Source organism: Ambystoma mexicanum, chromosome 13, assembly GCF_040938575.1.
Source record: "Ambystoma mexicanum isolate Mex_15411 chromosome 13, UKY_AmexF1_1, whole genome shotgun sequence".
Taxonomy (NCBI): Eukaryota; Metazoa; Chordata; class Amphibia; order Caudata; family Ambystomatidae; genus Ambystoma; species Ambystoma mexicanum.
In genome coordinates, this window is record NC_090938.1 from 22,037,838 (window position 1) to 23,191,270 (window position 1,153,433).

Sequence of the window (1,153,433 nt, forward strand, 5' to 3'; positions counted from 1 at the left end):
AGCTGCTGTCCCTGTCCTGAAGGGTAAGGGATGTGCAGTGAAAGCTGCTTACCCTCTCCAGGAGTGTAAGAGACGTGCAGTGAAAGCTGCAGTCCCAGCATCAGTGGGTGATGCCATGCCCCAGGCCACTAGTGGTCCAGCATCTGGGGCCCTGAGAGGTCCCAGCCACACAGGGTAAACACCACGTGCTAAGAAGGCAAAGCCTGCACAGCACGAACAGGCTCAACTCCATGGCACTGCACAGGACACCGGCACTTTGAGGAAGGGGAACTTCAATGATGCAGAAATCCAGATCCCTAAAGACTACGTGAACGATCACCAGAATGAAATGTGCCTGCAACCAGGGAGTACACATACACCTACTCAGCGAATGGTGCATTGGCAGCATTTCACAGATGACATAAACCCCTTAGGGTATGAGAAGTGCATGCTTCTCTGGTCATAAAGCAGTGGAATAACCCCAACCGATACATCAAGTCCAAGCTGGGTGCTGACCTCGCCTCTGCTCTGGCCACTGGAGGGTGGTCATTAGAGGAGGAGGAGCTCATCCCGCATGAACAGACTATGAGCCAATTCATTCATATGGATCAGGTGCAAGGCGTGGGAGGCCTGCCGGATTACGAGGGCATGTCCGATGAGTGACCAAGAGGGTGCATCATGAATACGTGTATCTAAACAAAACAAAGATGTGTAAATATGTTGCGCTTCTATCTGTATTTGAATGACTGCCCTGGGTGAACCATGTCATGGTGTATGGACTCATGTCCAGTGTACTCTAGAGTGGATACAACCCATGTGTCGTGCATCCGTTGCACTTGGCATTGTGACATGAGTCATCCCCCACCAGCACACATGCTACCACTACTTGCCATGTATTTAGTTGCATCAGTGATGTCAGTGACTCTGCTCTGCTAGACAAGTGCTTGTGTCTGAAGCATGAGTTACACTTCATGCACTGCATGGTGTTGATTGTCCATTCACACATGTACACAGGTGCTTCCATGCTACAGATAACTTCCAAGTAGACCACCAACAGGCCTCAAAGTGTGCCATGAGTGGCAGTGCATTTTCCGACAGTGTACACATCCCTGCTGCAGCTATGGCAATGACCCTGGCGTCAAATTGTTGTTAGGACTCATCCCTGTTACGCTCCCACACTCAGCACCCACTCCATGGGTCCATGCCCTTGGCCCTCTTGTGTGTCACTGTCCCTTCTTGCTATCTCCAAATGCATGTAATTACTCTCTCCACATCACACACCTTGTCTAGGTGTTACTCTTACAGTCATACTTTAACTGGGACTCCACACTCAGGCCATGTCCACATTCTGTGCACTCCTTCTGCCAGCTCAACACTGGTGTGCCGTGTGATTAATGTGCACTTGGATGTGAATATGTGTGTATGTGTTGACATGTAATGTAATAGCATGTTACAGATCAACATGACCATGCCCATTTAACATGTATTTGTCAATAGTTTGCTGTGCCATGGGCCAGAATGTGCTTTCAGAGAACCATGTCTGTTGGCAATGTGTCCACTGGCTACATGGGCAGGAACATGGAATGTTGTTGCAAGTCTGCATATGCCATGATCAGATGGCTTGTTGTCCATAGTGTGTGTATGCAATTTCTCTCATGGTGACATGCCCAGCATTGAGTTGCAGTACAGCAATGTGATACAGATGTTTACTGTCGACACAATTCACATGAATCCTCATGTCTTTATATGTCCTTGTGCAGGTGATGAGGCACCAGATGCAGAGGAGGAGGAAGAGGAGGAACAAGAGTCTGTGCCGGTCCAGACCACCAGTGAAGGACGTGGTGTGGCAGCCTGTCATAAATCACCAATGTATCAACTGAAAAGGATACGGTAACCAAAAAAGGATACAATTTGGTAGGGCTCTTCTGGATCCTATTTTCACACGACTTGATTGTAGGCAGGTCAAATTAGACCTTCCAAATGATACAACTCTCTGACTGGATGAAACAGGCAGAGAGATGGATCACTGGAAAGGGCGTGGGAATTGTGTAGGAAGTATGCCTAGGATAGATAAAGTATCATAAGAAACTGTCCCAATCGAATACTAAGATAACACAGTATTAGTATTAATTCAGACACTGACCTTATGTGCGTACATAAACAGCGTGGAAACTCAGATCGCTGCTTCTGATTAAGTCAATTTTGGCGTTTTGTAGCTGAACTCCGTGATACATGTGACGGAACTAAGTCACGTGAAATTTAGCGACGTGAAAAGGATGCACTCACCACCGTTGTGGCAATGCCAGACGGACAGCAGCCGGATTTATAACGTGGAGCACTTCATATGGCCCGATGTATTTAGGCAACAATTTCTTTTTACTGGGTATCCTGAAGTTTTTTGTGGACAGCCATACCTTCATACCTGCTTTGTAGACAGGTGCAGGGATTCTATGAGCATCGGCATAGGTCTTATCTCGTTTTTTAGCTTGCTCCAATTGCTGCTTAACTTTCTTCTGTAGACTCTTAAGATCTCTAATATTACGTCCTGCTGCAGGAGTATCCAGAGACAAACTGGAATCCAAAGGAATGGATCGTGGGTGTTGCCCATACAAAGCATAGTAAGGTGAAGTACCTATGGCACTATGGTAGGAATTGGTATAGGCGAACTCCGCTGCCGGCAGAATATTGAGCCAATCTGACTGAAACTGCAGGCACAAACATTGCAGATATTGTTCCATAGTGCTATTGACTCTCTCAGTCTGTCCATCCGTTTGAGGGTGATAAGCACTAGACAATCTGTCATCAATTAGTAATGCCGAATTAAGTGCTCTCCAAAAACGTGACGCAAATTGTGAGCCCCTGTCAGTGATTATCACTGAAGGTAGACCAAAAAAACGGAATATATGCCGGATGAATAGATCAGCCAGACCAGCAGCTGTTGGTACACCAATACAGGGGATAAAAAGCACCAATTTTGTAAAGTAGTCCACCACCACCCATATGGTATCGTAGCCTTTATTTCTTGGAAGTTTTACCACAAAATCCATTGATATCACGTCCCATGGTTTTTTAGGAACAGGTAGGGACTGGAGTAAACCCACTGGTTTGTCAGGAGTGTTCTTGCATTGACTGCATACAGAACATGTTGAAATATAATTTATAACATCTTGTGTTATAGACGGCCACCAGCACCATCTTTTCAGCAACTCTAGAGTCTTCTTTTGTCCAGGATGGGCGGCAATCAAGGAATCATGACCGCAACTGAGGGCCGTGTTCTGAGTGGTACCAGTTGGTAGATAGAGTACTCCTTGTTTAAAAGGCAAACCATTGTAAATATCAATATTCAATTCCTGAATCAATTGTGGATTTAGTCTCACCCACTCCTGTAACTCGTTTTTTAGGGAAGGTTGTGCAGAACTACATATCACGTGATCTGCCAACAACTTATTTTGCACCGATGGTTCTTCTTTCACCTCTTCACCGATGCGAGACAAAGCATCCGACTTGACATGTTGTCTGGCAGGGCGATAAGTAATTCGAAAATCGTATTGAGCAAAAAAGACATGCCATCTGGCCTGTCTAGCTGTAAGACATTTCATAGTTTTGAATGCCTGAAGATTTCTATGATCCGAATACACCAGCACCTGATGTTTGGCCCCAAGAAGATGATGCTGCCATTCTTGCAAAGCATCCTTGATTGCAAGTAATTCAAGCTCAGTGACAGTATAGTTTTGTTCATATGGGGTAAGTTTGCGTGAGAAGAAAGCAACTGGATGCTCCTCCTTAGTTTCTGCACAAACTTGTGAGAGTACAGCTCCTGTAGCGACACTGGAAGCGTCTGCTTCAACGATAAACTGACAATCCGGATCAGAATGTTGAAGTACAGGTGTAGTAGTAAATGCTTCCTTTAACCTCTCAAAAGAAGCTTGGGCATTCTGGTTCCAACAGAATGGAACTTTGGAACTAGTTAAAGCTGTCAATGGGGCCACTGTTTTGGAGAAAGAATGAATAAATCTGCGATAAAAATTCACAAAACCTAGGAATGACTGTAATGACTTGACATTGTGTGGAACAGGCCAATTCAATATGGCCTTCACTTTGGAACGACTCATTCGAACACCTTGATTGGTAATGTCGTAACCCAGAAATTCCACTTCTTGTGTATGAAAAACACATTTCTCGGCTTTAACAAAAAGTTTGTTCTCTCTCAGTCTTTGTAAGACAGCTAACACGTGTTTAACATGTTCTGGAAAAGACGATGAATAAATCAAAATGTCATCAAAGTAAATCACCACGAATTGGTCCATCATATCTCTGAAGATATCGTTCATGAAGAACTGAAATGTGGCGGGAGCGTTTCAAAGACCAAAAGGCATCACTAAATATTCATAAAGGCCGTACCGCGTCTTAAAAGCGGTCTTCCATTCGTCTCCTTTGCGAATGCGAACCAGATTGTAAGCACCGCGCAAGTCCAATTTAGAGAAATACTTGGAAGTTCCTAATTGATCTAACAGAACATTAATCAGTGGTAAAGGGTACCGATTCTTTATGATGATGTTGTTAATAGCCCTGTAATCAATGCAAGGCCTTAGATCTCCTTCCTTCTTTGTAACAAAGAATAAAGGAGAGGCAGCCGGCGATTGAGATGGCCGTATAAATCCCATATCAAGAGCTTTATCGATGTATTCTTTCAAGACAACATCTTCTTTGGGAGTTAAAGAATAAACTCGACCAGTAGGAATTTTAGCTCCAGGAATTAATTCAATTGGACAATCATACTGCCTATGTGGAGGCAGCTGTTCTGCCTGACCTTTGTCAAACACATCAGCAAAATCTGCATATTCACTTGGTATATGTGTACCGCTCGGATGTACCACACTAATAGTGGAAATTCCCTCCATAGAGGCCAAAATATGTGATTTATTTGACACCACCTGACTGGTAAAGCAATGTTCGTTGCAAAAAACGGAAGGCTATTGGATCAATCCCGTAACCCAGTCAATGGCGGGATTATAAAGAGTCAACCAATTAAGTCCAAGTAATATTTTGTATTGAGGAGCCGCAATGACATCGAAGACTATTTCCTCCGAATGACCATTTGATAAAGTCATCTGAATAGGTACAGTCTCCTGAGTTACCATACCGGAAATCAAGACTGATCCATCCACAGTATTAACAGTTTCAGGTTTGTTCTTGTCTATAAGGGGTATAGAACATTTCTTGGCATATGTGATATCGATGTAATTATTAGTGGCTCCAGAGTCAACCATAGCCTTGGAAACCAAATTTTGATCATCGATACATAAGGTCATCTCAACAGCTATCGGTGCATGCGCTGGAAATGTAATGGAGTCCGATGTAACACTCGACACAAGGACTCCTGCTACTGTCGAGTTTTGGCGTTTCCCGAAGGCTTGTTTGGTTTTTTAGGACATGCCGCCAGTAAATGCTCAGATGAACCACAATACATACATAAGTTATTTTTTCTTCGGTTCTCTCTTTCTGCTCTAGACAACCGGCCTCTCACCACACCAATTTGCATTGGTTCTGGATCATTTGAAGAAGCTGCCGGTGTATCAGAACGAACTGGTGCATGAAGGAAAGGTTTTCTCTCTCCTTTGCGGGCATTTCTTCGGGCATCAATTTGTAGGATTAAATCAAGAAATTCTGGAAAACCTGTAGGAACCACTGGGACCGTGGACAAGGTATCTTTGAGTTCTTCTGAAAGACCCTTGTAGAAAACAGCCGTCTTCTTGTCTTCCGGCCATTGAGTTTCGGCTGTTAATTGGTTGAAATGTGCAATGTAATCCAACAGAGGTTGAGTGCCTTGTTGTAGATTCAGCAACTCCAGATCTGTGGCTTGAGTAGCGTAGCGCATATCAAAGACTTTGTTCACAGCAGCCAGAAGATCATCGCAATCGTACAACAAGGGGCTATTTGATTCCAATAAAGGATTTGCCCAAGCAGCAGCTGTATCCCCCAAATGGGAAAGCATGAATGCTGCTTTAGTAGTTAGATCGGGAAATGAATTAGGCCGGCAAAGGAAATGAAGTCGGCACTGATTAACAAAAGTTCTATAGGTTTTAGGATCACCTGTGAATCTTTCCGGAGGAGCCAAGGGAAACTCTGTGGGCATAACCACTTTAAGAGTTTCCTGTGATAATGATGGTGTCGTAGTCCCAGATCCAGATGCAGTGGCTACTGGAACCTGTGCTCCTTGAGGAGTGGTATGCATGGCATCTTGCATACATCCATTTGATGCCATAGCATGTCCTGTGCCGTAATCATTTAATTTCTCAAGTCAGTGATTAACTGAGTCAAAACAGTTAAAGGATCCGTACCCTCCATGGCTTCTGATTCTGTCATAAATCACCAATGTATCAACTGAAAAGGATACGGTAACCAAAAAAGGATACAATTTGGTAGGGCTCTTCCGGATCCTATTTTCACACGACTTGATTGTAGGCAGGTCAAATGATACAACTCTCTGACTGGATGAAACAGGCAGAGAGATGGATCACTGGAAAGGGCGTGGGAATTGTGTAGGAAGAATGCCTATGATAGATAAAGTATCATAAGAAACTGTCCCAATCGAATACTAAGATAACACAGTATTAGTATTAATTCAGACAATGACCTTATGGCAAAACTGAAGTAATCCACGAAACTTTCTTGAAGAAAACCAGGAGTTGAACAAACGACAAAGGAAGGGAAGATTAGTAAGGGAGACTTATCCTGAACGGCAAGAGGCTCTCGCTAGATACCGGGTTGGTGCACCACAGGATAGCGTCCAATGTACTGTGCACAATCACCTTCCAATAGTTCATGAAATACTTCCTTTCCCACGAAGAACAAAAATTAGAATTTCACCTGTTAACTGTCACAGGTACCAAAGGTTCAAAGTAGTTCAGAAAACCACGTGCAGGATTGCACGCGATAGCATACACGCAGCCAGGCCAGCCGCGCTTGGAGACAGCGTTTCCGCGTGAAGATTTAGCACGCAAACTGGATACACGCAGCCCAGGACAGCCGCGCTTTAAAACAGCGTCCGCGTGTAGAGATTTAGCATGCAAAGAGGATACACGCAGCTCAGGACAGCCGCGCTTGCAGACAGCGTCTGCGTGGAGATTTGGCACGCAAACAGGATTCACGCAGCTCAGGACAGCCGCGTTTGCAAACAGCGTACGCGTGGAGATTTGACACGTGAACAGGATTCACGCAGCTCAGGACAGCCGCGCTTGCAGACAGCGTCCGCGTGGAGATTTGGCACGCAAACAGGATTCACGCAGCTCAGGACAGCCGCGCTTGCAGACAGCGTCCGCGTGGAGATTTGGCACGCGAACAGGATACACGCAGCTCAGGACAGCCGCGCTTGCAGACAGCGTCCGCGTGGAGATTGGGCACGCGAACAGGATTCACGCAGCTCAGGAATTAGCGTGTGGAGGAAAACATGCTCAAAATAGGCCAAAGAAGTTGCTGAAGGGAATGCGAGAACGCAGGTCCGGAGTTCAGCTACAAAATGTCAAAATTGACAATCAGAAGCAGCGATCTGAGTTTCCACGCTGTTTATGTACGCACTGCCGTGATACACGTGATCGAACTAAGTCACGTGAAATTTAGCGACGTGAAAAATGCAGACGTCGTTTTCCGGGCAATGCATCGAACAACCTCCATTTTGAGTAGAATGGTCTAGTGGTTCTATGGGCGTAACTCATTTTGTATGGAGAGATCGTTCCTGGTCCAGATATATGTCCAGCAGGCATGACACAGCCCAGGAGAATCCCCTGGTGCTACAGACCATCCTGGGAATGTCTAGGTTTGACACCGACTCCGATGAATCTTGTAGCTCTGGTGCTGAACCAGATGTCCAATCCTCAATGCTATTGGAGGTGAGTGCACCATGTTTAGGAGCAGTTGGGGCCTGTGAGTCTGCAGGGGGTCAGGGGCCTTTACAAGGCCAGTCAGTGGTGTCACTGACCTCTGTGGTGGTTACGGCTGCAAGGCCATGCTCCCAGGTATTGGGTTCTTGTCCTGGGCCAGATGTCCAAGGGAGGGATGCAGTCCTGCAGCCAGAGAAGTGGTATCACAGCAAGGGCCATGCTCCCTTGGGTCAAGCAGGTGTGGGACCTGCACCCGTGTGGGACGTATGCAGGCTAGGCAGATTGTGTGGGAGCATTCGATGTTGCATGCTGCGCAACAACAGGGCGCTGCCTGTTATATTTTGGCTGAGGGCATGGATAGGGTGGCCAGTTCCATGATCCCACCAGCAACACAGGTGTAGCACCAGCTGCAGGCAATGCAGTCCACCTGCCGCTTACACAGGCTGCACATGGAGGCCAAAATCAGGAGCCGACGGGCCGATCTGAGGTTTCTGCTGGCATCCCTGCTTGCAGTTAAGCCCTGAGGCAAGAGTTGTTGGCCAACAGACCTGCAATCAAAGAGGAAGAGGCAGCCCGCAGGAGACTACACCAACAGGAGATGCAACTATTGAGGCAGACCATCTCGGAGGAACTCTGTGCATTCCTTGAGGTTATGCATGGTGACCTCCAAAGTCTCACTGTGCTGGTGCATTCATCAGTGTCACGCCTGGCCGCTGCCACTGAGGAACAGGCCAGGGCACTGTGTGGCGAGCCTCCGGCACCACTACCACCTTCTGATTCTACCCAGGAAGGTGGTGCCAGCATAGACATGCCTCCCGATCCAACATAGCTGTGTGGTCCATGAGCCCATGGAGGGAATTTTTTTTTAACATCCCCCCCATGTGGAAGTTGACACCCTGCTCCTCCGCCCTCCTGGGTGGACCCCTGCCCCGGTCCTTAATGGACATTTTTGATTTGTAATCTTTTTTTTTTCATTTTTGTACACCCCAGACCCGGATGTTGGCATTGTATATTTTGATTTGCCCTTTCCTGTTTTTTTTTCTTTTCATTTTTTATTTTATTTCCCACGAGGTGTGCCATTAACATCTCAAGGCCAAGACGTGTGCAGTGGTGTACATGCAGGCATGCATAGTGACGTCAACTAGCATGTTTGCATGGTGGTGAACATGATGGCATGTGCAGGTAATTATGGGTTGTGTGTTCCGTTGCACGTGTGTGCTCTGTCAATGGTACTTCACAATGGCTGTTTTAATGTCTTCTCCATGTTGTTTCAGTAATCCGTGATCAGGCGGTGACTGCTGTCCGTGGGGAGACACCCTACACCCTTTGACGTCCATGCTCCCCATGCCCTCCACCAGGCACTGTCCTTCCTGTACCTGATTAGGAGACACAGTTCCAGGTGAAGGTGGTGCGGGATTGACATCATGCCGGCACAGTCAGCGGGTAAGCTTTAGCACTGTCTTGCATGTTGAGCATGTGTCATTGGTGTGCATGTTTGCTGCATGTCTTGCTTATCTTATATGTCCTTTGCATGCTGACATGCCGGTATGGTAATTTAAGTGGTGCTCATGTCACTGTGTTACCCACCTATGTGTATTCTTCTATGGCCGCACCTACTGTGCTGTACAGCATGCCATTGTACATCTGAAAACCAGGCAGTGCACTCCTTGATCTGGCATTTCCTTGGGATTCCCTCTCTGTGTCACTCTCTCTCCCTCTCTCTTTTGTTGTACACTGTACTCCTGAGATAATCACAATCTATTTCCATTCACCCTGTGTTGCTGCTGCAGTTGGTGGTGTCTGCATATTTTCTTATGAAATCAGGTGTTGTCATGTATGTGCATGTTGTTTCTGCTGTTACTATGCACAGTATTCAACTTAGGGGAAGTGTCTCCCGATGGTGTGCATCGTATGCAAGGCAGGTGGGTTCGCTGGACAGGTAAGTGAAAGGGATTTGCTGACACTTGTGTGGTGTTTGCATGGGGGTGTGGCACTGTGTGTTTTCACTTTGGATTGGCTTACCTTGTGGTCAATCACTACTTCCTAAAGGAGCCATGTTTCACAGGGGGTGCTTCTAATGATGGGTATGGCCATGTTTTTCAGGTGGATTGTTGGGGCCACTGTTCACTGATTCTAAAATGTGTGCTTTCTAACTGTGTGGGGCTTTCATGGTTGTTTGGAAGTGGGTAGCATGGCCAACTGTTTGTGGCCTGTGGCAGGTGCTGAGGGTTGGGCTGATGTGTGTCCTATCATGTCTAATGAGTGACACTTCAGATCCCTAGCAGCGTTTGTGGGATTATGGCTGTATATCACATTCCACCTATCTTGATTATGGATCAACTATTACAGTGTGCAGCACCAGTTTAAAGCCACAAACATGTTCGTGTGTATGCATTTTTGTGGGATGATATGTTGTGTACCAGCACATTAGAGTTAGTGGTGTTTGTGCTTTCTCATGAATTTCCCATGCACTAGAAGCTGGAGTTTGCAGCTTCTAGTGCAACGTGGCTGGGTGCATAGTACTGCTGCATTTGAATGAATGCAGTATTTGACCATTTGTATGCTGTGACAGTGAAGTCTGCATTGACCATGGTCTGGTGGTTAACAGTGTACTTTTAGCATGATTTTTATCATTGCTTGATGTGTCACGCTGCTTTCTGTTGTCTGCTTATATCTTCCATTGCAGCTCCCTCGGTGTGCAGCAGTACATTGTGACGGTTTATAGTCATAATGTCGAAAAAAAAATGTCGACAGACAAAAATGTCGAAAAAAAAATGTCGAAAACAATAATGTCGACATCCTATACTTATAATGTAAAAAGTCATTTTTTCGAAAAAAAAATGTCGACATTTTTTTTTTTGACATTATGACTATAAACCCTTAAAACTATCAACACCTCACCCAACACCCCCCTGCCACCCCCCCCCACACCCCCCAACCACCCTTTCACCCCTCATACTCAACACATACCAATTATTTATTTATTTATTTATTTATTTATTTATTCAATAAATAAATAACCTAAAAATGATCATTTACTATGGGGGGGGTCCCCCCCCAACCCCCCCTCACCCAACACCCCCCTGCCGCCCCCCCACACCCCCCCAACCACCCTTTCACCCCTCATACTCAACACATACCAATTATTTATTTATTTATTTATTTATTTATTCAATAATTAAATAAATAAAAAATTGTATTTACTATGGGGGGGTCCCCCCCCAACCCCCCCTCACCCAACACCCCCCTGCCACCCCCCCACACCCCCGCAACCACCCCTCATACTCAACACATCATATATATATTTATTTATGTATTTATGCATACACTAAATTAATGTCGAAAAAATATCGAATAATGTCGACATTTTTGTTTGTCGACATTATTGTTTTTCGACATTAATTTGTCGACATTTTGACTGTCGACATTATTGATGTCGACATTATGACTGCACACCGTAACGAACCTCTTGTCTCCTGATTCCAACACAGTCTGCTGGCTGCCCGTGTAATGAACCTCATTGCATGCCTACGGACTGGCTTTCTTCCTGTATTACACAGTCAAATCCCTGCCCTGAACTAGCTTGACACATCACTACATCGATTTCCAAGCAACTGGTAAGTCTGCTTTACTGATATTACCCTCTCTTTGTTTGGAGCTTCCAATGTGTTATTTCTTTATCATTGACACTGTGGGTTATTGAAACCTTTTCTTTGCCATTTCACCCACTATGTTCCAATTGCTGTAAAACTGACTCTCATCATTTCCTTTTGGACTGCATACCTCTTATACCTATAAGTGCACGCAGGGAAGCTTTGCTGGTAGTGCACCTACCCGTACCTAGTGGGCTCCTTGTGCTGCCCGGGTATAGGTTCCTCACTAACCTTCCTGTTTATTGTTTTATACCTTCCTTGTGTTCTTTCCTGGACCATAAAAGCTTCTTTACTGTAACCTGTGGTAAGACATACTGATCATTACTATTCCTGTAACATCCTATAGTCAGAATAGTACCTAATTATCTTCTGCCTTTATAGGTTACCTCCAGTGTCTGTCAAATTGCAAATAGGGGAGAGAGGGCCTGATCTCAACCATGTACAGAGCATTGATAGAAGCTGGGAAGGGATCAACTGCTCAGCTGAGACAAAGGTGGGAACAGGATTTGAATTTGGAGTTAGACCCCGAACTATGGACAGGGATCTATAGAGGGGCCTCACAGGTGTCAATAGCAGCCCAGTATAAGCTACACGCCATCGAACTCCGCCACAGATGGCAATATGACCCTCATAGGTTGTCGAAAAAGTTTCAATCTGCGAGCCCACTATGCTGGCGCCAATGTGGGGAGATGGCCAATTACGGGCACATGTGGTGGGGGTGCCCCCGGGTGCAAGTGTTCTGGAACGAGGTCTTGGGGTGGATCAAACAGGTGGATGGGATCTCCCGTGAGGCGACACCCCTCTTAGTCGTGTTTGGATTTGAAGATTCTGAAGGCGAAATGAGTAGAATAACGGAGATAGTGGTCCCACTCCTGCTGGCGGCAAGGGCCTGTTTGATGATTAAGTGGAAGGTGGACTCGACTCCGAGTAAGAGAGAGTGGATCAATGTGGCAACCAATATCTGCTCGATGGAAAGAATTACCGCATCCCTACATGGGAAAGCTGGGCAATATGAGTTGTTGTGGGGTGATTTTGTGAATGTATATATAACCAACACTTTGCAAAGGTTGACAGAGGAGGAGTGAAAGTTGATCATGTTATAATGGTGGGATAACACGTGCTCAAGAAGATGGTATCACCACGAAGGGCACCCACCGGTTGTCATTAGAAAACAATGTTATTCAGAACACAGATAATAAATCGGCAAGTGAGAAGAAACACTGTTCCGGCAGGGAGGGAGAGGGAAGGGGGGGGGGGCTTTGGGTTAGAGTTGCAAGTTGATGTATGTTTTGGAGGGAGAAAGGGTGCAGAGAAAAGTAATAGTTTTGACATGTTCCAAATGATACATGCAAGTAAATTGCTATGAATTAAAAAAAGAAAATAGGGGAGAGCGGCTCAGGTACTGCTCCAGATGAAAGCTGTCTGGTGGTGGCTCGTACTATTTCTGGATACTTACCACTTGTCATTTCTTTTCAGCTGGGTCCGTTGCGGTGCGTTCTCCCCACTCCTTTAGCTGATCAGTCTCTTTGTTACAATACACAGCAGAGAGTCATATCATAGAAAAGAGTTTATTCCCTCACAGAGAGGAGGCTCCGGTGGAGGCTCCAACCCAAGCTCTTCAATCAACTACCCAGTTCAAGCAGACTTGGTCTCCTGTCTTGCATACTCTCCGCCCTGTGAGTAACACTTTGACTCATTGTACAACAAATTCATGTGCTATGCTGACGACACACTACTCTTCAGCAATATTCCTACTGACACACTTGCACCCTCATTCACCATGACTGTCTCTCAGCCATCCTGGCCTGGTGCACTGTAAATTACCTTGGCCTGTACGCCATGCAAAAATTAGAGTATCCCGATTGGCTCCCCTGCAGCCTACTTCTGGCATTGACTCTGTCCTTCCTACATGAGCTCACTCCCTGCCCACTCATCCCAAGGCAGGAATCTTGGATTCATCTTCCACTACCCCCTTCCCTTCATGCCTCATATTCGTGAAATTGTCAAGAAGTCTGACTTTCAGCTCTTGATGCTCAAAGTAACTGTACCCTTCTGCACCATCAGATAGAGGTGCAATGTTACACGTGTTGTGGTACTCTCCAGGCTACACTACTGCAACAGCCTACTCCTAAGTGTTCCTTGGTCCACCCTGCAACCCCTACAGCTTACCCAGATTAGGTCTGCAAGCCTCATCATTTGACTCAGGCACAGGGACCACATTTCTCCTGCAATATAAAGCCTTCAGAGGCTCACAGACTCAGCACAGATTACATTGTAATCCCTGTATATCATCCACAGGGCTGTATGGGTCCCTGTACCGTCTTCAACTCTTACTGATCAAATACTCCACTTCTATACTCCTGCATTCCTCTGGCAACTACTGCCTGCATGTGAAGCACTTCGGTATTGAAAGGGCTGTTGGTGGGTCAATTTCCTATGCGTGATGCCTTCTGTGTAATAGCCTCACTCTCCCTCTGCGTCTTGAGCATGACCTCCTTAAATTCCCATCAATCATCAAGTCATTTCTCTTCTACACTTCCTTCTCCCACTCTCTTCCGTGCTATTGATGCAGTGTCGTGCCTCATGTCCATGGCCCTTATGTGCCTTTGTCCCATGACCCCCCACATGTATCATGTAATGTACTGTGTATATACTGAACTTGCTCACGATCAGCATCACCATGTGAGTTAGCACTTCTGTTTGTGTATTATTTTCTGACCATTTCACCACAAGATGTTCCCCATGCACTAATCCGAACCTTTTCGCTTACCACCCTCACCTGTACACTTGCACTTTGTGAGCACTCAGAAGGCATTGCGGGCGTGTCTCCCCTCCCAGTTATTGGCCCTCATTAGGACCCTGGCGCTAAGGGGTCTGCGCCAGCGTTAGCTGCGCCGACCCCTTACCGCCAACTACGAGTTCCCGGAGCGCCATGGTCATTTTTCCGCCCGCTTTTTGCGGGCGGAAAAATCCATGGCGCTCTGGGACCTTGGTGTTAATTACGCCACCGTATTTTACGGTGGCGTAATTAACTCCTTCCCCACTCCCATTGAGCCCTATGGGGCCGAAATGGGAATGGGGAAGGGTAAATGGGTCAATGGGGACTTACCGCCCCGCCGACCTCGGAATGGGGCGGTAAATCCGCCATCCGCCATGGCGTAAAGGGACTTTGCGCCATGGCCGGAAAGTCCGTCGATGGCGGAAAAAATCCGCCAGGGTCGTAATGAGGGCCATTGTCATGATTTCTTGGTAGTATTGATTGTATGATTGATCTCTGTTAGTAAATCATTGTCTACATTCACCTGTCCCCAACCTGTTGCCCTGTGTGCACTTGGCAACTTTTGGGGCAACTTTTGGGGTTATTGGATGAGTGCCTAAGCAATGAATAACACATGTGTTTATTGATAATGTGCTTCCATTACTATGTGCAGTGCACTGTCCCAATACTACGCAGGTGATGGCCAGCCTTACCATGACATTGGTAGACTTCCAAGGGTGGGCCATGTTTTGGTTGGGATCAATTATATGCATATGTGCTGTCTTCACATTTTCATTCAGCATGGTGAGTGAAGTATGCACTGTGTATGTGACATCGTGGACTGAATGGGGATGTGCTGCATACACATTTGCTGCATGTCATTTAGGGGGACAGGCAGTGTGTGTGATGTTGTTGGGTGTGACTGTGTGTGTATTGTATGTTTGAATTGCATGCAGTGTGCAGGCGTTCGTGCATGTGCGCAGGGACACATGTTGATGGCTGTATTGGAACTTGTGCTTTGTATGTGTTTGATGTCACTGAGGGGTGCCTGTGGCTCTTCGAGTATTTTTAAGCATGTATGTGGTACATGAACTATGTTTCTTGTTTTTCTTTGTCTGCAGATCCTTTTATACGTCAGGTAATGATGGCATTTGAGTGTCAACTTCATGATAAGGGGACAGGTAAGATCTTCTTTTATATTGATCGTTATGGAATGTTACACATTTGACCAGTATGTTAGTTATTCACATTCACCACTGCACAAGGTGTCCACTACAGTGGGTATGGTGCACAGGATTCACAGATCAGGCTACGGCGTGGTTAACCTCCTTTCTTTCTGACCACCCATCCTAGGTGGTACTCGAAGCCTTTCCATCTTCTATGGTTCTTTCAAACTGTGGCGTTCCCCAGGGATGTAAACTGTCCCCCTGGTTCTTCTACGTGTACATTGCTGACTTTGCACATGTGATTAGCACTTTCACCTCCAAATTGCAGTGTTATGTGGATGGCACAAAACTTTCTTTCAAGCTACCTTCAGCTGCCTCGTCCTCATAACTCCTATCTGACTGTCCAAGATTCAGTCATGGTGTGATGAAAACAACCTCTGTCCTCAGTCCTGAACTCAGCAGGACTGAGTTCATTTGCATTGAGACCCCTACACCAGATTTCCCACTTTCTCTCTGGCCAGACTCCCTTGGCCTGCAGCCGCAACCACCTGCACAGATATTAATCCTTTAATCTATTAATCTTTGGGGTGTTCTTCGCCTCCACTCTCTCCTTTTCATGTCACATTTCAGACATCTCTAGAAAGTACAACTATCAGCTACACCTCCTCAGAGGTAATGTACCCTTTCTCACTTTCCCCCAGCAGGTCACTGTGTCCACGGCCCTGGTTATCTCCAGGCTGGACTACTGCAACTGCCTCTTTCTCAACCTCCCTGCTTCTAATCCACACCCTCTATGACTCATGCAGAACATGACCGCAAGAATTATCCTTGGCCTCAAGACCAGGGGCTGCATCTGTCTGGCACTGATATCTCTCCAGTGGCTACCCGTGCCTGCAAGGGTCACATTTAAGAAACGATGTATTGTACACAAGGCTTTGTGGGGTCTGTGAACTACCTATCTGCAACAATTCATACCTAAATACTCTCCCTCCCAAGCCCTCTCCTCATGTGCCTCCATCCTTCTTTGAGTGAGCCAATTCTTGAAGAAGACATTTGGAGGGAGATCTTTATCATCAGCAGGGCCTCCCTCTGGAATAGCCTCCCTGCCGCCCTCCATATGGAGCCTCATATCCTTAAGTTCCTGGAGCTCCTCAGCAGTTTCCTCTTGTACTCGTCCTTCTCTCTCTCCCTCTTCCCTGCTAAGCAATCCCTCTGCTTTCTCACTCTCTCTATACTTTTTTCCTTACAGCTTCATGACTGGCCATCTGATGTACCTGACCGTCTCACGGGCGCATGGCACCACAGGCAGTGTTTTTTACACTTACCTCTGGTACCTGCACTAGTCTCATTATCACTGCACTTGGTGAATAACCCTAGAGAGTTGCATCTCTCTGTAATTACCCCCGCCTACACTGACTGGATGCACTTGGACCACCCCTGAACTTGTTCCCACCGGTTTATAGTCATAATGTCGAAAAAAAAATGTCGACAGACAAAAATGTCGAAAAAAAAATGTCGAAAACAATAATGTCGACATCCTATACTTATAATGTAAAAAGTCATTTTTTCGAAAAAAAAATGTCGACATTTTTTTTTTTGACATTATGACTATAAACCCTTAAAACTATCAACACCTCACCCAACACCCCCCTGCCACCCCCCCCCACACCCCCCAACCACCCTTTCACCCCTCATACTCAACACATACCAATTATTTATTTATTTATTTATTTATTTATTTATTCAATAAATAAATAACCTAAAAATGATCATTTACTATGGGGGGGGTCCCCCCCCAACCCCCCCTCACCCAACACCCCCCTGCCGCCCCCCCACACCCCCCCAACCACCCTTTCACCCCTCATACTCAACACATACCAATTATTTATTTATTTATTTATTTATTTATTTATTCAATAATTAAATAAATAAAAAATTGTATTTACTATGGGGGGGTCCCCCCCCAACCCCCCCTCACCCAACACCCCCCTGCCACCCCCCCACACCCCCGCAACCACCCCTCATACTCAACACATCATATATATATTTATTTATGTATTTATGCATACACTAAATTAATGTCGAAAAAATATCGAATAATGTCGACATTTTTGTTTGTCGACATTATTGTTTTTCGACATTAATTTGTCGACATTTTGACTGTCGACATTATTGATGTCGACATTATGACTGCACACCCATTGTGACATCAAGCATGGTTCTGGCAGAGGTGCAAGAGGTGAGTATTTCAGTAATTGCCAACCCATCCACTGTATATTGTGCAACAGCTCCTTCACAGTACCTTTGGAACACGCTTACATTTCATGTTTTTCAAATACACAGGAATGACTAAACCTACTTGTGACAGGCTCGTCAAACACAACCCTCCGCACCTCTGCCCCCCTACCACTCACCCTCATCATTTCTCATTCTCCTTATTCACTCATGTCTCCCCTGAAACACATGTGTATGAGCACGATACAAATAATATATCAACATCTGAAGTAGTCACCAGAGTTCACAACTCCATGAAGGTGTCATCCCAACTGGGGTGCCGGTGCTCCTACAGAACCATCAATGGCAACATCTCTCTGGCAACTGCTTTTGCTGATCTCTGCAACCACTCCTTTCCTGCTGTTTAGTTTCCATCCTCCATCAAGCACTCCTTTGTGCGCACCATCCTTACTATGCCATATGCATAGCAAACTACTGGCACATTTCTTTCATCAACTTCCTGGGGAAACTGCTTGACAAGTCTGCCCTCCCACAAATCGACACCCATGAGGTTGTTGTTGGGAATGTCCATGAAAACCAGTGTGGATTGAAACTTGCCTTAGCCACAGACACTGATCTCCAGAACACACATGAATAAATGGTAGCATCCCTCAATTCACAATCCCTTGCTGTCCTCATCCTCCTTGGTATCTCAACTGCTTTTCCCACAGTGAGGTATTCCACCCTCATTAAAATGCTCCATGAACGGCCAGTGGACTTGCTTAGCTCATTCCTAAACAACCATTCCAAATGAACCATTCTGTGTCCTTTCTTCTTCCCTACTTCAGCCTCCAACTGTGGTGTCCCAAAGGAGTCCATTCTTTTGCCATGCATCTTTGACATATACATTTCCCTCCTGCAACGCTTCTTTGTGTTACACCTCGGTGTCCGTCTCATGCCCCTTTGCCTCCTCTTCTCATCGGAGCGGGGGGAACCTCCCAAAAGTGACTTCCAAGTGAGTCATAGCTCTTTGGCGTGGTGTGCGGCACTTTGCAGCACCATTCTTTTCTCAGTGGCAGCTGCCGTGTAGAATAGAGTACAGCAGCACCTATCGCACCAACTTTGAACTACATTTCCCATAAAACCTGACTCCCGATTGTAGTTTCATCATGGGAATCTCGCTTTCGCACAGTCCCGCCTCCTCGTTGATGTAATCCGCGGCAGCTTGGAGAACACTGCTTCTGTTTATAGTTACAGCCGGCATACTGAAGTTCCGTCTTCTGTGCCACTCCATTCATTATTGTTCTACCGTGTATCACATTTTGCCTTCGCCTAATAGACTTCTTGTGGATATCCTTTATTTTTCCTCACGCCCACCCGTGTACCAGACCTTATTGCATCCCTATGGGCTGTCTTGTCTTCTGATTCCAACACAGTTTGCTGCCCGTCCGTGTAACGAACCTCATTGCCTGTCTACGGACTGTCTTGCCTCATGATTCCAACAGTCTGCTGCCCACCCGTGTAACGAACGGTTTATAGTCATAATGTCGAAAAAAAAATGTCGACAGACAAAAATGTCGAAAAAAAAATGTCGAAAACAATAATGTCGACATCCTATACTTATAATGTAAAAAGTCATTTTTTCGAAAAAAAAATGTCGACATTTTTTTTTTTGACATTATGACTATAAACCCTTAAAACTATCAACACCTCACCCAACACCCCCCTGCCACCCCCCCCCACACCCCCCAACCACCCTTTCACCCCTCATACTCAACACATACCAATTATTTATTTATTTATTTATTTATTTATTTATTCAATAAATAAATAACCTAAAAATGATCATTTACTATGGGGGGGGTCCCCCCCCAACCCCCCCTCACCCAACACCCCCCTGCCGCCCCCCCACACCCCCCCAACCACCCTTTCACCCCTCATACTCAACACATACCAATTATTTATTTATTTATTTATTTATTTATTCAATAATTAAATAAATAAAAAATTGTATTTACTATGGGGGGGTCCCCCCCCAACCCCCCCTCACCCAACACCCCCCTGCCACCCCCCCACACCCCCGCAACCACCCCTCATACTCAACACATCATATATATATTTATTTATGTATTTATGCATACACTAAATTAATGTCGAAAAAATATCGAATAATGTCGACATTTTTGTTTGTCGACATTATTGTTTTTCGACATTAATTTGTCGACATTTTGACTGTCGACATTATTGATGTCGACATTATGACTGCACACCGTTCCCACCTTCCACTTCCTTGTAAACGTCTGTGCACTTGCTTGTTCTGATTGCAGAATGCCTGTACATCGTCTGTCTGTTCCACCCTGTCCTCGCTCCCTGCATGGTGGCACATTCATGCACTTGATAAAACTGTAGATTCATCGTCAAACCTATTCACTGTTACTTCCACTGTTAATTGTATAATATGCACTTACTCTGCCGGTAAAGACTATTATGGTTTCAGTGATTCTAGGGCTCTGAACAAGCTCTTTTTCCCCTTGTTCCATCCATCCTCGAGTGCTTTGAGACACTTGCTTTGTGTATCTGCCCTTTATGAATATACTTTTGCATAACATGCCATACCGTAAAACAGTCTAATGATCATTTTACATGACATATTGGATGGTTTGGGTGACACAGAGGTGATTTAATTAAATGGTTGGCATGGTGGTAATGGTGTCATTGTGTTTCTTTTGGAAACACAAAAAGAAATGTCTTTTTAGTTCTAAGGGATGCACACAAATGTGCACTTCCAAGGGCACATTCTCAGGGTGGTTTTGTGGCCTTGTGTGCACTCCACGGGGGCGGGGGTTTTAGGTGAAATACGTTACCACAAGCTGGGTATGTGCAGCCTCTCCACATGCCCTTTGCCCAGCCAAACGCAAGCGGCGGGCCTGTGGGTGTGGATGGGGTGCCACCACCATATCCACTGGGACGCCACGCTGTGTTGCAACAACACATACTGCCACAATTATCCTGCAGACTAGTGGTGTTACATGAAGCAACACACCACGAGAGTGGTCATGGGAGCAGAAACGTGACTTGAGCACTCCGATTGTGCGCTCCACTATGCCCTGAGTTGCTATATGGGCAGTGTTGTATCTTACCTGGGCAGGTGTGTTGGGGTTGCATATTGGCGTCATCAGGTATGTGTTCAGAGGTAGGTACTGTCCCCTGTAGAGGTGAGAATGTTTGTCATTTCTTGACAGTGTATATTTGTAGGTGTGCAACATGCATGCATGTGCATGACCATTCCTACTCACCAATGTGCCATGTGTTACTATGCTTCCCAACTTCCAGGGACCGGTGAAGGGGGGAACGTCATGAAGATGCAACTATCATGTGTGCTGCCAGAGATATGAGGGGGGAACCTATACCTGCCATAGATCCCGGTTAAATTCCATGAATACGGTTGTTTTACGCACGTATGGGCGGTGCGGTTGTTTGACTGTGGAAGGTCCCTCATAACGCCGACATTTTCGCTTGTTCTTCTCCATTCCACGTGTTCTGACTCCTTTTCAGGTAGCTGCGCAGACCCAGCCGGCCCTTCGCTTGGACTTGAACCAGTGCGGATTCCTCGCAAGACCCGGGTAAGCCCCACGCATTGTGTTGCATGAATTGACGAACAGGGACTTGTGTGTGATTTCACGCACATGTCCCCGATTTTCAGCGCAAATATTTCCATGAATCAGGGCCTAAATATTTGCTGTTCTAGGTCCTTGCACTGTCCATGAAGCTGTTCTGCCTCATGGCAGAAATCAGAATTCTCATCCCTGACCTTATTGATTATTGCTTGCAATTCATTGATTTTTGTCTGATACTGATTATGAGCTTTGTCCTTTTTGTAATTTCACCCAGTAATTTAAATATCTCCTGTTCCATAGCATGGAATTGGAGAGAAGGAGCCAAGTACCCGCACCTCAACCATCTCGCCCGTATTGCCTATATATGGGAACCAGAGTGTGAGACACGTGCAGTACCAGTGAAAATACTGATACCAAGGAGAATCTTAGAGGCATGATTCCCATTAAGAAGCCATACCTGTATACGAGACAGGACGATGGCCATTTCAATGAAATCCCAGAAGAAGCAGAACAAATGAACGAAAGAGCAGATTGGTGACGCCACACGAAGCCAGACTGACGCACATGGAAGAGATGCAGAGACAAAAGAATGTATATAGTCTATAAGGCATCAAGAAAGTATCAGAGATAAGTGACAGCTTGGGCTCGAGGTGAAGAGGCTTATGCTACAGAAACGATGAAGATATCAAGTTATTTTACATGGGTACAGATGTAAAGAAACGCAAGCAGACAAAGTATTCTTGAGGCTAGTTTTGTAGTGAACAGATTGCGGCTTGCGCCAACATATACATATATAGGAGTAAAGTAAAGAATGCATGTTTCCACTACGTGTTATAGAAGAGCTGGACCAAACGAAAGAAGGCCTTTTCCAGTGTGTCGCAGTTGAAAAGCAACAAAATTATAGAAGCGAATCTCAGGGGGGCGAGGCTGGATGAGCACCAAGAACCAAAGGTTGTATCGGATGGGATGAGCAGACATTAGTTACAATTGTGTGAAAGAATGAAACTCCTGTTCAGAAAACATGAACGAAAACAAAGAAGACGTCAGAGGTTCATTAGAAAATAGTATTTTAAATGCACGACAGCTCAAATTTGTGGTCTTCAGTCACGTGGAGGGATGAAGCTGGACAAACATGACAAACCACACCTACGCAGGGAGACACAGCGTGCCTCTACTCCCCAGAATTCTCTAGAGCAAAGAACATTTCCAAGGCCGAATTCAAAGCCTTAATTGACAAGCAGACCACTGAGGTGATGATAGATGATATGCTAATTGGTGGCAAGCTATGGTTATGACCAGCTCACCATCACACGCTGCTAACGTAGGTGGAAAAGTACTGACGGATGTAAGAGTGCCAACCAATTATAGGGGGCCATTTAATTATGGGCCCTATAGTGTGTGTAGCCAATGGGACGTCATGTATTTAGTGACCTGGTTGAGGGGAGGGCTTAGTTGCCCCACCTGATGGTAAGGAGCCTATCACTTTTTTTTGACTAGTATGGAACGTATACCTAGATGTTCCCTCTAAGGCTATCACATTTGCCACTAGGTTTTTGTAGTTTGCCACATAGGATGACGTTAGCAAATACGTAGGTTGATGTCAGCTCTGACGAGTTTTTACTATAAGTATGTTTTTTATGAAACACATTGAGACTATGCTGTGAGACGTCCGTTGATGTCCGTTGTACTCCCTGTTTTAGATAATTGACATTAAAACAGTCAACTCTGGCCAACTTCCTGAGTCGTTTCGATTAATGATATTTGAGTATCTTCTGCATCCCTATTCATCTCAGAGTATTGCTACCTCATCTTAAAGGGCTGGGTCAGCTGTCCCGGTTCATGTGGTAGCAGAGATGGTGGTTAAAAATCCATTGAAATACTAAGCTTTGGGGTCCTGGCAATATCAGACACCCTCTGCCATTCGGCTGAAAGGACGTGAAGCTCCCTGTAGATAGCGGAAATAGTTCTTCAAATAAGGCTTGCAAGCGTAGGTTAGACGGGTCCCTCGCTTTTTACGAAATCCCCTCCAGATTTCTACAGGAAGCTCAACAGACGGAAGGTTGAAGCGGTTGATAAGGAGGAGACGATCCCAAGAGCCGGAAGTTGAAAAAGCAAATGGTGAGTAAAACTGAGTGAGATAGCAAAATTGTGAATGGGCAATGAGTGGAGAGAGTGATAAAGGGAAAACTAGTAACGGAGGGAGGTTGGGGTAAGAAAACTCGAGACGATGAGCGTCGAGTTATTAAGTAATTGACTTGAGGAAAGGGGCCAAGCAATTGAGAAACTGTGAGACGAGGAACATCACAGTACAGTAAGCCCAATGTCCTGCATCATAGCATGTAACAGAGGAATCGTATCTAGAGTCCCATTAGCGGATGACGTAGGCTACAGACTCGTTTAAAGACGGTCCAAAGAGAACAATTCACATCCCAATTGGGGTATTTCTAGGGGCAAGGATAAGTCGCGAGGATCGCAGACTGAGATATATGTGGCGGTCGAGTACGTCAGTTTGTCTGTTTGTTTTATGTGTTGTATATATATATATATATATATATATGGTGAAGAAATAACAGAGGAGTTAAGAGACGTGAAAAGGAAAACACAAGATTTCAGAGTTAATTATTTATTTGTTGAAATTGAATTGATAGTGTTTAGTGGATAAGTAAATTGGAGTAAAACGTGATATAGAGGGTTTGGAGATGCGATGATTCGTGCACGATTATACTGTATTATTTTTCTGAAAACGTATTTTTGAAAAGTGCAAAGTGTAAAGGTAAGTATTGACAGTCAAGTGTGATGAGTCAAAATGGAGGATATTACTCCGCTTACACATCTATGCAAGCAGTTGCCAAAACACTCACCTAAATTTAAACAGTACAGTGCATAATGGGTTAAGGGCACGGCAGATAAGATGTTCATGCCATGGCCACAAGGGGGATCGCTATTGAAGGCAGTCTTGCAACACATGACGACATATTTGCATGCAGCATAGATGGGAAAAAAGTTAGACAAAAGACTAACGAGCGTAGAGCTCTGGAAAATGAACCAGGAGGAAAGAGAAGAGCCGCCTACTGAAGACTGTATACTTAACATATGCAAAGAGGGGGGTGAGGAGCCTTCTGCTCCCCCCGGCACGCCTGAAGTAAACGGCGATAGTAAGAAAGATGACAGAGTGTACCCATTAAGAGAGTTTAAGGCAGCTGCAGGGTACAGCAATCCGGCATATGAGTCACCTGCGCATAGCAGCGACGAGGGTCCTCAGAAAAGTATTTGAAAGAGATGTGATCTCTAAAGTCCTGAGGGACAAAGAGAGAAAGGACAAGGAGAGAAGTGACCGACCAAGTACATCCTTAGATATTGTTAAGACTTGCTGGTCGTGTAGATGATGAAACCTCCGTCCCCAAGTACCGCACGGGAAAAATAGTATTATTACTGCCCGAGCAATCTTTGAGGCCACAGGTGTAGAGTACCGTCAGCCTGGAACCAGGAATGCCGGAAGGACCCCCCTGACCACTGCAAGGCAAGCAATGAGGTTAGACAAGGAACCCAATTCCAATACAAGCAGTACAAGGGAACAGAAAAAGGCTTACCCGAATGCAGGTGGCAGGGTGCCCAGGATGTGGTAAGTAGGCAGGGGTCAGAATGGTCGACGGCAGTAGGCGACAGTTGTGACACAGGATGGCACTCTAGTTGGATGTCAATGGTACCTGAAGTAGCAAGGAGCATGAGCCAGAAACAATGACAGGAGAAGCCTTAAATCAGTCCAGCAAATGATCCGGGTCAAAAACCATGAAGACAAAGTCAGTTGTAAGGGAAGATCCAAACACGTATGCAAAGGGAAAAGCCGAGGTCAATGTTCCGAGTAATCCGAGATTGCAGAGGTACCAAGAAAGAGACGTGAAGGAGTCGTGAAGCAGTCCGAGGTCGAAGCAATCCTGAAAACAATATCCGTGAAACGCCAAACACCCCTGATGAAAGCAGCTGTGAAGCGCTGGTTGAATGTCTGTTCACTCCTTATGAACGTGCAGGTGCGATCACATGATACGGTCACGTGACAGTGTTCCGTGTTGATGCTATGGTAAACATTTACTGGAGTCGGAACGCTTCCTGGACACGTGACTCATGTTCCGCGTCCTGCAGCTCCACTCAGGCCGTTTCTTAGTCACGTGATGATTTGCGTGCCGAGCCCCCAAGCTGCGCCGGTACAGCAGGCGCGGTGTGGCAAGGCGCCACAGCATTCGCCAAGCAAGGAAGGGAGACCGCACTGGTCGCAGGGTATCAGTGGAGTGCCATGAGGCGTTGCCCACTTGCCGCCGTCGGGAAGGAACAGGTAAGTGGGATGGGGTTGGTTTGGCAGCTAACATGTGCTGTGCTATCGGGGAAACTAATGGAGGTGTGACAGATATAGGACGGGAAATAAAGAGACGGAAAGAAGAGAAAGATAAGGCTGATGAGATAGCGCTCATACAGAACGAATGGATGGGTGGTCAGATTTTGCTCAAACCTGATGGTAAGAGCATTGAGGAAGTAAGGCAAAGGGAGGATCGAGACGAACGAGACAAAAAAGACAGAGAACGAGAAGAAAGATTGAAAGAAGATGGGGCGAAAAGGAAAGATAGAAAAAGACGGGAACAGTTCAATCAAGATGAACAACTGAGAAATCAGGAAATGGCAGAGGAGCAAAGAAAATATGACAACAGACAGAGGGCAATTGAAGAACGAGAAAAACTAGAGAGAAAGAGAGAGGAAGAGGAAGAACAGAAGTTAATGGATAAAAGAATGCCAAGACGAAGAGACAATGAAATACGAAGGGCAAATGAGAGAAGAGATATGAAAAGAAAGGAAGAAGAAAGGGTGCGAGAAGAATCAAAGAAGCGAAGAGACCTTGATGATGAAATAGAATGAAAGAGAAGGCAGAGAGCTCACGGTCTTGATCGTGTAGAAAAATAATTAATGGAGCCTAATCCAGAAGTGGCATGGGAGGATATAGAAAAAATCTTCCCAGCACAAAAACCAATGCCAGGTCCATCTAGAGCAAATCTAGAGGATGAGTTTGACTCTAGAAGCATTGGGGACGCAATTGATAAAGTCTATCATGATATGAGGACTAAGAAAGAACTGAAAGGAAAGGGTAAAAACGATTGACTTGAGAGTATGCAGTTGTATGACAGAGAGGGAGGCTTGTGTAGTTTTGGGCCTAAATAGTTGTCTTTAGACAGACTAACTCTGAATAGAGACGAAGAGGAGGGAAGCCACACAGGTTGGGAACAGGATATATCAGACAAAGACAGAGAAACCTTCCGTGGGGAGGAGGGAGGTAACACATGTGGTCCTGAAGGATGTTCTCTGATGGACAGAGAAGTGAGATGGTCGGATCTAGACCTACCTAAATCTCGGGCGTCAGAATCTCTGGCGCGGCTAGATCGACCTAGAGGGTGATCCCATTGTGAGAAGGGGACTCGCCACCTCATGTGAGCAGGTTAAGGTCGCTGCCAGGAAGAAGGAGGTGCAGAACCACTGTCCCTGCTATGGACAGACAGCCGATGGGGGATGAATGTGAGTTTGGGATCTCGCAGTTTCCCTTGTTAGAGAAAAGAGGAGCCAGACCACAGTATATACCATGGCCACAAATGGATAAGGACAATTTAAGGTGCAAACTTCAGAGTTTAATTTCTGGCGCTGGGAAATGGATACATGAGTTAGAAAAAATGACAGAAGGAAACACGTTAGCTATAGGGGACATTAAAGGTCTTCTAGTCGCTATCCTTGAGGAGAGAGCTGACAACATTTGGTCAAGAGCAGGATACTCAAGTGTCACTACACAGAACACGGCTCATGATGGAGCACCAATTAAGAACTGTAGGGCGGCAGTCTGGAGTGCTGTATCCGGACACGTCAGATATGGGAGTTATAATGACGAAAAAGATGCACGAAGGTGATGATCCTCTTGTTTACATTCAGAATTTTAAGGAGGATTGGAACTTGGAGACTCGCAAGTCTTGGGGAAAATCTATACCTGTGTTATACCATATATTATGTCAAGGGTTGCCAGAGCCAGTACAGAAGCAGCTAAAAGAAATGGTGAGCATGGAAGCAAAGCCATGGTCAGAAATACAGCTGACGATCACGCATTATTGCAGATTAAGAATCGAAAGAAAGATGATGCTAGAAAAGGCGAAGAGGCAAAATTAGGGCAGAAAGAAATTGTCAAAATACACCATTGAAGGGGGGATGTTGACTAGTGGAGAAGGGTCAGGTTCCCAGCAAACAACAGGCATGCCACAGGTGAATAACCAAAGGCAGTACGATCAAGGTAATAAAGGATTTGTACCACGAGGTAGGGGACATTTCAGAGGCAGAGGCTTCCAGAATAATCAGGGACATTTCCAGAATAACCAGGGTGGGTTTCAAAGCATGTAGAATGATAGTCAAGGCATGCAGGAAGGGCAAATTAGGAGACCTCCTGTATGTTGGACATGCGCTATGTCAGGGCACCATGCATGCATGTGTAGAAGCCAAGGATTTGTGCAAAATGGGCAATTCTCAAGAGGGGGACCACATACCCGCCTGCATACACTCAACAAAGTGGAGAGGGGTTTGCTCAAAATCAGACAATGGAGCAAACACAAGCGCTGAGAGTACAGCAAGATTTACAAACGCAGCAGGCAACAATGAATCCGCCGCAAGCACAGTCACAACATTCACCCATGCAAATACAGCAGGGCACAAGCACAGGACAGTTATTGAATCCTAGAATAGGGGGTGTCACTGTCCAAGGAGGGAATCCTTTCACAGGTACAGGGATAAGAATGTATCCACAATAGGCCAGCTCACTGGAAGACTTGATGTGTTCGATACTATCAGTGACGCCCAATCATCAAGAGGAACCAAGGGTTGACGTCAATATAGGAGGCAGATCTTTTTCTTTTTTAGTAGACACGGGTGCAACACGCTCATGTATACGAGAGGGGAAATTTACATTATCTGGGAATGCCACGAATGCTCAAGGTTTCCCTGGAGCTGCTAGTAGAGTTGCTTTTACTGAAAAATTGCCAGTCTCTATAGGAGAATGTGACATGTCTGTACTGTTATTATTTTCAAGACAGACACCTGTCAATATACTAGGTCGAGATTTAATGACAAAGTTTAACCTGACGATTTCGTTAATTGATGAAGGCATAGTGTGTTCACCTGGAATCCATTATTTAAACATGAGTGACTTTATTATGGCGTTTACCAGACAAATGGCCATACGACGAGTACCATTAGAACCAGAATGTGTTCACTATGGGGTACGCATTTTGTTAACATGACTACAAGGTTTAGTGGGTAAAACTTTGAGAATACCTGATGAATTTCTATTTAGGCCAAAGATACCTACGGATGAAGGGGGGGGACAAGTTTTTCCCTTAGAATTACAAGCAGCCATAGTGCGAGGAGAAATGGCTTTGCTTGATGGACCTGATTGTGAAGGCAGATGGTGCACAGTGATTGCCATTGGAGAAGGTTATAGATTGGCTGACATCACTGACAAGGATATGTTTAGAGACCATCTGTCAGATGACGAAGTAGTATTCAAGATGAGTATTACTTACTGGGTACGAGCAATTAAATGAGACGTTCCTCAGAAAATTATGTTAGTGCAGAAATGTCCCTAGTTTTTTGATGGAGACATGGCAAAAGTGCCAGTTTTATTATGGACAACAGGCCCTATGACATAGGCCTATTAAAGGGAGCTGCAGAAGTTAAGATTAAATTGAAACCAGGAGCAATTTTACCTTGAGCATAACAATATCCCATGTCGCGAGTGTCATGACCTACAGAACCCGCCCCTTTTGGACTTCCTGGTCCTTGTCTCAACGGGGCTTACACTCCCTTGTACTCCCAACATGGCCGTCCACTGTGAAACACCTTCCTCGCTCTACACGTTGGATGTAGCATGTTCTATTAACAGACCACGCCTCCCGCGGCTCCGCGCGTCTCAATGCTATTGTGAAGTAGCGACCAGACGTGTGCTCTGTAGCTCGCAGTATTGTTTTCCTTTGTTCTTTCCCAGCCAACCCCATTTCTAGTCCCTTTCCTTCCTTTCTTGATCCCTGAACTCGTGTGCTGAGTAGCGCACTCTGTAAATTTCCCGGATTCCTGGATCTTTGCATCCCGGAACTTTGAACGCACGCTGGAGTCAGAAGAGACTCGTGCAGCCTTATTCAAGACCCGATCCGTCCGCAAGAAGGCATCGACCAAGAAATCCAGCAAAGATCGAACTCAGGTGAGAAGGGGGAAACTCCTTGACAGTTTGAGATGCCACCCGACCGAACTCGATATGGACATGGAAGCGGCCGTCCAGGACCTGATGCGTTGCATGCAAGAGCTTTCAACCGAGGTGCAGAATCTAAAGGGGGAAAACACCGCTCTCAAACAATTAGTTCTATCCCGTGATTCTGCCACAAAAGAAAGTGTGTTGCTGGGCGGCATAGTGGACAAATACGATGGGTCGGCAAAAACCCTTCGTGCATTCCTGGATTCATGTTTGGTCCACTTTACTTTTAAGCCCTACTACTTTTTGACTCCCAGGGCTAAGGTGGGGTTCATAATTTCCCACCTTTCAGGAAACGCCTTAACCTGGGCTACGCCCCTCGTTAATTCCGGCGATGCTCTCCTGGATGACTATGATGGGTTCATACAAGCCCTTAAGACCATGTTTGACCATCCAGAGCAGGTCTATAGTGCCCAGGAACGCCTGTTAGACTTTCAGCAAGGATCCCAGGATATGCTCACCTATGTAACCCGATTCAAGCAATTAGTCAAGGAAGCTGATTGGTCCCCTGAGGTGAGTTTTACCCTTTTCAGGAGAGGACTGAATGAGGAGATTAAGGATGAGTTGGCCAGAGTGGCTCGCCCAAACTCATTCCAGGCACTAATGGACCTTGCCATGCAAATAGATTTCTGTATCCAGGAAAGGAAGGCAGAGAAGAAGAAATCCAGAGGTAATCCTCTGAAAGTGTCCTTTGAGAGTACCACCTAGACGGATACAAACCCAGGCTCAGTCTCTGAACCAGAACCCATGCCAATAGGAGCCTTCCGTGGACCTATATCCCGGCAAGAAAGGATGAGAAGGATTCATACGGGATTGTGCATGTATTGTGCCTCAGACAAACACTTGATTAGGGAGTGTCCTCTAGCCCCTCCTCAGCGTTCGGGAAACACCAGCTCCCAATCCTAGATGGAGCAGAGCTTCGGGAGAGAGATGTTTGCTCCACCTCAATTCCATCCTTGAACTCTCCTGGACAAAACAATTTGGTGATAGTACAGGCCTTCCTGTCGCCCTCCAAGAAAAAGACCTATCCCATTCTGGCCTTGGTAGACTGCGGAGCTATGGAAATTTTCATTGATCAAGATTGGGTTGTTAGTCATCATATTCCATACGAGACACGAAGCACCATGCAGCCAGTGGAAGCAATCGACGGAAGACACCTCACTTCAGGACCCATAAGCCTGCAGACAAAAGAGATCCAGCTTTCTATAAACCATCACCAAGAGCGGATTACATTCAACATCATTAAGTCAGCTCATTACCCCATGGTATTGGGTATGCCCTGGTTACAGAAGCACAATCCGTATATATCTATTGGACAGCAGGATCACTATTCCTAGGCTCAGAGTTTTGTATGTCCCACTGTCTATTCCTGGATCCCTCCTCGACACCCCCTAAAGAACCACCAAGAGACCAGCAAACACCACTCATGGTTTCCAATATCATACAAGTCCCAGAGGCCTATCAGGGATATGCTGATGTATTTTCAACTGCCATAGTCCAGGCCTTACCCCCTCACAGACCTGAAGACTGTGCCATAGATACAGATCCCTCAGCAGTGATTCCCTTCGGCAGAATGTTCATCCTTTCCGAACTAGAGAAAAAGGCCCTCCGAGAATACCTGGATACCAACCTTGAAAACGGCACCATAAGACCCTCAAAATCTCCAGCGGGTGCTTTGTTGTTCTTTGTTCCCAAGAAGGACACCAAGGAACTCAGACCTTGCCTCGACTATCGTGGCTTAAATCAATGCACCCTCAAAGATCGGTACCCACTGCCCCTGATCTCGGATATCCTGGAAGCTGTGAGAGGCGCCGTAATATTCACGAAGTTGGATCTCCGGGATGCCTATCATTTGATCCGTGTCCGGGAAAGAGACGAATGGAAAACAGCCTTTAGAACACCCTTTGGTCACTATGAATATCTAGTCATGCCCTTTGGACTAGCTAATGCCCCCACAGTTTTTCAACGTTTTATGGATAGGGTGTTTTCCGACCTGTTATTCCTCTTCGTCATTGTCTATCTGGACGACATATTGATCTTTTCCAAGGATCCTCTAAAGCATGAAGAACATGTAAAGGCAGTATTACAAAGACTCTGTGAACACAAACCTTTAGCCAAACCCGAAAAATGCTTGTTTCACGTTACTTCTGTTCACTACCTAGGATTCATCCTTAGCCCAGAAAGAATTGGTATGGACCCTTTAAAGGTAAAGGCCATACTGGCATGGCCCGCTCCCACGTCCGTGAAACAATTTCAATCCTTCCTGGGGCTTGCCAACTTCTACCGGAAGTTCATTTCTACCTTTTCCGAGATCGTTCAGCCGATCGTTGCTCTCTTGAAGAAAGACACCCCCTTTATCTGGTCTACACCGCAAGATAAGGCATTCCAACGTTTAAAGACAGAGTTCACGCAAGCCCCCATCTTGGCCCAACCCGACATAAATCGACCATTCCTAGTGGAAACGGATGCCTCTAAATACGCCATAGGAGCGGTCTTGAAGCAGGAACTTGAGGATAAACTGGAACACCCCATTGCTTACCTTTCACAAACCCTGACTCCCAGTGAGACACATTACTCCGTCCTGGAAAAGGAACTGTTAGCCATCCACCAAGCCTTCACTGAATGGCGACATCTACTTCTGGGTGCTAGATATTCAGTTCAGGTCTGCACGGACCATCGGAATCTTCAAATTCTACAGTCATTGGAGTGTAGGAACCGTCGTCAGGCGCGTTGGGCCTACTTCTTTTCCCAGTTCCACATCACTCATGTTCCCAGATCACAAAACCTGATTGCTGACGCCTTATCTCGACGTCCTGACTATGTAGCTACTGAAGATAAGGCCTATCCTAAGATGTTTCCCCACACGATCTTTGTAGCTCAAGCAGTCAACCTCATGGAAGAAATGTGAGTGCAAACCCAATCCTCTGACCTCTGGAAGGATATTTCAAGGAAGAATCCATGGAACCTAAGAGTTAAAGAAGGATATTTATTCAAGGACAATACACTGGTCATTCCTACACAGAAATTACAACAAAGAATAATAAACCTCTGTCATGATACCCTTCACTCCGGACATCGTGGCATAACCAACACCCTCCGTCTCATACAAAGAAAGTTTTGGTGGCCTGGAATGAAGACCAACGTACAGCAGTACATGAAAGTTTGTACTATCTGTAGTCAAAATAAACATGATAACAAGAGACCGGTGGGTCTTCTACTGCAACCTACACTACCAACAAGGCCATGGAAATTCATCGCTACAGACTTCATTGTGGAATTACTACCTTCCCGAGGATACACGACCATCATGGTTACCATAGATTTGTTCACTCATATGGCTCATTTTACACCCATGTGTAAGCTACCATCCTCGTCCGGCCTTGCTGGAATCTTCCTGGAACACATATTCCGTTTGCATGGACTTCCTTCCAAGATCATATCTGATCGAGGACCTCAATACGTCTCTCAATTCTGGAAACATCTCTGTCGCATTTTGGGAATCCAACGCGCCCTCTCATCTGGTTATCATCCCCAAACCAACGGGACCACAGAACGTGCTAATCAGACCCTGGAGCAGTATCTTCGATGTTTCACCACCAAGGTACCGGATGACTGGTTGCTCCTGATACCCGTGGCTGAATTCGCCTACAACAATTCCGATCATTCAGCACTTAAGACCAGTCCCTTTTATTGTAGCCAAGGTTTCCATCCATCGGTTCTACCCTCTGTTCTCCCTCATCCTACACCAGTACCTACTGTCGAATCCTGGATAGAAACCCTCATCAACGTACACCAGGAGGCCAAAGAAAACTTAGAGAAGGCCAGAACACAAACTAAGAGGTATGCAGATTCTAAAAGAAGACCAGGTCCTTCTTATGCAATGGGTGATCAAGTCTGGTTGTCCTCGAAATTACTACCCCGACATCTATGGCCAAACAAGTTGGCCCCTCGGTACTATGGTCCATTTCCTATCAAGGAAATTATCAATCCAGTTTCATACCGGATCAGACTACCAGACTCCTGGAAGAAAATCCACCCAGTATTTCACACATGCTTATTAAAACCCTACACCCAATCCTCCCGGAAATCCTGCCGACCTCCTCCTCTGCTGGTCGACAACCAATTGGAATATGAAGTATCCCGAATATGTGACTCCAGGTATAAACAGGGTCAGCTTCAATACCTGGTTGAATGGAAAGGATATCCTCCTAGTGAAAGAACCTTGGAACCACTTTCTAATCTCAAGGCCCCTTGACTGCTCAGAAGATTTCACCTTATACACCCGGGCAAACCCAGAGGAACAGGTCTTCGGAGGAGGCATGCTGTCATGACCTACAGAACACGCCCTTTTTGGACTTCCTGGTCCTTGTCTCAACGGGGCTTACACTCCCTTGTACTCCCAACATGGCCGTCCACTGTGAAACACCTTCCTCGCTCTACACGTTGGACGTAGCGTGTTCTATTAATAGACCACGCTTCCCGCGGCTCCGCGCGTCTCAATGCTATTGCGAAGTAGCGATCAGACGTGTGCTCCGTAGCTCGCGGTATTGTTTTCCTTGGTTCTTTTCCAGCCAACCCCATTCCTAGTCCCTTTCCTTCCTTTCTTGATCCCTGGACTCGTGTGCTGAGTAGCGCACTCTGTAAATTTCCCGGATTCCTGGATCTTTGCATCCCGGAACTTTGAACGCACGCTGGAGTTGGAAGAGACTCATGCAGCCTTATTCAAGACCCGATCCGTCTGCAAGAGGGCATCGACCAAGAAATCCAGCAAAGATCAAACTCAGGTGAGAAGGGGGGAACTCCTTGACAGCGAGAGGCAGATGAAGGTATTTTTATTTATTTTTTTATTACTTGTGTATAATCACTTTGCGATTTTTACAAGGAAGAACTGTTCATTGTGATTCTCTATGGACAGAGAGTTGCATACGCTTGACGATCATCAGATCACCTATTCAGCGAGAGAGTTGATTTTTTTAAAAGTGATGTCGAATAGTTTCGCTGTAGTGTTAGTCCATTTGATGTTTTCTCCGGACAATAATCTATTCCACCAGACGTCTTCTTCCAAGATTGAGGAGTCCATCCCAAGCGGTGACAAGTAGCCTGCCCTTTCCAGATTTAGTGCTGGGCAGTGCATCAGCAAGTGTCTTCAATTTTCAGGCTCGTCTGGTGTAGCACATAATCGGCATTCCTTAGACCCAGACTGAAGTCTGATGGAGAGGATTTTGCACGTAGGAAGTAGATTTAAGCGTGCTCTTAAGAAGATCTTCATGAGGCCTTTGTCTGGGAATTTGATATAGTGTGGCAATGAAACTTTGAGCTTGTTGAAGTTGGGCGGCAGATGCTTTGTTAGTTTGTTCGCCTGGGCTTTATCAACTGTGTTGATCCAGTCCTGTAGTTCCATTTCATATTTTATTCTCTGAGGGTTCCTTACAAGGTCATCTTCAGTGCATGCCAATTCTTCTAATTTTGCTCGTTGTTTCTTGGCCCAGGTGTTTACAATATTGGTGCGCCCGATGGTAAGCTCTGTTGAGATGATCTTGTAGATTGAGAGTGTGTTGGGAAAGAGAATTCTTCTAAAGAGTTGCATAGCAAGCACCTGTTCAGCTGTTGATAATAAGGACAACAGACCCAGGCCACGCCTGATGCTTGCGATTGAGACTGAGTTTGGAAGACCAAGGACTGATCTCCACAGTAGCCCTTCCAATTTAGACCAGATTGTGTCCGGCATGGTAAGTGTTGCTCCCATCATTATGGCTGGAACGACTTTGCCTTTGCAGAATTGGATAACTGGAACCAATGAGAATTTCCCATATTGTTTGTCAATAGCTCTCATCTGAGCCGCGAGGTTCCTAGCTTTTCCCCACAAAGACTTTTGCATTGTTGACACGTGCGCTGAGCTATCGATTGTTACGCCCAGGTATTTGAGATGGGTGACCACTTTGATCTTGGTGTTTTCCAGGTACCATCCTCTGTTGCGTCTAGTGTTCGAATGACCTTTTTCGAGGATCATGATTTTAGTTTTTAGTTTGTTAATTTCTAGGTTGTTTGTACCCATGTACTGCACCAGGTTTGTGAGTTGTCGCTGTAAGCCAATTTCAGTCTGGTTCAGAATTCTTAGTTTTTGCTTTTCTTTTCACTTGCCTCAGGAGCTTTCTTCTTTCCACCAGAGTTCGATCATACTCATGGTTATACTTTCTGCCTGTTGCTTTGCTTCCCTTTGGGTCCACCTTGTATTTTAATAGAAACTGGAGGTAGTCCGGGCGTTCTGTTTCTTTCGGTTTGTTTGAGATCTTTCTTTCGTATTTATCTGTGATGGTCTTGATGTTGGCAGTGGTCAGGCGGAGTCTGGTTTGATGGTTGTTTGACTCCAATGATGGAAGAAATAGTTTGCCCTCTGGATGTGCCGACGTCCACGTCATAGAGAGCAGGTTGTGATCCCTTTCTGTGGTCCGGGTTACTTCAAAAGATTTGATAAGTGACAGTAGGCTATGTGATACAAAAAGATAATCAAGAGTTGCCTTGGAGTTTTCGCGCTCCCACGTTGGGATGATCTTTTCCCAGGGTTTCAGCCATGCCACATTGTGGAATTTCCGTGAATTCATCAAGGACATCCATGCGGTTCCTCTCTCTTCTGTCAAGAATTTATGATTAGATTTGGGCAGATCGGGGTTTCCCAGATCAAATTGCGTTCAGATCTCCACATATGATTATATGAGTTGTGTTCTGGGCCACTCGGATATTATCGATGGCATCTGCTAGTTGGTTACAGAAGATTGTAGTTGAAGTTTTCTGGGGATTCCAATAGAGATTTATGATGGCTAGTTGGGACGTACACGATGTTCTAGTCCTTGTGTCCTGGTGCGTCCATGTGGTCAGGACCACAAGCATCCCGTATGAGTCTATTAGTTTTTAGTGACCCTTATTCCAGAGCCAAGCCGTGTTGCGAGAAGGAGGCCTGAGGACGGACGTCTGAATATGCCCCTTGTGGCCGGAGAAAGTTTGATCGCGTAACCATCCAGGGTAGGTTTGTCTGTTAACCAGGTTTCCTGGTGGCATAAGATGTCGTGCCCCCCCAAGTCCTGGTTGCTTGGGTTGGTAAGGTGCGTGTGGCCTCGAGTGTTTCATGAGGCCAATGACAGAGTATTTGTCACAATTTCGTCTTGGTCTGGTAGTAGTGAGGCCGAAGTCCAGTTCGACACCAGTTGTGGTTGCTATCTGCGAGACTTCCCCTTTACGGCTGCCTTTAGCCATTGCCATGGCCCTTGCGGAGATCTGGTTTCTCTTTGCTCATGAAGTTTTGCGCTGGTTTGGGGGATGTGACCACTTGATTTTCCTGTTGATGGTACATCGTCTAGTGAACTGGAGTGATGGTCTCTTTTGTCCGATCCTTGTGTGACAAGCTTTGATAAAGCCTTCACCCGAGTGTCGTTGCTGTTGGCTGAAGGTATTTTCAAGATGATATCTGCCATGATGGAACAAGATATCTTAGTGACGTCAGAGTTACCATCTAATACTTCAGTGTACCAGATTAGGAAAAGTAAAGGGGGTTGTGATGATTAATTCAGGATTTACACCCTATTAACCAGATTGTAGAGGCCGAGTTCCCTCTAGTTCCTAATCCTGCGACAATCTTATGTAGTATCCCTGTTGAGGCGTGATATTTCACGTTGATTGACTTGAAAAATGCATTTTTCTCAATCCCATTGCATAAGGATTCTCAGGATCTGAGGTCATTTACGTTTTGTCTGACTAAGTTAAAAAGCACAAGATTATCTCAGGGGTACTGTGAGTCTTCAATAGAGTCCTGCAGATGGACTTAAGCAATATCGATTTGCAAAGTGTTGTGTTGCAATATGTAGAGGACATATTGGTCTGTAGCACCTCAGAGGAAGAGTGCAGACATGATTCAGTTCAGCTGATGATTATTCTTGCAGAGAAAGGATATAAAGTAGACAAGGAGAAATTACAGTATTGTCAAGAGGAAGTGTTATCCATAGGGCAGTTAATTTCACATGAAGGTAAGAAGGTTACTCCTGAGAGAGCAGGGACTATTTTGAAAACAGCAAAGCCACACACGATAAAGCATATGCAGAAATTGAAATGTTGGGATTATGTAACTATGTGAGAGCATGGGTCTTCGACTACAGTTCATATATAAGTCCCTTGTTGCAGGCTCTGAAAAAAGCACAGGCAACCCAGGAAAAAATTGTCTATACTGAGGAAATGGGAGAAGGGTTTGACGTGTTGAAAAAGGCAATTTGCACAGCTCCAGATTTAGGGATTCCCAATTATGCTGAGGAATTCTTCTTATTTTCATACACAAATAGCACAGTCATGACAGCAGTACTCACACAGAGAACCACGTTGGGGTACAAGCCCTGTGCATATTACAGTGGGATTTTGGACCCAGCAATGAGGGGGTCACTTTCCTTGCAAACATTCTTTGGCAGCTGCCGAGTTCGCCATAGAGAAAGCTGCCAGTATTGGTAATGGGGTGTTCCATGACGTTATTTGTTGAACATGCTTTGTTTGCCATTTTGGAAAAAACTAAAGGTACGTTGACTTCTCAAAGGGCTTCTGCCTACAAGGTAGCCATATCGAATTAAGCGATTCAAATAGTTTGATGCTAAATAGTGAACCCTACCATGTTTGTAGCAGAACCACTGGCAGAAGATGAGCATGCACATGATTGTTCGAACTATGAGGAATTCTATGATGAGATCCCCCGAGGGTGAAGGAAAATGCGTTGGTGGCTGGGGAGATTCTCTTTATTGATGGTTTGTCTAGAATCGATCAAAAGGATGGACAAAGATATTCAGGTACTGCTGTGGTGAAGCACACGGCTAATGGAGAGTTTGAAGTATTGATAAGTGCACAACTACTGTCTCACTTTTTGGCACAGGCTGCAGAATTAGTGGCTCTGATTGTTGCACTCGAGAATCACGCAGACCAGGAAGTAACCACGTACAGTGACTCCGCCTATGTGACGTCGACAGTACACGCAGGGCTAGCACGTTGGAAAAGGAGGGGCTACCTCTGACCTGACGGCACTCCAGTGCAACATGCTGACCTTATTGGACAGACTCATTAGAGCACTACAACTCCCAGTAGCCATCGCAGTCGTTAAGTGCTCAGCCCACACTAAAAGGGCAGACTTTATCTTACATGGAAATCAAGCTGCAGATGAGGAAGCGAAATGTGTTGCATGTTCAGAAAAGTTTGACACGCCTGATGTGAATGAAAGTATGGTGGTGATGATGAGTATGCCTGATAGTTATAACAACTTGTCTAAAACTCAGTTAATGGAAATTCAAGGGGAAGCGCCGCAAGATGAGAAAGACCTGTGGACACGGAGGGGGTGTTCTTTAACTCCTTTGAAAGCATTGTGGCAACAGGAAAGCACTGGTAAACCGGTGATGCCTGTAGCCTTCATAAGGGTGGCGTTGGAACAGCTGCACTACCCTGCGCATGTGTTAGGAAACGCTGTTTTACTTTCAGAAGAAAGATCTTCCCAGTAACGCGAAGACAATGGCAGGTACCTTGGCGTCTTCTACAGAGATGTTCTCCATGTAGAACTACATCTCACAGCAGCCCTACAGGCAAGATACGTCATCACGTTCTATGCGCAATACGGAAGCAGTAGGTTAAAGCTTCCTTGTAGTTGCTGGGCGACGCTCCTTAACCGTCGCATTCGCCCAGCAAGGTTGCTGAGTTTGTTACTGTTTTGTTCTTCGCCTATTGATATTCCGGTTTCCAGGGCTTTTGCTTCGTTTCCCGGAAATTCTCCTTGCTTCCAAGTCCTTCTGTTACTACGCCCGGCTTCCCTTTCCCCTCTGCTGATCTCCCGGAATTCTGACCTCTGCTAACTTTATTGGATTGCCTTCCTGCCTAACGTATTTGTCAGACGCATTGTTTTTTTTTTCTGTGCACCTTCACACAGGTATTTTTTACATCTGTGGTATTTTCGCTTGGGTGTTTTTATAGCACAAGTACTTTCCAGGCACACTGTATATACAGCTGCTAATACTTTTCATGGTGTCTCTTCACTTGCATTCCTCACCTTTGCTGCCGGATCAGTTGCTTCATCTTCCACCACCTCATTGGGTATGTTTGCTTGGACACTGCAAGTATTGAACTGCATTCTACTTCTTTCCCATGGATTCACTGGATTTGGTGACTTTTTTTCCATACGGATTGCACTGGGAACTCTCTTCATTTCATTTGGATTAGTTGTGGACTCCCATCGACTCTGGTCTCTTTAGTTGCACCCTCGTTCCGCCCGGGTCAGGTCATCGTCCTCAGGAATACATCTAAAGAAGAATTCTGCACATCACCAGGCGTGTCTTTGCGCCACCCAAGGCCAGGTGCAGCATACGTAGGTTCTTAGCCTGCTATTCTGGACTACAGGTAAGAGTTGGGGAGTGTGTTGTGGGAGGATTGTTACCTTCTGTTATCCCATAACTTGACCAGTGTACCTATGTGTTTTTCTCCCACTTTAGCTCTGTTGCTGCCCGGCCTTTTCACCTGAGCCCCTGGTCTGACATGTTTATTCTATTCTGCAGGCCACGCTCTCTGGGGGAAAGTCTCTCCCTGATGGAGCCCCCTGACGTTTTCGGACATCAGGGGATACGTCGTGGGATCCGGTTCCCGATAGGTTAAGGAGCCAAAAACACTGACCACATTGTGGTACGATGGAAACAAGGGCTGATCCTATTGCTGCAGTTATGCAGGCCTTTGCTACCCTTCGTACGGATATGGCCGCAGCACGTGCATCACTCTATCAACGTATGGACGTGATGCAGAGCTTGGTACACCCGCTCCCCACTGATGAGGAGTTCGGGGATGGCCAGCCGCAGCTCCGCCTGTCCAACCACCGGCCCAACCATTGCGCAGGCCTCGATTGTCTTACCTGGTCCTTTCCCTTTGGCCCCTCCTAAACGGTTCTCAGGGGACCCTAAGACCTTCTGCACTTTTGTAAATCAGTGCAAGTTGCACTTTCTCTGTCAGCCTACAACTTTTTCAGACGCCACTACCAAAGCAGCCTTTGTGCTGTCTCATTAGGGGGGTACGGCGGCTGCCTGGGCTAATCCACTTTTGGAGTCTGACAACCCGCCTCTGTGTGTTTTTAATGCACTAATTTCTGCTATGACAACGCTAGGTACAAGGCCCAGACCTCCGATTTAGAGTTATTGGCTCTAACTCAGGGGAAACAATCATTGTGTCACGCTCACCTGATTCCCACGGAGGCGCAGGTCTGGCTTCGAGTGTTGATGCTTCTTCAATGGTGAAGCGCAGGACTCTAAAGATGGACAGGTAGGGCCCCTCTACTCTGGCTTCTCGGGCTCGCAGGAATATTCCCCTTAGGATCTGGAAGGATGAGTTCTCCATCCTGCTTCTGATGCAGGGGCGCGTTGAAACCCAGTTACTTCACTGGATTGAGGTTTGATGGGAGTTCAAATAAGCTTGACTATTCAGGTAAGGTGCTGTAAGAGTTCTGTAGCAAGTTCAAAAGTTCAAGCTTAATAATAATGTTCATTGTCTTATTGCAGCAAGCGCTAACGCTTATGTCTTTTTCCCCTTAGGGGCCGGGGTTCGGAATGCCGGAGATATGGCGCCGACCCGAAGTGAAACGTACAGTTCCAGTAAATGACAGGTAAGTTCTGGATGAGCGTTCGGGTAATGTCTTTGCATTTGCTCATTCAATGTCTTTGTCTTTTTTCCCCATAGGAGCCGGGGTCCAGAATGCCAGGAAGCGGCAGGACCCGAAATGAAATGGGAATGACCCAACAGGTAAGTCTTAAAAGGAAACTGAGCTTTTCCTATTCCCTTCCTTCTCTCACCTTGTGTTCTTGTATTTTTCTCTCTAGGCTCTGGGAAGTGGCTGCGGATCCGGATGATCGCTGCTGAAGATGGAGGTGCCCAGGAAAGGTGAGTGAAATGCAGCGCTGCAGCGATCGAAGCGAAATGCTTTTAAAATGATGTCTTCCCTTTCAGGAACGTCAGTGTGATGTCTCCGTGATGCAGCTTTAGCAGGTAAGGTCTTCTCTCTCTCCAATTCTCTCTTAGCAGGTGACCCAGGATGCTGACAGGCGTGGCTGGAGTCCAGATGCAGGAGCTGACACGGTGAGCGTCCAGCTGCGAGGAGCAGAACAACGCGAAGCGTGAGTTGCTGATCGGGCGTGGTTTAAATAGCTTTGGAAGAAGTTCCAGGTATGTATCCTTCCACTGATCAGGTATGTATCCTTCCCCGACCACACCCAGGTGGAAAGTAGTCCCACAGGTAAAGTAGTTCCATTCAGGCCTCAAGAGGGCCTGGATGTAGCAGCATGGTCTGCATCAGGTAAGTGCACATTAAAACACTTGAACACATGTCTAGCTTTATGAGCCTGGCGCCTAAGACGCCAGGACAGGGGTCCAACATGAGCCTGGCGCCTAAGGCGCCAGGACTGTGTCCAAAGGGCCCCAGCTTGGGCCCGCTGGCACTTCCCTGGGGGGAATGATGCCTGCCTCTGGGGTTGCTGGGTCGGACCTGGCTCCTTGGAGGTAGGCATCATGACACATTGCTTGTGTATCTGACTCGCTTTAACCAGCTGGCGGCAGAAACTTCCTGTCCCGAACAAAAGAAGGCATCTGTGTTCTATAGGGGCCTTTCAGATGATCTAAAAGACGCCTTGGCCACCGTCCCTTCCATGCCCTCTGGTTTTCCGGCCTTTTTGGAGTTGGTTTTACAGATGGAAGCACGCCTTACTCAAAGGAGAGGCGAGCATCGGGTCCCTGATATGCGCACAAGCAGACCCGAAGTATCATCCAGTACCAATCCTGGAGAACCAGAACCGATGCAGATCGGAGCCATATGTGGTTCCTTATCGAAGGAGGAGAGAGAGAGACGAATTCAGAATAACCTGTGTCTATATTGTGGTTAGACGGGGCATTTCATACGGGTCTGCCCTAAACACCCCATAAAGCGTTCGGGAAACTCCAAAGCCCGTCCCTAATTAGGGCCTTTGGGACAGGTACATTTGAGAAAGGCCTTGGTCATTCCCCAGTCGCCTCTCATATCTATCTCCGTATGACTTTTGAGTATCCGGTGGTCATCCCGGTTATGATCGATTCCGGGGCCACGGGGAATTATATTGATGTTACTCTGGCTAAGAATCTAGGGGTGCCGATTCTTCCTAAGGCACGTCCCGACGTGGTACGAGCCGTGGACAGCACTTGTTTGATGTTCGGTCTGGTCACAGAACAAACTGACCTAATTCGGTTGAGTACTCAGGAAGGACACACCGAAGAACCTTTTTCGATCTCATAATGGCACCTGAATTCGGGGTTATTTTGGGACTACCCTGGCTTCAACTCCACAATCCGTCAATTAATTGGGCGGATCAATCAGTGTTTTTTTCGGCCATGTATTGTAATAATACCTGTGGAATAACCAAAGACGGGGGAACATCTGCTCCCTGTGTGGCTTTTTTGTCTGGGATTCCTTCGCTAAATGCCACACAACGGGGGGCTGTCTTAGCTTTGCCAGATGATTATCGTGATTTGGCTGATGTGTTTGACCAAACTCTATCAAAACAAATGCCCCCACATAGGGAATACGATTGCCCCATAGACCTTGTTCCCGGTTCTACGGTTCCTCATGGTCATCTTTATTCTTTGTCCCGTCACGAGGAGGTGGTCTTGAAGGAGTACATTGAGAAGTCACTCCGGTTAGGTCACATCCGTCCTTCTCGTTCCCCGGCGGATTCCCCTATCTTTTTTGTACCCAAGGAGGGCGGTGAGCTGCACCCTTGTGTGGATTACAGGGCCTTAAATGAGATCATGATAAAGAATCAGTACCCGTTACCCTTGATCTCGGAACTATTGGATCCGCTGTCTTCCTCCTCTTTTTTCACCAAATGAGATCTTCGGGGGGCGTACAATCTTTAATGCATTAAGGAGGGGGATGAATGGAAGACCGCATTTAAATCTAAATATGGTCTCTATGAATACATGGTGATGCCACTTGGGCTTTGTAATGCCCCGGCAACCTTTCAACACTTCATCAACGACGTGTTTCGTGACCTATTGGACTGTTTTGTTGTCATTTATTTAGATGACATACTCATCTATTCTGACAACATGGAAGATCATGTACAGCACGTCCGTACTGTGTTGAGTAGACTCTGGGAACATGCCCTCTATGCCAAACTGGAGAAATGTACTTTCCATGCTTCCACAGTGGAGTTTCTTGGTTTTGTGTTGTCTGCCCAGGGGGTTCGCATGAGCAATGCCAAGATTCAAGCCATCTTGGATTGGCTGGTGCCTACATCAGTGAAGACTTTGCAGTCATTTCTTGGCTTCGCAAATTTTTACCGGCGTTTCATAGTTTCCTTCTCAGACATTGTTAAACCTCTTACCCAGCTCACTAGTCCTTTGGTCTCCTTTGTGTGGGGAATGGATGCTCAGACAGCGTTTCAAACGCTTAAAAACGCCTTTACATCAGCACCAGTGTTGCAGCATCCAAATCCCTCCCAACCATATATAGTGGAAGCGGATGCATCGGCTGTGGCCATTGGTGCTATTTTGTCACAGCGATGCACCACAACGCAACATCTACATCCTGTTGCCTACTTCTCTAGGACATTAACGTCGGCAGAGAAGAACTATACCATCCCTGAAAGAGAGTTGTTGGCAATCAAGGCTGCTTTCAAGGAGTGGCGCCATCATCTGCTCGGGGCCGATCACCCAGTCACAGTCTTCACTAACCATCGTAATTTACAAGCATTAACACGCGCCTAGTGTAATAATGCGAGGCGGGTTCAATGGCATTTATTCTTTGCCATGTTCTGCTTTGTAGTGACATATCGTCCTGGGCCTTTACATGGGAGAGCGAATGCCTTATCAAGGCTGGGCGGTGAAGTTGGCTCCGAACCACCTGTGCTTCCTATACTACCGAAAGGTCCGGTTATTTGTGTCTGTGCAATCTCATCCCCTCTAGTGGATGTAATCCGGCATTGGGTGACGGACCATCGTTTGGAAGTTCAACGGATAAAGGCACATATAGTCCAAGTGCCCTATGTGAACGATCGTTTGTACATACCAGACACTAAATCTCGTATACATGCACTGGAATGGACCCATAAAGCCCTGCAGGCCGGACACCCAGGTCAACGTAAGACATACGATCTCTTGAAAAGATGGTGCTGGTGGCCATGTATGCGGAAAGATGTCATGGATTACATCATGAGGTGTGCTGTTTGTGCCCAGTGTAAACACCTGACTGGTAAACCGTTGGGACTCTTGCAAAAGATGTCTATTCCACAAAAGCCGTGGACCATTCTTACGATGGATTTCGTGGTGAAAATACCACAGATGCAAGGGTTGACCACAATATGTGTGGTAGTTGACGTGTTCACTAAGATGGCACGATTCATACCATGCCGTGGGGTGCCTACCGCAATGACTCTCGCCTCCTTGTTTTTTGATAACATTGTACGGTTCTTTGGTTTACCTACAGTTCTCATCTCTGACCAGGGGCTCAATTCACCTCGCGTTTTTGGTTGGCTCTTACACAGTCCTTCGACATCGATGCCCGTTTGTCCTCCGCTTATCATCCAAAAACGGATGGACAAACTGAACGTACCAATGCCACTATGGAACAATTCCTGCGGTGTCTCTGTTTCCAGTATCAGTCCAACTGGTTAGAGGTGTTGGGGGCTGCTGAATTTGCATATAATAACTTGTTCCACACCTGCGTGGGATGTTCACCCTTTTACGCATTGTATGGTCAACATCCATGTACCCTATCTCTTCCTTTTTCTACCTCTGCAGATGTCCCTGCAGCTCAGGGTATTGCTGATTCTCTTACCACAATTTGTACTGAGGTCCTACGCCATCTCCATGCTGCTAAGGAAAGCAATAAGCTACAGGCGGACAAACACCGCGCTCCGGTTCCTTCATGGCAACCTGGCGACAAGGTCTGGTTGTCTACCAAACATCTTCAGATTCCTGGCAAAAGGAAACTATTGCCACGATATGTAGGGCCCTACGACATACTGGCATGCATTAATCCAGTGACCTTTCGTCTTGCCATACCATCGGACTGGAAGGTGCATCCTGTCTTTCATGCATCCTTGTTGCGCCCCTACATGTTGGGTACCCGGCTCCTGGCCAAACCCGCCCCTGTTTCTATACAAGGGGAGGAGAGTATGAAGTGCAGGCTATCATGGGTACCCAAGTTCGGGGTTGTGTTCGTTACTATCTAGTGGACTGGAAGGGCTATATCCCTGAGGACCGGACCTGGGAATGTCCAACATTCATGCTCCCCGATTACTGCGTGCATTCCACCGTTCACAGGGGCGGTGCCTGCAGGGTAGGTGGATGTCTTTGCGGGGGTACTGTTAGGAAACGCTGTTTTACTTTCAGAAGAAAGATCTTCCCAGTAACGCGAAGACAATGGCAGGTGCCTTGGCTTTTCTACAGAGACGTCCTCCATGTAGAACTACATCTCCCAGCAGCCCTACAGGCAGGATACGTCATCACGGTCTATGCGCAATATGGAAGCAGTAGGTTACAGCTTCCTTGTAGTTGCCGGGCGACGCTCCTTAACAGTCACGTTCGCCCAGCAAGGTTGCTGAGTTTGTTACTGTTTTATTCTTCGCCTATTGATATTCTGGTTTCCAGGACTTTTGCTTCGTTTCCCGGAAATTCTCCTTGCTTCCAAGTCCTTCTGTTACTATGCCCGGTTCCCCTTTCCCCTCTGCTGATCTCCTGGATTTCTGACCTCTGCTAACTTTATTGGATTGCCTTTCTGCCTAACGTATTTGTCAGACGCATTGTTTTTTTTCTGTGCACCTTCACACAGGTATTTTTAACATCATCCGTGGTATTTTTGCTTGGGTGTTTTTATAGCACAAGTACTTTTTTTATTTTTTTATTTTATTGGTTTAAATTCAAACCTTTAAAATGTTACACAAACAAGACAAAACAATAAGTTACACATTAATATTTAGCCCCAACTATCCTCCTCCCTTCTCACGTCCTATGTCAAATTATTACAGAAGACTTCACATAACCAAGTCTTTAGTGTTACTGAATCGTCCTTAAGTTTACTTGACATATTATGCTGGCGGCCGTTGAATTGCATTTTTTAATTTTTCTTCAATTATGGCCAAGAAGGAAGTCAGGGGCATAATTAGTTTCATGTCCAACCCGTTCCACATTCTCTGCCACCATTCATCCGCGCACCCAGACTGATGGTCATCATACCACTGAGCCAGATGAATTGATCTTACGTCCTTTAGTTCCGGACAGAAAAGCACAAGATGCTTGAGGGATTCCAGCTCTTTGTTGCACAGGCGACAAGTGAAATTTGAACCTACGTTAGAAGCCCAATGGCTGGTCCGCTCCTTGGTTTTAATCGCATTTAGCCGGAATAACATGAATAGTCTACTGGCTTTCGAATTTGGAAATCGAATCAGATATTTTTGAAGTACATTGTAGCCTCTTGCTTTGGCAGGAGAGTCTTTCATAGCGCTTGCAGAATGGCGCTCACTACATGTAGTGATCCAATCGGCGCACCACATCATCACTTTAGCTGCTGTAGGATTTGAGTGGAGAGTTTCCAAGCTGATGTTATTGATTAGTAAGAGATCTTAGCATCGTTTCACCCATTGAGATAGAATGTCTGGGCCTCTAGCTGACGCATTGTGAAAGATCTTAAATTGGAAAATTCCTTCCTCTGCTCTGGATTTTCGAAACAAAGCTAGTTGGTTCCAGCAGATCCGGGCATGCAGCGAAATTAAGGCGAGTTCATACCTTATGCAGGCTGTTGAAATTCCGATTGGTAGGCTTAATTGTCACACACTCACCCTCACCCCTCAGTATTCCTAGTGTTCCCCCTGCCTGTTCTCACACCTCCACCCCATCCCGTCCTCTTGGCCGGTTCCGGGATTCACTTGTGCTTTCCCCGAGTTTCCATGTGCCACCGCGCATGGTTCGACATGCTGCCTACTCGCGGAGACGCCCGTTCCATTGGCGTGTTCCTTGGCGATTGCGAAACCAGCTTCTTCCGCGTCACATGACCAGCATCCCCCGCTCACGTGTCTCTAAGTTACGCTCACGTGATGCGGTTACGACTCATGTGACCGGAAGGTAATAGGCAGCGCCGGTATTTAAACAGCCGCATCGCAACACTTTGGTGCTTCACAGCTGTTTATTTGGACACCTGTTTGGCGCTACATTTATTCCTTCGGATTACTTGGACACTGACCTCAGATTACTCTACAGACTTCTATTGGATTTCCCCTGGCTTCTGGTTCTTGTTTCATTGGATTCCTTGCTACGATTCACGGACTACCTTCTGGACATTCTATTTCCTTAATCCTTTGATACTACGTTCTGCTCAGCTTCTTTGTCTGAACTCTGGCAACAGGTGGGCCCGGCACACGCAGCTCAGTGACACCTACTGCCCTGCAAAAGGAAACAGCCTTGCTGGGTCCCGGAACCTCCTCTATAGGTGTGGCAGATACTCCACGGCCGCTTGTTGGTAAGACCGTTCCACTTCCTTGTTGTCTGATTTGTTAGTGCTGTTTTAGGCTTGTTACTTAACCTGTGCTTTCTTTACAGTGGTTCGGGGTTCCCAGAGGTCCACCGTTCCGGAAGATCATCTCCCACCTGTGGCCTCAAAGGTTGTGCAGAGAGTGATTTAGATTCTCTCTGTGCGGCACTGGTGGACAGAGGACTCTTCTGACTACACGACAGTCAAGACACAACATTAATGCCTTGGTCCAGAACGTATGTTCCAGTGAAGTCCAGTGATTCGACGAGCATCCAAAGGCGTTTTCCGCACCATAAGACAGGATCGGGACGACTTTCTGTTTGTAAAAGTTTTGCAGTGGTCGCATTGAAAAACGCCCAAATTTTCTGTGTATCACAACTCCCTGACATGCCAGCTGACCGCATTTCCTCTTGGATTCAGCCACCGAAGGCTCATCACAGATGCTGGAGTTCAGAATCATACCCAGGTATTTTACGCTTTTTGCCCTTGGCTTTTGGCTTGTTTTTGAGTTCTCAAACACCAGTATTTCAGTCTTTGCTGTGTTTATCTTCAGATTGTTCATGCTCACGTATTTTTGCACTGCCTCGAGTTTACGTTGAAGGCCAATCGGGGTTAAATTTAAGATTACCAAATCGTCAGCGTACAACAGCCAGCTTATCTTTGATGAGTTGAGCTTAGGTGGAAAAGCTCTCACAGATTGTATCGCCTCACCAATGTCGGAAATGAAAAGACTAAAAATTGCAGCTGCCAACGGGCATCCCTGTTTAACCCCTTTGTGCGTCTTAATTTGAGCTGACAGGGAACCTGATTGATCTAGTTGAATAGCAATTGAAGTGTCTGTGTGGAGTTCTTTAATTGCCGCAAGCAAACCTGCCGGGCAATGCCACACTTCAATTTTTTGCCACAATGCTTCACGATCAATCATGTCAAATGCCATAGAAAAGTCAACAAAGGAAAGATACACTTTCGTGTTAGTTCGCAGGGCTTCCATTTTCAGTAGATTTAGGACAAGCAGGTTCAGAAAACACCCAACAAATTTCACGAAACCCGCTTGTCTTTCGTCCACTCTTTTAGCTGTTTTGGCCCAGGTGATCAATTTTGTTTGCAGCAAAGACGCGTATATCTTACCCAGTACATCAAGCAGGGCCACCGGACGACAGTTTTTCGGTGATGCTCTATTTCCTTTCTTGAAGATCGGCACTATTATCCCTGTCTTCCATTAAGTTGGCACTTGTTTTTGTGAGGTGATTCTTGCAAATAGATCGAAACTGTTACTCACCGGACGGGAGTAGACAAGACAAGAGGCCTGTTCAGCAGGACTATGGTATTGATTGAACAGCTCGGGTTGGAGCCTCCACCCGAGCCTCCTCTCTATGAGGGAAATGACCTTTTTGATGATATGACCCACTGCTGTAAGGTGTATCAGACAGAGGGACTGATCACCCAAAAGAGCGGGGAGAGAACACACCGCCACGGACCCAGCTGCAAGAAACAACACACGGTTAATCACTTGAAGCAACTACAAATACCACTAGGTGACAATAAGAAAGAATAGTACCTGAACAACCCAGTCCCCTGATTCAAACGACAATGTACTGGTATCCCCTGGAATTGTAGAAGAGGAATTAGAACCTATCCTGACTAGTAGTGTAAGTAATAAGGAGGAAAACACTGAAAGTCTTACCCTTAGGAAGTCAGAGTTAGCTTGTACTCCAGGATTAGGACACAATGACAGTGCAAAATAATAAACAGAAATGTTAGTCAGGTAGCTAGTCCCGGGCAGCACGAGGGTCGCACTAGATCCGGGTAGGTGCACAACTGCAAAGCGTCCTTATGTGCACTTGTAGGGCGGTGGCAGATAGAGTCCATAAACAGCAAAGCGTCCTTGCACAGTGGAGCCATTGAAATGGATACCAGACAAAAAAAAGAGGATGTAGAGTCCAAAACCAAAAACACAAGAAGAGGGGTATAGATGGGAGTAGGGCGCGCTGGAAAAACGCGCAAAAGTGCTTAGAACACCATGAAAGCGCCAAGGCAGTCTGTTAAGCAGGAATTCAAGTAGGTGCACGGGTGAACAGGTAAACAGTAGAATCAGAAGGCAGGCAGTCCTTTAAGTAAATAATCAAGTCGGTACACGGGCGAGCAGGTAAACAGTAGAATCAGAAGGCAGGCAGTCCTTTAAGTAAATAATCAAGTCGGTACACAGATTAACTGAATGGAGGAGAGGGAACAGAATTCCGTTCAGCAGGTTGGAATCTGTTAAAAAGGAGCTTCAGAGAGAAGGCGATGAAGACGGAACTTGCAAACGCCGGCTGTAACATTCAAACAGAAGCAGCGTCCTCCGAGCTGCAGCAGCTTAAATCAATGAGGAGGCGGAGCCAAGTGACGAGGCTCACGTAATGTTATGAACTACGAATTCCCTCAGGCTTCATGAGAACCGTAGTCTGAAGCTGTCTGGATGGTGCGGTAGTAGCCAGCCTCCATGGCATTCTCCACTTTGTCAAGAACAGCGCTGCAGAATGCCGAATACCACGGCGAAGCGCAATAGTTCTGCCAGATGTCATTTTCAACTGTCTGCCCTGAGGTAAGTATGGAGCACAGGGTCGCTGTGTGGAAAGGCGTCGAGGTGTGACAGAAACACAGGTCAGCCCAAAGATCAGGAAACTGTTTGATCATAAAGTTCGACAAGCCGTCAGGGCCCGGCGCCCTAGAATTTTTCACTCTCTAATTACCTCACGGATATCTTCCCTTGTAAAGTGTAAATTCCATGATGCTAGGTTAGATGTTGCCAAGTTAGGAGCAAGATTTTTGTAATATGGAGCAGTAAAATGATGTACCCACTCGATTTCTGGAACCAGGCATACTTGAAATGCCTCTTGCCGTGTTTCCATGCTATTAATGGTTCGTCGGAACTCGCCACTGTTCTTATTAGTTAGAGTCTTCAACATAGCCTCAGCATCATTCTGGTGTAGTACAAATCGATGGCTTTTAATCCAATTTTTATAGGACTGTTTGGTTACTTTGTTTCTTGCAGTTATTTCTTCCTTTGGGCCTTAATTGTTTTTCCGGATTTCAGCTCTCATCGTTCTTTTGCGCTGCATCACTGTTAGGTCAAAACAGTGTTTTTTCCGAAATGACCAATTTTTCAGTCCGGTATTTTTGGCTTTGAATTGCGACAATATAGGCAAATATTCAATCTCTTCTGGTGTAGACTTAAATTGGGAGCATATATTGGCCACCTCATATTCCTCCAGCCTCACATGTAGGCGATTTGACTCCACCAGCACTTTTGTGTCCCATTTTTGGTTTTTCACGCCTCTTAGATCTTGAAATTTTAATTCCATCATTTCGTGATCACTGTTGACCATTGTCAGGATTTTCATGGTCTTTATCCTCGCATGCATCGTATCAGAGGCAAAGATATAATCGATGATAGAGCTTTGGCCTTCACGCTGCCACGTAGGTTTCGCCAGAATGTGCCCTTGGGTACAGCCGTTTAGCATTGAGAGACCTCTTGCATTAATTTCTTCTGACCAGGTTTTAGCTAATTGTCCTTTGGTGAAACTCTGTGGTTTGAAAAAGTCAATATTTAGATCACCACAAACTATCAAGCCGCTGTCATGATGCCTACCCCCGGGCATCAGGACCAAGCCCATCAACTCCGGGAGCAGGCATCCAGACACTTATTAAAACCCCAACAGCCCCACTGGGGGCTGTTTGGGTTCAGTCCTGGCGCCTTAGGCGCCAGGCTCATCATAGGAATCAGTCCTGGCGCCTTAGGCGCCAGGCTCATAGTGTCACGGCTCGCTCCCTTCGCTCCCGTTCCCGCCACTTGGGGGCATGTTTTGGGGCTTCTTCCCTACTGGACATTTCCTCAGAACCTTATGCTACAGTGTCCTGATGAATTGGGAGCGCTAAAACCTTATTTCCCTAATTACTTCCCTTCCGGATCCATTCCAGGTTTTTGGCAGCCAGCATGCTACTGCTACTATAATCAAATGACTATGCTTCCCAGAATGCCTGGCTCACTGCCTCACCTCCTCCCTTGCAGGACAAGGCTGGGTGGAGGATAGGCAACACCTGTGGCTGCAGGTGCAGCAGGCGACACGCCTGAGGGGTGTGCTCGTTAAGCAGCTTTAAAAGCCTCAGTCTGCTTCAGTCCAGCGCTGGTCATTGTTGCAGCGTTCCTGTCGTGACTGGTCCCTTGTTCCTGGTTCCTAGTTTTTGTGCCCAGTTCTAGTTAGTGTTTCTTGTTCCTTGTCCTGGAATTCGTATTTGTATGCCTAATTGATTTCTGCCTTTTGGAAATCCCTTTCTCCCTTTCTCTGTCTGCAGGCAGCCTTTCTCTGAGCTTTCCTTTTGCTGTAGCCCAATTGCCTGTGTTCACTGTTTCCTAGAAATTGCCCTTTGCTACTGAAAGACTTGTTGCATTAATCTTTCCTTTACAGGTTTAGTTTCCTGCCTTTTCACCTTGGATGGGTGGGAAAGTTTCCCTTTTTGAAATCGTTTTTCACTGCTCCTGATCCTTGCCTTCTATTGGGATCCATGCCATGTTTTCCTTTACACTTTTACATTTATTTCCTATTTTATTATTAGGTATGGGAAGCTGTTGTAACTAGCCCCTGTGTGATTATCTTTTGTTTTCCACACTGTACTATTCCTTCTTGCCTCTTGACTTGGGTTTAGGTATTTAGTCATCCTCACTCTTTGCCTTTACTGCCTTCTGGGTTCTTGTTTGATTTACAGGGTTGTGGGTTAGTACTGACTTCTGAGTGGTCTTTCCGGTCCTCGTGAATACGGACATCCAAGTGGTCTTTCCGGTCTTCGTGAGTACTGGCATTCATGTGGTCATTCCGGTCCTTGTGAGTACTGTTTCCAAATTCCTTATCCAGTACCGTCTAGAGTGTCAGCTTACAGATTCTGTCCCTGCTTGCCCTCTACGTGGGCTTAGCGCTGTCAGTATCTGTAATAGCATAGTGGGTAAGGAGTTTGCCGACTTTCCTTTCAGTCATAAGGAGGTTCTAAGTGCTTACCCTACATTCCTTTTCTTAAAGTGGTATACACGAGTCTTGGGTATTGAATGCACGTTGTTATATTCAAGGTTGTTTACTGTGTATTTTGTGCACATTTCCCCTGCCATATCCATCGCCTTCTTCCTTTCCTGACAGAATGACCAGCCGTTGTTCCCGTTTGAACATGGCCAGATTACGAAGGAAAGGCAGCAAGGCCTCTAACAAGCTTATACAGAAAGCTTCCCTTACAATTACCCGTGAAAATCGAATCTCTGCTCCTGACTTAAATGAACTCCTTGACACGAATGGGTATTTACGTGCAAAGTATTTTACCCACTTGGTGGCCCATCGTACATTGCCTGATCCTAGCTCTGTCTTTAATTCTGATCCAGAGTCTATGTCCGCACAAGCCTTAGCAGTGGAAAACAACACACTGCAAGAATTTATACACACAAGTACCTCTGTTATTGAACCCCATGACTCCGGTTGTGCTTTACCTCAGATTGAACAGTTTCATGATTCAAGCATGAAGAATGGAGGGGTTCCTTGCATATCTTCTGTTTTCTGCCCTCAGTCTACAGCTTACTCCTCTGCACAGATTCTTACTGTGGTCACTAATGCCAAGGGGTCTGATGCCAATAGTCTTCTTAAAAGAAACACAGACCACGTCGGTAAGAGAGAGTATAGATCACAAGACCTGCAAGCAGTAGATGACAATATACAATCAATGCACTTCCAGATGGCTAGTGCTGGATCCAGCCCTGATGCCACCATGCCTTCCCCTGTGCCTACTGATAGGGATGTACAGTTAATGCGGGACATGCTAAAAACAGAATTTGAGGAGTTAAAACAAGAATACATTTCCTTAAAAGAGGAGAATAAGATGTTACAGTCTTTTCTGAATACACCTCCAACTTTATCCGTTGATGAAGTGAATACTGTTCAGTCCCTGAGTGCGGAGACTTTTGTAAATCATGATACTTGTCAATATGTAAGATCTATTGGGAGTGAAAGTCTTTTTTCAAGCACAGCGCTTATTCAGGGCACAGGTTCTGACAACTGTCCTACCGTTTGTCAGGAATTGCTGTTAGTTGAAGATTCACAAGCCACTCCTTTACCTGAAGCTTCCTGTGTAGCAGTTTGTCATAACTCTGAGCTTGAACACATACATGCTTCTGATTTCCAAACACAATCCACAATGGTGGCATACACAGAATCTGTCACAACTGTAGGCTTAGGTTCTGCCCTTGATCTAGCTGCTGAGACTGAAGTAGACATTCAAGCTGATGTGGAAAACGATGCTGCCTCTGTGTTCGCTCTTCCTTCTGCCAATTTCGGTCACTACGAGCAGTCAAAGACAGTGCAGAATTCATGTTTTGATGGACTCATTCCACAGAATACTGAACCAAAAACCCGGCAGGCGATCCCTGAACTGTTGATTGTTAATCAGCCACTTTCAGAAGCTAAGACAGAGGAATGGTCAATTGACGAAATCCTGATTAACAGAGACTTTACTATGGTGATACCTCTGGTTGATTTTGACTTCGACAAAGGAAGAGACTCTGTGTCATCCACTAAGGAGAGGGACGGCAGGGGTACAGCTCAGACTTTGGTTACTGGTGCCAAGGGGTCAACTGCCTTAAAGGGGCTTTCCATTTCTGAACCACAAGTGTGTCTGCCGACTTCTGGGACTTCAGACTGTCCTCCTACTACCATTGACTCTTCAATAATCCTGTCCACAGCTCTGCAGTCATCGTTGGCACACGTATCTTCGATCAATAAAGGAGTGCTATGTCTGCCAGTCACCCAAGAGCCTTCACCATGTACGCAGTCAGAGCCAAAGACCTTGACAAGTTTGTCTTCAGCTAACAAGACGGCTCCAGCTTGCATGCCCTCTGCCTCGGAATCTCCTTTGGCATGTTTGTCTTCGGTTACAGTGACTCATCCAGCAGATTATCCTTCAGCCATGGAGCCTCCGGTAGTACATTCTAGGTGCATGTCTTCGGTCCCAGAGCCTACTGCTAGTTTGGCTTCAGTTCATGAGAGACCTGTGACCTGCTCAGCCTCGCTGCCAATATCGGAGGTGTACCTGTCTACACTGTCAGATCCTGCTGCATATTCCTCTGCTCCAGAGATTCCTCCTGAATCCCAACCATTTACTGATGAACGTTCATCTTGCCCTTCTTATGCTTCAGGGGGATCACCAGAATGTCTGCCTTGTACACAAAACAATTCTCCCAACTACTTGACTGTAGCATCAGCACCTCCCGAATATGCAACATCTGAGCCTGAGACTTCTGCCAGCTCTCTCTTCAGAAACATCAAGCCGGCTCACGACTCGGGAGGGCCTTACATGCGAGGCCGCTGGACTTGCCTGGAGTATTACGAGAGAGAAACGGATGCCATCCACCACGGCCCAGTCACCGAACGAGTAGCCGACCAGGATAGCGGGCTGGACGGTCCGCGTTTGGAGTCCGGTTTGGATCAACCGCTTGACAACCCTTTTGTTGCCGGATCCCACATGAGTCTGAGGGAAGGGACGGGCACGGCCCTCCAGCTGCAGCGCCAGTTGGGTACTAGTAGCCAAAGGAGGGGAATGTCTGCTGCAGTTCAAGATGTGCCTGTTTTTGCTCTCGCTGCTAGTATGCCTGATGTTCCGAGTACTGTGTCTAACACTCCTATCAGTATGCCAAACGTTCCTGCGGTTGTATCCCACGTGCAACAAGGTGGCTACTTGACTGGCTACATGACTGTCAATGGGAGTGCCAGCCTCGTACAACCCATTGGATCTCCAGACTTCCAAGGCAAGGAACTTATGCAGGCGAATCTTTGTCACTTTCAACCACAAACCTTTACCCAGATGGATGACAGAGTATTCGAACCTCTACCTCAGCCGCCACCTTCCTCTTCCGAACATAAACATTTCCTGAAACCTACTGTTTCCTCACCTCCTGTGTGTCCACTCTCGGCAGTGAGGCTAACAGAACTTTTACCATTGTCTAAGGCATGTAGCACCAGCCTGCCTCTCTCCTCAAGGATGTATGCATATCCTCTTCCAGTGACTAAGCTTCCTGGACCTTCCAACTCTGCTTCGGGTCCTGCAAGTCCTTCATGCCTTTCTTCGACCCATGAGTCTCTTCCTCACCGAAAACCCACCTATGGCTCTTATAGACTGCGGCCTGCTTCTATTCATTCCAGCCCTTCTGCTTCTGCCCGTGGGTCATCGTTTCCGTCAGTGCCACTTCTGAAGACAAAGCGCTCCTGTCATGGAAAGAAGATGTTTTGTGCGAGTAACGGCCGCCTGGAGTCGGCTGTGGAAGGGGGTATAGTGTCACGGCTCGCTCCCTTCGCTCCCGTTCCCGCCACTTGGGGGCATGTTTTGGGGCTTCTTCCCTACTGGACATTTCCTCCGAACCTTATGCTACAGTGTCCTGATGAATTGGGAGCGCTAAAACCTTATTTCCCTAATTACTTCCCTTCCGGATCCATTCCAGGTTTTTGGCAGCCAGCATGCTACTGCTACTATAATCAAATGACTATGCTTCCCAGAATGCCTGGCTCACTGCCTCACCTCCTCCCTTGCAGGACAAGGCTGGGTGGAGGATAGGCAACACCTGTGGCTGCAGGTGCAGCAGGCGACACGCCTGAGGGGTGTGCTCGTTAAGCAGCTTTAAAAGCCTCAGTCTGCTTCAGTCCAGCGCTGGTCATTGTTGCAGCGTTCCTGTCGTGACTGGTCCCTTGTTCCTGGTTCCTAGTTTTTGTGCCCAGTTCTAGTTAGTGTTTCTTGTTCCTTGTCCTGGAATTCGTATTTGTATGCCTAATTGATTTCTGCCTTTTGGAAATCCCTTTCTCCCTTTCTCTGTCTGCAGGCAGCCTTTCTCTGAGCTTTCCTTTTGCTGTAGCCCAATTGCCTGTGTTCACTGTTTCCTAGAAATTGCCCTTTGCTACTGAAAGACTTGTTGCATTAATCTTTCCTTTACAGGTTTAGTTTCCTGCCTTTTCACCTTGGATGGGTGGGAAAGTTTCCCTTTTTGAAATCGTTTTTCACTGCTCCTGATCCTTGCCTTCTATTGGGATCCATGCCATGTTTTCCTTTACACTTTTACATTTATTTCCTATTTTATTATTAGGTATGGGAAGCTGTTGTAACTAGCCCCTGTGTGATTATCTTTTGTTTTCCACACTGTACTATTCCTTCTTGCCTCTTGACTTGGGTTTAGGTATTTAGTCATCCTCACTCTTTGCCTTTACTGCCTTCTGGGTTCTTGTTTGATTTACAGGGTTGTGGGTTAGTACTGACTTCTGAGTGGTCTTTCCGGTCCTCGTGAATACGGACACCCAAGTGGTCTTTCCGGTCTTCGTGAGTACTGGCATTCATGTGGTCATTCCAGTCCTTGTGAGTACTGTTTCCAAATTCCTTATCCAGTACCGTCTAGAGTGTCAGCTTACAGATTCTGTCCCTGCTTGCCCTCTACGTGGGCTTAGCGCTGTCAGTATCTGTAATAGCATAGTGGGTAAGGAGTTTGCCGACTTTCCTTTCAGTCATAAGGAGGTTCTAAGTGCTTACCCTACATTCCTTTTCTTAAAGTGGTATACACGAGTCTTGGGTATTGAATGCACGTTGTTATATTCAAGGTTGTTTACTGTGTATTTTGTGCACATTTCCCCTGCCATATCCATCGCCTTCTTCCTTTCCTGACACATAGACTTTACTTACCTGATGCAGACCATGCTGCAAGTGAGTCCAAGCCAACGTGAGGCCTGAATGGGACTATTTTATTACAGGGACTATTCTGGGGAACTTCTTACCTGGAACTACTTTGGAGGCTATTTAAACCACGCCCGAACAGCAGCACACGCTTCGTGTTATTCTGCATCCAGCAGCGTAACGCTCACCGTGCCTGCAGCCAGCATCCAGTCTTCTGCCACGCCGCCTCGAATCTGGAGCTCCTAAAAACAAGAGGAAAGAAAAGGACAAGGTTAGAAAACAAACTATTTTCAAATTCCTCACCCGATTCCGGATCCATCTCGCCTCCGGACCTGGAAAGAACATCATTTCAGTACGCGTCGCATCTCCAGCTGCAGCGCCGCGCCTTACTCACCAGTCCTCGCAGAATCTTCCGATTCGGCGCTGCCTCCATCATTTCTTCGCCGAACTCTGGCACCTGAGGGACAAAAGAAAAACAACAAGGTGAGCCGAGAAAACCAACAAATATAACTCTTATCACCATAGACTTACCTGATTTACCACTGGAGGCATTATTCTATAACTCTCCACATCTTCATGTGCCGCACCTGCAAAGAGAGAGAAAACAACACGTTAAACACGTGCAACATTTACCGGACAGCGTCGGGTAATACAGACTCTTACCTGAGCACCACCAGCTACCACGAGTGCATCTTCTCACAAACTCAGCTGAAAGACAAGGAAGGAAGGGGGGAACAAGAGTGAACATCGGACATATTGAACTCTATGAACTTGATACTTACTGGTCCTAGCCAGGAACCTCAGAGTCAATACTATCCGGAACTCTCCCACGCCTTCAAACCAGTGAAGTAACTGGCATAAACGCGCCCCTGCAATCCATGCAAGATGGAGAGCTCATCTTTCAAGAGTATAAGGTGAGATTGCTGAAAGGGCACTTCGGAGTGATAAGTGGGGAGACTGTGGGGGGTGCCATCACTTGAATCCACGGGTGGCTAAATCCATCTCTCCGATTGCAGGAGAATACTTCTACAGGTCAAGCAGACAAGATTCGGAGGGCCAGTCCAGTCAGTCATCTCTGCACTGCGCATCACATTGGTGGAGACCGCAGCCATCCCGGTCCGACCGACGCCCCTGTGGGAGCCAGGTGAGCGTAAAAGCCACTTCCACTGCTGTACTCTAGCAGGTTATCGATTATTGAGGTGACCTGATCGATGAATGGATATGTCCCGGTCCATCGATGGTTCCAATATAAGTTGATTATGTGGATCACATTGAGCGCTTTAGGTGTATCAATGGATTTTCGTATCTCACAAACTTGAATGTAGGGCGTATAGTTCTTTGAATTCAGCAACCGGTAGCCTGAGGACGGTTTGATCATCGTTAAGAGTCCTGCTAACGGATGCCCTTTCTCACCCTTAATGGCGGGGTTCAGAGCACATTCAAAATCTGAGATCACTGGCAAATCGCACATCCAAGTTTCTTGAAGACAGATCAGTTGTAAGTCATGTATCCAATCATTATTTAGGAGATGTATGAAGCCGCGTGTGCTCCATGAAGCGAAAGAGCATTCCTGAACCACGCTAGGCTTCGAACATTAGCTGTGAGTATTAGCATTCAAAGCCAATGCCATCCAATTCCATTCTTGCATAGAGTCTTGTTCTACTAGGCTGCTGGTCAGCTGGGCCACCTTTATTTATGGTAATTTTAATTTTCCCCGTTTGTTGTGTCTTGACTGTCGTGTAGTCAGAAGAGGCCTCTGTCCACAAGTGCCGCACAAAGATAATCTAAACCACTCTCTGTACAACCTTTGAGGCCACAGGTGGGAGATGATCTTCCGGAACGGTGGACCTCTGGGAACCCCGAACCACTGTAAAGAAAGCACCGGTTAAGTAACAAGCCTAAAACAGCAATAACAAACCAGACAACAAGGAAGTGGAACGGTTTTACCAATAAGTGGCCGTGGAGTATCTGCTTCACCTATAGAGGAGGTTCCGGGACCCAGCAATGCTGTTTCCTTTTGCAGGGCAGTAGGTGTCACCGAGCTGCATGTGCTGGGCCCACCTGTTGTCAGAGTTCGGACAAAGAAGCTGAGCAGAACGTAGTACCAAAGGATTAAGGAAGTAGAATGTCCTGAAGGTAGTCCGTGAATCGTAGCAAGGAATCCAATGAAACAAGAACCAGAAGCCAGGGGAGATCCAATAGCAGTTCGTAGAGTAATCCGAGGTCAGTGTCCAAGTAATCCGAAGGAATAAATGTAGCGCCAAACAGGTGTCCAAATAAACAGCTGTGAAGCACCGAAGTGTTGCGATGCAGCTGTTTAAATACCGGCGCTGCCTATTACCTTCCGGTCACATGAGTCGTAACCGCATCACGTGAGCGTAACTTAGAGACACGTGAGCGGGGGATGCTGGTCATGTGACGCGGAAGAAGCCGGTCTCGCAATCTCCAAGGAACACGCCAATGGAACGGGCGTCTCCGCGAGTAGGCAGCATGTCGAACCATGCGCGGTGGCACATGGGAACTCGGGGAAAGCACAAGTGGGAACCGGGCAAGAGGACGGGATGGGGTGGAGGTGTGAGAACCGCCAGGGGGAACACTAGGAACACTGAGGGGTGAGGGTTAGTGTGTGACAGATCCCCCACCCAAAGGCCCACGACCCCGTGGGCACGAAGGATTGTCCCTATGGAACCGTGCCACCTGGCGGGGGGCATTGACATCAGCAGCAGGGACCCAGAACCTCTCCTCCGGGCTATACCCCGACCAGTCCACAAGATACTGAAGACAACCCCTACAGACACGGGAGCCCAGGATAGCAGAGATCTCAAACACTTCCGGGGAGGACAGAGACACCGGAGCCACAGGGACACGAAGCCGCGTAGGAGCGGGACAGGGCTTGAGTAAGGAGACATGGAAAACTGGGTGAAGCCGCCAGGATCCCGGGAGTGCAAGACGATAGGTCACAGGGTTGATAACTCGGGTGACTACATAGGGTCCTACAAAACGAGGCAAAAGCTTGCAGCAACCCACCAGTCGTAAGTGACGAGTAGACAACCAGACACGGGACCCCACGGAATACAACGGGGCCATCACCCGTTTCCTATCCGCCTGTGCCTTCATGGATGCCTGAGCCTCGACGAGGTGGGTCGAGACCTGCGCGTGGATGGAGGACAGGTCCCTAACACAAGCAGCAACAGCTGGGTTAACAGAGGATGGTAGATCCATGAAGGGTAAAACACGGGGGTGCTGACCATACAGGACATAGAAGGGGGAGAAACCCGTGGAGGAATGCACAGCGTTGTTGTATGCAAACTCCGCGAGATGCAGCACTCTCAACCAGGATGTTTGCATCTGCAAAGTTAGACAGCGTAGATACTGCTCCAAGGTTTGGTTGAGCCTTTCAGTCTGGCCGTCCGTCTCAGGGTGATATGCCGAGGAGAAGCAGACATCCATACCAAGTAGTTTGGTCAGAGCACGCCAAAAGCGTGACGTAAATTGGGAACCCCTATCTGAGATGAGAACCGAAGGAAGCCCGAAGAGACAAAAAACATTCTCAAAAAAGAGCCTGGCCAGTGTAGGAGCGAAGGGAATGCCCTTGCAGGGAATGAAACGAGCCATCTTAGAAAAGGAATCAATGACCACCCACAAGGTATCAAAGCCCTGGACCTGGGGCAAATCAGTGACGAAATCCATGGTCAAGGTATGCCATGGCCTGGGAGGAACAGGTAAAGGAAGCAGGAGACCCACAGGGCGACCCCTACGATGTTTACATTGTGCACAAACCGCACAGGAGCTGACATAACATTCCACGTCCCTCTTCATGGACGGCCACCAGCACCATCTTTTCAGTAACGCCAATGTGCGTTTCTGGCCGGGATGTCCATGAACAGGGGCATCGTGGGACCACTCCAAGGTCATGTTGCGGGTATCTGCAGTGGGCAAGAATAGGTGATCGGAAACAAAGGGTAGTCCATCATGAATCGCAAGATCCCATTCGGACAACTGGTCAGGGTGTAGGGTGACCCAGCTCCGAACAGCTTCGAGTAAAGGCAAGGTTGGTGTACACAAACAAACTACCTTGCCGACATCCAGAAGAGTATCCGGAAACACCGGCAAGGCCACCCCCCCAGGGGAACGCGACAATGCATCTGCCTTGCCATGGGTTGAACCCGAGCGATGCTTGATAACAAAATCATAAGCCGCAAAGAATAAATGCTATCTGACCTGCCTGCTGTTGATACATTTCAAGGATGCTAGATCCTGCAGGTTCTGATTATATGAATAAACCGTGACCCGGTGCTTAGCACCGAAGAGATGGTATCGCCAAACACGGAAAGCATCCATAACGGCTAGCAATTCTTTTTCGGTCACAGTGTAGTGGGATTTGGCATCAGTGAATTTGCGGGAGTGAAAGGCCATGGGGTGAAGCCGACCAGTGGCAGAGCAGGTCTGTGACAAAACCGCACCCAAGGCGAAGGAAGAGGCGTCAGCCTCCACGATGAACTGTAGTTCAGGGTCCGGGTGTTGTAGGATAGGGGCGGTAGTGAAGGCCATTTTGAGAGCCTCGAAGACTCGTTAGTGTGACTCTGTCCACAGGAAGGGAGTGCGAGGACTCGTCAAGGAAGTAAGGGGCGCCACTAGAGACGAGAACCCAGAGACAAAACGCACATAGAAATTAGCGAAGCCAAGAAAAGACTGAAGTGCCTTCAGGGTTTTGGGGACCGGCCAGTCCAACACCGCCCATACCTTAGATGAATTCATGGCCAACCCCCCGGACGTGATATGAAAACCGAGGAACTCCACAGAATCTGCATGGAACTGGCACTTCTCGGGTTTGGCAAACAAGAAGTGTCTTTGTGGACGAGAAAGCACTTCCCGAACATGTTGTATGTGATCCTTCATATTCTGGGAAAAAATCAAAATGTCATCTAGATAGACCACGACAAACACGTCCAGGATATCGGAAAAGATGTCATTCATGAATCTCTGGAACGTGGCCGGTCATTACATAGACAGAATGGCATGACCGTATATTCATACAACCCATAGTGGGTGCAAAAGGCGGTCTTCCATTCGTCTCCAGGGCACACACGGACTATATTGTAAGCCCCACGGAGATCCAGTTTAGTGAAGACAGTTGCGTGTGTGAGGCGATCTAGCAGAGGTGTTATTAAAGGAATGGGGTAGTGGTCTTTTTTTGTGATGGCATTAAACCGGCGATAATCCACGCATGGCCACAAATCGCCCTCTTTTTTGGGGACGAAGAAGATGGGGCTAGCTGCTGGAGAAGTGGAAGGACGTATATGGCCTAGGCGGAGGGACTTTTGGATGTAATCCTTCAGGGCTATGTCTTTTGTAGGAGAGAGAGAAGAAATCCGGCCTGTGCGAATAGCACTACCTGGAACTAAGTCTATTGGGCAGTCGTAAGAACGGTGTGGAGGAAGGACTTCAGATGAACCATGATCAAACACCCCTGTGTAATCCTGCTATTGGGTGAGAACAAGTGTGGAGATGAGTCCTACTATATGCTGTTCAGTTGGGGGAATCGTAGAATCCTCTATGGTCAAGTGAGCAATGGCCCCCAAAGCCTGAGCGGGTGTGTTGTTGCTAGTGGTTGCTGGTAGGCAATAGTGTTGGCAGAGATCAGATTCGAAGTGCACGGTACCTGCTTTCCAGTCTATTAACGGATTGTGCTCCTGGAGCCAAGGTATCCCCAATATTAAGTCAAACTGGGGCATCGAGATGAGGTCAAAACTCAGGGTTTCCTTGTGTATAGCCTGTATGGTCAGGAGCATTGGGACTGTCTGCTGTTTGATGGGCCCAGAAATCAGAGATGTACCATCGACTGCCTGCACCGGCTCTGGCCTGGTTTTAGTTAGCAAAGGTAGTTCCAGGGTTTGAGCAAGCGCAATGTCAATATAATTACCCGTGGCCCCCGAGTCGATGATAATAGTAACCGGGTGTGAGACATCAGGCGTGGGTTGGAGAATAGCCTGTACATGTATGGGCCTGATGCGACCGAATGCAGGAATAGGATTCGGGGTGTAACAAGGAGCGCTCAACCCAGCCCCGGTTTTAGGGTCCAGCACTGCGAAAACCCGAAGACTTGAGCTTTGGCCGGCAGGGACATTCCTTCACGAAATGACCAGTTACACCGCAATAATAGCATGCATTGTCCACCCTCATGTGATCGGGCTCCTTATGCCCCCAGTCTGCATGGGTTTGTGACTGGTGTTGGAGGCAGCAGGAGTGACAGATGGGTTTGACATATGAGAAAAACCAGCTTCAGCCCTGCGTTCAGAACGCCTGGCGTCCAACTGTAGGGTTAAGTCAACCAAGTCTTGGTAAGAGGTTGGCAGAGTGGGAACAACAGCAAGAGCATCCTTCATAGCGTTGTTTAGGCCTCTAGAAAACACAACAGCCTTTTTACTTTCAGGCCATGAGGTCTCAGCTGCAAGCTGATTGAACTTTGTTATATACTCAATTAAGCACCCTCTAGTTTGTCCCAGTTCCAGGAGTTCCAGATCTTGAGACTGAACCTTGTGACGAGTGTCGAACACCCGGGACATTTCCGTGACCAGTAAATCAAAATCATAAAGTGCTGGGTTATCATTTTCCAGGAGCGGGTTAGCCCAGGCAGCGACTGTACTGGCTAAATGTGAGTGTGAATGCTGCTTTAGTGGTTGAGTCTGGAAAGGCTTGGGGCCTACACAAGAAATGCAATTTGCATTGATTCAATTAAGTTCTAAACTTACTAGGATCCCCATGAAACCTCTCGGGGGCAGCCAATGGAAAAGGTGAGGGGAGTACCACGGGTATGGGATTCGGAGGGGATGGAACTGGAGGCTGGATAGGGTGTGGGGCTGATGATGCTGGTGAAGCATCCCCAAACTCAGCATCTGGAGGCAGGGGGTGTCTAGTGCTTTGGATGTTGTCTAAATGTTGGTGAATGGCAGTGTTTGCTGCGGCCATATCTGCACGTAACACGGTTATGGCTTGGACCATAGTGGCCAAGGGGTCCTCCGCGGCTCCCTCCATTGACTACACGACAGGATGCTTCACAGTCTGTTGTGTCATGACTGTCGTGTAGTCAGAAGAGTCCTCTGTCCACAAGTGCCGCACAGAGAGAATCTAAATCACTCTCTGTACAACCTTTGAGGCCACAGGTGGGAGATGATCTTCCGGAACCGTGGACCTCTGGGAACCCCAAACCACTGTAAAGAAAACACCGGTTAAGTAACAAGCCTAAAACAGCAATAACAAACCAGACAACAAGGAAGTGGAACTGTTTTACCAATAAGCGGCCGGGGAGTATCTGCTACACCTATAGAGGAGGTTCCGGGACCCAGCAAGGCTATTTCCTTTTTCAGGGCAGTAGGTGTCACTGAGCTGTGTGTGCCCGGTCCACCTGTTGTCAGAGTTCGGACAAAGAAGGTGAGCAGAACGTAGTACCAAAGGATTAAGGAAGTAGAATGTCCAGAAGGTAGTCCGTGAATCGTAGCAAGGAATCCAATGAAACAAGAACCAAAAGCCAGGGGAGATCCAATAGCAGTTCGTAGAGTAATCCGAGGTCAGTGTCCAAGTAATCCGAAGGAATAAATGTAGCGCCGAACAGGTGTCCAAATAAACAGCTGTGAAGCACTGAAGTGTTGCGATGCGGCTGTTTAAATACCGGCGCTGCCTATTACCTTCCGGTCACATGAGTCGTAACCGCATCACGTGAGCGTAACTTAGAGACACGTGAGTAGAGGATGCTGGTCATGTGACGCGGAAGAAGCCGGCCTCGCAATCGCCAAGGAACACGCCAATGGAATGGGCGTCTCCGCGAGTAGGCAGCATGTCGAATCATGCGCGGTGGCACATGGGAATTCGGGGAAAGCACAAGTGAGTCCCGGAACCGGGCAAGAGGACAGGATGGGGTGGAGGTGTGAGAACGGGCAGGGGGAACACTAGGAACACTGAGGGGTGAGGTTGAGTGTGTGACACCATTGGACTTGTTCTGGTTATCACGTCCTGCTCAACAGCAACTATACTTTGAGGGGTGAGAGCGAACTTTTAACTGCTGGTCCGTTCTGTCCAGACTATTCCTGCTGATATTGTTCGATTACTGTAGATTTTTGCGAGATCTCCATTTTGTTCTCCTTGATGGTGTCAGCTAATTTCAAACTGGTAGTGATTGCTTTATCGACAAGTTGAAACATATTGATGTTGCGAAGGAATTTGCGGGCTCCTTTTTGTTGATGTTTTTTACGGGCTGGCATGTTCTTTTGCTTTTTTGTTCGGGGGGATTTTTTTTAGCGGCCACCTTTGATTTAGTTTGAGCTTCAGCATCTAAACTTCAAAAAATGGAAAATAGGCCTGCAGACTTTGTAATAACAACTTGTACCTCATTCAGACCAGAAGCCTGATCCACTACTTTCGAAGGAGGAAATGAGCCAGAAGCCTTTTGAGAGTCCAATAAGGCTGGATTTAATGCATTTTTAGCTTGCAGAAATGCTGTATTAAATGACATTTCGAGTGAGTTGGGCTGTCCATCACTTTTACTCTGTGTCTCACTGAGGTTCTCCAAATTTTTCACCTCGATTACCGCCAAAGGAGAGGCGACCTTAGGCCCTACCTTGGATAAGTCAATCACTTCCGTTACAAGACTTTCGGGGAGCATGATGGGCTGGGGAGTCTGGTTCACGATTTGAAATGGCTGCATTTGGCAATCAGACTTCATGGCTGACTTAGCAGTGTTGGATGGAACTTGTAAGAGAGTAGACTGCTCTTTTGTTACCAAGTCTTTCATGTTGCCAACATTGCCCAGCTCCTCATCCCTTTGTTCTGTGTGTGATTTGCGAAAAAGAGACAGTGCTTCCTTCGCAACCTCTGCGAACAATTTTTTATCAATCATGTCATTCCGTTTAGCATCGTTAGCTGATTCTATGCCCGCCAGTATATTTTGATTCACCTCTTCTTGTTTGGTCCTTTGTGCACCATGCATTACTTCTAGATGCATCAATTTTGAGTTCATCATAGCCAATAAAGTCGTGACATCCTTCACATTTTCATTTCGTGTTTCGTACAACTTAGTAAAAGGTGTCAGAGAGATTGCCATTGCAGACGGTAGGGCTATTAGGAGGTCATTTGAGGGCATGTGTACGCAAGGGGCTGGGCACCCACCTCCAGCTTCCCCCTGTGGCTCACGTGCGGCTCGTGCAAACCGAGCCCGTTCTCTCCTAATTTTTGGAAATGGACGTTCGACAAGCGAAGAGTCCCTTGTAGTAGGGTCATCTGACGAGTCCTCACAATTTGAAGATTGACTTAATTGAATTTGGCTTCTCATCCTAAGATCACAACCTACATTATAATGGGTAGGCAATCTTTTCTGGGAGTCAGCCACCTTTCCCTCTTGTGACTGTACTGAACCGTCAGAAGACACAATCTCTCATGACTTGAGTCTTTTGTAGTTGCCGGATCCCCATATATCTCAATTTACATCATGACATTAGTACAGTGCCTTTTCCGGGGGGCTTTATGTATCAAGTCCTGAACTGGGGTGGATACGGCTATCCGTTTACATGAGCGGGATTTGTTTAAGTTGATCAGATTTTGTAGTACAGAAGAAACCACCTCCAAAGAATTTCTTTTATCGATATATGATGTGCCTTCCACTACATCCCTCTGCTCGCATTCACTTTGTAATGCTGTATTAGAAATGGATGCTTTAAGATGAAGATCCATTAAGTTTGCATCAAGGGTAGGGGTGGGGGTTTTCTGTATGGAGGCAGAAGCCTCGCGTTGATCAACACTTAACATTCCGTTCGAGTGCGAATTTCCGGCCCTGGGAGAATCAAGGATTGCACTTACTTCTAAGTTGTCTTCAGATCCAATGTGGCATTTTCCACGAGACACCGCTTTCAGCCGCCACGCCGACTCAGAGTGGGCAAGCGATTGGCTGATTAGACGCGCCTCAGCCAAGTCCAACTGGCGCTGCACAGCTTCGGAGGCTTCAGAGGCAACGCCGTACTCGCTCACGGACGCCGCACTTACATCCTGACCCCGCCCACAAGTGTCATCAGTAGCGGCCGCGGCCGCGGTCAGTATCGCAGTTTCCTGTGCCCGCTCCACGGCAGCCTCCCTGCAACCCGGCACCGCGGCCACCAACACTGCCCCCCTGCCCCCACATGATGACCACGGCACAGAGGCCTCACCAGCCGGTAAGTCGTGATCAATGTCGTTGGCAGCCTTATTAATTATACTTGTCGTACTTGTTGAGCTTGTCGTCGGAGACTGAATCATGTCTTCAGCTGGCTGAGTGATATTGGGAGAATGGGGGGGGCAACAAGGCAGTGGGACGGGGTGTTTCTGGATGAACAGGAGGCACTAATGCATCACAGGTAGGGGAGGAGCACTCCTCTGATCTCAAAGGTTCAAAAATATCTTCTACCGTCACCACTGTTGGATCTCCGGATATTCCTGTGTTTTCAGTCACTGACCCGCGTGAAAAATATTGACTCACCTGTTGTTGTCGCGCTCATTTTGCAGGGAGATCCTCCAGATTGGCCATGCGCTTTACTTGGGCTCTGGTCCTTGAAATAAGATTGGCTGGATCCATCATTTTGCAAACGCCTTGTGCCTTGCGCCACTCGTCAAACAGCCAAACAGTGAAGTCCTCAGCCCTTTGGTCCTCAGAGCTTAGCGCCGCAAGGGCGGCAGAGGCGGCCTTTTGTACCAGGTGACCTGGGTCAGGTGACTTGGTCAGTTATTAAAGGTACAGGCACACGCACCTCAGTCTCTACTTCTCCTCTCTTCCTGATAGACACTCACCTCAGCCAAACAGTGAAGTCCTCAGCCCTTTGGTCCTCAGGGCTTAGCGCTGCAAGGGCAGCAGAGGAGGCTTTTTGTTCCAGGTGACCTGGGTCAGGTGACTTGGTCAGTTATTAAAGGTACAGGCACACGCGCATCAGTCGCTACTTCTCCCCTCTTTCTGACAGAGACACTCACCACAGCCAAACAGTGAAGTCCTCAGCCCTCTGGTCCTCTCCCACTCTCGAGTGGCACAAACTCTGATCTCTTTCTTCAAAGCCTTCCTGCTGCAAAGGCTCTGAAAAGCACTCTGCAGTTCAAGCCGGCACCTGATTCTATTTTTAAACAAACAGACTTGCTTAATGAAGCGCAACGAAGATAAATCTTCTGATCTGGAGATTACAAACAACGTGCACAAGTACTTTTCAGGCACACTGTGTATACAGCTGCTAATACTTTTCACGGTGCCTCTTCACTTGCATTCCTCACCTTTGCTGCCAGATCAGTTGCTTCATCTTCCACCACCTCATTGGGTATATTTGCTTGGACACTGCAAGTATTGAACTGCATTCTGCTTTTTTCCCATGGATTCACTGGATTTGGTGACTTTTTTTCCATACGGATTGCACTGGGAACTCTCTTCATTTAATTTGGATTGGTTGTGGACTCACATTGACTCTGGACTCTTTAGTTGTGCCCTCGTTCCACCCGGGTTAGGTCATCGTCCTCAGGAATACATCTAAAGAAGAATTCTGCACATCACCAGGTGTGTCTCTGCGCCACCCAAGGCCAGGTGCAGCATACGTAGGTTCTTAGCCTGCTATTCTGGACTACAGGTAAGAGTTGGGGAGTGTGTTGTGGGAGGATTGTTACCTTCTGTTATCCCAAAACTTGACCAGTGTACCTATGTGTTTTTCTACCACTTTAGCTCTGTTGCTGCCCGGCCTTTTCTCCTAAGCCCCTGGTCTGACAGATTTATTCTATTTGGCAGACCGCGCTCTCTGGGGGAAAGTCTCTCCCTGAAGGAGCCCCCTGATGTTTTCGGACGTCAGGGGATACGTCGTCGGATCCGGTTCCCAATAGCATGTCACTAGAGAGAGCCTCGCCGCAATGATTGCAGAGGATTGCTTTGTACCGAATTTGGTAGAACAATGTTGCATTTTATGTAGTGAACTGCATTGTATGTCAAATGTTTACTGCTGGGCACACATTGCGTACAGTTAGAGGAGTTATCCCGAGACCCAATGGTCCTTTTCAGCATTTACACATCAACTATATCGACATGCTGCAAGTCTGTAATGGATACAGATATATGATTGTAGTATTATGTCCCTTTTCAAGGTGGATTGAAGTTGGTCGGTGTACACACCCCGATTCCACCTGTGCAGTGAAATATTTAGTACGAGAAGTGTTTCCTAGATGGGGAATATGTGAAGTATTGAGATCAGATAATGGCCCTCATTTTGTTAATGAAGTCTGGGAACAGATAAGCTTATTGCTTAGTATAAAGCACAAGTTTTCATCGGCTTATCACCAGCAAGCAAACAGAGTCTGTGAGAGACTCAACGGCCTGCTTAAAGGAAGAATTGAAGCTTACCTTGAAGAAAGGATGGTTGCATTGCCTACCACTGGCATTGTATGCATTGAGAAATCAACCAGGTTCCAACCACCATCTTACGCCCCATGAAATAGTGACAGGGAGGCGGATGAAGACACCCCTCACACCTCCATCTAGAACTAGAAGTGATGCCCAGACGACAGCAGAATTGTTAGGAAAGGAGTACGTTCGTACTTAACATGTATGACTACAGGTATCTCTGTCATTTCAGATCAGCTCAAACGGAAGGGGTGTGGGGCTCAAAACACAGATGGAAACAATACAACAACCGGATCTGAAGAATTACGTCTTCCCAAACTTTTCCCCGGTGATCAGATCCTTATCAGGAACTTTACGACGAAGTGGCACGAGCCATGCTTCAACGGGCCATTTGTCGTGGAGGACGTAACGCCATCAGCAGTGAAGGTTCTAGGAAGACGTGCGTGGATATTTCTCGGAGATGTAAACATTTACACTGGTGAACCACCTTCACCCCCACCCCAGTCGGAAGCAAGCGAGCATTAGGGAGGAACTTCAGCACGTGCAGACTAGGTTCATGACGAGGAAGAAGGACGCAGAGATTGTTGAATAAGACAGATAAAGAGTACATTGGACTGTGGCTTGTTTCGGGACACTTTTAAAAACTGTTAAAAAAGGAGTGATAAAAAGCTATTTGTTCCTGAGCCACAGGAACTGTCAGGATTAATCAGGTGAGTACAAAGGCAGCGAATATGGCAAGGGAAATGTGCAAAAAAAAACGCACAGTGAATAACCTTGAATCAAACAACGTGCACACAAGAACCACGACTCATAATACTAAAACCCAGGAGTGCAGATAGAATGAAACAAAAATACCTATATATGAAAAGGGATGTGGGGTAAGCACTTAGAACCTCCTTATGACTGAAAGGAAAGTCGGCAAACTCCTTACCCACTATGCTCTTACAGATACTGACAACGCTAAGCCCACGTAGAGGGCAAGCAAGGACAGGATCTGTGTGCTGACACTCTGGATGATACTGAATAAGGAACTTAGAAACAGTACTCACGAGAACCGGAAAGACCACTTGAATGTCAGTAAACCCACGAACCCAGTTGATCAAACAAGGACCCAGAAGGCTATAACAGCAATGGGTAGATGATAACTAAATACCTAGGACAAGGAGCAAGTAGGAATTGTGATTAAAGAAATAGTGAGGAAAACAAAAGGCATTCACACAGGGACTAGTTACTACAGAACCCCACACCTAAATAATCAAATGGGAAATAAATGCAGAAGTGAAATGGAAAACATGGCATGGATCCCAATAGGAAGTAAGGATCAGGAGCAGGGAAAATGATATCACAAAAGGAAACCTTACCCACCCATCCAAGGAGAAAAGGCAGGAAACTAAATCTAAAAAAGGGAAAGACTAATGCATCAAGTTATTTAGTAGCAAGGACAGCATCAAAGAAATAGAAAACACAGGCAAATTGGGCTGCATCAAAGGGTAAAACACAGAGAAAGGCTGCCTGCAGACAGAGGAAGACAGAAAGGGAAATCCAGAAAGCAGAAATCAATTTAGCACATGAATCCGAAATCCAGGGCAGAGGAACAAGAAACAGGAGCTAGGAACTAGGCACAAAAGCTAGGAACAAGGAACAAGGGACTAGTCACAACAGGAACACTGCAACGATGACCAGCGCTGGATTGAAGTAAACTGAGGCTTTTAAAGCTGCTTAACGAGCACACCCCTCAGGTGTGCCGCCTGCTGCACCTGCAGCCACAGGTGTTGCCTATCCTCCACCCAACCTTGTCCTGCAAGGGAGGAGGTGAAGCAGTGAGCCAGGCATTCTGGGAAGCATAGTCATTTGAGTAAAGTAGCATGCTGGCTGCCAAAAACCTGGAATGGATCCGGAAGGGAAGTAACTTGGAAAATAAGGTTTTAGCGCTCCCAATTCATCACAACACTGTAGCATTAGGTTCGGAGGAAATGTCCAGTAGGGAATAAACCCCAAAACATGCCCCCAAGTGGCGGGAACGGGAACGAAGGGAGCGAGTCGTGACAGGAACTTGCTAAACATTGGACTGAGACATGTTTAAGTCTTGATCAGGAAGGAAAGGATGCCAGATCTGGATTTCCTTTTCGATGACTGGAAGAGGGAACAGTTCCCAGATTCCTTTCTCACAGAGTTTCTTTTTGGAGGTGCCCATGGTGGTGCCCAATGACAAGGTTCATTGGATCATCATTGCTGTTTTTATCAACATTCTTCGTTCATGCCCTTCGTTGGTGCGGAGAACTTTTGACGTTCCAAATTTCCTGCAAGATGCTAAGAATGGTCCAATCGTGAGGAGATTGCTTGCAGCCATAATAGAGCAAGTTCTCCCGCTTCCTGAGTACAGTGGGGATAACACAAATGCGCCTATTGGATGATAATGCACATAGACTAGTTGGCATGGTCTTCTGTTACTTAATTGAGGAATGCCTACATCCTGTTGGAAGACAGACTGATGTTCGCACTTTCTTGAGAGATCCGAGGAATACAATGGCACTTAATGAATTGCTAAGTGATATAATTGTGCAGGTCAATCTATATTCTGAGAGAACATTGAGAACGTCCTAAACGAGGCTTTCAAGTGCAGACATTGAGAACATACTTTCCTTCCTGTTTTATTATCTACTGGCGAAACACCTGTATTTCGTCTGGCGAAAGGACGATTCCTTTGTCTACATTAGGAACCCTGTTAATCATCCTACAATTGGCAAGCTGATTGAGGAACTTGTGGAGCAGATTCAGCAGCTTCCAGAATATTTCATGATGTTGCCCGAATAAAGGTTGATTTTTCCTTCCTTAAAAAAGATTAAGAATGGGCAGCATCAACAGTAATAATGTCATGGTAGACAATGAGAGACCTCCACGATATGCAAGAAGCTACTGTTGTAAGAAGTGGGCGTATATATACGTCATTTATACATGCATTTTGTTTATAGTGAAACTTCTCTCATTTATAGTGCGTACTGCTTACTATTTGGATCCAAATAGAGCAAGGATTCCTGCGTATCTTCTTATGCAGAAGGAGGGTACAGATGTGGCAACTACAAGGCAGCTGTGACCTTATGTAATTGCTCCTACTCTGGAGGAACCTTTAGAGGCACCTAGTCCTGTGATAGATAAATCTGGGTTACCTTTTGGGGGGAGGTCACGTATGGAGGTTATAAAGGACTCTCTGTGGCTGTCATATTCTGCTACTAAAAAGATGCTGCAGGCGCTTTCTCCTACACAGGTAGCACATGTTAAAGCACCAAGTTTACTGACAAATGTTCCTATGATTGGCCCAGTAAGAAGGAATTATGCTGACATACTTCATGAGATGATCATAGAAGCGCATAAGAAAAGAACGAGACCTAAGACAAGTGCTAGGGAGGATGATCATGAGTTAAATGATTACCTGGATAGTACAGCACACTTGGGGAATAACATATGGTATCAGCATATGAAAGAAGTGGGAAGGAGACCCACGAAGGAGGAATGCTTTGTATGTGCACTCCTGCCTTACAGCATGGGAAAGTCTAAGATCTTCATAGCTATCGAAATCGACGTCCAGACAGCACATTGTCTATCACACATAGCACTCTGCCGTACAAGAGGTTGGTTCATGGGCCAAACAGCCTAACTCAAATGGGCAACTGAATGGACAGATCCAGAGGAAGATTATTATGTTCAAGACACAAAGACAAGACTGAGAATGCATACTAAGAATCATGTGATCAGATACGAAAATCCTGGAGTGAAAGGAGCTGGAATCAGATGGGAAGTAAACAGGAGACTTGAGAGTCCAGGAAAATCTGCAGAAGAAATTTGTAAATGGAAGAACAGAGGCCAGATGCAGATTTGGGGATCAGTGCTTTCACCAGATGGATGGGAAGAAGGTGTGGTAATCTACAGGCACTGGATAATAATGGGTCACCAACAGTTGAAAACGCAGAAATGCTGTGTAAGCCTTTATGGTCGAAACTTGCTAAACTACTGACATGGGTCGAGGATAAAGGAGGACCCTTTCAGATAGTGCCTTTGGAAAATGCAAAACTGTGCTTCAGAAACAATGGCATAAGAAAGGTTAGAGGGAATCAGAACTGTGGCCGAGTCTTTGATGCACCAGGAATGAACATTGGGACAGCAGTGATCATGGATCGCTATTGGGCGTGTGGATCGAGAGCTTATATGAAGCTACTCAAGGACTGTGGAGGGCGAGTCTCCATAGTAAATGTTCATGTTCCAGCATTGGTGATACCTAAAAGTGACTTAAACCTTGACAGTTTCCCAAAAGCAGATGCTCACCTGAGCAAGAAGAAATCAGTGGAGCTGATAAATCGAATGAGAGAGAACTATTTCTCAGCCAAGTCAATTGAAGCTTTTGATGCTATTCCATATGAACACAGACTGTTCAGCCAGACTTTGTTGATATTCACGATTATGATCTCTATGCCAAGGATCCAGGTTGGAGCAAATACTAAATGGCTGCAGATCACCAGATGGGAGTTGCTGCAGACAATCTACACTACCATAAAGGGATTCAATGCTATCAGGGAAGAGCTGAGAGCCATACGGATGATGACTCTTCAGAATAGATATGTCCAGGACATGATCACAGCTACGGATGGAGGTGTTTGTGCAAAAATTGGAGAATCATGGTGCACGTTTATACCTTCTCATGATGACGAGAATGCTACCTTGACAAAGGACATAGAAATTGACAATGGGCCTCATTACGAGTCCGACGGCAACCAGCTGGATTTTCCGGCTCGGTTACCGGTGGACTCGTATTACCATTCCGCCTCCGTGACTCCCGGAATTACCAGGGCATTACGACCCTGGTGTCCCGGGAATTCCAGAGGCGGAATTTGGTAAATCCCCACTCCCATTGAGTCCCATAGGACTCAATGGGAATGGGGAAGTGGAAACACTGGCACCATCTCGTGATGGTGCTGGTGTTTCCACGTCCGCCTGCAGGCCAGGTCAGACCTGGCGGGAATGCCACCTCCCGCCTGCAGGACTCGGGATCGGGCGGTCCGGAATTAACAGTGGCGGCGGGTTTACTGCCACTGTTATTTCCGGACCGCCCGACCCGTAATAAGGCCCAATGTGTCCTAATGTATCAATGTACAACATGTAAATGTCTTTCCCAGCTGTACGCACCCTGTAACTAAGTACCCTACAAGTAACAGCACCTTGATGCCCAAGGGCTGTTTATGCGCTATACAAATGTAAAAATAAAAATAAATAATAAAAATAAAATAGAGATGTTGACGAAGCTACACGTCCAGATGATAGACAAAATGGAAGACATTGCTGATGATAGCTTGTTTATTTGTTTATTTGTTTGTTTTATTTATAACGTGCACCTGACCCGGAGTTAATTGGGCGCTAGTAAGACATTGATGGTTACATGGCAAAGTATAGACAAATTATATACAAGAGAGATGCAGTTAATAGTCCAGGTAAGATTACAACAGTAGATATATACACATTAAACATATTATACAATCAGACTTTAGGTCATAGCAATAGTACAGTACGGCGTATGTACACATTATGCAGTTCTTAACCTAGGGTCAGTGGTATCTAGTAGCTGTGGCGTTTAAGTTTTGTTGAGTATCCATGTGATAAAATGGCTTCTGAATTTGTTGGATTTTTGAATAGATTGAATATTCTGAGGGAGAGTGTTCCATAGCTGGGCGGCTAGTACCGGGAAGGGTTTATAGTCATAATGTCGACAAAAAAATGTCGACAGACAAAAATGTCGAAAAAATAATGTCGAAAATAATAATGTCGACATTCTATACTTTTAATGTAAAAAGTCATAATGTCGAAAAAAAAATGTCGACATTTTTTTTTCGACAATATGACTATAAACCCTTAACACTATCAACACCTCACCCAACACCCTCCTGCAACCCCCCCACACCCCACACCACCACCCTCCCACCCTTCATATGCAACACATTCTAATTATTTATATATTTATTTATTTATTTTTTCAATAAATAAATAACCAACAAAAAGTATCATTTACTATGGGGGGGTCCCCCCCCAACCCCCCCTCACCCAACACCCCCCTGCCACCCCACCACACCCCCTAACCACCCTCTCACCCCTCATACTCAACACAATCTAATTATTTATTTATTTATTTTTTTTTTCAATAAATAAATAACCAAAAAGAGTCTAATTTACTATGGGGGGGGGTCCCCCCCCAACCCCCCCTCACCCAACACCCCCCTGACACCCCCCCACACCCCCCCCAACCACCCTCTCACCCTCATTCCCAACACATAGTAATTATATATTTATTTATTTATTATTCAATAAATAAATAAACAAATAAATAAAAAGAATATCATTTACTATGGGGATGTCCCCCCCAACCCCTCTCACCCAATACCCCCTGCCACCCCCCACCCCTCATACTCAACACATACAACACAACAATAAATATATATTTATTTATTTATACAACATTTCGAAAAAATGTCGACATTAATGTAAAATGTCGACATTTTTGTATGTCGACATTATTGATTTTCGACATTAATTTGTCGACATTTTGACTGTCGACATTATTGATGTCGACATTATGACTGCACACCACCGGGAAGCTAGTACCACCGGCTCTTTTTAAGTTATATCTGGGAACTTCCAGACATGGTATGTTGGATGATCTTGTGGTTCTGTTGGACACTTTCCATGTGAACTTGTCTGTGAGATAGGGAGGGGCTTGGTAGTTGAGTGCTTTGTGAGTGAGGCAGATGGTTTTTAGGTAAATTTTATCCTGTATAGAGAGCCACATGTGATGCTTTCTAGTTTCTGATATGTGCTCTCTTTTAGAGATATTTAACGCTGCTCTGAGCGCATTGTTTTTGCAATTTATTTAAGATGGCTTTATTGGCACCTAGGTAGAGGCTGTTACAGTAATCCAGTTTGGATTGTATGAGCTCTCTCGCTAATGCAAGGCAGCTGGTAGGTGATAGTAAAGGTCTACAGGCTCTGATCAACTTGCTGGTGTAGGCAGTGGCAGATGAGGTCATGTTTACCTGTTTAGTTAAGTTCGACTGGGCATCGAGGTAAAAGCCTACTGTTTTTACATGTTTGGCTACAGGTATACTATTCCCATCGATGAGGATGCTTGTATAGAGAGGATTTAGTTTGAAAAGGTTGTTAGGTGAGCCAACTAGGAGTAACTCTGTCTTATCATCATTCAGGCAGAGGCCATGTGTGGCCATCCATGCCTGAATGATGATGTAGACTTCATTGATCCGAGCGACGTCTAAATCATAGGTTCCTGATAAGGGGAGGAGTATCTGGTTGTCATCTGCATAGTTTGTGTAGGTGACACCCAGATGGTCCAGTTTGTCAAATAGTGGCTTTGTAAAAATGTTGTACAAAGTGGCCGAGACACCGGATCCTTGAGGGACTCCGCAGGTGACGGGGATGGGATCAGCAGCTGCCGACGGTGAGAACACACGCATTGTTCTGTTTGCAAGGAAAGATTGGATCCAGGAGACTGCATAACTGGAAAAATGAGCTGCTGATGATAGGTTGTCACAAAGTATTGAATGGTCTACCAAATCAAAGGCCGCTGAGAGGTCCAGTAGGAGTAGGATGGCCATCTTTCCTTTACCTTGCAGTTCATCTATCTGGCTTTTGAGGTCAACAAGAGCTGTTTCTGTGCCATGCTGAGGTCTGAAGCCAGATTGACGGATTCCAAGTAATTTGTGCGTTTCAAGATAGTCTTGTATTTGCAGGTAAGCAGTTCTATCCAAAATTTTCAGTAAAAAAAGGGAATGTCGTAATTGGTCTATAGTTTGTAGGTATAGCCGGGTCGAGAGTCTGTTTTTTTAGTAACGGTAGAACCCAGGACTGTTTGAGGTTACTTGGGACGGAATTGCTAGAGAAGGAGGAGTTTATGAGTTTAGTAATGAATGGGGCTAGATCTCTCGCTGCGTCTTTTATAATCTGAGCCGGGCAGCTATCGCCCTTACAATTAGACGGTTTAAGAGACGCAATGATTTTATGGACTTCGGGTATGGTGACTTTTTTAAACATGAAGCCAGAATTAGTATGAGAGGTAGAGGGTGGTGCTGGAGTGTTGACTGTGAGTTGGGACCTTTTGTCTGCTATTTTTGTCTGAAGTCTTTAATTTTGTTGGTTAGGGCGTTTTGTGTACTGGTGCACCAGGCTTTATCCTTGGTGCATGTATCTGGCAGGGGGTTGGGATTCTCTAGTTCTCTTAGGATGTTGAATAATTCTTTAGTGTTAGAGCTGGCTTGGTCTATTCTGTCATTGTAGGTTTCTTTTTTGTCTGGATTATCTTGTTTTTGTAAGTGGCAGTGATGAGGGCAAGGTTTGTTTCATTTTCCGGTGAGGGGGAGGATTTCCAACGTGATTCCAATTTCCTTTTTTCAGTACAGAGTATTTTTAGCTCTGGAGTGAACCATGAATTAAGATGGGCTTTAGGTTTACTTTTACGCAATTTGAGCGGGGCAATAGCGTCAATGGCTTTGGTCATAGTCTCATTGAAGGAGGTAATCAATGTATTAGGATCATTGGTATCCGGTAGGGCATTGAGTAGTGGAACTACCAGAGGAACTAAGGTTTCTGCTGTGATGTTGCGTTTATTCCTTGTGAGGCAGGGGGGAGCAATAATGGGCTTTTTCTTTTCCAAGTTGTTGAAGCTGGTTTGGATCGCTCTTTTCGTGGGTTCCAAAATGGATGGCAGTTATGTTCAAGTTCCTTGGAGCTCTGATAGTGCTAGTGTTGCTTGGATTTTGTGTGATTAGGATAATAATCGCACTACGGAAGAAGACTGCAACAAAAGCCATAGGGATGAAGAGCATGATTGATGTTGAATCAGTATGGAAAGCCAAAGAGCTAACAGATGAAGAAATCAGAGATTTTGTGAAGACCAGCATTCATGCACCTGAGGGAACGAAGTTCCTGTATCCGAAGAACCATAAGAAGTATGTGGGAAGATGGATCTATTGCAGTCCAAGTGGACAGTGCATGTTCATGACTTGGGACAAGGATGAGCATGTGAAATCAGCTGGATGCCTGAAAGGAGTAATAAAGATATGGGACCCAAAGAAGCATTTCTTCAGACAAGGATGTCTAGATGTGAAGGATGATGGTAGAGTGGTCGATGAATCGCCCAGAGGGGGGATTGTAGAGAAGGAGCCAAGTACCCCCACCTCAACCATCTCACCCATATAGCCTCTATGTTGGGAAACAGAGTGTGAGACACGTGCAGTACCAGTGAAAATACTGATACCAAGGAGAATCCTAGAGGCAAGGTCCCATTAAAAAAGCCCTCCCTGCATAAGAGACAATACAATGGCGATTTGAATGAAATCCCAGAAGAAGCAGAACAAATGAATGAAAGCGCAGATTGGTGATGTCACATGAAGCCAGACTGACGCACATGGAAGAGATGCAGAGACAAAACAATGTATATATTCTATAAGGCATCAAGAAATTGTCAGAGATAAGTGACATCTCGGGCTCGAGGTGAAGAGGCTTATGCTACAGAAATGATGAAGGTATCAAGTTATTTTACACGGGTACAGCTGCAAAGAAGCGCAAGCAGACAAAGTATTGTTGAGGCTAACTTTGTAGTGAATAGATTGTGGCATGCGCCAACGTATACATATACAGGAGTAAATTGAAAGTATGGATGTTTCCACTACGTGTTATAGCAGAGCTGGACCAAGGAAAGAAGGCCTTTTCCAGTGTATTGCAATTGAAAAGCAATGAAATTACAGAAGTGAATCTCAGGAGGGCGAGGCTGGATGAGCACCAAGAAGCCAAGGTCGTATCGGACCGGGATGAGCAGACATTAGTTACAATCGTGTGAAAGACAAAACTCCTGTTCAGAAGACATGGACAAAAACAAGGAAGATGCCAGAGGTTCATCAGAAAATAGTATTTTAAATGCACCAGTGCTCAAATTTGTGGTCTTCAGTCACAGGGAGGGATGGAGCTGGACAAACATGACAAACCACACCTACGTAGGAAGGCAGAGCGTGCCTTTACTCCCCTGAATCCTTCAGAGCAAAGAACATTTCCAAGGACGAGTTCAAAGCCTTAATTGACATGCAGACCACTGAGGTGATGATATGCTAATTGGTGGGAAGCTATGGTTATGACGAGCACACCAGCACCTGGAAGTCCAGCCTGCGTGCTGCTAACGTAGGTGGAATAGTATTATAACCAATTATAGGGGGCCGTGTAATTAAGGGCCCTATAGTGTGTGTAACCAATGGGACGTCGTGTATTTAGTGACGTTCATAGTGACCTGGTTGAGGGAAGGGCTTAGTTGACCCACCTGATGCTAAGGAGCCTATCACTTTCTTAGACTAATATGGCACGTATACTTGGATGTTCCCTCTAAGCCTATCACATTTGCCGCTAGGTTTTTGTAGTTTGCCACGTAGGATGACATTAGCAAATACATAGGTTGACGTCAGCTATGACAAGTTTTTACTATAAGCATGATATCTTTTATGAACCACATTGAGACCATGCTGTAAGACGTCCATTGATGTCCCTTGTACTCCCTGTTTAGATAATTGACATTAAAACAGTCAACTTTCGCCAACTTCATGAGTCATTTTGATTATTGATGTTTGAGTATCTTCTGCATCCTCATTCATCTCAGAGTATTGCTACCTAGTCTTAAATGGCTGGGTTGGCTGTCCCGATTCAGAATTCTCTATCTTTCTCCCTGTTATCTTCTCTAAGGGTTTGTATTTCCAAAATAGCAACATCTTTGTCTTGTCTTATTTCATCTAAAATTGCTTTTAGGAGGGTTAATTCTTGATCACTGTCAGAACTCTGTCGAATTCATAGCAGGAGTTCTGTTCCAGCAGTTTGTTTGTTTGTTTATTTATTTGTATAGCGCTCTTGACCCAGGGGTATATGTGCGCTTTGAACATCAGGTTACAGGTAACAGAAGGGGACAATAGTACAGTAGTAATAAGGCATAAGAAGGTTGACAAGAGGGCAGTTAGTGCATAGATAATAATAGGCAAACAACATAGGAAACATTTGAACATTAGGTATGCATACATACATAGTTGGTAGGTTATTTGTTGAGTAACCAAGTGATGACCTTAGTTCTGAAGGGTTGGAAAGTGGGTGTAGATTTGATATCCAGTGGAATAGTGTTCCAAAGTTGTGATGCCAGAGTTGGGAAGCTGGATCCACCGGCTCTTTTGAGGGAGTATTTGGGCACTGTTAGTTGTAGTGTGTTAGACGATCTGGTAGTTCTAGTGTTCTGTCTTAATGTAAATTTGTTAGAGAGATAGGGCGGGGCAAGATGGTTAAGAGCTTTGTATGTAAGGCATATGGTTTTCAGGTCTATTTTTTGTTGGATGGAAAGCCATTTGCATGCAGTTCTAGTGGCGGAGATGTGTTCTCTTCTGGGGAGATTTAGGGCGGCACGGAGTGCGTTGTTTTGTAGGACTTGTAATTTATCGATTACTGTTTTGTTGGCACCTACATAGAGGCTATTACACTAGTCAAGTTTGGATTGAATGAGTGCTCTGGCTAAGATGAGGCAGTTGTTAGGGGAGATCAATGGTCTGCAGGCCCTAATTAATTTACCAGTGTAGGCAGTGGCTGAGGCAGTCATATTAATTTGTTTAGCTAGGTTGGTATTCATGTCTAGGTAGAAACCGAGGGTTTTTACGCTCTTGGCGATGGGTATGGTGTTACCGTCAATAGTAAAGCTAGTGTAGCCGGGACAGAGTTTTCGGATGGTGTTAGGTGACCCGACAAGAAGCAGTTCGGTCTTATCATCATTCAGGCACAGGCCATGTGTGGCCATCCATGCCTGAATGATGGAGAAGACTTCATTGATCCATTTGGCGTCCACGTTGTAGTTACCTGATAAAATGAGGAGTATCTGGGTGTCATCTGCGTAGTTCGTGTAGGTGACACCCAGATTGTCCAGCTTATCGAATAGGGGCTTTGTGAATATACTGTACAGAGTGTGTGAGACACAGGATCCTTGTGGGACACCGCAGGTGATGGGGATGGGGTCAGCCGCTGCTAGGGGAGAGAAGACCCGCATGGTCCTATTGTCCAGGAAAGATTGGATCCATGTGACCGCAGAGTGGGAGAAGTGTGCTGCCGATGACAAATGGTTGCACAGGATTTTATGGTCGACCAGGTCAAAGGCAGCGGAAAGGTCGAGGAGAAGAAGGATGGCAGCCTTGCCTTTATCTTTGAGTTCGTCTATCTGGCACTTGAGATCAACAAGGGCCGTTTCTGTCCCGTGTTGTGGTCGAAAGCCAGATTGGCGAGTTCCTAGTAAATTATTTGCCTCGAGGTAGTCCTGGATTTGTAAATAGGCCACTCTATCCAGAATTTTTAGTAAGAATGGGACGGTGGTAATGGGTCTATAATTCGTGGGGATGTCAGGGTCGAGAGTAGTTTTTTTTAGTAGAGGTAGGACCCAGGATTGTTTCAGATTACTGGGGACCAAGTTATTGGAGAAAGACAGGTTACCCATCGTGTAGCCGACGAGTTCTTTCTGCCAATGTACCCCCTCAGGGATGTAAACACAATCGCCTGAGGAGTTAATTGACCCAAAGATGGAGGGACGTCACAGGATACCGCTGACCTGTAAAGGAAGGGAAATATTAGTACCAGCGTGAACACGTAAACAGTTAACCAGCAGAATCACAAAATAGATACCTTGTTTAGAAAACAAGACTCCATTACAAGGTCAATGATCCTGAGCTGAGTATGGATGTATCCTATGAAAATGGATAATGGTAGATGGGTTGAGTAAACCAAGAGAATAGTAGCAAGTCACAATGAGAGAATAATGAACACAATTCTTACCATAGGACCAGGGAAGGGAATGCAGGATGAAGTGAAACTGAGATGGAATGTTACCAGTAGAAAATGTCAGAGTTCCCGTGAAGCAATGATCCACCTGATACCCGCCAGAACGAGGACACCTAGACATTTTCCCAGGATAAGTCCCAATCCAATGAAGCAATGATTCGCCTGACACCCGCCGGCACGAGGACACCCAGTGTTGTTCCCAAGAAGAATCCAAGTTCCAGAAACCACCTGGCACCCGCCGGAACGCGGACGCCTAACAGTTCCTGAAGTGCGTCCAGAGACCAGCGGAGCAGGAGACAGCAGGTAAGTTCATGGGGATGAAATGTGCATAGTGCACGTAGAGCGGTTCAGGAGACCAGCGGAAACAAACGGTGTCGGTAGGTATGTATGACTGAAGCGAGGCAAAATGCTCAATGAGTAGAATGGTTCGGGAGTTCCAAGTCAGTTATCTTGCGGGGCAGCAGATGTACAGTTCAGCAGGAGGAGCAGGTCGTATTCGGTCCGAGTCGGCAACAGGTTTTCCAAGCAACAGGTAAGGGCAAGAGAAGGGAGTTCCGTGGGATGGTTCCAAGTCGGTTACCTTGCGGGCAGCAGAAGTACAGTTCAGCAGGAGAAGCACGTCGTATTCGGTCCGAGTCGGCAACATGTTTTCCAAGCAACAGGTAAGGGCAAAGACAAGGGGGTTCCGTGGGACGTAGCTGGGTCAAAGATTTCAGAGAGTAGTTCAAGACAAGGTAGCAAGGGCTGTAGAACACAAATTCAGAAGCAGGGAACTGTTACTCACTGCTCCGTAAACAGGTCAGGAAGATAGATAGATGACCTTGGAGACGATATGTATGCAGGAATCGATATTCAGCCTCCAATTCCAGCTCCCCTGAGTACAAGACTCAGGCTTCCTCAAAGAGGGTCTCTTCTTTACAAAGTACCTCTCTGCTGTTTCTATTGGAACAGGCAGAGGTGTCAGTTGAATAAAAGAGCGGGGAGAACATGCACCGCCAATACCAATGCTGCAAAGGAATACAAAGATATTAAACAGTGCTGAGAGAAACAAATAAGCAATCCAGCAACAGTATTGGACAGAAAATACCTAGGCAAGGATTGGAGTGGAACTTTCCCCGGGATGGACCTACAAGTAAAGAATTAAACCCAAATGAGTGAAATAATCTAATGGATTCTTCCTATAGTGTTTTTAGCCAAAACAACAGACCTGAATTGTGGGATTCTCAAGGGTTAACGATTTCCAGGATTGGAGAAAGCGACAGGATAATTTAATAAACAGGTAAGTTAGTACAGGGAAGTAAACCCGGGCGGCACGAGGGTCGCGCTAGAGTCGGGTTGGTGCAGGATCAGGAGAGTGTCAATATGCACTTTGAAAATAGGTTCACTGAGTGTTGTAGTCCAATGAATATGCCAAAATCCAGTAGAAAGGAATACCAACAGAGCAGCAGGTAAATGAGGTACAATAGTCAAAGATGGCACTGGCAGAAATAGCAGAAAACAAACACAGCAGTTTACCTGAAACACAACCTTCCCAGACAAGGAGCAAATGAGGTGTTCCGAGTAACCGCTGGCGAATGAGCTGCAAAGACAGCAGGAGCAGGGAAAGACAATCCAAATAACGTTCCGGGAGATCACAACAATGATAAGGACAGAGAGAAGGCAGTCCAGGAGCAGTCCGGGTCGATACCGTAGCGGTCTGTAAGAAGTGCCAATAGAGTAGAATACGTAACAATCCAAAGGTCAAGTGTGGGTCGGCACCAGGAGTTCAAGTCGGGATTTCATGTCAAAGGTATCACGAAGGAAAATGGACGTAACCGCAAATAGTAAGAAACACTAATTAGCAGCAACAAGCCCTCTGGAAGGCGGCAGTTTTAAACCCGTATGGGGGCGTGTCTTGCTGTACGTCCTTCACGTACGAGAAGTGTCAGCTGACACGGGTTCCGCCGTAGCTTGTACAGGCACCATGGCAACCAGTATCTGCTCCACAAAGGAGCCTGTGAATGAGACGTACTCCGCAGGGAAGCTTTTCTCTGCCGAAGTGTAACAGGAACAAACGAGAAGGCGGAGCATAAGTAAGATGCGAAGTCACGTGATACTGTTAACCAGGCTTAACGTGTGAATACACGTGACTGCAAGAACGCGGAAGGAGCGCGTCTCCAAGGTAACGACCAACGCTGTTTCTGTGCCACACGGCGACTGTTCTAAGGGGCAAAGGTTTTTGGTGTAGCACAAGAAGATTGCAAAACTGATCGAGAACTATGGGTAGGAAGCTTAATCCGGAACCGAGGCATATTCTTGCGCAGCTTTTGGGGAATGAACTGATGACCGGACCGTTTCCTGACAGCATCCTCCCCCAATGATGACCCCCCAGCCACCGAAGCAAGGAACTGGGACATGAGGCGCGGGCATGAATATTGGAAGCCGTAACCCTTCTAGTGCACCAGAAACAGCCGAGTACCCCTGGAGAGTTTGGAGTCCAATATAGCATTGACTTTATATTCCTCCGAACCCTGAACCATAACAGGGGAAGGACGAACAGGCAATCTGGGAGAACTCACACAGGGCTTGAGCAATGCCACATGAAAAACTGGATGTATCTTCCAAGATTTTGGCAACTCCAGTCTAACCACCACGGGATTAATCACTGCAATAACCGGGAACAGACCTAAAAAACGAGGCAACAAGGATTTACGTCCCGGAATGCGGAGGTTCTTCGTGGACAACCACACCTTAGACCCAATGGCATACTTAGGAGCATCCCGATGGTGATGATCCGCATAGGCCTTAGACCTTTCCTGGGCCTCACTCAATTGGATACTGACTGCTTTATGCACGGCAGTTAGATCCCTAAGACAAGCTTGAATAGCCGTGTTAGAGATATCCAGGACTAGATCCACGGGAATAGTCCGTGGATGTTGACCGTACAGGGCATGAAACGGTGTAGTAGCAATAGATGTGTGAAAGGAGTTGTTGTAGGCGAATCCAGCATGGACAAGGACAGAGAACCAGGTCTCTTGGTATTGGAGTATCAGACAGCGTAGATATTGTTCTAGTGTGGCGTTTAGACGTTCAGTCTGACCGTCGGTTTGGGGATGGTAGGCACTAGAATAACGGTGTTCTATTCCAATAGAGGAAGTAACATGTTTCCAAAAACGTGAGGTGAACTGTGTTCCCCGATCTGACACTATCACTTCGGGAAGACCAAAGAGACGGAAGACGTTATGTAGGAACAACTCGGCGAGGGCAGGAGCGGTAGGCAAACCCTTGCACGGGATAAAGAAAACCAAGTTTCGTGAAGTAGTCAATGACCACCCATATGGTGTCATATCCCATGACCGGGCGAAGCTCTACAATAAAATCCATAGAAATCATGGACCATGGGCGTTCAGGAATCGGAAGAGGATGTAGCAACCCCATTGGTTTTGTTGTGTTGCCTTTACACTGTGCACATACAGAACAAGAGGTGATATATGCCAATACGTCCTGGTGCATGGAGGGCCACCAGCACCAACGTCGTAACAATTCCAGTGTTTTACGTTGACCTGGGTGAGCAGCCACCAACAAATCATGACACCATTGTAAGGCTATGTGTCTTGTAACAGCATCAGTTATGTAGATGCGACCTTGAACATATGGTAATTGCTTGGTTATCTCCATATCGTATTCCTGGATCTCCTTAGGAGACTTAGCCACCCACTCCTGTATCAAGGATTTCAGTGTTGGTTGCAAGGTGCAAGAACAGACCACTTGGTTTTTCAGTAGCAAGGTGCCATCCCATGAGCGTGAGGGGTAACCTTGGACCCGGGAGAGAGCATCGGCCTTGGAGTTCAACCGCCCGGGACGGTAGGTTAACACGAAGTTGTACATGGAGAAAAATTTGTGCCACCTGGCATGGCGGGCGGTGGTACATTTTAATGACTGTAACGCTAGTAAATTACTATGATCGATATACACTTGTACGGGAGAAACAGTACCCAGGAGATGATGTCTCCAAGCTATAAACGCGTCCCTAACTGCTAATAATTCGCTTTCAGTGACTGTGTAGTTCTGCTCGTACTGTGTTAGTTTCCTGGAATGATAAGCCACTAGATGTAACAACCCAGTGTCGTTACAGACTTGAGAGAGAACCACCCCAACCGACACTTGCACGGCATCCGCCTCTACATGAAACGGAAGCTCAGGATCTGGATGTTGGAGAACTGGTGCAGTTGTGAAGGCCACTTTCAAAGCCTCGAAGGCTAGTTGGGCCTGTGGAGTCCATATGAACTGTCGTTTGCTACTGGTCAATGCTGTTAACGGAGTGACGGTTTCGGAGAATGACCAGATAAACCGCCGGTAAAAGTTAGCGAAACCAAGGAACGATTGCAATGACTTGAGTGAGATAGGTGTAGGCCAGTCCAAAACGGCCTTGACCTTCAAATTACTCATTTTGATTCCCTGATTAGTGATGTCATAACCCAGAAATTCTACTTCCTGAACATGAAATAAGCACTTGTCCAGTTTGGCATACAAACAATGTTCTCTTAATCGTTGTAGGACCGAAGAGACATGCTTGACGTGTTCTGGATAACACGGGGAGTAAATCAGGATATCATCCAGGTAAACCACAACATACCTGTCAAGCATGGCGCTCAAGACATCATTTATGAACCTCTGGAAGGTGGCTGAAGCATTACAGAGTCCGAAGGGCAGGACCAGGTACTCAAATAGCCCACATTTGGTTTTAAAGGCCGTTTTCCAGTCATCCCCTTCCTTCATTCTGACAAGGTTATAGGCACCCCTCAGATCCAGTTTGGTGAAGTATTCTGAAGTACCCAGTTGGTCTAGCAAGACTGAAATGAGGGGTATTGGGTACTGATTTCTTATGGTCATGGCATTGAGTTCTCTATAGTCGATACATGGACGCAGGTCCCCCTCCTTCTTCGGTACAAAGTACAGGGGTGACGCTGCTGGAGACTGGGATGGACGTATAAACCCATTCATTAAGGCCTTATCCAGATATTCTTTAAGAATCACATTCTCTTTCTGCGTCAGGGAATACACCCGTCCGGACGGAATCCTAGCACCTTCCACAAGATTGATGGGACAATTGTAGGGGCAATGAGGCGGTAACATCTCTGCCTCCACCTTATCAAAAACGTCCCGAAATTGATCATATTCCTTCGGCAGCATAACAGAGGTAACCCCCCCTATTAGTGCAACTGTATCAAATAGCGAGGAGCAAGGACTGGTCACTTCAGCAAAACAGTGATTGCTACAATGGCTAGAGGTAAACCTGACCACACCGGTTTACTAGTCCACCAAGGGGTTATGCAACACCAACCATTGTAACCCTAAGTTGAGCTTGAATTGTGGTGCCGCGTTCACATCAAAGTGTATCTCCTCAATATGTCCCAAAGTGAGGGTCATGACGAGGGTGACGGTACGTTCCGTGACCAAACCTGATACTAATGTGGTACCGTCCACTGCGCTAACAAACTCGGGATGATCCTTGCAGGTGACCAGTATATTCCAATCATGTTGTTATGTCTCCCGTCACGAGACCCCGTTCTTGCAGCCTTGGTGCCACTTTAGGTACCCACCAATCCCCCTCTATATCCCGTTTACCTCCACATACCCGACGGCAGCAGTTTGTTGATCAGATCCGGCACACCCGGAAGAGGAGAGGCTTGGACGGTCACCCGAGATCCTTGCGACCGTTCCTCCACTGGCAAGTACCATGGCGTTATTCAACGGTGTGCCGTGGACATCGGCACTACCTGGTTTCGCGTCGGTCTCCGCGTCACGTGATCAGGAAGAAGCGAGTACCTGATATCAACACGGAACACGTGACACGGAGCATGCGTCATGTGACTCGGGTCACATGACTCATCCATGCAGTTAAAAGGTCTAGGTAAGCGCTCAAATAACTCTTCACAGCTGCTTCACTACGAGTACTGTTTGGCGCTTCGTTCCTTTGATTTCTACGGCTACATTGACTACGGACAGCTTTACGGATTCCTTTGTCTCTCCCTCGAACTGTTTTGTCTTTCTTGGAACTTCCGACTCTTGGCTCCGTTACCTGATTTTGATCTGGATTCCTCTAGACTTGTCGTTACACGCTGGCTTCTGACTTTGGATTGTTTGTAGGACTGCTTACGGATCAACCTACTTGGCACACCGATCTTTCGTCCTCTCTGCCGGCTCAGGTGTTAATACTCCAACCAGAGTGCTACTTAAGGCTTTACCCGCCTTCTGCTGCCGCCGGTTATCTGCAGGCTCCTGCCCCCATTGTCCCACCCGGGGTATGGTAGGCATCCGTTCCCCCTCCATTTAGGTAAGCCTTATTGTGGTGCCTCTCTGGTGTTCTGATTACATACTGCATTGCCATTGTCTTATATGTACTCATTGCTTGCCTTGTAGTGGTCAGGGGTCCTTCCGGCGTTCCTGATTCCAGTCTGATGGCACTCAACACCTGTGGCCTCAAGGACTGCACGGCCAGTTGTCTTACTATCTTCTTGTGTGGTACTTGGGGACGGAGGCTCTATAATCTACACGACCATCAAGTCACAACAGACTGTGAAGCCTGACTGGTCGTCCAGATTATGGAGGCCTCAGCCGGGGATCCCGTGGCCGCTCTAATGCAAGCCGTCACGGCCTTTAGGACAGACATGGCTGCAGCCACAACTGCAATCCACCACCGCCTCGACTCCCTACAGAGTGCACGCCACCCATTACCAGCAGATTCCGAGTTTGGGGATAATACACCCTAAACCCAGGTACCTCCATGACCCCCGCAGCTCCTGTTCCAGTGGTGGTTCCCACCCCATTCCCTCTAGCAGCCCCGGAAAGGTACCATGGCGATCCCAGAAAGTATTGCACATTCCTAAATCAGTGTAAACTCCACTTCCTCTGCCGACCCCAGGCGTTCCCTGACTCTACCACCAAGGCTGCCTTTTTGTTTTCTCATTTGACCGGTGTGGCAGCAACCTGGGCGAATCCTTTGCTAGAAAACGACCATCCAGCCCTCTATGATTTTGACCTCTTGGTGAGCGAGATGGCCAAGGTATTCGACACTAGGTACAAGGCTCAATCCTGGGACCTGGAACTGTTGGATCTTACTCAGGGCAGACAAACCCTCATTGAATATATAACACGTTTCAATCAGTTGTTGTCTGCAGAAACATCCTGGCCCGAGAATAAGAAGGCTGTGGTGTTCTATAAGGGATTATGTAGCGCTATGAAAGACACCCTCTCGGTAGTACCATCTCTTCCAGCCGTTTACTCTGATTTGGTTGATCTGGCTTTGCAGGTAGACGCCCGAAGAACCGAGCGTTGGGCAGAAGTTGGCCTTTCTAGCAATCACTCTCTTCCTCCACCAGATGCACCCAGTGAACCCATGCAAGTAGGTGGGATACGTAGTCCCATAACCCATGTTGAACGAGAACGCAGAAGAACAGACAATGCCTGTTTTTACTGCGGTCTCAATGGGCATTATGTCAAGGAGTGCCCTTGTCGCCCAAAGACCAAGAACCAGGGTTTTCAGAAAGCTCGCCCTTGAAAGTGGGGGTAAGGGTGAGCATTTCTCAGATCCCCTCAGAAGCCATCCCCACTTTCGGTTCCCATAAGACCAATCATAGTCCAAGCTCTGTTAAAACCTAGCAGTGACTGCACATTTTCTGTAGATATTGTGATCGACTCAGGGGCTACTGGTTGCTTTATAGATATCACACTGGCCAATACACTTAACTTACCACTGATCGCTAAGAAACACCCCGAGCCGGTACAGGCTGTCGATGGGACCTCCCTCGCTTCCGGCCCAATCAAGCAACAAACCACCCCCCCTTGAAGTACTCATACAGGGTACCCATAAGGAAATGCTTTCCTTCGACCTCATTTCTACACCTCAATTCGGGGTAATTTTAGGCATCCCCTGGTTACGACAACATAACCCGTTGATTAACTGGGGTACAGGTCAAGTTCTTTTTGAATCCGAAACATGCCAACACTACTGTCTTGTGGAACCCGAGGGAATGCCCAACCCTGCATGAGCCCTTGGGGCTGCTGCCTTTCTGGCAATTGGCGAGGACAACAAATCACCTATGGCCCTGCATATAGTAGGTGCAGTCCTAGCCGGGATACCCACAGCATATCATGACTTCCAAGCTGTGTTTGACAAGGCCTCGGCAGAGGGCCTGTGTCATGCCACGGGACTCGAGACAGGTTTCAAGAATTCCACGATTCGCCAAGAATCTTGCTAAACCTAATGTAGTACGGAAATACGGCAAAAGACTCCTGCTTTTCCGACCCGATTCATACAGAAGGGCTTGGAAGTTACCTTGGCAACGGTGGAAGCCGTTGTCAAGGGGAGCGAGTCGGCGTTCAGGAAGCAAACACTAGTCACATGACTTGCTCTTCTTAAGCTCCGCCCTGTTCTAAGATCAGTGCTTCTGATTGAGCCTTTTTGGTATACTGCTTCGATCTGTGCCTTTTTTGTGATTTCTGCTAACGTTTTTCGGACCTGCATTTGGCTTTCCCTAGCCTGTCTTGGTACCTGGAACTTCTGGTTTTTCAACGTACGGCACCCGTCCCTGGACTCTCTACTTGCCTGCTCCTTGGTTCTGTCGCCGCCCGCTTGTGTTTTTGATTCGGACTGGTATTTGGCTTGCTGTTCTTGACCCCTTGTTTTTTTACGCCTATACGGATTTCAGGTTTTTCTCGTTTGAGTTCCTTTCTTGTGTACTCACTTTTTGTTACTTCCACGTAATTTTGTACCGATAACTTTCTCAACCCTCGCTTCCTTGCGGGATAGGAGTGTTTCAGCCTCAGCTGCACCGCGGGATAGTATCAGCCTCCGCTGCATCGTGGGAATAGGAGTTCTCAGCCTCAGCTGCACCGCGGGATCCTGCCAGCCTCCGCTGCTACGTGGGAGTGTTGTGTTTTCCATCCTGGCCACCCCGTAGGCTTCGTTGAAGACCCAGACCCGGACTCAGCCTCAGCTGAACCGTGGGAGAGATCTAGTGGAACCATTGCGGTACGGTAACTTGTGCTTCATTTTTGTTTACTTTTTGGTTCAGGGAAGTGGTTCACTCCAAACCATACGGGTTAGATAGGAACTTTTCTCTCACGTTTGGCTATCCAAGGGATATTATTACCTCCTCATACTGTTTATCTAACATAGGGGTCTAGGCTATTATTTGTATCATTGATCCCTCAGTCTATTCTGTTCTCACACAGTGGTTTCTGTTACAGGAAATTCCACGATTACTGACTACAGTCCTTGTCCTAATAGTTCTGGGTCTTGCCACTAACCTCACTGGTTAGTGTAATAGATATCTTGCTCGAATTTTGTTATAATAATTCAGGATATTAATTACTGTATCTTTCTTCACAGCCACGAGGTCTCCAAGGATTCCAGTCTTTCGATTAATCAATCTTTCTGTATGTTCCTTTGTACATTCAGAGAGGTATATTGATAGAAAGAATTCTTCCTCTACACTACGGGGTCAAGTTTGTGAGGAAGAATTCTGACAATAGGTTCCAGAACAGAAGTAGAAGGAGAAGACTGATCCACATGAGGAGTAACAGGGACTGGTGCCTTGCGTTCCCCCTTTCTTTCGGACCTTCTAGCATCTATTTGAAAAACCAGATCTAGCAATTCACCAAAAGTGGTAGGAACCACTGGTACTGTAGCCAAAATGTCTTTTAATTCTTCCGGTAACCCTTTATAAAAAACAGCAGATTTTTTCTCTTCAGGCCAATCAGTTTCAGCCGCCAATTGGTTGAACTTAGTAAGGTACGAAAACAAAGAAGACGTGCCTTGACGCAAATTGAGAAACTCCAGGTCAGTAGCCTGAGATTTATAGCGGGTGTCAAAAACTCTGTTCATGGCAGTGATGAGTGCATCACAGTCGTAAAGGACATAGCTATTGGACTCAAGTAACGGATTAGCCCAAGCTGCTGCCGTACCCCCAAGATGGGAAAGAACAAAGGCTGCCTTTGTAGTGGAATTAGGGAAAGCAGTGGGCCGACACAGAAAATGTAATTTACACTGGTTGATAAATGTACGATATTGTTTGGGTTCCCCGGAGAAACGTTCTGGGGGGGCCAGCGGGAACTGGGTAGCCTTAAGCACCTGATTTGCGGTAAAGCCAGAGACAGAGGCCGTAGGACCAGTCGAACCCGATGCAGTAGCAGCAGAAGTATCCACCCCCAGGGTTTGGGGGGTTGGAAAACTCTGTAAAGTGTTGATCCTATGATGGATAGCATCATGTGCAGCTGTCATGTCAGAACGAAGTTCGGACACCAAGCGAACCAAGGTGGTTAAAGGATCGACTTCATCCATGGCTTCTGTTTTTGTTACTCACCGGAATGGGGAGTGTGTAAAACAGACCGGACCTCTTGTACTGGAGAGTTGCTTGAAGGAGCTCGGGTTGGAGCCTCCACCCGAGCCTCCTCTCTGTGAGAGAATGAACTCTTTAAACTGATATGACCACCTGCTGAACTATACAGACAAGGGGACTGATCAATCAAAAGAGCGGGGAGAACACACCGCCACAGACCCAGCTGTAAAGAAAAGACAAGATATGAATATTCTGTCAGATTCCACCCTGGCTTTCCCCGAGACTATTACCCTTAAATAGAGTACCTGAGTGAGTTCCCCTTAAGCCAATAAAAAAGGAGCTGGAGCAACCTATAAAGTAGAAGAGGCTTTAGATACTAGCTAAATGTGAAACTTATACTAGCTAAATGAAACTGCCCAACATTGATAATCAAGGAGATATACTTTACCACTGGTGGAAGTAAGAGTAGTGTAAAGAATCCTGGGCAACAACGAAAGTGTAAAATAAAAAAAAGGAAGGTTAGTAGGGTAGCTATCCCCGGACGGAACGAGGGTCGCACTGGTTTCGGGATCGTGCACCACAGCAGAGTGTTCCAAAATGCACTTTAGAAATGAAGCAATGTTATCCAAAGATGAAGGAAAAGTTCGATGAAGACAGGATTCCAAATAATGAATTGTTCTTACCAGTGTATTCCCCAGGAGAAAGGAAGCACTTTGATGAAGGATTTCAAGAGTCCGTGGTTAAGAGTTTATGGTATTCAAACAGGAGTAAATCACAATCTAGGAGTCCAGGAGCAGGCGAAAGGTCTGGTACACGGGCGGTCAGCAAACACAACAATATCACAATCCAGGAGTCCAGGAGCAGGCGAAAGGTCTGGTACACGGGCGGTCAGCAAACGAAACCAAGTAGAATCAAGAAATAGGAGTCCGTGTGCAGGCAAGGTCGGTACACGGAAAAAACAGGAGACTTCCGGAATTAAGGTACAGAAGGAGCACTTCAGAAAATGCCGGTTGTAACTATAAACAGAAGCAGCGTTCTGAAAACCGCTGTGGTTTAAATACAACAAGGAGGCGTGACATATTCGAAAATGAGGCTCCCGTATTAACGCCGGGAACTACAATCCATAACAGGTTTTCTGGGAAATGTAGTTTGTTGCAGCTATTCTCCAGGGCAGCTGCCAGCGTGAGAAAAAAGGTGCATGACGGCGCTGTAACCCCTTATGAAGAACAACCACTTTCTTGTCCCTCTTTCTGGCCTTACATGGAGCTCCCCAACTATCCTTATTAACACGGGAGACTGAAGAGGCACGGGGCAGACCCCGGGGAGTATGATGCGAGGAAGGTCGAGGTGTAACAACAGGCTACCATGGCGTCTGTACAAACTTCGACGGACTCCGGGTCAGCTGACACGTCTTGTACGTGGAAGACATACGGCAAGACACGCCCCTCTTACGACTATAAAACCACCGTCTTCCAAGGGGCTCGTTGCTGCTAATTAGCGTTACAAGCTACACGCGGTTTCGTCCGTTTCCTCTTCTTGTCTTCCTACACAATCCCTCATCTGAACTCCTGGTTTTGACCTTTGCCTGACTACTGGTTTGCCTCGTCTCCTCCTTCATTCCTGTCGTGCTCGTCTGGTTGTTTGACTCAGAAAGTTACTGGATCCGGCTCCATTCTGTCTCTTGCAGTACTTCATTCCTGGTTGCCGCTTCTGCACTCGGTGTTAGATCTCTCTGCCCTTTCAGTCTGTTAGCTGGGAAAGAAAGCAAGGCGTCGCCAGTTGCTCACCGGCGCATCCGCGATCAAAGCCTTCAGCGCAAAACAAAGGTGTATCCTAGCAGTCAAGTACTTCACTTACCCCGGATGCAGCGCGGTGCCTGAAAGGTAGCCTGGCAACGCTGGCGTTCTCTACACTACAGGAGCACTCGTCCTGCTGTGACTTTATCACGCAAACCAAGTCACGTGATACCGTCTTCATAAGCTCCTCCCTGTACAATCACCGGCGCTTCTGAACTTTCTTCGGTGGCGTTTCGGATTCGGATTCCTGTTTTCTGACTCATTGATTCCTGTTTCCTGATCACAGTTTTTTCCTGGTCCTCCCGGTTTTGACTTTGGACTGCTTTGGTTGCTCTTTGGAATTTGCCTTTTGATCTGGTTGCCTTCCTCCTCTTGACCACGGACTGTCCCTGATTTTGCCTTGGATTCTGAATTGGTCTGCACTGCCCGCTTCCTGCTCGACATTGGCCTGACATTGGATATTGCCTTGGATACTGATTTGGTCTGCTTTGCTCGCTCCCTGCATGACATTGGATTGTTATTGGACTTTGCCTTGGATTGCTTCCACGCTGCTACCTCGCCTTGAAAGATTTTTGTTTCGTCTTGGTTTTTGAACTTCCTTGCTTTCGTCCCTCACAAGTACACGGACTAGAGACTTCCAAAGGTGTACATTGTGGGTTGTTTGCTTGTCTTCTGCCTCGCGACTGAGGTTTGCTACGAACTTCCTTTGCCCCTCCGGACCCTTGTTACCACTGACAGGAGTCCAACACGGTAAGACTATGAGAGTAATTAGAGACTCCTAGTTATTCTATTGATGCTTATTGATAAGTGATTCATTGCCGTATTCTTTGCTTTGACTGCAGGTGCCAGCATTACCAGCCGGTTAACTTTCTTACCTGAGTTAGCAGGTTAGTGGTATTCGGTGTATGCTGTTTTGTATTGGCTTTCTTGTCTATGCAAAGTCTGATACTTGCCTTGTTTTCAGCTGGTGGTGTGTCCTCCTGTATACTGTGTCTACACTTCTACGGCGCCTGGGTCATCGGTCTCCTGTCTTTCCAGTAATAGACCATTCTGGTTGTTATTTCTAATAGCCAGACAGGTACATTATTTGGAAGACTTCGTCATCTACACGACGAGGCAAGTCGCTCCATTTCAAGTGCTTCCTTGGTCTGACACTCGGAACCAATTTGCTGTCTACTATCTGGATCTTTTCTTCAGCTACTAAGGATACATGTGTGCTCAGGTACATACTGAATTGGCTATCTCCATCTCTGCGACTGTATATCTCCAAGACTTGTTTGGATATTTGTCTTCTGTTGGATTCTGGGACATTGAGTAACTTTCATGTTGGATTGTCCTTAAGTGCATATAAATGCTTTCCTGAAACTACACCAACCCGGCACTAGTGCGACCCTCGTGCCGTCCGGCGCTACTTCCCTACACTAACATTCCTGTTTGTTATTTTATCCTGTCGTTGTCTTCTGTTTCCTGGATTCCTTTCCTCAATATATCCTTATTCAGGTTAGTTGTTATCAATTCTATATATATAGTTGGGACCGATATTGAATTAGATAATTTCCACTCATTTTGTGTTATTCCTTGTAGATCCACCCCGAGGAAGCTCCACTCCAATATCTATCTAGGTAGTTGCACATTTAATTCAACTGTTCTAATCATTTGCATTAACCTCAACACTGTCTAATATCTTTGTATTCCTTTGCTGCATTGGTATTGGCGGTGTGTGTTCTCCCCGCTCTTTTATTCACTTGACACCTCTCTCTGTCCCAACTGAAACAGCAGAGAGGTACATTGTGGAAAAGAGCCCCTCTTTGAGGAAGCCTGAGTCTTGTACTCAAGGGAGCTGGGATGGAAGGCTGAATATTGATTCTTGCACCACCATCATCTCCAAGGTCACTTCTCTGCATCTTCGGCCTATTTCGGAGTGGTGAGTAACACAATCGCGATCTCAAGAAACAGTTGAATAAATGAAAAGAAAAGTATGTGAACTTGGAATATGCCAAATGGGAAAAATATATGAACTATGAAAGAGGCCAAGAAGGCAAACCAAAGGGAATCAGAACCTACAAGTACCAAGAGGCATTGGTGTTGTAAGAGGAGGAAGATTGTGGATTGCAGAATTATTGAGAGAGAGGTCAAAGTGGTCATGCAGAGGTCTATGTAAAATCCTTGCAGTTTTGAAATTCTTTGACAGCGAAAAAGACACCCGAGACAAAACGGGGGGAAGAGAACCCCCACAAAGTGAAAGACAGGCTCGAGCCCGACACAGGGAAGCCTGTACAGTAAAGGTCAAAAATGGAACTGTATATTTTTCCATTGCGACCAGTGTCCACACCTTCTGCAGCCAGCTAAATATTCCTGGAGGGTCACGTTGCTTCCAATTCTGGGCTACCACTGCCAATGCCTCAATAACCAGGCCCATAAAACTCCTCCATTGCGCTATTGTGTATCACATGGCTATATGGTCTCTCATCCCACACATCTAGACCTTCCCCGCCAATTGGTCCACGTAAGGGAACATCCCCTTCATTTGGGACTTCACTCCCATCCAAAAGTCCTGAATCCCTTTACAGTCCCACCAAATATGCCTCCAACTGCCCTCCCTCCCGCAGCCCCTCCAGCATAATTTGGAAGAATGCGGGTACATCATATTTAATCGCTCCGGTAGGTAGTGCCATTGCAGTACGATCTTAACCCACATTTCCCTTGTTTGGATGGATTGGGTGAATTTAGGGATACCCCCCCCACAGCTCCCTCCACTGTGGTTTACTGATGGATTCCCCCAGTGTCCCTTCCCCATTTAACATGTAATTCCATCTGATATCCTCCGTCTGCACATTTATAAATGTATACAGTGCCGACACCAATTTCTTTGACCCTGAGTTGGTTAAGGTGTACTTTTCAAAGGGGGTGAGATCCCTCAAGGCCGCCCGTTTGACTGCTGGCACCGCCAGCCAGTGTCGGAGGTGCTCGTAATTGTATCTGTCTGTCTCTTGAAGCTTTAAATGCCTGGTGCAGTCCTCAAACGATTTGACCTCTTGGTTCTGATGCATTTCTCATATTTTTGTCCACCCTGCCTGCTCCCATTTCTTGAACGCCCCTTTCTCCATCCCTGGGGGAAAATCCGGGTTCCAAAACATAGGTGTAAATGGGCCCGGCACACCTGTCAAAATGCCCTTCCGCGTTTGGTCAACCAATGCGTCGAGAGTGGCCCCCATGTCTTTACTTATGCGTAATTAGGGTGTCTATAGTGTATCCCTTTCCATAAGAGCTCCACTAATGGGGATCTTGCTACCGCTCTATCTTGCTCTGCCCACATTTTTTTGCCCCTCCCCCCATCCATTCCTTTAAGACCCACAATTGCGCCACCTGGTAATACCTACTGAAGTGCTGGAGTGCTAGACTCCTGTCCTGGTGCTGATAGCACTCCTCTCGCCACCCTGGGTGGTTGTTTCTTGTTCCAGACAAAGGAAGAGACTATCTTAGTTAGCGCTATTAAGAAAGAATTGGGAACTCTAAGCGGGATAGCCTGAAAGTAGTATAACAGCTTTGGAAGGACGGACATCGTAACCGAGGCCATGCGCCCCCACCAGGAGATCGCCAATGGGTTCCAGCGCTCCAGAGCCCTCTTAACCTTTGCCAAAAGATCTGTGTAGTTCTCCCCAAAGAGGCCCTCTATCCTGCTCATAAGGGTTAAGCCCACATATTTTATCCCAGTGCCCGCTACTTTTAGGTTTAAAGAGGTCGCAACTTATTTGATCTCCTCGTCATCACCTGCCAGAATTAATACTTCCGATTTGTTTCTGTTAATCTTCCGATCTGATAGCGCCCCAACCTTTTCAAGTTCCTGACAGACCACTGGGAGGGATCGAGCCGGGCCAGACAGGATGACTAGCATATCGTCTGCATAGCCACCACCCTATGCTGCGAGTCAGCCATCTCTATCGCTACAAGCGAGAGTAGTTCTCTGATCCTTATCAGCAATGGCTTGAGGAAGACAGCACATAGAAGAGGCGATAGCGGACATCCCTGTTTGGTGCCCCTCAACAGTTCCACCCTACCCGTGACTTCCCCATTCAAAGCTATCCTGATTGCGGGGGTGTTATAGTTGCCTTTAATCATTTTCAAAAATTGCTTCCGAAATCCCATACCCCTAAGGGTCTGAAACAGCATGGACCATTCTACTCGGTCAAATGCTTTTTCGGCATCTAGTTCCAGGAGGGCTGCCGGGGTTTGCTTAATCCCTTATCTTTTCTACCAAATGAATTATTCGCCTAATATTATCATGGGTTTGACGGTCCGGGATGAAGCCTGACTGGTCTTTATTAATCAGTTTGGGGAGAAACAGGGTCAGCCTTACCGCTAATATTTTTGTGTAGATTTTGGAGTCTAAATTGATTAGGGCTTTAGGGCGGTATGAACTCGGAAGTAACGGGTCCTTTCCTGCTTTGTGAAAGACCAGAACTTTGACCTCATTCGTCGACTGTGTCACATTCCCCTCTTCCTTGAAGGGGTTATATAATTTTGCTAAAAAAGGAGTTAGACTGTCTGCATATTTCTTGTAGAAGGCCGCCGTAAACCCGTCAGGGCCCGGAGCTCTGTTTACATGGAGCTCTCTTATAGCCTTCCGAACTTCATCCTCCCTTATTTCTCCTTCCAGGGATTCCCTCTCTTCATCTGACAGCCAAGGTAAATGTATCGCTTTTAAGTAGAAATCTTGGTACGAGCTAACTGGATTGCCCGAGGCGTACAACTTCTGGTAATAGTCTCTAAAGACCTCCCCCATGTCTCCCGTGCGGGTTACTGTCGCCCCCTGAGCATTCCTCAGCCTTTTAATCGAAAGTTCCTGCTGCTTAGCTCTCAACTGCCTAGCCAGGTACCTATCTGCTTTATTCGCCTTCATGTAGTAATAGTGTCGGAGATGTAGAACACTCCTCTCTGCCTTTTTTGTGCGTAGCACATCTAGTTGGCCCTCTACATGCCTTAATGCTCTTTTCAGGCGGAGGGTGGGATTCCGTGAGAGTTCCCCTCGGATGTCCGCCATCTTCAATTCCGGCTCCTTCTCCCACGCATACCGTTGCTTATCTTTAGAAGCCTTCAGGGCAATCAAGTGCCCCCTCATAACGGCCTTAAAGGCCTCCCACACTGTGCCCATATTAACATCTCCCATGTCATTGAGGGCCCAGTATTCCTCTATCTTTTCCCTAATTGAGTTCCCTAGCTGCGGGTCCTGGAGTATTCCCTGGGGGAGCCTCCATCTCCAGAGCCCTGACCTCCTTTCCGGCGTTTTTATTTCCAACCATAGCGGCGCGTGATTGGACAAAGAAATGGGGCCTACATCCATCCCTTGAACTTCCCCCAATAACCCCGCTGTTACCCAGAAATAATCTATCCTGGACATTGAATTGTATACGTGAGAGTAGTATGTGAATCCCCTCTGCTGTCCGTTAATTTAATGCCACACATCGCACAGCGCGAGTTGGTTCATTTTTTGGCAAAGACGTTTTGATGGAGCGCCCGGTCCTTGGTGGCTCCCTGTGCTCCTATCCATTGTGGGGATCCATGCCAGATTCAAATCGCCCCCCAGGATTATCTCCCCCTCTGCAAAGTCCTCTAGCTTCCCCATTATCTCTCTCAGAAAGCCATCTTTCCGCGTATTTGGAGCATATACCAAGACTAAAGTGAAATTCCGCCCTTCTGTTGTGACATTGGGAAATACAAAACGCCCCATTTTGTCCGCCTGTGTATTGTGAAGCTGTACATTCAATGCATCGTGGAATGCGAGTAGGACCCCTACTTTTTTGACTGCCACATTGGATTGCACTATCCGCTTATACCCCCTATGGCACAGCTTTACTTTATCCTGGTATGCGTTTCTTGTAACAACAGGATGTCCCCTCTCTCCCTTCTCAGAAGTTCCTCAACTTTTTTCCTTTTAACTGGGGCATTTAGGCCTCGGACATTATATGTTAAATTTCTCAGCTTCCCCATTAGCAATGCCCCCCCAGTGCATGAGCCCCCTTAGATCTCCACCTACAGACTGCCCTCTGGGCCCCCTTCCCCCTTTACCCACTCCCTCCACCCTGAACTTGAATTCCCCCCAACAGCCCAACAACTGTCCCGAGGAGGGCCCAGGGACCTATGATTGCTAGGACGCGCGGTCCGTCGCACCTGTCCCTCAGTGAACTCTGGAATAACCCCTCGGGGAATCCTAAACCCTGCATTACCTTCTCTCTTGTGTGATTCTGGCGGTGAAGCCCTTGCCAGGCCGTGTTCTTTTAGACCATTGGAACGCAGGCGTCCTCCGTCCTTTCCAGGGCTATGTGTTCACCCTCCCCCGGGGCCTGACGCGCCTTAAACGCCCTGCGCCCGCCACCATCAAAGCTTCCCTCCCTCCGACTGCTTCCTCTTGCGATGTGCCTCTTTCCATTCCCATGGTTTCCTGTGGGGTTCCTCCCTGGGCCGCTGGCGTTTTTCGACTCCATCGTCCTCCTGGATGCCCATCACCTGTAGCCATTCCTCACAAGACGTCACCCTTCTTGGCTTTCCGTCCCAGGAGAATAAGAACCCAAACGGGAAGGTCCATTTGTACCGAATCTTCCTCATCACCAGTTCCCTAACCACAGGAGCCATCGCCCTGCTCTTCTGAAGGGTCACTTGAGCCAGATCCTGATACAAGTGAATTTCCACCCCATTCATATTTATGTGGTCCATTCCCCTGGCTTTTCTCAGAATTTCCTCTTTCTGTGGGTTTGGGGACATCGCCACCAACACATCTCTGGGACGTTCCCCGGCTCGCCCGTCCTCTTGGGGCCCACCCGGTGAACCCTGTCAATTTTAACAAGATTTCGGCATCCTCCTCTGCCAAGATGTCTCTGAAAACTTCTTGCACAGCCTTCTTTAAGTCTTTTTCTTCCACCGTTCCCACCATATTCTCAATGCGGATGTTCGAACTGCGGGACCGATTTTCTAGATCCTCGCATTGGAGCTCTAAATTGTGTGTCAGTCGCACCAGTTGTTCCTGCGTTTCGCTGTATTGCTGCACTTCGTCTTCCACATTTTGCAGTACATTTTCTAATGTATCGGTACGTTCCTCTAGCTTTGAGACGTTCAGCCAAAGTTCCTGGACCGCCTGCTTCATATCCTCTCTCATGTTAGCAAACTGATCCTGTATCGTGGACATGAATTTATCTTGCAGGTCCCTGAACCATACCTGCATGTCCTCCTTCGAGATTTGCGTTCCCTGCGGGGGGGCCTGGTTCTGAGCCTCGGAGGCATCTGCCTGCCTTCTCCCTCAGGGTCTGCCCGCAGTATCGGCCGACCACATCTGGACTAGGTTAGCGTCTTGTTTAGAAGAGAGAGTCTGCGGCCCCGATGGACCCCACTTCCCTTTATTCTTGGACATTGGGGCTCCAGCTGCCGCCGATTTAAGCCTCTTCTGTTGGCACCTTCTGGTCGTGGAGTTGCTCCCACACCTCTCGCCCCCCTGGGGTCTCTGCTCGCCGGGATAGTCTGTGCTCCTCACCTGTCTAAAACTCACTGCCGAGGTGCTGCTCCCATGGGTTGGGGGAGCCACGACTTATTGTGGCCCTGCTTGCTCTATGTCTCCGCCACCTGCCCAGGGTACGTCCCCCAGCCGGGCCTTCTCCTCCACACCTGTAGCCCCACACTTAACCAGTGGGGCCTACAGACCGCACCCCCTTTGCTGGCAGTTCACCCCTGGGGCCTCCGCCCGACAAATGACCAGCGCTGACTTGCTACTTCTGCCCGGGCTGGTGGTGATCAGTCGCGCCTCCCCTATGCCGGCCTCAGAGATTCGGGGTCCGACTCGGGGCAGAGGCGGGCGTAAGTTGACTGTTCCCCCTGTCTTACATGTGGGGGCCCCCCGCCGGTATCTTGTCTCTTCCGGGCGTCTCTCGGCTGCTAAATCTGGGGCGGCCGGGGACGTTGTAGACACCTCTCTGGTGCCCGCCTGCTCGCTCCTCCGGACGTCTCTCTCCGGCTATGCTGGGCCTCCTCTGTGTCCCCATAGGTGCGGCGGCTCACCGTGGCTACTGATCCGCCCGTTCCCGATCGGGGGGGAGGGCGCCCCACCCCCGACCACCGTCAGGCCACCTGTCGTCCACCGGGATCACCCGGGCGGCGCTCTCCTCCGGCAGCGATCCTCTCCTTGGGTGGTTACGCGCCCACCACCCCGCTCCTCTCTCCGGGTCCGGCGGCAGCCCCTCCCAGGCAGTCCCACTGCTGGAAGCGGGAAGGCGACGCAATGTTCCAGCCCCTCCCGGGCCGTCCCGCTACTGGAAGCGGAAAGGCGACGCGATGTCCCTCCCCCGGGGGCACTCCAAGGTGGGCGGCTTCTGCCCACCACCTCTCCTCAGTCTCGTGCAGCTCACTCCAGGCTCTCCCGAGCCGTCACGAAGTCTCGCCAGGGGACCGGCGCCGCGGCTAGAAATAGCGCTGCCCCTCTTCGGTACGCACACTACTGCGATCGGGTATGCCGCCCTTCACAAACCACTTCTCACAATCACAGCGCCACTTCACCACCTCCAAGGGCCGTAGGATCGAAATGCACCGCCCACTGCGCTCCCATTGCTTCTCTGGAGTGCTTTATTGTCGCGGCCCGGCGGGAGAGACCTCTACGGGCGTCTCCTCACCACAACCGCCATCTTGGAATCTGGCTGCTGCTTTTATACTCAGAGCTAGAGTTAAATGGAGTCAGGTGTGAATAGTTGTCCCTCCCTGCCTGGCCTTGTTATCGGGACAACATGGAGACTGCCAATAGAAATCACATGTTCACATACACATACACTTTAGTTTTCGAGAGCAAAACGAGAGACTCGGAGGTGAGCTGAGCCCCCCCTGCCCTACCCCCCCCTCTTTTTTCTGTACTCGTATACGGATTTATATTATATTACAGCCCCATTGGGTTAGTGAGATAACCCTGTGGAGGCGAGTCCGTTGGGGAGGAGGAGGACCTACGCTAGTAGCGGCAGAGTGTGGACACAGCTAGGACTGTGCTTGTGCTGTGGGGACAACAGCGCCAGGGGATACTTGGTACTGTGCCTGCGCTGCATAGTAAGGGCGCAGCAGACTGCTCGCAGAGACCTCCGGTATTATGTTATTGCTGGGCATACTGTGTCTTTGTTGAGTAGGAGTGGAGCAGTGATATCTGGCCACCTACTATAAGTGTTTCAGTGATTATTGTTGTTGGTACATCTAGCGTCAGGCTGGAGGCGGCCCTGCAGGTGGCCTTATAACAACGAAGCTAATGTGTAGTACCTGTAGAGGTGCAGCCTGACATAGTGGAAAGACTGAACGCCTAGTAGGTACGAATGTGCAGGAGGCATATACATACCCTGTAGAGAGGATCACTTGACTCCGATAAACACCTGGAGACTGTGGGCCTATGTTTTTGATCCAGGAGTAGAATAATAACAGCGTGCAGTAGAGCAAGCATAGTGGAAATTGAGAGCCACTGAGGAAAGTAGATTGATCATTGGCTGGGATCCCATTTGTGGCCCTTTCAATGCAATCAGACAAGAACCTGAACCATCCAGCATACAATCTAAGGAAAACCAAGTCAAGAGCAGTTGCCCAGGGCTCTGCTAACAAGAAGGTCGAGATGGAAAAACTGATACTTAAAGCAAAAGCAAAAAAAAACTCTCCCATCAAGCAAGGTGTGATTACTTCTTTCTTTCCTCCTTGAGAAATAAATTCGACCATAATTGAAGAAGATATACCCGAACAACAAGAAAATGCTTTATTGAATGCGTCAAACTTCAAAGATATTGACAATAACTCATTATTAGACTTATGCTTAAATATCCAAAGAAGTATGACACCACAATCTGTAGCAAGACGGAGTAATAACAGTGGATCACAGACAGATAAGCCAATGATCATACTCTCAGGGACATCTATGGTAGGAGAAGGATTAGAGAGACTTTCTACTTCACCTAATCTGGCATTGGCTTCGATGGAAGAGGATCCCGATGAAGAAGCGGAATGCTCAGATAAACCATACTCAGGGGCAGCCGAAATTGCTGAGATTCAGGCATCAGTAGCTTCATTACAATTTGCACTTAAGATCTTGCTGAAAATGTCGGGACGGATCTTGGCCAATATGGATATCTTAATTAGAGAAAACAAGGGGAGATCGATCTCTGTTGAAGATGTAGAAACAAATTTATCTGAAGCTATCCATATGACAAGTGAGATCGATGAGCAACAAAACTTGGAAATCGAGGAGGAGATGAGTAGACCGGATCCATTCTTCTCTAAAAAACAGAAGAGGCTAGCAAGAAAAGCAAATAAAGTTAAAAGAGATAGTGCCACACAATCAATAACGACAGAGAAGAGTGCAACGGGAATGACAACCAAGAAGAGCAGGAAAAGAGTAGCAAGAGCCAAGAAAAGGAAGGCTGCCCGCGATGGATACTTGACCAGTTGGCTACTCCCTGAACAAGAGTCCGATTTGGACCGGAAAGAAATGGTAGAGATTGTGGAAGAGGCGGAGGTGAATGATAGTGCCACAGCAGACACGGCTATGGCAGCATGCCAATTGACAGTGCCGGAAAACATATTAGCTGAAGAAGTGGTTACTATGGTTGATAAGAATGAGAAGAAAGGCAGTCGCATATGCTTGATTAAGAACCTCTACCAGAACAAGGTCAATAAATGGTTATCACGATCGGAACTGTTGATACGATTATATTCTGTTCCACAACTCCGGGTATTAATCTCAGATGACTTTCAATTTGTGGAACCTTTGAAAGGCCCGAACCCAAATGTTTCTGCGCTTCATTGTAAGTTCTTGGCGACGGCTGATTTACTAAGAAAGTATAAAGAAGAATTAAAAACGGTAGATGTAGAAGTGGATGTCGATTTAAATGAAATAGATCCAAGTTGTCCGGAGCAAGAGGCTGCCATCTGTGTGGAAACAGCAATTTACCCAAATATACCTGTGGACAAGAAGATAGAAGCAGCTGACGTCCAACAAGTATTGAAATGGTTGACTAACGCTCTACCCGAGATCTTAAGGAAACAATGAGATTTATCCATTGTATCATGGAACTGTCGGGGCTTCTCGCATTTACTTACATTAGAGGGCTCCACGAAAATGTTCGACAAATGCAGCTATTTCTGTCTACAAGAGACGTGGGCCATAGACCCTTTGTTATTAGATGGTTACACGCTGTTCGACTCAGCCGCTACAAGAGGCGATAAGGGCAGGCCTTCTGGTGGACTTGTTATAGGAGTGGTTAATACTTTGGGTTCTAGGCAGATTGAATGTAACTGTGAAAGTAATCTACTTGCAGTCGAAGTGATACTTGATAGTGAAAGCATTATGGGCTCATTTCTGTTGGTGAGCCTGTATAATCCCCCTGGGTCAACATTGAATGAACAATTGCAAGACTCTTTACAGGACTTGTTGGCAAATTGGCTACACACAACTATTGATGCGGGGGTAATGGTTGTGGGTGATTTCAATTGCCATATGAGAGGATGGGAGTCTAAAACGCAGAACCCGAAATTGAGAGAAAAGGGAGTTATGGTTCATAAAAGAAAAGACCTGAAGGGCAATGCATGGGAACATCTGTTTGAATCTTGGGATATGACAATGCTTAATGGTAGAACTGTCACTGATTACCCTGGGCAACATACATGGTCCAATGGCGTCTCTTATAGTACGCTGGACTATGTGTTTATATGCCCCGGGCTCCTAGAGCAGATTGAAGATCTGATAATTATGCCTAACGAGTGGAGTGACCATGCTGCTTTAAAATGTGTGATGAGCATCCCCAGAAAACAGTTTCCATCTAGTAATGTGGGTATGGTAAAAGTCAACAATGCAGGTACTAGGATGCCCTGGTCTGATAAAAATATAATACGTGCAGTTGAAACTGTGAGAACAATAGAGCCCAATGAGTTGTCCAAATTTAAGGTAATGACCATCAACTCCATAGAGGACTGGATTTGTGCTTTTGCAGGTAAACATGCGGCTGCTCCTATGGGACAAATGATGGGTAGTGGGGGAAATAAATTGCCATTCGACAAAATAATAAGAGATATGAAGCGTAACCTCAGAGCTGATCTACGAAGGGCCAAGAAAACAATGGCCCTTGGAGAAGATTACTATCGAACAATTAGAGAGATTTAAATAGATACAGGTCTGCCATTAAGGCAAAAAAAAGGGCGGATAGGATACTTTCATGGCAAAAACTGGTGAGTACCATATGTAAAGGAAAGACCCGTAACATCTGGTCTCTTTTGAGCGAGGCACAAGGTGCACAGAGGGGGGCTCTAGTTAACCCCATAGAAGCGAGAGTGTGGGTAAAATTTCTGGAAAACAGAAACACAGAGGGCGAGGAAGTAACAATGTTGGGCAACCCGCCTTGTGAGGTCCCATTTTCCTTATCATATGACCTGATTTTGAATAAGATTAAAGAGATAAAATCGTCAAGAGCACCAGGACCGAATGGTCTGTCCAACATTGTTATGAAAGCATACCCGGAGTTCTGGGCGAGTCTTCTAAATATCCTGTTTGAGAAAGTTTTAATAACAGGCAAAATACCCTGCTCTTGGCAGACAGCAATATTAATCCCCGTCTTTAAAAAGGGTAATAGACTCGATCCAAGTAATTACAGGTTGTTCTCGATGTTAGATGTTACTGGAAAGATATTCGCCTCACTTCTGCTCAATGATCTACAATCTTGGGCTGAGGGTAAAGGAGTGCTGTCTAAATTCCAAAGTGGATTTAGACAATGCTACTCTACTGCCCATAACATCATGATAATGGATATCTTGCGATCTAGAGCATTGAGAAGCAGATCAGCCCCCCTCTATGCACTTTACATAGATTTCTCTGCGGCATTCGATTCCATACCTCGTAGCCGTTTGTGGAAAAAAATTACACTCAATGGGCTGTCCGGAAGGTTTAATATACTACCTTAGACTTCTGCATTCAAACAACTCAGTTAAATTGAAGTTAGATCAAGAAGGCCACACAACTGAAAATGTCATGCAAAATAGGGGAGTTAAACAAGGCTGTGTAACAGCACCCCTAATATATAACTTATATGTTTACGATATCCCAGATGCAATAAATGATGTCAGCAATTGTCCACCGAGAATTGGAAAAGCAAGTTGCCCAGTATTAGCTTATGCAGATGATTTGGTGGTATTTGACCATACCATCAGTGGGATACGTAGATCGGCGGCTGCACTATGGAAGTATGCAGAAGAGAATGGTCTGAGTATTAACTTAGGAAAAACAAAGATCATGAGATATACTAAAAAGAAGGCCTCACGTGTGCAACTTACAGTAGGGCTAGCGAACATTTCTTATGTCCCTCAGTACTGCTATTTAGGCATAGACTTTGAAGATTCTGGAGATTATGTTGCCTGCAAACAAACGCGCCATATTAAAGCAGCACAATTGACCGCCTTGTTCTATAGATTTACTGTTAGGCAAGGCGGTTTTACTTTGTGGGGGACCCGCCAACTTTATATCCAGGTTTTTGCTCCGGCGGTAATATACGGTCTGGAAGCCCTTTTGGAGTCTGATCTGAAATGACTACAGGTGCTTGAGGGCAAATTCTGGCGACTGTCCTCGGTTTATCCCCCTCCGTTCATATGGCCATTATCAGATTAGAATTGGGCCTGACTTCCTTAAAGGGTTTAGTATTGAAAAAGAGGGCCTCGTTATATCTTAGAATGATCCGAGATGCAAATAATGGACTATTAACAGCGGTCCACCAGTGTGATGCTGGAAATGCATCAGAGGGACAGGGCCTCTGAATCCTTGTCCTTTACTGCTTTTTATTGTGTGTTCTGTCGTGTTTTCTGCCCAGGAGTCCATGTGGGACTCCTGGCAGTGCAGCTCTCTCTTTTGGTTTGGTGAACAGACCCATGGGATACCCTTATGGCACCCATGGGTAGGGGTACAACCCTGTGCCCCTAGTGTATGTTTTTGGGCACCTGTGGGTGGCCCACAGAGCAGGGTATGGGCTGGTGGCAGCTCCATGCTGAATTTGACAGGTGCTCTGGGTGTCCTCCATTTTGGGATACCCAGGCCCTGCCATTGGGATCAGTTGATTCCTGATAGGAAACAAGATGGCCCCTGTGGCCTCTTGCTTTCTATTGCCTGTTACCTTGTTTTCCCAAAGTCCTGGGAAGCCCTGACTCTGTCCCTTCCCCCTGACTGGCTGTTGGGTGGAAGTTCCATATATGGTGTTGTTGTGAAGGCCCAGCTAGACTGACTGGAGCCTTCCCAGTGACTGTATGCTGTGGGTACCTCCTGTGGGTGGGACCTGGGTGAATGGAGTGTGTGACCAATATACACTCCTTGTTGTGGTTGTCTGGTTTCTGGCATGAGAGACAAAGACTGAGACAGCCCTGCCCGAAACTGGCCTGAATGCAGTGTGTAGTGTTGAATGGCTGGGTACTTGTCCCAATCCACATTCCTTGTTGTGAGTGTCTGAAAGGGAGGAGTGTGGCCTGAATGCACTGTGTGCCTGATTGGCTGACTGACTGCATGAATGCCCTTCTGTATGATTGGCTGCTGAGTGTGTGCCAGCAGTGTGGATGAGAGACAGAATAGTATATCTGGGGACCTCTCACCACTGGTAGTTGTTCAGAAGCGTTCAGAAGCCGAGTCTCCACTCAAGAGTAACTGGAACTGGTGATCCTCGACGCCCAGCTGGAAGAAGAAGACTTGCTGTTGCACTTGCTTCGACCGATCCGAAAGCTTTCGAATTCGTCGAGGACTGACCCGAGAGAGGACCTGGTAAGGCGCCCTCTTCCCGTGCTCCGAGGGATCATCGAGCACCGCTAAATCTTCGCCGAAGCGCCTTGGAAGACAGACCCTCGAAAGGCTGCCGACCCGAGACGGGACCGCCAAGGAGATCGAAGTGAAGCACCCGGACATCGCCGCCGGCGAAGTCCATTGCCGTCGACCAGGGTTCGCAGGTCTGTGTAACCGCTGGAGGCCCGTCGAAGTTGTGTTGCCCAGCCATGGAAACCACTTCACGCCGTGCTGCCCACGACCGGAGCCGTCCGCTCCTTGCCTAAGAACATTTGAATCGAAGGACTCCCTCGTCCGCACCTTCGACCGCTTTATCCTGCCGGAGAAAGTCGAGGACGACCAACGCGCCGAGGAGAAACCTGCCGGTGGGTTTCCCGCCACCCGAAGACCACAAAGACTCGAACGACTCGACGCCCTTGCTGGGCCCCCGTCTTAACAATCTTTGCGGTCCAGAACAATTGTCATCGAGGTGCCCCGCATGCCTCTGCCTTGCAGGACGCCAACGCTCCGTCGTCGACGAGCACCGCTTGGATCGAAGCTGCCGCCTCATCGACGCCGTTCTACCCTGTTTGTTGTCGGATGTTCGACGCCCCGTGTCCCCCGTTTGAAAGGGAAGGCATTCAAGAAGGGCCGTCGATTCCCCGACGCCGAACGCAGAGTTCCTCGACGGACGTTCGACGCCCCATGTCTCCCGCTTGAAAGGGAAGGCATTCAAGAAGGGCCGTCGATACCCCGCCGCAGAACGCCGAGTTCCTCGACACCTCTCGACGATCCGTGATTCCCGCTTGAAAGGGGGTCGCTCAAGAAGGATCTGTCGACGCCTCTTCGAAGAACTTGACTCCACCAGGTACATTGGGGGGGTAAAAACATGATAGGAGGGAATAAGACTTGCAGAACAATATATGGACTGGGCTTGTGCTATATCTTTATTTTACAGGTTGCCCAGGTGGGGGGATCTCCACACAGAATTGTGTCTAGTGGTAGGGGCCAGTATTCTGCCTATTGCTCAACCATCTTATTTTCTCTCCTCTCTCTATTGCTGGTTTCGCTCTATTGATCTGTGTGACATTGTTACAGTATTGTTGATGCACTTCAATGAGATCTAATACAAAGGGTGGTACCACTTTAGAATTGTATAAATTTGCCATTGTTGATTTTCCTAAGTACAAAGTGAGTTATTATGATAAGTGTACATAACCTTGAATATTGATTATATAAAGACTGTGTTCTAACCAATACAGTGTGTGGACATTCCTTTGTGGGGGCTTGGGGACTACACTGTACTTAAGAACCAGCCTGCATCACCTCCTGAGAAGCTAGGCCTTGATTGCTCGACCCTAGCTACCGAATAGAGAATCTAGGCTGGGGTCCTCTGTGCCTCCCCTCTGCCATATAGAGAGCAGAAGTACAGATCACCCCCCACCAGCGTTCTGTACAACCAGGAATTAGAAAAGGGAAGTTTGATTGCCTCAACCGTTGACCAGATGAACAATCTGTTTTGCGATATAGGCTGGCAACCAAGAGATGGTAAATACTCAGAGGAAGTAAACAGAGCATTGAGCAGACCCATAGATCTCTCGGATTGGCTAGAGAATTTTGAACATCTTAAGAGTCTGAGTAGTTACCACTTTGTGCAGTATAGATTGTTTGATTTTAGGAAAGCTCAGAAATACTTGAATATCTGTCCATCTGCCAGACTTAGACGGTTTGTATTGCTGCTCAGATTGGAACAATTACCTACGCTTATGATCACGGGGAGAAAAGACATGATTGCTACTGAGAATCGTATATGTCGTCTATGTAAAAACAAAGAGCAGCTGGAGACGGCAAAGCATCTATTGACTGAATGTCCCGAGATGGCCAGCATATTTTCCCCTCTCTTTGTCAGTTATGTCCACGAAAACACGCATATTGGGGAAGCTTTATTTTGGCATCATTGTCTCAATTCTAACAGCATATGTTTGCTGACAGTCCTGTACACTATTTGGTTACAAATTGAAGTTAGTGTAACGCTCACCTGATTCCCGTAGAGGCGCCGGTCTTGACTGGGCGTATACCGTATCTTCAAAGGTGATGTGTAACACACGGCTGGCTCTTTGGGCTGGACCTCTGTGCACTGTATGTCTGACTCGAAGGGTAAGATGTCTGCAGATAGAAAATATGGGATTAAGGAACTGGGTTATTGAATGTCTCTCTCTTCTTCCCTTTCTCTTCTCCTGTAGAACCCCAAAGGTTAACGCTCTCACCTTAGGTAAGTGAACGCTGTGCTCTCCATCTGCCTCGGGGCAGGGTGCTGTAACCAGTTTCTTCACTGGATAAGGGGAGCAGGCCTCTTGACTTCAGAGGACTGCTGTCCGTCGTTTACTGCACGAACGGTAAGTTTCGAGTAATTCTAATGTCTTTAAAGTCTTTAGTAATGATGTTTCTTGTTTTGCAGGGTTCCGGCGATGGCGGATGACGGGCTGAAGTGAGTTGAAGATGGAGCCCGTGTGATGAATAGAAGCGCCTGGAAGCACGTAAGTAAGCGCTTGTTGCCTGCTTCACGATGCGCTCTAACTGTCTTTTTATTTTGCAGGTACAAGTTCGGAGCGGCTGCAGGGTGCCGGAATACCCACTGGGTTAGATGTGGAAAGGAGTAATGGCACGTGAGTATTAAAGTTCCCCAATGTCTTTAAACGCACCTTGTTTTGTCTTTCAGATGCGGGATGCAGCGCCGAAGGCCTCCGGAGCGTGCAAAGAGTTGGTAAGCTTTTGTCTTTCAGATGCCGGAATGCAGTGTGAAGACCTCCGGAGCGCACGAAGAGTAGGTAAGCCTTTGTCTTTCAGATGCCGGAATGCAGCGCGAGGCGTTGGTGACAGCCGATGGACCAGGTAAGTGAAGAGCTGTCACTGAAGACCGTAATGCTAACCTGTTCTTTCTTGTCTTTATAGGTGTTGCTGAAGACTGGATTCAGGATGGTAAGCCTTTTTCCTTAGGCCCAGGATCAGATGCAGAAGACACGATGAGCGTTCTGCTGCAGAGGATGCAGAATAACGCAAAGCAAGATTCATCCATCGGGTGTGGTTTAAATAGCCTCCTGTAGTGCTTAGATGTCTCCTTCCACAGCCACGCCTAGGTAAGAAAAGAGTTCCTGCTTTCCAGAAGAGTTCCAGTGTTCTGAATCTAGGGAGTGGCTCCTGCCCCACCCAACAGGAAAAGTAGTTCCAAACAGAAGAGGATCAGAGGCTCAACTGGCAGGCAAGTAAGCAGCACGGTCTGCTGCAGGTAAGTCCACCCAAGCATTATGAGCCCGGCGCTTCCAGCGCTGGGACTGGGCATATTTATGAGCCTGGTGCCACTGGCGCCAGGACTGGGTCCAAAAGGTCCCAATTGGGACTGGTTGGCACTCGGAACCTGGGTTATGGATCTGCTTCCAAGGGAGTTGGGAAAACCCTGACCTTTTGGAAGCAGAGATCATGACAGTACCCCCCCTCAAGGCCCCTACCAAACCGGGCTTCTCCGGGGGTTTTGGCTTGTCAGGAAATGTTCGGTGAAATCTTTTGATTAGGCGAGGAGCGTGGACATATTCAGCAGGTTCCCAGGATCTCTCTTGGGGGCCGTAGCCTTTCCAGTCAATTAGGTAAAATAGTTTAGATTTGGAGATCTTGGAGTCCAGAATGCTTTTGACTTCAAACTCGAGTTCTCCATCAACTTCGATAGGTTTTGGAGATTTAGTTAGTCGGGTTTGAGGTTGCACGGGTTTTAATAGAGAGACGTGGAAGACCGGATGTATCTTCATGTGCGGGGGCAAGTCCAACTTGACCGCTACTGGGTTTACTATGGTAGTGATGGAATAGGGACCAAGGTATCTTGGGTTGAATGTGCGTGGCCCTTTTAGAGGTAGATATTTGGTGGATAACCAGACTTGATCCCCTACTTGATATTGAGGGGCTTCCTTCCGATGTTGATCTGCTCCTTTCTTGTATTGTTCTTTAGCCCTTTGAAGGTGAGAAACAGCTTCCTTAAAGGCTTGGGTGATTGTAGAATGCAGGTAGTCTACTGCTGGTGTTTCAAGATCTTGGAGGGGATCCAACTCCGAGGTTCGAGGGTGACTGCCGTACAAAAGAAAAAACAGGGTTTTCCCAGTTCCCGAATGGACAGAGTTATTGTAGGCATATTCGGCTATCCAAAGGATGTCTTTCCAAGTTTTTTCAGTTTGTTGCAGCATGCAGCGTAAATACTGTTCCAGAGTTTGATTGGTCCTCTCGGTTTGTCCGTCGGTCTGAGGGTGGTGACTGGTCGATAGTCTCACATCAATTTGAGCCGACCGACAGCAACTTCGCCAAAAATGAGAAATAAATTGACTACCTCGATCCGAAATTAGAACCGAAGGAAAACTGTGCAGTCGGACGATGTTTTCGAGAAATTCTCGGGCCAGAGTTGCTGCTGTTGGCAAGCCTTTGAGCGGAATGAAATGCGCCATCTTGGAGAATAAGTCCACGATTACTAGAATCGTATTGTATCCGGAGCATGGAGGTAGATCGGTGATGAAGTCCATAGAAAGCGTATGCCAAGGGCGAGGTGGGATGTCAATAGGGCGTAAGAGGCCTGCTGGTCTTTCCTTTTGACTCTTGTTTTGGGCGCATACTCCACAGGACATTATAAAGTCTCTGATATCTTTTTTCCAAGACGGCCACCAGAAGTAGCGCTTGATCTTTTCTGAGGTCTTGGCCATACCGGGATGTCCTTCCATTAAAGAATCGTGATAACAAGAGATTACTTTTTTCTGTAAATCTGTGCTGGGTAGGTATAATCGTTCTTGGAAATACAATAAGTTGTCCTTTACTGCAAAGTCCTTTCCCTGCAGATGCCAATTCTGTATGTCTGCTGGAGTTACAAGTTGCCTGGCTTTATCCTTAACTTCCTCTATGGATTCTGTGGCGATTACACCCAGAATTCTTTGTTCGGGAATGATTGGTACAGGTTTAGGGTTGATCAAGTGTTCTTCCACTCCCATCCGAGAAAGGGCATCAGCTTTACCGTTCTTTGTACCAGGTCGATAGGTAATTATGAAGTCAAACTCGGCAAAGAATAATGCCCAACGGAGTTGTCTAGAGGATTGGGCTTTTGCGGTTTTCAAATATTGCAGGTTTCGGTGATCCGTAATCACAGTAACGGTGTGTCGGGCCCCCAGCAGATAATGCCGCCAAGCCTTAAAGGCAGACTTGATAGCCAGAAGTTCCTTGTCAGTAATCGTGTAATTGATTTCAGGAGGCGAGAATTTGCGGGACCAAAATGCCACAGGATGCAACTGATTGGTTACCGGGTCCTTTTGTGATAGAACTGCCCCCATGGCAAGGCTTGAAGCATCAGTTTCCACGATGTAGGGGAGTTCGGGGCGAGGGTGTTTTAAGATTGGTGCAGAGATAAATTTAGTCTTCAAATCCTGGAAAGCTTGTTCTGCCTCGGTAGACCATTCAAAACGTTTGTTTTTCTTTAACAAGGCAGTGATGGGCTGGACTATTCGAGAGAATTCGTGGATAAACCTGCGGTAAAAGTTAGCGAAGCCTAACATGCTTTGCACACCTTTTACGGAGGATGGTGATGGCCATTTGAGAACTGCATCGACCTTCTTTGAATCCATACGCACTCCGCCAGGTGATAATATGAATCCCAAGAATTCAACTTCAGTCACGTTGAAAACACATTTTTCCAACTTAGCGAAAAGTTTGTGTTGACGCAATCTTTCGAGGACCATTTTCACGTGTTTCCGATGTTCAGATTCCGATGAAGAATAAACGAGGATGTCGTCAATGTAAACAACAACACACACATCTATGAGCTCTCTGAGGACATCGTTCATAAAATATTGAAAAGCGGCCGGGGCATTGCAAAGTCCGAAGGGCATGACCTGATATTCAAATAGCCCATACTTGGTGCGGAAGGCCGTCTTCCATTCATCGCCCTCTTTTACTCGTACCAAGTGGTAAGCTCCTCTAAGATCCAGCTTTGTATATATGCATGCTTTTCTGACTTGGTCCAGGAGTTCAGGGATCAAAGGTAACGGATATCTATTCTTAACGGTGATCTGGTTCAGGGAGCGATAATCTATACAAGTTCTAAGGTCTCCTTCCTTTTTTGGAACGAAGAACAAAGCTGAAGAAGCAGGGGACTTGGAAGGACGAATAAACCCATTTGCCAGGTATTGATCCAGGTATTGTCGAAGGTGAAGGTTCTCAGGCTCGGTGAGGGCATAAATTCTACTACAAGGAGGAGTAGATCCAGGTATCAGGTCTATCTGGCAGTCATAAGACCTATGAGGAGGTAGAGAGTTAGCCTGATCCTTCCGGAAAACATCTTGGTATTCTAGGTATTCGGGAGGTAACTGGGGAGTCTCTGAAGAAATTGCTGCCAGTGCAACACCAGGTGGAGGGTGACAAGTAGAGACACATTCTGGAAACTGGACCGTTCTTGCTCGCCAATCGATCAGAGGATTGTGTTTCTCTAACCAAGGTATTCCTAGAATAATCTGAAACTGAGGGGCCTTGATCACATCGAACACGATCTTCTCATGGTGTCCATCTTGACTTACTAGCGTCACCTCTTGAGTGGTATGCGTTACTGGCCCGGAGGCTATCTCCGTACCATCCACCGTAGTAATGACGTCCTTTACAGCCTTGGGACAAAGAGTTAGATTCATCCTCAAAACCATTTCATGATCCACATAATTGCCGATGGCACCGCTGTCGACGTAAGCTTCAATTGCATGTAATCGATCCGGATTATCAGGGCTAATGAGGACCATAGGTATCACGAAATGCGAGGTCACGGAACTGGTTTTCACGCTCGGCAAGAGGACCTCTATTCTTGTCGGGCAAGGTCGTTTCCCTGCTCAGAGTTTGTAACTTTGGTAACTGCAGCTCCTACTGCCTTCTTGGCAGGTTTCACCGGACAGTCTTGAAGAAAGTGCCCTGAGTTTCCGCAATAGAGGCATAATTGCAACTGTTTTCTCCTTTCCCGCTCCTTTTGTGTTAGAGGACCTTTCAGACCCCCTATTTGCATGGGTTCCCCGGAGTCTACTCCTTTGGAAGGAGTTGGCGGTTTGGAAAATACTCGAGCATCAAACTTGGAACGATCGGCCTTCCTGTTCTGCAGTCTGTGATCTATTTGAACGACTAAGTCTATATAGTCCGAACAATCTTGTGGGGGATTCACTACTTGGGCTAACACATCTTTGAGCTCTCCACGTAGACCTCTATAAAACAGCGTAATCCTTTTGTCCTCAGGCCATTGAGTTTCCACTATCAGTCTGTTGAAAGACGCAATATAAGCCAAAAGGTCTTGATTACCTTGTCGCAACGAAAGAAGCTCATTGTCCAAGGCCTGCCCCTGTGAATGTCTTGCGAACAGTTTTTCCATACTGAGCTGAAAAGCTTGAAAATCATGGAGGACCGGATCATCTTGATTTACTAGAGGGATCGACCAGTCTGCTGCATTGCCACTAAGGTACGAAAGCACGAAAGCTACTTTAGCTTGATCAGTTGGAAAGGCTGCTGGCCGGCATAAGAAATGCAACCGACACTGATTGATAAATACTGCAAACCTCTTTGGGTCACCAGAAAATCGTTCGGGCGGAGCCAGAGGTACATTCCCAGGTAGGTTGATCTGCACTGGATTCATAGAGGATGTAGAAGGAAGATTTCCCCCAGATGCGGGTAACGGGGTCTGTCCGGCTTGTGACTGTAGCAATTGTCTAGCGAGATCATCTGTTCGCTCCTTGGAAATAATCAGTTCCCTTCTTAGAGCGTTCGTTTCCTGACGGGCTGCATGCACTTCTGCCCTTAGTTCCCCAAGTAACTGGGCTAGCTGGTCGGTATCCGAGGTTTCCATAGCGCCTGGACGGGAGTTTTGTGGTAGGCTTTGCGTTCTGTAACGCTCACCTGATTCCCGTAGAGGCGCCGGTCTTGACTGGGCGTATACCGTATCTTCAAAGGTGATGTGTAACACACGGCTGGCTCTTTGGGCTGGACCTCTGTGCACTGTATGTCTGACTCGAAGGGTAAGATGTCTGCAGATAGAAAATATGGGATTAAGGAACTGGGTTATTGAATGTCTCTCTCTTCTTCCCTTTCTCTTCTCCTGTAGAACCCCAAAGGTTAACGCTCTCACCTTAGGTAAGTGAACGCCGTGCTCTCCATCTGCCTCGGGGCAGGGTGCTGTAACCAGTTTCTTCACTGGATAAGGGGAGCAGGCCTCTTGACTTCAGAGGACTGCTGTCCGTTGTTTACTGCACGAACGGTAAGTTTCGAGTAATTCTAATGTCTTTAAAGTCTTTAGTAATGATGTTTCTTGTTTTGCAGGGTTCCGGCGATGGCGGATGACGGGCTGAAGTGAGTTGAAGATGGAGCCCGTGTGATGAATAGAAGCGCCTGGAAGCACGTAAGTAAGCGCTTGTTGCCTGCTTCACGATGCGCTCTAACTGTCTTTTTATTTTGCAGGTACAAGTTCGGAGCGGCTGCAGGGTGCCGGAATACCCACTGGGTTAGATGTGGAAAGGAGTAATGGCACGTGAGTATTAAAGTTCCCCAATGTCTTTAAACGCACCTTGTTTTGTCTTTCAGATGCGGGATGCAGCGCCGAAGGCCTCCGGAGCGTGCAAAGAGTTGGTAAGCTTTTGTCTTTCAGATGCCGGAATGCAGTGTGAAGACCTCCGGAGCGCACGAAGAGTAGGTAAGCCTTTGTCTTTCAGATGCCGGAATGCAGCGCGAGGCGTTGGTGACAGCCGATGGACCAGGTAAGTGAAGAGCTGTCACTGAAGACCGTAATGCTAACCTGTTCTTTCTTGTCTTTATAGGTGTTGCTGAAGACTGGATTCAGGATGGTAAGCCTTTTTCCTTAGGCCCAGGATCAGATGCAGAAGACACGATGAGCGTTCTGCTGCAGAGGATGCAGAATAACGCAAAGCAAGATTCATCCATCGGGTGTGGTTTAAATAGCCTCCTGTAGTGCTTAGGTGTCTCCTTCCACAGCCACGCCTAGGTAAGAAAAGAGTTCCTGCTTTCCAGAAGAGTTCCAGTGTTCTGAATCTAGGGAGTGGCTCCTGCCCCACCCAACAGGAAAAGTAGTTCCAAACAGAAGAGGATCAGAGGCTCAACTGGCAGGCAAGTAAGCAGCACGGTCTGCTGCAGGTAAGTCCACCCAAGCATTATGAGCCCGGCGCTTCCAGCGCTGGGACTGGGCATATTTATGAGCCTGGTGCCACTGGCGCCAGGACTGGGTCCAAAAGGTCCCAATTGGGACTGGTTGGCACTCGGAACCTGGGTTATGGATCTGCTTCCAAGGGAGTTGGGAAAACCCTGACCTTTTGGAAGCAGAGATCATGACAGTTAGATTGGGTATAACTCTTCAGATGACTACATTTATCATATGTAGGTAAATATTAAATAGATTGTATGAAATATATGTATATAAATTAGTTATTTTAATCTATTTTTATCATGATGCCTACCCCCGGAGCACCAGGCCAGGCCCAGCACCCCCGGAAGCAGGCATCATGCCCTTGGGTAAAAGCCCAGCGGCCCCTTATAGGGGCTCTTTGGACTCAGTCCTGGCGCCTTTGGCGCCAGGCTCATGTTGGACATCAGTCCTGGCGCCATAGGCGCCAGGCTCATAAAGGGAGGTGTTTTGTGCACTTAACTGATGCAGACCATGCTGCACGCTTCAGGCCTCCCTGAGACCTGAAAGGGACTATTTTTTCATAGGGACTATTTTTTCACTCGGGCGTGGCCAGGGAAGGATACATACCTAGTTGGGGAAGGATACATACCTGGGACTTCTTTGGAGGCTATTTAAGCCACGCCCAGACAGCAGCTCATGCTTCGCGTTGTTCTGCTTCCTGCAGCTTAACGCTCACCGTGTCTGCTCCTGCTCCTGGACTCCAGCCTCGTCCGCCTCGAACCTGGAAGGCCTGCAAGGAAGGAAGAGAAGAGAAAGGTGAAAACCAAGGACTATTTCAAACTTCTTACCTGCATCCGGAATCTTCTCGCCAGCATCCCTGAAGAAAGACTTCCATTTAAAAGCATTGCGTTGCTCGCTGCAGCGCCACGCTTCACTCACCTGTCCTCGAGACATCCCCCGGCTCCATCGCGGCTGTCAGCATCGGACGCCACATCTCTGCACCTAGGGGAGAGAGGAAGAAACAAAAGGTGAGCAGAAGGAACACAGAAGGAAAGCCTGATTAACAGCCATAATACTTACCGGCTTTTCTTCCACATTTCGGGTCGGCGCCGCCCCGTTGGCAGGTACCGTACCCCGGCCCCTATGGGGAAAGGACAAGAGACATTTCTGGGGAATGATAAGGACATTTAGAGGGATCGCCCTCATCACTACTCACCTCGGCAGTTTAACCCCTCGACGCATCGCCTTCATTCTGCACCTGAAACAAAGGACAGATCGCAGGTTAGAAAGACAACATAAAGGGGGCCTCACTTGAACTTTGAACTTTCATACTTACGGCGCATCGCTCAGGAAAGTCAAGTGGATTTTGCCAGCGCCATTCTGAAAACCAGTGAAATAACTGGACAAACACGCGCCCCTGCACCAGAAGCAGGATGGAGAGTTCATCCTTCCAAACCATAAGGTGAGCTTAAACCGGGGTTTGGAGGAAGTTAGAGAGGAACGAAGGGGGAAGGGGGAAAGGGGGGAGCTAGCACACTATTCTGCAGACTGTTAATCCCCTTTCTCATCTGCAGAAGGATATTCCTACGGGCCAGGCAAGCACGATTTGGAGGTCCTGTCCAATCGGTGTTCCGGGTCCTGCGCATCACACTAGAAGAGGCCACAGCAATCCAGACTAGACCAGCGCCCCCGTGGGAACCAGGTGAGCGTTACAATTTTATTCATTTAATTCTGTTTTCTTTCTTCTTTTTTTCTGTGAAAGACATTAATTATCTGTAACTAGATTGAATTTGGAGTATGAATTATTTGTATTTGAAATTGTATTTGGATTTTATATGTTATTTAATGTTAAATTTGTGTAAAGTTTATGATTTAAACTATAACACAATAAATATTAAATTAAAAAAAATAGAAATCCATTGGCCATAGATTCCTATGGGTAATCTTCATGACTCCCATCTGCCTCTTCCTTGTCCCAGTCCTTGTGGATTTCAATGGGGAATGGGATTATGGGAGTTGTAGTGTCGTGAAGAGGTACATTTTGTATTGGGTTTTAGAGGTAATTTGGAGTTCCCCTGTTGTTTTCTCAGTCTTTTCCATACAGGAAAATGCTCAAGGGATGGGATTTTGGTGACAACATCCCATAAAGCCTGCTGGGATATCGGGTAGGGGTGAATTGGAAAAATGGAATACTGCCTCTAGCAGTCTCCAAGAGCCCCCTTCCGAGGTGATCCTCCCCTGCTCGTCCACACCCAGGGTTGGGATCCAAGAGCGAAACGCCTCAGGTTTCTCACAGAGCCCTGCAGGTGGAGATCAACTGAAAGTTTTGCGTTAAAGTGGGTCTGTCGCCTTGTCCCATGCTGAAAATATGGATAAGGGAAGCCAATGGCTTGAATATCCTGACATATTTCTTGAACACTTTTCTTTTGCATAACATTGTTTTCCACACTATTTGTATTTAGAAGTAAGGATTGGCAATAGGTTTATTAGTATGGCCCCTTTTATTTTGAAAGACTCGACTAGGACTGCGTAATTATTATTTGATGGTCGTAGCTTGCTCCCATCTTTAAATTTAGGATGAGAGAGGCGTTTTTCAAACCCAATTGAAGTTCAATAAACACCTCTGAACTGTGATCACTTGTGTCTGTCTTACTGTTTCACACCATGCCTTTCTTACAGTGGATGGACACTTACCCTAATCAAGTGCACTAAGCACGGACGAAAGAGCAGGAGCCGCAGCACGGAAAGAGCTTCTCATGCTCGGTGCTTGAGTGTGTGTTTGCTTCCTGGACGAAGCATCCAATCACGGACCAGGTGGGTGGGAGGAAAGGAGGCACCGGAGCGGGGAAAAATGAAACTAAAATGCGGGAGCTTGAAATTGAATAATTAAATGTGGCGGGGAGCAGGGAAATTAAATATTTAAATGCAGCGGGGAGCAGGAAATTAAATAAAATGCAGTTGGGAGCGGGGAAAGGAATCCAGCAGGGATTGAGGAATGTAAATAGTAAAATGCGGGTTTGCAGGAAGGGTGGACACTTACCCTAATCAAAGTGCGCCAAGCACGGATGAAAGAGCAGCACCCGCAGCACAGGCCTGCAGATTGAAAAAAGGGGTATGCTTTTTTTTTTGCAGTGCAACAGGCTTGGGTCCTGTCACCGTGGGATAGACTCCCAATCAGTTTGGAGGAAAGGGGATGGGATATAAGGGTATGCAGGTAACACCTCTTCAAAATTACAAGCACACCTATGAGCAATACACATTTGTTAATGAAAACAAAATAAAGTAACAAAGCTTAAAGAAATTATATGTATGTGTCCAGGGCAGAACTAGTGGGAATCAAAAAGGTTTGCCACAAGGATGCAGAACTCAAGAAGATGAAGTTTAAATAAACAACCAAACTGAAGCAGGATGTTTCCTCAATAATGAATCAAGAGCAAAAGAAAGGTCTGTTGGTACCAAAGCCTCAACATTTCCGTTGTAGCTCCTGGTGTTCAGATGTATTAAGATTTTCTTTCTGCGGCTTTCCTCACCTTGGCTTCTATGGTACTATTTATTCATTCTAGCAATCACAGCTTCATAATGACATGCTTACATTATAAATCAAAACCATACATTGTATATGCACAAATATTCATTTGCAGTGCTGGAAATGGAAAACATTTACTGGGGGAACCCTCTCCTCTTTGGAGGGGCGAGCCATGGGGAAGGGGCAGAGAGGCATGACCCAGGCCAGGTCACGCAACACAGTATCTCTTCATAGAACCCAATCCTTGGGATTTGCATAAAAGCAAAGAGCATTATGGGAACACGAGGATACTCACAATTTTAAATTTAAAACATGCCTTATAATGATTCAGTCAGAAACACCTTGCAGCCAATAATGGAAGTTGGACTCTGCGGTTTTTATTGGTTGCAATACTGACCATAACAAAAAAGGTCTGTAAATGGCAGTACAAATATATCAGTTGGGCAGCTGGGCTTTGGCTGTTTCTGTATCCAGTTTCCAGTGGAGGGGACATGACATCTAAATGCACGAGGCCCCTACCAAATGAGTGGGACAAAATGGTGTGCCACTAATGTAGGGAGGGGGGTGACAAACAGCCTTGCCCACCCCCAAAATGACGCTAACGCGACTCTTCTGAAAGCTATCTGCTTGCTGAAACGTGGTGCATGCAATAACTCAGCTCCAGAACAGATATTGCTGCGAGTGTCCTGAGCTAGCTCTGGGGTGCAGGGCAGCACTCCAGGAAGACAAGCTTTGCCGGAACACTGTTGTCTTGTTCAGGCCCATTTCCTGCGTTGTTTATGTATAGTTTATTATTATGAAATTCTGGCCACTGTACCTTTTGCACAAGAAAACACATATCGTCCCCAGTGGGTAGGACAAGCCTCTCCACGACATAACAAAAAACTGTTATTACTATCCGTATGACTGTGAACTTGAACCTTGGGAACTGGCAGGATTCATCAGCTCTCGGCCACGAGGCTGCGCCAGAGTTCCCGCGTGTGTCCTGCCTCTCAATGATGACGAGTTTCCGGCTCCCAACCGCCCCACGAGGATAGGACACCCTTCCGACGGGCCTCGCAAAGATGACGTAGTTCCGGTTCCCCCTCCAGGAAATGAAGCTGCGACAGCCTAGCCCGCCGCTTGAAATGCGGAGCCGTAGCCACGTGACTTCCCCAGTCACCGCCCACGTGACGTAAAGGGGGCGGAGCCTTGCGGAGGTCACCACTATCGTGTGTACTTACTACAGTCGGGATGGCAGCCGGTACTATGAGCACGAGCAGCGGGGCGGCCCCTGCGGGGATGAAGCCCCTGGGAGCTCGGGACTGGCTCAAGGTGGCCTACGGGTTCGCGACCGACAGGAACGACTTCCGCAGGTAATCGGGGACTGTCATGTCAGCCAGACACGTCGAGTCTAACCAGACCTACATAGAAGAATACCCTGAGATGTTTAGGTGTTGATAACTCTGCCACTGCCTCAGCACAGAGGTGTGCACAGTATTCAAATGCACACCCTTCCAGGGTAAGCAGAGATGTGCACACCCTTCCAGGGTAAGCAGAGATGTGCACACCCTTCCAGGGTAAGCAGAGATGTGCACACCCTTCCAGGGTAAGCAGAGATGTGCACACCCTTCCAGGGTAAGCAGAGATGTGCACACCCTTCCAGGGTAAGCAAATGTGTGTAATATGGAAATGCACCACCAACCCCCCCCCCACCCCCAAGGTAAGCAAAGGTGTGCACAGTATTAGACCCAGGGTAAGCTCTCATAGACGCCATGAGTGCTCAGTACTCAAACACCTCACCTACAGCAACACCAGAGCACTCCCATCTGCCACGCACCATGCCCCCAGACCCTATGGCATCTACGCCACCTGAGGCCATAAAATGCATAGCTACGGACCTCTTGTCATTGAAAGAGTCACGCCTGTGCACGATCCTACATGACTCTTTACCTCAACATACCCATGTGTGTGCATCCACAGCCACAGTTGTACCTACTTAATCTTTGTCCACAGCACATGTGAAGTTATATCTGTACGAATGTAATCCCATTGCCTGATGCTATGCTGGCTACTCATGATGTGCTGGTTACTGATGCCTCCACTTATATGCTGGGTAATGATGCCCCCAATGCTATGCTGGGTAATGATGCCCCCAATGCTATGCTGGTTACTGAAGCCCCTGATGTTCTGTTGGGCACTTATGCTAAAGAAGTTATGCTGATCGCTGATGCCCCTACTGCTGTGCTGCTGTCTAATGCCCTTGATGAGAGGCTGGTCAATGATGCCCAGGTGATGTCAACATTGGACTCTGCCCATTTTCTGGTAAGCCTGCCCTGACCTTGCAGCTTGCCCACACCTCCCCAGAACCTAACCTTTCTACCTAATCCCTTCATGCAGTACACCTTGTGGGTCCTCTGCTTTTCACTGACTTTGGACAATTGCTTGATATCACCTGGTCTATTGTTGATATATAATATCTCACTATACTATTTAGCTCATTTACCAGTATTGCTTATCCGCTTGTACTGCTACCTATTATGCTCTGCCACCATTTAGCCTCTGCCTGCCCCACTTAGAAAATCGAATTTAGGCATTGTATTTTGATGAACTGCGACCTATTATGCCCTGCCTCTGAACTACTTAGCACTAGTCGCACGATCCCCCTGTCATTTATGTCACATACCAGCGGCACACACCAGCTGCACACACACACACAGCCACTCTCCACGATCATGATGCCCAAGAATGCACCTCCCAATCATAGCATAGTTTCACTCTCCCTGCCACGCTCCGCTCAGCCAGCCTAACAGCCATCCTTCTAGCCCTCACTATAATGGCCTCTACGCCTCCCCACATATTCCCAGCACACCTCACCCAGCTCCCGGCACTAAATTCACATGCTGCAGCACCAGACTACAACATCACACAGTCTCGGCCACCTAGCCTAGCCACCAGACTCCGCAATCTCAGTAATCGATCACTTCCTAGGTATTTACTCTGCTCACCCACACCCATCACTAGAAACACCAGATTAGGCACCTGCACTGCACCACTACCCCATATTAAGATGGGCATAGGCACTGCCCCCCTCCCCACACCACCCCAACATGCCTATCAGAAATTACCATTAACTGACAGAATTAAGGCAGTTAAAATTGCTTCTTCGAGATACCGAAACTGGGTTCGAGCAAGGAGAGCTATTTTGTATCAAATAGATAGTGAATGTTTTTTATTAGCTTGCCGTGGTAAAAATTCAGCCTTAATATGGGAGCTCCTGAATAAATGTAACATCTCAGCCTAAGCCCATGTGCAGCTTAACGGCGTATCTGAATCAATGTGGGTTACACATTTTTCATCCTTATACGATGATCCTATGATGAACCACTATACACACAATAGTAACGCTGTAAACAATTGGTCTTTACATTGTACAAAAATGACTATTCAAGCCTTCATCAAAGCCTCTTCATCATCTAGAGCGGCAGGCTTCGATGGGCTGACCAATGTAATGCTCAAACAAAACATAACAGAGTGGACATTAATCTTGAATAATACCTTTCATCATATATTACAAACTAAAAATATTCCGCAATCATGGCGTTCGTCTGTAATTATTCCAGTCTATAAAAAAGGTGATCGAACGAACCCGAAAAATTACCGTCCAATAACGTTATTGGACGTGCCGGGAAAATTTTTTTGTAGACTGGTGCTAAGAGATTTTAATGCTTGGTCAAATAAAGTAAATCAACGTGACCCAGCACAAACTGGATTCGTGGCAGGGCTGGGCACGGGTGTTAATTTAATTACCTTAAATGCTATAAAACAACAAGCAATTCATAAGAAGCAAGCCAGATATTTTGCGTTTGTAGATCTTCATTCCGCATTTGATTCGGTCTCAAGACCAAAACTTATAGATAAGTTAGTCAAAGTGGACTGCCCATCTACTCTTATTGACTTTATTTTTGCCCTCCACTCACAAACCAAGGTTTATGTAAGGCTAAACTCTGAGGGGCTCCTATCAACCCCAATTCCAACGTTTAGAGGGCTGAAACAGGGGTGCATTTTAGCGGCTGCCTTATTCAATTTTTTCATTAATGATGTACGTGACATCTTTCACAGAGTAATTGCTGATGCTCCTAAATTGAACAATGTAAAAATCTGTGCATTGTGGTATGCAGACTATCTTGTGTTGGTATCAAACACCCCAAGTGGTTTACAAAATCTCCTGTCAGCTCTATGCTCTTATTTCAAAGAAAATGAACTAGTAGTAAACACGAGTGAAACACAAATCGTTGCGTATGTTCCTAAAGGCTCACGCAAACACTTAATGAACTGGCAGATTGAGGGGATCCCCTTAAAGGCGGTCCCAAATTATGTTTATTTGGGCCTGATCTTTGAGGGCAGCCCAACGTTAGATTCTCATCTAAATAAAATTAAGCAGAAGTTAACAACGGCAATTTGTCAGACACGAGTAATCACTTCTAAATATAGTAAATTTTCCATCAAAGCGGCCATTACTTATTGGGACCAGAATGTTGTAGCAACCATCCTTTATGGTCTAGAAACACTAAGTGTCCCCTTAGCGTTTCTAAATTTATTGGAAGCCAAGTTTTGGCGTGCAATCCTAAATCTACCTCAATGTATTCCAGGTGTGTTAATAAGATATGAATTGGGATTAATTTCTCTAAGTGCATTATATAACTGGAGCTTATGTGCCTTATTTCGCAAATGTTTATTATCTACATATGGTAACTCTACATTATCCACCATTTCAAGTTACCTGCTCAATTCTACAGAAATGTTTCCGAAATACTGGTCTACGGAAATACTAACAATCATGGTACATGCCGACATCTCACTTAAACTTCTTATTGCTCACCCTGAGCTTGCGAAGAAGGTGTATATGATGGACTGGATTGACACCAGAACTCAGTGTCTAACTTATAAAGACTTTGATCCTACAATCTTTGGTCCAAAACGTTTAAAAAACATTGCGTCCTACTTATGTTTAGCACCATCTGCTGCTTTAAGATCTGCCATTCTTCGGTTGAGGTTCAACATCTGGCCTACCCGTGAGGTCAAAACAAGAAGGAAACAAATTGCCTCTGACCTTAACTGGTGTCGGTTCTGTAACAATGTTATGATTGTAGAATCTCTTCAACATTTAATATTGGAATGTCCAGCACTTAGTACTTTAAGAAAATTGCACTTTGTTAATCATTTTGCATATTTTGCACAACTTGATCCAAAAAATAGATGGGTCGCCTTGGCCGCCACTGAATGCATGAGTATAAGAATTGCAACGATTAATTTTTTACAGGCCTTGAACCTAGAATGATGATGATTGTACAGTATGTTATGAATTTATATAGTCTTTTTAACTAGATTTTATGCCTATGTATTTTTCTAATTTGTATACATTGAAAAAGTTGATGTAATTTCAACTATATTCAATATAAAAAAAAAAAACTTCGCACTAAGACCCTCACTACCACACACCACAACAAGCACACTTCACCCCATACTAATACAAACAAAAACATCAAAGGCACACAACACCCACCTCTTAAATGTGCACTTCTGAACATACGCTCCCTACCTGCACATGCCCTCAAGATAAATGATCTACTATCCACACTTAATCTGGACTTACTTTGCATCACCGAATCCTGGCTCAATGATGCCTCCTGCCCAGCCATCACACTAGAGCTACCCACAGGCTACACCATCCTTAGGCAAGATAGATGTGATAAGATTGGAGGGGGAGTCGCCCTTATCCACAAAGACTCACTATCCATCAGATTAGCAGACCATAGTATATGGGGTGGTAATGCTGAAATCCTATCAGCCAAGTTTACGCTCTCCCCCAATAATCTAATCAACATCCACATCCTATACAGACCTCCTGGACTCCCAGCTGACTTCCAAGAGCACCTCTCCCATCGACTCAGCAACATTAAAAAGTCCTCCAAAATCCTTCTATTAGGAGACTTAAATTTAGGATACAATGATCCTAAGGATAAATCCGCCGCAACCGTAGCTAAAGAACTCGCAGACTTGGGTTTCTCCCAAAGAGTCCTCACCCCTACTCACTCCAAATGCCGCACCCTTGACTGGGTCATGGATCACAACTGTGCATCCAAAATTACCTCAAACACCACCCTTCCTTGGACGGACCACACATGCATCGAATTCCTCATCCCCACCAACCCTAAACCTAAGACTCTCACCCACGCTCCACCTGCCATATTAAGAAGTTCTAAAAAACTCCACGCAGACAACTTGCGTCCCCACCTTTAAAAGCCCCTGCCTAGTACCACCTTTCTCTCAGGACCCAAATATACTATCAGCTATCTTCAATGATACTCTCACCAATGTCATAAACTCTATAGCCCCACTTGAAAGCAAGAAGGGGAAAAAAAAAATTTCACTGCAACTCTTGGTTCTCGGAAGAAATCCAAACCCTCCGAGCTCAAAAGCGCCAGTTGCTAAAAAAACTGGCAAACGGATCAGAGTGATTTAAATAATCATCCTCTGTCAAGACTCTAGGTGTTCACATTGATGCAAATCTATCGATGACCAAACCAGTCAGCACCATAGCCTCTGCATCGTTCAGCACCAAACTCATCAATGCCATTAAACCCTACTTATCCACCCCCAACCGCTTGGCCATAGCTAGAGCAACTATAGGAGTCAAACTCAAATATTGCAACGCCCTTCTAGCTGGCACCTCCGCCAAAAACATTCAAAGACTGCAAACCACCCAGAACAATTCCCTTAGAGCTGCCATAAGCATGCCTAGAAGAGACCAATTATCCCACGCCAGACGGGAAGCCCGGTGGCTCCAGGTCAAAGACTGTATTACTCTGAAAATCCTCACCATCACTCACAGGTGCATCAACAAAACCGCTCCAGCATACCTATCTGAAGCAATATCAAGGACCACATCCACTCGCCCCACCAGAGCTCAGTACACTAACAAGCTACACATACCATGCATAAAGAGAGCCACAGCGGGAAGTCTAGGCTTCTCCTATATTGCACCAACACTCTGGAACTCAATCCCTGAAACTTCCACCTGTCTACCGCAACAACCTCCAGGCCACTTTCCTCAACTAGCAAGTGGAGGACTGTCTCCTCCATTTCTGCCATGTATATTGTAATATAACACAAATGTAATATAACTATATTGTAACCTGTGTATATACTGCGAATGACCATGTAACTAAGCTTTGTACTGTAACAAGTGCCACAATGTCCTTGGGCTGTTGTACGCTATATAAATACGAATAAAACAAACAAACAAATGCTGCGGCTGAAAATGGCAATACCACACTGCCTGTCACCCCACCTGCAATGGGCACGAACCAAAGGCCCACACAACCCTCTTCAGCCAACCCATCTAGCCTCTCATCCACGCTCCTTACCTGTGCCCTGGTGAACGCCCGCTCTATCCCAGCGCACACTCTTGATGTGCATGATCTTATAACTAGGGACAAGCTCAACCTTCTCTTTTGCCTGTGAGACCTGACTACAAGACACCTCTGGCCCTGCCCTCTCGTTGGCTGTCCCCACGGGCTATACCATATTTAGGCAGGATCGGGTAGGACAAAGGGGGAGCGGTGTGGCTATTATAGCTAAGGACACTTGACATCAGAAGAATTCAGGGGAACTAGGACACAACACTGAATACCTCCTCATCAGACCCAAAACCTCACCTAACTCTAACATTGCATTCCATCTTGTGTATCGCCCTCCAGGCCCAACAACTGACTTCCAAGAAGCCCTCATCCACTCTCTCTCAGACAACCTGGAAAAAAACAACCAAAGCAGTAGTACTGGGTGACCTCAATCTAGGGCTAGACGATAGCCGCCGCCCTCAAAAAGGGTTAGCCACTCTAGGGTTTGTCCAAGCCTACACACATTAAAGGGCATACCCTTGACTGGTTTGCACAACACAACTGCCCCATTCTCCTCTCTACCATCTCCTGATCAGACAACTTCTGTATTACCTTTCACAAAGACACCTCCACGCGACCATCTCGACCCTCCATCCCTGCCGCACTCTCAAGGAGCTCTAAGAAGCTTACAAAAGATACTCTCCTACCTCACCTGCTTTTTCCAGGTCTGCAACCACCATTCCCCAATGATCCGGTCCTCCTAGCCAATACCTTTAACCAGGCAATAACTACGGCCCCGTAGATGCCATTGCCCTACCTTACTGCAAAAAGCAAAGAAAACTAAGCATTCTAATGCTTGGTTCTCTCAAGAACCCATGGATCTACGCACAAAAAAGAGGGTATCGCTTGCCATCTGGAAAAGAAACCCTGCTGAACCTAACAAAATTGCCTTCAAGAGCATTGCTAGAGAATATAAAACAGCCATCACACATGCTAAAGCTGAATCTTACATCGCAAGGATTAATAACGCCAACTCGGGGACAAAGGAAATCTTTGCAATTTTCAGGGAACTGGAGTCTCCCTCAGCACCCCCATCCAACCTTAATAAAGATGAGACATGGTGCAACCAAACTCAAGCAGCCATGCTGGACAAACTCGATTCCCTGCACACTAAAATCTTAGCTCACCAAAAAGCTATTTCATCCTTATTAGCCTGCCCTACGGCTCCACCAACCTGTAACACTTCGAACCAGGTACCTACATTTGAATTCTCTGAGATGAGCAAATCCGAAGTCATTGCCCTCATAAAATCTATCAAGCCTTCCAACTGTAAAGGGGATGCTTGCCCAGCTCACATCATCAAAGATTGTGTTCCAGCCCTTGCCCCTTTCGTCACTGCTTTCATCAACTCGTCCTTCCAACCATCTCATGTACCGACTTCCCTCAAAGAAGCCTGGGTCCGACCTCTTCTAAAAAAACACGTCTCTTGACCCATTGATCCCTGGGAACTACAGACCCATTACTACTGTCCCTTTCCTGTTAAAGGTTTTGGACAAAGCAGCCTACCTGCAAGTTCAAACATTTATTGAGGACAACCACCTTTTGGGACTACGACAGTCCGACTTTCGTCTTTGTCATGACACTGAAACGGCTCTACTTGACCTAAAAAAACAATAATGACCTGAGAGAAGCAGGCAAACCTGTGCTCCTTCTGCGCCCTTTGACCTGGTAGAGGATAAAACCCTATGCCACCACCTCTCCTTCAAAGCCAACTTCTCCCCTAAGGCATGTGACTGGATAAGCTTGTTCCTTCTGGAGAGAGTAATGAAGGTCTTCTCAGACTTCTCTAGTGCCATCCCCAGTCCTATCAAATGTGGCGTCCCACAGCGCTCCTGCATTGCCCCTACCCTGTACAACCTTTTCACCAGACCCCTGTTCAGAATCCTTGATGCCCTGGGCATCTCTTATACTAATTATGCAGATGACACAAAGGTGTTCATACCGCTCTCTGGGGACTATACTAACACCGTCAACTTCATCTACTCCACCATTCAATCTTGGATGGCAGACAACTGGCTCTGTTTAAATAGTGAGAAAACTAACTCCTGCTGATTGGGTCTCCATTCACTTTGGGCAAACTTGACAAGGAGCATCACTCTTTCACTATTGTCAACATCACCATCAGTCTCCCAAGCGATCAAGACACTGGGCGTGTATCTTGAACCAAGCCTTAGCATGGACAGGTAGGTCAATGCCATCGCCTCCTCTGCAGCGTATTACTGATCAATGCTGTCGGGCCATTCCTGTCCCAACAGAACTGTATCGCCAGAGCCATCATTGGCTCCAGACTGGACTACTGCAATGCCCTCTTTATTGGAACCTCCCAAAGAAACATGGCTAAACTCCAGATAGCCCAGAATAATTCCTTAAGGGCCGCAACTGGCATCTCACGCAGGGAGCACATTTCTGGGGTCAGGAGGCAAGTACACTGGCTACCTATCAAGGAAATGGTTGTCTTCAAAACATGTCTTCACGGGCTGGTGGTACCTAGCGAAAAGAATCGCAAAACAAACAGCATCCAGACCATCTAGGACTGCCTATGCTAACCGTATCACAGTTCCCCACACGTGCGTACTGGAGGCGCGAGCTTCCCAACAATGGCTGCTACCATCTGGAACAACCTCCCAGCCCACATTAGATCAATCGACTCTCATGCTGCCTTCCGCAAGGCATTAAAAACCAAGCTCTTTGTCTGAAAGGGCCCACCCCTGTGTATGAAAGGGCTGTACGTGGGCTTATCCCTCTGAGTTCTATACTGCATATGTTACCTTTTATTAACCACTGACTATCACTCTGTGCTATGCAGTATACAGTACTATTTAATATAATCATGTAAGCAACTGTTTTAAGCCTTATTCGTGGGCCGCTTATTACAAGCCTTCTTAAGTATCCCTTATAGCGCCTCGATGCCTGTGGGCTGTAGTGCGCGCTACAAATAAATCAGCAAAGCTGTGCATAGTATTAAAATGCACACCCTTCCAGTGTTAGCAAAGCTGTGCATAGTATTATGATACACCCTTCCAAGGTAAGCAAAGCTGTGCATAGTATTGAAATGCACACCCCAAAAGTCTCTTGAAATCAGTCTACTGCACAAACTACCATCTGACCAGGAATCGGTGCAGTATACATGCACAACGCCCCTTCCATGTTGACGTCAAAGGCACGCAGATGTCCCCCACCGGTTAAATCAATCAATCGGTGTGATGCACAAGTGCGCATGGTTTGCATCTGGAATTGGTGCGCTGCATATGTACAAACCGCTGCCTACTAGGAGTCGGCATAGAATATATACAGGCTCCTGGAATCTGTGGGCTGTCGGCTTACTTCACTACAGTACATTTAGGGCCCGATTCATGGCAGTTTTTGCACGGTTCAAAGTGACTTTGCGCTGCCGAAAAGTGACTTTGCCCAGCTGACACAAAGTCTGATGGCTGCTGGCACTGCATGCTGCACTCTGCTTACCAATACACCATGCTGATCCCAGGCTGGAAGGAGTTTGTGCACTCACACCATGCTTTTCAGAGAATGGGAGACCTACTTCATGCTGATTCTAAGTGCAGTGCAGGTGCGGAGTGGATGTCAGCCGGGATGGGGCAGGTGGGCGGAAGCGAGCCAGGCTGATTCCAGGTGGGAAGTGCTCGGTGGATCACTGCACGTTTAAGTTATTGTAACCGTAATCTTAAGTCAAAGCGCCTAGATAACTCTGGGTTATGTGCGCTATGTAAATACCAAAATAAAAATATAAAGGTGTGTGTGTGTATAGTATTGAAATGCACATAATATTGAAATGCACCAACTCCCTCCCCCCCCCAAGGTAAGCGACGGTGTGCATAATATTGACATACACCCCACCACAGCCCCAGAGATGTCTTTAATTCTCTTTCATATAGTTTAAATCACATTGGTATGTTTGAGTGGCACCAGGTGGCATAACTAGTTGATGTCAAGCTTGCCAGTTTTTCATAGGCTGCAAGCTAAATAGCTCCCAGAAATTCAGAGCTCTGAATGTGTGTGATATGCTATACCATTTATGAAATTGGCTGCATTGATAATATGTGCCGACGTGTGTGGTTCAGAAAACGAATGTTTGGTGGGATTAATTGGACAAACCCTATAGCTTGAAAGCTTAAAAGCAGTGCATCTCAAAGACTTTGGAGGTGCTGTATAATAAAGCTGTCATTCCGGCAGCTTTGATTTTTTTTTTTTTAATATATATAGATCACACATGCTAATGAACATAAGACCATTGGCCACCTGTGCCCAGTGCAACTGACGTTCAAGTTGGGCAGCTCCATTCCAGACAGTGAGAGCCAAAGACCTACGGAGGAGAATATCTAGAGCTCAGAGATGCAAAGTATATCATACAACAGTCCTGTGGGTTTACCCAGTAGGACTAGTGCTGTAGCATGGTTTATTCCCTCAATTATTTGCTTGATTAGGCAAACTCCTTAGTGGTTGCCTTGCACGTAGCGTGCATGGCCCGAGAATACTTTTCAGCGACTGACGTTCAATTGGTAATTTAAGTTCAAGGATTTTTATTGAATTTTTAACAGAAATATATCAGTAGTCGTTACAAAACGCGTCCCAAAGCCCTTGGAGGAACCGGAAGGTCACAAATTAAATGGCAAGATAAGGAGTATATAAGTAAGGGACGGAAGGAGCCACTGATTAGCATAACAATGCATGGAATGAGCGGAAGAAGAAATCATTGACAAAAAATTGAACCGTGTCAGACTTTGTTACATGGTGTCGGTAAGGACAGTGTAAATACAATCTTTAATAAAGAGAAATGTATTGTTTGTTACAAAAGAATTTGAGAAATTGTTTCTGTGCGGCTGTGCTCTAGTGCGTACCCAAAATGGAGGCTACAATGTAAAGTTTGTACTGAGAAGAGGCTAAGAGAAAGAAATGGATGTAAGGGCGAAAGTAAGTGTAAAAAAAAAAAAAAAAGGAATAAGGGAACCCATCTTAAGTGAACTACCGAGTGCTTCACTGCTGACTCTGAAAGGATTCCTCTGAGGTGGTGAAGGTGTGTGTTGTATAGGTAGTGTAGCTGTAGGGCATTTTATCGGATGAGTGTATCTCGAAGATCCCTGTGGCTGATTGCCGAGGGGAGCAGCACTGGGAGTGTTGTGCGGGCGTAGGAGAACCCAGCCAGGATTGGTAACAGCATAGTTTAAGTGATAGATGGTGCTGTCCGGGGGTTTTTGGAAAGGACTCTTAATGTATTTTAGTTATGGAGGCTTGCAGACTTCTAGTAATGTACTACTGGATGTGGAGTTGGCAAGGAACTTGCATTATTAATTCGCCAAAGGGTTCCAGATTTCGAAGAACTTCATAGTTTCGAAGGTGTCTCCACATACTGCTTTTTCCAAGCGGTGAGATAAGCAGATGTAGTTCCAACAGACTCAATGAGTTGGCAGGTCTTTATTCTTCCATGTAGTGGTGATGCATCGAATGGCTGCTACTAGAAGTGTATCTAGCAGAGCGATTTGCCTAGTATTTAAGAATCTTTCTTTAACATTGGTAGCTAAGGAGTTATACGTCATTTATAATGTCCGTGTACACAAGTGTTTCTAGGCACGGCAAGGAAGGGAAGACGGGGGGGGGGGAAGTGTACAAGACAAACTATCTTATTACCTGGAGAAGTGTCTGACCCTCCGAGACATGGAGATCTGAGTGAAGTGCTAAAAAATGAAGATAGTTTGGAAGAGAGAGTTGGATGTAGTGCGGGCCCCGGCTCCAAAACGCCTTGTGGAAGATGCAGAGGGCCTTGAACTTAATCCTTGCAGCCACCGGGAGCCAGTGGAGAGATCTCAGGGCTGGAGACATACGGTCTGGGGGGGTTGAGGCCAAGGATATGTCATTTATAACGTGCCTGTACACAAGTGTTTCTAGGCGTGACAAGATGATTTTACTAGGCCTTGTATCATTCGGATTGTACGAGAAATGGAGGGAGGAGTGCAAGGGAGAGGGTAGGGGGAAAACGGGGCATCAATGCTCTGAGTAGCTCAAGTAGAACAAGGGTGTGTGGTAGGCCTACAGGCAATGCCAGGGTGCCTGGAAGAGCTTGGTACCGAGTGAAACTCTGAGGGTAGTCCAGCAACTAGTCGGCACAGCGAACAGGTGGGTCGCCAGGGGCGGGAGCGAGAGATGGCAGAGGAGAAAAGGTCTTGATCTGCTTCGGGAACTTCAGGTGGTCTGGCTTAGTTGTAGAGAAAGGCCGATTGAGTAAGGGGCTTTTGCAGCAGTCCAGCCTAGACCGAACCAGGGCTCTGGAGACCATGAGCTTCTGGGGAAAGTGAGGAAAGGAAGAATACCTCTGAGGTCCAGCTGGTAGGGGGCGTTCTTGGCAAGGTCCTTGATTTGAGGAGAGAGTGGAGTCGAAGATGACATCAAGATTTTTTGCCTCACGGAAAGGCGAAGCAAGAGGGCACAAGGAGGGCGGCCAGAGTGAGGGAGGGAAAGCGGGAGCAGGGGTCCCAATTGGAAGGATCTCTGTCTTACTGGCATTAAGGCAGAGGTCGTTGGAGGCGCACCAATCCTTAATCGCGCATAGACGGTCAGGCAGGAGCAAGCGAGGAGGCTGAAGGAGAGCAGAATGTTTGCCTAACACTGAAAGTTAGAGAAGGTAGAGATCAGGTGGGCCAAAGGGGCCAAGTAGACCTGGAAGAGCCCGGGTGAGAAGTTCGAGCCGGTACACCACATGTGGAGAGCGAGGTGGTGGTGAGAAAGGACCCAAGTTGGACCTGGGAGGGTCGGTCCAGGAGAAAAGTGAATCACTCCAGGGCCTGGTCTGTGATTCTCAGGTTCTGAAGGAGTTGATTGACAGGATGGCGTGATTGACTGTCAAAAGCAGAGGAAAGGTCAAAGAGGATGAGGACAGACTGAAGGCTGGAGTCGAGATTAAAGAGCACATCTTCACTTGTGTTCAGGAGAGCAGTTTCCGTCGCTTTGGCTGCTCTGAAGCCAGAGGTCAACAACAGATGTATTTTTATTTATTTGAATTTATAAAGCAAACAAAGGCAGGGGGCATCGTGGCGCTGCAGCAGATGCAGTGTGGAGAGTAAGCTGGGAGATGGCCATCTTTTCCAGAAGTTTTACCCAGCAAAGACTGGTCTAGAAACATTGTGAGGTGTTTTCAGAGAGAGGAGGAGCAAAGGGAGAGGCGCCCAGAGGGGGGCCGAGGGAAGGAGAGGCGAGCGAGGACAGGATGTCCTGAGTTTAGTGCTGGTGAGAAGTCAGAGCTGTACAGAGGGCCTGGGAAGGAACAGAAAAAGTAGAGGCTGCAGAAGGATTGGCCAGCTCCTTGCAGATTTGAGAGTTCTGTCCAGTTGTTAGTGGCCGCAGAGACGCAGGCTTGGGTGTGGACTCTCTTCTTGGACAGGACACAGTCTGTATTGCCTTTGGAGCATGCGGCAGGCCAGTTTGTCTCAGCCACCCTGCACTTGCATTTTTTTAAAATGTTTATTTTAAACAAGGCAGGAAACAAATAGTTATGCATTGCTTCGACCTTCCGGACACATTTTAATCACATTACGAACACTTTCCCCCCCCCCCCCATCCCCCACCCTGAATGCCTGTCCGGGTTACGATCCTGGAGGTTGGTGCTCTTCCCGCTCATGCCTCGTGCCCCTCATCGAGTGTGTCCCCGCCATCCAGAATCCGCTTAGCTTGCTGGGGCTTGTATGTGAGAGCCGGGAATTTTAGATCATAGTCAAGAAATGGGCTCCAAATGTTTTGAAAGCGGTGAAGAGTCCCGGCCTTCGCCACCGTCACCTTTTCTGCGATGAGGATATCCCACATTTTGGTCCACAAGAAGGGCAGGAGAGGTCCCTCTCTGGCTTTCCGAAGCGGGCAATTGTTGTTCTTCCTGCTAGAAGGCATTGGGATAGGAGCTTGGCTTTGGGCCCCGACCTAGTGTACATTCCCGGGATTGGAGCGCCCAGCAAAATGGGTTCAGGCTCTAGGGGGAGCGTCGTTTGAGTGATATCTTCTATGATATTCAGGCATTGTTTCCAAAACTGTTGGGCTTGTGGGCATGTCCACCACATGTGGAGGAAGGACCCAGTGTGTCCGCATTGTCTCCAGCATGCCGGGTCCAGGGAACTCTTCATGTGGTGGAGCCTCAGGGGGAATAGTGCCAGCGTAACAATATTTTATAAGCGCATTCCCTGTTGGTGATGCAGGCTGAGGATGAGTGTGCCCGGGACCACATATCTGTCCAGGCCTGGTCCTCTATGGGATGGCCTAGGTCTGCCACCCACTGTTTTAACACAAAACAGACAGTAGTTACTTCGTTACAAATTTAGTTGTTCCTGGGTCTGAGTCCCTGTAAATAAATTGCAGGCCCTGTATGTGAGTATCTCGTGTCCCCGAGTGTGTGACCCATCCATCCCTAGAATAGCGATGCTGCGCCGCCTACAAGGGGATGTAGAGACACTGGCCCTCAACTCTATCACTACTTTCCTGCAGCAAATCTAGTAGGTGCACATTAGTTGATGGTCGGTTTCCTTCTTTATTATCACTGCCACCATAAATGTCTTATAAATAATAAACTGTTGGGGTCATATTGGCCACCTTCAGTTAGGATATTAACTGTTAGATTCTTAACTATTACTTTTAGATTGAGTAAAAATGATGTGCAATTGTTCAAGTCCTGACTTCAAATTTATATCGTATCTCGGAGTTGTGGTCATCAGCCTAACAACTCTGCAATCTGTCAACTGGTTTCAGGGGAACGGATAACTCGCCGCCGCCTTCAGGACGGAGAATTTTGCATTCTCAGTGGCTCTTTGATTTCTTCATAGGTGTCCACTTGGTGGATAAATGGAGAGTTTTCTCGGAGTTTCCCACGGGCAGTTCAGTTTATGTTCTGATCCCTGTAGTATCACTAGTTTTACTCTATTCTTGATGGTTGCTTATTGGATTCCCCTTGCATGCTTCTTTATTTCATGGTCACATGGCCTGTACGGTGCAAGTCCCTTCCTCACAGGTTCTTGAAAGATAATGTGCTGGCGTCATATTTTGGCGTCATTGTCTCAGGTACTCATCAAACTCCAGCAGGAATAAGCTGATTATGACCGGGGAATATCTCTCGTTGTGAGACACCGAACCATCTGCCGTATATAAACCTGCCTCCCACTGTGCCATGGCACGGGTTTTAGAGGTGAGGAAGTACCCCTGGAAACGTTTATATAAGGCAGAGATCTTACCTTGGGCCGGGAGATCCATCGGAGTTAGTTCCAGTGCTGTAGGAGGGCGGACTGCTCAAGACAAGTTTGCGGGTGGGAGCACCAATGGCGAAGCTGGATGTGGGAAAACCTGTCGGTCTCGTGAAGTCGAAAGGTCTCCTTGCATTGTGAGAACGTGCGCGGTTCCCCCCCTTCGAACAGTTGCCCCAGCGATTCCAGGCCCCCTGCAATCCAGTTCTTAAGGTTCCGGGGGTTCATACCTGGAGAAAAAATGGGGTTATGAAATATCAGGGATGAGGGGTTCAGTCCTCTAGGGACCCCTTTTTTCTTGAGTGCCTTATCCCATGTGTCTATGGTGTGCCTGGTGGCAAACAGTAGTCTCTCTGTCTGCCGCATAGGCGGTGGAATGTGCGGGAGGAAGCGTAAGGGGAGGGCAAGGCAAGATTGTTCGAGTTCCACCCATCTTGGGCGGTCAGAGGATATCCGCCAGGCTTGGATGATTGCCAATTGTGCTGCCATCTGGTATCCTTGTAGGCCGGTTACTCCCAGACCGCCCAGCCTGGCATTCCCCAGCATTGTTCTTCAGGGAGATTCTAGGTTTTTCCCCCCCCTCCAAATAAACCGCAGCATATTCCTTTGGAGATCCCGAAGAGCCGGGGGTGGGATAGGTACCGGAAGTGAGGAGCAGGCAAATAGTAATCTGGGGAGAAGGTTCATTTTACAGGCAGTGATGCGGGCCATTAGTGAGATTTCCTGTAATTTCCATCGCTTAGTCATCTGCCAGTTCCTTAAAGAGAGGGGGGAAGTTTACGCGATAGACCTCCTTTGGGTTCGCCGGGCGTTGGACCCCCCAGCTAAGGGATTACTGTGGTTTTCCACTGAATGGGACAAAGCTGGGTCTGGGTTGCCTTTTCTGACGGAGTCAGGCCTATCCTGAGAGCTGTAGATTTGTTGAAGTTGATGGAGAAGCCAGTGACTCATAGTTCTTTATCTCGGCCAGAGCGTGTTTCAGTGAGGGGGAGGGCTGTGAGATGGTGACTAGGACGTCGTCCGCGTATAAGGCCACTTTGTGTTGGGAGGATCCAACCTGGAGCCCCCCTGATGGAGTCATTTAGTCTAATTCTCTGGGTAAAGGGTTCCATAACCAGGGCAAATAAGAGTGGCGATAGCGGGCATCCCTGCCTGGTCCCTCTGGTTAGAGGGATTGGAGAGGAGAGAGTGCCGTTAATTCTCAAGAGGATTTTTGGAGTTCTGTAATTCGCCAGGACCATGGTTCGGTACTCCGATCTGAAGCCAAAGGCCTCCAGGGTGAGGTTCGTGAAAGTCCAGTCCACTTTCTCGAACGCCTTGGTGGCGTCAAGGACTAGGAGTGCCAGGCCTTGAGAGTTTCGGGTGGCCAGGTCTACCAGATCCAGCGTTCTGCGTATGTTGTCACTTGTTGCTCTGTATCTAATAAACCCGGTCTGGTCTGGGTAGATTATGTCAGGTAGGATGCGAGAAAGGCGTGTTGCCAGGACCTTCGCGTAGATGTTGGCATCGATCTTCAGCAATGCAATAGGTCTGTAGGAGGCTGGGTTCGCCCCCCCCCCCCAGTTTTAGGCAAGAGGACTGTGATAGATTCTTGAATGGAGCGGGTTATAGTGCCTGTGCTCCGAAAGGAATTAAAGAGATTCACCAATGGTGGTAGTAGTTGATGCCTGAAGATTTTGTAGAATTTAGTGGTGTCTGTATGGTCCGGGGGCTCTGGATTTGAGGGTTTTTATGGCCCCTTTGACCTCTTCTGCTGAGATTGGTGGGTCCAGAGCGTCTCGAGCTGAGGGCTTCAGCTGAGGGAGGGTGGCCTTCTGCAGATATTCTGTCTGCTCCTGCCGGTTACAAGGCTGTGAGGACATTACTTGTACAAGGTGGTCGTCGCTAGCCGTAATTTCTCCGGCTCCGAGTATTGGGTTGTGCCCTGGGGGTCTCGCAGTCCAATAATGGTGGTGTTCTTCTTGATTTTGGCGAGTTTTGCTACCATTGGCTTGTTTGCTTTGTTGTTCCTGACATAATAAAATTGTTTGGCCTTCGCTAGTAGTTGTGCCGTGTGTTCGGCAAAGTGCACCTCAATTTTCATCTGTGCCGTTCGGAGCGCTCGTATTTTGGGGGACCATCCTTTTTCTTTATGCATAGCCTCTACTTCCGAAAGTCTTCCTCAAGAGCAATGCGGGTCTGCTTCCTGCTTCTGTGGTATGCCACTCCGCGGGCTATCAGTCCCCCCCCCCCCCCCCCCCGGATGACCGTCTTCATGGCGTCCCAGGTATTGGCCGGGGAGGTGTCCTCGTTGGGGTTCTCACGGAAGAAATTCGAAATTGACGTTGCTATAGTGTCCCTTATTGACATGTCGTTCAGAATTGGGTCATACAGTGACCATTTGCGGCGGGCTGTGGGGGTTGGGTCATGAATGCGGATTTCCAGGGTTACCGGGGCGTGATCAGACAGTATTCTTGATCCAATGGACACCTCATTTTTGAAGGAGAGTACCTGTGGTGATGTCAGCAGGAGGACAATCCTTGAAAAGGTTCTGTGGTCGTAGGAGTAGAAGGTGAAGTCAGTTTCCGAGGGGTGCAGTTCCCGCCATGTATCGACCACCTCCAGGGTCCTGAATAATCGTAGCAGACCGAGGGCCAGGGTCATGTCCCCGGAGGAGGCCGAGTGTGACCTGTCCTTCGAGGGTTCTGGCACTCCATTGAAATCCCATCACGATTTGGCCCTCTGTAAAGGGAACCAGGGCGGTGGTCAAGGCCTCGTAGAATGCGACTTGTCCTGTGTTTGGGGCGTAGACCGAGATGAACGTGTATAGCTGGTCCAGCAGGAGACACTTCACCGCCACAAATCTTCCCTCTGGGCAGAGTTTAGTTTCCAGTATGTGGGGGTTCAGCCCCTTCTTAAAGAGAACTGCTGCGCCTCCTTTCCTGCTGCCTCCTGAGGCAATGAATTGTTAAGGGAAATGTTGGGAACGTAGGTGCCTGAAGTCTGCTGGTAACAGGTGGGTTTCCTGGAGCAGGGCCACTGCTGCTTCCTTGTCCTGGAGCTTCTGTAGGATAGATTATGTTTTGGGGGGGTAGGGGAAGGATTCAGCCCCCTGACATTGAGGGAGATGACTCTCAAAGTACTATGGTCCCGGGTAGGGGGGGAGGAGCCTCTGGTGGGTTCATGTGAGAGGTATGGGTCGGGTTGAAGTCAGCCATTGCTCGGATGGGTAGGAATGGTTGTTATCCTGCTCTTGGGGTTTTTAGTCCCTGCCTCCAACAGGGAGGCTGGGTGTTAACTAGCAGGGGGGCCGGCATTGTGGGGCCGGCACCACCCCAGGCCAACTGGGCCAGATAACTGAGGTCAGCCAACATGGCTGAAACTTGTGGCCAGACTATAACTGGCATTCCAAGGATTTGTCGGTGTAACCTACCTTGGAACAGGGCAAGAGCCGTGGGGGGTGGGGGGGGGGGGGATGCTGTGGATGTGTGATGTTATGTCTGCGGTGTTTCAATGTATGGCGTCCCGTCAGGGTCGAGGAGAACCACGGCTGAAGGGGAAGTTGGGCACGTCTATTCGGACCCCGGATGTGAGAGTTGTGGGATATCGATATCCGATGTGTTCGCTTCCCGGCCTCCTGTTTATGCACCATCTCGTAGTGTTTGGTCATTTTTTCCTCCTGTCCCTCGGGACCCTTGTCCATGTATTTCGCTTTTCTTTTGGCGGGGGCACAGGTCCCCTTCTGTAGCGTTTTCGGAGCCCACCGAGGAGATTGTCCCGGGTGAGAGTGGATGCATTACTTGTGCACCGTCCTCCAGGTGGCTAATTCTTCGTAGAGTGCCTTTGTAGGTAAATTGTAACGCTGTTGGGAAGAGCCACCTGTAACGGACCTGTTGGGCCTGAAGGAAGAGAGCCAACAGTCGGAGAGATCTTTTTTGCAGAGTGAGGAGGGAAAGGACCCGATAAATTTGGAGTGGGGAACCTTGAAAGGTTATTTCGTCCCGGGTGCGAGAGATTGATGAGATGGCCTCTTTGGTGGTGAAAAAGTGCACTTTAGTGATGACCTCAGGAGGAGAGTCCGACTCCACTCTGCGCCGTGGGCGTAACCTGTGGGTGTGATCTAATAGGAGTTGGGCCTTGCCCAAATCTGGGAGAAGGCATTGGAAGAAATCCCCGAGATATTCAGTTAGATTTCGATCTGGGACCGAGGCAGGAACACCTCGAATTCGTAGTTTATTGCGCCGGGCTTGATTTTCAAGGTCCTCCTGTTTAAATTCCAGGATTTCACACCTGTTTTGTAGGTCTTTGAGAGTGTTGGATTCCATCTATAGCCATGGTGTGGTCTTGGGCCTGGTACTCAACCTCCCCAAATCTTTGTGCTGCCTCCGTTAATCTCTGATCTGTGGGCTCTAATTTCGTTGAGGGCTCGGTCATGTAGGACCTAAATTCAGCTTTAATGTCGGCCATAAAGGCCAGTAGGTCGCTTCTGGTTGCGAAGGGCTCTTTGCCCTCCTGGTCCGTCTGTGGCGTGGAGTTGGGTGGGTCTTGTTTCTTCCCTTATCTGTCGCCAGCAGCATTGTAGCAATGTCTGTTTTCTTCATGGGTTTAGGTTGCTTAAACATGATGCCCCCTCTCTTGGGCATGGCAACGGCGGACAGGGAGTCGCTGAATGGGCCAGGGCGCCCTAGGAGTAGTGCTGGATGTCCCTGGAAGCCAAATAGTTCATAGGCCGTAGTGAGATGTAAGCAGGTGAGGGTCCCACCGGTCTTTTGGGGTAAGGAAGAGGCGTACCGTATGCTGTGGGTATACAGGAGATCCCGGGTTCCCCGCTCATAGATGCTGGGAATCCAGAGGATTATGTTTGGGTCCCACCGAAGCCGGCGGGCAGATTCTTCCCGCATCAATTACAGGGGCTCAGGAGGTGCGATGGTCGCACATTTTTGGCCCCAAATATGCCTGGGGTGTTCCGGGTACGATACTCATACTTTCGGATCTTTGAGTTGCATGGACCGCCTGATTTCTGCACAACAGCGGGCTCCCCACAGAGGCCGCTAAAAGAGCGGCCACATCGCTGGCGTTCTTGGCCACCTGCACTTGCTTTTCAGGGCAGCTATGTCGGAGTCATACCAAGAGTTGCACTTGGAGGTAGGCTTCAGATGGATTCTCATGCCGGGGGCAAGAATGTCCAGAGTGTTGAAGAAGGAACGATGCAGGTTAGAAAGGGCTGTCGGTGTGCCGGAGTAGGAGAGAGTAAGTAGAGGCAAAGGCAACCATGAGCTGAATGACCGAGAAGGTGGGTGGCCGTGCTGGGGTGGGCTTTGCCTGAGGGACAGTTTCAGATCAGAGCCTCATAGTTGCTAAGTTCAGTCGAAGGAGACCATATTTGTCCTCAAGTTCTGCGAAGCTGAGAGGCGATTCATCGGCCCATATTTGATGCTTGAAAAATATTTTCCTATCCCAAGAGTTTCAATGTAAGGTTTGTTTATTAATTGATCATGAAGGATTGTTCCAGAGTGAGGCCATTTGGGAGTCTACATGTGTTCTCAGATGCTATGTTGGACCCTTTCAGAATTTTGACAGCAGAGTTCAAGCTAGGGATTGGAGTGTTTTTTTTCAGGCTAGTCCTGCTGTATCTGCACATTAATGGGGAATGTGTGTGAGAAGGCTTCTTCAAGTTCTAGCCATTTGGGGGGGAATCCCACTCGTCTTGTGATGGACGGCATGCAATTTGGTTTATTTTGTGTTATAATGAAAGCGTGATGGTATGCCAAGAAGCTTGGACATTTGACCCCCCTCCCCCGGACCTTATCTGCTTGGAGTTTTTTTTTCATGGACATTTTATGCGGTTTCCCTTGAGAGAGGATGGGGTTGGCCACTTCATCAAATGTACTGCTAAATGGGATTGGGCTCATGGCAAGAGGGTATAATAATATTGGTGCAAGCCTCATTTTGATTGTCCATTCTTCCCGACCAAGATGCGCACTGAGGTGACCAGATTGCTTTTTTTTTCTTACCATTGCCAATATGGAGTTTTTGGTCCTAGCGATTGTTGTAGATATTGGGAGCAAACTCTAATCCGAGATATTTAATGTGGCTGATTCCAGCTTAGTCCTCAAGTTCGCTTTTGATATAAGAAACAATTCAAAGGAGGAGCTTGGTTTTCTCTCTGGTAAGTTTGTACCCTGAGACTTTCCCATAGTTTTCAGCATGAGACAGTTTTCCTTACTAAGCTATTGGGGTTGGAAAGAAAAAGGATAATATCTGCAGTGGCTGAGCTTGATATTGGTGTTGAATTCCGGTGATTTCTGATTAGTTCTAGTAAAGGTTCTAGAGCAAGGATGTATAGAAGTGGGGGGAGCAGACGGCCTTGCCTGGTGCCTCTGCTTGGGAGGAATACCTGGGAGATTGTGTTACTGTTATGGAGGTTTTAGGGGTGTTGTACAGGCTCGTGATGAGTTTGATGCAGTCGCCAAGACTGTGCCAGCTTAGTGCTTTAAACATGAAATCCCACTCGATCAAAAGCTTTCTCTGCGGGTACGCTATTAAAAGCCTGGGTTCAATGGTAGGGTTAGCAATCGAGAGAATGTTGGTGACCAGACTAGTGTTAGCGTAGGCATATCTACCCTTAATAAAACCCACTTGATTGTTTTCTTTTTATCAGGCAGGGAAGAAGTTTCTCTAATCTAACAGCAAGGATATTAGCAAAAATGTTTTGATTAATGATATTGTTGTGTAGAAATATGTCAGTTTAATTTATTTGGTAATTTACTTGCCATTTGCTTGCTCATCTACGTGCCTAGCTGAAAGGTACTTTGAATAGGTCATGCAGCCTGGTTACAAGTGATCTACAGTGGCGGTCTGGGACTAATAATCTAAACGCCTATAGAAACATAACTTTGTAACATGTTTGAAAACCCTGTTCCCTTGCTGCTTTCAGGAATCTTCTGGTGAACTTGGGTCTGTTTGCAGCTGGCGTTTGGGTGGCTAGAAATTTGACAGATTTCGACCTGATGGCACCGCCACCACCAATGGCATAGGTTAAAGGGTAAGTCCTTGTTATAATGTGTAGCACCCCACCCCTGTTTGGGGGACTCGAGCTAGCTTTGTGGCAATGAAACACCGGCTCTGGTTGTTTCTCTAAACTGAAAAAACACTTAAACGAACATTTTCTGAATACTGTTTGTTGTGCACGCCATGTACTACATTCTCTTAGCACCTTCGTTATTTAGTCCAATCTGATCAGGACAGGAAAGGCAGAGGTGAAATGCATTTGACATGTAAATAAAGTACAGATAATTTTTAAAATGAAGTACTAACTAGATTTAATATTTCATGTTTTACCTAAATTCTGTTAAAATATGAGTTCTGCATTTAATCTCTCTTGGTTTCTTATTGATTGAGGTGCACATAATCTTTATTGAAGACCGTGTGTGGCAAAGGGAGGCTATAGACTACCTGTGCTACAAGTTAAGGGTTTGCAGGAGTAAAAATGTACTTAGTTTATACCTCTGCAATCGCACAATCCCAAAAAGTAAATGGGAGATTATCAAGACCACTTCTTTGTTAATCTGAAGACTGACCACCACTATCCTTGTTTGGCTATTTACAGACTAAAAAGGTAGAGTAGTCCTCGCACAACATGTCCCCAAGTATCGTGTTATTGAATGAATTGTTCGGAGTAATGAATTGTATAGGTATTTTGAAGGTGCAGAAGTAAGGTCCGGGCACAATGGTGGCATGCTTTTGGGTAGAAACCTTTATTAAATGAAAGGGTTGGAAAAATGTCTCTGTCCCTAAAACTAAGAGGCATTTCCCTGCCTCTAATAAAACGAAGGAAATTCACAGAATGTCGCAATTATAAAGTCTGTCACTGTCTGATCTCAAAAAGCCTACTTCTGTACGTAACACTTAACTTACTGTGCAAAGACGACCTCTTCATAAAGTAAAGTTTTCTATGTAGATCGAACCAACATAAAAGTTCCCAGTCTCTTGGGTAATCGGAACTGGTGAAAATAAAGAAATTAACAACACTGTAGGATTCCAAGGGTAGGGCAGTCATCCTTTTTCCTAGACCACCTTATAGGTTTTCCCTCCTTTTGTGGCCTGTACTTGCTTAGCCAGATCACAAGAACATGCTTCTTCTGTTTATCCCACCAATTTTGCACACTCTGGTTACATAACGTATTCTTCACTTATTTTCGGGGCAGGGTTCCAGACGGGCAAAATACCAAACCGGCATGGTATACTCTCATGCCAAGCCTTTGTCACAGTCCAAACGTGGATCTCTTTTTAGGTGTGGGTCCCAGACTCTCAATATTCTGTTTTTAGCTTTGTTTCAGTTTCTCATATTGGTGCGGGTCCCAGACCCTCTCCATGTGGCTTCCGCCCCCCAGGACCTCCAGCACCACTTGAGTAACCAACCAGTGTACGTATTTGCTACCTTCTGGTAGGTAGCAGCTTTTTTCAAGCAGGTCCGGTCGCGTTGACGTCTGCTTCTCCCTGGCTGTGCGCCCCCTCTCCTGAATGCTTTGCCAGTGCTTTGGATGTCCAGAGGCTCCACGTTAGCAACGCGAGCAGTCCCTGCCTCTAGGACCTTGCTTGAGTACTCCTCTGGTCTCTACCTCCCTCCTGCTGGCTCGCATCCCTTTAGCCGATACACAGCTCGCCGGTCTCCTCCTCCTCCTTCGAGGATCGCTCTCCTGTTGCATCTCAGCTGAAGGACGTTTAAACTCCTAAAGGGAGTTGCTTTGGGCCAATCGCATTCCTTGAAGGTAGAGCGCTCACTCAAGAGTGATCCTTGGACTCTTGCTCATCTTCTCAGTACATGCCATAATCAGATGTAACGTATTTGCATTTTTTTAAGGTTTGAATCTTGTCAAGTATATTAGGTTGACTAACTTGAATAAGCATTCCGCATTCTCAGAAAAAGGTTGTCTCTAATCCCATAATGGAGGGTGGGGGGGGTTCCTCCCCCATGTGATCCTCGCTCTGTGCAGCCCCACACCCCCAGGGGGGACTATTGGGAAAGGTCTCCCCCTAGGGGAGAAGGGATGACCTCCTCAGATTCGTCACAGTATGTGTTCATGATTTGTGTATAAAGTTCAATTTGAACTAAATACATAATAAAATAATAAAAGACTAGTTATGGGCCCATACTCGTCAAAGTAAATGAGGATCATGATTGGAATGGCTGTACTCGTCAGTAGGGACAGACGGTGAAAGCAAAGGGTGTACAGCTATAAGTGCAAAGCACGAGAATCCGAATGTGTTAAAGTACAGATATCAAAACTGTAAAATAGAGAGGATATAAAAGAAGAGATTTAAATGTTGGATAACTAAAACCAAAGTTCTGGAAAAGGGAGTCCTGCTTGGTTACTATAGTGCCAGGATCAGTTAAGGACAGTAACCAGATTCATATTTTATTTGTATCGCGCTCGTACACAAGTGTTACAGAGCGTGGCAAGGCAGGGGAATAAGGGAGAACAAAACGACGATCTTCCTAGGCCCAGTGACATTGAGAACGCGCAAGTGCATAGGAGAAGGGGAGGGGGGAAAGTGCATGGGAAGGGGGGAGAAGTGGGAAGTGCTGAGCAAAGGAAAAACATAATCAATAATAAAAGGCAACACACGGTGGTAGTGAAGCTGGCAAGTGCTGGGTTTAAGGCAGCAGACAGGCTAAGTCTGATAAGTGCAGGGAAGAAAAAGAGGGTGGGGGGGGCGTATGGTTACAGATACAGACCCCAGTGCAAGGGGTGGCACGGAGGCAGCGTGGGTGGGTGGGTGGCAGGGTGGCAGGGTGAGTAGGTACCTTGGCCCGGAAGAACAGAGGATAGGCCAGGTGTATGTTGCCGAGAGAAACAGATCAGCAGGGGTGAGGAGGGGGTGAAGCAAGGAGGAAGGTCTTGAGGTGCTTCCAGAACTGGAGATGGTTCTCCTCAAGTTTCTGAGTGGAAGTGAGGCTGTTCCAGAGGAAGGACCCCAGCCGAGGACCGAGACCTACCTGATTCTGCACCTTAGTTCTGTTAGGTAGAAACACCTTAAAGCATAGGGAGATGTAGGCATTTCCCTTTTCTTTAATAAAAACTACAGTGAAATGATTCATCGGAGTCTGCATCCTTCTTCTGACCCGCCACATTCTCTGGATGGCAAATCTCAGGAACCAGCTGTGCTTCCAATGTATTGGCACATGGACATCATTCTGAATATCCAGCGACGCCAAGCAGTCCTGTAGCTGTAGAACCTGGAGATTTTTCTTTTAACGTCACCATCCTGAACATGTTCTTACTGCCTGAGGAACTTTTTCAAGGCCCTTGCTCCAGAATGGCCCGGAGTCGTCTTCCTTGCCTGGGTACTAAAGTATCCAGAATACCAGCCTGACCCTCTCCTCGGGTGGTACCTCTTACACTGCACCCTCTAACGGGGCCCTCGGTTCTTCCTGGAGCTCCTGTTCCCAGGCTGGGGGAATGGGGGGATGTTAGGAGATCTCTTTAAAAAGAGCTGACAGTATTCCCACCTGACGAGCTGCAGGGCTCTGTATCGCAGGGCATCTGCTTCCACATGTCACAGTACTGCAAGACTGCTCCCTCCAACTAGGGAAACTTGCAGGGAGAACTCAAAAGCATCTTAGCAGTTGCTTCCACCCCACTGCTAAAGTCTGTTGGCCCTTAGAAGCCCGTTTGGCCTGTTGTAGCTGTGCTTTCTGTCCAAAAGGAACTGTAGCCTCTTCCCCCTTGATGTGAAGTCGAAGGACAGTTTGACAGGCTTTTACACGGCTAGCCCTAGTAGCTTAGCAGCCAGTTGAGAAGCTTAGATTATTTTCTTTTTTTCTTAAGACTCAGCGGCTTTGGGCCGAACAGATGCTCAAAGTCAAGTCATCCAGAAGGTTGGAGGCTAGGTGAAAACCCACAACTGTGAAGGTAAGCTGTTCTCTTCAGTAACCCCCACGGAAAGGCCTCCACAGTCCGCAGTGTTAACTGCAGGCACGCCTGACCAGACGTCTCTTTACCATCATTAATCATAATCAAGAATCCCTCCCTCACCTCTCCGGCTGGGAGATGATCAGCTACTTTAGCTATTGTCCTCTATAGCATCTGGATGCAGTTAGCAAAGGCAGAGGTGGCATGGATTGCCTTATTTTATTTATAAAGCGCTATAACTGAGGATTTAACGTCTTTCCGCAAACTGCTGAAAACCTGGCTCTTCCCTTAAAACCGACCCGTACCATACTATACCAAAACAGACTAACAACAACTCAATGACACCAATCCAACAAACTACCTGATGCGAGAAATTGACAGCTAATAACTCCTATTATAAACTAGGACAAACAGAATTAAACGAATAAAGTAGATCAAAGCAGTATAAGGGTTAATAAGAGTAAAACATACAGAAACAGTAAAGAGAGTTAAACGGCTGAAATGGACAGATTGCATGAGAAGTGAACGGCATGGATGATATAGTTAGAATTGATGAAGCAGGTGGAACAGATGAATGCGCTGAGTCAAAGAATGCATGAGTGGAAGAACAGATATCTATATAGCGAATGAGTGTGGAAATCGAATGAATAAGTAAACTGGATGAACGTATAGAATGGATGAACATGTTGAGCGGACGGGTGTGTAGAGCGGATTAGCGTGTACAGCGGATGAGTACGTAAAACAGAAGAATGTGCTGAACGGATGAGCGTCGACCGAATAAGTGTGTAGAACAGATATGTGGAGCGGGTGAGTTTGTAGACCATGTGACAGCTCCAGGTCATATCTGCAGGTTTCCCAGGAGAGGCAAGTAAAGCGCATGAGTGTGGATAGCGGATGAAGTCGGAAGTGCAGACAGTGAGTAGATCGCTGGAGAAGATAAACCTACAGACCGGATGAGTGTGTAGAGCGGGCGAATGCATAGTATGTGTGAGGGCATAAAGCGGATGAATGCTTGGAGCAATGGAGCGCATAGAATTGCGTGACGTATATAATATGGTTTGGAATGCAGAGACCGTTGAAAGAGCATATAAGCCATCATATCACACCACCACGCCTACTCTCTCCTTTACATCACCACTCAACTAGAACACAGAGATACTATGACACCATTCGGTATAACTGTTCTCATACCAACATCCGCTGCTCACTCCACATCATGCTAAGTAAACACTGCTGGTTACACACCCCCCAGCTAGGCATTCTCCTCAGGCCTAAAGCTGCCACATCCGGTCTGGATAAATCCTGCCAGAACGAACACATACTCCTGATCTCTCAACCACCTCACCTACAACTAAGAAGCGGCTATTATACGAATACCGCACGAGCTGCACACACGCACATTTGACTCCAGATCACTTCGGTTCCCAAGGGCGTTCAACCTACCAGCGCCTACAGACCATACCAATGGTATATAAGGCGCTATATAAATGCAAAATAACTTAACAGTGAAATACACAACATAACCAACACACATAACCAAAAATGCCTGTCCAATAAATCAAGCAGATCATTGGGGGCAGGAACAAAGAACTAGGTAAAGGATTCAGAGAAAAATTGTTTTTCGATTTCTCCGGAAAGATGCAAGAGTGGGATGAAGCCGCAACACAGTGGTAACATGCTACATCGGGGGAGCAAGAGACTGAAAGGATCTGCCACCCACATGACTAGGCTTAATGCGCTTGTTGGTTGATGAGTGGGATGGCTTATACAACTGAGCTTCGACTTATACAACTGTGAGCTTCACCATACATAAGTTTGTTTGATGGGCAACACCTAAAACCTTATCCACTGCGCGACTGGCAACCAATGGAGGATTCTTTGTGTTGGAGAGATGTGGGATCATCTGCCAACATTGGGCACAATCAGAGCTGCTGTATTTTCCACCACCTGAAGTCTAGCAACATCACAAACCTGTGCACCTACAAGCAGTGCATTGCTGTGATCCAACTTCTTCCCAATAATCACTGTAGCCATAGTGGCAGCATTCGAGTCAGAAATGAAAAGGATTTATCTGACGCAGCAGACAAAGCTAATAACATGAACTATCCGTGGCTGAGACATGAGCACTCCTGCTATTTGGCTTTCCTCCATATCATGATGATATGGGTTTCCAGAGACGTAAAATGATATGTATGTCCACGTTTCTTGATGCTAGTTTGCGTAGCCAACAGTAGTTCTGTTTTCTGGTCCTTCAGGCAAAGTCAATTGTCCCTCAACCACGCGCTGCTGACATTAAAGTTATTGTTGATATGGTTAGTGTCTTTGGCCAGCTCACCAGTTGGCATAAACAGCAGCTGGGTGTCATATGCATAATTTTGGAATTGGATTGCTTTATTAAACGGGTCATGGCGTGGTCTTCAAGATTAAAGAGCAAAGGGGGAGATGCATGCTCCCTGGGGAACTCCTTGCATGATCGGACGGGTGTTGGATGAGGTAGACCTGCTTTGCAAGAGAACCTTGAATCCAGCCAATAGCTAGGCGGTCCAAATTATCTTTGGCAAGTAGCAACTGTAAAATGTTGTGGTCCAGCACGTCAAATGCCGCTGAGAGGTGCAGAAACATTGACAGCCCATCCTTGCCCTCATCCAGGATGTCAAGTATGCCTGACTGAATATCAAGCATTGAGGGGTCTGTCCTGTGCACAGGACGAAAACCCAAATGGTAACTATCTAATAATTGTAAACGACAAATGCTACAACTGTAAATAAGCAACTTTGTCTACGATCTTGAGGAGAAAGCTTACATTGGTGATGGGGCGATAGTTGTTCTGGGCAATGCTCCTTGGCGCAAAGATTTTTTTTTTTTGGCCAGGTCATCTGTTTTCTTTGACTCCCTGTCCGTGGGCAGGTTGCAGGTGGGATTTGGGTTTCCTAGAGTTTATAGAGGTGACTTCAGCCACCAAAACACTCTGGAGTCATGTGAGCCCGTTCCCACCTTATACTTTAGTCAACTCTCCATCCACGGCTGACGTGGATCATTGTTTCTGCGACAATGTCGTAATCGGATTGGATATGGCCGCATTAAAGGGCAATGCTCTTTTTGTCTGTAAACCTTTGTCTAGGGTGTTAGTTAGCTCATAGGCTGTGAAGGGTTTGGCTGGGATACCCAGACCCAAGGCTAGCAGTACTGTCCTCCTGTACTAGGGATTGGGGGTGACCACAAGGGGATTGCCTGCTGCATGTTGCGAGTGTCTCGTCCACTTGCCTCATGACGACCCTCAGCTATGGCCAATAAAATTGGCCTGGTCTGTGAAAGTCTGCCCCCAACTCCATGCCAAAAGGTACCAGATCCCCTTCGTCGAAGATCGACCTCCTAAGAGTGGAAGAACTCCGACCTTGACTCTGGTATAAACGAAGACATTGATGGGATTTTTCCGATGAGACTCCTTTGTGCCGATAACTCTAGGGCTGTCGGCGCCGGTATCGACTTCATAATCGTCAAGAGAATTATTTTATTTATTCATTTATGTTGCGCTAAAGGTCGCAGGCATCAGGGCGCATACATTTAGATGAGGAACAAAATACAAAGTAAACGAGACAGGCGGGCGCTACTTAGTCAAACCTTGAGGGATCTGCTGTGTCTATTTAAAGATGGCTGTCTTCAGAGCCTTCCGAAAAGCCAGGTAATTGCTCTCTAGTCTGACTACAGTCGGCAGTCCATTCCATGCTTGGGCTGCTTTTACCGGAAAGCATCTACCTAGCACGTTTGAGCTTTTAAACACTGTGCAAGCAATCTGACCCCTAGATTCAGATCTCAACAATCGGCCTGTTATATAAGCGGAAATGAGATCTTTCAGGTAGGCAGGATCCTGCCCATGGAGACATCAGTGGAATATGGTCATGGCCTTGAACGTGATCCGTTCTTTAACTGTCAACCAATGCAGGGCTCTTCTGTCTGCAGTTCTAGGCTCCCTTCTGGATTTCCTCTTGACAATTCTCACTGCACTATTCTGAATGATCTGACATCTTGCAATACAACCCTTATTTGCACCGAACATCAGTGCATTTTCGTAATCCAGCCTAGATAGAATAATAGCTCTGGTAATGGTAGCACTATTCTTTTCATTTACAAATGGTCTGATGTGATTGAGCAGATATAGATAGTATTGGCAGCTTTTGGCAGAATAGGACCTGACGTGGTCACCTTGGCTGTGGCTTTTTGATGATGCCCCCCCACTCCTCCCTTTGGGCACCCGTAGATTGGAAGGACACCCTGCTCATCTGAAGAATCTTTGATTTGTGTCTACGCAGATGGTGTTTTTAAATAGAGGCAGCCCGATTGCTTCCTTAACTTTACTGACCCCTTGCGTAAAGCTGACCTCCACTGGAAAAAGCTTCTTTCCATGTTAATGTTTAATTTTGGCTGTGGGCAAAGTTTCAAAGAGATGGTACGTACACTGATAGGACTCTTGAGATCCCAGAGAGGGTGCGGTGCTCTCACCACAGGGTGCACATTAATAGGCCATTAAAGTGTCAATGCCATGGGATTATAGTTGGAAAGATCCTTGTTCCCTACTAAAATGGATGAAATCTTTAGTCCAAGACAGTTCCTATCAAGGCCAAATGTGAAATGAAGGTCTGGACATGGTCCAGAGTATTTCTGAGGCTCTTTGTTTCAGTGCACCACTTGCAGAACCTGGTCCACTTACTGGCATACTGAGACCCAGTGGATGGTTTTCTGCCTGCTTTTATTAGGGTCTGGTTCTCTTGTGAAAGCACCAGGCCTCTGGAGATTTGCTCCTCTGGTCCTAGGCTGCTAAGCACAGAGGTTCGGGCGACAATTCCTCTCTCAAGGGATACAAGATTGTGCCGTTGGTAGCAATTGGCGGCATGGCCCCAAAACCACTCCCTATGCAGAATTGAGTGGCAATCTGGTCCTCTGACAATTTACACTCCTATGGGGTGCAAAGGCATAATGATTGAAATCGGTGAGACTGGTGTAAGAGAAGCTTAAATCCTAGGGCAACCTCTTTCTGGTGCTACCCTGTTTTCTTCAGGTAGAACTGCGGCACTGGTGTTGTCCGGGAGGATCAGCACTGTGCAATTGCTAGATGCGATGCCTGTCAATTTGAAAGGTATAGCTGTTCTCCAGAGGAGATGTTATTATAAGAGGAGTATTTTATACTTTTTAAATTTCTTTTTTTAATTTTTTTTAATTTGGGAGTAAAATGATATTTCTGTTGTAAAAAAACAGTCCCTTTCTTGATGGGAGTATATTATAAGCGAGTAAAACAAATGTTTTGCAATAAACATTTCTTTGCACCCAGTTATTCATGCACAGATGCGTTTACCTCTTCAGATCCGGCAGTAGTAACGGTTTCTTCCCATGACACTACGCGTACCACTGGCCCAAACACATCTATGGAGATGTGTGGGGCTTCTGTGTCCGTTTGCTATATTTGTTGGGGTATTGTTACTTTGTATTTTTATTTCTTGGGAGGCTTGGCCTATTTTTAGGGAGTAAAAGTGGTGGATACAACCTTTATCTGTAGGGCTGGTTATGAGCTTTCTGGTAGATCCCCCTCCCATAGATCGTGGCCTGCAAGGCGGGTGGGGGGCTCAGCCATAATATTGGTGGACATATGAGACGAGTGGATCCATGGGTTAAAGGTGACCGAGGTTGTGGTGCCGGTTCTCTGTCGGTATTGGCTACATCTGCTGTGCATGGGTCCATACTCCTTGGCATAGTGGTCCCTTAGGTGACAACATAAGTATGGAGGTAAAGGGGGGGGCAGGATGTATGGGTTTGCGTGTCTTCCAAAGTCACTGTTTGTGTTATGTATATGAGGGCAAGTTAACTTGGTTCCTTTGCTGTCGAGGCCTGCATGTCACAGCTTAGTACCTGGGCGTGGTTAACATCTTTTCCTCTCTCTCACTTTGGTAAATGAGACTTTTTAATTTTATTTATTTGACTTCAGAAATCACTGCAATCGATAAAATCGGCAATAGCTATTTCCGCTGCCCTATCAACCTTTTAAATGGTGATTTGCAATTTAGAAACATTTGCAGCTGGCCAGCAAGCCAGATGGCTGTGAAGGATTTATTGCCGTTTTGCCAGCTGGAAAGATCCAATTTCTGGGAATACTCTCACAGCGGGCATCACTGTTATGCCTGGAAACCAACTGTGTGCTGTTTTGATACTATGCCAGTGCTGCATGTCCATGGGATATGTCCCTATATGCCAGGGCTCTGAATGCAGCATAGCTAGGATAAGGCTTTGCCACTATATTCCAGTGCTCTATGGCACCTTTTTTTGGGGTTCTGATTACTCCAACTGCGATTTATCACTGTTATGATGGGCCTCGATTCTGCTGTGGCTCAAATTCCTTTTGGTTATGCCATAGATGGAGAAATTACTTACCGTAATGTTCTTTCTTTGGATTCTTTTCCCTGCAGACTCCTCATCTGATAATATATTCCATCCAGTGGTGCTGCTTTGGAAATATTTTCGCCGGAGGCATAGTGGACCTCGACTCGGCCGTCGATCCGCCTTGTTCTGCATCCGCTCGTCGGCTCTGGACTTCAAGTCTGGTGTCATGTGCATATATACACACTTCGTCATTACGCCCCACGCCTCAGTCTCCCCCCCCCCCCCCATTTCTTTCCCCGAACACAACGCTGCATAGAAAAACAGATAACGGGCTAATAAGCCTTTAACAAAAATGGAATTACTATAAACCACCAAAGAAGGAATCATTTGCAACAGAAACCAACAAGTAGCGTCAAATTTATTTTTTAAACGTCATGTGGCTGGAAGGACCAAAAACGGTCACTGAGGACCCCCAAGTCAACGTAAAAGAGAAGATGCGCACCAACTTCCTGAGCATGGATGGACGGGAGGGGAGATGAGGAATCTGCGGGAGAAGAATCCATAGAAAGAACACTATGGTAAGTAATTTCTCCTTCAATGGATTGCCTTTCTCCTGCAGAATCCTCATCTGAAAGACTCCCAAATCAGTAGATGAAGGTGGCAGGCAGAAAGTTAGACTAAGAAATGTTGCAGTACTCCCCTGACAAAACACACATCAGCTGTACGAGCCACATCTAGAATGATCCAGCGGGACAAAGTTAGCTGAGACAACTTTAGGAAGGAAGCCAGGCCTTAACCCGGAGTGAGACTTTCTCCCAAAAAAATCGCAGTAAGGCAGGCTTGCAGCAGAAGGCCTACAGCTCACACGCCCGCCGCGTGGATGTAATGGCCACCAAAAAGGCTGTTTTTAAAGAGCGTAGTCTTAAAGGACAAGTATGCATAGGCTCAAAAGGAGCCACCATCAGAAATGTCAGTACCAGATCAAGGTCCCAATCCGGGACAACAAGGGGAGTTGACTGGAACTTATTTACGAGTCCTTTCAGGAATGGTGCCATTACCGGCATTGTAAAAAATGCCAAGGAGCTCTTAAACAAGGCCGCCAAATATCCGTTGGCTGTGGTGACCTTAAGGCCTGCTGAGGCCAGTGACGGAAGGAACGCCATCACTCTAGTGGTGGGGCAAGAGATGGGGTCCATCTCGCATTCCCTACACCATGAATCTTCTCCACCTGCACGCGTACAAAGACAGCAACACCTCAAGCACTTCCCCACAGAGGTCCCAGTCATCATACCTCATCCTCAAGAGCCACGCATGTAGGTTGAGGAATTCCGGGGTCGGGTGGAGTATCCGACCTTCCGACTGGTTTAAGAGATCCCAGCTGCAGAGACAACCGGTGAGGTGGACAGATCCAAGAGGTCAGAGTACCACGTTCTCATCGAAACCTCCTAATGGTAGCTCAAAACCTCTAACCTCTGGAGAACCCATGGAATGACGGGAATCAGTGGGTAAGGGAGAGGGAAGGTTCAATCCACCAGAAACGTGCCGCCCTGCCCTCCAGTGAATTCCCTCGAGCAAAACTGTCTGCTCTTCCTGTTGGGTTTTATTGCAAACCGATCCATTTCTGGGGTACCGCAAAGAGGGAAGACCACCTCTAAGACTTCCTAGCACACTTCGCACTCGTGAGACCATGCTCAGCCTGCTCAGAGCATCCACCAACTGTTCTTTGTGCCCGCCAGATGAACTGCTGAAACCAAGATCCGGTTCTCCAGTAACTAGAACCATAGCATCATCACCTCTGCAGAGGGGGCAGGAGTGCACACCACCATGTTTGTTGAGCTAGTGCATTGCCACCGTGTTTTACGTCAGAATGAGGACATGCTTCCCCTGCAGACAGGACAAATGCTTCAAGGGCAAGCCTCGTGGCTCGCAACTCTTTTGTGCCACCTGGCATCCGTTGCTGACCAACAACCATTCACCTGCAAATGCTCGCAGTGAGTGCCCCAATACTTGTGAGATGCATCCGTGGCCACTCTAGTCGGAGGCCAGATGGGTTCCCTTGTCAGGAGACTGCTGCGGTCGGCTCACAAGGACCGATTGCGGACAGCTAATGTGGACACCTCAAGGATATCCAAAAGAGCACAGAGGTTCTGTGTGGGGCGCGTCTGTCCAGAGCTTTTTGAAAAACATGGCTGGCAATAATAACCCCACTGAATGAGCTGAAGAGCCCAGGCATCGGAAGTAATTCTCTGCCACTGGAGCATGTTCTGCGTCAACGTCCACCAACCGGTATGTTGTCAAAGTGGCTTAGGGGGCTGGGTCGCTGACACTGCTTGTTGGCCTTTAGAAGCCCTCTGCCCCTTCCAGAGCAGAAGGAATGCTTCTGCCCTTGCGTGGCAGGTGGGAGCTGCGCTCTCCTGCCATGAGGAGCATATACTGCCTGTAGCCAGGTGCCCTAGAGGCGAAGCTGAAGGCAGGTTTGGCTGGCTGCGATTTTATGATTTTTTTTTTTTAAAAAATTATTTGTCTTAAGAATTGGCGGCTTTCTGGGCTAGACAGGAAATCGCCCTTCAAGGGCATGTCCAGCAGTTTAAAAATGTTTTTCTCCTTCTGTTCAGGTTAAAGTAAGCCTGCCTCCTCTGTGTTACTGCTGACTCCATAGAACAGCCCACAGTCTGCGATGTCCAGGCTTGTTGGCCGGGCAGTAGCTGCAACCTCCAGCTGTAGGAAGCCCTTGCGCGTTTCCCCTTAAGGGATGTACTGCGCAGCATTCTCAACTGCTGTACGAAGACCTAAAGAGTACTTGGCAAAACTGCTTGCCACATTGGTAGCTTTAAGGGACATACTGCCCGAAGTAAATGCCTTTTTGGCCAAGGCATCAACTGTTTTTGCTTCCCTGTCGGGGGAGAAGTGGAAGATGATGGTCTAGATGTTGCAGCCTGCATAACAAGCCCTCCGGGGAAGGGTGAGAGAGGAGAGGAATGAATGGTCTCTTCTAGCCGGTCTATACTTCCCGGAAACGGTAGAGCTGACTGGGGGAATAGAACATGATTGCTGCCACGGCGCTGTTAGAGGATCAGCAATGGCAGGATTTAAAGGCATATTGCGCTCTGTCGCCAGACTTTCATCCAGGATATCGGTGAGGTCGTGCCCCTGCACCGGCCCCACTGAGGACTGCAATCCTAGGGTATCAATGACCCTCTCTACCAAAGCCCTGCACTTTAACAACTTATTAGAGCTGGGACCGTTATTGTAGGTCTGGAGAGGTGTCCAGACTGCTAGCGTCATGGAGGCCTTGAGCTTGCTGTAACAGCTGATTGTGGTCCTCAAAATAATCAACCCGCCCCACCCCCCGTGCCCATGTAAATGGGGTGACATCCCCTTGGTCCTCCACGTCATTGGCCCGAAGATACCTGACATGGTATTGAACAATTCGGAGCGCTAATGGGATTGACTACCGTTGACGGTTTGTCTTTTGGTGCCAATAGTGTGGCTGTTGGTGTCGAAACGCTGTAGCGTTGACATCTTTGGATGCACAGGGTTGATCTGGCTTTTATAGGACCTCCTTTGGTGTCTAACGGTTTATCGGCGCTGATACCGGGGAACGAGAGGGGTTGGAAATGCTGAGCGATGCTCTTGGCTCCAAGACCTGCTCAGTGGTAGGAGGGGGCGGGTGGGGGACCACGCTGACTGCAGCATGCTTCTTGAACATGACACACATAGAGGTCTTTAAAATCCTTCCATTCTTGGTGGGTTGTAGGTCCCGCTGACGCCTTACCTCTTTCTGTTGGCAAATCAGAGTCCTGACTGTGGCGGATGCCTTTTCTTCTTTTGGGATGAGGAAGAATGGCTCCTCGAGAGGGACCGTTTCTTTCTTTATTTTTTTTTCTCCCTTCCGCTGATCTTTCTCGGGTGTGCCGCTCTGTTTTGGCTTCCGAGGACCGAACCGTCTAACGCGTCGGTGATGAGGGCGGCTGACCAAGAGCGTGTTTAGCTGCTTGATCGCGAATGGATTTCGGTTGTATCTTGGCGCACGACTGACAACCTACTGTGCCGAGGCACCAGAGACACAACTCGTGTGGGTCAGCGATGGACATCTTGGTGCCACAGTCAGCACACTGCTTCCGAAACCTTTGCGACCGACATCTCGTGTTGAGGAATTGGAAAGGTTTTCTGACAAACCTTGAAAGAAGACTTGCCTGAGTTTCCAAGCAGCGTGTTGGCGAGTGGAATAAAGGAACCAAGGTGTGGGGTGTAGTGACCTATGTATACAACTCTTGACGTCACGTCCGGAGCAGACTATCGGATCCCGAGCAAGACGGATTGACAATCGAGTCGCGGTACACTAAGCCTCGTCAAAAGGCAGAGCTTGATGATGGAATATCTACCAGATGAGGAATCTGCGAGAGAAAGGCTATCCGTTGAACTGAAATATCTGAGCTTTGTCTTAAAAAAAATAAAAATAAATAATTGCCTGTCATCCCACAACCACTTCTAAATATCGGAAAATATGCTATTTAATAAGTCAAAATGTCATCTGACATGTACTTAAAACGAACATCAAGTTCTCAGGACTCCTAAGTTTAAGGGGTGAGTAGGTGGGGGACCTCTGGGAGGCAACGTGGCTACAGGGAACTTTGACTCCTTGAACAGTACTATCCTAGGTGCTTGACTTTTCTGTACCCATTGTTCTCCATTTACGATTTACCACCCCAGATATTAGAGTTGGTTTGTTTGGGGAGCATGTGATGTACAACTGTATTGTGCATGCACTCTTTTATCCATATTTCATCTTTGTGCTCTATTCCTTGCAGGTGCTGTATGACGGCCTTCCACCCCCCCCACCCCCTTTTCAAGAGATGGCAATGGCAGCCTCGCCGTGGGATGCTTTCTGCAGCTTTACATACACCTTACATGGATCACCTTACAGACTAGAAATGCAGGCATTCAGTTTAGGTTCATGTGTGTGTGTGTGTGGGGGTTAGGGGGGATAGTGAAGCCAATGTTATGAATGTTTTCAGCTGTCCCTATGGAAGGGCTCTGGTGGAGTTGTTGAGCTGTGTAGAAATTGCAGAGCAGAGATTTGCAGCAGCCTCTTGTGTAGTAAATGTGTGCCCCCAAGTTGATTCCAAAATGTACCTTGAGATGTGAATGTACAATAAACACATGAAACATTTTGGAATTTTATTCTTTTTAATAAGAAATTAGCTTACAAAAAACAAGGTGTAAAAAGAGTAGATTTACAAAACAAAATCATAAAAACATGATTTATAATTCACACCCAAAGAAGTCGTCTTTGTCATTTGGACAGTGACTTGTCGTCTATTTATTCCAATAAACAAAGCTAAAAGGCCTAGAAGTTTGCTAACATCCAGAGATGGACAGGCGTTCAGCTGGTGTTTTTTGAATCTTCCCCTCTGCTTGGACTTTCGTGGGAACTTCTTTGGAAAATCCAGAGGAATAGTGGCAGTGGATGAGCAGGAAACAAGCCTTGGGGTATAGTTCCCTCCCACCGGGTGAGCCAATACAGGACTTGTTGTTATTTCACTTGCAGCTGATCTAGTGGTGGCAGAGCAGCCAAGGAGGGATGGGTTCTGGAATGGTGGGCGCAATGCAGTTCTTAGTTTTCTCATATCACTTGATGGTGTTCGCTGGTCTACCCAAGTCACAGCTACCACACAGATCTACTTCTGTGTTGCAGCTTAGTCCCTTGACATTGAGGGGTATGGCAGGCAGACAATCCTCGAAAGAGATTTGTAATGTAACAGGTGGCTTTAAGGCTTGGCACTGTGGCTAAATGTTTGTCTTGCACAATGACCTCTTCACTGAGATGGCGTTGACACATATACACCACACGTGAGTACACATTGCTTTGGACAATCCAAGCTTACTTTTCTGGAATCTGCTTGATGCACTGCAGGTAGAGCTGACTCACAAAGCGGGAGCTCAATGAAGTGGATTTGGAAGGAGCTGTATCTCAGAGTGGGCATATAAGGGTTAATTTCAGATCCTAACCCCAATCAGTGAAAGCCACAGCACTAGATTCGATTTTATCCAAGTTAATGCTGTGAAGGGGCCACTCCCCGGATCTAGAACAACCAAACCCATAAAGGGGTGCTTCCCTCTATCCACTCCAATATGTGCTGGTTGAAGTGTGTCTTTCAGTCTAGATATGAAATGTACAAGCCCAGACAGACTTAAAACTACAATGAGGCCTAAATTACTCTGAGCAAAACTTTACAAACTGTCTCGCTTAAAAAAATAACTTGTACAAGGCACCGGATTGAATGATTTCAAAGAAGGCGCTTAACCGTGGGTGGTAGAACTCTGGCCCTGCAGTTCCTGGGATGGTAAACCACTGTAGGTTATTACTAAACTTATTATTTATCGTCCCTCCAGCTAATCGGTAGCTGCAGCAATGAGATGCCAACCTGCCCTGCTGTACAAAGGCAGCCTTGTTGTACAATCCCGTGCAAACATCGCCTGCCGAACAAATCTCTGACAGAAAGGTAATGAGCAAAATCAGCAAAGGGTGCTGTGAGGGGGCAAAATTAAGAAAGTGCTGGTGTATATAATGAAATTATAAAAATGCTTGGGGAATGCATCAACACTAAGTCGCCCAATGCTTGCCGAACATTCCTGCTTCTGACACGGTGGAACCATGTTCAGTTGTCTGAGTGTATGTGCTTCGGAAGCTGAGGAATCTGGGAACCCCCCCCCCCCCCATATCGCCCCCCCCTTGTATTTTAGTACCCTCACATTAAGCTATGACACTCCTGTTACAAGAGTACAGGAGTGTGTGTGGGGGAGGGCTGTTACAAGAGTACAGGAGTGTGTGTGGGGGGGGTTAGTGAGGGGTGGCAATAGCAAGCCACTGCTTCTCCCAATGTTGACCTGATGTACCCCCAGACACTTGAGAAGCCACGAGTAATGTTGAGTGGGACTAACCTGGATTAGGAAGGCCACCAAGAACCAGTAGGAATCCAGCACTAGCGCAATAGTCCATGACTCAAAAAATACCTACTTCAGGTAATTGATGCCGGTGATGCCTCTCTTAAAACGCATTTAAGCGGATTACATATTTATTTTAGTAGCTTTTTGAGCGGAAGGTGGGGGCGAAGGGTGAATTGCAACACGCTTTCAACCTGATGTTTGAATGGCAATTAACAATATGGCGAAGTGACAGTTAAGCGAACAACACTAAATGTAACCTGGCCCTGCCAGCTGAGGTGTCGGACATGAAAGTTGCAAATCACTCGTGACAATCGGCTTGTCGGTTTCCCAACACTGGGAAATATGCTCCCTTACATATCTGCACCTGAGCAGCACTGCCAGGGCCATGGAGAGGGTGAGAGCAGACTAGTAAAGTGCTTTGGCACAGTACGTATTATCATGGTATTTATTGAGCGCTTTAGATAGACTTGTGGCTAGAAGGGACCAGGCAGTGAGTAGTCGGTACACTTTACCACTCAACCTCCTAAATGAGGGCATACGTTTGACCAGATACTTGATGTGTGATCTCTCCCTGAACCAGTGTTGCAGGACTGTGGGCCATCTCCAACACCACTAATCTGTGCTTGCCAGACTTCCTGCAAACACTGACTGGGCTTTTCCTAATCTGCAGATCCAGGACCGCATAGCTGGGAATTGGTATTCACACCGCCATTTTGACATTTCCAGGGAATAACGCACGTTCTATTTGGAGATGGTTAAACATTGTTTTCCCCAGCCCAAAAGCATTTCGTTCTGCTCAGTGGGGCAGGTTTGTGCACGCAAAGGCTTCATTGGCCTGTCCTCCATGATTTCCTTTGTATGGGCATGCCAACATTTCTGGGTGTCAAAGGTAGAAGTGTAGATTAATAAATCGTCAGCAGAGCACTTGAAATTTCGCTGGTGCAGGGATCCTCAGTACTTCTCTTGTACTAGTTACTTCCATACCCAACAAAGCCATTCCATGTGCCATACTTCCAGGGTTAAATAGCCAAGACCCTGCGCTCCATATAAACCGTGAATAGAAGCTGCTTCTGTACAGTCAAACTTTAATGCATCTAGCCTCCACGTCAGCTTACCACTCCAAACTCATCAACGCAGTCCGACCCGTCCTTTCCCAACAAAATTGCCTAACCATCGTCAGGGCCATCATTGGATCAAGGCTCGACTACTGCAATGCCCTATTCATAGGCACCTCTGCCAAGAATATGGCCAAACTCCAAATTGTTCAAAACAACGGGCTCAGAGCCGCCACGGGTCTCTCGTGTAAAGAACACATTTCAGAACTCAGGAGACCGGTCCATTGACTTCCAGTTAACCAAAGGATCCTCTTCAAAGCCCTAGCCCTGACTCACAAGTGTCTCCATGACCTCGCTCCTCCCTATCTAGCACAAAGAATCACCAAACCCTCTACCTACAAACCGTCCAGATCCCAGTACTCTAACCTGCCATCCATCCCTAGAACACGCAAAGCCCGTGCGCGCCTCTCTAGTTTCCCTTCAGTCGCACCCACTCTGTGGAATGCCCTCCCAGCAAACCTAAGGCTCATTGACTCTCACTCGGCATTTCGCAAAGCAATCAAAACAAACCTCTTTGTCTGATGTATCTTGTGATGTAACCTATTATGTTCCAAAACATGTGACCCTGTAATATGAACAAGTTCTCTCATGGGCGGCTTCATTGTAAGCCTCCTTTAGCTCTGTTACAGCGCCTCAATGCCTGCGGGCTGCTAGTGCGCTCTACAAATCCAAATAAATAAATGCATAGATAAAGGGAAATGCTGGAAGGTGTTCACTGGCGGCTTGACAAAGCAACAGTTGATTAACTTAAAGGCAAGCTGCTGAGAACAGCACTTGAAATAGCTGGTTGAAATCTCGCCTTCAGCTGGAACACTTTTTTTTTTTTTTTTTTTTTGGAATCAAGTGGAAGATGGTTTGGGAAGTTCAGGTAGCCTTCCATGCCACTGAAGTCAGAGACACTACCTTTCTTTCCACGCCTTCGCTGAGATGCTAACAGAAAAGTTTAAGGAAATGGCGTACTTGCGCGAACGGCTCCTGGCAACAAAGGCTGGGAACATTACTTAAGTACTTCCAAGGTGGATCTTTCTTGGGTATTCGGGGAAAGCAAGGGGTGGTCCTCATTCTACCAGAGCAAAGAACGTCCTTTAGGTAGGACTGCGCTGCATTCGTCTATGCCTCCTTCACTCCCCAACTAACCCAAGACTTGGTTGTCTGCTTCGCTGGTTGCTCATAGAGCCCTTGCCGGCTTCCTAATCCCTTCTAGTGATATCTTGTGCGCCGTTGCTTCCTGAAGCTAGGTCTGCGCTCAAATAATAGTATATAAAGTGAGATTGCACAGTGGGTGGTAGTTGGTCTTTTAGAGATTTTTTCTTGACCCTTAGTAGCAAGGAAGCATTACTGTCTAGGACCCTCCGAACATGCTACATCACTGGGAGGTATTTTGAGGGAAAACAATCATCCAGTTCACTGCCCGTCCAGGAAAAGAAGCCCTACGGAGAGCACAGTATACAATTCTCTCTAGTGCTAGTAATTCAATTGGAGATTGTACCTGAGCTAGAAGACCTGTCTTGGTTCACTTTACCCCTGCCCCAATTGTCCAACTTTAGAAAGGGGTTCTTAGAGCAGCAGTGACTGGGGGCTTTGGTAGTTTATAGTGGCTCCTGCAGAAGCATCTGTGAAGCAATGACAGGAGATCCGGGCAGTACAAAAGGTTAGGGCACCACAAGTGGCACAGCCAGGCTGGGTTATCTGCACCATTGTTGACCTGGAGTATCATAAATCTCCTCGAGGAGCAGAAATGGGTGTTGCAACCTTCCTGATGAGTGATCAAGTCTGCATTCCCCTGTGATCCTATAGATTGGAAATGGGATCCTGGCCTTGATTGTGTTCTTCCCTATTTGTTCAGGTAATCCAGTGGTACCTGGTTCTTCCAATGCCCATACACTGTTGGAGCCTGGACGTGTGGTCCCTGTGTTTTTTTTAGAGATGCTGATAGTGATTTGGCGTCTAGGGTGCACTGAATGGTTTCCCCCTGCATGAGATGAGCAGCAGACACCCGTTGCCTCAAATCTGAGGATCAAACTCAAGGGTCCTCCCCTCCCCAAACAAAAAACGGACTACCGGTGCAACCCTATACACAATCTGGCTGGAAGCACTGGGAAGATGGACAAGACGATGTGGCCCTGCGATGTAAGGAAGACTTCAGCTGAATTGTGCGTTTGTGCTTTGCTGTTAAGCAGCCTGAGCGCGGTGGTGAGAACCGGAGCGTCCAGGACTGCTCTGATAAACAGGAAGTGCTTCAAGTGTGCTAGACCAGTTTTTAGAGTGAGCCAAGAAATGGGGAAGATTGTCCCTCTTCCTCTGATCTTTGTAGCCTTTCTCTCAGGAGCCATTCTTCAAGGTAGGACCACTCGCCTACAGGAGACAGCCAGCGGTCTTACCTTTGTAAATACCCCTGGAGCCATCAGTGAAGTTACAAAGTGGTAACGGGTTTGGCCCACCACAAATTGCTTGTGCCTTTGGTGGTTGCAGTGAATTGGCGTGTGAGAATATGCACTGTGCAGATCTAAAGCTCCAAAATGTAACATACTAAGCTTGTATGACTATTCTGAATGTCATTTCAGACAGTATTGTGCAAAATGGAAACAAGGGAGCACCAGCTCGAAGTAGTTAGAGGACAAACAAATTCCATTGTTCCCTTGATCAACAGTTGTGAGAGTTGCTCTTGTAGAAGAGGGTCCAAAGGTGTGCAGCAAAACGAGTAGTGTTCGGAGGGTCTTTCGCAAGCATAGGAGTCAATGATATGAAATGTCTGAAGTACCCATAGTTTCATGTTCTTCTTTCCTACTCTAGTTGCAGAAGCTGGATCATATGCCCAACAAACAAATTATGGTTGGTGTGGAATGGAGGCTGATGGCTTGTTTTAGACCAGAACCTTCTCCTCTGGAGAGGTGAAATTAGCCACAGTTCAGCTCCCTGAATAGAGGACTTGGATGTTTCCTTCCCAAGGAAGAATAGAATCACCTAATGGACAGGGCGAAAGAGCTGGTGGAGGGGACCGATAGGATCAAAGATTTGCCAGTGACTTTAAAATCTCCCGTGTGTGTGTGTGTGTGTGTGTGTGTGTGTGTGTGTGTGTGTGTGTGTGTGTGTATATATATATATATATATATATATATATATATACACACACATACAGAGCAGAAACTCTGTTTCTTATATAATTCCACACATCTGCACCAAATTGTGCATAGTTGTCCGTTGGGACCCTCCGGTCATTACTGGCTACATGCCCTTTGGACATCACACCCCTTTCCGTGGATTTCAGCCCCTTCACACATGAGATGGTTGCTGAAATCTGCAAAACTTCAATGTGATCGTAGGAGGACAGAACAAAGCTCATTTTAAGAGTGTTGACACGAGGAACATAACTCAAAGGCCTCAAAAAACAAATGTCACACCCCGGATTGCACCATTTGAGAAATTTGCACTGTGCCAGGGAGAGGGGACAGTGCACATATAGTCCTGGTATGCTGCAGCATGGCAACTCTAGCCTTCTCTCCAAGTCTGCTCTGGGGGTATGTTAGCCAGCCACACACGCCCATTCTCAGTGCAGATTACTTTGGTGTGCAAAGCACATCAAGCGATAAGCGACTCTGAACAGTGACCTACAGGATCATTGAACTATTGATGAGTGTCATGTTGGTCTACTGAACACATGCGGAGTAGGGGTACTTTTTGCTACTAAATGTATACAGCTGAACAGTTTTCAAATGTTTCTACTGGATATCCTCTGCAAACCCCAGTTGCCCACCTCCATGAATGCTTCCTGACCAGTGGCCCCTGACCCTGCCATCGGTCTTCAAAATGTTTGTCATAGACGGAAAATAAACTATCTGCTGTAACGTGGAATGCATGCCTAGCAGTAAAAGCTTACTACCCTCACTGGCTTGGTCCCAGGCTACACACAGTATTAATGGAAGGCTGCTGTATGCAAAGACTTTGCAACCAAAACAAATTACTGGAGTCCACATCTGGAGGAATGGATGGCAAGACTAGATTGCCGTTCATCAGTCCTTCAGCTGGAGCAGTGTCTCACTGGTCCTCAAAGGCTATCATCAATGCCCAATTGAATGTTATCTTAGTAATCTTCAGAAAAGATCGATCTAAACCTAGTAAGGGAGGTGTGCGCCAGTATCTGCTCCAATGGTGCCAAAAGGCCAAGAAAATTCCAAGAATGCTTCACACTGGCAGTGAAGATGGAGGTTGCAGTTTTTGGTACCAAACCCCGAGCTATTCAGTGGCAAGACAGTCCCTAGCTGCACTGTCCAAGCGTGAGCAGCGGGCTGTGTATGTAATTTGGAGTCCGGGGCTAGCTTGCTTGAATACATCAATCATGGCCAGCCAGCCAGCGTCTGACACCTCAACAAGTGCTGGGAGAGATTCTTGTACTGATTCCAAATCTTGAGACCATGACTGATGGCGCCACCAACTGGAAGAGTAGAGTGTCCTTAATTTCCTCTCTCTAGACCCGAAAGATTGTACTCAACCAGGCTCTGCAGGTGTCTTGGAGGGAGTAAATGCCACACACTCCCAGACCATTGCCATGTGCTTCTGCATTAACCTGAGGGTGCATTGAAGGGCAGGACCCATGGTCTTAAGGGTTATGGTCCATCCCCAAACTCCATATACATTAGAGGTTGTGGTCTGAGATGGATATTTGGCACGATAGGGTTTGAACCGGAATTGGGAGAGGACACTATGCATAAAACATTCCAGAAAGTGGCTGTTCCATGAAAACTCTGCACTTAATCCCATGGGCAGAAATCTAGCAGGGCACACGACTCGTGCAGCAATTTGCATAGAAATTCCATGAGAAAGGGGCATTTGTGGGGAGCAGTTATCAGAACCTATTGCTTTATGGGAAAATAGGAAATGGAGGTTGGGCCGATGGGGTGGGTATATAGGGGAGTGTGGGTACCCTGGTGCAAAGTTCCTCGTTCTTTTGCTGAGCTGTGCAGCCTCCTTTGGATTAGTTTTCCAGTGGGCCTGCCTGCTGCAGGAGCAGCGTGACATAAGTGAGTCAAATCCACCAGAAGCATCACAGCAATGCCCCTTCTATGCTGCAAATGAATCGTTCAGCGCTTTGATTTCCTCATCCTGTACAAGGGACGGCATAAGTGAGGTGAACTAGCACAAACGGAGTGTGCTAAATAAAAACCGAAATTCACCCTCGTGTGCGTTTCTTCTCGGAATGTTCCTGCAGCGTCCTCAACTGAAACCTTGCATTTAAGTCCATCACAATGCAGGATGCCATAGGGATTAACATGCTCTTGCTGATGTTTGAAGAATAACCTTCAGATTGCTCTCTTCGAAGGAAATGCTCTCACGTCATGCCCCGATTAGTTCCAATGTACTGACTCCCTTGACTATTTCTCCACGTTCATGTGAAGTCCTAGATTCTAAAGACTTTTATGAATTTTGAAAAGTCTTTCTTTCCATATGTATGAACTTTGGGGGCGGGGGGGGTCGTTTCTTTGCCTGTGGTTTTGAAATTAGTGGCAACTACCACCAAACATCTGGAGACGACTCGTGGCGCTGGCTTGCGGGGGATGGTGTTTAACTCGAATGGGCAATATTCATTGCTATGGGCACTCCCCAGGAAACTCCTGGGCAGGGATTTGCTCCAGTTGCTTTTGCAGAGTGATTATCTTTGCAGAGTGTCGGCCAATAGGCGCCACTGACCTCTTGTGGGGGCACTGTCACTGTGACGATGAGCTCTACACGGATGCCTGCGTTCTCACTGTCGAACCCTGCATTATGATGTGACGCTTACTGCTACTGCTGAACCTGTTGCTGTGACTTTTTTCGACCTCTACTGCAATCACTTGAAATGACGCCCTTTGGTGTTGGAGCTAGCCACTGATGGCGGCCCAGTGCAGGAATGCTCCCACAGCAATTTCTTTTTACTGGGGCTGTTTCCCCAAGGCACAGTCCTCTGAAAAAGTACGAGAAATCGATGCAATCTGGTGCTTCCCCATTCTATAGATTCCTGTGGATATATTCTGGCCAACTTGGCACGCCTCTATTGCTGTGCGAATCGGGCCGATAAACTTAGAAAACAGCATAACCTCGTAATAGCTGAAGGTTTGAGGTCTTTGCGCTAGTCAATATATTTCATCACCAAAAGCTCAGAGCTGTCGGCAGCAGCCCTCAGGCCGAGCACCTTCCTTTGATTTCTGGCCATCACCGGGGTGCACGTGTCAAAGGGATAGGGTTGAACCGCTGGCTTGTTTCCTGTGTGGACCCAGACGGGAGAGGTGAAGGGGAATGCCGAGATCATTCCCCCATAGTGCGGAAAAACGAACCAAGGCTCCGCTGTCACCACGATGCATCATGGCGGCCAAAGAGGCTCTTCAGTATAAGGGGCACAAATTGTGGTTTGTAGATCTGAAGCAAAACATTTCTATCAAATGTACAATGTAAACATAACCATGTATCCAATGTAAGTAAAATGGAAAAAAAAAACAGAAAATATTTTAATATAGGCCAATTGCTGGAGCAGTTCTAGTGTGTATTCATTTTAAGGAGATCCTGGTAAAGAGAATTGTTATTTATCAGAAAGTGAATGGGGAAAAAATACAGCAGGCCAGAAAATAAAATCGGTCTTTGCAATGTTACTTTGACTTCCAGTAGATTTACACTTGCTAAACCTATTACACAAAAAATGTGAAAAGCTGCATCAGAATACAGGGCACAAAAAAATCCCTTTATCAGGTCTCAATTTCAGATGCATGCACCAGTACAAGTCTTAAGGTCCACTGTACTGGCAAATAAGAAAACTGCTCTTTATGAGAACGAAGTCGTAAAACAGAGAAAACTAAGTCAACATGAACTTTAAAAAAAAAACGTTGTAGTGCAAACATGGGAAAAATAAAAAAGCCTTAGGTCCTAGTGGAGTAGATGTGGTAATTGCTTTCTGAAATATGTATCTTAAAAGAAAAGCGGCTATGGTAATATAACGGGGAGACTAAGCTCCTGATCAGCAATGTTTGGCACTGTAAATAGGGGGAGCTTCTCAGTGGGGCAATGGTACAGTAAGTCAAAGACCTCTAGTGACATGGTGCATCCCAGGGATTTGGGAAACCAAGGCTGGTGACCTAACATCTGGGCAACAGCAAGGCAGATCATGCAGAGAGTTACAGTGAACAGGGCCGTTTCCAGGTGCTCCTGATTGGATGGACCATAGGAGCAGAAGTTCTGTGGTAAAAAGGAGTCTTGAATTAGGTTCACAAATTAAGTGTCATCCTCTCGAAATGGACATCTAGAATGTGCCAGTTTGAAAATGGGGGCAAAAGTGACATACTCCCCATAAGAGGGGAGTGAGACCACATTGGGGGGGGGGGGGGGGCAGGAGGGGATTGGATGCCATTGAGACCAGAGCGGACAGGCAAGCCAGTCCTGACTTCAGAATGTTCTGGGAAGGGATTGTGCAAGAGCCCACATTGCCAACACACCAGAGGATAAGGCAGCAATGTCTTCTACAAAGAGAATAACGCCACAACCAAACAGCATAAAACATGCCATACATTAGCGCTTCCAAATAAAAGCTCAACATAAGATAAACCACACAGTGTTTCACCAAGCAATTTCAGTCCTAAATCTTCTCCCTCCTGTCTTGGTGGCCTGCATATTTATGGACCAGCTTTCAAATAATAATAATATTCACTATTTAACTGCCATGGGTTTCCCCCCACCCAGTGCCAAGGCCTTTTTTGGCGATTTCAGTATTTCACCATGCAAAGCCTTTAACATTTTCTCCTTCATTAACCCCTTAAGTGCCAAGGACGAGCTATCTCGTCCTTGGCACTGGGGAGGTAATCCCAAGGACGAGATACCTCGTCCTTGGCACTTAAAGGTTAAATGTAAAATTTGATGAAATCTCTGTCAAACATCTCTTGACTGCTAGCCGAGGCTGGAGCACAGGCAGCAGAGACTCACCTCCCACCTAGCAAACGCTTACTTGTTCACCAAAACTGTACAAATTAATGTGAATATCCTCTTCACCACAAAGTTATTTTGCTCTTGCTTTGACGTCTTAACAGTTTCTGATTTACAGTAATCGGTGCTAGTTTGGAGTGCTGCCAAGGGAAGCGGGAGACCCAGCAATAGGGCTTGCTAGATTTTCACCTGTAGACTGTCCCCTTTACTGGGCATCAGCTACTGAGTCGACTTTTAGAACACCAAGCCCTGCTTCCATGACTTTAAGGAGCCTACCCGGACCTGTGCAGTTAGATTAAAACATTTACGAGCAATTCTCATCTAAAATTCAAATGGGGGGTTTCTATTCCCTGAATATGGCTTAGGACAGCAGTGATGGACCGGTCCTGAAGGAGACCAGGAAAAGAACGGAACCTGTTTCTGAATGGACACTGGAGAGGCCAGGAGTTCTGTGTTCTTGTATCCGCTTATGGATATTCTTGTTGCTCCAGCACAGACTGCCCAGTTCTGCCGAGGATGGGTTCCTTGTGGCTGCAACATGCTCATTACATTTGTGTCATGCCCTGGCAGCATAGGCTGCCCCCAGAGATGGATGCCATGTCTCTGCAGCAATCCACCACAGACCACCCCATTCGCGCTCCCAATGACACCATCCATCTAGAGCACTCTAGCAACCCCCTCAATTATTTCTCTCCCCAAAACGGACCACATCAATCCTGCAAAGTGTGACTCCCATGTCCACGTTAAACCTGCAGAGTGTGTGCCTGAACAGAGCCACCTTAGCAACATGAGCACTCCCACAATACGTGTGATAGCTAAATAACTTCAGTTTGTGGGGTTACATGCCTCTGCGTGTTGGTAATCGTTTGTGCACTCCACTGGTATGGTACATTCATAACCTTTTGAATAGATCCTGTGTGCTCGGTGGATTCTTGTAGCCAGGGATGGCTTTGAACCTTTAGCCAGAGGTCACTGTATGTATAGGGTACTGTAGAGGTCTCCACATCTTAAGGACCTAGAATGCCAACCAGGGGTTTAGGTGACCTGATAAAACCATGGGGACAAAGACTCATCGGCCTGTGTCACCGAAACCTAGAGCAGACACCACTGGGCCCTAAAAAGCAAAGTTCCCTCAAAACATATCTAGGCTCCACGATGGTAGACATCCTTCCATTAAGGGAATGCTTGGAAAAGGAAAGGAGTCCAAAAAGTAATTTTGATTTATAACATAAGCCATCCTTGTCTTGACGCTCACAAGAGCCTGTAAGAAACCATTTCAAGCCCATGCCATTGTTTTGGTATGCTGTGTCCGTTGTGTTTTCTTTTAAAACAGGAATTAGACTGTTCTATCCTATTTGGGACACTATATTAAAGAAAATGTAAATTACGTTTAGTTTATATTATCCACCAGGTAGTATTTGACTAGGAAAGGTCAGCATTTTCTTTCTGAAGAGATGTTGGTGTTGCACTGCTATGCACTTGAGGGCGCAACTAAAAATAGAGCTCGTCTAATCGAGAAGGTTGATATTCTAAACTTCACATTGGTTAAAAACCACCATTCCCAGGAATGCGCAGTGAATTATGGGAAGGGATGGAGATTAGGACATCATTCCCATTATTATAGGTGTTGAACTGTGCAGCAACAATAGCCAAACATGTAATATATAGCCACGGGTAACAAAGACCACCATTTTACCAGTTATTGATATCTCCTCTGGGTAGAGTTTAATACATTCAGTTTTAATGGCAGAGGACTCTTTATAGAGAAAACGGGGATCTCCAGCTATAACACTGGAACCTGCACTCGCGGAGCCTTCCCAGAATACCTTGTTCCAATGATGAATATAATCTTTCTATTTATGACGCACACTCTTCGCCAGTAGACCCGGGTGGAAGGAGGTTTCAGATAGGAACACGATGCAAATAACCTTGAGAAAGAATAGCGTTGCAGGTAAATAACCTTTTCTTCTCCACGATGGGCTCTTCATCAGTATTCGTAACCATTGGGACAGCGGTGCTGGAAAGTAGAAACGCCTCGCATGCACTGTTGCGATTTCCTGCCGGGAGGCTGGGCACCCGGTGTATCCGCTACAGAAGAATAGTCTAGGCATTCTTTGGAGAATGTGAAGGGTTTCCACTTTCTCCAATACAAAGTGCTGCTCTCGATAGAGTGCAAGGAGAGGAGGAAAACTAAGGAATGGAACAGTGGCTCTATAAAGGAACAGGTGACCCTCGGCAACGAGAATGTAGTCCGTAAGCCTTTCTGCAAACTGGCCAGTTCCAGGAGGAAGATGAGCGCCAGTCTCCCACGGTTCAGCATCCTGCTTGGTGTATGAAACACCTTTGGACACAGCGCCAGTACTTGGTGAGAAACTAATATCACTTGTCTTTCCTCTTCAAAGAAAATATGAATCAAGACAAACTTGTGAGAGACAACCCACTAAAATGTGAGCGAAACCAAGAAATTGTTACATTCAGAAAAAACCACCCTTTGATGTTAGGGTTGTCAAGATATGTATGTATTATGAGGAGAGAATAAATGCCCCAGGGATCCGACATCCAAGCGTTGATTTCTCGAAGAGGCACATTTCTTTAGCCTAACGTGAGAAACTCCCAAATGAAGATCATCTTAATTGCAGCCAAAGGGCAGCATGGCAACATGTGGCTCCACTGCAGCACTCCGAGCAGGCTGCTAAGAAGTTAGCGGGTTCCCTGGTCGGCCTCATGATTATGAGCCGGCTCTGAGGATGTCACTTTCTCCAGGGACGGTTTAGGGCCCTAATTAATCAACATCTCAAGACTCTGGAATACTGTCTATGCCACGTGAGAGAGACTACATTTCTCACAATCGGATAACAGCCTTTATTTTCCCTAGCCTTGCTGGCACTGAGGGCCCATCTAGGCAGTGGCAACCTTTTCCTTATTTTAGTGGTTGTAGTTCTGTTGCTCCCAGGAGGCACGAGTGTGACCATCCATGACCATGGTCCTGACAGACTTGATATTTTGAGGCCAGGACTAGTAAAGGCCAGTTTGTGAAGGGTGTCGGATTACACGGCTAAATCTACACCTGGGGTATTTGATAGAAACAAAGCCTGAAAAGTTTTCATGTAGCAGACTCCCATGACTAACTGATAATGGGCCTCATCAGGGGGTGGGCAGAGCAGCAGAAATGTGGTTGTAACACTATTACCGCCGCATTACTGCTCCGCCCAACCCGAGTTTGGTCGGAACGTGGGAGGTTTACTGCCAGCTTTTTGTTGGAGGTAAAAAAAAACAAAAAAAAACACCTTTCCACCCATTTTTAGCGTTATTATCACAGCGCTAATAGCACTGTTAATGCCCCACAGAGTCCTATGAACTCTACTAAAAATAGGGAGGAATAGTCTTACCGCAACTTGGGATCCAGTGCTAATAGCACCGGACCGAGTTTCGGTAACACTATTTGCATTGGCGGTATCCTGGCAGATTTACCTCTGGGGTACCGCCAAGACTGATGAGGCCCAAAATGTTTGAATTAATGCAAGCCTTGGCCACCACAAAAATTCCACAGGAGCTTAGCACATGAGATGCTCTTGCCGAAGGCTTGAACTACAAACTGAACAGCTATCCAAAGCGCGTGCACTCTGTGGAGTGGATAGAATCCTTCTGCAACCTTCCACCAACAGAGTAACCCCTTTGTGAAAATAGAATGCGCCATACTCTAGGTATACCACTCCTGCCTGCATATCCATCTGCAGCCTCTCCCAGAGAGCAAGAGAAACTCAGGAACCCTGAACACAGCTTCTGCAATCTCAGACTGTAGCCAGGGGGCACAAAACCGACAGCCCTGAAACACTCACCCCAAAGTAACACAGCATCACAAAGTCCTTGCAGAGAGGCCCAATGAACTCCTTGAGTGCTAGGCATCTGAATGCTGGATGGAGAGGGTTCAAACGCAAATCTTATTCCCCGTTTCCACACCTTGGAAACAGAACCATAACCGATTCAGCCTATCAGAATTCTGTCCATCTTCCCTAACGAGATTGCAACACCCTTTGTGATCAGTGACTGTACAGGGCTCCTGCAAGCGCAGCACATGATTCTATCACTGATAATTGTACACTAACAATTTACCTTTGACCTTACTGTATATAAATATTTACTTACCAGCAATGAGATATGGAGAAGTGGAACAACTATAGATCTATGAGTGGACACTATTTATTCAAGTAATTGCCCTCTATTCTGTTTCACCTGCTCCTCTGTGGAGAGATTTGCCCGGATTATTCAACCACTGTTATCAGTAGGTGAGAAAAGGAGAAGCCTAGTACGCCCCTATAACACATTTAGTAGTGGAATACTTGCCCACTTGTATGTTTGGGTTTTGTGGCCGGTCAGAAGAAGGATGCAGACCCGCTATAGCCATGAGTGTCAAAGTTTTTATTAAAGGAAGATTAGGCCTAACTTTACCTGCCTCTATGGGTGGTCACAACGCATATTACTAACTAAGGTGCTTGCTCTAATTGACCCTACCACTGTGCAAGCTAACTTAAAGGTGGAGAATGAGTCCCTTCTCCTTGGCGCACTCTAGTACCAGTCTGTAGGATTCTTCACTAATAGGTAATCCTTAACTAGTTATTTGTAATGTCTTGCATCAGTCTCTGAAACTCTTCAAGTAAAGTTTAGAGTGTTCCCTTCTCCTTTGGAGTCCCTTTGGGGCTCTTCTGTCTGCTATACATTGCTGATTGCAGTCTCCAGCATATCTTGGGGAAATACTTCTGTTTGAACAGTCTTTCGTTCGTGGCCGATTGTTCCTCAGCTTACTTAGGCCTACTTGGTCCTTGACTGGGTTCACTTGCCTAGTTTCTCTAAACTCGGTTTCAAAATAATCTCTCCTTTTGATATTCTCTTCGTCTACAAGTTGTCTCGTGACTCTTGTGAAGAAGCCTGCAGATCCCTCACTGAAACCATGCCTAATGTTTCCTCCCAGGTGGCCTGGGGAAAGCAAACGCTTTGTGATCCAAACCCTGGGGGTGGTGTACTGAGGGAGAATCACCTGGTTGGAGACAGGGCCCAAGCTAGTGAGGAGAATTTGTGGGATGAGACACAGTATTTTTTCCTCTGACAGGGAGATGCTTACCTCTGTCAGAAGAGGTTAAGGCTTATTGTCATTTGAATGTATCCCAACCTCCTTTTAAATCTAAGGTGGTAAACCCTAAGGTTGTAACGCCAAAACATATTATACCAAAGAAAAAATCCTTTCAGACCCTTACATCAAATGCCCTCCTCAATACCAAGGGTACACTACAAGCAATGTCGGAAATGTGCCTTCTCTAAATGATCCTATAACAAAGTTAAACCAACTGCCCCTCTGTTAAAATTACTAAGGGAATTTTGACTTGGTGGATCATGCAGTGTTATGCAAACATCTGGCGTCAGCCGCCCACTTCTCGAGTGATGCCATAGCCTGGGTACAGTCCTTCCTAGCCAACCGTAAAATGAGTCTTCTCCCCCTCAGCATCCGCAGACCCAATCCAAATCCCCTGTGGTGTTCCACAGGGATAATGTGTATCACTGACTATGTATAACATCTCTACCAAGCCTCTCTTCGACATATTGGACAGACTGGGTGTCACCATCACTAACTATGCAGATGACACCCAGATCCTGATACCCTTTTCGGGCAATTTTGACATGGACACGGCCTTGGTAAACCAGATATACCACCTCATTCAGGCATGGATGGCCTCACATGGCCTATGTCTGAATGACGACAAAACGCAGATCCTGATTCTGGGCTCGGACATAAATTAAAAAAAACTCAGCACTAGCTATGCCTCATTCAATATTGATGGCAACATAATCAAAGCAGTAACCGAGGTAAAAACACTAGGATTTTACCTTGATTTCACCCTATCACTAAAAAAAACAAGTTAGCGCCATGGCATCTTCAACTGCCTACACGTGCAAACTTATTAGGGCCTGCAGGCCCTTCCTCTCCAAAGCCAGTTGCATCCCGCTCGCCAATGCACTAATAATGTCCAAACTGGACTATTGCAATGCGCTATATGTAGGAGCCAATAAATACATCTTAGACAAAATGCAAACACTATAAAATAATGCCCTCCGGGCAGCTTTGAACACTCCTAGCAGAGAGCACATTTCTAACATTAGAAGACATCATCATTGGCTAAAAATCAGCAACAGGATCCATCTTAAAACTGCCTCCCTCACCTTTAAATGCCTGAACAATGCAGCACCCCCCTATCTCTCAAACAGAATGTTCAGAAGAGTGTCTTCCCGTCCCACCAGATCATCCAACTCTCACTGGCTAGAAGTCCTTAGATTTAGACTAGCCAAATCCGGCAGAGCCAGTTTCCCAGTCAGAGCGGCTTTAGCCTGGAACGCACTTCCCTTAGCCTTCAGAATGGAACAGCCTTAAGATTCAGACGTAAAATGTTAAACTGGCTTTGATGAACGACAATATTTGCCTGTTTTTGAAGTACCCACATGAGCATGTGATTTCCGAACCACCATCTTTTCTCCTCAGTTAGCTATGACAACAGCTATCTGTACCAACACCACTTGTATGTTACATTGTTCCCTTGGCAATTCTGTATGTCATTTCTGTACCTTTACTTTTGTTGTAACTAAGCCTCATTTATACTTGTAAACTGCTGTGCCCAGCTACCTACGGGTTTGTTGCGCATTACCAAATAAACAAACAAATCTACCATTACAAATACACGAGAAGTAGAAAAAACCCAAGTAAACTACTATGTTCCAGAAACCTATAGGAAGTGAGACGAAGAAGAGGGCTGAAGAAGCATGTAGGTGTAGAATTCAGGCAATTAGGCCTAACAGCCTTTGCAAGGGCCAGGCAATTGACATTAATTGCTTACATCTGAAAACCAATTGCCCCACCTATTGGGCATAAAAGGCTGCAACAGGAGAGGGCAGAGGCAAGGAGCAGGAGTGGGAAGGTTGGCAGTAGTAGCAAAAGTAAGAACACAAGGCTGGCAGTTCATGAGGAAGTGTGATCACCTAAAGGACGCCAGGAGGTGGAGACAGCAGATTTCACCTGCAAGTTCTGGGAGGGTCCTGTATTCACAAACCCTGCCTTGCCGTGGCTGCACCAAGAAAGACTTGCTTAGAGTGAAGTTTTTCCCAGGTGCGCTTATTGGTTGTTATTGCAGAGCAATGACCGTGCTGAAGCCCAAGGCCCATAGCAGAAAGTAAGCCGAGGGACAGAGGAGTGAAGGAACTCCCAGTTGGTGTGGCCAGACCCGAGACACCCGTGCTGCAGAAGGGCGTGGGTCCCAGGTGTGCCCAAAGCCGTAGTAGAAGTTGCTGAATGTGAAGCAGCCCGCAGCTGCAGTGTTCCTGGAGCCGGTGCGGGAATCTTGGCATTCAGGTTCACTCTGAAAACCTTGCTGGTAACTGTTACCAGCTCTAAAAGTTATTCGCGTAAGAGTAGAAGCAGGTATAAACTGTTGGTCGTCGTCAAAAGTATTTGCTAACAATGGAAATGTATCACGCGCACTTCTAGTAAAAGTCGTGCTCGCGTAAGAAGAAAAGCATCTCATTTCTCATTGTTGAACTATTAATGTTACCGGTGGTCGCGTGTAATTAAAGAGGGGCCGCTTGCTAAAACATATGAAAACTGTAATGTTGACTTGCACTTATTTAAGGTTAAAGATCTACCTTAAAGAGTGGTTGTGTGTGCCTAAATCTGTTTCTTCTTTGAAGGCTAAATCTTGCAGCACTAAGAAAAAGTATTCTTTAAACCTAGTTGTACTAACGAGAACAAGCATTACCCACGCCAAGAGGAGAATCCTTTCTATAGTGAAGCAAGCCCTGTTTAACAACGTCACAGATCAGGTGGATAGGTCTAAAGGTCCAGTGCCCTCTGATACAAGTGACATTATCTGAAGTTGGAAGTGTGGCAATACAGCTTCAGAGTAGCTACTGGAACCAAGAAGGTGTGAATAAAGTTGGGGAAGGGAGCTGGGTGCTTGTGAGAAGATTGAGCAAATAACCTGTAATGGTGAGACTGCTGACGGTGAGAGAAAGTCGGTTTCGAAGGAGAAGCAGGTTATCCTTGTGTCAGAAGAGGTGAAGAGGCTGCCCTTGTCTTGGAGCATAAGAAAGAAGAGTGCCTTGCCTACTTGTAGAGGTTGAAGTGCTGTATCTTTATATGCCTAACAATGGGTGGTTGTCGAGAGGAAAGCAACAACCCAAGAAGAAGCATCCTGACAATTCTACCAGATACACTGCAGAAGTAATAACCACTTGTGAAGTTGTAGAAGGAGAAGTTGTTAATCTATTCATTGACCTGTAGCAAAACAATCTTGGAACAAGGATATCCAGGATTAAGACTGGTGTCATTTTCTTGCCAGGAATTGGAAGGGGAACATTTAATCTGAAAGCTGAAGAACTGTTACCAGTGGATTTTTGTTTGATCTATTGTTTTATTTGGAACTTACTGGAACTGGTTCAAGACTTTACTTTTCCTTTAGGTCATTTGTGGAAGTTGACTTATTATCCAGGAAAGGTGAAGGTCATCCAAAATACTGTTCATTTGTCATTTACTCTTATGTTGTTTATGAATTACTTTGAATGTTTTGTTGTTCAGTGTGAGGGCCAGTTTTTGTTAGGAGTTATTCACTTAGCCTTTAGACTAGTTAGAGAATTCCCTAATAGAGTAGAAACCTTTTTCTTTAATAAAATGTCTGAGAAAAACACAAGTTGTCTCGCATTACTGAGCCCTCACACACTCCCCTTTCCCCAGGATATTGCTATCCACAATTCCTTTCTCTATATATTATTACTTTCTCTTATATCCCCATAGTAAGTTCATTTCCTTCAAGAAAACTCCATCTTGTGATTTCTACTGAGACAAGTTATTTGCTTAATATATTGATCTCTTCTTGGTCGTCTGTTCTCTCGGTTACCTTCTTTTGTGTGGGGAGAACGTCCTGGGGAACCTTTTTCTTGGTGACTCTATCTCAGGTCTTGTGCAGCCGTAGCCTGCACTTTGTTGGCGTACTTCTCAGTACAGTCTCTCTCCTTGTCTTTTGACAAGACGTCGGACACCCTGTGTCTTTTGATCAGCGGTGTTATCAGCGATTTTGGAAGGGACAGCTGTCCACAACGGGGCTTGCATGGTCTCGCCACCATCTTTCTTCTTGGGCTCCTGCCCTGTGGACTTCACATGTGGGGCTTGCACCATGGCTTCGGCATCCCTGTCTCTTCCTTTGGGCTATCGCCCTGCTGGTTTCATGTATCAGTTGGGCACTGCGCCTATGGCGTCCCAGTGTCGCTCTCTGGGTCCCTTCTTGGTATTCCCATCTCTTGCTTCAGGCGAGTTTTAAACTGGCAGGCTTGTCTGCATGTGCCAAAGGGGAGTCCCTTCCGGTGAGGTCCCACATGCCTCGACCCGTAGGGAGTGTGTTGCAGAGCGGGCTCACCTGTGTAGCCTCACAGGGGGTGAATTCCCATTGATATGTCTCAGTAGCTAGCTCACATGTTAAGTACTCGCATCTAACATGGGTCAAGCTTGCACTTAGCAAATATGAATCCCTGCATGGCAGATTCAACCCTTCATCATTACAAGGTCAATTAACAAAGTTACTCACGGTAGTGAGCATTATGAAGCATCAATAATAACTTTGTGTCCTTTTATTTCTACACGGGGCCACCGCACGTGACCTTAGACCCACACATCACCCTTCAGTCCTTTTCTAACGCCAAAGTTGAAGGACCATTAGCAAAATAGAGGATCCCTTTTAGAGTGGCCAGGCATATGGAGGAAAGGGGACTATGAGTAAGGTAGTCACTACAGTGAGTAACTTTGTTATACTCTTTCCTCCATACATTTGGGAGATTCCCAAGCACTGACCAAAGAAATGGAAGGATGGAAATTTCCCTTACTGGAACAGGTTTTTAAGAACTGCCTGGCTGAGCTGGGCATCAGTCCGGGAGCTCAGGTCAAGACAATAGTGTCTGCAGAAAGCAGATGGAGAAGCCCCATGTGGTAGCCTTGGCTAAGGACTCCCAAGGAACATATTTCTGGAAGGCAACAGCAGGCGCTTTGCCACGAACCAAATGTGCATGTCCGCCTCTGATAGACGCTTTTGAAGCCGGTTTCCATTTGGGTCCCCGAAAGTAACAAAGAGTTGTGAGGAGCTTCTAAGTTTGATTGTTCTGTCAACGTAAAGCTTTAGAGCTCTTCTGACATCCAGGTTATGTAGAACCCTTTAGGTCCGATATAAAAGATAAGACGGTCAAGAGAAAGCCATTTACTTTTGTACTGCGCTCTAGTAGAAGGCTTAAATGCCTCCTGCATTATGACCGAGTGGGTTGAACTGCCATTTTGTCACTGCCTAAAGTGATCTGCGTCATAGGTTTTAGTGAGGCCATTATCGCCAGATGGATTGTAGGGGCTTTGTAATCAATTTTAGCCCTCTGACAGGGAACCTTGGCAGAGCCGGTACTAGCAGACCTGGGGCACTTTTCAGCCCCTTTAGTTTCTGCAGAAGAAATAGCCCTAAGTGAGGGAATCTCGGCAGGGCCTGTGCTTGAAGACTTAGGGCCCCTGCTCCCCTTATTATCCACCTCAGCTGGACCCGACACAACCACAAAACAGTTTGTGGGAAAGCTTAGGGTCCCATCCGGAAGCCAGAGCCCCTAAATGGCGCCCTATGATCCTAATGGTTTTGATTATAGCCCCTGTTTGGGGATCCTCGGGATTAGCCCCGGTACCATTAGTCACTTTACAGGAAAACTCGAGACTAGACTTGGTACATTTAGACCCAAACTTGGAAACCTTGGTTGAAGCAGCCCCGGACATTGTGTTGGACTGCCCAATTCCAAATCTGGATAGCTAGATCTGTGAGAGGAGGCACCCTGGTGTCCCCATTTGTTGACATATAACTAGGCTACAGAATTCTCTGTGCAAATTCACTCCACTATGTTGATGATAGAAGGTTGGAAAACTTTCAATGCCGGATAAACTGCCAGGAGTTCTGATAAGTTCTGATATGAGACCTTCTGGGGGTGGGGTGGAGCTGGTCCACAGATTGTACACCTTGGTGACCCAACGTTGCACCCCACCCTAAGAAGGAGAAGTCTGTTGTAAACGTAATCTGTGGGAAGGGCTCCTGGAAGGAGGTTCCCATTCAAAGGTTGCTGGGGGTTAACCACCATTAAAGATCCTCCGTTAAGAAGGATGGTATAGGAATCCTTTTGGAGTCTTTGTCCAAAGCTTGGGACAAGCAGCTCTGCAGCATGAGCTATGTGCGCCTCATCTTCAGTCCTGCAAGAGGTAAGTCTAAGGAACCACCATGCTGACCTGAGGGAGTAGTTCAGGAAAAGAAAGCATGTGGTTGATAAATCTGCAATTCTGTTCTCTGCTAGGAAAACTGTCATTTACCCCGAAGGTAGGCCCTCTGTACCAGCCGTTGAGAACTTTGGTGTCGAAGAGCTTGTCGAAATGGCCGCTTCAGACAGCGTGGGTTGAAACGCCATTTTATCACTGCCCGAGTGATCTGTGTCACTGGTTCTAGTGAGGCCATTGTCTCTACAGGGATTGTAGGGGCTTTTGGATTGGTTTTAGCCCTATGACAGGGAACCTTGGCAGAGCCGGTACTAGCAGACCTGGAGTACTTTTCAGCCCTTTTTGGTTTCTGCAGAAGAATTGGCTCTCCGCGAGGGAACCTCGGCAGGGCCGGTGCTTCAAGATATAGGGCCTTTGCCACCTCAGCAGGACCGGTATGACCACAAGATTGTTTGTGGTAAAGCTTAGGGTCACTCCTGGTAGCCAGAGCTCCCAGTCTTAGCACATCTTTGTGGTCCCATTTGATCTTTTGTGATGGCCTGCCACGCCTCCAGATGAGACGATGTATGTCCTCCCACTGGAGTCTTGTGTGACCGATGGAAAACATAATTTGGATGATTTATCAGGGGCGAGATTACCTGTTGCCGAAGAGGAGGCTGATAACCAAGAGAAAACCCGTCCACTTTGCCTTTGCTGCTTGCGTCGATATGCACCAGAGGAGTCTTCTGCCCGGCGTGCTCGACGCTCCTGAAACCTGAGAAGGACCTTGTCTGGGTCCCCAGCCTCTGCATATAGGCTGCTTTACCTGGGGATTGGCAAGAACTGACTAAAATTTAGCAGTTTGCGTGCTTGTCTTTGTTTCATTGAGTTCCTCATTGATGGAAGAGTGGAACAGCTCTTTACCCTTGAAGGGAAGATCAAATACTTTGTCATGAACCTCCTCGAGAACTTTTTAGTATGCAACCACTCTTGGCAGGAGATGTCTACGCCAAACATAAGGCCCAGAGCGGAAGTGTCTACATGATGGGCCGCGGCCTCCAGCAGGTTCTGAGCCAGAACTCTGGCATCTGATAGGCCCTCTTTAAAATCTTCCAGCCTGCCCCGAGGGATACATTCGCTCCTTCCACAGCTTGAGATTTGCCGCTGCACGGATGACTTTGCTATTCGCAAGGCGCAATTGAAGACCAGAATTGGAAAATACCTTTTCCCCCAATGTCATCAATAAGTTTGTCCTCTTTGACAGGACCTGAGAGGCAGCCGTAGAGGATGTTGAGAATGGCTTAGACTGGAGCGTAGCTGCTGCCACCACCGTTGATGAGGGAAGTGGACCTGCAGCCAAGGGTATGTCTTCTGACAAGTGTAGCTTGTAGCGAGCGTCAGTTTTCCTATTTATGTGCTGCCAGGAATGAGGTCTTTCCCAGACTTTGCAGGCTTCATCAAGCACATACCTGTGCGTTCCTGTGTCATAAGAGTTAAGGCTCCTGAAGGTACACCTTCTTGTGGAGCCGGAGGCTCGTGTACTGGAATATCCAAAAATGGCATCATATCTACAACCCGGTCATGAAAGGCTCTGACAGAGTAAGGCGGGACATCGCTATCTTGGTCTGCTTGGTCCTTGTCAGCTATGGTGGGAACAGAAAACTGATCTGCAGCAAGTGGTACCTCAGACACAGTGGGCATACTTGGCGGCGCAACTGGCATCTTAAAACACTGGTGAAAGTGGTGGCAGTGTGTGTAAAAGGGGTGCCTCTGGAAGAGGAGAGGGCAGCTCTACCGAAACCTGCTGAAAGGTAGTAGGAGCAGGCTGTGACTTGAGTGGCTTAGGATACATTTCTTTCAATAGATCCTTAAAGTATGGCTTTATTGGGTCAGAGTGCATAAGTGCCTGAACCTTGCCAAAGAACGTGTCTGCAGAGAAAGCTCTAGGCAGAGGCGTGGGTAGAGGCCGCTCTGGAGGGGCACACCCCCAGCATTGTAAAGGGGATGGTTGCCAGGATGGCCCTCCACCAACTGGATCCACATAAACAAAGGGAGCGGGTGCAGGAGGAAGCAAGACTGTGTGTGGCAATGGAAAACGAGCACGCCAATCCATTGGAGGGTGGACAGGATTCCTACTATCCACATTTTGTGGAAAATGCTGCTCAGCCCCAAAAATAGGGCCCTCGGTACCAGCCATTGGTGCAATATGATATGATGGGTTATTTATAACGCGCTTAATACCCAGAGGTTTCTAAGCGCGGACCCGGGGATCTAACCTGTGTTGCTCCATGTCGTCTTGCTTCCAAGGCGAGTCTGTTGCCCCTGAGCTATCCTCCCTTGCATAGCAGAGAGCAGGCTTCAAGGTCAACTACCAAGGATAAGCCTTGGCCTGGAGCCTGACTGACAAGAGACAATGAGTAATTGGGAAAGTGGGGAGTAGTCCGACGTTGCTTTCGTCACCTGAGTTTTGTTTTGCTTAAGCACTGCTAATGAGCTGAAAGTCCTAGTTTGGGAAAGCATGCCAACCAATCAGAGGGTCCACGTAGCAATGGGCTATACAATGTTGCAAAGACCAACCCACTGCCATTCTTCTGCTATAATCAGTATTATACGTATCTCAAAGTAGTTCGAGGCGTTCACACCAGATAAGGGGCAGCTAATTAAATTATTAACACTAATGTATACTATGGGTAAATATGTTCCCCTAACCAATCCCTCTCAATAGGTTTTAGTTTCCCACATAGGATTATATCATAGATGAGATATATTGAGGTATAAAACCTTTGTATAATCACATTTGGGTGCAAGGTGTGTGAATACCTGGCTGTTATTCCCCAGATTGCCCTACTTTATTGTATTCTGATAATAAAGTAGTACTTTGCCATATTCTTTGAGTCTGTCCAGTTATTTGGGTCCAAGGTCATTATTGGTAATTCCATCTAGCACATGAGATGTGTGAAGGTGCTAGAGCACATTTGGGTAGCAGTGCGGATGGTTCTGGTCCAATTGACCCAGGCCCAGATCTAGGATCTCAGACTCTTAATTGCTTGTGTGATTAGCCAGAATACAGTGCAGCTTCCTTTCGAGATCAGCAAACAAAACCTGTGTAAGAAGTAACAGGAGTTTTGGGGATTGGAAAGAAGAGAAATGGATACCTTGTTTTCCTGGTTCCAAGAGGGGCAAAAGGGTACGCATTAAAAAACTCAATTGGAGGTATTAAGGATTCCTGAGGCAAGGCCAAGAAGAGCTCGTCAGAATGGCTGCCTCAGACTGCGTGGGTTGAACTGCCATTTTGTAACTGCCTGAGGTGATCTGCTTCACAGGTTTCATTGAGGCCTTCGTCACCACAAATGTTTCAGGGGCTTTTTTTTAAAATCCATTTAGGCAGATCTAGAGCGATTTTGAGCCCCTTTGGATTCTGCGGAAGAATTAGCCCTCGGTGAGGGAACCTTGGCAGGGCCGGTACATGGAAGACTTATGGCCTTTGCCCTCATTCTTTGCCCCCTCAGCAGCATCGGTTCGATCACAAGATTGTTTGTGGTAATCCTTAGGGGTGCACCCCGTAGCCAGAGCCCCCAAAGGAGGCCCCTCGATCTTGCTGGTTTTAATGATAGCCTCTAATTGGGGATAACCCCAGTACCTTCATAGTCACTTTACAGGGAACCTCGAGGCTAGGCTTGGTACGTTTAGTTCCAGACTTGGAAACCTCAAGAATGAACCTGGTCAAAACAGCCCCAGAAATGCTGGGTTTAGCTTTAGCCCCCAGTGGGGAACCTCAGATGACTATCCGGTCCCGTCAGCCCCTTGACGGGGGGGCCGTCAGAGCAAACTCCAGAATCAAGGTTAGATCCCTTTTGGGACACCTCAGGGGGTACCAAAGCCACTTGTGCCCCTCCCGGAACCAGAAGACCCTGGGAAGGAGTCTCCTGACCGGGGTGCCCTAAAAAGGAAATAACTTACTGGATGCTTCCTTTTTCGGCGATGAACTGCTGTAAATGTGGAAGAGGAAGCTGTTGGAACACCTCCTCCCACCTAACAAGCCTGCGCTGGAGTGCCTGGATGGAGAGGGAGTCGCAGTAGAAGCAAGAGTACCTCCGATGTTCTGGACCCAAGATCTCCAGACAGAGAGAATGGGGATCCACCCTCGCGAAACGACATTTGCCCGAAGAACAGGACACCAATCCCAAATTCTTCAGCATAGATGGAGGAAAGAAGACAGCGGAACCTGAGCAGGAACATGAAGGACAAGGGAACAAAAAAAAGATATTCCCTACGATGCAAGTGCCTCTGACACCGACTGTGCGGAGAAAAGGACAGAAGGGTGATGCGCGGGCTACGGCTACGGTCACGTGCGGTGGCCCCGCGTAAAAATAAAAGGAGTAAAAAAGTTAATTTTGATGCTTCAAAAGTGCTCCGGTTCCATTCCTATGGACGGGATTGTCCCAAAAGTATGGAGGAAAGTGGGTGGGACATAGGAGTAAAATAAGTACCATCAAATGTGGGTAATAACAGCTCCCATTAAAGTGCTTAGAAGCAGCAGGATTCTGGCATGGAGCGCTATATAAAAAATAATGTCATATTGCCCACCCATTCGGCTGCACCCGTTTGCAATGACCGAAAGCTTTAACGTGGGCTGAGGGATATTACAAGCCCATGTAACCTTCAGGGGAGGGCTATAAGGCCATTAGTAACACTTCAACAGGCTGTCATGGCAGCAGCCCGGGGTTCTAGTGCTGTACAAGCAGGAGGGTTGACAGGCGGCATGAAAGTGAGCCGGTGACGTGAGAAGGAGGTCCTAGGGGTGAGAGGGAGGCGGAATCCAATGGATGTGGCGTGCATGTTTGGGCTCAGAAGCAGAGGTATTACTGACAACCAGCGGGGCACAGCCAGGCCGAGCAATGTACTCATGGAGGCTGAGCACTGTACTCATGGAAACGGCATAGGGTGAATGACGCCTAAACAACCTGTTGGACATGCCGTATAGCCCATAATTTGTCCCAGAGGGACAAGATTGGAAGCTAGGTGTTCATTATTATTACAGGGACTCTTTAGGTTCTCTGGAAAACTGGCACGGAAATCCTAAAAAGGCCAAGAAGATTTCCACCTAACCTAGTCCTTTCTCCTGCTAATGGGAGCGATTTCACCACCGCTGTTCATTCAAAGAATGGGTACAACCCACTGTCCTGCCATAGAAAGTAGTTGCAGCACTTTTCTAAGTCTAGCCAATCACAATCCCCACCTGCGCTTACACCATCAGCACTGAGGCTTCTTGAAAATTCACTTAATAGCTCTTTTTCTTTCACATTCATGCCATTAAGGATTCTGGAAAAACGTGCAAACTTTTAATTGAACAGTAGATGAGCAATTCAATGAAGTTTAATGAGTCTTTATCTAAGCTGATGTGTTTTAGGTTAGAACCAATGCTTGTGCCTTGGGTGTCACTTTGTGGTTCATGTAGCGAACAAAAACTCCTGTAGGGTTTACAAGATGCAGGCTCTCTCTCTACGGATCAGCCATATTCACTTTTCATGTAGTATCCTTGCACAAAAAGCTAGGGTTCGTTCTTAATAAAAATGTCAGATTTCCCCAGAAATCAATAGTGGATTATACTCACCATTGTGACTACTGCACGCTTAGTCTACAGTACCCTTTCCACCATATTGATGGGGCATTCCCCAGAAAGGGAATTGGGCCGAAGATTGCTGTGCAGCAGCATTAAATGAAAACTGTACTGTGTCCTCCCTCAAGCATGTGCCCGGCCCCATGTGCCAGTTATTAGCAGCAAGGAGCTGTTGGACTTGTATTAATAGCGGGGATGGTGGGCTTGTCCTATTGAGGAACTGTGGACTAAGAATACAGTGGTCACCAGAGTGAATAACTTTCACTCAACCCCTACCAATCATCCCCTTTCCATCCTATATGAGATTCCAAAGCACCCACAGAGACATGAGGATGGCTAAATATTTGAAAAAAGTAAAGATAAGCATAGCTTTTCTTGAGGACTGCCTCAGCACCCAAAGAGACATGAGGATGGCTAAATATTTGACAAAAGTAAAGATGAGCATAGCTTTTCTTGAGGACTGCCTCAGCACCCACAGAGACATGAGGATGGCTAAATATTTGACAAAAGTAAAGATAATCATAGCTTTTCTTGAGGACTGCCTCTGAAAATAAGTGATCAGTGACTACAGACAGCATGAGACATGGTCCAAGTTGCTGCTTTACAAATGTCCTTTAATGGGATGTCCCTTTGGTAAGTCATGGACACACTAAGTGAGCATATCTATCTCGAGGGGGAGGAATGTTCAGAAGCACGTGCAGGTGACAAGTAATCTCACTATTGAAGCCTTAGAAAAATTCCCCTATTGGAGACAAAAAGAAAAGGGGAAGCTCCTTAATATCCCTTTTTCTTTCCAAAGCCATTTGAGCGCCTGTTGCATGAGACATTAGGAAAGAACACAGAGGAAAACCTCCCGATTCAAAAATAATCAGTACAGGGACCCCACTGGTGGGTCTGGTGATGAAGTCTGGGGTGGTATTTGTGACTGGAACAAGGAGCTGCAGCAGAGGGGTAGAGCGTTACAAAGCAGTCCAAAAGAGTGGAAGTGGTTGGCACACATCAGGATGACAGTCTGCAGCTAACATAGGTGTTTATCTACTTTGCCAGTCATGGCCCACAGACCATGACCCACAGTTGCAAATCCCTTGTTCTTTTCTTGGCAGCTAGGAAGTCCACTGAGGCTTTGGATGGGTTTCATGGAAGACAACTGGCGCCTCTAGCAGATCCAAAAAACCAAAATTGATTTTCAACTGCGGGGCCTGAATAAAGTTCCTTCTGCATGTGGGTTTGTGAACAACTTTTCAATGAGTGGAATGGGGAGAATATACAGAGTGTGTCTGAATCGAGCACGTAAGGAGAAGAGCAACTCCCGCTGAGTTGAGACCCAACTGTACGATAGAAGTGGAGGATGTTTCGTGTTCTCCTTGGTCATTAACAGATGCAACTCTTCTGTCCTGATTTTTTGTGGGGAATCTCGTGGCTCCTGCTTAGGGTGTCCTCTCCTACATTGAGGCCAGGCTGCTAGGTGCATTGCTGTTGGATAGATGCTGGGTCATATATGCCACCTCTAAAGCTCTTGGGCCAGCTTGCAAAGAGGAACTGTCTGTGCCGCGCTCTGCTTGTTGACACAAACTATCTGTGGTATTGTCAATGTACACCTACATTCTCGGGTCTTGCACGAATAATAGAAACACCTGCACAGCTAGGAAATGTGCCTTCAATTCTGGCACAGGGATAATGGAACTCGCACATTATGTGTCTGCAGATCAATCAGTGTGGCTTCCAAGCGAGGGAGGAAACTGTAGTGATTGAAGCCCCATAGTGAACTTGTCTGCATCCATCCCTAAAGAAGCTCTCCATGAACATCAGAGGGTGTAAGGATCAGAGCAAATTGGGGTGGAGTAGGGTTTCCATAGGCAACTGCCAGGTGCAGCTGTTGAGCCTTCATCAATAACATCTGGGGTGAAGGTTGCACTGTACAAATATGAAGATCCCTTATGCCAGACTACAAATAAAATGTCATCCCACAAGTGGCCAATAGAACCTGAGCTCTTTGCTAAAGAATACACCTCTTGGCCACCAGCATTTGCTAACAGGTCGTATGGAATATCTGTTGTGGAGGGAATACTCTCCCATTCCCCATATCGCACTGGAGGCCAATGTACAGCAGATTCTGGCTTGTAGACAGAGTGGATGTCTTCCGCTTTAATGGAAGACCCTGGGCAAAGAGCATTTCCAGTGTATCTCACATGGAGGTGGCATGGATATATGTGGACTCCTCTATAGTGAAGGTGTGAGTTAATGGCTGACTTTACATTCTTGAATACCTTCTAACTGCGGATATGCCTGCCATGTGGCCTTATTATCGTATGCATCCTGTAGCTCTGGGGTACACATCCAGTCCTCCTTCTGTGGAAATAGATATTTCCCAATGCCAGGGCACATATTGAACTCTGGTTGAAAACGAACATGTGTTGAAAACCGATCCAGAGATGCTCCAAGACATGCATTGTAAGTCCTGGAAATAATTAGACGCCTTCCAAAGGGTCCTTCAGTGGCACAGCTTCTAAGGCCTTAATCTAAAAAAGCTTCTATACTTACCTGCCATGTTCAATGAAAGTTGTTGGTGACTGGGAGGCGGAAATGGGCAGTCTGTATCACCAGGCTCACTGCATGGAGGAACTTGGAGACCCTGCTGCCCACTGAGGTAATGTGCTCTTGGGTGTTAGGGTTGTTAAATTCAGTTTGCCAGCCAAGGTGGGCGCTGACGAGAATAAGCCCTGAATGGTCTATTGCTTCCTCTTGGCTGGCCATCCGCCCTCTTCTAGCCTTGCTTTGATAGCCCTATAATAGAAGTCTGCAACCTGCAGGTCTCGAGATGATTGTATTACAACTCCCATGACCCCCCAACCATTATCGATGCTGACTAGGGGATGAGGGGAGCTGTAGTGCAAAACATGTAGTGGGCCAAAGGTTGTAGAGCCCTGCCCTAAAGGGAGTAGTCTTTGTCCTTCTGTGAGGCTGTCTGAGGAGATTTAGATGCATGTTTAATGATATTCAAAAACTAGTTTGTAGTTGGTGTATTTGTTTATTCTTCAGTCAGCTGTTCATTTGATAATTGCAGAAACTGTGGAAAGCAGTCAAAGGAGAGGGCGCTCACCTTTCCCTGCACATCCTGGATGAGCTTTTTATACCGTTAGCCAGCCACCACTCCAGATATTTGGGCCAATGCAGATGCAAGTTGCAGCGGTGTCCAAGTGTCCTGCCACAGTCCAGAAGATGTCTGAGGTATGACGATTCTCCAGATTACGTCACTTCTTCCCAAAGGGTAGCCCCTTTCCATGAGGCTAGGGAGGTGAGGCCACTAACCGACAGTCCTCCTAAGGGTGGTAGCATGTGGGAGGATTTCATGGGGAGGGACTTCCCTCCTGGGGACAAAGACGTGCATCTGGGACACAGCCCCTTTATCTCCCAACCCCACATGGTAAAAACATCTCCCCACCCTTCCTTACTTATGGTGAAGTCTGAAACAATATGTTACTGTAATGTGTCAGACAGTCCCACTATGATAGGTAATGGGACATAGACGAACTCAAGAACGCTACTGTCAAGCATGAAGAGTGTTTGACCAGTTGTTGTCAATCAAACTGATGTTACACTGGGGCAGTCCCAGCTGGTATAGGAGGACAGTGAGAGCAACATCCGGTAGGAGGAATCAGCGAGCTAGGAGACCGCCAAAAAGCCTTTGAGTTGGAAACAGGGCATTCGAAGGCTCTGGCAAAGCAGCAGTGCAGAGTGACGAGATTGAACCGAGGGCTGGGAGTCAGTGTGATGGTGACATGACCTGTGGTGGGTGGACCAAGAACTACGCAGAGACCGCCAACAGTAGCTTACTGAGGAGCCGCGTATGTGATTGCATGAGAAGTACAAGGAACTGTGGTGGTAGCACGACCTGTAATGGGTGGACCGTTTGGTCTGAAACCTGCACCCGGACCACCACCAGCAGTAACGGACTGCGAAGTCAAGTGGGCCGAAGAAGAAAGGACAATCTTGTAACCCCTGGCAAAACCGGTGACGAGTTCCCCGAGCAAAGGTAACAGGAACGGTAGTAAGTCTGGGAAAACTTGAGAAGGCAAAACCAAAAGACAAACAAGATGATCATTTTATGACGCAACTCCCGGGTCAGTTCCATAAGACTGTTGTATTGCAGAGTCAAGAAGGAGTCAGGGAGTCTCTTCCTTTTCCCAGTGGGGGCAAGTTGAAGGACAGTGCTGAAGTAAAGGTAACACCATTGCAATTACAATGACTACATCTGTGGAAAGAACTGATGAAGAATCTAAAATGAAAGTAACTCAAGAAAATATTGAAGAGTCGAGGAGAGCTCGGGGAGTGTCTCCCTCGTCCTGGTGGGGCTAGTTGGAAGACCGTGTTTAAGTTAAGAAAAGCCTACTAAAATCTGGTTATAAAATAGGAGAAGGGAGTCATTCTTCTAGTTTGACATTTGCGGAAATTTGTGAAACACGAACTGTGAGAGACTTTAACACAGGAGAAGGGAGTCATTCTCCTACGTTAGAAGATAAGAACTTTTCCGTTAGCTTAGTGATTTGTGTTTAAGTGACAGGGATAGAGTAAGGGTGGAGAAGGAAGGCTCCGACATAGTGCTGATATTCGTTGGTTTATAAACGTTTATTAAATAATAAAAGGTTGGAAAACAGCCTCTCTGTGACTAGCTCTAAGAGGGGGTTCCCTGCCTCAAAATCTAGTGAATAAGTCAGCATGTAAAATGAAACGTCAGTCACAGTCCGTGTCCAAAACCTATTTCTTACTCTAACAATAATAACGGAAAAGTAAAGTGCAGGGATATACTCTTCTCCTAAAGGGATGGTTAATGTTCTTCACCAACAGAAAGGTCAAGCTAATTCTGGTGGATAAAGCAAAAAAGTTCTCTTTCAATAATATAATGTTCCAACATCCAGGGAATAGCTCCTTTCCCATGAAATCCTCTAGTTCCACTTTAAGAAGCTACTACTTGTCTGTTTGCTTCTTTCAGGATCTTTTTTTAGTTCCCACAACAATATGTGACGAGTTAATTTAGCCAGGGGAAGTCTTCATGGCTGTTCTAAGGTATCACAAAGGTTCACAACAAAAGATCTCCAAATTCCTGTGAATCCCTTTCTCTGATTCAGACCCGTCGGATACGTTTGGTTCACTCTCCTGCCAAACACGATCCAGGAAATGACTTATAACAGTCTCTAAGTATTTCTTCCTTTTATCTTGGTGGGTCTCAGACCCTGTATGGTTTTAAATACATTTCCCTTTTCTGCAGCTCTCATATAGGTACGAGTCCCAGGCTCGTAATGCAATGGGCTGGTAGCTTGGTTTACTCTCCTGCCAAGCCTCTGGCTCTCTCTGGTCGATCCCTTCAGCTCTTGGGGGCCCAGACCATCGTATTTATTTATATTTACTGCGGGTCCTAGACTTTCAGTGGTTTCAACACAGCTTGGTTCTCTATCCTGCCAAGCATGTGCCTCCCTTTTGTAACTCTCAGGGTCCCAGACCCGCTAATTCTCTGCCTTCTAGTATTGTGCGAGTCCCAGACTTACACGTCATTCTCAGGACTGCTTGGTTTACTCTCCTGCCAAGCAATCACTCCCCTTCCTTCAGTTTCATTTGCTTTCAGGGTTCCAGACCCTTTCAGTGTCTTATTGGCATAGTAGTGCAGGTCCCAGTCTCGCAGTGTTAACAAGGGGCCCTGACTCTTCTATCCTGTACTTCACACTTGCTTTCAAGCTTTCCCATAACGCCAGCCCCTCTTCTGCCTGCGCACCTTGTTTCTTGGTGTGCGGGTTCCGAGCAGCGGTATGCTTCTGCGAGGCTCTGGCAGCGTTCTATGACTTGCTGTCGTTGATCTGCCCCCTTTGGCATTGTGCCTGGAACTTCTCTTCTCGCGGTTGCTATGCTCAAGTCCCCGGGACACCCAGAGATTGATTCGGGTAGGCGGCTGTATCGCTCTTGCATCCTGGACCCATACGCTGCCCATCTCATCCCTCTGTGCTCGGTGCCTCGCTTTCCAGGTCTGCGGACATAGTGTTCCCAGCTGCTTCTTGGCTGCCACCGGTTCTCCTCTGGCTTCTCAGGTGAGGCATATTTAAACTCCCGTACTTCCTGGTCGTATTGTTTAGAGCCAATGGGCTCTCACGGAAGACTAGACCACTCAGTATGGATCGATAGAATAATCCCCATTCTCCTTGTCGTCTTCTTCCCACTACTGTTACTGGGATAGTATGAAAAGGATGTCTGATTTCCTTGTGCCTTTGTGCCTTACTCTGATCTATACTATGGGATGGACTAAATTCACAGTAAAGTATTTTAGAGCTCTCTAGTATGGAGGAAGACTGATTTAGACTTTCACAAGAGGAGGGGTGTGGAAGAGCAGGGCCATGCTGCATTCTCTGGGAAAGGTTGCCCCCAATCCCATAAGGAGCTACCCCCTCCCCCATGTGATTGACCCCCAGGTGGGGGGCACTTTTGTACCGTGGGCGCACCGCCCTGGCCCCCTAGGGGAGAATGGACAACATCCTCAGATTCGTCACAGAGTTTTGACTATGACGGCACCTTTGCTTTGGACATCACAGACTTCCTGACAGACCTGAGTTTTAGTTTTGTTGAGGTAGGGAAACCACCTCTAGCTTTAGGGAAAGACCGGACTGCATTTATTTTTGATGAATAAACGTTTATAGCAACAAACATCACTTGGTCAAACTCCTCCTTCCAGGTCACCACAGAGGTGAACAACTAGATCTAGGTAACTCTGTCAGCGGAATAACGCCAGAAACAAATAGAGCTGGTAGATTCAGGTACCCCTTTTTTGTCAGAGCGCCAGCAGGCCTGTTCACTGCCGATGTTTCTGATCTGTCTCTCCATTTAGATCCTGTTTTTCTACCTCTACTACCCAGAACGTCTTGTTCCGACCCTTCTCTGAGCTAGCACTGTTCCCATTTCCCCTCCCCCCCCCCCCAACTGACCTGTTTTGCCTGTCCCTGCCAATATCCACTTCCGCATGCATGTCATATGCCACCATCTGTGTCAGGCTGGCATGCTGTGCACTGGCAGGAATGCACCGGCATTTTATGAGTCTGGCGTGTTCCTGCTTGCATTAGGAACCAGTACAACTTGGCATCGGCAATTCCAAACAGAAATTGCTATTTTCTGTCTGGGGCAGAGCGCCTGCAAAATCATTGATGTCACACCACACATATTTGCAGCTGCCAGGATTGCATCATATCATGTTAGCCTGCCTTAGGTGTATCAAGCAGTTCTGATACCCATGCAGCGATGGAGGAGAAAGATGTGCCTTTGTGATATAGAATGTAGACAAGACTAGAATGTTGTACAAGGTTCCACTGCATCTTTTGAGCAGAAAATCTGTGACCTGAAATCCTTTTGGCCAGATGCCCCCTGTTGCAGCAACGTGCTTGCAACGAACAGGCGTTTACAGTTCAGGGCTGCCACAGTCCAGATGAGGTTGCTCCCACATCCGAAAGACTTTGTCCATTAGTTGCAGATTCAGTTCCTACTTGTGGCGTGAAGACAGATCTGATGATGTTGCGAGATGAGGAACATGTCTTCCTGGAGTGCCCATCTCCAGAGCTTCTGTGCATCCAGTGACAGCAACAGAGAATTGGTACCTGCCTGCTTACGGATATAGAGCAAGGCCTTTGAATTGTATGTCAGGATCTGGGCCGCATTATTATGGGGATTGGGTAAAAACAAAAAAATGGAGAGTCCATCCAACTGCTCAACTATTAAACATGTGTTTTTCTTATACAGGCTACAAGCCTTTCACTTATGGGTGCACCAAATGTGCAGCCCATCAGTTAAACTCATCTGTCACCATCATCGTTATGGCTGTCATTCTTGGAACAGTGCTCCCTTGAGCGGGGGCTGGGCAGTGTTCCACCATCCCATGAATACCATGGACACACCTTTCAAGTGGGTCCTGTCCTCCAAAGAACTAGAGGCCTGCTGCCAACATACACTGAGGTATTCTTGAATTGGCCTCATGTGTAATCTTCAGCGTGGCATTAGTGCAGTGCAACCAGAGAAAAATCTCCATGAGGGATTTGTACTGCCTCAACGAGACCTAATCTTTGGAGTTCAACTTCTTTATTCCATTTAAGGAGCTCACAGCCTCTCTAATGCCATGCCAGGGCCTGGTCTGACTGGAACACTGCACCCAGAAAGGTCAGAGCTCTAGACCGCATAAGTGATTATTTTTAAGCTTATCAAACATCCCAAGGATCACAAAAGATTGGTGGACTCTTGCAGGAATCTCTGTTCCCAAGGCAGCGTCAAAGAATGGGTGAACCAATCAGCTGGTCACAGGTAGATGTGATGTCCTCCTCTGTGAAGATGAGCCATCACTGGAACCAGGCACTTACTGAAAATCTTACATACCAAATCCAAGGCCAGAATTTTGAATTAGAAACATTAGTTCCTACATGCAGTCTCACATGTATCTTAACATGAAAGTGTGTGTCCTGTAGATCTATGGATGATAGCCAGTCTTTATGTTGCAAGCGCGAAAGTCGACACCCTGAAGGTTTGCTTTCTAGGAAACATGCTATGATTTCTGCGATCCACCAACAACCTTTTATTTTTCTTCTTCACCAAAGTAATTGGTTTATTTGGAGGAGACAAACTCTTGACAGCCCACTTGCTTAAGAGGTCGTTGTTTTCTTTACTTTTTTTTTAGTAAAGTCGGATAGCGTTGCTGTCCGTAATCTGCAGAAGTTGTTAGAAGGTAGGTTGATAATGAACTCCAGGGTATGGCTTTTGCAGAATGGGGAGGATATACTTGTGTGATCTGATCAAAGCCCAGCAGAATCTCCTGTACCACCCAGATCATCTTCAGATCATTCCAGACTAAAGCCTTCTTTCTCCTTTGCAACAGGTTCAGTATCATGAGACCTGGCTGGACTGCAACTACAATCCATGGTCAGAAGCCTTAATGGTTCCGAGTGGAAAGGTAGGATACGGCGAACACTCTGGCGTTAGGAACAGAAGGCTGAATGATAGCACCTGTGGCACTGCAGCAGGAGGCTCAGTAAATGGCTATTTTGGTCTTGGTACCAGAGAAAATGGTTAGTGATTTTATAAAGGAGGACGTCTCCTATCCAATGAAGTGACCAACATCTGTAATGATTAGCAACACCATTTGTGATAGGCGCATCCGGAGCAGAGGCCATGTTTGGTACTGTGACCTGGGCATTAACTTTTAGGCCATCTGAAAAGGCATGATCCCAGTCAAAAAGTCTTTACAAGCCATCCAAGTTTGTGTCAATCTGGTAAATTAAAATCTTCTCGGGGAGAAGGCTTGGGACTCGGGTCACATTTGCAAAATACCAGCATCTTACAGCACAACAAAATGCTCCAGAACCACTATCTCCTTAGCTTTCATACCAGGCCGGACAAGTTTTGCTGTAGGTGGGACAGCCAATACAGATGCGGCTGTCGATAAGGGTGATGTTTATGCCGCCGTAGTCATTGAGGGCTCAGTTCTTTTACAGATGATGCTGTCTAGAGTCATGCACTGAAGTTAATAGTTAATGAAGCCCTGGCCCAGCTACACATGGACATCAACTCAGCTGACTGTGTCTTAATGGACAAGTAGGGCCTATGATGGGACTTGAGAGCAGAGGAATAGGGAGTAGTGTATGCGTACCTAATGACACAGACAGCTTGAAAAGAGCAAAAGCATGGACCGGGGTCAGTACTTATCCCTTCACCTGTTTTTCCTTCCTAAAGATTTCCACCTCTTGTGCCCAAGTGTTCTTGTCGGAAGCCTCTTTAAGAGAGGTGCATACCTGGCTTCTGACCCTGGGTAGCGCGCATCATAAAGCCAACCATTGACGTGTGTGTGCCTAGTTCATGGAGTCAAGTTGATGATGGTCCCACAAATCTTAGTCTTTACATTGTGGCAGAAACGGAGGCAGCCGATTCATTCAAGATTTCTGCCGCCCCCCCCATTATGATGGTCTTCCGAGTAGGCCCACCTGCTCGGGCATGGTGCAGAGAGGAGTGTGCGATGAGCTGGGACACTTTGCTGACTCTCTTCCCCACACACACACCCCTTCCGTTATTAGGCAAAGGAACACAGACGGGGTTTGGCCAGAGCTCTCATATCCATAAAAACAGTAACCTACACCAGTAAAGCTCCCAAAAAGAATAAAAAAGAAACCACTTATCTGCAGTCTCTCAGAAAATGCATGAAAATCTTATTTACCTGTAGGAACTGGTTCTAAATCACCAACTTTTGTGAAGGATGTACGGAGGACTCTCGTCGCGTGATATGCAGGAAAGAACCAGTCATTGGCATTGAGGGGTGGAGCTAAGGCCTTCCCACCTCATAAACTGCAGAGTGAGGGGAGGGAGATAGCCCCCCTCCTTACAGCTATATTCTTTTCTTTTCAATTAGTTTCTTCCAACAACGCTGAAGCTTGTCTGCATAGACTAAGTTTATAATAATTATTCCCAAACTAATTATAGGGAATAGAACATGTACATCAATGAAAGATCCAATGCCGGAGAAACAGATCTTAATGACCACTAGTCTGAATTTTGCATAAGCCATTAATTGATGTTACCATACGAAAGGAGTCGCATGTCCTCCACGCCTCTCCCAGTATATCAGACTGTACAGTGATGCTTGACCCTTTTCAGTATTCCTACCAAGACCTATCCCAGAACTCCCACCTTCAGTTTGGGCAGTCCAAAAACCCCACCCCCACCAACCCCCCCTCACTCTGAGGGACATCTGTGTTAGAAGGGTACCCCAGAGAGATTGTCGTGTAATGACCATATATGGGGTGTATTGGGGAGATGGGGAAGTGACATCAGTGGCGGTTGCTGAGGTGGGAGCAGATGAGGAGTTGATAGAGAGTATCCTCTAGAACTAGAACCCTTTCTCGCATGTTGATGAGTTGGGGCCACTCGGAGAGTGCTTGTGGGTAGAATGACACGGAGTGTTTGAAAAGGTCGCAAAAGGGTCCAGTAGCCTATACAGCATGAAGGGTGGATAGAAAGATGCCGACTTCAAAGGGGATCTACTGAGGGTCAATTGATCCTGTGCAGGGTGGTAAAAACAAAAATACCTCGAACCACATTATGTACCTTTGTGCTCTTAAGAGTCACTGACATAGCTCCATTGGGGAGCTACGCTCTCAGCCCCAAATGGCATGAGGCGAGAGCACTCTTCAGGCTGGCTGTAACTAAACGTAGCTGCCAGCTCGCTCCTGCATACCCTCTTTTTGGAAGTTTTATCTTTATGCTCTTGCCCCGGGCATCTTTCCTTTAGGCACTGTGCCAAATCGAGGGAATTCCTCTTGTCTCCCTAAGGAGGAACCCCTTCTGTGAGGCTGCTCCGCAACACCCTCCCTAGGGTTTGAGGCAAGTGAGACCTCACTGGGAGAGACTCCCCTTCAGGCGACAAGAACTTCTGTTCCCATGTGGAGCTCCCAAAAGCTGTACACACTGTGGCCTACATGGCATACTCTAAAATACCACAAACCTTTAAAGACCAAGACTAGGACTAGGACGAAGAAACCTGTAATAGGTACCACTATCTTACAGAAAAAGAACATAACCCTTTAAATCAAAATATCCAATCCAGTGGAACGGGTATGTTGAGTAGCATGCACTCGCAAAGGAAAGAGATTGAAGTATGCAGGCCTGGGAAATCCCTGAGCTGCGTAACACCTGGAGAAGGAGTAAGCCAGGTAGCCCATGAGCTTCAAACTCTCTCGTTACTGAAGAGCGGAACCCAGAGCCACGGCAAAGTGTGAGAAGACAGGACAGAAGCCCGGAGGAAGGGGTTTGGCGAGACCACGAAGGAGGATCCGTGGTGGATAGCTGGTCCACAAACCATCGGCGATACCACAGCAAGTACAGAGTGGCAGGGTGTCCAGTTACTCATCGACACACTGGGACACTGTAAGGCGACGAGCAACTGCAAGGAGGGAAATGCCAACAAAGAGAAGGCAACAGCAGTCAGAGACGAGAGTAGGACCGAGGAACAAGACTCCCGAAGACTTTCTCCTTCAAAGTAGACGGTAGCGGGGAGAATGGGTATCACAGGAGGCCCAAAGGAGGGAATCATTATACTGTACAAGCTACAAGCTGCTCGTCTCAGTAGAAGTCATGAGACAAAGTTAACCTTGAAACAAATTAACTTAAAATGTGATGATACAAGTGAAAGAATTGTTTAAAAATTGGAATACTGAGAGAAATGAACAGTGGATAACGATACCCTGGGAAAAGGGGAAAGCAATTTGATATTCTGTACAAGAACATAATATCAAAGAGAGAGAACGTTATGAGCCAGAGTGTAGAGTAACCAGTCAATTAAACCATATACAAAGTCAGATAGGCCAAGACAAGCTGAAGTATAATTGCTCAGGAGGGGAAGCTTATCAGAGCAATAATACAATCCAATGATACGCTGAGACCAACAGCCAGGAATATAGATCTTAATAAAAGATCCCCAAAACGGAGTTCCAAAGAAGAGGAGAAAAAAACTACATTTGAGGAGTTGGACTTATCCAAAAAATCATGAACTATTTGAGGATTATATATTAATAAAGAATTCTAAAGACTGGTACTAGAAGAAATTCGGCAATAAGTCAGTTTTCATAGTGGTAGTGTAAGTTAGGTTAGTTTTGTACAGCTGATTTATTCCTTTGGACAGTTATGAATGACTGACTTAGCAAAATAGGCAGGGACCACCTATAGTGATAGGGAAAGGTAGGACTTATACCTTTACTTAAATAAAATATTGTGAACCATGTCCCTAAAGTGTTTGTGTCCTTCTGTCCGCCACAGCACGCATACAGGGATTTTACGGTGCAATGACTACAGGATACCATTAAGTTAGGCCATGCCCAGAGTTTTGTGGGCAGTTGCCAGAGGAGGCCCAACTTTGACAGTCATCTGAACAGTCTGAGAGTGGTGCGCAGTAGGCACACAAGGCCGGGCTTGCAATCCACTGGTCGACACGCCTCTCAGGAGATGCACCTCCTTTGAGGAAAGGTTACACTTAGGACCCTCAAGACAATGTCCAGGTGATCTGCTGTGAGGGCTTCTTTACAGCACCTTAGTTAGGGGGCCTGTTGTAGACTAAAATTATTGTGCCCATGTAGTGCCTGAATCTCCTTTAAACCATCAGCAACAGAGCAGAATATAGAGCATAATAGAGAATAGAGCAGAATATGCAGTATTACTTGTTGACATGAGTCCTGCGCAGAGTCATGGCCCCAAAAGATTTATCTGCCACAAACCGGTCTTGAGACCACTCCTGTAACACTGATTCCTGCTGAGAGCGTCCATCCACACAATTGCTCTCCTCGGTCAGACGGAAAGCCTGGACCGAGGTCAACCACAGCCACAGAACTTGGGCTTGCTTGCATAACCTGGGAACCTAGCCTGCCACACTTGTTTACAGAATACACTGCAGTAGTACTCCCGGTTCCGACCAGCAACCTCTTTCCCCATTACTGCAGCTGGATGGCATGCAATGCCAGGCAGATTGTACTCTGCTCCAGAAAATAGATGTGGAATCTTGCCTCTCTGATCATCTTTATCGTAGCCCAGCTAATCGAGACAGCACCACCAGCCCAACACGTAAAAGCCTGTGATGACTTGTGCAAATAAAACAGGATGCAAACGGCTTGGCAACCATGGCATTCTCCTCCCAAGTTCTGCATCAAGCCATCACTCACTTGTAACTTGACATCCAGGCAACTGGTTCTAACTGAACCAGAGTTCCCAATGGAGTTTCCTAATGCAAAGCCTTGCTTAAGAGACTAGCAGAACGAGCAAAGCCACAGAAATAACCAGGCTGCAACCTTGACCTCAGACTTGAGATTGTCCAGGAGGTAGAAAGGTGCTCAATCGATATTGTGTCAAACATCACCCCATGAACTGCTGCCACATGGTAGTGGATCAGGTTTGATTGACGTAAGTCTGAGAGTGTGGAGCAGACCCTTGGTTTGTTGAAATGCACACAGCACCACATCCCAACAGAAAATGAGCACAACAGGGACCCCACCACAGCTTTGGCCTTGGTGAAAGCTCTTGGTGCTGATGTCACCCGGAAAGGTGACACCCTGGCAATTGCCAGTATTGATCTATGACCACAAAGCACAGAACTGCTTGTATGCAGGTAGAATGGGCATGTGGCAATACACGTCCTGGGGGTCTAGGGACACCATCCAGTCACCATGACACAGAGCGCCCAAGACTCGATCCACTGTAACCAACTTGAATCCGTCTTTCTCAAACTTGTAGAACCCAGTATGGTGTTGTTTCTCAAGTACTCTATTGTTCTTTCTACAACCATCTGCCTGACCTCCAGCAGGAGCTCCCTTTGGTAAAGCTCTGGGTTTTAACACCATGGAGGACAGTATGCGTTCAATCTAGAGACCCTGGCCTGCCCTCACATGTGTTGCAAGAGCAGAGGACACATCAAAACCGTTTTCCGTAGGGCCACAACCCATGAAATGTCGCAGGATGGCCAGATGTCTGGCTCCTGCCCTAAAAGAATTTCCTGGCCAGTTGATTCCTCACTGGAGCGCCTTTGCAAATGCTGTTTCTGGGGCTGCCTGCCATGCTCTATACATCTGGGCCATGAAAATGGCTTTGGAGTGGCCAATTGACCCAAGGCGTGTGCGGTCTGGTCCACCTTGTCCTAAAATAGCTTAATTCCTTTGCAAGCGAATGTCCATGACTTTAGCTTAAACATCAGTCGAGGAGCCAGACGAGCACAGTCATCCATGGTGCTTGTCTGCGACGGATGTTGCAATTCCCTTGGCCACTGAAACAACAGAGTTTAGACTCGCTTGGATCATATGCCCACTAGCAACCAACTCCTCCATTGCCTCACTGCTTGCCCACAAGCTACAAATCGCCCAGGGCGGTGACAGCATTACTTGAACAGAGGGCTAAAGAACCTGAGGTGAACACATTTTAGCTATAGCGTGTATCCTTTTGGCTCCCCGGTTTGATGGCAAGGTTGGAAACGCACTGGGGCATCACCTGGAGTTGGACGCATAAACCACTAGTCCACTACTGGATAATCAAAAAGATAAGAAACTTCTCCTCTGACAGGTCCCTACTTCCTTAGAGCCACAGAATGTTCCTTTTTAAGGTTGGGACGAATCTTTCACCCCCACTCCCCATGTTCTGCAGATTCCAGTAACTGGTTATCCATGTCCTTAACCACCGTTTCTCAGAACTGTCGGAGGTGGCTGCCTTGTGCAGTGCAGCTTGACGGCTGGGGGACGTCATAAGGTTCCTTCCTCTAAGTAGGAAGAAGGTAGCTGGATGTCGGAGCTCGAGCAGGCTCCAGCGTTTACTCGCGCACCTCTACTGCGGGACATTTACTGAAACTAGAAGCGGATAGCCCCTGAATGTCAGGTACTGCTTGATGTCCTTGATTCTTCGGCCCTGAATTGAAGCTGAGGGTAAGAAGGAATAGCTTCCCAGGATGTATTACTGGACGCGTGGAGGACGGTGTGGCCAGGCTGCGGACTGTAAGTCCCATGGCAAATCCACTCTGTGAATTTTCTGGGTGGAAGTGTTTTCTTATCTGTTTTTGCCTGACTTACAGTTGTATTATGCCTGGCACTAGAGCACAGGCATGTAAGGCTGCATTGGGATCTCCTCAAATGGGCGAGCCCAACTCCAGGTGATTGCTGTCTTAGACATTCTGGCCAGAAGTACTCAGCGCAGACAGCGCCTGCAAAAGGAAAAAAGTGAACAAAGGAATCATGAAATATGTCATCTGTTTGATTTTTCTGCCACCAATCCGGTTTTAACAAATATTCCTGTGATAGGAGTGTGTTCGGAAATTAACTCCATAGATGCATTGCAAGACAATGATATCCTCGACTGGACTCCTGACATTGATGTATTGCAAGGCAAGAACATAGTTGTGAATCCTGAGTTACCTCGTAACCCCTTTTACAAGTTAATCGGGATTCCACAGGCGGTAGTTACCTGTGAAGTGCAAAAAGGTCAAATGGATGTTTTCAATTTGGTAGTGAGCAAAGCCATGGAATGCCCTTTAATAGCATGGGCAAAGTCATCTCTGATGCACTCACTAAGGTGTATCAGGATAAGAATGGTCAGAACCTCGTCGTTAGTTGGCAGTCTGTAAAAGAGAGGAGTATAAGAGACCCTGATAAGTGCGAGATGGCGATGGATTTACAAGCCTGGGTTGAGCCTTTCGATACTATAACCACGAAGGTGGGTAGGATGGACAAAGAGTGCCAAACAGATCCTTTGTTTGCCCCAATGACTGTCAACAAGGCAGAAGGAAGCTGCAAAACTGAATGGCAACCATCCAGTAACTGACTGTTGATTCAAACGAAACTCAGACTATCTCACATGGTGTGGACGACAGTACAAACACTTCATCTTGTCTTCTTCCCACATCCTGTAAGGCAAAGACTAATTGCTTCCAGCCATTAGTACCTAGATGTCCTGAGAATAATTTTATCGACTCACAGAGTAATGACATTAGTTTGAGAAAGGCCCATATGACTGAGTTTGCAGACCCATACTTAAAGGGGCTGGTTGCCGATAAAAGGAATATGGTTATTTGTATTTATTTATTGTGCATTTGTAAGCCGCTTATACATCAAGTAAGATACAAGTTACTTACCTGTAACTGTTCTCCAGCATGGGTCGGGCATGGATTCACCTGCTGATGAATATTCCCTGTCGTCAGGCTGGGAATCCTCTGTAAAAGAAGAAACAGTTTCACCTTCGTTTACAAACTGACTTTCTCCTACAAACCAATCATTGAGCTCCGAGTCATACTGCCCCAGCCAATGACTGCCCCTTCCCTCAGCCCCTCCCCTGGCAGCCATCTTCAGATTTGTTGGCACATAAAGTGGCAGTATGACCAAGAAGAGCCGTAGAGAGGCAGGAGGGAGGGTTTGCATGTGAATCCATGCCAGTCCCATGCTGGAGAACAACAGTTACAGGTAAGTAACTTGAGCAGGAAGAACAATACAAATAACGTTCCGTGTCAAATACCAGAAGATCACGACAATGATTAGGGCGTAGAGAAAGCAGTCCAGGGACAGTCCGGGTTGATACCGTAGCGGTCAAAGAAGTGCCAATGGAATAAGAGACGTAACAATCCAAAAGTTCAGGCAAGGGTCTGAACCAGGAGATCAAGTTGGAATTTCGTGACAGGATTTCACGAAGGTAATCGGATGTAACCGCAAATGGTAAGAAACACTAATTAGCAGCAACAAGCCTGCTGAAAGGCGGCAGTTTTAAACTCGTAAGAGGGGCGTGCCTTGTTGTACGTCGTTCACGTACGAGACGTGTCAGCTGACACGGGTTCCGCCGTAGCTTGTACAGACGCCATGGCAACCTGCATCTGCTCCCAGATGTTTCCAGATGTAAAACATTGTGGTGGTGTTGTCCATGAAGACCCTCACCACTTTGCCCTCGAGGGACGGAAGAAATGACTTGAGGGCCCAAAACACTGCCCGTAGTTCCAGGACGTTGATGTGTAGCGTCTTCTCCTCTGACAGCCACAGGCCTCTGGCATGGAGACGTCCGGTGTGGGCTCCCCAGCCCTCCAGGGAAGCATCCGTCGTGACCGTCTCCTGTTATAGGGGGGCTCTGGCAGTCTGTGCCCCCGGCGATGTTGGAGCGCATGCCCCACCACCTTATCGCTCGATGGAACTCCTCGTCGAGCGCGATCCTGTCTTTGAAGCTTCCGGACACCTGGATCCAGCGGGCATCCAGGAATTCCTGGAGCAGTCGCATCCGCAACCTGCAGAGCCGGATCAGGTAGATACATGATAACATCATGCCGAGCAGCGACTTGATGGTCCTCACCGTGGCGATCTTCAGTGCTAACAGCCATTGTACCTTGCCCAAAATGGCCGCTATCCTCTCCTCCGAAGGGGCTGTCATGCCGGACACTGTGCCTGGCCCCCAGGAATTGCGTGTCCTGCGATGGAGTCAAGCAGGAGTTTGCATAGTTCAATGAGAACCCCAGATCCGTCAGAAGCCGGATGGTCCTCTCTGTGTGATAGACTGCAACGTCCCGTGTCATGGCCCGGATGAGCCAGCTGTCGAGGTATGGGTACACGTGCATCCGCTGTAGGTGCAGATGGGTCGCAACCGGAGCTAGGCTCTTCGTAAAAACTCTGGGCGCTGACTTCAGTCCGAAGGGGAGAGCCTTGAACTGGTAGTCATTCCTTTGTACAACGAAGCGCAGGAACTTGCGATGTTTTTCGTGAATGGGGACGTGGAAATACGCGTCCTCTAGATCCAACGATGACAGAAAGTCTCGCTGCTCCAGTTGGCCGAGCACGTGCTGCAACGTGACCGTCCTAACGTTTTGGGGCTTGAGTCGTCGTAGATCGAGAATAGGCCTCCAGCCCTCAGTCTTGAGTAAACTGCGGAGCCCCGGAGTCGCTTCAGTACCAGCTCTATTGCCAGTTTTTTTTTTTTTTTTTATTTACAAAAGGGCCGAACATCCAGCAACAGCTGAGTAATGTGTTGTCCCTGCCGGGCCACTGGTGGTATTCACGGACACTTTCACTGAAACTCCAAAGTGTGTCCATGGGCGAGAGCTTCCAGCACCCATTGATCGATGGAGAGGTTCTCCCACACGCTGACGAAGTTCATCAGCCGGCCTCTCACCGGGATGCAGGGGTGGGGGCCCAACGTCTTGCCCAGGTCAGTCTTGCTGGGAGGCCGGCGCGCTGCCTTGGGAGCCTGGACGACCACCACCTCCGAAGGCCTTGGAGCGACCCCTGTAGGCTTGCGGAACAGGAGGGCTGGCGGTAAGAGGACGATGCACCATGGAAACCCCCTCGCAGATCTGTCAGACTTCCCTCCTGAGGAACGAAAAGACAGACAGTGCTGTTGCAGCGGGTCCAGGGCACGGGCAGTCTGTGTGTCGGTCTTGATGGCCTGTAGAGATTAATCGACAGCCTTTCCGAAGAGATTGTCTCAGTCGATTGGCATGTCCAGGACCCTCATCTGGACCTCTTGCCTAAAGTTGGTGGCCTTCAGCCAACCATGACGACTGATGCAAACCCAGTTTCCCGTCTGGCGGAACCCTGCATCCGCAATGTCCAGGGTCACGGTAATGGAGTGGTCCGACACCACCTTGACTTCCTGAAGGATCTCCATCGCCTCGACACGTTTGTCCTTTGGGAGGAAATCCATGATCGGAGCCATCTTGTACCATAGCTCCCAGTCGTACCTGGCCAGGATAGCTAAAGCGTTGGCCACCTTGCCCGTCGCCGCCGAGTAGATGACCTTTCTACCCACGGTATCCAACTTCTTCCACTCGCTGTCTGGGGGATCAGAGGCTTAGGACGACGGGTTGGATGACTTCTTCCACGCAGCAGCCGAGACCACTGAGTCTGGTGATGGCTGTGACCGCAAACACTTGGGTGCACACTCCAGAACCCTGCATTTCTTCTCAAGCTGGTCCCTTTTTGCTGGGGCTGAGGCAGGGTTCTTCCGCAGCGCCAGCCCCTCATACCAGACGTCATCCAGGAGGAGCACTGACAGAATGGTCTTCCTTTTCACCTCCCGCCATTGACACAGGAAGCCCTCCTTCGTCTCCTCCGGTGTGAGTTGGAAGAGTTCTGATGCGCGGGCGGTCATTGGGTGGAAGGAACCCACTTCGTCTGGGGGAGAAGCCCTTGGAGACGGAGGGATACCGCCGTCATCATCTTTGTCTGTCGTAGCCGTGTCCGTCCCCATATCCCTAGGGGGAAAGGGGGCATACTGGCGGTTGGAGCGGAGGGTGCCTCTACCTTTTCTTCCGTGGTGGTGGCCCTGGTGTCAATGGGGTCATCGCAGCTAACGGTGCCATCGGCATCCACTTCTGAATCTCCAACACCAGTGTGTGGAGGGTCAAGAGAATATCATGCGACAGATCTCTGTGAGGTGCCAGGGGAATAGGGTCATTTGATCCAGCACCTATGTCGCCGTCCCCGCCGATATCGTTGCCTCCGGCGGGAACCTCCTTGACGTTCCTGTTATCATCGTCCCCAACGTCTATCTGTGCCTTGGAGTTCTTCCACTCCCCCCTGATCCCCTTTATTGGGTCCTGAGGGGTCGGCCTCTGGCTAAGGGACGGCATCCTCTTCTCCGGGGTCCTTTCCGCTGGTTTGGCCAAATCCTTGGATGCAGAGCCACTCTGCCCGCCGTCGGGGCACCCGGCGTGTCAGCCCCTTTTGCCTTCAAAAGGGCAGCCGCCACCAGTTCGATAGATGCGGGTGCCTTAGCCTGTATCACCTGGGCATTCACGGGCTGGTCGGCCTCCTTTTCCTGTTGCTTGGCCTTCTCTGGTTTCTCCCGTAGCTTCCCCGGTGTAGCTGACTTTCTCTTCGACGCAAAGCTGGAGCAATGGCTGGAGATTGAGGCTGCTGGAGATGATGAACGAGCCCTGGCCGTCGCATGATCCGCTTGCATGGCGACCCGGATGGAACCAAACTTGCAGTGCTTGGCCTTGTCTTGGACCCCCAGGGATGGAGCGCCCTACTTAGAAGCCCGCTCTGGCTGGCTGGATCCAGAGGAGGAATGCCCCTGTGAACCACACGGGACAGGGGCCTTGGATTTGAGCCACGCCGCCAGTCTGCTGTGCCGGGAGAGTTGGGGACATTGGCTGGGGACAGTATTAACCAGAGCTCAGTGATTGGTTTATATGAGAAAGACAGTTTGTAAACGAAAGTGAAACTGTTTTTTCTTTTACCAAGGATTCCCAGCCTGACGACAGGGAATATTTATGAGCATGTGAATCCATGCCAGACCCCATGCTGGAGAATTGTGTTTCAAAGCGCCCACAAGGGCAACAGGGAGGGAACATGGGAATCAAATGCAAATATGACCATGAAAGAGAGAGGCGGTCCTACCAGGCCTTGAGCATTCAGAGCATGCAAGTGCAGAGAGAGAGGGAAGGGGGTAAGTGTTAAGAGTAACAAGGAGGGAAGTGCTAGGGAGTAAGTTGCAAACTGTTAAGTGACTGGCAGAGATCACTTGGTGAGAGTGGTCAACTGCCAATAAATAAGTAAGCGCAGTCCTATGATTACACAGGCCAGTGGGTGCCTAAGGCTGGGAATGGGTGGAGGCTGAAGGTGATTGGGGGTGGGAGGCCAGGACCCAGGTGGACACATAAGAACCCTGGTCAGCAATCTCAGCGACTGTGGGATTTCGCAAAGGATGGGGTGGGGAGGGGGGGGACGCGAGGCTAAAAGAAAAGTCTTGAGGAGCTTCCGGAATATGAGGAGATCTGGCTGAAGAGGAAGGGGGAGGCTGTTCCAAAGGAGGGAACCTGCTGAGGAAAGAGATTGTCCACCAGCTCACTGTTTAGCGAATCGCTTGGCACGCATAGAGTTGGTGCCGGAGTATTGTAAAGATCTGGGGGGAGTGTATTTAGTGAGAGCCAGATCTGAGATTTCTGTGAAGGGTTCAAATCAAGGAATGGTCTACTAAATACAGCCCTGGATGCATTGTCATCAGATGTGACCATAGCAATCTAACCACCTTTCTCAATTGTTGTATTTCACTAGCAAAGTTGATTCTTAGAATCATAATTGACTGACTTCTTGCCAATCTCTGCTGTTTCTTGTTCAATGTAGGATTTCTTTTTCATGATTGTTTTGTTTGTATTGAGTCTTTGTCTTTATGTGCGCATGTAAGACTCTGGGCCTTTTGGTTGTGCGTTATAAATAAATAAATTATAAGTTACTCACCGTAGTGAATAACGTACTTAGTCCATAGTCCCCTTTCCTCCATACTGCATGGGCGTCCCTCGCGAGGGACGGGAGACGGAACCTTTTTCACCAGAAAAATCTACTTCCCTCCAAATTTAGAGGAGCGGCCCTGGGAGCATACGCTGCCCTCACTCCGCCGCCACACTTCAGTCCACAAAGACACGTTGACAATAGAATTACCATTGCCTAATGACACCAGATTATTAGGGGGAGGATAGTGGGACGTATGGAGGAAAGGGGACTATGAGTACATTAGTAACTTATAATTATTCTTACGTCCCGTCCCCTTTCCTCCATACTGCATGGGCGATTACAACTGAATGTAGCCCCAGGGTGGAGAGGAGACCCCCCCTTAAGCAAACGGGTTCCGGAGAACCGTCTGTCCGAAAGCCGCATCTGATCTGGAGCCGGCATCCAAACAGTAATGCTTGCAGAAAGCCGAGGGAGAGGCCCATGTGGCCGCCCTGCTAATGACCTGCCAGGGGACATGGCGCTGAAAAGCGACGGCTGTTGCCTTTGCCCTGACCGCATGGGCATGCATGTTCGCCGGAAGGAGTCTATGCTGCCCTCGTACGCTTCCTTGATGGCAGAGACCATCCAGCAGAATATGGAGGCCTGATATCCTGGCCTGGCACCTCCAAAGGTGATAAATAGGGCATCTGACTTGTGGAAGCCCTTGGTCCTGTCCAGGTAGAATTTCAGGGCACGCCTGACATCCAGGTAGTGCAGAACTCTGAGGCTTGTCCTTGAATTTAGGATGGACGATCTCCTCGTTTAAGTGAAAGGCTGATGGCACCTTAGGTAAAAATGCCGGATGGGTCCGCAGGACCACCTTGTCCTTGTGAAAGGTGGTGTATGGCTCTGAGGCGACTAGGGCCTGAATCTCACTGACCCTGCGCACCAATGTGAGGCCGTCTTGATGGTGACCCGCCTGATGTCCGCCGTCATCAGAGGTTCAAAATGGTTGTGCGCAAGAGTGCCCAAGACCAGATTCAAATCCCGCACGGGGTGTGGCTTCCTGATGGGCGGGTAGAGCCTAGCGAGCCCGGCCAAATGCCTGCTGACGATAGGGATGGAGGAGGAGAAGACCCCCTTCCTCCGAGTTCCTGTAGGCCCCAATGGCTGAGAGGTATGTGCGGCAGGTGTCCACCTGCACGTCAGTGTTGGCGAAGTGAGCTGAGGATGATAGCACGTCGTCCAATGAGCAAGCCAGCAGGTCAATGTCCTTGGAGTAAGCCCAGTGGCAGAACCTGGTCCATTTACTCTTATACTGGGCCCTGGTAGCCTTGCTGTATGATTTCCAGGTTGGCTTGGGATAGGTTGAGGTGGCTGATTGTCACCTGCTCAGGAACCACGCTGTGAGGGCCAGCTTCTGGGGGGCGGGGTGGACGACCCTGCCCTCCTGCTGTGCCATAAGGTGTGCTGGGCCCATCGGGAGGTGGATTGGCGGGACCGTCGAGAGGATGAGCAGCTCCAAGAACCATGGCCGTGCTGGCCACCACGGAGCTATCAGAAAGAGGTTGAGCTGGCGAGACGCCTTGAACTTGCAAAGTACTCTGTGAGTCAGTCGAGTGGGCGGGAAGACGTATGCTGACATGCCATTCCATTGGATCCATAAGGTGTCGCCCAGGGAGCCTTGGCCCTGTCCCTACCAGGAGGCTGACTGGGGGCACTTCTTGTTGTGCCTGGTGGCAAAGAGATCCACCTGGGGAAAGCCCCAACAGTGGAAGATCTCCCGTGCACCAAGGTTGTTCAGCTGCCACTTGTAGTTTTCCGCTCCGAACCTGCTGAGCCTGTCCGCTTCCAGGTTGCTTTCCCCCCAGAAGGTGTACTGCCGTGAGCTAGATGTCGTTCTCCAAGGCCCATTCCCACATGCTGCTCACCAGTCTGCACAGGGAAGGGGACCTGGTCCCCCCCTTGCTTGTTGATGTAGTACATACTGGTCGAGTTGTCTGTCTGGATGAGGACCACTCTTCCCTTGATACGTGGGAGGATGGCTCTGAGCGCTAACCAGATGGCATTCAGTTCCAGCCAATTGATGTGGTATACTTGTTCTTGACGGGTCCACATGCCGTGGACTGAGAGGTCCTCCGGGGTGGCTCCCCAGCCCTCTAGGGAGGAGTCTGTGGTAATCGTCACCTGAGGGACGGGGGCCGGAAGGGCTTGCCCGTCCGCAGATTAGTCCCTGGACCACCATGTGAGGTCCGGGTGGAGAGAGATGGGGATCCTGATAATTTCAGCCTGAGAGCCCCACTCCTGGGTCCACGATGCTGCGAAGTGTAGCTGAATCCTCCTCATCATGAGTCTTGTGTGAGGGACGGCCAACAGTGCCGCTGCAAAGAGGCCCAGCAGATGCTGGTACCACCAAGCTGAAGTAGAGCCCCGGCTGAGGAAGTGGGACGTGGCCCTCCTGATGGACGAGATCTTGTCCTCCGAGGGGAAGACCCTCTCACAGCACGTGTCCCAGATGAGGCCCAGGAAGGTCAACGACTGAGTTGCAGTTGTGACTTCTAGAGATTGAGCGAAAAGCCCAGGTCGTGTAGCGTGTTCATCAGTGAATGGGAGGAGTGGTGAACTGCTTCCTGAGATGTAGCCCTGATGAGCCAGTCGTCGAGGTAGGCGTATATATGGAGGCCCTGAGCCCGGAGGAGGGCTGCGACCACATTCATGAGTCTGATAAAGACCCTGGGGGCCGAGTTGAGGCCAAAAGGGAGGACCTTGTACTGAAAATGGCATCCCATGATCCTGAACCGGAGGAAAGACTGATGGGTTTGTCAGATCAGACGTCCAGATAGGCGTCCTTCAGATCTAGGGAGCACATCCAGTCTCCCCTTCATAATGTCTCCGCAATAAAAGCTGGCGTCACCATCTTGAACCACTGGAGGGGTAAGGAGAGGTTGAGGGGAAAGGTCCAGTACAACTCTCAGGCCAGCCTGGTTCTTTTTTCTGAATGGCGAAGATCCTGGAGTAGAAGCCCGATCCCGGCTCGGCAGCTGGGACTTCCTCTACGGCCTGGCTCAGGACGAGCAACCGAATCTCTGCCAAAAGAGTTGCTGTCCCAACTTGCGGAAGTGGGGGAGAGGAGGGAGGAGAGGCAGGAATAGGTAGACGGTACCCTGAGGATACTACTGACAGGATCCAGGGGTCCGCAAAGTTCTGTCGCCATAAGTGTGCGTGAAGATCAAGCCTGCCACCCACTGGGGACACGTGGACCCGAGTGGGACTGTCATGGCTTCTTACCCTCGGAGGCAGAGGAGGAAGAGGGGGACTGGAAAAAGCCCTTGGCACCCCCCCCCCCTTTGATGCTTGCACCGACTAGGGGTCAGCGAGCGTTCCGGATGCCTAGACCTCCGTTCCTAGAAGCCGCAGAAGCCTCCAGATGAGCTACCCTTATCCGAGTGTTGCTGAGACTGGGAGTACGCTTTGGACGAGGCCTTTGCCAGAATAGGTAAAGACCTAACCGTCTGAGAGCTATTCTTCTTCTTGTGCAGCTCTTTGTCTGTGCTAAGGGCAGATCTAGAATACGTTCTGGACATCTGGGTTGAACTTGGTTGCCCGGAGCCAGGCCATCCTTCTCAGGTCCATGGCAATACAGATGGCACATCCAGAGGTATCGATGTGTGCCAGCGTGGACTCCATGATATCCTGCGCCACAAGCTTGGCCTCGGCTAGCCCCACTTTGAAAGGTGATTGGCTGTGGGTGGGGAGTTCCGGGAGGACGTCAGCAATTTCCCACCATAATCTCTGGTTAGCGGCTGCCAGCCTGGTGTCTGTGTTGGCCTGTCGCAGGTGCAGAAGCATTGGTATACAGCTTCTTACTGTATGCCTCCAAGGTTTTCTCCTCCTTGCCTAATAGCGCCGTCAATGAAGAAGATGAGGACGACTGTAGTTTGGAGTACAGCTATCACTGAGGAGTGTGGCTGAGGATGGGAGAAGAGCAAGAGTGTATCCCCCTCCATCTGCCTGTACTTGGCGTCCAGCAGGCGGTTGACTGGCTGCACAGAGTGTGGTTTGAGCAAACCCTTCTTGGCGAGGGAGACTACATCGGTTTGCAGTGGAATTCCCGTTCTGGCAGAAGGGCGCCTCGTGAGGACTTCAGCGAGGACGCCCTTCCCGGCTGTTCGACCTGGGGCTGTGGGAGGCCCAGGTATTCCGCCAGACCCGCGATATGTTCGTGGAAGGCCCTGGCCGATGATGGTGTGTCAGGATCCTCCTCCTCATCAGTATCCTGAGGGTCTAGGGGATCCTGTGGAGCAGGAGGAGTATCCAAAGCCGGAGGCTGGGGCACGGGGACCACTGCAAAAGGCAGAGGAAGAGGCTGATATGGAACCGCCTGTGGAGTAGGCTGAGGAGCCAGAGTAGGCAGCTGCGCTGGAGCTAGAGGCGTCGGCTGAGGCGTCTGTGGTGCCGCCAGCATAGCAGGAAGGACTTCCCTGACGTCATCCTTGATGATAGCCCCCATATCTGGAGACTTCATGAGGCCGAGGAACCTCTCAAAGATCCGGTCCTCGCTGGCCGAAGAGGAGAATGGAACTGAGGCGGTTACTAGAGGCGACTGAGGCCGATGCGGACCCTGTACATACAGACAAAAAGGAAAACAGCCTTGCACATAAGAAGGGTAGGCCGTAGGCCACGTACCTGGTTGATGCCAGTCCCACCTTGATACTCGTTCTTTGCCGAAGTCATGCAGATGCATCGAACGGGTGTCCTTTTCTGGCACGTCGTCCATTTTGTTGAGCTTGGCTCTCTTGGGCCAGCCTCTGCCAAGTCTCTTATGTGTGAGGCGCACGACTTGGCCCGCTCCTCGGGCTCGTGCCCGGTAGGAGTACCAACCTCAACCCGGGGGTCGTTAGAGATGCGTTCAGGCGCCCCCTCGGACGTACTGCCGGCAATAGGGCGGAGCCCCTCGGCCATGATGCCGGTACAAGGGCGGAGCCCGGTAATAGAGCCTAGCGGCCCCATAACCATGGCACCGGGAGGATCCGAGGACCCCTCTGCCCGAAGGCTGGTAGCTGTGACAGCCTAGGTGCACGAGTTGGTAAAAGGACCTGACCGGCCCCTCCCGTGTATGAGAGTCCGTGGGAAGGAGTCTCCTTTGCGAGGTGCGGATGAAAATATAGTCCCTACCTCTGCCCTGGAACGTCTCATGAAACTCTTGAGGTCCTTAGAAGGAGACCGCTAAAAGAGCCCCCTCCACCTGGCTAGTCTGTTCTTCCGCGCTTTCGAGGACAGCGAGCCACACGCCGAACAGGCTTGCCAACCGTGGTCTCGCCAAAAGCAACGTAGGCAGAGGGCGTGGGGGTCTGAAGTTGGAAAAGGCCCATTGCAGGAACCCTGTCATAGTCGACATGCGCCGGGGAGGTGAGCTGTGGCGTCTGAGGACCGAGTACCTATTGAACAAAAAGACAAAAGATATAGAGGAAGAATCCACGTGTGGAATTACATGGCCGAAGCCAAACCCAAATCCAGGAGCGCTGGTGAATTCGGCCCGTTCCCGTCGGCGCGGAAAAGGGGACGGAGGTGTGGCGCCGAAGGGCGGAGTCAGGGCAGCACATGCTCCCAGGCCTGCGCCTCTAAATTTAGAGGGAAGCAGATTTTTCTGGTGAAAAAGGTTCCGCCTCCCGTCCCTCGTGAGGGATGCCCATGCAGTATGGAGGAAAAGGGACGGGACGTAACAGTAAGTTGAGTATGCTACTGAGTCTGCTTAGTGGCCGCACTGGCACCCTTTTATTGAGGATGACCACATATGAGGTGTCGAGGGCACTGGCATCCTCTAGGTGTTTTAGGACCTCATTCACTGCACCTGACCTCTCTTCGAAATAATTTTGGAGTAATGTTCCTGCCAGTCACCAAAATCAAAGTCATCACACCTGTCAAGGAGTACATCTACTTACCTACACGACTCCCATGTTGTATCCCCCCACTGCAACCACCAGACTTTCAGCTATCCTGCAGCGTATTCAACAAGTCGGTGGATAAGTCAATGCCAAACAGGTGTCCAATGACAGTGCTCGGAGCATCTACCCCTTTTGGCTACATAATGTCATACATCGGCTTGTATCCAGAACCGCGCTGAATAACAGGCATGGTGGGAGCAGGGGTGGACATCATCAGCTGTTATCGCATTTGAGTGAATATGGCCAGTATGTCCTACCAAAAGGACTGTGTAATGGCAGTCTTCACAAACATGATGGTAGGGTGCCTGGCAGAGTCATATGCTCTTTTCTTTTTGGTCTTTCTGAGTGCCTATGTTTGGAGTAGCGAGACACACTCTTCCCTAACTCTAATTGATCTCTTCTTGTGTCTCATGAGTTGTGGAGGGACTCCGGCTAGAGTCTGTCCCTCGCAAGTGCGCCCCTTTCCGGTTCAGAGGAGTACCTGTGGCCCTCTGCGGAAAAGTCTGGCCTTGGATGTCATTCCCGGCAAGCCTCACACTCATTGCTGTTGTGTCAGGAGCCAAGGGACCACATTAAGTGGTCATGGGTGCAATTAACATCCTCTGACACTTTTTGCAGGCCTTAAGCCAGAGGGATTCTTGCTCATTTTAGCAAAAAGAATTTAGATGATCCAATTTTAATTAAAGAATGAAAGAACAACAGAATATGAATTTGTGTGACCGCTAGAGCCCGCGTGTTCCAAAGCCTCGCAACCTGTGGAATCACAAAAGGAACTATTATACCTGGGGCAGATGGCACCACTCCTGGGCACTGTCACTTCCGTTGGAGGCTGCAAAGAGGTGCTTCCATAGCACAGCGTGTATGGGTGGCAGCACTCAAACATTTTCACAGTCCCAACATGGAGGCTGGACATTTCAATAAGGAATCAACAGAGACCGTATCTAACTCACCATTGCCCTCTCTACAAAATGTTCAGAGTTCATTTTTAGGAATCCACTGAAAAGGCAAGACACAGGCCCTGCAAAGGGGCGCTGAATGTCACACACAGGGCTGAAAATGGTCACGCCCAAGGCACTTGAAACAGCAACTGGGGTTAAGAGCACTAACAATTGTTGCTAAAGAAAATGCAAGTTTTGAACCCTGAGGAATGGGGCATAAACGCAAAGAAAGAAAAAAGGAGTTTAGTGAGCGCAATACCCGTGCCACAAACACACAGAGAAAAGGACTGGTGGTCAGTCAGGCACATGCAACTCACGGTCACTTATAGGAGGCGAGGTTGTATATTCACTAGGGCCCTTTCGATTTAATGTTGTTAAACAATAAGCTTTACATTCAACCCTACAAGCAAATGTCTTAGGTATCGAGGAAAGGGAACAGCATATAAGAGTAGTCTTTCTGCCAGTTTCTGTCCATTATTCGTCAGTAGAACCATACTCTTATCTATGACTTACATACCCATGATACCAACGGAATGGACAGCTAGTTTGCTACTATGACCATTTATGGAAGCTCATTGTTTGCTTCCCTTGGACTCAGTGAGGAGGAAGGAAGCGTGAGGCTAAGCTGGCATGGCCCAATGTTCAGTCCCACACGTCCCTCGGGACTAATTAAAGCCGCATCTGAACATGACAAATGTGCACAATCATTTGCTGGGCTACGGACGCTCGCACTGAAAAGGAGTGTCAACATAAGCATTGAAGGCAATAATCAGGACCAAGTCTCTCGCCCCAAAATCTGATTGAGTCTTAAATTGGTCTGAAACTAAAATAGCGCCTGCAAACAGAACTTGTTTACAGTTTTTTGTTCCCTAGGAGGAAAGTAATGATACATTTGCAAGTGCCCCATAAACATTAATCTTATACCTCAGGTGTTACAAAGTTAGGGCCAGTGACTAAAACATTTTACCAACTGCATGTATTGTACTGCTCTCATTTTCTAGAGAAACACATTAAGAGGCTGAAGGATGTTTTCTTTTTATAACAGAAATTACATCTGACTGAGCAGAGGAACTGATAATGCAAAGATGTTAATATAAAATACTCTTTAGTATGTCATGGGGAGAGGGGGATAATAATGTCTTAACGACTGACATGGTAGATTCTCAAATGCCAGCATCTTCAGTAGGGAACCATTCGAAACTGCGTGTGCTTCTAAGGTTTGAAACAGGAGGGAGGATTGTACACGAGAATCTGTGCTGCTCTACATGCCTGAGAAGAAATGCCCGGAAGGAATAAGATGGGGAGCGTTTCTTGGATTCAGAGTTTGAGTCATCTACCACCTAGTCTATGACATAGATTCTTTTGTAAGGCTTTGTGGTTGATGACCTGCTTTCCAACAGCTGCCTTGCTCTATAACACTATCTCGACGCCAACCATCTTCACACCATGGAACAGTGGAACAACAAGCATCCCTCTGAAAAGGTTTCAGATGAGAAAACAGGTTTTACAGTAAATAAAATGCTCAGTTCGCCATACAGTGAATTGAAAAAGAACTTTAAAAAAACAAGGAGGTCACTTCTGTATGGACAGGTGTTCGGCGAAAAGGTCAGCCTTAAAAGTGCCAGATGCAGCATTCCCTATTAGGGATTCTGCCAATAAACGTTGACTTTTTGTCTAAAGAAATAATAACCACAAAACAAAAAAGTAAAGAAATACGTTTTTTTTGTAATTCAAAATCATTTCTAAAGTGTTGTTGGATCCTCTGGCTTTCAGGAAATATTGTAAAGGTTATGAATGAAAGACATCCCAGGACGAAGAACTATGTGATTAGTCTGTGGATTAGCCAAACACACCGAGAGGCTCTTACACAACCTATGGCAATGCCACGCAGAGTAACAGCAATTCAAGTGCAAAGCAACCATTCACGGAATCTGAAAGATGTTGTAATCTGTTGCAAGCACAGGGCTGTACAACAAGTCCACATTTCTAAATGGTCAGAAGAATACTAGATGACTTGGTGGCATTTCATGTCTTATCCATCTGCCTGGCGCAGCCTGCGCTTACCTGGGAGTCAGACCAAGTGTTATATGGAGATGCGGTCAGCGTACCTCCCTCTGTATACAGACACATCTACATGAAGTGCATGTCTTATGTTTCTGCAGAGGAGCTCTCTGAACCTACATGGAGAAGAGTTGGATGAACACAAGGAGTTTTTTTTTCTTTTTCTTTTTTCTATAAACGTTAGAGTATGTGCAAAGTCCAACAGGATCCTCCATTTAAGAAGTCTCTTGTTCTTTTCACTGGTTCGGGATGGCACCTGAGCTGTAGGTTGTGTTTGCGATTTCTGCATTGCCCTGCACACTCGACCTTTGTGTGTAGAAGAGGATGTACGCCTGCGTCCTACAGACCTCGTCCACGCTGCACATTTTCAGCCTTGAGTCATTGCAGTGCACCCAGAAAGCTGAAAAAGAAAGTGTCAATGGTAACTGATCACCAATCATACAAGAACAGTTGATGAAATCTCCTGCAGGTAGCGCACCATTGAGGATATTCTCAAACTAACTACCAAGTCTCTAATAACGCCCCAGATTTCAAATGTTGCCAGAAATAAACCACAAGGACTGTGAGGCAGCGTTCACAATATCATGACTTGAGTCTCAATGTAAACCCCGAAATGCCTCTCGGATACCTGCACAAAGCTGCTGCACACATGGTTAGAGCGGTCCGCGTTAGTTAATTCCTGCCCTCCCTCATTGGAGCGCTGTAGATGGAAATGTCACTTACCTGTAACCCTGTTTCTCCAGCCTGAATATTCTTCTCCCATGGTTCATCTGCTGTTAGAAATCACTTGCTATATGCACAGCGAACCCTGGAGTTTGCGGAGGGGTAGTATATGTTGTTTCATTTAGCTTGTATGACACACCAATACCCACCGTAGCACAAGAGACTAGCAATCGCTTAAGAAGGGCCCGCAAATCCCAAAATGAAACTGGCAGGTGTGACAAGGCATTAACAGGATACACAAGAAAATGTACTTTTAACAGGCAAAAGCTTGGTTGGGCTGAATGCCTATGGGAGGATAACGGTTCTCAAGAGTGTTCCGAATGGATGTACTTAAAAGGTGCATGACCTTACCTAAAAGACCACCTGTGCTTGTCAGGACATCCTTATCTAACACACAGGGAGGGGGCTAAGGGATATAGCACCCAGCTCCCCTCTTGACTTCAGACATAGGGAAACCATGCCCAGCACGCCCACTGGCTTCCCCACAAGCAAGTATTTCCTCCCACACTGCTTAAGCTTTTATATGGGGCTATTTCCTCTCAGCAGTATTTTCATACCCTTTTCTGAGGGGTCTTGCTTGGCCAACATATTCCAATAGTTGGTCTTGGGGGGCAAGAGGCTGGGGCAGGCACATCTTACTTTCCATGGCATTGCTAGCAACACCTCAACCAGGAAATATATACCCCCATCTTTAGAGTGTTACCTTTGACACACCCCTCCCCTATACACCTCTGCACAACCTCTCCTCGTGCCCATTCTCTCCCTCCCGACAACCCGTGAGAATGCCCCCCCACTTCTACACACCGCCCAGCGTCCGATTCTCAAGCCAGAGGAGCTCTCTGGTGCTCCAAACCCGACTATCCTGCCACTAAAGCAACAGCTGCGCCGCCTTTCAGGAACTCTCCATCCAGATCAGTCCCCCACCCCTCTACACCTTCGCCAGAACCCCAAGGACCCCAGCACATCAGACCTTATCAAACACTCATATAAGGGGAGCTCCTCTTCGCACCAATAACCTTGACTCACCGCCTGTACGCGTACTCTCCCTCCCACCTGACCCACCCCACCCCCACCCCCAAAAAAAACAAGCATTACCTTGACGGTCATAACCCACTCGCACCACCCACAACCTCTACCCCCTTCCGGCCCAACAGCCTTGTCAGCTGCTAAGCAAACGCACACACCCATCCACAGAACTATCCCTTCATCCCCTTTCCATTCAGACCCCCCTACCCTCTCTCACATATCTTGCACCCAAACATACAATACTCTGGAGCAGAGACCGGCCCTCACCCTTGACTCTCATGCCTGGCCACGCCTGCATCAGTACACCCACCTCACCTTCCCTGGCCTCACTGTCAGGACCACCCTGTTAGCCATTCCTAGCTTCTCCATTTTTGAACACAACCTCTTTCACACTACATCTACACCTTTCCCTCCCCTTGGACACACCACCCACCACACTGGCACCACTGACCGGCCACCTTCCAACCCCTGACCTTTCCTCTCACGCAATCCGGCCACTGCCTGTTCACTCTTCCCGCTCCCAATCCATCTCACACAGTCCCTGCCCCCACAAACCGAATCCCCCACCCAAACCATCACCACCCTTCCAGTCACTTTGACTGTTCTAGCCCTATCATCCACCCCCTGTCAGGTTTTCCCAGTCTTTTGCAAGTAGACGAAGGGGCGGGGGATTCAAGGTTGGCTTGAGGCACAAGGGTTGTATTGCCCATTGATTCTGTATTGGTAGGGTGAGCTTTCTGGGTTGTTCTTGTTCCTTAACTTATTTCCAGGAAGCTGGAGACTTCCCAGTCGAAGATGAAGCTAGCAGTATGTCGCACTGATTGGCTGAGAAATTGCTGTGATGTAGTTTGGAATCTTGCAAAAGATTCTGAACTGCCTTTTATTCAGACTACAAGCAGAGCAGGTCACTGCATTCAGAGCTCCAATAAATTACCGAAGAAGAACCACAGTGAAACTAGTTTAAAACCAGAGAAGACTGAGAACCAGCAAGAAGGAAATGCAGCTCAGCAGAAAGTGGAGATAAATGAACTTTCAGATTTAATTCGAAAAGGGTTAGCTGATAAGAGACTTGTGAAGAGATCAGAAGTTATATGCTTAGCCTGAAAAGGCGATTTGTTATTAATTCAAAAGAAAAACTAAGTTTTCTGAATTTGCAGCAAAAGTTTATTGAAGTTTGAGACTAAGTATCTAAGGAAGTATTCTCTTGCCGGTATCAAACGTGTGCGTGATAACAAAACTAACATGGTGCGAAGAACGGTGGCGAACCTAAGCTAATCTATGAGCGCGAAGAAATACATTGTTTATGGCATGCGTGTGTAAACAAAACTAACTACTGCGCAGGGTTCAGACGCAAATCTAAGTGATCTATGCATGTTTAAAATAAGGACATTCTTTTTAATGAAATGCGCGAGAGAAGTGGTTGGTAAATCGGGGTTTCCTTTCTGTGCGGTTGCGGCTACAGTAGCCAATTTCGACTAAAAGGACCTAATAACGTGTGCGTGCGTTGTTTGCTGAAGCAGGAAGTCAAACGCTGAGGTAAAAGAAACAACACTTGGATACTCAGTGAAGCACCAACGTTGCGGCTAACGGAACTCCTTTCTTTTTCACTCGTCGAGTTTGTCTACACAGCGGTTACCTTCTACCGGAGCAAGCAAGTCAACGGTAGAAGGTAACGCGCACTCCAATTCCTGGCCAATATACTATCTGAAGAAAGAAAAAAATAACTGGGTTAAATCCCAAAAGTGTCCAATTCACATTGTTCACAGGGTTGGATCCCTTCTGCTGCATTTGTACTGCTGTTTTCCTCCTCCTAGCGCTTTCGTGTCCCAACACTCTTCAGGGAGGCTGTGTTGCCTTTCTTTTCAGGTTAATCAAATTAAATTGCTAATGCAGTCTTTAAGGATTATGGGAGCTGTAGTGAAAACATTTGTTCAGTTCAGGTGACCAAGGAAAGACTCCCCTCCAGGAGCACACACCTTACCCTAAGCAGGGGGAGGGGTGAAAACCATAACTATGGTTCTCCACTGTAGGGCAAAATATCCCCGGTGCTGCAGCCTCTGGAGTCAGGATTTCCCACAAATTACATGAACAAACAGAAGGAGGGTGAGGCACGCACTACAATTCCTGGCCAATATACTACCTGAAGAAAGAAAAAAATAACTGGGTTAAATCCCAAAAGTGTCCAATTCACAATGTCCGGGCTCTAGAGGCAGCAGCACCGGGGTTACCATGCCCCACTTTGGAGGACCACAATGCTGGTACACTTCACCTCCCCCAATTTTGGGTAAGAACTGTGTTTTGGAGGGGTGAAGGACAAATAGCAGGCCGAGGAGAGGAAGTGGGGTTTAGGACTCCCCACGATGTGTTTATGAGGGAAAATATGAGCCGGGAGCACTGGACACTTCGTCCCAGGGCACGTAGCAGCCCGGCCCTGACCTCAAGAGAACTGTTGGAGTGGAATGGCCAATGGGAGATTTTAAAGGTTGTGCCAACGTTGCAAATTTGACTGGGGAAGACAGACCTTTGTATGTAGGCGAACCTGTCTATTTCGTTTGCGGTAATGTAGCATTTCCATGGTTGTCCAGGGATTGGCAGGGAACCTGTTATTTAGGGATACTGTTACCTGGGGTGTTTATAGCTAGTACAAAAGAAGTTTCAAAGGCTCGTCCACGGCGGGATAAGGATGGTGATACCCCGGCACAAGTATTGGGAGACATAGCAAAATCAGTTGTGCCATTTTGGGGGCAGATAGTGAATTCAGAAGATATTAGAAAACTAGCGAGAGTACTGGAGAGAACCATCAACCGGACCACAGATATACTCTACAATATGACATTAGAGCAGAAAGCAATAAGATTAGTAGCACTGCAAAATCGAATTGCATTAGATGTCATTCTAGATGATTGTGGTGGAGTATGCAAATTAGTGGGGACCGCTTGCTGTGTTTTCGTACCAGATTCCTCCCCAACTATCTTCAAGGCAATACAAAATCTGCACGTCCTTAGTTCTGAAGTGCATGTTCCCGAGGGAAACTGGGATCTAAGTGCTTGGTTCTGGGACTTCTTGCGATCTTGGGGTTGGAAGGTACTTAAGGTCTTATTAATTATTTTGGGAATTCTGTTTCTTTGTTGCTGTATTTAGTGTCTGCCTGGTATGTGTTCGATGCTAGGGGGATGTTGCGCGCAAGCGATAGGTTCGATAGGACATAAAATGTATGCCCCAGATAAGACTGCCAAAGAATATGTATTGAAGGATATTTTAGCAAAAGACGTGATGACAATAGATATTTCAGATAGTGATTCAGGGTACATGGATAATGATGCATGGAGTTATTTGCAAGGAGACCCAAAGTAATTTTTGGCACTTGGCATAGGCCAAAAGGAGGGTTTGTCAGAATAGAAAGTATATGGTGCCTCCTATTGTAATAAATATATTAATATTGGTCTACGCCAAGCTGCTCGAAAGTCACTTGCGAGATCTGTGTTACAAGGTCCTGACCTTTAATCTATGTAGGCCGCCATTTTAGGATTCGTTGTGGAAAAGTCACCTGTGAGCTAAAATGGTGGACGATGTCATTGCAAAATACAACGTGGCCGTCTTGACCTCTGTACATAGCTAATGTGTAATCTGCCTACAGGCCACTTGTTGAGGTCATGAACTGAGACCTCGTCCTTCGTTGACCTATGTGTAAAAGGATCACTTGCGCGATGAAACTAATCCACAAGCATATATTAAGGATAATGGGTTTGCACACTGAACGAAGAACATCTGTCTTACTACATTGTATTCATGTTTAAGAAGGCCTGCATGCAAAACTTTAGAATACACAGTTAATGGATACGCTTGTTGTTACACGTGTTAAAGACAAACCAGTTATTTGAGACTCGGCACGAATCCTAGAATTGGTGATGTATAAAGTAGAATATTAACCCAAAGTGGGGCTGGACATAGTGCCCACAAAATGTATAAAAAGCAAATGCATTCTAATGTACAATCTCTCACTGAACACACTGAACCACGCTGGAGTTCGTTGTGTTGTACTGAGGGCCGACAGCTATCTAACTTTGCACTGTTTTTGTAATTGAATTCAGTAGAGAATAAAGTACTTTGTATGTTCCTTTTTAACCCGTGTTCAGTGTATTTCCTTTTGGGGTACTCAGCCTCGATATTTTATTTCTGTTTTCACAACAAGCTAGAGACGACCTTCTGGCAGAACAACCGGAAAATGGGGCGCCCTCAGCGTGCCCACTCGCCAATCTGTCGATGGACACAAAGAATAAGATCCCGGTAACAGTGCTCTCGCAGAATGTAAGAGGGATGAACACCGCCATTAAAAGGGCCAAATTGGACAGACAGGCCTGGAAGCAGAAAGCGAACATCTTACTGAACCAGGAAACGCACATAAAGAAAAGCGAAAAAACCTGCTTGAAGATAAAAGGGGCGAAACATATCTTTCAGTCAAATGCGGAGGGAAAGAGGGCAGGGGTCCTGGTGGCCATAAAGGACACTCTGAAGGCACAGATCCATGACCACAGAACAGACAAGGAAGGGAGATATGTCTTCCTGAACATTACAGTGGAGGGGAGGCGGATCACCCTTGCGTTGGTCTATGCCCCCAATGTGGTCCAAGAAGCTTTCCTAAAGGACATGTTGGGAACTCTCAAACAATTTGCGACGGGAGAAATTATACTGGGGGGAGACCTGAACCTGGCTTGGAATCCCACCCAGGACAGGACGGGTAGAACCAGTGAGAGTTCGAAGGCCCCCTCGGAAGCACTGAAGCAGACATTTGACTCCCTCTCCCTATTTGACACCTGGCGAGCAAAGCACGGGGACCAGCAGGGCTTCACGCACTACTCTCATGTCCACAACTCTCTATCGAGAATAGACTATATATGGGTCTCCACGGACCTTTTAGGAACAATCAAGAGAGGTGGAGACGGGTCCCATTGTCCTCTCCAATCATGCTCCAATAACTTTGTCGTTGGCACTTAAAACGGTGGGGTGTGGGCCTGGCGATTTCCCACGGAACCCCTGCAGGACCCAGTGCTGGCGGAGGAAATTCAAGAGAAGATTGATACATACTTCAATGAAAACGACACGGGGGAGACCCCACAAGACACTGCGTGGGACGCCTTCAAGGCAGTCCTGCAGGGTGAATTAATAGCTTTGAAATCCAGGAGAGATAAAACACCTAGCGCAATAGGAGAGGGACCTTGAATCTGAACTGCGGGACGCACAGAGGGAGGCGGCAGCCAACCCCAGTAGAGCCAAGAGGCGGGCAATGCAGCATATCCAGGGCCAGTTGGAGCTTCTTCATACCCGGAAAGTGGGCCACGCCCTCATGAGAACGAAACAAAGATAGTACATCTTGGCCAACAAAGTGGGGGCTCTACTCGCCCCGCAGCTCTGGGAGATGACCAGGGAGAGATCCATATTGGCACTGGTGGATCCCTCTGGAACCCGGAAAACGACCAACGACGAAATGGGTGAGATCATGAGATCCTTTTATCAAGACCTGTATACCACCAGTAACCCAAAAGAGGACCAAGAAATATATCTCCAGAAAGTACCCCTCCCACAACTGTCAGAGGAAGCCCAGGAAGCACTAGTCCAGGACATCTCGCCGGAGGAAGTGCTGCAGGCCATCAAGCAACTCGCAAGCAACAAAGCACCGGGCCTGGATGGGTACACTGTCGCATTCTACAAGAGATTCCGTCATACTCTGGCCCGCAGACTCACAAGACTGTGTAACACCTTCAAGTCACAAGGTAATATTACTGCGTCAATGAACGAGGCAAAACTAGTGCTTTGTCTGAAGCCGGATAAAGATCCCACTCTCCCAGGATCTTATAGACCGATTGCACTAATGAACCTGGATGCAAAGCTTTATACTAAAGTACTAGCCAATAGACTGTCGATGCACTTTTCCTCTCTGGTGGACGCGGACCAATCAGGATTCGTCGCCACAAGGCAAACAGCGGATAACACCGGGAGAGTGTGCCACATAATGGAAAAGGCTGAACGCATGGACACAGAGGCAATATTCATCACCTTACACGCTGAAAAAGCGTTCGACCGAGTTCAGTAGTCTCAGCTCTTTCGCACAATGGCACACATGGGCTTCGGATACTCCTACATGAGGACGATAAAGTCGAACTAAAATAGTCCCTCCTTAAGAGTCGCCGTCAGCGGCTTCCTGTCCAAAACAGTCGCACAGATGAGAGGCACAAAGAAGGGATGCCCGCTGTCCCCCCTTCTGTACGCCCTGTTTCTGGAACTGCTACTAGCGAGGATACAACAGCACCTAATCTAGGGAATACAGATGGGCAGGGAGGAACACAAAACCATGGCTTTCGCCGATGATATGTTGCTGGCTTTGACTGTGCCCGCCAGATCCCTCCCCACACTGATGAGCGAGCTGGAGGCGTTCAGATCCATCTCAGGTCTCAAAATAAACAAAAACAAATCAGAGGTGCTGAACCTATCGGCCGACCCCGCGACTATTTCAAGCCTGGCCCAGGAGGAAGGAGTGAAGCTAGCACGGGACACGCTTACCTATCTCAGAGTGAAACGCACCTCCAGGACGAGTCAACTGTATAATGCAAATTATCCGGATCTACTCACCCACCTCCAAAAACTGCTGACAAGATGGACGCCCCTATCCACCTCATGGTGGGGGCGCATCTCTGCGGTGAAGATGACTATTCTAGTCCTGTATAATTTCCAGGCCCTCCCAATCAGACTCCCCAGGTCTTTCTTTCGCTCTCTAAACAAGATGGCATCCGCATACGTATGGCAGCGCAGGAGACAGAGGGTGGCGATGGCCACTTTGATAGCAGCAGTGAGGGAAGGGGGCCTGGCCTATCCACACTTCAAGAGGTATTATGAAACGGCGCAGCTGCGAGTCATCAAGGAGTGGGTGGCAGATTACCCACAGACCAAATGGGTAAAGCAGGACATAGCAGTGGCCGGGGGTCCACTCTCGAACATCTTGTGGTCCCACAAAAGGTATAGATACGCGAATACCCGAATAAGTGAGATACTAAGCACCCCCCTCAACGCATGGGACTCAGCAATAAAGAGGGGAAACTTGACGACACACCCTTCTCCATTTACGCCGCTCTTTCATAACCCTGATTTTCCACTGGGGATGGATTTGAGGGCCTTCATGTCCTGGAAACAGGCGGGCTGTATCAGAATTGGCAATATGTACAAAGATAGGAAACTTAGGTCGTTCGAGGACTGTGTTCAAGATCTGGGAGTGGCGAGGATGGAGAAATACAGATATGTTCAACTGAGTCATTGGCTGTTGTCCACCCCAATCATTGAAGAAGCGGGAACGAGAGTCCTTACGGAATTCGAGACTTATATGATTACAGATCCAGGTACGCGCGGTCTGATATCCAATCTATATGCACATCTGAACTCGCAAGGGGAAGAAGTGAGCTGGTTGTACATGAAGAGGTGGGAGGGGACCCTGGGGAGGGAAATCCTGCGTTCCTACTGGGAAGGGACATGGCATAGCGTCACAACACTGACTAGATCCATTCACCTAGGGAAATGTGGCAAAAAGTCTTGCTGTAATGGCATCTAACACCAAAGAGATTGAAAGACATGTATCCCAATACAGACGGCCTTTGCTGGCGTGGATGTCATCAGGAAGGTGATTGGAAACACATATGGAGTGCCTGCTCGAAAATCACACCCTTTTGGAACGAGGTCAAGGTTCAAGCTGGGAAAATGGTTCAGGGGTCCGAAAATCTGGGGGACAGTGTATGGTTGGCCGGCATATGGGACCCCTCACAAAAAACGTGACCAGGACCATGATCACCAGGCGCCAAAGGAGGGTGATCATGGTCCTGGTCGCGGCAGACTGGCTGTTGATAGCCTAAGGCTGGAAGCAGCAAACGCCCCTGTCACAACTCCAATGGCTAAGAAAGGTATGGCACTTCATAACTATGGAATGGATGTCATGTAATTTGCAGGGAGCCACCGAGAACGTTCATATAGACTGGGGCCCGGTTCTCCAATATCTGCAGAGTGACAATATGCTCCAATGGTGTCCCCATAACATACGTATTCTTGATTTGTTTTGAAAGCTTAACTCAGTGTTCTTTGTACAAGATGGGTAGATATGTCAGGTAGTCTCGAGTCTTGGGGAATATAAGGTTGGGGGGTAGAGAGTGAGGGGGGGTGTTTCTTGTTTATGTTCTACTGTTGATTCATGTTGTATCTTAAAATCAATAAAAAGAAAAGGGAGAAAAAAAACTAATTAGCAGCACCTGAAAAGGTTACAGCCTCCCTGAAGAATGTTTGAGACAGGAAATTACGAGGAGGAGAAAATCAACAGAAGAATTGGAACTGCAACACATGGGATTCAACCCTGTTATCACTGCATCATGGGATTCAACCCTGTTACTACTGCATGTTGTTGGTATATAACCCAGTAACTATTTGCATTAAGAATTTTGGCTGGGAACTAGAGTGCGCGCCTGACCTACCTTCTTTTCAATAGTGCCTTTAGTTTAGGAAATGAATCCATTTAGACTGTGCAAATAGTATTTATTCATAGAAGCCAAACAGATTTCCATAGCCTTTAAGTAGATGCATGAAGACATTACAGTTTACAATAAATGAACGGCAAGGCAAAAATCTGAAGAAAAATACATCAATAACAAACTGAAGATAGTTTATTACAAGAGAAATTTTTAAGAAGAGAGCAATCTACAACCTCACCAGAGAATAGCCTTTCAGCAATTTAGTAAAGGCAACAGGAAGATGGGATATCATTGGGAAGATTACTATTTAGTGAGCTGAGAGACGATAGAGCAGAAGTATTAATAATATTGTTTGTGTTTCTTTGTAGGTCAGACCAGCTGTAGTTCTCCAGAAGAAAAATCTGATAGCAATGGCTTCAAGCAAGACCTGTCTTTTGTTATTTTATCCACTTTCCCCTCGGGTGGCTTGCTCAGCAATTTAAATTCAAGGGTTGTTGGGCCAGCAGGTCTACAGGGTCAGGAGGGCTAGCATCATCTACTCCTGCAGGAACAATGAGCTGGGACCTGACAGAATGAAAGGCAAACATGGTTAGTCCTGCCTCGGTGGTGATGGAGTCAGAGGCTGAGTTTAGTTTGAGCAGTTTGAGGAAAATGTTAATGGAAATGAGTGAGGAAATTCAGACTACAAGAAGGGAAACTTTGTCTTTGGGCATTAAGATGGAAGAACTAAATAGTAGGTTGCAAAGGACCACCGAGTTAGCCGGACCGTTATCCTTGGGTGAAAAGGAAGAGGGGGAATCTCTGGTCTTGTATCCTGAACAGGGAGTGGGAGTAGCAAAGAGAGATCACTGGTTGACAAGAGAGTTGGTCTAACACCTGGAGTATCCATGGTAAATACACCCCTAGCAGCGCCAGTGAGATTTAGTCGGAATTCACACAAATATAGATCCTTTGTAATGCAGTGCGAACTGCATTTTATGTGCCGCCCAGAATCTTTCCACTCAGAAACATCTAGGCTGGCATTTGTGATTTCATATTTAACCGGATAAGCAGCCGCTTGGTCCATTCCGTTGGTTGAACGGGGAGCTTTGGAGCTGCATGATTGGACCCAGTTTAAGCATGAGTTTGGCTAAATGTTTCATAGGCACTCTCCTTCACATAGTGCAGATGGAGAATTGTTGGAGTTGCGGCAGGGAAGCAGGGAATTAATGGCTTACATAATTCAATTTAGAGCCTTGGTTCTTAAACGTGGTTGGCCAGAAGAGAAGAGAGCTTCTCTATTTTATCAGGGATTACGCGGCAATAGTGGAGAGACCCACTTTAAGCGAGAAATTATTTTCCTTAGTTATGCGGTTAAATGCCAGGTTATTGGAAAGGAGGTCTGAGAGAAGAACAAGTTACTTTCTTACCTGGTAACGTTCTTTCAATGGGATGTTCCAACGACGTATTCCACATCTATGACAGATAATCACCACAGCTGTGCTGTTTCGGAAAATTGTCTTCGTCCTGCGTCGATGACGTCGATACGCTGTCCTCGAGGGCCTTGGTCGAGCCTACGTCACTGGATGTTATAAGTAGGACGCACAACGCCCGTTGCCTCAGTTGTAGTTTTTTCCCCAGAACGTGTGGCACCAATCTTCTGCCAGTATGACTACAGAAAGCCTTGCGGAAACGTAAGCTGCAATCGCGTAAGAAATTCTGTGGAGGGGCAGGCTGGCAGGGTTCGATGTGGAATACGTCGTCGGAACATCCCATCGAAAGAATGTTACCATGTCAGAAAGTAACTTGTTCTTCGAGGGGATTGGTTCCTCCGACATATTCCACATCTATGGCAGACTCCCAAAGCAGTACCAACGTATGGAGGTGGGAAAAGAATTTAGAATGCCCAATTAAATTGCAGAATAGAGGACCGCCTTGCCAAAGGCCAAATCTTGCCCATGGATAGAATCCAGGGAGTAGTGTTTTACAAAAGTATGGACAGAGGCCCATGTGGCTGCTTCACAAATGTTACGAATGGGAACACTGCTCTGCAGAGCAGTAGAGGCAGCCACACCCCTCGTAGAATGGGCCCGTAAGCCTACCGGAGGCTCCTTACGCGCAAAGCTGTAACATTCAGAAATTGTCAAGATAATCCATCTAGACAAAGTCTGCTTAGTAACAGCTTGTCCCAAACGCCTTCCAGCGTATCCTACAAAGTGCTGATCGTCCACTCTGACTCGGGACATGCGTGAGATGTAGAAACTTAAAGCTCTCCTAGGATCCAACGTATGGAGCCTCTCCTCTTCCTTACCAGGATGCAGAGGAGGATAGAAAGCCGGAAGAATGACCTGGCTTAAATGAAATTCCGACACAACTTTCGGAATAAAAGGACGAACCGTAAGGACAACCCTGTCCTTATGGAACACCGTGAAAGGTGGCTTAGCGGATAGTGCCTGCAACTCACTCACTCTGCGAGCAGAAGTAACCGCAACTAAAAATACAGTTTTAAAGGTCAACAGTCTCAAAGGACAAGAATGTAAAGGCTCAAACAGAGCTCCCATTAGGAATTTTAGAACCAGGTTCAAATTCCAACCAGGCACCTGGAAAGGTGACGGTGGGAACACATTAGTGAGCCCTTTCAGAAACTGAGAAATCAAAAGGAATCTTAAAATAAGAACACTCCTCAGAAGAGCGCTTAAATATGGACCGTGCCGCCGGGTAACCTTTAATGGTAGCCACTTGCAGGCCCTTGTGGGCTAACGAAAGCAAAAAAGACAGAACCACAGGAATGGCACATGAAAAATGAACCACATTCTTAACCCTGCACCAGTCGCAGAACTTTCTCCAACGGCAACGGTACAGGGACTTTGTTGCAGGCCTTCTGGCCGAAAGCAACACCTTCATCACATCTTCAGGGAGGTCCCAATCCTTATACCTCAACCTCTCAGAAGCCAAGCATGATGGTTGAGAGACTTGACCTCTGGATGGAGAACTCGACTCCCCTCCCGTGAGAGCAGATCGTCTCGGTAGGGAGGACGACGTGGAGGGCAGATGGACATGTCGAGAAGGTCCGGGTACCACGTTCGCCTGGCCCATGCCGGAGCAATGAGGATCATTCAGCAACCGAACCTCCGTAACCTCCGCAGCACTTGTGGAATGACGGGGACTGGAGGAAACGCATACGACAGTGGGATGGACCACTCCACTACGAATGCGTCCCCTAAGGCTCCTCTTGGAGGAAATTCCTGCAAGCAGAACCTTTCGCACTTCTGGCTGACACTGGTGGTGAAAAGATCCACTTGTGGGGTTCCCCAAAGGGCGAAGATCTCCAGGAGAATCTCCTGAGCCAGCGCCCACTCGTGAGAGACCGTGCTCTGCCTGCTCAGAGCGTCCGCCGCCTCGTTTTCGTCTCCGGCCAGATGAACTGCCGGAAATGTCCTGCTGTATGGCCCAGAACCAGAGCTGCATCACTTCTCTGCACAGAGGGAGAGACCCTGCCCCCCCGTTTTTGTTGAGGTAGTGCATGGCCACTGTATTGTCTGTCAGAATCAGGACATGCTTCCACCGCACAAACGGCAGAAAAGCCTTCAGGGCTAGCCTGACGGCCCTCAGCTCCAACAGATTGATATGGAGTCTGGAATCCGACAGAGACCAACAACCGTTCACTGTCAACTCGTTAGCATGAGCACCCCATCCCGTGAGGGATGCATCCGTCATGATCGTCACCTCCGGCCAGGGTAGCCAAAATGGGGCCCCCTTTATCAGATTGCCTTCGACGGCCCACCACAGAAGATCCTGGGCGACCGAGGGCAGCACCTCAACGGGATCCGACATCCTGCCAGAGGATTGTGACCACTGCATCTTGAGAGCCCACTGCAGAGATCTCATCCGTAGCCTGGCCTCTGGCACCAGGAGAATGCAGGATGCCATGAGGCCGAGCAACCTCAAGAATTTGAATGCCGGGAGACTCTGGGCATGTTGAAACTTGTTCACCATCTGCAGAATGTGAGAAGCCCTCACCTGGGGAGGCAAACACAGCCCCAGGGATGTGTCGAGCACTGCTCCGATGTACTGGAGCCGCTGGGTAGGTGTCAAGTGGGACTTCTTTAAGTTGAGGGAGAAACCCAGCCTGTGAAGGGAGTGGCAGGTGACTAACAGATGATCCAGGACTTGCTCGGGAGAGCTCGCCCTGATCAACCAATCGTCCAGGTAGGGGTAGACGTGAATCCCTCCTTTGCTGAGATACCCACCATGAGCTTGGTGAAGACCCTCGGGGCGGCAGGACCCGAAACTGAAAGTGCGAGTCGCCAACCGCGGGCCTCAGGTATTTCTTGTGCTTGTGATGAATCGGCACATGAAAGTAAGCGTCCTTGAGGTCGAGAGACACCAACCAGTCCTGAAGTTGAAGGGCCTGGAGGACTTGAGGTCGAGTAACCATCTTGAACTTGTCCTTCCTGAGGAGCTTGTTCAAACCATGCAAGTCCATATTGGGTCTCAATCCCCCGTATTTTTTCGGGATCAGAAAATATGGGGAATACCATCCCTTGTTCCTCTCCGCTACAGGCACCAGTTCTATGGTGCCTTTCTCCAGCAGGGATTTGATTTCCTGCGCAAGGAGCGGATCTGGAATCTTCAAAGAGAGATTACCTGGTGGATTGTCGTGAGGCCTCTGCCGGAAAGGAAGACAGTAGCCGTGGGCTATGTTCTCCAGAACCCACACATCTGAAGTAATGGCACGCCATTCTACACGATGCTGCACCAGCCTTCCCCCAACCTGCGAACCATGGGACATGGCCTCATGACTGAGCTGAAGCGGCAGTGCCTGAGGGCAAAGGGGCATCTGCCCGAGCGGCCTTGGCACCTCGAGTACCCTGTTTTCCACCTCTGGCACTCCTACGCTGACCCCTTTGACTTGCAGCTCTCCTCGGTCTACCAAAGGTAGAGTAGTATCAAAAGGAACCTCCCTTCCATTGCTGCCCCCTAGGACGAAAAGGCGGAGGTTGGCGAACTGCAGCGTTCAACGACTTCGCTGCAGCTTTGGAGGTCTGCAACCTCTCAAGGCTCTCGTCAGCCTTGCTGCCAAAAAGATGTTCACCATCAAAGGGCATGTTGAGAAGCCGGGCTTGTACATCAGGAGCAAACTCCGACTTCCGCAACCACGCAAATCTGCGCATCACGGTGCTCGCCGCCATGGACCGGCTGACACAGTCTGCCATGTCCAGACCCGATTGAACGGATTCACACATGGCATCATTGCCATCCTGTACAAGGGCAAGAAAGCCATACCGTGCCTCCCCTTCGGGAATATGTTCAGCTGCCAAAGAAACACGATTCCACAGGGTGTGAGTGAAACGGGCTAAGGCACACACGGAGTTGGCTGCTTTCAAAGCCATACCCCCTGAAGAAAATACTTTCTTCGCCCAACCATCAAAACATTTGTCGTCCCTATCAGGAGGGATGGTAGGGTACGACACCCGCTTTGCTGGGGCCATAGCCGCCTGCACCACCAAATTCTCCGGAGTAGGGTGCATGGACAAGTAGCCGGGGTCGCCACTGGCTGGATGGTATTTTTGCCGCAACGACTAACACACTGCCATGAGACTCTCCGGACCAGTCCAAGCCACCGCCATCCTTCTTTTCAAGGCATTATGAAATGACAGTACTGGGTCAGTTGGTGGACCTTGGTCCAAGATATCTGTCAGGTCATCCTGCAGAAAATCCACTGGTGGCGCAGACCACCTCAAGTACTCAGTCACCCTCGACATGAGACGCCGGTATGAAGACTCGGCGTGCGTGCCAGGCTCAGGCCTACCGAACTGAACCTCCGGAGAGGTGTCCAGACCACTGGTGTCGTGCAAAGACTGACGCAGGTCTTCCATCTGGCTATGACCAGACAACAGTTCGCCAGGAACCTCATCAGGAACCAAACCTTCATCAGACCCTTCATCCACCTCAGAGATGTAATCCAGAGGCTGGAATAAATCCCTGGATGAGGGCACAGAAAAAGGCTCAAATACAGGCCTCACTGACTTCTTCAGGGCCTTCCTCAGAGTTTCCACCGATGCACGGGGTACGTCTGGTAAATCCTCCACAAAAGGCGTCGAGAGCGTCGATGGAATCGGCGTCGAACGTGGCACCGACACAGGCCTCGAGGGCGGTGCCCCGAGCGTGTCCTTCGACGGCCTCGGCGCCGACGACCTCCTCGGAGGCGGAGCCTCGAGAGAGTCCCTCGACGGACATGGCGCCAATGGCGTTGACGTCTTCTAAGAAGACCTCACAGGCTCCGACGGTCTCGAGGGTGTCGAGGACCGGGACCTGGAGCGGGCATGGCTAGAGCGATCCACCTTGTCCGATCGGTGCCTCGAAGGCTCCCGATAATCGCGCCACCCGAGCCCGAAGGTGTGCGAGCGGCGGCCCTAGCGCGTTCCCTGCCGGCTTCTCTCGAAGGTGCGGACGGAACAGAGCCTTGCGATTCGAAAATCGCCATCATCTCCTTACGAAATGCATCCCATTCTGCAGGAGAGGAATGCTTGTTGGGACAAGACTGGGAAGGTGACCAGTGACGGTGCTTCCGCGAGTGCCTCAAAGAGGCAGAGGAATGGCGGGAACCACTCTGGGACCGAGACCCCCTGGACTTGCGCCGACGCGGAGAGTCGCCCCTCGAATCGTCGGTCGAAAGCCACACGGATTTTGACTTTCGGGGTTTGGAAACCCTACCTACAGATAGCTTCTTCTTCCGCTCCCGCAAGGCCTTCGACGTTAAAGACTGGCAATTGTCACAGTCATCGGTGGCGTGGCCCTCGCCGAGGCACCAGAGGCAGACGTCATGCAGGTCCGTAAGCGACATCTTGGAACCGCAGCCCCGACACTTCTTGAATCCCGACCGCGGGGTAGAAGAAGACAAAGGCATGATATCTTCACAAACAACCAAGTTCGAAGAACCGATAGAAATCAGAAGAACCGAGGCGGGCTGAGATCTCCGAAGCGAACACGTTCACGGAAAAAACGGAACTGAGGCTACGGGCGTCGTGTATCCTACTTATAACATCCGATGACGTTGGCTCGACGGAGGCCCTCGAGGACAGCGTATCACCGTCATCGATGCAGGATGCAGACGCTGAAAACTTTCCGAAGCAGCACAGCTGTGGTGATTATCTGTCAGATGTGGAATACGTCGGAGGAACCAATCCCCTCGAAAGAGGAATTTCCCAGAGAGTAGGACTTGGAGTAGGAGTGAGCGACTTAAGGGTGAGCCAGTCTCTAGAGAAACTAGGGGGCCTTTGAGGGAAACTCAGGCTAGGCCACCACTTACTAAAGAAGAAAAGGACAAGAGACGCAAGGAGAATCTCTGCTTATATTGTGGAGATAGTACTCACTTTGTGGGTAGGTGTCTGCGCACGCAAGAAGATTCCCAGCCATTGCCGGAAAAGGTGGCTAAAACGATTCAGTCGGCAGTGCCACATATTACACTCAATGTATCCTTATACTGGGATGTACAGATTAGGTGTGGTGGGCCAAGTGTGTTGGATTCAGGAGCTACAGGGAACTTTATGGACAGACCTTTGGCCAGTTTAGGGGTTCCAGTAGTGGATAAGAAGGTTCCTGAACAAGTCAGGGCAGTGGATGGCACACAGATTTCGTCTGGACCAATCACACATTCTACCAAGCAACTTGGAATGAGGATAGCCAAGGGACCTAGAGAGGAAATAGTTTTCAAACTCATAGATGCGCCCCAACTACAGATAATACTGGGAATGCCATGATTGACGGGAAGGAGGACAGTAGATTTTAAATCAGAGTTTTGAAGAGAATCATGTGGTGCAGAAGGTTGGGAATGTTCTCAGCAAGATGCAACTGAGAAGTTGGGTGTGTGTCTGGCAGGTGGAGCGGTGGTGGAAGCCACTGCAGTTTTGCCAGAATGTTATCAGGGTTTTGAAGACGTCTTTAGTGTCTTTAGTGAGCAGGAGACCAGTGAACTTCCACTGCATCAATCTTATGATTGTAAAGTGGACCTGGAGGACGGGGCACAGATTCCTTGCGGCAGAGATCATACACTAACAAAGAGGGAACATTTGCATTAAAAAAAATATCTTGACGAGAACTTGGCCAAGGGTTTTATTCACCAGGATTTCATCCCCAGCAGCGTCTCCCTTATTTATTGTGCCGCAAAGAGATAAATCACTAAGAACATGCATCGATTATCGACCCTTAAACAAAATCACGATAAAAAATAGTTATCCTCTCCCATTGATATCAGTGATGTTAGACAGAATTCAAGGGGCTAAGGTGTTTACGAAGTTACATCTTAGAGGAGCATATCATCTAGTAAGGATCATGGAGGGGGGACGAGTGGAAATTGAGTGGAAATCAGCGTTTCGGACCAGGTTTGGGTTGTTTGAGTATCAGGTGAGGCCATTTGGCCTATGCAATGCACCAGCAGCCTTTCAGTATTTCATCAATGAGGTGCTGTGCGAGTACCTAGACGTTTTCGTCGTGGTTTCCATAGATGACATCTTGATTTTTTCCAAAGAGATGGGAGAACACAAAGAACATGTCCAGAAGGTGCTAACAAAGTTGAGAGAAAACCACATGTCTGCAAAACTATAGAAAAGCCAATTTCATACGTCTAGGGTAGCAATTTATGGATTTGTTCTCTCTCCATAAGGACTAGAAATGAATTTGAGTAAGATCAAGGCCGTGAGAGAATGGCTGACGGCGACAGATGTGACGGAGATCCAAAGTTTCATAGGATTTGCTAAACGTCGGTCTATGCGCGAATTCTCTCGGGTTGTGGTTCCAATCAACAGACTATTGACGAAGGGAGTGAAGTTTGAGTGGAGTGAAGAAGCGGAGAAGGCCTTCATTTTCCTCAAGAAGAGATTCGTCACTGGACCAATTTTACTTCATCCAGATGTGGATCAAACCATTTTTTGTAGAGACGGATGCTACAGATGTTGCCATGGTGCGGTGCTGTCTCAAAGGCATCGAGAGACAGGTCAACTTCATCCTGTAGCCTTCTTTTCTAAGAAGCTCTCTACTGCCGAAAAGAATTACACTATTTCTCATAGAGAGCTGTTATCAATCAAGACTGCATTTGAGGAATGGACACATTATCTTCTGTGTGCTAGGCATCGAGTAACAGTGCTAACGGATCATAGAAATTTAACATTCTTACGCTCTGCTAAGACCCTGACACAAAGACATTTGCATTGGTCTTTGTTTTTTGCAGAGTACGAGATCATCATCACCTTTAAACCTGGAAGACAGAACGGGAAAGTGGATGCCCTGTCAAGATGCTTTCCAGGAAGTTCAAAGAATGACGTTTGCATTCCTATGCCACTGTTAGCAGACAAGAACTTTGTAATCGGAGAAGTACAGAAGACTAAGGGCCTCATCACGAGTTGGGCTTTAGCCCGTAAATGCAGTGGTAATGGTATTCCAGCTGCATTTAAGGGCTGGCCCTATCACGAGTTGGGCGCTAAATGGGCTGTTTTAGCTCCAGTTTCTTTTCTGGAGGTGAAAATCCCATTCAGCGCCCGGTTTTCAGCGGTATTACCACCGGCTGTATTAGCGCCGAAAATGCCCGACTTGTGCGAGGAAGCTCTGAAGTCTTGCCGTGACTCTTGTGAGGAACTCATGGTGGCAATAAGTAAGACAGACACAAGTGATCACATTTCAAAGGTGTTTATTGAACAATGAATGTTGTATGCAGGTAGGAAAAACGCCCAATCTAAAGCTAAATCTAACATGGGGGCAATCGTCGACCATCAAATGAAAAATAAGGCAGTCCTAGTGGCGTTGTGTCAAAATAAAGAAACCTATTGCCAAACCTTGCAACTAACAGAAAAAGGGGTGTGGGATAGTTCTGAAGAAAAGAAAGAAGTGATCGCAAATAATATGTCAGGATGCGGTAGCCTGGGTCTCCCTTCCCCACCTTTTGGACATGTGGTAAGATGGGAGCTTGGAGCACAGTACAGTCTCGGGCTTCTCTAGCACGACACGACAGTTCTAATGGCAGCTCTCCGGACACACTCTCGAGCTTTCAGCTGTCAGGGCCGAAAAGTTGGTTTCCAATGTTTTTCTGGGTGATGGTTTCACCACTGGGTCCCCCTCTTCAGGGCGCTGACCCATCTGGTATCGTATTCCACAAATCTTGCTGTCTGTTTAAACCGCTCCAAACACACCGTTTCTTGGGACTTTAGACTTTGACCCTCTTGGAATTCGTTTCCCTCGTTTCTTCTCACTGCAGGATTCACTTCCCTTTCTTTCACTTAATTTGTAGATCAAAGTCTTCCGATTGTACAGGGATTTTACTTGACCCTCTGTATGACCACTTTGAGCTATCTCGCTGGCCCTCCTATGGCCTTCTGGTATATGTAGTTTCGCTCAGATGGGGATCGACCAGAGTGTCTTGAGTTAGCACCCACGTGGTGCCGATTTCCCTCTGCAGCTGGTTTCCCCTTAACTCTCTTTACAGTTCTTTCATAGATCATTGAACTTGGTTCAAAACTTGCCACTTTGCCTTTCTCCCTCAACACAGCCCGGTTCTTATCGGTTCTCCCTCGACTCACCGTCTGTGATGAACCGCTTGGCTTTTCTTCTTCATCGACAAGAGACTTGTGAAAAGATCAGAAGTAATGGCCTTAGCCTGAAAAGGTGATTTGTTATTAATTGAAAAGAAAAACTAAGTTTTCCGAGTTTGCAGGAAAAGTTTATTGAAGTTTGAGACTTTAAGTATCTAAGGAAGTGTTCCCTTGCCGGTATCTAAGGCGCACGTGATAACAAAACTAACATAGCGTGAAGAACGGTGGCGTATCTAACCTAATCTATGCGTGCAAAGAAATACATTGGGCCTCATTACGAGCTTGCCGGGCCAGATACAACAGTACCGGTAAGCTTGCCGGGTACCGTTGTATCTGGACCAGCAAACTCCGAGTTGTGCTTGCGGGTGCCTTTCATTCCGCTAGGTGCACAGCATCTGGCTGCCCCATTCCCATTGAGACCTATGGGCAAATACTGGTTCCGGCAAGGCTGTAATTATCCAGTAATTGCCCATTTCTGGGCGCTGGAAAAATTTAACTCCGGCGGCAGCCAGGGTTGTAATGAGGCCCATTGCTTGTTTATGACATGCACGTGTAAACTAAACCAACTACTGCGCAGCGTTCCGCCGTGAATCTAAGTAATCTTTTCATGCGCTAAAAATAAAGACATTCTTGTTAATGAAATGCGTGAGAGAAGCGGGCAGAAAATTGTGTTTCCTTTCAGCGTGGTTGTCTCTACAGTTGCCCGTTTCGAGTAAAGGCCCTAATAACGTGCACATGCGTTGTTTGCTGAAGCAGGAAGTCAACCGCTGAGGTAAAAGCAACACCTCCTTTGAATAATCAGTGAAGCAGCCACATTGCGGCTAACTGAACTCCTTTCTTTTTCACCACCGAGTTGAACTAGATGGCGATTACCTTCTACCAGAGCAAGCAAGTGAGGCAATCGCACCTTTCATTTAGGAAATTAATGCATTTAGACTGCACAAATGGTATTTTTTCATAGAAGCCAAGCAGATTTTCATAGCCTTTAAGTAGATGCAATGAAGACATCACAGTTTACAATAAATGAACGACAAGGCAAAAATCTGAAGAAAAAGACATCCATAACAAACTGAAGATGGGATGGCAGGGGGCGGCTCTGCTGAAGCCCCTGGCTGCGAGGCATCTCCGAGTACTGTTAACTGATCTGGGTGTCTGTCTATAAAGTCCAAGAAACAGGCCTAAGTTTTTGTTAAATTGTTCTGGTCTAAAACGCCTTTCTGGTGGGAAGTCCGAGATCACAGGGCCCTTGGAAGGGGTGACATCTTTAGTAGGGGTGTTTCTTGTGGGAAGGCTGTCTTTATGGTGGATAGCCCCAGAAAGGGTGCCTAAGGGAGTGGAAGACTGTCTCGGTGGCCTCAGGAGTTGATGGTGTCGAATTTTGTTTTTTTACGGCAACCTTGCCTTTAGAAGAGATGCGCTAACATGTTTTTGAATTAGCGCTTGTATTTTCGGTGCTTTTTTAGGAGACGCTGAGATTCCTTTCGATGCCTGTTCTTCTGCCCGCGAAAGGAGAGACTTTTTATATGCAGTGTCCGAACCGACCTTTTGTTTCGGTTTTTGGGAGCTGTCAATAGGTGAAAGCATGCACGATGGCTCAGAGGACAGTGAGGAACCTGAGGCTTTATCCCCGGTTAGCGCACAGGCCTAGATGCTCGACGGTGTCTCTGAGTGTTGGCGGTGGGGTATGTCTTTAACGTGTTAATGTTTGTGTGCCGTGGCCGTCGGGTGTCTTCTCCTTCACAGGACCGCCGGCCTGCTTTTCAGAGTCTGGGGTTTGCACTTGGGGTCCGGACAGATCCGATTGCCATCGGCGTCACTCACGACTCCGTAACTGCCCCCGCTGGAGTCTTCCGTCACGTCTATGGAAGCCTGGGCCTGCATAGCATGAACATCACAAATAGCTTACCATGGCTAAAACAGGACTTTGAAAACAAATAAGGGGTAAGTCACCATTTCCTTTGCTTTATAAGGAGGGTGCAGGAATTAAATGTAAATCTCTTTGTTCCAAGCCTTTTCCCTTTTAGCTATCTTCATTTTGTCTCTTCCCTGTATGTTTTTTCAGACCCAGTGGAATATTTGATTTCTTGATATAATCAGGAGGCAATCCTGTAAACATTTATTTTTGAAATTCCTAGACACACTAAGCATCTACTGTGTACCTGAAGTCTCACTAATTAAATGGATGAAATGTTATGTGACCTTTAAAACCACAATATTATTAGGGTGAGTCTAATTCATTGTTTATTGATTTGGAATTCAGAAAAATTTGGTTGACTAACTAAATGTGTAATACATGTGCAAATCACTTTTTTTTCTCCATAATTGTAAAACTTTTGGTTTTTTGGTTTCTCTTTTTTTAATAGAATTTATACTTTCTCCTGATGTACCATTGGCAGCCTCAATGGGGAAACACGTGTCGAGAAAGATTTAAGAACATTATAATTAAAGCAAAATAAGGACTTGTACACATGATTAGACTTGAAAGTTACAAGGTGTGAATTTAACACCGGGTGATATTAAGGATTTATGTTTATTATTAGTTACAAGGTGTGAAACCAACATCAGACGAATAAAAGAGGATTGCAAGAACATCAACAATATTGATTTGGTCATTTTTGCTCAAAATCTAAATGTGGATCTAACATTAACTATTCAGATTTTACTGGATGGCTCACCTTTGAATATTATAGGAATAAGGTTGGCGCATTTGGGTAACGTGTTCCCAATCCTTCCCTTACTTACTAGAACCGTTTGAACCTGGGCACTTTTCCTCGTGTCACCGACTCTGACACAGGCCTATTGACTCTGGCTAAATCCGTTACAACTGCCTTCTCTAGATTGCTTTTCATCAAGAAATGTGTTGGTGCACCTAAACTCGTATAACCACCTTTCCTTCCCCTTGATATATTGTTGAAGTGCCATTTTCCTCGGTTTTCACGTAAGTATTGCTTATGCTAAAGTACTACCTTGCCTAACGTGTTCACAATCCAATTGGGAAGTGTTGCTGGTGTGTTTAGGAGTCTAACCCTGTATAACTTGACCTTTCCCTCCCTCTGAAGAAATTGTTAGAGTGCCATTTCTGCTTGGTTTACACTGTGCCATTTTGCTCAGTTTTCACTCTTGCTAAAACGTGTCTACAATTTAAATAGGGAGTTGTGCATACTTTCCTTGACTGTTTTAACTTGCTTTAATGATAGTGATTTTTGTGTGTAGAGTTAAGAGTGTGTAAAATAGATATATATATGTCATGCCCTACTGGAAACTATGGGGGAGATGGCGGCGCCATTACTAGATCCATTATGTTTTAGCCGTACTTCTGGTTAACGGTCTAGTCATTTTTCCTTAATGGCTGCCGCCGTGTATAAACATACACTCCTCCTGCTGCTCCGAGAGTTGAACTTGTTCTCCTACGTGCTCACACTGTGCTGTGTCTTGGCACAGTGTTACTTTCCCTTTACCGCTGCCTGCTTATTTCCTAACTTTTTCCCTTGTTATTCCTCTCCACGTGGTGTCCTTGTGTGTCTCATTTCCTACTTGCCTTCATTCCGTGTCTTCCGATCCTGGATTCCCTTCGTCCTTTGCTGCGTGTTGTATCCCGTATCCAGTCTGCCATCTCTTACCATTCCTGTGATCACTCTGCTCTCCTATCCCAGGGACTTGGTTTACCACGGCCCTGCTTGCCTTCCTCTTCCCTGGAACGGTGCAGAGTCCCTCGGCGGCAATGGAAGTTTGCTGCTCATCATTACAAAATCCAAGGATCAACAATTCAGGGTTTTTCTGCCGTAAGGCTTTTCCCTGTGATATTTGGGTCTTACTGCCGGGGGGGCTTCTCTGTTGGGGTCTATCCAGCCGGCAGAGTGGCTTCCCGAGGAGAGAGACCTTATTTACTGCATAAGAAGGAAAGGAAAGCAAAGCAAGAAACCCGGAACCTCAGATGGCAGAAGAAGAATCAAGAAGGTGACCTACTGGAAGAGACAGGTGAGGAGGAAGGGAGGGAGGAAGAGTCAGAGTGTGACAATATATTCTTTTGATACAAAGCTTTGGTCAGTGTTTCCTTGTCCCACAGTACTGTAGTCCTATTGTGTAAACCCTGAATACTGCTCATCTCCCTCTTGAGATACGTCTGGCTGCTCAGCCATAACTACCAACTAAATCTGTGTGGTACAGACTGATACCAAAGGGGATTTATTGCATATACCTGTAGTCCTCATCTTCTGTAGCGCTCCCAAAGGGAACTGCATAGGATTCTGCCTAACAGTTTTCCCTTCAGAATGTTGCCCTTGCAGGCCCACCACAGGAGATCCTGTGCGAACCTGTTTGGAACCTTAAGTAGTTCTGACATCTTGCCTGAGAATTGGGACCCTTGAGTCCTGAGAGCCCAGTGCAGCGATCTCATTCTCAGACGAGCCTCTTGCACCAGAAAACTACAGGATGCCATGAGGCCAAGAAACCTCAATAATATGAAGGCTGGTAGAGGGTCGGCACTCTGAAATTTGGTGACCATCTGCCAAATGTGATGAGCCCTCACTTCGAGTGGCGAGGCTTTTCCAGAGGAGGCATCCAGGATATTAGGCAGAAGCCTGTGCAGTTCCCTTAGGGACCACTGCAAAAGGCTTAAGACTACAGGTGTTGGCAGTAAACCCAATTGGTAGCAGTCTGTACCACCCAGATTTACCTGGTAGCTGTGGCTGAGCAGCCAGACTTCTCTCAAGAAGCGTTAGACAGTATATAGAGTATACAAGATAGGTACCAAAATGCAGTAGCACAAGCAAACACTGACCAGAGCTTTGGTATCAAAGTATATAAATATTTATTTAAAGACACACTTATAGAAACACTCCAGCACTATTATTGTAAGCAAGTTCAAAACACAGTCACTATTAATATATATACATCCCTTATTCCTTATCAGACAAGTCTTAGTTAACACCACTTATTTTCAGACAGAGGTGAGCGCTTAACTGAAGATGGCACTCCAATAAGTTATCAAAAAAGGGAGGGAAAAGGCAGAAATTAGAAAAGCACACAACACTAATACTTTAGAAGCACCCAGCAAGACAGGAAAGTCAAAGTCGACTTGTGAGCAAAACGTTCAGAGGCCAGGCTCCCTCTTAGAGAGAGCAGAGCACCAATGCGCCCAAGATCACACAGTTTAAGAGGCTCGAAAAAGTCTTGCAGGGAGCTCCAAAAGGAATTAGTTCAACTCAGAAAAGTTCAGTTAGCCAGCCTAGGGTCAGCCCAGGTAGTAAGTCGAGGATTTAATAGACACCTTGTACAGACCGTTGCAAGGGAGGCTAGGCGGACACAGTACCTTTAAAATGGAGAGGATCGTCCAGCGGGGGCAGTTGTTCCTGGCAGCGGGTGCAAGTCGCGGCGTCGTCCAGAGGAAGAGAAGATCTCGACGTGGAGGAAAGCTGACGGTCGTTGCACTGCCAGGGAAGAAACCAGCCGCGTAGTTCTCCGGTTAAAAGGTACTACCCTTTTATTCGCGGTAGTGGTAAATCGTGGTATCCCGGTTGCCGGGGTGCTTGGCACAGGCAAGGCGGCCACGAGATGATCCGGGAAGGCGAAAAGGCGGGCAAACTGGTTATCCCCACCAGTCAAAGGAAGAAGACTCTTCGGATGAAGATCTTCTCTGTCGTCGGGAAAAGTGGTGAGACGGTTCAGCAGGGCTCCACCGGTGGTGTCGTCGTTGCAGGCCGGCTCAGCTTCTCCCTCCTTGGATTCTTTAGGTCCTGTGGCGATGTCTGAAGTTCCAGTCCCCAAAGCTCTGCTTTTATGCAGAAAACCCCCATTCATCAGTCCTAGCTGTCACTCAAACATGCTAAGTGGTGAGCCGGGCTGCTCACCACTGGGCCAATCATACAAGAGTGCGACTTGAGTTGCCGAGGCAACTCAGTCCAGGGTGCCTAAACCCCCTCCCACACATCTTGTAGACCCAGACAGAGTGCCACCACTTTTGGAGGCTTCTGTGTAGAAGCCTGCCAAAAAGTGGAACAAAGGGCTCAACTTGGGTTGGAGTTACAGAGGCGAACACAAACGCCATTTTAAAACCGATTCCTGGCAAAAAGACCCAACCGGGGAATAAATATTGAATAAATAACCCGGCTGTATCTTTAACATTGCACCAAAAAGTGGTGCGTTTAACATGAATGGGAAAATCCCATAGAAAATATTCCGGTGGAATATTTCGCGTGGTAACCACTGCCACCAGCCAGAAACTCGACGAGGGGGTACTGCACAGTGCCCCCTCGAAAAACAGACCCTGGGGCAATCTAATTACCCCTACCAGTACTTCCACAATATGATGGTTTGTACTGGTTCTGTTCACAATTTAAGACTAGTAAAGTCAATGGTGACTTTACATGCCCTGGGAGACAGTAGTCAGTCCCAGGGTATCGAGTCTATGTTTGGGGGTCACTATGACACCCCTGTGTTACTGCACTGAGGGTGCTGTGTAACACACTTACCAAAAACCACATGAAACCCTATGGAGTAAAAGACCCCATAGCCCATAAAACACATTACAAAGTCAAAGGATATCTCAAATCATGTCTAAGAGTGGGAGAAAAAGAGTCTCGCTCTTAGCAGGAGAAAAAAATAAACCCCAAAAATCCAGCAAAGCTGCTGGGGGACTCACTAGGTTTGGGAAATTAGCCTTAACAGAGAATTCTCCCTAACACAGGACTGCTCCGATAACTGGAGTCTTTGAGATGGTATCATGATTTACTTCTTGTAATTGAGGGAGAAGCCCAGTTTGTGGAGAAAGTGGGAAGTCACGCTGAGATGCACCAGGGTCGGTTCTGGAGAACGTGCTCAGATCAGCCAATCGTCCAGGTAGAGGTAGACGTGAATCTCCCCTCTCCTGAGACTTGCTGCCACCACCGCCTTCAACATTGGTGAATACCCTCGGGCGGAGGTCAGCCCAAATGACAGAACTCGAAATTGATAATGAGAACCGCTAACTGTGAACCTCAGGTACCCCCTATTCTTGTAATGGATAGGCACATGAAAGTAAGCATCCTGAAGGTTCAATGACACCATCTAGTCTTGCATCCTCATCACGAGTTTGGCGATAACCCTCAAATGCGGCGGTAACGCTATTACTGCCGCATTTAAGGGTCTGCCAAATCATGGGTTTGACTGCATTTACCCCCAGCTCTGAGCTAGGGGTAAAAGCGGCTGGAGTTTACCAATTTTTGACGCAATTACCGCGCGGTAATACCGCCGACGGTAGGTGCGCTGAAAATGCCCATTGGGTTTGAGAGGGAATTCCCAAAAGGGCCCAATGGGGAATTACAGTTCCGCCAAACCCGTGATCCGGCGCTAATAGTGTCAGGGGGTTTGGCAGTAACGCTATTAGCCCTGGAGGTATCCAGGCGGTAACACCGCCGGGATACCGCCCAACACGTGATGAGGCCCTTGGAGTTGGAGAGCCTGAAGGAGCTGCGAAAGCGTAACCATCTTGAACTTGCCATTCCTGAGGAACTTGTTGAAGTTTCTGGGTCTTAATCCTCCGTCCTCTTTGGGTATTAGAAAATACAGGGAGTACCAACCCTTGTTCCTCTCCGCCGCAGGTATTGGTTCTATTGCACCTTTCTCTAGCAGGGTCAACATTTCCTGTATAAGGGGCGGATCTGGAATTTTCAATGAGCTGTTTCCCGATGGATGATCTTGAGGCCTTTTTTTAGAAAAGGATGGCAGTAACCCTGGGCTACCGTTTCCAGTGCCTAAGCATCTGAAGTAATGTCTCCCCATTCTTTCGGATGCTGTGAGAGCCTGCCTCCCAGTGGGGTCTTGTGTATTAAGGCCTCAGAGAGGTTTTCAGGCAGCTGGAGCAGCGGCTGAGGGCAAAGCTACCGCTGCTTGAGTTGATTTAGTACCTCTCCCTCGTCCATCACGAGGGAATTTTCTTTGTCCTCTATGACTGGCTTGTCTGAGGAGTAGAAATGAAAGAATTTACCCCTCCAAGAGGAATGTTGAGGCTGTCTAATGGCGGCATTATGAAATTTAGCAGCTGCTTTTGAGGTCTGTACCTTTGCAGACTTCATCAGCCTTGCTACCAAACAGTCTCGCGCCGTCAAAAGGCATACTGAGTAATCTAGATTGCACGTACGGTGCATACCCAGATTTCCTCAGCCACGCAAATCTGCGTAGCACGGTACTAGTCGCCATGGATCTACAAACACTATCTGCAGTATCCAGACCTGACTGGAGGCACTCACACATTGCCTTCTTACCATCTTTGATGATAGCCAGGAAGCCGCCTCTCTCTTCCCCTTGTCACGGCTCGCTCCCTTCACTCCCATTCCCGCCACTTGGGGGCATGGTTTGGGGTTTATTCCCTACTGGACATTTCCTCCGAACCTTATGCTACAGTGTTGTGATGAATTGGGAGCGCTAAAACCTTATTTTCCAAGTTACTTCCCTTCCAGATCCATTCCAGGTTTTTGGCAGCCAGCATGCTACTTTAATCAAATGACTATGCTTCCCAGAATGCCTGGCTCACCGCTTCACCTCGTCCCTTGCAGGACAAGGTTGGGTGGAGGATAGGCAACACCTGTGGCTGCAGGTGCAGCAGGCGGCACACCTGAGGGGTGTGCTCGTTAAGCAGCTTTAAAAGCCTCAGTTTGCTTCAGTCCAGCGCTGGTCATTGTTGCAGTGTTCCTGTTGTGACTGGTCCCTTGTTCCTAGCTTTTGTGCCTGGTTCCTAGTTCCTGTTTCTTGTTCCTCTGCCCTGGATTTCAGATTCATGTGCTTAATTGATTTCTGCTTTCTGGATTTCCCTTTCTGTCTTCCTCTGTCTGCAGGCAGCCTTTCTCTGTGCTTTACCCTTTGATGCAGCCCAGTTTGCCTGTGTTCTCTGTTTCTTTGATGCGGTCCTTTGCTACTGTAAAACTTGATGCATTAGTCTTTCCCTTTATAGATTTAGCTTCCTGCCTTTTCTCCTTGGATGGGTGGGAAAGGTTTCCTTTTGTGATATCATTTTCCCTGCTCCTGATCCTTACTTTCTATTGGGATCCATTCCATGTTTTCCATTGCATTTCTGCATTTATTTCCCATTTGATTATTAGGTGTGGGGTTCTGTTGTAACTAGTCCCTGTGTGAATGCCTTTTGTTTTCCTCACTATTCTACAATCACAATTCCTACTTGCCCCAGGTCTTATGAATTTAGTTTTCCTCCACCCATTGCTTTTATAGCCTTCTGGGTCCCTGTTTGATCTACTGGGTTTGTGAAATTACTGACATTCAAGTGGTCTTTCCGGTCCTCGTGAGTACTGTTTCTAAGTTCCTTATTCAGTATCATCCAGAGTGTCAGCTCACAGATCCTGTCCTTGCTTGCCCTCTACGTGGGCTTAGCGCTGTCAGTGTCTGTAATAGCATAGTGGGTAAGGAGTTTGCCGACTTTCCTTTCAGTCATAAGGAGGTTCTAAGTGCTTACCCCACATCCCTTTTCATATATTGGTATTATTGTTTCACTCTATTTGCACTCCTGGGTTTTAGTATACACGAGTCTTGGGTATTGTATGCACGTTGTTAGATTCAAAGTTGTTCACTGTGCGATTCCGTGCACATTTCCCTTGCCATATTCATTGCCTTCTTCCTTTCTTAACAGAATGACCAGCCGTTATTCCCGTTTGAATATGGCCAGTTTAAGAAAGAAAGGCAGCAAGGCCACTAAAAAGTTTGCACAGAAAGCTTCCCTTACGTTTACCTGTGACAATCAAATCACTGATCCTGACTTAAATGAACTCCTTGACACGAATGGGTATTTACGTGCAAAGTATTTTTCCCACAGCATGGCCCATCGTACATTGCCTGATCCTAGCTCTGTCTTTAATTTTGATCCAGATTCTATGTCCGCACAAGCCCTAGCAGCGGAAAACAACACACTGCTAGATTTATTACACACAAGTACCTCTGTTGTTGAACCCCATGATTCCGGTTGTGCTTTATCTCAGATTGAACAGTTTCATGATTCAAACATAAAGAATGGAGGGGTTCCTTGCATATCTTCTGTTTTCAGCCCTCAGTCTACAGCTTACTCCTCTGTACAAGTACTTACTGTAGTCCCTAATGCCAAGAGGTCTGATGTCAATAGTCTGCTTAAGGGAAACACAGACCAAGTCGGTAAGAGAGAGTATAGATCACAAAACCTGCAAGCAGTAAATGACAATGTACAATCAGTGCACATCCGGATGGCTAGGGCAGGATCCAGCCCTGATGCCACCATGCCTTCCCCTGTGCCTACTGATAGGGATGTACAGTTAAGGCGGGGCATGCTAAAAGCTGAATTTGAGGAGTTAAAACAAGAATACATTACTTTACTAGAGGAGAATAAAACCTTACAGTCTTTTCTGAATACACCTCAAACTTTATCCGTTGATGAAGTGAATAAAGTTCAGTCCCTGAGTGCGGAGATTTCTGTAGGTCATGATACTTGTCAATATGTAAGATCTATTGGGAGTGAAAGTCTTTTTTCTAGCAGAGCACTTATTCAGAGCACAGGTTCTGACAATTTTTCTACCGTTTGTCAGGAATTGCTGTTAGCTGAAGATGTACAAGCCACTCCTTCACCTAAGATTTCCTGTGTAGCAGTTTGTCATAATTCTGAGCTTGAACACATACATGCTTCTGATTTCCAAACACAATCAACAATGGTTGCATACACAGAATCAGTCACTACTGTAGGCTTAGGTTCTGCCCTTGATCTAGCTGCTGAGACTGAAGTAGACATTCAAGCTGATGCGGAAAACGATGCTACCTCTGTGTTCGCTCCTCCTTCTGCCAATTTTTGTCACAACGAACAGTCAAAGACAGTACATAATTCTTGTTTAGATGGACTCATTCCACAGTATACTGAACCAAAGACCCGGCAGGGGATTCCTGAACTGTTGATTGTTAATATGCCACTTTCAGAAGCTAAGACAGAGGAATGGACACTTGACGAAAACCTGATTAACAGAGACTTTACTATGGTGATTCCTCTGGTTGATTTTGATTTCTACAAAGGAAGAGACTCTGTGTCATCCACTAAGGAGAGGGACGGCATGGGTACAGCTCAGTCTTTGGTTACTGGTGCCAAGGAGTCAACCGCCCTAAAGGTGCTTTCCATTCCTGAGCCACAAATGTGTCTGTCGACTTCTGGGACTCCAGTCTGTCCTCCTACAACCATGGACTCTTCAATTATCCAGTCCACGGCTCTACAGTCATCGTTGACACACGTGTCTTCAATCAATGAACAATTGCTATGCCTGCCAGTCACTCAAGAGCCTTCACCATGTACGTGGTCAGAGCCAAAGACCTTGACAAGTTTGTCTTCAGCTAACGAGACGGCTCCAGCTTGCATGCCCTCAGCCTCAGAATTTCCTCTGGCATGCCTGTTTTCGGCTACAGTGACTCATCCAGCGGGTTATCCTTCAGCCATGGAGCCTCCGGTAGCACATCCTGAGTGCATGTCTTCAGTCCCAGAGCCTACTGCTAGTTTGGCTTCAGTTCATGAGAGACCTGTATCCTGCTCAGCCTCACTGCCAATATCGGAGGTGCACCTGTCTACTCTGTCTGATCATGTTGCATATTCTTCTACTTCAGAGTTACCTCCTGAATCCCAACCATTTCTTACGGATGAACGTCCAGCCTGCCCTTCTTATGCTTCAGGGGGATCACCAGAATGCCTGCCTTTTACACAAGTTGATTCTCCCAACTGCTTGACTGTAGCTCCCGAATATGCAACATCTGAGTCTGAGGCTTCTGCCAGCTCTCTCTTCAGAAACATCAAGCTGGATCACGACTCGGGAGGGCCTTACATGCGAGGCCATTGGACTAGCGTGGAGTATTACGAGAGGGAGACGGATACCATCCGCCATGGCCCAGTCACCGAACAAGTAGCCGACCAGGATAGCGGGCTGGGCGGTTCGGATTTGGGGGCCGGTTTGGATCAGCAGCTTGACAGCTTTCTTGTTGCCGGATCCCACATGAGCCTGAGGGAGGGGACGGGCACGGGCCCCCCAGCTGCAGCACCAGTCGGGTGCAAGTAGCCAAAGGAAGGGTATGACTGCTGCAGTTCAAGATGTGCCTGTTATTGCTCCTGCTGCGAGTGTGCCTGATGTACCAAGTACTGCGTCTATCACTCCTATCGGTATGCCAAACGTCCCTGCGGTTGTATCCCACGTGCAACAAGGTGGCTACATGACTGACACCAGGAGTGCCAGCCTCGTACAACCCATTGGACTTCCAGGCCCCCAAGGCGTGGAACAGATGCAGTCGAACCTTGGTCACCCTCAACCACAGGCCTTTACCCAGATGGATGACGGGAGAAGATCCGAACCTCTACCTCAGCCGCCATCTTCTTTTTCTGAACATGAACATTTCCTGAAACCTGCTATTTTCTCACCTCTTGTGTGTCCGCTCTCGGCAGGGAGGCTACCAGAGCATCTACCATTGTCTAAAGCATGTTGCACCAGCCTGCCTCCCTCCTCAATGATGTATGAGTGTTCGCTCCCAGTGTCTGAGCTTCCTGGACCTTCCAACTCTGCTTCGGGTCCTGCAAGTCCTTCATGCCTTTCTTCGACCCATGAGTCTCTTCCTCACCGAAAACCTGCCTATGGCTCTTCTAGACTGCGGCCTGATTCTATTCATTCCAGTCCTTCTGCTTTTGCCCGCGGGTCATCTTTTCCGTCAGTGCCACCTCCGAAGACAAAGCGCTCCTGTCATGGAAGGAAGATGTTTTGTGGGGGTGACGATCGCCTGGAGTCGGCCGTGGGAGGGGGTATACTGTCACGGCTCGCTCCCTTCACTCCCATTCCCGCCACTTGGGGGCATGTTTTGGGGTTTATTCCCTACTGGACATTTCCTCCGAACCTTATGCTACAGTGTTGTGATGAATTGGGAGCGCTAAAACCTTATTTTCCAAGTTACTTCCCTTCCGGATCCATTCCAGGTTTTTGGCAGCCAGCATGCTACTTCAATCAAATGACTATGCTTCCCAGAATGCCTGGCTCACTGCTTCACCTCCTCCCTTGCAGGACAAAGTTGGGTGGAGGATAGGAAAAACCTGTGGCTGCAGGTGCAGCAGGCGGCACACCTGAGGGGTGTGCTCGTTAAGCAGCTTTAAAAGCCTCAGTTTGCTTCAGTCAAGCGCTGGTCATTGTTGCAGTGTTCCTGTTGTGACTGGTCCCTTGTTCCTAGCTTTTGTGCCTGGTTCCTAGTTCCTGTTTCTTGTTCCTCTGCCCTGGATTTCAGATTCATGTGCTTAATTGATTTCTGCTTTCTGGATTTCCCTTTCTGTCTTCCTCTGTCTGCAGGCAGCCTTTCTCTGTGCTTTACCCTTTGATGCAGCCCAGTTTGCCTGTGTTCTCTGTTTCTTTGATGCTGTCCTTTGCTACTGTAAAACTTGATGCATTAGTCTTTCCCTTTATAGATTTAGCTTCCTGCCTTTTCTCCTTGGATGGGTGGGAAAGGTTTCCTTTTGTGATATCATTTTCCCTGCTCCTGATCCTTACTTTCTATTGGGATCCATTCCATGTTTTCCATTGCACTTCTGCATTTATTTCCCATTTGATTATTAGGTGTGGGGTTCTGTTGTAACTAGTCCCTGTGTGAATGCCTTTTGTTTTCCTCACTATTCTACAATCACAATTCCTACTTGCCCCTTGACTTGGGTCTTATGAATTGAGTTTTCCTCCACCCATTGCTGTTATAGCCTTCTGGGTCCCTGTTTGATCTACTGGGTTTGTGAAATTACTGACATTCAAGTGGTCTTTCCGGTCCTCGTGAGTACTGTTTCTAAGTTCCTTATTCAGTATCATCCAGAGTGTCAGCTCACAGATCCTGTCCTTGCTTGCCCTCTACGTGGGCTTAGCGCTGTCAGTGTCTGTAATAGCATAGTGGGTAAGGAGTTTGCCGACTTTCCTTTCAGTCATAAGGAGGTTCTAAGTGCTTACCCCACATCCCTTTTCATATATTGGTATTATTGTTTCACTCTATTTGCACTCCTGGGTTTTATTATACACGAGTCTTGGGTATTGTATGCACGTTGTTAGATTCAAAGTTGTTCACTGTGCGATTCCGTGCACATTTCCCTTGCCATATTCATTGCCTTCTTCCTTTCTTAACACCCCTTTGCGGATGTGGTCAGCAGCCATTGCTGCGCAATACCACAGGGTGAACGAAAATTTAGACAAGGCACAAGTGGTATTTGCCAGTTTAAAAGCCATGCTACATGCAGTAAATACTTTCCGCGCCCAAGCATCCACCCGTTTATCATCCCTGTCTGTGGGAATGGTAGGGTAAGCAAACTGTTTTGTGGTTGTGACTACCTGGATCACTAAACTTTCTGGAGTCAGGTGCTTGCTTAAATAATCTGGGTCACTGCTGGATGGCCTATATTTTTTGGGAAAGTTCTTATTAACCGCAGAAATAGAATCTGGTATTTCCCAATTTGTTGTAACCCTTTTTTGTAAAGCACTGTGGAAGGGCAAAATGGGATCCCTCTGTACAGCTTGGTCTAATATGTCCATTAAGTCATCTTTTTGCAAAGGAGGAGCAGGTCTACTCCATCCCAAATATTCCACTACTTTGTCCATTAATTGTCTGTATAAGCTATCAGCGTTATCTGCAGGAACTGGCTTCCCAAATTCCAGCTCAGGAGATTTATCTAGCCCACTGGCTGATTGTAGTTTTTCATGCAGGTCTTTAAGCCTAGATTTCACTGAAATAAATTCATCTGGCACATTTGGAGCGTCATATTAAAAGCCAAAAGGTGTTTGATCATCTTCAGATGGCTAATGTTCTTCATAAATTTAAGAAAGAGATTTAAATAAATCTTTTTGTGGCGAAAAAGTCTTCGGTGTAGACTTCAGGGCCAATGGCTTCGAAGTCTTCGACTTAGGCGTCAATGGATTCGATATGGGTGTCGAAGCTTCTGACGTCAAGGGCGTCGATGGAACCGATCTTGTTTTTGGCGAAGTTGTCTTTGACAAAGCCCCCAAAGGGCTGGACTCTCGACTTGTCGAGGTCCTCGACACTTTTTCATTTTTTCAAAGACTCTCAATCGTCAGGCTTGCATGCAGAACTCGAGGGTGCACCGGGTTTTGCCTTAGTCTTCTCTTTGTCATCTTTTTGCAGAGCGAGTAGCGGCTTCTCTCTCAAAGCTTTTCATCATTTCCCTCTGAAACACTTCCCAGTTAGATGGGGCGTCAGATTTCGTTGGATATGTGATTCTCTCGGGTGAGGAGTCACTTGAGGAAGAAGGACACCTATGAGGTCTTTTCTTCAAATGAAGAATGACGGGAGCGGCTTCTCGATTGTGATTTCTTGGATCTTTTCTTTTCGACAAGGTGAATCTCTCGACTCATCAGAAGTACCTTTTTTTGGAACCAAAGGGTACTTAGGAATTCTACCCACTGCCAATTTACATCTACACTCTCTCTATGCCTTGTCAGTTTGTGAGTCATTGCCTGACAGGAATTACATTCCTTCGTAAGATGCTCCATGCTGAGGAACCACAGGCAAATGCAGTGGGTGTCGGTGATGGACATCTTTGACCCACAATCTTGGAGGCGACGGTGAAGACATGACATATTCTTTAAAGAACCCGAAGTGCGCCATAATTTCTCTGCGTCGGAAATACAGAACTGAAGCCAATGGGCGCTGCATGTGCTACATGGTTTATAGTCATAATGTCGAAAAAAAAATGTCGACAGACAAAAATGTCGAAAAAAAAATGTCGAAAACAATAATGTCGACATCCTATACTTATAATGTAAAAAGTCATTTTTTCGAAAAAAAAATGTCGACATTTTTTTTTTTGACATTATGACTATAAACCCTTAAAACTATCAACACCTCACCCAACACCCCCCTGCCACCCCCCCCCACACCCCCCAACCACCCTTTCACCCCTCATACTCAACACATACCAATTATTTATTTATTTATTTATTTATTTATTTATTTATTTATTCAATAAATAAATAACCTAAAAATGATCATTTACTATGGGGGGGGTCCCCCCCCAACCCCCCCTCACCCAACACCCCCCTGCCGCCCCCCCACACCCCCCCAACCACCCTTTCACCCCTCATACTCAACACATACCAATTATTTATTTATTTATTTATTTATTTATTCAATAATTAAATAAATAAAAAATTGTATTTACTATGGGGGGGTCCCCCCCCAACCCCCCCTCACCCAACACCCCCCTGCCACCCCCCCACACCCCCGCAACCACCCCTCATACTCAACACATCATATATATATTTATTTATGTATTTATGCATACACTAAATTAATGTCGAAAAAATATCGAATAATGTCGACATTTTTGTTTGTCGACATTATTGTTTTTCGACATTAATTTGTCGACATTTTGACTGTCGACATTATTGATGTCGACATTATGACTGCACACCGTGCTACATATACTGTGGATGATGCCAACGATCGGAGGTAGGCCCATGAGGGACACTGAGTCATCGATGCTACCTCACAATGCCCTTTGTCCAGAACAATTCTTTCCGAAGCAGCTGAAGCTGGAAAGATAATTATCAAAGATGAGGAATAAGTGTGAGGACACAATCCATTCAAAAGCGAGATCACCTGAAACGGAAGTTAACAACCATCATTGCCTAAACCAAAGAAAGGCAATTCTAAATAAAAGGGGATACAGCTTTCCTAATGAGGGATACCTGAAAAAGAAAAACATTACCAGCAGCTAATTGATGGTGTAGAAGGAATCCAAAAGTGGCATGAGAGAAGCCCTCCTTGGATAAATCATCAAGGGGGAGAGAAATATAACCTGTGTTGCATGTGGCAAACAAATCAGTGGGACAAACAGTGTCAATGTGTGCTGTACCCTTGTGGAAGAAGTTGTGAACCCCAGTGGTGTTGAAAGTCAAAGACTAGTTTTTGTTATTAATTATCCATATTGAGGATCTAAGTGTGGAAAGTCTGAAGCAAGCCTCACCACAGAGTACTTGTTTTAGTGGTAGGAGTTTTATCCTGGCAGGCAAGAATTCCAGGAAAGGGACTATTAGTGGTTAGTCCTTGCAGGTTAGTGGACCAGGAAGAAGATAACTGAAGCACTGCAGTGTGGTAGAAGTTTGTGGTGGAAAGAAAGTAGCAAGTCCATTAAAGTGTTATGATGAACTGTGGTAAAACCATCCTGACAAAACGTCATTTGTTATGAAGAAGAAATGTGAAAGTGATTGTTCTTTAAAGAAGAGAAATTATATTGAATACTGACTGGAAGTGTGAAGACAAAATATTTTTGGTTTATCAAGCAAGAGCTTGTGGAAACGTTTGACAATCCTTTTGAAGAGTGATAAATCCTGTTTAGTAATCAGACAATCCAAGTGGCAAGTGAAAGACTTATGGAATGAAAAGAACTTCATGTGGTATTTGGAGAGCAGAACTTGGCTATTGAAAATAACTTTCTTGATTTGAACTTTTGTTTGAAATATCCTGAATTAATCCTGGGGAAAGGGATCCGACCAGGCTACGAGGATACATGTTTACAAAGTTTATGTTTTAACTGTTATTTTATTGACTTTAAACTGCCCTATGATACCTGTATGATTTTGTTGTATAAATAGGGACTGGGGGGGGGGGGGCAGATAACGTTTGATATTTGAGTGTTTTCCTTTCATCTTAGTTTGACAGGTAGGGAAATCCTTGTTAGGTTAGGGAAAGCAAGGCATTTATCTCACCCTTAATATTTAATAAAATGGCTACTTGTCTGTCTCGCATTTCTGACCCCTCACAAAGGGCAAAATCTGATCCCATTCTATGACTTGGATAATCAATGGTTTCTTGTTTTCACTATATAGGTCCCAACCCACTGGTGGAAAAGAAGATTGGAGGTGGCCTTTTCCTTGTTATGTAACTTGTGGGACTGGGACTAGTCTTAGTTAATTTAGCAATTTCTGGGGTACCTACGTTTATATGAGCTGAGCAAGAGTCAAGATTTAGAGTCAGACACATAGGCATTATTTTGGTTGTATAGACTTATTTTATAAACACAAAAAGAAAGGGGTTGTACTAAGTCCTATCTTTCCCGGCCTCTAACTAAGGTTACTTGTCAGAATGTCCAAAGTAAAAGAAATGTCCAAAACCCTAAACTGACCCTCACACCTGCAGCTATTCTCCAGCAGTTCAAAGCAAACTTCCAAAATGTGCAAATAAATTAATCAAAGTTCCACCCACTTCAGGAGAGGGTTTCTTCTCCCGATTCCTATAACGTTCTCAGTTCTATTCAATTTCTACAGTTCACCATTCGTTTCCACTCTTCCCCTGGTATTCTCTCCTGCTAGGACTATATACGAATTACATACAAAAGAACTTCAAGACCTTGATGGCTTTTACCCTTGCCCTAGATTACAATTAAAATGTTCTCTACTTTGAAAGGGGTAAGTGTCGCTCCGTTATTTTCCTTCATACACAGTATATGATATGGCACTTATAATGCACCTGTACACAAGTGTTTCTAGGCGCAGTATCATTTCCTTCCACTTGATTCCTGGTATATTCTCCTGCCGGGACTCTGAAACACTTTAATTCACAGTTCATTATTTTCTGTGACTTTCCCTTCCCCTGAATTGCAGCTTCTATATCTTCTCCTTGCACAGTTCACAATTGGGTGCGAGTCCCAGACACGCTACTTTCCGTGCCCGGTACACTTCCTTGCCAGGCCTTTCCACATTATAATATGTACTTCTATTCACGTTCCCAAGTATAATGGCTTTAGATTCAACTTGCTTTCCAAACATACAATGGTTCTCAGTCTCTTTTCCATACAGGTCTTGGACCTTCACACACGGTTCAAGGGTTCCTATTTTCCTGTTTGAGCTTTCCCACCTTCTATTTGGTACTCTTTCCGATGCGCGGTAGTCCGGAAAAAGCTCCCCGACTTCCCAAACCTTGTGCGCGGGCTCACCGGCTTTCTTTGGCTGCTTTATCGTCCTTCGCTTCAATCTGTTATGTCTGCATCCTGCTGTCGGCTCGGACTACCGCGTCGTCTGATCCCAGGTCTCCCCTCTGCATCCGCCTCTTTCCAGCAGCCATATCTGGTCATGGTGCTGCAGCGGAAGGCTTCTCCCTCGAGATTGCTCTGCACGGTGTCTACGCAAGACCGCCTGCTTCCTAATTAATTCTCCTTCTCTCCATTGTGGTTTTCCGCTGCCGGTTTTGAATCTCCCGGCAGTGGTCACATGTTCCCAACAACTAGTACGCACACGGTTCTTTGCGGTCATAGTAATCTTCATTACTCAATCCCTCCTCCTCACGCGAGTCTTCTCATATGGATATGTATGGGTGAGTCTGACCTTCACTCAGATGTTCTATCTCACAGTATGCAATACATAAATAAATGGATGTCTTTATCCCTTAGAGATGGAGAGGTATACCATGTTCTATCTAGCGAGTCTACCCCATTCCTCTGTGGGTTGTCTCCCCTCATGTGATGCTCCCACAGAGAGCCAGGGTCAGAGTCAGGTCGGTTCTGCCTTTCCCTGGCCACATGAGGGGAGATACCTTGGGATGGCACCCAGCACCTTTGGCCATCTTACTGCCGGCTCCCAAGGTGAAGAAGCTGACTGTCACACTGCCCATCAGTTTCCTTGTTCTATTTATTTTTATGTGGTATAGTCAGTTCTAGCACTGTATAAAAGTAGCACAATATTTTTTAATGGGAAAATCTGGAAACAAAAAGAAAAGAAAGCCAGACTGGCAATATATATGTCATCCACAGCCGAGTGACTATCCCTCTGACATGAACACCCTCAACCCCATCTACTCCACAATTCAATCTTGGATGGCTGAAAACTGGCTTTGTCTCAACAGTGACAAAACCGACCTCTTGCTAATTGGAGCCACAGCTACGCTGGGAAAATTAGACAAGCAGTACTGTTCATTCACAATAGACAACATACCAATCACTGTGTCTCAAGTAATCAAGACACTGGGCGTATATATCTTGAACCTAGCCTGACCATGGAGAGGCAGGTTAATGCCATCGCGTCGTCAGCAGCCTATCATTCTAAACTAATCAATGCATTTAGACCATTCTTTACACAAGAGAACTGCCTCACTATTGCAAGGGCCATCATTGGATCTAGGCTTGACTATTGCAATACCCTTTTTGTTGGAACGTCCCAAAAAAAACCTGGCTAAACTCCAACTAGCTCAGAATAACGCAGTAAGGGCCGCAACTGGTATCTCACGTAGAGACCACATCTCTGGTGTCAGGAGGCAAGTGCACTAGCTACCTGTCAAAGAAAGGATTGTTTTCAAAACTCTGGCTCTCACACACAAATGTCTTCATGGGCTACCCCCCCCCCACCTAGCTCAAAGGATCATCAAACAAACATCCTCCAGACCATCTAGGACTGCATATGCCAATCGCATCATTGTCCTTCCTACACGCAGAGTGCGAGCAGGGGGCTCCAGCTTCCCAACCATGGCAGCAACATATTGGAACACCCTCCCAGCCCAAATCGGATCGATCGAATCTCATGCAGCCTTCTGCAAGGCTCTAAAAACTAGTCTCTTTGTATGACGTCCACCCTTTCCTGCTTTGAGACCTTTGTTGTTCTCATTCATTTACAGACTGTGAAATATAACCTGTGTTGGATCTAAAGACTATCTGTAACTAAGCAACTGTATCAAACTGGGGCCACTCACCTGTAACCCCGAAGAAAGCCTACTTTCATGTTCTTACAGCACCTTGTTGCCCATGGGTTGTAGTGCGCTATACAAATCCAAAATAAAAAAAATATATGAACATTACAAGCTAGCTATTAAAATAGCTTTTATGGAAAATAATAATGCCCCTTTCAGGTTTAATGAAATACAGCAAAAGAAAAACGTGTGACCAGGAGCAATGTGGTATAGACCAGGTGGGTGTTATGGAAGAGTGCTAGAAGGCTGCCTGGGACCTTAATGGTAGGAAATGAGTAAGCACAAATGAAGTAGTGCACAGCTGGGCGGGGCATGGCAGATTGCCTCTGCACCACTACATTAATAAGTAACAAATATATTTGGACACATTCTTAAAAGAAAGCACAAGTAAAATACGTCGTTTTTTTAACTTCCTTGAATTACTATTTCTTTATATGCAAAGTTTCCACATTTTCCAAAGTAAAATGAGTATTTCATTTTCAGTCCATATTATTTTAATACCCGACTATTATTATGGAGACAGAGACCAGCTCTCCCCGTGACTTTGATAAGGTTGTTCTGGAGCCAAATGTGAGTGTCTCTGGGTAGCAAAAGGCTGTCAGTGCAACTTTGAAACATTTTCAACAAGTAAGAAGCTACAGATTGGCTCCCACAGCTAACCAGGCACATACCTCCCTCAGTGTTGTAGCAGTATGCAGTGTAGTGTCCTGAGCCAAAGCCTTTCCCATGATGCATCACCACAGCCGAGAGGTCATAAACAAATGTTGCTTTGTCAGGAGAAGCAGGGGTTTCTCCACAGCAGTACGGTTCCATGTTCAACACCTGGTCAAAGAAGACATGGACCCCAATCTTTTCTCTGTGATTACGCCCAGACCACCTGAAATAGCAAAACACAGGTCTGAAGATGTTTCTAAAAGGACAGCACATTGAAACATGCAACTACAGCACTGTTGAAGCTTTGTTATTCTGTGACAAACCTATTTCAAGTACATTTAGATAAAAGCGCCTTCATTTCCAAATTTGCTACAGTGGAGGGGTTCACATGATGCACCCCAAACTGGGCAGTGTAAAAGCCAAACATGTTGCAAACCACACCCAAAAGAAGACTGATGGGAAGGCTTAGTACTTTGCAGATTCTAATTGCAACAAGGACAGGATCAAGCTTGCATGTGAATGAGAGAACAGAACATTGTAGGTCAGCACTGGAAAATCGTCCCTCTGTATTCACTTTAAATCCCCAGGCACCCTTACGCCATGCCACTTCCCGTCATGCTCACCGAAATCTCTTAAGGTGTAGCCGGAGGACCTGAGGTAGTCGGTAGATCAGCAACTGCTTTCTGGCCTCACTCAGAAGAAGTGCTTTTGGGGAGGATTTCCGCCGCTTACCTAAGAGGAATACATAAACAAACACTTATTTTCTATAAAGTGAAGCTTATCAATCTGACCTCACTGCTTCGTAATCCGACTGCATGCAGGACCAGTGCCATCGTCAAGGATGCCCTTTTCAACAACGGCTCAATTAATTCACTGCATAGGACCTTCTACCAGTAGGAGCATAGAACCTCTCCAGCACAACAAAAGATAACAGAGCGGTTTTGCTCCAGATCACAGACTTAGCGAGGAACTGGGACACAAGCACATGAATTTTAAACCTTATTCTCTCTCCTCGCCCCCAAAGAGTGGTCTTTCCCATAACATGGATTTTGGCGGAAACATGAAAATATACAGAAAAGCACCAAAAAAGGAGCTGAAAGAACACTTTCTAATCACCCACTTAGCTTGTGAGAATCAATTTGCATCATAACTATGTTTTATGACATTCAGCAAATTGAGTACTACCCCAACCACTGTACTATGCAGATCTAAAAACTGCGGTAGCAGGGAGTATGCATAGGTTACAACGTCCATTTTTAATGGTAATTTTTCGATGGGGTTTTGGCCGATTTTTTCCTTCGAGCCCTCATCGAAAAACATGGGGGGGGGGGGTGGGTATATAAGGGGAGAGGGAATGGAGGACGAGAACAGAGTTAAATTGATTGGGGAAGGGGGTTTGGGGGCAACCCCCAAAAAGAAGTTACTTAACCCTTGTAACGTTAAGAGAATGGCTGGGTAGAAGAGACTTCCCAGTGGCTGGGCCCAGGCTATGCAATTCTCTGCCTGTACATTTAAGAAATAATTATGACTTTGCATCATTCAGGAAGGAGCTCATGACCTTTCTTTTTACATAGGGGTTTCCCTTCCTTCTGGTAGCTCTGTTCTACTCGTTCCCTAGGTGTAAGCGCCATGATGCCTTTTGGCGAAAGCACGCTCTAGAAGAAACTAAATGATTGATTGATTGAACGTCCTATCGTATGGCTGTTCCTCCCATGTATTCTTCATCTTTTGACATGATCTTTTCCAGCTTCAGCTGCTTTAGGAACATTGTCGGCAGAGGGCGCTGTGTGTCGATTCCGTCGACTCAATGTCCCTCGAGGGCCTACGTCTCGAGGTTGACATCATCAGCAGTATTTATAGCATGCGCAGGGCCCGTTGGCTTCACTTGTGTTTTTCATGTGTTTTCCTTTGTGGAATTAACTGTTTAGCATCATACCGTATCAGACTCTAAAAGAGCGTAAAAGTGTAATGCCTGGAAATTCTACAGTGGGGTAAGTTGGGAGGGGCGATGAGGAATACGAGGGAGGAACATACAGTCGAAAGAACGTTACCAGGGGTAAGTAACTTGTGCTTCGAATGGATTGTGTCCTACCACGTATTCCTCATCTTTTGATAGACTCCCAAAGCAGTGTTGGTTTTGGAAGCGGAAGTACGAATTTTCAGAATTATTATTAGTCATGGACCGAATGAAGGACTGCCTTCCCAAATCCTCCTTCCTGAGGTGAAGATGAGTCTAGACAGTAATGTTTTACAAAGGTATGGATCGTCAACCAAGTGACTGCCACGCAGATGCCCCTTATTGCCACCCCTCTTTGGAGGGCAGAAGATGATGCCATGCCCCTCGTAGAATGGGCCCTTACGCCTTCTGGAGGGTATTTCCCAGCCAATCTATAGCATTCTCCAATGCTCTGAACAATTCATCTAGACAGGGTTTGTTTCTTTGCTGCTAGTCCCAATTTATGACCCGTCTATCCAATGAAGAGCTGATCATCTTGTCGAATCTTCGCAGTTCGTGAAATATAGAAACTCAGAGCTCTTCTTCCAGGATGAGGGGTTGGGTAAAAATAATAAGTTACTCACTGTAGTGACTACCTTACTCCTAAGTCCATAGTCCCCTTGTGATGCTGGAAATGCATCGGAGGGACAGGGCCTCCGTATCCTTTACTGATTTTTATCGTGTGTTCTGTCGTGTTTTCCGCGCAGGAGTTCATGGGGGACTCCTGGCGGTGCAGCTCTCTCTTTTGGTTTGGTGAACGGACCCGTGGGATACCCTTATGGCACCCATGGGTGGGGGTACAACCCTGTGCCCCTAGTGTATATTTTTGGGCACCTGTGGGTGGCCCACAGAGCAGGGTATGGGCTGGTGGTAGCTCCATGCTGAATTTGACAGGTGCGCGTAGTATCCTCCATTTTGGGATACCCCGGCCCTGCCATTGGGATCAGTTGATTCCGGATGGAAAACAAAATGGCCCCTGCGGCCTCTTGCTTTCTATTACCCATTTCCTTGTTTTCCCAAAGTCCTGGGAAGCCCTGACTCTGTCCCTTCCCCCTGACTGGCTGTTGGGTGGAAGTGCCATATATGGTGTTGTTGTGAAGGCCTGGCCAGACTAGCTGGAGCCTTCTCAGTGATGTATGTTGTGGGTACCTCCTGTGGTAGGGACCTGGGTGAATAGAGTGTGTGACAAATATGCATTCTGTGTTGTGGATGTCTAGTATCTGGTGGTTGACACAATGACTGAGACAGCCCTGCCCGAATCCAATATGAATGCAGTTGGGAGTGTTGAATGGCTCGGTACTTGTCCCAATACACATAACTTGTTCTGAGTGTCTGGAGAGAAGCGAATGGCCTGAATACCTCGTGTGCCTGATTGGCTGCCTGCCTGCATGAATGCCCTTAGTCGTGATTGGATGCTTGATTGTCACCCAGCGGAATGAATGGGAGATCAACAGTATATCTGGGGACCTCTCACTGCTAGGAATCGTGTTCAGAAGATGAAGTCCACTACGACGAGTAACTGGAGTAACTGAAGCTTGACCTTGAAGCCCCACTGGACGAGAAGAAGTGCTGTTGCTCTCCTTCACAATCTGAAAGCTGCTGTGTCTCCAAGGACTGAACCAGAGAGGACCTGGTAAGGCGCCCTCTTCCCGAGCTACGAGGGACCATTGTGCACAGCTGATCTTTGCCAACGCTCCCTGGTAGACAGACCTTCGACAGGCTGCCGACCCGAGACGAGGACTGCTGCGGAATCTCAAAGAGAAGCACCCGTACTGTTGTCCGCCACTGTCGACGACCGCCGTCGCCGACCGGAGCCGCTGTGCTCCCATTTTGCCTAAGAACTTCATTTGATCATCGTACGCTCTCGCCTGCATCGTCGCCCACTTTATCCCGCTGGAAAAGGCCTGACCGTCCACGCGCCGAGGAGCATCCGCCGGTGGGTTTCCCGCCACCTAAGGACCACACAGATGCCGACGACTCAACGCCCTTGCCGGGTCACAGTTCTAAACGGACCTTAACAGACAATGAGATTACTGTCCTTGAAAAGGGCTTTTCATTTATCCCAATGCGTAATCCAAGTCAAATGGATCTAGAAATGGAGCTTCGGGGCTTTTTTAGAAAAATCAGACTAAAGGATTATTATGGAAATAACAGTAATGATTTAGATAACAACAACACACCGTTTAAACCTAAGTCTACCTTTACACCTACATCCCAAATGGTCTCCAATGAAACCATCATCTTTGAACGTGCAGTCTTACGAGACTTCCATTCCATTTTCGTGGAACCTACTGACTCGAAACATAATCAATGTTACAACTTTTCCAAAAAAGATTGGTCCTGCCTTGAAGAACTGAAAAGGGACACTTCTATTATCATTAAACAGGCCGACAAAGGCGGAGGGGTAGTTGTCTGTGATGCTTCTTTCTACGATTCAGAAGTACTAAGACAACGCTAATTTTTATTTGAAACTTAGAGGGGACCCTACAGTAGGAATACAAAATGAAATTCTAGCCCTAGCTACACGGGCTAAAGATGCAGACATTTTGAGTATTAAAGAATTCCAATTCCTTACTAACAAAGGTATGCGAGCTCCCCTCTTCTATATCCTTTTGAAAATTCATAAGAATATGCTTAATCCCCCAGGACGTCCAATAGTGTCGCTTTGTGGCTCGATCCTTGAACCATTGGGAAAATATATCGATTATTTCCTTAAACCCTTGGCGATGGACACCCCTACTTATCTGGCAGATACTACTGATGCCATTGTCCACCTTGAAGGCCTTCCTTTCAACCCTGTCAATAACTTGTTTATGACTCTGGATGTGGAGTCTCTATATTCCAACATCCCCCAAGCAGAGTCTCTACCTATTATGAAATTCTTTCTGGACCTTAGAAGCGATCCACAACTAGTTCCGAGTGAATTTATAGTTGACTTATTGGAAATCGCCCTTACTAAGAACTATTTTAGGTTCAAGGAAAGTTTTTATTTACAAGTAAAAGGAACCGCGATGGGCGCTGCTTTTGCCCCCAACTACGCGACGCTATTTATGTGGGCTTTCGAAAAAGTTTCTATATTCGACGACTCCAATCCCTTTCTGCAGTCCATCACTTTTTATAAGAGATACATAGATGATATTATTATCATCTGGGACAAGACCAAGGGTGACCATGAACTATTTCTCACATGGATTAACTCCCTTAATGAACATCTTAAATTCACTATGTCCACCAGCAACACATCTATCTCTTTTCTAGATCTTCTACTTAAAATCAAGGATGGAGTCATCTCGATAGAACTCTATCGTAAAACCACAGATCGGAACACGATTCTGCATTTTGATAGCTTTCATCCTCAAGCCCTGAGAGAAAGTATTCCCTATGGTCAATTTTTGAGAGAAAGACGAAATTGTACAGACAAAAAAGATTTTGTGGCCCAGTCTAACATCATAGAGGAAAGACTATCACAGAGAGGCTATCCCTCGCATATATTAAGACAGTCACGCAAAAGGGCAAGGCACCAACATCGGGAAATTTTGTTGGCCAAAAAATCGCTTGAAAATTCGAACCAATCGCGCATGGTTTGTGCAATGACTTATAACACACACCATGCCCGAATCAAGAAAGCTATTGGTAAACATTGGCACCTGCTTCAAATGAATACACCTGATTTAGAATACCCCATGTTTGCCTTTAAAAAGGGCAAGAATTTGAAAGGCTGGTTAACCCAGGCTGACAGATTACGGACCCCTCTGTCTACCAAAACGATAACTGAGATGTGGGGAATGGAAAAGGTGACGGGTCACTACCCTTGTGGCACTTGTTGCCAGTGTGGTTCCACCAGTGCAACCAATATAGTTACCATTAACCATAGACCCTGGAAACTTAGAGGGCACACGACGTGCAATTCAAAAAATGTAATCTATGCCGTCATGTGCCCATGTAAGAAAACATACATAGGCAAGACTACCAGACCTGTCAAATTGAGGATATCAGAACACAAGTCTAGAATCAGGACCCGCAATTTGTCTTCACCTTTAGTTGCTCATTTTGTAGAGCACCTTCACAGTTGCGAAGATCTACGTTGGTGGTGCCTCCAACGTATAGTAGGATCCGATCAATATGCTACGGCCAACAGACTGGCCTCATGTGAGCATTGGTGGATTTACAACACCCAAAGCCACATTTCAGGTCTAAATGCCCAGGAAGAATGGCAATCAGTATTTAACTAATCAATATACAGATTACCTTTGTCCAGATATATGTAGGGCTCCTCCTTCCTTTTTTATGGTGCCATCAGTTTCTAATTTCGCTATTCCTGGCCCTGCATTCTCACAGGCCTTTCTTTTGTGTCACACTTCATGGAAGGGCCGACTGCGTTTTATTCATTCATTTCTTTTGTTGTTTTTGTCCGGCTTTGCAATGCCGAGTTGCAAATGTGTCACGGCTCATTTCCAGGACACGCGCATGTGACTTAATGAAGGCGAGGTATCTATTCGTTTAACACACCAGAGACAACATACGTCCCGAATAGCCTACAGCCTTGCGAGCAATTTCAACCCCCGCCCAATGCCTGAGGCTATACGCATTACGTCTGCAGTCACGTATTCAAGCCAGGCCACGTCGTAGGAACGACGGCCCGGGATTTCCGTTTTCGCGGAGCTTGAGTACAATTCACGATTGCCGCAGATTGAATGACAGGTAACATGCTGGTCCTGTTTTCTTTTGTTGTTTTTTGGATTAATGCCCCTCTCCATCTGTTTCTGTTGCCAACTGTTAGAGGGAGCCTTGAATTTTGATTCCTTGTGATAAGGAGTCCTTAACACCCGAAAGTTCACAACAAGGCAAGACTCGTTTAGATTAAAGCTCCGGCCTTTCAGGCTATTCCTAAACAAACAGATGGACGGGCTATCAGCCGTTTACGGTTTAGTAAACTGGCCCGTGCTTTTCAGAATTAGGAGAATGGATCAGCTATAAACAGTGGTTTATAATCATCCGGTTGTTTACTTTGGGGCTAATTAGCGAGTAGGCAACCGGTAGACGGTCTAATCTATGGTAGTGTTTTGCTGTTTTATTTATTTATTTATTTTCTTATGTTAGTTAGACCATGCAGTTGGGTGAGTCACATTGGTAGTTTCAAGATTTATTCGCTTGTTTACTCTGGAATCATTCTATACCGTGGAACTCTACCATGACCATAGAAACAGTATCTATTCATTTACTTACTAATTTACTTATTTATGCAGATTCATTTTGTCAAGTTCGTCTTTGTCCAACTGAGGAATTTACAAGCCCTGTGGACCGTGGGATCCAGTGTCCTTACTAAGACTACTATTAGACTGGTACTTTGAACTCTACCTGCGTTGTCTTCTTGTATGCCACGCTCTCAAAGTTCTGAACATATACATTGGGGCATCCAGGTGAGCTGCCCGATTCTAGTTTTCAATTTTGAGCTTTAGCTCACATACATTTGATCTACAAGTGGGTTGTATTTGGACAACCAATCCATTTTTAAATAACTTTTGGATCTGATATTTTTTCAGTCACCTATAGATCCAGTGATTGCTTTAGCCTTTATTTCTTACTTTCATCAATTGTTCTTAGACTGTCCTTTCCGACTCTTTTCCTTTTGGGCCCTTTTTCACCGGGACCATGGTACAACTGGATCTACTTGATTTCCTTGCCTCACTTGTTCTCTGTAGGAATTTCTTGAGTAATTTCATTACCATGTACTTTATAAGATAATTGAAAATTCTAACTGTATATTTATACCTTGCGTTGCAGATCCAATTTGTTTGAGATCCTTTTTTTTGGTGCGGATGCACAGTTACCCCCTGGACTTATTGACAGGATTGTGGAATCAGCCCCCATACAGGGTCGAGATTATGGTAATTACCTTTTCTCCCCCTTCTCTTTTTTACATTGAATATCACAAGACTTGTTGAAACCAATTGATATGGGAGAGGTCCCGCTTGCTGCACTTATAGATCATCTACTATTTTTTATTTAGTATGTAACTGCTATTCATGATGTGTTTCTTTTTTCTTCTTTTTTCTTTTCCATACCCTGTTTTAGGTGAAAAATGTGTTTACTTTTTAAAAATGTGTAAACATATAGAAGACAAAAAAGTTTTTTAACCACACCTGGGTACGTTCAGACAAAAACACAGATGAACAATCCAGAATCTATGAAATTCAAGGGAATGCTATGTCCTGACGAAGATGGACATCACCTGCATGTTTTGCTAGATGTGTTATTTCCATCGAAACTACTATTTTCCTATGGTGCCATGTCATTCACATTTATTATTTGTTTTTTCCTTCTTCATGACACCTTAGTAGTCGACGCACAGCATCCCATAGTTAGATTTTAGTGTGTGTGCTTTACTGTTTTGTTGTTTGGAATTCAATACAATTTCTTTCCATAGTTCGGTCTTTTGTGTTCCTGATTTGATTATTGAAATGAAACCTTCTTTGTTTGGTTTTCTGGACTCAATATTATTTTGACTGCTTTTTTGACATTTATTTGATTGTTTATATAATTAGTCTGGTCAGAGCGACTGGGGGTCCCCCACTTGAGTGATTCCCTTCGCTCGCTTGGGGCACCACCCACGGCATGCCCAGATTAATTCTTAGGTTTCATGTGATCAACTGACTTGCGACCTTTCGCAGTAGTCACTATTTGACATTAATATTACTAACAGTATGCACCTTTTTAGCCAACTGTAAGATACAATTTTGTATATTGTACTAGAGCTTTAGACAATTTAATACTCTTTTAGACTATTTGTATAAAATAAATATAATATTACAAATTAATTGTTTGTTCTATGTGTGATGATCTGTTGTGCAGCTGGGGGAGCCTCTTTCCTTGTATATATGGTTGAATGATGTCCTTTGAATGAATTTTTTGGCCTTTCCGTTGGCTTGACCTCCATGTAATATTATGGGTCACAGTTCTTCATCATCACTTTGCGGTCCAGAACTATCGTCACCGAGGTGCCCCGCACGCCTCTTCCTTGCAGGACGCCAATGCTCTGTCGTCGACGAGCACCGCTAGGAACGAAGCTGCCACTTCACGGCCGCAGTTCAACCTGTTCGCCGTCAGACGTTCGAGGACCCGTGACTACTGCTTTAAAGGGAGGGCACTCAAGAAGAGCCGTCGATTCCCCGACACCGAACGCCGAGTTCCTCGACGCCTCTCGACGATCCGTGGCTCCTGCTTTAAAGGGAGTCACTCAAGAAGGATCGGTCGACGCATCTTCGGAGAACTCTACTCCACCAGGTACATTTGGAGGGGGGGGGGTAAAACCTTAATAGGAGGAAGTAAGACTATTGAACAATATATGGACTGGGCTTGTGCTATATATCTTTATTTACAGGTTGCCCAGGTGGGGGGATCTCCACACAGAACTGTGCCTAGCGGTAGGGGTCAGCATTCTGCCTATTGTTTCAACCATCTTGCGTTCCTTCCTATCTCTATTGCTGGTTTTCTCGTTATTGATCTGTGTGACATTTTAACCGTACAGTTGATGCACTTTAATGAGATTTGATAACATTGGTGGTACCACTTTAGAATTGTATATATTTATCATTATTGACTTCCGAGTACAAAGTGCGTTATTGTGATCGTGTACATAACTTTGAATATTAATTATATAAAGACTGTTTTCAGTAATACAGTGTGTGGACATTCTTTTCTGGGGGTTCGGGGACTACACTGTACTTAAGAACCAGCCTGCATCACCTCCTGAGAAGCTAGGCCTTGATTGCTCGACTACGTTACCAATAATAGAGAATCTTGGCTGGGGTCCTCTGTGCCTCTCCTCTACCATATAGAGAGCGGAAGTACAGACACCCCCTACCAGTCTTTACACCCCTTACCTCCATACTTGTGGGACATTGCGTCCTTTGGGACGGGACTGGAGGCACTTTTGCAAAAAGCATCAAAAATATGTGTCCTTCTATTTTTACATGGGCTACCACACGTGGCTGTAACCCCGCCCTTCTGAGCTCTGCCCCGCGCATGGCCATTCAGTCCTTTTCTATCGCCAGGTCCGAGACCATTTAAGCAATAGTAGAGGATACTTTTTAGAGGGGACGGTGGCCGGGCGTATGGAGGAAAGGGGACTATGGACTAGGAGTAAGGTAGTCACTACGGTGAGTCATTTTATTATACTCCTACGTCCCGTCCCTTTTCCTCCATACCTGTGGGAGATTCACAAGCACGCACCACAGCAAGTTCGGGTGGATGGGAAAAACCCCCTTACTGAAATAAATTCTTAAGGACAGCCTGGCCAAAGTGAGCATCAGCCCTGGAGCTCAGGTCAAAGCAGTAATGCTTACAAAAAGCTGATGGGGAAGCCCACGTGGCCGCCTTGGCAGTGGTTTCCCAAGGAACATACTTTTGGAAGGCAACAGTAGCCGCTTTGCAAGGTACAAGATGGGCATGGATGCCTTTAGGAGGTTTAAGGCCCTGAATGGTATAGGTTTCAGAAATGCAGGAGGCAATCCATCGAGAGATAGTTGCCTTGGAAGCCGGTTTCCCTTTCGGGTCCCTGAATGTGACAAAGAGCTATGAGGAGGCCCTGAGCTCACTCGTTCTGTCGAGATAAAACTTTAAGGCTTGCCTGACGTCCATGTTGTGTAGGACTCTCTCGGCATCCGATGCCGGGTTGACAAAAAAGACAGGTAAGGAGATCGATTGGTTCAAATGAAAATTGGTAACCACCTTAGGCAGGAAAGAAGGATGAGTGCGGAGCACAACCTTATCCTTCCGGAAGGTGAGGAACGGGTGTTCCACAGAAAGAGCTTGGAGCTCACTTACTCGCCTCGCTGATGTCACTGCAATTTGGAAGGCGACCTTCCGTGAAAGGTAGTGTCCATGGTAGTGGCCATGGGTTCAAACGGCTTGTGGCACAGCGCGATAAGCACCACATTCAAATCCCATTTGGGTTGGGGTAAGGGGTGCGTACCAGTGGAAAAAGATGGAGACCCGCAAAATGCCTTTTAATGAAAAAGAACAGCTGTCTGTGGACAGATAGTCTTCAATGGCAGATAAGTAAGTTCTGCAAGACAAGACATGGGGGGACACGAAAGATAGTACTGCCTAGGGTCAATTTGCTTAGCTAAGCACCAGTGGCAAACGCAAAGCCATTTGCTCCTATATGGAGCCCTCGTAGAAGGTTTCCTAGCCACTTCGATAATACGCATATTGTCCTCGGGCAAGTTAAACTGCGCTAACGAGGAATCAATGGCAATCTGATCGGAGGAAGAATCGACAGATGCTGAAGTTCCGAGAACCAGAATCTGGCTGGCCACCAAGGAGCTATGAACAGGAGAGTGCAATTCGATGTATTCCTGAGCTTGCAGAGTGACCGAAGAACCAGAGGCATTGGCGGGAAAGCATAGGCCCTCATGTAGTGCCACGGGATCTTGAGAGAGTCCCCTAGGGAGGATACCCCGAGACCGTTCCTGGATGCATAAAGAGGAAGTTTGCGGGTTGTAAAAGTCACAATAAAGTCCACTTCTGGAGTGCCCCATTGGCGGAAAATGGTGGAGAGAACATCCGTGTTCAGTTCCCACTCCTAGCTGGCTGCTGCCTGGCGGCTGAGTGAGTCTGCAGTTACATTGATGTGACCCGGAATGTGTACAGCCAGCAGCCAAATGTCATGCAGCATGGCCAATTCCCAAATTTGAATGGCAAGGTCCACAAGGAGAGGTGACTTGGTGCCACCATGCTTGTTGATATAAAACATTGCCAGAGATGTCCGAGCAAATACGGACCACCTTGTTTGTGATGGACGGCTGAAAAGCTTTTAGCGCCAGAAAAACAGCCAGGAGTTCCAGATAATTGATATGAAACTGCCTGTACTGGAGTGTCCACAGATCGAATACCTGGAGATAATCCAGCGTCGCGCCCCACCCCAGAAGGGAGGAGTCTGTGGTAACCGTCACTTGTGGGCCTGGCTCCTGAAATAAGGCCCCCACGGAAAGGTTGTTGGTCGAGGACCACCATAGTAGATCCGTCGTCATGCAGGATGGAACTGGGATCATCTTGGAATCCGAGTCCGAAGCCTGAGACCAAGAGCTCCGAGGAGCCAGCTGAGTATGTCTTATTTTCAGATGTGCAAGATGAATGGCAAGCACGCAAGAAGCCATGAGGCCCAAAAGTCTCTGAAACCACCAAGCCGTCATGTGCGAAGACTGGAGGAAGAGCTGACAAGTAGTGGATAGATCTGCAATCCTGTCCGCCGTTAGAAACACCCTGGTATTGATCTTATTCCAACGAAAACCCAGGAAAATCAGGTCTTGGGAGACCATCATGGAAGATTTCCAACAGTTCACTGACAGCCCAAGGTGGAACAGGAGCTGGCATAGAGATTGGAGATTGTCCAATGCCGTCTGTGGTCAAGGACTGCGTAGGAGCCAGTCGTCCAAATACAGATATACATGGAACGCCCTGTAGCCGGAGGAAAGCTGCGATGACAGACATCATCTTCATAAAGACACGCAGTGCCGAGCTAAAACCAAAAGGGAGCACACAGAACTGAAATGTTCTCCTCCCAGAGAGAACCGCCGATATTTCCGATGCGGCCTCCATATCAGGATGTGCATAAAAGCGTCCTGAAGGTCCACTAAACTGAGCCAGTCGCCCTTCCGAAGAGAGGACTTTATTTGGCAAGGCGTGATCATCTTGAGGAATAGAAAGATTGAACTGGGAAAGATCGGGGATAGTGCGCAGGCCAACCTGGTTGGGTTTGGGCACTGTGAACAGACGAGAGTAGAAGACCTCCCCTTGCTCCCGAGGGGAACAGGTTCCACCGCCCTGAGGTCTAGAAGTTTCTGTACCTCGGCTTTGAGGGAGGGTGTCCCGATCTGCTGGAAGGGAGAGTTGAAGGGTGAGGTAAGGGGGAGGGGCAAGCGAAAGCCCGCTCGAGCGATGGACAAAACCCATCGGTCTTCGGTGATTGTCTGCCATGCCTCCAGATGAGACTAGATTCATCCTCCCAGCAGAGTCTTGTGCGCCCGACAAAAAATAACAAAGATATTCAACGTAGTGTCTACCTTACACCTAGTCCATAGTCCCTTTTCCTCCATATTTGTGGGACATTCCGTCCTTCGAGACGGGACCGGAGCACTTTCGTTAAAAAGCATCAAAATTGAAAATGTTGTCCTGTTTTTACGGGGGGTATCGCACATGGCTGTGACCCTGCCCTCCTGAGCTCCGCCCACGCATCGCCCTTCAGTCCTTTTCTATCGCCAGGTCTGCGACCATTTAAGCAATAATAGAGGCTACTTATAGAGGGGATGGCGGGCATATGGAGGAAAGAGGGCTAGGAGTAAGGTAGTCACTACGGTGAGTAACTTTGTTATATTCCTACGTCCCGTCCCTTTTCCTCCATACTTGTGGGAGATTCCCAAGCACACCTCACAGGTAATATGGGTGGATTGAAACTCATTACTGAAATAGGTTCTTCAGAACCGCCTGGTCGAGTTGGCCTTTGGCCCTGGAGCTCAGGTCCAAGCAGTAACACTTACAAAAAGCTGATGGGGAAGCCCACATAGCTGCTTTGGCAATGGTTTCCCAGGGAATATATTTTTTATTTATTTATTTTATTTCTTGTAATGCGCCAACATGCCCGTAGGCCTCAGGGCGCACATAAAACTGGACAAAACAAACAGACACACATGGCAGAGAAAGAAGAAGGGTCAAGGAGTTATTCCAGATTGAAGAAGTGGGTTTTTACAGCACGTTTGAATACAGTGTAGTCCTGGATCTGCCGCATCTGGGCTGGGAGTTTGTTCCATAGAAAGGGACCTTGAGCGTCAAGAGTGGTACCCCCAAATTTGGCTGTCCTGTATTTTGGATGCTTGAGAATAGTGGCAGAGGATGAACGAAGGTTCCTTGCGTTGGATTTAATGCTAATGCGGGCTGACAAATAAGTAGGGCTACAGAGGCTGAGGCATTTGTGGGTCGTGGTCAGTATCTTGTGCGTTATCCAATGTTTAACGGGAAACCAGTGAAGTTTTTTCCTAAAAGTGGAGATGTGTGTATGACGGGACTGATTGAAGATATTACGTACAGCATTATTCTGAACCACTTGTAGTGATTGGATGTTGGAGGCTGTGGTGCCCGCTAGGAGGCTGTTGCAATAATGCAATCTTGAATTGATCAATGCAGTGGACAGAAGGGCGAGTATAGCCTATTCTTTTATTTATAAGACAGCAGCTAGATTTAATGCTGGAGACATGGGACTTCATATAGAGTTCTTCGTCAAGAACGACACCCAGGGTCTTGACTTTCTTCTGGACGAGAATAGTATTGTCGGCAATATGGAAACTAGCATAGTTGGAGTCAAGTTTCGCCCAAGTGTTTTTTGATGCCACGATGACGAGTTCAGTTTTTTTGTCGTTCAGGGCAAGAGAATTGCAGGCCATCCAGTCTTGTATGGCTTTGTATATTTTATTGATGATTACTGTATCGCTGCTATAGGAGCCACTCAGCTGTATGACCACCTGAGTATCATCAGCGTAGTTCGTGTATTGCACTCCTAATTTATTTAAGAGATCAAGAAGGGGACGGATATAAAGATTGAAAAGCAGAGGTGATAGACAGGAGCCCTGAGGAACTCTGCATGTCTGAGATATTGGAGAAGATTGATTATCGCCAACACAGACCCTCACCATTCTGGGACCCAGAAAGGAAGCAATCCATCTGGATGCAATTACGGAGCAGTTGGCGACCTCTCTGAGTCTTGACACCAGTAAACTGTGATCAACTAGGTCGAAGGCATGCGGAGAGGTCTAGTAACATGAGCAAAGCAGCTTGATTATTATCAGCTATGCTAGCTAAGGTAGATTTAAGATCTAGCATTGCTGTCTCAGTCCCGTGACGAGCCCTGCAGCCCGACTGACGGGTACCCAAGAGGTTATATTTTTCGACATGGACTTGTAACTGTAAATAGGCAAGTTTGTCAATTATCTTGAGAATATATGGCACGTTGGTAATGGGCCTGTAATTGTCTTTGTTCGCTGGATCCAGATTTTCCTTTTTCAATAAGGGTGTAATCCACGCTGATTTTAACAGTTCCGGTACCAGGCCCTCATCAAAGGAGAGATTGACCAGTTTGGTAATCCATGGAACCAGAGTTTCTAAGGACTCCTTAAGAGTGCTTGTGGGGCAGTCGTCAGCAGGAAAGGACGTGTCTTTAAGGTCCTTTATGATTTTGAGTACTTCATCTTCGGTGTAGTGTGTGAAAGAGAATTGAGGGATATTATTTCTGCAGGTATTGGGCAGAACGGTGTCTGTGGGGGTTTGCGGGGATGTTACATTGCCTAGGGCTTTATTTATTTTTTCTTTGTGAGAATCAATCTTGAGTAGAAAGGCATTGTGTATGCCCTGACACCATTTATTGTCCTTAATGATGTTATTAGTGGTTGGGGGCTGATTTTGGAACTCCGCTAAGATTTTGAAAAGCTCCCCAGTGTTGGATTGAGCATTCACTATCCTTGCGTTATAATGTGGGGCCTTAACTTCTTTGATGAGTTTTTTTGTAATTGAGGATGGATTTTTTGTAATTGGTTACAGTTTTGTCGTTGGGATCTTTCCTCCAAACTCTTTCGAGGGCTCTTTTTTCTTGTCTGGCCACAAGAATTTCATTAGTGAACCAGGTGTTCTTTGTGGTTTCAGTCTTTATTGTCTTCATTTTCAGTGGGGCAAGGTCGTTAACTGCTTCTTTGATGTTAGTAGACAGATGATTGATAAGTTTCGAGGAGTCAACAAAGTTGTCAAGGGGTTGAAGTTTAGAAGACAGCAGTGTGGCAAAATTTGGAGCTGTTAGATTTTTAAGGTTGTGAGACATTTTCTGAATGCGTGGGTTGGCATTAAGTTTAGGAGGAGGGGAGGGTAGTGAAATCTTGGCTTGAATAAGAAAGTGGTCAGACCAAATACATGGTGTGGCCAAGATGTCAGAGATATTGGCATTTTGGGACAGGAGCCAGTCTAAGGTATGACCCTTACTTTGCGTGGGGGATTTTGGAAGGCAACAGCCGCTGCTTTGCCACTCACAAGATGGGCATGAATGCCCTTCGGAGGTGGAAGGGCCTGAACAGTATATGCTTCAGAAATGCAGGAGGCAATCCATCGGGAGATAGTAGCCTTTGAAGCAGGTTCCCCTTTCGGGTCTCCGAATGTGACAAAGAGTTGTGAGGAGCCCCTGAGTTCACTCATTCTGTCGAGGTAAACGTCAGGACTCGCCTGACATCTAAGCGTTGTAAGACTCTCTCTGCATCTGAGGCCAGATTTGGAAAAAAGACAGGTAATGAAATAGATTGATTCAAATGAAAATCGGAAACCACCTTAGGCAGGAAAGAAGGATGAGTGCAGAGCACAACCGTATCCTTATGGAAAGTGAGGAACGGATGTTCCACAGACAGAGCTTGGAGCTTGCTTACTTGTCTTGCTGATGGCACTGCAATCAAAAATGCGACCTTCCAAGAAAAGTATTTGAGATCAGTAGCGGCCATGGTTTCAAATGGTTTATGGCACAAGGCGGTGAGGACAACATTCAAATTCCATTTGGAATGAGAATTGCGTACCGGTGGAAAAAGATGCAACAACCCGCAAAATGCCTTTTAATGACTGGATTTGTCAAAGAAAAGGAACAGCTGTCAGTGGACAGGTAGGCGGCAATAGCCAACAAATAAGTCCTGCAAGACAAGACATGGATGCTGAAGGCTGCAAGACGAGATATGAACGTAAGAACAGTGTCAATCGTAGTGTGCCTGGGGTCGAGCTGCCTAGCTCAACACCAGTGGCAAAAACGGAGCCCCTTGTGCCTATATTGAGACCTTGTGAAAGGTTTCCTGGCTGCTTGGATAATGTGCATATTGTCCTTGGACAAGTTAAACTGCGCTAATTACCTGAATTCAGGCACCAGGCCGCCAAGCTGAACGATCGTGGGGAAGGGTGATTGCACTGGTGAAGCAGGTCGGGAATCAACAGCAGTCTGATCGGAGGAAGAATCAACCGATGCTGAAGTTTTGAGAACCAGAATCTGGCTGGCCACGAAGGAGCTATGAACAGGAGAGTACAATTTGATGTATTCCTGAGCTTGCAGAGTGACCGATGAATTAGAGGAAGTGGCGGGAAAGCATAGGCATTCATGTTGTGCCACAGGATCTCGAGAGCGTCCCCTAGGGAGGAGACTCCGAGACCGTTCCTGGAAGCATGAAGAGGAAGATTCCTGTTTGTAAAAGGTTTAAAAAGTTCTACTTCTGGAGTGCCCCATTGGTGAAAAATGGTGGAGAGAACCTCTGTGTTCAGTTACCACTCGTAAATGGCTGCTGTCTGGCAGCTGAGCTGAGTCTGCAGTCACACTGAAATGACCCGGAATGTGCATAGTCAGCAACCAAATGTCGTGCTGAATGGCCTATTCCCAAATCTGAATGGCAGAGTCCACAAGGGGAGGTGACTTGGTGCCACCCGCCACCGTGTTGATATAAAACATCGCAGAGTTGTCCGTGCGGATACGGACCACCTTGTTCGTGATGGACGGCTGAAAAGCTTTGAGCGTCAGAAAAACAGCCAGGAGTTACAGATAATTTATATGAAACTGCCTGTCCTGAAATGTCCATAGATCGAAAATCTGGAGATGATCCAGCGTCACGCAAAACCCATCGGTCTTGGGTGATGGTCTGCCACGCCTCCGATGAGACGAGATCTGTCCTCCCACCGGAGTCTTGTGCGACCGACAAAAAATGTTTTGCTGATTTGTCGGCAGGGAGACAACCTGTCCCTGGAGAAGAGGCTGATGGCCAAGAGAAAAACCAGCCACCCTGCATTTGTTGCTTTCGGCGAGTCCTGCCATCTGGAGCAACAGTTCAGCGAGCACGCCGATCCTGAAATCCCCTGAGCCCAGAGAAGGACTGAGTCTGGGACCCTGACCTCTGCGTATGAGGGGCCTAGCTGGAGCTTTCACCAAGACCGATAAAGATTTGGCAGTTTGGGTTCTCGCTTTGGTCTTTGAGAGCTCCTCGTCGGTAGAAGAATGAAACAATTCCCTGCCATCAAAAGGAAGGTCCAGAACTTAGTCTTGTACTTCGTTTGAAAACTTTGTTGCCTGAAGCCACGCCTGGCGAGAGGTGTCAACCCCTACCATGAGGCCTCGAGCTGAGGTATCTACGTGGTGTGCCGCAGCTTCCAGTAGATCCGGCGCCAGCACTCTGGCGTCTGACAACCCGGCATTAAAGTCATCTAGCCTATCCGCAGGAATGCACTCCTGAAAGTCGGCTAACTCTTTCCAGAGCCTCTGATTGGCTGCTGCCAGAATGCGCTTGGTGTTTGCTTGACGAAGCTGGAGCGCTAAATTGGCAAAAAACTTTTTGCCCAAGGAGTCCAAAGGTGTATCCTCCTTGGAGAGGATCTGAGCCGCTGCCATTGAAGATGTAGTGGCCGGCTTGGACTGGAGGGTGGCCGCGGCCACTACTGTTGAGGACGGGAGCGGGCAAGCCTATAACGCTATCTCCTCAGAGGTGTGAAGCTTGTATTGAGCGTCAATTCTCTTGTTGACGTGTAGCCCAGTGTGGGGTTTATCCCAAACTTTGCAGGCCTCGGCCAAGACGTCCTTCTGGAGGAACAGGCCGGTGCCCTCTTGAGGTGACAGGGTAAAGGCTCCCAAAAGCACCCCCTCCTGCAGAGTGGGTCCTTGGGTACTGGAATGTGAAGGAGGGCCATCATATCCAGTACCCAGTCATGGAATTCGCTCACTGAGCGCGGCTGCTCATCACTGTCCTGATCCGCTTCAGGGTCATCCAACGAGGCGGGAACAGAAGACTGGTCCACCATGCATACTGCCTCAGGTTTTAAAGTGATATCCCAGTCCGCCAGTGTCTTTTCTATAGGAGACAACCGGGGTAGAGGAGGAAGAGACAGAGGAGGTCCAGAAGGAAGCGGTGGAGGAAGTGGCACCACAGGAACCTGCATTAGAACCGTTGGGGCCGAAGGCGGGACACGAGGCTCAGGGAATACCTCCCTGAAAAGACGCTTGAAATACGCCTTCATAGGGTCAGAGTGCATAAGCATCTGAAACTTCCCAAAGAACTCATCCTCAGCCGAAGGCTTTGGCGTAGGTACAGGCAGAGGCCACTCGTGAAGGTCATACTCCCATGAACGCAAGGAGGACGGTTGCCATGAAGGCCCACGACCGGCCAGGTCCACATAAATCAGTGGAGCGGAAGCAGGAGGAAGCGAGACTGTATGCGGCAGCGGTGTCAGAGTACGCCAGTCAAAAGACAGGCGGAACGGATTCCTGTTGTCCACATGGCATGGAAAAAGCTGCTCAGCCCCAAAAGGAATGCTGCCAGCACCAGACGCCATGAACGTCGGTTTAAGGGAGGCATCCAAAATGGCTGCCGTGGACCATGAAGTTTGGGCCGCCAATTTGTCGACACCTGAGGAGAACTGCGTCACATGTGGAGATGAAGCATTAGTCTCCTCAGGGAAGTCAGGGGACTTCAATAACACCTTAGCACATTCTTAGCCTCCAGCAGAGGAACCTCGGCAGAGCCGGGTTAATGGTCCGTGACCGCCCTCTTTCCCCCTCAAAAGGACCGGTACCACCACAACCCTGAGTGTGGGACGATTGAGGGATATACCTCACCGACAAGACCTTCAAAGAGGGTCTCTCTGATCGGTCAGTGCTGACCTTGGCCTCAACAAGAGGAACCTCGGGTTTTAACCCGGTACGTAAAGCTCCCCCAAGAGGGGCCTCGAGCCGTGACTCGGTATGGAAAACTCCAGAAATTGAGACCTCAGGGCATACCCCGGTGTCTGTATGGAAAGCACCATAAATGGAGACCTCAGGGCAAACCCTGGTATTCTGAGCCACAGACAAGCTGGGCTTAACCTAAATGGTGAACCTCGGAACGATGTCCGGTACTGGCAGGTCAGCTGCAGGAACCCTCTCCGGTACGCCTAATAGGCCCCTGGGAGCCTCAGGGAAACCCCTGGTGACACGAGTTGGCTGGCTGGGGCGCCTTAAAAAGTGAAGAACTTACCAGGCATTGTTTCTTTTCGTCAATGAAAAGCTGGAAATGAGGTGGAGGAACGCGCTGAAACACCTCCTCCCACCGAAGAAGACGACGCTGGAGTGCCCGGACGGAGAGGGAGTCGCAGTAGAAGCATGAATCCCAACGATGTTCCGGGCCAAGCAAAGAGAGTGGGGGATCTGCCCTAGCGGAGCGACGTTCGCATGAAGAACAGGACACGAATCCCAGACGCTCCGGCATAGACGGAGGGCAAGATGACTGAGGAACCGGAGCAGGAAGGGAATACAAATAAAATTCCTAGTGATGCAAGTGCATCCAGCCCCGACCGCGCAGAGAAAAGGACTGAAGGGCGATGTGCGGGGCAGAGCGCAGGAGGTCGAAGATACGGCCATGTGCGGTACCCCGCGTAAAAATAGAAGAAGGACAAAACATTTTCAATTTTGAATGCTTTTTACAAAAGTGCTCCGGTCCTGTCCCAAAGGACAGAATGTCCCACAAGTATGGAGGAAAGGGGAGGGGACGAAGGAGTAATTGATAAAAATATTTGAGTTACATGGAATTTGGAGACTGTTTTAAGTAGAAACAAAGGTTTTACTTGAAGAACAAAAAAACGTAGTAAAATGGGGTTTACAAGATAACACAAGCAACTCGCTTACCCTGCGGGCTGACGTTAGAGCTACTAGCAAAATGGTCTTAAATGTGAGATGTTTTAATGGACACGAATGAAGCGGCTCAAAAGGAGCACCCATCAGAAATTTTAGAACAAGATTCAAATTCCAAACGGGGACTTGAAAAGGAGTTGGGGGAAACACACTGGCGAGTCCCTTGAGAAATGGTAGGATTAATGGAACTTTAAAGTATGACACTTCCTCAGAAGAGCGCTTAAAAATTGGAAGCGCTGCCAAATAACCTTTAATGGTTCCAATCTGGAGCTCCAGATTTGCCAGATGTAGCAAGAAAGACAACACCATAGGTGTATTACATTCAAATGGGTCCACATTCTTATCTCTGCACCAGTTGCAGAATCTGTTCCAACGGCAGCGGTACAAAGATTTAGTTGTTGGCCTTCTGGCCGAAAGCAAAGTCTCCATTACGTCATACGGGAGGTCTAATCCTTATATCTCAACCTCTCAGAAACCATGTGTGAAGGTTGAGTGTCTTGATTTCTGGATGCAGAACCCGACCATCCTCTCGCGAGAGAAGGTGCTCTCTTTGTGGAATACATGTTGCAGGGGGTACCACGTCTTCCTGGCCCAATCCGGAGCAATTAGGATCATGGATTTCCCAAACATTCTCAATCTCCTGATCAAATGAGGAATGACAGTGACTGGAGCAAATGCATACAGGAGTGGAAACTCCCACTCCACTAGGAACGTGATCCCTACAGAGCCTCAGGAAATTCCTTCGAGCAGAACAGTTTGCACTTTCCGTTGACACCGTTCACGAACAGATCTACTTGATGGGTTCCCCAAAGGGTGAAGATCTCTTGATGGACTTCCCGAGCTAGTTCCCACTCGTGGGAGACTGTGCTCCGCCTGCTCAGAGCATCCGCCGCCGTGTTCTCCTCTCCGGCCAGGTGAACAGCCAATAGGGAGATTCCTTCTTGAATTGCCCAGAACTAGAGCTGCATTGCCTCCCTGTAAAGTGGTAGTGACCCTACATCTCCTCTGTTGTTTAGGGAGCACATGGCCACTATGTTGTCTGTCATTATCAGCACATTCTTTCCCGGTACAGAGGGCAGAAAAGCCATCAGTGTTAGTCTGATCGCCCTTAGCTCCAAAAGGTTGATGTGTAGTTTTGACTCCAATGGAGACCAACGTCCGCTGACTGAGATCGTAGGTGTGGGCTCCTCACCCTGTGAGTGAAGGATCCATCACTACGGTTATCTCCAGCCATGGTTGCCAAAAAGGTTCTCCCCTCAGAATGTTGTCCTCGCAGGCCCACCCCAGGAGATCCTGCGCATTTCTGCTCGGAACCGTAAGAAGGTCTGATATCTTGCCTAAGAATTGAGACCACTGAGTCCTGAGAGCCAAGTGGAGGGATATCATTCTCCGGCGAGCCTCTGACACAAGGAAAATGCAGGATGCCATGAGGCCGAGCAACCTTAGAAAGTCAAAGACCGGAAGGCGCCCGGCACTCTGGAATTTGGTGACCATCTGCAGAATGTGTGAAGCCCTCATCTCGGGTGGCGAGGCTTTTCCAGAGGATGCATCCACGACAGCTCCAATAAACTCGATTCTTTGAGATGGCATCATGTGGGACTTCTTGAAATTGAGGGAGAAGCTCAGTCTGTGGAGAGAGTAACATGATTCTGAGATGTTCCAGGGCTTGTTGTGGAGAACGGGCCCTGATCAGCCAATCGTCCAGGTAGGTGTAAATGTGAATCCCCCCTCGCCTGAGACTCGCTGCCACAACCGCCATTAACTTGGTGAAAACCCTTGTGCTGAGGTCAGTCCGAATGGCAGAACTCAAAACTTATAATGAGTACTGCCAACCACGAACCTCAGGTACCTTCTGTGCTTGCGATGGATAGGCACATGAAAGTAAGCATTCTGAAGATCCAATGACACCATCCAATTCTGAAGCTGGAGGGCCTGAAGGATCCAAGAAAGGGTAACCATCTTGAACTTGTCCTTCCAAGATGGTTCTCAAACCCCGTCCTTCTTGGAGATTAGAAAGTATGTTAACCATCTTGAACTTGTCCTTCCTGAGAAACGTGTTCAAATATCTCAAGTCCAAGATGGGTCGTAATCCCCCGTCCTTCTTAGAAAGATTTTCCATCACTTATGATAGTCAGGAAGCCATCTCTTCCTTCCGCATCAGGAATATGGTCAGCTGCCATTGCTATACAATCCCACAGGGTGAATGTGAATTTTGCTCGTTGGCAGATTTTAATGCCATGCTTCCCGCTGAAAAAACATTTCTTGCCCAAGAGTCCAGTCTCTTATCGTCTCCGTCAGGAGGGAAAGTGGGATATGCGGCCTGTTTGGACGAGGACGTCGCCGACTGAACCATCAGGCATTCTGGCATGGGGGGGTTTGCCAAACATTCAGGGTCACTGGTAGATGGCATTTACTTTATGGTGAGGTTCTTGTTCATCGCAGCAATTGTCTCAGATGCTTTTCAATTTGTCTTAACCCTTTTATGAAATGCAGTGAAAAAGGAAAGGATTGGATCCTTTTGTGGACCCTGCTCCAGGATATCTGTTAAATCGTCCTGCTCAAAAGGGGGAGCAGGCCTGCTTCAACCTAGAAAATCGACCACCCTGGTCATGAGTTGCCTATAGGAGGCTTCTGCATGGTCGGAAGGGTCTGGTTTTTATAAATTCCAATTCCGGTGATGTATCCACAACACTGGCTGTCTGCAGGTTCTCTAAAAAGTCCTTCATCCGAGGGGCGTGGCCAGCCGAGGACAAGGCAGGATGTTGCCTCAGTGAGCTCCTCGGCCTGAGGCCGTTATCGCAGCACCCGACCCCCCCGTATAATGGCTTCATTCCCCCGAATTTAACAACATCGAGGTCGGAACCCACCTTTAGCTGTCCCTGCGAGTCTGCCGCAGCAAGGGCAAATTTCACAGAGTAGGACCCGTCCACACAAGATCATCCAGGAAGGCGCACCAGATGGCGGAAGGGAAGGCAGAACGGTGGAGACCCTGCAATGCCGTCGGCACCAGTAAACAAGAGCGGCAGGGATAGAAGAGCGGTGCTGATATAGGTGAATCTGGACCGCTCCCCGCCCGGATTCAAATAATCCCCAGACGGCAAAAGAAAATGCCTACAGAGCAAGGTAGAGTGGCGGTGAAGGGGTACAGGTGGCCAATGCAGCGGGGACCCACTGAATACACTCTAGAGGCAGGGACGACTTGGAAACCGGTCCCGCGGAGGGGAGATCATGAGTGTAACAGCCAGTAACACACAGCAGTCAATATAAAGGAGTCTGCCATTAAAACCCCCCCCGAGAGTGACACTGAAAGGCTACAAACACTGCTGCTCACTCCTGCACTCAGAGAAAATACAACCGGCGCATCAACCTCCAACACGGGAAAGAAGTTGGGACCCACCAGAAAAACCCCTGGTAATGGCGCTGAGGGGCTAAAAACCGATCCTCAGCCCTAAACTCAGAAGAAAAGAATACAGTGGGAAGGCAAACTGAAGATCCACCCCTACCAGGGGTAGCACCGACATAACCCGCTGGGACACAAAGGTGGAAGGCAATTGCCCCCCCTCAAAATCCCCTGAGGAAAGTACAACCCAAACTAAGTGCTACTCACTAAAATGGCCAAACAAACATCAAAACAGAAGAACAAGTTACTTACCAACTATAACGTTCTTTCGACTGGATGTTCCTCCCACGTATTCCTTATCTTTGATAAATCCACTTCCGGCTTGCTGGCCTCGGAAAAATGTTTCCAAGTAGAGGGCGCTGCGTGTCGACGTCCCTCGAGTCAGTGACCCTCGAAGGCCTCCGTATAGGTGCCGACGTCACCATAGGTATAAATAGTCTCGCGCAGCGTCCATTGCTCAGTTCCGTTTTAAGGTGATGTGTTTGTCCAGTATGAAACGGTTAGTACCCTTTAAGGAGCGTAGGCTGCAACTACAAGGGAAGTTTTACTGCAGGGAAGGATGGGATCGGCGATGAGGAATACGTGGGAGGAACATCGAGTCGAAAGAACGTTACAGTTGGTAAGTAACTTGGTCTTCGAATGGATTGTGTCCTCGCACGTATTCCTTATCTTTGATACACTCCCAAAGCAGTAATGTTTGCAGGAAGCATGAGTAAAATTTAAAATGGTTTTAAGAGTGCACAGAGTGCAATACAGCTTTCCCAAATCTAGTCTCCTGGTTAGTGGAGGAATCTAGACTGTAGAATTTGGTGAAAGTATGTGCAGACGGCCATGTGGCAGCCGCACAGATGTTTTTTATTGGAAATCCTCTTTGCAGAGCGGATGAGGCTGCGATACCCCTGGTTGAATGAGCCCTGAGGTGTTGAAGAGGGTCCTTTCCTGCCAATTTATAGCACTCTATGATAGTTAGAATTATCCATCTTGAAATGGTCTGTTTCGTGATGGGTAAACCCAGTTTATGTCCTGCATACCCTACAAACAGCTGGTCTGCTTGCCTAATCCTTGCAACTCTGTTGATGTAAAAACTCAAGGCACGCTTTGGATCTAGCCTGTGTAAGGAACAAATTACTTGCCTGTAACTTTTGTTCTCCAGCATGGGTCTGGCATGGATTCCCATGCTCATGAATATTCCCCTTTATCAGGCTGGGAATCCTCGGTAAAGAAAATATCAGTTTCAGTTTCATTTCTGAACTGTCTTTCTCCTAACAACCAATCACTGTTCTCTGGGTTATACTGTCCCCAGCCAATGACTGCCCTCTACTCACACCCCTCCTCTGGCAGCCATCTTCAGATTTGGTAGCACGTAAAGTGTCAGTAGGACCAAGAGAAGAGCCGCAGAGGGGTAGGTGGGAGGGTTTGCAAGTGTTACCGTTAAGTAACTTGTTCCTTCTCCAGCATGGATTCAAATGCTCATGAATAAAGAACACATAGCAGTACACACATGCACAACCACGGGAGGGGGCAAGACTTAACATTAAGCATTTCAACATCTCAACATTAAGCATCTCTTACCTCCTCACCAGGCTCACCTTCAAGCAAACAGGTTGCGCAGCACTGCTTGGCCGACTCTGGACTCCTTCCTGGAATCCCGGTCGATGCAGTAGAATTTTGTGAAGGTGTGCATTGACCTCCACGTAGCAGCCCTGCAGATGTCTAGCAGGGGCACATCAGACAGGAACGCCGTAGTTGCAGCGATCGCTCTGGTCGAATGGGCTCTCGGACGGCCAGGCAATGGTCGGTTTGCCAACCGGTGACAATGGGTGATGTAGCCGGAGAGCCACCTGGAAATGGAAGCCTTGGAGAGGGCCTTCCCTTGCTTCACAGGGCCAAAGTTCACAAACAGCTATGATGTCTTCCGAAAACACTTTGTGCGGTCCATGTAGAACTTCACCGCTCTAGCCACATCCAGTGAGTACAAAGTCCTCTAAGCCGTCGACGAAGGCGACAGGAAGAAAACAGGTAACACCAAGGGCTCGTTTAGATGGAATTCCGACGGCACCTTGGGCATGAAGGAAGGGTGAGTCCGCAGCACCACCCTCGTCTCGTGGAATGTCAAGTACAGTGGTTTACAAGATAGGGACTGAATCTCTCCCACTCGTTGTGCGGAGGTGATGGCCACAAGAAAAGCTGTCTTCCACGATAAAAAAACTTCATCAGAGCCGAATGCATAAGGTCGAAAGGGGGACCCATGAGCATAGTCAGCACCATATTGAGCTCCCACGCCGGGACCGGAGCCTTCACTGGCGGGAATGAATGGAAAAGTCCTTTTATGAATTCCTTGACCAAGCGGTGTGACCATAACGACGACCGCCCCGGAGTTCTGGTGTAGCGTGAGATAGCCGCCTGATGAACCTTGATGGAAGCATGGGCCAAACCTGCCTTGGCCAACGACAGTATGGCAGTATCTGTGGGGGACATAATCCGGAGAGGGTAGAGTTTCTGTGCGTGGCACAAGATGGTGAACCTCTTCCACTTATGGCCGTAGTATTTCAGTGTAGACGAAGCCCTGGCCTTGGCAAGCACTTCCTTGCAGTCTGCCGGGAGATCTTATCCACCAAACTCTAGCGCTGCAGGAGCCAGGCCTGCAAATTCAGCGACCCTGGGTCATGGTGCAGAATCGTGCCACCTTCCCTGACGAGAAGATCTGCGTCTGCTGGAAGCTTGACTGGAGGGGACGCTGACATGGCCAGAAGGTCCGGGTACCATATCTGCCTCAGCCACGCCGGTACGACGAGGATCATCCTGCACCGGGACCTTCTGAGTTGATTGATGAGTCGCAGAAGCAACGGCAACGGGGGAAACGCATAGAGGAATAGGCCATCCCAGGGGAAGGAGAATGCATCCCCCATGCTCCCTGGCTGGGGAAACCTGCTGGCGAACCTCTGGCACTAGTTGTTCGTCGCAAACCGATCGACTTGGGAATTGCCCCATCGTCGGAATAGAAGATCCATTTGGTCCTGCCGAAGCTCCCACTCGTGGCACGAGCGCAGTTCCCTGGTGAGAGAGTCGGCCACAGTGTTCTTCACTCCTGCCAGATGAAATGGGACGAGGAACATCTCCTGAGCGACGGCCCATCGCCACAGGTCCTGCGCTTCTTTGGACAGCGCCGGGGATCTGGTGCCCCCCTACTTCCAGATGTAAAACATCGTTGTGGTGTTGTCTGTGAAAATCTGCACCATCTTGCCTTTGAGGGACGGAAGGAAAGACTTGAGGGCCCAAAAAACAGCCCGTAGCTCCAGAATGTTGATGTGCAACAACTTCTCCTTCGGTAGGCACAGACCTCTTGAGTGGAGACATGGTTTTCCTTCCTGGCCACCGGTGGAATGCGCGGGCACTCCGTTGAAATTCCAGGGTGTGCCTGTGGGCCAGGGCGCCCAGCACCCAATGGTCGGTGGAGATGGACTTCACACGCTGGCGAAGTTCACCAGCCGGCCTCACACCGGAGTGCGCGGGTGGGGGCCCGACGTCGCGGCCCGTTCAATCCTGCTTCGCTGTTGGGGCGCCACCTTGGGGACCTTGATGCAGACGGCGACCTCCTCCGGGACTTGCTGCAGCTCCTGTAGGCTTCCTGAGCCGATGAGTGGGACGGCTGACGATAGGACGATGAGCCGCCACCGAAACCTTTGGAGTATCCCTGGGCCTCTCTTCCGGAGGCCCGAAAGGACAGCCGTCGCTGCTGGAGCATGCCCAACACCCGGGCCGTCTCGGTATCCGCCTTGATGGCCTGAAGTGACTCGTCCACTGCCTTGCCGAATAAGTTGTCCCCGTTGAAAGGCATGTCCAACACCCTCGACTGCACATCCTGGTGGAAGCTTGTGGCCTTCAAGTAACCCCGCCAACGAAGGCAAACGCTGTTGCCCATCTGACGGAAGCCTGTGTCAGCGATGTCCGTAGCCACCGTCATGGCATGGTCCGATGCCACCTCGCCTTCTTGCAGGATCTCCAGCACTTCCGCTCTCTTGTTGTCGGGAAGGAAGTCCAGGAGGGGAGCGATCTTGAACCACAGCTCCCTGTTATAACGGGCCACGAGATGACCCGTCGTCCCATGCCGTCTAGCTTCTTTCCCTCGCCGTCCGGGGGAGAAGAGGACATTGATGCCGAAGATCCGAGACCACCAAGTCCGGGGAAAGATGGGATCTGAGACACTTGGGTGCAGAGTCCGGCACCCTATATTTCTTCTCGTACCGGTCCCTCCTCGCTGGGGGCCGAGGACGGGTTCTTCATGAGGGACAGCCCCTCATCCCAAATGTCGTCCAACGGAGGGATAGAAAGTACAGTCTTCCTCTTGGCCTCCCGGCACTGGTACAGGAAGCCTTCCTTCTCCTCGGGGGCCAGTTGAAACATTTCCGAGGCCCTAGCGATCATGGCGTGGAAAGAGCCAATCTCGTCGGGTGGAGAGAACCTGGGCACCGGTGACAGGAGGTCACCTCCGTCGGCGTCCGTACCCGTGCCTGCCGTACCCTGTTCTGTCTCGTCCCTCGGAAGAGGAGATGGTGGCGAAGGATGGCAAGGAGGTGGAGGATGGACTCTCTTTCTCTTGCCCGGGGATTCCCCCGACGGCCCAGGTGCCACGGGATCTGCCGCCGGCGACAGGGGAATCCTTGTCCAGATCTCTGAACACAAGATGTGCAGTGCCTGTAGGATGTCAGCCGACACGTCGGCTGGCGGTTGCTGTGGTGGCTGCAACGGGAGCGATGGCAGTGGCGTGATGTCCTCTGGCTCCTCACCGCCCTGCTGCTCCTCATCGGTATCCTCGCTGCTCTCCACATCCTTCCCATAGGACCTGACCCCGGCAAACTGTGTCCAGTACGGCCTTCAGTCCAGAAAGCTCCTTGGAGGAGGAGATATCTGAGCCCTGCAGGACTACAGGCCCCCCCCTTCTGCCCGACCAGCGGGGACGGTCTAGGGGATATGATCGGCATCGTCTTCACCGGTGTCTTCTTGATGGGTAGAAAAGACAATTCCCTTCATGCAGGCAGGGAAACTCTCGTCTTAGGGCAGTGTCCTGTGAACCCGCATCCGCGGCCTTCGCTAGGGACGCCACCACTCCTTCAAGGGAAGATTTGGCTGGTGAACCTGGGCCTTCACGATCTTGGACGCACTTGAGGCCTTCACCGAGGGTGCGGGGGGGACGGTCAGTGCCCCGCTCCCCTTTGGCTTTCTCTGTCGGAATCGACTGGGACTTCTTCAGAAGTTTACCCGGATGGTCCGACTTCCTCTTCGCCGCCGACCCGGGGCGTTGGCTTGTGGTTGAAGGTGCCAGGGATGCTGTTCCCAACCTGGCCGCTGAGGAGCCCGTCCCAAGGGCGCTCCCGGTGCCTGCGGGCTCGCAGTGCTTTGCCTTATGTTGGGCCCCCGTCGTCGAAGCGCCCTCAAAGGTTTTAAAAGACCGCTCAGATTTCCTTTTGCTGGGTGATGCTCGGGGCTCACCCGCAGTCGGGATCTTCGTCTGAAGCCATTCAGAGATCCGCCTGCAACGGTCCTTCATGGTGCGGGGTACCATATCCTTGCAGAACGCACAGGTCTTCTCCATGTGCAGTTGGTGTAAATGTAGGCAGTAAAGGCACAGAGAGTGCCCATCGTCCAGGAAAAGGTTCCGTAGTCCACATTCAGGGCAGATCCTGAACAGAGGCGTTGAGTCTCCTTTATCTTTAGCCATGTCCACGCGGTGTAGGCCTCAAATAATCATCTGGAATCCTCCAAGAATGGAAATCGATGAAAAATCACTCTTGATGGATCGAAAAACGGGTCCCCATTAGTTGAATGATGGATCGATGGAGCTTGAGGCTCAATTGACCGGAGAAAATAGAGTAAACTCTTAAAAAAAAACACAAAATGCAGTAAAAGCTCGAGAGCTATAGCACGAGGACTCCCAACACTTGAATGTGCGGTAAAAATCTGAAGACGGCTGCCAGAGGAGGGGCTTGGGTAGAGGGCAGTCATTGGCTGGGGGAAGTATGACCAGTGATTGGTTATTAGGAGAAAGACAGTTCAGAAATGAAACAAACAGATTTTTCTTTACCGAGGATTCCCAGCCTGACTACAGGGAATATTCATGAGCATGGGAATCCATGCCAGACCCCATGCTGGAGAATCTCTCTTCCTCTTTACCTGGGTGAGGAGGAGGCTAAAATGAAGGCAAGGTTATTTTTTGTGTGATATGGAATTCTGAGACAACCTTTGGGAGGAAATTAGGCTTTATCTTTGTGAAAAATAGAATGTGGAGGTTTGCAAGATAAAGCTTGTAGTTCGCTCACTCTTCTGGCAGAACTTAAAGCCACTAGGAAAACCGTTTTGAGAGTGAGAAACCTTAATGGACAGGAATGAAGAGGTTCAAAAGGAGTGCCCATTAGACATTTTAAGACTAGTTTTAAATCCCTCATGGGAACCTGAAAAGGAGTTCGGTGGAAGACATTAATCAACCCTTTCAGAAATTGAATGACTAGAGGCATTTTGAAATATGAAGGTTCCTAAGCCGTGTGTTTAAAAATTGATAGCGCAGCAAGGCAACCCTTGATTGTGCCCACGAATTTGCTAGGTATAGCAGGAAAGATGACACCCTCGGTGTACTGCATGAAAAAGGGTCAATATCCTTATCTCTACACCAGCTGCAGAATTTGTTCCAACGGCAGCGGTATAAAGATTTAGTTGCTGGTCTTCTAGCCGAAAGCAACACCTCCATTACATCATCCGGGAGGTCCCAATATTGGTATCTCAACCTTTCAGAAACCAAGTGTGAAGGTTGAGAGTTCTGATATCCAGATGGAGAACCTGAACCTCCTCTTGAGAGAAGATTCTCTCTTTATGGAAGACGAATCGAAGAACAGATGGACATGTCTAGACGATCCGGGTAACACGTTCTCCTGGCCCAATCCGGGGCAATTAGAATCATGGGTTTCCGGAATCTTCTCAGCCTCTGTTAATAAGCTCATAAAAAAAAACTTCACAGCAGTCCTTTGTGTTTAGAGGTTTATTGAGCAATACATCCAAGAGAAAGCCCCCCCAGCTGTGAGCCAACATATCTGTCTCCCCTCCTGCTCTCAATCCTCCTCTCCCTGGAATCTGGAACTCTTGCTTAATCATAACAGCAATGGTTCCTTGGTAACTAGGTTACATAGCAGAAGATGACAATGATGGTAAGTCTAGACACCTCCTAACACCTCCCTTCCTTTTAAACAAAATATGAGTGCTGACCTCATGTAAACAAACATTACATTGAACAACTTGAGGCTTCTTATTTACATTGCAAACGATACAAAACTGTAGGAGAGAATAGGTTAAAGGCAGTAATGTAAAGTTACCAGGTGTTGTTAACATTTTTGCAAATTGCTATCCTCTCCTTGTTCCAGACCCCACCTCCTTTGACAAGAACAGATGATCCTAACTCCTTAACAACCTGTTTGGGCTGAGAAAATAGGGATGCACCTTTGCGCACCTTGGTAGGCAGTTTGATCTTAATCCAGTCACCTTCCTCAAGGCTGAACTCTCTACAAGCATTTTTCCTGTCATACTCTCCTTAGATTTTACACCTGATTTGAATATCTTCTCCCTCACTGCCTCCAAATCTACTCCTACCAATTTTGATTTTCCCATCCAGCCTGGACACATGTGCGAGTTAGGCTTCCTCCCTCTTAGTACTTCAAAAGGAGACACACCCGTAACAATGTGCGGTGCTAGTCGATACTGAAATGTTCTCCCCATTATGGTCCTCACCCAATCACCTCCTGTGGCCACAGCAATTCTAATGGCATCCATGAGAGTGCGGTTGAAGCGTTCTACACACCCATTGGTCTGGGGATGATATAATGAGGTGTTTACTTGTTCTATGCCATGGTTACTCAAAAACTCTCTGAATTCCCTGGAAACCAATTGGGTACCATTATCTGACAAACACTTCCTAGGGAATCCTTCTCTCCAAAACAATTGGTCCAAACATTTAATGATGCTACTACTGGATATATCTCTTAGTGTAAATATTTCAGGCCACTTAGATAATAAGTCTATGACAACCAACACATATGTATCTCTCCCACCTCTGATATTAAAAGGACCTAATAAATCCAAGGCAACCTCATCCCAGGGGACCGTGGAAGGTTTCCTAACGGTCATGGGCACTTTCTGTATCCTAAGACCCTTATTTCCTTCAATACAATCACTACAACTGTTGACCACTTCTTCTGTGTCTTTGTCTAGACTGGGCCACCAAAATTCTGCCCCAACTAAACCTTTGGTTCTGGGCAGTCCCAAATGCCCAACATGAGCTAGATCAATTATTAACTTCCTCATTTTGATAGGTACAACCATCTGATGTCCCCTATGTAAATATCCTTTATCAATCCAGAGTTCTTCTTTGACTTTAGCAAACCCACCTAAATCACCAAGGTAATTTCTTATTCTGCTCTGCGTCACTAATGTCAACACTCTCTGGTACAGTTCAACCTCAGAACATGCATTGTCCCTCTCCTCTTTCTTTACTGAATCATGAACCTGAAATATTTCAACACCCTTCTCACGAGTTGGGGAACATTCCTCAGGCACAATTTCTCTCAATACTGATCTGGATAGGGCATCAGCGAGTACATTGGTTTCACCACTGATGTGAAGCATGTTGTATTGTAATCCTTGTAAGGAAGTCACCCACTTCATGATGCGTCTGGAGACACCCTCCAGACCACCTTTGGTAAATATCCGTATTAGAGGCTTATGGTCGGTGCACACTGTGAATTCTCTGCCCCACAGATATCTTTTGAATTTTTCCACTCCCCAGACACAAGCCAATGCTTCCTTTTCTACAACTGAGTATCTGTTCTCGGGTCCTTTGAGAGATCTAGAGGCAAATGCGATAGTGTGCAAACCTTCCTGATCTTCCTGCATTAAAACTGCCCCAATACCATAGTCACTGGCATCCACAAATAGTAATGAATGTCTACCTTCCTCAAACGTTCTCAAAATGGGTGCATTGGCAATGGCATCTTTAATCTTACAAAACTCCTCCTCACATAACTCATTCCACTTAAAGGTAACACCTTTCCGAGTCAACATCCTCATATTCCTTGACAAATTTGACAAACCTCTAACGAACTTGCCATAAAATTCAACCAGACCAAGAAAAGACAGTACGTCTGCTTTAGATTTTGGTGCTTCCATCTTACAAATGGCTTCTATGGCCTTTTCTTTGGGTTTGATACCTTCTCCCGTGATTTCATGACCCAGATATTCGACTTTGTCAGTTTTGAATATACATTTCTCTAAAGATACTGTAAGACCAGCCTCTTTGAATATGTTCAACACTCTCTCTAACCTTTTATCATGTTCTATTTCATCCTTTCCACACACCAGCACATCATCCTGGTAGCGCATGACACCTCTCTCACCTCCCAATAGTCTGTACATCACGTTCTGAAACACACTCGCTGCTGAAACCAATCCAAATGGCATGCGTATACATCTGAAGAGACCAATAGGAGTGATGAAGGCTGTAAGATCTCTGGAGTCAGGATGTAGTTCCACTTGATGGTATGCAGATTTTAGGTCAATAAGAGAAAACACTTTGGAACCGGACACACCTGCCAATAGATCATCTATTCTGGGTAAAGGGAATTTATCAGCCACTACATTTTTATTCAGGTGTCTAAGGTCAATGCATATCCACAGAGATCCATTGCCCTTTTTCACTATTACAATGGGACTAACCCACTCTGAGGAATCAATTTTCTCTATCACTCCTTCACCTTCAATTTTCCTCAATTCACTTTCTACATCTTTCTTAAGAGCCAAAGGAATGGTACGCAATTTGGCAACTTTGGGAATGGCATCTCTCTTCAAACGAATTTTATGCACAAATCCTTTCAAGCACCCTAACTTGGTGACATTTGTTTGCCCTCTGGCCCCCTCTGTGACAGTACTAGAGACAGGTTTTTCACCTTCAACAATCAACACCTGATCTGGGTGACTTGCTTCAAGCCTTATCTTGTGCTCTGCCTGATCGCTCCAGGACAACAGCTCTCCACCTGTGTTGGCCACATGGACAGTCCCTATCGACTTCCTGTCTTTGAATTGCAGCTCGGCTTCAAAGCAGCCTAAAATTTCTATAGGCACATCTCCATCAGCATTTGCTCTCACCACATTCTCCCACAATGTACAACATCCAAATTTCTCCCTCCACACATGCACACTTATCAATGTGTAATCTGCTCCACTGTCCATGAGCATTGATACTGGCACATCCCCAATTAGCACAATTGCATATGGTTTCTTTTTCTTGACCTTACCATCAATGACATTGACAGAGTAAACAACTTCCCTACCAGCATCATCAATTGAAACATAATCCTGGTCCATATTGACTTCATGTATTTGACCTGAGGTGGTATTGGAATTCCTACAGCATCAAGCCATGTGTCCCCTGACCCCACATTCATTACATACAATGTGTGTTGCATAACATTCTTTGTCAGATGCTATGTGAGACAAACTCCCACATCTGAAACACCTCCTAGTTGAAGCAATCCTCGGGTAACCAGAGTCTCTGCCACCCCTAAATGTACTATTCTCACTGGGCGGTCCTCTGGTAGATGACCATTGTTGTCCCCATACTCTGGTGGAGGGACCTTGACGACCCTCGGGTCTCCTACCCATTTGCCAAGGGCGACGCAAAGTCCCTGCCACACTTCTATGCATCACTCTAGAAACCCTTTGTATGACAGCTTCATTGTCATCTGTTTTGGACTTATCCTGAGATGTATTATCCAGCTGGAGAACCTTTATACATTTATCTGTATGTTCTACCATTTTCGCTATCTCAATTGCCCTGTCAAGAGAAGGATTCCTTTCCTTCCATAATTCCTTCCTGATGTTGTCATTAGAACACTTAATCATCAGTTGCTCCCTCACATGCTCCTCTCGACAATGGTCAAATCTACATTTGATGGCTAAGCCTCTAAGAGCCGTTATAAATTCCTCAATACTCTTTCCAGTTTTCTGAGCTCTCGTAGCAAATTTGTACCTCGCAAGAATTATATTCTCCTCAACACAGTAATGTTTGTCCAATTTCGCTAAAGTCTTCTCATATAGCCCCCCATCAGGGATGTCTGGAGGTTCTGGAAGTTTTTTGACCACATCCTGCCCTGCAGCTCTTAAGCAATGAAAAAGAAGCGCCTCTTTGCGCTCATTAGAGAAATTGGGTCCAAATGCTGCCAGTGCATATTTGTGAAATCCCTCCTTCCAGTCTAACCAACGCACTCTTGGTTCACCTGGCGTTGGAAGGAAAAATACGGGGGCTGGTATGTCTGCCATACTGTGGATAAACAGATGTCACCCCCAGGCAACAAACACTCCAAAACGTGGTGCCCCAACCAACTGTACCAAAGTTACAATGTGTGCACCCACCAGGTAGATTTCCAGTTTAATACGCCGTTCCAGGTCCAGGATCCGGCATCCAACTCCACAAACAGTTGCTGTGTGTCAATGTAATCGAGACGTCTCGTTTTTCCGAAACGTATTACTGACACGACATAAAGATGGCCGCCACGCTTCCAGGTCCTTTACTCTAATTGCGTGCTGACGCGACGCACGGCTGCAACATCAAGGGATCCAATGCGGGAGTTCCTCGCGCTCGACCATTCATTCACCCGACAGCCGGGTTCCATTCAAAGGTAAACAACTGCGAGCCGCGGCGGTTGTGTGCAACGGCGGGGCCGTGAGTAATCAAGGCAATGGCAAATGTACATAGGTAACTGACCTCGGTGTGGGACCTCTGCCGGTCCTGTCAGCACTGACTCTCGTAGTCGCAAGTCACAATCCACAGATCAAAACTCCTCAGCATTCGTGCTCCGCTCCAGGATGCACTTTAGTGGTTCACTCCGCTCCGAGACACTGACCGTGATTCTCGCCTGCACTTCCACATCAAACAGGACACTCCGTCCAAGTGCATCCAAGCCTATAATCAATTATTGCTGCTGCCGGGGGCCTTTTCTCCTTGGCCCAATCCTCGTCGCCAATGTTAATAAGCTCATAAAATACACTTCACAGCAGTCCTTTGTGTTGAGAGGTTTATTGAGCAATACATCCAAGAGAAAGGCCCCCCAGCTGTGAGCCAAGATATCTGTCTCCCCTCCTGCTCTCAATCCTCCTCTCCCTGGAATCTGGAACTCTTGCTTAATCATAACAGCAATGGTTCCTTGGTAACTAGGTTACATAGCAGAAGATGACAATGATGGTAAGTCTAGACAACTCCTAACGGCCTCCTTATTACATGAGGAATGACGGGGACTGGAGGAAACGTGTACAGAAGTAGAAACTCCCAGTCCACCACAAACGCATCTCCGAGAGCTCCTCTCGGGGGAAATTCCCTTGAGCAGTATTGTTCGCATTTCTTGTTGCCACTCTTTGCGAACAGATCCACCTGAGGGGTTCCCCAAAGGGTGAAGATCTCTTGAAGGACTTCCTGAGCTAGGTCCCACTCGTGGGAGACTAAGGTCTGCCTGCTCAGAGCGTCCGCCACTGTGTTCCTCTCTCTGTCTAGGTGAACTGCCGATAGAGAGATTCCTTCCTGAATTGCCCAGAACCAGAGCTGCATTGCCTCTCTGCACAGTGGCAGTGACCCTACTCCTCCTCTTTTGTTGAGGTAGTGCATGGCAACTGTGTTATCCGTCAATTCTTTTTCCCTGTACTGATGGCAGAAAAGCTTTCAGTGCTAGCCTGATTGCTCTTACCTCTAATAGGTTGATGTGTAGTCTGGACTCCGACGGAGACCAGCGACTGTTTATGGTTAAGTCGTTGGTATGGGCTCCCCACCACGTGAGTGAGGCGTCCGTTACTACTGTTATGTCCGGCCATGGTTGCCAAAAGGGGTCTCCTTTCAAGATGTTCTCCCGACAGGCCCAAAACTGGAGGTCCGGTGCTACTGTGTGGGATTTGTAGGATATCTGACATCTTTCCTGAGAATTGCGACCACTGGGTCCTCAGCGCACACTGGACATATCTCATTCTCAGGCAAGCCTCTGGCACTAGAAAAATGCAGGATGCCATGAGACTGAGCAACCTCAAAAAGTCGAAGGCTGGTAGACGCTGGGCATTTTGAAATCTGGTTACCATCTGTAGAATATTTTGAGCCCTCACCGCTGGTGGCGAGGCTTTTCCCAGGGATGTATCCAGGATTGCTCCAATGAACTGGAGTTTTTGTGATGGTATCATATGTGACTTAAGTTGAGGGAGAAGCCCAGCTTGTGGAGGAAGTGGCGAACATAATCTAGATGGATCTGAGCGTATTCTAGGGACACTGCTCTGATCAGCCAGTCCAGGTAGGAGTAGACATAAATCCCTCCCCTCCTTAGACTTGCTGCCACGACCGCCATTTTCTTGGTGAAGACCCTCGGGCAGAGGTCAGCCCAAATGGCAGAACCCGAAATTGATAGTGAGAGCTTCCAATGGCGAACCTCAGGTACTTTCTGTACTTGAGATGGATAGGCACAAGCAAGTAAGCATCCTGAAGGTCCAGAAATACCAACCAATCCTGAAATTGGAGGGCCTGAAGGATCTGAAAAAGGTTTACCATCTTGAACTTGTCCTTCCTGAGGAATTTTTTCAATTATCTCAAGTCCAAGATGGGTCTAAATCCTCTGTCCTTTTTCGGTATTAGGAAGTATGAGGAGTACCAACCCTTGTTCCTCTCTGCTACAGGTACCGGTTCTATGGCACCTTTCTGTAGCAGGTCTAAAATCTCCTGCATAAGGAGCCTGTCTGGAAACTTCAAAGAGTTTCTCCCCGATGGATGACTCTGAGGAGTGTGTAGGAAAGGCAGGGAGTAACCTTGGGCAATCGTCTCCAATGCCCAAGTATCTGACGTAATAACCTGTCATTCTGTCAGATGTGTAGTTAACCTGCCTCCAACTGGTGTTTTGTGTGAAGAGACCTCAGAGGGGTTTTGGAGCGGCTGACGCAGATGCTGAGGGTAAGGCAGCACCTACCGGTGCGGACTTGGTACCCCTGACCCGTCCACCACGGGTAAATCTTCTCTGGCCCTTTGTGCTGGTTGCCCTCTGCCTTTTCCGAATGCGGAGTAAAAACGAAAGGGCTTTCCCCTCCAGGAAATACCTGTGGAGCGGTTTGGAGTTTGACAAATTGCAGCTCCAAGGGATTTGGCCGCCGCTTTGGAGGTTTGCAATTTCTCCAAACTGTCATAAGCTTTTTTGCCAAATAGTCACCGTCAAAGGGCATATTCAGAAGTCTGGCTCGTACATCAGGAGCAAAACCAGACTTCCGCAGATTTGCGTGGTTGCGGATTGTGGTACTGGCCGCCATGGCTCTGCTGATGATGTCTGCAGAGTCGAGACCTGTTTGGAAGGACTCGCACATCGCATTCTTCCCGTCCTTGATGATATCCAAGAATGCGTCTCATTCCTCCCCTTCCGGGAGACGGTTGGTCGCGGTTGAAGCACACTCCCAAAGGGTGTGGATGAATCTCACCAGCGTGCAAGTGGCGTTAGCTGACTTAAGTGCCATGCTGCATGCCGAAAAGATCTTTTTGGCCATGGTGTCAAATTTCTTATCATCACGATCTTGTGGTATTGTGGGGTACGCCGATTGCCTGCCCGATGAAGTCGCAGGCTGAACCACTAAGCTCTCTGGGGTCGGGGGCTTTGACAAGTACTGAGGGTCTGCAACCGATGTTCTGTATTTCACCGAGAGCTTTTTGTTTACTGCGGGGAAAACCTCTGGTGTTTCCCAATTTGTAGCTATTTTTCTCTGTAATGCTGAATGAAAAGGAACTATAGGGTCTTCCTGAGGTCCCTTATTTAAGATGTCTGTTAAGTCATCCTGGTGAAAAGAGGGTTCAGGTGTTGACCACCCCATGAACTCCATAATTCTAGCCATGAGAGATATATAAGACACCTCTGTGTGCTCACCAGGGCCTGGCTTGCCGAAGTCTGCCTCTGGGGAGGTATCTATGCCACTGGCCTACTGTAAAGACTCCTGAAGCTCTTTCAACCCGACTTCCTCTGATATTAGTTCTTCTGGTATAGGAAGTCTTGTAGATTGTAAACCAAAAGGCCTTTCAGAATCGGAGTCTTCCCCTTCCTCATAAATAAAGGGCAAAGTAATCCGAGCGTGGGAGAGGTGTAAAACCCATTTCAAGTGAAGAAGAGTTCAACAATTCACAGCATTTTTCTTTTTTTGGGTCTTTGACCCGGGGTATCACCTCTAGGCATTTCCGAGGGGGACAAGGCCGCGTTCTCGAAGACCGTTAGCATTTCTTTGCGCAATTCCTCCCACTTAGCTGGAGAGTTGTGTTTTGTGGGGCAGGTGACCCTTTCTGGTGAGTTGGAAGATGAAGAGGAAGGTGATCTATAGCGCCTCTTCTTGGTATGTATCGATCTGGAGGAGTGGTGAGAAACACTAAGAGATCTCAAGCAGGAATGTTTTCTCCGATTACAAGGAGACTAATTCGATTCGGCCGAGGACAATTTCGAATGGGTAAAAGATTTAACGGCCTTACCTTTTTCTTGCTTCCCCTACGCTCCCTCAAGGCTTTCGCCGTCATGGACATACATTCCGCACACTCTGAGCACGGGTGCTCTGGGCCCAGGCACCACAGGCAGATCGTGTGAGGATCGGTTAATGACATCTTTTTTCCACAATCTCGGCATTTTTTAAAACCGGATCGTGGCGTTGTTGAAGCAGACGAAGATGCCATCGTAGATTTGAAGATTTCTTCAAGAAAATCAAAGTTTTGAAAAGATTCACTGAGGAACCGAACGTTGTGTCTCCGAGGCTTACAAAGCACGGAAAAACAGAACTGAGCAACGGACGCTGCGCAAGACTATACCTATAATTATTTCCGAGGCCAGCAAGCTGAAAGTGGATTTATCAAAGATAAGGAACACGTGGGAGGACACAATCCATTCGAAAGGTACAATTTTGGGAGACATTAAGGCCCTGATGCAAGCCCAAGGCACTAAAAAGCATTCCCAACAAACGGGCTCAAATCCACGCCTCAATGGAGGAAATACCACAGCTGGACATGGACGACCCACCCCACGAGATGCCCGGACCTACAGGAGATTCTAGCGGAAATAAAAAAAAAGATAAAGGACTGTGTCCTCAACTTCACCAAACCTGTAACCGAACTGAACAAATAGATGCTGACAGTGGAAAAAAGGGTGGAAGAATCTGAAACAGCACTATGTGAGCAAGTACATGAACAGGCGGAGCTCGCCAGGAGGATGGAATCAATGGAGCAACAAATGGAATGGGTCGTGTCCAGACAGAAAGATGCAGAAAATAGATCAACGAGAATCAAAATTAGGCTTTGAGGCATACCCACGGCAATATCGGACTCCGACCTGGCTGCTTATGTAAAGGCAATGCTCCAACAATTCTGAGGGATTCTACCGAGCAGGACATAACGCTGGACTGGACCACAGTGTCTAAACACTGCCTATCAATGGAAAATTAACCTAACCCCAGATGTCCTCACGAGAGTGCATTTATACCAAACAAAGGAGAAAATTATGAAAGCGGCAAGGCAAAAGTAACCGATTACATTCCGCAACTCCCACATCACCATTTTCCAGGACGTGGCACAAGCTACACTGATGCGGAGGAAACGATTGAGGCTAATCACGAGCTGGCTATGAGATAAAAGGATTAAATGCCAATGGACTTCCCCATGTGGTTTGCAATGTACACTCCAGGTAAGTGTTCTGACTTGATGGTCGTGTAGATAAATAATACCTCCGTACCCAAGTACCACACGAGTAAGAGCAAAAAAACACTACTCGAGCAATCTTTGAGGCCACAGGTGTAGAGTGTCGTCAGCCTGGAACCGGGAACGCCGGAAGAACCCCCTGGCCACTGTAAGGCAATGAAGGGTTATGTTAAGCAGTGATAATTGACAAAAATGGTAAGGACAATAGTGACAATGTAACAGCAGCTTACCTATAGTGGGCAGGTGGGAAGTTGTAGGCGCAGGCAGGTAGTATTGCTGACAGCAGCAGCAGGCTGAGGTGTTCTGATAACACTCCGGGAGACACCTGAGTTAGGTATGGAACAAGAATGTAATCCGTGATCAATCCAAAACACAATCCAAGGTAAAGAGCCAAAAGACAGAACTGGAGACCGGGAAATCCAAGTACCAAGTCCAGTATCCAAGCCATTGGTCAAAATCCAGGTGATCAGAGAGCACGCCAAAATCCAGCTAGGGAAAATCCAAAAGACAGTCCAAGCAAACGTTCCGTGATCGAGGTAGTACGCGAATAACAAGAGTAACCAAAAACGCCAAGCAGTTCTCCGTGAAGAAGCTGTGAAGCAATGTTCCGTGTTTGCTCACCCTTTTTCAAATAAGTCGCCATGGCAACCTCCACCGTGGAAAGGGACGCAAAGACACTGGTCCACCAGCCGGGAAACCTCTGCGGCTGTGCCGCTGCTGCTGTCGCTGCCGTTGGGAGTGCATGTGGGAACGGGGAACAGTAGCAGGTGAGTGTGTGGGAGAACAAGGAACAGTAGTAGGTGAGCGATTGGACATGACAGTAAGTCATACCACTTTACTAAGGAGGAGGAAATAACTGACATATTGGCTTATAAAGGAGGCGTACAACCAAAGGAGACTGACTGAGGAGGAGGGGAAGAAACGACCAACGTGCAACGCTCGTAGGAAAGGATGGCAACAGCGACATCCTTACCCAAAAGGAAGAGGCAGAGGCCCACGGCTGGGGGACGAGACTTGAACTAGGGCTGACTGAGCATGGGTCTACCAATAGCTGAAATACAAGAACGGAATGGAACTGAAATGGAGGCAGAGATTTCAAATAGGTAGGGGAAATTGTAGAAATTCATGCCCCGATTGATGGGGAGGAGGGAAAGGGGGGACAACTGCGGGGGATACTGCTGAGGAAAAAGCCTTCATTGCCAAGATGTGCTATGATGCTCAACTAGGATCACAGCGCGGATGTGGTTGGGGATACTGTTGGTGCCCCCGTTTGTTTGTGTTTTTCAGAATGTTGCGTTTGAGAACTTTATCAGGGAAAACAAGGTATGGTTAATGGGGGATAAGCAGAAAGAAATCCAATCTAACGGAGGCGAATCTGGGTTTGGATTGATAATCAAAACACGGAATGACACAGAGTCCTGAGGGGAGGCACCTGCTTTCATTTGAAATGCCTGAAACACATATGGTGACCCTGAATGTTCAGGGACTTAACTCACCCATGAAACATTGTTCTATAGTGTGATGTCTGACTGATCTCAAGGCGTCATTGGTGTTCCTACAAGAAACCCATTTGCTCCCTCAGAATGAACATCGCATGAGATGCAGGGCATTCCCTAGACAATACTATGTGACTAGTGGGACCAAGACTAGGGGGTAGCACTATTAATGGCTCCCGGCTTAAATTCCAGAAGCGATTCTCATATATTTATCCTGATGGGAGACTCTTGGTACTTAAGGACTGCTTGGGGGACAACTATATACCCTAATAACCACTTACGCGTTAAATGAAAGGCAGGATCACTTCCTGATGGACACGCTCAAGAAAATTGGGTGTTGGTGTGAGGGCCAGGTGATAATAGCCGGCAATTTTAACTGTGATATGGATCCGGCCCTGGATAAGATACCCCCCACGCATAACGATGCTAGAATCCGGCGGACCCTAGAAACATTCTTTAGAGACCTAAACCTCAATGAGACATGGGCCCTCATTACAACCCTGGCGTTAAGGGGTTAACGGCGCCGTAAAAGGTGGCGGCGCCGTTAACCCCTTAACACCTGATTACGAGGTCCCTTTGCGGGTTGGAGATTTTAACGCCTGCTTTTTGCAGGGTCGTAATGAGGGCCATGGCGTTTCTTCCACCCAGCTGAAAAGGAGTATACACACTACAATGCACCACATCCTTGAATGTTCCAGAATAGATTTGATCCTGGCCTCCACAACTCTAATCCCTCAAATCACTGTGATAGACATAGGGATCAGCTATATATCTGACCATGCCCCAGTGTCTTTACAAATTGAAACAACCATACCCGCAAGGGATCTCCCGAAACAATGGAGAATGAATGAGATGGTCCTTAAAGACACGGCCATTCATGAACACATGGAAACAGAGATAAATTATTTCTGGGAGAACGACACAGGGGAACTGAACCGAGAGGTAATGTGGGATGCCGGAAGAGTGGTGATTCAGGGAGAATTAATCTCTCAACCGTCATCTTAATGGCGTACCAAAAACTTAATTTGTGTGAATTAGAAGCCGAAGTGAAAACGGCTGAGGCTACTCAAAGAAAAACAAACACGGAAAATGCTATGCAAATTACGAGAAATTAGAGCAAAATTGGAGGTCGGACACAGCAGACCACAGCCCAAACACTATTACGCACTAAACAATCGCATTATATAAATGGTGGCAAGGCCAATCGCTTCATATCGGCTAAACTGCGGAAGCAAAAAACCTGTAATTACATAAAACATCTAAGGGATGCAGAGGGAAACTTATGTTGGGCGGACACAGAAAATAAGTTAGTCATGGAAATGTTTCCAAAAACCTTATCACAACGTGAAAAACTAGACCCGACTTCACAAGCAGCTTACATGGACTCCCACAAATCCCAGATGAACATAAAGCAGAGTTAGATGCCCCAATCACTACAGAGGAAGTGAGCCTAGCTATAAACTCCATGCCCGCTAACAAAACACCGGGACCTGACTGGCTTGGAAATAATTATTATGAAACCTTTAGAACCCAACTAATTCCCCCACTGACTGCTCTATATAATGAGATTAGAAATTCCAGAACAGTCACTGACGACATGGGCAGATCTACTACAACGTTAATATTAAAACCTGGTAAAGACCCCAGTGAATGTGCCAATTACCACCCGATATCCCTGCTTAATGGGGACACCAAACTGTACAACAGTTTCCTGGCCAGAAGACTGGCAGGGGTTCCCCTCAGGTTATCCATGAGGACCAATCCAGGTTTCTCCAGGGGAAACATACAAACGACAACATCAGACGAGCCATAGACCTTATCGAACTGGGAACGAGATCAGGCCAGACATACTCGGTTGCTGGCCTTGATGCCCAAAAAGCTTTTGACAGCCTAGATTGGGGGTTTCTGAGACAGTTTATTTGAAAGTGTCCCGAACATTGTGCGCAAGGTTTTAGCTAACTTCCAAATTCCCTCGACTAAATTTATAGTCAACGGACAATTCACACAGCAAATGGATATTGAACGGGGCACCGCCAGGGCTGCCCATTGTCCCCATCAATATTTTCAAGGACAATGGAACCATTGGCGGCCACTATTAGAGGAGATCCAGACGTACTGGGGATACACTGTGATGGGAGGACTCATAAAATAGCCCTATATGCCCATGACATCCTTTTATTTATGAAAGACTCCAAACATACTCTCCCAAGAGTAATGGAGAGTTTAACTGACTTTGCAAGAGTATCCAGCTTCACCATTAATTTAATGAAATCCAATGCCCTTAATATCACAGATACCCCGGGAGATACACAGGAATTAAGTAACAATTATCCACTGACTTGGGAGATCACAGGAATAAAGTATCTGGGTACCACCCTGCTAAAGGAATACAAAACGTTATATGGAGCAGACATACCCCTTCTTTGAAAACAGCTCATAGAGGAACTTCACCGCTGGGATACCCAATAGATCTCATGGTTTAGCCGCATAGCTGCTGTTAAGATGACAATATTACCCCGGATACTATACACGGTGGGGTCCTTCCCTGTGGCAAACCCTTCCTGGATGATTAAGAACCTTCAGGCAGAAATCCTCTCCTTTATCTGGCATAATAAGAACCTGAGGGTCACAAGATCGTCTCTTTTCCGAGCACCCCTGATGGGAGGGTTGGGCATACCTGAAATAAAACAATATATAAGGCAGCACAAATAGCCCCCACATTGAAATGGCTGAATGCGGTCACACAGAAGGGATGGGCTAATGTGGAGCAAGGAGACACATCTATCCCCCTAGAAAAAGTTACAACATATTAGACATGGGGCTAGGGGTACAGGTGGTCCGTTGTTAGAGGCAACCAAACATTCCCTCCGTTGGTGGGATCAGGCATTACAATGGAATGGAGCGAAACCAGCGTTGGGTCCCTGCAGTCCAATGTCTCACAATCCCGATTTCAGACCGGATGGGACCCCTGATACTGGGACAATGGGGAGGCCAAACAACATTGACCCTAAGGGACTTCTTCATGAAGGGTCTCCATTACTTTTTGAAGATTGCAAATCCAAGTTCCAAATCACCGAAAGGGAACAGATCCAATATATCCAAATACAACACTGGATCACAGAGAAAAGTGAGGGAAGCAGCTACGAAGACATCTGGAGGGCTGGAATGGACCGCTGGTAGCAGACTCACAACCAAGGGCCTTTCAAGGCTATATTGCCTACTAGATGGGAGCCAACCCAGTGATAGACTACCCTACATGGAAAGATGGAGCAGAGACCTAGGCATAACGATCTCAGAAGAGGCATGGGATCAAATTTGGAAGAGAGCTCAGAAAGCGTCCAAAAGCACACCAATAAAAGAATCTGCCTACAAATTACGTTACAGGTGGTACCTAACCCTACAACGCCTCCACAAAATTAACCCACGACACTCCCCACTGTGCTGGAGACTTTGCGGACATGTGGGCGATCTGATACACATGTGGTGGGCATGTTCCAAGGCCCAACGCTTTTGGAAGGAGATTTTAGGTCACATCAAAGAAATCACAGGAATACTGCTACCAAATCTTACTGGGGTTGTGGCTGAGGACCTTTACGCTCTAAGTGGACGTAACGTAACACTTATCATCCACCTACTGGCGGTGACGCGAATGACGCTGACCCAAAACTGAAAAACAGTAGAAGGTCCAATTTTTGCATGGTGGTGGGTAAAAGTGTGGGGGGGTACTGGCCATGGAGAAAGTCTGTGCATTAACTGATTAATGGATCATACCAAACATTTCTCAACGTATGGCTCCCTATTCATGACTTTGTTAAAGACAGGGAACACCATTACCACAAACCAAGACTACTCAGGAACCTCTCTGTACTATAATAATCCTGAGTTGAATTTACACCAAGAACAATTGTTAGCCCAAAGAGACAATTATACCATACCCAACGAGACTTTATGCGTCATATCTGCTGTTTATTGTTGGCTGTCTTGTTAAGTTGGGGGAGGGTTCAGAATGGGGGGATATTAAAAACCAACAAAATCTGTTGTTAATTAGAAGATATGATTAGAAATAAGTTTGGTCATCTCGCAAGAATTGTTTAGATAATGGCTGTAATAAGCCCACCATGTATTCACAATACTTGACAGAATAATAACGAATTTAAAAAAGAAAAGAAAAAAAGAACACAAAAATAGTTCTTCATTCTGAACTCCTCCTGACACCAGGGCCTATGGCACATTAGGGGTACCGAACTCGAGGCCAAATGGTGGAGTATCTGCTTCAGAAGGCTGCACAAAAGGAAGGCGTTACTATTTAAAGAACAGACCTCCAATCACTGCTCGCTGCACTCATCCCCATTTCTCCCCCTCCCCTGCTTCCTCCAGTAACCTACTTGTAACCCCGTAGGTATATTACTTTTATAAAACTCTCTGTTGATTCCCATCTAGAATCTCACTTAATACATGTCAAGCATACTATAGCCTTATAGACCAACAGAGGGGTCATTATCGTGGGATAATGACCAGCCCACAAGTTCCTGTCAGCCCATAAGTTGGGGAACTGTGTGGGCATTTTACAAGATATAGGTTCTAATTGGGAGGAGTTACAATTAAGACCACAGCATACTAAAACGCTTGAGATCATGGGACTGGATCAACACCATTGAACTGAGGCATGCCAATTCCTTTTTGTCAGATTTACGGTTGGACCGCAAGAAACAAGGAGCGTTGGCACCATTATTATCAATTTATCTCAGGCAATCTGCTAGAAACAAATTTTTGAGGTTCTGTTGAAACCTCAACTTGACAAAAGACATTCTTTTCAGACATAATATAATGAATCGAACAGAGATGAAATGTAGACATTGGGGGTCATTCCGACTTGGCCGGTAAGGGTTAACGGTCACCGGTAATGATGACGGTGCTTGAAAACCCTTACCGCCCAATTCCGAGGTCCCTTAGCGGGTCCCAGCAGGAACGGGTGGTCTGACCACACGTTCTCTGCCGTTCCCGTTAAGGGACCTTGGAGCTAATAACGGTACCGCAATTTGCGGAACCGTTATTAGCGCCTTCCCCATTCCCATTGATCCCTATGGGGGCTCAAATGGGAATGGGGAATGGTCTACGAGAATGGGGATTTACCGGGTCCTCAAGGGTCGGAATGACCCGGTAAGTCCCCATTCTGCCAGACCGGACCCGGTTTGGGATACAGCCATGGTGCTAAGAGCACCATGGCTACCGCCCAACTCGGAATGACCCCCATTGCCTGGAGAAGGAGGTGAAAACAATTAGACATATTACAGTGGAATGTTGTTCTTTGCAATCTCAGCGCCCAAAGTATTTCCGTCACTTTATTCCTTAGGGGCACTTAGTTGACGGGGATTACTTTTGGAAGAGATGTCTGGGTGGACATGTAACTCCGGACCTGATAGCAGTTGTAGGCTTCCTTAGGTCTGTTGATCTGTGTTAAGTTGTGGTAACAGTAGAAATTAGAGAATGGGATGGTGTATTATTTTAAAATTTTATTTTTTAATTACTTTTAGAACTATGTGGGAAGGTTTTTAATCAGCATGATTTTGAATTATTTGCAAGTTATATGAAATTAACTAGGGTTGTTTAATCAATTTAATCTGTTTTTAGCCTTATGAATTAAGAGTTTGAATATGTATGAAATAGGAAATGGATTGGAGGAGGTTTAATCTGTTTAGCTATTTGAAGGCAGTTATTTTCTTTTTTTCTTTCTTCAATCTTTAAAAAAATATATGTATTGTTTGTATTTATCGTGTATGAATGAAATGTTAAAGGTTGGATGGCAGACAATAAATAAATACATTTTAAAAAATAGGTTGGGGGAAGGGTCTGTGTTAGTAATTTAAACCTGCTTTTATTTTGTAATATTTTAAAAACAAGTGTGTCTTCATAAATTAAGAATTTTAATTGTAAGTTTGTGTGGAGAATGATGATTTTACCTTAAGAACAACTTTATCCTTGTAAAAGGTGGTAAAAGGAGGTTTACAGGATAATGCTTGCAACTCACCCTGCGGGCTGATGTTATTGCCACTAAAAAAATGGTTTTGTAAGTTAGCAGTCTTAGGGGACAGGAGTTAAGTGGCTCGAAAGGAGCGCATGTTAAAAACTTTAAAACTAAGTTAAGGTCCCAAATTGGTACATGGAATGGTGTAGGGAGAAACACATTTGTGAGTCCTTTAAGGAATTGAATTATTAAGGGCATTTTGAAATAGGATGCCTCTTCAGAGGTGCACTTTAATATGGAAAGCACAGCTAAATAGCCTTTGATTGTTCCAATCTGGAGCCCCAGATTGGCCAAATGTAGTAGAAAAGATAACACTGTAGGTGTATCGCATTGAAAAGGGTCTACATCCCTTTCCCTACAGCAGCTGCGGAACTTGTTTCAACGGCAGCGGTATAGGGATTTTATTGCTGGCCTTCTGGCTGAAAGCACAATCTCCATTAGATCATCCGGGAGTTCCCATTCCTTGTACCTCAGCCTTTCAGAAACCATGCGTGAAGGTTGAGTGTCTTGAGCTCTGGGTGGAGAACCCAACCCTTCTCTCACGAGAGAAGGTCCTCTCTTTTTGGAAGACGTATTGGAGGACAGATGGACATGTCCAGAAGGTCCGGGTACCACGTCCTCTTGGCCCAATCTGGGGTAATTAGGATCATAGATTTCCCGAACCTTCTCAACGTCCCGATGACATGAGGAATGACGGGGACTAGAGGAAACGCACACAGAGAAGAAATTCCCAGTCCACTACAAACGTGTCCCCTAGAGCTCCTCTTGGAGGAAATTCCCTGGAAGCGCACTTCCGGTTGACACTGGTCACAAACAGATCGACTGGAGGGGTTCCCCATAGGGTGAAGATCTCTTAAAGGACTTACTGAGCTAGTTCCCACTCGTGGTCGACTGTGCTCTGCCTGCTCAGAGCATCCACTGCCGTGCTCTCCTATCCGGCTAGATGAATTGTTGATAGGGAGATTCCTTCTTGAATTTCCCAGAACCAGAGCTGCATTGCTTCTCTGCACAGTGGTAGTGACCCTATGCCTCCTCTCTTGTTGAGGTAGTACATGGCCACTGTGTTATCCGTCATTATCAGGACATTCTTTCCCCATACAGAGGGCAGAAAGGGTTCAGCGCTAGTCTGATTGCCCTCAGCTCCAAAAGGTTGATAAGTCGTTTGGACTCCAACAGAGAACAGCGGCCGCTGATTTTCAAATCATTGGTATGGCCTCCCCAACCTGTGGGTGAGGCGTTGTTGCTACTGTTATCGCCGACCATGGTTGCCAAAAAGGTTCTCCCTTCAGAAGGAACAAGTTACTTACCTGTAACTGTTGTTCTCCAGCATGGCTCTAGCATGGATTCAAACGCTCATGAATATTCCCCGTCGTCAGGCTGGGAATCCTCGGTAAAGAAAAAAATCAGTTTCGTTTCTGAACTGTCTTTCTCCTAATAACCAATCACTGGTCTCTGGGTCATACTGCCCCCAGCCAATGACTGCCCTCTACCTAAGCCTCTCCTCTGGCAGCCATCTTCAGATTTGGTAGCACGTAAAGTGGCAGTAGGACCAAGAGAAGAGCCGCAGAGGGGTATGAGGGAGGGTTCGGATGTGAATCCATGCCAGACCCATGCTGGAGAAGAACAAGTTACTTTCTTACCTGGTAACGTTCTTTCGATGGGATTGTCCGACGACGTATTCCATATCTATGACATGTAATCACCACAGCTGTGCTGCTTCGGAAACTTTTTTCGGCGTCTGCGTCCTGCGTCGATGACGTCGATGCGCCGTCGTCGAGGACCTCCTCCGACGTCATCCGATGTGATAAGTAGGACGCACAACGCCCGTAGCCTCAGTTGTAGTTTTTCCCCCCAGAACGTGACACATTAGTCAACTGTCAGTCAGACACAAAGCCTTGCGGAACGTAAGCTGCAATCGCAAAAGAAATTCTGCAGCGGGGAAGGCAGGGCGGGAGCGATATGGAATACGTCGTCGGACCATCCCATCGAAAGAACGTTACCAGGTAAGAAAGTAACTTGTTCTTCGAGGGGATTGGGTCCTCCGACGTATTCCATATCTATAACAGACTCCCAAAGCAGTACCAGAGCAAGGAGGGAAAGAATTTAGAATCAAAATTTAGAATAGCCAATCAAATAGCAGAGCAAAGGACCTCCTTGCCAAAGGCCAGATCCGGTCCTCGGATGGAATCGAGGGAATAGTGACGTACAAATGTATGTACTGAAGCCCAGGTGGCTGCATCACAGATGTTGCGAATAGGAACACCCCTCTGCAGGGCAGTAGATGCAGCCATACCCCTGGTAGAATGGCCCCGCAAGCCAGCCAGTGGGTCCTTACCCGCCAAGCGGTAACACTCCGAGATGGCCAAAATAATCCAGCGAGACAAAGTCTGTTTCGTCACAGCTTGCCCCAAACGCTTTCCAGCGTAACCAATAAAGAGTTGATCGTCCACTCTGACCCGGGACATGCGTGAAACATAAAAGCTTAAAGCTCTCCTAGGATCAAGCCTATGGAGCCTCTCCTCTTCCTTACCAGGATGCGGAGGAGGATAGAATGCCGGAAGAACAACCTTCTGGGCCAAATGAAATTCCGTCACTACCTTCGGAAGAAAAGAAGGACGAACTCTAAGGACAACCCTGTCCTTGTGAAATACAGTGAAGGGTGGCTTAACTGAAAGTGCCTGTAACTCACTCACTCTGCGAGCGGAAGTAACCACAACTAAAAACAGTTTTCAGAGTTAACAGCCTCAAAGGGCAAGAATGTAAAGGCTCAAACGGAGCACCCATAAGAAACTTAAGAACAAGGTTTAAATCCCAACCGGGCACCAGGAAAGGTGACGCAGGGAACACATTAGTGAGCCCTTTCAGAAACTGTGAAATTAAAGGGATTTTAAAGTAAGAACACTCTTCAGACGAGCGCTTAAAGATGGACAGCGCCGCCAGGTAACCTTTAATGGTACCCACTTGCAAGCCCCTGTGGGCCAAAGAAAGTAAAAAGGACAGAACCATGGGGATGTCACATGCAAAAGGATCCACATTCTGAACTCTGCACCAGTCGCAGAACTTACGCCAACGGTACAGAGACTTTGTTGCTGGCCTTCGGGCCGAAAACAACACCTCCATCACGTCTTCAGGGAGGTCCCAATCCTTATACCTCAACCTTTCAGAAGCCAAGCGTCAAGGTTGAGGGATCTGACCTCTGGCTGGAGAACCTGACACCCCTCCCGTGAGAGCAGATCGTCTCGGTAGGGAAGACGACGTGGAGGGCAGATGGACAAGTCGAGAAGGTCCGGGTACTACGTACTCCGAGCCCACGCCGGAGCAATGAGGATCATCCGGGAACCGAACTTCCGTAACCTCCGCAGCACTTGCGGGATGACGGGGACTGGAGGAAACGCGTACAGCAGCGGGAATGACCACTCCACCACTAACGCGTCTCCTAAGGCTCCTTTTGGAGGAAATTCCCGCGAGCAAAACCTTTCGCACTTCCGGTTGACTATGGAGGCGAAGAGATCCACTTGAGGGGTCCCCCAAAGGGCGAAGATCTCCAGGAGAGTCTCCTGAGCCAACTCCCACTCGTGAGAGATCGCGCTCTGCCTGCTCAGAGCGTCCGCCGTCACGTTTTCGTCTCCGGCCAGATGAACTGCCGAGATCGAAACTTCCTGCTGGATGGCCCAGAACTCGAGCTGCATCGCCTCCCTCCATAGAGGAAGTGACCCTGCCCCTCCTTTTTTGTTGAGGTAGTGCATGGCCACTGTGTTGTCCGTCAGGATCAGGGCACTCTTTCCTCGCACAGTCGGCAGAAAAGCCTTCAGGGCTAGCCTGACGGCCCTCAGCTCCAACAGATTGATATGGAGTCTGGACTCCGACGGAGACCAACGACCGCTGACTGTCAGCCCGTTGGCATGAGCTCCCCATCCCGTGAGGGATGCATCCGTCACGATCGTCACCTCCGGCCAGGGAAGCCAAAATGGAGCCCCCTTCATCAAGTTGCCTTCGACGGCCCACCACAGAAGGTCCCGGGCGACCGAGGGCGGCACCTGAACCGGGACCGACATCCTGCCGGAGGACTGCGACCATTGCGTCTTGAGTGCCCACTGCAAAGATCTCATCCGCAGGCGAGCCTCTGGCACCAGAAGAATGCAGGATGCCATGAGGCCGAGCAACCTCAAGAACTCGAACGCTGGGAGCGTCTGGGCATGCTGGAACTTGTGCACCATCTGCTGAATGTGAAGAGCTCTCACCTGGGGAGGAAAACACTGCCCCAGGGAAGTGTCGAGCACTGCTCCGATGTACTGGAGCCGCTGTGTTGGCGTCAAATTTTAAATTGAGGGAGAAGCCCAGCCTGTGAAGGGAGTGGCAGGTGACGGACAGATGATCCAGGACTTGCTCGGGAGAGCTCCTCCTGATCAACCAATCGTCCAGGTAGGGGTAGACGTGTATCCCCCCCCTTGCCTGAGATGCGCTGCCACCACCACCATGAGCTTGGTGAAAACCCTCGGGGCGGAGGTCAATCCGAACGGCAGGACCCGAAACTGAAAGTGCGAGTCGCCAACCGCGAACCTCAGGTACTGCTTGGGATGGATCGGCACATGGAAGTAAGCATCCTTGAGGTCGAGTGACACCAACCAGTCCTGAAGCTGAAGGGCCTGGAGGACTTGAGAGAGAGTAACCATCTTGAACTTGTCCTTCCTGAGGAGTTTGTTCAAACCGCGCAAGTCCATGATGGGTCTCAATCCCCCGTCTTTCTTCGAAATCAAAAAATAAGGGGAATACCATCCCTTGTTCCTCTCCGCTACAGGCACCAGTTCTATGGCGCCTTTCTCCAGCAGGGCTTAAATTCCCTGCGCAAGGAGCGGATGCGGACTCTGCAAAGAGAGGTTCCCCGGTAGATTGTCGCGAGGCCTGTGCCGAAAGGGAAGACAGTAGCCGTGGGTTATGATCTCCAGAACCCACACATCTGAAGTAATGGCTAGCCACTCTACAAGATGCTGCGCCAGCCTTCCCCCAACCGGCGAACCATGGGACATGGCCTCATGACTGAGTGGGAGCGGCTGCGGCGTTACCTGAGGGCAAAGAGGCAACTGCCCGAGCGGCCTTGGCACCACGGGTACCCTGTCGTCCACCTCTGGTACCCCTGCGTTGGCCTCTTTGACTGCCAGCTACTCTCGCTTTACTGAAGGACGAGTAATAGCGAAAGGAACCACCCCTCCACTGCTGTCCCCTAGGACGAAAAGGCAGAGGTTGGCGAACTGCAGCGCCCAACGACTTCGCTGCAGCTTTTGAGGTCTCAACCTCTCAAGGCTCTCGTCAGCCTTGCTGCCAAAAAGGTGTTCACCGTCAAAGGGCATGTTGAGGAGCCGGGACTGCACATCAGGAGCAAACCCCGACTTCCGCAACCACGCAAACCTGCGTATCACGGTGCTCGCCGCCATGGACCTACTGACGCATTCAGCTAAGTCCAAACCCGACTGAACGGACTCACACATGGCATCCTTACCATCCTGGACCATAGCAAGGAAACCATCCCGTTCGTCCCCTTCGGGAATATGTTCAGCCGCTAACGCAACACAGTTCCACAGAGTGTGAGTGAAACGAGACAAGGCACAAATGGAGTTGGCCGCCTGAAGCGCCATACCACCAGAAGAAAACACTTTCTTCGCCCAGCCATCAAAACGTTTGTCGTCCCCATCAGGAGGGATGGTAGGGTACGACGCCTGCTTTGCCGGGGCCGCCTGCACCACCAAACTCTCCGGAGAGGGGTGCCTGGTCAAGTAGCAGGGGTCGCTACTGGCTGGACGGTATTTTCACGACAAGGACCTGCCCACCGACGGGAGACTCTCCGGAGCAGTCCAAGCCGCCGCCACCCTTCTCTGTAAAGCCATATGGAACGGCAGTACCGGGTCAGTTGGGGGACCAACATCAAGGATGTCCGTGAGATCATCCTGCACAAACTCCCCCGGGGGAGCAGACCATCCCAAGTACTCAGAAACCCTAGCCATAAGGCGCCGGTACGAGGAATCGGCATGAGAGCCAGGCTCAGGCCTACAAAACTCCACCTCCGGAGAGGTGTCCAGTCCACTGGCATCATGAAGTGACTGCCTCAAATCGTCAAACTGACTATGGCCCGAGACAATTTCATCTGGAACCTGACTAGGAACCAGGCCATCAGAATCCTCATCCGCCTCTGAAATATATTCCAGGTGGCGAAAAGAAGGCACCCGAGAGTTCTTAACCAGAGCCTTCCTAGGGGGTTCCCCCGTGCCACGGGGTACCTCCGACACGAAAGGCGTCGAGCGAATCGGCACCGGCGAGAGAACAGGCATCGGCAGCGAGAGGATCGGTGTCGACGTTGAGTAAATCGGCGTCGACGTCAGATGCAGCGCCGCCAGCATCGGCGGCGTCGACACAGCCCTCGAAGCCGGAGCCCCGAGCGTGTCCTTCGACAACCTGAGCGTCGACGGCTTCCTCGGAACCGCAGCCTTGAGAAAGCCTGTCGATGCCCTCGACGCCTCAGACGTCGATGTCTTCCTCGAAGACCTCACAGGTGCACACGGTCTCGAATGCGTCGAGGACCGGGACCTGGAACGGGTACGTCGAGAACGAGTGTCCTTGTCCGAACGGGACCTCTCCCGTGACTCGTGCCGACCACTCTTGCGAGCGGTGTCTTTCGACCTCTCACGACCGACCCCACTCGGGGGCGCGGACGGCTTAGTACCCTGCGACTCGAGAATCGCCAGCATTTTCTTCCCGAAGGAAGCCCATTCCTCTGGCGTCGCACGGCTGGTGGGGTAAGCGACGTGCCGGGCAGAGTCCTCCGAAGAGGACCTGGAAGACGACCGGTGTCGGCGCTTCCGAGAATGCCTCGAAGAGGCTGAGGAGTGGCGAGACCGACTCCTAGAAGGAGACCCACGAGACTTCCGACGATGACGCGGAGAGTCACCTCTCGAATCATCCGTCGAAAGCCCCGCAGACTTCGACTTCCGGGGCTTGGACACCCGACCTACCGACAACTTCTTCTTACGTTCGCGTAAGGCTTTGGACGTGAGCGACTGGCAGTCGATACAGTCATCCTTGTCGTGGGCCTCCCCGAGGCACCAGAGGCAGGCGTTGTGCGAGTCCGTCACCGACATCTTGGACCCACACTCCCCGCACTTCTTGAAGCCCGGACGCGGGGTCGAAGACAAAGTAGAAGACATCTTCACACGAAGGATTTTCACAAAAACAAACAGGTTCGAAGAACCGAGAAGAACAGAACTCCAAAGAGCCGAGGCGTTAACCGAGATTCACGAAGCAACACGTTCGCGGAAAAAACGGAACTGAGGCTACGGGCGTCGTGCGTCCTACTTATCACATCGGATGACGTCGGAGGAGGTCCTCGACGACGGCGCATCGACGTCATCGACGCAGGACGCAGACGCCGAAAAAAGTTTCCGAAGCAGCACACTTGTGGTGCTTACATGTCATAGATATGGAATACGTCGGAGGACCCAATCCCCTCGAAGAACAAGTTACTTTCTTACCTAGTAAAGTTCTTTCGACGGGATGTTCCTCCGACGTATTCCTTATCTTTGATATACTTTTCCAGCTTGCTGGCCTCTGAAATTTTTTCTCTGTAGAGGGCGCCGCGCGTCGACGTCTGCCGAGTCGATGTCCCTCGACGGCCACCGTATCGGCGCCAACGTCACCATGCCCATAAATAGACACGTGCTGCGTCCGTTGCTCAGTTCCGTTTTGTAGTATAAGAAAGACATGCCTGAATTGGTTGGTAACCTTGAAGGAGCGAAAGCTGCAACCACAAGGGAAGTTATCACTGCGGGGATGGATGGGAGGGGCGATAAGGAATACGTCGGAGGAACATCCTGTCGAAAGAACGTTACCAGGTAAGAAAGTAACTTGTTCTTCGAAGGGATTGTGTCCTCCGACGAATTCCTTATCTTTGATAGACTCCCATAGCAGTGGTATGTAATTGGAGGAGGGAGTGATAGTGCTATATATCCCTTTAGGGATGGACCGAGTGTAATACGGCTTTGCCAAATCTGGTCTCTTGAGCAGTGGAGGAATCCAGGTTGTAAAATGTTGTGAATGTATGTGCGGACGACCATGTGGCAGCCGCACATATGTCCCGGACCGGTAACCCTCTATGGAGAGCCGAAGAAGCTGCGATACCCCTAGTTGAATGAGCCCTAAGGTTTTGGGGTGGCTCTTTACCTGCTAGTCTATAACATTCCAGGATGGCCAAGATAATCCACCTGGAGATGGTTTGTTTTGTTATGGGTAGTCCCAACTTGTGACCTGAGTATCCTACAAACAGCTGGTCTGCTTGCCTGATTCTAGCCATTCTGCTGATGTAAAAGCTGAGAGCTCGCCTAGGGTCCAGCCTGTGTAGCCTTTCCTCCTCTTTCCCCGGATGGGGAGGAGGGTAGAATGAAGGCAAGGTAATTTTCTGAATAATATGGAATTCAGAAACTACCTTTGGGAGAAAATTAGGCTTCACCTGGAGGACAACCTTGTCCTTGTGGAAGATTGTATGTGGGGGTTTACAGGAGAGAGCTTGAAGCTCACTCACCCTTCTAGCCGATGTTAGTGGACAGTTTTAAGTGTGAGAAATCTTAATGCGCAAGAGTGAAGTGGCTCGAATGGAGTGCCCATTAAGAAGTTTAAGACTAAATTTAAGTCCCATAATAGAACCTGGAATGGTTTTGGAGGGTAAACATTAGTCAGACCCTTGAGAAATTGTACCACTAGAGGAATTTTGAAATACGATGGTTCCTCCGCAGTGCGCTTGAAGATAGAAAGCGCTGCGAGATAGCCTTTTACAGTGCCAACTTGAAGGCCTGAGTTTGCCAAGTAGAGTAGAAACGATAGCACCGTTGGTGTACCGCATGAAAAAGGGTCGATAGTCTCTTCCCTACACCAGCTGCAAAACTTGTTCCAACGGCAGCGATATAAAGACTTTGTTGCTGGTCTTCTGGCCGAAAGCAACACCTCCATGACGTCATCAGGGAGATCCCAATCCTTGTAACTCAACCTTTCAGAAGCCAAGCGTGAAGGTTGAGGGTTCTGATGTCTGGATGGAGAACCTGACCTCCCTTCTGCGAGAGAAGATTCTCTTTGAGTGGAAGACGGATTGGAGGACAGATGGACATATCTAGAAGGTCCGGGTACCACGTTCTCCTAGCCCAGTCCGGGGCAATTAGGACCATGGTTTTCCGGAATCTTCTCAACCTCCTGATCATTTGAGGAATAACAGGGACTGGTGGAAACGCGTAGAGGAGTGGAAACTCCCAGTCCACTACGAACGCTTCTCCCAGAGCTCCTTGAAGGACTTCCTGAGCTGGCTCCCTTTCGTGGGAGACTGTGCTCTGCCTGTTCAGAGCGTCCGCTGTCAAGTTCTTCTCTCCGGCTAGATGGACTGCCGATAGAGCGATTCCTTCCTGAATTGCCCAAAACCAGAGCTGCATTGCCTCTCTGCACAGTGGTAGTGAACCCACGCCTCCTCTTTTGTTGAGGTAGTGCATGGCCACCGTGTTGTCCGTCATTATCAGGACATTTCTCCCCTGTACTGATGGCAGGAAAGCTTTCAGCGCTAGTCTGATCGCTCTTAGCTCTAATAGGTTGATATGTAGTCTGGACTCCGATGGAGACCAACGACCGCTGATGGTCAAGTCGTTGGCATGGGCTCCCCACCCTGTGAGCGAGGCGTCTGTGACTACTGTTATCTCCGGCCATGGTTGCCAAAACAGTTCTCCTTTCAAGATGTTCTCTGAGTAGGCCCACCACTGAAGGTCGTGGGCTACCTTGTCCGGAATCCGGAGGAGGTCTGACATTCTCCCTGAGAATTGTGACCACTGACTTCTCAGTGCCCACTGAAGAGATCTCATTCTCAGGCAAGCCTCTGGCACAAGGAAGATGCAGGATGCCATGAGGCCTAGCAACCTCAAAAAGTCGAAGGCTGGGAGACGTTGGGCATTTTGAAACTTGGTGACCATCTGTAGAATATCTTGAGCCCTCACCTCTGGCGGCGAGGCTTTTCCCAGGGAAGTGTCCAGGACCGCTCCAATGAACTGGAGTCTCTGAGATGGTATCATCTGTGACTTCTTTAAATTGAGGGAGAAGCCCAGTTTGTAAAGGAAGAGGCAGACATAATCTAGCTGGGTCCGGGCCTGTTCCGAAGATACGGCCCTGATCAGCCAATCGTCCAGGTAGGGATAGACGTGGATCCCTTCCCTCCTTAGACTCGCCGCCACTACCGACATCAGCTTGGTGAAGACCCTCGGGACGGAGGTCAGCCCAAATGGCAGAACTCGAAATTGATAATGAGAGTTGCCAATTGCGAACCTCAGGTATTTCCTGTGCTTGAGATGGATTGGCACATGGAAATAAGTATCCTGAAGCTCCAGAGATACCAGCCAGTCCTGGAGCAGGAGGGCCTGAAGGATCTGAGAGTTGCTGGGGATGCTGTTGGTACTCTTGTTCAGAGGAGAATTGCCTAGCATTTCGGTGCTGGACTGCCCAGGGCAGGACAAAGACTGATATGTTTGGGATATTTCTTCTCTGTGAAAGATAGTGAGCTAAAGACTCTGGGTAAGTCTCTCGCAACCAGGAGTAATGTCTGGCAGAGGGACTCCCAGGACCCCCCTTGTTAATTTGCATATCTGAGAGAGAGTTACCATCTTGAACTTGTCATTCCTGAGGAACTTGTTCAATTCTTTTAAGTCCAGGATGGGTCTCAGTCCTCTGTCCTTCTTTGGTATGAGAAAGTAGGGGGGAGTACCAGCCCTTGTTCCTGTCCGCTACAGGTAGCGGTTCTATGGCACCTTTCTCTAGCAGGTCCATCATTTCCTGCAAGAGGAGCGGATCTGGAACTTTTCGGGAGCTGTTCCCCAGTGGATGACTCTGAGGGATGTGTAGAAAGGGTAGGCAGTAACCTTGGCCAACTGTCTCCAACGCCCAAGCATCTGACGTTATAGCCTGCCATTCCTTCAGATGGTGAGTTAACCTGCCCCCTACAGGTGTCTTGTGTGCAAAGGCCTCAGAGTGGTTTGGGGGCGGCTGATGCAGATGCCGAGGGTAAAGAGGCACCTGCTGCTGCTGCGGTCTTAGTACCTTAGTAAAATCGCTCTGAAAAAAGACTCTCTCACCACCAATGAAGCATCTCCCAGCAACACGACAAAACAGCCAACCGTCCAGGCCATAATCTCTTCAGATTTACCAAAATATCTATCCCAGAAACAGAAAAAATTATAGCCTCACTTAAACCATCTAACTGCAAAGGCGACAACTGCCCTCCCCAAATAATCAAGGATGCTGCTAGGGATCTAGCCCCCTTCATAACCAAGCTGATCAACGCATCCTTCTCCTCCAACACCATACCAAGCAACCTCAAAGAATCTTGGGTCCTGCCTCTCCTCAAGAAGCAAACCCTAGACCCCGCCATTCCCACCAATTACAGGCCCATCACCACGGTGCCATTCCTGTTAAAGATAATAGATAGAGTAGCATACCTGCAGATTCAGCAATATCTTGAAACTCACAAACTACTAGGCACCCACCAATCAGGCTTCAGACCGAAGCACGGCACCGAGACAGCCTTAATCGATCTTAAAACCCAGATCAATGAGATTAACGACAAAGGGAACACTGCCATGTTACTACTCCTCGACCTGTCGGCAGCATTTGACCTGGTGGATCACGCAGTCCTGTGCGAACACCTGGCCTCAGCAGCCCACTTCTCGAAAGAGGCCATAGCCTGGATCCAATCATTCCTGGACAACCGAACTATGAGGGTCTTCTCCACCCTAGCCTCAGCAGACCCCATTAAAATAACCTGTGGGGTGCCCCAAGGCTCCTGCGTCTCTCCCACCCTCTACAACATCTTTACCAAGCCCCTATTTGACAAGTTGGACAGACTGGGTGTCTCATATACCAATTATGCAGATGACACCCAGATCCTCATACCCCTCTCAGGCAACTACGCTTCAGATACGGCCTTGGTAAACAAAATATATCTCATCATTCAGGCATGGATGGCCACACACGGTCTATGTCTAAATGATGAGAAAACCGAAATCCTGCTCCTCGGATCCAATACCAATCTCAAAAAACTCAGCTCCAACTATAAGGCCTTCAACATTGATGGCAATACCATCACAGTGGCCAAAACAGTAAAAACACTAGGCTTTCACCTTGATGCAACCATGTCACTAAAAAAACAAGTCAACTCACTAGCATCCTCCACCGCCTACACATGCAAGCTAATTAGGGCATGTAGAGCCTTCCTCACCCAAACTAGCTGCATCATCATAGCCAACGCCCTAATACTATCCAGACTGGACTATTGCAACGCCATGTACCTAGGAGCCAACAAATGCATAACCAACAAACTACAGACACTACAAAACAACGCTCTCAGAACAGCCCTCAACCTACCCTCTAAGGAACACATCTCCAACAAAAGAAGAGAACACAAATGGCTTAAAATCCATGACCGCATCTCCCTCAAAACGGCATCACTCACCCACAAATGCTTAAACAACGCAGCCCCCCCTATCTCGCATCCAGAATAAAGAAAAAAACGTCCACCCGCCCCACCAGATCGATCAATTCCTACTGCCTGCAGGTACCCAATTTCAGACAAAAGAAAACCGGCGGCAGCAGCTTCCCTGTCCTGGCAGCCCAACACTGGAACGCCCTCCCACTCCACATTAGGACAGACCAATCCTACTATAGCTTCAGGCGAAACACCCTCACTTGGCTGCGGGCCAATGATCCTCACGACTAACCCTGCCATCTAATCTGATCATGCCAATGCTATAACCTGACTACCATGCACAGCCTTAAATTTGTAAATATGTAAATGCAACCGAACTGCTCCTACGCACAGTATTAATATGTAAATTTGTAAACCTTCGCTCAATTATATGTATATATGCACATCCCACACAATGTAACTGTAAATGCAATGCACTTTTTCTCATGCCTATCTTATTCTGTAACCAAGTTTTTAAGTAATCCTATCTTCCTGACCTCTGTTGCGCCCTGTTACCTCTGGGTTTTGCGCGCTATACTAAATAAATAAACAAACAAACAAACAAACAAACCTTTGACCCGTCCACCTCGGGTGGATCTTCTTTGGCCCCTTTGAGCCGGCTGTTGACTTTGCCTTTTCCGAATGCGGAATAATAGCGAAAGGACTTTCCTCTCCCAGAGGTTCCTGAGGGGCGAAAAGGAGTTTGGCGGATAGCAGCTCCTAAGGATTTTGCTGCTGCTTTAGAAGTCTAACTTTTCCAGACTGTCTTTCCGAATAACGAAGAGCCGTCAAAGGGCATATTCAAAAGTCTGGCTTGTACATCTGGAGCAAAGCCAAACTTTCGCAACCACGCATGCCTGCGGATTGTTGTACTAGCCGCCATGGCCCTGCTGATACTGTCAGCGGAATCGATGCCAGTTTGAAGAGACTCGCACATGGCATCTTTGCCATCTTGAATGATGTTAAGGAAGGCTTCCTTCTCCTCTCCATCGGGTATGCAGTCAGCCGCTGATGAAGCGCACTCCCATAATGTGTGACTGAACCTGGCGAGCGTACAGGTGGCGTTGATGGACTTCAACGCCATACTACAGGCAGAGAAGACTTTCTTTGCCATAGAGTCGTACCTCTTGTCATCCCTGTCCTGTGGGACAGTAGGGTAAGCAGTCCTACTGCTGGATGAAGTTGCCGCTTGAACCACCAGGCTCTCTGGGGTCGGGTGTTTTGACAGGTATTCAGGGTCAGCAGCCGCTACCCTATACTTTGTCGACAGTCTTTTATTGACTGCTGGGATGACTTCGGGAGTCTCCCAATTGGAAGCAATTTTTCTTTGTAGGGCTGCATGGAAGGGGACCACCGGGTCTTCCTGTGGGCCTTTGTCCAATATATCCGTTAGATCATCCTGTTGGAAAACAGGTGAAGGCGCAGACCAACCCATAAACTCAATTATTCTTGCCATCAGGGTTCTATATGGTGTTTCTGCATGTTCCCCTGGGTCTGGCTTTACAAATTCCATTTCTGGGGAAGTGTCAAGTCCACTGGCCTCATGAAGTGAGTCCTGTAGTTCCTTCAGCCTCCTTTCTTCAGAGGTGAAATCCTCTGCAGCAGGCAGTGAGGATCTCTGTAAACCAAAGGTTTCTTGGTTAGAGTCTTCTCTTTCTTCATAAATTGAAGAAAGAGCAGGGTATTCTCTCTGAAATGGAGTAAACCCCATCTCTAGGGCTGAAGGAGCCAAACTCGTCGTTATTGCACGAGAAAATGTCGACATCGTCGACGCCGATGTAACCGGCCTCGAAGGCGTCAAAAAAACTGGAAGGGGCCTCGAAGATTTCGAGAGGATCGGGATCCTACTCGAGGGCATCGACGACGGTCTCGGCGTCGTGCCGGAGGCCCTTGAAAACACTGTTGGCTGTGGAGCCTTCGTCCTCTCTTTCATCGGCGCGACGATGGCGTCGAGGAACCCTTTGACAACGGCGTCGATGGCGCCGACCCGTGCGTCGAGGGAATCTTCGACGACGGCGTCGAAGGAACCCTCGACGACGGCGTCGAAGACGGTGCCTTCTTACCCGATGGCTCATGGCGCTCTCGGGTGGAATGTTTCGCCGAGTGCTGCGAGTCGCAGCGTTTTGATTTTTTGGGTTTTTCACCCGGGGTATCACCCTCAGCTGTCTTCGAGGGGGTCGAGGCCGCGTTCTCGAAGACGCTTAACATTTTCTTTCTGAATTCCTCCCACTCGGTTTGAGAACTGTGTTTGGTGGGACAGGAAACTCTTTCAGGGGACACCGAAGACGATAGGAATGGGACCTTCGACGTCTCTTTTTTGAGTGTCTAGATCTCGACGAATGGTGGGAGCTGCTTCGAGATCTAGAATGGGAGTGTTTTCGACAGCGAGGAGACGAATGCCTCGACTCGGCCGACGAAACCTTTGAGGAGGTTTTGGCTGACTTACCTCTCTCGAGCTTCCCCTTTCGCTCCTTCAGGGCTTTCGCCGTCATGGACATACAGTCCTCACACTCCGAACAGTGGTGCTCGGACCCCAAGCACCATAAACGGACCCTGTGTGGATCCATTATTGACATTTTTTTACCGCAGTCTCAACATTTCTTGAAGCCGGATCGCAGCGTCGTCGGTTCCGGTGAAGAAGCCATCTAGAACGATAAGGAATATTCGTCGAATTAGATAAAGATGAACTGACTGAACTGAGCAACGACGTTCCGAGGCCCCACGAAGCGCGGAAAAACGGAACTGAGCAACGGACGCAGCGCGTGTCTATTTATGGGCATGGTGACGTCGGCGCCGATACGGTGGCCGTCGAGGGACATCGACTCGGCGGACGTCGACGCACAGCGCCCTCTACAGAGAAAAAATTTCCGAGGCCAGCAAGCTGGAAACGTATATCAAAGATAAGGAATACGTCGGAGGACACAATCCCTTCGAACAACAGTTACAGACAAGTAACTTGTTCCTTCTCCAGCATGGGGTCTGGCATGGATTCACATGCTCATGAATACAAGAATACATAGCAGTACACACATGCACAACCACAGGAGGTGGCATGGCTCAACATTAAGCAATAACATCAACTCAACATTAAGCATCTCTTACCCCTTCACCAGGCCCACCTTCAGGCGAACAGGTTGCGCAGCACTGCCTGGCCGACTCTGAACTCCTCCCTGGAACCCCCGTCGACGCAGTACAATCTCGTGAAGGTGTGCGTGGACCTCCACATAGCAGCCCTGCAGATGTCCAGCAGGGGCACACCACACAGGATCCCCGTCGTTGCAGCGATCTCTTTGGTGGAGTGGGCTCTTGGACCGCCGGGCAACGGTCAGTTCGACAACAAATTACAGTGCATGATGCAGCCGCAGAGCCACCTTGAGATGGAAGCAATGGACAAGGCCTTCCCATGGTTCACGGGACCAAAGTTCAAGAACAGTTGTGAAGTCTTGCAAAAACTGTTAGCGCGTGCTACGCAGAACTTTAGGACACAAGCAACGTCCATCAAGTGCAAGGCCCTTTCAGCCAGTGACTAAGGCTTTGGGAAAAAAACAGGTAATACAAAAGGCTCTTTGAGGTAGAACTCCGACAGAACTTTAGCATAAAAGAGGAGTGCGTCCGCAGCACCACCCTTGAATCGTGGAAAATCTGGTATAGTTGCTGGCAGGATAGAGCCTGGATCTCCCCAACTCTCCTGGCAGAGTTGATGGCCACAAGGAAAGCCGTTTTCCACAAAAGGAACGTGAAAGGGGCCTGATGCATAGGCTCGAAGGGAGCCCCCATGAGTCTCGTCAGAACCACCTTGACTTCCCAATGCTGGGGCAGGAGCCTTCACCGGCGGGATAGCTGGATATCGCCGCCAGATGTGCTTTGATAGAGGCGTGTGCCAGTCCAGCATTGGCCAAGGATAGCAAGTATGGAAGGATCTGTAGGGTCGTGAACCTCACAGGGGTAATCTTCTGAGACCGGCACCACGAAGCGAAACGCTTCCACTTGTTACCGTAGCACTTCAAAGTCGACGACGCCCTGGCCTTGGCAGTCTGCAGGCGCAGCATATCAGAATCCTTGATTCCCTGGGCATCTCATATACAAATTATGCAGATGATACCCAGGTGCTCATGTCACTCTCTGGGGACTATCCAACTGATATGAACACCCTCAATTTCATTTACTCCACCATTCAATCTTGGATGGCAGACAATTGGCTCTGTTTAAATAGTGAGAAAACTGAACTTCTGACAACATCCCCATCACAGTCTTCCAAACGATCAAGACATTGGGCTTGTACCTTGAACGAAGCCTTACCATGGACAGGCAGGTCAATGAGATCCCCTCCTCTGCAGCATATCACTCTAAACTGATCAATGCTGTTAGGCCATTCTTGTCCCAACAGAACTGCATCACCATAGCCAGAACCATCATCGGCTCCAGACTGGACTACTGCAATGCCCTCTTTATTGGAACCTCACAAAGAAACATGGCTAAACTCCAGATAGTTTAATACAATTGAAGTCATAAGGGTATTCGGATTCTGTCTCCTTCCCCATTCATGTTAGCACATCATAAGCAGAATCAATTATGCCACTTTTAAAAGAAATTTAATTGAAATTTAAGCCTTCCACTTTCGTCCCTACAAATAGCTAAATGTCCCTATTCCAGAGAACAAGCTTGCTGTCCCTTGGGGTATGGTTTCCCTAGTGTGGCGCTGATGTTTCGCCTATCTGGGGGTCTGGGGGATAAAGAAATAAGAGCACTCCCTAGCCTGGCTCACTACTTTCCTATGCTAAAAGCTGCACACTCAGGGCAGTGAACAATCGTCTTTAATAGAGTTGCTGTCCCTTCATGTGACTTATCATAAAAGACGGTGGTATGTCCACTGTTTAGTGGAGTTAATTCCACTGAGTTCTGATAAAACAGTATGTATGTCCTATAATCCAGATCAGTTTATAGTTAACGTGATTCTGGTAGGTCGGATTAGCTGCCTAATCCAACCAGTGTCGACCGGTTTCAGCGGGGTAACTTGTTTGATGCTTTCTTCAGGACCTTATATAGTGCCCTATGTGGACACTTGTACAGTTATAAAAAGGACAGTTTATATTATAGCTGTCTTCTGATTTCTTTTACTGGTGCAGGCATCCTCCACAATGTTGGGACATTTCATCGTTGTGTCCATTCCCTAAAAGGGAAAATATGTACAAATCAGGGGACTGAAAATTACATGACTACTATCTGTTATTCTGTGAAAACCTTAATTTGTCTTACCGGAGACCATGGCCTGTGTGGTCTAGGTGTGAATCCGGTCTCTGTGGTATGTCTGTGGGTCCCCTATGACATAAGTGACCATCAGTGAGTTTTATTCGACTATGGAGTTCCAATTCTCAATTGTAGGTCTCTTTACATCAGGGAATGCAGGGCACTTACCCTATTTGTTCAAGTTCAACTTGCTCAATACGTGGTGTACAATCATGTCCTCCTTTGTTTTCTATTGTCCAGTCGGCCGTCTCGTGTGGTTGGCAGGCTGTGCCTAAAATAACAAAACGTTTGTCAAACAGAACTTCTTTCCGGGGCTTAGGTATTAGGACTTTTATTGCATTGAGACTCATTACTTCATAGTAGGGGGGCACAGCATCAGTGTGCTCCGAGTCTCCCCTCCCTTAACATATACATTCCCATTTGCTGGTATCTACGTGGTTGCATATAGCCATGATTTCATGTGGTACGCATGGTGCAGGTAAGCAAGTTGACGTGGTTACATGGCACAATATCGAATGTTGTTAATATATCGATAACTGCGTGATTCTTAGTTAGAGCAAGTTTCTGAGATTAGAATTTCAGGTAGTACGCGGTAGCGTAGTTGCATATCGCAGTCACAAGTACGTCTAAATTGTATCTGGTCTAGGAAGATACAGGGTTCTATTCGGATTATCAGGCCATTAGGTGCTGTTTGGGACCTCAAATATTCAGTCATAATGGAACCATGTAGTTCGATAGTTCATACCACGTGAAATCATGACTCTAGAATCTAACATTAGTCACGCAGTTGCCGCAATAACAACAGCATCCGGATATTGCTATATGCAACCACGTAGATACCAGCAAATGGGAATGTATATGTTAAGGGAGGGGAGACTCGGAGCACACTGATGCTGTGCCCCCCTACTATGAAGTAATGAGTCTCAATGCAATAAAAGTCCTAATACCTAAGCCCCGGAAAGAAGTTCTGTTTGACAAACGTTTTGTTATTTTAGGCACAGCCTGCCAACCACACGAGACGGCTGACTGAACAATAGAAAACAAATGAGGACATGATTATACACCAAGTATTGAGCAAGTTGAACTTGAACAAATATGTTAAGTGCCCTGCATTCCCTGATGTAAAGAGACCTACAATTGAGAATTGGAACTCCATAGTCGAATAAAAACTCACTGATGGTCACTTATTTCATAGGGGACCCACAGACATACCACAGAGACCGGATTCACACCTAGACCACACAGGCCATGGTCTCCGATAAGACAAAGGTTATCAAAGAATAACAAATAGTAGTCATGTAATTTTCAGTCCCCCGATTTGTACATATTTTTCCTTTTAGGGAATGGACGCAACGATGAAATGTCCCAACATTGTGGAGGATGCCCGCACCAGTAAAAGAAATCAGAAGACAGCTATCATATAAACTGTCCTTTTTATAACTGTAAAAGTGTCCACATAGGGCACTATATAAGGTCCTGAAGAAAGCGGCAAACAAGTTACCCCGCTGAAACCGGTCGACACTGGTTGGATTAGGCAGCTAATCCGACCTACTAGATTCACGTTAACTATAAAGTGATCTGGATTATAGGACATACATACTGTTTTTTCAGAACTCAGTGGAATTAACTCCACTAAACGGTGGACATACCTCCGTCTTTTATGATAAGTCACATGAAGGGACAGCAACACTATTAAAGACGATTGTTGACTGCCCTGAGTGTGCAGCTTTTAGCATAGGAAAGTAGTGAGCCAGGCTAGGGAGTGCTCTCTTATTTCTCTCCCCCCCCCGCCCAGATAGGCGACACATCAGCGCCACACTAGGGAAACCATACCCCAAGGGACAGCGTGCTTGTTCTCTGGAATAGGGACATTTAGCTATTTGTAGGGACGAAAGTGGTAAACTCCAGATAGCCCAGGATAATGCCTTATGGGCTGCAACTGGCATCTCAAGCAGGGAGCACATTTCAGGGGTCAGGAGGCAGGTACATTGGCTACCCATCAAGGAAAGGGTTGTCTTCAAAACACTGGCCCTAACACATAAATGTCTTCACGTTCTGGCACCTATGTACCTAGCGCAGAGGATCACCAAACAAACAGCATCCAGACCTTCAAGGTCTGCCTATGCCAACAGTATCACGGTTCCACACACGTGCAGAGTACGAGCGGGAGGCGCTAGCTTCCCAACAATGGCTGCAACCCTCTGGAACAACCTGAAAGCCCAGATCAGATCAATCGACTCTTATAAAGCCTTCCGCAAGGCGTTAAAAACGAGGCTCTTTGTCTGAAAGGGCTTATCCCTGTGAGTTTTCTATTGCATATGTCACCTTTCATCACCCATTGACTACACTTGTATGTGTCAGGGATGGCACTCTATTAAGAGTGGCACAGGACACCCAGAAAGGGTTTGGGTGGTTGTGCCAAATAAAGTGGACAGATAAGAGCACACACAGCGGAAAGGAAAGAGAACGAAGAGTAGGCAAGAGTAGCAAGGGAAAAGATACAGAATGAATACCCTCTTGGGGTGTATGCAGATATAGGAAAAGAGTATTCCACGAACCTTGGAAATACTCTAGCCTTCTGCACAGTTTGCTATAACAGAGGCCCACGCTGTTTGCTCATGACTTGGAACAGCAGCTATGGGTGTCTGTAATGTAGAAACGAGACAAGGGAAGGGGCAGAGGTTGACTGATGGGAACCAACAGACAAGCTCTGTACAAAAGGGTCTACAAACAGTACAAGAGAAGATACTACAGACAAATCCAGGTAAGGAGGTGATAGCAAACTAGCAGAAGGAAATGAAGGGAAAGTCGTGTAACAGGATAGGATAGCAGAGGAAAGCAATGAGTAAGCCCACAGGAGTAGGACTGTAAGGTAGAAAGCCCAGAGGAAAAGGGCTTAGGGCAGCAGAGTAAAGCAGACTGCACGGCAAGGATCCCGTAAGGGCCGTGCAGTAAGGAGTGAACCCTGAGGGACAGGGCAGATGAACGTAGAAGGTAGCAGAGGACTGTAGAGAGCTGCTAGGCCGAGAACCCAGCGGAAAAGGTAGGTAGTAGGCAGCGAAGCGGGATAAGCTGCAAAGTAGGAAGGCCCAGAGGACAAGGGCTGTAGGTAGCCAGAGAGAGGTAGGCTGCAGAGCAGGGAGCCCCAGAGGACAAGGGCTAAGGCAGCCGGAGTGAGGCAGGCTGCAGGGCAGGGAGCCCAGAGGACAAGGGCTGAGGAAGGAAAGCAGCAGAGCGTGATCAGCTGCAATGTAGAGGGTCCGCAGGGCAAGGGCGGAGGCTGGAAGGCAGCAGAGTGTGATCGGCTGCAATGTGGAGAGCCCGGTAGGACAAGGGCGGAGGCTGGAAGGCAGCAGAGCGTGAGCGGCTGCAATGTGGAGAGCCCGGCAGGGCAAGGGCGGAGGCTGGAAGGCAGCAGAGCGTGATCGGCTGCAATGTGTGGAGAGCCCGGTAGGACATGGGCGGAGGCTGGAAAGCAGCAGAGCGTGATCGGCTGCAATGTGGAGAGCCCGGTAGGACAAGGGCGGAGGCTGGAAGGCAGCAGAGCGTGATCGGCTGCAATGTGGAGAGCCCGGTAGGACAAGGGCGGAGGCTGGAAGGCAGCAGAGCGTGATCCGCTGCAATGTGGAGAGCCCGGCAGGGCAAGGGCTGGAAGGCAGCAGAGCGTGATCAGCTGCAGTGTGGAGAGCCCAGAGGAACAGGGCTGTGAGGCAGGGAGCCTGGAAGGCTATGGCTGGAGGCAGCAGGGTGGAGCAAGCAACAAGGCAGGGTCCAAGCAGGAGTGAAGGTAAGCAGCATACAAGATCCGTAGAAAGATGCAAAAGGTGGAGGAAGAACTCTCAGATGCAAGAGGCTGAGCCACTGCAGGCAGCAGCCTTTATACTGCCTAGCCCAGCACAGAGGCAGGCTAATTGGTTGCACCTGGCTAAACACACCTGCAGGCAATCGGCCACCTCCCTTTCTGTTCCTGGGCTGGTGGAAGCAGGGCAAGTCTCTAGGGCTTCTGGGGGGTGTAGTTCCATTGATAACCAATAGGAACAGCCAGGAATCAATGCTTGTAGCCAGGTGCATTATGGTATGCGTAGTTTTTTGGAAATAATAATTAAGCAGCAAAGTCTCGCAAATGGGAAATAAAGTTTCCAAAGTAAATATAGATAGATCCAAGAGTCTGTTGTAAATAAATGATAAACATATAGTCCAAATTGAGCGTAAATGGATGCGCCCATGGCGCAGGCATGACAGTATGTATATGTTGCACTTTGCTATGCAGTATACAGTACTATGTAAAATAACCGTGTGAGCAACTGTAACCTAACAAACTGTCTCTTAGCATTATTCTTGGGCCGCTTATTGTAACCCTCATGCAAGCCTTGTTAAGTGTCCTTTATAGCGCCTCGATGCCTGCGGGCTGTAGTGCGCTCTACAAATCCTAAATAAATAAATATTCTCCAAACTCTAGGGCTACATGAGCCAAGCCCTCAGGTTCAACGATCCTGGGTCGTGATGAAGGATTGTGCCTCCCTCTCTGGTGAGAATATCCGGAACCACTGGCAGCTTGAACGGAGGAGACGCTGACAGGCTGAGAAGGTCCGGATACCAAACTGCCTCGGCTATGCCAGGGCGATGAATATCATCCTGCACTGGCACTGTTTGAGTGTGTTGATGACTCGTACAGAGACATCCTTTCCCACAGGAAGGCAAACGCGTCCCCTAGACTCGTCAGTTGGTGGAATCTGCTGGCAAACGAGTGGCATTTAGAGTTTGCAGCCGTCGCAAACAGATCCATCTGGGGCCTGCTCCACTTTGTGAAGATGCAGTCCACCTGGTCCTGCCGAAGTTCCCACTCGTGGCAGGAGCGCAATTCCCTGCTGAAGGAGTCTGCAATGGCGTTCTTGACTCTCGCTAGTTGAAGAGGGACGAGGAACATCTCTTGTCCGATGGGCCAGTGCCACAAGTCCTGCAAATCCTTGGAGAGCCCCGGGGATTGCCCCCCCCCCCGTTTCCTGATGTAAAACATGGTGGTGGTATTGTCTGTGAAGATCCTCACCACCTTGCCCTTCGGAGACGGAAGGAATGACTTGAAGGTTCAGAACACTGCCCGTAGCTCTAGGATGTTGATATGGAGATCCTTCTCCTCCGGCAGCCACAGGCCTTTGGCGTATAGACATCCAGTGTGGGCTCCCCAGCCTTCCAGAGACGCGTCCGTGGTGACTGTCTCCTGGTATGGAGGGTTTTTAAACCATGTGCGATGTTGGAGCGGATGCCCCACCACTCTCTCGCCCGACGGAACTCCTCGTTGAGTTGGGATATTGTCCGGAAAGCTTCCAGACATCCGAATCCAGCGAGAATCCAGGAACTCCTGAAGAGGTTGCATCTGCAACCTGCAGAGCCGTATGAGGTCGATGAAGGACGACATAATGCCGAGCAACGACTTGACAGTCTGCACCGTGGCTGTCCTCATCGACAACAGCCACTGCACTGTCCTTTGAATGGTCGCTACACTCTCCTCTGAGGGCGATGCCAGACAGGACACTGTTTTGAGTCTGGCTCCTAGGAACAGCGCCCTCTGCGATGAGGTTAAGCAGGACTGTGGATAGTTGATGGAGAATCCCAGGTCCGTCAGTAGCTGGACGATTGCCTCTGTGTGTCCGACAGCGCCCAAATGAACCAGTCGTCGAGTTACGGTATAGCCCGTAAATGTAGGTGGGGCGCCAGTGGTGCCTGGCATTTTGTGAACACTCTGGGGGCTGACTTCAATCCGAAAGGCAGCGCCTTGAACTGGTAGTGCTGACCCTGCTCTACGAAACACAGAAACCGTTGATGTTTCTTGTGAATTGGGATGTGGAAATAGGCGTCCTCCAGGTCCAGCGATGTCAAGAAGTCTCCTTCCTCCAGCTGGCCGAGCACGTGCTGCAACATGACCATCCTGAACTTTTGGGACTAAGTACTTGTTGAAATGTCGTAGGTCTAGGATGGGCCTCCAGCCGCCTGTATCTGGAATAGACTCCAGAGCCCTGGAGTCGCTGGGCAACTACCTCCACCGCCCTTTTCACAGCATGGCTGACACCTCTTCCAGGAGCTGAGGAATGTGCTGCTGCTCCTGACAGTACACCGGAGGGATCCGCGGACACCTGCATTGAAATTCCAGAGTGTGTCCTTGGGTGAGTGCGCCACCACCCATCTGTCGGTGGTCTTCTTCCATTCGCTGACGAGCCTCATCAGCCGGCTGCCTGCCGGGGTGGACATGTGGGGGCCCAACGCCTTGGCCGTTTCAGGCCTGTTTCAGGGACGGCATCCTGCCCTGCGGGCAACTGTGTCGCTGTCCTCTGCCAGCATAGGCCTGGGAAAGGCCTCTGTAGGCTTCCTGGGTTGTAGATCTGGAAGGTTGGCGGTACGAAGAGGAGAAACCTTTGGATGACCTGCTTGACTTTCCCCTGGAGGAGCGAAAAGAAGAGCGCTGCTGTTGGAGAGTGCCCAAAGAACGGGCAGTCTCTGTATCCGCCTTGATGTCCTGGAGGGACTCCGACGACCTTCCCAAAGTTCTCTCCGTTGAAGGGCATGTCCAACACCTTTGCCTGGACTTCCTGCTGGAAACTCGTGGCCTTCATCCAACCTTGTCGACGAAGGCAGACACCATTCCCCATCTGCCGCAACCCCATGTCGGCGATGTCCAATGCCACAGTAATGGGGTGGGCAGACGCAACTTCCCCTTCCTGGAAAAGAGTGATTGCCTCCATCCTCTTATCTGGGAGGAGCTCCAGAATAGGGCCCAGCTTGTACCACAGCTCCCTGTCGTACCTCGCCAGGAGCGCCAGTGCGTTTGCTGCCTTGATAGTGGAATCCGCATTGTAAATCACCTTCCTAACCATGGCGACAAGCTTCTTCCACTCACTGTCCGGAGGGACCTAAGACGATGAGGACGGGTTAGTCGGCGTAATCAGGCGATGTTTGCGACCTCAGGCCCTTGGATGCAGAGTCCGTCGCCCGATACTTCTTCTCCAGTCTATCCCATTTAGCTGTGCTGTGCAAGGGTTCTTCATGAGGGCCAGGCCCTCTTCCCACATGTCGTCTAGGAGGGGAACGGCCATGATTGTCTTTCTCCTGTTCTCACGCCTCTGGTACAAGAAACCCTCTTTCTTGGTTTCTTTGGGCACAAGCTGAAAATGCTCAGAGGCTCTGGCGATCATAGAGTGGAACGACCCCACCTCATCTGGTGGGGAGGCTCTAGGCAAAAGCGGAGACCCGCTGCAACAATATCGTCGTCGTCCATAGTCGTGGTCGTATTCGTCCCATATCCGTGTCTGGGTCTACTGGGGAAGATGGTGACCGACGTGGGTGTGGCAGCTGAAATGGGGGTGCTGGATGACGCTTCTTTGTCTTAGTTGGAGGCTGAAAGGGGACCTGCGGGACCACTGGAACCGGTGGCATCCTTTTCTGGATCTCTGACACCAAGGTATGAAGGGTCGGCAGAATGTCCAGAGATACATCCCTCGGTTGAGCTAGCGGAATTGGAAAACTAGGCCCCCCTGCCCTTGTCGCCGTCCTCTTCTTCCAAGTCCTTCTGGACCGTGTGCAAGGACTCCTGTTCCTCGTCGTCTGTGGACGAGACCTCCATTGCTTGAGGCACAGCCTGGGAGGGCTGTTTTGAGGCCTCCTCGCCCCCCCCCCACTTTCCTTCCTGTGGGGCTGGAACTGGTATCTGAGCCGGTTTCCCTCCTCCTGGCGTGCCTGCAGACTGACACAGTCACTGCAGCGGTCTCGCGCCTAGGCAGCAAGGATACTTTTTGTGCTACGGGGGCTACTTTCACAGGGTCAGCTCCCTTAGCTGTCGAGAGAGCAGCTGTCACCAACTCCATCGTCGACAAAGTCTTAGCTTGTGCCAATTGGGCCTTCTTGGGCAGGTCAGCCTTCTTTCCCTCTGTCCATGGCTTCTCGGAATTCTCCTGTAGTTTAGCCGGGGTAGATGATTTCCTCTTTGAGCAGGAGCTCGATTGCCAGCTGGCAATGGAGGCAGTGGGTGATGTCGATCACGCCCTATCCACTTTGGGACCCGCTTCTGCGGTGACCCTGGTGGACTTGCGGTTCCTGGCCTTGTCTTGTGTCCCCACGGATGAGGCGCTCTCAAAGGACTTAGAAGACTGCTCCTCGGACCAGCCGGTCCTGGGTGAGACATGACCCTGCTTGGGGCACGGTGCAGAGGCCTTAGCATTAAGCCACGCTGCCAGTCTACTGTGCCTGTCTTGAAGAAGCTGAGGCATATCTTGCAGTGCGCCTCTTTATGGTCCGGATGCAGGCAGTAGAGGCATTGTAGGTGCTTGTCTTCCACAAATGCATCCCGCAGCCCGCACTTGGCGCAGGGCTTGAAGTAGGCCTGATGGCCTTCTGGAAACTTTGACCTCTTCGCCCTTGAGGGGTGCTGAAATTCACAGACAACAGATCCCTGATGTCGGCAGATGGAGAAAAGGGCCTACAGGCTCTTTTTGAGCAAAAAATATGAAAAAACGTAGAAGTAGCTTGCAGAGCAAACTCGAGGACTCCCAACACTGAAGCGTGCAGTAAAAATCTGATGGCTGCCTGAGGAGGGGCTTAGGGAGAGGGCTGTCATTGGATGGGGCAGTATGACCCACAGGACAGTAATTGGTTTAAAGGAGAAATACAGGTTTATAAGTGAAAGTGAAACTGTTTTTCTTTACCCGACGATGGGGAATATTCATGAACATGTGAATCCATGTCAGAACCCATGCTGGAGAAATGTGGTTGAACCAGCTCTCCTCCCCATGTTAGACCTCATGGAGTAAGGCTGTCCCTTGTGGGCAGGATGACACACTTTGGCTCGGTTTCCAAGACAATAAACTGTTCCAAAATGTGGATCGAGGCCCACCTGGCCTTGCACGTTAAAATCTCTTTTCCTGACTTCCAAAATAATGTTTCAACCAAAAAGTTCACAAAGGTCCCCCCTTTGCCGGGCTCAGACCTGTCACCACACAGTTCACGTAGGCCCCCCTCTGCTGGGCTAAGACCTCTCACGATAAAGTTCAACACAAACCTGCAAGGGGGATCCCTCCCCCAAGCTTACTTTACTACGGGTCTCCCTCTGTTGGGCTCAGACCACTTTCGGATGTCGAAGACTTTCAAATGTGCGTGACTTTCTTGACTGCACAGCAGGACCACTTCGACTCAAAGTTCACAGTTCAACTTTCACACTGCCGTTCCCTAGGAGTTAAACTTCTTTATTTCACTTTTGCTGTTCATTCGCTTTATCACTTCAAACAATGTACTTTTCACTGAGGCTTTCGAGTGAGCTACTTCCTTTTGCCGGCCCACTCTGTTACTTAGTATCGCTGATTTCACAGCTGTCTTTTACTTGAAAGTTCATTCACAGGTCTGCCTTTCCTCGCCTCTCATTCAAACGCCTGCAGTCTTCACTTGCGAAAGTAAGGTTGGTACTTCAAACTTTAACAAACACCGGCCTTTCAGGTTGCTTGCCAACTCACCGGCTGTGTGCGCCTCTTTCATGGTTTTGCGATTTCCAATTCACAAATCAAGATTACTACCACAGGCTTAGCCTCGCCTCCCCAACTCTGCCGTTCACCTGGGAGTTCTTGAAACACAATGCAATCTTCACTTGTGGTATCAGGCCTTCTTCATTTGTCTTTCGCGGCCTGTCAGAGGCAAGGACCTCCGGTAGGGATCTCGTGGTTTTCGACCTGCTGCTCTCGTTCTTTAAATCAGTCGCTCTGCTCCAGTAGGTTTGCCTTTCGCCCCTAAAGTTCTGCTCGTACTCGTGTTCCGCCTTGCTCAGAGTCTCTCTTTCGGTTTTGCCTTTTATTCATGTGACAAGAGCTAATTGGTATCAGTTGTATGCACTTGGAGTCAAGTGTTTAACTTTGCCTGACCTGATAACCATATCCAGTATGATGTGTTAAAGTTAATGTTGTTACTCTAAATCACCCTCTTCCTCGGCCCAGTGTTTGTTTAAAAGTGCGAGGGCGAGTTGGGACCTCAGAGAATCCTAAAAAATAGGATGGGTTAGATAAAGAAAATAGGGGGGAATACCGCGCCTCACCTACGGCTGCCTCACCGTCACTCGCAGAATACCCCTCACCCAGGTGATCCTCCCACACTAGTCCGCCCCCAGGGTCTGGATCCAAATGCGATGGCCATGCCCTGGTCACTTGAGAGAAATCCCCGGGAAGTAGCGGGTGAAACACCCTCTGGTTTCTAACACCCCGTTTGTTGAAATCAAACATGGCATTGGTGCTGTCTTTAAGGACCACAACTGTCTTCCCCTGAAGATGTGCCAGGAAGGCCTTTATGGCTTTGAGCACTGCAAGTAGTTCCAAGAGATTCATGTGATTGGATGCTACTGATGGGGACCACACGCCGTGCACTGTCTGTTGAAGGAGGTGAGCTCCCCGCTCCCACAGAGATGCGTCTGTTGTGAGAGTGGCCTCTACTGCAGGGTGATAAAGGGTTTCCCCCGTAGAAGGATTTCCTTTGACCACCACTGCAGAGACTGAATGAGGGCTGTCGAGATAACCACTAGAGTGTCCCATTTGCCGCTGGCCTGACCCCATTGGCTCGAGAGCCACTCCTGCATGGGGTGCAGACAGGTGTGTGGAACTGGTAATGACGGCGTCCTGCGTCTTCCCAACAGCCACATGGCTTTGCATACAGTGACTGGCTACATAATGAGGGATCTGGAACAACATGTTTTGAACCCTCTCGTTAGAGAGGAAGATGAGACAATTTTCTGGCCGAATCAGGGCCCCCGGAAACTGTTGGACTTGGCTGGGGACCAAACTTGACTTCTTCTCGTTGATGGAGAACCCTAGATTGAAAAGATCTACTGTCTTCTGGGTATTCCCAGACACATTCCGTACGAGTCCCCGGTTTTGAGCCAGTCGTCGAGGTAAGGATATTCTCACCATAGTGACTAACGTACTCTTAGTCCATAGTCCCCCTTCCTCCATAACGTATGGGCGTCCCTCGCGAGGGACGGGAGACGGAACCTTTTTCAGCAGAAAAATCTTCTTCCCCTTTAAATTTAGAGGCGCGTGGGGGTGCGGCCCTGGGAGCATGCGCTCACCTGACACCGCCCACCGGTGCCACTCCTCAGTCCCCATTGACGCGTCAACAATATGCAACATTGCCTAATGACACCAGTATTATTAGGGGGGGGGATGGTGGTTCGTATGGAGGAAAGGGGACGAAGAGTAAGTTAGTCACTACAGTGAGTAACTATAAATTACTCTTGCGTCCCGTCCCCTTTCCTCCATACTGTATGGGCGATTACAACTGAGTGTAGCCCCAGGGTGGAGAGGAGACCCTCCTTAAGCAAACAGGTTTCTCAGAACCACCTGCCCGAAAGCCGCGTCTGACTTAGAGGTGACGTTCAGACAGTAGTGCTTGCAGAAATCTGAGTGGGCCGCCCTACTGATGACCTGCCACGGCACATGGCGTTGGAAGGCAATAGCCGTGCTCTTTGCCCTGATAGCATGGGCATGCAGATTGACGGAACCGGCCTGTGTTGCCCCTCATAGGCCTCTTGATGGCCGCGACCATCCACCTAGAGATGGAGGCCTTGTAAGCCTGATTACCTGGTCTTGCCCCTCCTAAGGTGACAAAAGGGCATCCGATTTGTGGAAATCCTTGGTCCTGTCCAAGTAATACTTGAGAGTGCGTCTGACATTGAGGCGATGCAAGATTCTCTGAGGTTCATCCTGGGGATCGGAGAAGAAAGTATGTAGAACAATCTCCTCGTTAAGGTGGAAGGGGGATGGGAACTTGGGTAGGAAAGCAGGGTGCGTCCAGAGGATCACCTTCTGGACTATAACTTGACCAAATGCCTTTCATACAATTGTACGTTGAAACAGCCTCTACCAGATGGTAGTATGGTGTTTGTATCAAAAACCAATATTGTACATGGTAGGCATCCCACTTGGAGGATGGTGTTTTTCAAATCACACAAAGTAGAAACTGTGAACATGCTAGATTTTCTAGTAGTAAGACAACATTTAAATTGCAGGCACGTGATGCACGCGTCTATCATTACAGAGGTACACTTAGACATAGATTTTTCATGAGGCAATGTTTCCTTAGTACTACCAAGCTGCTATAAATGGAGTCAATTTCTATGGCCCATCGCCAAATTGCGCGTAGCTAGGGGGTTAGATTCATTGAGTGCGGGTGCAGCGGGGGTGGGAACGGGGGCTTTAAATGCTTTTGACATAGAAACTGTGCGCAATAAGTTAGCCACTATGGGTTCTGATGCCAGCGCCGCTATAAAGCTTCTGGCCCAGTGGGGCCCATTGATAAGCCCTACCCTGCGCAACACTGCTACAAGTATTGGCAACCACTGGAGGTGGCAGAATTTCAGCTATGAAGACATTTTCTCTGCCATAGGGCAGGTCAACAAGACTGCTAAAGACACACGATGCATTCTATGGCAAACTTTGCCAAATCAGCAGGTGTTGGCTTTCCGCTCCGAATGGGGGCGACTATCTTCAACCCACTGGCACACAGAGCTACAGTTACCAGCAAACATATGGATTAAACCTCTTGCTTTTGATTGCATGAATAACACATGCCATGCATTAATGCAAGTCAGTAGAACCGCTTATGCTTTAGAAATATGGTGTCCTTTTATAGTATTGCCTATGAAAATCAATGGTTCCTGGTGGGTTCCGCAAATACGAGGGGAATGGTTAGACAGCCAAAACTACACCATCCACAGTCACACCTGCATGCCCTGGGATCAGGGGTGGGTGTGTCCCCTAACTGGGAGGGTTCCAGACCCATGCATGCATCCCGTAGCGGGGGAATGCACCTGGATGCAATATCACATTAATGGGTCTGACATCTTCCAGATAGAGCAGCATAAAGCTTGCGTAGTTACTAATCATTCCTTGCTTATTAACAATTATAGGCTATTAGGGAATCCTCAAGAATTTTGCGTAGATCAGGTTGTGACTATCTTAGACATTGTTACTCACACCTTATATTCATTAACCCAGTGGTCTCACACTACTCTGCATGCCGAACTCACGTATTTGCTTAACTGGACTCTACCCTATGGGGTGATTACTGCCCGGCTTCAAGCTATTAGACAATTTGCCCAAACTGCTTGGAAAGATTTCCAGACACTAGTTACCTCAGTTATTTCTCCAGAGTGCAAGCTGATAATAGACAGGAACCAATTAATCAAAACTGCTGACCATCTGCAATCAGTTACTACTCACCACTGGTGGGATGTATTCACTGGATGGTCTCCCTCCTCCACTAAGCTGCTTAATATAATGCTGCATCCATTGCTGTGGTTGCCGATTTCCCTAATATTCATCCTTATCGTTTTCATTGGGCTCTTGCGCAGAATGTCTTTCCTTTATACTAGAATGACTGCGCTAGAGAAACGCTTAATCGGCCTACAGCACACCGTACATGCTTCTAAATTGTGGAACTGAGTCAGCATTTTCAGGCCTCACTTCGAAAGGGGTGGAATGACGTGATAAGCTTCTAAGCGCTTACAGTAACCTGCACTTGCACTAACCCAATGAGCTATCTTGTGTGTATTAGAGCTTATTCGAAGCGTGGAGGAAAATGCTGACATCAACCAGGCCTCTCGAACTGGGTGAGCCTGCATGCTTGTAAGGGGTTAACTGCGAAGGCCTTTCCTGAAGACATAAACATCTAGCATTTGCAAGAGGCTCTACGCAGCCCTTGGGAGCCAGGCACAGCTTTGCACAGCTTTGCTCGAGTTCGCTCTGCGAGTCAGGTGCACTGATAAGGCAAGAATGTCAGATCTTCCCAAAACACAGTGCACGAAGCCTGGGAGCCAAGACTGGCTGTTTCCAGTCTTGTAACTTTCCAAGCGAAAGAACAAGTTACTTCTTACCTTGTAACGTTCTTTCGACGGGATGTTCCTCCAACGTATTCCTTATCTTAGATATCTCCTTCCAGCTCTGCTGGCCTCGGAAAATTTTTTCTCTAGAGGGCGCTGCGCGTCGACGTTCTCCGAGTCGATGTCCCTCGACAGCCGCCGTATCGACGTCATCCTGCCTATAAAGGCCGCGCGCAGCGTCCGTTGCTCAGTTCCGTTTTGCAGCCCACAATAATTCTTTCTGGACTAAACTAATCACCCTGAAGGAGCGTAAGATGCAACAACAAGGGAAGTAGAACTGCGGGGATGGATGGGAGGGTCGATAAGGAATACGTCGGAGGAACATCCCGTCGAAACAACGTTACAAGGTAAGAAGTAACTTGTTCTTCGAAGGGATTGTGTCCTCCGACGTATTCCTTATCTTAGATAGGCTCCCATAGCAGTATTCTATCATTGGAGGAGGGAGTACTGACTTTACGCTGTCTTCTATTGATGAATAGAGTGCAGTACAGCCCTTCCAAACCTAGTCTCTTGACTGGAGGAGGAATCCAAGTTGTAAAATCGTGTAAAGGTATGGATAGACGACCATGTAGCGGCCGCACAGATGTCTTTAACCGGCACACCACTTTTGAGGGCCGATGAAGCTGCAATACCTCTGGTCGATTGAGCCCTAAGGTTTTGAGGGGGCTCTTTCCCTGCCAGTTTATAACATTCCAGAATGGCTAGAATGATCCATCTGGAAATGGTCTGCTTAGTTATTGGTAACCCCAGCTTGTGACCTGTGTAACCTACAAACAGCTGGTCTGCCTGTCTTATCCTGGCTAGTCTACTGATGTAAAAACTTAAAGCCCTTCTAGGGTCTAGCCTGTGTAACCTCTCTTCCACTTTCCCCGGATGAGGAGGAGGATAGAAAGATGGTAGGGTAATCTTCTGATTGATATGGAATTCAGAAACCACCTTTGGGAGGAAATTAGGCTTCACTTGCAGGACAACTTTGTCTTTGTGAAAGATTGTATGAGGGGGTTTACAAGAAAGAGCTTGTAATTCGCTCACCCTTCTGGCAGATTTAAGTGCTATTAATAAAACCGTTTTAAGGGTAAGGAATCTTAACGAACAAGAATGGAGTGGTTCGAAAGGTGAGCCCATCAGGAAAGTTAGGACTAAGTTTAAATCCCACAGGGGAACTTGGAATGGTCTTGGGGGATAAACATTGGTTAACCCCTTTAGAAACTGTATTACAAAGGGTAACTTGAAATAGGATGGTTCTTCCGCAGTGCGCTTAAAGATGGATAGCGCTGCGAGATAGCCCTTAATGGTGCCAACTTGAAGGCCTGAATTCGCCAAATATAGTAGGAAGGACAAAACCATTGGTGTACCACATGAAAAGGGGTCGATATTCTGTTCTCTACACCAGCTGCAAAATCTGTTCCAACGGCAGCGGTATAAAGACTTTGTTGCTGGCCTCCTTGCCGAAAGCAACACCTCCATAACATCATCAGGGAGGTCCCAATCCTTGTACCTCAGCCTTTCAGAAGCCAAGCGTGAAGGTTGAGGGTTTTGATGTCTGGATGGAGAACCTGACCACCGTTCTGTGAGAGTAGGTTCTCTCTGAGTGGAAGTCGAATTGGAGGGCAGATGGACAAGTCTAGAAGGTCCGGGTACCACGTTCTCCTGGCCCAATCCGGGGCAATTAGGATCATGGTTCTCCGGAATCTTCTCAACCTCCTGATCATTTGAGGAATGACAGGGACCGGTGGGAACGCGTACAGAAGCGGAAACTCTCAGCCCACTATGAACGCGTCTCCCAGAGCTCCTCTCGGGGGAAATTCCCTTGAACAGAACAGATCGCACTTCCTGTTGACGCTGGTGGCGAACAGATCCACCTGAGGGGTTCCCCAAAGGGCGAAGATCTCTTGAAGGACTTCCTGAGCTAGTTCCCACTCGTGGGAGACTGTACTCTGCCTGCTCAGAGCGTCCGCTGTCAAGTTCTTCTCTCCGGCTAGGTGAACTGCCGATAGAGAGATTCCTTCTTGAATTGCCCAAAACCAGAGCTGCATCGCCTCTCTGCACAGGGGTAGTGATCCTACGCCTCCTCTTTTGTTGAGGTAATGCATGGCCACCGTGTTGTCCGTCATTATCAGGACATTTTTCCCTTGTACAGCTGGCAGGAACGCCTTCAGCGCAAGTCTGATGGCTCTCAGCTCTAACAGGTTGATATGTAGTCTGGACTCCGATGGAGACCAACGACCGCTGATGGTCAAGTCGTTGGCGTGGGCTCCCCACCCCGTGAGTGAGGCATCCGTGACTACTGTTATCTCCGGCCAGGGTTGCCAAAACCGTTCTCCTTTCAGAATGTTCTCCTGACAGGCCCACCACTGAAGGTCTCGAGCCACCCTGTCGGGAACCTGAAGAAGATCTGTCATTCTTCCTGAGAATTGTGACCACTGAGTCCCCAGTGCCCACTGGAGGGATCTCATTCTCAGTCGAGCCTCTGGCACTAGGAAAATGCAGGATGCCATGAGGCCTAGCAACCTCAAAAAGTCGAAGGCTAGGAGACGTTGGGCATTTTGGAACTTGGTAACCATCTGTAGAATATCTTGAGCCCTCACTTCTGGTGGCGAGGCTTTTCCTAGGGAAGTGTCCAGGATCGCTCCGATGAACTGGAGTCTCTGCGATGGTATAATTTGTGACTTCTTTAAATTGAGGGAGAAGCCCAGTTTGTGAAGGGAGTGGCACACGTGATCTAGCTGGATCTGAGCTTCTTCCGAAGATACAGCCCTGATCAACCAATCGTCCAGGTAGGGGTAGACGTGAATCCCTTCCCTCCTTAGACTTGCAGCCACTACCGACATCAGCTTGGTGAAGACCCTCGGGCGGAGGTCAGCCCAAATGGCAGCACTCGAAATTGATAATGAGAGTTGCCAATTGCGAACCTCAGGTATTTCCTGTGTTTGAGATGGATAGGCACATGGAAATAAGCGTCCTGAAGGTCCAGAGATACCAACCAGTCCTGGAACTGAAGGGCCTGGAGGATCTGAGAAAGGGTGACCATCTTGAATTTGTCTTTCCTGAGGAATTTGTTCAATTCTCGCAAGTCCAAGATGGGTCTCAGTCCTCCGTCTTTCTTTGGAATGAGAAAGTAAGGGGAGTACCAGCCCTTGTTCCTCTCCGCTACAGGTACCGGTTCTATGGCACCTTTCCCTAGCAGGTCCAAAATTTCCTGCAAGAGGAGCTGATCTGGAGCTTTTTGAGAGCTGATCCCCGGTGGATGACTCTGAGGTATGCGCAGGAAAGGCAGGCAGTAACCTTGGGCAACTGTTTCCAATGCCCAAGCATCTGACGTGATGGCCTGCCATTCCGCCAGATGTTGAGTCAACCTGCCTCCTACAGGTGTCCCGTGAGGGAAGTCCTCAGAGTGGTTTTGGGGCAGCTGATGCAGATGCCGATGGTAAAGAGGCACCTGCTGTTGCTGCGGCTTTTGAATATCTACCCCGTCCACCTCGGGTAGTTCTTCTTTGTCCCCTTTGAGCCGGTCGTCCTCTACCTCTTCCGAATGCGGAGTAGAAGCGAAATGACTTGCCCCTCGCAGAGGTTCCTGTGGGACGAAAAGGTGTCTGACGGATTGCAGCGCCTAGGGATTTTGCTGCTGCTTTTGAAGTTTGCAGTTTCTCTAAACTGTCATCCGCCTTTTTCCCCGAACAAAGAAGAGCCATCGAATGGCATGTTCAAGAGCCTGGCTTGCACATCTGGGGCAAAACCAGACTTTCTCAACCAAGCGAATCTCCTGGTTGTTGTACTTGCCGCCATTGCTCTGCTGATACTGTCAGCTGAATCAATGCCCGTCTGTAGGGATTCACACATAGCGTCTTTACCGTCCTATATGATATTCAGGAACGCCTCCCTTTCTTCTCCCTCCGGGATGCAGTCAGCCGCCGCTGTAGAAGCACACTCCCAAAGTGTATGGCTGAATCTAGCAAGGGTGCAAGTAGCATTAACAGATTTTAACGCCATGCTACATGCCGAAAAAACTTTCTTTGCCATAGCATCATATTTTTTATCGTCCCTGTCCTGTGGGACGGTAGGATAAGCCGTCTTGACATCAGTAGAAGATGCTGCCTGTACCACCAGACTTTCTGGGGATGGGTGTTTTGACAAAAACTCCGGGTCTGTAGAAGATACCCTGTATTTTGTAGACAGTTTTTTATTTACTGCCGGGACGACATCTGGGGTTTCCCAGTTCGTCATAATCTTCCTCTGAAGAGCTTTATGAAAAGGCACCACAGGATCCTCCTGTGGGCCTTTGTCAAGAATATCCGTGAGGTCATCTTGTTGGAAAGATTGTGAAGGTGCAGACCACCCCATAAACTCTGTGATCCTGGCCATTAAGGCTCTATAGGGGGTTTCAGCATGCTCCCCCGGGTCTGGTCTAGCAAACTCCACCTCAGGGGAAGTGTCTAACCCACTTGCCTCATGTAAGGAATCATGAAGATCCTTTAACCTGCGTTCTTCAGAGGAAAATTCCTCTCTAATTGGGGTTACAGGTCCCTGCAACTCAAATGTGTCTTCCTGTTCAGAGAATTCACCCTCTTCCATAATTGAGGACATAGTTCTCAATTGTTCTGAACTCATAAAGGGTGTAAACCCCATTTCCAAGGCAGAGGGTGCCGAACTTGCCATAATCGGCCTCGAAAACGTCGATGTCGACGCCGACGTCGAAGGCTTCGAGCGTGGCGTCGAAAACAAAGGCGGAGACCTCAATGACCTCGACAGAATTGGGATTCTGCTCGACAATCTCGACGCCATCGTCATCGAGGACCTGGGGATAGTCACTGGGCGTGTCGTAACCGTGACTTTTCTTGGCGTCGACACCGGTGTCGAAGCTGGCGTCGAGTCGACAGACCCATGTGTCGAAGGTCCCTTCGACAACGGCGTCGAAGACACCGACCTTGGCGTCGACGGAACCTTCGAGGAAGGTTTTGAGGTCATAGTCGAGGGTTCGAGACGCGCTCGAGAGGTTTCCTTCGCCGGGTACTGCGACTCGCGGCGTTTTTGACCTTCGGGTCTTTCGACCAGAGCATCGCTCTCGGCAGTCTTCGAGGGGGTCGAGGCCGCTTTCTCGAAGACGCTCATCATATTTTTGCAGAATTCCTCCCATTCAGCCCGGGAACTATGTTTCGTGGGGCAAGGGATTCTCTTTGGAGAAACAGAGGAAGACGGAGAAGGGGATCTTCGACGTCTCCTCTTCGAGTGCTTCGATCTCGAGGAGTGATGGGACCCACTCCGAGACCTGGAGCGCGAATGGTGACGAGGAGACGAATGTCTCGACTTCGTCGAGGAAGAAGAAGCTTTAAAAGTCTTACCTTTCTCCAGCTTCCCCTTACGCTACTTCAGGGCCTTAGCTGTCATGGACATACAGTCCTCGCACTCCGAACAATGGTGTTCAGCTCCCAAACACCACAGACAAACTCTGTGAGGGTCAGTCAGCGACATCTTTTTCCCACAATCTCAGCATTTTTTGAAGCCGGATCGAGGAGTTGTCGGTTCCGACGAAGAAGCCATCGAGTACGGTATCGAATAACTCGAGGTAAATAGGATTAACCTGACAAAACTGAGCAACGGTATTCCGAGGCACTGAGTAAGCGCGGAAAAACGGAACGGAGCAACGGACGCTGCGCGCGGCCTTTATAGGCAGGATGACGTCGACACGGCGGCTGTCGAGGGACATCGACTCGGAGGACGTCGACGCGCAGCGCCCTCGAGAGAAAATTTTTTCCGAGGCCAGCAGAGCTGGAAGGAGATATCTAAGATAAGGAATACGTCGGAGGACACAATCCCTTCGAAACATGTTTACTGCCCAGAAGGGTGAGTCTAGAAGCTTCTCGAAGAGCTGATACGTCATGATGATTGACGTACAGCCCCTAATAAGAGAACTATACTTGGACCAGTGAGGTGGGACTCATCCTGGGCTGTTGGTGGGACGCGCGTACTAAGAGGTACAGTGCCTGGACGACCAGCTGTGCACTATCTGGTGCGAGACTCCTAGCATCACACCCCCGCTCCGTTGTAGGACTGTGGGGGGCTTGGCCAGTCCTCTCCTCCTCTCTCTCGAGGAGTGCCAGGCACCTGTAGCGGCGAGGGTCCCGGGTGTGAACTGATCGTACCTTCATCTACATTTTATAGGAGCGTAACACAAAATAATTGCATATTCATCTGTGATTGACAATTGGCATTATACAGCTTGCACTTTTCATTTCCATATTATTGTAAATTGCTGCTTAGTTTTCATTAGACACTGTAGATAATAAATGCAAGCATCATATATTCTGTGTGATTGGCTTTCTTCCAGACTGAGTTCATCGTGCTTCGTATAACCTTACTTGTGTGGGAAGGTGATTAAGAGTGATTACTTTGCAGTAAGGGCTGGTTCCCAAGGGGTGCAAGTTCTCCTTTATCACTACAGATGCTGAATCGGAGAACGGTCAGGTTGTCTGGAACTCCGTTCCTGGAAGCCTCGGAACCCTCCAGATGTTAGGGAGAATTCTCATTTCATGGCTAATTTCCCTTACCTAGTGAGTCCCTCAGCAGCTTTGCTGGTTCTCTGAGTTATTTCTTTCCACTTGGTAAGAGTGTGAGCTTTTCCCCCACTCTTACCCATGTTTTGCTATGTGTCTTTTACCTATTTTTTTTATGATTGTGGGCTCTGGAGTACACCACTTCAGTGGCCCCCTTCTTTTGTGTCTTACACAGAACCTTCAGTGCAGTAACACAGGGATGTCGTTCAGACTTCCCACCAACTCTGTTTCTGAGGATGACTACTGTCCCCCAGAAAAGAGTAAAGTTGCCATTAACTTTACTTAATCAAATTAACCACAGATCCAGTACACCCCATCTTACATGGAGTACTGGAAGGGTTAACTCTTAGCCCTTTTTATCTGTACCTCCTAGAGCATTGTTTCGCTCTTTTAACATTTAGAATTGGCTGGTGGCAGTGGTATCTACCCTAAACTTTTCTACCGCGGTTATCTTATATAAACGTGGTAGTATTGTAGGCTATTGCATTAGCCTCGAACTTAAACCTGCTCGACCAAATACTTTTTCTTTCGGCTCTAGTGTGGTGTATTCACCATTTCTTTTTGTTAAACCCCTTCTTGTGTTTTACCAGGTTTGCCGCCTTTGTTCACTATCTTTTGATGGGCTTCTGCCAAGAAGCCCTCCTCTAGGCGCCTGGGTGTCTAGGTGGGCTGAATGTGAGGGAGGGGTGTAGTCACCCCCTGCACATGGTATCCTAGGAAACCCACGTCGCACTTTTTCATGATTGGCTAGGGTGGTTGTCCGGGCTGGAGCCCTAGTAGACTAAGAAATCCCCGTCCCACAACTTGAAGGAAAAATGGGAAGTCAATTTGGGAAGGGAGTTATCTCCACACACTTGGCTCCAGATATGCAGGAGAACCTCGCAAACATCCATTACTTGCCAATACAAACTTCACTGTATCAAACTCCTCTACAGATGGCAATGGGACCCAGTTAGACTCTCTAAGATGTACCAAGGAGTGAGTCCATTTTGCTGGCACGAATTTGGGATGAAAGCCGATTTCTGGCACATGTGGTGGGATTGTACACCGGTTCAATCATACTGGTACGAGGTCTTTAGTTCGATCAAAGACCTAGACGGGGAAACATGGAAGAAAGCCCTGATGCTAATATTATTTGGAATATGAGAACAAGACGATGAGCTTGTGAAACTACCAAGGATGGTTCATGGCTTGCTTCTAGCTGCAAGAGCATGTCTCATGACATTCTGGAAAAGGACAGTTCTCCCGAAAAAAACTGAATGGATCAATGTGGCACAGAACTTGTATCGAATGGACCGCCTAACCGCAGCCATAAATGGAGAACAGGGCACTGTTGAAATGGCATGGGTTGACTTCTGTACAAAATATGTTCACTGAAAAAATAGTTAGACTCACTCCAGTGACAGGAGTCACGATTAATCCTGTAATAATCTCCTGAAAAGGTATATATGCAAAATATTATGTAATGTGTTGTGCGTCCCTCTGATGGTGTCAATTTACATAATGTTACACAATTGAGCCAGTGGTGAAATGTAACAGGGGGAGGGGGCGGGTGGGGAATGGCGGGGAACATAAAGAAATGCACTAGCAGTCTGTTCGTACAATATGGTGATATGTTTTCCTTTTGTGCTTCGTTGACCCAAGTGACAAACCACTTGATGCTTGTGTTTGTTTTGATTCTTCAAACTCAATAAAATCTAATTAAAAAAATAAACAAAGCATCTGATCGTCGATGGGCAACGAACTCTGCGTTGAGTGACCGGAGGAACGTCCAGAATATTGTTCACATCATCAGGGTCATGAGGAGGCATAGAATGCCATGTGCCCATATCATCTGCAGGGTCCAAGTCTGGGTTCTGGGAGGCAGGGTGATGAATAGCATGGCCAGGGTCAGGGACACAATAGATGTCCTGGTCAGGGTCATCAGGGTAGACCAGGAACACATCCACCTGGGGATCCTGAGGATGGTGTTCTTCCAGGGAAGCAAACTGCACCCGGTGAAAGGAGTCTCTGTGACATCTGAGGGAAAGGGCAGGAATCAACAGACCTATGGCGTTTGAGAACATCATAAAACTGGCCTATGAAATTAATAAACTCGCCTATTTGTCTATACAGGCCTCAAATGTATCTCTGTTCCACCCAGAGGAGCCTGAAACATCAGGAGGAGGAAAGGGTTGAGCAGTTGGAGCTGGGTCCTGCTGCAGAGCCCTGGAAGGTGGTGGAGGGCCTTATTGGGGTCTGGAAAGTGTGGCCTGACTTAAGAAAGCTTCCCCCGAAAACTTCAGGAGCGTTTTCAACTAATGGACCTGCTTTGGCGCATCTTTCGATGCTACCGCTCTGAGGGCCAGGGGTTTACAAAGAAGCACACATTAAAACAGAATAATTATTGTCATGCGTCAGCAGGCGTCAAAGGCTTTCTCAGCGGATCCGTCTAGGAGAGTGCAGGGGTCGTGTGTTTTTGAGAAGGTGTTGCGTGTGTGCCCTTGCCACTGGGGTGAGACTACCCTATCTCACTACTGGTGGCATGCTTGTTGGGCCGGGGACAGGTACGTGGGAACGCGAGGCACGGTTGCCGACAGACTCCTCATCCGAGCGACAGCACCAGTGGGGGATTGACTCTCTGCCTGCATGGCTTAGGCCGCCAACCGCTTCATACGCCTGTCTTTTAGGGTCTTGGGCCAAAAATGTTTGCAGACCTTGCACCGTCGCTCGTTGTGATCACGACGGAGAGAGACACCGATTGCATTGGCGATGGATGTTTTTCCAAGGAAATTTGCTGTTGCAAGATGGGCAGAAATTACAAGGTGTCCTCACCATAGCAGAGGGAAAAGGTAGCCAGACTACAGAAAAGAAAAGAGTTGGGGCAAAGGTAAGGCATTCTCGAGAGAAAGTCAGTAATAAAGGACCCTACTCTCCCTACTGTGAGGCCGGGCCTGAGGGCCAAGGCCGCGTGGAAATCAGTCGCCGAGTAGTCAGCAGAAGGAACGTCAGTGAGGCAGGATCAAGCGTCGAGTAGCCATCGAAACACCCATCGGAAAGATAAGCACGAACTGCTTGAGAAATGGAACGGCAATATTAACCCTTACGAGCTCTGCATTTATGCGACCGGCTACATAGGTGGGACCTCGACACATGAATGATTTTGGGTACACTACACATCACATTAGGGATAGTGTTACAGTCACGCCCATGGTCGAGGTCCCTTTTTGATCTGCGAAAAAAAGATGCAATACTCTGCAATTCCCACTAGATGTCGGACTACATGCACAGAATGTGATTCTAAGCAGATTCACAAGCATCAGAAATGTTGTTTCCCGGTACCTGTTGAAGCAGAATGCTGTTGAAAGCAAAAGGGAATGCAAGTCTATAAGTGAAGTTGTTCTTCTAAAAAAGATTGCGTATGCCTAAATCTGTTTCTGCAGGTCAATCTGAAAATTATAACACTCAGAGCCAACTTTTTAATAATTCCAAAAGTTGTTGAGAGTTGCTAAAGTAACAAGCATTACCCAAGCCTGTAGACAAACTTTTAAGAGTAAAACAGCATAAATGAGAACTGATCATCATGGATTTGAAGTCGTTGAAGCTGCTATTAATCCAGGGTCCTCTGATACAAAGGTGACAAGGTTATCCAAGGCTGGAAGGGTGTCAGTACAGCTTTTAGACAACTACTGGAAGCAGAAAGGTGTATCTGAAGCTGGGGAAGGGAGTTGGATGCTTGTTAAAATAATCTGTGAAGCTGAGACTGGTGAAGCAGAAAGAGCAAGACAGTCCAAGAGCTCAGACAGATAGTTGTGGTAGCTGCGAGACTGAAAGAAAGGGAAAGAGGCTGCCCTTCCTTATAATATAAAGAGAAGAGTGCCTTGCCAACCTGTAGAGGTTGAAGAGTCTTGTTTGAAGTTGCCTCATTTCATTTTAAAGCCAGTAGCAACAGAAGCAGTGCAACTGTGGCTGTTTATCATTTTGTCAGAAAATGTTCAGTTGAGTGAAGTTGAAGCAGTAGTAGACTGTGAAGCAAGGGCGCCTGCGTTCACAGTATCATTTGTAGAAGGGAGTTGCTCAGGAAAAGCAAACTCTTTAGAAGAAGCATTCTAACAAATTGTTATCACAATGCTGCAGAGGTCACAGATGAAGAATTGTATTCAAGTTAAAGTGGTACTTTTGTCTTGATTTTTTCCATTCTATCCTGGAAGGAGGTTATCCAGGATCACCATTGGTACAGTGTTCATTGTGGTACTTGGAAAGGAGATCCTTTCAAAATCATCCATAGAAGGAACCAGTGGATTTTTGTTTGGGGGAACTTTTGTTTCTTTGGAACTTTGTACGAACTGATTTGGTACTTTATTTATATTTCCTGGAAGACTCTGGGGGAATGAAATCTACCCAGAACAAGTAGAAGTCATCCTAAACACTGGTTATGTGGTCATCTTTTATTTATGTTGTTTATGCTTTGCTTTAATTGTTCTGTTGTTTAAAGTGAGGGCCAATTTTGCATATGCTAGGAGATTTCCCTTTAGATTCAAGACTAGGTAGGGAATTCCCTGGTAGAGTAGGCTTCGTTAGGTTACATGTGCACTTTTTATTTGGAATAAAATGTCAAGTATTGAGAAAACCACAAGGAGTTGACCGCCTTGCATTACTGACCCCAAACAATTGCTTGAATTGAAAGCTTTTAAAAATGTGTATGCAATCAGTGCAATGTAAAAATAAACAGTTTCCATATAAGAAAGCGTGAGCTTTAAACATTATTTAACACCTTGGTGTGGTTGCCGCGCAAGAGATACCTGGAACTTACTTTGCTGTTTCCTGTTCTGCTTTTGAAGGTAGACTATTCAGAATGCAGTCAATACCAGTAGTTATTGACTGCAATCTAAACATTCTGATTGGCTGAGAGGAGGACAATCACGATCTCCATGCGCTGATTATCCTTAAATGTGACTAGAATTGCCTCTGGTAGTCCCAGAAATAGGGTCAATCCCCCTGATAGTGCTTTGACTTCATAGTCCTTTATCTTCCTGCATAACAACTTTGCTGATAAATGCCCGCATCAACAGGTGCATGGCCATCAATGGTTTCAGGCATGGGGCATGTCGCATCAACTAAGCTTTTATCCAGCTGAGTCCGCTTAAAACGCTGCAGTGTTGTAAGCACACTCTTGTCATTTCTAACATGTTTTGCTTTGCAATTAATGCAGTGCCGTGTTAAAGCTCTGTTAGTGACGATAGTGCTCACTATATAGTATAGTATATTGCTTTCTGGAGCATATTGTGGAGTATTCTGCTATTGCAATATGGCAGTGTGATCTCCTTTATACAAACATGTATAACATAACGCACAGAGCAATCCACGGCCAAGGAGCAGAGTTCCTAAAAGAGAAAATAAACGCCTACCACCCGACAAGACCACTCGGATAAAGCAAAGACATCTGCGTAGAACCAAGACCGTACAACAAAAGAAAATTCAGAGGAACATCTTTCTCTCACCTGGCACCAATAACCAGAAATGAGCTACCAAAAAACATACGCAACACAAGGCATCATCTTCAATTCAGGAAACTACTAACAACTTGGCTCTTTGCTCCAGAACCAGAAGGAAATGACTAGGAAGCATATACGCAGCAGAAAGAAGAATCCCAAAGAGTGAACCTATTATCCCTAACTTAATCTTCCCTAACCGTAGGGCAGGGGGAGGACGCCATGTCCACATGCCGTTAGCCCACAGAGGAAACATAGGTAAGTTAGGACCTAACACCGAAATGGCCAGGGAGAGACCAGGAGGGTGTGGAGTGAGGACCCCATGACCACACACCGCTAGTCCACAGAGCAAACATAGGTAGGTAAGGACCCCACACAGGAATGGGCAGGGAGGGACCAGACTCCTCTAACCTGAACATTGCCAACCCCAGGGTGCGGGAACACACCTGCTCCAGCCAGGTAGACAAACCACTAAAGTAATTTAGAGGAAAACTGCCACCCCTCTTCATGCCTGCCAACTAGGCACAAACTACAATACCAAACATACAGGATAATCATAGTGGTTGTGAAGAAAAGGAACGCAAAGACAAAGAGGTAAGAAAAAACCCACTAACCCAACTCTAAAGCCTCAACTTTCACCATACACTTCTCATACAGAAACCCACACCACCACTTCCCTACACAGCAATCCGAAAGTACTTGATCACACTGCAACAACAGACAAACAATACATAACCCGGATAAATAGCACCGACCCAATGACCACACTTAAGCTCAGCGGACTGTGCAAACGGAACTGAAGCTGCCAACAGGACATCACAGCTCTCACTCTCCTATTCCCACTACACCCTACTAACCCCTCCATCCCTTCTTTTCAGATCTGCCAAAGCGCCTGGGACCACTGCGGTGGCGACGGTTGCGCGGTACAAATACCTTTAACATTAACAAATGCGCATTGCAATTTTTACAAGCTAAAATTGATAACTGTGCTCAGACTATTCAAGACCATGGTAAGTATATAGCCTGTCCATCTGACCTGTTTGTTGCTCATGGAAAGGTTCTAGCATGTCAGACTGACAACTGAGGTGATGTGGCACAATGCCTGAAAGACAGTAATTAGAATCTTGAGGCTGATTTGTGCAATCCTTTATTAGCACTATCTACTGCGCCTGAAGTTGTAGGAGAGTTGACAAATAACATGGCATGAAAGAGATTGATCAAGACTTACCATCCACCATTTTGTTTAGTAATCCAAAAATAACAGCTGTCCTCCCAAAAAGAGCATGTGTATGTAAAGCAAATATGCCGGCGATTATGGAGGATAATCTAAGAGATTTCGTAATTTTTGTAATCACAGATGTGGAGAACCTATTGGCCCGAATTAAGGGAGACCCTTTATAACAAGGTTTTGCATTGGTTACGGCAGAGGACTGGGCCTGGATCTATAAGATCTTCTGACTTTAGGGTCCTTAGGAGGATTCAACTGGACAATTGGTGTTCTCAAAGTAATGAAGACTGTGGGCCTAATTACAAGTTTGCCGGTTTGTTTCCGGACCGGCAAACTACGAGTCTGCAGGTGGGTGCCGTACTGCCCGCCAGGGTCAGACCTGGCGGGCGGAACGGCACCTGCCTGCAGACCATCACGGAAGCACCGGCACCGTTAACGGAGCCGGTGCTTCCGTGCTCACCATTCCCGTGGAGTCCTAAAGGACTCCACGGAATGGGGATCAACATTTTACCAGCGCCTGACTTACCGGACCACCGGGGCTGTAATGCCCCAGTGATTCCGGCAAGTCAGGCGGCACCCTGCCGGTTTTACCAGCACGGTTTCCACCGACACGTAATGAAGGCCTGTGTGTTGGTGGGATCTGGTGGCAGTAATCTCTCCTCCTTCCTTAGCACTTGCAAAAATTGTAATCAGGGTTCATCTAATCTGACATTGGTAGTGGATCTTTAAATAATCTTGCGTTTTGCATTTATTCTCGTTTTATGACTTTCCTCTGCTGCTTGTTTTCTTATTTTGCTAGGTGTATTGTTGTGTTTTTTTGTTGTTTGTTTTCTCTTCTTATGCCTCTTCTTATGCCTGCGGGCCTTGTTACGCGCTATATAAATAAATAAAACAAACCTAGAAGGATTTTGAAAACAAAGCTTTAGGATCAGGTTGGTGTTTGGGGTCCCCTAGTGTGTCACCCTATCCTCTATAGCGCATCCAAACATCAAGGCATCGTTCCCCATTTCATGTCAGATTGGTTCTGGTATATGTTGCTCAGACAGACAGGTTGGAATTGTGAAGCAAAGAGAGCATGGACCAAAAAAAAGGAACCATGATTCCTTTTTTAATCATCTGGTTCGCCTGTTTTCCCAACCTGGTTGTAAACTATATTGCGAGCAGGGTGCACAGAACTACTTGGCCACATACATCCCTTCTGGAGAAAGCATCCAAAGAATAATTCTTGCAAAAAGCATCTTGGGTGGCCCAAGTGGCTGCAATACAAATTACTGAGACTGGGATTGGACTAAGAGATCACCAATATTGCTTTTACTCTGGTGTATATATGTGAACTCTCTGTGGCATTAGAATACCAGACAGCTTCTAGGAATAAGAGAAGCAGATGTCAACTCATCTAGGTAAGGTAGCCCTGGATGCTTTCTTACTGTAGAGTAGACCCGTGTCCTCGAAACATCCAGGTTATGCAGCATCTCCTCCGACTACGAAACAAGAGGTTGGACATGAAAAACACTAAGGGTGATCTTGTGATTACGAAGGAAGTAAGAAAGGCCTTTAGGGATAGAAGAGGGGAAGTATGAAGTGCCACATTGTCCTAATGTTACAAAATGTAAGGCACCTTTGATGAAAGGACCTTTAGTTTGCCAATTCGTTTTCAGATATTGCCACCTGAAAAGAAGCCTTCAAGGACACTAATTCGAGATCATATATGCCCATGCCTTCAAAGGCTTGCGCATTATAGAACCTAGAACCAGACAATATTATCACAGGAGGATACAGATGAACAGTCATCTAAGTGGCACCTCTCCTCTGGAGATTATGGGTGTGCATAAATGGAGAGCATGGTCTAAAGCACTGCCATGCATGCCAACATTCCTCAGCATTGCATGGAGGATCTGAAACTGGTGTAGGCTTTATTGATCAAGATGTGGAGGCTGAATGAACACACTCGGGTATGTGAAAACCCAGAAGGTGCTTCACACTCCAGTCAGAGTTCCTCGGAGAGTAGGGTCGAGACACTGGATGGTGAGACACAGTATCCCCCTTCTTCCAGTTACCCACAATCACACACTCCCTCTACTATTTTGGGACATTTCCAAACCCACAACAGCCTCCTCCCCATTTTTACATAATGCTGGGAAGACGATGAGACAACTGGGAGTAGTAAAGATCACATGTATAAAACACCTTATGACACAGAGGAAAGAATACCACCAATAACCCTCATGTTGGCCCACTACTGAGATCTGGCAGTCAGGCACTTAATTGTAATCGTACACACCTGACCCCTATTACTTCTTCCCACATGGTCAAAAGGAGGAGAACGAGAGCACACTCTGAGCAAGGCGGTGCCCAGGAAGGAGCAGCTCTTCCAGCAGAGCAACAGACCAGAGGTCTTGGGGGAAAGCAGCTAAAGGCCAGAAACCCCCTTTGCCAGCAATCGTTGAATCCAGAAAGGGTCAAGAGCTACGCCAGCTAGCCAAGCTGGGAAGAAAGAGCAATTGTTTCCAGTGTGACCAGCTTAACAGCTGTCCTCCCGGGTGAACGGCAGATTTGGGGAGGCACCAGAACAATTAGAGTAATAGCCTTGACTTCACTGCAAAAGACGCGACAAGCAGGCAAGCCTCTCAAACACAACCGGTGAGTCAAGTATCCGGTCTGTGATTCTGAGTGCCTGCAGGTGTTGCTAAGGGAAAATGAAGATTACAGATATGCTGCGAGAGAGAGAGTGAGTCTGTGGTTCAGAATATTGACTCATAAGTACTAAGTAGCAGAGTGGTCCGGCACCGCTGGTGTGCTCATTCGAAAGCCTCTGTGAAAGGTTGTGAAGTGACAACGATGTAAAGAAGTGAAATAAGTGAATGCATAAAGGCGGATACATTTGAAAAGCGTAAAACCAGCCAGTTTGATCCCGGCAGAGGGAAACTGGGAGTGTAAAGTGAGCTTTTGTGAAATTAAGAAATACAAGTACCAAGATGCATTGCAAGGGAAAAGGAATGACTGGGAATCCTACGGTAAAATGTCTAAGTAAAGCCAAAGTCCTCATAATTGCAAAAGTCTTCGACAAGTAGGAAAAAACTTGAGCCCGGCGGAGAGAAGTCTTAAGAAAGATATGATGAAAGCAAGGGGAACCCCGGAAACCAAATAAATGAGAAAAGCTTGAGCCCGAGGGGAGCTTAAATGGGACTATAACTAGATTGAGAGAATTTTTGTTGAACTGTAATCAGTTTGAGAGACACCGATTAAGCTGTGCAATAAGGTGGATAGCCTGGACTTGGGAGATGAGAAACCCGAGAGGTTGAACCCTCCAATTGTTGGGACAGGCAATTCGAGAATTTAAGGCGGCTCTGGGAGACAGAGCAGACTGCCAAGGTGTTCCTCCTAAAACTGACATGCCATAGAACGTGAGGAAAAGGAGCCACAGTGAGACATACTTCTACCATTCAAACATTTTTGTTTCCCACTGGTTAAGTGAGGGCAGGCATTAGGTTTTGTAGTTTAAATATTATGATTTGGACCAGACTGACCAGTACTGTTATCTTTTATTTTGATGGTGGAGTGCGCTCCCATCTTAGTGCCAGGACAAGATAGAAGTTTTTCAACCCCCTTCAAAGTAAATATAGGTTTTTAAAACTTGTGAATATTGTGTCAATAGCCATTGTTTGATACCAGCCTTCCTCACAGGTGACAGCATTATCATTGTATGATTGCATGTGAGATACATTTTAAACTCCAGTGGCCTCAGCAGCGAGAGGTTCATGTGTGTGTAGGTGGAGGATGCAGAGGACTTGGTCGGGAGTGGAAAAAACCTTTCTGTGGTTTCACTGGAAAATAAAAGTTTGAAAGTAACCTTGAAATATCAAAAGAATGAAAACCGAAAATGATGAAAAGTTTGACAACAGAAGCAAACATTACCCAAGAAAATAGGAGGAAGGAGTCAAATGGTTATGGAGTGAAATGGGCAGATGTCACCAAGTTCTTTTGTTTTCTTACAAAAGAAAGGCAGCATGCCACTTTTTCTGGGGAAAAGAGGTAAGTTCTGCAGGGCAAAAGAAAGGCTAATGGGGGTGTGAACCAGTTAAGCTAAAATTAAATACATAACTGCAGGGTGAAGAACATGAATTAGAAGACGGGATAGAGGATGAGGGGAGGCCAGTAAGAAAACCCACTTTAAACCAAGACGATAAAGATTTCAAAACATACATTTTTTTACTTAAAGATGAAGCAATGCAAAATACACAATAAGGAGCCTTTCTGAACTTTAATTGTCATGGCTTAATTTTACTATATCACAACTGGTTCTCCCGCTTTCCCTACCTCGACATGAGATGAAGCCTTGCCCTTAAACAGCTAAAATGCAGAAAAGGGTCTTTTGAGAAAAGAAAACCTCCTCGAAGTGTCTACATGCCCTTGGGTGGAAAAAATACAGGGAAAGGAAAAATGTGTTGTATCCATGGTCACAGTGAGAGTCATCCATTCACCAAAATTCCCGTTACCATCTTGGGGAAGCATTTTCATCTGAAAGTGGCCATGATCCCAGATCCTCCGGTCCAATTATTACTTGGGACTAACATGCCCCAATTAAATCAGTGGGTCTTCCGCATAGCCCAGATAGGGGTAGAAGAGGGACACCACGTGGAACATTCTAAACAGATCTGTGCATTCTATATAACCAATACAGACTTTTGGGGAAGGGTATGTGAAAAACCAGAACATGTTTCACTGCCCAAACCCCGGGTATCCTTTGCTCAGGTGGCCAAGGCACGGCCATCGCCTTTGCATCCAGACCCTGGAGGTGGACAAGTGCAGGAGGATCACCTGAGTGAGCGGTCCTCGGAGAGTGGGGCAGGGACACCTGATGGCAAGACGCAGTATCTCCCTTCTTGCAGTTACCCACAATCGCACAACCCCTCTACCATTTTGGGACATTTCCAAACACAACATCTGCCCCTCCCAATTTTCACATAGTACTGTGAAGAAGAAGAGACGACTGGGGTTAGTAAAGATTACCTGCATAAAACACCTTACGACACAGGAAAGACTACCACCAACCACCCTCATGTTTTCCCACTAATGAGATCAGGCAGGGTCAGGCACTTATTGCAATCGTACACACCTGACCCCTAATCCCTCTCCCCACATGGTTAAAAGGAGCACTCTGAGCAAGGCAGCACAAGAGCAGGACCCGTTCCCTTCCGGGAAAGACGACCATGGATGCAGAAACTGGACGGCCAGACATAGCGAGGGAGGTTGTGGCCATATCAGCAGTATAACGAAGGTTAGATAGCAGAGTTAAAGAAAAGGGAGAAGCACTCCTTGCCCGTGTTCAGGGACGAGCAACTCCTCTTACTAGTGAACGACTGAGTTTGACAGAGTCATATACAGTTGACTCTGCATTGACTTCAAAAGGAATGCCCAAAAAAAGTATCCAACACAACTGGTGAGCGCGACAGAAGCACAGACATTGTAAAAATTGCCAAGCAAGAAATACATGGTAGCAGAGTGGTCCGGCAACATGCAGTTGCCTTCTCGAAAGTCTCAGTGAACCGTAAAAGACTATTGTGAAATACATGAAAGTGAGGAACAAGTTACTTTCTTACCTGGCAACGTTCTTTCGATGGGATTGTCCGACGACATATTCCATATCTATGACATGTAATCACCACAGCTGTGCTGCTTCGGAAACTTTTTTCGGCGTCTGCGTCCTGCGTCGATGCGCCGTCGTCGAGGACCTCCTTCGACGTCCGACGTCATCCGATGTGATAAGTAGGACGCACGACGCCCGTAGCCTCAGTTGTAGTTTTTTCCCCCAGAACGTGTGACATTAGTCAATTGCCAGTCAGACACAAAGCCTTGCGGAACGTAAGCTGCAATCGCAAAAGAAATTCTGCAGTGGGGAAGGCAGGGAGGGAGCCATATGGAATACGTCGTCGGACCATCCCATCGAAAGAACGTTACCAGGTAAGAAAGTAACTTGTTCTTCGAGGGGATTGGGTCCTACGACGTATTCCATATCTATGACAGACTCCCAAAGCAGTACCAGAGCAAGGAGGAGGGAAAGAATTCAGAATCAAACTTTAGAATAGCCAATCAAATAGCAGAGCAAAGGACCGCCTTGCCAAAGGCCAGATCCTGTCCTCGGATGGAATCGAGGGAATAGTGACGTACAAATGTATGTACTGAAGCCCAGGTGGCTGCATCACAGATGTTGCGAATAGGAACACCCCTCTGCAGGGCAGTAGATGCAGCCATACCCCTGGTAGAATGGGCCCGCAAGCCAGCCGGGGGGTCCTTACCCGCCAAGCGGTAACACTCCGAGATGGCCAAAATAATCCAGCGAGACAAAGTCTGTTTCGTCACAGCTTGCCCCAAACGCTTTCCAGCGTAACCAATAGAGTTGATCGTCCACTCTGACCCGGGACATGCGTGAAACATAAAAGCTTAAAGCTCTCCTAGGATTAAGCCTATGGAGCCTCTCCTCTTCCTTACCAGGATGCGGAGGAGGATAGAATGCCGGAAGAACAACCTTCTGGGCCAAATGAAATTCCGTCACTACCTTCGGAAGAAAAGAAGGACGAACTCTAAGGACAACCCTGTCCTTGTGAAATACAGTGAAGGGTGGCTTAACAGAAAGTGCCTGTAACTCACTCACTCTGCGAGCGGAAGTAACCGCAACTAAAAACACAGTTTTCAGAGTTAACAGCCTCAAAGGGCAAGAATGTAAAGGCTCAAACGGAGCACCCATAAGAAACTTAAGAACAAGGTTTAAATCCCAACCGGGCACCAGGAAAGGTGACGGAGGGAACACATTAGTGAGCCCTTTCAGAAACTGTGAAACTAAAGGGACTTTAAAGTAGGAACACTCTTCAGACGAGCGCTTGAAGATGGACAGCGCCGCCAGGTAACCTTTAATGGTACCCACTTGCAAGCCCCTGTGGGCCAAAGAAAGTAAAAAGGACAGAACCATGGGGACGTCGCATGCAAAAGGATCCACATTCTGAACTCTGCACCAGTCGCAGAACTTACGGCAACGGTACAGAGACTTTGTTGCTGGCCTTCGGGCCGAGAGCAACACCTCCATCACGTCTTCAGGGAGGTCCCAATCCTTATACCTCAACCTTTCAGAAGCCAAGCGTGAAGGTTGAGGGATCTGACCTCTGGATGGAGAACCTGACCGCCCCCCTCCCGTGAGAGCAGATCGTCTCGGTAGGGAAGACGACGTGGAGGGCAGATGGACAAGTCGAGAAGGTCCGGGTACCACGTCCTCCGAGCCCACGCCGGAGCAATGAGGATCATCCGGGAACCGAACTTCCGTAACCTCCGCAGCACTTGCGGGATGACGGGGACTGGAGGAAACGCGTACAGCAGCGGGAAAGACCACTCCACCACGAACGCGTCTCCTAAGGCTCCTTTTGGAGGAAATTCCCGCGAGCAGAACCTCTCGCACTTCCGGTTGACACTGAAGGCGAAGAGATCCACTTGAGGGGTCCCCCAAAGGGCGAAGATCTCCAGGAGAATCTCCTGAGCCAACTCCCACTCGTGAGACATCGTGCTCTGCCTGCCTAGAGCGTCCACCGTCACGTTTTCTTCTCCGGCCAGATGAACTGCCGAGATCGAAACTTCCTGCTGGATGGCCCAGAACTCGAGCTGCATCGCCTCCCTGCACAGAGGAAGCGACCCTGCCCCCCCCCTTTTTGTTGAGGTAGTGCATGGCCACTGTGTTGTCCGTCAGGATCAGGACATTCTTTCCTCGCACAGTCGGCAGAAAAGCCTTCAGGGCTAGCCTGACGGCCCTCAGCTCCAACAGATTAATATGGAGTCTGGACTCCGATGGAGACCAACGACCGCTGACTGTCAGCCCGTTGGCATGAGCGCCCCATCCCGTGAGGGATGCATCCGTCACGATCGTCACCTCCGGCCAGGGAAGCCAAAATGGAGCCCCCTTCATCAAGTTGCCTGCGACGGCCCACCACAGAAGGTCCCGGGCGACCGAGGGCGGCACCTGAACTGGGTCCGACATCCTGCCGGAGGACTGCGACCATTGCATCTTGAGTGCCCACTGCAAAGATCTCATCCGCAGGCGAGCCTCTGGCACCAGAAGAATGCAGGATGCCATGAGGCCGAGCAACCTCAAGAACTCGAACGCTGGGAGCGTCTGGCATGCTGAAACTTGTGCACCATCTGCTGAATCTGAAGAGCCCTCACCTGGGGAGGAAAACACTGCCCCAGGGAAGTGTCGAAGCACTGCTCCGATGTACTGGAGCCTCTTTGTTGGCGTCAAATGGGACTTCTTTAAATTGAGGGAGAAGCCCAGCCTGTGAAGGGAGTGGCAGGTGACGGACAGATGATCCAGAACTTGCTCGGGAGAGCTCCCCCTGATCAACCAATCGTCCAGGTAGGGGTAGACGTGAATCCCCCCCTTGCCTGAGATGTGCTGCCACCACCACCATGAGCTTGGTGAAAACCCTTGGGGCGGAGGTCAATCCGAACGGCAGGACCCGAAACTGAAAGTGCGAGTCGCCAACCGCGAACCTCAGGTACTTCTTGTGCTTGGGATGGATCGGCACATGGAAGTAAGCATCCTTGAGGTCGAGAGACACCAACCAGTCCTGAAGCTGAAGGGCCTGGAGGACTTGAGAGAGAGTAACCATCTTGAACTTATCCTTCCTTAAGAGTTTGTTCAAACCGTGCAAGTCCATGATGGGTCTCAATCCCCCGTCTTTCTTCAAAATCAAAAAATAAGGGGAATACCATCCCTTGTTCCTCTCCGCTACAGGCACCAGTTCTATGGCGCCTTTCTCCAGCAGGGCTTGAATTTCCTGCGCAAGGAGCGGATCCGGACTCTGCAAAGAGAGGTTCCCCGGTGGATTGTCGCGAGGCCTGTGCCGAAAGGGAAGACAGTAGCCGTGGGTTATGATCTCCAGAACCCACACATCTGAAGTAATGGCACGCCACTCTACAAGATGCTGCGCCAGCCTTCCCCCAACCGGCGAACCATGGGACATGGCCTCATGACTGAGTGGTAGCGGCTGCAGCGTTACCTGAGGGCAAAGAGGCAACTGCCCGAGCGGCCTTGGCACCACGGGTACCCTGTCGTCCACCTCTGGTACCCCTGCGTTGGCCTCTTTGACTGCCAGCTCCTCTCGCTTTACTGAAGGACGAGTAATAGCGAAAGGAACCACCCCTCCATTGCTGTCCCCTAGGATGAAAAGGCGGAGGTTGGCGAACTGCAGCGCCCAACGACTTTGCTGCAGCTTTTGAGGTCTGCAACCTCTCAAGGCTCTCGTCAGCCTTGCTGCCAAAAAGGTGTTCACCGTCAAAGGGCATGTTGAGGAGCCGGGACTGCACATCAGGAGCAAACCCCGACTTCCGCAACCAGGCAAACCTGCGTATCACGGTGCTCGCCGCCATGGACCTGCTGACGCATTCAGCCAAGTCCAAACCCGACTGAACGGACTCAGACATGGCATCCTTACCATCCTGGACCATAGCAAGGAAACCATCCCGTTCGTCCCCTTCGGGAATATGTTCAGCCGCTAACGCAACACAGTTCCACAGAGTGTGTGTGAAACGAGACAAGGCACAAATGGAGTTGGCCGCCTGAAGCGCCATACCACCAGCAGAAAACACTTTCTTCGCCCAGCCATCAAAACGTTTGTCGTCCCTATCAGGAGGGATGGTAGGGTACGAGGCCTGCTTTGTCGGGGCCGTGGCCGTCTGCACCACCAAACTCTCTGGAGTGGGGTGCCTGGTCAAGCAGCAGGGGTCGCTACTGGCTGGACGGTATTTTCGCGAAAAGGACCTGCCCACCGCCGGGAGACTCTCCGGAGCAGTCCAAGCCGCCGCCACCCTTCTCTGTAAAGCCAAATGGAACGGCAGTACCGGGTCAGTTGGGGGACCAAAATCAAGGATGTCCGTGAGATCATCCTGCACAAACTCCCCTGGGGGAGCAGACCATCCCAAGTACTCGGAAACCCTAGCCATAAGGCGTCGGTACGAGGAATCGGCATTAGAGCCAGGCTCAGGCCTACAAAACTCCACCTCCGGAGAGGTGTCCAGTCCACTGGCATCATGCAGTGACGGCCTCAAATCGTCAAACTGACTATGGCCCGAGACAATTTCATCTGGAACCTGACTAGGAACCAGGCCATCAGAATCCTCATCCACCTCTGAAATATATTCCAGGTGGCGAAAAGAAGGCACCCGAGAGTGCTTGCTCTTAACCAGAGCCTTCCTAGGGGGTTCCCCCGTGCCACGGGGTACCTCCGACACCCTGGCCCCGAAAGGCGTCGAGAGAACAGGCATCGGCGCCGAGAGGATCGGCGTCGACGTTGAGTAAATCGGCGTCGACGTCAGATGCAGCACCGCCAGCATCGGCGGCGTCGACACAGTCCTCGAAGCCGGAGCTCCGAGCGTGTCCTTCGACGACCTGAGCGTCGACGGCTTCGACGACTTCCTCGGAGCCGGAGCCTCGAGAAAGCCTGTCGACGCCCTCGACGCCTCAGACGTCGATGTCTTCTTTGAAGACATCACAGGTGCACACGGTCTCGAACGCGTCGAGGACCGGGACCTGGAACGGGTACGTCGAGAACGAGTCCCCTTGACCGAACGGGACCTCTCCCGTGACTCGTGCCGACCACTCTTGCGAGCGGTGTCTCTCTGTTAGGGAGAATTCTCTGTTTAGGCTGAATTTCCCTACCTAGTGAGTCCCCCAGCAGCTTTGCTGGATTTCTGGGGTTTCTTTTTTCTCCTGCCAAGAGTGAGAGACTCTTACCCTCACTCTTGGGCATGTTTGAAGTGTGTTTTCTTGGTTAAACCTTGTGTTGAATGGGCTATGGGGTCTTTTACTCCATAGGGCCTCATATATTTTTGTGATGTGGGTTACACAGCACCCTCTGTGCAGTAACCCAGGGGTGTCCTAGGGACTCCCCAACATAGACTCCATACCCTGGGACTGACTACTGTCTCCCAGGGCATGTAAAGTCACCAAAGACTTTACTAGTCTTAAATCCTGAACAGAACCAGTACAATCCATCATATTGTGGACATACTGGCTGGGGCAATTCGATTGCCCCAGGGTCTGTTAGTCGAAGGGGCACGTCTCCGTCCCCCCTGATCGAGTTTTGGCTGGTGGCAGTGGAAACTACTTTTTATATTCAACCGCGAATATTTTCCTATGGGATTTCCCATTGTTTTAGGCTAACACATTTAATTATTTATTTACGGTAGCCTCAAACATACCGCCGGTTTATATATTTATTATTATAACTCCGGTTGGGATTTTTTGCCAAAACTTGATTCTAAAATGGCGTTGGCGTTCGCCTCTGTAACTCTGACCCAAAGTGGAGCCCTTTGTTCCACTTTTGGCGGGCTTCTCCACAGAAGCCCTCCAAAGTGGTGCCACTCTGTCTGGGGTACTTAGGAGGGGTGGAGGGGGATTTAGGCACCCTGGACTGAGTTACCTTGGTAACTCAAGTCGCACTCCGTCCTGATTGGCCCAAGTGGTGAGCCGGCCGGCTCACCACTTAGCATGTTTGAGTGACAGCTAGGCTGGGTGAATGGGGGTTTGCTGCATAAAAGCAGGGCTTTGGGGACTGGAACTTCAGAAGTCGCCACAGGACCAAGAATCCGACGAGGGAAGAGCTGAGCCGACCTGCTACGACGACACCACCCGGTGGAGCCCTGCTGAACCGTCTCACCACTTTTCCCAACGACCGAGGAGAACTCTTAACGGAGTGGCTCCTTCCCTTGACTGGTGGGGACAACCAGTTTTCACCTTCTTTCCGCTTCTTCGAGGTATCTCGTGGCCGCCTTGCCCGTGCCAAGCACCCCGGCAACCGGAATACCACACTTTTACCACAACCGCGAAAGTCGGTACAACCCTTTAACCGGAGGACTCCGCGGCTGGTTTCTTCCCGGGCAGTGCAACGACCTTCTTCTTCTGCTCTTCAGCGAGAACTTCTTCTTCCCTGACCGACGTCGAGCCTTGCTGCCACTTCCTGGAACAACTGCCCCCGCTGGAGGATCCTTCCCGTTTAAGGTACCGTGTTCCGCCTGGCTTCCCTTGCCACCGACTGTACGGGGTAGTTTTAGCCCCCGGCTTTCGAACCTGGGAGTGCCTGGGACACCCTGGCTAAACTTTCTAAGCCTCTCTAAACTCTTTCTGAACTCTTTTGCAAAACTCTGAATCCCTAATAACTGTGTGATCTTGGGCACATTTTCGCTCTGTCTGCTCTAAGAGTGGGCCCTGCCTAGTGACTTTTGCTCACCTGTGACTTTGTGCTTCTTTGAGCCTACTGAAAGTGTTCTTGACCTTAGAGTGGTGTGTTTATCCTAATTCTGCTCTTTCTCCCTCCCTTCTTTGAACCACTAGAGTGTCATCTAACGTTAAGCACTCACCTCTGTTTGAATTATGTGGTGTTAACCAAGAGTTGTCTAGTTAGGAATAAGGGTTGGGACTGCTTTCCATATAACTGTGTTTGAAGTGTTTTACTATATATTGCTAGAGTGTTTTCAACTTATGTGTTCTTAAAATAAATAACTATATACTTTTGAAACCAAACTCTGGTCAGTGTTTGCTTGTACTATTGTGTTTGAGTACCTATTGTGTATACTTTGCATACTGCCTAACTCTTCTTGAGGGAAGTCTGACTGCTCAGCCACAGCTACCAGGTAAATCTGGGTGGTGCGGACTGCTACCAAGTGGGTTTACTGCTATACCTGTAGTCTTAAATCTTTTGCAGTGTTCCCTAAGGGAACTGCACAGGTTTCTGCCTAACACTGGTGTACAGCGGTGGGATTTGTATTGAGTATACATTTTGGTGTGCTTTAGATACCTTAGTGCAACTAACCACAAAGCTTAGCACTGTAAAAGTAATCCTCTAACATGTCAGTTATAGAAAGCTATAGTCAAGAGTCCCTTGCAGCCAAAACTGCTGATTGTTTAAGAGTGCTCTGTAAACATAAGGATCTCATGACTAAGGGCAAGAAAATGGAGCTGATTGAAAGATCGTTAGCTAACCAAAGTCTGGGTGATGGTTCAGAGGAACCTACCACCCCAGCAAATGTAGATGACAGTATTGAAATTGACATGGAACAAAATGTTGATTTTGAGGAAGAGTCAGAAGAGGAGGGTGAGGCTGTTGTGACTGCCCCCCCTAGGCCTCTGCCTGCTCTACCTGCTGTGCCTACTGGGCCTTTACCAGGTCCCACATTTAGTCCTCAGTACTATGAACTAGAGAAAATGAAACTAGAATTGGAGTATAAAAAACTTAATGCTCAAACTGAAAAGGAACTAAGGCTAAGGGAAATGGAGCTCAAGCATGAGCTAGAAATGAAGAAATTGTCTGTTGAGAATGCTTCTCTCTCTGGCTCCTCTAGAAGTTCCAGTCCTAAAAGACCCCGGATGCCTAAAGAATTGGTTGGTATGTATGAGCCTAAGTTGGATGTGTTGGATTGGTTGTCTCTGTTTGAATATAATCATGGGCTCCAGAACATCACAGGAAATGACTTACTCACCTGGTTGTTCTCTAGGCTTCCCCCTGTTGCAACTGATGTGGTAATGGAGATGGGGGAGGAGGATAAGAAGGACTATGAATGTGTGAAACTAGCTTTGATAGCTAGGTTTGGGAAGACCCCTTCCCAGTATCTTAAGAGGTTTAGGAGCCTCAAAAAGCATGATGGTACCCCTTGGGCTACCTGGGTGAGTGAAGGGTTGAAGAACTTAGAGGGATGGATTAAGGGTTACAAGGTGAACACTTATGAAGGTATGAAGAATTTGTTTATGTTGGAGACTATTTATGATGCCTGCTCTCCTGAGCTCAGACAACACTTGGCTGATTCCAAGGAATTAGATTCCCGGAAACTAGCTAAGGCTGCTGACTTGTGGGTTGCCAACCGGGCCACTCACAAGGACTCTGGGGTAACTCAGAAAAAGGATGGGGAGAAACAGCCTAAAAAGGACTCCAAAGAGAATTCTAATACTACAAATTCCAAAGAGGGCCCCAAACAAAACTATAAGGGTAAGCCACAAGGGGAACCAAATCAGGCTAGTGTACCTTCTGGTCCCAGACCAGAAGGAGGTCAGAACAAGCCTCCATTCCAGCGAGCCTTTGGCTCATGCTTTGTTTGTAAGGCTACTGACCATGTGAAAGGAGATCCCAGATGTAAGGGTAAACCTTCAGGGGTCCAGCTTGCCTCCTTAGCCTTCGCTCCAGAAGAGGAAGTACATATGGCAAGTGGAAACTTTCTATTACTGGCTGATGAACCCACTGGAGTCTCAGCTAGTGTTTCTTTAGTCTCTCTGGGGTTGTGGGAACAACAGAACTTAGATGTCTATAACTCTATCCCAGATAATACTAAAGAGTATTATAAGGACAGTGTCCAGGTGAATGGTCAGGAGACTCCTGCCATTAGGGACACTGGAGCCAGCATAACTGTGGTGGATGAATCATTTTTCAAGGCAGAGGATGTTGCTAAGGCACCCAAATGCCTCACCAAGTTAGCTGGTGGGCCTGTGCAGATGTGTCCCCAGTTACCAGTTCTCATCCAATGTAATGATATGGCTGTGAAAATACCTGTCAGTGTACAATGTGAAGTGCCAGGTAGGGTTCTGTTGGGTAATGACCTCAAAGCTCTTGGAGTTGTGTCCCATACCCCCAGACCACCTAGCAAAAGGTTACAGGAGCTCACAAAACCTGCAAGAGAGAAAACCCTGAGAGGGTTATCTCAGGAGATGATGACAGAAATCACTCCTCTCCCACTGGAGCAACTTACTGCAGTAACAACCAGATCAGGAGCAAAGGGGCAACCCAAGACTCCTAGGAAAAAGCCAGCAGCAAGCACTCCAGTGCTTCCAACAAGGACTTCCCCTAGGTTGTCCAAAGTTACACCTGTAACTCCACCTCCAGCTGAGGCTGAGAGGGAGGTACAACCCTGTGTGGTTGAGCTAGACTCTGAGGAAGAGCTAGAAGGAGGCCCAAACCTTATTGGAGATTTGGACCCTGAGGACCATCCTGAGCTGCAGTCTTTACTGGCAGAAGGTGGACCTAGCAGGGCAGCTTTTCGTAAGGGGCAAAGAGAATGTCCAACTCTGGAAGGTCTCCGCCACCAGGCAGCTTCTCAGGCTGATGGGCAAGAGCCTGGGAAGTATAGGTTACACTGGGAAGATGGCCTCTTCTACAGTGAACCAACTGAGTCTGAACCTGGAGACTACAAGCGCCTTGTAGTCCCCCAAGAGAACAGACAACAGTTCTTACAACTAGCCCATGAGATACCTTTGGCTGGTCACTTGAGCTTCAAGAAGACCAAGGAAAGGCTCTCTCTCTACTTTTATTGGCCAAAAATGGGGGCTGAAGTAGATAGATATTGTAAGAGCTGCCATACCTGCCAGACTTCTGGTAAGGTTGGTTCCAAGAATGTGGCACCTTTAGTGCCTCTCCCAGTTGTGGGAGTCCCATTTGAGAGGGTAGGGATTGACATTGTTGGTCCCCTTGATCCCCCAACCTCCTCAGGCAACAGGTTTATACTTGTTGTTGTAGACCATGCTACTAGGTACCCTGAGGCAATTCCTATGAGGACTGTTACGGCTCCGGCTGTGGCTAAGGCTCTCCTTGGTATTTTTACCAGGGTTGGGTTTCCTAAGGAAGTAATCTCTGACAGGGGGTCAAACTTTATGTCCCACTACATGAAAGCCATGTGGAAAACCTGTGGAGTTACTTACAAGTTCTCAACAGCATACCACCCTCAAACAAACGGGTTGGTTGAAAGGTTTAACAGAACCATGAAGAGCATGATAGGTGCTTTAGAGGAACCCCTTAAAAAGAAGTGGGACCTTCTACTGCCATGCCTTCTCTTTGCTTATAGAGAAGTCCCTCAGGAGGGAGTAGGTTATTCTCCCTTTGAGCTTCTCTATGGCCATCCGGTCAGAGGGCCATTGGCCCTGATTAAGGAGGGATTGGAAGGTGCTCCTCCCCTCAAGCCAGTCAGAGTGACTATGTGATAGGTCTCCGGAGGAGAATGTCACACATGATGGCAGAAGCAAGTGACAACTTGAAAGCTGGTCAAGCTCTGGTCAAACATTGGCACGACCAGAAGGCTAACATGGTTGAGTTTACTCAAGACCAGCTAGTTCTAGTTATGCTCCCAACAAGGCAGAGGGCCTTGCAAGACAAATGGATGGGACCCTTCAAGATTGTGGGAAAACTTGGAGAGGTCAACTATCTGGTGGATCTGGGCAGACCCAGGGAAGCTCCTAGAGTCTTCCACACCAACAGACTAAAAGCATACATCTCCAGACCTGACGTAGGAGCCTTGCTTCTAGCTTCAGCTGCAGAGGAAGAAGAGAGTGAATCTCTCCCTGATCTCCTCAGAGGTGTGCCTTTAGACGAAAAAGTTGAAGGAGTCAATCTCTCTTCAGACCTGACACCTGAGCAACAGGAGGAGTGCAAATCTATGTTAAATCAGTTTGCCTCCCTGTTCTCACTGTCACCAGGCTTGACCCCTTGGGGCCAGCATGATATACTCACTGGTGACTGTCTGCCAGTCAAAAGCAGAGGGTACAGAATGTCAGAACACATCAGAACCCACATCAAAGGAGAGGTCAAGAAGATGCTTGATCTCGGGGTAATAGAGCCCTCTACTAGTCCATGGTCTAGCCCAGTTGTGTTAGTACCAAAGGCAGGATCCAAAGACTTGAGATTCTGTGTGGACTATAGAGCTCTAAATGCAGTCACCAAGACTGATGCCCACCCTTTGCCCAGGACAGATGAGTTGGTGGATAAACTTGGTGCAGCCAAGTACCTCAGCACATTTGACCTTATGTCAGGCTATTGGCAAATAGCCCTGACAGACCATGCCAAGGAGAAAACTGCATTTTCAACCCCAGTTGGCTTGTACCAGTTTAAGGTCATGCCTTTTGGATTAAAAAATGCACCTGCCACATTCCAAAGGATGGTGAACCAAGTTCTGGCTGGGATGGAAGATTTCTGCATGGCATACTTGGATGACATTGCAGTTTTCAGCCACTCCTGGGAGGAACATGTGAACCACCTAGGACATGTGTTGCAGGCTCTTGAACAGGCCCATTTGACAATCAAAGCCAGTAAGTGCCAGATTGGTCAAAGTAAAGTGGTCTACCTTGGACATGAGGTAGGAGGTGGAGAAATAAGGCCCTTGCTCAGCAAGATTGAAGCTGTGCAAAATTGGACAACACCAACTACTCAAACCCAAGTGAGAGCCTTCCTAGGCCTCACTGGGTATTACAGGAATTTCATTGAGAACTATGGGACCATAGCTTCTCCACTGAATGTAATCTCCTCTCCTAAATTCCCTAAAAAGGTAAAATGGAATGAGGAGTGCAATCAGGCCTTTGAAAAACTGAAGAGAGCTCTTTGCCAAGCTCCAGTATTAAGAGCTCCTGACTACCACCAAACTTTCATTGTACAAACTGATGCTTCCAATGTAGGTATAGGTGCAGTTCTAAGCCAACTGGATGAGAAGGGTAGGGAGCACCCCATTTGCTTCATCAGTAGAAAACTGAAGGATCCTGAGACAAGGTGGGCAACAATCGAAAGAGAATGCTTTGCTATTGTGTGGGCACTGAAGAAGTTTAGGCCATACTTGTATGGTTCTACTTTTGTTATTCAGACTGACCACCAACCCTTGAGATGGTTAATGCAAATGAAAGGGGAACATCCAAAACTATTGAGATGGTCAATCTGCCTGCAAGGGTTTGATTTCACCATTGAGCACAGGTCAGGGTGTCACCATCAAAATGCTGATGGACTCTCTAGGATGTATATCATCGACTAGAGGTATGAGGTTCATCCAGGAGTGGATTAAATCCTCCTGTCCCTTAGTCTGGGGGGGGGGCCGAGTGTTAGGGAGAATTCTCTGTTTAGGCTGAATTTCCCTACCTAGTGAGTCCCCCAGCAGCTTTGCTGGATTTCTGGGGTTTCTTTTTTCTCCTGCCAAGAGTGAGACTCTCTTACCCTCACTCTTGGGCATGTTTGAAGTGTGTTTTCTTGGTTAAACCTTGTGTTGAATGGGCTATGGGGTCTTTTACTCCATAGGGCCTCATATATTTTTGTGATGTGGGTTACACAGCACCCTCTGTGCAGTAACCCAGGGGTGTCCTAGGGACTCCCCAACATAGACTCCATACCCTGGGACTGACTACTGTCTCCCAGGGCATGTAAAGTCACCAAAGACTTTACTAGTCTTAAATCCTGAACAGAACCAGTACAATCCATCATATTGTGGACATACTGGCTGGGGCAATTCGATTGCCCCAGGGTCTGTTAGTCGAAGGGGCACGTCTCCGTCCCCCCTGATTGAGTTTTGGCTGGTGGCAGTGGAAACTACTTTTTATATTCAACCGCGAATATTTTCCTATGGGATTTCCCATTGTTTTAGGCTAACACATTTAATTATTTATTTACGGTAGCCTCAAACATACCGCCGGTTTATATATTTATTATTATAACTCCGGTTGGGATTTTTTGCCAAAACTTGATTCTAAAATGGCGTTGGCGTTCGCCTCTGTAACTCTGACCCAAAGTGGAGCCCTTTGTTCCACTTTTGGCGGGCTTCTCCACAGAAGCCCTCCAAAATGGTGCCACTCTGTCTGGGGTACTTAGGAGGGGTGGAGGGGGATTTAGGCACCCTGGACTGAGTTACCTTGGTAACTCAAGTCGCACTCCGTCCTGATTGGCCCAAGTGGTGAGCCGGCCGGCTCACCACTTAGCATGTTTGAGTGACAGCTAGGCTGGGTGAATGGGGGTTTGCTGCATAAAAGCAGGGCTTTGGGGACTGGAACTTCAGAAGTCGCCACAGGACCAAGAATCCGACGAGGGAAGAGCTGAGCCGACCTGCTACGACGACACCACCCGGTGGAGCCCTGCTGAACCGTCTCACCACTTTTCCCAACGACCGAGGAGAACTCTTAACGGAGTGGCTCCTTCCCTTGACTGGTGGGGACAACCAGTTTTCACCTTCTTTCCGCTTCTTCGAGGTATCTCGTGGCCGCCTTGCCCGTGCCAAGCACCCCGGCAACCGGAATACCACACTTTTACCACAACCGCGAAAGTCGGTACAACCCTTTAACCGGAGGACTCCGCGGCTGGTTTCTTCCCGGGCAGTGCAACGACCTTCTTCTTCTGCTCTTCAGCGAGAACTTCTTCTTCCCTGACCGACGTCGAGCCTTGCTGCCACTGCCTGGAACAACTGCCCCCGCTGGAGGATCCTTCCCGTTTAAGGTACCGTGTTCCGCCTGGCTTCCCTTGCCACCGACTGTACGGGGTAGTTTTAGCCCCCGGCTTTCGAACCTGGGAGTGCCTGGGACACCCTGGCTAAACTTTCTAAGCCTCTCTAAACTCTTTCTGAACTCTTTTGCAAGACTCTGAATCCCTAATAACTGTGTGATCTTGGGCACATTTTCGCTCTGTCTGCTCTAAGAGTGGGCCCTGCCTAGTGACTTTTGCTCACCTGTGACTTTGTGCTTCTTTGAGCCTACTGAAAGTGTTCTTGACCTTAGAGTGGTGTGTTTATCCTAATTCTGCTCTTTCTCCCTCCCTTCTTTGAACCACTAGAGTGTCATCTAACGTTAAGCACTCACCTCTGTTTGAATTATGTGGTGTTAACCAAGAGTTGTCTAGGAATAAGGGTTGGGACTGCTTTCCATATAACTGTGTTTGAAGTGTTTTACTATATATTGCTAGAGTGTTTTCAACTTATGTGTTCTTAAAATAAATAACTATATACTTTTGAAACCAAACTCTGGTCAGTGTTTGCTTGTACTATTGTGTTTGAGTACCTATTGTGTATACTTTGCATACTGCCTAACTCTTCTTGAGGGAAGTCTGACTGCTCAGCCACAGCTACCAGGTAAATCTGGGTGGTGCGGACTGCTACCAAGTGGGTTTACTGCTATACCTGTAGTCTTAAATCTTTTGCAGTGTTCCCTAAGGGAACTGCACAGGTTTCTGCCTAACACTCTCGACCTCCACGACCGACCCCACTCGGGGGCGCGGACGGCTTAGTACCCTCCGACTCGAGAATCGCCAGCATTTTCTTCCCGAAGGAAGCCCATTCCTCCGGTGTCGCACGGCTGGTGGGGTAAGCGACGTGCCGGGCAGAGTCCTCCGAAGAGGACCTGGAAGACGAGCGCTGTTGGCGCTTCAGAGAATGCCTCGAAGAGGCCGAGGAGTGGTGAGACCGACTCCTAGAAGGAGACCCACGAGACTTCCGACGATGACGCGGAGAGTGTCCTCTCGAATCATCCGTCGAAAGCCCTGCAGACTTCGACTTCCGGGGCTTGGACACCCGACCTACCGACAACTTCTTCTTACGTTCACGTAAGGCTTTGGACGTGAGCGACTGGCAGTCGATACAGTCATCCGTGTCGTGGGCCTCCCCGAGGCACCAGAGGCAGGCGTCGTGCGAGTCCATCACCGACATCTTGGACCCACACTCCCTGCACTTCTTGAAGCCCGGACGCGGGGTCGAAGACGAAGTAGAAGACATCTTCACACAAAGGATTTTCTCACAAAAACGAACAGGTAAGAAGAACCGAGAAGAACAGAACTCCAAAGAGTCGTGGCGTTAACCGAGATTCACGAAGCAACACGTTCGCAGAAAAAACGGAACTGAGGCTACGGGCGTTGTGCGTCCTACTTATCACATCGGATGATGTCGGACGTCGGAGGAGGTCCTCGACGACGGCGCATCGACGCAGGACGCAGACGCCGAAAAAAGTTTCCGAAGCAGCACAGCTGTGGTGATTACATGCCATAGATATGGAATACGTCGGAGGACCCAATCCCATCGAAAGGAACATTATGTTTGATAAACTACGAGTACCAAGAGGCCTTAGGAGAGGCGGTTAAGAAAAGTCAAAGTGGCCATACTGAGGTGAGCATGAAAGCCTTGTAAAATCGAAAGTCTTTGACAACAAAGGATATAATTGGTGTGAGCCCGTTTGAACAGTGCCGAGAAAGTAAGGGGAAGGGAGCCCCGCTTTCATGGTGTAAAAATATTTGTCTAATGCTGACAAGTTTCGTTACAACTAATCATAGTAAGTCCGTTTGTTTGTGCCCTAGTAGGCAGACAACGTTGTACGTTGTTATTGTAAACTTTTTGATGTTTATTGTTGATCACAGCTGACACGTGTTCGACCTGCTGTCGTCCTCAAGGCTGTTTGTATACATTACATCATGTATGCAAGCAAATTCCGAAGATGTCATGCAGTTTACACAGTTGTTTTGCACAGCAGAGTAGCCATATCATAAAAAGTGATACATAGCCATGATTAGTTGTGTGCTATGTAGAGAAGCAAGAGAAAAGAACAAACCAGAGAGCAATATTCAATTATAATCTTAACTTTTGTTCCATCATTGCAGTTCATTTATATCAGATCTCCCCAGTTAGGCAATATCCCCTTAAAATGATATGCAAGGTACCCCATAAGCAATCAGCCAGATATCTATGAAGTGTATCCGAAAGTAAAATATGCCAGTACCATTTAATACACACTGTGAATTATGACTAATTTGTTCTTATATCCATCCCAAGAGATGCAGACGTGTAACAGTGAGTAATGCATTCACTATACTGCCTAGTGAGCTTGCATCGTAGGACCCAATATCGGGCCTCAACAGCTTCTTCCTTTAGTTGTATTCTAGTGTAAAAAGAGATGGTGGTCTGTTACTACTAGCACTAGTTGGTGCTATAGGGGTGTGACAAATACATCAGAGGAACACGTACCCCTAAAGGATGTCTTGCCAATGTTTAGGCATATGAGTTCCATGTATATAGATTTCAAATTGCGATCCTTCTGCGTTTGTAACTCTAACTTTGATCTAAAAAAGTATCAAGGTTTACGTTAGAGATGTACTCCTTTCACATGGTCTTTGCGCTGTGTGAAAGCCCATATAAATAACTTCACGTGCATTAACAGTGCTCCATAACTTACCACATTAGTCCATTTCTATTCTTAGTGCCCTTCACATGTGCATTTCAGTTTACAGTATATTACAGGTCCCAATACCTGAGAAAAGATGCAAATAATTGTTGGGGCTAAATGGTAAAATAAGGTTGCCCACCATTTCATATTATGTCAAAATGCCCAGTTTAAGTTAGCATTTGTAAAGATACATTCCTGTTTCCCTAAGAGTCTTAAAGGAGAAAAGGTAGAATGTTTCATTAGGGGATGTCTTACCCGAGATTTAGTGTTTCAATGATGGGATCGATCCCGTGAACACCATCCGCGTTCCATGCATTGGCGCCATTATCGTTATTGTTTATCTGTTGCTACGTTACGTTGTACCGTCATACGCAAATGCTTATGACGTGAGACGGATTTGCTACGTCCAGTCAGTATTTGGACAGAACCCCAATGTAAATAAGTGTCCATTCGCGGCGTTCATTGCAAGCCATAAGTGATAAAAAACAGCAGGAAAACTGTTCCTCTTGCATTGAATATTCATGCTGCTAAACAGTAACCCTATGATTTGTGCTGCTTGTCCTATTAGTGTTTATAAAAAAATATATAACAGATAATCCTTAGGTATAAGTGTGCCTTGTGCAAGCCGATATGATGGCAAACATTAGATGCCCCAATTTTCATGCCAGAACTATTAAAAGTGTATCACAGTTGTGCATATTTTTTAAGAAATTGATTAATAATTACTCTGAATGAGGTCACGCCTCATACTATTCTGTGGATATATATGTACTCATCTTTTCCATAGATATAGAATTTAGGCAGTTGGTCAGACCGTTAGTGTGTTAACCATTTTAAAATTCCTAGATACATACTCAATGCACTTTGTTATGCATCATATTGTCAATCGATGTTGATTTTATTTAATAGTGCTAGTATTGGTATAGTGTTGAGCATGGCATGATGTATACAATAGTGTTGATATAGTGTCAGAAATGGCAAGATGTTCACCCTCGTATTATGGAATTCCATGATTGCAGAGAAATGAGCAATGTATGTTTCCTCTTTCTTTGAAAGTCCTTTCTTGATCGTCCTTCCACATTCGGTATAGTATATATGAGTCTGGCGGGTCCCATGGGAACCTATACATAGTAAGATATTCCAGACCACATGGTCTGTTCTGCAATTGATGAAGTCCTTTATTTTGATAGTTAGCCCCCTTGTATATAATATAAAAAAACTCAAAGCTCTCCTAGGGTCCAACCTATGGAGTCTCGCCTCTTGCTTACCAGGATGAGGAGGAGGATAGAAAGCAGGAAGTACCACCTTCTGGCTCAAATGAAACTCAGACACTACCTTAGGTAGAAAGGAAGGACGTACCCTCAGTACAACCCTATGCCTGTGGAACACAGTAAAAGATGGCTTAGACGAAAGTGCCTGCAACTCGCTCACTCTGCGAGCAGATGTAACTACAACCAAGAAAACTGTTTTGAAGGTCAACAGCCTCAAAGGACAAGAGTGCAAAGGTTCAAACGGAGCACCCATCAAGAATTTTAAGACTAGATTCAGATCCCAAACCGGCACCTGAAAAGGGGACAGCGGGAACACATTTGTGAGCCCTTTTAGAAACTGGGTAATCAAAGGAATCTTAAAATAAGAATATTCTTCAGACGAGCGCTTGAAAATAGACAGCGCTGCCAGGTAAGCTTTAATGGAACCCATTTGAAGACCCTTGTGGGCCAAAGAAAGCAAGAAAGAAAGAACCATCGGAATGGAACACTGAAATGGATCGACATTGTGTCCTCTGCACTAGTCGCAAAACTTACGGCAATGGTACAGGGATTTGGTTGCCGGATGCCTGGCCGAAAGCAACACCTCCATCACGTCATCCGGAAGGTCCCAATCCTTATATCTCAACCTTTTAGAAATCAAGCGTGAAGGTTGAGAGTCTTGTCCTCTGGATGGAGAACCCGACCCCCCTCGCATGAGAGAAGATCCTCTCTGTGGGGAAGACAGCGTGGAGGACAAATGGACATTTCTAGATGGTCCGGGTACCACTCTCTCTTGGCCCAATCCGGAGCAATTAGGATCATGTGGGACCCAAACCTCCGCAACCTCCTTAGAACTTGAGGAATGACGGGGACCACAGGAAATGCACACAGAAGTGGGAATGACCAATTCACGATGAACGCGTCCCCTAAAGCGCCTTTTGGAGGAAATTCCCTTGAGCAATATGTCTCGCACTTCCGGTTGGCACCGGTCGTAGACAGATCCACTTGAGGGGTTCCCTAAAGGGCAAAGATCTCCTGAAGGACTTCCGGAGCAAACTCCCACTCGTGGGAGACCGCGCTCTGACTGCTCAGAGCGTCCGCCGCCGTTTTCTCCTCTCCGGCCAGGTGAACTGCAGAAAGTGAGATTCCATGCTGTATAGCCCAGAACCAGAGCTGCATCTCCTCCCTGGACAGCGGGAGCGACCCTACACCCTCCTTTTTGTTGAGGCAATACATGGCCACAGTGTGGTCCGTCATGATCAGGACATTCTTCCTGCACACAAATGGCAGAAAAGCCTTTAGGACTAGCCTGATGGCTCTCAGCTCCAAAAGATTTATGTGAAGTCTGGACTCCGACAGAGACCAACGACCGCTGGCGGTCAGCTCGTTGGCGTGAGCCCCCATCCTGTGAGGGAAGCATCCGTCACTACCATCACCTCCGGCCACGGTTGCCAAAACGTCTCTCCCTTCATCAGATTCCCTTTGCTGGCCCACCACAGACCATCCTGTGAGACCAACAGTCCTGTGAGACCGTGAGCGGAATCTGAAGGAGATCCGACATCTTGCCCGAGAACTGGGACCACTGCGTCCTGAGGGCCCATTGAAGGGATCTCATCCGCAGTTTGGCCTCCGGCACCAGAAAAATGCAGAATGCCATGAAGCCGAGCAAACCTAAGAATTTGAAAGACGGGAGACTCTGGGAATGTTGAAATTTGTCGACCATCTGGACAATGTGATGAGCCCTCACCTTGGGAGGCGAGCACTTCCCCAAGGATGTGTGTCCAACACAGCCCCGATGTACTGGGATGTTGGGAAGGTGTCATATGCGACTTCTTGAAATTGAGGGAGAAGCCCAGCTTGTGAAGGGAGTGGCAGTTGAGGCTGAGATGAGCCAAGGCTTGTTCGGGAGAACGTGCTTGGAACAGCCAGTCGCCCAGGTAGGGGTAGACGTGAACCCCCCCTCTCCTGAGATGCGCTGCCACCACCACCATGAGATTGTTGAAGACCCCCAGGGCAGAGGTCAACCCGAATGGCAGGACCCGAAACTGAAAGTGCGAGCTGCCAACGGCGAACCTCAGGTATTTTCTGTGCTTTGGATGGATCAGCACAAGAAAATAAGCATCCTGTAGATCCAATGACACCAACCAATCCTGAAGGACCTGAGAAAGAGTGACCATCTTGAACTTATCCTTCCTGAGGAACTTGTTCAAGCGACGCAAGTCCAAGGTGGGTCGCAGTCCTCCGTCTTTCTTGGGAATCAAAAAATTGGGGAATACCAGCCCTTGTTACTCTCCTCCACAGACACTAGTTCTATAGCGTCTTTCTCCAGCAGGGTCAAGAATTCCTGCACAAGGAGCGGATCCGGAATCTTCAAAGAGAGTTTCCCTGGTGGATTGTCGCGAGGCCGATTTAGGAAGGGTAGGCAGTAGCTGTGGGCTATTGTTTCCAGAACCCATGCAGCTGAAGTAATGGCTTGACACTCAGATGCTGAGACAGTCTGCCCCCAACCGGCGAACAATGTGACCTGGCCTCATAGCTGTTTCAGATCGGCTGTGGCAGCGCCTGAAGGTAAAGAGGAAAGTACTTGAGCGGCTTTGGAACCTCGTCCCCGTCCATCGCGAAGACCCTTACGGTGGCCCCTTTGACTGGCCGCTCCTCTCGCTCTACCAAAAGAGGAGTAGTAACGAAAAGAACCCTGCACTGCTGTCCACTAGATGAAAAGGCAGAGGTTGACGCACAGCTGCACCCAAAGATTTAGCAGCTGCATTGGAGGTCTGCAACCTCTCAAAGCTCTCGTCAGCCTTGCTGCCAAACAAATGGGAGCCGTCAAAGGGCATGTTGAGAAGACGGCCTGCACGTCCGGTGCAAATCCAGACTTCCGCAACCACGCAAACCTGCGTATATCGGTGCTTGCAGCCATTGACTGGCTGACACTGTCTGCCGTGTCCAACCCAGACTGAAGGGATTTGCACATGGCATCCTTGCCATCCTGCACAATAGCAAGGAACCCATCCCTTTATTCCCCTTCGGGACCATGCAGAGCCGCCAGAGAGAGAATTCCACAGAGTGTGCGAAAATTGGGCCAAGGCACAGGTGGAGTTGGCCGATTTAAGGGCGAAACTCCCAGCCGAAAATACCTTGCATACCCATCCATCGAAGCGCTCGTCGTCCCTATCTGGAGGGATGGTAGCGTACGCCGCCTGCCTCGAGGTGGCCGTGGCCGCCTGAACCACCAAACTCTCAGGAGTGGGGTGAGTGGATAGGTAGCCGGGGTCGCTACAGGATGGGCGGTATTTCTTAGGCAATGACTTGTTGACCGCCGGAAGAGTCTCTGGGGTGTTCCAAGCAGCAGCCACCCTTTTCTGTAAAGCCAAGTGAAAAGACAACACTGGGTCAGTGGACGGACCCTGATCTAAAATGTCAGTCAGGTCATCCTGATCGAATTCAACTGGAGGGCCGGACCACCCCAGGTACTCTGTAACCCTTGACATCAACCTCCTATAGGAGGACTCAAGCATGAGCCCAATGTTCTGGCCTGCCCAACTCCATCTCAGGAGAGGTGTACAGGCCCCTTGCGTCATGTAAAGACTGACGCAGATCCTCCAATTGACTGTCCTCAGAGAAAACCATGTCCGGAGCTTCAGGAGCATCAAACGGTTCCAACTCCACATCAGACCTCTCCTCATACATATCTTGAAGAGAGTGAAAGAACTCCCTCCTAGGTATAGGAGTAGACCTGGAGTCCACAGGGGGCCTCACAGTCTTAACAAGAGCCTTTCGCAGAGGATCCACAGCTCTAGGGTCCTCTACCGGCAAATCAGACCTGTAGACCCGATGGCGTCAAGGGCCTGGTCGAGGGCAAGGCCCCGACAGCCGCACTCAATGGGCACGGCGCAGACGGGGGTGGACACCTTCCCAGGCTTCGACTGTCTCGCTGAGGAAGAGGACCTCGACCTGGTTCTGGCACATCTCTGGTGATCTACCAGAGCCTTGTCCGAACGGGACCTCAATGGTTCCCAATGCTTATCGCACCGAGAGCCCGGGCCCGAAGGCGTGCGAACGTCAGACCGAGACCGTTCCCCGCCGACTTCAACCCAAGGCACGGATGGGGCATAGCCCTGAGATTCTGAGATTGAACATTTTCTCCCTGAATGCCTCCCACAACCTCCAGAGTAGAGGATTTAGTGAGGCAAGCCACTTTCCTTACGGAGCCATCATCTGACGAGGACAGGAAAAGGTGACCGGTGACGCTGCTTCCGGAAGTGCCTCGACAAGGAGGACGAGTGACGAGAACCACTCCAGGACCGAGATCCCCTTGACTCCTTCTGACGGGGAGAGTCATCCTTCGAGTCGTCGGTGGAAAGACCGGATTTCTTGGATTTACGGGGTTTGGATACCCGACCTACCTGCAACTTCCCCTTATGCTCCCACAAGGCCTTGGCAGTCAACGACTGGCACTTTGAGCAGTCATCAGTGTCGTGGCGCTCAACCAGACACCACAAGCAGATATGATACGGGTCCGTGATGGACATCTTGAACTTATAGTCCTTGCACTTTTTTAAAGCCCAACCGCGGGGTCGGAGGGGTCGAAGAAGACATTATCGAAGTTGATAACACGAGGCACGCCGAGTTCTCGAAGCAAACACGTTTGCGGAAAAAACTGAACTGAGGCTACGGGCACCGTACGTCCTACTTATAACATCCGATGACGTCACCCTCGACAGAGGCCATCGAGGGACATCGAACCGATGCCATTGACGCAGGATGCCCTCTGTCGAAAGATTTCCAAAGCAGCACAGCTGTGGACATTACATGTCAAAGATGTGAAATACGTTGGAGGACACAATTCATTCGAAATTGTGCATATGAAAACCCTGACAAGGAAATTTACTTTGAATGTTTGTTGCATCAGGCCCTCTGACATAAGAGACTTTGAATGGCAAACAGACTTTGGCCTGGATACTGAAGTTTTGAACTGCATCCTTGTGCTAGAGAAGCCAGAGTGTGTGCTAAGCTCGATGGTGCCATCTTGTCCCGTGCTGAAAACGTGGGAAAGAGAAGCTAACTACGCAACTATCCTGACATATCATTTCTTGAACACTCTCTTTTGTATAACATTGTTTCCCACGCCATTTGTATTTAGCAGTAACGATTGGCAATAGGTTTATTCATATAGACACTTATTTTGACAAGACTCGATTAGGACTGTGTTATTATTTGGTGGTCGTAGCATGCTCCCATCTTAGATTTAGGATTAGATAGGCGTTTGACCAACCCTATTCAAAAGGTCAATAAACATCCTTGAACTGTGATCACTTGTGTCTGTCTTTACTATTGCCACCGTGAGTTCCTTACAGAGATAATGCCACTGTTGGACATATTTTATAAGTGGCAAGGTCCATGGGCGAAGGGTCATGCAACAGAGCCCACCCTACAACGCAAAGCGAAAGCACACCTTTTAGAAATGCTTCAGGGTCAACCTGGCGGTGCGTCATATCCCAACCAAGTTGGGAAGAAGGGAAAGCACAACAGCAAATACAGTATACAATGAAGACTTGGTTCCAGAAACTCAAAAAAGGGAGCAAGCAGCATACAAGAGTCACATAATTCCTTCCAATTGTTTAAAGACAAGGAGCTCTTCCAAAATGAGTCTCCCTGCTTCTGAGATGGGGGTCGGGAAAAACTTCTATGAAGGAGACGTCTCTTTGTCAGTAGGGAAAGGCTGCAACTCATTTATCTTGCAAGCAAAAGGTTACACAACCAAAATGGTAATTTATTTGTGTCACTGTATCGATGTTTGAGGGGCAGTGCTTGGTTTACATCTTTCTACTAAAACTACCTATCTATCCTTTGTTTCCATTATGGAAAGGTATTCCCGGGAGCTAGACCCATGGCTGGTGTGTGAAAATAACAACATCAGCCTCACAACACCCACCTATTCAAACTGATCTCGCTCCTCAATGACCACACGCTTATCTCCATTCTGGCCATTCACTTATTTTTTTAATTAAATGATTTTTACTGAAAATGTCTTAAGCAAGGTTACATATGGGTCAATTAACACAGAGATATTACAGAAGGGTTAATTGAATGCAGTGTAACAGTAAAGGTTAAATATTAATGTAGAGGAGCAGGCGTGCATGTCACCAATAGACCCCACCCCTGGTATAATTCCAATATTTCATCGATTGTATCAGAGACGTTATGCACTTAGACAACCGTATCAAATCTACCCTCGAACTGAAGTGGTAGCAGGAGAGTTGCAACCACCACTGAATATCGAGGAGCTGTAAAGTGACCCTGACAGGTGCAAAGTGATGTCATAGGAGAAGATACAATGACACGCTGAAACGATATAAGAATACTTAAAGAACAAAGAGATAACTGAAGAAACAAGAGTAAGCATACAAGTAAGAAAAAACCATATATACAAAGATAAGCAACCAGATGAGTAGTGAATGTATAAACGCAGAAACGCAAGGTAGATGAGTGACCTAGAAGCTTGCTGCAGTATAAATCATAACATGTGTAAAGCGGCCATGTTGGAAAGATGGACGTTGCCGTTGAATAATAGTAAGTGAAAGGCTCGAAGGAGAGCGACCAAGGCTGGAAATACAAATGTGTGCATGAACAAAGAAAACTGTTGGTTAGAGATCAAGGATGCCACAGCGAAAATCTACTGAGAGGTACAAGGGGAGTCAAAGAGAACAAGCGATGAACGCAGGACATATTTCTTTTAGATTAAGTAAATGAGTGAACATTTGTGAATGCCAAGTATTGACGATTAAAGATGCAGAAAAGTATATGTGAGATGGAGCAACCAATTCTTCAGAGGCCGAAGTGGTTAATGATACTTGACATAACTGAATCAAATAGCACTAAATAGAAGGCGAAATGGACACACATGGTTTGAGACCAGAAAACAAGGCCAGTTCAGGAGCTTCAGCTGAAGCTAACTGTGTACCTTAACTACCTTGAAGTTCCAGAGAAGAGAAAATCCAGCAAGGCCAAGTACAAAGGAGAAGCCTTGGCTGAAGGTTTGGCTGATGAGAGATGGTAGACTAATTGGGCAAGTGGGCAGTAGTCTGACGTTGTTCTCTGCCCCGTGGGTTTCAATTTGCTTACATGCTGCTTACGAGCTGAGTGTCCATGGTTGGGCGAGAATGCCAACCAATCAGAGGGCCTATGAGCATACATTGTTGCAGAAGCCAATCTGCTTTTGTTATGCGGATATAATCTCTATTATATGTAGTTAGAGGGAAGTTCAAGGCGTGCCTACCAGATGTGGGGCAGCCAACAATGTTACTAACACTTATAGGGACTATAAGTGGATATTTCCCCTAACCAAACCCTCCACCCGATAGTTTTTATTATTTGCCACGTAGGATGACATCATAGCTGACGCACATCGAGGTATAAAGCCTTTGTGTACCTCATTGTAACCGAGACTATGTGGACTACAACTTTCCCTACTGTATTGAACTGATAATAAAGTAGCATTTTGCCATATTCTTTGATCCTATCTTGTTATTTGGGTCCAAGAATATTTGTTATGGTAATTCCATTCTGCGCATGGAAACGCCCAAAAAGTGATACTGCACATTAATATTATGTATATTCTTCTATCAAATACTTATACTAACAATATATAGTAATTACAATTGGTAAAGTTATGAACTTGTAATTAAGACCTATAGGGGAAGACAAACCAAACGGAGGGAAACAATAGGAAAAAAGAGCACAGGAAGTATGGTAGAATATTAGATGTAGCATAATTCTACATTAATATGAAATACATATATTCCGGTTTATAGTCATAATGTCGAAAAAAAAATGTCGACAGACAAAAATGTCGAAAAAAAAATGTCGAAAACAATAATGTCGACATCCTATACTTATAATGTAAAAAGTCATTTTTTCGAAAAAAAAATGTCGACATTTTTTTTTTTGACATTATGACTATAAACCCTTAAAACTATCAACACCTCACCCAACACCCCCCTGCCACCCCCCCCCACACCCCCCAACCACCCTTTCACCCCTCATACTCAACACATACCAATTATTTATTTATTTATTTATTTATTTATTTATTCAATAAATAAATAACCTAAAAATGATCATTTACTATGGGGGGGGTCCCCCCCCAACCCCCCCTCACCCAACACCCCCCTGCCGCCCCCCCACACCCCCCCAACCACCCTTTCACCCCTCATACTCAACACATACCAATTATTTATTTATTTATTTATTTATTTATTCAATAATTAAATAAATAAAAAATTGTATTTACTATGGGGGGGTCCCCCCCCAACCCCCCCTCACCCAACACCCCCCTGCCACCCCCCCACACCCCCGCAACCACCCCTCATACTCAACACATCATATATATATTTATTTATGTATTTATGCATACACTAAATTAATGTCGAAAAAATATCGAATAATGTCGACATTTTTGTTTGTCGACATTATTGTTTTTCGACATTAATTTGTCGACATTTTGACTGTCGACATTATTGATGTCGACATTATGACTGCACACCATATATTCCATGTGTTGTTAAAGGTTCTATAGGTCAATGCATCCATTTTCTCAATCCTGTGAAAAGAACAGATGGAATTTGTGATGAATCCTGCAGAGTCATCACAAACACCCTATAAAGTCTCCCACAAGGTGGCCAGGGAAAGGCAGACGCTTCCTGATTCTGACCCTGGACCCTGGAGGAGGTGGTATTAGCCAGGAGGATCACCTAGAAGGAGAAGGGCCCCATGGGAACAGGAGGACTCTGTCGGGTGACACATGGTATTTGTTTTCTTTAACGAAAAATGTATCTGGGATGCCGGTATATGTGATGGCTTGCTGTCCGAGAATGCTTCTATTTTCCCAAGCAAACCTTTTCAAGGGGAGCAAAATCCATCATAACCAGCTTTCTTTCTTTTGAATGCCAGTGATTTTACAAGGAGTTTTCTCACTACATATGTAGTGAGAAAACTCCTTGTAAAATCACTGGCATTCAAAAGAAAGAAAGCGTCCATGATCCCCAGGGCAGTATTAAAAATGAGTCTTCCAAAATTACCAAATTAAACTCTGAAAACCGTAATTCCCCTGTAAAATTAAACACTACAATAAATCCTTAAAATACTCCTTTAGGGAATATAAATGAGAAAAGAAATGAACTTTGTGTTGATCCTTTCATTAGAAAGGCCAATTTTTGCATTTTGGACTCCAAGTCCCACAATTCCCAAAGAAATGGGACGAAGAAGAGGGCTGCAGAGGCACATGACTGCAAATTGTAGTCTATTAGGGATAATCACCCACACCTGAAAAAGACTTCGAGGCATAAAATGCCTCCTCAGGTGCCGGCCAAAGAGAAGATTAGCAGCAGGAGGTAGAGTAGTCGTGGTCTCTCCACATTGCAGCAGAAGCATAGGAAGAATCTGCAGTGAAGCAGAGAGGCCAGGACCACTGGCGTATGTCTAGCAGATGCCGGTCCTGAGAGGGTCTCTTCCTCCTTAAATCTTGATTGCACAGGTTGCGCAACTTCGTAAGATTTCCACGAAGGCAGGCAGGCTCGGGTGGCACGCGAGCAGCGGAGATCCTCTAGAGCGTAGGAAGTTCCTTTTCCGAGTGGTGCGAACTGCAGGGGACCGAAGGAAGCAGGTTGCTACGTAGAAGACCTGAAAGAAGCAGAAAGATCGGATGCGCACGCAGGACCGTAAACGCCCACTGGCCAAGCCGGGGAGTTCTAAGCAGAGAATCATTACAAATTAAGTGAAAGGGACAATTTATCCTTATTTTGAATAGCAAACTAATGTGAAGCTGACTAACAATTCATGTGAAAACCAAGTTGATATAAAAAAGGCAGGCTTAGAACTTGACCAACAGGCCAAAAAGGTGTGGGTGCGATTATATTAGCCAAAATAAAGATCAACAACAGAAAAAGGCAATAACCAGAGAAAGCATTACAAACAACTATTGCCAAAGCCAAAAGAGAATAATACCAAGGCAAGTTAGAAAAAAACAACATTGCCAAAGTCAAGAGGAGGCAATTAAGAAAGAAGTATTTGCAAAACATATTGCCCATATCTACAGAAGGACGTAAGGGTAACTGACTTAAACTCACATTGCCAACGCCAAAGAAGTGTGAGAGTGAAAGAGAATCATTGTCAGCAATTGGTTGATATTGAAGTAGGGAAACAAGAGTGGCAGGAGCACTATTCTTCTGAGAAGAGATATTCAGTAGGAGTGGAGCATAACCTGCATTGTGTGTGGCAATCACAAGAGTGTAAAAAACAGCACCAATGTGTTTCTTTTTTTCCCAAAAGAAATACTTAAAACTGAACTTATGAAGCAAGTGACATAGCTGACATGTTGATAGCTAACCCTTACCACAGAAATACTTATAGTTAGTAGTTTTATTCTGTCCTGGCAAGGGAGTACACCAGGGCAGGGGACTTTGTAGTAGTGGGCCTGGTAGGTGAGTGGACCAGGTGGAAGTGATTGAAGTACTGTGGTGTGGGGAATTAACAAAGTTACTCACCATAGTGACTATCTTACTCCTAGTCCATAGTCCCCTTTCCTACATACTTGTGGGACATTCCGTCCTTCGGGATGGGACGGAGCACTTTTGTCAAAAAGCATCAAAAATAAAAATGTTTGTCCTTTTATTTTTACGCGGGGCCACCGCACGTGGCCATAAACCTGCCCTCCTGAGATTCGCAGCGCCCATCGCCCTTCAGTGTTTTTCTATCGCCAGGTATGGGACCATTTAAGCAATAATAGAGGATACGTTTTAGAGGGGACGCGGGCGGACGTATGGAGGAAAGGGGACTATGGACTAGAAGTAAGATAGTCGCTATGGTGAGTAACTTTGTTATACTCCTACATCCTGTCCCCTTTCTTCCATACTTGTGGGAGATTCCCAAGCACAACCAGAGGTAGTACGGTTGGATGGAAACTCCCTTCACTGAAACAAGTTTCTGAGGACAGCCTGGCCAAATTGGACATCAGCCCTGGAGCTCAGGTCTAAGCAGTAATGCTTGCAAAAAGCTGATGGGGAGGCCCACTTAGCAGCCTTGGCGATGTACTCCCAAGAAACATACTTTTGGAAGGCAATAGCAGCCACTTTGCCCCAAACTAGATGTGCATGGATGCCCTTAGGTGGTTAAAGGCCTTGGATACTATAGGCTTCTGAAATACACGAGACAATCCAGTGGGAAATTGATGCTTTAGAAGCTTTAGAAGAAGCTGGTTTCCTTTTAGGGTCACCAAACGTAACAAAGAGTTGTGAAGAGCTCCAGAGTTAATTCGTTCCATCGAGGTAAAACTTCAGGGCTCGCCTGACGTCCAAATTGTGAAGAAGTCTCTCGGCATCGGATGCCGGGTTCGGGAAGAAGACTGTTAAGGAGATCGATTGGTTCAAATGAAAGTCAGTAACCGCTTTAGGCAGGAAGGAAGGATGAGTACAAAGCACGGATGTTCCACAGAAAGCGCTTGTAGTTCGGATGTTATTGTAATCAGAAATGCAACCTTCCAAGAAAGGTACTTAAGATCAGTAGTGGCCATGGGTTCAAACGGCTGATGGCATAAAGCTGTGAGGACCACATTTAAATCCCACTTGGGATGAGGAGTCCGCACCGGCGGGAAAAGATGAAGTCCTGCAAAGTGCCTTTTGATGAATGGATTAGTAACAGCTGTCCGTGGACAGGTAAGCCGCAATGGCGGTAAAGATAAGTCCTGCAAGACAGACATGAATGCCTGAAGTTGCCAGGTGAGACAAAAAGGATAGAACAGTGTTGACCATGGCAGGCCTGGGATTGAGCCGTTTAGCTAAGTACATTGGGCCCTCGTAGAAGGTTTCCTGGCCGCTTGGATAATGCGCATATTGTCTTCGGACAGATTGAACTGCGCTAGAGATCTGAATTCAGGCACCAGGCCGCCAAGCTGAGCGATTGAGGATAGGGGTGACACGGCTTGTGATCGCTCTGGTGAAGAAGGTCGGGTATCAGCGGCAATCTGATCGGAGGAAGAATCAACAGATGCTGAAGTTCTGAAAACCAGAATCTGGCTTGCCACAAAGGAGCTATGAACAGGAGAGTGCAGTTCAATGAAGCCCTGGGCTTGCAGAGTGACCGGTGAATCAGTGGCAATGGAGGGAAAGCGTAAGCTTTCATGTTGTCCCACGGAATCTCGAGGGCGTTTCCCAGGGAGGACGATCCGAGCCCATCCCTGGATGCATAAAGAGGAAGCTTCCTGTTTGTAGAAGTCGCAAAGAGGTCCACCTCTGGGGTACCCCATTGATGGAAGATGTTGGAGAGGACATCGCTGTTCATCTCCCACTCGTAACTGGCTGCCGACTGATGGCTGAGTGAATCGGCAGTCACATTGGTGCGACCCGGGATGTGTACAGCCTGGAACCAGACCTTGTGCCGAATGGCCGAGTCCCAAATTTGTATGGCAAGACCCACAAGGAGAGGTGACTTGGTGCCGGCCTGCTTATTGGTGTAAAACATCGCCACAGAATTGTCCGTACGAATACGGACTACCCTGTTGGTAATAGACAGTTGAAAAGCTTTGAGCGCCAGAAACACAGCCAGGAGTTCCAGGTAATTGATATGAAACTGCCTGTCCTGGGGTGTCCATATATCGAAAACCTCGAGGTGACGCAGCGTCTCTCCCCACCCCAGAAGAGAGGAGTCTGTTGTAACCGTCACTTGTGGGCAGGGCTCATCAAAGGAGGCCCCCACTGAAAGGTTGTTGGTCGAAAACCACCATTGTAGATCTGCTGTCATGCAGGATGGAACTGGAATTAACTTGGAATCCGGGTCCGATGCATGAGACCAGCAGCTCTGTAGAGCTAATTGAGTGCGCCTCATCTTCAGATGTGCAAGAGGTAGAGCTAGCGCGCAAGAGGCCATGAGACCCAGCAGTCTCTGGAACCACCAGGCCGTCATGTGTGAGGACTGGAGGAAGAGCTGACACGTGGTCGAAAGGGCCGCAATCCCGTCGGCCCGTTAGGAACATCTTGGTACTGACTGTGTTCCAACGGAAACCTGGGAAGATCAGGTTTTGAGAGACCGCCATGGACGCTTTCTGCCAATTCACCGACAGCCCAAGATGGAACATGAGCTGAAGGAAAGACTGAAGATTGGTCAAGGCTGAAGGACTGCGCAGGAGCCAATCTTCTAAGTATGGATAAACATGAACCCCATACAGTCTGAGGAAAGCTGTGATGACCGACATCATCTTCGTAAAGACATGCAGCGCCAAGCTGAGACCAAAAGGGAGTACACGAAACTGGAAGTGTTCCGCTCCCACAGAGAACCGTAGATATTTTCGATGCAGGCTCCAAATCAGAATGTACATGTATGCATCCTGGAGGTCTACCATGCTGATCCAGTTGCCCTTCCGAAGAGAGGATTTTATCTGGCAAGGCGTGATCATCTTGAATGTCTCTTGGGGAAGAGAAAGATTGAACTGGGAAATATCGAGGATAGTGCGCTGGCCAGCCTGGTTGGGTTTGGGCACTGTGAACTAACGGGAGTAGTAGCCCTCCCCTTGCTCCCTGAGGGGAACAGGCTCCACCGCTCTAGAAGTTTCTGTACCTCTGCTCTGAGGGAGGGCGACCCAGTCTGCTAGAAGGGAGGGTTGAAGGCTGGGGTAGGTGGAAGGGCAAGCGGAAGCCCGCACGAGCGATTGACAAAACCCATTGGTCTTGGGTGATTGGCTGCCACGCCTCCAGATCAGACGAAATTCGTCCTCCCACTGGAGTCTCATGCGACTGACATAAAATATCATTTGGATGATTAGTTGGCAGGGAGACTACCTGTCCCTGGAGAGGAAGCCGATGGGTGAGAGAAAAACCGGCCACCTTGCCGCTGCTGCTTACAGCGAGGTCCGCCAGCTGGAGCCTCAGATCGGCACGCACAGGGACGCTCCCCAGCGTACATCTAAATTTAAAGGGGAAGATGATTTTCTGGTGATAAAGGTTCTGTTTCCCGTTCTTAGTGAGGGAGGCCCATGCAGTATGGAGGAAAGGGTTGGGACCTAGGAGTACTACCATAGAAGGAGCCTACTCTCTAGTCCCAGCTCTGTAGACTCTGTAGGGGGTGTTGCCTTCAACCAAGCCCCTGAGCTGCAGGGAGACAAGAACCACCTTACGATCTTGTCGGGGTACTCCCTAGGCATCCAACTCAGGGTTTTTGTCCTCCAGCCTCTTACTTCAGTATCTCCCTCGGCATATAGCCCCAAGTCCTGTCCTGCACTTTCTCCTCTTTCTAAGCTTCCCCAGCTCCACATGGATGCCTCGCCACAAACTGGTGTCTGAAACCCACAAGCCCCCTCCCCCTTCCAAGAATACCCCTTGGTCTCGGAGCACCAAGAGAAAGCAAGCCGCACCAGCTCAACACCCAGCAAGAATCAGAGTGTGGAGCTCTCCAACTTGATCCACACACTCAGGGAACTTGTACACTCCTGTGAAGAGGCCACAAAGCGGCAACCTCATCAAGCCAGCACCTAGTACCGCCCGGAAAACCCTTCCATGAATTTAGACATTGAACGCTGTGAGGCACCATTGATGCGAGACCCATGTACGTAAAATGGGGTGGGGCTTAAGACCCCTTTTGTATGTTTCTTTGCTTTTATCACCTCCCCAGTGGGAAGAACAGCCAGCAAGGATAACTGGGAGGACAGGAAGCAGGAAGGTGTGGGTTGTTTGGGTGAGTTCAAGGGAGGAGAAAGAGGATCAAGAGACAAGGCAAAGTAAGTACAGAGCAAAGGAGCGTGGAGGAGAATTGGTGAAGGAGTGTGTAAGGTGAGGAGGTTGATCGGAGAGTGGTACTTGGGTGTGGGTGTAAGGTGAGAGAGTACTACAGACAGAATAGAGTGAGAATGAAAAGCGGACTGAGGACATGAAAGGAGAGGGACTGGGGAAGGAGTAGGTGGAGTGACAACAGCAGTGTGAAGAGGGGAAAGTAGTAGATTAGAGGTGTAGTGCGGCGAGGGGAGAGTTGTAGAATGGCAAGGGGAGAATAGAAGCAGTGCAGAGGAGAGAGTAGCTGTAGTAATAGTGCGGAGAGGGGAGAGAGCGAGTAGCAGGGAGTAAGATCAGAGCGTGGAGTTAGATAGTAGAGCGGAACAATGGAGGGGATAGCGGAGGAAGTATCAGGGAGAGCAAGGAGAGACAGTGGGTGGAGTAGAAGGAAAGAGTAGGAGACGGAAAGGGAGAGTGACAAAGGAACACAGGGAGCAGAACATTAGAACACAGAAGGATAAATCCAAGTGGGGCCCGGTGTCAGAACCTTACAACATATTGGGGATGTTAGAGCAAGGATCATTTAGGTCTTTCCAGGGGGAGCTTCACATAGATATGGCGTTTGCCGTGAGGCCATCACCCTTAGATAGGCCATTTTGTAGATGATGGGGGGGTTTCCGATCCCTAGTGACAATCACAGGGTTGAGGGATTCCTGGGTTAGGGAGGCAACAGCCTTCACTAAATGAGGGAGGTGACAGCACATAGCGAACCCCTTTACTATTCTAAGAATAAAATACTTGAACAGTATGCGAGAGTTGGCGTGTTTTAGTGGCCGTCTGTGACAGTACTCAGATTGGCAAACACCCTGACACTTTTATACAACGGTACAATAAAACCGAAATACTTTAGGCTCATCATGTCTGCCTCTCAGTTCTGGTAACACATGGTGAGGTGCTTAATCTACCGTGACCAAACCACAGTGGGTTAGAAGCTACACCCTGAAGACCATACGGGAAGGGACTTGTTCAATTCATCCTAACACTGTTTGCCTAGACACTTGTTAGTGAAGAATATCGTACTTTGCAAAGCCCTTTTGCTCCTCCACGCAGTTCATGCCACCCAACCTGTCATGGTTAAATAAAGGTGTTGAACCACATTTCTCACTTGTGTGCTCTGTTGATCCTTCTTGCCAGCTATACAAATCTCATGTGCAATATGATATATAGAAAATATGACAGCCCCAGAACACCAATACCCCAAGAACTGCCATGAAGAAAAGAAGTGGAAGGAGGTTGTCCTCACAAGAGCTTGGAATGCCCTTGTTCAGGTCCCAGAGACAGCAGAAATGCTGAAAAGATCAATACCAAAGGGCAGTGGTGAGAAAGCGGGCATGGGATGATTTGCACGCTGCTGTTGCAACTTGTGGTTTGGTAGTTTTTAGTTCCTGGTGGCTTGGGAAGCAAAATGTTACCACTTTAAGGTTGTGCTTTAATGCAGAACCATGCCTGGCCCATTTTCAAAATCTCTACTGACCACAATATTTTCTAGAGGGTGAATAAGTGGACGGAAACTCTGTGAAAAGCATAATACCTCTTCCACTGAGTAAAGTCCAAGAAGCCGTGAGAGCCCAGAAAGCTGACAGCAATGTGGGAAGGACCCGATGGTATACCTGGTGCTGTCTACAAGTGTAATCCTGCCGTCTGTACTCCAGTCCTACTCCAAGTTTTCAATTCCGCCGTTTGCAGGGAAACAAATCCCTTTGTCATAGAAAGAGGCACAGATTGTTCTGATAGTCAAGAAGTGATACCGGACTGTCTCGGTAATACAGGTCTATCACTTTAATCAAAGTCTGCATAGAGATTATAGGCAAAGTTTTACTCCCCAGGATAATTCCTGGATAGCGGACAATGATAATGCTGAATAATGCGGAAGCTGTGGTTACCTTGTGTACTCTGGGGCAATGCCTGGGATTAGCTATATTGATCAGGAAGTACATGACCACAAAAAGTGCTTGTTCTTTATGGTCAGAGGTTGCCTCTGTGCACAGAACGTCTCTGGGCACAGTTGGAGAGGTTGTGTAGACCTCCGCAGATGGTCGTTTCCTCCACCAATGCCGCCTTCTAGGTTCTTCTGCCTGAAACGGAGGCTGCAGCATGCATGGCTAGAGCAGTGCCTATGCAAGAGCTAAACTGTTGGCTTTGACAATGCTTCATTTTCTTTGTGGCTGTCTTAAGTGCACTGTCTAACAAAAGAGGCTTCCAGGACGTGGTGGATTTGTAATAGGAACTCGACCTAAGCCCAACCGAAGGAGGCCAGGGAAGAGTTAAGTCCAAGGACTGTATTACAACAGCACATACTTGTAAACTGCTAGACACAAAGGAACATTCTAAAACGGAGTCAACTACATCTGGCTTGGAATGCTCTGAATGCTGAATTATTGAGTGCTAATATTGCAACATGCTCAGAAGGCATCTCCAGAGGAGTGGGCATATTGTCTCGGAGCACAGAGCTGGGAGGAACAGACGCATGAAAGAGTGAAGTCTGCATTTGGCGACTGACCCACTTTCGGGACTTTCTGCTCATACTGAAAGCCTTGAAGTGCTCTGGCACCTGCTTTCAGTACTACCCACTGAAGGAATATCCCAAACGCAAGGACAAATAGGCCACTGTCACTGAGAGTACATGATAATGTGTCATTACTGGTCGCTGATCAAAGTGAACCTCCCATTCTACAAGCAACTAGTACAGATGGATGTTTGAGAAATGTTGATCCACTCCTAGAGAATTCTAGGCCACTCAGCGTCATGAGAATATAGGGAAGCTACACCTGTTCGCCCAGTATGAGATGCTTCTGTGGGACAGTCACATGGATGGATACAGGGTCTATGGGCTACAACATCCTTAAAAAGCATTTTTGGGATTCAGCTTAACCCTTTCACTAGACCTATACTTACTAGAACAGGCGCGTGCAACACAAAATCCTGGCTTTAGGCCACACTAGAAAATGTTCAGACAAGACCCAATGTAAAACTCCCTCACATCCAAGAAATGTTTCAGTTACTTCTCAGGCGAGAACAGGGCCATTTCGGCACGCATGAACCGCAGGAAACCTTGCAAGATCTAGCATTAGCCTTAATGGAACACAGTATAAGATGGCAGGGATCAAAATACCCAGAAGTAGAATGGAGAGCCATTTGGCTCCTGCATGTAGCTAACGAGATCCAGCTCAGCTTTCCATAGACTCATATCTGGGCCTACCTTTGACTCAAAGACAGCTGATGCCTTACAAATGTACCCTTGCAACATAATGCCTGCTTTGCTCAACGCTTAAGCGAAATGATGCAATAGGATTAACAGTAACCTCCTGTGCTTTTTGGCAATTACAATACCTCAAAGACAGGTGTCAAGCATAGGTGTAATACAGAATAGTGAATCAATCATTTGTATTTAATCAGTGGATGGGAAATGTTTCACTTCATTTTTACATTACTACATTTTGAGTTGGAGAATTAAGTCAAAAAGATATCGCACACACACACGCACACCCCCCCAAACACTTCCCCCCCTTCCTGATGTCTTATTCCCAGAATAATAAAGTTACTCACCGTAGTGACTACCTTACTCCTAGTCCATAGTACCCTTTCCTCCATACTTATGGGATATTCCTCTGTCCTGTGGGTCGAAACCGGAGCACTTTGTAAAAAGCATCAAATTTTTCTAAAATGTGTCCTTTCTCTCTTTTTACACGGGGTACCGCACACAGCCGTAACCCTGCCCTCCTTAGCTCCGCCCAGCGCATCGCCCATCAGTCCTTTTCTATCGCCAGGTCTATGACCTTTAAGCAATAACAGGAAGCTTTTTAGAGGGGATGGCGGGCGGGCGTATGGAGGAAAGGGGACTATGGACTAGGAGTAAGGTAGTCACTACGGTGAGTAACTTTATTATACTCCTACGTCACGTCCTCTTTCCTCCATACTTATGGGAGATTCCCAAGCAATCCTCACAGGAATTACGCGTGGATGGAAACTCCTTACTGGAGCAGGTTCCTAAGCACAGCTTGACCCAGCTGAGCATCAGCCCTGGAGCACAGGTCCAGACAGTAATGCTTACAAAAAGACGATGGGGAGGCCCACATAGCCGCTTTCGCAATGGTCTTCCAGGGAACATATTTTTGGAAGGCAACGGCAGCCGCCTTGACCCGCACAAGATGAGCATGAATTCCCTTTGGGGCCCAAAGACCCTGAATGGTATACGCCTCAGAAATACAGGCCGCGATCCACCAGGAGATGGTCGCTTTCGAAGCTGGCTTTCCTCGCAGATTTCTGAAGGTCACAAAAAACTGCGAAGAGTTCCTAAGCTCAGATGTTCTGTCCCGATAGACCTTAAGGGCTCTTCTAACGTCCAGGCAGTGCAGAACCCTTTCGGCCTCTGAGGCCGGGTCTGGGAAAAATACAGGCAATGAGATTGACTGATTCAAATGAAAATCAGAGACCACCTTGGAAGAAAGGCAGGATTTGTTCGCAGGACAACCTTATCCTTATGAAAAGTAAGGAATGGATGTTCCACCGATAAGGCCTGAAGCTCACTTACACGCCCTGCCGAAGTCACAGCAATCAAAAAGGACACTTTCCACAAAAGGTACCTAAAATCAACAGTAGCCATGGACTCAAAAGGATTATGACACAAGGCTGTAACGACAACTTTCAAATACCACCTTGGATGCAGGTTGCGAACAGGAGGATAAAGATGCATCAGGCCCGCAAAGGGTCTTTTAATGACTGGATTAGACAGTGAAAAGGACCACTGGTCAGTGGACAAATAAGCGGCAACAGCTGATAAATATGTCTTGCAGGACAAGACATGGATGACAGACTCTGCCAGATGTGAAACAAAAGACAGGACCATGTCGATAGTAGACTCCCTAGGGTCCAGCTGCCTGGCCAAACACCAGTGACAGAACGTAGACATTTGCTTCTATACTGAGATCTTGTTGAGGGCTTCCTGGCCGCTTGAATAATGTGCATGTTATGCGCACAGATTGAAGCGCTCTAAAGATCTGAACTCAGGCACTAAGCCGCCAAGCTGAACGATTGTGGGGAGGGGTGCCACAGCTGTTGATTACTCTGGTGAAGCAGGTCGGGGACCAGCAGAAGCTTGAGCGGTGGGCACACTGATAGATGCTGAAGCTCCGAAAACCAAAACCTGGCCGGCCACCGAGGGGCTATGAAAAGCAGGGGGCAATTCACTGTGTTCCTTAGTTTGCAAAGCGCCCGATGGACCAGAGGAAGAGGTGGAAAAGCATAGGCTTCATGTTGTGCCATGGAACTTCGAGAGCATCCCCCAGTGAGGAGGCTCCGAGCCCGTTCCTGGAGGCATACAGGGGAAGCTTCCTGTTTGTAAATGTCGCAAAGAGGTCCAATTCTGGAGTGCCCCAACAGCAAAAAATATCCGAGAGGACCTCCGTGTTCAGTTCCCGCTCGTAGCTGACCATTGTTCGTCGGCTGAGGGCATCTGCAGTAACATTCAGCTGGCCCGGGATGTGTACTGCTACCAGCCAGATACCATGCTGAATGGCCCATTCCCAGATCTGAATGGCAAGATCCACAAGAGGAGGAGACCTGGTACCACCCTGCTTGTTGATATAGAACATGGACACTGCATTGCCGTGCGGACACGGGTCACCTTGTTGACAATGCCTGGTTTGAACGCTTTCAGCGCCAGTAATATTGGCAGGAGCTCCAGATAACTTATATGAAGCTGCCTGTCCTGTGGCAACCAAAGATCAGAAACCTGAAGATGTTCCAGTATCGCACCCCAACCCAGAAGGGAGGAATCCGTTGTGACAGTCAATAGTGGTCAAGGGTCCTGGAAAGGAGCGCCCACCGACAGATTGCTGAGAGATGACCACCACAAGAGGTCCGCCCTCATGAAAGGTGGGACCAGTATCATTTTGAAATCTGGATCCACTGCTTGAAGCCATGAGCTCCAAAGAGCCATCTGCGTCCGCCTCATCTTCAGACAAGCAAGAGGAAGAGCCAGCACGCATGAAGCCATGAGGCCGAGAAGCCTCTGGAACCACCAGGCCGACATGCTCTCCAACTGCATAAACACCTTACACGTGGCGAACAGATCCGCCATTCTGTCCCCAGTCAGGTACACTCTGCAATCGATCGCGTTACAACGAAAACCCATGAAAATCATGTCCTGAGAGACCGTCATGGAGGATTTCTGCCAGTTCACCGACAGCCCAAGATGGAACAGGAGCTGGAGGAGAGACTGAAGGTTGCTCGAGGCTTTCAGTGGACAAGGACTGCGCAGCAGCCAATCATCCAAATATGGATACACATGGCTACCCTGTAGCCGAAGATAAGCTGCAATGACCGACATCATCTTCGTAAAGACACGCAGTGCCAAGCTGAGACCAAACGGGAGCACACAAAACTGGAAATGCTGCTCCTCCATGGAAAACCATAGGTATTTCCGATGTGGGCTCCAAATGAGGATATGCATATAAGCACCCTGAAGGTCCACCACGCTGAGCCAGTCGCCCTGCCGTAGAGAGGACTTTATCTGACCGGGGGTGATGATCTTGAATTTCTCTTGGGGAAGAGAAAGGTTGAACTGGGAAAGGTCTAGGATAGTGCGCAGGCCAGCCTGGTTGGGTTTGCGCACCGTGAACAGACAGGAGTAGAAGCCCTCCCCTCGCTCCCCTAGGAGAACGGTTTCCACCGCCTTGAGATCCAGAAGCTTCTGGACTTCGGCTCCGAGGGAGGGCCTCCCCGACTGCTGGAAGGGAGGATTGATGGGTGGGGTAGGGGGAAGGGGCAAGCGGAAGCCCGCCCGAGCTACTGACAAGACCCACCATTCCTCGGTGATGGTCTGCCTCGGTGATGGTCTGCCACGCCTCCCAGTGAGACGCAATGCGCCCTCCCACCGGGGTCTTGTGCGAGCGCCGAAAACCCTAATTTAGCAGGCTTCTCAGAGGCAAGATCCCCAGATCCTGAGGAGGAGGCCGGGGACCGAGAGAAAAACCGGCCTCGCTGCTGAAGCCGATGGGAGTTTCCAGCTGGAGGATCGACTCTCTGTGTCTTTCGATCTAGAAACCCCTGAAATCCAGAGGAAGACCGAGGCTAGTAAGGCGTTCTCTGAGCCCTAAAAGGTGGTTTTATCAGAACGGACAAAGACTTGGCCGTCTGAGTGCTGTCCTTAGTTTTAGTCAGCTCTACGTCCGTTGACGACTGTCAAAAGGCAGGTCCAGAACTTTATCCTGAACCTCCTTGGAAAAATTTGTGGCATGAAGCCAAGCCTGACAAGGTGTCCACGCCAAGCATGAGGCCCCGAGCCGAGGTGTCGGCATGATGCGCCGCAGCCTCAAGCATATCCTGCGCCAGGACTCTGGCATCTGACAAGCCAGCCTTAAAATCGTCCAGCTTGTCCACAGGAATGAACTCCTCAAATTTCGACAGACCTTTCCACATTTTCATATTTTCCCCCGCTAAAATGAGCTCTGTGTTTGCCTGGCGCAACTGCAGGGCCGAATTAGCAAAGATCTTCCTCCCCAAAAAGTCAAGCAGCTTGTCCTCCTTGACAAGTACCTGAGCCGCCGCTGTAGATGACGCTGAAGCCGGTCTGGAATGAAGCGTGGCGGCTGCCACCACTGTGGAGGAAGGAAGCGGCAAGACGCTAAGGCTACCTCTTCCGAAGTATTAAGCCTATAACGAGAGTCAATCTTTTTGTTAACGTGCAGTCCAGAATGCGGCTTATGCCAGACTTTGTGGACCTCGGCCAAAACGTCCTTCTGAAAGAACAAGCCAGTGCGCTCCTGAGGAGACAAGGTGAATGCCCACGAAAGCACCCCTCCTTGTGGGGTGCTTCAGGTACTGGAACATCCAGAAGAGTCATCATGTCCAGTATCCGGTCATGGAAGGTGTGAGCAGGCCCCTTACGGAGTTCCTCGTAGAAAGCTCTGGTACTTTTCTTAGGCCTGGAAGGCACCTCGGGGGAAACCCTGGTAACAGAACTTTTAAAGCTCCTCCCGGACCGGGAAGACCCCGGGAAGGAGTCCCCCGGTCGGGGTGCCCTAAAAACTAAAGAATTTACCGGGCGTCTCTTCTTTTCGTCGATGAAACTTTGAAAATGTGGAGGAGGAACGTGCTGAAATACCTCCTCCCAACGCTCCAGATGACGTTGAAGTGCCCAGACCGAGAGGGGATAGCAGTAGAAGCACGAGTCCCACCGGTGGCCCGGATCCAAACACTCTAAACAAAGAGGATGGGGATCCGCCCTAGCGAAGCGTCGTTCGCAGGAAGAACAATTAGGAAAATCTAACCGAAACGGCATAGACGGACTACCACGCGACCGCTAAACCGAGCCGGGAGAAGGACACTGCATTGAAAAAAATCTTCTGAAGATGCAAGTGCGTCCAGTCCCGAACGTGGGGAGAAAAGGACTGACGGGTGATGTGCTGGGTGGAGCTAAGGAGGGCGGAGTTACAGCCGTGTGCGGTATCCCGCGTAAAAAGAGAGGAAGGACACATTTTTGAAAAATGTGATGCTTTTTACAAAGTGCTCCGGTCCCGTCCCACAGGACGGAGGAATGTCCCATAAGTATGGAGGAAAGGGGACAGGATGTAGGAGTTTTTAGCTTCTGGTTATCAACTCTTTATTTCAGTCCCCGGGGAGATATGATAAAACACAAACACTCACCACAGTCGGTGTTGCACTGGTCACAAGCGTAGATTCTTCCTTCTAGAGCCTCGGTTTCTGTAAATTTGGCCAACATTTCAGTAAGTGTGCATTCGGTAGAAGTGAGGGGCACAATGCCTTTCTCAATGTTGTGATAGCGCTCCGGGAACTCCAAGGAAAGGTCCCAGAAAGGCTCCACTGTGTCCGACTTATAGCTGCATGTTAGGCAGGTTACCTGAACAGGAAAAAATGCATAAGTAACAAACAAGACAGAAGCTCACATGGCTGTAGGGGAATGTGGGGAAGGGAAGGGGGTGGCAAGAAACACAACTATGTATCAATGTGTATGCACAGTTCTGAGGGAGGAACCATGTGAAGATGTGAGGAGTAGACACTCCAGAGTAAGACCTCCAGAAATACATCGATTCGATGAACAAGGTCCATCGCCGCTCAATCTCATGCAGATCTGATCGAGTGTCTTTAGAGTACCACTTTACACCTCCCAGCCTGCAGGGAGACATATGGACTAAAGGAAGTGGCTGCAGGAAGAAGGGGGCCAGAAGAGTACAAGAAGCATGGGCCGTGTTAGCGACTGCTACAAACATCAAGAAACATTTTCCCAAGAAAAGAAGAGCTAGGTATTTCTACAGAAGACCAGGTAACTGAAACGGAGGTGCACAGATGGAGCAGGTAATCATCTGACAAACAGTCACATTAGTGAGCTTAAGCTGGACACAACACTGTATACATGCACAAAAATACCTGGCTGAGTAGCTGCCCGTGAAAGATGGTGTTCACCACTTTCAGCACCTGCTTGGTGAGTTTCCGCTGAGAGAATGGAATGAGAATTCTGCGCTTGTTGCCCTCAGACTCCAGCTCTTGCTGCACCTTGTCCAACAGCTCACATAAAAACTCCTGCGCATCCTGCTGGTCGTACCCCCGAAATGCAGGGATGAGGCTCCATACAGAGTGCAGCATTGCAAAGGGAGATACCAGAGCCCACTTCCCAGACCACATGATGCGAAACAGCGTGTGCAGCTCATTACAGAGAGATATGTGCTTGGTCGTAGGCTCTTTCGGCTGAATAAGTTCGAGACTACGGTCAATAGACGACCCTCCATTTAAGCGCAGTGGTAAACTTTGCTTCACCAGCGAGCCCAGTTTGACATTCCTGCCAGCCCCAATAGAAGGGGATGGTTCAGCCATCAGCTGGCTGGGCAATGGCGGTTTCCCAATGGCTGTTTTGGCCAGTAACTCTTCAGTTTCATCTGGATTAAGAGTCAAGAAACATTCCCTAAACTTCTGCAAATGGCTGAGCACTTGGAGGATGGAGTTCATGTAACAGGTGTTGCCCAAGTTCCGCAGACCAGTTACGCCCGGAGTCACTGTGGGCTTTCGTCGGATGGAATAAAACTGGCTGAACTTACTGCTGCCGACTGCTTTTGAGGTAGGTGCACTTGCTGACATCTCCCTGAACTTGCGTGGAATAAAACTGTCCTTGTGCACATGAGACAAGAGCCTAGCACTCTTCCTTGGTGGTGTGTTAGCCAGCTCCTCCAGCAAACGCCGCTTCACCTCTTGTCTGCGTTGCCGGGCCTCCTCCTTTTTCTTCTCCAGTTCCTCACGTTGTTTCATCTGCTCTTGTCTCAGCTGCCCCACCAAGCTCTTTTCAAACCAGACTCTCAATGCTTTGGCCAAAAGGTACCGGCGCCGGTGCCACAGAGCAGTGATCATCTGTGGCTTTCTGGCAGGGGCTCCAGAGTGGCTACACTCAGCATTTCCCATAGATCTCAAGGTCCTCCCACTGTGGCCTAGAGGCCCGTGCTTTTGGTTCCGCACTGCAGTTAAGGTGCTCCTCAATAGCTTTAGGTCTCCCTCAGGATTATCATTCAGGACATAATCCTTGCAAATGTAACAAAAGACATAGAGTTCGTACACCTCCATGGCCAGGGGGTGGCTGGTCTCTTGGAAATGCTTCAGCGAGTGCTCTTCAATGTACCGCCCACACGCCACGTGCGAGCATTTCAGGCATGCCCAGACTGCTTCTGTGGTATCGCAGTCCACACAACGCCACTTCTGTGGATTCAGGATGGAGTGGTCTTGGGCAAGTCGTAGCCGCCCTACATGTTTGCATCTATCCATGACTTACAGACGTCTCCACAGCTTTAACCTGGCAAATGGAGAGAAGCACAAAGTTAAAGAATATCCAAGACCAACTATATTTCCATCATTTCATACATCTTCATGCAGTTATAGATTCACTTGTTTTGAATACTATTTCTATTTGGGGGTTGCATCCAAAGAGTCTTCTAAACATTTAAAAAACCGAGGCTTGATTAAAAATCAAATTGTTGCTAACTGGAACGGGGAACATAGACCAATGACCTACAATCCATACACTCACATTTGGAACCACCAATAAATACATTTTTCAAGAAATAGTTTCCATAGTGTAGTTAAAATGTTTCTCCACATTTGCCACAGTGAGTGGCTGATCAGGCCGCATTACAATCCAGTACACATACCAAGAGTAAAATATAGTGTTCAAGGTAAGTAAAATCGCTTGCAATATGCATGGTTTATAGTTACATCCCTGTCTCCTGAACTTCAGAATAGATCGGAAAACACAGCTCTTCATACCACTCCTGTGGCGCTTGCTCTCGCTCTTTCTTTCTCTCTCTCCCTCTCACTAACACTGCAGCCTCTAACCAATGCATTAGATTATCTACCATGCAGAAATTGCTTCTCTGAATCTGACCCGGCTGCTTCTGTCCATTATCAATGCCACGCTTATAAAGTGTTTGATTGCTTTCAAGCTAGATTTGTAATATAAGCTATGTTATGTTGACTTGTACTGCGCACTGCCGCCATTTGCATGGTCTCAAGGCGCTCATGTGGTTCTGTAAGAAAAGTAGGTAGGGTTAGTTAGTGGGGGAGAGAGGGATAGGATAGAATATTTGCTCATCTGTTGATTCGTGCAGAACCAGGAGGAATTTGCACCTCTGCGTGTGAGCTTTCAGCCTGTGCTTTATTTGCCCCGAGAGGGAGCTCTGCTAATGCTTTTAGGAACATTAATAGTACACATTAGACACTTAGGCAAAAATGTGTCAGGTTAGAAAGACTTTCAAACCGGGAGATTACAAAGTATTGGGAGAAAGTTTCATTGACTAACTATCTCGAAAATAACATTCCAAGAGGGCGGAGGATAATAATCTTTCCTGACTTTAATAACACAAATTTTGCTCAAAAAAGGGAGAAATTATAATCACAGTTCTAAAACCATGTTAAACTCTTGGTGGAGCATGCTGATAGATAGGAAATGAGAATACAGGCATAAATTGAAACATTGCAAAAAGGTGATACCAGATATGGATGTATTAGAAACTACCAAGACCAAAAGTGATCAGACAACGTATGATATTCTAAAAAAGTATCAATTAGGCGAGAGAGGATATTTCCCCTCCTCCATTGTAATTTCCTCTCCGATGTCCCCTCCGTTTGTGAAGGACGCTATCATTCCACCTCATCCCAATCATGTCCTCCTCTGAAATATAACATCTTCAATCCCAATCATTCTTCTCCCTGTCCCTCTATTATTTTACCAAATTCCTAATCTACTTTTATAAACCACTACAGTTCCCAGAACTCCCCCTATTCATCCCGCCATCCCGAAATAAAACATTGTGATAAAGCTAAAAGAAATACCTCTGACTCTTTCATGACACGTCCCAACACAAGGGCCAAGCAAAGTCAGGCAATTGACCAGAATCTCACACACCTGATGGCCCTTTCTCTTCCCCACAGGGATAAAAGGTGGACGAAGAGAGCACACTATGAGCAAGGTAAACCATACAACGAGGCAGCTATCCAAGTACGGCAGTTCAAGAGGAAGGAGAAAGGCGGCGAGAACTGAAGGATTGACAAGGAGAAAAGCGACCTTGCCTTTTTTCCGACCTCATCCCGCAAAGCCTCCATGAAAGGAATCATAAGACCGCGTACAATATCCAGCATGTGTTGCAGCAGATGTCAACATTACACAGAGCCCTCCTAATAATCAGGACAGGGAGAGACGCTGGCTATCATGGTACCGGCCTTGACTCCAGAGACAAGAAAATTCAAGCGGTTCATCACAGCCGGTGAGTCGAGGGGAGAACCGATAAGAAACCGAACTGAGTTGAACAAAAGCTGCAAAAGGTAAAGTAAAAGGAAAATTAAAGAACTGTTAACTCTTCAGGGGGAAACCAGCTGCAGAGGGGTCCGGCACCACGTGAGTGCTCACTCGGGAGACTCTGGTTAATTCCTCCAACTGTTGAAGCTACAGAAACCACAGAGCCATAGGAGAGCTGCAAAGGAAAGGTCAAAGTGGTCATAAAGGGGTCTGGCAAAATCCTCTGTACAGTTAAAAGTCGTTGACCAACAAATCATTGGAAAATTAAGGGAAGCCAATCCTACATGGTGAGAAAGTAAAAAAGAATTGTAAGATTGGCAAGAGTGAACCCGACGGAGGGATGCCTGCAGAATTGGATGAAGCATGACGCCTGATGAACATTGTGTTGACAAAGAGTGAACCCGACAGAGGGAAGTCCACAGTGAACTGTTTAAAAAGACATTCGGATTTGTGAATGCGAAAGGTGAAAATATCTTTGAATACAAGTCATAGTGAACCTGACGGAGGGAGGCTGACATTCGAAAGGAGCCTGAGCCCGGAAGAGGGGGACCCACGGGTGAAGAATCATCACCCCAAAAGGGAGTCAAACAGTGGAGAAGGGTCTGATCCCGGAAGCAAAGGTTCCAGGGGTGAAAAGCAATCACCCACCGCCACATGACTGTACCGTATAAAGTTGTTACCACTATAAACCCACAGTGAACCCGACGGACGCAGGCTGATAGTTGAGAGGGGTCTGAGCCCGGAAGAGGTGGAACCAAGGGTGAAAACTCATCACCCAAGTGCAATCAGGAAAGAACTTTTTGTTTATTATTTAGAACTTAACTGGCCCTTGGAAGCAAGATACTGAACCACTGAAGATCCTGATGCCGCCAGACACTTTTTGTGGATCTGAGCCCGGAAGAGGGGGGTCTGGGGGTGAAACGTCATCACCCAACATACCTACAAAAAGGAACTTTTTGTTTATTTTGACCACTTCAGGTCGACGCAGACAAAATACTTTTTGTAGAAAAGAGACTTAACCACCGGAGGTCCTGATATCTGTGAACAGAACTGTAGTCTTGTGCTGGGAAAACTTGAGCGTGTTCTGTGCTTCGGAGTCCTGCCTTCTCCCGTACTCAAAATGTTGGGAAGGGAGACCGCTGGTTACCACATCCTGACTTATTATTTGTGAACACTTCTTTATTTCTTGTGAACCCTATCCCACACTCTTTTTGTATTTAGTTGTAAGGATTGGCAATAGATTTTTTTTAGTATAGGCCCTTTTATTTCACAAGACGCCACTAGGACTGCCTTATTATTTTTTTGATGGTCGTAGCTTGCTCTCATCTTAGATTTAGTTTTAGATTAGGCGTTTTCCCAACCTTCCTATAAAGTTTAATAAACACCATTGAACTGTTTGTGTCTGTCTATTCTTGATACCATGCCTTACTTACAATACATCAACACAAAACATGGAAAGAGAGGAGGGAAGTGCAGACGACTCAGAAAAAATAATCAGACTCAATCAGAAGAATAACGAGCAAGTTGGGGTCAGATCTAGTAATTAATCTTTTTTGTAGAAAACTCAGACACAGAAATATCCATACTTAATAAAGGTTTGTTTTTGCACCATCAGTGGGCACTGAACCTATACAGTTTCAAATAGATTTAAGTTTATTACAAAACTCAAACTCAAGAAATTATTTTTACACTAAATCAGTGCTTCCAACACTATATAGGACACTACACCAATCAGTGAACTAGGTACGGACATTAGTCACCAACAAAACTGTAAAGAACTTGATAATCTTTCAAGTAATCTAGACACAGGTGAATTAAAACCTAAATTTAAATGTATACCTCTATCTGCAATGGAGGCTTAGGCAAAGGGTAAGACAAAAATTGGTAAGGGCCAGAATCGGCTAGTGTTAGGACTGATTTTCTATACTCTGGCCTGGTGGACAGATGTATCGAAGGCCAACCTATATTGTGCCAGGAACAACTCTGGGAAGCTGCAGCCAAACCAGTTTAGGTAGCAGTGGCAGGCAGTCCAGGCTAAGTTCTTCAGAGGGGGTAAGCGTGTAAGGGGTCCACAATGAGGTCACACAATGGGAGTCACAGATTACACTTAGACAGGATGTATAAAAATACAGTTATTTATTTATGGCCAAAACACACTAGAAAAATGACTGCTAGCAACTGCTATCACACAACACTATCAAACTAAATACATATATACATTCACTTTGTTATAGGGCATAATACATATGAGAAACTCCTGAAAAGGAAAGGTTAGACAAGTATTCTGCACAAAAAGGTCCACAGAGATGATCCATAACTAAAATTGTCCAGCCCTAAATTGTTCAGGGCCTTTTGCCCAAAGGTTCAGATTACAGTTCCAGAGAAGTTAGGATGCAGGAAAAAAATGCAGGTAGGGTCTCTGGGGTCCAATGAAGGGTTCTTAGAGTTAGGGTTCAAGTTAGACTAATGCCCAAAAGTAGCCCCAAAAGTCAGATGTCTTCCGCAAGCAAGCAATGGCAAAGCCAATATTGTTATAAATATGCTTTATTATAAGCCCATTCACTTATAATGTGATTATAGGGGTAGGTAAGAAAGTCAGTAACTTAATCCCCATGCTCCGATTTTTCCCCAGACTTGGCAGAACAAAGGAAGAGTGTCCGACTTTGTTTTTCCCGCCAAAAGTCACAGTCCTCAATTTCCAGAGGTTGCAGGTTCGAGCAGATCTGCGGTTGGAGTCTTTTACTGTTGCAAGGACTCTCGGTCGAAGAATGCAAAAAAACTTGATGTAGTACCCCTCTCAGGACTGGACTCGGGTCAGCTAAGCAACTTTCGGATGGTGGTCACCGTGCACGGCAACGCAAATGGACTCAGCAGCTGCTTTCAGACTTTCCCCGCCATCTCGTGTCCCCTCGATGCTTAGGACACCGACATTTCACAGGAGGTAGTCTCGTAGGGCCAGCTGAGGATCCTCCGAGTTTCAGGCCGAAACTCTATACCATGACACCGGCAGCATGGTAGCCCAAAAACAAAGCTGGTCAGCCACAGGACGGCTCCAGGGTACTTCAGAAGGCTTCCTTTGGTAGGGTGCCGAGCAGACATCAGGAATGGATGGTCCCTCCACTCCAAGGGTTATAGCTCCTTCGCAGGACTGCTAAAGATCAAGAGCAAGACAGGGCTCCTCCAGGAAAGCAGCAGAAGTTGGGTGCCAGGCCTCCTTCAGTCAGGTCTCGGGTTTCTTCGCGGGTCTCAAAGCTTGATAGGATACTTGGCTCCTTCAGGCTTCTCTAGGATCTCTCAAGAATGGGTGCAGGGGTCCTCTTCTTATCCTTAAAGGTAAGAGCTGAAACTCCCACTAGCCAATAGCAGGACTAGCCCACACACACAGCCCAGCAGTTGTCCAATCAGGAACACTGGCAGGAGCATTCATGCATGCCACTCACACACTGAAAACAGTTTGTGGATTGGAGTCAGACAGACCCAGCCCACATCCTGCCAGCAAACACACACAGCCCTCCAGTAGCCTGCCAAAAGCTTCTGCATTCCCAGGCACTGGAAGTCCTTAAGAGGATTTTCCTGGCCTCTCAGGCCAGGTAGAAGGCTAAAAGACAAGATGCCAAAAGAAAAATCTTGTGGCACGGCCATGTTTGAAAAGCAGTCACAGTTAGTAGCCAAACGCGGTAAATGCGGTAAAGCTAAAGCGAAAATCCCCCAAAAGTGGGGAAAAGTCACTGCTGCCACCAGCCTATCCTTTTAGCACACCTAGAGTAACCACAAATCCTCTGAGTGTTAGTCTAGCACAAAACAATAATGTATCCCATTCTACTGCAGTGTTAGCTGCATTGTAAAATGATGAAGTTACCACAAGTGATTTAAAAGTAACCAAAAGTAGTAACGCGACTAAGGGAAACAAGGTTTCTCAGTACTAACAGCCTGAAGGACATATCAGTTTCCCCATAAAACATGAGCAAAGGCCAGTGTAGTGAAGCTTAAGGCTTCACTGCAATGCAAAAAGTACAGGTCAGATTGAAAACTAAAAGCAAAAAGTTTGAGGGTTCCATAAAGATGGAAGGAAAGGTGCAGTAAAGAGAAATCTTTCCTAACGGGTAGGGCCAGAATTTGTTTGGTATCACTAATCTTTATATTAAATCATTGTGATATTCACAACCTCTGTTGAGATATTAGTTGAGTATGCGCTGAGTTTTCAGTGTGTGTATATTCTCCAATTATTATGAGGGTGCTGGGCACAGCCTATCACACACTTGAACACGTGGCACACTGTCTTTCCAGTGATTAGACAAAGTACATACATACTATTACAAACCCTAGGCGCAATTCAGCCTGGTCTGCTCAAAACGTACTTGACTGTACTTTGTTATGTGCACTGGGCTTGTGTCTGTAAGGATGGTGTCCAGTGTCTGAATTGTTTGCTGATACTGGGTTTGTAGTATGATTAGAGAGGTATGTGCAGTTTTTGGGTGATGGGTTTTACTAGCCCTCTGGGCGTGTGTAGTATGTGAGGTATGAGGGGGTGAAGAAGAGAAGGGGCGAGGGGTTAGTTGGTTTCACGTGATATATAGAAGCCAATGTATGAACAAACTTTTTGCAGCTTGCATTAGATTCACATGCTATTGTGAGGAACTCATGGTGACAAAAAGTGAGTGTGACAATGAAACAGGTAGGCGGCTTGATGAAAATTAAAATGGGTCTTTATTCAGACTATTTAAAAAAAAAAAAAGCTTTAATCAAAATTTTCTGCAGTGTCTGTTCTCTGTGCTTATGCTTCTTCTCTGATCCTTGCAGGGGATCTGGTAAGGACTTCTGGCAAGGCTTCTCCTCCTAGTCCTCATACGCCCACCAGCCTTCGGCAGCTCCTGATGTCCTGTCTGTTTCGATCTGCAACAAAACCAAGAATGAACACACTCTCGCCTTCCAGGGTTGTCTTTATATAGGCGGAGTTTAACAGGCCAATCAGTGTTCACTTCCTCCTCTAGTCTATATAAACTCTCCCAAGCCCCGCCCCCTTTTCCCTTGAGGCATTGCAAGCTGTCTTCGACATCGACCTCCACCCGCTCCCTGTTCCAGTCATCTCTGACCAGGTGAGATCTTAGTTCCTTCCTGGAAGGGTTTTGGTGGGTCTCTGGGACTCTCGTGTTTTTGTCCTGCTCTATTATGTTGTCGCAACGCTGTCTTTCATAATTCGCGGCTCTGCGTTTCTCAGTTGGGTTACAACTGCCGAGTACCCGCAGGTTTCCCATGCCGTGGCAGCCCCGCCTCTCCCTGCTTGCGGTTCCTTGACTTCTCTGGCGGCTGTCATAGTCGAACGTCGGCGTCTCTTCTAATTCACATGAGTGCGACAACCTGACTCTCGTGTGTCTGCCGAAGGTTCCATGTCTTTCAGACCGCCGCCAGAATCAAACGTCGGCGTCCCTGCTACTTCGCAGAAAGGCTGCGTTCCGACTCTTTTGGGCCCGTCCTGGAGTTCCTGTCATGCCCCCACGCTCGCCCCCTCACTCCCCTCACTCATCTCACTTACCTGGCGCTTCCGGCTCTCATGTTTACCACTCACATCAGCAGGGGAGGCACGGCAGGCGGGATACAACGGTGGGCGGACCGATCTCTTTTCACCCCTTTCCGCGGTGGCGGTTACCATGGCGTCTCCTCCACGCCCGACAGTACCGGAACACCAGGAAACGCCGGCAGCACCAATCGCCGGCCGCGTTGCGCTCCACGCGACGCACGCGAGCGGTCACGTGATGTGTCACGTGATTCCGCTCGCAGCCTCAAAAGAAGCCGGCAAACAAGGCGCGTCGCTTCACAGCTTCTCCATTGAGGACTGCCAGGCGTTACTCTCTGCACCTTGTTACTTACTCTTTGCCTTGACCACGGAACGTTTCTTGGATTTGCATTTGGATTACCTTGTTGGATTTTGGCGCACTCTCGGATACCCCGAATCTTCTTGACCTTTGTTTGGACCTCGGACTTGGCTTTGGATTTCCCTTCTGTTACCTCTATCCCTCCTGTTCATGAACCATGGACTGTATTAAGAATTGCCACGGATCACGTTCTTTCTGCACTCAGGTGTTGCCGGAGTGTCAACCGAATCATCCCAGCCTGCTGTTGGTTCCCTTGCTGTTTGTGTAGGTTTCCTACCCATTCTACAACCCCTTAGGTAAGCTGTTGTCACTGCACCTTGCTTGTTCTCCCTGCCAGTTGTTTTGGGTATTCCTATGATTCTAACCCTTTGCCTTATAGCACTCAGGGGTCCTTCCGGCGTTCCCGGTACCAGGCTGACGACATTCCACACCTGTGGCCTCAAGGATTGCTAGGGCAGTGTATCGATTCCTGCTCGAGCGGTACTTGGGGACGGAGGCTTTTCATAACTGCACGACCATCAAGTCTGATACCTACGAGTTAGAACAGACTGTGAAGCCTTGTGGTCGTCCAGTTATGCATACCTCAGCCGGGGACCCGTGACTGCTCTAATGCAGGCAGTTACATCACTCAGGGCTGACATGGCAGCTGCTACTACTGCCCTTCGCACTGACATGGCTACCTCCACTACTGCGTTGCACCACCGCCTTGATACCCTCCTAAGTTCTCGCCACCCTTTGCCTGTCGATGCCGAATTCGGCGATGCTGCTCCTCCCCAAAACCCGACTCCTGTCATACCACCCACCTTGCCAACCACGCCTGTGGTGGTCCAGACCCCTTTTCCACTGGCAGCCCCCGAAAGATACCAGGGTGACCCAAAGAAATACCGTACCTTCATAAATCAATGTAAATTGCATTTTCTGTGTCGACCCCAGGCTTTCCCTGATTCAGTATCAAAAGCGGCCTTTCTTCTCTCACACCTATCAGGTGTGGCAGCCACTTGGGCCAATCCGTTGTTAGAGGGAGATCATCCTGCCCTGTACGATTTTGAGCTGTTAATCAAAGAAATGGCCAAAGTGTTCGATACCAGATACAAAGCGCAATCTAGGGACATGGAACTCCTTGATCTCGCTCAGGGCCGGTCAACTCTCATTGAGTATATCACTAGGTTCAACCAGCTTTCTGCCGAGACCTCCTGGCCAGAAAACAAAAAGGCCATGATATACTATCGGGGCTTGTGTGGTTCCATGAAGGATGCGTCGTCTGTAGTGCCCTCTCTTCCCGCAGTCTATGCTGACTTAGTTGACCTGACATTGCAAGTCGACGCTAGACGAGCGGAACGTAGGGTAGAAGCAGGGTTATCTCATTCCCCAACACCAAGCACATCCGACGCTTCACCCGAACCCATGCAGATCGGCGGGATACGCAGCCCTATCACTCATATCGAACGGGAACGCTGAAGAACAGACAATGCCTGCTTCTACTGCGGTCTCAATGGTCATTTTTCAATGGTCATTTCGTAAAGGAGTGTTCCCGCCGCCCAAAGAATAAGAACCCGGGTTTTCCGAAGACTCGCCCTTGAGACCAGGGGTGAGGGCGAGTCCTATACCAAATCCCAATGATCCTGCTTTTGGCCTCGTTCGGCCTGTGGTGGTTCACGCATCTTTAAACCTTACTACTGGTATCTCCCATGCAGTACGAATCGTGATTGATTCCGGAGCTACGCGTTGCTTCATTGACATAGTCCTAGCCAACTCGTTGAATCTCCCATTGGTTTCGAAAAGGCATCCTGAACCAGTCCATGCAGTGGACGGGACGTCTCTTACTTCTGGACCGATCATGCAACAGACGGCCCCATTGGAATTGGTCATACAGGAAGTCCATAAGGAGACACTATCCTTTGATCTCATAGCCACACCTCAGTTTGGGGTTATATTGGGCATTCCTTGGCTAAAAAAGCACAATCCTCTGATCAACTGGGGGACAAGTCAGGTTTCCTTCGAATCAGAGATGTGCCAATACTTCTGTCTACTTGAAACATCTCGGGTTTCCAGCCCTGCAGACATCCTTGGAGTAGTTGCCTCCTTGGCCATAGAGGACAGGCCCGATTCCCAGGACACGTACATGGTAGGGACAGTCACGGGCAGGATACCGCCAGAGTACAGCGATTTCCAAGCTGTATTCCACAAAGGGTCTGCAGATGGTCTACCTCCACATCGGCCCTACGATTGTCCCATCGATTTGGTCCCTGAAGCTCCAATCCCAAAGGGCCGGATTTACTCCTTGACCCAGACGGAAGAACATTTCCTGCAAGAATACATACAACAGGCTTTACGTTTGGGTCACATTCGCCCGTCAACATCCCCAGCTGCAAGCCCAATATTCTTCGTATTGAAGAAGGAGGGGGATCTCCGTCCCTGCATTGATTACAGGCGCTTGAATGCCATCACAGTAAAAAAACAGTATCCCATCCCTCTCATCACCCCGTTGTCAGACAGGCTCACTCATGCCACAATCTACACCAAATTGGAACTCCGGGGGGCGTACAATCTGATACGCATGCGTGACGGGGACGAGTGGAAAACGGCCTTCTGCTCACGACAAGGTCTATACGAGGATACAGTCATGCCGTTTGACCTCTGCAATGCTCCGGCTACTTTCCATCGCTTCATGGGTGACATATTCAGTGACATATTGAACACCTACGTGGTAGTATACTTAGATGATATCCTGATTTATTCCTCCTCTCTTGAAGAACACGTCACGCATGTCAGGGAAGTGCTGGTACGACTCCAAGCCAACTCACTTTTTGCTAAACCCGAAAAATGCCTGTTTCATACCAATCAGGTCGAGTTCTTGGGGTTTCATATCTCTCCCGGGGGTCTATCTATGAATCAGTCCAAGGTCCGTGCGATCAACGAATGGCCGATTCCAGCCAATCTCAAGCAGTTACAATCATTTCTGGGATTCGCTAACTTTTATCGTCGGTTCATTGCTGGGTTCTCTTCTATAGTGGCCCCTCTCACTGCCCCTCTCGTCCCTTATGTCTGGTCCACGGCACAGCAAGCCGCTTTTGACTCTCTGAAAACCATGTTCACCTCTGTCCCAGTGTTGCAACACCCCGACCCCGAGCTCCCATTCATTCTCGAGGCAGATGCCTCTTCCTATGCATTGGGTGCTGTGTTGTCCCCACCCTGTCCTACCACTGGCCGTCTGCATCCAGTGGCATTTCATTCACGTAAATTCACGGCAACCGAATTGCACTATACGGTTACGGAAAAAGAGCTACTGGCCATTAAAGACGCACTGCAAGTCTGGAGGCACCATCTCTTGGGTGCAAAACACCAGACGGTGGTGTTCTCCGACCATAAAAATCTCCAGGACCTTGCCTCCCTGAAATGTACAAACAGCCGGCAAGTGCGCTGGCACCTCTTCTTTGCCGCATTCGATTTTGTGGTCAAGCACCGACCCGGTGTGGGGCACGGTAAAGCAGATGCCCTGCCTCGTTCTCCGGGGGGGGGGGGGAGACACTTCCATCATTCCCGGACACGTTATTGGGTAAGAGCCATGTAGTGTGGTCTGTACACCATCGCCTTCCTTGTTATCCACCATACGGCAATGGGTCTCCCAGTATCCACAGTCAATATCAGAATGGGACCCGGTTATGCAAGACGGGCTACCTTTCATACATGGGAAACTCTACCTTCCCACGAGTGAAACCAGAAATCAGGCATTAAACTGGTCTCATGATGCTGCCATTAATGGTCACCCCGGGCAGCATCGCACTCTAGACCTACTCAAACGCTGGTGTTGGTGGCCAACTATGAAACGCAATGTGCAGAACTATGTCAATACCTGTTCGGTGTGTGCCCAGGGCAAGTCACTAAGAGGCCGACCTTTGGGTCGTCTTCTCCATCTCCCCATTCCACCGAGGCCTTGGCATACGGTTTCGATGGACCTAATCACCGATCTACCACGTACACAGGGTTTTGATACCATAAGGGTTGTCGTTGACTCCAACACCAAACTGGCGCGTTTCATACCATGCAAAGGGGTGCCTTCAGCTCCGGTGTTGGCCAAACATTTTTTTTGTTTTAGGTCTGTGTTCTGTCTTTTTGGTTTGCCCCATGTCTTGATTTCCGATCGTGGCACGCAGTTCACCTCTCAATTTTGGCGGGCCCTCACCTCTCTGCTGGGTATCGACGCACATTTCTCCTCTGCTTACCATCCGGAGAGTGATGGGCAGACCGAAAGGGTCAACCAAACGTTAGAGCAGTATCTACGCTGTCTGACGCTGCAGTACCAGGACACATGGCTCAATCTATTGCATCTCGCTGAATTTGCTTTTAACAACACACTACACTCTGCTGCTGGGTTCTCGCCTTTCTTCGCCCTCTATGGCCAACATCCCCGTACTCTCCCCATTCCCGATTTCTCCACTTCTGACACCCCTGCAGCCTCAGCCTGTGCGCGGGATCTGGTTTCAGTCCATGCCCAAACGCTGATCCACCTGCGCGAAGCACAGGCTTCCATGAAGGCCGCAGCTGATAGAAAGAGGGTAGATGCTCTCGTTTACGGGGTGGGGGATCGTGTTTGGCTTTCTTCCCGTCATTTGCACATCCCTGGCTGTCGCAAACTACTTCCCCGTTTTGTGGTTCGGTACAAGGTTGTGAAAATCCTGAACCCGGTTGCATTACGCCAGGCGGTGCCCTCGTCCTGGCGGATCCACCCGGTGTTCCACGTCTCCCTGCTTAAGCCCTGCCTTGCCCCTACCCGGTTGGTTGTCCCTCCTGCCCCAATTTATGTCTCGTCTCCTGATGTGTTTGAGGTCCCGGCCATACTGGGTTCCCGTGTGTGTAGAGGTGGCTTACAGTATCTGGTGGACTGGCTGGGTTACGGTCCTGAGGACCGCTCTTGGGTCTATTCCCGGGATGTTCATGCTCACTTGTTGGGCCGATTTCACCGTGACCATCCTACCAGCCCACGACGTCGTGGGCCGTTGGGGGGGGGGGGCTCTGTCACGCCCCCATGCTCACCCCCTCACTCATCTCACTTACCTGGCGCTTCCCGCTCTCATGTTCACCACTCACATCATCAGGGGAGGCACAGCAGGCGGGATACCACGGTGGGCGGACCCGCCTCTTTTCGCCCCTTTCCACGGTGGCTGTTACCATGGCGTCTCCTCCACGCCCGACAGTACCGGAACACCAGGAAACACCGGCAGCACCAATCGTCGGTCGCGTTGCGCTCCACACGACGCACACGAGTGGTCACGTGATGTGTCACGTGATTCTGCTCGCAGCCTCAAAAGAAGCCGGCAAACAAGGCGCGTCACTTCACAGCTCCTCCATTGAGGACTGCCAGGCGTTACTCTCTGCACCTTGTTACTTACTCTTTGCCTTGACCACGGAACGTTTCTTGGATTTGCATTTGGATTACCTTGTTGGATTTTGGCACGCTCTCTGATACCCCGGATCTTCTTGACCTCTGTTTGGACCTCGGACTTGGCTTTGGATTTCCCTTCTGTTACCTCTATCCCTCCTGTTCATGAACCACGGACTGTATTAAGGATTGCCACGGATCACGTTCTTTCTGCACTCAGGTGTTGCCGGAGTGTGAACCGAATCATCCCAGCCTGCTGTTGGTTCCCTTGCTGTTTGTGTAGGTTTTCTACCCATTCTACAACCCCTTAGGTAAGCTGTTGTCACTGCACCTTGCTTGTTCTCCCTGCCAGTTGTTGTTTTGGGTATTCCTAGGTTTCTAACCCTTTGCCTTACAGCACTCAGGGGTCCTTCCGGCGTTCCCGGTACCAGGCTGACAACGACATTCCACACCTGTGGCCTCAAGGATTGCTAGGGCAGTCTATTGTTTCCTGCTCGAGCGGTACTTGGGGACGGAGGCTTTTCATAACTGCATGACCATCAAGTCTGATACCTACGAGTTAGAACAGTTCCATATTACAAGTCTCCGTCTGTGCTTTGACTGGGTTAGATGTCTCCTGCCCCCACCATTCCCCAATCGGGTGGGTTTCTGGGTCTCGGGTCCCTCCGTGGTATAACTGACCCTCTTGACTGTTTCAGTGAGACAGACCTAAGTGATCACAGTTCAAGGGTGTTTATTGAACAATTAAAGTGGTGTGCGGGTGGGAAAAACGCCTAATCTAAACCTAAATCTAGGATGTGGACAGGTATCGACCATCAAATGAAAAATAAGGCAGTCCTAGTGGCATTGTGACAAAATAAAAGAACAAGTTACTTTCTTAACTGGTAACGTTCTTCCAACGTATTACACATCTCTGACAGTAATGTCCATAGCTGTGCGGCTGCGGAAAACCTTGTCGGCGTCGATGTCCTACGTCGATGACATCGATACGCTGTTCCTCGAGGGCCTCCGTCAGAGCCGACGTCACCGGATGTTATATGTAGAACGCACGACGCCTGTAGTGTCAGTTGTAGTTTTTTCCCCAGAACGTGTGGCACCAATCTACTGCCAGTATGACTACAGAAAGCCTTGCAGAAACGTAATCTGCAATCGCATAAGAAATTCTGTAGAGGGGCAGGCTTCGATGTAGAATACGACGGAGGAATATCCCATGGAAAGAACGTTACCAGGTAAGAAAGTAACTTGTTCTTCGAGGGGATTGTGTCCTCCGACGTAGTCCACATCTCTGACAGACTCCCAAAGCAGTACCAACGTATGGAGGTGGGAAAAGAATTTAGAATTTTAGAATGACCAATCAAATTGCAGAAAAGAGGACCGCCTTACCAAAGGCCAAATCTTGCCCATGCATAGAGTCCAGGGAATAGTGCTTTACAAAAGTATGGACAGAGGCCCATGTGACTGCTTCACAAATGTTACGAATGGGAACACCCCTCTGCAGAGCAGTAGAGGCAGTCACACCCCTAGTAGAATGGGCCCGTAAGCCTAACGGAGGGTCCTTACCCGCCAAACGGTAACATTCAGAGATCGTCAAAATGATCTATCTGGACAAGGTCTGCCGAGAAACAGCTTGACCTAAACGCCTTCCAGAGTATCCAACAAAGAGTCGATCGTCCACTCTGACCCGGGACATCCGTGAGAGACAGAAACTCAAAGCTCTCCTAGGATCCAACCTATGGAGCCTCTCCTCTTCCTTACCAGGATGCGGAGGAGGATAAAACGCCGGAAGAATTACCTTCTGGCTCAAATGAAATTCAGAAACAACCTTCAGAAGAAGAAGGACAAACCCTAAGGACAACCCTGTCCTTATGGAACACCGTGAAAGATGGCTTGGCGGAAAGTGCCTGCAACTCACTCACTCTGCGAGCGGAAGTAACCGCAAATAAAAATAAAGGTCTTAAAGGGCAACAGTTTCAATGGGCAAAAATGCAAGGGCTCAAACGGAGCTCCAATTAGGAATTTTAGAACCAAGTTCAAATCACAACCCGGCACCTGGAAAGGTGACGGTGGAAACACATTAGTTAGCCCTTTTAGAAACTGAGAAATCAAAAGAAATCTTCAAATAACACTCCTCAGACAAGCACTTAAATATTGATAGCACCGCCAGGTAACCCTTAATGGTACCCACTTGCATGCCCTTGTGGGCTAACGAAAGCAAAAAAGACAGAACCACAGGAATTGAACACTGAAAAGGATCCACATTCTGTACCCTGCACCAGTCGCAGAACTTTCTCCAACGGCAACGGTACAGGGATTTTGTTGCTGGTCTTCTGGCTGAAAGCAACACCTCCATCACGTCTTCGGGGAGGTCCCAATCCTTGTACCTCAACCTTTCAGATACCAAGCAGGAAGGTTGAGTGACTTGACCTCTGGATGGAGAACCCGACCCCCTCCCGTGAGAGCAGATTGTCTCGGTAGGGAAGACAGCGTGGAGGGCAGATCGACATGTCTAGAAGGTCCGGGTACCACGCTCTCCTGGCCCATGCCGGAGCAATGAGGATCATTTGGGAACCGAACCTCCGTAACCTCCGCAACACATGCGGAATGACGGGCACTGGAGGAAACGTGTACAGCAGTGGGAAGGACCACTCCACTACGAACGCGTCCCCTAAGGCTCCTCTTAGAGGAAATTCCTGCAAGCAGAACCTTTCGCACTTCCGGTTGACACTGGTGGCGAAGAAATCCACTTGTGGGGTCCCCCAAAGGGCAAAGATCTCCAACAGAACTTCCTGAGCCAGCTCCCACTCGTGAGAGACCGGGCTGTGCCTGCTCAGAGCAACCGCCGCCGCGATTTCGTCTCCGGACAGATGAACTGCCGAGATCGAAATTTCCTGCTGGATGGCCCAGAACCAGAGCTGCATCGCCTCTCTGCACAGTGGGAGTGACCCTGCCCCCCCTTTTTGTTGAGGTAGTGCATTGTCACTGTATTGTCTGTCATAATCAGGAAATTTTTTCCCCCGCACAGACGGCAGAAAAGCCTTCAGGCCTAGCCTGACACCTCACATGTCTAACAGATTGATGTGGAGACTGGACTCCGACGGAGACCAACGACCACTGACTGTCAACTTGTTGGCATGAGCTCCCCATCCCGTGAGGGATGTGTCCATCACGATCGTCACCTGTGGCCAGTGTAGCCAAAATGGTGCACCCCTCATCAGATTGCCTTCGACGGCCCACCACAGAAGATCCTGGGCGACCGAGGGCGGCACGTGAACGGGATCCGACATGCTGCCGGAGGACTGCGACCACTGCATCTTGAGAGCCCACTGCAGAGATCCGCAGCCTGGCCTCTGGCACCAGTAGAATGCAGGATGCCATGAGGCCGAGCAACCTCAGTAACTTGAACGCCGGGAGACTCTGGGCACGTTGAAACTTGTCCACCATCTGCAGAATGTAATGAGCCCTCACCTGGGGAGGCGAACACTGCCCCAGGGATGTGTCGAGCACTGCTCCGATGTACTGGAGCCTCTGGTTAGGTGTCAAATGAGACTTCTTTAAGTTGAGGGAGAAGCCCAACTTGTGAAGGGAGTGGGAGTTGACGGACAGATGATCCAGGACTTGCTCGGGAGAGCGCACCCTGATCAACAAATCGTCCAGGTAGGGGTAGACGTGAATCCCCCTTTTCCTGAGATACCCTGCCACCACCACCATCAGCTTGGTGAAGACCCTCAGGCGGAGATCAATCCGAACGGCAGGACCCGAAACTAAAAATGTGAGTTGCCAACAGCGACCCTCAGGTACTTCCTGTGCTTGGGATGAATCGGCGCATGAAAGTAAGCATCCTTGAGGTAGAGAGACACCAACCAATCCAGAAGTTGAAGGGCCTGGAGAATGTGAGAAAGAGTAACCATCTTGAACTTGTCCTTCCTGAGACGCAAGTCCATGATGGGTCTCAATCCCCATGTCTTTTTTCAGGATCAAAAAATATGGGGAATACCATCCCTTGTTCCTCTCTGCTACAGGCACCAGTTCTATGGCGCCTTTCTCCAGCAGGGATAGAACTCTTCAAAGAGAGATTCCCCGGTGGATTGTCGTGAGGCCTCTGCCGGAAAGGAAGAGAGTAGCCGTGGGCTATGATCTCCAGAACCCACACATCTGAAGTAATGGCACGCCATTCTACCAGATGCTGCGCCAGCCTTCCCCCAACCGGCGAACCATGGGCCATGGCCTCATGACTGAGCGGAAGCTGCTGGAGGGCAAAGAGGTAACTGCCTGAGCGGCTTTGGCACCTCGAGTACCTTGTTTTCCACCTCTGGTACTCCTACGTTGGCCCCTTTGACTGGCAGCTCCCCTCGACCTACCAAAGGAAGAGTAGTATCGAAAGGAACCTCCCCTCCATTGCTGTCCCCTAGTACGAAAAGGCAGAGGTTGACGTGCTGCAGCGCTCAACGACTTCGCTGCAGCTTTGGAGGTCTGCAACCTCTCAAGGCTCTCGTCAGCCTTGCTGCCAAAAAGATGGGCACCATCAAAGGGCATGTTGAGAAGCCGGGACTGTACATCAGGAGCAAACCCCGACTTCCGCAACCACGCAAACCTGCGCATCACGGTGCTCGCCGCCATGGACCGGCTGACAGTCTGCCACGTCCAGACCCGACTGAACAGATTCACACATGCATCCTTGCCATCCTGAACAAGGGCAAGAAAACCATCCCGTTCCTCCCCTTCGGGAATATGTTCAGCCGCCAAAGACACACAATTCCACAGAGTATGAGTGAATCTTGCCAAGGCACAAACGGAGTTGGCTGCCTTTAAAGCCATACCCCCAGATGAAAATACTTTCTTCGCCCAACCATCAAAGCGCTTGTCATCCCTATCCGGAGGGATGGTAGGGTACGCAGCCTGCTTTGCAGGGGCCGTAGCCGCCTGCACCACCAAACTCTCTGGAGTGGGGTGTGTAGGCAAGTAGCAGGGATCACCACTGGCTGTACGGTATTTTTTCAGTAGCGGCTTATTTACTGCCGGGAGAGTCTCCGGAGCAGTCCAAGCCGCCGCCACCCTTCTTTGTAAATAAAGGGATATTTCTTCTCTGTGAAAGACAGTGAGCTAAAGACTCTGGGTAAGTCACTCGTAACCAAGACTAATGTCTGGCAGAGAGACTCCCAGGACCCCCCTTGTCAATTTGCATATTTAAATAACTTTGGGTCTCACCCTAAATTACTAGGGGAATCCAGACGTGGACTCCTTGCTCACTATTCTTAGAGAGGCACAGCTCCTCCCTACTGATGACGTCCAACCAGACCGAAACACGTGTCTGGGGATGCTGTTGGTACTCTTGTTCAGAGGAGAATTGCCTAGCATTTCGGTGCTGGAATGCCCCAGGGCAGGACAAAGACTGATATGTTTGGGATATTTCTTCTCTGTGAAAGATAGTGAGCTAAAGACTCTGGGTAAGTCTCTCGTAACCAGGACTAATGTCTGGCAGAGAGACTCCCAGGACCCCCCTTGTCAATTTACCCTTATTTGTAAAGCCATATGAAATGGCAGCACCGGGTCAGTGGGTGGACCTTGGTCCAATATATGTCAGGTCATCCTGCAGAAAATCCACAGGTGGAGCAGACCACCCCAAGTACTCAGTCAGCCTCGATATGAGACGCCTGTACGAGGACTCAGCATGTGTACCAGGCTCAGGCTTGCCAAACTCAACCTCCAGAGAGGTGTCCAGACCACTGGCGTCATGTAAGGACTGACGCAGGTCTTCCAGCTGGCTGTGACCAGACAACAGGTCATCAAGGACCTCAGGAGGTACAAACCCCTCCTCATCTGATCCTTCTTCCACCTCTGAAATGTACTCCAAAGGCTGGAATAAATCTCTGGACGAGGGTACAGAAAAAGTCTGAAATACAGGCCTCACCGACTTACAGAGAGCCTTCCTCAAAGTTTCCACTGTCCTCAGGGGCACCTCTGGCAAATTCTCCTCAAAAGGCGTTGAGGGCGCCGATGGAATAAGCCTCGACGTCGTGCGCGGCGCCGACGACTTCAACAACGGCTTCGAGGCCGAGCCCCGAGCATGTCCTTCGATGGCCTCTGCACCGATGGCGTCGACGACTTCCTCAGAGCCTCGAGAGAGTCCTCGACGGACATTGCACCGACGCCGTCGATGCCTTCTTAGAAGGCCTCACAGGCTCGACAGTCTCGAGGGCGTCGAGGACCGGGACCTGGACCTGGCACGGCTATTGCGATCAATCTTGTCCGATCGGGATCTCGACGGTTCCCGATGATCGCGCCGACCGCCCGAGCCCGAAGGCGTGCGAACGGTTGCCCTAGCTCGTTTGGTGCCCTGCGATTTGAAAATCACCATCACCTCCTTGCGGAATGCCTCCCATTCCGCCGGCGATGAATGCTTGTTGGGACAAGCTACTTGCCGTCTGGCGGAGTCCTCCGACGAGGACGGGGAAGGCGACAAGTGACGGCGCTTCCGAGAGTGCCTCAGAGAGGCAGAGGAATGGCGGGACCCACTCCGACAACTTGTCCCCCTGGACTTACACTGACGCAGAGTCGCCCCTCAAATTGTCAGTCGAAAGCCCAGCGGATTTCGACTTACAGGGTTTGGAAACCCTACCTACAGACAACTTCTTCTTCCGCTCCCGCAAGGCCTTCGACGTCAAGGACTGGCATTGATCACAATCGTCGGTGGCGTGGTTCTCGCCCAGGCACCAGAGGCCGACGATGTGCTGGTCCGTAAGGGACATCTTGGAACTGCAGTCCCGACACTTCTTGAAGCCCGACCTCGGGGTAGAAGAAGACGAAGACATATTCTCATCCAAGTTAGAAGAACCGATTCAACAGGAGAAGAACCGAGGCGCGCCGAGATACCGAAGCGAACACGTTCGCGGAACAAACAGAGGCTACGGGCGTCATGCGTCCTACATATGACATCCGGTGACGTCGGCTCTCGACGGAGGCCCTCGAGGGACAGCGTAACAATGTCATCGACGTAGGACACCGACGCCGAACATTTTTTCCGAAGCAGCACAGCTGTGGACATTACTGTCAGAGATGTGGAATACGTCGGAGGACACAATCCCTTCGAAAGGGCCTATACTAAGAAACCTATTGACAAGCCTCACAACGAAAACAAAAAGGGGTGTGGGATGTTTCTTATGAAAAGAGAGAAGTGTTCTTAAATAATACATCAGGATGTGGTTGCCTGGGTCTTCCTTCCCCTCATTTTGAGCACGGGGTAAGGATGAGTTGGTGGAGCACAGTACAGTCTCAGGCTTCTCTAGCACGAGACGACCGTTCCAGTGGCTGTTCTCAGGACCGTCTATGGCCAAGTCTTGTTTCCTATGAAGAAAACTTGCCTTCGGGGCCTGATGTATTCAAACAACAAAACTTAAAGTTCCTTTAACAAATGAAAATGTGTTTCCAATATTCACTGGGTGATGGGTTCACCCCTCGGTCCCCCTCTTCTGGGCTGACCCTTGTCAATTGTAATCCAAAGCTCAGATAGGGTGATGTCTTCACCCCTTGGTCCTCCTCTTCTGGGCTGACCCTTTCTCAATCTTAGTTCTTTGCCTCTCTTATTCCTTTCTGATTAAACTTTGGGTGCTAGTTTAACTCCTTGGATCTCCCTCGTTCGGGCCTCTCTCCACTGCCAGCCCTTGAGTGACACTTCCCCCCTGGAGCGCCCTCTTTCGGGCTCGGACCTCTCTCGACTGCCAGTGTTGCGAGTATTAGCTTCACCCCGGATCTCCCTCGTCCGGGCTCGGACCCTGCTTAGTTTCTTAATGTCTTTGTCAAACAGTTCAGCAGACCTCCCTGTTCTGGGTTCACTTTAGCACTCTGTTTCTCTGGACCTTTAGACTTCGTCCCTCTCGTCCTGCATCCCTCCTCTGGGTTCACTATTGCCTTCTCAAAGCTTTCTACTGGTTTCAAATGTTTAGGGGATTCATGTCCCTTTCCTTCATTCACAATTCGGGACACACTACCGCTGCTTTTAGCCAACTTACGGATCAAGGTCTTTCGATCGTACGGGGGTTTTGCTCGACCCTCACATATGACCACTTTGTGTTCCTTCAGCGCCCTTCCTATGGCCTTCTGGTATCTGTAGTTCTTTTCCAGCGGGGAGTAACCAGAGCTTCTCGAGTTGGCACCCACCTGGTGCTTGTTTCCCTCTTCATCTGGTCTCCCCTTAAGTTCCTTTTACAGTTCAATGCAATATGTCCAAACTTGCCACTTGGGGCTTTTCACTCAACACAGCCTGGTGCTTATCGATTCTCCCCTCAACTCACCGGCTGTGTTGCACCGCTTGGCCTTCCACCTTCCTGGAGTCAAGGCAGGTACCACGGGCGCGGGAGCTTCCCCCGCTCCTGCTTATCATCATAAGCTTGTCCCTTCTACCGCTCACATCTGCTGCAAGACACTTGTGCTATTGTTCGCGGTCTTAAGCTTTCGTCCACAAAGGTTCCGTGGGTCTGGGACGAAAAGGGCAAGGTCACTTTCGACCTCCCGACCCTTTCGCTTCCTGCCGCCTTTCTCCTTCATTTGAACTGCTGCTTGTTAGCCGTCTTGTCGCGAGGTCTGCTTTGCTCGCCTTTCTCGCCCTGCTCGTCCTGCACTCTTCTGCTCCACCTTTTATCCCTGTGGGGGAAAAGGAAGGGCCGTCAGTTGTGTGTGGTTCAAGTTAATTGCCTGACCCTCGGGTTGGGACCTATCAGGGAAACGGCTCGAGTATTAGTCGGTTGTCTTTTGTGTTGTGCGAAAGTGTTAGAGGAAAAGGTGTTAAGGAAAGGGGATACCGTGTCGCACCCATCGCCGTCCCACTCCCACAGGACCCCCCCATCCAGGTGATCCTCCCGCACTGGTCCACCCCCAGGAACTGGATCCAATAGCGATGGCCGTGTCCTGGCCACCTGGATAACAGATCCTTGAGATCTAGCCAGGGAGACACCTTCAGGTTTCTCACACTATGGTAAGTGTGTTATGCATTAAAACTTGTAAATCAAACTTAAAGGTAGGAATCAACAGGTGCTTCCATAACAGGACCTGTTATGACGTGGCCTGATGTGAGAATATTCCTTCTAGTCGACCCCCTCCTTGGGTTGTATATTTTTGCCTCGGTACATGATGTGAAAGCTTTTGTGTATATGGAGCATCATAAACTCTTCTAGCTGTAATTGAACTTATTGCAAGTGATCTGTATTAATATTAATCTATTAATAGCACCTTTCACTACAAACCTCTACTGTATATAATTAATTGTGCCATGCGTTGACTCACTGCCACACTCCGGTATATATGTACACACACACTGCAGGGGGGTTGGGCTGGGTGCATGTGACTCAGATACAAGTTTTAAAGACTTCTAGTAAAGTAACTTTTTTCTACTTGTGAATCTGTTTAAATTCACATGCTTTGCACACATTAGCGAGCAGCATGTTTCCTCCTTGCGGTTACTGTGTAGTTACAGCATTAAATACATTTCCAAATATCGCTTGTCCCACTTGTGTGTCAGTTATACTGCACTTGCACGATCCGAATGTCACAAGGCCTCGAAGGACCGTTTTTTTTGTCATCCCTGTCCACCCACCCCCTTGTCTTGTTGCGCCTTGAAACACTATGTATAGGCGCATTATAAATACCCAATAAACAAAAAAATGTCTATATGCAGTAGTGTTTTGTTTAAAGTGTTGTAGAGGAGTCAAGTACCCCCGCTAGAAGCTCCACCCCATGTTGCCTATATGTTGGGAACCGGAAATTGTGACACGTGCAGTACCAGCGAGAATGCCTGTACCACAAAGAATACTTGAAACAAGGTGTCCATTGAAAAAGCCCTATATGCATGCACAAAGAAATAGTGTGAAAATGAATAAGAATGAAGACTGGTGACGTCACACGAAGTAGAACTGACGCACCCTGAAAAGATACGTAAGACAAACAGAATATAGACATTCTATAAGATCTGGAGAGGAGGTGTTGAAGATGAGCAACATTTCGGGCTCGAGATGAAGATGCTCATGCAAAGAAACGCTGAATGAAATGCAAAGTCAGTTTACATTTGTACAGATGCAATAACACAAGTAGACAAAGTGATCTTAAGGCTGGCTATGTAGTGAATAGTTGCAGTGATGCGCCAATGTATATACATAGGAATGTATAGAATCTGGATGTTCCATGATGCACTTTAGCAAGGCTTGAAACCCCGTAATTGGAAAATGTTTTTCAGTGTGGCGCAGTTGGAAAACAGCTAATGGTGAAGGAGAAATTCAAGAAAGGCTTGGTTGGCCCAGCACCAAGAATTGAGGCCACTGTGAGCCTGGCTGTCCATCAAGTGGTTACAATGAACGTGAGAAAGAAACAAACTTCTGTTGAGGTGAAATGGAAAAACACTGAAGGCGTCAAGAGTTCATCATTTAATAGTATTATATGCAGCAAAGAGCTCGAATACATGGTCTGCAGTCACACGGTCTGATGAAAATACACCTTGAGTCGAGCTACACTGAAACCAGACCATGAAATACTCCCTTTAGATCTCAGGCACAGAGAGCCTCTGCAAGGTCAAGTTCAAAGCCTTAATTGAATGGCAAACGGCAAGAGTGATGATAGATGTGGGCTAATTGGGTGGGGAGGCATGATCACGCCGACCCTCCCTGCACCTGGGATGGTAGCCTGCGTGCTGCTAGAATGTGGAATATTCCAGAAGGGTACAAACGTGCCAACCAATTGTAGAGGGCCACATATCAAGAGAGCCCTATATTTCATGTAACCAATGAATCGTTGTGTATTTTATGAGGATGAAGATGACTTGTATAAGACGAGTTGTCCACCTGATGTTAGAGACCCAATCAACATTCCCGTTAGTATGGAATGTATACTTAGATGTTCCCTATAAGCCTATTACATCCCCAAGTAGGTTTTTATAGTTTGCCACGTTATGTTTTTTCTGAAATGCATTGAGAGCGAGCGAACGTCGGATGATGTCCGTTGTAACCTCCCTGTTTTAGATAATTGCAAATAAAACAGAACACGTTTTGCCAACTTTCTGAGTCGGTTTTGATTTTTAATGTTTGAGTAAATTATGCATCCTCATCCATCTCTAAGTATTGCTTCCTCGTCTTAATGGGCCCTAAGTCTATGGGTTAAGTGTGTACTACAAATTTGCACCCTTGCATATGGTGTCTAGTGTGCATTTATAGGCTTTATGAATCCATGTCAATGGGGTGCAACATGTACAGAGCTGATCACATATTTGTGGTGTTGGCCTTTTTTCAAATAGGATGCAACGAACCAGGCACACATCAAGCAAAACTCATTTATATGAGATGCGGATTAAACAACCCAAGGAGATAAGGTTTCCGGTAAAGACCCTAAATTCTCGCATTGAATAAGGAATAACATAGTGGTGCATGCAAACCCAAGAAATTGGATACATCAATGGACCAGAGTATAAGGGTACTGTAAGAGAGAGATCACGAATGGGGTGCACCATGTGAGGGGCAGATTAAAAACGAAAGGAGAGTGTGATAAACAGCACAGTACACAGGGAACATGATGAGCGATATTAAAGGGGTAGTTCGGTCAGAAATGTTACTGGCCCAATCAATCGGGCATGTATTTTAGAGCATATATCGATCGTTCTTAAAATAAATTAAAATGCAATTTACCCAGGTTTTTCTCACTTTAACATGTTAACAGCTGCCCATGCGGGTCCTTCGATTCCGGCTTCCCTGCCTCCTACAGTCCAGGCGGATCCACACCAGCCTCTGGCTCCGGTCTACACACCTCAGCCTTCGGGGCCCAGCACGCAACTCTGGCGCCGGAAGACCAACCGGACACCCTGGCGGACACCGAAGAGGAGGAGTCTCCCGACACACCATCTTCAGCCAAGGCCTTCCATAATCGGCTTGCAGGTTTGGCTGAATACTTGGGGCTTCCACAACTCGAGGTGGAACAACCGGAGGCGCCAGTCCTGGCCGAAGTCCTCACTCTACGCCCTGCAGCTAGAACAGGGATTCTGATGCAAAGGACGTTGTCGCCTATTTCAACGCTTCGCTGCACCTCTGTCAGTCTAATGTGCACGCCTTGCTCGCCGCGGTTAACCAAAGGCTTTGTCTAGAAATAGCCGACTTCCTTCCGGAACTTCCGGTACACAGTCAAGCACGCTTCAAGGTGGGGCTAGCAGAAGCAAAGATGGCGGCCCAAGACATTATTGAGTCCACTGTGGCACATATTGACACCTCAGGCCATGCCATCTGCATAGCCACAGACAAGAGAAGGACTGCCTAGCTACGCGCTACCAAGTTCAACCAGGACGTACAGGAGTGCATATTGGACCTTCCATTCGAGGGTAGCGACCGCTTTCATTCCACTTCAAAAGTTCAAGATGGTTACCCCAGCTCTTATTGCGGAGACACTGTGCAAGGCAGACTGGATGTGCTCCCTGGATCTGAAGGACGCATAGCTACACGTCCCGATTTGGCAGCCCCATTGGTCCTTCCTGAGGTTCAGGATCATGGGCTTTCATTTCCAATGCAAGGTTCTACCCTTTGGCTTCAATTCAGCCCCCAGGGTCTTTACCAGGCTTATGAATGCAGTGGCAGCCCTTCTCAGGGCACAGGGTCACCATATATTTCCATACCTAGATGACTGGCTCGACAGGGCGAGATCACCAGAGGCGGTTCATCACACCTCCTCCACCCTCAAGAATACGCTGCACGAATTGGGATTCTCCATCAATCTCAAGAAGTCACAGCTGGAGCCGACGCAGAGCCTAGCGTTCCTGGGTCTCATCTGGGATACAAGATCCGAGAGTCTTTCCCTCAGAGGACAAGATCGTTTGCCATCAAGAGGGCCACGAGTAATTTTCTCAGCAGAGAGGTGACCTCCGTATGGTGGTGCCAGCACCTGCTGGGTCTCATGGCCGCATTTCTTCTGGCTGTGCCGTACACAAGGCTCAAAATGAGGAGATAGCAGCTGCACTTCTCAGGCTCATGGCGTCAGGAGCGGGAGCCCAGGCAGAATTCAGCAGCATTCCTCCCTTTCTCCACCAGGACCTGGTCTGGTGGAGCACAGACGGCAACTTGAGGATAGGCAGACCATTCAGACAACCAGCACAGGATTTGGTCTCTTCAGGAACAGGAGGCCCTTATCAAATGGCTGGAGCTGAAGATCATCTGGCTGGCTCTCAAGACCTTCCTACCGCTCATCAGTGGCAAAACTCCACCAGCATGCATTACATCAACAAGCAGGGTGGCACCAGATCTCGTCCTCTATGCACCCCAGAGTTCAGCATTTGGGAATGGGCTCTGGCGAACGACATACACTTGACGGCAATCCACCTTAAGGGGGAGTCAAACCTGGAGGCGGACAGGCTCAGCATGTTGGGTGCAGACAATTACGAATGGCAATTGAACAATCAGGTCCTTCAGGGGATCTTCAACAGATGGGGACATCAACAGATGGACCGCTTTGCCACATGGTACAACAGGAAGTGTCCTCAGTTTGCATCCTGGCAGGGACAGGGCCCGGGGTCTTTGGGAAATGTGTTACAGATACAGTGGAACAGCATGAACGCATATGCATTCCCTGCCACTCCCCTGGTACACAGGGTGATCTGCAAGATAAGGGAATCCCGGAACCTCAACATCATTCTGGTAGCTCCTTGGTGGCCGGCGAGGCCATGGTTCTCTGAGCTGCTCAGCTTGGCGGACCAACCTCTGATGCGCCTTCCACTGGGTTCAGCTCATCTACTGTTGCAACAGGGGGGCAAGGTCATCCACCCCGCCCTGCAGAAGTTAGTGCTTGCAGCATGGTTCCTGAACAGGTCACATTAAAGTATCTGTGTCTTTCGCAGACTAACATAGACATCATACAGGGTGCTAGGAGCAATGCTACTAAGAGCCATTACAAAAGCAAGTGGACTAGGTTTTGCCACTGGGCAGAGTCCAAGGAAGTCGACCCTCTCACATGCACACTGGACAACATACTATCCTTTTATGCACACCTCGCATACTCAGGAGTGCAAATAGACACATGCTGCACTTGTCTGGCGGCCATCAGAGCCTACCGGAACTCGGAGGACGTTTTTTCACCAGGCTCAACCCGCCTATCAAGAAGCCACACCCAGTGTGACCTCAATATAGTGTGGGGCGCCGCGGCACATATACCCTTTGAGCCAATGGCGTCAGCCGACATCAGGCTGGTCACCATTAAGACAACCCTTTTGGTGGGTCTTACGTCTGCACGCCGGGTCAGCGAGATTCAAGCTCTGGTTGCTTTGAAGTCATACACTACCTTTCATAGTGAGGTCGTCCTCAGAACGCACCCCGCGTTCTGCCTAAAGTAGTCTCTTTGTTACACCTAAATGAGGAGATAGTGCTACCTACCTTCTTCGCAGACCCCAAGGACGATGCTCAGAGGGTACTCCACTGTCTAGATGTTAGGTGCGCTCTAAAATTCTACCTGGACAGAAACAAGAGCTTCTGCAAATAAGAGGCTCTCTTTGTCACCTTCGGTGGTTCAAGGCTAGGATATCAGGCTTCCATAGCAAGGTGGATGTTTTCGGCCACTAAGGAGGCCTATGAGGGGCAGCAAAGACCGCCTCCGGCAAATATGCTTGCCCACGTGATCAAATTCAAGGCCACAGCAATCGCGTACCAAAGGCACGGTCCGTGGCAGGTCATCAGCAGGGCGGCCACTTGGGCCACCCCTTCGGCCTTCTGCAAGCACTACTGTTTGGATGCCGGCTCCAGGTCAGACGCAGCATTTGGGCAGGCTGTATTAACAAACTTGTTTTCTTAAGGAGGGTCACCTCTCCACCCTGGGGCTACATTCAGTTGTAATCGCCCATACAGTATGGCGGAAAGGGGACAGACGTAGGAGTAATTATAGGTGACTCACTGTAGTGACTAACGTACTCCTAGTCCATAGTCCCCTTTCCTCCATATGCCCCACCATCCTTCTCCCTAATTATTAGGCAATAGTAATATTGTTGATGCGTCAATGGGGACTGAGGAGTGGCGCCGGTGGGGGAGCGAATGCTACCAGAGCCGCACCCCTGTGCGCCTCTAAATTTAAAGGGGAAGATGGTTTCTGGTGAAAAAGGTTCCGTCCCCCTCCCCCGTCCCTAGTGAGGGACCCCCATACAGTATGGAGGAAAGGGGACTATGGACTAGGAGTATGTTAGTCACTACGGTGAGTAATTTATAATTCATCAGACTGACATTTATTGTTGTAATATAAATCAATTATTTTGATGTAATAAATACAAAAATCTAAGAAAAATATACATTTTAAGGACTATCTAGTGACATTAGTTCACAAACAGTAATTAATTAAAAATAAATGATTTAACAATTACACCTCAAGTGACATACTATTCCATTTATTGTACAATGAAAACAGTTTCCAAACACTGTGCAAAAGCTTGAAACTTGCTTTGTTAAACATTGTGAAGAGAGCTACACATCATTTAAATCTTGACATCAACCTTTCAACAAGTTCAAGTTTGGGAGGGCAAACCTCTTTTGCAATGGTCTGTGGCATAGACTTGGCCCTGGAAATAAAAAATCTGGATCAATTCCATGCGTTTGCATGGCCAGCACATTCAATGTCAGATCTTTCTCAAATTCAAAATCCATCTGCTGGAAGATTGGCTTTGCCACCCACTGTTTGCTTCTTTTGGTAAACTCCTTGTTGTAACGAGGCATCCCGAAAATTCCTGCAGTTTTTGCTTGTTCCTCTCCAACGTTCTCGTTGTGTGCAAGTACAGGTATCGGACCATCAAATGAAAAATAAGGCAGTCCTAGTGGCATTGTGACAAAATAAAAGAACAAGTTACTTTCTTAACTGGTAACGTTCTTCCAACGTATTACACATCTCTGACAGTAATGTCCATAGCTGTGCGGCTGCGGAAAACTTTGTCGGCGTCGATGTCCTACGTCGATGACATCGATACGCTGTCCCTCGAGGGCCTCCGTCAGAGCCGACGTCACCGGATGTTATATGTAGAACGCACGACGCCTGTAGTGTCAGTTGTAGTTTTTTCCCCAGAATGTGTGGCACCAATCTACTGCCAGTATGACTATAGAAAGCCTTGCAGAAACGTAATCTGCAATCGCATAAGAAATTCTGTAGAGGGGCAGGCTGGGAGGGTTCGGTGTAGAATACGTCGGAGGAATATCCCATGGAAAGAACGTTACCAGGTAAGAAAGTAACTTGTTCTTCGAGGGGATTGTGTCCTCCGACGTAGTCCACATCTCTGACAGACTCCCAAAGCAGTACCAACGTATGGAGGTGGGAAAAGAATTTAGAATTTTAGAATGCCCAATCAAATTGCAGAATAGAGGACCGCCTTACCAAAGGCCAAATCTTGCCCATGCATAGAGTCCAGGGAATAGTGCTTTACAAAAGTATGGACAGAGGCCCATGTGGCTGCTTCACAAATGTTACGAATGGGAACACCCCTCTGCAGAGCAGTAGAGGCAGTCACACCCCTAGTAGAATGGGCCCGTAAGCCTAACGGAGGGTCCTTACCCGCCAAACGGTAACATTCAGAGATCGTCAAAATGATCTATCTGGACAAGGTCTGCTTAGAAACAGCTTGACCTAAACGCCTTCCAGAGTATCCAACAAAGAGTCGATCGTCCACTCTGACCCGGGACATCCGTGAGAGACAGAAACTCAAAGCTCTCCTAGGATCCAACCTATGGAGCCTCTCCTCTTCCTTACCAGGATGCGGAGGAGGATAAAACGCCGGAAGAATTACCTTCTGGCTCAAATGAAATTCAGAAACAACCTTCAGAAGAAGAAGGACAAACCCTAAGGACAACCCTGTCCTTATGGAACACCGTGAAAGATGGCTTGGCGGAAAGTGCCTGCAACTCACTCACTCTGCGAGCGGAAGTAACCGCAAATAAAAATAAAGGTCTTAAAGGGCAACAGTCTCAATGGGCAAAAATGCAAGGGCTCAAACGGAGCTCCAATTAGGAATTTTAGAACCAAGTTCAAATCCCAACCCGGCACCTGGAAAGGTGACGGTGGAAACACATTAGTTAGCCCTTTTAGAAACTGAGAAATCAAAAGGAATCTTCAAATAACAACACTCCTCAGACAAGCACTTAAATATTGAGAGCACCGCCAGGTAACCCTTAATGGTACCCACTTGCATGCCCTTGTGGGCTAACGAAAGCAAAAAAGACAGAACCACAGGAATTGAACACTGAAAAGGATCCACATTCTGTACCCTGCACCAGTCGCAGAACTTTCTCCAACGGCAACGGTACAGGGATTTTGTTGCTGGTCTTCTGGCTGAAAGCAACACCTCCATCACGTCTTCGGGGAGGTCCCAATCCTTGTACCTCAACCTTTCAGATACCAAGCATGAAGGTTGAGTGACTTGACCTCTGGATGGAGAACCCGACCCCCTCCCGTGAGAGCAGATTGTCTCGGTAGGGAAGACAGCGTGGAGGGCAGATCGACATGTCTAGAAGGTCCTGGTACCACGCTCTCCTGGCCCATGCCGGAGCAATGAGGATCATTTGGGAACCGAACCTCCGTAACCTCCGCAACACATGCGGAATAACGGGCACTGGAGGAAACGTGTACAGCAGTGGGAAGGACCACTCTACTACGAACGCGTCCCCTAAGGCTCCTCTTAGAGGAAATTCCCACAAGCAGAACCTTTCGCACTTCCGGTTGACACTGGTGGCGAAGAAATCCACTTGTGGGGTCCCCCAAAGGGCGAAGATCTCCAACAGAACTTCCTGAGCCAGCTCCCACTCGTGAGAGACCGGGCTGTGCTTGCTCAGAGCAACCGCCGCCGCGATTTCGTCTCCGGCCAGATGAACTGCCGAGATCGAAATTTCCTGCTGGATGGCCCAGAACCAGAGCTGCATCGCCTCTCTGCACAGTGGGAGTGACCCTGCCCCCCCTTTTTGTTGAGGTAGTGCATTGTCACTGTATTGTCTGTAATAATCAGGAAATTTTTTCCCCCGCACAGACGGCAGAAAAGCCTTCAGGCCTAGCCTGACACCTCACAGCTCTAACAGATTGATGTGGAGACTGGACTCCGACGGAGACCAACAACCACTGACTGTCAACTTGTTGGCATGAGCTCCCCATCCCGTGAGGGATGTGTCCATCACGATCGTCACCTGTGGCCAGTGTAGCCAAAATGGTGCACCCCTCATCAGATTGCCTTCGACGGCCCACCACAGAAGATCCTGGGCGACCGAGGGCGGCACGTGAACGGGATCCGACATGCTGCCGGAGGAATGCGACCACTGCATCTTGAGAGCCCACTGCAGAGATCCGCAGCCTGGCCTCTGGCACCAGTAGAATGCAGGATGCCATGAGGCCGAGCAACCTCAATAACTTGAACGCCGGGGAACGTTGAAACTTGTCCACCATCTGCAGAATGTGATGAGCCCTCACCTGGGGAGGCGAACACTGCCCCAGGGATGTGTCGAGCACTGCTCCGATGTACTGGAGCCTCTGGTTAGGTGTCAAATGAGACTTCTTTAAGTTGAGGGAGAAGCCCAACTTGTGAAGGGAGTGGCAGTTGACGGACAGATGATCCAGGACTTGCTCGGGAGAGCGCACCCTGATCAACAAATCGTCCAGGTAGGGGTAGACGTGAATCCCCCTTTTCCTGAGATACCCTGCCACCACCACCATCAGCTTGGTGAAGACCCTCAGGCGGAGATCAATCCGAACGGCAGGACCCGAAACTAAAAATAAGAGTTGCCAACAGCGACCCTCAGGTACTTCCTGTGCTTGGGATGAATCGGCGCATGAAAGTAAGCATCCTTGAGCTAGAGAGACACCAACCAATCCAGAAGTTGAAGGGCCTGGAGAATGTGAGAAAGAGTAACCATCTTGAACTTGTCTTTCCTGAGACGCAAGTCCATGATGGGTCTCAATCCCCCTGTCTTTTTTCAGGATCAAAAAATATGGGGAATACCATCCCTTCTTCTACCAGATGCTGCGCCAGCCTTCCCCCAACCGGCGAACCATGGGCCATGGCCTCATGACTGAGCGGAAGCTGCTGGAGGGCAAAGAGGTAACTGCCTGAGCGGCTTTGGCACCTCGAGTACCTTGTTTTCCACCTCTGGTACTCCTACGTTGGCCCCTTTGACTGGCAGCTCCCCTCGACCTACCAAAGGAAGAGTAGTATCGAAAGGAACCTCCCCTCCATTGCTGTCCCCTAGTACGAAAAGGCAGAGGTTGACGTGCTGCAGCGCTCAACGACTTCGCTGCAGCTTTGGAGGTCTGCAACCTCTCAAGGCTCTCGTCAGCCTTGCTGCCAAAAAGATGGGCACCATCAAAGGGCATGTTGAGAAGCCGGGACTGTACATCAGGAGCAAACCCCGACTTCCGCAACCACGCAAACCTGCGCATCACGGTGCTCACCGCCATGGACCGGCTGACAGTCTGCCACGTCCAGACCCGACTGAACAGATTCACACATGGCATCCTTGCCATCCTGAACAAGGGCAAGAAAACCATCCCGTTCCTCCCCTTCGGGAATATGTTCAGCCGCCAAAGACACACAATTCCACAGAGTATGGGTGAATCTTGCCAAGGCACAAACGGAGTTGGCTGCCTTTAAAGCCATACCCCCAGATGAAAATACTTTCTTCGCCCAACCATCAAAGCGCTTGTCATCCCTATCCGGAGGGATGGTATGGTACGCAGCCTGCTTTGCAGGGGCCGTAGCCGCCTGCACCACCAAACTCTCTGGAGTGGGGTGTGTAGACAAGTAGCAGGGATCACCACTGGCTGTACAGTATTTTTTCAGTAGCGGCTTATTTACTGCCGGGAGACTCTCCGGAGCAGTCCAAGCCGCCGCCGCCCTTCTTTGTAAATAAAGGGATATTTCTTCTCTGTGAAAGATAGTGAGCTAAAGACTCTGGGTAAGTCACTCGTAACCAAGACTAATGTCTGGCAGAGAGACTCCCAGGACCCCCCTTGTCAATTTGCATATTTAAATAACTTTGGGTCTCACCCTAAATTACTAGGGGAATCCAGACGTGGACTCCTTGCTCACTATTCTTAGAGAGGCACAGCTCCTCCCTACTGATGAGGTCCAACCAGACCGAAACACGTGTCTGGGGATGCTGTTGGTACTCTTGTTCAGAGGAGAATTGCCTAGCATTTCGGTGCTGGACTGCCCCAGGGCAGGACAAAGACTGATATGTTTGGGATATTTCTTCTCTGTGAAAGATAGTGAGCTAAAGACTCTGGGTAAGTCTCTCGTAACCAGGACTAATGCCTGGCAGAGAGACTCCCAGGACCCCCCTTGTCAATTTACCCTTATTTGTAAAGCCATATGAAATGGCAGCACCGGGTCAGTGGGTGGACCATAGTCCAATATATCTGTCGGGTCATCCTGCAGAAAATCCACAGGTGGAGCAGACCACCCCAAGTACTCAGTCAGCCTCGATATGAGACGCCTGTACGAGGACTCAGCATGTGTACCAGGCTCAGGCCTGCCATACTCAACCTCCAGAGAGGTGTCCAGACCACTGGCGTCATGTAAGGACTGACGCAGGTCTTCCAGCTGGCTGTGACCAGACAACAGGTCATCAAGGACCTCAGGAGGTACAAACCCCTCCTCATCTGATCCTTCTTCCATCTCTGAAATGTACTCCAAAGGCTGGAATAAATCTCTGGACGAGGGTACAGAAAAAGTCTGAAATACAGGCCTCACCGACTTACAGAGAGCCTTCCTCAAAGTTTCCACTGTCCTCCGAGGCACCTCTGGCAAATTCTCCTCAAAAGGCGTTGAGGGCGCCGATGGAATAAGCCTCGACGTCGTGCGAGGCGCCGACGACTTCAACAACGGCTTCGAGGCCGAGCCCCGAGCATGTCCTTCGATGGCCTCTGCACCGATGGCGTCGACGACTTCCTCAGAGCCTCGAGAGAGTCCTCGACGGACATAGCACCGACGCCGTCAATGCCTTCTTAGAAGGCCTCACAGGCTCGACAGTCTCGAGGGCGTCGAGGACCGGGACCTGGACCTGGCACTGCTATTGCGATCAATCTTGTCCGATCGGGATCTCGACGGTTCCCGATGATCGCGCCGACCGCCCGAGCCCGAAGGCGTGCGAGCGGTTGCCCTAGCTCGTTTGGTGCCCTGCGATTTGAAAATCACCATCATCTCCTTGCGGAATGCCTCCCATTCCGCCGGCGATGAATGCTTGTTGGGACAAGCTACTTGCCGTCTGGCGGAGTCCTCCGACGAGGACGGGGAAGGCGACAAGTGACGGCGCTTCCGAGAGTGCCTCAGAGAGGCAGAGGAATGGCGGGACCCACTCCGACAACTTGTCCCCCTGCACTTACACTGACACAGAGTCGCCCCTCGAATTGTCAGTCGAAAGCCCAGCGGATTTCGACTTACAGGGTTTGGAAACCCTACCTACAGACAACTTCTTCTTCCGCTCCCGCAAGGCCTTCGACGTCAAGGACTGGCATTGATCACAATCGTCGGTGGCGTGGTTCTCGCCCAGGCACCAGAGGCCGACGATGTGCTGGTCCGTAAGGGACATCTTGGAACTGCAGTCCCGACACTTCTTGAAGCCCGACCTCGGGGTAGAAGAAGACGAAGACATATTCTCATCCAAGTTAGAAGAACCAATTCAACAGGAGAAGAACCGAGGCGCGCCGAGATACCGAAGTGAACACGTTCGCGGAACAAACAGAGGCTACGGGCGTCATGCGTCCTACATATGACATCCGGTGACGTCGGCTCTCGACCGAGGCCCTCGAGGGACAGCGTAACAATGTCATCGACGTAGGACACGGACGCCGAACATTTTTTCAGAAGCAGCACAGCTGTGGACATTACTGTCAGAGATGTGGAATACGTCGGAGGACACAATCCCTTCGAAAGGGCCTATACTAAGAAACCTATTGACAAGCCTCACAACGAAAACAAAAAGGGGTGTGGGATGTTTCTTATGAAAAGAGAGAAGTGTTCTTAAATAATACATCAGGATGTGGTTGCCTGGGTCTTCCTTCCCCTCATTTTGAGCACGGGGTAAGGATGAGTTGGTGGAGCACAGTACAGTCTCAGGCTTCTCTAGCACGAGACGACCGTTCCAGTGGCTGTTCTCAGGACCGTCTATGGCCAAGTCTTGTTTCCTATGAAGAAAACTTGCCTTCGGGGCCTGATGTATTCAAACAACAAAACTTAAAGTTCCTTTAACAAATGAAAATTTGTTTCCAATATTCACTGGGTGATGGGTTCACCCCTCGGTCCCCCTCTTCTGGGCTGACCCTTGTCAATTGTAATCCAAAGCTCAGATAGGGTGATGTCTTCACCCCTTGGTCCTCCTCTTCTGGGCTGACCCTTTCTCAATCTTAGTTCTTTGCCTCTCTTATTCCTTTCTGATTAAACTTTGGGTGCTAGTTTAACTCCTTGGATCTCCCTCGTTCGGGCTCGGGCCTCTCTCCACTGCCAGCCCTTGAGTGACGCTTCCCCCCTGGAGCGCCCTCTTTCGGGCTCGGACCTCTCTCGACTGCCAGTGTTGCGAGTATTAGCTTCACCCCGGATCTCCCTCGTCCGGGCTCGGACCCTGCTTAGTTTCTTAATGTCTTTGTCAAACAGTTCAGCAGACCTCCCTGTTCTGGGTTCACTTTAGCACTCTGTTTCTCTGGACCTTTAGACTTCGTCCCTCTCGTCCTGCATCCCTCCTCTGGGTTCACTATTGCCTTCTCAAAGCTTTCTACTGGTTTCAAATGTTTAGGGGATTCATGTCCCTTTCCTTCATTCACAATTCGGGACACACTACCGCTGCTTTTAGCCAACTTACGGATCAAGGTCTTTCGATCGTACGGGGGTTTTGCTCGACCCTCACATATGACCACTTTGTGTTCCTTCAGTGCCCTTCCTATGGCCTTCTGGTATCTGTAGTTCTTTTCCAGCGGGGAGTAACCAGAGCTTCTCGAGTTGGCACCCACCTGGTGCTGGTTTCCCTCTTCATCTGGTCTCCCCTTAAATTCCTTTTACAGTTCAATGCAATATGTCCAAACTTGCCACTTGGGGCTTTTCACTCAACACAGCCTGGTGCTTATCGATTCTCCCCTCAACTCACCGGCTGTGTTGCACCGCTTGGGCTTCCACCTTCCTGGAGTCAAGGCAGGTACCACGGGCGCGGGAGCTTCCCCCGCTCCTGCTTATCATCATAAGCTTGTCCCTTTTACCGCTCACATCTGCTGCAGGACACTTGTGCTATTGTTCGCGGTCTTAAGCTTTCGTCCACAAAGGTTCTGTGGTTCTGGGGCGAAAAGGGCAAGGTCACTTTCGACCTCCCGACCCTTTCACTTCCTGCCGCCTTTCTCCTTCATTTGAACTGCTGCTTGTTAGCCGTCTTGTCGTGAGGTCTGCTTTGCTCGCCTTTCTCGCCCTGCTCGTCCTGCACTCTTCTGCTCCACCTTTTATCCCTGTGGGGGAAAAGGAAGGGCCGTCAGTTGTGTGTGGTTCAAGTTAATTGCCTGACCCTCGGGTTGGGACCTATCGGGGAAACGGCTTGAGTATTAGTCGGTTGTCTTTTGTGTTGTGCGAAAGTGTTAGAGGAAAAGGTGTTAAGGAAAGGGGATACCGTGTCGCACCCATCGCCGTCCCACTCCCACAGGACCCCCCCATCCAGGTGATCCTCCCGCACTGGTCCACCCCCAGGAACTGGATCCAATAGCGATGGCCGTGTCCTGGCCACCTGGATAACAGATCCTTGAGATCTAGCCAGGGAGACACCTTCAGGTTTCTCACACTATGGTAAGTGTGTTATGCATTAAAACTTGTAAATCAAACTTAAAGGTAGGAATCAACAGGTGCTTCCATAACAGGACCTGTTATGACGTGGCCTGATGTGAGAATATTCCTTCTAGTCGACCCCCTCCTTGGGTTGTATATTTTTGCCTCGGTACATGATGTGAAAGCTTTTGTGTATATGGAGCATCATAAACTCTTCTAGCTGTAATTGAACTTATTGCAAGTGATCTCTATTAATATTAATCTATTAATAGCACCTTTCACTACAAACCTCTACTGTATATAATTAATTGTGCCATGCGTTGACTCACTGCCACACTCCGGTATATATGTACACACACACTGCAGGGAGGTTGGGCTGGGTGCATGTGACTCAGATACAAGTTTTAAAGACTTCTAGTAAAGTAACTTTTTTCTACTTGTGAATCTGTTTAAATTCACATGCTTTGCACACATTAGCGAGCAGCATGTTTCCTCCTTGCGGTTACTGTGTAGTTACAGCATTAAATACATTTCCAAATATCGCTTGTCCCACTTGTGTGTCAGTTATACTGCACTTGCACGATCCGAGTGTCACAAGGCCTCGAAGGACCGTTTTTTTGTCATCCCTGTCCCCCCACCCTCTTGTCTTGCGCCTTGAAACACTATGTATAGGCGCATTATAAATACCCAATAAACAAAAAAATGTCTATATGCAGTAGTGTTTTGTTTAAAGTGTTGTAGAGGAGTCAAGTACCCCCGCCAGAAGCTCCACCCCATGTTGCCTATATGTTGGGAACCGGAAATTGTGACACGTGCAGTACCAGCGAGAATGCCTGTACCACAAAGAATACTTGAAACAAGGTGTCCATTGAAAAAGCCCTATATGCATGCACAAAGAAATAGTGTGAAAATGAATAAGAATGAAGACTGGTGACGTCACACGAAGTAGAACTGACGCACCCTGAAAAGATACGTAAGACAAACAGAATATAGACATTCTATAAGATCTGGAGAGGAGGTGTTGAAGATGAGCAACATTTCAGGCTCGAGATGAAGATGCTCATGCAAAGAAACGCTGAATGAAATGCAAAGTCAGTTTACATTTGTACAGATGCAATAACACAAGTAGACAAAGTGATCTTAAGGCTGGCTATGTAGTGAATAGTTGCAGTGATGCGCCAATGTATATACATAGGAATGTATAGAATCTGGATGTTCCGTGATGCACTTTAGCAAGGCTTGAAACCCCGTAATTGGAAAATGTTTTTCAGTGTGGCGCAGTTGGAAAACAGCTAATGGTGAAGGAGAAATTCAAGAAAGGCTTGGCTGGCCCAGCACCAAGAATTGAGGCCACTGTGAGCCTGGCTGTCCATCAAGTGGTTACAATGAACGTGAGAAAGAAACAAACTTCTGTTGAGGTGAAATGGAAAAACACTGAAGGCGTCAAGAGTTCATCATTTAATAGTATTATATGCAGCAAAGAGTTCGAATACATGGTCTCCAGTCACACGGTCTGATGAAAATACACCTTGGGTCGAGCTACACTGAAACCAGACCATGAAATACTCCCTTTAGATCTCAGGCACAGAGAGCCTCTGCAAGGTCAAGTTCAAAGCCTTAATTGAATGGCAAACGGCAAGAGTGATGATAGATGTGGGCTAATTGGGTGGGGAGGCATGATCACGCCGACCCTCCCTGCACCTGGGATGGTAGCATGCGTGCTGCTAGAATGTGGAATATTCCAGAAGGGTACAAACGTGCCAACCAATTGTAGAGGGCCACATATCAAGAGAGCCCTATATTTCATGTAACCAATGAATCGTTGTGTATTTCATGAGGATGAAGATGACTTGTATAAGACGAGTTGTCCACCTGATGTTAGAGACCCAATCAACATTCCCGTTAGTATGGAATGTATACTTAGATGTTCCCTATAAGCCTATTACATCCCCAAGTAGGTTTTTGTAGTTTGCCATGTTATGTTTTTTCTGAAATGCATTGAGAGCGAGTGAACGTCGGATGATGTCCGTTGTAACCTCCCTGTTTTAGATAATTGCAAATAAAACAGAACACGTTTTGCCAACTTTCTGAGTCGGTTTTGATTTTTAATGTTTGAGTAAATTATGCATCCTCATCCATCTCTAAGTATTGCTTCCTCGTCTTAATGGGCCCTAAGTCTATGGGTTAAGTGTGTACTACAAATTTGCACCCTTGCATATGGTGTCTAGTGTGCATTTATAGGCTTTATGAATCCATGTCAATGGGGTGCAACATGTACAGAGCTGATCACATATTTGTGGTGTTGGCCCTTTTTCAAATAGGATGCAACGAACCAGGCACACATCAAGCAAAACTCATTTATATGAGATGCGGATTAAACAACCCAAGGTGATAAGGTTTCCGGTAAAGACCCTAAATTCTCGCATTGAATAAGAAATAACATAGTGGTGCATGCAAACCCAAGAAATTGGATACATCAATGGACCAGAGTATGAGGGTACTGTAAGAGAGAGATCACGAATGGGGTGCACCATGTGAGGGGTAGATTAAAAACGAAAGGAGAGTGTGATAAACAGCACAGTACACAGGGAACATGATGAGCGATATTAAAGGGGTAGTTCGGTCAGAAATGTTACTGGCCCAATCAATCGGGCATGTATTTTAGAGCATATATCGATCGTTCTTAAAATAAATTAAAATGCAATTTACCCAGGTTTTTCTCACTTTAACATGTTAACAGCTGCCCATGCGGGTCCTTCGATTCCGGCTTCCCTGCCTCCTACAGTCCAGGCGGATCCACACCAGCCTCTGGCTCCGGTCTACACACCTCAGCCTTCGGGGCCCAGCACGCAACCTCTGGCGCCGGAAGACCAACCGGACACCCTGGCGGACACCGAAGAGGAGGAGTCTCCCGACACACCATCTTCAGCCAAGGCCTTCCATAATCGGCTTGCAGGTTTGGCTGAATACTTGGGGCTTCCACAACTCGAGGTGGAACAACCGGAGGCGCTAGTCCTGGCCGAAGTCCTCACTCTACGCCCTGCAGCTAGAACAGGGATTCTGATGCAAAGGACGTTGTCGCCTATTTCAACGCTTTGCTGCACCTCTGTCAGTCTAATGTGCACGCCTTGCTCGCCGCGGTTAACCAAAGGCTTTGGCTAGAAATAGCCGACTTCCTTCCGGAACTTCCGGTACACAGTCAAGCACGCTTCAAGGTGGGGCTAGCAGAAGCAAAGATGGCGGCCCAAGACATTATTGAGTCCACTGTGGCACATATTGACACCTCAGGCCGTGCCATCTGCATAGCCACAGACAAGAGAAGGACTGCCTAGCTACGCGCTACCAAGTTCAACCCGACGTCCAGGAGTGCATATTGGACCTTCCATTCGAGGGTAGCGACCGCTTTCATTCCACTTCAAAAGTTCAAGATGGTTACCCCAGCTCTTATTGCGGAGACACTGTGCAAGGCAGACTGGATGTGCTCCCTGGATCTGAAGGACGCATAGCTACACGTCCTGATTTGGCAGCCCCATTGGTCCTTCCTGAGGTTCAGGATCATGGGCTTTCATTTCCAATGCAAGGTTCTACCCTTTGGCTTCAATTCAGCCCCCAGGGTCTTTACCAGGCTTATGAATGCAGTGGCAGCCCTTCTCAGGGCACAGGGTCACCATATATTTCCATACCTAGATGACTGGCTCGACAGGGCGAGATCACCAGAGGCGGTTCATCACACCTCCTCCACCCTCAAGAATACGCTGCACGAATTGGGATTCTCCATCAATCTCAAGAAGTCACAGCTGGAGCCGACGCAGAGCCTAGCGTTCCTGGGTCTCATCTGGGATACGAGATCCGAGAGTCTTTCCCTCAGAGGACAAGATCGTTTGCCATCAAGAGGGCCACGAGTAATTTTCTCAGCAGAGAGGTGACCTCCGTATGGTGGTACCAGCACCTGCTGGGTCTCATGGCCGCATTTCTTCTGGCTGTGCCGTACACAAGGCTCAAAATGAGGAGATAGCAGCTGCACTTCTCAGGCTCATGGCGTCAGGAGCGGGAGCCCAGGCAGAATTCAGCAGCATTCCTCCCTTTCTCCACCAGGACCTGGTCTGGTGGAGCACAGACGGCAACTTGAGGATAGGCAGACCATTCAGACAACCAGCACAGGATTTGGTCTCTTCAGGAACAGGAGGCCCTTATCAATTGGCTGGAGCTGAAGATCATCTGGTTGGCTCTCAAGAACTTCCTACCGCTCATCAGTGGCAAAACTCCACCAGCATGCATTACATCAACAAGCAGGGTGGCACCAGATCTCGTCCTCTATGCACCCCAGAGTTCAGCATTTGGGAATGGGCTCTGGCGAACGACATACACTTGACGGCAATCCACCTTAAGGGGGAGTCAAACCTGGAGGCAGACAGGCTCAGCATGTTGGGTGCAGACAATTACGAATGGCAATTGAACAATCAGGTCCTTCAGGGGATCTTCAACAGATGGAGACATCAACAGATGGACCGCTTTGCCACATGGTACAACAGGAAGTGTCCTCAGTTTGCATCCTGGCAGGGACAGGGCCCGGGGTCTTTGGGAAATGTGTTACAGATACAGTGGAACAGCATGAACGCATATGCATTCCCTGCCACTCCCCTGGTACACAGGGTGATCTGCAAGATAAGGGAATCCCGGAACCTCAACATCATTCTGGTAGCTCCTTGGTGGCCGGCGAGGCCATGGTTCTCTGAGCTGCTCAGCTTGGCGGACCAACCTCTGATGCGCCTTCTACTGGGTTCAGCTCATCTACTGTTGCAACAGGGGGGCAAGGTCATCCACCCCGCCCTGCAGAAGTTAGTGCTTGCAGCATGGTTCCTGAACAGGTCACATTAAAGTATCAGTGTCTTTCGCAGACTAACATAGACATCATACAGGGTGCTAGGAGCAATGCTACTAAGAGCCATTACAAAAGCAAGTGGACTAGGTTTTGCCACTGGGCAGAGTCCAAGGAAGTCGACCCTCTCACATGCACACTGGACAACATACTATCCTTTTATGCACACCTCGCATACTCAGGAGTGCAAATAGACACATGCTGCACTTGTCTGGCGGCCATCAGAGCCTACCGGAACTCGGAGGACGTTTTTTCACCAGGCTCAACCCGCCTATCAAGAAGCCACACCCAGTGTGTGACCTCAATATAGTGTGGGGCGCCTCGGCACATATACCCTTTGAGCCAATGGCGTCAGCCGACATCAGGCTGGTCACCATTAAGACAACCCTTTTGGTGGGTCTTACGTCTGCACGCCGGGTCAGCGAGATTCAAGCTCTGGTTGCTTTGAAGTCATACACTACCTTTCACAGTGAGGTCGTCCTCAGAACGCACCCCGCGTTCTGCCTAAAGTAGTCTCTTTGTTACACCTAAATGAGGAGATAGTGCTACCTACCTTCTTCGCAGACCCCAAGGACGATGCTCAGAGGGTACTCCACTGTCTAGATGTTAGGTGCGCTCTAAAATTCTACCTGGACAGAAACAAGAGCTTCTGCAAATAAGAGGCTCTCTTTGTCACCTTTGGTGGTTCAAGGCTAGGATATCAGGCTTCCATAGCAAGGTGGATGGTTTCGGCCATTAAGGAGGCCTGTGAGGGGCAGCAAAGACCGCCTCCGGCAAATATGCTTGCCCACGTGATCAAATTCAAGGCCACAGCAATCGCGTTCCAAAGGCACGGTCCGTGGCAGGTCATCAGCAGGGCGGCCACTTGGGCCACCCCTTCGGCCTTCTGCAAGCACTACTGTTTGGATGCCGGCTCCAGGTCAGACGCAGCATTTGGGCAGGCTGTATTAACAAACTTGTTTTCTTAAGGAGGGTCACCTCTCCACCCTGGGGCTACATTCAGTTGTAATCGCCCATAGAGTATGGCGGAAAGGGGACAGACGTAGGAGTAATTATAGGTTACTCACTGTAGTGACTAACGTACTCCTAGTCCATAGTCCCCTTTCCTCCATATGCCCCACCATCCTTCTCCCTAATTATTAGGCAATAGTAATATTGTTGATGCGTCAATGGGGACTGAGGAGTGGCGCCGGTGGGGGAGCGCATGCTACCAGAGCCGCACCCCTGTGCGCCTCTAAATTTAAAGGGGAAGATGGTTTCTGGTGAAAAAGGTTCCGTCCCCCTCCCCCGTCCCTAGTGAGGGACCCCCATACAGTATGGAGGAAAGGGGACTATGGACTAGGAGTATGTTAGTCACTACGGTGAGTAATTTATAATTCATCAGACTGACATTTATTGTTGTAATATAAATCAATTATTTTGATGTAATAAATACAAAAATCTAAGAAAAATATACATTTTAAGGCCTATCTAGTGACATTAGTTCACAAACAGTAATTAATTAAAAATAAATGATTTAACAATTACACCTCAAGTGACATACTATTCCATTTATTGTACAATGAAAACAGTTTCCAAACACTGTGCAAAAGCTTGAAACTTGCTTTGTTAAACATTGTGAAGAGAGCTACACATTTAAATCTTGACATCAACCTTTCAACAAGTTCAAGTTTGGGAGGGCAAACCTCTTTTGCAATGGTCTGTGGCATAGACTTGGCCCTGGAAATAAAAAATCTGGATCAATTCCATGCGTTTGCATGGCCAGCACATTCAATGTCAGATCTTTCTCAAATTCAAAATCCATCTGCTGGAAGATTGGCTTTGCCACCCACTGTTTGCTTCTTTTGGTAAACTCCTTGTTGTAACGAGGCATCCCGAAAATTCCTGCAGTTTTTGCTTGTTCCTCTCCAACGTTCTCGTTGTGTGCAAGTACAGCCAGTCTTGTTCTGGCCTTCATACCGTCTATGCCAAAATGCAACCTTTAAGGCCTGTACTTTAGGCACATATTATGGAACACCTCCAAATCTCCAGTGTGGCAGAACTCAGAGTCCGCTCAGGTCTCTTGAAAGTGTTTTGCTGTACACAATCTTCTCAAGTGCTTTGTGAGGAGAGAAGCCTGGAACCAACCCCATCTTCTTACGCTCCTTGTTCAATGGTCTATGTGCACATTCGTGGAAATGTTTGTTTTCGTTCCAAGAGTGTATGTTAGAGCAATGGTGCATCAATGTATGCTATTTTTCAAGCAGAATATCTAAAAGGTCCATCACAAGTTTTTGAGCTCCACCAAAGATTGTTGCTGATGACCAATTTAAAATGTTTTCTGTAGCCTTTTATTTCCAGCAGCTGTAATTCTTTTCAAAATTGATTTTGCGACCTGTCATACATCATATTGATGCTTTAAGTCTGGGAAGTACTCTCGCATGTCCTTGGCTTTTGAAAAGTGCCTGTCAGTGGCTATCAGATTTTTTTGCATTCCTCTGGATTGCAGAAGTTGCATGGATTTAATGAAACCATATTTTTCCATGGCAACAGACGATTTACATTCAGATACTTGCACGACGACTGAACTCACTATTTGTTTTGGGTTCCATATCTTAGAAGTGGTAAATGCAGTATTTAGCAGAGAAACTGTCACACTGTCCATCACCAGCAAGTCAAAGCCTTTTGCCAGCAAGAGCATTGTCCAATGACATCTGTTCGAGTGTTCATGCCTGGCTAATAGCTGGGAACAAGAAATCCTTCTGATATTTCTGGTACTGGGTTTTTGAAAGGAACGTGAGCACCACAAAGTTAGAAAAACTTGATATTGTACTGTACGTTGAACCGGTAAACAAAAAAGCAGACGAACAAAGTACATTTCCAGCAGGCACGTTTCCAAGTATATGTCGAGCAGACCATGAAAGTTAGTTACGGTGGTGTACACAGCTACCCTTGATCTTCAGGTTGGTGCCATTGACTACACGAGAAACTTCACCAATGGCTCCCCACAAATCTTCCTATGCAATTTATGATCAAAGTTAATCATTTTCCTAATCTCGATCAGGCAGCAGTCGAATACAATGTATTTTGGTTCCTTTAATGTTATGTTATGTTATTTGGAATTTATATAGCGCTCTATATATCATTGGTATGACCTCAAAGCGCTGGTAGGTTGAATGCCCTCAGCGACCATAGTCCAGGTCAGTTGAGAGAATAAGGTGTCGAAGGGTGCAGCTGGTGTAATAGCCTGATGGTAGTTGCATCCTAGAGTTTCGGTGTGGTGTTATTGATATCAGTTGAATGTGTGCAATATGGCCGGTGGACATCAAGACTGGGCTTTGCCTGCGTTAGGCCTGTAGGACGCTTATGTGTGCAGCTAGTCATGGGATATAGCTGCGTTTTATTAGAATGATGAGGTGTTTATGGCGTAATGTTCTTATGTGAGCAGCTAGGCCGAATTTGATTGAGGGGTTTAGCTGTCCTCTAAATGAGTGATGGTGTAGAGTAGAGAGTAAGCTTTGTGATATGGGGGTGAGAGTTTGGGATGAGTTATGATCTAAGACATAGGTAAGTAACTTACAGAACTATCTCAGGCGGCCCTTTCTAGTTGTGAGTCGAGCGAGTGAGAGCAATTCTAACTGTCATTGACAATTCCGTCTAAATGCAACACAAGCTAAAGTTCACAAATCTATCAAAGTGTGGCATTGCTATCATTCGCAATTCTGTCTGAAACAGCACAGGCTAGGGTTCACAATTCTAAGTGTGGCTTTGCTATCATTCACAATTCTGTCCAGATGCGACGCAGGCTAGTGTTCAGAATTCTATCAAAGTGTGGCACTTGCTATCATTCACAATTCTATCAAAGTGTGGCACTTGCGAGCATTCACAATTCTGTCTGAAATGGCGCAGGCTAGTGTTCACAATTCTATTTAACTGTGGCATTGCTATAATTCACAATTCTGTCCAGATGCGACGCAGGCTAGTGTTCACAATTCTATAAAAGTGTGGCACTTGCTAGCATTCACAATTCTGTCTGAAACTGCGCAGGCTAGTGTTCACAATTCTATCAAAGTGTGGCACTTGCCAATAATAAAGAACAACAGCGCTTGTACAAAATAATAATAGGATGACACAGGGCTGCATGCTGTATTTTAACGTGATGGCAACATTATAAATACTTGCTCATGAACAGTTAACGCCAATTGGGCGCCATTAACTACTTAATAGCATGTCTATTATCTCTAATAATTATTCAAAACTAAATTTAAATGATTCCCTAAGTAAGTTTTTTTTATAATTAATTATCCACTTATCAGGCACAATCAATCCAATTTGTGGTTTCTCAATGCTCTTTCTCACCTTAGATCTTGCTGCACTCGCGAAGCATCAGAGGTATGTGAAGTCATTTCCCTCCTACATAAAATCAATTCGAAACTTCTAATTTTGGCCATATTATTAATGTGTCAACCCCTGATTCCAGTTGAACCACTATCGGGCAAAACTTTGCCTTCCAGAATTGGACATTTGAACTTAAAAATCAAGGAATTATTCGACCTGAACCCTTTTCACTGTTACACAATTTTTTGGCAAAATTGTCTTTGATCGCGCTGACCTAATTACACTGACACTATTGTTGTGTTTTTGTTTCTATTCTTTTTCTCCCCCCCCCCACCCTTTTTTTTCCCCCGGTTTCCATCTACCTTATTTTATCTTGTTTCTGCAGAAATTTGCATTTTTAAAGACATGCAAAATGTGGTACTTACCTCTCATTTACTATATTTGTCTTGCTTTGTCAAACTGCCCCTTGTGTGGCCCAACATGGTGCTTTGATTGCATTTTGTTGAATTAAAACTCAATGTGTGGAAATCTTGTACATATGATAACTTGATGTGATACGACAGCCTAAGAGCCAGTAAAGCTCAAAACACGTGTCAGGCTGCCTTACCATTTAAAATCCACACCAGACTGCAATTCAACCTTTGCACTTTTTGGCGCAGTGTGACTGGGACCCTTTGTGTTAACTTGTCAATAATAGCCAATCATCCAGAAGTATACTTGTTTGCGATTCCATGATGGTGGATAAGTCCTCAACACTAGGAAGAGTAAAGTCCACATCACGAGCACAATCGTCAATCAGTAGCGAAGATGCTTCGGTTATTCCTGTGTGTGATATTTCTCATTTGTCCACGTGTATTGGGGAAAAAGGGAGCATTGTCCGTTTCTTATATAGCATTGTTTTAAAGGGTGTGGATTATGTGAGCGGTTCTGCAAGAAATTCTGAAACATCTTCTGTGTTGTCTGTTTATTCTGGGTGACATGGTGTGCGGTAACAATGATCCAGGGTTACTTTCCATGGGTCACGGCTGACTTTCAATTCAAATTCTGGCCACTGGACATCTGCATCATGACACTGAATTTTGCGAGGACCATGCCGAGACTCAAAATGTAGCTGCTCCCAAGTGACAATGGTTTGGCAAGCATCATCGTTAGTTTGTGTAGTTGTCTGACTCTTTATGCTCCTCGTCATCCTAGGCCCCTAATCGAAGAGGAAAAAATGCTTAATTTATAGCACACATACAGAACATATGAATTACAACATGAAAATATAATATCAATGAAATAACTAATAAACGACTATTTTTCTTTTATAAAAGAAACTTTATGTACCCTTTTTTCAGATTTTTCCTTTAAACAGTCAAATTGGATTTGCCGACCACTAGACCAAGCTGGAAAACAGCATTTTGAAGTTGCATAAACCTTCAAATGTGCTCTTCTACTAAAAGAATCATATACATATATAATGAAATATGTCACTATCGAAACCATTAGAACATATGAAATATCACATCACAGTAAAAATGGATAACTGATATTTTACAATATCTTATGTATACCTCTTGTCCATGTGTCGCTTCAATTTTGACCACTTCAGTAGTACGTTTCTTGTACATAACAAATTCAAAGAACATTGATTACATTGTTAAACAATTTATTGTTAAAATCTTTGATCTCACGAAGTACATCTTGAGAAAGTTGATTTAATGATTGTCGACTTTACAATATAAGTTAAACTATGTAAAAAGATATGCTTAGTTGTCTGATTACAAGTTTTAAATTAGTATTGACATAATGTCGAACACTGTGTACATTTAACAGTTTAAAAAGACATGACAATGCATTACTTACCGTAAAAGCATTTCTGATGGTTGTATCTGCTTAGATTCACATGCTGTGCATAGTCCGACATGCAGTGGTCACTGCGGAGTATTGCATTTTGTTTTTCGTAGTCGAAAAGGGGACGTCGACAAGGCGTGTCTGTAACACTATCCCTATAGTGACGTGCGGTGTACCCACAATCCCTCACGCATCGAGGTCCCTCTGTATTTTTTCTGCCCTGAGGGAGCCTTATAGACGTGAGTGAGTACAGAAAAGAGAGAGATAAAAGGATGTCTATGTTCCTTCCATCCGAGCGGGGAGGAACAGTGGGCGCATGTGAATCTAAGCAGATACAACCATCAGAAATGCTTTTACGGTAAGTAATGCATTGTCTTCTGATGTTTGTTAATCTGCTTAGAATCACATGCTGTGCATAGACTAGCGAGCAGTACCCGGAGTTGGAGGTGCGTTGTGAGAAGGAACAGTAGAGAAAAGGTGTCTTAATACTGCTTGTCCCACCTGTGAATCAGACCTAGAGTGGGCATCTAGACAGTAGTGTTTTGTAAAGGTGTGTACAGAACTCCAGGTTGCCGCCTTGCAAATGGACTCAAGAGGGACATTTGCAATGAATGCTATGGGAGCCCCAGTGCCTCGAGTAGTGTGCTCTTGGCTTGAAGGGTAGTTCTCTCTTAGCAAGAGTGTAACAGAGGGTGATGCATTGTACAATCCATCTAGATATAGTGGATTTTGAAACTGCATCTCCTTCTCTTCCTGCTGCCACCGAGACAAAGAACGGATTAGTCTTTCTCAGTGGTCTAGTTCTATCCATATAAAACATAACAGCCCTGCGCACATCCAGTGTTATGCAGGCTTTTTCCTCCCAAGTTTGAAGGGTTTTGAAAGAACGTTGGTAGTTCTATCAATTGGTTCACATGGAACTTAGAAATGAATTTAGGTGCAAACCTAGGGTGTGTGCATAGAACCACCTTATCTTTGTGAACTGTTACAAAGGGGTCTAGAATAGACAGCGCTTGTAGTTCACTTACTCTCCTGATGAAGGTGATAGCTATTAGAAAAGCAGTTTTAAGGGTGAGGTCCTTAAGCGTTGCATTGTGCATGGGTTCAAAGGGTGAGCCCATGAGCCTGGTTAGCTATGGGAGGGTGTATTCTTTTAACTCCTTCCATGAAGGCTTTAATAACTGTGACTTTCCACCACGACACTAAGTTGAGAAGTGGTGTATGCGGAAAGTGCAGCTAAATGAACCTTAATAGAATTAAACACTAATCCCGAGTCTAGTAGGTGAGTCAGGAAGAGAACAATTTGTGTGGGAGAGCAGTCAACCGGGTTGATGCTCTTATTTCTACACAATATGACAAATCGTTTCCACTTGCTAGAGTAACAGTGACGAGTGTTAGGCTTTCTAGCTTCCTTGAGAATGTCCATGCATCTCTGCGGGAGTTGTAAATGACCAAATTCTATGATCTCAGGAGCCATGCTGCTAAGTTCATGGTCTGTGGGCATGGGTGTAGTGTCTTGCCCTTGTCCTGTGACAGCATGTTGTACGGGCAGGGTAGTTTCACCGGTGGAGACAGAGACATCTCCATCAGGTGAGCGAACCATGGTTGCCGGGCCCACATAGGGGCCATTAGTATCATGGTGACTGGTTCCTGGTGCATCTTGTGCACTATCTTGTTGAGGAGAGTCGGGGGGAAAAGCGTAAACAAATTTCCCTGACCATGGTATCGATAGACCGTTCCCCATGGATTGGTTCTGGGGGTACCTGGAGGCGTAATCTTGGCATTGGGAGTTCTCCAGAGTTGCGAACAGATCTATTTCTGGGAATCCCCATTGTGTGAAGACGTCGAAGAGGATGTCTTCTTGTAACCGCCATTCGTACTCTGCGGGCAGAGGGTAGTCTCTGCTGAGTTCGTCTGCTAGCAGATTGAGTTCCCCTGCTACATGTTGTGACAACAGGAACATGTTGTATTTGAGAGCCCACTTCCAGATGTTCTGGGACAGCTTGGACAGTCCTGGAGAGTGAGTGCCCCCTTGCTTGTTCAGATAGTACATGGTTGTGGTGCTGTCTGTGAGGACCTTCACTGTCTTCCCTTGCAGGTGTGCCTGAAAAGCCTTCAGTGCTTTGAAGACCGCTAACAGTTCCAGCAAGTTTATGTGTTTGGACGCTACGCTCGGGGTCCAAACTCTGTGTGCAGTCTGATGGGATAGGTGAGCCCCCCATCCTGTGAGGGATGCGTCTGTGGTTAGAGTGGCCTCCACTGTGGGGGTGGGGAATAGTTTCCCTATTACAAGGTTTTCCTTCGGCCACCACCGTAGCGACAGAACCAAGGCCTGCGAGACCACCTGTTACGCAGTTGTTGGTCGTGCAGAGTATGGGCTATCCCTCTGTCCCCAAGTATCAGACTGACAACCACGGTAATACCGCCAGAGTGATGTTTAGGGCCAAAGGTGGTAGTCCGTAGAGTCAGGACGCGGGAACAACCGGAAGAACCCCTGGAGCCCTGCAAGTTAAGGTATATGGTTATGTAATAGTACAGAGTGCAGTAATCTAAGTGTAAACATCCAAAGCACTGAAATACCTGTGAGTGCTGGAGCGTTGTCCCAGGGAGACTGACGTAGGCGTCAGACAGTGGTTTGAAAGTGGCAGCAGGTCCGGGCAGATGTGGCAGCAGGTCCGGGCAGGTGACCACCTAAGGCAGGACCGAAGTCCCGATGTAACACGTGATCCGTAGAGTATACCAGAGCAGTACGAGGTCAAAAACAGGAGATCCAAGGTAGAAGAAGGGCTAAACACAAGGCAGTCCGTAGGGCAGAGCGTAGGTCGGCAACAGTGGATCCAAGTTCCAAGGCAAGTAAAGGGCCAAGACACGAAGCAATCCGTTAGGGCAAAGTAGTTCGGCAGCAAAATATCCAAGGTTCCAAAGCAGGCAAGGGTTAGGCACTGAGCGGTCCGTAGAACAAAGCCGTGGTCCGACAAAGGAAAGAGTCCTGAAACGAAGCGTGAGCGACACGTGATCCGGAAGAGAACAGCTGTGAAGCAACGCTTTCCGTAACCGGACTCCTTTTATCCATCGAAAGGAAACACGTGACAACTGTCACGTGACGCATGTAACCAAAGCGTTGCAGTATTGCTAGGCAACGAGTCACGTGCTCCGCGCCACGCTGTGTCGCGCAGTTCTCCATGAATGGTGTGTGTTCCTGTGATGAAGGAGCCTCCAGTTCGCTTGCCACAAACGTGAAGGGCGATACACTCCAGCCTTGCCAAGCATGCCCTGCCGTGCCTTATAGCGTGAAACATGATGAGGCAATAAGGTACCCCTGTCGGGACGTGTGTGTTTGGGTGCTGGTTGGGAAGAGGCTGTGGACGTGGAGGGGCGTGTCTTCATAGGAAGAGTAGTAGCCTGTGCGGGGAGCGGTGTGACAGAATCCCCCCACAAGGGCCCACGACCCCGTGGGCTAGCCGGGTTATCCCTATGAAACCGCGACACCAGAAGTGGGGCCTGGACGTCACGGGAGGGAACCCAGGAGCGGTCCTCGGGACCATAGCCCAGCCAGTCCACCAGGTACTGGAGGCGACCCCTATGGAAGCGAGATCCAAGGATGGCACTGACCTCAAAAACGTCCTGGGAAGACACAGAGACGGGGGCGGGAGGAACAAGGACACGAGTGGAAGCAAGGTATGGCTTAAGGAGGGAGACATGGAAAACCGGGTGGATCCGCCAAGCACGCGGAACAGACAGTCGCAGGGCCACGGGATTCAGGATGCCGATGATCCGATAGGGGCCCACAAAGCGGGGCAACAGCTTGCGACAACCAGGGATTCGCAAGTGTCTGGTCGATAGCCACACCCGATCGCCCACATGATACACCGGCGCCTCAGCCCGCTTACGGTCCGCCTTAACCTTCATCACCGACTGAGCCTCGCGGAGGTGGACCAGAGTTTGTGCATGAACACCGGCTAGATCACGCACGCAGGCGTTAGCAGCAGGAGTGGCAGAGGAGAAATCAGGGAGCGGTAGGGCGCGCAGATGTTGCCCATACAGAGAATAGAAGGGAGAGAACCCAGTGGCCGAATGACGGGAATTGTTGTATGCGAACTCAGCAAGGTAGAGCAGCTTGGACCAGGAGTCCTGGTATTGAAGGGAAAGACAACGCAGGTACTGTTCTAGGGCTTGGTTAACCCTCTCCGTCTGCCCATCGCTTTCGAGGTGGTATGCCGAAGAGAAGCGAGCATCGATACCCAGGAGCTTGGTAAGAGCACGCCAGAAGCAGGACGTGAACTGGGATCCCCGGTCCGATATAATGACTTGTGGTAGACCGAAAAGACAAAAAAACGTCTTGAAGAACAGGCGAGCCAGTGTTGGGGCCGATGGTATGCCTGTGCAGGGAACGAAACGGGCCATTTTGGTGTATGAATCGACGATAACCCATATGGTATCGTAACCCTGTCTGCGGGGTAGATCAGTGATGAGGTCCATAGAGATGGTGTGCCAAGGCCTGGGAGGTATGGGTAACGGCAGAAGCAACCCCAACGGCCGTCCTCTGCGTGTTTTGCATTGTGCACATATAGAACATGTGTTTACATAGTGTTCTATGTCCTTTCTCATGGATGGCCACCAGCACCAGCGATGTAACAATTCAAGGGTGCGTTGTTGCCCGGGATGGCCATTTATGGCAGCATCATGTGACCAGGCAAGCGCCTGGTTGCGTACATCGCATGTAGGAAGGAATAGTTTGCCCTGGACGAACGGCAGCCCGTCCTGGAGTATAATGTCCCATTCAGTGAGTGCATGAGGATGTTGAAAAACCCATTGTCTGATGGCAGTGAGCATGGGTGGCGAGGGTGTACACATGCAAACAACATGGCCTTTCCCTAATAGTGTGTCTGGAAATGAAACCAATGATTCTCCACCGGGAGATCGGGACAAAGCGTCAGCCTTGCCATGGATGAGGCCTGGTCTGTGTTTAACAACAAAATCGAAGGCAGCAAAAAACAAGTGCCAGCGTACTTGCCGGCTGTTTACACACTTCAGGGAGGCCAGATCTTGCAGGTTTTTGTGGTCTGTATAAACCACCGTTTGATGCTTTGCCCCCATGAGATGATGTCGCCATGTTTGGAGGGCGTCCTTGATGGCCAGCAGCTCTTTCTCGGTTACAGTGTAGTGAGTTTCGGCTGCCGAGAATTTCCGAGAATGATAGGCCACCGGATGCAAACTACCCGTGGTTGGACAAGGCTGGGACAACACCGCACCTAGTGCAAACGAAGAGGCATCTGCCTCCAGGACGTAGGGGAGGTCAGGATCGGGGTGTTGCAGGACAGGGGCAGAAACAAACCTGGACTTGAGTGCCTCGAATGCCTTTTGATGCGTAGGGGTCCAAGAGTAAGGGACAAGAGGACTGGTCAAAGCGGTCAGGGGGAAACGATAGAAGAGAAGCCGGCGTTGAACCGTCGGTAGAAATTAGCGAAACCAAGAAAGGACTGGAGTTGTTTAATGTTACCCGGAGTCGGCCACTCCATGACAGCACGAACCTTGGACTGGTTCATGGACAAGCCCCCGGGGGAGATGTGGAAACCTAGGAACTCCACTTCCTTCGAATGGAACGTACATTTCTCAGGCTTGGCGAACAAGGCGTTCGCCTTAAGGCGAGAGAGGACCTCTCTGACATGACAGATGTGTTCCTCTAACGAGGATGAGAAAACCAATATATCATCCAGATATACCACCACGAACATATCCAAGATATCAGAGAATACGTCGTTGATAAATCGCTGGAAAGTTGCGGGAGCGTTACAAAGCCCAAAGGGTATTACGGTGTATTCAAATAACCCCTGCCGGGAGCAGAAGGCCGTCTTCCACTCGTCCCCAAGTCGCATACGGATCAGGTTGTATGCCCCTCTTAGGTCCAACTTGGTGAAAATGGAAGCCCTTGTCAACCTGTCCAGCAGTGTGGAGATGAGCGGTAGAGGGTACCTGTTTTTTACGGTAATGGCATTCAACCTCCTATAGTCCACACATGGACGCAAATCGCCTTCCCTTTTTGGCACAAAAAATATTGGGCTGGCAGCCGGGGAACACGATGGACGGATATGACCTAATTGTAAAGCCTGATGGATGTATTCTTTGAGGGCCGCTCCTCTGATTGTGACAATGAATAGATCCTACCCCTGGGTATAGGAGCATCCGGAACCAGATCAATCGGACAATCGTATGGTCTATGTGGGGGTAGACCCTCCGCAGTGGCTTTATCAAACACCATGTGGAATTCATGATACTCAATGGGAATATTAGCCAGGATGGCCCCCACGGTATGCGAAGGCCCAGTGCCTGACGTTACGTCATCAATGCGAGTAGAGGCCATGGCGCCAAGGATCGTGGCAGGAGAGGAGAGCGATTCGTCTTCTACAAGACAAAACTGCTGACACACCTCCGACTCGAACGTGACTTGTCCTGTCCCCCAATTAATCAACGGGTTGTGTTGCCGTAACCAAGGTATTCCCATTATAATACCGAATTGTGGTGTAGTGATAAGGTCGAATGGCATGATTTCCCTATGGGTGCTCTGAATCAATACTTCCAAGGGGGCAGTCTGGAACTGGATGGGGCCGGAAGACAAGGACGTGCCGTCAACCGCATGTACGGGTTCCGGGTTTTCTTTTCTGACCAGGGGCAGATTGAGACGATGGGCCAAGGCTATATCGATAAAACAACCTGTGGCCCCAGAGTCGATTACAATATGAACCACATGTGTGACCTCCCTAGTGGGTTTCATAAGGGCATGGACTACCACTGGTCTGACAGGGCCGAAGGCGGGTTCAGAGGGGTTTGTAGACAGGCTCGCCGGTGCCCCCTGAATCATGGGCGAGCCCTCTGAAAACCCGGGGTTTTGTTCTTAGGGCGTCGGGGGCATTCCCTTACATAGTGCCCGTTTAACCCGCAATAAAAGCAGGCGTTATCCGCCCTCCGGCGTTCTCGCTCGGATGGTGTTATCGGGCTTCGGATACCACCTATTTGCATGGGTTCGGAAGGGGTGGTAGAAGAGGCTTGGCCGGACTGGCTAGTGAACATGGTTTCTGTCCTTCTCTCGGATCTCCTTGCGTCGATCTGTAAAGCGAGATCCACCAGATCCGAAAACACAGAGGGAAGGGCAGGAACCACTGAAAGCGCATCCTTCATGGTGTTACACAAGCCACGGTAGAACACAATCGCCTTTTTCTCCTCTGGCCAGGAAGTCTCAGCGGCGAGTTGGTTATACCGAGCGATGAATTCTATCAATGATAGTTTACCCTGTGTTAGGTCCAGGAGTTCCAGATCCCTTGATTGAGCCTTATAGCGTGTATCAAAGACTTTGGCCATTTCTGTAATGGGAAGATCAAAATCATACAAAGCGGGATGATCGTTTTCCAACATTGGATTTGCCCAGGTGGCCGCCACCCCAGATAAATGCGACAGAAGAAATGCGGCCTTTGTGACTGAATCGGGGAAAGACAAGGGTCTGCACAAGAAGTGAAGCTTGCATTGATTAATGAAAGTACGATACTTCCGAGGGTCCCCCTGATAGCGTTCTGGGGCGGCAAGAGGAACGGGTGTTGGAAGTAACACAGGAGTGGGTACAGAGGCCGGAACAGGTGCTGGCTGATCCGGGGGGGCTGAGTCCCCGAATTCGGCGTCTGGGGGCAATGGGTAACGCGTGCTCTGTAAGGCGTCAAGACGGTCATGTATGGCGGTCGTGGCGGCGGCCATGTCGGTCCTGAGGGCCGCCACTGCTTGCATCAAAGCGGTCACTGGGTCCCCGGTGGAGGGATTCATACTCTGGATGACCAAAAAAAAGGCTTCCCAGTCTGTTACGCAGTTGTTGGTCGTGCAGAGTATGGACTATCCCTCTGTCCCCAAGTATCAGACTGACAACCACGGTAATACCGCCAGAGTGATGTTTAGGGCCAAAGGTGGTAGTCCGTAGAGTCAGGACGCGGGAACAACCGGAAGAACCCCTGGAGCGCTGCAAGGTAAGGTATATGGTTATGTAATAGTACAGAGTGCAGTAATCTAAGTGTAAACATCCAAAGCACTGAAATACCTGTGAGTGCTGGAGCGTTGTCCCAGGGAGACTGACGTAGGCGTCAGACAGTGGTTTGAAAGTGGCAGCAGGTCAGGGCAGATGTGGCAGCAGGTCCGGGCAGGTGACCACCTAAGGAAGGACCGAAGTCCCGATGTAACACGTGATCCGTAGAGTATACCAGAGCAGTCCGAGGTCAAAAACAGGAGATCCAAGGTAGAAGAAGGGCTAAACACAAGGCAGTCCGTAGGGCAGAGCGTAGGTCGGCAACAGTGGATCCAAGTTCCAAGGCAAGTAAAGGGCCAAGACACGAAGCAATCCGTTAGGGCAAAGTAGTTCGGCAGCAAAATATCCAAGGTTCCAAAGCAGGCAAGGGTTAGGCACTGAGCGGTCCGTAGAATAAAGCCGTGGTCCGACAAAGGAAAGAGTCCTGAAACGAAGCGTGAGCGACACGTGATCCGGAAGAGAACAGCTGTGAAGCAACGCTTTCCGTAACCGGACTCCTTTTATCCATCGAAAGGAAACACGTGACAACTGTCACGTGACGCATGTAACCAAAGCGTTGCAGTATTGCTAGGCAACGAGTCACGTGCTCCGCGCCGCGCTGTGTCGCGCAGTTCTCCGTGAATGGTGTGTGTTCCTGTGATGAAGGAGCCTCCAGTTCGCTTGCCACAAACGTGAAGGGCGATACACTCCAGCCTTGTCATGCATGCCCTGCCTTGCCCTATAGCGTGAAACATGATGAGGCAATAAGGTACCCCTGTCGGGACGTGTGTGTTTGGGTGCTGGTTGGGAAGAGGCTGTGGACGTGGAGGGGCGTGTCTTCATAGGAAGAGTAGTAGCCTGTGCGGGGAGCGGTGTGACACCACCACTAGATCGTCCCATTGTCTGCTGGCCTGACACCACTGGCTGTTGAGCCACTCTTGCATTGGGCGCATGCGCAGTCGCGCGTGAGGTACCAAATATATACATGACGCCATCATTCCCAGCAAACGCATTGCTTTGCACACCGTCACCTCTCATCCGGCCATATATTGAGGGATCTGAAACATCATATTTTGGACCCTCTCGTTGGAGGGGAAGACGAGGCCGTCCTTTGTTCGAATTAGAGCCCCTAGGAATTGTTTGATCAGGCAGGGCTCTAGGCTGGACTTCTTCCCGTTGATGGAGAAGCCCAGTTGGAACAAAAGGTCTACAGTCTTTTGGGTATTTGAGAAGCATGTCTCGTAAGAATCCCCTGTTATGAGCCAATCGTCGAGGTAAGGGTATACTGGGATGGACAACCTGCGCAGGTGGGCTGCTGCCACTGCCAGTACTTTCGTGAATACCCTCGGTGCTGACGCTATGCCGAAGGGTAGCACTCTGAACTGGTAGTGTTTGCCCTCTATCATGAACCTGAGGTATTTTCTGTGCGCTGGCAAAATTAAAATATGAAAGTATGCATCTTTCATGTCCAGTGTTCACATGTAATCCCCTTGAGATAACAGGGGGATTACTTCCTGTAATGTCACCATACGAAATCTTTGAGGTTTTACAAATTCGTTCGCTGGGCGCAGATCTAGTACAGGGCGCATGGTTAAGTCCTTTTTGGGTAGAAGGAAGTACACTGAATAAATACCTTCCGTTACCTGTGAAAGAGGCACGACCTCTATAGCTCCTTTTTCTAGTAGCTGGTCCACTTCTTGAAGAAGGATGGCGAGGTGCTCTGGTGACAGGCGTCGTCCCCATGGGGGTCTGTACGTCAGGGAGCGGTTGAATTCTATACAGTAGCCGCGGGCTACGGTTGAGAGTACCCAGCGGTCTGATGTTATTCCCTCCCATGCTGGAAGAAAGGATGTTAACCTGCCCCCGACCGGCGATGCATGGGAGGGGACCCGAATCTTCGTGTCATTTGGTGTTGGTGGCTTGGGAACCTCTAGGGGTGGGACCCCGACCTCTTCCCTTGCCGCAACGCTGTCCTCTCTGGGTGTATGGTCCACCGGTTCTTTGATTCGAGGACCAGTTGCCTGCAGAGTATTGCTGCTGTTAATGATGTTGCTGGTGTTGGCCTCAAAAAAAGTGTCTGTTTCCATAACCTCGCTTGTTGGGAGGCCTTGAAATCTGATCTAGGGTTTTAATGGTGTCAAAATCCTTTTTTGCAGTCTCTAGTGCATCATCCACCGCCTTCCCAAAGAGGTTGGCATCCTCTATTGGTTTGTTAATGAGAGATTCTTGTGTTTCGGGTGTAAACCCTGAATTACGTAGCCAGACATGACGTTTGGGGAGGATTCCTTGGACTAGGGAACGGCCAGCCGTTTCTGCAGCATCTAGGGTATTCTTAATGATGCTCTGGTTGACTAAGGTTCCCTCAGTAACCGTGGCCAGAAGCCGATTTCTTAGGGGTTCAGGTACCTCTTCGATGTCTTTGCGTAGTTTGCTCCACTGGACATCTGCATTACTTGCCAGTAAGGAGTTGTTGTTGGCAATCCTCGTGGAAAAGGCTGCCGAGGCTGTAATCCTTTTACCTAGGGCCTACAGCTTTTTACCCTCTTTATCTGGTGGTGCCTCGCTGGTTGATAGTGGGACCCCTGCCCTCTTTCTTGTATTTGTTACTACCAAGGAGTCTGGTACTGAGTGGCCCCTGATGTATAATGGGTCTGATGGAGAAGGACTAAATAATTTTTCTATCCTTGGGTTGACCCCTCTGACCAATGCGGGTGTAGATAGCAAAGGAATGATTGGTCTCTTTACTGAGGCAAGGAGGGGAATAGTTTGACTGACAGGGGATTTCTCCTTGATGATCTTTTCCACAAAGTCTATGTCAGGAGAAATTTCCCTAGTCTCGATTTCGAAATGCGCTGCTGCTTTGCGTAGTAGTGCATTGAAGGTAGGTTGATCGTCTATAGGTGACGTATTCCTGATTGGTGAGTCTTTGGGGGGGACAGGCTTAGCGCGTCAGGGTCTGTGGGCGCTGATGGGGACTGCCAGGGCTGTGAAGCACCTTCTTCTGGGTCTTCTTCAAAGCCCCCACCACCCATGTCTGGGTTATCCTCGAAACCTTCCTGGTCTAGGTTTTATTCTTGTTCGTTAGTTAAGAACTCATCTTCATGAAAGTGGAGGGGGTTAAACAGCATAGGGTACTTAGCCCTGGGATCCTCCTGAGGTCCCTCTCTTGGTCTTTCGGGTGTGGGTAGGTATTGAGTACACATAAAACTCTCCATTTTGTCCATACAAAACTGGAGTCTCTCTAAGGTCCCTTCTGGTAACCCATAGGGGTCTGGGGGGGAAAAGGGAAGGGTTTTGGCCTGTAAACGCTTTGACCTATCCCATAATGTCGAGGATAAACTCCCATCGCCTTCTGAGAAGCCTTCTAGTAGGCTAGGAGTCCCTTTCGACGGAGGGGGCAGTTCCTGCCTTCCTTCCGCCCCTTTCGGCGTTTCCCTGGCCTTGCGAGCGGTATTCGGCGTCTCTTTCGCCGTCCTTCTCTGGCTATCGGTGGAAACAATACGCGCCAAGCTCTCGACGATTAAATTGTCTGTCGAGGGTTCCTCTGGCGTCGACGTTACAGGTGTTGCGTTCTCTACGCCGACGGGCGCTCGCTGACAGGGTACGTCATCTGGCGGTTTGGTGATATCGCCCTTATCTGGGGGTAGCCAAGTCGCTGGTCGCATCTGCGGTTGCGAGGGGGGCTTTGGACCCTTACAGTCTGTGGAGGCCGCCGGTAGGACCAGCGTCTCCGTTGGCGATAATGCTTTCTTCGTCTTCGACGAGGAAGAGCCGTGGGTCGTGTGCTTATGCGAGTGTTTCTTGTGTGCGTCAGTGTCGCCGGGGTGTTCATCCCCATAAGGGCGTGAGCCGATCTTGTCGGGGCCGGGGACAGACGACGAGGAGCGTGACCCCTAGAGGGGTGTACAACCTCCGAAGCGGAGGTCAGTTATCACTTTCGTCACTTTCGGCGGCGCGGGAGAGGAATCGGACCTAGACATGGCGTAGGCTGCCCACCTCTTGACCCTGCAGTCCTTTAAAGTCTTAGGCTTAAGAAGCTTACAGGCCGCACAACCGTCTTCTTTGTGGTCGAGGGGCAAGCAACGGTTGCACCGGTTGTGCTTGTCTTTCCAGGTGAATTTGCTGTTGCAGCGTGGGCAAAATCTAAAGGGTGTCCTCTCAATAGCTGATGAAACGGTCAGACGTGATAACAACCCCGAAGGAAAAGGTGGGGAAAGAGAAAGGCATCCTTAAAGAGAAACAAGAAATGTCCCACAACCCCACTCTCACTAATGTTTCAGGCCGGCGAGGCCAGGCCACGTGTTCATTGACGCCAAATGATCTCCTCCGTCGAAGGCACAGCCGTCGAAGATCTTGTCAGCGGAGAACAGCTTCGTCGAAGGAGGAACCTAACGTAAGGTAAAGTTAAATACCGACCAAATGGTCAAGTGAATATTTAAATAACGACCAAATGGTCGAGTGAATATTTGCAATGTCTCTCGAGAGCTCCGCGTAAAGGCGACCAATATCTGGGCGGAAAAAAACAATCTGAGGGACCTCAACACGTGAGGGATTGTGGGTACACTGCACGTCACTATAGGGATAGTGTTACAGACACGCCTTACAGACACGCCTTGTCGACGTCCCCTTTTCGACTACGAAAAACAAAATGCAATGCTCCGCAGTGACCACTGGATGTCGGACTATACACAGCATGTGATTCTAAGCAGATTAACAAACATCAGAAATTTGTGTTAGACTAATAGTGTTAAACTGTTACTGTTTACTTCTCAATACGATTGTAATCATACAGTTGTAGAAGCAAATACAATCTCACCTTGGCAGACAGCTGAATATCAGATGGAAGAGCCAATGCCGTAAGTTAAAGCCCCCTCCAACCGACCTGTCCCTCTCTACCCGGAGGTAAAGACCCGGGGGAAAGGACACGACCGTCAGGGAAACCCTCTGGGGAAGAAAACCCTGGACGAGTACTGGTGAATGGATAGCCATGCCGATGGTTATCACCAAAGCCTGAAATGGTACTGGATGCGAGAAGGCTTCCTCTAGTAACGGAGAAACAAAGAAGTTGAAAGATTTCTTAAGAGAGAAAAGGAAATAAGGCAAAATAATAGTGCAATAAGGAAAGGAGTCCCATACCTTCTAGAAGAATCAGGGGGTTGATACCAGCGTCCTGGAACTGGAGTCACTAGGAAGCAGGATCCCTGAAACGGACAGAGGGTAAGTAAGGATGACTTTTGGGAGAAGTATTTCCCCAATGATCGAAGGAAGGAACTCACTCTTAGCTGGTATAAGGAGTGAAGCAATGCCTGGAGGGATGAAGCTGAACTAGGGGGATGAAAGGGAACGCGGTAGTCTGCAGTGAGCAGTCGAGGAGATTGGGTGAAAGGGAGAACCCGCTGATAAGACCTAAATGGAACAGAAACACAGAGTTAGAGATTCAAGGTAAGAAGATAGGTCAGGGAAAGAATGTAAACACTATGAGCACCTAGAAGCGAACTCACGGAGCGCCTGCAACAACAGTAACGATGCAAAGGAAACCCGATCTCTGATCCGTATAAGGAATCACGTGAGCGATCCCCAGCGTCTCTGGCGGACGTGCAGAGACTGAACCGCTGCTCTCCGCCCAGGTAGTACAGCGGTCCTCCATTTTGGATGTACACGAACTGATAGATCCACACAAGCGGCTACGGTGCCAAAGGGACCAACGGCCAATATGTGTAACAATTTGAAAATGATCTGATAACCTTCAGAGATGTTGCAGGGAGTTGGTGCGAGATCATCATGCAAAACATATTGATTAAACAGTGGCCCCCTTAATGAATTCAATGTTAATTTTCTGAATGTTTACTTTCATAGATGAATGTGTTTCTGCGATAAATACATCAAGGTTGTTGATCTAATGCTTTGCAATTTGCTGACAGCATGGCAAATTATCAAAAAATAAGTTATCTTAAAAGTTAAAAAAGATATTGTTCATCAATAACTATTAGTATAAATCAATAGATTATCACTTCTCATACCTCATCCTCCAGACCGATTGCAGTAGAATAGTACTTTGTTGAAGTTCCAGTCTCTGCCTATATAACAGTAATTGTAATAAAATGTAACATTAAAAAAAATTCATGTAAAAGATGGTCGATGTTGACAAAGAAGCCTACAAGCCAGTTTGTATCAAAAAATAATATTATACATAACAATAATAAATATGTTTTAAGTTGAACTTGAACAAATACACATTTTGTATAGTGGCATCTGAAGGAATATTCTAAAAATATTACTTGAAAGGTGAGTGAGGTTGCTGTTGACTCTGAAATAGTGGTCGATGATGCATCAAGGTCTTTTAATCGATGTATATTTTCATACAATTGGTTCAATAGAAAATGGACATTAGTATTATAATTTAGACCACATCAAAAACAATAAAAATACATTTGTGTGCAAGTTGCTTGGCCTCACCACTACAATGTTGGACGTGACTGTGGTTGGTCCTAAGTGAAGAAATCATTTTAAAATAAAGATTTTTAAAAAGGCTGATTTAGAAAGACCGCTCCAACCGCTGTGAGGGAGTCATGGTATCACAAGTAGACACTGACACAAGAGCTGCAGGTTTCAAAACCTTTATTGATGGTTTAAAAGGGTTTGGAAAACTCCTATCTTGAGCTATAACTAAGATGGGATTATTCTCTTCCGTCAAACAAAATGAAAATACAGTCCTAGTCAGCCCTTAGTCAAAATAAAATGTCATATACTAATAAACCGAATGCCTGCCTTCTTTCTAATACAATAAACGTGTAAAGGGAATGTGTAATGCAAAAAGGAAAATCAGTGTTCAAAAGCATCAGTATGGCTGAGTAAACTCCCTTCCACACGTTTTGTGACACAGGGTAAGGTGGCACACTCAGACCTTGCGACACACTCTGGCTTCGGACACAAGGATGCAGTTTGTTTTGTGGACCAGGGCCACTTGGCCAGCCACGAAAAGTCGCTAGTTTATCCGCTTGACCTCTCGGCTTTCTCTCACTTCAGCCCAGGTCACCTTTTAGCTTGTAAAACAGTTCAACAAAGGTTCCTTTCCTTCTGGTTACGACAATTCAGTACAGGTTTCCCTCCGCGGGGCTCAAACCTTTCAATCACAATTTGTGGGGCTTCCCTTTCCCAAGCTTCAATCACACCTTCATCGGCTTCCCTATGTAGGGCTCAAGCCTCCTTTCAATTTCCTTGCGCTTTCGAAGACTTTCAAAACTGCAAGACTTTTGCTCTTACCTTAGCATAATCATTTCGACCTTCTTTCCTCAAACGTAAATGTAGTTTCGAGCACAGTACTTATTTCAAAGTTCAAAGGTATCTCTCAAATCCAGGTTTTCCTCTGTCGGGATCAAACAACAGTTCAAATCTTGCATCTCAGTTTCTTTCTCTTCCTGCTTCTTCTACGGCATCAGGCATTTCACAGAGACTTTCGATTGGGCAATCTTCTTTCGCCGGACCACTCTGTTACTTTGCATCTTTAATTTACAGTTCTTTACAATACTTTGCTTTCTCTAGCGACTTATCGGCATGCGCGCAACCTTCATTCGTCGGATACTGTTGCCATCAAGTTTCATTTAACACAGACCGGACTTTCATCAACTCACCAGCTATGTTTATTCTTTTTCCTCTTTCGTGGCTTTGATCATGAAGTCAAGGCCGATACCAAAACTGCTGCTGCACCTCCCCAACTCTGTCGTTCACCCAGGAGGGTGGCTGGTATCCTTGAAACACAAAAGCGGTGTGTATTCACTCTAGCTGGGCTTAATTGCACACCTTCAAGGCCCTCCGGAGGTAACAAACCAAGGTTTCTCTGTACCTCAGTTCCGTCCCTCGGCCTGTCGGTCTGCGTCGCCATCACTGTGAAAGAACTGTTCCTTGATGTGCATCGTCATTCTCAGAGTGTGTCTCAGTGTTCCACCTTTTAGCTATGTGGGAAGAGCTAATGGGTACCAGGTGTTTGTAATTAAGGTCAAGTGCCTGACCCTGCCTGATCTGATTAGTGGGACATGTCCAACGTATTGCATGGGTGGTACTCCTTTCAGCCTCTGACGACCTCTTCATCGGCTCAGTGTTTGCGTATGAAGGGGGGGAATCTGGGAAGTTGGAATATCCTATAAAATAGGGTGGGACAGGGGCGATACAATGTCTTGCAAATCGGGCGTTCCTCCCCCACGCCCAGAGGACCCCTCACCCAGGTGATCCTCCCGCACTTGTCCACCCCCAGGGTCCTGATCCAAAGGCGATGCCCTGGCCACCTGAGTAAAGGCTCCCCGGGCTTTAGGCAGTAACACCCTCTGGTTTTTCACACCACAGAGAGCAGGAGTCTTTCTAAATCGAACTGTCAACCCCTGCAACGCACACGAGTGTGCAGAGGGGCTGACAGGCACGACAAGACCCGGAAGACGAGTCGGGGAAGTGTCTCTGTGTGTATGAAAACAAAGGGTGGGGAAGTGGTGAAAACGAAACTGTGTGGGCAGTTGGGGAGTGGTGTACTAGCGAGGGACAGGGGTTTGGCAAAAAAAAGCCTAGTCTATGTGCTTTTTCTGGCTTTTTGCGTGTCGCACAAAATCGACCAAAATAAATCGTTCTTTTTTTTTGTTCAGCCTTCAAAAAGCAGGAAAAAGAACCCTGCGGTTTTTCGTCCATGGTAACGGTCTGTTATTCCATCAGTGCGGTCTACGTAAAGACAAAAATGGTAATTAAAAAAAGAATGATCTAGTTTTAAAGGATGCAATGTGAGTGTGTGTTTGGAAAGGCTCCCATTGCACTGAACTATTTGAGTATCTCTAATTAAGGGATACACAAAGTAATCTAAAGATCAAAATGTACAAACCACAGTACATCGTGTCACAAAGGAAACTTGTGTAATAAAATATCAATGGAAATATTCCCCAAAAACAGAAAAACTTCAATTATGTTACCCGTTCACAGACTATTTCAATATATTGAGTGGTCATTTATAAGACATATTATACAGGCAAATTTTGAAAATGGTAAATTACATTTAAAAATTCAGCATCCACTACTCACCTGGTAGGCGTGTGCTCAAATTCAGTTGGAACTGCATTGGGAAGTAATTTGCGAAGGAGTCTGGGGCTACTGTGGTTGTACGTACATATCTTTTGAGAAGTGCATGCTGCAGAATCGATTACCCCTCGCGTCATCCAAGACATCCTTGGCTCTGCTTTCTATTTGGGAAACTGGAAATTCGCAGCTCAAGAGCCATTTTCTTATTAAATTTAAATCCTTTGGAAATCCATGCAGGACTGTACTCTGACTTTCAGCAAGGCTGTTATTAGCGCAACCCAAAACGAGACAAGAAGGCATTGTTGGAGTGTCTCTATGATCTGACAAAGAAATTAAAATAAATATGACCGTCTTGTGGCCAATGCTGGATTTGACTTTTATGGGCTTCATTGATTCACGGTGCGTCGCCCTTTCTCATGGTGGCCCTGAATCATGCTGTTCCCATCTTCATTTTGTATCCAAGCTTGCAACACTTTGGGCCTCATTACATAGAAGGCGGTACACCATGGTGCTATTAGCACCATGGTTGCCGCCGGTACCATACCGGTACCACCATGGAGAAAAGGGGGAATTACCACCCCATTCCAAGGTTGGCAGGGCGGTAATTCCCCCTTTCTCCATGGCCCTTCCCTATTCCCATTTTTGCCCCATAGGGCATAATGGGAATGGGGAAGGAGCCAATTACGGTACCGCAAACTGCGGTACCGTAATTAGCACCAAGATCCCTTTGCGGGACCCAACTTTAACGGCTGGTCTACACCAGGCGTTAAGGTCGGGTCCCGCAAAGGGACCTCGTAGTAAGGCGGTAAGGGTTAACAGTGACCGTTAACCCTTACCGCCTTCCGTGTAATGAGGCCCTATGTGCTACTACTGACTTCTGCAATTGTATTTGCGCTCCCCTCTTGCTTCTCCACTCTTTTTGATTGCTTACTCTCTGTTAACTCCTCCTCTCCCTTTCTCCCTTTTCCTATCTCCTCCCCTCCTCCCCTTACTTTCTTCTACGCACTTACTCTATCAGAATTGTCCCTGGACCTAGAATGATAGCAACCTCGTCTGTCTTCCCTACCCTCCCCATACTTGTATTTTTCCTCCCCCACACCACCTCTAGCACTATCTGAAATGTCATCAGACCTAGTACGATAGTCGCTTGTTTTGTTCCTCCCCTCCCTTTCAGCACCCCTCTACCTCACCTTTTGTTTTCTCTGGCTCCACCAGAAATGTCGTCAGGCCTAGTACGGTAGGCGCCTGTCTGTTTCCATTTCCTCCCCCTCCCTTCCTCATCTATGTCTTAGCTCTTGCACTACCTGAAATATTGTCAGGCCGAGTATGATAGTTAATTTCACATCCTTACTGTTCATGGTCTGTAAGAATGTCATTGTATTTTCCCTTGTTCCCTCCCTTGGCTTGAAGCGCTTTGAAACACATTGTGTATAGGCGCTTTATAAATAAACTATCATATCATATTAGAAAAGTATCTCAGTGAGTAAATCAAACATCACATTCCTTTGATAATAAAAAAAATACCTTATAAAAAAATGGCACCGAAAGCATTCATGCATTGAAAACATGCACTACGAAAGATTACATTTGGAAACAATACTTTGTAATGTTATGTGCTAATTAGAGATAAAAATGGGTAGGACGGTTGATAATGGTGTAGACTTTTTGAATAAAATAAAATGAGAACAGGGTGTACATGGAGTATATAGCAATAGAAGGGGCCTAGCAGAGAATGTTCACACTACAGAAAACAATAGTAAAGGTAAGAACAGATGAGCCGACTCAGCAAGCAAGGTAAACAGTGGAGAGCTGGCGAGATATCCGTTGTCGATCTCACAGATATTTTCTTGTTAACTCCCAGTGTTTATAAAGGATTACAGAAGTGGGTGTGTATGTGAATGTCCGACGTGTTCATTCACACCCACCAGGCCTCTATGACAATGTTTGACTTTCTCAATCCCGCCAGTGCAGCTCCCTTGTGAGCGCACTCCCACAGTTGCGAACTATCATTGATAGCGGAGGGAGATGATGTGGACGAGGCGAGCGCATTAGGCCCGGGACACAGACATAAGTTGATTCCAGGGAGGGAGTCTTCAAAGGGGAGTCAGCAGACAGCTGGTCTGGGGTGGCCATGTGGATAAGGGTGCCCAGGGAAAGAACCCTTTGTGGTGTACATGGTATTCAACACATTGAGTGTTCCCACCCTCCCAGCACCCTTGTGAGTGCACTCCCACAGGTGCAAACTGTCATTGATAGCAGAAGGGGGTGGATGTGGATGAGGCGAGTGCAATAGGCCCGGAACACAGTCAAAGGACACAGACATATGTTGATTGCAGTGACAGGGTGTTCAAAGGGGAGTCTGGATACACCGGGTCTATGGTGGCCTAATGGATAAGGGTCCCAATGCGAAAGAACTGTTTGTGGTGTACAAATGTATTCGGCACCTTGAGCGGTCCCATCCTCCCAGCCCCCTTGCGAGCGCACGCCCACAGGAGCGAACAGCCATTAATAGCGGAGGGGGGATGGATGTGGATGAGGGGAGCGAAATAGGCCAGTAAACTTGTTAAAGCACACCAATCTTGAACGATACTCTTAGATGTTTGTACGTATTGTGGATTTAACAACTGTTCAGATTAACTCCTGTTTTAATTTTTAATTTTAGCTTGGTAAAGTGGATGGCAATGACACTATAAATTATACTGCTGCGGTCGAGGTACTGTCTGTATAAATCCACGGTATTGTCCATCGTCACTGGGGAATTCATCACAAATGGCTCCAACCACACACCCAGGTATTACCCATTGAACGTGAAATCCCAGTCTTCCATGAATCCAGCATGTAAAGGCATGATATGCCACAAGTCTGTACCACCTGTGTAAGGGATACAGAAAGAACCCAATAATTGCATTTCTGTTTGCACTACCTTGTAAAATGTAAGATATTGCTATGCTTCTTTAAAAAGTACCTTTTCATGCGAAGCACTCACAGTACTTGTGATTTCCAGTAGGGATCAATTAGAAATGTGAACGCCCATTCCAGCAAAAACTGTTTAGGAGATACTTCCAAGTGAAAGAAAAGTAATTGTATGATGAATCTAAAGGTGAACACTTTGGTTTCAGATTAGAATGAGTAATTTGTTCAATTTACAGAAAATGTCTTTCGTCAGTGATCCATCGAAGTTATATTGATGTAGGGGAACAACCTATTATGTTAGCCATCTCGGTCGTCAAACACACAACATATATAGAGTGAACTTACTCATTACTTGGATTACGAGGACAAACTGTGGCTCAAGTTCATGAATAAGGACCATCATTCACAACACAGATCTTGTAAGGCAGACGGCCCTGAAGTCATGCCGTTCGGTAACGCATAGCAGAAGAGTTTCTTCTTTGGCAATGTAGGCCAAGCAGCAAGAGTTTTCTCTGCAACAGCAGTTCTCCACCAGAGTAGGCATTAGCTCACAGGATGGCAGGTACACCACGTGGAAAAGTGTTCCATGCGACTGGGTTCAGGCTCTGGTGATTGATCCTCATGGCTGATCTGATACCACATTGTTTCGAGTTTTTCTTCTTTCAAGAATTTCCTCTTCTTAATTTTCGGGTTTGTACAGGTAGGGCTGAATTCTATATCAAGACCGGAGGCTCACATTATGCTTCTCTTTCTTTATTCAAACATATGAAAGAAAGCTCAGCAGCAAGTATTTTATGCACCTGACTGCGAGCAAATGGTATGCATAACAACGGTGCACTAAAATATCAATAAAGTAACAAACAAGACAAAAGTTCACTCTTTGAAGGAAGTAAACTCCATTTCCCAGGAGCCTACAATATAGTTCACAAAGGGTCACCAACATGGGACATCAGTCCACCAATAGGTACACAGCTGCCCTCATAACAGTCCTGAACATGATGTAACTTCCTCTTTCTTTGCTGCTCACAGCAAGAGATAAGTACATTCATGTTCTACACTGTATTTACAGCGTAATTTCCATTTATATATTTCGTTTTTACATTATAAAAATTGTCTTTAACATAACGTTATTACTGGACGCCTGCATGACTGCGGGTTCATTGATGCATTTATTGATACGTTTTGCGCGTTTCGTGTCCTCTTCGGCTCCCGTTGTGAGTCTCCGACACCAGCTGTTTCCTGCTGGCGTCGGAGAGCAAAGTAAACACTCGGAGTCTATTTATATTGTGTACGCCGCGTAGGCGTTTAGTTTTCTGTTTCTCAAAGGGTCCGCCTCAGCAGACCCTCGCGCATCGTTGCGCTCGCTTCCCCGGCCCGGCGCGAGTATCCGGAGCCTAGGGGAAGGTGTGTTTGCATTTCTGTATGACCACAGCGCCACCCGCGGCCACCAGAGGGAGCTTTAAGAGCTCTGGTCCTTACCTCAAATTTCTGGCGCTCACAAGTGCATTTCCGTTAAGTGTTTGTAGCGGATTTGCGATCGCGAGCGTCAGATGCTGCTGCAGCATCTCCTCAACGTTTGTTTCTTCAGATTATATAAAAAATGTTTTTAAAAAAGGTAAAGAATACAATTCTCAACACAGGAGTGAGGTCTGAAAACTATATCAGACAAGATTATCCTAACACAGTGGGCTAGAGAGAAGGCGTTCTGTGCCCACAGAAAAGCTTTAAAAAAAAGAGAGAGAAAGGTGCTATATAATTTGAAATAATGGCAGCTCAATACTCCCCTCCTGCAGGCCAGGATTGGTCTGAGCACGAGGAGGATACTTACCAAATAGATGAAGTGAAAGTGGCAGACAGCCTAAAAAAGGTACTTTGATCCTCTGTAGAAACCAGCATCAAGAGGGCCTTTTCAGAGATGCTCCTGCCTATTCAGCAGCGCCTGGACAGCATGTAGGAGCACCTACAAGAGACCTCCCTGCCAGGGAGAAAAAAGACACAAAAGAGAAATGACCTTTCAGATGGGGGATGTATTCCGGCTCGTATGAGTAAAAACTCTACGACCCCACCAGAGGTAGTCAGAACCAGCCATTGCTGCCGTCTCAGACTCCTTCTCCAGGCTGAAAAAGGCCTTTCTGAACAGGAAGGAAACCCCTTCCCCCTATGGACACTCTTACCCCAAGGAAGACAACAGGGGTACTAGACCCTCGAGCCTGCAGGGATACCGACAGGGCACTGACGACGACAAGTCAAAGAGGGATATGATACCAACGATCAGTCTCCCACCTCCTCAGATGAGGATGTTCAGACCATAAAGTCACACGCCTCAACTTCTGGGATTGTGGCAGCCCCCATCCCCAAGAAGACAGCCAGGTAACAATCTCCTTCTAAGGGGATGTTTACACCGGAGGATCTATTACATCCCAGATCTACCGACTGGGAACCATCATCGATAACAATGGAATACATCAAGGCCAGGCTGCATAAGCCACTAGATAAAGGGGTTAGAGCCAGACGCAGTGATTCCAGGAAAGGTGGCTCTAACTTCGGAGCTAGATTCCAACATGATCATCTTCCTGGGCAAAAATGTAAAAGATCCAAGAAAGGGCATTGACCATGCCTGGAGGTCCTGCCAGGACAGAGTCCTAGACATCACCAGTCCCTTGGCGAAAATGATGGACCTAGCTGAAGCAGCCATCGACACAAGCGACCCCATGGACCCAGTAATTCTTTCGGGTTGGGTCCAAAGAGCCAAGTCTGCTGGGAAACGCTAGCGGTGCAATATCAGCCGAGCGCCGAAAAGGCATCCTGTATAAAATTGACGCTAAGTCTGGTGCCGCAGCCCAAGGCTTGCTCTTCGGCGATACCTTTATGAAGGAAATGTAAAAACTCGTTGGCACTTTTACCGCCCTAGAGAAGGCTCAAGCCTCCATCAAAAGAGTCTTCTCTTCCAAGATTGTCTCCAGGGCCGGACGAGGTCGAGGTCGCACCTCCGGCCGGTACTCATTTGATCGAAGGCCTCAGCAGTCCAGGGATCAACACAATGCCTGGCAAGACCACTCGGACACCTTCTTTCCGTCAAGAGGGCGAGGAAGATGTCGCGGTTGGAGAAGAGCTGCTAGATACTCAGCCCAGGAACAACCCACAGGTAAGTGTACGTATAGCAGCGCCAGTGCCGCAAGCGCCTATAGGAGGGAGACTAGCTCTCTTTGCGCGTGCATGGGATTCCTTATCAGGGGATGCTTGGGTCAGGGACGCAGCTCGCGGTCTGCACCTAGAATTCTTCATGCAACCCATTCAAGCCTGTCGCCCCACCCCAATTCCAATGCCCAAAGCGGACGAGGAAGTGCTAGACAGCGAAATAGACAGCTTATCTTTGAAACCAGCGATTCGCCCCTGCTCAAGTCAAGGCGGTTTCTTCAGCCTCCTATTTTTAGTCCGCAGGAAGCAGAAAGTGCACCCAGTGACCACCATTTCAAGATGGAAGGGATCCACATGCTCAGGGACATCTTGAGACCGAGCGATTGGCTTATGCATGTAGACCTGGGGGACGCATACCTTGCGGTGCCCATACATCAGGACCACGGAAGCTATCTGAGGTTCTCCTAGAAACACTGAGACTGGGAGTTCACGAGTTTACCGTTTGGACTCTGCTCAGCACCTTGGGCTTTTACCAAGCTTCTGAGGACTGTAGTGGCACATCTAAGAGAGCAAGGCGTCAGGCTGATCGTATACCTGGATGACATTATTTTCATGGCTCAATCCCATACCCTGGAAGAACAGCAGACCAGGCAGGCCATAGACCTGCTACACAGTCTCGACTGCCTCATAAATTGGGAGAAATTGATCCTTTGTCCATCCAGGAATCTAGAGTTTGTAGGGTTCGTGGTGGATACCCACATTTCTCAGCTCCGTCTCACGATGGCCAAAATACACTCCACCCGACAGGAGATTCAGACTTTTACAAAGGAACCTCATATCTCTTTGAGAGCTAGCTAGAGTAATAGGTCTTCTATCCTCTTCCATCCAAGCAATATTTCCCGGGCCTCTACACCACCGGGGAACTGCAGAGGCTGAAAGGTCAACATTTAAGGCGCAGCTTCTCTTACTCCCAGCGTCTGATGCTTTCGCTGCAGGCGAGAACGGACCTCAACTGGTGGCTCATGCACATGGAGGCCTGGAACGGCCGTGCAATCTTCGGATCCACCCCAGATATAGCAATCGAGTCAGATGCCAGTCGCTCAGGTTGGGGAGCGAGATGCGGCTCAGTGGTCACAGGAGGGACTTGGTCTCTTCAGGAACTGGAGATGCATTTAAACTGCCGAGAGCTCCTCGAGGGCAATTTCGCGGTGCGCTCCTTTGCCAGAGACAGAGCAAGTTTTTGTATCTTGATGAAAATGGACATTTCTGCAGTGAGATACATCATCTAGGTGGCACAAATCACGGCCTCTAGCGAAGCTAGCCAAAGACTTTTGGCATTTCTGTCTAGAACACTGGATCTCTTTTCACAGCGGAGTATCCAACGAGGCTGAGAGGGTGAGTGAGGCGCCCAAAATGGTTATTTTTTGCCTGCCCTCCTGGGCCTCTTAAAATCTGTGCTGAGAACTGTATATATTGTTTTTGCGGCTTGTGTTGCCCTTTGTTCCCTGTTCTCCCGCTTCCCCACCGTGTCTCTCCCTTTCACCTCTCTCCACTCCCACCCACCCTATGGTGCTCTTGGTCGCTCCTATCTTTTCTAACTGCTTCTCTATTGACTATCCTGCTCTCCTCACTAAATCTGGTAGGAAGAAGTTTAAAAAGGATATCCTGGTCTCCAACCCAGGCCTCCCTATTTGCTGACACCTACACCAGTGCCTCCTCCAAGGAAACTCTCACCGACATCCTCTGTTGTTCCTTCACCAGACCTATGGACCCTTCATATGATCTCTGTGCTCTCTCCTTTCGCCTCTTCTCCCATTAATGGTGGCACCCGCTGGGACGCCCTCCTGGCCTCCTTCCTCACCTCTAAGGTCATCATTAATGTTTACTCTAATGGGACCGTCTTGGTCCAAGGCCCTCAGGCCAACCTGCACCTTTGTGATAGAGGTTTCCCACACCTCATCAACTTCCTTTCTTCTCCTGCTGTCCCCCACCCCTTTCCTTGGCTACCATGCCCTCCCCCTCCCTCCCCCTTCTCGGGCTCCTTCTACACCTCCGCTGGGCATACTGTCAGAAAACGCTCCAGGTCTTGTATCACCCCTGCGGTTCACGTGTCTCATCCTCACCAAAAGCTTCTGTCCCGTTATACCACCATACAGAAGGCGGGCTTGCGGTATCCACGCTCTACGCACGGAACACATTTGCGTCGGGAACTGCGTTCCCGACGCCTCACGTGGAAGTTGCCATGGAGACTACGTCAGTGGACGCAGCATCTTCCACGTGATAGAAAACGTGTTGGGTCACGTGACCATCTTGGTGCCGGTACTTCAAGTACTTAATGATCTGGCGCCCACTTCTCGCTGCTTCTGATCCAATAGTGACAGCGGTTTTTTCTTGCTCAGATTTAGTGGTTTTGTTTGATCTCGGATTACGTTTACTGGATTGCTCTTGGATTATCCTTACCTGTTCTTGTATCTTGACCTCGGATTGTTTATGGATTATTCTTGCCTAGTGATTTGGTTTTGTCGAAATCGGACCTCGAAGCTTGGGAGACCTCTTACCTTCGTTCTTTCCTTCCTTCCTTTTCCCTCTCCAATCCCTTCCCTGTCCTTCCCCAGGGTGCTGTAGGCGTCCTCGTGCCGGCGGGTACAGGCTTGGTGCTGGACTAGAGACTTCCTGAGCACCTTTTAGGCGTCCTCATGCCGGCGGGAATAGGTGGTTGCTGGACTAGTGACTTCTTACACCTTGGATTGTTTGGTCCACCGAACAGAGGGCAGATACCATCACACTGTTCCTACAGGAAAGAAGAAGGACTTTGCCAGGGACGTTCACTTCCAGGGAAAAAAGGGTAAGAAACCTACCTTTCCTTACCATTATTTCTTCCACTCATTCTCTGGTACTGATTGTCTTTTCTCTTCTTCTGGTCTCCAGAGTACCCCAGTATAGAGGACATTCTTGCATGAAACACTTCTGGTTAAACCGTTTTCTGCAGGTTAGTCTGTTGAGATTTTGTTACGTGTTCTCTTGAAAGGGGTGTATTTGATTGTAATCAGTATAATATTCTGCAGTCGTTGGCTGGAACCTGGAACCATCATCTACCGGGAAGTTGCGGGCCGCTCAGCTCTACGATCCCAACGACTCTACACCATCTTCCGATCAATTGGATTCTTAGACTGTCCTTTCGTACTCCTGAGAATCACATTGGTAGGAAGAAATATATTCTTCACGACGGGTCAACGCGGAACCAGGTTCCCGGATTTCTGACAGAATCAGAAGCCTTATTATGGATGCCGCGAATGACCCGTTGGCCGTTTTGGTTCAGTTAGTGGCCGACCTACGTGCCGATATGACGGCCACCCAGGCTGACACCCACCGGCGCATTGATGAAATGCAAGCCGGTATCAGGGAAGTGGTTACAGGAATACCATCTTTGGCCTCCGCTTCCGCTTCAGGTCAGGCAGGGCCTTCGGTCAGACCTGATTCTACGCATGTGTACATGGCCGCTCAGTTCCCGCTTGCTCCCCCAGAAAGGTTTACTGGGGATCCAAAATCCTTTCGGACATTCATTAACCAATGCAGACTGCATTTCTTGTGTCGGCCTACCTCGTTTCCTGATGCGACTACTAAAGCAGCCTTTGTCTTATCTAACCTTGGAGGTATGGCCGCGGTTTGGGCGAATCCTTTGTTGGAACAAGGCAGTCCGCTGTTGTTCGACTGCGATGCATTGATCAGTGCTATGACGAGGGTGTTTGATACTCGCTACAAGACTCAGGCCACGGATCTGGAATTGCTGAATCTCCGTCAGGGGGACACTCCTTTATTATCGTATTTGGCTAAGTTCAATCAGTTGGTGGCTGAAACTGGTTGGCCGGAAGATAAGAAAGCCGCTCTGTTCTATAAAGGACTGTCGGATACGTTAAAGGATACCATAGCTACGGTTCCGGTGGTTCCTACGTCCTTTTCTGATTTCTTGGATCTAGTACTCCAGATTGATGCCCGACGTACCGAAAGAAAGGGGGAGAAGAGAATGATTACGGTCAATACCACTATATCCCCAATCCCTGTTTCTGGCGGTGACGAGCCTATGCAAATTGGGGCAGTTAGGGGCCCGCTAACGACAGAAGAACGAGAACATCGTAGACGGAACAATCTGTGCTTTTATTGTGGTTCCTCTACTCATCTGCTTAGTGCATGTCCAAAGAGACCCCGCAAGTCGGGAAACGCCAAGGCCCGGTCGTAGAAGGAACCCCTACGCCGAGCTCTTCCCTGCAGGGTTCCTCGTTGTCCACGCCTTTTTACATTGACGTCATGTTGAGTTACGATCAGGTCACTCCTTGGAGTTCTGCAGCTGTTCTTGACTCAGGGGCAACCGGTAACTACATTGATGCCCAATACGTTCGGAAATGGGGTATTCCCTTGTTGTCAAAAAGTGTTCCGGAGGTAGTCAATGCGGTTGACGGTTCAACCCTACTTTCGGGGCTTGTTACTGAACATACCATTCCGTTGTTGTTAACTATTGGCGCCGAGCATTCGGAAATCATCACATTTGACGTCATTATGGCACCGCAATACAAACTCATCCTGGGTTTACCGTGGCTCAAGCTTCATAACCCGGTCGTTAACTGGGAGACCGGGGTTATCGCTTTCAGTGCTCAGCAACGCCCTCGATCCTGCAGTTCCCTAGAGTCCATGTATGAAGTACCTGAAGCTCCTAGTCGGGCGTTGTTGAACTCTGTGGTTACAATCGGAGCTGTTGTTAACACCGTATTACCTGTCGAATACACAAGTTATAAGGACGTCTTTGACAAGGGGAAAGCAGAGATCCTGCCGCCTCATCGGCCCTATGATTGCCCCATTGTTCTCAAACCGGATGCCAAGACACCTTCGGGACGTATCTATTCCCTTACACAAAAGGAAGAAGTCGTCCTTAAAGAATATTTGGATAAAGCCCTCGAGTTAGGTTTTATTCGGCCTTCTCACTCTCCATTTGCTTCACCGCTCTTTTTTGTACCCAAGAAGGAGGGGGACTTAAGACCTTGTATTGATTATCGGGAACTCAATGCAGGTACTATCCGTAATCAATACCCGATCCCGTTGATTTCTGTCTTGCTGGATCAGTTAGGGTCTTCAGAATTCTTCACCAAATTAGATCTAAGGGGTGCGTACAATTTGGTCCGGATACGTCGAGGGGATGAGTGGAAAACAGCCTTTAAGACACGATATGGCCTATTCGAGTATTTGGTGATGCCATTCGGGCTTTGCAATGCCCCGGCCACATTCCAGAATTTCATCAACGACGTTCTACGCGACATGATCGACAGATTCGTTATTGTCTATTTAGATGATATACTCATCTATTCTCCATCCATGGAAGATCATGTACGTCATGTTTCACAAGTCTTACAACGCTTGCGGGAGCATCGTCTTTTTGTCAAACTGGAAAAATGTGTATTCCATGCGAGTGAGGTCGAGTTCCTTGGATATGACATCACCAATAAAGGAGTGCAGATGAGTAGCAATAAGGTGAAAGCTGTCTTAAACTGGCCTGTACCAACTTCAAGGAAGGAGTTACAATCATTTCTGGGGTTTTCGAACTTTTACAGGCGGTTCATTAGACAATTCTCTTCGATTGCTGCACCCCTCACCGAATTGACCAGTAACAAGAAACCTTATTTATGGAACGATAACGCCCAAATAGCGTTTGAGTCTTTAAAAGCCGCGTTCACTACAGCCCCGGTGTTGCTACACCCAAATGTCAAACGTCCATTCGTTGTCGAAGCTGATGCTTCGGATGTCGCGGTAGGGGCTGTCTTGTCCCAAACCTGCGCTGATACCAAGGAGTTGCATCCAGTCGCCTACCATTCGCGCAAATTAACGCCCTATGAACGTAACTACACCGTTACTGAACGGGAATTGTTGGCCGTAAGAGACGCATTTATGATCTGGCGTCATCATCTCCTTGGGACGGAATTACCGGTCCAGGTTTTTACTGACCACAGAAACCTGTTGGCGTTGCAGTCCCTGACGTGCACCACTGCGAGACATGCCCGTTGGCATGAATTCTTTTCCATGTACAACTTTAGTTTGACTTACCGCCCAGGTGTCTTGAATTCCAAGGCGGACGCGCTATCCAGAAGCCTGGGTAATGATGGTTCACGTCCACAGGATGGGTCTTTGTTATTACCTACACAAGTGGTCTGTAGTTGTGTTCTACAACCCACTTTGAAGTCAACGCTCCAGAACTGGGTTGATAAAGAGCCCACAGAACTGGCAGACTATAACATGGATATTCTGCATGGTCTTCCTTATGTCCAGGGTCGAGTTTATATGCCTGATCAGGATACCCGGTGTACAGCTATTTCTTTGTGTCATGACGCTGCTATCGCAGCGCATCCTGGTTCCCAGAAAACTCTTGAACTCCTCAAACGCTGGTGTTGGTGGCCTTCCATGCGAAGAGACGTCTCGCAATATATCTTGACCTGCGCCATCTGTGCCCAGTGTAAGTCCCATTCAGCGAAACCTATGGGGTTATTACAACCATTACCAGTGCCAGCCAGACCTTGGGCGATGATTACCATGGACTTTGTGGTGGAGTTGCCTTTGATTGATGGGTTTGATACCATATGGGTGGTGGTTGACAGCTTTTCTAAAATGTCTCTCTTTGTGCCTTGCCAAGGCCTGCCATCAGCTGCTAAGCTGGCAGAGTTGTTCTTGCGACATGTTTTCAGGTTTTTTGGGTTGCCTGAGATTGTGGTTTCTGACAGGGGGTCCCAGTTCACGTCGCGTTTTTGGAGGCATCTAATGTTCTCTTTGGGGGTAGATGAACGGTGTTCCACAGCGTTCCATCCCCAGACGGATGGTCAAACAGAGCGGGTTAACGCTACCATGGAGCAGTACCTCAGGTGTCTCATCCTTCAACATCAGGAATCCTGGCTAGCAGTTCTTCCTTTGGCGGAATTCGCGTATAATAATTCCAGCCATTCATCAACGGGAACATCGCCATTCTATGCCTTGTATGGGCAACACCCACGCACCCTTCCTCTTGATTGGAATCTACCTGAGGATTGTCCGGCAGTTCAATCTTGTATCAAAGATTTGTCTCTGGTCCGTGATAGGGTGCTGGAACATCTGAAACAAGCACAAGAACAGGCGAAGAAGTACGCGGATCGGAATCGCCGTCCTGCACCCGTCTACATTCCAGGTACACGGGTATGGTTGTCCACTAAGAACCTACGCATTCCAGGTCGACGATGCTTGTTGCCACGTTTTGTAGGTCCTTATGTTATAAAGGACGTCTTGAGTCCATTGGTGGTCAAATTAGAACTTCCGCACTCTTGGAAGATACATCCGGTTTTCCATGTGTCCATGGTTAAGCCTTGTGTAGACAGCACCAGGATACCGGCTTCTCCGTCTCCGATATCGGTTCAAGGGGTGGAGGAGTATGAGGTCAATTCCATTCTTGATACCAGGGTTTCTCGTGGTACCAGGTATTTCTTAGTGGACTGGAAGGGTTACGGTCCGGAAGAACGGACATGGGAACCGGAGCAGAATGTGCATGCCCCGTTGTTGGTTTCCCAATTTTTGGCCTCTCGGGGGCATGGGGGTCCTTTGGGGGAGGATACTGTCAGAAAACGCTCCAGGTCTTGTATCACCCCTGCGGTTCACGTGTCTCATCCTCACCAAAAGCTTCTGTCCCGTTATACCACCATACAGAAGGCGGGCTTGCGGTATCCACGCTCTACGCACGGAACACATTTGCGTCGGGAACTGCGTTCCCGACGCCTCACGTGGAAGTTGCCATGGAGACTACGTCAGTGGACGCAGCATCTTCCACGTGATAGAAAACGTGTTGGGTCACGTGACCATCTTGGTGCCGGTACTTCAAGTACTTAATGATCTGGCGCCCACTTCTCGCTGCTTCTGATCCAATAGTGACAGCGGTTTTTTCTTGCTCAGATTTAGTGGTTTTGTTTGATCTCGGATTACGTTTACTGGATTGCTCTTGGATTATCCTTACCTGTTCTTGTATCTTGACCTCGGATTGTTTATGGATTATTCTTGCCTAGTGATTTGGTTTTGTCGAAATCGGACCTCGAAGCTTGGGAGACCTCTTACCTTCGTTCTTTCCTTCCTTCCTTTTCCCTCTCCAATCCCTTCCCTGTCCTTCCCCAGGGTGCTGTAGGCGTCCTCGTGCCGGCGGGTACAGGCTTGGTGCTGGACTAGAGACTTCCTGAGCACCTTTTAGGCGTCCTCGTGCCGGCGGGAATAGGTGGTTGCTGGACTAGTGACTTCTTACACCTTGGATTGTTTGGTCCACCGAACAGAGGGCAGATACCATCACACTGTTCCTACAGGAAAGAAGAAGGACTTTGCCAGGGACGTTCACTTCCAGGGAAAAAAGGGTAAGAAACCTACCTTTCCTTACCATTATTTCTTCCACTCATTCTCTGGTACTGATTGTCTTTTCTCTTCTTCTGGTCTCCAGAGTACCCCAGTATAGAGGACATTCTTGCATGAAACACTTCTGGTTAAACCGTTTTCTGCAGGTTAGTCTGTTGAGATTTTGTTACGTGTTCTCTTGAAAGGGGTGTATTTGATTGTAATCAGTATAATATTCTGCAGTCGTTGGCTGGAACCTGGAACCATCATCTACCGGGAAGTTGCGGGCCGCTCAGCTCTACGATCCCAACGACTCTACACCATCTTCCGATCAATTGGATTCTTAGACTGTCCTTTCGTACTCCTGAGAATCACATTGGTAGGAAGAAATATATTCTTCACGACGGGTCAACGCGGAACCAGGTTCCCGGATTTCTGACACATACCTCTGATCTGTACCCCTCCCCGGAAGTCCATCAAGGAGGGCAACCTTCTCCATATTGCCACTCTTAACTCCCGCTCCGCTGTCAAACATTACTCTGATATCTGCCGCCTTCTTGAAGAACTTGACCTTGATGTCCTCGGTCTCACTGAGCCATGTTCACGGCCAGCTCTGTCACCAGCTTTGACAAGCTTCTACCTGACGGCTACAAGATCCTCTGCACGCCCAGGCCCAACCGCTCTGGTGGGGGTGTAGCCCTTATCTTCCCTGAGTGGATTCCTGCCTCTGTCACTCCTACGCAGGCCTACTCCTCTTTTGAGTGTCTTGTCTGCAGGCTCTCTCCCCTATTCCCTTACTGTGGCTACTATCTATCGGCCACCTGGTCAGATTTCTTCCTTCCTCTCTGAGTGGGCGGACCTCTCCTCCTCACTCCTGGCCTCAACCACTCAACTACTCCTTCTTGGAGACTTCAACATCCACCTGGATGCCTCCTCTTTCGCGACCTCTGCGACTCTCTCACTCACCATCCTCCCCTATGGCCCGACTCATTCTGCAGGGCACACTTTCGATGTTCTGATCTCCTCAGACCTTACCCTCTCTGTCCCTCTCTTCTGGAGTGATCACTTTCTCCTATCCTTCCACCTCATCCTCCCTACCCCTCAGGCCAAGCCACCTCCGTCACTGCCACCCACCTCCTCGGTCATCCGACCCATGAAGCGTGTGTCAGTTGAGGCTTTCGCTGCCACCTTCTCACAGCCTGCTCCCCCTTTGGCTGACTCCCACTCTGACACAGCCCTCTCCACGCTCCACTCTTCTATATCCGATACTCTTGATATCCTTTCCCCTGTCATGAGAATCCTCCTGAAACCCAAAGCCAAGTGTAACTCTTGGTATGACTCAGACCTCGTCACCCTAAAACGCAAGTGCAGGGTGGCCGAGAGGAAATGGCGTGCTTCAAGTTCATCCTCTGACAAAAGGCAATACCGGCTCTCCGTCCTCACTAAGAAGAGAGCTCATATCCAAGCCTGCATCTCTGCGGCATCTAACAACTCGGCTGAACTCTTTAAAATCTGCAAGGAGCTGGCCAATCCTGCCGCAGTCTCTACCTATCCTGTCCCTTCTCAGGCCCTCTGCACGGCCCTGGCTTCTCACTTCATTTAAAAAACTCCTGTCCTCACTCTCCTCCTATCGCCTCCCTCCCTCTAATCAGTGCTCTTCCTCTGGCCCTTCTGCAGCCACCCCCCCTCCTTCTCTGCCTTTCCCCTTTTGTCTGCAGATGAGGTTTCTAGACAAGTCTGATCCATGAAAGTCTAGTCGAAACAGGTTCACCCCTTTCCTCCAAAATATCAAGGACCACATCGACTCTCTGGCTCCTGCCCTGGCTGATTTCTGCAATCACTCCCTCGCCACTGGAGTCTTCCCATCCACCCTGAAGCACTCCCTTGTGCACCCTCTTCTGCCGACCCCTCCCGCCCGGCTAACTATCGCCCAATCTCCATCACTCCCTTCCTGGGCAAGCTCCTGGAGAAACTGGCCATCTCAAAGCTCAATCTCCACACTGAATCTGTTGGTTGTCTTCATGACCATCAGTCTGGCTTCAGAGCTGCCAGAAGCACAGAAACTGCTCTCCTGAACATCCGTGAAGGCCTGCTCTCCAACCTTGACTCCAACACTGTGTGCGTTCTCATCTTGCTTGATCTCTCTTCTGCCTTTGACACTGTTAACCATGCCATCCTGCTCAACCGTCTCTGTGATAACCTGGGTATCACTGGTCAGGCTCTGGCGTGGCTTGACTTCTTTCCTCTCCGACCAACCCTCCCAGGTCCAACTTGGGTCCTTCCTCTCCGATATCTTTTTCTCTACCTGTGGTGTCCCCCAGGGATCTAACCTTTCTCCCTGGCTATTCAACCAATACCTGGCACTCCTTGCCCATCGCATCGCTGCTCTCTGCCAACTTTCAGTGCTATGCGGATGATACGCAGCTCATTTTCAGGGTACCCTCGGCCTCCTCCTCTCATCTCTGACTGACTGCCATCCAGGAGTAGTGTGCCGCCAATGACCTCTGCCTTAATGCTAGTAAGACTGAGATTCTATTCATCGGCACACCCACTCCCCCCCTTCTCTGCAGCTCTCTGGCCGGCCTCTCTTGGCCCTCTTCCTGCTCCCACCTGCAAGGCTAAAAACCTCAGGGTCATCATCGATTCCACACTCTCCTTCTCTCCTCACATCTCTGATATCTCTAAGAAGTCACACTACCAGCTGCACCTCCTCAGAAGTATTCTTCCTTTCCTCTCTTTCCCCCAGAAGCTCACTGTCTCCAGAGCCCTAGTTCTCTCTAGGCTGGACTATTGTAAAGCCTCTATCTAAATCTGCCTGCCTCTACTCTCCGCCCTCTGCAACTTATCCAAAACAGGACTTAGAGACTTGTCCTTGGCCTCAAGCCCAGGGATCGTATCTCTCCAGGACTGAAATCTCTGCACTGGCTCCCAGTGGCTGCGAGGATTAAGTTCAAAACCCTCTGCATTGTCCACAAGGCCTTCTGGGGCCGCAATACCTTCAACTCTCTCTTCCTAAATATCTTCCTTCTCGAGCTCTTCCCTCATCCGCCTCCAACTCCCTCAGGGTCAGTCGCTTCTCCAAGCAACAAGTTAGTGGTAGATCTCTCTCTTCGGCAGGGGCCTCCCTCTGGAACAGCCTTCCTGCCTCCCTGAAACTTGAGGAGAACCATCTCGGGTTCCGGAAGCACCTCAAAACCTTCCTCTTTGCTTCTGCTTTCTGTCCCCCTCTGAATTCCTGACAGAAACTGCACTGGTTACCTGGCCACCCTCTGATCTCGGGCTCAGGCCCCGCCAGTTGCACACCTGCACTGCCTCCCTGGCAACTCCTGCACCTGGGGACTGTTTTCTGTATCCCTACAGTCCCCCTACCAGCACTTATGTCTGCACTTACCTTGCACTTGCCACCAGCTGGCCGTTTTATTTATCTTATCTTATTTAGTCTACTATCCCATGTACTGCACTTTCCCCTCTCTCTTCCCCCCGCACTTTTCCCTTTCCCCCTTCCCATGCACTTGCGCGATCTGAATGACACCTGGCCTAGTAGGATCGTTGTCCGTCTTCCCTTTGTTCCCCCTCTCCTGCCTCGTCGCGCCTTGAAACACTTTTGTATAGGGGCGTTATAAATGCCATATCATATCTTATCTCCCGGGCCTCACAAACATGGTAGCGGATTGGCACTCCCGCCATTCAATCGATCACAGCGACTGGGGGCTGAACAGAGACATCTTCCTCCGCCTCCAGCAAGTTTGGGGCCCCATGTCCAAGGATCTCTTTGCCTCCCACCTCAACACTCAGTTACCAGTGTTTTACAGCTGGAGACCGGATCCAGCAGCGACTGCGACAGATGCATTCCTGCAGCATTGGACCAAAGAGATCCACTATGCCTTTCTCCCTTTAACATGATAGCGAGGACCCTGGCGAAGGCCCGTCAGGAGAAAACAGAACTGGTCCTCATAGCCCCATTCTGGACCTCTCAGACCTGGTATCCAGTTCTTCTGGAACTTTATACGGATTCTCCAATCCTTCTACCCCACCTTCCGGATCTCCTACTGGACCCGTCAGGACAGCGTCACCCCCTTCTCCTCAGTGGGTCGCTAGTTCTAGCAGCCTGGAGGATTTCAGGTCAAGGTGGAGAGTCCGAGGCATGTCACTGAAGGCCATCAGTCTCATCGAGGAGAGCTGGGCCTCTGCTACCCTCAAACGCTATTCCAACTCTTGGAACGCTTGGAGGACCTGGTGCCAGAATCGAAGGCTTCATCCAGTTTCAGCAACTATAGAGGAGATTCTCAATTTCCTAGCCTCTTTAGTTGAGAGGTCTCACCTACAGAACTGTCAACGCTTACTGCTCGGCAATTTCTGCTGGCCACAACCTCGTTCAGGGAGTCCCAGCAGGGGAACATCACCTTGTTTGCAGATTACTCAAGGGTATAAGGCTTACGGTGCCACCTCCGTCCCGCTACGACAGGCTTTGGAGCGTCAATAAGGTACTCAATCTTTTTCTTTCATGGCCGCATAATGAGGAGTTATTACGTACTGCCCTCTCCGGCAAACATACTACGCTCCTCTGCTTGGTCTCCTGCAGGAGGGCGTCGGATGTCAGAGCTCTCGACTTAGCAGGCAGGACCTTTTCTCCTGATGGTATAGTTTTCCACATAGACAAGAGAACGAAATGCAACTCAAGGGTAATATTTTACCCTGCCTTCAGAGGGCAGCCCAAGCTTTGCCTGGTCCAATGTTTGAAAGTCTATGAGGAGGTGACAGCCCCCTCAGAACCTCTCCTAATGGGCAGTTGTTGATAGCCTTGCTCAAACCACACAGAGCGGTTTCCGCCCCAACATTGACACGCTGAGTGCGTTGGACTCTAACACAAGCTGTCGAACGGGAAATCATTTTGTGCCTCCTATACTGTATGTATATTGGCCTATGCCAAGCCACTTACGAAGAAATCCGCGTTACAAGGTCTTGACCTTAGATCAGTATAAGCCGCCATTTTAGGTCCATACGCCATTTTAGATTCTGTCTCTAAAGTCACCCTGTGTTCTAAGATGGTGGGCAGTGTCATTCCGAATGTAACATGGCCATCTTGACCTCTGTGTACAAACTAATATGTAACTTGCCCGCAGGCCACATGTTAGGGTCATGAACTGAGACCCTGTCCTTCGTTGACCTGTGTGTAGAGGATTACCTGCGCCAACTAAGCCAATCCACGAATATATGTTAAACACAATGTATTCAAATACTGAAATGTGAACACTTGTTTGACTGCATTGTATAAAAAAATTTGAGAAGGCTCTACGAGAAATCCGAAGACATACTGTTGCCATTGTAACTTGTTGGTGAATATATTAATGGTAAACCAAATGTTAATGGCATGAACCCTAGATCCGTGATGTATTAACTTGTATTAACTTGTGGGTGGGCTGAACATAATGTTTTGGACTGCATAAAAGGTGCGACTATTCTAATGTACAGTCCCACTCACAGAGCACACCAAACAGGGCTGGAGTTCGCTGTGTTGTACTGAGGGCCGATAGCTATCTGTTGCTTTGTCTTTTGAAACTGTTCAGTATAGAATAAAGATCTTTGTATCTTTCTTTGTAACCCGCGTTTGGTGTAGTTCCTTTTGGGGTACTCAGCCTCGATATCTTCTTTTTGATTTCACAAAGCAGGAATAGATACTCTGCACTTTGCGAGCGCACAAAGTGAGGAGGAAGTGAGGAGCTGTTGGGCTGGTGACTCTGCCCGGGACTCTACCTGTTTCTGCTTGGCTTCTAGTTGTAAGGAGGAGAGGAAGTGCCCGCTGCCCGTAGTGCGGCAAAACAAACGTTGGACTCTCATGGACTTCAGTAACAAGAGTAATTATCTTTGACTTATTGGGATCCGTTCCCTCTCTCACGCAGAGGCAGAGTGTGGGTTGGGCTCAGTGCTGGTGGGTTGGGCTCAGTGCTGGTGGGTTGGGCTCAGTGCTGGTGGGTTGTGCTCATGACCCACGAACGGTGACGTGGACTGCAAGTATCTGATTGGGGCTCTTTTTGTTTGTGTCTACTACAGATTCTGTGCGCGCTTTGGCCACACCCCCTGCATTCCGCTTTCAGCCTATTAATAACAGCTGATCTCGCACACGGCGCGAGCGCACGAAGTGAGGAGCTGTAGTGCTGTTAGGCGGTGAGGGGGAGTGGGAGAAAAACGCATTGCTAAAATCTTTACAGAGTTTGTAGAGGTTTGCGTTGAGGCTGTTTGCAAGGTATTCCCTTGAGGCTGATCTAGGCTGTTTTCTATTCTTTTTTTGAGCTGCTGCCTGCCCTGAAAGGCTATACTTATTTTCTACTGATTGGTTCTTCTGCTATTGTCAGAGTTTGCTTATCATTATTTAACTGAGTCTGGTTCCTTTGTGTTAAATTGGATCCTCAAGGTTTGGGGGGCAGGTTGGACATTTTTTTTAAGTAACCCTGCTTGGGGGTCTTTTGTGAATCAAGGCAAAAATGGCAACAGTCCTAAGAAATGGAAAAATATGCCATTCTACTTCCATTCCAAATAAGAGCAATTGCGGAGCTCCAATTGAGGACTCGCGCTTCTCCAGTTCTAATAGTGGTACTGGTGTAGAAGTACCCAAAGAGAACTTAGAGGTCCCCCAGACTGGGGAGTGAATGGAGGGGTTGAAAGAGAGTGCGGTAGTCCCCAGATGTGAGGATGAGGGAGGTATAGATTGGGCTGTGAATATGGAGGAAAATTAAAAAAAACAAAAAAACTGAAATTATACAGCAATTGGAATTGTCACATATTTGATTTGATTTATTGATTTATAGAGCGCTTTACACCAAGGCTCAGTTCTCTCAGATACATGCAAAGAGGACAGGCCCTGAGTCGGAGGACGGAGATACTTTGTTTACTCCAGTAGGCCTTTCATTTGATTCTCAGGTCCCCAAACAGACAAGCTTCTTGAGTATACAAGAGATACCGAATCAACAGGTTTCCGAGGAGCAAATTGAGGAGACAAATGATACAAAATTGGATGTATCTATGATGTCCCAAACAGTGAACTTGGAATTGAGTAAACCTATTAGGCTCTCCCGAGGCCTGTCTACTCCGGTGAATGCTGCACACAACGGAATTGACAATGTGCACCTCCATAATACTCTACCTCGAATGAGTACTTTAACACCCCATAGAATATTCTCAGCTAACGCTAAATTTCCTCTTCCATAGGCCTCACTTTTCACCGAGGCAAAAAGAATGTGGGGATCAGGTGAGAAAAGTGAACTGGATCTGCATGAGGGGTAGATGATGCCTGAGGAACAGGACAAATAAATGCTACCTTTGTTTGCCACTCAGTCACGACGCCACAGGCTTCCTTGACTAGTTCATCTATTCCTGAAAACAATGATCATTTTGAGGAATCACTTCCAGTGATCTACAGGATACTAAATCTCCTGGATAAGGGCCATGAGCTAACCCACTGGGAAGTGAGAGACCTCAAACGGATCACATTGGATACACAATCCAAACTTAACAGAGTGGAGGGATTTCTAATGGGCAAATCATGAGGCTATGGTCCAGCGGAACTGAAGGCAAGTCTGCCCCACTCTGTGATAGCTAAATCTCAAGGATCCCAGACTATAGAGGTCTTAAATGAGCGTCCCAGTTTTAGTATGCTCCCATCCTCCCTAACTAGGCCGAATAGGACTGAGGTCCTACCTGGAAACAATCCTTCGAAACTAGAAGCAGAAGGGGGAAGACAAATTCTGGAGGCAATTAAAGACCTGTCTCTGAAAATTACCAGATTAGAACATGGATTATCGATCTTGGTATTGAATTCTACTCCTAAAACAACTGTGGGGGAGGTGGCGCAGATCCCTGAAAAGGAAAACTGTACCCCAGATCCCCTGGACTGCCCATCGGCCTTAACAGACATTATAGAAAATGCCATTAGTGTAAGTGAATCGGAAATTGGCAGTCAAAGTCTAGAGGATGAAATAAGTCCCGGTTGTGACGGCTATTCATTATCAAGGCGCCAAAAAAACGATTGGCTATGAAAGCCAAAAAGTGGCTGCTAAAGAAAAGCCTGAAACCCAATAAGGCCCAAATAAAAATAAAAGAATCTAAGGCTTTGACTAATGAGGTCGCATTTGCAGATTTTATACAACTGAATGAAGAAAGCCGAGCGGCCTTGCAGCTTCACAATGTTAATGCTGACACACTTCCACCCTGTCCAGTTTTGGTAAACAAAAAAATAAAAAATATAAATAAAGAAAAGGCAGGTGCGATGGCATCCGTTGGTGGTAATTCAGGAATAGGGTCGGAACAGCAGACATTGCCTATAAATATGGTAGGAGGTGATAGTAAAGAAGTGAAGCAACTTCAATTGTCAAACTTTTATAGAGTATTGGAAAAATCGAACTCGAGAGAAATTTTGCCACAGGTGATTCAGCGGCAGATGGGCAATTTCCCAATGACATCCACGGTTTCAAACAGACTGGGTTTCACCTCACAACCATTGGATGCAAATCAGGCTCCTCTCTCACCAAGAAAATTGGTTCCCAGGGTTCCCCCATGATAAAGAGAAGATAATAAAAACGAATTTGGGAGAGCCCAGTAAAACAGCTGACCTGGTTCAGGAATTACCATTATTAATAAATCTTCCCCAGCACTCATTTGGGGAAAGTGTGCAAAACAGTAATGGTCTGTCGAAGATCATTAAAAGAAAAACTATAATGGACCTACTGCCAGATCTATCCAGGCTTAGAAATCTGGGGTCCCTTGAAAATTCAAATGAAATGGAATTTCTCAACATGAGCGCGAGGATGGTTCCACTGACGCGAATGTGCAGTGTGGGATGAATCTAAGACAACATACTCAGACAACTCAGTCGGGCTCAGGAGAAAAATCGCGAAGGGGACAAGAGATCACATCTGCACAGTACATTAATTCACGAGTCAGCCTACAAACAAAAGAACCAGTGGACGGGGAGGCTTGGATATCATCAGTTTACAATGCCAGCCCATATTAAGGACAGTGATCTACTTAATATGATTTGGTGGAAAATAGCCTTCCCCGATTATCCAAGTATTCTATTATACAATCTATGCGACATTGGAGGTCCTTCCTCCCTCCATAGATCACGTGTTCCCTCGTCGTTTAACGAGATCCCAAAATTAAGGCTGATTTCCTCGGCAGACATCTGCTTGGTGGATTTTATTCATCCAACGCGACTCGATCATGTGCTAATTGTTCCGAACTCTCAAAATATTTTTGACCTTATTGTACATGAGAGTGAGCAGTTCAACAAGATGGGGTACGACATACTTATTGTCAATAACGGCTGGGAGAACGGAAGGGACTTCCCGGACCAAAAGCATATTTCTTATCTGCCAAGGGAGGAGAGGCAGGATTATAAGAAAGTCAATATTCCTACGAAGTGAGGGGACGACCAGGAGTGGAGATGACTCGCTCTATCGCAGAGTCTCTATCTCGCAAATTCAAACCATACATCAGAAATTTTAGTCGCCCAAATTCAACACAATATTGGCGAATTTTATCGTGGAACTCCAGTGGTCACTCGAATTTGGTGGCCTCCAATGTGTTATTTACCAAATTTAAATCTATGGACTTGATATGCATTCAAGAATCGTGCATGACATTTCCCTTCCATCTGGATGGATATGATTGTAGACACCAATTTGCTAGGATGGGGCTTCGAAATAGACCATCTCGAGGTCTTCTAATAGCCGTGAAAGTAGCAATGGGCACGCAAATTCTGGAATCTTTTACTATCTCATGGGGGGTTTTGGCAACTGTAGTGGAGTATGTGAATGCACACCACCCGATCTTTATCTTGGTATTGAATATTTATTCAAACCCCCAAAACTCGCTGGACAATGTTATTGTGTCTATAAACACCCGCCTCTCACCCATGTTGCTCAAATACAGAGCTCTAGATATTATAGCAGTTGGCGATCTTAATTCGGAAATCAGATATGGAATAGGGATGAATAAAATGATGGGTTCTGCCTTTATTAGATCTATGGGGAATTCCGGCCTGATAGAAGGGGCGCCCTTTGCAGCTACATGTAACATCATGCATGGGCAGATCTGGTCTAAATTATTTGATTCATGGGGACTTACCCATATGAATGTTGTCTTTAATACCCCTGATAGTGAGTTCACTTGGTCGAATGGGCTAGACAAATCTACCATCGATCACATATTCATGTCAAACAGACTTGCGGCTACATGTGTTGAATTTTCTGTGAGTGATTCCCATATGAGTGACCACAGATTTTTAGAGGCAAAATTGGAGTGGAATTACAGCACACCAAATCAGGACTTGATTCCTATGTCTCTAACAGTGGCATTTGGGGGTAATTGAATCAAATGGCATGAAGGAAACATAAATAAACTGAATGCTGTATTCGTTCATGAACACCAGTGCACGCCACTGTCTACCAGATCAATACAATTCTCGGTTCTCTACTGCTCTGATTATGTTCAATGTTTGTTGGATAGGTCCGTGAAAGGTACTGATATTGGGAGCGTTAGACATCTACGTGTGCATGTGTATGACCCAAAGGCAAGATAAAAAAAATAAAAAAAAACACACAAATCGTAGTATTAGAGCAATTTTGAACTCCAATTTAGACCAGGATATAAAGCTGAAGAAAATTTGTCTAATTAAACAAGCAAAAAAAAAATGGTTAAAAAATCCTAACATGGCCATGTTAGAAAAAGACAATACTGCGATGCTAACTGCCTTAAGAGATGCATCTGGTCGACAGTTCTGGATGCTAATAAACTCTTTGGCGAATCCACAGATGATGTTATGAACGGTCTGTGTACAAGAGGATGTTTGGGCAACGCACTTCTCCACCCTATATGAGGGGAAATTTGCGCTGACAAACTCGCTTGAGGTATTTAAGGGGGTAGCTGGACATGTAATTTCACCATAGAAGATATTGAAAAACAGATTAAGGCAGCTAATAGTTCCCGGGCAGCAGGCCCTAATGGGCTCACTAATAGTACACTTAAGAGAAACCCCGAATTGTGGGCAAAAGCACTTTATATCGTATTTTCCAATATCATACTGACCCACTCTATCCCGTGTTCCTGGAGGATATCATATATTATTCCTATATATAAAAAAGGGGACAGAAGGTGTCCACACAATTATCGTCCAATCTTTATCATGGACACAGATTCTAAAATATTTGCGGGAATAGTCCTCCGAAAAATAATTGAATGGGTTGAAACAAATCAGATTTTGTCTGTACAACAGTTTGGTTTCCAAAAGGGTATGGGCACTGAAATAGGTGGATTACTAATTAGTCTCCTATTGGAGAAGGCGTTTAAGAAAGCAGCAAGTCCTATATATCTAGCCTCAATTGACCTTTCCCTTGCCTTTGACAAGGTAGATCGGGTCAGATTATGGACAAAGTTGGCTTTGATGGGAATACCATCCAGACTTCTGACTATTCTTATACACCTACATGAGGAATCGGCTATCCAGATCCGGTTAAACATGTCCAGCAATCTCTCACGTTTAATTCAAACAGGCAATGGCCTGAGACAAGGGTGTTTGTTTGCACCTACACTCTTTAATCTATATATATCGGATGTGGATGGGCCTTTAACACTTGCATCGTTGATCTCACCCAGGATAGAGGGGAAAAAAATATGTTGGATTGCCTATGCAGATGACCTCCTTTTGATCAATGGTACTCTGATCGGTCTTCAGCGGAAACTGGTGGCTCTGTCGACTTATGTGGATAGAAACGGTCTAATCATCAATGAGAAGAAATCCTTTATAATTTGCCTTACAAATAGAAAAAAAACTTGTTTCAAATGGAAAATCAATTCTTGTTTCTTAACCAAGGTAAGCTCCCTTTGCTATTTAGTTTTTCCCGTCTTTAGTGGATCTACAATCCACATGTACTGGAATTATTATTTGGACAAAGTGGATAAACTGAAGGTTTCTGTTAAATATTGCAAATACTCGGTGACTCCTCTAATTAGGTTCTATATGCTTAAAGTATTGCCTAAACTCCTATACGGCTTTGAAATTCTGCCCTTTCCAACTCCTCGACCCGCAGCCAAATTGGAGTAAAAAAAATGGCGAAAAATTCTATACTATTTACCGAAGGCCGTCCAAATGAGTGCTATCCGTTTTGAACTGGGCCTTCTTTCTCTGAATAGTAGAATCTGTTGGAAAGGATTGGCCCCCGTAACCTTATCATGACTTAAGAAAATACTCTTTATGCACTTATGGGTAACAGATTAAGAAATGGCACTACGGTATCAAAGTGGTAATTGAATCTACAAATGGACTGCATGAAATCCCTAGATTCCGTTTGTCTTACACACAAAAATTCTGATCTCCAATCCTATGAGTGTGAAGAACAAGCTCCAATGTATGGACTGGATGAAATCCATGGAAATGGTTGGGGCATCTAGGATATATAATCAGTTTATATATGAAGGGAAGACAATTGGTTCCCCGGAATCATATCTAGTTAAATTTCCCGAGCCTAGAAGGAGGGCTTTATATCTGAGATTTCGATCTAATCTTCTACTTACAGGGGAAATATTAGAAATTCGTTCAGGAGCAATACACAAAATTCCCTGTCGTTTTTGTCATAGTACCGAAACTTCAGAGTCATCAAAGCACCTATTATTGAATGTAAGGCACTAATTCCCCAACGTCTAGCTGCTTTTGGTAGATTTGTTCATGATCCATCCAAGGTTGATATTGAGGATTTATGGTGGAACATTTCTATCAGTAGTTTATGGACAGTGGCAAGCGAATATTAACAAGGCAGATTGCGGACAGTATGTGTGGCCTAATGAAGGGAGTGGGTCTTTGTGGTGTCTTTTGTTAAAGATCTATGTTCGGACTATGAGACACGATTTCTCTGTAAGTATGCCTTATCGAAGAAATGTTATGTCTGGGGAAAATTCAAACTGCTTGCTATATTGTCAAGGCTTAACCCTCAAATGATGTGTTGTAAATAATGAATGTGAAATAGGTTTTATTGTTGTACTCATTTTATTGAGGAATTTTATTTGGTTGTTCTTTTTGTATAAAAATATTTTTTGTTTTTGTAAAGGTTTAATGTGTGTAAACCAAATACAAAATAAAAAAAAATAATAAATACTCTGCACTTTGGCGCCCACTCCGTGAGAGGGGCCATGGCTTCCAAAGCCTTTCAGGTTGGAGTCCCTTTTGAAGACATCATGAGGATGGCTGATTGGGCAGGTGAGTCGATCTTTAAGCAATTCAACCTAAAACCGGTAGAACAACCTGCATCGATCGTGGTAAGTAAGCTTTAAACGAGCATAATGTGAGCCTCCGGTCTTGATATCGAATAAAGATTTTCCATAACAACTTACTAGAAAGTCTTAATTCTATTAAACACACGGAGGCGAGCATTATCCCACCCAGCGAGAGAAATAGCATGTACATCACGCTAGAGAGTGATTGTTGTCTGCGTTGCTGGGGAATTGTTGGCAATATGTACTCTTCAAAATAACACACTGATTTCTCTCCCACCCCCATTAGGGGAACTAGGGTTATCATACGCATGAAGTCATTTCAGATTTTGTTTCTTACATGACAGCGCCTACAGACAAGTCAGCCTGAGCTCCGGCGTGTCCCTGTTCTTCTCCCACAAGATGGATTCCGTTACAGTTTTTTGCTCTCCTGGTTCATGAGCAGCCAAGTTTTCAGCCTCGAAAGAGGAAGTTACATCATGTTCAGGACTGTTACGAGGGCAGCTGTGTACCTTTTGGTGGACTGATGTCATATGTTGGTGACCCTTTGTGAACTATAGTGTAGGCTCCTGGGAAATTCAGTTTAATTTCTTCAAAGACTGAACTTGTGTCCTGTTTGTTACTTTATTCATATTTTATTGATAGTTTAGTGCACCTTTGTAATGCATACCATTTGCTCGCAGTCAGTTGCATAAAATACTTGCTGCTGAGCTTTCTTTCATATGTTTGAACAAAGAAAGTGTCTTTAATAGAATTAAGACTTTCTAGTAAGTTGTTATGGAAAATATTTATTGTTGCCATAGTTCCTGAATAGTGAAGCACAGAATCAACACTGAGGTAAATAAAAAGGTTTTTGTTTGTATACAGTAAAGAAAAGAGGTTAGCCATTAACATAGAATGTTAAAGAAAGACAAGCGAAGAAACAGCCCTGTTAAAAAGACAATATTAATAGGGTCAAACTTTAAAAGTTTGCCAGGACACATCTTTAAATATAGTTTGGTAAAGACATTTGTCCATAATATAAGAAATTAAAAGCAACTACGGAGTTAATTCATTTTAGGCAGTATAAGGAGCGGTTCTCAGTGTGTCGTACTTGACAGATAGCTGAACAGAGCAGAAACAACTCAGGGAAGCTCGAAATGAAATACACTGACACAAAGGAGAAAGAAACTCCAATGTTGTGTGATCAGAAAGGGTTTGTTTACACTGGGCGAGGAACGCGTATTGCCATTTCCATGGAGCCACGTCAATAGATTGCGCATAGATGACATTGACATGAAATGTGCATTTGGGTTGTGAAATTGGGCATGAGCATCTAGTGATGTCAGCGTTAGGGGCGGGCGGGCGATCTAAGTTAGTGCCGCGGGTTTGAGAAACCTGAAGGTGTCTCACTTGCTAGTCCCCGGGGATTTGTCATCCAGGTGGCCATGACACGGCCATCATTTTTGGATTCAGTTCCTGGGGGTCATCCAGTGCGGGAGGATCACCTGGATGAGGGGTCTTCGGGCAATGGAAGTGGGACACCAGAGGGCGAGATTCGGTATCCCCTTCCCTGTAACTTATTATTATTAAAGCACACGAGCAAGCAGCAGTTTCAAGATGGCATCTTAATACAAGGCGAAAGACGGCAAGACCGAAGAGGATTGCAAGGAGGGAAGTACCCTTGACCCTTTCACCGAAAGACCATAACTTTTATGAGCCTTCGTGAATAGGAAAAGTAAGACCTGGAATCAAAGCTGAAGAATACTTCACTGTGTGTCGGAGGTACCTGGCAGGGAGAATCGTTTGCTGCTGTGGTATGTCCTTGGCTCCTACAACAAAGCAGCACCAGTGAAAACAGCACAGCCGGTGAGTTGGGGAGTGTGAAAGGGTTAATGAAAGGAAGCTGAGCCAGGAGAGGGTATCCTGCAATATCAGGCATCACGTCATAGACAGGGTTAAGAGCTGAGATCAGGAAGGTGGTGCTAGGTGAATGATGGACAGCTTATGCAGCAAATAGAAAAGCTGAATCCTGAGGTATAGGTGCTTTATTCTAAGGCTTTGATTTTGACAGGAATCAGCTGAGGAAGAAAATAACGTCTGTTTGGAGTGGGCGTGCTTAAATAATGACAGTGAATGAAGCGAACTGATCTCCGTGAGCCGTTGGAGTACATAAGGTTAATATAGTTGAGCAAAGTCGTTGTTGTTAAACTGTGCTGAAGCGCCGTTGCGCATGCTGATTCAGTGTTGATGGGAAGAGAAATACACCCTGTGAGATAAAACGTTGAAGCCGCACAAGCAGTGAATGAGTCTTCCCGTGCGTCTGGCAGAGGAAGTTAAATGAAAGCAGAGGAAGCGTTATGGCTGCGGCCTGATCAGCTGTGCGGCCTCGAAGGTAAAAAAAAAAGTCGCCGCCGAAGCCTGACACAGCTGGCAGACGCGTAGCACATCAGTCAACGGCTGCACTCCAATCAGCTGGAAGGAGCTTGGAACCATGCCCGCTGCAGCCGGAGAAAAACTAGCATTGTACGTATGCCTGCCAACGTGGGAAAAAGGAAAAGAGACTGAATTCTCCAAGTTGGGGAGGAGCGTCGGATTCAAGACTAAGAAGTCTTGACATTTTATTTTGGGAAACGAGTAAGAATATTAAAGCCAGTCTATCTTCGAGTTTCACAGACTGGTTGGAGACAGAAACATCCGAACTGGCACAAAAGGAAGACACTCTACTATATTGTTTATATCAGCCAGACAGTCCCTAGGATTACTGGCAACAGAGTGAACGATAGTTACAAATAAGGCTACAGAACCGCGTTGTGGGTAAAGCCTGAAAGTTATCTTGGAACTGTAAGAGACAGAAACACTGGGTGGCACATTAATGTCGAGCTGAAACAGAATTAAAATACAAACCATCCTAAAGTCCATGAACTGTGTCCTTCAAGAAAAGAGAAACCACGAAAAGAGAAGGAAGAGTTGCCAGCGACCAGTATCCTTTTTTTTGGTGTTAGTTTAATAAGTTATTGTTTGAACCTTTAAGTGAGTGCGTTGTCTTTATCCCACCATCAAACTTGTGACAGGGAGACTGATACCAGACCGGTCTGTGTAGAAGCCAATGTTGCAAGTGGCAACATTGTATAGAGAAAACTGAAGAGAACAGTGTATGAAGCATATGTGGCAAGCGACGCAAATATAATTTAAACAGCAGATGAGTGACTGACCTTTGAAGCTAACATCCGATACTGTAGAGAGAGTGGTCTGGCACCACGTGGCTACTAATTCAGAAGTATCTGTTAAGTATCCAACTGAAAGGTGACAAATGCTAAAAGGAAAGGAATTGTGAAACCGAAGTGGTTCTGCAACGGGTCAAGCCAAACTCTGTGCTTCGATACTGGATGTTAAGTGAAATTGGTCCGAGCCCGGCAGAGGGAAACTAATTGTGTTAAGAAAGTGATTTTAGACCGGGTGAGGGCGATCCGGGGGTGAATAGTGAATCGCCTAAATTGAATACATGTGAAAATCCGAAAGAGGAAAATAACTTATCGTTCATTTAGTTGCATCAGGCCTTCTGAATGAAAAGACTTTGAGCAACGAAGAGACTTGAGCACAGAAGGCCCAGATGCTAATGATTGAACTGTATCCTTGTGCTAAAGCCATAGACTGTACCACGCTCTAGTGAACCGCCTTGTCCCGTGCTGAAAACGTGTGGAAGGAGGCCAATGGCCTGAACATCCTGACATTTTTTTGAACACTTTATGTTTATTAGTATAGGTCTTTTTTTTTTTTTTTTTTTTTACAAGACACCACTAGTACTGCATTATTATTGTTGGATGGGCGTAGCTTTCTCCCATTTGTAGATTTAGGATTAGATAGGCGTTTATCAAACCCTTCAATAAACACCCTTAACTGTGGTCACTTGTGTCTGTCTTACTGTTGATACCATGCCTTCCTTAAAGGGGGCAGTTGAACTTTGGGCGGCGGATCAACGGCCAAGATTAACCCAAGATGGCTGGTACCCGATCCGTTGTTTTCTCATGTGTTAAACTGAGAAAAACTCGGGTAAGTAGCATTGGAATTTGTTTTAAGATCGATCGATGTATGCTCTAAAATACATGCATGATCGATTGGGGCAATAAAATGTCTGACCGAACTACCGCTTGAAGTATCAGAATCAATTGCACTTTTGCTTTGACCGGATGAAGGCCAGAGGGAATTGTGTAACATCATACAACTACAACAAAGGCTTAAACACAATGTGTCACCTGTACTTTGTACGAGGTGGTGGAGATTTTGCTCTATGTCTTCTGAGAAACCACAGGGTGTTTTATCCGCTAGTCCCTAGGGATCTCTCTCTCAAGTGGCCAGGGCACGGCCATCTCCTTTAGATCCAGAACTAGGGGACGGACCAGTGCGGGAGGATCACCTGGGTGAAGGGTCTTCGGGGAGTGGGATACCTGATGGCGAGACGCGGTATCCCCCTGCCCGTAACACCTTTACTCCATCCTACCCGGTAGGATATTTGGGAACTTTACCTCCCTGCGCCCCATTTCCCTCCTTCACAAACACTTTCACACAGACAGCCCGCTCTGGAAGAAAATAGACTCACACCCGAGCATTGTACCTGACATGTCCCACTACTATGGTCAGGCAATTACTGGTAACCACTCACATCTGACTTCCATTAAACTTTCCCACACAGATAAAAGCCGGAACACGAGAGCACACTCTGAGCAAGGCAAAGCACACGAAGGAACAGCGTTTTCTAGATGGCAGCTGAACGAGTGGAGAAAGACTGCAAACCAAGAAGGGTGGGCAGGATGTAGATACTCTTGACCTTTCCGGCAAGAAACTGTTACTTTCTAGAATCCTCCAGATTTAAAAGCACGAGGCCAAGAAACCAGACTGAAGAGTCCTGCATTAGATAGCCTGGGGCCCTCCTGCATGACTAACCGAGTCGGGGAGGAACAGCAGCCACTGTGGTACCGTCCTTGGCTCCGGGATCAAAGCAGCGCCAGAGAGATCAATACAGCCGGTGAGTTGGAGAGACTGATGCAAGACCAGTCTGTGTTGAAGTCAAGGTTGCAAGCGGCAACATTGTATAAAGAGCGCAAGAACAAGATTTGTAACACGTTTGATGAAAGATGCGAGGAAAGCCTAATTGCTGATGGATGTTTGAACTTTCTTTAACAGAAAAAGATACAATACTATGGACAGAGTGGTCCAGCAGCGCAAGTGTGCTCAATCGAAGGTCTCTGTGAGGTATCCAGCCAAGAACTGACAGAAGCGAAAGTATAAGAATGAGAAATTAAGTGAATCGAAGAGGTCCTGCGACGGTTTAAACGATATCCTATGCACAATCGAAAGTCTTTGATTTTTTATACAAAGAGGAAAGCTTAGAAGAACAAGTTACTTACCCCTGGTAACGTTCATTCAATTGGATGAACCTCCTGATCACGCGAGGAATGATGGGGACTGGAGGAAACGTGTAGATGAGTGGAAACTCCCAGTCCACCACAAACGCATCTCCTAGAGCTCCTCTTGGGGGAAATTCCCATTTTTAGAAAGGGAAGACAGTAACCCTGGGCAATCGTTTCCAAAGCCCATGCATCTAAAGTAATAGCCTGCCATTCTTTCAGATGCTTTGAGAGTCTGCCTCCCACTGGAGTCTTGTGAACTAAGTCCTCAGAGAGGTTTTTCGGGCGGCTGGCGCTGTGGCTGATAGCAAAGTAGCTGCTGCTGAGGCGGTATTAGTACCTCTTCCCCATCCACCACAGGGAAATCTTCTTTGGCCTCTTTGAACCGATTGTCCTCTGCCTCTTCCAAATGTGGAGTAGTGACGAAAGGACCTACCCCTCCAGGGCATACCGTTGGGGTGATTTGGAGGTTGTCTAATCGCAGCACCAAGGGATTTGACTGCTGCATTTGAGGTTTGCAGTTTCTCCAGACTTTCATCAGCCTTGCTACCAAACAAATGCGTGCCGTCAACAGGCATGTTAAGCAGTCTGGATTGTACATCGGGGGAAATCCTGATTTGCTTAACCAGGCAAATCTGCGCATAACTGTACTAGCCGCCATTGCTCTGCTGATATTGTTAGCCGAGTCGAGACCAGTCTGCAGGGATTCACACAGAGTCTTTACCATCCTTGACTATGTTCAATAAACCAGACTCGTTCTTCCCCTTTGGGGATTTGGTCAGCCGCCATGGATATACACTCCCAAAGGGTATGAGTGAACCTAGCCAACGTGCACGTGGCTTTTGCTGACTTCAGGGCCATATTTCCAGCCGAAAAAACCTTCTTGGCTAGTGCGTCGTAACGTTTATCATTCCAATCAGGAGGGCTAGTAGGGTAGACATTTTGTCTTGTGGTTGAGGTGGCAGCCTGTACCAGACTCTCTAGAGTCGAGGCTTGGATAAGTAATAAGGGTCACTGCTGGACACTCTGTAGTTAGAAGTCAGTTTTTTGTTGACTATCTGATTCAATTCAGGCGCTTCCCAATTGGTATTTATGCGTTTATGTAAAGCTGCATGAAATGGAACAATTTGGTCTTCCTGAGGTCCCCTGTCCAGAATATGTGTCAAGTCATCTTGTTCAAAAAACCGGGCTTGGTCTACTCCATCCCATATACTCAACCACCCTCGACATTAACTGCCTGTAGGGTACTTCTGCATGATCAGATGGGTCTGATCTTCCAAACTCAACCTCTGGTGAGGTGTCCAAACCACTGGCATTATGTAGGCACTCTTGAAGGTCTTTTATCCTGGACTCTTCGGATATTAGGGCCTCAGGAACTGACGGCGTACCATATTGGAGGCCAAAAGGTCTTCATTCATCAGATGGTTCTGCGTCCACATAAATCGAGGAAAGAGACTTAAAAAATCAGCCCATAGGATTTTTCAATGATACCCGAGGGTGTCATGATATTCGTTGACAAAAGGTGCCTGAAATTGTCAATACCCTTGATGTCGAATCCTTCCTTGCCCGAGTCTACGACTTTGCCACCTGTAGCATCGAGGAGCTTGAAGCCTGATGCGTCAATTAATTTTCCTTATGTTTTTGTATCAATGGCGTCGAAGAATGGTCTTTTGGCGCTGATGAAGAGTCTCTCGGCACCCATGGCCTTGACGACTCAGTCCTCGAAGGGACTTTTTCTTGACTCGAGGGATCCTCAGAACACTCTCAAGGAGTTTTGCTTTCCAGGCTCGAAGGCACACGGGTCTTATGCTGATCGGGTCTTTCGACCTGAGCATGGCTTTTGACAGTACTCGTGGGGCTCAAGGCCGCATTCTCAAATACTTTCATCATCTTCAGCCTAAATTCTTCCCACTCATCTGGGGAGACTGTTTTTGTTGGACATACCACCTGTTCTGGATAGGAACTCAAAGACATCGAAGATGGTGACCGATGGCGCAGTTTCATCGAGTGTCTTGACGATGAATGATGAATGGTGGGGGCCACTTCGTGATCGGGATCATTTACTTTTTTTTACAGCGAGGAGAAACAGTTCTCGAATCGTCCGATGTCTGTCTTTTCGACAGAGTTGATGAGCACTTATGGATCCTACCTGCCGCAAGTTTCCCTCTGCGCGCTCTTAGGGTTTTCAATGTCATGGACAGGCAGTCCTCACACTCAGACGAAGGATCCCAGACACCACAAACATATTCTGTGGGGGTCCGTAACAGACATCTTCGACCCGTAGTCACATCATTTCTTAAATTCCGATTTCGGAGTAGAAGATGCCAATGACTAAGCCATTTTCGAACATTTCTCTCGAAGAGTCCCGTATCTGAAGAGTTCTGGCAGGAAAACGGAACTGAATCCAACGGACGCTGCATGCGCTATATATGCCTTCGGTGATGTCGACATCGAGAGGCTTCCGAGGGACATCGAGTCGACGGGCATCGATGCGCAGTCCCCTCTGCTGAAATAAAAATTCCAAATCAGCTAAACTGGATATTGGAAATATCATAAGATACGGAATACGTCGGAGAACACAATACATTCGAAAGTGAGATTACATGGTCCGAGCCTGAATGAGGGAGACCAATTGTGAACATTGTGTTAAATGGGGATCTGAGCCTGAAGGAGGAAGACCCATGGTTAACCGCAGACTTAAATACTCATGAATGTAAAAATATGTACAAAAAAGGAACTTTGGTGCTCGTTTATTGCGTCAGGCCCTCTTCCATAAGAGACTTTTATTGGGAAAGGGACTTTGGCGCAGAAGGCCCTGACAACTATGCTTTGAACTATATCCTCGTGACAGAGAAGCCAGAGTGTGAGAAGCTTGAGCATGCCGCCTGAAAGCATGGGGAATGAAAGCCAACAGCTCAACTATCCTAACATGTTATTTCTTGAACACTTTTTTTTTGCATACATTGTTGTCCCACACCATTTGTATTTAGAAGTAAGGATTGGCAATACGTTTATTAGTATAGGCCCTTTAATTTTGACAAAGACTCCACTAGGACTGCATTATTATTATTTGATGGTCGTAGCTTGCTCCCATCCTTAGATTTAGGGTTAGATAGGCGTTAAAAAACCCACTGAAGTTAAATAAACACTCTTGACATTTGATCACTTGTGTCTGTCTTCGCTGTTTGATGCTATGCCTTTCTTACAGTCTAGATAGTAAATAGGGATTCAGAGATGAGATGACAATTTACACATTTATTTCTATTGTAATACAAAATAACAATGCTGATAACACCCCAGGACATGAAATGTCTGTATAAATGTTTAACGTTCACGATTATTAGGTTGTCATTTGCTGCATACAAATCATTTCAAGTTATGTGTTAATGTAATGTAGCTTGGAGATGTGGAATTAAAAGAAATGTGATCTATAGTTTGGACAAAGCTGGAGGGATTGAGAATTCATGCAGTGTACAAAGATGTAGTTATCTGAAAATCTAATACAAATCACCCGCAACGAGTGATGAAAAGGAGTTAAAATAAGATGTGGACATTAACTGGCTTCACCCTTGGTCGTTTATTCTTTTACACATGAGTTATGTACTAGTACAGAGGCAACAGAATTGAGGTGGGCAGATCTGCATGCTACAGTCAACAACAGAATACCCTCCCCACTGCGACTCTATAGACATCCGAATGCCCTTGAAGCTAGCTATAGACTTCCATGTGGGAGGCACTAATGGCATCCGAGTTTCAGAAGGCCGCTGCCAGACAGCCAACAGCGCATGCTCTATGCTATCAGCACCCTCATCTAAATACAGTATCTGGTTGCTTCTTTCTCCCTTGTTAGTTTTGGCTATTCAGTGGAGCTTTAGCACCATATACAAAGCCAAATGTATAGGCTAGGCATAGGAGGACTGACAAAGGAACATGCAATGCAACAAGGGACTCAGCTTGGCATTTTACCCACCTAACATCATATAGCTACATGCATTTAGCCTAATTGTGTAAAGCAGCCATATTCTGCATTGAGCAATTGCAAGGACTAGCCACGTGTCACAATTAGATACATTGTGGACATTATCCATGCATCACACTTGGATAGATTCTGAAGATTAGCCACGTGTCACCTTTAGATAGAATATTGAAGATTAGCCGCATAGAAGAACTAGCCAATGTACCAATCACCTGCTCCTGCTCCCTCCAACACACCACCCAAGTACTTATACATGCCCAGTGGGCTAGCCAAGTTATACACAAACACACTCCCAACATAAGTAGCACTTGTATACACCAAACAACCCCAGACACTGGAGCTTACCAATAGGGATACAACAAGCCATCTGCAACAACCTTAAATACTGACCAATCTACAAATAAACATGCACGCCCCCAACATAACAAACATTCACACAGAAAAACAAACCAGGCATTGGACCTTACCCGTTTTGATATAACAAGCCAGTGCACGTATTTAACGACCTGCAAGCCAACACACACAGACGCCAGTTTCTACTGGTTCTGGACTCACCCTATCACTCTACCCTCATTAACCGACCACATCCTCTTTCGTGCAGAGCCACATGAGCGCCTGGAGACTGCCAATGGGTGGTAGCAGTGCACGCTATAAATCAACATAACATAACACCTATTGACTTCCAATGGCAATGCTAATCCCTATGGCCAATCTCAACCTCTACAGACCACTTGTTACCCAAAACACACCCACCTAGGATCTTGTTGATCTAGCTGTAACATGCAATAAACAACTATGGCCTTAACGGGGCTGTCAATTTTATTTCTAAGCAGTCTTTTGAAAGCTAATGACTTAACTGAAGCTGTAAATCAGCTCTTTGTGTAATAAATAAGTCTTACACAAGCGTACCTTCAGCCACTTTAAGCAATACGTGTCTTTCCATCTGTTTCTTGCATTGCAGTAAAAAGAAAAAAAGAAACTGCCATCATATGCCCAGGTACTCACATCGTATGCGATCATATGGTCAATTAATACCATTTAGATGGTGCTTGGCAAGTTCCTATCCCATGCCTACAAAAGAGCTAACATTGTTGGCTTTATGTTGTCTCCGGTCCGGATTCCGAGTAAAAGTCAGCCTTTGAGTCTAGTTAAATCCATATAGAATGACAAAGTGATTTGTCACTGTCTCTACCGTTTGCCATTATCCTCAAATAAACCACAACTAAAGTTTACAATTTATGACATTGAACTTGACATTAAAAAAAACAATTTTCTGCCAGACACAGTACACTTCTCAAAGAGTCGAATCTCCATCAGACATAATCAAAGACCCAGACCTCAGAGGGTGTCATTGAACCAGAAGATTTCTTCAATTTTTTTTATTGTTATATGGTTAAAAAAAGAACAAAATGTAACCTTTAACAATTTAAAATAATCAGAAATCCTAAAAACAAACAGTTGTTAAAATAATCATAATTATCTATACGTACTTCTTTGGGAAAAGGAACAAAACACATTTGAATACCTCAAAAAGTAAAAAATAAAATTGTTCCTATACATAAAGATGAAGAGAAGAGTATACATATCTAAATCTGACATCAGTCACAACATTCTTTCCCATATAACTTACGGAAACGTATGTGTACAAAAGGTAAAGGAAAACATAGTCAGTGCTTACAATGAGGACAAGAGCATGTCAACACATACAAGCTTCAAAGATTTTAAAAAGTCAGTTACCGCCACTACAGTGGATGTCGTTCTACCCGCCATGCAACAATTCCATACCCATTCCTTATAACATTCCTGCAAATTGTTTCAGGAAACTCCACCATAGGTCATTTGTATTTGTATTTATTTTATTTATAGAGCGCACCAGGCCCGAGGGCATCCGGGCGCGTATTTAGTTACAACATGATAAGGCAGACGTGGCAATACAATTACAGTTTAAATTACAGTTTGAAATTACAGTAGCATTTATAAACATATATACATAATGCAGTTACGGGTGAGCAGGAGGACATAACCTATGTACAAGAGGTGAGGACGCAGTGGCTAGCGCATGGGAGGTGGTTGGCAAATAGGTGATGGGTCTTGGGCGGTTAGCCAGGCTTTAGCCATGTTTTTGAAACTGTGGAAGGACGGTTCAGATCTTAGCAAGTTGGGAAGAGAGTTACAGAGTTTTGCCGCCATTACTGGGAAGCTGGCTCCGCCAGATCTTTGAAGGTTGAAGCGTAGTATAGAGAGGCAGTTAGTTTTAACAGTTCTGCGAGGTCTGTTAATGTTGTGGAGGGCGAATCTGTTGGTTAAGTAGAAGGGTGCTTGGTTGGATAAGCATTTATCAGTGAGAGCAAGTGTTTTCAGTGTAATTCGTTGAGGGACGGAGAGCCAGCGTAAGTTACGTCTGGTGTCTGAGATGTGTTGGTTCCTAGGAATGTGAGAGCGGCTCTAATAGCATTGTTTTGGATGATTTGTAACTCGTTTAAGTTACATCTGTTGGTGCCCAAATAGAGGGCATTACAATAGTCAATTTTTGACAGCACGAGAGTCCTGGCAAGTGTGACACAGTTGGCTGGTGATAGGAAAGGGCAGCTAGCTGTAATAAGCTTGCAGGTGTATGCCGCTGCAGAGGAAACTGCATTTGTTTGTCTGTCCAAGGATAAAGTACAGTCGAGGTAAATCCCTAACGTTTTAGTGTCCTTAGAGGCCTTGATAGTGTTACCATCAATGATGAAGGAATTCAACTCGGGCTAGTTTGGATAGTTTTTGAGGCGAGCCGAGAATGAGGAGCTCTGTCTTCTCGTCATTTAAACAGAGTCTGTGTTGCGCCATCCAGGCTTGGATGACTAGGTAGATAGCATTCACAGAGAGAGAGTTGGCGATGTAGTCTCCTGAGATTGGGGTGAGTATCTGGGTGTCGTCAGCATAATTAGTATATGTGACACCCAGATAGTCCAAAATATCAAATAGAGGTTTTGTGAACACGTTGTACAACGTGGGAGAGACACAAGAACCTTGTGGTACCCCGCAGGTGACGGGTGCCGGCGATGCTGCTGCTAGTGGAGAGAAGACACGCATCGATCTATTGTCCAAGAATGAAGTGAACCAGGCTGTGGCTTGATCAGAAAAATGGGCGGCTAGTTTAAGGTGCCGACACAGATTTTGATGATTGACGAGATCAAAAGCCGCAGAGAGATCGAGAAGAAGTAGTAGAGCAAGTTTACCCTTGTCTCTTAAATCTTCGATCTGTGTTTTGAGGTCGATAAGGGCAGTTTCCGTTCCGTAACGGGGCCAGAACCCAGATTGCCTTAGACCCAGGAGTTTATTGGATTCAAGATGGTCTTGAATCTGTAGGTATGCAGCTCGGTCAAGGATTTTTAGTAGGAACGGCACCGTGGTGATGGGCCTGTAATTTGTAGGTATATTGGCATCCAAGGTTGTTTTTTTTAGAAGCGGGATAACCCAGGCATCCTTCAAATTGTCCGGTACAGTCCCCGTGCTGAAGGAGGAATTGATGAGAGTAGTGATGAATGGAGCTAGCTCGTGGGCCGCTTCCTTGATGATGGGTGCTGGGCAGAGGTCCCCTTGGCAGTTAGAAGGTTTAAGGCTATTGATAATATTTTCCACTTCAGTGATAGATAGGGGTGAGAAGCTGAACGGAGTCAATGAATCTGGGATAGAGTTGTTTATAGTTGGGAGAGAGTTGGGTTGTAAGTTGGATTGTAGACTAATCTGTTTATCGTTAATTTTGACTTGGAGAGTGGCTATCTTACCAAGGAGAGGGTTTTAGATATTAGTGCACCAGGTGCTATCTTTGATGGAATTGTCGGGTGCAGTGACAGGGGTTTCCAGTTCTTTCAAGATTCTGAAGAGTTCTTTAGTATTGGATTTAGCTTGCTCAATGCGTTTGTTGTAAGTGTCTTTTTTCGCCTGGAGTATAGCTGCCTTATAATTTAATGTAGCTAGAGGGATACTAGATTTATTAACTTCTGTAGGGCTACTCTTCCAATGTGATTCAGCGATTCGTTTTTCTTTACGAAGAATTCTTAGTTGGGGTGTAAATCAGGAGTTGAGGTGGGCTTGTGGTTTAGGTTTTCTCAGTTTTGAAGGGGAAATGAGGTCAAGGGCTTTGAGCATAGTATGGTTGAAGGTGTCAACCAGGACAGTGGGGTCAGTGCATAATAGCGCTTGTTCATTCAGGACTGGAAGGATGAGAGGGAGGAGTTTGTCACAGCTTATGTCGCGCTTATTTCGTATGGGGATAGCAGGCGCAGCATCTGGAGTGGAGCTGATGGTTTTGGCGGGGATGTTGAAGGTGATTAAGTGGTGGTCGGTCCAGGCACAAGGTTGGTTAGCTACCACATTGATTCCGCAATTGAGATGAGCTATCCAATCAAGGATTCTACCATTGGAGTGTGTGGAGTTGTTGATATGCTGGGTAAAGCCTGCGTTAGTGAGCAGGTTGTCAATCGTCAGGGCAGCCGTGTCATTGGGGTCAGTGAGTCCCAGGTTAAAGTCACCTAGTGCAATAATTTGGGAGTTGGTTTTAGTGTTGTCTGTCAGAATGTTGGAGAGGTCTTCAGCGAACGTGGATAATGGCCCTGTGAGCCTGTAGAGTAGGTAGAGTGAGATGGTGTGGTTGGGGGTGAGGGCAAATTTGGCTGTTAGGGCTTCCATAGATGAGATTTGATGAACAGTGGAGAGGCGGAAGTTGAGAGAGTTTTTGTGGATGATGGCAATGCCAACACTTTAAGATTGGCTAGTATTGCGGTCATGTCTGATGATATTATAGCGTGTTGGAATGGCTAACAAGAGTAGAGGTCCAGAGGCTGTGTGAAGCCAGGTTTCCGTGACGGCCATAAAGTCCAGGTCTTGGGTTAGGATGAGGTACGCCACCTCTGTGGCGTTGGCTGTGAAAGATCTAGCATTAATGAATGCCCCTTTGATAGTGTTCACAACAGGGTTAATAGGTTGGGATGTCGGTGTGTGTGGAGAGGAAGCAGTTCTGGTGATAGGTTGTGGGTATTTATTTTGGTGGAGGGAGGTCAGATGGCGGTAGGAGGCGTGAGTGAGTCTGGTGCCAAGTCTTGCGTTTCTCATGGCAAGTGAGCATGGTTGGATAGGAATGGGTTTAGATGCAAAGTGTTGGAGCCATAGGGCAGGGTTGTTGAGGTATGGATTGGTGTTATGGGTAGACGTAGGCATGGTTGTAGTGTTAAGGTAACGTGAGTGTGGTAACAGAGTCGTGATGTGTTTGAATGTGGGCACTAGGTGGATGGTAAGGTAGAGTGTGCTAACCAAGGCTAGGGCAAATAACTTTTGGAGAGGAGACTTGAAGGAGTGAAAGACTGTTGGGGACTGGTGCATGGTGGCAAAATTCACCAAGGCTTGCAGGCAATTGCAATCATAAAGTGCAGAGGGCAGTATTGTATGGCAATAAGTATGCGAAGCACTCATTTAAAGCGAGGTAAGCTGAATAGATAATATCAAGATAATATTACAAATGATTTCGGGCATCTCTACTGCTAAAATACATTTTATTAGGGTCAGTCAAGGTGCAAGTACAGGGACTAACAGCTCGGTATGCTAAGTGGCATGACATACAGACAGACCGGCTGGTGCGCTAGATACAGACAGTAGGGTACCAACAGAGTGGCTGTAAAAGCCTGGCCGAGGTTAGCTGTTCACATAACATTGAGGGCATGTGTGGCTGTTCAGGAGCTATTAGGTAGCGGTGCAGGAGCAGGCTAAATGCAACTATCAAATGGCACTGTAGTAACAGGCTAAATGCAGCTATCAAATGGCAAAGCACTAACAGGCTAAATGAGGCTATCAAGTGGTAATGCACTAATAGGCTAAATGCAGCTATCAAATGGCAGTATAATGCATGTGCAGCTGTTAAAGGCAATACAATAGGTATAACTGACAGAGGTGATGCGGCAGGTGGCTGGGTATAGATAACATGTGGCAATACATGAACTCGAATACAATTATCAAGTGGTACTGCAGGTGAGAGACAAGTGGTAGTACAGATACAAGCAGGAAGTACTCACATTTAGGGTTACCTCTGTGATGTAAAGTACTGTGTCTGCTAAGTCCTGGTTAGACCTCCAATGAAGCCTGGTGTACTGCGAGGGCAGAGGCCAATGCTCTAGACGTGGGCGTCCTATAGAGGTTCAGGTCCTAGATAGGCAGGGGCTAACTTTGTGGGCAAGTGGGGCAGTAGTCAAAGTGAATGGTGGCAGAGCTTAGTGCCCTGGTGCAGCCCGCAGCTTGGTCAGCTCAGTCAGGATCTGAGCCTTTTCTCAGAGCCTTCTCTCGAAGGACGGCTCTCGCCTGACGGTGTCCTGATTGGCCTATTATCAGGACAGGGAGCCAATCAGGGCGTGGTGATGCAGCCTCAGAGGGGTGAGGAGGTGGAGGACCTAGAAGTGGCCATCTTGGAGTGGCCAAAAGTCTTGTGCTTTTCCAATGGGGGAAATGGCATCTGGTGGACGCAAAGGAAGGCAGGTCCTTTGTTTGGGATGGTAGCTGGGTGCAATCTTACCAGCTTCTGCGTCGCGGTGGCAGAAAAATTATGGTGCCATATTCGGTGATTTTTCGGATCGCTCGTGCTGGGCAGGGGGAGGGTGGATTAAGTGGCCCCCTCTTCCCTGCTTATGTCGGCAGGATGTGGTCATGAATATTAATGACAGATAATACAATAATAATAGATGTTTTAAGGTTTCTCTTTCTTCTTTGTTCTCACAAAACCTGCAGCAGACTAATTCCAAAGGCAAAAGAGTGTAGCCAAACAGGATCTCCTTGGTCAGTACGAGATTCCACCGAAACTTGAGGCATAGCCTTCGGGTGCCCCTGGTCGGAATAGATCGCAAGATAAGGACTAACATACCCAGTTTTGTGTGGTCACCAGACAGCTGGCTCAATGAAACATAATTGTGCATACCCTCACTCGAGAGAATCCATTCAAGGCTTTATAGAGAACACCTAACATTACCAGGGTTCTTAATCAGATCACACAGGGAGCTACCTGTTCTACTATGAAGGTCACAGAAGAACTCGTTAAATTCCTGTACTAACTCACTTCCATTCTGCAACAGTGTAACTTTAAGATCTACAAACAACAGGGCACATCATTTCGCTAAACAGTGAGGGACATTTCCAGTGAGGTCTTGCCTGAAGGGAAACCAAGCCCAACTTAAATCTTATAGCCTGGCGCGGGACCGAAGCAGGGATTCGAAGTGCTCTTTTCCAGATCAACACCTCATGACTAGGTAGGTAGGTATTCCAAGATCGATAGGGAGTATATTACCATCCAATATAGAATACTTGGTACCACTTTACCCTCATAGTAGCAAGTGCATATTAAGAGTGAAAATGTACCAAATCTCGCGTCAACTGTGCACAGTTGGTTGAATAAAGCAGTGGTGCGAGATTTTAACCAGCTCCGCAATTGGGTTTTACATGTTTTCAAGGTTATCAAAAAGCCCAGGGACACAAGATCGAGGTACACAAGAACATCCACCCTCTCAATCAGATCGATTCCAATACGCCATATTAAGGTTGAATGCTTTTTTCCAGCGTGAGAACTCCATCGCTTTACTTTTAATTGGATTGATTTTAAGGGAGTGTACATTCACAAAAGTGGAGAAGACTTCAACTGAGCATTGAAGACCAATGGGAGTTCGGCCAAGAATCACAAAATCATCGGCAAAGGCTATCCACAATGACCTCATGCGATGCAATTTAAGAGTTGCTAAGGTGACTGGTCCAAGATAATGAAGATTGCCAAAGACCTTAGCGCAGGAAGTCTTGATTCTATTAAAGACACGGAGGTGAGAATTATGCTTTTCTTCTTTATTACTGTCAAACACAGCAATTCGAATATATAACCATTTTTTTTATAAACTTCCCCTTTTTTTCATATAAAATAAATTTCTTTTGAAACAAAAGAGTGTGAGCAGTCTCTAACTTGAGCTCCACTACAACTCCCATGAAGCACTCTGCGAGTAGTAGTCCCTGCCTCGGTCTCGCCCTCCAATGAGATCTCTCCTGCTGGTATAAGATCCTCTTGAGTACAGGTGCCTTCCTCTTCTTTTTTGATGAACTAAACTTTCTTGAGGCTTGGTGTAGGTCCTGGGCTGCCGCTGAATACCTCGCTGCCTTCCTCATTAGTCTCGCGAGTTTTGCTGCTCCTCCCCTTAAATAAACGAGAGATAACACATTAGGGAGGGGAATTCGCTGATCTCATTATCTCTGCCTGAAAGAAATACGTTAGATCTTCACATCTTTCATTACATCCTTTGCGGAATTCCCTCAGGGAGGGATAATGCTCGCCTCCGTGTCTTTAATAGAATCAAGACTTCCTGCACTAAGCGCTTTGGCAATCTTCATTCTAAGACAAGACCGGAGGCGAGCATTATGCTTGTTCAAAGCTCTGAACTACTGCCATAGTAATGTTTTCTAAGGGCTTAAAGTAGAATGTTCTGAAAACTGAGTCACTAGACCTATCTGCTGCCCTCAGAATCTCCTGCAGTGGAACTCCGGCTGCAAAAGCTCCTGAAGCCATAGATCCTTTTGTCGAGTGCGCTCCGAAGACAGAAATGTCTATGCCCGCTTGCTCCTTGACCTCTTTCACCCATCTAGCTATAGTAGCTGGTGCTACAGCCTTAAACGGCTTCCTGCGCGCTATGAGCAATTGCGTTACACCGCGTGGCCTCACTGCTGCAGTCTCTGCTTCGTAACATTTAATGCATTTGGCAACACAAAGCTTACTGTTGTTAGGAAAATAAGGCTAAGATATGACCTTAGAGTTAGTCTTAGTTCGCTGCGCAATGTTAAAGGCTATACCCTCAGGGTAGAAAATCTTTCCATCAATCTCTAGAGCCTTTATGGCGGATACCCTTCTACATGAGACTAAACAGAGTAGAGTAGCTAGTTTCCCGGATAACTGCCTCCTTGACAACAGTTTGTTCCTTGGCCACTGCTGGAATAGGTGTAGCACCTTGTTGACATCCCACAGTACAGAGTACCTAGGCATCGGGGGCTTTGTCATCTTGACACCCTTGATCAGCCGAACTACAGCTGGATGTTCCCCAACTGGTTGTCCATTCACTAACTCGTGCCCTGCTGATATGGCCGATCTATATACACCAACTGTCCTGAAAGCTTTCCCGCTAGTCGAAAGAGACGCAAAGAAATTCAATATGTGCTCTATAGGAGCTGAAAAGGGAGAAACACTCCTCCCCCTGCACCATAACTCCCAGGTTTGCCAAGCGGAACTATAGCTCCAGATCATGGAAGGTGCCCACGATACTTTGATAAGCTCTGAAGCTTCTTCTGAAAGGCCTGACAAGCACCATATGCGCCTGAAACTCTGCACGCTATCAAGCTGAGGTTGTTGTCCAGAATCCGGGGATGAGGCATGACTTTCGGATCCACTATGAGATCTGCTCTGTGGGCAATCCTTTGCAGGAAATCCGTGGAAAGTTCAATCAAAACTAGAAACCAAGCTTGCTATCTCCATTCTGGTGTCACTAAAACTAGCTCCGCCTTGTCTCTGTGGACCTTTTCTAGTACCCTCGCCAGCATCACGGAGGGGGGAAAGGCATAATGGATGTGACCCTTCCAACAATGCAGGAAAGCATCTGCCCCGGTTGCTCCCGGATCCAGTCTCCAGCTGAAATATTTGGGGCGTTGTGAGTTTAGCCTTGACGCAAACAGATCTGAAACGAACGGCCCCCACTTCAGCTGTAACTTTTCGAAGATCGATGTGTGCAACATCCAGTCGCTCGAATCTGTCAGGCACCGGGAGCTCCAGTCTGCTACTGCGTTCTTCGTCCTCGGAAGATACTCCGCCTTGACATCCATCTCTTTCTCTAGACAAAAGTGCCAGAAATCCTTGGCTATTTCAGCCAACATCTTGGACTTGTCCCTCCTAGTTTGTTGATATATCGTACTGCTGATATATTGTCCATTCTGAGGAGGATACAATATTTCGCTTTCTCTCTGGAGAATGCTTGAATTGAGAAGGAACCCGCTAGCAGTTCCAGGCAATTGATATGCAATGCTAGTTCTTCCTACGACCATTGTCCCCCTGTCTCCACGAGGCCACATCTTGCTCCCCAGCCTGATCTGCTGGCGTCTGACTCTATAATCATCTCCGGTATCTCCCCGAATATGGAGCACCAGTTCCAGGCCTCCATGTTGCTGAGCCACCATTGGATCTCTGATCTGCTCTCCTGGTCTAAAGTGACTAACTGGTGATATCTCCACCCTTTGCCTAGGTATCATATCTTGAGTCTCTGTAGAGCTCTGTAGTGAAGGGGACCTGGGAAAATCGCCTGGATCGATGCCGCTAGTAACCCAACTATCCTGGCTAGATTCCGAAGCGATAGAAGAACAAGTTACTTTCTTACCTGGTAACGTTCTTTCGATGGGATGGTCCGACGACGTATTCCATATCTATGACATGTAATCACCACAGCTGTGCTGCTTCGGAAACTTTTTTCGGCGTCTGCGTCCTGCGTCGATGACGTCGATGCGCCGTCGTCGAGGGCCTCCTCCGACGTCATCCGATGTGATAAGTAGGACGCACGACGCCCGTAGCCTCAGTTGTAGTTTTTTCCCCCAGAACGTGTGACACTAGTCAACTGCCAGTCAGACACAAAGCCTTGCGGAACGTAAGCTGCAATCGCAAAAGAAATTCTGCAGCGGGGAAGGCAGGGCGGGAGCGATATGGAATACGTTGTCGGACCATCCCATCGAAAGAACGTTACCAGGTAAGAAAGTAACTTGTTCTTCGAGGGGATTGGGTCCTCCGACGTATTCCATATCTATGACAGACTCCCAAAGCAGTACCAGAGCAAGGAGGAGGGAAAGAATTTAGAATCAAAATTTAGAATAGCCAATCAAATAGCAGAGCAAAGGACCGCCTTGCCAAAGGCCAGATCCTGTGCTCGGATGGAATCGAGGGAATAGTGACGTACAAATGTATGTACTGAAGCCCAGGTGGCTGCATCACAGATGTTGCGAATAGGAACACCCCTCTGCAGGGCAGTAGACGCAGCCATACCCCTGGTAGAATGGGCCCGCAAGCCAGCCGGTGGGTTCTTACCCGCCAAGCGGTAGCACTCCGAGATGGCCAAAATAATCCAGCGAGACAAAGTCTGTTTCGTCACAGCTTGCCCCAAACGCTTTCCAGCGAAACCAATAAAGAGTTGATCGTCCACTCTGACCCGGGACATGCGTGAAACATAAAAGCTTAAAGCTCTCCTAGGATCAAGCCTATGGAGCCTCTCCTCTTCCTTACCAGGATGCGGAGGAGGATAGAATGCCGGAAGAACAACCTTCTGGGCCAAATGAAATTCCGTCACTACCTTCGGAAGAAAAGAAGGACGAACTCTAAGGACAACCCTGTCCTTGTGAAATACAGTGAAGGGAGGCTTAACTGAAAGTGCCTGTAACTCACTCACTCTGCGAGCGGAAGTAACCGCAACTAAAAACACAGTTTTCAAAGTTAACAGCCTCAAAGGGCAAGAATGTAAAGGCTCAAACGGAGCACCCATAAGAAACTTAAGAACAAGGTTCAAATCCCAACCGGGCACCAAGAAAGGTGACGGAGGGAACACATTAGTGAGCCCTTTTCAGAAACTGTGAAATCAAAGGGATTTTAAAGTAAGAACACTCTTCAGACGAGCGCTTAAAGATGGACAGCGCCGCCAGGTAACCTTTAACGGTACCCACTTGCAAGCCCCTGTGGGCCAAAGAAAGTAAAAAGGACAGAACCATGGGGATGTCACATGCAAAAGGATCCACATTCTGAACTCTGCACCAGTCGCAGAACTTACGCCAACGGTACAGAGACTTTGTTGCTGGCCTTCGGGCCGAAAGCAACACCTCCATCACGTCCTCAGGGAGGTCCCAATCCTTATACCTCAACCTTTCAGAAGCCAAGCGTGAGGGTTGAGGGATCTGACCTCTGGATGGAGAACCTGACGCCCCTCCCGTGAGAGCAGATCGACTCGGTAGGGAAGACGACGTGGAGGGCAGATGGACAAGTCGAGAAGGTCCGGGTACCACGTCCTCCGAGCCCAGGCCGGGGCAATGAGGATCATCCGGGAACCGAACTTCCGTAACCTCCGCAGCGCTTGCGGGATGACGGGGACTGGAGGAAACGCGTACAGCAGCGGGAATGACCACTCCACCACGAACGCGTCTCCTAAGGCTCCTTTTGGAGGAAATTCCCACGAGCAAAACCTTTCGCACTTCCGGTTGACACTGGAGGCGAAGAGATCCACTTGAGGGGTCCCCCAAAGGGCGAAGATCTCCAGGAGAATCTCCTGAGCCACCTCCCACTCGTGAGAGATTGCGCTCTGCCTGCTCAGAGCGTCCGCCGTCATGTTCTCGCCTCCGGCCAGATGAACTGCCGAGATCGAAACTTCCTGCTGGATGGCCCAGAACTCGAGCTGCATCGCCTCCCTGCACAGAGGAAGTGACCCTGCCCCCCCCCTTTTTGTTGAGGTAGTGCATGGCCACTGTATTGTCCGTCAGGATCAGGACACTCTTTCCTCGCACAGTCGGCAGAAAAGCCTTCAGGGCTAGCCTGATGGCCCTCAGCTCCAAAAGATTGATATGGAGTCTGGACTCCGACGGAGACCAACGACCGCTGACTGTCAGCCCGTTGACATGAGCTCCCCATCCCGTGAGGGATGCATCCGTCACGATCGTCACCTCCGGCCAGGGAAGCCAAAATGGAGCCCCCTTCATCAAGTTGCCTTCGACGGCCCACCACAGAAGATCCCGGGCGACCGAGGGCGGCACCTGAACCGGGTCCGACATCCTGCCGGAGGACTGCGACCATTGCGTCTTGAGTGCCCACTGCAAAGATCTCATCCGCAGGCGAGCCTCTGGCACCAGAAGAATGCAGGATGCCATGAGGCCGAGCAACCTCAAGAACTCGAACGCAGGGAGCGTCTGGGCATGCTGGAACTTGTGCACCATCTGCTGAATGTGAAGAGCCCTCACCTGGGGAGGAAAACACTGCCCCAGGGAAGTGTCGAGCACTGCTCCGATGTACTGGAGCCGCTTTGTTGGCGTCAAATGGGACTTCTTTAAATTGAGGGAGAAGCCCAGCCTGTGAAGGGAGCGGCAGGTGACGGACAGATGATCCAGGACTTGCTCGGGAGAGCTCCCCCTGATCAACCAATCGTCCAGGTAGGGGTAGACGTGAATCCCCCCTTGCCTGAGATGCGCTGCCACCACCACCATGAGCTTGGTGAAAACCCTCGGGGCGGAGGTCAATCCGAACGGCAGGACCCGAAACTGAAAGTGCGAGTCGCCAACCGCGAACCTCAGGTACTTCTTGTGCTTGGGATGGATCGGCACATGGAAGTAAGCATCCTTGAGGTCGAGTGACACCAACCAGTCCTGAAGCTGAAGGGCCTGGAGGACTTGAGAGAGAGTAACCATCTTGAACTTGTCCTTCCTGAGGAGTTTGTTCAAACCGCGCAAGTCCATGATGGGTCTCAATCCCTCGTCCTTCTTCGAAATCAAAAAATAAGGGGAATACCATCCCTTGTTCCTCTCCGCTACAGGCACCAGTTCTATGGCGCCTTTCTCCAGCAGGGCTTGAATTTCCTGCGCAAGGAGCGGATCCGGACTCTGCAAAGAGAGGTTCCCCGGTGGATTGTCGCGAGGCCTCTGCCGAAAGGGAAGACAGTAGCCGTGGGTTATGATCTCCAGAACCCACACATCTGAAGTAATAGCTTGCCACTCTACAAGATGCTGCGCCAGCCTTCCCCCAACCGGCGAACCATGGGACATGGCCTCACGACTGAGCGGGAGCGGCTGCGGCGTTACCTGAGGGCAAAGAGGCAACTGCCCGAGCGGCCTTGGCACCACGGGTACCCTGTCGTCCACCTCTGGTACCCCTGCGTTGGCCTCTGTTGACTGCCAGCTCCTCTCGCTTTACTGAAGGATGAGTAATAGCGAAAGGAAGCACCCCTCCACTCCTGTCCCCTAGGACGAAAAGGCGGAGGTTGGCGAACTGCAGCGCCCAACGACTTCGCTGCAGCTTTTGAGGTCTGCAACCTCACAAGGCTCTCGTCAGCCTTGCTGCCAAAAAGGTGTTCACCGTCAAAGGGCATGTTGAGGAGCCGGGACTGCACATCAGGAGCAAACCCCGACTTCCGCAACCACGCAAACCTGCGTATCACGGTGCTCGCCGCCATGGACCTACTGACGCATTCAGCTAAATCCAAACCCGACTGAACGGACTCACACATGGCATCCTTACCATCCTGGACCATCGCAAGGAAACCATGCCGTTCGTCCCCTTCGGGAATATGTTCAGCCGCCAACGCAACACAGTTCCACAGAGTGTGTGTGAAACGAGACAAGGCACAAATGGAGTTGGCCGCCTGAAGCGCCATACCACCAGAAGAAAACACTTTCTTCGCCCAGCCATCAAAACGTTTGTCGTCCCTATCAGGAGGGAGGGTAGGGTACGACGCCTGCTTTGCCGGGGCCGTGGCCGCCTGCACCACCAAACTCTCCGGAGTGGGGTGCCTGGTCAAGTAGCAGGGGTCGCTACTGGCTGGACGGTATTTTCGCGACAAGGATCTGCCCACCGCCGGGAGACTCTCCGGAGCAGTCCAAGCCGCCGCCACCCTTCTCTGTAAAGCCATATGGAACGGCAGTACCGGGTCAGTTGGGGGACCAACATCAAGGATGTCCGTCAGATCATCCTGCACAAACTCCCCTGGGGGAGCAGACCATCCCAAGTACTCAGAAACCCTAGCCATAAGGCGCCGGTATGAGGAATCGGCATGAGAGCCAGGCTCAGGCCTACAAAACTCCACCTCCGGAGAGGTGTCCAGTCCACTGGCATCATGCAGTGACTGTCTCAAATCGTCAAACTGACCATGGCCCGAGACAATTTCATCTGGAACCTGACTAGGAACCAGGCCATCAGAATCCTCATCCGCCTCTGAAATATAGTCCAGGTGGCGAAAAGAAGGCACCCGAGAGTGCTTGCTCTTAACCAGAGCCTTCCTAGGGGGTTCTCCCGTGCCACGGGGTACCTCCGACACGAAAGGCGTCGATGGCGTCGAGCGAATCGGCGCCGGCGTCGACGTCAGACGCAGCGCCTCCAGCATCGGCGGCGTCGACACAGCCCTCGAGGCCGGAGCCCCGAGCGTGTCCCTCGACGACCCGAGCGTCGACGGCCTTGACGACTTCCTCGAAGCCGGAGCCTCGAGAAAGCCTGTCGACGCCCTCGACGCCTCAGACGTCGATGTCTTCCTCGAAGACCTTACAGGTGCACACGGTCTCGAACGCGTCAAGGACCGGGACCTGGAACGGGTACGGCGAGAACGAGTCTCCTTGTCCGAACGGGACCTCTCCCGTGACTCGTGCCGACCACTCATGCGAGCGGTGTCTCTCGACCTCTCACGACCGGTGCGGACGGCTTAGTACCCTGCGACTCAAGAATCGCCAGCATTTTCTTCCCGAAGGAAGCCCATTCCTCCGGCGTCGCACGGCTGGTGGGGTAAGCGACGTGCCGGGCAGAGTCCTCCAAGGAGGACCTGGAAGACGACCGGTGTCGGCGCTTCCGAGAACGCCTCGAAGAGGCTGAGGAGTGGTGAGACCGACTCCTAGAAGGAGACCCACGAGACTTCCGACGATGACGCGGAGAGTCACCCCTCGAATCATCCGTCGAAAGCCCCGCAGACTTCGACTTCCTGGGCATGGACACCCGACCTACCGACAACTTCTTCTTACGTTCGCGTAAGGCTTTGGACGTGAGCAACTGGCAGTCGATACAGTCATCCGTGTCGTGGGCCTCCCCGAGGCACCAGAGGCAGGCGTCGTGCGAGTCCGTCACCGACATCTTGGACCCACACTCCCCGCACTTCTTGAAACCCGGACGCGGGGTCGAAGACGAAGTAGAAGACATCCTCACACGAAGGATTTGCACAAAACGAACAGGTTCGAAGAACCGAGAAGAACAGAACTCCAAAGAGTCGAGGCGTGAACCGAGAATCACGAAGCAACACGTTCGCGGAAAAAACGGAACTGAGGCTACGGGCGTCGTGTGTCCTACTTATCACATCGGATGACATCGGACGTCGGAGGAGGCCCTCGACGACGGCGCATCGACGTCATCGACGCAGGACGCAGACGCCGAAAAAAGTTTCCGAAGCAGCACAGCTGTGGTGATTACATGTCATAGATATGGAATACGTCGGAGGACCCAATCCCCTCGAACTGTCTTCTTCAGGGTCGATTTCGGATCTCTTTTTATAGATCTGATCTTTGCCATGGGCAGCTCTAAGGTGGCTTTCCCTGTATCTATCATAAAGCCTAGGAATTCTATTCTTTTGCAGGGAGACAACTCTGACTTCGTAATTTATTAGAAATCCTAGCCCTGATATCAGAGACATGGCCCATTGCACTTGCTGTTGCAGTCTCTGTCTTCGGCCATGAACAGAATATCGTCCATATGTATGATCATTCGCAGCCCTTCGTCTCTCAGCGCCGCAGCAAGGGGTCTCATCAGTTTGGTGAACACCCAAGGGGCGGAGGCGAAGCCGAACGGAAGCGTCCTGAACTGCCACGTCTGCTCCTTCCATGTAAATTGAAGAAAGTGATGATACTGATGTGCTATGGGAACTGTCAGATACGCATCCTTCAGATCTAGCCGAACTAGCCAATCCTCCTTTCTGAGTAGGTCGGCCAGTAGATGGATTCCTTCCATCTTGAAATGCTTGTAAACGAGCCAGCTGTTCAATTCTTTCAAGTTGATTACAGGCGCACCTTCCCCTTTCTGTGCACTGAAAACATGTTGCTTAAGAAACCTAGTGAATGGTGCTGCGCTCTTTCTATAGTTTGTTTCTCCGCTAGCGCCTGAATCTCTATGTCTAACAGCTGCCTCTCCTCCTCCGAGCAGATAATGCCTGGCAGAGGTCTTTCCTGAATGGGTAAGCTCATGAAATCTAGATGATAGCCCTGCGCTGTCTGGAGAACCCAAGCGTCTGACGAAAGCGCTCGCCAATTGTGCATAAATAGCCCTGTCCTGCCTCCTACTGGCGGGTACTTCGCACTGCACTCTCTCACCTGGGTTGTTCTTTTGGTGTCTGAAGTAGCCTCTGCCTCTTCTTCCTCTGAAGCCTCTACCTCTGTTTGGAAAGAATGCGTCCTGTTGACGTGTCTCCCAGTATTGGGCTCTTGGTCCTTGGGGCCTTCTGTTCGTGTTGAAATGGCCAGTCGAACGGCCTCTGAATCGACCAGCCCTGACAAAAACCCACCCGGGGAATACTTTTTTAATTGAAGCCTGTGCTTTCTCTAAAGCTGCGTAGGTCCCCACAAACCCACTCATCTCCTTGACAAAGGTGTCCCCAAAGAGGAGACCTTGGGCACCCTCTCCCGCTTCGTGAGGCTAGATCGCCTAGTTTGTCGTCTACCTTAATCAACATGGACCTCCTTCTCTCTGCCGATAAGGCTGAGTTAGCGTTCCCGAGCAGACAAACTGTGCGTTGTGCCCAGCCCGCTAGAATGTTGGGGTCCACTGGCTCTCCCGTATCCTTCGATCTTTTGGCCAAGTCCATAATTTTGGCCATGGGGCCTGTTAGGTCAAGCACTTTGTCTTGGCAAGACCTCTAAGCGCGGTCCATACCCTTCCTGAGGTCCTTGCTTGCCTTGGAAACGAAAGAGAGCATTTTGGGGTCTAGTTCGGGAGTCTCCGATGCTTTGCCGTTGAGCTCTGGCCTGGGGCACTCAGCTCCAAGTCGAAACCTCGTCTCCTTTTCTAATGGCTTCCTGATTTTATGTGCCATGTAGATCGCTACTCTAGGTGACGGGGTCCATTCCGTGGACCTCGGGTGGAGGATTGCGTCTGGTTCAAACATATCCGAAATATCGTCCTCTGGGGTACACTCCACTGTGCTGACTTGAATGGTACCTGTCGCTTTGGAATGATCTGGTACCTTATCAATGCTTTGGATGTCCTCATCCTCCTCCTCTTGCCCAAACTCTTTGGATGAGGACACAGCATCCCCTATATTTTCTTCAGTGGGGTGGGGGGGGGCTGGGCATCGCTGATCTGGCCACGAAAGCATCTTTTAATCTGTGAAATGCAGCAGCTGCCTCCAGGGGCTTCTCTCTTGTCCCCTTAATTGAGCTTGGGGGGCTGTGGGGGGGGGGAGAAGAGTGCTTCCTCTTCCGGGCCACCTTACACCCCCTATTAGAGTCTCCCAGAGGCTTAGTGGAGGTCCCCTCTTCAGGATCTTCTTGCAAGCCTGCATTATTGCCCAATATATTCTCGAGAGCTAACAATCTCTCCTGACTGGGTTGTACTCCCTGAGCTACAGCTCTGGCAAGGGAGTCCCCTAGTACTTTTTTAAAACAGAGATAGATCCATCTCTTCCTCTTGCAGCTCCTCATCCTGCTCCTCATATTCCTCCCAATATTCTTGGCTCCTGTCAGATGCTATTCTGAAGACTTGTATGAGTGACGTTTGCCATTTAAGGATGGGAGGACACCTCCTAGGCTCTCTGCAGTGAAAGCAGCTTGAGAGGTTAGGAAAGTGGCACCTCTAATGTGCCTGTTTCCAATTTCCTCCCTTTTAAAAAAAAATGTTTTATTGTGCCTCTGGGTAGGAGCGCGAGCGTTGCATGGAGAATTCCCAAACGTTTGTGAGCTGTGCGACCGTTATGAGCCTTTAGAAATGAAAATGGGCTCTGTGTGCTCGAACGCGCATGCATGCGCAGAGCCTGAATCCACACGACGCCACAGCCTTCTTCAACTGTCGGCTCGCTTCAAGCAGGCCGTGTAATACCGATACTGGAGGGGAAACAAACCCAAACGCGAGCGATGACGCTCGCGGGCCCTTTCTCCTCCGGTGTGTAAATAAATACAGTTAGCTTCTCTACACACGCAGACGCGCGTGCGAAGGTGGAGCCTAATATGGCTAAATACTGGTAATACACGCGCATTTACAAAAGAACGCTGTGTTTAGTGAATGGAAACAGTCTATGACAGAACATGCTAATTCTAGTCAATCAACGCTCTGCTTATATAGAATAGGAGCAAGGTCACTTAACTTGTGTCCAGCAGCAAAAAAGAAGAGGAAGGCACCTGTACTCAAGATGATCTTATACCAACAGGAGGGATCTCATTGGAGGGCGAGACCGAGGCAGGGACTACTATTCGCAGAGAGCTTCATGGGAGTTGTAGTGGAGCTCAAGTTAGAGACGGTTCACACTCTGTTGTTTCAAAAGATGTTTATTTTATATGAAAAAAAAAGGGACGTTTATAAAAAAAAAGAAAAATGGTTATATTCGAATTGCTGTGTTTGGCAGTAATAAAGAAGAAAAGCATAATGCTCGCCTCTGGTCTTGTCATAGAATCACTGATGTCTGCCATTTAAAGATTAAACAAACAGGGTGCCAATACGCAGCCTTTCCGGACTCCACAAAAGGTAGGAATTTGGCGAGACAATGACCCAATGTGATTCAAACAGGCCTAAGATATTAGAATTTTCATAAAGACCAATTATCATTCGCAAAAGGCCAATCGGGATACCCCAGTTTTTAAGTTTGGACCACAGCATACTGTGGTCCACGGCATCAAATGCTGTCGAGAGATCTATGGATGCTAGTAGATCGAGTCTAATTTCCCTGCCCAGAGAATATCAAGTTATTCATTCACTCCTGAAAACCACCAGCAAGAAAGAACACCAGGCTCGTATTCATCGGAATGCTCGAGTCGGCATTGTAAGATGGCCGACATCAAAGAACTCATCCAGAGGCAATCTGCCTTGCAGCCACCCAGCAGCACCATGGCCGCCAATTGGCTGGTGCTCCCTTCTATGGGGCTGGAGCCAGGAAGGAGTAGCCTGCACCATCCGAAGGCAGCAGACTAAGGCTACTACCTTTCTTGGCTGACCCTGGATGCTGATGCCCACCCCCATCTTTCTCGCAATGCAACAAATCTGATGCATCCTGCCCGAGCAGCCGCTTCACCGGACCACACACCTCACCACGGCATCAAGGTATTGTGCAACCGCTCTGTTCGCGCTCTGCTTGTTTTTGTCCACTAGAGCCCTAAAATGCGATGCATCTGACCAACTCCTTTAGGCACTCCCTCCCACCTCCCCCCAATTTGCCATGCTGCCCCACCCGCTATGGCTGTTGAAACATACTACCCAATGCAAACAGTTATGTGGCTCTCGCCTACCCCGAGCAAGAGATTACACCTGTACACCCTACATACCAGCACCCCTCTTTGCCCATTGCAGACCACAGCAAATACTGTTAGGAGGCCATTACTCACTTCCATAGGAACCTTGGTCCCCAGAACAATTAGTGTCATGCCTAATCAGCCATATAAGGTAGCTAGTAGCCACTTAAGAGCGGCCCCTACCTCTCCTGGCACACCACTCACAAGCAAACAAAACTGCATCACGGGGCACTTTGACCTTGTACCTGGACCCCCGCTTCTACAGACCCTGAACTTATCCCCCTCCTGCAATGCTTCTCCTCAAGCTTCATCTCCCCCCTGGCATGACCCACGCCTAGAGTTCACTGCCCTAAGAAACTGCCTCACAAACCTAGAAGCTTGACACTGAGCACCCGCAAACCACGGCCCTCAGATATACTCGCCTAGGAGTGTGCTCAAGACTGCTGCATAGTCCCAGAACCTTGATAGTGAGCACCCCACAAACCGCTGCCTGTAGAAATGCTCACCTCTCAGTGCGAACAGTAACCCCTCTGAAATATAGATCCAAGCAAACTGCCACGCCTATTGTTTGTAAACCAACAAAACGTACTACCCAGCAGAAGGACTCCATTAAAGATCACCCAGCCATCTATAATAGAAATGCATCCTAATTAACACAAGATCCATTCCTGCACATGCCCTCGACATACACACTCATCTCTACCTTAGACCTCGACATTCTAATAAGCACAGAAATGTGACTACATGCTGCCTCAGGCCCAGCCCTCTCTGTTGCCTTGACACAAGGGTACTCCATCTTCCGCGCTAACAGAGCCACCGCTAAAGCGGAGGAGTAACAATTATAGCGAAAATACGTACTCTCTATTAAGGAACTGAGCTCCACCCTGGCTGACAACAGCAACCTTTTGTCAGCTAAATTGACCCTCTCTGACTCTGATAGCATCACCAATCATACCATTTACCGCCCTCCGGGACCAGTCCTGTCCTTTGAGGAAAACCTCCTACACAACCTGGGTGCCCACCTCAAACCTACCTCAAAATCCATCCGCTTGGGAGACTTCAACCTAGGGTATAATGACCTAGCAGTCATATTGTCATGGTGCATGCTCCTAAAACCCCAAAACTGGTGAGCCCATCCCGGACTTTGGCTTCCTTGAGGACTTCCCAGGCCCCAGCTAGGCTCACCTGGACTCATTCCTGGCGCCGCTGGCGCCAGGCTCATGGTAGGTGCTAAATACATAGGCCATATACTTGGCTCTGAGAGGCTGAGCCATTCAGCACAGGGTGTGGCTTGTGACTACTTTACCTGGAGACAGGATATGGTTAAGGGGGACTATTTTCCTGGGACTACTTGCAAGGCTATTTAAACCGCACCCAGCAAACTGAACACGCTTCGCGTTATTCTGTACTCCTGCAGCGTAGCGCTCACCGTGTCAGCTCAGCTCTTGCTTCCCTTCTGACACGCCCGTCCCGAGTCTTCCTTCCATCGGCACCTGAGAAAAGAGAAGAACAGGAGTTAGAAAAGCATTGAAGGCCTTACCTGCAGAACATTCTCATCTCGCCTTCTTCTTACCCACGGACCGCCGCATCTATAGAAGAGCAGAACTGAAGGTACCCTCCCGGGTAGCTACTCACCTGAAAGCGGCCACTTCTAGAAACTCCACCGAGCAGTTCTTCATCATTCCAGCATTGCGCCGCAACTCCACCCGTCGAGCGGCTCTTCCAGCATCTTCCTGGAACTGCGCCGCACCTGCCGAACAGAACAAACAAAGCAGGTTAGTCGCATACAGGAAGGAAAGTTAAATACTGCAAACAATTAGCGCTTCCCGCACAGCGCTATACTTACCAGCTGGAATCCTGCTCATCATCGTCAGGAGAATCATCCATCATCCGAAAGCCGCTTAAAGCTGCACCTGAAAGACAAGAACGAACATTAGATATTTCGAGCAAAGACTTAAGACAACTATTTCAAGGAGTTATTGGAATAGAGACCTACCTGCTTACCCCGGCCTTTCAATTTCGGCAATCTCCATCGAATCAGTTAAGTAACTAGATCCTGGAAAGACTGTGAAATCGCGCCCCCTGCCAGAGTGTTCAGGACGGAGAGCTCACCCATTAAAAAACCCAGGTGAGCCAGAGGAAGAGAAGGGAAAATCGGAAGGAGGGGAAAACCAAAACCAGCTCCTTTCAATTGGCTAAAATCTTGTTTCGACTTGCAGGCAAACATCTCCTGAGGCAAGAACGAAGGGAAGACGTGAGCTAGCACCCTCCGTTAAGCAGAGCAACACCAGTGCAGACATCACCCTTCGAACACGAGCACGCCCCCGTGGAGACCAGGTGAGCGTGACACATATCCCTCTCCAACTCACTGAGTGCCCTTGGTTTTCAAGAATGCATCAGCACCCCCTACACACAACAAAGGGTGCATCCTATATTGGATCGCGGACCTTAATTGCCAGGTGGCTATCCTCTCAAACGCCCAATACCCATAGTCAGACCATAACGTTATACATTTTACTATCGCACCTATTACGCACTCCCCACCCATGACTATCCCCTTTCCATCCACACTTGCACGGAGCTCCAGAAACCTCACCAAGGAACACCTCATTCCCCTGCTTAGCTCACACTTACCTGAGCCCCCCCTTCGGCAAACTTGTATGACAAAATCCTTACCACTGCCGTTGACACTATTGCCCCGCTTAAACCTAAAACTCAAACTACCCGCTGTAAGGAAGGCATGGTATCAAACAGTAGGACAGACACAAATTATCACAGTTCAAGGGTGTTTATTGAACTTCAATTGGGTTTGAAGAAACGCCTATCTAATCCTAAATCCAAAAATGGGAGCAAGCAAAGACCATCAAATAATAATAACGCAGTCCTAGTTGAGTTTGTCGCAATAAAAGGGCATATACTAATAAACCTATTGCCAATCCTTATTTCTAAATACAAATAGTGTGGGAAACAATGTTATGCAAAAAAAGTGTTCATTCAAGAAATTATATGTCAGAATGTTCAAGCCATTAGCTTCCCTTACCCACGTTTTCAGCATGGGACAAGGCGGCACACTCGAGATTAGCAAACTCACTGACTTCATTAACACGAGGATGCAGTTACAAAACCTCAACATCAGGGCCTTCTGTGCCTAAGTCTCTTTGCCATTTAAATTTTCTTATTTCGGAGGCAACACAACAAACATTAAAGTTCATTTCTTATTAGGATTTCACATGTACAACTTCTCGGGTGATTTTCTGTTCACCCCGGGCCGCCCTCCGCCGGGCTCAGATCCACTAATACAAAACCTTCAATTGGTCTCCCTTCACCAAGCTGGGACCAAATTTATCTGCTTTTCCAAACTTTCTCTACTTCATCAAAATCAAAGACTTTTGACTGTGCCCAGGATTTTGCTTGTCCCGTCGCAGGACCACTTCGATTCACAATAACACGTTCTCTTCTTCACATAACCTTTTTCTCACTTTCACCACTTCTCAGCTGAATACCTTACAGAGACCTTCGATTGAGCATCCACCCAGTGCCAGACCACTCTGTCAAAGGTATTGTATCTTGCTTTTAAAGTTCAATCACTCATCAGCAGTTTACTTGCATCTCTTATCACACGCGTGTTAACAATGTTCGTTCCAGCGCTAGCCAAACAATGTTGCTGCTTGCAACCTTGGCTTCAACACAGACCAGTCTCCCCAATTTACCGGCTGATTTCACTAATGCTGCTTTGTTCTTGGAGCCAAGGACGGTACCAGGGCGGCTGCTGCTTCTCCCCGCCTTGATTAGTGATGCGGGAGGACACGCAATGCAGTATTCTTCAGCCTGGTTTCCTGATCTTACGCTTTCTATTCTTGTGGGTTCTGGAAAGTAACGGTTCCTGGTCGAAAAGGTCAAGGGAACTTCCCTCCTTGCGATCCCCTTCTGTTTTGCTATCTTTCTTCTCTCGTTCTGCTACCATTTCAAAATTGCTGTTTCTTTGCGTGCTTTGCCGAGCTCTGAGCATGTTCCTGTGCTCCGCCTTTTATCCATGCCTGACCACACACGTCAGGTATACTGCTCGGGTGTTAGTCTGTTTTCTCTCATAGCGGGCTGCCCCGGGGAAAGTGTTTGTCTTGTAAAAGCAGGGGGTGGGGTGTGTTCCTACATATCCTACCTGGTAGGATGGGGTAAAGGTGTTTTAGGGAAGGGAATACCATGTCTCACCACCATCCGGTGTGCCGCTGCCACTCCCCGAGCACCCCTCACTCAGGTGAACCTCCATCACTGGTCCACCACGAAGAACTGGATGCACAAGCGATGACCGTGTCGTGGCCACCTGTATGACAGATCCCCGGGGACTAGTGGGTGAGACACCTTCTGGTTTCTCACACAGCGCTCACCGAAACTCGTGGGTCACACCATATTACAATCAGATTTCAAACTAAGAATAAAGAAGACTCACCAGGATGGTTTCGGACCCTTGGCAGATGTACCGAAAACCTCAATGCCCTGATCGATGAAGCCTTGGGCTCAGATGGTGAGTATCTCTATATCAAACAATGACCTTCCCAATGATACACCTAACTAGCTATTAAGAATCAAAAAGCCAGAGGATTGAATCAATTGGAAGGGCTGAGAATCCACAAAAACAGAACACACCAGGCTGGAATCAGAGAGGCAGGGATCAGTAATGATCCTTTGGATACATGAGTACACCCCCAATCTTGGTGAACTAACCTGGTAGGTATGGGATCTCGCACTTCCTGGGTGATGGTAATGTGCCTCCTTCTCGACTCCCCTTAGGAAGGTAAGTCGAAAGCAATATTTAGGGAGATGTCTAATCAACCACCCTCTTCCCATCACCCCTGGGCACACTGTGGCTAGTGTGTCTCTTCCTGTGAGGAAGTCTTGATGGAGGTATATCCAGGGATTAATGAAAGAGAGGGGTACAACGAGGAAGGGAAGGTTAGTTAGGAACTAGGACCCGGGTGGCACGAGAGATGCGCTAGAGCCCGGATGGTGCACATGTTAGGAGAGTACAGCAGAGCGTCCAAATGTCCAGTGCACTGAGAACCAGGGCACAGGGTGTAAGGGTAGTGTTGAAGGAGGGAATTTGCCAGGTGAAACATTCTTAGGTGGATTCAGGAACAGAAATACTTCAATTGAGCTTCAGGTGCTGAGTGTTAGAACACTGCAGTAGCCCTTGGATTGAAAACAGCATTCAAAGTACTTTGCAACCAAGCAGCCTTGGAGCGGCAGAGGAAACTGGAGTCTGTGTAGATTTCCGAATCGGCAAAACAGGTCGGTACCAAGAAGTCAAGAACAGCCAGACAGCGTAACAAAACAGGAATTAGCTTCGGGTCAGAACAATAATCAGAAGCGCTTGCGTTCTGAAGATGAATGACTTAAGTAGCTTCTCCTAACGTGGCACTACCGTAATGCACAGCATTTCATGTCATGTGAGCGGTAGGGATGTAACAGTATTACGGTATACCGTTAAAGATACCGTGAACCACTTAATTGAACAATAATAACCGTCACATTGTTTATACCGGTATACCGTTCATACCGTTAAGTGTGCTTTTCAATCTGATTTGGAAAGGCTGCAGTAAGCAAGTGCTGTGCAGTCTTGGTCTTGCACTGTTGGATGTGCTGTCTGCCAAGTAGTTTCAATTGGAGCAGTTTTTAATGCTATTCCATAAACCACACGTGCCTAACACAAAATCAATATGTCAGCAATAGGAAGAGTAAATACAGTGCCAAGAAGCAAAAGGGTTTACTTTGGGTTGGCGGCTTTGGGGTTTATATATTTATAATGGATATTGTTTTCTAAACATATGAGAATCGGGGTTTTCCCTGGTTGTATCATTGAATTTACATATAATAAGTCACACTGCGAAATGTACTCCTCTCTGTGGGTATTCCCTGCTGCCATACCAAAGGGTAACATGTCTGTGATTACTGAACACCTTTTGGCCCGCAAGTAAACTAAAGGCTGTAACTTAAAGAGTGTGCGTGTGCATGTGTGTGCGCGTACAAGCGTATACTACCATCGGAATCCATTGATCTGTGGCATGCAGGTTATCGAGATGCCAACATGTTCATCTTCACCAGTAACCAGTGGGGGAGCTAAAAGCCTAAATGACCACTTAAGAGAAGCTATTCAGTTTGCTTTGCCAGTCGCAGCAGGGCTCCCCCCCGCTCCTATTCTCCACACGTGTGTGTTTTCCATTTCAGTGGAAAGTATGTTGAAAAGCCCAATTCTGGGTGCCTGGTTTTGTTTGTGATGATAAATCTGACAATTTATGACCTTTTAGAAAATATTTGTTAAGAGTAGTTAACTCCACCTGCTGTACCGCGATAACCATGATATACCGTCATTTCGCAAGAAGGTTATTGTACCGTCATAAAACTAATACCGCGACACCCCTAGTGATCGGAGCTGATCCCTGGAACGCAGTGCTACAGCGCGGCGTGCTGACGAACCACAACGTTGCCATGGCAACATCAAGTGCAGCTTCCAACGCATAAAGAATGGTCTAGCAGCCGTTTTATGGGCATGAGGAAAGCATTAACTCCTACGTCCAGTCCCCTTGCCTCCATACTTATGGGACATTCCGTCCTGTGGGACGGCACGGGAGCACTTTTGTAAAAATCATCAAATTTTTCTAAAATGTGTCATTCTCTTTTTACGCGGGGTACCGCACGTGGCCGTAACTCCGCCCTCCTTAGCTCTGCCCAGCGCATCGCCCATCAGTCCTTTTCTCCGCACAGTCGGGGTTGGACTCACTTGCATCTTTGGGAGATTTTTTCCTTCCAGTGTCCTTCTCTCCTGCTCTGGTTTGATGGTCGCGTTGTAGTCCCGTCTATGCCGGTTCATTTACAATTTCCTTCTTGTTTTTCTTGCGAGCGATGCTTCGCTAGGGCGGATCCCCATCCTCTTCGTTTAGAGTGTTTGGGTCCGGATCATTGGTGGGACTCGTGTTTTTACTGCGATTCCCTCTTGGTCCGGGCACTTCAACGTCGTCTGGAGCGGTGGTAGGAGGTGTTTATGCGCGCTCCTCCTCTGCATTTTCAGAGTTTCATCGACGAAAAGAAGAAACACCCGGTATGTTCTTTAGTTTTTAGGGCACCCCGAACGGGGGACTCCTTCCCGGGGTCTTACCGGTCCAGGAGGGGCATAATAAGCTCTATTACTGGGGTTCCCTCTGAGGTGCCTTCCAGGCCTAAAAAAGATACCAGAGTTTTCTCTGAGGGCTTCCGTAAGGGGCCTACCATCACCGGATTACAATCCGAGGCCCCTCCTGTGGGTGCTAATCGAAGGCCCAGTTCTACTGAGACGGTGGGTACCAGAGCTTGCTTCGAGGTCTCCTTATCTGGAGCTTCCCATATAGACACCGGGGCTCGCCCTGAGGCCTCTGTAGAGGCTTTGTGTACCGAACCAAGGTTTGAGGCCCCTCTTGAGGGAGCTGTTACCAGACTCTGTTCCGAGGTTCCTCTTTCGGAGGCTAAGGTGACCGACAGAACTGAGAGACCTGTCAAGGTCTTGTCTGTGAGGTGGATTCGTCAACGTTCCAGTCTTTGCGATGATACCGGTTCTGTTGAGGGGGCACAGAGTGAGGTCGCTGACCATAATTCCTCTATTACCGGCTCTGCCGAGGTTCCTCTTCTAGAGGCTAATTTGGCTAATAGTATTTCTCAGAAGCATCCTAGGCCACATAGTACCGGCTCTGCCGAGGTTCATTGTGTCAAGGCTAAAGTCAAGGCCCCTGACCTGTCTGTGGAGACTGCTGCCTCACTCACATATGTGACGCAGTTCTCCTCAGACGATGCCAAAATGGCATTGTTCCCGCGCGAACTACAGTGGTAATTTTGGATTCCTCCCTTACACCTACGCCATCGACGTCGGGTGCTGGGAGCGTGTTTTCAGGTGAACATTGACTTCCTGGTGTGAATCTGTTTCGTCCAATTTATGATTGGAATGCTCGGATGCCATTACCACACACGGTCTCGCTGCCTGCTACATCTGCTCTGTTGATCTATGTTGATCCGGCTGGAGGAGGTCCTTATTGGCACCCCTCTCCCTCATGACCTTGGAGTTAACCCTCTCACGAGCGGCCTCTCCGCACTCCAATGCCTAAGCCTTCCACGGAGGATGCCTTTTTCGGGAAGTTTCAGAGGCTCATGCACTCTGACCCCATGAAGGAATATTTTAGAGGTCTTTTTAGGGAAATCAGCCCTCCAGCGCCTACTCCGGTGCCGATGATTCCAGCCGTAGCGCCTGTGGTTCCGACAGCTGTTCCACCTCTATCGGTTGGCCCACCTCCAGCCCTTCCGCCCCTGCCCCCCTTGTCTCCAATAGACAAGTCTTCGGCAGAGCCAGATGTGAGGCAGGTCGATCCGGACGCGTCGGATGACACGCAGGGGGATCAGGATAGCAAGGACCAGCCCTGCTCTGTTAGAGAGCTCCATGACCGTGTTCGGGACATGATGTCTCTTCTGGATGTACCAGTACCTGAGGCACCTGCTCCCCAAGAGGGGGTGCTTTCTGGGACGTTCACCTCGTCTCCTCAGGAGCGTACCGGCTTGTTCCTCCAGAGGGATGTTTTGGCCGAGGTCCGCAAGGTGTGGAATAAGCCACAATCTGGACTTCACGTTAACAAGAGAATTGACGCTCGTTATAGGCTTCACACTTCGGAAGAGGTAGCCTTAGCGTCTTGCCCGCTCCCTTCCTCCACAGTAGTGGCGGCTGCCACGCTACAATCCAGACCGGCAATCTACAGCAGCAGCTCAGGTACTGGCCAAGGAGGACAAGTTGCTTGACTCCTTGGGAAGAAAGATCTTTGCTAATTCGGCCCTGCAGTTGCGCCAGGCGGACGCAGAGCTCATTTTAGCGGGGGCAAACATGAAAATGTGGAAAGGTCTATCTGAATTTGAGGAGTTAATTCCTGCGGACAAGCTGGATGATTTTAAAGGTGGCTTGTCGGATGCCAGGATTCTGGCGCAGGATATGCTGGAGGCTGCGACTCATCAGGTTGACACCTCAGTTCAGTGCCTCATGCTTCGTGTTGACACCTCTCGTCAGGCTTGGCTTCGTGCAACAAAGTTTTCTAAGGAGGTCCACGATAAGGTTCTGGACCTTCCTTTTGATGGCAAGGAGCTGTTCCATTCTTCAACGGATGTGGTGCTGACTAAGACTAAAGACAGCACTCAAACAGCCAAGTCCCTGTCTGTGTTGGTGAAGCCGCCGTTCAAAGCTCAAAGATTGCCATCTCAGCCTCTGTCCTCCTCTGGTTTTCGAGGGTTTCTGGATCGGAGGACGTGCAGGGTCGATCCTCCATCTGGGAACTCTCGTCGGAAGAAGCAGCGGGCCGATTTTTCTCTTGGTCCTCTGCCCCCTCTTCATGATCAAGCGATCTCTCTTCTGAGAAGTCTGCTAAATGATGTTTTTCGGTGCTCGCACGAGACCCCGGTGGGAGGTCGCATTGCATCTCACTGGGAGGCGTGGCAGACCATCACAGAGGATCGGTGGGTCTTATCCATTGCTCGGGCGGGCTTCCGCTTGCCCCTTCCCCCTATCCCACCCATCAATCCTCTATTCCAGCAGTTTGGGACGCCCTACCTCAGAGCCGAAGTCCAGAAGCTTCTGCATCTCAAGGCGGTGGAACCCGTTCCCCTGGAGGAGCGAGGGGAGGGCTTCTACTCCCGTCTGTTTACGGTGCCCAAACCAGGCTGTCCTGCGCACCATCCTAGATCTTTCCCAGTTCAACCTTTCTCTTCCCCAAGAGAAATTCAAGATGATCACGCCTGGTCAGATAAAGTCCTCCTTACAGAAGGGCGATTGGCTCAGCGTGGTGGACTTTCAGGATGAGTATATGCATATCCTCATTTGGAGTCCGCATCGGAAATACCTGCGGTTTTCCATGGGGAAGGAGCATTTCCAGTTTTGTGTGCTCCCGTTTGGTCTCTGCTCGGCACTGTGTGTCTTTACGAAGACGATGCCGGTTATCGCAGCTTTTCTTTGGCTACAGGGTAGCCATGTGTATCCGTATTTGGATGACTGGCTGCTGCGCAGTCCTTGTCCAATGAAAGCCTCGAGCAACCTTCAGTCTCTCCTCCAGCTCCTGTTCCACCTTGGGCTGTCGGTGAACTGGCGGAAATCCCCCAGGACGGTCTCTCAGGACTTGATTTTCCTGGGTTTTCGTTGGAACACGATCAATTGCAGAGTGTACCTGATTGGGGACAGAATGGCAGATCTGTTGGCCACGTGTCAGGTGTTTATGCAGTCGGAGAGCATGTCGGCCTGGTGTCTCCAGAGGCTTCTGGCCCTCATGGCTTCATGCGTGCTGGCTCTTCCTATTGCTCGTCTCAAGATGAGGGGGACGCAGATGACTCTTCAGAGCTCATGGCTTCAAGCAGTGGATCCAGATTCCAAAATGATACTGGTTCCACCTTTCATGAGGTGTAACATATCGGGTCCCGCTCCCGCAATGCCCGTTTAGTTTCCAACAGGCGGGGCTCGTTCTCATTTCTCCAACACTGGAGGTTGCAATGGTGACGGGGACGCGTGTGTCACGGCTCTGTACCGTGTCGGGTCAGGTGATTGCGGCACGTCAAGGGTCCGCCCACTGGCAAAACAGTCATAACGCTGCCCGCCGGAGAGGACGCTGCTTCTAATCAGCGTTTACTTACACAAAAGACGAATTAGCTTGAATTGAGGTATCAGACTTCGGAATTCCACCTGACACTGCTGCTCGTCTGCTCCTTTGAATCTGGCGATCCGGATCCGGTCTCCATAACGGTGTTTCTTTCTTCCCTCTCCAGCATCCTGTGAATCCGCTCGCTGTACTACGTGGATTCCTTGTACGCTGCAGACCCTTGTTGGGTGTTCATATTAGCAGCATGTTCCCTCAATTCAAATCATGCTTGCTGCAGTTTCAACAAGAGGGGATTGCCATCACTTCCTGTTGTTGAACACACGATACTACTCTGCTTTTTCTCAGGTGAGCTCTGTCCACTCCCTGTTTATCATTCCTTGTTTCACTGCTCCCATCTGAGGGGGATTAGAACAGTGCCATCTTGTGCTACTCACTTCCCGGAACTTTCTACTCTAAGTAAAGAGGACTCTTGGTCTGCATAGAGACTCATCCTGTGTGGAACTGTGTTTTCATTTTTGGAATCCTAGTGCACTGTGGACGCTATCCTGGTTAGTGCACCATCCCGGCTCTAGTTGCGTACTGCTTGCAGTCCGGAGTACTTCCCTGTACTAACCTTCCTGTTTGTTTTTTTTGTTCCTGTCGTCGTTTCACTTTTATCGAAACCATTCCTGTCCTTCATAGGGTAAGAATTCACCAGTTGTTCCGATTACTATTCTGTATTAATTCTGGGAACCCCAGGGTAATTGCTGTTTTTTCTGCCTTTCATAGATGGTGACTATCATTGAGAAACATCCCTATCATTGTTCCATCCCTGGGTTGATTCAGGTAGATAACTTAAAGGAAAGAGTAACTATTCACTATTCCTTTCTGGTTGACTAACGTATTCCTTGTTTCCCTTACAGCCCTGTCATAGCGGTGGTGGTATCTCTGCTCTTTTGAGTAATCCATCAATCTGTCTGTAATCTTTCACAGCAGAGGGGTATATTGCCTAAAATAGGTCCTCAAGTTGAGGAGGCCCGGTTCTGAGTGTACCTTTGTTTGGAAACACACAGCTTGGGCTGAACTATTGTCTGGAGCAGCTCCCTCTTATCTGCGAATTTGAGGTCGAGCAACGCCCCGGCCTGTTCAGCTATTGGTGAGTTACAAGTGGACGGACATCTTGTGGTGGTAGTCTCTCAGCAATCTGTCGGTGGGCGCTCCTTTCCAGGACCCTTGCCCACTATTGACTGTCACAACAGATTCCTCCCTTCTGGGTTGGGGAACGACGTTGGATCATCGTTAGGTTTTCGATCTTTGGTCGCCACAGGACAGACAGCTTCATATAAATTATCTGGAGCTCCTGGCGATTTTCCTGGCGCTGAAAGCGTTCAAACTAGGCATCGTCAACAAGGTGGTCCGTGTCCGCACAGACAATGCAGTGTCCATGTTGTATATCAACAAACATGGGGTTACCAGGTCTCCTCCTCTTGTGGATCTTCCCATTCAGATCTGGGAATGGGCCATTCAGCATGGTATCTAGCTGGTAGCAGTACACATCCCGGGCCAGCTGAATGTCACTGCAGATGCCCTCTGCTGACGAGCAGTGGTCAGCTACGAGTGGGAACTGAACACGGAGATCCTCTTGGATATTTTTCGCTGTTGGGGCACTCCAGAAGTGGACCTCTTTGCGACATCGACAAACAGGAAGCTTCCTCTGTATGCTTCCAGGAACGGGCTAGGAGCCTCCTCCCTGGGAGATGCTCTCGCAATTCCATGGCACAACATAAGGGCCTATGCTTTTACGCCCCCTCCTCTGATCCATCGGCGCTTTGCTAGCTAAGGAACACAGTGAATTGCTCCCTCCTGGTCATAGCCCCTTGGTGGCGGCCAGGTTTTGGTTTTCAGAGCTTCTGCTGGTTCCCGATCTGCTTCACCAGAGCGATCAGCAGCTGTGGCACCCCTCCCCACAATCGTTGAGCTTGGCGGCCTGGTGCCCGAGTTCAGATCTTTAGGGCGTTTCAATTTGTCTTCGGATAACATGTGCATTATTCAGGCGGCAACGAAACCCTCGACAAGATCTCACTATAGAAATAAATGGCTACGGTTCGGCCATTGGTGTTTAGCTAGGCAGCTGGACCCCAGGGAGGCTACTATCGACATGGTCCTGCCTTTTGTCTCACATCTGGCAGAATCGGGCATTCATGTCTTGTCTTGCAGGACTTATTTGTCCGCTGTCGCCGCTTACCTGTCCACTGACTAGTGCTCTTTTTCACTGACGAATCCGGTCATTAAAAGGCACTTTGCGGGCCTATTACATCTTTACCCTCCTGTTCGCAACCTGCATCCAAGGTGGGATCTGAATGTGGTTCTTACGGCCTTGTGTCGGAAGCCTTTTTGAGCCCATGGCTACGGTCGATTTTAACTACCTTTCGTGGAAAGTGTCCTTTTTGATTGCTGTGACTTTGGCAAGGCGTGTAAATGAGCTTCAGGCCTTGTCGGTAGAGCATCCATTCCTTACTTTAAGGATAAGGTTGTCTCAGGTCCAGAGTCCACAGTTCGGTCAAGCTGTGCTTAGGAACCCGTTTCAGTAGGAAGTTTCCATCCACCCGTAATTCCTGTGAGGAGTGCTTGGGAATCAGGACGTAGGAGTATCATTAAGTTACTTACCGTAGTGACTACTTTACTCCTAGTCCATAGTCCCCTTTCTTCCATACGCCCACCCCCCGTCCCCTCTAATAAGTTTCCTCTGTTATTGCTTAAAGGACTCAGACCTGGTGATAGAAAAGGACTGATGGATAATGCGCTGGGCGGAGCTAACAAGGGCAGGGTTACGGCCACGTGCTGTACCCCACGTAAAAAGAGAAGGACACATTTTTGAAAAATGTGATGCTTTTTTCAAAAGTGCTCCAGTCCTGTCCCATAGGACGGAATGTCCCATAAGTATGGAGGAAAGGAGACTATGGACTAGGAGTAAGGTAGTCAATACGGTGAGTAACTTAATTAGTCTCCATGAGTTGGCAGGAGGCATGGCTCTGATAGGGACGTGAGAGTCAGCAGGCATGACACTCCAGAACTTCAAACACTCTGTTCCAACAAACGGCTAGCAGAAGTTAACTGGAAGAAATCACAGACAGAAGGCAAAAAGAACAAGTTACTTACCAACTGTAACATTCTTTCGATTGGATGTTCCTCCCACGTATTCCTCATCTTAGACATATGCATCTTCCAGCTTGCTGCTTCGGAAACTTTTCACAAGAGTGCACTGTGCTCGAGGCTGAGGTGTCGAATGTCCCATCAACGTCACCTGTAGTATTAAGGGCTTGAGTCGCGCCCGTTAGCCTCAGTTCTGTTTTTATGCTGTTATTTTCCGCATCAGTTGACCAGGCTTTATTGACCTTTAGCTCTGAAGGAGTTTGGATGGAACTGGCGTAAACTGTACGGTGGGGTAGGCTGGGAGGGTCGGTGAGGAATACGTGGGAGGAACATCCAATCGAAAGAACGTTATAGTTGGTAAGTAACTTGTTCTTTGAATGGATTGTGTTCTCCCACGTATTCCTCATCTTAGATAGGCTCCCATAGCACTATGAATTTGGAGGAGGGAGTATTAGATAGAAAGAGTTAGTCATGCACAGTGTGAAGGACTGCTTTAGCAAAAAGAACCCCTTGAAATGATGTTGAATCCAGGCAATGATGTTTCACGAAGGTATGCATGGACGACCACGTGGCCGCTGCACAAATGCCCTGCACTGGGACACCCCTCTGAAGAGCCGTTGAAGTTGCCATGCCCCTAGTTGAATGACCCCTTAGACCATCTGGGGGCTCTTTTCCATCCTATAACATTCAGAGATTGCTAAGATTATCCATCTGGATAGCGTTTGTTTTGATACCGCTAAACCCATTTTGTGCCCGGTATATCCGACAAAAAGTTAGTCCATTGTCGGAATTTAGTCAATCTGGAGATATAGAAGCTGAGAGCCCTTTTTGGGTCCAGTCTGTGTAATCTTGCTTTCTCCTTACTTGCATGTGGAGGAGGGTAGAAAGAAGGTAATGTCATTTTCTGTGACAGTTGGAAGTCGGACACTATTTTAGGTAAGAAAGAGGGTTTGACTAAGGATGTCCTTATGGAAAATGGTGTGAGGAGGCTTACAAGAGAGCGCCTGCAACTCACTCACCCTGCGGGCTGATGTATTTGCCACTAGCAGAATTGTTTTTAAAGTAAGATGCCTTAACAGGCAAGAATGTAATGGTTCAAAAGTTATACATGTGAGAAACTTTAGGACTACGTTTAGATCCCAGATGGGTACCTAAAAAGGTGTTGGAGGATAAACATGTGTTAGCCCTTTCAAGAATTGAATAACCAAGGCCATTTTAAAATAGGATACCTCTTCTGAGGAGTGCTTGAAAATGGATAGCACCGCTAAGTATCCCTTTATAGTGCCATCTGGGAGCCCCAAATTGGCCTAATGTAACAGGAAAGCGAGTACCATAGGAGTATTACCTAAGAATGGATCCACATTCTTGTCCCTGCACCAGTTACTGAACTTGTTCCACCGACACCGGTACAAGGACTTTGTTGCTGGCCTTCTGGCCGAAAGCAAAATCTCCATTACGTCTTCCGTGGGGGTTCTAATCCTTATATCTCAGCCTCTCAGAAGCCAAGCGTGAAGGGTGAGCGTATTGACCTCTTGATGGAGAACCCAACCTTCCTCTTGCAAGAGGAGCTCCTCTCTCTATGGAAGACGTATTGGAGGGCAGATGGACATGTCTAGAAGGTGCGGGTTCCATGTGCTCCTGGCCCAATCTGGGGCAATTAGGATCATGGTTTTCCTGAACTTTCTCACCCTTCTGATTACTTGAGAAATCACGGGGACTGGAGGAAACGCACACAGCAGTGGAAAACCCCAGTCCACCACGAACGTGTCTCCTACAGCTCCTCTTGGGGGAAATTCCCTTGAGCAGTACTGATCGCACTTTCGGTTGATCCTGGTCGCGAAAAGATCCACTTGAGGAGTTGCCGAAAGGATGAAGATCTCTAGAAGGACTTCCTGAGCTAGTTCCCACTCGTGGGATACTGTGCTCTGCCTGCTCAGAACGTCGTCCGCCGGTTTTGCTATCCGGCTAGGTGAACTGCCAACAGAGAGATTCCTTCTTGTATTGCCCAGAACCAGAGCTGCATTGCTTCCCTGCACAGTGGAAGTGGCCACTGTGTTGTCCGTCATTATCAGGACATTCTTTCCTTGTACAGAGGGCAGAAAGGCTTTCAGAGCTTGTCTGATTGCACTTAGCGCCAAAGGGTTGATGTGCAGTTTGGACTCCAATTGAGACCAACAACCGCTGATTGTAAGATCGTTGGTGTGGGCTCCCCACCCTGTGAGTGAGGCGTACGTCACTACTATTAATTCCGGCCATGGTTGCCAAAAAGATTCTCCTTTGAGCATATTGTCCTTGCAGGCCCACCATAGTAGATCTTCAGCCACTCTGGCCGGAACTTGCAAAAGATCTGACATATTCCCCGAAAATTGAGACCATTGAGTTTTGAGGGCCCATTGCAGGGATCTCATCCTCAATCTGGCCTACTGCACCAGAAAACTGCAGGATGCCATGAGACCGAGCAACCTGAGGAAATCGAAGGTCGGTAGATGCTGACCATTCTGAAACTTTGTTACCATCTGCAGAATGTGGTGAGCTCTCTCCTCGGGAGGCGAGGCTTTGACTGAGGACGTATCCAGCATATCTCTGATGAATTGGAGCTTTTGGAGTGGTATCATTTGTGACTTCTGGAAATTGAGGAAAAAGCCCAGTCTGTGTAAGATGTGGCAGGTCAAGGTAAGATGTACCTGGGCTTGTTCGGGGTGAACTCGCCCTGATTAACCTGTCTTCCAGAAAAGGATAGAGGTGAATCCCCCCTCTCCTGAGACTCGCTGTCACCACCGCCATCTGCTTGGTGAAAACCCTCGAGCGCAGGTCAACTCGAATGGCAGAACTTGAAACTGATAGTGAGAATTGCCAATCGCGAACCTCAGGTACTTCCTGTGCTTGAGATGGATCGGCACATGGAAGTAAGCATCCTGAAGGTCCAATGATACCAACCAGTCCTGGAGTTGGAGAGCCTGAAGGATCTGAGAAAGGGTTACCATTTTGAACTAGTCCTTCCTGAGGAACTTGTTCAAGTTTCTTAAGACCAAAATGGGTCTCAATCATCCGTCCTTCTTTGGGATGAGAAACTAAGGAGAATACCAACCCTTGTTCCTCTCCGCTACAGATACATGTTCTATTGCAGCTTTCTCTAGAAGGGTTAAAATCTCCTGCACAAGGAGCGTGAGTTTTGGAGGAGCTGGCTCCCGGTGGATGGTCCCGAGGCCTTTGTCGAAAAGGAAGGCAGTAACTATGGGGCACTGTTTCCAGTGCCTAAGAATCTAAAGTAATGCCTTGCCATTCATTCAGATGCTGAGTGATCATGCCTCCCACCGGGTCTTGTGAGTTAAGGCCTCAAAGTGGCTTTGCAGCGGCTGCAGCAGTGGCTGAGGAGGTAGTAGGCGCTGCTGGGGCTGATCTATCACCTTTCCCTCTTTCCCCACGAGGGATTTTTCTTTGTTGTCCTTTCTGACTGGACTGTCCCTTCCCTATCCCAAATGAGGAGTAGAAGCAAAAAGGACGACTTCTCCAGAAAGATGACCCTGAGTAGAAGTGTTGCTGAGGTTGTTTTATAGAGGCGCTAAGAGATTTAGCAGCCGCTTTGGAGGTCTGCAGCTTTTCTAAGCTTTCGTATGCCTTGCTAGCAAACAACCTCAAGCCGTCAAAACGCATATTGAGCAATCTGGATTGCACATCTGGTGCACAACCCGATTTCCTCAGCCATGCGAATCTGCGCAGGACTGTGCTAGACGCCATGGACCTGCTTATGCTATCAGCAGTGTCCAGCACTGATTGGAGGCATTCCCCCATAGACTCCTTTCCATCTGACAATTGCGAGAAAACCTTCCCGTTCCTCGTCCTCAGGGATGTGTTCAGCCGCTGCCGTCATACAATTCCACAGGGTGTATGTGAACCTTGCAAGAGTGCAAGTCACATTTGTTGATTTTTAAGGCCATACTGCCTGAAGAAAAAGCTTTCCAGGCCCAGGCATCAATCCTTTTGTCGTCCCTATCCGGGGGGATCGAAGGGTAGGCCGACTATCTCGTTGATGTGGCCGCCTGCACCACTAGACTCTCAGGCGAGAGATGTTTTCATAGGTATTCCGGGTCAGTAGAGGAAGGCCGATACTTCCCTACAAACGTTTTATTTATAACTGGGCCAGAATCTGGGGTTTACCATGTGGCCATAACTCTTTTCTGTAATGCCCTATGAAAGGGGAGGACCGGGGTCTTTTTTTGGCCTTCATTGAGGATGTCTGTCATGTCATCTTGGTCAAAATTTGGGGAATTTGCATTACATCCCATGAATTCAATTACTCTATTCATTAAGTTTCTGTACCCCGCATCTGCATGGTCTGCGGGGCCGGGTCTATCAAAATATACCTCAGGGGAGGCATCCAGGCCACTGGCTGTCTGAAGGCATTCATATAAATCTGCCATTTTAGAATTAGGGTCTACCAATTCTTCTGGGACATCCCTAGCTCCAAACTTTACTCCAGCCGGAGTAACATCCTCTTCAGAAGATTGTTCCTCAAAAATGGAAGACATTGATCTGAAAAAATCCTGTCTAGGCTGCGGGTGGAATACTTTTTCAACTGGCATCGCTCTTGGCTTCGACAAAGGTGTCGATATTAGCGTCAGAATTAGCAATGGCCTTGATAATGGTGTCGAAGGCGTCAAGGTCATCGATGCTGGCTTCGATAATGTCGAGGGAGACATTGAGGCCGTCGAGGTCGGCGTCCACGTCATCCTCGAGGTCGGCTTCGAGAGCGCCTTCGAAGAACGCGTGGAAGTAGCCTTCGACATGGACTTCGATGGCACATAGGTCCCCAACGCCATTTTACCCAATGTTACTTCCGATTTATGTACCGGTAGGTCTGTTTTTTACTAGGTGTCGGAGAAATTTCCTCCGATGACACCCTCGACGATTTCTAGTCAGATCTCACGTGTCTGGTCTTTGACCTCCCTCTGTCACTTTTGGAGTGAGTAGGGGCATGGTCTCCACGCGGTTTTTTCGAGGGCGTCTGGGCCGCACACATGAAAATGTTTAACATGGAGGTTCTGAAAGCCTCCCATTTCTCAGGGGAATCATGTTTGGAAGGATAGGGGATCACTCTTGTGTCCACCGAGGAGGAGGAGGAGGAGGAAGGAGATCAGTGTCGCCTCTTCTTAGATTTTTTCGACGAAGACGAGGAAGATTTCCTCGAGCTACTTCTCGGTCTCGATTTCCTTGACCTATGTCGAGACTTCCCATCCAATTCCCTCGGTCCCTTTTGTTTTCTCAAAGAGGACTTCGAGGATTCCTCCCCAACCGTCAGTTTACCTCTACGTTGCTTCAGAGCCTTGTTGGTCATTATCAACGCCTCATTTTCCATTGGCATACTCCCCACCAGCCTCAAGGAAGCCTGGGTGCCCCCCTTATCAAAAAACCTACTCTAGAACCTACCATCCCAACCAACTATCGCCCAATCAAAACAGTCCCTTTCTTACTCAGCATTTTGAACAGTGCAGCTAATCTACAAATCCAACGACATCTAGAAGCCAACCACATTTTAGGAATACGCCAGTCAGGATTTCGCCCAGGCCATGGGACTGAATCGGCATTACTTGACCTTAAAATTCAGATTGACGAAATTAGAGATGAAGACAAAGTAGCTCTGCTGCTACTGCTTGATCTATCAGCAGCCCTCGACATGGTGGATCACAAGATTCTGGGTCACCACCTATCCACCTCTGCGAACTTCTCTCCCAAGGCCACATCCTGGATTTCCTCCTTCCTAGGGGACAGATCTATGAGAGTAATCTATGAAATTGGCAGTGCCACCCCACCCCCCCCCCCCACCTATCACCTGTGGGGTACCTCAAGGATGTTGTGTATCCCAACACTGAATAATATAGTCATAATTCCAATATTTACACTTCTTGAATCAATCGGCATATCCTACACAAACTATGCTGATGACACTCAAATTCTCCTCCCCCTATCTGACGATTACCTCAAGGACTCCTATACCCTTCACTCCGTCTATACGAGCATCCAGACCTGGATGGCTACTCACTGTCTATGCCTGAACGACGAAAAGACTGAGATACTTCGGTTGGGCTCACCATCAATGATCAAAATACTGGACCCACAATACTCCTCCTTTAAGATTGACGGAACCCCGATCCCAGTCTCACCCTTTGTGAAAACATGGGGGTATCCTTAGATGCCTCCCTCCCTCTCTCTCAGACGGCAGGTTAATGCCATTGCCTCCTAATCAACACTTCGAGACCAGTCCTCTAGTCCTCTCCCAGAGCCACCATAGCATCAAGGCTTTACTACTGCAGTGCCCTTTTTGCAGGTACTGTGGAATACAACATTCAAAAGGTGCAAGTCGTCCAAAACAGCGCCCCCTTAGAGCAGCTCTGAACATTCCCAGAATGGAACACATTACTGCAGGTCCAAAAAAAGTCCTTCGGCTCCCTATTCGCAAACGGATCTCCTTCAAAACACTATCCATCACGCATAGGTGGCTATCCAAGGATGCCCCTCCTTACCCATCTCAAAGGTTCACACAAGCCTCCTCCACCAGAGCTACTATATCAGCCTACGCCCACCGCAGCACTCAGCACAAATTCAAACAAGCTGGAGGTTCTAGCTTCCCAGCCACTGCAGCCAAACATTGGAACCTTATCCCACCCATCTTTCGAGCCGAGCACTCTTATTGGGCTTCCAGAAAAGCACTAAAAACACTGTTGTTCACTCAATCTGATTTATGCACTGTGATAATCAACCATTCAATGATATCTGCCATGTTAAAATGTATGTACTTTGTTCTTGTGAGTAACTCGTCATGTAACAGCGACTTGATGCCCTAGGGCTTAGCGCGCTATACAAATGCAAAAAGAAATAAATTAGTCATTTCTTTATTTTTTTTTTTACATTTGAAGGCTATTCCAGATGCGACCACTAGATGGCACTAGTGTGCAAAGCATAAGCAAGCCATGTATTAGCATCAATCCTGAGATCTTCCCCCAACACTGGAGACATTACAGGACGCTAATAGATGGCAGCCAGAGGCTGCGCCCCTTTCCTGAAGGCAACAACAGGGCACCACCTGTAGGCACTGGCAAGACAGAACCCGAAGGCAGCTGCAAACAGGGCAAAGCATGACAGAAAGGGAACCTCAAGGCAACACCTTATGGCAATTGGCAACTGTGCAGTGTGAGAAACTCATGGTGACAACAAGTAAGACTGACACAAGTGATCACAGTTCAAGGATGTTCATTTAACATTTCTGTACGCAGGTTGGAAAAACGCCCAATCTAAATCTAAGATGAGAACAACGTTTACCATCAAATGACAAATAAGGCAGTCCTGGTGGCATTGTGTCAAATATACTTTTTAGATTTTGTGTATTAACGCTTACTGAAAATTTAAAGAAGTGTTGTGATTCATGTAAAAATATGAGTATTTAGGTGAATGTATTACCCTACCTGTGGAAGATTTATACATTTAGTGAGAGTGTGAATGAATGGTGGTATATAGATGTGGATGTTGGAAGTAAACAAATATTTGAAAGTTATACATAAATATATATTTTTGACAAAAGTTGGTGTTGTCAATACTAAGAAATGTTCTGATCTCATTTGGCATGGTCCATTCTTTGTTGTTCCGGAGTATCCTACGGGACAGGACAGGAAAGGTTTGTGTAATGGACTTAAATGACCAGAATGGAGAATAGAACATAGGGGATTGTCGAAACTGTAGTGTTCTGTCATAGTAGATTGGGTGTTCGGAAGATGACAATCAGAGGGACGAGATTGGTAGGGTTTGTGGGGCAAACGAGAATGACCAGGATCATTTTGTCTTAACAGAAGGGGAGTACGGGAAATAGTGACCAGAGGGGCGTGGAAAAGAATTACCAGGTATAGGCGGGTACAGCACGGGACTACGGGGGTTTTGGGAGAGACAGTTTCTGAATGTGACAGGGTTTGATATACTAGGGAACAGGTTATTTACAGAGGGGTCGGTGGATTTGGGTGAGAGGGATTATATGGGAAGAAGGGGGGCAGATGTGGCACAGCCCATAAAGGTCTCGGGGATATCACTCTCCTCGTCTTCTCCCCTGGTAACATACCGCGTCTCACCTGGGGCATTTCCCCCGAGTATAACCCCGGGTACCCCCATCCAGGCGATTCTCCCTCGCTCGTCCAACCCCCGGGTTGGGGTCTGAGAGCGCCAGCCCTCCCCTAGCCACCTGAACAAGTGTTTCCCGAGGTCTACTTGGAAGAACACCCTCAGGTTTCTCACAGCAGCACCAGAGGCAAAACCTGAAGGCAGCCATAGGCTTCCACCCGAAGGGCATGACAGGGCAGAACAGAAAGGCAGTGCAGGGCACTAACCCAAAGCAATCGGAGGCATGCAGAGAGATGGGAGTTGACGTTGATGTAGGCAGCCCCAGGGGGGCATTCCTGAAGGCAGGTGGCTGGGCATTGAGTGGCAGGGCAGTTTGAAGGCCCTACCGCCCGAAGAGAGTGGAAAAACATGACCTTAAGGCAGCTCCAGGGAACAAAGTGAGTCAAAAGGCATGTTTTGGAGGCAGCAGCTTAGGGGAGCAGGAGGACATGGCTTGAAGGCAGCTAGATATTGTGCCACATAAAAGGGGGACATGAAGAGTGACCTGCACCCAACATAGTAATTCTATAAAGGGGTGGGGCAACCTACCTAACCCTGCAGATGCCAATGGGCAGGAGCAACAAGGGTGCCTATTACAGTGAGGGCTTTAAGTGGGAAGCGACTAGCCAGGGCAGAGCGCCAGCTGTCTCTACAAAGTGCCCCTAAGTTGGGGCACCAGTACCTCACGCCCACAGGAAAGATCAGCGATTCCTGTTCCTTAAGCATGCGCAACAGCACAAAGGAGACTTGTGAAACTTGCAGCCTGGCCACTATCCCATATGAAAGGTTAAATGCAGCTGCAGCTGCATCTATGTGCATCACTCTGGGAGGACCAGGAAGAGTGGCGTTTCAAGGACCCAGTCACCCATGGCTTAAGTTGAATGGTGAAAAGCCAGAGGTACTGGTGGTAGTCTGTTCCCATCCTTCAGTCTTGGCCCTTTCCCGTCACCTGCCATTCTGGTTAAAGATCTGGGCATCAAAATGTCAGCCTCGCTGTCAATGTCTGGTCAAGTGGGTTCTGTTTGTAACAAGGTCCTACCCTTCATTCCTTCTAATTTCCATGCTTCTGCTCGGTCTTCTTTGGTGATGAGCGGTATTGATTACTGCAATGTGCTTTATCTGGCTCAACGGGCCCATTGCAATTATCTGCTCCAACTCTTGCAGAATATGGCTGCACAAGCAGTTCTTCATCCTCCTTATGGTGCTCACATGAGCCCCACCCGACGTCAGCTACACTGGCTCCCTGTCGAGAAACATGTGCTGTTTAAATCCTTGTGCATTTGGCACAAAGCTTTTTATAAGCTGGGTGTTGAATTTCTTCAGGCTAAATTTTGCCTTTACGTTCCTTCGAGAGCTCTCCGCTCCCAATCCTCACTAACCATTCAAGTCCCTCGCATATGTTATTCTCGTGTAGGAAGACAGTGTTTCCCGGTGGCTGCTGTGTAGGCTTGGAATTCTCTCGCTTTCGTCCTCCTTGGGAACGGATAATCATTTGTCTGTCTGTCACGCCCTGAAGACTTTTTGGTTCTAAAGCAGTTTAGTCTGCTTTCTCTGCCTTACCTCTGGTTCCTAGCCCCTTTATGCCTTCGGGTGGCAGTTGCGCTTTACAAGCTCTGTTAACATAGCCTATCCCGTGCCCCATCACGAGCAGCAGCATAGGTCTTCCACGACCACAAGGCCACTGCCCCCTAGGCTATCAGGGATATTGTAGACCATACAATGTTACGCTCTAGGCTGCTACACTCTGCCATCTTTTCTCCAGCAGCGGCCAATTGGATTAAATCTTCCTGGTCGGACCGTAAAGCAAGTCATTTATGGGGATGCAATAGCGGATGAATTCCTGGTGAAGTTTTCAGTCCCACAGGGCTCTTGCATGTCCCCAATGCTTTATGACACAGTGGGCCTCATTACAAGTTATCCGGTCCGGATTGAACGGTGCCGGTAAAACCGTACCGGCACTGTTTCCGTACCGGCTTACTACAAGTTCTGCGGCCGGTGGTGTTGCACCCGCCAGGTCAGCCCTGGCGGGCGTAACGCCACCGGCTGCAGACAGACGTGGAAACACCTGCACCATTACCGCCACAGGAATGGGGAGTAACGGAATGCCGGCTCCGGGATTACCGGACCACTGGGGCTGTAATACCCCGGTAATTCCGGCAGTTCCGGAGCCGGTAATTCATTCCAAGTCTGGCGGCAACCTGCTGTTTTTTCCGGCTCGGTTACTGCCGGACCTGGAATGAGGCCCAGTGTCTTATCCCCCTTGTAGGCAATTACAGCAAAGACACTGTCACCAAAAATTCCATCTACAGTCTCATACAAATTTTGATGGTGGACAACCGTTTAGCCCAAAATGACACGAGGACTGAGCTTATGATAGTAGGCACGGCGGCCCAACTACACAAGCGGAGTCCTGAGTTTCGGCCATTCTGGATTGCAGGCTGTGCCATTGCCACACTTCCAAAAGTTAAGACCTTTGGTGTAATCTTAGACCAAGAACTAAATATGAAAGCGCATGTGAATAGTCTGATCTCTGTCACCTTGTACTATCTTAAATTGCTTGTGCAATTAAGAACTTTTCTCAACACTACTAACTGCGCCACCATTGCACGTGCCATTATTGGGGCCTGATTTAACTATTGTTCCAGCCTTCTTCAGGGCATGGGTAAGGGTGAAATCACCCGTTTTCAAATTGTTCAAAACAACGCAGTGTGTGCAGTTGAGGGCCTGTGCAGAAGTGATCATGTGTCGGCGGCTAGGAGGGCCTTCCATTGGTTGCCGATGAACAGAATCTCCTTTCGGCTACTTCGTATTACGCACAAGTGCCTTTATGGAAATAGCCCCAGTTATCTGTCGAGTAGACTCTCCTGGCTTCCAGCCCGGAGGGTGCTCAGATCAAACAATGTGTGCCTTCTGAAAGTGCAGAGGGACAAGCTATAGCTAATTGCCCAGGGGTCCTTCCCTATGCTGAGGCAAGGAACTGGACGTATTGCTGCAAGACTTAAGGGCATGTCAATCATTCTCTGGTTTTAAACGTGGACTGAAAACAGCTCTGCTCTGCTGATTCGCTTATATTCTGAACCCCTGTCTTTGCATCTGGTCGAATTTTAGTAGTTTGTTCTTTGTTGTTAGTTCTGTTAGATTATGCCTAAGGGCCCTTGTCTAGCGCTATACAAATAAAATAAATAAATATAAATTGTGCCGCCAGGCCACCATCCCAATGCCAGCAGGACAGCCAGTTTACCACTACTCTCCACTGCATGCTACCACAAGTAGTTAGGGTGATAAAGTACAGACAGAGCTACTTTTTCACATAATTTCAGTGCCATGTGTGGATAGGTGATCTGGTGGCCACACCGACCAATGCCATACAAACACCACTGCATCCATGCATAAAGATAACTCAGAAGTAGTCATACATGGACTTCAGGCTCTTCTTAGAATGGTCTGTGGTATGCCTGTTTAAAAAATAGAGTTCTGGATGGAACAGAAAAGAAGTTGATGGAGAATCATATTACCGTGAAAATGAATGACATTTTCCTCTCACCACCCCGCCCACTCTGATATCAGTTCTCATTTACCAGAGTTCACAGTTTTATTACAGAGATGGTGTTTGGTACCTGAATTAACAGGATGTTTGTTTTTTCCAATTATAGTTTCTGGTTAGCAGATAAAACATAGAAAGGTGTGGGTTGTCATTTTCTTCTGGTTATTAGTTTACTTTTGAGTAGAAACTGTCTTGAAGGGACTGCTGGGAATGGAAGCATTTTCTCTGATAAAAATGTTGTGTCATGTCATTGGATTAAATGCCAGTTGATGTCATTTTCTGTGATTTGATCGTTATGGCAAAAAAAAAATTGGTCAAAGAATGCTAAACAAGAACTTGATACTTTCATGTGTTATATTTTAGAGGGTGATTATATGTAAGTCTTAATTACTTACCTGCAACTGTATTTCTCCAGCATTGGTATCTTTCATAGATTCAGATGCTTGAATATTCCCCGTCGTCAGACTGTGAATCCTCTGTGATAAAAATAATTATACATTTTTTTAATATACATCCATTATCCCATAGAGAATGCATGCAAATACCCCATTGTGGCCTATGAGCCATTCTATTATGTAGTCACCCCACCTCACTTTGGTCATTTATGGCCCCAACCAGTGAGGTGACAGGGTTTAAGCTCCGCCCCAGTCAGCCATCTTCAGATTTCGAACCGTAGGAACTACAGTATGATGGGTGCTGAGCGTAGGAGCAGCCTCTAGGGGAGGCGTGTGGGCGCATGTGAATCTATGAAAGATACCAATGCTGGAGAAATACAGTATATATATATATATATGCATAAATGCAGAAAAATTATTTTTGACAAACATTTACCATAAAGCAACACAACGGTTACATACTCAGGGAAAGGCGGGAACGGATGCTGGTCCTACCTTATGCGAAGAGGTGGCAGAGCACTGCCTGTCCAACTGCAGATTCTTTGTTAGTATCTTCTGCCAGGCAGTATTATTTAGCGAACGTGTGCAGAGTGCTCCAGGTAGCGGCTCTGCTTATGTCCTTCAAGGCTACCCCTACGTGGAACGCTAGTGATGCCGCTCTCCCTCTGGAGGAGTGCGCCGATGGCGGCTTGGTGAGGGGGGTCGCTCTTCGCTTGAAGACAGACCTTGTTTTGAGATATGCTGTTCTTTTGTGCGACCAGAAAAGGCAATGAACAGTCTATTTGAGGGGCAGAACTTCTTAGTTCTCTGTAAGTAGAATTTCAAAACTCTAGCCACATCTAGAGAATGCCTCTTTCTGCTTCAGAGGTATGATTCTGGAAAAAAGATGGCAGGACAATGCGCTCTGTGAGTGTCATTTCCGGTAACACCATGGGAAGGAATTTAGGGTGTGTTCTCAAAATGACATGGTTCTTCTGAAACAAAGTAAAAGGAGGTTCTGAAGACAAAGCTTGCAATTCACTGATCCTCCTGGCCGATGTAATGGCTATCAAAAAGGCTGTTTTCCGAGATAGGAAGTTCATGTCACATCTGTGAATGGGCTTGAAAGGGGGTTCCATGAGAGCCGTTAACACAGTGTTTAGACTCCAGGTAGGAACTAGTGAGGGCGTAGGATGGTAAGTATGCATCAACCCCTTCAGGAAGACCTTGACAGCCAGGAGAGAGAGTAATGACTGTGTTTCTGGAGTCGTCTTGTATGCTGATATGGCCGATAGGTGAACTTTGATAGAGGACAGTGAGAGCCCCGCTTTAGCCAAATGCAATAAGTAAGGTAGTATCTGTTCTACCGAAGCTGTAAGCGGGTTAATTGTAGACATCTCGCACCACTTAGAGAAACAAGTCCATTTCCGGACGTAGGTGATTCTCGTTGAGGGGGCTCTAGAGGACCCGATTATGTCCCAGCAGTCTGCCGGGAGATTCAGATTCATAAGTCTATGCTGCTCAGGAACCAAGCCTTGGGGGAGAGGCTTGCTGTGTCGTGGTGAAGGACTTTGTGGTTCTGTTGTGTCAATTGATACTTTTTGAGGCGAATTGGAGACCATCGGGATAGATGCTGTAGAGTTGGGTACCAAATCTGTCGCACCCAGTCTGGTGCTATTAGGATCATAGAGTAATTCTGTTCCTTCATTCTGCGTAGAATTCTCGCTATGAGTGGAATGGGGGGAGGCATACAGAATTTCCTTGTCCAGTCCACCGAGAACGCATCTCCTGCCGATTGCTGTTCCGGGTACCTTGAGGCGAATTCTTGGCATTTTCTGTTGTTTCTGGTGGCAAAGAGGTCGATCTGTGGATGACCCCATACAGAGAAAATCTGCTGGACTTCCTTGTCGTCTAGCTCCCTTTTGTGGGATGACGTGTACTCCCTGCTCAGTTTGTCCGCTAGGACATTGTCCTCTCCCGGGAAATGTTCCGGCCTGATTTGGACTCTGTGCTGTTAGGCTCATGCCCATAGTAGTTGAGCTTTTTGTGACAAGACCTCTGATTTCGTGCCCCCTTGCGTGTTTGTGTAGTGCATGGAGGTTGTATTGTCTGTCTGGACAATCAGTACCTGTCCAGCTACTACTGGAAGGAAGGCTTTCACAGCCCACCGTATCGCCCTGAGCTCTAAGACACTGATGCGGAGCTGTGACTCCTGGACTGACCAAGTCCCTTTTGTTTGAAGGTCCGCCAGGTGAGCTCCCCAGCGCGAAAGGGACACATCTGTCCTTAAGAGAAGAGTAGATGTTGGCGTCTGGAATGACATTCCTTGTAGCAGGTTTGGACAACATCCTCCCATTAACCTATACCTTGCTTCCATTGGTGGTCCAGAGCCTCCTGGACTGGTCTCATGCAAAGTCTGCAATTTGGTATGAGAAATATACACGAGGACATCATGCCCAGAAGTGATTTGAAAGAGCGTACTGTGGTTGTCCCTTTTTCTAAGAACCATGAGGTGGAGAGCAGGATAGCTGTTACCCTGCCCGCCGATGGTCTTACCCTGGGAATGCTGGTGTCGAACTCGGCCGCCAGGAAGAGAACAGTCTTGCTGGGTACTGGGCAGGATTTTTTGTTGTTTATCGAAAAACCTATCCCTTTTAGGAGTTTTATAGTGTTCGACACTGCCAATCGAGCCTGACTGGAGGAGTTCGCCCATATCAACCAGTCGTCCAAATATGGAAAGACTTCCATTCCCATCCTTCTGAGTTTTGCTGCAACAGGCGGCAGACATTTGGTAAACACTCTCTGTGCTGACTTTAGCCCGAACGGTAGAACCCGGGAATTGGAAATGCATGTCTCCTATAGCAAACCTGAGGAACTGTCTGTGGGCAGGATGAATTGGAATGTGGAAGTATGCGTCCTCAAGTCCAGAGTGGCTAGGAAGTCGTTTCTGTTTAGCCACGGTAGGACGCCAAGAAGGGAAATCATCTTGAATTTGATGCGTTTGATGCATTTGTTGAGCGCTCTCAAATCTAATATGGGGCTCCACTGGCTGTTTTTCTTCTTGATTAGAAAGAAACGGGAGTAGAAACCTTTTCCCTTCTAAGGGTAAGGAACTGGTTCTATTGCTGCCTTGTGCAGTAATTTCTGAACTTCGGACATGACTTGCTTTAGCATATGCACTTTGCGAGGGGTGGGAGCAAGGGATGGAGGTTGGTCTAGGAATTCTATGGTTTGACCCTCGCGGACCACCTGTAACACCCACTTGTCCGACGTTATCAAATGCCAGCGTTGAACAAATTGGCTTATTCTTCCCCCCACAGGAATGCGACATTGAGGGGGAAGAACCGACCTGTCCATTTTGTTTGATCTGGGCTTTACCTTGGGGAGAGCCGCCTCTTCCTCTTTGGGAGTACTTGTTGGAGGATTGGTATCTGTTGCCCTGAAATGTGTTTCCTTGCGTCTTTTGAACATAGGACGATCAATTATATCCTCTGTCTTTTTACAATGAGCCTCGAAAAGGGCAAAAAGACCTACGGTCAACTATATTTATCCTTTAAGGAACTGATGGCTCGAGCTGTGTCTGTGTCTGTTTTGATTCCTTTTAGGTGGTCATCGACTTTTTTACCAAATAACTCTTGCCCATCAAAGGGCATGTCCAGTATTTGTGCTTGCACCTCAGGTCTGAAATTTGTGGCTTTCATCCGGGCCTGTCTCCTTAGTACAGTGCCGTGAGCCATCTGCCTGAATCCTGACTCAGCCACATCGACTGCAGCATTGATCATGTGATCAGAAGTAGCTTCTCCGTCTGCAATTATAGACTTGGCTTCTTCCTGGAGATCTGCAGGTAGATGTTTGGTCAGCTTGGACATGCAAAGGCAAAGCTCTTGGTCAAACCTAGCAGTCATTGCCAGCACGTTGCCCGCTCTCATAGTGAGAGATGCAGAGGAAGACACTTTTCTACCCATGGCTTCCAAAGTACGACCTTCCTGGTCTGGCGGTGCTGACAGTGGTGATGAAGGGTTGGCTAACTTTTTTCTGGCTGCTACAGTGATAACCGAGTCTGGCTTAGTATGACCTCTTAGACAAAAAGGTGCCGAGTCTGGTGCCTTGTATTTCTTTTCAGGTCTTGAAACCAGCGCTGGCGTGGATAATGGCGTGGCCAGTATCTTCGACCCAGACTCCCATATGGTGCCGAGAAGAGGAATGGTGGTAACCGTTCTTCTGCGCTTGTCCCTGTGCTCGTAAAGCACTGACTTCTTCTCTTCCGATGCAACTTGTAATTTGAACAAGTTCGCAGCTTTCCCGATAATGGTATGAAACGATACTAAATCGTCCGGTGGTGAAGAATCACCTGGAGAGTCTTTCTTTCTGGGCTTCTCAACGATATAATCGTCCCATTCGCTGGGAGCATCAGGCTCCTGTGTGATCTCCCCTTCTTCAATGTCTGAGAAATCCCTGAACGGGTCCTCTTGCCAATCCGAGACTGACACAGACAATGGCACCATAGTGGGATCTCGAACCGGAGATCGAGGTCTATGTGACGATGCTGGAGACGGGACCCTTGTCGGTGAAGCACTGAGTGTTCTGCTCCTGGATCTACGTGGAGGCTCAGGTGATCATGCTTGTTTCTGTGGTCTACTCCTGCAAGGGGAGTGTCTTGGTCTTGGTGTACTAAGTCGAGGTGAGATGTCCCTCTGGGGGTTCTCGACTCCTTAGGCACAGATGACCTATTCTTTTCTTCTTGATGTCTGTTGAATTCCTCAATGATCCTTCGCATCGATTCCATGAGCACAGGATCATAAGGATCAGCAACAACCTCAGTCGACGGCTTCCAGGGGGTGAGAAAAGGTTGCTCACCAGGAAATTCTGTGTCTGAGAACTCCTCCTGAAGAATGATGTCAGGGAGTTCTGTCATCTCTTTTAAAGGAGGTAATTGTGCTCCAAGTGGTTCAGGAGCCTCTGAAACCGTAGGCGTTGCTCCCATAGACTTGGGGAGACTGCTCACATTGGATGGTTTATCCGCGATGTCCCCGAGGGGCGTTTTGGGCCTTATTTCTTCCATAGACGGTTGCGGCGTGGACGACGGCTTCGTCGACGGTGGTTTTGTGGACGAAGACTTTGAAGATGTTTGATGACCCTTATCCGTCGACGAGAATTTCGTGGACGAAAGGTTCGTGGACGAGTGATGAGCTTCCTTCGTCGACGACTGTTTTGTAGAAGCTGACATTGACAACAAGGATTTGGTCATAGACGGTGAAGCTTGGAGTGTTGTCGTCGTCGATGAGGGTTATGTCGACGGCATGGTCGTCGGCGGGTCTCTATCTTTACTGCCGCTCGTAGACTGCTTCTCCTTGAAACCACTGCCACCCCCCACCCCCGATTTTTTTAAACGCCTCCTTACCTTTGGAGGTGTTTTTTTCTTTAGGATGTCATATCTTGTGGCCTCCAGAGCCCAATGGAGGCATGGAAGAAGTGGTTTTCAGCTTTCGCTTACTCTTTAGAGTGGGAGAGGAACTCCTTTCAACTTCTCTTAGAAGTTTGTCTCTCAGATTGTTTAGTAGACAGTATAGGTCTAGATGTAACAGAAGCCTCCTGAGTCTGTCTTGCAGGGTTTTGGTGGAGAAAGACCTGCAAATGTCACATTTATTGATGTCATGAGGGTAAAGGCAGAAGATGCAGTGGTCCTGTGGATCCTTCATGTAGACCAGTTTTTTCCTGTACCTCGTGCAGTCCCTGAACAGGGAAGGCTTCTTGGCAGCCTGAAGTTCAGCCATGCGGAGGAGAAATTCACTCGATGAATTTGAGGCAAGAAAATAGATTCCCAGTGCCCAAAAGTTCAGAATAGATAGCCCCTAAGCAGGGAAAACCAGTAGACTATATTTTAGGAATATATACTACACAAAAAAGGAGAAAAATATTTGAAAGCTCCGAGAGCTGGAGGATTCCCTCTGTCTGTTAGACTGCGATGAAAAATCTGAAGATGGCTGACTGGGGCGGAGCTTAAACCCTGTCACCTCATTGGTTGGGGCCATAAGGGACCAAAGTGAGGTGGAGGGACTACACAATAGAATGGCTCCTAGGCCACAATGGGGTATTTACATGCATTCTCTATGGGATAATGGATGTATATAAAAAAAAAGTCATCATTTTTATCACAGAGGATTCCCAATCTGACGACGGGGAATATTCAAGCATCTGAATCTATGAAACATCCAATGCTGGCGTAGTAGCAATTTACCAAATAGTGATGGCCATGTGCTTAGTTACACAGGTCACATCACCTATGAACATTGCCTTTTTACTTACATTATGTAGGGCACGCCTATTGCTTTTTAAGCCATGCCCCCAGGTGGACTCCCCCTCGATTTCTGATGTCACTTAAACCACGATTTTCAACACCCCTTATAGCTCATACCCAAGAACTGCACAACAAATCCTCAGCACAGCTTTTCAACTCAGAAAGGATTTTGGGAACGTTATGGGCGATGCCTAGCAGAAAATGGCAGGGTCAAACTGAATGTTTGGCGTCACCCAAGTCTTCTGACAGTGGCTCTTCATTTCTGTATGGTTTCACTGGGTGCAATAAAACCTGCAGCAATAATTGTCCACTTTGAACAGTGTACTGTAGCAATTCTTTTAACATTCTGAAGAGAGTATGTGTCAGCAGTGGGTTAGGGGGGGGTGGGCTCACCTGTGGTTCCGCGTCGGATTCACTGGACGAGATGTCTGATCCGAAAGGTTCTGTAGAGGGCTTATCAGGCGCTCCTTTTTTGGTGAAGAGGTAGGGTCTGTTCCGGGAACTCACCACAGTTGTTGCGCTGAATAACAAGACGCAACAAAAACAACAATCCACCTGAGCAGCCCAAAAAGGGGAAAAAGCCGGTGGCATAAAAAACCCAAGATGGTCCTTTTCTTTTCAGTATAATTCCAGAGATATGAAAGTCCTCTTTGTCCTTTCCAAGGACGAAGTCAGCAATTGGCAAATATCCAAAAAGGACTGGCAGATTTCCTGGGAGGAAGTTAGTAATAGGCAAATGTCCAAAAGAGACAGGCAGGTTTGCTTGGAGGAATTCAGTAATAGGCAAATATCCCAAGAAAACTGGCAGGTAAGGGCAATTAACAGAGGGCAGAAATCAGAATGCGTCCATAGAAGCAAAATGCCAAAGAAGTAGAAAGTAAGGAGAAAACTGAGAAGACAGTACAGGTGAACAGCAGTCAGAGCTAAACAGTCGAGGAAAGAGTAAGTAGAATGGAGAGACACTGAAAGGGCTCGTAATACCTAGAAGAATCAGCACGGGCAGACTATAAACCAATGTGCCGATAGAAACAACAAATTAAGACAAAAGAGAAACTAAAGACACCTCACCGAATCGTGAAAGGGTGGAACGGAGCTTCCGTGCGAGAGCAGACATAACAGAAAGGGAAGAAAAAGAGAGAGGCTCGGGCTGGGGCAAGCCCGGACCGAAAGGCGGAGATGGAGGGAAACAAGTAAGAAGCGGAAGCCAAGGGCAGCAAGAAGAGGTAAAGGGAACCAAACTATGGAGTGAAACAATTAAGGAAAGCAGACTGTAAGAAAGCGAGTCACAAGAGGAAGCAGTGTGGCTAAAGAAGGTAGCGATAAAGCAGAATGCAGAGAAAGGCTGGAAAGCAAGCGGACCAGTCGAGCGAAGAACGGGAACAGTTGCAACGCGCCGAGGGGGTGTGGCTTCCCAGAGTATAAGGAAGAGAAAACAAAGACTAGACTGCTGCGTGGGAAGCAGTGATGGGTCAATCTAATAGCCTCTCCAGCGGGTCCAAACCTTCCATTCACTTCCCCTCATGACAGTATGGCACCCGCTCAGGAAGTTACATAAAATGCACATGGTGACTGCCCAAGTACCAGTGTTTGAGCTACAAGGGACCTTTATGGTCTCAGCACTAGGCAGGCACGGGCTCCACCAATAGGCACTTGCTCTAGAGGTGTTCCCTATCTAAACACACAGCTCAGTATCTGTCAGTGGTCAGAATGTCCAAAATAAAGCGCCCTATGTTGAAAGTACTATTCTGGCCCTCACATTATAATAAAATAATTCTATGGTGAAAAGTGATAATGTCTTTGGCCTTTGGTGGTGCATAAATGTTCAAAAAGGAAGTGCGTAACTTTAACACAAAAGTAGCAAAAGGATAGAGCTCCTGGTTCCAGAGGCTGCTTCCCTTGCCCTGGATTTCTCTTCTTTCTCGTTTGTCTCTAGAAATGTCAGTTGCTTGAATACCTCTTGTTCAATTACACAACTAGAACAAAATAACTTGGTTTCAATCTTCGTCTTGGTAGGACACCTGGTGTACTCTCGACAGACTTTTCCTGTCCTCTCTTGTATTTTCACAACCTTTTCCTGGGGTACTTTTATTAGGACTTCTTGGTTTGTCTTTCTCTTAGACACTGTTTACCTGGACTTTTCCTGGTATACCTTCCCGCCAGGGCTTTTCCATATACACATGCTCATAACTTGTATCCACCTTGTTGTCAGGCTTCGCCCCTAGAAGTTGTGGCAGAGATGGAAACACTAAGTTACATTCCGTATTTAGTGAGTGACTCGGTCTAGTCCTCACCCAACATGGCCGCCTAGTGTTCATCTACGTCGTTTCCCCCGGAACAGTGCGTTGTATCCGTCATCTCCGTAGGACAGCGCTGCTGTGTGTTCACAGTCCCTCTCGGATCCTGCTCTATCCTGTTACTCCTGGACAGTTCGCCTTAGCCTCTGTACTTGTGTGTATTCATTGATTTAGCTGTTCATTACCTTTCTATCTAGAGCCTGCCCTTTCCACGTTCCTATGAACGCTGTCTTTTCTGCCCTTTTTGTAGCAGTAGCCTCTCTTTCTGTGCTGTGTAGAGCTCCTCCTTTCTAGACCTTGCTTGGATTGTTCCTGTAGTTTCCACTTTCCGGTTTCTTACTTACCTGTTTTCTTGTTTCCGCGTCCTCTCGCTCACTCTGCTTATTTCGAACTTGTTCTGACTCTGCCTTTCTTCAGTCGCGGCGAGTATTCTTTCTCGTTCCCTGGCGCGATGTTATCCTTCAGCCTCTGTTTACTGCTGTTTTCTTATTTATTAATTTCTGCTACGATATCCTTTTTCTATACTGCCCATAGAAGCACTATGGTAGAACTTTCTCTTCTGTTCACTTAGCCCGCGACTACGGTCGCTGTGTCTGTCTCCTCCAATTCTGGGTCTGGCTCTTTCTGGACCTTGGGACTCCGCACTGGTTCTCTTCAAGTGGATTTGAGGACCATATTTATCCATCAGTACTGTGGTCTTGACAGTTCCTGGTTCTTCGCTACATGAACATTGCAGTCAAGTTACAGTAAATTACCAGTTTGTACTATTGTCACCTTGAAACCTCCTTTGAACTACCACAACATCTTCCAGGGTTCTTTGGTGCCCGGCTGGCTTTTTCCCTGGTTTAGGGGTTTGACTCCTTAGAGTTCTCCGAGATTTGGTATCTAAACCAGTCAAGGTGGCCTCTGAGGGAGCTAGACCCTATTTACACGAAAAGAAAGACAAGAATCTAAGGAGAAGAAAGACCCTGACGCCAGAAAGACCAGAAGGAAGAAGCTAACAGACCAAGGACAGTTCTAGGTCAAGGTGAGGAGGAGGTTTGGGAGGGTACTCTGCTGCCTGACTCTTGAACACTCTTCTACCAGGGTTTTTCTTTATGAACATATTTGCAATTGCCTGGTATACTATCCTGCTAGGGCTTTTCATTCATATATACTTATAGTGATGCATGTTTGCCTGGTGTACTGCCCTGCAGGTCTTTTCGTTCAAGCCAACACTTTCAATCTGTATTTGCCTAGTATACTATCCTGCATGGGCGTTTCTAACGTGGGCTTTGCTACCACCTCCAAGATAGTTCAAGTTTTCTACTCTTCTATCTGCCTGGTATATTATTCTGCCAGGGCTTCTCTTATCTGTATTTCGTATACAGTTACACATTTGAAAGTTTCTTTTTTATTTTTTTTTCCACTTTAAAGCGATTCTTATCAGCTTGCTCGCTTTTGTGTGCTTTATTAACAAATGCTTGCACTTGGCATAACTGTCCATATGCCCCGGTATCCCTGCTTCCCTTAGAAGGACTCAAGGGTTCTTTGTGGCGTTCTCTGTGTTTCTCACAGTAAGCCTGCAGCATTTGTTCTGTGTCTTCTCCTTCTTCGCCACCGCAGCTCCTTGGCTTCTCTCGCGTTCCCTGCTGGGCTTCTCTGTGGAGTCTGGCTTTGGCACAGTGGAGGATTCCCATACCACCTGCAAACGCCCAGATGCCTTCCGTTGTCTTCTGGCGTCCCTGCAGTGTGTTCTTGCTTCTGGACAGCTCTACTTCTCTCACATGAGCTGGTTGGCTCCTCGACTCCTCTATAGTCTCAACAACCGTCGATCGATCTCGAGGGACAGCCTTCTCTCGCCTGTAGCGCACCCTACACAGCTGTTGCCTTGATTTAAATCTCTCTGCTGCAGGTGAATGTTCACAACAACTGGAGCGTTGCCTGTGCTCGTGGCCTACATTGCTCGACTCATCTTCCTCCTCTCAGTATTTTGGTGTTTATGGGAATGGAAGTCCACTCCTGACGATTTATGTATGGAGGAAGATCAATGTCTATGATGTAAGTAAATTCTGGAGGATTTGTATGTTTAGTCTGAGAAGAGGTTTTCTTGAGCTTTAAAGGGCTGACTAGGTTTTGCTGGATTGCCTTCAGATTTTATAACAAGGTGGACATGGGGAAACATGACAATATGCCATGAAGCTACTGAGCATGGACAGAGTATCTTCTGAATAACAAGGGGCATACCATGTCTCATCTAATGATGCCATGACACTCTCCCGGAGGTTGTTTCCCCCATGTGATCTTCTCTAATATTTCCGCCCACAGGGTCAGGAATAGGTAGCGGCTGCTGCTCCGTGGCCACATGGTGAGAGGTCCCTGCTAGGAAAGGAGTGATGACACCATTGGATTCATCACATACTCCACAACTATGCAGGCACAAGGCAAGCACAGGTCGTCCACAAAAGGCACGCGCTGAAGCAGAGGACGGCACCATTAAGCAGCGCCAGACACCACCACAAGGTACATACTAGGCGCCACCACAAGGCAGTCACACTTTATACTCACTGAGCCCTGGTGAAACATTCTGCTCTGTGTGTGTCAGAGACCACAGCCTGCAATGTTCCCATATCAAGCGAGGAAGGTGCCGGGCAACTGTTCGGCAAGGAAGCCTGCATTTCCCTCAGCGGAGTCCAGCTCAGCTTGTAGATCTGCAATAAAGATGAAATGAATGTTTTTAATGTTCAGCATAACGGAGTCTGCCAATTATCACCAACAGGCAGATTTATCCACAAAACCACCTAACTCCTTAATTTCTACTGCCAACTACGAGGGTGGTCTCTTATTAATATTTTGTTGCATTTTGAAGTATCACAGGTTTTCCTAAACAAAAGACTCAACTGCACACCTTCTACACAATACATGAAGTTTCAGAAACAAAACATCGATCCATTCTTGGAATCGTTCGATTTTTTATGTCTTTTAGACAAAGCCTTCGAGGCTTTAGAAGCTTCCCGCCCCACCGCCAGTTTACCTTTCCTCTCACGAAGGACCTTCTCCGTCATTGACTGACAGGAGCCACAGTCGCTAGTTCGATGGCTTGAACGGAGGCACCAGAGACAAACGCGGTGAGGATCTGTGATCGACATCTTCGATCCGCAGTCGATGCACTTTTTAAACCCCGTCTTGGGAGTTGAAGGTGTTGAAGAAGACGACATTTTCAGAAGAAAATTTCGAAGCGCGCCGTTCTCGAGAGCAAAGCATTCGGAAAAATGGAACTGAAGCCAACGGGCGCGGCACAAGCTATTTATACTGATGGTGACGTTGACGCGCTACGGAGCCCGTCGAAGGACATCGATGCCACGACCTCGTGCACAGCGCGCTCTGCCGAAAAAAAAATTCTGAAGCAGCGAAGCTGGCAGGATACCGATTTATCATAAAATGAGGAATACGTGGGAGGAACATCCAGTCGAAAGAATCCATTTGAACCCTAATTTGTGAAGGAAGTGGCAAGTTTTGGACAGAAGTTCCTGGGCTTGTTCTGGAGAATGTGCCCTGATCGTCCAATCGTCCAGGTAGGGGTAGACGTGAATCCCCCTTCTCCTGAGACTCGCTGCCACCACCGCCATCAACTTGGTGAAAACTCTCGGGTGGAGGTCAACCCGAATGGCAGAACTCAAAACTGATAGTGAGAATTGCCAATCGCGAACCTCAGGTACTTTCTGTGCTTGAGATGGATTGGCACATGAAAGTAAGCATCCTGAAGGTCCAATGATACCAACCAGTCTTGGAGTTGGAGAGCCTGAAGGATCTGAGAAAGTGGGACCATCTTGAACTTGTCTTCCTGAGGAACTTGTTCAAGCTTCTAAAGTTCAATGGGTCTCAGTCCTCCGTTCTTCTTTAGTATGAGGAAATATGGGGACTACCAACCCTCGTTCCTCTCCGCTACAGGTACATGTTCTATTGCACCTTTCTGTAGCAGGGTTAAGACTTCCTGCAACAGGAGCGGATCTGGATTTTTGACAAGAGTTGGGTGATTCTGAGGTTTCTTTTGAAAAGGAAGGCAGTAACCTTGGGATACTGTTTCCAGTGCCCAAGCATCTGAATCAATGCCCTGCCATTCTTCCAGGTGCTGTGAGATCCTGCCTCCCACACTGAGGTCTTGTGGGTCAAAACCTCAGAGTGGTTTTGCGGCAGCTGCAGCAGCGAGTGAAGGGACAGATGCCGCTGCTGGGGCAGATCTAGCACTTTTTCCTCGCCCGAGGAAATTTCCTTTGCCCTCTCTGACTGACCTGTCCCCTTCCTTTCCCAAATGAGGAAAATAATCGAAAGGGACGACCCCTTCAGGAAGATGAGCCTGTGTAGGGGCGTTGTTGAGGTTGTCGTATAGCGGCACTGAGTGATTTTGACGCCGCTTTGGAGGTCTGCAGCTTCTCCAAACTTTCATCCGCTTTGCTGCCAAACAACCTCGAGCCATCAAATGGCATTTTAAGAAGTCTGGAATGCACATCGGGGGCAAAAACGGACTTTCTTAGCCACGCAAATCTGCGTAGCACTGTACTAGATGCCATGGACCTACTGATGCCGTCAGATGCGTCCAAACCTGATTGAAGGCATTCCCCTGAAGCCTCCTTTCCATCCCTTACTATGGATAGGAACCCTTCACGTTCCTCACCTTTCAGGATGTGTTCAGCTGCTGCTGACATGCAGTCCCACAGGGTATATGTAAATCTTGCAAGGGTGCAAGTTACATTTGTGGATTTTAAAGCCATGCGCCCTGACGTAAAGATCTTTCTGGACCATGCATCAACCTTTTTATCATCTCTATCAGGTGGAATTGTAGGGTATGCAGCATTTCTAGTAGAGGTAGCTGCTTGAACTAACAGAGTTTCAGGAGATGGCTGTTTACTTAAGTATTCGGGATCTGATGGCCAGGGTCTATATTTTGACACATATTTCTTATTTATTGCGGGAATAGTTTCTGGGTTTTCCCATGCAGTGTTAACCTTCCTTTGTAAGGCTACATGAAAAGGAAGTATGGGGTCTTGCAGAGGTCCTCCTGAAAGGATGTCAGTCATGTCATCATCCTGATAGACAGGTGAATTTGTACTCCATCCCATGAATTCAGTTACCCTGTTCATCAATTTTCTATAACCTGCATCTGCATGTTCAGCTGGGTCAGGCTTTTCAAATTCATATTCTGGAGATGTATCCAAACCACTTTCTGACTGCAAGCACTCATACAAGTCTTGCATCTTAGATTGACGGTCAATTAATCCTCAGGGACTTATTTTGCACCAAATTTAACACCAGCAGGTGAAACCTCTTCTTCTGCTGATGAATCTCCTTCATATATGGAGGACATAGTTCTAAAAAAGTAATGTCTGCTTTCTGGATGAAACACCTTTTCAGGTGGCATAGACTTTAACACTGGTGTCGATTTTGCCATTGGAATGGACGAAGACATCGACGAAAGCGTCGATGGCGGCAATCTTGTAGGCATTATCTTCGATATTGTCGAGGTAGTTTTCGACACCCTCGAAGGAATCGTCGACTCCATCGAAGGAGTTGTCGAGACCTTCGACACCATCGAAGGAGCCTTCGATACTGTCGACTGTGCACTCGACATAACCTTTTCAGGTAGGGTCATCGACACCTCGTGCTCGACCGCCTTCGATAGAGGCTTCGAGGACGTTTTAGACGAGGACTTTGATGACGTAATCGGAGGCAGAACTCAAGAAAATGGCATCAGAAGCCATTTTCTTGAGTTCTGCCTCCGATTTATGCACCGCTAGGCTTTTTCTATGAGGTGTCTGGGAAGATTCCCTGGATGACACCCTCAATGATTTTTTGTCGGATTTTCTCATCTTAGATCTTCCCCAGTCACTTTTTTTGCGAGCAGGGACATGGTCTTCGTTAGACTTTTTTGAGGGCGTCTGGGCCGCATTCTGAAAATCTTTTAACATAGATGCTCTGAAAGCTTCCCACTTTCTTGGGGAGTCATGTCTCGACGGACATGTTATGACTTCCTCAGAAGACGTCAAGGAAGAGGGAGACCGGTGTTGTCTTTTCTTCGCCTTCTTAGAGGAAGAAGAAGAGGACTTCCTGGATCTACTCCTCGACCTAGATTTTTTATGACGTTTTGTTGAAGACTTAGCCGAGTCTTTTCTCCCTCTCGAAGAAAACTTTGAGGATTCCTCCCTCACCGCCAGTTTACCTCTCTGTTCTTTTAAGGCAGGGGTGCACAACTGATTTTGACAGAGGGCCGAAAGTACCTTACATGAGGCCTATAGTGGGCCGAAAAGTAAAAGTGGGCGGGGCGGTAGGCGGGACATGTCAGGAGGCTTTTTCAACCCCCAACTTGTATTAAACGCATGGAAAAAGAATATGTTTTTGAGGGGTAACGTTTTTTATTGCATTTCAAACTTACATTTTGTACTATACATTTTCCATTGTTATTTATTTCGATTTAGTTATTGTATATCGTCTGTTTAATGAAATTACATATATTTTATTGACCGTTGATTGGACATTCTGTTATTTTGGACTGCTATAGTTTGCTGTTTGGGTTACCCAAGAGGAGTATGGCCTTCGTTGTGTCAGGTTTCCTCAAAAAAGCAAAGGATGTACATCTCCTAACTGTGCCTGTTTTAGCTTTATTATTGGGTTCACTCTTGGAGTGCAACACTATGCCCCATGGCTCCCACCCCCAACCAAACACTATGCCCCATGACTCCCTCATCCCCAACCAAACACTATTCCCCATGGCCCTCTCGCCCCCAACCAAACACTATGACCCATGGCTCCCACCCCCAAGCAAACACTATGCCCCCTGTCCCTCACCACCCAAGCAAACACTATGCCCCCTGTCCCTCACCCCCAACCAAACATTATGCCCCATGGCCCCCTCACCCCCAACCAAACACTATGCCCAATGGCTCCCACCCCCAACCAAACACTATGCCCATGGCCCCCACGCCTCAAGCAAACACTATGCCCCCTGTCCCTCACCCCCAACTAAACACTATGCCCCATGGCCCGCTCACCCCCAACCAAACACTATGCCCCATGGCCCCCTCACCCCCAACCAAACACTATGCCCCATGGCTCCCAACCAAACACTATGCCCCTGTCCCTCACCCCCCCAAGCAAACATTATGCCCCATGGCCCCCTCACCCCAAACCAAACACAATGCCCCATGGCTCCCACCCCCAACCAAACACTATGCCCCATGGCCCCCACGCCTCAAGCAAACACTATGCCCAATGGCCCCCTCACACCCAACCAAACACTATGCCCCATGGCCCCCTCACCCCCAACCAAACACTATGCCCCATGGCCCCCTCACCCCCAACCAAACACTATGCCCCATGGCTCCCACCCCCAACCAAACACTATGCCCCCTGTCCCTCACCCCCAACCAAACACTATGCCCCATGGCCCCCTCACCCCAACCAACACTATGCCCCATGGCTCCCAACCAAACACTATGGCCCCCACGCCTCAAGCAAACACTATGCCCACTGTCCCTCACCCCCAACCAAACACTATGCCCCATGGCCCCCTAACCCCCAATCAAACACTATGCCCCATGGCCCCCTAACCCCCAAATAAACACTATGCCCCATGGCCCCCTAACCCCCAAATAAACACTATGCCCCATGGCTCCCCTCACCCCCAACCAAACACTATGCCCCAAACACACTCTCAAGCATGCACCCATACAGACCCGAACCCCCCCACCCCCCAACTCACCACACACTCTCAAGCATACACCATGCACCCATCCAGACCCGAACCCCCCACCCCCCAACTCAGCACACAAACTCTGAAGCATGCACCCATACATGCATCTCAACATACACAACACAAACATACAAAAACAAACATTCATGCACACCCGAACCCCCCACGCCCCAACTCAGCACACACTCTCAAGCATACACCATGCACCCATACAGACCCGAACCCCCCAACTCAGCACACACACACTCTCAAGCATGCACCCATACAGACCCGAACCCCCGCCCCCAACGCAGCACACATTCTCAAGCATGCACCCATACAGACCCAAACCCCACACCCCCAACTCAGCACACACACTCTCAAGCATGCACCCATACAGACATGAACGCCCCACCCCCCAAATCAGCACACTCTCAAACATGCACCCATACACACCCGAACCCCCACCCCCCAACTCAGCACACACACTCTCAAACATGCACCCATACAGACCCGAAATCCCCACACCCCCAACTCAGCACTCTCAAACATGCACCTATACAGACCCGAACCCCCCACCCCCGCAACTCAGGACACACTCTCAAGCATACACCATGCACCCATACAGACCCGAACCCCCCCACCCCCCAACTCAGCACACACACTCTCAAGGATGCACCAATACAGACCCAAACCCCCCACCCCCAAATCAGCACTCTCAAACATGCACCTATACAGACCCGAACCCCCCACCCCGCCAACTCAGCACACACTCTCAAGAAATACACCATGCACCCATACAGACACGAACCCCCCACCCCCCAACTCAGCACACACACTCTGAAGCATGCACCCATACATGCATCTCAACATACACAACACAAACACTCAAAAACAAACATTCATGCACATCCGACACGCCGCCCAGCCTCCCATTTCAACATACACAACACAAACACTTAAAAACAAACATTCATACACATCCGACACCCCCCCAACCCCATCTCAACATTCACAACACAAACACTCAAAAACAAACATTCATACACATCCGACACATCCCACCCCACATCTCAACATACACAACACACTCAAAAACAAACATTCATACACATCCGACACCCCCCCAACCCCATCTCAACATACACAACACAAACACTCAAAAACAAACATTCATACACATCCGACACGCCCCCCAGCCCCCAATCTCAACATACACAACACAAACACTCAAAAACAAACATTCATACACATCCGACACGCCCCCCACCCCCCATCTCAACATACACAACACAAACACTCAAAAACAAACATTCATACACATCCGACACACACCCCAGCCCCCAATCTCAACATTCACAACACAAACACTCAAAAACATACATTCATACACATCCGACACACCCCCCACCCCCATCTCAACATACACAACACAAACATACAGCAGAACAGACCCAACACACAAACAAACACACAGACACAGACCACTTACCGGAGAAGTGCTGTAAGGCAGGTAAGCTGGAATGCTGGCGAGGTAAGTGGAATCGTACTATGGCTGGCGTGGCAAGCAAGGCTGAAATACCTTCCGGCATCAAGCCTTACTGGCCACGCCAGCCGTGGTGCTGGCCCTCCATTGGTGCAGCACACAGGCACTAGTGTTTTGTCCGGCCCGGAAGACAACAAAGACTTTCCTAATGGAGGGCGGCCGATGCTGCTTGCGGACCGCCCTCCATGAGGAAAGTCTTTGTGCCTCGCGGGCCGGAAAAAAGAGCACGGCGGGCCGCAACTGGCCCGCGGGCCGTATGTTGGGCACCGATGTTTTAAGGCCTTATGGGTCATCGACTGACAGAAATCGCACTCATCTATACGGTGGTCGGAACCGAGGCAATTCCGATGGGGATCAGTTAGCGACACCTTTCTCCCACATTTCTGGCATTTCTTGAATCCAGTCTTCGGTGTGGAAGGATTAGATGAAGACGACATTCGCACGAACTGAAGCACCGTTATATCGATCTGAAGCGAAGCTAACGGAAAAACGGAACTAAGGCCAACGGGCGCGCTCGAGACATTTATACAGCGGATGAAGTCGACACTTGACGGAAGCCGTTGAGAGACATCGATGCCGCAGCCTCGAGTAGAGCGCCCCCTGGTGGAGAGAGAAAAGATTTCAGAAGCAGCAAAGCTGAAGGTAAGGATATATCTAAGATGAGGAATACATGGGAGGACACAATCCATTCGAAACCTAACAGTGAAGATTGGTTGACAGAATTACAGGTTCTATCAAAATATGATATGGTCTCATTAAAGAATAAAGGTAAAGAAGAGGAATACTTACTGTTATGGGGACCGTTTGAGGCTCTTTATGATTGATATAGGGACTATGAGGGGCTGGTAAGGTAACTGTGAGGAAAGTTAAGTTTAATTGCCCCCCTTTTTTTCCCTCTTCTCCTTTCTCCTTTCTCTCTTTCTTTCCTTTTCTCTTCGCTTACCCATTCATGTTGTCATTTGTGTTGTTTTGTGTGTGTTAGTGAGTTCATTTGGTAATGATGACTCTTATGTTTCACATAGGATGGTTATTTTAATGAAATATATAATGTAAGATGTTTGGGAACTTTAGATGTTAATGCTTATTGTGCGATTTAGTTGAATCTATGTGAAGTTGTTACAATTTACTAAAAATCTAATAAAGAGATTAAAAAAATAAAAAAAAGATCTCATCACTCCCACAACCAGTTCAGACGAAATCAACAGAGATGAAGCATGGTGCTCTAGTATTCAGGCAGCCCTCCTTAATAAAATCAAACTTCTCCAAGAAAAAGTTAAATCACAGCGCAAAGCACTACCAAATCAGGACAAATTGCACACCCCCACCGCCTCTACTGGCTATCCCGATAGCCCTCTCTTCTCTTTCAAAAAAAGTCACAGAAACGGAAGTAGCTGATCTCCTCCAACACATAAAACCATCCACCTGCAAAGGAGACATCTGCCCCCCAGCCATCATCAAACAATGCACCAAGGCGCTAACCCAGATTATTACAGCATTCATCAATGCTTCCTTCTCCACAGGTACTGTACCCCAAAGCCTAAAAGAAGTGCTGGTTTATCCACTCATAAAGAAGCCCTCCCTAGATCCTGCCTGCCCCAACAACTACCGGCCTATCACCACAGACCCCTTCCTTCTCAAAATCCTTGACAAAGCCGCCCACTCACAAATCCAACACTACCTCGAATCTAACACCATTTTAGGCAAAAGAATCAGGTTTCCGCAAAGGCCACGGCACAAAAACCGCCCTCCTAGACTTAAAAAGCCAAATCACGAAAATAATGGACAAGGGCAAACCAGCCCTCCTGCTGCTCCTGAATCTCTCGCCCATGTTCGACCTGGTGGATCACAACATCTTGACCTCCCACCTCTCCAACGCAGCCCACTTCTCAAAAAAGCGATCTCCTGGATAACCTCCTTTCTAGAGGGTCGAGCCATGAAAGTCTATTCCGACCAGGCTAATGCACCGCACACCACCATCCACTGCGGAGTGCCCCAGTGGACATGCACCGCGCCTACCCTTTACAACCTATTCACGAAGCCACTCTGCGACAAACTGGATTCGCTCTGCATAGCCTACACAAACCATGCCGACGACATACAAGTACTCTTCTGCCTCTCTCTGGCTCATACGACCAGGATGCAGCTGCCCTCCTTCAAATCTACACTACTATCCAAACTTGGATGGCAATTAATGGTATCTGCCTAAATGGGGACAAAACGGAGATCATCCTCCTACGCCCGAAGGAAGTAATACCCAAACTCGACAAACAATATGACAACTTTGCCACTGACAACGCCGTCATATCTGTCTCCACCGCCGTAAAGACCCTAGGAGTCTATCTGGACTCGACCCTCTCGATGAATCGTCAGCTCAACGCCATTGTTTCAGCCTCTGCCCACACCACCAAACTTATAAATGCCATAAAACCGTTTCTCACCTCCCAAAACTGCCTTTCCATTGCCTGGGCCACAACAGGAGCAAAACTAGACTACTGTAATGCTCTCCTCTTAGGCACCACCTCAAACCTAAATCTGAACAGACTCCAAATAGTACAAAGCAACGCACTCCGTGCAGCCCTAAGCATCCCCAAAAGGGACCACACCACCCAGGATAGGCAAGCCGCCCATTGGCTCCCAGTCAAGTAAAGGATCAACTTCAAGATACTCACTGTAACACATAAATGCATTAATCACACGGCCCCCTCATACTTAGCAGTCACCATTACCAGAGATCTATCCATATGCCCCAAAAGAAGTCACCATGCCAATCAACTCTGCGTTCCCCCATCAAAAGAGCAAACGCAGGAGGCATCAGCTTCCCACACATAGCTCCCAAACTGTGGAATGCCCTACACAATGCACTCAGAGCTGAACCTTGCCTATCCACCCCCTAAAAACCACTCTGTTCAACTAGCCCCCTTCCTCCCCCTGCCACCTTCCCCACCCACCCTGCCAACCACCCTCGGAATGCCCCGGCACTCTGATCATGTACTAGGTTTGGTTTTGCATACTCTGTAAACACTAAGATCATGTAACTAAAACAATATGATCTTTGCTTTCCTATGTAACCTGCAAGTACTTCTGTAACAGCGCCGTGATGCCTATGGCCTGCTGCACGCTCTATAAATGCTAATAAATAAATAATAAAGGAACTCATCTATTGGGAAGCAAAGGAAAATTGAAACCCATCACTTGCTACACGTAACCAAGCCTCAAACGCCGAACAAGTAATTAGCTTTAATAATATATTATGCCAGCCTTGAAGAATATAAGCATACAACTCCCTGAATGATTCTTGGCAGGCCCAGGGAACCAGCAACGGCATGGCCGGAATGGAGGGTTTATTGGAAGAATATGTACTCACAGCTGACAAGGACAGAACAAGAGTGTTCAAAAAAAACTACGGCTCCTGCATGTACTGGTAACAAGAGTATTGGGAGATAACATACCCAAAGGCGGAACTAGGTAGGGGTGAACAAAATAAATAAGACTATGCCTGAAAGCTATTGGATGATAATTTTGCCAAAAGAAACATGTGCCCATCAACCAGGACCATGTTTACTCCAAAAAACAGTCTGAAGACAAAAACGCTGAGGACCATGTTTAAACCATTCACAAATTAGCAGAGTCATCTCACTTTGTATTAGGTGTAGGACTGGATGAACTCATTTGAGGTCAGCATTGTGCGGCAATACTACAATAAAGGAATCAATTGCACAAACAAAGAAGGTAGAGCAAACTGAACCATGTGCAAAAGGAGTGAAAGAAAGAAGGCTGAAATCGAGAAATTGTCAATGTTTTCTGCAACAAGACAAATGCATCAATAAGCACCCGAAGAAGAAACTACAAAATAGAACCCCCAAAATAGAGAAGATTAAATGCTTCAAGGGTGAAAAGATATGTCAGTTTGTGAACTGCAGATCATGCCCAGTGTAGGGGGCAACTGTGTAGCAATTGCAGCATCAGGGGTCATTTCAGTTTTGGGTCTTGGAGAAACAAGAAGTGAACTGGATCCAAGACACAGAAGAGCCAGAAAGAGAAATAATCATGCATGTGAATGTCAGCAGAGATCAAGCTACTGGCAGCCTCCTGTTACTATACACTAAAGGAAGAAAGGGCGTCAAGCAGGATTACAAGAGATATTAGGAAAACCAGAAATAAGCATTTCAGGCAGGTTTCAGAGGTCAAAATTAGTGTGATTGGATTTGCACATGTTTTGACGGATTTGAAAGAATGCATAGCAGTGATTAAAATAGTATGCTGCTGAAAAGAGTCAATATGACAGGTTGGGAAGACCAGGATACTCTTAATATCGAAATTGAATAATGAGATAAAAACTTCTAGAGGAGTTTATGAAAAAATAGGCAAGTTAAAGGGATTGGCCCATAGAATTTCAGCTTGTGTCGGGTGAGCCACGCCACCTTTATACAAACCTATGGGCATACCAATTTCACTCAAAGGAAATAGAAAACGTGATCTAGAGGTTGTTGTAAAAAAAAAAAAAATGGAAGATTGAATAAGCTAAATGGCTGGCTCCCATAATAGTAGTATCTAGAAAAACCAATGGCAAGACTAGAGTTTGTGTTGACCTTGGAGATATGAACAAGAATATCACACTGGACAGATTGCCCATGTCCTTCATATCGGAAAGGCTAAATAATAATAATAAAGGATCGGACACCTTTGGAACATACTTAACCGTAATATACTACCAAAAATTACTAGTGGAGGAGAGTAAATAATGAACCTCATTTATCACCTCTTTCTGTATCCTCAGATCCCCTAGGGTGCAGTTCGGGATAGCCTCAGGAGCATGACTGGAATACAACTCACATGTGCTGGAAAAATTGAAGAGCAGAGATTTAACTATAGAAGCAAGTACATGCAAGTTTATAAAGGTTGAATATTTACGGCACACTGTCCGTCAGGACGGTACAAACCAATGGCGACATTACTTATTGCCATAAAGAATACCCCTGCCCTGAACAACGAAGAGTAGATCATAGTATTCTTAGCCTTAACCGAATGTTCTAGTAAATGTATACAAACAGTTTGTGGGTATAACATTCCCTTTGAGGTGTTTGATAGAAAAAAAAATTTAAGTGGAATGAAGAGCGTGAATAAGCAGTGAGACGGAAAGCACGACGCACCCAACTAAGTTTGATACGAGGTAAACCAAATAGCAAGCCTTACAGAAAATGCTACTATAAAGGGATTATGAGCCATGCTCTCGGAGAGGAGAGCACAACTGAGATTTGCTTGCTAAGCAGAGAGCGGTGAGAGACTGAATAGTGACACAGAAAGGGAGATCCTAGCATGAGGTTTGGGTGTGTTGCCTGTGATCTTAAGAACAGATCGTAGGCCACTATTGGAGGTTTATTGAGAGCCACTCCTACATTGAGTATTCAGTGTGCAGTGGCAAGAGCAGTGGTCAAAGTGGGCGGCAGCAGTGCTCCTCTATTCTTTTTTTCAATTTTACTGTTCGTATACTTTTATTTTAAATAGAACCCATTCCAGAATGGTTTAGTTTACAAATGAAAGTATAGGAAGAAGTTGACCCTTGTAATTCAGTGCACTGCACTGAACATTCCCTTAAACAGCAGGTGGGCTTGTTCGGGGGGTTGGATTGCGTGTGGGAGAGGGCATGGCGATGGAGTTTGTGAGAAGCGGGGCAAGGTCAGCAGAAACATATTTCCACAACTTCTTTTCGTACACTTTGACAACTGGGCAAGAGTAGACATACAAGATTCAATACTTGCCAGTGAAACAAAACTTCATAGTAGATTCCTTATTAAATCAAGATGCCTCTGCCAGCCCCACCAGAGGGTAAGAGTGAGGAGGAATATGTTATTGCCAGTGTAAAAATGAATGAAAACATGGCAAATACAATACAAGACAAGACTAGAAAGATTGATTGATTGATATTTTATTTCTAGCTCGCTCGTACACAAGTGACAATAGAGTGCATGTACGGTCCAAAAAAAAGGCATAAAGTGCTAGAGAGGATGAGCAGATATTGGTAAAGAAGGAATGAGAGACAGCTTAAGAAGAGGGATTAGTTATTGGATGCCATATGCAGTTTACTTCACAAAAATTGGGAGAAGTAATAATAGACATGCAAATGAAGGGCATTTGGCCATAACAGGCATCAAACAGAAGGGGGAAGAAACGTATTGGTGGCTAGCCAAGGAAACCAAAATAGAGTGGTTAGGATGTGCTGTTCATGCCTCAAATCAGAGGCAAAGTTAATTCCCATAACCATTACTGGGGAGGGTGGCAAAGGTGATGTCTTGGGACCTTACAATACTATAGGGAAGAGGAAGGAGATCACAATAAGGGCTGAACACAATAATGGTAGAGTAATTGAGGAGGACTAGAGGACTGCTTCAGCGGAAATCTTCAGGCAAGAGTTGCCCGGAGGTAATAGTGAGTAACAACGGACCAGACTATTGCATGAATAAGGGGGTTAAAGTGATAACACTCTTTAGTGTACTATGCCCATAAAGTAACAATGTGGTGGAGAACCTCAATGGAATAATTACAGGTGCTGTTGAACAAACAGTTAGCAATAGTTTGTTTGTTTTATTTATTTGTATAGCGCTCCGGACCCGTAGGTAGAAGTACAAAGACATGCTCTTTTCTCAAGAGGGTGTTGCGAAGTATAAGGGCAAAACCAAACAGCAGTACCCCCTTTAGGACTACAAGTGGGTAGGATACCAATTAAAGACTTAAACATGTATTGGTCAGTGAGAAAGTCGAGAGATATGAGGTGATTGTAGAGGTGTAAAATGGAATACAATCAAAAGATGGGAAGTCCGATCGGAAGAAACTTTAATGTAGGAGAGTGAAAGAGGATAAATTAAGGGATGAATTTGAAAAAACGAAACAGATTTCCAAAGCAGTACAGAGCATAAGTATCGCAATGATGGTCAAGTCAAACGGGGGTGGGAGGGCTGTATGGAACATAACATAAAAAATAAGAAGAGGGAAGAAAAAGGGGATGCAAAGAGCGCATCACAGAGAAAAGGACTGGTAGGATGGAACACAAGGACGCACGTGTGCATATACATGACCAATCAAATCTGAAGAATATTTTTGCTAAGTGCCAAAATGCTCCGCTCCCATCCCGGCGCACCGGAACTCCAAAAAGTATGGCAAAAGTGGAAAGATGTAGGAGTATGGTCAAGTTGGGGAACAAAATCGGGATGAGAAGCGATCATCGAATGTGCAGACAGAAGATTCAGACATTCTGCGAGGGAATTTGTAGAGCAATGAGTGATAGAGAGAAGAGAGGATGGTGTAGTTGTGTTACAATGGGTCAGAGTTTTGTAGTGTGGAGAGATCAACGAACAAAGAATTTTCCTTAAAGGTATTTTTGTGAACAAATGTATTCTTGCAAATAATTGGAACCAAAGTTTCAGATACTTAGCATACTCAGTCGAGTGTTGGACCTGAGAAAACCCGGTACATATGATTACTACTGTGGGTAGACTAGTTCAATGCTGATTAAATGATTTGAAGAATCTGCTGAATTTTCTCCAGTTTAAACCAATGAAGCCTCAGGGAAAGAACAAATAATTTGCCTTGAATGTATTGTGTGAACAAATGTATTCTTACAAACAATTGGAATCTAAGTTTCAGATACTTAGCATATTCAGTCGAGTGTTCGATCTGAGAAAACCTGATACATAAGATTACTACTGTGGATAGACTTGTTGAATGCTGAATAATAAAGTTACTCACCATAGTGACTACCTTCCTCCTAGTCCATAGTCCCCTTTCCTCCATACTTATGGGACATTCCTCCGTCCTGTCGGATGGGACTGGAGCACTTTGTAAAAAGCATCACATTTTTCAAAAATGTGTCGTCCTCTTTTTACGCGGGGTACCGCACGCGGCTGTAACCCCGCCCTCCTTAGCTCCGCCCAGCGCATCACCCATCAGTCCTTTTTTATCGCCAGGTCTATGACTTTTAAGCAATAACAGAAGAACCTTTTTAGAGGGGACGGCGGGCGGGCGTATGGAGGAAAGGGGACTATGGACTAGGATTAAGGAAGTCACTACGGTGAGTAACTTTATTTTAATCCTATGTCCCGTCACCTTTCCTCCATAGTTTTGGGAGATTCCCAAGCACTCCTCACAGGAATTACGGGTGGATGGAAATTCCTTACTTAGACAGGTGCTTAAGCACAGTTTGACCAAACTGAGCATCGGCCCTGGAGCTCAGATCCAGATAGTAATGCTTACAAAAAGCTGATGGGGAGGCCCACGTAGCCGCTTTCGCGATGGACTCCCAGGGAACATATTTTTGGAAGGCAACGGCAGCCACCTTGCTCCGCACAAGATGAGCATGAATTCCCTTTGGGGCCTGAAGACCCTGAATGGTATACGCCTCAGAAATACAGGCAGCGATCCACCGAGAGATGGTCGCTTTCGGGGGCCGGCTCTCCTTGCTCATTTCCCAAGGTCACAAAAAGCTGCGAGGAGTTCCTGAGCTCAGATGTTCTGTCCAGATAGAACTTAAAGGCTCTTCTAACGTCCAGGCAGTACAGAACCCTTTCAGCCTCTGTGGCTGGGTCTGGGAAGAATGCAGGCAATGAAATCGACTGATTCTGATGAAAATCAGAGACCACCTTAGGAAGAAAGGCAGGATTCATTCGCAGGACAACCTTATCTTTATGAAAAATAAGGAATGGATGCTCAACCGACAAGGTCTGAAGCTCACTTAAATGCCTTGCCGAAGTCACAGCTATCAAAAAGGACACTTTCCAGGAAAGGTACTTAAAATCGACAGTAGCCATGGGCTCAAAAGGCTTATGACAAGGCCGTAAGGACCACATTCAAATCCCACCTTGGATGCACGTTGCGAACAGGAGGATAAAGATGCATCAGGGCCACAAAGTGTCTTTTAATGAATGGATTAGACAGTGAAAAGGGACACTGGTCAGTGGACAAATAAGCGGCAACAGCCAATAAATATTTCCTGCAGGACAAGACATGGATGCCAGACTCTGCCAGATGTGAGACAAAAGACAGGACCGCATCGATAGTAGACTCCCTGGGGTCTAGCTGTCTAACCAAACACCAGTGACAGAAGCGTAGCCGTTTACTTTTATACTGAGATCTTGTTGAGGGCTTCCCGGCCGCTTGAATAATGCACATGTTATCCGCAGACAAATTGAAGCGCTCTAAAGATCTGAAGTCAGGCACCAAGCAGCCAAGCTGAACGATTGTGGGGAGGGGTGCCACAGTTGTTAATCGCTCTGGCGAAGCAGGTCGGGAGCCAGTGGAAGCTTGAGAGGCGGGCAAACTGATAGATGCTGAAGCTCTGAAAACCAAAACCTCGCTGGCCACCAAGGGACTATGAACAGCAAGCAGCAATTCACAGTGTTCCTCAGCTTGAAAAGCACCCGATGGATCAAAAGAAGAGGGGGAAAAGCGTAGGCCTTCATATTGTGCCATGGGATTTCGAGAGCATCCCCGAGTGAGGAGGTTCCGAGCCCGTTCCTGGAGGCATACAGGGGAAGCTTCTTGTTTATAGATGTCGCAAAGAGGTACACTTCTGGAGTGTCCCAACAGCGAAAAATATCCGAGAGGATCTCTGTGTTCAGTTCCCACTCGTAGCTGACAATTACTTGTCGGCTGAGGGCATCCGCAGTAACATTCACATTCCCAGATCTGAATGGCAAGATCCACAAGAAGAGGAGACCTGGTACCCCCCCGCTTGTTGATATAGAACATGGACACTGCATTGTCCGTGTGGACACGGACCACCTTGTTGACAATACCTGGTTTGAACGCTTTCAGCGCCAAGAATATAGCCAGAAGCTCCAGATAATTTATATGAACCTGTCTGTCCTGTGGCGACCAGAGATCTGAAACTTGAAGATGATCCAGCGTTGTCCCCCAACCCAGAAGGGAGGAGTCCGTTGTGACAGTCAATAGCGAGCAAGGGTCCTGGAAGGGAGCACCCACCGACAGATTGCGGAGAGACGACCACCACAAGAGGTCTGTCCTCATGAACGATGGAACCAGTATCATTTTGGAATCTGGATCCACTGCCTGAAGCCATGAGCTCCGAAGAGCCATCTGCTTCCGCCTCATCTTGATACGAGCAAGAGGAAGAGCAAGCACGCACGAAGCCATGAGGCCCAGAAGCCTCTGAAACCACCAGGCCGACATGCTCTTCGACTGCATAAACACCTGACACGTGGCGAACAGATCCGCCATTCTGTCCCCAGTCAGGTATACCTTGCAATCAATCGTATTCCAACAAAAACCCAGGAAATTAAGTCCTGAGAGACCGCCATGGAGGATTTCTGCCAGTTCACAGACAGCCCAAGGTGGAACAGGAGCTGGAGGAGAGACTGAAGGTAGCTCGAGGCTTTCCGTGCATAGGGACTGCGCAGCAGCCAGTCCAAATACGGATACACATGGATACCCTGAAGCCGAAGATAAGCTGCGATGACCGACATCATCTTCGTAAAGACAAGTAGTGGCGAGCTGGGACCAAAAGGGAGCACACGAAACTGGAAATGCAGACTTCTTGCGGAGAGGGTGCTTCAGGTACTGGAACATCAAGGGGAGTCATTACGTCCAGTACCTGGTCATGAACCGCCCTAACAAAGCGGGGCTGGTCATCGCCATCCTGATTCACTAGTGTGTCATCCAACGCGTCTGGATCGACCTGTGTCACATATGGCTCCGTCGAAGACTTTTCTATTGAAGACAAGGGTGGCGGAAGGGCTGGAGGTGGGCCAACTGGTAGAGGTGGGACAGCTGCCGGAACAACCGGTGATGTGATGGGAACCGTCGTAACGGAACCGGGGCCTGGAGGGGAGATTTCCTTAAAAAGACCTCTGAAATATTCCTTCATGGGGTCGGAATGCATTAGCTTCTGAAGTTTTCCGAAGAAGGCATCCCCCGCCGAAGGCTTACACTCTGTGGCAGGAGGACGCCTCTCATGAGCGGAATAGCTCCAGGGCTGCAAAGGAGAGGGTTGCCGAAAGGGGCCCTCACCAGCTGGGTTGACTTAGATCAATGGCGCAGACGCCGCAGGCAGCGAGACCGAGTGCTGTAATGGCATCCAAGCGTTCCAGTCTTAAACTGGACGAAACGGTGCACCTTGAAAACGCTGTTAACCCGAAAAGATGCTCCCAGCACCCAATGTTGATGGCGTAGGTGTAAGGGAAGAGTCCAAAATGGCTGTCGCAGTTCGCACGGGAACAAGCGCCATTTTGTCAACGCCTGAGAACTGCGTCACATGTGTGAGTGAGGCAGGGGTCTCCACAGACAGGTCAGGGGTCTTGACTTTATCCTTGACACAAGGAACCTCGGCAAAGCTGGTACTGTGTGGCCTAGGATGTTTCTGAGACATACTAATAGCCAAATTAGCCTCTGAAAGGGGATCCTCGGCAACGCCAGTAACAGAGGAATTACGGTCAGTGACCTCACTCTGTGCCCCCTCAACAGAACCGGAATCCCCACAAGAGCGAGACCGATGAGGAACCCACCTCACCAACAAGACCTTAACAGGCCTCTCAGTTCTGTCGGTCACCTTAGCCTCCGATAGAGGAACCTTGGACCAGAGTCCGGTAACAGATCCCTCACAAGGGGCCTCGAACCTTGGTTCGGTACAGAAAACCTCAATAGAGGCCTCGGGGTGTGTCCCGGTGTCTGTATGGCAAGCTCCAGACAAGGAGACCTCGAAGCAAGCTCCGGTACCCACCGCCGCAGTAGAACTGGGCTGTTGAATAGCCCCCACAGGAGGGGCCTCGGATTGTAATCCGATGTGAGTAGGCCCCTTACGGAGGTCCTCTGAGAAAACTCAGGTAATTTTCTTACACCTAGAAGGCCCCTCAGGGAGACCCCCGGTGACAGAGCTTTTAAAGCCCGGACCGGGAAGACACCGGGAAGGAGTCCCCCGGTCGGGGTGCCCTAAAAACTAAAGAACTTACCAGGCGCCTCTTCTTCTCGTCGAGGAAACTCTGAAAATGCGGAGGAGGTACACGCTGGAACATCTCCTCCCACCATTCCAGACGAAGTTGAAGAGCCCGGACCGAAAGGGAATCGCAGTAGAAGCACGATTCCCACCGGTGATCCGGACCCAAACACTCTAAACAAAGAGGATGAGGATCCGCCCTAGCAAAACGTTGTTTGCAGGAATAACAATTAGGAAAATCTAACCGAAATGGCATAGACGGACTACTACGTGACCGCTAAACCGGAGCAGGAGAGAAGGACACTGGAAGGAAAAAATCTTCCGAAGATGCAAGTGCGTCCAGTCCTGAACGTGCAGAGAAAAGGACTGATGGGCGATGCGCTGGGAGGAGCTAAGGAGGGCAGGGTTGCGTCCGCGTGCGGTACCCCGCGTAAAAAGAGAAGGACACATTTTTGAAAAATGTGATGCTTTTTACAAAGTGCTCCGGTCCCATCCCACAGGACGGAGGAATGTCCCATATGTATGGAGGAAAGGGGACGGGACGAAGGAGTATATGGTTTTATCACATCTATATTATGAATAAGTAGACAAAGTAAATGATTGGAAGAATCTGCAGAATTTTCTCCAGTGTAAACCAATGAATACTCAACAGGTTTTGAACAGTGATGTAACCGGACAGTAGAAATGCACTATCATTGTGAAATCATGGGTACTGGTTTGTCTCAGAGTACCCCTATAGACAACTTACTAATACGATAACTTACCAATTTGAACATAACACCAGTAATGCTGGGCCCGTCTTAGGCATACTACATGAATATAAATAGATGACGTCTAACAGTCATCTGTACAGCCAATCATCTTAAAAAAAAAGTTTACAATAGATACAATCTATTGGCCTGGTGCATCAAAGACTATAACCCATATGAATGAGATTCCCCTTGGAGAAGTACTTGCGCCATATTAGGTTAGATCGGATACCTAAGAAGTAACAGTGTCATATGGACGACATCACGGATAATGGTACTCACCTTAGAAATCAGCACAAATGAACATGAGTTTGTACTATAATATATGTCCTCCACATGAGAGCATTCCGCCTTGAGCGTATGCAAAATCACACCATTCACAGAAGAATGTCCAATTGCAAGAACTACATTACACATTCTATGACTAGGACGTAGGAATGCTGCGTGAGGCACGTTTACTTAACTAAGTTGCCTAGCAACACATTAACTTTCAACACAACGGCAAAGGCTGCGAGTACTTAGGAACGCGACGCACTTACACGTGTTAATACAAATGTAAGTAGATAGATACGTAGACTTTGAGCCGAACAAACCTGTTTATTACAGGCGCTCATTGGGCCAATATAACTAACAGCCTCACTCATTCACAGACACCGCAATCGTCTCATCATCCACCTGAGGGCGAGGAGAAGAACGAGGGATTTTTTACAACTTGGCTCATGCTAAACAAACAGGTTAGCACTTACAATTTTAAGCCAATTGAAGTCATTATAACAGATTAGATATGCACCATACGGAGTCTCATATACAATGCACATAACAGGTTACCCATACCATGGAAGCAACATGGAACTAACCAATTAACGCCCAAACTCAGGGACTAACCATCAGAAGCACTGATGCTGTAAGACCTTGTGAGTTGCACGATTATATACGTTTATGGAAATATCAATCATATCTTGAATGCCATGTAGACAAACTCGTATAGAAAACCTGCATTTCAGGATATGTGAATCAGTTCACGGAAGAAGATAAGGGATTGCTACATTGCTGTTACAATGTGGAAGTGTACCACTTCAAATTGAAATACACCATCTTAATGCTACGAGAAGGTAAATATATTAGGAGATCCCATTGAAAATGAACTTTATGGATCAATAATTATATAGTACTAATTTAGCCTTACTTTACATTAGAGGTGATCTCCCACCAGGAACCGTCCAACCCATTACAAATACCTAAGGACAAGTACCATGACCTCACAGTGGTACCAGATACAGAGATAGGAAACATGGTGACATTTGAATATGGAACAATTGTGACAAAAGTGAAATGAATGTACTAAGGATGTACTAAATTGTACAAATGTTTAGTTAGAATTTCGTTGCTCCTGAAGAAGAGAGTTTCCTCTCGAAACATGTTGAGTTTGTAATTCACAGAGCTTATAATTTACAACTTATGTTGGTTTTCATTTTCGTTTCTGGAATCGAAATATGAATGAATATTAATTGAAATCGACAGATTCGATATTTTACTATAATTGAACACCGTGGACTGTGTATGTTAGTAATACACAATAAGAACATTTTTAGTTTATTTGAAATAAAATGTTTAGAATTTTGGAATAATTAAAAATAAATCATCCTGATTTTAAGAATATGAGACAGAATGTCTATACTTAACTCAGTTGATTGAAATCTAAATAAAGTATGTGATGAAATGACAAAATACTCATGTTAAGTTTTGAATAATAGGTTTCCTACAGTACTAATAGGTGTTCAGGGGACGGGAGTACACATTAGACATGGGCACTCTGTTTTGGGTGTGGAGAGATCAGCCAAAGTGGCAGACTATGGAATGCCCTTATATAGTGAAGGGGACTGTGTGGCAGGGTTCAACATTGCTGGGAGCTATTTAACACCTGTTTCCAGCCTAGTGGAGCCTGGTTAGCTGAACACCAACAGCTATCAGGAGCCAATTTGACTCCTTGTACCAAATGGTGCCTTACACAAATATATTTGGGACATAAATTCTCTGTGTTTGGGAATGTTTATAATGGTTAATTAGGACACATGTAGAACTTATTTTAATGAGTCATTTATAATGGACAAACGTTTATAGTGTGCATCTCATGTGGAAGATTTGCGACTAGCTCCTTTTTACCTTGCAATAGCTCCAGTCTATTGGGCGATGTCAGATGTCAGATACCAAGGAGTTTTAGCTACTGGTCAACTAACCCTTATTTCAATATGTTTGTGGTATCTTATGAAGAATAGCTTGAATGTTTTAAAAAAAAATAGAACCTTGGGGGTTGAAGACACAGCAAATGATAAAACATGAGGGTTAGCGCCCACATAGTAGGAGCCAGTTGGATGAAGAAGGCACGGGGGACCTCATGTTATATCTTGGAATAAATCTTTCAACCAAAACCGTTTAGGTCTGTGCTTACTTTAGTGGCCAGCTTTGTAAGTAAAGAAGATGCTCCCATTTGAACCAGGCTGCCACAGCTTCTTGGTACAGTGATTTACATATTCTTCTGCATAGAACATGGCTTACTGTAGCGGCCGTAGTTGTGAAGTACTGTGTCTTAAGAAGATATCACATACAGCATATCATTATATCACACTATATAATAAAATACCAGATGTATGTCTGCCCAAAGACGTCACGCGCCAGCTTCGACTGCTACCACCATTAGAGGGAGCTGTTGCCTTACGTATACAATAATAAGACTTCAAGTTCATCTTCCAAGTGAACAAATGTGTATTACAATGATAACATACAATTCGCTGCAGAAAAGGCCCAAGACAGGGATACTACTTTTACAGCATACTTCACGTACGTACATACATTTTAAAAAAAAACATATAAATAGAAATTCATTTGATTAAGCATGGTTTGTCCAACAAAATACATTTCTTTTTCCCCCATACAAAGGGCTTTCTGTAAATACAATCAGCATATCGCGCCTCCACAATGTCTCTATTAACACTCTGAAAATGTATTTCTTCATGCACTTTGGCCCGTGTACACATGCTGTTCCCCTAGTATGTAGTATAGTAATCTAAACAATTGTCTGATATTGGGAATCAAGCGACTTCTGCTACATCACAGAGGAACAGTCTGAATGACATGACTGAGACCCTGTTTTGCTTTATCGTGGCCACCTGCAGAGATAACGTAGTTACATTCTCCTGACTCTTGCAAAAGTAGTTATTGGACTCATATAGGCAAAGCATGACACATTACACATTAGTTATAGCTATAATAAAAGAACAAGTTACTTATCAACTGGTAACTTTCTTTCGACTGGATGTTCCTCCAATGTATTCTTCATCTTTGACATGTAATGTCCAGCTTCGGCAAACATTTTCGGCAGAGGGCGCCCTGCGTCGATGGCTTTGAGTCGATGTCCCTCGAAGGCCTCCATCGAGGGTGACATCAGCGGATGTGATAAGTAGCTCGCACGGCGTCCATTGTCCACATTTTTTACCCTCCTCATGTTAGCATGTTTTGCCCATTAGTACAGGCAGGCAGTAGTCAGCCTTGTTGAAACGAAAGCTGTAATAGCATGAGAAATTCTACAGCTGGTAGGATGGGAGGGCGATGAGGAATACGTTGGAGGAACATCCAGTTGAAAGAACATTACCAGTTGGTAAGTAACTTGTTCTTCGAATGAATTGTGTCCTCCAACGTATTCCTCATCTTCGACAGACTCCCAAAGCAGTAACCAAGACTGGTACGAGGGTCGAGAATTTAGATTTGTCAATTGTCACAGGGCAGAAAAAAGTACTGCCTTACCAAAAGCGACGTCCTGAGCGTGGGAAGTATCCTCGCAATAATGCTTGGTGAACGTGTGCAACGATGACCACATTGCAGCATCACAGATGTTTCGAATGGGGACTCCCCTTTGCAGGGCTTTGGAAGAGGCCATGGCCCTGGTGGAGTGTGCCCTCAAACCCTCTGGTGGGTCCTTGCCCGGCAGTCTATAACATTCTGAAATCGTAAGGATGATCCACCTGGACAAAGTCTGTTTTGAAACAGCTTGCCCTAATTTGCGTCCAGTATATCCTATAAAGAGCTGGTCGCCCACTCTCAACTTGGACATCCTAGACACATAAAAGCTTAAAGCTCTTCTAGGGTCCAATCTATGGAGCCTTTCTTCCTCTTTCCTGGGATATGGCGGAGGATAATGCGCCGGCAGAACGATTTTCTAATTTAGATGGAAGTCTGACACTATTTTTGGTAGGAAGGAGGGTTTAACACTCAACCCAGCCCTGTCCTTGTGGAATACGGTAAAGAGTGGCTTTGAAGAGAGTGCCTGAAACTCACTCACTCTACGTGTAGATGTTAGAGCAACCAACGGTATAGTCTTGAAGGTGAACAACCACAATGGACATGTGTGCAAAGGTTCAAATGGTGCACACATTAAACATTTTAGAACCAGGTTAAGGTCCCAAACTGGAACCTGAAAAAGCAGAAAGTGGGAACACATTCGTGAGCCCTTTCAGAAATTGAGTCACCAATGGAATTTTGAAGTAAGAACATTCCTCCGATGAGCGCTTGAATATGGAGAGCGCTGCTAGATAAACCTTAATGGTCCCAATGTGTAGACCGTTGTGTGCAAATGAAAGCAGAAAGGATAGCACATCCGGAGTCAAACACAGAAAAGGATCAACATTCTTTTCCCTGCACCAGTCGCAAAACATATTCAACTGCAATGGTACAGAGATTTTGTTGCTGGCCTTCTTGACGAAAGCAACACCTCCATCACGTCATCCGGGAGGTCCCAATCCTTCTCAACCTTTCAGAAACCACACGTGAAGGTTGAGTGTGTTGAACCCTGGATGGAGAACCTGACCCTCACTTTGAGAGAGAAGGTCCTCTCTTTGTGTAAGACGTATCGGAGGACAGATGGACATGTCTAGAAGGTCCCGGTACCATGTTCTCCTGGCCCAATCCTGAGCAATAGGATCATGTCGCTCCCGAACCGGCTCAACCTCCTGATTACTTGAAGAATGAAGGGGATCAGCGGAAACGCGCACAGCAGTGGAAAATCCCAAGCCCCCACGAACGCATCCCAGAGAGCTCCTCTCGGAGGAAATTCCCTTGAGCAGTACCTTTGGTACTTCTGGTTGATCCCGGTTGCAAACAGATCTACTTGAGGGGTTGCCCAAAGGGTGAAGATCTCTTGAAGTACTTCCTGAGCTAGTTCCCACTTGTGGGAGACTGCTCTGCCTGCTCAGCGCGTCCGCCGCCGTGTTCTCTTCTAGGCCAAGTGAGCTTCATTGCTTCTGCACAGTGGTAGTGACCATAAACCTCCTCTCGTATTGAGGTAATGCTTGGCCACTGTGTTGTCTGTCATTATCAGGACATTCCTTCCCCTGACACAGGACAGGAAGGCCTTCAGCGCTAGTCTGATTGCCCTCAGCTCCAAAAGATTGAGATGTAGTTTGAACTCTGATGAAGACAAAGACCGTTGGCTGCTAGATAGTTGGTGTGGGCTCCCCACCCCGAGAGTGGGACGTCCGTCACTACACTCGCCTCCGGCCATGGTTGCCAAAAAGGTTCCCCTTTCAGGATATATTCCTCACAGGCCCACCATAGAAGATCTTGCGTAACTTTGATAACTGGGACCATTGTGTTCGGAGAGTCCACTGTAGGGATCTCATTCTTAGACGGGACGCTGGCACCAGGTAAATGCCAGATGCCATGAGGCGGAGCAACCTTAGGAATTTGAAGGCCGGGTGACAGTGGGCATTCTGAAACTTTGTTACCATCTGGAGAATGTCAGAATGTCGTGAGCCCTCACCTTGGGTGTCGAGCCCTTTCCCAAGGACGTGTCTAAAACAGCCCCGATATACTGGAGTTGTTGGGAATGTAATGTGTGAATTTTTGAAATTGAGGCAGATGCCCGGTCTGTGTAGGAAGTGGCAGGTAACGCTGAGGTGATCCAAGGCTTGTTCGGGAGAACGTGCCCTGATCAGCCAATCGTCCAGGTAAGGGTAGACGTGAATCCCCCATCTCCTGAGATGCGCTGCCACCACCACCTTTAGTTTGATGAAGACCCTCAGGTGGAGGTCAACCGAGAGGCAAGAGTCGAAACTGACAGTGCGAGCCAACACCGAACCTCATTTTTTGTGCTTGAGATGGATTGGCACATGAAAATAAGCATCATGAAGGTCCAATGACACCAACCAATCCTGTAATTGCAGGGCCTGAAGGATCTGAGAAAGTGTGACCATCTTGAATTTGTCCTTCCTGAGGAACTTGTTCAAGTATCTCAAGTCCAAGATGGGTCTTAGTCCTCCGTCTTTCTTGGGGATAAAAAAAATATGGGGAATACCAACCCTTGTTCCTCTCCGCTACAGGTACTGTTTCTATAGCACCTTTCTCTAGCAGGGTTAATATTTCCTGCACGAGGAGCGGATCTGGAATCCTCGACGAGTGTTTCCCTGGTGGTTTGGTGCGAGGCTGCGTTATGAATGGTAGGCAGTAACCGTGGGCTATTGTCTCCAGAGCCCACACATCTGAAGTAATGGCTTGCCATTCTTTGAGATACTGAGACAGTCTGCCCCCCACCAGTGACATCTGACACAAGCTCTCAAAGGTTTTGAAGCGGTTGCTGCAGACGATGATTGCAAGGTAGCTGCAGCTGGAGTTGGCTTGGCACCTCTACCTCGTCCACGACGAGGGAACTTCCGTTGGCCTATTGGATTTGCCATTCCTCTTGCCTTTCCAAATGAGGAGTAGCGAAAAGATCGTTCCTCCATGGCTGTCCCGACGGATGAAAAGTTGCCTAACAGCGGCCCCTAAAGATTTGGCAGCCAACTTCGAGGTCTGCAACCTCTCAAGGCTCTCGTCAGCCTTGCTGCCAAAAAGGTGAGACCCGTCAAACGGCATGTTGAGAAGACGAGCCTGCACATCCTGTGCAAAACCTGATTTCTGCAACCACGCAAATCTGCACATCACGGTGCTCGTGGCCATAGACCAGCTGATGTTATCCGCAGTGTCCAATCCAGACTGAAGGGACTCGTTCCTTGCATCCCCTTCTGGAATATGCTCTGCCACAATGGATATGCACTCCCGCAGAGTGGATGAAAATTTTGTTAAGGTGTACTTGGCCGACTTCAGGGCCATACTCCCAACTGAAAATATCTTACGTGCCCATCCATTCACGCGCTTGTCGTCCCCATCAACTATGAGAATGGCTCTAGCATTACCTCTCCCCCTCTCCGCCGTCCTCTATGGACATTGGGACAAAAAATCTTAATGAAGGAGAGGAAGTGGGTGAAAAATCTATATTTCTGATTGACACTGGGGATGGCAATAAATCAAAATGTATCGAGTCCCCCTTACATGGTAATGTCAACGCAAATGAGTTGGGGCTTCAACCATGTGAGGCATCACCGAATTCGAGCCCTATTGATAGCTCATTACTTGCACGATCACAATATCCTCTAGGTAAAGAGGCAGAATGGGAAGTTACCCAGGCTCAGGCTCCAGAACGGAGTAATGACTGGGAGGAGGGATCTGATGAAATTATGAATAGCCAGGTTCTAGCTGAACTTTGGCTTCACACATCACTGATCAAAAGCTTGATTGTAGCTGTGGAATTACAGAAGTGCACACATGTAACTATGTGAAAGTTATAGGCTACTCAACCGGGACAAATACAGACCAAGAGCTTGACATAGGGGTGGCGGACCCTGCGGATAATAATGTACTTTCAAAAAAATCCAACTACTCAAATAGCAGGGGAAGTGACTCAAACTCAGGAGATATGACACAAAAATAATCTGGGGATGAATAATGGGGGGAGGGAGAATGTTGCCCTACCATAAACTTAAAAGAGGTGCAAAATAAAAATAAAAAGAAACCTAATAAAAATAAGATAAAGCAAGGGAAAGGTGTGAATAAGGGCGCCAAGAATAACTGGTGAAACATTATTAAAGAAGTCTCCATTAACCTTCATACAGAGACACATTTGGATACAGATGAGGATGACGATCATGTGTAAGGGTGGTGGGGGACCCCAGCTGTAGATACCATTACAGGAAATTTGAAGAATAAGGGGACAATCAAGATCCCCAAAGGTAAAATAAATGAGGTTCCTTTTCTACCGCATAATTGATCTGATGGAGAATAATGAAGGTGTAATGTCATCACCGGGCACCCACAACACAAATGCTGCTAAAGAAAATCGGATTGCACCAATAGGCAGTATAACCTGAAGCATTAAGACTGAGATACAAAGTGAATATGAATTGGGACCCATAAAGAACTCAAATTCTGTGAAATTGGTAGACCGTAGTGGATTTACTCCTGCGGTCTACCCACAAAATATGGATGATAGAGAGTGTATACAGTCGAATGGTCCAGGGCTTGAAAAATATCTTATAGATCCTGCACCTGAGGTCGAAAAGAACGTTGGTGTGACAGAGGGATTAGGTAAGCAGCTTATGCATAGTAAGGACAAATATTAGTTAGATTAAAGAGGGTGGGGATACAGTGATGGAATGGGTTACAACCGAGGAAACCAATATCCAGCCACCTATTAGGGAAGTCATGACTGAAACCCCGTTGCAAGAACATACAGAGTCACTTAACATGAAAACCTTAACGCAAAGAACTAAGGGGATAGAAACACTGATAGTAGGTGGTTACGAGGAGCAGGCTTCTATTAACTCACAAACTGACTTACAGTCTACAAACATAACAGAAGGTATTAGGAACCCAAGAAACCTAGTTTTAGGGGAGGAGGTACAATTGAGACCTCCCCGTTATCCTGAAAGTTCTAGTGTCGTGTTGCAATATTTGTTTTCATATGGTGGTCCACCTTCTCTAAGCCACTGGAATATCCTGGCTTTGTTCAATGAAATTCCGAGCCTCTCTTTAATCTCCTCTGGAGACATAAAACTTGTTGATTTTGTGCACCCTAAACGATATGATTTTGTAAGGATAACCTTTCATTCACGTACAATATGTGAGGCTGTCCTTGGGGAGGCCGAATCTTTCCATAGATTTGGATATGATGTACAGAGCATTAGCCGAGGAGACCCAAATCTTGGAATAGGGCACCAATTGGACGAACAAAGGGAAAGGAATGTGAATAATACCAAATGCATTGAGGGTGGAAACACTGAGGTAGGAGATTTGAATGAACCTATTTTAAGGTGGCTTGCCATGACATTACGTGGCTATTTCCCAACCTTAGGGATTAAAACCTAATACTTAAACATGCCTGATAAATTGTCCCTAATATGTTGGAATACTAGGCGCCATTGGTTTTTAAAGAACTCACCTGAAATTGGTTCTGACTTAATGTCAAGCTCTATTATCTGCCTCCAGGAGACATGGTTTACAGTGCCTTATGTTTTGGATGACTATATCGTCCAGTCAATACTATCTAAGAAGGGACCACGAGGTAGACCTTCGGGGGGTTTTTTGATCGCTATCAGAGTGCACATGGGGCTAAACTTTCTAAAGGTTTTTCAGATATCTAGGTGGTGCCTGGCAGTACTGATACAGGTTAAAAACTAAAATATTTTGGGTTTATGCAATATTTTGGTAAACATTTATTGGGAACTCAAGCTAGACCTGAAAGAATCCCTGGTCCTGCTGGGACGTATATTAGAGGACTGCCATGAAATATGTTTGGAACTTACGATTATGGTGGTGGGAGATTTTAATGTGGAAATACCATGGCAAGAGACAATAGATGGGGTCAATGTAGGAAATACTAGACTAGTCCCTGATCAAACTAGTTGTGATAAACATCGCTGGTACAATGTCAAAAATGGCACAGGGCCAATTGTGGGGATACTTCTTTGATGATTGGGGTCTGTGTAATGCTAGAGAACTCTTAAGTATTACAGCAGAGCATACTACATGGTTTAAGGGTGATCTATCCACTACAAAAGACCATATTTTTCTCTCGAAACCTTTGTTGCAATTTGCAAATGCATATAGTTTAATTAGCACCACTTGCAGTGATCATAAGGTCTTAGAGATGAAATTTGGAGGGGATTGGGGAACAGTGAATAATGGATTATGCAAATCTGTGCTCCAGGTCAATCCAGCTAAAACGAGAATCGTCTGGCATAGGGATAATGTGGGAAAGACCAACGCAGTTTTTCTCTCCGATTTCAATATATCAAATATCGGGAAGATGCTAACTCTCTATACCACTGATGTTTTTTGTCATTATGTACAAAACATAATAAAGAATACAGCAACTTCTTTGGGAGAAAAGCGTAGAAATTGTAAACATGTGCATACCCATGATGCGACAGTGAGACAAATCAAGAATAGCAGAGTCAGGGAGCCTAGGCAAATATCCAAAATGAATTTACCATTCAGCGAAAGGGTGTTGCAAAAGAAAAAGGTAAATAATAAATGGAAGAACAGAGAAAAGGCGCATCGTGCAACCCTTTATCAAACGGATGGTGAGAACATGCTTTCTGCCCTTAGGGATAACACCTCAAGGTCATTCTGGGCTCTGATAAATTATAAGATCCCTTCTGATCCAACTGGGCAGTCTGTGGCTATTTCAGGAACAACCCGCTCTCTATGCATATTCTTGATGCCACATGGCATTTAGATATTAAAATCTTAATACGGAAGGCCTCACCATCCAGGGCTGCCGGGCCAAATGGCCTAGCAAACGTCATTTACAAAGAAAATCGTGACTTATGGTAAAACATTCTTTATATCTTATTCAGTGATATAGTAAGGACTAGGAATATTCCAGCATCTTGGCACATATCTTACATAGTCCCGATATACAAGAAATGCGATCGGTCATGTCCAACAAACTACAGACCCATTGCGCTATTAGATGCAGATTCAAAGATTTTTTCCGGATTGGTTTTGAAGGATATTCAGGCGTGGGCAAAACACTAACAACATTCTATCTAGGTTCCAATTTGGGTTTAGGAAGAACATTGGAACCGATGTTGGGGGCCTATTGTTGAACATCATGCAAAAAAAAGCATGGAAGGCTAATAGTGTTCCTATTTATGTCGCATCAATTGACCTCACAATGGCATTCGATATGGTAGAGAGAAGTTTGCTCTGGGCAAAACCAAGTCTAATTAATACTGTTCTATCTGCATGAGGGGTCAAAGTTACAGGAGCGTCTTAACAACTCTGGAACACTCTCAATACCCATTAATGCAACTAATCGTCTTCGACAAGGTTGTGTTTTATTATTATTATTTTTTTTTTTATTAAAATGCATTTGGTTTACATCTTAAACCTTACATTTATCGTTCACATTCAGTTTACATTATTCTCCTTCTAACAAATTTCACAAACAAACACCAGACATCATTTATCTTTTATCCTTCTTCATTACTGTTACTATTGTCCAGCGTAATGTTTTCCCAGAAGTGAACTATGGTTGCGACCATCTTTCTATTATTTCCTATTAAGATGTGACTCCATCTTTCTTCTTTTTCCATTTTTACTGTGGCACTCGAGTATTTGGCGCTAAAGAGCAGTCTCTTTTGATTTAGTGCCTCGCATTCCATAATTACGTGATAGAGCGTTTCCGTTTTTCCTCTTGTTTGGCAGAATCTGCAGTCATTATTTGCACTTTTATATTGGCTCCATTTCCCCTGTACTTCTCTTGTTGGCAGTAGGTTCAGTCTGAATCTTAGGAACATGTCTCTAATTCTTCGATCCGGATATAATTTTAAGTAGTTTGGAAGTTGATTAAGTGCTCTTTCTTCTCCCTCGCATTTGAGTGTCATTTTATATTGATCTTTCTGTACTTGAGTTTCAATCCAATCAGTTCTACTCAGCTTCTTTTTTGCGATTTGAGGCATTTTCGTCAATGTCTCCAGTGTGATTCCTTTTTTGTTACATATAAACATGGCTGCTTCTTTCCATTTGTCCAATGTAACATCGTTTACGTGTACTTTTGAAGTTCTTAGGATTTCCAATGCCGGTATCTTTTCTTCGCTGTTCATTTTTCTGTAGAAGTCTATTATTTTCCATTCGATTATTGATTCTAATGATTGGAGGCCCAATTCATAGCGTATCCGTATCATTGGCATGTTCTGGGGTAGACTTAGTACTTTTCTCCAATAAATCGCTTCCAATTTCATCCATATGGTTCTATCATGGTTAATCATAGTTTCAGCACCGTATGCAAGGATCGCTGTCACTTTTTGTTTATAAAAGGTTACCGCTGGTTTAAGCGAAAATTTGCCGAATTTCTTATGTATTGACAGGCCTTGTCTGGCTAACATTCTAGTTTTTGATTTTAGCTGTTCTGCCCATAGTGCTTCTGTCAGAGATTGGTTGATCCATATCCCTAAATATTTATAAGTTGTAACCTGGATCAGTTTCTCTTTCTGGAGGTAATATTGGAATGTTTTTTTCCCATTTGAGTTCTTCTTTGTTAGGTGCATGATTCTTGTTTTCTTAGTGTTTATTGTCAGTTCATTTTGTTCCATGTATTCATAAGTTTTGTTAAGAGCTTTTTGTAATCCGCACAGTGTTTTTGCTAATAAGATGATATTGTCTGCATAGATCAAACAAGGTACTGCAGTCGCATTTAATTTTGGTGGGTTGATGGTTGGTGTATTTATAGCCTCTTCAAAATCCGACGTAAACAAACTGAACAGTGCGGCTGCTAGCGGACACCCTTGCTTTAGACCATGCCAGGTGTTTATTTGCTTTGTTATTATTCCATCCGCTGTCATTCTTACTTGTATTTTTGTGTTGGAATACAAAAGTTTAATTGGTTCTAGGATGTCACTAGGGCATCTCCATTGTTCTAATTTCTTCCACAGCAGGTCTCTATTGATTTTATCATAGGCAAGGCTCAAGTCGACATATGCTACTATTGTATTAGTTTTTGTTCTTTCTGCTTCTTGTTTCATCAGATTTAGAATCATGAGATTCACGTTTGTTCCGACATTGCGCACAAATCCTGTTTGGCGCACCGCTTGATGTTTTGTTTGTTTTGCCCAAATGTTTAATCTTGTCAGTATCAAGTTAGCAAACATGTTCCCTAGTGGATCCAGGAGTGCCAGTGGTCGATAATTCTTTGGTTCTTTTGATGATCCCCGTTTGTATATTGTGATTAGTGTTGCTATTTTCCAGGACTCTGGGACCTTTTTCGTGTGGTTAATCAGATCTATAAATTTTACCACAGAATTGGGCCCAAACTTCTGGATTTTGTTTTAATGTTGCGTTCGACATGCCATCTGGCCCCGGTGCCCTTGATGTATTTAGTTTTTTTATTATGTTGGTAATGTCTTCGATATCGTATCTAATGTTCCATTGCCTTGGCAAATGTTGTTGAGTTTTCTTTATTGCTGTTGTTCGTTCTTCGTAGGGAGTTGAGAAATACTCTATCCACGCTGCTTCTGGAACATCCACTATCATTGCATTTTCAGCCTTTGTACTCGATTTCAAGAGTTCCCACAAACGTCTGGTGTTACGGTTTTTCAGGGAGGCCATCATGGATTCGACGTTTTCTTGGTCTCGCATCATTTTGGCATTTTTATGCCAATTTTTACATTTTTGTTTTGCTTGGCCAATTATTCTTTTTTTGGTTTGAGGTGATTCTTTTTGTGCTTTTTTAATGGATTCCTTTTTTTCCTTTTTCTTTACTGCGATATCTTTGTTGTAAATATATTTTCGCTCAGGTTTGGATGGATGATTCAATATCTGTTTCATTTGGAATTGGTCAGTTAACCACCCATAGTTGATTTTATTGGAATCTTCTTTCTTTGAATTCGTTAATGTTTCTGTTATTTCAGTTAGACTGTTATGCAGGATTCTCAAACGGTTCATTCTATTTACTAGTGTCAACTTGGGGATATTTATTTTGCGTCGTTCTTCTTTGTTCATTTCCCATGCGCGCTTTAGTATGTAATGATTGCTAAGTTCACTATATACATTTTTGGCTTCAATTTTTGCTTGGGTAATTCCCTTGCTCGTATAGATATAACCTATGATTGATTTGTTTTCCCCTCTTGACCATGTTGGTATTGTTTTTTTTGCTGCATTGAGGGCATCCCATCTTTCGAAGTTTCTATTGCGTGTCTCTATTATCCACCTTTGTGCTCTATTTTCCAACAGTTGATCTGCTATTAGATCTCCTTTGTCGTCAAATATATGCAGGTTGAGGTCTCCGCATATAATAAATTCTACATCTTGATGCTCTTGTGCAATGCTGTCTATCTTAGTGAAGATAGAATCTATTACTATTTCTTCTGGTACTTTCTTTGGATTCCAATATATATTGGTGATGTTTAGGTATTGGGTCCTTTTGGACTCTTTGTTCCACTGTAGTTCTACCATCACTTGTCTTTTAATTAATGTGTTTTGTGCCAAGTTTCCAATGTTCTGGTATTCAATAATTTCTGTTGTCAGTTCCTGACTAATTAGGGTAATAAGTCCCGCTGACGGTCTGCCTCCACTGTTGTTAATAGCAGGATTCATGTAAGTTAGAAATCCTTCACATATTGGAGGAGTTGTTAACCATGTCTCCTGTAAACATATCGCCTCTGCTGAGTTTAACTCTGGTTGTTCCGTTTGGAATAGATGTAAATGTCCCCTAGTATTCCATGAGCATATAGTTACTTCTTGTATGTTATTTCCTGTTCGTTGTTATTGTCTCGGTTTTTTTGTTTCTTCATTTCTGCTCTTTTCCATACTAATTTCCCGCCAGAAGGGTGATTTTTCAAAATTCCATTTGTTCGGTGTTTTATCCTTGTACTGTATTGAGTTCCTTTTTTTTTTCTCGTCCTTGTACCATCTTACTTCCTCTATTTCGCTCCATCCTTTATTTTCAATATGCAAGTTGCTTTCATCACTGCTGATATCCGAGTATGTTCTATTACTCTCTTGCTGCGTCATCCTGGGTGTTTCTTTCGTGTCGTTGTCCGTTTTGTCATCATTTGACACTCTGAATCCTCTATCTTCCAGTTCTTCAGCGCATGATGATATTAAACTTTTCAATTCTCTTGAGCAACAATATATCCAGATTTTATCCAATCTCTGGTCGTCTCTAAATTCGATTTGTTTCAGATCTTTTGATTTTAGTTTTTCCAATTTTGGAATTGCGTTAAAGAGGTGTAATAGATTAGTTCTGTTCATCAAAATGTTAGCCTCTTTTTTAGATCTTCCTTCTAACTTTAATCTCATTACACTTTCCTTATAATAGGGGTCAACAAATTGGAGTTGTTCAAGTTTTGATCTTTCTTCGTTCCTAGGCTGTTTCATTCTTCGGTCAGCTCGTTTATCTCTGTTTTTGTTTGTTTCTTCGGACTGTTGTTCCTGGTCTATTCTCTCTTTTCCTGTTGTGTTCAAAGTGCTATTTCCTGTGTACAATTCTTCATCTGAAATTTCTTCACAGGATAGCTCAATTGATATATATGATTCTGTAATAGTTTCGTCGTAACAGTCAATTGTCAGCATAGATGCAGGATTTGGTTGTTGTTCCTGTTGCCCTTCGCCGCTTTTGTCTTCATTTCTAACCTTCTCTGGTTCCTGTGTTGAATAAGTGGAAAGGTTCAATAGTGATTCAATATTTCCTTCTTCACTTGATGAGACGCTCACAGATTGAATGTTATCGCCCTCGCTTATTATTTCTTGGGTTTGGGTGGATTCTTCTACTCCTCTTGATCTTGCTTCGCTTTCTATTGTTACTGTATCCACTATGCTCATTTCTTTATGTTTTTGGAACTGTGGTTTTTTACGATTATCTTTAGCACTTTGGGCTAGGTTCCTGAGAAATGCTCTAGATCCTCTTTGTTGTTTTTTTGTCTGTTTTTTTGCCATTTGCGTTTGTTTTATTTGAAGTATTCATTGACTGTTGTTCGAATATGCTATAGTTCACATTCCCTTGTGTTGTCTCAGGCTGCAGATTTATTGTATTTGTTGTTAATTCCGCTATCTGGTTTATAGGTTTTTTATTTATTTTTGTCTTAAGTTCTTCGGATGTCAAGTCTATTAGGAGCATGTCGTTCAGGTTCTCTGTTTCATCATTATAATTGTTCTCTCTCCTATTCTGTGTGCTGTCTCCTATTGTCTTAGCGGAGCCTATCTTATGTGCTCCCAACTTTTGATCTTTCTCTTTTTGATTTTTTCCTTCCATGTTATTCTTCGCTATGGATGTTTTTGTGAACAAAATTAGGGCTTCCATAAGGGTTGCTTTGTCCATTCTATCTTGTCTTGCTATCTCTGCCAGTCTTTGTTGCCATATATAGCTGTTTTCTGCTTCTATGCTGAGCCGTTCTTGTAGTTTGTATACCAGCAGTTCTAAATTCTTTTGTTTGGTGGATATGGAATTGAGTATCGTAGTGTGTTCTTTCATTGTTTCATGACTTGCTTCTTGTAGCTTTATGTAAGGTATCATTGTTTGTGTTGTTACAGCTATCAGCATGTTCTGTAGATCCAGCATTGATGTAGCCACTGACTCTTGTTTATTTCCTGGCTTAGGTGGACAATCGCCAACAGATTCCTCTGGCATGTAGTTTGTTTTCTTGGCATTGGTTTCCTTATTCGCTCTTTGTATCTTGTTTGTAGTTGTATAACTTGAGTCAGTATAGTTTTGCCAACTATTGGTCTCATTATTTGTTTCTAATGTTCTTTCAGCTAAATTAGCTTGTTTTCTGTTGTTCCTATTTATTTGTTGTAATTCCATCAATGTTTCAATTTCTGTTAAATCCAGCGATAGACGTTCCATTCGACATTGACTAATTGGCGCAGTTTCTTTTATAAATCTTTCTGATTTGGACGCTCTTTGATAGTACAATTTCCATTGCTCTTTTGCCTTAATTGCTTTTTCTTTCTGTGGTACTAGTGGCTGTTCATGTTTACTGGTATCACTTTCTTGCTTTAAGCTTTTTGCACCAAGTTTTTGTTCGATGGATGTTGCCGGTTCTGTTAGTTCCTTTTTATCTGTTTTTGTCACTTGCTCCTTTCCCCTCTGCCTCTGGGGATTAATTGCTTCTTCGATATGGTAGAGAGAAGTTTGCTCTGGGCAAAACCAAGTCTAATTAATACTGTTCTATCTGCATGAGGGGTCAAAGTTACAGGAGCGTCTTAACAACTCTGGAACACTCTCAATACCAATTAATGCAACTAATCGTCTTCGACAAAGTTGTGTTATATCTTACATAGTCCCGATATACAAGAAATGCGATCGGTCATGTCCAACAAACTACAGACCCATTGCGCTATTAGATGCAGATTCAAAGATTTTTTCCGGATTGGTTTTGAAGGATATTCAGGCGTGGGCAAAACACTAACAACATTCTATCTAGGTTCCAATTTGGGTTTAGGAAGAACATTGGAACCGATGTTGGGGGCCTATTGTTGAACATCATGCAAAAAAAAAGCATGGAAGGCTAATAGTGTTCCTATTTATGTCGCATCAATTGACCTCACAATGGCATTCGATATGGTAGAGAGAAGTTTGCTCTGGGTAAAACCAAGTCTAATTAATACTGTTCTATCTGCATGAGGGGTCAAAGTTACAGGAGCGTCTTAACAACTCTGGAACACTCTCAATACCCATTAATGCAACTAATCGTCTTCGACAAGGTTGTGTTTTTGCACCTACGATCTTTAATCTATATGTCTCTGATGCAAGCGTAGTTCTAGAGGCTACTGCCTTTAATCCCCCGGTGGTGGTGGGAGTAAAAATTAGCTGGACAGCCTATGCGGATGATTTTAATAAAGTTACTCACCATAGTGACTACCTTACTCCTAGTCCATAGTCCCCTTTCCTCCATACTTATGGGACATTCCTCCGTCCTATCGGACGGGACCAGAGCACTTTGTAAAAAGCATCCCATTTTTCAAAAATGTGTCCTTCCTCTCTTTTTATGCGGGGTACTGCACGCGGCCGTAACCCTGCCATCCTTAGCACCACCCAGCGCATCGCCCATCAGTCCTTTTCTATTGCCAGGTCTGAGACCTTTAAGGAATAACAGAGGGGACTATGGACTATAAGTAAGGTAGTCACTACGGTGAGTAACTTTATTATACTCCTACGTCCCGTCCCCTTTCCTCCATACTTATGAGAGATTCCCAAGCACTCCTCACAGGAATTACGGGTGGATGGAAACTCCTTACTGAAAAAGGTTTTTAAGCACAGCTTGGCCGAACTGAGCATCAGCTCTGGAGCTCAGGTCTAGATAGTAATGCCTACAAAAAGCCGATGGGGAGGCCCATGTAGCTGCTTTCGCAATGGTCTCCCAGGGGACATACTTTTGGAAGGCAACGGAAGCCGCCTTGCCTCTCACAAGATGAGCATTAATCCCTTTTGGAGGCTGAAGACCCTGAACAGTGTAAGCCTCCGCAATACAGGCAGCAATTCATCTGGAGATGGTCGCTTTCAAGGCCGGCTTACCTTGCGGGTTACCAAAAGTCACCAAAAGCTGAGAAGAGTTCCTAAGCTGAGATGTTCTGTCCAGATAGAACTTAAAAGCTCTTCTAACATCCAGGCAATGCAAAACCCTTTCAGCCTCTGAGTCTGGGTTAGGAAAGAAGACCGGCAAGGAGATTGACTGATTCAGATGAAAATCAGAGACCACTTTTGGAAGGAAGGAAGGATTCGTCCTCAGGACAACCTTATCCTTAGGAAAAACCAGGAAGGGATGCTCCACCGACAAGGCCTGGAGCTCACTCACACACCTTGCCGAAGTCACAGCCACAAAGAAGGACATTTTCCACGAAAGGTACTTTCGTGGAAAATTAGACTTGGTGGACCATGTAGTGTTATGCAATCACCTTCAATCTGCCGCCAACTTCACTAATGATGCTATAGCTTGGGTCCAGTCAGCAGCGTTCGACTTGGTGGACCATGTAGTGTTATGCAATCACCTTCAATCTGCCGCCAACTTCACTAATGATGCTATAGCTTGGGTCCAATCCTTCTTAGCTAACAGAACCATGAGAGTCTTCTCTATCTCAGCCTCTGCCGACCCTATCAATATAACCTGCGGGGTCCCACAAGGCTCCTGTGTATCCCCCACCATGTATAATATCTTCACCAAGCCTCTGTTTGACAAGTTGGATAGACTGGGTGTCACCTACACTAATTATGCGGATGACACACAGATCCTCGTACCCTTTTGGGGCAACTTTGAGGCGCACTCAGCCTTGGTGAACAAAATATACTCCCTCATTCAGGCATGGATGGCATCCCATGGCCTCTGCCTGAATGACGAAAAAACGGAGCTACTAATCCTAGGCTCGGAAGCCAATATTCAAAAACGTAGTCCAAACTACACATCCTTTAACATTGATAACAACCCGATCAAGGTGATGTCTGTAGTTAAAACCTTAGGATTCTACCTGGATTCCTCACTCACCCTTAAAAAGCAAGTCAACTCCCTTGCCTCATCCACAACGTACACCTGCAAACTTATCAGAGCCTCCAGACCATACCTTTCGAGAGCGAGCTGTACCACACTAGCCAATGCTCTTATTGCGTCAACGTTAGATTACTGTAATGCCCTGTACTCAGGAGCTAACAAATATATCACAGACAAAATTCAAAGACTGCAGAACAATGCCCTGAGGGCAGCACTGAACATCCCCTACTGAGAGCATAAAACCGAATTCAGGAAAGAGGTAAACTGGTTGAAAATAACGGACAGAATTCTCCTCAAAACAGCATCCCTCACCTCCAAATGCTTGAATAACCTAGCCCCCCATACCTAATGGATAAAATTACTAGGAGAACAACTACCCGCCCTACGAGATCTGCCAACTCATATGCTGGAGATCCCTAGGTTCAAACGCTCGACAGCAGGAGGCTCTAGCTTCCCTGTTAAAGCGGCACAATGTTGGAACAAATGACCAGTTCACCTCAGACTAGAACAACCCTATCTTAAATTCAGACATAAGATACTCAACTGGCTACACACTAACGATACCTAATGAATCTATACTCCTATCTCTCCAGCCCCACCCTTTTTGATCCCACCTAACTACTCCGTAGCCAGGCTAACTATGTACGCATAGTCGTCTGCCCTGTCATGTTTGTATGTAACAAAGTAGACATGTAAGGTGGTTTACACATAGCTGTGCATGTGGGTGTGCACATACTGATATTCATGATAATGCTTCCTGATCTTCAAAGACCATTGCTTTGTATTTATTGTATCCTGTACCTGCATCTTGCTCCGATTGCAATCACTGCTCTATGTATTGCTACCTTTGCACTGTAACTAAGTTTTAAGATTTCTTATTTCTCTTGCGCCCGTCTCCCTAAGGGCTTGGTGCGCATTACCAAACAAATAAACAAACAAACAAAAGTTCGACTGTAGCCATGGGCTCAAAAGGCTTATGGCACAAGGCCGTAAGGACCACATTCAGATCCCATGTTGGATGTGGTTTACGTACAGGAGGGTAAAGATGCATAAGGCCCACAAAGTGTCTTTTACTGACTGGATTTGACAGTGAAAAAGAGCACTGATCCATGGACAGATAAGCAGCAATAGCCGACAGGTAAGTCCTGCAGGACAAGACATGAATGCCAGATTGTACCAGATGTGAGACAAAGGACAGAACCACGTCAATAGTAGCCTCCCTGGGGTCCAGATGCCTTGCCAAACACCAGTGGCAGAACCACAGCCATTTACTTTTATACTGAGATCTTGTCGAGGGTTTTCTGGTCGCCTGAATAATGCGCATGTTATCTGCAGACAAATTGAGGCGCTCTAAGGATCTGAACTCAGGCACCAGGCCGCCAAGATGAACGATTGTGGGGAGGGGTGCCACAACTGCCGTTCGCTCTGGTGAAGCAGATTGGGAACCATCGGAAACCTGATCGGCGCACACACTGATTGATGCTGAAGCTCCGAAAACTAAAACCTGGCCGGCCACCACGGTGCTATGATCAGAAGAGAACAATTCACTGTGCCCCTCAGCTTGCAAAGCGACCGATGAATCAAGAGGCAGAGGGGGAAAAGCACAGGCCCTCGTGTTGTGCCAGGGAATTTGAGAGCATCTCCCAGAGAGAAGGCTCCCAGCCTGTTTCTGGAGGCATACAGGGGAAGCGTCCTGTTTCTCAACATCACAAAGAGGTCCTCTTCTCGAGTACCCCAGCAACAGTAAATCTATAAGAGGACCTCTGTGTTCAGTTCCCACTCGTAGCTGACCATTGTTCGTCGGCTGAGGGCATCTGCAGTAACATTCAGCTGGCCCGGGATGTGTACTGCCACCAGCCAGATACCATGCTGAACAGCCCATTCGCAAATCTGAAAGGCAAGATCCACAAGAGGAGGGCACTTGTTACCCCCCTGCTTGTTGATATAAAACATGGACACCACATTGTCCGTGCGGACACGAACCAATTTGTTGGCAATGACAGGCTTGAATGCTTTCAGCGCCAAGAATATCGCCAGGAGCTCCAGGTGGTTTATATGAAGCCGTCAGCCCTGCGGCGACCAGAGATCGGACACCTGAAGAAGATCCAACGTCGCACCCCAACCCAGAAGGTAGGAATCCATTATGACCGTTAATAGCGAGCAGGGGTCTTGAAAAGCAGCGCCCACCGACAGATTGCTGAGAGAAGACCACCACAGGAGGTCTGTCCTCATGAAGGATGGAACCAAAATCATTTTGGAGTCTGGATCCACTGCTTGGCGCCACGAGCTCAGAAGAGCCGTTTGCGTCCTCCTCATCTTGAGACGAGCAAGAGGAAGGGCCAGGACACACGAAGCCATAAGGCCCAGAAGCCTCTGGAACCACCAGGCCGACATGCTCTCCGACCGCATAAACACCTGACACGGGCCAACAGATCTGCCATTCTGTCCCCGGTCAGGTATACTGTGCAGTCGATCATGTTCTAACGAAAACCCAGGAAAATCAAGTCCTGAGAGACCGTCATGGAGGATTTCCATCAGTTCACGGCAGCCCAAGGTGGAACAGGAGCTGGAGGAGAAACTGAAGGTTGTTCAAGGCTGACAGAGGACAAGGACTGCGCAGCAGCCCATCGTCCCAATAAGGATACACATGGATACCCTGTAGCCAAAGATGAGCTGCGATGAACGACATCATCTTCGTAAAGACACGTGGTGCCGAGCTGAGGCCAAAAGGGAGCACACGAAACTGGAAATGCTCCTCCCCTATGGAAAACCGTAGGTATTTCCGATACAGACTCCAAATAAGGATATGCATATAAGCATCCTGAAGGTCCACCACGCTGAGCCAGTCGCCCTTCTGCAAAGAGGACTATCTGACAGGGCGTGATCATCTTGAATTTCTCTTGGGGAAGAGATTGAACTGAGAAAGGTCTAAGATGGTGCGCAGACCAGCCTGGTTGGGTTTGGGAACCGTAAACAGACGGGAGTAGAAGGCCTCCCCTCACTCACCTAGGGGAACGGGTTCCACCGCCCTCAGATCCAGAAGCTTCTGGACCTCGGCTCTGACGGAGGGCGTTGCCGACTGCTGGAAGGGAGGATTGTGGGATACGGGGGAAGGGGCAAGCGGAAGCCCGCCCGAGCAACTGACAAGACCCACCGGTCCTCGGTGATGGTCTGCCACGCCTCCCAGTTAGACGCAATGCGCCCTCCCACCGGGGTATCGTGCGAGCGCAGAAAACCATCATTTAGCTGGTTTCTCGGTGGCGGGACCACTGGATCCTGAGGAGGAGGCCGAGGATCGGGAGAAAAACCGGCCTCGCTGCTGAAGGGAGTTTCCGGTTGGCGTATCGACCCTAAGCGTCTTCCGATCCAGAAACCCCCGAAAACCAGAGGAAGGCCGAGGCTGCGAAGACGTCCTCTGCGCCGTGGAAGGCGGTTTCACCAAAACGGACAGGGCGGTCTGAGTGCTGTCCTTAGTCTTGGTCAGTTCAACGTCTGTTGACAAATGAATAAGCTCTTTGCCGTCAAAAGGCAGGTCCAGAACGTTATCCTGCTCCTCTTTGGAAAACTTCTTGCCATGAAGCCGGACCTGACGAGAGGTGTCCACGCCAAGCATGATGCCCCGGGCCGAGGAGTCAACATGATGCGCCGCAGCCTATAGCATATCCTGCGTCAGGACCCTGGCTTCTGACAAACCTGCTTTAAAATCGTCTAGTTTATCCACGGGGATGAAGTCCTCAAACTATGACAGACCTTTCCACATTTTCATATTCGCCCCCGCTAACACAAGCCCTGCGTTCGCTTGGCGCAACTGCAGGTCTGAATTAGCAAAGATCTTCCTCCCCAAAGAGTCAAGAAGCTTGTCCTCTTTGGCAGGAACCTGGGCTGCCGCTGTAGATGATGCTGAAGCCAGCCTGGATTGTAACGTGGCAGCAGCCACCACCGTGGAGGAAGGGGGCGGACAAGACGCTAAGGCTACCTCTTCCGAAGAATGAAGCCCATAACGAGCGTCAATCTTTTTCTTAACAAACAGTCCAGAGTGTGGTTTCTCCCAGACCTTACGGACCTCGGCCAATATGTCCTTCTGGAAGAACAAGCCGGTACGCTCCAGAGGAGACAAGGTGAACGCCTCAGAAAGCACCCCTTCCTGAGGAGCGGGTGCCAAGGATACTGAAACATCCAGAAGACACATGTCCAGCACCAGGTCGTGAAAGGCTCTAACAGTGCAGGGCTGGTCCTCGCTGTCCTGATCCCACTGTGTGTCATCCGACACGTCCGGGTCAAGCTGCATTGCATCTGGCCCTGCTGAAGATTTGTCCACTGGGGACAAGGGAGGTAAGGGAGGAAGAACTGGAGGCGGGCTGGCCGGTAGAGGCGGAGCTGCCGGGACCACCGGTGCTGCGGCTGGAGCTGACGGCGCAGGAGCTACTGGAGGGCAGATTTCCCTAAACAAACCTCAGAAATACTCCTTCATGGGGTCGGAGTGCATAAGCCTTTGAAAGTTTCCGAAAAAGGCATCCTCCGCCGACGGTTTAGGCGTGGCAAGAGGGGCCCTCTCATGAGCAGAGTAGCTCCAGGGGCGTAATGGAGAGGGCTGCCACGAAGGTCCTACTCCACTAGAATCAACGTAGATCAAGGGCGCAGATGTCACAGGGAGTGAGATGGTGTGCGGTAAAGGCATCCGAGCGTTCCAGTCAAAGACTGGACGAAAAGGATGCGCGCAAGGAAAACGATATTCACCTGAAAAACTGCTCCCAGCACCAAAAGCCGATGGTGTAGGTGTAAGGGAGGAGTCCAAAATGGCTGCTGTAGTCTTGGCGGGAACAACCGCCATTTTGTCAGCTCCTGAGGAGAACTGCGACACATGTGGAAGTGAGGCAGGGGCCTCCACAGGTGGGTCAGGGGTCTTCATTTTAGCCTTGACACAAGGAACCTCGGCAGAGCCGGTACTGTGTGGCCTAGGATGTTTCTGAGACATACTATCAGCCAAATTAGCTTCCACCGGAGGGACCTCGGCCACCCTGGTAACAGAGGAATTACTGTCAGAGACCTCACTCTGTGCCCCCTCAACAGAACCGGTGTCACCGCCAAAGCGGGAACAGTGAGGAGTACACCTCACCGACAAGACCTTTACAGGCCTCTCAGAACTGTGGGTCACCTTAGCCTCAAACAGAGGAACCTCAGACCGGAGTCCGGTAATAGCTCCCTCACAAGGGGCCTTGAACCTTAGTTCGGTACAGAAAGCCTCAACTGAGGCCTCGGGGCATACCCCATTGTCTGTATGGGAAGCTCCAGACAAGGAGACCTCGAAGCAAGCGCCCGTATCCACTGCCTGAGTAGAACTGGGACCACAAACAGCCTCCACAGGAGGGGCCTCGGATTGTAATCCGGTGTCGATAGGCCCCTTTCGGAGACCCTCTGAGAAAACTCTGGTACACTTTTTAGGCATAGAAGGCACCTCAGGAGAAACCCCAGTAACAGAGCTCTTGAAGCTCCTCCCGGAACGGGAAGACCCCGGGAAGGAGTCCCCCAGCCGGGGTGCCCTAAGAACTAAAGAACTTACCAGGCGTCTCTTCTTCTCGCCGAAGTTCTGAAAATGCGGAGGAGGAGCACGCTGAAACACCTTCTCCCATCGCTCTAGACGAAGCTGAAGAGCCCGAACCGAAAAGGAATCGTAGCAGAAGCACAAGTCCCACCGGTGGAAAAAAAAAAACTCAAAGTGGAATGCTTGGAATATTTGAAGAAACTTGGAGTATCTCTTGATCTCCTTATCTTCAACCCAGTTAAGGTTAAAAAATCTTTGAGTGGATGGACTGAAGTTATACTATGGGGAAAGTTTTGGAAACCCATTTATATAAGCAGTTGGTATCTCATTCTAAGCGTGGGGGTACCCTGGAGCCATACTTGACCCTATTTCCAGATAAGCAAATGAGAAATGAATTCATGAGTTTTAGATTTAACGTGCTGTTGACTCGAGAGATCACTGATATACGGGAGAAAGGGAATGAACCTCGAACCCTCTGTAGGTTTTGTGGCATTGGCGGAATAACAGAAACACCTATTGATTGTCTGTAGTGCACTAAGAAGGGAGCGTATAGAATCTTTTCACAAATATGTATTAAATACTGAATATGTAAATCTTGATAGATTATGATGGAATATGTTACATGGAAAGAAGACCTCCCTGCAGATAGCTTTAATTAGATTTCTGAGTAATACTTGAAAATTGACAATGACTGGAAATATAGATTGAAATGATTATTGAGCATATAGTTAGCCACTTTAACATAAGGATGTAAATGCAGCAACTTTGTTAACTATAGGATTTCTGAATACTTTAGGTGAAAGTTTGGTTATAGATATTTTAATTGTTGTAATGAAGTTGGAAATGAGATGTGAATTGTTTTCTTTTCTATGATCTATGAAGCCCAGTTTCTTATTTTATATATACTAACTTGATGTGTTATATTTTATGTATTTTTGAGTATTGATGTATTATTTTGTAGCTGTGTTCTATTTTGTGTATTAATAAGCGCTGTCGTTTGTTTTGTATTAAATAATATGCAATGTGATATCTCTATTATTTTAAATTATTCAAAATGATTTCGATCATTTCTGTAATTTTGTTTGATTTTTAAAGTTTGTTTTCAAAGTTTTTTTGTAAAGTTTATGTTATAACCAAATACAAATAAATAATATCAAATTAAATGGGTAGCAACATCATTTGTTTTCAACAGAACATATCAGTGCTCAGTTGGCAGAAAAATGATTGCAACACAAATTACAAATGCAATAAACTGAAGGCTGCTAACAGAAGATTTTAATTTGCAGTACTTAAGTTATCTAGAGCATGTGCAATTTTAGTAAAATACATTTACAATGCCTTTAACTTACATTAAGTGGTTGTTTATAGGAAATGTTGACAAAATAGAGTACATTTTTAGACAGATGCAACCAGTCAAGTTGTTCGAAAATATAGTAGGACTAAATAAACATTACCAAGGCTTCAGGTTCTTGAGCAAAATATTTTCAAGAAATTTAGTGCAAACGTTTGGACAGTAAAATCGGTCACAAATGAAGCACTGATTTTCAGGTGTACTTTGGGATTCTGCTGGGGGATTTTTAATGGCAAATGGTGCACTCCTAAGCATACAAAACCAGTGTTTCTGTTACTCAGTCATTGATTGCTGTATTATTAACTGTCGTTTCTACAGTAATGTTATGGAAGTTTGCATTTCTAATTGAACAGAGTGATCACTCTCCTCTTGAGTTAATTTGCCAATGGTCAGGAGTTGTAGGTACCACAAAGATTATGTCCAACATCCAGGGGGCTGGTTGGCGATGCCTACGCTCAACAAGGAGGCATTGGAAAGAATGACTAATTCACAAGAAATTAAATAGTCTCTCAAAACAGTTAAACAATCCAGAGGCCACACAAAGAAGAGTCAATTTGTTTGGGTCTTTGGTTAAAACTACGCGGGACAGAAATATTGGCAAACAGTGTCTCCCAGTTCACGAGGTCCAGGTTATAGATCGGAATTCCCCATGGTTCGATGCAGAATGTAGAATCTCTTAAAGAAAATTGATCCATGATTTAATGAGTGGTGTACACATCTGGTCAGATTTATAGTTTCAAAGGAAACACAAAAAATAATGTATTGAGAAATAATGGAAGCGTTTTCGAAGGACATCACCAGCCCCCCATGGTTCTAGTCCAATTTCCTTACTGAAAATTGCGAATAAGATATTCTCTAAATGTTTGTCGCTCAGACTGTAGATGTGGGCTCAAAGTAATAATATCTTGAAGCCCTCCCAAGTGGACACAATCCTGGAAAAATATGGTAACGTTAAGGGAGGAAGATTATTTGTGGCTTTTTTTCAGATTTGGAAAAAGCATTTGATTTGATTGATAGAATCATATTGTGGCGTAATTTACATTTTATTGGGGTCCTTAATGGTTTATTAAATCTTATCCAGACATCTGTGTGTCTGTCCAATGTACAAGATAGGGGAATTATACATTGTTTTTCCCCACCAGTAAAGGTGAAAAGCAGGGATGTCAGTTGGTACCTATGTATTCCTTTAAGACTTTGACTCTAGGACTCCTCTTAGGAAAGTTAATCCACCTTCTCTGAAGGGGACATTTTATAGCATGCTTCGTCATGCTGGTGACCTGCTATTTTGGACTTGGAGCCAGCAGGTCTCCAACAGGGCCTGCTATACACAAATTACTATTTTGGTAAATATAGTTTGAAACTAAAAATAATAACAAATATGATGGTGTTCTGGAAAAGGGTGAAGCCTTGTAGCTGGTTTTTAAATAAATGTAGAGATATTTATTTATTTAACATTTGTACAGCACACATAACCCATAGGCATGTAGGTGCCTTTTCTTAAGAATTTGGTTACTTGAGATAGCAGGTTACAGAAATTGCATACTTGGACACCAAGGTGCCTGGTTGAGAGGTTACAACATTGTAGATCACAGATTACAATACATGCATTGAGTCACAGCAGTGTCAGAGTGAGGATTAGAGCGCTTTCTTACTGGTAGTGCTAGCTAAATTACCAGTCACCTGAAGGGTGGTATGTTTATAATAGTTACAGGCAATAATATGATCGTGTGGATAAGTAGTGGAATTCAGCGTGAGCAGATAAGGAGACACAGATGCCCACTATGAGCTGCCGGTGAGGTCACCGATCATACATCAGTGGAGATCTTGGCTAAAGAGCCAGGTTTTAAGGTTTTTCCGGAACAACCATAGCGAGGGGTCTGCTCTCAAGGCTATGAAGAGGAATTCAATGAGATGAAGAGGTACATTTTTAGTTGAGCCTACTCTTCTCAAAGAGCAGTGCTTTGGTCAATAATTTTAAGGAGACAGCTGAAAGGGTATCATTAAGGATTAAAGGGCTATTTACATTTTTTATTTCAAGTTTGGGGAATTCAGATTGGACAAGTGCCTGGAGGTATATATGGCACAGGTCTGCTCCTGATATTTTATGGCAACAAAATCTGGGGTGGTTCAAACTGTAATGTCCACGAGAAGTTGCAAAATAAATTCCTGTGCCAATACCCGTTCGACCTCAAGGTACACCTGGTAGTACCTTATGAGCTTAATTTGTGGTGTTAGTTTAAAGGTGTCGGGTCAGTTACGATGTTTTACTTAATTATTAAAAGCAAATGATTGAGGCCTCCGCTGGTTTAAAAAAAAAAAAAAAAAAAAAAGAAAAACACTTGTGGTGCTTGGGGATGGACAGGGGTTTTAAGGCACTGCCATTTGGATAGGGGTTGGGATAGAACTACATTTGGCAGATTAGGTCGATGCAAAACATTTCTTAAAGCAAGAGCTTGTCCGATGGGGAAAGAGTGGCAGATGTCCGAAATATGCATAAGCTGCCTTCTTTAGCTTTATTTGCAGACTTAGAAACACATAGAAGACAGCAAGGACACATCTGTGAAATGAGATCCCCAGAATGCAGGAGGCTGATGCTATTGGTACATTTACATGTACCCACCCTTCAATAAATGAAGGAGTGCAGAAGGAAACACAGTGTGCGTAAAAAATGGGAGTCAATGAAGATTCGGTTCATTTTATGTTCATTTGTCGTTGATTAGGTTTTTATATATAGCTTGTTTGAATATGTTAAAGCTGCTTTTTTATTTTGGGATTGTTCTATAGGAATTTTATGAAATATGATACATGTGTTTAAATGTTGCTAACTTAATGAAGAAATCGAATTAAATCAATATTGATTGAGTAATACTGGTCTTTACATGTAGGCTTTAAAGATCACTTCACATGTGCTTTGGAGGTTACCTCCTAAGAATTCTTTTTTTCATGCAATGGCAAATAGTGAATTCTAAAGACCCCGGGGCCTATTACTTTGGTGAAAAAGAGGTTAGGAATAAAAATGATAGTTTTCTGAAGGATTTGAAGCCTCTCTGCCACAAAGGGATTTTACACAAAACATAGTGGCAAACATCGGTCAAAATTTAGAGCATTTGATGACCACTTTATAGGGGGGTGTTGTGGTGGTATTAGCTAGGCATTTGGAATAATTAATTGGCTTGTTAATTTAAACGTATTAACAGTAACTTAATTCGAATTGAACATAGGGCAAAATAATAATGAAAAATGTGGCATGCATTTGCCTTATCTGCCCATTCTCCAAGTGCCAGATTGAGAGAGTATCAAACAAGGGCAATTTTGGCATCAAATACAAACCTGACTTGTACAAAAAGCAGTGCATACAAATTATTAATAAAGGAAAGTTGGGTATGCATCCCACTTATTTGTCCATTATGCTCCTGCTAGCTATACAAAGGAACAGAAAGGGACCATTTCCTCCAGGACATAAACAGGGTTCAATTATTTTGCTCATGAATACATTTGTCAGCTGAGCAAAGTATTTGAAGATGACAGGGTTTTAACAATGACACTGTTTTAATAAGTAAGGACATTTACTGAAAAATTATTTGCATGGTGGCAACAAACTCAAATGTTGCATCTACAAAGATAAGCCAACTGGAACCACAGCAGGCACATTGGCCAACGTTCTCGCACAGTCCAGTCCAGGACTCTGTCCTGGCTATAATGCTACGGAGGTCTCATCCCTTCAGCACCTCCTCTTAGGCCTCGACACCAGGGCCCAGAGCGACTGGAGAGCAACAATTTAGGGTGCCGCGAGCAACATGTTGCTCCCGGGCTACACGTTGGGGATCACTGACTTAGAGTTTCATTACAGTGTCATTGAGGTAAATGGAAGTGAATATCCAAGATGTCCGCGCATCGGCGCGGCCATGTTTTCTGGCTCATTTCGCACACGCACCACACTCCACCCCTTGGATATTCAACTACCATGACCCAATGGGCAAAAAGGAGGTTCCCAAAACCTATGAAACAAATGCTACAGATTCGGAATACAAGATATACAACAACAAATCAAAATAGCAAAAATGCAAAAAACCCAAACTAAAGCCGAACGCAACGCTTCCGGAATCCAAGAGAACATTTGACCCCACTAGTCCCAGTCCTTATCCTGCGTCACTCTAGCAACTAGATCCTTCAAATCGTTAATATGGTCTTCAATAGAAGGGAGTAGTTTCTTACCTGTAACTCCATTTCTCCAGCATTGGTATCTTTCATGGATTCACATGCTTAGAATATTCCCCGTCGTCAGACTGGGAACCCTCGGTACACATATATAGTCGTTTCCTATAGGAAAAAACTTCCGACACTTGTGTGTCCTATCCACATCTACGTCCTCTCTGGGGCCGTCCACGCATGCCCCATAGGACGTAGTGGTATAAAAGCCCCGCCCCCGCGGGTCCCGTCAGATTTCGGCCCCTCCAAAGTAGAAAGGAGAACCTGCTTATGCATATATCTTGCACATTGCATTCCGGGGAGGCTGGTGGGCGCATGTGAATCCATGAAAGATACCAATGCTGGAGAAATGGAGTTACAGGTAAGAAACTACTCCCTTCTCCAGCATTGGATCTTTCATGGATTCACATGCTTAGAATAGATTGTATAGCAGTATCCTAAAAGAAGGAGGTGAGAATGCAATGCAACATACACCGCAAAAACACCCCAAAACCTAATTATATAGGCACATAAGCAGCAACATATTTTTCGATATATACATATTCATCATACATACATATATGGGATACATTACTCACCGTAATCGTATTTCTGATGCTTGTATCTGCTTAGATTCACATGCTGTGTATAGGCCGACATCTAGTGGAAGCTGCGGAGTATTACAGTTTGTTTTTCGAAACTCGAAAATGGGCGTCGACACAGGCGTGCCAGTAATACTATCCCTAGTGTGACGTCCACTGTACCCAAGATCCCTCACGCGTCTAGGATCCTCAGATTGTATTTTTTCTGACATGAGGAAGCATGAGGAGTAGCGTGAGTACCGATAATCCAAGCAGATAGACAGAAAGGTAAGACTACAAGCAATCATGCGCCTTCTCTCGGAGGGGAGGAAGGGTGGGTCGCATGTGAATCTAAGCAGATACAAGCATCAGAAATACGATTACGGTGAGTAATGTATCCCTTCTGAGGCTTGTGGAATCTGCTTAGATCACATGCTGTGCATAGATTAGCGAGCAGTACCAGAAGAAGGAGGTGGGATGTGAGAAGGGTCATGAGCAAACAGGTGTCTTAGAACCGCTTGTCCCACTTGTGTTTGGTTTCCTGGATTCTTTTAGGATGTCCATACACCTCTGTGGTAATTGAGATGTCCAAACTCTATGACCTCAGGAGCCATGCTGCCAGGTTCATTGAGTTGGGTTGCTGGTGCACTGTTTGACCTTGTTGCTGGGACAGTAAGTTGTACCAGGCTGGAAGTTTGATGGGCTCGCACACCGCCATCCTGCATAGGTGTGGAAACCATGGTTGTCTCGCCCACATGGGAGCAACTAGGATGAGCGTCATCGATTCCTTGTTCATCTTGTACACCACCCTCCTGATGAGAGGAGTTGGTGGAAAAGCGTACGCAAACATCCCTGACCAGTTTATCCACAGGGCGTTCCCTTGGGAGTCTGGCTGGGGGAACCTGGATGCAAATCCTGGGCATTGTTTGTTTTCGCTTGTGGCGAATAAGTCTATAGTGGGGAAACCCCACTGAGAGAAGAAATCTTCTACGATCTCTCTGTGAAGGACCCATTCGTGTTCTTCTGGCAGGGAGTCTCTGCTTAGAGCATCCGCTAGGGAATTGAGCTCCCCTGGAACATGTTGCGATGACAGGAAGATGTTCCGTCTGAGTGCCCATATCCAGATTTTCTGGGCAAGCTTGGACAGATCTGGCGAACGAGTCCCTCCTTGCTTGTTCAGATAGAACATGGCTGTCGTGCTGTCCGTCCGGATCTGCACCGACAGGTTTAGTAGATGGGGCTCGAACGCCCGAAGCGCTCGGAATACTGCCAGAAGCTAGGAGGTTGATGTGGTTCTTGGCTACTGAGTGAGACCAGAGACCCTGAGCTATGTGGTGGAGATGGTGAGCTCCCCACCCAGTCAGGCATGCATCTGTAGTCACCACTGCCTGTATTTCGGGATCGTAAAAGGGTTTTCCCCTTGCGAGATTCTCTCTTGTCCACCAGTGTAGGCTCTGTACAAGTGTTGGCGAAACGACCACTAGATCGTCCCACTGACCACTTGCCTGAGACCACTGTTTCGCCAACCATTCCTGCATGGGACGCATGCGCAGTCGCGCGTGGGGGACCAGGTAAATGCATGACGCCATCATGCCCAGTAACCGCATTGCTTTGCGTACCGTTATTTGTTGACCGGACTGATAATGTGGAATTTACAGTAGTATATTCCGAATTCTCTCTTCCGAAGGGAAGGTCAACCCTTCCTGAGTATCTAGAATTGCTCCTATGAACTGTTTTGAGGTGCTTGGCACCAGGCTTGACTTCTTCTCGTTGATTGAGAAGCCTAATTCGTGGAGGAGGTCGATAGTCCTTTGAATGTTTGTCCTGCAATTTCCTGGGGTTTCCCCCGTTATGAGCCAGTCGTCCAGATAAGGGTACACTGGGATTGCCTCCCTGCGTAGGTGTGCCGCTGCCACCGCCAGTACCTTGGTGAATACCCTTGGTGCTGAAGTTATCCCGAAGGGCAGTACCTTGAATTGGTAGTGGCGACTGTCCACCTTGAAGCGCAAGTACTTTCTGTGCGCCGGGAGCATGGAAATATGAAAATAAGCATCTTTCATATCCAAGGTTGCCATGTAATCCCCCTTTTTTAGGAGGGGGATTACCTCTTGTAGCGTGGTCATACGGAATTTTTGGGGCTTGACATACCTGTTGGCAGGCCGTAGGTCCAATACTGGGCGCATTGTCAAATCTTTCTTTGGCACAAGGAAGTAAGTTGAATAGATACCCTTGTTTACCTGGTGTCCTGGGACGAGTTCTATCGCGTCCTTTTCTAGCAGAATGGCGATCTCCTCGAGAAGGATTTTCTGATGTTCTAAGGAATGTACTTTTTGTCGTGGAGGATGGTTCCGGGGACGCTGCAGTAATTCTATACAATATCCTGTGGACACTGTTGACAGCACCCATCTGTCTGAGGTGATCCCTTCCCAAGCCTGGGTGAAGTTGGAAATGCGTCCCCCTACTGGGGTTGCGTGAGAAGGGACCCTGAACTGAGCATCACTGCTTTGGTGGAGGCGTGCCACCTCCCTTGTTGGGGCTGCCTCTGCCTCTCCCATGACCTCTTTTGTTACCCCTGCCGTAACTTTGGGTAGACTGCTGGCTGTTGTTCCACTGTGTACCCTGTCCCTGGGCATAGTTGCCTCTTTGTGAATTTTGGCCGCGTGGGCGACGAAAATTACTGTTCCCCCTCTGGTTAGGGGGTTTGTTGGTTAGTTGGCCAAGGGATTTCAGTGTTTCGTATTCGTCCTTGGCGTTTTTCAGTGCGTCTTCGACCGCTTTCCCAAACAATAGATCGGGTTCCACCGGCTTGTCTATTAATGAAGCCTGAGTTTCTGTTTTGAACCCCGACTGCCGTAACCACGCATGTCTCTTGATAACAGTACCTTCTGCTATCAATCTCCCTGCGTTGTCCGCGGCGTCGAAAGTTGCTTTCAATATGCAACCAGACACGGCTCTCCCTTCTACCGAGATCCGAGCCAATTGGCCCTTTAACGGTTCAGGAGCAGAGGCTATGAGTGCCGCGACCTCTTCCCATTGATGGCAGTTGTAGCTGGCCAACAGGGTGGTGGAGTTAGCAATCCTTGCTTGGTAGGCGGACGTTGAGGCTACCTTCCTGCCAAACCCGTAAAGTTTCTTGCTCTCCTTGTCGGGAGGAGCTTCTGACGAAGATAAGGGTGTTGCAGAGATTGCACGTGGCGTGCCTGTCGACCCAAGGGTATTTGCGGTTGCACTTGGGGCAGAATTGGAAAGGGGTACCCTCCATACGCACCTTGAGGCAGCGGGCTGATAAGTGTAGGAAATATATAAGTGTATCTATATACCAAGAGTGAAGAGTATGTACCACCCCCCACTCTCCCTACTTGCAGGGCCGAGGCCAGCGGCCTACTAGGCCCGGGCCGAGGCCAGCGGCCTTCCGAGGCCCAGATCCGTCGTGCAGCAGCCGACGGTCGATGTCTTCTCCAGCCGTCGTCGAGGGTCGACGTTGGGGTGGGGAAGGATGTCAATAAAGAATAATAAATTTCAATTATTAGCAAAAGTATGGCTAAGGCCAGGGGACTCCGCAAGATGCTTCCGATCAGTATGGCGGAAAAAAACAATCTGAGGATCCTAGACGCGTGAGGGATCTTGGGTACAGTGGACGTCACACTAGGGATAGTATTACTGGCACGCCTGTGTCGACGCCCATTTTCGAGTTTCGAAAAACAAACTGTAATACTCCGCAGCTTCCACTAGATGTCGGCCTATGCACAGCATGTGATCTAAGCAGATTCCACAAGCCTCAGAAATATATATATATTTCTACTCAAAACCTACACACTAAAGAACCAGTATAGACAAGGCAAAAGACAAAAACTTCACCGTTTTTGGCTTACCTCGTTGAAACAGATGGCGCAGAACTGCCCTTCCCATCTGTACTTCATCCGCATGCTGCCTTTCCAGGCAGTAATGGCGTGTGAACGTGTGTGGGACTGACCATGCCGCCGCCTGGCAGATGTCTGTCAGAGGAATTCCTGCCCACAGCGCCGTGGAAGAGGCTGTCGATCTCGTGGAATGGGCTCTAGGATGCCCTTGTTGGGGTCTCCCGGCCTTGGAGTGACTAAAAGCAATCGCCGACGAGACCCATCGAGCCAGTCCTTGCTTGGAAATTGCCTTCCCTCTCGTCGACGGACCGTATGCGATGAACAGCTGTCTGGTAGTTCTGAGTTCTTGTGTTCTTTGCAGATAAAACTTCAACGCCCTTTTCACATATAGAGTATGAAGAGCCTTTTCCGCCGTCGACTACGGGGTCGCAAAGAAAGTAGGGAGGACAATGGTCGAGTGTTTGTGATAGACCGTCGGAACTTTCGGGACGAAAGTAGGATTAGTAGATAGCACCACTTTGTCCTTAAAGAATCTCATATATGGAGGGTCTATGACCAATGCCTGTAGCTCCGATACTCTTCTAGCTGATGTAATGGCAATTAAGAAAGCCAGCTTCCATGATAGGAACTGCATGGATGAAGAGGACATTGGCTCGAAAGGTGGCTTCATTAAAGCCGCCAACACCACATTTAGACTCCATGTTGGTGGGAACCGTTTTGTAGGGGGAAAGGTTCGAAAAAGACACCTCATGAAATGTTTCACCAGTCTGTCGCTGAATAACGGAGAGGACTGTCTCCTCCTCGTGAACCTTGAGATGGCCGCCAGGTGCACCTTTATGGATGACGAGGATAACCCACTCTCCGCCAGGTGAAGAAGATACGGTAAAACCTGTTCTGGAGTTACTTCTAAAGGCCGTATTTCGTGTTGCGTTTGACACCACATACAGAACCTTCGCCACTTGCAGATGTATGACTTGTTGGTGGAAGGAGCCCTAGCCGCCTGTAGAATTTTTCGGCAATCCGACGAAACTTTCAAAGTGCCAAATTCCGAAAAGTCAGGAGCCAGGCCGTCAGGTTGAGGCTGTCCGGATTGTGATGCCACACTGTTCCCTTGTCCCTGGGCAGGAGATTCGGAACCTTCTGGAATGTTATCGGTTGTTCCAACGACAGATGCAGCAGGTCGGAAAACCAAGGTTGTCTCGGCCAATACGGTGCCACTAGAATGACCCGGCATTTGTATCTGCGTATCCATTGTACTGTTCTCCTTATAAGGGGAAACGGAGGGAAGGCGTACAGGAACTTGTCTGTCCATGGAAAAGAGAACGCTTCCCCTAGGGATCCTTTCTGAGGCCATCTGCTCGCGAACTGCTCGCATTTCTTGTTTTCTTTCGTTGCGAAGAGATCCACTGAGGGGTGACCCCATCTTTTGAAGATTTTCTGCAGCTGAATGGCGTCCATCTCCCACTCGTGTATCTGGGCCATGCTTCTGCTTAGGGAATCCGCTTGTACGTTCTGCACTCCTGGAAGATGGTGTGCCACTATAGATATGTTGTGTTTCAAAGCCCAATGCCATACCTTTTGAGCCTCCACGGACAGGGTCCTGGATCTCGTGCCGCCTTGTTTTATCAAGTAGAACATGGCTGTCGTGTTGTCCGTCAGCACTCTTACTCTCAACCCCTTGATATGTGGGAGGAACGACTTCAAGGCCCATCTTACTGCCCTCAGCTCCAGTACATTGATATGTAGGAGTGATTCGGTCGGGGACCATCTGCCCTGGGTTTGGTAGTTGTCCATGTGTGCTCCCCAGCCTGTCAGGGATGCGTCCGTGATGATGGTTCGGTGAAATTCTGGTTCTTGTAGAGGTACCCCTCTGCCCAGGTTGTGAACGCTTTTCCATCATTGGAGGGCTCGGATGACTTCGTCGTCGTCGACGGTTATCCTGTTTGACCACCGACCCGTGGCCTGCTTCCATCTGTCCGCTAGGAATTCCTGAAGTGGCCTCATGAACAATCGACAGTTGGCTACTAGATGGATACAGGAAGCCATGGAACCTAGGATCGCTACATACTTTCTCACTGAGAGTGTGCAATGTAAACGTAGTTGACTCGTCAGTCGATTGATTTTGACATTCTGTCTAGGGAAGGTTTCACTATTCCCGACTGGGTTTTGAATTGAGCTCCCAAGAACTTTAAGTTCTTTGATGGCCTTAGAGAGGACTTTCCGAAGTTCACTGCGAACCCCAGCCGTTGCAGAAGCTGTAAGGTGGCCTGTACGCTGTCGTTGGTCGACGCCGAGGAGGATCCCCTCACAAGCCAGTCGTCGAGGTACGGGTATACATGATGCCCTTTCTGTCTCAGCCAGGCTGCCACGGGTGCCAAACATTTTGTGAACGTTCTTGGGGAGGATTTGAGACCAAACGGAAGCACTGCGAATTGGTAGTGTGTCCGACCTACCATGAACCTCAGAAATTTTCTGTGTTTTTGACACATAGGTATGTGGAAGTACGCGTCCTGTAGATCCAGAGACGCCAAAAAATCTCCCACTTGAACGGACCTGATTACTTCCTGCAGCATGAGCATTTTGAATTTTTGGCTCTGTAAGGTCTCGTTGAGGTCGCGCAGGTCGAGAATGGGACGCCACTTTCCGTTTGGCTTTTTTACCACAAAACATCGTGAGTATACCCCTTGGCCTTTCTGCGATGCAGGAACCAATTCTATGGCACCTTTTTGTAACTTAAGTGCTACTTCCTGCAGCAAAACGTTCAGATGTGGTTGGGGTAGGCATACCGGTGGACATTTTGGAGGTTTGCATTTGAATAGTAGAGAATGTCCGTACCTACAGTAGTAGAGAATGTCCTGCCTACACCCTTTAGCCCAAACTTGGAGCTGCCTCTCCACTCTTCCCTGCCTATGACCACTATGAAAACTCCCCCACTCCAAACACTTCACCTTATACTGAGCCTCCTCACCACTATGGCACTTGCACTTGCCGCCTCACACCCTCCTAAAGACAGAAACATGAGGCTGAGGGCAAGATTACCCAGCCTACACGAACCATCATCCTACCATAACCACAGAGGTTACATTGATCTAGCAAATAAACGCTAGCAACACACCAAATCTGCCCCTTTCATAACACCTAACCAGACACCGTCACAAAGAGACACCCTAACTAAAAATAAACAACCTCCTACTACTACACCAGCCAATACCTTATCACTTACTGGTTCACTAGTCAATGCTAGATCCATGGTAGCCCACGCTACAGAGATCTCTGACACCTTAACGAATGAGACCCTAGACCTACTAGTCATAACCGAAACATGGCTCCATGAGGCGGCTGGCCCAGCCATCATGCTAGCAATACCGGATGGCTACCAACTACTAAGAGTTGACAGACCTCACACCAAAGGAGGTGGCCTAGCCATTATCCACAAATCCTCTCTACCTATCAAATTAGCTACTAACGTACTATTCCAATCATGTGAACTCCTTACCGCTAAACTTCACCTCTCGTGCAGCCGCACCCTCACCATGCACGTCATCTACAGACCTCCTGGACCACTAGGATCCTTTGAAGATGACCTAACTAGTATCCTAACCAATAACACTAAAGACCATGCTCAAATCCTACTACTGGGAGACTTTAACTTGGGCTTCAATGACTGTAATGACAAACACGCCCTATCCGTTGCTACACTCTTGAATGACTATGCCCTAACTCAAAAAGTCTGCTCCCCCACTCACGTCAAAGGTAGGACCTTAGACTGGGTTGCTGATCGCAACTGCAACATCAGCATCACTAACATTTTGCCACAATCTTGGACCGACCGCTACTTAATTGTATTCAACGCCTCACTTGACCTCATCCGACCCAAACCCATACTCATGGCCCCGCCTCTCCCCACCAGAAATAAAAAAGATATCACAGCAGAAAGACTCCTACCTCACCTTCTCCCCACACTCGACAATCTAGACATTACTACAGACCCTACTCTGCTTGTGGAAATATACAACAACACGATGACTAAGGCTCTAGATCTGATTGCTCCCACCAAAACTCGCAAAAGCAAACAACTCTGTCACCTGAACAACTGGTTCACACCACAGCTGAAAGACCTCAGAATCCATAAAAGAAAGCTACAAACAATTTGGCAACACACACCCACGCTGGAGAACAAAATCAAATTAGCCACATTTGCCAAACAGTATAAAAAGGAAATTATAACCACCAAAAGGAACACCTTTAACAACAGAATTTCTAAGGCTAAATCAGATACCAAGGAACTATTCTCCATCCTCCGGGAAATGGAATCACCCATACCCCCGACTGATAACATCCCTAAAAATAAACTCTGGTGCACCAATATACAAAATGCCCTCGCGGGCAAAATTAGTCTGCTCCAAACCAAAATCGCTAATAAAAAAGCCACCCTGCTCCTGCAAACTGAACCCATACCTCACTCAGAGCCGCCCTTAAACCAGCCTAACATTCCTCACCCATTCAGCTTCAGACAAGTAACCATACTAGAGACAGAAAAAATCATACTATCTCTAAAACCATCCAACTGCAAAGGAGACAACTGCCCTCCCCAAATCATAAAAGATGCAGCTAGAGACCTAGCCCCCTTCATCTCTAAACTCATCAATGCATCCTTTAAATCAAACCTAGTGCCCAATAACCTAAAACACTCCTGGGTGCTCCCCCTCCTAAAAAAACAAACACTTGACCCTGCTATACCGACAAACTACAGACCCATCACCACCGTCCCTTTCTTGCTTAAAATCATTGACAGAGTAGCGTATCTGCAAATACAGGATTACTTAGAAGCTAACAACTTACTAGGCTCTCGGCAATCAGGCTTCCGTCCCCTTCATGGAACCGAGACAGCCCTGATTGACCTCAAGACCCAAATTGACGAGTTGAAGGACAATGGCAAATCAGCTATGCTACTCCTCCTTGACCTTTCTGCGGCCTTCGACCTGGTAGATCATGCAGTTTTATGCAATCACCTCAGTTCTGCCGCTCATTTTTCAAGTGATGCCATAGCCTGGGTACAATCCTTCCTGGCAAACCGGACAATGCGAGTATTCTCCCCCCTAGCAGCTGCTGATCCCACACAAGTTTCATGCGGTGTCCCCCAAGGATCATGTGTATCTCCAACGATGTATAACATCTTCACTAAGCCTCTGTTCGACAAGTTGGATAGACTGGGTGTCATCTACACTAATTACGCCGATGACACGCAGATCCTTATTCCTCTCTCAGGCAACTTCTTGGCGGACACAGCCTTAGTGAATAAGATATATCTCCTCATTCAGGCATGGATGGCATCTCACGGCCTCTGCCTGAACGACGACAAAACTGAGCTACTGATCCTCGGCTCAGAGTTGGCCATCAAAAAATTGGACCCTAATTATGCCTCATTTAACATAGACAATAATATCATTAAAGTGATGCCTGCAGTTAAAACTCTCGGGGTCTATCTTGACTCAGCGCTCAACTTCAAGAAACAAACCAACTCACTAGCATCCTCCACTGCATACACCTGCAAACTGATCCGAGCATGTAGACCATTCCTAACGGAAGCTAGTTGCATTACCCTAGCGAACGCACTTATCATATCCAAGCTGGATTACTGCAATGCCCTATATGCTGGTTCTAACAAATACATCCATGACAAGCTCCAAACGCTCCAAAACAACGCTATCAGAGTAGCCTTAAACATTCCTAACAGAGTTCATATCTCCACCGCTAGGAAGAATATTCACTGGCTAAAAATCAAAGACAGGATTGCGCTTAAGACCTTATCCCTTACCTCCAAATGCCTTAACAACATAGCGCCCCCCTACCTGGCAAACAGAATCAACAAGAGAATCTCAAACCGACCCACCAGAACGACGAATGCCTACACATTAGTGGTGCCCAGATATAAAAAGAGCACAGCGGGCGGCTCCAGCTTCCCGGTCATAGCTGCTCAAACCTGGAACAGACTCCCCCTTGACCTCAGAATGGACCAACCCTACACTAGCTTCAGGCGGAAAGTCCTCACCTGGATTCGCTCCTTCGACACTTAGCCTGACCACCTTACCGACACGTATTCTAGAGACTGCGGATGAGCATAACTAGATTACTGGTCGCCAGACAACCTACTCTATCTACATTTCGGTATTTTCTGTACTGCCTGTATATGCTTTCCTCTCATCTGTACAACCATTTTTTGTATTGTAACTAAGTTCTCAAGTATCCTTGTACTGCCTGCGCCCAGTTACCCTTGCGGGTTTGGTCTTCTGCGCTATACCAAATAAACAAACAAACAAACAACAAACAAACCTCACTGTGTCCAACACCCACTGATCTGTTGTGATGTCTTCCCATTCTTTGACGCAGTTTGACACTCTTCCTCCCAGAACGGTGCGCTTCCCGTCATTGCTGGTCTTTTTGTTTGTTCGTCGACGAAGGATAGGCCGGTCGTCTCTTGGATGACTGGAAGTTTCTGCGACGGCTTGAGTTTTGAGAGGCGCGTCTATATCCCTGGGATGGGTATGCTGATCTGCCAAAAGATCTATCCCTGGATGCAGCGAATCTTGAATTGCCTGATGCCCCTTTAAAGGGACGAAAAGATCGAAAAAATGTTCCACTTTGAAGGGCACCCAACGAGCGTGCCGTATCCGAGTCCTCCTTCATGCCCTTCAGGGCCTCATCCACCTTTTCTCCAAAAAGAAGGTCACCTTCGAAGGGCATGTCCAATACTTTATACTGAACCTCGGGCCTGAAGTTGGTGCACTTAAGCCAAGCCTGGCGTCTAAGAACAACCCCGTTGTTTACTTGATTAAAGCCCGACTCCGCCAGGTCCACCGCTATGTTAATTGCATGATTCGACGCTTCTTCGCCCTCTCGTACCAGAGACATAGCCGTTTTTTGATGTTCCTCCGGAAGGTGGTCCAGTATAGGGGCTAGTCTGTGCCACATTTCCCTGTCGTACCTGGCGACAATAGCCAAAGAGTTGGCTGCTTTCACAGTTGTAGCACCCACGGATAGTACCTTCTTACCAAACACATCTTGGCGCCTTGCCTCATTATCCGGAGGGGTAGAGCACTTGTGTTGGGCCCTCGCTTTCCTTGTCGCTGCTGCCGACACCACTGAGTCAGGTGTAGGTTGGGACGAAAGACATTTCGGGGTAGAGTCTGGCACTTTAAACTTCTTTTCAATGCGGCCTTTGACGGCCGGTTCAGAAAACGGGTGACGCATGGTTTGAACACCCTCTTTCCAGACATGATCTAAAATGGGAATTGAGAATACTGAACGTCTATTCTTACCCATATAGTCGAACAGAAAACAGTCCTTTTTCTCCTCCTGCTGGACCAAGCCAAATTCCTTGCATGCCTTTTCCATCATTGAATGAAAAGCGCCAATATCGTCTGGTGGAGACGGGTGAGTGGGGCTCTTCGGTGTTTCCAATTCAACATCCGACACCCAGGATGGATCCCTAGATGGAGACAGGGAGATATCCGATACCAATCCTCGGTCAGATACAGAGTCCGACAGCTCACCCTCCTCGTGAACCACTGGAGTCACCGGAACTCTGGTCGTTTGGGTTGGACGATGTGACGGGCCTGGCTCGTTGACGGGTTCACTGGTGGAAGCCTTTCATCCAACGATTTCAGCAGCGAGTGCAATGAGGACAGGACCTCCATGGACAGGGCCGATTGTGAGTTCGAAAACTGGGTAAACACCTTAGAACAGGTTGCTCCTGATGGTGACTTGCCTCGGAGCCCAAGATCTTCCGGGCCCGCAATCCTGAAGCCGTCGTCTTCCTTCGAGGAAATCGACGCTGCTTGTTCCTGCAGCAACGTGTCCGGCAACACCAGATCAAAAACCTCTGGTCTCCAGGCCTGAACTTCGGTCGACGAGGACATCGTCGCCGTCGTCGTCAGCGGGTTGATGACGGTGGAAACCAACTGCGTTAGCGGCAGTGAGGACACTGACTGGTTCGTCGTCGTCGACGGTGGGCCTGCAGGTGGCTTAGGCGGTCCCGCCTTCACAGAGCTCTCCCTGCGCTTTTCCGACTCTCTACTCGTGGCAGATCTATGAGGATCGCCCGAGGTGGATTTAGGCCTCTCCTTTCCATGTTTTTTCGACGATGAAGACTTTTTTGAAGATTCTTTTGAAGAGTCTTTGGAAGAGTGGCTTCTTGGAACATCCTTTTCCGCCGGTCAAGTTTTCTTTGCCGGTGGTTCCGACGAGGCTGAACGGCGCGGGGCCCCCAATGTTTTCGTCGAGGCCACGCTGCGCACGGAGCCAACCTCCGACTGAGGATATGCTCCCGCCCCGTCATTTAACCACGACACCAGTCGCCGACTCCGATCTTTCAGGGTTTTCTGGGAAAAACCTTTACATATTTCGCACTGGTCTGCCGAATGGTGAGGGTGGAGGCAATATATACAATCTAGATGGCCGTCCCCCTCGTAAACCTTTTTCAATCCGCACGCGGCGCACAAGCGGAAGAGCGGTTTGCCCGACATCCTGGTAAGACCAATAACCTTACGATCAAAAACGAGTAATTTCAACAATAACCTAGAAAGTAGAGACTACGCGAGGAGAACCCACTATCTTTGGAGACGGTTGAAATCTGACGTGACCCGCGGGGGCGGGGCTTTTATACCACTACGTCCTACGGGGCATGCGTGGACGGCCCCAGAGAGGACGTAGATGTGGATAGGACACACAAGTGTCGGAAGTTTTTTCCTATAGGAAACGACTATATATGTGTACCGAGGGTTCCCAGTCTGACGACGGGGAATATTCTAAGCATGTGAATCCATGAAAGATCCAATGCTGGAGAACTGGAACGATCCTCCAGGTCAAAGCAACACTTTACTTCAACCCAAATTCTGCTTCAAAAACAGATAATCAATGGCAGCTCTATTTTGGAAAATAGCCCTTCTAAAATTTCTATCATCCAACAACAGCTCAGTTAAAGCTTGTGAAGTTTCATTATGCCCCTTAACTACCAGGCAAGCTAACGTAATCATTGTTTTGTAACCCTGCAGCAGCTAGCACCCAAATCCCTACTAAAGAAATATCCAACGCCAAAACTTCAGTTTCAAAAAGGTGTACATCAGAGTTACAATTGGGTGATAAAGCGGTATAGTAATAATAGTAGGGCACAGTGGAAATAGCATTCAGCCGAGGAGTGTCAAAGTACAAGGGCCACTTGATATATTAGCAGGAAAATATGAATATGTTTGATTCTCACAAGAAAATAGCCAACCCGCCGGAAGTTTCAAATGGCTAAGGTGGCTGGCTGTCAAAATAGTAAAATTACACCACATATTATTGGAAACAGCAACACAAACAGAAATTGATTGGGCACAGAGGCGACACTCGAAATCTGTTCTCTCCTCATTATGGTTCAAGTCCAATTGTTGCCATTTGCCAACAAAGTTTGGATCACATGTCATTTGGTAACAGACGTCAGCAGGGGCAATATTGTGGGTAATGATACTGGTCATATTCTCCATTTTCGGTCCGTGTCCGCAAAAAACCTACAGTATTAGTACATGGAAAAGGAACTACGTACATCAGAGTTATCAACTAAAGGATCCTTATGCAAGACTTCAAACAAGGTTAGTAAAACTGGAAAAGGCATCAGTATTGACACAAGGCACGTGGAAACCAGCGTAGCAGAAACGTGCACATCGACATGCAGAAATGTGAAACATTCAGCACCCACTGGGCTAGGTATATCCATATATTATCTGTTTGCCTGACCAGTGTGGGATAATTCTTCTGCACCGATGATATAGAAAGAGCAAAAATGTGTAAAGATACACACTTTCATCCTCGTTGTTTCCTCAAGACACTACGACAGGCTGCAATAGATGCATCATTAAGCTCAATAGTAATAGCAGGCTTGTCAGTCTTGATCCAGATCCCCAAATCCATTGGCAGAATGGAGACATTTGCCATTTACTTCAGCATGTCTCTGGACTCCCCCCCGATACACTCCCGGATACACTCCATCGTGCCTCACACAGGCACTGAGCATACACAGGATCTATAAATCAGAATTCAAAAACAAGATATAAGTGGGGTACATCCCTCGCGTAAATAACATTTGTCAGCAGGAACATGTGACCATTTCCGTTTTCCCGGTTCCATCACAAGAACCACCTGATCCTCCCCTACTGCAATCACATCCACCAGGACGGGCGGACCATTAGGTTTGTCAACCCATACTTTTGAACCTGGCACCATAGCATCCGATGAGCCAAACCCCTGTCCCCACGAATGGTTAATACCGTGGGCGGATTTCCTTTTCTCATCATAGCTAATTCCACAGGCACCAAGATCAATTGGGCCTCCCGGTCCCCCTAATGAATCGGTAACATGTATGCACCACTATTAATGAGAAGAACAAGTTACTTTCTTACCTGGTAACATTCTTTCGATGGGATGGTCCAACGATGTATTCCATATTTATGACAGGTAATGTCCACAGCTGTGCTGCTTCGGAAAATCTTCGGCGTCTGCATCCTGCGTCGATGACGTCGATGCGCCGTCCCCATGGACCTCCTCCGACGGCTGACGTCACCCGATGTGATAAGTAGGACGCACGACGCCCGTAGCCTCAGTTGTAGTTTTTTTCCCCCAGAACGTGTGCCACCAGTCTTCTGCCAGTCAGACACACAAGGCCTTGCGGAACGCAAGCTGCAATCGCAAAAGAAATTCGGCAGCGGGGAAGGTAGGGAGGGAGCGATATGGAATACGTCGTCAGACCATCCCATCGAAAGAACGTTACCAGGTAAGAAAGTAACTTGTTCTTCGAGGGGATTGGGTCCTCCGACGTATTCCATATCTATGACAGACTCCCAAAGCAGTACCAAGCAAGGAGGTGGGAAAAGAATTTAGAACACAAATTTAGCATGCCCAATCAAATTGCGGAATATAGGACTGCCTTGCCAAAGGCCAGATCCTGCCCTCGGATGGAATCGAGGGAGTAGTGACGTACAAAAGTATGTACTGAAGCCCAGGTGGCTGCATCACAGATGTGACAAATAGGAACACCCTTCTGCAGGGCAGTAGACGCAGCCACTCCCCTGGTAGAATGGGCCCGCAAGCCAGCCGGAGGGTCCTTACCCGCCAATCGGTAACAATCGGAGATAGCTAAAATAATCCAACGAGACAAAGCCTGTTTCATCACAGCTTGTCCCAAACGCTTTCCAGCGTAACCAATGAAAAGTTGATCGTCCACTCTGACCCGGGACATGCGCGAAATATAAAAGCTCAATGCTCTCCTAGGATCAAGCCTATGAAGCCTCTCCTCTTCCTTACCAGGATGTGGAGGAGGATAGAACGCCGGAAGAACAACCTTCTGGCTCAAATGAAATTCCGAAACCACCATCGGAAGAAAGGAAGGACGAACTCTAAGGACAACCCTGTCCTTATGAAACACAGTGAAGGGTGGCTTAACTGAAAGTGCCTGTAACTCACTCACTCTGCGAGCGGAAGTAACCGCAACCAAAAACACAGTTTTCAGAGTTAACAGTCTCAAAGGGCAGGAATGCAAAGGCTCAAACGGAGCACCATTAAGAAACTTAAGAACAAGGTTCAAATCCCAACAGGATCCATAATCTCAGATACTTGGCAACTCAGCAGGGGTACCAGACATGGATGCCCCTGGTCGCCCATGCTATACATTCTGGCATTAGAGCCGCTGGCAATATGTTTGAGCAACAATAAGACATGCTCCTTTATCTGCGCTATCCGGAGGAGAACTTGCAGTATGTGCTAGAGGTGATGGACCGATATGCCAGCCTCTCGGGCATATCGGTGAACCCTAGGAAGTCTAGTCTGTTCCCCTTGGGTAGATTCAGGAATGTCCCGTTACAAAGGCTGCCTAGCCTGCCGATACCATGGCAGACAGACATTTAGGTATTTGGGAGTAAATATTTACCACAGGATCGAGGCGGAGCACCAACATAATACAGAGAAAGCAATAGAGGGGGTCAAGAACAGCATGGTGTTTTGGTCCATGATGGGGAGAGCGGCCTTGCTTAAGATGGTGGTCCTGCCCAGACTCCTGCACTTCTTTGTGAATGTCCCGTTTTTGATCCCCAGGAGCCTATTTGTGAGACTTCATAGCGTGTGCAGGGGCTTCATATGGGGTAACTCCAGGAACAGAGTGGCCCTGTGGAAACTCCAGAACCCATGTGACATGGGGGGCCTAGGCCTGCCAAGTTTTGAGCTTTATTATCTGGCGGGGTAGCTGCTATGTGGCCAGGTGGCTGTCGACTGAAGACTCGGCGGAAGCCAGGCTTCTGCGGGAAGACTCAGCCCCATACTTTTTGAATGAAGTGATGTGGTTACAAAAGAACAGACTGGTGGGAAGAGGGCGGCTGTTGAGGCTGGGCTGGGAGGTTTGGCGCATAATGTGGAGAATGATGGGTGACATAGAGCCGTTCTCTCAGCAGGCCCCGCTAGTGACACTATGCGGGAACGACTCACAACTGTTCGAAGCGGTCCGTAGATATTGGGAACCGGTGGGGGGACATATGGCAGGAAGGGGAGGCATTGGAATTTCAGAGGTTGCAAGAAGAGACAGGGGTGCATAGAGGCCAGTATATAACCTACGCTAGGCTCATGAAACGGGTAAGGGAGAGATGGCTGGAGACAGTGCTAGCGGATGACCCTGATGCCTCCCTGGAAATGATGTATGATGTTTCGGAGGGCGGGCACGCGATATCTAGAATATACGAGCTTCTAAGAGCAAAGGTAGGGAAGGAGCTGCTTCAATTGAGGCAGGACTGGGAGGAGGAAGTAGGAGGACCCATGACAGATGGGCAATGGGAGAGAGCCCAAAGGTACCATAAAAAGGTATCCCGGAATGCGAGACTCCAACAACTCCAATTGTATGTCACCCACAGGGCTTATTTGACTCTGGAAAATTGCAAAGTTTAGAGGCTCGGCTACGCAGAAATGCCCCAGGTGTGGGGAGGTGGAAGCGGGGCTGCTACACATGTTCTGGACTTGCCCGGAGGTGCACAGATTTTGGGACGAGATTAAAACTAAATTGGCTGGTGGGGGAGTGGAGCTGGGATCAGCTTGGCCATGCATGCTCGGGATTTTTCCCAGGCCACGGGATTTAAAGCACATAAGCAAAATGAAGGACTTAGCCTACATCCTGACAAGCGCAGGATCGCAATGGGTTGGAAGGCGGCCCACAGACCCAAGGTGGAGCTATGGTGGACTGACCTCCTCAGATGGGCGGAGGCGGAATCCGTAGTTTGGTTTGAAGCGGTTACTAGGGGGGAGAGGAGGAAGTAGGGCCCTTGTTGGCCTGGCGGCAATTGGTGACCTCTATGGCAAACCCTCACCAAGAAAACAGCGAATCAGAGGACTCTGATGAGTGCACAAGCACTGTGATACCTGATAATGCTCCCATAGATGACATGAGTGAGCCGGCTTTAGTTTGTGGGGAGGGAGTGGGGAGGACGGAGAATTATACTGTATAATGTGATGGTTTGATGGTGATTATGTACGTCCTAAACAGTTGTAATGTGTAAAAAAAAAAAAAAAAAAAAAAAAAAAAGGTTCAAATCCCAACCGGGCACCAGAAAAGGTGACGGAGGAAACACATTAGTGAGCCCTTTCAAAAACGGAGAAATTAAAGGAATCTTAAAATAGGAACATTCTTCAGACGAGCGCTTAAATATAGACAGCGCCGCCAGGTAACCTTTAATGGTCCCCACTTGCAAGCCCCTGTGGGCCAAGGAAAGCAAAAAAGACAGAACCATGGAAATGTCACACTCAAAAGGATCCACATTCTTAACTCTGCACCAGTCGCAGAACTTTCTCCAACGGCAACGGTACAGAGACTTTGTTGCCGGCCGCCTGGCCGAGAGCAACACCTCCATCACGTCTTCAGGGAGGTCCCAATCCTTATACCTCAACCTTTCAGAAGCCAAGCGAAGCGTGAAGGTTGAGGGATCTGACCTCTGGATGGAGAACCTGACCCCCCTCCCGTGAGAGCAGATCGTCTCGGTAGGGAAGACGACGTGGAGGGCAGATGGTCCGGGTACCACGTCCTCCGGGCCCATGCCGGAGCAATGAGGATCATCCGGGAACTGAACCTCCGTAACCTCCGCAGTACATGCGGGATGACGGGGACTGGAGGAAACGTGTACAGCAGTGGGAATGACCACTCCACCACGAATGCGTCTCCTAAGGCTCCTAAGGCTCCTTTTGGAGGAAATTCCCGCGAGCAGAACCTTTCGCACTTCCGGTTGACACTGGAGGCGAAGAGATCCACTTGAGGGGTCCCCCAAAGAGCGAAGATCTCCAGGAGAATCTCCTGAGCCAGCTCCCACTCGTGAGAGATCGTGCTCTGCCTGCTCAGAGCGTCCGCCATCTCGTTGTCGTCTCCGGCCAGATGAACAGCAGAGATCGAAACTTCCTGCTGGATGGCCCAGAATTCGAGCTGCATCGCCTCCCTGCACAGAGGAAGTGACCCTGCCCCCCCGCTTTTTGTTGAGGTAGTGCATGGCCACCGTGTTGTCCGTTAGAATCAGGACACTCTTTCCTCGCACAGTCGGCAGAAAAGCCTTCAGGGCAAGCCTGACGGCCCTCAGCTCCAACAGATTGATATGGAGTCTGGACTCCGACGGAGACCAAGGACCGCTGACTGTCAACTCGTTGGCATGAGCTCCCCATCCCGTGAGGGATGCGTCCGTCACGATCGTCACCTCCGGCCAGGGCAGCCAAAATGGGGCCCCCTTCATCAGATTGCCTTCGACGGGCCACCACAGAAGGTCCTGGGTGACCGAGGGCGGCACCTGAACAGGGTCCGACAGCCTGCCGGAGGACTGAGACCACTGGCGCTTGAGTGCCCACTGCAAAGATCTCATCCGCAGATGAGCCTCTGGCACCAGAAGAATGCAGGATGCCATGAGGCCGAGCAGTCTCAAGAACTCGGACGCTGGGAGATTCTGGGCAAGTTGAAACTTGTGCACCATCTGCTGAATGTGAAGAGCCCTCACCTGGGGAGGAAAACACTGCCCCAGGGATGTGTTGGTGTCAAATAGGACCTTTAAATTGAGGGAGAAGCCCAGCCTGTGAAGGGAGTGGCAGGTGACGGACAGATGATCCAGGACTTGCTCGGGAGAGCTCCCCCTGATCAACCAATCGTCCAGGTAGGGGTAGACGTGAATCCCCCCTTTCCTGAGATGCGCTGCCACCACCACCATGAGCTTGGTGAAAGCCCTCTGGGCGGAGGTCAATCCGAACGGCAGGACCCGAAACTGAAAGTGCGAGTCGCCAAACGCGAACCTCAGGTACTTCTTGTGCTTGGGATGGATCGGCACATGGAAGTAAGCGTCCTTGAGGTCGAGAGACACCAACCAATCCTGAAGTTGAAGGGCCGGGAGGACTTGAGAGAGAGTAACCATCTTGAACTTGTCCTTCCTGAGGAATTTGTTCAAACCGCGCAAGTCCATGATGGGTCTCAATCCCCCCGTCTTTATTCAAAATCAAAAAATAAGGGGAATACCATCCCTTGTTCCTCTCCACTACAGGCACCAGTTCTATGGCGCCTTTCTCCAGCAGGGCTTGAATTTCCTGCGCAAGGAGCGGATCCGACTCTTCAAAGAGAGGTTCCCAGGTGGATTGTCGTGAGGCCTCTGCCGAAAGGGAAGACAGTAGCCGTGGGTTATGATCTCCAGAACCCACACATCTGAAGTAATGGCACGCCACTCTACAAGATGCTGCGCCAGCCTTCCCCCAACCGACGAACCATGGGACCTGGCCTCATGACTGAGTGGTAGCGGCTGCGGTGTTGCTTGAGGGCAAAGAGGCAACTGCCCGAGCGGCCTTGGCAACTTGAGTACCCTGTTTTCCACCTCTGGCACTCTTACGGTGGCCTCTTTGACTGCTAGCTCCTCTCGCTTTACTGAAGGATGAGTAATAGCGAAAGGAACCTCCCCTCCATTGTTGTCCCCTAGGACGAAAAGGCGGAGGTTGTCGAACTGCAGCGCCCAACGACTTCGCTGCAACTTTGGAGGTCTGCAAACTCTCAAGGCTCTCGTCAGCCTTGCTGCCAAAAAGATGTTCACCGTCAAAGGGCATGTTGAGGAGTCGGGACTGCACATCAGGAGCGTACCCAGACTTCCGCAACCACGCAAACCTGCATATTACGGTGCTCGCCGCCATGGAACGGCTGACACAATCTGCCATGTCCAAACCCGACTGAACGGCCTCACACATGGCATCCTTGCCATCCTGAACCATAGCAAGGAAACCATCCCGTTCGTCCCCTTCGGGAATATGTTCAGCCGCTAATGCAACACAGTTCCACAGAGTGTGTGTGAAACGAGACAAGGCAAATATGGAGTTGGCCGCATGAAGCGCCATACCTCCTGAAGAAAACCCTTTCTTCGCCCAGCCGTCAAAACGTTTGTCGTCCCTATCCGGAGGGATGGTAGGATACGACACCTGCTTTGCCGGGGCCGTAGCCGCCTGCACCACTAAAAACTCTCCAGAGTGGGGTGCCTGGACAAGTAGCAGGGGTCGCTACTGGCTGGACGGTATTTTCGCGGCAAAGACTTGCCCACTGCCGGGAGACTCTCCGGAGCAGTCCAAGCCGCTGCCACCCTTCTCTGCAGAGCCATATGAAACGGCAGTGCCGGGTCAGTGGGGGGACCAAGATCAAGGATGTCCGTGAGATCATCCTGAACGAACTCCCCTGGGGGGAGCCGACCATCCCAAGTGCTCGGTGACCCGAGACATAAGGCGCCGGGATGAAGAATCGGCATGAGTGCCAGGCTCCGGCCTACAAAACTCCACCTCCGGAGAGCTGTCCAGTCCACTGGCATCATGCAATGACTGCCTCAGGTCATCAAACTGGCTATGGCCCGAGAGAAGCTCATCTGGTACCGTAACCGGAACCAAGCCTTCATCAGAGCCTTCATCACCCTCTGAAATGTACTCCAGGTGGTGAGAGGAAGACACCTCGGGACCGAAGCTATGCCTGACCTTAGCCAGGGCCTTTCTAGGGGCTAACCCCGTGCCACGGGGCCCTTCCGACACCACCGCCTCGAAAGGCATCGAGGGCGTCGAACGAGTCGGCGCCGGCGTCTAAAGAAACAGCGTCGACGTCGAGCGAATCAGCATCGATGTCAGCTGCAGCGCCGCCAGCATCGACGGCGTCGACACAGGCCTCGAAGCCGGAGCTCCGAGCGCGTCTCTCGACGACCTAGGCGCCGACAGTGTCGACGACCCCCTTGGCTGCGGAGCCTCGAGAGAAATCGTCGACGTCTTCTTCGAAGACGGCACAGGATCACGCGGTCTCGAGCGCGTCGAGGACCGGGACCTGGAACGGGCATGGCGAGAACGGCAACCCTTGTCCGAGCGGGACCTTTCCGAGCTGTGCCAACCACCCGAGCCCGAAGGCGTACGAGCGGTGTCTCTCGACCGGTGCCGACCGACCTCACTCGGAGGCGCGGACGGACCGGTGCCCTGCGATTCAAGAATCGCTAACATCTGCTTCCCGAAGGAAGCCCATTCCTCCGGTGTCGCTTGCATGGTGGGTTAAGCGACCCACCGACGGGCAGAGTCCTCGGAAGAGGACGGGGGAGGCGGCCGATGCCGGCACTTCCTTGAATGCCTCGAAGAGGCGGAGGAGTGGCGAGACCGACTGCTGGAAGGAGACCCACTGGACTTCCGACAATGACGCGGAGAGTCGCCTCTTGAGTCATCCGTCGAAAGCCCCGTAGACCTCGACTTCCGGGGCTTAGACACCAGACCTACCGACAGCTTCTTCTTGCGTTCCCACAAGGCCTTGCGGGAACACAGTCGACACAGTCGACACGGTCGTCCGTATCGTGGGCCTCCCGAGGCACCAGAGGCAGGCGTCGTGCGAGTCCGTGACCGACATCTTGGACCCACAGTCCCCGCATTTATTGAAGCCCGGACGCGGGGTTGAAGACGAAGTAGACATCGCCACGAAGAGGTCTTCACAAAAACCGAACAGGTTCAACGAACCGAGAAGAATACAGCAAACTCCAAAGAGTCGAGGCGTACCGAGATTCACGAAGCGAACACGTTTGCAGAAAAAACGGAACTGAGGCTACGGGCGTCATGCGTCCTACTTATCACATCGGGTGACGTCGGCCGTCTGAGGTCCTCGGGGACGGCGCATCGACGTCATCGACGCAGGACGCAGACGCCGAAGATTTTCCGAAGCAGCACAGCTGTGGACATTTCCTGTCATAGATATGGAATACGTCGGAGGACCCAATCCGCTCGAATAACTTTGATTTCTCCTTGGTAGTCTGCATCAACAATCCTGCCTAGCACTTGAATGGCTTTTAGGGCTAGTCCGGATCTAGGGGCAATCAATCCCATATGCTCAGAAGGCCTTTGTACCCCAATCCCCGGGTCAATCACTACAATCCCTCTAGGCTCAAGTCAGATTTCTTCCCTTGCATGCAAATCCACCCCAGCTGACTCAGGATTGGCGCAATAAGGAGCGAATGCGCAAGGCGATATTTCCCAGTACAACAACGTTTCCACAGGTTTATAGGTTCTAAATTGCAAGTTTGGCGTCAACATGCGCATTAGCAGAGTCTCACCGTTCACAATTGGACGGGTATTGAATATCTGCACCGCCTCCACGTGTTCACGCCACCCTTTCAACGTACCCTCCTACTTTTTCCTTAAATGTGCCTTCAACAAACCATTCATCCTCTCGATTAGCCCGGAAGCCTCTGGGTGATAAGGGACGTGAAAGATCCATTTAATTACTTTTTCCTGACAATAGTCTGAAACCAATTTTCCTTTAAAATGGGACCCATTGTCACTCTGCATAATGACATACCCTACTAATGGGCATTGGACCGATATAATCGATTTGCCAAATTTGTCCAGGTAATTTTCCTCTTCTCAAAGTGCCATGAGCAATATGTGGGATAGATCTTTGCTTCTGATCTTAACACGTAGGACACTAAGATGACTGTTTTCACAATCTCCAATGGGATGCTAATTCCTCTATCTTGTGCCCACCTGATAGTAGCTTTCTCTCCAAGATGTCCACTATTTTGGTGGGCCCACTTAGCAATCCCTTCCATATCCTCTTCCTCAGCCCTCATGTCCATGATTGCAATTTCACATGTTCGTCTGCAACATAATTGAACCACTGTTCTAATGAATCTGTTGCACAATGTGTATTTACATGATACACTGTCACTGTGATATGCATCAGCATTTCAGCAATATCTTGCCACACTTCCTTCCCCATACTTCTTTAACATGGATTTTCCAACCATTCTTCTTCCACGTAGGGAACCACATCACCAAGCCATTAGCAATGGAACATGAGTCAGTATAAATGTGACAACTCCCCGGCATCTCCTGTTTTAAGGCCTGATATACCGCATATAATTCGGCAAATTGGCTACTCTTCCCTTTTCCTGAGGTGGTTAACACCTTTTTCCATTTTGGATTATAGGCTACTGCTTTCCAATGTTGTTCAACACCCAGATATTTGGCTGAGCCATCTGTGAACCAGGCATGTTCAACTTGCTCACTCAATAGCTCTACATAAGGGATTCCCCAATCATCCCTTCCTCATTTTGTTCCACGTCAGCTAACGGGACACCTGCCACCTGTTCATGTAATTTAGCCACACCACCCTTTCCTGTCTTGCCATGATCCTGTATGTGGCATTTCCATTCGATAATGCTTGCCTCTTAAGCATGTCAGATTCGATGGGTTTTAGGTGAACCCATTGCATAATAGGTATTTCTTGCGGGATCAATACATCATGACCCACCGTCATTTGTTCCGTATCCACTAGTGCCCAATAACAAGCCCAACAGTTGCTTTTCAAATGGAGTATATCTGTCACTAGCTTCGGGTAACTTGCAACTCCAAAACCCTAAAGGTACTCATTTTCTGTCCTGTTTTGGCCATAAACTCCAGTTGGCATATACATCCTAAACAGATACATTTAACTCAACCTCATTTTCCCGCAATGGGCATAAATCTATCACTATCTGAATGGTGCCCTTAGCTAATTGGAATGCTCTATCTTGTTCCTCACCCCATTCAAAATTTAATTTCTTACGTGTTACTTTGTAAAGGGGTGCCAGAATTTGCCCAAGATGGGGTTTGTTTTGTCTCCAAAATCCAAACAGCCCTATGAACTGCTGGGCTTGGTTTTTAGTTCTCTGTCATGATTCTTGCCCCTCATGTCCCCAGCCCTCTGAGATGTCAGGCTGGAGCCAGGCCACGATCACCTACATGGCCCTCAAGGACCTCTCCATCCCTTCAAAGACCCACTTGGAGTCAGACTTGGCGCTTGTGGCACCAGACTCACTCACTCCCATAGGATAACATTGGGGATTGAACTTGTAGTGCTTTGATGGGGACAAGATGGATGCCCCCATATATCTCGGTTCCCAGAACTGCATGTGCAGTCTAGTCTTTTGGGTGTGGTTCAGCCCAGAGACACCTGGGATACCCAGAGACTATTTAAGCCACGTCCAGGCTGAGAAACATGCTTTGTGTTTTCTACACCTGCAGCGTGACACTCACCGTGTTCGGATCGGTCTCCAGTAGGCCTGCATCTTTCTTCTGCGCTCAGCTCCTGCAAGAACAAGAACATCGTTAGGAACAGCCTTACCTTGCGGCGCTTCTGCCCATCATTAATTGCTTCTTCTGTTCTGCGGGCATCTTCGGCGGTGTCATTCTCATCCCGGCACGCCGCTTCCTAAGGAAAAGGGAAAAGAACAGAAAAAAGGCATTAGTAAGCATTCAGCAAATCTTCGCTTATTTTTAAAGACTGTACGAGCTTCAAACGCTTAGCTGAATCCCAGCCGCTCTGGGGGAACTCTGTCTCCGGAACTTCTCATCCATCTGCAAGAGGGAAAAGACACTCCAGTTTAGTGTGGAAACATCTAGAGGCGCCGCATACCGCGCTTACTCACTGCATTTTTTCTTCATAACCGGCATCCACGCTGAAAACGTTGCGGCACCTAAAAGACACAGAAAAAGAACTCAGTTCAATACAAATACGAAAGGGTCGCATCGCGCTCTCACTCACCTTCAGCGCTACTCATATCAGCAGCACGTCGCCATCCCCGGACACCGGCCATCATCTAAGGAAGGAAAGGAACAAAGTTAGAGAACTGTTCAAAAGACTCATTATACTTACCTGTCGGACTCTTGCCAGTGAAGTAACTAGGCAGCAACGAGCCTGCATCAATCAACACACCCTGCGCTGAAAGCAGGACGGAGAGCACACTTTCCAGGAAAACAAGGTGAGCTGTGGATCAAAGGGAAGGGATGGACCCCGGGGAAGAAGGGGTTCAAGCACACAAAACTCTACCAATCCTGTGTTTCAGGCCCAGTCTCCAGTCAAGTAGACTCCAGGGAAGGGTTCGAGGTCGTAAGAGGTCAGTCAGAACAGACTGAGTGACGTCCCCGTGGATACCAGGTGAGCGTTACATTCTCAGAGTGGAAAACTCAAGAATGTTTTGTTTGGCTTTAGTCACCATCTCACGATGTCCATTGTGCCACTGAATTCCCAGAAAAATTGCGGTCTCTGCCAGACCTTGTGTTTTAGCCTAATTTATTTCCCATGCTTCTTTCCTTAAACCATCCATAATAAGATCTAAGTGCACTTGTACACTATGCACATCATTCCCTTGGATTAGTAGATCGTCAATATAGTTATTATTTGCACATCTGGTTTACACAGAATCTTATCCAAATGTTCGGCCACCAGCCGGTGGCAGATGGTTAGACTATGCCTATATCCCATTGGGAGACGTTTGAACGTATACTGCCTCCCATTCCAGGAAAATATAAACTGCTCCTGACATTCTTCATCAATTGGAATGGTAAAGAAGGAGTTAGCCAAGTCTAACACTGTGTGCTATGTTCCCTCAAATTCCTGCACATTTTAAATTAGCGTCACCGCATCCGGAACTGCCAGTGTCAGCGGTGGCGTGTGTTCATTCAATTCGCGATAATCAATAGTCATCCTGTAGCTTCCATCTGTTTTTTTGACAGGCCAAATCGGATTGTTCCATGCAGTAGTTACCAGTCGTAACACACCGGCTTCTAAATATCCCTTAATGGTTTCTGTAATCTCCTTCTGACCCCCTGGAATCCGATATTGTTTCATGTACACTATTTTAGTGGCTATTGGAACCTGCACCGGGGACTTCTTTAACTGACCCACAATCACGGGGGTACAAGTGAACGCACTGACCTCAAACTGATAAAGTTTATCTCCTAATCCGAGGTCAATCCTTCTAGAATATCAAATCCAATAATATATTCAGGAATCGGGCCCACCAATACTTGATAGCTATCCCGTTTTAAACTTCCAATTTTCATATCTATGTTGGTCTGTACTGCAGGGGTGTCTTTTCCCCCCCAATCCAGTTATTGTAAAATGTCGCCCTTTAAATCTCGAAGGATTCCCATGTATCAATGAGGCCTCCGCCCCGGTACCAATTAAAGCATGTACATCCTGTATGTTTCCTGATTGCCAAAATAGTTTTACTTTTACATGAGGTCGTCTGTCTATTTTAATTAGGGCATTTGTTACCAAAGTTTGACCGCCATCCTATTCATATTTTGAGTGCAGGTTTCGTGAGCCCATCTCCACCATTTCACTCACCATTTTCCTCAGATCGGCACACGTCGGCTGAGATTGCTTGGATGTATCCGAAGACACATCATCTACCTTTTCAGGGGGTGATGCAAACGGATACCCGCCCCTTTCTCTTGTTTATGCACTTCCTGACATTTCACTGGTTTATAACGCTTCTTTCCATCCAAACCTCGCCTTTTGTACAATTGGTACATTTCTCGTATCTGAAGCCCATCGATATCCCCCTGCGGTACCCCATCTTTCAGTAGCGCTAGGAACATATCCTTTCTAGACATGCGCGTATTGCGACAGTCAAACCTCTTGCCAGGAATGCCCCTTTCACTACGTCCCTCCCTTTCCAGTTCTCAGGGTCTTTACTCTGCCTTTTCCCATTCTCCTAGCGCCGCCAATTGTCTAATAGCATCTACCACCTCATCCATTATTTTACCTGTCATTCCCACCAGTAGAGTCATGATAACATTTTCATATGCCGGAGGGGCGGTGCAAATAATAGTGTTTCTAGCTGAAACAGACAATGCTATTAACCCCATATGTTCGGGATCATCTAAACGGATTGCCTCTTTCATGGCATGTTCTCTCACCCTTTGAATAGCCTCTTTCAGCGTACACCATTTTTTTTCCTCAGTCGGCCAATCTGATGCAATAGGATACTTCCGATTGCAGCCTTGGGCCGCCATTTGCAATAAGGACATTTGAGACTCCCCTCCGTCAGCCTCTCACGGAGGGCACACCCGTAGAATTTCCTATATTTGGACTTCCTGTGTCAACAGTGAAAATCGAGCAGAGTCCGTCACATCCACGTGAAGACCCGCCGCCCCTCCATCAAGTAACCGGACCATCCAGGCCAGCAAGGGTTCTCCAGCCTTTGCTTCAACCGGCCAACAATTTCCCCAATTTCTTGCTGTGAATAATCCTCCAGTGCCGTCATATCTACCAACCCTCCTCCGGGATTGTTGGGATTACGCCCACTCGCCATCGTATCACCGGATTAACCACTACCTCTTTCCGATCAGATTCCAATTTGGGATTGGTTTCTGGTTCCGAACCATTCTCAGTGCTAGTATTATCAATAGATCTCCATGCCAGTGATCAGGGTCCCAAGTCCAGCCCCACGTTGGCAATCACAGTTGCCACCTTGCAAGAATTCACTCTACATCTTCTCTTCTTGTATTTATAACAAGCCACTCTCACAGCAGCTCGCTCAGCTACCACCTGATATTCATCTGCTTTATCATGATATAATTTCATCTGAAGCTGTTGCATTAACGCCAGTTGTTTCTCGGCTGCTAGCTCTTTTTCTAATTTCAGAACAGTTGCCTGTAATTCCACATTCTGCTGATGTAGCCTTCAGAAGGCATGTAACAAGATCCAGCCCCTCCTACATAGGGCCGAACACTCCTTCCCTTTCTCGACTAGTACTTTTTGTAGACAACTCACTAATTCTTCCTGACTCACCTCTCCTACACTGGTGTCCCATTCCTCACTCAAACCCGCCCCATATGCCCAGGTCTGGGCAACATTGTCACACAGATTTTGAGCCCACCTCAGAATATCCACCTCTGGACAGCCTCCACCTGCAAAGCTTCCTTTTTTCCTAAATAGGGAACTCATGTTATCAAATGGATATTACACGTCCCCTATTGTCAATACCTCACCACACACTACTCACATTCCAAAATATTTTCCTAATTGAGTCCAATATTATTTATCACATACAATATTAGCAGGGACCTTTGGCCCAAATACAGCAAAAAGACCCTGCTCACAGCACCAATTGTTTTGCTTTTTCACGGCCACCTGCAGAGATCACATACTTACATTCTCCTGACCATTGCAAAAGTAGTTATTGGACTCAGATAGGCAAAGAATTACACATTACACATTAGTTATAATTATAATAAAAATGGCGCGTTACAGGGCCTTTATTCAATTATAACATACAAAAAGAATAAACACATAATCGGTTACATAAAAACAAAGAACAAAGGCTTCACCGTTAAGATTGCCACAGAAGACACCTACATCTCGGCCACGACACTGCTTAGTCCCCGCAGCAGATAGGCAAAGAGATTGATTGTGCTAACGCAATCTGGAGCGGAGCGTCTTCCCTCTCAGTGGGACTGCCTCGCCCAGGTCCAAATTCTAACTCTGTATTCCAAGAGTAAAACCCTTGTCTCTTTATAGGGGCTGCTTTCGATCCCCGCCCCTCATGGGTTACCATACTGCCCTCGGCCGAAGAGCAAACAATAAGCATGAGGCATAAACAGGGTGGAATATTCCAGTTAGAAGTGCAAAAAACCCATCTTCCCTCCCTGCTGTCATTCCCACTGCCCCTTATCACTGCACCTGGAGCGTGCTGCGACTCCTTTTTTCAGCTTGTCCTTCGGCGGACAATACAATAACTATTCTCCTCGGCTTGGACATCTGACATAAATATGTGACCTTGTCTTCACAGCAGAAATAGAGGTTTACTAGCAGAGCCCAGAGCAACATAGACTTTCATTACTGTCTCATTGAGGTAAATGGAAGTGAATATCCAAGATGGCCGTGCATCAGCGCTATGTTTCTTGGCTCATTTTGCACACGCATTACCGACCCTCACAGTAACACTAAGAGCCATTTACAGAGCACGATCGATAAGCCTCACACACAGACCATACAATATGAACGACTGACCAAATGCAAAGCTTTAAGGTGACTTATTGAGTATGCTTACTGTAAGGGTGCATAAGTAGGAGACTGACACACATGCAGCATGGTGATTGCCTCAACTTCTCCGGTGTTGGGGTGAGGACAGGTGCTCCGTGGCACAGTAAGTTGTGCTCTCTGACCTATTGTTGTCATCCCCCTTGCTTACTGTTCCCTGCCCATTCCACTGTGTGTTTCATTACTGTACCTTTGCCTGCACTCCTTACTTCTAGGTTCTTCAGTTGTTTACTGTGACTGGTGGGTTGGAATTCTGCTTTGTACTTTGACACTGTGGTTGTTTTCTTCCCTATTATATTGACTTTGTGGTGTTCTCTATGGTTTTTCTGCATTGCCTGCATTCCTTACTTCTAGGTTCCTTGCAGTGGTTTTTTTCTCTGGCGATTGTTTTTTACCCTGATTGTGCTCTTGGTTTTGGAATTACTTTGCATTGCCTGCAATCTTTCTTGCTGTGTGTTGTGCTTTGTTGATGGTCCTTGCATACATCTGATTTCATAAGGTCTATTTCTCGTTCTGTGCCATTTCTCCTCCCTGTTGTTCCTCCCCTTGTGCCTCCCCACTGTCTTGCCCCTGCGCTATTCCCCCCCCCACATGCTTGGGCCCCCCAGCACTCCCCTCTTCTTTCCCCCGTACCCTCTATGGAGCTCTCTGTCACACCTATCTACTCTAACTGCTACTCTTTCGACTATTCTGTCCCTCTCACTAGGTCTAGCAGGAAGAAGCCCAAAAAGGATATCCTTGTCTCGAACCCAGGCCTCCCTATCGCTGATACCTACACCAGTGCTTCTGCAAGACAGACACTCACCGACATCCTCTGTCGTTCCCTCTCCAGACCTATGGACCCCCCCATATGGTCTGTGTTCTCTCTCCTTTTTCCTCTTCTCCCATTAATGGTGGCACCCGGTGGGAAGCCCTCCTGGCCTTCTTCCATTCCTATAAGACCATCATTAATGTCTACCTAAATGGTACCGTCTTGGTCCAGGGCCCTCAAGCCAATCTCCTCATTTTTGATAGACGCTTTCCGCGCCTTATCAACTTTGTTTCTTCTCCTGCTAGCCCTACTTACCCCTCTCTGGCTCCTCTGCCGCAACCTTCCTCTGCCACCTCTCCGGCACCCTCTGTTGCTTCTCTGGCCACCCTGTTGCCTCCTTCCTCAGCTACCTCTCTGGCACTCTCTTCTTCCTCTCCGACTACCATGCCTTCTCTTCCTTCTTCCTCTGCCCATCCTTGGGCACCTCCAACACTTCTGCAGGGTGCACCTCTGGCCTGTACCCCTCCATGTAAGTCCTTCAAAAGGTGGCAACATGTTCCGCATCACTACTCTCAACTCTCGCTCTGCTGTCAAACACTCCTCTGACATTTGCCGTCTCCTGGAAGAGCTTGATTTGGATGTACTCAGTCTCACCGAGTCTTGGTTCACAGCCAGCTCTGTCACAAGTTTTGACACTCTCCTTCCTGATGGCTACAAGATTCTCTACAAACCCAGAACTAACCGTCCCGGTGGGGGTGTAGTCTTGATGGAACCCTGCTTCTGTCATTTCTACGCAGGATTACTTCTTTGAACGCGTGGTCTGCAGGCTATCTCTCCTGGCCTCTCTCTCACTGTGGCCAGTATCTACAGGCTGTCTGGCCAGGTCGCCCTCTTTCTCTCTGATTGGGCTGACCTTTCCTCCTCCCTTCTTGCCTCTCTCTTTCAACTTCTCCGCCTCAGAGGTCTCAACATCCACCTGGATGTCGCCAACCCCTCTTCAGGGCTCTTTCACAACCTCTGCGACTCTCTCTCCCTCTCTATTCTTTCCTTTGGCCCAACTCACTCTGCAGGGCACACCATCGATGTTTTTATCTACTCAGACCTCCACCTTCTCCAACCCTCTCACCACTCCTCTCTCTTGGAGGGACCACTTCCTCCTCTCCTCCCCACCTCTCTCCCTACCCCTGAGGTCAAGCTGTCTCCAGCACTGCCACCTACCTTCTCTGTCAGCCGATGTGGGCTGGACTGTCTAGTTCCAATACACATCCTGGGTGCCAGAGAGTCTGGTGTGCTGGGAATGGGATTGGTCCACGTCTGGTGTGCCTGTATGTGAGCAGATCTCCCATTGGATCCTCTTCGTTTTGGCGCAAAGGAGATTATGGATAAGAAAAGACCCCAAACACCACATACCAGGTCGATCTCTTGTTCTCACCCAACCTAGGATAGGATCCAAGCATCCTGAAACTAAGAAGCTGAGTTGAGGAACCGCTGGTGACCCGCCGGAAGGTTTGGCACCCTGAGCCCGATGTTGTCCCGCTGGACCCCTCTGCATCTGATTGAACCAGAAGGTCTGCAAAGGCACTTCCACCCATTTGAATAGTGGGAACAATTTTTCACAGCACCTTCACATTAACCTGCAAGCAAGTCTCTTCTGAAGTGTTCCTGGGCCAACCAGCGAACTGACTAGCTTGCGCAGGACCTTTGCTCTGAAACCGCATCCGTTTCGAGTTGACACTTGAAACTTGGTAGATCGTAAGTACTGGCGCCCTAGGTCTGGAATTAGGAGAGTACGCCTGAACCTGAGTGCACACGGTCACCGTGTCGCCCAGCCGTGGTGACAGACTTCGCAGGTGCCTTGCTGCTGTGCCCCTGTGTGCCCCGAATCCTGCTGCAGGGAAACTGGCCTGATCCCTTCAACAGGAGCTGAAAAATCACCACTGTCCTGCAATGGAATTGTCACTGTAACTCAGCCGCTCAAAGCCGCAAAATTGCTGCATTTGAACCTGCAACCGAAGTAGACTCGACTGCCGAAGTTTGGTCCAGAGTGCGCCTGGGGTCAGTGAGTACTTGCAACCCTTACCGATGGCCCCTAGCGCAACCATCCTTTTGTACGCACGAGTATCCCCTGAGGGCCACTCACCTTTCCACATGTAGCCTGTGCTACCTCCATATTCCCAACTCCTGGGACCGGTTCTGCTCTCTTGGGGAGAGCCTCCTGCAATAGTGAGAACCTATTCTTCATCGCCTCACCCACCTTCCTGAGTCGCTACACCCCTGCAGGAGACCCCATTTTCGCTCTACCGCACCATCGCGTGCACCAGCATCCGAAAGTACTTTTGAGCGTTAGGCTCCACTCTTCGTAGGGACTGGACTGCCTCTTAGGTTAGGGATTGATTGATGAAGAACTGCCTAAAGTCTATTTGCTCCCTCGCTCCATAGGTTATGGACCCATTTTGTGCACTATTCCTTTAGGCCACTTGGTAACTGTAAATATGTTTCATAGTAGTGTTGTATTGTTTTGAAGTATTACTGTTGATATTTGCTTTGTGTTCGATTTCAAATGCCTTGAATTAATGTATATGTATTTTTGATATATACACCTGACTGGGAGTTATTTGTAGTGTCCTTTAGTGTGTGTGCTCATTGTGGGCTTTCAGTCGCCCTCACCCCTCCTGAGACCTAGGGCCTCATTACACGGATGGCGGTAAGGATTTACCGGTACCGGTAAATCCTTACCGCCTTACTACGAGGTCCCTTTGCGGGTTGGGGAATTTAACGCCTGCTTTTTGCAGGCGTTAAAAACCAACCCGCAAAGGGACCCAGGGAGCTAATTACGGTACCGCAATTTGCGGTACCGTAATTGGCGCCTTCCCCATTCCCATTATGCCTTATGGGGCAAAAATGGGAATGGGGAAGGGCAATGGTGGAAGGGGGAATTACCGCCCGCCAACCTTGGAATGGGGCGGTAATTCCCCTTTCCGCCAAGGCGGTGCCGGTATTTTACCGGCATGAACCATGGCGCTAATAGCGCCATGGTTTTCCGCCACCCGTGTAATGAGGCCCCTAGTCTTGATCGCCGCCAATGCTACCTTGATTGGTCTGGCGTGTCCAGAAGGTTACCCTGTTCCAAGAAACTTGGCTAGCCTTCTGAACCTCTGCCCACCAGAGCAGTGTTCAGAAATTCATCTTAACGCCACCCTTAAATGCAAGTGTAGAGCGGCTGAGAGTAAGTGGAGGGCATCTGGCGCACCCTCTGACAAACTGGCCTGTCAACTGCTCCAAAGGCAGTACAGACGCTCTATCCTCTCTAAGAAGAGAGCCTACATCCAAGCCCGCGTCCCTGCGACATCAACTCGGCCAAATTTTTCCAAATCTGCAAGGAGCTCGCCAATCCTGCTGCAGTCTCTACCTCTCCTGTTCCCTCCCAGGCACTCTGCACGGCCCGACATCTCATTTCACCACTAAAACTCAGGACATACTGTCCACTCTCTCTTCCTCTACCTCCCTCTTCTTCCTCTGCCACCCCTGGCCTGTCTTCAGCCGCTGCCCTTCCTCCTCTATCCTCCTTTCCCCTGTTCACCCCAGACGATGTTTCTAGACAAGTCTGATCTATGAAAGTCTCGCCAAAGCAGGTTCTCCCCTGCTCATCCAGAACCATCAAGGCAATCACTCCTTTGCCACTGGAACCTTCCTCTCTCCCCTTAAGCACTCCCTTGTGCACCCCCTTCTTAAGAAGCCCTCTGCTGATCCTTTCTCTCCAGCTAACTATCGCCCAATCTCCATCACTCCTTTTCTGGGCAAACCCTAGGAAAAGCTGGCCATTTCCCAGCTTAATCTGCATACTGAATCTGTTGGTTGTCTCCATGACCAGCTGTCTGGCTTCAGAGCTGCCAGAAGCATGGAAACTGCTCTCCTGAACACCTGTGAAGACTTGCTCTCCAATCTTGACTCTAATCTCCCTTCTGTCCTCCTTCTCCTCGATCTATGTTCTGCGTTTGACACTGTCAACCATGCCATCCTGCTCAATCGCCTCTGTGACAACCTGGTTATCACTGTTCAGGCCCTATACTGGTTAACCTCCTTTCTCACTGACCGACTCTCCCAGGTCCAACTGGGGTCTTTCTTCTCTTCTATCTCTCTCTCTACATGTGGTGTACCCCAGGGGTTTAACCTGTCAACCTGGCTTTTCAATCACTACCTGGCACCTCTGGCCCACTTTATCGCTACAATCTGTTCTAACTTTCAGAGTTATGCGGATGACACCCAGCACTCAGCCTGCTCCTTCTCCCATACCAGACTGTCTGGCCGCGATTCAGGAATGGTGTGGTGCCAATGATCTCGGCCTTAATGCCAGTAAGACTGAGATCCTCCTCATCGGGACACTTTTACCCTCCTTTCCTCTCACTCTCTCTGGCCACCCACCCTCTGCCCTTTTCCATCTCCTTCCTGAGAGGCTAGTAACCTTGGTGTCATCCTCGACTCCACCCTCTCCCCTTCTCTTTTCACATCTCTGACGTCTCTAAGAAGTCACACTTTCAGCTGCACCTCCTCAGAGGTATTCTGCCTTTTCTCACTTCCCCAAGAAGCTCAGTGTCTCTAGAGCCCTGGGCCAGGCTGCACTATTGCAGCAGCCTCTTCCCAAATCTGCCCGTCTTCTCTTGGACCTTTACAACTCATCCAGAACAGGACTGCAAGACGTGTCCTTGGCCTCAAGCCCAGGGATTGTATCTCTCCAGCTCTTACATCTCTGCACTGGCTTCCTGTGGCTGCAAGGATCAAATTCAAGACCCTTTGCATCATCCACAAGGCTTTCTGGGGACTGGGACTGCACTACCTCCAACTTCCTCTTCCTAAACATCTTCCTTCTCGAGCTCTCGGCTCATCCACCTCCAATTCTCTGCGAGTCAGGCGCTCTTCCAAGAAGAGAATGGGGGGTTAGGGGGATAATCTCTTTCCTCGGCTGGGGTCTCCCTCTGGAACAGCCTCCCTGCCTCTCTCAAATTTGGGCAGAACCACCTCCGGGTCTGGAAGCAACTCAATATCTTCCTTTTTGCTTCTGCTTTCTCTCTTCCTCTCCCCTGCTAATATCCCTGATAGCTCTGCACACTGGTCACCTGGCCACCCCTGAACTCGGGCCCAGGCTCCTGCATGTCTAGTTGCCTTTTTACTACCTCCGGGCTCCCTCGGCACTTAAGGGTCTGTATCTGTAACCCTAGAGACCTTCGGGTGAGTGATGTGCTATATAAAACCCATTTAGTTAGTTAGTCTCTTCTCTTTGCACTTCAGAGCCACCCTCTGACAGCAATTATTGAATCACCTGCACTTCTCCTCAACACCCACCCCCTCTTGGAACTCCTCCCCTCTCCTCTTCCCCGCACTTGCGCAATCTGAATGACACAAGGCCTAGTAAGATCGTTGTTTGTCCTCCTTCAGTTTCCCCCTCCTTGTCTTGTCATGCCTAGAAACACTGGTCTACAGGCGCGATATAAATGACTTCTCATATCATATCATTAGACTTTTATTAGTCAGGAAAATAAAGAGAAACCCTAACTTATTGGTTGCTCTTACTTTCCCGAGATAGATTTTTCTATGTCTCCTCCACTGTCTAAATCTTCTGATAGAGGGAAAGGTAAGGGAGTTTTTAGAAGGTGAGAAGGGCTGGGTTTTTTTTACACTGGGTTTGATCCCTAACAACCTAATAGGTGGTATATTCTTTCCTAACCCGTCCATACACTATCAGATGGACCAGCACCCCTCCTGACAACATATGTAAGGGTGCATAGGGAGGAGACTGACACACAGGTGTCATGGTGATTCATATGGACCTTTAGAAGGAAAGGAAAATAAAGAGAAAAACTAACTTTTCCCATTTCTAAGGGGAGTTTCCCTGCCTTAACTAAAACACTAAGGGTTCTGTCAGAATGTCCATGTAATTCAATAGTCCACCGTCCTGTCCCTTACACTGAACTATAAATAAAGGAGACCTTCTTGTCCAGTAGAAGGACCCCCTTCTCCTGGACTGGGGACAGAAGTTTGTTTCCAGGTGTTGGCCTCTTAGGGGAATGGCTCCCTTCCGTGGGTCAAAATTGTCTTCCAACTGTCATGCATGCTGGACGCTACGCTCGTAGAACAGCTAGACCATTCTACTCCAAATGGAGGTTATTCGATACGTTACCGGGAAAACGACGTTTGCACTTTTCACGTCGCTAACTTCACGTGACTTTTGCTTCGTCACGTGAACTACGGTATTACGTATTTAAGCAGCGTAGAAACTTCACTCGCTGCTTCTGATCGTCTCTATTGGCGTTGTGTAGCTGAACCTCTGATCTGCATCCTGGCATATTTCTACAGCTACTTTTGGGCCTTCGATAGCGTGTGTTCCGCCACACGCTGATTCCTGGAGCTATCCCTTCGCGTGATAATTCACACGCGTTCTCCGTCTTCAAGCGTGGCTGGTCCGGACTGCGGGAATCCTGCCCGCGTGTAATTCCACACGCTCACGCTGTCTCTAAACGCGGCTGTTCCGGACTGCGGGAACACCGCCCGCGTGTTATTCCACACGCGCTCTCTGTCTTCAAGCGCGCCTGGCTAAGGCTGCGTAAATCCTGCCCGCGTGTAAAATCCACACGCGCTCTTTGTCTTCAAGTGCGGCTGGCCAAGGCTGCGTGAATCCTGCCCGCGTATAAATCCACACGCGCTCTTTGTCTTCAAGTGCGGCTGGCCAAGGCTGCGTGAATGCTGCCCGCGTGTAAAATCCACACGCGCACGTTGTCTTCACACGCGGCTGGCCCAGACTGCGCGAATCCTGCCCGCGTGTAAAATCCACACGCGCACGTTGTCTTCAAACGTTATTTTGTTCGCGGCTGTTTATAACCGCGTGTACTTCTAACTCCTGCATCTGTGGAATTAACAGAAGGATTGATCCCTATAGTGGGAAGGAGCCTTTCAAGGATTATTGGGAGGTGACATTGAACTGAACTTTGGACGCTATCCTGTGGTGAATTCAACCCGTATCTAGCGTGAGCCTCGTTCCGTTCGGGATAAGTCTCCCTTACTAATTTTCCCTTCCTTGTCGTTTGTTCTTCATTCAAATCCATCAAGAGACTTCTGGATTATTCTACCCAAATCTAAAGGTCAGTGTGAACATTCCTGTCATTATCTAATTCATCATACTCAGGTTGGAGCAGTTATTCATGATACTTTTATTTGTCCTAGGCTGGATAACTATACCTTACCCACGCCCTTTCCAGTGATCCATCGCTCTGCCTGTTTTATCAGCCAGAGGGTTGTATCATTTGGAAGGTCTTTTATTGACTTCACGACTATCAAATCGTGTGAACAGGGATCCAGAAGACCCTACCTCCTGTATCCTTTTGAGTATCGTATCCTTTTCGGTTAATACTTTGGTACATTCTGACAGAATCAGAAGCCATGGAGGGTACGGATCCTTTAGCTTTTTTGACACAGTTGATCAGCGATTTGAGAAATGAAATGGTTACAGCACAGGACATGTTACGGCACCGTATGGACGTTATGCAAGACGCCCTACATGGTAGTCCTCAGGGAGCACAGGCGCCGATGGCTACTGCATCTGGATCTGGGACTACGGCACCCCCACAGGAAACTATTAATGCGGTTATGCCCACTCAGTTTCCCTTGGCCCCCCGGAAAGGTTCACGGGTGATCCCAAAACCTATAGAACCTTTGTAAATCAGTGCCGACTCCATTTTCTTTGCCGTCCTACATCTTTTCCTGATCTAACCACAAAAGCAGCCTTCGTGCTTTCCCATTTAGGGGGCACAGCTGCTGCTTGGGCTAACCCTTTGTTGGAAACAAATAGCCCTTTGTTGTACGATTGTGACGATCTCTTGACTGCAATGAGTAAAGTCTTTGACATGCGTTACTCTACTCAAGCCACAGATTTAGAGTTGCTTAACCTACAACAGGGCAGCCAACCCCTTATGTCTTACGTTGCCCGGTTCAATCAACTGACGGCGGAAACCCAATGGCCTGACAGCAAGAAAACGGCTGTTTTCTACAAGGGTCTTTCTGAAGAACTGAAAGATGCCTTATCTACAGTTCCTGTGGTTCCTACGGGTTTCCCAGAGCTGCTCGATTTGGTTCTACAAATCGACGCCCGAAGGAATGCTCGAAAGGGAAGAGAAAAAGCCCTTCATGCCAGTCTCGGGGCGGTCAGAGACACCAGCAGTCATCTCTAACGACCCTGAACCCATGCAGATAGGCGCCGTGAGAGGCCGATTGTCCAATGCAGAACGGGAGAACCGAAGAAAAAACCACTTATGTATGTACTGTGGTTCTTCCGAGCATTTATTGGCAACATGTCCTAAAAAACCCATCAAGCGTGCGGGAAACGCCAAAACTCGACATTAGCAGGAGTCCCTATGTCGAGTGTTTCATCGGACTCCAGTACCATTCCTAAACATGCGCCTGTAATAGTTCAGGTGACGTTACGTTGTGATGAGCGAGAAGTGGTTTCCAAGGCCATGGTTGATTCTGGAGCCACCAGCAATTACATAGACATTACTTATGCCAAGAACTGTTCTTTACCCCTTGTTAACAAAAAAAGACCTGAAACGGTGAACACCGTGGACGGATCTGTTTTGATTTCTGGTATGGTAACCCAGGAGACGGTACCTGTTCAGATGACGTTATCGAATAACCATTCAGAAGAAATCATCTTCGATGTTATTGCTGCTCCGCAGTACGAGATCATACTTGGTCTTGCATGGTTAACCCTTCACAATCCTGCTGTTGACTGGGTTTCGGGATCGCTCCAATATCCTTCAACTCATTGCAATGAACATTGCTTTACCAGTCAGGAGGTGTCAAATAAACAACACATATTGGCCTCTATGGTGGAGGATTCTACTATCAGCGTTGTACATCAATGCGACAATATCATACCATGCGAATACGCTGATTATGCTGATGTCTTTGATAAAGGCCAGGCAGAACAATTACCTCCTCATCGACAGTACGACTGTCCTATCGAATTGATTCCTGGTGCCAAAATTCCTACAGGCCGTGTTTATTCATTAACACCTAAAGAAGATGTCGTGTTAAAAGAATACATTGACAAAGCGCTAGCAATGGGCTTTATACGGCCCTCGCAATCTCCTGCTGCATCTCCTCTATTCTTTGTTCCTAAGAAAGAGGGAGATCTCAGACCATGCATTGATTACAGGGCACTTAATGATATCACCATCAAAAACCAATACCCCTTACCACTAATAAACGTTCTGTTGGATCAGTTAGGCACTTCCAGTTATTTCACCAAATTGGACTTGCGAGGTGCATACAATTTGGTTCGCATTCGTGAAGGCGACGAATGGAAGACCGCTTTTAAGACACGGTATGGTCTTTACGAATATTTGGTGATGCCTTTTGGTCTGTGCAATGCTCCCGCCACATTTCAATTCTTCATGAATGATATATTCAGAGACATAATGGACCAATTTGTGGTTGTCTATCTGGACGACATTTTGATCTACTCATCATCTTTATCGGAACACGTCGGACATGTTTCTACAGTCCTACAAAGACTCAGGGAGAACCATCTTTATGTGAAAGCCGAAAAATGTGTCTTTCATTCACAGGAAGTGGAATTCCTTGGCTACGACATTACCAATCTAGGTGCTCGAATGAGTCGTTCCAAGGTAAAGGCCGTCTTGAATTGGCCGATTCCGCATAACGTCAAGTCACTACAGTCTTTCTTAGGCTTTGCGAATTTCTATCGCAGATTTATCCATTCCTTTTCCAAAACAGTAGCTCCTTTGACGGCTTTAACTAGTTCCAAAGTTCCTTTCTGTTGGAACCAACATGCCCAAGCAGCATTCGAAAAGCTGAAGGAAGCATTTACCACTGCACCCGTGCTTCAACATCCGGATCCTGATCGCCAGTTTGTCGTTGAAGCGGATGCATCCAGTGTCGCTATTGGTGCAGTGCTCTCACAAGTTTGCACAGAAACCAAGGAGGAACACCCAGTGGCTTTCTTCTCTCGCAAACTCACCTCATATGAACGGAACTACACCGTCACTGAGCGGGAACTACTGGCTATCAAAGATGCTTTCCGAGAATGGCGTCATCATCTTCTTGGGGCCAAACAACAGGTGTTGGTGTACTCTGACCATAGAAATCTCCAAGCATTCAAATCCATGAAATGCCTTACGGCCCGTCAGGCCAGATGGCATGTCTTTTTTGCCCAATACGATTTCCAGGTCACCTATCGTCCTGCCCGAGAACATGTTAAGTCGGACGCTTTGTCCCGTATGAGTAAAGAGGCGCAGGAAGAAAAACAAGTACAGATTCAGCTGTTGGCAGATCATGTAATTTGTAGTTGTTCGGTTCAACCATCCCTAAAAACCGAAATACAAGAGTGGGTAAAAAATCATCCACAAGTAGTCCAGGATATGAATCTGGACGTGCATAACGGTTTACCATTCACACAAGGAGTACTTTATCTACCAACTCCTTCAATGCGGAATAAAGCCCTCAAATGGAACCATGATTCCTTGATTGCAGCCCATCCTGGACGGAAGAAAACACTGGATCTGCTCAAAAGGTGGTGCTGGTGGCCATCCATGGCAAAAGAGGTTATAAACTATGTATCTTCTTGCTCTGTATGTATCCAATGTAAAAATACTCCTGGTAAACCAGTGGGCTTACTTCAGTCCCTACCTGTCCCTAACAAACCATGGGACATGATATCTATGGACTTTGTGGTAGAACTCCCCCCAAATCAGGGATATGATACCATATGGGTCGTAGTGGATTATTTCACTAAATTGGCTCTATTTATTCCCTGTATTGGTTTACCAACTGCTACTGTTCTGGCTGAACTATTCATCCAACATATATTTCGTTTCTTTGGTCTACCATCAGTAATCATTACTGACAGGGGCTCGCAGTTTGCGTCACGCTTTTGGAGAGCTTTAACTTCTGCATTACTAATTGATGATAGAATGTCCAGTGCTTATCATCCTCAAACCGACGGACAGACTGAAAGGGTCAATTGTACTATGGAACAATATCTGCGGTGTCTGTGTTTGCAATACCAATCGGATTGGCTCACGGTACTGCCGGCGGCTGAATTCGCCTATAACAACTCTTATCATAGTGCCATAGGCACTTCACCGTTCTATGCTCTCTATGGACAACACCCCCGATCAATACCTCTGGATTCCGGTCTATCCTTGGACACGCCTGCCGCAGGCCGTACTCTTCGTGATCTGAAGAGATTACAAAGAAAGGTGAAGCAGCAATTGGAGCAGGCTAAACGACGTGACAAGTTCTATGCCGATGCTCATAGAGTATCCGCACCTGTCTATAAGGCTGGTATGAAAGTCTGGCTATCCACTAAGAACTTAAGAATTCCAGGCAAAAAGAAATTGTTGCCTAAATACATCGGTCCGTATGTAGTGCTCCATGTTCTTAATCCTGCTGCTGTACGTCTGGCTTTGCCACAACGATGGCGGGTGCATCCTGTATTCCACGTCTCACTCATTAAGCCATTCTCTGAAGCTACTAGACTGCCTGTTGCTATTTCTGTGCGGGGGTCTGATGAGTACGAGGTACAAGACATACTGGATATGAAACTACGTTCTGGTAGACCATATTATCTGGTGGATTGGAAGGGCTATGGTCCCGAAGATAGGTCCTGGGAACCTCTTTCCAATATTCATGCTCCTGCTTTATTGAAGCGCTTTCACACAAGAAGGGGAGAGGTTGTCCCTTTGGGGGATGGCACTGTCATGCATGCTGGACGCTACGCTCGTAGAACAGCTAGACCATTCTACTCCAAATGGAGGTTATTCGATACGTTACCGGGAAAACGACGTTTGCACTTTTCACGTCGCTAACTTCACGTGACTTTTGCTTCGTCACGTGAACTACGGTATTACGTATTTAAGCAGCGTAGAAACTTCACTCGCTGCTTCTGATCGTCTCTATTGGCGTTGTGTAGCTGAACCTCTGATCTGCATCCTTGCATATTTCTACAGCTACTTTTGGGCCTTCGATAGCGTGTGTTCCGCCACACGCTGATTCCTGGAGCTATCCCTTCGCGTGATAATTCACACGCGTTCTCTGTCTTCAAGCGTGGCTGGTCCGGACTGCGGGAATCCTGCCCGCGTGTAATTCCACACGCTCACGCTGTCTCTAAACGCGGCTGTTCCGGACTGCGGGAACACCGCCCGCGTGTTATTCGACACGCGCTCTCTGTCTTCAAGCGCGCCTGGCTAAGGCTGTGTAAATCCTGCCCGCGTGTAAAATCCACACGCGCTCTTTGTCTTCAAGTGCGGCTGGCCAAGGCTGCGTGAATCCTGCCCGCGTATAAATCCACACGCGCTCTTTGTCTTCAAGTGCGGCTGGCCAAGGCTGCGTGAATCCTGCCCGCGTGTAAAATCCACACGCGCTCTTTGTCTTCAAGTGCGGCTGGCCAAGGCTGCGTGAATCCTGCCCGCATGTAAAAACCACACGCGCTCTCTGTCTTCATACGCGGCTGGCCCGGACTGCGTAAATCCTGCCCGCGTGTAAATCCACACGCGCACGTTGTCTTCACACGCGGCTGGCCCAGACTGCGCGAATCCTGCCCGCGTGTAAAATCCACACGCGCACGTTGTCTTCAAACGTTATTTTCTTCGCGGCTGTTTATAACCGCGTGTACTTCTAACTCCTGCATCTGTGGAATTAACAGAAGGATTGATCCCTATAGTGGGAAGGAGCCTTTCAAGGATTATTGGGAGGTGACATTGAACTGAACTTTGGACGCTATCCTGTGGTGAATTCAACCCGTATCTAGCGTGAGCCTCGTTCCGTTCAGGATAAGTCTCCCTTACTAATTTTCCCTTCCTTGTCGTTTGTTCTTCATTCAAATCCATCAAGAGACTTCTGGATTATTCTACCCAAATCTAAAGGTCAGTGTGAACATTCCTGTCATTATCTAATTCATCATACTCAGGTTGGAGCAGTTATTCATGATACTTTTATTTGTCCTAGGCTGGATTACTATACCTTACCCACGCCCTTTCCAGTGATCCATCGCTCTGCCTGTTTTATCAGCCAGAGGGTTGTATCATTTGGAAGGTCTTTTATTGACTTCACGACTATCAAATCGTGTGAACAGGGATCCGGAAGACCCTACCTCCTGTATCCTTTTGAGTATCGTATCCTTTTCGGTTAATACTTTGGTACATTCTGACACCAACACAAAAATCGAATTTCAAACACTTTAGTTTGGCAGACACACTGCCTATCTTAACATTCTGTATTAGGAAGTCTTTACAACTTTGGTTACCAGGAGAATCACTCCCTTTTCCTGGTACGCTTTCTCTATTATTGTTAAACACTCGATCACTACCGGCGCATGAAGTAGAAATCAACTTCATGCTATCTGATCGTCGTCCTGCCATGCTATTCCTCACTGAGACCTGGCTTCAGGAATGTTCGGCCCCAGCTCTTGCCCAGGCTATTCCCGATGGATACAAGATTGTTCATCTGGACCGCCCTGCTCCTCAGCATGGAGGTGGGGTGGCTGCCATTTTTAAAGCAGATTTTGTTTTAACTCAACTGTGCTGTCCTCATTCTCTATCTGTGAAGGGTATGTTGTTGAGATGCAGGATCTTCCCCACCTTCTCGTGTCATGTCCTGATTGTTTATCGCCCTCCAGTCTCCTACTTTGGTTTACTTGAACCTCTTGCCGACCTTATAGCTGATCTTCATGTTAAACGCACTCACTTGATTGTGTTGGGTGATCTAAATTTGAAATGTGATCTTCCTAGGGCTCCTGCCCTTGATGCTTTTTTCGCTAGCCTGTCTGATCTTGACTTCTACCAACATGATGTAGGGCCCACCCATAAAATGGGTAACACTCTCGATGTAGTATTGGCTAATAAAACCCTACTTACTTTTCTATCTGAAGAGCCTATATTATGGACAGATCACTATTTGGTGACCTGTTCACTCTCACCAGTGCGAGGACAGCCTAAGACTCTGTCAGCTAGAGTTTGGCAACATGCTCTTCTCTTAAAGCCAAATGTGTGGCTGCTAAGGTTCCCTCTCTGTTGCTTCTGTTTGCTGCTCTTCAGGCAGCAGCCGACGAAGTAGCCTCACTTCGGCTTACTCAACTCTGTACGCTTCCTTTGGAGCCATGGTTTTCGGAGCAACTGAGGTCCGCTCGATTGAAACTCAGACAAGCGGAAAGGAAGTGGCATATTGACTATGTTCCTCGTCTTAAGATCCAAGGCTTGCTCTTCGGCCTACTCGGCTGCTATTTTAGTGGCAAAAATGTTTTCGCCCAGACAATCAAAACCTCCTTGTGTCACTCCAAGGCCCTATTTACAGCTGTTAAATCTTTATCCTCCTCAGTAAATTGTATACCTACTGTTAAGCCGACCCAGGAGCTTTGCGATTCCTTATCCCAGTTCTTCATCAAAAAGATGGAGACTATTTGTGCCAACATTTCAACTAGCTCTGCACTAGCTGCCACTTCATCGATTCTTGGCAACATACCTTCTGACTCTGTTATGAGTACTACACGATCGGGCTGGTCTTCTTTCCCTGTCTTTTCTGAGTCGGTATTCAACCCCATTCAGCAGATCAAATCTAGCGCTCCATCTGATGTGGTGTCATTAGGAGTTTTAAAGGAGCTCTCGTCTGCCCTTTTAGGGGTGATCACGTATGCCGTAAATGCCTCTTGCCAATCGGGGGTTCATCCCGCCTGAGTTAAAGGCTGCAACGGTAATCCCCCTTTTAAAAAAACCTTCGCTGGATTCTTCTTTACCATCTAACTTTCAGCCTATCTCTCTCCTAGCTGCCCTTATGAAACTCTTGGAATCACAGGTCTCCCCTCTCCTGTCTTCTTTTCTTGAGCTATCTGATCATCTTGACCTGGCTCAGTCCGGCTTCTTGCCAGGCAGGGGCACTAAAAGCGTCCTGGTCTCTGGTCAGGACGACATGGCCAGACTGATGGATGCGGGAGGTGTCGGAGCCCTGATTTTATTAGACCTATCAGCGGCTTTCGACACGGTGGATCATCCCACCCTGCTCTCCCGCCTGGCCCAAATTGGTATATCTGGTCAAGTATTAGCGTGGTTTTCCTCTTTCCTGGCTGATAAATCTCAATCTCTTCTGCTTTCCCCTTTTTCCTCTAATTCTTGTCACCTTTGTTGTGGTGTGCCTCTGGGCTCCGCTCTGTCCCCCATTGTCTTCAACATTTACATCTGGGCACTATGTACCTCATCCGCTCCTTTGGCGTCAGGTGCTATTCTTATGCAGACGACACCCAGATCCTGATCTGGTTAGATCTTGATCGGGCTGAGGTGTCTGAGCCTTCATCAGTGCCCGACGGCCATGGGGGTGTGGATGGGCGTTAACTGGCTGAAGTGGAATGGGGACAAAACAGAGGTGTTGGTTGTAGGTTCTCCTCCCGACCCCTCATTTTGGATTGCTTCTTTTTGGCCTTCTTCCTTGGGTTCTCTCCCTGTCCCCACGGCTAAGGTGAAAAATGTAGGGGTGATCATGACAGCCACCTTGTCTATGAATGCCCAGGTATAGGCTGTTTGCCAGGCCGGGTTATTTCATTGGAAAAATCTTTAAAAAGGTGCTTCACATGATACCATCTTTGCACCCGCCGGTTGTGGCTGCGATGGTGTTGAGTCAGTTTGACTACTGCAATTCTCTTTATCTGGCACAGCCTAAGGGTTTGGTCCACCGACTCCAAAACATCGCAGCACTTGTAGCTACGGGGTCACCCTATGGTGCCCACATTTCCCCAGTTCTATGCTTTCTGCACTGGCTCCCGGTGGCCCAGCGTATTGAATTCAAGGTGCTATGTTTTGTACACCGTGATCTGCATGATCAGGGGGCAGAGTATGTCCGCACTAAATTTGTAAGCCATCTTCCGAAGCATTCCCTGCGGTCAGTATAGGCTGGCCTGCTCTGTGTGCCATCCTTCCGTCGTGCCCGGATTGGGAGAAGTGCTTTCTCTATTGCTGCGGCGCAGCTGTCGAACAAGCTGCCCTTGGCAATAACCATTTGACTTTTAGGAAACCCCTAAAAACACATCTATTCTGAACTTAGTGGCTGATGGCCGATGGTTTGTTTATTTTTGGGCTTCTATCTCTTCCTCTCCAGCGTCATGATGCTTCTGTGCAGCCTGTGCGCTATATAAGAATTCATGACATCTTGATTTTACAGTTAGACAACACTAGCAGGGGGAATTACTCCCTTCCCCTGGTCTTGGTAACCACTTGTTTCCAGAGTTCAATGTCAACAGGGGGAAGGACTCCCTTCCCCTGGCCTTCCTTTCACTTGGTTCTGGGCCAACTTGGTACACTCTCCTGCGAAGCCAGGCCCAGTGAAAGACAATATATCAGTCTCCCTGGTTTTGCAGGTGGGTCTCAGACCTGTATTTCTCTGCTTCTCGTGATAGGCAGATTTGGTTAACTGGCCTGCCAAGTACTGCCATGAGGTAGATTATGGATGTCTCTTGCTTGGTTCTCTTTCTTTAGGTGGGGATTTTCAGGCTTCCCCTGAACTATAAAATATCAGATTTTTGGGTTCTCTGTGATACTGTCTGTGGGGAGTGGGTCAGAGGGGAAGGGGGGGTCTAACGGTGCCCCAGATTTGTAGGCTTTCCTTCTTGGTGCCCCTCTGCAGTCGCCAAAACTCTCTTCTGTCCCCACCAGTGGGGTTTTTCTTCTTGGGCTCTGGCCCGTCTCGTGGTCAGTTTCCTCCTTGATCAGGTCTCTTGTGGCTTGTCCGGGCTTCCCCTTTGCTGTGGCGTCTACGCAGCTTGTGGGTCTCTTGTCTCGGTCTCCCGCTGGCTTCGCCTTCGCTACAGTGGCTCTGCAGCGTTCAACTCCCTGCAATACTCCCACCTCATCCCAGACCATGCAGTCCACCTCTTCACTGAGGTGGGGTTACTGCCTCGCCGGTTCTTTGCAGGGTCTTCTGACGTTGGACCCCACAGAGATGCGACTTCCTGCTTGACAGCGTCCCGGTCTGCAGGCACATTCCTGCGGAACAGTTACACCGTCCCTGTTCCTCCTGGAATGGCTCGACAGCCTGCTTGACCAGTTATTTAGTCCTTCTTCCCTTTTTATGTTTTATTTTATTGGTTTTTATAATGCACCTATGCACAATGTGTTTCAAGGCGCAACAAGATATGAGGAGGGGGAAACGGGGATGCCACCAAAACGGTTCTACTAGGCCTTGTGCCTTAGGATCGTGCAAGTGCAGTAAACAGAAGTGAAGGGGAAGGAGGTGGGGGATAGTGCCAGAGGGTTAAGCAAGTGTCAGGGGAGGCCATGTGGACAGAGCCCAGAGAGAAACGAGTGCAGGGGCAGAAAGGACCACATGCTCTGTGCGAGGAGCCCAGAACAGCAAGTGCTAGTTGGCGGGGGGGCCTTAAGAGGAGACCAAGTGCAAAGATAGACTGGCAGGCGGAGGCCTGGTGCCCTGTAAGAATCTGAAGGAACCAGGCAGCCAGTCAAGAAGCAGAGGGGCAAAATTAGCAGGGGGTGTGGGAAAGGAGGAGGAAGACAAAAGGAGTCTTGAGACGCTTCCAGAACTTAAGGAAATCCAGCTCAAGTCTGAGAGGGGCAGGGAGGTCATTCCAGAGGGAGGCACCTGCGGAGGTGAGAGAGCTACCCCCACTCTCTGCTCTAACAGGGAGGTACTTGGGAAGTGAGAGTTGGATGTAGCGGGGTCCCAGGCCTCAGAAAGCCTTGTGGATGATGCAGAGGGTTTTGAATTTGATCCTCGCTGCAGCAACCAGGAGCCAGTGGAGAGATTTTAGGGCTGGAGAGATGCAGTCCCTGTGCTTGAGGCCAAGGATAAGTCTTGCAGTTCTATTATGGATTAGTTTAAGGGGGCGAAGGGAGGAGTTGAGTAGGTTGAGAAAGGGGCTGTTACAGTAGTCCAGCCTGGAGAGGACCAGAGCTCTGGAGACATTGAGTTTCTGGGAGAAAGTGAGGAACGGGAGAATGACTCTGAAGAGGTGCAGCTGAAAGTGGGCCATCTTGGTGAGGTCCGTGATGTGAGGAGAGAAGGAGAGAGAGGAGTCGAAGAGGACACCAAGGTTTTTTGCCTCACAGGATGGTGAGGGGAGGGGGCCCATGGAGTGCGGCCAGAATGCAGGAGGGAAGGAGGGAGCTGGAGTTCCGATGAGAAGGAGCTCAGCCTTCCTGGCATTAAGGCAGAGATTGTTAGCAGTGCATCATGCCTGAATGGCAGACAAACAGTAAGGAATGAGAGAGGAAGAGGAGGAGGCAGGGGAGGGAAGCTTGAAGGAGAGTCGTGTGCCGTCCGCATAATACTGGAAGTTAGCAGAGAAGGCAGAGATCAGGTGGGCTAGGGGGGCATGGTTGTTGAAACAATTTGACATGAATGACTAGAATGTTCTAGGAGTTTCAGAGCTCTCTTCACTACTCTGCGCCTCCTCCTCGTCTCAATCTTTCCCACACAAGTCTCCACTGTGTAGTGCAAGGAAGGCATGGTAGAAAACAGTAAGACAGACACAAGTGATCAAAGTTCAAGGGTGTTTATTGAACTTCAATCGGGCTTGAAAAAAGGCTATCTAATCCTGAATCTAAAGATGGGAGCAAGCTACGAGCATCAAATTATAATAACGCAGTCCCAGCAGTGCCTTGTCAAAATAAAAAGGCCTATAATAACAAACCTATTGCCAATCCTTACTGCTAATTACAAATAGTGTGGGAAACAATGTTATGCAAAAGAAAAGTGTCCAAGAAATGATATGTGAGGATATTCAAGCCGTTGGCCTCTCTTGCCCACGATTTCAGCACGAGACAAGGCAGGAACACTTTCCTTAGCTCAGTCTCTGGCTTCTCTAACACAAAGATACAGTTCAAATCTAAGTATCAGGGCCTTCTATGTCAAAATCTCTTCGCCATTCAAAGTTTCTTTCTTCGGAGGGCCTGATGCAACAAAAAAAATTCAAAAGTTCCTTTCTCCTCAGCAGGATTCTCAGGTACAACTTCTTGGGTGATTTTTGATTCACCCCAGGCCCCCCCTCCGCTGGGCTCAGACCCACTTTAAGACAAAGCTTTCAATTGATCTCCCTCTGCCAGGCTCGGACCAAATCCATTTGCTTTTCCAAACTTTCTTTTCTTTATCGAAATCGAAGACTTTCGACTGTGCGAGGGATTTGACTTGTCCCGTTGCAGGACCACTTCGATTAACATTTATTCATTCCATTTCAATTGATCTCCCTCTGCTGGGCTCGGAGCAACTTTATCTACTTTTATCACTTCTCAGCTGGGTTCCTTACAGAGACCTTCGATTGATCACCCACGCAGTGCCAGACCACTCTGTCAGAGGTATGTGTAGTTTACTTTAATGTTCAATCACTCATCATCAGTTTAACTTCATTCGTGTCTCTTATCACATGCGTTTTAACTATGTTCGTTCTAGCGCTCGCCATACAATGTTGCTGCTCACAACCTTGGCTTTAACACAGATCAGTCTTGTATCGGTCTCCCCAACTCACCAGCTGTGTTGCCTTCACTGAAGCAGCTTTGTTCTTGGAGCTAAGCCACAGTGGCTGGAGATTCTCCCCGCCTTCATTACTGCTGCAGGAGGGCCCCGGGCACCTCCGACACACAATGCAGAATTCTTCAGCTTGGCTTCCTGGTTTTATGCTTTCTGTTTGAGGTTTTGTGAAAGTAACGGTTCCTTGGTGAAAAGGTCAAGGGAACTTCCCTCCTTGCAACCCTTTGCAGTTTTGCCGTCTTTTTTCTCTCTGGTTAAACTGCCATCTTGGAACTACTGTTTCCTCGTGTGCTTTTCCTTGCTTCGAGTGTGCTCTCATGCTCCGCCTTTTATCCGTGTCGGGAAGTGCAATGGGAGTCAGGTGTGAGTGATGGTCGGTAATTGCCTCACCTCGCCTGACCATTGTATTGGGACACATCAGTTATATAGCTTGGGTGTTAGTCTGTTTTCCTTCATCACGGGCTGTCTGTGAGAAAGTGTTTGTGTTGTAAAAGAGGGGAGGTGCGAGGGGGGGGAAGAGTTCCTACATATCCTACTTGGTAGGATGGGGGAAAAGGTGTCATAGGGAAGGGGATACCGCGTCACACCATCCGGTGTCCCACTTTCACTCCCCAAAGATCTCTCACCCAGGTGATCCTACCACATTGGTCCACCTCCAGGAACTGGATCCAGAATCGATGGCTGTGTCCTAGCCACCTGGATGACAGATCCCCGGGGACTAGTGGGTGAGACACCTTTTGGTTTCTCTCAGTAGTCCCAGCTCTTCCACATCTCAGTGGAGGTCACACTGACTGCCCTACACATATAGATGAGATTGGCTGAGTATAGTATTGGGGTATACATGGTGGGGGGTCAAGAGGTGTTGGGCTGGAGTGGCCATAGCGTGTTCTCCCTGATACCCAGAGGGGGAGTCTCTCAACAAGGGGACTATTGGGTAGCAGCCTCACCTCCCTGGTCTCATGGGAAGGGACTCTCCCTTGGGAAGAAGCGACGACCTCTCGAGATTCGTCACATACCCTTCCCCTAATGCTGCTGGCTTCCTCATCTTCTAAAGGAAAACGGGACAGGAAATCAACATTTCCTTGTTCCCTTCAGTTTCTGTGTTGAACACTAAAACAGAAGGGTTGAAAAATCAACGAGCCAGCGCATTACCCTTAGGTTGGTGTCCTTTCTAAGACTGAGCCACGTAAGGGATGAATGCCCTGCAATGAACTTACATTTTCTACCCATGATGTAATATTTGAGGTATCCTATGGCCCATTATATTGGGCCATTTTATTGGCAATGCTTCCAAATCAATGGGGGTGTAATTTCTCTCTCTTGGTAATAGCACCGGATGTTACACTCCATCATATTCTTGCGATAAAACTGTTCCTATCCCCACCTGTTTGAAACAAAAACTCCTTATTAAAGTTATCAGTTAAACAGGAGGTGATGGCAGAGTTATAATGGGTGAACCTCCTGTAGAGACTGGTAAGTCCTAAGTAGGCCCTCAAATCCAGTTTTGTCTTGGGGATTGGTGTTTCTTGAACAACCCAAACTTTTTCCTAACTGTGATATAACCAGTCCATTTCCCACAAAGAAACCTAAGTACTTAACTGCTGAATGGGCATTTCTAAGGGTTGGCAGCTAGGCCAGCTTGTCTCAGGGCTCTACTAACTTCATACAGATGGTACATATGTTCTTCCCAGGTTTTGCTATGAATAACAATGTAGTCCAGATAAGCGCTCCAAAAACTGGAAAAGGGCTGCAAAATCTGGTCCATTAATCTTTGGAAAGAAGTGGAAGCGCCATGGAGCCTGAATGGAAGGACTTTAAAGTGAAATAGTCCTCTAGGGGGCATACATCTCTTCTCATTATACTTTTGGAGGTATTGCCTTGGGATTAAATTTGGGATCTTTGCTTGTATCTTCCCCTTTATGCATGAATCTTATTTGTTTTGATGCTTCGGCATATGCCTGCGCAGTCTCAATAGCGCTATTAAGTGTGGGCTTAGTGAGTTGCAAGACTGCATGCTGTATGAAGGGGGTAATCCATTGACTAGTTGCTCTCGTGCCAGGGCTTCCATCACTTCGGCCAAAGTTTTCTTACTTAGCCATTGTCACATGGTGTTTTGAATTTGAGCTCCATTTGGCCCCAATTTGATCTATCCACATTTCTGTCCATAAAAACCATCAGCTTAGCCCAGCCTATGTAGTAAGCCCTGCTTAATTTTATCAAAAGAAGTGGTCACAAGGGTGTTGAGGGTCTGGTAGGAGGCGTGTAACTCTCCACGTAACAAAGGTCTGAGGGTAACATGTCTTGATTTTCTCGTTCCAATGGAACTGCCGAGCTAACATCTCAAAATTCAAGAAAATATTTCCGAGATCCCCTTCCTCTTGGTAAAAGTGAAGAATACTATGTGGGAGTATGGGTCTCTGTTGGCCAAGCAAGATTTATTTTACATTCTCTTGATATCTTAGGTCTGATTCTATATGGTGATATACAAGGTGCTCTAACAGGGCCTCTATAAGATTCTTGTTTACTCTCTTGGTTATTGGAGCAGATATATTGGGGACTCCCTCGTCTCTTTCGGACCTCAAGTCCCTAGATGTTTCCGAAGTAACTTCTTCACTATCCCCCTGAGTTTCCCTCGTCTTCACAATCGCGCTTTGATCTGTCAGAGGTTTACCACTGGGAGTCTTGGGGCAGTGACAAGGGGATCTCGACTTGTCTCGCAGAGTCGGTTCTCCTTCAACCTCTTGGTAAAGGTCTGACCCAGTGGGAGATGTTTCAGGGTCTTCTTCTATTGGTTCCTCCAACTTTCCGGGGATAGATTTTTCTGTGTATCCTCCACTCTCTAAATATTCTGATAGCGGGGAGGTTAGGGGAGTTTATAGAAGATAAGAGGGACTCCATTTTTTAGAGTGGGTTTGATGCCTAACAAACTGATAGGCGGTAGATCTTTCCTATCCAGTCCATACACTATTTATCATATGTATCAGCATCCCTGACACCATATGCAAGGGTGCATAAGGAGGAGACCGACACACAGGTGGCATGGTGATTGCTGTAGACCTTTACTAGTCAGGAAAATGAGAAAAATAACAAATTTTCTCTATTTCTAAGAGGGGTTTCCTTGCCTCAACTAAATCATTAAGGGTTCTGTCAGAATGTCCCTGTAAATCAATAGTCCACTGTCAGGTGTCAAAAACGCTACTTCTGTCCCTTACACTTAAACTAAACTATAAATAAAGGAAACCTTCTTGTCCAGAAGAATGACTGCTTTATCCTGGACGACTGAGAACAGAAGTTTGTTTCCAGGTGTTGGCGTCTTCTTATGGGATGGCTCTCTTTCCCAGGTCAAAATTGTCCTCCAACACAAAAGGCAAAGTTCAAACACTTTTCTTTGACAGATACAATGTCTATCTTTAAACACTATGTATCAGTAAATCTTTACAACTCTGCTTACCAGAAGAATCACTCCCTTCTCCTGTTATCTTGATTTTACAGTTCGACAACACAACCAAGGGAAATGACTCCCTTCCCCTGGTCTTGGTTACCACTTGTTTGCACAGTTCAATGCCACCATGGGGGATAATTCCCTTCCCCTGGTCTTCCTTTCATTTGGATCTAGTCCAGCTTTGTTCACTCTCATGCCAAGCCAGGTCCTAAGGAAGACAAGCTGCCAGTCTCCATGGATTTGCGTACGGGTCATAGACCTGCATTTCTCTGCTTCTCGTGATGGGCAGACTTGATTTACTCACCTGCCAAGTACTGTCACAAGGAAGATTATGGAAGACTCTTGTGAGGGGTCATAAATTAGAGGCAGACAGAAAGGTATAATAATCTTAACATCAGACACCTTTATTAAAACAAAAGGGGTTGGATGAAGGCCTTTCTGTCCCTATCCTAAAACGAGTTTCCTACCTAGGAAACTAAAACTATATATAAAAACGTATATACAGTGCCCTTGTGTCCTAAACATACTAATCTGACCCTCACACTAGAAATGATCAAGTAAAGGTGTGAGGAAATATCTCTTATACTTGGCGAAACGTGTTCATCATCAAAACAAATAAATAAATCCAACAGAAGCAAATTTCCCCAAGGCGACATCCTTGGCTCCTGGGTGGAAGGAGATTCCTTCCCCTGGATATTTAGGTAGGACGGTGGAAGCATCTCTTCCAAGTAATTATTTCTTGAGAATGGCAACAGAACCTTTAAGATGGCAAAAGTGTCTATTTCAAACAATGGTTACTTTAGGATCAAACAAGTCTCTTTTAAACTAAGGTTCTTTTAGAGTGGCGTAAGTGTCTCTTTCAAACAATAAGTGTCTTTGGTATACTTCGTTACCAGGTGCTTTGAAAAATAAGTACATTTCTTTATACAGTTTTGATGGACCTCCTGGTATACTCCCCTGCCAGGAATCCTCTAGTAGACTTCAGTTTCCCTGGTATATTCCTCTGCTAGGTATCTTGCTACAAACTATGAATAGATTATCTGGTAATTGTAATTTTAATTGGTTATTTATAACGCGCTTATTACCCATAGGTTTCTAAGCGCTGACCCGGGGATCGAACCTGTGTTACTCTGCGTCGTCTTGCTCCCAAGGCCAGCGCTTTGCCCTTGAGCTATCCTCCCGACAAGGTATACTCTCCTGCCAGGAATCCTCTTTTGGGTCATGCAGATTCTATGGTATACTTCTCTGCCAGGTATCTTCATCCCTAAATGTTCACTGCCTGGTGTGTTCCTTTCAACAGGACTTCCTCTTCAATTTTAATGTTCTCATATACTTTGGGTGTATTACCTCATATACTTCCCTGCCAGAAATCCTCTTTTTGGGTTATTTTATGTTGATTTTTAACGTGCACCGCTACCAACCAGGAGCAGTCTCCAGGCGTTCACATGGCTCTGCAAGAAAGGAGGTGGGGAGGTTAGTGGGGATAGGGTGAGTGGACAGGTTCAGAACCAGGAGGAACTGGCAACTGAGTTATTTTTTTGCATGTGTGAGTATGTGCGAGCGGCCTTGTGCATTGTAACCGTATGAGTAACATTCAGTGCCTCGGGTGTGTGGTAGTGTTTTGTGTTGGCGTTAGTGTGTTGTGTGGGGTTGTGGTGGGTTTGGTCGTGCGCCCCTGGTCAGATAGTGTCCATAAAGGATCCAGAGTCATGGGTGGCCGTAGCTGTAAGATAATCCATTATCTTGGTGGGTAGTTGCATTCTTGATGGTTTTATAGACTATGAGGGTGCTTCACTCTAGGTGTACTTCAGCATCTAGAAATGCTGGGTTATGTAGATCCCCTGGCATACTTCTCTGCCAGGTACCTTCCTCCCCCAAATGTTCACTGCCTGATGTGTTCCTTTCACCAGGACGTCTTCCTTTTCTCAGATTCAATGTCTTTGTCTTTAACACAACACAGTTATATCACTTCACTGTGCCTCGAATGGCTTGAGGTATTACTTCTTCCAACTTTCCCCATACTGATATCACACATATGGGGACTTGTTCAAGTTTTACCGCTGTGCTTATCCCTTTAACTTTTATTTGCTTAGGGTTATACTTGTTCCAACTTTCCTAATACTGGTATGCTATATATGGAGACTTGTTCAAGTTTTGCTTGTGTACTTCATTTGCTCGGTATTCAAATATTCGTATCTGTTTTGCAGGCTTACATGCCTCTCAGTACACCCCAGGGTCACCTATAGCTTTGGGTGGACTCACTAGTGTTTCGTAGCGTTCCCGAGCCGTGGCACGACGTCACAGTGAAGCTTCCCCTCTGGGACAGCCTTCATTGCTCTACAGACCTTCCTCCGGCTCTCCCTGCAGCTTCCGGATCACCCGCCAGCTTTTCTCCAGGACCAGGATAAAATATTGCTGCCTTTCAGCTCGACCACGTCTCTGGTAGCTCTGTTGCTGCTGCCAGTGTTCTGATGGTCGTCCAGCTATGCCTGCAGCGTCCCTCCTGATCTCATGCCACACCGGTAAATTGCTCTGACACTCGTAAGCTAGCGTCTGCCTGCTCGTTCTCCTCTGGTACGGTCCTTTCGCCTACCGCTTCCTTCTCCTGCTCTCTCTGCTGTTCGAGTGCAGACAGCATCATTAAAATGTCCTGTACTTGTCATCTTTCAAAACAACTAGTTCGCACATTCAATTTCAGTTTTCTTCAATCTGCATTAACTCTTCACTCCTCGTCTTCGTCTCAGTACTTGAGGCTTCATAGGAGTTGGAGTTCACAAAATTTCCGCACTTTTTACAGTGATATTGTTTAGAACTTTCACTTAAGAAAACATTAGAAACAGGAGATGTTAGGCTATCTGTATGTAAGGTATTAATGGTATCTTGACTAGAATGATTTGTAGAAAGGGGTCTCTGGGTTTTACAACAAGAGGGGTCTATATGGTGACAACAAGTCAGTAAGAGTTTATGAGATTTTCTTCTCTGGGAAGGGAAGAATACCATGTCTCTCCTGATGGGATCACCACCTTTACCCGGAAGCCGTCCCCTCCCATGTGATCCTCCCTCATAATCCCACCCTCAGGGTCAGGATCAGGTAGTGGTTGTAGTACCATGGCTACTTGGGAGGAGATCTTCGGCTGGGGGTCAATGATGACTCCACAGGATTCATCACATACCCTTGCCCTAAAGTACCACCTTGCACTCTAGGGATATTGGTTGGTTGAAAACCAATAGCCTCCCGCATAGAAGGAAGAGGCGCTTTAGTTTGGGTTTCCCAGTCCCAAACCGGGCCTGGCAAAGGAAATCCCTCCTTTTTCCATGAGTGAATTGGAGAATATGGAAGCAATGTTTTCTGTTAATCAGTTTGTGTCTCATTTAATATTTTTGTAAGGACAGTGGGCCTCATTATAACCCTGCCGGTCCGGAACCAACGGTGGCGGTAAACCCGCCGCCACTGTTGTTTCCAAACCGGCAAACTACGAGTTCTGTAGCTGACCTGGCGAGAATAACGCCACCCACCTGCAGACGGAAATGGAAACACCGGCACCGTTAATTACGGTGCAAGTGTTTCCTTGGTCCCCATCCCCATGGAGTCTTATGGGACTCCATGGGAATGGGGAGTAATGTTAATCCGCCTCCGGAATTACCGGATCACCGGGTCTGTAATGCCCCGGTAAATCTGGCAAGTCCGGAGGCGGTAATTCATTCCGGGTCCACTGGCAGCCTGCCGGTTTTTCCAGCACGGCTACTGCCAGACTCGGAATGAGGCCCAGTGTCTTTGTGTATTTTAAGTCTTATTTGGGTCACTTGGGAGAGCCACTGGTCGAAATGTGGAACTTCGCTCCCCAAGACAGTTGGGTTGGTAGATTGGGAATTACAGCCACCATTGAATGTACTTCTGTTCCCACAATCTTAACAGGGGTTTGTCAGTGTTTCTTTGTATGGCCATGAATATACCCTATGGTTTTTCACCCAGTAGGTCTCAACCCCTGGGGAAGTAAATCAACTCTTACGGGATATCCCTTACTTCCTGTACCTAATTAGGCCCAAATGTCAGAATTCCCTGTTTTAGAGCTCACCTGAGACTTGCCGCAAGAATCAGGAGAAGAAGGAGTCCGAGCTGATCTTGGTGTCTTGGATTCTCGTAGATGGGGACAAGCCTCTCCTGAAACCACCCTGTCTGCTGATCAAACGAACAGACAGACAGAATGACCCATGAGGCTGTCGCCAATACTTGCAGGGGGAAAAAAAAAACTTTCATTGAAGGGAAAAAACATGCAATCCAGAAGGGAATCAGAACTTGAGTAGTTCAATAGAAATGCAGCAAACAATGAAGTCCAGCAAAAATGATGTCCAGGAAAAAACGAAATGCTGACAAAAACGATGAGGGCAGTAGAAGGGCAAATGGGGAGCGAGACGCCAGGATGAAAATGTCTAGGGGTGACAAACCCAGACACCAAAGGGTTTTCTCTTGTAATACAACTGGAATTTTGTAAAGGTTTGTAGCCCTAGTACAGAGTACAGCATTGAATTTCCCTAGAGGCACGGTTTCTCTAGAATGAAAAGACATAGGGCATCCTTCTGAGTCGGCCGGTATTCCAAAAAAATCTGCAGAAATACCGCCCAACTGAATTACCATTAAAACCGCTTGGTCTGGCGGAATTATCGCTGGATTACAAGTGGCGGTGGCAGTGCAAATTCCAATTTTTCATGAGTCTGTAGGACTCTATAGGGCTTTTATGGTGGAATTACTGCAGCAGTAATTCTGCAGATTTTGCCGATCACTTGCTGGTCCCCGGGGATCGAACTCTCAGGTGGCCAGGGCACGGCCATCGCCTTTGGATCAAGACCCTGGGGGTGTACCAGTGCGGGAGGAATCACCTGGGTGGGGGATCTTCGGGGAGGTGGGGTGGTACAACCGATGGTGAGACGCGGTATACCCCCGTTTCCTGTACCCATACCTCATTCTATTTTGTAGGATTCTCTAATATCCCAACTCCTACCCCCTCCCCTTTCTACACTAACACTGGGTCGGGGAAGAGGGCGACAGAGGAAAGAGGCTAACCTATAAATAGCTCATTGGACATGTCCCGTTAATCAGGTCAGGCAAAGTCAGGCACTTGACCGTAATCACATACGTCGGATACCCATTAGCTCCCCACACAGATAAAAGGCGGAATATAGAGACACACTCTGAGCAAGGTAAGACACGAGAAGGGGCAGATCTTCCGGGGCAAAGGCTAACCTACTTGAGCAGGACGACCAATCGAGGGACCAGAGCTAGAGCAAGAGGAACCTGAAAGTTCCCTGCAGGAGATTGTTGCCTCTAGTAAACCGTGAAGGAGGCACAGAGAAGGCTAAATCGCAGACAAGAAGAAACCTGCATTGTGTTTCAAGGACGCCAGCGACCCTCCAGGGTGAACGACAGAGTTGGGGAGGTGAGGCCAAGCCTGTGGTATCAACCATGACTCGTTAATCAAAGCCGCAGAAACAAGAAAGGAATGCACACAACCGGTGAGTTAGTGAAAGACATGAAAGGCCGATTTGTGTCAAAGAAAGATTGAAGCTGCAACAGTGTATCGCACGATTGAAGGTTGCGCACATGCTGACAAGCCTAGAAAGAAAGCAAACCACTAATGGACTTTTAAGTTGCCGATAACTGTGATGCCAGTGATGCAGAGTAGCAGAGTGGTCAGGCAAAAGGAAATCGCCCACTCGAAAGTCTCCGCAAAATGTTTGATGACTTGTTATAAAAGCTAATATAATGAACAAAAAATGTGTCAGCGGAAGCCAAATTCAAGTTAAGGAGGTGACCGGCAATGAATTGGGGAGAGGGAGCCCCCTAAATTCGGAACATGATTAAAAATGGAGTGCCGTACGTCAGCCGTACGGCACCCCATTTTTAATCTTGTGTTGGAAGGAACTATTATTGCCTTGTCCATATAATTGTGGTTTTCCTTATATTGTTAAAGGTAGCCGTTGTTACGCTCACCTGGCTCCCACAGGGGCGTCGATCTAAACTGGACAGCTGTGGTCTCCACCAATGTGACCCGTAGTGCCGAGATGACGGACTGGACTGGCCCACCTAGCTTCGTTTGCTTGGCCCGTAGGAATATTCTTCTGCAAATGAAGAAAGGGAATTAACCACCCGTGGAGTTGAGCGTTAACCCCCCCACTCCCGCTGTTCTCCCCACTGATCACCTTTGATGTCCCCTCTTATAGTCTCACCTGATGGTTTGGAAAGATGAGCTCTCCATCCTGCATTGAGCGCAGGGGCACGTAGATAACCAGTTGCTTCACTGGCTCGAAGGAATTAAGAGTTCAAATGTCTGACTTTCACTCTTGTCCGATTCCTTGCAGGTTGCAGCTTGACCCTAGCGAAGAGTTCCTTGTGGCAACCGGTAATATTCAGGTAAGGATTTGTATTATCCAACACAGTTCGATAAAATAATGTCAGTATGTAACCTGTTGCTTTCTCCCTTATTCAGGCGCTGAGAGAAAGTACAAAGTCTCGGGGAATAATGCCTCTGGCGGTAAAATCAGGTAAGTCTATTGTGGTGAGGAGGTTACCCCTTGTTTGTCCCTTTGTTTCACCTTGCTGTCCTTTGTTTCCCCTTAGGGGCCGGGGTTCGGCGAGGATGCAGTGGAAGCTGCGCCGACCCGTGAAGAGGAATAGTACCCCCGGTGGTAAAATCAGGTAAGTCTATGGGGGGTAACTAATATTGCCTCTGTTTATTCCCTTGGCTCACCTTGCGGTTCTTGTCTTCCCCTTAGGTGCCGGAGTGCGGCGGGAACATGCAGAAGGATGCGGTGGAATGTGAAGATGCTGCGAAGGCCAGTGAGTTCAGCGCGGCGCTGCAGCAGGCGAGGCGACACGCATAAAATAACTTCTTTCTTCCAGCTCGAAGGCGCGGTGGATCGGGAATTCAGGTAAGGATCAAAGGTATTGCTCTTGTTCTAACCTTTTCTCCTTCTTTCTCCCTTTTTCTAGGAGCTCCAGACTCGAGGCGGGCGTGGCAGAAGACTGGATGCAGACTTGCAGGCACGGTGAGCGTTACGCTGCTGGATGCAGAATAACGCGAAGCGTGTGCTGCTCTTCGGGCGTGGTTTAAATAGTCTCCAAAGTAGTCCCAGGTAAGTATTCCTCCCCAGCCCCACCCAAGTAAAAAATAGTCCCTAGGTAAAGTAGTCCCTTTCCAAGCCTCTTTTGGCTTGGAGCTCTTGCAGCATGGTCTGCATCAGGTAGGTTTTAATCAATGAGCCTGGCGCCTAGGACGCCAGGACTGACTCTCCATATGAGCCTGGCGCCATAGACGCCAGGACTGCACCCAAATAGCCCCTAGGAGGGGTTGTTGGGCTTGCTTGGAATAACTTGATGCCTGCTTCCGGGGTTGCTGGACTTGGTCTGGGTTCCCGGGGGTAGGCATCATGACAGCCGTAGCCTCTGATCATCAGCCGGATGATCCCCTTCAATCGGTCTGATGTCCAGAGAGCTCGGCAACATGAAGCCAGTACGGACTGAATTTTCAGTCTCGTTTTATACTAGCATGTTGTTTTATTATGCACTTTATTTAACAACAAAATGCTGCTATTTAGTGATGAGCTCGCAATAAAATTTAATATGCATGTTTTAAACAAATGAAATTTAAATAAAATATTCTTGTTTTCAAATTATTGTTTGGTTTACATGGTTTGATCTGTGGTTCCGAATTTAGGGGGCCCCCTCTCCCTAATTCATTGCTGGTCACCTCCATAACTTGAATTTGGTTTCCGCTGACACATTTTTTGTTAATTATATTTGTTACTTCCTCTCTATCAGTGAAGTACAGGTCTACCCATCTTTTGTTTTGCTTCTTCGACTTGTTATAAAGCGACGAAGTGAACGAACTCTGAAATGTGCAACGGTCAAGATCAACCCTGGCGAAAGGGGACATTAAAAGGTGATTGCTTGAAGAGGAAGATTTCTTCAAACTTTTTTGATTGTGGTACAGAACTACCAATACCAAGAGACATTGCAGCAAATAACATTAAGGAAGAGCTAAAGTCAAAGTCAAAGTGGTCCTGCAGAGGTCTATAGTAAAAGCCTTGCCCATTGGAAAATCTTCGACATCAGTGAAAGATCCGATCCTAACCGAGGGAGACCGGAAACATTAAATAAGTTAGGGGAAGGGAACCCCTAAAGAATGTGAATGAAGCTTGGGGAAGGGAACCACTATAAGTGCTGTGATTATGTGGTCTGAGCCCGGCTAAGCGATATCTACGTTGAATCTTGTACCTTTTGGTTGAAAGATCCAAGCCCAACTGAGGGAGGCCTACGTGAACTATTGCTATTTTGAGAGGTCCGAGTCCTACAGAGGGAGACTAATTGAACTTCTTTTCAACTGTGAAAGAACTTTCGGAAAGCTGGAATAAGTAACTTTAACGTGGAAGGCCAAGCAGGCCTCGGCCCATGTTTTAAACTGCCTTTTGTTTAAAACCTGAGCCAGAGTGTGTCATCCTGTTTACGGGGGCCGCCTTACTCTGTGCTGTCCAACATGGGGAGGAGAGCTGACTCAGCCACATTGATCCTTTATGTTATAACACTGACTTTCCTTTGCATACACATTCCCCTTTACACACTTTATGTATAAGAGATTATAAAGAGATAGGGCAGCCATTCGGTTTTGTTAGTATAGGCCGTTTTGATTTGACATAGACTGACTATGCCTGTATTTTCTTTATAATTTGATGGCAGAGACTACTGCCATCTTAGTTTAGGGCACAGCAGGAGTTTTTCCAAACCCCACAAATTAAATAAAGGTTTTGAAAAGTTTAACTCTTGTATCAGTGTCATACTTGTGATACCATGCCTCCCTTGAAGCAGAGAGTTGGAGGATTCACCTCTAGCACGATGCGGAGCAGAAACTTTGGCCGTAATTCTGTTACTGCCAATTTATTCCTGCTCCGCCATACTTGTAATAAGGCATATAGTGCTTTCACAGGAAAATCCAATATTTAATCTGTGTTGCTCTGCTGACGGATTAGAGATTTTTGGCCTATGAAATGGACAACAGTGTTTAAGATGTCTTAAAACTCCCGCAAGTATAACAGCCCATTTCTAAAGAATGGTAATTTCCAGGAGACAGAGTCTTACAAGAGGATTTGATTCCTCCTCAGAATATGAGATCACGTTTTGTTTTTTTATTTCAGACTTTTTCCTCTGGGAAACCTCTAAGATTAACCCATTTGGAGATATGGCTCCCTTTTCTAAAGTTTTTTCTTTAGTTGATTTACATTACCTTTCTTTTATCGAAGGACAGAAATCTTTTCTGGGGTGTTATTTTTCAAATTGTTTATGCTTTTCTTTCGTGGATGGTTCCCACAAAATCCCATCCAACAGATTTCACTAGTTTACCCCCATTGATCATTATAGGGGCTGGAGAAAGATTTAGGAAAATAAACCTCTAGTCTTCTTCACAAGAAATAAGGTAGTACAATGTTTAACCTTCCCTCGTTACAGGGGAGAACAGAGGGATAGCCTATTGGGGAAATCTCTCCTTAACTGCAAATAAACTATCATTTTGTCTTTTCCAGGTATCAGACAGTCTTAGGTGCAAAACAAATGGTAAATATTGCCCTTCCCAGTTTTCCTAGCTGGTAAAATGGCTGGGCTAGATCACAGTTGAAAGACAACTCTTAATTAGAGTATATAGGAAAAAAGGTTTCAGTCTTTTCTAACAGATTCCAGTCTATTGGTAGATAAAATAGCCTGCGTAGATTTCCCTTCTGATATGGATGTTAAAGAAATGGAGCTTGTCTCAGTTTCTTGGTTGTAAGACACATTAGTAGTAGTATTGCTATTCCACTCTTCGCCAGATGTAGCATATGTGCAGCTAGTATCTAATATACTCGTGTGGGATCCTCAGTTTGTGTCAACTGAATCCGATCTCACTCCTGACACCATATATGAGGGGTCAGAAATGAGGGGTGGACGCAAAGGATTCATATTCTTAACATCAGACACCTTTATTAAAACAAAAGGAGCTGGATGAAAGCCTTTCTGCCCCTATCCTATAAAGAATTTCCCTACATAGGAAACCAAAACTAAAGATCAGTCTATGTCAAGTCATCAAAAACGTATAAACTGTCTTTGTGTCCAAAACATACTAATCTGACCTTTACACTAGAAATTATCAACAAAGGGTGTGAGGAAATATCTTTATACTATGACAAAAAGTGTTCATAATCAAAATAAATAAATAAATCCAACCGAAGAAATGTTTTTCAAGGAGAAATCCTTGGTTCCAGGGGGAGGGGGCTACCTTCACCTGGATATTTAGGTTGGATGGTGAAAGTGTCTCTTCAAAGTAATTATTTCTTGAGGATGGCAAAGGAATCTTTCAATAAATGTCTCTTTCAAACAAAGGTTCTTTTAGGGTGGCACAGGTGTCTCTTTTTAAACAGTGGTCCTTTAGGATGGCACAAGTGGCTATTTTAAACCAAGATTCTTTTAGAATGGCACAAGTGTTTCTTTCAAACAATAACTCATTGATTATGGGCAACGTTCTCTTTAAAACAATACATGTCTTTGGTATACTTCTTTACCATGTGCTTTAAAAAATAAGTACATTTCCTTATACAGATTTGATGGACCTCCTGGTATACTCCCCTGCCAGGAATCCTCTGGTAGACTCTTCAGATCCCCTGATATACTGCCCTGCCAGGTATATAACTACAAAGTTTTAATTGATTGCCTGGTATAATCTCCTGCCAGGAATCCTCTTTTGGGTCATGCAGATTGTTAGGAAGAAACCTGTGCAGTTCCCTTAGGGAACATTGCAAAAGATTTAAGACTACAGGTGTTGGCAGTAAACCCACTTGGTAGCAGTCTGTACCACCCAGATTTACCTGGTAGCTGTGGCTGAGCAGTCAGACTTCTCTCAAGAAGAGTTAGGCAGTATGCAAAGTATACACAATAGGCACTCAGACACACCAATACAAGCAAACACTGACCAGAGCTTTGGTATCAAAGTATATAATTATTTATTTAAAAACACACTGTTTGAAACACTCCAGCACTCTTATTGTAAAATATTCTAAACACAGTTACTATTGTAATATATACACCCCTTTTTCCTTATCAGATAAGTCACAGTAAAACACCACTTATTTTCATACAGAGGTGAGCGCTTCACTAGATGGCACTCCAATAAGTTTGTGAGAAAGGGGGGGAAAAAAGACAGAATATGGAAAGGTACACCATAAGATTCAGGAACACTGTTAGCAAGGCAGAAGAGCAAATGCAAAAGTCACTGGTGAGCCAAAGTCCAAAGGCTGGGCCCACTCTTAGAGAGAGCAGAGCACAAATGTGCCCAAGATCACACAGTTACACTAGGCTTAGACAGTCTGGCAGAGGGTTCAAAAAGAGTTTAGAGAGGCTTAGGAAAGTTTAGCCAGGGTGTCCCAGGCTAACCCAGGTTCGAAAGCCGGGGGCTAAATCTACCCCGTACAGTCGGTAGCAAGGGAAGCCAGGCGGGACATGGTACCTTAAGTGGGAAGGATCCTCCAGCGGTGACAGTTGTTCCTGGTAGTGGGTGCAAGTTGCGTCGTCGTCCAGGGGAAGAGAAGATCTCGACTTGGAGGAAAGATGAAGGTCGTTGCACTACCAGGGAAGAAACCAGCCGCAGAGTTTTCCGGTTAAAGGTGGTACCTTTGTTTTGCGGTCGTGGTAAAACGTGATATCCCGGTTGCCGGGGTGCTTGGCACAGGCAAGGCGGCCACGAGGTACGTCGGGAAGGCGAAAAGACAGTGAAACTGGTTATCCCCACCAGTCAAAGGAAGAAGACTCTCCGGCGGGAGATCTCCTCTGTCGTTGGGAAAAGTGGTGAGGTAAAAAGAGATTCGTGGCAGGTCGGCTCAGCTTCTCCGTCGTCGGATTCTTAGGTCCTGTGGCGACTTCTGAAGTTCCAGTCCCCAAAGCCCTGCTTTTATGCAGAAAAACCCCATTCACTCAGCCTAGCTGTCACTCAAACATGCTAAGTGGTGAGCCGGCCGGCTCACCACTTGGGCCAATCAGGACGGAGTGCGACTTGAGTTGCCTAGGCAACTCAGTCCAGGGTGCCTAAATCCCCCTCCACCCCTCCTAAGTACCCCAGACAGAGTGGCACCACTTTGGAGGGCTTCTGTGGAGAAGCCCGCCAAAAATTGGAACAAAGGGCTCGACTTGGGTTGGAGTCACAGAAGAGAACACAAACGCCATTTTAGAATCAAGTTTTGGCAAAAAATACCAACCGGAGAATTAATATTAATTAAATAAACCGGCGGTATGTTCGAGGCTACCGTAAATAATTAAATAAAGACAGTAGCCTAAAACAATGGGAAATCCCATAGGGAAATATTCGCGGTTGAATATAAAAAGTAGTATCCACTGCCACCAGCCAAAACGATCAGGGGGGACGGAGACGTGCCCCCTCGACTAACAGACCCTGGGGCAATTGAATTGCCCCAGCCAGTACGTCCACAATATGATGGTTTGTACTTGTTCTGTTCAGAATTTAAGACTAGTAAAGTCAATGGTGACTTTACATGCCCTGGGAGACAGTAGTCAGTCCCAGGGTATGGAGTCTATACTGGGGGGTCACTATGACACCCCTGTGTCACTGCACTGAGGGTGCTGTGTAACACACATCACAAAAACACATGAAGCCCTATGGAGTAAAAGACCCCATAGCCCATTAAACACATCTAGATTCAAAGAAACACACTCAAATCATGCCCAAGAGTGAGGGTAAAAGAGTCTCACTCTTGGCAGGAGAAAGAAATAAACCCCAAAAAATCCAGCAAAGCTGCTGGCGGACTCACTAGGTTAGGAAATTCAGCCTAAACAGAGAATTCTCCCTAACACAGATCCCCTGGTATACTTCTCTGCCAGGTATCTTCCTCCCCAAATGTTCACTGCCTGGTGTGTTCCTTTCAACAGGACTTCAATTTTAATGTTCTCATATACTTTGGGTGGATTGCCTAGTATAGTTCCCTGACAGGAATCCGCTTTTTGGGTTATGTAGATTCCCCTGGTATACTTCTCTGCCAGGTATCTACCTCCCCCAAATGTTCACTGCCTGATGTGTTCTTTTCACCTGGACTACTTCTTATTTTCAGTTTTAATGTCTTTGACTTTAACACAACACAATTATATCACTTCACTGTGTCTCTATTGACTTGTTCTAACTTTCCCAATACCAGTATCCCATATATGGAGACTGCTTCAGGTTTTTCTTTTGTACTTCATTTGTTCGATATTCAAATATTCTGTTTTGCAGGCTTACATGCCTGTATGTACACCCGGGGTCCCCCATAGCTTTGAGGAGGACTCAACAGTGTTTTGTAGCATTCCTGACTCTTGGCACGTCGTCGCGGTGAAGCTTCCCTTCTGGGATACTGTGTCTCTCCTGATGGGGTCACCACCTTTCCCTGACAGCCGTCTCCTCCCATGTGATCATCCTTCATAATACCACCCCAAGGGTCAGGGCCAGGATCAGGTAGCGGCTGACATCCCCTGGCCACATGGAAGGATTCCCCTTCATTATAAAATACCCACTTTTGGGATTCTTTGGGATATCATCTGTGAGGTGGGGGCGGGTCTAATGTTCCCCCAGATTTGTAGATTTTCCTTCTTGGTGCCCATTTGCAGTTGCCAAGACCCTCTTTTGTCACCAAAAGCCAGTCTGTTCACTCCTGTATCTTTTGGGTTCTTCTCGGACTGGGCCAACCTCAGGGCCGGTTTCCCCCTTGCTCAGGTCTCCCGTGGCTTCCACAGGCTTTCCCCTTTGTGTAAGGAACTCATGGTGGCAACAGTAAAGACAGACAAGTGTTCACAGTTCAAGGGTCTTTATTAAACTGTATAAATCGGTGTGAAAAAACGCCTGATCTAAACTTAAATCTAAGATGGGAGCAAGCTACGATCATAAAATAATAATACTACAGTCCAAGTGGAGTCTAGTCGAATAAAAAGGGCCTATACTAAAAAAAAGTACTATTTCCAATCCTTACCGCTATGCTACAAAATAGTGTGGGATAATGTTCACAAGAAGAAAAAGGAACAAGTTACTTACCTGCAACTGTTGTTCTCCAGCATGGGTCTGGCATGGATTCACATGCTCATGGATATTCCCCGTAAGGCTGGGAATCCTCGGTAAAGAAAAAATCAGTTTCAGTTTTGTTTCTGAACTGTCTTTTTAGTAATAACTAATCACTCGTCTCTGGGTCATACTGCCCCCAGCCAATGACTGCCCTCCACCTAAGCCCCTCCTCTGGCAGCCGTCTTCAGATTTGGTAGCACGTAAAGTGACAGTAGGACCAAGAGAAGAGCCGCAGAGGGGTTGGAGGGAGGGTTTGCATGTGAATCCATGCCAGACCCATGCTGAAGAACAACAGTTACAGGTAAGTAACTTGTTCCTTCTTCAGCATGGGGTCTGGCATGGATTCACATGCTCATGAATACAAGAATACACATCAGTACACACATGCACAACCACGGGAGGTGGCAAGACTCAACATTAAGCATTTCAACAACTCAACATTAAGCATCTCTTACCTCCTCACCAGGCGAACAGGTTGCGCAGCACTGCTTGGCCGACTCTGGACTCCTCCCTGGAATCCCGATCGACGCAGTAGAATTTTGTGAAGGTGTGCGTCGACCTCCACGTAGCAGCCCTGCATATGTCCAGCAGGGACACACCAGACAGGAACGTGGTAGCAGCGATCGCTCTGGTCGAATGGGCTCTCGGACGGCCGGGCAACTGTCGGTTTGCCAACCGGTGACAGTGCATGATGCAGCTGGAGAGCCATCTGGAAATGGAAGCCTTCGAGAGGGACTATCCCTGGTTCACAGGTCCAAAATTCACAAACAGCTGTGATGTCTTCCGAAGACTCTTCGTGCGGTCTACGTAGAACTTCAGCGCCATAGCCACATTCATCGAGTGCAAAGTCCTCTCAGCCGGCGACAAAGGCGACGGGAAGAAAACAGGTAACACCAAGGGCTCGTTGAGATGGAAGTCCGACGTCCTCAGCACTACCCTCGTCTCGTGGAATGTCAGATATGGAGGTTTACAGGAGAAGGCCTGGATCTCTCCCACTTGTCGTGCGGAGCTGATGGCCACAAGAAACGCTGTCTTCCACGACAGGAACTTCAACGGTGCCAAATGCAGAGGCTGAAATGGCGGCCTCATGAGCCTGGCCAGCACCACGTTGAGCTCCCACGCCTGGGCCGGAGCCTTCACCGGCAGGAACGAGTGGAACAGTTCTTTCATGAACTCCTTCACCAGGCGATGAGACCACAGAGATGGCCGCCCCGGAGGTCTGGTGTAGCGGGAGATAGCCGCCAGATGGATCTTGATGGAGGCATGCGCCAGCCCCGCTTTGCCCAGCGATAGCAAGTACGGCAGCACTTGAGGGGCCGTAATCCGCAGAGGGTTAATCTTCTGTGCACGGCACCAGACAGAGAACCTCTTCCATTTGTGTCCATAGCACTTGAGAGTCGAGGACGCCCTGGCCTTTGCAAGCACCTCCTTGCAGTCCGCCGGGATATTGTACCCTCCGAACTATAGTACTGCAGGAGCCAGGCCTGCAGGTTCAGTGATCCTGGGTCGTGGTGGAGGATGGCGCTTTACTCCTGCCAGGTGGAAGTGTACCAGGAACGTCCCCTGGGCAACGGGCCAGTGCCACAGTTCCTGCACTTCCTTGGATAGGGCTGGTGATCTGGTGCCCCCTTGCTTCCGGATGTAGAACATTGTGGTGGTGTTGTCGGTGAAGACCCTCACCACCTTGCCCTTGAGGGACGGGAGGAACGACCTCCGGGCCCAGAACACGACTCTGAGCTCCAGGACGTTGATGTGGAGTGACCTCTCCTCCGGGAGCCAACGGCCTCTTGCGCGGAGATCTCCGGTGTGCGCTTCCCATCCTTCCAGGGAGGCGTCCGTCATCACCGTCTCCTGATGTGTCGAGGTCTGGAAGTCCATACCCGCCGCTAGATGCGCTCGGTTGCCCCACCATCGGATCGCTTGGTGGAGCGTCTCGTTGAGGGAGATCTCGTCTTCGAAACTGCCCGCTGCTTGTATCCAACGGGCGTCGAGGAACTCCTGCAGTGGTTGCAACCGCAACCTGCAAAGGCGCACGAGGTAGATGCACAATGACATCATGCCGAGTAAGGACTTGATGGACCTCACCCTGGCTATGTCCATGGTCAACAGCTGTTGTACCTTGCCCAGGATGGCATTCGCCCTTTCCTCAGACGGCAAAGCCAATCACGCCAATGTGTTGAGTCTGGCTCCCAGGAACAGGGCGTCCTGTGACGGTACCAAGTGGGATTTCGTGAAGTTGATTGAGAATCCCAGATCCGTGAGCAGTTGGCCGGTCTTCGCTGTGTGATCGACGGGGAGTTCCCTTGACATTGCTCGGATGAGCCAATCGTCCAGGTAGGGGTAAACGTGGATTCCCTGCAGGCGCAGCCACGCCACCACCGTTGCCAGGCACTTGGTGAAGACCCTGGGCGCCGACTTCAATCTGAAGGGAAGGGCATTGAACTGATAGTGTCGTCCTTCGACCACAAATCGTAGGAACTTTCGATGTCCTTTGAGTATGGGGATGTGGAAGTAGGCATCCTCCAAGTCCAGCGACGACAGCAAGTCGCCTTCCTCTAGCTGTCCCAGGACGTGCTGAAGGGTGACCATCCGGAATTTCTGGGACTTGATGTATTTGTTTAGACGACGAAGGTCCAGGATGGGTCTCCAACCGCAGGTCTTCTTTCGGACGAGGAAGTACCGCGAGTACACTCCGGATCCCCGGAGCCTCTTCGGGACGAGTTCTATCGCGCCCTTTTTTAGCATTGCTCGTACCTCCAGAAGTAGCTGTGGTACGTGGTTTTCCTTCCTGGCCACAGGTGGTAGACGGGGACACTTTCTTTGGAATTCCAGAGTGTGTCCGTGGGCCAGCGCGTCCAGCACCCAACGGTCGGTGGAGATGGACTGCCACACGCTGACGAATTTCACCAGCCGGCCTCCCACCGGGGTGCTTTGTCCTGCTTCATCGAGGCCTTGGAGCCTTGGCCTCCTTGGCGACAACAACGTCCTCCGGCCTTGCTGCTGCCTCTGTAGGCCTCTTGCGACGAAGAACAGACCGCTTGGCGGTACAATGAGGAACCGCCACAAAATCCTTTGGAGGCACCTTGAGACTTGCCTCCGGGGGTCCAAAAGGGCGGCTGTCATTGATGGAGAGAACCCAAGGCCCGGCCCATCTCGGTGTCCGCCTTGATGGCCTGCAGTGACTCATCCACTGCCTTGTCGAACAGGTTGTTCCCGTCGAAGGGCATGTCCAGTACCCTGGTCTGCACATCCCGACGGAAATCGGTGGCCTTAAGCCAACCACGCCGGCGAAGGCAAAAGCTGTTGCCCATCTGGGGAAAGCCGGTGTCAGCGATGTCCGTGGCCACCGTGATGGCGTGGTCCGAAGCCACCTTTTCAAGGGCCTCTGCCCTCTTGTCGTCTGGCAGGAAATCCAGGATGGGAGCGATCTTAAACCACAGCTCCCCGTCGTAGCGCGCCACGATCGCGAGGGTGTCGGCTGCTTTGATGGTCGTCGCCGTCGACGAGATGACTTCTCGCCCCATGGCGTCCAGCTTCTTCCCCTCGCTGTCCGGTGGGGAAGTGGAAGTTGATCCCGTCGCCCCTGCCAATTTCTTCATGGCCGCTGGAGGGACCACCGAATCCGGAGACGGCTGAGCTCTAAGGCACATCGGCTGAGCTCTAAGGCACATCAGGGCGGAATCTGGGACCCGGTACTACTTCTCATACCAGTCCCTCTTCACAGGCGCCGTGGACGGGTTCTTGAGTAGTGACAGTCCTTCGTCCCAGATGTCATCTAGTAACGGTACTGAGAGGACGGTCTTCGTCTTGGCCTCCCGTCGTTGGTAGAGGAAACCCTCCTTCTTCTGTTCTTTGGGACAAAGTTGGAAGAGCTCCGAAGCCCTGGCAATCGTGGTGTGAACGGAGCCAATTTCTTTGGGGTGGGGGCCGGGCAGGAGATGATGGGAGATTCGTCCCGTCTTCACCACCGGAGCCGTCCGTCCCCGTCGTCGCCGTCTCCGTTCCTGTCTCATCCCTCGGTGGAGGGGAAGGAGGTGAAGGCTGGAAAGAAGGGGGAGGATGGATTTGCCTCCGCTTATTGGGCGGGCTTCCCGACGGTCCAGGCGCAGCTGGATCGTCCACTGGGGCGAATGGCAACCTTGTCCTCATCTCCGTACACAGGGCCTGGATAGCCATCAAGATTGCTCCTGAGTTGTCCTGTGGCATAGGTTGCAACGGGAGCGACGGCTGGGGAGTAGGGTTCTGTCTCCTTCACGGTCCGCGGCTCCTCGTCGGCTCCACCATTGCTTTCTACGTCTGCCTCGTCGGGATCCCTCCCATAGGACCAGACTTCCCTGAGCTTACTGTCCAGGATCTTTGCGACGCCAGCCAGCTCATCTTCAGAGGTGGTATCTGTGTCCGTTATGGCTACCGTGCCCCCCCCCTCTTTCTCCACCAGGGGTTTCACAGGGTTCTTATTGATAGGCTGAAAAGAGGATTCCCTCCGGGGTGGCAGGGAAACTCTAGGCCCGGAAGTTGTCTCCACTGGGATAGACTCTACAGGCTTCGCCAGGGCCACCACAACTCCTTCGATCGAGGCCTTAGCTGGGTGAATCAGGGCCTTTGCGACTTTGGGCGCGCCCGAGGCCTTCAACTTGGGGGGAGGGTCGCTGTCTCGCTCCTCCTTGGCTGCCGCCATAAGGATCGACCAGGGCTTCTCCCGAAGCTTACTCAGGTTCTCAGACTTCCTCTTCACCGAGCCAGAGCATTGGCTCGTGGTTGATGACGTCGGTGACATCGCGCCCTGCCTGGCAGCCAAGGAGCCCGAACCATCAGCGCCCCACGGTGCCCGCGGACTCGCTGTGCTTTTTTTTGTTGGGCCCCCGTTGCTGGAGCGCCCTCAAAGGTCTTAGAAGACCGCTCAGACGACTACTTCTTCTCACCTGCTGCTAGGCTCTTCCCCTCCAGCCAGTTGGTAAGTCAAGTACGACGATCCTTCATTGTCTGTTCGGACATATTCTTACAAAACGCACAGTCCTTCTCCACGTGCGATTTGTCGTCGTGAGGCAGTAGACGCACCAAGAGTGCTCATCTTCCTTGAAGACAGTCTGTAATCCGCATCCAGGGCGGCTCCTGAACAGCTTCGATCCAGGCGTTGTGTTTCCTTTGCCCTGGGCCATGTCCACGCGGGGTAGGCCTCAAAGATCTTCCGGAATCCTCCAAGAAGCGAAAACTCGATGTACATTTGCCCTTGAGGGGCATTGAAAAATTCCGAAACGGGTCCCTGTTGATCGGAAGTAGAATCGGTGGAGCTTGAGGCTCAATTGAGCGAAAAAAAAAAGAGTAAACTCTTCGAAAAATCGCAAAACGCAGTAAAAGCTCGAGAGCTATAGCACGAAGACTCCCAACACTTGAACGTGCGGTAAAAATCTGAAGATGGCTGCCAGAGGAGGGGCTTAGGTAGAGGGCAGTCATTGGCTGGGGGCAGTATGACCCAGAGACCAGTGATTGGTTATTAGTAGAAAGACAGTTCAGAAACAATACTGAAACTGATTTTTTCTTAACCGAGGATTCCCAGCCTGACGACGGGGAATATTCATGAGCATGTGAATCCATGCCAGACCCCATGCTGGAGAAAGAAGTGTTCTCAAAATGATAAGTCAGGATGGTGTAACTGGGGTCTTCCTTCTCCATGTTTTTAGCACGGGACAAGGTGGGACTCTTAAGCACAGCACACTCCTGGGCCTCGCCAGCACGAGGTTACAGTTAGTTTCCAAAATATCAGGGCCTTCTGTGGCCAAGTCTCTTTCACACAGTCTCTTGCCTAAGCGGACCTTGATATTTTACAATCAACAAAAACAAATGTTCCTTGAATAAATCTTCATGGGGCGATTACTCTTCGCCTTAGGATCCCCCTCTGCCGGGCTCCGATCCCTCGTACAACGTGGGCCTCCCTCCGTCGGGTTCACTACAGCCTTTCATTCACAATGTAACATTCCAGACTCTCAATGTCTTTTTAAACAACCATTCACTGGACAACCCTCAGCAGGGTTCACTCTTGTCGACACAATGTTCGCAATTCGCAGGCATCCCTCAGCTAGGTTCACGTTTGCCAAATACACAGTCCACTTTGCATTCTCACAATGCATGATTCACCCTCGTTAGCTTTCCCCCTTGGCATCCCTCTGTCGGGTTCACATATCCTTTCTAACACAGTTTTCTAATACGTCATTTGCTCATCTCATTAGAAAGTTGGGTTCCCTTCCCATAGCTTTCTCTTGGCATCCCTCCATCGGGTTCACACAACAGTTCCGTAGACCGCTTAGGTTCTTCCTTTTATCTAAGTCTGGATCTCAGCTCCCAGCCAGGCTTCACAAAGTTCAATTAATACAATTCACTTCCCTTTACTTTCCTTGTTGTCAATGCATCAGAAGCTTTCGATTGTACAAGAGGTTTGGCTCGACCCTTGTATGGCCCCCTCCCTGACTCCTCACGCCGCCCTTTCCTAGGGCCTCCTGGTACTTGTAGTTTTAACAAAGCGGACCAGCCAGAATCCTTCTAATGAGCGTCCATGTGGCACCTGACCACTCTGCAGCTGGTCCTTCAGTGGACTTTCTTTCTAGCTTAAACACACACAAGTTCCTTGTTCACAAAGTTCATACAATGTTGCTGTTCACAACCTTGGGCTCAACACAGTCCTGTTTGCCATTAACTCTCTCCAACTCACCAGCTGTGCTGAACCCGTTGGCTTGTCTTGCCTCTGAAGTCAAGGACGGTACCACGGTACCAAGCGTGCCTCCCCACCTGGGATATCAATGTGGGAGGACCCCTTGCACCGCTGACATCTGTTACAATACACGCCAGCTGTAAATCCTGGTCTTATGATTCTTTTCACAGAGGCTTTGCAGGTCTGGTTTGAAAAGGGCAAGGGCACTTCCATCCTTGTGGTCCTCTAAGGTCTCGCCGCCTTTCTTCTCCGTTTGAACTGCCGGTCCGGAATAGCTGCTTCCTTGTGCGTTTGGCCTTGCTCGAAGCGTGCTCTCGGGCTCCGCCTTTTATCCCTGTGGCGGAGAGAAAGGGCCATCAGGTGTGTGCAATTATAGCCAATTGCCTGACTTTGCCTAACCCGTGCATTGGGACATGTTAGGTAAACAGCTCTGGTGTAAGAACGTGTATGTGTCAGAAAGGGGGATAGAGCTTCTACATATCCTACGGCGGAAGGATGGGGTACAGGTGTTAATGGGAAGGGCGTACCGCGTCTCAACCTTCGGTGTCCCACTTCCGCTCTTCGAAGACTCCTCATCCAGGTGATCCTCCCCCACTGGTCCACCTCCAGGAACTGGATCCAATAGTGATGGCCGTGTCTTGGCCACCTGGATGACAGATCCCCGGGAACTAGTAAGTGAGACACCGTCAGGTGTCGCCCATTTGCTACGGCATCTCCGCAGCTTGTGGGTCTCTTGTCTCGGTCTCATGACTCCTGCTGACTTCACCTTCCCTACGGCGGCTCTGCAGCGTTCCCCTCCCTGCAGTACGCCTACCATTCTAGATTGTGCGGTCTACCTATTCTGTGAGGTCATGTTACTGCCTCGCTGGTTTTTTGCAGGGTCTTCCGACATCGGCCACCACAGAGATGCATTGTCCTGCATGACAGCGTCCCTATCTGCAGGCACTTGAATTTCCTGCGACTAACAGTTCCTTCGCTCCCTGTTCATCATGGGACGGCTTGACAGCCCGATTTAGCAGGTATTGAGTCTTCCTTACCTTTTTATGTTGGTTGTTGAAACAATTTTGACATGAATGACTAGAATATTCATTTGAATTTTTGCGTAGCGTTCTTCACTTCTCCACGCTGCCTACTCATCTCAGTCTTTCCCACACCAGTCTCCACTGGGGAGTCCCAGCTCTTCTACACATATAGATGGGCTGGGTGAGTATAGTATTGGGGTAAAGATAGTAGGGGAAGGGGGTCAAGAGATGTTGGGCTGGAGTGGCCATACTGTGTTCTCCCGAGATGTTCTCCCTTATCCCCAGAGGGTGAAGTCTCTCCCCAAGAGATACCCCCTCGGAGTACCATCCCCAGGGGGACTATCGGGTAGCGGCCTCACCTCCCTGGCCTCATGGGAAGAGGCTCTCCCTCAGGGAGAAATTACGACATATCGGGATTCGTCACACAACCTACTTTTCCAACAATAAAACAGGGAAGGGATCTATTTAATTCTTGACATCACTCAAGGAATTTAGGGTAAGTAATCCAGCTGATCTTCGTGTCAATTTCCCTGCTATTTTCAGGGGAGACTTCAATATGCAGCTTGGGACGCGAGAGGATATATTCACTGTTATAGAGGAAAAGAGAGCTTACTCTGCACGTACCGCCTCCCTGGCTGACGCGACTACATCTGACAAAGCACTATACCTATGGGAAATCTTGGTCGAGTCAGGCTACAGGACCGTAAATGGTAGATTTACGTAATGTACGGCTTGGGACTACACCTTTGATAATGGTAGATCCCGCATTAGGGAGTAGTTTCTCACCTGTAACTCCATTTCTCCAGCGTTGGTATCTTTCATGGATTCACATGCTTAGAATATTCCCCGTCGTCAGGCTGGGAACCCTCAGTATCTTTATTAAAGCGTTTTCCATTGGAAAAAACTTGACACTTGTGTCCTATTGACGTCCTTTTGGGACGCATACGCATGGCCCAATAGGACGTACGGTATGAATAGCTCCGCCCCTGCGGCTCCCATAACATTTTAACCCCCAAAGTAGAGGCAATATCACGTTTGCATTCAGGGGAGGCTGGCGGGCGCATGTGAATCCATGAAAGATACCAACGCTGGAGAAATGGAGTTACAGGTAAAAAACTACTCCCTTCTCCAGCATTGGATCTTTCATGGATTCACATGCTTAGAATAGATTACATAGCAGCATCCTTATAGTTGGAGGCGTGTAATGCAAACCAATACCATAGGAACGCAAACACAGAAAACCACAAGAAAAAGCCTTAACAAGCATGGTACATTAAAACGGGTACCCCACTTTGTGGGGGCTTAACTTACTGAAACAGGGGTTGCAGGACTGCCCGTCCGATCTGCACATCTGCCCCATGCTGTTGCTCTAGGGAGTAATGCCGAGTAAATGTTTGCGGCACCGCCCAGGAGGCTGTTTGACAGATGTCCACCAGTGGAATTCCCGACCACAATGCTGCTGACAACGCAGTGGATCTTGTCGAATGAGCCTTCGGACGCCTCTCCAGAGGCTTTCCTGCTCTAGAGTGACAGAAGGCAATAGCGGACGAAACCCAGCGCGATAGTCCTTGTTTGAAGATTGGTCTTCCTTTTACTGAGGGTCCGTAAGCCACAAACAGTTGTCTCATATGCCTGAAATCTTGAGTACTTCAATGCTCTTTTGACGTCCAACGTATGGAGAGCCTTCTCTGCCAAAGAGGAAGCCGCAGCGAAGAATGCTGGTAGCACAATAGAAGAGTGCTTATGGAATGTAGTTGGTACCTTCAGAATAAAATGAGTGTTAGTGGCTAACACCACCTTGTCCTTGAAGAAACGTAAGTATGGGTGATCAATCACCAGCGCTTGAAGCTCTGATATTCTTCTTGCTGAAGTAATGGCCACCAAGGCCATTTTCCACGACAAAAATTTCAGGGGTGACGACGAAATAGGCTCGAATGGAGCCTTCTTTAGCCCTGATAGTACCAGATTGAGACTCCCACCAGGAGGGAACTTCTTGGCCGGAGAAAAAGTCCGAAATAAACCTCTCAAAAAATGTTTGACTAGTCGATCACTGAACAACAGAGTTGAGTGCCTCTTCCGAGTAAACCTAGAAATGGCCGCCAGGTGAACTTTTATGGAGGAGAAAGAAAAAACCTCTTCTCGCCAAGTGTAGTAAATAAGGCAGAACTTGTTCTGATGAAATGTTTAGAGGGTCCACCCCTGGCTGATCCTTACACCACACACAGAATCTTTTCCTCTTGCATGCGTATTAGATATTCATGGACGGAGCTCTCGCCGCCTCTAAAATGCGGCGACAATCTCTAGAAATGTTCAGCGAACCAAACTCGGAGAAGTCAGGAGCCAAACCGTCAGGCTGAGGGAGCCTGGGTCGTGATGCCAAATTGCTCCCATGTCTTGGAAGAGAAGGTCCGGCGTCACTTGAAATCTCATCGGTTCCGCCACTGATAGATGGAGCTGGTCCAAAAACCACAACTACCTGGCCCAGTGAGGGGCAATCAGAATCACACGGCATGGATATTTCTGAATTCACTGGAGGGTCCATCGAATGAGCGTAAACAGAGGGAACGCATATGCGAACTTGCCCGTCCACGGGAAGGAGAACGCATCCCCCAGCGAATTGGGCTGCGGCCATCTGCTGGCGAACTGCTTGCACTTTTTGTTCTCCTGGGTTGCGAAGAGATCCAGCAAAGGACAAACCCATTTTCTGAAGATTCTTAACACTTGCTGATCGTTCAGCTGCCACTCGTGGAGTTGGTTCATCTCTCTGCTGAGAGTCTTCCTGTACATTCTTCACCCCTGGCAGGTGAAACGCCACGATGCTGATGTCTTGTTCGAGGGCCCAATGCCATAGCTCCTGAGCCTCGCTCGAAAGCACTCTGGAATGAGTGCCCCCTTGTTTCCTGAGGTAGAACATCATGGTCGTGTTGTCCGTTAACACTCTCACAACCGATCCCTGTATGTGCGGCAAAAACAATTACAGAGCCCAACCAACAGCTCTTAGTTCCAGTACATTGATGTGAAGGTTCGCTTCTCCTGGGGACCATCGACCTTGAACTTGTAAAGACCCCAGATGAGCTCCCCATCCTGTTTGGGAGGCATCCATCACAATTGTGGATCGCAATTACGGCTCTAGCAGAGGCATCCCCTTTGTCAGATTGTCTGAGAGTTGCCATCACCGAAGATCTTCCATTAGGTCGCTGTTGATCATCACTTTGTTGGACCATAATCGGCGACTTAGAGACCACCGTTCCACCAGAAATTCTTGTATTGGCCTCATGAAGAGACAACAGTTCTTCACTAACGGTATACATGACGCCATGGCTGCTAGAAGCGACATGTAGCCTCTGACTGACACTCTGGTTCCAGCTCTCCACTCCTCCGCTTTCTGCTCAAGTTTTTGAACTCTCTCTACAGAAGGTTTTACCAGTCCTGACAGGGTTTGGAATTCCGTGCCCAAAAACACTAAGCTCCTGGAGGGAGAGGGAAAGGATTTCTCGAAGTTGATTGCGAAGCCCAACCGTTGTAGCAGCTGCATGGTAACGGCGAGGCTTTCCTGCGCTGCTGCCGGCGACGAGCCCCTTATTAGCCAGTCGTCCAGGTAAGGGTAGACGTGATGACCTTCTCGTCGTAGCCATGCCGCCACCGGGTCCAAACGTTTCGTAAACATCCTGGGATACGATTTTAGACCAAATGGGAGCACTTTGAATTGGTAATGACTCTGACGCACTACAAACCTCAGGAATTTTCTGTGTCGCCGAAGCATAGGTATGTGGAAATATGCGTCTTGTAAGTCCAATGATGCCAGAAAATCCCCTGGTTGTATCGACCGGATGACCTCTTGAAGTGTAAGCATTTTGAACTTCAGGCGTTGCAGAGTCTTGTTGAGAGCTCGCAGGTCCAGAATGGGTCGGCACTTGCCGTTGGTTTTTTTTTACCACAAAGTAACGCGAGTAGACCCCTAGGCCTCTCTCTGCCACCGGAACCAATTCTATAGCCCCTTTCTGCAGCATAAGCACAACCTCTTGCTTTAAGATGGAGTTGCGCCCAATACACAGGAGGAATGGGTGACGGCGTGATCTTGAATTGCAAAGAGTGGCCTAGTTTCACCATATCCAACACCCAATGGTCTGATGTAATCCTTTCCCATTCGTTGACACTCTGCCTCCCAAGACGTCTTGAAGATCATCATTGCTGAGATTTTGATTGCTTACTCTTCGTAGACGAAGACTGTCCTCCTCTCCTTCTAGAAGTCTGGAAATCCCAGCTTCTCTGTGTCGCCTGGACAGCTCTCCTGTATCCCTCGCAGTATGCCGATCTATTGAAATTCCGGTCTCTGGATGTGGCAAATCAAGAATTCCCTGAAGCTCTGCGTAAGGGGCGAAAAGGCCGAAATGCTTGTCCACTTTGTAATGCCCCCAGTGATCTTGCCGTATCTGAATCCTCCTTTATGCCCGTGAGGGCTTCCTCTATCTTCTCCCCAAATAACTGCTCACCTTCACAGGGCATGTCCAGCACTTTATAATGGACTTACGGCCTAAAGTCTGTACATTTTAACCAGGCCTGCCGTTTTAGTACCACTCCATTATTTATTTGCTTGAATCCCGACTCTGCCAAATCCACAGCAATGTTGATGCTGTGATTTGATGCCTCCTCACCTTCACGCACCAGCAGCATAGCGGTCTTTCGGTGTTCTTCGGGCAAGTGCTCCAAGATGGGGGCCAGGCGATGCCACATTTCACGGTCGTATTGTGCGCCATAATAGCTAACGAGTTAGCCGCCTTGACTGTCGTCGCTCCTACTGTTAAGACTTTCTTACCAAAGGCATCCTGTCTTCTAGCTTCACTGTCCGGAGGTGTTGTGCACTTGTGTTGTGATCTAGTCTTTCTGCTAGCCGCCGCTGACACCACTGATTCAGGAGAGGGCTGTGCGGTCAAACACTTAGGTGTAGAGCCTGGAACCTTAAACTTTTTTTCTAACCTGCCCTTGATTGCAGGCTGCGAAAACGGATGGCGCATGGTACGCAAGCCTTCCTGTCAAATGTGGTCCAGAATCGGGCCCGAGAAGATAGACTTCCTTCTCTTCCCCATATGGTCAAATAAGAAGCATTCCTTCTTTTCTTCCTCTGGGGTCAGACCAAATTCAATGCAGGCTTTCGCCATTATCGCATGAAAGACTCCAATGTCATCTGAAGGTGACGGTTGTGCCGGGCTTCTAGGAGCTTCCACTTCTCCATCCGATTCCCACGTAGGGTCTCTTGACGGCGATGATGAAATGTACGAGATGGAGTCCCTGGGGCCTTGATCCGACTCAGAGTCCTGTAGCTCACCTTCTTCTGGATGTGAATGGGGAGGTTCTTCACTGACCGGACGGGAGAGCGGCAACTCAGCCGTTGACGTTGAACGTGGAGCGGGGCCTGCCGCGTCGACGATGGGTGTCACCGTAGGCCCCCCATAGGAGGCAGCCTTGCATCCAAGTGACTGCAGTGTAGATAAAACTTGCAAAGACAACATCGACTGCGGATTTAGTAGAGAAGACGTAGGAGGAACATCTTGGATCCCCAACGTCGTTGACGGGCCAACAGCCTGTAAGCCGAGATCTGATGGATGAAGCACCGGTTCCCGCTCCTCCTCCATCGACGACACTGATGGCGCAGACTCCTGCTGTAATAGAGTATCCGGCAGAACTGCGTCATACACCGTCGGTTGCCAAGTTTCTGGCGGGCACGCCGTCGACGATGAAAACCTGGAAGCTTCTACTTCTCCCTTATCGATCGCCGCCACTGGTGTCGACGACGCCACCGCAGGGATTGACTGTGTGGACTGTATTGGAGCCGCCGACGACGGGACTCCCGTTGACGGCACTGGCAGTTGTGGCGCAGACTTTTTAGGCGATCCCGCCTTTTTTGAGTCTCTAGGCCGGTGTTTAGATGATTCCCTACTCGAGGAAGAACTATGATGGTCTCATGAGGAGGAGCACTCCTTCCATCCTTTTTTGCAGTAGATGAAGACGAAGTCCAAACGACCATTTCTTGACGATGAAGGAGCGTCCTTCGCTTTCCCTGAAGAGGAACAACGCTTCTCCGTAGGCCGTTGGTTCTTCGCCGGAGGCTCAGCCGACACTGACCGGCGAGGGACTACAGGGGACTTCGGTCTGTTCGATGCCAGACTGCGCACCGATCCTACCTCAGATGGAGGGTAGGCCCCTTCGTTCAGCCACGATATTAGACACCAATTACGGTCCCTCAACGTCTTTTGCGAGAACCCTTTGCAGATATCACAGGTGTCCGCAGAGTGATGAGGGTAGAGACAAAGGCAATCCATGTGCCCGTCCCCCTCAAACTTTCTTCATTCCACACGTGGCACAACGCTTTCCCCCCCCCCCCCCGACATTGGGAAAGAAAGTACAACCTAACAAAGTGTAGAACACGAGGTGATCCCGACTACTTTGGAGACGGTTGAAATCTGAAGGGAGCCGCAGGGGCGGGGCTATTTATACCGTACGTCCTATTGAGCCATGCGTAAGCGTCTCAAAAGGACGTCAATAGGACACAAATGTGTCAAGTTTTTTCCAATGGAAAACGCTTTAATAAAGATACTGAGGGTTCCCAGCCTGACGACCGGGAATATTCTAAGCATGTGAATCCATGAAAGATCCAATGCTGGAGAAGAACAAGTTACTTCTTACCTTGTAACGTTCTTTCAATGGGATGTTCCTCAGACGTATTCCTTATCTTTGATAATTCTTCTCCAGCTTGCTGGCCTCGGAAATGTTTTCTCTGTAGAGGGCGCTGCGCGTCGACGTCCGCCGAGTCGATGTCCCTCGAAGGCCACCGTATCGGCGCCGACGTCACCATGCCCATAAATAGCCACACGCGGCGTCCGTTGCTCAGTTCCGTTATGTAGCATAAGAAAAGTCATACCTGAATTGGTTATTGACCGTGAAGGAGCGCAAGCTGCAAACACAAGGGAAGTATTACTGCGGGGATGGATGGGAGGGGCGATAAGGAATACGTAGGAGGAACATCCCATCGAAAGAACGTTACAAGGTAAGAAGTAACTTGTTCTTCGAAGGGATTGTGTCCTCCGACATATTCCTTATTTTTGATAGACTCCCATAGCAGTGGCATGTAATTGGAGGCGAGAGTAATAATGTCATGTATCCCTTTTAGGAATGAACCGAATGTAATACGGCTTTGCCAAATCTGGTCTCTTGGCTAGTGGAGGAATCCAGGTTGTAAAATTTTGTGAATGTATGTGCGGACGACCATGTGGCAGCCGCACATATGTCTCGGACCGGTACCCCTCTTTGGAGGGCCGAAGAGGCTGCGATACCCCTGGTTGAATGAGCCCTAAGATTTTGGGGTGGCTCTTTCCCTGCCAGTTTGTAACATTCCAGAATGGCCAAAATAATCCACCTGGAAATGGTTTGTTTTGTTATGGGTAATCCGAACTTGTGACCCGAGTATCCTACAAACAGTTGGTCTGCTTTCCTGATCCTAGCCAGTCTGCTGATGTAAAAACTCAGAGCTCGCCTTGGGTCCAGCCTATGTAGCCTTTCTTCCTCTTTCCCCAGATGGGGAGGAGGGTAGAACGAAGGTAAGGTAATTTTCTGAGTAATATGAAATTCAGAAACCACCTTTGGGAGGAAATTAGGCTTCACCTGTAGGACAACTTTGTCCTTGTGGAAAATTGTATGCGGGGGTTTACAGGAGAGAGTTTGTAGCTCGCTCACCCTCCTAGCAGATGTTAGTGCTACCAATAGGACGGTTTTAAGCGTGAGAAATCTCAGCGAACAAGAGTGAAGTGGTTCGAATGGAGTGCCCATTAGGAAGTTTAAGAGTAAATTTAAGTCCCATAAGGGAACTTGGAATGGTCTTGGAGGATAAACATTAGTTAATCCTTTGAGAAATTGTATTACTAGAGGTAGTTTGAAATACGATGGTTCCTCCGCAGTGCGCTTGAAGATTGAAAGCGCTGCGAGATAGCCTTTTACAGTGCCAACTTGAAGGCCTGAGTTTTCCAAGTAGAGTAGAAACGATAACACCGTTGGTGTACCACATGAAAAAAGGTCAATATTCCCTTCTCTACACCAGCTGCAAAATTTGTTCCAACGGCAGCGATATAAAGACTTTGTTGCTGGCCTTCTGGCCGAAAGCAACACCTCCACAACGTCATCAGGGAGGTCCCAATCCTTGTACCTCACCCTTTCAGAAGCCAGGCGTGAAGGTTGAGGGTTTTGATGTCTGGATGGAGAACCTGACCTCCCTTCTGCGAGAGATTCTCTTTGCGTGGAAGACGGATTGGAGGGCAGATGGACATATCTAGAAGGTTACCACGTTCTCCTGGCCCTGTCCGGGGCAATTAGAATCATGGTTTTCCGGAATCTTCTCAACCTCCTGATCATTTGAGGAATAACAGGGACTGGTGGAAACGCGTAAAGGAGTGGGAACTCCCAGTCCACTACGAACGTGTCTCCTAGAGCTCCTCTCGGGGGAAATTCCCTTGAACAGAACAGATTGCACTTCCTATTGGTACTTGTGGCGAACAGATCCACCTGAGGGGTTCCCCAAAGGGCGAAGATCTCTTGAAGGACTTCCTGAGCTAGCTCCCACTCGTGGGAGACTGTGCTCTGCCTGCTCAGAGCGTCCGCTGTCAAGTTCTTCTCTCCGGCTAGGTGGACTGCCGATAGAGAGATTCCTTCCTGAATTGCCCAAAACCAGAGCTGCATTACCTCTCTGCACAGTGGCAGTGACCCTACGCCTCCTCTTTTGTTGAGGTAGTGCATGGCCACCGTGTTGTCCGTCATTATCAGGACATTTCAGGAAAGCTTTCAGCGCTAGTCTGATCGCTCTCAGCTCTAATAGGTTGATGTTTAGTCTGGACTCCGATGGAGACCAACGACCACTGATGGTCAAGTCGTTGGCATGGGCTCCCCACCCCGTGAGTGAAGCATCTGTGACTACTGTTATCTCTGGCCATGGTTGCCAAAACAGTTCTCCTTTCAAGATGTTCTCTGGATAGGCCCACCATTGAAGGTTGTGGGCTACCTTGTCCGGAATCCGGAGGAGATCTGTCATTCTCCCTGAGAATTGCGACCACTGACTTCTCAATGCCCACTGAAGAGATCTCATTCTCAGACGAACCTCTGGCACAAGGAAGATGCAGGATGCCATGAGGCCTAGCAACCTCAAAAAGTCGAAGGCTGGGAGACGTTGGGCATTTTGGAACTTGTTGACCATCTGCAGAATATCTTGAGCCCTCACCTCTGGTGGCGAGGCTTTTCCCAGGGAAGTGTCCAGGACTGCTCCAATAAACTGGAGTCTCTGAGATGGTATCATCTGTGACTTCTTTAAATTGAGGGAGAAGCCCAGTTTGTGAAGGAAGTGGCAGACATAATCTAGCTGGATCCGAGCTTGTTATGAAGATACAGCCCTGATCAGCCAATCGTCCAGGTAGGGGTAGACGTGGATCCCTTTCCTCCTTAGACTCGCAGCCACTACCGACATTAGCTTGGTGAAGACCCTCGGGCGGAGGTCAGCCCAAATGGCAGAACTCGAAATTGATAATGAGAGTCGCCAATTGCGAACCTCAGGTATTTCCTGTGTTTGAGATGGATTGGCACATGGAAATAAGCATTCTGAAGGTCCAGAGATACCAGCCAGTCCTGGAGCAGGAGGGCCTGAAGGATCTGAGTGAGAGTTACCATCTTGAATTTGTCCTTCCTGAGGAACTTGTTCAATTCTCGTAAGTCCAGGATGGGTCTCAGTCCTCCGTCCTTCTTTGGTATGAGAAAGTAGGGGGAGTACCAGCCCTTGTTCCTGTCCGCTACAGGTACCGGTTCTATGGCACCTTTCTCTAGCAGGTCTATGATTTCCTGCAAGAGGAGCGGATCTGGAACTTTTAGAGAGCTGTGTCCCGGTGGATGACTCTGAGGGATGTGTAGAAAGGGTAGGCAGTAACCCTGGGCAACTGTCTCCAATGCCCAAGCATCTGACGTTATAGCCTGCCATTCCGTCAGATGGCGAGTTAACCTGCCCGCTACAGGTGTTTTGTGTGGAAAGACCTCAGAGTGGTTTGGGGGCGGCTGGTGCAGATGCTGAGGGTAAAGAGGCACCTGCTGCTGCTGCGGCTTTAGTATTTTTGGCCCGTCCACCTCGGGTGGATCTCCTTTGGCCTCTTTGAGCCGGCTGTCCTCTGCCTTTCCCGAATGCGGAATAATAGCGAAAGGACTTTCCTCTTCCAGAGGTTCCTGAGGGGCAAAAAGGAGTTTAGCGGATTGCAGCTCCTAATGATTTTGCCGCTGCTTTAGATGTCTGCAACTTTTCCAGATTGTCATCAGCCTTTTTACCAAATAAGGAAGAGCCGTCAAAGGGCATATTCAAAAGTCTGGCCTGTACATCTGGAGCAAAGCCAGACTTTCGCAACCACGCATGCCTGCTGATTGTCGTACTTGCCGCCATGGCCCTGCTGATACTGTCAGCGGAATCAATGCCAGTTTGAAGTGACTCCCACATGGCATCTTTGCCATCTGTAATAATGTTAAGGAAGGCTTCCCTTTCCTCTCCTTCGGGTATGCAGTCAGCCGCTGATGAAGCACACTCCCATAGTGTGTGACTGAACCTGGCGAGCGTACAGGTGGCGTTGATGGACAACGCCATACTACAAGCAGAAAATACTTTTTTGCCATAGAATCGTACCTCTTGTCATCTCTATCCTGTGGGACAGTAGGGTAAGCGGACCTGCTGCTTGATGAAGTTGCCGCTTGAACCACCAGGCTTTCTGGAGTCGGGTGTTTTGATAAATATTCAGGGTCAGCCGCAGCTACCCTATACTTGGCTGACAATCTTTTATTGACTGCAGGGATAACTTCAGGAGTATCCCAATTAGATGAGATCTTTCTTTGTAAGGCTGCATGGAAGAGGACCACAGGATCCTCCTGTGGACCTTTGTCTAATATGTCTGTCAGGTCATCCTGTTGAAAAACAGGCGAAGGTGCAGACCAACCCATAAACTCAATCATTCTTGCCATCAGGGTTCTATAGGGTGTTTCGGCAAGTTCCCCTGGGTCTGGTTTAACAAATTCCACTTCTGGTGAAGTGTCCAGCCCACTTGCCTCGTGTAATGATTCCTGTAGGTCTTTAAACCTTCTTTCCTCAGAGGTGAAATCCTCTGAAACAGGTAGTGTGGTCCTCTGCAACCCGAAGGTTTCCTGGTCAGAATCCTCCCCTTCTTCATAGATTGAAGATAATCCGGGGTACTCGGACCTCGGACATGGTGTAAAACCCATTTCTAAGGCAGAAGGAGCCAAACTCGTCATTATCGGGCGGGAAAACGTCGATGCCGTTGACGCCGATGTGAAAGGCTTTGAAGGTGCCGGGAACGCCGTTGAGAAAACTGGAAGAGGCCTCGAAGAACTCAAGAGGATCGGGATCCTACTCGAGGATGTCGACGACGGTCTCGGCGTCGTGCCGGAGGCTCTTGTTATTACCGTCGGCTGTGAAGTAGCCGTGGTTTTCTCTTTCATCGGCGTCAATGTCGGCATCGACGATGGCGTCGAGTCGATCGACCGATGCGTCGAAGAACCCTTCGACAACGGCGTGGATGGCGCCGATCCATGCATCGAAGGGATCTTCGACGACGGCGTCAAAGACGGTGCCTTCTTACCCTATGGCCCATGGCGCTCTCGGGTGGAATCTTTCGCCGGGTGCAGCGACTCGCAGCGTTTCGATTTTTTGGGTTTTTCACCCAGGGTATCGTCGGAGGACACAATCCCTTCGAAACAGACTATCAGCTGGTGCCAGTGAGGTGGTGGGGTGTATATTTGGCTTTGACATTCATAAAGGAGTGGAAATTGACCACAACCCTTTTAATCCTCAAATGGGTTATAAATTGGTGCATAGATGGGAATCCTAACTTTCACTCTGCAGCTATTACTAATATGGGCCTAAGTCCAGTCTGAGACGTTGCAGGTGTAGAAATGACAAGGAACTGGGAGTTACAGTTAAGGATGCTACGGCAGAACTGATGATCGGATTAGATAGTGACACCAATCCGGATGCTATCACCATGGCTTTTGGAGACTTGATCAGGGTGTGCAAGGATATTTTCAGGCCCTTGGTCTTAGACAAAAGGAACGGTATTCATCATCAGAAAACCTTGTTGTCTGATTACAGTAAGGATAAGAAAAGTTTTCTAAAGGACCTGTGGTGGATGTTAATGAAATTCGGCTAAGGCGCGGGGAATACAAGTCCACCTTTATCAGATAGGAGGAGGGAAATTGCCATCTTAAATTGAGAAGCTCTGTGTGAGACAGCAGAGATCAGATAGCAAAGAATTCTGGAGGATTTTGTCCAGGAATACGGGTGGTCCGGACACGGGGTGTTTCCCCGACTCTTGGGGCACATATATACTAGAGAATACCTGGTTGACACGCTATAAGGCATTGTTCTGTATGGAGGACATGGCTAGAAGCAGTGCCAGTGGACCCATTTCGGGGTAGACCGGTATGGAGGGGCAATTAAGACCCTGTGGGGTTGAGGGAGGGGGTCTCTTCAAAGACAGAAACCGTTGAAGTTCCCTGGAGTCGACTGTGTCCCATACAATCTATTTTGCTCTTTGCCGGACTTGTGGGGACCGTTCCTGACACAGGTGTTCAATGTTATTATCAGGACTGAACAGACCCCTGACAGTTGGAAAACGGGAATCATCGTTCTGATTTTCAAGAAGGGTAATAAGTCCTTAGCTTCCTCTTGCAGACCAGTCACTTTATTAGGCGGGACATCCAAGTTGTTGTACGGCATCATCTTGAAGCACCTGGAACACTGTCTCTCTGATGACAGTATTTTATCAGACTCACAATCAGCCTTTCACCCAGGCACTAGAACAATACATCAGTGCATACATCTCTACCTCATCTTGGCAAAGCATGTACAGGTTTTGGACTCTATTTACGTGGCCTTTATAGAACTTAGTTCAGCCTTTTACCACATGGATAAGAAGTTACTCTGGAAATCCAAGCGTGATATAAGCGTAACGGGTCCTTTAATACAGATGCTGGAGTCACTTCATGTGAACACAAGAGTCTTTGTGCGCTATGGTCTAGACGGAGAACTCTCAGACTCTCGAGCGGTAAGGAAGGGGGTTCGCCAAGGATGATATGATATATTTTATTCATAGCGCGCCTATACACAAGTGTTTCAAGGCGCGACGAGACATGGGAAGGGAACAAGGGGGAACAAGACAACAATCTTACTAGGCCCAATGACATTGAATTTGCGCAAGTGCAGGGAAGGGAAAAGGGGAGAAGTGCAGTACTTATGATCGACAAAACACAAACAAATGATTGAAAATAAAAATAAAAAGGAAGTGCGGCCAGCTAGTGGCAGTCCAATGGTTAAGTGCAGGCAGCAGGTAATTGAAAGTGCAGGTAATGGGACTATGGGCTAACAGATACAGCCCCAAAGTACAGTGTTGCCTGACGGCAGTGCAGGTGTGCAAGTGGGGGGCAGTAACCTGGGCCAGAGGTTCTGAGGGTAACCTGGTAACCAGTGCAGTGACAGACAGGAGATCAGCAAGGAAGAGGAAGAGAGAAGGTAAAGCAAAGAGGAAGGTCCTGAGCAGTTTCCGGAATCTGAGATGGTTCTGCTCAAGTTTCAGAGAGACAGGGAGGCTGTTCCAGAGGGATGCACTAGCCGAAGAGAGAGATCTGCCCCCAGCTCTTTGCTTGGAAAAGCGATTGACCCTCAGGGAATTGGAGGTGGAAGAGCGAAAAGCTCATGTAGGGAGATACTTCAGCATGTAGGGAGATACTTCAGAAGAGAAAGCTGGAGATATTTTGGTCCCAGGCCCCAGAAGGCCATGTGGACAATGCAAAGTGTCTTGAATTTGATCCTTGCAGCCACTGGGAGCCAATTAAGAGATGTCAGTGCTGGAGAGATACAATCCCTGGGCTTGGGGCCAAGGACAAGTCTTGCAGCCATGCTCTGGATGAGTTGGAGAGGAGGGAGAGTGGAAGCAGGCAGATTTAAAAAGAGGCTGTTGTTATAGTCCAGCCTACAGAGAACCAGAGCTCTGGAGACAATGTGCTTCTGGGGGAAGGAGAGGAAAGGAAGAATACCTCTGAGAAGGTGCAGCTGGTAGTGCGACTTCTTAGAGATGTGAGGAGAGAAGGAGAGTGTAGAGTCGAAGAGAACCCAGAGATTCTTAGCCTCACAGGTGGGAGCAGGAAGAGGGCCAAGGGAGGCTGGCTAGAGAGTGCAGGGAAAGAGGTGTAGGTGCACCGATGAGGAGGATCTCCTGCTTACTGGCATTCAGGAAGAGATCATTGGCGGGCACCATTCGTGGATTGCCGACAGGCAGTCAGGGATGAGAGAAGGAGAGGAGGCGGCAGAGGGGAGCCTAAAAACAAGCCGGGGGTGTGTGCATAGCACTGGAAGTTGGAGCAGAGTGTGTTCTTGCACCCATTCTTTTTAACTTATATGTTAACACTGTGGCTCCATATCTAGAGACAACTACCGATATTGATGTTCCTCAGTGAGGAGCCATGAGAATGCCATTGCTCAACTATGCTCATGATGCTGTTGTCCTGCCGAGTACCACCCAGATCAGTACAGGCTCCGACCACAGAATTTGATAAATATATGAGGAATAGGGCAGGGGATTACAGTTAATAGCTGTACATGTTTCATAATGTGTGTCTATAGGAAATCAAAACGGAGCCCGCCAATGTTTTTAGGGGGAAAGCAACTAGAATGCAGCTCCTCTTGACTACTTGGGCATAAGATTTTGTAACAGGTTAAAGTGGGATAACCATATTCCAAAGTTATGTATCAGGATGAGTCGGACCACACAGGATATTTTTAGATTAGCAAATAACTTGAGACATTCATCTATGTAACATATGATTAAGGTGTACAAGGGCAATGCCGTCCCTAGAGGTAATTTTGGGGGCAAAATTAGGAGCTACACAAGGGTTGCAGGTTTACAAAAGACAGCGATAACATTTTTAAGCAGACTGCTTATATTTGCCCCTTTAACACCTCTGTACTCCATGCATTTGGAAACAGCTATGACATCTTGCTGATACCACATTTGTGAGACCTATTCTAACCTGGGCCTCACTGTGGACTGGAACTCATTGCCCTCTTACAAAAGACCTAATTATGAACCTAATCACTCTAAATGGTTACAGCAAAGTAGGCTGGTTAGCCCACATTAAGTCCTGGTTACATACATTTTCATGGCCAACATATTTTGAGGATCCAGGAAAGAGGGAAGACCTCTAAGTCGCTGGTGAAAGCCAGGGCCATGCAATTCCAGGCAGCTATAAGGGAAGATGAAATGATGCTTAAAGCACAGGTGAGGGCTTACCTACCATTAGTCCCTGAAAAGGGGCCGCATATGATTTGCGCCTGGTGACTTTGCCTTTGCATATGAGCCCTCCTCACGAAAGCGAGACTGAGTGTGCTACCAGTTGGGGCAGTCATACAGACCTGGCATAAAAGCAGGGAGGGGGCCCCGGTTATAAATGTATGTGTGGAGGCTTTGAGGCTGTGTCCAGTTTTATTCTGCTATGCCATTGATTTATGGGCAACATTTTTACTGAATCTACTTTGAGAAAGTGGGATACGTTCTTGTCATCCGGCACTGTTTTTGTTGAACTCAATGAAGTTTGTTGTGCTATTTACCTGCACCTGTTGTGTGAAGGAGACACACTATATTATGGCAGGGCGAGAGGGGTCTGGGTAACTGGTGGTGGTAATCATGTGTTTTATTGTAAGTCTGTAAAATGGAGGGAGCTGTTGCATAATATGGATGTATTTTATTATTGTTATACGTTTTTAGATTGTGATTTTATGAAGTGTGAAGACAAGGATGGTTTTATGGATGCAACTATCGCAAATTAACTTGAAAATAGAATGGTATGCCTGCCATAGTAACACTGGGATGTCTATAGCGTGTTAACCAACCTCCAGTAAAAGCATAAAGCAGTCTGAAGACTCACCAAGGCCAGGTTTCACACCTGCCTCACCCTTATAACCCCCCCCCCACCCTCTCGTTTCGGCAGAAACACTGTAACACTCCAGATGTTTTGGACTGCAACTCCCACAGTGTCTTGTCATGCTCTATGCTGATATGGGCTGATGGGAGTTGTCCAAAACACCAAATGGTGCAGACCTCAGCTGTGGATTGTAAGTGATAAAATGACTGTGGCGAACTATAAATGGACTACAACCTTGGTGGCGCGATGAGGCAGAGCCCGAGACAGTCAGACAGCGGCATAACGCACTATAAAAGGAAATCACAGAACTACTTTTGAAGGCTAACTTGCAATAACGCCATAGGACAGTCCATCGGGAGTAGACTGACAGTTATACCACAGGACAATCCATTAAATGCTGCTCAGAGTCGCAATGGTATTAAACTGGAAGTACAAGTATGCATCATGCGTGGACAGCTGCATTCGAGGGCTAAGCAGACACATGGCATTACACTAGCACTTTGCCTAAGCTTGTAGAGAAGAGAATTGGCAGAAAACGGCATGCACTATGCGGGACAGACCTGCCAAGATGTGCTCCCTGCTTTACACCTAGAGATGGCCTGAATAATCGTGCAGTCTTCAAAAAGGCGCTCAATATTCACACCATTCACTGAATGATATTATATGATATGATATATTTCATTTATATAGCGCTCATACACAGGTGCTTCAGAGCGCGACATGGCAAGGGAGGGGAACAGGGGAGAACAAACAACGATCTTACTAAGCCCAGTGACATTGAGAACACGCACGTGCATGGGAAAGGAAACGGGGAAAAGTGCATGGAAGGGTGGAGAAGTGGAAAGTGAGGAGCAGGGGAGAAACAGATAAATAAAATAAATAAATAATAAAGGCTATAAACGATGGTAGTGCAGCCAGCAAGTTCCAAGTGCTGGATTTAAGGCAAAAGACAGGGTATGTCTGAAAGTGCAGAAAGAAAGGAAAGGGAGTGGGGGACTGAATGGGTACAGATACAGACCCCAGTGCAAGTGGTGGCCTGGAGGCAGTGCAGGAGGGTGGCAGGGTGAGCAGGTACCTGGCCCGGAGGACAGAGGGTTGCCAGGTGCACAGTGCCAAGAGAGAAACAGATCCGCAGGGGAGAGGGTGGGAGAAGGCTTCTGCAAAGAGGAAGGTTTGAGGTGCTTCCGGAACTGGAGATGGGTCTCCACAAGTTTCAGAGTGGCAGGGAGGCTGTTCCAAAGAGAGGCCCCAGCGGTAGACAGAGATCTTCCCCCAGCTCGTTTCTTTGAAAAACAACTGGCCCTGAGGGAGTTAGAAGTAGAGGAGCAAAGGGCTTGAGAGGGGGGGTATTTACGAAGGGATAATTGAAGGTATTTTGGGCCCAGGCCTCAGACAGCATTGTGGACAATGTGAGGGTTTTGAATTTAATCATTGCATCCACTGGGAGCCAATGAAGGGATTTCAGAGCTGGAGAGATATGATCCCAGGGCTTGAGGCCAAGGACAAGTCTCGCAGTCCTGTTCTGGATTAGTTGTAAAGGGCGGAGAGTAGAGACAGGTAGATTTAGAAAGAGGCTGTTACAATAGTCCAACCTAGAGAGAACCAGAGCTTGGGAGGCGACGAGCTTCAGGGGGAAGGAGAGGAAAGGCAGAGTATCTCTGAGGAGGTGCAGGGGGAAGTTTGACTTTGAGACGTCAGAGATGTGGGCGGAGAAGGAAAGTGTGGAATCAAAGATGACCCCTGAGGTACTTAGCCTCGTAGGTAGGGGTAAGAGGAGGGCCAAGGGAGGACGGCCAGAGAGTGAGGGGAAAGGATGGTGAAGGTGTACCGATGAGGAGGATCTCAGTCTTGTTGGCATTAAGATAAAGATCATTGGCGGCACACCAATCACGAATGGCAGTTAGGCAATCGGAGATGAGAGAAGGAGAGGAGGTGGTCCGAGGACAGCCTGAAAACGAGTTGAGTGTCATGAGCGTAGTACTGCAAATTTGAGTAGAAAATGGCAATGCAGTGGGTTAGAGTTGCCAAATATTGGTTGAAAATCCAGGGCGAGAGGTTAGACCCCTGAGGAACACCACAGGTAGAGAGGGAAATAGATGATAGGAAGGACCCCAGTCCCAATCGAGATCAAATACCCAATACACACGAATTTAAAATCAAGCAAAGTGAGAAAAGCTTTCAATCGATAAAGTGCATCCAGGAGGTCACGCCAGAAAAGTGCGTCATCTCTTGGGACCTTCACCATCAAGCAGTTCCTGCATGAAAAGGAATACAGTGTACGTAGAAGGAAGAGGGCAGAGAAAAGAACGTAAGGTAGCATGAATGTGCGGTGGGTTCCTTCCCCTTGGCTACCCACAGCACCTCTTAATAATCGGGACACTGATCTGCACACACCTCAGATCAAGCATGCTGGCATAAATTGTGTCTGATAGCAGGTACGTACCCAGGGAACCCCCTAGCAGTCTTAGTTTACAAAAATTAATGTTAATGATAAAGCACTGCATCACTCGCTGCCAGATGGCACCATGTCAGTGATCTGGGCCCACAGTCCATGCTGTGAGCCCCTTTACTACAGCAGTAGAAACAAGTAGGGGGCTACTCCAGCACTGGTATGCGGTGCTCCTTACCAGACACCAGACGCATCGCACCGTGTGCCAGGACCAAACCTACCCATCAGAGAAGTGTGCAACCGACTAAAAATAATAGCATACTGAGGATCCTAATTCAGAGACATTGAAAACAAGAGGGGCTTATAAATAATTGCAGAGAATGATGGCTTGCTTCATGGAGAAGAAACCTTGGAAGCAAGGACGGCAAGTATTAGTGGAGGTACTGTGGGTAGGAAAGAGGCCCTAGCACGCTGAGGGGTCAGAGGAGTCTCCAATGAAACAGTTGAATGGGAAATGAAAGCAGTGTCCAGCCACAGGGATATACTCAACCAAGCCCCAACAAGCTGTAATAAAATTAAAATACTTTTGATAGTTCAAGAACGTACATGGATGTATTTAATTGCAAATGAAAGAGCCACATGCGATTTAATACATTTCAAGGGTAATTCCAATTGTGTCAACATGTTTAATTCACATAAATAACCATCTTCAGGGGCAATGGACCTTAAAAGCTTAACAGCATGTCGGAATACTAACCTTAAGTGCTGAAATGAAAGTGTATACTAACAAGAACATGCTGGTATATCACACCTAGAACTCGGATCAACACCCATCTTCCTCTATGCTCATAGGTAACTTGTACAGCAGCCAGATTCACTTGCCGATAGAAAGAAACTTGATCAAAGCCAAAGGAAATTTTTATTTTTATTTGTATTTATTTTATTTATATAGCGTTTTAATCCAAAGCGCTTTACAGATAAACAAGAATACATCCAACATAAAACTGTAGAAGCAAACAACAGTATGTATGAATCAACCCCATAAAGCAGTAAGTAGGACAATTTACAAATGAGGATGAAGAACGAGGAAATGGGGAAGGAAGGGAGAGAGTAAGGAGAAAAGTGAGTCAGAGAGAGGAGAGAAGGACGTAGGAGAGAAGGGGAAGCTAAGGAGAACTTGGAGGGGGTACTAGAGGAAGAGGGAGAGAGGTGAAAGGGAAGAAGGTGGCAGGGTGGGGAATAAAGAATGAGTGATTTCAAGGAGGCGCGTAAGGAGGAATAGGTGGGGATGGAGCGGATAGAAAGAGGTAGAGAGTTCCAATGTAGGCGGGCAAGAAGTTGAAAGGAGCGGAAGAAAAAAGAGGCACAAAGGGGGAGGGGGAACAGAAAGTAAGAAGAGGTCCACAGAACGAAGGGAGCGAGAGGGGGTATAGAATGAGAGAAGAAAGGAGAGATAAGGGGGGCAAGGTGATGAAGAGATTTAAAGACAAGGCAAAGAAAGTGAAATTTAAGTTGAGAGTGGAAGGGGAACCAGCCTAAGTAAGAGAGTCAGATGGAGATGGAGTTGTGAGGAGAGAATAGGCAAAGGGTGCGGATGGCAGAGTGGTACATGGATATGAGGGGGGACGAGATGGGAAGCAGGGAGACCGAAGAAGAGTGAAGAGCAATAAAAAAGGCGAGAAAAGATGAGGGAGGAGATTAAAAGTTTGGTGGCATGGAAGGTGAGAGAAGAGCGGACTTTACGGATATTGAAGAGATGGTAGCGACATGCGTGAGAGGCAAGGGAAATATGGGTAAAAGAGTCAAAGTGAATGTCTAGATTACGAGCATGGATGGAGAAGGGAAGATTAGAAGGGTGGAAATGAATAGAAGGAGGGGGAGAGGGAGGTGGAAGTGTGTTAGAAGGAAAGAATAAGACTTTAGTCTTGTCAGCATTGAGAGAGATAGTGAGATGACATCCAGTTTTTAATGGCAGTAAGACAGGCAGAGAGATTTAGATGTAAGTCAGGGGAGAAGGAAGATAAGGAGAGGAACAGTTGGGTGTCATCAGCATAGAAATGATGAGACATCCCAAAGGAAGAGATGATAGGGACGAGGAGTGAAGTGTACAGAGAGAATAGGAAGGGCCCAAGGACAGAGCCTTGGGGAACGCCGTAGTCCAGAGGGAGAGTAGGGGAGGTTCGACCACCCCAAGAACCAGCAAAAGAGCAGTGGGAGAGGTAAGAGGAAATCCAGTTGAGGACAGAACCTTTAATACCAAAGGAAGAAAGAGTATTAAAAAGCAAGGAGTGATCGACAGTATCAAAGGCAGCTGAGAGGTCAAGGAGGATGAGGATTGCTTAGCATAGCGAGCAGTAAGGAGGGAGTTAAGAACATAAGGGAGAGCGGTCTCAGAGGAGTGTTTAGGACGGAAACCAGATTGGGAAGGAGGAAGGAGAGAGATTAGTGACAAAGGTCGAGAGATGAGAATAGACTAATAGTTCAAGAATTTTGGACAGAAAGGTAGAAGTGAGATTGGGTGAAAGTTACAAGCAAGGAGGGGATTGGCAGAAGGGTTCTTCAGGATAGGAATAATAGTTCCGGATAGAAATAATAGGACGTTGCAGTCAATAGGCCAATGGATAGAAAAGAAAGACTTCATGGAGAATAGATATGGAGAACAGACTACACCGACAAAGCATGTGGCAAGACCATGGCAGACAAACTAGCAGACACCATCTAAAAATTGGACCAAGCAGCAGGATTAACCTCGCAAAGATCAATCAGAGCACCAACCTCTCAAAAAAGATCAAATGGACAAAGACACATTAGGCTCAGCCTCATTGAATTGTGCAACATGCCTGTGCACAACACTTAACTGAAGAAAACCTTGGAGATCAGAGCCCAGCCAAGTCAGTCTCCCCAACCAACACACAAGCCACTGACACCACCCCACAGTCACTATAAAACAGAATTCAGAACAATCTCCAATTGAAGACCTACTGAGGCTGGAACCAGTAAAGCTGTGGCTAAGGGTTTGGTCAAATACCAAAGCTGTCCTTACTAAGCAGATCATCTCATTTCTTAAGGGCAGCAAAAGGACATCTTAACGAATACATGGATGGCCACTGTTAAGAAAACTCTAGAGGAGGCAAAATGTAGTGTACCATTTTTGGATGCGACTATTACGAATGCCATTGCCGATTCCTGTACTGCCACAATTCTACTAACAAACTGTCCAAAGAGACGCGGAATTAGAAAAACAAGCTGTGAGGCGTTATCCTCCTCTCTGAATGCCAGGCACTGAGATTTTTAGTATGGTCAAGGACAAGGAAAGATTGCGTCAGCATTGCACGTGCTAGATTTAATTCTATATTCCTAAACGGAGTCACTGCCAAGTGGGCGGGGAATCTTACATCTAATCCAACTTGCCCAATCTGTATGGCATACAGAGGATTTGTTAAATTTCGTCCTCTTGTGCCCAGCATAAACTTTTCCCCACCACCGCTTCCTTTCATTAGACCTATGAAATTTAAGCAATACCAACCAGCCCTACTCTTTCTATTAAAAGTAGGCACACCACTTATAGGGTGGTCTCTTTCCATGTACCTTACAGCTCCCTTAAACATAAGATTAAGCTTTTTAAAAACTGGAATAAATGCTGTGATTATGCTGCAAATTGGAACAGCTGCATTCTAATGTGATTTACAAATTGTTTGAAATCTTGTTACTGACCTTATTATAGTATGAGGTAACTTTTGTAGTTAAGTGTTAAGGGAGAAGATTTTGTTTACAATGTCTTTGTGGATTTGCCACTTGAGTTGCTCAGGTAGAGGACTTCTACTCAAGGTGTCTGCTAGAGCATTGAGTTTCCCTGGAATGTGTTGAGAGACTAGGAGCATGTTCTGCTTGAGTGCCCAGTTCCACATTTTTGGACAGACTTAGAGGGTGTGTCTCCCTGCTTATTTAGGTAAAACATGGCAGTGGTGCTGTCTGTGAGTACTTACACTGTCTCACCTACTAGATGCTGTTGAAAAGCTTGCAGTGCCTAGAGTACTGCTAGGAGTTCTAAAAGGCTTACGTGGTTTTGGGCTGTAGTCTGTGTCCACAAGCCGTGAGCTGTGCAATGAAGGTAATGGGCTCCCCGCCCTGAGAGTGAGGCGTGTGTTAGTATTGCTTAAACTTGTGGATTGCGAACAGGTTTTCCATTTAGCGAGTTGTCCTTGGACTACCAACAAAGGGCTTGTACTAGGGTTAGCGAAACAACCACTAGATCGTCCCACTGACCGCTTGCCTGAGACTATTGGTTTGCTAACCCCTCCTGCATTGGGCGCATGCACAGCCACGCTGTGGAACTAGGTAAATGCATGAGGCCACCATCCCAAGCAGGCGCATTGCCTTGTGTATGGTTATCTTGCGACCGGCTAGATAGTGAGGTACTTGCAACAGCATGTTTTGTACTCTCTCGTTTGAGGGGAACACTAGCTCCTCTTGAGTATTTATGATCGCTCACAGGAATTGTTTTATTCGACTGGGGATGAGGCTTGATTTTTTCTCATTGACAGAGAATCCCAATTAGAACAGAAGGTTGATTTTTCTTTGAGTGTTGTATTTGCATGTTTGAGATTCTCCTGTATCAGCCAGTGGTCTATATAAGGGTACAATGGGATTGACTCTCTGCAAAGGTGCGCCACTACCACTGGAAGTACCTTTGTGAACACTCTTGGAGCTGAGGCTATGCCGAAGGGGAGCACCTTGAATTGAAAGTGTTCTCCCGCTATCTGGACGTGCAGGTACTTTCTGTGCACTGGGAACACTGAAATATGAAAGTATGCATGAAATCCCCTCGTTTTAAGAGAGGAATTTTTTCCTGGAGTGTTGTCATGTGAATTTTCTGTTGCTTGACACGTGTTCGCTGGGCGCAGGTCTAGTACGGGGCGCATTGTCAAGTCTATCTTTGGCACAGGGAAGTGTGGTGAAGAGATACCCTGGTTTGCTGGCACTTTCTTCAGGTGCCATTTTTCTGTGTCTTGGCGGGTGGTTGAGTGGTCTCTGCATTGGTTCTACGCAGTATCCACCCGACACGGTGGATAGCACCCACTTGTCCAAAGTGATCCCCTCCCATGCATGGGTAAATTGTGAGATGCAACCTCCTACTACTGGAGTAGCATGGGAGGGACCTGGAGCTGGGCGTTATTGCTTGGGGGCAGTGGAGCCTCTGGTGAAGGCTTTGCTTCTGGACCTTTTGTAGCCTCTTTGAAAATTGGAGGAGGCCTGTCCCTGTGAGGCGTCCCACAATGGTGATTGGTTACCCTGACCATAGAGGAACATTATGGCCCCTGGCCACGGAAGAAGCTTTTTGTATTAAATGACCCTCTTTGGACAAAGGGTTTATTGGACAGTTGTCGAAGTGGCTTCAAGGTGTCATATTCCTCTTTGGCACCCTTGAGAGCATGCTCAACCGCCTTACCAAACAGGGCATTTGGCTCAATAGGCATATTAAGTAACGTGGCCTGCGTTTCTAGCTTGAAGCCGGACTGCCTCCGGCTATGATGCGACCTGCATTGTCAGCAGCATCCAAATTGTTCTTTAAAATGCAGACGGCCAATTGTTTGCCATCCAACACTGTATAATAGTTGAGACTTCAGAGGCTCTGGGCCGGCCTCAATTTGTTGTTTTTTATTTTTCATTTATTGGCCATTTGTATGGAGCCTATACACAAGTGTTTCCAGGCGCCACAAGACAAAATGGATGGGTGGGAGCCAGGGGGGACAAGGGAATCACAAAGAAGAAAAACAAAAATGGTTACATTGGCCATGTGACAATCCTACTGTGCAAGTGCATGAAAAAGGTGGTAAGTGCAGGGGGGAGGAGGTAAGGGAGAAGTGCAGGTGTGGGTTGCCCCCAAGGGAGGGGGCGGGCCAAGTGCCAGGCAGAAGAGGGGGACAGGGAGGATGAGTGCACTGGACAGGGAGGACCAGGTTGGGCTAGTCCGGGAAAGGGAACCCGAGGGCAAGTGCTGGCAAGGGATGCTGGGGGGGACTGGTAGGGGGTGGTCTGGCCCCTTTATGACTCTGAAGGGACCCGGCCCCAGTCGCAGCAGCAGAGGGAGAGTTTAGCATGGGAGGGGGAGAGGGAAGGAAGAGGAGAAAATGAAAGTCTTGAGGAGTTTCAAAAACTTAAGAAGATCCGGCTCAAGTCTGGGGCGGGGGGGGGGAATTCTTCCAGAGGGAGGAGCCAGCCGAGGAAAGGAATCTACCTCCGACTCTCTGCTTGGAGAAACGTTTGACCTGCAGAGAGTTGAGCCAGAGGACCGAAGGACTCTGGCCAGGAGGTATTTAGAGAGGGAAAGCTAGATGTAGAGACATCCCAGGCCCCAGAGAGCCTTGTGGATGATGCAAAGGGTCTTGAATTTGATACTTGCAGTCACCGGGAGCCAGTGGAGATATTTTAGGGCAGGAGAGATGCAGTGCCTGGGCTTGAGGCCAAGGATAGGTCTTGCAGTCCTATTCTGGATTAGTTGAAGGGGACGAAGGGAAGAAATAGGCAGATTGAAGAAGAGGCTGTTGCAGTAGTCCACTCTGGTTCTTTTCAGCCTGGAGAGAACCAGGGCTCTGGAGACTTTGAGTTTCTGGGGGAAGGTGAGGAAAGGTAGAATGCCCCTGAAGAGGTGCAGCTTAAAGTTGGATTTCTTGACAAGGTCTGTGATGTGTGAAGAGAAGGAGAGAGAGGAGTCAAATATGACCCCAAGGTTTTTTGCCCCACACGTGGGTGAGGGGACCCAAGGAGTCTGGCCAGAGAGTGGAGGGGAACAAGGAACAGGTGTCCCAATGAGAAGGATCTCTGTGTTACTGGCATTAAGGTAGAGATCATTGGTGGAGCACCATGCCTGAATAGCAGTCAGGTATGAGGGAGGAGGTAGAGGATGGCAGCTTGAAAGAGAGCTGTGTGTAAGCGGCATAACACTTGAAATGTAGGGAGAAGGTGGAGATCAGTTGGGCTAGAGGGGCCAGGTAGATGTTGAAGAGCCATGGCGATAGGAAAGAGCCCTGCGCGACGCCACAGGCAGCGAGAAAATAACTCATTTGCACGTAGGATGGTCTGTTTGAAAGGAAGGAGGTAAGCCACGCCAGTGCCCTGTCTGTGATGCCTAGGGTATCATGGAGATTGTTTATGAGGATAGAGTGGTCGCCTATGTCAAAGGCAGAAAAACGATTGAGGAGGATCAGAACGGAGGGAGTGTTTGAGTCGAGATTAAAGAGTAGGTCTTCACGGATGTTCAGGAGAGCAGTTTCCGTGCCGTCACTTCCCTGTGGAGGGTCAGTTGGGGGATGACCAGCTTCTTTATGAGTTTGCCCAAAAAAAGGGATGATAGAGACAGGGCGATAGTTACCTGGACAGGAAGGGTCCGCAAACGGAGAGGGTACACAAGAGAGTGCTTACGTGGTTGAGGGAAGGACCCAGTGGCAAATGAGTGGTTGCCGAGGTCGGCCAGGGCCGAGTCAGGCTGGTCCAGCGCGTCCCACTTATGGCAACCATAGCTAGCCGAAAGGGTGGCATTGTTGGCGATTCTAGTTTGATAGGCAGCTGAGGATGCCACCTTTCTGCCAAAAATATACATCTTTTTGCTTTCTTTATCAGGTGCTGCTTACGCGGAGGCTCGGTGTGCCTGCTCTCTTCCTGGTCATGGTAACAATCAGGGAGTCAGGTTTTAACAGTGGGTCAGGTTTTAACAGTTGTACAGTGGGACCCGGCCTGAACACCTTCTCAATGCGGGTGTTGACCGCTCTAGTGATTGGTGTGAGGAGCGAAGGCTGAATACGCCTTTGTACCGACTAAAGGAGGGGAATTAATTGTTTTGCGGTTTCCCTTTTCAAGGATGTGTCCTCCACAAAGTCCTTGTTGTGCCTCCTGAGTATCGATTTTAAAGTGGTGTGCGTCCCTGAGGAGCAGCTCGCTGTACTGGAGCTGGTTGTCAATAGGTGAGTCGGCCACTGGCTGATCTCGATTGTCTGGGGATTGGATGACATAGATGCCTGCGTCATCGTCGCCATAATACTGGTCCTGACTATACTGGTCTCCCTGGGGACCTGGATCTTGGGAATCCTACAGATCCTGTGAGGGATCCTGGAACAGTGAGGTAGCCCGAGTTTGGATGGAGGCGCTGGGCTGTGAAGTGTCTATACGTGGCACCTCGGCAGGTGGTTCATTCCTGGCTACCGTTTCCCCTTGAGCGGAGCCCTGGAAGCTTCTATATTCTTCAGGGTGGCAGTCCATGAAGTATACGAAACAGGATATCCTCCTCATGACCCTATCAAAGCTTTCTGGGGTCCACTCAGTTGGCCTAGGAAATACTGAGGGGGTAGGCGTGTCCGGGAGAATTCTCATTCAATAGCTAATTTCCCTTACCTAGTGAGTCCACCAGCAGCTTTGCTGGATCTCTGGAGTTTATTTTTTCCACTTGGTAAGAGAGTACCCCTTTTTCCCACTCTTACTTGTGTTTTGCCATGTGTATTTCATCTGTTTTTGTGATTATGGACTCTGGAGTACACCACTTAAGTAGACCCCTTCTTTTGTGTGTTACACAGCACCTTCAGTGCAGTGACACAGGGTTGTCTTTTAGACTTCCCACCAACTCCCTTTCTGAGGCTGACTACTGTCCCCCAGAAAAGGGTAAAGTTGCCATTAACTTGACTTAGTCATTTAACCACAGATACAGTACACACCATCTTACATGGAGTACTGGAAAGGGTTATCCTTAGCCCTTTTTACCTGTACCTCCTAGAGTATTGTTTCACTCATTTAACATTTAGACTTGGGTGGTGGCAGTGGTATCTACCCTAACTTTTCTACCACGATTATACTATATAAACGTGGTATCGTTTTAGGCTATTATATTAGCCTCAAACTTGAACCCGCTTGACCAAATACTTTTTCTTTTGGCTCTGGTCGGGTTTATTCGCCATTTCTTTTTTTTTAAAGTCCTTCTTGTGTTTTACTTTGCGCGGCAAACCAGTTTTGCCTTCTTTGTTCACTGTCTTTTGGCGGGCTTCTGCCTTCGTGGACGAAATCGCTGCACATTGCTGTAGTGGTCCGAATAGCCACCTGAAGAGCCTTGCATGTTTTTAAGGAGCGCACCTTTTATTCACTGTCGCTGCTGCCGGCTTCAGCCCTGTGTGGTGCAGACCCCTCAGACTTCCTCCTTCGGATTGAAGCTCCAGGAACCGAGGGTCGGCAGGAAACTACCAGGAACAACGGCCGTGGCACCAGCTTCTTCATTGAATAAGGTACTGTGTTCTGCTCAAGGAATTTGGGTGAACCCCTTCTCTTCGCCTCCAAGGCTTGCCCTTATCTTCCCTCCTTCTTATAACTTTTGCTTCCTCTGCTGACAATATCTAAGTACTCCTGGCTACGTTGAATCGTGAACTATCTGACTGTGTGATCCTCGACAACAGGAACGCGGTTCCACTTGACACTGGCTCCGGCCTATTGACTTTTGAATTTCTGTCTAAGAGTGTTCTCTAATTCTGTCTGCCTTGACAAAAGTATTGCCTACGATTTTTGCCCCCAACTCTCTCTGGGTATCTCAGGTGCTAAGTGTGTTTTTGCCCCGGTAATATTTTTTGCCGCAGATACGCGTTTCTTTAGTAAGACCGAACTGTCATTACTGTGATCGCAAGTGTATTCCCGGTAACGTCGTTGTTTCATAACACCGGTCCGCTCAAACACAGGGTACTTACCTTGAAGTTATACTGTACAAAGTTAATTGGTTAGTTGTAGTATATTTTATGTGTGGTTTTGAATTAATAGAAGTGTCGTGTTTATAAAAAATGGTTTAAAAATAAATGTACTTATATTTTTTACCTGAAACCTTGAGTCAGTGTTTGCTTGAGTCACAGTAATTGTGGTCCCTTTGTGTAATCTCTGCTACTGCTCATATACTCTTGAGATAAGCCTGGCTGCTCCGCTACTGCTACCACTTTAACATAGTAGTACAAGCTTGTACCAAAGGTAAAACTTGTATTGCCACCTGTAGTCTTAATTGTGTGTAGTGGTCCCTAAGGGCACTGCACAGGATTCTGCCTAACAGGGTGTAGGCTCCATATGGCTCAAGGTCCCTGAAAGGGTGTCTTTAGAGCGAGTATAGCCGCTATCTTGAGAGGTAGAGGTCTGGGATGGCATATCCGAAGATTTGGATGTTTGAGGTCTTGGACTTTAAAAGCGTGGCCGGGACATGCTTTTTAATGAGTTCCCTCATTTTGGATGCGTTTGAAGGGGACATCGAAATGCAGGGCCTTTTTAGATGTGGTGCCTGAAACGGGCATGGTGGTGCCTGGTTTGGAGACCTTTCGTGAGGCCAGCGCGATAGCCCAGAGGACAGGGATGACTTGGAGGACCTCTCCTTCGACTCCGCGTGGCCATGAATGGTCGACGACACTCAGCGTTGGGCCATGGCGTATGTGCTTAGTGTGGCGTGATGTATGTGCGCCTTTGCTGCCGTGTGTGTTCTCCGTCACAGGATCCGAGGGCTGTTTACTGGAGTCGAGGCTCGTACATGGGATTCTTTTGAACCTTGATCGCCCTCGGCATCACTTAGGACGTTGTTGCTGTCCTCACTGAATTTCCCTGCCACGTCTATGGAGGCATCTGCCTGTATGGCATGGGCGGCCCACCGCTTGGTTCGATGGCCCTTTAAGGTTTTAGGATGAAAGAGTCTGCAGGACTTGCAGTTCTTTTCAGGGTGATCTATTGGCAGACAGTGATTGCACACCTTGTGCGTGTCTACTATCCAGGGGCATTTCCGATTACAAGATGGGCAGAATTTAAATGGCGTGTTTTCCATGGTAAATGGAAAAGAAGGGGTCAGTGTGTGACCTCCCCCACTCTCCCTTCTGTGATAGGCTTAGGTCCGTGTAGGCCACAGTCACTGTCCGTCGAGACGGATGAAGCGTCGTCACCAACGGACCCTTCCGTCGAAGGAGTTCTCACTGCGGCGGGCACTGTTTCAGGAGAAAGTGATGTAAAATGCTCTGTTTCACCAAAGTTCTAATAAAGGTAATGCCAATGTCTCTTTCACTGGTATTCTCTTCAAGATGGCAACGTAAATGTTCTTTCTATCATACAATTTGAACTGTATTGGAAGGAAGTCTTTATTATAGTCTTTAGGGTGGCAAAGCAAATATTCCCTCTACAATACAGGTTGAAACATATGGAAATAATGTATTTTACAGTCTTTGGGATGGTGAAGCAAACATTTTTTATTTTAACGAAGGCTTCATATAATAAAGTTCTGTTTCAACAAAACCTTGGATTTCCTGATGTACTCCTATGTCAGGAACTTCTCTACTGAAATATCCAATTTCAACCAAGAATAGAACAAAAACTCCTTTTCACCACAACATTGAATTTCCTGGTATACGCCCTTGCCGGGAATATTCACGGTTTGGCTAGCTCAGATCTCCTAGTGTACTTTCCTGGCAGGAATCTCTTTCTAAAAAAAGGTTCAACTGAAAACTGGATATCCTGGTTTACTCTGCTGACAGGAAAATCTTCCTTTTGGCTCACACAGATCCCCTGGTGTACTCTCTGCCGGGTATCTTTTCCCAAAAAGGTTCACTACCTGATGCTCTTATCAAGTCTTTCTGCTCTGTTCATATTTCTCTTAAGTATCACTGTGAACCTCAAGGTACAGAATGGACTCAAACATCAGAGGGCGGCCACGAGGCGGATAAACCCGACCGCGAGCCAGAATCAAGGAGCGGCCGCAGTTCGAATGTACGCGACCGCAAGTCAGATAAACCTGACCGCGAGTTGGAATCAAGAGGCGGCCGCAGTTCGAAACGCGACCGCGAGTCGGACTTGGGCCACGAGTCTGATATACCCGAGGGGGAGGCCAGCCTACGCAGTACGGCCACAGGGATTTGGGTATGGACAGATAGCACGGACGCCAAACAAGATTCAGTCACGATACCTGCTCCCCGCTCGTGCTTGAAATTGACAATCTCACCTGAAGTCCATTCCGGCAGGAGTCAGGACCAGGCAGACGGGAGAAAGTACAGCATGGCAAATCACTAACCGAGAGAAAGCGGTGTTTGGGGGGGATATTTATAGAGTTGGCAACAAATTCGCTTATGATTGGTTAACCAGTCTCTGGCCCCTATACAAGGGTGAAACTGACAAAGGACTGTGTGTGTTTTTTCCAATCTCTTTCAGAAGATTCGACCTGAGGGAGAGAGAGCCACACCAGGGACGCTCTGGGCCTATGAAGACTAACCAGAGGAATCTGAAGGTGCATCCATACCTAAGAAGGAACAGAAGACTGAACTAAGTTCTTCTTGAAAGATATTTTTTTTACTTCTTCACCTGAATAAAGGATTTTTATTTTCTTTATTCCTGCCTCCCTCCCTCATCCTTACAATCACATAATTGTACTTCCTCATTAGCATAACTTTGTTGACTTCAGTTAGTACTTGTACCAATTTTCCCCATACTGACCTTCTGTCAACCTTTCTTGCAATGTCTATGGCAATGCTTGTTCCAGGTTTCCCCCAACTGAGATCTCATGTCAGGAGAATTGTACAACTCGTGGTTCCTTGTTTCTCTAACAATGTCTTTTTGGCTTATGGCAAAACTGATTCTAGGCTTCCCCAACTGACATCTTTTATCAAGAGAATTGCACCCAAGTTGCACTCTTGTTCTCTCTGTAATATCGTTTGGCTTATGACAATGCTGGTTCAAGGTTTCCCCCCACTGACATCTCTAATTAGGAGAATTGTACCATGTTTGCCAGCTTGGTCCCTCTGTAATGCCTCTTTGATAGGTATTCAAAACCTTCCCTTAAATGTTCAAGTGCCTGTCGGAACGCCCCAGGGTTAACACTTTCACTGGTATCTCCCGGTGTCGGACTGTGGCACGTTGCTGCGGTACAGTATTGCTTTGGGTATGTCAACCCCTCTCTCAGCTCCTTTGCCGGCCTCACGATTTCTCGCCGGTAAGGTTGTTGTTCTTCAGCTTGACAGCGCCGCCGACAGCCTTTTTTGCGGCTGCCGGTGCCTTCGTAGTACTTTTCTGGAGCCCATCAGTCTCTGTTGGGTCTCCCTCCACTCTGGTACATCGGAGTGATAAATGGCAGCCAGTGAGCAACTTCTTCCTCCAGCAGGGCTACCTCGTGTGCTTCAGCCTCTTTCCGCTACCCCGCTTCCCACTCTGCATACTCTGCAGCCAGATGTGACTTCTTCTTCACCTCCTTTCACCTGCAGGTGATTTTCAGATTTAAATGTCCCGCTCAGTTGATAAATGAATAACAACTAGACTGCACGTTAATCTTGGCAGTACTATTGGTCCTCATTGACCCTTTACTCTTCTTCTTCGTCCGAGTGCTTAAAGCTTTCTGGGAATTGGGTGTCCAAAGGATTACCATAATGTTTTAAGTTCTTTTGTTGAACACTTATCTACATAACAATCATCACAAACACCAGATGTCAAATTAGTTTTAGAGGGGTTGTACCCATGTGAAGGATGAATAAGGTTCTGCCTAAAATGTTTAAGAGGCGTATGGTTTAAGACCTTACAATTTAACAAGGTTACTCACTGTAGTGACTACATTACTCCTAGTCCATAGTCCCCTTTCCTCCATACTTGTGGGACATTCTGACCTTCGGGACGGGACCAGAGAACTTCAAAAGCATCAAAAATGAAAAATGTTGTGCTTCTCTTTTTACGCGGGGTACCGCACGCTGCCATAACCCGGCCCTCCCGAGCTCCGCCCTGCGCATCGCCCTTCAGTCCCTTTCTATCGCCAGGTCTGCGACCATTTAAGCAATAATAGAGGATAAGTATTAGAGGAGACTGCGGGCAGGCGTATGGAGGATAGGGGATTATGGACTATGAGTAAGGTAGTCACTACGGTGAGTAACTTTGTTATACTCCTACGTCCCGTCCCCTTTCCTCCATACTTGTGGGAGATTCCCAAGCACTCCTTACAGGTAATATGGGTGGATGGAAACTCCTTATTGAAAAAGGTTTTTAAGAACAGCCTTGCCGAATTGAGCATCGGTCTTGGAGCTCAGGTCCAAGCAGTAATGCTTACAAAAAGCTGATGTGGAAGCCCAAGTAGCCACCTTAGCAATGCTTTCCCAGGGAACATATTTTTAGAGGGCAACAGCAGCCGCTTTGCCACGTACAACATGGGCATGAATGCCCTTTGGAGGTTGAAGGTCCTGAATGGTATATGCTTCTGAGATACAGGAGGCAATCCATCGGGAGATAATAGTTCTTTGAGGCAGGTTTCCTTTTCGGGTCTCCGAACGTAACAAAAAGCTGTGAGGAGCTCCTGAGTTCAGTCGGTCTGTCCAGATAGAACTTCAGGGCTTGTCTGACATCCAAATTGTGCAATACTCTCTCAGCCTCTGAGGCTAGCTTTGGAAAAAAGACAGGTAGTGAGATCGATTGGTTCAAATGAAAATTAGACACTACTTTAGGAAGGAAAGAAGGATGAGTGCGGAGCACAATCTTGTCCTAATGGAAGGTGAGGAACGGATTTTCCACAGACAAAGCATGAAGCTCGCTGACTCGCCTTGCCGAAGTCACTGCAATCAGAAATGCAACCTTCCATGAAAGGTACTTTAGATTCGCCGTAGCCATGGGTTCAAATGGTCTATGGCATAAGGCGCTGAGGACCACATTTAAATCCCATTTTGGATGAGGATTGCGTACAGGCAGAAAAAGATGTAATAGACCTGCGAAATGCCTTTTAATGACCGGGTTCGTCAAAGAAAAGGAACACCGCTGTCAGTGGACAAGTAGGCAGCAATAGCCGACAAGTAAATCCTACAAGACAAGACATGAATGCCCGAAGCTGCTAGGTGAGATATGAACGAAAGAACAACGTCAATCGTAGCGTGCCTGGGGTCGAGCTGCTTAGCTAAACACCAGTGGCAAAACCGGAGCCACTTGCTCCTGTACTGAGACCTCGTAGAAGGTTTCCTGGCCGCCTGAATAATGTGCATATTGTCCTTGGACAAGTTTAAACTGCACTAATGATTTGAATTCAGGCACCAGGCTGCCAAGCTAAATGATTGTGGGGAGGGGTGCCACATCTGCTCATTGCATTGGTGAAGCAGGTTGGGAATCAATGGCAGTCTGATCGGAGGGCAAATCGACAAATGCTGAAGTTCCAAGAACCAGAATCTGGCTGGCCACCAAGGAGCTATGAACAGGAGAGTGCAATTCGACATATTCCTGAGCTTGCAAAGCGACAATGAATCAGAGGAAGAGGCAGGAAGGCATAGGCCTTCATGTTGTGCCACGGAATTTCAGGAGCAACCCCTGGAGAGAAGGCCCTGAGACCGTTCCTGGATGCATAAAGAGGAGGTTTCCTGTTTGTAGAGCTCACAAACAGGTCCACTTCTGGAGTGCCCCGCTGCTGAAAGATGGTGGAGAGGACCTCCGTGTTCAGTTCCCACTCGTAGCTGGCTGCGGTTTGCCGGCTGAGTGAGTCTGCAGTCACAGTGAATTGACCCTTTCCTATAACACCTTTTCCCCTTCCTACCAGGTAAGATACCTAGGAACTCAATCCCCACCACCCCCATTTCCTGACACAAACGCTTCCTCGCAGACAGCCCACCATGAGTGACAACGGACTAACACCACAGCCATATAACTGACATGTCCCAACACCATGGTCAGGCAATTACGGATTATTACACACACCTGACTTCCATCACACTTCCCCACACGGATAAAAGGCGGAGCACGAAAGCACACTCTGAGCGAGGCAAAGCCCATGAGGAAACAGCAGTTCCAAGATGGCAGTTTAATACAAGGAGAAGAACAAGTTACTTCTGACCTGGTAACGTTCTTTCGATGGGATGTTCCTCCGACGTATTCCTTATCTTTGATAGATCACTTCCAGCTTGCTGGCCTCGGAAAAATGTTTCAGTAGAGGGCGCTGCGTGTCGACGTCCCTCGAGTCGGTGTCCTTCGACAGCCTCTGTATCGGCGCTGACGTCATCATGCGTATAAATAGACTCGCGTAGCGTCCGTTGCTCAGTTCCATTTTGTAGCTTGGAATTATCTGTTCATGAATTGGTTATTGACCTTGAAGGAGCATAAGCTGCAACCATAAGTGAAGTTTTACTGAGTGGATGGATGGAAGGGGCGATAAGGAATACGTCGGTGGAACATCCCATCGAAGAACGTTACCAGGTAAGAAGTAACTTGTTCTTCGAAAGGATTGTGTCCTCCGACGTATTCCTCATCTTTGATAGACTCCCATAGCAGTGGTTTGTAAACGGAGGTGGGAGTAAAATTGTCATATTCCCTTTTAAGAGTGAACAGAGTGTAACACAGCTTTGCCAAATCTAGTCTCTTTACTAGAGGAGGAATCCAGATTGTAGAATTTAGTAAAGGTATGTGCGGACGACCATGTGGCAGCCGCACATATGTCTCGAATTGGTACCCCTCTCTGGAGGGCCGAAGAGGCTGCGATACCCCTGGTTGAACGAGCCCTAAGATTTTGAGGAGGCTCTTTCCCTGCCAATTTGTAACATTCTAGAATGGCTAAGATAATCCATCTGGAGATGGTCTGTTTTGTAATTGGTAATCCTAGTTTGTGCCCTGTGTAACCTATGAATAGTTGGTCTGATTGTCTGATCCTAGCCATTCTGCTGATATAAAAACTCAAGGCTCGCCTTGGATCCAGCCTATGTAGCCTCGCTACCTCTTTCCCTGGATGGGGAGGAGGATAGAATGAGGGTAAGGTTATTTTCTGAGTGATGTGGAATTCAGAAACCACCTTTGGGAGGAAATTAGGCTTCACTTGTAGGACAACTTTGTCCTTGTGAAAAATTGTATGAGGAGGTTTACAAGATAGGGCTTGTAATTCGCTCACCCTCCTGGCAGATGTCAAAGCCACTAATAAAACAGTTTTAAGGGTGAGAAATCTTAACGAACAAGAGTGGAGTGGTTCGAAATGAGTACCCATCAGGAAATTCAAAACTAAATTTAAAGTCCCATAAGGGAACTTGGAACGGTCTCGGGGGATAGACATTAGTTAAGCCCTTCAGAAATTGTATTACTAATGGTAATTTGAAATATGATGGCTCCTCTGCAGTGCGCTTGAAGATCGACAGCGTTGCAAGGTAGCCCTTGATTGTACCAACTTGAAGACCTGAATTTGCCAAATAGAGTAGAAAGGATAGCACCATTGGTGTACCACATGAAAAGGGGTCAATATTCTTTTCTGTACATCAGCTGCAGAATTTGTTCCAGCGGCAGCGGTATACAGTTTTTGTTGCTGGCCTTCTGGCTGAAAGCAACACCTCCATGACGTCATCTGGGAGGTCCCAATCCTTGTATCTCAACCTTTCAGAAACAAAGCGTGAAGGTTGAGAGTTCTGATGTCTGGATGGAGAACCTGACCTCCCTTTTGTGAGAGAAGATCCTCCCTGTGTGGAAGACGAATTGGAGGGCAGATGGACATGTCCAGAAGGTCCGGGTAGCACGTTCTCCTGGCCCAGTCTGGGGCAATTAGGATCATAGTCTTCCGGAATCTTCTCAACCTCCTGATCATCTGAGGAATGACAAGGACTGGAGGAAACGCGTACAGAAGTGGAAACTCCCAGTCCACTACTAACGCGTCGCCTAGAGCTCCTCTCGGGGGAAATTCTCTTGAACAAAACTGATCGCACTTCCTGTTGATACTGGTGACGAACAGATCCACTTGAGGGGTTCCCCAAAGGGCGAAGATCTCTTGAAGGACTTCCTGAGCTATCTCCCACTCGTGAGAGACTGTGTTCTGCCTGCTCAGAGCGTCCGCTGTCAAGTTCTTCTCTCCGGCTAAGTGAGCTGCCAATAGAGAGATTCCTTCTTAGATTGCCCAAAACCAGAGCTGCATCGCCTCTCTGCACAGAGGCAGTGATCCTACGCCTCCTCTTTTGTTGAGGTAGTGCATGGCCACTGTGTTGTCTGTCATTATCAGGACATTTTTCCCTTGTACAGATGGCAGAAAGCCTTCAGCGCTAGTTTGATTGCTCTCAGCTCTAACAGGTTGATATGTAGTCTGGACTCCGATGGAGACCAACGACCGGTGATGGTTAAGTCATTGGCATGGGCTCCCCACCCCGTGAGTAAGGCATCCGTGACTACTGTTATCTCCGGCCATGGTTGCCAAAACAGTTCTCCTTTCAAAATGTTCTCCTGACAGGCCCACCACTGAAGGTCTCGAGCCACCTTGTCCGGAACCTGAAGGAGATCTGTCATTCTCATTGAGAATTGCAACCACTGAATTCTTAGTGCCCACTTGAGAGATCTCATTCTCAGGCGAGCCTCTGGCACAAGGAAAATGCAGGATGCCATGAGGCCTAGCAACTTCAAAAAGTCGAAGGCTGGGAGGCGTTATTTTGAAACTTGGTGACCATCTGCAGAATATCTTGATCCCTCACCTCTGGTGGCGAGGCTTTCCCCAGGGAAGTGTCCAGGACCGCCCCAATGAACTGGAGTCTCTATGATGGTATCATCTGTGACTTCTTTAAATTGAGGGAGAAGCCCAGTTTGTGAAGGAAGTGGCAGACATAATCTAGTTGGATCTGAGCTTGTTCTGAAGATACTGCTCTGATCAACCAATCGTCTAGGTAGGGGTAGACGTGGATCCCTTCCCTCCTTAGACTTGCAGCCACTACCGACATTAGCTTGGTGAAGACCCTCGGGCAGAGGTCAGCCCAAATGGCAGTACTCAAAATTGATAGTGAGTGTTGCCAATTGCGAACCTCAGGTATTTCCTGTGTTTGAGATGGATTGGCACATGGAAATAAGCATTTTGAAGGTCCAGAGATACCAGCCAGTCCTGAAGCTGGAGGGCCTGAAGGATCTGAGAGAGAGTTACCATCTTGAACTTGTCCTTCCTGAGGAATTTGTTCAATTCTCTTAAGTCCAATGGTCTCAGTCCTCCGTCTGTAGCAGTTGGAGGTTGCACAAAAGGTAAGAAGCATACATCATAGGCCAAGTGGGATCATGTGGCAGCCAGCAGGAGACAGGAAAAGAATATGTAATTCAGTGAAGTCCCCAAACACAACATCCAACAGGCCCGGGAGGATCATTTGACATTATGGCAGAGGCCTGGAAAGGAAGGGGGTCAAAGAGAAGGCCACAAACACACCATCCAACTGCCTCAGGAGGATTAACACCGCTCCAGGATTGTCTTGTGAATGTGTACCCATCCCATTCCTTCTAATGTATGTAGAGCGCTCTGTTGCTAAAGTGAGGTTCACGCTATATAAACACAAATACAAAAATATAAGCCTGCAGGGGCCAGTAAAAGGAATGGGCGTTCGAGAGAAGGCCCCAACATACCATTCAACATGCCCAGGAAGATCACGAGACGGGCCTGCAGTGGCAAGTAAAGTAAGGGGGATCTGAGAGAAGCCACCCAAACACACCATCTCACAAACATGTAGCAGCTTGTAGAAGCTACCAGAGGCTCCTGTAAGCAAGGAAACCAGATAAAAGGATGTAGTCGCATAACAGAGACACGAGAAGCAGTTGACGCTAACCAGAGATGGAGTGAAATGTGAAGCGAATCCCAGGTCCACAGGCATACCGTTTTTTTTTGTTAATAAGGAATTGCAAAAAGCCATAGGATTTCTGGTAGCTTTAAACACTACATCTAAGCAACAATTACTCAGCCTGCTGTGCTACCTTGTATCTTTCTGCTTTAGAATTTGAATGGTTGTGCTCATGAAGCCTGCATTACCAACCGTGCAGTTCTCGTACAAGAGTTTAAAGCCAATAGTGTTTCATCTTGAGCAACCCTGAGAGTGCGCGGTCTCATTTCGGATGTACAGTCAAACCGAACATTGTAAACTTATCTACGTGGATACAGTGAGGATCCTGCCCTGTTGCTAAAGAACTAAGGGGGAGGAGGAAGCAGGCGTTATCCTTCCCATTTGCTTGGCATCTATGGGAGCCCTCGCCTGTTAAACATATTTGAAACTGAGCTGGGTGCTGTCATTTTAGTTAAAAGCACACTCGCCGAGTGCACACTATTGGTTGGTTGACCCATAAGTGATGCCTTCTTGATAAAGGTATGCTGCCTGCGGCTTGTTTCCACATCAAACATGGAAACATCCCGGGAGGATAGCTTAACGGCAACGTGCGCAGCTTGGAAGCAAGACGACACGAAGCAACACAGGTTCGATCCCAGGTCCGCGCTTAGAAACCTCTGGGTGTTACGCAACTAAGACCAACAAAAAAAAAAACAATAACGCAACTGAAAAAACAAACAATTCCTGTAACAGCGCCTCGCTGGCCGCGGGCTGTGTGAGGGCTTTAAAAATGCAAAATAAAAAAAAATAAACAATCTATATGCCTGCATCAAACAACGACTAGCAGGTGACTATGAAACATGTTTAACCCAGTGGAAGACATCGCAAATGGATCCATGTCAGATGAGAAGCTAAACCAGTTCTAATCACATTGCATTCTGGTACAAACATGCCTTTATAGTATTTATGGACTTATGTTTTTATTTTTGCATTTAGGCACTAGATGCAGAAACTGCATGTTCGCATTTGGTGGTTACAAGCAGGTAAAAATCAGTCACAGCGCAGGGCTGGGCGGGTCACATTTGGTAGTCACGGGTAGGTAAGATTCATGTACAGCGCAGGGCTCTGTACGTCACATTTGGTTGTTACAGGCAGGTAAAATTCAGGTACAGCACAGGGCTGGGCGGGTCACCTTTGGTAGTTAATAGTAGGTAAAATTCAGGTACGGCGCAGGGCTGTGTACGTCACATTTGTTACAGGCAGGTAAAATCAGCACAGGGCTTTGTATGTCACATTTGATAGTTACAGGCAGGTACAATTCGGCACAGCGCAGGGCTGGGCGGGTCTCATTTGGTAGTTACGGGTAGGTAAGATTCAGGTACAGCGCAGGGCTGGGTGGGTCACATTTGGTATTTACAGGTAGGTAAAAATCAGGTGCAGGGCTGGGTGGGTCACATTTGGTAGTTACAGGTAGGTAAAATTCAGGTGCAGGGCTGGGTGGGTCACATTTGGTAGTTACAGGTAGGTAAAATTCAGATGCAGGGCTGGTTGGGTCACATTTGGTAGTTACAGGTAGGTAAAATTCGGCACAGCGCAGAGCTGTGTATGTCACATTTGGTAGTTACAGACAGGTAAGATTCAGGCACAGCCCAGGGCTGGGTGGGTCTCATTTGGTAGTTATGGGTAGGTAAGATTCAGGTACAGCGCAGGACTAGGTGGGTCACATTTGGTAGTTACGGATAGGTATGATTGAGGTACAGCGCAGGGCGGGTCTCATTTGGTAGTTACGGATAGGTAAGATTCAGGTACAGCGCAGGGCTGGGCGGGACTCATTTGGTAGTTACGGATAGGTAAGATTCAGGTACAGCGCAGGGCTGGGTGGGTCACATTTGGTAGTTATGGGTAGGTAAGATTCAGGTACAGAGCAGAGCTGGGCGGGTCTCATTTGGTAGTTACGTGTAGGTAAGATTCAGGTACAGCGCAGGGCTGGGTGGGTCACATTTGGTAGTTATGGGTAGGTAAAATTCAGCACAGCGCAGGGCTGGGTGGGTCTCATTTGGTAGTTACGGGTAGGTCAAATTCGGCGCGGGGCTGGGCGGGTCTCATTTGGTAGTTACGGGTAGGTAAGATTCAGGTACAGCGTAGGGCTGGGTGGGTCACATTTGGTAGCTACAGGTAGGTAAAATTCGGCATAGGGCTGGGCGGGTCACGTTTGGTAGCTACAGGTAGGTAAAATTCGGCATAGCGCAGGGCTGTCAAACTAAAACTACTATTACTGTACACAAATAGTCAATGAAGCGCGTGCTTACAGGGCACAGCTCTGCAGATATTTAAAGCAATGTGAAATAAGCAGCAGTTGTTTAGTCATTTGCCCATAGCCATTCCTCCAGACTGATATTTCCAGCACTAAAAAGGGCTAGCAGAAAAAAGTGTCTGACTGGCATACAGTTATCTGGTTACTTTAGTCAACCCACTTACCCTCACAGTGATGCATCAATGTGCACATGAAAAGCAAGCAAAACACTCCAGGGTAGTTGGGGGGGGGGGTAGGGTACAAGGGCCCGGCTAGCAAGAGACCATGCTCCTTACTATTGCAATTACTCCCACCTCGAAAGAAAAAAGAACGGTTTAGTGAGCACAGGCATCATGAGGCTATGGGCAAAAGAAGTGAAAGCTTCTCTCGCACAGACAATCTACATAAACTGTGAGCTAGGCCTAAACACACACCGTCTCCTCCTTTTCCTCGCCCTTCCCCAATCCCCCCCACCCACCTCCATTCTAGTCTGCAGCATTTGGCAACCTTCTTTTTTCCTTTGATGCAGCTAACCCAGCTGCAGCCAAGACTAGCCGCCTAAATGTTTATGCTGGAATGTTGCTAGCTTCATTTTTCTGGACTTCAGATTCTATGGCAGATTGTAGTTTCCATAGGTATTTTGGCCATAAGTGCAGAATTCCCTGTGATTTAGTCCAACCCAATGGTTTGAACGCTGGCCTGTCGTTCTATCACAGGGGTGTGCAGCCAGACTCATGACTCCCCCAGTATTGACTATGCTGTATTAGGTTGATTGAAGTTGTGTCCAAAACATCTGAAGAGCCAAAGGTTGCAGATCCCTGCTCTATTGGGAGTCAGAATGGGGATTGCTGGGCAGGGGTAGTGTGGAAGGCTTTTTCCAACCCTGGATAAGTTTGCTGCATGATTTCTGATCAAGCGCAAACCTTTGACGTGTGTGCAACCTGGAGTCACTCATTTGAATTCCGGCAAGGTCAGCTTGGCCCTTCACCCTGCAGAAGTTGATAAATCAAGTACTTTGAAGATCCACCTTGTCATTCCTATGAACCATGTTAAGCAACTCCATGCCCAGACGACTCTGGGTAGATAGAGGATGATCGCCTGGTCTTCAGAAAAGCTTTCTAAATGTGGCTGTTCACTAGTCAATAACAGACAAACTAGAAGAGGGAGCACATTTAGCGTCTAGTCGCCCCAGGCTGGGACAATGAAATGAATCAGTATGGTCCTGCAACTTCCAAGGGATGCACCACTCGCATTTTTACAAGTAATAGCGATCACACATTTGGACACAAAGACTGATCAGAGCACCAACACGGCAAAACAAGGTAAAACGGAGAAGGAATTATTTGGTTAAGTTTCGCGGACTTGTGGCATATGCTTGTGCACAACACTTAACTGAAGAATGCCTCGGCGATCAGACACCAGTCGGGTCACTGACGCCACCCCAGAGTCACCATGAGAGAACGCAGATCAATGACACCACCACAACCAATGGAACTCAGTCTCTCATCAGTGGAGCCCTAAAATTCACATAATAGGGCTGCCCAGAGCCCCAAACCAATTCACCCCTTCCCCAACTGTTTGTCTCGCCTTTCACTCTACTAACAGCATCAAACTACACACGTGGAGCACAACGCACACAGCACACATGTATGCCTGCTATCACCATCCATGTCAGGAACGCTGGGGAGCAGCTTGGTCTCCCAGTCTGCCAGTGATGCCATGTAATACCTCTTAGTTTTTCAATGCCACAAACTACGAAGAACCATCCAGCACTCGGGACGCTGGTACTTTTGCACCCACCCCCCATTCGCCAAGGCCAAGTTTCGGACCTGTCTTCCCTTATAACTAAGGCCACCACACATGTCAGAAATGCGCTCCACAAGACCAGTTTACATTCCCATTACACTTATTGCAGCATCTGTCATGAAGCGTTAGATAAAAACATGGTATTCTTTTTGTTGCATTAGGGTAAAATGAAACCTTGTTATGGGTTGAACATTGGACGCACCGAGTGGGCACATTAAAGAGGATAGTTGAACGGTCATGCTGGAGCTAGAATAAGCAATTCGGGGTGCTGTGGGATGAAGCTTTAAGGCAGCTGATGAAAGGGGGCAGGGGCTGCCTACAGCAAATGATAACATTGGTTTAAATAAAAAACATAATAAAACACTTGTAAGACCAAATGCGTTTGGAAGGCATTTTTGTAGAGCCTTTTTGCTACCGTTGAACAAGTTAACCGTTAGACGTGTCCATTGAATTGATACAAACTTTGTATGGTCTTAAATCGGCTGTAAACTTCCAATCCATAAAGATGTCTTTCTGGTGCATATAAACGGCTAGCTAGCTAACTGTTTAGCCGTGTGTGTCCCACTGCGCCTCCCCCCCCCCTCTGGTCCTGCGTGTACCCTGTTACCCCCTTGGTTTCTAGAGATCACCCCGGGGTCACAGGACTGGAACCAGAAATCCAGGCGGCGCACTGCCGCCCGGAAGCGGGTCTCACGTGTTCACTTCAGAGCCTGGATTCACCCCTGAAGTCACTGAACAGCTACTAAGGGGCACATCCGAGGACCGCTTGGCCCATCCCCCACGCTGCAATATTCTGCCCTAATTGCAGACTGCTCGCTCGATGGCATGCAAATAAATCCCAGCGCGCCCATCACAGGCCTGCTGCTGCCTTCGCATTGTTCTCCAGCAGCCAGGAAGGCCCTTTGTATGCAAGGGAAGTCCCCGCCGCTTTGCCTGGTTCCACTCCAGGACATCCGCCTCGGTGCCCTACGGGAGAGGCCCGCGGGGGGATGGAGGGGGGAGTCACCCAGATTCACCAGAGCACGCGTCCGGTGGAGAAAGGCCCTGCCCCTCAGCTGAACAGTCAGCCAGTCTTGGGCCCCGACGTAACCCGTGTCTTTCGGAAAGGAGCGTAAAGCCTTTGGTTATAGGCTCCGCCGCCGCCGCCGCCAAGCGTTAACAGGGCGTTGAATACCTGGTGAGCAGCGTCTCTGCAACCCCGCGGGCCATTGGCAGCCTTCATCAGAGATGAGACCCTGAATCGCTATGAACATCTGCATTTCCAGAAGCATGGACTACCTTTCCCAAAATGTACTTGCAAGATATCTGGAAAACCCGGCAACCTAATACAGGAACTGTTTTGGACTCGTGTTGCGTGCACACTGGTGGTTTCACCGGGACTGGAAGTAGACAGGCTCATTTCAATGAACTCCAACTTTCAAAACACCACAGCAATTACTCTGACTTTGTTTCTATACAGAAATTCCTGGAGTGCGTCATCACTGGACCCCATCCCTAAATTCATGCCCCCCATTTTCTTTAACCACACCCGAGACTGCGTGTGCGCAGCTCCACCCTGGCTTGCCTTCCTGCTAGCATTGCTGATAAGCTGCACTGAACTCTGAACCTCGCGCAGCGGGAATCTCTCTGCCTTGTGTCTTGCCCGTGACTGAGCCCTGCTCCTGTGTAACCTTGCTCTAATGTCCTGCCCCATACTGGCTTCATTCATTCCCTCTCGGTTTGCCACCAGTGTCTTTGCTCCTTTCCTTTGCCCATTATTCTGCTGTTTTCCCTCACCCTCCTTTTTCTGTTCCCTGTTCTGCCTTCTCTTTCTGTTCTATTTAGTCTCAAGCTTTACCCCACTTAGACTCTGTTTCTCTTGCTTCTATTTGCACCTCTTCTCTTAGTTCTATTCCTGTATATCAATGCCTTGCATAGTTCGAGTGTTTCCAGTCCAGTTTTCCAGCATGATTGTGTTACCTAAATTCAGTTACCTTGTATCAGTACCCTGCTCACTTACCTTGTACCAATTCCTTGGCTCAGTTACATTGTACCAGTTCCTTGCCTCATTTACATTGTACCAGTGCCTTCCCTCAGTCTCACTGTACCAGTTATGTGCAGCCTCAGATGCTTTGTAGCAGTTCCTTGGTTCAATTTCTTTGTACCAGTTATTTGTCACAGTTGCCTTGTACCAGTTTCGTGCCTCAGTAAAATTGCACCAGTTCCTTGCCTCATTTACATTGTACCAGTTTCTTGTTCCAGTTGCCATGTACCAGTTCCGTGCATCAGTTCCATTGTAGCAGTTCCTTGCCTCAGCTACAATGTACCAGTTCCTTGCCTCTGTTGCCTTGTACCAGTTCCTTGCCTCAGTTCCGTTGTAGCAGTTCCTTGCCTCAGCTACAATGTACCAGTTCCTTGCCTCAGTTGCCTTGTACCAGTTCCTTGCCTCAGTTCCATTGCAGCATTTCCTTGCCGCAGTTACATTGCACCAGATCCTTGGCATCAGCTATACTGTACCCATTTCTTGCCCTCAGCTACATTGTACCAGTTCCTTGCCTCGGTTGCCTTGTACCAGTTCTGTGTCTCAGTTCCATTGTAGCGGTTCCTTGCCCTCAGCTACATTGTGCCCGTTCCTTGGCTCAGTTGTCTTGTACCAGTTCCTTGCCTCAGTTCCATTGTAGCAGTTCCTTGCCCTCAGCTACATTGTGCCCGTTCCTTGGCTCAGTTGCCTTGTACCAGTTCCTTGCCTCAGTTCCATTGTAGCAGTTCCTTGGCTCAGCTACCTTGTACTGTAAGGGAGGCAAGGTATCACAAGTGAAGACAGACACAAGAGATCAATTCAAGGGTGTTTATTGAACAACAGGGTTGAATGAATGCCTATCTACCCCTATATCCAAGGATGGGAGCAAGCTTGACCATCAAATAATAAGTAACGTAGTTCTAGTAGTGTGTGTCAAAACAAATTGGCCTACACTAACAAAAGCTAATGCCTGCTCTGAGAAACCGGAAGGTGTCTTACCCGCTAGTCCCCGGGGATCCGTCATCCAGGAAGCAAGGACACGGCCATTGCTTTTGGATCCAGTTCCTGGGAGTGGACCATTGCGAGAGGATCACCTAGATGGGGGGAGGCGGGTCTTCGGGAGTAGAAGTGGGACACCTGTGTTTTTTTTTTTTTCTCTCTCTCTCTCTCTCTCTCTCTCTCTCTCTCTCTCTCTCTCTCTCTCTCTCTCTCTCTCTCTCTCTCTCATTAATTGAGTGAAGAAAGGGATCTGAGCTCAGAAGAGGGGGATCCAGGGTTAACACCCAAATTGAACACAGAAAAGGAACGTTTGCATGTTATTATTCTTTTGTACACCAAACCTTCTGAGTCAAGAGGCTTGGGCACAGAAGGTCCTGAACTGTGAAAACCAAAATGGATCTGCGTGCTGCAGAAGCCAGAGTGTGTGCTTTACTTGAGTGACCCGCCTAGCCCCGTGCTGAAAATGTGGGTAAGGGAGGCCAACGGCCCGAACATCACAACATATCATTTTGTGAACACTTCTTTCTTTTTGGGAACATCACCCCACATTATTTGTAAATCAGTGGTAAGGATTGGCACTAGATTTTTTTGTATAGGCCCTTTTATTTATTTCTTGGCCGTAGCTTGTAGATTTAGGTTTAATTGGGCGTTTATCAAACCCTTGCGAAAGTTCAATAAACACCCTTGAACTGTGGTCACTTGTGTCTGTCTTACTGTAGATACCATGCCTTCCTTACACTGCCCTGATCTCTTATGCAAAAATTAATATCATGTGTTCTGATCTGATATGGATTATGTGTTTCCTTTGTTTTTGGAGTCTGACAAACTCCATAGGCATCTACTTTTGTATGGTGACACAAAGCACCTTCAGTGAAGTGTAACAGAGAAATCCTCTAAGATTCCTCTGAAGGTTTAAATACCTTTAATTGTGAGAACGACTGTTCCCAAGAAAAGTAAAGTGAAATTGACTGTACTTGCCTTTTCTCTTTGTAGGTCCAGCACACCCCATTTTATGGTGAGTGCTGGGGGGTTACTTAGTAGCCCCTTTTCTGACTCACTCACGTAACATTTTGTATGTTACCCCCACTACTTTAAATGGCTGGTGGCAGTGGTTTAATTTTCCTACCATTGTACTTTTTTACCACAGGCTGAATCCTCAGCTGCAGTATAGCACCCATGGGTGACCATTGTGTCAAAATGGCCCAGTCTTCTTTTTTGGCCATTTTGTTTGTGAGGTCTTTCTTGGGTTTTACTCTGCGCACCAAACCAGGTTTGAGCCCTTTGTTCATTTTGCGCACCAAACCAGGTTTGAGCCCTTTGTTCATTTTGCCTTTTGCAGGCTTCAGTACTGAAATCTCCCTCTGGCTCCAGAGTGACAAAGGGCAGGAAGTGAGGGAGTTGCCTGAAACTCCCCTGTCCTTTGTCCCCAGGGAAACCTGAATGCACCCAGTTCTGATTGGCTGGCTGGCTGTCCTTGCAGGACAGCCACCCTGTTGTGTGAGTGACAGCTAGGCTGTGCATGAATGGGAGAAACCTGCTTAAAAGGCAAGGGTTTTGGGACTGAAGACAGAGTCAACAACTGGGAAGAACAACCCGACGAAGAAACCGTGATTGAAGCTTGTTACATCCTCCTGGACCGTTGAACTGCCCGGTGAAGCCCTGCTGCTGTGCTGAAACTCCCTTTTCTGATCGACCAGAGAAGCATCCGGAAGGGACGACTTCTTCCCTTGGGTTAGTGCGACCAACTAAACCTGAGACAAACTTTGCTGGAGGACCTTCCCCAACTGGCTGCACTTCTTTGCTGCTGCAGGAACCGAGTGCCAGGGGGTCAATAAATCCATTGTCGAGTGCAATTTTAGTAAGCCGACCAAAAGCTCAGGGGAGTCTCCCCAAGACCCTCCAGAAGCCAGACGACCAAAGCTCGAGTCACCTCACCAAAGTGGAGGACTCAAGGAGTGAAGGAAGCCCAACTGGTGTCCAAGATGCGCGGTGGTGCTGTTTACCGAGCGCTGAAACCGCAAAGTGCTGCTGATCCGAAAAGAGCCCGTAGCTGCCACGACCTTCAAATTGCTGCCGCAGGAATCCCCAGACGTCCTGCCTCTTGTCCCCACGACTGAGGCCCAGGAACACAGGATCTGCATCGTTGCAACCCGACAGAAGCCAGCTGGACCCTCTTCTTCTAACCAAAGGTACTGTTGTGACTTGGGGTACTTACCTGAGTGTCCGTAGCTTGCTCTTCTCAGTTGAGACTTGCAGTAGCTGCTTTTCTAGAGTTGATCTTAGCTCTAACTTTCACAAGAATAACAGCTTGTGACCCTACAGTGATTTTCCTTCAACAAACTCACAAACAAACTTTGTGCAAGACTTTTACTATCTAAGAAGTGTCTCAGCTCCATAGACTTTGCTCCAACTGACTTTGGCTGTCCTGGCTCCCTGTAGAATCTTCTATTCCATTTGACTTTGATTCTTACTGTCTCTTATAGGTGAGGTATTGGTTTTAAACTAACATTGCTGGGAAAGGTTTTTATCTAGACTTCAGTGGAAGAATTAAAGTGATCACATGCTTTGAGAACAACCGTTTTTCCTTCCTTTAACCTTTCCTTTCTACCAACTTCAGAATTGATATATAAATGCCATTACTGTCCTAGTTAGTGAAGTCACCTCAGGGTGTAGGAATTGTGTATGAAGCATCTCTAAAGAGTATCTACTTCCTTTGTGTCGATTCTGAGAAAGTACTTCAATTTGAGTGCTACATTTATTGCCCTTTTTAAAGAATGCTCATTTTAAAATGACAGTTAAATAAATAAATAACACATTATTTTAACTAAAAACCTGGAGTGTGTTATTTGGATACTTGTATTGGTGTATGTCATTGCTACAAGTCACATTTACCCCTCTTGAGATAAGCCTGGCTGCTCAGTCATGCTGCCAACTTGTGTAGTACAGGCCTATACCAAAAGGTGGGTTACCTAATACCAAGAGAACATCAATTTCTGCCTAACACTCCAGCATTGGGATCACGGTTCAGTCTCACTGCCCCTCTGACGCCTGGGCTCCCATTATCCCAGGGGAGCAAGCACTCGTGTACATGATGACGATAGCAAGTTGTTATGAATCGCCAGCGTCGATGGTCTGTGTGGCATCGCTGGCGCCGTGTGCCATCCATTCAACACTGTTCTACCAAGATGGCCGTGGATCCAGGAAGTTACGGTCCTGTCTTTTCACGGACTGCTTTGGGGCTGACTCCACCCCTTCAGGAAGTCTCAGTATTTCAGAACGCCGGTTCGGTACAACAGCGCGTTGCTACTCTTTCAGTTGCCATGCTAAATTCGAAGACTGCCGTACCGCCACACCGGCAATTTCACCTTTACAAATCTCTCCCTCTGTTTACACAACCTCCTGCCTCGCGGTACGTTGCTACGTTCATTCCCTTTCGTTCCCTGTGTTAACATTGTGCTAAGGATTCTAATCGTTTTTTCCTCCGATATCACAGAAGCTTCCTTGAGGCGCGTACAGGAACTACCATTCCCATAACTCCTTGCAGCAGAACAACAAATCCTTTCTTTCTATCAACCTTTAAAGGCGGATTGTTTTCAAATGATTGGTAGGCACTCCCACGTCTGAATTCACATCTCCACTTTATAATCTTTCTCTGTCTTCTCTATTAATATTCTCACTTCATTCATTAGTGTTACGACAGCATGAAGAAGGCTTTCCGCCGAAACGTCACGGGGCCACATCATTTTGAGGGCTTCATTACCCCAATCCCGCTCCATAATTCGATCCGTTTCTAGACGTTGACCAACGACTAGGTCCCTTTTCTCTAGGAGCCAGCAATAAATTAACCCAGTTTCAGAAAGAAATAATGCCTTTTCTCTGACATATGGATTGTGTGGAGTCAAAACCATGTAGGTGTTTGCCTTGTGTTTAAATAATATACTATGTTTCTTTGCATTCATTGCACACTTACGCAAACCACCAATGATTGTGCATCTGTTTGTTTTGTTTAATTTTTCTTAAGCATTTGCCATTCTTTCTTTGTTGCATCTGTTTAATAAGATGAATGTGATTTGATCCACATGTACACCAGAAAACGAAAAAGTTTCATGTTAAACCTAAATGCAGAAAATTCTCTCTGCATCTACTAACACTGGCTAAATAAAAAGTTACAGTGCACCCTTGAAGGGCCCAATTGCTCATCTTTTTGAATATGTATGACAGTTCGCTTAATGAAATAGCTTTTGCCATATTATGCATGCTGAATAACATAGCCTTTACCAAAATATATATGTAAAGAGACTTAAAGTCTCTTAGGACGCCATCCCTCTTGTTTCAAGTATCATTAGCTCTTAAGTCCTCCCACTTGTTTATGAGCTGATCCTCCAGTTACATAGAAGGACAGTACCACAGCTGCAATTGCTCCTCCCTGCCCGGGTCATCAACGCAGGAGAGCCCCGGGTACCTCCGACACACTGCACAGGTTTGATCAGCCTTCGTTCCTGGTCTTCGGTTTCTTACATTCCAAGGTGCACAAAAGTAACAGTCTTTGGAGCTCAAGGGTACCTCCGTCCTTGTAACCCTCTCTAGTCTTGCGCCTTTCTCCTTGTATTAAACTGCCATCTCGGAACTGCCGTTTCCTCGTGTGTACTGCCTCGCTCAGAGTGTGCTTGCGTGCTCCGCTTTTTATCTGTGAGGGGGGAGTGTAATGGAAGTTAGGTGTGTGTAATGATCTGTAATTGTCTGAGCTCACCTGACCATGGTGTTGGGACATGTCAGGTATACACTCTGGTGTGGTTGTCACTCATAGTGGGCTGTCAGTGAGAAAGAGTTTGTGTTAAGAAATAGGGGCAGGGGTTGAGTTCCCAGTTATCCTACCTGGTAGGATAGGGAAAGGGTGTCATAAGGAAGGGATACCAAGTTTCACCCTTCGGTGTCCCACTTCCACTCCCCGAAGACCCCTCATCTCGGTGATCCTCCCGCACTAACCCACCCACAGGAACTGGATCCAAAAGCGATGGCCGTGTCCTGGCCACCTGGATGATAGATCCCCGGGGACTAGCGGGTGAGACACCTTCAGGTTTCTCACATCTCCCTCCGCCGGCCTCGGACTAAATGTATCTACTTTTCCAAACTTTCTCTACTTCATGAAAATCTAAGACTTTCGACTGTGCACAGGATTTTGCTCGACCCATCGCAGGACAACTTTGATTCACAATTATTCGTTGACATCTTGATATAGCCTTTTCCTCACTTTCACTTTTGCCACTTATCAGCTGGATACCTTACAGAGACCTTCGATTGAGCACCCACGGAGTGCCGGACCACTCTGTCAAAGGTATTGTATCTTGCTTTTAAAGCTCAATCACTCATCAGCAGTTCTTGCATCTCTTATCACACACGTTTTAATAATGTTTGTTCCAGCGCTCACCATACAATTTTGCTGCTTGCAACCTTGGCTTCAACACAGACCGGTCCTATTTCGGTCTCCCCAACTCATCGGCTGTATTGATTTCACTGATGTTGCTTTGTTGTTGGAGCCAAGGACGGTACCACGGCGGCTGTTGCTTCTCCCTGCCTTGATAATTGACGCGGGAGGGCCCCGGGTATCTCCAACACACAATGCAGGATTCTTGAGCCTGGTTTCCTGGTCTTACGCTTTCTATTCTCGAGGGTTCTGGAAAGTAACGGTTCCTTGTCGAAAAGGTAAGGGAACTTCTCTCCTTACAATCCCCTTCTGTTTTGCTGTCTTTCTTCTCTCGTTACGATATATGATATGATATGATATGGCATTTGTAACGCGCCTATACACAGGTGTTTCAAGGCGCGACGAGGCAGGGAGGGGAGGAAACAAGGGGAGACAGACAACGATCCTACTAGGCCAGGTGTCATTCAGATCGCGCAAGTGCAGGGGTGGGGGAGGGGGAAAAGTGCAAGGGGAAGGGGAGGGGGGGAAGTGCAGTACAAGGTAAGTGGCGTAAAGTAATAAATAAATAGGGCCAGCTGGTGGCAAGTGCAAGGTAAGTGCAGAACAAGTGCTGGAAAAGGGGGGGGCTGTAGGGATACAGAGACAGTCCCGCAGTGCAGAGGGGTTCCAGGGCATCAGTGCAAGTGGAGAGTGGCTGGGCCCAGGACCGAGGCCGTTAAGAGTGGTCCAGTTGCAGAATCAGTGCAGTTTCAGTGAAGAATATTAGCTGTTCAGCAGGGGAGAGGGAGAGAGAAAGCAGAGGCAAAGAGGAAGGTTTTGAGGTGCTTCCGGAACCGGAGATGGTTCTCTTCAAGTTTCAGGGAGGCAGGAAGGCTGTTCCAGAGGGAGGCCCCTGCCGCGGAGAGAGATCTACCCCCAGCTCGTTGCTTCGAGAAGCGGCTGACCCTGAGGGAGTTGGAGGCGGATGAGCGAAGGGCTCGGGAAGGAAGATATTTGGGAAGAGAGAGTTGAAGGTATTTAGGACCAAGGCCCCAGAAGGCCTTGTGGACAATGCAGAGGGTTTTGAACTTTATCCTCGCAGCCACTGGGAGCCAGTGTAGAGATTTCAGTCCTGGAGAGATACGGTCCCTGGGCTTGAGGCCAAGGACAAGTCTCGCAGTTCTGTTCTGTATGAGTTGCAGAGGGCGGAGAGTGGAGGCAGGCAGATTAAGGTAGAGGCTGTTACAGTAATCCAGCTTCGAGAGAACCAGGGCTCGGCAGACAGTGAGCTTCTGGGGGAAGGAGAGGAAGGGAAGAATACCTCTGAGGAGGTGCAGCTGGTAGTGTGACTTCTTAGCGACGTCAGAAATATGAGGAGAGAAGGAGAGTGTGGAGTCGAAGATGACCCCAAGGTTTTTTGCATTGCAGGTAGGAGCAGGGAGGGGGCCAAGGGAGGCACGCCAGAGAGCTGCAGGGAAGGAGGGAGTGGGTGTACCGATGAGTAGAATCTCAGTCTTACTGGCATTAAGGCAGAGGTCATTGGCGGCACACCATTCCTGGATAGCAGACAGACAGTCAGAGATGAGGGAAGGAGAGGGGGAGGCTGAGGGTAGCCTGAAAATGAGCTGGGTATCGTCCGCATAGCACTGGAAATTAGGGCACAGAGTGGCGATGCGGTGGGCAAGGAGTGCCAGATACTGGTTGAACAGCCAGGGAGAGAGATTAGATCCCTGGGGGACACCACAGGTGGAGAAAAAGATGTCGGAGAGGAAGGACCCCAGTTGGACCTGGGAGGGTCGATTTGAAAGGAAAGAGGTCAGCCACGCCAGAGCCTGACCAGTGATACCCAGGTTTTCACGGAGACGGTTGAGCAGGATGGCATGGTTGACAGTGTCAAAGGCAGAGGAGAGATCGAGCAGAATGAGAACACACGGAGTGTTGGAATCGAGGTTCAAGAGCAGGTCTTCACGGATGTTCAGGAGAGCAGTTTCCGTGCTTCTGGCAGCTCTGAAACCAGATTGATGGTCATGAAGACTACCAACAGATTCAGCATGGAGTTTAAGCTGGGAGATGGCCAGTTTCTCCAGGAGCTTGCCCAGGAAGGGAGTGATGGAGATAGGGCGATAGTTAGCCGGGCAGGAGGGGTCGGAAGAGGGTTTCTTGAGAAGAGGGTGCACAAGGGAGTGCTTGAGGGGGGAAGGGAAGACTCCAGAGGCGAAGGAGTGGTTGCAAAAGTCAGCCAGGGCGGGAGCCAGGGAGTCGATGTGGTCCTTGATAGTTTTGGAGGGACAGGGGTGAACCTGTTTAGACGAGACTTTCATAGATCGGACTTGTCTGGAAACCTTGTCAGCAGAGAAAAGTGGAAAGGCAGAGAAAGAGGGAGGAGGGGTGACTGCAGAAGGGCCAGAGGAAGAGCCGGGAAGGGAGGGAGGGAGGTGAAAGGAGGAGAGCGAGGACAGGATGTCCTGAGTTTTAGAGATGAAGTGAGAGGCCAATGCAGTGCAGAGGGCCTGGGAGGGGACAGGGGAGGTAGAGACTGCAACAGGGTTGGCCAGCTCCTTGCAGATTTTAAAGAGTTCGGCGGAGTTGTTAGATGCCGCAGAGATGCGGGCTTGGATAAGGGCTCTCTTCTTGGTGAGAACGGAGAGCCGATACTGCCTTTGGAGCAGGCGGCAGCCAGTTTGTCAGAGGATGAACATGAAGCACGCCATTTCCTCTCTGCAACCCTGCACTTGCGTTTTAGGGTGGCGAGATCCGAGTCATACCAGGAGTTACATTTGGCTTTGGGCTTCAGGCGGATTCTCATGACGGGGGCAAGGATATCAAGAGTAACAGATATAGCAGAGTGGAGCATGGAGAGGGCTGTGTCAGGGTGGGAGTCAGCCGAAGGGGCCGGGGGGGCGAGAAGGTAGCAGCGAAAGCCTCAACTGACACACGCTTCATGGGTCGGATGACCGAGAAGGTGGGTGGCAGTGAAGAGGGTGGCTTTGCCTGTGGGGTAGGGAGGGTGAGGTGGGAGGATAGGAGAAAGTGATCACTCCAGGAGAGAGGAGTGGAGAGAGGGAAGGTCAGAAGAGATCAGAGCATCAAGAATGTGCCCAGCAGAGTGAGTAGGCCCAGACGGGAGAATAGAGAGTGAGAGAGAGTCGCAGAGGTCACGAAAGAGAGCAGTGGGGGGGCTGGAGGCATCAAGGTGGATGTTGAAGTCGCCAAGAAAGAGGAGTTGAGTGGTTGAGGACAGGAGTGAGGAGGAGAGGTCAGCCCACTCAGAGAGGAAGGAGGAAATTTGACCAGGTGGACGATAGATAGTAGCCACGGTAAGGGAATGGCTAGGAGAGAGAGAGAGTCGGCAGACAAGACATTCAAAAGAGGAGTAGGTCTGCGTAGGAGTGACAGTGGCAGGAATCCACTCAGGGAAGATAAGGGCAACACCACCCCCTGCACGGTTAGGCCTGGGCATGGAGAGGATCTTGTAACCGTCAGGTAGGAGTGTGTCAAAGCTGGTGGCAGAGCTGGCTGTGAACCATGTCTCAGTGAGACAGAGGACGTCGAGGTCCAGTTCCTCAAGAAGGTGACAGATATCAGAGGAGTGCTTGATGGCAGAGCGAGAATTTAGAGTGGCAATGTGGAGAAGGTCGTTCAGCTGCCGTTTCAAAATTGCTGTTTTCTCGTGTGCTTTGCCTCGCTCAAAGTGTGCTCTCATGCTCAGCCTTTTATTAGTGTGAGGAAGCTTAATGGAAGTTAGGTGTTTGGTGGTCAGTAATTGCCTGACCTCGCCTGACCATTGTATTGGGACACGTCAGGTATACTGCTCGGGTGTTAGTCTGTTTTCTCCCATAGCGGGCTGTCCGTGGGAAAGTGTTTGTGTTGTAAAGAGGTGGAGGGGGGTAGAGTTCCTAAATATTATGCCTGCTAGGATGGGGTAAAGGTGTTACAGAAGAAGGGGATACCGTGACTCACTTTCCGGTGTCCCATTCCCACTCCCCGAAGACCTCTCACCCAGGTGATCCTCCTGCACTGATTCACCCCCAGGATATGGATGCAAAAGCGATGGCCATGTCCTGGCCACCTGGATGACAGATCCCTGGGGACCAGTGGGTGAAACACCTTCTGGTTTCTCACAACTCCCACCTGCCCTGTGTTGCAACCCTCATCTCTAAAATGCTCCCACCTGCCCTGTGTCGCAACTCTCATCCCTATAATGCTCCCACCTGCCATATGACAAAGCCCTCAACCCTACAATGCCCCCACCTGCCCTATGTTGCAACCATCATCCCTACAAAGCTCCCACCGGCCATGTGTCGCAACCAACATCACTACCATGCTCCCACCTGCCCTATGATCAGTCATCATCCCTACAATGCTCCCACCTGCCCTGTGTCGCAACCTTCATCCCTACAATGCTCTCACCTGCCCTATGTCAGTCATCATCCCTACAATGCTCTCACCTGCCCTATGTCAGTCATCACCCCTACAATGCTCCCACCTGCCCTATGTCCGTCATCATCCCTACAATGTTCCCACCTTCCATATGTCACAACCCTCATCCCTACAATGCTCCTGCATCAACCCTCATTCCCACAATGCGCCCATCTACCCTATGTCATTGTCATAATCCCTACAATGCTCCCACCAGCCCTATGTCAGTCATCGTCCCTACAATGCTCCCACCTGCCCTGTGTCCCAACCCTCAGCCCTACAATGCTCCCACCTGCCCCATGTCGCAGCCCTTGTGGATTTGGTAGGTGTGAGGCAGTGTGGTTTACCAGTCGGCTCATTCAGGCCGGTCTTGTGATTGTGTTGGTCCAGGGTGCGTCAGTGTGGTGCTACTTTGATCTCGGGTCTGGGTTTGCGATGGGGGACACGGTAGAATTCATGCAGACTGTAGGACACTGGTTAGTATAAGACATGGTTCAGTGTTTGGACCATTACACAGAGTCTAGCAACACTGGTAAGCTGCAGTGAACTGCATGCTCTGCCAACTGCGTGCCGAGCTCTCCTACAGAAGGAAATGGCTCTGTTCTCTCCTCAGAGGCCAATTTAGACCTATGCTAGCATCGCTGGATGCCTTCTGGAAGCAGTGGCTGGCACGCCGCAGCTGAGGAGGCCAGAAATCAGTGCAGCAGGAGCCCCAACCAATGCCAGGCCTCTGCAAGGGACCCAGCCTGGGCTCGCCGGATTCCCGGCATCAGACACGTGTGGAGCCGCGGGGACCCCGATCCTGTGTAAGCGCATGGTGTTAACAGCTGTCGCCGCACAGCCCTCGGCTCTGGCAACAGCTCACTGGGCTGCAGGGTGCCTGGGACCTTTCATCGGGAGGAGTCAGGGGCAGGCCCTGGCGATCTCAGGGCCCAGGGTTCATGATCTTGATGCCTACAAACAGTTTTTACCCGCACTCACCATTAGAAAATAGGAGTGCATAAAATGCAGACTGCCTGCGATAAACCTTGCATGTTTACAAGAAAGCATGCAGGTGAGAAACAACCATATGTCCTCAAAACTGTGGCTCCTGGATCCCAGGGAACGATATCCACGCCCCCACAGCCCAGGCGTAGATCCCATCCACCACCAGCATGAAACATCCAACAGGCCCCAGAAATCCACCCTTAAGTGGCTCCTGGATCCCAGGGAATGATACGCACCTTGAAAAACTTGTGTATAGGAGCATTATAAATGCCATATCATAATATATCACTACCACACAGTACAGGTGTAGATCCCACCCACCAACAGCATGAAACAACCAACAGGTCCCAGCAATCCACCCTTAAATGGCTCCCGGATCCCAGGGAACGATACCCACGCCCACACAGTACAGGCATAGATCCCACCCACCACCAGCATGAAACATCCAACAGGCCCCAGCAATCCACCCTTAAATGGCTCCCGGATCCCAGAGAACGATACCCACGCCCACATAGTACAGGCGTAGATCCCACCCACCACCAGCATGAAACATCCAACAGGCCCCAGCAATCCACCCTTAAGTGGCTCCCGGATCCCACGGAACGTTACGGATGCCCACACAGTACAGGCGTAGATCCCACCCACCACCAGCATGAAACCTCCAACAGGCCCCAGCAATCCACCCTTAAGTGGCTCCGATACCCACGCCCACACAGTACAGGAATAGATCCCACCCACTAACAGCATGAAACCTCCAACAGGCCCCAGCAATCCACCCTTAAGTGGCTCCCGGATCCCAGGGAACAATACCCACGCCCACACAGCCCAGGCGTAGATCCCACCCACAAACAGCATGAAACCTCCAACAGGCCCCAGCAATCCACCCTTAAGTGGCTCCCGGATCCCAGGGAACTTTACGCACGCCCACACAGCACAGGCATAGATCCCATCCACCACCAGCCTGAAACCTCCAACAGGCCCCAGCAATCTCCCCCCATGTGATCCTCCCTCATATAGCAGCCCCTGGGGTCAGGATCAAATAGCGGCTGCCGTCACCTGACCATATGGGGAGAGGTTACTAACAAGAAAGAAGTGATGACACCACCAGATTCATCACACAGGCCGCATGTTTTCTTTGGGCACTAGCAGCATGTAAACAGGTTTTACAGCAGCAATGCTGGCATGCATTGTTGAGACCAGTCTCAATACTTTCTTTGGACACAAAACACATGAAATGGCACAAGGCACTGCCCACCCCATATCAGATTTGGGCAGAACTTGCTTTAAAGCGGGGCACTGCTGGCATATATTGAGAAGCTGTATGTTTTTTTTCTTTTGGGACAGCCAGCTTCATTGTGTGTTAAAAATGCTCCTGTGTACTGTTGGTGACCTGCCATCTATTGGAGTGTTGTGTGTGTTGCCCGGGAGGACAGAGTGTAAACTCTACATTCTGAACCACGTTGTTTTTATTTTTTGCGGTGAAATGCAAACATTCCATTTCTAAGGGGAAGGACTGCCCAAAACCTTTCTCGATTAGGACAAGGTGCTGTAGCTCGGCCAAATCAGGGAAAACCTGTATACCACCCCCCTTTACAAATGTACCCGCTGGAACTGGTCTAGACTGTAGTGGTACTGTCAGAGTGGGGCCTGGAAGCCTAGGAAGACACCTGGTTAGGTCTTGCTAGCCTCTTTCGCCACACATTGGGAGAGCCAGGTTCACCCATCAAAAAAATAACAGCACTTTCTGTAGTGTGCCCCGCGACTACTGCCACGCTTTACACTCCACTGAGTGGTCACTTGATGCGTCGTCAGGCTTTTCTGCTTATTAATCTCACTCACATCCACAAGGAACAATATAGAGCATCCCCCTACGTAGAGGCCGCCATCAAGTGCCGTTCAAACCCCCTACGTAGAAGCCATCATGTGCCGTTCAAACCCCCTACGTAGAGGCCGCCATCAAGTGCCGTTCAAACCCCCTATGTAGAAGCCGCCATCATGTGCCGTTCAAACCCCCTACGTAGAGGCCGCCATCAAGTGCCGTTCAAACTCCCTAAGTAGAGGCCACCATCATGTGACGTTCAAACCCCCTACATATAGGCCGTCATCGTGTGACGTTCAAACCCCCTACGTAGAGGCCGGCATCATGTGATGTAAAAACCCCCTACGTAGAGGCCGCCATCATGTGATGTTCAAACCCCCTACGTAGAGGCCGCCATCATGTGATGTTCAAACCCCCTATGTAGAGGCCGCCATGTGCTGTTCAAACCCCCTACGTAGAGGCCGCCGTCATGTGCCGTTCAAACCCCCTACGTAGAGGCCGCCATCCTGTGCCGTTCAAACCCCCTACGTAGAGGCCATCCTGTGCCATTCAAACCCCCTACGTAGAGTCCGCCATTATGTGCCATTCAAACCCCCTACGTAGAGTCCGCCATTATGTGCCATTCAAACCCCCTACGTAGAGTCCGCCATCCTGTGCCGTTCAAACCTCTGCTGTTCATACAAGTGTGCCGCCTTGCCAGAAACCGCTGCTCCTCTCCAGTGAAGCCATGTCCTGGGTCCATCAGGGCCCAAGTCACTGCACACATGTTTTGACGGTCCTGCGGCAGGTGCCTCTGGGTCAAGCCACACATGCACTGCTGCACTGATGGTGAATCGCTGGTGGACTAAGGTGGACTCAAGGGCACTTGCATGATTTATACTAAAGCACAATGAATGCACGGGAGAGCACTGCCACACTGATACATGCACTGCCGGCTGCGCTGATGATGACAAAGACTGCTTAGTAGTTGGAACTTAGCAGCAATAAAGTGCTTTGAAGTAAAGTTAAAGCACTGGACATTTAAAATGGCCATTCAGAAAAGGTCACATTTTCTCAGTAGACTCGGACCTCAGAGGTCGATAAGGCCAAGTCGGTCTAGTCCGGTTGGGTTAACTGGAAAGCGAAATTATGCTAACCCCAACTCTCTCCTTTACCCAGCATCCCACCCTACTAAGAAACGATTGTCTAGCCAATTAAACGTTTCAGAGAAGACAACTAGGCGCGTAGAGGTGCGCATTTTACTAGTACGTTAGGATAGACTTTCTTTAATAAGGGATGCCTTAGTAAAAGTAAGACAGAGGTATTTAACGGAGTCCTCCTGGGGTCAGCATGGAAACCTCTTCCTGTGGCTGCACCTGTGGGTCTTCCTGGCCCCTCTCGCATACGGGCACCTGCCCTGGATGCCCTGGCGTCTAGGTGACCTGTTCGCAGCATTGCTTTTTTCTCTGCAATGCAACATACAAGGTCAGGTCACTTGCCTTGTACAGCGCCTAACTGTCACTGTTAAGTCTCTAAACACGTTGGATTTTCGGCAGCTACGCCATGTAAGACATTCGCAACTCTGCTAGTGGACTAAACACAGGGCTGAACCCGTAACCTCATCAAGTTGCGATCGACTAGGAACTCTGGGAAAGTGCCCGGCTTCTAGTACCCCCATTTCATTTTGTTTTTCTTCGCACCAGGGAGTGCACTGACCGCTGTCCTGTTGGGTGCTCTCTTCAGAATAGACACATTACTTCAGGATCTAGTGTCTCAAAGCGCCCAGAAGCAGCCGCAAGCCAGCATGGAACAGGGGAGTAAGTAGAGGAGCTTTGCACGCTGCACGCCTTGGCTCGCCATGAGAGGCTTTGTGTCCTTAAGCACTTTGGACACAAGCATTCGGATTGGGCCAAACATCTTTTTCGTAACCAGGGCATACATGAGGAAACCAAAAAACCTGAGGTTTTTTTTGCTTGCCTTTCAGGGACCTTTTCCAAACTTAGCAAATTTGGATTGGTGAATGTCTCCCAAATGCTGTTGGTGGGCCCAGGGAAGTTAAGTAGAGGGCATTTGCCCTTCTGTTTCCTTGGGCATGGTTTCAACATTCCATGCATACCCTTAGTGCAGTTAACACCTCTCCCCAGCTGCCTCTCCTTTCGGTGCTGCACCCCCTAGAACACAGTTGAGTCCCATGAAATTCAGTGCAGTTGTACACATAGCTCTTCCGCCTTTTCCTTCTCATGCCTTCCTGGGCACCTTATATATCCTTTGCCCTCATCCCAACTATCTACCAGACTTTGCTCCTCCCGTCCATTACTGAAGGTTCTGCAATACAAAGGTCTTCCACGCCATCATCTATGACAAGAGCTGCTACACAAAGGCAAGATCACATATCATATTAGCACTGTATAAAACAGTACAAGAAATGAACCGGCACCATGTCCACAGGGCACCGGTGCCCTGGGCGGCACTGGACCCTAAGCTTCCCACTGTCCACACCCCTCCTGCCCTTGAGAATCAAGTTGTTCAATCTCCAGGCTCCAGAACAGACTAATGTGAAACTTCAACGTGGCTAAACACTCGACAATGGGGTGCCCACTGCGCGCCTCGGGGCAGAAATGCATAGGTGGCACGCCCGATAGTTACCCCCACGCACACAGTCGCCATGAATCCGTTTATTTTGTATGTGGGTTTTGCACCCCTCCTCCCCAATCACATCTTTGTCAATTCCCACGCCTTACTCTTTTTGTTGGGCAATTTCAAAAGGGATTAAGAAATCCATCATGTCCATAGTAAACACAGAATGGACTCCCTCCCTGAAGCTAGGTGCCCCAGCCCCACCAGTGGGCCCCCACACTCGGAGCTTTTCGGGCGTGGCGGTGTGGGGGCTGGCAGAAAGCTTTCACGTAGTGATCATGGAGTCGTGAGCCATGACATGTGAACCGTCCCTTCTTTTCCAATTGAAGGTCGGGAGGGGGGGTGTCATAAAAGCCAAACGCTCCAATAGAATATGAGAGCAGGCCACCCTCACCCTAAGAACGTCAGATTCTCAGGGTGTGACATGCGTCATGCAGGGTATCTATGACCCCGTCAAGGGAAGGGGATGGGGTAGAGTAATAGTCCTTCCCATTTCACCCTGTCAGTGTCACGGGAGAGGGGTGGGATAGAGTACTAGTCCTTCCCATATCACCCTGTCAGTGTCACGGGAGAGGGGTGGGATAGAGTAAAAGTCCTTCCCATATCACCCTGTCAGTGTCACGGGAGAGGGGTGGGATAGAGCAATAGTCCTTCCCATATCACCCTGTCAGTGTCACAAGAGAGGGGTGGGATAGAGCACTAGTCCTTCCCATATCACCCTGTCAGTGTCACGGGAGAGGGGTGGGATAGAGCACTAGTCCTTCCCATTTCATCCTGTCAGTGTCACGGGAGAGGGGTGGGATAGAGTACTAGTCCTTCCCATTTCACCCTGTCAGTGTCACGGGAGAGGGGTGGGATAGAGTACTAGTCCTTCCCATATCACCCTGTCAGTGTCACGGGAGAGGGGTGGGATAGAGTACTAGTCCTTCCCATATCACCCTGTCAGTGTCACGGGAGAGGGGTGGGATAGAGTACAAGTCCTTCCCATTTCACCCGGTCAGTGTCACGGGAGAGGGGTGGGATAGAGCAATAGTCCTTCCCATATCACCCCGTCAGTGTCACAGGAGAGGGGTGGGATAGAGCAATAGTCCTTCCCATATCACCCCGTCAGTGTCACAGGAGAGAGGTGGGATAGAGCAACAGTCCTTCCCATATCACCCCGTCAGTGTCACAGGAGAGGGGTGGGATAGAGTAGTCCTTCCCATATCACCCTGTCAGGGTTAGAGCAATAGTCCTTCCCATATCACCCCGTCAGTGTCACAGGAGAGGGTGTCCCATATAGTCCTTCCCATATCACCCCGTCAGTGTCACGGGAGAGGGGTGGGATAGAGTACTAGTCCTTCCCATATCACCCCGTCAGTGTCACGGGAGAGGGGTGGGATAGAGTAATAGTCCTTCCCATATCTCCCCGTCAGTGTCACGGGAGAGGGGTGGGATAGAGTACTAGTCCTTCCCACATCACCCCGTCAGTGTCACGGGAGAGGGGTGGGATAGAGTAATAGTCCTTCCCACATCACCCCGTCAGTGTCACGGGAGAGGGGTGGGATAGAGTAACAGTCCTTCCCACATCACCCCGTCAGTGTCACGGGAGAGGGGTGGGATAGAGTAACAGTCCTTCCCACATCACCCCGTCAGTGTCACAGGAGAGGGGTGGGATAGAGCAATAGTCCTTCCCACATCACCCCGTCAGTGTCACAGGAGAGGGGTGGGATAGAGGGACAGCCAGCACACTCACTTATCACGCTGTGAATGCCACAGGAGGGGGATGGTACAGTCATCACACGGACATATCTCACTGTGAATGCCACAGGAGGGGGGTGGGATGGCGGGGACAGCCAGCACACTCGCAAACCATATCACGCTGTCGATGTCAGCAGAGGGCACGGAACGTGCCAGTGAAGAGCCGCCCATCCTGCCAGCAGCCCCCCCCATTCCCCCCACCGGAGTTCCGCTTCCCGCCACTAGCGGGCGCTGCATCTGCTCCCTCGCCCGGCCTCTGCATAGCAACCCAGGCCCACGCACCACGGATCGCGTGCCATTCCACGACATGGCTGGCAGGGGGCTGGTGTCTACGCACAAGCATTTTCCAATTAATCCCCGAAACACGACAGCCTTCAATTATGAAATTCATATTCCAAGGAAATCCTTTCTGCATAAGAAGATGGCCGGGGACAGGCCTTGCACACACACTCTGCCGGCACAGGAGGAAAGGTGTGCGCCCGGCCTGGCCCCAAGAGCAACGTGGCTGAAAGGAGGATTGATTTGCCATAGAGTGCAGCGAAGTCTGTGCTGCCCGTCCTGGGCGCTGCCCCACCTGCTCCCACCCGCTCCCACCCACACTGCTAGCCGGGCAAGTCCAAGTGGCCGAGTTAACAATCTCCCATTATTTCCAGAGTTCTCCATAGCTCCCCACAGGACACTGTGCACTGCCCTCGACGAGTCCACATGCGGCCTTATGCCCGGTCCTCCCTAGCTCCACATGCCGTCCTGTGCCAGTCCTCGATAACTCAACATGTGCCCGCTCCTCGACAGCCCCACATGCCTCCGTGGTGTACCAGGACTTTGATGGTGCCACATGCTGCCGTATACCAGGCCCTCGATAGCACCACACAATACATTGTGCCAGGTCCTTAATGGCTGCATACAAGCTCTTGGGCCCAGTCCTCAATAGCACCGCACAATACATTGTGCCCGGTCATCGATAGCTCCACACAATACATTGTGCCCGGTCATCGATAGCTCCACACAATACAGAGTGCCTGGATCGCAATAGCACCAGACACCATCGTTTGCCCAGTTCTCGATAACTCTATACAATACATTGTTCCTGGTGCTCAATATCTCTAACGTGCCGCCATGTGCCTGGCTCTCAATGGCTCCACACTATTCATTGTTCCTGGTGCTCAATATCTCTAACGTGCTGCCATGTGCCTGCTTCTCAATGGCTCCACACTATTCATTGTTCCTGGTGCTCAATATCTCTAACGTGCCGCCATGTGCCTGGCTCTCAATGGCTCCACACTATCCATTGTCCCTGGTGCTCAATGTCTCTAACGTGCCGCCATGTGGCTGCTTCTCAATGGCTCCTCAATGGCTTGGCTCCACACTATACATTGTTCCTGGTGCTCAATATCTCCAACGTGCCGCCATGTGGCTGCTTCTCAATGGCTTGGCTCCACACTATACATTGTTTCTGGTGCTCAATATCGCCAACGTGCCGCCATGTGCCTGCTTCTCAATGGCTCCACACACTACATTGTCCCTGGTGCTCAATATCTCCAACGTGCCGCCATGTGGCTGCTTCTCAATGGCTCCACACTATACATTGTTGCTGGTGCTCAATATCTCCAACGTGCCGCCATGTGGCTGCTTCTCAATGGCTCCACCCTATACATTGTTCCTGGTGCTCAATATCTCTAATGTGCCACCATGTGGCTGCTTCTCAATGGCTCCACCCTATACATTGTTCCGGGTGCTAACGTGCCGCCATGTGTCTTGTTCTCAATGGCTTGGCTCCACACTATAAATTGTTCCTGGTGCTCAATATCTCCAAAGTGCTGCCATGTGCCTGCTTCTCAATGGCTCCACACTATACATTGTTCCTGGTGCTCAATATCTCTAACATGCTGCCATGGTCTGGTTCTCAATGGCTTGGCTCCACATTATACATTGCTCCTGGTGCTCAATATCTCTAACGTGCCGCCATGTGCCTGGTTCTCAATGGCTCCACCCTATACATTGTTCCGGGTGCTAACGTGCCGCCATGTGTCTTGTTCTCAATGGCTTGGCTCCACACTATAAATTGTTCCTGGTGCTCAATATCTCTAACGTGCCGCCATGTGGCTGGTTCTCAATGGCTCCACACTGTACATTGTTCCTGGTGCTCAATATCTCTAATGTGCCACCATGTGGCTGGTTCTCAATGGCTTGGCTCCACACTATACATTGTTCCTGGTGCTCAATATCTCTAATGTGCCGCCATGTGGCTGCTTCTCAATGGCTTGGCTCCACACTATACATTGTTCCTGGTGCTCAATATCTCTAACCTGCCGCCATGTGGCTGGTTATCAATGGCTTGGCTCCACACTATACATTGTTCCTGGTGCTCAATATCTCTAACATGCCGCCACGCGCCTGGTTTTCAATGGCTTGGCTCCACACTATTCATTGTTCCTGGTGCTCAATATCTGTTACACTTCGGGCTTCCCTGCAGGCTTCCTTGCAGAATACAACTCCTTTACAAGCTCCTCTGTGGAGCAGATACAGGTATCCATGGCGCCTGTACAAACTACGACGGAGTCCGTGTCAGCTGACATGGCCTGTACGTGGAAGACGTACGGCAAGACACGCCCCCATACGGCTTTAAAACCACTGTCTTTCAAGAGGCTCGTTGCTGCTAATTAGCCTTACAAGCTACAGCGGTTACGTACGTTTACTCCTTCGTGTTTCCTTCGCACGAATTCCTAATCTGCTTACCTGGTTCTGACGCTTGCCAGGCTTCTGGATTGGCTTGCCTCCTCCTTTATTCCTGTCATGCTCGCATGGCTTTTGACCCGGAACATTATTGGATTATTCTTCCTGCTGTCCCTTGCGGTACGTCATCCCAGCCAGCTGCTACCAGACGCGGAACGACTTTGCCCTCCTCGCAGGTGACTTGCTATCAACCATCCGGAACTCTTCTACGCCTTATCTGGATGCGTGTGTGCTCAGGTACATATTTGTAGTTGGCAACTCCATCTCTGCTATTTGTAATCATTTCTCCACGGCCTTGATTGGATTTTTCCTTTTGTTGGATTCTGGGACATTGAGTGACTGTCTTGTGAACTTGTCTTCAAGTGCATATAAACGCTTTGCTGATTCTGCACCAACCCGGCACTAGTGCGACCCTCGTGCTGCTCAGGTTTATTTCCCTATACTAACATTCCTGTTTGTTGTTTTCTCCTATCGTTGTCTTCTGTTTCATGGACTATTATCCATCCTCAAAATACCCATATTTCAGGTTGGTTGTCATTGGTTCAATACTTTAGGAAGTCTCTTTAGAATTATTTCCACTCACTGTGCTTATTCATATTTTGTAGATTCACCCCGGGGAAGCTCCACTCCAATACTTACCTTGGTATTTTCCTGTATTATACTGCTGTTCTGTTTGGTTGATTTTTTTTCAACACTGTAGAATATCTTTGTATTCCTTTGCAGCATTGGTATTGGCGGTGTGTGTTCTCCCCGCTCTTTTATTCAATTGACACCTCTGTCTGTCCCAATCGAAACAGCGGAGAGGTACATTGTAGAAAAGAGCCCCTCTTTGAGGAAGCCCGAGTCTTGTATTCAGGGGAGCTGGGATGGAAGGCTGAATATTGGTTCTTGTACAACCATCATCTCCAAGGTCACTCATGCATGTCTTGAGCCTACTTCGGAGTGGTGAGTAACAGAATTAGCAGCCACAAACAATGTCCACGGAGGCCAGTGATGCTTTGACTCAAATCGTGCAAATGGTCACGGATCTACGAACCGACTTGACCAATGCACAAGAGGCACTGCACCAACGTATGGACGCCATTCAGGCCTTGGTTACCACTCCAGCGCCACAGATGGCCGGTGCTGGTGCTGCGGCTTCAGGATCAGGGTTTCCGCCTCCACAGCAGGAATCAAACCCTATTATGCTTACATGCCAGTTTCCTCTAGCTCCTCCTGAACGCTTCCTAGGTGATCCTAAACAATACCGAACCTTCATCAATCAATGCAAACTGCATTTTTGTGCCGTCCCGCTTCATTGCCTACTTCTACTACTAAAGCGGCTTTGTTTTGTCACATTTAGGAGGCACTGCAGCCGCGTGGGCTAACCCATTGTTAGAATCCAACAGTCATGTTCTCTACAATTGTGATGCCCTTCTTGCTATGAGGAGTACAGTGTTTGATACACGTTATACTACTCTAGCTGCTGACCTGGAACTCTTAAAGCATCGACAAGGGAACAACTCCCAATTGGTTTATTTGGCCCGTTTCAATCAGTTGGTAGCAGAAACTGATTGGCCCGAAGAGAAGAAAACTGCAGTCTTCTATCAAGGCCTGTCAGATGAGTTAAAGTACATCCTCTCCACTATTCCGGTAGTCCCCACGGCATTTGGGGAACTGCTAGATCTAGTCCTTCAGATTGATGCCCGTAAATCCGAAAGACGTGACGAAAAGAAACCTGCTTTGTTCAGCACGGTTCCAACGGAGACATCGTCCTCTTCACTTCCTGCGTCAGAACCTATGCAGATTGGTGTGGTTAGGGGTCCACTCACCCCTGCTCAACAAGAATATCATAGATCGCACAATCTCTGCATGTATTGTGGGGCCTCTGACCATTTACTGCCCGAATGTCCCAAAAAACCCAAAAGAAAAGCGGGAAACGCCAAATCCCGACAGTAGACGGAGTCCCTACGTCGGGAAGTTCACCTTTGGACTCTACAGTACAGAACCCGAGCCATCTAGTCCGCCTCCCTGTTACGTTTTCCCTGAATCATGGTGCTTCATTCCAGACAACAGCATTGATTGATTCAGGAGCAACGGGCAATTATGTTGATCAATGCTTTGCCTCTATGTCAGGGATAACACCGATTCGCAAAGCCATACCTGAAACAGTGAATGCAGTGGATGGTTCGATCCTTGTATCCGGAATGGTAACTCACCAGACGGTTCCATTACATACGAGCACCGACGAAGGCCATACTGAAGAGATATCATTCGATATCAAAGCGCCGGCCTACAGAGTCATTCTGGGAAATCCATGGCTGAAGCTCCATAACCCTGCCATCGATTGGTCGACATCTCAGATTCAGTTCCCTTCCAACATATGCAATACCCGATGCACTACATTGCTTAGAATTAGCCAGGATAGTCCTGTCAGGGCACTGGTATCTCCTACTTTGCATATTGGAGGCGTTTCTAACAACGCTGTCTCTATGGTACCTTCTCAATATGCAGACTATGCGGATGTATTCGACAAAGGGATGGCAGAGACTCTACCTCCACATAGGGTCTATGATTGCCCAATATACCTAGTACCGGGGGTAAAGATACCATCCGGCAGGGTGTATTCACTCACTCTCAAAGAAGACGAAGTACTTAAAGAGTACATAGACAAGGCCTTGGCCATGGGATTTATTCGTCCATCCAAATCACCAATTGCATCACCGCTTTTCTTTGTTCCTAAAAAGGAAGGGGATTTACGTCCCTGTATTGACTATCGTGCCTTGAATGCAGCTACCATAAAGAACCAGTACCCCCTCCCCCTGATCTCTGTTCTCCTTGATCAGTTGGGATCCTCCGAAGTATTTACCAAGCTAGATCTCCGAGGAGCCTATAATCTGGTCCGTATGAGAAAGGGGAACGAATGGAAGACCGCTTTTAAAACACGTTACAGTCTATTTGAATACCTGGTGATGCCCTTTGGGCTATGTAATGCCCCGGCCACGTTTCAGGCATTCATGAACGATTTGTTTTATGACATCCTTGACCAGTTTGTTGTAGTCTACCTGGATGACATTTTGATCTATTCACGAAACCAGGAAGACCACGAACTACATATCAAAACAGTGCTCAAACGTCTGAGGGATCACAAACTGTTTGTAAAAGCCGCAAAGTGCATATTTTACACCTCAGAGGTGGAATTTTTGGGGTATAACCTTACTAACAACGGGGGGCGCATGAGCCAGTCCAAAACTAGCGCGATCCTGGAATGGCCTGTGCCCAATTCAGTCAAATCTTTGCAATCATTCCTGGGATTCGCAAATTTCTATAGACGCTTCATCAACGGCTTTTCTGAAATCTCTGCACCTCTTACCTCTCTGACAAGTGCCAAGGTGCCATTTGTATGGTCTTCTGAAGCTCAGGAGGCTTTTGATCAGTTAAAAGCCGCCTTCACTTCTGCCCCTGTCCTCAAACATCCCGATCCCGATCTTCCTTTCTTTGTTGAGGCTGACACCTCGGGTTATGCTCTTGGTGCGGTGTTGTCACAAACCTGTCCTCACTCGGGCGAGATTCATCCTGTTGCCTACTTCTCTCGTAAATTGACACCTTACGAAAGGAACTACTCCATGACGGAACGCAAACTCTTAGCCATCAGAGACGCATTCTTGGAATGGAGACATCACCTTCTGGGGGCCAAACACCTTGTAACGGTATACTCAGATACCGTAGTCTGTTAGCCTTCAAATCTATGAAATGTCTTACAGCTAGACAGGCGCAGTGGCATTTATTCTTTTCACAATGCCAGTTTGTTATCATATACCGTCCTAAAGCTCAAGTTTCGGCTGACACTCTCTCACGCCTCCATGCGGGTGGCCAGTACCAACAGGTCGAATCACTTCCTCTCCTACCGAACAAAGTTGTGTGCGGGTGTTCGGTTCAGCCCTCTGTGTTCGATCATCCTTGATTGGGTCTCAACCCATCCAAAAGAAATCGCTGATTTCAACCTAGAAGTAATTCAGGGTATGCCATTTATCCAAGGGAGCGTCTGTGTACCATCAGGTCAAGCTAGAACCTTAGCTCTCCAGTGGTCCCACGATTCTTTGGTTGCAGCACACCCAGGAAGTCAAAAAACTCTTGAGGCCTTACGGCGTTGGGCTTGGTGGCCTTCCATGGCTTGCGATGTAAAGGACTACATTTTGACCTGTTCCACATGCACTCAATGTAAGACCTCTAGAGCCAAACCAGTAGGCTTATTACAACCTCTGCCTGTTCCGTACAAACCTTGGCAGATGGGGTCAATGGATTTCATTGTGGAACTCCCCGACGTCCAGGGTCACAACACCATTTGGGTGATTGTGGATTAGTCTAAATATGCACTGTCCATACCTTGTTCCGGCTTGCCTTCGGCTCAGGAATTGGCGAGACTGCATGACGAATGGGTTTCGTTTCTTTGGCTTACCCTTGGTCATTGTTTCCGACCGTGGTACACAATTTACTTCACGGCCTTGGAAGGCTCTTACAGCTTCCCTGGGCATCGAGGACAGATATTCCTCGGCATACCATCCTCAGACGGATGGGCAGACTGAGAGAACCAACGCTACTATCGAACAGCACCTACGCTGTTTAAGCCTTCAGTTCCAACAGTCCTGGTTTACTTCCCTGCCTTACGCGGAGTTTGCATATAACAACTCTATGCATACGTCAACAGGGATTTCTCCCTTCTTTGTCCTGTATGGTGGTCATCCTAGGGCACTCCCACTTGATCCGATACTGCCGGCTGTCAACCCAGCTGCAAGAGACTGCGTGAGAGATCTCGATAAGATTCATCGGGATGTACGCTGTCATTTGCTCCGAGCTCAAGACCATGCCAAAAAAAAGGCTGATGTGCATCGATCCCTGGCACCGGTCTATCGGAGCGGCGTGAAGGTGTGGTTGTCGTCCCGTAACTTACGGATTGCGGCCAAACGTTCGCTTTTGCCTAAATACGTGGGACCCTATATGCTATTACTGATGTTATAAATCCTGTGGCGGTCAAGCTCTCCCTGCCGCGCTCATGGCGTATGCACCCAGTTTTTCACGTCTCCCTGATCAAGCCTTTCATCCAGGGGACTCGCCTACCTACACGTCCCTCGCCGATCTTGGTGGATGGAGAGGAGGAGTATGAGGTTTCGCGCATCCTGGACTGCAGGGTGTCTAGGGGTACGTTGTTCTACCTAGTGGATTGGAAAGGTTATGGGCCCGCGGACCGTACCTGGGAGCCTTTGTCCAACTTACATTGTCCGGAGCTTCTGAGGAGTTTCCATTCCGCCAGGGGGTTGCCGGTGTCTTTGGGGGAGGATGCTGTTACACTTCGGGCTTCCCTGCGTGCTTCCTTGCAGAATACGACTCCTTTACAAGCTCCTCTGTGGAGCAGATACAGGTTGCCATGGCGCCTTACACAAACTACGATGGAGTCCGTGTCAGCTGACACGTCCTGTACGTGGAAGACGTACGGCAAGACACGTCCCCATACACCTTTAAAACCACCGTCTTTCAAGAGGCTCGTTGCTGCTAATTAGCGTTACAAGCTACAGCTGTTACGTCCGTTTACTCCTTCGTGTTTCCTCCGCACAAATTCCTAATCTTCTTACCTGGTTCTGACCCTTGCCTGGCTTCTGGATTGTCCTTTATTCGTGTCGTGCTCGCCTGGCTTTTGACCCGGAACGTTATTGGATTATTCTTCCTGCTGTTTCTTGCAGTACCTCATCCCAGCTAGCTGCTACCAGACGCGGAACGACTTTGCCCTCGTCGCAGGTGGCTTGCTATCAACCATCCGGAACTCTCCTACGCCTTATCTGGATGCGTGTGTGCTCAGGTACATATTTGTAGTTGGCAACTCCATCTCTGCTATTTGTAATCATTTCTCCACGGCCTTGATTGGATTTTTCCTTTTGTTGGATTCTGGGACATTGAGTGACTGTCTTGTGAACTTGTCTTCAAGTGCATATAAACGCTTTGCTGATTCTGCACCAACCCGGCACTAGTGCGACCCTCGTGCCGCTCGGGTTTATTTCCCTATACTAACATTCCTGTTTGTTGTTTTCTCCTATCGTTCTCTTCTGTTTCATGGACTATTATCCATCCTCAAAATACCCATATTTCAGGTTGGTTGTCATTGGTTTAATACTTTAGGAAGTCTCTTTAGAATTATTTCCACTCACTGTGCTTATTCATATTTTGTAGATTCATCCCGGGGAAGCTCCACTCCAATACTTACCTAGGTATTTTCCTGTATTATACTGCTGTTCTGATTGCTTGGTTTATTTTCAACACTGTATAATATCTTTGTATTCCTTTGCAGCATTGGTATTGGCGGTGTGTGTTCTCCCCGCTCTTCTATTCAATTGACACCTCTGTCTGTCCCAATCGAAACAGCGGAGAGGTACATTGTAGAAAAGAGCCCCTCTTTTAGGAAGCCCGAGTCTTGTACTCGGGGGAGCTGGGATGGAAGGCTGAATATTGGTTCTTGTACAACCATCATCTCCAAGGTCACTCATCCACGTCTTGGGCCTACTTCGGAGTGGTGAGTAACAATATCTCTAACGTGCCACCATGCGCCTGGTTCTCAATGGCTCCACATTATACATTGTTCCTGGTGCTCAATATCTCTAATGTGCCGCCATGCACCTGGTTCTCAATGGCTCCACACTATTCATTGTTCCTGGTGCTCAATATCTCTAATGTGCCGCCATGCGCCTGGTTCTCAATGGCTTGGCGCCACACTATACATTGTTCCTGGTGCTCAATATCTCTAACGTGCTGCCATGTGCCTGGTTCTCAATGGCTTGGCTCCACACTATACATTGTTCCTGGTGCTCAATGTCTCTAACCTGCTGCCATGTTCTGTGTATCAGGACTGCACGAAGGAGAAGTTAGGGGCAAGGACATGTTCTGTGTATCAGGAGTGCAAGAAGAACAACACAGTGGCATGCCTGTGTTCCGCATATCAAGTCTGCAAAAAGGTTAACATAGTGCAAGGGCCTGTTCTGTGCATCTTTCAGAGCACCTGGAGACCATGCAAACGGCAGCAGTGGTGTTCAATGTAAATCCCATTAACAAAAGAACCTGAGCATTCACTAAACTATTTCTCAATAGCTTATGCAGACCATACATAGAATCAATGTCCCACTAGCACTGTACCCCAGTGCCGGGTTTGAAAACTGAACACTTAATCTGCACCAGTGCCTTCACGAAGGAAAAACACTAACTCCAATAACCTGTTCGAAAGACACCCATTGTGGGCTCACTCCACTTCTTGTGAGGAATGACGACCGCACCAAACACTTGTTGTGGACACGCTCTAAACACTGGGAGGAACACAAGCTCCAATGGGAAGTTCAGACAGTGGGAGCACAGTACTCTAGCAAGAGTAACAATGCTTACTACTGCAATTGGGCAATAATGCTGGCCAAAATAGTATAGAGTGCAGTCTGTGCAAATCCTATCAGATTGACATGTTCATGGCTCAACCCATCAACGCAACCCATTCTGGACTAGGGCCTGCATTCAGCAGCTAAGCAGCTAGAAAAGGTGTATATCAAACAAAGCTCTGAACCAGATATCCAAAGCAACCCAATAGAACAGTCTCCCTCACAGGCAGCTTGTGAGTGGCTGGAGCTGGGCACTGGGTGGCGAAGGCCTAGCAATGGTAAATTCCAAAATGAGAACACAATACAGCCAATTATACGGGTGTCAACAACACAGGCCAGCTTGCAACGTACCAAACTCTGTATTAGACCATGCAGTTCAAAGCTGAAGGAAGTCCTTTTAAAAATGTATGAATCGGTAATGGATCAAATAATGCAGCATCCAGTAGGCAATTGTGGTCTGATGGGTTTATCAACAGGTGAAAAAGATGGGATGTGATGCCCGAATGCAGTTATTGTAGCCAGCGTACCGAAGGTGGAAGGATGACCACCTTGGGAATGCAATAATCATTTCAACACGGTCACGGATGGGCTCAAGAATAAACCAACTCTCAGAAAAGGTTCAAGGGTTTTTATTGGAAAGTTTGAGGCGGGGGTTCCACCTAAGGGCCGCCCCTCTCTCGTCCCATCGGCTTTTCCCTGCATCGCACAGACTTCCCCAATCTCCAAGATGGTCAATAGAGAATGTAACCCCTATCAAAGCCGACACAAAGGTGCCATGGTTTTGGTTATAAGCTTTTATTTCCCAAATAGAAAACCTCACTGTCCCCATCTTTAAGAAGGGTTTTCAAAGGAATTGTCAGAATGTCCATCAAATCAAGTTCCACCGTCCTGTGCAATATCGTACTCCAACCCTCACACTATAAAACCACTCGGCAGCAGAGTATTTCTACATTATTGTATTATTTAACTGCTACTGCTGATAATAATCTTGCTGCTATTTTAGTTGTAGCTAGTTTACTTTTATTGTGCTGCTACTCATGTGTTTTTACTGTCTTAATACCTTACGTGTTTCGCTTCCTTAATTGAATGAGAACTGGAACACTTTGCTTACTTACAGTCCTCTTTCTATGATCCTCAGTGGCTATCTGCCTCTCATTGATTCCCCCCACGGCATTTATATGCCGTATCACTTGCACACACAGCGGGCACGCCATCAGCGTGCCAAAAGGCACGCTTAAGGCAAGCCCGTCTGTGCCCACCCATGCAGGGGCCAGTCAAGGCAGTCAGGGCAAGAATGCCATTCACCTCACTACGGCTCCTTGGGATCGTAGCACCCTGCTGTCCCTTGCTCCCACGGAAACCAGCTGGCCTCCTGGTTTCCCAAAACCCAGGCTGGCTAAACCTCCTTCATTTACTTCTCTGTCCCCAGCATCAGGATTACAATGCAGACTTCTCAATACCCGCTCACTGGTGGCGCACACTATCGACTGCCATGATTTGCTGACAAACTCCCAGCCTGATCTCCCGTTTCTCATAGAGACTTGGTTGAGGGAATTGTCCGGACCCGCTATAGTTCAGGCCCTGCCCCCAAACTATACCATGACTCATGTTGATCGAGTTTCCGTTCATCCAGGTGGTGGACTGGCCATTTGAATGGATTGTGTCGTAACACATATTCCTCATCTTAGATATCTTGTTCCCAAGATATGCTGCTTTGGAATTTTTTTTTCAAGAGAGGGCGCTGTGTTCAAGGCCGTGGAGTCGTAGTCCCTCGAGGGCCACCATCGAGCATCGCCGTCATCTGCAGTATAAAGGGCTTGAGCCGCGCCCGTTATCTCACTTCCGTTTTTTACAAGCAACTGCTTTGTGTCACAGTACGGCGCATCAGGTTTTTTCTCGACGATATCCTCGTCATCTACTCCGACCACACCAAAGACGGGTTTTAAAAATGTCTGAAGTGTGATAGGAAAATTTCAATTACCGACCCCCATCGGAATTGCCTTTGGTGTCTCAGCCCTGAAAATCGGGTGGACGAATGTGGTTCCTTTCAGGCCATGTCCAATAAGGTACGCTGGCGGTGGGGGAGGAATCTTATAAGTCTTCGAAAAGACAAAAAGATCCAGGAGGGTAGAGTAGAAAATCTCGACATGGGTCGAGGAGGTCGAGATCCAATGGTCGCTCAAGGAAATCCTCCTCGTCTTTGTCCAAGAGGTCGAAGAAACAACGTCACAGATCTTCTTCCTCCTCTTCTGAGAGAAGAGTGACATATCCTTCCAAGCACCATTCCCCTGAAAAATGGGAGGCCTTTAGGGCTTTGATGCTTAAAATCTTTGAGAAAGCGGCCCAAACTCCCTCGAAGAAGATGCATGGATATCATGCCCCTGCCCACTCCAAAAGTGACAGAGAGAGATCAATGACCAGGCACGCAAGAGCCGACAAAGAGTCGAGGGGGTCATCGAGGGAAAGTTCCCCGACACCTCATGTAAAGGCAAAACCACTGGTGCATAAATCGGGGGTAGCGGAATCGATGTCGAAGTCGAAATTCGACTCGACACAATCCACGACGATAGCTTCGAAGCCACCACCGAAAATGGCATCGACACCTTTGACAGTGTCGAAGCCTACTACGATAGCATCAAAGTCTCCTTTGAGAACGCCAAAGCCAGCGTCCATACCATCGACGCCTTTACCGAGGCATTCTTTGATCCCGATGCCAAAGTCGACGCCATTGTCCAAGCCTAGGTCGGCGCCATCCCCTTTACTAGAAAAGGTTTTCCATCCTCAACCCAGGCAGGAATTATTCAGATCTATGTCATCTATATTTGAAGAACAATCCTCTGAAGAGGATGTTACTTCGGCTGGGGTTCGGTTTGGAGCCAGGGAGGTTCCTGAAGAGTTCGTAAACGCGAATACCAAGATGGCAGATCTTTATGAAGGTCTTCAAAATGCCAGTGGCCTAGACACTTTCCCTGAAGTGGAATTTGAGAGGCCAGACCCTGCAGATCATGCAGAACCTGGTTATAGGAACCTCATGGGAAGGGTAATTGATTTCCATGGGTTGGAAAGCAGTTTCCCAAAGTTTCAACCAGGATGATATGACAGACATCCTGAATGAGGGACCTCAAAAAGACCCTGTCCTCCCTTTCCATAAGGCACTGCAAAAAGGGTGATGGCAAATTAGAACACCCCTGATTCGGGTTCTGCATTAAATAAAAAATGTGTGGCAAAGTACAGACCATCTTCATCAGATCCTGAATAGCTGTTTAAACATCCCTCACCTGAAAGTTGGTACAAGCTGCAACCTCTACTAGGCAGTCAGCTTACCCTTCAATACCACCAGACATGGCCCTTGAAATCGACTAATGTAACTTGCATTTTGGCAAGATTTACATACACCCGGTGGGACTGTATGACATCAGCGGCTGAACACATCCCAGAGGGTGAGGAACGGGATGGTTTCCTGGCGATAGTAAAACATGGAAAAGAGGCTATGGAGGAATGCCTACAGTCAGGATCGGACACTGCTGATAGTATAAGCAGGTCCATGGCATCTAGCACGGTCCTACGCAGATTTGCATGGCTGAGGAAATCTGGCTTTGCACCTGATGTGCAGTCCAGATTACTCAATAAGCCCTTTGACGGCTTGAGGCTGTTCGGGAGCAAGGCGGACGAGAGCTTGGAGAAGCTGCAGACCTCGAAAGCGACAGCAAAATCACTCAGCGCCACTATAAAACAGCCTCAGCAACACACCTACACAGGGACATCTTCCTGGAGGAGCCGTCCCTTTTGTTTCACCTCCTCTTTTGGAAAAGGAAGGGGACAGACTAGTCAAAGAGGTCAACAGAGAAAATCCCTTTGTGGTGGAAAGGGGAAAGGTGCTAGATCAGCCCCAGCAGCGGCTAGTACCTCCTCAGCCACTGCTGCAGCCGCTGCAAAGCCACTTCGAGGTCTTCACCCACAAGACCCTGGTGGGAGGCAGGATCACTCGGTATCTGAACAAATGGCGGCATATTACGTCAGATGCCTGGGCGCTAGAGATAGTGACCCATGGTTACTGACTTCCTTTTCATCAAAGACCTCAAAATCATCCACCGGGAACCAACTATGTCAAAATTCCAGACCCGCTCCTTATGCATGAGATTTCAACCCTGCTAGAGAAAGGTGCAAAAGAACATGTAGCTGTAGCGGAAAGGAACAAGGGTTGGTACTCCCCTTATTTTCTCATCCCCAAGAAGGACGGAGGATTGAGACCCATCTTGGACTTAAGAAATGTGAACAAATTCCTCAGGAAGGACAAGTTCAAGATGGTGACCCTTTCTCAGATCCTTCAGGCTCTTCAACTTCGGGACTGGCTGGTTTCATTGGACCTTCAGGATGCTTACTTTCATGTCCCAATCCATTTCAAGCACAGAAGGTACCAGAGGTTCGCGGTTGGCGGTTCTCACCAGCAGTTTCGGGTTCTGCAATTTGGGCTGACCTCCACTGCAAGGGTTTTCACCAAACTGATGGCTGTAGTGGCAGCGAATCTCAGAAGAGAGGGGATTCACGTCTAGCCCTACCTGGAAGATTGGCTAATCAGGGCAAGTTCACCTGGACAAGCCTAGGAACATCTGGCCAGGACCTGCCACTTCTTGCACAGACTGGGCTTCTCCCTCAATTACAAGGAGTCGCAAATGATTCCACGCCAAAGACTCCAATTCATCGGGGCAGTCCTGGATACTTCCTCAGGGAAAGCCTTGCCTCCCGAGGAAAAGACCTCACCACATTCTGCAGATGGTAACAAAGTTTCAGAATGCCCAACATCTGCCTGCCTTCGATTTTCTGATGTTGCTGGGCCTCATGGCATCCTACATCTTTCTGGTGCAAGAGGCCAGACTGAGAATGAGATCCCTCCAATGGGCCCTCAGGACTCAATGGTCCCAGTTTTCGGGGGATATGTCAGATCTTTTGCAATCCCGGCCAGAGTGGCTCAAGATCTTCTATGGTGGGCTTGCAAGGAAAATATCGTCAAGGGAGAATCTTTTTGGCAACCATGGCCGGAGATAACGGTAGTGACGGACGCTTCACTCACGGGGTGGGGAGCCCACACCAATGATCTGGCAATCAACGGTCGTTGGTCTCCATCTGAGTCCAAACTACACATCAACCTTTTGGAGCTGAGAGCAATCAGACTAGCGCTGAAAGCTTTTCTGCCCTCTATATGGAGAAAGAATGTCTTGATAATGATGGACAACACAGTGGCCATGTACTACCTCAAAAAAAGAGGAGGCGTAGGATCACTTCCACTCTGCAGAGAGGCAATGCAGCTCTGGTTCTGGGCAATGCAAGAAGGAATCTCTCTATGGGCAATTCACTCAGCCGGAGAGCAGAACACAGCGGCGGACGATCTGAGCAGGCAGAGCATAGTTTCTCACGAATTGGAAATAGCTCAGGAAGTACTTCAAGAGATTCTCGCCCTTTGGGGAACCCCTCAAGTGGATCTGTTCGCGACCAGAGGAGCTCTAGGGGAAGCGTTTGTGGTGGACTGGGTATTTCCATTCATATACACGTTTCCACCAGTCCCCGTGATTCCTCATGTGATCAGGAGGTTGAGAAAGTTCAGTAAAACCATGATCCTAATTGCCCCAGATTGGGCCAGGAGAACGTGGTACCTGGACCTTCTGGACATGTCCATCTGCCCTCGAATGTGTGTTCCACAAAGAGAGGAACTTCTCTCGCAAGAGGAAGGTCGGGTTCTCTATACAGAGGTCAAGACACTCAGCCTTCACGTATGGTTTCTGAGAGGCTGAGATATAAGGATTGGGACCTCCCGGATGACGTAATGGAGATCTTGCTTTCAGCCAGGCAGCCAGCAACAAAATCCTTGGATCAGTGTCGTTGGAAGAAGTTCAGTTACTGGTGCATGGATAAGAATGTGGATCCATTTTTATGTAATACTCCTACAGTACCTTCTTTCCTCTTACACTTGGCCAATTTGGGGCTCCAAATTGGCACTATAAAAGGATATTTGGCAGGGCTATCCATCTTTAGGCGCTCCTCGGAAGAGGTGTCCTATTTTAAAATGCCCTTGCTAGTTTAATTTTTGAAAGGGCTGACAAATGTGCACCCTCCGACACCTTTTCAGGTTCCCATCTGGGATTTGAATTTAGTCTTAAAATGTCTCATGTGTGCCCCTTTCAAACCTTTACATTCTTGCCCGTTAAGGCTTCTCACTCTAAGAAAATGTTGTTAGTGGCTATAACGTCAGCCCGCAGGGTCAGTGAGTTGCAGGCGCTCTCTTGTAAGCCTCCTCACACCGTTTTCCATAGGGACAAGGTTATTCTAAAGGTCAAACCATCCTTCTTGCCCAAGATAGTCTCTGAATTCCATCTGTCACAAAAAATCACCTTACCTTCTTTTTACCCTTCTCCACACACTAGTAAGGAAGTGGAGGGATTGCACAGACTGGACCCAAAAAGGGCTCTCAGTTTCTATATTTCTAGACTGGCAAATTTCCGATAAAGTAACCAACTGTTTGTTGGATATACTGGACACAAATTGGGCCTTGGAGTATCTAAGCAAACTCTATCCAGAGGGATAATTCTGGCAATTTCGGAGTGATACAAATTGGCTGGGAAAGAGCTTCCAGATGGGTTAAGGGCTCATTCAACCAGGGGCATGACAACTTCCACGGCTCTTCAGAAGGGTGTCCTGGTGCAGGATATTTGTGCGACAGCCACCCGGTTGTCAATGCATACTTTCATAACATATTACTGCTCGGACTCTACATCTTAATAAGGAGGCCTTTTTTGCAAAAGCTGTCCTTCATTCAGTACATGTTTGAAATCTCTAGTACTCCCTCCTCCAAAATCTTTACTGCTTTGGGAGCCTAAGATGAAGACTACGTGGCAGCACACAATCCATTCGAAGAACAAGTTACTTACCAACTGTAACGTTCTTTCGACTCGATGTTCCACCCACGTATTCCTCATCGACCCTCCCAACCTACCCCTCTGTACAGTTTACGCCAGTTGCACTCAAACTTCCTAAGGACTTTAATGCCTGATTAACTGATGTGAACATGAACACCGTAAAAATAGAAGTGGGATAACGGGTGCGGCTCGAGCCCTTTATACTGCGGATGACATCGACGCTCGACGGCGGCCCTCGAGGGACTACGACTCCAAGGCCTCTAACACAGTGCCCTCTGGTGAAAAAAAAATTCCGAAGTAGCAGAGCTGGGGAACAAGATATCTAAGATGAGGAATACATGGGAGGAACATCCAGTCGAAAGAACTTTACAGTTGGTAAGTAACTTGTTCTTCATAAGGCAATTTATAAAAGGTGTGTGCACGGAACCCCTGCATTCACTTAAGATGGAATGTTGCCTTGCCCAGATTTCTGTTTCTCCTTCTACTACGATTACTATCTTAATGGTATATCGCCCTCCTGGAACTGATGCTGTGTTTTGTACCAACTTGGTCTCTGAGCTCCAGATCAAGTACCCTAAACTGTGGGTTATGGGTGATTTTAACCTTCCGGTTACTACCTCCCCTTCTAGCCAAGTCGCCAATTTTCTCTCCTTAATGGCGGACCTTGGGCTACCCCAGTTGATTTCGGTATCTACCCATCAATTTGGCAATATTCTTGATTTTATTTTTGCTCCTAGCTCGGCGATCTCTTCCTTTTCTCCTCTTCTCTGATCACTTTTTAATATCTTTCTCGATCCATCAGCAGGATTCTAATCCTCGTCCTATTAAACCAGCCATCTTTAAGCATAATTGGTGCAAAGTAAACAATCTTCATCTGGTGGATGCCCTCCAGTCCCAGCTTACTTTTCACAGCCCCTGCTCATTAAGCTCCCTAGGAGAGTCCTTCTTAGTAGTTGCTGATCTGCTGGCCCCGCTCAGGCTCTGTAAGATAAGAAATCATATCTCTGAGCCCTGGTTCTCGGATGATCTCAGAGCTCTTAAAACCAGCTGCAGACGAGCTGAGAGGAAGGGACGCGCCGGCTATCTTCATATGGATGAACATGCTTTTCGCACTATGCTGTCTATCATAAAGCCATGAGTGAGGCAAAAAAACCTTCTTTAGCCAGAAGGTGCAATCTGCAGTCAATAAGCCTAAAGCCTTACTTGAACTTGTTCAATCTCTGTCCACCCCTAGTTCTACTGGTTCTGCCACCACGCCATCTCAAGCCCTCTGATTCACGCTCGTCCTTCTTTCATACCAAAATTGAAACTATTTGCAGCAACATCAGACTGTTGGCTAGTCAATCCTCACCTCCCACGATCTCTCTTGCTTCTGTTATGCCCAGCTCTGCCTGGTCTTCCTTTCCTATGTTCTCTGACTCTGACATGCAAGGGGCTATTTAGCGCCTTAAATCAGCTTCTCCTACTGATCCTATACCATTCACCTTGCTCAAAGATATTTCAGGCGCAGTTATTTCTCATATTACTGCCGCAGTCAATGCCTCGTTTCTTGACCCATTGAAACATGCGCTGGTGCTGCCTGTGTTGAAAAAAAACTCACATTGGACCCTGGGATGCTTGAACATTTTCAACCCATCTCCCTTCTCCCTGTTCTTATGAAGGTTATGGACTCTTGTCTCACCCCTGCTGTCCTCTTTTTTAGAATCCTCTGGGTGTTTTGACATCTTTCAATCTGGGTTTTGTCCAGGGAGGGGCACCGAGTCGGTCCTAAATTCTGTATTTGACGATCTTGCCCACCTAGTCGACCAGGGCGGAGTGGGAGCGGTACTTTTATTGGAGTTATCCGCAGAATGTGACACAGTTGATCATACCATCCTGATCTCCCGTCTATCGGATGCTGGGATATCCGGCCAAGTTCTCAGTTGGTTTTCATCTTTCTTGGCTGATCGCTCCCAATCGGTCTCCCTGCCCCCTTTCTGTTCTGAACCAGTAAGACTTACCTGTGGAGTCCCTCAGGGATCGGCACTTTCACCTATACTCTTCAATCTATATATTAGATGTCTCCTTCTTATCCACGATCAAGGTTTTAGATACTACTCCTACGCTGACGATAGTTGTTGGTCCGTCTGGATCTTACCTGTGCGGAGACTGCCTCCCAGCTGAGGAGAGGTCTTGAGGACTTGGGAGCATGGATGGCGCTCAACTCACTTAAACTTAACGCAAATAAGACACAGGTCCTGGTAGCGGGCACTACTTGCCTACTCTCTTTCTGGACCCCTGACCTCTGGCCCACGTCCCTGGGCCCTTTCCCTTCACCATCTACCACTGTGAAAAATCTGGAGGTTAAACTATCCTCCTCCCTTCTGATGGCTCATCAGGTTGCGGCGGTCAGTAAAGCCGGCCACTTTAAACTTCGAGTGTTAAGGAAGGTTCTCCCTTTCATTCCTCCTCATTTTCATGCCCCAGTAGTCTCAGCACTGGTCCTTAGTGCGGTAGACTACTGTAATTTGCTTTACCTTGGCCAACCTATCTACTTGATACATAGACTACAGCTGCTTCAGAATGCCACAGCTTCGCCCCCCCCCCCCCCTCACGGACTCATATGACCCCTTTGCTCAGACAGTTGCACTGGCTTCCGGTGGAGAAGCAGATTTTGTTCAAGTCTCTGTGCATCGTCCACCGGGCCTTCTATAAGCAGGGAGCAGAATTATATTCAGGAAATGTTTTCCCAATACGTTCCTTCCCGTCCTTTTCGTTCTCAGTCTGCTCTCCTGTTGCTGGTTCCTCGAGTCAGACTCTCCCGGACAAGCGGTTGCGCTTTTTCTGTATTGGCAGCGAGATCCTGGAACAAGCTACCACTCATTTTACGAGCTACTGCTGACCATCTAATTTTCTGTCGCTCGCTGAAAACACAGCTCTTTTAGGCTCCTACTCTGCTGCTGACCCTCATTGCCTTAAGCGCCAAGATGCCCTCGGGCGATCATGCGCACTATAAATAAATTTAACATAACATAGCTAAAAGGGTAAACTAACAAAGTTCCTTCTTCGGGAGAATGGCTCCTTTGTCCTACTTCTTGAACAGTGTCCAAATAATGTTGTGAGGGGCCAGAAATGTGAGATGGACACACTCTCAAGTCACCATTTTTTTTAAAAAAAGGGGTGAGACAAACGTCCATCTTTCCCTACCTAATAAAACAAGGCTAAAGGAAAATTACCTAATGTCCAAAAAGCATCTGGTCCTCACACTAACATACACAACAACATTATATGGGAATTGGTTGACAGTTTTAAACCCCACAAAATAACAGGGTTAGATCTGCTTACTCTGGATCAATTCACGATTCTCTGGATCACAGTTCAAGTTAGTTAGTTACAATGATAACATTCCACTCAACGTAGAGATACAAAGTTCAATTTCCCTTCTATATCCTTTTTTTGGTAAAGCAACTTCCTCACTTCCAGAAAGGTTTCTTCACAGTTCAAAGCAACTGGATATCACTGTTGGCAGCATGGCTGAAATGATACACGTCCACGGTAAGGGAGGCGAAGTGGCTGAGGTGGATTTCACTGCCTCATGGTCTTGGGTCTCACAGCTGATGTTACAGACAGCCCAGGAAACACTGCGGAACGTAGCATTAGACACTGCCAAGCAGGCACACTGGCTCAAGCGAAGCCAGATTCACAAGGCCAAGAACAAGGCAGGGAAGATGCTTGCATGGTTGGAAAGAAGGGACTGGGGCAACAGGCATGTACGGACCTTACAGGACAACAAGAGACCACGTTGACAGAGGATGCAGACAATGCCCAGGCATTTGCGGCGTACTATGAATCTTTGTATAACGCCCCGCTGAGGCAACCCTGGGACGAACGGCTGAGGGCGATTGACCCAGCGGTCCTCCCACGGTTGAAAACACAACAGCAAATGGATCTGGATGCAGATGTGTCGTAAGAGGAAATAGCAGCTGCCATTTCTCAACTACAGTCAGGGAAACTTCTGGGACCGAATGGAAGAGATTGGGGGACACAGTGGTGGGACCACTCCGCCGGTTATTCTTGCAGAACAAGCGGGACGGCATACTACCCAAGGACTTGAGGAAAGCATGCACAGTAGTTCTTCCAAAACTGAGTAAACTCCCAGAACTCTGCACCTCATACAGGCTCATTTCGCTCATTATTGGGGAGGCAAAGATCCTGGCAAGGGTTCTAGCTACCCATATGTTAGGGGTGATAGTGCAGCTGATTCCCCCGGATGAGTGTGGCTTTCGGCACGCTAAGTCCAGGTGCATGAATTTATGCAGCGTACTTATGGCCATGGGTCAAGCCTCAAGAATCTCGGGCCCTTTAGCCCTACTTGCAGTGGACTTCGAGAAGACATTCTATTCAGTGTACTGGGATTCGCTGTGGGATAAAATAGAATGTATTGGGAGAAGTTTTTGAGTTGGGTGTGCTTGCTGTATAGCTCGCCAGTGGCGGAAGTAAGGGTTAATGGGATATTTTCCAGGTCACTCCCCCTAGGGTGGGGGACGAGGGAGGGATGTCCCCTCTTTCCTCTACTTTTCACACTGGCGGTGGAGCCGTTAGCAATAAGACTTAGCTCCAACCCAGACTGGGTGGATTTAGATGGCCATGGGGTGGTGAAGAGTGGGTCTCTATGTATGCAGACAGCCAGTTGATTTATATGGGAAAATTCTCTGCCTCTTGCCACACAGTGGTGCAAATCCTGAATGACTACCAGAGCTTCAGCGGTCTAAAGGTCAATTGACAGAAATCATGTATTCCCCATACACGGTGGGAAGGCCGCAATTCCACCGGACTGCCCCTACAAATTGTCCATGACTGGATTCGGGTACCTGGGCATTAAGGTGGGGGGCATCTCTCAGACTTTGCACTCGATCATTGAAAAATTCAAGCTCAATGTCGCACACTGGCCAACCCTTCCACTGAACTTGATGGGCAGAGCAGCCCTCTTCAAGATGACATTTCTGCCTACGTTTCTAGCTGTGCTGCAGAATGCCCCCTCTCCTGTTCTCCAAGACGGTTTTCGGAAAGATTGATATGGTTCTTAGGTAACTGTTGGGGTTAAACAAGCACGAATCGCCCTGAGAACTCTATAGTGCTCGGTGTGGGAGGGTGGGATTGGCCTGCCCTGCTTACAGTGATACTACTGGGCGGCACGATTGGGAGTGGGAACAACTGGCTGCACTGGGATCGCAAGTTGCCACACATTGCCATTGAGCGGGGTTGGATGGGTGGGAGGCTCCCGGTGCAAATTGTATATGGTAGGAGGAGGGAGGAAGGGCCTGCGCTCCCACTTATGATAAAGCACGTGCAGCGGGTATGGACTGAGGCACACAAGCCCATTGGATGGGGTGGGAGGCCTACATTAAATCGACTCCCATCTTACAGAGCTTCTCAGAATGGGTCATTTTTGGAATTGGGAGAGCCATGGGATCCTGACCCTAGCAGATCTTGAGCGGTAGGGCAGCCTCCTTCCCTTTGAGTCATTACAGGAGAACTTTGGTCCCCGGGGCAGCAAGTACTTTAGATATATGCAGCTAACGCACGCAATGAGGGTGCATTTCTCAGTCCTGAATGATGTCCCACAATGTTCAGCATTGGAGGTGAATATACTCCCGGCACGTATCGAGACCAAAGTCACTTCCACTCTTTACCAAGTTATATCCGCCTTCGTGTTTCGGGATTTGTACCACCTCAAAGATAGATGGGACGGGGGCATAGGCCCTCTGGATCCAGAGGAGTCGGCGGAGGTGCTGATGTTCTCCAGGGAAGTGGGGATGTCCGTGTGGCTACGCCTCATACAATTCAAGATCCTACATCAGGTCTATTACTCCCCGTCATGCCTGTGCCACTAGCGCACACATTGGCAACCATCATAGACTATTTTGAACTCATTTATCTTCATAATACTCTTTGAACAACCCCTATTCACACTTTGGTCCTTAATTTACATTTGCACGACTTTGGTACTTTCTTATTTAATTCAGCTAACTACATGCACCATAATGCACCTTGCTACAATTCCTGGCTATTCCCATTCATCAGTATTGAAACCACAATCCCCAGAAGCCCGAGCGATCAGTGCTGCTTCCACCTTCTCAGGACCTCAGGACTAGAGAGGTAGGAGGCAGATTGCCTTCAGGTGTGCTGCCAATTAGCCTGCCTCAGTTCAGGGCAGGGCTGTATTTAAGCAGCTGCCTGCAGGAGCTCAGTCTCTTGCATTAAGAGTCCTTCCAGCTCCTTTTTGCCTTGAGCCACGATTTGTATGCTGTTCCTGTTGCCATTTCATCTGGCTTCTGATTCCAGCACTCCTTGCTGCCCTGCTCCGCTGGGCTCCCTGCCTTGCAGCCTGTTATACTCTTCTGCCTGCAGCCCTTGTCCTCTGGGCTCCCTGCCTCGCTGCCCTGCTCCTGAGGGCTCGCTCCTTGCGGCCCTGCTCCTCTGGGCTCACTGCCTTGCCGCCTGTTACACTCTTCTGCCTGCAGCCCTTGTCCTCTGGGCTCCCTGCCTCGCTGCCCTGCTCCTCTGGGCTCGCTCCTTTGCTGCCCTGCTCCTCTGGGCTCTCTGTCCGCAGCCTACTAAAGCTCTGTGTCCCCTGCCTTGCAGCCTACTACAGTTCTCTGCAGTCCTCTACAGTTTGCCTGCACCTTGTGCCATCCGTTACTCCAGCCCTGCTTTCTTGTTTGCAGCCCCCCTGTTTCCTGGCTACTGCTCCCTTACTCTCTTCCTTGTTTGCAACCCCATGTTCTTGATCCCCGTCCTTCTCTTCCTGGAGTCTTTGGTTCTCCCTTAAGTTATCCATTTCAGTTATACTGTTTCTGTACAGACACCCACAGCTGTTGTTCCCAGCCATGAGCATACAGAGTGGGCTCCTGTAATAGCAATCTGTGCAGAAGGCTGGAGTTTCCAAAGCTCTGTGGAACACTCTTTCCCATTTCTGCATACGCCCCAAGCGGGAATCCAGTTTGTTTGTACCTTTGTATTCTCTGCCCTTTTTGTTCACAGCTGTTACCTATTCTTCTTTCTTGTTGAGCTTCCTGCTGTGTGTGCTTATCCGTCACCTTACATCAGTGCAGCCACCTAAACCCTACCTGGGTGCCCGGTGCCACTCTTGACAGAGTGCCATCCTTGACACTCCCACACAATGCTCCATGAATGGGAGAGGATGACAACTGTTCACGATGCAGGAGAACCAGGGGTACATTCTTTCACACATCATGGGAGTGTTCGCAGGTTCAAATTTTCTGGGGGAAATGTATTGACAGACTGTCAGCTGTACTGGGCTCCGAGGTCCCTAGTGACCCGAAATGTGCCTTGCTGGGAATATGCAGGGGTGGATTCACCAAATCCAAAAAGTTGTTTCTGTCTGTAGCGCTGGGACAGATTAAAAAGGTTATTGCCTTGCTAAAAAAAGACCAAAAGTACAGCAAACTAATAAATGCTGGCCTATTGTGAATGAGTAGATTGTGTTATCTTGCTTAAGAATTGTTGCAAATGATGTGCACGGTACACTGAAGCCTGCGACATGTGTACTCCGCATGACAATAACATGAGTATGTTTGCTTAAATAAAAGACAAACAGTAAAATACTAAGGGCAGGACACCCCCCTTGCATTGGTAACTACTATATGTACTGCATAGTACAGTACGGCACTGTAAGACTATAAATATAACAACCTGCAACTTTGTAACCACTGCAACTCGCTCCGTGGGTTATCTGTCAAGAAATTCACCAAATGCCTTCGGGCTGTGAGCGCTATATAAATAACAAGTAAATTATCTATGCGTGTCCGATTTAGCATTGCAGGTCTGTGACCAAGTGGAATCTGAACTAAAACGGCATTGTTTGCCCATGTTAGGGCTGTGTGTCCTGCAGGAAGGAGCCCAATAAGAGGGTTGGACTTGTATTTGCAATGTCATGAAATGGTATGTCTAAGAGGATGGTGCTATAGTGAAGGCAGCCAATGAGATTGTGGGGACTAGATTTCCTTGTATAGGGCTAAACCATTTGTATTTTGGGTGATGACTTTGTAAGGTAACAGGTGGAAAACGTTAGAGTGTGTTAACTGTTCGGGAAATGTATATATACTGCATCTAATGTGTGGTTCAGGGAGACTGAGGTTAGTTCAATCTCCAGAGTTATCTAGCCTCTCGCCAGTGGCCGGTGTGAAATACACTTGCGTTAATGGCAACGTGTATTCACTTCTTGAGAGGTGGGCTATTTTAGAGTGCAGAGATGCGAGGTCAGCCCTGACACACTCAATACCAGAAGTCACCACATACACGCGTGCCATATCCAAAATTCATTGATCCAGTGAATGCACCTGCAGAGAAGCATAGACTGTTACAAATACCAATTATAGGTGTGCACTACGCTGTCTACAAAAAACACCATTTACTTGACAAACTTTTCCCCCCTGCTCCTAAACCCCTAATCCCTCATTTGAGACGTGTGACATCATTACGTACTGTTGCAGGACATGCAACGTCACGCCATCACATTCGGGCTGAGGAACTGGATGCCGGATATCCCTGACGGGACACCAGGCACCATGGCAACCGGCATGCAGTGCGATGCAGTCCTCGTCCAGGCCGTGTTCAACCATGACAGAACTTAATGGGAGGCCAGAGACTGGGGCCCTCCCAACTCCCACACTGGGGCAGGACTGGCTCTGGAAAAAACCCTGGCAGGGCTCCTAACTGAGGTAAAGAGGGGTCCCAAGCACCCCGACAGGGTAAGGTCCCTGACCTTGTTCCAAAACTCTGATCATTGGTTGCGCACGTTAAAGAAAGCTGTATACTGGGCCTGCATGGTGCAGAACAAGGGACCAAGAGAGACAGAGAGACACAGACACCAAGAGCTAGAGACTCAAACAACAAGAGACAGATGTCGACACAGACCAAGAGCTAAAGATACAGCGCAATAGAGACACAGAGATGGACACAGGTACAGAGACAAAGACACACAGAGATAGAAACACTGAAAGATAGCGACACAACGAGATAGAGATAGACCCCGAGATAGTGACACACACACACGCAAATCCAGAGAGAAAAATATACATGCTGCAGAGAGAAAGGCACACACACACACACACACACACACACACACACACACACACACACACAGAGAGAGAGAGAGAGAGAGAGAGAGAGAGAGAGAGGTAAACACAAAAATGTGCTCACAGCCAGATAGAAACAGATATACGGAGCAAGAGACGGAAAGAGAGGTACAGAGAGATTAAGACGCAGATAACTCGGACGCCAATACTGGCAGTGGCCCGGATCCAGTGAGCACACTCCTTTCTTCGTTGACTGTGGCGACCCTCCCACTCGGTCATACATTTAGTGCCAGTACACCACTCGCCTGTCTCCGATGTACTGGTCCCGCACTAACGTGCGGTGGGTTTAGGCAGAGGCTGGGGCAGACACGCGGCAATGGAATTAAAGCGGGCTCCGTGGGGAAGGCTGGATGGGCCCGGCTGTCCCTACACGCACCCGTGACACCAGGCTTCTGCCCAAGGTGCTATACGCCATCACTCACACCAGTCTCTTCAGCCAGTGCCAATAGGTTGCACATGTGGCAGGTCATCCGATGCCAAGGAGCTCTCCCCTGCTTCCTAGAGCCAAAAATGACCCCATGCTTTGCCAGTAGACGCCCGACACGTGTGCTGCCAGCTCTGCCCACTGAAGGCGGATGCTCGGAGTAGCACGCACTCCTGCCTGCCCCCTCCAGAATGTCACACTCTCTAACCAGCTGCCAAGTGTGGGTGTCACAGTTAATGTTGCGAGAAGCAAAGCTGAGTAACAAGTCTTCACACACAAACACATTCCACCCAGCACCGTTCACAGCTGCCGGCTTCGCTTGCAGTTATGCATACTGGGCAGGCTATCCATTCTTTCTGCTTTTTAAACATAAATACAGACGGAAATTGCTCCCTTTCCTTTCCACGTTTATTTGTTAAAAAAGAAGAGGAAATGTAATTGGAGGTCTCTTGCTTAGTCCTCCACTCTGTAAATCGAGTCGTGCAGGTGAGTCGCTGTGCAAAGGAACACGGTGGAAAACAACAAGGCTAAAAAAAAGAATGGATTTCCCTTTAAAAATACTTAAATGGCTGCGGAGATGCTGCTCACACCAGCATCAAAAGCGGGAGGGGAAAACGGAACCTGTGTGTCCAATCGCTACCTTTTAATTATAATAACTGGAAAAATACCAGTTGCAAAATACATTTTTAGCTAGGGGCCACAAAATAAACATGGATAAGTACAGGAACGTGCAAAAAATGAATAGCATAAGACCCCTGGTCTTTATCAGAACGTGCTACACTTTGACCACTGCGCTCATGCTGACATTCTTGGGAAAAGCCGGCTTCGAACCGCCATCAAGGCATCGTGCCTTCACTAACCCCTGCAGCCGTCCATTTGCCTTTACTCCCAATTATCTTTGCGCATGCACACAATATTTTTATCCCCCCATGAATTGGCATGACAAGATTTCAATTGGCAAAATTGGCCGGTTTTATTTCCATGACAACAGAAGTATTTGTACACAATAGTGACCTCATTCTGTACGTGTGGCGCTTGCTTGCCGGATTTCCTTTGCTTCCCCCTATACTTGGTATAGTAGGCCCCCCAACTCCCCCGACCCATTGTACCTGTTCCTATCCTGCCCGTGCAGGGGTCCGTGGGTGGGGAGTGCGCCGTTTGTTTTGGGGGGGAAGCTGAGCCTTATTTGTTCCTACCAGACGCCCCCGCCGTTTAGCCCCCAAGAGGCGCTGGTCCAGAAGAGCGAATACCCATTCCGTTTCCTTCTGGCTCGTCCGGAGTCTATCATTTGTGCTTGGTTGCCCAAACACCGCCAACTTGTCATCCTCTGACCTGGGTGCCCTGCGACAGCAATGCCCAGGTGTCCTCCTCCGTGTATTTCGTGGGTGGGTGGGTGGAAAACGAAATTCCTTGCACTTGTCAGGTGGCGGCGACCGGGTCCCAGTGCAAGAGCGAGATGCCTGGTCCCTGGTCCCGCCTGCTTATATCCTGCAAGCCCCGCCCCTTTCCTTTTGTTTCCCCTTCGCGGGCTTTTGGGCCATTCGGCTTTTGGCGCCGTTCCGCCCCTTTGTCCTTTGCCCTTCCGGGTGAGGGTCCCAGCTCCCGGCGGCATGACCCCGCAGGGGTTACCCTGCTGCCTCCTCCATTTTTGAGGACGTTTTCCGTCGTAAGCTCCATAACCCCTGCAGCCGTCCATTTGCCTTTACTCCCAATTATCTTTGCGCATGCACACAATATTTTTATCCCCCATGAATTGGCATGACACAAGATTTCAATTGGCAAAATTGGCCGCAGTTTTATTTCCATGACAACAGAAGTATTTGTACACAATAGTGACCTCATTCTGTACGTGTGGCGCTTGCTTGCCGGATTTCCTTTGCTTCCCCTATACTTGGTATAGTAGGCCCCCAACTCCCCCGACCCATTGTACCTGTTCCTATCCTGCCCGTGCAGGGGTCCGTGGGTGGGGAGAGCACCGTTTGTTTTGGGGGGGGAAGCTGAGCCTTATTTGTTCCTACCAGACGCCCCCGCCGTTTAGGCCCCCAAGAGGCGCTGGTCCAGAAGAGCGAAGACCCATTCCGTTTCCTTCTGGCTCGTCCGGAGTCTATCATTTGTGCTTGGTTGCCCAAACACCGCCACGCCAACCGGTGGGTTCCCGCCCACCGTTGGCTCCCTCCTTCCTCATTCCTTCTCACAACTCCAGCAATTTGGTGCAAATGTTCCAGAAAAAGAGCTCCATTCCCTTTGGGGACAAGTGCACCCCATCGGCTAAGAAATACTCGGGGGTCTTCCCGTCAATCAGGCCATGCCTGATCTGATGGAAACCTCTGCCCCTGCAGAATTTGGCGACTGCCCCGTTCAGCTTCCTCCTCGATTTCTCTACCGCCGAATGGTTCTCTGCCCCTCTCCATTGCGCCCGAGGAATCACCTCGGACCAGATGATCTCTGTCTCCTTCACCTGTGCCGATATTTCCTCTAATGAGTTTGTGATGTCTCTCAGCAAGAGCCCCCCTAACTAGGCTGGTCAGGTCATTCCCTCCCAAATGTATCACCAACACATCCGGCTTCCGCCGCTTATTTAGCAGTTTATGCAATTGCCCTTTCAGCTGGGCCCATTTCATCCCTGGCACCCCGTGCCACTCGATCTTGAATTCTCCTGCCGTCAAGATCTCTTGCTGCTGGTTCCAGCTCGCCTTTGCCCTTGAGATGAATGAGTGCCCCACCACCCATACTGTGCGTAGTTTCCTTTGGTGCACTGCTGGTAAATGACATGGAGGGAATGGCATGGTTATCTTTACACTTTCTCTGGCCTGACATAACGTTTATAACATCCTGACGACCATCTCCCCAATCTCTTAATGTCCTCCGCCCCCAGTCCCCCGACTGATGCTGAGGTGGCGGCCCCAATCCGGAAAGAATGTGTCCCAAACTGGCCCCCTGCCAGACCCATTTTATCCAGACCTAGCGACATCACTTTCTTGAACTGAAAGCGGCTTAGTGCGGACCCATCCTTGTGCGTGAGCCATGGCGCCTCTGCCCCTGATGGCCGCCTCTGTCGCATAAAGTTTGCCGTTGCCGCCACCGGGCAAACCCTGCTCGCCTGAATGGCATGTACGGTCAGCGCCGCCCCCTTTCCTTTCTGATCCGTCTTTGACCTCCTCACATAAATGATGACCTGAGCGCTCCGCACTTGGATGTCCCTGACGCGCAAGAACCCATTCCCTTTGCCGTTCTTGTTTCCCGGCACCAGTTCGCCGATTCTGAGCGCCCCAAAAAATGCCACCGTAAAAGCAGCCGAGAAGAGCACACGCTCTGATTCCTCCTTACATACTTCCCCTAGACATTTAATTAATCCGTGCAATTTCCCAATATCGATTGGCCGCCTTTCATCTGGTTTTGTTATGCTTTGCCTCGCCCAGCCTTTCATGGCCAGCATGACGTAATGCTCCTTAGTGGGGTCCTTCTCCCCGTGCACTTTTGCATAATGTGCTATGGCCGCCAGGTGATAGCTTACCCACGCCCGGGTCTTCCCTGTTTTCCAGCACCAGCCTATGAATGCTCTCACCGGGTTCTCCCCGGGGTCCCCTGCTAGTACCTCCTCCTGGAACTGTGAAAACCGACTCCAACAAGCCCTGTACCTCTTGGTTGTACCGGGTGCCAGGGCCGTTTCCACCAATGCGGTCAGATCGCCCCAATCATCCCCCACCATTGTACCTCGAATGGGGTCATCTCCTCCCTTGCTTCGGGACAGCTCTCCCGGAACCGGTCCCACTGTAAACGAGACAAAGAATCAGCGGCCGTGTTTTTCACCCCTGGAATGTGCCGTGCTCTAACCCCGATGTTTAACTCTAACAAACTTCTGGTGAGTTCTCTGAGGAGCCTCAGCACCCTCGGGTTACTGGACGACCCTGTGTTAATGATCTGTACCACCGCCAAGTTGTCCGACCATAGCGTGACCTTAGAATTTTGCAGCTGCCCGCCCCACAACTTAAATGCAACCACTATGGGGAACAGCTCTAGTAGCGTGATATCTTTCGTGACCCCTTCCTTATGCCATTCCTCCGGCCACGCCATGCCGCACCATCTGTCACCCAGGATAGCCCCAAAACCCAGGGACCCAGATGAATCCGTGAACAATTTGAGCCTCTGACTGCTTGCCCAGTCTGCCCTCCAGATTGCCACCCCGTTGGATCTTGTCAGGAAGCTATCCCACATCCTGAGATCCTCCTTTACCTCTGAACCCAATCGGACGTGCTGTGCGGCATGTTGTAAGCCCACGGTTTTAAGCTCCACACTTCTGGCAAATGCCCTCCCCGCTGGTATCACTCTGCCTGCACAATTGAGGTTTCCAGCCAGTGCTTGCAACTCCCGCAAGGTCGCTTTGTTTTTCCCCCATCAGCTCCTGAATCAAGCCCCTCAGTTTTTGTACCTTGTCCTGCGGGAGCCTACATTCCCCTTTAACTGAGTCGATCTCGATCCCCAGAAATGTCAATGTCGTTGCTGGACCCACTGTCTTTCCTGGTGCTAGGCGGACCCCTAGCTGGTCCATTTTAATTTGAAATACCTCCATCAGGGATCTGCACTCTTCCGTCCCCTCCCTCTCCACGAAGAGAAAATCATCTAAGTAGTGCAACATTCCCCCACCTTTTTTCTCCCATTTTACCGTAAACTCCAGAAAGGAGCTGAATGCCTCAAAATATGAGCAGGAAATGGCGCACCCCATGGGGAGGCATTTGTCATAGTAGTATTTGTCCCCTAACTTAAAACCCAGCAAGTGGCGACTATCCTCGTGGATTGGTAATAGACGGAAGGCTGATACTATGTCTGCTTTCCCCAACAATGCCCCTTCTCCTGCCGCTTTTACCATTAGTATCGCATCCTCCAGGGAAGCGTACTGCACCCTGCACTGTTCCTCTGGGATGCCATCGTTCACTGATTGACCCTCGGGGAAGGATAGGTGGTGTATCAGGCGGAATTGGCCCTCTTCCTTCTTTGGCACCAATCCTAGCGGAGATACCACCAGATTGCTCATAGGAGGCCTAGTAAATGGGCCGGCCACTCTCCCCAGCCCCACCTCCTTGACGACCTTCCTTTCTACTACCTCGGGTTTCTCCAGAGCAGATCGCAGGTTGGCCGTCTCCCTTCCCCTTTGAGTACCCGCCCCCGGGATCTTAAAGCCCCACCTGAACCCTTGCCATAGCAATTTTGCGTCGGCCTTGTTGTGGTACTCATTTAGATAGGGAGTCATGGCAAGAAGGCTAACTGGTGTGGGCAATGCCCTTTTAATCATACATTTGTCATTCATTGTTTAACCAGCATTGCCTTGTTTTGTCGGCGCATCACTCAACGTTTCCTTTATTTTTTTGTTTCCCACCATCCCTGGGTTTAGCCTCTCCCGGAGTGGCCTTGTGGGGGCCCGTACCCCCGCCCCTCTGGTGCTTGTACCTGCATGTCTTCCTGTATGAGCAATACCCTTCTGCAAACCTCCAGCAGACTTCTTGCTCCCCCTGGTGGGCTGCTGCCCGGTACACCCAGGAGGAGGGCCCGCGAAAGGACCCTCTCCCCCGTTGCGGGAACCCGCCTCTGCCTCTCCCACCCCGAGACTTCTCTCCTAGTGGCTCGCCTTGGGGTTCCCTGCAGGGGACCAGTACCCCCCCCGACATCCATCTCGTCCCATGACATTGCTGGCCATATCTGCATCTTTAATCTAAAGCCCCGGTCATACTCCAGCCATCCCTCGCCGCCATATTTCTGATATAAATCATGCACGTATTGCTCATATGCTATCATCGCCAGTGCATCCTGCGGGTACCTCTCCAACATTACTGACATATACATCCTATAAGCTTTCAGCCAGTTGTTAATGGAACGCTCCACCTTGGTGGCCTCCCTGTCCCTGTCCCTTTTCTCTTTTTCCTTTTCTGACAGTTCCTTTAGGCCTCCCCCCCGTGGGGACGATCCCCAACAAGTCAAAGATGTCCATGAATTCCTTCCTCCACAACCTCTCCTTGACCCCCCATGGAATGTGCCACACCAAAGAATTCACCGTAGCCCGCATAGGTGCGAACCCTGGCATTGGCCTCCCATACTGGGTTGTCTGGCCCCACAATCCCCCCCCGTTTCCCCGCTGATCGGGCCTGCTGTTGACGGCTGAGCCGCGCTCAGCCCCCCTGTCAAGGCCGCTCCAGGCCCTGCCTCATTCTGCATCCCCTGAGCCCCTGCAGGTAACCCCGAAGCCAACTGCTGGGCCCCCCCATGCTTACTGACGCCCTTGGTTTGTCCATTCTTGACCCCAAGGGAGCCCCGCCATCTGCACTTGATGCCCGCCTACCATAGGTGGGCCCACACTAGGCAGCCCGACAGATAAGAAACCCTGGGCGGTATCCCCCTCTTCTGAGGCAATTGACTTAGTCCACCCGACTGTGCCCAGCCTTGAGTGCTACCGCTGCACCAAGGCCCTCCCAGCCCTTGCGACGCCCCCGGATGCGTGGCTATACCTCCTTGAGACACTCCCCCTACCACAATACCAGTACTGGACACAACATTCGGCATTTGCCCCATTTTCCCCCATGCTTGCATGCATTCCATCACCATACCTTTTACCGTCTCCAGGGATGTTGTTCCTCCACCCGCGACATCCACCGTTCTGGTCGCAGGAGTGTTGGGTGGGCTCACTCGATTCCCTGGAGCCTCAGCAGGTGTAGGAGCCGTTAAGGCCGCATCCTCCTGCGCCCTCCCCTTCTGCCGTGGTCTCTTGGTGCTGCTGGCCTGCTCCTTGCTCGCTTTAGCCCTGGCCGTCATTGTCCTTTTCCTTTTGCTCCCCAGGGTCTAGTAGTCTTCTTCTTCCTCCCCCAGGCTGTGGATCTCGGCCTCAACCACGGTGGCCTCGCTGCCACTGCCCTGAAACATCAGAGGGGAGCTTTCCACCCTCTGGCTGCGCCCTTCCTGGCAAGGTTGGGCCACCATCCTGGACATCCAGTCTGGGCCATGGGTTGCTGCTGCCACCCTGGCCATTTCCATAAATGACGCCAGATCCATTGTTTGGCGGCCTCTCAATGGGTCAGCCACCTGCTTCCTGCTCCTCCTGGTCCGCTCGTTGCTGTTGCCCGTGTTCCTTGTGATCCTCGGGCTCTCGGGCTGTTCTGGTGCGCGCCGTATGATTCTTTCCTTCGGAGGTAGGGCGTGGGCGTCTGCGTGCCCCTCCGCCCGGGATGCTTCTGTTCGTTTGAGAGGTGGGGGGGGGGGGGTGGGCTGGCGCTGGGCGGATGCGCCTCCGGCTGGTGTTCCCCCTGTCCTGTTCCGGCTGGGTCTTCGACCGGGTTGCAGCCCCGTGTGTCCTAGCCGCCTTTCCTTGCCCCTTGGCCCCTTGCCCTCCCGCCGGCGCTGCACGCCTGTCCTCCGGCTGCTGCTGGGCGGGCTCACCCGTAGCTCCGCTCCGCCTTCGTCGCTTCGTTCCTGGTCCCGGGCTCCCGATCGGCTGGGCTGTTTCTCCACGCCCGCCGGCTGTCCTCCACCGGCTGTGCGATCCCGCCTGCTGGTTCCTTGTGGTCGCTTCTCACCGCGTTTCTCGGCTCTGCCGCTGATCCTCCTTTCTTCTGCTGGGCGGGCGATCCAGCTGCCAGTCCTTCGCCTTTTCCTCCTGCCGCCGCTTTGCTTTTCTCCTTCTCCTGACCCTCCGAGGTCCGATCAGCTGGGCTTCAAACGAAATTCCTTGCACTTGTCAGGTGGCGGCGACCGGGTCCCAGTGCAAGAGCGAGATGCCTGTTCCCTGGTCCCGCCTGCTTATATCCTGCAAGCCCCGCCCCTTTCCTTTTGTTTCCCCTTCGCGGGCTTTTGGGCCATTCGGCTTTTGGCGCCGTTCCGCCCCTTTGTCCTTTGCCCTTCCGGGTGAGGGTCCCAGCTCCCGGCGGCATGACCCCGCAGGGGTTACCCTGCTGCCTCCATTTTTGAGGACGTTTTCCGTCGTCAGCTCCATTCGTGGGAGGTGGGCTATTCAGCCCTGACACACTCAATACCACTTTACACCAGAAGCCGCCACGTGCACGCACTCCATATCCAAAATGCATGGATCCAGCGTAGACTGCTACAAATACCAATGGTAGGCGCGTGCCACGTTCTCCACACTAAAAACCATTGGCTTGACAAACTTTCCCCCCACGGTCCCAGCAGCACTTCCCCAGGCATGGGCGTGTACATACTATGCGGCATCATCAGGAAAAGCTTGGGGCAGATGTACTCAGTCTGCCCTCTGAGCCTCCTCACCTCAACTTCTTGGCAGTCACAATCATGCTCTGCCCATGGAGCAAGTGGCATTTCCACCCGAGTGTATCATCATCAGATACCAATTCCACTCCCATGAGCAACATTTCACAAGCGTCAAGAAAAGGACTATTTTAGCAATAACAATTATACAGAAAAGTGCATTAATGTAAATTGTTAATAAAAGCACAAGGCAAACACGGAATCGTCTCTAACTGAATCATACTCATCTTCTCAAAAGGTAAGCATGAAAGGCGGAGTCGGTCCTCACTGCAAACCTAACTATTCTCACTACAGGGGAGAGGTACTCTCTGGAGCAAGAGTGGGCGTCAGCCTTACCAGCCACAAGAGCCACCTGCAGCACAACATCCTGTGACAGCTGCAGTTAGTGTGGCATTACGGCTGCCTTGCAAGAGGCACTACCCACGGTGAAGGGACACACTGATGGATTTTAAATAGTTCAGTTTTGAAAAAAGGAACAGCTGAGGCCATGACACAAGTTTTCAAAAAGCACACCACAGCAACCCAACCGCATGAACCACTTCCGGTCCCGCTGCACCGCCCGTCTTCAGTACATACACTCACTTGCCGGTCAAAGCCTCATGTCCTTATCTCCAGCAGGCAGACGGATAACTTTTATTTAGTTTAAATTGTTTTTTTATAACGCGCCTAATACCATACCCGAGTTCGGTTTCTAAGCGCGGATCCGGGATTCGAACCTCTGTTGCTCTGTGTGGTCTTGCTTCCTTCCGCGTTGCCCCTGTGCCATCCTGCCATCCTCCGTTCACAACGGGATAGCTCAGTAAGTTAACACAAAGTTGTGTACTAACGGTGCCTATGAAACGAGTGGCAAGTGAATCCGCGCAGTGGTGTCCGCTGTAAGAAAGGTCATTGTTATGCCTGTAAACCAGATGTGTTTTTAATTTGATCGAGTGCCCAGAGACCAAGTGGTTTCGACGATCAGTGGACAGCATCTGACAGCTAATGGGTAGACTGTAGTAAACAGGGCTGTTTGCACGCCTGCAGCCAGTGCCAAGCAGCAATGCATGCACCAATGGGACCCGGCCAGTACAAAGCAGTGCTGCAGGTATAAGACCCCCCCCCCCCCCGCACCCACCCATGTCATTTGGTAGGCTCAGAATGAGGTTTTCTATTTTGCTGACCATGAAAACAAGGCTGCCTTGGTCTGCAGGAGTTCAGCTCTCAAGTCAATAGTTCCTGGTGTGATGTTATGCTGCCTGTTTATTGGTTAGGTGGTCCTTAACTGCAGTGAGGGGGGACTTTCCTGTAGAGGGCAGTATGCTGTCCCCTGTGACACTACATGGGAGTAACTGTTAGTGACTGGGCGACTGACTGGACATGCAACCAATGAAGCTGGGTCTTTCTGTCAAGAGATGGAGACAGGGTAGAAACGGGTATTGACCTAGAGTGGTGGATCAGTCCCTGACAGTAGTAATCTCAGTTAGGATTCGCCACGTCCGTCTGTTGCGTCAGATAGTGCTGAGTTTTAGGGACCCGAGTTCATCCAGATGAGGGATATACTCGGGTGTCACCCCTGTAAAGGGGGATGATGGGTAGCCAAGGATACACGCACACCTGGAACTGGCCAGTACAAAGCAGCGCTGCATGCATACCTGGAACTGGCCAGTACAAAGCAGTGCTGCATGCATACCTCAAACTAGACAATACAAAGCAGTGATACATGCACACCTGGAACTAGACAGTACAAAGCAGTGATACATGCACACCTGGAACTGGCCAGTACAAAGCAGCGCTGCATGCACACCTGGAACTGCCCAGTACAAAGCAGTAATACATGCACACCTGGAACTGGCCAGTACAAAGCAGCGCTGCATGCACACCTGGAACTGGCCAGTACAAAGCAGCGATACATGCACACCTGGAACCAGCCAGTACAAAGCAGCGATACATGCACACCTGGAACCAGCCAGTACAAAGCAGTGATACATGCACACCTGGAACCAGCCAGTACAAAGCAGTGATAAATGCACACCTGGAACCGGCCAGTACAAAGCAGCGCTGCATGCACACCTGGAACTGGCCAGTACAAAGCAGTGATACATGCACACCTGGAACCGGCCAGTACAAAGCAGCGCTGCATGCACACCTGGAACTGGCCAGTACAAAGCAGTGCTGCATGCACACCTGGAACCGGCCAGTACAAAGCAGTGCTGCATGCACACCTGGAACTGGCCAGTACAAAGCAGCGCTGCATGCACATCGGGATCAGGACAGTACAAAGCAGTACTGCACGCACACCTGGAACCGGACAATAGAAAGCCGTGCTGCATGCTGTGAGGGGTCAGTAATGCGAGGCAGACAACTGTTTGATGATTTATCGAAGTATGCCATTTTATTCTTAAAATAATATTCAAAATGCCCCACTGTCCCTACTCTGCTGAGGAATTCCTTGCCTAACCAAAGCTACGCGAACACACTTTAATACAGGATAACTGTCTCACACTAAACAACAAATATACAAAGAAAGTATATGGAAATACCACATGAAATTAACCATATTCACAGTTTCTAAATGACCTTCTAATGTGCCGGGTAATTCCCCTTCCCCAGGATTCAAAGTCACTTCTGCAAACGTTCAACCAACGAAAGGAATGTCTTGAATCAGTTCTTGTAAAGTCAGAATAAAAATTCATTAACAAAAATTCCATTGACAACAAATCTCTTCTCCTGTGTGAAAGATCCACTTCCTACTTCCAGAAAAATAGCACCAGGCTACGATGCTTTGTCATCTTTTCAAGAAGATTTGCCACAGTTCAAAAGAAAATGCAATACCCACACTGTTCGTACCATACAGATATTGTTCAACAGTTAGGAATTCTTTAGTTACGTTCTTTAGTATTCACACTGGTACATTTGTCAGGGTGACTTCTCAGTGCTGCTGCTTCCACTTCAACAACCACAAGTCTACTTGATTTACCACAAGAACAGTAACCTTTGTCTCACAGTACTCCACCTTGCTTAGCCTATTGCAATGTTGTATCTACTGACAACTAGATATACCACATCTGCTTCAGTACTTTGGACTACTACCACAGCTTCAGTTATTTGGACTTTTTGACAGGCTTCGACAAGATATACTTTAAAGTACTTCAACAGCCTCTTGTAGGCAAGGCACTCTTCCTCTGAATCTCTAATTTCAAAAGGGGCAGCATCTTTGCCTCTCTTGTCTGTCTGCCACAGTAACAACATAGGTTTGCCTTTAAGACTCTCTCTCTGTCTTCCACAGTCTTTGGCACAACAAGTTGTGTCTACTTCAAAATAGGCTTGGCAAGCAGTCGGTTTCAATTCCCCTGCTTTAGCTGTACCTTTCTGCCAGTTATCAGCCCAAGTAATTACCTAGAAGCCTTGGTGCCACTCACCTAGCTTCAGGTAATGTTTGCACACTTGTATCATAGGCCAATTACCCGTTAGTAACTTCACAAAACAGATAGATTGCTCTTCACCTTCAAGAAAGGCTGGTATTGTTGTTAATATAGGGAGACTCTTGGCTTCTCTGCTTCAGTAATATAAACACTTTAACTTATGCGAGAAACCGGAGGGTATCCTCACACCTACACCCATGGGATCCTCTTCTCAGGTGGCCAGGGAACAGCCATCACTTTTGGATCCTGACCGTGGGGGTGGAGAAGTAAGGCAGGATCACTTGGGTGGAGGGTCCTTGGGGAGAGGATATCCACAGGTGAGACATGGTATCCCCTTTCCCTATTGAAGGCTAGCCTTACTCTCACAGGCCTTTATGGGCTATTTTAACACCTTTCCTCAAATTTTCCATAATTTCACACTATGGTACTGGGAAGAGGAAGAGGCAATTTAGAGATGAACACTTTTAGGTAATTTTACCACTCTAGTGCTGAGAAAAGGAAGAGGCCCGCAGAGTATTGTAAGGATCAGGCATGTCCCTTTAATTATGGTCAGGCAATTGGACTAAGTAACCACTACCGGTGGCCACTTAGAAAGGCCAACTGATATTAAAAAAAGCATGCTTTGAAAATTGTTTTTTTAATTACTTGTGTATAATCACATTGTGATTTTTACAAAGAAGAACTGTTCTTTATGATTCTCTGTAGACAGAGAGTTGCACACACTTGACGATCGTCCGATCTCCTGTTCCGCGAGAGAGTTAATTTTTTTGAAAGCAATGTCGAACAGTTCTGCTGCAGTATTAGTCCATTTCGTTTTTTCTCTGGACAACAATCTGTTCCACCAGGCGTCTTCTTCCGAGATCGAGGAGTCCATCCCAAGCGGCGACAGGTAGGCTGCCCTTTCCAGATTCAGTGCTGGGCAGTGCATCAGCAAGCGTCTTAGATTTTCAGGCTCGTCTGATGTAGCACACAGTCTGCATTCCTTAGACCCAGACTGGAGCCTGATGGAAAGAATTTCGCGCGTAGGAAGTAGATTCAGAAGTGCTCTTAAGAAGATCTTCATAAGACGTTTGTCTGGGAATTTGGTGCAATATGGCAATGGGACTTCAAGCTTATTGAAGCTAGGCGGCAAATGCTTTGCTAGTTTGTTCGCCTGGGCTTTATCAACTGTGTTGATCCAGTCCTGTAGTTCCATTTTATGCTTTATTCTCTGAGGATTCTTTACAAGGTCATCTTCAGTACATACCAATTCTCCTAATTTTGCTTGTGGTTTCTTGGCCCAGGTGTTTAGGATGTTGGTATGCCGATGCTAAGCTCTGTTGCAATGATTTTGTAGATCGATAGTGTGTCAGGAAGAAGAGTTCTTCTAAAGAGTTGCATAGCACTCTGTTCAACTGTTGATAACGGGGACAACAGACCCAGGTCATGCCCAATGTTTGAGATTGAAACTCAGTTTGGAAGACCAAGGACTGATCTCCACAGTAGTCCTTCAAGTTTAGGCCAGATTGTGTCCGGCATGGTTAGTGTTGCACCCAACACATAGGTTAGGGTTGGAACAACTTTACCTTTGTAAAATTGTATATCACTGGAACCAATCAGAATTTCCCATATTGTTTGTCGATTGCTCTCATTTGAGCTGCCAGGTTCCTTGTTTTTTCCCACAGGGACTTTTGCATTTTTGACTCATGCGCCGAACTATCGATTGTTACGCCCAGGTGTTTGAAATGGGTGACCACTTCGATGTTGGTGTTTTCCAGGTGCCATCTTCTGTTACGTCTAGTGTTTGAATGACGTTTTTCGAAGATCATGACTATGGTTTTTAGTTTGTTAATTTCCAGGTTGTTTATACCCATATACTGCACCAGGTTTGTGAGTTGTCGCTGTAAACCAATTTGAGTCTGGTCTAACAATATTAGGTCATCAGCGTAAAGTAGGCGCGACATGTTGGTGTTTCCTATAAGGGAAAGCTCGGATTGATGGTTCTGTGCAGGCTTTTCAATTGGAAGTCGGCACACAGCAGGCTGGAACGTGGAGCCAGCTGGAGCTGAAAGCTGGCGAGCCGGAGACAGGAGCGGGACAGGTGAGAACCAGAGACGCCGGGGCCGAGGCAGGCTCAGGGAAGGTCGGGAAGTCCTTTACACTCTTCGTGTCGGGCGCAAGCAGAAGCTGTGGAGCGCCGAAGAACTCTGGTTGTCGCGGACCAGAGGATATAGCATGCAACACTATCCTCGAACTACATGAGAGATAAGCGGAGACTGCGGAAGCTGGAAAGGCAATGCAGGAATTGAGCCAAAGATGGAGCCAAAGGGAGTTGCAGTGTAAAGCTGGTGAGTGCAGATGGGAAATATTCAAACCGGGGTTCTCTGAAAAACAGCAATAAGCCGTTCTTGAATGTCGAACATGGTGTAAATAGTCAAAAGTACTTTTGAATGCTGAAGCAAGTGATTATAAGCCTGAAAGGATGTAAAGATAATTTCAAGGGTGAAACCTATCTTTTTGAATACCGAACGAACTGCAATCATTAATACCGTACAGAATTGAAGCAACATGAACGTATGATTGAACAAGAATTTTTTATGCTGCAAAGAGATGAAGCAAATTATGGCAATGTTTAGAATGAAATAAGAGCAACGTGGTGCAAGTGGCAAATACCACAGAGCAAGTTGATTGAAATACAAGTGTTGGCAAAGCAAATCAAATCCCAAGAAGGTTTTGAGAAGAGAAACAAGTATTGACACAAGCCAAGGGGTCAGGAAACTAGGGATTGAGTGAAAACCTGTATTGCCAAGGGCCAAAGAAGTTCCCTGGCATAACCAAGCGAATGGTGATCAAGCTAGCCACCGTTAAGTGTTGGAAGGGGACAATTCTGATACAAGAAATATTTTTCACTGTCAAGGGGAAGCAGTGGACAATTGAAAAAGCTGATGAAGATGGTTATCGGTTGCAAGACCTGTGATGGGTGGGCCGTGTGGTCTATTAACAGCGCCTAGACCGAGGGAACCCTTGCATGGGAGCAACATTAAAGACTCACAGCCAAGAACGGTTATCGGTCGGTGACCTGTAATGGGTGGACCGTTTGGTCTGCCAACTGCGTATGGACAGAGTGCCTTGCTTGAAAAGCAAGTAAAGAGAAGAATCAAGAGTGCAAATATCCCAATGAACATACGGAAAGACTTGTGTTGTAACAGACTTGCAATGATGAATCGGAGGAATCACCCTTGGTAACAGGATTGGGGAGGACCCCAATCCTTTGAGAACTGTTAAGTGTGAACTGGGAACCTTCTGTCTTGAACTTGGGTTAGGGAACCCTGAGAGTTTTGTGGAACTGGTTTGAACTTGGAAAAGGGTAGATGAAAAGTAAGCCTGGAGCTGGAAGAAGCTCTGAACTTTGTTTGGAACACCATTTCTTTTATTGTTAACATCCCTATACCTTGATTAGCTTTAGTTGTGAGGACAAGCATAGGTTTTGGGTACAGACAGACCTTTAAGTTGAACTCTTTGACTCAGACTAATCTTTCTTTAGGTAGGTAAACCCCACCTTTGCTTAGGGCAAGTTAGGCCTTCATCCTTCCTGACATTTAAGATATATAAAGTAAGTTTGTTTGAACTTTGAATCTGTTGTCTGTGTCTTGCTTCATGATGCCTTCACACGTCTTGTTCGTGAATTGAATTAAAGCGCATTGAGGCCACACAAGTGGGGAAAGAGTGCTATATAAATAACCAAATACAATTGTATGCCTTGTTAAAGTAAAGAATAGAATGTAGTCTGCCTTCATAAATCACAATTAGGAATACGCAACCAGTTTAAAGTTTGGTATTGAATTGTATTCTGATATAAGCGAAGGATAACGTTCAGCTCTCCTTTGGTAATCACAATTAAGCACACGCGACCACATATTGATGTTATATTCCTAGCTTCTTTGCTGGGCTTGTGTCGTCTTTTAAGGTGGACGGCCCAAAGTTGAGGAGAGTGTTGCAGGCACCAGCCTTGTCCTTGGTTTGGTTCAGAGATTCTCTGGCACTTCCCACCTAGGAAGCTTGCTGCAGAGCCTAGCAGGGCACGCTGTGTGCTGGCTTGGAACCAGTTCTGGAGCTGCTGGAGGGTCCTCTGGATTAGTTATCTCCCTCTGTCCCCTGGGAGATGTTTAGGGGAGGGATATTGCTTCCCTCTTGGAGGTCCTGGCCTTCCTTCACCAGCAGAAGATGTAAGGCAGACTGTACCTTCAGCCAGGGTTCAATGATGAGTTCTTCCTTCTGCTTCTAGTGAAGCCTTCAAATGATCTGTCAAAAGTGAGGAGGATCATCCCTCTTTTAAAACCAAATGGGCCAGTGATTGGTGTTAGCTAAGTCTACCTTAATGAACCAATCCTAGGTCCCCACGAACAATCTCCGGTATGCGTGAGGTCATAACCAGAGTGCTTTGCAACAGAAAAGGGGTAACCAGCACTGGCCAATGGGCCGGCTCTCGCTGGATCCGGCATCAGATCTCTGGCCGGATCTCGGGATCCGTCTTGCCTCTGCCTCAGCCCTGGCCAACACCCACCCAAAGCCCTGTGAGATTTTTCAGTTCGCCCCCGTCCCTCAGGGGGGGAGGTGGGGGGACGGGGGGCAAGGGCGCAATGACAAAACTTTTCTCAATGTCCTACGGTACACTAATTGACTGTCAATTAGTGAACAGAGGAACAGGAAGAAAAGTGTTGCCGCGCCTAATAAAGAATTACGCAGCACCGTGCCACACACAATACAAGAACAGAAGGGGACTCATTCACAGGAACGCACGAACACACGAACACACGAACACACACACACACACACACACACCCCCCCCCCCCAACTGATTCCCCTGCTATTCCTGTAATGTGTGTGGTCGGGCACGTTGTTCTTCACCAATAGCAAATAATGAATGGGTGCTTTGCCTCCAGCCCAGGCCACCAGCATGCAAACTTAAGAATCGGCCCGATACATAGTTTTGCATGACAGTGAGCTGGAGGCAAAGCGCCCTTTGATGCTCACCTGCAGCACCAGCTCCCTCATTGCTGGGGGGCATCGGAGGGGATGCAGTGCTTCCACTGGTACTATCTGTGGAAGGCCAGGAGGGCTGGGAATTCACATGCCAGTCTTGCTACTCTGAAAGCCCAGCAGGGTTGGGAAACGAGGTCACCTGTGTCTGTGAGTCAAGTGTTAGTCTGGTGTTTGAAAGGTGAGCAGTGCTGAAGGAGGGGTTAAAATGATATGCTTGTCAAACGGCTTAATCACAAACAAATGTTTTTGTTCTGCTGACAGCAGTTATTAGGAAATTAAACTGTGGGTTCCTAGATGACAACCTTTCATTTTCACTGCAGGGGCAGAAATACCCCAGCCCTGAATATATACGAAAGCGACCATCCCAACCCATGCCCTGGCCAAACACATTTTATAGCATTTGTTTTTTATAAGCAATTGCAAAAAGTCACACGATTAGCAACTAGTTTTTAATATATAACTAGTTGCAATGGTTACTTAACCTCCTGAGCTACCCTGCTATTCTTCTACAGCACAGCGGTTTATGGATCCCTTAATGTAATAAAAATCACTGCACTACAAACAGTATTTTGAGTGCACCTCTGCCATGGAAGTGATTTACATTTTTTAAAAACAGAACTGATGTACAGTGTGGAGTTGGGAAAGAAGCAGCATGACAGATATTGCACCATTTAAAAACTATTATTTTGAACATTTCCTTTGAGCGGAGTTCAACAGCAGGCTGCGCCCCCTCAGAACTCTGCCCCTCCTCCAAACGCAGCCCCCAGCCCTTGCAGGAGCCCCCTTCATATTTTTTCCATTTCCACCACTGGGGGTGACAACATGTAATATTAAGTCCCACCCATCTTCCTGGCTGTTGTGGGTCAAAGGGTCTCTCTGGTTAATGGAGCTCTCTGTGGGCCCTGATCAAAGAGACAGGTCTTCCTTGAATTTACGGTGAGACCAGAATTTCTGGCTCCGTCAAACCACACGCTTGTACCTTCTGAATGGGGTGCCCCTACGGGGATGACTACTGTAAACACGCAGTCCAGGATATGACATTTCACTTTCAATTGATGCTGAGGGCGGAAGCTGGCATCAGGTTGACACAATGCATATGAAAGGGTGTTGGGTTTCCCCGTCTCCTTTGTTAGCCTCTGCAGCCAGGCACTATGTGGGCCGTTTGAATTAAACTCGGATTAGTATGTTTGTTTGTTTGTTTATTTAGTATGGCGCACAAAACCCAGAAGTAACAGGGCGCAACAGGGGACAGGAAGATAAGGTTACATAAAAACCTAGTTACAAGATAAGGACATATTACATAAATACATACAGTTGATTACATTTCGGCAGGTCAGTTTAAGGGATATACATATATACAGTCAAGTTGGCTATATTCTGTTAGTATGTGGGTGCGCAGATCAGTCGTAGAGATCATTGGATCGTAAAAAGGTGAGAATGTTTCGCCCGAAACTGTGGTAGGATTGGTCTGCTCTGGTGTTGAGTGGCAGGGCGTTCCAGTGTTGGACTGCCATGACGGGGAAACTACTGCTGCCCATTTTCTTTTTTCTAACTGTGGGTACCTGAAGGCAGTAGGAGTTAATCGTTCTGGTGGGGCGGGTGGAGGTCTTTTTTTACTTTTCTGTCTGCGAGATAGGGGGGGGCGGAGTTGTTTAAGCATTTGAAAGTATGTGAATGCTTCCACCAGCTACAGGGCTACAACAAAAGGACCTAGTGAATCCATGGAGCCTTTGTTAGTTAGCCTCGCCATGGCAAGGGAAAGGTTTGGCCCTCCCCCTTCTATGATGACATTGTGTACTCCTGGCTCTCATATCCCAACTAAATATGACTGTGCCTGTAGACTGTGTCCACCCAGAGTACACAGGTCTATGTGCATGTCATGCAGTGAGCATAGCAAAGGGTGCGGATTAGCTCCACACATTTTCTGGAGGCTGGTCTACCATCATTCAATTTCATGTAAAATTTCAAAAAAGCAAAGGCGAGCTAACACCCACAGTGTGGATAGTCGAATTGCTCACACATGCACACCTGGAGCTGCCCAGTACAAAGCAGCACTACATGCACACATGGAACCAAACAGTACAAATGGGTGCTACATGGACACCTAGAGACGGACAGATCAAAGTAATGCTGCATGCACATCTGGAACCAGACAGTACAAATGGGTGCTAGATGCACACCAGGAGCCGGACAGTACAAAATACTGCTGCGTACACACCCGGAACTGAACAATACAAAGCAGCACTATCTGCAGAGCTGGAACCGGACAGATCAAAATACTGCTGCATGCACACCTAGAACCAGACAATACAGAGCAGTGCTGCACAGAGACCTGGAGCCGGACAATGCAAAAACCTGCTGCATTCACACATGTAACCGGACAGATCATAATACTGCTGCCTGCATGTTAGGGAGAATTCTCTTATAAGGCTAATTTCCCAAACCTAGTGAGTCCCCCAGCAGCTTTGCTGGATTTTTGGGGTTTGTTTTTTTTCTCCTGCTAAGAATGTGACTCTTTTACTCCCACTCTTAGGCATGATTTGAGGTATGTCTTTGACTTGTTATGTGCTTATGGGCTATGGGGTTCCTTTTTACTCCATAGGGTATCATCCGTTTTTCTGTATGTGTGGTACACAGCACCCTCAGTGCAGTACCACAGGGGTGTCACAGTGACCCCCAAACATAGACTCCATACCCTGGGACTGACTACTGTCTCCCAGGGCATGTAAAGTCACCATTGGCTTTACTAGTCCAAAATTGTGAACAAAACCAGTACAAAGCATCATATTGTGGAAGTACTGGTAAGGGGTAATTCGATTGCCCCTGGGTCTGTTTTCGAGGGGGCACTGTCCCGTCCCCCCTCGTCGAGTTTCTGGCTGGTGGCAGTGGTTACCACGCGAAATATTCCACCGGAATATTCTCTATGGGATTTTCCCATTGATTTTAAACGCACCACTTTTTGGTGCATTGTTAAAGATACCGCTGGTTTATTTATTTAATATTAAATCACCAGTTGGGTCTTTTTGCCAGAACTTGATTCTAAAATGGCGTTTGTGTCCCGTCTCTGTAACTCTGACCAAGGTCGAGCCCTTTGTTCCACTATTTTGGCAGGCTTCTCCACAGAAGCCCTCCAAATGGTGCCACTCTGTCTGGGTTCCACAGGAAGGGTGGAGGGGGGAATTGGCACCCTGGACTGTGTTGCCTTAGCAACCCAAGTCGCACTCTACTCTGATTGGCCCAGTGGTGAGCCACCCGGCTCACCACTTAGCATGTGTGATTGACAGCTAGGCTGATGAATGGGGGGTTTTCTGCATAAAAGCAGGGCCTTTGGGACTGGAACTTCAGAAGTCGCCACAGGACCCAAGAATCCGAAGAGGAACGAAGCTGAACCATCGGGAACGACTACACCACCGGTGAAGCCCTGCTGCAGCTAGCTCACCACTTTCCCGACGACAAGAGAAGATCTTCTGCTGGACGAGTCTTCTTCCTCTGAGCTGGTGGGACCAACCAGTTCACCCTTATCGCCTTCCAAACACGAATCGGTCGAATCGCCTGTGCCAAGCAACCCGGCGGCCGGATAGCCAAGCTCACCACTTTTGAACGCGTATAAAAGGACCGCACCTTTTAATCGGGAACTCCGCGGCTGGTTTCATCCCTGTGCAGTGCAACGACTCCACGTTTCCTCCTCGACGGGATCTTCTCCTCCCCTGGTCGTAACCACGAACCTCAACCACTGCCAGGAACAACTGCCCCAGCTGGAGCTTACTTTCTCTCAAGGTACTGTGTCCTGCCTGGCCTCCCCTTTCTACAGAGTGCTAAAGGTGACCCTTAAATCCTTGGCTTCTAAACTGGGTTGGCTCCAGGTCTTCTAACTATATCTTTTGACTCATCCCATCCTCTTTGAACACACTGCAAAGACTTTCAGTGCACTTTAAACCGTGTGATCCTGGGCATATTTCGCTCTGCTCCATTTAAAGTGGGCCTGGCCTATGAACTTTGGCTCTACAGTATAACCTGCCTTTCTCCCCTTGCTCTGAACTCTTAAGTGTTGGGAACGGTTTTATTCTAATGCTCTGCCTTTTTCTCTCCCTTTAACTACACTATTGGAGTGCCATCTAGGTTAAGCGCTCACTTCTGTCTTAACAAATAGTTGTGCTTTTACCCTGACTTGTCTGATAGTTATCAAGGGAGGTGTGTATACTTACCTGACTGTGTTTTAGATTACTTTTCATTGAGAGTGCTAGTGTATTACCTAAAGTGTGTTTTAAATAAATAACTATGTTTTAAATAAATAACAATATACTTTTTATACAAAGCTCTGGTCAGTGTTTGCTCTACTGTGTATTGGCCCTATTGTGTATACTCTGCATACTGCCCTACTCTTCTTGAGAGAAGTCTGACTGCTCAGCCACAGCTACCAGGTAAATCTGGCTGGTGCAGACTGCTACCAATTGGGTTTACCGCTGCTCCTGTAGTCTTAATCTTTTTGTAGTGTTCCCCAAGGGAACTGCACAGGATTCTGCCTAACACTGCACTTCTGGAACTGGACAAATCAAAGCAGCGCTGCATGCCCACCTGGAACCGGACATATCAAAGCAGCACTGCATGCACATCTGAAACCAGTCGGCAAGGTTCCTTGGAAAAGTCAGTCTGGACTTCCCCTGCCAAATGAGAAGCAGGCTCTCTTCTTTGGAACACTCTCCGCCTCCCTCATCGCCTTGAGCAGGACCTCCTTAAGTTCTGGAAAAGCCTTAAGACTTTCCTCTTTACCTCCTTCCTTCCCTCTCTCCCCTGCTAATCGCACAGTAGCTTGATTGGTGTGCAGGGCCCTTATGGATCCTCAGGGCCCCGACCTCCCACATCTCATCTTCCCAGCTGCTGTCTATCCTCTGCACTTGCCTCTGCTCACTCTCCACCACTGGAGGTTGCACTTACCTTTCTTCATAGCACTTCACCTGCTGCTTTCCATGAGCACCACAGCACCCATCCCTTATCCCTCTCCCCTCTGTACTTGCACGTTCTGAACACTCACAAGGCTTAGTAGGTTTGTCTTCGCCTCCCCATTGTCGCTTCTTATATTGTTGTATTTAATGATTGTTGTAATTACATTGTCTATCATCCCGTCCCCTTCCCGTTGCCTTGTGGGCGCTTTGAAACAGTATTTGCTACCCGTATAAGTACCAAACAAGTGAACAATAAATAAATAAGCAAGAGTTGTAGGCCCCCTCCTCGCCTTGCCAACCAGAAACAACTGCTTCACCTGGTAATTTCTGTCCTGATGATGTTTTTGTACCAAGACGAGAAGTAGCATTTCTTTAGCGGGGTCTAAACTCAAGCACATGCAAATATAAGAGTATGCGCATCTCTTCATAGCCCATGCTTCAGAAAGCAGGCCTGAAAGCATGCAGTCGGCACTCCGTGCCAAATGACAGGCAGGGGGAAACACTGAATTATCTTGTGGGCAAAAGACCAGCAGGTATCTCAAGTCAAGCCAATTGGTGGCACGCCACGGCAGGACAGAACTAACAAGCAGAGCTGGAAGCCTGGCTCAGCTGCCGACTCAGCAGCCAAGAGTCAATATGCTTGGGCATAAACACTCACCCGAATCCGATGACCACACAGGCTTCCATTACCTGCCTACAGCGCCAAGATAACCCTTGTGGGCATGAAATGTGCTGCGCTCTGCACATACACTTGTCAATTTACATCAGGCAGAACCTTTGACGGACAGGATGGAAGGCCCATTCCCATGTTGTACCTCATGCCCATGGCCCGTTGTGCGGGGTCTACGAGAACGCAGGCTAAGGAGGTCCAGCAGAAAGGATACTTTGTAATAAATCCCAGAAAAGAAACTTCTATGCCCATTCCTAAAACCAAACAATTTGTTCTCGTTTTCTTTTAATTGTATATGGTTTACACAAACCTTTATGAAACAACAATGATAGACCATTCTCAGTACATTTAGCGAACTGAACTCCATAATTAGATGTCTCAGGGTTTCTACAGAATCAGCAACCATACAAAATCTACAGGTTAATGTAGATTGATCGATCAACCCTCTCCTATACAAAATCTCTCTTCTCAGCAGTAAATGCAATCTGACCTTTATCATCAGGGACTAAAGAAATGGTTAGGATACAAATTCAAGTACACAACACTTCCTCTTTGGTGTTCTTGAGGTACAGAGAGGGGTAAGCATGAAAAGAGTCAACTGTATTCACCCAGTCAAAGTCAAATAGGAGATGTTTGGCCTTCTCACGAGTCAACATCAAATCATACTTACTCAGTTCCACCTGGTTTAATAGTTTTTCACAGCGATTCCTCAGGTGAACAGGATAATTGGACTTCTTCCTCGCAGAGGAGTCGCTAACATTGCTGGTTTGATGTCAAAATATAACAAGGCCCCCTGTGAGTCCATAATATTCCTATATAGGGATAGCAATCTCCAACTGACTCCGATTCTCAGCGACAGTGCACCCATCTCATAACAAATAGCTGGCAGCGGGACGGACTCCGGAAGTGACAGAATGCACCACCAGAGCACTGCCTCTATTATGTCCAAACATTTAGAAGTGTCTGCCAACCATAGCTCTACCCCATAAATCAGTTTGGGGACAATCTTCCCTTCGCAAAGAGACAGAGCTGCTTCAATAGAAAACCTGCAGAATTTCCCGTCAAACTTTGCCAGTTGGTTTACAAGGGGCTGTGCCTTCTAAAATAGATAGGAAGAAAGTTTATACTCGAGGGTTGGATAGCAACCTAAAAACCCAAATAGATAATGCTTCAGGAACACCTTATCACAGCATTCGATAGCATCTAACCCTCCTGCAACTTCTTCCTACCTTTGGTCAGTTTTAATATTTTAGTCTTAAGCAGGATGGATTATTTAGACTATTCTCTGGAGCATCATTCTCAAAAGCTAACAGCAATCTTTGCAGACCAACTCTAGTATTGTCAAACAAAAGAAAATCATTCGCATAAGCCATCCATACTATTTCCTCTTTCCCAATGTTTGGAGATACAAAGGCGACAGGATCCAAATAATCCCCTAAATCGAACACATAAAGGTTAAAAAGGCAGAGGGCCAAAATGCACCCCTGCCTTAAACCTAGACTAGTCGCGATCCTCCTAGACATACTCCCAGTTTTGTTCAAATGGACTTGAATTCCAGTGTTTTTGCTGAGTTTCACTATCACTTCAATAGACCCCACGGGAGCCCCCAGGAGTCCAGTTTCTTCCATAGTCTATTTCGGTCCACTCTCTCCAAGGTTGTAGAGAGGTCAATAGAAGCCATGAACGTGCAGGATTGAGTGTCTTTCCAAGCAGACTCCTGAATTGATCTTAACACACATCCATTGATGTTTGTCGAATGTGACTTTCGAAAACCTGTTAGAAACTTACTAATACGACCTGGCACATAGGCCCAATCTTCCAAATGCCTCAACAAAACATTAGCAAACATTTTACTATCGATGTCAAGTCGGGAGATTGCATGATCATTTCTTGGGTCCAATCTATCCCCTCCCTTATAGATTCAAGAATCAAATCTTTCTTCAAAACGCTCGTAAATAAGATAAGTAGCACATTTGCCCAAGTAACAGGGTCCTCTATTAGCGTGTTGTTAGTCAAGCTGTTTGGGTCTGTGGCACATGACCGCTTGCTAAGTTTGACAATAGCAAGAATATCTTCAATTTCAATAGAGAAACTCCAATTTGGTTCCACGTTAGGACCATTAAGACCAATATGTGTAACCAAATAAACACAGGAAGTATACAAGGTCTCAAAGTACTGTACCCAGCTTGATTTGAGTACCCCATTTAACTGGGAAGTAACCAGAGTGCATCCTGCCCGTTAACCTAAGAACAGCATGAAGCAACATCCTTTTTGTAACAGTAACCAGCATTGTTTCTGAGTCTTTTTGCAGTAGCCTGGCCCTCTGAGACTTACAATAATTCCTATACCTTTGTTTTATATTACTTATATGCTTATCTCTCATCACACTTGACATTCTAGAACAATTAAGCTGTCTCAAGCATTGCCTCATCTTACATTTTCTTACTGCCAACTGTTCATCAAAAGTCTGCAAATGTACCTTGCAACGTTTCCTAGTACCTTTGAGCTACATGCGACCATATCGATAATTGCAGATAGAGGCGACAAAGCATTCTACACCAAATCCCACCAACTTTAATTGAAATGCTGATTCATACATTACACGTGCAAGCGTCCTATTTGGTCTCTTTATATTCACATCCGTTGAACGGATACTACTTTGTCCACTATTTATAATCAGATCCCCTCATTGGTTTACACACAGTACTATGTTAAATGATGCCCGAAAAGATTGAATGGTCACTCCATGTGTTATCAATCACTTGTAGGGAATTACAACACTGGAATAGTGATTCATCAACAAAAACGTAGTCAAGGTTTGATTCTGACATTCCTCTATGACAGGTTGACTGACCTACCTTATCACCCATCACCTGTCCATTCAGCATTTGAAGCCCTAATGAGGTCAAGAAACATACCACTTCCTACCTGCAGCTAGCTTACTATTCACTGATACCAAATCAACTGGTAAGCCCATATCTCTCCATCAGAATCAGTCATTCTATAATCTGCATTTAAATCCCCAGCCACAATAATATGTCCCTTATCCTTTCTGCATTTCCAGTTCAATATCATGTTCGACAACACATTCAGGAAGTCTTCCAGTTTACACACCTCCTTATGCCAGTAGATATTAATAGTACATCTAGCTCCTTCCCTTGCCTTGACAACTCAACTGCCAGTCCCGGCCCATCAAAGCAGTTAATTCAGGGCTACAGCGTATTGAAATAAACAACGCCACATAGGCCGCCATCCAAAGCTACTTTGGGCCGATTGAGTGAAAGTGTAATACCCTTCTATCACCGTTTTATCAACAAGGCAGGTTTCTTACAAAATATAACTGCACTCTTTCAGTGTATTTAGAGCTTGTATGTTACTAAGCAAGTGTTTTGCTCCCTCTAGAAATCCATGATGTCAATTTGAAGTCCACGGATTCCTTTAATCTCCTTTCCCCATGTTCATAGTGAGGCATCTTGCCTCTCCCATAGCATAGATGTAACCCCAACCCAATCAATATCCCTGCAGTTACCATGCACAGGGAATTCACTCACTGTTCTACTGCCAGAGCCAGCGAGATTCCTCACGATTCGCCATGAGCCGGAGTTCCCACACGCTAAAGCCCCTGCTTTCTGATCTTCCCAAGGATCGATGTTGAAACCTAGAGACAGACCCCAACTTCAATCATTCCAAGAGAACCATCTCCATCACCAATCTAGAGTGCAAAATATAAAAGACATCTATCAGTCTGTGTGTAAGTGGTCTGGGAACGCCACCCTGTCCAAATCTGCAGATGACAGGGTGGTCAAACTAGGAATTTCAGAGAAGATCAGAAGTACATTACTTCGGTTCGGGCATACTGGAGCAAGCATTCCATGCATACTCATTAACAACACCTTGTTGCCCTCAGATGGTCCGGTATTCAAAACATTCTTCTGAGTCGCACTCTGACTTTGGAGAGCTTCACTCCCTGTTGGACAAGCAACGTCCAAACCTCTGGCCGATTTCAACACACTTAACAACTTTTTTGTTTTGCTTATTAGCATCAGTACGATGGACAAACAGATCCTCCATATTCGTGGGCCTATGCTCCAAACTTCTAAGAAAGAAGAAAACATCTTGGAGACCAATCAATTCGCATTTAATGACTTTACTTGTCCGTGGTTGTGATACAAGAGGGATCGAGGGGGGATTCAGGGTTCAATACATATGTCAGAAACAAAGGATGGGGTTTCAAACAATGAGGATGGGATTGAGTGCCACGTTAGACGAAGTGCCACCACCTGCTTAAACCCAAAGAAGTAAGCTCTCCTCAAACAAAGTCTTTCCTATGCTGCCGGCGTGGTGCTGGGCATGGGTCAGTAGTGTACTAGCACAGTGCTGTGCCCTGCCCTACACGGGGTCACCTGGCTGGCACCTCACACCATCAAGCTGTCCACCAGCCCCAGCTGAAGCGATGTCCCCTCTCCAGGCACTGAAAGGCAAATATCAGGGCATGGCAGCCTACATAAAGAGCATTCGGATTGCAGCTCTTCTAAAATCATGCTCCTACACTCACACATGACACCTGCAAAGCTGCTTCAGCCACATGCCCAAACCTTACAAGAACAAATGCCTGGCCTGCCTGCTGCCCTTCATTTACGGGTGGAGATAATAAACTGACAGTCATAGTCTTTCTACTCAACATGTTTCTAGAACAACTTATTGTCAGTTTGCTTTATTAGGGAATTTGTCTACTTTCAAAGTAAGCTCTAAAAAGCAAAATATTTGTTTAGCCCTTGGAGGCCTAACCTTAATATATTCTACTACCAAATAAAGCTGAGACAACAAACACTACCATTCGTGGTTTCCTAAACTATATTGCAGGGGTCTGCAACTTTTGGCTCCACAGGTGTGTTGTACTACAACTACCACCAGCCCCAGCAAGCATCGTCAATGGAGCGGGATCATGGGAGTCGTATTCCAAAATAGCTGGATAGTGTAAATGTTTTCTTGGTTAGAGTGTGGTGATTATACAAAGAGAGTTTACAAAAGCCTTTGTGAGCTGGTTTACAACTGCTAATAGTTGACAGGTGTTTTAGCTTTAGTTACTCTTTTAACTGAGAACAAAATGGTAAAAGTAAATAAATAACGTGACAACAATAAATGCTTTATGGCTGAAAAAAACAGGAGGGTGAGATTTTGCCAATGAAAATATACGTGAGAAAGTAAAGAATTTCTTTTTGAAATATAGTCTACTTTGTGATGTCTATATACACATTTTAAAAACTTTAACTGAAGTTGACAAACCAACTTTTGTTAATCAGAGGTAAACATTTCAAGTTGCAAGCTACTGTCAGCCATAAATTCTACACATACACATTGCACACCTTTTTTTTACTCGCAAATGAGTTAATTATCACTGGTCAGTGGTGCGTGCACATTTTCACCCTTCATACAGCGGATGTTTGAGCGCTGTTGTGCGATACCTGCGGAATGAAATTCAATGAAGAGTGGGGCAAGTGGCCTTAATGCCTTGCTAGTCATTTACGGTTTGAAATGTTTACCCTGAATACCCTTGTCTGAACTCCAAGTGGTAGTAGAAAGGGTGTGTCCTTTCTCTTGTGCCACTTGTTAGGTTATCTTGCATTTGTATAGTGCTTACTGCCATAGTTCATGGCATCGAAGCACTTGTTGGGATGGAAATGCGTATATCCCACCCCTCTAGGCGCTTTAAGGTGAGGCGAACCCCTATGAAATAGTGTAGTGTACAAGGGGGGAGAGAACCGCACTATGAGACACGCTGCGGATATAAAATAGCCCGAACGGCAGATGCATAACCTTAGAAGACACATAGAAAAGAACGTCATTTTGTAATAATGGCAGAGGCACAGGCTTGCATGGCCACACTGCACCAGTCAAGCTCCATGGAAAGATTTGACTAGGTCCGAAATCATTAAGGCAGAATGATACCACACCACCAGTTCTCACGTAAGTTCACTTCCCTCTTGTCCCTTCACTGTTGCAAACATTTAGTATCATTAGGAGGAATGCGCCCTGAAAGGTTGTGAAACAACTCCAGGCTCCTCGTCGTGCCCATTCATCAGACCCAAGCTGCCAGCAGGCCTCTAACCCCCACCCAGCCAACTCAGAGCCCACACCACTGACCCGACCCCCAAACCCGGCCATTCCATAATAGCGAGGGACCCCCCCAGCCCCTAACATAAACTAAGTAACAATAAAAGATCCAAGCTTGCGCGACCGTTTAACCCCTCACCATAAAACACATCCTTTGTAACACGAGGTACAGGGAGGGATCAATTATAGATCAAAACAAGGGTGGTATTTCTTCCTCGCTTCCCCTGGCACCAGTCCCCGAGCTTGCCAGGTGCATGCCACAGTGATGTAGTAGTAGGCTTACAAGTAGCATAATAATGTAGAAATGTTTTACTTATGAGAGACCCGACCTTCACTCGCCTGCGAGATGAGCCCAGCTGACCCACGTTGAGCCTGACAGACGGCGAAGAGACCAACCAATAGTACCCTGGCATCCCCTATGGAGCAAGAGCATGTATATGTTTTTACCAATCAGCTGTGCGGGTTTAGACCCTATTTGTGATGTCATCTATGATGCTGGGTCCTCTCAAAAGGTATCGACCTGTATTCTGGAGTCAGAACGTTCTTGAGCAGCAGAGTCCTTTGCTTATATTTTGTATTCTGGACAATTAAACGGTTATCATTGCAAGCCAGCTCCTGGTTTATTTCCCTAGAGGGTTGTATTCATTCTGGAGTGTGCGTAAAAAGGGACTTTCCTTCATTTGGTCACCCTGGCGATGTGATCCCATCGCCCCCGTACCTGCAGAGGTATCCAGGCGGCTTCTCCGGAAGGGCTGTGCCCACCCACAGTGACCAGTCTCAAAACAAGTACGCTGAGTGGCTTTGTGGGAGCCGTCTATGCAGAATCCCACCTGCTTTTTGGAGCGGGGTGCAGCCCCAAAGAGAAGTGCAGGCCGGTTGTGGAACCCCATGAACGGAGAATGGAGAACATGAGCACGCGAGTATAACCTGCAGGGGATAGCAAAGTAGGATTGGGTGTATTGAGCAGTGTGAATAGTGTGAACACGCAGCGACTGAAATTGAGGGTGTGATATGTTTTTGAATAGTGTTGATTTTTTGGCCTCTTTATGAACTTTAAGGATATTGGGAAAAAGGAAACAGAATAAGGGAGCCCCCCCCCAAAAGTGAGGGGTGAAGGTGGAGCCACGTGCACTGTCTGGACTAGTGCGGGAGAAATGTAAGGAGAAACATAGGAGCTCTGCATCATTAGAGAGATTGGGAATAATAGTAGTTGTTTTAGCTTGTTATTTTAGTTTTTTTTGTTGGTGTATTTTAAGGAGCAAGGAAGTGGCCCAGGAGGGGCGTCTATGGAGTGTGTATGGGCGCATCAGGAGAGTGTGCAGTGAGTGTGTGAAGAAGCTCTATTGGGGGATAATGGGGGGGGGGGTGTGAACTGATGATTTTTCTGTGAATTCATTGACAGTATTGACATGAATTAGAGACAAGACTGAAATGCATATGCTTTAAATGTTTAAAATGAATTTCTGTCTTAACTGTGACGCAGTAGCATAGGTGTAGCCCCATTTCACAACACATACAAAACACGACTATGGGGGAAGACACCCTTAGACAATATATGTAAGGCCCTGCCTTTACATGGCGATAACATTAAGAAATATCACAATCAATGGGTGACAGACTAAAGGGGGGGGGAGAATGCCTCACTCCTGGCCAGAGCATGGATCTTTTGAAAGATGTGCGCTGGAGTACATATCTACCTTCCTGACAGCAGTGTATAAGGGGAGACGGTTACAAAATAGGAGAGAAGTATTGAACCTCTGGAAGAGGTTTGAAGAAACAGGATAAGAAGGGAGAGGGGGGCCCGACACATGACAGTCGCAAGGGACGGGGACAGGGGAGGGTGGAGAAAGTGGAGACGAAAAAGGGGATATATGCATTAGCAACCCACCCAGCGGAAGGGTATACAAACCCAACATATGTGTCGGCAGGCACAATGATAGCAACACCAATTACGGCCCATCCCGCCATATGTCTCACCTCCGTAGGTTACTGCTCACACCAGAGTGAGTGCAAGAGGCTTAGAGATAGCACTGGCATCAACATGCACTAAATAAGCCAGGTTACGGGCAGCATGCGATGCCACAAGAGTAGCCGAGATACTGATGCCGCCCACAGGGGCGCCCCCACAACCACCCGGGGATGAGTGGAAGTCAGGTGACTTCCTATACAGAATAGACAGTGCACCTATAAGAACCGTCCATGTAGAGCGTGACGGCAAAACAGATAGCCTGGGTTATGGGAATGTGGGGTCTCGAAGAGGGGACGGGGAATTGGAGTGATTTTCAGTGACACTGAAGAAGAGGGGGAGGGAGTGGCCGAACAGGCACCCCAAGCTACACCAAGGCTAGAAGGTTTATGGGGCGGGAGATGGCACGGAAGAAGGGAAGTGCAATTAAGGGCGGGAAAGGAAACATTTATATGCAGATGCTGCTGATACACAAAGGTGCGGGACGGCCCCACTATGTGCCCTGGGCACAGATGGACAAGAATAACCTTAAGGCGCTCCTCCAACTCACAGCAGAGGCGGGGACGTGGATTTATGCATTTGAAAAGAATACAGCAGGGGTGCCATTAGAAATAGGGGACATCAAAAGTTTGTTGGTAGCCGCAGTTGGAGACCAGGCAGAGAATGTGTGGATAAAAGCAGGGTACCCGGGAGTAACATTGAATAATGATGCCCATGATGGAGCATCATTCAACAAGATTAGAGCACCGGTATGGGATGCGCTGCGGCGATCGTTCCCGGACACCCCAAATTTACAATCGATCATGCAGCGCACAATGGGAAGATGAGGTAAACGCTGCGCAGTACATTCTTAGGTTTTAAGAGACGTGGAGAGTGGAAACGGGCAGTGCCTGGGATCAGTCAGCATCACTTTTCTATTTTATAGTAAAGAGAGGCCTACCCAAAGAGGTACAGAAGGCGCTTGAAAAGATAGCCAGGGTGGAAGCTAAGGGGGGGCCCGAAATTATATAGTTCACCACTGTAGGAGAATCAAAGAGCGAGAAAAGGAAATGGTACAGAGGCGACAGGCTGAGAAAGCGAAACTGGTTCAAAATAAACTAAACTAGTGAAGGTGGCTGCGGTAACAACAGGGCCAACGCCAGAGCAGACAGAAGAGGGAGGGTGCATTTCTATGCAGCTCACACCAAAATGGCGGCAGTATGGACTGAAGGAGGACAAGGGCAGTGAGGAGGAAACCAGCAATTCTAGGGACCCCAGTGGCAGGGAGGACAGGGACAAGGTGGGTTTTGAGGGCCTAGAGGAGGGGGGTTTGGAGGTCCGGGACCGAGAGGAGGGGGACCAGGGCAGTGCTGGACATGCAGAAGGTGGGGGCATTTTTCGAGAGTGTCAAAGCAGGCAGGGAGGGAGGGAACTACAACCAGCAGAATTAGGATTGCCCCCATCCAGGTAGCTCCCAAGGGCCACCTGCCAGAATGACTGATACCCTATGAGAGTCACCAGGCGTACACTCGGTTACCCCCCACAGATACCCGGTCCCTGTCACCCAAAACACCAGGAGCAGGCAATTCGGCCTTCCCAACCCCGCCCTAACCCACAGCCAGCAGAAAATAGAAACGCTTTTGGTACTGCACCTAATGGCACAGTGGCCCCATTTCAAGGGGCTACAGTAGTGGGAGGAAACCCTTTTTCGTTCCCGCGGACAGACCCATACCCTGACTAGGACAGCCCACAGAGAGCACTCGCGCGTCTTGTCCTGTCAATAACCCTAAATCCAGAAGAGGAACCATTGGTGGGGGCACAGATAGGGAACAAACAATACATCTTTATGGTGGACTCAGGAGACGAGAAGTCGTGCATCAGCGAAGGTAACTTCATGCTATTAGGAAAGACTCTCGACACGCAGGGATTCTCTGGGGATGTTTTGATGGTTCCATACACAAAAGATGTAGACATCAAAGGGGGGGCGTAAGGGCCGCCCTCCTATACTCTGAGCATGCTCCTGTCAACTTACTCGGTAGCGATCTGCTAAGTAAGCTCAACATGACGATCTCATTTAGAGACAGAGGTATCGTCTGCGCCATACCTGGCATGTGTTCCCTAAGAGCAATGCTTGTGATACATGCCATGACAAATTCCAAGCCCCCTCATGGCTGTTGTCGCACCACCCCCATTCAGTCAGGCTGACTTACAGCATGTCCCCACACACTTCTGGACAACCAACCCATTTGATGTAGGGATGTTAAAAGAAGTAATCCCTGTAAAGATCACACTCAAGGCGAGGGCAGTAATCCCGCGGCTGAAACAATACCCACTGCCCAGAGAAGCAGAGGAGGGGGATCATGGAAGCAATACAGGACTTACTGCACCAGGGGATCATCACCATGCAACACAGCAATATAAGGCAACAAGGGACAGTTGGAGGATGATCCAGGATCTCCGCCCCCTTAATGACGTAGTACAGAAAGAGTTTCCACTTGTCCCCAACCCAGTGTCCATTTTGTGCAGCATCCCCAAAGAGGCAACTCATTTCACTGTTGTGGATTTGAAGAATGCCCTCTTCTCAGTACCCCTTAACCCAGACTCCTCGTCTGCCTCGAGAGTACTGTGAATGCCCCAGCATATTCAATAGGATACTGCATGAAGACTTGGGTAACATCCAGGTTCCCAGCACAATAATTCAGTGTGTAGATGATTTGTTAGTGTGCAGTGACAGCAGAGCTGCCAAAGAGACTCAATTGAACTATTGCAGTTGCTGGCTAGGAAAGGGTACAAGGTGGACAAGGGAAAACTCCAGGACTGCCAACTGGAAGTACTTTACCTAGGGCAACTTATCACTGAAGACGGAAAAAGAATCAACCCTGACAGGGCAACAACAGTGGTGCTACTCCTAAGCCACTCATGTTGAAAGATATGCAGAAATTCTTAGGATTGTGCAATTATTGCAGGGCATGGATTCTACATTATGCAGCATAGACGAGGCCACTCCTACAGGGCCTCAAGGAAGCACAGAAAGAAAACAACAGAATAGAGTGCCCCCTGAGATGATCAAGAGTTTTAATGACATAAAAGAAGTGATCTCAATAGCACCTTGCCACTCCAGACCACACACAGGAATTGTATATTTTCTCACACTCAAATGGCACACTCATGACAGCAGTACTCACCCAAAAGAGCACAATGGGCCACAAGCCAATGGCCTATTACAGTGGCACACTCAACTCTGTGATGCAGGAACAGTTCGCCCGCAAGTAAGCTCTTGCAGCTGCGGCCTATGCAATTGAAAAGAGCTCCACAATTGTCATGGGGTGCTCAGTAACACTGTATGTGCAGCACACACTATTTGCGATCTTGGATCGCTCAAAGTCCACCCTCACCACACAAAGGGCATCCGCCTATGAGATCATATTATCAAGCCCACGCATTCATGTTGTGAGGTGCAAATAAGTGAACCCAGTTACGTTCCTCACACAACCAATGCACCGCCGAAGACTTGCAACAGCATGACTGTGCATTTTATGAAGTCGAAGATGATGATATCCCCAAGGCCAAAACTAGCCCGCTATAGGGAGGAAAAATCCTCTTAGTTGACGGGTCAGCATCAATTGATCAGGAGACAGGTGAAAGACATGTTGGAGCAGCAGTGGCGCACTGTTCTAAGGTTGGTTGTCCAGAAGTGTGTGGGGACATGCTGTAAGTCAGCCTGACTGAATGGGGTGGTGCGACAACAGCCATGAGGAGACTATGAAGCACTCATAATGAAAAGATTGCCCATACATTATTCGGCCCAAGCAGCTAAACTGGTAGCACTCATTGAAGCCCTGGGGTGTTTTGTCACCATATACCCAGAATCTGCTTATGTCACCACCACGGTGCACGCAGGTCTGTCGCGCTGGAGGAGGAGGGGTTTCAGGAGAGCCGATGGCTCACCAGTAGAATATGCGACCCTGCTCAATCTACTGATTTCCGCCCTCACAGAGCCATCTGTAGTGGCGGTCTTTAAATGTGAAGCACATACCAATAACTCTGACGAAATATCATAAGGAAATGCAGCCGCTGACGCAGCAGCGAAGACTGCAGCATATCTCCCAGTGCCCACAGCATATGTTGTGATCACAGCAACCCCCAGACCAGAAACAGATGCATACACAGCCCTCCCAATAGCGCAAATAATTCAGCTACAGTGTAGGGCGCCACCAGAAGAGCAAGACACATGGCTCAAACATGGGTGCACACAATCCCCATTTGATCCCTTATGGAGACAACAAAGTACAGGGAAGGTAGTAATGCATGTGGAATTACTGCACACAGCTTTTGAGCAATTGCATTACCCTTCCCATAGCTCCAAGCAACACATTGCAGCAGATATCCATGAAGACTGGTTAATTCCCAATCTACAGGAACACCTCTCAACGATGGTTGTTCAATGCACCACCTGCCAAGTGTTTAACGCTGGGATGACACTCAGAACATTGCGAGGCACACTGCACCCACTCCATTGGCCCATTCTGTAAGCTGCACATTGACTATGCAGACATGGTGGAAAGATGCAATGGGGGCATGATATTCGATTGTGGTGGTGTGTCCTTTCTCAAGGTGGGTTGAAGCTGGTCCATGTGCTCCCCCAGATACCAAGAATGTCGCAAAATTCCTTGTGCGAGAAGTTTTCCCCCCGATGGGGGGTGGGGGGATGTGTGACGTTTTGAGGTCAGATAATGGAACACACTTTTTCAATGAACTCTTCAAAGAAATAACAGCACTTTTGGGCATCAAGCATCGTATGTATTTGATGTACCACCCACCTGCAAATGGAGTGGTGTAACGAATAAACAGCCTAGTTAAGAGCAGGCTCTTCAAGCTATGCAACACCCTGAAACGGTGTACTGCCTGCCCCGGTTTCATTTGCGCACACAGCCCAGTAAGGACCACCACCTTTCCCTTCCATGAGATAGTGACTGACAGGCGCATGCAAACACCGCTCTCACCTGTGAGGAGAGCGTCAGACACCCATAGGGCAGCAGCAATTCTGGGGGAAGAGTTCAAACAGTATCTGTCTCAATTGACACACGCAATCAGATGCGTCTCAAAACAGATGGCTCCGCCAAACACAGAAGACGCACAAACATCAACTGCCCCGCAAACCGACGCCGCAACAACTCAACCACTGTTGCCGGGGAAGCTGGTATATGTCAGAGGTTTTGTGCAAAAATGGAACAACCCCAGGTTTCATAGGCCCTACGAGGTTGTGTTTTCCAAATCAAACAACCCCAGGTTTCATAGGCTCTATGAAGTTGTGTTTTCCACCCCCCCTCGCAGTAAAGGTGAAGGAGCTCAGATATTGGATACACCTCTTAGACATTTGCAGGGCCCCACCCAATTCAACACCAACTGCCCAAAGCTAAATACAACAAATATCCCTCAGTTTATGTAGCTTCATGCTGACCATATGAGTGCATGTGAAAGAGTTCAAAGTACATGCATTGCTGCTAGAGCATGAGCTACTGAAAACAAAAACGTTTTCTTTCTCCCGCTCCTCACCTCGTTTTTCACTAAATTCCAAACCTTCCATCCCTCTATCTTACAAGTTTCTTTTTAAACCACAGGTTTTGCTACAATGTAAATCATGCCAAGATGTTCTTCAACTGTGTATAGAAATAGTATTAGCAGCACCAGGGTGTATAGTTATGATTGTGGCCTTCACTTTGTGGCAATTTTGTTTACAATATTAATGTTTTTATTGGGGATATATTGGGGAATATCTTTTATCTGGGCTGGCCATCTAAAAGAAGCAGGGGCACATTGATTTGGAACACAAGTATACCCTCCAATTTAACCAAACTGAACCCAAACCCAGATCCGAATGAAAGAACAAATGAGAGGGTACGATTTAATTCAACAGAATCAAACATCATAACGAGAAAAACATATATTGCGGCCCCAACAAATAGTTGCAACTCCCATACAACTGTATGTACAAGTGAAATATTTGAAATCTTACTTCCTAATCTCAAGAATCATTTGTGTAATACAAGCAATAGTGTAAATATTACAAACAGCAGAAGCAGGGTAGCAAAAAGGCACATACTACGCCATAAAAGAATAAAAAGACAAATTCAAATATGATTCATACCATGGCTTAGGCCTAGACGCAGTTGAAGATATTCGTCATCCCGAGTTCTCCAACAGTTGGTATTCCGACAGGAGTACAGTGGAAAGATGAACCACAAATGGGAGTTGCTATGTCTGCTCCTTAATTTTGCACGCATCGTGGGCACCCTATATTTTAGTACTGCAGGAAGTACCAATGAAAGAGGTACAATGCCTAATTCATCTTGAGCTATGTAGAATCAGAGGGACGGTCCGGGCACGCAACGTCCACCTAGAACTTATTAATCCAGACACCCAGAAATGCAAAATGAGTTCAGCCAACCCCAACTGTCGAAAAGAGCTCTATCTGGTGATCAGAGGGGCAAAATACAACCCTCACATGCAAAGCAGCAGGACCTTTAGGATTGCCCAAAAAGACTGCAGCACTTGTAGAACAGACTTGCGCACAAGCATGGACAGAGCACATCACCAAATTGACCTGCATTGCAGCCATAGAAAAGCCAGTACAAATGCGCCAAGAAAAGACTTATGAACTATCTTTTGGCAGCAAAGGAACTGTTTCCGTCGGGTCAAACAAACGGTGTAACAGAAATGTGATAATTCCAGACCTCAAGAAAGGCACCACAGCACTGATTGACTACTACTGGGTATGCGGCCAACAAGCATACGTGCACCTCCCACCTTCTTGGAGAGGCTATTGTTCGCTAGCTATGCTGCACTCAGCCCTGTTAGTAGTCCCAGAAGAACACCTCAAAGGTTGACTGCCAGACGAAGCACCCACAGTGCCAACAATTGAAGCACAGCACACAATGCTGCTACCAAGCTTTTGCATCCTTTCTGAGAAAGATCTGTATGATCAACTGCGAAGAAAAAGATCATTGAATTACAAAAAAATCCAAACTGCTCACGCAAATACCTAATGAATACAAGCTCTATAATTTTTTTGCATCTCTAATACCCAGCATCCAGACATGAGCAAATGCAAAATGGCTTCGAATTGTGAGATGGGAGCTGATCCAGTTGGCTAACGGTTGCGAGCAAGGGTTCAGTGAAGCTGAGGGCCCTTAGACTAATGACAATGCAGAACAGGTATGTGTTGTATCTAAAGACAGCCCTGGAAGGAGGTGTTTGCAAAAAGATCAGGAGTTCATATTGCACTCTTACCTTCCGAGGATGCTTGTTTTCTTGGTCCCTGCCCGAATATTCCTAGAATTCGTTTCCCCATCCTTCTGATTATTATTTTCTGCATTCCCAAATGGAGACAGAACACTACGATTCGCACAATCCCCTTTGTTCATGTCACAACCCCAGCTATTCCTGCTTACCCTGCAAACCCTACGAAACCCGTCCCTCCGCTTGTCCTCTTCCAAAAACCCAATCTACTATGACAGAATACTACAGTTCCCACAATCCCCCATGTTCTGTTCTTCCTCCCGGTCATTCTCGCCCATTACACAAACCTTTATCCTGTCCCGTAGGTCACACTGACACTTCAACCCCCGCCTTTTCAGACACAAATACTTTTTCAAACTGAAGACAGTGGAATAATGTAAAACCGGTTTACCGGACATGTCCCGACACAAGGGTCAAGCAAAGCCAGGCAACTGACTTAGATCACACACCCGACAGCCCTTCATTTTCCCCACAAGGATAAAAGGCGGAGCAAGAAAAACACAGAATGAGCAAAGCGAGTGGCAGAAAGCACAACGGCACAGCTACGCAGGCACGGCAGTTCAAGCGAAGGAGAAAGGCGGCAGAAATCGAGAAGGTGGCAAGGAGAGATGTTACCTTGCCCTCTTCGTCCCAGACCACGGGACCTTCTTGGAAAAGAGCCCAAGACCGCGAACAATAGCAGAAGTCAAAGGTACACAGGGCAAGTTTATGCCGATGGACAGGAGCGAGGGACGCACCCGTGCCTGTGGTACCAGCCTTGACTCCAGGAAAGCCAAAAGCCAAGCGGTTCATCACAGCCGGTGAGTTGAGGGAAGAATCGATAAGAACCGGGCTGTGTTGAGTGAGAGAATCGCAAAGTGGCAAGTTTGAAGCAAGTTCAAGGAACTGTGAATACACTGTACAAGTAGTAAGGGGAGACCAGCTAAAGAGGGAAACCGGCACAACGTGAGAGACTGGTCGAGCCCGATATGAGAGACTACAAATACCAGAAGGCCATAGGAGAGCCAGCGGAATAGGTTAAAGTGGTCACACTGAGGGTCGAGCAAAATCCCTGTAAAATCGAAAGACTGATCTACAAGCACTGTGAAAGAAGGGGAAGGGAATCCCGTAAACATTGAACTGTGTAAAAGTAGAACAGTGAAAGTAAAGAGGGGTCAGCGCCCAGAAGAGGGGGACCCAGGGGTGAGCCACCATCACCCTGATCGAGAGCCACAGTAAAGCCAGTGAAGGGAGGCCAAGAATCTAGAGGGGTCAGAGCCCGGCAGAGGGGGGATTAGAGGGTGAAAGGTGTCATACCAAGATTGAAAGTGAAAGCAAAGTTAAGAGACGGCAAGAGTGAACTGGAAGGAGAGATTCCAGAGAAGAAGGGTCCGTGCCCGGCAGAGGGCGGTCCAGGGGTGAAGCTATCATCCAAATATCAATTAAGAAAAGAACTGACATATAAATTGAGGAAAACAATACGTGTCAGCGCCCAGAAGAGCGGAACCAAGGGGGGAAACCATCACTCTATATGAAGTGTGGATTACAATTGAGAAGGGTCAGCTCCCAGAAGAGGGGGACCCAGGGGTGAATCATTATCACCCTAGCGAACTTTCATCTGGTTAAAGGAATTTTCTGTTTTGTGATTTGAACACGTCGGGTCCTCTAGGGAAAGAGACTTTCAAGTGAAACGAGACTTGGCCATCGACTGCCGTGGTAACTGAAAGCTTGAGCGTTAAAAGCTGAACTATCATCTTGTGCTAGAAAAGCTCAAAGAGTGTGTCCTGAGAGCTGCCATTAGAACGGTTGTCTCGTGCTGAGGAAGCCCGAGACTGTACTGTGCTCCAAGCTCCCATCATTCCCAGTGTCCAAAACGTGTGGGAAGGGAGACCGAGGCTACAGCATCCTGACTCATTGTTTGAGAACACTTCTTTCTTTTCTTGAGAATAATCCCACACCCTTTGTGTTTGTTGTGAGGTTTGGCAATAGTTTTATTTTAGTACAGGCCCTTTTTGTTTTGATACGTTGCCACTAGGACTGCCTTATTTTCATTTGATGGTCCGCACTTGCTCCCATCTTAGATATAGGTTTAGATGAGGCGTTTTACTTTTTCCAACCTGCATACCGATTTCATTGTTCAATGAACACCCTTGAACTGTGATCACTTGTGTCGGTCTTACTTGTTGTCACCATGAGTTTCTCAAAATGAACTAGGGGTGAAGATGAAAAAAGAAGCCGGCGTTCGAGAATAAGATTGGGTTTCCCTGGCCTTCAACTGGGCCCCGAGCATGGCTTGGAACATTGGTGAAAATGCTGGTGCCCATCATTGTATTTGTTTTGGTGATCGTCTGCATGTGCCAATTGGGTCTCCGGTGTTGTGCCAAAGCAGTGCCTAATAGTGCAATGATGATGGTTTCTATTGGCAATACTAGAGAGTACCTTGTGATACAAAAGGAAATAGAAGTACAAACTGACCGTCCCGTTCACCACATGGTCCCCATTCCGTTGGCAATATAGTGGACCGATTATACCACACAACTATTGTCCCTCCCCCGGACCCTGAAAATTACAAAGTATGGGTTAACTTGACCGGGGATGGCAGCTGCATTTACATGACATGTACACCGGAGGAGTATGCACGATCAGGAGAGAGCTTGAGACACGGATGCAGGGCCTGGATAACAATAAAGGGAACACCTGCATATGAGGAAGCAGTTAGGCAAGAAAACAAGCGTAAATATGGGGGAGGAGGGTTAGTTACTGTAGAAGTAACGAAAGGGGGGAATGTTTGGATGAAATTAGTATATCGCACCCCCTAGGCGCTTTAAGGTGAGGTGAATCCCCTATAAAATATTGTAGTGTACAAGGGCGGACAGAACTGCACTATGAGACCAGCGACGGATACAATAAAGCGCAAACAGCAGATGCATAACCTTCGAAGACAAATAGAAAACAACTAAATTTTGTAATAATGGCAGGCACAGGCTTGCATGGCCAAGTTGCACCAGTCGAGCTCCATGGAAAGATTTGACTAGGCCTGAAATCATTAGGGCAGAATGAGTCCGCACCACCAGTTCTCACAGAAGTTCACTACCCTCTTGTCTCTTCACATTTCCAACACATTTAGTATCATTAGGCGGAGCGCGCCCTGCAAGGCCGTGAGACAACTCCAGGCTCCTCTTCATGCCCATTCATCACACCCAAGCTGCCAGCAGGCCTCTAACCCCCACTCAGAAAACCCAGACCCACAGCCCACACCACTGACCTCACCCCGACACCCGTGCATTCCACGATAGCGAGTGACCCACTCAGCCCCTAGCATAAACCAAGTAATCATAAAATATCTAAGCATGCACGGCTGTTTCACCCCTGAGCATGAAACACATCCTTTGTAACACGAGGTACAGGGAGGGATACATTATAGATCAGAACAAGGGTGTAAGCCTTGAGTGCGAGAGGTGCGGTATCAACAAAGCCCAGAATGTGTGGGTCAGTATGACTGTATTGCTTCCTCCCTTCCCCCCCTGGCACCAGTCCCGAGCTTGCCAGGTGCATGCCACAGTGATGTAGTAGCATAATAATTTAGACAATTGTTACTTATGAGAGCCCCGACCTTCACTCCTCTGTGAGATGAGCCCAGCTGACCCACACGGAGCCTAACAGACAGCGAAGAGACCAACCAATAGTACCCTGGCATCCCCTATGGAGCAGGACTGATTTTACCAATCAGTTGTGTGGGTTTAGACCCTATATGTGATGTCATCTATGACACTGGGTCCTCTCAAGCAGGACTGACCTGTATTCTGGAGTCAGAACGTTCTCGAGCAGCAGAGTCCTTTGCTGATATTTTGTATTCTGTACAATTAAACCTGGTTATCCTTGCAAGCTATCTTCTGGCTTATTTCCCTAGAGGGTTGTATTCATTCTGGAGTGTGTGTAAACAGGGACTTGCCTTCACCCTTTTTCCTGTCAGAGAGGCAAAGGTGGAGTATGACAGAACCTTCAGTAATGGAAGGGAGGAGCAACGTCCGATAGATAGTTGGGATGAGGGCAAGGGATAGATAAGGTGCCCAGGAAGGCATGAGAAGGAAAAGGTGGAAGAGCAATGTGTACAACTGCACTGAATTTCATGGGACTCAACTGTGTTCTAGGGGGTGCAGCACCGAAAGGGGAGACAGCTGGAGAATTGGTTTTGGCTGAGTCAAGGGGGATTTCTGGAATCTACTCACTGCATGGTGAGCTGGGGCATGAAGCCAAGCCCAAGAAAACACAGGCGACAAAGACCTTCTAATTACTTCCCTAGGGCCCCCAACAAAATTTGACATGGGTTGTAAGACAGAAATTCGAATTTGCCAAGTTTGCAACAGCTCCCTGAAAAGCGAGCAAAACAAATCACAGTTGTTTGTTTCCTCGTTTATTTATGTCATGGTTACCAAAACCCTAGCCTTGTGTGCAGAATGCTTAAGAACACTTGTGGTGTGTCAATGTCTGCTCCTTTGTGTGCCCCGGGAATATTCACTGGTGCTGTGTCCTCAGTCACTCAGATGAGCATGATGTGCAACACCCAGCCATGCAGCTTTTACTCACCAACCCTAGAGGACCAAGAGAAGCATTTATACCCAAGTGCTCCCACCAGAGCAGCTTAAAATGTATATATAATTTGCATGGGGAAACATTCAGGTTGCAAGCTACTAGCCAGCCATAAAGTCACTTGCCACTTTCATTTTATCCAGCAGACAAATATCCCTAGCCAGTGGCTAGTGGGGGGAGTGCAAATTCCGTCCCCTTTAAATAGTGAGCATTTACTAAAAGCAGCTTTAGGGGTTTAAGTGGTTTATAGTCAAAGTTTCGACAGTCATAGTGTCGAAATACAACAGTTTCGACTCAAAAGCATCGGAATTCTTTTTTTCAAATGCCCCTTTTGGGGGGGGGGCCCCCTCCAAACTCCTGTTTTTGGGGAAAACCACTATTTTTACTACACGAAAACCCCAAAAAAAATGTAATAAAAAAAATAAAGGATTCCAACATTTTTCTTTTTAGATCCTTTTGTTTCAGAAGCATTGTATTTCGAAACTATGTATTCGAAACTTTGACTGGACACCGTTTAAATGATTTGACATTGGAAGCAAGTTTTAAGTGTGCCTTAAAACATCACTTCCGGTAAGAGATTTTGAGGAGGGGAGGTGGTTATTAAAGACAGGATCGTGAGCCTTTCTCTACTAAAGAAGACTAGCGCTTTCAATGGCAAAATTAGGATTTATTTTTGATTACAGTACAATTAGTACAACATTGTGGCACCAGAGGTCAGACCACAAACTTCAGCCTTAAATCTGGGCTCACACAAAGTCACTCCAGAAAGTAAAATGTAGTAGTCTTGCACAAGGCTGACAGTCAAGGCGGTATCAGAGCACGAGAGTGCTTAACAGACATTGCACAAACCAAGCACACAGAGACATGCTTAAAGACTACGATATCAGATATCAAAATAGGCCCACCTGGCCAAAACATGCGTCACTTTGTAGCTTTTGGAACTAGCTTCAAAACTTCACCAGTGATGTTGGTACCCAGCCAAGAATTCAAACCACATGGTGTTAAAGATATTGGGTATGGAAATACATCTAAAAATCTATCAGAATCTCTCCTCCCACAACTCCTTCGGGAAGGCAACCCATTTCCCTTTTGAAATGTAAGTAGGTGTCCATGATGAAGCACACACTGACTCCAGGACAGCCCCTACGCCGGATACATCCTGTGCACATGCTTAATCCTGCAGCTCCTCCCCATCTGTGTAGTTTGGGTCCTGTGCCTCACCCTGCACACTCCTCTCCCCACCATAGTCTAGAAAAGACAGAACACAGCATACTTGCTTAACAGTGCATATTTCATTTGAGAACTGGCAAACACTGGGTGAAGGGGCAATGCACCTGCGCTGTGGGGCGCACTTTAGAAGGCCCTCTTGCCACCCACAGGTTCAGCCATAATCTGGAACCTTGCACTTGTCCACGCTGTTGAGTGAATGCCTCGAAGTCTTCGCGTCCCTTGATTTCAGCACATGGGGCAGCAAACCTCTTCGTTGTTTGCAGGGGAACGTTCATTCTTCAGCAGAGCTAAAGCAGTATATTGTAAGGGGCCAGAGGGAGCCCAGTGTTGGACTGTCTGGGGTATTCTCTTTCCTCAGCATCTACCCACCTCCCCCAACCAAGGCGGCCCTTGAGGACAAAGGACAGAGCATGTTGCTACATAGTCCACTTTAAGGACTCGTGTTTTCTCCTATCTCCTGCAGGGGTTCAGAAGCATTTTGAATCCGAAATGATGGACCTGCAGAACAGCAGGTGAGCGAGGACTTTTTTTGGAATATGGCAGGGTTCGAAATTGCTGGGATCTTGGACCTATGTAGTTCCTGCTTTTACCATAGGTGAGCCCAGTTAGCTTGAAAGCGACAGCTGCCAAGGGCTACTTTTGGCTACTCAGACCAACGGGTGCTTTACCGCCATGCATATGTGACATTACAGTCAGTATTTGAGAATGTTAACAAAGAAGAATTAGAACACATAGTATGGATGGGCAAAAGCGTGCATCTCATGTGGAAGTCGGGTTAACGGTGCGCCAAGGGTAGCTCCTGTTTACAGGGTGATGCCCGACGCCCAGGGGCTGGTTTTAGCTGCTGCTCATCAAACCTGCATTTCGAACCCTGCTATGGCTGTGTCCGAGTGGTTAAAGGCCTGATAGGGACATTAATACTGTGGGAAAACCCTTGGACAAACAGGGATTCTGGCCTTCATCCAATCATCCCTGTTCTTGGTGAGCAAGTCGATGTTTGAGACTGCTCTCAGTCTGCAAAGTTTCAAACCAGCAGAAAGAAGGTGTAATGAGAAGCTAGAACTTTCAGAAACCAGCCGCGTTCTTTGAACCAGAGGTGTCCTTTAGCACTTCAATTAGGATGAGTGGAGAAGCCCACTAGTCCACACCCTTTAACTGACAGTGCCCGATCTTTGTTGCATTTAGTGTACAATAAGTCTGTATGAGAAAGATGCACAGAGACAGGCACACATGAGAACTTGATAGTGGGAGGTGGCCGGCAGGTTGTGTCTAGTTATGCCCTTTCATGTCCTTATGCCTTGCTACATATGGCTACGCACGCAAAGCAGGTTCCCTACTCACTGCACACACAGTCACGGCATCCAAACTCTACACCTCTCTCCCCACAGCTTGCCTGACCGAAGCCCTCCAGCAACATTTGATCCAACCTTGCTCAAGTGGCAGAACCCATTAGAGGCAAATCCAGCAGGACACAACCCCTTCTGGAAACACATTCCCCCAGTGCCCTCACAAGAACTCACCTAGAAACATGCACACACACAGGACAGGTTCTTCCAGTTTGCACTCCTCGAATTTCAGATCTTGCCTCTCCCTCTCTGCCCTAGAAAACCTGGTGCCAAGATGTCAGAGGGTGTGCTATACAGGGCAACATACCATTACATTGCTTGAGGGTAGATCGGCTGTCTAGGTTGGCAGTGGAGAGCCCCAGATGTCGACTCATTATTTCATAATGAATGCTAAGGAACAAAGATATCAAGGACTCCGGGTGTTTGTAAAAGGCAGTGACTTACTGTACTGGGAGGTTAAAATCAGACTATATGTGCACTGATTTCACACATTAACTAAGCATGGCATTGCCATCAGCACGCCCGAAAAGGTAAGCAAAAAGGCACTCTAAAAAGGTGCATCTATTAAGTGGCCAACCGAACAATGGTTCTTAGGACCTCCCGTGTCAGGTTCTTGCTCCACGTGCGATAGGTTGATAATTCTCACAGGGTGACTGGTAGGTCCTCTGCCGGGCCGTCTCCTGGAAAGCCCACGTGATCAGTGTATATGGACCAGTCCCTAACCCGGGATCCACCTTCTGCACCTGCTTTCCAGACACGCCTCAGGAAGAACTTGGAAGGTAGCAAGCACTATGGGCCAAAACACCCACATACGTCAATATTGCTTTGAATGCCCGTTATTCGGCCCAATATTACCCAACCACTTCTCTCTGTACGACACATAATAGTTTTAAGCGCCCCTTCCTTCCTACTGCAGGGTCGTCATCCCAAACTCACTACCGACTCCTCAAAGCAGAGCACTGGACCTACTGCTGCTTTCATAGACTTACAATGCTGTAGGCGACTAAAAGTACATCCATATATCCATATTAACTTTCAGTGAAGGTTTTACCGAGATTGCAGAAGAAAACTAGGAATGATTAATATCGAGGGTAGACAATACAAATCAACACCAGAAAACAAACATAAAAGTACCGAACAGTTGTTAGAATCTGGATCACTGTAGAGTGAAGCAGCAGCAGCCTCGTGTGTGGCCCTTAAAGACGCGAAACACAGTGCGCGTGGAGCGGGATATGGATTATATTATCAAACATTTATAAAACGGATACTTGAACCATTTAAATCCCTCCGAGGGGCTCGAGGAAGTGCCCCGCCCTCCCCGAGGCCGTGAGCAGCCCGGCACTGACGCACCAAACCTCGGCACTTGGGAAGTCCATGTGGCAATAAGTGGCGACACGCAGTGTAAGTAGGAGGCTGAACAATAGGCCTCTTGTTGCCCAAGGCCGCCCTCCCACAGGGACGTCAACCCTTGGCTCGTGTGTCTGCATAGCCTCTGCTGCCATCTCATGCTGCCAGCCCAGCAGATCAAGGCCTAATACCCCGGAAACCACCCATCCCTGCAGGCCACCTGGGGCTACCCAGCGCAGACGCTGGTTGCCCGGCCGATCCCGTGTGTTCTTCACGAATAAACCCCAGAGCACAGGTTCCAAACACCTCTATTCCCTGATAAAAACAAACAGACCCTGGAAACCCTTCCAGGCGTTCACGTCCTAAAGAGAACCCACCCCGAGCAACAATTAAATCGGCCTTGAAGTCTCTGCTTCCGACTGTGCACCAGGCCGTAGGAACAGCACAGGAGCTATTTATAGCGCACTAACCTACCGTTCGGCAGGGCTCACGAGCACAGGCCACCAGATTACAGGTCCAAAAGCCCTATTCCTACCACACGGCCCACCCTAAGGAGGCCGGGGCAGGGGGCCACATCACCTACCGTTCCGCAGGGCTCACGAGCACAGGCCACCAGATTACAGGTCCAAAACCCCTATTCCTGCCACACAGCCCCCACCCCCAAAGGCAGCCGAGCAAGGGGCAGCATAAACCTGCCCATCAGCCGGGCACGCAAGCACAGGCAACCAGATTACAGATTCAAGCGCGCTATTCCTGCCACACGGCCCACCACAAGGAGGCTGGGGCAGGGGGCAAAATGACCCACCCATCAGCGGGGCTCACAAGCACAGGCAACCAGATTACAGGTTCAAACTCCTGTGATTAATTCAGTGGAGTCATCACAGATTCCCTGTCGGTGACGACAGCCACTACCTGATCTTGCGGCTCGTAATAGAAGGGAGGATCACAAGGGAGAAGACAACTACCGTGGAGATGTGACAGTGTTCCCCCATTTCCCATCCCATGAGGAAAACCCCCTGAATCATGAGACCTTAATGGCTTATTGTCAGCTAACATTCCCCCCTTGTAGAGGGAGTCAGGAAACCATTTTCCCACATCATTCAAGTCAGGCCCCCACCTTTCACTCAAGCACCCACAACTCACACATGACACCTTTTGGTTTAAATGTAACTTTATGTGAAATCAACGAGAAAAACCATTTGGAAATGAAAAGCCCGAAGACAGCCTTGTACTCCCCTAACCACCCAGGTACTGAGACAATGAGGAGGACAAGGGAGCATGTGCAAAGTGACAGGTGCTCAAAGAACCACTTTTCTAAACCTTCAGGTAGTGGGACATTTAAAGATGGAAACCGCAGTACAGAGATGAGCAGTGCAGGAGGAGACGGTGCAATCCACGCGGAGGCTCCTGAACACGAGGAACACCAACAAGGCTAGAGAAGCAGAGAAGGCCGCCAGAACAGGCGAAGAGACTCGTTAGCAGGAGAGGCCGTAGAGATGCCAGTAGCCGCGCAGGAGCTCCAGTAGGTGGGCTCACTTGAGGAAAAAGCATTCTCCACACCAGGCCTAGAGGGAAAGCTGATGTGAGACGGCAGAGCTGTGCAGGGTGCTGGAGAAACTACTGCACACTCCAAACTGGAATGCGGGAGAAGAAGTCACACCGCAGAAGCGTGATCAACATCAGAGATGCTGGGAAAAGGCGGCGAGTCTGCCCAAAGCAGCTGGGGACACTAAGGCGTTCCAACAAGTGTACCAACAAGTACTTGAATGGTACAAGAGTGCTAATGCAGAAAACAAACAAAGTTTGTTTAAATGCAGTCAAGGAAAAGTAGAAATTCAACACCAAATAAGAAGAATGTTTGAATGCAGACAAAACACAGTACAAAGACAACCCCGAAACAAGTTCAGATGCATCAGATGCCAATGTGAGGGAGAAGTCTGAGTCAGTATGTTTGAGCAAATATTACCACAGATAGATACACCACAATAGCATATACCATAGGGTGTTTGGTGTATCAAGGAACTGTGAAACGCATAAGACCTGGCAGGCGAGTACGCCAGGCAGTTGACGGTATATCAAATAAATGTGCAATACATGTTGAAATTGTGCAAAGATCCCTGGCAGGAGAGTACACCAAGTGATCTGAAAACCCTAAAGAGAAGTCGTGGCAGGCGAGTGCAACAGGCAGCTGAATTGTATAAACATTCCTAGCAGGGGAGTATACCGGGTGATCTGCAAAGTTACAAGAACTGATACAGAAAGACTGTTACAGAACGTTTTGCTTGAACCAGAACTGTGTGGGTCCAGTGAAGACACAAAAGGACTTACCTAAAAGAGATTTTTATTTGCCATCCTGTTTAAGAATACAGAAGAATACAAGGAAAGGGAATCACCATCTGTATCCAAGGGTTTTTACCTTGGAGAACATTTTGTTGAAGTCAGGTTTTGGAAGCTTTTTGACAACATCATGCTAAAGACATTTTCTAGCACCCTTTTGTTTATTTATAGTGTGAGGGTCAGGAAGACAGATCATTCGTTTTAACTGCTAGATAGGAAAGTTCCTCTTTAGAATAGGGCTAGAGAGGCGATTTCCAAACCATTTTTATTTAATAAAAATGTCTGAGCAAGAATATGAGAACATTGTGTCCGTCTCTCATTTCTGACCCCTTACACACCCCATTCCTGTTACACAGCCCACCCCAAGGAGACAACGGCATGGGGCCACATTACCTACCCATCAGCAGGGCTCACAAGCACAGGCAATCAGATTACAGGTTCAAACGCCCTATTCCAGCCACACAGCCCACCCCAAGGAGGCAGAAGGCAAGATGAACCCTCCCATCAGCAGGGCTCACAGGCAACCAGATTGCAGGTTCAGATGCCAATTTCCTGCTACACAGTCCACCCCAAGGAGGCCAGGGCAGGGGGAGAACATTAACCTACCCAAGCCACCCAATTCTACTCAGCCATGGGCACAAGGCAGAAGAGGGTGATGTGGGGGGGATCATTTTTTTGTAGAAAAGGACGGTGGAGTGGCTTTTGAACCAAACGTGATGTTACAGTTAATGCAGTACAGACAGGTTTAAAGTGAGAGGCCATGGGTCCAAAAACACATTAAACATCCATGGTACAGTCGTAATCAGACTATTACACCACAATACACTACAGTCAAAAAGAGAGCCAGTGAGAGAGAGGGAGCAGCAAGCACAGTCCGAGAGAGAAAGTGCAGCAAGCAGTGCGAGAGAGAAAGAGAGCGAGAGCGGCATGCACAGTACAAGAGAGAGGGGGTGCAAGCATAGTCCCGAGAGAAAGGACCACGAGCACAGTCCGAGAGAAATGAGAGGGGGCTGCAAGCACAGTCCAGGGGAAAGACAGAGGGCCACAAACACAGTCAGAGAAAGAGCCGCGGGCACAGTCCAAGAGAGTAGCAGGCACAGTACAAGAGAGAGACAAGAGAGAGACGGCAGCAAGCACACGCCAAGAAAGAGAGGGACAGTGTGCAGCAAGCAGTCCAAAAGAGAGCAGCGGCCACAGTACAAGGGAGGGAGAGGGCAGAGAGCAGAGAGCACAGTTCGAGAGAGGGCAGCAAGCACTGTCCAAGAGAGAGAGAGGGACAGTAGACAGCAAGCACAGTCCAAGAAAGTAGCGCTCACACTCCAAGAGAGAGCGAGACAGCAGCATGCACGGTGCAAGAAAGAGAGGAAGGGACAGCGAGTACAGTCCAAAGCAGAGCAGCAGGCACAGTACAAGGGAGGGTGAGGGCAGCAAGCAAAGTCCAACAGAAAGAGGGCCGCAAGCACAGTCCAAGAGAGAGTAGCGGGCACAGTCCAAGAAAGAGACAGCAGCAAGCACAGTCCAAGAAATAGCAGCGGGCACAGTCCAAGAAAGAGACAGCAGCAAGCACAGTCCAAGAAATAGCAGCGGGCACAGTATGAGAGAAAGAGAGAGGGCAACAAGCACAGTCAGAGAGAAACCGTCCAAGAGAGAGGGCAGCACGCATAGTACAAGAAAGAGAGAGAGGAATAATGTGCAGAAAGCACAGTCAGAGAGAGAGAGAGAGAGAGAGAGAGAGAGAGAGAGAGAGAGAGAGAGAGACAGAGAGCAGCATGCACAGCCCAAGAAAGACTGACACTGTCAAAGAGAGAGCAGCGGGTACAGTACAAGAGAGGGAGAGGGCAGGGAGCACAGTCCGAGAGAGAGAGAGAGAGAGCAGCAGGCACAGTCCAAGAGACAGAAGAGGCAGCAAGCACAGTCAGAGCGAGAGAGAGAGAGCGGAGCAAGAACAGCCCGAGAGAGGGCAGCAAGCGCTGTCTGAGAGAAAGAGAGGGCAGCAAGCACAGCCAGAGAGAGGGAAACAGGGTCGCAAGATGCAAGCACAATCCGAGGGAGAGGATCACAAGCACAGCACGAGAGCAAGAGACGGCAGCAAGCACAGCTTAAGAGAGGGCAGTGAGCACAGTCTGAAATGGAGGGGGCAGCGAGAGACAGAGAGAAAGAAAGACAGTGCTGCGAGAGAGAGCGAGATGTAAGAACAGTCTAAGAGAGAGCGACATACAGGGCAGAGAGAGCGCATGAGACTTTAGCACAGTCCGAGAGAGAGAAAAGGGACGCAAGCAGTCAGATAGAGTGAGAGCAGCGAGCACAGCCCAAAAGAGTGAGGGAAATGGCAGTGAGCACAGCACGAGAGAACGAGGGTGAGGGCAGCAGGCACAGCCCGAGAGAGAAAGGGCAGCAGGCACATCTGCCGAGATAGAGCATGGGCAGCAGGCACAATCATATTGAGCATGAGGGCAGCAGGCAGTCAGAGGGCACAGTAAAAATGAGACACATTGAGAAAAGTACAGTTAGCATCTCACAACTAGAAAAGAATGTGGAAGGCTAACAGACTAAGACATGGCTTCCCATTCGCTCTATCAGATCCTTCCCATTCAGGCCATTATCGAATCCAAGATACTGGGCTTCATTACGAGTCCGGCGGTAACCGAGCCGGAAAAACCGGCAGGTTACCGCCGGACTCATATTACCATTCCGCCTCTGTGATTCCCAGAATTACTGGGGCATTACAATCCCAGTGACCCGGGAATTCCGGAGGCGGAATTGTATAAGTCCCCATTCCCATGGGGTCCCATAGGACTCCATGGGGATGGGGACAATGGAAACGCTGGTTTGGTCTATGACGGAGCCAGTGTTTCCATTTCCGCCTGCAGGCGGGTGGTGTTAAACCCGCCAGGTCAGACCTAGCGGGAGCGTCACCTCCCGCCTGCAGGACTCTTAATCAGCCGGTCTGAAAAGAACGGCGATGGCGGTTTTACCACCACCGTTCTTTCCGGACCGGCAGGGTCATAATGAGGCCCACTGTGTCTTACAAAGTCCTTAGTTACTTGGCCCTAGTGTGGTTTAAAAGGCAAATCCACTAGTGCAAAGGCTAACGTTTCTTCCATGTGGTCAAGCACCGACGGAAAGTTCAACATACTGGGCCTCATTACGAACCTGCTGGTCCGGAAAGAACGGTGGTGGTAAAACCGCCACCACCGTTCTTTCCGGAACAGGTGATTAAGAGTCCTGCAGGCGGGAGGTGACACTCCCACCAGGTCAGACCTGGCGGGTTTAACACCACCCGCCTGCAGGCGGAAATGGAAACACCGGCTCTGTCATAGACAGAACCAGTGTTTCCATTGTCCCCATCGAGTCCCAAGGGACTCGATGGGAATGGGGACTTACACAATTCCGCCTCCGGAATTCCCGGGTCACCGGGGTTGTAATGCCCCGGTAATTCCGGGAATCACGGAGGCGGAATGGTAATACGAGTCCGGCGGTAACCTGACGGTTTTACGGCTCGGTTACCGCCGGACTCGTAATGAGGCCCACTGTCTATTTAGAGGTTGGGTGGTTTGAAGAATGAATAATCTTGTGGCTGTGTGATGCCCCAGAATGGTTTGAATGTTTAAGAAAAGATGCAAGAAGGATGCTGTCCTCTCAGCAACAATTGGAATTACACCACCACCCGAAGTCCCTTGTTGACACTATCAATTTCAAAACTTTACCACATTGTATCGAAGACAAATTGTCAAGACTGAGGTGGGCCGATGGTTGGGGAACATCTGTGGGGTGGGGGGACGACTGTGGTGAAGTGTAGGGAGACTGAAGTGGAAGACAGTAGGTGAAGGAGGAATAAATATAGTGTGGGGGGAATCAAGATGATGTGGACTGTACTGTGGGTGGAATATAGTGGAGCTGCCTTTAGTGACTTGGGAGGAATCTGATGGGGTCGAAAGACATGGAGCGAGTTATCAATAGAGTGGGCTGTATGAAGCGGGCGGGGCTACGTTGTTGGAGCATTGCAAACTTTGGGATGGCTACATGGTAGAGGGGATTCTTGGATGGGAGGGGTCCATGCTTTTAAGTGGATTATATGGAAGGGTGGAGTTAGTGGGAGTGGCTCTACAGAGTAGTTGGTCTGTTGCCTGTATTGAGTGAGGCGATATATGGGGAAAGTAGCCTCTATGGTGTAGGGCTGACTTTTCAAAGGGGGTCCAGTATGAGGTTTTTATGGTGTAAGGCAGCAGTCTTCAAATTGGGCCTGAAGGGTGACCAGGGGGCAGGGAGGGGCATGGGAAGGGGCAGCAAAGGGCTCTTTTAAAGGGAGGGGGAGTGTGGTTGCAGTAACTGTGTTTATCAAAACGGTTCTGGCATTTGGGGGCATTTTACTCAAGGGGGAAACCAACCACTGGTGTGATTATGGAGTGGGGGATTCCATAGGAAGAGTGACCTTTATGAAGTAAATGATTTCTATGGTGTTGAGAGGTTGCACAGTGGAGGGTGAATTGATAAGTGAGCTCTACAGAATAAAATTACCTCTCTGGAGTGAGCGAGCCTTTTGGTGTAGAAAGGCTTTATGATGATTGAGTGCTATTATGTAAATGCGCTCTCTGTGGTAGGTGAACTATAGGAAAGGCGCTTTTTGGTGAAGAAAGAATTTATGAAGAGAGAGTGCTAGGAATCAAACTCTTAGGGTAGGTGGGCTTTATGTTTTGAGCGTAGGAAGGATTTCAAACGAGTGAGTGCCATGGAGTGAACTGGCTGTATGGTGCATGTGCTTTTTATGAAGAGTGAGTGTTTGGTGTAGGCAGGGTTTATGAAGAGTAAGTGTTATTATGTAAATGGTGCCCTCTGTGGTAAGTTAGCTATAGGAAGAGAGCTTTTTTGTGCAGGAAGAATTTATGAAGGGAGAGCAGTATGACGCAAACTCTATGTGGAAGGTGAGCTTTATAGAAAATGTGCTCTATGAAGAAAATGAGCTCTCCGAGGAGGTTCTATGTTGTAGGTGAGCTTTATAAAGAGTGTTTTTGCTGCAGGGTGGGTTTATGAAGAGTGCACACTGTGGAGTAAAAGTGTTCATGGTGTATGATGGTGGTTTTTGAATGAAGGATTCCATACGCAAGGGGCTTTATGAAAAGTGAGCTATTTGGAGGAAATGTTTATGGTAAGGGGACCGTGCATAGAGTTGGCAGGTTCCATATGTCAAGTATTAGCTTTATGGAATAAAAGTGTCTATAGTTCAATGGGCTGGCATCTACGGAGTGCAGGGCTCATGACAGTTCTATGGAAAGGGGGCTCCATGGAGAGTTCTATGAAGGGGGGGCACCATGATGTAGGGAGCTTCATGAAGCATTGCATGGAGGGGGCTCCATCGAGAGCTCTGTGGAGCGGAGGCCCCATGGAGAGGTCTGTGGAGCGGGGGCTCCATGGAGAGTTCTATGGTATAATGAGCTCCATGGAGAGTTATATGGAGTGGGGGATCTGTGGTGTAGGGGTCTTCATAGAGAGAGTGGTGCTTCATGGAGAGTTTGATGGAATGGGGGCTTCCTGTAGAGTTCTATGGAGTGGGGGTCTTCATCTATAGAGTGGGGACTCCATGGAGAATTCTATGAAGCAGCAGCCCCATGGAGAGTTCTATGAAGCGGCGGCTCCATGGAGAGTTCTATGAAGCGGCGGCTCCATGGAGAGTTCTATGAAGCGGCGGCTCCATGGAGAGTTCTATGAAGCGGCGGCTCCATGGAGAGTTCTGTGGAGCAGCAGCCCCATGGAGAGTTCTGTGGAGCAGCAGCCCCATGGAGAGTTCTGTGAAGCGGCGGCCCCATGGAGAGTTCTGTGAAGCGGCGGCCCCATGGAGAGTTCTATGGTGTAAGAGGCTTCATGGGGAGTACTATCGAGTGGGGGCTCCATGGAGAGTTCTGTGGAGCAGGGGCTCCATGGAGGGTTCTGTGGAGTGAAGGGTCAATTATGAATAGTAGGATGTAAAAGGCTTCATGGAGAGTTCTATGGAGTGGGGGCTTCATCAAGAAATCTATGGTATAAAGGGCTTCATGGGGAGTTCAATCGAGCGGTGACTCCATGGAGAGTTCTGTGGAGTGGGCTCCGTGAAGAGTTCTGTGGAGCGGGGGCACCATGAAGAGTTCTATGGAGTGGGAGCACCATTCTATGTAGCGGGCAGCTCCATGGAGAGTTCTATGGAGCGGAGGGCTCCATGAAGAGTTCTTTGGAGCAGCAACTCCATGAGTGTTATACGGATTGGTGGATCCATGGAGAGTTCTGTGGAGCAGGGGCTCCATGGAGAGTTCTGTGGAGTGAAGGTTCAATAATGAAGAATTGTATGGTGTTAAAGGTTTAATTGAGAGTTCTATAGGAGCGGGGGCTTCATGAAGAATTCTATGGTGTAAGGAGTTCATGGAGAGTCCTATGTAGTGGGGACTCTATAGAGTTCCATAGACTGGGGGATCCCTGGACAGTTCAATGGAGTGGGGGGCTCAGTGATGTAGGGGTCTCTTGTTAGAGAATTCCATAAAAGGGGGATCCATGGAGAGTTCTATGGAATGGGGCTCAGTGATGTAGGGGTCTCTTCTTAGAGAATTCCATAAAGTGGGGGATCCATGGACAGTTCTATGGAGTGAGTCTTCATAGAGTCCCATAGAGTGGGGGGCTCCATGGAGTGGGGGCTCAGTGATGAGGGGGTCTTCATGGAGAGTTCTATGGAGTGGGTCTTCAGAGTTCCATAGAGTAGGGGGGATCCATGGACAGTTCTATGTAGTGGGGGCTCAGTGATGTAGGGGTCTTCATAGAGAGTTCCATTGAGTGGAGGTTCATGGAGTGGGGGCTCAGTGGTGTAGGGGTTTTCATGGAGAGTTCCATAGAGTGGGGGCCCATGGAGTGGGGGCTCAGTGGTGTAGGGGTTTTCATGGAGAGTTCTATGGAGTGGGGGCTCAGTGATGTAGGGGTCTTCATAGTGAGATTTATAGAGTGGGGGCTCAGTGATGTAGGGGTCTTCATAGAGAGTTCCATAGAGTGGGGGGGCCCATGGAGTGGGGTCTCAGTGATGTAGGGGTCTTCATGGAGAGTTCTATGGAGTGGGTCTTCATGGAGTTCCACAGAGTGGGGGTCCATGGAGTGGGGGCTCAGTGGTGTAGGGGTCTTCATGGAGAGTTCTATGGAGTGGGGGGTCCATGGAGTGGGGGCTCAGTGGTGTAGGGGTCTTTATGGAAAGTTCTATGGAGTGGGGGCTCAGTGATGTAGGTGTCTTCATGGAGAGTTCTATGGAGTGGGGGCTCGGTGATGTAGGGGTCTTCATAGTGAGTTTTATAGAGTGGGTGGTCCATGGAGTGGTGGCTCAGTGGTGTAGGGGTCTTCATGTAGTTCTAAAGAGTGGGGTCTTCATAGAGAGTTCTAAAGAGTGGGGGGGGTCCATGGAGTGGAGGCTCAGTGATGTAGGGGTCTTCATGGAGAGTTCTATGGAGTGGGGGCTCGGTGATGTAGGGGTCTTCATAGTGAGTTTTATAGAGCGGGTGGTCCATGGAGTGATGGCTCAGTGGTGTAGGGGTCTTCATAGAGTTCTAAAGAGTGGGGTCTTCATAGAGAGTTCTAAAGAGTGGGGGGGGGGGGGTCCATGGAGTGGAGGCTCAGTGATGTAGGGGTCTTCATGGAGAGTTCTATGGAGTGGGGGCTCAGTGATGTAGGGGTCTTCATAGTGAGTTTTATAGAGTGGGGGGTCCATGGAGTGGGGGCTCAGTGGTGTAGGGGTCTTCATGGAGAGTTCCATGGAGCGGGGGCTCTGTGGTGTAGGGGTCTTCATGGAGAGTTCCATAGAGTGGGGGGTCTTCATGGAGAGTTCCATAGAGTGGGGGGTCCATGGAGTGGGGGCTCAGTGATGGAGGGGTCTTCATGGAGAGTTCATAGAGTGGGGGGTCCATGGGGTGGGGGCTCAGTGATGGAGGGGTCTTCATGGAGAGTTCCATAGAGTGGGGGGTCTTTATGGAGAGTTCTATAGAGTGCTGGGGTCCATGGAGTGGGGGCTCAATGGTGTAGGGGTCTTCATGGAGAGTTTCATGGAGTGGAGGCTCTGTCGTGTAGGGGTCTTCATGGAGAGTTCTATGGAGTGGGGGCTCTGTGGTGTAGGGGTCTTCATGGAGAGTTCTATGGAGTAGGGGGTATGTGGTGTAGGGGTCTTCATGGAGAGTTCTATGGAGTGGGGGCTCTGTGGTGTAGGGGTCTTCATGGAGAGTTCCATAGAGCGGGGGTCTTCATGGAGAGTTCCATAGAGTGGGGGGTCTTCATGGAGTGGGGGCTCAGTGATGGAGGGGTCTTCATAGAGAGTTCCATAGAGTGGGGGGTCCATGGAGTGGGGGCTCTGTGGTGTAGGGGTCTTCATGGAGAGTTCCATAGAGTGGGGGGGTCTTCATGGAGAGTTGTATAGAGTGGGAGGTCCATGCAGTGGGGGCTCAGTGGTGTAGGGGTCTTCATGGAGAGTTCCATAGAGTGGGGGGGGGTCCATGGAGTGGGGGCTCTGTGGTATAAGGGTCTTCATGGAGAGTTCCATAGAGTGGGGGGGTCTTCATGGAGAGTTCTATAGAGTGGGGGGTCCATGCAGTGGGGGCTCAGTGGTGTAGGGGTCTTCATGGAGAGTTCCATAGAGTGGGGGGTCTTCTTGGAGAGTTCTATAGAGTGGGGGTACATGCAGTGGGGGCTCAGTGCTGTAGGGGTCTTCATGGAGAGTTCCATAGAGTGGGGGGTCTTCATGGAGAGTTCTATAGAGTGGGGGGGTCCATGCAGTGTCGGCACAGTGATGGAGGGGTCTTCATGGAGAGTTCCATAGAGTGGAGGGTCCATGGAGTGGGGGCTCTGTGGTGTAGGGGTCTTCATGGAGAGTTCCATAGAGTGGGGGGTCTTCATGGAGAGTTCTATAGAGTGGGGGTCCATGCAGTGGGGGCTCAGTGATGGAGGGGTCTTCGTGGAGAGCTCCATAGAGTGGGGGGTCTTCATGGAGAGTTCTATAGAGTGGGGGTCCATGCAGTGGGGGCTCAGAGATGGAGGGGTCTTCATGGAGAGTTCCATAGAGTGGGGGGTCTTCATGGAGAGTTCTATAGAGTGGGGGGGGGTCCATGGAGTGGGGGCTCAGTGATGTAGGGGTTTTCATGGAGAGTTCTATAGAGTGGGGGGTCCATGGCTCTATAGAGTGGGGGGTCCATGGAGTGGTCTTCGTGGAGAGTTCTATAGAGTGGGGGGTCCATGGAGTGGGGGCTCAGTGGTGGAGGGGTCTTCATGGAGAGTTCCATAGAGTGGGGGGTCTTCATGGAGAGTTCTATAGAGTGGGGGTCCATGCAGTGGGGGCTCAGTGATGGAGGGGTCTTCATGGAGAGTTCCATAGAGGGGGGGGTCTTCATGGAGAGTTCTATAGAGTGGGGGGTCCATGGAGTGGGGGCTCAGTGATGGAGGGATCTTCATGGAGAGTTCCATAGAGTGGGGGGTCTTCATGGAGAGTTCTATAGAGTGGCGGGTCCATGCAGTGGGGGCACAGTGATGGAGGGGTCTTCATGGAGAGTTCCATAGAGTGGGGGCTCAGTGATGGAGGGATCTTCATGGAGAGTTCCATAGAGTGGGGGGTCTTCGTGGAGAGTTCTATAGAGTGGGGGGGGGGTCTTCATGGAGAGTTCTATAGAGTGGGGGGTCCATGCAGTGGGGGCACAGTGATGGAGGGGTCTTCATGGAGAGTTCCATAGAGTGGGGGGTCTTCATGGAGAGCTCTATAGAGTGGGGGGTCCATGCAGTGGGGCTCAGTGGTGTAGGGGTCTTCATGGAGAGTTCCATGGAGTGGGGGGTCTTCATGGAGAGTTCTATAGAGTGGGGGGTCCATGCAGTGGGGGCACAGTGATGGAGGGGTCTTCATGGAGAGTTCCATAGAGTGAGGGGTCTTCATGGAGAGTTCTATAGAGTGGGGGCTCTGTGGTGTAGGGGTCTTCATGGAGAGTTCTATGGAGTAGGGGGTATGTGGTGTAGGGGTCTTCATGGAGAGTTCTATGGAGTGGGGGCTCTGTGGTGTAGGGGTCTTCATGGAGAGTTCCATAGAGCGGGGGTCTTCATGGAGAGTTCCATAGAGTGGGGGGTCTTCATGGAGTGGGGGCTCAGTGATGGAGGGGTCTTCATAGAGAGTTCCATAGAGTGGGGGGTCATTGCAGTGGGGGCTCAGTGATGGAGGGGTCTTCATGGAGAGTTCCATCGAGTGGGGGGTCTTCATGGAGAGTTCCATGGAGTGGGGGGTCCATGGAGTGGGGGCTCTGTGGTGTAGGGGTCTTCATGGAGAGTTCCATAGAGTGGGGGGGTCTTCATGGAGAGTTGTATAGAGTGGGAGGTCCATGCAGTGGGTGCTCAGTGGTGTAGGGGTCTTCATGGAGAGTTCCATAGAGTGGGGGGTCCATGGAGTGGGGTCTCTGTGGTGTAGGGGTCTTCGTGGAGAGTTCCATAGAGTGGGGGGGGGTCTTCATGGAGAGTTCTATAGAGTGGGGGGGTCCATGCAGTGGGGGCTCAGTGGTGTAGGGGTCTTCATGGAGAGTTCCATAGAGTGGGGGGTCCATGGAGTGGGGGCTCTGTGGTATAAGGGTCTTCATGGAGAGTTCCATAGAGTGGGGGGGTCTTCATGGAGAGTTCTATAGAGTGGGGGGGTCCATGCAGTGGGGGCTCAGTGGTGTAGGGGTCTTCATGGAGAGTTCCATAGAGTGGGGGGTCTTCTTGGAGAGTTCTATAGAGTGGGGGTACATGCAGTGGGGGCTCAGTGCTGTAGGGGTCTTCATGGAGAGTTCCATAGAGTGGGGGGTCTTCATGGAGAGTTCTATAGAGTGGGGGGGTCCATGCAGTGTCGGCACAGTGATGGAGGGGTCTTCATGGAGAGTTCCATAGAGTGGAGGGTCCATGGAGTGGGGGCTCTGTGGTGTAGGGGTCTTCATGGAGAGTTCCATAGAGTGGGGGGTCTTCATGGAGAGTTCTATAGAGTGGGGGTCCATGCAGTGGGGGCTCAGTGATGGAGGGGTCTTCGTGGAGAGCTCCATAGAGTGGGGGGTCTTCATGGAGAGTTCTATAGAGTGGGGGTCCATGCAGTGGGGGCTCAGAGATGGAGGGGTCTTCATGGAGAGTTCCATAGAGTGGGGGGTCTTCATGGAGAGTTCTATAGAGTGGGGGGGGGTCCATGGAGTGGGGGCTCAGTGATGTAGGGGTTTTCATGGAGAGTTCTATAGAGTGGGGGGTCCATGGCTCTATAGAGTGGGGGGTCCATGGAGTGGTCTTCGTGGAGAGTTCTATAGAGTGGGGGGTCCATGGAGTGGGGGCTCAGTGGTGGAGGGGTCTTCATGGAGAGTTCCATAGAGTGGGGGGTCTTCATGGAGAGTTCTATAGAGTGGGGGTCCATGCAGTGGGGGCTCAGTGATGGAGGGGTCTTCATGGAGAGTTCCATAGAGGGGGGGGTCTTCATGGAGAGTTCTATAGAGTGGGGGGTCCATGGAGTGGGGGCTCAGTGATGGAGGGATCTTCATGGAGAGTTCCATAGAGTGGGGGGTCTTCATGGAGAGTTCTATAGAGTGGCGGGTCCATGCAGTGGGGGCACAGTGATGGAGGGGTCTTCATGGAGAGTTCCATAGAGTGGGGGCTCAGTGATGGAGGGATCTTCATGGAGAGTTCCATAGAGTGGGGGGTCTTCGTGGAGAGTTCTATAGAGTGGGGGGGGGGTCTTCATGGAGAGTTCTATAGAGTGGGGGGTCCATGCAGTGGGGGCACAGTGATGGAGGGGTCTTCATGGAGAGTTCCATAGAGTGGGGGGTCTTCATGGAGAGCTCTATAGAGTGGGGGGTCCATGCAGTGGGGCTCAGTGGTGTAGGGGTCTTCATGGAGAGTTCCATGGAGTGGGGGGTCTTCATGGAGAGTTCTATAGAGTGGGGGGTCCATGCAGTGGGGGCACAGTGATGGAGGGGTCTTCATGGAGAGTTCCATAGAGTGAGGGGTCTTCATGGAGAGTTCTATAGAGTGGGGGCTCTGTGGTGTAGGGGTCTTCATGGAGAGTTCTATGGAGTAGGGGGTATGTGGTGTAGGGGTCTTCATGGAGAGTTCTATGGAGTGGGGGCTCTGTGGTGTAGGGGTCTTCATGGAGAGTTCCATAGAGCGGGGGTCTTCATGGAGAGTTCCATAGAGTGGGGGGTCTTCATGGAGTGGGGGCTCAGTGATGGAGGGGTCTTCATAGAGAGTTCCATAGAGTGGGGGGTCATTGCAGTGGGGGCTCAGTGATGGAGGGGTCTTCATGGAGAGTTCCATCGAGTGGGGGGTCTTCATGGAGAGTTCCATGGAGTGGGGGGTCCATGGAGTGGGGGCTCTGTGGTGTAGGGGTCTTCATGGAGAGTTCCATAGAGTGGGGGGGTCTTCATGGAGAGTTGTATAGAGTGGGAGGTCCATGCAGTGGGTGCTCAGTGGTGTAGGGGTCTTCATGGAGAGTTCCATAGAGTGGGGGGTCCATGGAGTGGGGTCTCTGTGGTGTAGGGGTCTTCGTGGAGAGTTCCATAGAGTGGGGGGGGGTCTTCATGGAGAGTTCTATAGAGTGGGGGGGTCCATGCAGTGGGGGCTCAGTGGTGTAGGGGTCTTCATGGAGAGTTCCATAGAGTGGGGGGGTCCATGGAGTGGGGGCTCTGTGGTATAAGGGTCTTCATGGAGAGTTCCATAGAGTGGGGGGGTCTTCATGGAGAGTTCTATAGAGTGGGGGGGTCCATGCAGTGGGGGCTCAGTGGTGTAGGGGTCTTCATGGAGAGTTCCATGGAGTGGGGGGTCTTCATGGAGAGTTGTATAGAGTGGGGGTCCATGCAGTGGGGGCTCAGTGGTGTAGGGGTCTTCATGGAGAGTGCCATAGAGTGGGGGGTCTTCTTGGAGAGTTCTATAGAGTGGGGGTACATGCAGTGGGGGCTCAGTGCTGTAGGGGTCTTCATGGAGAGTTCCATAGAGTGGGGGGTCTTCATGGAGAGTTCTATAGAGTGGGGGGGTCCATGCAGTGTCAGCACAGTGATGGAGGGGTCTTCATGGAGAGTTCCATAGAGTGGGGGGTCCATGGAGTGGGGGCTCTGTGGTGTAGGGGTCTTCATGGAGAGTTACATAGAGTGGGGGGTCTTCATGGAGAGTTCTATAGAGTGGGGGTCCATGCAGTGGGGGCTCAGTGATGGAGGGGTCTTCGTGGAGAGCTCCATAGAGTGGGGGGTCTTCATGGAGAGTTCTATAGAGTGGGGGTCCATGCAGTGGGGGCTCAGAGATGGAGGGGTCTTCATGGAGAGTTCCATAGAGTGGGGGGTCTTCATGGAGAGTTCTATGGAGTGGGGGCTCAGTGATGTAGGGGTTTTCATGGAGAGTTCTATAGAGTGGGGGGTCCATGGCTCTATAGAGTGGGGGGTCCATGGAGTGGTCTTCGTGGAGAGTTCTATAGAGTGGGGGGTCCATGGAGTGGGGGCTCAGTGGTGGAGGGGTCTTCATGGAGAGTTCCATAGAGTGGGGGGTCTTCATGGAGAGTTCTATAGAGTGGGGGTCCATGCAGTGGGGGCTCAGTGATGGAGGGGTCTTCATGGAGAGTTCCATAGAGGGGGGGTCTTCATGGAGAGTTCTATAGAGTGGGGGGTCCATGGAGTGGGGGCTCAGTGATGGAGGGATCTTCATGGAGAGTTCCATAGAGTGGGGGGTCTTCATGGAGAGTTCCATAGAGTGGGGGGGTCCATGGAGTGGGGGCTCAGTGATGGAGGGATCTTCATGGAGAGTTCCATAGAGTGGGGGGTCTTCGTGGAGAGTTCTATAGAGTGGGGGGGTCTTCATGGAGAGTTCTATAGAGTGGGGGGTCCATGCAGTGGGGGCACAGTGATGGAGGGGTCTTCATGGAGAGTTCCATAGAGTGGGGGGTCTTCATGGAGAGTTCCATAGAGTGGGGGGTCCATGCAGTGGGGCTCAGTGGTGTAGGGGTCTTCATGGAGAGTTCCATGGAGTGGGGGGTCTTCATGGAGAGTTCTATACAGTGGGGGGTCCATGCAGTGGGGGCACAGTGATGGAGGGGTCTTCATGGAGAGTTCCATAGAGTGAGGGGTCTTCATGGAGAGTTCTATAGAGTGGGGGGTCCATGCAGTGGGGGCACAGTGATGGAGGGGTCTTCATGGAGAGTTCTATAGAGTGGGGGGTCCATACAGTGGGGGCACAGTGATGGAGGGGTCTTCATGGAGAGTTCTATAGAGTGGGCGGTCCATGCAGTGGGGGCACAGTGATGGAGGGGTCTTCATGGAGAGTTCTAGTGAGTGGGGGGCATGGAGTAGGGGCTCAGTGATGGAGGGGTCTTCATGGAGAGTTCTATAGAGTGGGGGGTCTTCATGGAGAGTTCTATAGAGTGGGGGGTCTTCATGGAGAGTTCTATAGAGTGGGGGGTCCATGCAGTGGGGGCACAGTGATGGAGGGGTCTTCATGGAGAGTTCCATAGAGTGGGGGGTCTTCATGGATAGTTCCATAGAGTGGGGGGGACCATGCAGTGGGGGCACAGTGATGGAGGGGTCTTCATGGAGAGTTCTATAGAGTGGGGGGTCTTCATGGAGAGTTCTATAGAGTGGGGGTCCATGCAGTGGGGGCTCAGTGATGGAGGGGTCTTCATGGAGAGTTCCATAGAGTGGGGGGGTCTTCATGGAGAGTTCTATAGAGTGGGGGGTCCATGCAGTGGGGGCTCAGTGATGGAGGGGTCTTCATAGAGTGGGGGGTCTTCATGGAGAGTTCTATAGAGTGGGGGTCCATGCAGTGGGGGCTCAGTGATGGAGGGGTCTTCATGGAGAGTTCCATAGAGTGGGGGGGTCTTCATGGAGAGTTCTATAGAGTGGGGGGTCCATGCAGTGGGGGCTCAGTGATGGAGGGGTCTTCATGGAGAGTTCCATAGAGTGGGGGGTCTTCATGGAGAGTTCTATAGAGTGGGGGGGTCCATGCAGTGGGGGCTCAGTGATGGAGGGGTCTTCATGGAGAGTTCCATAGAGTGGGGGGTCTTCATGGAGAGTTCTATAGAGTGGGGGTCCATGCAGTGGGGGCTCAGTGGTGTAGGGGGCGCTGCTGACTTCATGAGGCCTCCATGGGGTGCAGACTACACAGGAAGGGGGGCTTAACCCTTTGGCTCCCGGCTCTGACCCCAATGCACAATGACGGCCACCCCTGGGGAACCGACCCAAGAAACCCCGCGTAACCTGTACATTGAAATAGAAATGCGCGCACCTCTCACCTGCGGCCCGTCCACCGCGCGCGCGCCCGCGCTCCCCCGCTGAAGTGCGCGCACCTCCGCCGCCAACCGCCTTATCCTTTATTTACCGCCATCATCAGCACGCGCGAGCTGTCAGCAACCGTGGGACTAAACCCCGCCCACACCGACATATCGCGCCCACCCACGCCGCCAGTGGGCCAAGCTCACGCCAATCAGGTCAAAGGGGTGGAGATAAACTCCGATTGGTTTCCGTCTACGCCTATCAAAGACTAATAAGAATAGCAAGGGCGGAGCAATGCTCACCAGCTTCCCGCCTCTCCCGTATCCAATTTTGCCTTTGATTGGCAGCCACTTGGGCGAATCACAACGCCACGGAAACATTGCGAAGGAGCAAGTCCATCTGCCCAGCCGGCTTTCTATTCAGGAAAGCGCTTTACGCCACTGAGGCTGACATTGTGCCCAATGATCCCCACATTCTGCGCATACGGCGTAAAAAGTGAGAGAGAAACGGGTAACGGCCGGGCTATGGATTTACGCTTATTACGCTCCTCAGAGTACGCAAACTTGAACAGGGCGGGGCGTGGGCAGGAAAAAGGGGCGAGGATTACGATGGAGGCGTAGACGGTCTGTGAATCCGGGCGCCGTTTGGTTGAGCGACACGGGGGTATATAAGGATGATAGAGACAAAGAGGCCCTTAAAGAGACAGTGTGAGCACAAGTATCTCCCCTGGGGAGGGCTGAGGGGGGGCTTAAAGGGACAGTGTCTGGTCAGCCCCGTGCTGTGGCCACCCTTCACAAGCTGTCCCTGCCCAATGCTGCCCACCTTCAAACAGGACACATGCTAGGAGCATATACACATTAGTACAGATAGCAGATGCATTCACTGAAACTGGAAAAAACTAGAAACTCATTCCCACCTTGGCATGGTGGGCCCGGCTCATTTCTCTGCCAACATGTCCCATTGCATTCTAGTAACTGCCAGTCGAGGAGACCTTTTAATTTTGCATTCTGGGACTTGTAGTCCTGGGTTTATAATTGGGTGATTGTAGCAAGTACCAAAATGCAAAGTTAAAACCAGGACTGGAATCACATCTACCACATGGAATGATGCATGTATGTTTTAATTCACACTAGGAAAAGATGGGAAATCAAAGATGTGACATTGGCCCCAATTTGAAACTATGTTGAAGACGAATACTAAAATACCCCTTCTTATACAATGGACTACTCATACAACCACCCCAGGTGTCCATCATACCTCTCAACTCACCCGCTTTTAGGGGGTGTCACCCGCCACTTAGGCAGCTCTCTCAACAGCCAAGCTCCCTACAAAATCAGGTGTTTTCACCCACCCAGGGGCCATGAAAGGTTGAGAGCTATGCCACCTTAACGTGACAGCAAGGGCTTACTGCCCTGCTCCTTGAAGAGAGACACTGTTGCAAAGTCAGCAACGAGCTATGAGTGCAGCTGGAGAGGCAGGTGAGTGCGCTCCCACCCCCAGGACCCTCGTGGGCCCGGGTTCAAAGGCTTTTTTGTTAAATTTCTGGAGCCCCTGGCCCCGCTCGCAGTTCTCTCCCTCCCCGACCCTTCCAGCTTCTTCATCCCGCCTCCCTTCTCGCCCCCAGGCTCTGATGATTGGTCCCTCATCAACTCTTAATTCGCCCTCCCAGGACAGCCCTCTGCCCGGCAGCCCCGTGGGCTAAGGGCCGAGGCAAAGGGCGGCTCCTACATTGGCGGCTCCAGAAAGTGTCTGCAGGTGTCCGCAGGGGAAGCCAATGAAGCCAGCAACTAACAGACACCAACAAAAACTGTAAGTGTGGCATGGGTGGGATGTAGAGTAATTACTCTAAACCAGAAAGCCCCTGCCACTCTACCTCACCTTCCCATAACATACACTGCCATAGACTTAGCCCATGCATACTTAGAAAGTTGTGTGACCACCAGCCGGATTTCAACCATGACAGTGTTTGAAATGTTGCCTTGCAATGCATCCTAATATACTAGTTAATATACTAGTCAATGTTAACAAGTGTCACACATGAAGGGAATTGTGGACGCTAGCCTGCGTCGCATCTAGATAGGTATGTGAATGTCGGCATCTGCCTACTTGGATGAAATTAGGAAGGCTTAGCATACACCACACTTGATAGAACTCCAATTGAAAAGTTAGAAATGTGAATGTTGGCATTCGCCGCATTTAGAATTCATAGCTTTGCCTCACATCTAGATGGGATTATGAGTATTAGCAAGCAGCATACTTAGATGAAACTGAACATTTTAGCATGTGCAACACTTAGACAGATTTCCTAACATGGGTCTGCGTTGTATCTAGATAGAAATATGAATGTTAGCATAAGCCATACCCGGATAGAACTTGAATGTTAGCATGTGCCACACTTAGAATTGAGAACATTAGCCTGCGCCGTATCTAGACAGAATTGTGAATGTTAGCGTGTGCCACACTTCGACGGATTTCCTAATTTCGGCCTGCCTCGCATCTAGATAATATTGTGGAGGTTAGCGAGTGCCACACCTAGACGGAATTATGAAGATTACCAAGCACAACACTTAAAAGGAATTGAGAAGGTAGCATGTCCCACACTTAAATTTGGAACATTATGTCATGCGCTGCATTGGACACTGGTGCATGTGGCCCCGTCTGTGTCTCTGCACTTCCTGTTTTCCGCCACGTCTCTCGGTCTACGTGCACCTAGCAGTCTAGTTCTTTTTCCACCCGGATGCACGTAGTCCTACTTTAGACACACACCTGCGTACAGTCCTTGCGTTGCAACCTTTCGGTCAACTTTTTCCTTTGCTGCCGCTGTTGCACTACGCTTGTTCGCTCCGGTTTCCCTCGGAAACTACCTTTTCTTCACTCCTTTCTTGTCTGCTTGAACTTCTTTTCCCCTCTCTCCTCCGTTTTTTCCCTAACTTTCTCATTGTCAGCCTTCCCGTACGCTGCCTTGCACTATACGGGCCTTTCGTTACGAGCGGTGCTTCCGCTTTCCTTTTTCCCCTGGTTCAATTCTACTCTTCCTTCTTCCCGCCAACCCTTTGGCATATCCGACGGAGTACCTCCCGCTCCCAGTACCTCTACCTTTTGGGTACGTTTGTGGATTTGAACCATCCGGATTCCAACTCTGACTACTCGTCATACACTACAGTTAGAGCCGATTTTCTGTACGGAGTCCTGCTGCACACCGGTTAGAGGTTTTTTTTGCCACATCTGGCTTTTTCCCCTTATTTGTCCCTCCCGGGAAAGGGGTCACAGGGAAGTGCTTTTAAAAAGCCTTCACTGTGGCTTCCTCCCGTGCAAGACACAAGCTATCAATAAAAAAAGAAAAGGACTACAGATCCCGCCAATCTCTGAGCCCAGTGGAAGAAGACACAGATTACACAGGTGAGGAGGAGGGAAGCTGGGACATTCCACACCAACAGGATAAGGAACCTGACACATTAGCCTGTGCGGTATCTAGATAATATTGTGAAGATTAGTGAGTGCCACACTCAGACTTAATTATGTAGGTCAGCAAGTACTACACTTAGACAGAACTGTGAATGCTTGCATGTTGAATGTCACATAACCCACTAACCAATATAAACTCAAACTCTCTGCATACTTATCTAAACAAAAAAACCCCCACAACCATCACTCGCACAACAAGCTGCACGCACTTTACCACACTGCAACAACACATAAGCTGCACCAACAGCACACGTGGACTGACACCGATCCAATACTCGCACCAAAGCTCAGCACCCGGTGTCTACCGAGTTGAAGCTGCCAACAGTACACTACTCCTCTCACTATCCTACTCACTCCTTCACCTTACTAACCCATCCCACCTTCTCATTTACAGATCCTCCAGAGCGCCTGGGGACCAATTCCGTTGGTGACAGTGCGCTATATAAGTAACTTTAACATAAATTAGGCTTGTGCCGAATCATATGTTTGGGGACACATACGTGAGCATGTGACCCACCCTAATAAAGGTGCTGAGCGGGCTTCCACTCTGCAGTTGAAGCAGAGACCTGTGTCTGTGTGGCTCTTGCCGCCATGCACAGTGTTCTAATAATGGGCCTACGACGGGCATCCTCAGATGGTGGGGCCTGGCGACCCCGGCCCCCTAACATCTGGCGACGAGCGTCGAAGAACCTGTATGCTGCTGCTGGCTTCCACTCGCAAAAAAAGAAAGGATCAGCTGCTCTGGAAGGGGGGGGGGGGGTGGGCCATGCCCAGCGCGGCCTTTGAGCCGCTGCCGATGCACAGCGCTCAGCCCCCTAGAGAGGACATCTGCAGCGCCGACCTGCCTGGCCCGTCCTGTGTCCGACTGCATTGAGGGGCGCGATGGGTGCGCGGCTCGTGCTGCACCCGTTGAAGGATACAATCAACCCACCCAGGGAAGGAAGGATGCAGCGTGGCTTCCACCAGTGCTGCAGGCGTACAGAAGATACATTGCATAGCTCCCGCAGGGGGAGTTGAGAAGCGGCCCACCGCCGCACCGACAGATGCAGCGTGGTGTTGAATAAACAATGAACCCTCGCGCCTGGAGGAGTGAGAGAGAGCGGTGCAGCCGCTGCTGCCGCAGACCATCCTTGTTAGCTCCCGCCCAGGGAAGGGCTAGATCTCCTGCATGGGGAGGTTGGGAGAGAAGCAACCTCTGCCGCCGCTGCAATGGGGGGTGGGGAGGAAAAACCTCCCGCTTGGAGGGAGTGAATGCGGTGTGGTCACTGCAATCAAAAGAACAATAAAGGAATCTCCCTGCCTCGGGCAGAAAGAGCATTGTGGGCCCTGCCACTGAAGTAAAGAGCACAATAAGCTCAGGACTCCCCTACTGGGGGGCTGTCTGATGCTGGAAATACCTTATGGGGGACATGTCCTCCTTCTCCTACCACTTCTCTGTGTGTGTTTTCTCTGTGTTTTCCGCCACTGAGGTTCAGCCTGGACCTCCAACAGTGCAGCTCTTCATGTTTTCCTTTTGGTGAACAACACCCTGGGATACCTTTATGGCACCCATGGGTGGTGGTACATCCTTGCACCCTTTATGTGTGTTTTGGGGCACCTGTGTTTTGCCCATAGAGCAGGGTATGGGCTGGTGGCAGCTACATGCTGACCTGGCAGTGGCTCTGCGTGTGCTCCATTTTGATACATGCAGGCCCTGCCATAGGAATCAATGGATTTCTGATAGAAGGCAAGATGGCCACTGTGGCGTCTTGATTTCAATTGCCTTTTACCTTGTTTTCCCAAAGTCCTGGGAAGCTCTGACTCTGTCCCTTCCTCCTGACTGGTTGTTGGGTGAAAATACCATAGACGGCTCTGCGACTGCCTCCTGTCAGACAGACTGGAGCCTTCCCAGGTGCTGTGTGTCACGGGTACACCCTAGGGGTGGCACCTGTGTGTATGGAGTTCAACGTGAACTGAACTCACATTCTGTGTTAGGAGTGTCTGGTTTCTGTGTGTGACACAATGCCTGAGATAGCCCTGCCTGAAACTGACATGAATGCAGTGTAGTGTGCCAGAATTTCCACAGTCGGAGAAATCGTCGACCAACAGAGAGGACTGCGAAGAACAAAACTGCTGTGCTCCAGAAATACTTTGGTTCAATTTTTCTTCTTGTACTCAGCCTCCCAATGGCTCCTTCTTCCAAAGGGGGTCCATCCTCGAAGGGAAGCTTCAAGTGAAACCGAGAAACCCTGCCACTTCGCCTGCCAAGGCACCAAAGGTACTGTGATGAGGAAGAGCATCTTCTATCCTCAGGAGTCATCCAGGGGTCCCAGATTCGTCTTGGATCCCTTTCCCCTGTGTCCTCTGAGGTATATTGGGGTGGTAGAATCTTTAAGAAGAAAGTAAAGGGTTATTGAGCTGAACATTTGAACAGTTTTGGGCTGTAAAAGCCAAGATAAGTTACTCCTTAATTTTTCCATTACAGGTTGCCCAAGGGGGCAGGTCCTCACACAGAATTGTGTATCTAGTCTAAATAAAGCATTCTGCCACTATTCACAACTAACCTGCCTTTCTTCCCTTATCTAAACTGTTACACCTCACTTAAGAATTCACATGCCTATTTAAAACTATCTGCACAGTGTTAGGGAGAATTCTTTGTTAAGTCTAATTTCCCAAACCTAGTGAGTCCCCCAGCAGCTTTGCTGGATTTTTTGGGGTTTATTTTTTTTCTCCTGCTAAGAGTGAGACTCTTTTTCTCCCACTCTTAGACATGATTTGAGATATCCTTTGACTTTGTAATGTGTTTTATGGGCTATGGGGTCTTTTACTCCATAGGGTTTAATATGTTTTTGGTAAGTCTCTTACACAGCACCCTCAGTGCAGTAACACAGGGGTGTCATAGTGACCCCCAAACATAGACTCCATACCCTGGGACTGACTTGTCTCCCAGGGCATGTAAAGTCACCATTGACTTTACTAGTCTTAAATTGTGAACAGAACCAGTATAAACCATCATATTGTGGAAGTACTGGTAGGGGTAATTAGATTGCCCCTGGGTCTGTTTTTCGAGGGAGCACTGTGCAGTCCCTCCTTGTCAAGTTTCTGGCTGGTGGCAGTGGTTACCACGCGAAATATTCCCCCAGAATATTTCCTATGGGATTTTCCCATTCATTTTAAACGCACCACTTTTTTGGTGTAATATTAAAGATACCGCTGGGCTATTTATTTAATATTTATTCCCCGGCTGGGTCTTTTTGCCAGGACTCGGTTTTAAAATGGTGTTTGTGTTCGCCTATGTAACTCCAACCCAAGTCGAGCCCTTTCTTCCACTTTTTGGCAGGCTTCTGCACAGAAGCCTCCAAAAGTGGTGCCACTCTGTCTGGGCCGCGGCAACTCAAGTCGCACTCTTGTGTGATTGGCCCAGTGGTGAGCCGCCCGGCTCACCACTTAGCATGTCTGAGTGACAGCTAGGACTGATGAATGGGGGTTTTCTGCATGAAAGCAGGGCTTTGGGGACTGGAACTTGAGAAGTCGCCACAGCACCAAAGAATCCGAAGAGGGAGAAGCTGAGCCGACCTGCAACGACGACACCAACGGTGAGCCCTGCTGAACCGCCTCACCACTTCCCGACGACAGAGAAGATCTTCATCCCGGAGAGTCTTCTTCCTCTGAACTGGTGGGGATAACCAGTTCGCCCTCTTTTCGCCTTCCTAGATCGGCTTGTGGTCGAATCACCCATGCCAAGCACCCCGGCGGCCGGATAGCCACGCTTCACCACTACCGCGAATAAAAGGGTAGTACCTTTTAACTGGGAAACTCCGCGGCTGGTTTCTTCCATGGCAGTGCAACGACCTCCAGCTTTCCTCCACGTCGAGATCTTCTCTTCCCCTGGACGAAGCATCAACTTGCAACCTCTGCCAGGAACAACTGCCCCCGCTGGAGATTTCTCACCATTTCAGGTACTGTGTCCCGCCTGGCCTCCCTTGCAACAGACTGATCAAGGTGTCCCGTAAAACCTTGACTCTCTATCCTAGGGTGGCCTGGGACCCGCTAACTAACTTTTTCTGAACTGATCCGACCCTTTTTGAACTATCTGCACAGACTTTTTAAAGTATTATTCAACTGTGTGATCTTGGACACATTCCACCTTGCTCTCTCCAAGAGTGGGCCTGGCCTATGAACGTTCTTGCTCTAACAGTAGACTCTGCCTTTTTCTGACTTGCTGTGGTTCTTTTAAAAGTGTTGGTATTGTGTGCTGTCCTAATTCTGCCTTTTGCCTCCCTTTTAACTAACTTATTGGAGTGCCATCTTAGGTTAAGCGCTCACCTCTGTCTGCAAATAAGTGATGTTTTAACTAAGACTTGTTCAATAAGTAATCAGGGATGTATATATATTGATAGTGACTGTGTTTGAACTTGCTTGCCATATTAGTGTTAGTGTATTTTACAAGTGTGTTTTTAAATAAATAATTATATACTTTTATACCAAAGCTCTGGTCAGTGTTTGCTTGTGCTACTGTATTTTGGTACCTATATTGTATACTCTATATACTGTCTAACTCTTCTTGAGAGAAGTCTGACTGCTCAGCCACAGCTACCAGGTAAATCTGGGTGGTACAGACGGCTACAAATTGGGTTTACTGCCAACACCTGTAGTCTTAAGCCTTTTGCAGTGGTCCCTAAGGGAACTGCACAGGTTTCTGCCTAACACTGGTGTACAGCGGTGGGATTTGTATTGAGTATACATTTTAGTGTGCTTATAGATACCTTAGTGCAACTAACCACAAAGCTTAGCACTAAAAAGTTTATTTTCTAACCTGCCAACTATGGAAAGTTATAGTCAAGAGTCCCTTGCTACAAAAACTGCCGATTGTTTAAGAGTTCTCTGTAAGCATAAGAATCTCCTGACTAAAGGCAAGAAAATGGAGCTAATAGAAAGGTTGTTAGCAAACCAAAGTCTGGGTGATGGTTCAGACGAACCCACTCTCCCAGAGAATGTAGATCACAGTGATGATATTGATATTGATCAAAGTATTGATAATCTTGAGTCAGAACCAGAAGAGGAGGGTGAGGATGATGTAGTTGTCCCCCTAGGCCTCTATCTGCTCTACCAGCTGTACCTACTGGACCTTTGCCAGGTCCCACATTTAGTCCTCATTATCTGGAACTAGAGAAAATGAAACTTGAATTGGAGTTTAAGAACCTTAATACTCAAGCAGAACAAAGACACCAAGAACTGAATCAAGAATTAAGGCTCAGGGAAATGGAGCTCAAGCATGAGTTAGAGATGAAGAAATTGTCTGTTGAAAATGCTTCTCTCTCCAGATCCTCTAGGAGTTCCAGTCCCAAAAGACCCCAGATGCCTAAAGAGCTTGTGGGTATGTATGAGCCTAAGTTGGATGTGTTGGATTGGTTGAGTCTGTTTGAGTATAATCATGGGCTTCAGAACCTCACAGGAAATGAGTTACTTTCCTGGCTGTTCTCTAGGCCCCCCCTGTTGCAACTGATGGTGTAATGGAGTTGGGGGAGGAGGATAAGAAGGATTATGAATGTGTGAAGCTAGCTTTGATAGCTAGATTTGGGAAGACCCCTTCCCAGTACCTTAAGAGGTTTAGGACCCTCAAAAAGCATGATGGTACCCCTTGGGCTACCTGGGTGAGTGAACATTTGAAGAACTTAGAGGGATGGATTAAGGGTTACAAGGTGAACACTTATGAGGGAATGGCGAATCTTGTGATGTTAGAGTCAATTTATGATGCCTGCTCTCCTGAGCTCAGACAGCACTTGGCTGATTCAAAGGAATTAGATTCCAGAAAACTAGCTAAGGCTGCTGGCTTGTGGGTTGCCAACAGGGCTACTCACAAGGACTCTGGGGTAACTCAGAAAAAGGATGAGGGGAAACAGCCTAAAAAAGACTCCAAAGAGAATTCTAATAATTCCAATCCCAAAGAGGGCCCCAAACAAAACAATAAGGGTAAGCCACAAGGGAAACCGAATCAGGCTAGTGTACCTTCTGGTGCCAAACCAGAGGGAGGTCAGAGCAAGCCACCATTCCAGAAAGCATTTGGAAAATGCTATGTTTGTAGCTCGCCTGACCATGTGAAAGGGAATCCCAGATGTAAGGTTAAACCCTCAGGGGTCCACACTGTCTCCTTAGCCTTCACTCCAGAGGCGGAAGTACAGATGGCCAGTGGAAACTTTCTGTTACTAGCTGATGAACCCATTGGAGTCTCAGCTAGTGTTTCTTTAGTGTCTCTGGGGTTGTGGGAACAGCAGAATTTAGATGTATATAATTCTATCCCGGATAATACTAAAGAGTATTATAAGGACAGTGTCCAGGTGAATGGTCAGGAGACTCCTGCCATTAGGGACACTGGGGCCAGCATAACTGTGGTGGATAAATCATTTTTTCAGGCAGAGGATGTTGCTAAGGCACCCAAACGCCTCACCAAGTTAGCTGGAGGGCCTGTGTAGATGCTTCCCCAGTTACCAGTTCTCATCCAGTGTAAATACATGACTGTGAAGATACCTGTCAGCATACAAAGTGAGGTACCAGGAAGGGTTCTGTTGGGAAATTACCTGAAGACTCTTGGATTAGTGTCACATACCCCCAGACCTCCTAGTAAAAAGTTACAGGAGCCCACCAGACCTGCAAGGGAGAGAACCATGAGAGGTACTCCCAAGGAGATGATGAAGAAGGATATCACTCCTACTCCACTGGAGTTACAGCTTGCTATCTCTGAACAACAAGAAGCAAAGGGGAAACCCAAGACTTCTAGGAAACAGCCAGCAGCAAGCACTCCAGTGCTTCCAACAAGGACTCCCCCTAGGTTGTCCAAAGTTACACCTGTAACTCCACCTCCAGCTGAGGCTGAGAGGGAGGTACAACCCTGTGTGGTTGAGCTAGACTCTGAAGAGGAGCTAGTGGAAGGCCAGGAACTCATTGGAGAACTGGATCCTGTTGACCATCCTGAGCTGCAGTCTTTACTGGCAGAAGGTGGACCCAACAGGGCAGACTTCAGTAAGGGACAGAGAGAATGTCCAACTCTGGAAGGTCTTCGCCAACAGGCAGCTTCTCAGGCTGATGGGCAAGAGCCTGGCAAGTATAGGTTGCACTGGGAAGATGGCCTCTTCTACAGTGAACCGACTGAGTCTGCACCTGGAGACTACAAGCGGCTTGTAGTACCTCAAGAAAACAGACAACCATTCTTGCAACTGGCCCATGAGATTCCTTTGGCTGGTCACTTGAGTTTCAGGAAGTCCAAGGAAAGGCTCTCACTCTACTTTTATTAGCCAAAGATGGGGGCTGAGGTAGATAAGTTTTGCAAGAGCTGCCACACCTGCCAAACTTCTGGTAAGGTTGGTTCCAAGAATGCGGCACCTTTAGTGCCTCTCCCAGTAGTGGGAGTCCCATTTGAGAGGGTAAGGATTGACATTGTTGGTCCCCTCGATCCTCCAACCTCCTCAGGAAACAGGTTTATCCTTGTTGTAGTAGACCATGCTACTAGATACGCCGAGGCAATTCCTATGAGGACTGTTACAGCTCAGGCTGTGGCTAAGACCCTCCTTGGTATTTTTTACCAGGGTTGGGTTTCCTAAGGAAGTAATCTCTGACAGGGGGTCACATTTTATGTCCCACTACATGAAAGCCATGTGGAAAACCTGTGGAGTTACTTACAAGTTCTCTACCGCCTACCACCCTCAGACAAACAGGTTCGTAGAAAGGTTCAACAAAACCATGAAGAGCATGATAGGTGCTTTGGAGGATCCCCTTAAAAGAAAGTGGGACCTTCTACTGCCATGCCTTCTCTTTGCTTATAGAGAAGTCCCTCAGGAGGGAGTAGGTTATTCTCCCTTTTAACTTCTTTATGGCCATCCAGTCAGAGGTCCATTGGCCCTGATTAAGGAGGGGTTGGAGAGGGCTCCTTCCCCCAAGCCAGTCAGAGGGACTGACTATATGATAGGTCTCCGGAGGAGAATGTCACACATGATGGCAGACGCTAGTGATAACCTGAAAGCTGGGCAAGCTTTGGTCAAGCATTGGCATGATCAAAAGGCTAACATGGTTGAGTTCACTCAAGACCAGCTAGTTCTAGTTATGATCCCAACAAGGCAGAGGGCCTTGCAAGATAAATGGATGGGACCCTTCAAGGTTGTGGGTAAACTTGGAGAGGTGAACTATCTGGTGGACTTGGGCAATCCCAAGGAGGCTCCCAGAGTCTTCCACACCAACAGACTATAGGCGTATGTCTCCAGGCCTGAAGTAGGAGCCTTGCTTCTAGCTTCAACAGAAGAGGAAGAAGAGAGTGAAGCTCTCCCTGAACTCCTCAGAGGCTTACCCTTGGATGAAAAGATTGAAGGAGTAAATCTCTCTTCAAATCTGACACCTGAGCAACAAGAGGAGTGCAAATCTATGTTAAATCAGTTTGCCTCCCTGTTCTCACTTTCACCAGGCTTGACCCTTTGGGGCCAGAATGATATACTCACTGGCGACTGTCTGCCAGTCAAAAGCAGAGGATATAGAATGTCAGAAAATGTAAGGACCCACATCAAAGGGGAGGTCAAGAAAATGCTTGATCTCGGGGTAATAGAGCCCTCTACTAGTCCATGGTCTAGCCCAGTTGTGTTAGTACCAAAGGCAGGATCCAAAGAATTGAGATTCTGTGTGGACTATAGAGCTCTTAATGCAGTCACCAAGACTGATGCCCACCCTTTGCCAAGGACAGATGAGTTGGTGGATAGACTTGGTTCAGCCAAGTTCCTCAGCACATTTGACCTTACGTCAGGCTATTGGCAAATAGCCCTGACAGACCATGCCAAAGAGAAAACTGCATTTTCTACCCCGGTTGGCTTATACCAATTTAAGGTTATTCCTTTTGGACTCAAAAATGCACCTGCAACATTCCAAAGGATGGGAAATCAGGTTCTGGCTGGGATGGAGGACTTCTGCATGGCATACTTGGATGACATCGCAGTATTCAGCCAATCCTGGGAAGAGCATGTTAACCACCTAGGACATGTTTTGCAGGCTCTTGGACAGGCCAGTCTGACCATAAAGGCAAGTAAATGCCAGATTGGTCAGAGTAAGGTAGTCTACCTTGGGCATGAGGTAGGAGGTGGAGAAATAAGGCCTTTGCTCAGTAAGATTGAAGCTGTGCAAAATTGTACAACACCTACTACTCAAACCCAGGTGAGAGCCTTCCTAGGCCTCACTAAGTATTACAGGAATTTCATAGAGAACTTTGGGACCATAGCTTCTCCACTGAATGTAATATCCTCTCCAAAATTCCCTAAGAAGGTCAGATGGAATGAGGAGTGCAATCAGGCCTTTGAAAACCTGAAGAAAGCGCTTTGCCGAGCACCAGTACTGAGAGCTCCTGACTATCACCAAACTTTCATTGTGCAGACAGATGCTTCTAATGTAGGTATAGGTGCAGTCCTTAGCCAACTGGATGAGAACGGTAGGGAGCACCCCATTTGCTTCATCAGCCGAAAGCTGAAGGATCCTGAGACAAGGTGGGCAACAATTGAAAGAGAATGTTTTGCTATTGTGTGGGCACTGAAGAAGTTTAGGCCATACTTGTATGGTTCTACCTTTGTCATTCAGACCTACCACCAACCCTTGAGATGGTTAATGCAAATGAAGGGGAAAAACCCAAAACTATTGAGATGGTCAATCTGCCTCCAAGGGTTTGATTTCACCATTGAGCATAGGTCAGGGTGACACCACCAAAATGCTGATGGTCTCTCTAGGATGTATGTCATCGACTAGAGGTATGAGATTCATCCAGGAGTGGATTAAATCCTCCTGTCCCTTAGTCTGGGGGGAGGGGGGGCGAGTATTAGGGAGAATTCTCTGTTAAGGCTAATTTCCCAAACCTAGTGAGTCCCCCAGCAGCATTGCTGGATTTTTTGGGGTTTATTTTTTTCTCCTGCTAAGAGTGAGACTCTTTTTCTCCCACTCTTAGACATGATTTGAGATATCCTTTGACTTTGTAATGTGTTTTATGGGCTATGGGGTCTTTTACTCAATAGGGTTTCATATGTTTTTGGTAAGTGTGTTACACAGCACCCTCAGTGCAGTAACACATGGGTGTCATAGTGACCCCCAAACATAGACTCCATACCCTGGGACTGACTACTGTCTCCCAGGGCATGTAAAGTCACCATTGACTTTACTAGTCTTAAATTGTGAACAGAACCAGTACAATCCATCATATTGTGCAAGTGCTGGTAGGGGTAATTAGATTGCCCCTGGGTCTGTTTTTCGAGGGGGCACTGTGCAGTCCACCCTTGTCGAGTTTCTGGCTGGTGGCAGTGGTTACCACGCGAAATATTCCCCCGGAATATTTCCTATGGGATTTTCCCATTCATTTTAAACGCACCACTTTTTTGGTGCAATGTTAAAGATACCGCCGGGTTATCTATTTAATATTTATTCCCTGGTTGGGTCTTTTTGTCAGCACTCGGTTTTAAAATGGCGTTTGTGTTCGCCTCTGTAACTCCAACCCAAGTCGAGCCCTTTGTTCCACTTTTTGGCGGGCTTCTGCACAGAAGCCTCCAAAAGTGGTGCCACTCTATCTGGGTCTACAGAATGTGTGGGAGGGGGGGTTTAGGCACCCTGGACTGAGTTGCCTCTGCAACTCAAGTCACACTCTTGTGTGATTGGCCCAGTGGTGAGCCGCCCGGCTCACCACTTAGCATGTCTGAGTGACAGCTAGGACTGATGAATGGGGGTTTTCTGCATAAATGCAGGGCTTTGGGGACTGGAACTTGAGAAGTCGCCACAGGACCAAAGAATCCGAAGAGGGAGAAGCTGAGCCGACCTGCAACGACGACACCACCGGTGGAGCCCTGCTGAACCGCCTCACCACTTCCCGACGACAGAGAAGAGCTTCACCCCGGAGAGTCTTCTTCCTCTGAACTGGTGGGCATAACCAGTTCGCCCTCTTTTCGCCTTCCTGGATCGTCTCGTGGTCAAATCACCCGTGCCAAGCACCCCGGCAGCCGGATAGCCACGCTTCACCACTACCGCGAATAAAAGGGTAGTACCTTTTAACCGGGAAACTCTGCAGCTGGTTTCTTCCCTGGCAGTGCAACAACCTCCAGCTTTCCTCCACGCCGAGATCTTCTCTTCCCCTCGACGAAGCATCAACTTGCAACCGCTGCCAGGAACAACTGCCCCCGCTGGAGCTTTCTCACCATTTCAGGTACTGTGTCCCGCCTGGCCTCCCTTGCAACAGACTGATCCGACCCTTTTTGAACTATCTGCACAGACATTTTAAAGTATTATTCAACTGTGTGATCTTGGACACATTCCGCCTTGCTCTCTCCAAGAGTGGGCCTGGCCTATGAACGTTCTTGCTCTAACAGTAGACTCTGCCTTTTTCTGACTTGCTGTGGTTCTTTTAAAAGTGTTGGTATTGTGTGCTGTCCTAATTCTGCCTTTTCCCTCCCTTTTAACTAACTTATTGGAGTGCCATCTTAGGTTAAGCGCTCACCTCTGTCTGCAAATAAGTGGTGTTTTAACTAAGACTTGTTCAATAAGTAATCAGGGATGTGTATATATATTGAGAGTGACTGTGTTTGAACTTGCTTGCCATATTAGTGTTAGTGTATTTTACAAGTGTGTTTTTAAATAAATAATGATATACTTTTATACCAAAGCTCTGGTCAGTTTTTGCTTGTGCTACTGTATTTCCGTACCTATTTTGGATACTCTATATACTGTCTAACTCTTCTTGAGAGAAGTCTGGCTGCTCAGCCACAGCTACCAGGTAAATCTGGGTGGTACAGGCTGCTACCAATTGGGTTTATTGCCAACACCAGTAGTCCTAAGTCTTTTGCAGTGGTCCATAAGGGAACTGCACAGGTTTCTGCCTAACACACTTAGTGCATCTATCACTGAATTTAAGTATTGTGTGGTACCACAAAGGGTGTATATATTTGCCATTCTTTGAATAGAGCTGAGTACACAGTGTGATTGTTTATATGTATATATATATTACTGAACCTTATTTTATATAAAGAAGCTGTGTTATCACCTAACATAGTGTGTGGACATTCCTTGTGGGGCTTGCGGACTTACTGTCTTTAAGAACCTGCCTGCATCACCCCCTGATTTGCTGCTCGTCCATTGCTACCCATTCAGAGCCTTGGCTAGGGTGTTCTGTGCCTTTACCCTACCATATAGAGGGCAGAAGTACAGATAGCCCCCTCCAGTCTTTGCAGGCGGGTAGCAGCCGCTGCAGGTGCCGCCATGAGTGAACAAGACACCTCCTGAAAGTAAGTCTCCTGTATGGGGAAGTGGGGTGGCCCGCGCTGTCACATTAGGTTGAGCTCCTGCATGGAGGAGAAGAGTGGCCCATACCATCACATTAGTTTGAGTTTCTGCCTGGGGAGAGAAGCAGCCCATGCCGCCGCAATAGTTTGAGCTCCTGCCTGGGGAGAGAGGGGCTCTGCTGCCAAAAGCAGTACTGGTCTCCCACCTGTGGGAGACAAGCAGTGCGGCAAGTGCCGCTGCTGCAATCAAGCAGAGCAGAACGCTCCGGATTGGGAGAGATAAGCAGTACCTGGATGTGCTCCTGCCTGGAGCAGAAGACAGTGGAGCGTCCTGCCCTCTGGACACCTGGTAAAGACCCTCCTGTCGGGAGGAGATGTGGACTGTCTCAAGCAAGGCCCTCCCATCGGGGGAGAGGTACACTTCCTCAAGCAAGCGCTCCCATCCGGAGGAGAGGTGCACTGCCTCAAGCAAGGGCAATCCTGGCTGGGTGAGAAGTGCACTGCCTCAAGCAGAGGTGCACCTGACTGGGGGAGAGGTGCGCTGCCCAAAGAACATTCCTGCCTGGGGCAACGGGACTCGGGGGAGAAGAACGGCAGAGCAAGAGCCGATGCTGCAGCGGTTTCTTTGATGGAAGCCACAACCGTGATCCTGTCTATCCTTGCGGCCAAAGAGCCAGGAGCCGGTCATACAGCAGGCTACAGCCCCAACACCATCAACGAGAGAAGAGTGGCGTGACAGGAACTGCCGCCGCAGTGGATGTACCCCATAGCCCACTACAGCAACCTCTTGCCTGGGGGAGGCAACAAGGATGCAACAGCCTTGGCCCGGGTCTCCCCTGAGATAGTGTTTGTGCGGCCTGTCAAAAGACAGGCCACGAAGGGCTTTGCGGTCCAAGAGCACTGCCGTCCACTCCCACCTGAGGGAGCCTGGCCACGGCACGGCCGTTGCCGCTGCTTTTTCACCATAATGGGTGTTTGCCAAGAAGAGAGAACCTCTCGGGCCCTGACCACTGCCGTAGTGCTTGGAGAGGATCCCTGGCCTGAGGGGAACCCAGGCATGGCACAGCCCTGATCGCTGCCCGTGCCAACTCCTGCAGCAGGGAGCCTCAACACAGTGAGGCTGCCGCCACCGTGGTAGCAAGAAATAACTCCTGCCTGGGGGGAACATAGATGTGGCCTTGCCCGCTGCCGTCAGCTGTTCCTCGCCTGGTGGGAGGACTTAAGGAGAGTGTCCTCCCATTACCCCTATCCTCATGGAGGAGAGGGGGTCCAAAAGACTCCAGACAACTGTCTGCCGCAAGGAATAAGGACCACCCAGACCACGCTGGAATTACCATCCTGCAGCATCGGAAGTGGGTGGGGGCGGCAAAGACTTTTCACCGGCTCTGTAGCGGCAGCCTGCAAGCTGAACCCAGAAGGGGTAGAGACTTGCTGGTGAGATGACAGCCAATGTGGCCCCCGGTACCCCCATGTGCGGCTTTGCCGGCTAGTGGAGTGCACTCCACCATGGGTGAGCGGACAAAGAGTGACTGCCCCATGACCATCTGCCGATGTGGTGCCAATATCCCCAGTGCAGCTTTTCCGGCTAGTGGTTAGATCCCCACTCTCTTGTGGACTGGGAAGGAGGGGCTGCCCCATGACCATCCCAGCCGATGTGGCCCGGTGTCTCTGGTGCGGCTTTGCCGGCTAGTGGTTAGATCCCCACTCTCTTGTGGACTGAGAAGGAGGGGCTGCCCCATGACCATCCCAGCCGATGTGGCCCGGTGTCTCTGGTGCGGCTTTGCCGGCTAGTGGTTAGATCCCCACTCTCTTGTGGACTGAGAAGGAGGGGCTGCCCCATGACCATCCCAGCCGATGTGGCCCGGTGTCTCTGGTGCGGCTTTGCCGGCTAGTGGTTAGATCCCCACTCTCTTGTGGACTGGGAAGGAGGGGCTGCCCCATGACCATCCCAGCCGATGTGGCCCGGTGTCTCTGGTGAGGCTTTGCCGGCTAGTGAGGCGCTCCCTACTGTTTTGTTGGACTAATCAAGTTTGCAGTGCTAGACCTCCAAAAGGTGTGTTACACAACAATATATATTTATGTGTGTGTAAATGTATACCAGGACAACAAGGCGTCTTTATAATGCAGTTATACCGCAAATGTGATAAGCTTAAGGTAGGCCCAGTATAACAGCATGTCATCAGTTTTGGCCAGAACTGCAAGGGGGTCAAGTAGTTACCATCATGATTTACCAGATAATAATTGTCCAACCTCTGGTAGTGTACCCTTGTAGATAGTGTGTATAGCAGTGTGCGTCAATAAGAATGTGTGTAGTAGTGTTCCAAAATGACCCACAAGGTCAGTAGGAGTTTTAGCAGTTATTGTAATGCTTGCCATCTGATGTTGTTGTGCGATTTGTTTGTTTTACCCTTGGCATGACAATTTGCAATAACAGTACCCGGGGCTCCAGGATGCCGTGGGTCACCAGTATGCCACGTAAGGGAGATGCAGCTGGTATACAGGGAGATGCAGCCAGTATGGCCAACAAGGGCCTGTCCCGTGGCAGAAAAGTCTGTATGCCGCATGAAGGAGATGCAACAGAAAGGGCCAACAAGGGCCCGTTCCACGGCGAGGAAGTCGAATCGGGTCTGGAGTGGGTGGATGGGACAGGACATGATGGGAGCCGCCCTGCTGACGGAACGCTAGGAACACACGTCCCGCTACCATGTTCGGCATGCAGCGGGTTGTTGTCCCCCAACCGCACAACCTTACATGCTGAACGGCCCTCACGGATCCTCTATTCCCTGGTTCCTGAGAGCACAGGGGCCGGTCTCTCCCGCTGGCGGGTGCTTGGTGGCAGGGCAATGTGGCAACCCGTGGAGAGAGGAAAAGGAGGGGTTCTGGAGGAGTCTTTATTGGGACACAAACAATAACGATACTGATTGGCTAAAGCCAACTCAACCCCCTATAAAACCTGAAAATGACAACGGACTAAGAGAGAACTTCTATTCCTCTTGCAGGACGGATGCAGTTTCGAGAGAGAAGCAGCAACGAGCACCGGTGGGCCTACAAGGACTAGAGAGGGGGACAGGAAAGCCCATCCATACTACAGAGGCCCTGAGAAGAGCAGAATTTAAGAGATTGAAGCAAGTTTATTAGCATATCTCCCTCTGTACCTTCCTCAATAAAATCATAATTTTTGGTTCAGGCAACACGCTTCCTTCATCCTTTCACAAAGTGGTGGCAGCGGTGGGATCCAGGAACGTGCCATGGAAGGAGTCATCAAAATCCTTGCAGATGTTCAGCAACAGATCCAGCAAATACTCTAGGTGCAGAGTCATCAGGCACAGGCTGACCGTCAGGCCTTCCAGCAAGCCATACACATCCAAGCCGCAACACAGGAAAAGAATCAGGAAACGCTTTAACAAATCACTGAGGTCATGGTGGGATCAAGAGGGCATCCTGTGACACCAACCTGAGTACTGCAGAAGTATCAACCCGGCGAGGACCCTGGCTTCTTCACCAACTTCGAGAGGGTCGCTCGTAATGCAGTGGCCTGTAGATCGGTGGGGTCACTACATAGCCCTACTTCTGACAGGTGCCATGCACAGGGCATACCAGGCCTCCAATCCATCAGGAGACACCACCGACCCAGAAATTAAAACAACCATTTTGGAACACCTGAAGATGGATGACGAGGCCTACAGGTTGCGGCTGAGCGATATACCGCTCCGGGCCAGAGAAACCCAGCGTCAACTGTATTCTGTAATACAGGACTTAACTGTCACGCTGCGGCCGTGGAAGGTGTGGAAAAGATGGAGGCTCCATTAAGCCACCTCACTTCATGGGTGTAGTCGGTCTAGTCTTTGCCCGGCCGACTGTTCATAGCCAGGCTACGCCCCCCTGATGCTTGTGTTTGTCCGATCATTCCTGATGAATCACTTGGTTGCAGTGCTTTTCCTTGTACTCCACCCCTGGGGAGGTTTCCCTTTACGCTGCCCCTTCCTCTCTACTTCTCTTGTCCTCCTTGACCCTGTTTTCATGTTCTTGTCTGTTCTTGCTACCCTCTCAGTTTCGCTACGCCAATTCGGACTTCCTTTCTCTGTTCGGCTCGGAGCCAGTACAATCTTGCTTGGCTTTTTCCTCTGCTGGGTTCTTTTGCCGGTTCCGCCTCTCTATTACCAGCTAAGTGGGCCGGCGCTATCCGCCTCTTCTTCCGCAGGTTGCTTGCACCCTCCATGCCGTCTCCCGCATATTTCTCTTTTTCAGAATTACGAAGCTGGCGCGCTCTCTCTCTTTCTCTCTCTCTTTCTCTCTCTTCCCGTGCATCTCTCCTACTTACCTTCAGAGTTCGCAGCCGTAGACAGTGCATAGATTGTGTTTCCCTCTTCTCTGCAACGGGGTCAGACCTATCTGCTTCCCTATCCTACCAGTATTTAGCTTTCCTTCACTTTCCTGTATCTCTACAAGACGGACAGTACACTGTTTACCGCCCGTATTTTCAACCAACCCGGTTTGCCTGTCCATTCATGCCTAGTCTTGGTGATTACTGAGGTTTCTGCTCTCTGTTGACCGCACTCTCCCAAATTTCTCAGCGGCAGAGGCGATTCCAGTCAATCCAGCCCCTCGAGCCTCCTCTTCAGATATCAAGCACACCTTTCGCAATACAGGGATTTTTCTGCCTACATAAGCCTTTTCCCTGTTTGGGAGCTGTCTCCTCTGGGCCCCCTCTGGCCGTTGTCCCTATCACGGTCAAGGTGGCCTCGGGTGGAGCTCGTCCCTACCTCCACGAGCAAAAGAAAGAAACCAAGGCTAAGAAGAAAGAAGAAGATGGAGAGACCCCCAAGAAAGGCAGAAGAAGCCGAAGATAGCAACACCAGAAAGCTCTACAGAAGACCCAGGTGAGGAGAGCCAGGGGGAGGTCCTAACAGACACTGACATTAACAGATAAATGGCTGAAACCCATGGGCAGCAGCGTGGCCGAAGTCATGGAGAAGATGCGGCTAGAGCAGTTCATTGAGGCTTTACCTGGACCCATGCAGCGTTGGGTTAGACAACACAACCGACCAACTCTGGCAGAAGCCATTGACATTGCGTCTGCCTTTTAGAAAGCCGGTACCACCAAACCAACTACAGGAATCCCCAGCACAGAAATCCCTAAGACTGGGGGAGTACATAACTCTCCTCCTGTCGAGTCAAAGCCTGCGCGTACTGAAGGACAAAGTTCCCTGTGGCCCAGCGCACCCAGACAACCTCAAGGCCTTGACTGTGGGGAATGGGGACACATTGTGCGCCTTTGTCTGTTACTCACCGCTCCATAAACAGGTCAGGAAGAAAGACAGATGACCTTGGAGACGATATGTACACAGGAATCGATAGTCAGCCTCCAACTCAGCACCCCTGAGTTCAAGACTCAGGCTTCCTCAAGAGAGGGGCTCTTCTTTACAACATACCTCTATGCTGTTTCAATTGGAACAGGCAGAGGTGTCAGTTGAATAAAAGAGCGGGGAGAACACACACCGCCAATACCCAAGCTGCAAAGGAATACAAAGATATTAGACAGTGCTGAGAAACCAAGTAAGCAATCAACCACAGTATGGAACAGGAAATACCTAGGCAGTGATTGGAATGGTACTTTCCCCGGAATGGACCTACAAGTAAAGAAGTAAACCCAAATGAGTGGACTAATCTAATGGATTATTCCTGTAGAGAGTTTTAGTTTTAGTCAAAACTACAGACCTGAATTGTGGGACTCTCAAGGGTTAATGAAATCCAGGATTGGAGAAAACAACAGGAAAAAATAATAAACAGGGAAGTTAGTACAGGGAAGTAAACCCGGGTGGCACTAGGGTCGCGCTAGAGCCGGGTTGGTGCAGGATCAGGAGAGCATCAATATGCATTTTGAAAATAAGTTTGTTGAGTTGGAGTTCAAATAATGTCCCAAATCCAGTAGAGAGGAATACCAACAGAGCAGTAGTAGTCAAAGATGGCGCTTGCAGAAATATAAGAAAATAAACATAGTTGGTTACCTGAAACACAGACTTCTCAAACTAGAGTTGGAGCTGAAGTGTTCTGAATAACTGCTGACGAAGGTGTTGTGAAGACAGCAGGAGCAGGGAAGAATAATCCAAGTAACGTTCCGTATCAAGTACCAGAAGATCACAACAATAAGGGCGTAGAGGAGGCAGTCCAGGTCGATACCGTAGTGGTCTATGAAGTGTCAATGGAATAGGAGACATAACAATCCAAAAGGTCGGGCGTGGGTCGAAACCAGGAGATCTTGGGATTTCGTGACAAGATTTCACGAAGGAAAACAGACGTAACCGCAAATATTAAGAAACACTAATTAGCAGCAACAAGCCCGCTGGAAGACGCTGGTTTTAAACCCGTAAAGGGGCGTGTGCCTTGTTTTATGTCCTTCACGTACGAGCCGTGTCAGCTGACACGGGTTCCGCCGTAGCTTGTACAGACGCCATGGCAACCTGTATCTGCTCCAGAAACAACGAGCCTGTGAATGGGATGTACACCAGAGGGAAGTTTTTGTCTGTCGAAGTGTAACACTGTCCCCAAAAGCCCAAACCAGAACCTATGGAAACTGGACTTTTACAAGGCTGGAGTATCGAAGACGTAGGGGACCGTATCTGGTGGATGTCATGTTAGTTGGAAAACCCAGCCAAGGCCTACTGGACAGCAGCAGCCAGCAGAACGCCATCAGAGCAGAAGTAAGTGGGGTGAAGAATGATAGGGGCCCTTTTATCCCAGTAAAATGTGTGAATGGGGATGTTAAGAGCTGCCCCTCCAAGATAGTAAATGTTAAAGTTAAAAACACCAGTTCCGATGTAAGGGTTGCCATAATGCCTTCGCTAGCATCACCCCTGCTCTTGGGGATCGACCTTCCCTCGTACCGGGAGTGTATCAAAGACGTAGAGTGGCTGGGCAAAGCCCCCTTTTCTGAGGCCGACTTGACCAACCCCCATCAAAAGCCTCTTAAGAAAAGCCGCCGGGAGGTGAGAACCGCAAAAAGGGAATGGGCTGAATCCAGAAACATCGGTTGTCTCACAGACTGGTTAAACGGCAATAAGACTGTGACATTTAGAAACAAGACCCTCAAGGATCCTACTTTACAGAGGGCAGGGGAACAAGCCCTCCATGATTGGCCCGCCTAAGGGCCCACCTCCCCTTGGTTTAAGATGAAAAGGGGGCTTCTTTATTGCATAACCCTAGACCGGTCAGACAAGGAAACAGAAGAACTATTGGTGGTTCTGAGGGAGTTCCGCAACATGGTCCTTCAGTTAGCCCAAGGTGAAGCCACGGGTGGTGGGGGGGGGCATTTGGCATGGGAGAAAACTCAAGAGAAACTCCTGAAGAGGTTCTACTAGCCAGGAATATACCGAGATGTAACCAAGTACTGCGAGTAATGTCCTACTTGCCAGAAAACCAGACCCATTCTCCCGCTACTAGCACCCATACAACGATGTCCCTAATGAAAGAGCCTTTTCTTCGGATCAGCATGGATATTGTGGGACCTTAGAAACCACAAGCTATGGTCCTCAATACCTCCTGGTTATAGTCAACTATGCGACTTGATACCCAGAAGCCTTCCCTATGCGAGGAACCAGTGCAACCCAGGTCTGCAATCTCCTAAACCCTTTTTTTTGCCAGAGTGGGAATCCCTAGTGAGATCATCACCGACCAAGGACAGAACAAATCAGAACCTCAGAATACCACCCAAAAAGTGATGGGTTGGTCGAACGATACAACAAAACAATAAAACAAATGCTGAAGGTCACAGCGCCAACTGGAGCAAATTGGGGCTGTGTCTTCCTTTGGAGCCTTATGATATTACGGGATACCCCACAGTCGTCAACAGGGTTCTCCCCGTTTCGGTTATTATTTGGCCATAAGCCCCAAACTGTACTGAATATTGTCTGTGAAGCATAGGAAAACCAAGAAGAAGTGATGCCTTTGACAGACTATGTTATGGAGTTAAGATCCCACCTGACAAAGGTACATGAGATGGCCCAGGATAACCTGAGGCGGTCCCAATGAACCCAGGAGAAACATTCCAACCGGGGGAGTTGCTTATGTACCTTCCAGGTTGGAGACAAAGTAATGGTGCTGTTACCGACTAATCAAAACAAGATGTTAGCCCAATGGAGAGGGCCATATACAATTACTGCAGTTCTGGGACCGGTTAACTATTTGGTACATCAACCCGAAAGGTGTGACAAAGACAAGAATTATCACGTCAACCTACTCAAGGATTTGAAGGAGCCAGCCACTGTCCTGTCTGTTATGGGTATCGGTGAAGGGTATGAGGAACTGCCAGAAGGAGAGTTATCCGGACTACAAACTGTCCAGTGGGGAACGGCCATCAAAGACCCAGAGAAGGAAGAACTGATAGCCTCACTTAAGCCTTGTGCCCTGGTCTTTTCCAAATACCCCAGAAGAACTACATTGGTTGAATATACAATACATACCATTCCTAATCGCACGGTATGTGTACAGATTTATAGAATACCTGAAGCAAAAAACGAGCAGCAGTCCGGAACGAAATAGAAGAAATGCTAAGGTTGGGCATCATTGAGGCTTCCACCAGTCATTGGTCTTCCCCGATAGTTCTCGTACCAAAGCCTGATGGATCTACCAGATTCTGTATGGACTTCAGAAGCTAAATACTATCTCCACCTACCAAGCCTATCCAATGCCCCGTATAGATGAACTCCTGGAAAGGTTAGGTTCTGCTGTGTACTTAAGCACCATCAATCTCACAAAGGGTTATTGGCAGATCCCGCTGCGCAAAGATGACAAACCAAAGACAGCCTTCGCTACTCCTCAAGGACTATACCAGTTCACAGTCCTACCTTTCGGTCTACATGTGGCCCCAGCTACATGTCAATCCCTCAGGGACTTCGTCTTGGCCCCCTATTCCGCATACAACTCCGCCTATCTCAACGACATTGTCCTCTTCAGCAATAGCTGGACTGAACATTTGAACCTTCTCAGAAGGTGGTGACAGCCCTCGACTCTGCCGGACTACGGATCAACCCTAGGAGAACCGTCCTAGCGGCTAGTCAAACCCTCTACCTCGGTTACCTGATAGGAGGTGGAGTGATAATATCGATAAGGCGCAAGCCATCCTGCACTTGCCAATGACAGACAACAAGAAAAAGGTCAGAGCATTCCTTGGGTTTGTGGGTTACTACAGACGCTTTATTCTGTTTTCAAGTTTGGCATCACCGCTTACGGACGCCCTCACGGCTTTGTATTCGGGCAATCTGCTCACGGATGTTGCAGCTGTCCACGCTTTGCAGGATCTTAAGACGATTATCCCAGCTCTACCTGTCCTGCGATGTCTGGACTTCGCAAAGCACTTCTTTCTTCAGACTGATGCCTCCGGTATCGGCCTGGGTGCGGTGTTGTCTCAGGGCACGGAAGACGATCTGTACCCAGTGGGCTTCATAAGTCGTAAGCTATTTCCACACGAGTGGCGCTATTTGACGATTGAAAAGGAATGCCTCATTATCAAATGGGCTGTGGAGACCCTGAGGTATTATCTACTGGGACGATCCTTCACCGTTTTCACCGATCAGGCGCCCCTGCAGTGGTTGGCCGTCCAGAAGGACTCAAACCAGCGTGTGTTTATTTATTTATATAGCACACCAAACCTAGAGGTATCTAGGTGCTTATGCTTAAGAGATTGGTTACAGGACAGGAAGCGCAGGAGGTAAATACATCATAGATAGCAGTACAGAGGTAGTTACATCACAGGCAAAAAGTGCAAGAGTTGAAGTGGACACATTCATGGAGCCTAACCCCAAGTTGCAGGGCGGCTACAACACAAAGATGCAGAAAGTCAAATTCGGTGGCACAGTAATGGAGCCTAACCCCATGTTGCAGGGCGGCTACAACACAAAGATGCAGAAAGTCAAATTAGGTGGGCACATTAATGGCACCTAACCCCATGTTGCAGGGTGGCTACAACACAAAGATGCAGAAAGTCCAATTCGGTGGGCACATTAATTAAGCCTTACCCCATGTTGCATGGCGGATACAACACAGAGAAAGTCAAATTTGGTGGGCACATTAAGGGAGCCTAACCCCATGTTGCAGGGCAGCTACAATACAAAGATGCAGAAAGTCAAATTCGGTGGGCACATTAAGGCACATGCATACAACTGGGCAGCATCTCATCTAGGAGCGTCCTGGTAGCAGACAGGGAGCAGACAGGGCCCTTAGATGTGGGCCTTTGCGAGGCGGCTGGCAAAAGCCTGCCGGACCCCTGATTGGCCACAAGTGCTGGGATGCACCCAATCAGGGTGAAGGAAGGAAGGTGAGGAGGGCCGCCTTCTGCATCGGAAAGGCGGCAGCCATCTTTAGAATGCCGCGTTGGCTCAGAAACAGATAGGGAACCCCTCACAGCCACAGTGCACACTGCACATGGGGAACGTTGGAAGAAGTAGAAGGTGCACAGCAAAAGCACTTCCAAAGACATCAAAACAACATTGCATTTCTATTTTTCATGTTTTCTTTTTTTTCTTTTGGGAGTCACAATTTGCACAAAACGCACATGAATGAGGATCGTTTGGGCAGTGCACATACCAGGTGGTTATTGGCATGAAGGCAGCAAGATCTATGCTGCTCTGTGTAGCTCCCAGGTCAGCAGGCCCTCTCCTCATCCCTCCGTAGTGTAGAGTAAGCACGGAGCAGCAGTAGATGTGTTGAGGTGGTTTCTTATGCTTCAGCCCTTTCGTTTCAGGATGGTTCATAACTCTGCAGTGTTCCAGCTTGTGCTGGATTACTTGTCCAGGAGTGTTGATTGGCCCTTTGACTCAGTCAGAGATATGTAGATAAAAGAAGGGCCAAGTTAAACTTATGTTTTCCCAAATAATGTTACCTTCCTACTTCCACCACCCCAAGACCTTCTCTAAATGCCAGACAGAGCTCCTAAATTACCTCTCCGAGGATACCCATTTGCCCAGCATATAAACCTTCTGCCACCTACTCTTGAGAATAATGCCTCACTTCGCTCATGCTTCTCTACTGTTATGCCCCAAGACATTAGTGTCCTCTTTTGATCCAGCAGCAATATGTGAAAATCGCCCCTGCCCAGCCGATTAGCATCTTAATCCTCAGCGCTGCACCGCGCTGATCTCAAGGGTGACCGTGAGACTATCGTTGCCCTCCGCCAGAGGTGACGCCCACCCAGAGATCCTCAAATAGTGTCTCTTGAGAGCTGAGGTCACACGGTCAACGGAACACTACTCTGGACCAGAAGAAGTAGTGTTCCTCAGAGAGACTATGTAAAGCTGATGCAAGCATTACTATCTGAAAGAGCAGCTGCACTTCGCTAGTCTGCTCAAGCTGAAGTCCTGCTAAAATAATGCTAAGAACCATTTAGTTCTAAGTAGTTACATATCTAGACACTCTGAGCGGAATGATAATGTTGATTTACAAGAGGGTGAGGCCCTTGGCAGTCCCTGTTGTCCTGAATGCTTAATTTAGAACACAGCCGCACCTCCTACGCCCTTCCGCCTCTTCAAAGCCCAGGACTTTTTCCTCAAAGCTTTGATAATCTTTTATGGGAGAAAAACCTTGTTCTATTGCTGATGACTAGGCCCAAATGCATTGGCCTCAGGCAGAGGACCTACCTCCTGTCATTCCAAACATGTAGGGCAGGTAGAGAACGCTAACTCTGTTTTACACAGCCTAAATGTTCCAAGCCGCTTGGCTTGGGATGAGCTCAGATTTCTGTTCAGGATCTAAAACAAATCAACAACCAAATTATAACTAACTTCCCACCTCACCCAGCTACTCCTCATATCCATTTCGAGCGAGAAGATCGCTTTCAAAGGATCTTTTCACTGAAAGGTTGCTTTAGAAAGACCGGTCCGTGACCGCATAGAGCGGTCTTTCTAAAGTGGACTGACACGCCCCTGCCACACATGAGTGTGCGCGCAGGGGCTGACAGGCTCTACGGGACCAGGAAGCAAAAGCGAATGGCAAGGAGAACGTGTAAGTGTGTGTGCGTGCATGTGCGTTGGTGTGTGTATTTTATGTATCTGTTTTGGATTAGAGGGTAGGGGGTGAGAGGCTGGGGCTGAAATCCTCTGGGAGAGGGTGGGGTGGCGGTTGAATAATGGGGAGCTTGGGGGTAAATCCACCTGAATATTTTTTTTTTAAAGTGAAACCTGCATTTTAAAGATCTCAAGAGAAAAATATCTTTACAATGACGGTTTTCCGATCAAAAGAAAATCAAACAAAGTAAATTGGTATTTTTATCTTGAGACCTTTAAAAAAAGGTAATTTCCACATAGAACCATCATATCTTCTGCAACCTTAAGTTATAACCTCCTATTAGCAGGCAGCACCCTGCCTGGGGGGCTACAGTCTAGCTCTGGGGGAATATTTTGGGAATGGAGGCTAGCGGGACCTGAAACTACCCCTATGGCTGCTTCCAGTTCATTCAGCACTAGTTTAAAAAAAACAATCTTATTAATGTGTTTGGTTTAATTATAAACCTTTCACCTGGTACACAATATCACTTAAACAGTATTACAATTCAAAAATCCATTTAGAAAAAGTATCAAAATCCACATTTAAAATTCGTCATCAATAGAACACAGTATTATTGTCCACAAAAAATGTTCTCCAAATAATTGATCAGTGCTATTGTTGTCACATTTTCACCTTGGACTATCGTTATTCACCAATCCTCTGCAGTTGAGGTGTTAGATCTTTCAAAAGTCTTTCCCATATACTGTGTAAGTTTTTCTGACAACCCAGGACTGAATAATATTAAATGATGTAATGTTTCCACACCTCCCTCCGTATCACAAATCCTGCAATTAAGATTTATTCCCTTACATTGTTTCCTCACCGTCCAGATCTCCTTGGTTGGGTACAACTTCAGTTGAAACCTTAGGAATCTTGACCTGTAGAAACTACTAGGAAACAGTCTTAATTATCTTGGCAAGGTGTTATAAGCCTGACTTTCCACATTAAAATCTTTATACATGCTGTACTGGGACTTTTGATCAATTGTATCCAACCAATCCTCTATCCACCGTTTAATTTTGACTGATTCTGGGTTGGAGATTAGTGAGCTTTCTGGCACGTTTAGGTCGGATAGAATAGCAGAGCATGCCAATCTTGAAAGGATAGACCGGTGTATGCAAAATGTCAAAAAATGGATGGCTTGCAACCAGTTACAGCTCAATGCAGCCAGAACGGAGGTAATCCTGTACAGATCAGAGAACAAAAACAGAGAGGAAGGAACCCACATAACTCCACAGATCTTAGGTGAAAACATCCAGTTCTCTAGGAAAGTAAAACATCTTGGTTGCATCTGGCAAGAAAACTTGGCCAGTGAAGCACAAGTTGGGGCAAAAATAAAAGCAGTATATTACGCCCTGCGCTTGCTTAGGAACGTACTTCCTTTTTAAACACCCCAAGATCATCCAGTGGTGGTGGGAGCCTTGGTAAATGCCCATCTTGACTATTGTAACAGTCTCATGACAGGGATTCCTATGAAACAAATGTCAAGACTGCAAAAGGCCCAGAATGCGGCAGTGAGGTTAACTGACCACCTGGGCAAAAGAGATCACATTTCTACATCTCGGAAAGCATTCCACTGGCTGATGGTGGAGGGCCGTATTAAATTCAAGGTGGCGTGTCTGGTTTATAAATGTTACCACAAACTCCCACCCAGATACCTGAACACGAGAATCCACCAGTATTACCCTAGCAGAGACCTCCGTTCAGGAGACAAACTCCTGCTATGTGTCCCTTGGACAAAATACACCTCTAAAGGAGACAGGAGGTTCTCCGTGTTCGGCCCCAAGCTGTGGAATCAGCTGCCTTTTGGCATTCGTTCATGCACTACACTGGCAACGTTCAGAAAAGAATTAAAAACATTCCTATTCAAATGAACTTAAGTAACCATGGTGACCCTAAACCTCCACAGCTAAACATATAACATATAGTTAACATCTGCGCCCGAATGCAATTGCTTGCTTGATGCGGGTAAGAAATGAACCAAATCAAAATCTTCACGCCTCTAGAATCGGTTTGGTTTTTTAAAACATCCTTCAACAATGTGTGAGAAACCTAAATGTGTCTCCCATCCAGGTGGCCAGGACATGGCCATCACTATTGAATCCAGTTCCTGGGGGTGGACCAGTGAGGGAGGATTACCTGGATGGGGGGGGGTCCTCGGGGAGTGGAAGCGGGACATCGACGGATGAGATGCGGTATCCCCCTTCCTATAACACCTTTTCCCCAGCCTACCACATAGGATATTCAGACACTTTAACCCCCCACACACCTTTCCGACGACACAAACACTTTTTTTTTAAATTTGCGTTTGGTTCAATTACAAAAATAAATTCATGTAGAACCTTTGCAAAGAATAAAAATCCATATACAAGAATTCATTACATCAAAAAGAAAAAAAAATATTATAAATCCTTTACAAAATTTTAAAATACAGGATATAAAATATAGATTATGCAATATAAATATTAGCATCATCATTTGCAAATTCCGTATATACACATATTTCATTGCAATTCCACATTATCATTTTAAAACTGAGTTTCGCCATTGGTATGTTTACTACGATTATGTAAGCAAATCATCTGTCAAATAATGTCAACTCTTTTTCAATATGCTTACAAAAACTTACCAACTCATAGATTAAACGTTTATGAGCTCCTTGCATCATTCAAGACCATAAAAACTCGAGACAATCATCATATTCAATGTTCACAAATTTCATCAGTCTAGCTGTCCTTATATTCTTAAAATGGGGGCAGTAGAGTATAAGGTGCTTCAGTGTTTCATACGGTTTGTTACATTCATCAAAACAACATCCCACAGAATTTTTTGTTTCATTTGATTTCCAGTTCTTGGTTCTATCCCTTGTATGATAAAGATTAAATCTAAATAGAATGTATGCTTTTCTAGTGAATTCACAAGGGAATAATGTAATGTGCTCATATCGTGGAATACGCTGCTTGACGAATGCACCGTATTCTTTATATAGTTTATAGGTCGTGATTCGCTCAATCGTTAAGCACCAATCTAATTCGAAAAGTTTTTTTTTGGAATAGCAGGGACGATGATATACGTCATCCACAGTGATATTCACTTCACTCAGTATTTGTTGCATTTTCAAATGGTAATTATGAAAGGAGATTGGAGGCATGGGTGCCCAACATATTGTCCATGTCCACATACAACGAATTTGTGGGTGGATAATGCATTCTTACATAATTGGACATCTGCCTCCATTTCCATCGGGTGGGCAGTGCCACCAACCTCAATTCATGTCGGATAATAGCATTTGGGATAGACATTGGTAAGAGCATTGCAGATTTCAAAAGTGATCCCTGTAGACAATCCAGCATAATGGTCAAGTCGCACAAACAAATATCAAGTGCATAAAGAATAACACTTTCAGTTTTTAGTGTCATAAATTCTATTAAAGGTGTTAATGAAAATTTACAATACCGGGTGTAAATCTTTTTCATTTGAGAAAGGAGTGGTCTGGTCTTGCATTTAATGACGTCAGTCCATGAACTGATAGAATTTCGGGCTGAAAGATGGTACCCTAAATAAATAGCATTATTAATGCAAGATATTTGTGTGTCCATAATGTGCCATCTGAAATTACCTTTTTTTGTTTCACTCCAAATTTCATGATGGCAGTTTTTGCTGGGTTTGGAGTCAGGTTATGATCTTTTGCAAATTCCTCAAAGAGTGATAATTTAGTTTGCAACCCTGCCGGAGTAGGGTCAAACAGAATGATATAATCTGCAAAAGTGATCAGTTTCAGGCAGATACTCCCAAGTTTAACAGAGAACAAGTTCTTATTTTCCCAATTCTTGTCAAGATCCGACAGATAAAGTTTGAATGGTGTAGCCGCAAGGTTACATCCCTGTTTCAAACCTAATGCTGTTCCAATTGGAGCAGTGCTACCCCCCATCCGTTGATATTTTTATTCTATACAATGTATTCATATGCAGTTTGATAATCCAATACAACAAAACACTTGAAATTCCCAGCTCCAACATTTTCATCCACAACAAGTTGCGGACAACGTTATCAAATGATGAACTCATGTCAATCATTGCAATATACACTGGATTAGCACTCTTATTCTTTACCCCTGCAATGACATGTGCCAGGATAACTGCATTTAAGATGTGCTCAAGCTCTTCCTGAAACCAGTTTGGAATTTTGAGTATAGGCCCTTTATCTCAATACATTTTTCAAGGTTGTGTAAAAGTAAGATCGCAAAAATACTTTCTTGCACCCCGAAAGACAACAGACTAGCACTAGGGCTGTTTACCTGACATGTCCCAACACAAAGGTCAGGCAATTGACCGGAACCACACAAAGTTGACAGCCCTTTCTCTTCCCCACAGGGATAATAGGTGGCGCACCAGAGCACACGACGAGCAAGGCAGACCGCCCACCGACTCAGCTATCCAAGTACGATAGTTCAAAAGGAGGAGAAAGGCGGCGAGAACCGAAAGAGTGACAAGAAGAGAAGTGACCTTGCCCTTTCCGACCCAAGCCCGCGAAGCCTCTGTGGAAGTAATCGTAAGACTGCAAACAATAGCAGCATGTGTTGCAGCAGATGTCAACGGTACACGGGGCCCTCCTCTGCTGAGAACCAAGCCAGGGAGAGATGCTTGCCACCGTGGTACCGTCCTTGACTCCAGAGACAAGAAAAGCCAAGGGTTTCATCACAGCCGGTGAGCCAAAGGGAAAGCCGGTATGAAACCGAACTGTGTTGAACAAAAGTAGCAAACGGATAATTAAAGAAAAGTACAAAGAACTGTTAATACGAGAGGGGAAATCCAGCTGCAGAGGAGTCCGGCACCACGTGGGTGCTCACTCGAAAAACTCTGGGCGATTACCCTATTGTTGAAACTACCATTACCAGAAGGCCTTGGGAACAGGCTGAGAAAAGGGTCAGCATGGTCATACAGGGGTTAAGCAAAATCTCCTGTACAGTCGAATGTCTTTGACCGGCAGAAGATTGTAAAGCTAAGGGAAGTGAATCCCACATCATAAGAAAGTAGAAGAAATTGTGTGTAATTGGCAAGAGTGAACATGACAGAGGGATGCGGATAAAAAAGGGTGAACTCTAAAGTCTCGATTGACATTGTGTTGACAAGAGTGAACCCGGCAGAGGGAGGGCCACAGTGAGCTGTTTAAAAAGAAATTAAGATTTGTGAATAGAAAAAAAGGTGTAAATATCTTTGCATACAAGCCATAGTGAACCCGACAGAGGGAGGCTGATATTTGAGAGGGGTCTGAGCAGAGAAGAGGGGGATCCAGTGGGTGAAAAGAAACCACTGACCGAAGAAGACTATAATGAACCCGACGGAGGGAAGCAAATATCTGGGAAAGGTCTGAGTCCAGAAGAGAAGGATCCAGGGGTGAGAAGCCACCACCCCAAAGACATGTGAATGCAACTGAGAAATCGTTTTGAATACAAGCTAGAGTGAACCCGACGAGATCTGGCTGTTATTCGAGAGGGGTCTGAACCTGGAAGAAGGGGATCCAGAGGGGGGGAGAATCATCACATCAAGTGCAATCCGAAAGGAACTTGTTATTTTGAAACTATCTGTCATGATCCACCGTTGCTGGAAACTATGGCGGAAATGGAAGAAGGGCTACTGAGTGGAAATTAATGCAGCACTCTAGTTGTTTACGGCGCGTCACGTACAAATACGCGTCACGCCTAAGCGACGATGCGTTGCAACCCTCCTTCTTTGGGTATACACGCTTGTTCTCCATCCACCGTTCTGGTGGTTCATGCTGCCTTCCTGCTTTCCTTGCTTTGCCTTCTTCGTACCTCCTATCTCACTTTCTCCCAGCGGTTCGTTTTTTTCTACCGACCCCCATTCTACCCCTCCTCTGTGCTCCGTTTTCCTTCAGAGCACTCTTCCACTCCGAGCCTTCTCGGAATTCTCTCCTGCACTCTTACCTTGTAGTCTTACAACTCTTCAGTTAACACGCATTCGCGTTTCTTCTACAATACCTCCTGGAAAGACTGGATACGCCAATTTCGTCTCACAAACTCGACTGCATTCAAGAACTGCAGTTTAACATCGTCCCAGGGTTTTTCAGCTTTGCTTTTCCCTGGTCGTGGGGCGGTTCCCCTGGAGGCCCTCACTGCCGGGCTGGCTGCCAGTAGGCAGGGTGGCCTCCGGCGGGGCTCTTCCAAAGACTTGTCCAAAAAAGCCAGAGCACGCCTGGAGAAGCCGGAGGGAGGTATCTTTAGAAGACTCGTCCAAGGAATCACGGACAGGTGAGGAGGAAGGGGAATCTGGGTCAGAAGAATTGTTTTTGGATAGTTTACCCCACATTCCTGAGAGTTTGCAATGCCAAAAGATGGCCAGTTTAGAACAATACCAAGAGCTTGTTAAAGCCATACAAGGTATTACAAACGAACTACAGACTTTGAAAACAGAGAACAATGCATTAAAGGCAGACAATGCTGCATTAAGACAACAGTTCTTACGTAGAGAAGAAGATCGGGGAGATCTCCCACCAGTATCTTTACCCTGTGGCAAATACGACGGGAATCCCAAAAGACTTAAAGAATTTCTGGACGCCTGTCAGATTTACTTCACTTTTCGCCCCAAGATGTTTGAATTAGACCGGGCCAAAGTCGGATTTGTTGTCTCAAACTTAACGGGTAATGCCCTGGCCTGGGCAACCCCGCTGGTCACTGATGCCGATCCCGTCCTCAATGTTTATGGAACTTTTATCCAACAGTTCCGGACCAGGTTTGAAAGACCAGAGGTGTTGTTTACGTCTTGTGAAAATCTCTTAGACACCAAAAAAGGCACTTCTGACGTTCAGACATACGTGACCAATTTTCAGAGTATAGCCCAGGAGACTGGATGGCCAGACTCTGCAAGACAGATTTTATTCAGAAGGGGTTTACAAGAGGAGATAAAGGACGAACTGTCAAGAATTGCTAGACCTGCATCATTTCAAGAACTGATTTCCCTAGCTCTACAAATTGAATTCCGACTGTCGGAGCGCCAGGCAGAAAGGAGACGACCCAGGTTGCTTGCTCCTCACCTTCCTTCTCCCAGTGTGCAGACCACCCCAGAAAGGAATAAACCTTCAACGGAAGAACCCATGCAAATCAGAACTACCAGAGGACCCCTAACGGCTGCAGAGAGAAAACGACAAAAGGACTTCAGCCTGTGCCTGTATTGCGGATCTGACAAGCATCTCCTGAGCGATTGTCCCGAGGTCCCTCCTAGGAGGTCGGGAAACGAACAACCCCGTCCGTGAACAGGGACACGGAACGGGTCTATCGTGCCAATCCCTGTGTTTCAAAAAACCCCATAGTAGAGGAAGTCTCACACCAGCTCATGATCCTCAAAGTGGTATTAGAATGGAAGAAGAACTGTAAGGTGGAATGCCTGGCCATGCTAGACTGTGGAGCAGCTGGCAATTTCATGGACGATGAATGGGCAACAAAGCACGCCATACCTAGAAGAAGTAAGCATCTACCAATACCTGTGAAAGGGGTAGATGGCTCTCCCCTAACCTCGGGTCCCATCAAACAAGAGCCACATGAATTAATAGTCAGGATGAACACCCATCGAGAAAGAATTGCATTTGACTTGATAAGGGCTGCCCACTTCCCAGTGATCCTGGGGATTCCTTGGCTAAGGAGACACAATCCCAGCATAGACTGTAGCGCAAATACGCTGGAATTCCGCTCTAACCTCTGTTTACACAACTGTTTGTCTCAAGAAACTGAGCTGATTCAAGCTAATAACACGATGCCCATCAAGAGTGTGATTGGTATCCCGGAAAAATACCAGGAGTGTTCAGATGTTTTTTCCGACATCCAACCCAAGCCTCTCCCACCTCACAGAACAGAAGACTGTCGAATTGAATTAAAACCAGAGGCAGAAGTTCAGTTCGGAAGAATGTTCCCGTTGTCCCTACCAGAGAAAGACGCCCTGAGGGAATATCTAGCCATCAATCTACAGAATGGTCTCATCCAAGAATCGACCTCTTCTGCAGGGGCTTCTCTGTTCTTTATCCCTAAGAAGGGTACCACGGAGCTCAGGCCCTGTTTCGACTATCGAGGTCTGAACAGTCAGACAATCAAAGACCGCTACCCGATGCCTCTCATCAAGGACATTCTGGAGGCAGTGCAAGGAGCCAAATGGTTTACAAAACTGGATCTCATGGGTGCTTATCATTTACTAAGAATACAAGAAGGAGACGAATGGAAGACGGCTTTTCGTACACCCCTGGGTCACTTTGAGTACAGGGTAATGCCTTTTGGCTTAGTTAATGCTCCCGCTCAATTCCAAAGATTTATGGACAAGGTTTTCTCTGATTTGTTGTTCAACAAGGTGGTAGTGTATCTGGACGATATTTTGGTCTTCTCAAAGACTCTTGAGCAGCATCGTCTGGATGTAAAGGAAGTCTTGGAACGGCTAAGACATAATCATCTCTTTGCTGAACCTGAAAAGAGCCAGTTTGAAGCCTCTTCCGTTCCTTATCTGGGATTTATACTTTCAGAAGACCAACTGACTATGGATCCGAACAAGGTCAAGGCAATATCCCAGTGGCCCACTCCTGCCTCGGTCAAGGATGTTCAACGATTTTTAGGCTTAACCAATTTTTACCAGAAATTCATCACCGGGTTCTCCAACATTGTCCTACCAATAACCACCCTGTTAAAAAAGGGTGTAAAGTTCACATGGTCAATCGAAGCAGATCAAGCCATCCACCAATTAAAAGAAGCTTTTACCACCGCTCCAATACTTAGCCAACCTGACCAGACACAGCCTTTCATCATTGTGACTGACGCTTCGTATGGGGCCTTCGGAGCCGCTCTTTTACAGAAGAAGGAAGACCAGTTGGAACACCCAATTGCTTACTATTCAAGAACCCTCAATTCTAGTGAGAAGAATTACTTGGTGATCGAAAAGGAACTCCTTGCCATTCGACAAGCTTGCGAGGAGTGGAGACATCTTCTGCAGGGAGCAAGGTTTCCTTTTCAAGTCCACACGGATCATGGAAACCTTAGCATTCTACAACAAATGGAATGCAGGAATTCCCGCCATGCCAGATGGGCATATTACTTTTCCCAATTTGACTTCGAACTGACCTATCTACCAGGGAAGGAAAATCATTTAGCCGATGCTCTTTCTAGAAGCCATGGGGAAGAATCAGGAAAGTACTCAGGTCACGAATACTTACTGCAGGGTAAAACCTTTATCAACTCCATAAACACTTTTTTACAAGATGTTCTGGAAGCCCAGAAAGACCCATCCACCACCCTTATTCCTCTCTTGACTCAAAGAGGGAATCTTTGGTTTCGGGAGGAAGGATTGTATCTTCCAACTCAGGAGCTCAGGACCAAGGCACTTACATGGTGCCATGATATACCTACCGCAGGCCACAAGGGTCAGTCTGCAACTCTGGAACTATTACGTCGACATTTCTGGTGGCCGAGGATGGCTAAAGAAACCAAGGAGTACGTCTCCTCATGTCCCACCTGTGCAAGAAACAAATATAATACAGCAAAGCCCTTGGGACTTCTTCAACAAGACGGTCCTCCTTCTGGACCCTGGCAACACCTCTCGATGGATTTCATTGTAGAATTACCAGACCCGGCAGGATACTCGGCAATCATGGTGGTAGTCGATTCCTTTAGCAAATTGGCTCATTTCACTCCAATGAGGGGTACTCCGTCAGCTTCAGAGACGGCCCTTGCCTTTCTCAGAGACATTGTGCGTCTACATGGAATTCCGTTTACCATAGTTTCTGACAGAGGTACTCAATTCACCTCAAGATTCTGGACTGCTCTTTGCAAACAACTTCAGATCCAAAGTGCTTTATCTTCAGGTTTCCATCCTGAGTCCAATGGACAAACGGAGCGTCTTAACGCTACTCTCGAGCAATGCATAAGATGTTTTTGTCACCAAGTACAGGATGATTGGCATCAGCTATTACCGGTGGCTGAGTTTTCTTATAACAACACATTACACTCAGCAATCAGAATGAGTCCATTCAAGTGTACCTATGGATTCCATCCTCGTCACATCCCTTTTTCTTCCATGCAACCCACCCTGTTACCTACCATCGATCAGCTTCTACACACACTCAGAGACACGCACAAGGAGGTTCAAGAGAATCTTTCGGACAGCCTCCAGAAGAACAAAAAATGGGCCGACAAAGGTAGAAGACCCAATCCTGAATGGAAAGTCGGTGATAAGGTGTGGTTGTCAACCAAGCATCTTCCAAGATGGGTCCATCCTGGGAAGTTTGCCCCCAGATACATTGGTCCTTACTCAATTGAAAAATGTGTCAATCCGGTAGCCTTCCGACTCACTTTGCCATCTTCCTTACGAAGAGTTCACCCTGTATTTCACACATCACTGTTTAAGGAATACAAATTCGACCCATATCAAAGGCAACTGAGAAAGAAGACACCGACTCCAGAAGACTCCCAGGAATATGAGGTCTCCCAAATATTGGACTCCAGGTACAAACAAGGCAGAGTCCAATACCTCATACTCTGGAAAGGGTATCCCTGGTCCGAAAGATCATGGGAACCTGAAAGAAATGTGAAGGCTCCCAGGCTCCTACGTCAGTTTCATAGAAATCATCCAGGCAAACCAGGAGGGGTGCCCATAAGAAGGGGTCATACTGTCATGATCCGCCGTCCCTGGAAACTATGGCGGAAATGGAAGAAGGGCAACTGAGTGGAAACTAATGCAGCGCTCTAGTTGTTTACGGCGCGTCACGTACAAATATGCGCTTGTTCTCCGTCCACCGTTCTGGTGGTTCACGCTGCCTTCCTGCCTTCCTTGCTTTGCCTTCTTCGTACCTCCTACCTCACTTTCTCCTAGCGGTTCGTTATGTTCTACCGACCGCCATTCTACCCCTCCTATGTGCTCCGTTTTCCTTCAGAGCATTCTTCCACTCCGAGCCTTCTCAGAATTCTCTCCCGCACTCTTACCTTGTATTCTTACAACTCTTCAGTTAACACGCATTCGCGTTTCTTCTACAATACCTCCTGGAAAGACTGTATACGCCAATTTCGTCTCACGAACTCAACTGCATTCAAGAACCGCAGTTTAACATCGTCCCAGGGTTTTTCAGCTTTGCTTTTCCCTGGTCGTGGGGCGGTCCCCCTGGAGGGCCCCACTTCCGGGCTGGCTGCTAGTAGGCAGGGTGGCCTCCGGCGGGGCTCTTCCTAAGACTCGTCCAAAAAAGCCAGAGCACGCCTGGAGAAGCCGGAGGGAGATATCTTCAGAAGACTCGTCCGAGGAATCACGGACAGGTGAGGAGGAAGGTGAATCTGGGTCAGAAGAATTGTTTTTGGATAGTTTACCCCACATTCCTGAGACTATCAGGCCATCGGAAGCAAGAAAGTTAACCACCAAAAGGTCCTGATATCGCTAACAACTGTTTGTAGATCTGAACCCGGAAGAGGAGGTTCCAGGGGTGAAATGTCCTCACCCAACGTGAGACCACATCAAAAAAAGCCTTAACCACTGAAGGTCCTGATAGCTGAAGCTGGAACTGTTGTCTCGTGCTGGGAAGGCTCGAGCGTGTGCTGTGCTCAGGAGTCCCGCCTTATCCTGTGCTCGAAATGTGAGGAAGAGAGACCCCTGGCTACCACATCTTGACTTATCATTTGTGAACACTTCTTTCTTTCTTATGAATCTTATCCCACACTCTTTTTTATTTAGTTGTACGGCTTGGCAATAGGTTTTTCTTAGTATAGGCCCTTTTATTTGACAAGACGACAGTAGGACTGCCTTATTATTATTTGATGGTCGTAGCTTGCTCCCATTTTAGATTTAGGTTTAGATTAGGCGTGTTTCCAACCTGCACAAACCGTTTAATAAATACCCTTGAACTGTGACCACTTGTGTCTGTCTTTTCTGCTGCCACCATGAGTTCCTTACAAATGAAAAACTTCTTACTGGCAATTGGCTTATACATTTTCGGTATAGAGCAAGAGACTTCCATACCACCATTGCATATAGAGATGTAAGTCCCAGTTCATACTGTATCACCGGCATAGGGGTTATACTAGGAAAGTACAGTACTTACTGCCCTGTAAGTAAGTATGGTCACCACCTTCATTCCATAAAGAAGTTAAGGTCAGTATCAAAAAGAAACAGCCAAACCTTTTAAGTAGGGTACCAGCCTGTACGCTAGACGTTTCGTTTTTATCCTTAATTGAGCTATCCACTAATATTTCCCAACATTCCCAGGTAGGTAAATGATTTCACGTTGGCAACATGTTCTTTATTTAGGAACCACTTCCTCAGACCACCTTTCCTGGCCCGTGCTGGTTCAAGAATAAGGATTTTCGTTTTCGGTACGTTTATCCTCAGATTGTTTTTATCTGTATATTGTTGTAAAGCCACCAATTGTCGCTGGAGACCTATTGGTGTCTGGTCTATAAGGACCAGGTTATCAGCGTACAATAGGTGAGCTATCAATTGCCCAATAAAGTGTTGAGGGAATGACTTAGACTTCTCCAGAGTGTTGGCCAAATCTTCTACAAACAAGTTAAAAAGAGATGGCGCTAAGGAACAGCTTTATTTTGAACTCCTGCTTGTTGGAATTGATCTAGATAAAGTAACTGTGATGTCTAATCTAACTTTTAACAAGGTTCCAGAATACAGGGCCTTAATTGCAAGCATTAGTCCGACTGGACATCCCCAGGAAACTAGCTTGGACCACAAAATCTCTGTCGACCGAGTCGAACGCCAGTTCTAAGTCAACAAAGGCTAGGTATATTTTCCCCCTCCCACTTAGACTGCGCATCTTCAGAAATATTAACCAGAAGACGTTCACACTTGTGCTTATTTCATTCACAAGACCCGATTGGTAGTATTAAAACCTACCCGTCGCCATTACCCAGTCAGATAACTTTGTCAGCAACAGTAAAGCAAATAATTTGCCAACAAACTCAAGAAAGGCGATAGGATGATAGTTCTTGAGTTCTGCCCGTACCCCCGTCTTTGATATTGGCACTATGATAGATGTTTTCCATGAGGGCAGTATATTCCTCTGTCTGATGATTACTTCGAACAATGCCGTGAGGAATTCGGACTAAGCATTTATCTCTTTTTTGAGCATTCAGTTAGTCAGCCCGTCGGGTCCTGGGGCTCCTGAGTTTCTTGACCTTTTTATCAAAGTAAACAGGTCCTCCTTTTCAAATGAGAGTTTCCAGTCTACCACCCTTGGGTCACACTAGGGTGCTTCAGTCTCGTTGGGTGACTGAAACAATCTTGTAAAGTGCTCTACCCATACTGATTCTGACACTACGTTTGATTGAAGGGCCTGTTGTGGGGTGCCCACTGTATTTATCAATTGCCAGATTTCATTTATTTGCCAATTCCGAATTTTTGACAGCGTGTTCTCTGCATCATTCTGTTCTATCCTCCATGTCTTTGCTTTCACCCAATTCCTATATTTTTGGTGCCACCTTTTCAAGAGTACTAGTTTATTTGTCCCGCCACTCAATTTATTTCGCTATAGGTCTGCTCCAAGGACCCTTTTTTCATGTACCACTGAGATGTTGTAGGTGTGTTTACTAGAAAAATCTGTCCTCCTATTTACACCAACTGAACATGTAAATTGTGTTAAAAAAATCACAGATAGTCAATAATAGGAGTTTGTTTTACTTCACCCTTCTATTTATTCTCCTAATAGTCTTTTATGTAACTTGGCTATGCATTGTGCATTCATTTTCAACCCATTGCGGCCTTGCACCACTTCAAGGTTTACTGCACTTGTTCTTTCAACAATTTTATTTGCTTATCCCAAGACATTTGGAGGATATTATGGTCACTTGCTTTGGTAGAGACAACTTTGAATCTTGTAACTAACGGTAGGAGATTCCCACTTACAAAGATGTAATCTATTACAGCCTTCTTGCCTCCACTTTCCCAAGTTACTCCACCTGGAATGTCCCCGTCTGCCAAGTCATTAGGCCTGTGCAGATTCCTGCATGTAGCTTCCTCACCCCACAATAATCTCCTTTTGTCAATGTTGTTTGGTTTTGCATCTTTCCCCAAATCCAGTATATTAAAATCTCCACAGATAATTATATTAGGGTCCTGAGTGCATTCACAACTTTCATTTATAGTCTCTGCCAGACCTTCAATTAACTCTTCATCTTCGATATCTCTTGGGTTCCAGTACACATTGCATAATACATACCAAGTATATAAAGTTGGGTTTAAGCAACATTCGCGTAACACCAATGCTTCTATATATGAGTTTGGATGTGTAACCACAATCACTTCCATGTTAGACCCAATCTTTAGAGCCGTCAGGAGGCCCGAAGCTGGTCTACATTTTAGGCCCTTAAAAGCAGGGTTCAAAAAGAACAAATAGCCATCAAGTACCGGTACCTCGCAGAGCCAGGTTTCCTGTACACACTCTAGTGTTCGTGTTTCCGGCTCCTCATACTCACATGAGCCCTAGTATCCCCTCACTGACCCAATTCAACATGATGGCTGATGCCTCGTTCCAGGGATGTCAATGGGCGCTTTGGCTAGAATGCCTTAACAAAAGTGTTGGACCCTGAAATGGAGCACCCAATGCTCCTTAATCAGTTCGAGGTGGATTTGCTTGACCTTTACAAGTCGCTTACTGTGTAACGAAGACATGGCATCATTAGTGAAGACGGACACAAGTGATGCACAGTTCAAAGGTTTTTATTGAACAAAATGAGGGTTGGAAGAATGCCTATCTCGCCCTATATCTAAGGATGGGAGTATTCTCGACCATCAAAATCAACTAAAATACAGTCCTAGTCAGTTTATGTCAAATAGAAAAATGGCCTATACTAACAAAACCTAATGCCTGCCCTATGTGAGAAACTCACGGTGACCACTAGTGAGACTGACACAGGTGATCACAGTTCAAGGGTGTTTATTGAACAATTAATGCTGTATGGTATTGTGTCAAATCAAAAGGGCCTATACTAAGAAACATATTGTCATATATATCGCCCATGGAAGGTATGGAGTAGATGGGCGATATGGCAGAAGGACTAATGCTTCTGAGTTAACGAGAGGTGCGCTCTAGTCTTTCATCTGCAGTAGCTATAATTACCAGTTTATGGAGAGCACCTGTGCGTTGCAACTTCCGTGCCTTGTCCATGATTTCTGCCCAACGCTCCTTCCCGCTATCCGTTGCATCTCATTGCTACCTTGCTTTCCCTACCTTGTTTGTCTTTCCCGTTTCTTTCCGTGACCGCTCTCACGCGTTTTCCCCTTGTCCTACTCTGCTATCGAACACCTGGTTACAGCCACCGGCGCCTCCCCTTTCTATCGGGTGGCTTGTGCTTACCGCGTGTTGTTGCTAGCACGCATTTTGGACATCAAAGGTTCCGGCTTGCATCGTGTTGCGAGCCATTTCAACCTAATTGACTGGTATTATTCTTTCTTCTGCTCCTGCTACTTACCAGTGCATGCTGGGAACTGAAGTTCACTACTTACCAGTGCATGCTGAAAACTTAAGTCTACTTCAACTACTGGAACATTCCATGGACTACCACAACCTACCTCAACAAGACCTACCAGGGTTTTTCAGCAAGGCTTTTCCCTGGTTTGGGGTGGGCTCCCCGGAGTCCCCTCTGCCGGGCTAATAGCTTTACAGGCAAAGTGGCCTCAGGGGAGCCCGTGCCTATCTCTTCAAGCAGAAGGGCAATACCATCAGGAAGAAGACAAAGACAGCTTGGAGGGAGAAGAAGGTGGAGAATTCATCCGACGAATCCGCGAAGTTCCACACAGAATCAGCAGGTGAGGAGTGGGCAAGTGGTAAGGACACTGTGATTGATAAACCTGTAGAACCTGAGAGATTGCAACGCCCAGAAAGGATGGCTAGTCTCGAGAAGTACCAGGAAATGGTTAATGCCATACAGGCTCTTAGGGTTGAAGAACAAACCCTAAAAGCTGATAACACCGCATTGAGACAACAAGTCCAACAGAGAGAAGACTCCAGAGGAGAACTACCTTCTATTTTGTTCCCCTGTGCTGATTTTGACAGCAACCCAAGGAAAGTAAAGGAATTCCTAGATGCCTGCACAATACATTCTACTTTCCGCCCTAAAACCTACGAGTTGGACCGAGCAAAGGTGGGCTTTCTGATTTCAAACTTAGCAGTAACGCCCTGGCTTGGGCTACTCCGTTAGTGACCAATACGGATCCAGCTCTGAATGACTATAGTTCTTTTGTAGGACGTTTCAAGGAGGGATTTTAGAGACCAGAAGTCTTATATTCCACTTTTGAGAACCTGCCAGACATACGTCAAGGAAACTCCTACATACAAACTTATGTTATATGCTTTCAGAAGGTAGCCCCAGAAGCAGGTTGGCCTGAGACGGCACAACAAGCCATTTTTCATCGGGGTCTGCATGAGGACATAAAGGATGAACTGGCCAGGGTAGCCAGACCTGCGTCTTTTCAGGAGCTTGTATCTTTGGTATTGCAGATAGAGTTCTGCATGTCGGAGAGAAAAGCAGAGAAGAAGAAACCTTGGTCTCTCTTACCTTTCACTAGCCTACCCTCAATACCTGAAAAGGTCCAAACTGAAGAACCAATCCAGATAGGGGCTGCCAGAAGACCGCTTACAGCCAACGAACGAAAGAGACGCAAGGATCTTGGACTGTGCATGTACTGTGGGTCCAATACACATTTGTTATGTGACTGTCCTGAAGTCCCTCCCAGGAGACAGGGAAACGAAAGACCCCGACCTTGGACAGGGATAAGGGAGGGGAGTAATCAATTCATCCCTGTGCTAGTGCTCAACCAGCTGTGATCAACAGTAACACTCTTATGGTGGTTAAGGTTACCTTAGACTGGAATCAAGCGGAACCTATTGAATTTTTGGCCATGTTGGATTGTGGAGCAGCCAGTAATTTTGTAGACGATAGACGGGCCAAAAAGCATCATGTACCCAGATGCTCCAAGAGAAGACCAATTTCTGTTGAAGGCGTCAACAGCACACCTTTAACTTCTGGACCCCTCAGCCAGGAAACCCAGGAAATATGAGTCAGGGTGTCAAATCATCATGAATACCTGTCTTTCGATCTCATCCGTGCTGCTCATTTTCCCATCATATTGGGTATACCATGGCTTAGAAAACATAACCCGGGCATTGACTAGCAACTAAACACTATAGAGTTCCAATCCCCTTATTGCAGTCAGCATTGTCTGATATCAGAACCAGCTTCACCCAGTGTACAGACAACGGTACAAAGTACAGTTCTCAGTGTCAATACGATTCCAGTCCAGTACCAAGACTACAATGACGTATTCCTGGACACTCAAATTAGGAATCTTCCGCCTCATCGGAAAGAAGACTGTAGGATCGAACTGATCCCGGATGCTGAAGTACCCTTTGGAAGAATGCCCCATTATCGTTAACCGAAAAGGAAGCACTGAGAGAATACTTGTCTACTGACTTACAAAACGGTCTCATACGCGAGTCCTCCTCATCAGCAGGGGCATCCCTTTTATTCATCTCGAAGAAAGGCACCAAAGAACTAAGGCTGTGCATAGACTACCGAGGCCTAAACAGCCTGACTATACGGGACAGATACCCTATGCCCTTAAAGAAAGACATTATTGAGGCGGTCCAGGGAGCACGTCTCTTCACCAAATTGGACCTTAGAGGGGCATACCATCTTTTACGAGTCCGTGAAGGGGACGAGTGGAAGACAGCTTTTAGGGCGTCCCTTGGACATAACGAATATAGGGTTATGCCTTTTGGTTTGGTAAATGCACCGTCCCAGTTCCAACGTTTTAGGGACAAGATATTTGCTGATTTGCTATATTCTTCAGTGGTAGTTTATTTGGACAACATACTCATATTCTCTGCAACTCTGACTGAACACCGTCAACATGTCAAAAAAGTCTTGCACAGGTTAAGTCTAAACAGTCTGTTGGCTAAACCTGAAAAATTTGTTTTTGAAGCGACTACAGTACCTTACCTGGGATTTATCCTCTCCGCAGACAGTGTACAAATGTATCCGGCCAAAACTCAAGCAATAACTCAATGGTCTGTACCCACTTCAGTGAAGAATATACAAAGCTTCTTGGGACTTGCAAACTTTTACCGTAAGTTTATACGAACATTTTCTGACATCATTCTACCGATTACGAATCTCCTCGAAAAAGGTGTTAAGTTTATCTGGGATCAAAAGACAGAGCAAGCATTTCAACGGCTCAAAGAAGCGTTTGTGACGACTCCCATTCTGAAAAAAACAGATCAGTTCTTGCCTTTTATCGTGGAGACCGATGCCTCGGGTGGTGCTATTGGAGCAGCCTTGTTGCAAAAGAAAGAGGACGGATAGGAACACCCCATAGCCTATTACTTCAGAACACTTAGTCCGAGTGAACGGAATTACTCCGATATGATGATATGATATGACATTTATAACGCGCCTATACACAAGTGTTTCAAGGCGTGATGAGGCAAGGGAGGGGGAACAGAGGGAAGACAGACAACGATCTTACTAGGCCAGGTGTCATTCAGATTGCGCAAGTGCAGGGGAAGGGGGAATGAAAAGTGCGAGGGGGGGCTGGAGGTGGGAAAGTGCAGTACATGGGATAATCAAATAATAACATAAAATAAATAAGAACGGCCAGCTGGTGGCAAATGCAGGGTGAGTGCAGACATAAGTGCTGGTTTGGGGACTGTAGGGATACAGAAAACAGTCCCCAGGTGCAGGGTTTGCCAGGGAGGCAGCGCAAGCATGCAACTGGCAGGGCATGGGCCCGAGATCAGATGGGTGGCCAGGTAACCCGTGCAGTCTCATTATCAGCCAGGACCTCAGCAGGGGAGAGGGGGAGAGAAAGCAGAAGCAAAGAGGAAGGTTTTAGGAGCTTCCGGAACCAAAGGTGGTTCTCCTCAAGTTTTGGGGAGGCTGTTCCAGAGGGAGGCCCCTGCCAAAGAGAGAGATCTACCACTAACTCGTTGCTTGGAGAAGCGACTGACCCTGAGGGAGTTGGAAGCAGATGAGCGAAGAGCTCGAGGGGGAAGATATTTAGGAAGAGAGAGTTGAAGGTATTGAGGCCCAAGGCCCCAGAAGGCCTTAGGACGATGCAGAGGGTTTTGAACGTAATCCTCGCAGCCACTGGGAGCCAGTCCAGAGATTTCAGTCCTGGAGAGATACGATCCCTGGGCTTGAGGCCAAGGACATGTCTCACAGTCCTGTTCTGGATGACTTGCAAAGGGCGTAGTGTAGAAGCAGGCAGATTTAGAAAGAGACTGTTGCAATAGTCCAGCCTGGAGAGAAGCAAGGCTCTGGAGACAGTGAGCTTCTGGGGGAAGGAGAGGAAAGGAAGAATACCTCTGAGGAGGTGCAGCTGGTAGTGTGACTTCTTAGAGACGTCAGAGATGTGAGGTGAGAAAGAGTGTGTGGAGTCGGAGATGACCCCCAGGTTTTTAGCCTTGCAGGAGGGAGCAGGACCTGAAAGAGAACTCCTGGCCATAAAACAGGCATGTGAGGAGTGGAGACATCTTTTAAAAGGTGCGGTTTTCCCTTTCCAGGTCCGTACAGACCACCAAAATCTTAAGGTACTACAGAAGATGGAATGCCGGAATTCCAGGCATGCTAGATGGGCCTATTTTTTTTTCACAATTTGATTTTGTAATCACATACTTACCAGGAAAGGACAATCCTCTAGCTAATGCTCTTTCTCGCAGTCAAGGTGGTGACTCTGGAGGATATAAAGGTCAAGAGATACTTTTGGCAGGGAAAAGCTTCATTAACACTGTTAACTTGTAACTTTGCAATAAGCTGTATGTTTTCTTATGCTCTTGCGCCCTTATACCCTCGGGTCCGGTGCGCACAATAAATACTAAACAAACAAACAAACAAACTCCTTTCTTCAACAAGTACAAACTGCCCAAAACAAGGATAAGAACACAATTCACAAAGGAATGACACAAGAAGGAGAACTGCTATTCAAGGAAGGAGCCTTGTTCTTACCCACTCAAGACCTACAAGAACAGGCCATGGCTTGGTGTCATGATATACCCTCAGCTGGACACAAGGGCCAAAATGCCCCTCTGGAGTTGCCATCTCGGTACTTTTGGTGGCCTACTATGACAAAGGATGTCAGGGACTATGTAGCTTCATGTCCCATATGTGCCCAGAACAAGTATGCTTACTGCAAACCTTTAGGCCTACTACAACAGGAACCCCCACCAATTGGTCCATGCCAACACATTTCCACTGATTTTACTGTGGATCTACTTGTTTCCAACGGTAATTCAGCCTTAATGGTCACAGTTGATTCGTTCAGCAAGTTAGCCCATTTTTCAACATTGAAAGGTCTTCCAAACGCATGTATCACTGCAGAGGTGTTTCTGAGAGATGTGGTTAGGTTACATGGACTTCCGCAAACCATAGTCTCAGACAGAGGATTGCAGTTCACCTCTAAGTTCTGGACGGCTCTGTGCAAGTCTTTAGGAATAAGGAGATCACTTTCATCAGGATTTCACCTAGAGAGCAACGGCAAACCGAACGCCTCAAGGCAACCTTGGAACAATACATCAGGTGCTTCTGTAACCATGAACAGAATGACTGGTATCAACTCCTTCCCATGACAGAGTTTTCATATAATGACACAAAACATTCTTCGACTGGCATGAGCCCTTTTTCCTGCACATATGGATTCCATCCCAGACACATCCCTCTGTTTGGTCCAGTGTCTACTAACATACCTTCGGTTGATCAACTTTTGGACACCCTTCAGACTCTTTACAAGAAAACAAGATCGAACCTTGAGACATCATGTCAAGAAAGCAAAAAGTGGGCCGACCTCAAGCGGCGACCTAATCCACTATGGGACATTGGTACTAAAGTATGGTTGTCCACCAAGTTCTTACCCAGGTGGATAAACCAAGGCAAATTCTCTCCCCGCTTTATCGGACCATTCAAGTTCACTGCCAAGATCAACCCAGTTGCCTTTTGCTTAGCTCTTCCAGCAAGACTACAAAGGATTCCTCTGGTTTTTCACACCTCCTTGCTTAAGGAATATGTGGAGGATCCACACACCAGGAAGATGAAAAAACCCAGATACAGACCCACTGGAATGACAGAGGAATACAAAGTGTCCAGACTGCTTGACTCAAGATATAAAAAAAGGCACCTTGCAGTATGGAATACATTACTCACCATAAGGGGTCATACTGTCATATCGCCCGTGGAAGGTATGGAGTAGGTGGGCGATATGGAAGAAGGACTAATGCTTCCGAGTTAACGTGAGGTGCGCTCTAGTCTTTCATCTGCAGTAGCTATAATTATCAGTTTATGGAGAGCACTTGTGCATTGCAGCTTCCGTGCCTTGTCCATGAGTTCTGCCCAACGCTGCTTCCCACTATCCATTGCCCCTCATTGCTACCTTGCTTTCCCTACCTTGTTTGTCTTTCCCGTGTCTTTCCGTGACCGCACTCACGCAGTTTCCCCTTGTCCTACTCTGCTATCAAACACCTTGTTACAGCCTCTGGCTATTACACGGCGCTTCTCGCTGCTCCCGTGTTCGCCTTCAGTCCACTGCGTCTCCCTTTTCTACCGGGTGGCTTGTGCTTACCGCGTGTTGCTGCTAGCACGCATTTTGGACATCAAAGATTCCAGGTCGGTTCTACCGAGCGATATCCGGATTTGTGTTGTCGTGTTGCGAGCCATTTCAACCTAATTGACTGGTATTATTATTTCTTCTGCTGCTGCTACTTACCAGTGCATGCTGGGAACTGAAGTCCACTACTCTACTTACCAGTGCAAGATGGGAACTGAAGTTCACTACTTACCAGTGCATGCTGAAAACGTAAGTCTACTTCAACTACTGGAACATCCCACGGACTACCACAACCTACCTCAACAAGACCTACCAGGGTTTTTAAGCAATGCTTATCCCTGGTTTGGGGTGGGCTCCCCGGAGTCCCCGCTGCCGGGCTAATAGCTTTACAGGCAAAGTGGCCTCCGGGGGAGCCCGTCCCTATCTCTTCAAGCAGAAGGGCAAGACCATCAGGAAGAAGACAAAGACAGCTTGGAGGGAGAAGAAGGTGGAGAGTTCATCCGACGAATCCCTGAAGTTCCACACAGAATCATCAGGTGAGGAGTGGGCAAGTGGTAAGGACACTGTGATTGATAAACCTGTAGAACCTGAGACCTATTGCTAAGCCTCACAATTAATACAAAAAGGGGTGTGGGATAGTTCTCAAGAAAAGAAAGAAATGTTCTTAAATAATATGTCAGGATGCGGTAGCCTGGGTCTCCCTTCCCCACGTTTTGGACATGGGATAAGATGGGAGCATAGAGCACAGTACATTCTCGGGCCTCTCCAGCACGATACTTGGAGCCCAGTACGGTCTTGGGCCGCACCAGCATGAGACTTGGAGCACAGTACGGTCTCGGGCCTCTTCAACACAAGACAACAGTTCTGCCGGCTGTTCGCAGGACTGTCGATGGGCAAGTCTTGTTTCCTTAGTAAGACTCCCGCCTTTGTGCCCGATTTGTTCAAACAACAAAAACAAAAGTTCCTTTAACAAATTAAAAGTTCATTCCCAATGTTCACTGGGTGATGGGTTCACTCCTGGCCCTCCTCTTGTGGGCGCTGAACCTTCTAAATTGCTTATCACAGTTTTTACGTATGGTGACAATTTCACCCCTGGGTCCCCCTCTTCTGGGCGCTGACCCTTCACGTATCGTATGTCAAAATATATCAAAGTTCCTTTGTCAATCCACTTTTGGTGGTAGCTTCACCCCTGCACCTCTCTCGGTCGGGCTCAGACCCTTCTATTTATCTTCTGGGGTGATGGCTTCACCCCTGGATCTCCCTCGGTTGGGCTCGGACCCCTCCTGACTTTAACAGGATTTAATTCCCTTGGTTTCTCAATGTTCACTTTTACTGTGGGATTCACATCCCTTTTCTTCACACTGCTCGTAGATCAAAGTCTTTCGATTGTACAGGGATTTCGCCTGACCCTCTGTATGACCACTTTAACCTATTTTGCTGGCCCTCCTACGGCCTTCTGCTACTTGTAGTTCATCTAATATGGGGCTCGGCCAGAGTCTCTCGAGTTAGCACTCACGTGGTGCTGGTTTCCCCTTCACACTTTTAACAGTTAATTCAAAGTTCATCAGCGTTGGTTCAAAATTTGCCACTTTGCGATTCTCACTCATCACAGCTCGGTTCTTATCGGTTCTCCCGTCGACTCACCAGCTGTGTCGAACCGCTTAGCTTTTGGCTTCTCTGGAGTCAAGGCCGGTACGAAAGGCACAGGAGCTTCCCTTACTCCTGCTTATCAGCATAGGCTTGCCCCGTGTACCATTGAAATCTGCTGCACGACACGTGTACTAATGTTCGCAGTCTTAGGCTCTCTTCCAAAAAGGTTACGTGGGCTTGGGACGAAAAAGGCGTGGTCACTTCTTTCCTTGCAACCCTCTTGATTCCTGCCGCCTTTCTCCTTCTTTTGAACTGCAGCGTGGTAGCTGTTGCGTCGTCTGCTGTACTCGCCTTGCCCGTACTGTGCTCTCTGGCTCCACCTTTTATTCCTGTGGGGAAAGGAAAGGGCCGACAGGTGTGTGTGATTCAGGTTAATTGCCTGACTTTGCCTGATGCTGGGGTTGGGATGTGTCAAGTAAACGGTTCTGGGATTAGTCCGTTGTCTGTCGTGGTGTGAAAGAATGTCTGTGTCGGACAAGGGGAGAGGTAGAATTTCCAGATGTCTTAATGGGGAAGAAGGGAAAGAGTTGTTAAATAGAATAAAGACCTTCGTATTAGGGCTTGTGGGAATCTCGGAAGGGTAGGATACATTTGAACGGGAGTTTAGACATTGATATTCAGTGGAACAGGATTGTTGGGGTTTGTGAGGTACACAGGGATAACTGGGATTGTGAAATTAACATAGGGGGTTCTGGGACCAGTAGTGTGTTGCCAGGGCAGGTGGAGTTTTCATAAAAGAAAAAGAAAAAGGATGTGGAGAAGAATGGTTGAGAGTTTTTGGGTAGGAAGCGGGAAAGCAGGGTTTCTGGGAGATGTGATTTTCCAATTTAATAGGGTTTGTGCTCCTAGAGGATTTAACAGATGGGAGGAGATTGGTAGATTCTGATACAGGAGATTTTATGGGAGAAAGGGGGCCAGAGGTAGTACAGCCCACAAAGGTCACCAGGACCTCACCCTCCTAGTCTTCTTCATCTATAACATACCGCGTCTCTCCTGGGGCATTCCCCCCAGCACAACCCCGGGTTCCCCTACCCAGGTGACCCTCCCCAACTGGTCCACCCCCAGCAACTGGATCCAACAGCGATGGCCGTGACCTGGCCACTTGAATAAGGGATTCTCTGGGTTTTATAGGGAGAATGTCCTCAGGTTTCTCACACCTATCTCTCATACAAAAAGTGTGCAATGGGGAATATGTATGCAAAGGAAAATCAGTGTTATAACAAAGAATCAAAGAAACTGAGTGAGCTCTCCTTCCCACGTTAGGCAGCATGGAGAAAGGTGGCCCTTGCAGATAGGATGACACACTTTGACTCAGGTTATCAAAACAAAGGCAGTTCAAAACGTGGATCTAGGCCCAGAGGCTTTGCATGTTAAAGTCACTTATTCCAGCGTTCCAAAAGTTCTTTCACAGTTTAATAAGTTCACATAGGTCTCCCTCTGTCAGGCTCGGACCTCTCAAAGCAAAATGTTCACATAGGTCTCCCTCTGTCAGGCTCGGACCTCTCAAAGCAAAATGTTCACATAGGTCTCCCTTTGTTGGGCTCGGACCTCTCAAATCAAAAGTTCACATGGGTTTCCCTGTCGGCTCAGACCTCTCAATAAATCATAGTTCAACAAAAGGTTCACGTAGGTCTCCGTCTGTTGGGCTCGGACCTCTCAAAGTGAAAAGTACCTGATTCAACGTAGATCTACCACCTCAGCTGGGCTCGGACCTCGCAATCACAGCACTTGCATGGGTTCCCTTCCTCAAACTTTATTCACATTTGTTAGGGGTTCTCTTCCCCCAACTTATTTCCCATTCCAGGTCTGCCTCAGTCGGGCTTGGACCTTTCACCGATATCGATGACTTTCGAATGTGCAAGGCTTTTACTGTGGACCTCCGCAGGACCACTTCAACTTTCACTTCTACTCTGCTTTTGTGTTATTTGCCCCAGTGTTCGTACTTTATCACATTCGTTTTCTTCATTGAAGGATTGGTACAACAATGGAAAGAACTTTGTTTGTGTAAAACATTACTCGCTACAAAGTTATTCTGAACTTGCGATCGCAAACCCAGCAGCCTCAGGTTTTCCCTGCTTACAGAAACTCACTGGTTCTTCTGCTCGCATTCGCTCCCAAGGCAGTCCTTTCTGTTCATACACCAGGTAAGTGCCCAGCCTCCCGAGACTCCAACTGCTCTGAAAGGGGATCTCTCTAGCATGATACTCCGGTGTTTGTGCAACGCCCAGAGTCGACGAGCAATTATAAGAGTCTTTACTTGCTTGGAAACGACCCAAACCAGCACTGCTTCCTGCTGCGTGACCTCTGCAGCAAACAGCCATCACTCTTAGATCTCGAGATCCGACTCCACCTGCACAGGGGACGGGGTCTTGACTGCCTCAGCCAACGGTCGGCTACAGCTTCCATTTCCACCACGCCTCCTTCCCCTTTGCTTCAAATTTACTGTTTTCTTATGAACTGGCATCCCCTTCATAGGTTGCAGGTGTTTGTTCTGCATTGGACTTGCCTGACTGTGTTTAGAGGGACATGCCCGACCTTCACAGCACTCTGCAGGCATCTTCCTCGCCTAAGTACCTGAGTGGTAAAATGAGGGACTAGTGTTCACTACTCCTAGTTGTCTTTTCCTCGTCCCACTATTGTCATAGCTAAGTTGTGGGGAAATTAGGGGAGAGGCTTTGCATTAGCCCATAAATGTTGTGGGAGGGTTAGGCTGGTCATCAATAGGGAAAGGGGGATACCATATCTCGCCTGTGGGCACCCCACTCCCAATCCCTGAAGACCCTCCACCCAGATGATCCTCCCTCGCTTCTCCACACCCAGGGTCTGGATCGAAGAGCAGTGGCCTTTCCCTGGCTACATACAGTATAGTGAGCGGGATGTTGCAGGGGACACCTCCACAGCCTTTTCTATTTTGGAACTGCAGGGCAGCTGCGGGGACACCCCCCTGAAACTCCTGCTCACAGTACAGCAAGCGGGGGGGGGGGGGACTGTCATGATGCCTACCCCCGGGGATCCAGATCAAGTCCAGCAGCCCCGGAAGCAGGCATCAAGTTATTCCAAGCAAGCCCAACAACCCCTGCTAGGGGCCATTTGGGTGCAGTCCTGGCGTCTATGGCGCCAGGCTCATACGGAGAGTCAGTCCTGGCGCCATAGGCGCCAGGCACATAGATTAAAACGTACCTGATGCAGACCATGCTGCAGAGCTCCAAGCCAAAAGAGGCTTGGAAGGGACTACTTTACCTAGGGACTATTTTTTACTCGGGTGGGGTCAGGGAGGAATACTTACCTGGGACTACTTTGGAGGCTATTTAAACCACACCCGAAGAGCAGCACACGCTTCGCGTTATTCTGCATCCAGCAGCGTAACGCTCACCGTGCCTGCAAGTCTGCATCCAGTCTTCTGCCATGCCCGCCTCGAGTCTGGAGCTCCTAGAAAAAGGGAGAAAGAAGGGGAAAAGGTTAGAACAAGAGCAATACCTTTGATCCTTACCTGAATTCCCGATCCACTGCGCCTTCCAGCTGGAAGAAAGAAGTTATTTTATGCGCGTCGCCTCGCCTGCTGCAGCACCGCGTTGAACTCACCGGCCTTCGCAGCATCTTCACTATTCACCGCATCCTTCTGCATGTTCCCACCGCACTCCGGCACCTAAGGGGAACACAAGAACAGCAAGGTGAGCCAAGGGAACAAATAGAGGCAATATTAGTTACCCCCCATAGACTTACCTGATTTTACCGCTGGGGGTTTCTAATCCTCTTCATGGGTCGGCGCAGCCTCCACCGCATCTTCGCCGTACCCTGGCCCCTAAGGGGAAACAAAAGGACAGCAAGGAGAAACAAAGGGACAAACAAGGGGAATCCTCCTCACCACAATAGACTTACCTAATTTTACCACCGGAGGCATTATTCCCCGAGGCTTCATAATTTCTCTCAGCACCTGAATAAGGGAGAAAGCAACAGGTTACATACTGACATTATTTTATCGAACTGTGTTGGATAATACAAATCCTTACCTGAATGTTACCGGTTGCCACGAGGAACTCTTCGCTAGGGTCAAGCTACAACCTGCAAGGAATCGGACAAGAGTGAAAGTCAGACATTTGAACTCTTACAAACTGTATAGCTACGGCGTCTTGCCGGAAATCTCAGAGTCAATATTGTTCTGGAACTCACCTATTCCTTCGAACCAGTGAAGCAACTGGTTATCTATGCGCCCCTGTGCTCAATGCAGGATGGAGAGCTCATCTTTCCAAACCATCAAGTGAGACTATAAGAGGGGACATTAAAGGTGATCAGTGGGGAGAACAGTGGGGTGGGGGTTAACGCTCAACTCCACGGGTGGTTAATTCTCTTTCTCCATTTGCAGAAGAATACTCCTACGGGCCAAGCAAACGAAGCTAGGTGGGCCAGCCCAGTCTGTCATCTCGGCACTACGCATCACATTGGTGGAGACCGCAGCTGTCCAGTTCAGATCGACGCCCCTGTGGGAGCCAGGTGAAAGTAATAGAGCGCGAAGCCTACCCACAAATTCCCACCCGGGCGTTATGGATACCTCAGAAACTGACCAATTGGGCCAATTACTAGGGGAACTGAGGGCTGAAGTGCATTCCGCCCGTCAAGAAACCAATGCTCTTAGGAGAGAACTGATTTTGTCAAATGAGCGAACTGATGACCTTGCTAGGCAACTACTGCAAAGCCAGGCTGGACAAACACCCCTACCAGGACTCGGGAGAAATCCAGCTCCTGTGTCATCAAGTAATCCTGTGCAAATAAACCTACCAGGAAATATTCCATTAGCTCCGCCCGAACGCTTTGCCGGGGACCCCAAAAGGTTTGCCGAGTTTATGAACCAATGCCGCTTGCACTTTTTATGCAGACCTGGAGCCTTCCCAAACGATCAAGCCAAGGTAGCCTTTGTATTGTCATTATCTCAGCGGCAGTGCAGCTGATCGGTCAATTCCACTAGTTACTCAGGATGACCCAATTCTTCGGGATTTTCAGGGCTTTCAAATGAGCATGGAAAGACTATTTGCCCGGCACTCCCAAGGACAGGCCTTGGATAACGAACTTTTGTCCCTACGACAGGATAACCAGGACCTCCTATCCTACATCGCAACCCTTAATAGGGTGATAGTGGAAACTGGATGGCCCGAGGTAAAACAAATCCCGTTATTTCATCGAGGGCTTCAAGGAGAACTCAAGGATGTCTTGGCTCAAGTTGTGAACCCACTCAAGACTGCGCTGAATATATAGACTTAGTGGTCCAGTTAGATCACAGACTTCAGAACAGAAAGGCTGATCGAGCCAAGTTTGAGAATCGGGTGTTGGTCAAAACCCACGCTAACCCCAAAGGAGCAGATGCTTCAGAACCCATGCAAATCGGAGTGGTTAAAGGACCCTTAACCCAGAAGGAAAAAGAAAGGTGGATGCAATTCTTAAGTGGCCATCACCGAGTTCAGTTAAAGGAGTACAAAGCATGCTCGGCTTTGGCAATTTCTACCGCAGATTCATCCCGGATTTCTCACATGTTTAACATCCCATCACAGCACTCTTGCGAAAGAACAAATGCTTTATGTGGACTGAAGAAGCTGAAAATGCCTTCCAAGAGCTGAAAGCGAAATTCACGTCTGCACCTGTACTAAAGCACCCACGCCCTGAACTTCCATACATAGTGGAAACAGATGCATCCAGTTTAGCCATGGGAGCTGTCCTATCCCAAAAGGACCCTGAAACTGGCCAGCTTCACCCAGTAGCATTTTGGTCCAGAAAGTTCTCAGCACCAGAGTTAAACTATGCTGTTACCGACAAGGAGTTATTAGCCATAAAATCCGCCTTCAAGGCTTGGCTGCACTATCTTCTCGGTGCCAGGCATACCATTACTGTGATCACCGATCACCGGAACTTGTAGTATTTAAAGACAGCCAAGGCCCAATCGTCACGCCAACTCCGATGGGCATTATTCTTTGCCGAGTTAGATTTCGTGATAACCTATCAACCAGGTTGCAAGAACGGTAAAGCAGACGTCTTATGCCGAATAGGGATGGGAGAGGCAGAAGTGAACCCAGAACCAGTACCTATAATTTCCGAACAAAGGATTCTTGGCATGACTACTCTAAAGACACTAGAGGACATTCAGGTAAAGATCCAGCAACTCTTTGATCCTACAGCCCTGCAGGACTGGTTAAAGAAAGGCCCGGACTACTCTGTCACCAATGACCTGCCTTATTACCAAGGGCGGCTATTTCTGCCACACAAGGAACTACAAGAGCTAGTCTTTTCCCATTATCATGACACCCTAATGGAGGGGCACCCAGGTATCGCAAAGACTGAAGCAAAAATTAAGAAACAATTCTGGTGGCCCACCTGGCGAAAGGATATTAAATCATTTGTAATGTCTTGTGGCATTTGCGCCCAAAACAAAAGTCAGAAGAGAAAACCAGCTGGGCTCTTACAACCTTTGGACATTTCGCCTACACCATGACACACCTTATCGTTAGACTTTATTACTGATCTACCTCCATGCAATGGTTTTAACACCATTCTAGTTATTGTGGATCTTTTTTCCAAGATGGCCCACTTTATTCCTTTAAAGGGGTTACCTTCAGCTTCAATCCTGGCAAAGGAGTTCCTCGAAAACATTGTTCGCATACATGGATTTCCGTCCGTATTGGTCTCTGACCGGGGCAGTCAATTCATTTCACATTTTTGGAGGAAATGTCAATTGGCGCAAATCGATGTGAGGTTATCGACCAGTCACCACCCCCAAACCGATGGTCAAACGGAGAGGACCAACCAGACTCTTGAACAATACCTGCGTTGTATGTTACATCAGACAGAGTAATTGGAAAGACATTCTTTGGATCGCCGAATATGCATACAATAATTCAGTACATTCTGGAACTGGACAAAGCCCCTTTTATACCTTATATGGGCACCATCCTCGAACCTCAGACCTTGACTCACCCCAACACTTGGAAATGCCCGCAGTGGACCATCTGCTCGCTACGATTACACAAGCATTTAAGGAAGCAACTGCACATTTAAAACAAGTGAAAGAAAAATACAAGAAAAAAGCTGATCGGCATAGAAGTGATACTCCACAATACCAGATAGGGGACCAAGTATGGTTGGCCACAAAACACATACCTCTAAAGAGAACACAGACCTTTAACCCAGATATTTGGGACCTTACTCTATTAAGGCCATTATCAACCCAGTGGCCATCAAGTTGGACTTACCTGCTAATATGCAAATTCACCCCGTCTTTCATGTGTCAATTTTGAAACCAGTGCACCCAGGGACAAGACTAACCAAGCCACCAGACCCCATCCTTATAGACGGGGGAACCCGAATTTGAGGTTGAGAACATCCTGGACTCCAAGCTGGTGAAGTCAAAGTTTTTTTATTTAATCGACTAGAAAGGTTACGGACCACAGGAAAGGACCACGTTCATGCACCCAGATTGATGAAAAAATTCCACCGAGATTTCCCAGACAAACCAAAACCACGGGAAGGAACGACTTTAGGAGGGGCCTTGGAGGGGGAGTGCTGTCATGATGCCTACCCCCAGGGATCCAGATCAAGTCCAGCAGCCCCGGAAGCAAGCTTCAAGTTATTTCAAGCAAGCCCAACAACCCCTGCTAGGGGCCATTTGGGAGTAGTCCTGGCGTCTATGGCGCCAGGCTCATATGGAGAGTCAGTCCTGGGCCATAGGTGCCAGGCTCATAGATTAAAACTTACCTGATGCAGACCATGCTGCAAACTTAACTGATGCAGACAATGCTGCAGAGCTCCAAGTTAAAAGAGGCTTGGAAGGGACTACTTTACCTAGGGACTATTTTTTACTCGGGGGGGGGGGGTCGGGGAGGAATACTTACCTGGGACTACTTTGGAGGCTATTTAAACCACACCCGAAGAGCAGCAAACGCTTCGCGTTATTCTGCATCCAGCAGTGTAAGGCTCACCGTGCCTGCAAGTCTGCATCCAGTCTTCTGCCACGCCCGCCTCGAGTTTGGAGCTCCTAGAAAAAGGGAGAAAGAAGGGGAAAAGGTTAGAACAAGAGCAATACCTTTGATCCTTACCTGAATTCCCGATCCACTGCGCCATCGAGCTGGAAGAAAGAAGTTATTTTATGCGTGTTGCCTCGCCTGCTGCAGCGCCGCGCTGAACTCACCGGCCTTCGCAGCATCTTCACTATTCACCGCATCCTTTTGCATGTTCCCGCCGCACTCCGGCACCTAAGGGGAACAGAAGAACAGCAAGGTGAGCCAAGGGAATAAACAGAGGCAATATTAGTTACCCCCCATAGACTTACCTGATTTTACCGCTGGGGGTACTATTCCTCTTCACGGGTCGGCGCAGCCTCCACCACATCTTCGCCGTACCCCGGCCCCTAAGGGGAAACAAAAGGACAGCAAGGAGAAACAAAGGGACAAACAAGGGGAAATCCTCCTCACCACAATAGACTTACCTAATTTTACCACCGGAGGCATTATTCCCCGAGACTTCATAATTTCTCTCAGCACCTGAATAAGGGAGAAAGCAACAGGTTACATAATGACATTATTTTATCGAACTGTGTTGGATAATACAAATCCTTACCTGAATGTTACCGGTTGCCACGAGGAACTCTTCGCTAGGGTCAAGCTGCAACCTGCAAGGAATCGGACAAGAGTGAAAGTCAGACATCTGAACTCTTACGAACTATATACCTACGGCGTCTTGCCGGAAATCTCAGAGTCAATATTGTTCTGGAACTCACCTATTCCTTCGAACCAGTGAAGCAACTGGTTATTTACGCACCCCTGTGCTCAATGCAGGATGGAGAGCTCATCTTTCCAAACCATCAGGTGAGACTATAAGAGGGGACATTAAAGGTGATCAGTGGGGAGAACAGTGGGGGTGGGGGTCAACGCTCAACTCCATGGGTGGTTAATTCCCTTTCTCCATTTGCAGAAGAATAATCCTACGGGCCAAGCAAACGAAGCTAGGTGGGCCAGTCCAATCTGTCATCTCGGCACTACGCATCACATTGGTGGAGACCGCAGCTGTCCAGTTCAGATAGATGCCCCTGTGGGAGCCAGGTGAGCGTAACAGGGACACCTCTGCAGACCCTGTAGCCCTAAACCGAATCCAGATTACCTACCCAACCAAAAGTCCGAAAGAAGGTCAAACGTTTGGTGGTACCTTCGTTCGGCATTTTGGTTGGGTAGGTCATCTGGATTCGGTAATTTTGCCCGAAACCTGGGGAAAGCCTCTGTCCAGCACAGAAAATGTAACCCGCATTGAGTCCAGAAGATTTTATCTTTTTTGGAATGCCCACTAAAACGTTCCGGAGCTTCTAATGGAACAGCCAAGTTCTGAAAACCAAGAAGGAGGCAGCAAGAGCTCTTGAAACTTCATAGGAGGTACTGGTGGTTGTCAGTTCTTTTGCCAGTCTGATTGCAAATACCACAACAACAAAATACTTTTTTATTCTCGCAAGTGGAGATTAAATGTTTTCTTGCAAGGATGATGAAGGACATGTGGGAAGTCCTGGTGAGCTGATAAGTTGCTGGCAGTGGGTGTTATGAAATATGATTTGTGAACGTTCCTACATAGGGGGGTCTGTAATTAAGCTTGGCTTGGGTTACTTTAGGTTTCTGATACCGATACGGCTCTGATGGGTGGCAGAAAAGGACTGAGAAGCTCTGCAATTGTTGAAAGGGTGGGGGAATACTTTGGTTTGGATGTAAAGGTATTAAAAAGGGGTTTTCAGACTCTCACTTTTCCCAACCTCTTTTCTTCACCCACCCTCAGAGCTTAACGATTGGTGCAAGAGTTTTGCACAGGGAGATTCGCTTTTAGAACCGTAAACATGTGAATTACGCTGGATGGCAATAGATCATATTTTCTGCATGCTTGTTGAACTATTCCATATTTTTTGCATTATTTGCTTGTGGCTTGACTGACTGTTCTCAAGAAACAGAAGCTGATAAAAATGTACACAACAGAAAACATTTGTGTTCAGTCCAAGGCAGAAGGCACTTTAAACTCTGCCTGGGTTTGCTCCTTCTTTATGCAACACAAGAATTCACAAATAAGATCACACTCCATGGGGCGAATATTGACACCCTGCCGGGGATGCTCAACCAATCGGGCGGCTCAAAACACGGGCAATATTCGCTGATACTGTGCCCACTGTGATAAATTCTGTGTAGTCATTACTGAGCCCCAGCCAGAGACCTCCTCCCATGTGGCCGGAGGGAGGCAGTCGCTACCTGATCCCGCCTCTGGGGGTGGTATTATGAGGAAGGATCACATGGGAGGAGATGGCTGTCGGGGAGATGTGGTGACCCCATCAGGAGGGACACAGTATTCTTTCTTTCCAAATGAAGAAGACCCTATAATTCCTAAATTCCTGATGGTCTGTTGACACGATACAAATCCCTCCAGTTGAAAAACCCTAAAACCCCTTCCTGCCAGACATTCTAGACAGAATACCATTTACACCTCATATGTACTTAAGACATACATAACATCTCCTGTCTCTGATGTTTTTGTGCTAAACACAAATCCCAAACCAAATCACCTTAGAAGTCCTATAAAACCTTTGCACTCCAACTCCCAAAAAAGCTTTAAGTACTGAGACGAGGAAGAAGGAGTTAGTATAGATCAAAGAAAACTCTAAGCTGAACATGCAGGCTAGTTGTTGTAATGAGATCCAACTGTGCGGTACATTTAGAAATGGTCTCCGCATTTGCAAGAGAGAGAGAAACCGAACAGAAGACGAAGAAAGAACAACCACGGGAGAAAGCAGAAGCACAGGAACGGGCCATGCTGGTGAATGCAGGTGTTCTTGGACTGCTGCTTGCAAGCCGTACTTACCAGCATGGGGCGAGGCCACAGAAGACATTGCAGGCACTGTAAGAGGACCGCTGGGGAACCGGCAACAACAGTCAAGCTACCGGCAGCACAGTTAAGTCCAGAAGCAGCAGGCTTACCGGCGGATGAATACGGAGCCAACAGAAGAGCTGACAGAAGGTCTGCAGCAACATGCCCCAGGTGGGAGACGATGTCAGACACCGGTGAGTCTTCCCAGAGATGTATCGACAGGCATGTGAGCCATTAAGAACTCATTTTGAACATCGACCAAGAAGAAAACAAAGGCAGAATTTGCCCAAATCATCATGAATGAGATGTCAATATGGGGATGGTTGGAGCAAGCCTTGCCACACGCCAACGAATGCTAATGAAGGAGTTAAAAGACAAAACTTGAACAAATCTCCACATATGAAATATCAATATGGGGAAAGTTTGAGCAAGTGTTACCAAAAGCAGATGAATACTACTGAAGAGGTTAAAAGGTGGGACTTGAACAAGTGTCCATATATGAGATGTCAGTGTGGGGAAAGTTGGAACAACTGTTACCTCAAGCCAAGAAAGTATAAACAGTGAAAGAATACAACTGTGCTATACTAAAAGATAGAGAGAACATTAAAATGAAACCCTGATGAAAGATGCACATCAGACAGTTAGCATTTGATGAGAGGATAGTTGGCAAAGAAGCACAGCAGGGGATCTGCAGCTGCCAGAAAGGGATTCCTGGCAGGTGAGTATACCAGGTTATCCATTTAAAATACACAGAGGACACAAACATTGGCAGGAAACTATACCAGTGGATCTGAGAAAATCAGATGAAAAGAGGTCCTGGCAGACCTAGCACCAGGCAAGTTGAAGTTAAATAAAAAAAGTTGACAGTGGGGGAAAGTGATGTTGGAAATGCATCGGAGGGACAGGGCCTCCGTAGCCTTGTCCTTTACTGCTTTTTATTGTGTTATGTTGCGTTTTCTGCACAGGAGTTCATGTGGGACTCCTGGCGGTGCAGCTCTCTCTTTGGGTTTGGTGAACAGACCCATGGTATACCCTTATGGCACCCATGGGTGGGGGTACAACCCTGTGCCCCTAGTGTATGTTTTTGGGCACCTGTGTGTGACCCACAGAGCAGGGTACGGGCTGGTGGCAGCTCCGTGCTGAATTGACTGGTGCCCTGAGCGTCCTCCATTTTGGGATGCCCAGGCCCCGTCATTGGAATCGATAGGTTCCTGATGGAGACAAGATGGCCGCCGTGGCCTCTTGCCTTCCATTGCCTGTTACCTTGATCTTCCCGAAGTCCCGGGAAGCCCTGACTCTGTCCCTTCCCCCTGACTGGCTGTTGGGTGGAAGTTTCATATATGGTAATGTGGAGAAGTACCAACCAGACTGGCTGGAGCCTTCCCAACGACCGTATGTTGTGGGTACACCTGTGAGTGGGACCTGGGTGAATGGAGTGTGTGACGAATAAGCACTTCTTGTTGTGGATGTCTGGTTTCTGGTGTGTGACACAATGACTGAGACAGCCCTGCCCGAAACTGGTATGAATGCAGTGTGTAGTGTTGAATGGCGTGGTACTTGTCCGAATCCACATTCTGTGTTTTGAGTGTCTGGTTGGAGAAGAATGGCCTGAATGCACCGTGCACCTGATTGGCTGACTGAATGCCCTTCGTAGTGATTGGATGCTCGATTGTGACCCAGCGGAATGAATGGGAGATCAACAGTATATCTGGGGGCCTCTCACTGCTAGGAATCGTATTCAGAGCTAAAGTCCAAACTACGAAGAGTAACTGGAGTGAAACCGACGCTTGACCTTGAAGCCCTGCTGGAAGAGAAGAATTGCTGTTGCTCTCCTTCATCGGTCCAAAAGCTGCTGTGTCTCCAAGGACTGACCCAGAGAGGACCTGGTAAGGCGCCCTCTTCCCGAGCTACGAGGGACCATCTTGCACCTGCTGATCTTTGCCAAAGCTCCCTGGTGGACAGACCTACGACAGGCTGCCGACCCGAGACGGGGACTGCCACGGAATCCCAAGGAGAAGCGCCTGGATTGTTGTCCGCCACCGTCGACGACCGCCGTCACTGACCGGAGCCGCCGTGCTCCGTTTGCCTAAAAACTCTTCATCCAAGGACGCTCTCGTCCGCATCGTCACCCGCTTTATGCCGCTGGAGAACGCCAGATCGTCGATGCACCAAGGAGTATCCGCCGGTGGGTTTTCCCACCACCCAAAGACCACAGAGACACCGACGACTCAACGCCCTTGCTGGGCCACAGTTCTTCAAACTCTTTGCGGTCCAGAACCATAGACATTGAGGTGGCCCGCACTCCTCTTCCTTGCAGGACGTTTACACTTCCCCGTCGACGAGCACTGCTAGGAAAGAAGCTGCCACTTCACCGCCGTAGTTCATCCTGTTCTCCGTCGGACGTTCGACGAACCATGACTCCTGCCTTAAAGGGAGGGCACTCAAGAAGGGCCATCAATTCCCCAACGAGGAACGCTACAACATCAGGTACTTTGGGGTTGCAGAACTATTGGAATGACTCTTGTGAACAATATAAGGACTGGGCTTGCGATAGATCTTTATTCTACAGGTTGCCCAGGTGGGGGGGATCTCCACACAGAACTGTGTCTAGGTAATGGGGCCAGTATTCTGCCAATTGTTCTAACCAACTGCTTTCCTCTTATATCTATTGTTGGTTTCCTTTACGACCTGATTTGTGTGACATTTAACCGTACAGTTAATGCACTTTAAAGAGATCTAATCGTAATTGTGGTAACACGTAGAGCTGTATATCTGCCATTATAGATAACTGAGTACAAAGTGAGTTATCGTGATATTGTACATAACCTTGAATATTAATTATATAAAGCCTGTGTTTTAACCAATACAGTGTGCGTACATTCCTTTGTGGGTGCTTGGTTACTACACTGTACTTAAGAACCAGCCCGCATCACCTCCTGAGAAGCTAGGCCTCGATTGCTCGACCACGTACCAATAATAGAGACTCTTGGCTGGGGTCCTCTGTGCCTCTCCTCTGCCATATAGAGAGCGGAAGTACAGACACCCCCCTCCGGTCCTTCACAGGGAAGATGCCTGGCAGGTGAGTATACCAGGGGAATTTGATAAACTTACAAAAGGCTTCCTGGCAGGGCAGTATACCAGGAAGTTCTTCGTAAGAAATTATTGTTTTAAAAGAGACACTTTCACCATCCCTAAGGAATTATTATTTGACAAACACGCTTTGGCTATCCTTAGGAAGGGGTTGTTTGAAAGAGACACTTTTGCCATCTTTAAAGGAGTCATCATTTGAAAGAAACACTTTGCCAACCACTCACAGGTTCTAAAGATTATTTTGTTGGATCATAGGCGTTTTTCTTACACTCTTAGTTGTTCATTTTTTGTGCGAGCGTCAGATTAATGTTTTCGACAAGAGGACATTGTATTTAATTTTGACGATGAGATACAGACTGATTTTTAGTTTTAGTTTCCTAGGTAGGGAAACTCTTTAGGATAGGGGCAGCTAGTCCTATTAATAAAGATGTTTGATGTTGAAAACACTACCACTTTGTGTCCGCCTCTCATTTCTGACCCCTCACAGCACCTTAAGAGAAGCCTGAGCTGCGCACCACTCACTACTGCTGCACTGCGCTGTTCAGTGATACTATGCAAACGCTCAAACACCCAGAGGACTGCGTACAACTCACTGCTGCCACACTGCATCAGCTAAGCTCTCACTTACCCCTATGCCTGTCTCTTCCCTGCAAACAAGCCACTGTCTTACCTGCACTTTGGGCTGCGCTATCGATGGCCCATCAGCTTCCTCTGTCCTGCTATTGTGGAAACAGAATTCTAGTTTTCAGGTACCAGTGCAGGTTTATTTGTGGATGAGTTGCCTTGGCAAAGTTTTCCTGATATGAAATGACTTTTTCTCTCCAAATGTGGATGCATTGGGTTTTAGAGGGCTGACACGCCTGGTCACAGCAAAGCCATGTCCGCATTACCTGCCCTCGCTTAACTCAAGCTCTTAAGTTGAAGAGTCGTGAAGCATTTCTTTGCAAAGTTAGAATAAAATGAAACATATCGTATAACACTACCCATCGAAGTGTACGAAAAGAAGTAGTGGAGCTATGTTCCCTACTGGCCTGCGCCGCTCCCCACAGACCTCATCGCCGCGCTCCCTCCCATGCACAATAAAACCCCCAAAAACATGTGCCTGCTCTTTAAAGAAAACGTCCTGTGCAGTGCACTGAAAGTGCAAGTTTCAACTTCTTCCTACACTTTTATTTTAAAACGAAACCGTTCCAGAACGCTTTCTTTTTAAAATAAAAGTATAGAAACGGTAAAACAATTAAAATAAGTATAGGCGCACCGCGCCCGACCGCTCCCGCCCACTTCGACCACTGCTACACATGAACACAAAAAACATACATAGCATTACTTTGTCAATTAAATACATCTGGTTGAGCTGGAAGATAGTGTGAAAAATCGGGACAATTTGTCCCTTCTTCCCAGAGGGGAGCCACCCCCTTTCAGGATGGGGAGGTCAGCCCACTATGCAAGACCATCCCTAGGTTTCTGGACAAGTGGGACCTCACTGGGAGTGACTCCACTCTTGGGGACAAGGACTCACACTCCAGAGTGGAACTGCTAGTCCAAACCACCTTGTCTGCATATATGGATGTGGAAGAGATTTTAATATCTACTTTAACAACTAGATTTCACAACAATCCTTCTTTACCTCTATTGGCTACAGGTAATGCCTGAATGCCATGGACAACGAAGAAGGACACAGGGAGGAGAACGACTAAGCAGAGGCAAGCCTCCACAGTATCAAGGCCCTGGAAGGGCCGAGCCACACTGTGCAGCTTAGCCTGTGGCAGCAAGGAGAGCAAGCAACACACTGGCCGAACTCCTGGAGGTTGGCGTTCTACCCGACAGAGGAACCGAGGTCGTATAGGGAGCAGTATCGGAAACACCTGTCCCATCTGGTGGCACGGCCACAGAGGAGCGGTGGTGGGCCAGTAGGCCTTTAAAGGAGGCCCAGACCAGATCATATGAGGGAGTGCCTGAGCTCCACACCATTTGAACCGTATCTACAGAGACCAGTAGCCACAAGGAAAGCCGGCGAGCTTAGGGGAGCCTGAGAAGCCCGACGGAGAGGAGTACCACTGAGAGGTACGAGCGAGTGAGCAAAGGCTACGAAGCCTGACGAGGATACAGGAACCTGAGAAAACTGACAGAACTTACGGATACAAGTTGCAAACATTAACAATACCAGCTGGGAAAGCCATCAAGGTTACGGGAGCCTGAGAAATCCGAGTGTGCAAACATCCAATGAAAGGGGGATCAAGAAAGATACCAACATTGTTAACAACGGCTGGGAAAGTTATTAAGGCTATGGGAAACTAAGAACCAGAGTATACAAATACTCTAAGAAAAGGGGGGAAGAAAGAGACATGAACACTTTGAATAAGAGCTGAACAAGCCACAGAAGTTACAGAACTCCGACAGGGTGGACAGCCGCCCTATGTTCATAACTTGAGTGAAAGTAAACAACCTCTTTGAGGATTGCAGGACCTTGGGGGAGTCCCAATGCCTCAATGTTGAAAGTGTTTTTATTTACAAGATATCATGAAAAACATGGAAATGTTCACAACAAAATATCGTTTTCTTTGTTAAAAGAAAGAGACTGAAACCCATAACTTGATACAAAGACTCTGAAGAATATCCAGCTGTTTGAAAAGGAAATTTAAAGACTGAGAACAAGTCAAGCATAAGTTGGGCCCGGCAGAAGCCCTGATGAGGCTATTGTACAAAGCCTTACATTTTATTTTTATAGTTAGGTATTTTCTTACGTGGTGGGGCCAGTTAGTTGGCTAGGATTTGGAATGAAGAGCTTTATTTTGGACTTCAACGTGCACCCGTGGCTTTGTTTTCCCAGGTAGTGAACTTACCTCATAGTTATAGGGCTTGTCAGGTGAGTTGGCTCTTTTATTTGAATAAAACTCTTTGAACATAACTGCTAATCGTCAGAGTCCTTCTTCTGGTTCACCACAACAGTCATACTAATTTTTATTGAATGCATGAGACAGTGTCTGCACCCCGGCACCTGAGGGTGGAGCCAAAGAAGCAGTGTGCCTACGCTCATCAATTTCCATAGGCTCCTTAAAGACGCTGCTTGCCTAGGATGAACTTAAAGAGACTTAATAGCTCTGCCCCCCAATCAGCACAGGGAGAGTGGCACCCTAAAGACCCAGGATATGTGCTTAGCCCCGTAGACTCTGCAGCCACCTTCAAGATCCCTTACCAATCCCCTTAGAGATATATATGGTTCACTCAGGGGACAATCTAATGTGAAAGTCTGGAAACCCCATTGCTTTCTTAAGGATGCACTGTTGTCCCCCCTCCTCCCTCCCAGAATTGGTATGAGGGCAACGTGCTAAATAGACTGTGTTTATCACCCATGGGGCAACACAAGGAGACAGTGGGTTCACAAAAGGGACGGTGTGTGTACACCCACCCCCCCAAGCTCTCAGGAGCATCTTAATGCGACACTGTGCTCCCACTCACAGGCACAGTGATCTTGCTCCTGCCCACCGGGGCTCCTTAAAGAAAATGTACTTACATTAGAAACACTTTGGGTGTTCACTCCCTGAGCATCCAGTAGAAACAGTGTGGCACACTTAGCCCCTGAACGACACAGATTTCTTACAGCACTCCAACTCCAGCTCAGACTCGAAAGCAGTGTGTCCTGTCTTGGAGAAACACACCTTATAGACAGTGCTTATTTTGGGACACAATCGCAAAATGACATGCAGCTTGATAAATAACTCACCACACCAAGCGCAAAAAAACATTCCAGCACCAAATACATTCACTAATTATGGTCTTCTCAAGGCACTGAAGAAGCACCTCTCCATACTTGTTAGGGGGAATCCTCTTAAAAAGCTAATTTCCTTTACCTATAGAGTCCCCCCAGCAGCTTTGCTGGATTTCAAGGGTTTATTTTTTACTCCTGGTAAGAGTGAGATTCTTTTTCCCACTCTTAAGGCATTTGTACGATGTGTGTTTCAGGCTATTTTTTGTGCTTATGGGCTATGAAGTTAGGTATCATCTTTTTACATGTGTGTTACACAGCACCCTCAGTGCAGTAACACCGGGGTGTCATAATGACCCCCAAACATAGACTCCATACCCTGGGACTGACTACTGTCTCCTTGGGCATGCAAAGTTAACATTGACTTTGCTAGTCAATAATTATGAACAAAACCTGTACAACCCATTTTACTATGGAGGTACTGGGAAGGGTTAATAGTTTTTCCCTAGTGTTAATTTTCGAGAGGGTACTGTCCAGTCCCTCTCTCCAAAGTTTCTGGCTGGTGGCAGTGCTTACTACCATAAACATTCAACCGTGAATATTTTCTTATGGGATTTTCCCATTGTTCGAGGCTACCACTTTTACTGACACCCTCTAACATACTGCCGGGTTATTTTAATATTAACTTTAATCCGGCAGGTTTTTTTTGCCAGATCTTTTATAATATTTCTTTCTCGCGTCGCTCTCTGTAATCCAAACTGAGGTCGGGGCCCTTTGTTCGTCCTTTTGGCGGGCTTCTGGACAGAAGCCCTCCTTTAGGCGCCAGTGAGTTTGGGGTAGACCGGATGTGTGGGAGGGAGAATAGGCATCCTGGACCAGGTTGCCTACGCAACCCAAGTCGCACTCTGCCCTGATAGGCTGGGGGGTTATCCCGCCAGGATAGCCACCCCACTGTGTGAGTGACAGCTAGTCTGTATGAATGGGGGGTTTTCTGCATAAAAGCAGAGACCTGCGGACTGGAAGATAGACGTCGCCACTGAGAAATCCGAGGAGGAGAGAAGCCAAAGACATCTGCAACGACTGAACCACCGGTGAAGCCCTGCTGCAGATCCTCACCACTTTTCTCCAATGACAAGAGAAGATCTTCACCTACAAGAGCCTTCTTCCCTTGAGCTGGTCGGGCCAACCAGTTGGCCAATCCCCTTCCAGGACTTGCCATGGTCGAATCGCCAGTGCCCAGCACTAGAAGACCGGATAGCCAGGCACCCGTCCACGACTGCGATTTAAAGGAGCGTACCTTTTATTCCGTTTTGGCAGCTTGCTGCTGGCTTCATCCCTGGGCAGTGTGGTAACTCAAACCTTCCTCCACAACGAGAGCCTCGCTTCCTCTGCTGGATCTCCCGAACTGCAGGAACTACCACCACTGCAGGAGCCTCTTCCACTTTTAAGGTACATTGTTCCGCCAGGCCTCCCGTTTCGTTGGGTACTGCTAAAGGTGTTTTAAATCCTTTACTTACCTTCTGGGCTGGCCGTCCCTATCGTCTGACATTGTCTTTTTACCTTCTGCACCCTGCTTTTCAACCGTTAAACAAAGACTTGACTGCAGCTACTAGAACCGTTTGAACCTGGGCACTTTGCCTTGTACCATTGACTCTGGCACAGGCCTATTGACTCTGGCTATTTCAGTTACAACTGCCTTCTCTAGATTGCTTCTCATCAAGAAATGTGTTGGTGCACTTAATCTCTTATAACCACCTTTCCTTCCCCTTTATATATTGTTGAAGTGCCATTTTGCTTGATTTTCATCTAAGTACTGCTTCTGCTAAAGTACTACCTTGCTTAACTTGTTCACAATCCAATTGGGAAGTGTTGCTGGTGTGTTTATGAGTCTAACCCTGTATAACTTGATCTTTCCCTCCCTCTGAAGAAATTGTTAGAGTGCCATTTCTGCTTGGTTTACACTGTGCCATTTTGCTCAGTTTTCAGTCTTGGTCAAACATATCTACAATTTAAATAGGGAGTTGTGTATACTTCTCTTGACTGTGTTAACTTGCTTTAAGGATAGTGATTTGTGTGTAGAACTAAGAGAGTGTAAAATAAATATATATCTTCTTTTTGATACAAAGCTTTGGTCAGTGTTTCCTTGTTCTATAGTGCTGTAGTCCTATTGTGTAAACCCTGAATACTGCTCATCTCCCTCTTGAGATACGTCTGGCTGCTCAGCCACAGCTACCAACTAAAACTGTGTGGTACAGACTGATACCAAAGGGGATTTATTGCATATACCTGTAGTCCTAATCTTCTGTAGTGCTCCCTAAGGGAACTGCATAGGATTCTGCCTAACACTACTCCTGTACACATGCACAATGAAGCCAAACAGAGCCCTAGAAGCGCCTCTCCATACTCCTGTACACCTGCATAATGAAGCTGAACGCAGCCCTAGAATCACCCCTCCATGCTCCTGTACATATGCATAATGAAAACAAACAGCCCTCTCGAAAGGTGTGACCTTTATTCAACTGTAAACATTGTTGTAGGTGGTTGCTTGACACAGAGGTTAACTTGCGTCTCCTAATGAGACAAAACTAGCTGTCTTCTCAAAAACAGAAGGTAGAGTCGGGCCAAAGCAGATATGGAAGCTCTGCTCTCCAAAGGCAGGCATGAAGTATGAAGCAGGGAAGGGCCCAACATGCCGGCACAGTCCCAATCAAACAGGCTTACATTATTTAATCTCTTGCGGGAGACTCTCCCCTGTAGATCATCTCATGCCAGAGACGAAGACTTGCAAAACATCAAGGGACATGTTCAGTCGGATCATCTCCAGCAAGTACCAGGCTCTACAAACCATATCAGGCCATAGTCTGAGGCACGCATTTCAACTCAGGCCAGAGACCAAGCTCCGCATTTCATTTTAGGGCAGACCCCAGCAGATCACCTCATGCCTGAAACAGGCCCTTGTTGCTGCTTGCGGATCTTGTTTAGAAGTTCCATGTATTGAACCATGGTGTCCCCGGGACTGTAGACAGAGTCATGCTTGTTGCTGAAAACAGGGGGCAGTCCTGGGGCGTGGCTACCCATAAAGCTTTGCATGAACTCCACAATCAGGTTCCAGCAGTCGTTGACTACCACACAAGGGCAGTAGTCCACCTGGTAACAGGAGAAATATTTCAGCAAAGGCAGTATTACGTGACATATGACAGAAGAGGGACTACAGCTAAATATTTCTCATGGAGCCTAACTGAAGACACCCACCCATCCAAACTTACTGTAGTTAGGAGAGCATTTCCAAAGGATTACAACTACTCTTCCTTCCCCATGCCCCCACCATTAATTGGATTAACCATTCCCCAGAATATTTGCAGGATAGGCCTTCCTGTCCACTGTGTCCAGCGGCCAAGATACTTTTAATAGGATTTTGGGAACGGATCTCGGACACTGAATAATGTATTTATTTGGTTTTATGGAGGGCTTAGGCCAAATCGATTTACATAATAATGAAAAAGGATGGTAACAAGAGCAAACAACATGGTGCAACATTCTTAGGGACGAAGACGAGGAAAGATGAGTTTCCAGAAGAGCACAGCGAGACAAAGGCAGAAGGAGTGTTCCATAGATGGGGAGCATGAGGAGTATCAGGGATGGGAGGGAGGAGCACAGAGAGACAAAAGCAGAAGCAGAGCATCAAGAGCAGCAGGGCGTTCCATAGATGGGGAGTGTGGGGAAGATCAGGGATGGGAGGGAGTAGCACAGAGAGACAAAGGCAGAGCATCAAGAGCAGGAGGGTGTTCCATAGATGGAGAGTATGAGGAGAATCAGGGATGGGAGGAAGGAGCCTTCTGCCTTTGTCTCTCTGTGCTACTCCCTCCCATCCCTGATCCTCCCCAGACTCCCCATCTATGGAACGCCCTCCTGCTCTTGATGCTCTGCCTTTGCCTCTCTGTGCTCTTCCCTCTCGCCCCAAGTTTCTGATCCTCCCCACACTCCCCAGCACAGAGAGACAAAGGCAGAAGCAGAGCATCAAGAGCAGGAGGGCGTTAAATAGATGGGGTGGGGGGGGGGGGGTCAGGGATGGGGACGAGAGGGAAGAGCACAGAGAGGCAAAAGCCGAGCATCAAGAGCAGTAGGGCGTTCCATAGATGGGGGGGGGGGGGGGGAGTATCAGGGATGGGGAAGAGCACAGAGACACAAAGGCAGAAGCAGAGCATTAAGAGCAGGAGGGTGTTCCATAGATGGAGAGTATGAGGAGAATCAGGGATGGGGATGGGAGGAAGGAGCACAGGGAGACAAAGGCAGAAGCAGAGCATCAAGAGCAGGAGGGCGTTTCATAGATGGGGAGTGTGGGGAGGATCAGGAATGGGGACGAGATGGAAGAGCACAGAGAGGCAAAGGCAGAAGCAGAGCATCAAGAGCAGGAGGGTGTTCCATGGAGGGGTAGTGTGGGGAGGATCAGGGATGGGGACGAGAGGGAAGAGCAGAGAGGCAAAGGCAGAAGCAGAGCATCAAGGGAAGGAGGGTGTTCCATAGATGGGGAGTGTGGGGAGGATCATGGATGGGGAAGAGCACAGAGAGACAAAGGCCGAAGCAGAGCATCAAGATCAGGAGGGCGTCCCATAGATGGGGGTGTGGGGAGGATCAGGGATGAGGACGAAAGGGAAGATCGCAGAGACAAAGGCAGACAGAAGCAGAGCATTCAGAGCAGGAGGGTGTTCCATAGATGGGAGTGTGGGGAGGATCAGGGATGGGGACGAGAGGGAAGAGCACATAGAGGCAAAGGCAGACAGAAGCAGAGTATCAAGAGCAGGAGGGCGTTCCATAGATGGGGAGTGTGGGGAGGATCAGGGATGGGGAAGAGCACAGAGACAAAGGTAGAAACAGAGCATCAAGAACAGGAGGGTGTTCCATAGATGGGGAGTGTGGGGAAGATCAGAAACTGGGGGCGAGAGGGAAGAGCACAGAGAGACAAAGGCAGAAACAGAGCATCAAGAGCAGGAGGGCGTTTCAGAGATGGGTAGTGTGGGGAGGATCAGGGACGGGGATAGACGGGAAGAGCAAAGAGAGACAAAGGCAGAAGCAGAGCATCAAGAGCAGGAGGGCGTTCAATAGATGGGGGTGTGGGGAGGATCAGGGATGGGGACGAGAGGGAAGAGCACAGAGAGACAAAGGCAGAAGCAGAGCATCAATAGCAGGCGGGTGTTCCATAGATGGGGAGCATGGGGAGAGAGTCAGGGATGGGGACGAGAGGGAACAGCACAGAGACACAAAGGCAGACAGAAGCAGAGCATTCAGAGCAGGAGGGTGTTCCATAGATGGGGAGTGTGGGGAGGATCAGGGATGGGGACGAAAGAGAAGAGCACAGAGAGGCAAGGCAGAAGGAGAGCATCATGAGCAGGAAGGTGTTCCATGGATGGGTAGTCTCAGGGATGGGGATGAGAGGGAAGAGCACAGAGAGGCAAAGACAGAAGTAGAGTATCCAGAGCAGGAGGGCGTTCCATAGATGGGAAGTGTAGGGGGGGAATTGGGGATGGGGACGAGAGGGAAGAGCACAGAGAGGCAAAAGCCGAGCATCAAGAGCCGGAGGGCGTTCCATAGATGGGGGAGTATCAGGGATGGGGATGAGAGGGAAGAGCACAGAGACACAAAGGCAGAAGCAGAGCATCAAGAGAAGGAGGGCGTTCCATAGATGGGGTGTGGAGAGGATCAGGGATGGGGACGAGAGGGAAGAGCAAAGGCAGAAGCAGAGCATCAATAGCAGGAGGGTGTTCCATATACGGGGAGTGTGGGGAGGATCAGAGATGGGGACGAGAGGGAAGAACACAGAGATACAAAGGCAGAAGCAGAGAATCAAGAACAGGAGGGTGTTCCATAGATGGGAAGTGTGTGGAGGATCAGAAACTGGAGGCGAGAGGGAAGAGCACAGAGAGACAAAGGCAGAAGCAGAGCATCAAGAGCAGGAGGGCGTTCCATAGATGGGGTCTGTGGGGGAGGATCAGGGATGGGGACAAGAGGGAAGAGCACAGAGAGACAAAGGCAGAAGCAGAGCATCAAGAGCAGGAGGACATTCCACAGATGGGGAGTGTGGGCAGGATCAGGGATGGGGACGAGAGGGAAGAGCACAGAGAGACAAAGGCAGAAGCAGAGCATTAAGAGCAGGAGGGCGTTCCATAGATGGGGAGGATCAGGGGTGGGGACGAGGGGGAAGAGCACAGAGAGTGAAGGGCAGAAGCAGAGCATCAAGAGCAGGACGGCGTTCCACAGATGGGGAGTGTGAGGAGGATCGGGGATGGGGAGGAGAGGGAAGAGCACAGAGAGACAAGGCCGGAACCAGAGCATCAAGAGCAGGGGGCCGTACATAGTTGGGGAGTGTGGGGAGGATCAGGGATGGGGACGAGAGGGAAGAGCACAGAGACATAAAGGCAGAAGCAGAGGGCGTTCCAAAGATGGGGGCGTGGAGATGATCAGGGATGGGGACGAGAGGGGAGAGCACAGGGAGACAAAAGGCAGAAGCAGAGCATCAAGAGCAGGAGGGCATTCCATAGATGGGGAGGATCAGGGATGGGGATGAGAGGGAAGAACACAAAGAGACAAAGGCAGAACCAGAGCATCAAGAGCAGGAGGGCGTTCTATAGATGGGAAGTGTGGGGGGGGATCAGGGATGGGGATGAGAGGGAAGAGCACAGAGAGGCAAAAGCAAAAGCCGAGCATCAAGAGCAGGAGGACGTTCTATAGATGGGGGCGTATCAGGGATGGGGAGGAGAGGGAAGAGCACAGAGACACAAAGGCAGAAGCAGAGCATCAAGAGCAGGAGGGTGTTCCATAGATGGGGGTGTGGGGTCGTGGGGAGGATCAGGGATGTGGACGAGAGGGAAGAGCACAGACAGAAAAAGGCAGAAGCAGAGCATCAAGAGCAGGAGGGCATTCCATAGATGGGGGTGCGGGGTCGTGGGGAGGATCAGGGATGTGGACGAGAGGGAAGAGCACAGACAGACAAAGGCAGAAGCAGAGCATCAATAGCAGGAGGGTGTTCCATAGATGGGGAGTATGATGAGTGTCAGGGATGGGGGCGAGAGGGAACAACACAGAGAGACAAAGGCAGAAGGAGAGCATCACGAGCAGGAAGGTGTTCCATGGATGAGTATTGTCAAGGATGGGGACGAGAGGGAAGAGCACAGAGAGACAAAGGCAGAAGCAGAGCATCAAGAACAGGAGGGCGTTCCATAAATGGGGAGTGTGGGGAGGATCAGGGATGGAGGCGAGAGGGGAGAGAACAGAGACAAAGGCAGAAGTAGAGTATCCAGAGCAGGAGGGCGTTCCATAAATGGGGAGTGTGGAGAGGATCAGGGATGGGGACGAGAGGGAAGAGCACAGAGAGACAAAGGCAGAAGCAGAGCATCAAGATTAGGAGGGTGTTCCATAGATGGAGAGGATCATGGATGGGGACAAGAGGGAAGAGCACAGAGACACAAAGACAGAAGCAGAGCATCAAGAGAAGGAGGACATTCCACAGATGGGGGAGTGTGGGCAGGATCAGGGATGGGGACGAGAGGCAATAGCATGGAGAGACAAAGGCAGAAGCAGAGCATCACGAGCAGGAGGGTGTTCCATGGATGGTGAGTATCAGGGATGGGGACGAGAGGGAAGAGCACAGAGAGGCAAAAGCCGAGCTTCAAGAGCAGGAGGGCGTTCCATAGATGGGGAGGATCAGGAATGGGGACGAGAGGGAAGAGCACAGAGAGATAAAGGCAGAAGCAGAGCATCAAGAGCAGGAGGGCGTTCCATAGATGGGGAGGATCAGGGATTGGGACGAGAGCAAAGTGCAGAATGGAAAGACAATGCACAGAGATCAAAATTGGAGACTGGTTGGGAGGCAAAGCTAATGGGGGGCAACTAGTGAGGGTGAGACGAGGGAACAGGGATGCAGCAGAAATTCACGGGCAAACAGCAGAGGCAACAGAGCGAAGTGGGAAGCCGATCATAATAACCAGAGGAGCTTGACCAGATTCATGGAGATATTGCAATTATTTATGTTTTTGTAAAATATTTTTATAGCGATACAGAGTGTGCTTGTTTTCCAAGACCCCAGGCGACGAGACGGCACTGTGTAACATTGCGCTCAATATTTAGAGTACATTTTGTAGGACAACGTTGCCATTATATTCTGCTAATTGCAGTCCAGCGTGTTCAGTATCCCTAGGTATTCAGTGTCCCCATCGATAGCTTCCAGTATACACAGATACTTCGTGCCACCCTTGGTACGTCAGCTGTTCCCCCTACAAAGTACCTGCCCGTGGTTAGGCTGCAATACCCCCAGATATTTGCTTGGTTGCACCACAGAGCACACAGATGTGTCCTGTCAGCCTTGGTTGGCAAGCGGGCCTCAGAGCTATTACCTGGACCCTTGATTAGACTTAATTGGACACACAGTTCCTCCCACCCTTTGTTGTGCTGCATACCCCAGATAATTCTTAGTCCACATGGTTGCGCTGCAATAAGCAGATATTTCCTGCTGGCCTTTGTTACCCAGCAGTCCCCCCAAAGTATTTCCAGGTCCTTTTACCAAGCAGTACCACACTGATATTTCCTGCCACCCTTGCTTATTATGTAGAACCACCAGATATTCTCTGCACTCTTGGTCAGGCCGCAATACCACACAGACATTTCCTGCCATCGTTGGTAAGGTTGCAGTAGCCAAAGATAATTCCTGGCTCTCTAGGATAGCCAGCAGAACCTACCCTCACCAGATATTACCGTCAGCAGTACTCCAGATATTCCCAAACCCCCTTCGATGGATAACCAGCAGTGATCTCAAGATATGTCTTTGACCTATTGGCTGGCCAGCAGTACCCCCAGACATGTCATGGTTCCCTTAGTTAGACCGCCCTACCTCCACAGATATTCCTCTTGCGCTGGGTCCCATGGCAACTGTGCCAATCTTGATCAGAAAGTCGCTGTACTGGTAGCGGGTACCTCTGCTTTCAATCTTATTGGCCTTGGCATTTTGGAAGAATCCCTTAAGTTTCACCATCAGAACATCAAAGTTGGCATCAGCAATTAAACAGGGACCATTCTCAAAAAGTGCATAGCAGCTGAGGGGGGCCTCGGAGCTGTGCATGACGTACATCAGCTTCCCTTGCTGTGCTGCAATGAAGAAAAGATCAGTGTGTTTACATACATACTTGCCCAGAGAAAATAACAGAAAAAGCACATTAGTCCTATCATTCAGTGCGGAGGGGAGGGGCTCAAGAGCAGCGTAGCCCGTGATCTGGGGAGTATTTAAAGAGGGTACCGTGTTTAAGAGGGATCTACGTTATCATACCGCATTCCTAAAAGCTAGAATGACAGAATACCAAGGCCCACTTTGCAATTCGAGCTTTTCAGAATAAGTGCAATTGTCCCCCTCATGTGTGCAGGCGACACCCCCACAACCACTGAACCCGATAATATCGAACACTTAGTTCGTTACTTTCGGATTCTGCATTTTTCAGCTATGCCGAATGTGACAAAAACGCATTCAGCATTTTGTATTCTATATTTTGGCTTAAACCCACTCAAGGACAACTACACATAATTTTGCAAATCTGAGATAAGAGGAGAGCTTGCCATACAAAGGCAGGGTGCTGCGCCCTGTGTAGGAGCTATACAGGCATATCACTGGAGACCCTTGGAGGCGAGGTCCGGGCCACAGTAGCACGCCCTAGGTCTACTGCTGGAATGATGGGCAAGTATGGTTCTAACTTGAAGTGATATGGGCAAGCTTACCCCTCACTTAAGGTTCCAAGGGTAGGGGACACTGGCGTGATAGGAACCAGATATCTGCTCAGGATGATTGATTGATTGATATTTAATTTCTATCGCGCTCGTACACAAGTGTTTCAGAGTGCGACAAGGCAAGGGAGGGGAACAGGGGAGAACAAAACAGCGATATTACTAGGCCCAGTGACATTGAGAACGCGCAAGTGCATGGGAGAAAGGGAGGGGAAAAGTGCATGGAAGGAGGGAGAAGTGGAAAGTGCAAAGCAGAGGAGAAACAGATAAATAACAATAAATAAATAATAAAGGCAACAAACAGTGGTAATGCAGCCAGTAATTTGCAAGTGCTAGATTTAAGGCAGGAGACAGGGTAGGTCTGATAAGTGCAGGAAGAAAAAGGGGGGCTGTATGGGTACAGATACAGACCCCATGGCCAGACAACTGTATTGGCTGATTCTCTGGGTATTGCGCCTATGGATGTTGTATACAAGGCTTGACTTCCCCTCAGCCCAATCACAGTTGAGGATCTGGGTGGTCCAAAGAAGGTTTCGACTCGCCATTAACCCCCCCACCCCCCACATCCCGGCGATATGGACTAGGTTTATTTATTTTGTGCAGTTTTGTGGTTTGACATCTGTGTACAGAGTCGCTTCATGGGTTCATGATCTCCATGGTTTCCATATTGGGGACACTGGGTAATATCTTCCCCTGGATGGGACCTCGGGTTTTAGGAGGCAGGTCTGTAATTCCCTTGGTTACCCCATCATTGTGGGAGCCTGAGGACAGTGTGATGCAACTTTCGGTCTGCCCTATTTTGCAGGGACTGTGGAGTGATGTGGACCACGCCTACTCACCTTGATTCCCCATGGTGGATGCCGCTGTGTGGTACGTCTCACAATCCACATAGAAGGTGCCCTGCTTCTCGGCGCCAAGCTGCTCCAGCTTCCGGGCCAGGATCTCCACGGTTTGCTGGACACTCTTTCCCTCCGTCACTGGCATTTGGCACACACTATCACAACAAGAACACAATCAGATCCGTGCACATAATAGAGCAGACAGAATTTGGCCTTCGACTGGCCAGTCAGAAACTGGACCTCACTCCACCTTCCCACTCAACCTTTATTATAAACAGACTATTTAGCTGGAGACCAAACCCCACAGAGAAGGGGGTCAGTCAAGCCTATCAATCACAACTATTATTTTAGAGTAAGGAGAAAGGGATCGATATGAGGTGCCAAATTAGTCAGTCATGTAGATCCGTGCGAGCAGCTCATTTCCACAGCAGGCCATTGGATATGGGCATGGGGGCAGTTACATAAGTACACATTGACCTGTTCTACTTAAATAAAGCAACCGATAGCAGGGCTGTGCAGATGATAAATATCAGATAAACGATTGAACAGGACATCAAGAGTGAGATCAAATGGCAGTGGACGCAAAGGCAGCTACTACAATATTTCTTTTTGCAATTAAATAAATTGTTCAGACCAAAGCATGAGGAAATTCTGCTTGAAAAATGAATCACTCCCAACTTAACCCATGCACTGCACCTTTCGCATGTGCTAGAGGGCGTGAAGCACTGTTTATTTTGGTCATATTTTCACATTTTATTTGTGATTTTTCATGGCAGCCGATGAATGACTTGCAAATTACCAGCCATTTGTTTTTACATTTAGCGAACAAAAGCTTATCAAATGAATTCATATCATTGTAACTTTAAACTCATTTGAGATGTGTGCAGAGAGATGATTTACTTTGCTTGTAATGTATGGCATTTCCAAATAAATATCGCCAGATTCGCCACTCTAAGATAGAGGATTACATCTTTTTTTATTTTTTGTAGTTTTGTAGGTTCAGGTCTCTTTTTCACCTTTGACTTCAGACTTTGTTAAGATGCGTCACTTGAAACATTCAAGGGGCAATTGTCTAACATAAAAGCATCAGGATCTGAGATGCCACGACATTGGTACCTCTATCTTTTGCTCTTGATGCTATGTCATTTGTGGTGTCTCACAGGTCCCTGGACATGACCGTCTTGTGAGTTGAAGTGCCTGGACCTAAGCTCTTAGGATACAGATCTCCTTCACATCTCTACGTACCACTGAGCTAGGTCGCTGAAGAATTTGTACTCCAAGGCCTACAAGCCAAGCGTCAGTGCTTCAACTTCACTTGACTTTATGTTTTCTTTAAACAACTCCTTTCTTTGTATGAGTTCTGTGGCCTCCGATCGACTTCCTTTGGTTAGTCCTTTCACTCTTGAATCCCTCAACGCTTGTGTTCCTGTGGTCTTTGAATGTCTTAGTGCCCTTACATTTCCTAGTGCCGGTGCACTGGTCGCATCCGACTGTGTAAACACTCTCACACTAGACTGACTTAAACCTCTTAGCACTTGTTCTCTCGTGGTCCGCAACTAGGTTAGTGTGATAATGCTTGATTCTTGATGCGTGTACTCCCAATACACCTATGTGTGCATGGAAGCAACACACCTGCGACTCCCTCAAAGAAGTTTCTTCATGTGTCTTTATTGATATCTTTATCTGTGCACACATCGATTCTTCCTTGATCCCCTTTGTTTGTCAGTGTCACTGAATTCCTTGGAGTACTGGAACTACAACTCCCATACAGCAGGTTCCATTCACTAGTCCCCTCAGTTTGTCAGTGTCACCACGCTCTTTGTATTGTTTGAACAACTCCCATAAAGCATCTCTTCGATGGTTCCCAGAGTTTGTCATTGCCACATTATGAGGATTTCCATCCAGACTTCACTTTTAGGCCCTGGACCCTCCTCTGCTTCTTGTTCCATCTTCCCATTATGCTCTCTTCTTTCATCAGAGGTGTAAGCAAAGTGGTGGATTTGAAAGGGGGCTAGGCAGTGTTTCACATGTAAGTACATACAGATAATAGCAGGAAGCAGTGAACTAGATGGTACTCGTTCCCGCCCATACAACTTCACAACAGTGCCAAGTGTGCCTAGACTCTCAACGAACATGTAGTGTTTCCATTGCACATGCCTCTGTTGATATGATATATGATATGATATGGCCTCCTTCAACTACCACCTACAAGTACATCTGATCTCCACTCCTCCAGCTCCCAAAATAACTCTTCCAGCATAGCAATGGCGTTCTCTCGCCTCCCACCCTGACTCCTCCCCCCAAAAAAGCACAACTTTCACATGTCATCAGCAGCAGATCGTTAGACACCCCGATAGACAAGCAGTCCAATCTCCACCCCATAATAGCCCAGGCAAGCTGTGGCCTATGTGTTGGATGAGAGAATGTTCCTACTAACCCCAAGCTTTCCATTTACAAAGACTGATCCCAGGACTTAACTCTAGGCATTGCACCCTGAGCTCTCAAGTTTCCCCTGGGGCATGAGCGAGCTGGCCATCAAGTCCTGTTTTCCTTTTGTATTCTGGAGCTTTGATGTAAACATGGTCACCTTCTACAAAAAGCCAGGAACCAGAAGGTATGTTTACATGAACGTTTATTCTCTTGTTATAAAGTAGAGAAAGAAGCACTGGAACATCCACCCAGCCAAGCTACTCGGGTCCAACTGCCATAGTAGAACCTGGCTCACAGCACATACATCAACATTCCACCGTCAGTGACAACACTCCACACTCCAATGACATCACCAACCAAACACCAGATCCAATTACAACACACCTCCCTCCCTTCAATACCTTAACAACATCAACCTAGAAAGGAAGAAACCTTAAACACCACAAGCTGGAACACCTTAACAGCAACACCTCAAAAGATGGAACACCCTAAACACCCCAAGGATAAACCCACAACGCACCAGATCGATAGAAAAGGAAAACATGAACCAGTGCGCCACAGATGTACCCAAGAAAATTGCTATACATAACCAAACCAACAACAGCCAGCAAATATCCCTAAAGACCCAAACTAACTAGCACCAAACAAATACTAACACCAATTGGCGTAAACAATAGCATACTACTGCTAACACCAGGACTCCAAACTTCTAAAGCCTACAAAGCCCACCCCGCTGCCCCACCATACAGACAGCACCTCACTTCCCCCATACAACTAGACAGCACCTCAATGCCCCTGAAATAACTCTCCTGCCCCCATAATAACTAGACAGCACCTCACTGCCCCTAAATAACTAGACAGCACCTCACTGCCCAACAAATAACTAAAACGCCCAAAATAACCAGACAGCACCTCACTGCCCCCAAAGTAACTCTCTAAAACACGTATCTGCAGCAACACCACCCTGCCACATCCCACAACAGCATCTACTGCGCACCTCTAAAACCACATTACAAACCCCTGAGGCCACCCAACACTCTGGATATTACCAGGGTAAAACACCCCTACAAAGAAAAACAAAACACCACAAGACAACAGATAAAAACCCCAAACAATGACCAACAACCCCAGAACCAACCTTAAAAGAGATAAAAACTACAAGTATGACATGGTGCTAATCTCCCTGCGCCAGCCCCACACCTACATGTCCAAACTAAGCAAAAAGAAATGACATGATCCTAAAGTCCCTGCGCCAGCCCCGCACCCACATGTCCAAAAGATGCAAGAAAAATGACATGGTCCTAAAGTCCCTGCGCCAGCCCCGCACCCACATGTCCAAAAGATGCAAGAAAAATGACATGGTCCTAAAGTCCCTGCGCCAGCCCCGCACCCACATGTCCAAAAGATGCAAGAAAAATGACATGGTCCTAAAGTCCCTGCGCCAGCCCCGCACCTCCATGTCCCCAAGACCCGTCGTGAAATAAACAATTACACAACCATTACATAATAAACCATGGACCGCTCACCCACGAGTCCACCACTGAAAACCCAGAGGTATATCCTAACAAACAGGCCACAGACAGCAATAACATGATACATACAGGCCTTTACAACTAACATTGACCCAAGACCCAACCCGCTAAGACACTAACTCGAGGCCACAACATATACACAGCAGTATGAATACAGGCCTCCCCCAAACACCTACCGTGCACAGTCCTCAGAACGTGGCAAATAAAAATAAAAAACAATCGCATAACGAAACCCTACAAGTCCAGATCCAGGGCCCTCAAGTTCACCGACTCACACCACAACACTTGTCACCAAAATTGTGTTGCAGCATCCGTTCATCAATGCACACGACACACGAAGTACCATCCATGGCCGCACCGGCAACACAACTGCTCCACTTGCAGAGTTCCAGGGCCTCAGCAACGCCCTTCTCTCATCCTGGAAATACTTCATTACAGGCCAACGAAATACCCTTGGAAACCGCCGTACGACTATCCGTACAGAAACGGTGCTCCAATGCGGCCCCACTACGCCACCCTGAAATGTCCTCCAAAAAATACCCATGGAGAGCAAAAGGGGTCCAGCAGCACTGCCTGTTCATGCTGCGTTCCAAGGGAACGTTGCGTTCCATCTGAACCTGCTGGAATGCCGGCCCCCAGTCCAACGACGTGATCATTTGAATGACTGCCACAGAGCAATCAACATGACGTACTGGCCGCTCAACTGCTCCACAGCCGCCTTGTCCCCAACCAGACATCGCTGAGCCGGCCGGACACCAGCGATCTTAACTCCTGCCATAACTACGCTAGACATGGAAATGGACAGCCTCCTCACCACTGCAGCGTCACCAAAACGTAAGTGCACGGAGCCACACCATACCCAAAGTTCCACACAGCCCTCCTCTCCCAGCCTCCAACGACCGCCGTTCCTGTCTCCCGCGCCAATGAGACACACACCAGTCCTCGCGTGCTCGGGCGGCAGCTTACCAGCACACAACCAGCACCCCTTGAAACAGCTGGTCCTAACCTCGGACGATGGGCCACCTCAACTCGAGGAATGACCGCTCCGCACAACGAAGCCTGACAGCACCACCGCTGATCCTTCCTCCCTGGACCCGTATCCTGGACACCACCAAGTTCCTCAAAATCGCTGTCTTGGACACTGACTTAGACCTCTGCCGTTCATGCACCGCCCGGCCCGCAGGATCCCCAAAAGCCACTGCCTCTGGCCGTTAGAATGGCTGTACTTCTCACGCTACCCCTTCCCAGAAGGATCCCATCCTCGTTGCCAGTGATGTAAACATGGTCATCTTCTACACAAAGCCAGGAACCGGAAGGTAAGTTTACAGCTAAGTTTATTCTCTTGTTATAAAGTAGAGGAAGAAACACTGGGACATCCACCCAGCCCAGCTACTTGGGTCCAACTGCCATCCATAGAACCTGGCTCACAGCACTTACATCAACATTCCACCCTCAGTGACAACACTCCACACTCCAATGACATCACCAGCCAAACACCAGATCCAATTACAACAGACTTCTAGTTTTTTGATTCCCCCTTTGAAATTTAGGAAAATTACAAGTCCCAGAAATTCCAAGAAAAAAAAAACAGGCCGTCTGGGGAAGCTGCCAATCCATGATAGTGAGCTTCTCAAGCATGGCCAGGAGAAACTTGAGAGCTCTGTGTAACATGGATTACGGGCTGCATGCAGTCTTCTCGCGCTGTCTCCATGAGACGACCATCGGTCCTATTATCCCACTTCTCCATCCTCAATACTATTACCTCTCCTTGCCAATCATTAATATTATCAGGAAGACTTAACCCAAACCTTGCCATTAATACTCCTCATTATTACTAGATCAGACACTACTCTCCTTTTAATATTACTCACATTCATGAATACCATTCATCATTACAAAATCCTATCAAGATCACTCGCCTAATCATTTTAAGTCATGGATATGGAGACCAGATGACTGTCTCCCAAACACTACATCAATTTGTTATCAAGCTGGTGCATTTAGAGATTTTTAATATCAATGAAAAAACTGGTCTTAAACAAGTGATCCCATTGATTTGAAAAAGGAAAGCCAAGGACTGGGAACAACACAGCGCCACATGGCGGTGTCATCTGATCAACCAAGCCCTAAATATTACAAGAGCGCTCCACTAGATCCAGGACATGTTTGTGTTCCCCATGCAGTCCTGTTATTACCATTGCACTGTGGGGGGCTTGTCGCCCTGCATTTACAAGGTGAAAGGCACACATGCAAGTCCTAGTTTTAAATATGCATTCTGGAACCTGTAGTCCTGGGTTTATAGTAGTGATATCCAAAACTACAAAACCTAGAATGCAAAGTTAAAATCCAGGTCTGGACTAGCCTCCCAAATGGGTGCTTGCATGCTCTGATCTTACAAGCATTACTACTAAGCCCCTGCGCGGAATGCAATGCTACTGTTACCAGCCCACAGCACTTCCACCCGCCCTTCCCTCCCTCCTGGTTGCCACTGGTCTCCCCGCACGGCATGCCGGGAGCTGTAGTTTCAGACTTCATTATAGGAACTACAGCTCCCAGCGAGCGCAGCCGTCAGAGGCCGGGCCGCCGTCGCCCCGGAGCCCTACCAGGTCACCCCCATGGCCACAGCCCGCGTTCTCGCGCCTCAGGCTCCAGTAGGGAACCGACGCACAGCACTTCCGGGACTAACCGGAAGCCGCTCGCCTGCAGCCGGTCCCGGAAACAAGAGCGCGTAAAAGCAAGCCCAACGCATAGAAAAAGAACCGAAACACACCACGCCCATCAGAAAAATGCCACAGCAGAGGAAAAGTGCTTAGGGCAGGCCCCGCCCGTCAAAGAAAGAGCAGGGGACACAAAAGCGAATACAGATCCAGGCAATAGGCCTGCACAACGAACGTCTTGTTAATAAACGATGCCAGTTGGCCTCCAAATAGGGTTTCCTATGATGTGCTTCTTCATGTATCACCCCTTCGTCTTTTGCTTTCTTGCATACATAGCAAAGTGCTTCCCATTGTATAGTGCAGTCGCGTTTTTCTCTTTGCATTCTGGTACTTGTAGTCCATAGCTCTCAACCATTTGTGTTGCAAGGGCGGGTGAAATCACCCGATTTTGTTTTTGGCGGGTGAGACGCCCATTGGGATGAATGGGCGTGCAGGAGGCTTGGCGGGTGAGTCAGCCCTTTACAAGGCGGTGACACCCGCCAAACGCGTTTGAGTTGAGAGCTATGTTGTAGTCCCGGGTTTAAAAATGTGTAAACTCAAGGCTACTACAAGTCCTATAACGTAAAGGGACAACACAGGACTGGAGTATCAGCTCCCAAATGGAGCATGTTGGTGTAGGCAGGCTGTATTTCCCGCCTCTTTCTGGTCCCACCCACTGCATTTGAAACCTAAGTAACTGGGCCCGGAAAAGGTAGCAATCTATTGGATGTTTTACTTGCCCTATTGTGTGCCTTTGTCTTCTGATCCTTGTAGGTCATTGAGCCCTACGCTACGTCTTTTCACACTTTTCTTCTCATATCAGTAATATGTTAAATGTTAAAGGTATTCGTACCGTGCACCGTCACCAACGGAATTGGTCCCCAGGCGCTCTGGCAGATCTGTAAACGATAAGGTGGGATGGGTTAGTAAGGTGAAGAGGGAGTAGGATAGTGAGAGGAGTGGTGTTCTGTTGGCAGCTTCAGCTCGGTGTACGCCGGTGCTGAGCTTTGGTGCGGGTATTGGATCGGTGTCAGTCCGCGTGTGCTGTTGCTCCAGCTTTTGTGTTGTTGCAGTGTTGTGAAGTGCGTGCGGCTTGTTGGATACATGCCAACCCTCCCGATTTAGGCGTCAGACTCCTGATTTTTATGTGAAAAATATTGCTATTTTTCACGGTCTCCCACCTAAAATAACTGTAGCCCCAATGCATTCCTATGGGGAAAAATACATCTCCAGATTTCCTTGTGGAAATCTCCCTCCCAGGTGCATCTGAATGTTGGCATGTATGTTGTTGTGCGAGAGATGGTTGTGTGAGTTTTTTGAGTGAGATAAGAATGCAGAGTTTGGGCTTATGTTGGTTAGTGGGTTACCTGACCATACAGGCCAACCCTCCCGATTTAGATGCAACGCAGGCTGATATTCATAATTCTATCCAAGTGTGGACATGCTAAAATTCACTATTCTAAGTGCGGGCATGCTAACATTCAAAGTCCCATCTAGATGCGACGCAGGTTAATATCCACAATTCCATCTAGGTGTGGTCATGCTAATATTCACAATTCTATCTAAATGCGTCTGCCAGTCTGGATATGGTCCGTCCGGTACGTACGAGTGGGTGAGTCACTTGAGGGCTTTCGTCTGGGTCTAAGTATGTGATCAGTCTCTGGAGCCTTCCTTTTGTGGCTATTTTCCATAATATCTTATGCTCTGTTGAGTGGTTGGTTCTTTGGTTTGAGTGTTTGTCCAATTTGAGAGTGGCCGAGGTTGGAGTTATTTTCATCCTTGTTTTAATGTCTGGGCATTCTAATGCATCTCCGTTGTGGTTACCCTGTGAAGAGCCAAGATTTGAGGAGTTTCCTGAATGCTAGGTGGTTTGTTGTGTTCCGTATATTCTTAGGTAGGTCATTCCAGGTTTTGGGTGCCTGGTGAGAGAAAGAGGATCCTCCGAGTATTTTACTGTTGTAGGGTTTTGGTTCCAGGCGTATGTCGGTGCTTGATCTTAGTGTTCTTGTCAGTTGATGTAGGCGTAGTTCGACGCTTAGGAATTCTGCGCCTTGTTCGTGTATTGCTCTGTGCGTGATGCACATGGACTTGAACTTTATTCGCTGTTTTAGTGGTAGCCAGTGTAGTATTTTTAGCACGGGTGTGATGTGTTCTCTTCTGGGTAGCTTGAGGAGGAATCTGGCTGCTGCATTTTGTATGTGTTGCAGTTTTTTTAGAAGTCGTTCGGGCATGCCCAGGTATAGGCTATTGGCATAGTCTACTCTGGACATGATCAGAGCGATGATGGTAAGTGTTTTGTTGGCGAATGACAGGAACGCTAGGTTCCTTTTTGCTGCTCTCAGGAGGAAGAAACATTTCTTGATTACCGAGTTTACTTGTGGTTCTAGAGTGAGGTTGTTATCCATCAGGACCCCTAGGCTTTTTACAGTTGATGATGGTTCTGGTGTGGTGCCAAGCTCTCTTGGCCAGGGAATCTAGTTGATGTCTCCTCCCTTTTTGAAACAATCATTATCTCTGTTTTGCCTGGGTTGATTTTGAGATGGTTGAGGTTCATCCAGTTGAATATGTAACAAAGGCAATTTTCTATTGTGGGGTTTTCTTCTCGGGTGTCTTGTATGTTGAAGATTATTTGAGTATCGTCGGCGTAGTTGTAGCATGTGCAGCCATGTTTTTTGATGATTTTGATTAATAGGTATATGTAGATGTTGAATAGAAGCGGGAGAAGGATGATCCTTGTGGTACTCCGCACGTGGAGTCTCTGGGTTTGGATTTAAAAGGTTTCATCCATACTGTTTCTGCTCTGTTTGTTAGGAAGGATTTGATCCATAGTAGGGCAGTGTCTGTTATCCCTAGTCCTTCTAGTCTCTTTATGAGGATGGCGTGGTTGACAGTGTTGAAAGCTGCAGACAGATCAAGGAGAATCAGGGCGGTACTGTTGTCCGAGTCTGTGTTTGTTTTTAGGTCGTCCGATATTGAGAGGAGAGCTGATTCTGTTCCTCTCATAGGTCTGAAACCAACGTGTGCCTGGTCTAGTAGGCAATGCTCTTCTATGAATTCTTGGGTTATTTGGTAGACATACGTTTCTAGTAGTTTGGCTATGTAAGGTATGTTGGAGATGGGTCTGTAGTTGGATAAGTCCTCTACGTTTCCTGTTGTGTCTTTGAGTAGCGGCTTGATGTAAGCTGATTTGAAGGCCTGTGGTACTTTACCTGTTGAGATTGAGAGGTTGAGGAGGTTCCTGTGGTATTCCATGGGGGTTCCTTGTTTGAGAATTGTTTTGTAAATGTCCGGAGGGCAAGGGTCTTCAGGAGAGCCTGCTTTGTTGCTTTGGTTTACCAGTTTGACGAAAGCCTCAACTGATATTTCTGGGAAGTTTCATAGCTTGTTTGCGTGTTCCTCCTCGGTGTCGGTGGGGTTTGAGCTGTGATCGCTTGGTCTGTTTTGTATGGTGTTTTGTATGGAGGTTATTTTGTTTTTGAAGTGGTCTCTGAGGTCCTCGCAAAGTTTCATCGATAGAATTGGCGTGTTGTTGCAGCCCGGTGGGTTTTTTATTTCATTTATGATTTTGAATAGTTCTTTGTGAAGGTTTGGTGCTCTGAAGATTCGGTTGTCGTAATGTTTCCTCTTCGCTTTTTGTATTCCCTTTTTATATGAGCGGATCTGTTGTAGGAATTTCAATTTGTTTGCAGTGGTGTTGTTGGTCCTCCATTCTGATTCTAGTTTTCGTTTTTTTCTTTTCATGGCATTGAGTAGTGGGTTGAACCATTTTGCTGTAGTTTTCTTACGTGATTGGGTGAAGGGCTTTTCTTTGGCGATGTCGTCTAGGGTTGTTGCGATCCAGGTATGAAGTAGGGTGACTTTTTTGTCTAGGTCTGCTTCTTCCATGGTTGATGCTTGTGGTTTGCTGAGTTCTAGGAGCTCGGTTAGGCTGGAGTTTTTTATGGTTCTCCAATTTCTTTCCATCATGATGGGTCATTTTTCTTGTTGCTTTTTTGTTGGAGTGGCCGTTGTGATTATGAATGGAATGATGAGGTGGTCGCTCCAAAGTATTTAAATTGGGGGTGCCGTGGTGATGAGATCCTTGTTGGCGAAGATTGCGTCAAGTGTGTGCACTGCTGAGTGGGTTGCTCCTTTGACTAGTTGTTGTAGGTTCATGGCTGCTAGTTGGCCGGTTAAGGATTTTTGTGTGGTTGTGGTTTCTTCGTCGAACCAGATGTTGAAATATCCAGGGATGATCAGATGATTGTGCTTGATGGCTAGGATGGTGATTGCTTCCGCGAAAGCATCTATGAAAGTCTCATCGTAGGTTGGCGATCTGTATATCAGTATGAATTTCAGGTTATTTTTGGGGTTTACTGGAAGTCGTAGTATTAAGGATTTGCATTTATCGATGTTTAGTGGATCTTCCATTTTGATGGTCAGTTGTTCCTTGTGGATGATCGCTAGTCCCCCCCTTTTTTGGATTTTCTGTTCGTTTGGATGCATTTGAAGTCTTCAGACAGGCAGTTGTTGAGGGTGATCTTGTAGTTGTCGTCTAGCCATGTTTCGGTTGCAAATAGGATGTCTATGCCTCCTTCTGACAGGAGGTCGTATATTTCAGTTGAGTGTTTGGACATTGACCTTGTGTTTATTAGGTTACAGTGGATTCACTAGGTAAGATTTTGTTATGAGGTTATCTGTTGTTCAAGTTTGTACTTGTCTGTTCGTGGTGTTTCCACATTGATGTCGGTAGAATGAAGAATGGCGACGGCTGCTTCTTCATTGAAGCGGTCCAATAAGTTGATAACAGGGCTGATTAGTCTTGGTGTTTCTGCTGTGATGCTGCTCGGATGAAGATCAGCGGTGGTTTCTTCATTGAGTCCGATTGTTGGGTGGGAGGTAGCATTGCTGGTTGTCGGTGCTTCGCCGTATTGTGCGGGATGTAGTGGAAATCGATGCTGCCCCTCTGTTCTTGTGATGTAAGGGGTAATGGGGTCGGAGCCCTCCCATTCTCTTGTTGAGTGCTCCCATCTTTTTTCCGCGTGTTTCAGGAAATTCTTTGCATGTTTCGAGGTTTCCGTGTTGGGGTGTCGGTGTCCCGTGGTTGTTGCGAGGTAAGATGTGAGGTATAAGAATTTTTCTCTCGTAGATTTTGTTCTGGTTATGGCTGTGTTAGGCGTGTTTCCTTCCAATGGGGCTGCTTCTTGTGGGTTCTGTCGGTGTTGTGTGTTCGCATCTCTTGTTGCACGATCTTGTTCTCTTTCTCGGCGTCCTTTTCTGGGTCGGGCCATTTTCCAGTTTAAGTGCAGGCGTAGTAAGGTAGTTGGTCCTCTATGCTGTGTTGTGCAGTCGCAGTGACCTCGGTTTTTCCTTCTCTGGATACGCTGGGGTGTTCTCTGGCTCAGTGTTGCTTTTCTGTCGGTGGGTAGGGTGTGTTTCCTAAGGGTGCACTGTTGGGGGGGGTTAGGGTGTTAACGGTCTGCTGGAATGGGACTTAATTTAGTTAGGTTGTGGTGGGTTTCCGGTATTGATAGCGTACTGAACTACGCGCAGTTAGATTATTTGTGAGACCTGTATAGTGGGAGAGAGGCCTATCAGTGCAATCTAAACATCACACAATGCGGTTTCGAGACAGAACCCCTGCTAGGTTTGAGAGACCTGTACAGGGTGGGAGAGGCCTATCAGTGCAATCTAATCATTATACAGTGCAATTTAGAGACAGAGCCCCTGCTAACTTTGAGAGGCCTATCAGTGCAATCTAAACATCATACATACATCATATGTAGGTAATCTTTGTGCACTATTTGAATTGTTTTCATGGCATTTGATTGCCCGCTTTTCTGGGTAGAGCTAGGTCCACTAGCCTTGAAATGTAAAGGGGGAAGCCGGAATGCAGTGGCTGATTTAAGGCAAAGGGCCCACTGGGCAGCACCTGACACAGGACATAAGTGGGCGGGTCATGGAGGCGAAGCTTAGGGTGGGCTTGAGTTGATTGCACAATGGCGAACTTTAGGAACAAAAGCTATTAAAAAAATGTCTTATTACAGTTACCTGTGTTTAGAGGTTTGCCGAACTAGAAACAGCTGGGCCTCCTCAGCAGGCTTTCCTATTATTGGTAATATTGGATGATCAAGCCTGAAACTAATGTTGGAAATGTACATGTTTGAAGGGTAAGGGCACTAGCAGCTTATCAAGACCACACAATTTCCTAGAAAAATGGCTCTAAGAAGCCTAGTTGGTTCCAATGTTTCATGACTGAGGCACATGGTACATGGTAGGGCAAGTCTTAAAATGAAAAAAGAATAATACGCTCCAATTAGCATGGGCAATGGGAAAACGTCAGAGGAGGCGACCTCACAGAATAATTCCTACAGCATGCAGATCCATTTTATGCATGGCCCTGGTGTCCTTTTTTAAAATTTATTTTTATTTTCAATAACAGTACAAACATAATATCGTTTTCAAGACAGTTGAGTATTGGTGATACCCCCCCTACCCTCCCTCACCTATAGAACAAGTATATAACAGTGTGCTGCAGTTCATGTACACCAAGGGTTAATGTGGGCTGTCCGGGTCTCCACCGATTGAGCTGTCTTCCTTCGAGCGGAACAGGGTCACCGTGAGGGCCACCCACTGTAATAGATCATCAGAGGTGTCAATTTTTTGCTGTCTCTGTGCCAGCTCCCATGCCCCCGTCTCAGCTGTAGTCCATCTGCTGAGGTCCTCCCACCATGTTGCCAGGCAGGGGGCTTTGGGGCGTTTCCAGGCCATGGCAATTCTTCTTTTTGCCAGGATATACATCAGGTCCTTGAGTCTGTTCAGAGGCCTATTTTTTTTTGCTTTTAGGGTAACGGCCTAGGATGCAAGCTTTGGGGTATTGCACGTCAAGTGTTATGTCTGCTTTGGCCGCCTTTGCTTGGATCTGTGTCCAGAAGGCCTGAATTGCCGGGCATCCCCAGAACATGTGGGACATTCCAGCGGAGGGTTCTTGACATTTGGGGCATGTTGCAGTGCCTGTGCTGCTAAATCTGGAGATAATGTCTGTAGTGAGGTAAGCCCTATGGATTATGTAGAATTGTATGACCTGGAAGCAGGCATTTCGGGATACTTTTTCGTGGTATTGTGTCACGACCTCCCACTCATTGTCCTCGAACGATGTGCCAAGTTCAAGTTCACATTTTTCCTTAAGCAGGATCTCGTAGAGCCTCGAGGTTTCGTGGCCTCCCTCTGCCACGCTCAGTAGGTTCTCAATGGCTTCGTGCCCAGTGTTGAGGGTTTCCATTTCCGGCCATCGTTTCGAAAGTATGCTCGCTACTGCCCCGTGTAGGAGGAATTGCCCTGATGGTATTCCCGTGGTTTCCTGTAGTTCGGTGAACTTAAGGATGCCCTGGTCATCTGCAAGGTCTCCCAGAGTGGCGATGCCGAAGGGTTCCCTTATGTGCCTGATCACTTTCTGGCCTTCTGATCTGGTCGACATTATTGCAGCAATTGGGATCTGAGGGGAGTAGGGGTTGGTCAGGTTGGCGATTTTGCAGGCCCGCCTCCAAATTCGGGTGCCCAGGCGGCTCGATCCAGAGTAACTCTCTGAGCAGTTTCGGGGAGTTTGTGGGCTGTAGTAGGCGAGTGTCCATGGAGGCTTCATCTGCCATCCACTGTATCACGTGCTTCAGTTGGCCTGCCAGAGAATAGAGTTTGAAGTTAGGGATTTTGAGGCCTCCTTTCTCGTACGGTCTTTGTGTTGCCTCTAGTGCGACTCTGTGTCTCCCCTCGTGCCATAAAAAGTTTCCGGCAGAGTTTATTTAGATCCTTGAAAAATTGCTGCGGGATGTAGTACGGGACGTTGGTGAAGAAGTACAGGAGTCGCGGTAGCGCCACCATTTTGAGCAGCCCTGCTCTGCCGGCTACCGAAAGGGGTAACCTGCTCCAGAAGTTGAATGATTTAAACAGGCCATCTTTAGCCCTTATCGTGTTTAGTGTATGTTCGGTTCTAGGGTCGCAGTGGATTCTGATGCCCAGGTATTTAAATGTGGTGGGTTCCCATTTGAGTGCCAGTGAGGGGAGGAGTTCCTTCTTGGTCCTACTTAGGGCGGCTAAAGGGTATAGGCAGGACTTTTCATGATTAATTTGGATCCCTGTGCATCTAGTAAACCACTTCAGTGTCTCCAGTATGTAGGGTAGTATATGTTCAGGGTCTTTCAGGTATAAAAGCATGTTGTCTGCGTACATAGAGACTAGGTGGGTCACCCCATTTATTGTTATGCCCCCATCCCCGTACTCCTGTCTAAGATATGCCGCCACTGGTTCAATAGCCAGGATGTAGAGTAATGGGGATAGGGGGCACCCCTGTCGAGTTCCTCTAGAGAGATTCCATCTGTCAGAGAAGGTGTTGTTGGTTCGGATTCTGGCGGTGGGGTGAGAGTAGGTGAGTTTGACCCAGTTTAGGAAGATAGGCCCTATCCCCATCTTGGTCATGGTGGCATAGAGCCATTTCCACCTGACCGAATCAAAAGCTTTCGAGGTGTAGAGGGACGCCACCGCACCTCTACTGGGTTCACTGTCTGTGCAGGATAAGATATGGTACAGCTTACGTAGATTCTCAGTGATGGAGCGGCCCTGCACATATCCCGTTTGATCATGGTGTATTAGGTGTGGGATGGCCACTTGCAGTCTCCTTGCTAGCAGTGCTGTCAGCACCTTATAGTCCACATTGAGCATGGACAAGGGTCTGTATGAGCCACAGTCTAGACTGTCTTTGTTGGGTTTCAACAGGGGGATGATGACAGCTCTGCTCATGGTGTCGGGGAGGCGGCCCGCTTCGTACGCCTCATTATACACCTGTGATAGTAAGGGGGCTAGTAAGTCCTTGTAGTTTTTATAAAACTCCCCAGGAAGCCCGTCGGCCCCCAGTGTTTTCCCCAAGGGTAATGTTCTAATGGTGGCCATGACCTCATCTGGCGTGATGGGGCCATCCAGGGACTCGACTATGTGTTTGTCTAGGTGCGGCAGCCTGATAATGTCGAGGACATCCTTGACTTCAATGTCTGTGGGAGGTGTGGGGTCAGCGTATAGGGTCTGATAGTACTCCTTAAATGCTTGGTTTATCCCGGCTTGTGTATGGATATTCAGGCCGTCATTGCTTCGGAGGAGGCAGATGGGTGTTCTAGGGGTCTCACGTTTGTATAGCCACGCAAGTAGTTTGCCGGGTCTGTCGCCTAGGGCATGGTTCCTTTCGGTATATTTCGCATAGCTTAGTTTCCCCAGTGTCTCCCAGTGTTTTAGGCAAGCTTGTTTGAGTTCAATTATTTTATGCATGTGGGTGGGGTCTGGGGATGGCGTTGCTTCTAGGTCTCCCAGCTCAGCTTCAGTGCGCTCAAGTTGGGACATGGTGTGTCTTTGGGCTCCTCCCGCGGCGGCTATCATTTCTCTTCTTATCACTACCTTATACGCCTCCCACGCTGTGCTTATGTGTTGAACACTGTCAATGTTGGTTTGCCAGTAGTCCGTTGTACCTTACCAGATTTGTTCGTTGAAGGCTTTGTCTAGCAATGCCTCACTTCTGAGCTTCCATGTCGGGACAGGGGTTCTAGGGGCCGTTAAGGTCCATGTGGTGATCAGAGGTGAGTGGTCGGAGAGTAACCTGGCAAGATACTGTGTGTTTTCGAAGAGGGCTATGTGTTCTTCGCTGGCAAAAAGACTATCTATTCTAGTGTGTACGTTGTGCGGTGAGGAATAAAAAGAGTAGGCTCTGGTTTCAGGGTGTTGTTCTCTCCACAGGTCTTTCAAGGGGAATTGTTGCGTGACGGCGTTGAGCACTTTGGCTGGAGGGGAGGGGTGGGTATGTTTGCTGTCTGATCTGTCTATGCGCGGATCTAGGGTGCAATTGTGGTCTCCTCCCCATATTGTAATGCCCTCCCTGCAAGGGCTCAGGTGGGTATACAGTGAACGAAAGAAGACAGTGGCGTCATGGTTGGGGGCATAGGTGCAAATCAGGCAAAGGTCTCTTCCCTCTATGGTGCCTTGTATCAGGGCCATTCTGCCTTCATCATCCGTTTTGGTGAGAGACAGGGTAATGGGGACGGATGGTGGGATCATATCAGAACTCCTCTTGCGTAATTGGAATACGTGGAGCCTATTAAGGTTCCCCTCCAGACTTTGGCTAGTGCCGCGAGTTTGGGTGTGTTAAGGTGTGTCTCTTGCAGGAGGGCGATGCCAACTCTGTGGCGTTTCATAAAGGAAAGGATGCAGTGTTGTTTGACGTAGCTGTTTAGGCCCCTAACATTCCAGGACATTATTTTGATTTTGTCAGCCATGGTCGACATAGTGTTATGGGCTTGTGGGTGGTTCCTGGTCGAGGTTGCGGGTGGGCCCGGCTGGCCCCAAGGTGATCCTGCAGCAGGTGGACTTGGTCTGTTTCCTAAGTAACTTTAACTGGGTTCCCGCCATCGGGTCTCCCTTCCGGTGAACAATAACTTTCAACTTTCTTCTAAACAAAATGCGTTTAGCAAGGTTTCCCCCGTTCTGACATTCCCATTTGCGCTCCATAGACTTAGGTCTCTTGGTGCCCTACGGGTGGGTGAATTACCCAAACTGCAGGAGAAGCACTACTTCGGGTGATGCAGCATTGAAGTGTTTTGCGTCCATTATGGCTCCGGCGTCGATGGGGTTGCCGCGTTCACTTAGTGAGTGGTTGGGTGACTGGTAAGTGCAGCCTGGGGCAAGTGCGGGGAGCTTCCTTCTGCCGGTGGCTATGGTTTGTACAGTTTCTGTTCTAGGTCGGGAACTTGTTCCCTGTCCATCCACTCGCCGACCTCAGCAGGGGTGTCGAATAGGTGGGCTCTGTTATTATGTAGGACTTCGGGTCTGGCCGGGTACAGAAGCATGTACCGCAGGCCTGTGTTCTTTAGTCTGGCTTTGATATGGGAGAATTGTGCTCTACTCCTCTGGACTTTCAGGGTGTAGTCAGGATAAATCGCAACCTTTGCAGTCTCTTTGTATGACGCCACATAGTCTTGAGAAGGCCAAAATTGTTTCTCTGTCCTTGTAGTTAAGCAGTTTAGCTATTATGGGTCTGGGCGGGTTCACCGGGGGCGGCCGCCTGGCCAGGGACCAATGGACTCTCTCTATGGTGAAGCCCTGGGAAAGCTTCCCCATCCCAATTTCCTATAGGAGGAGATTTTCAACAACGTTTGTGGGGTCGTTGCCCTCGATACCCTCAGGCAGGCTGATAATTCAGATGTTATTTCTCTGGGCCCGCCCTTCAGCCTCGTCGGCTCTGTCTTCCAGGTTTTTCACCATCTGTGTGAGGGCGTCCACATCTCTCAGGAGTTGCGTTTTTGATTCGGTGTTGTCGCGCACTTGGGACTCTAGGGCGTCTGTTCTACTGGCGATGGAGTGCACGTCCTGTCGTAGCAGGTTTAAGTCAATAGCATCTATTTTGTTTTCCATGGTTTTTCGGAGGGTCTTTATAGCCTCCAGGAGCTGCGAGTTCGCTGGTTCTGGTGCCTCCGTGTTAGGTTCCCCTCCCTTGGCTAGACCCACGTCAGGCCTGGACGTCCCGGGGCTGTGAAGGTCTCCATGGTGGTCTGCCTGTGCTTATTTCGTGCTCCTCTACCGAACATAGCTTTGGGGGCAGGGAGGCCCACCTGGTTCTGCGTGCGTTTTAGGTGGTGGCCGGGTTGGCTCGCCCAATGGAGGTGCTGCTTTGGGGCTGCCTTGGGTCTGTTCAGTCTGTCTGTGTCGTACTCTCGGGCTTGCGGGCGGTCTGGGCGGGAGAGCGCAGGCCTGGGGGTGCTCAGGGCGGGCAAGCCCCTGAGATGTGTTGGTTCAGCCGGACGGGCCCTTTTATGCCGGTGGGGGGTACTATGTCGATCCACCTCCTGCGCTTGTGGAGGCGGGGTAGCGCTCTGTACCCAAGTTCAGGGCATGTAACCGCCTTAATATGGCGTTGGTTTGCTTCAGTGCCACTGGGGGCCTCAGTGCCCGTTATTCGTGGGTGGCAGTATGGGGCTTCAGCCCAATAGAGTCTATGAGCAGGAGTTCGCAGGGGTTGTAGTCTCCTGTGTGCTACGCTTAAGTTTGTGCGTATGCTAGGTTGATTATCTTCAATTATCTTTTAATCACTCCCCAATGTTCAATCCGGGCCGGGGGCCAGGGGCCAGCTGTCACCTAGGTCGTCAGGAGTGATGCAGGTGCTGGGCGCGGGCCAGTCAGGGCAGGAGGAGTCCAGGGGGTCGGGTCCCGGGCACCTTAAGATGAAGCGGTGGTGGCGCCCCTGGAGCTCCCTCCCCCCTACTCCTTACCATTTATCTTCTGACGATTTATCGGGCTCCTCTTGCGCGCCTCATCGGCATCAGGGCGTTCTGGTGCACGGGGCCGCTCTAGGGCCAGCCGCCACGGGCTCCTGCGGGGCCTGGGGAGCAGCCGCACTCCGTCCAGTGTCTGGGCCTGGGCGTTGCAGCGGTCTTCCTGTGCAAGGCTTGTGCGCCCGTTCTCTGCTGGGTCCGCGAGGGCGACACAGTTCGTTAGGCCCGCAGGGGGGCTGAGGCCGCTGGGTCCCAGAGGCACTGCCTAACTCCCCGCTCTGTGTTCGCCGAGTGGGGTCCAATGGTGCGTCAGCCCTGGGCCGCTGTCGCAGCGAGGGGGCCTTTTCCGCAGGCAAAGTGGAACCGCTTCTTTCCTCCCTTTACTTCTGTGTGGCTGGCGCGGGCCCCGCTCCGCCTCTCACACCAACGTCCTGATGCCACTCGGGTTCTTCCCTCTGCCTCTGGTCCGGGGCGCCGGGGAGCGGGCCCAGCCCTCACACGCGCAGGTGGGTGTCGGTGTCTTGTTTTTGCAGAACCCGCCTCCCCGGCAGCAATGGGGCGCACCCGAACCCAGCCTGTCCACGTTGTTTTAACTGGATGCTCAGGCTGCAACACGAAGGCTGGTCATGAGGCTGTTCTTTCTTCTCCGAGCTGAAACTGCCGAACGGAGTGTCGGAGCCGCTCCAAGCTTCGGTCTCAGGATCCCCAGTACTTTATGGACGATTATGCCCGTTTCCAGTCGTTTTAGTGTATTTAGGCTCAATTTAGCGGCAAATCATTGGGCGTATGAAGCGGAGCTGCAAAAGACGCGGCTGTCCTACATGGCAGTTAGCCACGCCCCCCCCTCGTAGGTTTTTTTTAATGCCACGTACTATGATGTCACTTGTGACAAATGCTTTGTATAAAAATTAGATTTATTTTGTAAAATGCGCTGAAAGCTCGAGCGAACGTCCGTTGATGTCTGTTATAACTCCCTGTTTTGGATAATTGGTAATAAAACAGCAATCTTTGCCATCTTCCTGAGTTGATTAGATTATTTGGTTTCAGAGTTATTGTGCATCCCCATCCACTGCATGCACGCTACCCAAAGGGCCCTACGCTCAGGTGGTAGCAGTGTCGGATTGTTCAAGATCAAAACTAGTTTGTCTTCAACGTTTCAGATGATCAGGCATCCTTCGCCATTAGCCGGAAGACCGCAGGGTTTCCTGTGGAGAGCGGCCGATAGAAAATAAACTTGCAAGAAGTACTGATGTGGTGGGCAGGTCCACCTTTGATGAAATCCCTGCCCAGTTTCCACGAGCGCTCTGTGGACGGACGGCGAAGTGGTCGGATTGGAGGAGGAGACAATACCAAAGGCCTCGAGCCGATTGACGAACTAAAGGTGAGTAGGCTAAGAGGAATGGCAAATTAAGGGGAGGGAGTTGTGATCATTTTTGAGTAAAAGGAAATATTGTGTGAAGAGAAGAATAGCACCTAGAGAATCCTAGCTCAAGGGAGCTCAGAAGGAGACACCTCAAACTCCAGTCGGAGTACAGCAGAAAAATATAGCGCATGGACAGGTTCATGTAAGGTGACGTCGCAAACCCTGTACAGGTTATTAAGAAAAGGCGAGAGAGAAAAAGGTGATCACGGGGTGTTTATTAATGGGTAAAGTTGACTAGTCTGTATATGTTGTGTATTGAGTAAAAATATCAAAGAGCAATAGAAGTTGTGAAGCAATTGGAAAAAGTGGAAGAGCTATAGTGACTACCTAGCGAAGTGGTTGGTACCAATCCAAAGGCAGAGATAGCTAATTGAGAAAATAGAGGTTTGGCCAGCGATTGATGGTGCGCGCTCATATCTGTTGTTTTAAAGACGTTGAAAATGTGGTGATTTAAGCAAAAGTATAAAGGATATTTCATAAAGTCTGGTAAGTATTGACATTCAATTGAGACTTGCCATTATGGGCAATACTCCTCTGATGCACCTTTATAAGACATTGCCAAAGTACATGCCCAAGCTCAAACAGTATAGGTTCTTCCCTGTTCGTCTAAAACCATTAAGGACCACATTGATACCCTGGCTGCTGCTCTGGCTGACTTCTGCAACCACTCTTTCGCCACTGGAGCCTTCCCTTCCCCCCTGAAGCACTCTCTTGTGCACCCTCTTCTCAAGAAACCCTCAGCCGACCCCTCCTGCTCGGCTAACTATCGCCCAATCTCCATCACTTCTTTCCTGGGCAAACTCCTGGAAAATCTGGCCATCTCCCAGCTTAATATTCACACTGAATCTGCTGGTTGTCTCCATGGCCATCAGCCTGGCTTCAGAGCTGCCAGAAGCATGGAAACTGCTCTCCTGAACCACCGTGAAGACCTGCTCTCTAACCTTGATTGTAGTCTCCCCTCTGTCCTCATCTTACTCGATCTCTCTTCTGCCTTTGACACGGTCAACCATGCCATCCTGCTCAATCGTCTCCATGATGATCTGGGTAACACGAACAGGCCCTGGCCTGGCTGACCTCGTTCCTCTCTGATCGACCCTCCCAGTTCCAACTTGGGTCCTTCCTTTCCTCCATCTCACTCTCTACCTGTGGTGTTCCCCAGGGGTCTAACCTTTCTCTCTGGCTCTTCAAACAATACCTGGCACCTCTCACCCACCGCATTGCCGCTCTCTGCTCCAACTTCCGGTGCTATGCGGATGACACTCAGCGCGTTTTCAGGCTCCCCTGTGCCACCACTTCTCCTTCTCTCACCTCTGACTGTCTGTCTGCTATCCAGGAGTGGTGTGCCACCAACGATCTCTGCCTTAATGCCAGTAAGACGGAGATTCTCCTGATTGGCACACCTGCACCCTCCTTTCCTGTCACTCTATGTATGGCCTCCCTTGGCCCTCTTCCCACTCCCACCTGTGAGGCTAGGAACCTTGGATTCATCATCGACTCTCCTTTTCTCCTCACATCTCTGACGTCTCTAAGAAGTCAAACTACCAACTGCACCTCCTCAGAGGTATTCTTCCTTTCCTCTCCTTCCCCCAGAACCTCACTGTCTCTAGAGCTATGGTTCTCTCTAGGCTGGACTACTGCAACAGCCTCTTTCTAAATCTGCCTGCTTCTACTCTCCGCCCTCTGCAATTCATCCAGAACAGGACTGCAAGACTTGTCCTTGGTCTCAAGCCCAGGGATCGTATCTCTCTGACACTGAAATCTCTGCATTGGCTCCCAGTGGCTGCAAGGATTAAGTTCAAGACCCTCTGCATTGTCCACAATGCCTTCTGGGGCCTGGGTCCTCAATACCTCCAACTCTCTCTTCGTAAATATCTTTCTACTTGAGCTCTTCGCTCCTCCACCTCCAACTCCCTCTGGGTCAGTCGCTTCTCCAAGCAACAAGTTGGTAGTAGATCTCTTTCTTCGGCTGGGGCCTCCCACTTGAAAAGCCTCCCTACCTCTCTGAAACTTGAGGAGAACCATCTCTGGATCAGGAAGCACCTCAAGACCTTCCTCTTTGCTTCTGCCTTCTCTCTTCCTCTTCCCTATTGATTTCCTGTCTGATTCTGCACTGGTCACCTGGCTACCTTCTGGTTTCGGGCCCAGGTCCTTACCCGGTCAGTAGCACCTCTGCAGTGCCTAGCGGCAATCCTTGGACTTGGATCTGTAACTGTAACCCTTCAGTCCCGCTACCTGCACTTTTGGACACCTGCTGTCTGCACTTACCCTTGCACCTGCCACCTGCTGGCCGCACTTCTTGTATTGTTTTGTTCTCATGTACAACACTGCCCCCTCCCCTTTCCCCTGGTACTTTTCCCCTCTCGCCTCCCCTGCACTTGCGCAATCTCAATGTCACTTGGCCTAGTAAGTTTGTTGTCTCTGTCCTCCCCCTATTCCCCCTTCCTTGCCTCATCGCGCCTTAAAACACTTGTGTATAGGCACGTTACAAATGCCATATCATATCATATCATAGTGCAGAATGGGTTAAAGGCACGACAGATACGATCTTCCTGCCAAGGCCTCAAGGGGGATCATTGTCAAAAGCGGTATTGCGACACATGACCACATACTAGCACAGTGCACACACTGGGAAGAAATTGGAGAAATGATTAGTGATCCTAGAGCTCTGGAAAATGTACCAGGAAGAGAGAGAGAGGATCTGCCACCTGAGGAGTGGATGCTTAGCCAGTGTAAGGAGGAAGGTGTTGAGGCCTGTGCCCCCCTTACCTCGCCTGAAGCGAAAGGTGCTAGTGCAGAAGAAATAGGGTTGTATCCTTCAAAGGGATTGAAAGCGGAGAAAGGGGATATTAACCAGATATACAAACCTCCCGCTTAAAGCAGTGATGATAGTCCAAAGAAGAATAAGAGAAAAGAATAGTTCTATAAGATCATATAGGACAAGGAGGAAAAGAGTGAGCGGTCGAATGTGTCGACAGAAATAGAAAGGGAGATTAAGAGATGGAAAGGAGGGAAGGATAAAGCTGACGAGGAAGCGTTCATGCAGAACAAATGGGTGGGAGGACAGATATTACTCAAGTTAGATGGGAAAAAACATTGAGGAAGTTAGGCAAAGAGAAGACAAGGACTAACAAGATAGACAAGACAGGAAACAAGAGAAGAGATTGAAGGAAGCCAAGCATAAAGGAAAGAGCAGGGAGCGATGGGAACAGATGTATCAGGAGGAGGAAGAGAAAAAAGAAGAACGGGCAGAAGAGCAAAGAAAGTATGGCAATAGACAGAGAGTAATAGAAGACACGGATAGAAGAGAAAGGAAGGGAGTAGAGGAGGACGTGCAGAAATTAAGGGACAAAAGGATACAGAAATGAAGGGAAGAAGAGGAAAGAAGGGAAGGATTAGGGAGAGAACAGCAAATACAAGAGGAAGAAAGAATTACAAGGGAGGCGCGAAAGTGAAGGGAACTAGTTGAAGAAATAGAATGAAAAAGGAGACAGTGGGGCCTTGATACCAGTATCATTCGTAAGGAACCATTAGAGCTAAGTCCAGCAATACGATTATTAGCTCTACTTAGGGGATTAAGTAGAACTAGGATAATAAACAATGACCACATAGATAGTACAACCAAAATTGAAAGGCTGAAGCTCACTAACCTGAATAGAAGATCTTGAATGCGAGGATAATAAGAATTCCCCTAAAAATGCTGCTCCCCTCCTTCCTGGAAAACAGAAGGAAAAAAGGAGGAGTACTCTCAGGGAAACCCTCTGGGGAAGAAAACCCTGTCCTGGACTGAAATGGAGCTGCAGAGTAGAAATATCTTCAGATCCAGGAGCCGGACTGGATAAGATGTCGACCTCTATCTTCCTGGAGAATGTGAAGTTGATGTAAAGCTGTTCCACCCTCTGCAGTAAGAGTGAAGAAAGAGAGAGAGAGAGTTAAGGCAGTGAAGGCAACTCAGATGGAAAAACAGGATTTAGTAACTAGCCTCGTACCCAGATGGAAGGGAAAGCTTAGCAGTAGATAGCTAACAGGCAGGCTCTAGGACCCGGTGTGATTCCGCTTTCTGGAGAAAGAGAGAGGCTCCAAGGATTATGGAACCAGGGGATAGATATGGATATGTTGCCAGAAAAAGGAAGTATCCGAAGTTTACTCACGGAAGAAACTTGAATCAGTTTGAGAAACGAGCAGACTTTGCCTGAGTGATGGATAGAAGCCTGGTTGAGCTCTCCCGCTATGGGAAGGTAAGACACGTTAGAATGAGAAATACTGAAACAAACAACTGAGGAATGAATGTTGCAGTTCCTACCTAGCTTTAGCAAGCGGGTTAAGGCAACAGTGTTTCAAGAGGATAGGAGCCCGAACGAAGTCAGAAAGGGGCAGTTCTTGATTAATCAGGAAGCGGGAGTTATCGGAGAATGTGGAATTCGAATCTGAACAGAGCTTTGCACGCCTAAGGAGAGTGAATCCGTTCTAAAGAAAAAGAGATTAGGTTAACAGACAGTTTTACATGAAAGGAGCAAAATTCCCTAGGTATCGTAAACTTACGAAGCCTCTGACTGAGGAGTAGCGACGCATTGGACTGCTGCTACGCGACAGCTATTTGTGGTCATGTGATCTTCTTCCGTCCTTCGGAATTAACGTGTAAAGACTGCACCTACTGTTGCAGATCGGCTAGAAACGGCCGCAGCCATCTTGGGGGTATTTGACAGTAGAGAATGGCAAATTCTGTGTTTGTGCCAAAATGATAATTTTCTATAATAAGATGTAACAGTATGCCCCGTCCATAGAGGCGGACATCCTGGTTTACCAGGATGACGCAGATAGAAGCGTTGCACCAAACGAGGGGCGTGCACTCCCGAGGCCGGTCCCCAAGACTGATCCGCCAGAGAGTACCCCTTCCAATCGATCAAGAATTGGAAACGGCCTCTGTGGTATCTATAGTCACATATACCAGCGACTTCAAATTTGGGACCTGAAGCAGTAGAAACGGGAGGAGGGTGCATGGATGGTCGTCTTCGGAAGCGGTCTTGTACATCCAACTTGATCTGGGAGAGATGGAATACCGGATGAATCCTTGACCAAGAAGGCGGAAGAACAAGGTGCACAGCCACCTTACCCACTAAAGCCTGGATTCCAAAAGGTCCAAAAACCTGGGAGAGAGTTTAGACGGGACCAAGTGACGAGGTAAGAACCGTGAAGCCAACCAGACGGAATCTCCTACAGCGAGCTTCAGAGCTGGTCGACGATGCAGATCGGCATATTTCTTGGCTCTGTCTTGTGCAGTCAAAAGGGCTTAATGAGCAGTACGATGTCCATTCTGAATGTCCAAAATTAAACAGTCAGCAGCAGGACACTTAGAAGGAGCAGGAACCAGCGTAGGCACAAAGGACGGATGGAAGCCATATGTGCTGAAAAAAGGGCTAACCTTTGAAGATGTATGAGTAGCATTGTTGTAAGCAAATTCTGCCAAAGGGAGAAGTTCTACCCATTTGTCTTGGGCAGCAGAAACAAAGCAACGTAGATAGCCTTCCAAGGTTTGTTTAAGTCGCTCAGTTTGGCCGTTGGTCTGGGGATGATAGCCAGAGCTAAGAGCTCTCTGCACACTGAGATAGGTACAAATCTTCTGCCAAAAATATGAGGTATACTGAGAACCCCTGTCTGAAATGCTAATCTCTGGCAAACCCTGACGAGCGAATATCTCCTTGATGAAGATTCTGGACATTTGTTCTGCATTCGGTATTTTGAGTAATGGAGTAAAATGAGCCATCTTTGTGAGAGAATCGATTGTTACCATTATGGTGGTGTGATGTCGAGAGGGAGGTAAGTCCACTATGAAATCTGTTGAGATAATCTGCCAAGGTTTGTCGGGAAAAGGCATTCGAGAGAGAAGGCCTAAAGGAGGCTGACGAGGAATCTTGGATTGCAAACAGGTAGTACAAGCAGAAACATAGTCTTTAACATCAAATTGAAGAGATGGCCACCAAAATTGTCTCCTAATCAGATCCAAAGTGGTGTGATAGCCACGGTGTCCAGCAGCTCGGGAATCATGGCACATACGAAGAACTTTCCTCTGAAGGTTTTCCGAAGGAACAAAAAGTTGATCACCATGAAAAAGATATCCCATGTTAGTAGTGAGCCGATAGGATTGAGACAACTGATTACAGGCCGAGGATTGAAGGTTGGTCGCCTGCTTGATAAATTGAAGAAAATCTGTAAGTACCGAAATGAATCTAGCCCGCGGGAAGAGTTTCTCTGGTCAAAATTTAGCCACAGCTTGATCTTTGCGGCAAAGGGCATCCGCTCTGAGATTAAGTCGTCCAGGCAAAAAGGTGAATTCAATTCGATAAGGCAAAAAAAAATAAGCCCAACGAGCTTGACGACTATTTTTCGTATATGCATACTGCAGTACTTTTAAGTTTTGATGGTCCGTCCTAACCTCATTAGGATGAGGAGATCCTAGCAGAAGGTGTCTCCATTCTTCAAAGGATCTCTTGATGGCTAAAAGTTCCTTTTCAAGGACGGAGTAATTAATCTCGGAAGAATTGAAGGTTATGGACAGATATGCTACTGGTTTCTCACCCTCCCGTCCGAACTCCTGAAGGAGAACTGCCCCCATAGCTGAATGGGAGGCATCGGTTTCCAGAATGAACTTTTTAGTTTGATCTGGTGTGATCAAAACAGGAGCCATGGTAAATAATTCCTTAAGTCTAGAAAATGCTTCTTGGCCTTGAGTGTCCCAAGAGAATCGGACATTCTTCTTTAAAAGTTGGGTAATCGGCAAAATGATTGCTGAGAAGTTAGGAATAAATTTACGATAGAAATTAGCGAAACCAATAAACCTTTGAATGTCCTTAATGTTTGTAGGCGATTTCCATTCCAAGACAGCTGAAACCTTTCGAGGGTCCATAGAGATGCCTTGGGCTGAAAGAACGAATCCTAAATAGGTAACCTGGACTTGATGAAATTCACACTTTTCGATCTTGCAATATAACTGATTTGCTTGCAATCTTTCTAACACCAGGGATACATGATGTATATGTTCATCTTCATTAGGGGAAAATATCAGAATATCATCGAGATAGATGACAACCAAATGCAGTAATACATCAGAGAATAAATGGTCCATAAAACGTTGGAATACGGCCGGTGCGTTGGACAAGCCAAAGGGCATCACATGGTACTCGAAGTGTCCGAATGGAGTACGGAAAGCCGTTTTCCACTCATCTCCGGGGGCAACCCGGATGAGATGATATGCCCCTCGAAGGTCTAGTTTGGAGTAGATTGTGGCTCCGCGGACGGCTTCCAATATATCGGGAATCAATGGCATGGGATATTTGTCAACCACAGTGATCTTATTAAGGCCGCTGTAGTCGATGCACGGTCTTAGCTGTTCTGAATCTTTCTTTGGAATAAAAAAAAGAGAGGCACCGGCTGGTGAAGTGGATTCCGTTATCAGAAAATTTTGTAGATTTGTCTGTAGGTATTCTTTAAGGGCCAATTTTTCTTGTTGAGATAACATATACATGCGGCCAAAAGGTATGGGCTGATCAGGCTTCAATTCAATGTGACAATCATCTCTCCGATGAGGAGGTAGTGTGGAGAACTGCGGAGTACAAAATACAGATGAATATTGTTGATACATTTCTGGGAGTTTGTTCACATGAGCCACTGTGGTCACCGTTGTCGGAATGATTGAAGGGGGAGAAACATGTATACCGACGGACTCATGAGATAAGCAATGGGACACACAATAATCAGAACCTAGAAAGAGTGTTCCGGCTGACCAATTGATAAAGGGATTGTGTAGCCGCAACCAAGAGAGGCCCAAAATGATGGGAAAATGAGCCGCCTGATCAAATCAAAGGTAAGAATTTCCTTGTGCGAAGAGATTTGGCAAGTAACCGGTCTGGTCTGCTCTCTGATAGGTCCGGAGCTTAACGAAGTGCCATCGACACCTTGAATCAGGGTTATGGAACTCTTAGGAACTTGTGCTATGCTGTTACGCTTAGCCCAGCGGTCATCGATGAAATTACCGGCTGCACCGCAGTCTATCAAAGCTGGTATTCCAGGGATAATTCGGCCTTGAATGTCCAAACTACTCTTAGATAGATCTGCTGGGTGAGTAGTTTGGGAATGTGCCACAGTCTTGGAGGAACCATTCTTAAATGCCCCTGCCGTAGTTCCCCTTAAAGGCAGGGTTTTGGAGTTTCCCGAACCATGTATCATTTTCTTGCGAGGAGGTACCACCGGGCAATCCCTTAACACATGGGTATCTGAACCGCAGTACAGACACAATCCCAAGGATTTGCGTCTGTCTTTTTCTCCCATAGTTAATGGACCCCTCACTGATCCAAGTTGCATCGGTTTCGTCGGACGGGATAGGTTTCGCAACTGATGGGAGACCTTCTGAACGTGGCCGAAATGATCTTCCCTTTTTACGTTCATGGTGTCTTTCCTGTAGACGATAATCCATTTGCATGGTTACCGTGATCATGTCTGCCAGGTTTGCCGGACGGGGTACACGGGATACCTCATCTTTAAGTTCTTCCGTGAGACCCCTTCGGAATAAGGTAAGAAGGGCATCATCTGGCCATGCTGTGTCTGAAGATAATTGTTTAAATTGTGTGATGTAGGACATTAGGTCTTGTGAGCCTTGTCTCAGGTCTAGTAATCTTTCTTACGCAGCCACTGAGATTTCCTGTCGATTGAACAAAGATTTTGCACTGTTTACAAAGGCGGAATATGAATCTAAGACGGGATTTCCGGATATTACTAATGGAGTAGCCCAGGCTAAAGCCGTTCCCGTAAAGTGGGCCATCAAGAATCCAACCTTATCTTTATCTGTCGGGAAATACCGAGGTTTAAAGGTGAACTGGACAGTACAACTGTCTAAGAATTCCTTTACCTTATGAGGGTTTCCGTCATATTTACCGGTAGGTAAAGCGGAAGGGGGTATTTCAGGGATAACTCGAGCTACTTGTTGTCTCAACTGACTATTATCTTGTTTGAGAGTTTGTACTTCATGTGACAAAGACTGCATAGCAGCCATGAGCTGCTGCATCTGTTGCTCCATGATACAGCAGTTTCAAATTTAGGGCGTTGCTATCTATTAGCTCTACTTAGGGGATCAAGTAGAACTAGGATAATAAACAATTACCACATAGATAGTACAACCAAAATTCAAAGGCTGTCACCGGGATCGGTGATATCCTCGTCAGAGAACGTAGAATCCGATTCTCCACCCTCCCCTAACTCCTCACCTTCTCCTCTTCTTCCTGTACCCTTCTTTCCTTTACTTCTTGGTCGTTCCTTTTTTTTGTGTAGGTAAGGGCGCCCACGGAAGGAAGCCACCGTGACACCCAAGAAGCGTACCCGGTGCCTCCTCCCGGGAACGGGAAAAAGCCAAGTGGCACAAAAAAACCCTGAGCGACCTGCGTGACTCTCCTAACGAATGAGCTGGTATGCTGGGAGAATGCAGTCGGCTGAAGCTGAACTCCGTGGTAGATAGGTAGGTGCTCCGGAGGAAGGTAGTCAGTATGTAGTAAGGAATACCACAAGGGGAACCAAGTCCATGGGTGTAGCACACAGAGATAAGGCAGTCCAAATACAGGCCAAGAACCGGTACACGGGAAGTCACAGGGGAAGGTATCCGAACAGTAGAATCAGCAATCCAAGAAAACAGGCCGAGGTCTGGTACACAAGGAGGCAGGTAGAAGGAAAACAGGAAGGGGAAATAAGGAAAAGAACGGGAACAGAGATGAGGCAGGAGAAAGAAGGGTAGCAAGAGGGGAGAAAGGAAAGTAACAGAAGAAGGAAGGCAGAAGGGAAACAAGGAGTAAGAGGACCGGGACCCGATAGAGATCGGAAAAACTGCAACAAGGGCAAGCGAGGGAACAACAGGCAAAAGGCAGACAGCACTAACGGAGGGAACCGGAAGCGTTGCAACGCGTACGCAACCCGGAAGCTGCTGTATTTAAACTCCGGGCCGCGCCAGCGCGCATACGCACGGGCAGTGCTGCAGGTGGGCGTGACGGGCTACCAGCGTGTGCGGCGGAATAATGTCCGCGCCGCCAGCAGTTCCACAGGCGCCAAGTGCCGCGCGGCATGACAGTATGCCCCCTCCCAAGGGGCCCTCCCCCTGGTTTGCCTGGATGGTAAAAGTAAAACTTGCGCAACAGTGTAGGGGCAGAAATATGGGAGATGGGTTCCCAGGAATTCTCAGAGGAGGGGAAGCCTTTCCATTGTACAAGATATTCTAGTTTGCCTCTACGATACCTGGAGTCGCATATTTGAGCTACCTCATATTCTTCCGGAGTGGAATCCTGAGGAACAGTGACTCTCTCTGCTTGACGCCTCCAGGTATCAACATGAAAGGGCTTAAGCTGAGAAGCATGGAAGACAGGATGAACTCTGTTCAGGCTGTTAGGGAGTTTAAGACGGAAGGCTACAAGGTTGATCCTTTGAACAATCTCATAAGGCCCTAAAAACTTTGGGGATAGCTTGGATGGATGGGCCCAACGAGGTAAGTATCTCGTAGAAAGCATTACTCTAGAACCAACCTCCCAACCTGGTACGGGTTGACGATGTTTGTTGACTTGGGACCTATAGCGTTCCTGCGCTGACTGAAGGCTCTGCCTAGCCTTCTTGTGTATCTCTCTAAGGAGGGTGAGAGAGGAGTCTACAGATGGTAAATCGGTAGAAAGACAGGAGTCAGGAAGAATAGACCGAGGATGGCAGCCATAATTACAGAAAAATAGACTAACCCCTATAGCTGAGTGCACAGAATTGTTGTAGGAGAATTCGGCCAGAGCCAATAACGAGTGCCAGTTGTCTTGTTGGGAGTTAGTAAAACACCTTAAGTATTGTTCAAGAGTTCCATTTAGCCGTTCAGTTTGTCCATTGGACTGGGGGTGAAAACCCGATGTGAGAGCTCTTTCAATCCCCAGCCGCTCGCAGAGAGCCTTCCACAAATGAGAGGTGTACTGACTTCCCCTGTCAGAGATGATCTTAGAGGGCATACCGTGCAATCTAAAGACGTCTTGGAGAAATACTTCTGCCATGTTAGCAGCAGTGGGAACTCCGGGCAAAGGGGAAAAGTGAGCCATCTTAGTAAACGAATCAACCACCACCATTATACATGTGCACCCCTGTGAGATGGGTAGATCCACAATGAAATCAGTAGAGATTGTGCTCCAGGGGCCGTCAGGCACAGCACATGGTTCGAGTAATCCAATAGGTCGTTGACGAGGGGATTTACTTCGGAGGCAGATAATACAAGATTGAACGTAACGATCCACGTCCTCCCTCATTCTAGGCCAGTAGAAGTGACGACGAAGGAATTCCAGAGTACCTGTTCCGCCCCGATGGTCATCAAGTTTTGAGTCGTGACACCAGTTCAAAGCCATCTTGCGAAAGGCAGGCGTGGGTAGGCAGAGTCTACCCTTGACCAGGTATAGACCATCTCTAATCTCGTACGCCAAGTCTTTGGAATGTCTCTCAACGTCAAAGCGCCCTCCCGATTCTTCTTTTACCTGACTGAGGAACGTAGAAACCATTCCGATACTCCTGGGTCGGGGGAACATGTGTTCAGGAGGAGACTCAGAATCGGGAAAGTAACCATAACGACGTGAAAGGGAATCAGCCAACACATTCAGCTTTCCTGGGATATAAGTGATGTGAAAATCAAATTGGGCGACGAAGTTAGCCCATCGGGCCTGTCGGGTGTTGTAGCACTCGAATTGCCTCAGGACTTGCAGGTTCTTGTGATCTGTCTGGATAGTGAATGGATACCTGCCTCCCTGAAGGAGATGCCACCATTCCACACAAGGCGATTTCATTGCTAGTAATTCTCGTTCAATGACAGAGTAGTTTCTTTGACTGGCGTTAAGAGTCTTCGAGAAGTATGCGACTCGATGCTCTACTCCCCGAACCTCTTGGAGAAGGATAGCTCCTATGGCAGCTGCAGAGGCGTCGGTCTCCAGGATGAAGGGCAGCTCCTGGTCAGGCTGTTGTAGTATGGGTGCAGCACAAAAGGCGTTCTTAAGATCCCCAAAGCTGTCCTCGGCCTCAGCCGACCATCTGAACGGCTCAGAAGATTTCTTGAGAAGAGAAGTGATGGGCAGGATCTTCTGGGAGAAATTGGGTATGAACCTACAATAAAAGTTTGCCAGACCCAGGAATTTCTGAATTTCTTTCACTGAAGAGGGTGAAGGCCATTCTAGGATAGAAGACACCTTGTGGGGGTCCATTGAGATACCCTGACCGGACAAGATATAACCCAGATAAGGTATGGATGAAGCAGAGAACACACATTTAGCAAGTTTGACGGATAAGTGGTTGTTCTTAAGCCTACGGAAAACTTCCTTGACATGTTCCTTGTGTTCTTTGGGATTGTTGGAAAATACTAGTATATCGTCAAGATACACTAGAATGGTTTGGCACAACAAATCGGAGAACAGTCTGTCCATAAACCGTTGAAAAACAGAAGGGGCATTCACCAATCCAAATGGCATGACCTGATACTCAAAGAGCCCGAACGGAATCCTGAAGGCAGTCTTCCATTCATCTCCTTTCTGTACTCGGAGAAGGTGGTAGGCGTTCCTTAAATCAAGCTTGGTAAAAAATGTTGCACCGTGGACTGCTTGTAAGATCTCAGTTATCAAGGGCATCGGATAACGATCCTTAACAGTGACTTTATTTAAGCCTCGATAATCAATGCAAGGTCTTAAATCCTTCGAATCTTTTTTGGAAACGAAAAAAAAAGGAAGCTCCAGCAGGAGACTTTGAAGTTCGGATCAGCCCATTAGCCATGTTACCGTCCAGATAACCTCTGAGAAATTGCTTTTCCTCCAGTGACAGAGGAAACATTCTGCCAAATGGTACCAGAGCTCCCTGAGTTAGTTCGATGCAACAGTCCTCGGGCCGGTGTGGAGGTAGTTCAATTGGTATCTTTTCTGTCACAACTTCTGTGAACTCCCTTAGGTAATGGGGCAAGCAATGGACAGACTTGGTCTCACAACTATTAGAAGTCTTGACAGTTTCGAATCTTGGCTCGGGTAAACACTCAGAACTACAGAATGAAGACTGAAAATTTAATAGATTTCTAGACCAGTCAATGCTGGGGTTGTGCTTGCGTAGCCAGCAGATTCCCAGAATGATGGGGAAGTGCGCGGCTCTGATGATGTCAAACATAATCCTTTCTGTGTGCTGTTGTATCGACAAGGTGAGTTCCTCTGTGGTGCGGGTGATCATGCCTGAGCTCAAAGGCTCTCCATCCACTCCTTCAACCTTCTGGTCTTCCTGTTTGGCAATTCTTTTAAGACCTTTTTGTTTGGCCCAGTGAGTGTCAATGAAATTGCCGGCAGTACCACAATCCAGTAGAGCTAATGTGGTCACCTCAATAGACTCTAATTTGAGGGTAACTGTGAGCATCATAAGACGAGAGTCCTCAGGGATTTCGGGAGATGACACAGATAGAGGAGCGTAAGGACTTGGACCAGCCCCCCGGTAGTGAGTCCCAACACTTACCGATGGCGAGCGTTTCCCGACCTTCTGGGTGGTACCTCCGGACAGTCTCGTAACATATGAGCGGAAGCCCCGCAGTGCATGCACAGGCAGCCGTCCCTGCGCCGTTTGTGTTCCTCAGGGGTGAGCGGAGCACAAGCTGTCCCAATTTGCATGGGCTCCTCTTTGGAGGAGCGTGAGAAGGATACTGAAGGAGACGGGTGTGTTTCCAAGAGAGGGGGAGCATTTGTCTTGGTCTTTCTTCTTTCCATGCGTCGTTCGGTCAGGCGGAAATCTATCCTGAGGGTAGCCGAAGGAGTTCAGCAAAGGATACGGGTCTTTCTATACTTCTATCCTAGCTAGCTCATCCTTTAAGTCTTCTCTCAGACCCCGCCGAAATATTGCATATTGAGCCTGCTCCTGCCACCCAGCTTCAGCTGCCACCTGTTTGAATGTTGTAATGTAGGTTAGCAGATCCGAATTCCCTTGACGGATGTCAAGCAGATCTTCTGAAGCCAAGAAGGTGCTTTCGGTACGTAGAAAGGTTTGCTGCATCAAAACCTTGAAAGCATCATAATCCTGTAAAACTGGATCCGACATGTTCACCAACGGTGTGGCCCATGACAGGGCATTACCTGACATGTGTGTTATCATAAACCCCACCTTGGGATGGTCCGAGGAAAAGGTCTGAGGGCGGAATGAGAAGTGTAAATGGCATGCATCCAAAAACTCTTTTACCCTCTTTGGAGTGCCATCAAACTTGCCCGACACAAGGGGGAGCGGTGGTAGATCGGTGGAAGGTCGTTCTCTCTCCGTCATCCGTTGCTGTAGGGTGGCATTGGCAGCCTTGAGATTGTGCATTTCCACATTTAAGCTCTGGACTGCTGCTACAAGTTCCTGTACTTGCTGTGGCATAGCCATTTCAACTTCAATTAGCCGTTGCAAACTGTCACCGGGATCGGTGATATCCTCGTCAGAGAACGTAGAATCCGATTCTCCACCCTCCCCTAACTCCTCACCTTCATCTCTTCTTCCTGTACCCTTCTTTCCTTTACTTCTTGGTCGCTCTTTTTTTTGTGTAGGTAAGGGCGCCCACGGAAGGAAGCCACCGTGACACCCAAGGAGGGTACCCGGTGCCTCCTCCCGGGAACGCCGGGAAGGGGAAAAAGCCAAGTGGCACAAAAAACCCCTGAGCGACCTGCGTGACTCTCCTAACGAATGAGCTGGTATGCTGGGAGAATGCAGTCGGCTGAAGCTGAACTCCGTGGTCGATAGGTAGGTGCTCCGGAGGAAGGTAGTCAGTACGTAGTAAGGAATACCACAAGGGGAACCAAGTCCATGGGTGTAGCACACAGAGATAAGGCAGTCCAAATACAGGCCAAGAACCGGTACACGGGAAGTCACAGGGGAAGGTATCCGAACAGTAGAATCAGCAATCCAAGAAAACAGGCCGAGATCTGGTACACAAGGAGGCAGGCAGAAGGAAAACAGGAAGGGGAAATAAGTAAAAGAACGGGAACAGAGATGAGCCAGGAGAAAGAAGGGTAGCGAGAGGGGAGAAAGGAAAGTAACAGAAGAAGGAGGGCAGAAGGGAAACAAGGAGTAAGAGGACCGGGACCCGATAGAGATCGGAAAAACTGCAACAGGGGTGAGCGAGGGAACAACAGGCAAAAGGCAGACAGCACTAACGGAGGGAACCGGAGGCGTTGCAACGCGTACGCAACCCGGAAGCTGCTGTATTTAAACTCCGGGCCGCGTCAGCGCGCATACGCACGGGCAGTGCTGCAGGTGGGCGTGATGTGCTACCAGCGTGTGCGGCGGAATAATGTCCGAGCCGCCAGCGGTTCCACAGGCGCCAAGTGCCGCGCGGCATGACAAAGGCTGAAGCTCACTAACCTGAATAGAAGATCTTGACTGCGAGGATAATAAGAATTCCCCTAAAAATGCTGCTCCCCTCCTTCCTGGAAAACAGAAGGAAAAAAGGGGGAGTACTCTCAGGGAAATCCTCTGGGGAAGAAAACCCTGTCCTGGACTGAAATGGAGCTGCCGAGTAGAAATATCTTCAGATCCAGGAGCCGGACTGGATAAGATGTCGACCTCTATCTTCCTGGAGAATGTGAAGTTGATGTAAAGCTGTTCCACCCTCTGCAGTAAGAGTGAAGAAAGAGAGAGAGAGTTAAGGCAGTGAAGGTAACTCAGATGGAAAAACAGGATTTAGTAACTAGCCTCGTACCCAGATGGAAGGGAAAGCTTAGCAGTAGATAGCTAACAGACAGGCTCTAGGACCCGGTGTGATTCTGCTTTCTGGAGAAAGAGAGAGGTCTCCAAGGATTAGGGAACCAGGGGATAGATATGGATATGTTGGCAGAAAAAGGAAGTATCCGAAGTTTACTCACAGAAGAAACTTGAATCTGTTTGAGAAAAGAGCAGACTTTGCCTGAGCGACGGGTAGAAGCCTGGTTCAGCTCTCCCGCTAATGGAAGGTAAGACACGTTAGAACAGGAAATACTGAAACAAACAACTGAAGAATGAATGTTGCAGTTCCTACCTAGCTTTAGCAAGCGGGTTAAGGCGACAGTGTTTCAAGAGGAGAGGAGCCCGAACGAAGTCAGAAAGGGGCGGTTCTTGATTAATCAGGAAGCAGAAGTTATCGGAGAATGTGGTATTCGAATCTGAAGGGAGCTTTGCACGCCTAAGGGAGAGTGAATCCATTCTAAAGAAAAAAAGATTAGGTTAACAGACAGTTTTACATGAAAGGAGCAAAATTCCCTAGGTATCGTAAACTTACGAAGCGTCTGACTGAGGAGTAGCAACGCACTGGACTGCTGCTACGCAACAGCTATATGCGGTCATGTGATCTTCTTCCGTCCTTCGGAATGAACGTGTAAAGACTACACCTACCGTTGCAGATCGGCTAGAAACGGCCGCGGCCATTTTGGGGGTAGTTGACAGTAGAGAATGGCAAATTCTGTGTTTGTGCCAAAATGACCATTTTCTATAGTAAGATGTAACAACGATGGGACAGAACATAAGAGTTCCTTCCAATAAAGGAAGCAACATCAGGAGCATCTAGAGTAGTATTGGAAGAAGAACATTTTGATGCGGGAAGCATCGGAGATAGGCCTTATCGATCCTATCAAGAATTGAAGGAAGGTAGCAACTATGGAAATCGAGGGAGGAGGGATCCATCCCTAGCATTTCAATCACGAAGCAAAGAAGAAAATCTGCTCAGTCACGGACATATGGCATTGTCTTTAAGCAGACTGAACCTAGACAAGGGTGAAGGGGACGACAGTCACACTAGTTGGGGACAAGACATATCAGATAGGGAAAGAGAATCCTTCCTTGGGGAAGAAGGAGAGAGCGCATGCGCCCCTGAAGAAAGCCTGCAGATAGACAAAGAAGTAAGATGATCTGATCTGGAACAACCTAAGGAAGAACGCCAAATTCCATAGCATATCCAGAGCATCCCCGAGGATGATTGTATAGTGAGAAGGATGAATCACTGCCATATGTGAGCAGATAAAGGTCGCGACCGACAAGGAGGCGGACAGGGACAATTGTCCCTGCCATGGATAGACTAACGATCGGAGCCCACGGTGGAATGGGGTTTATGCAAGTTTCCTTCATTGGAAAAAGAGGGAGCAAGACCACAGTATATTCCATGGCCGCAGACGGACAAGGATCATTTAAGGTGTAAACTCCTGAGCTAGACTTTGTGCACTGGGAAATGGATAAACGAGTTAGAATAAATGACAGGAGGAAACAGGCTGCCGATAGGGGACATAAAAGGACTCCTGGCAGCTGTCCTTGGAGAAAGGGCTGATGACATATGGAGGAGAGCAGGGTATTAAAGTGTGCCAGCACCAAACACAGCGCATGACGGAACACTGTTTAATAACTGCAGAGCACATGTTTGGAGGGCTCTCAGGGTGCAGTATCCCGATACATCAGCTATGGGTGCAGTTATGACATGTACGATGAAGACGCTATTGCTTACATTCAGGACATTCAAGAGAAATGGCAGCTTAAAACTTGCGAGCCGTGGGAAAAAACAGTGGCATTATATTACCACATTTTATGTCAGGGGTTACCTGAGCCAGTACAGAGACAGATGAAGAAACTAGTGGGAATGCAATCAAAACCGTGGGCTGAGATACAGCTGACGATAGTGCATCACTGTCGGCTATTGCAAGAGAAAAATAAGAAGAAAGATGAGACTAGGAAAATCGAGGAAGCCAAGTTAGTTCTGAAAAAAATATCAAGATTTGCAATAGAAGGAGCAGTATTGACAAGCGGCGAAGGATTGGGAATGCAAGAAGCAATAGGTGCATCGCAGGTGAATAATCTGCGCCTGATGGACCATTGTGGATGTGGGTTTGTGCCACGAGGCAGAGGTATGGGCTATAGAGGAAGAGGTATATTTCAAAATAATCAAGGTGGGTTTCTGAATGCACAGAATGAGAATCCGAGCACCCTGGGAGGATTTAACCAAAGGGGATTTAACAGACGAGTACCCCCAGTATGTTGGACTTGCAGGAGGACAGGACACATGGCGCGTATATGTGGGAGCCAAGGGAATGTACAAAATGGCCAATTTTCAAGAGGGGGACCGATTATCCTCCACAATATAGCACAGAGACTAGAGAGGGCTTTTCCCAAAATCAGACATTGTATCAGACATGAGCGCCACGAGTACAACAGGAAACGGAGACCAGAGCGAGTGCAAATGAATCCACTGCAAGGGCAGTCGCAACAAGCAACATGGAGACCCAGCAGTATGCAAACACAGGACAAGTGCTGACACCCAGAATAGGTGGTGTCAATGTGGTAGGAGGAACTCCTTTCACAGGGATGGGGATGACACTGTACCCACAATAGAACATGTCACAGGGTCACCTGAGGTGTTCAGTACTATCTGTGACACCAGGCCCCCAAGAGGAACCAAGGGTTGATGTGACGATAGGAGGCAGATCTTTTTTTTTCTAGTGGACACTGGGGCTACTCGTTCATGTATACAAGAGGAAAAATATCCACTGTCGAGAATTGCCATGAATGCTCAAGGGTTCTCTGGAGCTACGAGTCGAGTTCCTTTTACTGATGAATTACCAATCTCCATAGGAGAATGTGACATGTTTGTTTCTTTGTTATATTCACGGCAGATATACAGAAAGGGGGCCACTCGGTGGCCACAGTGGTCTGCCCCGGGGGGTAACATACCAGTAGGGGGCGGAATCTATAATCTCAACAAAACAAGGGTACTGGTATGTTAGTGGTTAGCCAGTGTGAAGTGTAAATGAATTAGAAATATTCACGGCAGACACTGCTTAACATTTTGGGAAGAGAGTTGGCCTCTGTTGCACTTTCCCATTCACCCCACTCAATTGGGTTGCATTGACCTTTTTTGCCCTTTCCTGTGTGCCCCACTCAATTGGGTTGCATTGGCCTTTGTTGCACTTTCCCATGCGCCCTTCTCAATTGGGTTGCATTGGCCTTTGTTGCCCTTTCCCACGCGCCCTTCTCATTTGGGTTGCATTGGCCTTTGTTGCCCTTTCCCATGTGCCCTTCTTGATTAGGTTGCATTGGCCTTTGTTGCACTTTCCCATGCAGCCCACTCGATTGGGTTGCATGGGCCTTGGTTGCCCTTTCCCATGCGCCCTTCTCAATTGGGTTGCATTGGCCTTGGTTGCCCTTTCCCATGCACCCTTCTCAATAGGGTTACATTGGCCTTTGTTGACCTCTTCCATGCGCCATTCTCAATTGGGTTGCATTGGCCTTTGTTGCCTTTTCCCATGTGGCCTTCTTGATTAGGTTGCATTGGCCTTTGTTGCACTTTCCCATGCAGGCCACTCGATTGGGTTGCATTGGCCTCGGTTGCCCTTTCCCGTGCAACCTTCTCAATTGGGTTGCATTGGCCTTTGTTGCACTTTCCCATACGCCCCACTCAATAGGGTTGCATTGGCCTTTGTTGCCCTTTCCGATGCGCCATTCTCGATTGGGTTGCATTGCCTATGTTGCCCTTTCCCATGCGCCCTTCTCAATTGGGGTGCATTGGCCTTTGTTGACCTCTGTCATGCCCCCTTCTCGATTGGGTTGCATTGGCCTTTGTTGACCTCTGCCATGCGCCCTTCTCGGTTGGGTTGCATTGGCCTTTGTTGCCCTTTCCCATGCGCCCTTCTCGATGGGGTTGCATTGGCCTTTGTTGCCTCTTCCCATGCGCCATTCTCGAATGGGTTGCATTGGCCTTTGTTGCCCTTTCCCATGCACCCTTCTTGATTGGGTTGCATTGGCCTTTGTTGACCTATGCCATGCACGCTTCTCGATTGGGTTGCATTGGCCTTTGTTGCCCTTTCCCATGCGCCATTCTCGATTGGGTTGCATTGGCCTTTGTTGCCCTTTCCCATGTGCCCTTCTCGATTGGGTTGCATTGACCTTTGTTGACCTCTGCCATGCGCCCATCTCGGGGGGGGTTGCATTGGCCTTTGTTGCACTTTGCCATACACCCTTATCGATTGGGTTGCATTGGCCTTTGTTGCACTTTCCCATGCACCATTCTTGATTGGGTTGCATTGGCCTTTGTTGCCCTTTCCCATGCGCCCTTCTCGATTGGGTTGCATTGGTGTTTGTTGACCTCTGGCATGCCCCCTTCTTGATTGGGTTGCATTGGCTTTTGTTGCACTTTCCCATGCGCCCTTCTCGATTGGGTTGCATTGGCCTTTGTTGCCCTTTCCCATTGCCATTCTTGATTGGGTTGCATTGGCCTTTGTTGCCCTTTCCCATGCGCCCTTCTCGATTGGGTTGCATTGGCCTTTGTTGCCATTTTCCATGCGCCCTTCTCGATTGGGTTGCATTGGCCTTTGTTGACCTCTGCCATGCGCCCATCTTGGGGGGGGTTGCATTTGCCTTTGTTGCACTTTACAATGCACCCTTATCGATTGGGTTGCATTGGCCCCTTTGTTGCACTTTCCCATGCGCCCTTCTCAATTGGGTTGCATTGGCCTTTGTTGCACTTTCCCATGCAGGCCACTCGATTGGGTTGCATTGGCCTCGGTTGCCCTTTCCCGTGCAACCTTCTCAATTGGGTTGCATTGGCCTTTGTTGCACTTTCCCATACGCCCCACTCAATAGGGTTGCATTGGCCTTTGTTGCCCTTTCCGATGCGCCATTCTCGATTGGGTTGCATTGCCTATGTTGCCCTTTCCCATGCGCCCTTCTCAATTGGGTTGCATTGGCCTTTGTTGACCTCTGTCATGCCCCCTCTCGATTGGGTTGCATTGGCCTTTGTTGACCTCTGCCATGCGCCCTTCTCGGTTGGGTTGCATTGGCCTTTGTTGCCCTTTCCCATGCGCCCTTCTCGATGGGGTTGCATTGGCCTTTGTTGCCTCTTCCCATGCGCCATTCTCGAATGGGTTGCATTGGCCTTTGTTGCCCTTTCCCATGCACCCTTCTTGATTGGGTTGCATTGGCCTTTGTTGACCTATGCCATGCACGCTTCTCGATTGGGTTGCATTGGCCTTTGTTGCCCTTTCCCATGCGCCATTCTCGATTGGGTTGCATTGGCCTTTGTTGCCCTTTCCCATGTGCCCTTCTCGATTGGGTTGCATTGACCTTTGTTGACCTCTGCCATGCGCCCATCTCGGGGGGGGTTGCATTGGCCTTTGTTGCACTTTGCCATACACCCTTATCGATTGGGTTGCATTGGCCTTTGTTGCACTTTCCCATGCACCATTCTTGATTGGGTTGCATTGGCCTTTGTTGCCCTTTCCCATGCGCCCTTCTCGATTGGGTTGCATTGGCGTTTGTTGACCTCTGGCATGCCCCCTTCTTGATTGGGTTGCATTGGCTTTTGTTGCACTTTCCCATGCGCCCTTCTCGATTGGGTTGCATTGGCCTTTGTTGCCCTTTCCCATTGCCATTCTTGATTGGGTTGCATTGGCCTTTGTTGCCCTTTCCCATGCGCCCTTCTCGATTGGGTTGCATTGGCCTTTGTTGCCATTTTCCATGCGCCCTTCTCGATTGGGTTGCATTGGCCTTTGTTGACCTCTGCCATGCGCCCATCTTGGGGGGGGTTGCATTTGCCTTTGTTGCACTTTACAATGCACCCTTATCGATTGGGTTGCATTGGCCCCTTTGTTGCACTTTCCCATGCGCCCTTCTCAATTGGGTTGCATTGGCCTTTGTTGCCCTTTCCCGTGCGCCCTTCTCAATTGGGTTGCATTGGCCTTTGTTGCACTTTCCCATGCACCCTTCTCAATTGGGTTGCATTGGCCTTTGTTGCACTTTCCCATGCGCCCTTCTCAATTGGGTTGCATTGGCCTGTGTTGCACTTTCCCATGCGCCCTTCTCAATTGGGTTGCATTGGCCTTTGTTGCCCTTTCCCCTGCACCCTTCTCAATTGGGTTGCATTGGCTTTTGTTGCCCTTTCCCATGCGCCCTTCTCGATTGTGTTGCATTGGCCTTTTTTTCACTTTCCCATGTGCCCTTCTCGATTGGGTTGCTGTCAGGAATGGCACTCTGTCAAGAGTGGCACAGGGCACCCCGGTAGGGTTTGGGTGGCTGTGCTGAAGTAAGGTAGCAGATAAGCACACACAGCAGGAAGTTCAACAAGAAAGAAGAGTAGGAAACAGTAGCTGTGAGCCAAAAGGGGCAAAAGATACAAAGGTACAAACAAACTGGATTCCCTCTTGGGATGTATGCTGAAATGGGAAAGAGTGTTCCACGAACCTTAGGAAACTCCAGCCTTCTGCACAGATTGCTATAACAGAGGCCCACGCTGTATGCACACGGCTGGGAACAACAGCAGTGGGTGTCTGTAAGACTGAAAACGCGACAAAGGAAGGGGCAGAGGTTGCCTGCCGGAAACCAACAGGCAAGCTCTGTACAAAGGGATTACCTAAGACACATGAGAAGAAAAGAACCGAAATATCCAGCGAAAAGGAAGTCAATGAGCAATCTAGCAGAAGGAAATGAAGGAAAGGCAGTTAGACTGAAGTAGATAACCTAAGGTGGAGTATAGAGGACTCAAGGAAGAGAACAAGGGAGCAGCAGTCAGGAAAACAGAAGGCTGCAAAGTAGGAAGCAGGTCTGCAGTCAAGAGTGGCACTAGGTGCAGGCAAACTGTATTGGACTGCGGAGGACTGTAGTAGGCTGAAAGGCAGGGAGTCCAGAAGAACAGGACAGAGAGAGATTAGTAGTAGGCGACAGACAGAGAGCCCAAAAGAATAGGGCCGCGAGGTAGGGAGCCCAGAGGAGCAGGGCTGTAGGCAGTGAAGAGGTGCAGCTACAAGGTAGAGAGCCCAGGGAACAAGGGCTTGGAGACAGCAGAAGGTTGCAAGCTGCACGGTAGGGAGCCCAGAGGACAAGTGCTGTAGGCAGCCGGAGTGAGGCAGGCTGCAGGGCAGGGAGCCCAGAGGACAAGGGCTGTAGGCAGCCGGAGTGAGGCAGGCTGCAGGGCAGGGAGCCCAGAGGACAAGGACGGTAGGCAGGCGGAGTGAGGCAGGCTGCAAGGCAGGGAGCCCAGAGGACAAGGATTGTAGGCAGCCGGAGTGAGGCAGGCTGCAAGGCGGGCAGCAGAGGACTAGGACTGTAGGCAGCCGGAGTGAAGCAGGCTGCAGAGCAGGGAGCCCAGAGGACAAGGACGGTAGGTAGCCGGAGTGAGGCAGGCTGCAGGGCAGGGAGCCCAGAGGACAAGGATTGTAGGCAGCCGGAGTGAGGCAGGCTGCAAGGTGGGCTGCAGAGGACTAGGACTGTAGGCAGCCGGAGTGAGGTAGGCTGCAGGACAGGGAGCCCAGAGGACAAGGACTGTAGGCAGCCGGAGTGAGGCAGGCTGCAGGGCAAGGAGCCCAGAGGAGCATGGCAACAAGGAGTGAGCCCAGAGGAGCAGGGCCGCTGACTGTAGAGGGCTGCAGAGGACTGTAATAGGCTGCAAGGCAGGAAGCCCAGAGGACAAGGGCTGTAGGTAGAAGGCAGCAGAGCGTGATCGGCTGCAAGGCAGGGAGCCCGGAAAGGGCACTGGAACAAAACAGGATAATGCAGCAACAGGAACAGCATACAAAGTAAAGGGTCAAGGCAAACAGGAGCGGGGAGAACTCAAGATGCAAGACACTGTGCTCCTGCAGGCAGCTGCTTATATACAGCCCTGCCCTGTTCTGAGGCAGGCTAATTGACAGCACCTGTAGCAGCACACCTCCCTCTCTGGTCCTGAGCAGGTGGAAGCACCACTGGCCGCTAGGGCTTCTGGGGATTGTGGTCCCAATAACGATGAATGAGAATAGCCAGGAATTGAGGACTGCAGCCAGGTGCATTATGGTAAATTTAGTTAATTGTATAAAATAAGAAAGAACCAAAGTTGAGCAAATGTAAATAAAAGACCAAGGCATGAAAATGAGTTGTTCAAGGAGTATTAGGAGGATAAATGAGTACCAAGTAGTCCATGATGGTTGCCAATGCGTGCGCCAGCGGCGCGGGCATGACAGTTGCATTGGCCTTTGTTGCACTTTCCCATGCGCCCTTCTCGATTGGGTTGCATTGGCCTTTGTTGCACTTTCTCATGTGCCCTTCTCGATTGGATTGCATTGGCCTTTGTTGCACTTTCCCATGTGCCCTTCTCGATTGGGTTGCATTGGCCCTTGTTGCACTTTCCCATGCGCTCTTCTCGATTGGGTTGCATTGGCCTTTGTTGCACTTTCCCATGTGCCCTTCTCTATTGGGTTGCATTGGCCTTTGTTGCACTTTCCCATGCGCTCTTCTCGATTGGGTTGCCTTGGCCTTTGTTGCACTTTCCCTTAGCTTGATGAGATAACAAGCTCGAGGTATGTAATATTGATTATCATATCACCACTAAAATGACTGCATTGAATTAGAGAGCACTGAAGAGACACCAATTTAGTTGTGGCATATTAATAGCATATTATCTATTTTACTAGGCCCTGAAGCAGCACAGTAGTGTGAAACACGTGTTAGCCATTGTAATCCAGTGATCGATATGATTGCTTGGAAGAGGACCACAGTTCTATCAATTGTTACCAAAATGTTGTTGAGTTAAAGTTTTTTGTTTTGTAATTGAATCCACGGGTCATTGGTCAATGACACAGTAAAACATGAACACGTATCGGACACTGGACGCTCGCATATTAAGTGACCTTTGTAATGGAGTACCTTGCAATTTCAGCAGCAGTGTTTATTTTTTGCGCGTAATAAGCATGGGAATCCCCCTCCCTGTATATCTGACCTTTGTTTATTTTCATACATGCCACAGGTGTAGGGTAAACATACTTTATGAGACACCAGGCTCACCGGGAAGGAGATAACCCCGTCAGGAGGGAAGACGCTCCATAAGAGAAGCAACGGGTCAGCAAATAGCCTGGAACGTGTGTACAGCGCGCCAGCGTGAAACGATGCATGTCCAGTGCAAAGGATCCAATGGCATTAGCAACACAAACATCTTTCACATTCTTCAGTAGAATGTATTTTAGTTCTTGGTCAGGGTGGTTTGGGGTAAACCCTCATGCGGATAGGGGTCTTCTCACAAGAAAGCCGCATGTTCTTCTTTGAAGACTGTCCAAGTCAGGGGACTGCAACCTTTGGCTCTCCAGATTTATAGGACTACAACTCCCATGATCCCTCACTATTGACTATGATGGCTATGCTGATGGGAGTTGTTGCCCAAAACATTTGGAAGGTCAAACGCTGCAGACACCCGGTCTAGGTATACCGTGTTGCCTGCCTAGTATAACACGAATAACAATCTCCCTCTGGTTCTGTAGGATCGGGTACGTTCTAGTGTCACGGTTCCTAAAGTAATAGGGATATTTCTCTCCCTCAGGCCCTGCAGTCGATTTGCCATTCTATGGGTTATAACACCTGACACGCCCCTTGGCTCCAGTCGATAAAAAGTACATTTATTTATTGATATACAGGAGGAACAATGCTCCTTTGATCACAAAAGAACATACAATAAATAAGTAATCAGATTTGACAGAAAGCAGTGAGCTTCTTACAATGGGGTGAGTTTTAGGGACATTCTGACCAGGTTGTGGAGGGGATAAATAGAACAGTCATCAGAGAGAATACATAAGTAGATATACATAGATTAAGGATAATGAAAATTGCACATTTTAAGGGCAGGCCGGCGGTATGGCCAGCTTTACTCGGGATGTGACCATGATCGGTGAAGTGCTAGAGTGGAGGCAGAGTAAGTGAGGGACAGAGCCAGGTTAGAGCCAAGGCAAAACGTTAGCTAGTAGGCAGATGAAAGGTAGGTTAAGAGGGTAACTCATAGGCGATGAGGTAGGCTCTTAGTTTGGTTTTGAACAAATCTGTGTGGACTGTTTCTCGATGTCCGGGGGAAGAGAATTTAATGCAAGTGGAGCAAGAAGACCGAAGGAGCGGAAGCAAGAGGAAGCACAGGGAGGGCGCAGAGCCACACGGGTAGTTGGGGAGGCAGAGCAGAGATTACGAGAAGGCTTGTCGAATTGGATAGAGTAGGATAGATACAGTGGTGCCTTACCGTGGATAGATTTGTTAACCAGGAGAAGACCTTTAAATCTGGCCTTGTTTTGCATCTTCAGCTGTCCAGCCTGGTGACGGTACTAAGAAGTAGGTGTAAAGTGGGGGAGTTCAAACAGTGTCCTGGTAGCAAAGGTAAGGATCTTGTCAAGAGAACAGAACACACAGTTGGGGAGACCAACGAGGATGCTGGCACAGTAGTACAGTTTACAGAAGACAAGAGTGGTTAAGAGATGCTTGGTGGTTTTTAAAGGGAGAAGGTGCATGATTGTCCTGATATTTAGGAGGTTGAGGTGAGCTGCTGTTCCAGTTTTGGAGATGAACGTAGAGAAGGCATGAGAAGGGTCATAGATGACGCTCAGGTTTCTAGCTGAAGAAGAGTAGGGGAGAGTGTCAGGTGGGAACTGGATAAGCAGAGGAAGAAATGAGAGAGATATTTTTGCAGAGAAGGAGAGCACCTCTGTTTTGGTAGAGTTTAAAATCAAGGAGTGCAAAGCCATCCAATATTTAATGGCAGAGAGACAGTTTGACATTTTGATTGAGATATTAGAAGAGAGTTCGGGAAATTAGGAAGATTTGGGTATCGTCTGCGGAGAGTTGGTATGACAACCCAAAGGAGGAGATTAGTGCTCTAAGAGCAGACGTCTAGAGTGTAAAGAGGAGCGGACCCAAGACGTAGCCTTGTGGAACACCAACAGTTAGAGGAGTGAGTTGAAAGGTGTTGCTGCTCCAGGAGACAGATAATTGGTAAGGTACAGAGTAGGATTAAATCCAGGCAAGGGCTTGATCCAGAATCCCTAGAACAAAGAGATAATTAAGGAGATCAGAGTGATCGACATGGCCAAAGGCAGCAGACAAGTCGAGGAGAATTAGGATAGAGGATAGGTTGGAGTGCTTAGCAGAGGCGATGAAGTTGTAAACATTCATGAGAGCAGTTTCTGTGGAGTGACAGGAGCGGAAACCTGCTTGTAGGAGGTTTCTGAGGTTGTGGTTGTCTAAGAAATTGGTAAGACTGTTAAACACAACCCTTTCAAGCACTTTAGAGAAGTGCGGAACGAGAGACACAGGGGGCAAGTTAGTTGGTCGGTAGGTTTGGGTCAGCCCCTTGCTTTTTTAGGAGAGGGATGACCGTGGCTGTTTTGAAAACAGAGAAAAAGCAAGCAGAGTTGAAGGACATGTTGAAGAGTTCAGCGAGGCGAGAGGCCATGAAAGACGCAATAGGCTTGACTAGCCGAGGAGTAAGAGGGTCTGATGGGGCCCAAGAAGGGTTAGCATTCATCAGTAGAGATAGCACTTCATCAGTATGAGTGTGATTAAAGTGGGGGTGAGAGGCAGAGGATGATGGTAGAGTAGGCAGAGGGTAAAATGTCAGAGGAGGGAGTGTAAGGAGGGTCAACCTCGTTATATGGTTAGGCTCAAACCTCTTTAGGGTTTAGGAGTTTCCTACAACATACTAGAGATTCCCCATTGGGAAGTGGTCTCTTTCAAAAGTTCCAGAATGGGTCAAACAATTCAGTGGTATGGCTATTGCTATCATTTTGATCCTTGTCTCCCCACTCTCAGGTTTTACAACCCAGCCACTTCTTCGCTTTACTAAAGAGCATCAGGGCTTATCGTCTAGTTCCCTTTTGGCGTCCCTTACCTGCAAGTACTTCTCTCCCTCTTGCCTTACACTGGACTGCAACCAGCAGTTCTCCAGATGTTTAGGACTATGACTCCCATGAGCCCTAACTAGTGACTATAATGGGTAATGCTGGTGGTAGTTGCAGTCCAAAATATCTGGAGAACTTAAGGTTGCAGACCTCAGCCTTTGGGTATGTGTCAGGCTCAGATATTCTAGCCTGTTAAACCACAGGTCGCCCTTATGTGCCAACATCTTCTCTGATCTTTATTGACATCTGTTGTCTTGGGAGTGTCTGAAATATAGCTCTCAATAGACTTTCAAGTTTCTCTCCCTTTCTGATCTCTTCCCTTTGCCTAAGGGATGTGGTGCCCGTCTCAACCTGTAAGCGCCAGGGGACCTTTCTCACCCTATAGATCATTCATTGCCCGGCCTTTGAAGTTTCTCTAGGCTCCTGTTAAGTTTCTGCTGAGAGCTATGAAAATGTGGCAAGGTATAATAAAGGAGCGTAGCAATAATACACAGAGACACTGTATACCGATGCGTCTTCTTTAATCTTCAAGCGCAAACTGGTACGAGGGCAGTAATCCTGCCTTCAGGATCACGTGGCTTGCAGCCCACAACAGTGCAACAACAGAAATGGGAGGGACCCTCTTTCACAAAACAATAACAACAAAGAGAGGACATTACACCCCCCCTTTGCTTAGCAAAGAACTTAAAGTCCTCAGTTCATTTCTTTCGATCCAGCGAGACGGTTTGCGAACGACCCTTCTAGAAGGTCTTCGCACACAGGGCTTGTCTGCCGCATCACACTCGCTGTTGCTGTCATCAGCGTCCACCTCACTTTCCCGGTATTCAGAGTCTACATCCGACGAGTCATCACTGACTGTTGGATCACTATTATTATGTATACTTCGCCTTCAAAATATCGAAAGAAAGAGGAATTCCGAGTGATAGTGCCAGTGGGACTAGCTGCTGTTTTCATGGTCCCTTGGACGTGAGACACTGTCATGGGTTCTGGCCTGAAGGCAGGGATCTCTTTGGTTTCTTGTGCCTGACACACCAGTACTTGATCTCCTATCTGGAAGTTGCTGGGCTTTGCTCTTCGTCGGCAGTCAGCATATTCCTTCATCTTGTATTTGCTCTCACGATCTCTGGATCGGCCGTGTCTGCACATTCACTGAAGAGAGAGCTGTCAGGGTTGTGAGGCAGAGTGGTTCTTACCACGCGCCCAAACATGAGCGCTGAGGGACACGTCTCTGTGGAGGTCTGTGGTGTGTTTCTATAATCCGGCAGTACTGTACAGATGGCCTGCATGAAGGATCCCTTAGTGATTAGGCAGACTTGCAGGGTGCAGACGGCCTGCATGAAGGATCCCTTAGTGATTAGGCAGACTTGCAGGGTGCAGACGGCCTGCATGAAGGATCCCTTAGTGATTAGGCAGACTTGCAGGGCGCAGACGGCCTGCATGAAGGATCCCTTAGTGATTAGGCAGACTTGCAGGGCGCAGACGGCCTGCATGAAGGATCCCTTAGTGATTAGGCAGACTTGCAGGGCGCAGACGGCCTGCATGAAGGATCCCTTAGTGATTAGGCAGACTTGCAGGGCGCAGACGGCCTGCATGAAGGATCCCTTAGTGATTAGGCAGACTTGCAGGGCGCAGACGGCCTGCATGAAGGATCCCTTAGTGATTAGGCAGACTTGCAGGGCGCAGACGGCCTGCATGAAGGATCCCTTAGTGATTAGGCAGACTTGCAGGGCGCAGACGGCCTGCATGAAGGATCCCTTAGTGATTAGGCAGACTTGCAGGGTGCAGACGGCCTGCATGAAGGATTCCCTTAGTGATTAGGCAGACTTGCAGGGTGCAGACGGCCTGCATGAAGGATCCCTTAGTGATTAGGCAGACTTGCAGGGTGCAGACGGCCTGCATGAAGGATTCCCTTAGTGATTAGGCAGACTTGCAGGGTGCAGACGGCCTGCATGAAGGATCCCTTAGTGATTAGGCAGACTTGCAGGGTGCAGACGGCCTGCAGGAAGGATCCCCTAGTGATTAGGCAGACTTGCAGGGTGCAGACGGCCTGCAGGAAGGATCCCTTAGTGATTAGGCAGACTTGCAGGGTGCAGACGGCCTGCATGAAGGATCCCTTAGTGATTAGGCAGACTTGCAGGGTGCAGACGGCCTGCATGAAGGATCCCTTAGTGATTAGGCAGACTTGCAGGGTGCAGACAGCCTGCAGGAAGGATTCCCTAGTGATTAGGCAGACTTGCAGACTTGCAGGGTGCAGACGGCCTGCAGGAAGGATCCCTTAGTGATTAGGCAGACTTGCAGGGTGCAGACGGCCTGCATGAAGGACTTGCAGGGTGCAGACGGCCTGCATGAAGGATCCCTTAGTGATTAGGCAGACTGCCTGCATTAGGCAGACTTGCAGGGTGTGCTTTAGGTTGCCCATGAATCTCTCCACCGTTCCATTTGCTTGTGGCCACAAGGAAGTGACCTTGCGATGTTGGAAACCAAGATGTTCCGCAAACATGGCGAAATCATGTCCACTAAAAGAGGATCCGTTGTCAGACTTCACTATGGAGGGAATTCCATAGTCAGCAAATGTTTTATCCAACGCCGGTATTAAAGCCTGAGCACTGGTGGAATGAATCAGATGCACTTCTGGGAATCTGGACATCTCGTCGATAATTCTGAGTGCATATTTACCGTTGGCGAGTGGGCCAAACATGTTGACGGCGACCTCGTCCCATATATGTAGTGGCATTGTTGGCATCTTGAGAGGCTCTGGAAATGTGCGCGGAGCGACTGCCCTGCATGCCACACCTTTTCCTAGTACCTGTTCCACTCTCTCATCCATCTGTGGGAGCCATACTTTGGTACTGAGTTGTCATTTTGTGGACACAATTCCTCTGTAAAGCCAGTATTTGGTCTTGAAGACTTGCAGGGACAACAATCCGGTTTTCTTTCAGCAGCAATCCTTCCGGGGAGATGGATAGCGTGTGTCTCAATGTTTGAAAGTGTTTCTCTTCGGCTGCGGATAGTGGCTGATCGTGGTTGTTTTTGAGGTGCCACTGGCCTGATGTCAAACACTCTTGTATCTTCAAAAGTAGCTGGTCATTCTTCAGGCCTTCTAGCAGTTGTACTCTTGTAACGGACTTGGGTAATGCACTGCTCACTAGGTAGTTTATCTATTGGTTGTCCTTGATAGATTGTCTCTCGTATGTGGCTGGTAAGGGATATCGCAATAGGAAGTCTGCAGGATTGTTGTCCTTTCCTGGGCGTTGTATAATGTTGAAAGAGTATTCTTGCAACCAGAGTCCCCACCTTGCAATACGTGGAGGCATCTTGGCTGTTGATCTACCATAAATGGATGTGAGGGCTTGATGATCCGTGATGATGGTAAATGGACGTCCATATGGGAACAAATGGTAGGGGCGTGCTGACTGAAGCAAAGTCCTGAATGTATCTGGTGCAGTAGCTCGCCATTCCCAGAATCAGTCTGACTGCAGATATTGAGTTTGGTGTAGGGGCTTCCACTAAGGCTTGTACTTTGTCTGGATCTGGTTGTAGTCCATCGTGGCAGAATATGTGGCCAAAGAATTTGAGCGTTGATTTGCTGAGCTCACATCTGTCAGCATTTAAGGTCAAATTCGCCTCTTCTACAACCATGCACATCCTCCTGAGCATGTCGTTGTGTGCCTCTTGCGTGGCCACAAAGATCAAAATGTCATCGTTGTAGTTTAAACAGTGGGGAATATGTTTGATCACTTGATAAATCTCATTTTGGAAAATGTCTGCATTAGACGATATGCCGAAGCTGAGTCGCTTATACCTGACGAGCCCCAGGTGTATAGAGAATGTCATTATATATCTGGAATCTGGATGCAGCTCTAGCTGATGGTAGCCTTTGTTTAAATCGAGTTTTGAAAATACTTTTGCCCCATGCAGCAAGTTCATCATGTCAGTCATTCTGGGCACCAGGTGTCGCTCTCTTTCTGTCCCCACATCGAGGGCTCTCATATCTATGCAGATACGAATGCTGGTGTTGTTTTCCTTCTTTGGCACGGGCACTATGGGAGAGACCCATGGTGTGGGTCCTGATGCTGGCTCAATGATGTCTTGTTCTAGCAAGGACTGAATCTCGTCCTCCACATGTCTTTGAATATTAGGGGTATGCCCGATAGTGTTGGGCCGTCGGTTGTACTTGAGTATTTATATGTAGCTTGATTTGTTTGCCTCTAGGTGTCCCAGGTCCTTTGAATAATGTCGGGAACATTTTCTTTATCATTTCCTTCGGTGTTACTTACCGTTCCGGTGACGAGTTGGTTTGGGACGGCAAGATTTCGGAATCCTATGCTTCCGACTTGATAGATGCACCTGAGGTTGTGGAACCCAGGCCTCCTCTCATACGGGAAAAAACTATTTTTACGCCATATGCCCCTTTGCTGAATGAATTAAGCAGACAAAGGAACTGATCTCATAAATGAGCGGGGGGAAACGCACCGCCACGATACCAGCAGTGAAAGAAAAAACACAGGTCAGTGGTTATTAGGTGCACCATAATAAACCGAGAATAAAAGGTGAGATATAACCATCTGTTTCCCCTCCCTCCTAGAGATGATGGTCTAGGACTTTCACAAGGTCTTATCCCTACAAAGTAGAACAAGAGATTTGGTTTAGTACCAGGTTTATTTTACAGTACTGTATGGTCAGGCCAATGGAGATATTACAGTTTCTTACCGTTCCTTTTCAATTGTCGAGGATGATGATGAGAGTGCGTGATGCAGAAGACAAGATGGGAAAAAACAAAAAAGTTACGTTAGTAAGGGAGACCTGACCCGGGCGGCGTGAGGGATGGTGCACCGGCTGCAGAGAGTTCTGTGGTGCACAGTGGTCGATGCCGAAGTCCAGTACGCATGAGTTCCCAGCCGAGTCAGTACGTGGGAATTCAGAAAAGGAACAAGGAGTAAACAAGGAAATCTGGGTAGCATAGCAGAGTTGGTACACTGGAGTATTAGAATGAAGGCAGTCCGTGTCACGTAGCGGGAGTCGGTACACGGGAGTATCAGCATGGAATGAGGTGGAATCAAAGGCAGTCTGTGTAGCATAGCAGGAGTCAGTGCACGGAAGTATCAGCATGGAACGAGGCAGAATCAAAGGCAGTCTGTGTAGCGTAGCAGGAGTCGGTACACGGAAGTATCAGCATGGAACGAGGTGGAATCAAAGGCAGTCCGTGTAGCATAGCAGGAGTCGGTACACAGGAATTCAGAATGGAGCAAGGTGAAGGTAGGCCCGGAACCACGGGAGACAAAAGAATCCGGGAGTTATCTTCAAACTGAAGCAGCGTTTGGAGTTTGAATGACACTTAAGATTGTGCCGAGAACGAGGCACTGGGCAGCCATTGGCTGCTTGAGTCACCTGACACAATGCCGGACGAGAAAGCTGTGGAAGCGTTACCTTGGTAACAGCTGGCTGTGATGGTCCATTTCCAGGCCAACCTCCAACGCCGGAGGAACGGGGCAGCGAAACATTGTGTTCTCCGTCGGAATGGCTGGATAAACCTTGCATTTAGCGAGCCTACAAGTAATGTGCTTTCCACGACTGCTGCTCCGGGAATGGGAAACTTACACAGCCTTCCGAGTTGTGACATTCGGACTGGATGTGTATGCAGACATGATTTGGTACATTACATGCATTAGAGCCATCTGCATGGCTGACCGAAAACTGAGAATGCTTCCTGCGGGCACTTCTCCTTTAACTACGTATATCTTTACTTTTAGGCTCTTCTCTTTATACATGCATGTGGCCGTAAACCATCCTTTACAGTCAAAGGGCTTATTGGTGCCATATGGGTATATGTCGGTGTCTGCTTCTCGCAAATTCTTTCTTCTTGGGGAGCGACTTGTATGTTTCCTCATTGATGACATTCACTGTAGCTCCGGTGTCTATGAGGAATTCGCATCTCTGTCCATTGATTTGCAAAAGCAGGGTTGGGCTATATTCAGTGGCTGTATTATTCCCCATTGCGTGTACATAGCCTCTTTTCTGGTCACCACTTGATGAGGAGGAGTTTGATTCGTGTCTTCGCTCTGGCGATGTCTCAAGGTATCTTATCTTCTGTCGGGGCACCCGTCTTTGGGATTCATGTCTGTACGTGTGTTACTCAGTATCTTCTGTCATTGCGCTGCCTGTCTCTGTGAAACGATTCTCGTGTCCTACTGTGCAAGCTGTGTCTGCTGGTCACTGGAGACCGCCATGTGCATGTGTGAGGACTCTCCCACCTAGAGGGACAGCTTTCCTGCCTCCTGGTGTCTCTGTTGTTCTCCGTTGATTGGAAACATTTTATATTCTTGCAAACGGTTTGAAAATTATTTTCTCCACCACACTTGTCACAGTGGTGAGCTACAGCCGGGCATGGACCGACGTGCGGGAAATTGTATCCACATCTATAGCATTTCTTTTGGTCTGCATTGCGTTCCGATGTGCGCATGGGGCACAGAGCTGCTGGTGATGCAGTTTGCGTGATTTTAATATCACTCAGTGACTCAGTTTGCAGAGACTGGACTGAGTCTGCTCTTGCGAGTTTGAGGATTTCATCGAGGGTTCTGCTTTTTGTAATAGTTTTTTCCTGAATTCAGGCGACTCACATCCTGCTATGGCTTGGGATTTTAAAGCCTCCTCCGTGGACTAGCAGTCAAAGTTGCAGTATTTTGGCCTCTTCCTCAGTCTCATGATGAAATCTTCCATGTTCTCCCCTTTTTCCTGTGTGGACGTGTGGAAAATGTGCCATTCATAGCCCACATTCTTCAGGGGTGCAAAATAATTATTCAGCGAGTCAATTATGCCTTGAAATGTGTCAGTCGTATTTTCAGGCATTTCAAAAACAATGTCCCTCACCATCGGGCCTACTGAGTGCAATAGTATGCCTCTAAGACTGCGTTCTTCCCTGATGGCCGTTGCGTCAATATATGTGTAGTTCCTTCAGCCACCTGGACCATCTGGGTGCCAGACTGCTGGTGTCGTACATGTCAACATTTTGCATGGCTTGTAGCTGTAATGATTCATGGCTTCACCACTCCCTGTTCATGGATTGCGAGGAGTTGAATTTAACTGAGGACTCTGGAACCGCTCACCTCTGAATGGTCTGCCGTGCTGCCCGTGAATGTCTGGTAGACAGTTGCGGTTTAGGTGGGCCAGCGTATGTAGAAAGGCCTCACTGAGCACATGTTCACCTGTGCCTGGCGTGTGAAGGTTTGCCCAGATGAGGTCTAGGCCTTAGCTGTGCATGTGTCTTTTCCCTGCAGCAGAGTGCAGCCCCTTTACAGTGCTGGTGTGACTAAGCGATATTTCCTCCGTGGCGGTGGAAGTCAGGGCAGAGTTTAATGCACGTGGAATGCAGCGCTCACCACGTGTTGCGAGCACGTATTATTATGCATTTCCTCCATGGCGGTGGGACTTTAGCAGGCCTCGGAGCACATGGATTCCTTTGCTCCGTCTCATGGAGCGGTCCGGAGCAATACGGCTTGGAGTGCAGGCCGTTGCGGGGGCGTAGCTTACCCCGGCTCCGCAATGTAGCAGGAAAAGCTGACTGTATCGCGGTTGTGTGGACCAGAGGGGGTACCACTGATGCGATATTTGTGTACAGCACGTCTTGAGAGGAATCCTTGTCGCCAATGTTAAGTTTCTACTGAGAGCTATGTAAATGTGGCAAGGTATAATAAAGGCACGTAGCAATAATACACAGAGACAATGGATGCTGATAATTCTTCTTCAATCTTCAAGAGCAAACTGGCAGAGGACGGTAAACCCGCCTTCAGCATCACGTGGGTCGCAGCCCACAACAGTGCAACAACAGAAAGGGGAAGGGGCCCTCTTTCACAAAACAATAACAACAGAGGACATTACAGCTCCTGACCCTTCTGGGTGTTCTCAGCTGTCCTGGCCTTTCACCTGGTTCTGGAATTTCAGCTCTCCCGGGTTATTCCCGTCTCTTTCAAACTTCTACTACAAGTTACATGGAGAAGAACCCACACTGTTTTTCACATTTCTCTTTTCAAGCCCTTCATCAAGAGATGGTTGCCAAATCATCAGAAGATGAGGCCTCTCCTACATTGGGGGATGGAGTACATAAATATGAACTTCAGAGCAGCTGTGGCGCCAGGATCGATGACTGAGATGGAAGTATCTCATCCACTGGAAGGTATGTGGGTTGTGAGATCAGACTTGGGAGCCAAGAAGCCAGGTCCATGCCCACATTGCATCCAGGAAGACAGGGTCCGGTCAGCTGTAAGAATGGGCATGCTGTCATGACTGTGTTTCTCGTGTTGCGACACCTATCTATGTGCAATTGATTGTGGTTTCTGCGCTATCATTTTGATACGATGACCCATTCCAAGATGGCCACCATATTGGCCCATCACGTTGTGTGAAGCAATGATAACACACAGCGTCCTTGCTCATGGAAGCAGAATATTACATGGCTCCCGGCTGGACTCACCACTTTTCGATTGCCAAGTTCGCTATTTCCTGATAAGATGTTTGTTCTCCCTTTTGGCTCCTCTTCGACCACCGCTCCACCCCAGTTCCTCTTTTTTCCCATTATCCTTCCTTTGGGCCATCTATTTTCATAAATCCCTCTGGTTTCTTTCTATAGCTCTTCTGGCTGGCTCCTGCGTCCTATTTCTAATATCTCCCCCGTTCTTTGCCCCTCGCCGCTTCATCCACATCTCCGAGTTGTGGCAGCACCTTCTAAAGAACACTGCCATCTGTGTTGCTTCCAAGTGCCCTGAACCTTTTTTAGAGCCAGTCTGCATCTGGTCATCTACATCGAACCTCAGGGTTTTGTTCCTTCCTACTCTGTTGCCCTTTTCCCAGTTGTGCTGGTTTTTCAGACCATCATTTTCCCCTAGATGGTTGCATTGTGATCTGGGCAAAACAAAAAGGTGATGGCTGGAAGGTGTTGAATTGATCAACACCAAATTGGCTCTTCAACACCACAGACTCAAACTGAAAACTGAAACAGAAAGGAAAGGGATGACTCAACAGGAGTGGACACAGACGACCCCCAGAACCGACTGTGGAAAGCTCCTTATGTGGAGAAGCTCCCACGGCACCTGGACGAACAATGCCGGGTAGAGTGGAAAACATGCGACACCCATGGAGACGGAGCCAACAACCCACCTAATCCCACCCAACACCCGCACTTAGTTGCCACCAGCTACCACAGTCTTGTTGAATTGTCAGGATATTGGCAATCACCACACTAGCTGAGCTGTGGACAGTGGCAGGTGCACTAGCCGTATCATTGGGAAGGGAAGACAGGTAGGGCTGTGTGGGAGGCTGGGGGAGGAGGGGGCCAGATGTAAAAGGGACCTTGAAGGCCGGACAAACCCAGATCAGGACAGAGGCGCAGGGGTGCTCCTGAACCCCACCTTGGGAGATTACAGAAAACCCAGCGCCTCAAGCTAGGAAAAAAGATGCCAACTAACCAATTGCACTAACAATTTCACCCACTGCATACACCTCTCAAACTCCAAATGAAACACACCACAAACCTACAGCACAACAAACCGCACAAACTTCAGTACATTGCAACAACAAAACAAAAACACACATAGACTCGCACAACAGTACATGATGACTACTGGCCGCAAACACCCCAGGCCCAGCCAACGGACGCACCGGGTTAAGGCCGCCAACAGAACATCACTGCTCTCTTGCACTTTTTCCAGCTTCCTCCCACTAACCACCCCTCCCTCACTCTTTCAGAGCCGCCAGAGCGCCAGGGGACCACTCCGGTGGTGATAGTACGCGGTACAAATGTCCTTTAACATTAACATTAACATAACTACGGGCATAGCTCTGGGCAACCCCCCAGACCATCGCTGCCAAGCCATTACAGAAGGGCCCAAGCTACTCCTCACTGATGACACCCAAGAAGGCTGAAACATGTCTGGGAATGATTGTAGTCTCGTGCAGAAGGGATGTGACTAAGCAGTTTGGGCTGGACTACCCCTTTTGGTGGAACCAGGCCTGATTGCATATGGTCTTTTCCCTTTTGTAATGTCTTGGCAGGTGAAGAACAATGGTCTGGATGGTTGCCCAGAGCAATGCCAGAGGTTAAGATTAATTCAAAACCTTCCAGCCATCACCTCTTTTGTTTTGCATTGTGATCTGGGGCAGAATGGTTACCAGGAAGGACTGGCCTTTTCTATTTCGACCATCGGGTCATCACCCAGATCGGGTACAGTTGGTTGGTGACAGATTTCTGAACTCTTTTGTAGGTCACTCCTTGGAACATTTGTGCTATATTTTAGGGTAGCCAGGAGGCTAAGGACTTGTTAAGATTAGGGGTTTGAATCTTTCTGTTGGCCACTTCGTTGAACATTACTTTGTAGATTAGGGTGTCCCCAGCGGGACAAGGACTTGTAAACTTAGGTTATAACTTTGCTATTTCAGGTGTTGAGTTCTGGAGTAAAGACCACTTTGTGTTGACACATCCCTGGCACTGTTTGCTTTAGGGAGGCCTTTGTTTTATAAAGACGTTCCCATGGGCATTTGGTCCAACCCTTTCCCTAACAGAGTACTGAATTAAAACCTTTCTCTTGAACCACAGTTATCTGTGGTCACGTTGTCATTGCTCAGCTTTAGAACAGTGCTGGGCTCTATATCACCAAAAGCGGCTTCATGGCACTATTGTGGGTGACATCTATGGGAGCAGTGAGTGAGAGAAAAGGGTCAAAGCATCCTAATAAGACACAAAGCAAAGAGATTAAGAACTAGGATGTTTCTCTGAAATGCCCAAGTAATCCCACCCAATGGCAATTAATGCCTCATAGCCATGGCACTGGCTGTTAGAATCCTAAGCAAGTGATGGGCTGTTGAACTCGTAGTGAAGTAGCGAGTTCTTCCCACCAATGTAATTCTCAGGAGTACAGAAGGACAGACTGAGAAATCTATTGGTTGAAAGATGTTGTGGACACGCTGGAACCCCGATGGCTGTAGGGAAAAAATGGAGGTTAACACTTATTTTGGAACAGAGGTACAACGATAGATAAGCAACCAGGGTGACCAACCTGAGATAGTATTGTAGTCAACACAAGAAAGGAACAGTGCCAATAAGACCAGCCAGTGAAGATAATAGACTCTGTGGGTGATAAATGATATCTAGTTATAGATAGAATAGGGCAACAGTGTAAACAAATGCGAAGAGAAACAATAATAGGGCTTACCAGGGTAACCACTTCCGAAATCTTACAAGATAGTGTCCTTCCTGTATTCCGGAGGAGAGCAGCACAATTGTTCTTCTTGAGATGATCCAGGAAAAAACTGGCACAGTTCCCTTTTATGCATATGTTCCTATGTATTCATATCTTTTTTCTTGGATTATTCTATTCTTTAAGGCATTAGCTATAGTTTTAATCTTATTTATTAAGTATTTTTAACATTTATGGAGTATCACATTTTAATAAAGTGTCAGTTTTACTATACATCCACATTTCGTCTAGATTACTATTGTAACTGTTTAACACAACCGAATATGTTTCATTACTACTTTTTTATACATATTAGATAATGTTTGTTTATAATTCAATTTAATATATTCTTATTACCAACGTTTGATAAATAATATAAACTTTAAAATAACTCCCCTTATTAAGCAATGTTTAATCAATGTTATTGAGTCTGTTGTCTATGTACATGGTTATTTAGTCTGTTGTCTATGTCCTTTGTTACTCAGTCTGTCGCACACTATTAGCAATTCTTGGTTGGAACACTAGCAGTTCCTGGTCTATGCATCTAATCGTTTGATCTTCGATAATAACATTGGCTTATATTGCGCAAATGGTGTGTAAAGGTGGGGGTGGCATTACATGTTTAATGTACTGTATAGAAACGCTGAAGCAGTGAAGAGATAAAATGCAAAAACTCCAAAAGTGCATTACGATTTAAGAGGCTGCCGGGGTAAAGCTGGAGACCAGGAAGCATGTGTAGGTCAATTGCTATGAACCTTTGTGTACATTCGGCGCACACATGCCTTAACAGTATTTGCTCAGTGACCCTTGCTACACCCTAAAGCCCAAAGCACAACCAAGTTGCAGTGCCTGTGCGTTTAGTTGCAGTTTCTGTGTGTTTTCTGAACTCTGTAACTGTTTTCTGTATTTCTCTAAGTCTCTGTAGTTCATTTGTGCCCCTAGGTGCTGTGCAGATGCAGAAAGAGGAGACATTGCCTCTTTGGTGCCCCCCAATAAATACATGAATAGTTTTCAGTTGGAAATTCAGAATAAATTAACAAAAGCAGTCCTTGTCCCATTGAATAAGGCCCCTGGTGCTCTTTTCTTCCAATCTTCACCCACCTAGAAGACCCCTCCTCACCCCGCACCACACGGAGGGTTCCCCTGAAAGGCTAGGCCGCAAACAAAGCCGCGACAGATGGCGAAAATAAATGTAGTTTAGCGGATTAAAGGCTGCCTGAAAAGCGCTTAGTGGTCAATAGTGGAGGTTCAAGTTTAAAAGGTTGTTAGCCGAATCTGGGGGAGGGGAGAGGGCCCGTGTGATGGTACAGAGATGACCTCACACGAGGAACCCCTTAGAAATGGACTTGGGTAGAGAAACAGCAATCGAAGGGCTCGGGGGTACAAATAAGGGGGGCCTGGAACTCTATTCTCAGAATCCAGGCATTTCAAAATGTCAAGTTTATATCAGCTGATTTGAAATATAAATTATACAGATGATTTGGATCAGTGAGCAGTGTAATATCATGAATAATTAAACCGCCTCACTCTCAAGATTTAGAGTCTATTAAGGACACAGAGGAGAGCATTACTCATCAATCTTCTTTATCGTGTCATGCAGTGGCAAAGAAAATGCACATTCAAAAAAATCGTTTATGTATCACGTGAACAGCTTGAAAGGAGAAACACAAAATGGGGGCTTTGCAGCGAGCCGAGGTCAGGGCCGCAGAAGTGCCAATCCCTGCAGATCCCAGCCCACAACCGCCAGTGTAGTGAGTCCAGGGGAGTTGCTAGGTCTGGAAAAGACTCGGGGCTAAGCTGATGTCGGAACTGTCGGGACTGGGGGCTAGCTAGTCTTTTGGCTGTAGCTCCTGAGATTCTATCCGGGGCTACAACCAAAAGATCAGGGGCTATAGCCCCCTTAGCCCCCCCCTAGCAACGCCCCTGAGTGAGTCTTTCGTCTACTTCTTTAGCCCTCGGAATCCCTCTCATCAAAACAGGACCAGGGAGGTGCAAGATGTCAACATGGAGAACGCAGACCAAGAGGGCTATCCTCGCCCCTTCTCGAGCTCACTGACCTTTGTTAACTGGATGAAAAGAAGTCTTTCACACATGATAGCAGCTCTACGATTTTTCTCAACCCCACAAGTCAGCATAGTCCAATCCAGCGAGATGTATGGCATTGAGTAACAGTGTGTAACATTTAAAACGGGGCGGGGGGGGGGGGGGCAACAGTCTCTTGCTGGCAGTAAAATAGCTCAGCAGGTTAAGCGCTTGATGCTGAGATATGTGCATGATCTGCAGGTTGCAAAGCCCGACATGGCTAACTCAACATTTCACCCTTCCCGAGTTGTTAAATGAGTGCCATTTTCTTTTGGTTGAAAATTATTATGATTATAGCCATTACAAGTGAAAAAAATCTGCTAAGAAGCACTATTTACTAATGCAATTTACTGCACTTTACCTTGCACTTCACCTGTGGCTTACCCTCGAGCACGGACACCCCAGCACCTACCCCACTGCCCTCTTCCGTGCACGTTCTGAACACTATCAAGGCATAGTAGCTTCGGCCTAACCTTCCCCACTGTATTTTTTAAAATTTGTTATTGTACTGCAATGCCATGTTCCCACCCTTTTGCCCTGTGGGCGCTTTGAAACAGAATGTATTTGCTGTATAAGCGCCTAACAAGCAAACAATAAAATAAACTGAACTATATTAGAAAGAAAGATTACTGCCTGCAACCACAGGGGGCTTTTGGGGAAAGTAGTGACCCATATCCCTCTCTGGCAATGAAGAGAGCGCGTCAGTGGGGGAAGATGCATCTTGGTGGGATAGAGCGTTCCCTGCATCAAGATGAAGCCCAAGGGGTCTTTTTTGCCCTTAGACCGGCAGTGAAAATGGTGGGCGACCCTTTTTGTTCATTAGGAAACGCGTGTTTTTGGATTTTTTGTGGTAATCTGAGTGCCTGCATATTCCTGGTAGGCCTACTTAGCCGTTTATTGTTTTTAAAAATTCTAAATGTTATCATTTTTCATAATGCAAGATAAGCAAAGGAAACTCATCACAGCATGGTACACAGTCAAACAATTGCAACTCCCACCTGTTCCCTACCCCCACCCTCCTGATATAGGTGACACAAACCTCCGGACCCAAAGTAGAATCCACAAGCATCATGTGCGGTACTGAACAAAAAGTACCCCCCAGCTACAGCGCCCGTTACCACACCATGACCCCCACCCTTAATAGAGATGGGCCAAATGCCACCCGATCTGGGCTACTCCCCTCAACCCAACCACCCCACCCTTCCGGTCAGCAAAGAACCTCAAGGCGGGCATAAACCAGGTACGTAATTCACTCCATTCCGTCTCCATTTCTACAAATGGCTGCCGTAATCCTTTCCATTACGTACATATTTTTAGCCGCGTTATCCCACTCCATCTTCGTGGGTAACAATGTCCTCTTCCAATGCATAGCCGAGCATGCCGTAGCCGCCAACTGTAAGCAGTGTGCCACGTGTGATGAACCCTGATATTCCCCCTCAATATCCTCCAAGCCAAACAGCACCAGTAACAGCGTTCGTTCTCGAAACACTGCATCCATTTCCTTTATCCAGCCAAGCACTTTTTCCCAAAAAACCTGCACTCTTTCACATCCTACCACATATGCCAGTAATCAACTTGCACTCCACAATCGTGCCAACAAAGAGGACTTACCCCAGCAAACATTTTAGAAAGACGTACCAGATCATACTGCCACTGATGCAGTCGTTTAATGGCATGGAGCCTGTACTGGCAGGCAATCGACACCTTAAATGCCCGGCAACACAGCTTGTACCACAAAGACCCATGTAATTCCAAACCAAGGTCTCTTTCTCACCTACCACGACGCTGATCAGTTCTCCCGTTACCTTCCTCAACTAAGGCACCACACAGCAGGGAGATCAAGCCCTTCATCTCTGTTCTGTTCGAGAGTCGAGGACTTTCCCCGTCGGGGTTAGATCCCGCTGCACCTCCCCTTCAAGACTTTGTCCGTAATCATCCCCTTCAGTTGCAGATACGAAAACACAGACAAGTTCCTGATTCCCAGGGCCTCATCCAATTCCGATATGGGGATAAACCGGCCATTCCGCCATAAATGTCCAACCCTCATCAACTCTGCCTCAGTCCAACTCTGAAACTTGTCCAAATTCGGGATATTATCCCTCACCACCGGGGCACACAAATGACTGAATGGGGAGGGCCAGGACTTAACACCTAGCATCTCTGGTGCCTTACGCCAGATATTCCAAATGACTCCCAGTATGGGATGCTCCCTTAGACATCAAGGAATCCAATCCATCGGTGCCTGCAACCATTCCCCCACCATCAAAGATGAAAACTATCCAACCTGACCCACTGACGCTCCACCTGTTTCCTCAGATGCAGTACCACGACTCGAAGCTGCGCCACCTTATAGTACAAATACAGGTCAGGAAAACCCACACCACCCCTCTCTTTTGGTAACACCAAAATATCATAGGCCATCTGTGCTTTTTTCCCTTGCCCTAAGAACATTAAAATATGTCACTTTAGGCCTCTAAACATGGAGTCATGAACCCCAATGGGCAGCATCTGGAACAGATACAACAGTCTGGGAAGGAAGTTCATCTTTATGGCATTAAGGTGCCCCCGCCGGGGTATGGTAAGCCTATCCCACTTTACTATGTCATTGAACAATCTTTGCAACAGGGGAGCATAGTTAGCTGCATACAACCATTGTACATCTCTTGTGACATGTACCCCCAGGTAGGACAAATGGCCCTCTCTCACTTCCATTCCAAAGTGATCCAACCCTCTGCATCTCGATCCCCGTCCCGGTCAAAAGGAAACAATATAGATCTGCCCATATTAATTTGAAACCCCGAAAATACCCCATACTGTTCAATCAAATGAACCGTTGCCGGGCCGATACCTATGGGTTCCGAAGATGTAACAAAATGTCATCTGCATATAATCCCAATTTATATTCCACCTCGCCTCCACTTTAATACCTTCCACTCTGAGATCTTCCCTTATTCTCTGCGCCAATGGTTCCAAGGAAAGCGCAAAAAGAAGTGGTGAAAGGGGACAACTTTATGTCAAACCAACTTTACCTCCAACTTTCAGTGTTATGCAGATGACACACATCTCTCTTTCAGGCTACCCTCGGCCTCTTCCTCCTCCTCGCTCATCCCTGACTGTCTGTCCACTATTCAGTCCTGGTGTGCAGCTAATGATATCTGTCTTAATGCCAGTAAAACAGAGATCGTCCTCATTGGGACTCCTGCTTTCCCACTTGCTCTCTGGCCGACCTCCCTTGGTCCTGCGCCCCTCACCCACCAGTGAGGCAAACAATCTGGGGGTCATCTTCGACTCCACTCTCTCCTTCTGTTCTCACATCTTGTACATCTGCACCTCCTCAGCGGTATTTCTCACTTTCCCCCAGAGGCTCACTGTCTCCAGAGGCCTGGTTATCTCTAGACTGGACTACTGCAAAAGTCTCTTTTTCAATCTTCACACTTCTACTCTCCGCCCTCTTCAACTTATCCAGAACAGAGCTACAAGACTTATCCTTGGCGTCAAGCTTAGGGACCGCATCTCTCCGGCACTGAAATCTCTGCACTGGCTCCCAGTGGCTGCAAGGATCAAGTTCAAGTCCCTCTGCATAGTCCACAAGGACTTCTGGGGCCAGGGCCCGCACTACCTACAACATTCTCTGACTAAATACTCTCCTTCTAGAGCCCTCTGCTCGTCCACCTCCAACTCTCTGCGGGTTAGCCGTTTCTCCAAACAAAGATTTGGGGGTAGAACGTTATCCTCTGCAGGTGCCTCCTTCTGTAACAGCCTCGCTGCCTCTCTCAATCTTGAGCCGGAACTTCCTCAAGTTCCGGACACTCCTGAAGACCATCCTCTTCTCATCCTCTTTTCCTCTCCCCTGCTAACCTCTTTCTCCTCTCTCCTGTTTCCCTCCCCCTTTATCCTCCCCAACTCTGTCCAGTTTCACGGACTGGTCGCCTGGTGCTCCCCCAGTGCCTCACAGGTTCAAGACCCACCAAGCCAGTCCTACTCTTGCCTCCGGCCCTCTGCACTCTGCCGCGCACTTCTGCACTCAGAATACATTCCATGTGAGGGGCAACCTCTCTGCACTTAACCCATGCCCTGACGGACTGAGTGCACTTGTTCCCTCTCCCCCACCCTCGCACCTCCTGTCTGCGCACTTGCACAACCTTGAATGCACTAGGCCTAGCAACGATTGTTTGTCCTGTACTCCCTTTGACTCCCTTCCCTAGCTTGGTTGCGCTTGAAACACTTGTGCATAGGCGCATTATTGATGATGACCTATCATCAATCAAATCTGAATGTCGCCAGGCCTAGCACTGTAGTTTATTGTTCTGGTTGTCCCTTTCCCCCCTCTCCCCCTCCTTCTCTCCACACTCTTTCTCATGCACTTGTGCTATGTGACAAGTCTTCAGGCCTAGTACGGCAGCTTATTGATTGTATGCTCTCTACCCCCCCTCCCCTTCTCTCCTTCCCTCCTGTCATGCACTTTCATTAGTAGAAATGTCATCAGGCCTAGAAAGCTAGTTAATTTTGTTAGATCATTCGGAAACTTCAAGGCCTAAGAATGACTACTATATTCCCTTGTTCCCTTCCCCCCTTAAAGCGCTTTGAGGCACTTCACTTGTGTATAAGTGCTTGACAAATAAACAATTACAATTATAAACCAGCGGGAAAACCATCCATTCACCGCCACACACGCTTTCAGACTTGAATACAAAGGCATAATCCCCTTCAACACCCTGTTCCCCAATCCAAATTTGCACAACACTCACTCGAGAAATGCCCAGTCAACTCTGCCAAAGGCTTTCTTGACATCAATAGACAGCAATTTAGGATTGTCACCCTTCCCCAGAGCCCAATCGATCAGGGGCAAGGATTTCCACATTGTAACCGCTCCCTGGCATCTCCTTACAAATCCCACCTGATCCGAGTGGACTAGCCGAGGAATGTGTATATGGTTTATAGTCATAATGTCGAAAAAAAAATGTCGACAGACAAAAATGTCGAAAAAAAAATGTCGAAAACAATAATGTCGACATCCTATACTTATAATGTAAAAAGTCATTTTTTCGAAAAAAAAATGTCGACATTTTTTTTTTTGACATTATGACTATAAACCCTTAAAACTATCAACACCTCACCCAACACCCCCCTGCCACCCCCCCCCACACCCCCCAACCACCCTTTCACCCCTCATACTCAACACATACCAATTATTTATTTATTTATTTATTTATTTATTTATTCAATAAATAAATAACCTAAAAATGATCATTTACTATGGGGGGGGTCCCCCCCCAACCCCCCCTCACCCAACACCCCCCTGCCGCCCCCCCACACCCCCCCAACCACCCTTTCACCCCTCATACTCAACACATACCAATTATTTATTTATTTATTTATTTATTTATTCAATAATTAAATAAATAAAAAATTGTATTTACTATGGGGGGGTCCCCCCCCAACCCCCCCTCACCCAACACCCCCCTGCCACCCCCCCACACCCCCGCAACCACCCCTCATACTCAACACATCATATATATATTTATTTATGTATTTATGCATACACTAAATTAATGTCGAAAAAATATCGAATAATGTCGACATTTTTGTTTGTCGACATTATTGTTTTTCGACATTAATTTGTCGACATTTTGACTGTCGACATTATTGATGTCGACATTATGACTGCACACCGTGTATATCCAATCTGGAGGCAAGGACTCAGGTAAATATCTTTGCATCTACATTAAGAAACGAGACCAGGGGATCTTTACCCCCCTTAGGTATCACTGAGACGGGGGCCCTCACAAAAGAACCCGGGGCTCGTCCGAATGGCAAGATATGATTAAACAACCTTGGTAAGTGATGTACCAGTACACCAGAGAATGATCTATAGAATCCTGGCGTATAACCGTCTTCACCCGGGGCTTTTCCCAACTGTAAACGGCGAAAACCAATCAAAATCTCCTCCTCTATTATAGGGGCTTCCAAACTGTCCACGTCCTCGGGCATCAATACAGGAAGGGAAACACCATTCAGGTAGGTCTCCAGACTTCCAGAGTCCACCCGCTCCTCCCACTTATACAATCTCTCGTAAAAGGAAGAAAAACTATCCACAATCACCTCAGATGTCGTTTCAACATGGCCATCCAATCCCTGCACTGCCTTTATCCATCTTTCAGCATGCTGTCCACAAAGGTGGGCCGCAAGCAGCGCGTCTGCGTTATCCCCCTTTTCGTAATAAAGCTTTTGAGCAATCTCACTCTCCTCCAACAATCTCAGCTCCTCCCTCTTGTCCATAACCTCCTCTATACGATCCCCCATTCCTATATCCGATTTCTGTATTTTACTTTTCATGATGCCAATCTCTGCACGTAACTTAGTTTCAAATAAAGTTCTCTCTATTTACTTCTAGGCACCTTCCTTAATCAACAGTCGCTTTCATGTTGCTTTGGCGGCGTCCCAGACAGTGCACAAATCCACCCCACTCGTATCATTCAGAAGAAAATATTACTTAATAGCCCCCTAAAATTCCTCCCTGAACACTGGGGCCTTCCAGAGCGATTCATTACATCTCCACAATGAGCTGCGAGCACTCAGCCCAAGCCACAAAAGGTCCATTAACACCATGTCATGATCTGACCAACGAATTGGGAGAATCTCAGATCCCCACGCACTGCCCCGCAACTCTCTTGAGACACAGATATAATCAATGCAAGTATAGGTCCTATGAGTCAGAGAGTAAAAAGTGAAACTCTGTCCTGGGTATGAAATAGGCGCCCGCCATTGTACAGGTCGTGAGAATCCAAACAGAGGAAGAGAGAAGAGAAACAAGAAAACTATAAAGAGGTTGAAACTATAAACAACTTATTCTTGGCAAATAGAGGTTTTTAAAGGATAGTTCCGGGACTTTTTTTTTATTGTCCCTACGGGTCGGCCATGTGTTTGTAAGCATAAATCGGTAGATCGTAGGAAACTTTCCTATGGACCTTACCCGACTTTTCGCCCATTATCGCACTCGAAATCAGCCTCCATTTTGTGATAATCCTATCATTCCGCCGCATCGACCTGGCTCACCTGCCTTTGCGGCACTAAATCAAATCCCCCGCCCCTGAGCCTGACATCAGCAGACGCGTACTGCCCATTTCAAGCACGTCTCGTGTCAACAATCGCTGCGCCTCAGCTATTGACGTGTTGCCATGGAAATGGCAGGACGCCTCTTTCCCCAATAAGTATAAACAGACCGTTTCACAACACACAGCAGCAGATTTTCGATTCCATTCCTCTCTCTGTGTTACTTTGAGTATTCTGTGACTCGTTTCAGTGCTCTGGTCAGCTACCTTCGCCGCTTGTAGCCCGTGTGAACACCTGTACCATCTCTGTAAATTATTTTACTATCTTTACCGCACAATGGCCACAATAATGCCGTATATGTACGAGCCCGAGTACACCGAGGAAGAACTACTGGAAAGTCAAGCACGCGAAAACGATGGGGATTCGGACGGCAGTTGGGAGGACCAGTCAACGGATGAAGAGCCTGGACCATGTCGCATGGACGGCGTCTCCACCTGGTGCACGTGCAATCGGTGCGAGCTAATGCCAACTGAGGAGGAGAACTGCTGCTGCCGTGAAAATTCCGGGTGCTTGGCCTACATTTCGGAAAGCGAGCAAAGTCTGCAGGAAGGCGAGCAAAGTCCGCAATGCATCACCGAGCTGCCAGAGTTCAGGGAAGCCTGCCTCTCACGGACCGTGTTGAGGATGATGATGGTGCTTATGCACGAACTTCGCGGCACTGTTCGTCCGCGTAATCCGAGTAACGAGTAAGTATACTCTGTTTGTGATGTCAGTGATGCCACCACTATTTCATGGTCGTCTCCCACATATAAAATTACATTTACATATCATTCGAACGCATGTAAATTTGTTCCATATAGTGCATTTTCTAGATATAATTTTTTTCTAAGAAAAATGACATGTGTTACCTGAATCGACATTGATAAGAAAGTTTGGTCAGTTTAATACAGTTTGCATCTTTTTTTTTCACAGGTGGTACAGGCTGGTGGCCTATCGTTGCTTCACTTGGTGGCTTCACGGGAGGCTCGGACACCGCGTTCGGAGAGTAATACCTGCCTGTGCGGTACTTGCCATTAGACAACATTTCCCCAGTGACAGTGGACAATACCGCGGATTTTCCCTCGATGTGCTGCAACCTCAACTTTACAATGTGTAATGTTTATTATTTATGTTTAATTAAAATCTAAAATAAAGCCCAACATATATTTTAACAATGGTTGTTTTGATTTTTTAAATGAATCTAGTGTATATTCTCCTGGGAGGGTGAGGTATTTATAAACTCACCCCCCTGCATTCCATGTAGTAGATCCTGCAGCCATCCTCTTACATTCAGTTAGATGGCCTCTCCTTGGTGAGGCCCTGCGGCAAACTGGTCTTGTCTGCACGACCACCGCCCCGATCCACCCCCCGCCCTATCAAAGGCAGTTCGCACCGGGGTACTTGTGCTGGCAAGTGGAGCTGTCAGGGAGCGATAAAGGCCAAGAGGTGCCAAAGACCATGTACACTTCAAAGTGGTCTATAGAGCATGGGTTGTTGTTCCCATGTCAACCTACAGACCCCGTGTCTCCTGCCAAGCATCCCCCCTCACGCTGGACGGCCCCCTGCAATCCACATAAGTGTGTCTCCATTCACGAGTCTTCCTGTGTCTTGTCTGCACGACCACCGCCCCGATCCACCCCCCGCCCTATCAAAGGCAGTTCGCACCGGGGTACTTGTGCTGGCAAGTGGAGCTGTCAGGGAGCGATAAAGGCCAAGAGGTGCCAAAGACCATGTACACTTCAAAGTGGTCTATAGAGCATGGGTTGTTGTTCCCATGTCTACCTACAGACCCCGTGTCTCCTGCCAAGCATCCCCCCTCACGCTGGACGGCCCCCTGCAATCCACATAAGTGTGTCTCCATTCACGAGTCTTCCTGTGTCTTGTCTGCACGACCACCGCCCCGATCCACCCCCCGCCCTATCAAAGGCAGTTCGCACCGGGGTACTTGTGCTGGCAAGTGGAGCTGTCAGGGAGCGATAAAGGCCAAGAGGTGCCAAAGACCATGTACACTTCAAAGTGGTCTATAGAGCATGGGTTGTTGTTCCCATGTCTACCTACAGACCCCGTGTCTCCTGCCAAGCATCCCCCCTCACGCTGGACGGCCCCCTGCAGACCGCATAATGCCACGACATATACACGTCATTCATTCACAAACACACCCCTGTTTCGAATTCTTTATAACCCACTTCATATTTCTAATGAGAACTTCTTTGCGCTTTGCTAGTCAACCCGTGAAGGTGCTGGTTATCTGCTCTTCGTCTCTGTGAACTTCCGTGACCACTTTGAGCAAACTCGTCAGTTTGCAACCTGTGAACTGCTCCCTGTTCTACGACAAGAAACTACTCTGATCCCTGCATCTAACTGTTTGTTCGTCAAGGTAAGTCCATGTACCATAATCATTTTGCGTCCAATTTTTTAATTTATATCTATTTGCTAGTAGTCATCAAATTGCATCCATGTTTTCTTTTCGTTCACGACAGTACATGCAAGGAACTAGTCACATGTTCTGAGTTTAGTCAAATTACTTTTTCTATTTTTTGAAAGTTATTGAAATACTTATCCGCATGTGAATAACGTGTATAGTTCCAAGAACCAAAACGGACCTTGCATTGAACCTTTTATGTGTCATTTAATGTTTTAACACATTGGTATTCATAGAGAATTGTTGATCTTTACTTTTCAGAACTTTCCATAATGCCTGCCTGTTCCATTGGCGGTTGCCCTTCGAAGACCCATAACAAATCTGAAGGTACTATAATGCATGTTTTCCCTAAGACAATAGATCAGATAAGAGAATGGGTCCGATATTGCGGATATCCAGCCTCTGAGATAGAAAGTAGAGTCCTAGAAGTCTTTGCGGACAAGAGGGGTGATCGATACCGCATCTGCAGCAGGCACTTTAGCCCAGACATGTACTCCACATCATTGCTAATAAGGACGAAAACACCGCGAGCGAGGCGAAAATTGCTCTCAACCGCTATTCCCACTCTATTCGTCCACATCCCTCCACTGGTGAGTCAAGTTTACGTATTTATCTCTCGGCATTGCGGTAGTGTGTAGCATTAGCTAACAATAATTTCCCCATTTATGTATCCACTCAATATGAAGGCTGAAGATTCTCCATCCGTGTCGTTATTGCAGTCATCAGCCACTTCAAGCGCCTATCGGGTAATCTTACTTAGCTATTCTGACACTGACTTGTTTTAGGCATGTAAATCAATAGTTTTAATTGATCGTGTAATTATTTTACCTAATGGTACACCACAGTACTCGTCCTCTAGTCTTTGTTTTCAGTTATAATTATTGTTATCCAAAATAATGCAAGTACTGTCTTTCAGGGAGATGCTGAGGAGTCCAACGCATTGACGACAACCGTAGATGTCACTCAGATGCTCGAGGTACGTTTCCGGACAGTTCCATCGATGGAGATCATCAGATCTTGCATTCTTGTAGCGTGATTGTTACACACAATGTTTCTTTCGTTTTTAGCCATTGGTATGTCCTTCTGTCGTCGCCCTCCTATGTGTCTTCTTTTTTCAATATTGTGTTCATTACTAATGAAAGTCCTATGTTTCAGGGAGTCGATGGAGCATTAGTCCAAGAGGAAGGGGGAGCATGCAGTTACGGGTCGGCGCAACAGCTTGCAGAAGTGTGCACCGCAGTTACAGCGTCCCTTGATGTTCTTATGCATTTCGAGGTATGGATACTGACAGATCAATCATGCGAGATCAAATGACGTGATTACATCCGCTATACTTCCTTCTTTATTAACGCAAGTACTATGTTTCAGGGAGCTGACGGAGCTTCTTCAACAAGAACATCACCCCTAGTAGTTGATGCAGATCTCTGGGTGGTGACACTTCCAACGATGGAGCAAATCGAATCATATTTGGATATCCATTATTTATTTTAGACAACTGATCATTTGTGCAGGTCTATTTAGATGAGCCGTTGACGCCTGCAGAAAGTTTATGTTCTTTTAAACAAAATAGAAAACCATACTAATGCAATTACTGTGTTTCAGGGAGTTGCTGAAGCGTCATCTTCAATAATATCATCAATGGAAGTCTATGCGGAGCCCGAGGTATGGATCTTGACAGTTCAATCTAACTAGATCAACAATGCGTGAACTATTGTCGTTTGAATGTTCTACACAATGCGTTCATTCGTGTTTTGCTATTGAGATGTACGTATGGGTATTGGTCCCCAAGTACATTTTGTGTTTTCAATATTATTATACATACTAATGAAAGTTCTATGTTTCAGCGAGTCGATGGAGCCTCAGTGAGTGATGGATGTGCTTATCATGAAAGTATAGTCGTTGCAGCGCGAGAGGAAGTGGAGACATGCACACACGAGTCGGAGCAACAGCGTCCAGATGTTGAAGTTCGAGGAAAGAAAGTTTCAAAGAAAAGAAAGCAAAAGAAGGTTAGTGTCCTGTTCACTATATTATGTTGTCTTTCAATGTCAATAGTTCAATACTGTAAGTTGTGTTTAAACTGAACATCCCTTTTCTAATCTGTCCTCTAGTTGCGAGTGGGTGTAAGAACTAGATCTACACAGACAGTGAAGCGAACGAGAGATGTTGCTTGTCAAACCTTTTGGCAGGGACTTGAGACTGGAGATGCATCGTGCCAATGGGAAGAATATGAAGTGATTGACAACGGAGCTATACCACCACCAGCCATTGATAGTGAATGTCCTCCTGGTAGTTTGGATGCAGTCGTAGATCAATTCACAGAATCCACACCCGCAAAAAATAAGAGCACGCGAAAGTTGAAGACATTGTTTTTTTCTCCCATCTCCGGACAAGGAACAGATGTTGCAATGGAAGAGAATGAAGTGGACGACAATGAAACACCATCAATATCACTCAGCATAGCGGAAGACGATATCAGAGATTGTACCTTTCATGCGAGTGACATGTCCTCAACGTTACAGGCCGAACCAGCTGGGATGCAGAGTGACAGTATAAGGAAAGAGGCCAAATTCATTGTATTCGATAGCTGTTTGATGGATATTATTATGATGATGAAATGTGGGCATTGGGTTGGTGGGGAAGTATGTGGGGAGCCATTGATTAATGTGACTCGTGCAATTCGAGGCACTAACCTTAAAATACATGCCACCTGTACACAATATCATCCGTTCGCATGGTCTGCACAACCCATGCTGGGGCAACTGCCAGCAGGCAATCTACTTTGTGCAGCGGCCGCACTTTTTAGTGGTTCAAGTTTTAAAAAGTTACAGTATTTCTTTCAGTTTGTGGGAATCCATTTCATTGCGAAAAGTCAGTTCTACAAATACCAAACCGATTATCTATTTCCAGCCATCAGCGAAGCTTGGAGAATGGAAAAAATGTCAATGGAAAGTACATTCGCGGGCAAACGCTTCAGGCTAGCCGGTGATGGACAATGCGACAGTCCAGGATTTTCAGCCAAGTACTGCACCTACCACTTTCAGGACATGGAAAGTAAGAAAATTGTGAGTTCGGTGGTCGTGCAGGTGTCACAAAGTACATCCTCAGTGGCCATGGAGAAAGTTGGCTTTGTAGCATCATTGCAAGAACTACAATCGCGGGGAATGGTGATCGACCTGATAGCCACGGACAGACACGTTTCAATTGCCAAGACAATGAGAGAACAGTACAAAAATATAAATCACCAATTTGACGTTTGGCATCTTGCAAAATCAATCAATAAAAAATTGTCGGCTGCAGGAAAAAAAAAAGATATGCAAGGTATTTCACAGTGGTCCAAGTCAATCAGCAACCATCTTTGGTGGAGCTCAAAAACATGTGAAGGGTCGTTGGAAATTCTACTGGAAAAATGGCGGTCAGTAATGTTGCACTGTAGCAACGTACATCGATGGTCGACAAATGAGCATTTCCACAAATGTGAACATGGCCATTTGTCCACAGAGGAGGCACGGAAGAAGAAGTGGTTGATTCCTTCATCACCCACTCACAAGGCCATTGAAAAGATTGTATTTGATAAAACTATAACAAGAGATTTGAGGGGACTCACGGAATTCTGCCACACAGGAGATTTGGAGGTGTTCCACAATATGTGCCTAAAGTACAGGCCCAAAAGATTGCATTTTGGCATGGAAGGCATGATAAATCGGACTCTTCTAGCGGTCTTGGCACATAACCATAATGTTGGCCGTCAACAAAGTAGGACGACCGGAACTTTAGGGACGCTTCGCTACAATAAGGCCTTCACTAAAAGAAGTAAACAATGGGTGATCAAACCAGTGTTTGAGGATATGCAATATGAGTTTATTGAGAGACTTATCGTAGATGTCCTCGATAGGCACATACATGGAGTGGTGAACGAACCTATGCAGGGGACAACTGCATTGCCACCCAACATTGCCTCTGTTCCATGTCCACCTAAAGCAGAGCTCATTGAGAAATACACATCACGGTTTAAATGATTGTAATTCGATTGTCTGTTCTCTCGAGTCTCCTCATGTTGCAGGCCCATTGCAATTAAACCAAACAGTAATATAAATCATTTTTACAAAAATTATAGAATGTTTCCGTATTACAAACACATGGCCGACCCATAGGGACAATAAAAAAAAAGGCACGCAGACAAGATGCCCTTACACTAACTGGAGCTAACTAGAAATGTGTGCTCGCTCAAAGTGAAGGTCAGCTGCTTTGATGTTTTGCTCGGGTGGCGGAACGGCCCACGACCCAATATAAGGTTCTATTGTGATTTGACCTTGACAGGCCGGGACCATCCTGAAAGACTAAGAAAAGATAATGAATAAAATTTCAGAAACGAAACGATGAGCCACGTTCATTAGAAGAAGTAACGTCGGCAAAGAAGGAGTGGTGTTTCGGGTCTGCCCTACACAGAGACACAATGGAAAATGCAAATATAATGTAAGTAACTTTTGATGAGTTTATACCGCAATTTCATTACTATACAGTGGCTTTAAAGACGGGTTCAGTTGTACTTGTTCGTTCTATGTGGAATAGTGTTTTCTACCGCGCACTATCTGGAGGAGAAACATCTGCTTTTACTGAAGCACCTCAAAACCTTCCTCTTTGCTTCTGCTTTCTCTCTCCCTCTCCCCTGCTACAACTGGTCCACTGTCTGCGACCTCGGTCCTGGGCCCTTCCACTCTCCACCTGCACTGCCTCCCTGTCAACCCCTGCACTGGGGGACTGTCTCAGTATCCTACAGCCCCCCCTTCCCAGCACTTGTTCTGCACTTACCTTGCACTTGCCACCAGCTGGCCCTATTTATTTATTATTTTATGCTACTTACCTTGTACTCCACTCCCCCCCCCTCCATGCCTTGCCACGCCTTTAAACACTTGTGTACACCCAGTAGCGCTGTCCTCGCTATGAAATGAATAATTTTAATAAGGATCTGATGGTGAGACTAATTTCATTTTTTATGTTTTTAGGTACATCATTCACTACTGTCTGTGTCACGAGTACCAGACACCGGCGGACGGCTTCTACAGCCGCCAGTTGCTTCTCCGCGTGAACAACGTTACCACCCTGACCATTTTATGGGACGATCGCCAAGTACAAGTATGCCCTTACGCGGTACTAACGGTTAGATGCAACATACCTACCGTTGTGGTGGCCTAGTGCCTCGTTGTTGGAACAGCCATGCGATTATCAGTGCGACAGAAGAGCTTATTTTTATCGTAAACCAACACCCTGTGTACTGCACACGAACATCGCTTCCCTCAAGACGAACTAATTTGGATCGAGAGCAAAGAAAAATGCAAATCGCTGAATATTCTCTAAACATTTGATGTCCAATAAACGTACTTTGCCAAATGTACAATCTTGCCGTTTGCTTTTAAACCACGGTTTCACATTCCGAATTGTGGTGCTGTATTGTGAGATGCTCTAAGACCCTGTGTACAGCAAAGGACCATCGCGTTCCTCAATACGAACTTTTTGGAACATGAGCAAATAAAAATGCAAATCGCTGAATATTCTCTAAACATTTGATGTCAAATAAATGTACTTTACCACATTTACAATCTTGCGGTTTGATTTCAAAGTACAGTTTCATATTCCGAATTGTGGTGCGCTGTATTGTGAGCTGATCTGTGTTGATTTCCGGGGTCTGTGTGGAGTCGCGTAGAAGACGCCTGGGCGCGTTTGCCTACGCAGCTCAGTCACGTCACGGATAGAGGCGGGGAATATGAATGTTTTGATAAAGTCTGTTTCAGGGGCGGGGGATTTGATTTAGTGCCGCAAAGGCAGGTGAGCCAGGTCGATGCGGCGGAATGATAGGATTATCACAAAATGGAGGCTGATTTCGAGTGCGATAATGGGCGAAAAGTCGGGTAAGGTCCATAGGAAAGTTTCCTACGATCTACCGATTTATGCTTACAAACACATGGCCGACCCGTAGGGACAATAAAAAAAAAGTCCCGGAACTATCCTTTAAAACCCATGATGAGGCCTTAGTGAATGGAATTCCAGTACATGCCATAAGACCCATCTTCATTTCCTCGAAGAATCGCAAGAAAGGTCAACCTTTTAAAGCTACATGTGTACATGGGGACGAGAACATCTATTATTGAACCCCAGTCACCATTGGGATCCAGGGAAATACAGCCAGAATGAACGTTGCTGTTTTCCCAAGGTTACCCGAAGAAATCATTATTGGCAGCAATTTTCCAAATTCTGAGATTTTACATCAGAACATGAAACAACCTGGCTATTCCTCATACTCTGCTGAGGACTCTTGGATCCAAGAATAATTGTTTGTTGAGGAACTAGTCTGGGACTGGAAGACATGTGAACCCACTATGAATGCAGGGAAGGCTAAAGGTGGAGAAGAGGAAAAGGATCTTTATTTCTTTATTTTATTTATTTGTAAAGCGCTGGGACGGAGCCTGTGGGCATAGAAGCGCTAAGACAGGGACAAACAACACAAAACAATTAGGTCAAGCTGCTGAGACTGCAATCAACATGGTCCACGTAGAAGTTTATTCAAAAGAGAACAGTCTTCAGCTTATGCTTAAAAGATGGTAGGGGGGGAACAGGATCTGAGGTCTGGTGGTAGAGCATTCCACAAGCGAGGGGCTGCTACTTGGCCCGGGAGGTCAGATCTTTAGGGGAAGGGTATGTGATGAATCCTACAGATCCTTCACTAAACCTCTGCCTAAAGTCTCCTCCCAGATGACCGGGAAAGGCAGACACTTCCTGATCCTGTCCTTGGGGGTGGTGCTCTGCAGGAGGATCACGTGGGAGGAGAAAAGGCCCTGGGTAGTGAGAGGACTCTGTGAGGGGAGACACAGTATTTGCCTTCCTCTGTGGAAGACTTATCACAAATGCCAAGATATATAATGGCTTGCTGTCATAACAATGTGTATATTCGGCAAGTTGAACACCTTTCTGTAGTTACAAATAATCCACATTCCTACGGTACTCGTACAACTAACCTCTCCACTAACTCCCAAAAGTATAGTGAAAGGAAGTGTGTGAATAATAACAGTCTACATTTAAAAGAAACGGTATTCCTCTTATCAATCAAACGCAATAACTAATTCTTATAAATTATAAGACCCTCCAGGATATTGCGGCATGACATATTTTGTGGTATAAGAAATTCACGTTTCGCAACACAAAATTGCATTTATTGCAGCATTTTTGCAAGGCCTTTTGATCAAAACTTTTAAAGAAAATGTTGTGAATAACAGGAAAAGGAACTTTGTTACTAGGGACTACACATCCCATAATTCCCTGAGTACTGGGACGAGGAAGAGGGCTGAAGAGGAACAATGCAAGAGTGGTCAGCTAATTGATGAAAATGCCCCACACAGGAGGCAGACTGAGAGGCTTAAAAGGCCCCCTCAGGTGCAGACAATAGAGAGAAGAGAAGCTGAGGCAGAGGCCGAAGTGGAGAGAGAAGGACAGCAGTGTGAGCAGAAGGAGCAGTGCAGACCGTGTATGCAGCCGAGGTTGGGCTGGAGAAGGAAGACTCTAAGACTGTTTGAAAACCAAAAACGGTGGCCGGTCCAGAGAGGGTCTATGTCTACAGATGTCCCAGGTGCAGAGGTCATGCAGCGGGAAGCGTACCAAGGGGGATGCTGGCCCTATGAAGGCTCATTCTGCAGAGGCTGCGCAGCGGAAGGCGAAACAGTGAGTGAAGTTTTCCCTCTGGAGAGATCCCTGGTAGCTGGCATGCACCAGGAACTCTCAGGAGCCATGAAGTCTCCAGCAAAAAGTGGCACGGGCGAAAGAAGAGCAAGAGGAACTTTTCGCCAGGTCGTTGAAAGCCACAGCAGTGGAAGCCCTGCAACCGCGGAGAGTACTGGAGGTGTGCATCCTACCCAGTGAGTTCACAGTGTGAAAGTGACTCTGGGATGCTCTGATACTGCTTGCGTGGTCCAGGGAGGCAGTTTCACTCACGCGTGAGTGAAAGGAGTGTTAATAATACTTTTGAATACCGAACTATCAAAAAGCAGAACAAGTGGTATATTAAGAAACCAAGCGAATGCAAAATTGGGCATGTGAGTTCATGGAAAGTCCAACAACCCAGGGAGGCAACATTGTTAAAAGCAAATGCCTACAACTATTACCCCAGCCAAGAGAATCTAAAACGTAAGTAATGTAAGCCCAACAGATATTGTCAAAGGTGAAAGGGGGGTAATAGAAGACCCAAGGGTTTTGCAGTTTGTAATTCATGTTTGGTGAATTATATAACAGCAGCTAATATAAACATACATTGGCAAAGCCAAGAAAGAAGCAGAACAAACATGTATCCTTGTCAATATTTGATTACTGATGTAGTGGGAAAACAAAAGTGGCAAAGATGCTGCCCTTCTGAAGAAGGTTATTCGGAGAGAGAGGAGCATAATTTGCAGAGAAGTCTTAAAGAGCCCAAAAGTGAATCTTGTTTCTCCTGAAAGGTTGATAAAAGTGTAATGCTGCTAAAACCAAGAACATTGTGAAGTTGTTGCAAAGTTGTTAAAGTTGAAGCACTGAAGCACGATCTTTTTGTGAAGAGCTTTTTGGGCAGTGGAGTATACCCGGATGACAAACCTTTGAAGCAGTTGGCCTGGCATAGGAGTAGACCAGGTAGCAGTTGATAACGTTTCGGAACTGTGGTCCTGATACTTGTTGTTCTAACATTTCTGGTGCTGAAGGAATAATTGTATAATCCTGCTGTGGAGGAGCTACATTTCTCGAAAGCATTCAGTTGTGGCAAAGAAAATCCTGACAAAGACAATTTTCATTACCTTGTGGAGAAAATAATTTTGAGGTTGATTCTTAGGTAAAAAAGAGGAAGAACATTCTACGTTGGGCTATCCTTAAAGTATTGTAACTTTTTGTTGTCCAGTGGAATTACGAAGAACTGTGTAAGAACTTTATTACCAACTAGGACTTTCTTATTTTCTTTGAACTGTGAAGCTAGTGCTCTGGTTGAATCTGGGGAAGGGAATTCACGCAGATCATAAACCAGGACAGTGGTCATATTACGGAATCAATTATGATATTATTATGTTGTTTTGAACTGCCATGCATTTCCTTATTGATTTGTTGAATGTTTAAGTGTGGAGGACAGATGACCTTTGTTAGAGTGTTTCCTTTAGTTACTTTAGGCAGGGAAATCCTCATTAGGGTAGGGATAGTGGGGCGTTTATCCAACCTTTTTGATTTAATAAAATGGCAAATTTGGAAAACTCTTTATAAAGTTGGCTGCCTCACATTTCTAACCCCTTACATCCCTTAACGGGTCCTGAGACCAGCAGTACCCTACCATCATCCCTTTTCCATGTCCTCACCTCCTCCATCCGCAATTGTTTATGGAAAAGGATGCCCACCCCACCCTTCTGTGTGCTATTAGACACTCAATAAACCTGTGCGAGAAGACTACATGGAACATTGCTCTCCTTCCCCTGTGAAATGCCTGTATCCTGCAAGGAAAGAACATTCATTCCCACCCTCAGAAATTCTCTGGAGACCAATGGCCGTTTGGTCGAGGAGTTTAACCTCTTCACATTCAATGTACAAAGCTGCAGACAGTCTGCCAGCGCCATAGAGCCAATAAGTCAGGTCTACAGAATAACACACCTTCAAAACAGAAACAACTTCCCAGGTCATAGAACTCTCCTGGAATATCTCCCCTATACCAGTGCCCCACAACCCCCCATTCCCCTCCAAACCCCCAATCTCCAACCTCAACCCCCAACCCCCAAAGACCACCAACTTCCAATTTACCTCCAACCCCCTCCCGTGGCGTCCAGCCCCTCCAAGTTAACATCACTGGTCTAGGAACGAAACACCAGGCATTCCCGGGCCACCAGGAAATCACAATACCTCCCTCTCACATAAGAGCCCCCTGCACCCAACACCACATCAACATCACCACATTTCGTGAAACTTCCACCACTGCCCCCGCCCCAGTCTGAGCCCAACACAACTACTACCCCCGCTCCCCGACACCCATTATCTCCAGCCCCCCCATATTGACCCATAGAGGGGGATCCCCCAACTCATAGTCCACTGGGCACCATACCACCCCACTCTGAGAGGCGCCATCACAACCCAAAAAACACTGAAGGGAATAGAAAAACATGTGAGTTGTTAGAAGCACTCAGGATAGATTGCACATAGGTGCAACCATACAACAAAGTAAGGATTTAGAGTCCCCCCTTGGGGAAGGGCTCAGCTTCTTGAAATTCCTTGAACCAGGTACTCAGCTTTGCCTTCTCCACTTTACCCTTTGAAAGCCATCAGTGTGAGATACCGTTTCATCCGGGGCTTGGACCGCAGCAGGGCCTGTGAGTTCACCCTTAACCCTCTGGATATCGTCTTCAGTGATCAGCTTATATTTATGGCCCTCATACTCAAATGAAATAGAAAAGGGAAACCCCCCCACAATACAGGACTCCCTTCTCACTGAGCCACTGGGTGAGTGGGGCACACATCCTACTTCTCACCAGCGTGAAGGCTGAGAGGTCCTGAAAAACAGTTCTTTTTGCCGTTCCAAGGGAGACCAGGCCTTCCCTCCTTGCCTGGTCAAGAATTCTCATCCTTTCCTCATAATGAGCATGCCAGCACTGACTGTGGGCCCGTTCTCTCTCCTCCAGCGCTGTGCGCTCTGTCTATTGTAGGCTCGGCCGTCATATCGTTAACAAATAAAAGCTTGACCACATTGTGGATGGACTTCTTGAAGTCTCTTTTCATTTCCCCTCTCTCACCGGGAAGCCAAAAAAACAGGTTATTTGTCCTCTCACAATTCTCCAAATCATCAATTTCTAGAGTAATCTTGGCCTCCCTTCTCTCAGGCTCTGACAGCCTCATGTCATGTTCAACTGTATCAAGAGAGGATTGATTCGTTTCGAGATTTAGCAGTCTGTCGTCAATTGTATCCACTCATTTATCCAACGTGTCAAGCCTGACTAAGATGTTGGCGCGAATCCCTTGAATTTCCTGCAACAGGGTCGCTACGTCCTTCTTTGTCGACACCACATAGACTGATGCCTGCGTCATGGTCACGCAGCCTGGCTCCTGCTCCTGTCACGGTTGGGTAATGCTAGTAAAAGAGAATCTCTGAAGAGAAGTCTTCAAGTCTATGAAGGAGAGTGAAAACAAAGGCAGGGGCTGTAACTGACCTAGTCGTGGGCAAGTCCCCACAGAAAAAGGGGGCCGGGGGCCCGGTGAGCTACAGGCCAATCCAAAGGCGAATCGAGGTGCAGCTCCACAATGTGCCAGCCAACCACTAAAATGGGGTTAGCAGACCGGCTCCCTCCAGGCCATGGAGCCACCTAGAGCGCCCCCCTCCAATGGTATCCACCATCAGGGGAATAAGGCCCCCCCAGGGCCTTCAATCCCTCAGCTACTCTAGGTCTTGCTCAGTCCCCAAACAACAATCAAGGGCCCAAGATGAAAGACCTAATAAGTCCCTTGGTACCTGTCAAAGTCTTTCCAGGGCCCTGCAGAAACACCAAAATCCAGAATCCAGGTTGCAGGGGGCTACTCAGCAGCAATTCAGCTGCTCCACACTCCCCCCAAAAAAGAAGAGAAGCAAACAGGATCCAAGATGCAAAATGCAGGGGCCTCAGGCAGCAGCACCTCCTGCAGGGATGACACATCTGAGCCCCCAAACCAAGCAGGGGGGCCGCTGTTCAAAATGAACTGCCCGCACCCAGCCCCGCCACACACCTCATGGCCCCCACGCAATGACCTCCCGATGTCAGGCTATAACCCCTCGCCGGGGGGTGGGGGCAGAATCCATCACACAGAGAGCAGCGGGAGGCTCTTCCAAGCTCCACCACGCTGTCGCCTGCCCAGGAAAGATGCGCCTCCCAATGGGCCTGCAGGCGAGATATGAGCCATAGGCTCTGGGGCCGCTTCACATTCCAGGCCCCCTGCAAGGCCAACCGTCACGTCAGCAAAAGTGCTTTGCTCTGGCCAAACCCGGCAACGAGTTGCAGGATGGTGCTACTACAGTGTCAGCACTCCCTTACCAGGGAGGAATCCCAATCCTGGGCCTGCAGGGCCTCTTCACCCACCTCGCCTCAGCTCTGTGACACCGCTCTACACCGGGGTGGGCCTGCTCCGGAAGGCCAGCAGGCATGCCACATGCCTCGTCAGCCACTGCAGTTGCCTATTAGCCATCCTGGTGCACCGTAAAGTTGTCCCCACTATAAAATCCGGCAGACGCTGCAGCCGATGCACCCCACAGAACCCAGGGACCATGGTTAGAAGACCCAGGGCGAGCCACGGTCTGGGATTACAGTAGGCCGCCGCAGGCTTGAAACGATGAGGCCGGGTCTGCCTACTGGATGCTCTTGTACAGATGATATCTGGACTCCTCAAGGACCAAAAGGCATGAAAATGTGCCCAACTGTGTCCTGAGTGTCACCGTATGGTATGGCCAGTACACCACGTTACAGGGGGGGTGCAAAGTGGGGTCCCCAGTCACTTTTACACCCGATGGAACGGGAGCAGGACGCTTAGGCCGCTACCATGTGCTAGCCCCCTGTTGGCCTCCAGCCATACCTTTTTTAATCCCGCGAAGACCTATAAAGTATAGGCTTGATTTATTCCTCCAATTGGAGACCTTAAGGGCTAGAGTGCATTCATTAACATTCGGATACTAAGATTTCCAGGAATCAATGAAGGGTTGCACGCTAGTAGGCGGAGAAGTATCAGATTGAGGGATGCTTGAGGGTAAGATATAGTCCGAACGAACGAACGAACGAACGAACGAACGAACGAACGAACGAACGAACGAACGAACGTAAAGCGGGAAAGTAAGCACACATGAGGAGATGGTATAGGGAATGTGAAGGCCAAACACAATAAAGTTCAGTTCCCCAGTAACAAGACAAGAGGATCTAGCAGAGAAGCAGGGAGGGAAAGAACTGGACCAATCGTCTAGCTTGAATGTCCCCTTACGAAGGTGTGGAACCTTCTACTTGGGCTGACATTAATGTATCCAGAGAGAGAAAATCCAACTGGTAACCAAGGAAGACTCTTAGTCATGTGTTATCACTGGGATGGGAAATTTGGAAAAGAAAATCCATGAAATCTGTTCACTGGAGAATATTCCTCAGGAAAACAAACCTTTGTGAGGAGAAAATATTCCAAACTTATGTCCTATATTTATCAAATACCTCTTCCAGGCAATGAAATAATTTGCATAGAAATTATTCAGAAGAGAAGAAAGCTTGTTGCGGAACTAATCGTGGGACCTCATACGTTAAGTATGTTATAATTGTTTTTAATAATACAGTAAGGCCTGATAACTACCCGCCTCACGTGGCGCATGTACACACCTGTCGTGTACTTGTCACCTTCTTTCATAACTACTGATCTCTTGTTGCAAAGTAACAGATATGTCATTTTATATGTTAATACGCTCCCTCTTTGACAAGACATCCGACAGACATGGCAACTCATCATCTATGAAGACAATACACCCTTAAGAATGGCTCCAACTTGTGCGGGAGTTAAATCTTCCACTTCAGCTCCAACACCTGTATTACGGGAGTGAGGGAATGAGGTGGTAAGTGATGGTAACTCCTCTACCTCCATGCTGTTGTGGTCTTTGCCTCACTGCCACACTCAAAGTGAGGCCCTTTGTCTTCCATACCAAGTCAATGCTACAACTCAGAGCGACAAAGATGGAGGGAACATGGCCAGTGAAAAGAATTAACCATTACCTGTCAACATTCCTGACTAAATATCAGGTTAAAGTGTTGGGGGGGAAGCAGTGGTGATGGTGAGTGAGATATGATCAGGTTTTGTTCCTATGGAGAAGCTTGAAGCATTCACAGTGGGCATTGGAGACCTGTAGGGCTGTTGTAAAGTCAGTTGTATGTCAAGCAGGGTTCCATGTGTTCTCCTAAGGGGTATCCCTGAGCAACCTTGCGGTGTAAAATCTCACTAGTTTCTTAAGGGCAACGCACTCTGCTTGGACATGTAGCAACACAGGTTTGATCCCCGTCTCCACGCTTAGAAACCTCTGGGTATTAAGCGCATTATAAATAAACAATCATAATCATAATCCATTATGGAGTGGTAGGTATGAAGACCCTGTTTGTATAGAACGTTGATGGCGAGACATGCTCTGCTTATGAAAGTGGGAAGCGGAAGGAGTGCAGAGGTGGACGTGGAGGTTTTGAAATGTTATGGCTTCTTAACAAGCAGGTGCTCTTATGGGTCACTGGAACTGGGGACGAGTAAAGTTACAGGCCGGGCAATATAATATTTGGATGACATTTTCCCACCTACTGAGCCCTCTTAGGAGCGCTGTTTATTGGACATCTCTCCATTGCACTAGAGACCAGGCTGCCTGTGCAGGAAAGGCTGACGGATGAGAGCACTCTTCTGTGTGGTAGAGAGAGATTGAGGGCCATTTGTCTGGTGTTGTTGTGGGGTTGAATAGTGTGAAGGCACCATGAAGCAAGACACAGACAACAGATTCAAAGTTCAAAATAAAATGGTTTATTAACTCAGATGTCAGGATGGTTGAGGGCCTAACTTGCCCTATGCTAAGGTGGGATTTCCCTACCTGAATGAAACTAAGGATAGTCTGAGTCACAGAGTTCATCTTAAAAGTCTGCCTGTGTCCAAAACCTAACCTTGCCCTCCCATCTGAAGCTAAACAATGTGAAGGGATGTCAGCAATAAACAAAATGGTGATCAAAACAAAGTTCTGAGCTTCTTCCAGCTCCTACAATCCTTTTCTGCTTCCCTCCCCCAAGTTCAAGAAAGTTCCAAGAATCTCAGGATGTAACGCTCACCTGATTCCCACGGAGGCGCGGGTCTTGGCAGGAAGCTGTCTGTGACTCGAAAAGTGATGTGCAGGACTCGATTGGCTTCTGGGGTCGAACCTCTTCGCACTGTGTGTCGGACTCGAAGAGTGAGGTTTCTGCAGGTGAAAGAATATGGGGGTTAATGGTCTGGGTTGTTGAATGTCCCTCTCTCTCTCTCTCTCTTCCCAGCTTTTTCGTAGAGCCCCCAGGTCAACGTGCTCACCTTATATAGGTGAATGTTGGGCTCTCCATCTGCGTCTGGTGCAGGGTGCCGTTGCCAGTTCCTTCACTGGTGAAACACAGGCCTCTTGAATTCAGAGGATGGTTACCGTCGTTATCTGCACGAGCGGTGAGTTTCTGGACACCTTTTGTCTTTATAGTCTTTACATGCGTGGCACGTTTATGCAGACTCTGTATAATGCCTTTCCCTTATGTATTGCAGGGCTCTTGAGATGAAAGATGAAGTGAAGCGCCTGGAAGTTCGTAAGTATGGCAAGCGCTCTAACTGTCTCTTTCCTTGCAGCTTAGTTCGTGTTAAAGAGACGCCAGAGTATTCGCAGGCGTTTTATTGCGACGAGCGTGATGGACGTAAGTAAATACCTGCTTAATGCCTTTTCTTTTGCCTTTCAGATGTTGGGTTGTAGGGCCGGAGTCCGCGGAATGCCAGTAAGTTGTTAACGATACTTTGTCTTCACAGGCGGCGATGCAGAACGAAGAAATCCAGAATTCACAGCGTGCCGGTAAGTATGGCAATGCTTTTGTTCTTGCAGGTGGAGATGCGGCGTGAAGAAACGGCCGCAGCCGATGGATCAGGTAAGTAAGCACTGCGTGTAAGGTTCGCCTTGCTAACCTGTTGTTTCTGTTCTTTGCAGGTGCTGATGATGTCTGGATACTGAAATGGTAAGTAGGATTCTTGCAGTTCCAGGATCGGAAGAAGAAAGGCCGGAGCCGACTCGGTGAGCGTTCTGCTGCAGATGCAGAATAACGCGAAGCACGCTTCATCTATCGGGTGTGGTTTAAATAGCCTTGGAGTGATGAGGCGTCTTCTTCCACGGCCCCGCCTAGGTAAGAAAAGAGTTCCAGTTTCCAGAAGAGTTCCAGTGCTGTATCCAGGGAGTGGAGCTGCCCCACCCAGGTAAGAAAGTAGTTCCTGTTCTCAGATGGCTTCTAAGTGGCTGGTAAGTAAGCAGCATGGTCTGCTGCAGGTAAGTCCACCCAAGCATCTTCAAACCTATTATGAGCCCGGCGCTTCCAGTGCCGGGACCAATGGTTTTGATGAGCCTGGTGCCACCGGCGCCAGGACAAGGTCCAAAAGGTCCCAGTGGGGACCGGCTGGTGCTTAGGATTAGGGTTAGGGGCCTGCTTCCAAGGACGTTGGGCTGGTCCTGGCTCCTTGGAAGCAGTGATCATGACAGTACCCCCCCTCAAGGCCCCTCCTAAGCGTGTCTTCTCCGGGGGTTTTAGCTTGTCGGGGTGATTCAGATGGAATTTCTTGACCAGACGAGGTGCGTGGACATATTCTGAAGGTTCCCAAGACCTTTCCTGGGGGCCGTAACCTTTCCAATCAACCAGATAATATAACTTAGATTTGGAGATCTTGGAGTCTAGGATGTTCTTAACTTCGAATTCAAGTTCTCCATCTACTAAAACCGGTTCTGGGAATTCAGTCAATCGGGTTTCTGGTTGTACTGGTTTTAATAAGGAGACATGGAATACTGGGTGTATTTTCATATGCGTAGGTAACTCCAATTTGACAGCCACCGGATTAATTATGGCAGATATGAGATAGGGTCCAAGGTATCTCGGTATGAAGGTGCGGGGTCCCTTTAGAGGCAGGTGCTTAGTGGATAGCCAGACCTGATCTCCTACAGCGTAGTGAGGAGCCTCATTACGGTGTCGATCTGCTCCTCTTTTGAATTGAGCTTTAGCTCTTTGCAGATGGGCCGAGGCTTCCTTAAAAGCACGGGTGATCTCCGAGTGCAAGTGATCCACAGCAGGTGCTTCGAATTCTTGGGGAGGATCCAGGTTAGAGGTTCTAGGATGGTGCCCGTATAGTAGGAAGAAGGGAGTCTTCCCTGTTCCAGAATGAATCGAATTATTGTAAGCGTATTCAGCGATCCAAAGAATATCCTTCCAGGGGTTTTCAGTTTGTTGGAGCATGCAACGTAGATATTGCTCTAGAGTTTGATTTGTCCTTTCGGTTTGTCCGTCAGTTTGGGGATGGTGACTAGTTGAAAGTCTTACATCAATTTGGGCTAGACGACAGCAACTGCGCCAGAAGTGAGAGATGAATTGACTTCCCCTATCGGAGACTAAAACCGAGGGAAAACCGTGTAGCCGAACGATATTTTCTAAGAATTCTCGGGCCAATACTGAGGCTGATGGTAGACCCTTCAGGGGAATGAAGTGAGCCATCTTGGAGAATAGATCCACGACTACTAAAATGGTAGTATACCCCGAGCATGGAAGTAAGTCCGTGATGAAATCCATGGACAGGGTATGCCATGGACAGGGAGGGATGTCTAGTGGCTGTAATAGGCCGGCTGGTTTCTCCTTCTGACTTTTATTCTGGGCACACACACCACATGAGATTACAAAGCCTCTAATATCCTTTTTCCATGACGGCCACCAGAAATGTCTTTTAATCTTTTCCATGGTTTTGGTAATGCCAGGGTGACCCTCCATTAGAGAGTCGTGATAACAGGAGATTACTTGTTTTTGTATTTTCTCACAGGGTAAATGCAATCGTCCTCGGAAATATGGTAGGTCTTGATCCACTGAGAATTCTTTCCCCTTTAATTGCCAATCTTGCAAATCGCCCGGAGTTAGGAGTGATTTAACCATGGTCTTGATGTCTTCAAAAGATTGAGCGCTGACCAAACCCAAAATTCTTTGTTCTGGGATTATGGGTATTGGTTCTGGATTGGTCAAATGTTCATCTACTCCCATCTGGGAGAGAGCATCTGCTTTTCCGTTCTTACTGCCTGGTCGATAAGTAATTATAAAGTCAAATTCTGCTAGAAACAGAGCCCAGCGAAGCTGTCTGGAAGACTGAGCTTTGGCTGTCTTTAGATATTGTAAATTGCGGTGATCAGTCATTACGGTGACTGTGTGTCTGGCTCCTAGAAGATAATGCCGCCAGGCTTTAAAGGCCGATCTGATGGCCAAAAGTTCCTTGTCTGTAATTGAATAGTTGATCTCGGGAGGTGAAAACTTGCGGGACCAAAAGGCAACAGGATGTAGTTGGTGTGTGACCGGATCTCTTTGTGATAAAACTGCCCCCATAGCAAGACTAGAAGCATCCGTTTCCACGATGTAGGGGAGTTCTGGGCGAGGATGTTTTAAAACAGGTGCAGAAATGAATTTAGCTTTTAAGTCTTGAAAAGCTTGTTCTGCTTCAGAAGACCACTCAAAACGTTTGTTCTTTTTCAACAGAGCGGTGATGGGCTGGACTATCCGAGAAAATTCAGGAATTAATCTGCGGTAAAAGTTAGCGAACCCTAACATGCTTTGAACTCCTTTTACAGAGGTTGGTGATGGCCACTTGATGATTGCATCAACTTTCTTTGAATCCATATGGACTCCGTTAGGTGACAATATGAATCCCAGGAACTCGACTTCCGTTACGTTGAAAACGCATTTCTCAAGCTTAGCAAAAAGATTATGTTGACGCAATCTCTCGAGAACCTTTTTAACGTCTCTGATGTTCCTCTTCAGATGAAAAATAGACGAGGATGTCATCAATGTAGACAACAACACACACGTCTATGAGTTCTCTAAGGACATCGTTCATAAAATACTGGAAAGCAGCAGGAGCATTACACAGTCCAAAGGGCATCACTTGATATTCGAATAGCCCGTACTTGGTGCGGAAGGCCATTTTCCATTCATCGCCCTCTTTTATCCGTACCAAGTGGTAGGCTCCTCTGAGATCCAACTTTGTGTATATACATGCATCTTTGACTTGATCCAGGAGTTCAGGGATCAAAGGTAACGGGTATCTGTTTTTAACGGTGATCTGATTCAGGGCGCGGTAATCTATGCAAGTCCGAAGGTCTCCTTCCTTTTTCGGAACGAAGAACAAAGCCGATGAAGCTGGAGATTTTGAAGGACGGATAAACCCGTTAGCTAGGTATTGGTCTAGGTATTGTCTGAGGTGAAGGTTCTCTGGCTCTGGCTGGGGCCTGCTTCCAAGGACGTTGGGCTGGTCCTGTCTCCTTGGAAGCAGTGATCATGACACAGGATTACCTTTCCCAAGTTCACAATAGTTCCACAAATCCTTGGGGTTCCCTTCTACGAGTTCAAGGCAACACAGTTCCAAAGAAAAGGTTCTTGAGGGTTCCTTCCTCAAGACAGCATTAACGTTCATCAAGTCTCAGGGTTCCCTTCCCCAAGACTTCAACTTGCCAAATTATACTTGATTTCAGTCTTTCCATCATGCTCTTTCACAAACTTCCACATTAGCATGGCCAGCATGGAGACCTCAGGTGAGCAGTTACATAAAATATTGCAGGCGGGTTGTAAAGTGTAGCTACTAGTACTGCTAATGTGCTCCTCTTACCAACCACCTCCGTAGCCACGCACCGCACATGACTGCGCTCAAGGATGGATATATGGAAAGCTGTGTCCTTGAAGACAATGCACCTTCTGAAGGGAGAGGAGGGTGCAGGAAGACGAAAACACCTGCAGGGAATCCTTGAGAAGGAACTGATATTGCGGAGGGAGTCCAAGACAGCTCTCCTGCCTGGTTTACGCTTGTTGGGTTTAAGGACCACGCTTCAAGAGCTTCTGTACCTAGGTGCTTAGATTCAGGGGAGCAGAGGGGGCAGAAGAAGGAGGAATAATACAGAGATGGTGTTGGAACCTGGGGGCACTAAGTGATCTTCTCCTAAGTAGACACTCTTACCAACCACTAAATTTTAAGTCCATCCATAGTAGAACAGAGCGGTTGCTAGGAGGGTCTATTTAAGAGAAGGGTTATGTGGGAAAGGAAATGTTGCCGGTGGCGTTTTTACTGCCAGCATTAAAAGGCCAGAATTTGAAGCTACTATGGATGTCCGTCCACTGGTGAATCCACTCCTTAACAGTTTGCCAATTAACCAGGTGGTGGTCTGGCCACAGGCACCTTCAGTGGAACCTGTGATTGTCTACAACAAGGGTTTGGGGTGCAGTACAGACACCCCTTAAATGTGAAGAACCATTCATGCCCCATTGCATTCGGGAGGTGCTTGGTCTGGCCTGTTTTTCCTTTGCATTCTGGAACATGTACTCCTGAAGTTTCCCTTTAGAAACCCAGGCCTACCGTGTCACGTGAGATGCAGAGGGAGATGGCGCCGGATTAGCCGAGCTCCTCTCACCCTTGAGGAAACGCTCGTAATGGACTCCGTTGATTCGTCGATCTCATGTGAAACGCCGGCACCAAACCCGCACACAAAATGGTGTGTGCAGCAGAAGAGGCCCAGCACTAGTGCCACAATGGAGAAGGATCTTGGCTCGACTTACAGACACTGCTGCCCCGTTGGGGGGCCCACTCCCGGGGGCAGGAAACGTTGCTGTGGGGGAAATTCCCCCTCCAGTAGAAGGCAGGGGAGCGAGCGGGCATGGCCGCGTGCACCGGTTCTATAAGCCTGGAAGTGTTTTTGTGCTGGGGAGTGGCATGCGGGTGACACGGATGGATGACAAGTGTGACAAGACAGGCAATACAGAATGACAGTTGCAGGAATGAGGAGACTGACAACCATGATGTGAGGTGGAAAAAACTTTGGCCACAAGCTTTATTTTAGTACCAGCCATGGTGCAAAGAAAAACCAGCCATAACATCACATAAGGATAACAATACTATATTTTGGGGACAGAGGGAACAGGTGAGCGGGGGGGCCCTAATCCCAATTAGGGGCCCGCTCGAGGCTGATCCCCGCCGCCACCCTGAGGGGATGCTGACCGGCGTCTCCCAGGTCCCCCCAAAATAAGAGATTATGAATTAAGTACAGCCTCTGGCTGCCAGGGTCCAGAAAATATTCCTGGTGAAATGTCCATACCTTCAATGGACAGGTGAACCCTGTCAGTGCAGAACATGGCCTGGTTGTGTACCGAGATCCCATGTTTAATAAATTTGAGGCCTGATCAAAGGCAGAAATTGGCCACGGCTTTGTTCAGTTTGCGCTTAGAAATCTCCATGGCTTTGCTGCACTCTGCCTCATGCCACTGTTGGCGAGGGATGATTTCTGACCTCTTCACTTCTGTTCGAAGTCTTAGCATGCATGCCAGGGATCTGAGGGAGGTGCCGATTTAAGCCAGAAAAACGTCCTGCCCAGCTGAGGCAAGTCATTGCCCCCGAAATGGGTGGATGATGAGGAGATAATCGGGGGGAGGGGGGGGGAGATAATATTAAATCAAGTATTTCCTGATGTATCTTTTGTAAGCCCCCGATTCCAACCCCCACTCCCTTTTATGGCTTTCTCTTGCAACCCCCCCATCCAGGCTGAAGTGGTTGCTCCTTTCCTGAAGGAGTGGGATCCAAACACAGTAGGATTCCATCCTATAGCTATTATAGTCTTCCTGAGGACAGACCTCACCTGGAATCTACTAAGGGCAGACCCAATTTTGTGTGTGAATAATTGCCCCCCCCCCCGGCTGGGGCGCTTGTTCGTGAAGGCCCTGGTGATGCAGATGGGGCAATATTCTGTTCCCTCAATGTAGTACGGGTTGATGATCCTCCCTTTTCCTAATTGGTCAGTTTTGGGCCTACACAGTTTCACAGCCCTACCTCTGATCCTGTGTTTTTGGAGGCTATCTCGCTGATCCTGAACGCCCCAGAGTAGTTGAGTGTGAAGGCGGCTCTAAATAGTGAGCTCTCGTAGGCATTGTTGCATACTGCAGGGAGGGTGTCTAGCAGAATTTTGTAATTTAGCAAAATTGAGGGGGCGCCTGGTGTCTGTCTTGACCCCTTCCATTTTGGACCAACCGTTGAGAGCATATCTGGTTAGTGCGCCGTGGGTGGGGTCGGGTGCCACCGCTAATCTAGTGTAATATGAAACTGCTGCCAGATGGGAGAGCTGGGACCGGCTGGCTGGCGGGGGTTGCCTTGGATGTGTCCATGGTGGCCTAAACCTCTTCTGGAACTGCTGTCCTCCTGGCTTCTGCCTGTGGGTTTAGTGCCTTGCAAGTTGAGAACTGAAAAACGGGACAGGGCGTCAGCGGCCTTATTATCTTTGCCTGCAATGTGCCGCCCAATTATTACCATGTTATTTTCCAGGGTGACTTTTTGTCATTTCTCTCAACACTTTTAGCACCAGAGGGCAGGAGGCAGCACCCTTGTTTAACATGTGTACAACCGCCATGTTGTCTGACCGTGTGACCAGTTCTGTGCTGGCCAACAAGTCCCCCCTTAAATAGAGTGCCATCCATTATGGGGAATATCTCTAGCAGTGTGATGTTCCTGGACCAGCCCCTCCTCTGCCAGCAGGGAGGCCAGTGCTCAGCGCACCACTTGTTACCAAAACATACCCCAAATCATTTGCTGCCAGCCGCATCTGTGAACAAGGACCTTTTGTCTGCTCCATTCATGGTTTTGCGCCATATCACCTGGCCATTAAAATTGTTAAGAAATGATTCCCATATGGCCATGTCTAGTGTTATTACTTTGCCCAATCTGATGTGGTGGTGTGGCTTAGTAACCCACCCTCATTTTTAGTTCCACGTTCCTGTTAAAGATCCGGCCTTGGAACATGATTCTGGTAGCAAAATTGAGCTTCCCAGCAAGGGATTGTATTTCCCGCAGCGTCGCCTATTCCCTGCCTGTCATCAACCTTATTGTCTTTAGAAGGTCCTCTATTTTGTCTATGGGTAGGCAGCATTCCCTCTTGGAAGAGTCAATCTCTATGCCTAAGAATGACAGGGTGGTGGTGGGTCCTACCGTCTTCTCAGGCGCCAGTGGAACCCCTAATGCCTGCCTGGTTTCACTGAATAACTTAATGGATGAGCTGCATATGGGAGACCCTGCTGGGCCAGTGAAGAAGAAATCATCTAGATAGTGTACCGTTCTGGCTCTAGGCGTGGCCTGTTGGAGTACCCTTTGTAGGAAAGAACTGAACTGTTCAAAGTAGGCACACGCGATGGCGCAGCCCATTGGGGGAGGGGGGGCGTTTATCAAAACAGAATTTGTTGTCAAAATGGAAACACAGCCACTGGTAGGTGTTCTTGTGCACAGGCGGCAGCCTGAATGCTGACCTAGTGTCGGCTTTCGCCATGAGAGCGTGTCTACCTGACAGTTTTACTAGGTCAACCGCATCCTGCACGCCGCTGTAAGAGACAGTAGCCTCAGTGGCAAGGATGCCAACATTGAAAGAGCTTCCGGGTGAGTGAGATAAATGGTGGATCGTCCTAAACTCCACCTGCTGTTTTTTGGGCACAATGGCCAGGGGGAAGCATAACAACTCAATGAAAGGAGGGAGTTGGAAGGGACCCTCAATCCTCCCTAGGTTTGGCTCTTTACCACTTTATTCTCTTATTATGTTGGCTGGGGAAGAAGCAGATTTTTGGTTTTGGGTATAGTGGGAGATCCCTGGCCCTTGAATGGGATCTGAAACTCATCTTTGAAGCCCTGACCAAAGAATTATCTAGCTGCAGGGTCAGGCTAGTTCTCTAACATTTTTATTAGTTGGTCAATTTCTGTTGGTGAGGCTCCCATTTTATTACTAGTACATGTTTTACCCTCTGAGACTTTTGGGCTGGGCCTGGAGGGAGAGGCTTTTGTGCAGTTGTTGCTGCTGTGGCCTCCATTGAATGTGCTGCATAGGTGCTTGTATCTGCACTCAGAGCCCTTGTTGCAGGACCCTCTATTGAAATACAAGCAGGTCCCCGGGGTGCTCCCTTTGGCCCCACCGGTGCTGCGGTTGGCCAACTGCCCTTGGTTTTGCCCCCCTGGGGGCGATCTTCGAAACAGGGGGTTTGTTTTTGTTGGCCTGTGCACTGTCTTGCTGGTGCCTGCGCTGGTTATGCTGCCTATTTCTACCTCTTCTGTTATACTGATGCTCATGGTCTTTATTTCTCTGAGCGCTCCTAGCCGAGATTTCATTTAATACATGGAAAATATACAGTGTGGGCTCTTCCTCCTCCCAGCCCAGATCAGGGAATTTCTGCATCTCCTTCCTGAACTCTCTATCGTAGTTCAGCCATGATTCCCCCCCAAAAGGTATTGTGAATCTCCAAAATTCTGTGGTGATAGGCAATCAGTGCAGTGCCCTCTTCTGGGAATTTTTCTAAAATGATTGTTGACAGGATTTGAAAAGAGGCCTCCCATTTCTGGATATTCTTTTCCAAAGTAGGCCTCTTCACCCTATCTTTCTCTTCTTCTTTCTTATCTTTTTTTGAAATACCAAAACCTAATTCTTCTTATTCCAATAGGCAAAACATATCAATAAATGGCTTCTTCCAAATCTTTCTCTTACTTTTGCGCTCAATGTGCCATGCAATAGTCTTTTTTTTTTTTTAAACTTCTATTCACGCTTTTGCCGGCTGTGCGCCTCCCATATTTAGTCATTTCTGGGCTTGGGGACACAACATCATTGCTAGGCCCAACCCACGCTTTAAGGTGGCCCTGGACATCCTCGCCCCCAGAATCAGACTCTGTATCCGTGCTGTCACTCTTGCTGCTGGAGCTGCTCGAGTCATCCCTGTGTCTCTTCTTTCTTACAGCACCCCCATCCTTGTGCCATTTTAAAAATTGTTCTAGCATTGGCCCCAAAACATTGCTTTTCACAGTACCTGATTTTGCTTTTCTTTTGGTGTCGGGGTGGGTTTCTGAAGAGGCGGGCATGCTGCGGACATCGAGGCGCTGCTTCTTCCTGGTCGGCTGCTCCATTCCTGCTGGCTCATCATCGCCGACATCTTCATCACCTAGTGCGCCTGCGTTGTCAGCATTGAAACTGGTTGATGCGAGCTCCGCCATTCTTTCCTGCACCAGATCCATGCCATGGACAGCTTCTGCTGCTTTGGCCCATTCCCGGAGTAGTGTTTCTTTTAGGGATAAAGCGTCAGCCATCCCTTTCCTCTTTGGGCCTCTGTGTGCTGGTTTGTAATAGGTGGTTCATGTGTTGCCCACTCGGCGTGCCTTGCTCCTGTGTGCGCCAAAAATGCTGTTATGGCACCTTTTATTCTCCTTTCAGTTACCTGTGTTAGGTAAGTTTCTTGCTCTGTATCTTCCTGCTTACACATATTTGCGGCTCTCGCAGCGTTGCGCACTGTAGGGGTTCTCATTAACGCCTGCCGGTACCGTGGTTTGTGAAAGAAAATGGCCCCGGTTGCTCCCCTGTGTGCTTGCCCTGTGATGGTGTGGCCTGCTTAAGGTAAAGAGGATTTGTCCATGCAGCTCCTCTCCCCCCGGCCCCTCGAGGGTGCTCTGCGTCGACCTGCTTCCAACCAGGTGCCTTTATAGCTTCTGCTCTGTCCGCGGGCTGCCCGATTCTATAATTGTTCGAGCAGCGTTCCCTGTGGGTTGTCCTGCGCTGCTGGCAGGCTTTCAGTGGTGCTGGAGGGGCTGGTGAGAATTCCGCCCTACCGCTCGCTTCCGTGTATGTAAAGTGATTACCATCCAGCGGGAGATGCCTCGGCTGCGGTCCGTGTCATGCGTGTGACCGGTTGTGCCCTCGGAGTGCCTCACACTGGGCAGCAGCAATCTTCACCAGACGTGGCCTTCCTGTGATCTTAAATTCTAGCTTTGCCAAAACGGACTTTCCAGAGCACTTTTCCATGCAGACACAAGGGCCAAATGCCTCCTTACTGCTATTAGTATGCTGAATGATGACGACACTGCAATGTGACTGCTGCATGCATAGAAACCCAGTGCCAAAGTCAGGAATGCCAGCTGTTAATGCGCCGCACTCGGCCGATCTCTTCTCCCTTCTCCCTGTTCGTGGCTGACGGGGAGGAAGCATGAGAAGGGGTCACCTTGCCCCCGCCAGATAAAGGCAAAATTCGGCCTGGGGGCAAGGCGGCCCCTTCTTTGAACTTCAAAAGGCCCCCCGCTCAGCATCCGCAGGATGGGAAGGGGGGCCTTTGAAGTATGGAGGGCAAGGTGACAGGGGGCAGCGACTGCCGGTTGTCACCTGCCCCTCTCACCTCACCCTCCTGTCTTGGAGACGCGCTGTCTGTGTTCCCATTGTAAAGGGACCCAGCAGCCCGACCCCACCATGTGCATGCTAAGTGGGGCAGCGCCAAAAGGCACTGCCCCACCGGACTTAGCACAAACCCCCCACCTCCCAGCTTACGGCCCCGGGCCTCCCATCCGGGTGGGCCCGGGTGTATTTGGACCACCATGGCAAAAGCATCATAAAAGGCATTGAAATCCTGCACGTGCGAATGATATCACAATTGGCCTGAAACTGAAGAGTGTCTCTGCAAAATATCCTGGCATGTGGTTCACAAGCACCTTACTACACCGGGCACCCGAGAGGCTACAATGGGGATGAAACCCTCCAAAAAGTGAAAGATAAACTAGAAACTTGGTGCCAAAAATATTGAAGTTGGTGGGGGAGGACAGAAAACATAAAAATGATGATCCCACCTGTAGTAAAGGTTTTAATAAGTGGGTTTACAGTTTAAATGTAAACTTTACAGACATAAAATATGAAACCACCCATTTTTCAAACAAACACATTTATAGCAATACACATCAATCTGATAAATAAGTCCCCATTTAGGTGAGAATCCTTTCAAGAAAACAGAAGCCACAGATTCTTTCAAATATCTAGACAATCGGCTAAACAAGCGCAGCAAATGACGTCAATAAACACAGAGTTAGACAGACAACAGTCCTGGCATGAAATGCAACAAAATCTTGAACAAGTTCTCCCTCGTCCCAGTACTAATCAATGAGGAGACCCACCTCCAACAGGAACCCCTTATCTATCTTTATGATCTTTTAGACCCTCCTTATCCCTCCTCCAGGCATAACAGACCACCTCCCCCGAGCCACCACAGTAAATAGCAACTAGTGGAAAGGCCCAAATCTAGAGAGATGGGAAAGCTGTACTGGGACGAGGACGAGTAGGACTACGAGTAATGAAGATTACTGGTAAGTAATCCAAGCATTACCTCATGTCCCTCTTCCTCGTCCCAGTACTAATCAATGAGGCGGACTAACTCCAAAGAGAAGGGGCCGAGAACAAACCACACCACACCAGGCGGAGATATGCAATCCGATCCAACACCATTTTATTGAAGCACACAGGAGCAGCAACAAAAAACAATTCACAGAAGTGCCACACTCAAGACCTCAGTCCTGAAGGACGGAGCCTCCCTACTTTGGAGGTTCAGGCAACAGTGGCAAACAAAAGCCCAGCAAATGACCAGCATAGCAACACCACCAGAAGAGGCCATGCCCCGGGTGGACCTGCCCTGCACTCCAGCCGGGTGGGGGCAACTGTGAGGAATTTGACCATCTGCACAGGGAGTGTGCGCTCACCTGGGATTTTTTGAAGTTTTGTAATTAAAATGAATGATGGGAGATCAACGTCAGGAAATGTGTTAGGCTAATCCGCACAAGTTTTCCTATAATCACTGAACAACAAACACATAGTCAAGTGTACTCCAGGGGGACACAACCTACAGGTGCAGTCCTCCCTGTCACATTTAGCTGGAATGTGACAGCCACAGGCACATTAAATCATGTCAGGAATGGGGAAGGCAACACCTTCCTCCGGCTATGGCTTGCCTAATTCAAATATGAAAGGCTCCATGGATACACTCTGTTCTATTGTCAAAGTTCTGTGTGGTGGCAGGCATACTGATGAGAGTCAAATGAAAACAGGAGTGCAAAAAGGCCTGGTCACAGAACTAACTAAAGGGACAGGAAACAAAAACACCTCTTTGATATGCAATGTGTAAGCTTGAAGCTAGCTCTCGCAGCTCTGTATAAAGGGCAGTGAATGTCATGTCTGGGACAACTGTTTACAGTAGGGAACCCCTGCAGGGGACCCCCTTTCAGAGGGAAGAAGTATGTGATTTGATGGAGACGGAAAGTCTGTTCTCGGCACAAGCTTAAAGGGAGATCTGCGCTTAGATCAGGAGTCACAGAGAACTCAATTAACCAGAGAGATACTTTGATCCACAACAGACAGGAAGATGGGTGGGACTTAGTACATGTTGTCACCCCTGACCTTTCCTGTTGCCAAGCACTCTGGTTATGACCTCATGCATAACAGAAGATTGTTGGTGGGGACCCAGGATTGGTTCATTAAGGTAGGCTTAGCCTGCACCAATCACTGGGGCCCATTTGGTTTTAAAAGAGGGCTGAGCCCCTCACTTAGCCGATCATCTGACGACTTCGAAAGGAGTCAGCAGAAGGACTCATTTGGACCCTGGCTGAAGATACAGTCTGCCTTACAGCTTCCACCGGTGAAGGAAGGCCTGGATTTTCAAGAGGGAAGCAAGATCCCCCCCCCTAAACATCTACAGGGAACAGAGGGAGATACCGGACTCAGAGGACCCATCCAGCAGCTCCAGAACCGGTAACCAGCTAGCACACAGTGTGGCCTGCTAGGTTCTTCCAGCAAGCTTCCTAGGTGGCAAGGTCCAGAGAGTCTCTGAACAAAGGACACGGTTGTTGCCTGCAAACACTCTCCTCAGCTTTGGGCAGTCCACCTTAACGGACAACACAAGCCCTGCCAAGAAGCTCGGAGGAGTGCCACAACAATCATCAACCAGTGTTCATCTTTTAAGGACATTTTTGAGGCAGTCGAGCTCTCGAACCGCGACCGGCTGCACCACTGACTGTTGTCAAACTGCAGTCACCAAAGCCATCCGAGACGCCTTGACCAGGGTTCCAGATCTGCCAACCAGCACAGAGGCAATGATTCTTGACCCAGAGCCGCCGTGTAGGCCAGCCTGCAGCCGTCCGACCAGCCTCGCTTGCTGAACTGCCCGCCGCCTGATACCCGCAGCTGTCTCCCGTATTTAACTCTGTCACATGAGCTGCAAAGCGTCCTGGAACCGACTTGACGCTGTTGAGCATCAAGATCATCTCGAACACCAGGTACATTGTGGTTCTGTCCCCTTGGTCCTTCCCCGAAGGCCCCAAGTGACAGTTATGACCCCCTTTCCCTTGGTCCTGAAACCAAATAGCCTTGAACAGTTAAGACTGATTGTTTTACCGACTACCCTCCTGTCAGTATCTAGAATGCATCCCTTTCCTTTCCATCCCTTGTCTGTCCTCTGTGTTCCTTTGCAGGGTGGGTTGTATTTTGTAGTGTACTAGAACTGTTGTAACAATAATAAAGTAGATATTTTTATACAATCTTGACTGTCCCTTTTATCACTGGGTAATTGTATTTTCGGTGTGTTGCAACTAACCAATGATCCATGACCTTGCAGAGATAAGCCTGCCGTTCCATCCACGTTATCAAAATTGGACAAGGAGGTTTATAATTTACTTGTGTTTCCAATCTGTTGGGATCCCTTCTGGTGTACGAGAGGTGTGGGGCTGATTGATGGTTTAGAAACCGATATTCATCCCTGGTTCATACAGGCCACAGTGGCAGTATTATACGATTGTAACAGGACACAGATGAAGCCTGGCCCAGGTGACCGGGAACCCACAAGAAGCCATGAAGTCCTGAGCGTGCAGGAAGTCTTTGGCAGGCGCCACCACCCAGGACAGAAGAAGGTCCAGACAGTCGTGCAACCAGCAATCCCTGGAGAGAGGAAGCAGAACACGACCCCCTGCCGTCCAAAACCGGGCCCGATAAACTGAAGGTCCTTAGAGGGCCGCAGTAGAGACTTCCACCGGTTGACCAGGAAGCCCATGGAATGCAGAAGGGCGCAAGTGGATGCCATCTGTTGAAGCGGAAGATTCTCTGACCGGGCCTTGAGGAGCCAGTCGTTCAAGTATGGAAAGACTTGAATCTCACAGAGGTGAAGCGCAGCCACAACCAGCTCAAAAACCTTGCTGAAGACGAGGGGAGCAGATTTGAGGCTGAATGGCAGGGCCCTGAACTGAAAGTGGTCCGAGCCCACTGCAAACCGCAGGAACCTCTGATGGGAAGAACAGATGGGGAATCTGGAAATACGTGTCCTGTAGATCCAGAGAGGCCGGGAAATCCAAGTCCTGGACCATCAGAATGACCTGTTGAAGACATTCCACCTTGAAATGCTGAGTTTGAATGTGAAGATTCAAGGTCTTCAGGTCGATGATGGGGTGGTGGGACCCCCTCGGGACCCTCCGGATCACCGTTTAGAGAGTAGTACCCATAGAGCATGCTGCATGGCCAACCTGTTGACAGGGCACCTGGGGAGCTACGGGTGAACCGTGACTGAAGGAAGAGGCGGGGGCACAAATTCAATTCTGTAACGCCAGCGCATCAGCGTTTGACCCAGGCGTCTCCTGAAAGTCAGGTTCACAGGCGCCAAAAGAACTTCAGGCGACCCCCAACCGGTCTGCCGTCAGGACTTTTGCTGGGGGGGCAGGGAGGTACGACCAGAGCACCACTTCCTACCCATCACAGGACAACCCTGAGCACTGGGGCGAGCCTGAGAGCTCAAGGGCGGCCGAGCTGGGACAGAACCCCTTAAGGTAGGAGCCGGCTTCCTCCACAGATGTCCGGCATGCTTGTCTGCTTTAAAAACCCAGTGGACCTTATCCTCAACTGAATCCCCAAACGACATGCAACGGCCTTCGAACAGGATCTTCACAGCTTTAGACTTCTGCTGAGAGTCTGTCCTCCAGTCCCTGATGTAGAGGTGCCTGCGCCCAGCGATAATGGAACCAATAGACATGGTGGCAGCCTTCACCCCATTATGGGTGAGATCCGACAAAAACTCCACCTGGGCACTGACAGCCTGCAGTACCGGTATCGGATCAGACCCTCCTCAGTCGCCTTGATGGCCAACTTCAAGCCCCAAGGGGCAGTGTCTGCAATGTAGGAGCAGTACGAAGCAGACCACAAGGCCAGATGCGCACCCCCGTAAGGTTTCTTCAAAGTGGAGTCCACCTTCCTTTCTGTCGGATCGTTGATGCGTCTTCAGCCGCCATGGAGGACCTCCCCACCAGGCTCGGGAGGATGTCATCTACCTGGACCACCTGTGGCATGGCAGTCTCCTCCCCCTGCAAGGGATACAATTTAGCCAAGACCCGGGGGACCGAAGATCTGTCAGGGTCAGTCCTTTCCCTCAGGATTTCAGCCTTAATTTCAGAGAGGAGGGGACGGCCCAACACACTGCAGTGTTGGTGGGTGTTCGGAGTCTGGAAACCCCATGTAGTAGGACACCTGAAGAAGCACATAAGCGGTAGCCTCTTTATCAAAGCATTTCCCCTTAAATTCCGCCGACCGAGGGGAAGGGGTGCCATCAAGGCTGGAGGAAGAGGAGCCAGATGAAGAAGAGGGAGGAGACACTCCCCTGCTGTGGTGGTCCTTGATAGCCTCCTCCTGCAGAACTCTCCCGAAGATCCGTAGGAGCTTGTCATCAGGCACCATACCCCCTCTCCTGATGAGGCGAGGAGCCTCAGCTTAGCAGCACATTTCCTCATGATAGCATGCATGCCAACATTCTGTGACTAAAAATCTGTAGGAATCTTAAAGTTTCAAAAATAGTCAGGAAAGAAGGTAATGATAGGAATAGGGCAAGTCAGCAGCCCATTGTCATTGAATGAGCCTACCGCTGCAGGTGCATTCAATGACAATGATGCACCTGCCACGCCTTCTTCCACCACGCCAGCTGGGGGAGCCCTTGAAAGACTCCCCCGAGCTGGCATGGTGGGGGGCTAATGGCGCCTTTTGTCAAAGGCACCCGCGGCGGAGGGGCTCATTTAGCCCTCCGCCGTGGCAACCTTTTACATCAAAAGCCTGCATGCCGCGCCTTCTCCCACTACGCCAGCTCGGGGGAGCCCTTGAAAGACTCGCCTGAGCTGGCGTGGTGGGGGGCTAATGGCGCCTTTTGTCAAAGGCACCCGCGGTGGAGGGGCGCATTTAGCCCGCCGCCGTGGGCGCCTTTTACATCAAAAGCCTGCAGGCCGCGCCTTCTCCTGTTACGCCAGCTCGGGGGAGCTCTTGAAAGACTCCCCTGAGCTGGCGTGGTGGGGGGGCTAATGGCGCCTTTTGTCAAAGGCACCCGCCTGGAGGGGCGCCTGTATCCCGCCGCCGTGGGCTCCTTTTTCATCAAAAGCCTGCATGCCGGGGTATCCAAGATGGCCACCGGCACTGTGTAGACGTGCCAACGGCGTTCTCCGGACCCGGGAGCTGAGAGGTGCCCACCTCCTCATCAACGCCCCTAGGTTGGGGCGAGCAACCCCCCGGGGGTGAAAGTGAAGGATTATATCCATCGAACACAGAAAAACAGCTAAGGGAGAGCTCCGTGCGCGGCGCAGCTGAGGAGGGAGCCGCAGGCGCTTGGCAGCTGCTGAGAGAAGGACGTTGGGTGAAGCAGCGGTGGAGAGAGGCGGCGCCGTGAGGAGCTGGGGGACCTGCCAAATTGTTGGTGCCCGGACGAGAGAGAGCTACGGCAGGGCAAGGGCCCCCAGCAGCAGGAGCGGGAGACATTTTTAGAGGGAGCGGGAGAGCTCCGGCGGCCGCAGCGGCTGCTCTGCTTGCCCGCTTCGGTGTGAGGCACGTTGAGAAGCAGCGCCCGGGGAGAAGACAGCAGAGCGGACCCAAAGACAGGAAGATATCCTGCCAGGGTAAGAGCGAGATTAGAAGCTGAAAACTGCTGGCAGCGGCGGGAGACCCAAAGAAGGTGTTCTGTTGGAGAGACCAGCCCCTCCGTTAGAGCCTGGCACGGCTGGGGAACTTGAGGCACTGAGACTTCACGCTGCATTGCGTGGGAGGCAGAGGCGGCTGTGCCTGCGCTGGGACGAACAACATAGGCGATCAGACCTGGAGAGCAGTACTTGAGTCAAGCACTAGCGAGCTGACTCGGGAGTCAGAGGTGGTCTGTTCCCCCTGGAAAATCCCCCACTCAGTTGTGGTGAGAGGGGAGGCTGGATATAATTTGGTGTGGCTAGTAGGCGCTGACCTTTGGACGTGGTGGGGGTATAGTCGGTTTGGCCCGTGGCAAACGCTTCAGTCTCTCCCCTGGTGAGATCCCTCCCTTGCTTCATCTGGGGAGGGCAATAAAGGGAGTGTGAGGGCTGACCAAGCAGGGAGCTTATCTGGACATGGTCCGGGGAGGCCCAGCGGAGGAATAACACGGAGCTACGCCCAGTGAATTGTCATTCCCCTCGGGTGGTTCACAAAAGTCCAGTCTTGTAACGGACCCGTCGAGTGCCAGGCACAGAAGAGGATCAAGGGCTTGGTGTTAACTTATCGACGGTTCCCTTGGGGACCTAAGAAGATATGAGGAGCTAGGGGAAGTTAGCACCATGTCTGCAAAAACCAAAAGCAAAGGTGGGAAGGGGGCACAAGCTCCAGGAGACACGCTGGGCACACTCCCGGCAATCTAGCCAGTGCAGGCCCTGAAGGAAGGCGCTATGATTTCGCTGGAAAAGGTCGGAGTGGGCATCGTACAGGGGGTGCCGGAGGACCATGCAGCTTTGTCCAGGCAGGAATTTCTGGGAGAGTTACAAGCACTACAGTCAAATCTAGCAAATACATTTCAAGAACAATTTCAATTAATGCATGCAGATCTAAACGAAGCTCTGGGGGGGATAAGACAGGAAATGCAGCAAATTGGGGAATGGACAGATACGCTTGAAAAAGGCCTCCAAGAGCTTGATAAAGAGACCACGGACAACAGTGAAGCCATAGAAAGGTTGGACGTGGCTACATGAAACCTTGAAATCCAAGTGGAGGATTTAGAAAATAGATCCCGAAGGATCAATATCAGGGTGAAAATGTTGCCGGAATCGGTGTTGGACAAGGACTTGAAAGCGGTAGTCCAAAGCATTTTTGCCGATATCCTAGGAGAAGAGTGTCCCAAGAAAATTTAGCTGGATCGAGTGCATAGGACTGGGCGGATGGCCAGGGGACAGATGGAGAGGCCTCGGGACGTACTAGCAGCGTTTACGAGATATGCCCAGAAGGAGGCAGTCCTCCGAATGGCTCGACAGCGGGAGCCCATCAGGTACAAAGGGCAGCAAACAGGGCTGGACTGGGAACTTAAAGGGGCCCTGGAAATAATGACTGGGGGCCAAAAGAGGCCCTGGAAATGATGTCCACAGTGGCCCCATATGACACATTTTTAACAAGTCCAATGCTTTTCCTATGAGAACATTTGGAAATACCACAGAAAAGAGGCCCAGGGTGCAGAGGCCCACCGGGAAATCTCCAGAGTTCACTATAGGCCAGTCCACCCCTGGCAGCAAATAGCACTATTTCAAGATTTGGTGAGTAGCGCGCTCTTGAAAAGAAGGCAAATGGGCCCAGTGTTAAAGGTACTAAACGACAAGGCTGTAAAGTATAAATGGACATTCCCGTTTGGCCTGCTCTTTGAGTGGGAAGGGGCTCAGAAGCGTGTTACTACGCTGCAGGAAGGGACGGAACTTCTTTGAATTGATGTGGAGGAATCCCCATCTAGCTCGGGAGTCCAGGGAGCAGAGGGGCGCCCCAAGCCGAGACCCTGGGAATGGATGACAGTAGGAGATAAAAGGAGAAGAAGAACTAAAGGCAAGAATCCGCAGCGAAAAGGAAGCTCAGGGGAAGAGCGGATTGGAACAGGAACTGATCCAGGAGTCATCACAGCGGTAATTGGGGTGGTGGGCCTCTTAAAGGAGATTTCTAGACATGGGTCCCAGGAGAGCAACCATTTTGGGTACGAAAAGGGCGGGGATGCCCGAGTTAGGTGTCGAGGGAGAGCGGGGAGGAGGTATCCTTTCAGGGGGGGAGGGAAGGGGAGGGATTGGGTGGGAACGGGGTGGGGAACGTTATGAGCTGTCCAATGGGGGAGGGGGCAGAAGGGCAGTAGCACACGACGAAGAACAGGACTCCAGTTTTCCCTCCTTAAGTGGCTAACGCATAATGTGAGGGGGTTAAACACCCAGCTCAAGAGGAAGAAGCTTGAACAGTTCACGAAAAAGGAAAAACCTGATATCTTGGGCCTTCAGGAAACACACCTGGTGAACAAAGATCAGGGAAGGTTGAAATTGCGGGGTCTTGATCAGATTCTCCATGCCTCGGGTCCAAGCAAAGCAAGGGGGGTTGCGCTGGCCATTAGGAATACGGTGGACCTCAGGGTTGACGCGGTAATAAGAGACAAAGAGGGGAGATATATTATAGTCAGGGGGAAATACCAGGATGTCCCATGCACAATTGCAGTAGTTTACGCCCCTAACTCTGGTCAAGAGCAGTTTTTGCTCTGAGTGTTAAAATTGCTAGAGGAACATGCTTGGGGTCAGATTGTTCTGATGGGAGACCTTAATATAGCTTGGGACAGGGAGAGGGATAGGGATGGCAAAAGAACGAGAGGAGGGGGGGCGGTAATGTTGCCAGAGTTGAGAGACAAGATTGGTAGGATGGGACTGAGGGACGTCTGGAGGGAATTGAAGGGAGACGAGGAGGGCTTCACCTTCATTTCTCAAGTGCATGGCTCTCAGTCCAGAATAGATTACATATGGGTATCGGGGGGATTGGTTGGCGGCATTCATGAAGTGAATCCTGGGCCGATAGGAATAGCGGACCATAGAGTAGTCTCGATGGTTCTTGAGCTGGGTTGGAGGATAAGGGGAGTATGGGGCTGGAAGTTTTCAAGGGCGGTTCTGAGGGACCCGGAAGTGGGTAGGGACATTGAGGGGAAGATTAAGGACTTCTTTGTCACTAACAGGAAGGAAGACACGGGGGAGGAGATACGGTGGGATGCATTTAAGGCTACCATCAGGGGGGAGCTAATTGCGGTAGCTGCTTTTCGGGTGAAGCAACTGAAAGCGCTGCAGACCCAATTAGAGGCAGAAGTGGAAGCGGCTAGACAGGCAGCGGGCAGGATCCCCTCCCAAGTAGCTGTGAGAGCTTACAGGAAAGCGTTGGGGCAGCTGGAACTTTTGAGGATCAAAAAGGCTGAGGGAGCACTGCTGGCGGTTAGACAGAAATATTATGCGAAGACAAATAAAGCAGACGCGCTGTTAGCACGTCTGCTAAGAGGAAAGAGGGGAAAAAATGCCATTACGGTGTTAAAATTGGGAGTCGGGGAGAGAGTCACAAGGCGGGAAGAAATACAGGAGGCGCTGGCGAGCTATTATGACTCCCTACATGCCTCCCAGAATACCAGTAGTGATAAGCAGGAACAGTTCCTACAATCGATACAGCTGCGGCAAATCGACAACGCGACAAGGGAGGCCCTCAACCGGGAAATTACAGAGGAGGAGATTTGTGGGGTGATTAGGGTCCTCCCAGCATATAAAGCTCTGGGCCCGGACGGCTATACTTCAGCCTTTTATAAGATGTTTGTGTCACAGCCGGCCCCGCAATTGACAACATTATTCAATCTGTTCCGACAGGCAGGTAAAATAGCTCCCTCCATGGAAGAGGCAAAGGTGAACCTTGTCCTTAAACCAAATAAAGATCCAGAAGAGCGAACGTCATATCGCCCCATAGCGTTGATCAACATAGACGCCAAGATATACACAAAGATTCTGGCGAATAGATTTGACGTCATTCTCCCACGGTTGATATACCCAGATCAATCGGGCTTCATTAAAGGTAGGCAAACTGCGGATAACATCAGGCGGGTGGCCCACTTTGTTGAAAAGGCGCAGAGGACGAACATTCCCGCGGTCTTGGTAGCACTCGATGCGGAAAAGGCCTTTGACCACATGGAGTGGTCCTTTTTGTTCAGAGTAATGGAAAAGATGGGCTTTAATGGGGAATTTATGACAATGGTGCAGGCTAACTATCAAGCCCTGTCCATTAGAATAATGGTGAATGGCGTTGCTACTAGATGGGTTAAATTGCAGAGAGGAACAAAACAGGGCTTCCCGCTATCCCCACTTCTTTATGCCATCTACTTAGAACCCCTTTTGCAGGCAATAAGAGAGGAGGCGGGGATATGCGGAATTCCGTTTGAGGGGGAGCAGCAGAAGGTCGCGACATTTGCTGACGACATGTTGCTAATGTTGTCGGCTCCGAGCGAGTCACTCCGAGCCAGTTGGACCCTCCCGGAGGGTTTTGGGGAGGTTTCGGGACTGAAGATTAACACTAGCAAGTCTGAGGTTTTAAACCTAACACTAAAGGGAAGAGAGCGGTAAGAACTACAGGGGTGCACTCAGCTATTATGGAGCCCGAGAGGGATTAGATATTTGGGAGTGAGAATCACAGCGACTTTAGCTGGGTGGTATTCAGCAAACTTCCCCCCTCTCCTCAAGGCAATCCAGAGAGATTTTCGAAGGTGGAGAGGCCTTAGGGTCTCGTGGTTAGGGCGGATTGCGGCAGTAAAGATGGTTACCCTGCCGCGCCTGTTGTGTCTATTCCAGGCGGTCCCACAACCGGTACCGCCTAGCTTCTACAAGCACTTGGGAACCCTGACTAGAGAATCTTTGTGTGAAGGGAAAAGGCCAAGGGTGAGTGGTAACCTATTGATGGCTCCTAAGGGACAGGGAGGCTTGGCGCTACCAAATTTTCGGCGATACTATGTTTCTTTTTTGGTGTTATGTTGTAAAAGTCAATAAAAAGAGTTTTCAACAAAAAAAAAAGCCTGCATGCCGCGCCTTCTCCCGCTATGCCAGCTCGGGGGGGGCCTTGAAAGACTCCCCTGAGCTGGAATGGTGGGGGGCTAATGGCACCTTTTGTCAAAGGCACCCGTGGCGGAGGGGTGCATTTAGCCCGCCGCCGTGGGCGCCTTTTACATCAAAAGCCTGCATGCCGTGCCTTCTCCCACTACGCCAGCTCGGGGGAGCCCTTGAAAGACTCCCCCGAGCTGGTGTGGTGGGGGGCTAATGGTACCTTTTGTCAAAGGCATCCGCGGCAGAGGGGCACATTTAGCACGCCGCCGTGGATGCCTTTGGCATCAAAAGCCTGAATGCTGCACCTTCTCCCGTTACGCCAGCTCGGGGGAACCCTTGAAAGACTCACCCGAGCTGGTGTGGTGGGGGGCTAATGGCGCCTTTTGTCAAAGGCACCCACGGCGGAGGGGCGCATTTAGCCCGCCGCCGTGGGCGTCTTTTACATCAAAAGCCTGCATGCCGTGCCTTCTCCCGCTATGCTAGCTCGGGAGAGCCCTTGAAAGACTCCCCCGAGCTGGCGTGGTGGGGGGCTAATGGCGCCTTTTGTCAAAGGCACCCGGGTGGAGGGGCGCATTTAGCCCGCCGTCGTGGGCGCATTTTACATCAAAAGCCTGCATGCCGCGCCTTCTCCCGCTATGCCAGCTTGGGGGAGCCCTTGAAAGACTCCCCCGAGCTGAAGTGGTGGGGGGCTAATGGCGCCTTTTGTCAAAGGCACCCGCGTGGAGGGGCGCATTTAGCCCGCCACCGTGGGTACCTTTTACATCAAAAGCCTGCATGCTGTGGCTTCTCCCGCTACGCCAGCTCAGGGGAGCCCTTGAAAGACTCCCCCGAGCTGGTGTGGTGGGGGGCTAATGGCACGTTTTGTAAAAGGCACCCACGGCGGAGGGGTGCATTTAGCCCGCCGCCGTGGGCGCCTTTTACATCAAAAGCCTGCATGCCGCACCTTCTCCCACTATGCCAGCTAGGGGGAGCCCTTGAAAAACTCCCCCGAGCTGGCGTGGTGGGGGGCTAATGGCACCTTTTGTGAAAGGCACCCGGGTGGAGGGGCGCATTTAGCCCGCCGTCGTGGGCGCATTTTACATCAAAAGCCTGCATGCCGCGCCTTCTCCCGCTATGCCAGCTTGGGGGAGCCCTTGAAAGACTCCCCCGAGCTGAAGTGGTGGGGGGCTAATGGCGCCTTTTGTCAAAGGCACCCGCGTGGAGGGGCGCATTTAGCCCGCCGCCGTGGGTACCTTTTACATCAAAAGCCTGCATGCTGTGGCTTCTCCCGCTACGCCAGCTCAGGGGAGCCCTTGAAAGACTCCCCCGAGCTGGTGTGGTGGGGGGCTAATGGCACGTTTTGTAAAAGGCACCCGCGTGGAGGGGCGCATTTAGCCCGCCGCCGTGGGTACCTTTTACATCAAAAGCCTGCATGCTGTGGCTTCTCCCGCTACGCCAGCTCAGGGGAGCCCTTGAAAGACTCCCCCGAGTTGGTGTGGTGGGGGGCTAATGGCACCTTTTGTAAAAGGCACCCACGGTGGAGGGGCGCATTTAGCCCACCGCCGTGGGCGCCTTTTATATCAAAAGCCTGCATGCCGCACCTTCTCCCGCTACACCAGCTCGGGGGAGCCCTTGAAAGACTTCCCCGAGCTGGTGTGGTGGGGGCTAATGGCGCCTTTTGTCAAAGGCACCCTCGGTGGATGGGCGCATTTAGCCCGCCGCCGGGGGTGCCTTTTACATCAAAAGCCTGCATGCTGCACCTTCTCCCGCTACGCCAGCTCGGGGGAGCCCTTGAAAGACTCCCCTGAGCTGGTGTGGTGGGGGGCCAATGGCGCCTTTGTCAAAGGCACCCGCGGTGGAGGAACGCATTTAGCCTGCCGCCGTGGGCGTCTTTTACATCAAAAGCCTGCATGCTGCACCTTCTCCCGCTACGCCAGCTAGGGGGAGCCCCTGAAAGACTCCCCCGAGCTAGTGTGGCCAAAGAAAGAAAATAAATTTAAAAAACTTTTTTTTAAAAAAAAATCGTTATTTTTGTTGCCAATAAATCGGTAAGCGGTAGGACTGCTTAAAAATCGGTATCCTGCCGCCTAAATCGGTAGGGTTGGCAAGTATGTTTGATAGCATTCAACAGAGCCAGAGTAGAGACAGGAATAACCCAGACTGCAGGCCCATACCATCTAAATAAGGCGCCAGCATCAGAGCAAGCACGGGAGACACAGGGTTGCTGAGCAACTCCCACTCACAATCAGCACCGAATCCAGCTATGATTGGACAGCCGCATGAACGCGGCGCCCACCTTACTTCCACCTGGAGTGTGATCGACCCAGGCCAGCAACACACCCATCCAGTAGCTGCACCACAGCATAACAAGATCGAAGCCTGCCCCCGACCGGGCGGGCTAACTAAAGTGGCGCCCCGGGCTATGCCTGAGAGGCAAGGAGGGTCAGGGAACCAGCCCTCACTCAACGCTCAACGGATAACCCCTGTCCGGCAGGTGATCCCCGGAGCTGCCGCATCCACGAGCGGATGATCAACTGCCCAACAGGAGTCGACCGTTACACCACCAGGAATAACCTAGCCCCCACCCCCAGGCTATGCCCAGGGATGGGGGGGGTGACCGGAGTCCCTGCAGCAGGCAGGAACAAGAAAAAAAAACTCTGGTGGCTCGGGGGAGGCGGGATGCTGTGCCCGGAGGAGGGAAGAGGAGGGGCTAAAGGAGTATAAAGATAGAAAAAGGGTTCCTTTGGGAGGTGGCTCACCTCATTGATTAGTACTGGGACGAGGAAGAGGGACGTGAGGGTAATGGCTCCTCCCTAACACCTAGGTCCATACACCCTTCCCGGAGACTGGGTGATCCGCCCAACCGCCCCTTGTTTGCTTCCCTGGTTGCTTGTAGATCCTTTCATGCCAAGTTGCCCATCCTCACCCATTGTTAGCTCTGCGCCCGCTTCTTTTGCTGTGTACTTCCCCCAATGACTCGTAAAGTGTCCCAGTGCTTCCCTAAGTTTGATCCGCACTCAATAAAAAAAACCTAATAATGAAAAGAAGCTGCCTCTGACTCCTCACCATATCCTCAGACTCCTGCCAAAGCCACCACATCTCGGGAGGATACATACTTGCCAACCCTACCGATTTAGGCGGTAGGATACCGCTTTTTAAGCAGTCCTACCGCCTACCGATTTTTTTTTTTTTACATTTATTTTTTTTTGCCCACGCCAGCTCGGGGGGGTCTTTCAAGGGCTCCCCCGAACTGGCGTACCAGGATAAGGCGCGGCATGCAGGCTTTTGATGTCAAAGGCACCCACGCCGGTGGGCTAAAGCGCCCCTCCGCCGCGGGTGCCTTTGGCAAAAGGCGCCATTAGCCCCCCACCACGCCAGCTTGGGGGAGTCTTTCAAGGACTTCCCCGAGCTGGCGTAGCGGGAGAAGGTCGTGGCATGCAGGCTGTTAATATCAAAGGCACCCACGGCGGTGGGCTAAAAGCGTCCCTCTGCCGCGGGTGCCTTTGGCAAAAGGCGCCATTAGCCCCCCACCACGCCAAATCGGGGGAGTCTTTCAAGGACTTCCCCGAGCTGGCGTAGCGGGAGAAGGCGTGGCATGCAGGCTGTTAATGTCAAAGGCACCCACGGCGGTGGGCTAAAAGCGCCCCTCCGCCGCGGGTGCCTTTGGCAAAAGGCACCATTAGCCCCCTACCACGCCAACTCGTAGGAGTCTTTCAAGGACTTCCCTGAGCTGGCGTAGCGGGAGAAGGCGCAGCATGCAGGCCTTTGATGTAAAAGGCGCCCATGGAGGTGGGCTAAGGGCGCCCCTCCGCCGCGAGTGCCTTTCACAAAAGGCGCCATTAGCCCCCCACCACGTCAACTCCGGTGAGTCTTTCAAGGGCTTCCCCGAGCTGGCGTGATGGCAGAAGGCGTGGCAGGCGCCTCATTCTCATTGAATGCACCCGCGGGGGCGGGCTCATTCAATGACAATGGGCTGCTGACCCGCCATATTCCTATCATTACCTCCTCCCCTGACTATTTTTAAAACTTTAAGATTCCTACAGATTTTTGGTCACAGAATGTTGGCATGTATGAGGATAGCTCAGGGGCGATGCGCTCTCCTTGGAAGTAAGAAGACACGGAGCAACACGGGTTCGATCCCCGGGTCCGCGCTTAGAAAGCTCTGGTAATTAAGCGCGTTATAAATAACCCATCATATCATATGACATACATTTCACTCATGTTACTCTAATCTTGTAATGTCTACTCTGCAGCCATCCTGCAGGGCTATATTCACTGACAGTGTCAGCGCCAACTGCAAGCAGCGGCCACCGGTGCATTGACCCAAGAACTAGAAGGTGTCATCTCCATTTCCACCCCAGCTTTCTTACTCATCCGGCGCGGAGGTCTTTGAATTAGCAGAGCGTTGCTGCGATTCTGCCATCGTTTATTTTCACACTCTATTTTTAAGAAGCTCATATCTTATTTTATTTCCATTTACCCGTAGAATTTCCTTTCACGAACTCAGTGTTTTAATGTATTTAACTTTGCTTCGTTACTGAATTAACACACATTTGTACGACTACTTGGTGAACTTAATTTGACAATTGTTACTTAAAAGTAAATACAAATATTTAAAAACAAAAAAGAAAACCTGGACTACAATTCCCAGAAGGCAAAGGCAATGACAGGATTGGCCTAGAGCCTCGTGCATGGATTGAGGCCTGCATGGGGGTGGGGTGTTGCATGCCTGCACTGGAGCACGCACGTGGGCTGTGTTTCAGGAATAAAGAAAGGTATTAGAAAGTATTACCCGAATGTGAAATTCCCGATTCAAAATCATAAAATGGAAAAACATGGGAAACATCGACACCTGCTGGCAAAATAAAAAAGAAAGCGCACTTTCTGCAGACGGAACTAGCATGCATGTGTAAATACCGCCATCTGGTGGCAGACGCAGTACTTGCATAAGGAATGCTTCACACACTTTTTGGCAGGTGTCCCCCGCCATGTAATTAGTTACCTCCTGTAATGGGTCACCCCTCGCCCCTTACATGCATACATATATATGTCAATGTGCTCTCTCCCGCCACAAAACAAATTTGGGTGTTTTTACTCGCCCTTGGCCTTGGGGCAAAACAGGCTGAGAGCTCTGACTCACAGTGACTTCATAAAACAGCAACTCTTGCCATCAATGACTTGAACACGTTGGTGAAGGGCAGGGGTGTTGCTAAGTCTGGAAAAGATCCGAGAATGTCGGGACTCAGGGCTAGCTATAGCCTTTTGGTTGTAGCTCATGAGCATCTATTCGGGGCTACAACCAAAAGATCCGGGGCTATAGCCCCCTCAACACCCCCCCCCCCAGCTCCCCAGCAACTCCTCTGGTGAAGGGGGCAGTAGAGGGAGCTGTTATGTAGCCGACATGTTACCGAAAGACCAGGCAAACATGTTTTTTAGGGAAATGTTAAAGGTTTGGGCAAAATAATGTACTGGAATAAATGGACCTGAACCAAGCGTCAGGATCACCTGAGCGGAGAATGATAAAGTCACAGCTCAAAGGGCAAAGTGCAGAATGGCTTAGCCTGCTTGCACTTCTCTAGCCCAGGTTTGCTTTGACCAAACTCCATGCTTGAAGTCTGTCACTTCCGGCTTCAGCCTTTCCCACGCGCTTTTTCTCTTATCGCTCCACCTTTATTCTAAAGTCGTGTTCTTCCCAGATCTCTCCAGTTGCCAAGCTCTCCCCTCGTAGCCCAAGTCTCTCTAGTTTCACAGTTCCTGGCTCCAATCTCCTTGTGGGTTTTTGGAGATAAAAAGTGTTTCCAGAGTGCAAGAGCTGACAGCGAGAGCACCTCCAAGGCCGGCCAGGAGATGGTGGCAATGGGAGAGGGTGGGGAACTGAATGACGCCTACTTCCTATTACGCTTCCGTCGACCCTTCTGACCTTTCTCATCCTCACTCGTCTCTCGTTCTTATTCTTGCCATCTCTCTGTTCTGACTCTCAATTCATTCTTCTTCACATTCTGTCTTCTGCCCTTTCTGCCTCCACCTACTGTCTGACTAGCTTAGCTGCCCTCCTTACTTCCCTTTTCACTCCTTGGGGCAACTTGTTCTTGTGATCTTTAGGCACATCGTTCGTGAACACTTTGGGGGTCTCGTTCTTCATCGCTTTGGAAACAGTGTTCTTCTCCCCTGTGCGGACTCAGTCTTCACTCATCTGGGGACCTCATTCTTCTCCCCTCTGGGGGACCTCATTCTTCTCCCCTCTGGGGGACTCATTCTCCTCCCTTGTGGGCACCTCAATCTTCTCCCCTCTGGGCACCTCAGTATACTCCCCTGTGGGCACCTCGGTCTTCACTCCTCTGGGGACCTCAGTCTTCACCCTCTCTGGGGACCTCAGTCTACTCCCCTGTGGGCACCTCAGTCTTCACTCCTCTGGGGACCTCAATCTTCTCCCCTGTGGGCAACTCAGTCTTCACCCCTCTGGGCACCCCATTCTTCACCCCTCTGGGGACCTCGGTCTTTTCCCCTATGGGCACCTCAGTCTACTCCCCTCTGGGCATTGCGTTCTTAACCCGTCTGGGCACCTCATTCTTCTCCCCTCTGGGGACCTCAGTCTTCACCCTCTCTGGGGACCTCAGTCTACTCCCCTGTGGGCACCTCATTCTCCTCTCCTGTGGGCACCTCAGTCTTCACTCCTCTGGGGAGCTCAATCTTCTCCCCTGTGGGCACCTCAGTCTTCACCCCTCTGGGCACCTCAGTCTTCACCCCTCTGGGGACCTCGGTTTTCTCCCCTGTGGGCACCTCAGTCTTCACCCCTCTGAGGACCTCAGTCTTCTCCCCTGTGGGCACCTCATTCTCCTCCCCTGTGGGCACCTCAGTCTTCACCCCTCTGGGGACCTCGGTCTTCACCCCTCTGGGGACCTCGGTCTTCTCCCCTCTAGGGACCTCGGTCTTCTCCCCTGTGGGCACCTCATTCTTCACCCCTTTGGGCACCTCATTATTCACCACGTGCTTCAATGCTTTTCACCATGGGCACCACATTCTTCTTCCCTTCGGGTACCTCCTTCTTCTTACCTTGGGGCACCTTGTTCTTCCCCCCTTTGTGCACCTAGTTCTCCTCCCCTTTGTACAACTCGTTCTTCACCCATTAGGACACCTTGTTCTTTTCCCCTTCGGGCTCCTCTTTCTTCTCACCTTGGGGCACCTTGTTCTCTCTTTTAGGCACCTTATTCTTCTCCCCTTTAGGCACATCACTCTTCTCCCCTTTGGACACCTCGTTCTTCTCCACTCTGGGAACCTCATTCTTCTCCCCTTTAGGCACCTCTTTGTTCTCCCCTCTGGTCACCTCGTTCTTCACTCCAATGGGCACGTCAGTCGTCACCTCTCTGGGCACCTCAAACTTCACCCCTAAGGCACCACATTCTTCACTGCTTTAGGCCCCTCATTCTTAACTACTTTGGGCACCTCATTCATATCCCCATTGGGCACCTTTTTCTTCTCACCTTGGGGCACCTTGTTCTTCACCCATTAGGCACCTCGTTCATCACCACTTTGGCCTAAGCCCCTGGCCTAAGCCCCGCCCACCTCGTGCGTTCCTGGTTGCCGCTCTTTTTCCCTACATAAGGAACCCTCCAGACTCTGTTCCTTTGCAGATTGAAAGCAGGTGCAGGTGGATCTTGGTCACCTGGCCTAAGCCCCACCCACTTGGTGCCTTCCTCGTTGCCGCTCTTTTTCCCTACTAAAGGAGCCTTCCAGCCCCTTTTCCTTTGCAGATGGGGAGCAGGTGCAAGTGGATCTTGGTCACCTGGCCTAAGCCCTGCCCACCCGGTGCCTTCCAGGTTGCCGCTCATTTTCTCCACTTACCAAGCCCCACCCACTTGGTGCCTTCCTTGTTGCCGCTCTTTTTCCCTACTTAAGGAGCCTTCCAGCCCCTTTTCCTTTGCAGATGCGGAGCAGGTGCAAGTGGATCTAGGTCACCTGGCCTAAGCCCCGCCCACCTGGTGCCTTCCTGTTTGATGCTCTTTTCTCCATTTAGCAAGCCCCGCTCACTTGGTGCCTTCCTGGTTGCCGCTCTTTTTCCCTACTAAAGGAGCCCTCCAGCCCCTGTTCCTTTGCAGATGGGGAGCAGGTGCAAGTGGATCTTGGTCACCTGGCCTACGCCCGCCCACCTTCTTAGCCCTGCCTCTTCCTTCCTGCTCTTAACTCTTAGATCAAGGGCGTCTCTCGCCCGGACGTCCAAAGTGAAGGGCAGACAAAGAAAAGGGCAATTCCTGTTTGGACCTGTTCGGACCAGGAGTACCCAGGGCCCAAACCCCTACTCAGACAGCAGGTAAGCATGCACCAACATGTGTTACTCCCTCTGTCCCCACACGGCCATCCCCATCCCTCTGGTCCCCCTGTGATGTTCCCTTGTGCCCCCCCTTCTCGCACACAGGTGTTGCCTGTTTTTCTTGATTCTTCTACCCTGCCCACTCCCCCCCCCCCCATCCAGCCTATTTCTGCAGGAGTCTGTCCTGATACATTTTGGTTTCACCATCACCGTCTTGTGGCCAATGCTGGATTTGACTGTTATGAACTTCATTGATTCACGGTGCGTCACCCTTTCTCATGGTGGCCCTGATTTATGCTGTTCCCATCTTCATCTTGTATCCAGGCTTGCAACACTATGTGTTACTACTGACTTCTGCAATTGTATTCGCGCTTCTTGCTTCTCCACTCTTTTTGATTGCTTACTCTGTTAACTCCTCCTCTCCCTTTCTCCCTTTACCTATCTCCTCCCTTCCTCCCTTACTTTCTTCTATGCACTTACTCTATCAGAATTGTCCCTGGACCTAGTATGATAGCAACCTCATCTGTCTCCTCCCCCCTTCCCTTACTTGTTTTTTCCTCCCCTCCGCTCCCTCCAGCACTATCTGAAATGTCATCAGGCCTAGTATGATAGTTGCTTGTTTTGTTCCTCCCCTCACTTTCTGCAACCCTCCCCCTCGCCTTTGGTTTTCACCGGCTCTACCAGAAATGTCGTCAGGCCTAGTATAGTAGTCGCCTGTCTGTTTCCATTTCCTTCCCACTCTCCCCCTCCCTTCCTTATCTATGTCTTAGCTCTTGCACTATCTGAAATGTTGTTAGACTGAGCACGATAGTTACTTTCACATTCTTGTTGTTCATGGCCTGTAAGAATGTCATTGTATTTTCCCTTGTTCCCTCCCTTGCCTTGAACCACTTTGAAACACATTGGGCCTCATTACGAGGTTGCCGGTCCGGTAACAACGGTACCGGTATGCTTGCCGGTACCGTTGTTACCGGACCGGCAAACTCTGAGTCGTGCCGCAGGTCCCTTTCATTCCGCCAGGTCTGCCCTGGCAGAATGATAGGCACCCGTGAGCACAGTTTGCCTGTAGCACCGGCACCGTTATGAACGGTGCTGGTGCTACAGGCATCCCCATTCCCATTGAGCCCCTATGGGGCTCAAAATGGGAATGGGGATCTACCGGCACTGGCACGCGCAAAAGGTAAATTACCGGGTCCGGCGGGGTCGGAATACTCTGGTAATTGCCCATTCGCGGGTGCCGGACTTTCATGTCGGTATGGAGGTAGCCTTGCCACTCTTACCAGCAAGGCTACCTCCAACCTCGTAATGAGGGCCATTGTGTATAGGCGCTATATAAATAAACCATCATATCATATCACTTTGCACACCACATTCTTCTCCCCTTTAGGAACCTCATGTTCGTCTCCCCTTTAGGAACCTCATGTTCGTCTCCCCTTTAGTCACCTCATTCTTCACTGCTTTGGTCACCTCATTCTTCACCCCTCTTGGCACCTCATTCTTCTCCCCTTTAGGAACCTCATGTTCGTCTCCCCTTTAGTCACCTCATTCTTCACTGCTTTGGTCACCTCATTCTTCACCCCTCTTGGCACCTCATTCTTCAACCCTTTTGGCACCTCATTCTTCACCGCTTTTGGCACCTCATTCTTCACCGCTTTTGGCACCACATTCTTCTCCCCTTTGGGCACCTCATTCTTCTCCCCTTTAGGAACCTCATGTTCGTCTCCCCTTTAGTCACCTCATTCTTCACTGCTTTGGTCACCTCATTCTTCACCCCTCTTGGCACCTCATTCTTCAACCCTTTTGGCACCTCATTCTTCACCGCTTTTGGCACCTCATTCTTCACCGCTTTTGGCACCACATTCTTCTCCCCTTTGGGCACCTCATTCTTCTCCCCTTTAGGAACCTCATGTTCGTCTCCCCTTTAGTCACCTCATTCTTCACTGCTTTGGTCACCTCATTCTTCACCCCTCTTGGCACCTCATTCTTCAACCCTTTTGGCACCTCATTCTTCACTGCTTTTGGCACCTCATTCTTCACCGCTTTTGGCACCACATTCTTCTCCCCTTTGGGCACCTCATTCTTCTCCCCTTTAGGAACCTCATGTTCGTCTCCCCTTTAGTCACCTCATTCTTCACTGCTTTGGTCACCTCATTCTTCACCCCTCTTGGCACCTCATTCTTCAACCCTTTTGGCACCTCATTCTTCACTGCTTTTGGCACCTCATTCTTCACCGCTTTTGGCACCTCATTCTTCACCGCTTTTGGCACATCATTCTTCACCGCTTTTGGCACCTCATTCTTCAGCGCTTTGGGCACCTCGTTCTTCTCACATTTGGGCACCCCATTCCTCTCCCCTTTAGGCACCTCGTTTTTTCCCTGCTTTAGGCACCTAATTCTTCTCCCTCTTTTTCACCACTTTGGGCGCCTCGTCTTTCATGGCTTTGGGCACCTAATTCTTCTCCCCTTTAGGCACCTCGTTTTTTCCCTGCTTTAGGCACCTAATTCTTCTCCCCTCTGGGCACCGTGTTCTTCTCTCCATGGGCACCTTGTTCTTCTCCCCTTTGGGCACCTCGTTCTTCTCCCTCTTTTTCACCACTTTGGGCGCCTCGTCTTTCATGGCTTTGGGCACCTAATTCTTCTCCCCTTTTAGGCACCTCGTTCTTCACTGATTTGTGCACTTGATTCTTCACCACTCTGGGCACCTCTTTCTTCTCCCATTTGGGCACCTCATTATTCTCCCCTTTAGGCACCTCATTCTTCCCCACCTTTGGGCACTGTGTTCTTCTCACTGTGGGGCTACATGTTCATCTCCCCTTTAAGCATCTTGTTCTTCTCCCCTTTGGGGCACCTCATTCTTCTCCCCTTTGGGTACTTGGGCACCTCATTCTTCTCACCTTCTGACACCTCGTGTTCGTCTGCCATTTAGGCACCTCGTTCTTCTCACGTTTGGGCACCCTGTTATTCTCCCCTTTAGACACCTCATTCTTCTCCCCTTTAAGCATCTAATTCTTCTCCCCTTTGGGAACCTTGTTCTTCTCACCTTGTGGCACCTCGTTCTCCTTCCCTTTAGGCACCTTATTCTTCACTGCTTTGGGCACCTAGTTCTTCACTGTCACGAGTGCGACACGGAACTGGTCTGTGTGGCGCCGTTGCCGGTATGTACACGGGGTACGAAGGTATCCTTCCAAGATGGCGCCAATTCCTTTGTGCGCTGGTCCAGTTCTTCGATCGGATCGAGAGGCTGTGGCTCCTCCTCATCAGCACGGAAGAGTATTTCCGGCTTCAACCCCAAAGGACCAGCGCGTTGCTACGACTATCGTGAGCCACGCTCCGTGAGTAACTAGGAATCATTTAGATATCCCAGACCGCTCTACTAACCTCTTCTTTCCTATTCCCCTCTAAATCCCTCTCTCGTTTCCCTATACAGTCTCCTCGCGGACAAATTCCCAGACCAGTCCCTCCCGGTTCCTGTCTCCTACTTAGGCATTACGGCATTTGCTCTCCAGTAAGTGATCCGCGATTTCCCTGACTCTTCCCTTTCATTAGATCCGTGGTTAACTTTTTTTTTTTTATCACTCCACATTAGCAAGGGCAGAATCCCTCCAGAACTACAGTACCCAGACTCCTCTTCCTCCATTGAGGTTATGTCTTCTCGCGGAGGGAATTACAACCCTTTGCATGCTAGGGTAGGTACGCTACATGTACATCCCACTCTTAGATCAGCCGTATTGTTCTGTTCTTACCTTTATCTCGCATATCCACAGAACGTACCTCGGCATTCCAGTCACCTCTTTGCAGGCGGCCGAATGCCAGCAACCTTGTCACCAACACCTGAAACCCATTAGAACTCCACCCAAGGTACAGTTTTCATTTCTTCCCTACTTCTAAGTTTCCCTTACTATAAAACCCAGAACACTTACCTTTCTTATTTTGTATCTACAGTCAGAGGCATAGACACGGACACCGACACCCTCAACGTTTTAGTGCCTTCTGTGGCTGACTCTCGACGCGCGCTAGTCTCGACAGCCATCTTCTGGAAACCTCCACGATCCCCAGCTACCAGGGTTTTCCCCGACCAAGGGTTTCCCTGATGCCTCGACTCCACGCCTGTTTCATTAGGCTGGGAGAGGGGGATTCAAGTATTTCCCTAATACCCACACTGCATTTGAAGACAAGGTAAGAGAGCCTACTGTTATTCTGATTGCCTGTACTTATCAAGACTACCTTTGCCTTGGATTGAAAAGCCACCTGCTTTATTGGTTCTGGAGCTAGAAAAGATAACATTCACCCCTCTGGACACCTTATACTTCACTGCTTTGGGCACCTCATTCTTCTCACTTCGGGGCACCTCAAACTTCTCCCCTCTAGGAACCTCGTTCTACACTGCTTTGGGCACCTCATTCTTCTCACTTCAGGGCACCTCATTCTTCTCCCCTTTAGGCACCTCGTAGTTCCCCCTTCTCAGCAGCTTGTTCTTCACCCCCTTTGGGAACCTTATTCTTCCCCCCTTTAGACACCTCATTCTTCTCTCCCTTAGGCACCTCGTTCTTCACTGCTTTGGGCACCCCGTTCTTCACTGCTTTGGGCACCTTATTCTTCTCTCCTTTCATTCTTTTCCTCTTTGGAAACCCCATTCTTCTCACCTTGGGACACCTCATTCTTCTATCTTTTAGGCACCTCGCTCTTCACTGCTTTGGGCACCTCATATTTCCCCCTCTGGACACCTCATTCTTTACCCTTCTGGGCACTGCATTCTTCTCCCCTTTGGGCACCTCGTACCTCTCCCCTTTTCGTCACCTCATTCTTCACTGCTTAGGGCACCTCATTCTTCACCTATTTGGGCACCCTGTTGTTCTCCCCAATTGGCACCTTGTTCTTATTCTTTTTGGGCACCTCCTTCTTTGCCCCTTTGGGCAACTTTTTCATCACTACTTTCGGCACCTCATTTCAGGCCTAGAAACACATGTGCACAGGCACGTTATAAATGACTTATATCATTCTTCTCACCTTTAGGCACCTCGTTCTAGACCGCTTTGGGCACCCTGTCGTTCTTCCCTTTAGGCACCTCGTTCTTCTCCTCTTTGGCACTTTATTCTTCACCGCGTTGGGCACCTCATTCTTCATCCCTTTTGGCACCTCATTCTTCACCGCGTTGGGCACCTCATTCTTCATCGCTTTGGGCACCCCGTTCTTCTCCCCTTTAGGCACCTCATTTTTCCCCTGCTTAAGGCACTTAATTCTTCTCCCCTTTAGGCACCTTGTTCTTCACTGCTTTGGGAACTTGATTCTTCTCCACTCTGGGCACCTCATTCTTTACCACTTTGGGGCACCTCATTCTTCTCCCCTTTAGGCACCTCATTATTCTCCCCTTTGGGCACCTCATTCTTTACCACTTTGGGGCACCTCATTCTTCTCCCCTTTAGGCACCTCATTATTCTCCAATTCGGGCACCTCATTCTACTCACTTTGGGCACCTCATTCTTCTCCCCTTTAGGCACATCATACTTCCCCCTTCTCTGCACCTTGTTCTTCACCCCTCTGGGTACCTCTTTCTTCTCCCCTTTGGGCACCTTGTTCTTCTCCCCTTTAGTCAACCTGTTGTTCTCCCATTTAGGCGCCTTGTTCTTCTCACCTTGTGGCACCTCATTCTTCTTCCCTTTGGGTACCTTGTTCTTCTCACCTTGGGGTACCCGTTCTTCTCCTTTTAGGAACCTCATGTTTTTCTCCCCTTTAGGCACCTCACTCTTCACTGATTTGGGCACCTCATTCTTCACCACTTTGAGCACCTCATTCCTCACCCTTTTGGGCACTGTGTTCTTCACTGCTTTGGGCGCCTTGTTCTTCTCATGTTTGGTACCTCGTTCTTCACCCTCTGAGCACTTAATTCTTCACTGCTTTGGGCACCTTGTTCTTCACCGCTTTGGGTACCTCGTTCTTCACCCCTCTGAGCACTTACTTCTTCACCCCTTTGGGCACCTTGTTCTTCACCGCTTTGGGTACGTCGTTCTTCTAATGTTTGGGCACCCCGTTCTTTTCCCCTTTCGGAGCCTCGTTTTTCTACCCTTTAAGCACCTCGCTTTTTCCCCTTTAGGCACCTTATTCTGCTTTGGGCACCTCGTATTTCACCGCTTTGGGCACCTCATTTTGCACCTACAAACACATGTACAGGCACGTTATAAATGACATCATATCATATCATATATCATTCTAACCTTTAGGCACCTCATTCTTCTCTCCTTTAGGCACCTAGTTCTTCACTGCTTTGGGCACTTCATTTTTCACCCTTCTGGGCACCACATTCTTCTCCCCTTTGGGCACCTCGTCCTTCTCCCCTTTGGCACCTTGTCCGTTGCCACTTGGGCACCTCATTCTTCCCTGCTTTGGGCAACTCATTCCTCGCTCCTATGGGCACCTCCTCCTTCTCCCCTTTGGGGCACCTTGCTCTTCTCCCTTTGGGGCACCTTGCTCTTCACTGTCTTGAAGGGCTTTAGACTAAGTGGATCTCCTCCCCTGCCTCCTCCAGGTCCCTGTCTTCCAAGTTTAGGCAATAAAGCTCTTTCCCCGCCTGAAGTTCGACTACTTCAAAATCCTGATATTCCCCTTGTTCTGCCTCCTGACGTTCCCAGGCTGTCACTCCTGATAATCACTCCCCATGCCCCATTTTTGGGAACAGTGAGAAATATCAGTATCTCATTTATTGACTTAGAGTTAAATAACGCTTATTGACTCTCTGTTTTACTCGGTTTTGACATGTTCTTTGAATATTTTATGTACTTTTCTCAGTTCACCGATTTGTTATACATCATTATGTTCTTATTTAAAATTAATAAAAAATATTCAACACAAAATTTGTGAAAAACCCAAATTCCATATTCTTTTTACCAACCGGTGCCTTTGTTTGGTCTTTTCCAAGTTTTACATGGGTCTTCCTATCGCTGACCACAAGACTAAGCAGAGGCAACCTAATTGTGATGTAAGCATCTAATCTAACATACCTGGAGTGTTCCACTCAGTCAACAACTTGTGGCAACTTCAGTCTTTGGAATCGTACGACCAACGTTATGGAGGCTGACATAGCTCTGGACCTTTTCCTCTAACATCTCTGTGTATTTCTGGAACCTGGATTCCTTCTTATGATGCTCACTTCAAAGCGGCTCTTTCTCCAACAAGTTCTTCTTTCAGACCCAACCCTAGACCACTGCCTCATGGCACCGCTGTTGGTAATAAACCTCATTAATCTGACTGGGGGGCTGCCCCAATTCACGTTTCACTTCCCAATGGTGATGGTGGAAGAGGAGACGAGGTAGCTGCTGCACCTCTGAACTGTCCCCCGATAAAAGAGGACCATGCCACCTGGCAGAAGGCATTGAAAGCTTGGCCAATTGTACCATCAATTCTGAAAGGGCTACCCCAGGGCATACTTCCATAAGAGGCAAGATGGCTGGGGACAGGCGGACCTATTCGGTTGCTCCTGGTTCAGTCGTAGGAGGCCAGAAAGGTCATGGCAGGAGGGTGACATCCTTTCATCTCCCTGAGAAGGAGCCTGACAGGGGGCCGAGGGGAAATACTGTTTAAAGTCAACGCTGTGAAAGTTGAAGAAAGTGAAGGTCGGGGTGAGACCTGAGTCTGAGAGTTGAAGGAATTACTGTGTGGGAGAGACTTGCTCTGATAGTTGAAGAAACGCAGGGCCTGGAGAAACCTGCTGTGAAAATATGAAGGAATCTAAGTGTTACTCACCGGACGGGAAGTATACCAAATCGGTGGCCGGAAGGCACAGGACTGAACTATTGATTGAAGAGCTAGGTCGGGGCCTCCAACCTAGCCTCCTCTCTGTGAGGGCACAAGACCTTTTTAACGATATGACCCTCTGCTGGGTAGGACCAGGCAGAGGGACTGATCGCTCAAAAGGGCGGGGAGGACACGCCGCCAAGAACCCAGCTGTAAACGAAAAACAAGAGGTGAGCAATTGGAAATTTAAGAAAGATCCCTTTCCCTCGATACTTCTTTCTAGTAGTACCTGAGCTATGCCCTCTCCTTGTTTCAAGGCAACCAGAACCACCTACAAGTAAGAGAGGAGAATGTAACCTATCCTGACTATAGTTGTCAATTAGCTAAGGAGAATGGATAATCATACAAAAGAAAACCCTTACCACTGATGTGCTGTTGACTCTGTGTTGTCCTAAAGAGTTCATAAAAACGGAAGTGCAAAATAACAAATGCGTAGGTTAGTTAGGGAAACTGAACCCTGGCGGAACGAGGGCCGCACTAGAGTCGGCTAGGTGCACTATCCGCAAAGTGTCCCTGTGCACTACTGAAGAATGTCCAATGGAAGTCTGATTGTGGAAAGGATGGTAACAGCAACAATAAAGGACACAATTGAGTTGGAGTATTGCAGGTGATATAGTTCAGCGGCAAGGTACAATGAGTACAGGAGATATGCTTGTTAGCAAGTGGTGAAAAGAAGAGTCTTACCGATGCCGTGATCACAAGGTTCCAAAAGCGGCAGGCACAAGCAGTTCGTGAATGAGGAAACAGGTCTGGTACACGGGTAAGTAGTTTTCCAAAAAGCGGCAGGCAAAAGCAGTCAGTGAAAGAGGAAACAGGTCTGGTACACGGGTAAGTAGTTTTCCAAAAAGCGGCAGGCAAAAGCAGTCCGTGAAAGAGGAAACAGGTCTGGTACACGGGTAAGTAGTTTTCCAAAAAGCGGCAGGCAAAAGCAGTCCGTGAAGGAGGAAACAGGTCTGGTACACAGGTAAGTAAAGTAGGATTGAAGACGGAACTTCTAAATACCGGGATGCAACTTTAATCAGAAGCAGCGTTTCACCCGGTTCCGAGGTTTAAATTGGGAAGGAGAAGGCGGAACTGGACGAAACCGAGGCTCACGCATCATCGCCTCTCAGCTGACAGCGGGAGGCGGAAATCTGGGAATCGTAGTCCAAACTTGCCGCAGAGTGCTGCGGAGTGAGCCGAAGCCACTATTTTCCAGGGCAGTTGCCAGTGGGCGTAGAATGGGTTTGCAATATGACGCATACCCTTACAGAGGGCAATAACCTTCCTGCGGGCCTGCCGAGGTGTAACACTAAGATCGAGGAAAGGCCTGAAGTAACCAAGGAATGTTGTGATAAATCGAGCAATCTGTGGGTGATGCAGAGCCTACGAGAAGGGTCCTGGCACATCAGAGCGATCTCCAGAGAGTTGGGAGAGTCAAGACTGTGAGTAAACCCTGGAAGAGCTTTCCCAAGAGATGCTGTTTTATAGTTTTGCTTTATTAGCTTAGTACTGGACTTTTAGGGTTAGGATTTGGGAAATCCTTTATTAGGCGAATATTGGTGCATTTGTCTTGAAAGCTCAGGGTAACCAGGAGGCTCAATGACTAGTTTAGATTAGGTTGGGAACTTTCTCTTGGTCACATTGTTCGGACTTTATTTAGAGTAGAGTGTTCCAAGGAGGGCAAGGACATCTGAAGAAAGACCCCATTTCTGATCCATTTCTGACATATTTTTCTTTAGAGACATACTTATAGTGTGCAGTTTGACCGCAGGATCATGTAGGTTTCTTCCCTAAAGGACTAACTAATCAAGAAGCATGCCACCGCCTATTTCACGTGTCAGGTGTATCAGTGCTTGGCCTTACTACCCAATCTAATGCCCATAGAAGAGCCCAAACTATCAGTTTTGACAATGTCTGTTTTTAACTGGAATTCAGTGGTAGACGGAACACATATTGCTTATAAATCAAGTGGCAGAATGCACACTTGGTTAAGACATTGTTATTAAACCAAGAGCAGGTTTACAGCTGTTTACCTTTCACAGGACTGCATAGAAATAGCAATGGTGGCACAATACAAGCCCATCGTTTGATGTTACTGCATGATAGATCTAGTTCAATGAGATCCCAGAAGGGTGTGCTGTCTGCTGATAATGGGTGGAATTGACTGTAGACAATAGTTGATCAATGGGTAGATAAAAAGCCAAACACCCACAGACTATGTTCCTCCACACATCTCATCTGTATCTTATCTCCACTTATATGAAAATAGTTTGGGATTTATGTGTTGTGTTAAAGCTCCACCTAATAACAAAAACTAGCAAGCCGGAGAGGAGGAACCAGATACTGGATTTAGAGGAGGACACTGATAATGAAGAGCATCCACTATTGGCTGCGTGGCAGTGGCCCACTGAAACCAGGATGCCATTGGTGCACTGCTTCCCACCAGGAAGCCCATTGCTACCTTCAAGGACATTTGGATGTCTACACCATTGAGTTTGGGAGGGTATAGTAGATCATTTGAAAACAGTTAGAGGGAGATTTTACTCTAGGAAGAGAGAGGTTTTCTTTTTCCCTATTGACTTGCATTGTAGCATGTTGGCCAGAGAGTTAAAACATTTTGTAAAATATCAACAGGGAGAAAATGTGAGGGTGGGTATCTATGGTGAGGAGGGGTGTTCAGCTAGTGCATGCATGCCAACCGTCCCGATTTAAGTGGAAGACTCCTGTCTTTTTTATGAAAAAGTTTACTATTTTTTTACTTTCTTCCTCCTGAAATAATTCTAACCCCAATGCAGTCCAATGGGAACATTCTATTCTCCCGTTTACTGAGAGAAGCGCTCCCTCCCAGGTGCCCCAGAATGTTGGCATGCATGCTATTGTGACTATGGAATGGTAAGCTGGAAGAAGGGTTTAGTCCGGAAGGAGCTGGTAGTGGGTGGGAATTGCCCCCAGACATAATCTTGACCTCCCCCTCCTGACCTCATCACAGACAACCCACACATATCCCTCTCCATAACAACCAGTAAAGACCCTAAGCTTCACCATCGGCCCAGAGCACTAGCTACCATTGCCAAAGCATGCAACCACAGCCGACTGACTATGAAAGATTTGACACATCCTTCCTCTTGATGACAACTTCCGTACGGAAGTCCAGGCCCTAGTCTGTACCACAGTACAATCACTAGACATCTCCAAGCTCGACTATGGAAACACACCCCTCACCGACTCCCTAACAACAATCTCGCCCTCTGCAAGCCCTGCAGAACTCAGCAGCAATACTCATTCTGCACTTACCCAAACACACATACAACCCTAGCTCTCCCCTAGCCCCACTGGCTCCCCATCCCACAGATAATTTCTTTTAAAGGACTCTGCATCATATGCAAGACCAGTCACCTTAAAACCCCACCCTACCGTCACAAATAACTGAAACCCATCACCCACACAAACACCAGACAAGCCAACCAAAGTCTCCTGCACATTCCACACGTCAGGCTAACCTGCACACCAACACAAGCACTCAATGGGCACCAAGAGCCTGGGATGCTCTCCCATCCCACATCCGCAGATGCATGTCCATTGCTGGAAAAAACTGCTCAACTTATTTTGCTCAAATTCATTTTTTATTATAGAATGTGGTACTGCCGCCACCCACTCCCCAACTCCACACCCTCAATATAGATGGACCCCAAACCACCACCTACAATTTGCTGGCAAAATTCGATAAAAAAATGAAAGCTAAAAAAGTTCACCAGTTGGCGGTCAAGCAATAGACTCAATGCCACATTTGCACCGTCCCTTTCATCATCACCTTCTGCAAAATCCTCAAAATGTATCTCTTTCCTTCAGATAATCCAACCAGACCATCCAACCACCCATGCCCTTGGTATGACCACCACACCATCACCTTTTCCATACCAACCCCTGTGTCAACCCCAACCCGGCAGCTAGCCCTGCCACATTATGACCCGCAGCTATCGCAACCTCACCTATGACCGCCTTGTGCCACTCTTGGACCAACCCATCCCTCCTATGTCAGACACCACCACCCTAGTAGAGCACTACAACTCTCTGCTAGGTACATCCATCGACCACATAGCTCCCCCCAAACACAAGAATGTCAAAAACACTGCTCACCTCAACTCATGGTTTACCCCCAACCTCCACTTCATCGGAGCTTCTAAAAGAGAGCGGAAGCAACCTGGTGCAATGATCTCACCCCAACCAACAAAGCTCACCTCTCAACAAACTCACTCCACTACAAACAGTCTGTCCTAACTTCCAAAGCTGCAACCTACAATGAGAGAATCTCCAAAGCCACATCCAGCTCCTGCAAACTCTTCTCCATCCTCAAGGAGCTAGAGGCCCCCATCCCACCCCCTCTGTCCATCCTCAAAGACAATGCCTGGTGCAACAGCATCCAGGACACACTCATGGGAAAAAATCATTCAACTACAAGAAGGCCCTCCCAGCCTTTGCTATCCAGCTCCCACCCAACCACTCACCGAGCATACCTCCCTTTCACTTCCAACCTGTTAACGTATCCAGCCTCGCCCACATTATCAATGGCTCCAAGCCTCCTCGGTGTAAGGGGATGCCTGCCCATCCCCTCTTGTCAAGGAACTCGCAGAACCACTAATCCTGCTCATTGCTACCATTATCAACACCTCCTTTACATCTTGCACTGCCTCGCTCAAAGAATCCTGGATCTGCCGCTGCTAAAAACCTATCCTTGACCCAGCTATCCCTACCAAGCACCACCCAATCCCCATGGTTCCTTCTCAAAATCATGGACAAGGTCGCCTACCTGCAGATCCAGTCCTTCCTGAAACTTGTATGGGAGGACAGGTCTAGAAGACCCCCTTCCCCGACAAGCCCCACCTACGAGGTTCGTGGCTCGTCAGGGGCCACCCTGTCACCAGGGCCCAGGTGACAGGGTGACTACTGATCGACACACGGGACTGATCGAATTGTACTGTAACGAACCATGGACATCATTTTGGAAGAATCAGGACTCAATTTTAGATACCAGCAACCCGAATCCCAACGAGACAGCCTGCCTGCGAATGCTGCAGCCTGGCCCCCACTTACAGAGGGCCATGCCCTTCCCCGGCACCTCCACACCATGGCAGATCTGTTGAAGGCCCGTTCTCACGAGCAACTAGACACGAAAAAGTAACAAAACAAACACTGTATCATTTACCTTCCGCAGTACATCACTGTCCCCGAAGTGACCCGACTCAAGGTTCAAGTCTGGAAAATAACAGAAAACCATCCTAATAGAACAAGCCTCGACCCCGTATCTAACCCCTAACATGTAAACCACATGTTGCCAACACCCTCCGCACATGAACCCCCCAAAGCCCAATGATTCATAAGGGTTATTACGTTAATCGCACACAGCTATGTTTTAGGGATGGGAAGAAAGTTTATATGTCTCTGTAAAGTAAGCATGGCCTCAGCTCATACACGGTACCATGTGCCTAGAAGACTTAATGAAAACAAATTGATACAGACCACCTAGTGCTAACTAACGAATGCTGCTAAGTACAAAGGAAGGCAGAAAAAGCATTACTGTACGCATGTGTGCGTTGCACAGAGGGACATGTTTAAATATACAAGCAAGAATGAAAAATGTATAATTGACTCTGAATGTATTGCTTCTATGCTCCTGGGTACACCACCAAACCTAATGTTTTATCCAGCTACTACCGTGTGAAATTGCTAAAATATAGTTGTCCGATGTTTAGTGATGTATGAGACACTACCAAAGTATTGTAGAGAAGCATAAAATAATACACGAATGTATAGCCAGTAGAAATGTGTGATCGCTGTAATATCACTAACGTTATTAATCATATCGTAGTTTTGCATAGTGTGCAGCCCAAGCACAGAGAATTGCTCACACACATACACCCAAGGCCATCTCCCCTCCCCTCCTACCAAGGCACGCCAGGACAAGCTGGTGTGCGAGCAGCACAGCCTCACCTCCCCCCATTCTGCTGGACCCGCTTCAAGTATTTGCCTCCCCCCATGTCCCAGGCCGCCATGGTCGGCCAAATGAATTATTTACAACCCGGTCCTAAAACCCCACCGCCCCAAGGGGCCAGAGGTGCACCCTCGCTAATCTAGTGGTACTCCGGTGCACCCCAAGCTAATGGGCCTTGGAGAGCAGATATTCATCCCTGTACTAACATATCATAAAGTCATTCTTCACTACATCTAACGAGACCAGAATGACAGTGCAGCTCACCTCATGCCCTCAGACCAGACCCTTAGGTTTATGACACCCGGTCAACAGGTCAGGAGTAACTGTGTCTTGATGTATTGGTAAAGCTTCACATTAGATGTATTCCGCTTATGTCTTATTAATCTTTAGTGTAACCTATTGCAGGATTTACAGGACAACCGGAATTATCTAAACGAATGAATGTTGTGTGGGTGGTCACAAGGGCAGAATGTCAGGGCACCCGTTAATCAATGACACTGACCGCGCCTGGCCTGGTAGCCCCACCCCGATGAGCCCAGCTGACCTATCCGCCCCACGTTGGCACCACACTGATGTCCAACAATCATGTAGCTGCTCGTCACAACTGCATCTATAGTTAGTCGACGCCACCCAATCCCCAAGACTATGTGCCCCCTATAGTGTGTAGGTGTTTATGAAGAAATTTTGTAATAAATAATACTGTCTTTGCTGTTGTCAGACAGAGCACTCTCGGAACTTGCAGAGTCCATTGTATGCCCTATTTGATTAGATAAAGAACCTTTTACTTTTACCCGCACTTGGTCCTAGCCTCATTCCCTCTTGGGGTGTGTCCATTACTGCCTCTCATTGTGGGGAGAGTGATGCCTTTTGGGGACGCTTGCCTTCAAACTTCACCACGTCTTAGGAACCCGGCAATCAGGCTTTCCATCGCAAACACGATACAGAAACTGCCCATCTGGACCTAAAAAAAACGCATTGCTCGACCTCTCCGCTACATTTGACCTTGTGGATCATGAGATCTTCTGCCAAGCATTACCCACCACTGCCCACTTCTCACCTGAAGAAACCAAATAGATGTCCTCCTTCTTGGCCAACAGATCTTCCCATGTTTTGCTGGAGACGCCACTGCCACACCTACCTCCTGTGGTGTCCCTCAAGGATCTTGTGTATTGCCCCCACTATATAATGTCTATACCAAACCCCTATTGGACCATTTTGATGCCCTCAGTATTTCATACACGAACTATGCGGATGACACACAAATCCTCTTGCCCCTTTCTGATGACTTCCCCGCAGACTCACGCTGCATCAACACCATCTACGAAACCATCCAAGCGTGAATGGCAGCACACAGCCTATGCCTCAACGATGAAAAAACTGAGCTCCTCATCACCCGCGCACAATCCCACCTAGCCAAGCTGCATGATGCCTACAAATCCTCGACTATAGACGGTCACAAGATCCCAGTAGCAGCATCCGTCAATCCTCTTGGCGATAACCTCGATGTCACTCTCACCATGACACGCCAGGTCAACCACATTGCCTCCTCCGTGGGATATGCAACCAAATTTATCAACGCTAGCAAACCCTTCCTCTCAGCGCAGAATCGTCTTGAAATTGGCTGAAACCTCATAGGGTCCAAACTGGACTACTGCAATGTCCTACACTGCGGAACATGAGACAAAAACGTACACAAACTCCAAAATATTCCAATACTCTCTGAGCTGCCCTTGACATTGATAGACATGCCCAAATTTCTGAGGCCAGAAAGTCTGCCCACTGGTTACCAGTAAAGGACAGAATCAAATTCAAGACGCTGTCAATCACCTACAAATGCATCACCAACGAGGCCCCCAATACCTCACTGATACTATCAAAAAACCCTCCTCGTCCAGACTGATCAAATCTGCCTACAAACACTGCTTGATCACACCGCGCTTTAACTGGAAAAGAGCGGGAGGGGCAAGCTTCTTAGCCCACGCCCCAGCTCTCTGGAACGATCTCCCACCACATCTGCGTAATGAACCTTCAAATTATGCCTTCAGGAAATGCCTCAAAACCCTCCTCTTCAACTAAGATCCAAACCCCCTATGAACCGTCTTTCCTCTTCTGTAACCAGCGCCTAGATGCCAGTGGGTTTTGCACGCTCCTACAAAAGTACAAAATAAATAAATAAAGACTTCCCCCTACTATGCTTGTTCAGAATTTCCTTCCTATCTTGCTGTGAAAAAAGAACTTCTTTTTCACCTCCACACTTTGGGGGTAAGACGGGAGGCATACAGTTTGAGCAGAGGTGTTACAGTCTGCTGGAGAGCTTGTTTGTCCCAGGAGGGATCCATCCACAGCGCTAGGCCATGCCCCGTCCAACAACAAAATGAGCAGCAAGACCCGCCAGGGCTGAAGCCCCATGGGGTAAAGGGTGTGAGGTGTTACAGTTCGCTGGGGAGCTTGTTTGTCCCAGGAGGGACTCCTTCCACAGCGCTGGAGCGCTAGACCATGCCCCCCACCAACAAAGTGAGCAGCAGGACCCGCTGGGTAAAGAGCACAGGGTGTTACACTCCGGTGGGGATGTTAAGAGACTGCTGGGGGAGCAACCCGGACACCCAACGAGTGCAAGACAGTTGCCCCAAGTCAAGACACTGACCAGCAAGCACAGGTGAGGAGTGTAAAAGAGGGGGAAGGAGAGCGTGGAAAATCTCTCGACAGTGCCATTACTCATCATTATTCAATGCCAAATCCTGAATATTGAATACTCGATCACCGAACCCCGAACCCTGAACTGCCTTTGGTTATTCCATTTAACGCGGGACAGACTAGCACTGGCATGGCGATGAATAGCAGTTGCCACGGATGTCGTGGCCTCCCCGTCTCACCCCCACTCTCTCCACCCCGAACCCGCGCTCATTCACCAAGGGGGACACTTCTATCTGAAAAACGTATGCTAGTGGATGAGCCTCGTCCAGAAGGTGTCCCAGGTGGGGACAAACCCAGATCCCAGAGCGCCCGATGATAACAGGAGAGGCGTATAATCTGATAAAGGAAATCCATGAATTCCTGGGATCGGCCCTGGGGGAAAAGGCAGTGGTCAACCAGGAACACCACCATAGCTCTCAACCATGTATGTCGCAAAGGCAGGTGAAAACACCCGATTTTATTTTTGGCGGGTGAGAGGCCCATTGAAACGAATGGACGTGCAGGAGGCTTGGCGGGTGAGTCAGCTGTTTAGACGGCGGGTGACACCCGCCAAAAGCGTGTGAGTTGAGAGCTATGCACCACTGCAAGAGGAACGTTTCAACAAGAGTACTATTAAACACAGGGGATGGTCCCCCAGAATGAAGCCCAGCCACAAATGTCGCACTTCTGTTACCCTGGATAAAGTACCTCTGTGGTTATGTGACCTAATTTCAACTTCTATTGTTGTCCACAGTCACCTTGCTATTTTACCTATAACCCTTGATCCTAAGGCGTGGCCCAGAAGAGCTACCCTGGGGCCCCAGTGGATAAACCCCATTGAAGAACAATTGTCCCACCCCGTTTGCATTACCAACACCCCCTGCAGCACCGGCTAATTTCAGCATGCAGCCTCCGAATCCAGCTAGCTCAGCAAAAGGAATATCCAACTTTCTGCCGACAGGGACACAGAAATGGGGAACCCCGGTCCAATTATAACCTCTGAAGCACCATCAGGAATTAATGCCTGCAACGTGCTTGATGCAGGAAGTCTGTGCACTACAAATGGTAATTTGCTGGAAAGTAACCCCCTTGCTATACCTTCACTTGCAACACCTCCCACCCCCACCCCATCGCTCGACCTGGAGTATACATCACGAGCTGTCATTGTTCCCAGGTCCTTTCAAAACTGGCGGCCCTAAAAAAAACCTTGAATTGCTTGTCCTAGACAATGCCGGAGACATTGGAAGTTGTAATCCAGGGACCCACAGATAAAGCAACCAGCTCGACACTAAGGGGCTCGAAACAGGGGCAAGGACAGTTTGTACTACTACTACTATCCCTCTATTGGACGCGATCCTGCCTGCCCTAAGTGTGCTGTTGGCTAAGGAGCCCGGGAGTCTTTCCGACACTGGCATTAACCCAATCCCAACCGATAACCGGATAGACCCTTCAAAAATCTCTTTGTGGGGTGATCCTCGGGCTCTCGCCCATGAGGGCACGAATGTCCTGCAAGGGGGTAAGCCATGCATGTGAATTGGTTAATAGTAAGATCACTGCCCCCCCCAGGGCTGTAAGGCATCACATTCACAGGCCCCGAATCTACAAATCCCCCAGCACCAAGATCTGGTGGCCACGAAGATCAGGGGAGGTCTACATGCACATGGTCCCCAAATGCTCTGTCATCAAGCCCGAATCAAGAGCTTCTATAACAAACAAGTGCATCAAGTGGTTACGGACAGTGCATTAGTGACAGTCAATGATCAGGGAGGACGGTCTCTGGTGCAAAAGACTGCCAAACATTGTTGGAAGCCTGTATGACACTATCCGCATAGAATTAAGGGACTGTAACTTGGCCGATTGCTTGTTGGGAATTGATATCCGGCGGAGCACAAAGTTCAGAACCTCTATTGTCATTAGCTCCTTTGCCTCTTGGAAAAGCACCTACCTTATGTGAATTCTGCCCGTAGTTGCAGCTGGTCCCAAGCCATTCATGCTTACCGAAGCCAATCCAGTTGAACTAGGGTCAAGATTCGAGGGGTTATATACCGGAAGTGGGAACTCCCAGTAATTAATGTTTCTTTTGAGTTCTGTTTTATGATGTATAAATTGTATTGTGGAACTTTTATCGCGCTAACAGACATGCTAACGTTCTTAAGCCCTTAAGGGGGAGATTTCCCACAGAAATGGAGAGATGGAGAGAAGGTAATTTTCCCATAGGACAGTAAAAAATAGTGCCATTTTTTTTGCTAAATCGGGAGGGTTGGTGTGTATGCGCTAAGCCGAAAATAAAGTTCATGATGATGACTTTGAACTTTGTAAAGTGCTCGACAAACTCTGGGTAGGGCCAGCACTGAATACATGTTTAAATACATAGCTCTCAACTGACCCGCTTTGGGGGGTTGTCACCCGCCTTGCAAGAAGCTGAATCACCCACCAAGTCTTTCAAATGCCCATTCACTTCTTTGGGGTTTCGCCTGCCAAAAAGAAAATTTGGTGTTTTCACCTGCCTTGGTGACATAAAAAGTTGGGAGCTATGTAAATAAATACATAGGGATTGGTACAGCCCTGGGCAGTCATTGGGTGGGTAAATCCCATCTCTCACCTAAGGACAAGTGAGAAAAGCCAAGGGGGCACTTTTATAAATACCACGCATCAAAGGACTGAAGAGACACTCATTGTAAGAAACATGCAATTAAAATAACAACGTGCTAATTTGTGTTCTTTATGTGTGTGGTACCAAAGCCCTATCTTCCTTTTGTCACCTATCACCCGTGTTTTGTTGTGCGGATATTTTTCCCAGCTCATTTGCATGTCAGTCAGCTAGTTTTGGGCTTTTTTCGCATGGACATTCCGCTTTTTTCTCCTGACGTGGGAACACTGGCCATGGAGTGAGGCATGAAACGCAAGATGGTTGAAGTTGTCGGGCTTTGGTCGAAAACGAGGCGTAGAACGCAAACAAGGGGATTCCGAGGAGAGCGAGGCGTGGCACGCAGTCACGTGGCGCTGACGCTGTCAGAGTGCGCCGGCGCCCACGTGTTTTCACTCCGGGGCGGACGAGCTGCTTGGAGATGCCGAAGGAAGGTCGCAGTCGGGGCCGTGGGGGCTCGGGCGGCCCCGGGATTCGGGGCTCCGGCCTCGGGCTCGCCGAGCAGATGCTACAGGCCGAGGCCCCCCGGGAGGGCCGCGCCGCGCGCATGCCGCAGCCCCCCGGACCCGAGGAGCGCTATGTGGACGAGAAGCTGAGCGGACGGATCCTGCGCCAAGCCCGGGCCCAGCAGAGGGAGCTGGAGGAGGAGCACGGGGCAGGGTGCGAGCCCCGGCCAAAGAGCACCCTGCTAGGTATGGGAGCAGGAGGGTGGGAGGCTATAGTCAGATCCAGAGAAAGAGGGGTTCCAGCACCCCAAGATTATGCGGGATGAGCCGAGACCCCAAGAAGGAGACACCCCGGAGAGAGCTGCCAAAGCAGACACCACTTAGGGGGCGAGGAGAGAGCTGCCAAAGGAGACACAGGGTAGGGGGCGAGTGTAGGGTAGCAGGAGGGAGGCTATTGCCAGCACCCCAAGATTATGCAGGATGAGCTGGGACCCCAAGAAGGAGACACTCCGGAGAGAGCTGCCAAAGGAGACCCCGCTTAGGGGGTGAATGCAGGGCAGCAGGAGGGAGGCTATAGTGAGATCCTGAGAAAGAGGGGTGCCAGCACCCCAAGATTATGCAGGATGAGCCGGGACCCCAAGGAGACACTCCTGAGAGAGCTGCCAAAGGAGACCCCGCTTAGGGGGCGAGCGTAGGGTAGGAGGAGGGAGGCTATAGTGAGATCCTGAGAAAGAGCGGTGCCAGCACCCCATGATTATGCAGGATGATCCGGGACCCCAAGGAGACACTCTGGAGAGAGCTGCCAAAGGAGACCCCGCTTAGGGGGCGAGTGTAGGGCAGCAGGAGGGAGGCTATAGTGAGATCCCAAGAAAGAGTGTTATGGGGAGACAGTGCACATAGAGACTCTTAAGAGGGAGCTAAATGCGCTGGGATTAGGAGCCAAGTCTTGGCAGAAAAGCACCCTGCTGGGAACAGGATCCAGGCGGAGACCTTAGAAGCTGCACTCTAACACCCCCCCCCACCCCCCTGGGGCCTCCAGAGATGGTGTGTGGAAGACCGACCCTAGAGAGAAGGTTGTGCCAGAGAGTGGCCGACCCTAGAGATGGGGGTGTGCGAGAAAGTGGCTGACTCAGAAGGGGTGCACGAGAGAGTGGCCAACCCTAGAAGGGGTGCACAAGAGAGTGGCCGACACTACAGAAGTGGTGCGCGAGAAAGCATCCGACCCTAGAGAGAGGCTATGCAAGAGTGACTGAACCTAGAAGGGGTGCACGAGAGAGCAGCCGACCCTAGAAGGGGGTGGGGGGTGCACGAAAGAGTGGCTGACCCTAGATAGGGGGTGCACGTGAGAGCGGCCGATCCTAGATACGGGTGCACGAGAGAGCAGCCAACCCTTGGGAGGTGGTGCACAGGAAAGCGGCTGATCCTAGAGAGGGGGTATGCGAGAGTGGCCGACCCTAGAGGGGAGTGCACGAGAGAGCGGCCAAGCCTAAAGTGGTGGTGTGACCCCAGTGGGGGTACCCACGAGAGAGTCGCCACAATGAGGGTGTCTGTGAGACGCCCCAACGATGGGATGAATACTGCAGTGACTATGGATGAAGTCATTTGGCTATAATGAAGCCCGAAGTCCTGTGAGGGATCAAATTAAATGTGAAACTAGCCTAATCCAAGGTATGCCCCTGCTATTCTGCAAACAAGTACTGTGAGTACACATGAATACTTCTAATACTTGGTGAGCAGGACCACGGCAGTATCTATTACTGAGCAAGGTGGAGAAATGAACATTGAAGTTGGAGATGCATCTGAAGAAAAGCAACAACAAATTCTTGGCGAAAGCTTTAAAAAACCAACTGGAAAAAAGCAATAAAGAGCAAAAGCTGCAGGCAATCACAAATCACTAAATGTCTCTTAAGTGGGTCTTTTTTTATATATTACACAGCTATGTTTGTATAGCACAACTTGCCTGATGAGTCAAAAGTAGCTGCTGGTTTCAAGCTAACCAGGAGCTGATTAGCTCCCTACTCTTGGCAATTTCGAACTCTCTCTGGAAAAGAAATAGCCTAGTTTTTGTTTGTTTTGAATGATGCGAGCTGGCAGTCCTTTAGGAATTGTTTTTGGCATTCTCAATTTTAAACATTAAAACAAACAACAAACGCCATGTTCTCAACTAAACGACATTTGTGACGATTGTTATATAGAAATGGTAGCTTAGTTGTAAATGTCCATGGTTAAATGCATTCATTAAATACATCTATCAATACATGAGTTCTATGGATCCCGGTCCTTTATTGCTACATCCCTACTGCACATGGCCATGCCTAGCATGGTATGTGGCAGGTGTGTGTATATGGGCACGTCACAGACAACTTAAGACTCGCCTGTTCCCTACCATCGCTAACATGACCGCCCCGTTCTGTGAAGCACTTTTCACGTCTCATTCTTTTGTTTCCTTGTTTCCTATCCATACCCGCCCTTAGACACTGAGGGTTTTCCTAGTGTCCGGAGGAATGGGGATGTGTAGCAGCGAGTGTTGCAAATCTGTCCATACGTTGGTACGTGCACCTGCATCTCCCTTGGTTTTGTTTCATCAATGGGGCCTCCTGCACCAGACCAACTTGAATATATCTCTTCCCCTTATCAAGCTGGGGGCAGGAGGCATTAATCCAGTACTGGGCAATTCATATTTTCAATAATAAAAATACTAAAGCAAACAGTGTACGTAGCTGCCCATTCTGGTTATTGACTGCTTCTCAAGTCTGCACCAGGAGAACATTTGTGCTTTATAAACACAGCCCACATTATTGGCCTTCTGCATAGACCACCTTGCGCCTCTCGAAAGAAAGACGCACAATGGTAAGATATATGATATTGCATTTATAACGCGCCTATACACAAATGTTTGAAGGCGCGCGGGGTCAGGTGCTTGCTGCAGAGACAGTAAATCAGCAGATCTAAAATTAGAATCTATGTGGTGTTCGTACACCTGTTCACCCATCAGAGGGTCTCTTTAAATGAATATCAGTGAGCTGGTTTAACTAGTAATGGTTATTGGCATTCTGAAATGGTATACATGTGGTAACAGGCACTATATAAAGTAATGTGTTGTATTATGACCGAGGGCATGAGACCAACACATATATAGATGATCCACACCTGCTCCTCTCCTGAGAGAACCCCACACTGGCCACAGTCTCATTGTTGACCTTTTTTTTTAGATTCTGGAACAAAAGCTGATGATTCTGGCTCCGATGATGAGTGGCCTTCATTGGAGAGGGCGGCCACCATGGATCAGGAAGATTACTGCGAGGACCTCCAAGTGAACCCGGAAGACGAGGCAGCCATTGAGATGTTTATGAACAAGAATCCGCCCCTGAGGTAAGAGCGCAACCGTAAGTAGAGAATGCTGGATGCACAGCTTAAAACAAACGCTGCCCTATCCAGTATATTGATTAGTGAACCACAGGGGAAATGTAAGCCTTCCTCTGTCTTTCATGAGAGGCCAGTAGCGGACTCCTCAGGCACCAGATTGGAAATGCCGGCATGTAATGAAACTATTGACAACTCCTTCAATGTGAGAAAAGAAAGTTTACTCTCCACTAAACGAGTTTCCCAAATACCACTTCCGGCTGTATTGAAACTTGTAATTTTTGCCACCAAGAGAAGCTATTTTTGTTTTTCTTGGATTGAAGGCCAGTAACTTCTTCCAGAAAGGTTCATCAACTGCTTTCTGGAAACCAGGTCAAACTTGACCATCCTGTCTTGGCACTATTAAGTTGGATCCAGAATTTGTTGTGCAAGCTTTAATGCAGCAGTTCTCCTGCGTAGGAGTGATGCATCCACTCTAGCTCCCACAGTGACTGGGGAGAATGGTGTTCCTATGAGGTTTTAACTGGGTGTAAGAGGGGCATCTTTCCAACATTGCATGTCGGATATGACCCGCATGACTGAAAGTGACTCTGTCATAGTTCCGATCTTCTAGAACAGAAGAGAACCATTAAGTGAGACGAACCATGATATGCGATTCCAGGCAGTACAGCATGGTGGGTTGAAACACAGTATGTTATGCAGAAGAGGTCTTAAGGTATCTACAAAGCTACCACGCAGTGTCTCCCCAGCAATTGGTGCAGGTGTTCCATTACCTGCCCTAAACCCTGATTGGAATGGTGGAGAGAGGCAGTTATGAAACCCTAAAGCATTGTAACTCTTGTTCTTGAGCTTGGAGATAGTGGGTGTCGGTCCTACCAGGGATATGTTTTTTTTAACATGAGTATAACCATGGCCCCGTTCTAGACCTCTTAAATGCAATCATTGGAAAATAAGATTAACAATGCTACGAAAGAACTTGGCAAAGAAGGAAGTGTTTTTTGGGTAGAAAAGCAGGAGCTGGACCCGCAGGAATTCATTTCTCATGGGACGCAATCCATGCAAGACGTTGTTGACATCTGCTGGTTGACGCTAAGAGTCAAAGCGAGAGTAGAACACATAAAGGCATGTTTTCTTGTTTTCATATGGCAGCATAAATCAGGATCAAGAACTGAACGAACACCTATTGTGCGAAAATCGATCTGGATTGCAAGGCCCCTGGTTAAACGAGGGTAACATTTTGGCCGGGACATTCTGTGCATTTCACACACTGGGGATGGGAACATCTGGTTCTTACCACATCACGAATGATGCAAAGCTGCTCTTTACATTGGGTAACTTAATTTTCTCAGTTAACCCCTTAAGTGCATTAGCAACCACATCTTAATCTCAATTAAATATTTCATCCAGCATTTCCAAGGCACTGAATATGTTAAACTTGTTGGTTTGGTATAAATAGAAGACCTTGCATCGTTTGTTGTAAATGTTACAATCAATCTCTTGCTTCAATAGGCGAACCCTGGCAGACATTATCATGGAGAAGATAACCGAGAAGCATACTGAGGTGGAGACGGTCATGTCCGAAGTCTCAGGCAGGCCCATGCCACAGCTAGACCCCAGGATCCTGGAAGTGTACAAGGGAGTGAAGGAGGTAGGAGGCTCTGGAGATTGTCAGCCGTCCTGGGTTAGAAGTTTAAAATGTATCTTCATTCGTTTTGAGGGTGAGCTGGGGGAGTAAGACCGTGAATATGACGCAAGTCCAAGAAAAGCGTGGATAGACATGGCTTGTAAAATAGCGTTGCACTAAATTGTTGCAAGACATTGAGGCATGTCACGTAAACATTTGGTGTCGTTTTTTTAATTCTCTGAACCCATCAAGATTTGTGTACCTGCACCCTGACTGTTAGGTTTAAGTCTGCGTTGTATTGGTGTATCAGTCTCTAGGTGGCATTCCTGGAAACTCGACGCGCTAAAGGCTGCGCAACATTGCTCTCCACACTGTATGTTAGCTGTATGGAGCTGTCGCAGAAGGCCACTGGAGCTGATGGAGTTAGGGGTGAGGGCAACCCCCAAAGGGACATCAGGAAGCATCACGGTTGCCTTACGCAAAGTTAGTCTTTTGTTTGCTGGGTTTTAGAGCCTGAACCCGGTATAGATCAGCCACTTTGTTGGGTCAGGATGTACATCGTGCTGAGTGTGCTGTCTACACCTCAATTTGCAGTGGTGGTTTCTAAGTGCTAAATACTGTTTCAGCCACCTGATGGTCACTATTGGTCGCTAATAATTCTAATAACGCACTGAGACTGAGTCAAGTATCCCAGACAATCCCACCAACACTTCAGCCGCCCCTTAGTTACCGCCAGGTACCACAGTAGTGTGGAATTGTCGAGATATTGGCAATCACCACACTACCTGAGAGGTTGACATTGTCAGGTGCACTGGCCACAGGAGTATGAAGGGAGGATAAGGGGAGCTATGAGAGCATGCTAGAGGTGGGGGCCAGAGGAGTAAGGAACCTTGTATACCAGTCGGACCCAGATCAGGACAGAGCCACATCAGGGGAGACTACGCAAGCCGAGCGCCTCAATTCAGGATAGAGACGCAAACTAACCAACCCTACTAACAATTTCCCTTTCTACTAACAATTTTCCTTTCTGCATACACCTCTCAAACCAAACACAACCAAAACCTACAGATCAACAAACCGCAAAACTTCACTACATTGCAACAACCAAACAAAAACACACATGGTCCTGCACAACAGTACACAACTACTGCCGGCCGCAAACACCCCAGTCCCAGCCAACTGACCCACTGGGCTGAGGCCGTCAACAGCAACATCACTGCTCTCTTGCACGTTTCCTGCTTCCTCCCACTAACTCAACCTCCCCTCCTCTTTCAGAGCCGCCAGAGCACCACTTCGGTGGTGATGGTGCGCGGTACAAATGTCCTTTAATGTTAACATACCAGATGTCATCTTCTAATCTCTGGGCCATATGATGCTGCGACGGTGTAGAACATTAAGTTGGCAACTATTCTTTTGCACATGCACTCTCAAGCACGTGCATCCTTTTTATTTCCGATCTGTGGTGGTTGGAGAGGTCCGTCTTGGAACCCATAATATGTCTCTTTCCTGCAGGTTCTTTCAAAATACCGAAGCGGAAAACTTCCCAAAGCCTTCAAGATTGTGCCTGCGCTGTCCAACTGGGAGCAGATTCTGTACATCACAGACCCGGAAACGTGGACTGCTGCCGCGGTGTACCAAGCTACCAGGTCCGTGCATGGATGTGTACCTGTCGGGCCTGGTCCTCTGTGCTGAATGTGTGTCTCCCTCCCCTTCCACCCCCTTGGTGTTTAGGGTTTGGGGCATAGGGTCTGGCGACAGTCAGTTATATGGGTTTATTCCTTGGGGCTTTCTTGCCCTTGGGTTGGCGCTTCACATTTTTGGAACATTGTGAAAGGTTGGATCTGATCACTGCACTCCACTTATTTTGTGGGTGTTTTGTTTTTTTTATAGCTAAAATGTCATGTGTGCCTGCTACCTTTATAATTTGTTGTTCTGCTAATGCCGGTTTGCCTTGCATCCTACTGACCGTCTCACCTTGCGTCTGAAATGCAAGAAGAGTCTGCTGTATGTCGTGTAATCAAAGGGGTGCTGGTTCATGAAACGCCTATTTCTAACACTGCCCCCAAAAATGTTGACTCAAGCTTTTAAAGGCGACTTTAGGGGCGGCTCACTCTAGGTAATGAAAATGTGACCCCCGCTTCCCCTTAATGTTTAGCGGCTCAGTAAAGGCCAGACCTCGCCACTGTTGCATGTCATGAGCCCGCTCTGTTGCTTTCTTGCAGGATCTTTTCATCAAACCTGAAGGAAAGGATGGCCCAGCGGTTCTATAATCTGGTCTTGCTGCCCAGGGTGCGGGATGACATTGCAGAGTACAAACGCCTCAACTTTCACTTGTACATGGCCCTCAAGAAAGCCCTATTCAAGCCTGGCGCCTGGTTCAAAGGTACTACCACTGCTCTTCAGCTGTTGCAGATTGGACTAGCGTCTTCCCTGCACACTATTAATGGCTGAAAGGAGTTGCTATCTTATTATGCAGGGCCTGCCATCTGTGCTGTGCTTTTGCTGCTCGACACCGACTGCAAATGTGAATGTAACACGCACATCTTATTTGAGATGTGACCAAAATATGGGGGTGTGGTATGGATCGATGTGATTTTTACCAAATTAAATCACAGAATGAATTAACAAAACCTTTACAGTGAAAAAATATTGAATTTTTAATTGTTTGTTCGGCGGGGGAGGGGTCCCCCACAAAACCCCTTGTTTCCCTATGCTTTTAACCCCCCCATATACATATTTATTTTAAACATCGTATTTTTTCGTTATTAAAGATTAGTTATTAAATACATTCTCTGTCTATTTGTTAAAATTACTGGATACCGGGTGGTATGGGGCCAAACGTCTGTGAGATAAACCTAGCATGGACTTGTATAGGTGCTCATGTTTGGGTGTCAGGATTCTAATAGTGTGTTTTGGGGTCAAGTAACTTGCGATGCAGCAGCTTCCACCTGTCCTGCCATTTGAGCCAAGTGGTACCGGGGTTAATTCTTAGCAGATAAGTCACCTCCTACTGATGGCGTTGGACTCTTAGATGCGTTTTCCAGACCTTTTATGCTGGCTGATTTCAAGTCCGAGGACTTGAAGCATTTGTACTGTGGCCACAGTCAAATTGTGGTGGCTGTTGTTACTCATTGACTATGTCCTATACTTAGCTGATTATTTTGGAGCTAACGGCATATCTCATTCCTCCTTTCTAGGGATCCTGATTCCCTTGTGCGAGTCGGGGACCTGTTCCCTGAGGGAGGCAGTGATTGTTGGCAGCATCCTCACCAAGTGTTCCATCCCGGTTCTGCACTCCAGGTAACTACTATGCTGGGTGAGCAGTATTGAGAGATGTCCCAGTTACCTGCAACTGCTTAGGAGGGCAGTATTGTCAATCTTGTACCTGGAGATATTGGGATGCACTGATAAACCTTGCCTCAGGTAGTTTCGCCTCTTGCAGGTCGGCAGCTGCGATGGGTGAGAGATGCTCAGCAAGGGGCTATCGTAAACTCACCCTGGGATAACAAGGAAATATGCTAGCTCTGTTGGACTTGGGGGGGATTTCTGTGTGTGTCTGTACTTCTCTGCTGATCCTCACCTCTAACTTCTCCCTCCCTCAGTGCCGCCATGTTGAAGATTGCAGAGATGGAGTACAGCGGTGCCAACAGCATCTTCCTGCGGCTCCTAATCGATAAGAAGTACGCTCTACCCTTCCGTGTGGTGGATGCTTTGGTCTTCCACTTCCTAGGCTTCCGCTCGGACCGGCGCACACTTCCCGTTCTCTGGCACCAATGTTTACTCACCTTTGTGCAGCGCTACAAGGAGGACCTGTCTTCAGAGCAGAAGGAAGCGCTGCTGGAACTGCTGCGCACGCACACTCACCCGCTAGTGTCCTCAGAGGTGCGGCGGGAGCTGGTGAACTCTGCTTCGCGGGACACCGAGGGTGCTCAGCCCATGCTGATGGAATAACAAAGGCACTGCAGCTTGGTGCCAGGACAATGGCACAGTGGTGGTCGGCCTATTCTCTCACCGTGTGGCCTTTAGTGTGTTGAATTTGCAAGGGCCCTTTATTCTGTGGTACCTCAGGTACAGCTGCACTGAGACTGCTCCTTTTTGATTAGCGCAGCTTCTTGGATGTACGTTCACTTGCTTTTCCCTGTTTGAGTGCACCCGCTGTGGCGTCCAGTGAATAATGCAGGTGGGGTTCCTTTACTTTCCTTGCACCACGTGTGGTAGGGAACGTACCGGTTTCTGCGACTGTGAAGATCTTTGGAAATGGAGCAAGGCGAGGAATATGGCCTCTGAGCTACTGGCCTGGAAGATGTGCATTGGAAGGAAAAAGTTTAAAAGGACAATCTCTTGGCTTCCGCTCCTGTTTAATGGCTCTATACGCCTTCCCCGAGTGCTGCCAACATTTAATCCAATATTGCCCCTTGTATCTTACCTGAGGATCTATGGATGCTGCCTGACCTCCTCTGATACAATCCTACATACTGCAAACACTGCTCATATGGCCTCCAGGAATAACAAATATCACAGTGGAGCTGTGGTGTAAGCTGGAATCTGGGTCTTGATGGAGATGATGTACGTGTCACACTAAGTCTAAATATGTCTGACCACACAGACTTTTCGGTTGATCTGAAAACTTGTTTGAACTCCAAAAACTAGCAAGTAATAAAATAGACTAAAATATGATTCCTCTTTGATTACATTTTGCAAATGAGATTACTTTGAGGTGTTAGCAATGCTCCTAGTGACCAAGCCTATGGAGCCTCCTTAATTTTTGTGTTGCATTGGCCTGTCATTAATCTTTCGGTGCATCTTCGATTCTTTGTCTGCGTTTTGGGTACGTTTCTATATATGGAGTAGTGCTGCTGGCCTCCTTCAAACCCAGGCCCACTCGATAGATACTGTTTGTGTTTTTTTTTTTTTTTGTTTTTTTTTTTTTTTTTGCTGAAGGTCCCTATAACCATTGGGAACAGTGGCCGCTACATTCCTGTTCCTGCCTCCCAACCACAGCTTCAGTACCTTTTTCACGCCACACGCCTGAGCTCTGTTCGGTCTCATGCGTACCAAATGGTGGGACCTGCCAATAGCAGTCATTCAGCAGATGCTGGTCTTCCTATGAGACATGCCCCTCCTTTCCCCCACCGCCGTATTGTAGCGGCACCTCTCCGCGGTTACCTCTGCGTGCCGGGGCGGCGGGATTGCACCCACCCTCCCCATTATATACCTTGCACCAACTTACCCATTTGTTTTGAAAAATAAATGCGGCACAACCAAATTAGGAAAAGTTGCCAATCGCGGAAAAGTGAGCTATACCTAATGAGGGGATCGCTTATGGCTCTTCCTCCAGCCCCCACACACACTGATTCCTGCCCACTTTCCACCTCCCAGAGTCATGCCCATGTTCCCCTTCACGCCAGGCCCTGGTTCGCATCACAGTCCACTCTGGCCAGTAATGGAAGCACTAGAAGCTGAGACGTAGACAGGGTAGGGCCTGAGCGGGTAGATTTTGTCATTGCGGTGGGACCAACTAATTTAGCTTCAGGCTGCACTTGTTAGTCAATCCTGGCTAGGCCTCTGACTAGAAGGGCGGTTTCACAAGATGGCCCCCAACCAGAGAACGAAATGAATTGAAAGTTGGCCTGATGCAGAGAGTTTATTGGGAAAATAAATGGGGTAAATATCTTCTATGCCAGTTCCTGCTGTAAACTAGTATCCTGCGCCATCTGTGCGAGAGTTTCAACCTTAATGTGTATATGAAGGTTATTGCATCTGCCATTGAGAGAATGTATTGCTAGACCACATCTGATTCTTTATTTCTAAGAGCCCAAAGCATGATGTAATGGGTGGTAAGGAGGAGGGACTGCATGGTTTTCTCTGACTTTCATAGTTGTATAAAGTTCAAGGTAAAAATAAATGGTAATGGAAAAGTAAGATGAGAAGAGTCCACGGTGAGGATGCGGTTTGTAAAGTAACAGTAAGAAATGAGTTATTTATTCTAGTGACCAGAAGATGGTGACTAGCTGTAGACGGTAGCTCAAGGGATTGAAAGCCTGCTGCTGGGATTTCCAGAACAAAATTAGATTCTGCATGCTATAATATGTATGCCTTTCATGTGTGTTTTTTTTTTTTTTTTTTTTTATTTTATTTTTTTTTTTGAGTATTCAAGGTATGCTTGAAGTGTTTGTCACAGTCGCCTACTTCGAAGTGCTCCTGCTTCCTCAATGTTTTAACAGATGGATTAATTTAAAGACTGGCACAAATAATGGTCAGGATTTGGCTACCTTGGCATGACCTGTGATCATCAGTTAATCGATTATGCAGGCAAACTATGCTTCAAGAGGGGGGCATTTCAACTGTTGTTGGTTCAACAGAAATGAACTAAAGCAGCGTGGAGCCTTATAGCCGTTCCCAATATCATGTCAACTGGAGCGGAGGAGGATCACTCACTTCCAGTAAGCAGGATCCTGGTTCCAATGCACACCCAGCGGAGTGGCCTTAGTGCAACGAGGGTTTCACTCCCACTGTACCATGGGGAGGGTTGGGGCAGAGCTCTCTGCCTTGGAAGCTCCTGTCTTCATATACCGGCAGAGGTCCAGATTAATCGAATAAGAAGGGGGTGCCCCTCTCATTATAAAGTCAACATGCTACAGGGTATTGGTCCAATCCATGTTGTCATTAAGTGCTGTATGCCTTATGAAAGCACAACCAGAGTGCCTTACCTACAGGAAATGGCGGGGACAGGTAAAGGAAGAACACTCTAACAGAAACCAAGATGTTGGAATCCTTCGCCCGCTTCTCCCTTCCAGTTGCTCCACTTCTGCCACCTTCACATGCCTGATGGCTTGAAAGGGACTCTAGTGATCAACATGCCGGTGAGAGAGTGCCTTTTGTTATTTCAGTGCTGCCTTTGAGGCACCAGTTCCTAGGATATCTCCTGAGGAGCGTTGTGACCCGGGAGAAAGTGTTCCTCTTCTGTGGGAGAATGAAAGGGGCAGCATTCTGGCCGTTGTTCCACATGGCTGTAGTGGAGACAAAATAGACACTAATGCATATCGGTCTGCTATATGGCTGGTGCTGAGGGTGCCATGAGGCTGTCTGAAAAAGGGCACATGTTTGCACTCCAATTTTGGCACGGAGCATGTATGAAATGAAGGTCTGGTTAGGGGAATTCCCTTTCAGAAACGCACATATTTGTATCATTTAACATTAACTAAAAAAAAAAATGTAAAAAGCTAGGGTTCTCACACCATTGCCGTTGCCAGTCCGTAACGGCGTAAACCTTAGTTTGTGAAAGTTGGACTCCCCTAGCGGGATTTTTTATTTTATTCATTTATTTTAATTTATTTATTTTTATTTTTTTGGTTTGCAGCTTTTGTGCTGTTTTGTTCACAAAACACTTCAAGAAGTGTGTGCAGCTTTGGTGTGGAGGGGGGAGGGAGGGGCACAAGGTTTTAGCCCATACCATTTGTTTACTTCCCCATATTCAAAAATTTAGTCTTACTTATATTCTGAACTGCCATATGGTTTTGCACCAAACTTTCAGGCAGAGTGGACATCTGTTTCTGAAAGCAGGCTTTTGCAATTATGGTGCAAAGCAGTCCAGCTTGTTTTTTTTTTTTTTTTTAAAAAATGTATCTGCCCAAAGTTGGCAAAAACAGTTCGTATTGCCTTGTACTATTTTCTGACCCTCTTTACTTTTGGGCCACCTCATTTACTCGTTGGGTCTGGACCTGTACGCTCTTTTCTGGGTGGACTTGGACCCGGCAAGGAGCAACCAGATTGGATCTCGAAATAGAAATATTGTTGTTATGGAGATCACAGCATTGGCAACTGGGAGACCACCTATTCACATAAAACATTGCAGTGGGTTTTCTTGTTGAGCCCACCAAAGAAGAGCTTGTAACCTCAACAGCTTGCCTTTGCGAATCCCCTTGCTGGTCCTTTCTGAGCATCTTTTGGAACCAGCTGGCTTGAATCATGGACTTTTCCTGGAAGACCTTGATATTGACGATGTGGGGGGCAAGTCCATCCAAAGCAAAGTGTTGAGAACGGCACTGAGGAACGGGCTCCTCTGCACTGGAGTCTGGTTTGATTTTCCTGGTTCACAGAGTGCAGCCCGAGTGCTGTTGACTGTATCGCCTGCTGGCGTTACTCTGGAAGACTGTCCCTTTCACCTGGAGGTATAATTACTTGTTCTACTAAGCCATTGCTGGGACCGTGGCAGTTGTTGGAGACTTCAGTGGGACACTGTCTTCCTTATTTCAACTCATGGCATCTCCTTTATTGTAGACAATACAGTGCTTTTGAAAGTCCTGCCCCAACCCCCGCACCGTACCAGTATTTACTTCCTCCGGCTCGTGCGCATTCTGGAGTGCAACCCGAGTGCTGTTTGCTGGCGGGGCGAGGTAAATCTCTTTTCTGTAACGTGCCATAGAGTTGTGCATAGGAATATTATTGGGGATTTAGATTGTGACCCTCTGGGCAGGCAATTTCTACCTACATTTCCCCACTATGAAGAAATCTGAAAGGTGAATGTCCCTGAGAAAAGACTTTCCTGCAGACCTTATTGGCGCGATAGTCTTTCTCGTGCAATAGCTTTTCCTCCCCCATCACCGCCAGCGGCCTGTTCGATATTGAATGATGTCGCTGCTCCTACGAGCGAGCGCCAAAGGGGAAGAGAGAAGGCATAGAGCACTCCTCCCAGCTATTGTTTGGCGAGGAGGCAGAGATCATACATCTGGTAAAAAAAATCAATTTACACCATCGATCTACGGTTGAAACTGCTATGAATGCTGGTAGAGACTTCACTGATTCGTTTTTGGACACGCACCCAATTTTTAGGGGCGGCAAGATAACCCTTCTAGTCCTATCGTAGTAGTCTCTGGAAGCAGAAGAGGCTAACGGCAGTCTTTCCTCTGCCCAAAAACCAGCTCATTGGCGGGAGTTGAGGGGGATAATCTGCACGACTTAATCACTGTGTTCACTAAGTTACAGGAACATCTATACAGTGAGTTAAAACCACATACTGTCCACTTGATGGAGATATCCACCATTCTCAAAGCTATTGATAAAACAATGGGGCTAAAGAAATCCCCTAACCCCGATAAAATACATGAAATTATTAATGTAGAAGATATCTCTGAATCCCTGCCCCCCCAAAAAACAAATGGAGTCAGACCCCCGACTTAGGAATGGAAAAACATTAAACCAAATAAACAGAAAACCTTATCCGACCTAAAATACTGAGCAAAAACACCTGCGTTCATTGGCCCAATGTGATCTATATGTCTTTGAAATTGAAAACTAATCTGGGTGGCCTGACATAAATGAGACAGCGACTGAAGTGATCAGTGAGGCACCTATGAGTGAGGCTGGGGCAGTTGATTGGGGATAAAGAGGATATTACAGAAGCACCTGCAATGGCAGCAACTACGTGGATTCTTCCATCAAATTGGTGGATGCTCTTAAAAATAGGAACCGAAAAGAAAAAAGGGCAAATCGAACGAATGGCCAATCTAAGTCCACGTTCTACAATATCTTTAATCAGAAACAAATGGATCAATCTACAACTTCGAGAAATAGATAGTCTGTAAGAGTGGAACGTCAAAAGTAACGACTGCAGGCTTTTTCTGACTTGACCGATGCTGTACCAAACCTACCTCTATCCGTTAGTAACATGGCTGGATCAACTCTAGGTACATTTATTAGTCTTGTTGACGACCAACTGGAGTCTCCCGCTTCCCACTTGTTTGGACAGTCAAAACTATTTTCTGTTTCAGAAAATAAAATCAGAATGCTAATTAGAAACACCATCCAAGAGGACACATTGAGGGAGAAATAAACATTGGGTGGGGGGGGGGGGGGGGCTGACTGCTACTGAAAGCTTAGAATCTTTGAGGAATTGGAAAGCTCCAAATAAAAAGCCTCCAGACACCTACAAACAAATCTCCTGATGAGCAACAGGACAACCTAAATTCCCAAGCCACAAGGGCCTCAGAGGAATAAAGGCCTATTGAGTAGAAATATGGTTGTGTAGTGAGTTAGCCTGGGAAACCCATCCTACAATATCAGAAAAAAGGCAATACGTATTGGTGGATTCCCTGAAGAGTAACATCTTCCCAAGAGGGATAGTTGGGCTGGATAACGTTAATTATGGTGTACAAGAGAAGGAAGTTGGACCTGTCCTGTTAGAATCGGTGCCTAGTTTTAAGACCTCGTGAGAAAGAGCAATAGACCTAAGTAACATGAGGGACCCTATATACACAGAGGAGCTGAGTCTGATCTTAAACTTTGAATATGGTGGTCCAGATTCGCTCAAATGAACGAAAATCTTAGGACTATTTAATGAGATCCCAGGTCAATAACGTCTAAAGATATTAAGCTTGTAGATTATCCATTTACGGCGTTATGATTTTGTGAGATTGATCATTCCCTCAAGGCTTGTCTATGATTTGTTGGTTAATGAGGAGAGCTTATACAAATTTGGGTGTGCGTTATTTCCTTTCCATGAATTGCAGCACAATGAGGATAGTATGAACCACTATGGAAAGCATCTAGGTGACGCATGAGACAGCCAGGATTAAGGATAATCCATTTATCCCAACTGATATGAATTGGCGATGGTTAGCATTAACCCTGAATGACTTGATACTTCAATTAAAAGATCTAAAACGAGGACTGTCTCGCATTATGTCCTGGAATATCCAGAGCTCTGCCTGTCTATCCATGAATAAGAGGCTATGCAATCTTCTGTGCTCCTTTCGTATCTTTCTGCAGGAAACCTGGAATGCTGGTGCCCTATTTTTTGATGGTTATGAAATTTCAATCTTAGCGGCAGTCCAGGGCACTAGGGGGAGGCTCGTGGGGGGGTCTCGCCATAGCAAACACAAAATGGTCTGGGCTTCAAATAATTGGCCGAATTGAGGATTATAAGATGTATTTTAGCAGTTTCACTCGATGCAGATTCTTTTGTATGTACTGGACCCTCGTTGCTAATCAACATTTACTGGAATCCCGGTGATAATTTAGACATAGCCCTCTCACGCCTCAATACTAACGTGGAAGAATGGTTGGCATTATACCCCGGAGGTCAAATCATTTTTGCGGGGGATTTTAATGCAGACTGTAATACTAAGGTTGTGACTGATATTGATTTCATCATGGGTGATGGAGTGCAGAAAGTCATGTTTCCCTTGATGGGATCTAATGAGCGCAAAACATTACATGGAGCCAAATGGTGTAAGAAACTTGAAGGTTGGGGTTTATGTAAAATAGTGGGGGGATGGTAAGGCTACCTGGTCGGCCAGGGGCACTTCCTCAACTATTGATTACATATTTGTTAGTGAGATGCTGGTGGTCAGGATTAGTAACTTTAATGTACAATTGAATGATGAGTGTCCACGCAATTTTGAGCTTGATTTTCTTGTCGAAGAAAGAAGGGACTAGAGAGAATGTAGCAAATGTATGTGTAGATATTAATAGTTGGGGTAACAGTTTGCGTTGGAAGAAGACTAATGCCCATGGGTTTAATATGTTACTGTTATGTGATTATGAATACTCCACCTCAGAAGCGAAAATAAGTACATATTCTACAGGTCACACTCAAGAGTACTTGAGTTGTATGATGTTAAAATTACTGTCTACTAGTAAGAGACTGGTATTGGATGTAAAGTGGAGTACCCATAGACGCAAGTCAGATCCTAAGGTGCAAGAAAAAAAAGGGAGACCCGTAAAAAGATCTGTGAAATAAAGGAAGATCAACAGGATGGGGCAATGGCCCAGTTGAGGATCCGTAAATTGAAATAAATTCAAAGAAATGGGGTAATATCGTATTGCCATCAGTTGTATCAAAATGATGGGGAGGCTATGATGGGTGCTCTAGTCTAAGAGATAAGTTCTCCCTAAGTTTCTGGTCTCTGATAAACCAGCTAGAAAACGGACACTGTGCCACATTTACGAATCCCATTCCAGCACAGATTTGGGTGAATCACTTTACGGCCATTTACTGCAAAGTATCTGAAGTATGTAACCTGCAAGAGATTACAGCTCAACGATGGAATCTCAATCTTTCTGTTGAAAATATTGGGATGCTAATATCAAAACCTAGTCCTTCTAGAGCTAAGGGTCCTAACCAACTAACGGGAAACTGTAGACCTGTTGGCCAAAGTATGGTATGTTCTATTTTCTGACATTGTGGCATCTTTAAACGTACCGGAAAGTTGGAAACTATCACATGTAATTCCAACCTACAAAAAAGGATTAAGAAGCAATCATGTAAAATATAGACAATTTGCAATTATGGATGCTGACTCTAAGATTTCTGCATCTGTAGTATTGGAACATATTGAAGTCTGGTGTATGGAGAATAATATTTTGGATCTTCACCAAATTGGATTTAGGCGGGCCGTGGGGACTGATAGTGGGGGGGGGTGGGGGCGCGCTCTTAATGTGTAGCTTGCAGAGTGTGGCATGGGAATCTAACTCCACTCCAGTCTACGTGGCTGCCATGGATTTATCCTTGGCCTTTGATTGTGTTGACCGTCAGAGGCTTTGGCTCAAACTGGACCAGTTAGGCATGCCAAGGGGCCTAATTATTTTGATTCATGTACACGCTGACTCGCAAATACAGGTTAGGCTGAACTCGGGAGGCCTCCTTACTTGGGCCCATTGGCAGTGCCAAAGGATGGAGACAAGGATGCATTTTTGCTCCCACACTATTTAATCTGTATGTGACAGATGTGGGGAGTTTCCTTCAGAAAGCCTCCTTTGTTGCTCCTAAAATTGGTGGGGCAAAAATTGCATGGATTGCCTTTGCGGATTGACTTTGTTTTCATGCATCATACCCCCCTATAGGTCTGCAAAGATGATTGGATGCTTTTGATTCATACATGTTAATAAATAAATTAAAAATAAATCCAGCTAAAACTGTCATTCTCAAGTTGTGCAATTCTAGGCAAAAGATAAAACCAAATGGTTCCTTGGTCCAACAAAACTCGAAACAAAATCAAATATGGTGTATCTAGGTTATCCTATTGTTGCGTACCCCAGGGAAAGCCCCTTATAGGAACTATCTGAAGAAAAGGTGACTAAACGTGCACTTCAGCTGAGATGTGTGGACAACAAGTATGGCAAGTTCTCTGTTTTCTCGGCAGTCAGGTACTATACAACCAAGATTCTACCCAAACTGCTGTGGTGTACAGCTATTTCCTTTATGGATCCTGTATGAGCTGGAGTATTATGAGGCCTTGATATGAAGATCAATCGTGCACCATGTTCCCAAGTGTGTGTGCCATTTGCACTTCTGCGCTATGAACTTGGTCTGCAAAGTATAGTTGTGTGGAAGCGATTGAACCTTATGTGGAAATTGTATGGTAACTCGGATCACTGTATTTACCATCTACTGAGTAAGGATGTGAAGTTAGGCAAACTCAAAGGGTTTTATTTATGATTTACATGACAAGTGTGTGCAGGCTCTGAATATAGCGGGTGTTTCGCTACAATTACTCCATGAAAAGCCTAAGAAATGAATGTATGCACTTTAGTTTCAATGTACTTTTAACAAATGAGATTTTAAATATAAGAGGAAAGTCTGGGGACAATGAAGGTTGTTGCAGGAATTGTAAAAAAGATTTTTTGAAGTAGAAACACTGCCTAGTTTGTTGCTTTTTTGCACAACTTTGAGAGTGCAAAGAATGGAGTACTTCAGCAAATTTGTCTCAGACACCAATCGGGTCTTTTTGGATCTGTTTTGGCTGAAAATCATGGATGGGAAATCTGTCCCATTGCGAACGGTTTTAAATTGTGTTTGTAATATTGGTTAACTCTATAAACACGGTCAATGTCATGAATTTATGAAATGATTAATTGTATTTTGTCATATTTTAAACTGTATATTTTTGTAAAGGTTTATATAAAACAAATAAAGGAAAAAACAAAAAAAATGACTTGATGGAGATAAGATGACACTTGCCGTTGGATAGAGGTGGCATTGACTTTGGAGATTGCGGTTGGGGCACTGCATGTTTGTTGGGAGGATGGCAATGTGCAGGTGCAGTAGCTTCTCAGTCCGCTCCTGGAAAGAGGTGCTCTTGGCAGCAAACGACACTTGACCCTATTATAGTTGGTCTATAAAATAAACCCAGCCCATGCAGATTGCCCAGTGCTTTGGTAAACTGCCTAAAAAGTGTCTCCTGATTGTGTGTCTTCCCTGCAGTTCTGTTGTTGGCACTGCTGGATTTCACCTGCTCCACACTCCGCTTTCCAACTCTGCATGGCTTGTTAAGTAAGAATTTGTGGAGTCCAACTGGTGTGGAACTTTACAAAACGTATCTCTTGGTATTGGGTAACCCACCTATTAATATAGGCCTGTACTACACAAGTTGGTAGTGTGACTGAGCAGCCAGGCTTATCCTAAGAGGGGTAATGTGAGCTGTAGAGATGTACAATGAATTCAGTAAATACAGGTATCCAAGTAAACAAATATTTATATATACACAAGGATAATTAGACTCTTTAAAAAGCAGCAACTAATAGTAACATTAATCCCAATGTTGGGATTCAATTTGAACAAGAGCAAAAAAGCAGGTGAGTAACCTTTCATATGTTCTACATATTCCAGCACATTGAATGACGTCATTTGAGGTCAGTAATAACACTTTTTTTTTCTTTTTTTTATTGTTACAGTTGATAAATCAACTTTTCAATAATACATTTATATAAAAATAAAACAATCAAAATTTACAATTTAAAAGAATACATATTCATTTCACTAACTAACATCATCTTCTAACTAAGAGATTACAAGGGAAAAAACCACATATACATACTAAATTATCCATTACTTTGTTTCCTCAACCAACCTAGTGACAGGAACTTTTATAAAGGAATTAAATGAATTCATCTGTAACCACACTCAATGAACATCATCCACCTCAGCACAATTATTTTCATCTGTTAATCTCAGGGCCAGTAAAAAGTTAACTACTGCAATTCTTACTTTTGTTAACCTTGTGTTATATATATACCACCACAATGATTCTCTTGTTATTAATATGTAACCTTCAAAGTGTGGTTTGAAGAACTTAGTTCTTCTTTGTAAAAGTGACGGAACAAATCACAATTAGATGATGTAATGTTTCCCTCATTTCATTGTTCTTACAGAATCTACAAAAGTTAATTTTCCTGGGTATTAACTTCCATTTGGCCAAGATATCTCAAGAACATATCCCTATATTTATACCCAGGGAATTTTAGTAAATAAGTCTCTGTTGTTCTTAACTTTTTTTTATCTCAACCTTATGCTCAAATCCATGTTTACTATTTACACATTTATCATAAGTACTGCACCAATCCCATATCAACATTTTTTTCTTGGCCTTCATTGGATTGTTCATTAACATATCATCAGTCACATTTGCATTCACCAAGAAATCTTGAACCTTATCCCTCCATGTAGCCATAGCAAAATGATCTGTTGTCCTTATATAAGTCGACAGTATCTGCATAGTTGAATTCGCTTCCGATGTTAACAAACATTTACGGTATATGCAACATAATTTCTACATATACATTGTGTAAAGCGAAGTCAATCCCAATTCATAGCGCACTAAACAAATTGAAACAGATTTCGGCAGTTTCAGAAGTGATTTCCAAAAGGCGCCTTCCAAGATAGACCAAAAAGACTCATCTCTCCAAGATCCCGTTTCAGCGCCATATATCACCGTCGGGACAGCCTTCTGACAGTAGAAGATAAGTATTGGATTCAAAGAAAACATTCCATATTTATAATTCAACAAAGAAGCCTGTGCAGTGGCAGTTTTCATTTTTCCTTGTATTTCATTATAATATGGAATGTCAGATTCAAAAACGTTCATATTAAGCCCTAAATACTTATATTCGTTAAGTTTCGAGGCGTTGAGCCTGCAGATACCAGGACAAACGTGCCTCTTTTTTATTATGCTTCATGCCAATCTTCATGGTCTTTGACTTGGGCAGGTTTATGCTCAATTCATTATTTTCCACATATTTACCCAACGCATTCAGCAGCCCCTGTAGCCCCCTAGTTGTTTTAGCTAACAAAACTAAATCGTCAGCATAAAACAGCCATGGGATCACAGCTGACATCAATCGTGGTGCATCTGACACAACACTCCTGAATTCATCCGCCAGATCTGCTATATAGAAGTTAAATAGCGAGGAAGCCATTCGGCAACCCTGCTTCAACCCACTATAAGTATATATACAGCGGGTTAATGAGCCATCCAGTGTTATTCTGACCTGCATTGAAGTATTTGTGTGAAATTCCTGAATCCAGAATTTCAAATGTTCAGGGCACTTTCTGTTGGTCAGTTTTTTAATCAATAACTGTCTGGATACCGAGTCGAATGCGGTTTCCAGATCTATAAAGGCCATATATAATTTTTGTTTCACCTGTAATTCATGTTTTTTAATGGCATGAATGACCTGTAAATTAACTGCCGTTCCTAACCCTGGTCGAAAGCCCGTCTGAAAGGGGTCATTAATTGCATGTTCATTAGTCCATTGATTAAATTCATCCAATACGAATCTGGCGAATAACTTCCCCGGGGCATCTAACAGAGCCACTGGCCTATAGTCCCTAGGGTCCGTCCTGTCACCCTTTTTATAAATAGGAACTATGATCGATTTCTGCCATGATGCTGGAAGTATTTTTGTATATATGATTTGGTCAAATAATACTCTCAAGATGGAGGCCCATGCCTGAGGATGTTCTTTAAGCATTGAGTTGGAGAGTCCATCTGGGCCAATTGCTCTTGATGAGCTTAGCTTCTTGATGTGATTATACAATATATTCCTCCGTGATTTTTAACTGAGTTATTTCCTTGGCAATTACACCTGTATTACTATTATCCCATACAGTACTTGCATATAAGGGTGAATAGTAATCAATCCATACCTCCTCTGGAACCGCATTCACTTGAACAATAGATTGTAAGTTTTTCAATTTGTTAGTTGCTTTTTTCCGTTCTAATATGCTACATTCCGGTAGATTACGAATCTCCTTTCTCAGTTTCCCTTTTCTCAGTAGCACCTCATTATCATTTTCATGCCGATGAATTTTTTGGTTATTTAGACTTACTCGACCATTTTTTTGCTTGAACAAATGTAATATAGCTACATAGTTACCATCTTGATATTCTACAGTTGGCTCAAGAATGTGTTTTGGGTATGAAATTGCCTTTAAGAGCTTCGTCAGCATTGGGGAAGGCCATCTAAACCGGTTCCCCCTTGCTGACAACAACAAGGAGTTTTGATACATTTGTTTTTGATCCTCACATTCATTATCACCAATCCATTCCCAGTCCAAGGCCAATATACTGTGGTCACTCTGTGTAAGTTCACATTTCCAATGCAGTTAGGAGATTAAACCTTTGTTTATCTACAAATATATAATCAATCCACAATGTCATCTTATCCCTGTGCCATGTGTGCTTAGGAGGAATATCTCCAGCAATGGCACCATTCACCATGTGCAAACCTCCCTCATCAACCAATTCCATTGTTTTGCTATTGCTGTTAATTTCACCTGTCCACTTTCCAAACAATTCATATTCAAATCACCGGCTACAACAGTGTAGTTTATCGACAAGTCTTTAGCTATTAAGTCTAGACAATATCCTATATCATTTAAAAATGTATTGCCTTTTATATCCAGATGGTTCCAATATACATTTACACAAGCAATAACTTTGGTATTACATGTTATCTTAACTAACTGAATATGCTTGTTTGGAGCGTACCAAGGCGATAGCTTCCATCCATTGCCAGTTTTTACAATCACCTCTATTTTTACTGGTTGCAGCTATCAATTCTATTTGATGATTTTCCCATGCGGAACAGATTCCAGCCACACTTCTTGAAGTATTAGTACGTCATATTGCTCCAACTTTGAAGAGGAAGTTAAATGTGCATTTCCTCGAGTGTTCCATGACGCCACTCTAACAACCTGTTTTGGTAATATGTATTCTAGCTATCATCTCTTCATCATTGAAGTAGTGGCAGGACAACTTACAGCACATGGTCTTTCAGCATACATGGTAGAGTAAGAGATCGACATAGGATTTTGTTCCCATGATTTGTTTCCAGGCATTCTGAATAATTTTGGTTGATTTAACTCAATTTTTTGAGTTTTCCCTGCCAAATTGAGCAACATGAAACCCAATTGATAAATTTCCATTCGTTCTTGCCATGTAGCCTCCTTTACCGCATTCGAAGACATCCATATCTTAACCACTGATCTATCATATTCATGAATAAACTCAATTTGGGCTAACTCAGATGACTTCACTCCTTGTAACCTTGTGACATTTCCAAAGATATTTAGCACCGATGATCTATTTAGATCATACGTCCCATATTCTACTCCCCTGCACTGCATTATTAGGCTTACGTGTGTAAATTCATCACAACTGCCTTGTTTCCCATTCAGTCTCTCGTTCTTTTCAGTTTGCTTTAGGTTGAAAGTTTTCTTCACTTCATGAGTGTTCAAGGTAGGAGTGTTTTGATACGGCCTCATATCAAATTGTTTTGCTACAAATCCTCTGGTTGCTTCCGAATTTTCCAAAGACTGTCTCTGGAATTCCTTCTTTGAGTTCTCTTGACACAACTTTGCCCTCTCCTCTTTTGCCTGTTTGTGGTCATTACTGGTCTTATCACAAATTGTTTTAAGGATTTTTCAATTTCTTCTCTGCGCTCTTCAAGAGTCATATAACTATCTTGATTTGCAGAGTCAAATTGTGCAACTTCATCTGTTTTTTCCCAGCAACCTGCCCCAACCATGGTTCTTGTAACCGCTACAGGTTGCATCTCTTTTCTTTTCATTTCTCGTACCAGACAATCTAGCAGTGCATATTTTAACTCTTCTTGGGATGTGCTCGGATTTTCTATGAGTATAGAGTTATCCATCAAAACTTGGTTTGGTTCCTTGGTTTGCCCTTTTAATTTAGCCAAGGCAACATATTTTCTCACTTTTGCAGCACTTTTGTCTTGTATGCGTTTATCCGGCAATGTTAATAACTTTATAAATTGCCTGGAATTCTTGCTTTTTTGAAGTTATTTTTTGATTCTTTTCTTTCTTGAGGGTAGTCGCTTTAACCTTTTTGGAACTTTTAGTGCTTTGAGGTTGAGGGCCCTGCGCTGCAAATATATTATAGTCTGGGTTAGTAACTACCACAGCCTTTTGCTCAGACTCATTTCTATTTGTCTTTTCCTGTTCTCTATCGTTGTCTATTTCTGTTATTTCCTCACCCTTTTCCTGCTGAACTGTGCAACCATTCATTTGTTCTTCACATACTTTTCCTTTCATTCTTTCAGCCACTACATGTGTTGCTCTAACCCGTTCTTTTCTCTCTGAATGAAGAGTTGCTCGCACAATCAATTCTATTTGTTTTAACAACTCTTCATTTTGATTAAGACCATCCTGTGCTGTAGGTGCCTTTGCAATCTCTCTTACTTCATGTGTCATTCTTGCTTCCACCAATTCCTTAAGTAAGAAATTTTGATCTGTGAGACGGGAGTCTAGTGATTCATAAAGTTTAGCCAGTGCATATAGAGCTGTGTTCATTGCCCGAAGTGTATTATCTGCCCCTAAAGTGGCCTTCTATCCATCATTTTCATTTTGATCAATAACTTTCACCTTAGATTGTGGCGGTGTAGGATGTGTAAAATATATGGAAAGCCCAGAAGACTCATGCTGTGAGTCAGCAAACAAGACTGGCGACTGAGACAATTGCTCTTTCTTCTGTATCTATAGATTGCAATTCGTGAATATTCACATTCATTTCCCTAGTCATAGATGCACTATCTTCACACACATCACCTTGCTCATTCTTCTGAGCCTCGCCTATGTCATTCACCACATCATTATTTTTGTTATTTTCCATCAAACCACCTATATTTGCTCCATGTATCTGTTCAGTAGCCACTACATTCTTTATTGGATTGACAGAAATCTTTTTTACAGGTATCACAAATTCTCCCAATAGATCTTTTTGTGAGAAGGCCATAATCGGGGAGTTGGAAGGAGAGCATAAGTCAATTGGAGGAGTCAACTACTGCAGTTTTTACATCCCCCTCTGATTTATCGATCGTACTAGGAGTATCTATTCTTGTAATGAGAACAACATTTAATGACACGCTAGCAGGAGGACATTCAGGATAACATTTTCTAATGTCTACTGTGTTGGAGAGGAGTCTTGAGCGTGATACAATCTTGCATGGAACATTAGGAATTTGTGCTCCCTGTTTGGGCGTGACAATCACTAAATCAGTTTCACTTATCTTACTGACCAAATGGGGAACCGGCGGCATGCCTGTGCGTAAAGTAAACATTATTTTTTGTTCAATCTCGTGACCAATCTCAAAATCACTCTTCCCAAATCAAGATTATACCAATAAAATATCAAGTAAAATGAAGCAAATAAAATGAAATATAACTTCAATACAATAAATCACTTTGTGAGTAATACCGCACTCACCGCTCGCCAGCTCCTCAGCTTAACAGCCGCAACAGCCCTTGCAATGCTCTTACACAAATGCGCGCGCTCCAGTGTTAATTCAGGGAATGCTGGGAGCCGGAGCTCAGAGGCGGAGCCATGAGTCACTGCAAAATAATAAAACGTTTGTTTTAAATCCACAAGAAAACATTTGTTTTAATTGCAATCCACACAGTTCTTGCTTCTGGTGTCAATTTTGAGTGCAAGTACCGTGACTAGCGTTCCACAAGAAGTCCCAAAACGATCCACAATTCCGCTTCTGTTTGGACAGGAATCACAGCCGTAACAGCCCTTGCAATGCCCTTACACAAATGCACGTGCTCCAGTGTTAATAAAGGGAATGCTGGGAGCCGGAGCTCAGAGGCGGAGCCACGAGTCACGTGACTAGCGTTCTACAAGACATACCAAAACGATCCACAATTCCGCTTCTGTTTGGACAGGGATCACAGCCGTAACAGCCCTTGCAATGCCCTTACACAAATGCATGTGTGTGTCACGCCCCGATGTATTTTGAACACACCTCACAAAACACACTCTCCCCTGAAGACTTGCCAGCAAGGATTGGGACAAGGTCAACGACGCAGAGTTTTGCCATCTCAACACTGGTTTCCATTCAATCGATGGCAGTTGCCATGGAGACGCGCTACGAGCATTCTACAGCGTCTCCGTTGCCGGCAACTAAAAGCTCCTCCTCAACATGCTCGATCACGTGACGGTTGACGGAGTCATGTGATCACCAGTCAGCGTTTAAAAGGGACGCGCTGACTACCTTCGAAGCTTCACAGCTGATCCTGTTGGGCGTACTACGGATTTCGAACTAGTTGTGCTACTGGACCTCGGATTGAACTTTGGACTCTGATTTGGCTTTTTCCCTCTCGGTATTGTTGTTTTGAAACTTTGCCTCTACTGGATTTGACCATTGTTCTGTCCCTGGATTGCTATCGGATTATCCCTTGTCATGAACTATGTTCTTGGACCACTCTGATTGATCTACGTTCCTGTCTTCCACGTCAGGTGGTGATTTAATCCATCCCGTCATCCTTGCTGGCTGCTTCTGACACATTTCCTTTATTAAGTCCTGACCAACTTCGCAGGGTAAGCCTTGTTCCAGATTTATTATAGTCACCTGCAAACTTGGGGTTCTTTGTTTTGACCTAATCACGTGTTTTCCTTACAGCGGTCATCAGGGGCACCTTCCGGCATCTACAGGCATTCCTTGTTGCGACTGACGAAGATCACCACCTGTGGCCTCAAAGATCGCTCGGTGCAGTAACTTTCCTATCTGCCCGAGTGGTACTTGGGGACAGAGGTTCCATCGGCTACACGACCAGCAAGTCTTGACAGACTGTGAAGCCTTTTTTTGGTCGTTCAGACGATGGAACCTACTGCCGGGGACCCTGTGGCTGCTTTAATGCAAGCTGTTGCATCCCTTAGAACCGAAGTAGCGGCTGCTACTACCGCGATACATCATCGTTTAGACAATATCCAAAGTACCCGCAACCCTCTACCGGCAGATGCTGAATTCGGGGATCTGGCAACACCCCCACCAGTTCCCACTATACCTGCTACCCCACCTACTCCTGTGATGTTACCTACACAGTTTCCATTGGCACCTCCAGAGAAATTTCAGGGTGATCCTAGAAAATATCGCACTTTCATTAATCAGTGCAAACTTCATTTTCTTTGCCGACCACTAGTGTTCCATGATTCCACTACAAAGGCAGCCTTTTTGTTATCCCATTTGACCGGGGTTGCAGCTACCTGGGCTAATCCTTTTCTTGAGAATAACCATCCAGCCCTTTATGATTTTGATCTTTTGGTAAGTGAATTGGCCAAAGTTTTTGACACCAGGTACAAAGCCCAGTCTCGGGATCTGGAGCTCTTGGATTTATCTCAGGGCAGACAAACCTTAATAGAATACATCACACGCTTTAATCAATTATCAGCTGAGACTTCATGGCCCGAAAATAAGAAAGCTGTAGTATTTTACAAAGGTTTGTGTAACACTATGAAGGACGCCCTTTCTGTAATACCTTCCCTTCCTGATGCATATCCTGAACTAGTAGATTTAGTTCTTCAAGTAGACGCTCGAAAGACTGAACGTCGGGCGGAATCTGGCTTCTCAGGCAAATCCTTACCTTCTCCACCGGATAGTACAAGTGAACCCATGCAAATAGGTGGTCTACGAAGTCCCATCACTCAGACCGAAAGGGAGCGTCGGAGAACCGACAATGCATGCTTCTACTGTGGACTCAGTGGTCATTTTGTCAAAGAATGCCCAAGACGCCCAAAAAACAAATCCTCGGGTTTTCAGAAAGCTCGTCCTTGAATATGGGGGACAAGACGAGCTTGATTCATAACCCCAGAGTTCCTACTTTTGGCCCAATAAGACCAGTGGTCGTTCAGGCAGTTCTTCAGCCTGATAGGGAGTGTTCACACACAGTACATATAGTAATTGATTCAGGGGCCACTGGTTGTTTTATTGATATACCTTTGGCCAAAACATTGAACCTTCCTTTAATAACCAAGGCACATCCCGAACCAGTTCAAACAGTGGACGGTTCCTCTCTCGCTTCTGGTCCAATTAAACAACAAACTGCCCAGATGGACGTAGTAATTCAGGGAAACCATAAAGAACAATTGTCTTTTGATTTGATATCCACACCACAGTTTGGAATAATCCTAGGTCTTCCCTGGTTGAAAAAACATAATCCCCTCATAGACTGGGGTACAGGACAAGTTTCGTTTGAATCGGATATTTGCCAACATTTTTGTCTATCGGAAGGTGAAGCAAACAATCCTGCAAGAGCACTTGGGGCCCTACATTTAGCTCCTGATGAGGAGAACGGTACATTTGAAACAGCTCATACAGTGGGCGCCACATTGTCAGGGGTACCCCCAGAATATCATGACTTTCATTCGGTATTTGATAAAACATCAGCGGAGATACTGCCTCCTCACAGACCGTATGATTGTTCTATTGAACTAATCGATGGGGCATCGCTCCCCAAGGGACGCATATATTCATTATCACCATCTGAAGAAACGTCCCTTAAAGAATATATACATCATGCACTACAGTTAGGACATATCAGGCCTTCCTCATCACCCGTTGCCAGTCCCATTTTCTTTGTTCCTAAAAAAGAAGGCGATCTCCGTCCCTGTATAGACTATAGACGCCTGAATGCAATCACCATTAAGAATCGTTATCCTATTCCACTCATCTCTACCTTGTTGGACAAGTTAACCAATGCCTCCATCTATACCAAGTTGGACCTCAGGGGAGCATATAATTTGGTTCGTATGCGACCAGGAGATGAGTGGAAGACTGCATTCTGTTCTCGCCAAGGACTATATGAATACTTGATGATGCCTTTTGGCCTTTGTAATGCCCCAGCCATTTTCCAACGACTGGTAAATGATATATTCAGTGATATTCTGGATGTTTATGTCGTAGCGTATTTGGACGACATATTGATATTCTCTCAAACATTAGCTGAACATGTCATTCATGTTAGAGAAGTACTCACAAGACTTAAGAAGAATTCCCTTTACGCTAAACCCGAGAAATGTCTGTTTCATACAGCTGAAGTCGAGTTTCTGGGTTTTCATATTTCACCGGGGGGATTAACAATGAATCAATCCAAAGTTCGAGCTATCACAAATTGGCCAGTACCTGTTAATCTGAAACAACTGCAATCTTTCCTAGGGTTCGCAAACTTTTATCGAAGATTCATTGCGAATTTTTCCTCCATGGTCGCACCATTAACTGCACTGACCAGTCCGTCAGTACCGTTTCTCTGGACTGATGCACATCAAACAGCTTTTGACTCCCTTAAAACCTCGTTCACCACGGCCCCAGTTCTGCAGCACCCAGACCCAGAGCTTCCGTATATAGTAGAAGCAGATGCTTCTTCCTTTGCTTTAGGGGCCGTTCTATCCCAGCCTTGTCCTACTACCGGAGCATTACACCCGGTGGCCTATCATTCCAGGAAGTTCACACCTACTGAAATTCATTATACGGTCACTGAAAAGGAACTATTGGCCATTAGAGACGCATTGTTGGTATGGAGACACCATCTTTTGGGAGCAAGACATCAGACTATCGTCTACACAGACCATAAAAATTTACAAGATCTAGCATCCCTGAAATGTGTCAATAGTAGGCAAGTTCGTTGGCACCTCTTTTTTTCTGCATACGATTTCATCGTCAAACACAGACCTGGTTTGTCTCATGGTAAAGCTGATGCTTTGTCCCGTTCACCTGGGGGGATACCTCTCCCTTCATATCCTGATACTCTGCTAGGGAAAGGCCATATTGTTTGTACCTGTACTCCATCTCCTCCTATGTTAAAGGTCATACGCCAATGGGTTATACAACATCCTCAAGTATTGGATGATTGGGATACCGTTATGCAGGATGGATTGCCTTTCGTTCAAGGAAAATTGTTTCTCCCTACCAGTGACTCTCGTAACCAAGCCTTAGAATGGTCACATAATGCTCCAATCAATGGTCATCCAGGTCAGCGACGTACTCTAGACTTGTTGAAACGCTGGTGTTGGTGGCCATCGATGCGACGAGATGTGGAGACATACGTCAACACCTGTTCTATATGTGCACAATGCAAGACCCGGAAAGGTCGTCCATTAGGGTTGTTACATCCTTTGCCCATACCCCCGAAACCATGGCATACAGTATCCATGGACCTGATAACTGATCTACCGCGAGTACGAGGCTATGACACAATTTGGGTGGTTGTTGATTCATATACAAAAATGGCCCGTTTCCTACCATGTAAAGGCATTCCTACTGCTCCCTCATTAGCTCGTATGTTTTTTGAATCAGTTTTTTGTCTGTTCGGGTTACCGAATGTCATTGTATCAGACAGGGGATCCCAATTCACCTCACGCTTCTGGTTGGCCCTTACCAAACTGCTAGGTATAGATGCTCGTTTTTCATCGGCATATCATCCCGAAAGCGATGGGCAAACTGAGAGAGTTAACCAGGTCCTGGAGCAGTTTTTGAGGTGTCTAACTTTGCAATTCCAGAACACCTGGTTAGACTCTCTTCACTTTGCAGAATTTGCCTACAACAACGCCCTGCATTCGGCCACTGGTTTTTCTCCGTTTTTTTCACTCTATGGCCAACATCCTCGTACTTTGCCCTTTCCTGACTTGAATCCTGTCAATGTCCCTGTATCAAGTATCAATACCCCTGCGGCAAATGATTGTGTCAGAGATCTCGCATCCGTTCATGCACAAACCCTTGTCCATCTCCAAGAGGCCCAGGCGTCTATGAGTGCTGCCGCTAACAAAAAAAGAAAAAAGGCCCCGTCATATAAACCAGGCGAACGGGTTTGGTTGTCTACACGGCATCTCCACATACCGGGGTGTCGTAAACTGCTGCCCCGTTTCGTCGGCCCGTATAAAGTTTCTAAAGTTCTGAACCCGGTGGTCTATAGACTAGCCGTCCCCACTTCTTGGAAGTTACACCCCGTTTTTCACACTTCTCTCCTTAAACCTTGTACTGTTGATACACGCATTTCTTCTGCCCCTGGCCCTGTTCCTGTGGTTTCTCAGGAGGATTATGAAGTGAGCTCTATTCTGGGATCCCGGATAGTCAGGGGAAAGTTACAGTATTTGGTAGACTGGTTGGGTTACGGTCCTGAGGAGAGGTCCTGGGTCCCGTCCTCTGATGTCCATGCCCCGTTATTGGTGTCTAGGTTCCATCGGGAAAACCCTTCCAGCCCACGGGGTCGTGGGCCTTTGAGGGGGGGCTCTGTCACGCCCCGATGTATTTTGAACACACCTCACAAAACACACTCTCCCCTGAAGACTTGCCAGCAAGGATTGGGACAAGGTCAACGACGCAGAGTTTTGCCATCTCAACACTGGTTTCCATTCAATCGATGGCAGTTGCCATGGAGACGCACTACGAGCATTCTACAGCGTCTCCGTTGCCGGCAACTAAAAGCTCCTCCTCAACATGCTCGATCCCGTGACGGTTGACGGAGTCATGTGATCACCAGTCAGCGTTTAAAAGGGACGCGCTGACTACCTTCGAAGCTTCACAGCTGATCCTGTTGGGCGTACTACGGATTTCGAACTAGTTGTGCTACTGGACCTCGGATTGAACTTTGGACTCTGATTTGGCTTTTTCCCTCTCGGTATAGTTGTTTTGGAACTTTGCCTCTACTGGATTTGACCATTGTTCTGTCCCTGGATTGCTATCGGATTATCCCTTGTCATGAACTATGTTCTTGGACCACTCTGATTGATCTACGTTCCTGTCTTCCACGTCAGGTGGTGATTTAATCCATCCCGTCATCCTTGCTGGCTGCTTCTGACACATTTCCTTTATTAAGTCCTGACCAACTTCGCAGGGTAAGCCTTGTTCCAGATTTATTATAGTCACCTGCAAACTTGGGGTTCTTTGTTTTGACCTAATCACGTGTTTTCCTTACAGCGGTCATCAGGGGCACCTTCCGGCATCTACAGGCATTCCTTGTTGCGACTGACTAAGATCACCACCTGTGGCCTCAAAGATCGCTCGGTGCAGTAACTTTCCTATCTGCCCGAGTGGTACTTGGGGACAGAGGTTCCATCGGCTACACGACCAGCAAGTCTTGACAACGTGCTCCAGTGTTAATAAAGGGAATGCTGGGAGCCGGAGCTCAGATGCGGAGCCACGGGTCACGTGACTAGCGTTCCACAAGACGTCCCAAAACGATCCACAATTTCGCTTCTGTTTGGACAGGGATCACAGCCGTAACAGCCCTGGCAATGCCCTTACACAAATGCGCGCGCGCTCCAGTGTTAATAAAGGGAATGCTGGGAGGCGGAGCCACGAGTCACGTGACTAGCATTCCACAAGACGTCCCAAAACGATCCACAATTCCGCTTCTGTTTGGACAGGGATCACAGCCGTAACAGCCCTAGCAATGCTCTTACACAAATAACACTTATTTGTGATCACCTTTGCAATATTGAGTTACAAGGAGGGAAAAGTTATAGTCTGATCAGAACATACTTTGTACTTTGAAAAACAGTTTGATTCTCCCGGGTGTGGGGGGTGTAGGCAGTCTTTTTTCCCAGCAATAATAGTGTTCAACAATTAAAACCTGTTAGAGAACAAGCACTGCCAAAGCCAATAAGTTCAGAAGTGGGCCTTTAGGGAGTCAGGACAGACAAAGTCAATGGGCCAGTTGAAAGTTCTGATGTTCTCTTCTTAGAAAACGTTTTTACAAAGTCAGTAGTTCAATAGAAAAATCACAGCAACTCGAGAGGAGCTACCTTGAAGAAGCACAAGCTGGGAGGCCAATGCAGGCGAGTTGAGGTCAACTCAAAAGAGGGTAAAATAGTACTCCCCAAGCTAGGAAGTACCACAATTGGCAAAAGGTAGATGTAACCCAAGCCCCACAGTACCTGAGAACTGAAGAATTTTTTCCAGCGGGATGCCTTCGAGTTGCAGTGCACCAGACCCTTGTTCCTGGTCCTAGGTCGTGGTGACGAAAGGGAGGACGTCTGGTGGGCTTCTGCGGCAACACTTGAGAGAGGGGGGCTCTGTAGCAATGGCGTCTCCTTGATTCAGCTGTCGTTTGTGGTTGTGGCATCTTTTTGTCAGCGCCAAAGAAGAACAAACAGCTCTGGTAAGGGGTTACTTGATCCCTCGGCCCTGGAATGTGGTGAGGAAACTTGGGATGACAATTTCCTCCTTCTGTACGGTCCTATGGATGCCCACAAAGTTTTGGCCATATTCGCACTTCGAAGACAATGCACTCGATGATGGTCAGGGCTCCCTGGGCATTGGGATTCTGCAGCCCTGGAAAGTCTCAGCAAGTCGGGGTTGCGCCAAAATGAAGCTTGTCTCAAGGCTAGGAGATCCCACCAGCCCATAGGAGGAAGTCGTCCCATATGGGTCTTCCCAGTCGAAACAAAAATGCGGTCAGCACAGCTGCAGGGCTTCACCTGGCACTTTGCGGTCCAGGATGGTGCTGCTGGTGTCTCTTCATGTCATCATCACCGGATGTTGTCCTCCAGTGGTCAACTCTGTCTCTAGTCCCAAAACCCTCGCCTTTTAAGCAAGTTCCCATTCATTTACAGACCTAGGCTGTCAATTACCCATCAGGGTGGCTGTCCTTCTGGACAGACAGACGGCCAATCAGATCTGGTTTCACTCAGCTACACCTAGAGACAAAAAACAGGGATGTTTCAGGACCCTCCCTCACTTCCTGCCTTTCCAGCCGGCCAAAGGCAAAATGCACAAAGGTTTCAAACCCGATTCAAACGGTAGAGCAAAAGCACAGAAGGAACTAACTGACAAGAAATGGTGAAAAAAGAAGACGGGGCCATTTTGAGAAAAAGGTCACCCTTGAGTGCTGTTCTGCAGCTGAGAAATCCGCCCGCAGATACATGGCACAAGGTAGTAAAAAGAGACCACTGCCACCATCCATTCAAGTTAGTTAGTGTAACCGAATGTTACATGAGAAGTGGGATAAAGGAGTTACTATGTAACCCCCCAGCAACCCCAGATAGGGTGGTGTGCGCTGGACCCACAAAAGAAAAGGTAAGCAAGACAGGGGTCATCTTACTGTTCTTGGGAACAGTAGTTCACCCAAGAAAATGTAGTTAAACATTAAGAGAAGTCAGAGGGACTTATCAGTGGCACTGCACAAAAGGTGCTGTGCGTCACAAGGCAAAAAGCAGATGCCTATGGAGTTTACCAGACTCCATTAAACAGTATGAAACACAAAAATCCTAGTCAGGAAAAATAAAGTCCCACTCAGGAGTTAAAATTAAAAAGCACTGAGTCCAACAAAAGAGCTGGGGGTCTCTAAGGTTAAATGGAATTGGCACAGAAATGAAAATTCACCCTAACATGGCTCAGCCGAGCTGCTATGTTGCTGTCAAATTTGAACTATGGCCATTCCCCAGTTCCTAGCAATTCTCTTTGAAGAAAAAAAACGGTTGAGCTAAAAATCAAATTTTTACAAAAGGTTTTTAATACATTTTGACTGCACAGGAACTGCTTCACGTGGCACGTCTCTAGTCTGCTCTTTAATATATTTAGACTTACTCATCTGCACCTTTTTATTTATTATTTATTGTAATGTGATAGTTTTAAAAAAATTAAAACTTTACACATTTAACACAAATTTACAGGAAGGCACAAGAAATTAGAATACTTACTTAATAATTAATACATTAGTACATCAAATGTCAATCAATTCATTGGACTTTCTCGTATAAATACATATACTTAATTTGTATGTTGACAGAAGAAAACCTTAGTAACACACTTAATAAGCAAATTTCCCTGAAGGGGGTGTTCAAATTAATCAGATCTTAGGTCAGGTCATTAAGATCAGAGCGAAGAATGATACCTCTTACTGATCACAACTACTCATTTGTTTTTCGGCAATTAACCAGATGTTAAATAGTGCGATATGGAGTTTAGAGTGTTAATACAATAATTCAAGAACTCATGAGATCCCAGATGATCCATTTTATGTACATAAGTTCTGAAATACTTGGTATAATGGTGACTCATCGATGGGCACTGTGTTAACACATGCCTTGCTGTTTCAGAGTTGGATGAAATACCACAAACGCTGCAGTTTTTTATAGATTGTCGAGACACATGAACCCAAGGTCTATTTACTAATGTGGGTAGATAATTGATGGGCAGGAGCAAGATGAAACGTCGTCTCAACGCCGGGGAAGGGCAGAGATTGAGATATAATTGACTCTTCTTGAAAGTATAGAGGACATAAGTCACAAAACTATAACTTTTCAGGGTAGCCAAATGCACATAATTTTCCTGCCAGTCCCAAAGTGCGATGGACTTCTGCAGACAGTAAAACATCTTTTGGGTTTCTTGGCCCCAACACGGGGACCAGCCGCTTGCCTCACTCAGCGCCAACATATCTTGCTCCAATTTAGACTGTTTACAGCCTCCCAAAAGATCTTTTACACATTTCAATAAGGGGTTAGTTGGATTGTTCTTAATCTTAATGTAAAGCTCAGCTCTCTTACGCAATACAACAGATTTAAGGGAAAGAAGCCCTAGTTCTAAAAGTAATATTGCCACCGGGATGCATTGGGGGAGACCAAGTATACGTCTCCAGAATTTCCCCTCCAAGAGCTGGAGCCAGTCTAGATTCATGTTAATCAATGATTCTAGACAATAGGTGACCATAGGTGTGAAACACTGCACATAAAGTTGTCTTGCACCCCAGATTGAATAGCCACTCTGATACTGGGTAAACCTACATATTAAAGCTGTAAGTTGAGCTGCTTTTATCTTTCTTGCCTGGATACAGAGTGTATAGTTACCTCTATTATCAAACTCCACTCCTAGATATTTATAGGAGTTTGTGTAATTAATTTCAAGCCTGCCAACATACATAGCGGGGCGTGCAACTTTACCTGCAGTATATAGAAGTACTTCGGTTTTATTCTGATTGATGGTCAATTCATTCACCTCTGCGTATTGCCACAGCCTAACCTCTGATCTCTGAAGTCCACTGAATGTGTGATCAAAAATCACAACATCGTCGGCGTAGGCCAAGATAGTACACTGGGTCTTACCCACTTTTGGGGGACAATTCCGTATGCCCCGAAGGTATTCAGGTATGTCTGAGACAAAGGGGTTGTAAAGCAGGGGAGCAGTAACGCAGCCCTGCTTAACACCCCTTAACTGTGTAACTGGGCGTGTTAAATTACCTGTATTATCTAAGCGTAGCTGTACCAAGGTGTTTGTGTGAAGTAGCTCTAAATAGTAAATGAGAGCTGGAGGACAAGACCAACTTTTAAGTTTGTGCCAGAGTAGAGCTCTATTGACTGTGTCGAAAGCTGCCCTAAAGTCAACATAAAGAGCATATAAGGGTGGACTATTGGGCTGTAATGCCTTGTTCCTAAATGAATCCATGACTAACAAATTGTGTGACATTGAGTAACCAGGTCTAAAGCCGCTCTGAAAATGGTCTAAGATCCCCGTTTTTTCCACCCATGCTTGTAGCTTTTTTAGTAGGAACGAAGCAAATAATTTTCCAGTGCTATCTAGCATTGAGAGGAGTCGATAATTAGAAGGGTCCAGTCTGTTACCCTTTTTAAAAACTGGTATCAGAATGGCCCTTTGCCATGTGGTCGGCACTCTACCGTCAGCTATTACTTTCTCGAACAGTAACTTCATTAAGTGTGCCCAAAATAGGGGATTACTCTTTAAGACTGCGTTGGAAAGTCCATTGGGTCCCGGGGCACGAGAAGCTTTTAAGTTTTTGATGTTACTTAATAGATCATTAATAGTGACTGTAAAGGGGGAAGGTATTAGGGAGATATAACCAGATGACTCTTCGAACCCAGTGCCACTTCCATTACGCATTTCAAGAAAGGAAACCCATTCCTGGGCACCTATTGGGTTCAGCATTGGGATTCTCCCTTTACTCTTTGCTCCCCTTAGGATTGCCCATATATTACGGGAATTTCTGGAGCAAAGCACACTTACTGTTTTACACCAGTTGCCCAATTTCAGATTTTTTTTATAGTTTTTATAGTGTTTTAACCACGTATGGTATTTATTTTTTAATTTTCGAGTATTGAGGGCAATTAGATTTAAAGAATGGTTAGTGGTTCTGAGTTTCCTTATATCTCCCCTAAGTTTTCGTTTTGCATTGCAAATTATCTTATCAAATGGGGGATTCGAGGACATTTCCTTCAGTGCCAATGGGCGTCTGCATATCGCATGTTCCCCCGAGAAACTGGTTATCCAGTTTTCAATTTCATCGGGCGACATGGCACCTAGTTTTGTTGTATAGTCTAAGTTCCACTGGTCAGTAACCCTAGAGGCCTTAATAATATTATTGTCAGACCAGATAATTCGGTTTGCTGGATAGTTTTCAATTAATTCACCGCTATGGATATTCTGAGGAATGGAAAGAATAGTTTCTATGGTCAAAATAAGCAGATTATGATCACTCCAAGGGCTCTGGGTTACTGACATATGGAGGACCTTAGATGCCACTTCGGTACTGGTGTAAATATAGTCGATTGTACTCTGGTATAATCCCTGATGCCAGGTACTCTTTCCTGGTCTATAACTCTGGGTTCGACCATTCATTATCTCCAAGTCCCAACATTTGAAGAATAGACGCCAGCATTCACCCTCAGTATCCTCTAATGCAGTCTCCATTCTGCTGTCTTGGTGTAGCCCATTAGTGTGAACAGATCCCCGGGCCCCAATAATATGACAATTCAAGTCGCCGGCAAAAATAATGTGGTTAGACCCAGTGTTCATTCTCCATTTGCCAATTAAATCGTGGAGTGCTTCTTGTATTAGTTCTCGATGCTTATCACCCGGGGGGGTTGTAGACTGATTATGAGCACTTTTATCGCTGTGACATCCATCCCTAGTACTGCCTCAATTGCACAGATATAGTCCTCATAAGTTGTGGATAGCCTGATACTAGGAATGGTATTCTTCACTCCAGTCAATAATCCACCAAATGGGTGACCCCTGGGTCCTTTTTTAGCTGGACAGTAGTGTATAGCATAACCGTCCATGAGAAGTGGTGACATGAGTCAAGTCTCCTGGAGTAGGAAAAAATCTTGAGTACCAATAAGCGGAAGAGAACCCTGAGAGGTAAGAAGATGAGTGAAGCCTCGAGTATTCCAAGACAAAAGAGAACAAGTTCATTGCTTTTGGAGGACCATAGGGAGTGAGTCAGCTAGCCATTTCAAGGTGTTTTGAATATCACTTAGTTGTACCTTCTTGTTAGTAGGGAGGTTAGGCATTATGGCCTGACTGGTCTTCCTGGTGTTATCTACGCTTGGTATTAATGGGTCCTCTTCTTCTTTGTTTACATCAACCCCCAATCCCACCTGTGCTAGACTAGATTTATGAGAACGAATTAGCTCGATCGTTTCATGTACCTCACAGTGTAGCGCAGTTACATTGGGGTTGGGTACTTTCAAAGGTTGCACAAAGGAGAAATCTTCAGACCGTATAACCCGCAGTTGTGGGATTAGATGAAGTTTGGCCAGCACTTGAGATCTGTTCAGCCATTTATTTGCATTCCTTTGATTCAAATTTTTAATTTAGCATATTTTCAATAGAGTATTGTTAGGTTTATCGTTTTGTTTCACGGCTGATGAAGATTTCTGTGGATATTTATCTTTCCTGCGTGGAGTAGAATATACATTAGATTCTTCCTCTGAATAGATTGGTGATCCTGGCTCCTGATCATTGCTACTGACATACGAGATCTCATTAGGTTTATCAGGCAGTAACCAGCTAGTTAGTTTGCCTGCTTGTGCACTCAGGCACTTCTTTGATCTGCGGGCTCTTTTCCGTGCTTTCCTAGATTTTATTGGCACGGGTGCTGTTGCTGGGAGTGGGGAGGCTATAATCACAGGAACCTTTTGGTTCTTTAACCGTCTGGTCAGTCTCCGTTGCTTCTTGGATATAGGAGCCACCTCCCCTTCCATTAAATCAGATGCCCTTTCTTCATTAATAGAAGGAGCCTCAGTTGTGGAGATTTCTTTGAGACTCGCAAGTTCCAGGTGGGGGGTGTATTGCAGGATTCGAGGGTCGGGTAGACTCAGATGGAGGACTGTATTAACATGAATTCTACCACAAAGTTTGAGTAGAATTTTTAGGGCAAATTGCATGGTGCCCATCAAAGTTTGGAGTTCAGCAATTGATGTTGCTTGGGAATGGGAGTTATTGTTTCCCCTGATCTCATCGGCCCCGGTTGACCCTTCCAGGTCGATATACAGATTAGGTGAGGCCGAAAGGCGGTCCCTATCCGAAGTAGATGATGGGATATCGGGGAGAGGTGATTGTAGGTCTTCAGCTCTGCTAGGGATAGTGCCACCAGTTGGTATCAGGTCTTGAGGCTCAGTGAATGATGCTGCCAATGCATCTGTCGTACTCAAAGCCTGCACTTCAACTGTCTGGCCACCATTGGTGGCAGGATTTCCACCTCCTGGGAGAGGGGTCATAGATTTTTGTATGGACAGACAGAGATTCAACAGCGTGTTGTTATCAATATCCTCATAGTTAGAAACATCCAATGGTTGACTCCCATTGTGATTAGATTCATGGGAATCACCTAAAAGGTCAGAGCCCAATTTTTTTTTTTAGGGATGACTTTCTGGAATTACGCAGGTATAGTGCCTTTATCGGGCTTCTCCCCCTCATGCACAATCTTATTGTCTTTAACAGTAGGTGTATGATCGTCCTTGGCACCGTTACCCCTCCTCAAGTTGTAGCAGGTTTTGGAAGTTTTAGGTTTAACCATTTTGAGCAATTTGAACAATTAAAAGGTAACCAGGATCAAAGAGGTTATTGACACCTCCGCAGTCTCCTGATCACACGTATATTTGCTTACTTAGCAATATTTCATGGAATAGTAAAATTCAGCTTCACCGCCCTTACCTCCACTGAAGTTCGTAGTGTTTCGGTTCGATTGTATAGTGCCCAGTGTAGCTAGGTTATATGGCACCCCAGCACTAAACAGCCATAAAACAGTCAGCGCCCTTGACACCGTCGGCCTTAACGCCGCAAGGGTGGCTGGCTAAAAGCCCAGTTGGAATCACGTGATGAGTCACGTGACGGCGATAGACTCTGCCTCCTCCAAGAAGCGGTCTGGGCACAGCAAGAGCTTCCCTGTGCTGTGGCAGGAGCTGAGAGCAAGTAAAAGTTCCTTTTGCTAAAACGAGGCTTCCAGGAGCAAGTGAACACCCCGCTCGGGCGGCTGGGGGCTGGCTAAAAGCCCAGTTGGAATCACGTGATGAGTCACGTGACGGCGATAGACTCCGCCTCCTCCAGGAAGCAGTCTGGGCACAGCAAGAGCTTCCCTTAGCTCGCAGTGCTGTGGCAGAAGCTGAGAGCAGGTAAAAGTTCCTTTTGCTAAAACGAGGCTTCCAGGAGCAAGTGAACACCCCGCTCGGGCGGCTGGGGGCTGGCTAAAAGCCCAGTTGGAATCACGTGATGAGTCACGTGACGGCGATAGACTCCGCCTCCTCCAGGAAGCAGTCTGGGCACAGCAAGAGCTTCCCTTAGCTCGCAGTGCTGTGGCAGGAGCTGAGAGCAAGTAAAAGTTCCTTTTGCTAAAACGAGGCTTCCAGGAGCAAGTGAACACCCCGCTCGGGCGGCTGGGGGCTGGCTAAAAGCCCAGTTGGAATCACGTGATGAGTCACGTGACGGCGATAGACTCCGCCTCCTCCAGGAAGCAGTCTGGGCACAGCAAGAGCTTCCCTTAGCTCGCAGTGCTGTGGCAGGAGCTGAGAGCAAGTAAAAGTTCCTTTTGCTAAAACGAGGCTTCCAGGAGCAAGTGAACCCCTTTTTATGGTTTTAGTCTTTATGCTGCTGCTTCACCTCCACATTGTGCCAAAGGTCTATGCCACAGAAAGGAGATATGATAGTTTATTTATATAGCTCCTATACAAAATGTGTTTCAAAGCGCTTCAAGGCAAGGGAGGGAACAAGGGAAAATACAATTACATTTTTACAGGCCATGAACAGTAAGGATGTGAAATTAACTATCGTACTCAGCCTGACGACATTTCAGATGGTGCAAGAGCTATGACATAGATAAGGAAGGGAGGGGGAGAGTGGGAAGGAAATGGAGACAGACAGGCGACTACTGTACTAGGCCTGACAACATTTCTGGTAGAGCCAGAGAAAAACAAAAGGTGAGGGAAGAGGGGTGTAGAAAGGGAGGGGAGGAACAAAACAAGCGAGTATTGTACTAGGCCTGATGACATTTCAGATAGTGCTGGAGAGGTTGGTGGGAGGAGGAGACAGACGAGGTTGCTAGCATACTAGGTCCAGGGACAATTCTGATAGTGTAAGTGCATAGAAGAAAGTAAGGGGAGGAGATAGGCAAAATGAGAAAGGTAAAGGAGAGAACAGTGATTAAGAGTCAAAAAGAGAGGAGAAGCAAGAGGGGAGAGCGAATACAATTGCAGAAGTCAGTAGTAACACATAATGTGGCAAGCCAGGATACAAGATGAAGATGGGAACAGCATGATTCAGCATGGGTACAAGATGCAAAGAAGTTCAGCATGAGAGTTGAGAAAGGGTGACGCATCGTGAATCAATGAAGTCCATAAAAGTCAAATCCAGCATTGGCCTCAAGACGGTGATTGTGAAACCAGAATGTATCAGGACAGGCTCCTGCAGAAAGAAGTAGGCCGGGGAGCAGGGTAGAAGAATCAAGCAAAACAGGCTACACCTGTGTGCACGAAGGGGGGGCACACAGAACATCACAGGGGGGGCAGAGTGGGTGGGGATGGCCTGTGGGGATAGAGGGAGTTAACACATGTTGGTGCATGCTTACCTGCTGTCTGAGCAGGGGTTCAGGCCCTGGGTCTGAACAGGTCTAAACAGGAATTGCCCTTTTCTTTGTCAGCCCTTCGCTTCGGACGCCCGGGCGAGAGGCACCCTTGATCTAAGAGTTAATGGCAGGAAGGAAGAGGCAGGGCTAAAAAGGTGGGTGGTACTTAGGCCATGTGACCTAGATCCACTTGCACCTGCTCCCCATCTGAGAGAAGTGAACTGTGTTAAGAAGCAGAATGTTTGGTTGGCACGGCAATTTGCAATGCCATTGTCTGCATTACAGATTACTCTTTTGTCCTGCCGCTCACCATGCTTCCTTTTGCCAGCATCTCTCAGCACAGGCATGGTTATACATAATTGTAGATCCTGTAATTCATGGAATCCGTCTACCAGTCACTTGCCTTTTAGTCTTGTGTCTTACTTAGGTACTACCTGGAATTCGTAGGTTACCTTAATGGCTGTCTGCATTTATGCTGTTACAGGAACTATGCTGTGGGATGCTGGAACGGGTGGGAGAAGGAGCATCCTGCTTCGGTAGCTCTGCTACAATATAACATTAGATTCTGAGGAAAGTTCAGGTGCTGATGATGAAGGGCTTATATGAACCTTCATGATGGATGATGTCGGGCTGTTGGAATATGCCTGAATCAAACTCTAGTGCGTTTCACCAGCCGGTCTGTAAAATAGCCCTGCCCACTCCACATACACATCATTGCGCTTACTGTAAGGAGACTGCAGACATCCCTCGCTAACGCACTCTGGGGCCTAGTGGGAAGACTTGCAAGGGAATAGCACGTGCCTCCCTTGCAATCTGGCTGGGGAGCATGCAGTATGTAGATTAGCCTACCATTATCTAGGAGAATGGGGGCATCACAAACTTTGCTGAGTGCTAATAATGATCCCTGCGTGGTTCAGGGAACCGCGCACAGTGTAGCATAAATGCTGATGCTTCCCTTTCTGCAACAGGTTTTATAGCACAGGATCTTAGCTAGGCATCTACAGACTTTGTACCGTGCAGTTCATTCTAGATGCAACCCAAACTGATTTAGACGCAATAAACACCACTGCACGTTTTCAGTTATTGTAATTGGTTATTTATAACGTGCTTAATACCCAGAGGTTTCTAAGCGCGGACCCGGGGATCGAACCTGTGTTGCTCAGCATCGTCTTGCTTCCAAGATGAGCATGTTGCCCCTGAGCTCTCCTCCTGAGACTTATATCCATATAAAAGTTAGGCACTTTTTTTATATAGCTATTCAGTGTCATCAGTCAGAAAAACACACGTGAGAATATAAGAAAACACGCTGCATCAAAAAAAAGGATTTTTCATTGGGTCAGCATAGCAATTCACATGTAAATGTCTTGCCTCTAACCTGAGACATCCTAACTGTCCCTCTTTGGCTATGAAAGGAAAGCAATACACTATGACTACAGTTTCAGCTACTTCCCTAACGTTGGATTAGTAGCAGGATTATGAGATTCTGACCCCCCTCTGCAAGAATGAACAAACGCCCAGCTAATTGGATTCTGGCTACTTTGTTAATCCTTTGGTACCAGAAGGATTACAAAAGTTCTGCCTATGTCCACTCTGACAGGTTGCCAATTAAAATACCCTGCAGAAGGGGTCCTAATTGATTGTTGATCTATTTATACTCACACTGCACTCTCTGCTTTTCGGAATGACCGTTACACGCCCATGACTCACCAGGCCCCTCTTGCAGCCAAGTACAATTTGGCCCGTTTCTGCCTGGACACTGCCCCTGTGTCGAAATACAGTCTTCAAGGAACTCCCACCACAGCTACACCGCTCTCCAGCGCAGCTGAGAAACCTCCAGAGACAGCCTCTCGTTTCAGCCAGCCAGCAGACTCTCGCTCACCAGGCAGTTCCCAGAAAAAGACCAAAAAACCCTTCCTTCCTTCCTCTTTTAAACCTCTCAGTGAAAACCGCCTCAACCTAGGTCTCTGTAAATTTTCTTTACAATTTTCCCCGCCTAATCTGTGGTGTCAACCGTCCAGCAGCCATCCTGCCCCCTCTGATTCCGCTTGTGTAATTTTCCAGCCCCTGGCTTCAATGACCTTTGTGCAGTATTTAACACAAATTCCCAATAATGTTGCATCATCCTTCCTTTTCCTGCTCCGCACAACGAACGTTTATTCTCAAGGCTCATCGCGCTGTTACACTGCAAGCTCTGGCTTGCAATGGACTGCTGTTCAGCTTTCAATTTTGCATTACTTTCTGAAACAGCTGATGAGCAGTGAAAGTGTTTGTGTGTCTGCTGCAATATAAGTACACTCAGAGCCTGTGGCCTAACAAATCTAGCCCACTCAATTCACCCCTATACTAAGTTTTAGTAACCAATGTCAACCGCCTTGTCCCCAATGATAAATGTTAGTAACCCATGTACTACACACAGAATATACTGCACACATTCTTTAGCTCATAACCTGCCATAGTACAACAGTCACTGTTCTACTCATCTCATTCTGACACAGAGCCCCCATAATGCAAGAACAGCAAGCCCCATGTAACAATGGCGTGCAATGGCAACTTGGCAGGTATTTAGGTGGAGGATGCATAGCCATACCGTTGAACACTAAGGGTGATGTTTGTAGGTTAGCTGGCCTGACTGGGGGATTGGCTGTACCTGTAGGTGTATATTGGATGGCCCCCACACAGTAGGTGCTGCTTTCCACTAACAGGCTTGCCGTGGCCCACCTCAAAGGCAAGTCGAGCCTAATGATGCCGCTGGGAACCACATCCTGCTGATGGCTGTTATGCCAGTTGTTATTGGCTGATAGCCCCTGCATGCATGGTGCAGCTTCCCAACGATATACCCTGCATGCATGGTGCAGCTTCCCATTGATAGCCTCTGCATGCATGGTGCAGATTCCTATTGATAGCCACTGCATGCACGGTGCAGATTCCTATTGGCGGCCTCTGCATGCTCGGTGCAGCTTCCCACTGACAGCCTCTGCATGCTCGATGCATCTTCCCATTGACAGCCTCTGCATGTTTGGTGCAGCTTCCCGTTGACAGCCTTTGCATGCTTGATGCAGCTTCCCACTGACAGCCTCTGCATGCTTGGTGCAGCTTCCCATTGACTGTCCCTGCATGCTTGGTGCAGCTTCCCATTGATTGCCTCTGCATGCTTGGTGCAGCTTCATTTTTATGGCCCCCTGCATGCTTAATGCAGCTTCCTGTTGACAGCCTCTGCATGCTCGGTGCAGCTTCCAGTTGACAGCCTCTGCATGCTCGGTGCAGCTTCCCGTTGACTGTCCCTGCATGCTCGGTGTATCTTCCCATTGACTGCCTCTGAATGCTTGGTGCAGCTTCCCATTGACTGCCTCTGCATGCTTGGTGCAGCTTCCCATTGACTGCCTCTGCATGCTTGGAGTAGCTTCCCGTTGACAGCCTCTGCATGCTCGGTGCAGCTTCCCACTGACAGCCTCTGCATGCTCGATGCATCTTCCCATTGACAGCCTCTGCATGCTCGGTGCAGCTTCCCGTTGACAGCCTTTGCTTGCTTGATGCAGCTTCCCATTGACTGTCCCTGCATGCTTGGTGCAGCTTCCAATTGGCTGTCCCTACGTGCTCGGTGCAGCTTCCCATTGATTGTCCCTGCATGCTCGGTGCAGCTTCCCATTGGCTGTCCCTACATGCTTGGTGCAGCTTCCCACTGACAGCCTCTGCATGCTCAGTACAGCTTCCCACTGACAGCCTCTGCATGCTCGATGCATCTTCCCATTGACAGCCTCTGCATGCTCGGTGCAGCTTCCCATTGACAGCCTTTGCATGCTTGATGCAGCTTCCCACTGACAGCCTCTGCATGCTTGGTGCAGCTTCCCATTGACTGTCCCTGCATGCTCGGGACAGCTTCCCAGTGACTGTCCCTGCATGCTTGGTGCAACTTCCAATTGGCTGTCCCTACATGCTTGGTGCAGCTTCCCATTGATGGGCCACGGAACACTACAGTGTCTCTTTCCATTGATGGACACTGTACACTACAGTGTCTCTTTCTATTGATGGTCCACTGTACACTACAGTGTCTCTTTCTATTGATGTGCCACTGTACACTACAGTGTCTCTTTCCATTGATGGGCCACTGTACACTAAGTGTCTCTTTCTATTGATGGGCCACTGTACACCACAGTGTCTGTTTCCATTGATGGGCCACTGTACACTAAGTGTATCTTTCTATTGATGGGGCACTGTACACTACAGTGTCTCTTTCTATTGATGGGCCACTGTACACTACAATTTCTCTTTCCATGGAGGGGCCACAGTACACTACAGTGTATCTTTCTATTGATGGGCCACGGAACACTACAGTGTCTCTTTCCATTGATGGCTACTGTACACTACAGTGTCTCTTTCCATGGAGGGGCCACTGTACAGTACAGTGTCTCTTTCTATTGATGGGGCACTGTACATTACAGTGTCTCTTTCCATGGAGGGGCCACTGTACACTACAGTGTCTCTTTCTATTGATGGGCCACTTTACACTACAGTGTCGCCATTGATGGATCACTGCACACTACAGTGTCTCTTTCCATTGACGGGCCACTGTACACTACAGTGTCTCTTTCTATTGATGGGGCACTGTGCACTACAGTGTCTCTATTGATGGGCTGTGTGTGCCAAAGCCACTTCCTACCTGTTGGGTACAATGAATCTGCCACTGATCACCTTCCTATAGCCATGTACCCCAGATGCTGCTTCCTGTCGATGCTAGAGTTTCTGACCCCCACTAGGCATTCAGCTGGTCCTGTGATTTGTTACGGACCGTAGCGGGACAATGAGCAGGAACTTTTCCCTGACATACAGGGGTTATCAGCGAGAAGTGGCATTCAGAGGCTGTCGGGTGAAAAGCAGAACATGAGCTCCTTTTGCATCGTGAGATGGTCCACAGCAAGGTGCTCAATGAGTCACTAGACTAATCCAATTTTTTTTTTTGTGTTAACTGAATTAACAGTTTTTACAAAGAGAAGAGTCTTGTTTCTTTGATTGCTTTATGTATGTTTTCCATTTTGTATCTTCCAAGTAGATTAACTTGGGCTAAGTCCTTTAGGCTTACGTTTATTAGGAGATAGCGTCCAGGTTCAGACTATGCAAAAAGTTTACCAACGCAATGACTGGTCTTCGCCTTAGCCCATTCATCAAGAAAGACCACCAGTAGTATTCGTCCATTCTTGAAAATTTGGAGTGAAGATGACATAGGTGAATTTCTCTATTGCCAGTGGTACCAGGACAGTGGAGGATCAGATGTTTTAGGCTTTCCTTCGTGTCTTGTTTCAAACAGAAGCGACAAGAATCCGTCTTAGATTTGCCACGGATTCTCAAGACCTCATTTGTTTTTAAAATGTTCAGTCTTGCTCGCAGGAACGTCGAACGGAAGGTCTTGTTTGGAAACTTCAATAGATAGCTGATGGGCTCGTCTATTTTTTGGGCAAAGGGCGGAAGGTGGGCCGCAGATTTGAAATTCAGTGCTTTCAGCTTTGTGTCGCACCAGTCGTTTTCTTTCAGTTTTTTTGCCGTCTTTGTTGGATTAAGTACGAGCTCATCCTCTGTGCTTCCTATTGTTTTTAAAAGAGTTTGGTTTTTGTGTATCCAAGCTTTAAGCATTTTGTTTGAACCTTTCTCAATTTCTTCTTGAATTAGTGCATACATTTTTTCTTTAGATGATCTCACTTACCTGTAAAACATCAGACTGTTGAGGGATACCGTGCCTTTCAAGTGAGATAAGGCCAAGTTCTCTTCTTATGAGGATTAATGTCGTGGAGGTTGGGAGTCGAAGTACTTTTTTCCAAAGGAAATCTTCCAATTTAGACCAAATTGAGTCTGGAACATTTGGCATGGCAGCCACTCCGTAAGAGAGCGCTGGAACCGCTTTCATCCTATAAAAGTTAATTGCGGCCTTGACTGAGAAGCGACCACATTTTTTGTCCATGATAATCAGTTGGTTAGTTAAGGTTTTATTTTTTTGGACCAGGAATTCTTGCATTGGTAGTTCATTCTTCTTGTTGCTAAACATGGTGCCCAAATATCTGAATGTTTCCACTTCTTCAAGGTGTACATCGTTGAAGAACCATGCCTTTGGTGTTTTTCGTTTGGCCGCTTTTGTTAAACGCATCACTTTCATTTTCAAGGCGTTGATTTCCAGCTCGTTCTTTTTCAGATATTCGTTCAAGTTGTCAAATTTTCTCTGGAGCCCTATTATTGTTTGATCAATTAAAATGATATCATCTGCATAAAGCAGCCTGCTGATCTTTTCGGAGCCCAGAGAAGGAGGGAAGGCTTTTACGTTTCTTTCGGAATGTTGGTAATCGCCTGTATAGGCATTATAAAGTGCCGGTGCCAAGGGACATCCTTGCTTTACTCCGTAGCTTGTGCGAATTGATGAAGAGAGTAGACCTGTGCCATTGAGTCGAACTCTCATTGATGTTTCGGAGTAAAGATCTTGTATTGGATCCAGCAAAGCAAGGGGACATTTCCAATTGGTGAGTTTTCTCCATAGCTTCTATCTATTTACTTTGTCAAATGCGTTGGACAAGTCAATGAAGGCCAGGCAAAGGGGGGGAGCCCCTTCCTGTACTCTCGCCTTGAGGATGTTAAGAGTAAATATGTTAGCCATGGTGCTTAGGTTTTTCCTGAAGCCCGTTTGGAAATTGTCCCACCCTTCTGAAGATGACACCCAGGTCTTGAAGCTGTCGAGAAGGAAGGAACCAAAGAGTTTTCCGATGCAATCAAGGAGTGCTATTGGGCGATAGTGGTTTGGATCGCTTCTGTCTCCTGATTTGTAAATTGGCACTACATTTGCTGTCTTCCAGGACGATGGAATGGATCTGGTTGCCCTGCAGGATTAGAAAATTTCTGCTATCAGGATAGACCAGCTGGCAGGGTTGGATTTTAAGTCCATGTTTGACAAACCATCAGGACCGGGTGCTCGAGATGATTTTAGTTTTTTGATTTTTAGATTCGATACAGGCTGGATCGAGTTCTATGTCCCAATGAATACTTCGATCTTTGTGAGGTTCAGTCTTTTTTCGGGGATGGGTCGAAGAGAGCTGAAAAGTGGGAAATCCAAGCTCCTTCAGGGACACTAGATGTTAAAGTATCTACACTTGGTGAGCCTTTTAAAGCGACCAGAGACCAGAAAGCCTTTGTTTGCTTCCCACTTAGTACTCTCACCATTTGCTCTGAGTCGTCTTGGTAGAGCTGGAGTTTGAAGCCTTTTAACCAGTTCTTGTAACTATTGGTTAAGATCCGAGCTGCTTCACTGTTTATGGTGGGGGGAAAACATCTGGCCTTTCTTTGGGCTTGTCGCAATAATTTCTATGTTTTTACTAGAGAAATGTTGTAGTCTAGGTGGAATCCCTTTGGCTTCAACCTTGGAGTGGGGAGACTGGGCTAGGGAGGCAGGGACCCCTCAAACAGGGCGTATTGCAGTGCTAATTCACTAGACCCAGAGTATCCCTAGTTTCTGGTTTATCAATGTTCAAGAGGGGGCCTGAAGGCCAGGGCCTTTTTTCTGACTCACTTCCTCAGTGACTGTTTCCTCTCTTCTCAAACCTTCTCTCTCTACACGGCCTCCTGGTCTTATCGCTCCGTCTCCACCCTCCAGTTCCCATCCAATCTTATCTTCTATTCTCCAAATCTCTTCCCCCAACACAACCCCTGACTCTTCCCTCTCACGATCCTCCTCTCAAATTCCTCTCCAAAACTACAATCAGTCACTCACACAAACTGCCAATTGGTACCACTCCCAACACCATAACTTCAGGTTCTCCTTCATGTGCTGCACACGCCTTTCTGGTCTCTTGGTCTGCCGCCAACTCCTCTGATCCTCGCCTGAACAACTTTCACTGTCAACTGACTCCTGGCTTTGTATAGCTCCTCCCTTCCTAGCTAGCCGAGCAGCTTCCCTTTGCAAGCATTGATTACCAGAGTGTGCTGCATCTCTGGGCCAATCTGTCTCTGCTAGCCCCTTGTGGGCTGGGACTTCCCCTGGAAGTGGTCACGAGGACCTTTAGCCTTGCCCTCTTTTCAACCCCCACCATGGCCATGCGGTCCCTTTGGTTGGTTATTCTGTCTCTCCCCTTCACTTGATAAGTCAGAGGTCCAAAAGGGGTTTAGGGAGTGTTCCTAGGTCACCTCTCTTCTTGAGCAGTCTCTTGCTAGTCCATGCTCTGCAACCCAATTCTTTCCCTGTAGCCAGGGTATAGGTGCTCTGGTCTCCTCTATGGCTAGTCCTTTTCCATTTCAACAACCAGTTCATACCTCTGTTGCGCCCATCTGGATTGTGCTTGTAGTTTTTCCTTGGTGCTGCTTCCCAGGAACTGTCATCCATCCGAGATGTCTGGTGCATTCTGATTGCAGTAGTCTCAAGACTGGCCAGGACAGGGGGGGCGATGGGCATTGCATTTCAGAAAGGGGCCACCAATGTACATACACAGTTCTGTGCATAATGGGTAGAGGGGGCAAGACTGGAGCCCCCTCAACTGGAAGGTCTTGCCCTCATAGGCCGCCTACCCCAGGTTAGGAGGGGTCTTTCACCCTGTCACAAAAGCAAACCCAGTCATAGAGTGGTCTTCGGCAGGAAGCAGTGTCTGGGGTTTGAAGGACTGTGGGTGGGAACAGCACCTGGTAGGAAGGGCCGCCACTGGGAAGCAGCAGGATGGGGTTTGGCATGTATGGAGAGTTTTCCCGGGACTTGCACATGACATAAGGGCCCCTACGCATCACATGCTTCCCCCCACCAACAGTTTGGTCCTAGCCTCATTGCTCAGCCGAAGTAGTAGGGATGGGTCCTGAAAGACTTGCTGGGCCCAGGCACCACTCTGACTGCCACTGGCAGTTGTCTGGAATCACAGACCCTCAAATAATTACTCTTCCAAGGTGCTGCACTCTGAGCAATGCTATTAGAGTGCAGGCACCCTTCTGCCAGGGGAGCTGTGCCTCCATTGAACTGGACCGGTCTGCACCGGACTGATTTTATGGTTAATGGGCTCCGAGGGTCCTTTAAGAGACACACAGCGCAGCTCCCCAAGGCCACCGGATGCTCAGGCTGCACCCCAGCACTCTTACTGGAGCCAAGAATCGGAGCACTCCAGTCTAAAAGGCCAGATGAAACCTGGACCGCAACGCATCTGAGCTCCCCTGAAAACACAGGACTGGAGCGATGGACCATGCTCCTGGGGGCTTTGCCGTTTTCTTAACTTGAAATGAGATGAAGTATGTTGGGCTCTTCTGTATGTTTAATGGCAAGAGTTCAACCACTACTCTGGATTCTCCACCTCCCTGAGAGAGGATGGCTGTTTACTGCTACTAAAAGGTGAGACAAGAAACCCTGTCCTACCTATAGCTGTGTGATAGTGAAATGGGACTTGTCTACAATCGGGCAGTGGCAGGGTTGCAAGTTGTTTTGCCCTGTAAGGCCTACTCCCCACCTTTCCCCAACTAACTCCCCTCTAAGATCTCCTACCCCATTACACTACACAAACAACCCCCATAAGCCTAGTTGTTAACACATCAACACTAACCAAACCACAACTAAGCCTCCTCTTTAGCCCTATAGCACCCTCCCATATAAGCAGCTAAGTAGACCCAACGCACTGTAAACCTCAGATCTATGGCTCTCCGTGTGGATAAGTTTCTCCACCAAACCCATAGAAAAAGGAACCGGGTACTTTGGGTTTGCACCCATCAACACCAGAGGTATCGCATCTGCTGCTCTGACTGGTTCTCCTCCCCCTTTTATCTTAAAGCGACATGCAGCGAGGCCAACTAAAGTGGCTCCTACTAGGCCACCATACGGGTGTTCTGTAGCGAGCTTCTGATAGTTTGTTGCACATCAATTGTTAGTTTGTCCTTCTCAAAGCGGCCTGGTACCACAATGTAAACCAATAGAGCGTAGATTACATTAAGTTATTGTTTATGGTAAACTAGATGTAATGGAAATGTTATTTTGTGGGAGGTTTTCACACTTACCTGCATTACCAGCCGAGCCTTGTGAAGGTAGAGCTCCAGGAACTGCCCAGCACGATCGTTCTTCGATTTGTAGAATGTGGCATCGTGCACTTCCTCCCAATCTAACAGATTCCACAGGTAATGTTTTCTTAAGAAGTACATTACACAAAGATGCTTCTCCAACAAACCTTTGAGTACTTAGTAAGCGTCACTCATGCAGGAGCAAATTCCATAAGAGTCAACTCCCTGGTGAAGCAATCCGAGCTAGAACCACAAATAACTTCCCAAATATGAAAGATCGTATCTGTCCAGCAGATTCTGTTTCCATTTTTCCCCTCAGGAAAGTAATCTGAGGAGTCTGAAAATAGCATCCGGGGGTGGAGCTAAGGAGGAGAGTGCCTATTGGTTGAAGGGCAAATTGCCCAAAACGAGTCTAATAGAGCACTAAATTGAGTGCAGTTTTAGCAAGACGTTTATACCCTACAACCAAACATTGCAACAACACTGGACCAACAGTTGTGAACCAAAAGGCTCCCCCTGGATAATCATTCCCTCTTCTAAATGACTTGCGTCTTCATATTTCTCTACCTTGCGCTGCTCACACACTGTAGCAAGTGCTGGCAACCCTCACCCACCACCACACACTTTTCCAGCACTCTCACTCCTCTTCTACGACAACAGCTAACTTTCCTTGCAACACTGATTCAGACTGACGGACCTTAATCTTGGGCATGAGAAAGCGCAGTGGGGAGGGGCAGTCTAGAGTGATGCACTGGGGCCCATTGAACAGCCCCTCTCCCCCAATCTCCCTTTAACCCATCGCTTGCATCACAAACCGTATCCTGGCACACTGCGGTGCTGGGTGTCACCGAAGTCTGCATATGCAGGACAGTGCAACACCAGCTGACCTACTGCCACACACACGTGCTTGCTCCCAGAATAGCCAAGAAAGGAGTTGGGCTGGCACCGTTGAACACATCACTAACCAACTCTTCTGCTCTAACCACCCCCCGCCCCCATCTCTCCCCAAACAGCATCGTGATCTACAAGCCTCCAGGCCACCTCATTCTTTATTCCACAACCTGGAGCTTCTTGACTCTCTTTCCATTAACACCCTTGTGGGACACTTCTCTCGCACCCCAACTGAACCTTGACTTACATACTCTCACTGCAAGGCCTCTTGACCTCACCTTTCTCTTGTTTTCCTTTACCTCTACTCATCTTACTACTCACCCTCAGATCCCTGATCACTCCCCTTCCTCTAACGGGCTGAGGTCAGATCCTCCCTCCTTGCCCATTCTCCACTCCAGGCCTTTCCTGCTGATTAGACGTTCAGTCATTGGAAACTGGCCCCGCTCTCCATTCTAGAACCATCACCATACCTGCAATTTCACTACACATGGCTGCCACCTGCAGCTCTGATCACCCCTGAGATTGGCCATTTTAAGACCGAAATGAACATACACCTTGCACAAATCTTACTCCCCTCCTTACGCCCCACAGGCATACCACCCTTGGCACTAAGGTTTTAGGTGCCAAGACCAGCTATTTCACAAACCTCTTTTCCTCCCTCTCACAAAAATGGACCTTCAAGCTATGCTGGGTTCTGTGCCTCTAATCTATCGCTCCCTCCCTCTAGAATTCTCATCTAGGATCTATGACCCCCACATTGCCGACACAGCCACCCCCTTGCCATCATTTTCCAACCAAGACCTCCTACCGAAAACAGGCAATCCTGGAGCCCCCTGAGCACAATGGGAAGCTCCAGTAATTCCTCTGCACTAGCGCCACGAGTATCGCCCTACTCAGTATCAGGAAGATCCACTGTTGCTTGATTGTCCTCTCGGGCACCCCTCTAATCTTTTGCAACCTTCAACAAAATCCCCAAATCTGTGTCTCCGACCCTCAACAGCCTCCCTGTTCTTTCCCCACCTATCTATCTATATATATATATATATGGATTCCATGCATGGGGTCCTGCCTCGTGAATAGTTCCGCTTAACATTTCTCCAACTGGATTTCAAGTTCATGGAGATGGTCACCACCGCCTTTTCGCATGTGCCTGCTTCTACCACCCGTTCCCAGCTTGCACCCGTTTCAATCTCACCAACCCACGGCCACCAGGCGCATCCTCTCAGTTCCAATCCTCCTTCCTCACCACTAGCACCTCCTAGGCCCTAAAATCAAACCCCACCAACTTTCATGCGTACACAGTGGCCCTCCAGCTTGCTCTCCTTCATGCTGAAAGGGCCGCCACGTTATCCCGGCACACCCCTCAAAATCATTGGACACACACCGACCCCATAACTGCCTAACCTCTGGAATTTTTCCTGAGACTCTGGAATTTTAAGCATGTCTCCGGAAAAGTCCCTTGAATCTCAGGAATTTTGAGATTCTTTGCGGGTCCGTCATATTCTCCACCTGATTGGCTGCTGCTGATAGCCAATCTGGTGGAGAAGTGGGCGGGACACGGAAACGGCATAAAATGTTCATGCCCACTGCCTGCACCACTAGATGAGGCCGCTGCTCCCACAATGGGACCCCCGACCGCCGTAATTATAGTGCTTTCGATCCATGTCATTGGATTGAAAGCATCATTATTTCTGCTGCGGCGCCGCCTTCATTTTGCTTACTATAGCATTGAATGAATTATTTTCAATGCTATAGTAAGCAAACTGAAGGCTACAACAACCGAGTTTACCTTTGGACAGGTGGGCGGGGCGTGTGGGCGGAGTCCTGTGTGGCTGTGGGCGGGGCATAGATCTCAGGAATTGATTTTCAAATGTAGGCAGGTATGACCCACCCGTATATACCTCTTGCAGATCTCCACCGTTTGTACTGTCCTACTCCATGTTGTATCTCACCCTTGTCATCACATCACAAGTACCCTGCATATACAGCGTGCATGTGGTTTTCTTAGCATAACACCATGTCCTCCTCAATAAATGTCATACTTTTTTCTGGGAAACCAGAGATTGGGTGAAACAATGGGTTTTTATTTAGCAAAGCAGCTGAAACTCCCTGGGGACTGCAAATGCTTATGCCTCTGGTTCCCTTCTTACATACGTGTGCAGACGGAGCTGCCTCTGCACCATGTATGTATTCATCCACTTGCTTCTTCTGGGGGTACTGCCCAATATCTATTAGTTGTGGACAGTAAAGAAACCAACTTTTGAAAATAAATCACACTTCTCAAGAAGAAGGGAAGTCGGGGGAACAGGTCATTTGGGGCGTGAATGCAGAAAACGAATGAGACTTTCTTTAGGTTTTAAAACCAATGTTTTTTCTCAATTAGTTACAATTCGCTTCTGAAAGAACTTTCAAAATACAAAAAAAGAAATGTTCTGGTACACAATGACCGTGTTGGGAATCGGTACCAGAAGAGTGGCTGCACCTTTAGGGAAGTAGTGAAGCACAGAGGTAGCCGGTGGCCATGAGGGGGGTCAGCGGGCAAGCCAGGCGCCAGCGGAGGGCACCCCGTTAAAGATCCCGCCTAGTGGATGGCTCAGAGTGGCCTTTCGGGAAAGCAGGAGCTCTGGCAGCCGGCTGGTGCCTGTGCCAGCCCCAATGAGGCAGGTCCCGCTTTCTCTCGGCAGGCCAGTCTCTGAATATGATCAATATTAAGGCACGGACGAACAGATGGAATTGCAACATGCCCAGCCCCACTGTGCCGCATTTTACAATTCCATCTTGCCGGTTTTTTTTAAAAGGTCCCCCGCATTCACTTTCATGTATGTGGGGGACACCGCCGCAGCCTATACCTGGGTATTTTGGGATTCGTGATTTTAAATATGGCGAAAGTGGGAAAACCATGTGTAGGGTCTTCAAGATACGATCTTTTGGGTCCATGCCATATAAAGGGGATTATTTCATTCACACACGCAGTTCACAGGCCATTACATACGCTTTTTTATGTGGACATGTACCTTTAAAAACACCCTTGTTACTGTAAAAAAACAAAACGATTTCTGTGCATATCCTTGCCTCAATCTGAATTCCTTAAAGGTTTATGTGAAAACGTGCACATCTCCCCCGTTTGTAAAAGAACCTTTTGGAAAGCGCTTTCAAACAAATTGAGTGCAAACAGCAGCAGGCCTGGCTTCCTACTAGAGCGGATACCAGGTCCTGGTGGACCAATATAACCACTGGGAGTCACCTGCAGCACTGCCCCTGGACTGCAGGGAGTCACCTGCAGCACTGCCCCTGGACTGCAGTGGATGGCCACCCACTGGGAGTCACCGGAAGCACTGCCCCTGGACTGCAGTGGATGGCCACCCACTGGGAGTCACCGGAAGCACTGCCCCTGGACTGCAGGGAGTCATCTAAAGCACGGTCCCAGGACTGCGGTGGATGGCCACCCACTGGGTGTCACCTGCAGCACTGCCCCTGGACTGCGGTGGATGGCCACCCACTGGGAGTCACCGGAAGCACTGCCCCTGGACTGCAGGGGGTCATCTAAAGCACCGCCCCAGGGCTGCGGTGGATGGCCATACACTGGGAGTCACGGGAAGCAATGTCCCAGGACTGCGGTGGATGGCCACCCACTGGGAGTCACCGGAAGCACTGCCCCTGGACTGCAGTGGATGGCCACCCACTGGGAGTCACCGGAAGCACTGCCCCTGGACTGCAGTGGATGGCCACCCACTGGGAGTCACCGGAAGCACTGCCCCTGGACTGCAGGGAGTCATCTAAAGCACGGTCCCAGGACTGCGGTGGATGGCCACCCACTGGGTGTCACCTGCAGCACTGCCCCTGGACTGCGGTGGATGGCCACCCACTGGGAGTCACCGGAAGCACTGCCCCTGGACTGCAGGGAGTCATCTAAAGCACCGCCCCAGGACTGTGGTGGATGGCCACCCACTGGGAGTCACCGGAAGCACTGCCTGGACTGCAGGGAGTCATCTAAAGCACCGCCCCAGGACTGCGGTGGATGGCCACCCACTGGGAGTCACCGGAAGCACTGCCCCTGGACTGCGGTGGATGGCCACACACTGGGAGTCACCAGAAGCACTGCCCCATGACTGCGGTGGATGGCCACCCACTGGGAGTCACTGGAAGCAATGCCCCTGGACTGCAGTGGATGGCCACCCATTGGGAGTCACCGGAAGCACTGCCCCAGGACTGCGGTGGATGGCCACACACTGGGAGTCACCGGAAGCACTGCCCCTGGACTGCAGTGGATGGCCACCCACTGTGAGTCACCGGAAGCACTGCCCCAGGACTGCGGTGGATGGCCAACTACTGGGAGTCACTGGAAGCACTGCCCCAGGACTGTGGTGGATGGCCACCCACTGGGAATCACCGGAAGCACTGTACCTGGACTGCAGGGAGTCACCGGAAGCACTGCCCCTGGACTGCGGTGGATGGCCACACACTGGGAGTCACCAGAAGCACTGCCCCATGACTGCGGTGGATGGCCACACACTGGGAGTCACCGGAAGCACTCCCCTGGACCGCAGTGGATGGCCACACACTGGGAGTCACCGGAAGCACTGCCCCTGGACTGCGGTGGATGGCCACACACTGGGAGTCACCAGAAGCACTGCCCCTGGACTGCGGTGGATGGCCACCCACTGGGAGTCACCGGAAGCACTGCTCCAGGACTGCAGTGGATGGCCACCCACTGGGAGTCACCGGAAGCAATGCCCCTGGACTGCAGTGGATGGCCACCCACTGGGAGTCACCGGAAGCACTGCCCCAGGACTGCGGTGGATGGCCACACACTGGGAGTCACCGGAAGCACTGCCCCTGGACTGCAGTGGATGGCCACCCACTGTGAGTCACCGGAAGCACTGCCCCAGGACTGCGGTGGATGGCCAACTACTGGGAGTCACTGGAAGCACTGCCCCAGGACTGTGGTGGATGGCCACCCACTGGGAATCACCGGAAGCACTGTACCTGGACTGCAGGGAGTCACCGGAAGCACTGCCCCTGGACTGCGGTGGATGGCCACACACTGGGAGTCACCAGAAGCACTGCCCCATGACTGCGGTGGATGGCCACACACTGGGAGTCACCGGAAGCACTCCCCTGGACCGCAGTGGATGGCCACACACTGGGAGTCACCGGAAGCAATGCCCCTGGACTGCGGTGGATGGCCACACACTGGGAGTCACCAGAAGCACTGCCCCATGACTGCGGTGGATGGCCACACACTGGGAGTCACCGGAAGCACTCCCCTGGACTGCAGTGGATGGCCACACACTGGGAGTCACCAGAAGCACTGCCCCTGGACTGCGGTGGATGGCCACACACTGGGAGTCACCGGAAGCACTGCCCCTGGAGTGCGGTGGATGGCCACCCACTGGGAGTCACCGGAAGCACTGCCCCTGGAGTGCGGTGGATGGCCACCCACTGGGAGTCACCGGAAGCACTGCCCTGGACTGCAGGGAGTCACCGAAAGCACTGTCCCTGGACTGCGGTGGACAGCCACACACAGAGTCACCAGAAGCACTGCCCCTGGACTGCGGTGGATGGCCACACACTGGGAGTCACCAGAAGCACTGTCCCTGGACTGCAGTGGATGGCCACCCCCTGGGAGTCACTGGAAGCACTGCCCCTGGACTACGGTGGATGGCCACCCACTGGGAGGTACCGGAAGCACTGCCCCTGGACTGCAGGGAGTCACCGGAAGCACTGTCCCTGGACTGCGGTGGATGGCCACACACTGGGAGTCACCTGCAGCACTGCCCCTGGACTGCAGTGGATGGCCACCCACTGGGAGTCACCGGAAGCACTGCCCCTGGACTGCAGTGGATGGCCACCCACTGGGAGTCACCGGAAGCACTGCCCCTGGACTGCAGGGAGTCATCTAAAGCACGGTCCCAGGACTGCGGTGGATGGCCACCCACTGGGTGTCACCTGCAGCACTGCCCCTGGACTGCGGTGGATGGCCACCCACTGGGAGTCACCGGAAGCACTGCCCCTGGACTGCAGGGAGTCATCTAAAGCACCACCCCAGGACTGCGGTGGATGGCCACCCACTGGGAGTCACCGGAAGCACTGCCTGGAATGCAGGGAGTCATCTAAAGCACCGCCCCAGGACTGCGGTGGATGGCCACCCACTGGGAGTCACCGGAAGCACTGCCCCTGGACTGCGGTGGATGGCCACCCACTGGGAGTCACCGGAAGCACTGCCCCTGGAGTGCGGTGGATGGCCACCCACTGGGAGTCACCGGAAGCACTGCCCTGGACTGCAGGGAGTCACCGGAAGCACTGTCCCTGGACTGCGGTGGACAGCCACACACAGAGTCACCAGAAGCACTGCCCCTGGACTGCGGTGGATGGCCACACACTGGGAGTCACTAGAAGCACTGTCCCTGGACTGCAGTGGATGGCCACCCCCTGGGAGTCACTGGAAGCACTGCCCCTGGACTACGGTGGATGGCCACCCACTGGGAGGTACCGGAAGCACTGCCCCTGGACTGCTGGGAGTCACCGGAAGCACTGTCCCTGGACTGCAGTGGATGGCCACACACTGGGAGTCACCTGCAGCACTGCCCCTGGACTGCAGTGGATGGCCACCCACTGGGAGTCACCGGAAGCACTGCCCCTGGACTGCAGTGGATGGCCACCCACTGGGAGTCACCGGAAGCACTGCCCCTGGACTGCAGGGAGTCATCTAAAGCACGGTCCCAGGACTGCGGTGGATGGCCACCCACTGGGTGTCACCTGCAGCACTGCCCCTGGACTGCGGTGGATGGCCACCCACTGGGAGTCACCGGAAGCACTGCCCCTGGACTGCAGGGAGTCATCTAAAGCACCGCCCCAGGACTGCGGTGGATGGCCACCCACTGGGAGTCACCGGAAGCACTGGCTGGACTGCAGGGAGTCATCTAAAGCACCGCCCCAGGACTGCGGTGGATGGCCACACACTGGGAGTCACCGGAAGCACTGCCCCTGGACTGCGGTGGATGGCCACCCACTGGGAGTCACCGGAAGCACTGCCCCTGGAGTGCGGTGGATGGCCACCCACTGGGAGTCACCGGAAGCACTGCCCTGGACTGCAGGGAGTCACCGGAAGCACTGTCCCTGGACTGCGGTGGACAGCCACACACAGAGTCACCAGAAGCACTGCCCCTGGACTGCGGTGGATGGCCACACACTGGGAGTCACTAGAAGCACTGTCCCTGGACTGCAGTGGATGGCCACCCCCTGGGAGTCACTGGAAGCACTGCCCCTGGACTACGGTGGATGGCCACCCACTGGGAGGTACCGGAAGCACTGCCCCTGGACTGCTGGGAGTCACCGGAAGCACTGTCCCTGGACTGCGGTGGATGGCCACACACTGGGAGTCACCTGCAGCACTGCCCCTGGACTGCAGTGGATGGCCACCCACTGGGAGTCACCGGAAGCACTGCCCCTGGACTGCAGTGAATGGCCACCCACTGGGAGTCACCGGAAGCACTGCCCCTGGACTGCAGGGAGTCATCTAAAGCACGGTCCCAGGACTGCGGTGGATGGCCACCCACTGGGTGTCACCTGCAGCACTGCCCCTGGACTGCAGGGAGTCATCTAAAGCACCGCCCCAGGACTGCGGTGGATGGCCACCCACTGGGAGTCACCGGAAGCACTGCCTGGACTGCAGGGAGTCATCTAAAGCACCGCCCCAGGACTGCGGTGGATGGCCACCCACTGGGAGTCACCTGAAGCACTGCCCCTGGACTGCGGTGGATGGCCACCCACTGGGAGTCACCGGAAGCACTGCCCCTGGACTGCAGGGAGTCATCTAAAGCACCGCCCCAGGACTGCGGTGGATGGCCACCCACTGGGAGTCACCGGAAGCACTGCCTGGACTGCAGGGAGTCATCTAAAGCACCGCCCCAGGACTGCGGTGGATGGCCACACACTGGGAGTCACCAGAAGCACTGCCCCATGACTGCGGTGGATGGCCACACACTGGGAGTCACCGGAAGCACTCCCCTGGACTGCAGTGGATGGCCACACACTGGGAGTCACCTGAAGCACTGCCCCTGGACTGCGGTGGATGGCCACCCACTGGGAGTCACCGGAAGCACTGCTCCAGGACTGCAGTGGATGGCCACCCACTGGGAGTCACCGGAAGCAATGCCCCTGGACTGCAGTGGATGGCCACCCACTGGGAGTCACCGGAAGCACTGCCCCAGGACTGCGGTGGATGGCCACCCACTGGGAATCACCGGAAGCACTGTACCTGGACTGCAGGGAGTCACCGGAAGCACTGCCCCTGGACTGCGGTGGATGGCCACACACTGGGAGTCACCAGAAGCACTGCCCCATGACTGCGGTGGATGGCCACACACTGGGAGTCACCGGAAGCACTCCCCTGGACCGCAGTGGATGGCCACACACTGGGAGTCACCGGAAGCAATGCCCCTGGACTGCGGTGGATGGCCACACACTGGGAGTCACCAGAAGCACTGCCCCATGACTGCGGTGGATGGCCACACACTGGGAGTCACCGGAAGCACTCCCCTGGACTGCAGTGGATGGCCACACACTGGGAGTCACCAGAAGCACTGTCCCTGGACTGCGGTGGATGGCCACACACTGGGAGTCACCGGAAGCACTGCCCCTGGAGTGCGGTGGATGGCCACCCACTGGGAGTCACCGGAAGCACTGCCCCTGGAGTGCGGTGGATGGCCACCCACTGGGAGTCACCGGAAGCACTGCCCTGGACTGCAGGGAGTCACCGGAAGCACTGTCCCTGGACTGCGGTGGACAGCCACACACAGAGTCACCAGAAGCACTGCCCCTGGACTGCGGTGGATGGCCACACACGGAGTCACCAGAAGCACTGTCCCTGGACTGCAGTGGATGGCCACCCCCTGGGAGTCACTGGAAGCACTGCCCCTGGACTACGGTGGATGGCCACCCACTGGGAGGTACCGGAAGCACTGCCCCTGGACTGCTGGGAGTCACCGGAAGCACTGTCCCTGGACTGCGGTGGATGGCCACACACTGGGAGTCACCTGCAGCACTGCCCCTGGACTGCAGTGGATGGCCACCCACTGGGAGTCACCGGAAGCACTGCCCCTGGACTGCAGTGGATGGCCACCCACTGGGAGTCACCGGAAGCACTGCCCCTGGACTGCAGGGAGTCATCTAAAGCACGGTCCCAGGACTGCGGTGGATGGCCACCCACTGGGTGTCACCTGCAGCACTACCCCTGGACTGCGGTGGATGGCCACCCACTGGGAGTCACCGGAAGCACTGCCCCTGGACTGCAGGGAGTCATCTAAAGCACCACCCCAGGACTGCGGTGGATGGCCACCCACTGGGAGTCACCGGAAGCACTGCCTGGACTGCAGGGAGTCATCTAAAGCACCGCCCCAGGACTGCGGTGGATGGCCACCCACTGGGAGTCACCGGAAGCACTGCCCCTGGACTGCGGTGGATGGCCACCCACTGGGAGTCACCGGAAGCACTGCCCCTGGACTGCAGGGAGTCATCTAAAGCACCGCCCCAGGACTGCGGTGGATGGCCACCCACTGGGAGTCACCGGAAGCACTGCCTGGACTGCAGGGAGTCATCTAAAGCACCGCCCCAGGACTGCGGTGGATGGCCACCCACTGGGAGTCACCGGAAGCACTGCCCCTGGACTGCGGTGGATGGCCACAAACTGGGAGTCACCAGAAGCACTGCCCCATGACTGCGGTGGATGGCCACACACTGGGAGTCACCGGAAGCACTCCCCTGGACTGCAGTGGATGGCCACACAATGGGAGTCACCTGAAGCACTGCCCCTGGACTGCGGTGGATGGCCACCCACTGGGAGTCACCGGAAGCACTGCTCCAGGACTGCAGTGGATGGCCACCCACTGGGAGTCACCGGAAGCAATGCCCCTGGACTGCAGTGGATGGCCACCCACTGGGAGTCACCGGAAGCACTGCCCCAGGACTGCGGTGGATGGCCACCCACTGGGAGTCACCGGAAGCACTGCCCCTGGACTGCAGTGGATGGCCACCCACTGTGAGTCACCGGAAGCACTGCCCCAGGACTGCGGTGGATGGCCAACTACTGGGAGTCACTGGAAGCACTGCCCCAGGACTGTGGTGGATGGCCACCCACTGGGATTCACCGGAAGCACTGTACCTGGACTGCAGGGAGTCACCGGAAGCACTGCCCCTGGACTGCGGTGGATGGCCACACACTGGGAGTCACCAGAAGCACTGCCCCATGACTGCGGTGGATGGCCACACACTGGGAGTCACCGGAAGCACTCCCCTGGACTGCAGTGGATGGCCACACACTGGGAGTCACCGGAAGCACTGCCCCTGGACTGCGGTGGATGGCCACACACTGGGAGTCACCAGAAGCACTGCCCCATGACTGCGGTGGATGGCCACACACTGGGAGTCACCGGAAGCACTCCCCTGGACTGCAGTGGATGGCCACACACTGGGAGTCACCAGAAGCACTGCCCCTGGACTGCGGTGGATGGCCACACACTGGGAGTCACCGGAAGCACTGCCCCATGACTGCGGTGGATGGCCACACACTGGGAGTCACCGGAAGCACTCCCCTGGACTGCAGTGGATGGCCACACACTGGGAGTCACCAGAAGCACTGCCCCTGGACTGCGGTGGATGGCCACACACTGGGAGTCACCGGAAGCACTGCCCCTGGACTGCAGGGAGTCACCGGAAGCACTGTCCCTGGACTGCGGTGGACAGCCACACACAGAGTCACCAGAAGCACTGCCCCTGGACTGCAGTGGATGGCCACACACTGGGAGTCACCAGAAGCACTGTCCCTGGACTGCAGTGGATGGCCACCCCCTGGGAGTCACTGGAAGCACTGCCCCTGGACTACGGTGGATGGCCACACACTGGGAGTCACCGGAAGCACTCCCCTGGACTGCAGTGGATGGCCACACACTGGGAGTCACCTGAAGCACTGCCCCTGGACTGCGGTGGATGGCCACCCACTGGGAGTCACCGGAAGCACTGCTCCAGGACTGCAGTGGATGGCCACCCACTGGGAGTCACCGGAAGCAATGCCCCTGGACTGCAGTGGATGGCCACCCACTGGGAGTCACCGGAAGCACTGCCCCAGGGCTGCGGTGGATGGCCACACACTGGGAGTCACCGGAAGCACTGCCCCTGGACTGCAGTGGATGGCCACCCACTGTGAGTCACCGGAAGCACTGCCCCAGGACTGCGGTGGATGGCCAACTACTGGGAGTCACTGGAAGCACTGCCCCAGGACTGTGGTGGATGGCCACCCACTGGGAATCACCGGAAGCACTGTACCTGGACTGCAGGGAGTCACCGGAAGCACTGCCCCTGGACTGCGGTGGATGGCCACACACTGGGAGTCACCAGAAGCACTGCCCCATGACTGCGGTGGATGGCCACACACTGGGAGTCACCGGAAGCACTCCCCTGGACTGCAGTGGATGGCCACACACTGGGAGTCACCGGAAGCACTGCCCCTGGACTGCGGTGGATGGCCACACACTGGGAGTCACCAGAAGCACTGCCCCATGACTGCGGTGGATGGCCACACACTGGGAGTCACCGGAAGCACTCCCCTGGACTGCAGTGGATGGCCACACACTGGGAGTCACCAGAAGCACTGCCCCTGGACTGCGGTGGATGGCCACACACTGGGAGTCACCGGAAGCACTGCCCCTGGAGTGCGGTGGATGGCCAACCACTGGGAGTCACCGGAAGCACTGCCCCTGGACTGCAGGGAGTCACCGGAAGCACTGTCCCTGGACTGCGGTGGACAGCCACACACAGAGTCACCAGAAGCACTGCCCCTGGACTGCGGTGGATGGCCACACACTGGGAGTCACCAGAAGCACTGTCCCTGGACTGCAGTGGATGGCCACCCCCTGGGAGTCACTGGAAGCACTGCCCCTGGACTACGGTGGATGGCCACCCACTGGGAGGTACCGGAAGCACTGCCCCTGGACTGCTGGGAGTCACCGGAAGCACTGTCCCTGGACTGCGGTGGATGGCCACACACTGGGAGTCACCTGAAGCACTGCCCCAGGACTGCGGTGGATGGCCACCCACTGGGAGTCACTGGAAGCACTGTCCGTTGACTGCGGTGGATGGCCACACACTGGGAGTCACCAGAAGCACTGCCCCATGACTGCGGTGGATGGCCACACACTGGGAGTCACCGGAAGCACTCCCCTGGACTGCAGTGGATGGCCACACACTGGGAGTCACCTGAAGCACTGCCCCTGGACTGCGGTGGATGGCCACCCACTGGGAGTCACCGGAAGCACTGCTCCAGGACTGCAGTGGATGGCCACCCACTGGGAGTCACCGGAAGCAATGCCCCTGGACTGCAGTGGATGGCCACCCACTGGGAGTCACCGGAAGCACTGCCCCAGGACTGCGGTGGATGGCCACACACTGGGAGTCACCGGAAGCACTGCCCCTGGACTGCAGTGGATGGCCACCCACTGGGAGTCACCGGAAGCACTGCCCCTGGACTGCGGTGGATGGCCACACACTGGGAGTCACCAGAAGCACTGCCCCATGACTGCGGTGGATGGCCACACACTGGGAGTCACCGGAAGCACTCCCCTGGACTGCAGTGGATGGCCACACACTGGGAGTCACCTGAAGCACTGCCCCTGGACTGCGGTGGATGGCCACCCACTGGGAGTCACCGGAAGCACTGCTCCAGGACTGCAGTGGATGGCCACCCACTGGGAGTCACCGGAAGCAATGCCCCTGGACTGCAGTGGATGGCCACCCACTGGGAGTCACCGGAAGCACTGCCCCAGGACTGCGGTGGATGGCCACACACTGTGAGTCACCGGAAGCACTGCCCCTGGACTGTAGTGGATGGCCACCCACTGTGAGTCACCGGAAGCACTGCCCCATGACTGCGGTGGATGGCCACACACTGGGAGTCACCGGAAGCACTCCCCTGGACTGCAGTGGATGGCCACACACTGGGAGTCACCTGAAGCACTGCCCCTGGACTGCGGTGGATGGCCACCCACTGGGAGTCACCGGAAGCACTGCTCCAGGACTGCAGTGGATGGCCACCCACTGGGAGTCACCGGAAGCAATGCCCCTGGACTGCAGTGGATGGCCACCCACTGGGAGTCACCGGAAGCACTGCCCCAGGACTGCGGTGGATGGCCACACACTGGGAGTCACCGGAAGCACTGCCCCTGGACTGCAGTGGATGGCCACCCACTGTGAGTCACCGGAAGCACTGCCCCAGGACTGCGGTGGATGGCCAACTACTGGGAGTCACTGGAAGCACTGCCCCAGGACTGTGGTGGATGGCCACCCACTGGGAATCACCGGAAGCACTGTACCTGGACTGCAGGGAGTCACCGGAAGCACTGCCCCTGGACTGCGGTGGATGGCCACACACTGGGAGTCACCAGAAGCACTGCCCCATGACTGCGGTGGATGGCCACACACTGGGAGTCACCGGAAGCACTCCCCTGGACCGCAGTGGATGGCCACACACTGGGAGTCACCGGAAGCAATGCCCCTGGACTGCGGTGGATGGCCACACACTGGGAGTCACCAGAAGCACTGCCCCATGACTGCGGTGGATGGCCACACACTGGGAGTCACCGGAAGCACTCCCCTGGACTGCAGTGGATGGCCACACACTGGGAGTCACCAGAAGCACTGCCCCTGGACTGCGGTGGATGGCCACACACTGGGAGTCACCGGAAGCACTGCCCCTGGAGTGCGGTGGAGGGCCACCCACTGGGAGTCACCGGAAGCACTGCCCCTGGAGTGCGGTGGATGTCCACCCACTGGGAGTCACCGGAAGCACTGCCCTGGACTGCAGGGAGTCACCGGAAGAACTGTCCCTGGACTGCGGTGGACAGCCACACACAGAGTCACCAGAAGCACTGCCCCTGGACTGCGGTGGATGGCCACACACTGGGAGTCACCAGAAGCACTGTCCCTGGACTGCAGTGGATGGCCACCCCCTGGGAGTCACTGGAAGCACTGCCCCCGGACTACGGTGGATGGCCACCCACTGGGAGGTACCGGAAGCACTGCCCCTGGACTGCTGGGAGTCACCGGAAGCACTGTCCCTGGACTGCGGTGGATGGCCACACACTGGGAGTCACCTGCAGCACTGCCCCTGGACTGCAGTGGATGGCCACCCACTGGGAGTCACCGGAAGCACTGCCCCTGGACTGCAGTGGATGGCCACCCACTGGGAGTCACCGGAAGCACTGCCCCTGGACTGCAGGGAGTCATCTAAAGCACGGTCCCAGGACTGCGGTGGATGGCCACCCACTGGGTGTCACCTGCAGCACTGCCCCTGGACTGCGGTGGATGGCCACCCACTGGGAGTCACCGGAAGCACTGCCCCTGGACTGCGGTGGATGGCCACCCACTGGGAGTCACCGGAAGCACTGCCCCTGGACTGCAGGGAGTCATCTAAAGCACCGCCCCAGGACTGCGGTGGATGGCCACCCACTGGGAGTCACCGGAAGCACTGCCTGGACTGCAGGGAGTCATCTAAAGCACCGCCCCAGGACTGCGGTGAATGGCCACCCACTGGGAGTCACCGGAAGCACTGCCCCTGGACTGCGGTGGATGGCCACAAACTGGGAGTCACCAGAAGCACTGCCCCATGACTGCGGTGGATGGCCACACACTGGGAGTCACCGGAAGCACTCCCCTGGACTGCAGTGGATGGCCACACACTGGGAGTCACCTGAAGCACTGCCCCTGGACTGCGGTGGATGGCCACCCACTGGGAGTCACCGGAAGCAATGCCCCTGGACTGCAGTGGATGGCCACCCACTGGGAGTCACCGGAAGCAATGCCCCTGGACTGCAGTGGATGGCCACCCACTAGGAGTCACCGGAAGCACTGCCCCAGGACTGCGGTGGATGGCCACCCACTGGGAGTCACCGGAAGCACTGCCCCTGGACTGCAGTGGATGGCCACCCACTGTGAGTCACCGGAAGCACTGCCCCAGGACTGCGGTGGATGGCCAACTACTGGGAGTCACTGGAAGCACTGCCCCAGGACTGTGGTGGATGGCCACCCACTGGGAATCACCGGAAGCACTGTACCTGGACTGCAGGGAGTCACCGGAAGCACTGCCCCTGGACTGCGGTGGATGGCCACACACTGGGAGTCACTAGAAGCACTGCCCCATGACTGCGGTGGATGGCCACACACTGGGAGTCACCGGAAGCACTCCCCTGGACTGCGGTGGATGGCCACACACTGGGCGTCACCGGAAGCAGTGCCCCTGGACTGCGGTGGATGGCCACACACTGGGAGTCACCAGAAGCACTGCCCCATGACTGCGGTGGATGGCCACACACTGGGAGTCACCGGAAGCACTCCCCTGGACTGCAGTGGATGGCCACACACTGGGAGTCACCAGAAGCACTGCCCCTGGACTGCGGTGGATGGCCACACACTGGGAGTCACCGGAAGCACTGCCCCATGACTGCGGTGGATGGCCACACACTGGGAGTCACCGGAAGCACTCCCCTGGACTGCAGTGGATGGCCACACACTGGGAGTCACCAGAAGCACTGCCCCTGGACTGCGGTGGATGGCCACACACTGGGAGTCACCGGAAGCACTGCCCCTGGAGTGCGGTGGATGGCCACACATTGGGAGTCACCGGAAGCACTGCCCCTGGACTGCAGTGGATGGCCACCCACTGTGAGTCACCGGAAGCACTGCCCCAGGACTGCGGTGGATGGCCAACTACTGGGAGTCACTGGAAGCACTGCCCCAGGACTGTGGTGGATGGCCACCCACTGGGAATCACCGGAAGCACTGTACCTGGACTGCAGGGAGTCACCGGAAGCACTGCCCCTGGACTGCGGTGGATGGCCACACACTGGGAGTCACCAGAAGCACTGCCCCATGACTGCGGTGGATGGCCACACACTGGGAGTCACCGGAAGCACTCCCCTGGACCGCAGTGGATGGCCACACACTGGGAGTCACCGGAAGCAATGCCCCTGGACTGCGGTGGATGGCCACACACTGGGAGTCACCAGAAGCACTGCCCCATGACTGCGGTGGATGGCCACACACTGGGAGTCACCGGAAGCACTGCCCCTGGAGTGCGGTGGATGGCCACCCACTGGGAGTCACCGGAAGCACTGCCCCTGGACTGCGGTGGATGGCCACCCACTGGGAGTCACCGGAAGCACTGCCCCTGGACTGCAGGGAGTCATCTAAAGCACCGCCCCAGGACTGCGGTGGATGGCCACCCACTGGGAGTCACCGGAAGCACTGCCTGGACTGCAGGGAGTCATCTAAAGCACCGCCCCAGGACTGCGGTGGATGGCCACACACTGGGAGTCACCAGAAGCACTGCCCCATGACTGCGGTGGATGGCCACACACTGGGAGTCACCGGAAGCACTCCCCTGGACTGCGGTGGATGGCCACCCACTGGGAGTCACCGGAAGCACTGCCCCTGGACTGCAGGGAGTCATCTAAAGCACCGCCCCAGGACTGCGGTGGATGGCCACCCACTGGGAGTCACCGGAAGCACTGCCTGGACTGCAGGGAGTCATCTAAAGCACCGCCCCAGGACTGCGGTGGATGGCCACCCACTGGGAGTCACCGGAAGCACTGCGGTGGATGGCCACCCACTGGGTGTCACCTGCAGCACTGCCCCAGGACTGCGGTGGATGGCCACCCACTGGGAGTCACCGGAAGCACTGCCCCTGGACTGCAGGGAGTCATCTAAAGCACCGCCCCAGGACTGCGGTGGATGGCCACCCACTGGGAGTCACCGGAAGCACTGCCTGGACTGCAGGGAGTCATCTAAAGCACCGCCCCAGGACTGCGGTGGATGGCCACCCACTGGGAGTCACCGGAAGCACTGCCCCTGGACTGCGGTGGATGGCCACCCACTGGGAGTCACCGGAAGCACTGCCCCTGGACTGCAGGGAGTCATCTAAAGCACCGCCCCAGGACTGCGGTGGATGGCCACCCACTGGGAGTCACCGGAAGCACTGCCTGGACTGCAGGGAGTCATCTAAAGCACCGCCCCAGGACTGCGGTGGATGGCCACACACTGGGAGTCACCAGAAGCACTGCCCCATGACTGCGGTGGATGGCCACACACTGGGAGTCACCGGAAGCACTCCCCTGGACTGCAGTGGATGGCCACACACTGGGAGTCACCTGAAGCACTGCCCCTGGACTGCGGTGGATGGCCACCCACTGGGAGTCACCGGAAGCACTGCTCCAGGACTGCAGTGGATGGCCACCCACTGGGAGTCACCGGAAGCAATGCCCCTGGACTGCAGTGGATGGCCACCCACTGGGAGTCACCGGAAGCACTGCCCCAGGACTGCGGTGGATGGCCACACACTGGGAGTCACCGGAAGCACTGCCCCTGGACTGCAGTGGATGGCCACCCACTGTGAGTCACCGGAAGCACTGCCCCAGGACTGCGGTGGATGGCCAACTACTGGGAGTCACTGGAAGCACTGCCCCAGGACTGTGGTGGATGGCCACCCACTGGGAATCACCGGAAGCACTGTACCTGGACTGCAGGGAGTCACCGGAAGCACTGCCCCTGGACTGCGGTGGATGGCCACACACTGGGAGTCACCAGAAGCACTGCCCCATGACTGCGGTGGATGGCCACACACTGGGAGTCACCGGAAGCACTCCCCTGGACCGCAGTGGATGGCCACACACTGGGAGTCACCGGAAGCAATGCCCCTGGACTGCGGTGGATGGCCACACACTGGGAGTCACCAGAAGCACTGCCCCATGACTGCGGTGGATGGCCACACACTGGGAGTCACCGGAAGCACTCCCCTGGACTGCAGTGGATGGCCACACACTGGGAGTCACCAGAAGCACTGCCCCTGGACTGCGGTGGATGGCCACACACTGGGAGTCACCGGAAGCACTTCCCCTGGAGTGCGGTGGATGGCCACCCACTGGGAGTCACCGGAAGCACTGCCCCTGGAGTGCGGTGGATGGCCACCCACTGGGAGTCACCGGAAGCACTGCCCTGGACTGCAGGGAGTCACCGGAAGCACTGTCCCTGGACTGCGGTGGACAGCCACACACAGAGTCACCAGAAGCACTGCCCCTGGACTGCGGTGGATGGCCACACACTGGGAGTCACCAGAAGCACTGTCCCTGGACTGCAGTGGATGGCCACCCCCTGGGAGTCACTGGAAGCACTGCCCCTGGACTACGGTGGATGGCCACCCAATGGGAGGTACCGGAAGCACTGCCCCTGGACTGCTGGGAGTCACCGGAAGCACTGTCCCTGGACTGCGGTGGATGGCCACACACTGGGAGTCACCTGCAGCACTGCCCCTGGACTGCAGTGGATGGCCACCCACTGGGAGTCACCGGAAGCACTGCCCCTGGACTGCAGTGGATGGCCACCCACTGGGAGTCACCGGAAGCACTGCCCCTGGACTGCAGGGAGTCATCTAAAGCACGGTCCCAGGACTGCGGTGGATGGCCACCCACTGGGTGTCACCTGCAGCACTGCCCCTGGACTGCGGTGGATGGCCACCCACTGGGAGTCATCGGAAGCACTGCCCCTGCACTGCAGGGAGTCATCTAAAGCACCGCCCCAGGACTGCGGTGGATGGCCACCCACTGGGAGTCACCGGAAGCACTGCCTGGACTGCAGGGAGTCATCTAAAGCACCGCCCCAGGACTGCGGTGGATGGCCACCCACTGGGAGTCACCGGAAGCACTGCCCCTGGACTGCGGTGGATGGCCACCCACTGGGAGTCACCGGAAGCACTGCCCCTGGACTGCAGGGAGTCATCTAAAGCACCGCCCCAGGACTGCGGTGGATGGCCACCCACTGGGAGTCACCGGAAGCACTGCCTGGACTGCAGGGAGTCCTCTAAAGCACCGGCCCAGGACTGCGGTGGATGGCCACCCACTGGGAGTCACCGGAAGCACTGCCCCTGGACTGCGGTGGATGGCCACAAACTGGGAGTCACCAGAAGCACTGCCCCATGACTGCGGTGGATGGCCACACACTGGGAGTCACCGGAAGCACTCCCCTGGACTGCAGTGGATGGCCACACACTGGGAGTCACCTGAAGCACTGCCCCTGGACTGCGGTGGATGGCCACCCACTGGGAGTCACCGGAAGCACTGCTCCAGGACTGCAGTGGATGGCCACCCACTGGGAGTCACCGGAAGCAATGCCCCTGGACTGCAGTGGATGGCCACCCACTGGGAGTCACCGGAAGCACTGCCCCAGGACTGCGGTGGATGGCCACCCACTGGGAGTCACCGGAAGCACTGCCCCTGGACTGCAGTGGATGGCCACCCACTGTGAGTCACCGGAAGCACTGCCCCAGGACTGCGGTGGATGGCCAACTACTGGGAGTCACTGGAAGCACTGCCCCAGGACTGTGGTGGATGGCCACCCACTGGGAATCACCGGAAGCACTGTACCTGGACTGCAGGGAGTCACCGGAAGCACTGCCCCTGGACTGCGGTGGATGGCCACACACTGGGAGTCACCAGAAGCACTGCCCCATGACTGCGGTGGATGGCCACACACTGGGAGTCACCGGAAGCACTCCCCTGGACTGCAGTGGATGGCCACACACTGGGAGTCACCGGAAGCACTGCCCCTGGACTGCAGTGGATGGCCACACACTGGGAGTCACCAGAAGCACTGCCCCATGACTGCGGTGGATGGCCACACACTGGGAGTCACCGGAAGCACTCCCTGGACTGCAGTGGATGGCCACACACTGGGAGTCACCAGAAGCACTGCCCCTGGACTGCGGTGGATGGCCACACACTGGGAGTCACCGGAAGCACTGCCCCATGACTGCGGTGGATGGCCACACACTGGGAGTCACCGGAAGCACTCCCCTGGAGTGCAGTGGATGGCCACACACTGGGAGTCACCAGAAGCACTGCCCCTGGACTGCGGTGGATGGCCACACACTGGGAGTCACCGGAAGCACTGCCCCTGGAGTGCGGTGGATGGCCACCCACTGGGAGTCACCGGAAGCACTGCCCCTGGACTGCAGGGAGTCACCGGAAGCATTGTCCCTGGACTGCAGTGGACAGCCACACACAGAGTCACCAGAAGCACTGCCCATGGACTGCGGTGGATGGCCACACACTGGGAGTCACCAGAAGCACTGTCCCTGGACTGCAGTGGATGGCCACCCCCTGGGAGTCACTGGAAGCACTGCCCCTGGACTACGGTGGATGGCCACACACTGGGAGTCACCGGAAGCACTCCCCTAGACTGCAGTGGATGGCCACACACTGGGAGTCACCTGAAGCACTGCCCCTGGACTGCGGTGGATGGCCACCCACTGGGAGTCACCGGAAGCACTGCTCCAGGACTGCAGTGGATGGCCACCCACTGGGAGTCACCGGAAGCAATGCCCCTGGACTGCAGTGGATGGCCACCCACTGGGAGTCACCGGAAGCACTGCCCCAGGGCTGCGGTGGATGGCGACACACTGGGAGTCACCGGAAGCACTGCCCCTGGACTGCAGTGGATGGCCACCCACTGTGAGTCACCGGAAGCACTGCCCCAGGACTGCGGTGGATGGCCAACTACTGGGAGTCACTGGAAGCACTGCCCCAGGACTGTGGTGGATGGCCACCCACTGGGAATCACCGGAAGCACTGTACCTGGACTGCAGGGAGTCACCGGAAGCACTGCCCCTGGCCTGCGGTGGATGGCCACACACTGGGAGTCACCAGAAGCACTGCCCCATGACTGCGGTGGATGGCCACACACTGGGAGTCACCGGAAGCACTCCCCTGGACTGCAGTGGATGGCCACACACTGGGAGTCACCGGAAGCACTGCCCCTGGACTGCGGTGGATGGCCACACACTGGGAGTCACCAGAAGCACTGCCCCATGACTGCGGTGGATGGCCACACACTGGGAGTCACCGGAAGCACTCCCCTGGACTGCAGTGGATGGCCACACACTGGGAGTCACCAGAAGCACTGCCCCTGGACTGCGGTGGATGGCCACACACTGGGAGTCACCGGAAGCACTGCCCCTGGAGTGCGGTGGATGGCCACCCACTGGGAGTCCCCGGAAGCACTGCCCCTGGACTGCAGGGAGTCACCGGAAGCACTGTCCCTGGACTGCGGTGGACAGCCACACACAGAGTCACCAGAAGCACTGCCCCTGGAATGCGGTGGATGGCCACACACTGGGAGTCACCAGAAGCACTGTCCCTGGACTGCAGTGGATGGCCACCCCCTGGGAGTCACTGGAAGCACTGCCCCTGGACTACGGTGGATGGCCACCCACTGGGAGGTACCGGAAGCACTGCCCCTGGACTGCTGGGAGTCACCGGAAGCACTGTCCCTGGACTGCGGTGGATGGCCACACACTGGGAGTCACCGGAAGCACTCCCCTGGATGCAGTGGATGGCCACACACTGGGAGTCACCAGAAGCACTGCCCCTGGACTGCGGTGGATGGCCACACACTGGGAGTCACCGGAAGCACTGCCCCTGGAGTGCGGTGGATGGCCACCCACTGGGAGTCACCGGAAGCACTGCCCCTGGAGTGCGGTGGATGGCCACCCACTGGGAGTCACCGGAAGCACTGCCCTGGACTGCAGGGAGTCACCGGAAGCACTGTCCCTGGACTGCGGTGGACAGCCACACACAGAGTCACCAGAAGCACTGCCCCTGGACTGCGGTGGATGGCCACACACTGGGAGTCACCAGAAGCACTGTCCCTGGACTGCAGTGGATGGCCACCCCCTGGGAGTCACTGGAAGCACTGCCCCTGGACTACGGTGGATGGCCACCCAATGGGAGGTACCGGAAGCACTGCCCCTGGACTGCTGGGAGTCACCGGAAGCACTGTCCCTAGACTGCGGTGGATGGCCACACACTGGGAGTCACCTGCAGCACTGCCCCTGGACTGCAGTGGATGGCCACCCACTGGGAGTCACCGGAAGCACTGCCCCTGGACTGCAGTGGATGGCCACCCACTGGGAGTCACCGGAAGCACTGCCCCTGGACTGCAGGGAGTCATCTAAAACACGGTCCCAGGACTGCGGTGGATGGCCACCCACTGGGTGTCACCTGCAGCACTGCCCCTGGACTGCGGTGGATGGCCACCCACTGGGAGTCATCGGAAGCACTGCCCCTGCACTGCAGGGAGTCATCTAAAGCACCGCCCCAGGACTGCGGTGGATGGCCACCCACTGGGAGTCACCGGAAGCACTGCCTGGACTGCAGGGAGTCATCTAAAGCACCGCCCCAGGACTGCGGTGGATGGCCACCCACTGGGAGTCACCGGAAGCACTGCCCCTGGACTGCGGTGGATGGCCACCCACTGGGAGTCACCGGAAGCACTGCCCCTGGACTGCAGGGAGTCATCTAAAGCACCGCCCCAGGACTGCGGTGGATGGCCACCCACTGGGAGTCACCGGAAGCACAGCCTGGACTGCAGGGAGTCATCTAAAGCACCGCCCCAGGACTGCGGTGGATGGCCACCCACTGGGAGTCACCGGAAGCACTGCCCCTGGACTGCGGTGGATGGCCACAAACTGGGAGTCACCAGAAGCACTGCCCCATGACTGCGGTGGATGGCCACACACTGGGAGTCACCGGAAGCACTCCCCTGGACTGCAGTGGATGGCCACACACTGGGAGTCACCTGAAGCACTGCCCCTGGACTGCGGTGGATGGCCACCCACTGGGAGTCACCGGAAGCACTGCTCCAGGACTGCAGTGGATGGCCACCCACTGGGAGTCACCGGAAGCAATGCCCCTGGACTGCAGTGGATGGCCACCCACTGGGAGTCACCGGAAGCACTGCCCCAGGACTGCGGTGGATGGCCACCCACTGGGAGTCACCGGAAGCACTGCCCCTGGACTGCAGTGGATGGCCACCCACTGTGAGTCACCGGAAGCACTGCTCCAGGACTGCGGTGGATGGCCAACTACTGGGAGTCACTGGAAGCACTGCCCCAGGACTGTGGTGGATGGCCACCCACTGGGAATCACCGGAAGCACTGTACCTGGACTGCAGGGAGTCACCGGAAGCACTGCCCCTGGACTGCGGTGGATGGCCACACAATGGGAGTCACCAGAAGCACTGCCCCATGACTGCGGTGGATGGCCACACACTGGGAGTCACCGGAAGCACTCCCCTGGACTGCAGTGGATGGCCACACACTGGGAGTCACCGGAAGCACTGCCCCTGGACTGCGGTGGATGGCCACACACTGGGAGTCACCAGAAGCACTGCCCCATGACTGCGGTGGATGGCCACACACTGGGAGTCACCGGAAGCACTCCCTGGACTGCAGTGGATGGCCACACACTGGGAGTCACCAGAAGCACTGCCCCTGGACTGCGGTGGATGGCCACACACTGGGAGTCACCGGAAGCACTGCCCCATGACTGCGGTGGATGGCCACACACTGGGAGTCACCGGAAGCACTCCCCTGGACTGCAGTGGATGGCCACACACTGGGAGTCACCAGAAGCACTGCCCCTGGACTGCGGTGGATGGCCACACACTGGGAGTCACCGGAAGCACTGCCCCTGGAGTGCGGTGGATGGCCACCCACTGGGAGTCACCGGAAGCACTGCCCCTGGACTGCAGGGAGTCACCGGAAGCACTGTCCCTGGACTGCGGTGGACAGCCACACACAGAGTCACCAGAAGCACTGCCCCTGGACTGTGGTGGATGGCCACACACTGGGAGTCACCAGAAGCACTGTCCCTGGACTGCAGTGGATGGCCACCCCCTGGGAGTCACTGGAAGCACTGCCCCTGGACTACGGTGGATGGTCACACACTGGGAGTCACCGGAAGCACTCCCCTAGACTGCAGTGGATGGCCACACACTGGGAGTCACCTGAAGCACTGCCCCTGGACTGCGGTGGATGGCCACCCACTGGGAGTCACCGGAAGCACTGCTCCAGGACTGCAGTGGATGGCCACCCACTGGGAGTCACCGGAAGCAATGCCCCTGGACTGCAGTGGATGGCCACCCACTGGGAGTCACCGGAAGCACTGCCCCAGGGCTGCGGTGGATGGCCACACACTGGGAGTCACCGGAAGCACTGCCCCTGGACTGCAGTGGATGGCCACCCACTGTGAGTCACCGGAAGCACTGCCCCAGGACTGCGGTGGATGGCCAACTACTGGGAGTCACTGGAAGCACTGCCCCTGGAGTGCGGTGGATGGCCACCCACTGGGAGTCACCGGAAGCACTGCCCCAGGACTGCGGTGGATGGCCAACTACTGGGAGTCACTGGAAGCACTGCCCCTGGAGTGCGGTGGATGGCCACCCCCTGGGAGTCACTGGAAGCACTGCCCCTGGACTACGGTGGATGGCCACCCACTGGGAGGTACCGGAAGCACTGCCCCTGGACTGCTGGGAGTCACCGGAAGCACTGTCCCTGGACTGCGGTGGATGGCCACACACTGGGAGTCACCGGAAGCACTCCCCTGGACTGCAGTGGATGGCCACACACTGGGAGTCACCAGAAGCACTGCCCCTGGACTGCGGTGGATGGCCACACACTGGGAGTCACCGGAAGCACTGCCCCTGGAGTGCGGTGGATGGCCACCCACTGGGAGTCACCGGAAGCACTGCCCCTGGAGTGCGGTGGATGGCCACCCACTGGGAGTCACCGGAAGCACTGCCCTGGACTGCAGGGAGTCACCGGAAGCACTGTCCCTGGACTGCGGTGGACAGCCACACACAGAGTCACCAGAAGCACTGCCCCTGGACTGCGGTGGATGGCCACACACTGGGAGTCACCAGAAGCACTGTCCCTGGACTGCAGTGGATGGCCACCCCCTGGGAGTCACTGGAAGCACTGCCCCTGGACTACGGTGGATGGCCACCCAATGGGAGGTACCGGAAGCACTGCCCCTGGACTGCTGGGAGTCACCGGAAGCACTGTCCCTAGACTGCGGTGGATGGCCACACACTGGGAGTCACCTGCAGCACTGCCCCTGGACTGCAGTGGATGGCCACCCACTGGGAGTCACCGGAAGCACTGCCCCTGGACTGCCGTGGATGGCCACCCACTGGGAGTCACCGGAAGCACTGCCCCTGGACTGCAGTGGATGGCCACCCACTGGGAGTCACCGGAAGCACTGCCCCTGGACTGCAGGGAGTCATCTAAAGCACGGTCCCAGGACTGCGGTGGATGGCCACCCACTGGGTGTCACCTGCAGCACTGCCTCTGGACTGCGGTGGATGGCCACCCACTGGGAGTCATCGGAAGCACTGCCCCTGCACTGCAGGGAGTCATCTAAAGCACCGCCCCAGGACTGCGGTGGATGGCCACCCACTGGGAGTCACCGGAAGCACTGCCTGGACTGCAGGGAGTCATCTAAATCACCGCCCCAGGACTGCGGTGGATGGCCACCCACTGGGAGTCACCGGAAGCACTGCCCCTGGACTGCGGTGGATGGCCACCCACTGGGAGTCACCGGAAGCACTGCCCCTGGACTGCAGGGAGTCATCTAAAGCACCGCCCCAGGACTGCGGTGGATGGCCACCCACTGGGAGTCACCGGAAGCACTGCCTGGACTGCAGGGAGTCATCTAAAGCACCGCCCCAGGACTGCGGTGGATGGCCACCCACTGGGAGTCACCGGAAGCACTGCCCCTGGACTGCGGTGGATGGCCACAAACTGGGAGTCACCAGAAGCACTGCCCCATGACTGCGGTGGATGGCCACACACTGGGAGTCACCGGAAGCACTCCCCTGGACTGCAGTGGATGGCCACACACTGGGAGTCACCTGAAGCACTGCCCCTGGACTGCGGTGGATGGCCACCCACTGGGAGTCACCGGAAGCACTGCTCCAGGACTGCAGTGGATGGCCACCCACTGGGAGTCACCGGAAGCAATGCCCCTGGACTGCAGTGGATGGCCACCCACTGGGAGTCACCGGAAGCACTGCCCCAGGACTGCGGTGGATGGCCACCCACTGGGAGTCACCGGAAGCACTGCCCCTGGACTGCAGTGGATGGCCACCCACTGTGAGTCACCGGAAGCACTGCCCCAGGACTGCGGTGGATGGCCAACTACTGGGAGTCACTGGAAGCACTGCCCCAGGACTGTGGTGGATGGCCACCCACTGGGAATCACCGGAAGCACTGTACCTGGACTGCAGGGAGTCACCGGAAGCACTGCCCCTGGACTGCGGTGGATGGCCACACACTGGGAGTCACCAGAAGCACTGCCCCATGACTGCGGTGGATGGCCACACACTGGGAGTCACCGGAAGCACTCCCCTGGACTGCAGTGGATGGCCACACACTGGGAGTCACCGGAAGCACTGCCCCTGGACTGCGGTGGATGGCCACACACTGGGAGTCACCAGAAGCACTGCCCCATGACTGCGGTGGATGGCCACACACTGGGAGTCACCGGAAGCACTCCCTGGACTGCAGTGGATGGCCACACACTGGGAGTCACCAGAAGCACTGCCCCTGGACTGCGGTGGATGGCCACACACTGGGAGTCACCGGAAGCACTGCCCCATGACTGCGGTGGATGGCCACACACTGGGAGTCACCGGAAGCACTCCCCTGGACTGCAGTGGATGGCCACACACTGGGAGTCACCAGAAGCACTGCCCCTGGACTGCGGTGGATGGCCACACACTGGGAGTCACCGGAAGCACTGCCCCTGGAGTGCGGTGGATGGCCACCCACTGGGAGTCACCGGAAGCACTGCCCCTGGACTGCAGGGAGTCACCGGAAGCACTGTCCCTGGACTGCGGTGGACAGCCACACACAGAGTCACCAGAAGCACTGCCCCTGGACTGTGGTGGATGGCCACACACTGGGAGTCACCAGAAGCACTGTCCCTGGACTGCAGTGGATGGCCACCCCCTGGGAGTCACTGGAAACACTGCGCCTGGACTACGGTGGATGGCCACACAGTGGGAGTCACCGGAAGCACTCCCCTAGACTGCAGTGGATGGCCACACACTGGGAGTCACCTGAAGCACTGCCCCTGGACTGCGGTGGATGGCCACCCACTGGGAGTCACCGGAAGCACTGCTCCAGGACTGCAGTGGATGGCCACCCACTGGGAGTCACCGGAAGCAATGCCCCTGGACTGCAGTGGATGGCCACCCACTGGGAGTCACCGGAAGCACTGCCCCAGGGCTGCGGTGGATGGCCACACACTGGGAGTCACCGGAAGCACTGCCCCTGGACTGCAGTGGATGGCCACCCACTGTGAGTCACCGGAAGCACTGCCCCAGGACTGCGGTGGATGGCCAACTACTGGGAGTCACTGGAAGCACTGCCCCAGGACTGTGGTGGATGGCCACCCACTGGGAATCACCGGAAGCACTGTACCTGGACTGCAGGGAGTCACCGGAAGCACTGCCCCTGGACTGCGGTGGATGGCCACACACTGGGAGTCACCAGAAGCACTGCCCCATGACTGCGGTGGATGGCCACACACTGGGAGTCACCGGAAGCACTCCCCTGGACTGCAGTGGATGGCCACACACTGGGAGTCACCGGAAGCACTGCCCCTGGACTGCGGTGGATGGCCACACACTGGGAGTCACCAGAAGCACTGCCCCATGACTGCGGTGGATGGCCACACACTGAGAGTCACCGGAAGCACTCCCCTGGACTGCAGTGGATGGCCACACATTGGGAGTCACCAGAAGCACTGCCCCTGGACTGCGGTGGATGGCCACACACTGGGAGTCACCGGAAGCACTGCCCCTGGAGTGCGGTGGATGGCCACCCACTGGGAGTCACCGGAAGCACTGCCCCTGGACTGCAGGGAGTCACCGGAAGCACTGTCCCTGGACTGCGGTGGACAGCCACACACAGAGTCACCAGAAGCACTGCCCCTGGAATGCGGTGGATGGCCACACACTGGGAGTCACCAGAAGCACTGTCCCTGGACTGCAGTGGATGGCCACCCCCTGGGAGTCACTGGAAGCACTGCCCCTGGACTACGGTGGATGGCCACCCACTGGGAGGTACCGGAAGCACTGCCCCTGGACTGCTGGGAGTCACCGGAAGCACTGTCCCTGGACTGCGGTGGATGGCCACACACTGGGAGTCACCTGAAGCACTGCCCCAGGACTGCGGTGGATGGCCACCCACTGGGAGTCACTGGAAGCACTGTCCCTTGACTGCGGTGGATGGCCACACACTGGGAGTCACCAGAAGCACTGCCCCATGACTGCGGTGGATGGCCACACACTGGGAGTCACCGGAAGCACTCCCCTGGACTGCAGTGGATGGCCACACACTGGGAGTCACCTGAAGCACTGCCCCTGGACTGCGGTGGATGGCCACCCACTGGGAGTCACCGGAAGCACTGCTCCAGGACTGCAGTGGATGGCCACCCACTGGGAGTCACCGGAAGCAATGCCCTGGACTGCAGTGGAAGGCCACCCACTGGGAGTCACCGGAAGCACTGCCCCAGGACTGCGGTGGATGGCCACACACTGGGAGTCACCGGAAGCACTGCCCCTGGACTGCAGTGGATGGCCACCCACTGGGAGTCACCGGAAGCACTGCCCCTGGACTGCGGTGGATGGCCACACACTGGGAGTCACCAGAAGCACTGCCCCATGACTGCGGTGGATGGCCACACACTGGGAGTCACCAGAAGCACTCCCCTGGACTGCAGTGGATGGCCACACACTGGGAGTCACCTGAAGCACTGCCCCTGGACTGCGGTGGATGGCCACCCACTGGGAGTCACCGGAAGCACTGCTCCAGGACTGCAGTGGATGGCCACCCACTGGGAGTCACCGGAAGCACTCCCCTGGACTGCAGTGGATGGCCACACACTGGGAGTCACCGGAAGCACTGCCCCTGGACTGCGGTGGATGGCCACACACTGGGAGTCACCAGAAGCACTGCCCCATGACTGCGGTGGATGGCCACACACTGGGAGTCACCGGAAGCACTCCCTGGACTGCAGTGGATGGCCACACACTGGGAGTCACCAGAAGCACTGCCCCTGGACTGCGGTGGATGGCCACACACTGGGAGTCACCGGAAGCACTGCCCCATGACTGCGGTGGATGGCCACACACTGGGAGTCACCGGAAGCACTCCCCTGGACTGCAGTGGATGGCCACACACTGGGAGTCACCAGAAGCACTGCCCCTGGACTGCGGTGGATGGCCACACACTGGGAGTCACCGGAAGCACTGCCCCTGGAGTGCGGTGGATGGCCACCCACTGGGAGTCACCGGAAGCACTGCCCCTGGACTGCAGGGAGTCACCGGAAGCACTGTCCCTGGACTGCGGTGGACAGCCACACACAGAGTCACCAGAAGCACTGCCCCTGGACTGTGGTGGATGGCCACACACTGGGAGTCACCAGAAGCACTGTCCCTGGACTGCAGTGGATGGCCACCCCCTGGGAGTCACTGGAAGCACTGCCCCTGGACTACGGTGGATGGCCACACACTGGGAGTCACCGGAAGCACTCCCCTAGACTGCAGTGGATGGCCACACACTGGGAGTCACCTGAAGCACTGCCCCTGGACTGCGGTGGATGGCCACCCACTGGGAGTCACCGGAAGCACTGCTCCAGGACTGCAGTGGATGGCCACCCACTGGGAGTCACCGGAAGCAATGCCCCTGGACTGCAGTGGATGGCCACCCACTGGGAGTCACCGGAAGCACTGCCCCAGGGCTGCGGTGGATGGCCACACACTGGGAGTCACCGGAAGCACTGCCCCTGGACTGCAGTGGATGGCCACCCACTGTGAGTCACCGGAAGCACTGCCCCAGGACTGCGGTGGATGGCCAACTACTGGGAGTCACTGGAAGCACTGCCCCAGGACTGTGGTGGATGGCCACCCACTGGGAATCACCGGAAGCACTGTACCTGGACTGCAGGGAGTCACCGGAAGCACTGCCCCTGGACTGCGGTGGATGGCCACACACTGGGAGTCACCAGAAGCACTGCCCCATGACTGCGGTGGATGGCCACACACTGGGAGTCACCGGAAGCACTCCCCTGGACTGCAGTGGATGGCCACACACTGGGAGTCACCGGAAGCACTGCCCCTGGACTGCGGTGGATGGCCACACACTGGGAGTCACCAGAAGCACTGCCCCATGACTGCGGTGGATGGCCACACACTGGGAGTCACCGGAAGCACTCCCCTGGACTGCAGTGGATGGCCACACACTGGGAGTCACCAGAAGCACTGCCCCTGGACTGCGGTGGATGGCCACACACTGGGAGTCACCGGAAGCACTGCCCCTGGAGTGCGGTGGATGGCCACCCACTGGGAGTCACCGGAAGCACTGCCCCTGGACTGCAGGGAGTCACCGGAAGCACTGTCCCTGGACTGCGGTGGACAGCCACACACAGAGTCACCAGAAGCACTGCCCCTGGAATGCGGTGGATGGCCACACACTGGGAGTCACCAGAAGCACTGTCCCTGGACTGCAGTGGATGGCCACCCCCTGGGAGTCACTGGAAGCACTGCCCCTGGACTACGGTGGATGGCCACCCACTGGGAGGTACCGGAAGCACTGCCCCTGGACTGCTGGGAGTCACCGGAAGCACTGTCCCTGGACTGCGGTGGATGGCCACACACTGGGAGTCACCTGAAGCACTGCCCCAGGACTGCGGTGGATGGCCACCCACTGGGAGTCACTGGAAGCACTGTCCCTTGACTGCGGTGGATGGCCACACACTGGGAGTCACCAGAAGCACTGCCCCATGACTGCGGTGGATGGCCACACACTGGGAGTCACCGGAAGCACTCCCCTGGACTGCAGTGGATGGCCACACACTGGGAGTCACCTGAAGCACTGCCCCTGGACTGCGGTGGATGGCCACCCACTGGGAGTCACCGGAAGCACTGCTCCAGGACTGCAGTGGATGGCCACCCACTGGGAGTCACCGGAAGCAATGCCCCTGGACTGCAGTGGATGGCCACCCACTGGGAGTCACCGGAAGCACTGCCCCAGGACTGCGGTGGATGGCCACACACTGGGAGTCACCGGAAGCACTGCCCCTGGACTGCAGTGGATGGCCACCCACTGGGAGTCACCGGAAGCACTGCCCCTGGACTGCGGTGGATGGCCACACACTGGGAGTCACCAGAAGCACTGCCCCATGACTGCGGTGGATGGCCACACACTGGGAGTCACCAGAAGCACTCCCCTGGACTGCAGTGGATGGCCACACACTGGGAGTCACCTGAAGCACTGCCCCTGGACTGCGGTGGATGGCCACCCACTGGGAGTCACCGGAAGCACTGCTCCAGGACTGCAGTGGATGGCCACCCACTGGGAGTCACCGGAAGCAATGCCCCTGGACTGCAGTGGATGGCCACCCACTGTGAGTCACCGGAAGCACTGCCCCAGGACTGCGGTGGATGGCCAACTACTGGGAGTCACTGGAAGCACTGCCCCAGGACTGTGGTGGATGGCCACCCACTGGGAATCACCGGAAGCACTGTACCTGGACTGCAGGGAGTCACCGGAAGCACTTCCCCTGGACTGCGGTGGATGGCCACACACTGGGAGTCACCAGAAGCACTGCCCCATGACTGCGGTGGATGGCCACACACTGGGAGTCACCGGAAGCACTCCCCTGGATCACAGTGGATGGCCACACACTGGGAGTCACCGGAAGCAATGCCCCTGGACTGCGGTGGATGGCCACACACTGGGAGTCACCAGAAGCACTGCCCCATGACTGCGGTGGATGGCCACACACTGGGAGTCACCGGAAGCACTCCCCTGGACTGCAGTGGATGGCCACACACTGGGAGTCACCAGAAGCACTGCCCCTGGACTGCGGTGGATGGCCACACACTGGGAGTCACTGGAAGCACTGCCCCTGGAGTGTGGTGGATGGCCACCCACTGGGAGTCACCGGAAGCACTGCCCCTGGAGTGCGGTGGATGGCCACCCACTGGGAGTCACCGGAAGCACTGCCCTGGACTGCAGGGAGTCACCGGAAGCACTGTCCCTGGACTGCGGTGGACAGCCACACACAGAGTCACCAGAAGCACTGCCCCTGGACTGCGGTGGATGGCCACACACTGGGAGTCACCAGAAGCACTGTCCCTGGACTGCAGTGGATGGCCACCCCCTGGGAGTCACTGGAAGCACTGCCCCTGGACTGCTGGGAGTCACCGGAAGCACTGTCCCTGGACTGCGGTGGATGGCCACACACTGGGAGTCACCTGCAGCACTGCCCCTGGACTACGGTGGATGGCCACACACTGGGAGTCACCAGAAGCACTGCCCCATGACTGCGGTGGATGGCCACACACTGGGAGTCACCGGAAGCACTCCCCTGGACTGCAGTGGATGGCCACACACTGGGAGTCACCAGAAGCACTGCCCCTGGACTGCGGTGGATGGCCACACACTGGGAGTCACCGGAAGCACTGCCCCTGGAGTGCGGTGGATGGCCACACACTGGGAGTCACCAGAAGCACTGCCCCTGGACTGCGGTGGATGGCCACACACTGGGAGTCACCGGAAGCACTGCCCCTGGAGTGCGGTGGATGGCCACCCACTGGGAGTCACCGGAAGCACTGCCCCTGGACTGCAGGGAGTCACCGGAAGCACTGTCCCTGGACTGCGGTGGACAGCCACACACAGAGTCACCAGAAGCACTGCCCCTGGAATGCGGTGGATGGCCACACACTGGGAGTCACCAGAAGCACTGTCCCTGGACTGCAGTGGATGGCCACCCCCTGGGAGTCACTGGAAGCACTGCCCCTGGACTACGGTGGATGGCCACCCACTGGGAGGTACCGGAAGCACTGCCCCTGGACTGCTGGGAGTCACCGGAAGCACTGTCCCCGGACTGCGGTGGATGGCCACACACTGGGAGTCACCTGAAGCACTGCCCCAGGACTGCGGTGGATGGCCACCCACTGGGAGTCACTGGAAGCACTGTCCCTTGACTGCGGTGGATGGCCACACACTGGGAGTCACCAGAAGCACTGCCCCATGACTGCGGTGGATGGCCACACACTGGGAGTCACCGGAAGCACTCCCCTGGACTGCAGTGGATGGCCACACACTGGGAGTCACCTGAAGCACTGCCCCTGGACTGCGGTGGATGGCCACCCACTGGGAGTCACCGGAAGCACTGCTCCAGGACTGCAGTGGATGGCCACCCACTGGGAGTCACCGGAAGCAATGCCCCTGGACTGCAGTGGATGGCCACCCACTGGGAGTCACCGGAAGCACTGCCCCAGGACTGCGGTGGATGGCCACACACTGGGAGTCACCGGAAGCACTGCCCCTGGACTGCAGTGGATGGCCACCCACTGGGAGTCACCTGAAGCACTGCCCCTGGACTGCGGTGGATGGCCACACACTGGGAGTCACCAGAAGCACTGCCCCATGACTGCGGTGGATGGCCACACACTGGGAGTCACCGGAAGCACTCCCCTGGACTGCAGTGGATGGCCACTCACTGGGAGTCACCTGAAGCACTGCCCCTGGACTGCGGTGGATGGCCACCCACTGGGAGTCACCGGAAGCACTGCTCCAGGACTGCAGTGGATGGCCACCCACTGGGAGTCACCGGAAGCAATGCCCCTGGACTGCAGTGGATGGCCACCCACTGTGAGTCACCGGAAGCACTGCCCCAGGACTGCGGTGGATGGCCAACTACTGGGAGTCACTGGAAGCACTGCCCCAGGACTGTGGTGGATGGCCACCCACTGGGAATCACCGGAAGCACTGTACCTGGACTGCAGGGAGTCACCGGAAGCACTGCCCCTGGACTGCGGTGGATGGCCACACACTGGGAGTCACCAGAAGCACTGCCCCATGACTGCGGTGGATGGCCACACACTGGGAGTCACCGGAAGCACTCCCCTGGACCGCAGTGGATGGCCACACACTGGGAGTCACCGGAAGCAATGCCCCGGACTGCGGTGGATGGCCACACACTGGGAGTCACCAGAAGCACTGCCCCATGACTGCGGTGGATGGCCACACACTGGGAGTCACCGGAAGCACTCCCCTGGACTGCAGTGGATGGCCACACACTGGGAGTCACCAGAAGCACTGCCCCTGGACTGCGGTGGATGGCCACACACTGGGAGTCACCGGAAGCACTGCCCCTGGAGTGCGGTGGATGGCCACCCACTGGGAGTCACCGGAAGCACTGCCCCTGGAGTGCGGTGGATGGCCACCCACTGGGAGTCACCGGAAGCACTGCCCTGGACTGCAGGGAGTCACCGGAAGCACTGTCCCTGGACTGCGGTGGACAGCCACACACAGAGTCACCAGAAGCACTGCCCCTGGACTGCGGTGGATGGCCACACACTGGGAGTCACCAGAAGCACTGTCCCTGGACTGCAGTGGATGGCCACCCCCTGGGAGTCACTGGAAGCACTGCCCCTGGACTACGGTGGATGGCCACCCAATGGGAGGTACCGGAAGCACTGCCCCTGGACTGCTGGGAGTCACCGGAAGCACTGTCCCTGGACTGCGGTGGATGGCCACACACTGGGAGTCACCTGCAGCACTGCCCCTGGACTGCAGTGGATGGCCACCCACTGGGAGTCACCGGAAGCACTGCCCCTGGACTGCAGTGGATGGCCACCCACTGGGAGTCACCGGAAGCACTGCCCCTGGACTGCAGGGAGTCATCTAAAGCACGGTCCCAGGACTGCGGTGGATGGCCACCCACTGGGTGTCACCTGCAGCACTGCCCCTGGACTGCGGTGGATGGCCACCCACTGGGAGTCATCGGAAGCACTGCCCCTGGACTGCAGGGAGTCATCTAAAGCACCGCCCCAGGACTGCGGTGGATGGCCACCCACTGGGAGTCACCGGAAGCACTGCCTTGACTGCAGGGAGTCATCTAAAGCACCGCCCCAGGACTGCGGTGGATGGCCACCCACTGGGAGTCACCGGAAGCACTGCCCCTGGACTGCGGTGGATGGCCACCCACTGGGAGTCACCGGAAGCACTGCCCCTGGACTGCAGGGAGTCATCTAAAGCACCGCCCCAGGACTGCGGTGGATGGCCACCCACTGGGAGTCACCGGAAGCACTGTCTGGACTGCAGGGAGTCATCTAAAGCACCGCCCCAGGACTGCGGTGGATGGCCACCCACTGGGAGTCACCGGAAGCACTGCCCCTGGACTGCGGTGGATGGCCACAAACTGGGAGTCACCAGAAGCACTGCCCCATGACTGCGGTGGATGGCCACACACTGGGAGTCACCGGAAGCACTCCCCTGGACTGCAGTGGATGGCCACACACTGGGAGTCACCTGAAGCACTGCCCCTGGACTGCGGTGGATGGCCACCCACTGGGAGTCACCGGAAGCACTGCTCCAGGACTGCAGTGGATGGCCACCCACTGGGAGTCACCGGAAGCAATGCCCCTGGACTGCAGTGGATGGCCACCCACTGGGAGTCACCGGAAGCACTGCCCCAGGACTGCGGTGGATGGCCACCCACTGGGAGTCACCGGAAGCACTGCCCCTGGACTGCAGTGGATGGCCACCCACTGTGAGTCACCGGAAGCACTGCCCCAGGACTGCAGTGGATGGCCAACTACTGGGAGTCACTGGAAGCACTGCCCCAGGACTGTGGTGGATGGCCACCCACTGGGAATCACCGGAAGCACTGTACCTGGACTGCAGGGAGTCACCGGAAGCACTGCCCCTGGACTGCGGTGGATGGCCACACACTGGGAGTCACCAGAAGCACTGCCCCATGACTGCGGTGGATGGCCACCCACTGGGAGTCACCGGAAGCACTGCCCCTGGACTGCAGGGAGTCACCGGAAGCACTGTCCCTGGACTGCGGTGGACAGCCACACACAGAGTCACCAGAAGCACTGCCCCTGGACTGCGGTGGATGGCCACACACTGGGAGTCACCAGAAGCACTGTCCCTGGACTGCAGTGGATGGCCACCCCCTGGGAGTCACTGGAAGCACTGCCCCTGGACTACAGTGGATGGCCACACACTGGGAGTCACCGGAAGCACTCCCCTGGACTGCAGTGGATGGCCACACACTGGGAGTCACCTGAAGCACTGCCCCTGGACTGCGGTGGATGGCCACCCACTGGGAGTCACCGGAAGCACTGCTCCAGGACTGCAGTGGAGGGCCACCCACTGGGAGTCACCGGAAGCAATGCCCCTGGACTGCAGTGGATGGCCACCCAGTGGGAGTCACCGGAAGCACTGCCCCAGGGCTGCGGTGGATGGCCACACACTGGGAGTCACCGGAAGCACTGCCCCTGGACTGCAGTGGATGGCCACCCACTGTGAGTCACCGGAAGCACTGCCCCAGGACTGCGGTGGATGGCCAACTACTGGGAGTCACTGGAAGCACTGCCCCAGGACTGTGGTGGATGGCCACCCACTGGGAATCACCGGAAGCACTGTACCTGGACTGCAGGGAGTCACCGGAAGCACTGCCCCTGGACTGCGGTGGATGGCCACACACTGGGAGTCACCAGAAGCACTGCCCCATGACTGCGGTGGATGGCCACACACTGGGAGTCACCGGAAGCACTCCCCTGGACTGCAGTGGATGGCCACACACTGGGAGTCACCGGAAGCACTGCCCCTGGACTGCGGTGGATGGCCACACACTGGGAGTCACCAGAAGCACTGCCCCATGACTGCGGTGGATGGCCACACACTGGGAGTCACCGGAAGCACTCCCCTGGACTGCAGTGGATGGCCACACACTGGGAGTCACCAGAAGCACTGCCCCTGGACTGCAGGGAGTCACCGGAAGCACTGTCCCTGGACTGCGGTGGACAGCCACACACAGAGTCACCAGAAGCACTGCCCCTGGAATGCGGTGGATGGCCACACACTGGGAGTCACCAGAAGCACTGTCCCTGGACTGCAGTGGATGGCCACCCCCTGGGAGTCACTGGAAGCACTGCCCCTGGACTACGGTGGATGGCCACCCACTGGGAGTCACTGGAAGCACTGTCCCTTGACTGCGGTGGATGGCCACACACTGGGAGTCACCAGAAGCACTGCCCCATGACTGCGGTGGATGGCCACACACTGGGAGTCACCGGAAGCACTCCCCTGGACTGCAGTGGATGGCCACACACTGGGAGTCACCTGAAGCACTGCCCCTGGACTGCGGTGGATGGCCACCCACTGGGAGTCACCGGAAGCACTGCTCCAGGACTGCAGTGGATGGCCACCCACTGGGAGTCACCGGAAGCAATGCCCCTGGACTGCAGTGGATGGCCACCCACTGGGAGTCACCGGAAGCACTGCCCCAGGACTGCGGTGGATGGCCACACACTGGGAGTCACCGGAAGCACTGCCCCTGGACTGCAGTGGATGGCCACCCACTGGGAGTCACCGGAAGCACTGCCCCTGGACTGCGGTGGATGGCCACACACTGGGAGTCACCAGAAGCACTGCCCCATGACTGCGGTGGATGGCCACACACTGGGAGTCACTGGAAGCACTCCCCTGGACTGCAGTGGATGGCCACACACTGGGAGTCACCTGAAGAACTGCCCCTGGACTGCGGTGGATGGCCACCCACTGGGAGTCACCGGAAGCACTGCCCCTGGACTGCAGTGGATGGCCACCCACTGGGAGTCACCGGAAGCACTGCCCCTGGACTGCAGGGAGTCATCTAAAGCACGGTCCCAGGACTGCGGTGGATGGCCACCCACTGGGTGTCACCTGCAGCACTGCCCCTGGACTGCGGTGGATGGCCACCCACTGGGAGTCACCGGAAGCACTTCCCCTGGACTGCAGGGAGTCATCTAAAGCACCGCCCCAGGGCTGCGGTGGATGGCCATACACTGGGAGTCGCGGGAAGCAATGTCCCAGGACTGCGGTGGATGGCCACCCACTGGGAGTCACCGGAAGCACTGCCCCTGGACTGCAGTGGATGGCCACCCACTGGGAGTCACCGGAAGCACTGCCCCTGGACTGCAGTGGATGGCCACCCACTGGGAGTCACCGGAAGCACTGCCCCTGGACTGCAGGGAGTCATCTAAAGCACGGTCCCAGGACTGCGGTGGATGGCCACCCACTGGGTGTCACCTGCAGCACTGCCCCTGGACTGCGGTGGATGGCCACCCACTGGGAGTCACCGGAAGCACTGCCCCTGGACTGCAGGGAGTCATCTAAAGCACCGCCCCAGGACTGTGGTGGATGGCCACCCACTGGGAGTCACCGGAAGCACTGCCCCTGGACTACGGTGGATGGCCACACACTGGGAGTCACCAGAAGCACTGCCCCATGACTGCGGTGGATGGCCACACACTGGGAGTCACTGGAAGCAATGCCCCTGGACTGCAGTGGATGGCCACCCACTGGGAGTAACCGGAAGCACTGCCCCAGGACTGCGGTGGATGGCCACACACTGGGAGTCACCGGAAGCACTGCCCCTGGACTGCAGTGGATGGCCACCCACTGTGAGTCACCGGAAGCACTGCCCCAGGACTGCGGTGGATGGCCAACTACTGGGAGTCACTGGAAGCACTGCCCCAGGACTGTGGTGGATGGCCACCCACTGGGAATCACCGGAAGCACTGTACCTGGACTGCAGGGAGTCACCGGAAGCACTGCCCCTGGACTGCGGTGGATGGCCACACACTGGGAGTCACCAGAAGCACTGCCCCATGACTGCGGTGGATGGCCACACACTGGGAGTCACCGGAAGCACTCCCCTGGACCGCAGTGGATGGCCACACACTGGGAGTCACCGGAAGCACTGCCCCTGGACTGCGGTGGATGGCCACACACTGGGAGTCACCAGAAGCACTGCCCCTGGACTGCGGTGGATGGCCACCCACTGGGAGTCATCGGAAGCACTGCTCCAGGACTGCAGTGGATGGCCACCCACTGGGAGTCACCGGAAGCAATGCCCCTGGACTGCAGTGGATGGCCACCCACTGGGAGTCACCGGAAGCACTGCCCCAGGACTGCGGTGGATGGCCACACACTGGGAGTCACCGGAAGCACTGCCCCTGGACTGCAGTGGATGGCCACCCACTGTGAGTCACCGGAAGCACTGCCCCAGGACTGCGGTGGATGGCCAACTACTGGGAGTCACTGGAAGCACTGCCCCAGGACTGTGGTGGATGGCCACCCACTGGAAATCACCGGAAGCACTGTACCTGGACTGCAGGGAGTCACCGGAAGCACTGCCCCTGGACTGCGGTGGATGGCCACACACTGGGAGTCACCAGAAGCACTGCCCCATGACTGCGGTGGATGGCCACACACTGGGAGTCACCGGAAGCACTCCCCTGGACCGCAGTGGATGGCCACACACTGGGAGTCACCGGAAGCAATGCCCCTGGACTGCGGTGGATGGCCACACACTGGGAGTCACCAGAAGCACTGCCCCATGACTGCGGTGGATGGCCACACACTGGGAGTCACCGGAAGCACTCCCCTGGACTGCAGTGGATGGCCACACACTGGGAGTCACCAGAAGCACTGCCCCTGGACTGCGGTGGATGGCCACACACTGGGAGTCACCGGAAGCACTGCCCCTGGAGTGCGGTGGATGGCCACCCACTGGGAGTCACCGGAAGCACTGCCCCTGGAGTGCGGTGGATGGCCACCCCCTGGGAGTCACTGGAAGCACTGCCCCTGGACTACGGTGGATGGCCACCCACTGGGAGGTACCGGAAGCACTGCCCCTGGACTGCTGGGAGTCACCGGAAGCACTGTCCGTGGACTGCGGTGGATGGCCACACACTGGGAGTCACCTGCAGCACTGCCCCTGGACTGCAGTGGATGGCCACCCACTGGGAGTCACCGGAAGCACTGCCCCTGGACTGCAGTGGATGGCCACCCACTGGGAGTCACCGGAAGCACTGCCCCTGGACTGCAGGGAGTCATCTAAAGCACGGTCCCAGGACTGCGGTGGATGGCCACCCACTGGGTGTCACCTGCAGCACTGCCCCTGGACTGCGGTGGATGGCCACCCACTGGGAGTCACCGGAAGCACTGCCCCTGGACTGCAGGAAGTCATCTAAAGCACCACCCCAGGACTGCGGTGGATGGCCACCCACTGGGAGTCACCGGAAGCACTGCCTAGACTGCAGGGAGTCATCTAAAGCACCGCCCCAGGACTGCGGTGGATGGCCACCCACTGGGAGTCACCGGAAGCACTGCCCCTGGACTGCGGTGGATGGCCACCCACTGGGAGTCACCGGAAGCACTGCCCCTGGAGTGCGGTGGATGGCCACCCACTGGGAGTCACCGGAAGCACTGCCCTGGACTGCAGGGAGTCACCGGAAACACTGTCCCTGGACTGCGGTGGACAGCCACACACAGAGTCACCAGAAGCACTGCCCCTGGACTGCGGTGGATGGCCACACACTGGGAGTCACTAGAAGCACTGTCCCTGGACTGCAGTGGATGGCCACCCCCTGGGAGTCACTGGAAGCACTGCCCCTGGACTACGGTGGATGGCCACCCACTGGGAGGTACCGGAAGCACTGCCCCTGGACTGCTGGGAGTCACCGGAAGCACTGTCCCTGGACTGCAGTGGATGGCCACACACTGGGAGTCACCTGCAGCACTGCCCCTGGACTGCAGTGGATGGCCACCCACTGGGAGTCACCGGAAGCACTGCCCCTGGACTGCAGTGGATGGCCACCCACTGGGAGTCACCGGAAGCACTGCCCCTGGACTGCAGGGAGTCATCTAAAGCACGGTCCCAGGACTGCGGTGGAAGGCCACCCACTGGGTGTCACCTGCAGCACTGCCCCTGGACTGCGGTGGATGGCCACCCACTGGGAGTCACCGGAAGCACTGCCCCTGGACTGCAGGGAGTCATCTAAAGCACCGCCCCAGGACTGCGGTGGATGGCCACCCACTGGGAGTCACCGGAAGCACTGCCTGGACTGCAGGGAGTCATCTAAAGCACCGCCCCAGGACTGCGGTGGATGGCCACCCACTGGGAGTCACCGGAAGCACTGCCCCTGGACTGCGGTGGATGGCCACCCACTGGGAGTCACCGGAAGCACTGCCCCTGGAGTGCGGTGGATGGCCACCCACTGGGAGTCACCGGAAGCACTGCCCTGGACTGCAGGGAGTCACCGGAAGCACTGTCCCTGGACTGCGGTGGACAGCCACACACAGAGTCACCAGAAGCACTGCCCCTGGACTGCGGTGGATGGCCACACACTGGGAGTCACTAGAAGCACTGTCCCTGGACTGCAGTGGATGGCCACCCCCTGGGAGTCACTGGAAGCACTGCCCCTGGACTACGGTGGATGGCCACCCACTGGGAGGTACCGGAAGCACTGCCCCTGGACTGCTGGGAGTCACCGGAAGCACTGTCCCTGGACTGCGGTGGATGGCCACACACTGGGAGTCACCTGCAGCACTGCCCCTGGACTGCAGTGGATGGCCACCCACTGGGAGTCACCGGAAGCACTGCCCCTGGACTGCAGTGGATGGCCACCCACTGGGAGTCACCGGAAGCACTGCCCCTGGACTGCAGGGAGTCATCTACAGCACGGTCCCAGGACTGCGGTGGATGGCCACCCACTGGGTGTCACCTGCAGCACTGCCCCTGGACTGCGGTGGATGGCCACCCACTGGGAGTCACCGGAAGCACTGCCTGGACTGCAGGGAGTCATCTAAAGCACCGCCCCAGGACTGCGGTGGATGGCCACCCACTGGGAGTCACCTGAAGCACTGCCCCTGGACTGCGGTGGATGGCCACCCACTGGGAGTCACCGGAAGCACTGCCCCTGGACTGCAGGGAGTCATCTAAAGCACCGCCCCAGGACTGCGGTGGATGGCCACCCACTGGGAGTCACCGGAAGCACTGCCTGGACTGCAGGGAGTCATCTAAAGCACCACCCCAGGACTGCGGTGGATGGCCACACACTGGGAGTCACCAGAAGCACTGCCCCATGACTGCGGTGGATGGCCACACACTGGGAGTCACCAGAAGCACTCCCCTGGACTGCAGTGGATGGCCACACACTGGGAGTCACCTGAAGCACTGCCCCTGGACTGCGGTGGATGGCCACCCACTGGGAGTCACCGGAAGCACTGCTCCAGGACTGCAGTGGATGGCCACCCACTGGGAGTCACCGGAAGCAATGCCCCTGGACTGCAGTGGATGGCCACCCACTGGGAGTCACCGGAAGCACTGCCCCAGGACTGCGGTGGATGGCCACACACTGGGAGTCACCGGAAGCACTGCCCCTGGACTGCAGTGGATGGCCACCCACTGTGAGTCACCGGAAGCACTGCCCCAGGACTGCGGTGGATGGCCAACTACTGGGAGTCACTGGAAGCACTGCCCCAGGACTGTGGTGGATGGCCACCCACTGGGAATCACCGGAAGCACTGTACCTGGACTGCAGGGAGTCACCGGAAGCACTGCCCCTGGACTGCGGTGGATGGCCACACACTGGGAGTCACCAGAAGCACTGCCCCATGACTGCGGTGGATGGCCACACACTGGGAGTCACCGGAAGCACTCCCCTGGACCGCAGTGGATGGCCACACACTGGGAGTCACCGGAAGCAATGCCCCTGGACTGCGGTGGATGGCCACACACTGGGAGTCACCAGAAGCACTGCCCCATGACTGCGGTGGATGGCCACACACTGGGAGTCACCGGAAGCACTCCCCTGGACTGCAGTGGATGGCCACACACTGGGAGTCACCAGAAGCACTGTCCCTGGACTGCGGTAGATGGCCACACACTGGGAGTCACCGGAAGCACTGCCCCTGGAGTGCGGTGGATGGCCACCCACTGGGAGTCACCGGAAGCACTGCCCCTGGAGTGCGGTGGATGGCCACCCACTGGGAGTCACCGGAAGCACTGCCCTGGACTGCAGGGAGTCACCGGAAGCACTGTCCCTGGACTGCGGTGGACAGCCACACACAGAGTCACCAGAAGCACTGCCCCTGGACTGCGGTGGATGGCCACACACTGGGAGTCACCAGAAGCACTGTCCCTGGACTGCAGTGGATGGCCACCCCCTGGGAGTCACTGGAAGCACTGCCCCTGGACTACGGTGGATGGCCACCCACTGGGAGGTACCGGAAGCACTGCCCCTGGACTGCTGGGAGTCACCGGAAGCACTGTCCCTGGACTGCGGTGGATGGCCACACACTGGGAGTCACCTGCAGCACTGCCCCTGGACTGCAGTGGATGGCCACCCACTGGGAGTCACCGGAAGCACTGCCCCTGGACTGCAGTGGATGGCCACCCACTGGGAGTCACCGGAAGCACTGCCCCTGGACTGCAGGGAGTCATCTAAAGCACGGTCCCAGGACTGCGGTGGATGGCCACCCACTGGGTGTCACCTGCAGCACTGCCCCTGGACTGCGGTGGATGGTCACCCACTGGGAGTCACCGGAAGCACTGCCCCTGGACTGCAGGGAGTCATCTAAAGCACCGCCCCAGGACTGCGGTGGATGGCCACCCACTGGGAGTCACCGGAAGCACTGCCTGGACTGCAGGGAGTCATCTAAAGCACCGCCCCAGGACTGCGGTGGATGGCCACCCACTGGGAGTCACCGGAAGCACTGCCCCTGGACTGCGGTGGATGGCCACCCACTGGGAGTCACCGGAAGCACTGCCCCTGGACTGCAGGGAGTCATCTAAAGCACCGCCCCAGGACTGCGGTGGATGGCCACCCACTGGGAGTCACCGGAAGCACTGCCTGGACTGCAGGGAGTCATCTTAAGCACCGCCCCAGGACTGCGGTGGATGGCCACCCACTGGGAGTCACCGGAAGCACTGCCCCTGGACTGCGGTGGATGGCCACAAACTGGGAGTCACCAGAAGCACTGCCCCATGACTGCGGTGGATGGCCACACACTGGGAGTCACCGGAAGCACTCCCCTGGACTGCAGTGGATGGCCACACACTGGGAGTCACCTGAAGCACTGCCCCTGGACTGCGG

At 48.4% G+C, this 1,153,433-nt stretch overlaps 4 protein-coding genes across 7 annotated transcripts; 1 reads left to right on the forward strand and 3 right to left on the reverse strand.

Annotated features, from left to right (window-relative positions):
* Positions 1-219,711: 219,711 nt before the first annotated feature.
* Positions 219,712-841,585, reverse strand: USP49 (ubiquitin specific peptidase 49). 4 transcript variants are annotated; one of them, XM_069633041.1, is made up of 8 exons: positions 841,446-841,585; positions 563,918-564,060; positions 466,622-466,678; positions 403,118-404,525; positions 402,377-402,590; positions 263,004-263,112; positions 262,398-262,603; positions 219,712-220,635 (listed from the first exon to the last, which is right to left on the reverse strand). In XM_069633041.1, exons 4-8 carry the CDS (start codon positions 404,495-404,497, stop codon positions 220,472-220,474), a joined length of 2,073 nt encoding a protein of 690 aa, XP_069489142.1. In that variant the 5' UTR covers positions 404,498-404,525; positions 466,622-466,678; positions 563,918-564,060; positions 841,446-841,585; the 3' UTR covers positions 219,712-220,471. The 4 variants fall into 4 exon arrangements, with proteins under 4 accessions (XP_069489142.1, XP_069489140.1, XP_069489139.1 ...); XM_069633039.1 differs by lacking the exon at positions 466,622-466,678 and having other exon boundaries at positions 841,453-841,585; XM_069633038.1 differs by lacking the exon at positions 466,622-466,678.
* LOC138520171 (M protein, serotype 6-like) lies at positions 597,943-599,001 on the reverse strand. Its single transcript, XM_069632651.1, has one exon. The coding sequence runs from the start codon at positions 598,999-599,001 to the stop codon at positions 597,943-597,945; it is 1,059 nt and encodes a 352-aa protein (XP_069488752.1).
* Positions 841,586-912,578: 70,993 nt separating the features above from the next.
* On the reverse strand, positions 912,579-927,403 carry MED20 (mediator complex subunit 20). The gene is made up of 4 exons (XM_069633042.1): positions 927,250-927,403; positions 920,685-920,839; positions 918,965-919,218; positions 912,579-913,230 (listed from the first exon to the last, which is right to left on the reverse strand). The coding sequence occupies exons 1-4, from the start codon at positions 927,261-927,263 to the stop codon at positions 913,015-913,017; spliced, it is 639 nt and encodes a 212-aa protein (XP_069489143.1). The 5' UTR covers positions 927,264-927,403; the 3' UTR covers positions 912,579-913,014.
* Positions 927,404-1,056,612: 129,209 nt separating this feature from the next.
* On the forward strand, positions 1,056,613-1,066,474 carry BYSL (bystin like). Its single transcript, XM_069633043.1, has 7 exons — positions 1,056,613-1,057,056; positions 1,060,023-1,060,182; positions 1,061,683-1,061,821; positions 1,063,310-1,063,443; positions 1,064,020-1,064,180; positions 1,064,995-1,065,097; positions 1,065,400-1,066,474. The coding sequence occupies exons 1-7, from the start codon at positions 1,056,786-1,056,788 to the stop codon at positions 1,065,746-1,065,748; spliced, it is 1,317 nt and encodes a 438-aa protein (XP_069489144.1). The 5' UTR covers positions 1,056,613-1,056,785; the 3' UTR covers positions 1,065,749-1,066,474.
* The last annotated feature ends 86,959 nt before the right edge of the window (positions 1,066,475-1,153,433 follow it).

What these genes read in the sequence shown, in the direction of transcription:
- USP49 (XM_069633039.1), bottom strand. Translation starts at nt 404,497, where the DNA reads ATGGATAGATGCAAACATGTAGGGCGGCTACGACTTGCCCAAGACCAC. An exon ending in ACGGGCAGCTACTCAGCCAG is followed by an intron (nt 402,591 to 403,117) that starts GTATTTTTGTGC and finishes TTTCCTGTTCAG; the next exon opens with GTAACCTGCCTAACATGCAG. An exon ending in CTACACCTTAAGAGATTTCG is followed by an intron (nt 262,604 to 263,003) that starts GTGAGCATGACG and finishes TTGCTATTTCAG; the next exon opens with GTGGTCTGGGCGTAATCACA.
- LOC138520171 (XM_069632651.1), bottom strand. Translation starts at nt 599,001, where the DNA reads ATGAGCATAGTGGATACAGTAACAATAGAAAGCGAAGCAAGATCAAGA.
- MED20 (XM_069633042.1), bottom strand. An exon ending in ATCCACCATGGGGAATCAAG is followed by an intron (nt 919,219 to 920,684) that starts GTGAGTAGGCGT and finishes TCTTCATTGCAG; the next exon opens with CACAGCAAGGGAAGCTGATG. An exon ending in CAAGAGGAATATCTGTGGAG is followed by an intron (nt 913,231 to 918,964) that starts GTAGGGCGGTCT and finishes TCCTGTTACCAG; the next exon opens with GTGGACTACTGCCCTTGTGT.
- BYSL (XM_069633043.1), top strand. Translation starts at nt 1,056,786, where the DNA reads ATGCCGAAGGAAGGTCGCAGTCGGGGCCGTGGGGGCTCGGGCGGCCCC. An exon ending in GCGGTGTACCAAGCTACCAG is followed by an intron (nt 1,063,444 to 1,064,019) that starts GTCCGTGCATGG and finishes GCTTTCTTGCAG; the next exon opens with GATCTTTTCATCAAACCTGA. An exon ending in ATCCCGGTTCTGCACTCCAG is followed by an intron (nt 1,065,098 to 1,065,399) that starts GTAACTACTATG and finishes TCCCTCCCTCAG; the next exon opens with TGCCGCCATGTTGAAGATTG.